This window comes from Aedes aegypti, chromosome 2 (genome assembly GCF_002204515.2).
Source record: "Aedes aegypti strain LVP_AGWG chromosome 2, AaegL5.0 Primary Assembly, whole genome shotgun sequence".
Classification (NCBI taxonomy): domain Eukaryota; kingdom Metazoa; phylum Arthropoda; class Insecta; order Diptera; family Culicidae; genus Aedes; species Aedes aegypti.
Genome location: NC_035108.1, coordinates 429,720,246 through 430,873,678, shown reverse-complemented (window position 1 = coordinate 430,873,678; position 1,153,433 = coordinate 429,720,246). Strand labels below are relative to the sequence as shown.

Below are 1,153,433 nucleotides of genomic sequence, written 5' to 3'. Positions count from 1 at the left end.
AAGAGAGCCTTCAGTGTAACATACTATATTGTTTGATATACTTCTTTCCAAATAGCCAGACGTCCTCTCCCGTGAAGGGAATTGTGTGGTAAATGTCCTGTAAGGAAAGTGACAAGCAATTGTGAGATCACTTGGAGCAAGGACAATTTTGTCCCAATTCACCAAAAGTGGAAACAACGAAGTGCGTGTAGATCTACGATTCACTGGATTTTTCTCCAGTAGATCCAGTACCCATAAACGGTAAGAGCATGAAAGTGCTTCTTGTTTAAGATGTATGTGTAGTGGCACAACGTCGAAAAGGGCCTCGAGAACTGCTGTGGGAGTTGTAGAGAACGCACCAGACATCGCCATCAAGCACATCCTTTGGTGATGGCCCAATTTTGATTGGAATATTCTCACTTCGCCCTTTTGCCACCACACAAGACATCCATATGCCAATATTGGTCGAACAACTGTTGTGAAAATCCATTTGATATATTTGGGTTTGAGGCCCCAAGTTTTACCAAAGGTTCGCCGACATTGACCGAAGGCCATGCAAGCTTTTTTGACTCTGAAATCAATGTGAGGTGTCCATGAAAGTTTGGAATCTAGAATGATTCCGACATACCGCAATTATTCAGTTGCCTCAATAGCGTATCTGCTACGAGATGCCACAAAAGAGGTGACAAGACTCCCCCTTGGGGGCATCCGCAAACACTCAATTTTCGAATCGCTGCTTGACGCAATGTCGAGAAGAGATGTCGGTTTTTGAGCATTCGATGAATCCAATTGGTAATCATTGCAGGTAGCCCATGGTTTCATGCGGCTTTCAATATGGCATCGAAAGACACGTTATCAAAGGCACCCTCAATATCCAAGAAAACACCCAAGCAGGATTGCTTCTGAGCGAATGCTTTCTCGATATCGTATACAACTTTGTGTAAAAGAGTCACAGTGGACTTTCCAGATTGGTAAGCATGGGGATTCACATGATGAGGCATGTTTGCCAAATAAACATCACGGATGTGATGATCGATAATGCGTTCCAGACATTTCAGAAGAAAAGAGGTCAGACTTGTGCGGGCTTCGATCTCTAACTATTAGTTGCCCGGAGCATCACCGTCTAAGAGCTCCTTTGATGCGTTCGCCCTGTATGCCGTCCGATGAGAGAAAGAGGCAGAGTCGTGGCCTACTGTGTGTTGATTGTCGATTGTTGTCACGAATGACATGAGCGTTACACGACAGATGAATGCGAGTTCATCCGTATGGACCAATGCACGAGTTCACTATTTGACGTTTGAGCGGTGCCGAATTCACTTGTTGCTATGGTCACGTAAATAACACGGCACCGCTCAACCGTCAAATAGTGAACTCGTGCATCGCTCCATAGCATGTGCTGAGGGGTGATACTACAAACACGCTAAAGGTAGGTTGCTCATTGTGCAACATACACCACACAAGACTGATTGGTCTAAAACTCTTCGCTTCTTCATACGACGCACGTCCTCCTTTCGGGATAAACTTTACAGTAATATCACGCCAGGATCTGGGAATGTACCCGGTAGCAAAACTGCTTACAAGTAGATTTTTCAGAACAAACTCAAATCCCTTTTGGAGTAGAACAAGATAAATCCCATCCGCTCCTGGAGATTTGAAAGGAGCAAAACTTATAAGTGCCCATTGAATCGGTTCAGTAGTTACGATACTGCGAGCCGAGGCCAGAGACTCGTAACTACATGAAAAGACATTGGTTCATCCGTAGATGCTATGTCCACACATCCGGGGAAGTGTGTATTGAATAAACATTCTAAAACTTCTTCATCGGAAGAAGTAAAGTCACCATTAGGTAAGCGAATTTCGTTCACTTGGAAATCCTTAGATTTTGCTATGATTTTGTTCAGTCGACTGACTTCACTCAAACTGGAAACATTTGTACAAAAGTTTTTCCAGCCGGATCGTTCAGCAGATCGAAGAGCCTTCTTGTAAGCCTTGCGAGCCGACTTGAACGACTCTGATCCAGCTGAACGGCGTCTGTTCCAACTCCGTCTGTTCTACATTGTTTCCTGAGTCTAGTCAGATCGGAATTCCACCATGAGGTCCCTCTTGTAGTCTTTACAGACCGCAGAGGACATGCTTCTTCAAAAGCTTCCATAATGTAGGATGTTGTAGTATCAACGGCATCATCCAGATCACTTTGATTTTCAATGGACGGAGAATATCCATGAAATTTGGTCGCAACCAATTCAATATAGAGTTCCCAGTTTGTTGACCGGGGATTCCTAAAACGCAAAGTCTGCGCAGTTACATTTGAATGTTCAAAGAAGATGTAGCGATGATCAGATAATGATTCCTCATCTGATACATGCCAATTCGTCAACTCGTGACTGATTCTATTCGAGCAGAGCGTTATGTCTAACACTTCTTCTCTATTAGAAACCATGAAGGTTGGGCGATTGCCTATTTTAAGTAATCCAAGGTCTGTAATACTTAAGTATTCCATCAGACTGGAGCCTCTCAAGTTGATATCTGAGCTGCCCCAGATGATGTGCTGAGCATTGGCATCACTGCCCACAATCAGCGAAAGGCCTTTTGTTACGCAGTGTACGACAACTCGTTTGAAGTCATCCTTTGGGGATTGTTCATCATGTGGTAAATATACCAAACAATAGACGTATTTCCTGTTGAGGTCACCAACAGAAACATCGATTGTGACAGCACATACATTCATAATAGTTAACTCAGAAATGAGTGTAGCAATGATTGCTTTATTAACGAGCACGCATGCGCGGGGCATGGAGCGCGAGTTTGCCATTTCAAGTTTGCTGAAAGTAGCAAAAACTGGGTCCACAAGGTTACCTAGATAGAAGTTCCCTCTACGAAAGTAGGGTTCTTGAACTAGCGCCACTTGGGCTGCACCATTTTGCATGAGTCTGCAAAGATTGACCGTTGCTGTTCTTTTATGCTGAAGATTGATCTGAGCTAACCTAACCGTAGCCACTACCCAAACTAGGCAGGATTAAGCTTTTTGCAATCTCAGCACGAAAAAGACCAGCAACGAAAAAACCAGATCGGTATCTATTTAAAATCGCCAAAGGCAAAAGAGCACAGAATACACTGTGTAAAACGCATAATGCGAATCCATATAGGTGATAATTTTAATTAAATGTCAACATATTCATAATTTCACCCTTATTAAGCCTCAGGATAGAGACTGAAGAAGGGCAGCCGATTATCTTGGAGAAACACAAGGTCACCTGCACCATTGCTCCGGGTAGCACAGGAAGGACTCAATACTGTGGAGGGCGCCCTAGTACCCCACAGGCTCCGTTTGCGGTTAGGTTTTATTTAGACCCCCCCCCCCCCCCTAACCATTCATTCCTAGGCACGGTACGCATCACACCATAAATTAGGGGTCACCTGTGAGGTGGGCTTTTACCACCGGAACAGGCAGTCCGTAGTGTTAATTCTTAGCCAGTTGAAACAACCGTTACCGACACTACGCGGCTATCTAGGCTGCTCGGGAAAAGGAGGTTAATATTGATGATTAACTCCTGACGTGCCCAAGCAGCCGGTAAAATAAAAATTATCAATTCGAGGAGCAGCATTGTTGGTAATTGATAACGCCATATTAAATTCAGCCAATGAAAAGGACTGCAAAGATCCGGAAAGTAATTGAAAGGATTTGTCTTGAAATTTATTTATTTTAAATTTGTACAAAATCAGAACATATTTTTGAAGAAAAATCATCTATCCATTTTTCTGAATATTCCGAAACAGTGGAAAGAGACGATTTATAATTCCTTCCATTACGAGCTACAGACCATAACTTCGATAATGAAGACTCTCTGTCAAGATTTTCAACAATTTTATCCAATATTTTCACTTCTTGAATTTGGTAATTCTTGTAAACTGTGCTTTAGCTTCACAATATAATAAATGATGATTTCTGGAGCCGGACCTGCGAAATAATTTGAAGCATTCGATTTTCCTGCTCTGCGAATTCCGTAAACAGTTATTCAATAGCTTTAGAAAAGTATTATAATTTTCAATTGGTGATTCAAAATTAACTACATTTACCAATGAAATAGGTATAAGATCAGAAAATTTGGTCCAATAGACATAGAGATCAGGAGCACATGGTTCATGTAATATATTATTGTATTTAGGTGTTTGAATTTCAATTAAAATAGGCAAATGATCACTACCGTTTGGATCATCAATAATTTTCCAAGAAGATTGCATTGATAAATTATTTGAACAAAGGGATAAATCAACACAAGATTAATTATTGACAGGCACATCAACCCTGGTAATCGATCCATCATTAAGAATATTAACATTAAAATTATCAAATAAATCCATAATTTTGGAACCACTACCATCCGTTTTTTACTACCGTAGGCAAAAATGTGTACGTTGAAATCGCCTAATATATAAAATGAAGAAAGAATTTCATTCAAAATACATTATATTTGAGGCAAAGGAAAACTTGCATTTAGAGGAATATAAAAACAAGCAAAATGTTTTTTTTTTTCTAATAGATACAGGAATATTTTTGTGATGTGCAGATGCCTTAAGGGAAGAAAAATTCATAACAAAAGAAATTGATGGTTGAGGTTCATCAGAAATATTATTTTGTTTGTTCAAAGAAATATTAGCAGTTCTTCTCATTTTATTAGGAGATTTGTTAAACAAAACTATTGAAATTATCATATGATTCAACTCCATCATCATTAGGTAAAATTTCAAAAACATTAGGGGAAGAAATGTGATAACAGAAAATTCCATTAGGCGGCATCCACAAATTACGTAACGCTCTAGGGGGAGGGGGGGAGTAGGCTCAAGCGTTACGGCTCATACAGAAATTTTAAAATTTTCATACAAAAAGCGTTACGGAGGGGGGGGAGGGGGTCAAAAATTTCCAATTTTAGCGTTACGTAATAAATGGACGCTGCCTTACTTCAGAATATGATAAATGGTTCTTTTTTTTATTTAATTTGGATTGATGATCAGTCTAAACAGCACAATCTTTCAAAGATTTGTGCTTCTGTTTACAATAAATACAAAGGTCAAAATTTTTATTACATTCAGACGAAGAATGCGGTTCACCACACTTCGAACATGTTTGTTTATTGGAGCAAAAACTGGAAGTGTGTCTAAAAAGGAGACATTTGTCACAATGCATAAGCTTTGGATAGTAAATTTCACATTATCAATAATTACGAAGTCTGGCAGGACTGAACCAGAGAACATAACTTTGATGCAATTCGAATGCATATATTTGGAATCATTTCTAACAAAATATTGCTTTGGCAATCGAACACAATCCAGAACTCCAACAGGAGAATGGGATTTTTTCTTAAAAAATCCTGAACCATGGTCCTTACATCTTCGCTATCCACAAATTCATCATAAATAATTCCATTTATTTCGCATGCGTCACAAGAAGCATAAACGCGATAGGAATTAGAAAACATGTTGGATTCCACAAGAGAATTGGCATCATCTCTTGATTCAAAAATTACTTCAAATTTATCGAGAGATTTTTTTTTTAATTTCTTTTACCGATTTGTACTTTTTATAAATTTCAGATGAAATCAATACAACGTTAATCGGATTTTCTTTCTTGCGAAAATATACTACAAATTGACCGGGTAAACTGGAAGGATAAACCTCACATGAAAAGGTTTATTCAAAGAAGAGGTTTCAATTGAAAACCATCTTTTGACCCTCCTTCACTCTCGTCAGTTTCCATATCAGTAACGATGTAAAATATGTAAATTTAATCCTGAGCAGCTGGAAAAAGCTGATCAAGATCATATTCTGTTGTTCTAAAATAATTACTGACGATCATGATCAACTATTGGTTTGTTAGAGATAAGAGATAAAAGATCAAAACTAATATAAAAAAAATAATATGGTAAAGTATTAAACAATATCTTATTAGGATATTATAAGATCAAAACAATATGTAGCATATTTATTGATTGACCAACAAATCAATATCAATATCTGACAGATTGCGAAGAACAAAAATAATCAAAATGCCGGCAATCATGATCGAAGCCTAGACCTTCAGATTTGTATACAGAGGTGCTCATACCTATCAGATGGAAGACCAAGGAAATAAGAGCGTAATTTTCTAAGACTACTTTTTGCTCCAAGAGATTGTCCTAGCGTCACACTGTTCAGTTCCACCATTTTGTTGTTGAATGTGTTTTGTTTCATGTGAAAGAACTAATTTTAATCTTGTTTACTTATTTTCAGATATTGAGCTATTGCGCTGAGATTAATAAAATTTTCAAACATCCTTTCAATATCAAATTGAGATATGCGATCATAATTTGTTCGTTTAGAGATGTGATTTTGATTTTTTCGTCTGCCCAGGATTGAGGAATTAATAGAAATAAGTAAAGTGAAGAAATAAAATAAAAAATACTTCTGCTTATTGAACATCCAACAAACGAAACTCCAAAATGAACTTTAATCACCAAACTTCAACGATGAACTAGAATAAAGGACGAAGCACTTTACTGCTTGAGAAAAAAAACCACAACTCTTGAAGAAATAGTCCCAGCAAATCCACTGAATCGCAAACCAAAAACTCTGAAGTAAATTACTTATAATTTATATCTGAAATGGGTAATGCAGCCCACAGACGCTCAGACGGTTTGACCAACATTGACTCCGCCCCCTAGGTTGGTGCTCATTTTGGTGCTATGTTTGACCGTGTGTGATGCTGCCTGACGAACCAATTTGACAGTTTGTGAAACATGTTTGACGGTTGACGAATCGGTCGACCAAAATCAAACGAGTTTGATTTCACTCAAACCGCTGGTGGGCGGAGCCATGTGTTTGACGAACTAATCGTACCGTGTCTGTAGGGATATTGCATCAACAAGCTGTCAAATTTCAGTTTGTTTATGCGCTGCTGGCCATAAGCTAGAAAATTTTCGATATTGTTCACGGTCGCGATCAAGGGTGGAGAGCGGCTGTCAAATGGGAGTAAAATTGAAAAGCCGCCAACCTAAGTCCAGAACCAATTTTAAGGCTTAACGCGGAAAAGTAAAAATTATTATTCGCAAAATTACAGGTACTCAATGCGCACTTTTTTCCTTATTTATATTAATATATTTGATTCCTTCAGAAATATATCTAGAAATTACTACAGGAATTCGTCCAAGCATTTCTTAGAAAATTTAGAAAATTTATTTTTCTCTAAGGAATCTTTTAGAAACTGCACGATCCTGATGCTATCAGGAATGTCTCTTGTAACTATTACAAGTTTTTCTTAAGACATTTCTTAAAAGTTCTCCAGAGATCCTGAAAATATTTGCTCAGAAAGTCCTCCAGGAATCTCTACACAATTTTCTCCAGATATTCCTCAAAAAATCATTCAGGGATTTTTCCAGAACATTTCCCAGCGATTTTCAAATATTCGTCTGGACAAACTTCCAGAAATTCCTTGATGGATTTTCCAAGAAACCCTAAAATTTTTCAAGGTATAAGTTCAGATATATCTTTAGAAATTCTTTTTATAGATTCCTATATTCAGAAAATCTTTAAGGCATTCCTCGAGATATTTGTCAAGATTACTCCGTAATTCCTCCAGCCATTTTTTGAGAAATTACTCTAGATGTTTCTCCAAGTATTCCTTCACATATCTTTCCAACGATTCAATTTTATAATTGCAGAATTTCTCCCAGTTATTCCTCTAGAGATTCCTCAAAACGTAAGGTTTCCTCCATAGATTAATCCATAAATTTCTACAGGATTTCCATCAAAAAATTCTCGTGGGATTTTTTCAGAAAGCCTATAAGAAAAAAAACAGAAATCATTCCAGGGCTTCCTTCAAACGTGTCTCCAGGGGTTCTTCTATTAATTCCGGCAGGATTTCCTCCAGTGATTACTTCGGAATTTTATACAAGGATTAAGAAATATCTCCAGAAAATCTTCCAGGGATGTTTCAGAAATTCCACTTTTTTCCAAAAACTACTCCAAGGATTTTTCCCTTTACTTTTACTTAGAGGGGTTACTTTATAAATCGCTTAAGAAAAGTTTCAAAAATTCCTGTAGATATTCTTTCGGAAATAACGCCACGATTTCATTTAGAAATTTCTTCAGTTATCCTTTCAGAATAATTTCCAAGGTTCTCCTAAAACTTCCTGCGGAATTTCATTCAGGAATTCCTCCAGGGATACCGGGGTTTCTCAGGAAATTCCTTCAGAGATGGTACCACAAACTACTTCAGAAATTTGTACAATTTTCCCATAGCGTTTTTTTAGGAAATCCTAGAGGATTTCCTCTAAGAATTGCTCTAGGGATTTTTTCAGCTATTCCTCCTCGAATTATTATTGGGATCCCTTCAGGGTGTCTCCGTTTGGAATTTTCATCATGAAAACCGCAAGGGATTCATCTAGAAAATCTTTCAGAAAATCCTCCAGGAATATTTTCAGGGATTTCGTATGGTGTTATTGAAGAAATTCCTTCAGAGAAGTATCTCAACGGATTGCACAAAGAATATCTTCAAGTAATTCTTGAATCTTACAGAAATTCTTTCGGAAAGGTTTTTAGGATAAATTCCTGATGGAATCTTTGGAGGACTTCCGGAAGAAATACCTAGAGAAATTCGTGAAGAAATGCTTAAATAAATTATTTTGAGTAAATTAAAAAAAAATGCGAAGTAGTTCATAGATTTTTGGATGATTTATTGAAGGAATTTTGTGGGAAAGTTCTGGAAGGATTCCTGAAGGAACTCTTTGAAGTATCACAGTAAGAATCCATGGAGGAATTCCTGAAAGACTCTGAACCCCCTTGATGAATTTCCGGAGTAATTCCTGACGGTGGAAAAAATCGTTGAAAGAAATCCAAGAGGGAATTCTGAATGTACCTCAAGAACAATTCCATGGAGACTATCTGGAATAATTTCGGAGTAATCGCTGGAAAAAAGTCTGTAGGAATACCCGGTGAAAATCATGAAGTAACTTTTGGCTATTTTAGAGGAAGAAATCATGAAAAAATTCCTGCGTGATTCCATGGGGACATATCTGGAGAAATTTCTAAAGCAACCGAATGAACAATTTCGCTGAAAAGTAGCTCCTAAAATGTTACTAGTTAGTTACCGTCATTTCTAGAGGAAAGATTGTAAACTTTCAGAAGTAATTTCTGGAGGAATAAATAGAGCAGTTTCCGAAGTACCTTTTGGAAATACTTTTTTTTTGTAAAAACTCTTGCAGTAACACATACAGAAATTCCTGAAGCAAATCATAGAGAAGTTCAAGGAAAATAAGCTGAAAGAATTATTTATAAATATTCTAGAGATATTATATGATGAATTTCTAGAGGAACTTCTAAAAAAAATCTTTGAGGCAATTCTGTTAATAATTCTGGTGTACTTTAGAAGAATGGTAGAGCAATCTATGTAAAACTTTTTAAAAGAATCCTGTACATAAATTTCTGAAAAAAAACTTAGAAGAATTCCTGGAAGAATTTCTAGTGAATTCCCTGTAGATTTTTTAGAGAAATTCTTAAGTAAATGACAGGAAGAATTTCTAGATACATCCCCAGAGGAATTTTGGAACGAATTCGTGGAGGAGTTTCTGGAGGAATATGTTAAGAAATTTGATGGAGAGTTCTTTAAAAAAATCAGAAGGAGGCTCTGTATTAAATTATGAAGAAGCTCTATAGTCAATTTAAAAAAAATGTCTGGATTAATATCAAATGTTCAATTCATGAGGAGTTGCTCTAGTAGTTTCTGAAGTAATCTCTGAAAGAATCTCTGGAGAATTTTCTGAACTGGAATTTTTTGCCTGAAATCTCATTGAAATTTATGAAGGAATTTCTTGGAGTTACTTCTTCTGGAATTCCTGGGGTAATTTCCTCATATAGCAATCCCAAGTGGATTTACTGGATGAATCGCTGAAGGAATTCCTGGAGGATTTTCCGGACGAAATTTTTGTGCATTTGTTGAAAGATTTTCCAAAGGAGGAATAACTATAGTGATTTGGTGGGGAATTTTTGTAGAAATTTCCGGATTAATTTCTGATGTAAAAATCTGGAGAATTCCCTGGTTAAATTTATTAAGAAATCCCTGTGGAAAATTTTGAGAAAACTTTCAATTCTATTCCTTGCAAGATATTCTGTGGGAATCCCTTCCTCTCTACTGGAAACTTAAATATATGTTGTCATTGGACAAATACCAATGGCTGAAATTCCGCACTTATAACATTTGTAATTTGTTTATCTTGAATCTTCATAAATTACTTATCGATTTTTGTTTCGTCCGATTGATATCGTAAATAATTTATACCTATTTAGCATTCCCGGCAACAAAAATCAACGTTCGAAAATATTCTCCATCCCGGACACATTAATGTTGATGCAACAAGATTTTACATTCCGTCAAACGGTCATACCAACATAAATTGGTTTCACTAACTTGGGGGGCGGAGCCAATGTTGGTCAAACCGTCTGAACGTCTGTGGGCTGTATAAAGGAATATGGCAAGCAGAGAAAAACAGTTTTGCCTGATCAAGGCCTACTTAGCGAGTATGGATTAGATCACTAAAAAGTTCGATAAATCATATTTTAAACTTTTTATAAACATCAATGAAACCAGTCTTTTATAAAATTTTAACGACCTGTAGCATTTCTAAAAACAGCATTTAATTCAGCTACCCCAAATCTGATGGAGACACATAATTCCGTCCTTGAGACACACAAAAATGCTGTTTTGTTACGCTGTGTTTTCCAAGATATTAAATGAACCCATTACTCAACATTGTTGTCAACAACATATTGAACCAAGAAGCGTTCAGAATTCTACTTTTCTCATTGTGAAAGAATTAGGGGAGTACCTACATGTCCGTCATAGTTTAATTTTCCATGGAAAAAGGTACATATATTGTGTGTAATGATCGTTTTGCATGAAATTTGTGAATGAACTTTTGTGGCCGCTTGCCCTCCCCTGGTAGAAATCCTGGCTACGTCCATGTCTGACCAATTTATTGGAACCCCTCTCATCGTGATTGCAACTCTCTATCTCTTTAAATAAAGAAGCTATCGGTCATTTTTGGTTTCATACGGCTATGTATATTGTTTTGGTTCATTTTTTATGCATATCTATCCACCATGCTGCGTAGACCAAGTGCAGCAGCAAAACAAGCATCGGTCTTATCCACCGGTGTACTAAATTCACTCGGTCTGAGAATTGTGACACTTGAGCGGGGCACGCTTCTGTATGCTCCCCACGTGTTTCGGACCCGCTCAAGTGTCACAATTCTTGAACCGAGTGAATTTAGTACACCGGTGGATAAGACCATACAGAATGAATCACTTCGGACTATGCATGAACTCTCCGCGAAGGCGTATTTTACGCCCACACATACTAGTGAAAAAACCGTTGGGTGATGGGAAATGGTACCTTGTGAAAAAGTATGATATTTGACTTTGCTTATCTCTAATGCCTAAAAAACACGCGTTTTGTCACGGTATAAATGAGAAATTTTCGACTCGGCTGGACAACCTGAGGATGATGCACATTTACTATGACTAATTTCAATCAAAACCGATTGAATTGTTTAAATGAAATGGCCAAATTATTACTTAAATCACAGTCACAGTACGGAACTGCTCTAACAAAGTCACCCTACTGGAGGGTACGAGAATCGACCTCATAAAGTTGCATTTTGTGATTGGAAAACTGTACCCCGCCTTCGTACGAAACTGTTGTCACACAAGATGGATATCAATTTGCTTCCGACGGAGGTTCTCCAGAAGATCATGTCGTACCTCGGACTTGAGACATTGAAAAAGGCATCGCTGGTCTGTCACAGGTGGTTCCAGGCTTCCGAAAAGTTCATCCATCGTAAAGGGCAACTTATGATCATCGAGTCCACTGTAAATCATCTGAACGTGATTCGGAATTTTATGCGAGATTATCAAACTAGGGCAAATGTACCATTAGTGGTGCACCTAAGGGAAAACTGCTAAAACATGGTGATAAAATCATGAATTATATGATTTTAGCGTATCAATCGCTAGATCTCAAATCCTTCTATCATTCAAATGTATAAAAATCACGATTCATTTGAAATTTCCCTGCAAAAAGCCTTGCACCAACAATAGGAACACTGTTCCTTTAGTGGAGGTATGTTTTAAGAATGGTTCCTTTAGTGGCGCAAACCATTGATTTCTTATGGGACCCTCCACTATAGGTACTGATGCACCACTATAGGTGCAAAGGAGCAAAAAATTTAAGCAAAATAATTGTTTAAAATAGGTTTATGGTTAAATTTCATGAATATTTTTCGATAACTTGTATCATTTTCACATCGTACATCATAGAAAAATATCACATAGCCATAAAAAAGTGCGAAACATGTCAAAACACACTACCTCCACTATTGGAGCTACCTCCACTAAGGGAGCGTTTGCCCTATATGCATCCTGGAAATGAAAGAATGGTCAAACCTGCAAGCGGTGATTACCGAGTGTAGTCAAAGGCTTCCGACGGTACGAAAACTATATCTAGTTGGCTGGCTACAGGATTATCTCTACCGATTTTGTAATATCTTTCGGAACTGGGTGGAACAGTGTGAATCATTCCATATTTCGTTGGATGATCGATCCATCGAACACTTCATAATCGGTCCAGAGGATTTCAATATGACGTTTACAAATTTGAAAACCCTAATTTGGACAGAGCGCTTAGACGGGCAAGGGCAGAAAACGATGATCCTAAATGCACCAAATTTGGAAAATGTCCACATTAACGACAGCTTCGATGCATCTGCCGTGCTTCGGTTTCCAATCTGTGATAACATCAAGTTCATCAGGTGTATGTTCTACACGAAGCACTTTGACGATACATTTGTTGGAAACGTTTCCAACGTTGAAAATGTGATTGTGGATGCAATTTACAGAAACTGTAATATAAGTTACCTAGTCAACATGCATAAGCTGCGATATCTAAGACTGAAACTTGGAAGTGCATCCCAAACCCTTCATGACATAGAAGCGATGCACCAATGCAATTGTCTGAGAACTCTGAGCATCACAGTTGACCACTCACTGTTGTGGAGTCCTTTCGAAAAGGGCTCACTAAATCTGGAGAAAGTATTCAAAAATTTCATCAAATTGGAAACACTTGACCTACAAGGGATTGAGCTCAAAGTAAATGGTCCGATCCAAGCGAAACAACTGCAATTTCTCAAACTCAGAGATGTCACTTGCTCAAAAAGCGCCATATCTTTACATCTTCCCCGTCTAAAAGTCCTTACGGTTTCTGTGTCCTTTCTGAGCACATTGCAGCTCAAAGAATGCGATTATATCCAAGAACTCTACTTAGATTTGCTATCATTCAGCCTGAAGCAATCATTCCAAAATACTGTAATCCCTTTCTTTCTGAGCCACAAAAATCTTAAAAAGCTGGTCATATTCAGAAGCATGTATGATGCCAATCGTATAGAAGATGACGCCCTGTACGACTGTAGGGACCTTGGAGTGGAACATATGGAACTGTACCATCTTGACATCAGCATCGATTTTTTCCGAATGATCTCACAATGGACATCGCTGAAAGTGAGTTTTGTTTCGCGTTGTTTAACATTAACCTCTTGAATTGAAACTTTAATCTATTTTCAGCGTCTTACCATGGTGCAATGTTCGATTAACTGCAAAACTGGGCCAAATAACAATGTTTTCTTGCCCTACGTACAGGAGATTACATTAGATTACGTCGAATTGAGGAAAGCAGCGAAAAAGAAATTTCCTCTGACGTTTGGAGGAGTTTATAAGCTGCAGTCATCGTCCATTGCATCGTCTTTACTCTACAGTACGAAGCGCCAAAAGTTGGACCATGATGGACGATACAATCCTTTTGCTTGCGACAAAATTGATCCGTTACATTAATGATATATTATTATTATTATTATTATTGATAGACGAATGCTGTATTTACATATTTGAGATTTATATATGTGAAACTTCGATGTACATAAATGTGTTTCAAAAACCCATGAATTACGTTGTGAATTACTCAATACGTCATTAGGTCCAATTACATCATCAAACCAATAGATTACCTGCTTTGATCATGTCCACAGTTGATAAGCAGAGGTTTTCTCATTTCATTTTGTATGGGGAAAGGCATCTAACAGCGAATATCTCGTAAATGAAAGCTTCAATCTCAAAAATATTTGGTAGATGTGAAAGCCATAATCGTTGCGCACAACCGGTACCAAATATTTTTTCGAAAATATTTTCCAAATTTGAGAAATATTTCGTTAGATGCATTTCGCCATACAAATATTTGCAAAGGCACAAATCTCGCGAAAATATCATCCAACAAAAGCGCACTTTTTATTTTGGCTTTGTGCACTAGCAGAATGCTTAAAATAAGAAGATCAGAAACGTTTGTCAACCATTTCTCTAGTTTAGTGCCTTGGAAAACGTGAGTAAGGGCCCAAGTCGGCCATTGTGGTGGCCATTTTTAGTGATTGTAGTGAGTCATCGGAAATTTCCATACCAATTAGGCTGAAACGTCGCTAATAAAAACTGTTCCACCTAAAATTTGGCCATACAAAATGAATGATTACTCTAACGGGCGTTCAGTAAAAAATGATACTTTTCAGTATTTATAGTATAGAGCGTAATATTTTTTCCTTCAAGAGAATTGCTTTTTGGACCACCAAAAAATGAGTGGAATGTTTCTTTTCGTTCGGATGCTGTCAGTTCAATCGAAAATGGCGTCGAAACAGCAAGTACTACTCGAGCGTGTTGTACGGGTTTACCAAAGATGCTTTCTGGTTTTAACATACGTGTCGAAAGAATGGAGCCCGACCAGGCAAGCACTGCCGTCCCATTGAGGATTTTTGCGGCTATAGCTACCTTTTCAGTTGAGTTTTTAACTTTTCGTTAAACTCCATCCATAAATTCATGCACAATTCCATATTGTTTAACTTTCAAGAATTTTTCCAAGAATATCTTAAAATTAGACGGTGTTTCCATTATTTTGACTTATTATTTTGGATTTATGTTTAGCAATTGCCTATTTTTTTTTTCGATCGCTTGAATATATGGATATTTGGATTATCCATTGGATAATTTGGTGGACTGATACTTCCCAACTTTGCCAACAAAAATCGACTTTAATGTGCTATCATACCATGTATCATACCATTCTACGACATTGAGACTGTAATGGCACCTTGGTCGGTTTGGAACTTCTCGGAAGCCTTTTGTGTTTGAATGAATTAATGGGAAAATTACATTCTAAAAAAAAAACTTTCCTTCGTAAACTTGTCCATTTTGTTGTTCCAGTGATGAGCAATTCTCGCTGAAACCAGGCCGCCATCGGCACCCATCGTTAGAATTCCAATTTTATGTCATTGATCGCTAGTTTTCGATAAAACTCAAGGGTGGTCCTTTCGGTTTTTCCCAAATTGGTGGACCCCTCGTACGCCAGCTAGCTAAACAGTTTGCGAAAAAGCCCATTTTTGATAAATCTAGGGTATTTATTTACGTGATATGTCTCATATTTCCCTTGGAACACCTAGCAAACTTAGTGGCATCGTATAGAGGAAGGATATAGCTTTCATTTGAAGTTAAAAAAATGTTGGCGACCATATCCAGCTTTTTACGCTTGGCTGCCATAACATTTTGAATCACCCCTATTTGACTTATGCTGTGTACACCATAATTTATTATGGCAGCATCACAGCAAGCTATGCCTGACTGGAAAATTTACGAAAACATAGAAAATGTCAACTTATTTAGCGTTCGATAGTTTGTTCAAATTGTATTAAATTTATCGAATGATTTTTAACAAAATAACCTTTTTTCAGGACAATCAAGCTTTCGGAACAACTCAGCTCTATTTAAGGGAAATAACATGAGTTCCAAATGGATGTTCAAAGCCCGTCTGTAGTGGTGGACATATAACTGGTGATGTAAATCGTGACCTTAGGCGCAAAGAGGATTACGGCTGACGAAAAATAACTAATACTTTTCACTTTTGTTGAGTGCTCGATAAGATAGACGTGTCCAATAATGTATATTGGAATATGTTGAGGCTCTGCTACGTTTTTTGGCGTAATCGTAGTCTTTCACCGTAAGTTATAAGACAAACACTATATTTGTTAGTAAACAAATATTATACGTATTCTAGGGAATTAAGCTTTCTCTAAAGCAAAGCAAACGAGTTTGTTCTTATATCTCGACGGAAAGTTGAATATTTTATTTCATTTACTTGCATATTTCAATTTTGTGAGTAAAGTGCATGGATCACACTTTATGATATTCAAAATTTCAACAGACTTTTAAGCAACCTAGAGAATTGAACCAAATCCCTCTTGACAATCCAAAACCTTTTATTTTACTCGATGTAGGTACGTGGTTTTCATATGAAAACTACACTACAGTTGACGGGCGGGACTAGAATTTCTTACGCCGGATAGACTTGGTACAAAGTGGCCTTAGTTTTGCTCGTTATTCCCATTTGTACTTTGAATATATCAAATTGAAGACTGTCTTCAAATTCCACCACTGAGCTTGAAGAATAGACATGTATTTTTGAGGCACCTAAAAATGAAAACCATTATTAAAACAGATAAAACGAAAATAATGAAAATGTTTGAAACCGACCGGTGAAAAAATTTGACATTTGAATCAACAATCCAAAATATATCAAATGTTGACAACCCCTCGTTATTTTATAGCGATCGTAAAAAGCTGGATTAAATTTGGCCGGCATCTTGAATTTTGTTAGAAAAATAGTTTTTTCACCATTAGCGCACCGCTTGTTTTGAAATCTGAGATCACCATCAGGAAACTGAGAAAAATTGCGTAAGATATGCTACAAAAACTAGGTGAGCAATGGTATTTACCCTATGAAATGAACGACTTTCTAAATCATGTACTACGATTTTGACGTATATGGCGAGTGCAATCAATACAAACATTTTTTTTTTTGTACAACAAATAAACAAGTTTTCAATCGTTCGAGTCAGGTGAAGAATAGGAGTATTATTTCGAGTGAAAAAATCTGACGGCCATCTTGGATTTTGATTTCGGTTTTAAGTAGTAGAATAATTTTTTCATCTTTTTAGCACTCAACATGTTGAATTTTAATGCTACCGTTACACTTACTCTTCTTCTTGTTCTTCATTCATGGTACAGAGCCAGCCCCTCAGCTTAACTAGCTCTAAAAAAAGCAATTTATTAAATAGGATTTTTAACGCTTATTTGCTACCTGAATGATTCTTCTGCATATCTTCGAGTTGAGGAATAGCATTAATTCTTTAATTTATTTGGTCGAAAACCATTGATAGAAATGAACAATCAATTGAACAGCTATAAGATAAGAAAGAAAGAATCTGAAGGTTTTTATAACAGAGGCCTCATAATGCAACATGATGAGCGCTGAAATGGTAAAAATGCATTCAACTGCTAAAAACCAAGATGGCGTCGAAAACCAAGATGGCCGCCAGATGTTTCAAACTCAAAATGATACACCTGCGTTTCAGTATTACCTCCATATTAGAACAAACCCTGCTTCTCATCTTTTAATTTCGCTATTTTTCACATGTTTCTTAGGCGGTATTAAAAAGGATACTTTATGGCTCAAAAAATCAAGGTTTTATTTTTGTTTGGCTAAAAACTCAATATTTCTATTCTAAATTATTGCACTTTTGGCAATGTTTTACGTCAAAACTACAGATATTATCACAAGACTTACTAATGTCCCAACGCGCAATCTATAAACTTCATTCAATGAACAACCATGCATATGGTTAAAAAAAAGTTTGTTCATTTCAATCAATGTTTTCATTTATTAAATTTATTTATTTTTATTCCTGAATTCAGAGATATGTCGAAGAATTATTCTGTTATCAAAAAACGCATTGTAAAGAAAAAAAAACCTATTCAATCACCTGTTCTATAACTAATAAAGCTGAGTAGCAGGCTCGGTTCCGGTAGGGCCTAACGACAGGAAAAAGATGAATAATAAGAAGAAGAGTTTGTGTAACCTTGTTTTTCCCGGTAGCCTCTAAATTCAACATGTTGAGTGCTATTGTGTGGTACTGAATGAACATTGTCATAGATCTTGTCTTCCAACCCTGTTATGATGGCTTATAATCAAAAGCCTGTTGAAAGAACTCCGATAATGTAGCATCGGATCGGACATCAAACGATCTAGTAGGCATGGCACAACTTCGACCCCTCACTCCTATGGTAACGTCAGAATGGAATGAAAAGTTCTTCGTGGGGCTTCCGCTTTCCAACAACGATTCTGAACTCCACATTTGGCGATCCTACCAGAATTTAAAACTTATTTTCGTGTTCCTCGAGAGCCTGGATTTGTTAGCAAGCGGGAATGTTCACAGGAAAATGTGTTTGTATCGTTTGGTCTTCCGACAACGCGGGTGAAAGTCAGTGTTTGAAAAGTGATTGTGGAGTGCATTTTCAGTCTGGAATAGGTAGATTGGAAAACACGAATACATCTGTAAGTAGAATTTTTTCATGTTTTCTGAGAACAGTTAAAAACTATGGCTAACTGATGAGACTAGATGAGATAGTTAGCCGCTGCACTAAACGTTCAAGCAGCATTGCTTGCTCTTGTTGAAAAAATTACAAACCAGCATCTCCTTAACAGTTTGAATTGCGCAAGAGTACATTCGAAAAGCATATTTTGTTCCGCTTGATTTTTTTTATTGTTTCTAGAATTTTTGGCTAGTTCATTTCGGGACCAACGGCTTTACTTCCCTTCCGAAGGAAGTTAAGCAGCTTTGCTTGAAGAATACTCAAACAGATTGCTTTGATTGTAAAAAGTCGGATGTACACACAATTGACAAAAGTTCATCAGCTCAGCAGAATCAGAATAATTCAATTCAAAATTATGCTTATTTTGAAAACTCCAAATTCTTCTCAGCGATGAAGTAAACATACTGCTAATAACGGAACATATTTTACTGCATTAGATTATAGAAAACAAAAATGAGTTAAACGGAATGAACATTTATATTTCCGCAGGAGTCGATTAGATATTTCCGTGCAAAAATAGTAAAATCAATTTGATATGTTAATAATTGAACCCGTTTGAAAATTTTGGTAGCATTTAAAATTCTGCTAATTTTGTACACAAGTAATAATAAAACTTCGCTTTAATTGTGTGCCGATTTTATCGTCGCTTGTCTTAATATGTCTATTGTAAATCTCTTTTTTTTACCAATTTAAAAAAAAATAATGATTTATTGTGGCTATAGTTCCGTAAACTGAAATAAATCGATTGACAATTGAATGTTGGTGAGCGTGAATGACTATTGTCTTTCATATTTGCTTCAGTACATTACGTATCCAGTTATTTTTGTCTAAAAGCTTGAATCTAAAGCTGACTGATTGATTGAATTTTAATGAAAGTTGCATCAATAGTCGGTGAAATCGAACTGATTATTGCTTAATGTACTTTTTTTCCTCTTAAGTATCATGTATCATATGACCATTTTTTGAGAAAAATAAAGAAGACTGTTAATAATAATACTACTACTACTACACAGTGGTAGTTAGAATGTATTAATCCATACACACAAAAAAGACTAGAAATTGTCTTCACAAAAATATCTTTCACGCGACTGGTGGACGTAATAAAAAAAATATGTCCTTAATGCGACTGGTGGATGCCGTGAAAAAAAAGAAGTTCTCAATGAGACTGGTAGTTGAAATATTAAGAAAATGTTCCCTGTGCGACTGATGGTGGCAATTAAAAAATATGTTATTAACGCGACTAGTGGATGCAATAGAAAAAAAAATACATTAACGCGACTGGTGGTCGCATATTTGTTCTAAGCAATGGAGGTGTACACTTGCTACCGCGACTGGTGGTCGCAAATTGGTTCCTAATAAAAGTGATGCTCATATGCATGTGCGACTGGCGGTCGAAAATGTACCTAAAGAACAAACAAAACAAGTAACAAAAGTCAAACAAGTCCGAGTGAGTATTTCCGTGGAAGTACGGCGAATTTAATGTATAACACGATGAAAGTCAAACGCTGATGCTATCAGGTATCAGAAGGCCGGCTCCAGAGGCACGTTTCACCATCTACCCGATGGGAGAGGAAAGGGAAGGGAAAGATGGGGGAAAATAAGAGTGGGGTCCCTTGAAGAGGAAAAATCGCATAAGCGAAATGAGAGCATGTAGCTCCATACCACAATGGGTTCGAACAGCGCCCTGAAAAGGGCACTGTAAAACGCATGAGCGTAAATAGAGTTTACAGCTCATTACCACAGCGGGTTAAGAATAACAAAATGTCCTGAAGATTCAGGCTTCTGAATTCAGTTTCACCTTTGGGGATGGCTCAGTAATGTATAACTTTGTTTGACGACATGACTCAAAATTATTCCAATATTGCTTGTGCTGAGTTGCCGCCCAGTTCGAAATTGGAATAGCTGCCTGTGGGCCAATGAAGTCATGCGATGCTCCATTGCGAGCTAATTCATTAGCCAATTCATTCACAGCAGTGGAAGAACAGCCAGGACCCATACAAGGTTTACAGAGTTCACTGAATTCAGTTCCTCAAATTGAGTTCGACATGCGATAATTAGCTTAGACCCTGAGTTGGCCGAAGCATGAGCTTTTAAAGCAACCACACTATCTGACACATTCCTTTACAAATAGCCATACGTGCACTTTTCCCGTGAAAGGAGTTGTGTAAAACAAATGCTATAAAGAAAGTGACAAGCAATTGTGAGATAACTTGGAGCAAGTACAATTGTGTCCCAATTCACCAGAAGTGGAAGCATCCAAATCACTAGGATCTTCAATGGACGGAGAGAATCCAGGAATTTGTCTACAACCAATTCCCAGTTTTTGGAGTATAAAAAATGCAAAGTCTGTGCAGTTACATTCATATGCTCTAGAAGATATAGAGATGATCAGTTAATGATTCATCATCTGATACATGCCAATTCGTCAACAGGTGACTGATTCTGTATGAGCAGTCTAACAGCTCTTCTCTAACAGATACCATGAAGGTTGGGCGATTTCCTATAATGAGTAATCCATTTGAACTACTTAAGGCTCCCTTCAGACTGGAGCTTCTCAAACTGATATCTGAGCTACTCCAGATGATGTGATGAGTATTAGCATTACTGCCCACCATAAGCAGAAGGCCTTTTCATAGGAGGTCACCAACAGAAATATCAATTGTGACAGCACATTGCCAATTACCAATACCGACACATATCCGAAAACTAGTAGAGTTTTTTGAGAACTTGTGAAAGAATGGTGCAATAATATCAAGAAACAAAAAGTTATCGCAATTTGAATATTTTTTTGCGGTAAAAAATGAAGCTGCGGGTAGAGGGGTTAATATCTCAGATCTAATACTGCCTATAAGCAGATATTATCCATTTCATCAGTTTCAGCATGATTGTCATGTCTTTAGCTTCAGTCTGTTCTCATAAATGTTTTGGCAGCAAGTCCACGTAGGGAATGTTTTTTCTAATTTTTCTGGAGGCTGGAGGCTTCATTTCATAGTTCCGTTCGACCTTCTTAATAAGCCGAGATAACTTGTATTATTTTATTCAGTGAATTCATTTAGTAACAGTTCAAATTTTAGTACAAAGTACTTCAATACCACAATAATACCAAATGGAGGTGTGGACAATATTCAATAAAGGTATAATACCAAGCAAGACGTGGGTTCAAATCCCACCGGTCGAGGATCTTTTCGTAAAGTAAATTTTCTAGCCTTACCAGCAGGCTTGATAATATTTCTCAACATCACCTGAATTCGATGACATACTCTAGAGCAGCGTGCAGCCTTTGCCTCTTTGCAAGGGAGCGAACAAAATATTAAGCAGAGAGGCAACGAACAATGAGCGAGGAAGATGCAGCACAAAACACAACAGAGTAAAATTCCATCAAAAACGAGTGCTCTCACAACTCCCCGAGGACTTTCTTGTTCGGGCGGGACGCTCAAAAGTTCTTTTGAAGCGTGAGTAAAGGTGATCATCGCAACAAGAGAGAGAGAGAGTACCCGAAAAAAATCCTCGCATTTTGTTTTGCACTCTCACTCGAAACGCTGGAGGATCTGTGTTGAAATTTTTGAGTTCAGTTTATACTCCTCAGAAAAACGGCAAAATTGCCTCATCTTTGCATCGCAGAGGAACTTCTCTCAAGCCTGCTTCCCAGGGCATAGAGTATCATCGTACCTATCACACGGTATACACATGCAAATATGTTCAATCGACAAAGAAAGTTCTCAGTTATTCACTGCGGATGTGCTCATAAGTACACTAAGCTAAGAGAATTAGAATATTCATTCCTCAGTATAGTATAATTTTGCCATTCAACATCACCCCAACTTTGGCTTGCTATTTTATAAGCTACATCTTTTGAATGTTTCAGTTTTTTTTAGTTCTACTGTATACCATTTCTTTCGGGATCGACATTTAATCTTTCTCACTATAACAAGTTCGTTCACGCTTTCCTTAAGAACGGTAGCTAAAACGTCAGCTTTTTCATCTAACAATCTTGCACTCTCTGTGGGGCCCAGATAGCCGTAGCGGTAAACGCGCAGCTATTCAGCATGACCATGCTGAGGGTCGTGGGTTCGAATCCCACTGGTCGAGGATCTTTTCGTAAAGGAAATTTTCTCGATTCCCAGAGCATACAAGTATCTTCGTACCTGCCACACGATATACACATGCAAAAATGGTCAATCGGCAAAGAAAGCTCTCAGTTAATAACTGTGGAAGTGGTCATAAGAACACTAATCTGAGAAGCAGGCTATGTCCCAGTTGGGACGTAACGCCAGAAAGAAGAAGAAGAATATTGCACTCTCATGAGGCATTTTATTTCTCAGCAATACTAGTAATGCATCTTTAGAATAATTTCTCCAGTATTTTATTGTCAAAACATCTTCAAAACATCCATCATTCTGACCAAGATCAAATCGCAATGTTTCATGATAAGATATTTTGCTGTTCTCCTCAATTGAAACTTTAACATCGTCATTATTACAAAAAAACTAAATCTATCATCGTTTCGGACTGTCTTGTACGTTTTGTTGCATCTTCTACTCTCTGATTCAAATTGAAACACTGTATAATGTTGCGCAGGCTCTCACTGTTACTTGGGTCCTTCCAATTTATATTGAAGTCTCCCGCAATCAAGTTCATCTGATTATCGTCTAGAGTATTTTCTAACCAATTTAGTTCCACATATTCTAAAAATTCATTTTTTTGCCATTTGGGGAGCGATAGAGCAAACCATATACTCCTACTTTTAGTCCTTTGACTATTTTAACTGCTAAGAACCAATTCATTCCTTTCACCAAATTATGAATTTCATGAAATTTTATAGAGTCATGAATATAAATCATAACTCCACCAGTGTGTCTCGAATTTGAATAACAGCAACAAATTTTGTAATTTCTTATGCTAAATGCCGCAATATCTATATCAGTTGTCAAGTGTGTTTCAGTAAGCATAACAAATGTTGGTTTCTTGGAATCTACAAGAAGTTCCAATTCGTCAAAATGTATAGTTATTCCAGCAATTTTCAACAAAATAATGTCCGCTACATCCTTTGATTGCTATTTATTATAATCAATATACTGTTTCGATAGTCTTAACCTTCTCAAATAGATTGGACACTAAGAGCTCCATGCAGTATGATTAACATCTAGTCTTGTTTTCCTGTCCATATTTGTAACTGCACAGTTTATATAATTTTCTTGTTCAGACGAACACTCTTTTATATCGCGATTCCCGGCACATCTTGCGCAATGTAAACCATTTTTACAATCTTGTAATTTGTGAGCGTAACCACAACATTTGAAACAACGAAATATATCAACACTTTCTGTGACTCTGCAACTATCAAAATCGATGTTAAGTCTTCCTTTACGCATAATTTGCTCAAAAGTACTTGAGTCAGATTCACAAATAAGCGTGAATTCCGTATAAACACCCCTACGATGCTTCAGTGTTTTCAAAATTTTCAAAAATTGAACATTTTCAATGTTGTTCTGATTTTTTAAATATTTCTCAGCTCATCAGAATCATATTCGTCTTCAACACCAATAATTTTAAGTTGGGATGTAACGCCAGCAAGCAGATCGAGTTATTCATTCCCTCTCGGGATGCTATTCATGGCTACTATGATTGAAATGCACGTACTAGCGTGTCACAGGATTGTTATTATTTAGTTAGAACTGCACTCCGTACATCTTCAAACGTGTTGAAAGTGGTCTAAGGCCAGTTTTCGCAAAAAATGTTGTACCATACTTGAAAGCCTTGTTTTAAGCTTTCGAATGAACTTATTCTCATCGCGGGCTTTCGCGGGCTTTCGCGGGCTTTCGCGGGCTTTCGCGGGCTACTAATGTCTCAGGGTACTTTTATGAAGAAAACATACGTTTTTTAAGAATTTTTTACTTATCTTACTTTGTATAAATTTAATGAAAAATGTTATTCAACTCAGGTCTACTTTATGTATACATATACAAGCAACTTCTCTGAATATACCATTATGATTTGAGCTTGAAAGTTTGTGAATTATGGATCGCAATTATTAATTTTCTTGAAAAATCATGTCCACGGTCCACTCAAACAGTTGTGTAAAATTCAAAATTCAATGAATCTGCTTCAAACTTTGGATTTGAACCATCAATATGTTAAGGAAGTCGGGAAAAATATTACCGTTCGGAGAAAACAACTTTGATTTTTGAGGTTTTGACCGCCTTCGAACCATTGTGCGTTGGTCAGTGACCCAAATCTTTTCATACAGGTGCCGTTTAGTGACACACAGTCACACACATGGTGGGAATCAAGGATAGATGATCAATTTGGTTAGCTGGTTTCATGCTTGTATTTTAAATGTAAAATATATTATGAAACGTACTTTTATCATGACAACGGTGGGAATATTAGTTGAATGAACTGATTTAGAAAATATATGAATAGTTCGTCACTTTAAGTGTCGACATACAATCGTGTACATCAACATTGAAAGCCCCATACCTTTCGTTTTACCTGATTTTTATCATTACAAAAAATAACTTTTGAATGGTTCGACGCTAAAATTGTTGAACTGCCGTATGTTCACGTTGCCGTTAGAGTAATGATAGGTAATTTTTTGAACTGAGGTTCCATGAATTGATCCCTCCCCACTAACAAAACTGCTTCCCATGACAACCATGAAGATGCAGAGGTATACCTAGGTAAATTCCTTCCCATCCCCGATGACCGTAAGGACGTTGCCGTCGCCGTTATTGCCTTTCTAATGTTTGGAGTTCTCGAAAGTGAAGATGGAAAGCTACTCCCAAACTACATCTCTTGGGTCCTTGTTCAACTTCGATTATTCTGGTCAATCACAGAGTAGCAACTACGAATGACCGACAACTACTGATGACCGTACAATCAATGCTTATGCTTAATTTGATCCGCGGATCAATAAGGTTGGGCAGACCTGCTATAAATGATAAAGCCGAATAAATAAGAATTCTTCCATTCAAATGAACCATTTTGCAGCAAACGCATATTCCTGTGTACCCCTATGTCTTTAAGTTTCATTCTACATATCAAACGCATCACATGCGCACATACTCGCATTCAGTTCATCGCAGCCCCGCCATGGGTACGGACACGGTTCATCTTCCTCCGGAGCTTTGGGATCGGATTTTCGACCTGCTGCCGTTCAAGCACCAGCTCGAAAAGGCCACCGTTTGTCACGCTTGGAACAACCGGGTCGCCAGGTGGGCCACTCTGCGCCTCTCGTGTCCCACCACTAGAATCGAGGAACACTATTCCATAGTCAGTAAATCGCTCCGAAACTACAGGAGTTTCTCGGCGGAGACGATTCGTACCGAAGAGGACTACCAGTGTGTCCAGAAAGTTTTACAAGAGTGTCAGCGTAAATTTTGCGTGCAACGATTTCGCTTCTGGTACGTTACTGGTGCAATTTTCGAGCGATTCTTGAGGGAACACTTTGAATGGTTCCGTTCGGCGCGATGTCTTGTGGTGAACCTGTGCGAAGAGGAGCCCTTTCCGGTGGATGTTTTGCGCGAGTTAACGGGTTTACGGGAACTTCGATTGCTCAATTTGAGTGACGTGACCGTGGATTGGTCCGCGATTGCCATTCGATCTGAACACATCACTAAACTAACGATAGACGCAGCGTGGTACTTCAACGACGAAGCCCTAGAGCAATTGGTGGAAGCCATATGTAGATGTCGTAATCTGACTGAGTTGACTCTTCGCTCGAACGATACAACGAGTTTGGGAATGCTAGCAGAATCTCTGGGTAGATTAGAAAAACTCACTTTAATGGGCCTGCACATACGACTGGTCGAAGATTCGCTCCATTTTCCGAGCTTAATATATTTTAATTTCGACATCGATTGGTTTGTGTTCGAGAAACCTTACCTCGTTATAAAGTCACCGCGCCTACAGACTCTTCTAATATGCAAGCGAACGATTCCCTTTGTCAAGTTCCCCGACAGCAGTCAACTCTCGAGATTGCATTTGTACGGTTACAGCCTGTCGATGGCCCATCCATGTTTCACGACGGTGAAAGATCTCACGCTAACCACGTGCGAACCGGCCAACCGAGAGGCCATCATGGAGGAGATACAGCTTTTCCCCAGCATTGAGTACCTGTCGGTGAAACTGCGATGTAAAAGCTGTACAATAGTGGTACCCGAGGCTGCCACTTTTCAGCACGTAGTCCGCTTGCATTTGAACAACTTTGTGCTTTCGATGGAGTTTTTCGCGGATATTGCGCGAATGAAGCTGCTAGAGGTTAGTAATTGTTGTCACGCACTACCTGGGACTGCATTTATCAAACTTGGACGAACCTATTTTTAACAGGAGTTTAGTTTATAGTCTTACCTTTCCAATTATCCCAGGTTCATAATATTCTATCGATGGAAACTTGTAAACGTTTTGGGTGGACGATCTTCCACATAGGTTGATTTTACCCTCAGTATTGATTTATCAGCCCTTAAACACCTAAACACGCACGTACCTTCGAACTGTGCGTACACAAATTCTCTCTGCTCTGAAAAGTCTTTTTTAACTACTTGCTAAAAAAAAACGGTACTTTTCAGTACTATTTTTTTTTACTATTGATTCCTTTACGATCCTTGTTAGGACCCGTGCCTACGATTTTTCATTAGACCCGTTAGTGAAAACTAGTGGTGGTAATCCTTCTTGGACACCGTCCTGGGAAAAAAAACCTCTTAGATGGTCTCGCCTTCTTCCGTTTATTCACTAGACATGGTTGCAACCACGAACAAAAAGAAGAGTGAATCTCTGAATTCACAACTTCCTTCCAAAAAAGTGGGAAGTGTCACTAAACGTGGTAAAAATGGAAGAAAGGACGTTTCTCCGGAATGCGAACTTTCTTCCAAGGGGGAAATGGATAATGTTGATAATTGCATCGAAATGAGCAATCAGTTCGATGTTCTAGACAAATTTTTCGAACATCAAATCGAAGTAGTTTCTAGCCCAGGCTCTTTGATTCACATGAGGAAGCAAAGAGTACCGCCTATCGTAGTCAGTCATTTTAATTCATTCTAATTAATTAATTAATTAATTAAATTATAAACTAATAAATAAATAGAATTAATTAATTAACTAATAAATAAATGAAACTAATTAAATGAATGAACTAATTAATTTGTACAAACCTGAAGGCTATTTATTCTACTGGTCTTGCTCTTCTAGACATAGAAAAAGCATTCGACAGTGTTCGGTATGAAGGCTTGGTTGTAAAATTAAAAAAAAAACTTTAATTTGCCAACAAACATTTTTCAAATAATTCAAAATTATCTGTCAAATCGTACACTTCAGGTGAATCATCAGAACTCCAAGTCTGAAATACTTCCTGTAAGAGCCTGTTCCTCCTGTTCCTCAAGGCAGCATTTTGGGACCAATATTATACAGTATTTTCACATCTGATGTACCTGAGTTACCTCAGGGATGTCAAAAATCTTTGTTTGCGAGTGACACATGGCTCTTCGCCAAAGGACGAAACCTGCGAGTCATCTGTAGTAGATTGCAAAAAAAGTTTGGATATTTTTTCTTCACACTTGCAACAATGGAATAATAATATTCCCACATAAACCAAAACCTCTTTAGTTGAAACCTTCAAGTAGACATGTTGTTGCGATTAGAGGAGTTCCAATAAATTGATCAGATGAAGTTAAGTATCTGGGGGTCAAGCTAGATACAAATTTACTTTCAAAAATCACATTGAGGTCATTCATGCCAAATGTAACAAATATATAAAATGTCTTTATCCACTTATTTATTAACAGAAAATCAATACTTTGTCTTAAGAACAAGCTTTTGATCTTCAAACAAATTTTCAGGCCAGCCATGTTGTATGCTGTACCAATATGGACTAGCTGTTGTAATACCAGGTAGAACGTTCTACATAGAATTCAAAATAAAATAGTACTTATGAGTTACATAGAATATCCAATGTTGAAAAATTGGAACAAATGTTGAATACAATGATTAATAATGTTATACAAAAACCGTTGCAATCTTCTATTGCCATGATTAATGAATTATTTATATATGTAAGTTAAGATTGCTGCGCTAACCTCCTTCTGTGGAACAAAAAACATTCCTCTTGTCAATGCGCAATGCGAATGTGCATCACACTGTATGGGGAAGTACAAATATAAATCCTCGAGGTAAGCACCTTTTACAGTTTCTATCCTCAAAAAACATTGACATATGTAACACAGGTGACAAGCCTACATATGAAAACGCCATACGACAGGAAGTGCTGGATCTGACTTTACGTAGTCAGTCCATCTCCCACAAAATAACAAACTGGCATGTTTCTGATGAAATATCTCTGTGAGACCACAAACACATAGTCTTTGAATGGGAAAGGGGTCTAGCTATTGCAAAATCGTTTAAAGATTAAGACTGATTGGGAAACCTATTCAGCCACTCTCCGATCCGAAGACTACATCATAAATCCTAATATCAAAACAGTACTAGAGTTAGAAATGGCTTGCCAAATTCTTAATGCATATCAAGAAAGCTGTCCGACTAAAACTGTTAGGTCGAGCAGAGATGTTCCTTGGTGGAACAACCATCTTGAAAAGCTTAGGAAAACTGCACGAAGGGAGTTCAACCGTGCCAAACGCTCTACTGATTGGAGCCTATACCGAAGGGCTCTGACAGACTACAACAAGGAAATAAGGCTAGCTAAGCGGAAATCATGGGTCCTCATGTGTGAAAGCATTGAGAAGACTCCCGTAGCTGCCAGACTTCATAAAACTCTATCGAAATATCACTCCAATGATCTGGAAACTCTCCGAAAGACTGACGGTTCGCACAGGTGTGGATCCTACAGACACACTGAGTGAAATGCTGAGGACTCACTTCCCTGATTCAATCCCTGAAGCGAGCGTGAACGCTAATGGCGCCTCTGGTCAACAAGAGCTCCTGTCATGGGACTCAAGTACCAAAAGGGACGCATTGAAGGTTGCCAAAGAAGCCTTTACGCGAGCAAGAGTGGAAAGGGCAGTGAGATTCTTTGAGCCATTTAAATCTGCTGGCATGGATGGAATTTTCCCAGCGCTTATCCAGAAAGAGGAGCAAACGCTTATTACTCCCATGATAGAGATTTTTAAGACCAGTTTAGTCTTAGGACATATTCCAGATGACTGGCGTCAAGTTCGAGTTGTCTTCATCCCAAAGGCGGGAAAAAAAGACAAAACCAATCCCAAAGCTTACAGACCGATAAGTCTGTCGTCAGTGATGCTTAAAATAATGGAAAAGGTCTTAGGAGAGTTCATAAATTCAAAATTTATGGAAGCAATGCCTCTTTCCAAATACCAATTCGCTTACCAAAGTGAAAAATCTACGATCTTTCATGCAAAGGAAATCGCCATCGTGGCATTTCTTGACATTGAGGGTGCATTCGATAACGCTTCCTATTCGTCTATAGTGTCAGCAATGCATAGGAGAAAATTTGACCCATGCATTGCTACCTGGGTACATGCTATGCTAGCAAATCGCCGAATCTCATCCGAGTTGAGCGGATCGTGCGCCACTGTCATGGCCACAAAGAGGTGTCCTCAAGGAGAGGTATTTTCACCTTTGGTGTAGTCTCTAGTGTGTCGGATTTTCAAATCTTTAGCAACAAACACAATAACTTAATTAATCCATTATTTATATTTTCTTTTTTTTTCGATCACGCACTTTTGAAGCACAATCGTCTTCAAACACATCATTCTTCAAACTGATTTTCCGTTCCCATTCATAGAGCTCAGGTATCCTTTTTCTCCCTCACTCATTCTTTCATTCTACCCGTTCTTCTCGTCTCTCGTCGGGAAGCGTCCGATCATCCTTTGCAAAAGCTCGCTTGGGTTTACATCGATCCGTTATAGATGATGGAGTTGGATTTCCGTGCGTTTATTTTGCTCATTCTCTATTGCAATGTTTACACTGATGTAAATATTCATTCGAATTTCGATAATTTAATAAAACAACTTTCCTTACAATAAATCTTATTCCCTACATCTTCCTCCTCCTCTACTCTTCAATTATAACTTACACAATTTAACGCAAAAAGTGTTTATTGATACAAATCTTTTTTTTTTTTAGCAAATACTTAATAAAATAAACAAAAATAAACAAACTTTTTTTTAATTTATGTACATTTGAATAGACTGTTCTTTGCAATACCAAAACAATATTAAAGCATACCTATTAACCAATGATAAACAACAAAAGCAATAAAAAATAAGTTATTATGAAACTAAGGTGACGCTTACCCTGTAAATAGAAAGAGTGTGTAAATATTATTGTTTTCAAGGAAATAAACACCAACATGAATAATAATATGACAACAAAACACAAAATTGTCAATATCCATCAATTATCTAAAACACAAAATACTCTTACAACTGATCACTCAAATCTTAACTCTATAACATGACTATTCTTGAAACTGAATATATCCTCTCGGATAGAGCTTATCAGGATTCAGAAGAATCCATCAAACAACAAAATCAGAAATTATTCCAACAACTGTTAAGACGAACTTACAAAACATAACAATTACTATATTTGATCATACACTTCCGCTCCATAAAAATCGATCTAGCAAAAAATCATAAACATTCCTACAACTGTGTAGACAATGTCATTTACAAGTTTCAAATATCAAAATGCTACCGTAACCAAATCTGATCATACGCGGACTAATTTATCAGGCTCCAAGATAATCGATCAATCAGCAAAATTCAAAAATTATCGCAACAACTTTTAAAAAACATTTTATTAAAAACTATTTTTATTATATCATATCCATAATAAATTCTGATCAAACTCTGTCAAATGAAGCTTACCAGGCTCCAGAATAATCCATCGAATTATAAAATCAGAAAATACTACTACAACTGCCAAGTCAATTTCATTTACAAACTTCAACTTTCCTACCATGACTTTAACTGAATCTGCACATTCTCTCTTGGATGGAGCTTATCAGGATCCAGAAGAATCCACCGAACAATAAATTCAGAAAATATTCCTAAGACTGCCAATTCAATTTCATTGACAAATTTCTACTCTTCAACCATGACTATTACCTAGTCCGTACATCTCTCTCTCTCGGATGGAGTTTATCAGGCTCCAGAAGAATCCATCGAACAATAAAATCAGAAAATATTCCTACAACTGCCAAGCAAATTTAATTGACAAATTCGTATTCTTCAATCATGACTATTACTGAGTCTGCACATTCTCTCGGATAGAGCTTATCAGGCTCCAGGAGAATCTATCGAACAATCAAATCAGAAAATACTACTACAACTGCCAAGTCAATTTCATTTACAAACTTCAACTTTCCAACCATGACTTTAACTGAATCTGCACATTCTCTCTTGGATGGAGCTTATCAGGATCCAGAAGAATCCACCGAACAATAAATTCAGAAAATATTCCTAAGACTGCCAATTCAATTTCATTGACAAATTTCTACTCTTCAACCATGACTATTACCTAGTCCGTACATCTCTCTCTCTCTCGGATGGAGTTTATCAGGCTCCAGAAGAATCCATCGAACAATAAAATCAGAAAATATTCCTACAACTGCCAAGCAAATTTAATTGACAAATTTGTATTCTTCAATCATGACTATTACTGAGTCTGCACATTCTCTCGGATAGAGCTTATCAGGCTCCAGGAGAATCTATCGAACAATCAAATCAGAAAATACTACTACAACTGCCAAGTCAATTTCATTTACAAACTTCAACTTTCCAACCATGACTTTTACTGAATCTGCACATTCTCTCTCGGATGGAGCTTATCAGGCTCCAGAAGAATCCACCGAACAATAAAATCAGAAAATATTCCTACAACTGCCAAGTCAATTTAACTGACAAATTTCTACTCTTCAACCATGACTATTACTGAGTCTGTACATTCTCTCGGATAGAGCTTATCAGGCTCCAGAAGAATCCATCGAACAATAAAATCTGAAAATACTACTACAACTGCCAAGTCAATTTCATTTATAAACTTCAACTTTCCAACAATGACTTTTACTGAATCTGCACATTCTCTCTCGGATGGAGCTTATCAGGCTCCAGGAGAATCTATCGAACAATAAAATCTGAAAATACTACTACAACTGCCAAGTCAATTTCATTAATAAACTTCAACTTTCCAACCATGACTTTTACTGAATCTGCACATTCTCTCTCGGATGGAACTTAACAGGCTCCAGAAGAATCCATCGAACAATAAAATCTGAAAATATTCCTACAACTGCCAAGTCAATTTCATTTACAAACTTCAACTTTCCAACCATGACTTTTACTGAATCTGCACATTCTCTCTCGGATGGAGCTTATCAGGCTCCAGAAGAATCCACCGAACAATAAAATCAGAAAATATTCCTACAACTGCCAATTCAATTTCACTGACAAATTTCTACTCTTCAACCATGACTATTACTGAGTCCGTACATTCTCTCGGATAGAGCTTATCAGGCTCCAGAAGAATCCATCGAACAATAAAATCTGAAAATACTACTACAACTGCCAAGTCAATTTCATTTATAAACTTCAACTTTCCAACAATGACTTTTACTGAATCTGTACATTCTCTCTCGGATGGAGCTTATCAGGCTCCAGAAGAATCCACCGAACAATAAAATCAGAAAATATTCCTACAACTGCCAATTCAATTTCACTGACAAATTTCTACTCTTCAACCATGACTATTACTGAGTCCGTACATTCTCTCGGATAGAGCTTATCAGGCTCCAGAAGAATCCATCGAACAATAAAATCTGAAAATACTACTACAATTGCCAAGTCAATTTCATTTATAAACTTCAACTTTCCAACCATGACTTTTACTGAATCTGCACATTCTCTCTCGGATGGAGCTTATCAGGCTCCAGAAGAATCCATCGAACAATAGAATCAGAAAATACTACTACAACTGCCAAGTCAATTTCATTTACAAACTTCAACTTTCCAACCATGACTTTAACTGAATCTGCACATTCTCTCTCGGATGGAGCTTATCAGGCTCCAGAAGAATCCACCGAATCCACCGAACAATAAAATCAGAAAATATTCCTACAACTGCCAATTCAATTTCATTGACAAATTTCTACTCTTCAACCATGACTATTACTGAGTCCGTACATTTTCTCGGAAAGAGCTTATCAGGCTCCAGAAGAATCCATCGAACAATAATATCTAAAAATACTACTACAACTGCCAAGTCAATTTCATTTACAAACTTCAACTTTCCAACAATGACTTTTACTGAATCTGCACATTCTCTCTCGGATGGAGCTTATCAGGCTCCAGAAGAATCCACCGAACAATAAAATCAGAAAATATTCCTACAACTGCCAATTCAATTTCACTGACAAATTTCTACTCTTCAACCATGACTATTACTGAGTCCGTACATTCTCTCGGATAGAGCTTATCAGGCTCCAGAAGAATCCATCGAACAATAAAATCTGAAAATACTACTACAACTGCCAAGTCAATTTCATTTATAAACATCAACTTTCCAACAATGACTTTTACTGAATCTGCACATTCTCTCTTGGATGGAGCTTATCAGGCTCCAGGAGAATCCATCGAACAATAAAATCAGAAAATATTCCTACACCTGCAAAGTCAATTTCATTTACAAACTTCAACTTTCCAACCATGACTTTTACTGAATCTGCACATTCTCTCTTGGATGGAGCTTATCAGGCTCCAGAAGAATCCACCGAACAATAAAATCAGAAAATATTCCTACAACTGCCAATTCAATTTCATTTATAAACTTCAACTTTCCAACAATGACTTTAACTGAATCTGCACATTCTCTCTCGGATGGAGCTTATCAGGCTCCAGAAGAATCCATCGAACAATAAAATCTGAAAATACTACTACAACTGCCAAGTCAATTTCATTTATAAACATCAACTTTCCAACCATGACTTTTACTGAAGCTGCACATTCTCTCTCGGATGGAGCTTATCAGGCTCCAGAAGAATCCACCGAACAATAAAATCAGAAAATATTCCTACAACTGCCAATTCAATTTCATTGACAAATTTCTACTCTTCAACCATGACTATTACTGAGTCCGTACATTCTCTCGGAAAGAGCTTATCAGGCTCCAGGAGAATCTATCGAACAATCAAATCAGAAAATACTACTACAACTGCCAAGTCATTGTCATTTATAAAATTCAACTTTCCAACCATGACTTTTACTGAATCTGCACATTCTCTCTCGGATGGAGCTTATCAGGCTCCAGAAGAATCCATCGAACAATAGAATCAGAAAATACTACTACAACTGCCAAGTCAATTTCATTAAAAATTCAACTTTCCAACCATGACTTTTACTGAATCTGCACATTCTCTCTTGGATGGAGCTTATCAGGCTCCAGAAGAATCCACCGAACAATAAAATCAGAAAATATTCCTACAACTGCCAATTCAATTTCATTGACAAATTTCTACTCTTCAACCATGACTATTACTGAGTCCGTACATTCTCTCGGAAAGAGCTTATCAGGCTCCAGAAGAATCCATCGAACAATAAAATCTAAAAATACTACTACAACTGCCAAGTCAATTTCATTTCAAATTTCAACTTTCCAACCATGACTTTAACTGAATCTGCACATTCTTTCTTGGATGGAGCTTATCAGGATCCAGAAGAATCCACCGAACAATAAATTCAGAAAATATTTCTACAACTGCCAATTCAATTTCATTGAAAAAATTTCTACTCTTCAACCATGACTATTACTGAGTCCGTACATCTCTCTCTCGGATGGAGCTTATCAAGCTCCAGAAGAATCCATCGAACAATAAAATCTGAAAATACTACTACAACTGCCAAGTCAATTTCATTTACAAACTTTAAATTTCCAACCATGACTATTACTGAATCTGCACATTCTCTCTTGGATGGAGCTTATCAGGCTCCAGGAGAATCTATCGAACAATCAAATCAGAAAATACTACTACAACTGCCAAGTCAATTTCATTTACAAACTTCAACTTTCCAACAATGACTTTTACTGAATCTGCACATTCTCTCTCGGATGGAGCTTATCAGGCTCCAGAAGAATCCACCGAACAATAAAATCAGAAAATATTCCTACAACTGCCAATTCAATTTCACTGACAAATTTCTACTCTTCAACCATGACTATTACTGAGTCCGTACATTCTCTCGGATAGAGCTTATCAGGCTCCAGAAGAATCCATCGAACAATAAAATCTGAAAATACTACTACAACTGCCAAGTCAATTTCATTTATAAACTTCAACTTTCCAACAATGACTTTTACTGAATCTGCACATTCTCTCTTGGATGGAGCTTATCAGGCTCCAGAAGAATCCATCGAACAATAAAATCAGAAAATATTCCTACAACTGCAAAGTCAATTTCATTTACAAACTTCAACTTTCCAACCATGACTTTTACTGAATCTGCACATTCTCTCTTGGATGGAGCTTATCAGGCTCCAGAAGAATCCACCGAACAATAAAATCAGAAAATATTCCTACAACTGCCAATTCAATTTCATTGACAAATTTCTACTCTTCAACCATGACTATTACTGAGTCCGTACATTCTCTCGGAAAGAGCTTATCAGGCTCCAGGAGAATCTATCGAACAATCAAATCAGAAAATACTACTACAACTGCCAAGTCATTGTCATTTATAAAATTCAACTTTCCAACCATGACTTTTACTGAATCTGCACATTCTCTCTCGGATGGAGCTTATCAGGCTCCAGAAGAATCCATCGAACAATAGAATCAGAAAATACTACTACAACTGCCAAGTCAATTTCATTAAAAATTCAACTTTCCAACCATGACTTTAACTGAATCTGCACATTCTCTCTTGGATGGAGCTTATCAGACTCCAGAAGAATCCACCGAACAATAAAATCAGAAAATATTCCTACAACTGCCAATTCAATTTCATTGACAAATTTCTACTCTTCAACCATGACTATTACTGAGTCCGTACATTCTCTCGGAAAGAGCTTATCAGGCTCCAGAAGAATCCATCGAACAATAAAATCTAAAAATATTACAACTGCCAAGTCAATTTCATTTACAAACTTCAACTTTCCAACAATGACTTTTACTGAATCTGCACATTCTCTCTTGGATGGAGCTTATCAGGCTCCAGAAGAATCCATCGAACAATAAAATCTGAAAATACTACTACAACTGCCAAGTCAATTTCATTTACAAACTTCAACTTTCCAACCATGACTTTTACTGAATCTGCACATTCTCTCTCGGAAAGAGCTTATCAGGCTCCAGAAGAATCCACCGAACAATAAAATCAGAAAATATTCCTACAACTGCCAATTCAATTTCATTGACAAATTTCTACTCTTCAACCATGACTATTACTGAGTCCGTACATTCTCTCGGAAAGAGCTTATCAGGCTCCAGGAGAATCTATCGAACAATCAAATCAGAAAATACTACTACAACTGCCAAGTCATTGTCATTTATAAAATTCAACTTTCCAACCATGACTTTTACTGAATCTGCACATTCTCTCTCGGATGGAGCTTATCAGGCTCCAGAAGAATCCATCGAACAATAGAATCAGAAAATACTACTACAACTGCCAAGTCAATTTCATTTACAAACTTCAACTTTCCTACCATGACTTTAACTGAATCTGCACATTCTCTCTTGGATGGAGCTTATCAGGCTCCAGAAGAATCCACCGAACAATAAAATCAGAAAATATTCCTACAACTGCCAATTCAATTTCATTGACAAATTTCTACTCTTCAACCATGACTATTACTGAGTCCGTACATTCTCTCGGAAAGAGCTTATCAGGCTCCAGAAGAATCCATCGAACAATAAAATCTAAAAATACTACAACTGCCAAGTCAATTTCATTTAAAAACTTCAACTTTCCAACAATGACTTTTACTGAATCTGCACATTCTCTCTTGGATGGAGCTTATCAGGCTCCAGAAGAATCCACCGAACAATAAAATCAGAAAATATTCCTACAACTGCCAATTCAATTTCATTGACAAATTTCTACTCTTCAACCATGACTATTACTGAGTCCGTACATTCTCTCGGAAAGAGCTTATCAGGCTCCAGAAGAATCCATCGAACAATAAAATCTAAAAATACTACAACTGCCAAGTCAATTTCATTTACAAACTTCAACTTTCCAACAATGACTTTTACTGAATCTGCACATTCTCTCTTGGATGGAGCTTATCAGGCTCCAGAAGAATCCATCGAACAATAAAATCTGAAAATACTACTACAACTGCCAAGTCAATTTCATTTACAAACTTCAACTTTCCAACCATGACTTTTACTGAATCTGCACATTCTCTCTCGGAAAGAGCTTATCAGGCTCCAGAAGAATCCACCGAACAATAAAATCAGAAAATATTCCTACAACTGCCAATTCAATTTCATCGACAAATTTATACTCTTCAACCATGACTATTACTGAGTCCGTACATCTCTCTCTCGGATGGAGCTTATCAGGCTCCAGAAGAATCTATCGAACAATAAAATCTGAAAATACTTCTGCAATTGCCAAGTCAATTTCGTTTACAAACTTCAACTTTCCAACAATGACTTTTACTGAATCTGCACATTCTCTCTCGGATGGAGCTTATCAGGCTCCAGAAGAATCCACCGAACAATAAAATCAGAAAATATTCCTACAACTGCCAATTAAATTTCACTGACAAATTTCTACTCTTCAACCATGACTATTACTAAGTCCGTACATTCTCTCGGAAAGAGCTTATCAGGCTCCAGAAGAATCCATCGAACAATAAAATCTAAAAATACTACTACAACTGCCAAGTCAATTTCATTTACAAACTTCAACTTTCCAACAATGACTTTTACTGAATCTGCACATTCTCTCTCGGATGGAGCTTATCAGGCTCCAGAAGAATCCACCGAACAATAAAATCAGAAAATATTCCTACAACTGCCAATTCAATTTAACTGACAAATTTCTACTCTTCAACCATAACTATTACTGAGTCCGTACATTCTCTCGGATAGAGCTTATCAGGCTCCAGGAGAATCTATCGAACAATCAAATCAGAAAATACTACTACAACTGCCAAGTCATTGTCATTTATAAAATTCAACTTTCCAACCATGACTTTTACTGAATCTGCACATTCTCTCTCGGATGGAGCTTATCAGGCTCCAGAAGAATCTATCGAACAATAGAATCAGAAAATACTACTACAACTGCCAAGTCAATTTCATTAAAAATTCAACTTTCCAACCATGACTTTAACTGAATCTGCACATTCTCTCTTGGATGGAGCTTATCAGGTTCCAGAAGAATCCACCGAACAATAAATTCAGAAAATATTCCTACAACTGCCAATTCAATTTCATTGACAAATTTCTACTCTTCAACCATGACTATTACTGAGTCCGTACATCTCTCTCTCGGATGGAGCTTATCAGGCTCCAGAAGAATCTATCGAACAATAAAATCTGAAAATACTTCTACAATTGCCAAGTCAATTTCGTTTACAAACTTCAACTTTCCAACAATGACTTTTACTGAATCTGCACATTCTCTCTCGGATGGAGCTTATCAGGCTCCAGAAGAATCCACCGAACAATAAAATCAGAAAATATTCCTACAACTGCCAATTAAATTTCACTGACAAATTTCTACTCTTCAACCATGACTATTACTAAGTCCGTACATTCTCTCGGAAAGAGCTTATCAGGCTCCAGAAGAATCCATCGAACAATAAAATCTAAAAATACTACTACAACTGCCAAGTCAATTTCATTTACAAACTTCAACTTTCCAACAATGACTTTTACTGAATCTGCACATTCTCTCTCGGATGGAGCTTATCAGGCTCCAGAAGAATCCACCGAACAATAAAATCAGAAAATATTCCTACAACTGCCAATTCAATTTAACTGACAAATTTCTACTCTTCAACCATAACTATTACTGAGTCCTTACATTCTCTCGGATAGAGCTTATCAGGCTCTAGAAGAATCCATCGAACAATAAAATCTGAAAATACTACTACAACTGCCAAGTCAATTTCATTTAAAAAATTTAACTTTCCAACAATGACTTTAACTGAATCTGCACATTCTCTCTCGGATGGAGCTTATCAGGCTCTAGAAGAATCCACCGAACAATGAAATCAGAAAATATTCCTACAACTGCCAATTCAATTTCACTGACAAATTTCTACTCTTCAACCATGACTATTACTGAGTCCGTACATTCTCTCGGATAGAGCTTATCAGGCTCCAGGAGAATCTATCGAACAATCAAATCAGAAAATACTACTACAACTGCCAAGTCAATTTCATTAAAAATTCAACTTTCCAACCATGACTTTAACTGAATCTGCACATTCTCTCTTGGATGGAGCTTATCAGGTTCCAGAAGAATCCACCGAACAATAAATTCAGAAAATATTCCTACAACTGCCAATTCAATTTCATTGACAAATTTCTACTCTTCAATCATGACTATTACTGAGTCCGTACAACTCTCTCTCGGATGGAGCTTATCAGGCTCCAGAAGAATCCATCGAACAATAAAATCTAAAAATACTACTACAACTGCCAAGTCAATTTCATTTACAAACTTCAACTTTCCAACAATGACTTTTACTGAATCTGCACATTCTCTCTCGGATGGAGCTTATCAGGCTCCAGAAGAATCCACCGAACAATAAAATCAGAAAATATTCCTACAACTGCCAATTCAATTTAACTGACAAATTTCTACTCTTCAACCATAACTATTACTGAGTCCGTACATTCTCTCGGATAGAGCTTATCAGGCTCCAGGAGAATCTATCGAACAATCAAATCAGAAAATACTACTACAACTGCCAAGTCATTGTCATTTATAAAATTCAACTTTCCAACCATGACTTTTACTGAATCTGCACATTCTCTCTCGGATGGAGCTTATCAGGCTCCAGAAGAATCTATCGAACAATAGAATCAGAAAATACTACTACAACTGCCAAGTCAATTTCATTAAAAATTCAACTTTCCAACCATGACTTTAACTGAATCTGCACATTCTCTCTTGGATGGAGCTTATCAGGTTCCAGAAGAATCCACCGAACAATAAATTCAGAAAATATTCCTACAACTGCCAATTCAATTTCATTGACAAATTTCTACTCTTCAACCATGACTATTACTGAGTCCGTACATCTCTCTCTCGGATGGAGCTTATCAGGCTCCAGAAGAATCTATCGAACAATAAAATCTGAAAATACTTCTACAATTGCCAAGTCAATTTCGTTTACAAACTTCAACTTTCCAACAATGACTTTTACTGAATCTGCACATTCTCTCTCGGATGGAGCTTATCAGGCTCCAGAAGAATCCACCGAACAATAAAATCAGAAAATATTCCTACAACTGCCAATTAAATTTCACTGACAAATTTCTACTCTTCAACCATGACTATTACTAAGTCCGTACATTCTCTCGGAAAGAGCTTATCAGGCTCCAGAAGAATCCATCGAACAATAAAATCTAAAAATACTACTACAACTGCCAAGTCAATTTCATTTACAAACTTCAACTTTCCAACAATGACTTTTACTGAATCTGCACATTCTCTCTCGGATGGAGCTTATCAGGCTCCAGAAGAATCCACCGAACAATAAAATCAGAAAATATTCCTACAACTGCCAATTCAATTTAACTGACAAATTTCTACTCTTCAACCATAACTATTACTGAGTCCTTACATTCTCTCGGATAGAGCTTATCAGGCTCTAGAAGAATCCATCGAACAATAAAATCTGAAAATACTACTACAACTGCCAAGTCAATTTCATTTAAAAAATTTAACTTTCCAACAATGACTTTAACTGAATCTGCACATTCTCTCTCGGATGGAGCTTATCAGGCTCTAGAAGAATCCACCGAACAATGAAATCAGAAAATATTCCTACAACTGCCAATTCAATTTCACTGACAAATTTCTACTCTTCAACCATGACTATTACTGAGTCCGTACATTCTCTCGGATAGAGCTTATCAGGCTCCAGGAGAATCTATCGAACAATCAAATCAGAAAATACTACTACAACTGCCAAGTCAATTTCATTAAAAATTCAACTTTCCAACCATGACTTTAACTGAATCTGCACATTCTCTCTTGGATGGAGCTTATCAGGTTCCAGAAGAATCCACCGAACAATAAATTCAGAAAATATTCCTACAACTGCCAATTCAATTTCATTGACAAATTTCTACTCTTCAATCATGACTATTACTGAGTCCGTACAACTCTCTCTCGGATGGAGCTTATCAGGCTCCAGAAGAATCCATCGAACAATAAAATCTAAAAATACTACTACAACTGCCAAGTCAATTTCATTTACAAACTTCAACTTTCCAACAATGACTTTTACTGAATCTGCACATTCTCTCTCGGATGGAGCTTATCAGGCTCCAGAAGAATCCACCGAACAATAAAATCAGAAAATATTCCTACAACTGCCAATTCAATTTAACTGACAAATTTCTACTCTTCAACCATAACTATTACTGAGTCCGTACATTCTCTCGGATAGAGCTTATCAGGCTCTAGAAGAATCCATCGAACAATAAAATCTGAAAATACTACTACAACTGCCAAGTCAATTTCATTTAAAAAATTTAACTTTCCAACAATGACTTGAACTGAATCTGCACATTCTCTCTCGGATGGAGCTTATCAGGCTCTAGAAGAATCCACCGAACAATGAAATCAGAAAATATTCCTACAACTGCCAATTCAATTTCACTGACAAATTTCTACTCTTCAACCATGACTATTACTGAGTCCGTACATTCTCTCGGATAGAGCTTATCAGGCTCCAGAAGAATCCATCGAACAATATAATCTGAAAATACTACTACAACTGCCAAGTCTATTTCATGTATAAACTTCAACTTTCCAACAATGACTTTAACTCAATCTGCACATTCTCTCTCGGATGGAGCTTATCAGGCTCTAGAAGAATCCACCGAACAATAAAATCAGAAAATATTCCTACAACTGCCAATTCAATTTCACTGACAAATTTCTACTCTTCAACCATGACTATTACTGAGTCCGTACATTCTCTCGGATAGAGCTTATCAGGCTCCAGAAGAATCCATCCAACAATAAAATCTGAAAATACTACTACAACTGCCAAGTCAATTTCATTTATAAACTTCAACTTTCCAACAATGACTTTTACTGAATCTGCACATTCTCTCTCGGATGGAGCTTATCAGGCTCCAGAAGAATCCATCGAACAATAAAATTTGAAAATACTACTACAACTGCCAAGTCAATTTCATTTATAAACTTCAACTTTTCAACCATGACTTTTACTGAATCTGCACATTCTCTCTTGGATGGAGCTTATCAGGCTCCAGAAGAATCCACCGAACAATAATATGAGAAAATATTCCTACAACTGCCAATTCAATTTCATTGACAAATTTCTACTCTTCAACCATGACTATTTCTGAGTCCGTACATTCTCTCGGAAAGAGCTTATCAGGCTCCAGGAGAATCCATCGAACAATAAAATCAGAAAATACTACTACAACTGCCAAGTCAATTTCATTTACAAACTTCAACTTTTCAACCATGACTTTTACTGAATCTGCACATTCTCTCTCGGATGGAGCTTATCAGGCTCCAGAAGAATCCACCGAACAATAAAATCAGAAAATATTCCTACAACTGCCAATTCAATTTCATTGACACATTTCTACTCTTCAACCATGACTATTACTGAGTCTGCACATACTCTAGGATAGAGCTTATCAGGCTCCAGGAGAATCTATCGAACAATACAATCAGAAAATACTACTTCAACTGCCAAGTCAATTTCATTTACAAACTTCAACTTTTCAACCATGGCTTTTACTGAACCTGCACATTCTCTTTCGGATGGAGCTTATCAGACTCCAGAAGAATCCATCGAACAATTAATTCAGAAAATATTCTTACAACTGCCAAGTCAATTTCATTTACAAACTTCAACTTTCCAACCATGACTTTTACTGAATCTGCACATTATCTTTCGGATGGAGCTTATCAGGCTCCAGAAGAATCCATCGAATAATAAAATTAGAAAATACTACTACAACTGCCAAGTCAATTTCATTTACAAACTTCAACTTTCCAACCATGACTTTTACTGAATCTGCACATTCTCTCTCGGATGGAGCTTATCAGACTCCAGAAGAATCCATCGAACAATAAAATTAGAAAATATTCTTACAACTGCCAAGTCAATTTCATTGACAAATTTCAACTTTCCAACCATGACTTTTACCGAATCTGCACAATGAAGTGACGACCAACTTTCTTGAAATAAGGCTTCAAAGTTGGATTTCTTGACCCAACCGGGTCCAGTGCTCAGCTTGGACACACTGACCAACTCTGTTCTAGAGTTGGATTTGCCTTCCTCTTGATCCAACCGGATTTACGTCCAATGAAGCGACGACCAACTTTCTTGAAATAAGGCTTCAAAGTTGGATTTCTTGACCCAACCGGGTCCAGTGCTCAGCTTGGACACACTGACCAACTCTGTTCTTGAGTTGGATTTGCCTTCCTCTTGATCCAACCGGATTTACGTCCAATGAAGCGACGACCAACTTTCTTGAAATAAGGCTTCAAAGTTGGATTTCTTGACCCAACCGGGTCCAGTGCTCAGCTTGGACACACTGACCAACTCTGTTCTAGAGTTGGATTTGCCTTCCTTTTGATCCAACCGGATCTACGTCCAATGAAGCGACGACCAACTTTCTTGAAATAAGGCTTCAAAGTTGGATTTCTTCACCCAACCGGGTCCAGTGCTCAGCTTGGACACATTGACCAACTCTGTTCTAGAGTTGGCTTTGCCTTCCTCTTGATCCAACCGGATTTACGTCCAATGAAGCGACGACCAACTTTCTTGAAATAAGGCTTCAAAGTTGGATTTCTTGACCCAACCGGGTCCAGTGCTCAGCTTGGACACACTGACCAACTCTGTTCTAGAGTTGGATTTGCCTTCCTCTTGATCCAACCGGATTTACGTCCAATGAAGCGACGACCAACTTTCTTGAAATAAGGCTTCAAAGTTGGATTTCTTGACCCAACCGGGTCCAGTGCTCAGCTTGGACACACTGACCAACTCTGTTCTAGAGTTGGATTTGCCTTCCTTTTGATCCAACCGGATCTACGTCCAATGAAGCGACGACCAACTTTCTTGAAATAAGGCTTCAAAGTTGGATTTCTTCACCCAACCGGGTCCAGTGCTCAGCTTGGACACACTGACCAACTCTGTTCTAGAGTTGGATTTGCCTTCCTCTTGATCCAACCGGATTTACGTCCAATGAAGCGACGACCAACTTTCTTGAAATAAGGCTTCAAAGTTGGATTTCTTGACCCAACCGGGTCCAGTGCTCAGCTTGGACACACTGACCAACTCTGTTCTAGAGTTGGCTTTGCCTTCCTTTTGATCCAACCGGATTTACGTCCAATGAAGCGACGACCAACTTTCTTGAAATAAGGCTTCAAAATTGGATTTCTTGACCCAACCGGGTCCAGTGCTCAGCTTGGACACACTGACCAACTCTGTTCTAGAGTTGGATTTGCCTTCCTCTTGATCCAACCGGATTTACGTCCAATGAAGCGACGACCAACTTTCTTGAAATAAGGCTTCAAAGTTGGATTTCTTGACCCAACCGGGTCCAGTGCTCAGCTTGGACACACTGACCAACTCTGTTCTAGAGTTGGATTTGCCTTCCTTTTGATCCAACCGGATCTACGTCCAATGAAGCGACGACCAACTTTCTTGAAATAAGGCTTCAAAGTTGGATTTCTTCACCCAACCGGGTCCAGTGCTCAGCTTGGACACACTGACCAACTCTGTTCTAGAGTTGGATTTGCCTTCCTCTTGATCCAACCGGATCTACGTCCAATGAAGCGACGACCAACTTTCTTGAAATAAGGCTTCAAAGTTGGATTTCTTGACCCAACCGGGTCCAGTGCTCAGCTTGGGCACACTGATCAACTCCGAGCTAGAGTTGGATTTGCCTTTCATTACATTCATTCGAATTCATTTCCTTTTAACAAAATGTTTGACATATTTTTCTTTTCAAAATTTTCGTACGTTTTTTTTTTTCTCATCAATCGTGGCCGATTTGTGCTTTTGTTTATTGTTTCTAAGACAAATATCCATGTGTGCTATAAATATTTCATAAAGGTTATTTCTTTAATGTTCAGGTATTGAGAGTTAAATTTACTCGTATCAGATGCATCGGATTTGTGTTTTAATTGTGAACAATGATCGATTTCGCTTTTGTTAATTATAATTTGAATTAGAATTAGATAGCGCCACCGTAGCCATGTGTGTTTGACAAAACTGCAATGCTGTCACAATGTTAAATCCCATATACAGTGGCGCCTTTGTTTTGATGCGGTGAGCACTTGCAAAAACTATTTTCAATGATCCATTACAATTTTTGTGACTAACTACACAAAATGTAACTTGAATCCAATAATCTGTACCAAACTGTTCACCAAAAACTATAATTTTACCAGGAAAATAAATACATACACAACGTTTCGCATAAATTTAATTCATTTTCACAACATCTCCCAATGGTAGTCAACCTCCAAGCCAAGAAATAATACGAACAAATTTAGCTTGTTGCATGCCGCCATCCGTGAGATGCTAGTTGTAAATCGATGACTAAATAGATTACGAAATTACCATTCAGATCTGAATAAACAATTATATTTTCACAAACACTAGGTACCTTAATTTCAGACAGTTTTTCATTACTTAATCGAAAGATCACATAATTCTATGTATAACATAATTTAATTACGCCTCAATCTCTTTATTGTGATTGAAAAAAAACATCAATAAAACTCACTTGCTCAGATATCTTTGCACATATTTCTTCAACTGAGAAAAGATATCTTTTTTTTTTTAACGGCGTTACCAAATTTTATCTACCATTATATAATCAAATTTACCGCCTCCCTGTACGCCATCAATTACAATTCTGTAACTAACCACACACAATGTAACTTGAATCCAACCATTTGTAGCAAACTGTTAGTCAAAAGCGTATATTTTCACCAGTAAAATAAATACATACGCATCAATACAGCTAACGTTTCGCATAAACTTAATTCATAAATTCATATCCAAAATATCCAACTGATAGTCATTCACCAAGCCAAAGAATTAATACGAACAAATTTACCTTGTTGCATGCCGCCATCCGGAAGATGCTAGCTGTGAATCGATTTTAAACTAAATAGATCACGAATTTACCATTCGGATATGAATAAACCTTTCTATTTTCACAACACTACCTTCATTAACACTACCGACTGTGCCATTGTCGGATTTTCAAATCTTTAGCAACAAACACAATAACTTAATTAATCCATTATTTATATTTTCTTTTTTTTTCGATCACGCACTTTTGAAGCACAATCGTCTTCAAACACATCATTCTTCAAACTGATTTTCCGTTCCCATTCATAGAGCTCAGGTATCCTTTTTCTCCCTCACTCATTCTTTCATTCTACCCGTTCTTCTCGTCTCTCGTCGGGAAGCGTCCGATCATCCTTTGCAAAAGCTCGCTTGGGTTTACATCGATCCGTTATAGATGATGGAGTTGGATTTCCGTGCGTTTATTTTGCTCATTCTCTATTGCAATGTTTACACTGATGTAAATATTCATTCGAATTTCGATAATTTAATAAAACAACTTTCCTTACAATAAATCTTATTCCCTACATAGTGGTGGATGATTTTCTTAATAGCTTGGGAAAAAGAGGATTCGAGGTTGTTGGCTACGCTGATGATGTTGTCATCATTGTACGCGGCAAATTTGAAAGCGTTATCCTTGCAAGAATGCAATCAGCTCTCGATTACACGCTCTCCTGGTGTCTGTAAGAGAAACTGGGGATAAATCCTTCCAAAACTACGATTGATCCTTTCACAAAGCGCAGAAAGGTACAAACTGAACAAAATCAAACGCGCTGCGTGCGTCGCCATTACTGGTGCAGTTTGCAGCGCCCCTTCATTCGCCCTAGATGCAATGCTTAAGGTGACACATCTCGGAATCCAAACATGGCAGGCACAATGGCCGGCTTGTGCCCCTACTCACGATTTCAAAGGCTTCTGAAACAATGAGAATACAAAGTCAATCTTCTTATTTTAAGCTTTCTACTAGTGCACAAAGCTAAAATAGAAATGGCAGTGTAGTTTGATGCTTCTTTCGCGAGATTTATGCCTTTAAAGTTTTGGTACATTATTGCATTTTGATTCCAAGCTGTTTCACCTTAATCTGCCCCGGCTATATCAATTCATAAAGGTGATTCAACCGGTCACCTAAGCATACTAAACGAATTTTCTATAAATCCAATTGTAGAAAAATGCAGTGACTGGATGGAAATGGTTGTGAATTATGACATACCATATACGGTGTTGGGGGCCCATATAGCCATAGCGGTAAACGCACAGCTATTCAGCAAGACCAAGCTGAGGGTCGTGGGTTCGAATCTCACTGGTCGAGGATCTTTTCGGGTTGGAAATTTTGGAAAATGGAAAAATGGCCAAGCGTGGCAAGAAGGTGAACCGAGTATTCCTCCAGGCTCTTCCAAAGTCTACACTGATGGATCGAGAATGAACAATCGTTCTAGACCTGGAGTGCACGGACCAAGAACTAAAATCTCTGCCTCTCTCGGACAGTGGTCTGCAGTTTTTCAGGCTGAAGTGTATGCTATCATTGAATGTGCGCAGCTCAGCGTAAAGAAGAATTACAGAAATGCCACAATCTGTATTTTCTCCGACAGTCAAGCAGCTCTTCATGATCTGAAAGCTTACACTTCTAACTCAAAATTAGTGTGGGAATGTGTTCTTGCTCTAAAACCCTAGCCATCCGCAATCAAGTTAAACTATATTGAATCCCGGGACATACGGGTCTAGAGGGTAATGATATTGCCGATGAGCTAGCCAGGAATGGATCGGCCAATGAATGTGCATATCAAACTGCTCACTAAATATTGAACTGAACAGCTGGTTGTCTAGTCAAATTATATCCAATTGCAAAACAGTTTCCAATGCGATTCAGTCAAAAGATTCATAACAACCTACCTGCACCTACACCGGTCTAATAACTGGACACTGCCCCAGCAGATACCATTTACAAAAGATCGGAGCCATCCAAGACCCAAATTGCCGTTTCTGTATTTAAACGTGCAATACCTCTCAACACCTTCTCTGCTCCTGCGGTGCACATATACAACGAAGGTCCAAAATATTTGACAAGCCCTTTTTGGACCCGGCCGATATTTGGAACGCATCCCCCAGGGAAGTGGTCGGTTTTATCAGGCTGATCGTACCAGATTGGGGGATTCACAATGCTGCATATTAGGACTTCTGCCCATCAATGGCAGATGGCTAAATGTTCAGTCACCGCGCAAAGTATTCCGGTGGCGTTCTCGCCACTGAGGGTCTTTGCAAAAGCACAATAGTTCTAAAAATGGACGCAGTGATCTCACACCCGACAGAAGAAGGAAGGTAGGTTAACATATTCTAAAGCGTTTTTTTTTCTATTGTAGGCAGATGAAGAAAAAACTCACCTGTAAAAACTTGAACTGCTACGGCAAATAAAATGTAATATGTTGTTAACAAAATGATAATAAAAGCTTTAAGGACATATCCCCATGAGTACCAAAATGGCCTCTAATATGGCACCTTACTTCCCCCTTCGCTTTCCGCTCCCTCCTCCCACGCTTCTCACAGTGTTTTGGAGAGCGATCACAAAAAATGATTATTTGAAGTTACTAACCTTATTGTAGAGCGGTGGTTTCTTAACTGAAAGCATTCCATAAAGTGTTTTTCACAAATCACCAGTTTTTGAATGCAAACACGTAGTTATTGCTGTGATTTGTGTTGTAAAATACCACGCACTTCCGAATCACTTTTTCTTCACGCACCGAGGTAATGTTTGCTGGCTTTTCGGTGCCCGTTCTAAAATTCACTTTTAATCGTATTTCTACTCACCGTAGCAATTCAAAAATCTAATGCGATACTTGAAACACTTTGATTATTCACGCACGATGCTCCTGGGAGCAATAAATCACTTCGAGAGGGATTCGCGATTAGGGCCTATCTGACAAATCAATAACAATGAGAAAATAATCAATGAAATTCTCATGTGCAATTTTAAATCCCAATTGGAGAAAATATACTCAAACTTTAACCTTTTCACTTTAATACACATTTCATAAACCTAGTTTTAAAATCCTCATCAATACCACACACATCTCCTACAATTCCCCTAGCTATTTCGTACTCAAAAAATCTTTAGAGGTTTCGCCTAAAACGTACTCGAGAATGCCAGTATCGCCCAATGTTATGAGCCTGTAATCGATATTATTTTCAGTGTCGCCTATTACTTTTGCGCCGTGTTTATATTCTGGTTTCAAGTTAGCCCACCATGTACGCCTTGTTTATTTTTTGTTTGCAGTGTCGCCGTTTACTCTCGCCGTGTTTTGATTTCGATTTCAGATGCGCCCATCACTTTGATAAACAAAAACACAGGCGTAATCAATGAAGTGTGTGGTTTTGCATGAGGTGAAGTTTCGTCTTCTACAAATTTGCGTTTTTTGAATAGTTAAATTATCGATAGGGGAAAACTTCAAGTGCAGTGAATAGACAATCAAGTTACAATTTCAACGCTATATTTCCTTAAATTGTGTACATTTTGTCAGTTTCGCCTAGTTCGCGAATCTTTCTAGACTTATATTAGTCAATTTGTGCTCGAAAACAGCACCGGAACGCGAATTCACTGAGCCAACATTGTTTATGATTCGGATGCGCCGCTCTCACTGATTGGAAGAGATGCCAGTTTTTATGTTTGCAATTAGTATTGTTTGGATATTCATACACTTGCTACAACCACGTATTTCACAATTTCATAATACTCAAAAGGTGTACAATGTCACAAGTGTTGCAAAACATTTTTATGCGTGAGAAAAACAATGTAAGACGCAATTTAACAGCAAAAATGAATAAAAGATATTATACAGTACAATTGACTGTAGAATTGGGTCCTAAAGCCCTGTCCCAATTTTAGTGCCAAACGCTTAAGTTTAGGCCATAAACACTTGTTTACTCAATTTTTTAATGTTTTCCGTTTGTTTAAGTTCACAAAACATTTTTTATGTTTTTTATTAAATTTTGTCACACCCCTTGGCTTAAACTCAAATTTTGGGTGTATTTTGTTTTCCGTGTCCCTTCCGAAATGTCAGATAGGAACAACCCCAGTGAAAAAACTATAACCCCTGTGGTGTTTTTGTCGACTGAGCGAACGTCAAACATGATCTTAAGTGTCAAGGTTCATTTATGGACCCAATTTTTAAATTAAAGTTTAAACATGATATAGCCGTTATTTGAGCGGGAAAAATTGCTAAAGTAGTTGAAGTAACATGCTCTTTCGTGTTATTAAATAAAAACAAGATTTCATTCAACATTTTAGGACCCTATTCAAATGCATACTGATGGCAACTTTCTCCGTCCGTGAGAAGCGAGAGAAGAGAGGAGAAAACTGCCAAAAATAGTAAACAACACATGCATGGTGTGGAAAATGCTTATAATTTTGGTCAAAAAACATGTTTTCACTACCAAATGAAATAAATTGTGATTTCGAGTTTTTATGAAGTTGTTGATGAATTCATATCGACAATAATACCTTTGTATGAAACGTGTGCAAGTAATACTACCTACATAATTTTGTTGGTGGAGGTATACATGAAACATGATGATTCATTTTTGGCCGACGCACATAACATTGTGTTCCGCCTTGTTGGGTGGCTCGAAAGGGTGCTTTAGCGGGTGGCTCGAGTGGGTGGCAACATTATGTTTACGTGCTCAATGAACCTTCACCTTAATGTTTGGAATGATACTAAAAAAAATCAAAAATCTACAACCATATTTTTTACAATTTTTCATCGATATATTTTGAACCATGGCTTTTTGGAAAAGTCACTATAAATGAAACCCCTGTAGAAAAAAACTAAACTAAACTCTAAACACTAAAATTTTAGATTCATTTATGTTTGCTAATAATGTGAATCCAGGCAGGCAGGCATTATTTCTTTAAAATATTCACAGAAAATATCATTCGTTTCGTCTCACAGCACTTATCGGTAGAAGAGTGCAACTTTTCGCTGGACCCATCGGATGAGGTCCCACTGCTATTACCTCATCTCAGTTACTTCAACGTCAAACGGGTATCGATGCCAATGACGGTGGACAGCTTTCCGATAATCGGCAACGAAGACCAGCCGCCCGTCGTCATTGTGGACAAGCTTCGAACGCATCTGTGGCGAAGCGACAACTTCAACCACGTGTTCAGCTCGCGTCGTGACTGATGATTTGGCAGCACTGGATGGCTACTACTACTACAGATACTGTTATCTCACGCACAAAACGTAAACATTGTTCATTCTTCATTCACAACTTCATTCATCTACTTTGAACGCAAACAGCTGATACGGGTGTCAAATGCGGCAACAGGGCAAAATACACCCCCGCACAGAATCACGAAAACGTAAACAAATGGCGCTTCCAGTAGTCGCGCAATAATTTCAAAGGGGACAAGTTGTCGTTCGATTTGTTGCCGGCGGAAATCCTGCAGAAGATATTCGATTATGTGCCACGAGCCGAGCAGTTGCAGAAACCGTCCATTAGCCGCCGTTGGAACCAGTTGCAGTTAAGGGAAACGTATCTGATCCTGGCCTATGGAGAGCAGGTAATCAACGAGAGGATACTTCGGCGGACGAAACGAGGATACTGTTGCTTCTCGATTGAGTTCAGCGAGCCGTTTGAGGAGTTGAAGCCTCGGTTGCAGATTTGTGCGGAGAATTTCTTCCTGCGGAAGCTGATTCTTGACGGTATCCAGTCGTACGCGCTGTTATTGTTTGCCCAAGAATACCGCCAATGGTTGCGAAGTGTGGTCCATTTTTCCGTGACGGTGTCCAACAGAGACGGATCTGGAAACGGAGAGGAACATTTGGATCTCCCACGGTTGAGGGTTTTGTCCTGGACGTGCAACGCCGAAGATGGGAACAAGACACTCCCGAAATTTGTCTTGAACGCACCGGTGCTCGAAGATGTGTATGTGGAATGCAGCGGAGAAGTGGACCAGGCGCCGTTAGTCCTGGAACACACGACTAATCTCAAATCGTTGGGAATATTCGTTCCTAAGCTGATCCCCATTCTATTCCCAAACGGATTGCTCGTCCTAGATTGCCTAAGAATCTACAATGCGGTAAGACCGTTTGCCTGGAACCTAGACCAGCTCATGCTTCCCCGGCTGACGGTTCTGGAGCTCTGTGGTTGTACGATTAGCAGCGAATCTTTAGCTACCTTGCGGAACTTCCCTCTCCTAGAAACCCTAATTATCCAAACGGAGACAACGCACCTAATCAATCTCCACCAAATAGCCAATGCCTTACCTAAACTGAAACAGCTCCGACTGTTCGACGTCAAGTGGACACACAATCCAGAGGCGCTGATTTTCCCATCTCTCCGAATCCTGGACGTAAACGACACCACGCAGAACGGAGACGGATGGCCCCTAGAAATCACCGCTCCCCATCTAATCACACTCAAAGGCACCGCCCTCAACCTCCTCGGTTTCGAACTGGCCAACCCCTCCTCGGTGAAGTGTCTCATCCTCCACGGTCTGTACCTCAACTACTTCCAACCTCGCCTGTTTGCCTCGGTCATGATCCTGCACATCGACATCACCTGCGACGGCCGGCAGCTCATGATAAACGAGTGCATCCACCAGTTTCCGATTCTCACCCGGCTGACGCTGGTCCTGCACGGGAAGCAATCGCCGGTGTCGCTCAGCGGACATCTGCTGGCCATCAGTTTCGTCAACCTGCGCTACCTGCATCTGCGCAATTTCGATTTGGACTACAACTTCCTGGTCGGAATGGGGAAGTGCCTCAAGCTGAGGGTAAGATTTGCATCATTTCTAGCGTAACATTTGAAAAGGGCCTATCTGCAAAACGTAAACATTGAGAAATTCTCAATTGAAGATTCCGTACCATATTTATAATTCCTATTTTAAACCCATTCACATTTTTACTAGTTTCATACCTGTGTTCGACACCCATTAAAGTCTGTTGCGTGGCCCATTATGTTTCTAATCTCAAATAACACAACAACTCGTAAAAATTGTTGAATTCAAACATCATCGGCAGATAGGCCCTTTTATGAATCTTCAAGCCAGTTAGGCCCTTTCAGTTAGGCCCTTTGATTGAACATGGTTTCAGTTAGGCCTTTTTATAATTTGCTAATTTTATTGATTTTTGAATTGGTTTGCATAACAAAATTTAGCGATTATGTGAAAAAACACTATATAATAGCTAAATATTGGAAATTTTCGGTTGAAGATTCAGTACCATATTGATTATTCCTATTTCAAACCCATTCGCTTTTTACTAGTTTTATACTTCTCGCGGAACATTACTAAAGGACCTATCTAACATTGAGAGGCTCTCTTTGTTTACTTTCTCTTTCATCAATAACAGAGTCATATTAATCTCTTCTGTTGCGTTTTTTGTATGAAACGCTAGTCAAGGAAATTGACTTTCGATCTATAGTGAAAAACTTCCCAAAATCTTTAGAATTCCACTGTTATAATCGAAAGAGAACGAGAGAGGAGAGAATCTCTCATTTGTACATAGGTCCTTTAGTAATGTTCCGCGAGACTTGGGGAAGATCCAAAAATGACGTCCATCGTTTTTCGGGATTTCTAGAACCCTTCTCCCCCCTCTGTCACGCTTTTTCTAATACCCAATCAATGCACAGTCACATTTTCGTACATCCCCCCATTGTAGGAGGCCCCAATTGATGGACGTCATTTTCGGATAACACCTTGTGTTCGACACTCATGATGGCCTATTACGTGGCTCACAACGATTTGATTTTGAAATAGCACAACAACTTGTAAAAATAGTTCAATTCAAACATCATCCGCAGATAGGCCCTTTTACGAATTTTCAAACCAGTTAGGCCCTTTTTGAATTTGCTAATTTTATTGATTATTGAAGTAATTTGCATAATTCTTCGACAACATTTAATGATTATGTGAGAAAACAACACAATATCATACAAGCTAAATATTGGAAACTATTCTATACAAAATCAGCAACATATTGATTATTGATATTTCAAACCCATTCACTTTTTTTTACTAGTTTTATACTTGTGTTAGACGCTCATTATGGTTTATTACGTGGCCCAGAACGTTAGAAATCTCAAATAGCATAACGACTCGTGAAAATGGTTGCATTCAAATATCATCAGCAGTTAGGCCCTTCAATGAATCTTCAAACCAGTTAGGCCCTTCGATTGGACATGGTTTCAGTTAGGCCCTTTTATTAAACATAGTTCCAGTTAGGCCCTTTTGGAATTTGTTGATTTTATTGCTTATTGAAGTGATTTTCATAGATTTTAAATAAAATAAAGCGAGAGAAAAACAATGTAATAGCTAAATGTTGAATATTCTCGGTTGAAAGTTCAGTACCTTCGTACCTTATTGATTATATCTATTTCAAACCCATTCACTTTTTTACTTGTTTTATACTTGAGGGCCTTCCTTAGCCGAGCAGTTTAAGTCCGCGGCTACAAAGCAAAGCCATTCTGAAGATATCTGAGTTCCATTCCCGGTCGGTCCCGGTTTTTTCGTAATGGAAATTTCCTTTACTTTCCTGAATATAGAGTACCTTCGTACTTGTCACACGATATACGAATGCGAAAATGGCAACTTGTCAAAGAAAGCTCTCAGTTTATAACTGTGGAAGTACTCATTGAACACAAAGCTTAGAAGCAGGCTCTGTCCCAGTGAGGACGTAATGCCAAGAAGAGTATAAGAAGAATTCTTGCAGGGCTGTTACAAAAACAAACGAATTTGTTTTTGTGAAAATCGCGACTTTTGGAACTCGATCCACAACTAGAGGCAACAAACAAAAATTAACAAATAAAAGTTATTCAAAATTTTTAATGTAATTGATTTTTTTTTTTTTCAGGATAAGAAATCAGTTTTTCAACTAACTAAATTTTGTAGTTTTGGTAGCGACTAAGTGTCGTAGATTTTCCTTGTAATTTTAACTTTCATGCACCTAATTCGGCCATGATAGTCCTTGACACTCTCATGGGAAATTAATGCGATTGGCCAAATAAGAATCAAGTTAGAAATGTGGTTGAAACTGGTTCTGGTGGCCTATATTGACCAACGTGATTTTCAATGCGAAATCACAATCAGGATTCATTGAAAAAATATTTGGCATGGTATAAAAAACTTTCCGGTATCTATTTTTATTAGAGTGTGAGAAACTATGAAGGGTGCTGTGTACCCTTGGAATTTATAGAAAAATCGAAGAAGTTTTGGAATTATGCACTTTGTATCTAAAATTAGACCATGGTTCCACAAAAGGTCAAAGTTTGATGGTCTTCTAAGAATGACTTCGAAATTATACGTTAGCCATGGCTCATGCACTGTACGCTGAGGTAATTCTTGTTCTGGTGAAAGTTGATATAAATGCAAAAAAGGCATCTCTTAGGATATCTATTTGAGATTTTGACTATAATCAAACAAAAATCTGCCCAAGAATACATAAAAGACCTCACCGTTAAATCATCAAGAATCTCTTAAGAAAATGTGTGAGAAAGTCTTGAAGAATTTTCTGTAAATTTGCAGAAATCTATACTTAAAGTCCGTGCCTCATAAGTATCTTCAGAAATCCATCAAATGTGAATTCTTAATGAATCTGTCTACATTTCTCAAGACTTACTAAAAACCTTCTCAGCTCAACTTCTTACCAACCACCAGGAATTTGCTTAGAATTTAAAGAACATAAACCAATCATCTAATATAAGATCCTAAGAAACGTATTGGCAATCCATTAATTACACTGCCAGTAATTTTTCAAAGAACTTTCAAGTAACTTTCAACTATCGCCTCGATTCCCATGAGGATCCAGCAAAAATCTCAAGAAGAAGAATTTGTCACCAGAAAATTTCTCGTAGAATCTTGATACAGATTGATTACAAAATCTTTTGAAGATTTCCGCCAGAGAATGCTTTAAAAATTCTTTTAAACAGTTATAAACATTTGTCCATGAAGGTCCTCTACATATTTATTACACATAAATTTCAATGTTTAGTAAAACATCATCTAGTTATTCATTAATAATTTGTTCAGGAGCTTCTGAAGTTACTGAGGATTTCTCTAAGAAAAAGCACAAGAAATTCTAGGAGTCTCACCGAAATTCTCATTAAGCAAGGACTTTTTTGTAAGTGTTCGTAGTTCAATTTAAACACGAAACGACGCAGAAGAGTTGTGTGAAGTGGAATAGGACAGCAGGTAATCAGGATCTTCCTCCAAGGCCGCTCTCAACAAACCTAACACCATATTTTGGATTCGTAAAACCCCACTGTTTTGGAATGAACTACGGTTCCGGACGCCTTTCCAAAAATTCTTTAGAGAGTTCACTGACAGGTTTTCCAACTTTACCTTCCTATGGATCATTGAAGGTAGTTTTTGCAAGTGCTCACCGCATCAGAACAAAGGCGCCACTGTATATGGGATTTAACATTGTGACAGCATTGCTGTTCTGTCAAACACACAAGACTACGGTGGCGCTATCTATGCTTTTCATAGCGGCCGTTTTGGTCATTTTAATAATCCATTGTTTCTCTTCAGAGATTCGTTTAACAAATCTTTCAAAATATCTCTCGGAAATTCTCAAGGATTGCTTGTAATATTTACAGCAATAATATAAAAAAAATTGCTAAGAATTGCTTCTACAAGATTTTCATAAACAGTTTAACAAGCTTCAATTGATATCATGGTTTTAGCGATATCTCAGAGAAGTTCTCCGCAGATTTATCTACATTTTTTCACAGAAAATTATCTAAATGTTTCTTTAGATTTATCTAAAAATAAATTTGATATTGCTTCCAGCTTATAAAGCCTTCCTAAGATTTTTTTTTTCAAAAATTCAAACGGATTTATTATGCGTGGCGCCAAAAATTCTCGCACCGACTATCTTAAAAAACGTTTGTACATCGCCGCAGGTACTTCAAATCGTTTTGGTGTCTTCTGCGCGATCATGCCTTGGACAATCAGGAATAATCGCGCAGATTACACCAAAACGATTAGAAGTACCTGCGGCGATCTACACGCATTTAGAGAAGTTTTCAAATAATCGCGCAATGCACAGTATAAAATTTCTAGTGGATTGCGTTCAACCGTTCTTTCATAAACTTTTCCGCGAGAATACTTAAATATTTCCTGAGCAATTTGTTTCTTTTGTTTATTGTTTCCCCTGGGATGACGTTCAACAGATTTACTTAACAGTTTTACAATTCATTCTTGAATCAGGTCAGGTATTGTTTATGTTCTAAAAACACTTATTTACTTTACTTTTGCTGGCTCTACGTCCTTCAAGTCATGACCTGCGCCACAATGTTACGCCAACTAACTCGGTCCGTGGCTGCTAACCTCCAATTTCTCGATCGCCCCACACTTACAAGATCCTGCTCCACTTGGTCAAACCACCTAGCTCGTTGCGCTACCCTTCGTCTTGTATCGGCCGGATTTGAGGTGAAAACCATTTTTGCGGGATTGTTGCCCGGCATTCTCACAACGTGTCCCGCCTATCGTACCCTTCCAGCTTTGGCGACTTTCACCGTAGAGTTGCGCAAGCTCGTGGTTCATTCTTCTCCTCCATACACCGTTCTCACATACTCCGCCGAAAATCGTCCTAAGCACACGTCGTTCAAAAACTCCAAGCGCTTGCAGGTCCTCTTCGAGCATTGTCCACGTCTCATGCCCGTAGAGGACTACCGGTCTTATCAGCGTCTTGTACATGGTACACTTAGTACGGAAGTGAAGTTTACCAGACCGCAAGGTCTTGTGGAGTCCGTAGTAAGCACGACTTCCGGCAATGATACGTCTTCCAATTTCTCTGCTGCAGTTGTTATCCGACGTTATCATTGATCCGAGGTAGACAAATTCGTCCACCACCTCGAACTCATCCCCGTCGATCGTCACGCGTCTGCCTATGCGAGCTCTATCGCGCTCGGTTCCTCCAGCCAGCAGATATTTCGTCTTCGACGTATTTACCTTCAATCCAACCCGATCTGCTACACGTTCCAGCCTGGTATACTGTTCAGAAACCACCTGGAACGTTCTTCCGACAATGTCCACGTCGTCAGCGAAACAAATGAACTGGCTGGATTTATTGAAGATCGTGCCCCGCATGTTGAAGCCCGCCCGTTTTATAACACCTTCTAGCGCAATATTGAACAGGAGGCAGGAAAGACCATCGCCTAGTCCTTTGCGTGTTTCAAACGGGTCCGATAATGCACCCGATATCTTCACACAACACTGTACACTATCCATCGTTGCTTTGATCAGTCTAGTCAGTTTTCCGGGAAAACCATTCTCGTCCATAATCTTCCATAGCTCTTCGCGGTCGATAGTATCATAGGCCGCTTTGAAATCGATGAATAGGTGGTGCGTAAGGACTTAATATTCGCGACACTTTTGGAGAATCTGCCGCAACATAAAGATTTGGTTTGTCGTCGATAGCTCGTCCATAAAACTGGCTTGATAACTTCCCACAAATCTGCTTGCCAGTGGCGATAGACGGCGCAAGATGATCTGGGAAAGAACTTTATAGGCTGCGTTAGGAATGGTGATCGCTCGATAGTTCTCACATTCTAACTTGTCACCTTTTTTATATATTGGGTATATTATTCCTTCCTTCCACTCCCCCGGTAGCTGTTCTGTATCCGAGATCCTGGCTATCAATCGGTGCAGACAAGTGGCCAACCTGTCCGGGCCCATTTTAATAAGTTCCACTGAAATACCATCCTTTCCAGCTGCTTTGTTGTTCTTGAGCTGTTTGATAGCATCCTTAACTTCACCTATTGTGGGAGTTGGCACGTCTCCCTCATCCTCCGTACTGATGAAGCAATTTCCTCCTGCTGTCTAGATCTTTGCGTTGGTAATGGCTGCTTTGAGACTACTCCAGCAGTCCTCAAGAGGGGCTTCGGTGAGCTCTCCCTCTTCCGGCAACGCTGCTTCAAGGCTTTGTGCGTAACAGTTGCGACTTCGGGTAGCTTGAGTCGTTCCAGATTGTACCGTGGCGGGCGTCGGTACCGAATGTTGTTCACAACGGAGAGTCGTTGGCGCACTTTAACCGCCACTGGCTAGTGCACTAGCCACTATAGTGGTCCGAATCGATGTTTGCGCCGCGGTAGGTTCTGACGTCGATAATGTCCGAGAATTGTCTTCCATCAATCAAAACGTGGTCGATTTGCGATTTAGTCTGTTGGGGTGATCTCTATTTTATACCTGCAGGTACGCAAAGTACCAATGGTACGCATTGTCCAGTCATTTACCATCCTAAAAATACTTATTTTTTCCGAATATTTTTTCAGAAATAATATCTAGAAATTTGTCCACTCTCCATATTTGATTGAAAAAAGGAACACCTCAATATTTCTTCACAAATTACTCTAATAATCACTTCATATCCAAATTAGATTTATATCAGTGTTATAGAATCACTGATTTTTGTTGTCGGAAAATTCAGTAATTCAACGTAGAACTTTTGATTTTTTTTTATAAAATTCTTGACGAAGTATCTCATAGATAAAATTAGGTTGTTTTTGTAGGATTTACTACAAACATCTTCGTTCTTGTGTATTCGTCTTTAACAAAGGACAATTATTTACGTTAAAAAGGATGGTATTTTCGCTGAAGATATTTATATATAACATCTTATGAAATGTTTTGCGTGAACTCCGAAGTTTTATGATACTATGGCGAATAGTTCAATGTAAAAACAACTTTTTCCTATTTGCAGTAATATCAAACAAACCTTATGGAGGGGGTCTATTTTTAACTATTGTGGTAGAATCGTAGAAGTTTAACGTAAGTTTGTAGAAGTGTCACGTAAGTTTAACGTGTAGGAGTTTTTTCTTTATTTCGAAAACTTGTTGAGGAATTCCTGATAGACTTTCAGAAAGCATCATACGTATAAGAATCCTGCAATTTTTTAAAACTCCTATAATTTCTAAAACTAGTGATTATTTATAATATTTTCTCTAGAGTCGAATGACTACAAAACAATTGAATCCTCTGAAACCTCTCTAACGAATTAAAAAAAAAGTCTTGAGAAGCTCCATCTGAATCTTCTTATTATTCTTGAAATCTAACAGTCAAACAGTTCAAATCAAAGAAGGAATTACTTCTAAATCTACAGAATTTTGCTAAAAAGCCTCTAGTAATTCCGCTCTGGAATTTCACAAGAATTCAATTGAGCATATGGATTCTGCTAATAATTGATAAAACTATTTGTTAAGTTATGTTTTAAAGAAGATCCTTAACAATGTCGTCATGAATCCCTAATAAATCCCTTTCCTAGTTATTTTGTAAAAAGTTTCTCTACAGTTTCATTGAAAGCTATACTAATTTCGGAAGTAAAATACCTGGGGACCCTGCCATATTTTATCTGCGAAAGTATGAGACATTCCAATAATATTTTTATAGACAGATAATGATTTGGGGAATTAATGTAGAATTTAATGAAACGAAAAAAACAAAAGAGAACTTGTGGACCAATTTGTTGGTCTTTGAACATTTTTCTCTTCATTTTTTTTAACTTTATGAAGGAATTTGATAGAATCAATGAATTGTAGCGATTCGTGGGTAAATTTTTAACTTTCAGTTAATTCGGAATCAACGTGTGGGCAGAAAGCAGAGGAAATGTTTTCCTCCAGGAGGAATTCACGTTGAAAGTATGAATAAATCTCACAATATTATTTGACTAATTTACAAGAGATTTGTACCAAAAGCTTTGAAGACACTCTTCGATATTCCTTGAGGAATTTGAATAAACCAATTCGTTGTACATAGTCATCGCCACCATTCAATTGACACCCAGTATATTGCCGTAAGACGTAGTTAACGTCAAAATTTGCTGCACCTCAATGGCAAACTGTAACCGGAACCTTACAGCCAAAGGGTGCTCATTTTGCACCGTTTTCCCCTAATTATTTAAACTTAGGCTTACACAATTTTTCAAGTTTTCAATATTTGTACGGCCTTATTGAGATGAATATATGTGTTAGCTTATTTTCTTAACCGGTTTGCGTCAAACGCAGAGCCATGGCGTGGCCTCATGACTTCCTGGGCGAACTGCAATTTAAGCACCTCTTATTCATACCATATATTTTTCGCATGTAGCATCCACCCTAGCTACACCACTGACTGTCTGGTACAGCAGTGGAGATCGTATCAATAAACGAATTAGTTTATCTTCTGACTGCACACCCGAACAGACGCGCGTTTCATTACGTATCCGATACCGTATCACAGTCTCGGTCGTAAATAGTTAATTAACCGTTTAGAACCCAATATCCCACAAGATATTACAGTGGCGACGAGGTGGAGATTTGTTTTCGCGTCCCGGGAAGTGCAAATCAGTGCGAGTTTTCCGGTTTGCCAGTGATTTTTTGGCGATTTTTCCCTGGGAGAAAAAGTTTGTTTGCTGCGAGCCAGTCATCCCGTTGGGCTGTTTTGCTGCCGACGGAGGGAAAAAACAACAGTTTGCGCTGCGCAGTACCTACACTGCAGTTGGAGTTGGTTTGGTTTCCACTTTACACAGGTTTGCTGCAAAAACCGTAAGTTTTTCATCTCGAAAAAAGTGGAAATAAATAGAGAAAACTTGTTTTAATTTGCATGCCGTTTGTGTGTTTAAAGTGAGTTTATGAGCCATTTTCTTCTGCCTAGCAAGCAAAGAATTTGTGTTTCATTTTGTTTTCCCGTACTGTGACCCGGCTTTGTGTGTGCATAATAAAAATTAAATCAATCACAGCCGAAGTGTTTGTCACGTACGAGGAGTTTGTTTCGCCAACATTGTAGTGTGTTGCGCCAAAGTTTGTTTGCAACAAAGTTTGTATCGCGAGAATTTGGTTTGTAGCGAGAGATTGTTGCACTTGTTTATGCTCATGTTTAATAGCAACCGAAGTTTATGCTAGTGTTGAGCAACAAAATTGTTGGGTTTGTTTGTGTGTTTCACGTTTCGTTGATAAAGTTTGTCGTTGCATGTTGCATACGATCGTTTCGAAACAGTTGAAAAGTGTTTAGTTTGACATAGTAGCAGTTTATGTTTTGCACTGTGGGACAAATTGTTCCAAAATTGGACAAAAAAAAGTTTTGCAAAAAAGTTTTTAAATTTTTGCGTTTGTTTAGTCAACTGTTTGTTGTGATCAAGTTTATTCGATTGTTACAGTGAAAGAAATTTGTAGTTGAATTTCGTGTAATAGTTTGTCGAATCGTTTTCAGTTTTTCGTCGTTTTTCATCGCTGTCAGTATGCCGTTGGTGAATCATATCGAGCCGTATGTACCCGGCACGATTCCGTTTAGCCAGTACTTGGAGCAGATGGAATGGGTGTTCATCGACAACAAGATGGCGGATGCGAATGAGCAGAAAGCATCGTTTCTGGCGGCATGCGGAAAGGAAGTGTACAGCGAATTAAAGCTTCTGTTTCCTGGAAAGGACTTGAAGACGGTGTCGTTCAAGGAAATCACCGATTCGTTGAAGAAGCGATACGACAAGACTGAAAGCGACATGATCCAACGTTTTAAGTTTTATCAACGAGTTCAAGGCCCTACTGAAAGTGCGGAAGATTTCATTTTAGCTGTGAAGCTGCAAGCGGAGTTGTGTGAGTTTGGCGAGTTTAAGGACATCGCAATCCGTGACAAGCTTGTGTGTGGCATTCGCGATCCGGATGTGCAACAGCGTTTGTTTGATGAGGAAGCTTTGACACTTGCGAAAGCGGAGAAGATCATCATCAACAGGGAGCTAGCTGGAGCGAACCGAAAGCTAGTTTCTCGTGAATCCGGTCGAGTGAGTGTTTTGAACAGGCTTGGTAAGAGGCAAGAGCCAACAGTTTCACGTGCGAGATCCCGTGGTAGGAGTCGTGGACCAAGTAATCGGTACAGGAGCCGTAGCCGATCAGTTTCGTTTGACCGTAGAAATCGTTCTTCATCACGATCACGGAAGTTTCGCTGCAATTTCTGTGGCAGAGATGGTCACACGCGTCGTTTCTGCTACGACTTGAAGAGCAAGGAGAAGAAATCTGTGAAGTTTGTTGATTCTCCAGCAGCAAAGCCGAAGATGACGGAGTATCAGAAGAGTTTGCGTCGTCGGTTGAACAGATCTGTCTCGGATGACGAGGATATGGAGTGTTTGTTGATCTCTTCCATCGGGAAAATCAACGAACCGTGTTTCCGATCCGTTTTGATCGAGGGTATCCGTGTCGAAATGGAGATAGACTGTGGAGCTGCAGTTTCTGTCGTCAGCAAGGAGACGTACGAGGGAGAATTCAGCGATATACCATTGCAGAAGTGTATGAAGAAGTTAGCGGTGATCAACGGAAGTCGTTTAGTGGTTGAAGGACAGATTCCAGTGCAGGTTGAGTTGAACGGAAGACGGAAATCCGTTAAACTTGTTGTTTTGCGCTGCGGAAGTTCATTTACACCGTTGCTTGGACGTGATTGGCTGGATATCTTTTTCCCTGAATGGAGGAATGCGTTTGGCAGTGGTGCAAACCTGAACCAGCTGTCGTTGCCGACTTCAGAGGAACGTGTCGTGAATGATATTCAAAGTAAGTTTGCCAATGTTTTTGATAAGTCTTTGTTTACTCCGATAAAAGGTTTTGAGGCAGATCTAGTGTTGAAAAAAGGAGCAGCACCGGTTTTCAAGCGTGCGTATGACGTTCCATTGCGTTTAAAGGACAAAGTTTTTGAACATTTGGAAAGTTTGGAAAAAGATGGCGTCATAACACCGATAGATGCAAGTGAGTGGGCATCGCCGGTGATCGTTGTAGTGAAGAAAGACGGCGGAATTAGGATGGTGATCGACTGCAAGGTTTCGATCAACAAGGTGATCATCCCGAATACTTATCCGTTGCCGTTAGCACAGGACATGTTTGCTTCACTAGCTGGTGCTAAAGTGTTTTGTTCCTTAGATCTGACCGGAGCATATACACAGTTGTTGTTGTCTAAAAAGTCAAGGAAAATCATGACAATTAATACGATCAAAGGTTTGTTTTCGTATAATCGTTTGCCACAAGGTGCTTCTTCAAGTGCTGCTATTTTTCAACGTGTAATGGATCAAGTTTTGAAAGGCATTGATGGTGTTTATTGCTACTTAGACGATGTTTTAATAGCGGGTGAGGATTATGAGGACTGTTTGAGAAAGCTTTATTTGGTTTTGGAGCGACTTTCTAATGCCAACATTAAAGTTAGTTTGCAAAAATGCAAGTGGTTTGTGACAAGTTTGCCATTTCTGGGTCATGTGTTGACTGATAAAGGTTTGTTGCCGTGTCCAGAGAAGGTCGAGACGATTCGTAGACCCGAGGTTCCGAACAACGTCACCGAGCTTAAGGCATTTTTGGGTTTGATAAATTACTACGGTAAGTTTATCCCTAATTTATCCTCACGTTTAAGCTGTTTGTATCGTTTACTCAAAAAAGACGTTAAGTTTGTCTGGACCGATGAGTGTCGTCGTGTGTTTGATCAAAGTAAGCAATCGTTGTTGTCTTCAAAACTTTTAGTGTTTTTCGATCCAAAAAAGCCTGTCGTTGTTGTGACAGATGCTAGCAGTTATGGGTTAGGTGGCGTGATAGCTCATGAAATCAATGGAGAAGAGAGGCCCATTAGTTTTACCTCCTTCAGTTTAACTAAAGCACAAAAATCCTACCCAATTTTACACTTGGAAGCGTTGGCCGTTGTAAGCACTATCAAAAAGTTTCATAAGTTTTTGTTTGGACAGAAGTTTACTGTGTATACCGACCATAAGCCGTTGATAGGCATATTTGGCAAAGAAGGTAAAAATTCGTTGTTTGTGACGCGTCTGCAGAGATATGTAATGGAACTGAACATCTACGATTTCGACATTGTTTACAGACCGTCATCAAAAATGGGCAATGCAGATTTTTGCTCAAGGTTTCCTTTACCAGTTGAAGTGCCAGTTTCGTTGCAACTGGAGTTTATCAAAAGTTTGAATGTTTACGATGAGTTTCCTTTGGACCATGTTTTAATTGCAAAAGAGTCAGAACAAGACGAGTTTATCCAAAGAGTTGTTTCATACATGAGGCATGGTTGGCCAAAAAAATTGGAACGTTGTTTGTTGGACGTTTATGCACAACATCAAGATCTCGAACTGGTCGATGGTTGTTTATTGTACCAGGATCGTGTGTTTATTCCTGCTAGTTTGCAAAAGCAGTTGATGAAGTTGTTGCATCGGAATCACTCAGGAATTACCAAAATCAAGCAGATGGCAAGAAGGACAGTTTACTGGTATGGTATGAACAGTGACATTGAAAGTTTCGTCAAATCATGTAGTGTGTGTTGCCAGATGAATGCAGTTGCAAAGCCAGTTTCAAGTTCCAGTTGGATTCCTACAACAAAACCGTTTACACGTATTCATGCAGACTTCTTCTACTTCGACAAGAAGGTTTTCCTGGTCATTGTGGACAGTTTTTCAAAATGGATTGAAGTTGAGTATATGAAGTTTGGAACAGATGCCAGGAAAGTCATTTCAAAGTTTATGAGCGTTTTCGCTAGGTTTGGGTTACCTGACGTAGTTGTTACCGATGGCGGACCACCGTTTAGCTCGAAAGAGTTTATCGTTTTCTTCGAGAAACATGGAATGAAGGTGATGAAGAGTCCACCGTACAACCCATCGAGCAACGGTCAAGCGGAGCACATGGTCAGAGTAGTGAAGGAAGGTTTAAAAAAGTTTCTGTTGGATCCGGATATGGTTGGTTTGAGTACTGAAGACATGGTTTCGTACTTCTTGTTTGGTTACCGGAATACTTGTTTGGAAGATGGACATTCGTTTCCGTCCGAAAGATTGTTTAGTTTTAAGCCTAAGACGCTGTTGGATTTAATCCATCCAAAGAATAGTTTTAAACATCATTCGACGAAGCCCAAGGAAGTGGATAAACGTGTTGTATAATATAGTCCTAGTCGTAAGAAACATGACTGGATCGACAAGCTGCGTCCTGGAGATACTGTTTATTATAAAAATTTCAGACCTACGGATATTAGACGATGGTTAGAAGCCAAATTTCTCAGACGTATCTCATCAAATGTTTTTCAGGTTTCCGTTGGAGGGAGAGTCTACTCTGCTCACCGAAATCAGCTAAAGCTGGGTGGCACCCCAAAGCGCCCAGGTTTGTTCTTGGGGAGGAGCGAGAGGAACCAACGCAGAAAACGAAGTAGAGAGGACGATGACGATGACGATAGGTTTAGCGACGACGACGAAGAGGACTTTTACGGGTTTCCTTCGGATTCATTCATCTACAGTGACGGGGGCGGTCGCAACGGTGTTTCAAGCCGTAGTCCTGAGGCGGAGGTTGGTGTTCCGCGCCGTCGAAGTGCGTCACACGTGGAGGAGGATCTACGAAGATCGTTGAGTTTGCCGGTTGAGCAGGTCGAGCCGCAGGCTGGTCCGTCGCATCGAGCTGTGTGCCAGTCGTCACCATCGAAGAATCGACAAGAGTGTGTCAGACGTTCTAAGCGACCTAAGCGTCTGAAGAAAGATGTCGAATATGTATATTATTGAGCAGTTGTGTTTGTTTAAATGCCATGGAGGCGTTCAAAAGTGGACTAGTTTACCGGCAGTCATGTTTTGCCGAGTTCAGAAGTTTTCGGTAGTTTAGTTTTACCGTTTGTTTTAAAAAGTAGACGGCAGTGAAGTTTAGCCGTAGTTTTGTTGAAGTTTACGGCAGTCGAGTTTTGCCGAAAGTCAGAAGAGCGGCAGTCAGGTTTTGCTGCAATATATTGTAAATATGTTTCAAACTAAAAGGGGAGAACTGTAGCATCCACCCTAGCTACACCACTGACTGTCTGGTACAGCAGTGGAGATCGTATCAATAAACGAATCAGTTTATCTTCTGACTGCACACCCGAACAGACGCGCGTTTCATTACGTATCCGATACCGTATCACAGTCTCGGTCGTAAATAGTTAATTAACCGTTTAGAACCCAATATCCCACAAGATATTACATCGCATTGCACAAGTTTAGGTGAAATATTAAAAAAAAAAATTCAAGGATCCTTTCTGAAAGTCAACGACGACTTCTGTCAGATTTTTCCATCGAAATTCTGAAGAAGGGTCATGATAAAGCTCAAGTAATACTTAAAAATTAGTATACAATGAATTATTCGAATTGTATGACTTCTTCAAGAAGGCACACAAAAATTTTAAAATCTTTTCTCAAGAAGAACTGTCTGCCAATAAAATTAATATCTTATGGAAAGAGATGAAATCAAGAAAACTATTAGATTTATTGCTCAAAATCTCCTTTAAAATTTCAGCGAACTGCATACAGAATTATCTCGTTGGTAGACATCGCTGATCCATTTATCCTGCTTCAAAGCATAATATGCTTATGAGCGCTTTCTTAGCTATAAAATGAGAGCTTCCTTTGCCAATATTTTTTAATACATTTGTCCACTATTTCAAAAGTTCAGTCAATTTCTTTAATGCTCTTTATTAATCATATTTCGTTGACCTAAAAATCGCGAGGCAACTGCAAAATATGATTAATAAATGTTTGTACCAATAATATTCAAAAACTTTTTGAATTTTTTCGCTACCTATGAATCATATTACAATTTCAAAAATATTTGTCAAAGTAGCGTAAAGAATTTGTGTAAAAAATGAGAGGAAGTTTTATTTTCATCATAAAATGGCATAATTGAAAAAACCTACTACCAGCCCGTCATTGTCAGTATGCCCAAATAAATTATTTGATTCTATAACATTCCCCAGAAAACCATTCCCCCGACACCCATTCCCCAGAATTCCATTCCCCAGAATCTCATTCCCCAGAATGTACCATTCCCCAGAATTTCACTCCCCAGAATAAACCATTTCCCAGAAAACCAATCCCCAGAATGGACCATTCCCCAGAAAATTATATACAGTCACCCCACGTAGTTGAATCACCCACAATTTATGAATCAGCTGACTTCAAAAGACAAAATTATTATCAAACTTGTCACAAAACATCACAGAATTATTTTCACTGATAAGAAACTATGTGTAAAAATAAGTCTGTGATGTTTTGTGACAAGTTTGATAATAATTTTGTCTTTTGAAATCAGCTGATTCATAAATTGTGGGTGATTCAACTGCGTGGGGTCACTGTACCTACTTTAAAGTTTTGAAATAATCTATTTAAAAAACTTGAAAATTAAACTCCATACAAAGTTGTTTACAAGTATATGAGAAGATTAGCATTGGTGCTGCTAATTATGAACACTTTACGCATAATTCAAATTTCATTTGCAAATGAACTATCACAGTAGTTTCACTTTTATTGGCACTTATAAAAACTGATAGATCAGTCTATGGGGGAACACAATATCCAATATTTATTTAAAAGAATATACAACTCATCACTACTCTGCACAAAATAGAGCTACACCCTTCTTTCGGTATAGTAGATTCCAAATGTATAATTTCACATGTATGTCCAATTTTTATCAAATGTAGTGATGTATGCAGCTTTTCATCAATGTTTTAAGAAGGTGCATCATCTCTTACTTTTTAGGGCTACACCGATTAGAATAAAGACGTTCGTAGTATCATATTATACGTTTCCGATATAATGATTACGTAAACTCGGCAGAATAAAAACTTACTATTCTGCACATTAAAATGATACGCCCTTCTTTGCGTCAAGTCTAAATTACAAATGACTTGTTTAATTTTGCACAAAATAGTGATACACCCTTCTTTCAGTCTTATCCTGTTGACGATATAGACAAAATTTTCCGTAAGGATACCAAAGGGCAAGAAGGCATTTGGCATGATTGATTAAATGATCAAGGACCATTTGGTATAATGGTCATTTGGCCAATGACCATTTGGCATGACATGAAGAACATCCTTTTTGAAAAGAAAGAGCATAAGTATGGCTGGATGGCAAATGGCTTTATACCAAATTATTTTATGCCAAGTGACCTTTTGCTATATGGGCTCTCCATCGATATATTTTGCCTATATCATTAATGAGATAATACTGAAAGAAGGGTGCATCACTATATATGCAAAAATAAACATATAGTCTGTATATTTTATGGGAATGTATTAAAAAAAGGGTGTATTATAATAATATGCAAAATACTCATGAATAGGGGGATTAGGGGCATATTGGACACATTAGGTAAATGCTTATTTTACATAGAATGTGTAGTAAAACAGTTGTTATCAGTTTCAGAATTTATTGGAGAATGATGTCTGGTCAGTAGAATGTCAATGATTATCCTAAGTCACAGTCTACTATGATTGGGAGTAGTAGCTTAGTATCTAATTATTATAATTAACAATAGAACATACTATAGAATGGAAATATGTTTCTTTGCTCTAAAATAAATTTACCGCTTCTTCTGCTTTGCTTATAAACTAATTTGAAGCTGAGAAAAAAAATATAGTAGAATTTCAGAGGACAAATGAAGCAAAGCGTAAACTTTTATACCGTCAAAACGTTCATATACAATACCGATTTCGTACAGTTTATAAAGTTTTGCTGAAATATGCATATTCCCAGAGAGTAAGGGGGTGTCCATTTCGCCCCGTGTGTTCATTATGTCCCTAACCCTCCTACCTACATATTTGTTTTGTCACATCAGACCTTAGCCTGTCACATAAGTGACTCTTCTTCCTCTTTTCTGGCGTTACGTCCCTACTGGGACAGAGCCTGCTTTTCAGCTTAGTGTTCTTATGAGCACTTCCACAGTTATTAACTGAGAGCTTACTATGTCAATGACCATTTTTGCATGCGTATATCGTGTGGCAGGTACGAAGATACTCTATGCCCTGGGAAGTCGAGAAAATTTCCAACCCGAAAAGATCCTCGACCGGTGGGATTCGAACTCACGACCCTCATCTTGGTCTTGCTGAATAGCTGCGCGTTTACCGCTACGGCAATCTGCGCCCCGCATAAGGTGACTCACGCAAAGTAATAATTAAAAAAAAAGAAAAAAAAAATGGATATTCATATAGCTTTCTGGGGAATGGTGCATTCTGGGGAATGAGATTCTGGGGAATGGTTCGTTCTGGGGAACGGAATTCTGGGGAATGGTATTTGGGGGAATGGTTTTCTGGGGAATGTTATAGAATCAATTATTTATTTATTTAACATATTTCTCTCATTTTCAGACGTTAATTCTGCAGGACGGAACGCTAACTGTCTCGTCGGACGACAGACCGGTGTACTTTTCCGACCAGCAGCACTTCTACCTGCAGAACGTGAAGATTCCGCCGGAGGTAATGTCCTTTCCGGTGTTCAACCCTCCGACCAGGATGATTCTGGCGCTCCCGGATGGCAACGTGTTCAGCACCGTCAAGTGGGACGAACAGCATATTAAGAGTGCCGAGGATTACGTTACGTTTTTGCTTGGGTGAGAGTTACTTCTCAGTGGCATATGATCAAAAGTCGTTTTCTGTATGGTTTTCAACTATTTATCAAGTGTATTTCTTTGCATTTTTCTGATGTTTAATATATACGAGTTTATGATTAACATACTGCGTTAAAAATTTATTAAGTGATTGATGACGTCAAATTTTTGCTACTTTCTGTGATTTCCGTGGATCTATCGTTCTGTCTAATTAAACAGTTTTCACAAAATTCAATTTTTAATATGACAAATTTCGAACGTAAATTTTTTCGATTCATCTGCGAATCACCTTTGAAGAGTCCAATTTTTAAAAAAAAATGTATAAATTACTTAACCGATTCCTTCATGAAATACCTAATAGAAAAATTTTCAGAAGTATTGGTTTCATCAATGATTCTTTCTCGATTATCTTTATTTATGTTTAAACTCTTAATTCAACAAATGAGATTGTTCTACATGACTAAGCTAACTCCATGTAATTTGAAACTTTTTTTTCATTAATTTCATATCAAATATTTAAAAACAAAATCTGCTACTCGATATTACTATCACTTTTACGTTTCAGTCCACAGCGTACCTCTGGCTGTACATCCGCACAATCCTCCAAATTTTGATCCTCTTCATTAATAGGCTTATGTGCACCATTATACTCCAAACAATCGATCCATAACAGTTTGGTTATATCCGGCAATGATTGAATGCAGGCGTCAGTTTCGCACATTTTGTCATCGTTGCCCAATTGTCGTTGTTCAGCCTCCCAGTTCCGATATGCCGTATAGAACCGCGTCAACAAATTCTGTGGGAAACCATCGACATACAATTCGCTAGCTCCGGGAAACGCTCGCATACATTTGAGAACCACTAATCGCAGGCCAATCCAATCCTGCACGGCAGGGATGTAAAGGACTTTATAGCACCGTATGGGGCTTTGCACGATGTCACAGTTCTGCAGCACTTGTTTCGTGATAAGATATCGCCCCTTGTGAACGATGAACGTTTCAACCGCTCGGAGCCAATGGTGACAAACGATAGATAGTATGTTCAGCTGTTCGTCGAACGATAGATACGATAGGATTTCCTGCAGCAGCTCCAATGGAAGTTGATTAATATGCATTATGTGCGTGAAATGAGGATTTTTCAATCAACTAACGTTTACAGAAACGAATGCTGAAAAGCTAGTTGGAAGTACACAGGATCGTTTCATGAAAATACACGTATCTACGATGAACTAGCTGAAAGTGTTGTCGTTTGGATGTTCATTATCAATAGGCAAAGTAGTTTAACCACTTTGCACTATATTCCTATATTCGCGTATATACATACTTCACAAGAGGGTTTCCCAACCGGTGGTACGCGGTCCCCTAGTGAGTCTTGAATGATTCTATTCAAACCATTGATGGAATTCTCGTGAAGATTACATCAAATGTTTTAATACGGTTTTCTTTTTTTCATTACATAAGTAGGGTTTCCGACAAGATATTTGGTAGATTCCTGGAAGGATTTTCAACAAAATTTTACCAGGTTTCTCAAAGCTCATAATACCTTTTAAAAACTTCAGTTGTATGTTTCGTTAGCAGATTCAAAAATTGTTTTCATGAGAAATCCTTATAGGACATCTCAAGTAATCTTTCAAATCTTGTGAAAATATTTTTATTTGCTGATGGTGGGATATTTTTGGTACAATCTTCGCAAGACAACTCCACAAGATTTTTGTTGGGGTTTGAAAAGAAACCTCTTAATAGGTTTCGTAGCGCAAGCTTAAAAAATACTCTGTTTTAATATTCTGGGTCCACTTGAGTATTCTCCAGAGAAACGTAGCAATATAAGAATAAGATGGCATATGATCTATGGTGGATTCCAGACGTGATGGCAGGCGAGATTATTTAGTAGTTTCGATAAATTCAACTTGATTGGCTTTTGAATGTTCATATTAAATTCATCCGACTCGTTGTTTTTAAAATTTAGGAGAACTATTTGTTTCTACGAACTTTGATTTCAAGAACATTCGTTTTCAGGGATGGTAGAAATTTGAAAGAGATCTCAGAAGTTTGAGAACTACTGCTTCATAGAGATACATCATTTGTCACACGAGCGTTGGTCGATGCAGTGAGGGTTTCACAAGAATATTACTGTAAGTTTTATCCTTGGAAATGTGAATGCCTCTGTCTTATTAATAAACATAATTAGGTATATGTTAGAATTTGTTCGAACAAGATGCATTGTCTCGTTCTAAGGCGTCTAATTGATCTTTTCTTTCAAAACCACCGATTACGACATCAGTTTCTGATTCTGGTCGAGTTGGAAGACTGAGTTTCTATTTTAATTAGGTAGCTGATAATAAAGATAAGTAGAACGGAGGATATTAGGAAGACATTTTGAAGATAATTTTAAATTTTGTTTCAAAAAATAAATGTGCACCCATTGGGTGTTTCAGATATTCGCCGAGCAATTCATTCCAGAATTGCTTCAGAGAATGTTCTAGTAACGTTTTTAAAGATAACTCCACGATTTCTTGAAAGAAACTTCTATTTCTACCATTTTTTTTAATCTATGTATACTTATTTTTTAGTAGTTTATCCGAGAATTCTACACGAATTTAGAAGAATGTTTCTATGCGATCTTCAACAGATTTTTATAGATTTTTTTCCTCAAGCTTCTCCAGCATTCCCTAAATAGAATGCAGGATGCATTGGAAAATATTACAGAGAATATGTGCAATAGAGTGATGCAAATTTTGAAGTTTTTGCTCCCCTAAGCTTAAACGACTTCAATTATGATGAAAAACATTCGCCCAAAGTTTGAAGAAATTTGAATGAAATTTGGCTGTGCACACGCCATTTGAAGTTTATATGAAAATTATTATCGAAAAGGCCAACTTTCTGTGTTCAGTACTCTAAGTCCTCGTCAGAATATTTTATGGAAAAGTGAACAAACTCATCTCAAGTGAAATCTTCCCGACTACAACTTTGCAAAAAATTACATTTTGATTGGATGTCTGGATATATTGTAATTATTGACTCCAAAGTCTAAATCATGCTAAGATGATCGTTTAATTACTTTCTAAGCAACAATATTTTTTGCAGTAGAACATGATAGCCTGGATTTCTTTGATCTATTCTTTCCACCAGGAGCTTCACTGTTGCCTGCCGAACAGTTGATGAAGCATATAAAATGCTAACCTACTTAATAAAGGTGAATAACCAGGAATTGAATCCTGAGAAAATTGAGAGAATATCTCACGTATCGCTCTCAGTAACTATCATAACATGCAGCACTTTTCGAAAGACTGTTTATCGTATACTGCTACAACTTTGATCAAATCAGGAGGATAGCAGTGCATGATAAAATTACATAAAATCCTTCTAAACAAGCTCCAAATCTGGGGGCACTATTGCTATCGGGAGTTCGGGGATTGTTTATTGTGCCAGTAAAGTAAAACACCTACCCCCAACGGAAAACAAGCGAGAAAAATGGATTTTATCATCGCTTTCTCTTTGGGGCTTGCTGCTCCTATTTATCAGACTTGTTACAACTTGCGATACATTTTCGATCATAGACCGCAACAGATGGGATGTTTTTATTTGCTTGCTTTGATCGTGCTTCAAAATCAAATGAGAGCAAATTCTGCTATGCCTGTGAATAACAATTTATCCTGACGTGCAATCCAAGTGTGGTTTTGGGCATAGTTGTAGCTAGATGATACAAAGTTAGAGACCTGAACAAAACATGCTGACTTTTTACAAAGTAATCTCTATACAATCTTCGAATGGCTTTTGTCTATTCCAAATTTCTTTCAAATCATTTTAAACTTTGGGAGTTTCCAATTTGACCGGGAATTGATTTCCCGGGAAACGTGAAATAAAGTTGCCCACTATGGGGGAAATCCTGGGATCCCACTATGGGGGATCAGGCGGTCATAACTCGAAATATTTTGTTTGCTAAATCATGTTTGATTATATTCTACTTATTACTAACTATTGGACAAAGCCACAAAGACAATTCCAATTCCAGGATAGCTTATTATAAGCACAAAGAAAAAACAAGCTAATCCATTCTCTGCAGACATCTACTGACTGATAACTCAACTAGCAACTGCTACTCCTTTTATTTCATCCAGGTATCTACGATTCATACATTTCCACTAAGCATGCCTCTAAACACTACCACCAACGATGCCCGTATATCCTACCTACGGGTACGACACTACAATCCCAACACTAGCAACATTATTAAGAAAAATCCAAAATTTGAAAATGCTACTTACTTCAGTTTCTGAGATATACAGTATCAAAGTCATAAATAGATGCAAAATGTACACTTTCCGGCGAAAAAATCTCTTTTTTTAAGTACATTAAACAATTACATTTTTCATTAATGGACTTCATCTAAATACGTTCCCATAAAGATTTTTAGATAAGCTTTCTGCTGTAGGGGGACACGTGGCAGTATGGACACCCTAGGGATTTTCCTATTTTGACTTTAAAGACATGAATATTATACTGTTTTTTATGTGCAGTTTGCTTTTTAGAGTTCTCAAGCATTTGTTAAACATAGTTGCATTATTAGGAAAAAAATATTTTATTTTCAAAAAAAGGTTTAAAAAAGCTTATATTTGGTAGTCGCCATCAAGCTAGCGGGACAGTAATGGACACCTTAATGTTTATAGGGAAATTGTCCCGCGATCGTTCTCAAAACCTCGAAAAATGAAGTACATATTCAGGAAACCATAGTGACAGGTCACTGTACCACTGAAAAAATGATTAAAACTAACTTACGACATTTTTCGTAGAGATGCTTTCAATATTGCCTCCAAGTAGGTTTTAATCAAGAATTAACGATTTTCAACCGATCTATGGTTCCGCTTCATAATTATTACATTGAATGCTAAATATGTTTGGATAATTTTGTGTTTGAAGTTATATTTCTTTCTCTTTGAAGTGTCAGCTCTACTTTGTCACCCGGTGTCCATATTGCCCCAACAGTATAAAAAATTTTCATATAAGTTTTTCAATGTCTTAAAGTACTAGAAAAAAATCTACTATATTTCTGAATATAGCATAAATAATTGAGGATTCGATCAAGAGCTACATTATCGGTCAACTTGCAGTCATTTGCCTCTGGAACCTTATTTGGTGAGATGTGAATGTTATAATTTTCGAACCAAATAAAATCATGCTCAATTTTTCGATTTGAAATCAATGTTTTGAACATTTTTTTCTGAAATTTTAGTGGATAGCTTACTCTTCCGACAGGCAACTGAAATATTGTTTGCATTGAAAGCAGGAATGCCACATTCAAATCTGCCTTTTTTCCTTCAATTATCTGTATCTTTTTTCTATAATTTCACCGATTGAGCTGACATTGTGCGCAGTTGTTATGGGACCCAAATAAAACCTAAAAAGTAAACTGGAGCGAAAATTTGAATTTTGTCCCACACTATTCAGCAGTTTGGCAATTTGGCATCACTGCTCGGCTGAGTTGCGCACCGTCCTGCACCCCCACCCACTGACACCTCCGGGCGCTCCGGGCGTGGAAAGTGTTCATGAGCATCGAATAAACTTCAACTGTCATCTTTTGACTTTTATGCACAACCCCATCCCCCCCACCGCCCGAAAAAGGCTGTGGCAGCAGAATTCATCGGCTTGCGGTTGGGAGGGGTGGTGGGTGGTATTTTTGCCGTGAAGATGCGCACCGCTATCATTCATACATGCACAAAAGCAGAGACACAACATCGCGAATCGGTTTCGGATCCGGCAGCACATAAATAAATACCTTTCAAGTTCACCGCATTCGTGTGCTTTCTCTTTGTGGTGGCAAAGAAAACTTTACACCGAAACGACGACCATTGCAAATTAAAAAGAAAAAAATCCTCCACAGCAGACTAGCCGGTATGTAGAAATAATTCCACCCGTGGCCATGAAAATATCGATTATCGATGTCGGTCAAAATATAACATAGTCGTACTTTCGTTTCGTAGATCCGCTGAGCTTCCTGTCGTCCGTCCGGACAGCAGCAATTGAACCGAAGAACCGTCCCTCCCGGCCATCAAGTAGTAGCCTTCCGCATTTAATCGTCAACATTACGTCCTCAAGCCGGAAACTATCGGACCTGGTGATGGCGAAGCGTGCCGCCGGATTTCTCATATTTCGTCGATTGCGGGAGCGAATCGAGTATCTGATGCTGCAGGCATCATACGGACAACACCACTGGTCTCCCCCGAAAGGGCACGTCGATCCCGGCGAGGACGATTTTAAGACGGCCCTGCGCGAGACGGCCGAGGAGTCTGGGTAAGTGCGAGAGAATGCTGGAACCGGTTCCTGAACACCATACTTAATGGTAACAGGACTGTTTTTAGAGACTTGTTTCTAATTTGGTCTCTAAAAGACCCTTTTTTTCTACTCGTGGATCGAGAGATGGTTTCAGAGATTCTTGCGTGACTAATTTACAGGTTATTCAGGAATTTCTTTATGGTTCTAGCAAAGAAATGCTTGGATAATTCTAGTGATTAATCCAGAGGTTTCTTTTAGAATACTACAAATACTATCAGGAATTTCTGTAGGGATCTCTCTTGTAATACTTTTAGGGATTTCACCACCATATTTTCAAGAATTAGTCCAGAAAATCATTTTACACTTTCTCATAGATTTGTTTCCAGAATTTTCTACATGGAATTCTTCAGCGCTGCATCGTTACTACCTTTAGTAATTTCTACAGAAATTACTCTAGCTTCCCAATGAATTATCCCACTTTTTTCCCCGTTATTGTTTCGTAGATTTCTACGCTTTATGCAGCAACTTTTCTAAGAAAATCCACAATATTATGATTTACTACAGTTTTTTCATGAAATTTGTCGATTGATTTCTCCAGGAAATTCAACAAGAATTCCTCTAGGAGTTCCAACGCCGATTTTCCAAATATATATATATTCTTCCAGTCATCGTCAAGAGCTCAACCACATTTTCTTCCAGTGATTGCATGAAAAATTCCATTAGGGGTTTTCAAGAAAATCTGGTTAAATCTCTTACAGGATGTGCTAAATCTATTAGGTATCTCAGGAATTCCCCATAAAATTACTCCAGGTGCTTATTCTGCGCGGCGTGTGAGGTGAGACGAGTCGAATGAGGTGACAATTGTCGACTCACTCCCATTTAATAAACATTAGTCGTCTCACGTCACTCGCGGTGAAAGCGACTTCTCTCGACTCACACGCCGCGCAGAATAAGCACAATTTATCAACGAATTCCCCTAGCATTATACGTAGGAATTTCTTCTGAAGTCCTTCCATACATTCTTCGAGCAAGTTCTCTAGTAAAATCCGCTTCATTTGCACACTAAGCGCATTTTACGGATTCCGGTGAATGTTGCCGTAATTTCAACAGCTGGACAATTCGATAAACTAAAAAAACCGATTCCGCTGATTTTTTTTTTCTATCTTTATTAACGAGATTTTTAGCCCTGGGCTAGTTCATCTCGGGACCAACGGCTTTACTTCCCTTCCGAAGGAAGTCGTCACTGAATTTTTTTAAGTGACTCTCTCGGGGATGGGATTCGATCCCAGGTCCTCAGCGTGAGAGGCGTGTGTTCTGATTTTTTTATCAGAAAAATGCTGTAATAGATACGTTAACTTACATCACCGAACTGTTCTGCCTTTGAGATTTCACCGTTATCCGTTAAATAATCTAAATTTGTAAAGTTTTACACCAGCAAATAAGAAAACATTTATTCCAGTAATCTCCGATCTCTACACCATTTCTTCAGGGATGTCCAATGTTTTTCAAGAAATTCCTTTATTGCAGTAATAATTGAATATTTTTTCATTTTTTTTTTACAATTTATTAGATTTTATATCCTTGGCCACGATCACAGGGTTTGACGGTGCCAAAGTAGAAGGTGCACCTTAATAATATCCGTCTGTGAAACATATCACCTTCCCAATACTTGGGTAGTTACTTATAAACCAGTGCTGGTTGTTGATGTTTCAATTCGTTTACACGAGCTGTAGCATCCTCTGTACTAATCAGCAATGGTGGTTGTTTCGAAGCTAACGTGTGATCAATCGTGTTAAAATGCAATATACGAGTGGGTGTTTTGTGGATATCTGCGTTACACTCGTCGTTATAAAATTAGTGATTGTGAAGTTGCTAATAATGATATTTGAAGACATGAATGGTGATAAAAATTTGTAAAGACGGGTATGAACCAGCCTCGGGCTAAATTTCCCCATAATAAAGAGTAAATTAATGAATTAAAAAATAGTAAATGGCATTGAAAATGATTGTGATAGTTTTGCTAAACACATACATAATACAGTAGCTTATCGATTTTATCATTGCTCGTTTTAATATCGCTTTATTATATCACTCTCGATTTAAGCATGGTTTTCTGTTCGATTTTATCACGCCACAATAATTGTGTGAATATCATACATGTTACATTGAAAAATCACCCCTAAACAATAAACAAATATCTATTTGACCCATCTCTAACGGGCTCTGCATTTCATTCGCTCTATTTCTGCAACATAAAGCTCAAGTTTTGATGAAAATTATATGGCAGAAAAAAAACATTTTCATTATATCACGCTTCGGTATATCACGCCAAATTTTTTATATCCGTGATATAATCGAAAAAAAAGTCTGTAATACTAATATGAACCCTACTAGTTTAATGATGGTTATAATACATTCTGCAATCATGTCTCTGAACATAAAAACTATTGCCTAGTTCTTAACACATTCATGATAAAAGTATTCATAATGACAGCGAGTGCAGGTAGCACTGATTGAAGTGATTTTATGTTTCTACTTTAACTTTCTTTATCGTAGTGCTAAATGGTAGTTTGATTATCTTTTAATGATACTATCTGTTATCATGATGATAATGGTAATAAAAATGAATTACTATGAAAGTAGTGTGATATAATTTTGATAATATTTCTAGCTGTGAGTATACATATATGATGCGTATTACGGAAGTTAACGAGTGATAATCGGTGATATAAGTGATAGTGTCAAAACAAAGGTGTCAACGACAAAAGTATGATAATTGTGTGATAGTGACTGATAAAATGAAATGGGGAATAAGCGGAATAAGGACCTCTTAATAAAATTATTTCGTTCTTCACTTCAACCACTTTAGTAGCATTTAAGGTCTTATTAGTAGTCTGGAATACTAGACTGCAAAACTACGGTAAGGGCTGATTGCTGCTAGGGTACACAGTGACCATTTGAGCAACATTGCTTAGGAAAGTATGTTTGATGAACGCAATCGAGCCTTATAAAAGCAAATGCTCGGAAGGAGCTTAGGGCAGATTAAAAGTGTCAGTACTACTAACTAAACAAAAACAAAGAAAGAATTGATGCATATTTAACTTGAAAAATTACTCCACAAAAGTTTGTAAGAGCTGCAGGAGCAATGAAATGAAAAAAAATATGGATTTTTAAGATTCTAGCGTAAGGAATGTGAAAAGCAAGAGTCTCTGATGTTTTCTCTGGAGACTCTAGAATTTTGGTACTAGAAATCACTTCACAAGAGAAAAAGTAAAATAGTGACTTTAGAGACCATGCGAAAGGGTAAATAAAAGTGCAAAAATGCATCAATCCATATTGATGTTTTCAGAGCATTTGTTCTTTGATTTGCGAAGAATAAGGCCCCCGAAGACACCTACTCGATTTGTTGCAATTGCGCACCTTCATTAGCGTTTCCCCACTTGTAAAAACTTCTTCGGCAGTCCAGTGGTGAAAGAAATGCGCAAGAGAAAAACCATCTTCGACAAAGTTGTTTAGGAGATCAAGGGCTGACATGCGGTGGTCATTTCGATACGGAATTCCGCTACCAAACGGCGCTAGTATGCCTGAAACTTTTGTTTTGCAGATATCTCAGGACCCTGTCCACATTGAAAAATGGCGTTGTTCAGTGAGTCAAGAAAACTATTATTCTAGCCACGAAATTCGAAACTTTGCCACTACTGAACAGCTTTGCCGAATATGCCAACTTTCTAAGTGGACAAGCTTTTGAGATATAAGTTTCAAGTCCAGTGCCACCTATCGGTCAAATTCTAAATTGAATGAGGTGCCATCAGATAGCGCTCCACCTCCAGAATATCTTAACTGAGAACCCCCACGTTTCGAAATCATCTGGATTTTGAAATATGTATACCGATTTCAAATTGTGGTCTACTTGCGTTCATTATTTTGCGATTTCAATGTACAATTGTTGATTTCACCGCATTATCAGAGTTTATATACACAGAGTTGCGCAAAGAGACTTCTTTGAATGCTTGTTCTTCTTCGTCTTCGAAAACAGCCCCTATTTGTTTTGCTGGGCTGCTCGATAGGTAGACGGTTTGACAGTTCGATAGGTAGATTTGGTTTCACTCTTCGCGCAACTCTTCATTCATAGACTCTGCGCATTATAAAGGGCAATACTGTAAACAAAAACTGTCGAGTATAGAGCGCTGCATATGACGAGCCTAACCTCACTTATTTGACAGCTGCTGGTCCTGTAGTTTACGTTTCGGACTTAGTCGTTTTTTCCATCATTTTTTCATCTTCGCATTTCTATCACCAGCATGCTGATGGTGACCATTTTCCATGGTAGGAAAATAGAATAATACGATTCGTGGGTATCTGCAGTGGATTTGACCTCTCCTCGCAGCAAACTTTCACGAAATTAAGAATGATTCGAAAAAAGTACTAAGTCCAAACTGTAAACAACAGGACCAGTACCTGTCAAAATAGATGCTTGACGTCACAGTGCAGTGGAGTATTGTATTGTTCTTAGGAAGATTCTTGAGGAATACATTTTGGTTTAAGTACAAAGTACAACAGCCATGTAAAATAAAGACTTTGTAGAATCAAATTGAATCAAATTGTGGTCATATCTCTGAAAACAAACCTGCTATAAGGGCAACTTCACCGGTGATCCAGTTTTTGGTCCAAATTTGTGCCAAAAATGGACCTGTCAAAATTTAACAGACCAGTAAAAATAGACCAAACCGCATGCGTTTGCACCGGTCGTTGTATTTTTTTTTTGCCGATCTATTCAGCTCACTTCTAGCAGCTGTGCCAATCCATGCTCCAACCAGAGAATTTGAATTCTTAAGAATCCCGAACTACGGTCATAGGACTTTTTTTAATCCGCTTGGAAATCCGTTTGCAAATTCTCAGAGAAATTCCTGGAGGAAATATCCGGATAAATTTCTTAATGTATTTCTGGATGAAACCCCCGGGAGATTTCCTGGACGAAATTTCCGGAGGAATCCTTGGAAATTCCCCGAAGAACTCTTGTACAAAATCTCCGGAGGAGTTTTTGGGAGAAATCCCCGAAGAAATCCTAAGAAAAACTCTCCGGAGAAATTGCTGGAGGAAATTTCCAGATAAATTCTCTAAAAATATTCCCGAGCAAAACCACGAAAGGGGCTGTCCATTAATTATGTAAGGGTTCATGGGAGGAGGGGGGGTTTGAGATTTCTTACGCGCCATACAATTTATTATTGATTTTCATACAAAAAATCTTACCATGGGGGGAGGGGGGGTTGAAAACCCCCGAAAATTGTCTTACGTAATTAATGAATCACTCCAAAGTAAATGCTGGAGGAAATTCAGAAATTCTTGAAGCAAATCCCCGGGAGGATTGCTGAAGAAAATCACTGGAGGAATTTCTGGACGAAATCCACGAAGAAATTTGTGGAGAAATCCTCGGAGCAATTCCTGCAGCAAATCTCAGGATGAGTTCCTGAAAAAAATCCCCGGATGAATTCCTGGAGGAAATCCAAGGAGAAATTCCTAGTGGAAATCCTGTTAGACACATCGATATAATTCGTTTAAGAGCTTCTTAAAATTGCTGTAGGAGAATTTCGCTGAGGAATCGTTAGATTTATTCCCGTAGAATTCTGTAGAATTCGCGGTGGAATCCTTGGACGAATTCCTGCAGGAATTCCTAAAGGATTTCCCGGAGAAATAACCTGATGATCGCTTTATTTTTTTATTCATTTTTAAATGTTGCACCTTTACTTTTTAGACTATCAAGCTCAGGAAGAAAAATCCGAACTGGTAACCAAACGTTTGTCAAATCAGATATAGAACAGCTCAAATCTTGGTCCAAATCTGACCATAAAAAGACCAGGCAATTAGACGGTTCCAATAAAAATTGGGTAGTAAAATTGGAACATCATTTGCAACACCGGTGCAAGCTCCAATTTTTAACTTGGTTCCAACATTTGGAACAAACCCATGAAGTTTCCCTATGTTACTTTATTGATACGTCTAAAGAACAGAGCTGGCAACACACCTCTAAGCAGTCTCTATTTTTGATAGAAAGTGTTTAACCAAAATGATACTTAAGTTTTTTTTCCTTATTCTAGAGGCTCCAGAGAAACCTTCAGAAGCTATTCCACTTATTCTTCAGGAATGTCTTCTTGAATTCCTCGAGGAAAAGCTTCAGGAATTCTGGTGATTTTTTCAGAGATGTCTTCTGGAATACATACTGTTAGGAACTACTCAAGGGATCTCTCCAGAAATTCATCTTTCAATTCTCCCAGAAATTCTTCTATCTGTTTTTCAAGGGATGCTCAGAAAAATTTCTCCAGAATTTGACTCAGGAAATCCTTGAGCAGTTCATTGCTATTACCACCAGAATTTTTTTCAACGATTTCACTTAAAAATTTCCCATCAATCAGTCTACTATTTTTTTATTAATTTGTTGACCGATTTGTCCAGTTGTTACTGTATAAGATCATCCAACGACTCCTACGGGAGTATTTCGAGAAAATCCACAAAGGTTTAATCCCGAATTAAAAAAGCGAGGAAATTTAATAAGAACTCTTCTAGGAATCCCTTAATACATTTGACCTGAAATTCTAAATTAGATTCATCCAATAATTTCTTTAGGAAATTCTACTGCATTTCAATCAAGTCGCTGTAGTTCAAACAGGTTCAAACATTTCTTATCCAATTTCTCAAATAAAATCTTCATGAATTTTTCAAAAGGTTTTACACCAGATAAAACTACAGTAATTTCTCCCTCCATTTACACAAAAATTTCTTCAGTGATTTCGTCCGATAATAAATTATTGAGCTGTTTAGAGAGCCATATAATTCCACTAGAGTTTGTATCCTTTGACAGATACGCGTATTTCGACCTTAACTGTAAGGCCGTCTTCAGTGTCGTGTACTAGACTCAAACGGAACTTGAGTCCGCCCGTTGTTTTCCTTCAGAAAATCATGCACAGTATAATCGAGAGATTCGATTTTGGTTTCAATTATGTCAACAATCTATAAAATCCTAGGAAAAACTTTTTTAAGAGACTCTTTCAGAGAGCCCCAAGGGTTTCTTCAATGGTTACTTTAGGAATTTCTTTAGAAATACCTTTAGGATTATTTTTTTCAATTTCTTCAACAGTTTTTGAAAAAAATCCCAGGATATATTACTGCAAGCAAAAAAAATGTTCGGTAAAAACTACCATTTTAGGGGATTAACTCAAGCGCTCGCACCGGTAAATTTCAGCAGACCAGAAATGCGCTTGAATCTACCATGTCTTTAGTAGAAATCAGATTGATGAAAATGATTTCTGTGACATGTACCAGTAAGGTGGTGTGATGCACAACAACATGGTAATTTGTTCTGAAATTCCATGGTAGTTTTAAGGATGGGCGTAGTCAGCTAAAACAGTAATTTTTACCACAGATTTTTTTCCGTGTGGAAAAAAAGTCTTCTTTAGGAAATTTCTCAAAAAATCTGGAGGAATTTCTCAAAGTATCTTAGAAGGAATATTTAGCGTAATACCTAGAGTCATACTTAAAAAATCATGGATGAAAAATAAAAGAAATTCTGAACAACAATTACGTAGGCATTTTTAGAGTGATTACTGGTTGATTCTTAGAGATGTTCCAAACTGAAGTCTTGGATCTTTCTTTGCCAATTGACTATTATAATTGCCTCTGTACACGAATAAATAAAAGAAATCCTCAAAGAAATTCTTGAAATAACTTCTGCTGAAGCATTTGATAGTTTGAAGCGATATTTTTAAATTAATTGAAAAACTTCTGCAAAAACTAGCTTGAGGAATACAGGAATTACAGAAATTACAGGAGGAATTCTACTGAGCATTGCTTGAGAAATCACTGGAGGAGTTTTTATAAATCCCATGAATTCTTCCAAGAATTTCTTTCAATATAACTTCTACAATTAAGCATGGATTTTTTTGTAAGGAAAACTTCAAAATTTTTTTCTAGATTCCAATTTTTTCAAGAATCTCGAAGAAAAATTCCTCTACAATAACCTACAAAAGGATATTCTCCATAAATATCTAAATTTTAAGATACTCTCAATGTTTGTTGAGAATTTCCATTCAAAATTCTAATTGATATTTTGGCAGAAACGGAAGTTAAAAAAATGGATTATCTTAGGAACACGTAAAAGAAATGTCATTCTAATGTCACCCCATTCTCCACTCATTGCAGCTACCTGGAGAGTGATCTCCGAATTTTCAAGAACCAAACTCGCACCCTCGAATACAAAGTCAAAGGCCACGACAAGGCGGTCGTCTACTGGCTGGCCGAACTGATCGACCCGGCCAAGGAAGCCAAACTGTCCGACGAACACCAGGATCTCAAGTGGCTCGAGCGGGACCCGGCGATAGAAATCGCCGGCTACGAGGGCTTTGCCGTCATGGTACGATACTTTGATGACAAAATCAAACAAAGCTACGACCAGCTGTGAGTGAGTTGAGTACTAATTTCATATATCCTCTTAATTATAATATGATGATAGCCTAACAAAGACGAAGAACAACGCTAATATTTAAAAATGAGAACGAGTTTTCCTTTCCACTTTTGTCCTAATACACACGCCTACAAATATATATCTATACATATTTAAAATACAGTTAAATGTATATTTAGACGGAAGCAAAAAACAGCACTTCATGCGTTGTTGGCGAGAGAGAACGTGCATCAGTTTACAGTTTTTATCCAATTAGCTTTTTAAAGCCAAGTGGCTGCGTTTTAAGGATATCGGATGGAATGGGGCAGAGGGGACGGGAGGACTATTGGAATGAGATCAGGGAAGATACGCTACAGGATTTGACCTAAAAACCACAAAATGGGATTGCGACAAGTTTTGCTTGCGAAAATACTGATTAATATTAATACCTAATACATATGTGACAAAAACAAAAATCTAAGGCTCAGTGAACGAAATAAACGAAAGAATTTCAATGCTCGTCTGATTTTCCATTCACGTCTAGTTTGAAGAACGGACTCAAGGTAGTTAGGCGTACCGATTTTCGGCCTAAACCGCCAGAGAAACAGTCGTCGAATCTTCTGAAACCAAGACTAATGAAAGGAGTAACGGGCGTGTTCTTTCAATCCTCAATCGTTATTGAAAATGATTAACCTCTCGTCTAACTCTATATTCTTGAACAATAACCCTTTCTTCACCGCGCCGAATTCCTCCTCGTCCTCTTGCGGTACTTCTGCTTCCTCTCCTGTCGGCCTTCGTCAGCTCCATCGTCCAGCTCAAAATCATCATCCTCGTCGTCATCCAGCTCATCCCGCCCTTCGCCCAAACGATTCCGCTCTTTCCGGTACAACTCCACAAAGGCCTCATATTCCTCCAGCGTCACATAGGCAACTTTCACCGCGAACCGCTTATCCGAGGTGTCCGTTATCTGGTTAAGCTTCGGATTGTTGCTAGGATCGCCCGGTTCTGCTTTCAGACTTCGTGGCTTGAACAGTCCCAATCGCTCCAAGAACACGTGCCTACAACGGATCAGATCCATATCTGCAGCAAAGGCACACGACTTGACCACTTCCAGCACTTCGATCCGCATCGTCTGCAGCAGGTAGTCTATCTTGGGTCGGATGTCCCTTTCCTTGTCCAGCACCAGGTTCGGGCAGTTCATGAACAACCGCCAAACGTTCTTTCTCGTTTCGAAATACGAATGCAAAAATGCCACCCGTTGCGCCAGCTGATTATGGTCACTGAAGTCCAGAAGCTGGGGATGGGCTGAGAGCAGGACTTGCATCGGTCGGTCACCAAATTGACACGATCGCCAGCAGTTCATGCTGGAGATCAACCGGTTCGGTTGCCGGGTCAGAACTTCCGGATGCCCTGTGACGATGGAGAGAAAGTTGGCCGTCTCGATGCCTTCCTGGGCCATCAGATTGTGCGTTCGGTTCCACAGCTCCGGGGCATATTTGGTCAGGTGTGGCGCACTTTGGAACAGTTTGGTCAGGGTGTCCTTTTCCAGACCGTCGATGCATTCCGATAGGGAGTCGACCTAAGGCGAGTAGATGTTATTGAATGTGATAACGTAGATAATTCAGGTGGAACTTACCAACTTTGAGGTCGAGGCGGTGCAGTAACTCCGGGTGGCAAGTTTTTGGAACAAACGGAGCATTTTTGGACTTTGTAAATTGGGTTACTGATAAAATTATACAACGAGGGTGAGATGCACCCGATGCACCGGGTCCTGGTGAATGGGGAATGAACACAAACAAAAACATGCATTTATGTTCATCAGTTCATTACCAGGGATGCCAGTTGCTTTTGAAATGTTTTCGATTTACAGGTATGCTCCGTTTTTGTCAATACGATCCGCAATTTTCAGTTGACAAAACCGTGACAAAATCGATATAAATATTTAACAAATTTGAAAAGAACTTAGAAGGATTTTTATTCGCTTTACATCCCAACTGGGACTGATCCTGCTTCCCAGCTCGGTTTGTTCTGAACACTTCCACAGTTATTACTGAGAACTTGTTTTGTAAATGTGTGACAAGCATAAAGATATATCCAAAAACATTCTCTGCTGGCTGAGATTTTGAACCACCATTTTACGAGAAATATAATATAAACTATTAGATTTATTCGTGAATTAAAAAAAACTATTTTCAATATCATAAAGTTCTACACTCAGGCAAAATAATTCTCGAAAATCATAAAATTCCCCTTATGAAGCCTTGAAAATTCATTAAAAACCAATTTCATAAGTCTGTTATGGATTCCATAAAGCTGCAATGTTAATCATAATGTATAACTGACTTAAACTTCATTACCGTGTATAATTTTCATTGAGCGCCTTACGATTCCCATAGCTGTCACTAGTGTGAAAACATACACTGAACGAAAATTCCCGCCATGAATTGAATGATTTTTGCTTCATCCGAGCCCCATACCTATTTTCAGACACTATCAAGATGATTTTCATCTTCGTGGAAATCATCTGTTTACAAATCATACCGAATGGAAATCATCCAATCTTGGAAGGATTTTTATCCTCGAAATAGATGCGTCTGATTGAATGATTATCATACACACATGTAAACAACCCCAATTTCGTGATATTTCTTAATTCAAAAGAATTCAAATAAAAAACTAATAACTACGGAACGTTGTTGGTTTATGTACATTAATGTTTATTTACACAAATGTAACAATCTCCAGCCTTCAGGAACAGATGGCTATCTGTAGTGAACATGATTTGTGATGTGGCTCCTTGCTAATAAATTTGTTTCACAGCTTTGCTCCATCGAACCAAAACACTTGGATGTCAGCTATTGTAGTTGGTAGGTACCTTAAGGAAGTGCAAATTAAATGCTACAAATGAGGATTATATTAGATTCAAAGTGTAATTACCTGTAAAATCCAAGCAGAAATGTTTGGCATTCTACGTTGCCGCCGCCATATTTACGTTTGGATTTGTCAGAATGATTAGATATTTATGATCATTTTCTTTTCGTCTGATATTTCAGACAATATTTGAATGATTTTCGGTATGGGACATAGTAGATATTAGAATCTGTCATAAGCTGCATGTTATTCATTTATGTTATCATAATTCGATTATCTGCCTTATGTCATTAGAATATGATCTGAGATTCAGAACTGAATTGGATGATTTTTGTTCAATATACTGTGGATGCATCATATTCTTTCATGTCATTCAAAATGAGGAATATGAAGTTTTGTAAGCGATTGAATTACAAATCATTCAATGTAGGACCGGAGTTTTCGTTCAGTGTAATAAGGTGATTATTATGAAAACTCGAAAATGGCCAACATCGTTCTCGACGAGCTCGTGCTAATTGCCGACTTGCTGACGGAAGCACCGCCGATTTGCTTGGATGTTTTTAAAGGTAATATTCTTCTTAATGTATAAACAAATATTCTAATTCTAATAAATTCAATTTTCAGCTGTCGAACTTAAAACAGTGAATCTGCTGACTTTGGAGAAGAACGACTTCATCGCCGCCATTAGTGCCGGCCCAAAGACATCGTTTAAAGCCACTCAATTGTGGTTCTGGATCGAGAACTGGCGTAAAAGGAACGTAAGTATTCTATAACTACTTGGCTTAACGGCTAAAAATATTTATGAACAAAAAAATGCTGTATTCGACAGGGTCTGACAAATGTGTCAATAGCGGCCGAAACAACAACGGAGCCACGATCCGCAGAAAATCGCGTTATTGACCAACAGCTAGAGGCACAGGAAATAGCCAAGGACAATCATAGTTGCGCAGGGGGCGAGAATCGCCTGAAAAAGGTAAGATCAGCAATTAGTTCCATCACGCAAATAAACATTCAAACAATTATTTAACAGAGGAGGCCACTTGGTGTTCACATTGATGCCAATGAAGGAGTTAGTGAACAATCTACTATTTCACTTGGCGAAGGCGATAATTCAACGTCTTTTAAAGTAAGTGTAACCATATTAATCAGAAAACTTTAACAAACTAATGTGTTCCCACAAAAACAGAAAGCCGCACCAGGCCAGGCGAAGGTAAAAATTGAGGTCAACAAAAGTGGATTTACCAATGCTGCTCAAGTGGGAGGCAACGAGCCTAAACAAATTTATTATTCACCGAGACGGCTACGATCACTACTGGAAGAGAGCGATTTGGTTTTGGAGAACGAAGAGCTACTGACTCCTGACTCCGAGAGAGGGCTAGTGCCGATCGTACCGATCGTACCAGCGGAAGGCTTTGACGTTGAAGAGGAGGACAGTACAACGGATGACATAGGCAGCTATTCTTCTGAACAAAGCCAAAGCAACCTACATGAGGTATGAAGATTACTCCTTCACTTGTACTATCGTAGTAATAAACTATTATTTATAATTTCAGCAAAGCAGATCCATCTCTGAAGCGGAAAAAGTTTCGTTCATACAATCATTCCTTTCTGAAGTTGAAAACGAATATACGGTATGTATCAATTAAAAATCAGAGGAAGATAAAACATCAGGGCTGGTAGCGAATCACATTTAGTGACTGAGTCACTATTTTCAACTTGGTCACTAATGTCACTATTTGCAACAAAAAGTCATGTAGTGACTTCGTGAAGTAACTTTTTCAGATAAATGGTCACTAAAGTCACCTTTTTCGTAATCTGATGATTAGGAAATTATGGGCTTCGTTACCCGGGTAGAGGTGAATAACAAAATAATGATAAAATATGAACAAATTTTGCAATCATATGTAGTTTAACCATTATTATGTTATTAATATATGACATTGAATATCTCATCAATAGCAAAACATACAATCATAGCAAAATTAGTCATTGGTATGTTATACTTGAAAGTCATGAAATAACTAATCAATAACAAAATACACTATCATGGTAAAATTTGTTATTTGTGCAAAAATACAAACAAAATATTAAATATCTTAAGAATAACAAACTTCGCTGTCACAACAAAATATGTCATTATTTTGATATTTGAAAACCATATTTAAATAACTCATTAAAACAAATTCATATCAAATTTTGCCATAATACAGTGATACCTTCATGAGTTGATGTTCCATGACTCGATATCGACACATGGAACCATACTAAAAACATAATTTCATGGTTACTATGATGGTCCCTAGAAGCAGCTTTCTTTGCTGTTCCATGAGTCGATGGTCCCTTCAATATCGACTCATGGAGGTTTCACTGTAGCACATTTTACTATTCGTATGAACTTCATTGAAGATTTAAAAAGCAAAACCTTTTGCAGGAAAGCAAAAAGTTTATTTTCAATCATGCTAAATTTAGATAATAAAGCCAATTCCACAAAACCAAGACAAAAAGCTTTCAGATGATATAAAAATGATGCCGTTGGCTTTATTTTTCAATTTTATACGAATATTTGTTCTTATCATGGCAAATATTTAGCTTGAAATGCAAAGATTTTGTCTGAGTTGAAACCGATGTTTGTCTGTTGATTTATGCTTAGCCAAATATTTGAACATTTGGCAAAGCGTGTACTGATAGCTTTATTGTTGTTTTTTCTTGCAGTAGTTACGAGCGATGATTGCCAGTACTTTTTTATATAAAACTTGCAAATTAAATTTCAAAAGAAATTTTTAATAACATTACAAAAAAATGATCTGTATTACCCATGTTCCAATCTTAACACTTCAGTCGTCGCGCTGTTGTATTTTGTACAACACTGGTGAAAAACCCTCGCTTTCCGTTCACAACTGCAGCGTGGTGGTTCTGACGGTGACAAACCGCGCGGCGACTGGAAGGTTAATGAAACTTTCACAACTTGCTTTTCACTACGATATCTTTCTAAATATAAAGATGATCAAAACACGTTACATTTTTGTGTTTCACGGTGCGAAAGTCTGTAGTGGGACTGATATGCGGTTAATTTTCATAATGCGACAAATTGACTTGCTGTTTTTTTTCCTTATTTTTCCGAACAAATCATATTATTTCATTAGTGCAGCTGAAAGAGCATTGGAAGAGATGTTGAAAACTGAACTCAACTAAATTTTGTCGAAAATGCAGATGGGACTGACTTACGATTCACGGCAGAGTTGTTCTTACAAATAAACAGGGTATTGAAAAATTACCTTTTTATATTGGCTCGGACATCGTCCCGTAGATGGACAATATCCAGCCCGAAGCCGGTCGACATAAAATAGAATGTTATAATATCCTTTTTAATTGTAAGAACAGTAAGTGTTGTGTTCTGTCTCGCGTCGAGTTTTGTGTGATCATAATACAAACAACTTTGTAGATGACAGTGTCCATCTAACACATCCATCCGCGTAAATCTGCTTTCGGACTTATCCAACTTAGGTATCTACCGGTGTACTAAATTGTGTGTAACAAGCAAATGTTAAATTAGTGAGTGCATCCACAAGAGATTTTACTATTAGATTAATTTGCTTTGTTTTCTAGCAATCGACATCGGATCCCGCAACAGTGAAGCGAGAAGCTGCAGGTATAAATACCTCCCAGGTGAATGGAACCAATCACCAGTCTTCGCCACCTCGCACTATAAAGAGATTTAAAATTCAAGATCAAGACGTTTTGGAACCTATCTTAGTGCCGGAACCAGCTAATAATGCCGAAATAAGTGAAATAATTTACGCTTTGAAGTACGCAACAAACGAATTATACACTAAATAGCGATATTTTTACTTAGCTTAGCTTAGACTGACTACACATATCAATGGTTGCTATTCCGTGATTGACCGAAGTCAGTGAAAATGCACAAAGAATCAACTAGAAGTTCGGCTGGGATTGGCCATAATCTTCTTCAGTGTGCATAATTCAGTGCCTCTATTTATACAGGGTCAATAACGGCGCCGGCCACGTCCTTGCAGTCAGGTGGGATTGGGGGAAGGAATGTTAGTGTGTAACCTTTGCTTTTTGGAGACCGTGTTTGCCTCTGCATCTCCACAAAGGTTACTGGGAGGGATGTTTGTTAATGGGGAGGATCGTTGGGTCATAGGATTCACTTTGATAAGCGATTAGACCATGATAAACAATGATTGTGATATATACATGCTTATAGGTAAATATAATATTTTCATTTGATATGAACAATTTCTATGTAGAGGAAAATTATGCCGACACTTGAGGTGACGAACCATTCAAAGTTTGTTGAAAAAATACCTAAATGTAATATTCCTACAGCTGTCAGGACGAAAGCATGTGTTATTATATTTTACTCATTTGAAAAGAAACAAAAAACTCGATTGGTTGGGACATCATAGAACACTCTTATTCTTATGCCGACACTTACAGTTGCGAACCATCCAAAGTTTGTTGAATAAAGTGAACCTTTCGCAAGTCTACACTTGTAGTGTCGAACCATTCAAAGTTTTTTTAATTACAAAAACAAAGGTATATAAGAGGTGTTCTGAAAAAGAAATGTTAAACATAAATAAATCATGAATCAAGGTTTGTGTCGACACTCACAGTGACGAACCATCCATAGTTTGTTGAAAAATCATATTTACATCCCACCATTGTAACGATTGAATGTGCAGTCATACATATTTTATAGATTAGAAATAGTAGCATGAAACGAGCTCACCAATTGATCCGTTATCCTTGACTGAGCCGCCACAATCCACTTTCGGCTTCACTCGTTTGCTCGGCTATAAAAAAGCACTCAGGAAAAAAAAATAAGCGCGCGACCCAAAAAGAATAAAAAAAAAAAAAAAAAAAAAACTGTTCGGGCTTCCTTGACGCACTGCCCAGGAGCAAGCGTCAAGGTCGAAGGATCAAACAGAACTAACCGATCGCGGCACTTTTTCAGTTACTCCAACCGAACTCACCGATCACGCCACTTTTTCACTTACTAGACCAACGCGCGACATGTTTGATCCTGCCCTCGTCGCTCGCCCCGGCAAAGGCAAGTGTCAAGGTCGAAAGATCAAACAGAACTAACCGATCGCGGCACTTTTTCACTTTCTTCAACCGAACTCACCGATCACACCACTTTTTCACTTACTAGACCAACGCGCGACATGTTTGATCCTGCCCTCGTCGCTCGCCCCGGCAAAAGCAAGTGTCAAGGTCGAAAGATCAAACAGAACTCCACTAAATAGCGATATTTTTACTCATGATTAACAATAAATCACATATAAAATACTTTTAACTTCGTTAGAGCAAATGAATCACAATTTTGAATCACAATTGGTGATCAAATTTATGTTTAATCATTAACGCTCTGAGTCGTACATATTTGGGCAATCATATACTGCGTCGATGATTAAAAGGCAATTTTTGCGGCAAGTATTGCTAGTTGTTGATTCTAACTAAATTTTCCCAAGACTAAAAATCAAGAAACGATGTTCATTTAAAATATTGTTAAAAAATATTAAATAAATAAAAAAAAGCTAGAGGCATTTTGTGATAGAGCCTGAAAAATTACAAAATTTGGTTAAAAGACGACTGAGAAACATTCTTTTGAAACTGAACATTTTGATTGAATTTGACTTAAGGTATGTACTGCCCATAACTGCATAACAGTCACATTCGACATTTTTGACAAATTGGAGTTAATACCATGGAGAGTCATCAAATGATAAATACTTTCGATCAACTTACTAAAATCTGTGAGATTGTTCTAAAAAATTCGAAAAAATACCAAGTTGTTTTGTCACATTGGTAATTATAACCGCATAACAGTAACATTGAGATTATAAATGAGCCTCGCAATGTAACAGCAATGAAATTTCTACCAGAATTATTTTCTGACTATTCACCTAGTATGCGATATGAGTTGTACAACATATCAGCCTCAAATAAGCACTTTTGAGTTCCTGGTAATTTTTAGAAATTTTATTTTCCTCCCATACTGCCATGAAATGTACACTTGGTATTCCATTTACTCAATGCCTACTTTTGTCAAATGTTACAAATATGCAGTTATGGGCAGTGTTAGTGTTAATCATAATTATTGATCATAATCACTAATTAGACTGAGTTGAATAATTAATAACCATGAATCACCTTACATTAAGGTTTAATCATTAATCGAACTTTTGTTTAATCATCAATTATGGCTTTAAAAATTTTAATCATCTATAATAATCATTAATCATGGTAAAATTGAATTTAATCATTAATCACTTAATCGATCATTGGTGCCCGGTAATCATTAACGCTGGATTTTGAAGAAATTTGTTCTAAATGTTACGTCTGTTTGTCTGTGGTAATACCATTCTTACTATACACGATTACATCACATTTGTTTTGAGAACCATTTACCCCACCATGGTGGGGCAAGTGGATCATTTCAAATTCCTCATATTCAATATGACGAGCAGGAACATCGAAAAAAATAACGAATTTAAGTGAAAGAATTACATTATTCACGTTAGTTGAACTTAAAGATGAAGTTAACTAGTGATTTTTCTGTATCCACTTACCCTACCGTATCTTACTTAAGCTTTTTTCATACTTTTAGCACGGCCAGCCATCTAGTGAAAGTAATCCAGCCAGCTCTGTAACCGAGAAGCCAGTTCAAGTACGGGCTTCTTTAACTAATTCGAATGATACAACAGGAAAAGCGCACGAAAGCGGAGAGAACCAAACCACAGAAATTCAACCGGAGAGGAATAAGGAATCATCAGTACCGTTGACACCTAACATATTGCGGAACCTTCTTCAACAGTCCATTTATGGCAAGCAAGTATTGCAGAACAGCAATTCGCACATGTTGTCAGATTCCGGTAGGAAACTTGTAGTGGACACCGTAGCGCGGCATCACCTAAACCAAACTCGGAAAACATCAAGCGAGATAGTTAATGACCTCAGTAATGTAATCGTTCAAGTGTTTCAGAAAGAAAAGAAGGTAAATAATTGTCCTGCGGAAATATCACATATACATAGGTATGTAATTCTTTTATTTTGCTTATTTTTTAAGGAAACATACTATATCCCTAAGAGCGGTCGCGCGAATCCCGGTGGAAAATTATTCAGTAGAATAAACTATATCAAACAATCAGAGCGCAAGAGAGACCGGAAAGAAGCGGAACACGTATCATCGGAAACAAACTGTGAAGAGGTTGTACACGATCCACAAATAACATCGGCGTTAGCGTGGCTGGAATTGAATAAGTTCCCTTGGAATACAGTTTTGGCTCAATGGGAAGTCAGCTTTCCGGCTAGAAGACCATCCCTCCGAAAGTACGCAAAAGCTAACTCCGTCATCAAAAGATTTCCACATCTGCGCGAGGAACACGGTTATCAACTGGTAAGTATCTTTTCTCTACAGTTTTATTGTTTTTCTTCTTGGCATTGCATCCTCACTGGGATAGAGCCTTCTTCTTACCTTAGTTTGCAATGTGCTTTTCCGCAGTTATTGACTGAGAGATTTTTTCACATTCGTATATGTCGTGTGGCAGGTACGATGATACTACCCGAGTAGATGCAAATGAATAACCAAATTTACCATTAAAATAGAATATTAGAATACCAAAATTTGTTATTTATTTGTTTGATATAAGAGTTAAAATAACAAAAATAATAACTAAGTTTGTATGGCATAAACACCAAATAAGATTATATTTTGCCATTGTAATAACAAGATAATGACAAAAATATAGACAAAAGTAAATAACAAAAAATGTTATTTTTTAGATAATGATACCAAAATAATTACTACAGTGCTGTTCTGAATAATAGCAGCGCATGTCGATTTTCATACAAAATGCTCAACTTTGACATGCTGTAGTTTTGTTCCCTTTCAAGCAATCGAGCTGAAATTTTCTCCACAGAACTACAAATATGATCAATTTTGTAACTACAAAATTTCAGTTTTTTCTGAGTCCCTGCCGAAAAGTGAGACACTAGGTGAAATTTTTCGAAAAATAGCAGTTTTTCATTTTAAAATTTTTTCTACAATAATTTTAAACATTTTCGGTTTAGGTGTAGGTTTGATAAGTAGGAGGAGATTGTTCCAATGGTAAGTGATATATAATTTAAGACTATAATGTCAAGCCGAAATTCAAATTTTTAAAACTGCTATTTTTTCGAACAATTTCACCCAGTATCTCACTTTCCGGCAGGGGCTTAGAAAATTTTGAAATTTTGTGTTTACAAAATTGGGCATATTTGTAGTTCTGTGGAGAAAATTTCAACTCGATTGCTTGAAAGGCAACAAAACTACAGCATGTCAAAGTTGAGCATTTTGTATGAAAATCGACATGCGCTGCTATTATTCAGAACAGCACTGTACATAAACTAAACAGCTTATTTACTTAGATAAAAATAATGGTAAATTCAGTTCTTTGACTTGAATATCTAAATTTAGCATGATAAATAAACTTTTTGCCTTCCTGCAAAAAACTTAAGCTCGAAGATTAACGATGAATATTATACTGATAGTAATGGACTTATCCATCGGTGAACTTAGTTCAGTCGGTCCAAGAATGACACTAAAGCGAGGCTGGAACACGTAGGCGGAATCGTGCCACAATCAATGGATCATTGAAAGTAGTTTTTGTCAGCATCAAAACAAAGGCGCCACTGTATATTGGATTTAACATTGTGACAGCATTGCTGTTCTGTCAAACACACAAGGCTACGGTGGCGCTATCAATGCTTTCCATAGCGGCCGTTTTGGTTATTTTAATGATCCATTGTCAAAGTTCTTCGACCGAGTGAAATGAATTTACCGATGTATAGGTAAGTCAATTATCTTGAGAGAAAACTAATGGGTCATCCATAAACCAATTGGTCATTTATTTGGGGAGGGGGGTTTGGCCAATGACCACGGTCTATACCAAAAAGACCTCGACATTAGGATGGTTCTGAAATAAAAAAAAAGAGAAAAATGTCACGTGGTTTCTGGACAACCCCTTACAGTAACCATCACGGGTTGTATTACAGATAAAGGTTCCAGGAAGAAAAACAAGTCGATTCTATTTGTATATGGGAAGATATGTGGATCCTAACCCTAGGTAGCCCATCTTGCCACTCCTATATAGATTATATAAGATTTGTAGGTGGTTTTCTTGCCCCTTACGAGTAGCATGCTTGTTCCGCACCTCACTGAAAAACCTCATAAGAGGAGATATTTAAAAAAAATCTCAAATCAACATATTTTTTTTCGAAATTTCATAGTGTATTTAAAACTAGAAGGGAACTTGTGCTTGCCATGTCACATTCTTTTATAATTGGGCTAATCAACCATGATTTGAATTGATACTTTGAAGCTTTTTTCCCTAGACTAAGTAAAAGGAATTATATTTTCAACTTTTTGTGAGGGACTGATTCAGCTGTCGTGATCTTGATGGGCGTAGAATATGTTCCTTTAAATTGATCATGCTTTTAAAAATGCTAAGCTTTTCCTGAGTAAGAAGATTTCTCCTAAAATGTATAATCAAACCATTTTATAACCATAAAATTTGGTTTTTAGCTCGACATGCGATTATCAGAAGCTTGGCTTAGGAAACCAAAACGAGGGGTGTAGCAAATGGAATTGCTTGTTTGCACCCATTGCTAAAATACGTGTTCAAAAACGCCAAGGATCCATCATCGAAAGAGTTGGTTCGCATCATCCAGGATTCACAGATTGAAACAGGTATGAAATTGTTTAAAAAATCTGCAAACTCCACCGAACAAATATATTTTTAATTTTTTTTTATATATATATTTTACAGATTACCGTTTGCTGCACACGTTGTTGGCCTTGAACACCGTTTTGATACCAGTTAAGGCAGCAAAAGGGTTCAAACCAACGGTTGCAACTGCACAAGCGGATACATTTTTGTTGGTAAAAAGCAAACGCGATGTACTGGCTGAACTGGACAAATCCATCAAAGTATATGAAGAGCAGCAGATTCCTATTCCACCAAAACTAATCGTCGTGGGAGACAATATTACATCGATTACCGGAGAGTGTTTTGTAATTTACAAGTCCATTGTATATGAACTTCAATCCATTGTGCGCGGAGTTGATGTTCTAGTGAAACTTCGAATTATACTTGGACTTCCGGTGGCTAAGCTTTCTAAGTTGGTCTGGATATTTACAGAACAGTTTGTATACAGCGTTCCATCAGATCACGGAGAGTATTTATGCGTCAATAAGCTGATAGATTTTCTGAAGAAGCAGGAACCATGATTGCGTGTTGCGTAAGAGAATGTAGTTGTACATTCACTTCAGCTGATGATTTGATATTGCACCTAAAAAGCGTCCATAAACCTCCTTTAAATTTTGAATACAAGTGCACGTTTCCAGCATGCATACAAATTTTCACAAATCTTTATGGATACACAAAACATTTAAGAAATCATAAATTTAATTCTGACAATAATCCAACCAATAGCAGTAGCGTAGAGCATACAGTTAAATTAGATGTTGATGTACCAGTAAAAGTGAGAAAGACTGAAGCGAATACGGAAGAGATTGTAGAGCAAAATGATATTATATTTGAAACAGAATTACTACAGATGGAAAAATCAGCAGTTGAGTTTACATTGAATCTGCATCAAAGAGCAAACTTCTCCCGAAGTGATGTGCGTGAGATACAAAAGGCAACGCAAACATTTTGCACGAAAGCTGTAGAAAATATTGAAAAACTCAACATTACACATTGAAAATCCGCAAATTAATTATATGTTCCAGAAGTACCTCAATCAGCTGAAATGCAGTTTCGACTTTATTGATACGGATTATAAGTTTTTCAAACAAATCGAAAAATTTGGCATTTTTAAGGAACCAATAATATAATAATAACTTTAGAGGAAAACGAGCTGAAAAAGTCTACTAACGAAGAATGTCGTAAATCATGCTTGGTTCTAAATCAGGTCGAATTTGAAATCAAATCATTTTTTCAAACTGCTGATATTTTTAAGAGAACCTTAGAGCATACGAGAAAGTTAGAACAGTCGGATGAAATAACTCATTTTGTAAACGGAAATGTATTCAAAAAATAAAAACAAAATACAGTCAGAATGAAGAACCAAACTATGTAATACCTTTATGGTTATACGCTGACGAGTTCGAGGTGAACGATCCACAGAGTTCGCACAGTAAGGTCGATTCCATTTGCGGAATATACTATAGTTTCCCAACTCTTCCTGATGAATTCAAATCTAAACTGAATAATATTTTTGTTGCGGGAGTCATAAGAAAAGTTGTGATAAATCGAACAGGAGTGAACAAGCTAGTAGAGGAACTAATTTTGCCATTTAAAAAAATTGAAGAAGAGGGCATCATACTAAATTTAAATGAAAGGCCAGTCAGAGTTCGTTTTGTTCTCTGTTTGTTTCAGGGAGACAATTTAGGTGTCCATTCGTTATTGCTCTTGTCAGCTGGATTTAACGCAAATTACTATTGTAGATTTTGTCTCAGACATAGACAAGAATTACAAACTGATTGCAAAGAAGAGGTAGATAGCTTGCGAAATACGAAAAACTATGAAGAAGATGTAGCTATAAATAAGCATTCAGAAACAGGTATCGCTGGTCTATCAGCCTTCAATCAATTGAATTCTTTTCATGTTGTTGAAAATCCTAGCGTTGATGCTATGCATGATTTGTTTAGCAACGGAGTGTGCAAATACGGATTTCTGTCTGCGATAAACTATTTTGTTTACGAAAAACATTACTTTACGGTAGCTGCGTTAAATACAAGGATTCATTTAATTAGTCGAGTATCATCGGATTTAGGTTTACGTCGTATGCCTGAATTTGAAGAGATACATGATAAGAAAAACAAAGGCAAGATGGTAACGGTTAGAATGACTGCTTCTGAGATGAAGGCTTTTTGTAATAATTTTACATTCATTGTAGGACCCTACGTGCCAAATGTCGACTCTGTATGGACCTTTTGCAAAGTGCTGATCAAAATGGTTGATCTAATTCTTTCAAGGTCTTTTACTGATGCTGATTTGAATGAGTTGGAAACCTTAGTTTCGTCACATCATCACCTATATCAAGAACTTTTCAGTGAAAAACTCAAACCTAAGCAGCATTTTCTGCTACATTACCCTAGAATAATAAAAGAATGTGGCCCTATTGTTAACATGATGTGCTTCAGAAACGAAGCGAAACATCAAAAATTTAAGGAGTACGCCCATGTTGTTGCTTCACGTATTAATGTTGCATACACGTTATGCATCAAATCGTGTTTGCAGTTCAGTTTTAATCTCCACAATAAAATATTTTTCGATCATATAATTGAAGGTAATTTCAAGTTACAATCTATTAGATCGAGACCATACAATTCGAATATAGTATCACCCTGTCCATTTCAAGTGGACGAAAAATTGCAGTTTGCTCAGGCTATTACGTTGAAAGGCACTAAATTTACCATGGGCCAGTTTGTCACCAAGACACAAAATGAAATAGTAGATCTGTTTGAAATTGAGGAATTTGTCAAAAAAGAACATGAAATATTTCTAATTTGTAGAAAATGGAGATCTGGAGATTTTGAAGAACATTTATTAGCGCTTGAAGCAATAGAAAGATCTGATACAATGTGCGTTTTGAACATTGACACAATCGATGGATCGCCGTTTAGTGTACATGAAGCTAAGAACAAATATTATTTTCGAAAAAACAGCGATTTTGAGGAAGAGGTTTGTTAAGAGATATAAGAATAACAAATTGTTTATGCAATAAGATTTATAATAAAATGTAAATTGTAAACGAGAAATAAAGTGAAATAATTAAACAAGGCTGATTAACTCTTCGTAAGATTCTTGCTCGAAGTATGTTAAAAAAAAACAATAATCGTGGTTGTGTAATTTTAGGCTTAGACTAGATTCTATTATAAGAACAATATTTCATGACACTACAAATTCTATGTACAATACCGTACACCCCCGTTAATTTGAACGGTACCTCATGCAAACCATCGGGGTTCATTTTTAATTTGAACATCTAGTCACCCTAGAAACGTGTTTCTGGTTACCTCTTTCACTGTTTTGTTTTGATTCTGCATTTTGTTCCACAGCGTTCCATTCCACTTTACTCCGTTCCATGTGCTAAATGACGTTTGAACCATTTTTAATCTGAACGATGTGCAAATTAGCGGGATACAAATTAAAAAGTGTTCAGATTAAATGTGGTCAAACCAACGGGGGTACCCGGTACTATAAATGGATATCGATGGTTCTGTTTACAAACTGATAATTAAATTTTTAAATAAAATATTTCATAATTAAGCTTAATTGCAATTTTTTTTTTCAATATTTGCTTCGCTTTGGAAAATGGATTAATCATTGCGTGAAAACCGATTTTTCATTCATTCCGTCGTGTTGCAACAAGTTATGAATCAGCGATGTGGATACGAATTCGATTTCCACACAATCTATTTTTCAAGGTGAAGCAAAATAATGCACCGAAAACCCTAATAATAACCTCAGTGAAATATATAAACAACCCTGAATAAAAACGAAATGTGGGATAATAATTTTCATTTTAACCAATAGTGAATTTCATAACGCTGTAAGAATGGATTCTTAATATTTATTATCAATATTCATAATGCAGTTTTATGAAATGAGCGAGATACCAGATCGGCATCGTTCAAATAAATTCATAAGGCGATTTAATGAATTGCTTACCGATTTCTTGTGGCTAATAAACATAAGTCAAACCAATGAATATCCATAGAAATTTTGCCTGAGTGTACTCCATGATTCAGCTACACGGAGAAAATGAAGTACTCAAAAGTGAGTTCATTCCACTCAATTCTGGGGGTTCGTGCGTTAACCTAATTTTGAGTTGATGGGGTAGAAGTTGTTTTCATATGCAGCCATGCGAAAAAAATACCGACATGCTTAGTTCTTTTCACTCAAGTGGCAGATCAAATAACTTCAATAATTTCTGCAATGGACCGATGCACGAGTTCACTATCTGACGTTTGAGCGGTGCCGTGTTATTTAAGTGACCATGGCAACGAGTGAATTCGGCACCGCTCAAACGTCAAACTAGTGAACTCGTGCATCGATCCATGGACCGTCCATTATTCAATATTTCCTTCCAGTTTGAAGTCAAACTCTGATTTTTATCATTACATAGAAGGATTGCCTAGAACAAACCCGGATTGTAAAAATTATAGCATAGCAGATATAGGCGATTATAGAGTGATGTTTAACCCTTCAGTCGTCGCGCTGTTGTATTTTGTACAACAGTGGTGAAAAAACCTCGCTCATCGTACTCAGCATCAGCGTGGTGGTTCTGACGGTGGCAAACAGCGCGACGACTGAAGGGTTAAAAAAGTGCATTTCAGCGATGGTGTCACGTTACGAAATGCAACTGCTTTTAGTTACCATATATACAGTGTTATGTTTCAAAATGAATGTCACAACATCAAGTACATTTAATATGCAAGATATAAAACCTGTTTAATCACATGGTCACAAGGCATATTTCCGAGAACAGGCCTAATTTGATAATGAAAGTCGGTTCCTCGTGGTGTCGCGTTACGCTTGAATGTGTCTTCCACGGGTCAAATGATGACAAAGACCGCCAGCTACGGGTTGCGTACTTAGCTGGTAGTGCAGCCTGGGCACTGTTGTCCTTCTGACATCAGCTAGAGTGAGGAGGTACGTTTTGAGCGTCTGTACACCAGGAGGTGCGGCTCAAACAGCGTCTGTTCTGGCATCCAGCGGCTGAGTATGAAACACTGTATCACGTCAGCTACACCCAAGATAGCAGTCCCATCAACGTGATGTAGGTAGCACGACCCCGGTAAGGTAGCATACCGATTTCATTATCCACCACGAAAAATGGAGAAAGAAAAAGAAACGAACGTTATTTTCGGCAACGAAATAAGGACTATGATTGGAAACTCGATACCTGGAACGTCAGGATCTTAAATGAACCTAGACGAGTGAGTCTTTTGGCTCGTGAATTGCGAAAAGTTGGCGTGTGCGTGGCTGCTATTCAGGAAGTGCGTTTACTAATATCTGGAGAACGTGAATTCAGAGCTGTAGACCCCGTCGCTAACACCGCATTCAAATAATACAACATCTACCACAGTGGTGGCGATAAAGCTGAACACGGAATCAGTTTCATAGTGATCGGGAAGCAGTGTTGATAGACTCTCACTCAAATCTTTATCAATACGCTTCTCCCGTGAGAGCAAACTCATTAGAGATCTACTTCGCAAATCTCACGCTTGAGATGTTGATGCAAAATCACTCAATCAACTCAAACCGTAAAAAAATGATTCAGTCGCAAAACCCGTCAAAAACTCGTGAAACTCGAATGTGGTTGTTTACGTTAGAAAGGATTACTATAATTTTACCAGACTAACAAGAAATTATTGCCGTGTGTGAGTAAACTGTGGAAATACGAGACAATGAGTCAAAAAAGTGAGCCAACTCATCCATGATTTTTTGACTGCTGAGTTGCGTGATTGACAACTCACGCATGAAAAATCTCAAGCGTGAGTTATGAGAAATTGAGTTTTTCACAACACTGTCGAGAAGCAGATGAAGCGCGTTATTAGGTGGAGGCCGATCAACAAGCGGATCTGCGTAATGAGGATTCGGGGCAAGTTCTTCAACTACAGCCTGATCAAAGTCTATGCACCGACTAACGACAAACCCGATGACGTGAAGGACGCGTTTTACGAATGACTCGACAAGACCTATGGAGAATGCCCAAAACACGACGTGAAAATTGTCTTCGGCGACGCTAATGCGCAGGTCGGAAAAGAGGACTTGTTTCGCCCTATCATTGGTACAGAGAACCTTCACTCTGTTACCAACGACAACGGCCTACGTTTAGTGAACTTTGCTGTCACCAGGGGGATGGCCATCATTAACACCTACTTTGCGCGCAAAGATATTCGCAAGCAAACCTGGCAACACCCAAATGGCGAACTTTGAAACCAAATCGACCATGTTCTGGTAGACGGCCGACATTTCTCCGTTGTCATCGATGTAAGAACTTTCAGGGGTCCTCTTCTAATATCGACTCAGACTGCAACCGTTTCGAGTTCTAGGAATCGCGTTTCAATATCCAACGCATGTCAGCGGATGGTGTAGCAGCGACTACCATCAAAAGCTCGACGAGCGGATTAGCGAAATCAACCAAAGCGTCAACCTCAGCGATCTGTGGGAGTCAGTCCATGGAGTGGTGAGTACAGTAGCGCGAGAAGTGGTAAGTACCGCTCAACGAAGACCAAGAAACGGTTGTTTCGACAAGGAGTGCCAGAGAATAACGAACGAGAAGAACTTGGCAAGAAGCCGGATGTTGGTGTCTGGTACCCGTCAGAGCAGAGAGCGGTACAAGGAAGCAAGGGCAGCCTAAAAACGGATCCATCGCAGAAAGAAAAAGGAGCATGAAGAGGCAGTAATTTCTCAAGTGCAAAAAGCTATGAAACAGAACGACATGCGACGGTTCTACGAATCCGTCAATAGTGTGTGGAGAAAAACAGCACCGTCTCCCGCCATGTGCAACGACCGTGAAGGAAACTTGCTGACGGATAAAACAATGGTGGCCGCCAGGTGTAAAAAGTACTTCGAGTCATTGTTACACAGAGATTACGGAAGTGGATCTGGTAACAGAATCCAAATCGATGACGATGGACAGGCTGTGGAACCTCTAACGCTAGATGAGGTGAAGAAAGCTATCAAGGGGCTGAAGAACAACAAAGCTGCTGGGAACGACGAGCTGCCGGCCTAACTTCTCAAACACGGAAGTGAGCAGCTGCACGAACTCCTTCACCGTATAATTTCGAGGATATGAGAGGAAGAACGAACGCCTACTAATTAGTCGGAAGGTCTCATTTGCCCTTTGTACAATAAAGGGCATCGACTGTAGTGCGCCAATTACCGAGAGAGAAATAACACTTCTTAATTCGGCGTACAAAATCATGTCTGGAATTCTGTTCAACAGATTGAGACCGTATGAGGAGTCCTTTGTCGGCGAATACCAAGCTGGTTTTCGAGAGGGCCGATCAACGACGGATCAAATGTTTACCCTGCGTCAAATCCTAGATAAATTCCGGGAGTACAACATGCAGACTCATCTGTTTGTAGATTTCAAAGCAGGGTGACGCTCTTTCTAACTTGCTATATTAAGCGCTCGAAGGTGCTATCAGGAGAGCCGGTGTGCAGAAAAGCGGCCCGTATGCCGGAAAAAAGACAAGCAAAGATAATATTCAACAGAGAACCCGGACGATTTTCTCAAAACTATTGATTTGTCACTTACACCCTTGGTAGAATTGATGGTCAGGCCTATCCTCACTTACACCCCACTGTGTTTTATTTTCTCGATTTCATGCGCTTCTTGAATAGCGCCCAAACCGTTTATTTTAGCGATATAGTTTGTTCGGAGAAGTTTCTTGGTATATTAAAGCGCAACTTTTGATGAAAAAAGTTTTGTGATCAATCCACCTAGCAGTGAGATAGAAAAACTATTTTTTGTTTCTGCTGAACATGTTATTACATCTTTTGAAGTAACAAAGTTATTCATGAATTACTCTTTTTTTAAAGGGCAGTTTAGGCCTCTATTTTGTGGCTTCGACGCAAAATGGCGCAGACAACTCTTACAAATCATGAAAGTTCCATGTCTCCCCTTTTGGCATTTGATAAAAACTTTTGTCTATAAGCGTCTTTGCATGGGTTTTTACTATCAAACAAATAAGCTTTATTAAAACGAATTCAACTGATAATTCTTTTACTTTGAGAGATAGAGAGGTGCGATGTTCAGCAAAAACACGCGTTTTAAGATGTTGAACAGCTTTGTAGAAGACATGAAAAATGTTAAAAATCTTGTAAAAGAGTTACGAATTTTTTAACACAAAGCACACAAATTTGTATGAAAATACTTGTTTAAAATCATTTTTTTTTCATAACTTTTTACTTAAATTTTTAACATTTTTCATGTTTTCTAGAAAGTTGTTAAACATCTGAAAACGCGTGATTTTGCTGAACATCGCACCTCTCTATCTCTTGAAGCAAAAGATTTATCAGTCCAATTTCGTTTTAATAAGGCTTATTTGTTTGATAGTAAAAACCCAAGCAAAGACGCTTATAGACAAAAGTTTTTACCAAATGCCAAAAGGGCAGATATGGTACATTCATGATTTGTAAGAGTTGTCCGCGCCATTTTGTGCCGAAGCCAGTTATAGAGGCATAAACTACCCCTTGAGAAAAGAGTAATTGTAGAAAACACAAAAAATGTTAAAAATCTTGGAAAAATGTTATGATAAAAAGTATGATTATAAGAGATAGAAAAATCGTATCTTAGACAAAGTTGTTTCAAATTGCTAATTCTACAACTTTGCTGAAGACACCATATGTCTATCTAAATGTTTTGAAGAAATAGTTTTTCTATCTCACTGCTAGGTGGATTGATTACAAAACTTTTTTCATCAAAAGTTGCGCTTTAATATACCACGAAACTTCTCCGAACAAACTATATCGCTAAAATCAACGGTTTTGGCGCTATTCAAAAAGCGCATGAAATCGAGAAAATAATACACAGTGCACCCCTTTGCTTTTACCCTGTTAATAATAGTGTTGGAATTTTAGTTAAAACAGAATTAGGAGGGTGAACTTGTTTCGCTGATATAAGTTTCCTGTTAAATATTTGCACATAATCCATTCAAATTATTCTTCTTCTCCTGCTTCTTGGCATTACGTTCTCACTGGGACAGAGCCTGCTTCACAGCTTAGTGTTCAATGAGCACTTCCACAGTTATTAGCTGAGAGCTTTCTTTGCCAAAGTTACCATTTTTGCATTCGTATATCGTGTGGCAGGTACGATGATACTTTATGCCCAGGGAAGTCAAGGAAATTTCCATTACGAAAAGATCCTGGACCGATCGGAAATCGAACCCAGACATCTTCAGCATGGCTTTGCTTTGTAGCCGCGGACTCTAACTACTCGGCTAGGAAAGGCTCCATTTAAGTTCTATGTAATTTTATTTGATTGGGAAAAAACGTAAACTTGGCAAAATATACTGAAAATTTATTTATATTTAATTAACTACGGATATTTTTATTTCCCTGAAATCCATATAGAGTATAAAATAAAGTTCATCGATCGAATTGGGACAAAATGAGGTGAGGTTCGACCTGCCTTTGTAAGAATGCGAAGGGGCAGCGACCCCCCTTAAGTCTGATGGCTATTTACGTACAATATTCAATTATTGCTTACTATCGTATGAAATGCTAAGAAATTTTGTTAGGCATTGTAAATATCACATTTGCTGAATGCTGAAGCATGTCTTCTCTCTAAGATTGTTTTCAAGACTAAGGTTGTAGGTGATTTGAAAAAGTCAAATCGTTGTTTTACAGTCCATAAAAACTTGAGGGGATAACGGATTTGAACACACAGGGTATTGTAAAGTAATATAAAATCTACTGTCGTACAATTTTTAACGACCCAGAACAACTAACTTTTCAAATTTTAAGCACAATTCAGACAAAGTGCGCTTCTAATACATTCTGATACATGGATTATTGACAATGGATAACAAAAAACGTTTTCATTTTAAAGATATACATACTCACTTTTTCCAGCAAAATTTACGTTCAAATTATTCTGAATGTTTCTCCATAAATCCCACAGAAACAAAGCAAATGGTCGCAGATAGAAATAGAGGTGGGCCTAGCGGTGCTGGTGCTGAGGTATGTTTGATGGAAATGTGTTTGAAGTAGTTGTAGTGAAAATACGTGTTGCTGTTGCGCGTAGGGCCTTGGTGGATAACGTAACCTATTAAGGTCCGCAACGTGCGAAGACCAAAGTAGGTATAACCCAAAACCGACAACGATAGAGCACTACAATACGCCCAGCAATGGCGTTATTCTAAGCTATAGCAGGTACGAAGTAGCTACCTAATAGAACTAAGCTCCTACGCTTTGTGATGGTGAACTTACCGTCTGAATCATGGCTATAGTAAGCCTTTTAAAGTTAATTCCAAGGATGTTCGGATGAATAATCTCCAGCCACTAGTCGGTTAACTTTTTTTTTACTTTAATGTATTATCGAATAATCTTTATTAAACCGCTGTTGGTTTCTCAGCTCGGTTGTACACCTTATCTCATTATATTACACATTTTTATAAACCCGTTCGCCTTACGTTTTGCCTTCAATTCAAACCATACGTCAGATGATCGATAACTGCAATGCCTTCGAACTTGAATTTGGACTTCGAACCGGTTATACGATCGCTTTTCTGTCAATATCTAGTCAACTAACGTTCAAAATCAAATTGATGATCGTTTGACATTTATAAACCATTGCAGTTTTACGACCATCCTCTGCATTTCTAAGCGCGGGTATTTGTCTTCCATCTGTAAACCGGTCCCGTCAGATCCCACTCCCGTATTCTAGATTAGTTTCCTTTTTTCAACAATTTTCCATAAAATTCGCTTTGGCTCATCCGGAACTTTTACCGAAATTCTAATTGCTGAGTGGAGTTTTTACGGTACTTGTGTAAAATTTATGTAATTCACTAAACTTATCAAAACTTCGATCACTATTAAACGCCTTCGAAATTTTCTGAATGTGTATGAACTTAAAAAAACGAAACAAGAAAAATTAAACTATCAAAATAAATTTTACAAAAAGAAACATTCAGATTTAGAATCTAGCTGTTGGATCTGACGGGAATGGATAATTCTATCAATTATTTTAATATTGTTTTATATTACTTCAGTTTAAATACATAATATTCATATAATCATAGTAATTTAGTGTTTTATATGATCATAATTTTCCTCTTTCATTTCTTTATTCGCTATAACATGCATAGGATGAAGGTATATCAAAACGCAGCTCGAGTAAGCAAACTCCTTATCGCAGAATCTACCTTTGCCGAAACCGAAAGGAAAAACGCAAATCAATGCCGCCAGCGATCACCGTTCGAATCGTGGGGAGGGGGTTGAGTCTTGAATGTTAGGCTTCTTCTTGCTACGGATTTAAAAGTGGAAACAATTATCGCAAGTGCCTCGGCAAATAGGGCACAACGGTCCTATAACCCTTCCCCGAATACCGTTACGTCGAAAACCGTCTACCCGGGGACCAGTACCCTGAAAACCATTACCCAGAATGACACATCATTATCTTCGGCTGTTCTTTGGCGACGTGTTGTTTAAAATAGTTGTCAGTTTTATCAGTTAACATTTTTATCTGAGATTTTTAGAACCATAGCCTAGTGCCATTCTAGAATATGCCCAAGTAACATTTTTAGTAATTTCTCTTGCTACAAGTTGTTGTTAGCATCATGTCGGTAATACTCATTTTAGAACTTATTAGTATTAAAAACTTTAATAAACTCAATTAAACCCGAAAAGGCCCACACTACAAGAGATTCTCAAAACTTTGAAGACATCTATCCTTGTAGTGTACTAGAAAATAGAGTTAAGAGCAAATTTTAAGTCTTTTTGAGCTAGCTATACTAAATCTCGAACATTGTAAAGCAATAAGACAAGCTTTAAGAGCTCATGATCAAACAAACATCAACCAATTAGTTGCCTATGAATCAATTTTTAAAATAATGATTATGGCTGCCAACTCATATTACCAAAAATTAGTTAGCTGATGATTAAAAGAAGGATAAATGTCTAACAACAATAACATGCATTCAAATCAAAATCAAGTAGTATATTATATTTAGGTCAGCGGCTTCCAGGCTAGTACCGTTGTTATGGTATACTGAGTCAATTATATTTTGAGATAGGGAACACTTCGTTCCATTGAGAAGTTCGCTTTGTCATATGTGTTAGAGACAAATTGGTCGACAATAACCTCCAACGAACAAGAGAAGATTTGGTCAACTTGTTATTTCATATGGTGCTCATTAGTCGAATCCTTATGTAAAATTCGAGGTGACAGACTATTCGGGGTCTTAGTTTTCAGGGTGCTTGCCCATTCGGGTCATTGACTGTTTTCGGGGTGATGATCCTCGGGGCTAATGGTATTCGGGGAAATGTTATAGAATCCGGGCACAACGCAGTCGAATGCACTAATGCGAAAAGATCAACAACGAAACATTATCAAATCGATTAAAATCAGGTGCTTGCCGTGAGAGAATATCTCAACTTTTCTCCACAATAGTGTTTATGTACAGTGAGACGACAACCCGTCCCGAAAGCGCTTGTGTATCGATGTAGGAAAATTTCTATGTAAAAGTATCTCGATAAGGGGGGAGGGCGAGGGGAGGAAAGGGCTTACCGTTGCTGCTGATAGATTGGAATGTTCTGCGGCGAATTGGTGGCCGTGTTGATGGCAAGGGGCGATCCGGGTGGTGGCATCATGTGGCCCAGCATGTGATGATGGTGAGGAAATCCTCCGGGAGCGTTTCCGGGTGGAATTTGCATGTAGGGTGGTAAGGACTGGTAGGGCGGGACCGGTGCCATTTGCTGCTGTTGAGGATGAGGATGGTGGTTCATGTTCATGGGAGGCGGAGCGGTTGCTGTTGGTGGTTGCGAATGGGGGACAGGTCCATTTGGTTGAGACTGTGGCACTGCTCCGTATGGGGGAAAGCTTCCGGAAGGGGCGGAAACTGGTAGAGAATGATGTTGTGGTGGTATCTGTGGTCGAGGAACCGGTTGATTCGATATCTGTGGAGGCTGCTGTTGTTGCGGTGGAGGCAAAGATGCGGGACCTGAACTAACTACCGGAGGGGGCGATGTGGGATTCGAAAAATTGGGTGGCAATTGAGACTGCATGTGATTCATGTTCATCATATGGGGAGCTGCACTACTGGGTGGTTGCTGCATTGGCATATTTGGCATAGGTTGAGACTGAGTGGCCTGCGGTTGTTGAGTTCCCGGTTGATTGGGCATATGTTGGTGCATTGGAGGCTGTCCTGCAGCTGTTGGTTGTTGCACTAAGCCATGCATACCAGTAGGAGCTCCACTGGTAGGGATTTGCTGGGGTGGTAGACTAGAAGGTCCACTCTGAGACATTGTAGGCATTGCTTGTTGGGGAGGAGGAAACTGAGGTACCGCACTTACACCCATCTGAGCCATATCGTGTCGAAGCTGACCCATACCATATGGTGGCATAGCACCAGGCATACCTCCCATTCCTGGATACATTCCTGGCATATTCTGACCATACATTCCGGGCATACTGTACATTCCGGACATTTGAGGTTGGCCTGGATATCCTCCCATTCCGTACCCGGGAGGTCCCATCATCATCGAGCGATCCGGTTCACGCATTAGCGTGTGATATAAGTTTATCGCTTCCACCAGATCAGCACTCAATTGAGTCAACTGAGCGTGCCTTCGATCAACTCGCTCCAGTTCGGTATCTATCAATGGACCCATTTGATTGACCATTTGCTCCAGCTGTAGCATCTCATCGGTGTCCGCTGAAGGGTCCTCTGGATCTGCTTCATGCAACAAGTGCAACAGTCGATCAATTTTCTCCTCATCAATTTCCACTACCTGCTCCCTCACTTTCTCCTCTTCGTCCTTTTTCTGCTCATCGGAAAATTGTACATTTTTCTTGCTCTTGGTAGTTCCCTCCGGTTCCGCATTCAGATCTGACGTAACAAAGTTAGATGGAAATAATCCCTCCCCACGTTGGTTCTGTCCTTTCCACCAGTTTGGGTCGCTGTCGTCCAACACCATGATGATTTCCCCCGTGTGGAACGTTAGTTCGTTATCTTCAGCTGCCTCAAAGTCATACAGAGCACGAACCTGGAAAAGCAAATATTGTAAACTTCCTGAAGTGATTCATCAAAATACACTAGCTTACTTTTCTCGGTTCTACAACCGGTGCCGAGGACGACAGCAACGACGGGTAGATAGAGCTCTGTTGAAACAAAGAAGATTAACTTAGCAAACTATAGCACCATGACACAATGGTCCACATCGACATTTTAGCACAAAAAAATTTTTGTTTCTCTGTTTTCGTTGATTTTAGATTTTTAGAAAATGTTATTATGAACAATTTTGCTGAAGACACTCTTGATCTAAATGTTCATTGAGCTGAGTAAATTGGGCTGTTCTTAGCCTAATGGTAATGTCCATGGTTACAAAGCAAAGCAATGCTGAAAGTGTCAGGATCTTTTAGGATCTTTTCGTAATGAAAATTTCCTAGACTTCCCTGAACCTAAGGTATCGTCGTACCTGCCACACAATATCCTAAAGCGAAAATTGCAACTTTGGCAAAAAGCTCTAAGTTAATAAGTGCTCAATAAACTCTAAGCAATAGGGATGTAATGCCATGAAGAAGAAGAAGAAATCGAAAAGTTTAAACTTAAGGTGATTGCTTGGGAGTAGCATGTCATCTTCAATGTACATTTTCGAGGAGTATTTAAAGGAAACGTGACCAAATAGTATGGCACAATGAGTGTCGAACTAATCGAAGGCTATCTTTTAGTAATACCGAAAAATAAATAAATAAAATAGTACCTGTATACTTTTTTTTAATTACGTAAAATATAGAGAAGGGTTTATTATGCCGACATTTGTATTGACGGATCATACAAAGTTTTTTTTTATAGATACATAAGCATAAAATTGCCACGATAAAAAAATCTTAAGCACGAAACGAGCTAACCAGTCGGTAATCCATCCTCGAATGTGTAGGGTTTCGTTCAACCTCGTCGTAAGCGCTATTATTCGTCGTATCAAACGTAGAATGTTCCACTACGCTGGATATTCCAACTTACATGCAACATAGATTCATTTTCCAAATGTATTTTTGTGAAAGCTGTCATGGTTTGTACACTTGTACACCAGAAATGCAATAAAACTACTGTATTTCATTAAATAACTACAGTTCAATTATCAACTTTGCACTTTGTCACCGAAATCGCATGGACGAACACGATTTGAGAGAAATGCTTAATGATCGACACCAGTCACACCACTTTATTATACAAGTTTTATTTTTATTTTTTCAAAATTATGACATTCAATAGCACTGATTATGAGTACTAAAAACGTTTGGCATATTAGACGTACAGCATGGCCCATAAAAAATGCGAAAATTATCATATCTTGTTTTATGGTAGGTTTTTATATTTATAGTTTTTATATGGAAAATGTAAACGAAACATAAATGTTTTTCGTTATTTGTATTGTTTAATCTGTTTAGACTCTATTTTTCGCTTTGGACATGATTTTTATCTGTTACTTTCGCCTTATTAGAAAGGAAAAGGAAGCATCTTCTTCTTCTTTCTGGCGTTACGTCCCAACTGGGACAAAGTCTGCTTCTCAGATTAGTGTTCTTATGAGCACTTCCACAGTTATTAACTGAGAGCTTTCTTTGCCGATTGACCATTTTTGCATGTGTATATCGTGTGGCAGGTACGATGATACTCTATGCCCTGGGAAACCAGGAAATTTTCTTTTACGAAAAGATCCTCGACCAGTGGGATTCGAACCCACGACCCTCAGCATGGTCATGCTGAATAGCTGCGCGTTTACCGCTACGGCTATCTGGGCAATGGAAGCATACCTACTTTCAATTTTCATTATGTAGTCATCGAGTTCAATATCGTTGTGATGAAAGCTTCTAAAACACCAACGATGGTGTGAGATTCAACAAATGCTTTGTCTATAGACGAATTCCATGTCAGATCGGTCAGTCACAGAACTCGACCATCTTCGATTTGGATTAAATTTTGCACATGTTTTTGGTTTGGTAGAATAAGTGTTTTAGAAAAAATGATAATTTTGACTCAAGAATAACTTTTGCAAATGGCCTGTAAATGTTTGCATGCAACTTATTTGAAAAATTCTAACTCCGAAACTGTTGATCTTCTTTATAAATAAAAATGGAGTGGTGTTTATATGTCACGAAATGGCTCAAGAACGGGACAACCGATTTGCACAATTTTTTCACTGTTTGTTCTTGAAGGGCTCCGACGTGTTCGTGTGACGAAAAAGTTTAGGGAAGTTCTCGGAAAATTTGGTTAATCGGGCGAATACTTATATGCCATTTTGTATGAAGGTTCCATGACATTTTTCAACAGCCTACTTGATGGCAAGACGAAGTTTGCCGGGACCGCTAGTTTCAGATAAAAATGTTCTATGAAGAAGTTATAGTGAACCGTTTAGACTATAGGAAAAAAAATATACACTGAAAAAATATGTCATACATTTTCATAAAAAAATAAAAATAAAACTTAAATTTTAAACTACACAATAACCCCATCTTTAATATTTTTAAATTTTCACCATAGAATTTTAATAGTAACCAGATGTTTGGGACAAAGTTTCATGATGGAGAAATTTTTAATAAAATAGTTTTTCTAAGAACAACTTTTGGTCGATTTTCAAAGTTTTGATTTTTTTTTGTCAAAATAAATACGTTTTGATGATATAATAAGAATCTTGAAATGATTCTAAACCATAATGATTATATGAATAATTTCTCTAGAAGTAGCCATTTTTTTTTTATTGATGTACAAGGGGGTCAGGGGCCAAGTCTCCAGCATAAGTTTGAAAACTCACACCGTCCATAATACACCGAGGGGGTTTTGGAGTTTGGGAAGTAGGCAACGCAACATCTTTGACCAGAAGGTTTTTTAAGTTTTGCTTCTACTCTTGACTTCCAATACACGTATGAATGATGCAAGGCCAAAAGAACATGAATCAGTCATACATATAGCGGTAGTGAAGTGATTTGCCTAAGGATATGGAAAAGGAGGGATTTTGTGTGGTTTTTTGTAAATAGCTCTGTGGAACAAGTTTGTTATTAGTTAAAAATTTAGTTGATCTTATTCACCTTGCAATCAGTAATAAGAATATTTACAGAAACATAATACTTATCTTTTCTCGGCCAATACGCTGCCATGTCTTTCCTCTCGGATGTTAGAAATGTTAGTGATTGTTACATGCTTTATTGCTACAATGAAATCCTACAAAATTTGCTCTTTGGATTCCCATGATAACAATCCCCATGCAGCTTCCGAGAAACTCCATGGAAATGATCACTGTACGCCATGTGCGGCATTCAGGACATCTCAACACTACTGATGACGAACAACAAAAAATGAATCCAAAAGAGCAAAAACCTTAATGTTTCAATGTAGGACAATCCAGCTTTATTGCATGTGAGACGTTTTTAGTGATATTCTCACAACGACCGTTCAGAATGGTTCGACGGATGTAGATAAAAGATCATTATGATTAAATTAACGCGACGACATGTTAGTAAGCTCAAAACGATTATTGTAGTTGCAACTTTTAATTTAAATAGTTAAGCTAAGGGTCGGTTATTGTATATAACTTTATAGATAAGCAGAAGTATAGCACGAACGCGAAGTAATGACCTTCCATCCCACCTTCAAGTGCTCCCCACAAGCACAACACTTCATTCTGGCACTTTAGAACGTCCATGTTGTAACTTGTTCACACAAGAAATCTGCCTCGACCGAGTTGGCAGAACGCGCCCTACCCCTTTCTGAACCAAAGGACAGGGGAAAATCCACGTGCTCGGCTGGGGCAGTTCATTTTCGCTGATCCAATATATCCAATATCCGATAATTATCCTAAGGTAAATAACAAAAAATGTTGCCACCGACGGGATTCGAACACATGTCCACGACCAAAAATGTTTTCAGAGCGTACGCACAATAACCACACGACTACGCTAGCTGAAAGCAAGGAAGGATAAATTTAAGGTGATTATAGACCGAAGCCACCACTCAAATGTTCAAGAGCACAAGACTTGAAAACCAAACAGCACTCCGCGTTGAAAATTTATCCCATTGGTCATCACTAACAAGCAAGTAATTTGATTGATTTTCAACGCGAACTGTTGTCACATTCTCCAGTCTTGTGCACTTGAAAATTCAAAGTTTGGCTTCGATTCACCTTAATATACGGAAGCAACCTGCGGAAGCGAAGGACACTCAAAACGACGAAACAAAGAATAGAAAACGAGGCAGCCAACTTCTCGTTGCCGATTATAATATAATCGTTAGAACACGCTCCCGCAGTACTGAACTGGTTTGATATTATCGCACATCTCTTTTCTCCGACAAATTGGCTTGAGCGATAGTTTTTTTTTTTTAATGTGTAGCAGGGAAAACCCCATTGGAGGTCAACTTTTTTAAAGCTGCTTTCTCCAACAGTCACAAAACCTCCTCGTCTTTTCGTTTATTGAGAACAATTCAAGTATATACAGCTAGTTCCATTCATCATTGTCCATCGACCACCTTTTAACAGCCGATTCACACCAATTTTAGCATTGGGCGTACATGTTCTCGCGACTATAACTTACGATTTGTTCTAAGTGTTACTTCTGTTTGTCAGTGGTCTAATGATTATCGTCTGGACCAATAAATTCACTCCATGCTTGAAATTTTGTAAGTAACAGGCAAATTTCTAGTTTTTTAAGGTACTTTGAAGTGATTTACCCTTATTTAAAAAAAAAATCGTCTTCACAGTTTTAAATGGAAAAATCAGTCTAATGTATGGCCTTACAAAAAATAACAATTAGAGCAAAAGTGTATTTATCAAAGTTGTTCAAGTTGTTCATAATAAATGTAACTAGTTCATTCATTAAGACCTAAAGATCAGATGAGTAAATAGAATAAATAATGACATTCTCTAAAAGTATGCTAAAGACCGCAAACAGAAACTACGGGTCGCGTGGACACGTGAACAACTTCGAGGGGGTAGAGCTACAAAAAATCCACGCTAGTCAACGGAGAGGGTGGATGGGGATAAAAAAAAGTTATTCACGTGGATATTGCTATTTAAACGAAACAATCAAATTCATTATTCGAACTTTGAACAATCAATAGAACATTTTAATTAGTTAACTGTTCTTAGGTTCTGGTATCTCTGATTTGTCTCCTCAAATATTTATGTCTTCATTGAATGCAAGTCATCAATCTAAATTTTATTTTAATCGTCATGTTTTCTAAACTCCACCTCCCTATGAACGCACCGTGATTTACGGACGACTTCCTACCAGATATTTGTAAAATACGTTTTGAAAAGTTCACATGGATGTTTAGTAGATAGGGATAGGGGTTGACGAAACGTCCACGGTGGTCCACTGAGAGGGGGAGGAGATTCAAAATCGAGGTTTTATTTATTCGTGACCCAGTGTTGCATTTGAACGCGTTCAGTTTGCGTTCCAGTTCAAACTTTTGAACGAGGGATCAAGTAGGCTTGAACATTGAGCAGTTCAAAAATTTGAACCCATGCGAGCTGAAAATTGAACGCGGAATGAAAACTGTCGTCATGGCAGACACACGACTTATTTCAATGTTGCAAAGTTTTGGAAAGATGTTTGCAAACATTTGAGGTGCCATATATTTGTAACGATTGGAATTCAATATGTTATGATGTAGTGTTTTTCGTGTTTTCAGCTTCATTGTGCATTTTGAAGTGAACGGGCCGTTCTTGAGCAGGTGCAGAATCTTGCACAAGAGTTCAATGCTTACTAGATTCTCGTGCAAAATTAGAACGCGTTCAGTTCACTTTTGGCTCGCGTTCAGTTCAAAATGCATCACTGTTCGTGACCCGCCTAGACGGTGGACGAGTTCGTCATTGCTGACGGCTGACAACAATGTTAGTCGGGAGATACAAAGGCGCATCATCAGTGGAACAAACTGCGGTCAAGAAAGATTCACCCCCGCACAAAATGCACGATGTACAAAACGCTCAGAAGACCGGTAGTCCGGTAGTGAGACGTGGACTATGCCCGAGGAGGACTTGCAAGCTCTTGGGGTTTTCAAACGCCGAATGCTAAGGACGATCTTCGGCGGCGTGCAGGAAAACGGCGTGTGGCGGCGAAGGGTGAACCACGAGCTCGCCCAACTCTACGGCGAACCCAGTATCCAGAAGGTGGCCAAAGCTGGAAGGATACGATGGGCAGGGCAAGAATGCCGGACAGCAACCCTGCAAAGATGGTGTTCGCTTCGGATCCGGTTGGTTCAAGAAGGCGTGGAGCGCAGCGAGCTATGTGGATTACTCAGGTGCACCAGGAACTGGAGAGCGTGGGCCGCAGTCGAAAATGGAAAGAAGCGGCCATGAACCGAATGAATTGGCGAAATATTGTTGGCGAGGTTTTATCAAGCTAAAAACCAAATAAATAATAATCTCAAACAAAAAAGTTTGATTTAAAATATAAACTCGAATAAGGACCCCCTTATGTAACTTTTTCTATGAAGATGCAAAACTCAATTACGATCAACTTATCTGAAGACATGATGATTATACACTACAATCAACGAAAACAGTCTTTTTTCCTGCTAAATAGTCGATTCGAATCATTGTACATTAGGTGTCCAAGGCGTGCTACTTACCGATGCGGCAGCACCTCCCCCGGAGGACATCTTCGGCGACTGATTGCTGCCGCCCGCCGAGCTCTTGGTTTCCTTCAGCGATAGTTCGATCGCCTTGGCAATATCTTCTTCCTCCTGTTGACTAGATACCACGTTTGGATCCTTACTCAGCGGGACCTCGCGCTTGGGCGTCACCGAGGGATCACTGAAGTCGTACCCTTCGGCACGTAGCTTCCCGTACAGCGACGGGATCAGGTTTAGCTGTGGGTCGCTTTTGAATTCCGATTCGGCCCACTTTTTCAGGCATAGTTTCAGTCGCTGTGGGTGGATGAATACAAAGTCAGGTTTAGATGATTAGGAATGAAAAATCTAAAACACGAACCGTATTAACTTTGGGTTGACTCTTCTGCAGCAGTTTGCGAAAGTCGGTTTCGAAATCCCTGGATGCCACTTCCAGGTGGAATTGCTTTCCACAATTACTCACGCAAGCATCCAGAAGCTGAAAAAGGCGTATATTTAAATCATGATTCGACAAATCATTTAATCACATACCGTAATGGCCTGCATGACTACATGGGGATCGCTGTGGTTGAGTCGTTTGATGACCGTTTTCAAGCATTCCTTCGGATTGACTGCCCCGTTGGTCACTTTGTCGCAAACGTCCATTATAAGACCCCATTTCTCCTGTGTGTTGGTTTCGCTGGTGGCTTTCTCTGTGAAATGGTAGAAACAGTTGAAAATCATGTGATGAACTAGTACAATACCATTTCCACAAATTAAGCTCAAATCTAGAGACCAGACAGCTATTCGAGATGGAAACTTAATCGATTGGTTATTATAAGTCAGTGAATCATGTTTTCAGCTTGAACGGCTGTCTAGTTTTCTAGATTTGTGCTTTTCAAGATTTGAAGAATGGCTTCGATTCGTCTTCACCTTAAAACCAAATAATCAATGGACAAATTTAAACGAGAAGCATTTTCCAACAACAATTTTACACATTAGACTTTACACGCGACCGTGACATCGCTGTGGCCAATATTGCTGCCACCAGGTTATCGCACGTGATAAGCGAAAGCTTTTGCTTTCATTGAGCAAACGATCGATCGTCGTCACCGCTGCTGTGTGTCGCAGTGTCTGACGCTAGCTATTTACATGCACGCAAGCCAAACTGCGAAAACTGGTCGAAGTGAGATTGCTGAAGGTCGATCCGCACTCGAAGGTCAATTGCATTCATTTTCGAAGAGCCTGGGTACGCAATCGAAGTAAATAGGCATTGGTCGTCATATCATACTGCAAATTTATTTACGGTATCATGGAAAAAGTTCGTTGTTTTGAATTCCAAGCCAATTTTATTTTCAAATATGACTCGTGATTCTTTCACAAATTTCCTCAGATATTCCTCCGATCAGTACATAGCTTTTCTACAGCGCCTTTGATTTCTACAGCTCTAAATACATTAGGATTTTTTTACGGTACCTACTATGAAAACATTTCGTTGTCTTGACTTTGTGCATTTTAGACAATTTTTGTTTTTTTAATCAAACAATAGAATTCGGCTCAATAATGCCTAAAAGCGCTTGAGTCTGTCAAATAATGATTAGGCAAAAAAATAACTCCGGATAATACAGCTCTCGAATTTCCCCAGGAATTCCGGCAAGACTTTCGGTCAGTATTTATTCAACTATCAAACCAGGATTTGTTGTAAGTACCGCAACCCGGGGTAACATTGATCAGTTTTTTGGAAATTTTTTAAACATTTGATCGCTCATCGCTCGTGACTATATACTGTATTATGTTTTTTGGAAGATTTAAGCATGTTCAAACAAATGTGTTCTGAAAATTCTTGATTAAGCTGATATTGGCCAATACGGGTAACCCAAGTGAACAATGGTCGGTATTACCGAAAATGACTAGCACAACATGTACTTAGCGACGAGGTTTATGTGAGATCAGGTGAGAGATGAAATTCAGATTTACTCCAGGAACTCTTACAGTGATTCTACCCAGAATTTCAAAAGGGATGCCACCAAGAATTCTTCCAGGAAGCCTTCAGGGATTAAACAAGAAATACAGCAAAAGAATTCACCAAAACTTCCGACACGGGATTCTACCAGGAATTCCTTTACAGATTCCGTTTGCATTTTTTTTTTGAGAGGACCCCCAGGTTATCCTCCGGGAATTCTACCAGGGAATCTTCATAAATTATTTTATAAATTCCTCCAGTGTTTCCTTCAAAGATTCTTCGTGATATCCCTGGAGGAGCCCTACGAGACATTCGTACTGCGATTTCTTCAGGCATTACTTCAAGATCTACCAGAAATTCCTACGAGGATTCCTTAAGCATCCATCAATTCCTTCCAGTATTTCTTGCAGGATTTTTTTTCCAAGGATTGCATCAGGAACAACCTATCGAATTCTTTAGAAACTACTTCTGGGATTGCTTTAAAAGATATATTGAGGAATTTCTCCAGGATTTCCTTTGGTAATTCCTCCAGGACTCTCAGGGAATTTCTTTTTGAATTTCCCCAGAAAATTTTCAAAAAAATTTTCAACCTGATTGTATTCAGAGAAATGCTTTGTTTAATTATCTGAGTAAATATCAGTGGAATCCCAGGAGGAATAATCTTCCGGAATGTTGTAGAATACCTAGCGTCGAAAAAAGGAGTTCTAATTCAATACTTCACGGAATTCCTGGTGGATTTTCAGAATAAAAAAGTTTTGTGTACTCTTTGGAATTTTTTGATTAATTCCATGGTTGAAATTTCTGATAACCCTGAAAAAAATTCTAATATGGGAAATCTTAGTAAAACCTTTGAAGTATTTTCTGGCAGATCTTCTGGCGAAACTCAAGTGGTTTTTTCTGGTATAAATTCTGGCGAAACTCTAGTGATATTCCCAGTGTTAACCGTGGATCAACTACTGGTAAAATTCCTTTAAAAAAATCCTCTCTCGAAAAAGTACTGATGAAATAATTAGAGAAAATACCGCACTGAAAACATTCTACATGTTCGATCAACGTGTTTAACATGTAGATTTTCACTAATTGCAAAACATGTCAATAAAACGTGTAGAACTAGTCGCTATCAACAATTCAAATTGAAATGTAAAACACGTTAATTCACAAGTTTTCAAAAACTTTGCTGTAAAATTTATTAGCGATTGCGCGATTTAGTTAAACAAGGCACTAATTACGGGCGCTCGTTTTACCCTAAATTAACATGTTATTTAATATGTTACACGTGTGAGGCAAATGTGAGTCCTCAGCATGATAGCAAACTTGTTCTACTTATGAAGAATATCGTTATCGTAAAACTCGCTTAAGTCATGTGCAAAAGACTTTGCTTTCGAACCAAAGTCAATCCTTACCAGAATTAGAAGTTTTACTCGTCATTTCATCTTGCCAATCGACACGACAGATTCAAGTTGAAAAGAATATGGATCGAACGTGTGGATTATTTTCAGTGTGGCGAAGTTTCTGAAGGAATTACTGGAGGAATCTTCATAGGAAATTGTGATCGAATCCCTTGAGAAATTCGTTATTGGATCCTTGGAGATCATCTTGGCGAAATCCTTGGAGGATTTTCCAGACTGTTTTGGAAGAACCTCTAGAGGATTATTTGCGGTAAAATCACCGGAAACATGTGGTTGAAGTTTCTGAAGAAATTTCTAGTGGAATTCCTATGAGAATTTCATCTGAAATCCTTGTAGGTTTTTCTGATGGATATCCTGGAGAATTACCTAGGCGAATCCCAGATAAAATCCATGGAGGAACCGCTGGTGGAATACTTAGAGGAATCCCTGAAGGATTTATGTGGAAGATTTTTAGCAGGAATTCTTAAGAGTAAATCCTATCGGAATTTCGAAAGAATTTTAGGAGGAATCACTGATGGGATTCCTTTTTGAATCTCAGGATAGAGCCACTGGTGGATTACACAATTATTGGTGAATCCTTTCATAAGAAATTTTGGTAAAATCCCTCAAGAATCCCTGGAGATATTCCACGAGAAAGCCCTTGAGAAATTTCCGGAAGGAATCTCTTAAATAATTCCGATTATAATATCCTTATTAGAAATCTTTCGTAAAAAAACTGCAGCAATTCCTGATAAACAGAAACTTTGAAGAGAATCCGGGAGGAATTCCTAGATTAATTCCTTGAGGAAATTCGGAAAGCATCCCTTGATCAATTCCGGAAGAAATCCCTCGAGAAATTCCAGGAAAACAGAATAATTCCTTGGAGAAACCCCTGCAAGAAAATTATGGTAGAATCCATAATAAATTCTGGGAGGAATCCGTAGAAAATTGCCTGATGGAACCCAGAATAACCCTAGAGGAATTCCTAAAGGAACCTTTAGAAGAATTCCTGATAGAATCCCTGACAAGTAGAGTGTCCATCCCGGGACATAACGGGACAAAAAATCCATTTTCGGAATTTCCCGTTTCCCGGGATTTTAGTTCTGACAAAATGGCCGGGAAATGGACACTATACTGACAAGGGTTCATTCACAAATTTGATAACGAAAAAAATATCAATTTTGTCACCAACAAACCCTATTGAAACGGTTTTTATATGAATATAAAAACATCTTAAGGACACCCACCCACACCCTACATCGTTGTGAAATTTGTGAATGACCCCTAAAACTTCTGATGGGAGTCCCAGGAGGATTTTAAAATGAAATCTCTTAGAAGTCTTTCTAATAGAATTCATTGAAGAACTTCTGATAGAATCCCCCCTGATGAAATCTTTAGAAAAACTCATGATCTCGCAATCTTTAGCGAAACTTCTATTGGAACCTTTGGAAGAACTTCTGATGTAATCCCTGGGCGAATTCCTGATGGAATCCCTAGGGAAACTCTTGATAGAATTACTGTAGGAGTTCCAGGTAGAATCTTTCGAGGAACTCTTTTTTTTTTCTTCTGTTCGGATGCTCCACTGTGACCATTATTTTGATCTATTGTGGAATTACCCGTATCCAGTATTACCGCAGTGAGTCCTTGAATTGCCAGTCCTTTTTGATTTAATACTTATGTTTGTTCAAGTGGCTTCAAGTGTAGTCTTGAGTCTGACAAACTCCGAGTCTTTAACAATCAGGTTGGTAAAATAGATTCAATTTCAGAAACTGTTGCCAGTAGTAAGGACTTTGTACAGCGAATTCTTAAATTGCCAGAAATTATTACCCTAGCCCGCCAAACCAGATGAGACTAGGGTTCAAATTGTAAGATCTTATCCCGTAATGCACCACGATCTAACCCTCGACAAACTCATGATAGAATCACTAAAAAAAACTTCTGATGGAATCCCTAGAGGAACTCCTATTGCAATGTCTAGAAGAACTTCTGATGTAATAGCTCAAGAAACTACTTATGAAATCTCTGAAAGAACTTTTGACGGGATCCCTATAGGAACTCCTAATGGAATCCCTGGAAAAAATCCTGATGATATGCCTGGCGGAACTCCTTAGAAGAAGAATTCTTTGAGGAATCCCTGATATAATCTCAATATAAATTCCAGGTGAAATCTACAAAGGAACTACTGATGAAATCCCTTGAGAAACTTCTCAAAAATCTCTCGTAGGAAACCGGGTAGAATCTCCGAAGGAACTCCTAATGGAAACCCTGGAAGAACTCCTGCTGTAATCCCCAGAAGAACTTCTGATGTAATCCCTGAAGCAACTTCTTATGAAATCTCTGAAAAAACTCTTGACGGGATCCCTATACGAACTCCTAATGGAATCCCTGGAAAGATTTATGATAATATGCCTGGTGGAACTCCTTAGAAGAAGAAATCCTTATGGAATTCCCTGAGAAACCCTCGATATAATCTTTAGAGAAATTCCAGGTGGAATCGGCGAATCAGGAGTTCCTGATGAAATCCTTTGAGAAACTTCTGAAAGAACCCTTGTAATCTCTGAAGAAACTCCTAATGGAAACCCTGGAGGAAATCCTGATAAAATCCCTAGAAGAACTTCTGATATAATCCCTAAAGCAATTCCTTATTGAAGCACTGAAGGAACTCCTGACGGAATCCCTATAGGAACACCTAATGAAATCCCTGGAGGAATTCCTAACAATATGCTTGCTGACGTTTGCAACACCATGAAATTGCCCCACCTTGCGCAATGAAAATGATTTCAGTAATAGACTTCCGATCCTCACTGCTCCTAAACCAATCAGCATCGGAGAACCCGGTAGAACAACGTACGCTTCTTGATCGATAAAAATCTTTCCTTGGGTTCTCGTAATACGCATTCCCAGTACGTGTTTCGCCGGACCGATGTATTTCATGAGGAATTCCTTGGTCAGATCATCCTTCAGCTTCTTACGCCATTGACGACAGTTCGCGAAGATGAGTACATCGTCAACATAGATTGCCACGAACAAAACTTTGTTGCCGACGATCTTGGAATATACGCAAGGGTCGTAGTCGGTTGAAATCAGTCCTAACTTTTTCAATCTTGTGGTACCACACGGCCACACTGATCTTTGATTGGAGTACGATGGGGACGCAGAATTTTGAGCATATCAAGGATTGTCTGCCAAATCGCTGTTGACCTTACCGGTCATGTATTCGCCCGTACCGGATGCTCCACCTGGAAGCTTCGAAGCAGGTAGACCTATGCACTCAATATGGAATTGCTTATACTTGCCAGGGATGAAGGGCTCCCTACCGCTTCGCCTCGACGCCTCGTGTGACAAAGGGGATCGTCACAGAGTCATCAGCACTGTCATAATTGTCTTCGGAGCTACTATCGTCATCTTGTTTGGATGGATTCATACGGTTCTTTTCCAGCACCTCGTGGGTTTCGCAATCCTCAAAATCCAGCCGGACCATTAATGACTGTCGTCGGTTCGCCGCCCGGTTTACTTCATTATCTTGCACCTTGTTCTGTGACTCTTGACATACTGCTGATCTTCCTTCGTTGATGAACGTCACGTCCCTGGATTTTCGCTTTTTTTTTAGTAGAGCCGATATGATTTGCTTTCTACATCAAAACCGATCAAAATGCATTCTTCCGCCTCCGGATCCCACTTCATTGTTTCTGTTTTAAAATGTGTGATATCGTTCCGAAAATCCGCAGGTTGGATAGATCTGATTTCTGCCCCGACCAGGCTTCTTCGGGTGTCGTGCGAATTCCTGTCGATGGTGAACGGTTGTCTGATGGCAAATTCCCAAATTTCGTAGCAGATTCTCAAAGCCTCGGTTCTTGAACTCCTTTCCATTGTCTGTCCTCAAAACTTTCAATATTAATTTTTACCTGTCTGTCGTTCAGCCATGGAGTAGAACGCCTTGAACGCTTCAACTACTTCTTACTCGGATTTCCTACGTAGAAAGTACACAAACATCCTGCGGGTTTAGTCATCGATGAAAATGATGTAATAGTGGCTACCTCCAAGAGAAACCTCCTCCATGGGAAAGAAAATATGTCGGAGTGGATAAACTCGAGAATTTCATTGGCTCTTCCTCCTTAATTGCTGAACGGCAATCTGGCTTGCCTACCAATAGCGCAAGTCTGGCAGTCACCAGATTCCGATTCGATACAATTGATTCCTGATGCTAATCCATTTTTCAATCGGTTCATACCTTTGATCGACAGATTCGCTTGTGCCACAGATCAATCGACTTCAATTGTTGGCACGCTAATGCACTCGGAGGTTGCTAATCCAACCTAAAAAGTCCATTTGATTGATGCCCGGTTGCGATCCATTTTCCCTATGAGTTGATTATCTTGCAACCTCCAGATATGCCAAATGGCCCGTACTATCGTGCCGTGCTATAGCAACGTGTCATTGTTTATTGTGAAAGGCGCAACGCTGAGAGTTCAACTTAACTTTTCGTAGTTTATATTGACTGATATTCTAAAATTAACAACATATTTTATACGTTTCAGATTACCAAGCTGTTGCTTTAGAGCGGAAATATATTAAATTTAATTTGAAATGCCGCTTATGGATCCATGAGGCAAAAATCATCTAGGTTTGATTTCTTAACAAAAATCCATCGTCCCATGTCCCTGCAGATTCAGTGATGTTAGTAGTAGGAACCTTTCCCCCGGGAAACCCACATTCTGTAACTTACAGGCGCTTCCCATTCTTAAATACAAATCTAGGCGGAAGGCACAACAAAACCCTTCAAAATTATTGGTCTAAATAACTTATTTATTTCCGAATTTAGTACTATACCATTTAATTCCACTAGAGTTTGTATCCTTTGACAGATACGGGAACGATTAGTGATGTACCTTTCAGCATTTAAAGTTTCAACAAAAGAGGGATGGAATGTACCTAATAATAAATCTACTAAACAGCTCGAAGATTTATTATTATTCATTTCGTTCAATGTCCCTTACGGACAGGTACAATACAATTAACTCTAGACTTGATAAATATATCGACGTTTGGTCTTTCTTATTTCCAAATTGCTTCCGGATGTTTTGTCTTGGACATACCACAAATATTCCTTTGGCTTATTCATACGAAAATGTTCACGTAGTTATTTAATATGTTGCTGAAACTGTTCATAAATGACAGCAATTGGACAGCCTATCATCAGATCCGTGAGAGACAACTTCATAGAATCTTTAGGTCATAAAACGCATATCTACTTCCAGATATACTCAGTGAAATAGCAGCTATGACAGACAAAACAATCATTAATCATATCGGATAGATTTTATTCTTTGAATATGCCAACATTCCATCTTTACAATGTCACTAATTTCACGCTTTTCCGTTGCATCTCCATCCATCTCCATATCCATCTTGCCATCAGTTTAACGACCACGTATAGATTTAACGCTTTTTTGTTAATCCGTTATTTAAATATCGAACCCGGCACTTCAATGGAGAATGTTTCCAGTCCCTTTTGGTACCGGGTTGACCGTTTTTAGGTGAGGTAGCGCAACTCTTCGAAAGTTTATGCAAAAACTGAGTTTGACACTTCGACAAAAACAACAATCAAACGTTTGAGCAAGCCATGAATTGTAAATCTATCGAGTGTGCATTTAAATGCATTTGAATGCATGCAAATATTTCAATGCATCAGGAGTGATCCACCCCTTGATTCCGAGGCATTTTTCGTCGATCTTCAAGCCGACTCCATTCAGTCGGTGGGCTGTAACCGCAGTTGTCCAAGTTGGTTGTGATCAGGCTTGTGTGAGCTTTTCTGTCCTTGGCGGCATTGATTGCTGGTATGTTTCCTTGCTCATCCTGAGTAGGTTCCACTGTTTCCCACAGCACTTCAACTTCTAGAAAAGTCCGCAGCGCAAATTCCAGGTATGCCAGTTTTTTTGGCCTACGAGCCGTTCGATCGCAGGCAGTTTGGAAGAAGCAAGTTCGTTACCACCTCCGTTCATCTTCAAGGCTGGTTTTATGCTGACAAAAGTAATCGCCTATTTCAATGCGTAGAAAATTTCTTCCCAGAAATGGACAAGAACATCATATTTCTTCGATCGCAGAAGAAATGTCATTTCAAATGGGGCTATCTGTAGAAAATTTCTTGACCCATTCAGTCAAGGTTTTTTTTTAACTTTTCTTGAGCGAAATAGCATACTTAGTTTCAGTTGAAAAAATCTTGAGTTCTGGAAGCTTCGAATTTTTAACCTCGTACCACTGCTGGCCCATCATAACCTTTTGGGCAGAGGATAGAGAAACACGTCTTGTCTCGTGTGTGGACGGAACTAAAGTGAAGTTTATTTTATATGATTAGTATCATTCCAAACATTACATTCATTATTTCTTATATCTAGGTGTTCTGTGTTATTAGACAACACTATCATCCTAATTTGGTAAAACAAATCTAAGATTTTATTAACATTTTGTTAATAACATATTACATTTCATTTGCCGTAGCAGTTCAGATTTTTTACAGGTGAGTTGATTTCACCTGCTTATAAGAGAAAAAAAAACGCTTTGAATATACTTAACCTAACCTAACCTAACCTGGCAATAGAAGATTGTAACGATTTTTGCCTGAAATTATTGATTATTTTATTTGACATTTGTTCCAATGTTTCAACATTGGATATTCTATGTAACTCATTGGTACTATACCAGAGGAAGCCTCAGAATCATTTTCAAAATTTTATTTTGAATTCTCTGCAGAGCTTTCTTCCTGGTATTACAACAGCTAGTCCATATTGGTACAGCATATAACATGGCTGGCCTGAAAATTTGTTTGAATATCAAAAGCTTGTTCTTAGAACAAAGTTTTGATTTTCTATTAATAAGGGGATAGAGACATTTTACATATTTGTTACATTTGGCTTGAATGCCCTCAATGTGATTTTTGAAAGTTAAATTCTTATCTAGCATGAGCCCTAGATACTTAACTTCATCTGACCAATTTATTGGAACCCCTCTCATCGTGACAACATGTCTACTTGAAGGTTTCAAATAAAGAGCTTTTGGTTTATGTGGGAATATTATTAGTTGAGTTTTGGAAGCATTAGGAGAAATCTTCCATTTTTGCAAGTATGAAGAAAATATATCCAAACTTTTTTGCAATCGACTTCAGATGACACGCAGGCTTCGTCCTTTGCGGAGAGGCCTGTGTCATCGGCAAACAAAGATTTTTGACATCCCTGAGGTAACTCAGGTAAGTCAGATGTGAAAATATTGTATAATATTGGTCCCAAAATGCTGCCTTGGGGAACACCAGCTCTTACAGGAAGTCTTTCAGATCTGGAGTTCTGATAATTAACCTGAAGTGTACGATTTGACAGATAACTTTGAATTATTCTAACAATGTATGTTGGAAAATTAAAGTTTTTTAATTTTACAATCAAACCTTCATGCCAAACACTGTCGAATGATACGGATACTTTCCAATATCGTAACTATAATGAAATAAACGCGTATAATTTAAATGAGGTGTTCCACACGATTGATTGGGATAATTTTTATCGTGTTAATGATCCTGATTTGTTGATTGAGTATTTCAATAACAAAATTATAAGTTTACATGATTATTTGGTACCCTTAAAAACAGTTCGTTATAAACGTAAGTTTAATCCTTGGTTCACCGATACGATAGCTAGAGCTATAGTTAACCGTGATTTGGCTTTTAAACAGTGGAAATCAACTAAAAATACTGAACATAACAACTTATACAAGAGGTTTAGGAACAGAGCTAACGTAATCATTCGCAATGCCAAAGAAAGCTATTATTCCGAATATTTTAATCCACATTTGTCACCGAAGGACCTATGGAAACGACTCAAGTCTACAGGGGTTAATGAATCTGCAGGGTGTCCAAATATCACTGCAACTTCTAATGAAATCAATGAATCCTTCTCTAAAAATTTCACAGATTCCACTGCTAGCTACACCTCTCATATAGATCCACTTTGGAACTCATTCAATTTTCGAGCAGTTGAAGAATTCGAAGTGATAAATGCGTTTTTCGAGATTAAATCAAATGCTGTCGGTGTAGATGAAATTCCTTTGAAATTTTTGAAAATTATTCTGCCTCACATTATCACTCCAATCTGCCATATTTTTAATTGTATAATTAGTTCTGGTACATTTCCACAGTCATGGAAAATGGCAAAAATAATTCCAGTCCAGAAAAAACCTAGAGAAAACTCGCTTGAAAATTTGCGTCCTATAAGTATTTTGCCTAGTCTATCCAAAGTGTTCGAGAAAATTTTGAAAAAACAAATTTGTTTTTACGTCAACGAAAATAATCTCCTAACACCTTTTCAGTCTGGATATAGAACTAATCATAGCACGAAGACTGTCATTTTGAAAGTAGTAGATGATATTGGTTTGGTTCTTGATAAAGGTAACGCAACTGTTTTATTGTTGCTTGATTTTTCGAAAGCCTTCGATAGGATATCACATAGTATTTTATGCAAAAAACTGCAGATAAATTTTGGGTTTTCCAACTATTCTGTTTCACTGATTCAATCATATCTCCGAGGACGTGTTCAAACTGTTTTTTACAACGGCGAATATTCTGATTACCTACCCATATCTTCTGGGGTTCCACAAGGGTCAATATTAGGTCCAATTCTTTTTTCACTTTATATAAATGACCTGCCAAATGTTGTTAAATATTGTAAAATTCAAATATTCGCAGATGATGTACAGTTGTATATTGAATGTGGTCATATAGATGTTGATAATATTGCCATTAAAATTAATGCTGATTTAAAAAACGTGTTTGATTGGGCAAGGAAAAATAATTTTTGCAATTTCTCATCGTAATAGGCTATTTTTCATTATGCCAATCTGTCATGAAACGGCCTACTTTCCTGCACTGAAGTTTGCAGTGCGGGAATAGTCATTACCTAACTGAAATTAGTGCTGTAATGAATCATTACGCAACGCTTTTTCATTACGCAACTGTTTTGAGTTGCGTAATGAATCATTACATAACGATTTTTCGGAAATTTTAAAATAATGGTGAATGCATTTCGATGTAATTTCTGATACCCTCAAGTGGTCTTCTACGAAATTGCAAAAAATGTTGTACGTGACTCGTTGCAGAACTCGATTTTCACAGCACTCGTCGTAATTATCCTACTCGGCAAGCCTCGTAGGATAAATTTACGACTCGTGCTGTAAAAATCATCATTCTGCAACTTGTTCCGTAAACTACTATTAACGCTGAATGTCAATAAAACTCACGCCATGTTCATTTCCAACAGGAATGACACAAATAAACCAACGATATTGATTAATAATAATGTAGTAGATTATGTTCAATCGGCAACCAGCTTAGGGTTTAAAATTCAATCCAATTTAGACTGGGACAGTTTTGTGTTACAACAATGTGGAAAAATCTATGGGAAACTTCGAACGTTACAACTATCAGCTTCACTACTGCCCGTAGCTACGAAACTTAAACTATTCAAAACTCTCGTTTTGCCTTATTTTATGAATTGTGATTTCTTATTAATGCAAATTTCGGCAGATACTTTAAACCGTTTGAGGGTTGCACTGAACGCTTGTGTGAGGTATGTTTTCAAACTATCGCGTTTTTCTCATGTTTCGCACTTACAACATCTACTGTTAGGCTGTTCTTTTGAAAATTTTTGTAAACTACGATGCTGTCAACTAGTGTTTAAGCTAACTAGCACAAAAAAGCCTGATTATTTATATGCCAAACTAAATAGTTTACGAAGCGCAAGATCAAAAAAATTTGCTATAGCAAGGCATTATACTGCCAAATACGGTAATAGCTTTTTCGTTAGAGGTGTTTCTATTTGGAATTCTTTACCAAACGATTTAACGCTAATAAATTCGGGGTCAGTTTGTAGAAAGAAATGTATAGAGCACTTTAGGTAGTTGAAGATAAATTAAAGGCAAGTTAAAGTACAATGAAACACGAAATAGCGGCACTTCTTCTATAGAATTTACACTGTAACACTCGAAAAGACGGTTGTCTTAAGTTACTTATTGATAAATAAATGAATGAATGAATGCTTTTTCTATGTCTAGAAGAGCAAGACAAGTAGAATAGCCTTCAGATTTGTTGGAACGGATCAAATTTGTTACACGTAAAAGTTGATGAGTGGTCGAATGTCCATGGCGGAACCCGAACTGTTCATTGGCAAAAATTGAATTTTCGTTGATGTGGGCCATCATTCTGTTCAAAATAACCTTTTCAAAAAGTTTACTGATGGAGGAAAGCAAACTGATTGGACGATAGCTAGAAGCTTCTGCAGGATTTTTGTCTGGTTTTAAAATTGGAACAACCTTAGCATTTTTCCATTTGTCAGGAAAATATGCTAATTGAAAACATTTGTTAAATATATCAACTAAAAATGATAAGCTACTTTCTGGAAGTTTCTTGGTGAGGATGTAGAAAATTCCATCATCGCCAGGAGCTTTCATGTTTTTGAATTTTTTAATAATAGTTCTCACTTCTTCCAAATCAGTCTCCCAGGCATTTTCGAAAACGTTCTCTTGATTGAGAATATTTTCGAACTCCTGAGTAACTTGATTTTCAATTGGACTAGTAAGTCCTAAATTAAAATTGTGCGCACTTTCAAACTGCATAGCAAGTTTTTGAGCTTTTTCGCAATTAGTTAGTAATAATTTGTTTTCCTCTTTCAATGCCGGTATTGGCTTCTGAGGTTTTTTCAAGATTTTAGATAATTTCCAAAAGGGCTTAGAGCCAGGGTCCAATTGAGAAATTTTATTTTCAAAATTTTTGTTTCTTAATTGAGCAAAACGCTTTTTGATTTCTTTCTGCAAATCCTGCCATATAATTTTTATAGCAGGATCGCGAGTGCGTTGAAATTGCCTTCTCCTCACGTTTTTAAGACGGATCAAGAGTTTAAGATCATCGTCTATAATCACGGATTCAAATTTTACTTCACATTTTGGAATTGCAATGCTTCTGGCTTCAATAATGGAATTTGTTAAAGTTTCAAGAGCATTGTCAATATCAAGTTTAGTTTCTAAAGAAATGTTAACATCAAGATTAGAGTCAACATACGTTTCATATATATTCCAGTCGGCTCGTAAATAATTGAAAGTGGAGCTGAAAGGATTGAGAATCGCTTCTTGGGATATTTGAAATGTAACAGGGACATGATCAGAATCAAAATCAGCATGAGTAATTAGTTGGCTACAAAGATGACTAGAGTCGGTTAAGACCAAATCAATCGTAGATGGATTTCTAGAAGAGGAAAAACATGTGGGGCTATCAGGGTATTGAATTGAGAAATATCCTGAAGAGCACTCATCAAATAAAATTCTGCCGTTGGAATTACTTTGAGAATTATTCCATGACCGATGTTTGGCATTAAAGTCACCAATGAAAAAAAAAAATTGACTTATTGCGAGTCAATTTTCGTTGCTGTCCAGAGCATTGAAAAGGCAAATAGGCAGCTATGAAAGTATATTTACCAAACTGTGTTTCAACAGAAACACCTTCAAGTTTCAAAACATTTAGTTTCAAATGGAAGTTTATTTTATAAAATTTTATTCTATTTGACAAGTCATAGGCTGCTCTGTTTTCTACCTCAATAGAGTTCCCAGAGAGTGAGGTCACAACACCATACAAGATCGCTCCTTTGCTCTTTTCCACAACCCGGTGCACGTGCCTTGTTGGGTCTCGAAAAAACTCGTAGAAAATTTCAAACCGTCAATGTCACTACCCCACATTACACATTCAACGGTCTGATTGTAATCTTACAAACCCTTAGTTTGTAATCTTTTCATTAGCTTGAAATTATATTTCCTCGGAGTATAGATGAATTCGAATGTTTGACCAGAATCATAAGATCAGAAGGAAAAATATCTGATTATTATAATAAAAGCTTTGCCATTGTCTTGAGAATCGTTGAACTTCGAATCAACTCTACATAATATAGCCATCAAAGTATCTAAAATGATTGCTCCCTGGAAAATATGATCCCAAGCCAAGGTATGCAAAAACTAGACTAGACTTCTTTACAGAAAAAAATGAATGAGATTTTATGATTATTTTGCTCCATGCGATTGAGGTTCAAACCAAAATTACAATTTTCCTGTATAAATTCAACAAATAGCCATAACTTTTCCCATTAGATTGATAATATTTGTAGTGAACGAGAGAAGCATTCTAAGCACCATGTGACCCACGTCATCTAGGTACAACATTTGTTTTGAATTTCATTTTCATTTTGCAGCGTTTGGTGGGGCAATGAGAGCGCAAGTCAGTCCAAAGCCGGGGGAAGGGATAGGTAATGGCCGTAATAGTCTATGCGGACCACTTGAACACCATCGGAAAGGATAAGAAGGGTTGGGGTAGGGTATAGGGAATGGAGAAGACTTGACACAGTAATGCGATTAATGCTGCAAAATGTAAATGTGCTGAAAGCAATTTAATTTGAGTTTTGAAGTTAGATTTGACTTATTAAAATTCCAAATAGATCGGCCATTGTACAAGTAAGAAAGAATATGCTGATCGCTTTCTAGAAATTTTATAAACAACAAAATAATAACAATATGAGGGCTGCTGATGGCACAATGCGACGCTTTAGGAGATTTTTATACTGATTGAACATTACTATACAGAGCGCAATTCAATCAATGGTGATAACTTTACAAACTTTATCTGTTTTTGCACTGATTGACGATGCTGATTCAAATGAAAATATTTTAAAAATATTTGATATTATTAGTTCATTTGTTTGTGTGATCTAAGTGTTAATAATGGAAAAATTTTACATACCCTTGATAATAATACTTCCCTGATCAGAAATATTATATTTTGAGCGCCATTTTCGAAGCTATTCTATCCAGGTATCCATGCACTGCTTTCAATCCTGAAATTATTCTTATTGTGCATGCTCATGCGTTATATTAGTGATGCTCATAATCATGCAACAGATAAGAAGGAGAGAAAAAGAGAATATAGAAACAGTGATTAGTAATGAGTTAATTATGTAGTTTTGTTAGAATTATAAACAATTAAACAGTAGTAATGAATAGCTTTTAAAATGACTTTGCAGCATAGCTGAGCCTTTCGGATCGTAAGACCGATGTATACAAAATAATTTGTTTCGAAATTGTCCGCGTGGTCTTCTAGTGCCCCTATTAGATAAGAATCAGTCATAGACATACATACCGAATGCTCGCCATGACCCTATGACCAACATTTGTATATGTATAGCCTTAGCTGATGTGGCTTTTCTAATAGGTAGTTCTTTCACTCATTGATTGTCTTCAAAACCTTGTCAAGTATAGAAAATTTATTTTATTTCATTTATTACTATATTGAAGCTACATTGTACTTATCAAGTATTAGGTATTATTTTATGTTTTTATCACTATTGTTATTATCAAGGCCAAAATTCCCAGTGAGTGAAGAATTTTATAGTACTAGAACACCATAGAAGATCGCTAAACATTACCTAATCATCGAACGGCTTTTTGTTCTATTATTTTAGGTAGATGCTATTGATCTCCCTTTGCTCCTATCCGCAACCCGGTGCACGCGCCCTGTTGGTTTTCGAAAACCTCGTAGAAGATTACAAACCGTCAATGGCATTCCCAATTACTACCCCACATTGCACATTCAAGGGTCTAATTGTGCTCCTAACCCACCCTCAGTTCGTAATCTTCTCGCCAGTTTGAAATTATATTTTCCCGAAGTGAAAGTAATTTTGATGAGTGATAGCCTAGTGCAGCCCAACTGCATAGTACAGTAGTTTAACCAGAATTTTTAGGTCAGAAGATAAAATCTAAATTTTGTAATAAAAAGGTTGCCATTACTTTGAAATTCACCCAACATCTAATCAAAACTACTAACAACAGCGATCAATTATCAAAATTCATCGCTCCCTGGAAAATATAATCCCAAGCCCAGGGAATTACAACATTTGTTTTGAATTGAGATAATAATATTGAAAAGAAACTTTAGCCCACCTTCGTCAAAGCCCTAATGAAATATCAATATAGAGTTATCGGAATAAATCCAAACCTTTCCTTTTTGATGCCTCCCTATAATATATCGATGTTGTAAAATATGTCCAGTCCACCAACAGTACACATTTTAGACTGCAACGTTGGCGATAGAAATTGTCACAAACAAACCGCACAAACCCGACACTAACTTAATTAATAAAAATTAAGAGACAGGTAATACACAGCAATATACATGCACCAGACAACAATGAAAGGCAAGAATGACCCCATGACAGATGAAAAGGTAAAAATTTGATCGTTTCCGTCTACATCTGTTCTTCGATTATTTGTAAGGTTTCACCTTCTAAAAGTAATTAACTCCCAGTATCTATTACTCATCCACCCATTCCAATCACTTCAGGAAAGAAAAAAAATGATAAGATTCCAATGACGACTGGTGAAATTTGATACCGAACACACATAAAAAAAACAGCTCTTGACTCACCTATATCCGACACCAGCGAATTGGAGTTCCCCAGGAGACCCATTATTCGATCCGAGACGGTTCCGGACTAGTTTCCTCTCGTAACAGCTTCCTTGTCTTGCTTCCTGCGTAGCTATTGATGATGCACACTTCACTGTCTCAGGCCTCTCCCACACCTCGTTTGGCCGATTCCGTGTCTGCTTCTCCTCCTGCGGGTCTCGAAATCGCAGTAAAAGCAAAATAATCAGAGCGACTTTGTGTCCCGCACACTACACTCTCGCTCTTCTGCACTGTCACTTTTCTTCCCCTCCTTACGACGTCTATGCGAAGGCAATGGCGAGTATGTGTTGTCCCGAGGGAAGAACCTTTGTTAGGAGGAAAATCCCGTTTTTCGCACGATCCCACGCGTTTCCCGGGCGGATTCCTTCACCGACGCTTGAAGGCAACTCAAATCTCGTAATTTAACACGTTTTCTCTTCCGAAAGACTGAAATTTGTACGCGAAAATCCTCTGTATTTTCACCGTCGAAAATCGCTCTAATGTACGATCGAAAGTTTTTTTTTTCTTTTTGCTCTCTGTGACGACGACGACAGCAGCCGAGGTGAGAGGCGATGATGAATCAAATCGAAAACGAACTCGATTCGAGCATTTTGTTGTTTTGACGTCTCATGTTTCGAGCAGAATCAGTACGGTGCCAAAAAAAACTAGGGTGTGCCAATGGCCATACACTCAGAAACACAAGTAGTCACAGAATTACAAAATTTTGAATATTTACACTGAGAAAAATCTACACGTCAAGGTCGTGTGTTTTACTTATAGATTTGCGCAATGAGGAAAACCACATGATTTGAGTGTGGTAGCCATATGGATTTCATCATTGATTTCACGGTATAATAACATATGTATCAACATTAGGTTGTCATGTGAAACAAACATGAATTTCCAAATATTAAATCATGAAAACCAACTGATTTGCTTATTGAATTCTAAATGTAGTAGCTTTAGATAGTCATGTGTGATAGAACATAAATGTCATGAGACTGAAAGAAGAAATTTGGTAGAAAAACTTTTGCTCCCCAAAATATGGATCCGAGGCTCCTCTGCTTGTCGCAAGCTCTCTTGATTTATTTTTTCAAACCCGTGAGCCAGCAACAAGCGGGGCGCCGCAAATCCATAATTTGGGAAGCCAGGGATAAGCATATTCCATTTTTTTCGAAACTGAAAGCCAGGAAAATCTGTAAGTGGAATCCGATTTTTCTACTAAACTATACATTATAATCAATGTTTTCTTATAGAAAGGTAGAATTCTCGTATACCGGTCAACTTTACTTATAAAAGAAAAATCGAATTCACAAATTTTCATCTAACACTTTCAGCTTCAAAATTTGCTTCTTCTCTTTGGAAGCATGATGATGACTGTCGTTCGACACGAGGTCCAACCGCAATTCAGTTCACTATGCATCCCATGGGTTGATCACAAACAATTTAGAAGCTTTGAACATGGAACTCGATAGCATAGCTCATGGATTTCATCATAACAATCTCATTGCGCAAATCAATGAATCGACCAACTTGAACATGATGATTATGACACAAGATAACCATAAGCAAAACACACTGAATCCGTGTTGGGGTGATGATCTATGCGTCCATAGGTTGACACATACGAATCTGAAGAGAAAGCTTCGGGAACTTATGTGGAAAAAATATGGAATCCCTGTTGTCGGTTGATGAATCAATCCATGAAGCAAAACACAGGAATTTAATGTGTAACACACACGAAGTTTGCAAGAAAATCATAGCAAATCGATATGGACGTTCATGAATCAATCCATAATTTTAAACACACAGATCGAGCGTGTGGATTTTTATCAGTGTATGACCTGAGACGAGACGGTCATCTTTTTCTGTGATTGCTGAGTTTTTTTCTTATTCCACTTTGTGTTTATGCGCATGCTGTTCAAATCCTCACATGAACCTCTCAGCAAAAAATGATTGAGTTTGCATCACATCGAATCATAAATAGCCGTGTGAGTGAAATTTCATGCCAGCAAACGTAGCAGACATTAGAAATAATTGATCTTCTGCTTAGATTGATCAGCAACTTTGGAAAAAACTGCTCCGCTGACTGAGGTTTTTAATAACAGTTTACTTTGAACACAATACTTTTCACTTTTTCAGCCATAAAAACGGTGGGCTGCATTTGACGTTTCGTGAGAGGGGAATCTGGGCTGCATATGACGTTGATATTTTTCCTCTTCGCGAGTCTCTCTCAGTTTATGACTACAGTCGCTTCTCCACATCTCGATATTGTCAGTGCAGACAAAAGTAAGAACGAACACAAACTTCGCTCAACTGTATCGCGCGACAAAAACGTCGCTCGACTCTGGTGACCTTTTCATGTTAGTGCTCGAGCGACACAGGCTATTTCAATGCGTCGCTGGAGCACCAAACTGCAAAGCGTTCGCCAGTCCAGCGACGCGACAGTTGAGCGACGTTGCAGCAATTGCTCATATGCACAATATCGAATGGACCATCGAGATAGGGAGAGATCGAGATAAAGAACATTAATTTATTGCGACGCTCATTTTAAATCCACATCCAGCGGCGGCGGTAACGCGCAGAAGATATGCGCGCAATTCAAACGCAACGTCAAAATTCAAGTACACTCAGAAACACGAGTAGTCACAGAATGACTAAATTTTAGTAATTTATGACTATTTTCTATCTGCCTCTCTTTCATCCTGCAGGGAATTTTATTCCTATTTGTCAATTCACCTGGGCTGAAGCATCGCTATTTTCAGATAATCGCTTTACGTGGATTTATTTTGCAGAGCACAATAATGAACACTAGATTGAAAATTACTCTGTTAAGCTAAGTAATGCTGTTTTGCTCAAGAGAAGTAAAAATTTCTGCGGAAGAAATGATCGAGAAATTTCTACAATGAGCTCCATTTGAAATTACATTTCTTTTCGACTACGTACTGCGATCAAATTAAAATGCTTTTCTTGACCATTTCTTGCAAGAAATTTTCCACGCATTGTGATAGGCGATTACTTTTCTGTTGAAGTGCATACTTCGCTTTACTAGGAAAATAATAAATAAACAAGATTCATTTCGAGTTCCAAATTGTTCTGAATCGTTTAAATCTGGTCTAGTAACCTTAGATAATGTTCATATCGACATACGGAGAGCAAATTGGGAACAAAAGATCAACAGGAACACATCGAGATATGCAGATATCGAGATTAGGAGGATATCGAGATATGGAGAAAGAAATCGTATACAGAATGAAGGGACCGAAGCAATCATCAACATAGGGAGGGATATCGAGATGTAGAACATGGAGATGTGGAGAGTCGACTGTATTTTCTATCTGTATCTCGCCCATTCTTCAGGGAATTTTCATGCTATTTGCCAATTCACCTGGGTTGAAGCATCGCTAAGCATCAAACCAGACGAATTGACAAATAGCACGGAAATTCCTTGAAGAATGAGCGAGATGCAGATATAAAATATTAAGGGGGAAGGATCCGTCATCAGTTTAAGAATTTTCAAAAGCAGTTTTTTTTCAAAATCATAAAAGTTTACATGAAATTGTGTTCACTGTATTCTACTCTCTACCGAAACACAGTGAACAGAACAGAAAAAAATGCTGTTGAAGTTACGATGATGCCGATGATTAAAATGACGGATCTTTGAACGTTAATGCAAGAAAACCTTTACTGCGGGCCATGTTTACAAAAACATGATCAATAGGGTCCTAAAGCCCTGTCCCAATTTTAGTGCCAAACGCTTAAGTGTAGGCCAATAACACATGTTTACTCAATTTTCCAATGTTTTCCGTTGGTTTGAGTCCAAAAAACATATTTTTAGATTTTGTCACACCCCTTGGCTTAAACTCAAATTTTGGGTGCATTTAGTTTTCCGTGTCCTTTCCGAAATGTCAGGTAGGAACAACCCCAGTGTTAAAACTAAAACCCCTGTGGTGTTTTTGTCGACTAAGCGAACGTCAAACATGATCTTAAGTGTCAAGGTTCATTTATGGACCCAATTTTTAAATGAAAGTTTAAACATGATATAGCCGTTATTTGAGCGGGAAAAATTGCTAAAGTAGTTGCAGTGAGATGCTCTTTCGTGTTATTGAATAAAAACAAGACTTCATAAAAAATTTTAGGACCCAATTACGCTCCACTTTCATCCACTCAATGTGAATCCTTCACAACATGTTAGTCCGGATGTCATTTTCTAGAGGGCCCTGGTATGACCTGTAACATCTTGACGACACCCACCCACCCCCTTCAGCATTATGAAATTTGCGAATAAACCCAAAGTAAAGTGACCAGACGTACCGCATTTCACGGAACAGTCCCGCATTTTGACCAGAAACAAAATCATCGGGCTTATCGAAGGTTAAGGTGAAACATCTCGGAATCTAAAGATGGCCGGCACAATGGCCGACTTCTCCCCCTACTCACGATTTTAAAGGCACAAAACTGGAGAAATAGTTGGCAAACGATCCTGATCTTCTTATTTTAAACTTTCTGCTAGTGCACAAAGCCAAAATAAAACGTGCACTGTTTTGGAATGCTTTCTTCGCGAGATTTGTGGCTTTGAAGTTTTGGTGTAATCTTAGAAGTTGATTCCAAACTGTTTCACCTTAAGTGCACAAACAATTTTAATGTTCCACCTCTTGGGTGTGTCAAAATCTCAAAAAAAAAACAGAAAAAATATTTTTGGACTTAAACCAACGAAAAACACTTGACAATTGAGTATAAACATGTGTCTCTGGCCTAAACGTAAGCGTTTGGTTCTAAAATTATGGCCCTTTTATTTTGTTATGGATCCGGCGGAAATGAGGACAATCTTTTTTTTTTTTAATTTATATTTTCTTAATCTTCAAGCATCGCGATTAATATTTGAATAGAGCGCTGTGTTCATAAGCATCGTAAGAATGCAGCGCCAAACATAAAAACTGATTTTAATAAGCGACGAGTTGAGGCTCGTCGCGAGTCACACTGGCGCGATCCGGTTTGATGGCGGCGTGACAATAGTAACTCCTACAATTCCCATAAAAATTTCAACATTCCTACAAGATTGAATTGAATAGAAGATTTAACGATTCGAATGTAATATGTGAGTTTAATAACAAAAGCCTGATTTGCTGCTGAAAAGGATTTTTTTCGCCGATTCCTAGCAGAAATTGTCTACAGTGACTCCCGTTTGAACTGACAACTTTTTTTTCAACTGCGTACTGTGATCAGAAAAAGCATTTTCTTGATCGATTTCAGGAATTTTCTATGCATCAAGATAGGCCAAGAAAATACTTTTCAGCAGCGATCAGGCTAAACTCAGAAAACTTACTTCAAAAATCTAAATCTCTTCGTAGGATACAGAATTTGAGCTGAAATTCTAACATGTATTAAACACCAGAGTTGGCGAAGATGGACAACTACACAGAAAATCATCATAAAATCATGCGCATAAAGGAAATTTCAGACATCGCAAAATTTCACTAGAAATCGTGTAAAATTATATAACTTAATGAACGTAAATGTAGTAATGTTTATAATTTCACATGATTTGTAGTGTATAAAAGCGACAAATCATTATGTGCATGATTTCACGCTTCAGTTTACATGGATTTTTCTTTCTGTGCTCTGTGCAGCATCAGTTGACAACTCACTGCTATTCGTATTCACTCGTGCATTGGTCCATAGTAAATGTTCATGCACGAAAGTAGGTAGTACGTACTACATGTTCGAATGGTTTATTATTCGTACCTGAGACGAGACTCGCGAAGACGGTCTTCTTTTTCTGTGATTGCTGAGTTTTTTTCTTATTCCATTTTGTGTTTATACCAATTATGCGTATGCTGTTCAAACCCAGTAAACACAAACTCGTATATGATAGGATATAAGAGTACAAATGTGGAGGCGATATACGCACTTGCGCCATAAGGCTACATGCAAGATGTACGTATATCGCCTCCACATTTGTACTCTTATATCCTATCATATACGAGTTTGTGTTTACTGGGAATCCTCACATGAACCTCTCAGCCATTTTAGGGAAATTTCATGCCAGCAAACGTAGCAGACATTAGAAATAATTAATCTTCTGCTTAGATTTATCAGCAACTTTGGAAAAAACTGCTCCGCCGACAGAGGTTTTAATAAACGTTTACTTTGAACACAATACTTTTCACTTTTTCAGCGGTGGGCTGCATTTGACGTTTCGTGAGAGGGGAATCTGGGCTGCATATGACGTTGATATTTTTCCTCTTCGCGAGTCTCTCTCAGATTCGTACCAAAAGTGTTGTAAACTCAGTGGATTTTGATTTTGAGTAGATGCTACAAGTAGTAAAGTAAAGTTAAACGCTTTCTATTCATATCACCCATTTGTTATTTTTAGCTAATCGAATTAAACTTTAGTGCAGTGATTTGCAACACCTAACATTTTTAATCATTGATGGTTCACCATGAAGATTTTAGCCACTTTCATACAACAAAATTTCTAATGTGCAGCTGCGTCATTTAAGTGTCATCACATCACCACGACCGTCATCAACCAAACTGTCAAATTCCACCCCCGCTATCACGCACCCAGCTGATCCGCACCGCACTCCTCCTTCCCCTCTTTCTGATGCGCTGCTGACAGACAAGAAAGGAGCTTTCCGTCAAAACGAAAATCGAGCTTGCGCAGTAGTGTTTGTACTTCGATTCGGTGATGATGATGTCTTGTTTAGTTTATTCGTGGTGAAGTTTATTCGTTGAAAAGAAGAAAAAAATATGTGCTAGTGGAACGTCTATTTCTCATATGGCTAGTGATTATTATGCTTGTGCGGTGAACTGCTTCCTCAAGAAGTAAAATTGTTCAAACACTTCAATTTCTACAGTAATTTCATGTGCACCAAGCGAAGAAAAACCCCCCAAAATGCGTGAAAGATTAGTGGTCTTGCTGGAGGGGCATCGATTCGTTTGGCAATAATATTACTGTCTACCTTTACTTACTTACATATTCGCCATCAATCAAAAGCAAGTGAGGCAAGAAAACAGGGGAAAAGCGACGACGACATTAGTAAAAGAAGATTATCACCCCCTCAAGTCTCAAAGTTGAAATCCGCTCCGGAATCGGGATCCGGAAAAGTGGAGGCAGCTCTAATCACTACTTAGTAGATAGTCCACCAGTGAGTGACTTGGAACTTTGGCTTGGTGGTTTCTTGTTTTTTTTTGGGAAGAAAAGATGGGCTTCGTCAAAGATCCGTGCGGAATTGTTTGCGTGCTGGTGACCTACTTGGCGGTGCTCTATGCCGACTATGTGGTCACCCGGTGGATCATCCTGCAGACAATGCAAAACAGGTAATGTAATGTAATGTAATTTTATTTAGTTCGACGAAATCCTTTAGGTACAAGGTAGCCTTATTTCTAGGACAAGGAAGTGTTCAATGGAAAAAAATAACAAGGATTGAAAACTAAATATATATAAAAAAAAGGATCGTGAGGAAGCTACAATATTTTTTATGGTTGTCTATTTCTGAGTGCTGCCCTGAAGGAGGTAATGGATGGCTGTTGTTTCACCGACAGCGGAAGTTGGTTCCATACGATGGTTCCCGCTATAAGTACACTCTTTCTCATGGAAGTTGAATGCCGTGGAACAACGAATGCTCGGGATCGTTCAAGCCGTCCACGACGAAGATGCTGTTGAAGGTAGCTAGGAAGACTCCCAGTAAACCCCTGTCGCATGAAGCAGCAAATCCTCTCATGGTAGTTCGTTGTTAGGTCATGTCCGATTATAGTGTTGATTACCCCAGCCGTAGACTCTCTGCGCTTAATGTTGTGTACGAATCGAACCGATGCTTTGAAGCATCGATCCAACTGATCTTTCAGCGCTGCCGACAAACCAGGATAATACACCACGTCGCAGTAAGTGAAGAACGGCAAGATCACAGATTGCACCAGCTTCTGCTTTGTGTGTAGTGACAAAACTGGTGCAAAACGTTTGAAGGTACGGAGTGTGCAGAAGACCTTAGACGTGATATCGTTCACTTGAGGCGTCCATTTGAGGCACCTATCCATTCGAAGTCCAAGGTTAGTCACTGTGTCCAGAATAGCAATCTCCGCGCCACAGAAAATAATCCCCGTGGTAGGTACGACTGTCGAATTCTCTTTGGCAAAAATTATCGCTTGCGTCTTTTTTGGGTTCGGAAACAGCTTATTCTCTCCGGCCCAACGTTCGATGTGCTTCAGATCCTCGTTGATGATAGAGATAATCCTATCGACTTGCTGAATCGGGCCTGAAACATAGATCTGGAGATCGTCCGCGTAAAGTTGGTAGCTGCATTGAAGTCCCAGAGGGAGGCTGTTAATGTAAAGGCTAAATAGCAACGCGCTTAAACATGAGCCTTGGGGTGTGCCTTCGGGGACTGGTAGTTGAGATGACAAATGGTCACCCAGTTTTACAGCTTGAGACCGAGAGCCAAGGAACGATGAGATCAAGTTGCATGCCATGTTCGAAAAATGGAATTCGTCATAGAGCTTTCCTTCAAGTTTTCGGTGGTCGACACAGTTGAAAGCCAAGGAGAAATCGACCAGCACCATAACCGTACAGCGGCCATCGTCCAAGTTGTTAACTATGTCGTGTGTGATCTTGGTTAGAGCCGTAGTGGTGCTGTACCCTTTCCTGTAACCGGACTGATTAGCGGCAAGGAGCGCAGGGCCAGCTTGAGTGTCGTTGACGTGTTCGACTATTTGGTCTAGCAGAATCTTCTCAAGCACTTTGCTAAGTGCTGGAAGAACACTAATAGGCCTGAAGTCCTTGGGCTGCACAGGGTTCGCCAGTTTTGGAATGGGCGTGACTAGTGCTTTCTTCCAAATATCCGGAAAGACTTTTGCATCAACTGCTGCATTGTAGACATGCACCAGCAGAGGAAAGATGAAAGGAGACAACATTTTGATGAACGAAATGGGTATTCCGTCAGTGCCTTCAGCGTTTGTCCGGATTTCAGAGATTTTCCTAGCCACTTCCACGACAGATGTTGGACGGAAGGTGAATCTTTCACCACGATCAGCAGCAGTGCGATGAGGTGGTTCTGTGTTGGAATTACGAGCATCGTTAGGAGCAGCGACCCTCAATTGCCGGTGTCCATCGCAGAAGAATGTATTGAGCTCCTCGCCATCGATGTGATCGCAGCAGAAATTTTTGTTGCTATTATGGATGCCTTCTCTTCTGAGATTATTCCAAAGTTTTTTCGCAGGAAGGTCCCGCCCGAATTGCTTCTCTCCATAACGCCTTTTAGCTGCCAATATCAGCGAGACCACCTTGTTGCGTTTCCGCGTGTAGTCCTTCCATTCATCATTACTTCTGCTTCGGTTAGGGTTCCGCTTATACAGAGCATGTGCTAAGTCCCTAACAGATATGGCCCTCTCGATTTCGAATGTTATCCAAGGTGTACGCTTGTCCTTCACTTGTATTGACCGCTCGGGTACATGACGCTGCATGAGATTCCGTAGCTCTGCTGTTAGGCGTTCAGCTTTGACGTTGATGTTGGTCTCTCCCAAAACTTGATGAAAGTCACGGCTCTGGAAATCCGCTTGCAAGGCAACCACATCCACATTCCGAAAATCTTTTATGTTGATCCTTTGGGTCACTGCTCTTTGTATCCTTATGTCCGAGATAAGGTAGATAATTTCGTGATCCGAAATACTGTTAGTACATGTCTTCGCTGAAAGGATCGATTGGGGGCAGTCCGTTATCATGAGATCGATTGTCGTTGAACTTCGATCAGCAATTCGCGTGGGAGGGGTTGGTAAGATTGAGAGATTGAAAGCATCGTGTATTCGAGTTAAAGCAAGGTAGTTAGTCGTTGGTTGGGAAGAACGAACGTTGATGTTGAAATCACCTAGTACAAATATTCGGTCGAAGGCGAAATCTTGCAGATCGAATAACAGCTTTTCATATTCACGGGCGAAATTCGGGTTCGAAACTACCGGATTGTAAAGAACTACAATACCAATGTTAAGGTCGTTGATTTTGATTTGCACCGCAATGAATTCCAATCTTTGGGAGATAGGAAGCTCTGGGTTGAAGGATGACTTGAGGACAGGAGTTGCCTTCAGACCCTTTCGGACATAAAGTCCGATACCACCACACGATCTGCTCCCACGACCTCGACTGGACGCCAGTGAGTGTTTTATAAAGTTATATGCTGGAACACGAATTGGACCAGCAGGAGAAGATGCCTTTAGTTTAGTTTCCGTGACAGCGAAAAGGTGGTAATTCGTCGCATTTAGGAGAAGTTTTATTCCATCGATGTGGTTTTCTAATCCTCGGACGTTGAGATGTCCGAGTCGAAGATTCGAGTGATTGTTTGACATGATTAGGTATGGTGAATCGTCAGCGTGTGATTGATGTTGTGAAACGATTAACAGCAAGAAGAACTTGCTGCCGACACTGCGTCGAAGAATACAGAGGATTCGCCGAGAACATCTGGCTCGATGAGTTTGAGAAGATCGCTAGAGTTTTCGACAGGTACGTAGCTTGTTTGACCCGTGAGCTTCACTGACACCCTGTCGTTCCGAATGAAAACCGACTGCACGGCTCCTTTTTGCTTTAATCGCATTGCCAGATTCCTAATACGGAAACTCTTAATCGATAACATTTCGTTGACAGTGAAGCGGTACTCCAATGATAGAGCGGAGTTGAGATTGCACAGTTTAGCTTCCTTATGTTTTTCAAAGTATCGCCGCAATACCATTGACTTTAGTTCCCTGGTGTCGAAGGCAACCATGATAGTTGGGGTGAGGTTGCGATCGGTCCATTTGGATGGTTTCACTGGGAGACGGAAACATGCTGTAACTTGCGACATCCTATCACGGATATCGAGAAAATCAAGGAAATCACTCACGATACTTCGCACATTTTCACCTGGATGAAAAGGGACTTTGTTAATGGCGATACGGCAACAGTTGACGGATTGTGAGCAAGCATTAGCTAATCTCGCCCCCGATTCGATGGTCTCTAGCTTATTCTCTACATTCTCGATGATCTCTCTGTTGGATGCTGCTTTTTCTTCCCACCGATCAGCTGCATGCATCCTATTCTGCAACCTATCGAACTGCTTCTTGATGCCTGCTTGAAGGGTTGCTATTTCTGACTCCAGCTTGGTAATCTTCGATGTAAGTTCTGCTATGTTCTCCTGGGCGTCCTGAGACCTGCTGTCAGGGGTGGGTGCTTTCAGATAAAAACTACCTACGATAGAGCACTTTTCGCATAGATAGGAATGATTCTTCATTTCCAACAACAGCGCCTCGCTGATCCGAGCGCAAACGGTGTGGGTCCATTTGTCGCATTTGTCACAGCCTACCCAACCGACGTAACTAAGTAATACCTAATCATGTTTTTTTTTTTTTCTGAGGGGGGAAGCTTATCTTATTTTCGCGATGTTTCGTTTCGATATCAGTCGAATCAGTGCGTGATTCAAGGTTCGACTTACTTCTGACGAAGAAAGGGGCGTGCTTAGGGAGGGTTGTTCTATCGAGGATCAATTTAGTATTAAATACTATATTAATACCATATTAAATACTATGTCCATCCAAGTCAACTTGAACAATTTTGAATCCATTCAAACGATGTTTGTTGTACTTACTGTGCTTACACAGAATAAAAATCTTCCACGGGTATTCTTTTGTGGTCTTTACCTGCCACAAATTGGAAACACCTTCAAAAACCTCCAAAATGTAGTTGAACAGTGCTGGCAAGTCACTTGATCAATACATTCGACTAGCTTAATGAAGAGTCACTACAGTCGAATTTCGTTCGTTGCACTATCTTTAAGTGGGCTACGTTTTAATTGGGCTCCCGTTAGTTGGGCTATAGCCCACCTAAAACGAAGGCAAACGTCATTTTCTGACATACAGTGCTGTTCTGAATAATAGCAGCGCATGTCGATTTTCATACAAAATGCTCAACTTTGACATGCTGTAGTTTTGTCCCCTTTCAAGCAATCGAGTTGAAATTTTCTCCACAGAATTACAAATATGCCCAATTTTGTAAACACAAAATTTTCTAAGCCCCTGCCGGAAAGTGAGATACTAGGTGAAATTGTTCGAAAAAATAGCAGTTTTAAAAATTTGAATTTCGGCTTGACATTATAGTTTTAAATTGTATATCACTTGCCATTGGAACAATCTCCTCCTACTTATCAAACCTACACCTAAACCGAAAATGTTTAAAATATTTGTAGAAGAAAAATTTTAAAATGAAAAACTGCTATTTTTTCGAAAAATTTCACCTAGTGTCTCACTTTTCGGTAGGGACTCAGAAAAAACTGAAATTTTGTAGTTACAAAATTGATCATATTTGTAGTTCTGTGGAGAAAATTTCAGCTCGATTACTTGAAAGGGAACAAAACAACAGCATGTCAAAGTTGAGCATTTTGTATGAAAATCGACATGCGCTGCTATTATTCAGAACAGCACTGTAAGACGCAATTTATGATTGTATTTGCTACAAAAATCACTAAAGTAATTTTTTTCAGAAAAAAATTCACCAGGTGTTTATTACTCAAATAAATAAATTCTAAGATTTATCCTAGAACAAGTCTGCCCAACTTTTTTGAATCGCGGACAGAATATTGTGCGGCGGCCCTTTTTTAATAATCAATTTCAAAAATGTTGGTGAAATCAAAATAAGGTGATAACATCCCAGCAAACCAGACATCGTTTATCAATAAACAATCAAAATCATATATCTAGTTAAACTTTATTGGAATCCTTTATTGATATGTATAAGCACTGTCAAAGATGATAAAAAATCATATTCTCCGACATATGAGATCATTATACAACTATGTTTCTCAGAATCATATCAAATCTTATAAAGAAATTGAACAGAATCGTACGATATCGGATAGAATCAGATGAAGTCGTAAAAAGATAAACAGTTTAGTTGATACACGGATCCCTCTATAAATGTCTTATATCTGGTCATGTTTGATCATGAAAATCATCGCACGGCCAAGACTTATGTTTTTTAATTGCAATTGAAATCAAACTAATCGTATATAACGTTAAGAGTGATGTATTCTGATCAAATCTGTCAAACTAAACTCGTATATACGAGAACGGAATGGGCACAGTCGTAGATGGAGTTATAAAATCGTAAAAATGCACAAATTTCTTCTGAATTGTTTTTTAAGAATGATGGGAACATTATCGTTGTAGTCGGTAATAATATTGCTGATGTGTTCCAACAAAGCAGCAATTATAATGCACAAAAATTATTGTATCCACTTTAAATCTCAAAAATTTGGTAATGAATGTGCATTATATTTAGAACCAAAATTTATATTTTATCATTATTCAAACATGAAAGATGTGCTTCAAATAAGCAAAGCGGTTTGGAACAACACTTGGAATTATTTGGGATTCCGATCATCATGCTGCTGCTCAACACTCAAGTTGTCGACTCTTCCAATTGTCTTTCTTCACTTCTACTGGTTCAATTTAATCAGACTCATTTCAACTAATTGGAGTGACACAAATAGTAAGGTCGCTGGTAATAATCAAATGACCCAAGTTCGAATATGGTCAGATTTGCGGACTATTATCCGTTATATTAGTTTTATACGACGAAAATTAGTCCAAACCATAAACAGCTGCTCTTGTAAAGTGGGGACACAAAATTTGTCCCAATTACAGAATTTATCTGTAGAGATATTGTTACACTCAAAGTGGAGGAGTCAACTATCCGAGGGAAAAGGAGGTACGCATTGCTTCTGATGACTTTCCTGGAAGTGTTGAAGATATACCTCCATCTTCGGTCGTTAATTTTGTCAACTATTGTAACAAAATTAATTCCCAATTTATAATAGAGTGCGATGCATGCGCCCATCATACAATTGGTAGCAGCACCAATATTAGAAAACAGAAGAAGATATCTTAAACTATATGTCGTCTAACAATATAGACATTATGTAATAGAGGGAATTGTCTCACTTGTGTAAATGCTATGCGACAGGAGGCTCTCGATCTCACGATCTGCAGTGACTTGCTATCGGAGAAGATTGTGAACTGGCACGTCTCTGATGAAAAAGCGTTGTCAGATCACAAAAAAAGACGGCAGTTCTACTGTTGACTTTTCGGAAACATTAGAAGTAGTGATTAGAACTAATTTCCCTGAATCGATCCCATAACCCCACTCAGTGCCATCGGTGCCAAAAGTGGAGTCATGGAATCAAACATTTTCGCATGGATGCTAAATGCATGATTTGCGGAGGTTCTTCTCACGCTATGGACGTCTGTCCTGTGAAGGAAGATACTAAAACTTTTGTGTGCGCAAATTGCGGTGGCAACCGTTGGTGCTCGTACCAACCAAATAAACGGTAACGCTTTTCGTAGCCGGAATTCCCCAGGCAGAATCTCTAGCAATTCACACTGAAAAATCTGATCGCTTGCTAAATAATCATACCCATCAGGTAATACGTGGCGAAAAAACGTAAAGTTGCAAAAGGGAAAGTGATCTACGCGGCCGTCCTCCAGAGCGGAAACGCTGGCACGAGCCAAGCCCCGCGATCAAGAGGACATGGTAACAAAGGAGAGGCCAACACTAAGCCTAGGGCCAAGAAAGCCAAAAAAGGAGCCACGGGATAACCCGAACCAGGCAGTGCATCCACAGGAACCACGGGCGCAAGGCAACAGCAATCCGTGGATACGAGTTGGAAGTCAGAAAAAAAACAGAGGAAACTGAAAACGGAGCCCAAGGAGAGCGCTAAACCGAAAACAGCGAAACGTAGGAATTTAGACGAAGCTCTCGTTATCAAAACGGAGGAAGCGAAATACGCCGAAGTTCTGAAGGCGATGCGAGGCACGGAGAAGTTATCGCCATTGCGCGCAGACGTGCGGAGCATTCTTATCCGATTGGTGAAATGATCCTAGTCCTAAAGAAGGACGCCAAGGAAAAGGGTGCGGTCTATACGCAGCTGACACTAGAAGTACTTGGCGACGAAATTGATGTAAGATCCCTTACCGCTGAAGCGACTCTCCAGTGTAAAAATCTGGCCGAGGTCACCGACGCAGCGGAGGTCTCGGCTGCCCCAAAGAGCAGTGTAACATCGACGTAGCCAGTAACGGCGACCAGGCTGCCGGTCGCAGAGGCGCCAACAAAGCGAAGAACTTGGGCATACACAAGGTAGGCTTGTCGGTCTGCCGGCTGAGCATACAACATCCTCCTGAAGTTTGCTTCAAGTGTTTCGGGAAGGGTCGTAAGTCGTGGAAATGCAATGGTCCCGACAGAAGTAAGATGTGCAGAAAATGCGGCACCGAAGGCCATAGGGCAAGCGATTGTAAGCAAATCGCTAAGTGCCTAATATGTGTCGACAGAGCAGACAACGGATACTTAACGGGCGGATCCAAATGTCCGGGCACAAGCGGAGTATCAAAGCAGCCAAAACGGAAGTAAAACAGTTAAATTTAAACCACTGTGATGCAGCCCAGCAGCCTTTAGCAGTTAGTCTCGGAAACCAAGACTGACGTGGCAGATAGGTCTCAACAGCTAGCAGCTATAGGGACGACAGGACGATACCCAATTCAAGAAGCAGTTTGACGGTTTTGCGATAGCAAAAATTAACGGCGTGTTCTATTGCAGTTGTTACGCGCCCCCAAGGTGGTCGATTGAGGAATTTTCCCACATGGTCGACAGGATGATAGCCGAACTAGCTAATCGGCAGCCAGTAGTGATAACTGGCGACTTTAATGCATAGACAGTGGAGTGGGATAGCCGCTGCACCAACCAAAGAGGTCAGCTATTGTTGGAATCCCTGGCCGCATTAAATTTAGAGCTGGCAAATGTGGGTACAGTGAGTGCCTTCTGCAGAAATGGTGCAGAATCGATTATCAACGTGACGTTTTGTAGTCCTAACCTTTTAGGTACCATGAACTGGCGCGTTGATGACGGTTATACTCATAGGCAGGCGGAAGGCAACGCGATGTAACTCGAACCAAGCCCGAGGATGGAAAACAGCGCGTTTCGACGGCGAAGTATTCACTGAAGCCCTGAGGCGTGAACGGAACACTCTGGACCTAAACGGTGAAGACCTAGTTGCTGTGATATCACGAGCGTTTGATGCTTCCATGCCAAGAAAAGCCCCTCCTAGAGAGAACAGGCAGTCGGTTTACTGGTGGTGCGAATCATTTGCAAATCTTCGAGCAATCTGTTTCGGGCTAGACGAAGAATGCAACGCGCACGCACAGAAGCACAAAGAGAAGAACGCGGTGCAGCATTCAGAGAGGCAAAGTTGGCTCTCAAAAAGGAAATCAAAAGTCGAAAACGGGCATGCTTTGATAGTCTATGCTAGAGTGCCAATTCGAGCCCATGGGGTGACGCCTACAGAGTGGAAATGGCTAAGACCAAAGGTGCCATAGCGCCCCAAGAGAAGTCGCCCGAGTTGCTGCGATCGCTAATCGATGTACTCTTCCCGCACCATCCCATAAGTCCATAGCCCCCAGCGTCGTATGCGGCAGGTGAAGCAGAAGAAGTAGCGAGAGTGACGAACGAAGAGCTGGCAGAAGGCGTGAAGCTATTCGCGTCAAACATGGCACCGGGACCCGATGATATCCCGAATGTTGCCTTAAAAGCGGCAGTGAATGCGGATCCAGACACGTTCAGAACCACGATGCAACGCTGCATTGATCAAGGAATCTTCCCGGATGTATGGAAGCGACAGAAATTGGTGCTACTACCAAAGGCGAAGAAACCACCAGGTGACCCGTTTTCGTATAGACCTATCTGTAGACTAGATACGACGGGCAAGTTATTGGAGAGATTGATTCTTAACAGGCTAGTACCGTATACGTAGAGTGTGGACGGCCTGTCTAACAACCATTTTGGATTCAGAAAAGGTAAATCTAATCTGGACGCTATCCAGTCGGTCGTTCAGACAGCTGAGGTGGCAATCGAGCATAAAAGGAGAGGCATCCGTTACTGCGCGGTTGTCACTCTGGATGTGAAGAATGCGTTCAACAGCGCAAGCTGGGAAGCAATAGCACACGCACTTCACCGTCTCAAGGTACCGGTGCAGTTGTGTAAGCTTCTAGAAAGCTATTTTGATGGTAGGATTCTACTGTATGATACAGAGGAGGGGCAGAAAAGCGTTCGAATTATCGCAGGAGTACCTCAAGGTCCAATCCTGGGAATGGAATATGATGTACGATGACGTACTGAGACTGCCCCTTTCGACGGGTGTTAAGATTGTTGGCTTCGCCTACGATATCACCCTAGTGGTCTAAGGTGAATCGATGGAGGAAGTAGAGTTGACAGCAACGCACTCTATTTCCATAGTTGAGGAATGGATGAAGTCTAGAAAACTAGGACTGGCCCGTCACAAGACTGAGGTGGCGGTGGTCAACGCAAGTCCGAGCAACGAGCGCTTATCTCGGTAGGTGATTGCACCATAGAGTCCAAGCGATCCCTTATGCATCTTGGGGTAATGATCGATGACAAGCTCAGCTTTGCTAGACACGTTGAATATGCCTGTAAAAGGGCATCTACGGCTATAGCGGCGCTTTCGAGGATGATGTCTAACAACTCTGCTGTAATTGTCAGCAAACGCAAGCTACTGGCAAGCGTGGCGCTATCCATACTACACACTTAAACGGTTTCGCCGAGAACCCAACAGCTGATATCTCGGTAATAATTTGACGATTCTCGGTAAAACTTTTACCGAGATCTCGGTAAACGTTTGCCGAATCTCGGTAACGTTCGCCGAGATCTCGGCAAAAAATTCGGATTGCAGGAATCTCGGTAAAATAAGTACCGAAATTCGTCGTTGAAAATTATCGAATTCTCAGCTGTTGGGTTCTTGGCGAAAAATTTTACTGAGGTCGGTGAAATAATTTAAGTGTGTAAGGTATGGAGGACCAATCTGGTCAAAAGCGCTTAAAACGAGCAGAAACCTAAAGCGGTTGGAAAGCACGTACAGGATAATGTGCTTGTAACAAGTACATACCGAACGGTATCTAAAGAGGCCGTGTGCATCATAGCCGGGATGACGCCCATCGGGCTCATCATCAAGGGAGATGTTCAATGCTTCAACCAAAGGGGTACCAGAGGTGTCCGCGACACGTGTAAAAAGGAAACGCTCAGAAGCTGGCAGCAGGAATGGGATAACTCTACTAAGGGTAGATGGACCTATCGGCTAATACCAAATGCATCAGATTGGTATGGAAAAAAAACATGGGGAATTGAACTTCCACCTGACGCAGTTTCTGACAGGACATGACGAGAGCTGGAATGTAGTAACTACGGCTGTCACTTACATTATGTTGGAATTGCAGCACCTATGGCGCGCCGACCAAGAATTGGCTTGCCGAGGCTGGTCCCTTGTAACACTGTTTAAGTCAGCTAGGAGAAGCAGTTTGTGTAGGCTACTTCTGCTACACGTGTAGTGCTATATGCACTGGCCCCTTCCCGAAGAAATACCGTAAGGTGCTTCCGGGGAGATAAGGGTCTGAGGCCAAGGATAATGTCGATGCACCGTACACCGTACACAGTGCATGGGCTGGTTTTAGCGGGTCGTCGTTGGTGCGTCATCCCCGCACTCCCTGTGTTAATTTCTCAGGGGATATGTTTGCAAATTTCCCCCTCGTAAAAAAAAAACAAAGAAAAAAGAACCCACAACCCTCAGCATGGTCATGCTGCATAGCTGCGCGTTCTGGGTTCAATTCCCGGTCAGTCCAGGATCTTTTCGTGATGGAAATTTCGAAAATGGCAACTTTGGCAAAGAAAGCTCTCATAATATCTGTAAAAGTGCTTATATGAACACTAAACTGATACGCAGGATCTGTCCCAGCGAGGAAGTAATACCAATAAGAAGAATAATAAGAAGAAGAAGAAGGAGAAGAAGAAGAAAAAGATAACCATTATGGTTCTACGATTATGGTTTTTTGGTCTTTCCCGTTGAATAACTATTCCTTTTTGTGCACACAAACACGTCGGAACACTTCATAAACACAATAGAGAAAGAATTTCCAAAATTTGATAACCCGTTCGTAAAACATTTCGTGACATACAAACACCATTTCATTTTTATTTATATAGAAGATAGATAGATTTGTTCGCTCGATTTTGGCACGGTGTTCAAATAAATGTTCAAAACGAGCGGTCTCGGGTTGCCAAAATCTAACAGTGCCAAAAACGAACGGGCTCTGTAAATTAGGATAAGGATTTCACAATCCTAATCCCTCGACATGCCTCTGAATCAACGTTTGCGTTCTCACAACCCAACATTTAATGAACCATGTTTCCCCTTTTCCTTCCGTTGCAGCCTGTGGGCCCCGTTCCACGTGGTGGCATTCAACACCATCGTGTTCCTGCTCTCGATGGCCCACCTGAAAGCGGTCCTGCTGGACCCGGGAACCGTGCCGCTGCCACAGACCCGCATAGACTTCTCCGACCTGCACTCGGAGCGGAACTACAACCGCGAGCACGAAGAGTGGACCGTTTGCACCCGCTGTGAAACGTACCGTCCGCCGAGGGCCCATCACTGTCGCATCTGCAAGCGCTGCATCCGCCGGATGGATCACCACTGTCCGTGGATCAACAACTGCGTCGGCGAGCGGAACCAGAAGTACTTCCTGCAGTTTCTGATGTACGTGTGCGCGCTGGCCCTGTACTCGATCTTCCTCATCATTGCCTCGTGGGTGTATCCCTGCGAGAACTGCTCCACAACGGTACCGGAAACGCAGAGTCGTATGCTGCACAGTGTCCTGCTGCTGCTGGAATCGGCCCTCTTCGGGCTGTTCGTGATAGCCATCATGGTCGATCAAATGCATGCCATCCTGTACGACGAGACGGCCGTGGAAGCGGTCCAACAGAAGGGCCCCTACAGGAGCCACAGGCCCAAGATGGCACTGTTGGCCGAGGTGTGCGGCCGTGGCCATCCGGCCATGTGGCTGTTCCCCTGTGCTACGCTCAATCGGAAACACCACGACGTGCCGCTGCTAAGTCACGACGTCTAAAGTCGAGGACGTTGTGGTGTTTCTTCTATAGAAAAGGTATTATGTTCCAGTTTTGGATTTCTCTTTCCCCCACACTGCCAGGCACGGACGTGTGCGACGGCGGTGTTTTTTTTTTTTTGTTTGACCCTTAATTTGCTCATCGGACGGAGAAAGGACGCCAGGACGCTGCTAACCGGGAGATACATTCAGTTATGTAGATATACGTTTACGCTTAGGTATTTATTAAAAAGTGTGGGAGTAGTGGGAAAAAGGTAAAGCGATATAGGTTGTCGTATGGCTTCCCATGATTAACGGACCGAGACAACTATAGAATAGACAAAATGCAAATTATTCGGTTCATGTTTGGAATGGATTGATTCCATGCTGTTTGTCAAGTATTAGAACTATACTTCGATTGAAAATATAACATTGATTGTACAAAAGACCAATAGACTAAAAACACAGCCAAACATACGTAACACTGATGAAATTTCCATTGAACATTTAAACATTTAAAGGGCTCATAAATTTCATAACGCTAAAGATACAAAATTTGTAAAATATTCATATAAAAAAAAGTACGATGTCAAAAATGGCCATTTTCGGCGTTATGAAATAAATGAATGAACACAAACGATCATTTTAAATGCTTCATGTTTTCATCACGGAGAAAACGCTGTATAAAATTCCACTCCAAGACAATATTTGATTAGTGGCACGAAGCCAGATCCGCTTAGAAGATCGTAGGGCCCTCGTGTTGCCTCAACAGAAGAAGCAGACGTTACTGTAGACACTACTTGAGGTACATCTCAGCAGATCGCTTGCTAAATCATGTATTTCTTGGCATACTTTCAAAGTTTCTGCTTCCTTACTTTCTCCGGAACTTCGAACTTGTTCTGGGTAGTGAAGAACAGTAGCCCCGCAAGTCCTGACGTAAGTTTCATTATCCATGATGATACAATGAGGCTTCTTCAGCTTATGTGACTTTCCCACCGTATTTTACCGTCCCTCTCGGCGTCTGGCGCTCTGAATGAAAGACTTCTACAGATTCAACATTTTGGCATTCTGCTCAAACATTTTCACGACACGCTCGTGATCCTGATCACCAATAGAATATCCATGCTAACCAGGGATGCCAAGTCATTTTTTTCAAAATCTGGAAGATTTTGAAAATTTGTCCGGACAAGTCTGGATTGCTTATGTTGTTTATGGAGAACCTTACAAATTATTTACAAAACCTTACAAATTCATTTCAAATTTTATCTGGATCTTCCAGATTTTTGTAAAATGGGCCCTCTAAAATCTGGAATATTCCAGACAAATCTGGAAGGTTGGCAACGCTGATGCTGACCACATTTCTCCTTCCGTTCGATGCTCAGAGTTTCGTAGTAACGTTTAATTACGCGACTCACCGTTGACTGCACGATTCCGAAACGTTTTCCGATGTCCCGATGAGAGAGATGAGGATTTTCCAAGTGATTTAAAGGTGACGCCATTTTTTTCTAACTGGCAGCGATAAAAATGCAGTGTAAACACAACACTCTAAACTATTTCTATCCATGTTTTCAAAAACAAAAATTCCAATGGGTAAATTTCTACAGTTTTTCCGTGATGCAATTTGATGCGGGACACCTTTAGCGCATTCTGCATGCCTTACTGCACTTAACCGTATTTCGCGCAATATTGCAATAAGATAATGGTGGTGTGAAGTAAGCAATGTGTTTTACCGGAAATTGATCTAAGTGTTACGGCTATTTGTATGTACCAAAAACTTCTAGCTGGCAAATCCTTTTCGTATTGGTATCCATGTGTCATACTGCAATTCGTTACGAACGAGATACTGTTCAAAATTTCGTACCTATTCCTGTTGATTATGGAATGTAAAATTTATTTGCTTTCAAGCGGCTGAATCAGATCTATGCAAACGGTAGGCATATAGCAAAAAATAATCAATAACGTACAAATTATCGTTACAAACTATATCCACGATCCAACAAATCAAAAGCGTCTAGCAACTATCTCGGAATGGAAATATACGGTATTGTAAACTATACACAACAATCGCCTAGGATTATTGATGAAATTTTTAAAGTGAAACCAATTTTCTCCGTAGGACGAGAACAATTCTAAATAAGACGGCAAACATGAATTGAATTTAAGGTTTCTTTCTAGCGGGAGCGCTCCGTTTCACTGATTTGCGTTACTCTCTACACTGGCCCACCATTCCCATTTATAGAAACATTGACCCTCTCGTGTAAGTCCTCTTGGAACCAAGGATGACTTCCGGTCACGAAATGTTAGCCCCTAAAACACGAAGAAAATAAATCACAAAGATTGCCATAATTTCACCAATTTTAAATAAACTTGCATGCAATAACCGTCATTTGTTCGGTCTTATTGAACACGAGGGTGCAACGTTACACAACAATGGATTACTCGTACAGGTTTCAAGATATTTATGAATATATGTGGCCCAACGTCACAATTTCTCACTGTTCCCGATGAAATCAATCGCAATAGTTACTTGCTTACATTTTTTAAGACTAGGTTACATTTTGAATGCACGACTCTGAAAAAATATTTTTATAGGAAGGTTCCTAAAGTCTCTTTTTTCCAAAATTGTCTTTAAGGTTATTTTTTGCCTTTTTTTCTTATTATGCACAATTCTAGAAGCTGCAGAGATACCTTCAGAGATTTTTACGCGAGTATTCCACAAGTTCTTCAAAAATTTGTTTTCAGATTACTCGTGGAAAGGCATCAGGAATTCCTCTACTGATTTCTTTTAAAGTTTCTTTTTAGGTTGCTCCTGAAACGCCTCAAGGGATCCGTTCAGAAATACTTATCTACTCTCTACTCTCTACTTCTCTACTCTTCTCTACAATTTCTACCACCGTTTTCTCAAGGCATATACACAGGAATTTATCCAGTAATTGCTGCAGGAAACGCTACTGCCTTTGTAATTTTCACAGGAATTGTTCTAAAAATTTTCCCAGGATTTCCTTCAGCTATCTTTGCTGTTATTCTTCCAATGATTCTCCTGTTGATATTCTAGGAAATTTTCTAATGATTCCACAGAACTTCTTCTCAGAAAATCTAGGATTCGAAATCTAAGATTTGATTTTTTTAGGGATTTTTCCAGGAAACCGAACAAGGGTTCCTCCAAAAGCTCCTACGCCGGCTGTTCCAGTAATTTAGTAATAAATCTCTTAAGGCTTGAACAAGTAATTCATTGTTGTGTAATATACAAAATTGCGTTCACTGAGATCAAATGCAGGTAGTGGGTATTTAGTTAAAAATTGATTAAGTTGCGGCTTTCTAGTGATTTATTTCTTCCACTGTGGTTCAAACGAATTGCAAATCAAACAACAGGCGACCCCGCATGGTAGCGATCCAAGTTGAGTTTTCCTGATGTTTCCCCTAGCACATAAGCCTAGCAAGCGAGCTTTCATCTACATACGCCCTACGCGAAATTGTTAATTAATTTTTAAGCACTTTCAGTTGTAAATATCATTTCGCTGTTGGAAAGGTTTTTTTAGTGATTTTTTTTATAACGATTACAGTATGGGTTGTAGTATGTGTAAATGGCAAAGTAACGATTTTTAAGTTAGTTTTGGTACTTTAACATTGTACCGGAAAAGTTAGTAGCTTTTGTATAGCAAGGTCTAAATTTTTCCCCCGACTTCTTTCGTTAACGAGACAACAATAGTAGTTCACACGTGTACCGCCGAGCAATAGGAGAAATTCTTTTGTAAATATATTTATCGAGCGAAATTTGCTGAAAACGCACTGATGTTAGCCTTGTTTGGAATTTTCGCAAAACGCAAAAAAAAACTGACTGGCACACAAGAGCACATTCACATTTAAAAAACAATTGAACGTTGACAAATCAGGCGAGAATTTTTCGACGCATTTCCAAAAGTGTAAGGATGTACCCCATAAATCTAAAAATGGGTACGGGATAACGTAATAATGCTAAACTACAATAGACAACTAAACAAACATAAGTGACACAATTGTAGCAGTTAAGAAAGAAATAAAGAAGCCCATATTATACTTAACATAAAACTGCATCACAAACATACTGGACAAACTGAATGTGACACAATTCATAAATATATAAATGGTTAAGTGGAGAAATGCTCCAGCAACGTCATTGCGATGGAAGCAATCAAGGCTGAGAAAAAATAAAAGTCAAAGAACACATTAACAAAAACTTAATAGGAAACAGAAAACTCAGCAGAACGTCGCAGAAATAGTTTTAAAAAATCAAGGAATATGGTTTTATTCCACACATACATATATATTTTTGAAAGCATACGTAGAACGAACGTACTCCAACTACTCAAGTCACACTCACATCATCCCAAACAACAAAAAGCCCTCACGTACAGAACAACTACACTTTCCGAAGGACATTGTAGTCAGTATCCGTTACGTGGAACAGTGAATACAATTTTTGGTCACATGTGAAAGATGTGCAATAATATGGTACATGACGGTGTATAGATTTTTTTTTTACTGTGATAGCGAATGATGAGAAATCCTTTGTCCTCCCTCTAACTTTGCCTGCAACCATGTACTTCGTTTTAAGAGAACTGAAGGTCAAATCTATTCACAAGGCAAAAAGGCCTCCTACACAGCTCTGTGGATGATTGCAATGCAGTCCATTTCGTCTCTATGCCAAGGAGCATATGCGACCGTGTGCCGTTTCAATAAATGATGAGTAGTTATTGGGTTGGGGTTTCTGATCCCGGGAAGAGTTTTCCGGGAAATGCATTCATTATACAGGATTCGCAATTCCAGGGAAATGATTTTATGTTTTTTTGGGATTCGCGGATTTGTCGGGAAGTTTCATTTTAATAACTAATTTCCCATTTATATTCAAAGAATATCCACTGAATATTTTAGTTTTCATGTAATTTAAACAAATGTCCTAACTAGATATTAAAACATCGTTCATGATGGATGTTTTTGTTTGGGTCGCATAGAATGTTGTCAAACATAAGTAGGCTTACCAGATGGTACCCTTTGGTAGGACATGACCCCCTTTTTATTATATGTCCTTCCATCCTCCTTTGGGCTGAAAATGTACTCCTTTTCCAAAGTAATCGAATACTGAATTTTATCCAATTTTTCGTTAGACTCTCTTGGGTGAATATGAAGGAGTTTTCATTTCGAACCCACGGTAATAAATATTAAAATTTTAAGTGTATTTTTAGATACTTGATATGTATATTTTCTAAGACTTCATATTGACAAGACATTCATGGAAAGTTTCTGAGGTTTCTGATGAAAAACAGTTTTTGGATCTAGGTAACTCTAACTAGGTATGAGTAGTGTAAGACAGTGGGACGGAAAGTGGGAAGGACAGGTAGGACATGTCATACGCACAACAATGCCTAGGTAGGACAGTCAAAGGATTGTCTTACCCATGATTCAACAAGAAGTGACATAATAGGGCGATATTCAAAACTGAAAATGCAATAGCTGGCTCTTTTTCAATGGTAGTTAAAATGAAATCCTGAAGCAAAGACAGCACCACGGAAGATCAACTTAACACAAAAAGTTATGTATTCACAATACGCTTGATTTCTTATCAGTACTTTTTCAATGTAGTTTCCTATTTGCAAGTTAATTTACGTTTTTAATTAATTTCCATACATTTTAACAGTTCTCGACTACCATTCTTCCATGCGCTTGTGTTGGAGGTTTGAGAAACAAGCGTAGCGCGATCAGTGAGTGGAATGCAAACATCAGTGTCGCCGTTCGGCGGCCAGTGAGAGAAACTGCATGTTCGAAAGGTTGTTGTCTGTTTAGAACGATGTGAAGAACCCTATTCCTATGCTACAGAAGCCAACTCCGTATATATAAATTAAACCTTCTTGGATAAATTGATATTAGAGTTTTGTCTTGACAAATTACTGGAATATGCATGCAGAACTGTCAGCAGATTCTGGAACAATTGTTGAAACAACTGATGGATTAACCCAAGACTGGCCGCATCGTATACTTCTACCACAGACATGCTCTTTATCTTTCTAGGCATTTCTGGAAGTATATGTTTGCGATTTTCGAGCAATTCACTCTGTAGAAGTTCTTGGCAGAATTTCTGAAAGAATAAATCCTGGAAATTGTTGATTCTAATTTCTTGATATTTTGTGGCCTGATATTTATAAAAAAAAATAAAGTGAAGAAATTATAGAAGAATTTTTGCCAGAAACACTAAAAGTTCATGTAAAATTGTTGAGGAAATTCCATCAAAATATTTCAAGCAGTTTCTGCACGTTAAACCATTTATCAAAAATCTGCAGTATACAGCAAATCAACCCCCCCCCCTTCAACAGCTGAATGGTGCGGTAAAACTTCGAGGCCAAATTATAACATTATTTTTAAGAAGAATGTGTTGATATTTGTAAAGTATTTTTTGAAGATTTGGTTTTTAACTACCGTAATCAGCTTTTTTTTTTCGATAACATATTTTCAATACATTAAGGGTGCTTCTTTTTCCTATATTCATAAGATAAGACTTTTCAACTTTTTGGAATAATGATTTCCATGTTTATGGTTGACACTACCGAAGATTCATGCCTCGCATGGTTATAAGCAAGGGTAATCAATTTTTACTAAAAATAACATAACCGAAAACTACCCTGTTGTCTAAATGTCTATTCAGCAAAACTTAAATTATAAATGTTTAGAATTTTATTTGGAAATTGCCTACTTTTAGACTTGTTCCTGGGTTCGTAGTGATTTCATAATAACTTGAAGTATACTGACTATAGTATATGACTTGTAAGGGTTTAACCTACAAATTCGGCTTTCGGGGGCCATGATTTTGATAAATTATGGCATTTTAAATATTATCGAACATTGTTTATATGGGTGGTCAATGTTACCCCATATCAGCTAAATAAAAAAAAACGATCAAAACATTTGTTTTGAACATGCTCAAAAATTTAAGAAACGAAATACAGTACGCAGTCTCAAACGATGGGTTTGTTTGATTCCAAATAATGGGAAATTTTTACCGAAAGTTCGTCTGTTAAGGGGTCATCCAAATATGACGTCCATCATTAGGGGGAGGGGGGGTCTAGAAATCCCGAAAAACAATGGACGTCATATTTGAATCTTCCCTAAAAGTTTGCTAAAAAATTCTGAGTGTAAACTTCCCAGTCCATTTTCTTAATGCATACCTTTTACAAATGGTGCTGACTTACGATCCTTGAAGTACCAGGAATTCAAAAGTTTCTAACAGTAAGCTTTGATAAGCTCCCTTTGAAATCTTTATTTCATAATTCTGTGAAAAGTCCAGAGAAAACAAACAAGACACAGCATTATGACTCTTTTTTTTATATCTATAAAAATAAATAAGAAAATTATGGAACAACATAACTGACTGTTAAGTTTCGCAGTTTGTTTTATTTTTTGACAAATATAGCTAAGTGAACTGGCCTGAAAAAGGATATAATGATCAAAAACTAAATATCTAATGAAGTTGATCTAGTTAATGATCCCGCAGCTTTCTCAGTTTTGTGGTAATGACCGGCATGAATAAACAGGCATGCGGTCAAGGATTCCATGGAGTTGAAACAAATCTGGCATTTTTGCCAACATTCGTCCTACTTATGGCGTGGACGCGCCTCTGCCGCAGATGATAGGATGACCGGCTCTTACGCAGAAAACCAAGCATTATAACGAAGTTTTTGTGGTGCACTTTGTTCTTTTTTAATGCAAATATTTATTTAAGGTCCATAATGCTTATCTTTTGACGAAACACCCTGGGCTTGGGATTATATTTTCCAGGGAGCGATGAATTTTGATAATTGATCGCTGTTGTTAGTAGTTTTGATTAGATGTTGGGTAAATTTCAAAGCAATGGCAACCTTTTTATTACAAAATTTAGATTTTATCTTCTGACCTAAAGATTCTGGGTAAACTACTGTACTATGCAGTTGGGCTGCACTACGCTATCACTCATCAAAATTACTTTCACTTCGGGAAAATATAATTTCAAACTGGCGAGAAGATTACAGACTGAGGGTGGGTTAGGAGCACAATCAGACTCTTGAATGTGCAATGTGGGGTAGTAATTGGGAATGCCATTGACGGTTTGTAATCTTCTACGAGGTTTTCGAAAACCAACAGGGCGCGTGCACCGGGTTGCGGATAGGAGCAAAGGGAGATCAATAGCATCTACCTAAAATAATAGAGCAAAAAGCCGTTCCATGATTAGGTAATGTTAAGCGATCTTCTATGGTGTTCTAGTACTATAAAATTCTTCACTCACTGGGAATTCTGGCCTTGATAATATCAATAGTGATAAAAACATAAAATAATACCTAATACTTAATAAGTACAATGTAGCTTTAATGTAGTAATAAATGAAATAAAATCAATTTTCTATACTTGACAAGGTTTTGAAGACAATCAATGAGTGAAAGAACTACCTATTAGAAAAGCCACATCAGCTAAGTCTATACATATACAAATGTTGGTCATAGGGTCATGGCGAGCATTCGATATGTATGTCTATGACTGATTCTGATCTAATAGGGGCACTAGAAGACCACGCGGACAATTTCGAAACAAATTATTTTTATACATCGGTCTTACGTTCCGAAAGGCTCAGCTATGCTGCAAAGTAATTTTATAAGTTATTTTTTATTTTCATTACTGCTGTTTAATTGTTTATAATTCTAACAAAACTACATAATTAACTCATTACTAATCACTGTTCCTATATTCTCTTTTTCTCTCCTTCTTATCTGTTGCATGATTATGAGCATCACTAATATAATGGATGAGCATGCACAATAAGAATAATTTCAGGATTGAAAGCAGTACATGGATACCTGGATAGAATAGCTTCGAAAAGGGCGCTCAAAATATAATATTTCTGGTCAGGGAAGTATTTCATCAAGGGTATGTAAAATTTTTCCATTATTAACACCTAGATCACACAAACAAATGAACTAATATCAAATATTTTTTAAATATTTTTATATAAATCAGCATCGTCAATCAGTGTAAAAACAGATAAAGTTTGTAAAGTTATCACCATCGATTAAATTGCGCTCTGTATAGTAATGTTCATTCAGTATCAAAATCTCCTAAAGCGTCGCATTGTGCCATCAGCAGCCCTTAACATCACTCTCATATTGTTATTATTTTGTTGTTTATAAAATTTCTAGAAAGCGATCAGCATATTCTTTCTTACTTGTACAATGGCCGATCTATTTGGAATTTTAATAAGTCAAATCAAACTTCAAAACTCAAATTAAATTGCTTTCAGCACATTTACATTTTGCAGCATTAATCGCATTACTGTGTCAAGTCTTCTCCATTCCCTATACCCTACCCCAACCCTTCTTATCCTTTCCGATGGTGTTCAAGTGGTCCGCATAGACTATTACGGCCATTACCTATCCCTTACCCCGGCTTTGGACTGACTTGCGCTCTCATTGCCCCACCAAAATGAAAAATGTAAACAATGGTAATGGAAGATCACCCTGAAATAGTCGCTGCAAGTGTTGTTCTATGGAACCCGCTTAAAGACCAACCTGATAGACAACCGTTCTGCTATAGCAAGGAAACGTTAATACACTTGTACATGTTAGAAAAAGGGCGGCCTCTGATTGTCGCTACAGGTAAAACTTTCGTTGGTTTGTGGGATTATTAATTTCAGTTTCGATGAGATAATCACTTTTTTTTTCGATTCAAGACAATGAAGAAGTGATGATAACAGAAAAGTGGTGAGTAAATCCGTAAGAGACCTGTCTGTATTAATACAAGATGATATATTTCTGATTAGAATTATAGCAGAATTCACTTTAGTGAATGTCTTCATGATATATTCCTTTGAAAAAAGCGGTTCTATATGGAAATATTATTGACTAGCTTATCCAACGAAAACCCGAAAGAACAGCCTCTTTAAGAAAGAAGGGCGACTTCATGGTGAAATGTTAGCAGCTATGACGTGAATGAGCACTGTAGCAACGTGATGCTTTGGCACAACCTATATTCATAAGAAAGGAAAATATGTGTTTAAAAACAAAATTGAAATATGAACACCACCAAGAAGTCCAAATACCGGTGATCACGCAGTTGTTCAGCAAGACCATATTGAGGGTTACGAGTTCGAATTCCTCCGGTGGCTGATCTTATGCATTTAACATTTCCTTGACGTCCCTGAGCATAAAGGCACATGTACAAGAATGATGAATCGACAGGGAAAGCTCTAAGTCAATAAAAGGCTTATTTTATTAAAAGCCTATTCACAAATTTCGTAACACTGAAGGGGACAAAAATTGTTGTGGGTGATTGTCCTCAAAATGTTACAATATGTTGAATTTCCATACAAAAAATGGTACAAGGGAGTGGCTAGGTGTCAAAAATGGCAAATTTTTGGCGTTATGAAATTTGTGAATAAACCCTTGAACTGCGAAAGTGCCCACTGAGCTCAGCACTGTCTCAGAAAGAATGAGAACAAGATGATTGCCTACAAGATATTTCGAAAGAATAGCTGACATATAAAAGAAGGGAAAATATATGATGAACATTTTACCGACGAATTGTACGCGCAAGTAAATACCAGTTTCCCTTAGAGACGCATTTTTGCACACAAAACAAGATACTGCACTGTATCTCATACTATTCGGGGTAATGGCTCATTCGGGGTAGTGGCGTTCGGGGTAATGACCCATTCGGGGTAATAGCTTTCGGGGTAGTGACCCATTCGGGGTAATGGAATGGAGCCACTGCACTGTATCTCATACTATTCGGGGTAATGGCTCATTCGGGGTAGTGGCGTTCGGGGTAATGACCCATTCGGGGTAATGGCTTTCGGGGTAGAGACCCATTCGGGGTAATGGGATGGAGCCAAAAATTAATGTCAATATTGCTCTTAATACTTCCATCATACCGTAAAGTGCCGTAATTCAGCGCAGTTAAGGAATAAAACGATTCAAATGGTTACTTAAAAATTAGTATTGCATCAACAAAAAAGCTTTATGGGTGGGGAGGATCGCAGTAGGCTTTGCCGCGAACGGTCGTGTTTTATTTTGCTCCGCGTGCTTTTTTTTTCGTGCTCCCGTTTTTCGTGATTCCGCCGATATTGGTTAGTGCTACGCAAGCAGAATTTTAGTTTGAGAGTGAATCACCGAAAGCCCCCGTAATTAAAGGATATAATTCGTGTTTTGTTGTAACGGTTCACCGGCAATTGCAACTGGCTAGTAGGTTTATCCCTGGAAAAATGTGTCTCCGAAATTTTGATTTGGGTTCTACCGCCACCCAGAATGTTGAAACGTGATAAAAAAAAAGTCGCTAATTGATAGCAGAGAACCTCTTTCTGACAAAAGGAACAAATTAGAAGCAACAAATATCACGTTCTGTAATTCGATTTGTTGGAGAAAAGTGCTTTAATGTGAAAGAAACGTCATGCAATTAAAAAACATTGAAGAAATGGTTATAGGCCTTTTCATGTGACAGATCCGTCTATGCATTTGTTTACATCGGTGGAGGACCGGTGCTAACACGAGCCTGTCATTTTCATAGAAGAACTGTCAAAGTGCTTCCCGATCAGCTGATTTAAGACGTCATGTGAATAGGCCTATTGTGTGGTGAAATGACGAACGAATGCGCGGAAAAGGCGAAAGAGGAAGAAAAATATATCTCAACGCTGGTTGAATCGAAGGTTTCCATGGCGACGGCAATGCCACCTTAGATGGTTTTCGGTGAGATTGTTCTGATTATGATTTTTACTAAGAAAACTAAATACGTGCCAGTTTAAAAGAAAACATCTTTTAAACAGGAAGTGTGTTTTCATTACCTTTATCCATTTGATAACGGTAATGCATGCATGCGGGGCTTATTGTTAGTGAAGGTGACTTCTGAATGGACGTGTCTCTCCAGCCATTCTGAAATGGGTCACTGGATCTGCAATAGAGCTATCACCTTCTAACTCCTGGACTAAAGCTTTCTGCAAGAGCATCAAAAAGCATTGCAGAAAGATTTCTTCCATAATATCGCTGCCGGACAGTGGGTGTTAGTTGGATTACACACACACACACACACACACATAATGCTTATCTTTTGACGAAACAAAGATAAGCAATTAGGGTAGAATTAAAAGGGTCAAATCTCCTTTTTGATTCTCTTTACTTGAATTAAAATCTGATGAAATTTCTGGACAAACTAATAAAACTATATTAAGCTAAAGTTCCTATTTTAAAGACACTTAGAGACGTCTTCTTCTTATTGGCATTATGTCCTCCTGGGACAAAGCCTGCTTCTCAGCTTAGTGTTTTTATGAGCACTTCTAAAGTTTTTAACAACTGAGAGCTTTCTTGGCCAAAGTTGACATTTTCGCATTCGTGTTTCATGTGGCAGGTACGATGATACTCTATGCCCAGGGAGGTTAAGGAAAATTCCATTACGAAAAGATCCTGGACCGGCCGTGAATCGAGCACCTTCAGCGTGGCTTAGCTTTGTAACCGCGGACTCTAACCACTCGCCTAAGGAAGGCCACCTAGAGGCTAGCTGTGTTGATTTTGGAATTACAAAAAAAAAAACCTAATATGAAAATGATCATGTTTAACGTTACGTAATTTGTGCACCATTCCTTAGAACCCTCAAATTATAGTTTTCAACGTTGGGTGGCATCTTCAACGCCTGAGAAATCAATAAAAGTATTCTTATTGGAAATTGAATGTATTGTCAAAGATTGACTACAAGACGATTAAATGCAACACATAATAATTTAATGAAATTATGTCTAATCATACATATTATTTGCAAAACTAGATATAAGGAAAGAAGAATTTTGTACATCGAATAATTGTTTCAATAAAGTGATTTGAAAGTAAATAAAAAGACTGGTTAAAAAAGGTCTAACCAAAACTGAAAATATTCATATTGTTAAACAAATAATCAAGCAGAGTAAAATTTAATGAATAAAAAAATATTGTTTTCAACATAAGAATGTGCGACACCAAATGAATGAAACATCCTAAATTACTACTACTAACAAATATGGATCACTCTAACATTGCCTGACATCATCATCGAGATGCATCATCAACAGAGCTAAAGAGACTGAAATACAGTCCCTTCAGATAGAGCATAATCAGTGCACCAGCAGTAGTGTTATACAGTCCCATATAATAGCCCGTGGGTGGCGGTCGGACGAAGGAAATAGCGATCCGCTTCTGCGATGGTGACCAGCACCATCTACGTGACCGGATTCGGTCCGTTCGCCGGCCACGAAGAACGCAACGCCAGCTGGGAGGCGGTCAAGCTCCTCCCCGACTCGTACCAGCACAAGGACACGACATATCGAGTGAAAAAGCTGGAAATACCTGTTACATACGAAGCCGTCGATGCCGTAGTGCCGAAGATCTGGAACGACAATCCTACGGTTTGTGGTGGTTGAGGTGGCCCGTTTTTATATGAGAAACAGACTTTGAAAATTGTAAGTTACGTCCCCTAGATTTGTTCATTTGAAGCCCCAGAAATTACTGTGAAAGTTTGATAGGAATCCGTCAACTCTAAAAGGTGCTAAACAAGCTCATTTTTTATGAAATAGGATGTGGGAAAACTGTTAAAACTACTCTTATGTTCAAAGAGTGGGGCCTTCCTTATCCGAGTGGTTAGAGTCCGGGGCTACAAAGCATAAGTTGTTACAGTTCATACAAAATTTGAAAAATATTTATACAAAATGCGTTATGAGGGGGTGAGTAGGTGTCAAAAATGGTCATTTTTGGCGTTATGAAATTTGTGAATTCGCCCAATGGCAATTTTGGCACAGGAAGCTCTCAGTTAAGGTGATGATAGAACGAAGCCATACCGTTGAAAATTTATCCCATTGGTTACCACCAGCCAGCAAGCAATTTGATTGATTTTCAACGGGAACTGTTCTCAGGTTCTCTAGTCTTGTGCACATGAAAATTCAAAGTTTGGCTTCGTTTTATAATCACCTTAATAACTGTGGAAATGCTCAAAAAAAAAAAAAAAAAAATACAACACTAAGCTGAGAAGCAGGCTATGTCTCAGAGAAGACGTATAGCCAAAAAGAAGAAATATCCATGGAGTGCGCTGTAGTTGATGAAATTGTTTAGTTCGTGACTTAAAGGTTCTTCTATCTATAGAGAAGGGACTGCAATGAATCGGAAGTCTATTGTTAAAACATTAAATTTTTACATCCTAGGGAAACTGAAATTTGGTTTTAGTCCGGAGTAAAATGGACAGAAATAAATCAGTTTTTTAGACCATCACAACGAAACAAGAACACTCTTCATGCCAAAGTTGAAAATACTAATCTCTATTTAAATGCAAGTCTCTAATAAGTCTCTACTTTTAACGGAAGGTCTTTAAAGTATCTATTTTAACCAAAATGGTCTCTAATGACAAGCATTTCTTTTCAGATTTCACTAAGGAAATGCTTTAGGAATTCTTCTAGTGATTTTACAGAGTTTTATTCTGGAGCACTTTTACGAAACTGCTCCAGAAATTTCTCTAATGATTCCTCCACCAAGTCTCCCAGAAATTCTCCCAGAAAACTCACAAAGAATCATTCCAGTTTTTAAAAGAAATTCTTTTTAAGGATTTTTCCAAAAAGATCTACAAGAACTCCTACGCTAATTTCTGCTGATTTCCTTCCAGGCGTTTTCATATGGATTCCTTCGATAATTAATTTACATTTACTCACGGATTTTCTCCGAAAATTCCTCCAGGGATTATTCGAGGAGATTCTCTTAATAGTGTCCTCATGCGATTTCTCCAAAAATTTCAACAGGTATTTATCCAACATTCCATTCAGGAATTACTTCTGCTGTTCTTCCAAAAAAAAATTGTTGATTTATTTCTCAACTAAAATCTTTATGCATTTGTCAAAAAATCATTTAAGATCACTTCTACGCAAATTTATTCAGACATGCGGCCTTATAATTTTCAAGGAATTCCTAAAGGATATTATCTAGAGACATAATCACTTTTTCAATTATCTCAGCAATTTATTTACAAAATCGTCCAAAAATTCATCACATTCCTCCACGTTGTGGGACCAAGGATTACTTTAGATCTTAGTCAAGTTTCATCAGATGTTACTTGAGGATTCCCCCAGACAATCAAAATGTACGTATAACGAAATCACCTGGAGGCTTTGTATGTGCAACATTTCACTTATAAGATGTCGCGAAAAGGCCTTCTACGTACAAAAGTGGAGGCGATATGCGTGCATACATTATGTGATGAATAATAACATACAATGCGAGTGTATAAATTTTCTACCGAACTAACCAGTGATCTTATCCGACTTAACTTATGATAACAAATGTTGATTTGACAGCTGCTACGGAGTGATCCGATTTTGTTTGTACGAGTGTACGAGACGAAACAAAATGTACAAGTGAAGTCAGAAAAGAAGTGTTTTATGCGAGGAAGGTCATCAATCTGACGAGTTTATCCACGGTGTTTTGCGGGTTTGGTGTAATTAGTATGAATAAACGAGTTGCAACGTGAACTTACATGCGATTTCTGGTTGTCTGGGGATCCCTTTTCCAATAAATAAATAAATTCTCTCCTCCAATAAATAAAAACTCCAATAATTTCAGAAAAAACTCGTCATTTTTCTGAAGACATTCTTGGAAAAATACTTGCAAAAATTGGGAAAACTCTCATAGAATTTCTGGAATAATTCCTTAAAGGGCCTTAGGAACAATCTTTGGACTTATTCCTGTAGGTATTCTTGAAGAAACTTTTGGTCTTAAAGAAATCCTGAACGACAATGTTGAAAGAAATACTAGAAAATTATCTGAAGGTATTCTTTAAAATTATCTAAACGGGGATCTTGGTAGAAATCTTGAGAAAACGATGGTAGAATCTTCGGAAGAAAATTCTGATGGATCCTTTGAGTAAACCTCTAAGATTTAGGATAACTCCAGTTTCTAAAACCAATCGTTTAGAAGGATTCCTCAGGGAGTACGTCAAAATCAATAAATGAACTCCAGAAGAAATCTTTGGAATGTCATCTAAAGCAAATTATGGACAATAATCTGAGTCTATTACTGGAGAAAATAGTGTCAAAAATATTTTAAAAGGGTTCTTAGAGAAATTTTTGGTAAGATTCTCCGAAGAGTGAAACTGTCATCTCCTGGTTCCTGTTAGGTTTCTTTTTGTTTTCTTGGTTCCCATTTGGTCTCATTTTGGTTTCTGTGTGGTCTCTTTTGTAGGCAAAAAGTGTCTAATGTTCCTATTTTCAAGTCACTTAGAACTGACCGTTTAACCCCAGGGAAAAATCGAATATCAGTTTCCCTAGGTAAAGACTATTAGCTGCCTGAAAAAAGAGAACAAAAAGAGGCCACACAGGATCCAAAAAGAGACCAAACAGGAACTAAAAAAAGACACCAAGCAACAACCAGGGCATAGCAATTTTCATTTATTTTTTCATATAATCCGATCAGATTTTTCTTTTTAATAGTTTTTTTAGATACCTTGTGACATTACAAAAATTGATAGCATTACTTGTAACCACAAAATGGTTACAGTTTCTACAGCTCAACATGCTGAGAGAATAGTTGTTCAATTGCGATTTCACCACCTTGTTGGATTATGCGAAGTGGGGGAATGTTTTAGAGCCCTGTTACTCCGGGAGGTGCTAAAGTCCTAAAGTCCTCCAGGAATTAATCCATAGATTATTTTATTGATTTTCCTAGGATTTCCTCTACAATTTTTCTTTGGAAACGTCTTCTTAGGAGTTTCATTTATATTTTTTTTTAATCTACGAGTTTCTCAGAAATTTTCACAAAATTCTCGCTCACATTTTTTCTAAAGATTTCAGCCAGAAATTTCTGCAAGAATGCCTCGGGAATTACGCCTGAGAATGCTTTCACACTTTCGAAGTATCTAGGAATAATTCCAGGAATGTCTCTTTTTAAATTCTCATGGAGGAACAAACTGGAGTAATCTGTGGAACAATATCTGGAAAAATAGCTGGAAGAAATCCTGGGACAGTACTTGGAAAATTTATAAGATTATTTCCTGTTGAAATTACTAAAAGAAGTAGCGTTGGAGTGCTTAGGAATTTCTTGCAGAAAATTTCTCTTAGCTCTCCCTTAGGGAATCGTTGGAGGAATTTCTGGATGAATTCTTGAGATAATTGGCGGAGAAATCAAAAGAAATATTGTTAGAGATTTCTTGGAGGAATAACTTAAACTAGTCTATCATTATAATCTTGATTATCGAGACTTTCAACCGGAGGCTGGTTCGTCTCCATCGTTGGGTAAAAAAGGGCTTCGTATTGAGAGGCCCCCCGTCAAACAAAGTTAATGTACACATTTGGCAGATGGGGATTTTTTTTTATTATCGTACAAATTGGGCCGAAGGGTCTCAGATTTTCATGAAACTTTTTCCACAGGCAGGGCTCATGGATATATGAATAAAAAAAATTGAGAAAAATTCAGGGTCGCCTATTTTTCCGGAAAACTCAGGTGGAAATTTTTTGTTTTCCCTTGACACTACTTACTTTGAAAAATCATAACTCAAGAACGAAGCATCGTAGAAACAAAGTTTTTATATGAAAATTTAAGCAAATTTTCTCAAAAATCCAAAAAAAAATATGAACTGGAAAAAGTTTTCCACAAAATTTTCCACCGTTGGTAAAATTCGTGAAGAAAAGCCGGAAAAACTATGCCCGAACTCGTGGAAAATTTTCAAAAAATATTTTCGAGAAGGTAATTTTATAAGCTTTAATCACTGAAATTTTTGGAATGCACATTTTTTTCGTTTTTGAGTTATGGCCAATTTTGTGAAAAATGTCCAGATGTGCCATATAAGACTTTTCTTTGAAAAATCATAACTCAAGAACGAAACATTGTAGAAACAAAGTTTTTATATGAAAATTTAAGCAAATTTTCTCAGAAATCCCAAAAAAATTTGAACTGGAAAAAGTTTTCCACAAAATTTTCCACCGTTAGGGAAATTCATAAAGAAAAGCTGGAAAATCTATGCCCGAACTCGCGGAAAATTTTTATTAAAATATTTTTGAGAAGGAAACTTTATAAACTTCAATTCTAGTAACTTTTAGGATGTACTTTTTTTTGTTCCTGAGTTATGGTCAATTTTGTGAAAAATGACCATATTAGCCTTTTCTTTGAAAACGCATATTTCAATCGAAGCAAGAGAAAAACAAGGTTTTTTTTATCAAAGCAATTGCAAATTTTCTAAAAGATCTGAAAGAAACGATATGGGATTGGTTTTAATGAAGTATAAGTCGGATTGGATTATATTTTTCATGAAACATTACACCGTTAAGCAAAGCTGAAAAAACTGCGTCTTTTCCATTCCAAGGGATTTTTTCTTTTCTATGGAACAAATAAGATTCTTTTTATATTTTTCTTTAATTTTATTTATTCAATTATTTAGTACATAACTTACATTTTATCTTAAAACTATTTATTTTTTCAACCGGGAAGATGGCCTTTGGTTGCTACCACCAGAAGATTTTCGTTTCTTTGTAGTATTAAGAACAAAGCATGCTGTATTTTCTTGGTTTTCATGTGTAACTGAGAATTCACTCGCAAAAATGCTTCGTTCGTCTTTTGGAATAAATGAATGATATTGGAACAAGGTTGGAAAATCTCTCCTGAAGTAATTTTTCAGCCTCTGAATAGTCATTTTCAGTTGCATAGAAGAATTCCCAATCTTTTTTAAATTGGTTTTTCACCTTTTGCGACACAGCCCAGTCAAAAAATTGTTTGGCGTAATTAATTTCCGCTGATTTTCTAATACTAGCATCTCTAGCCATTCGCTTAATATTGCCACCGATACCATCACATGGACCTTTTCCATGGAGGTTGGAAAAAAGTGCCATTCTGCTCTAATTTTAAAATCATTTTCATGGTTGCATACATTTTTGAAATTTGATTTATTTTTGTACTGCTCTCCGCAACCATCAGAAAGATAAATGATTTTTTCAAGCTCAGGAAATTTATTTTTCAATCTTGAAATTAGTTTTGTTTGAAAAGCATAAACTGATGTCGTGTTATGCTTTTTTATGTCAGCAATTACAACAAAATTTAAGACTTTGATCGAAGATTTGTCTTTGTAATAAATTACAAATGGATGTATTGTTACTTGAGGTCGTACAAAGTAATGGCTTTGAATGGAATCTTGTATCACGCACGAATAATTTTCCGCAAAATCCATCTGGCACATTATTTCTTTGTTTTCAACTAGTGATTCCTTTTTAGCTCTTATAAATTTATTTTGTTTATCTACTTTGAATTGATGCACAAGAAACTTCTCTGTGAGATTTTTCAAGTTTTCTATAAAATTATTTACATTTTCCTTTTTGTTGATAATTTCACAACGAGGAGAAATAATCCAAAAACAATACTTAACTTCTTCAACGTTGTATTCATCTAAGCGATTGGCAAAAAAATCTAATTTCTTTAATTAACAATCCTCACAGGACCTCAAGTAACAATCATCTGTACTATCTGGACATATCATTTGACTAGTCAAAAAGGTGTTAAGTTTTTTTTTCTGTATTATGAACTTCAAAGCAATTAGGTTTTTTAATGCATCAATCATGAATTTCATATTCTCATGTATCATGCAAACACAAACATTCATGGCCGATGAATCCTTTGTATAAACACATTGTTTTGGTTTAAGTTTCCAGAACGATGTGAATGAGACAGATTCCTGTTCACTCTTACAGGTTTCCAAATATTGTTTATATAAAGTATCCAAAGGGTCAAGCAAAAGGCGTTTTTGAACATTTTGGCGCACTCCATTGGGTAACTTAATAGATATGGTATCTTTCAAGCCAGGAAATGGCCGACTGATATCATCCCTTAGGTAAAAATTTGAAACTATGTCTTGGACATCTGATCCATGCGAGGGTCGTCCTACTTTTGAAAGTGGTTGAATCCCTAAATTGTATTTTTTTGATTCAGTTATAACGTGTTGAGACACGTCAAAATGAGCTTTAACTTTGGTATATGACCAATTCCTAGGAAGTAATTTTAGAAGTTCAATTTGCTTGTCAGGTTCGGCTTTTGTAACAGCTGAGTTCAAATTTAATAAAACGGAATTGAAATCCTCTGTAACATCGACAATATTAGGCGGAAACCAAGCCTTTATTTTACTCAAAATTTGATTGAACATTTCGTCCATAGAAGCATTGCGATAGTTACTACTAGAAGCATCCAAACGTGAAGATTTTACTTGAAAAGAAATTTCCAAGAACTTAGCAAGCTCTTGTATTTTTTGTACATTATTTATAGAACCAACTGACTCACCCGAGGAAGGAGTTTCCTTTGGCGACACCAACGAAGATAGTGGTGAAACTTGTTCCTCAAACGCCATTGCTTCTGGAAGATCCGTTACGAGAGCCTTCTGGTCACCGGTAATGGAGCACTTCACGCAAATTTTCATCTTTTCCGTTATCCACCGAACTCCATTCGAATGAAGCTTACTGATGAGGCCTTGGCTGATCGATCGTAGATTTGTCCTTACTGATTTGTGGCCGTCCAGTCCGAAGGGGTTTCAGCATAAAGAATTGTATTCGTAATATTGAACTTTGTCCATTTCAACAGCTTCGGGAAAACTTTTTTCACTTTCCAAAAATTAATAACGAGGAATATACAGCTGATAGACAACACTTGCACTTTCTCACTGCTCTTTGTTAGTTTTTGGTAAACTTATGATTCTCAAGCCATTTCAACGCTTTAAAGCTTGAAGAAAACTTTGTTTCTATGTAGTTTCGTTCTTAAGAAATTTTGTTTATGAACTTATAAATTTGTAAATATATGGTTCAAACAGCTCATCCTAGCAATATTTGATCATGTTTTAGGAACGAAAAATGAGCGTATTGAAAAATATTGTAGGATTGGATCTTATTGATCGCTCTTTTCAAATATACTTTGTTTGAAAGCTGGAATAGCTAATCGGGGTTTCATTATTTGTTTTCATAAACAGTGAAAAATGTCCTGGGAAACTGATTCCATTTCAAAAATTTCATATTTTTCAGATAATTTGAATCCAATTCGACAAGTCATGATGAGTCTTGAGTCATGATTTTTAAACGAAAAGGCATGTATGGCAAATATTTGCATTTTTTACAAAATTGACCATAGATCAGGAACTAAAGAAAAGTACATCCTAAAAGTTACCAGAATTGAAGTTTATAAAGTTACTTTCTTAAAAATATTTTATTAAAAAATTTCCGCGAGTTCGGGCATAGATTTTCCAGCTTTTCTTTATGAATTTCCCCAACGGTGGAAAATTTTGTGGAAAACTTTTTCCAGTTCATATTTTTTTGGATTTCTGAGAAAATTTGCTTAAATTTTCATATAAAAACTTTGTTTCGTTCTTGAGTTATGATTTTTCAAAGAAAAGTCTTATATGGCACATCTGGACATTTTTCACAAAATTGGCCATAACTCAAAAACGAAAAAAAAGTGCATTCCAAAAATTTCAGTGATTAAAGCTTATAAAATTACCTTCTCGAAAATAATTTTTTGAAAATTTTCCACGAGTTCGGGCATAGTTTTTCCGGCTTTTCTTTACGAATTTTCCCAACGGTGGAAAATTTTGTGGAAAACTTTTTCCAGTTCATATTTTTTTTTGGATTTCTGAGAAAATTTGCTTAAATTTTCATATAAAAACTTTGTTTCTACGATGCTTCGTTCTTGAGTTATGATTTTTCAAAGTAAGTAGTGTCAAGGGAAAACAAAAAATTTCCACCTGAGTTTTCCGGAAAAATAGGCGACCCTGAATTTTTCTCAATTTTTTTGAAAATCTGAGACCCTTCGGCCCAAACCCGTACGGTAATAAAAAAAATCCCCAGATTATAGATTTAAATATTTCAAGCGTCGAAGTCCATTCGGTAGTCCGATTCAGTAGCCATTCCGGGTCATCATTAGAGTATCGTTTAGAAAGTCCTTCGTTGGTCCAAATCCTTTGTCAGAGTGTGTTAGCAAGGTCATCGTATATCGTTCAATAGTTTTGAATCTTGTTGTGATAATATTTGTCAAATTTTGCTGTAAAGTCCCGTATGCTTGATAAAAGATAAACTAGTCTAGAAGAAATCTCCGGACTAGCATTATTTAAACATTTCTTAGAAGAATCCGCAAAAAATATGAATAACCATGGAATAGGGAAGGTATCTCGTTGACCTCCATAGTTTTACACCACAAGGAGAAAAAAGAAAGAAAGTGACTTTAGAAATCATTTTGATGAAAAAAGATTTCAGAGACCTCCCATCAAAATAGAGAATTTTTAGAGACATGCATCAAATAGAGAGCAGGAGGTAAATCCCGGCGCGTATTTTCTTTGAAGTTAAGAAAGTTTTCTTGCTGGTGAGTTATGGAAGAAAATTTCTTCTCTTCGAAGAAATTGTTCACCGGAATTCACCTACAGGTCTTTAAAAAGAGACCAGCTACTAGTCTTGTAACTATTTTGTTTATGAACCCTCTCTTTCCCATGACTTTAATCAACTAAGGTACCGCGGGGCAAGTGGGTAAATGGGGTAAGTGAAAATAATTGATATATTTTACTGACTATGTGATTTAATGTTTTAAACTCATGTGTAAACCTTTGAGGCCATTGAGAACATTACGATAGGTAAGAGATTTCTGAAATTTTTCAGACATAATTGCATAATAGAGCGAAAGATTGTTAACCTGTCAACTATCACTCCGTAACAAGTTGGCGACGTGCAATCTTATTTTAATATTTTCAGCGGAAAAAAGTTGCGGAAAATAATTTTCTGTGCCACTTTTAAGTTGTCCTCTCTGACAGTTTTAAACTGCATTAAAAAAATGCTTAAGAAACAATTCGACATAGACCTAAAAATAACTGTATTGAAACGCCATCAATTTTTTAATCACGTGGGGCAAGTGAAAAGTTTCTCATTAGAGATTGAATTTGTGTTTTCTCTTTAGATAGCTATGAGTATACAAGGTTCGCAATTATCATAGAACAACAGAACGTGCAGATAATTCAAGAAAAAAATTACTCAAAGCGTTTAAAGTTATTATCATGGCCAAATCATGGAACTTCTCTAAAAATAGGTTGCCAAATATTACGATATTAATAAATTTACTTCGGACAGCCGATTAAAAGGAATACGTTCATTGAAAAGTTCCAATATATGAGAACGCACGGAAATCTCGTGGAATGTCTATGTAAAGCTAGTTCCAAATATAAAAAATGGGGTGTAGGTTTATCCACATAAAAAAGTTTGTAAATACATTTTTGATGGATCCCGTTTGGTTTCTCTCGAAGAGTTATCCGACGTCATATCCGATTTTCTTAAAAACAAATAACGAGCGGTGGAAATTCTACAGAGCAGAAATGCAATTTCTGTCCCATGATGTAAGAACTAACGTTGGAAATGTTGCAATTATAATGTTGTCGATTTATTTCAACAAACATAACTGAACAGAAGAAAATTCAAGTAACAAGAAAAAAGTTTTCTTTGTTTACATGTTACTTATGTTATTGTTCATTGGGACGCCTTAAAATGTGAAAGGTAATAGAAATCGTGAATATAACTGTTAGTTTTTGAATTTATTGTTCAAAACGATAAACTTTTCACTTACCCCACTTATGGGGCAAGTGAAAAGTAAGAAGACGTTTTCCAAAAACTTTTTCTGTACTTTTTTCTTTAATTTTATATAAAAATCAATTTCAGCATACTGCTTATATTTGGTGGGAGTCAAGCTAAAAAATATATACGACCTAATTTGTTTTAATTTAAGGTCTCTAGAATTTGAATAATCCCAACTATGCGAAATCCATTACCCACTTGCCCCACGGTACCTTATTTCTTTACGAAAATAAAACATTTTTTTAAAACGCAACAATGACAAACAATGTTGCAAATGGTCTATTTGTTTGAATATGTTTAAACTTTTTAGTTATTTTCAATAGTAAATTCATTGTTCATTAATAGTTGTGCCACTGAAACATTTAGCTGACTATTGGATTAGTCTGATTAGTAACGAATCATTGTATTTATCTGATTTGTTTTACCTCGAATTTGTCCAAAATCAATGTAGCTCTGGAGGGGAGGGTAAACGAGAAGACTTCTGGTTTGTTAAGCCTCTTTTCCATTGATAGACGAATCTTTAAGTCACTACCGGAAAAAAATTATCAACTACAAACTTCAAGCTAGTTAGCCCTCTTTCAGAGGCGGATTCTGCTTAAACTTTCACAGTAGCTACTGATGGTCAAAATGAACAAATTTGGAGGGTGCAACTTAAGAAGCTTGTTCATTATGGGCCACCCTAGTGCTGATACTGATCCGTAAATCTAATAAAGAATCCCCCTCTTACAGCTGGTCATCCACGTCGGTGTCCACGGTCGGATTGATTCGATCAATCTGGAAAAGTGCTCCTACTCGTCGGGTTATTGCCGACCGGACTTTGCCAACAGATGTTTACCGTGCGATAAGATATCGCTGAACAGTGCCACCGAGGAGGGCAAGTGTGAACTTCTCGAGACCAATTTGGACGTGGATGCGATTGCTCGGGAACTGGACGCGGTCAAGTGCTGCTGCTCGCGGGAAGTCGGCAGCTACCTGTGCGGATATATCTACCTCAAATCGTTGGACGTCGACCGGGACCGGACGTTGTTCATCCACGTGCCGGACATCGGCAAGCCGTACAGCTCGGAACAGACCAAGGATGCCATCTACCAGGTGATGGACCGGTGCATCCGACAACTGGACTCGAAGGGATTGCTTTAGAACAAAGGGCTTTTGTTCGGATGGAATTGAACAGGCAGCTTATTTTTAACCAATTTGTAACTGATATTAGTTTTGGTATTCGATTTGAATAAATGTGTCTTTTAACCGGCCTTTCTGGATTCTCTGGTGGCGCGGGCTTTGACTGACCATTGGATGGTGGCTTCCAGGGTTTGCGTTAGGGCGTCGTCGGATTCTATCTGCAGACTGTTGACCTGGAACGGTTTAAGGATATGATTAGTCCACTTGACGATTGAGAATGTATTTCATTTCAGCCCTGTTGTAATTCACACTTACCACATGCATTTCAACACCAGCTTTGTTCAGAAGCCGTTGTTTCAGGACCATCAGTCCCGAAGGGGTCTCCCTGTCGGACAAACAGTATGCTCGATCCAGCACGTCCAAATTAACAATGTCCCCATTATCCATCCTAACCAGCAGCCCTGCAATGTTCAACGCCCGGATGGGCAAATTAAGCTCGATCTCGCCGATCTGCAGCTTGTCCTTCACGCTCTGCAGACAACTGTGAACCCGTTGTAGCTCCCGGCGATTCTTCACCAAGTAATCCTGTGCCGGTCGTTCCAACTGATAGGCCCGAACCCGCGGAAGTTTGGAAATAATTTTGAACGCTTCCGGTCGCTCGATTTCGGCGCAAGCCAGCAGCAAATCCCGCCTGGACTCGATCTTGGCGCGATCTTTGGCAAAGTGCTGCGTCATCTGACGATCGCCAAAGATACTGGACATGAGGTCAACCGAGGGGTGCCCCATAAGCCACAACGAAAGGCACGTGTCCACCAAGGTGTCCGGAATGTAGCGGTACTCGTCGTTGTCGATCTTGCGGAATATCACGTCTTTTAGATCTTTTGCATCTACAGGGGTTAGAGAAAAAGGTTGAGATAGGTAAAGGTTTGTTAAAATTAAAACATGCGAGCAGAATGAGGAAAAATGAAGTTATACATGCATGTATAACAGTTTACCAAGGAAGTTATACATGCTAAAATTTTGTCTAATTCTTACCTATCTCGAGGTCTTCCAGTGCGATGGACAAAGTGGAACAACTCCACAGAAAGGTGGCCAGATCCTTGGCGCGGAAGTTCTGCGGAAGCAAGTCGCTTTTCTCCGGTTGTGTGAGAATTTCTGCTTCTATATGCGCCCGGCATTCTCCCAGGAAGAGCTCAGTCAGAGTGTCGTCCTTTATCAAATTATCAGCAACGTAGGCAAACAGATGTGCTAGACCTCTGAAATCCAGGGATTGTGATTCACCCTGCAGCAGATTCCTGAACCGGTCCGCTATCCGATCCGAGTGGATTCGGTTCATGCGAGCACATTTAACCAGCGTTACGAACAGCGCCATATCCTTGTCTTCGAAGGTGGCAATTTCCTCTACCAAGCGATTCCGGAACTGCTCATCCTTGATCCTCACGCTGGTTTTGTACAAGGCATTGGCCAATATAACGAAATCCATCCGCTCCATCTCCTCGTTCAAAAACTCCCCCAGATAATCCCCTATAAACTGTTCCATCAGGCGACTCCCGGCCGCATTCTTCTTCCACAGCCCCAGAAAGAACAGAATCGTCATGAAGTCCTTGCGGTTAACGTTCCTGCCGAACATTTCCACCAGCCGTGGCATCGCCTTCCGGTACGCCTTCAATTTCGTAATCTTGTTCGGCAGCAGGTACATAAACCCGTGCATCATTCCGACCAGCTCCCGGAACTCGGCCCTGTCCACCCGGGACTCGCATTCTTCGTCCAGCGCGTTGACCACATCGGTGTACATCCGGATGTCGGCTTTCCCCCGGAAATCGCTCGTCATGCAGATCAGTTTGCCCATGTCATGGCTGGAAATGCCCGCCAACTGTTCCAGGAACTGATCGGGCCGGTAAACCGGATAGAACGACGAGTACTTGAACTGGAATCGGGTCTGGTCCGTAAAGTCCCTCTTTGTAAGCGCTATGTGACGGGAGAAACGATGAATCAGAGTGCCGCTTTCGCCGTCCGAAGTTTCGAAGTGGAATTCTGCCGGCCGAAATGTGGAATAAAGAGCGGATGCCGATGGCCATCGCGTTTCCAGACGAATTACCGATCTGAACAGTTTGAACATTTTTTGATCACTTTTAAGAACACTGGATTTCACTTGACTAGCACATAACGTGATTGCACAACTTGCTCCGGACTCAGATGAAAAACAAGCGATGAGAAACGTGCGCTGATGAAAGAAAAAAAAATAGTGTTGAAGGATGCACGTGAAAAGTGCATTTTTGTTTACAAACTGTGAGGCGATGCAACTTGCTGTCATCCGGAGCCCACGTGGCGGATTCGCCAGCAGGGGTGGGCAAAATCTTGAAATCTAGCGTAACATTTGAAAAGGGCCTAACTGCAAAATGTAAACAAACTTGATTATTCATTATTCGTATCATATTTTACCTAAATTACTCCTACATACTCTTACGGGCATGCAAAATGCATTATTAATGGTAATTTTATTCAAATTTAAAAGGGCCTATCTGAAAATGATAAAACTAAGAGGGCCTAACTGGTCATAAAAGGGCCTAACTGAAAATTTCCATGAAAATCAAATTTAAAAAAGAAACCAATAAAACCATTATAATAATAACGCCGCATATTATTTACTTAATTAAATCAAAAATTAACATTCAATTATTCTGCATTATTTTCATAACATTATTACCAGCCTCTAGTCAAATGCAGTGGATTGAAAGAAAAAAAAATGAAACAGTTTGACTATTGATCAGGCGGGAGAGATGAAATCGTAGTGGACATCGAAGTAATTATTTATTTGTACCGCCTTCCATGTGCTTCCATTTTCTTCCATCGAACGGACGAGTCCGACAATTTTCATTGTCAAGAGAACCCTAAAAATAGATGCGTTGCGTTGCAGTTTTTAGTACCGAACATGTTCCACGTCGACTTCCAAAATCGAAGAAACGGCTTGTGCAGCATTCTATCGTTACACAACCTGCTGAAGAGACAATTTAACTAGCAAAAACAAATCATTTTTACGCCCTCAACTCACCTGCAAACTGCCGACCCGTTTCACAAAATGGTTGATCCTCTCTGATTTGGTTGTTGTTGTTCATGAGTTCATCGTATATCTCGTCCATATATTGGTTATGTGTGAAACTACATAGATTTTGACTATGTGATTTCACACATATTTTTGAGTTATAATAATGAACTCAATTTATATTGATTTAATGTGTGAGGTTGTTTCGAATAATTATGTGTCAAGACACATACAGAAAATTATTACAATTTTTACAGTGTAGTTTTAAACTCGTGTTCGACACTCATAATAGTCTACTAGGTGGCCCAACGTTTTAAATCTTAAATAACAAAACAACTCGTGAAAATGGTTGAATTCAAACATCATCGGCAGATAGGCCCTTTTACGAGTCTGCAAACCAGTTAGGCCCTTTCAGTTAGGCCCTTTGATTGAACATGGTTTCAGGTAGGCCCCTCCAGTTAGGCCCTTTTATTAAACTTAGTTCCAGTTAGGCCCTTTTGGAATTTGTTATTTTTATTGTTTATGAGCCATTTTACGAAGCTGACAGGAGACCTGGGAGAATTCAATCATCGTCGTCAGTTTTCGCGACGATGATGGTTGATGACTGTGCGCATTTCTAGCGTAGCTTTTCATACAGGCGAACACTTAAATGGAGAAAAATTATTAAAATATTTCTAATCACAAAAGTGCCTTTTTATGTGCAATTTGGGTAACAAAGAGGTAGCTGATACAACAACTAGGTGTAATGTTGCAGTAACGAACATTTTTGGATCTCTTTTTTGTCATTTTCTCCATTTCCCCATTTGGTAAGATAAGGCGTTGTTAAAAATCACGCTGGATTTAATCCCAGGTCTCCTGTCAATTGACGCCGTTTCGGCGATCAGCTGTTCCGAAACGTCTCGTAAAATGGCTTATTGAAGTGATTTTCAAAGTTTTAGATCAAAATCAATCGATTAGGTATGTGAGAAAATCAACATTGATTAATAAAAATTCTTTATTGAAGATTCAGTACTATATTGATTCCTATTTCAAGCCCATTCTCTTTTTTACTAGTTTTATCATAATCTTAATGCGAAGTTAGTTGAAAAACTGATTTTTTATCCTGAAAAAAAAATCAATTACATTAAAAATTTTGAATAATTTTTATTTGTTAATTTTTATTTGTTGCCTCTAGTTGTGGATCGAGTTCCAAAAGTCGCGATTTTCACAAAAACAAATTCGTTTGTTTCTGTAACAGCCCTGCAAGAATTCTTCTTATACTTCTTCTTGGCATTACGTCCTCACTGGGACAGAGCCTGCTTCTAAGCTTTGTGTTCAATGAGTACTTCCACAGTTATAAACTGAGAGCTTTCTTTGACAAGTTGCCATTTTCGCATTCGTATATCGTGTGACAAGTACGCAGGTACTCTATATTCAGGAAAGTAAAGGAAATTTCCATTACGAAAAAACCTGGACCGACCGGGAATGGAACTCAGATATCTTCAGAATGGCTTTGCTCTGTAGCCGCGGACTTAAACTGCTCGGCTAAGGAAGGCCCTCAAGTATAAAACAAGTAAAAAAGTGAATGGGTTTGAAAAAGATATAATCAATAAGGTACTGAACCTTCAACCGAGAATATCCAACATTTAGCTATTACATTGTTTTTCTCTCGCTTTATTTGATTTAAGAACTATGAAAGTCACTTCAATAAGCAATAAAATCAACAAATTCCAAAAGGGCCTAACTGAAACCATGTCCAACCGAAGGGCCTAACTGGAGGGGCCTAACTGAAACCATGTCCAACCGAAGGGCCTAACTGAAAGGGCCTAACTGGTTTGAAGATTCATTAAAGGGCCTAACTGCTGATGATATTTGAATGCAACCATTTTCACGAGTCGTTATGCTATTTGAGATTACTAACGTTCTGGGCCACGTAATAAACCAAAACACAAGTATAAAACTAGTAAAAACAAGTGAATGGGTTTGAAATATCAATAATCAATATGTTGCTGATTTTCTATAGAATAGTTTCCAATATTTAGCTTGTATGATATTGTCACAGAGAAACAGACGTAACACTTAGAACAAATCACGATCAAAATCATAGTCGCGAAATCATGTAGGCCCAATGCTAAAAACACTGTAGTTGGCCGATGGACCAACAGGTGGCGGTAGTGTGTAAACGTCAAACACGAACAAAAACGACGCGAGCGCTGCGGGTGGTCGATTGACCACCTACCCAATATTTGAATCGATCGTTAAAAAGTTGTTCGATGGACAGCGATGAGAGTGTGACGTCTGTTTGTCTGTGATATTGTGTTGTTTTCTCACATAATCATTAAATGTTGTCGAAGAATTATGCAAATCACTTCAATAATCAATAAAATTAGCAAATTCAAAAAGGGCCTAACTGGTTTGAAAATTCGTAAAAGGGCCTATCTGCGGATGATGTTTGAATTGAACTATTTTTACAAGTTATTGTGCTATTTGAAATTCAAATCGTTGTGAGCCACGTAATAGACCATTATAAGTGTCGAACACAAGGGGTTATCCGAAAATGACGTCCATCAATTGGGGCCTCCTCCAATGGGGGGATTACGAAAATGTGACAGTGCATGGATTGGGTATTGGAAAAAGCGTGACAGAGGGGGTAGAAGGGTTCTAGAAATCCCGAAAAACGATGGACGTCATTTTTGGATCTTCCCCAAGTATGAAACTAGTAAAAAGCGAATGGGTTTGAAATAGGAATAATCAATATGGTACTGATTCTTCAACCGAAAGTTTCCAATATTTAGCTATTATATAGTGTTTTTTCACATAATCGCTAAATTTTGTTCAAGATTTATGCAAACCAATTCAAAAATCAATAAAATTAGCAAATTATAAAAGGGCCTAACTGAAACCATGTTCAATCAAAGGGCCTAACTGAAAGGGCCTAACTGGTTTGAAGATTCATAAAAGGGCCTATCTGCCGATGATGTTGGAATTCAACAATTTTTACGAGTTGTTGTGTTATTTGAGATTAGAAACATAATGGGCCACGCAACAGACTTTAATGGGTGTCGAACACTGGTATGAAACTAGTAAAAATGCGAATGGGTTTAAAATAGGAATTATAAATATGGTACGGAATCTTCAATTGAGAATGTCTCAATGTTTACGTTTTGCAGATAGGCCCTTTTCAAATGTTGCGCTAGAAATATTTCCATCAATTAGCAAAAGGCCTTTTCACGAGATTTCAAATCTAGCGCAACATTTGAAAAGGGCCTATCTGCAAAACGTAAACATTGAGACATTCTCAATTGAAGATTCCGTACCATATTTATAATTCCTATTTTAAACCCATTCGCATTTTTACTAGTTTCATACCAGTGTTCGACACCCATTAAAGTCTGTTGCGTGGCCCATTATGTTTCTAATCTCAAATAACACAACAACTCGTAAAAATTGTTGAATTCCAACATCATCGGCAGATAGGCCCTTTTATGAATCTTCAAACCAGTTAGGCCCTTTCAGTTAGGCCCTTTGATTGAACATGGTTTCAGTTAGGCCCTTTTATAATTTGCTAATTTTATTGATTTTTGAATTGGTTTGCATAAATCTTGAACAAAATTTAGCGATTATGTGAAAAAACACTATATAATAGCTAAATATTGGAAACTTTCGGTTGAAGAATCAGTACCATATTGATTATTCCTATTTCAAACCCATTCGCTTTTTACTAGTTTCATACTTGGGGAAGATCCAAAAATGACGTCCATCGTTTTTCGGGATTTCTAGAACCCTTCTACCCCCTCTGTCACGCTTTTTCCAATACCCAATCCATGCACTGTCACATTTTCGTAATCCCCCCATTGGAGGAGGCCCCAATTGATGGACGTCATTTTCGGATAACCCCTTGTGTTCGACACTTATAATGGTCTATTACGTGGCTCACAACGATTTGAATTTCAAATAGCACAATAACTTGTAAAAATAGTTCAATTCAAACATCATCCGCAGATAGGCCCTTTTACGAATTTTCAAACCAGTTAGGCCCTTTTTGAATTTGCTAATTTTATTGATTATTGAAGTGATTTGCATAATTCTTCGACAACATTTAATGATTATGTGAGAAAACAACACAATATCACAGACAAACAGACGTCACACTCTCATCGCTGTCTATCGAACAACTTTTTAACGATCGATTCAAATATTGGGTAGGTGGTCAATCGACCACCCGCAGCGCTCGCGTCGTTTTTGTTCGTGTTTGACGTTTACACACTACCGCCACCTGTTGGTCCATCGGCCAACTACAGTGTTTTTAGCATTGGGCCTACATGATTTCGCGACTATGATTTTGATCGTGATTTGTTCTAAGTGTTACGTCTGTTTCTCTGTGACAATATCATACAAGCTAAATATTGGAAACTATTCTATAGAAAATCAGCAACATATTGATTATTGATATTTCAAACCCATTCACTTGTTTTTACTAGTTTTATACTTGTGTTTTGGTTTATTACGTGGCCCAGAACGTTAGTAATCTCAAATAGCATAACGACTCGTGAAAATGGTTGCATTCAAATATCATCAGCAGTTAGGCCCTTTAATGAATCTTCAAACCAGTTAGGCCCTTTCAGTTAGGCCCTTCGGTTGGACATGGTTTCAGTTAGGCCCCTCCAGTTAGGCCCTTCGGTTGGACATGGTTTCAGTTAGGCCCTTTTGGAATTTGTTGATTTTATTGCTTATTGAAGTGACTTTCATAGTTCTTAAATCAAATAAAGCGAGAGAAAAACAATGTAATAGCTAAATGTTGGATATTCTCGGTTGAAGGTTCAGTACCTTATTGATTATATCTTTTTCAAACCCATTCACTTTTTTACTTGTTTTATACTTGAGGGCCTTCCTTAGCCGAGCAGTTTAAGTCCGCGGCTACAGAGCAAAGCCATTCTGAAGATATCTGAGTTCCATTCCCGGTCGGTCCAGGTTTTTTCGTAATGGAAATTTCCTTTACTTTCCTGAATATAGAGTACCTGCGTACTTGTCACACGATATACGAATGCGAAAATGGCAACTTGTCAAAGAAAGCTCTCAGTTTATAACTGTGGAAGTACTCATTGAACACAAAGCTTAGAAGCAGGCTCTGTCCCAGTGAGGACGTAATGCCAAGAAGAAGTATAAGAAGAATTCTTGCAGGGCTGTTACAGAAACAAACGAATTTGTTTTTGTGAAAATCGCGACTTTTGGAACTCGATCCACAACTAGAGGCAACAAATAAAAATTAACAAATAAAAATTATTCAAAATTTTTAATGTAATTGATTTTTTTTTCAGGATAAAAAATCAGTTTTTCAACTAACTTCGCATTAAGATTATGATAAAACTAGTAAAAAAGAGAATGGGCTTGAAATAGGAATCAATATAGTACTGAATCTTCAATAAAGAATTTTTATTAATCAATGTTGATTTTCTCACATACCTAATCGATTGATTTTGATCTAAAACTTTGAAAATCACTTCAATAAGCCATTTTACGAGACGTTTCGGAACAGCTGATCGCCGAAACGGCGTCAATTGACAGGAGACCTGGGATTAAATCCAGCGTGATTTTTAACAACGCCTTATCTTACCAAATGGGGAAATGGAGAAAATGACAAAAAAGAGATCCAAAAATGTTCGTTACTGCAACATTACACCTAGTTGTTGTATCAGCTACCTCTTTGTTACCCAAATTGCACATAAAAAGGCACTTTTGTGATTAGAAATATTTTAATAATTTTTCTCCATTTAAGTGTTCGCCTGTATGAAAAGCTACGCTAGAAATGCGCACAGTCATCAACCATCATCGTCGCGAAAACTGACGACGATGATTGAATTCTCCCAGGTCTCCTGTCAGCTTCGTAAAATGGCTCATAAACAATAAAAATAACAAATTCCAAAAGGGCCTAACTGGAACTAAGTTTAATAAAAGGGCCTAACTGGAGGGGCCTACCTGAAACCATGTTCAATCAAAGGGCCTAACTGAAAGGGCCTAACTGGTTTGCAGACTCGTAAAAGGGCCTATCTGCCGATGATGTTTGAATTCAACCATTTTCACGAGTTGTTTTGTTATTTAAGATTTAAAACGTTGGGCCACCTAGTAGACTATTATGAGTGTCGAACACGAGTTTAAAACTACACTGTAAAAATTGTAATAATTTTCTGTATGTGTCTTGACACATAATTATTCGAAACAACCTCACACATTAAATCAATATAAATTGAGTTCATTATTATAACTCAAAAATATGTGTGAAATCACATAGTCAAAATCTATGTAGTTTCACACATAACCAATATATGGACGAGATAGACGATGAACTCATGAACAACAACAACCAAATCAGAGAGGATCAACCATTTTGTGAAACGGGTCGGCAGTTTGCAGGTGAGTTGAGGGCGTAAAAATGATTTGTTTTTGCTAGTTAAATTGTCTCTTCAGCAGGTTGTGTAACGATAGAATGCTGCACAAGCCGTTTCTTCGATTTTGGAAGTCGACGTGGAACATGTTCGGTACTAAAAACTGCAACGCAACGCATCTATTTTTAGGGTTCTCTTGACAATGAAAATTGTCGGACTCGTCCGTTCGATGGAAGAAAATGGAAGCACATGGAAGGCGGTACAAATAAATAATTACTTCGATGTCCACTACGATTTCATCTCTCCCGCCTGATCAATAGTCAAACTGTTTCATTTTTTTTTCTTTCAATCCACTGCATTTGACTAGAGGCTGGTAATAATGTTATGAAAATAATGCAGAATAATTGAATGTTAATTTTTGATTTAATTAAGTAAATAATATGCGGCGTTATTATTATAATGGTTTTATTGGTTTCTTTTTTAAATTTGATTTTCATGGAAATTTTCAGTTAGGCCCTTTTATGACCAGTTAGGCCCTCTTAGTTTTATCATTTTCAGATAGGCCCTTTTAAATTTGAATAAAATTACCATTAATAATGCATTTTGCATGCCCGTAAGAGTATGTAGGAGTAATTTAGGTAAAATATGATACGAATAATGAATAATCAAGTTTGTTTACATTTTGCAGTTAGGCCCTTTTCAAATGTTACGCTAGAAATCATAGCTGATTTCGGGCAACATTTGAAAAGAGCCTATCTGCCAAACGAATAGAAATAATAAACCATAGAATAATATTGACAATTCGAGTGACAATTAGAAGTTCGGCAGTCAAAACTTCGGCGAAGTTCGGCGTCGGCATTCTAATTTGGTGCTTCGCCGACGCATAAGGATTGCCTTTGTCGGCGTAGCACTTCGGTAGAATGCCGACGCCGAACTTCGGCGAACTTTCGGTGATATATCATTTCTCTTATGAACTTCGGTCTAAAATTAATCTGAATGCACAATAATGTCGCTGGTGATCCCTTTGTGCTCACTCAGAAACATGCTGGGTACATAAGTGTCAAACTGCATACATCTTCTATGGTTTATTACTTCTATTGCCAAACGTGAACAACTCGCCGCCTTCTGAAGTCAGTTGTTTAGGCTGTGAACCGTTTTATCGTTTAACTGTTCCGTGAGTGCAAGTGAGTTGTGTATTGTCCGGTTTGGTTGCGGTGCGACAATATGTTCGAAGATAAACAATCATTTCGACATCTGGTGACCAGTAGAGGTTCATTCACAAATTTCACAACGCCAAAAATGGTAATTTTTAACCCCCACCCACCCCCTTGCGACGCATTTTGTATGCATATTTTTGAAATGTTTCTTTTACATAAATCATTATCTAATAATTTTAAATGATTTTTTTTATGATTTCAGGCCATTAATGATTTGGTTCCATTACAAGTTAACTGGTGTAAACGAATTTTCAGACTACTTTTGTATAATCGGGTTATTTGATGTAGATTGCGGAATACGAATATTTAGCGTTTTTTTTTACAGAAGTAACACTTTTTATGCTGGCAACCAAATTGTCAGCTGGTTTTCATTTTTTAATGAAAAAAAAAATATATATTCAAAGAAGTCCAAAAATTTTGCTTGAACCCGGAACAAAACGAAAGCATTGCATGGAAATCAACTGCTTTTACCAACGAAGTTTCTTAGCAAGGATAGCAATATTTTCAAATGAATTATAAATTTATCAAGTCCATGGGAAGCAGCCGTACGCTAAATTATCATGATCTAAATCTACTTTATCAGACGACTTTAACCCGCAGAGCCTTCTTCCGCACATTTGTGACAGGTTTGGCTAAGAAAGCCCTTCAGAGTTCAATATTATAGCCTAGTCTAACGAAACTTCTTGACAAATTTAGTATATGAGCACTCTTAGTAGGCTCCATCCTGCACGAAGCTACGAATACCAAAAAAGGAAACCCTATCGTTTATACTAGAAATCCTTTATAAAAGAGATTCGCGGAAGCTGACATTTCTGTCGAAGTGTGAGCTAATCGAGCAGCGAGAGCTGTCAAAGTGTGAGCCAAACGAACATGCGTTATGTTTGTTTTGAACTTTTCTTGAGAAGTAATGTAATCCGCTTGAAATTATTTCGGTAAAAGTAATTTTGCATGAAGCAAAAAAAAGAAATGTTTTACTTTTTTGAATTTTTGTCAATGCGATTTTTAGTTTTCGATTTTTTCGGCTGTTTATTAGTTTTGATATGTAGCTCAAAGATCTATAACGAAACAAAATACACTTTATAGCAATGAGGAAGTCATGTCCGTGTTACAATATTATTCTCGACGCCGAGCAAAATCAGCACTGCTGGTCTGTTGCCAAATCATTTCATTTTACTTCCGCTTATCTCTCTATAAAGGATCACTAGTTTATACTCACTTACATTAACAGTATCGCCTGGGTAGTCGAATGCATGCTAAATCAATTATATAATCTATGAAATATGAAATATCTTAGGAACTTTTTTTTTTGTTTTTGGTCTCCAGGAAATGGCCCAAGTAACCACAAGCATTATAACATTGCACGTATTCTACTGCATATCAACACCATTGATGCAACATTGCTTTTATTCAACAAATTTCAAGAGCTGTCAAGCAATAAAGCATTAACCCTACATTACAAATGTATCAATGCACTAACATCACTTTATAAATTGTACTGCTGCATTAATATTTTTTTATGAGTTGCTTCATTGCTTCATCGTCCTTTTTGCATTAATTTAACTGTAAAAGTGCCCTTTTCCACTTTTAAACTACTTTAATGGTAGGCTTACGGCAATGCAGCTGCATTATATATGCAATTATATAATGCTCCATGGTTACTTGGGGGGGCTCTGCACAAAAATCATTCGCTCTCTTTCACTCCTACATGCAATTAGTAAACAATAAGGCCAGTAAACGTCAAAATCTCACACAAAATCAAAACAGTGCAGAGCCCTTTACGTTCTCAACATCAAAAATTTGCTTTACTTCAAAGGTTGCTACGGTCAAACCACAGACAAACAGACGTAACACTTAGAACAAATCCCGATCAAAATCATAGTCACGATGACATGTACGCCCAATGCTAAAATTGGTGTGTTTGGCCGATGGGCCAACAGATGGCGGTAGTGTGTAAACGTCAAACGCGAACAAAAACGATGCGAGCGCTGCGGGTGGTGGATTGGCCACCTACCATATATTTGAATCGGCCGTTGAAAAGGTGGTCGATGGACATCGGTGAGAGTGTGACGTCTGTTTGTCTGTGGTCAAACTATAAAAAAAAATTAAAGCGTAGGCAAGAAATGTCAGAAAGGCGTGATTCAAAATTTATAGCATGCTATCGTAAAAAGTTGGATACGCTTAACGTTCTGTCTAAAATACATAAACCACCCTTTGAAGTTTCTCTGTTGACAACTTCAATGATAATGAACCCCACCAACGACACGGCCTTATAGTAGGCCTACAAAACTACCACATCTCCTTTTCTTCAACAGAAAATGCAGTAATTTTGGCAACATCAAATCAATAGCTCAACAGGCAAACATATTAATGAAATCTTAATTTTAATAGAATTTTGCACATTTAAAAAGTTTGTAGGAATCCTTTAGTAAAGTAGTTGTTTATAGTATGCGTTGCTGCGACCTTTTTGTAATTGCACGAATTTGTCTTTATTTTTATCGGACGCAACGGATCGAATTCATTGTTTTAGCTACTGGCTTTTGTAGCAGTTTTTGTTCCTTTTGCTAAAACCTGAGAGAGACTCGCGAAGAGGAAAAATATCAACTTCATATGCAGCCCAGATAGCCGTAGTGGTAAACGCGCAGCTATTCAGCAAGACCAAGCTGAGGGTCGTGGGTTCGAATCCCACCGGTCGAGGATCTTTTCGGGTTGGAAATTTTCTCGACTTCCCAGGGCATAGAGTATCTTCGTACCTGCCACACGATATACGCATGCAAAAATAGTCATTGGCATAGTAAGCTCTCAGTTAATAACTGTGGAAGTGCTCATAAGAACACTAAGCTGAGAAGCAGGCTCTGTCCCAGTGGGACGTAACGCCAGAAAAAGAAGAAAGAATGCAGCCCAGATTCCCCTCTCACGAAACGTCAAATGCAGCCCACCGTTTTTATGACTAAAAAAGTTAAAAGTATTGTGTTCAAAGTAAATTGTTATTGAAAACCTCAGTCAGCGGAGCAGTTTTTTCCAAAGTTGCTGATAAATCTAAGCAGAAGATTAATTATTTCTAATGTCTGCTACGTTTGCTGTCATGAAATTTCACTCAAACGGCTATTTATGATTCGATGTGATGCAAACTCATTTTTTGCTGAGAGGTTCATGTGAGGATTTGAACGACTTGCTCATAATTGGTATAAACACAACGTGGAATGAGGAAAAAACTCAGCAATCACAGAAAAAGAAGACCGTCTTCACGAGTCTCGTCTTAGGCTAAAACTAGCAGACCAACAACTGTTCAGCATACCCTGCTGATTTTTTTGTGTAATTAAGTTCAAACTTTTTGTTTGGGATGCTCCCTTCTAAGGCGAGCATTACAGTTTTCACTGGACTCAACGGATCGTATCCGTTACTACGGCTGCGGCTCCCTTTTAAGACGAGCATTTTATTCGCTTTCCGCCGGACCCGACAGTTCGAAACTGTCGCTGCGGCAGCTCCCTTCTAAGGCGAGCATTTCAATATTGGCCGGACTTAACGGATCGTATCCGCCCGGTTGCTCCCTTCTAAGGCGAGCATTCTGATTTATTACCACCAGACCCGACAGTTCGTAACTGCCGCTACGGCTGCTCCCTTCTAAGGCGAGCCATTTCATTTCCTTAAGTTCCCTTTTGAGGAGAACTTACTTTGCAACAGCCTGACCCGAAGAATCGAATCCGCCGCTGAGGCAACTTCCCTTTTAAGCTAAGTATGCTGTTCCGCTCAAGAAAAGTAAAGAAATTCCTTGACTGAATGGGTCAAAAAATATCCTACAGAGAGCTCCCTTTGAAGTGACATTTCTTCTCAACTGCGTACTGCGATCAGAAAAATGTGATTTTCTTGACCATTTCTTGGAAGAAATTTTCCACGCATCGAGATAGGCGATTCCTTTTCTTGTCAGTAGCAAACCAGCCTTTAAGGTGAAGTTTTTATTATAGAGCTTACTTACAAACGTGGCTATTTTTTTTTCAACTAAACTAGCGTCATATTTGAGGCATCAGGTATCGCCAAATAATTGAATTTTCGATAGAATAGCAGTTACAAACTTCAATTGAAATTCTTGAGAAAGCAACTGTTTTCTTCAATATTGTTTTCTTCCTATGTAATCAGAGTTTGATGGCCATCGCAGGTAAATCTGGATTCTCTCGTCGCCAATGTGAAGTTTCTCTGTTGACAACTTCAATGATAATGAACCCCACCAACGACACGGCCTACTATAAGATTTACAAAACTACTACACACCCTGATTTTCGGGTTGAAAAAAATAATTTTGGACGTAAACAAACCATTTTGGTGACATTTCTCTCGTTCTCTCCTAGCAAACTCTATGACAGTGGCGGATTATAATGTAAAGATTTAAAGATCAACTCTAGCGTAACATTTGAAAAGGGCCTAACTGCAAAATGTAAACAAACTTGATTATTCATTATACGTATCATTTTTTACGTAAATTACTCCTACATACTCTTACGGGCATGCAAAATGCATTATTAATGGTAATTTTATTCGAATTTAAAAGGGCCTATCTGAAAATGATAAAACTAAGAGGGCCTAACTGGTCATAAAAGGGCCTAACTGAAAATTTCCATCAAAATCAGATTGGCCCTTCCGTGCATTTTTAATTTTTCTTCATATTTTTCAATATTTAGCCCTTGTATAGTGATCAGCATAACGTGAAAATTGAGAAATGCTCGATTGAAGATTCTGTAACATATTGATTGTTACTATTTTAAACTCATTGCTATCTAATAGTTTTAAACTTTTGTTCGACACTCATAGTCTATTACTGGGCCACGTAATGTTTTAAATCTAACATAACATAAAAACTAGTAAAAAATGTTGAATTCAAACATCACCGGCAGATAGGCCCTTTTACGAGTCTTCAAACCAGTTAGGCCCTTTCAATTAGGCCCTTTAATTGAACATGGTTTCAGTTAGGCCCCTCCAGTTAGGCCCTTTTATTTAACATAGTTCCAGTTAGGCCCTTTTGGAATTTGTTAATTTTATTGATTATTGAATAGATTTTCAAAGTTTTAGAACAAAATCAATCGATTATGTGAGAAAATCAACATTGAATATTGAAAATTCTTTATTGAAGATTCAGTACTATATTGATTATTCATATTTCAAACCCTTTCTCCTATTTACTAGTTTTATACTTGTGTTCGACACTCATGATAGTCTACTAGGTGGCCCATAACGTTTTAAATCCTAAATAACAAAACAACTCGTGAAAATGGTTGAATTCAAACATCATCGGCAGATAGGCCCTTTGACGAGTCTGCAAACCAGTTAGGCCCTTTCAGTTAGGCCCTTTGATTGAACATGGTTTCAGTTAGGCCCCTCCAGTTAGGCCTTTTTATTGAACTTAGTTCCAGTTAGGCCCTTTTGTAATTTGTTAATTTTATTGATTATTGAAGTGATTTTCAAAGTTTTAGATCAAAATCAATCGATTAGGTATGTGAGAAAATCAACATTGATTATTAAAAATTCTTTATTGAAGATTCAGTACTATATTGATTCCTATTTCAAGCCCATTCTCTTTTTTACTAGTTTTATCATAATCTTAATGCGAAGTTAGTTGAAAAACTGATTTTTCATCCTGAAAAAAAAAACAATTTCATTAAAAATTTTGAATAATTTTTATTTGTTAATTTTTATTTGTTGCCTCTAGTTGTGGATCGAGTTCCAAAAGTCGCGATTTTCACAAAAACAAATTCGTTTGTTTTTGTAACAGCCCTGCAAGAATTCTTCTTATACTTCTTCTTGGCATTACGTCCTCACTGGGACAGAGCCTGCTTCTAAGCTTTGTGTTCAATGAGTACTTCCAAGTTATAAACTGAGAGCTTTCTTTGACAAGTTGCCATTTTCGCATTCATATATCGTGTGACAAGTACGAAGGTACTCTATATTCAGGAAAGTAAAGGAAATTTCCATTACGAAAAAAACCTGGACCGACCTGGAATGGAACTCAGATACCTTCAGAATGGCTTTGCTTTGTAGCCGCAGACTTAAACCACAGACAAACAGACGTAACACTTAGAACAAATCCCGATCAAAATCATAGTCACGATGACATGTACGCCCAATGCTAAAATCGGTGTATTTGGCCGATGGACCAACAGATGGCGGTAGTGTGTAAACGTCAAACGCGAACAAAAACGATGCGAGCGCTGCGGGTGGTGGATTGGCCACCTACCATATATTTGAATCGGCCGTTAAAAAGGTGGTCGATGGACATCGATGAGAGTGTGACGTCTGTTTGTCTGTGCTTAAACTGCTCGGCTAAGGAAGGCCCTCAAGTATAAAACAAGTAAAAAAGTGAATGGGTTTGAAATAGATATAATCAATAAGGTACTGAACCTTCAATCGAGAATATCCAACATTTAGCTATTACATTGTTTTTCTCTCGCTTTATTTTATTTAAAAACTATGAAAATCACTTCAATAAGCAATAAAATCAACAAATTCCAAAAGGGCCTAACTGGAACTATGTTTAATAAAAGGGCCTAACTGGTTTGAAGATTCATTGAAGGGCCTAACTGCTGATGATATTTGAATGCAACCATTTTCACGAGTCGTTATTACTAACGTTCTGGGCCACGTAATAAACCATAATGAGTGTCTAACACAAGTATAAAACTAGTAAAAAAAAGTTAATGGGTTTAAAAAATCAATAATCAATATGTTGCTGATTTTGTATAGAATAGTTTCCAATATTTAGCTTGTATGATATTGTGTTGTTTCCTCACATAATCATCAAATGTTGTCGAAGAATTATGCAAATCACTTCAATAATCAATAAAATTAGCAAATTCAAAAAGGGCCTAACTGGTTTGAAAATTCGTAAAAGGGCCTATCTGCGGATGATGTTTGAATTGAACTATTTTTACAAGCTATTTGAAATTCAAATCGTTGTGAGCCACGTAATAGACCATTATAAGTGTCGAACACAAGGGGTTATCCGAAAATGACGTCCATCAATTGGGGCCTCCTCCAATGGGGGGATGTACGAAAATGTGACAGTGCATGGATTGGGTATTAGAAAAAGCGTGACAGAGGTGGTAGAAGGGTTCTAGAAATCCCGAAAAACGATGGACGTCATTTTTGGATCTTCCCCAAGTATGAAACTAGTAAAAATCGAATGGGTTTGAAATAGGAATAATCAATATGGTACTGAATCTTCAACCGAAAATTTCCAATATTTAGCTATTATATAGTGTTTTTTCACATAATCGCTAAATTTTGTTCAAGATTTATGCAAACCAATTCAAAAATCAATAAAATTAGCAAATTATTAAAGGGCCTAACTGAAACCATGTTCAATCAAAGGGCCTAACTGAAAGGGCCTAACTGGTTTGAAGATTCATAATAGGGCCTATCTGCCGATGATGTTTGAATTCAACAATTTTTACGAGTTGTTGTGTTATTTGAGATTAGAAACATAATGGGCCACGCAACAGACTTTAATGGGTGTCGAACACAGGTATGAAACTAGTAAAAATGCGAATGGGTTTAAAATAGGAATTATAAATATGGTACGGAATCTTCAATTGAGAATTTCTCAATGTTTACGTTTTGCAGATAGGCCCTTTTCAAATGTTACGCTAGAACTTACAGATTATCGTTAATAAAGTTCAAATTACAAATTTGAAAGGCTCACCTCTTTACGCCTTTTTAAAATTATGTTCCAGAAAAATATCATCATACTGATGCAGGGTTGTCAAAAAGCCTTTTGTTTATCGATTCGATGATGATGACTCCGCATGTGACAGTTTCGTGTAAATCGTGCAAACATCAAACATTCACCGCCAGATTTTTTGCTCATAGAATAGTGTTTAATTTTTGTACAAAAACTATGTAGTTTAATCGTGTGTTTTGTTGAAAAAACTTATCTCGTTTTAACAGTTCATGTTCCGCTTCGCAAAATAAGTTTAAACATTGTGTATGTGCGGAGCCGTTAGGGGTGAAAATGGCATCCAAACGCTTCGGCAACTTCCAGCTGAAGCAACCGTCGTCGTCGGCTTACAAAAAGGCCCGGCTGGACATCGATGTCATCTCCAGCCAGCAGTACGTCCTCCAACAGCAGCAACAGCGAACGGTGAAAACCACCACGACGGCGATTGCCAAATCATCCTCCTCCAAGTCGGATTCGCTGTGGGGCGATGAGGACGACGAGTTCATCATTTTGGCCTCCCAGGCCGTGGAAGAAGTCGAGATGTTCCAGCAAACTCAGATGCAGCAGCAGTCCCAAGCACTGGCCGCGGAGGTCACCTTTGGGACATTTCTTAGGGAAGAAGTCGCTTCCAGTACCCAAACGAACGGGGAGAAGGAACCGAACTCTAGGGAACTCATGCCTCCTCCACCTCCGGTTGCTCCCGGACCTTCGAAAGGGAATTCGGTTCCCATCAGCGTGATTGATCTGCTTACGGATGGGGATGACGACGTATTTAGCGAGCAGTTTAGCGAGAACTACGACAACATAGAGAAGCACATCGACGAGTTCTTCAACAACGAGTTCGACGATGACTTCAATCTGGATGAGTTTCGCCGGGATGGTCAACAAAGAAGCGGTCCCAAGACGTCGCCACAGGAACGGTCTCCTCCGAAGCCGGTCCCAGTGAGAGCGAATGGGGACATTAAAGTGGGAGGATCGGTTCTGTTCAAACCGAAGCAGCCGCAATCCACGACGGTGAGTGAAGTCAATATTCGAGTCATTCAACTTGAAAGTTCATACAACTCAAAGTTTAATCTTCTAATCACTTTGAGCGACTAATAAGTTATAAATTTCAAAATCCTAAATTCAATGATGAACTCGTCGAGGGGGAAAAGTTTCTACAGTGTAATAGCTCAGTTGCAAATTTTGCGATTCTCGTGGATTTCGCAATGTTCACGGATTTGCCGCAGCATGATTGGTAGCATGTCTCTTTTTAGAGACCTGGTCTCTGTTCTTATGCAACTCTCTGTTTTTAGCTAAGGGTCTTTAAAATCTCTATTTTAACCAAAATGATCTCTTAAGTTTCTTTTTCTCTTATTCTGCTTGTAGTTAACTTTGATGCAAAACTCCACAGGCTCCAGAGAAACCTTCAGAGCCTATTACGCAAGCGTTCAACTGATTCTTCCAATATTTCTTCTCAGATTCCTTGAAGAAAAACTTCAGGAAGTATTCTAGTGGTTTTTCCAGAAATTTCATCTGGAATACTTTCAGGGGCTCCTACAGGAATATCTTCAACATTTTTCTAGTGATTCTTATACCGATTCTCCCAAAAAATCTTCTTAGATTTTCAATACAATGCTTAGAGGAACTCCTTCAGAATTTGCTCCAAGAAATCCTTGAGTATTCCAACGCTACTTCCTCAATCAATTTGCTCTGGGATTACTTAGTTTTTTTCTCCAAAGATTATCCTAAGATTCCATATATTTTTCATTAATCCTTCAAGCGTATATTCCAGTTGTTACTCTAGAAGATCTTCCAAAAATTCTAACATAAATTCTTTCAAGAAAACCCACAAGGTATAATCCAGAGCTTTTAAAGAAATATGTTCAGTGTGTTATTCAAGAAACCATACTATAATTCTAAAGTCTTTTTATCCACGGTTAATCGCATGGAGAATGGAGAATCTAATTTCCTGGTCTATAATCTATAATTTGTCCAGAAATTTCTCAATATATTCAACATGTGATTAATCATTGCGTCTTTCTAGAAAATTTTTTCGGTACTTTTCCAGCATCTCATCCAAAGTTTAACTCGTATAGGCCTGAGTGAAAGCAAAAATTCAAAACCCTCACCACTCAGCGAATTATTAATGAATCAAATCATTTTTTGTCAGTATACTGGCACACATATCTAGTTTCTAGAACTGGACAGAGGAACGCGGAAATATTCCTGTAGCCAGAGCCCGGTGGGTCACTGGGTCAAGTCGGGTGATAAGGGTACTATGCGTTTGTGCCCCTGGAGGTAGACTAATTTCAAGTCACAGATAATTTCCGGAATCGGCTATAATGTGGCCACTATGTGACGAAATTTTAAGAAAATTGCATCAGTGTAAACCTTTTGAGAAACGATTGAATTGGATAACTATCTATTGTATCTGAACATACGTGCCAAACTTATGGGAACGCATTTTTGTGCACAATTATGTTTGATTTCTACTTTTCGAGAAGTGAAACGGTTTAGTATACAACTAATCTATAGTCGGTTCTTCCGGACAATTCCACCGAATGGCCACATCCGGTATATTTTAATAGGTACAACACTCTTCATTTATAATGTTGAATATCAGATCTTAATGATTAATGCAAATTAAAATGATTGTCATTGCAAATAAATAAAGGTAACTTGGCATGTCCCAAAAAATAGCCCTTTTTTACCCAACTTGACCCAGTGACCCACCGGAATAACTCCGGCCACAGGAATATTTCCAACTTCCTCTGGCCACTTTTAGAGACTAGATATGTGGGCCAGTAAACTGACAAAAAACATTTGAATCCGCTAAGAATTCGCTGACCGGTGAGGATTTTAGTATTTTTGTTTTCACTCAGGCCTATACGGGTTAATCCTGCAGTTCTTTCAAAACTTATCAATGTACCGTGAACGTACCATATTTGACGCGGGTCCAAACTTGACGCATTTTCTCATTAATTGTATCATAAATTCTCGATTACTTTTTCAAATCGACGTAAGTAATTTTCATACGGTTTTGAGAAAATTAATTCAGAAGAATCACAACCTGTCTTCTAAAACTGTTTTAAAATGAATTACCTTTTTAACATTTTTTCGACGTGTACATTTCTTAAATTTTGCATACAATGAGCTCGCGTTCAAAAGCTATGGAGTTCCTATTATTTCACACAAGAATTTTATGACAAAATGATAAGCCGTTTTATTCAGTTACTTGCGACGTTTTTCTACCAGTGTAAAATCGACTCAAGTAGTGTTTTGTTTTGATTCGTGGTTAAGTCACTTTGTCTCTCCATACAGCGGGGCGGCGAAAGTAGTGGCTAGGTTGCGAAAGTTGAAAATCTTACTTTCGTCATTTTGTAAATCCGGAAATTAAACGTTTTAAAAGTGAAAAGTTGAGTTGGTACAGAGCGGTACGTGTAGAATTCCGCCTGCTTAACACGTAGGATCGATAAAGTATGTTTGTATACTTTTTTGACTTGAGTCTGTATGAATAAGTTTTCGAGAATTAATTCTCATTCAGACTAGCACTCGAAAATTTAGAAAATTTATTACTTAATCTTCATTTACATGTTATTGAAGGATTCCAATCGAAAAAAGTTTATCTTTAACTAATAATTGGCAAAAAAAAATTATTTGAAAATGTATCCGACAAGTGCGTCAATTTTTTCATTCCTTAGTGAATGTGCTAAATATTGTTAATCAATTTTTGTGAAAATATTATGCTGTTTTACAGCAATATCATCAACAACAGTCAGTAATATTATTTTATTCGTGAATTGACGTCGAAATTTTTTAAGCTTTCAGACATATTTTTGTATGACAATTTTGTGCGTCAAGTTAGGCACTCAATGTTCCTTATTATTTGCTATTTCGTTCAGCATGTTTTGTTGGATCGAAAACAGGAAAAAAAAATATCGTGCTTGCCTTCAAAAAATCCGTCCGCGAAACAACCCAATGCTTTATGTAATCGCATGTAAGCAAAGTCATCCATATATTACGTAACGTTTTTAGGGAGATGAGGGGGTTCAGAGAAACGCAACGATTCGTACAAAATATTCGCACTTTTCATTGAAAAAAATTGGCCGAGGTTAAGAGAGGTTGAAAATTGTGCAATTTATCGCGGTTTATGGACGTCCCCTAATGTTTTAAGGAAGCTTCAGTAAATTCGTCAGGAGATGAGGTGTAGGTTCAATGGTTTGTTTCGTATAATTGTAACGTCATTTAGAACCCTATTCGTAGTTTTCGTTCTCATTGATAAAATTTGTTTGTATTTGTTATGTATACTAGAGTTCGTCGTGAATGTCGCAAACTGACAGCATAGCTTCAAGTTTAGTCCGAACACCAACCAAACAAGACGCCACCTATGTTCATTGAAACGAACTAAAGAAATATTTCGGAAATTCAAATCTATTGCGTCTTAGAGAATTGACCAGAATTTCTCTCGTCGCTCCTACTAAATTGCGCCGATGGGCTAATCTGAAAATTCCCAAATTAGCCAATTAAAAGAAAACAAAAGATAGTACAACCATTGTACGCATTCGGGTGGAAATTGCGTTCTTCTAAATTAGCTCAACCCTTTTTTAAGTCTGGATCGCGATTGTTCATTTATTATAGTGGAGTGCGTCAAAGCGATAAGATCGTTAATAGTCGGAGTGATTTTGAAAGTGTTTGAGTTTAACTTAAGTCTAATTGTGACTTTGTATTTTGGTTTAAACTAAACTCGAAGTAAGTTTCGGGAGTTTTAGATTTACTTAGTGTATTAATTTCAGTTTATGTGTCTTTTATGTTCATCGTTTAGAATTTTGAATTTGTCGAGTCGAATTGTAATATTTTGAAAAAGTGCCTGAGATATTGTGAGATTTGGTGAATAAGAATTCAGGTAAGCCTAACTTGATTATTTAGTGAGCAAATTAAGTGAGAATCCGCGTTGAATAGGCCCTCCTTGCCCAATCAACGTAGGTGGCTAATCTGGGCTGGGATCAACTAGAAGCCCTCCCTCGGCTACGGCTGGGACTACGATCGGCCGTCGCCAAGAGGCTGTAAGTTCCCGAGAACGGCACCGGTCCCTGAAATTGCTGTGCAACATCGGCTACCAACGCTCGTGTGACATTTCGCTCGCCAATTCGTCCGGCGTGAGCATCGTTCTTATAAGAAGCTCTTCACGCCACAACAAGGGGACGCCTTTACCCCTTAAGCGACGCCGACGCGCGAATCACATGTTGGCTTTACCGGTCGATGGAGTAAGTTTGACCCACAGCAATTGGTGAGTACGTACGTGAAGTTTTACTATCGGTGAACTGCATGGGACAACCGACGAGGGATTGTCGCCGAGAAGAAAAGGTCAGATCTGACAATAGAAAATAAGAATTTGCTCAAAGATAAATCAAAACTTGATTTAAATCGTGACGTCACATTAGGGATTAGGCTTGTTTGAATTTGAATAAATTAAATAAACGTTAAATTTAAGGCAATCGATTTGAACTCGATAAATTTAAATTTTTAGCAAATAAAGTAACTTCGGATTGAATTTTTGATTCAAATAAACTTACTTCTAGATTAGTTAGATTACTTCACTAGTTTTTTATTACGTCACGAATTGATATTTTGGCTAGATTTAAGATTGGTGTTTGGGTTCTTTTAGTGAATAAGCATTTCCCCCATTGGTTAATTTCTGAATTTATTTTCGGTTTCGGTTGTTTTGAAGATTTTGGAATTGGTTCTGGTTAGTTTTTGGAGACGTTTGGGTTGTTTTAGTGCGACATCGGTTCTCATTAACTAGGTGACCTGCCCTGAGAGGGTAGTTTCATGCCGGGTAATTAGAAAGAGCTAACGGTCCTTCTTATTGGAAGGTGGCGCGTAAGCCGTTTGCTTAGCGTAACAGAACGGAACGTTACATTTTGGCGCCCAACGTGGGGCCTGGCTTTTTAAGCTTGGCATTGCTGATTAGTAATTTGAAAGTTGGTAATTGGAAAATTGACTAGGATCTTTTTAAAATTGATTGATTATTCGATCTGAATTGAAAATAGGATAACAAATTTTGAATTTTGATTGCAAATGCAATCGGCTATCGGTTTAGAATAATAAATTATTGAATTTCGGTTCGTTTGTGTTGGAGTATGCAATGGTTGTGCCTCGTAAGCAAAGCGGCAACACTGATGTGTAGAGAATGGCGAATGACGCATGCGCCGGTAGGGCAGTCGGCGAGCGAGCCAAATAGCAAAGGAAGAGAGGGAGAATGGAAAGTTTACCATTCATCCGTAAAGTGATGTTCAATCCGTTCAGACGTGTTTATTAAAGCTTTCTCGTTGCGTACAGTAGTCAAGTTGTAGTTGTTTCTTTCCTACCGAAATCCTGGTTCCGCGTTCCGCTTCGGTGACCCTGTTCTGCGTTGTGGTGTGTCCACCTCTGCCCAACAGGTTATGGGCCCAGCAGTGCCGAAGGGAAGGTTCCGGATTGCATAGGAAAAAGGTTCCGAGAGAGCGAAAGTGATCACGCCGTGTGTGAGTGTGTGTGCGTTGTTTTCTCCGCGGTGGTGATTTTGCGTGGACAAAATGGCGGATGTGAACAAGTTTGCGTTTGCTAGACTGAACAATCAGAACTGGCAAATATGGAAGTTCCGGATGGAGATGCTCCTGACCAGGGAGGAGCTATGGTATGTGGTCGGTGATGCGATGCCGGCTGTAGTGACCGATCAGTGGACGAAGGACGATAGGAAAGCTCGTGCCACTATCGGATTGTGTATTGACGATAACCAGTTTGCACTGGTGAAGGAAGCAAACAGTGCAAAAACGTTTTGGGATCAGTTGCGTGGTTATCACGAGAAGAACACGGTAACGTCACGTGTATCTTTGTTGAAGAGACTGTGCTCGTTAAATCTCGCGGAAGACGGTGACCTTGAGAGTCATCTGGTTGTGCTTGACGATTTGTTCGACCGTTTGACGAATGCAGGCCAACAGCTGGAGGAGTCGCTGCGGATTGCGATGATCTTGCGTAGCTTGCCTGATTCGTATGGTGGTTTGGTCACGGCGTTGGAGAGTCGTGCCGATGTGGACATCACGATGCAGCTTGTGAAGTCGAAGCTGATCGATGAGTTTGAGCGTCGGAGGGAGCGTTCCGGCGAAATGAGTGTAACGAAAGCTATGAAAAGTGTGGTAGTGCAAAATGAAGTGCAAAGCGTGGGTGGACTCGGCAATAGAGCACCAGTGAGAAGATGCTACTTTTGCGACAAGCCCGGTCATTTGCGTCGCAACTGTCGTTCGTTTATGCTAGCGAAGCAGGAGCTAGAAAATGAGTGCGAAGATAAGAAGAAGCCGGACGACAGAGTGCGTGTGCGGCAAAACGCGAGACAAGCAAAGAACGAAATTGTGGGTGCCAGTGTGTGCTTCATGGCGGGACTGGATCAGCGAAAGTGCTGGTACATTGACAGTGGAGCAAGTCGGCACATGACGAGCGATAGAAGCTTTTTCAAATCGCTGAAAGAAAGAAAAGGCCCGAGTGTAGTGTTAGCGAACGGAAAAGTGGTTATCGCCGCTGGTTGTGGCGAAGGTGTTGTGTACGGTTTGGACGGAAATGGAAACAGAGTTGAGGTGAAGCTTACCAACGTCTTGTATGTTCCGTCGTTAAAGAGTGGACTCGTGTCAGTGGACAAATTGACGGCGAAAGAGTTTTCGGTGAAATTCAAGAAGGATGGTTGCGATATTTGTGACGCATCCGGTAAGAAAGTGGCAATTGGTGAAAAGTCGGGGTCATTGTATCGGCTGAAGCTAACGAAGGTTGAGAAGAAAGTAGAGGGCCAGCGGCTGATAATGGGCGAGAAGAAGACAACGAAGGGAAGAAGTTCACCAGTCAGTGTGGTGAGCTGGTATTCGGAGAAGAAGCAGAATAGAGCCGAAGAACGTGAAGAAGAAGAATACTTCGATGCGAACACTTCAAGCGAGGAAGTGGAGCCGCTACATGTGGCGAAGTCCAACAGTGGAAGCCCAGATTCGGATGCTGATAACTGGAGGGAAGTTCGGCGATCCAGGAGGAGTAATCGTGGAGTACGATCCAACCGGTTGGTTGATTACGTTGCTTGAAGCAGGAGGAGATCAACCCGGCATGGAAGGCAGTGAGGATGCGGACGAGTACGAGGACAACATTGAGGAGGAGTGTTGGAGTATGCAATGGTTGTGCCTCGTAAGCAAAGCGGCAACACTGATGTGTAGAGAATGGCGAATGACGCATGCGCCGGTAGGGCAGTCGGCGAGCGAGCCAAATAGCAAAGGAAGAGAGGGAGAATGGAAAGTTTACCATTCATCCGTAAAGTGATGTTCAATCCGTTCAGACGTGTTTATTAAAGCTTTCTCGTTGCGTACAGTAGTCAAGTTGTAGTTGTTTCTTTCCTACCGAAATCCTGGTTCCGCGTTCCGCTTCGGTGACCCTGTTCTGCGTTGTGGTGTGTCCACCTCTGCCCAACAGTTTGAAGTCGATTAGTTTAATATCGGTTTAGGTTCGATAATTTTTCGGTGAAATTTTGTTTTTTTTTTCGATAATTGCTTATAAAGTAGAACATTCGTACAACTGTCATTCATTTCGAATTTGTTTGGTTATAAAGTGAATTTAAAGTAAGATTTTCTTCTAAATTGAATTCAATAATAGTGAATTGAAGTGATTGTTTTGGTGTGGAAAGAAATTTCTTCAAAATGGAGAATTACTATATGAATGCGGATGATTTAAATGACGAAGAAGTGGCCTATGAGCTGAAACTGCGGAATTCGGCCATCGGTCGCAGCACAGATAATCGTCGTGTCCTTCGCTATTTGATTCGTCGTGAGGAAAACCAGGAGTTTCCAACGTCGAACACCATCAACGACGAATACGTAACCGTTGCTGCAGCTGTGAAGCAGATTGAAGATTCTCTGCTGGCTGGCAGACCGATTGGGTGTCGATCTAGGCTGATTCACCACTATCGGCGTCTTCGTAGATGCCACGCGACTACAGCGTCTGGAGAGCAGACTCGTCTGGCGCTGATGAAATTTGTTTTTGGATTAGCAGGACGTTATTTTCAGCTCGATTTGAACCAGCTAGGAGCTGTTTCGAATGCCGGAGTTTCTTCGGAGCCTACCGGAGTAGTCTCGCCTCCGAATCAGAGTGTGGGTGGTCAGATGCGGCTAGCTACACCCCCGATGGTTAATCCAGAGATGCAATCTTCAGCTGAAGGAGCTGTTGGCAGCGAAACTCGCAACGACGCGGTTGAAGATCCACTCCAGATGTCAGAGAATGTTTTGAATCCGTTCATTGTCGAAAATCGACATTCGTTGGACAGCCGTTTCCCAGCCCCAGGGAATCTGCAGAGTGAAATGCAGCAAGCTTCGCTCGGTAGAATGTCCGCTGAAGGAAATCCTCTGCCTTTTCGTAATGTTCGATTCCGTTCCGGAGAAGATTTGTCATGCTTGAATCCTCCTAGACAGAATTTGTCATCGGTTGACCCAGAAGCCTCGGGAGGTAGTGTTCCTCAGCCCCTTAATGTGATTGGCTTTAATGAAGAAAGGAACTCTGTTGCAGAAACCGTTCCGAAACCTTCTCGTGGATCACGAACTGATTTTTGGTCAATGGGACCTCCGGTATCCCAAGGGAAACCATCTTCCAACCCACAAGAGGGCCAATATCGTCCTTGGTTAGATGAAAGAGTTCGCCAACCCTCTAATGCTGGAAATTCAGTACCAGAGCCACGAGAAACCGTTTCTGTTCAACCTGCAAATACAAACGCGAATCAGCAACTGAATCTTAGGGAGTACGTGCATATTTCCGAAATAGAAAATTACGTACAATCATGCGTGAGAACTTTGTTGAATGAACGATCAGATCGTCCATTGGTGCGTGAGACTGTTGTAAATAACGTGAGGGAACAGTTTGATAATTTTGGAATAACATCTACAGGCGAACGTAACGAAAGTGTACCGAGATTATCGCCACCATTACAGTTACAGAACGCCCCAGGACCTCAATCCTCGAGTAACAATATTCCGTTTACTCCTTTGTTAGGAATCGGCACAGAAAGAAATTCAATGCCATTCCAATCTCAGCTTAACTCGACTCAGATGCCTCAATTTGCAGGGAATACCCAGAGTCCGATACAATTTCCGGCCTCGTTGTCTTCAGGAAATAACGGTACATTAGGACAGCGAAGATTGCCACACCAGACCTGCAATATTATTGAAAAGTGGCCTAAGTTTGCAGGAGACTCAAATCCAGTCCCGGTGATCGACTTCTTGAGACAGATTGATCTCCTTTGTCGTTCGTACCAAGTGAGCAAGGAAGAATTGCGAACACACGCTCACCTCCTGTTCCGAGATGATGCGTACGTTTGGTATACAGCTTATGAATCCAAGTTTAACTCGTGGGATACCTTGCTGTACTACTTGCAAATGAGGTACGACAATCCAAATCGCGACAGGTTCGTAAAGGAAGAAATGCGCAATAGGAAACAACGCCCTAATGAACTATTTAGCGCTTTCCTGACCGATATAGAGACCATGGCACAGCGCTTGATCAAACCATTGACAGAAGGAGAAAAATTTGAGCTCATTATTGAAAATATGAAACTTTCTTACAAAAGAAGACTTGCTTTGGAAAAGATTTACTCCGTTGAACACTTGGCTCAGCTTTGCTACAAATTCGATACCTTGGAAGGGACTTTGTATGGCCAACGTGTCCAAACAAAACCTCATCTGGTAAACGAAGTTCTTCTTGAGGAAGAGGACGAGTTTGTGGTTCAAGCTGATGATGAAGAAGAAATAGCTGTTCTCCAAGCGGAGAAGGTAACTTCAAACAAAGCTCGTCTATCTCCAGCTGATAATGCTCGAAGCTCTTTCAACAATGGCCAACGACAACCTTTGTGCTGGAATTGTAGGAAGGTTGGTCATATTTGGAAGGAGTGTGACCGCCAGAAGACAATTTTTTGCCATGTTTGCGGGCATCCGGACACTACGGCTTTCCGGTGTCCTCAACAGCACAATATTCGACCATTATCTGAGGTGAAATCAAAAAACGATTAGGTAAAGAGAGATATGGGGACCCCTCTCTGAACCTTAACGATCAAGAGGTCTCCAATCGTAGGTTCGAATACTTCAATACCACGTATACTATCCATACTCAGTTTAATCGTTGTCCCACAATTATAGTTAATGTTTTGGGCATAGAAGTTGAAGGTCTTATTGACACTGGAGCTAGTGTGACAATCATGAGCTCGCAGAAATTAATAGACCGTCTCGGACTTAAGATTCTGCCTTGTCGTCTTAAGGTTTCGACAGCTGATCGAACTTCATATAGCTGCCTGGGATATGTCAATATTCCGTTCGAGTTTCAGAAAATCACCAAGATTATTCCTACCGTTATCGTACCGGAAGTTTGCAAAACCTTGATTCTCGGAATCGATTTCCTGAAAGCATTCAACTTTCAGTTAACGATTAACCCGAATCAAAGGCCAATGATTGCAGATCCGTCAAAGAATCATACCTTATTACTGGCAGAAAGTTATTTTAGTGAAGATGAAGGCAAAATTTGTTTTCATTTAGTCCCTGATCTTGACACCAATCAATCTCTAGATCCGAAGGAAGACGATGATTCATTAGAGATGCCAACCGTAGAACTGCCATCCAATCCTATAACAACCTCGAACGATATTGTTACGGAACATAAATTGAGCACTGAGCAGAGAGAACTTTTATTTAGGGCTATCCAGGAACTTCCAGCAACACGTGAAGGTCACTTAGGACGCACTAATCTCATAAAACATTCGATAGATTTGATTGTAGGCGCGACCCCCAAGAAAATACCACTTTATAAGTGGTCACCCACTGTAGAAAAGGTGATCGATGAAGAAATGGAGCGATTACGTAGGCTTGACGTAATTGAAGAATGTCTGACCTCCGCAGACTTCTTAAATCCGTTATTGCCTATAAGGAAACCCAACGGAAAGTGGAGAATATGTCTGGACTCGCGACGATTGAATTCTGTTACGAAGAAAGATGAGTTTCCCATACCAAACATGTCTCATATCTTGCATCGTATCAGTAAAGCTCGATACTTCTCAGTCATCGATTTGACCGAGTCGTATTATCAAGTTGAGCTGGACGAAAATGCCAAAAATAAAACTGCCTTCAGGACCAACAAAGGCCTCTTCAGGTTCAAGGTTATGCCTTTTGGCTTAATCAACGCCCCAGCGACGATGTCTAGGCTCATGACCCAAGTTATTGGCCATGATTTGGAGCCATTCGTGTATGTATACTTGGATGACATCATCATAGCAGCTGAGACTTTTGAAGAACATGTACGACTGATAAAATGTGTTGCCGAAAGGTTACGAAACGCGGGTTTGACCATTAACCTTACAAAATCCAAATTCTGTCAAACCAGCATACGATATTTGGGGTACGTCATCTCTGAAGCCGGATTATCGACGGATGTTGCAAAGGTACAACCAATCCTCGATTATCCTGCGCCTAGGTCGGTTAAAGAAGTACGTCGTCTACTAGGTCTGGCTGGTTTCTATCAGAAATTTATCAGCAAATATTCTGAAATCACGACTCCATTGACCAACTTGTTAAAGAAGGGACGGAAAAAGTTTGAATGGACTGCTGAAGCGGATGAAGCTCTCAACAAGCTGAAAGAAGCGTTGGTATCTGCTCCTGCCTTAGCAAATCCAGACTTCTCAGAGCAATTCATCATCGAAACTGATAGTTCCGACCTTGCGGTTGGTGCAGTTTTGGTGCAATTGCAGAAAGGTGAGAGGAAATGCATTGCTTACTTTTCCAAAAAGTTATCCAGCACACAACGTCGGTACAGTGCAACCGAAAGGGAATGCCTGGCCGTACTATTAAGTATTGAGCACTTCCGACATTTTGTCGAAGGAAGTCGCTTTATTGTGCAAACAGATGCAATGAGCCTTACTTTTCTCCAGACCATGTCTATTGAGTCTCGGAGTCCGCGTATCGCTCGGTGGGCTTTGAAGTTATCAAAGTATGACATTGAGCTGCGATACAGAAAGGGCTGCGAGAACATCCCAGCTGACTGCCTCAGTAGAAGCATCTATACGGTGGACATTCATCTGTCAGATCCATATATTGATGGACTCAAGTATCAGATTGAGCATAATCCACAGAAATATCCCGACTTTAAAGTAGTCAACGGGAACGTCTTTAAGTTTATTACGAATTCGACTTTGATTGAAGACCCTGCCCATAGATGGAAGCAAGTAGTTCCAGGACCTGATCGAAGAGAAATTATTAAAAATGTTCACTGTGAAGCTCATCTCGGTTTCCTGAAAACACTGACCAAGATTCGTGAACGCTATTATTGGCCAAGAATGGCTAGCGACATTAAACGGTACTGCTTCAGTTGCGAAGTGTGTAAGGAGTCAAAAGTTCCCAACCAAAACGTTCAACCCCCATGTGGTAAACCCAAAGTGTGTTCAAGACCTTGGGAGATGATCTCCATAGATTTTCTTGGGCCATACCCTCGGTCGCGCAAAGGAAATGTGTGGATTCTGGTCATTTGCGATTTCTTTTCGAAATTCGTTTTGGCACAGTGTATGAAGACAGCCACTGCTCCTGCGGTCTGTACTGTAATGGAGAATCTAGTCTTCAATCTCTTCGGTGCACCGTCAATTTGTATAACCGACAACGCTAAGGTTTTCGTTTCGGATTCCTTTAAGAAGTTGTTGAAGGAGTACGGAGTTACTCAATGGAATCTAGCTGTCTATCACCCGGCCCCTAATCCAGCTGAAAGAGTAAATCGAGTGATAGTCACTGCAATCCGCTGTGCATTGAACAAACAAGCCGATCATAAAAAATGGGATGACTCGGTGCAAACGATAGCTCGTGCCATTCGGACTAGTGTGCATGAAAGCACTGGACATACACCCTATTTCGTGAACTTCGGACGTGACATGATCAGTCACGGCCAAGAGTATGAAAATCTTCAAGAACTCGGGGATGGTCAGGACTACGATGCCACAAAACGAAAAGAAGAGCTTACGAAACTCTACGAACTAGTTCGCTCTAATCTCTATAAGGCCTACCAGAAGTATTCGCGACCTTACAATCTTCGATCGAACCAAAAACATACGTTCAAGAAAGGCGACATCGTATATAAACGTAATGTTCACCTTTCTGACAAAAGTGCCAATTTTGTGGGCAAATTTGGATCGAAATTCACTAAGGCACGAATTAAGGGAGTGCTCGGTACCAACACTTACATCCTTGAATCGGAGGATGGACACCGTATACCCGGCACTTTCCACGGTTCGTTCCTTAAACGAGCATAAAAAGGTCAAGCTATGACTGCACTACGGCCGCGTAGTGCATACACCAGTCAAAATAACAAAAATACACTTATGTGGTGCAACGTTAGTCCGATCCGAGATGTCCTCGTGTTTCCTCGATCGTTGACAAAATCTTGAGCTTATGTTACCGAATAAAAAACCCAGCTATGACTGTGTCCTTAAACCGGAGGCACAGTAACAACCATTTCTACTAAAATACTCCTGGAGGTGCTACGGAGCTCCAACGTTCGAGATGTCACATCAGCTGTTTCCTCACGTTGTCGAGAAATGATTTCGCTCAGAAGTGCTCTGATGCAGCTATTATCATTGATAGCTAGCATAGAATGGGCAGAATTTCTGTTGGGAAATTCCCACATCCAACTTCGATCGTGCGTTATGATGTGCGAAGTTGAGAATGCGTACATGTATCAGCAGAAAAATCGTCAAAACACTTGTAAATTAACTCAGTTCTGCATATCTTCGATAGGAATATGAAATCCCACTTCAATTTGCTTAATTTTAAACCTAAAATAGAGTTTGTAACGTTGTAAAATATTAAATTTTAGCATAAATTACCTTTCGGATCAATAATTTCGTTCGTTGTTTGTTATGTTTAGTGAGTTTTGACAGTTGTACGTTGTTTCGTCATTGGTAACCAGTGTTCAGATGTGTAGTAGTATTAGTGTTAGGTCATTTCGGATATGCTGTAAGTTAGTTCAATAGGGTTATAAAATCAAGAATTTGCAGTTTTGTTTGCAGTATTCGGTTAGATTTAGTTTAAGTAGCTTATCAGATTAGTTCTGATGTTTATCGGTGTATGAAATCGGTTCTATTAATTTTCAAGTATGTTGAAGCAAATCGGACCGACATTCGGAAATCTTTCTCAGTTGTTACTGAGGTGATCTGATAATTAGGTTAGAAATTTGTATCAGATTCGGTCTGATGTAATCGGAAAATTGGTTTAGTTTAGGAAATAAGGATATTGGTTTCAGATTATTCTGAAGTATTCGGTTAGCTCAGTTTCGGAAATACGTAGGTAATAGAAGAATATTCAGATCATTGATTAATTTGTTTGTTTGTAATTTGAAGATAAGCCTTCTTTTCTTATAAAAATTTTGAAATTTCTTTAAATTTCAAAATTTTTATTTATTTAGTGGGGGCGATAATGTAACGTCATTTAGAACCCTATTCGTAGTTTTCGTTCTCATTGATAAAATTTGTTTGTATTTGTTATGTATACTAGAGTTCGTCGTGAATGTCGCAAACTGACAGCATAGCTTCAAGTTTAGTCCGAACACCAACCAAACAAGACGCCACCTATGTTCATTGAAACGAACTAAAGAAATATTTCGGAAATTCAAATCTATTGCGTCTTAGAGAATTGACCAGAATTTCTCTCGTCGCTCCTACTAAATTGCGCCGATGGGCTAATCTGAAAATTCCCAAATTAGCCAATTAAAAGAAAACAAAAGATAGTACAACCATTGTACGCATTCGGGTGGAAATTGCGTTCTTCTAAATTAGCTCAACCCTTTTTTAAGTCTGGATCGCGATTGTTCATTTATTATAGTGGAGTGCGTCAAAGCGATAAGATCGTTAATAGTCGGAGTGATTTTGAAAGTGTTTGAGTTTAACTTAAGTCTAATTGTGACTTTGTATTTTGGTTTAAACTAAACTCGAAGTAAGTTTCGGGAGTTTTAGATTTACTTAGTGTATTAATTTCAGTTTATGTGTCTTTTATGTTCATCGTTTAGAATTTTGAATTTGTCGAGTCGAATTGTAATATTTTGAAAAAGTGCCTGAGATATTGTGAGATTTGGTGAATAAGAATTCAGGTAAGCCTAACTTGATTATTTAGTGAGCAAATTAAGTGAGAATCCGCGTTGAATAGGCCCTCCTTGCCCAATCAACGTAGGCGGCTAATCTGGGCTGGGATCAACTAGAAGCCCTCCCTCGGCTACGGCTGGGACTACGATCGGCCGTCGCCAAGAGGCTGTAAGTTCCCGAGAACGGCACCGGTCCCTGAAATTGCTGTGCAACATCGGCTACCAACGCTCGTGTGACATTTCGCTCGCCAATTCGTCCGGCGTGAGCATCGTTCTTATAAGAAGCTCTTCACGCCACAACAAGGGGACGCCTTTACCCCTTAAGCGACGCCGACGCGCGAATCACATGTTGGCTTTACCGGTCGATGGAGTAAGTTTGACCCACAGCAATTGGTGAGTACGTACGTGAAGTTTTACTATCGGTGAACTGCATGGGACAACCGACGAGGGATTGTCGCCGAGAAGAAAAGGTCAGATCTGACAATAGAAAATAAGAATTTGCTCAAAGATAAATCAAAACTTGATTTAAATCGTGACGTCACATTAGGGATTAGGCTTGTTTGAATTTGAATAAATTAAATAAACGTTAAATTTAAGGCAATCGATTTGAACTCGATAAATTTAAATTTTTAGCAAATAAAGTAACTTCGGATTGAATTTTTGATTCAAATAAACTTACTTCTAGATTAGTTAGATTACTTCACTAGTTTTTTATTACGTCACGAATTGATATTTTGGCTAGATTTAAGATTGGTGTTTGGGTTCTTTTAGTGAATAAGCATTTCCCCCATTGGTTAATTTCTGAATTTATTTTCGGTTTCGGTTGTTTTGAAGATTTTGGAATTGGTTCTGGTTAGTTTTTGGAGACGTTTGGGTTGTTTTAGTGCGACATCGGTTCTCATTAACTAGGTGACCTGCCCTGAGAGGGTAGTTTCATGCCGGGTAATTAGAAAGAGCTAACGGTCCTTCTTATTGGAAGGTGGCGCGTAAGCCGTTTGCTTAGCGTAACAGAACGGAACGTTACATAATTTATAATAGGGGGTGTCCATGAGATACGTGTCACAAAAACATACCACTTTCTACAACAACCCCGCCCATCCGCCCTACGTACCACTTTTTATATGGAACCTTCAAAAAACTTGTATGATTCGTCACATATTGCAGAACACCTCCTTCCCCCTAATAACATGACGTAGGGTCAGGCGGGGCAAGATGAGCACCCTAAGGATAAGCGCGATTTAAGCCTACTTAAACGTTCTTATTTTGGTAAAATTGGTAACCATCCTTAGCTTTTACATTATTACTTTGACCTACAACCATTAAAAGTTTTAAAAAGTTATAAATAGTTTTCCAAATAACACGTTAAAAAATAGCTTTTTTATCATCGGTCAAAAAAACTGCGGTGCAAGATGGGCACCCCCATAAAAAGATGCAATTTACTAGAGAAAACTATTATTTCTCAATGCTTGCAATATCCCAAGATATTATCTTTTATATATGATAATATTTATCTTCAACTAGCTTAGTTTTTAAAACTTTTATCAGAAAATAAATAACTTTTCATAAATTGCTAAGATTTTACTTAAAAAACGATTTAATTTGTTGTTTGTTTATATATTTTTTAGAAAAAAATGTTTTGTGCAAAGAAGATACCGTAAGTCAAGCCCACAGCTAAATGTGGTTCTATAATTTCACACTTTCACTTAATTTTGAACATGGTGCTCATCTTGCCCCAAGGGTGTAAATTTATTAATATAATCAAAACAAATGAAATATTTTTAAATTTGTTGAAAGTTTTGCTCCTGATTATCTACAGAAGATTATTCTATAACTATACGGCCAAAAACGTATGAATTAATTTGTTTACGCAACAAAAATATCACTTTTAAATGAACAAATCTTATATGAAAAGGTAAATTTTTGGACTTCTATGTATTTTTGACAATATTTACGTTGCGCTTTTAATTTTTTAGCTGAAATTTATGGCCATCATATCAATTTAATGATATTCATCAGAACTTCAAATATTTTTTTGAAAAAAATCGGTAGAAACGACACAAACTAGGGGTGCCCATCTTGCCCCGGGTGCTCATCTTGCCCCACATTCCCCTACTTAATGTATGACCCATATATGGTTCTCGATCTATTCCGAGGCCCATACTGCCGTTGGTTCTACGCATATTTGTCCCGCGGTCCATTAGGGTTACATAGAACATGAGACAAGTATGCGTAGTTCACGTGTTATAAGTAAAGAAGATTCGACGACCATTTTTGGAGCCGGATTCGTTCTAGTTTTTGACCAATTTGTCATTATTTTAGCAACTGCCTTTTCCGTTTCAGCACAACGTAGTTTTCAAACCTTTCCCTTGTTTGATATCACGGCGAAAATACATTAAACTAAACAATAATGCTTGACTATGGATTGAACTCAATCGCCGGTTTTATTTTCTACACTTTAGCTAAACGCATATGCGAGAGTACTACCAGATGACGTCATTCAAAACTTTTTCCAAAGGTTCTAACTTTTATGTCTACTCTAAAGCGCTTTTTTCAATTAATATCAATCTTCAATTAATTCAAATTTAGCAATTATTTTTTAGTGCGTCAAATAAGGAACATAGTGCGTCAAATTAGGCACATTGAAGAATTGATGTCAAGGAACCTAATGTGTTCCACACATGGGTCACAGTCGAGGATGGAGAGAAGCGGCCATGAACCGAGTGAATTGGCGTAATATTGTTTGTATATTTTGACAGATACGCGTATTTCGACCTCAACTGTAAGGCCGTCTTCAGTGTCGTGCACTAAACTCGACTCGGAATTAAATGGTATAGTACTAATTTTTTTTTCATTTACTTATGTGTTTTCTTTCATTATTTGAATTTATGAAAAAAAACCTTGAATTCCAAAATAAATTTCTTGAAAAGCTCTCTGTGAAGCAAATTTTTGAGGCAAGCTCCGGATGTATCCTTAGAGAGTTTCCTAGTTGAAACCCTAATTCCTAGAGAATTCCTAAACTAAAATTTTAGAGGAAAGTGCTCGATAATTTCTAGTTATATAAAATTGCCTGAATAGATTCAATTACCTACAAATCATAACTTCCTTACAGGAGGCCTTAGCGAATAAACCGGTGGGAGGAAGGGCTTTCCCCACTCAACATCAGCTGTCCCAATTAGGAAGGGAAGCGATTGCCAATGCTGCCAAAAAGAAGGACCACGAGAAGGACATGCAAGTCCGGTTTCTCACGGGACAACTGGACAGGGCGAGTAAGGAGCGGGAGCAGTTGAAGAAGGATTACAACGAAGTTACCGAACGGCTTCAGATCCGTGATGGGGAGGTTTCCATACTGCGATACGAAATGGAAAACATCAAAAACCAAAACGAGCAACTGAGGATGGAAAAGATGAAGGAGAAGGAAACGATCAAAAAGGAATGGGTGGAAAAGATGAAGGATTTGGAGAAGGTGATTGTGGCCCAGAAATCGGAACTAGAGTTCAAGAATATCGAGATGATGAATCTGAAGACGAAACGGATGAGTAACTCGTTCAGAATTGATAAAGATGGATCATCCAAAGAGAAACCAGTAACGCCAAAAGACTTTCGGATTCACAATCGCCGAGTACTGCTCTTCCAGCAACCGACGATTGAGAATTATCAGATCGATGCGAGAATATTCGATCTGTCCACGGAAAGCATTTCCAAGTTCAGCACCACTAATCGCCTAGCCAACTTCTCCAAGGAAGACGCCGTGCTCTCACAACACCTAGGTCGCCTTCAGTCATACCTCTCGCAGATGATCTATCTCAAAGGTGCCTTCCCGGAGGAATCCATTTCAACGATGGTGCTGGTAGCGAACCAAGCTACCGACGAAATAGGAAAGTATTGCAACCGGTTAGCGTTGGTACGGGTTAAGGATGCTCACCTGAGTGCCAAAGTGGCCTACGATTTCCTGTGCAGGAACAGCAAACGAAATCGATTGGAGGGTCCCTTGGTGAATATCTACCAGAAGCAGCCGATCTATCTGCACGAGAAAGCGATTGTGCAGCGACGGTTTCTGGCTGCTTTAGGGCTGCTCTGTCGATACATTCCCGCGTTGGCTGTGAGGCTGGTGCGGCGCTGGAAAGGAACGGGTAATTGCGTTCACATGCTCAGTAGATCATTGGTCAAAATAGGTTACGCGGTGAGTTGATTTGTGGAATTTGTGGTATGAGATCTTACATTATTGAATCATTTCAGAGCGATCTTTATGGCCATTTTGGATTTATAGCCGCTGCAGGTACGGTGCTGAGCGGGTTGAGTCATCACGTGGTCCTGTATAAGCAAGAGTAAGTAACAACTCGTCTTCTGTCCAATCGCAGATTTCTGGTCTGGCACAGGTTTTTTTAGCGACGATTTATCTGTCTTTTAAGGGGGCAGGATCCGTCATTGATTTCAGAATTTTCATAAGCAGTTTTTTTCTTTCAAAATCAAGAAAACTTACAGGAAAGCCCTGGCCACGATCACAGGGTTTGACGGTGCCAAAGTAGAAGGTGCACCATAATAATACCCGTCTGTGAAACATATCACCTTCCCAATACTTTGGCACACCTCTAACGGTTCATGATTTATCATGAAACGGCTGCATTCAGGCGGAGGATCTGTTAATATGTTTCGGCATATTATCAGGTCCTCTTCGAACGGAGGGACCGCCAGGGCTCATTAGTTACTTATACACCAGTGCTGGTTGTTGATGGTTCAGTTCGTTTACCACGAGCTGTAGCATCCTTTGTACTAATCAGTAATGGTTGTTAAGTTTCGAAGCTAACGTGTGATCAATCGTTTTATAATGCAACATAAGAATGTGTTTGGGTGTTTGGTGGAACTGCGCGTAACACTCGTTGTTATTCAATTTAGTGATTGTGAGGGTGCTAATAGTGATTTCATAATAAAATCTATGGTGAAGAAAATTTGAAAATGAAATTGAAAGTGATTCTGATAGTTTTGTTAAAAATATTATAATGATGATGTATATTGATGTGAACTCTACTAATTTAATAAACGCCATAATACATTTTGCAATCATTTCTCTGAATATAAACCTAGTATTTCAAACATGCATGATGAAAGTGTTAATAATGACAGCGAGTGCAGAAGAATGGATCGAAGTGATTTTGTTTTACTGTAACTTTCGTGATGATTCTAAATTGTAGTTTGAATAGTAATGACTCTACAGCAACAAAAATAATGAAACATTTAAATTGAATATCTTTTAATTACTTAGTAATGCTAACAGATGGTAAATGCTAATAACAATGAATTTATATGAAAATGGTGTGATGTGAAAAGTGATATGGAAAGTATATCTGAAGTGTATTACGAAAGTTGATGAGTGATAATCGGTGAAATACGTGATAGTGTCGAAAATAAAAGTGACGATAGTGAGTGATGAAATGAAATGGGGAATGAGGACCTTTTAATAAAACTATTTCGTTCTTCACTTTAACCACTCTAGTAGCATTTCAGGCCTTATCATAGTTTGATAGTAGTCTAAAGTACTAGACTGCAAAACTACGGTAAGGGCTGATTGCTGCTAGGGTACACAGTGACCATTTGAGCAACATTGCTTAGGAACGTCTGTGTGATGAACGCAATAGAGGCTTATAAAAGCAAATGCTGGGAAGGAGCTTAGGGCAGATTAAGAGTGCCAGTACTACCCCTATCGCTACCGAAAAAAAAAAAAAAAAAAAAAAAAAAAAAAAAAAAAAAAAAAAAAAATCAAGAAAACTTACAGGAAAATGTGTTCACTGTATTCTGTTCTCCAACCGAAACACAGTGAACACATTTTCATCGAAAAATGTTAAGTGTTGAACAGAAAAACTGCTTTTGAAGTTTCGATGATGACGATGATTACGATGACGGAGCGTTGAGCGTTAAATCTATTTTTTCACCAAAAAAGTAACTAAAATCAACTTTTTCTTTATTCTCCTTGTGAATGAATGCAAACCTCTATATAGACTCCAAAGATACCTTCAGAGTTGCTTACGCGACTATTTCACAGGATCTTTAGTAATTTATTCACAAATTTCCCGACCAGGACTGGTAGCAGGTCTTTTTAGAGGCTTGGTAACTGTTTTGAAGCAAGTCTTCGAAAACTGGAAGGTCTCTTTGATCTCTATTTTAACCAAAATGGTCTTTAGAGCCTTTTTTTCTCTTTCTGCTTTCAATCAGTCCTTGTGCAAAATTCTAAAGCTTCCATTGAAACCTTCAGACATACCTACTCGACTTTTATACCAGTTCTTCTAAATTTATATTCAGATTCATCGGGGAAAAACTTCAGGAGTTTTTCTAGTGATTTATCCAGAGATTTCTTCTGAATAGTTTTTAGCTTTCCCTTTGGGGATCCCTCCCAAAATTCTCCCTATCTTCTCTACCAATTCTCTCAAAAAAAAAAAAAATCGTTCAGAAGTTTCTCCAACGATTTTTTCAAGGGATAGGGTTCAGAGCTGCTTAGGCACTTCCATGATTCACTTTGGCATGGGTGGTTTTTCTCGGCCGAATTGTCTGAAAAGTGCCAAGATCCGGCTCTCTTCTTAGAATGGTTTCTCCAGCATTTGCTCCAAACAATCTCAAGCACATCAATGCTACTACCTTCAGTGATTATAAGTTCCACTGAATATTTCTCCTATACCATATTGTCTCAAATTCCGAACATGACACTTATTACAAACACTAGACTTTTTTAAAGCGAGTTTTCAAGAAGACTACTTTTGAAGGTTGTAAAAATATATTGTCGCACCGCCACCAAACCGAATCGCGCCAGTGAGACTTGCGACGCGCCTCAACTCGTCGCATTTTGAAATCAGTTTTTTTAGTGTGGCGCTGCATTCTTATGATTTTTATGAACACAGCGCACTATTCACATATTAGCTGCGATGCTCGGGGCCCGGAAAAACAATAGTTTTAAATAAATGTTGGTCTTGATTTCTACCTGATACATAATAAGTTCTTATCTTTGAAATCGCCACCGTTCGGGATATGAGTCATGTTTGGAATTTGGATGTTTGGACAAAACGGTACTCTAAATAGGAGATCTTTTAAAGTTTACTACAGGATTTTCTATAAGAAAATTTACAAAGACTTACTCTAGAGTTTTTGAACGAATTAATTTAGGGATTCTTTTTTCAAGGAAACTCTACAAAGACTTCCAGGAGTTCCTAATTTATTTATTTTTCTAGTTATTCTTCCAACCAGTTTCATATCAATTTCTTCAAGTATTCATCCCCAGTCTCTTCCGGGTATTGCTACAAAAACTCCCCCAGTGGTTATTCTCAAAAATCTATTATATTCTACTGCATAGACGAAATCAAAAAGAAATATCATGTGAAATTTCTGGTCGAATTTATTAAGAAATTCATGGAAGACTTGATCCATGAACTTCTTAATAAATTCGACCAGAAATTTCACATAAATTCCTTCACAATTTCATCTATGCAGCTCTTTCATATATTTCTAATTTATCAAATAATATCTCCACGAATTCTTCGAAAGTTAACACTAGCAAATACTACAGATTTTTTTGTCTATTATAGAGTTTTTTAGCCTTAGGCTGGGTCATCTTTTTGGAAAACAAGGAAGAGGCGTCGTAAGAGGCCCCCTAGGCAAAGCGTTCACAGAATTATTAAGTATACAATATCAAAATCAAAGAGTTGTCCGGTGTTCTCGCGTTGTTCATCATCAGCTTGGTGTGGTATTTATTCCGTAATTTGTCTTCGTGTTCCTGGAGGGCTGTCTTGAAACGTAACATGTCAGCTAAATTTGTTCATAGAGTTTGGCTTCTTTCAAGACGTTTAACGGGGCTGCTTCTGTGGGAGGATTATTGGCTAGCATATCTCTTATTCTGATATCTAGTCGAAATGGATGTGTACCGAGCAGCAACTACAGAGATTGTTCCAGTTAATCCACCGAACATTCCTTCACAAATCTTTGAAGGGATTGCGTTCGATGTTCCGATTAATTATTTTGCAATAATGATCTTAGCAGTTCATCTAGAACATCCTTCAAGACATCCTCAAGAGTCCAGGAGTTCTACAGAGATGCTTGTAGAAGTTCATCCGGAATTTCCACCGAAATTTCATCGAAGATTGCTTAAAGATTTCTTATGAAATAGTGCTCGAATTTTTTGAAACAATTTCTGAAGAAGAATTTCTATATATACTGTGTGAGAAGATTCTTGAGAAATTTCTCAAAGAAATTGTGGAAATGTTCCTGAAGGAGTCTGGGTGGCAATCTCTGATGTTGTTTCTGAAGATTTCCTTAGAGGATTCTTTCTAAAGGAAAAGAACGAAAATTTGGGAAAGAATCCTAAAAAAAATCTTCGAGACATCTCTATGGAACTTACTTGATACTTGATAGGCAACAATTCCTTGCTATAGAACTACCTGATTGAATTTTAGAGGATGTCCTTAAAAAATAACTTTCAGAAATCTCTAAAGAAATCACCAGAAGAATCACTAGATAATTTCCCGGAGGACTAAGGACGTTTTCCTTCAAATGAACTTTCGAGGGAATTCCTGGTGGAATTTCTGGACATTTTTTAGGGTTATCTATAAAAATACTCCAGGTTAAAAACATCTTAAACGAAATTCATGAAGGGATTCCTTAGGATATCCGAAGCAGAATCATGAAAACATACTTACAGTAATACGAACAGTAATATTTGTAATGTCACGAGTAATTAAAAAAAAAACCTTATGAAATTTCTTATCAGATTCTCTGATAGATCATTATTTATTTTTTTATTTTTGGAGACAAATCAGCCATTTTCATAGAGATTCCTTCGAGAATTCATACACAGTTTCTTCCAGGAATTGCCTCAAAAATCCTCCAATGATCATTCCATGAAATATATTAAGATCTCTTTCAGGATTTTTTTCGATAAATAAGACTAGCAGTTCCTCATAATTTTCATTCATACATTTCTCTAGGAATTTCCCCAGAATTTTATACAAAAATTACTCATCCGATCATTCTCACATAAATTTCTTCAGGGACTCAGTCCGACGTTATTTATGAAACTTCTTCAAAAAATCCTGCATAATATTGAAGACTGGACTCAGAAAATGAGACACAAAAATGAACACCAAAAATTCATTCTAGGTTTTCATTCGTATACTTCTAAAATGTTCAGGGATTAAATAACTATATATTGGCTATGTTTTGGCATAATTTATTTATTGAATTTCCTCCCATAAACTTCATGCTCGTACATTTCATCACAACACTTCTCATGAGATCTTGGGCGAGGATTTGCTCATCTTTCTTACACAATTTCTCTCAGTTTTTCTTCAAAGCTTCTTCAGTTTTGAATTTTTTCCACTTTTCTTCCACCTCTTCATTATCACCCAAAACATTTCGATCGGACTTAGTTCTGGTGTATTTGGCAGGTTCGCCTCCTTCGGGACCAGATTAACGCCCATCGCTTCGTACCAATCCATTACATGCTTGGCGTAATGGCACGAAGCGAGATCCGCGTGGGACCAATTAATTAATTTAATGGAAAAATATTTGGTCCTTTTCTTCAGGCATGGGGTCTCTAAAATTCATATTTAGGGCACCTAGTCGCTGAAATTTGTGTAGAAATGTACATTTTTTTCATCTCAACAGCGGTCGCGAGCTGATGGATCTCTTCAAGTCGATCGTGTTCTGCAGACCGGACAGTGCCCTAATCCTGAGCCACCTTTCGGACGCCCTTTATCGAATAACGAGCTCCAGCAGCTCGATAGATCTCGTGAACCGTCTGTGTCGGCAGAGCAAAGCGTCGGACTTTGCTGCGAACGATGCCTACAAGATGATTCAGTTCACTAAAGGTTAGTAGTTGGGGTTTTCGTAAGTAATCTGCAATCAATTTCATAATTTACCTTTCTCCCCAAAGACTCTTGCACGTTACAAATCTACGCCGCCCTTCTGGAGGCATCGGTTCCGCAGAACAGAAATCTCACGCCGACCGAAATTCGCCACCTGGTGGCAAACACACGGAACACGATCTACTTCCTGCGCAATTCGCTGGCTCGGCCGGTACGATGGATCCATCAGTTTGTGCGCCGTCCGGAAGGATCGGTCTTATCGTTGTGCCAATGCCACGTGAGAATCACTAACGCCTTTGTGGTTCTGCTCCATCAGGTGCTACGGTGTTGGATGCAGTGTCCGCTGAATGTCGACTACGATACGATGCTGCAGATCACGCAGAACGGTGTGCTGCTGCTGTTCGATCTGTTCGAAACCGTGTACCGGGGGGAGGTCCTGCAGGTGGGGCGTCACGTCATCCAGTGTCGCCTGCAAGCCACCTACAACTGGTTGGTGCAACATCAGAGCGACTTCCGGTTCCAGCCTACGCACAGTAAGAATTGCAAGCCCGATTGATAGCGGTTTTAAGTGTATTAACAGCATACTAATTTCCCATGATTTCTCACAGGGAGCGCTCTACAGCTGCTAGATCTGAGGCTAGTGATGGAAGAGCCGTTGAAATCGAGCGAAGACCCAAAGCGGATGGATGTGGATGAAACGGACAGCGACAGTGCCGAACTGGAACGACGTGATATGTACGATGAACTGTATGAGGATTTTTTCAGCAGTAAATTGTTACAACAGTGAGCTTTGGTATGTATGAACTTGTTGTGCTAGAACGCGCCGAATGCCCAGAATCGTCAGTGGGGTGTGGAATCGTTTATGTCTTTGTTAGGATGTTAGGATGGACACAATTCGTTCTGCGTTACACCGTAACTTAACGGCCCTTGTTTTTTTTTATTATCTTCATTGATGAGATTTTTAACCCTAGGCTAGTTCATCTCGGGACCAACGGCTTCCTTCCGAGGGAAGTCGTCACTATTAAGATTATAAGTGACTATCTTAGGGATGGAGTTCGATCCATAGTCTTCAGCTTGAAAGGCATGTGTTCTAACCACTACACAATGCCCACCCTGCTTGTTCTTGAGGTTCAAAATTCATTTGAAGGTAAAATCAACCTTTATAATCATGGTGTAAAGAAGTACCTCCAGAAATTGCCTCTTTGAATGGTCTCTTGTTTTGATCATTTCATATCGATGGCTAATTTATCGAGTAATGTTCTAAAAGATATTACTAGCTTACTATTGTGCTACAGTAAAACTGATAATAGCCCAAAATCGAAGACCATAGACTAGGGGAAGAGGTTCACATAAAATAAGAGAGGACGAACTTATCGTTGAGAAAAAGTAAATTTCGTAAGAAGATTAAGTTTCTAAAGAGATCGTCCAGATATTCTGGAAAAAATGAGAATCCTGTGATAATAGTTCACGCAACAAGTTGCAGAATGATGATATTTACAAAACGAGTCTTACATTTATCCAACGACGCTTGCCGAGTATGAATCCACTCAATTGTTATTTTCCAATAAACATATTTAGGATTATCGGTTGAAGGAAAATAACAGTTAATTTTGGTTTTAGAACAATCACTTTTTATTGAAACAATCGTTAATAGCAGTAATAATTTACACTTTATTCCTTATCACTATCGAAACAACTAAAGCTTCCATTATGTGGTCGTTGCCAATCTTTGTCACCTTATGCCACTTTTTGCTTACATCTTCTGAGAAATTAATGTTTTAATATTCATATGTTTAAAAAAATCTCTCCTCTATCCTCCTTTTTAAAATACAACTACAACTTTTTTGCTTGCATGCATATTCCTTTTTCCTAGATTCCGAATCTACCTCTTTTTTATGACAAAGGAAACCGCGCGCGTGGCCTAAGCTTAGCTATGTTTTCGACGCGGCGGCCTTTCTATCCTTCGTCGCGGCGTTTGGTGCAGCATTAGATCGGCTTGTACAGCAACGTGGTCACGTACTTCTTCCGGTAGCGATGGGTGGCACTGAGAACCATGACTCCGTCCTTGATGGACAGCGCATACAGATGGTTCAACATCACGTGATTTGGCTCCGGTAGCAATGTGGGTTCACACTGAAAGAATGGATTGATTGGATTGAACGCTTCTTGGGATTTTCCCCTGGTGAGCATACCGAAAGTGGTGTATCCTTGTTAAGGATGACCTGCAGCAGGTGCGGTGGCAACACCGGTGGCCCCGATTCCTTGCCCCACGGTCTGGTGGTCGGAATATCCTGCCCATATTCCTTCGCTTCGTCTTTTCCTGTGTCTTCGCTGTCTTTGGCTAGTGCTTGGAAAACCTCGAAATCCGACTGGCGAACCGACACCAGATTGTTCTTGGTTCCGACTTCGTTTTCGACATTTTTCTACAAAAGCAAGAGCATGAGCATAACTTACCATCCCACCACAACTAGCATACAGTGGGCAAAATTGGACACGTAATCAAAAGCCGTTGAGTCAAAATCTTGAATACCTAAATGTATTTCCGATGGTGAAGCATCCGATGGCGAAAGACATCAGGAAGTAGTTCTTTTTTCATATTCACCCCCTAAATTTGTGCATTTTTCAGCATAATTTGAAAGTAATGCATATCAAATAAAATAATTTAAATATTATTCGTCATTTTAAAAACGTTTTAAGTGTTCGTAGTTCAGTGTGGAGTGTTTTTGAGATTTTGTTTAAATTTAAATCGAGAATTTGTGGAAATAGTGGTAGTGTTTGTAATTGTCGTGCAGTTTTCTCCGTCAACAAACCCCATGTTAGTCCGTAGTATTGTCGCAGTGAGACTAGCAACGCGCATTTTCAAATCAGTTTTTAAGTGTGGCGCTGATTTCTTACGATGTTTATGAACACAGCGCACCATTCAAATATTAGTCGCGACGCTTGGAGATAGAGGAAAAAAAGTGTGTCCTTTTTTTCTGCCGGATCCATAATGTAGTAGCCTACCATAGAATGTCACCATCAACCATCCAACATAAGGAAATTTCCTCCACCCACCACCAGAGGGATAAGCAGGGCTGGTAGCAGTCAGACAGCAAAATAATAGTGACTTTAGTGACTAAAATGAACCAAATAGTGACTAAAAAGTGACTTCAAAACTTTGAGCATTTGTCAAAGAAATAATGACAAATTGTAAAAATACGTTCTGCATGTAAATTAACCAATCTACATATTGTATGAAATTAAGAATGTAGGGGACTGCATATATTTGGGATATTTCTTAACAGCTCTCTGTCCGGAATAAGACTTGATTGCGAATGGCTAAAAAACGTGGTGCATTGAGGATTTCACACCTAATTTTTTACGAGTCGAATACGCTTGACAGGGACTTCTATTTCGAATATCTGATTTTAGTTGGTAGACAACTCGTAGTTTATCAAATCCACAATCAAGCTTTATTCACTGTTCATGAAGAACATAGGTAGCTGAGATTCGTTGAAGATTTTTCACATGTCTTAGAGATACAAAACAAATCACTTGGTGCATATTTGGACAAATTTGTGCAATAATTCGAGGAAAACAATATTACAAATACCACAAATACAAATACCACAAAAGTCTTTAAAAAATGGAAAATTTGCCGAAGATTGTGTAGAAATTTCTGGTAGAATCCAAAATTAATTCTCAGGATAAATCTTCGGCAGAATTTCTAAGAAATTAAACCTTTCCTTTCCCCTAAAAATTAAATCTAGAACACCATTGTCTTTTTTTGAACTTAAGGAAAACCTAATTAGTTCAGTATTGTGCATTAGTTAATAGAAAATGATGCCTCGCGCACTTAAAATATTTACATTTCAACTGAACGTTTCAATAAATCGCGATTAAGTAGATGAAAAAACCGAATTTAGTACTATACCATTTAATTCCACTAGAGTTTGTATCCTTTGACAGATACGCGTATTTCGACCTCAACTGTAAGGCCGTCTTCAGTGTCGTGTACTAGACTCGACTCGAGAGACTGCCACAGACGCCGAGCCTTTCAAGCTTAGCGATCGCAATAGACACATTCCACGCACATCTACGCCAAGATATCAAAACATCAAACTCTGAAATATTTCCAAAGCTATGCAGAACATGAAAGACAATATGTTGAATTGTATAAAAAACATACATAAATTTGATTGAAAATATAGTGAAAAACATACCTGAAAAGTTATAAAAAGTTTATATAATTTATTGATGAGAAATTGAGACATTAAACAACTTTTTTATAAAAGCCCTGTATCATAGTTTATCAAGTGTAATATGATTATATTATCCGTTAACTAGAAGGGTATTAGATGACATTGTTATGTGCGGGTTTAATTTTTTCAAACGAATTATTGGTTCTTTGAAAACGTATTTTTTTCAAATAGTCACATTATTATGGTGTCGCGTTACGAAAATTGCCTTATTTTTGACATTGTAAAATAAATACTTCTTATAGAACTCTTATATTTTGGATTCTTTTCCTACTCGTCAAGATACGTGTTTCCATAAAAAAAAGATTTAAAATCGGACCATTCTACGAAAAGTTACACTAGGTGCAAAGTTTTGGTGTCGCGTTACGTTAATTTTAACCGTAAATTTTCAGGATGAAACTACAAATTTCAAAATGCTCGTTCTCAGCAATGCTACAACCGATTTTCGAAATTTTTGATTTTTAGTAGATGGAAATAGTTATACTAGCTTTCAGCGTTGGTGCCACCCCACTAAAACCCTCCCCGTTTTTGTAAAATGTGGGTATGTCTGTTTTCTCTCATTTTTCACTCAAATCTGATCAAGTAGCTCTGGTTTTCAATGAACTCGTTTGCTAGTGACCCAAATCTTATCAGACAGGTGCCGTTTAGTGCAGGAATAGTCTCTTACATGTTGTGGAATACTTGGCTTCGATGGTAAACAACGTGGTTCTCCAGCAGATGATCCGGAATATCCGTAAAAATGGTCAATTCATGAAAATAATCCAAGACAGTTTTTTTTTTTTGAAAACTTATCAGAACTCCTTATTATAAAACGTAATAGATTATTTGAATTGTTCATGGACACAATAATGGCCTCTGAAAGATCCGGAACATCCGTAAAAATGTTCATTTCGTGAAAATCATCCTAGATCACTGCGCTTTTTCTAAAATATATCAGAAATGAATTACTAAACATAACGGATGATTGGGATTGTTCTTGGATATAGGTGGCCACTATACTGCCGTGAATCGCAAGTCAGTCCCATCTGCATTTTCGCCAAACTTGAGTTGAGTTCAGTTTTCAACATATCTTCAAATGCTCTTTCAGCTGCACTAATGAGATAATATGTTTTGCTCGGAAAAATTACGAAAAAAAAACACCAAGTCAAATTGTCCAGATTTTTGCTTCGTGTAACCCAAAAATGAAGCGTCTTTTGATCATCTTTTTATTTTTCTCGGAAAGATATCGTAGTGATAAGGAAATTGTGAAAGTTTCATTAAGATTTGAACATGTTCCAATTTTCTAGAAATTTTTGAATATTCGTATGGAAAACGAGTTCAGAAACTTCACAGCCCATTTTCTCAATGCCTACTTTTTACAGATGGGACTGACTTGCGATTCACGGCAGTATAAATCTCTTAAAAGGATCTGGAGCAACCCTAAAAATGGTCATCCCGTAAAAATCAACTAAGACACGTAGTTTTTTTTTCCAAATCTTCTGGATGTCTTGCCATGACATTTATCTATGTTGACATTCATCCTTTACGTTGTATAATAATGAATTTGATTAATTTTGCAATAAACTTTGGTGATCAAGGTGGTCTTTAATTTCAATACAAATTATACTTCTACTTCTTCTTCCTGGCGTTTCGTCCTCATTGGGACAGAGCCTGCTTCTTAGTTTAGTTTTCTTATGAGTACTTCCACAGTTATTAACTGAGAGCATTCTTTACTAAAGTTGCCATTTTCACTTTCGTATATCGTGTGGCAGGTACGAGTATACTCTATGCCCAGGGAAGTCAAGGAAATTTCCTTTACGAAAAGATCCTGGACCGACCGGGAATCGAACCCAGACACCTTCAGCATGACTTTGCTTGTAGCCGCGGATTGGTCCAATATCTGGTTCAATTACACCCCTGTGCCACAAAATTCTGTATCCTTCAGATCACCATTAGTAAATCATAAACACCTGCACACGCTATGTCTGAACCAGCAGATTATAAAAATCGAATGTACATCGGATAGTTTCATCATCTTCAGAAAATATCAAAGGAACGGTTAAAAAATTTAACCCAAAAAAAGTGCAATTACCCCACTGTACAGCAGCTCTCCATATTTTTCGTCCCATCATTAAGAAGCTTTTATGGTCGTCTACAAATTTTTGAAACAATATTCTTAAAATAATTTATAGTGGTTATCACGCCCAATGGTATGGGTGCCCTAGTGTAGATGTAGTTGTGAACCTTACAGGAAAACAATATGCACTCTGTCTCGAAATCCGGGTGTAAATTTTTCAAATTGGGTAATATTTGCATATGCATTTTGATGAGTCTGGAAAGCGTGTGCAAGTTTCTTTGAGGAAAACAAAAACAAACTGTGTATGACGAGCGTATGCTAGTCTACGTGTGTTCAAATGTCACTAAGCTCTATGGAATCTTTTTAATATGTAATTTTAACCATTTATCGGATCCATTAACTCCACTGTGTCTTTGAATTTCGGGTAGTTCCAAGATCCATAAACGTCTGCTTGTCGACTCTGCCGAAAGCATACTTTTAAAAGTACATACATCGTTGAAAGGTTTACATAATTTTATTTTACAATCAAATTCAATCATTCTAACATGTATCATAGCTAAAGATTATTCGCGCTGCCATCCGAAAGCACTGTACCGGAAACATTCTTAAAAATCATAGAAATATCTAAATATTATTGCTAAGAATTTAGTCAAATTTATATGGTGACCACAAGCGCCATCTACGCTTTTACAAAGCACGACATTCTCAAAAGGTTTCACAGAAACATTAAATTAATTTTAACCAGTGTCGGATCAAATTACCCTACTAGATATACATTTTTTCAGAAACCTGAAAGCAACATTACCGATTTTATCAATAAACGTAACGCGACACCATTTGCAGAACCCTGTTAGAAGATAAACGTAACACGGCGCTCATAAAATGGAATCAATGATTTCTGCAATTATTCAATATTTCCTTCCAGTTTGAAGTCACACTCTGATTCTTATCAATACATGCCTAGAACAAACCAAGATTGTAAAAATTATAGCAGAGCAGATATAGGCGATTATAGAGTGATGTTTAAAAAAGTGCATTTCAGTGATGGTGTCGCGTTACGAAATGCAACTGCTTTTAGTTACCATATATACAGTGTTATGTTTCAAAATAAATGTCACAACATCAAGTACATTTAATATGCAAAATATAAAACCTGTTTAATCACATGGTCAAAATGCATATTTCCGAAAACAGGCCTAATTTGATAATGAAAGTCGGTTCCTCGTGGTGTCGCGTTACGCTGGAATGTGTCAATAGTATGGTTCAGCTTGTCAAATGCGGCGGACAGATCGGTGTAAATAACATCCGTTTGCGATCGTTCTACCATGCTGTCGGTTATAAACGATGTCAAACAGAGCAAATTGGTGGCGGTGGAACGACCGGCAGAAAACCCGTGTTGATCAGGACAAAGATGTTGCTTGCAGTGCGGCAGAAGTGGTTTCAGATAACGAGTTCGAAAAGCTTCGAAACGGCACATAGCGACGAATCCCTCTGTAATTGTCAACGTTGCGCTTGCTTCCTTTGTTGTGCACCGGAAACATGTAGGTATCTTAGAGCTATCCGAAGACAGCGATAAAATAGAAATTATGACCATGGATTCGATAACAACCTGGTCAAATCCAAGCATACTATCCACATTTTTTTATGAATTTTCTGCTTAAATTCAAAGGCCATTGTAATAATCTAAATTTGAAGATTTCTTTAAAAATTTCCAGGAATTATTTGAGACTTTTCTGGTTTTTCCACTATAGTTTTCTCCGAGGATACCACAGGATATCTAGAAGATAATCCTAGACTCAAAAGTATAATAAATTTGCCAAGTAGTGCTTCGAAACTCCTTTGTCTCAGATTATGCCATGCGTTTATCATAGGTTTTTCTTAGGATTGTTCCAAACATGCTCTGGAAACTTTTCCAGTGATTTTTGTAGGGATTCTTGTAGAAGTTTATCTAATTATTACACTAGAAACCAGAAACATCTGCCAAATGCCAGAAAATTATGCAGACTTCCATCTATGAATTCCAATAGAAATTCCTCCAGCTATTTTCCTTATTTTCAGCATTTCTTTCATGAAACCCTCATAGTAATCGTCTGAGTATTCCAACAATTCTCAAAGGAGTGTCAACTGGCATAATTCTCAAGCATTTTACGAGGAAATAATTAAAAGGTAGAATTCTACCTTAGTATTTTCAATAAACTTTTTTAAAGGGATTTTGTTAGACACAGTACATACACAATTTTCTACAAGAAGATCGCAGCAAGCCGCGCGCGCGGGCGGATGCGTTTTGAATTTTGTGCCACGTTTACCTCGTTCCGCGTTTTTTTTTTCTAAATTCGGACGATTCCTACATTCACCAGATTCGGCGGATGGTGGTATGCCACGTGCAAATGTTCTGTGGAAATATATTTTTCAAAGTGATTTAAGTCATTTTTTTTAGTTTTATTCGATTTGCTTGCGTGTTGCTCGAGAATGCTCTGTGATGGCTTCAGCAATACGCCTCCAATCGCGAAACGCAACATACTATTAGCCATCTATACTTTGGTAGCGCAACTAGTCAGATGATGAGAGATTTGATTTTTCACGCATCCATCACATGCCGCTGTGGGGAAAAATGTTTTATTTTCCTGATATAAGACGGTTCACAGTGAAACAGTTAGGCGGAAAATGTAGGAATATCCATTCTCTATGTTCTACATACGTTTGTTTTTTATATTATTCCACTACTTTCATAAAAAATGAGATCCGGCTGGTAGGAGCAGTAGTTTGAGGTTGGAAAACCAGAATATGTGAGGTTAGTTTAATTGGAACATTCGCCTGAGCGATTTTTGCACTTGAATAAAACACGTTTCGAAACATTGTCCGCTGCCTCTAAAAATACCATTGGGTAGAGAAATGAATTCTCTACCATTGAATTTCATTCTATTTCATACATTATTTCACTTAAGCGGTGAAAATAAATATTTTGTTCCGAATGTTTTGAAACCATGAATGAGTTTGACATTGCTCTCGTCAACCATCATCATGACGACAGCAGCACACCCCACCGGACGAATTGTCGTCTTGGGAGCGAATGGAATGCGTTTCGCGCGACTCGTTTTTTTAATCTACGGCGTGTGTTGAGCGTGTGTGTGTGTGTGTGTGTAATCCAACTAACACCCACTGTCCGGCAGCGATATTATGGAAGAAATCTTTCTGCAATGCTTTTTGATGCTCTTGCAGAAAGATTTAGTCCAGAAGTTAGAAGGTGATAGCTCTATTGCAGATCCAGTGACCCATTTCAGAATGGCTGAAGAGACACGTCCATTCAGAAGTCACCTTCACTAACAATAAGCCCCGCATGCATGCATTACCGTTATCAAATGGATAAAGGTAATGAAAACACACTTCCTGTTAAAAGATGTTTTCTTTTAAACTGGCACGTATTTAGTTTTTTTTTAGTAAAAATCATAATCAGAACAATCTCACCGAAAACCATCTAAGGTGGCATTGCCGTCGCCATGGAAACCTTCGACTCAACCAGCGTTGGGATATATTTTTCTTCCTCTTTCGTCTTTGCCGCGCATTCGTTCGTCATTTCACCACACAAAAACCATTTCTTCAATGTCTTTAATTGCACGACGTTTTTTTACTCCAACAAATCGAATCACAGAACAAGCAACAAGTATTGCTTCTAATTTGTTCCTTTTGTCAGAAAGAGGCTCTTTGCTATCAATTAGCGACTTTTTTTTTATCACGTTTCAACATTCTGGGTGGCGGTAGAACCCAAATCAAAATTTCGGAGACAAATTTTTCCAGGGATAAACCTACTAGCCAGTTGCAATTTCCGGTGAACCGTTACAACAAAACACGAATTATAACGTTTAATTACGGGGGCTTTCGGTGATTCACTCTCAAACTAAAATTCTGCTGGCGTAGCACTAACCAATATCGGCGGAATCACGAAAAAAAAGCACGCGGAGCAAAATAAAACACGACCGTTCGCGGCAAAGCCTACTGCGATCCTTCTCCGGCGTGTGTTGAGCGTGTTAATTCAAAAATTGAAGTTTCAATGTCGATTTTTCGAGCGGTGCTTGATTATTAGAGGAGCGACGGATTTCACGACGGAGGAGTTTCGAAAAAGGAATTTGGTGAGTTTGTTCTGATCAGAAGCGCATGATTACGATGCTTAATTATTAACCATTTGTCGGCCAGAACGTCTACCGAACGTATCATACACACTTAAAACAAATTACGGATTACGGTGAAATTTCACCGATCAGGAAGCAGGCTTGCTACCACTAAGCCAGCTTTCACTGCTTGAAAGTGGTGTGCAAAAACTGAAAAAAAGGAAGCTCATGCCTGCCAGAGCGGCTGTCACACGATTTCACAGAAGTTCGGTGAAAATAATGCTTTTACCGAACTGTTCGTTAGTATTTCACAGGGTTACAGTAAAATGGTTTGTTTCACGGATTTTTTCCGGTGAAATAGGGTTTCAATGCTAGTAATGGACCCCTTAGTAGCTGACATTCATTCTAGACGCTTTTCCGCAATGATATCTCAGACGCATTTACGTTTTGTGGAGTCTAACAACAAATTCAATGTCTTTACTTTATAGTACGTCTATGAAACATACAAAATCATTCGATTTTTCCAGCGAAATATGCATTTGAAAAACTGTTGTCCGAATGCCTATAATGGACCCTCCCGGGGTCCATAATAGGATTGTTTACAAATTTGACGTTGCGTATTATGGACCCTCCATTTGATTCCCATGTAACCCGGCTCGCTGCCGACGAGCCTATTATGGACCCACCTGGGAATGCGTATTATGGACCCTCTTGTGTGGTTTCATTTGCAAAACTGTTCAAATATCTGTATTTATGCGTCTCAAACCAAATATTTTGCCTGAAACTGCTGACTAACAATGTAATCGAAGTTCCCCCGGTGAATTTTCATAGGAATAAAGTTGCTTTGAGTGTTAATTTTATGTTTTTCTGTAGGGGGTCCATAATACGCAAAGGGTCCATAACCGGCATCGACTCCCTAGTAGATTTCACCGATTTTCTCCGTTAAAATAGCTGTTTTCACGGATTTTGTCGGTAGAATAGTAGCTTTCACAGGAAAATCTGTATTTTTACTGTTTACAGTTCGATTTCGGTGATTTATTTCACAGGATACTGCGATTTATTTTAAGTGTGTATGGCACTATCCTTTCCATCAACATTCCACAACATCCCGTAACACCTATGAGAGGTTATAGAGTTCTCTGCATCTTTCTTAAGTAGGTGTTCAATCAATCATCCTTTCCCATTCCCCAGCTTTCGCAAGGACGTGGCCAGGACAGCTCTCGATTATTGGAGGATGCGTCAATCTTGTCTAAGAGTTAGAGGTTAGTCACAAATTTCTGACTTTGGTAACGGACGAGAAGGAGGCAACCCTCATACAATGGTCTAGGACTACCACCTACGAATTTGTGCGAAATGCTCAATGCTAATGCTAATACACAATTTTCTACAAGAACTTTTCGGAACATTCTTTTTAAATTATCTCAGAGTTCTTCTAGAATTTCATCAAGACTTTTTTTCAAAGATTCTGACGGGATTACGTTCTTACATGGCCCGATCAAGGGTCCGATTTTGCCCCCACTGTGCAGCGTATCTTACCAGCCTGGGATCGTGCTTCCATTCCCCGTCGACGCAGAACTTGTATTGATGGTCTCCCTCCGGCAGATCGATGATCGTAACGAAATCCCCGTGGCTTTTGACCATCGGCAGTGCCTTCCACTCGCTGAATGTGCCACTGATATAAACCTGTTTGCCACCGCCCTCCCACTTGAACACCGTCGGAAGCGCAGTTTTCTGATCATCCTTGTCCTCTTCCTCTGGCCCTCCGCCCTGACTAGCTCCGCCGCCTCCTCCTCCTCCAACCAGCGAAGATTCGTCCGAAACCGTGTTGGATCGTTTCCTATAATCCCGAACGAATTCCGGCTCCGGGACCGATTTGGAGTAGTACGGTTCCGCGTCCTCTTCGCTCCGTTGGAACACCAGCCGATGGTTCGGGTCCGGTTTCTTATCGAATACGAACGCTTGGCCGTCCTTGAGCGGAGATCCCGGAATCGGATCGTGGGAACCGGATTTGTGGCGCTCTCGAGGCAAGTTACTCCCTGCGTTTCCCATTGCTTACCTGGGGGCGTGGCGCGACGGAGAACCAGACACTGAACGGCTCTTTCGAAGGACTGTGCACTGAAGATTTCCACCGAAAATCACGATTTTGTTCCGTCGCCTAAAATTAATGTTTTCCTTCGACGTGATTTTTTGGATTTTTCTTTATTATGATTTGACACAAATAGAAGGACGCAGCCAGTTGCGATTCTGTCACACGCTCAAAACATGTTGCACAAGACGATGTGACGATTGACTTTAGGGTGGGTCATGATCAGAACTGACCTGGCAGCTGCTACTTGTATATATATTGCCGTTTGCGTTTAAAGTGCAAATCCAGCCTAACTGGGGTTCAAATGCGGTAACACAATATAAGGGTCCATTCACAAATTTCATAACGCTCTAGGGGGTGGGTGAGTGTCCTTGAGGTGTTACTGCTCATACTAAATTTGTAGAATAGTCATACAAAAAGCGTTACAGGGTGTAAAAAATGACCATTTGTGGCGTAATGAAATTTATGAATAAACCCTAACCAAAGGATACTCAGGCTGTGCACCGTTTCACTAGTTCGTTTAACTTTTAGTTAAAATTTGACAACTCGATAGTTATTTCCAATCCGGTTCGAAATAACCCTGCTCTGGAGAATGGTTAAACTTGACAGTTCGAAAGTTATTTTCTGCTCCTGTGAATTTGAGAATAACTAACCATCTGACAACTTTGTTTTGAAATAACTACTCGACTGTCAAAGTTCAAATGAGTCGACCGCGATGTTCAATTTAACCATTTGAGGGGAAAATAACTATCGAAATGTCAAGTTTTAACTAATAGTTAAACGAACTGGTGAAACGGTTCACAACCTTAACAACCATGAGCCATATCAACGCCAACCTAGCAAAGAAAACCAATCGTTATTATTATTATTTTTTTTTGTTTATTAGGGAGACTTTCAGCCCGAGGCTGGTTCGTCTCAAGAATTTTCATAAAAAATAACAATAAATTCATTTTGTTGAACAACTTTTCAATTTTGTTTTTACAACACTTGACATAATTTTGCCTTCATTCTGGCAACCCTGTAGAATGCATATCTTTTTTGGGTCGTTTTTGTTCGTTGACAATCGCCGTTTATTGGTTTCTGTTTCCTCACTCGATGTGTCGGCATGAACAGTATACTGTTGTATAGTTGTTTTCGCACAATGCGATTCGAGTTGAGTAGCATCAATAGATACGGTAGCAAAGGGTGCTGATGGTGTTGATAGTTTTTCATTTTGCTCTCCCGATACAGTTAGAGCAGGAAAGTCGTTTTGGTTAAAAAGTAATGTTTGAGTCGCTGAAACTTCTTTTGGGAGTGATGACGTTGTTTCGAATTCCGTACACTTTCGCTTGGGGTGCGCTTCCTTTTTGGCAGAACCTGCAACTTTTGACCTGGTTTTCGTAAGTTACCAAGGTCTGGTGGCTATCAATTTCAATATACGATGGTATTGGTTGTGAGAGGTGCATTCTCAGCAGACGAACGCCATTTGGTACTCCAGGAAAATAATGTTTCCAGCGTTCTCTTCCGATGGATAGAACCACACCATATCGGTCCTCCATATACTTTTTCACAGTGGTGTGAGGGATGTCCGAAGGAATGTCATGAATCCGAACGGTAATAGCAGCATCATCAACGTAAACTGGGATTTTAAAACTTCTTCCTTCTTGTACTATAATTAGCTTCAAATTATTCCCGTTCTGATATTGTTTAGCTTATTCGGCACTCGTTAGCTCAACTAAAAAACAATTCCGGGTTGTGTGGAATTGTATAGTTGCAACGTCTTTCAGTTGGAGTTCGATGTTCTCATACAAAAACTTTTGGATCCAACCTTAGGCCGTACTGGGCGCACACAAAAATCCACGACGAATGTGTTTTTGCGTACATTCACCATCGTAAAAGCACTTTGAAATGGCAGGAGAAAAATTTGCACACGTCTGTTATACACAAGTGGTGACTGTCAACTGAAAAACCAATCGTTGACTTCGCCTTCCTTATAAGCAAAGTATGCACTTCAACAGAAAAGTAATCGCCTATCTCGATGCGTGGGAATTTTCTTGCAAGAAATGCTCAAGAATAGCATTTTTCTTTGATTGCAGTACGCAGTTGAAAAGAAATGTCAATTCAAATAGAGCTTTCTTGGGCAGAAATTTTAACTTTTTTTGAGCGGAACAGCATACCTAGCTTTAGGCTGTGAACCGTTTCACCAGTTCGTTTAACTATTAGTTAAAACTTGACATTTCGATAGACCAATATTAATAAATTATATGCATCTGGTAGAAATCAAGACCAACATTCATTTCAAATTATTTTATTTTCTCGGGCCCCGAGCGTCGTAGCTAATATGTGAATAGTGCGCTGTGTTCATAGAAATCGTGAGAATGCAGCACCACTTTGAAAAACTGATTTCAAAATGTCGCGAGTTGAGCCGTGCCGCGAGTCACACTGGCGCGATCCGGTTTGGTGACGGTGCGACAATAATATAATCTGTACAACTGTGGGCCATGTTCAACCATCAAATCCACACTGTAGATAAATCTGTAAGGACCAAACACGAGTTCACTAATTTGACGTTTTGTAAATGGATATGGAATGGACCTAAAACGGCAGCTGTTCCTTTTCTTCGGGGAGCGCAACGTGTCCTTCTGATCAAATGTGCTAATAAAGTTTTCGAGCTGTTTAGTGAAATACCTATAAGTCAATGAATACCGAATTTAGTACTATCATTTATTTCCACAAGAGTTGGTGTCGTTCGCACAGATACGCGTATTTCGACCTTAACTGTAAAGCCATCTTCAATGTCTTCAGACTCGAGTCTAGTACAGTCGGGTCTCCTATTAAACGCATTCCTATAACGTGCACTCCTATTACGCTCACTCCTATAAGACACACCAGGACGTTATAGGAGACCCAGGGCTTATGGGATTTCATCACTTTGGGGGTGTCGTTGAATATCTCGTATGCCAAAAGAGATAGTACAGTACTGTCTTCGGCGAAGTTTCAGTACTAAGTACGATCTACCTTTAGGAGTTGAGGATCATCCTTTTAGTTGAGAACTTGGCCGGTAGGGGCGCTTTTTCTGATTTGCACTACACTGATAAAAATCCACACGCTCGATCTGTGTGTTTAAAATTATGGATTTATTCATGAACGTCCATATCGATTTGCTATGATTTTCTTGCAAACTTCGTGTGTGTTACACATTAAATTCCTGTGTTTTGCTTCATGGATTGATTCATCAACCGACAACAGGGATTCCATATTTTTTCCACATAAGTTCCCGAAGCTTTCTCTTCAGATTCGTATGTGTCAACCTATGGACGCATAGATCATCACCCCAACACGGATTCAGTGTGTTTTGCTTATGGTTATCTTGTGTCATAATCATCATGTTCAAGTTGGTCGATTCATTGATTTGCGCAATGAGATTGTTCTGATGAAATCCATGAGCTATGCTATCGATTTCCATGTTCAAAGCTTCTAAATTGTTTGTGATCAACCCATGGGATGCATAGTGAACTGAATTGCGGTTGGACCTCGTGTCGAACGACAGTCATCATCATGCTTCCAAAGAGAAGAAGCAAATTTGAAGCTGAAAGTGTTAGATGAAAATTTGTGAATTCGATTTTTCTTTTATTAGTGAAGTTGACCGATATACGAGAATTCTACCTTTCTATAAGAAAACATTGATTATAATGTATAGTTTATGTATAGTTATAGAAAAATCGGATTCCACTAACAGATTTTCCTGGCTTTCAGTTTCGAAAAAAATGGAATATGCTTATCCCTGGCTTCCCAAATTATGGATTTGTGGCGCCCCGCTTGTTGCTGGCTCACGGGTTTGAAAAAAAAAAATCAAGAGAGCTTGCGACAAGCAGAGGAGCCTCGGATCCATATTTTGGGGAGCAAAAGTTTTTCTACCAAATTTCTTCTTTCAGTCCCATGACATTTATGTTCTATCACACATGACTATCTAAAGCTACTACATTTCGAATTCAATAAGCAAATCAGTTGGTTTTCATGATTTAATATTTGAAAATTCATGTTTGTTTCACATGACAACCTAATGTTGATACACATGTTATTATACCGTGAAATCAATGATAAAATCCATATGGCTACCACACTCAAATCATGTGGTTTTCCTCATTGCGCAAATCTATAAGTAAAACACACGACCTTGACGTGTAGATTTTTCTCAGTGTATATGAACCATGAGGGATAAGAATGCAAAATTTTGTAACATATGATATCTCTGAATCCTGATGTTTTTGAAGGTTGGTGTCTTCGGAAGAGTTGTTCAGTAGCTCAAGGGCTGACATGTGGTGGTCATTCTGATACGGAATTACGCCACCAGGCGGCGCTAGTAAGCAAGTAATTTTTGTTTTGCGCATAGCTCAGTAGCCTGACCACTTAGAAAGATGGCGTCTTCGGCAAAGTTGCTCTGAATTACAAGGGCTAACATTATTTGAGCCGAAAGTTTCGAAATTTTGCCACTAGGCGGCGCTAGTGAGCCAAGAATTTTTGTTTTGCGCATAGCTCAGTAGCCTGACCACTAAGAAAGTTGGCGTCTTCGGCAAAGTTGCTCTATATCACAAAATCTAACATTATTTGAGCCGAAAGTTTTGAAATTTTGCCACTAGGCGGCGCTAGTGAGCAAAGAATTTTTGTTTCGTGGATAGCTCAGTAGCCTGACCACTAAGAAAGTTGGCGTCTTCGGCAAAGTTGCTCAGTATCACAAGGGCTAACATTATTTGAGCCGAAAGTTTCAAAATTTTGCCACTAGGCGGCGCTAGTGAGCAAGTAATTTTTGTTTTGCGCATAGCTCAGTAGCCTGACCACTTAGAAAGATGGCGTCTTCGGCAAAGTTGCTCTGTATCACAAGGGCTAACATTATTTGAGCCGAAAGTTTCGAAATTTTGCCACTAGGCGGCGCTAGTGAGCCAAGAATTTTTGTTTTTCGCGTAGCTCAGTAGCCCGACCACTTAGAAAGATGGCGTCTTCGGCAAAGTTGCTCAGTATCACAAGGGCTAACATTATTTGGATCAAAAATTTCGAAATTTTACCACTAGGCGGCGCTAGTGAGCAAGGAATTTTTATTTCGTGGATAGCTCAGTAGCCTGACCACTTAGAAATATGGCGTCTTCGACAAAGTTGATCAGTATCACAAGGGCTAACATTATTTGAGCCGAAAGTTTCAAAATTTTGCCACTAGGCGACGCTAGTGAGCAAGTAATTTTTGTTTTGTGCAAAGCTTAGTAGCCTGACCAGAGTTGTTCAGTATGACACTAGGCTATTGATTTTCCTCGCATTGTCACGTTTAAGTAAAAGTGCCTGGAGAAAAATATATACATTATTTATTCGGATAAAAGTATGGCTAGTATCCTAGTATTTTCGACGGATTGGGAGAGTTTTTGATCAATAATTTGATATGAGAATGAGTGAGGATTCGTTTACTACTCTAATATGTGATCGTTAGCTTTTCATATGAACCAGAAAAAAATATGTTTGTTTATTTTTATTTCGTCATTGCATGAACTTCATTTCTTGAACGATTTCCAAGGTATGGATTGGATAGAAATGAAGTTAGGTTGGCATGTCAGTCATTACTTATACTCACTAGCGCCGCCTTGTGGCAAAATTTCGAAACTTTTGGCTCAAATAATGTTAGCCCTTGTGATACTGATCAACTTTGCCCAAGACGCCATCTTTCTAAGTGGTCAGGCTACTGAGCTATGCGCAAAACAAAAATTCTTTGCTCACTAGCGCCGACTAGTGGCAAAATTTTGAAACTTTCGGCTCAAATAATGTTAGCCCTTGTGATACTGAGCAACTTTGCCGAAGACGCCATCTTTCTAAGTGGTCGGGATACTGAGCTATGAGCAAAACAAAAATTCTTGGCTCACTAGCGCCGCCTAGTGGCAAAATTTTGAAACTTTCGGCTCAAATGATGTTAGCCCTTGTGATACTGATCAACTTTGTCGAAGACGCCATCTTTCTTAGTGGTCAGGCAACTGAGCTATGCGCAAAACAAAAATTCTTTGCTCACTAGCGCCGCCTAGTGGCAAAATTTCGAATTTTTCGGCTCAAATAATGTTAGCCCTTGTGATACTGAGCAACTTTGCCGAAGACGCCAACTTTCTAAGTGGTCAGACTACTGAGCTATCCACGAAATAAAAATTCCTTGCTCACTAGCGCCGCCTAGTGGCAAAATTTCGAAACTTTTGGCTAAAATAATGTTAGCCCTTGTGATACTGAGCAACTTTGACGAAGACGCCATCTTTCTAAGTGGTCGGGCTACTGAGCGATGGGCAAAACAAAAATTCTTTGGTCACTAGCGCCGCCTAGTGGCAAAATTTTGAAGCTTTCGGCTCAAATAATGTTAGCCCTTGTGATACAGAGCAACTTTGCCGAAGACGCCAACTTTCTAAGTGGTCAGACTAATGAGCTATCCACGAAATAAAAATTCCTTGCTCACTAGCGCCGCCTAGTGGCAAAATTTCGAAACTTTCGGCTCAAATAATGTTAGCCCTTGTGATACTGAGCAACTTTGCCGAAGACGCCAACTTTCTAAGTGGTCAGACTACTGAGCTATCCACGAAATAAAAATTCCTTGCTCACTAACACCGCCTGGTGGCCCCGAGATGAACTAGCCTAGGGCTAAAAATCTCGTTAATAAAGATAAAAAAAAAAAAAAAAAACCGCCTGGTGGCGTAATTCCGTATTAGAATGAATCGAAGACACCAACCTTCAAAAACATCAGGATTCAGAGATATCATATGTTACAAAATTGTGCATTCTTATCCCTCATGGTTCATATAGTGCAAATCAGAAAAAGCGCCCCTACCGGCTAAGTTCATAACTAAAAGGATGATCCTCAATTCCTAAAGGTAGATCGTACTTAGTACTGAAACTTCGTCTAAGACAGTACTGTACTATCTCTTTTGGCATACGAGATATTCAACGACACCCCCAAAGTGATGAAATCCCATAAGCCCTGGGTCTCCTATAACGTAGATTCCTATTACGCCCCCCAACCATGTGTCTAATAGGAGACCTGACTGTACACGACACTGAAGACGGCCTTACAGTTAAGATCGAAATACGCATAACTGTCAAAGGATACAAACTGTAGTATCATGATATAGTAGTAAATTCGGTTTACATTTACTTAAGATTACGGGTTCTAGTACTGTGACAATTACGGGGTCTGTTACTGTGAAGGATTTCGGAAATTCAAAAGGCGGCTTCTTTTAGTACATTCGCATCGATCGAGGCTTAATACCTTCCGCTATCGAAGTTTTATTATTTTTGCACTACCATACAGTCGTATTCAGTGGTTCACAGACCTAACTGTGACTCTCTTGCAATAAAACTAATATTAAATTTAGATAGGTAATGTAGTTGAAGATTACACAATAGTAGAAAGCAAAAACGGGTATCCTGGGTTAGACTCTTCAAGTGGCGACAATATCTACCTTACCGTTTAGCCGATGAAGTTGACGACCACCAGGTGCAGGATAACGTGCGCAAACACGAAATCAGCAAAACCCCGTTCCGGTGAGATTCCCAGGAACTGCGACTTGTTCTGAGGATTCGATTGCAGTCGGAGACAAACTGAAAGCAGAGGGAGACATGTTATTAAGTTTAGTGCTGTTAGAGTCTATCTTAAAAATAGGAATTTCAGAGACCTAAAAACGAGACTAGAGAGTAACCAAAAAGAGATCAAACAGTGGCCAGGAGAAGTTTTTGTTTCCATATTTTTAAGGTGAAGATGAATCGAAGCCAAAACTCAAATTCTCAAGAGCACGAATCTGGAAAACCGAACATCAATTCAGGCTGAAAACTTTATCGATTGATCACTAGCTGCGGTGACCAATCGATTAAGTTTTCAGTTCAAATGGGTGTTCGGTTCTCCAGATCCGTGCTCTTGAAAATTTGAGGTTTGGCTTCGATTCATCTTCAACTTAACAGTATGTGAAAATACCACGTGACATTACGACAATAACTGCTGCTCGTTATTTACATTATTTCATGATTTTCCCCTATAATTTCATCAGGAATGAATTCAGGTATATGTTCAAAGTTCCTTCAGATATTACTCCAAATATTTCTTCAGGAGTTCATGTAGTGATTTTATACAAACTTCCTAAGAAATTATTACAAAAATTTCGTTTTATTCATACAAGAATTCAATTTGATATTTTTTTTAAAGAATTCTCCCCGGCTTTATTCCAGAACGCATCAGAAATTTCCTCAGTAAAAGATTCAAAGATTTTTTCAGAAATTTTTAGAAGGTCTCCAGGCATTAATACATTGATTATTTTATCAATGTTTTCATGATTTCCTCTAAAATTTCTGGATCCTTGTTTAAGAGTTTAAATGATTTTTTTGTCGAAGAAGACTTACAAATTACTGAAATGATTCCACGGATTTCTTATATATTTCCACAAAATGTGTTATTAGTTAAGAATTTCTATAAGAATATCTCAAACCAAGAAGAAACTATCACCCTCATTATTGTTTACGGTGGATTCAACTTTCCGTCGAATCCTATTCGTTCGAATTCACGGCCCATTTGATTTTGCTGGCGAAAACGGGAATGCAACACCGTTTTCGATCGAAAGAGCATTCGAATGTAAACAATAATAGGGGTGTATACAAGAACCAAGAAGACAAAATTAACCAAAACAGGAATCAGAAAATTGATGTTAAAAAAATACATTTTTAAGACGTTGTTTGAGAAACTCCTGAAATCCGGTAATTACCCCTGAAACCAATCCTATAGTAATCTCTTATGAAACTGCTGTAGAAATTTCTGATGAATTCTTGAGGATCTCTGAAACACTTCCTTACTTCTGAGGAAATCTTGGAGGTTTTCTAGATGAATTTCTAGGATGATTAATGAAAAAATAATCAATTGTATCTCCAGATAATTCCTTGAAAAACATTAAACATAATCCATGAAGAAACTAATGTAGAAACAATCGTTGTAGTATTTGCTGGTATGGAACATAGAATGAAATTTTGAAGAAGCTATGAAGACTACTTGATAAATTACTCGAGAATTGTTTGAAAGAACTGCAGTAGTAATTCATGCATGAATAGTTTAAGAAATTCAGACACTTTATGATGAATCACTGGTCGAGTTTTATGAGGAATTTTTGGAAGGGTTTTCAATTTAATTCCTGGGAAAAACCATTAATGAATTTACGAAGGAATTAATATGAAAATGAATGGGTAATACAAACGTGGAAATTCCTTGAGGAATTGTTGCAGAAATTCATGGAAAAATCTTTAACGAATGTCTTCAAAAGCTGTGGAATAGATGCTTTGGGAATTTCTTTGAAGAACTCATGTAGGAATCTTTTGAAGATCTGCTAGGAAACTACTGGAAAATTGGTGGAAAACTGGAATTGGTTGAAAAATTGTCTTTATGGTTAAAATTCATTACAGTCGAAGCTCGTTATAACGACAACTTTTATAGTGACAATAGCTCTCTACAGCGACATTTTTCGGTCCCTTGAAACATATTTTCATATTATAATTATTATAACAACAGTGTTCGAAGAATTGAAAGGATTCAACACAAATTCATTCGTTTTGCACTCCGTCATTTACCCTGGAATGACCCATTTAATCTTCCTAGACATGAAGATCGGTGTTCATTGATCGATCTTCCTTTATTGGAAAACAGGCGTAACATCTCCAAAGCATGTTTTATTGCTGATGTGTTACAGTCCCGTATTGATTGTCCTTGTGTCTTGAATTCATTGAACATTGATATTCACCGTCGTACTCTACGTTCGTATCAGTTTCTTCGTCTACCAACCTCACGTACTAATTATGGACACAATGAACCTATTGTCAATATTTCTCGTTTGTTCAATAAATGTTGCCATGTTTTCGATTTTAATTTGTCTCGTTCAGCGGTAAAGAGAAGTTTTAGTGAGATTTTTCGAACATAGTAGGTTTATTTAAGGTAGAGTTAGCCTAATTTAAGAATTTATGTTAGTTTTAATTCATCATTTCAAGCATAATTTTTCAAAACGGCGTATCTAACATTCGGATGGTTTCGAGAAAAATGTGATGCAAAATATTGTAAAGCTTTTTAAATCCTGTTTTAAACGTTTTCCATTTTTTCTATTGCTGTGTCTACTAGAAGTTGAAATAAAGCACACTATTTCTAACCACTATTAAACAATACTGATTTGTTTTGAATTAGATTGAAAAACTAGTAAAATTATCGAATAAACCCTTTTGCTTTGTGCTGCTCACATACACCATGGATGGTTCGTCGATACCATACCTTGATTGATACATACACCTTGCTTGATGCGTCGGTTTGACAGTTCGTTTTTCACATGCGTCACGTCATATACACCAGTATTGTTTTGAAGTTGCACATACACCGGTTTGAAAATTCCCATGAAACTTAAAAAAGTTAGTCAATTCGTCAGTTTCAACTTTCAACGACAACGAATATTGGTTTCCGAATGTTTCCAATTTCAACTCGACCAACAGGAGCACCGGACGGAGCCGTGAGTAATAAAAGTAGAAGGAGAACAGTTCTTGTGAGAAATTTGGTGAGAAATATTGGCTAAAACCGAATACTGATGATGTTCCACATCAGTTTGCCGACCCGTCAGCTAGCTGCAACTATGGAAATCCGAATCTCTCGATTTCCAACATGTTTACTTATTCGGAAACAGTATGACGTATCTGGTGTTTATAATTTTATGCTTTGATTCTGCATATAGGTCGCTTAACTATGAGCATATGTACGGTGCATGTGCTAGCATGAAAAATGTTGACAGTTGAGTCGCTTTGCAAACGAAGGGTGTATGTAGCCAAATTAAAAACACTGAGTAAAGTACACATAGGGCATAATTTAAATTTATTTTAAGAAATCAAAAAAAAAAAATTGTAGGAATACTTTTATAGACTCTGTACGTAAATTATGCGTTTGTCAAGCCCACGCAAAGCAAATCTCGATTTGTTTATTTTTGCAGATACGTCGGATTGAAGAATTATGCTTGATTTGGATTGTATTATTCTGTTGATGACAAAAGATGAGAAGGTTTTGCGCCCATTTGAGAGAAAGCTAAAACGATAGCTCTACTCAAACGGGCTTTTCCCTTCTCCTAAATAAATAAATAAATAAATAAATAATTTTCCCCTATAACGACTTTTCTCTATTACGACGGTCTTTTGCGATGTCGTTATAACAAGCTTCGACTGTACAAGGAAAAGGAAATTAGGGACCAAGAGAGCATTTTGGTAAAAAAGAGAATTTTTAGAGACTTGCTTTAAACTAGATACCAAGTCACTGAAAAAAGACTTGCTACCAGCCATGAACAAATCGATTTTTGAACCACCCTAATAACCAGATTCAAAAGAAGTTGCAAGATGTAAACCCTATCAGAATCGGTATTTTAACTAAAAAAATATGTTTCATCTAACTGATGAATTGTGGAACCTACCTCCCAGCACGAAGCAGCTCACGGTGCAGATGAATCCGGCCAGGAACGAATTGAACGGGAAAGTTCCCACCAGGCAACAGTAAACAAACTGCGTGATGCCGGTCAGCAAAATATACAGCAGATAGGCGTCGACGATTTTCAGCTTCTTCGGCGTGTTTACGGTGTAATCATCGTAGAACTTGACCAGAACGGTTTTGATGTTCGTCATCCTGACTGGTTCGATTGGTTTTAGACGGTATTTTCCCGAAAAAATGCCGGAAAATCGAGGATTTTACTTGGCCGATGTTGAGCTGTAGAAACGAATGGGAGACACGTAGCCGCTGTTGTGACAAAGCGATCGATATATTTGACACGTTGTTCATCCTGGATGGAAGTAGAGTTGTGCCAACGCGATGTCGCACAATGGTATAATCATATGCAACCATGGTTAAAATCTGGGAGGGAGGCACAGATACTACACACCTGGGTGCTGCGAATTGAATCCCTTTTTATTTTCAAGCAAATCTTGAAACATGCTTCTTGTGAAGAATTGTGTTTGTCGTATTAGTCCCTCAAACGTCACTTTGAGTTCTCTGTTTATTAAAATTCGCTCTCTGATCTCTCTCTGGAGAGCTTGAATGCGTCCTAACTCGAATGACTTTCTCATTGTGAAATCGGCTAATAGTGGGTCTGCTAGAAGTCCGTGGATCTATTCCATTTTTATGTGACTGTGCCTTTGGATTACAACGCTGAGTTCGTTCAAAAGTTGCCGGAGCAGCAATTGAAAGGATCATGTCGATGATTTTATTATTCCGGCCGTAGCATACCCCCTCAATCAAGAAGGTGGGCTAATAAGATGTATAAACTCGATTCCTTGCTTCAAACCGAATAACATCGAAAACGACGATTCTGATTAATCAATTTCGGAAACACCGATGGCGTCAGCATCTCGATCGCTTTGATTTTAAAGATTATTTGGGTGGCCAAATGCCAAAAGGAGAAGAAATACTCAACCGACAAAATGTTGCGCATGGAGTGTCAAGTATTTTTCCTTGTGTGTATATTAGGTACATTGTTGTTGAAATAAGTCTTAAATATTATTAAGACTATTAAACAATTTGTTGCAATATAAAGAAAATAACAAAAATAAATATATTTTTTATCTCTGAGATTACAATACTTTCTCACGAGATCACATTACTCTCTCACAAGTAACATAACCGCAATCTGGAATGTTTGGCTCCGACATTCAGGCTCCCGCTTGACAAGCAAATTGAATCAGACCGCAGCACCCAGCTACACACGAAATACGACACAACGTTTTTTCAAACTGCAAGATAACTCCAACTTGCCAACGACAATCAAGGCAGACTTGATGAAAATCGCTAGTTTTCATTTGTTGTGTACCTTCGATCTTTCCGGAAAAAACTTGGTCAAATTTTGCTATGCATTCAATTTTCATTTTTATTAGAAAAAAGTAAAAAGGTGTGTATTTCAGTAGTTTATAGGGTAAATTATGTATTTTGGACAGGCTCAGGATATATCTTCAAACGGCGATTGATTAACAGCATTATATTCTAATATTTTATTACCTTATGTTACTTGTATGCTTAATGTCCCATTGTACTTTGAGTTTCTGGGGAGCAAAAGCTTACAAACTGTAGTATTAGCTACCAAAATAGCATTTTTGGCAGCCTGTCTGTTATAACATTTCGGACACCAAATATACATTTTTGACACCCTCAAGTGAATATAATTTGGACAGGGGTGTAATCTTAATATCCATGCAATGGTTTCTTAAAAAGACGATCATATAATAGAATTTAAAAAGTTTACATGTGACTTGTGCATTTTTTCGCTAATCGAATGTGTATGTTAGTGATAATCAATAATTTCATTTAATGCAAGCAAATATCATCAGATCTACGAAAAACGCCTGCAAGTATGCATGCCAGCGACATTCCAGTGTGTTTCATCAGATGGCTAAATTATATTAACTGAACAAAAACCAAGAGAAAAACAGAGCTACCAACATTGATAAATTCCGTATTATGTCAGAAAATGACGTTTGCCTTCGTTTTAGATGGGCTATAGGCCTATTCACATGACGTCTCAAATCAGCTGATCGGGAAGCACTTTGACAGTTCTTCTATGAAAATGACAACCCCCAGTTTTTTGTATTTTTCTTCGAAAGGCAATCATTTTTAATGAATGTTAACGCTTTCAGATTTTGTTTATATGCACTCCTGATTTTCTTACAAATTTTTGAAAACATGGATACTCACCACATTTTGAAAAATAATTCAAGATGCGGCACAGTTTGTTCAACCCTATGGGAATCAGCGTGGTGATTTTGCAACAGTTTTTCGATTTCACCCCTGCATTGGGATGCTTGTTTACATTTGGAAACGTCAAATCAGGTGCGCGCTCAAACTGACCGTGATCCCGGTCAGGGCGCCCCAAACAGGAGCGCCAACGAAACTAACTTGAAAGTACTCAAACAAACGTTTTTAAACCAGGTTGGAACTGGCGCAATCCGTTCTGAATCACAGTTTCAACTCCAACCCGATTCAGGTTTAAGAAAATATGTTTTCCTCCACATATTCAATATTCAAAACCACCCCCTAACAACAAATCTCTCATCCACCCAACCGTTACGGTACCGCTAGTTCTGTAGAAGGCTATTTTTACTATTCATGCTGGCAAATGCCTAAATCTATCTGTTGGATGTTGATCCGGAAGATTTCCGCCTTGAAGCAGCAACAGCCGCGCAAGGAAATTTTGAGATGCCTGATCTCTCTGTTTTCTGCCGACGAGGATTGGATAAGCCGGAAGATTCCCGCCTAGAGGCAGCAACAGCCGCTCAAAATTTCCTTGCGCGGCTGTTGCTGCCTCTAGGCGGGAATCTTCCGGCTTATTCAATCCTCGTCGGCAGAAAACAGAGAGATCAGGCATCTGTCGACTACAATCCTTGCGTTACAGAACCGTGTAGTGTCCGCCGGGTGCGGTCATATTCGGCCGAAGCGGTGAAGGTGGTTTCCGCGGTGATTCAGGAACCGTGAAGGAAGGGGGGAGCGAAACCAGCGGAGCCCATTATGATGAATGAAAACATAAACAAAAATCATCTGGTCATGCCAGCTGATCTTAAATTCACCACAACGTGGTGGCAATGCCATAGGGGAAAAAGGGGTCTGCATTTTTTCGAGGTGAAACAAATTGCAGGAGACCGAGGGGTGAACTAACGTGCCGCAAGTTTTTCATCGTTTTCTAATAGTTAAAGGCTCCAAAACATATCGGTTCCTTAGGAAAGTTTGTTCAGTAAATTGTCAGAAATCATATAAACCAATAAAATTTTTTTACGGAAATGGTCTATTGAGACAGACCCTTAGAAGTCGAGTCTAGTACACGACACAGAAGACGGCCTAACAGTTGAGGTCGAAATACACGTATAAGGCTATCCACGAGGACTTTCCGCGATAGGACTGACAGCTAAAAGTGTGCATGCAACCGAAACAGAAGGGTAAACAAAACATGCGAGTGTTACCAGAGCTTAACATTTTCCTTTGTAATCGAACGGTCACTCCGATCGCGAAATGTCAAAAACTCTTGGTAAACAAAAAAAAAAACAGCTGATCGCATCTGTCTCATGGATTGCCTTATCTGTCATAGAATACAAATCTAGTGGAATTAAATGGTATACACGCAGTGAACTGGACTATCGAATTTCATACATTTAGCCTTATGAAAGGTGGAACGATTATTGCAATACGAACGCTTTATGTATCGTTTTAGCATCACTCCTCATAAAGACGTCGATAGGCGCGTGGTGTACGCTTGGGCCTATCGATTGCAAGGTTCTTGGTTCGATTCCAGGTTGCCGCGTAAACATTTTTTTGTTTTTAAATTCTGGTTTCAAAAGGCAAATTTATGAATTTCAACCCGATTTCTTGTGGCGAATTTTCATAAAAGGTTTATCGATAGTCCATTTGCCTGAGTGTAGTACTAAATTTGGTTTTTCGTTTATTTTTATGAAATATCATTTCAAATTGGGCTCACTGTAGAAAATTTCCTGACCATTTCTTTCGCAGCCCTACGTCTTGGCAATATGTCTATGGCAATAGTGCTGTGCGTTAGCGACTTCAAATCAATTTCTTCGATACATTTGACAAAGCATGACAGTGCCAAAATAATTTAGCGTGTACTCTCACAAAAAAAAATCGAAAGAAGGGTGTTTGCGTTGTTTGTTTCTGTTGTTTGGAGGAGCTTTTGGATATCGCGCAATCACCCCAACAAACATCAGCTCCAACTCGCACTCAGGTTCGGACTCAGTGTTTCAATCGGAACGCAGTATCCAAGTGCAAAGAAGCTCCTCGTCGTCCGTCGTTTGCTTTTCGCTGTGTGCCCGATTGTGCGATTTTTTTTGTTGTGTAAAAAGTGCACTTGTGTGGGATGTTGAAATTTTCGTCGTGAGAAGTTCCGAACTGGTGCCAAATTTGGATTATCGGATTACGTGTATTGATTGATTGGAATTTTCGAATTGGATCGAATATCTTGTTCTACGCTTCGATTCAAGGCCAGTGTTAGAATAGTGAAAAGGGTGGAAAAGCTGTTTAAACCTGTGGTTGTGTTCTCCGGAGCTGCGTTTTGATTGTGGTGACCGCCCTTTGGGGAGTCTTAGCAAAACAAAGCCAAAAGAGGGGGCTGAGTAATACAAGCTGTGAAGGAAAATATATATAAGCGAATTGAATAGTGATAACGATTTTATATTGTATCTCTGGATATCAAACATTGAAGTGTTGCAGTTGGATAAGAATCGTCCCATAAGGAATGGAGGATTTCACTCCTTTGATCAATCTACAGGTAAGTTGAGACCTTCTTTAATCAGTCCAAGTCCAATCCAGAATAACAGTTCCCATCCTCCCTCTGAAGTAAAAAAAATCCTCCATAGAAACAACGAACGCAAAACATCCGCTTTTCCAGACAATTTCTTCCCCTTTTTTGCTTTATGCAAAGCATCGCCGGTTTGGCAGCATCCGGAAATTTTCCTCCAATTATCTTTCCCGTGCTCCGTTCATTATTGTCCTGTCGTCACTCGTTCGTGGGAGATACCTAGTAGAGATGGTCGGGTTTCACATTTTTCAAACCCGAACCCGACCCGTACCCGACTTAATTTATTCCTTTAAACCCGGACCCGACCCGAACCCGAGACAAAAATTTAAAAGCAAACCCGGACCCGACCCGAACCCGAAAAATTTTCGCTGTTCAAACCCGAACCCGACCCGAAACCCGAGAAAGTTTTCTAAGAAAAACCCGAATAGAACCTGAGTTCGAAAAGATGATAAATTCATCGGTTCTGATGCATAGGGAAGCTTTCCGGTTGTTACTTTGTGAACAATTATCCCCAAACCCGACCCAAACCCGGCAAAACCCGATTTTTTTCAAGCCCGAACCCGACCCGTACCCGATATTTTTTTAACCTTCAAACCCGACCCGAACCCGAACCCGAAAAAATAAAAAGTTTCAAACCCGAACCCGACCCGAACCCGTCGGGTTCGGGTTCGGGTCGGGTTTCGGGTTTGAAAACCCGAGACCCGACCATCTCTAATACCTAGATGAACTTTGCGCTGCTGCAAGGCTTCTTTCTTTGTTTGTCGGAGTATTCCATTCCATCAATCCGTGGGCGTAGCCAGGGCATCCATTAGAGGGGGTAGTCTTTGCACCTCTTAGAAATGTCGATTCATGATATCCACCAGAAAGGGTTCCAAAGCAACACTTTGTTAGACAACTTGGGGGCTCAACCTCCAAATTAAGATGCTACAGACAAACTGGGAGAGGAGAGGGGGTACTCAGTTGAGTTGTTTTAAAAAGATCGATTATTGTAACTAATATAAAACCAATATTTCTAGCTCAGTATAATTTTGCAAACTTCGGTATCAATAGTTGTAAACCAACAAAACTGTTATAATGACCTCTTGCTAACGAATGTCTCTGACGACTTTTGTGTTAATGAGGCAATGAGTCAGGAATTCCAGGTTGGAAGACGTGTCTTCCAATGGAATACATTTGAGTTGCGTAAAATACATTTGGAAGACATTCCAGAGTTTGTGATGACATTTGAAAAACAATTTAAGTTGTTTGCCGCGGGCTGAAAGTCTCGTAAATAAAGCTAATAATAATAATAAAACAAATCACTTGAAAATCACAGGAAATGTTTTAGAAGATTTCTGTTAATTCCTTTCCGTATACCACAAAAAAGCTTCATTGATTCCTTCAGATATTCATCTAAGAAATCCTTCAAGAGTTTCTTCCACTAATTTTAAAAGGATTTCAGTAGAAGCTTTTCTAGTAATTCTTGTAATGATTATTTAATAGATTCCTACGGATTCAACCAGGGATTCGCACAAATATTTATCATTGAGTCTTTTTAAATGGATCCCCTAGATCTTTTTTCAATTAATCAAAAGATTCTTATACATTTTGTTTTCTTTGGATTCCTTCAAGGCTTGATTCTAAAATTCTTCCAGGAATGTCTTCATAAATCTTAAATTTTGTAAAAATTTTCAAATTATTCCTTACAAGAATTCATAGAGGGAGTTCTTCGAAAAACATGAAAGTATTCTTCAAGAAATTCTTACCGGAATTTCGGGGTGCCCAAAGGACCCCAAAGATATTTTTTGAGAAAATCTTGGGGAAATCCCTAAGTTCAATGGTGATAATCCACTGGTTTCGTCGAGAATGTATCTCAGATTTTGGTAAGAATCATCGAAAACGCATCATGCATATTCCAGCATCATCATTTTTTACCACAAAATAAATACCTATTCAAATCGTTATAACTTTTTTTGTTTTTTCAATATTTTTGCGCCATTTTTTCACAAGGTCTCCAAAAATTTCTAGTTTTAGAATCTGTGTCGATGTTGATTATTGGTCATCTAGTTCCGAAGATATTCCAGAATTTCTTGTGGGACTGACGCGTAATTTCTCAGGCTACAGAATTTAAATCGTATTCGGAGATTCACTCATCCGAGCAACACATTAATGAGAGTATGTTGTGAAAAATGAAGCAATTTGGTGCTGCCGTCTTTGAATAATGAGCATTTTGGTTTCTGGTACCACGCTGGCCAAATAAAGATCTTAAAAACATCAAAAAACATAATATTCCTTCCCCTTGGTTATGCGACCTTGCCGCGATGGGAGGGCATAATCCATTAGCCCATATGATGGAAACCAAAGGCGTAACCTGTAGTGGTGGTATCACATTTTGGCATTTTTTTCTTGAAGCCGCGTCATAATTCATATGGCATAGACGCAATAATATCTCGGATGTGATCTAACGGACATGCTGCGTCGTTGATATAATTGATGCCCATTTCAAATAATTAATCTATTCGAAGTGAACATTAATACTATTGGTGACGATTAGTTTGCCTTTTGCTAACCAGAATGATCCGTAGCCACTCTTACTATTAGCTAGCTAGATACATCGTTACGACGTAGGATATATTATTTTTTGGAAAACGACTAGTAGATTCACTGAGTAGAAATAAGTGGCGACAATATAATTTTATTATGGTTTTTACATTACCATAACAAGGAATACCTCTTTTGTAACAATGGTATTGCTGTTTGCATTTGAGATGCAAATCTTATCTAAACGTCCTCCAAATGCGTTTACACAAAACAATCAAAGGACACCTAGCAACGATTACATAAATCACCGCCGCCCTAGCAAGAAAAATCCATCTTTGACATCGCATTACTTGTGGAAAATCTTCCCGCATTTGGTGTTCCCGCATTTGATATTTGCATTTCAAACGCACACAGCAATATAAACAATCTAATTCCAGCTTCATTTTCGCAAAATTTACAAGTAGAAAGTAGGCGTTGTGAAGCATTGCATTTGCCACCGAAAAGTGAATCTTGTAGGAGACTGTAATAGAATCCTAAGTTACCTCTACTCTTAAATATTCACTATAATAATGACTATGGAAAGTAAGACGCTAAGATCGATCATTAGGGTACACTTGATAGTTTCGAGAAATTGTTGAATAGACAAGGAAAGTGATTTTTTTCTCTAAGGATATATGAACGTAATGACCAATAAATACTTTTAACAACAAAAAATGAAATTAACTGGAAACTACTAAACAGCCTAATTTTGTTAAGGCTTGACGACAATTGACATTTAAGACTCTAATCTTACGTAAAAGACCGAGTAATCAGAATAGCACATGAATGACAAATTATTCAAAACCATTTCGACTAGACAGTATTAGTAATGACACTACTACATTACTATTTCAAACAAATTCTGATGGAGCTGCTGATTAACAATGCTTTGTTTTCTCAGAAGCAAGGGAATATGGGTATTTTTCAAAAACTACCACGTCACAATACTAATAAAAAACAGTGTTCATGTGGACACCATAGCCTAGTCCGTCTGAGTATTGGTCCTGGTAGAGGGGAAACTTGTCAAAAGCCAGACCAAGGGTTCAGCCTTGACAAGTTAAGCTGTCAGGCAGTTCCAACTGTAATTATTGTATTGTAATTTTTAAATCCAGTCGAAGCTCGTTGTAACGACAACTTTTATAGTGACAAAAGCTCTCTATAGCGACATTTTTCAGTCCCTTGAAAAATATTTCAGTGGTATCACTATTCTCTATAGCGACTTTTCTCTATTACATCGGTCCCTTTGCTATGTCGTTATAACAAGCTTCGACTGTATCTCCAAAAATTCTTGATTGATTTGTATGATTTTTTCAGAGTAGCTTCTTATTACCTGGCATTATGTACTCCACATTTTATTTTTTTTTGACAAATTCACCAAAAAATAAAATGGCCGCCAAAGACATTTTATATGGAGTATGTCGGTACCCCAAGGAACATCGGAATATCTTCAAAACCAGATCATGGATGATTAATATCGACACGGATTCTTAAACTAGAAGACTTTTTTAAGAACTTGTGGAAAAATGGTGCAAAAATATTGAAATGCAAAAAAGTCATTATTCCTTTTGCGGTAAAAAATGAAGCAGCCGGTAGAGGATTCAAGTATCTGGCCAGCAAAACAACTCAAAGTGAGTCCGTAATGGAAATCTTTGAAATCTCCTCAGAATACGCTTTTTAGAATAATTTCAGAGATACCTTTTGAGAATTTCAACGATTCTTTGAAAAAAATCATAAAAAAACATTACCAAAAGTTGATAAGGAAATCGACTACCACCACTTCCAAAAACAATTTCGAAGTTTTTTTAGGTTTTGCTAAGAGAGAATATTCTAGGAGTTGCCAAAGATTTTTCATGAACTACTTCAATAAATCATCCAAGAATCTATTACAAATTGTAGCTTATTTTTTCTTAGATGTCCTTCAGTCATTTTTCCATATAAATAACTCCTATCAAAACTACTGCTAATCTGCCATAAATGTTGATTATTCAATCAATGAATACTAACCGGATTTTTTTCTATATATTCATAGATATCATGAAAATATGTCTATGAATTCTTATCAAAGTTTTTCCAGACATCCTTCGTGTAATTTTTCTTCAAAACGTTTCAATAATTGTTAATATAGTTCTTTTAAAACGTACACTTGCCACAAAACACTTCACAAATTTTTCAGTGATTTCTGGAAGAATCTATTTAGGTTTTTGAAACAAAAATCCACCCAGACTTTTTCCAACAATCTCGAAAGATATTTTCATGACGAACTTATTTTTTTTTGAGAGAAATTGAAAAAAAGATAAAGGAAGTGTAACAATTTTTCAAGTAAAAGGAGGGTCGACTGGAAAACGTTGAGGATACATTTCAGAAAGACTACTTTAGAGTTGGAATCAAATTATGAATGGTTTGAAATCTTAAAAAAAAACTAAATAAAATCCTGATGTAATTCAGGAGGAATTCAAATTTAATAAATAAAAAAAGAATGATGAATTATTGGAGTAGCTGATGCTGTAAAGTTTGATAGAGTAACTCTTCCTGAAGGAATGACAAAAATATACAACCAATCCATGAAAAATCGATCTAGTGGGTCACCGAATTCCGTGAAAATTTGCAATTTTGTTCCTTATCTGAAATAAGGATATCCGTGGTTTTGGATTTTTTGATTAGGGTGACCAGAAAAATCGCGATTTTGCAAAATTTTTATATAAAAAACTTTTGAACCGCTAGACCGTATTTCAATTTTTAGACGGAATAAAAGCTAAAAATTTTGACTTTTCAAGAAAAAATAAAAATTTCACAAAAATAGTTTTTTACATGAAAAGAAATAAAAAATTTCCGTTGTTTCGTGTATTGACGGCCTTGGGGCAAAAGGGACTATTGCTGTTCTCATTTTTCTTGAAAGTTCAGAAAATTTTACGTTTACTGACAAGTTTTCAGGGATGTATACTTCTTAGTTTTTGAGATATATTGTTTTGAAAATAAATAATCAGTCATGTTTCATCGGCACACACTGTAGGTTTAAGCGCATTAGATTTTTTATTAAAAAAATCATAACTTTTGTACAGCCTAACCGATTTCCAATCTTTATTTATGGAATAAAAGCTTAAGATTTCAACTTTTCAGAAAAAAATATAAAACTGAAAAAAATTATACATGAAACAATATAAAAATTTCTAGTTTTTTATGAAATTTTTATATATTTTCATGTAAAAAAAATCTTAAGCTTTCATTCTATTAAAAAGATTGGAAATCGGTTGAGCTGTACAAAAGTTATGATTTTTTCAATAAAAAATCTAATGCGCTTAAACCTACAGTGTGTGCCGATGAAACATGACTGATTATTTATTTTCAAAACAATATATCTCAAAAACTAAGAAACATACATCGTTGAAAATTTGACAATAAACGTAAAATTTTCTGAACATTCAATAAAAAATGAGAACAGCAATAGCCCCTTTTGTCCCAAGACCTTCAAAACACGAAAAAATGGGAATTTTTTATTTTATTTTTCATGTAAAAAGACAACTTTTGGGAAATTTCTAATTTTTCTTGAAAAGTCAAAAATTTTTAGCTTTCATTCCGTCCAAGAAAATCGAAAATCGGTCAAACGGTTCAAAAGTTATAATATTTTTAAAAATTTTTTTTTTTGCAGAATCGTGGTTTTCCTGGTCACCTTATTTTGGAAATGGTCACCCTAATCAAACAATCCAAAAATACGTGTACCCTTATTTCGGGTAAGGAACAAAATAGCACATTTTCACGGAATTCGGTGACCCACTGAACCGGATTTCATGGAATGGCTGTATGCAGCCGTCTCAAGTGTTATACCTGGACAATTGTTTGAAGCAATTGCGGAATGCATTTCATCACGAACTTTCAAGCACATTTCTTGGTTGAATTATTATAAAAGAAAAAAGTAATATATGAAGAATATTTTAGTTTACAAGAAGAAATCTAAAACAAAAATATAGAAATTGGAAAAATAATTCTCAAAAAAAAAAAAAAGTCAGGAGAAGTAACTGCAAAAAAATCTGTAGGAATAATCAAAAAAATTCTCGATGCGATCTTGGTGGAATTCTTGGAGCATCAAGATGGAAAATGTATATTATTTCTAAGAGCTAATTTTAATTTAAGTTTACTGGAGCATTTTTCATGAATCCCTGAAGTAAATGTTATGAAATATCTGGAGTAACTTGTTAAGCTATGCAAAACATAATTCCATTATTAGTTTTTGGTGGAACCATCGCGGGAATTTTTGAAAAGAGCAATGTTTTCCTATAAAAGTTGCTACAAGGATTCCTAGAGAATTTCATAAACAACTTCCCAATGAACTGCTCCGCTTGAGAAATTTTTGGAGGAATCACTGGAGGATTATTGGATCAAATCATGTAGAATAAAATTAAAATCTTAGGAAAGGTGAGGAAAAGTTTTATAATAAATCATTGCTAGAATTTTCGAAAATATTTTGTTTTGAATTCCTGAAGGAATTTGGAATTTAAAGAATGAATAATAGTAAACATTTCCAGAGACATCTTTTAAGAAACTTTTAGATGTGTTCCGGGAGTAATTCTTGGAGAAATCCCTGTAGAAACTTCTAAAGAAATTATTGAATGAATAACACCTGGAGATTTTCTCGATGAGTTGCCTGGAGTGATCTCAACGAATTTGTCCAAAAGGGATGTTTAAAAAATTCCTGGATGAACTAGAGAAATTCTGGTATTTATTTCGATTTCAGAATGAATCCTTTTCAGAATGCTTCTCTAAGCGTCTTATTATACTATCCTGAAATATTCCCTTTGATAGTGATATAGCTAAATTTAAGCAAACATAATTAGAGAATGTGCGAAATAATCCTAAAATAATTTTTAGAATATTGCTGGACGATTTCCAACATAAATGTCTGAAGAAGTTCCTTGAGGCATTCCTGAAAGAATCTTGATTGGATACTTGCGATAGTTTCGGAAGAATCCCGGGAGAAAATTATCATTTTTGAATTGTTTATCCTAAATGCAGTTTTCACCGAAATCCTCTACTTCTGAATCGTTTTTTTTAATTACCAGCTTCGTATCGGATTTGTTGACTGAACAATAATGTCACATTAATATTAACTGCAATCTTAGCTAAGAAAAGCTGGATTTTCTGTTTTCTTTACCCAAAATTTGGACTCTATTAGATCCTTCAGTACAAAGTATGATGTTTTTTCATAACATCCTGTCTGGTTCAATAGAGCAATGATAAATTTGAAGAATCACAAACAGAAAGCACATGGAATTTACAAAAATCACAAGAGAGCTTACCAGTATATTTTTGCACATTTGCGACCAGCTCCAAAACCGAGCAATACATACCTAGCTGTCCTTAAAATTTCTTCAACTATGTAAAATCCAAACTAAAATTTTATAAATTTCCCTCTATAATGTATTATAAAGTTCAAGATTATCAGCAATCATCATCAAATTTACAAAACCAGTTATTTTTCGTTCAAATTTAAAGCAAGTCTCATAAAATCCTATCTTCGCCTTTCAGATAGCAAGTGCAATGATAGATTTTCTTCGATTTTGATCGAAAAAAAAACTGTTTTTTTTTCTAAATTTGTAAAACGATGATGGTTATTTTCCTCTTAAAAATAAGTTTAGTTATAGCTCACAAGATGTTTACACAACATATTTCGAAGTTGATCGCAATTATAAATATTTCGATGCTCATCCTGATTTTCCTAACGATGTTAATGTCAGCCTTGTAAATGTGCATGACATGTATATTTAATGGCTTGATCAACTTAAATGCAACAAAAGGAAATTGACCCGATAAAGTTCCACTAATCTTTATAAATAAATATACATCAGCTGGCCCAGATCAGCTGAAGAAGTATACCTCGTTTGATTAAAATATATGGTTTTGGATAACGTGCGTGCCAAAAATGTATGTTATCTTTATACAGACACAGTATCAATTAGTTTTTCAAAATAGAACATACATTGAAAATAAAGTTTATTCAACTATCAGTTTTCTACGATAATTTATTTTACTTACGGGAAATAGTAGTAACCCTGTATAATATTCAGCATAATGAGAACAAGGAAAGTCACATTATGGCCCTCAGTAAATCTTGAATTACTCTTAAACGCTCGAAATGAAGAGTATGATTTTTTCCTTTTAAAATTTCCTATATTTTTATAGTAGGTAAAGAATTATACTGCGTTATTAGGTTTAATCCCGCTTTTGATAAATGATCTTATCAAATTTTATACAGTTCTAAATACTGTGTATATCTTCTATACATAGATATGCATATCTCGTGTTCTGCATCGTAAAATGTTGTGAAATCGATGGAATGTCGTGTGCTCATCCAAAAAGAAAATCTACGAAGAGAAATGGACCACTGCAGATGTTATATTAAGCATTGAGAACAAAAAACGAATCTTTAAATAGATACAGTTTTTTATAACAGGGCTTCAAAGATGGATTACATTGGTTGGAGTTCTGTAAATCAGCAGTTTTTTTTAATATTACGCTTCCACCTCTGTTGAAATTTCTAAAAATTCGGAGACTTGAAAATGGAAACAAGAAATGAACTTTTCCACATTATTTTTGGAAAGGAATACAGTGACATATTAAAAATCCAACATAAGGGAGTGGTTAATTCAGCTGATGTTCTTCTTCTTTCTGGCGTTACGTCTCCACTGGGACAGAGCCTGCTTCTCAGCTTAGTGTTCTTATGAGCACTTCCACAGCTATTAACTGAGAGCTTACTATGCCAATGACCATTTTTGCATGCGTATTAGTGTGGGAAAAAATTTAGATTCTCGCTCCAGTCCACTTTTTGGATTGCTTTTAGGTCCCATGACAACTGTGCAAAATTTCAGCTCGATCGGAGAAACTATAGTTTAGCGCCAGCCGTTCAAAGTTTGTATGGGATTTACTATGGGAAAACTTACTTTTGTAAAGAAAAATCGCCATAGGTCGCCCATTGATCTCTATAAAAATTCTGAACACATACCTAGATAGGTATTTTTACGATAAAGAATATTGCCGAAGACCACGAAACAATCCGACACTTGTGAAAAAAGTTAGTCAATGAAAACCTATTGGCAACGCGACGTTGATTAACACGTAAAGGAATAACAATAATTTCCGAACAGTCTATGCTTAATAACTTTTTTCACAAGAATCGGATTGCTGTGCGGTCTTGGGTGATGTTGTTCATCGTAGAAATGCCTATCGAGATTTGTGTCCAGAATTTTTATAGAGGTCAATGGGCGGCCTCTGGTGATTTTTCTTTGCAAAAGTAAGTTTTCCCATAGTAAATCCCATACAAACTTTGAACGGCTGGCGCTAAAATATAGTTTCTCCGATCGAGCAGAAATTTTGCACAGTTGTTATGGGTGATTTAAATGCAATCCAAGAAGTGGACTGGAGCGAGAATCTAAATTTTTCATATAACCGTGTCCCAGGCTAATGCGTATATCGTGTGGTAGGTACGAGGATACTCTATGCCCTGGGAAGTCGAGAAAATTTCCAACCCGAAAAGATCCTCGACCGGTGGGATTCGAACCTACGACCCTCAGCTTGGTCTTGCTGAATAACTGCGCGTTTACCGCTACGGCTATCTGGGCCCCTGGGCGTATGATGTTTACGGCAAAAAAAAAAACATAAAAATAATGAATATCACAACTGAACTAAAAATTTTCGTTCGATATTAGTTACAAAAGTCGTTTTTTATTATCTCTACGTGTCTTTTCTTAGTGATCCCCCATCCATAGAAAAGTTTGTTTGTAACATCTTTATCTACCAATTGAAGGTTCAGCCCCCAAGCTTTCTTACAGTAATTTGCGGAATCCGAGAAGGCATGTTTGCATAAATTGTCAATTTCAAGCACAAGAAAAATTTCCGTGATTCCCGCATCGCTCCTACCTTCCTTTTTGCCCCCCCCCCCCCCTGGCTACGTCCATGCACCATTCTTTTCCAGATCATCCGTGGATGCGTTGGTATGCTTTTTATATGGAGTAAGGGGTCAAACAACATTCCTTGATGCTCATCCCGTGCCTTATTCCCTACCAGAACAACATAATTGACTTTTCCTTTTTGTTTATTTTATTTCTCGAATTACCACAGCAGCTTTGAATATAAGACTCTAGCAGGATTTGCTCTCTTCCGCTCAAGTGCAAGTATAGCAGTATTATCATCGCAAAAAAAGAAGACATAAAACGGATACAAGATAATTGCCCCCTTGTAAAAGAATCGGTACGGCAGAAAGCAAAAAAAAAGCGTGATTAATCCCAGAACCCGTAAATCTTTCCACATCCGATATTGGACCGAAGTCGTCGTTGGCTATAAGAGGGACGAGAAAAGCGAGTTTTCCGTGCAACAGTTTCGCTTCCGTAAGTTTCGCTGAACATTCTTCCTTGCTATGCTGGTTTGCAGCAATATTCTGCTCGCGTGCATCCACCAACTCACCAACTAACCGTAGACGGTTGAGCTAGATTAAATATTTCTCGGCACTAACATTCCCGATGTTGCTCGCTTTCCACGTAACACCCAGTACCTAACATGCACTTACAACAAGGAAACAAAAAAAATCGCTCACATTTTCACCATCTCAAAAATAACTTTGAAACAGTAAAGGATTCAAGCTACCACAGTAGTGGGTTTCTTTGCACAGTAGCTGTAGATATTCTTGCAAATTAATCTATGTTTCAGCACTATCACATTCTCATTGCACATTTAACAGTTTTAAATTAAAGTACAGTATTCTGGTACAATTTCCGAAGAATTTTACACTTTTGTATATATTTAATATTGAAGACTTTTTTAATCAAATCATTATTCTATTCTTATAATGAAAAGTTATTCAAAAATGCTATCCCTGAAAAACAATTCATCTAAAACATTTCTTTTAAGGAACTCTTAGAAATAAATGATAACCCGAATTTAGTATATACCAACAAGAGTTTGTATCCTTTGACAGATACGCGTATTTCGATCTCAACTGTAAGGCCGTCTTCAGTGCCGTGTACTACAAGGGTGGTATTGGCGGCTCTTTATTGCTACCCCAACGTGTAGCTGGTCCTAAAAGATAAACAACCATACACAATTACGACCAAACAATGGTGAAGGCGTAATCAATTTTGTCGAAAACATCCATTTTGAGAATTCAGCAGAATTTTCGGATTAAATTGCCAACAGCACACTGTAGTAGCACGTAGCAAATAACTGTTTGCAAACAGTATCCTTCAAGCGCATTTATTACCTGCAATCTTGCGAATAATATTTTTTACTATTCCGCGTTAAGCCTTAAAACTGGTTTTGGACTTATGTTGGCGGCTTTTCAATTTTACTCCCATTTGACAGCCGCCCTCCACCCTTAGTGTACTAGACTCGACTGTACGCGGACACTACACTGAAGACGGTCTAGCAGTTGAGGGCAAAATACGCGTTTCTGTCAAAGGAAACAAACTCTAGTGGAATAGTACTAATTTCAGTTTTCTATTTATTTATAGGTATTCCACTAAACAGCTCGAAGATTTATTAACTCTCAAAGTTTTACGTATTCATTTCGAAGATAATTGAGAGTATCTCTCACTTATCGCTCTCTGTAAAAATCATAGTCCGCAGCACATCATGAGAGTCTGTTTATCATCTTCTGCTACAGCTCTGATTAGATCGGAGGATAACAGTACATAGTATTGTTATCGGATGTTCGGTGGGTTTTTTAACACCTGTAAAATAACTCACCCCCATTGGTAAATAAGCGAGATAAATGGGGTTTTTAATCGCTCTCTCTTGGGTTCTCGTTCGCAGCTGCTATTTATCAAGCTTGTTACAACTTGCGAAACATGACTTTTTTCACTGATCTGAAGAGTTTTTTAACCACTGCTTCCATTACCTGATCACAAACGTAAAACTGCATGTATCAGTGGTGTACCCAGAAAATCGATCAGAAGGGGTTTGGTTTTGAATTGATTTTTTTCCAAGATAATTCATAGTACTGTAAAATGGATTAAAATCAATAAGCGATAAGTGAACACTGCATGGTAGCAAAAATATAATAACCTAATCAAATATTTTTGCCTCACATAAATTTCGTGTACGTTATAAACCAGAAGGTGAATGTTTTTACTGAAATTGGGATTGCTAATAACAAGTGAACACTGCATGGTAGCAAAAATATAATAACCTAATCAAATATTTTTGCCTCACATAAATTTCGTGTACGTTATAAACCAGAAGGTGAATGTTTTTACTGAAATTGGGATTGCTAATAACAATTAAGTCAAACAACAGAATTACTACATACAATGTAAAATTTTCTTGCGTTTCTTGTCGATTTGTTCTCTATTTTCACCAGCTGTCAGTCGTTCCAAATAACGGGTAGTATTCGTTAGTTGGGATGCAATCGTGGCCCAAACAGTGAATCGCCGCTGTGTTAGAAACCATGAATTTCGTTTGCAGCGATATTCTCAATTTTCAAGAATCTCCGAGATGAGCTAGCCTTGGGCTAAAATCTCGTTAACGAAGATAATAATAATACAGTCGCCTCTCCACATCTCGATATCGAAGGGACCATCGAGAAAGGGAGAGATCGAGACAAAGAACAAATTTTGGATGAATACTAGATTGAAAAACACTCCGTTGCCAGGAAAATAATACACAAACAGACGTCATTTTGCGCTCCTAATTTGTTTTGAATCCCAAAACTTTGGTCTAGTAACCATCGATATTGATCATATCGACATACGGAGAGAAAATTGAGAACGGAAAACCAACAGAAACACATCGAGATATGGAGATATTGAGATAAGGAGGATATCGAGATATGGAGAGTGAAAATGTATGCAGACTGAAGGGACTTATGAAATCATCGACATAGGGAGAGATATCGTGATGTAGAACATCGAGATGCGGAGAGTCGACTGTAATAACATTCCAGAATGATAATAAATCTTCGAGCTGTTTAGTAGAATACCTATAAGTAGATGAAAAAACCGAATTTAGTACTATACCATTTAATTCCACTAGAGTTTGTATCCTTTGACAGATACAAGTATTTCGACATCAACTGTAAGGCCGTCTTCAGTGTCGTGTACTAGACTCGACTTGTCGCGTACACGACACTGAAGACGGCCTTACAGTTGAGGTCGAAATACGCGTATCTGTCAAAGGATACAAACTCTAGTGGAATTAAATGGTATAGTACTAAATTCGGTTTTTTCATCTACTTATTCCAGAATGTTCTACTTGCAGTGGTGGAAATGTTGGCATCACGAAGCACCTCACGAGTGTAAACTAACGCAAAAAAAAATAATAATAATAAAATAAAGCAAGACAGAATCTAGAACAGGCTTGCTAAGTTTGTACCCACCTGCTCGAGAGAACATACCAAAAGAAATAGCAATAAATTCGCGAGCTTTTACTCGCGTGTAACTGAAAACGGTGTGATTTGACAGACAAATCAATAGTATATCCATATAATCAACATATAAAGGTATCGACCGTGATAATTATATTTTGAATTTGTTTACCGGCATATCGATCTATTTTGCTCGAAGTAAGAGGGAGCATGGAGAGAAAGCAATGATTACTAGATGGATAGGTACCGGCTTGGCGTGTTTTTAGAATGACACTACCAAGACAGCCTGGCTCAAATTCAAATTCTCTTTCATTTTTCCGTCGCTACGGGTTTCAACAGTCGAGAGTTGCTCTGGCCACGTCCTAGCAACAATTTGAATTTGTGACTAGTTGAAAACGTACTTAAGAGAGTTGCAGAGACTTCTCCTCTTTCTTTTATTACATGGCATCATAGCATTTTCGATATAAATGTGATAGACATAGGGAGCCGGATCCTATTCTTGGCACTTTTGATTCACTTCGGCAGTGGAGTTTTATAAAAGCTACAGAGCTTATATTTGGCCACAATATGCGTCGCATTGAAGTGCTTCTTATGGAAAAGTTTCAGACAATTCGGCCGAGAAAAACCACCCATGCCAAAGTGAATCATGGTAGTGCCGAAGTAGCTCTGCATCCTATATGTTAAGTTATTTGTTATAAAATGCACCTGGGAATGAACTCAAGCATGTTTGGACAACGACAAGGGACAGGATCGAGTTTATTTTATATTTTATAAGACTGTCGACCCCCTAATATTTTGGACATTCACCCTCATTCTTGTTTACGGAGGATCCAACTTTCGATTGAATTCTTCGTTCAAACCCATCGCAAACTTTATTCTAATGGCGTAAACGGGAATGCAAAACGGTTTTCGATCTAAAGCGCATTCAAACGTAAACAAGAATAGGGGTGATTATCTTCAATATCTCGATAGCATTGTAGAGATTATAGCAAACAGATTTTGATTAGGTCCTGTTCCGAGAGGTAGGGGAAGAGATCCAGCAAATCTTGGCAATCTACTGAAAATTTTGGATTCTCTATACAATATGTTTGCATCGAGGAGGAGAGAAGAGGGTGAAAATTGCTGACAATTCGAGTAACCACGTCACGCACGTTCCCATCTCAAATTTGCTGGGATCTTGATTTTTGAACAGACACGTATCCCTTCTCCCCATGCAGACCAAAAGGTCAAAAGGGGAAGCTTCATCACCGGGCCGAAAAAACGGGAAAAACCCCGACTTTGGCGCACGTTTTGATTTTTTAAAATTTAACGGATTAAGATATCAAAAAATAAAACAAATCACGATATTGCTAAGATCTTAGGGTATGTTTTCGTAAAAAAATATTTGATTTTACTCAAAATTTGAAGGAGCTGGACTCTCGGGAAAATTAAAGTTTTTAGATTAAAAATCATCCGCAATCCAATAATTTTTGTGTTTGCACAACGATTTTGTGCATATTTTTTCCATTTTCAGGCAAGTTTTTATACTCATTGTAATCAGCAACTCATAACGAGTCTAATGGTATAAGAATCTGATAATGTTCCATACAAATTTATTGAGTTTGAAGCATTTGTATGAAAACATTCCTGAAATTTACGCGCGCCGCCGCGCACCGATAGCAGATAACGGTTTGTTTGCTTGCATGCTGAGGGCACGCATACTGACGAGCAAAAGAAAACGAAAATTAGATTTCCCTTATTGAAGTTATCGACGCGGGGTCGTTATAAAAATATTGCAAAATGAAAATACAGTTAACTCACCCTTACTCGATATTCCGTATCTCGATATCGAGTTAGAGAACCATAGTAAAAGTTGGTTTTCATGACTAACTCGATGGTCCCTTGGAACGCAGCTGCACTGCTTTTGTGTTCTGTAACTCGATACCTCCCTAACTCGATGGTCCCTTCAATATCGAGTAAGGGAGAGATGACTGTAAATCGAATTATTGAACACATTGTTGGTTACTTCATACTTCCTACAACATGAATATATAAATTGAACTATTGATTAATCAACACACATTTTCCACTTTGACGTTCGTTTAGATTGTGACAAAAGAAAATCGATGTTTTGAAAAATCAAAATGTGGTAAGAATTGGTACAAACGACTATAAACGTACTTCGTATCAATAGTATCTAAAATCCAGTGCCACAAATGGTGATCACGAACACTACGCGTAGTTGGTTTCAATTAGCATTTTTTTAGAAACACATAATAAATCAAAATATTACATTACATATGTGAAGTGCATTGGCATCAAATTATTATAATTGTGAAATTATTGATTAAGAGATAAGAGTGTTGGTATCGAATATGAAAAAAAAAAACAAAGAAAAAAAAACAAAATAATGGAAAAATTTTATAAGTTATCACATTACGTCAATTAAAAAAATTTAACCCGTATAGAGGGGGTAAATAAGGGCCTCTCTTATCCGAGTGGTTAGAGTCCGTGGCAAAGCTATGCTGAAGGTGTGTGGGTTCGATTTCCAGTCAATCCTCGATCTTTTCATAATGAAAGTTTTGTCGTTATTGGAAATAGTGTCATCGTGCCTGCTACACGATATATGAAATGCGGAAATGGCAACTTTGGCAAAGAATGCTCTCAGTTAATAACTGTGAAAGTGCTCATTGATCACTAAACGCCACTGACTAGTAGCTCTGTCCCAGTGAGGACGTAATGCCAAGAAGCAGAATAAGTAGAATAAGAGGACGAAGAAGAAGAAGAAGAGAAGGGAAGAAGAATAAATAATGTTATCACTATTAAAATAGTGATAACATTATTTATTAACCTCAAACAGCATTATTCACGTGATCTGCAAAGAGATCATCATCAATTTTCTTAATATTTGAATGCTTTTCTTTGAAACATTGTATCAATCATTCAGACCATTTTTGAAACACGTCAACTACTGGTGCAAGAGAGCAATTTTTTTGTGAATGCTTTATTATTTATATGACTTTTTGATGCGATAAAAAGTAAGGTAAATTGATTAAAATAGAAGATCTACTCGATAAAAAATACCACATGTTGATTTTATTTCCATCTAAAGTGTACGTAATAAATTTCCGTTCAAACGTCAGGTGAATACTTTGGCACAGGCACTCTATCATGTTTATGCATTTTGTTACTAATTGAAAATTAATTTTGATGGCGTGATTTCGCGAATTTTGATAACTCAGTTTGCTGTTAATTTGGTCGTTTTAACGGTTAAAATATCAAAACTGTGAGCAGAAAAATGTTCCCATGTTATCAAATTGAAATCTACTTTTGCTATCAGTTGCAGCAAATTGAAAACTGTTTATCATGGAGGGCAAATTGTGAACTCATTGAGATGTGCATATTTTAGATTGATATTGAAACGAGTCTGCGACAGAATAAATGCTTTATTTTTATATTATCATAGTGTTTATACATGTAGCACGAATAAATTAATAATTATAAAAAATGATAATTTTACCAAAAAATAAAATGATAGCTGAACGAAAAAAAATATGATATCGAATATTTCAATGACAAATTTATATCAAATGATGATATCAACTTGATGCTGAAAACAGAATATGTTTTCGACTTGCTTTCTTTTTGATGTTGGACTTTGCTCGGGTAATACTATTAATAACCATGCGCCAAATAGCATCTAAAAAATAATCCCGAAGTTGCAGGAAAAAGGTACGTTTCTTTTTGATGATCATTATATGAAGGAAAACAATACTTCTTCTTCTTCTTTCTGGCGTTACTTCCCAACTGGAACAAAACCTGCATCTCAGCTTCTGTGTTCTTATGAGCACTTCCACAGTTATACCAAGAGATTTTTTGCCGATTGACCATTTTTGCATATGTATATCGTGTGGCAGGTACGAAGATACTTTATGTCCTGGAAATCGAGAAAATTCTTTTACGAAAAGATCCTCGACTAGCGGAATTTGACTCCGCGACCTTCAGCATGGTCATACTGAATAGCTGCGCATTTACCGCTACGGCTATCTGGGAAAACAATACATTTCTCTTGAATTCCAATGATTCCAGAGAATACATTTGAACGTAGTTATGCCATGGCTCTTAGCATGGAATATTGTTTTAACAATGTTTATTTAATGGAGCTTATTCCCTTGTTATCCTACGCATACTTGTCCCAAGATATTTTAGAATCCCCATATAACTAGGAGAATTGTTGGTTAAAGGATATTTGTACGAAAATATTTGAACACACTGACGATTTTCAGATATATAAACGAACATTCAAGCTTTCATAGATAGCCTGTTTGAAAAGTTGTAGAAATTTCTTGAGTACTTACGGAATTCTACAGACGACCAGAAATTTGTATGTGACCTAGATTGTCTTAAACTGTCTTCAAATTTTCGAAATATTTGATTTTTTTTGTGTTTCATTTTACTGTATTATGGCAATATTGGTCGTGCGACTGCTTAAATTAATAGGTGGATAGTCATCCAAGTGAGCGACATGATTGAAATTAATCAGGTGGTGAAAAGCATCGATGCGTCCTTTATTTTGCCTAACTTCTATACTGGAGAAGGGTTGGCTTAAAACTAGATGGAAAAGTTAACTAACGATAAGTGTGGATTTTCACTATCACCCTGAGAATTTTTGAGATCAATAAGGTACCTACAACTAGGATGTTTTTCTTATTTTTATATTGTTAGATAACCAAATTTAAAAAAAAATAGTGCAAAATTTCTGAATTTATTTTCCAAAAACTAGTACATGCTAAGATCCGTTGGGACAATATTTGTGCAAAGAGGAGTATTTGAGGGTAACGTAAAATTTGAAGATGATTTGAAGACTACTTATGAATGTTAGGATATTAGGATATTTCGTGACTAACGGAAATATTACAGGATTTCTAAAATTATCAAAACCATAACAATCACTAGAAAATTTCCAAAGCAATTTTTGAGTACAATTTTTGGTTCATTGATTTATACACTTTATAGAAAAGGAAACATAGAGATGTGTTCAGAAAAAATAGTAGTGAAAGCCGTTTTTCGCACAAAATGCTCAACTTTGGCATGATGTAACTTCGTTTCCCTATTAACAATCGACATGAAATTTTGACTGAGAGGTACAATTATGCTCGATTTCATCCTCATAATTTTTTTAAGCGCTAGTTGAAAAGTAAAGCACCAAGTGAAATCGCTCAAAATAATAGTTTTTTCAATAATATCAATATCTGCTGTATTTTGATTTTTGATTTTTTTCCTCGCTCATCATTTTAACAATTTTAATTTAAGCTACAAATGTATAAATCAGCCAATATTTTACAAAATTTTGCTGAACTAAAATAAGCAATTCAAAGACTACTATTATCTTGAGCGATTTTATCTTAACCAGTGATTTGAAAAATTTCATAATTTGTGAGAATAAAATCGAATATATTTATTTCTCTGTCAAAATTTCATGCTGATTGCTCATAGGGAAATAAAGTTACAGCATGTTAAAGTTGCGCATTTTGTATGAAAATTGGCTTTCACTAGTAATATTCTGAACACAACTGTACATGCCAAATGAAAATGATTGAATAATTTGCACAGTTCTGGGATTATTTCTGAAATACTTGTTAATATTGAAGAATTTCAGAAGAATACTTTATTTATATATTATGTTCGAGTACTACAATTGCATTTTAAAACCCCTTGGCATGGCATAAGCTTCAATGGAGCGAACGAGGACGGTGACGTAGCAACGATCGCCTCCGCGTATCAAAATAACAACCAGTTAGTGTAAAATATGTCGGCAAGAGGCTCAAACGGAGCCGAGATCCCAATTTTAGAAGCGAAACCCCAATACATGTATTATTGTTAGTAAGTGTAATCAATGTAGTTTTGTGTGTTGAAAATAAAGTGCATTGTTAATGTGTAATGGACTTGTAAATCAATTGTGAAAGTGTAACTGATGTTTTAAATGGATAAAACCTAAGAAATCCAACCACGAACCAGTAAACCAACCGATAAATGCGATCACCGGACGTCCACTTCAACCACCAAAGGATTCGCTATTCAAAAGCACCAAAATACAGTCCACTCTGGAAGGAAGATAAGGACCAGCTTTTTATTTTTGTATGATAATTTAGTATAAGGATACACTGTTAAACGGAAATAAATAAATAATAAATAATAATATAATATTTTGTCAGCCCCATTTTACAGAGAACTTTTTGTTGTTACCATTTGTTTGTTACAGAGTTATCTTCAAATCTTTATTGAACCTGTTCATAATAACTTGTATGAATAGGCATAACAAAGAAAAGAAAGAACTTTGGTACATTGTTTATAAACTGAAGAAGAATCAAAAATAAGTTCCAAAATGGGGCAAACGAAGCGGATTAACTCTGTAAATAAATAAATATTTGTGCCACAGGCTAGGGCCCAAGTCGAAGATCTTTTCGTGTTGAAAATCTATTTGACACATTATACATATGCAAATATTGTAAATTGGCAAAGATGGCTCTCGGTAAAAACCTGTGGATATCTTCATGAGAACACTGAGAAACAGACTCTGTCTTAGTTGGGACTTAACGTAAGAAGAAGATTTGTATAACATGAGATATTCAAGGGTTTTTGAGAATTCTGTAAAGATTTTTGAATTATTAATGAATAATCAATTTTTCGAGAACATTTGTGCCAAATGAGAATGATTGGAGATCATTCATAGGCCTGACATGAATGAGGGATTGCACTTTTGAAAATGTTATTATGACAAACAGTTTCCTTCAGCAGGTATAATGAGCTGTAAGTTTTTCTTAAGACAACTGGTCGGTGTTCAGACAGAACGGACTAGAGGATATTTTGACGTTCTTAAGATACATTCAGAACTCCATCAGTTCTGATTTTTCCGTTGCTATTCTGATGCAGATATATCATCAAATACTTAAGTTTCATTATCACAACAGATAATGCAACTATTTTCACATTTGCAATGCTTGGGGTAGGTTTTCCTGAAACCATTAAAAAACGCTTAGTCCAGTCTGTCTGAACACCGACCAACTGTATAACGAAAAAATATCTCAACGTCTAAAATGTTGTAAAATATTTGATTAAAAATTGTCGCAACCAAGCAAATGGTACATGTAACATCCTGGAAATATTATTGGAGAAACTTGCTAAAAAAATATCTGTAGTGAATAAATTTCTGCAGAAAATTCCTGGCAAAGCTCCTGACAGGATTCCTTATTGATCTCCCAGAAAAATCACCGACTGAAATTTATTTAGATACATTTGAAGGAATGTAATGGAAAAAACTCTGAGCAAAATTTATGTACGCAATTCTAAAGGTGGTGAAATCCTGGGAAAACTTCTAGAGGAAATTTTTGAGAAACTCGAGAAACTTGAAGGAGTTTAAAAAAACAATTCTGAGTAAATTTCAGAGTGGATTCCTTGAGAAAAAATTATAGTATTTTTGGTAAAAACCTTTGATTAATAACTAAAGTAAACATCCGGACAAATTTTTAGAGAAATTCATAAAAAAAGTTTTTGGGGAGAATCTTTTAAAAATTTTTGAAAAAAATCTCTATGGTAGATACCAGATCATTCTGTGAAGGAAATTCCAAGAAACGTCTCTGAGTAAATTTCTTTAATAGTCCATGGAAAAATTCTTTAGGATATTCGTAAGAAAATTTTAAAAGAAATCTCAGATGAAAGATTCTAAAATAAAAATATTTTTTGGAGTGATTTCTGAGAATTTCCTTGATGAAATTTCCCAAAGAATCCTTGAAAACATTACAGGAGTTTTAACTAGGAATATATTGTGGAGAAATTTCTGGAGCAATCGCTTAGCAAAATACTTGAAGAAATTTGTGAGACATATTTTAAGGTAAATGAAGGAAATTCCTGCCCATGAGGGAAATTATGAAAAAGCTTTTAAATTACTGTTCGTATCACGGAATAATATTTCATGGGAAACACCTGTTGAAAAATTTTATAATGATCGTTGAAAATGATCCGTGATATATTCCTGGAGAAGTTTTGGATTGGAAGTTTTGCTACTTTAAGCAAATTTGACCAGAAATTCTCTAAAAATTCCCAAAGTACTTAAAAACAGTTCACAAATGACTGTCAAAATGATAGAGAAATATTATATGAATTTCTGGTTAAGATTCAACATTCCTTTTTTATATATTCTCTTTGATTTAAAAATATTCACAAACAATTCGGAATAATCTCAGAGTTCTCTGTAAAGCTTCAAAAATATTCTAGATTTTTTGGATATACTTCAGCAATTGAAATTCGTCAAGATATCCTCTCAAAATTTCAGAACATTCAACAACAATTCATAAAGCTGGCCTAGAAATAAACTAGGAATTAATGGTCCTCCAACATTCCTAATTTGTTCAGACATTATCCAAGAATTCTAAGACATTCTCTAACTACTGAGAAATAAGAATTTTCTGTGATCCCCAAATGGTTCAGCTATACATCAGTAATTTCTAAGAATCCATCAATATTCGTAATTTAATCCGATATTTTCTCAGCGTTCCAAAATTTTTACAATCAATTCACAAATTATCTTAGAGGCCCTCAATAATTTCAAATGTATTCTAGGTTGCCTTCAACATTCATAATTTTTCAGACATTCTCTTCGAATTACAAAATGTTCACCAACAATTCAAAAACATCTCATAGTTCTCTGTAAACCAATTATGGTTTAGAAACATTCTAAGAAATTTTGTATATACTTCAAAATTTGTTAAAATCTGAAACATTCACTAACAATTCAGAAATAATCTTAGAATTATCTGTGATCCTGTAATAATTCATAAACGTTTTAGGAATTTCGGGTCATCCTTGAACCTACGCAATTTGTTCAGACATTTTCTCAAAATTCAAAAATGTTCACCAACAATTCGAAATAGAAATGGAGTCAGCTTAAAAATATTCTAAGAATTTCTGATTATCGTCCATTCTTTTTTTTAATTTGTTCAGACTCAAATATAATTTTGGAAACATCTGTGACCATCAATTAATTGGGAAATATGCTATCAATTTTTAATTATTCTTTAATATTTTAAATTATGTTTTTTTCCCGAGTTCCAAAATATTCACTAACAATTTAGAAACACATTCAGCATTTTCTGTAAGCCTTTAATACTTTAGAAACATCCTGGGAATTTCTGGTTATATTCCACATTGAGTTCAATGTGACCATAAACTAAATAAGAAAAGTTCTATGAATATCTGGTTTTGCTTAAATATTATCAATCAAATAGGCATTCTCTAAATATTCTATGAGTTTTTGGATAAACTAAAACATTACAAATGTCTAGACATTCAAAATCCCAAAACATGCAATAACAAAACATTCAACAAGAATTGATCCTAGAATAATCTGTGATTTTCAAATAGTTCATGAATATTCTAGAAATGTATGACTATCGTATTTGTTCGAGCCTTTTATCAGAATTCCAAAGTATTCATCAGCAATTCGAAAATAATCTCAAAGTACTTTGTACAAAGTAAGTTCATATATATTTTGAGAATATTTGGTTATCCTTCAACATTCGCAGATTGTTTAGACATATTCTCTCATATTCGAATTAGTTTTCTGTAATCCTCAGTTAGTTCATAAACATTTTAGGAATTTCTAGATATATTTCAACTTTTGCAATTTTTTCAGAAACTCTTTCAGAATTCTACAACATTCACAGACAACTCAGAAGCAATCTTCGAATTATCTGTGATCATCGGTAAGCTAAGACATATTTAAGGATTCTTATTATTAATTGTCCATATTTAATCAGAATTACAAAGCATTCACCAAGAGTTCAATTTTAATCTCAGAGTTCTCAGTAGGCTTTTAATACTTCAGAAATATCCTGAAATACACTTTTGTTCATACATTTTCTCTGAATTCCAAAACATCCAATAAAAACTTCGTAATAATCTAAGAATTATCTGTGATCTCCAATTTTAATTTATAAATATTTCAGGGATTTACGGTTATTCTTAAATATTCCCAATTTGTTCGTATGTTTTCTCAGACTTCCAAAATATTACCAGTCAATTAATGAATGATTTTAGATTTCTCTGTGACCCTCAAACAACTCAGAAATATGCTTTGAATATCTGATTATTCTTCAACATTCCCAATATGTGCAGAAAAATTTGTTTCTTAAAATAGGAGGACGGTTTGAAGATAATGTAAAACGCTGAGATTGTCTCTGCACTCTAGGTGAACTCATATAAATGCTGTTAAAAATTTGGGTAACATTAGACAGTCTGAGAATAATGGAATTTTAATTTTGTTTTACGAAGTGCTCAGAAAAACTTTACGAATAAATTAAGCATATGAGATTTTTGCAAATTTCGAGAAATACTTGAAAAAATGTGAATAATTTGTTCAAAATGGGAATGTTTAAGATTTACTTTGAAATTCTTTGATCATTTTAAACTGTTTGTAAACAGAATTACTGAAACAATATAAGGGTCAACAAAATGCTAAAGGATAATGAGAAATTCGTACATTATATTATAAACGTTGTAATAAAGTGTAATATGCGAATATGTTTAAATTATTGTTGCAGAAAAAAAACACAGTCCAGAAATATTTTAGGAATTACGTAACCATCAGTATTTTTCCCGAGATGCCCTCATTTCAAAGTATTTACCAATAATTCAAAAATACTCTCAGAGTAGCTGTGACCTTCAATCATTATAATTAGAATTTCAAAGAGCATACCAACAATTCGAAAATAGTCTTAAAAACTCATAAAATTCAAAGTCTTTTTCTTCTTTCTGGCGTTACGTCCCCACTGGGACAGAGCCTGCTTCTCAGCTTAGTGTTCTTATGAGCACTTCCACAGTTATTACCTGAGAGCTTACTATGCCAATGACCATTTTTGCATGTGTATATCGTGTGGCAGGTACGAAGATACTCTATGCCCTGGGAAGTCGAGAAAATTTCCAACCCGAAAAGATCCTCGACCGGTGGGATTCGAACCCACGACCCTCAGCTTGGTCATGCTGAATAGCTGCGCGTTTACCGCTACGGCTATCTGGGCCCAAAGTGTTCTCTGTGATTCTCGATAAGTTTAAAACATCATGAGAATCTCTAGTTCTTCTTCATCACCCCAAATATGTCAAGAGCTCTCTGTTACTCTCAATGAATTCAGAAATATTTCATGGATTCCTTCAACAGTGCTTCAATTAGTGCAATCATTTTCTTTATATTCCAACGTATTTACCATTAATTTAAAAATTATGAAAGAATCTCTTTGACTATCCATTTGTTCAGAAATAATCTAGAAATTTCTAGTTATTTTTAAATATTCCCAATTTGTCCAGATATTCTGTCATAAAAGCAAAGAAATTATCAATAATTCATAAATACTCCCAGAGATCTATGTGGTCCTCAATTCTCATAAAAAATTTCTTGAAAATTTTGAATATCCTTCTACATTCGCAATTTGTCCATACATTCTCTCATAATTGTAAAGTATTTTCCAAAACCTTCAGAGATCACTGTGATGCTCAACTGGTCCAAAAATATTCTAAGCATTCATAAGAGAATTTAACATTCTCAATTTATGCAGACATATTGTCTCTGAATTCCAAATTAAAACACAACAATTCAGAAATAATCTTGTAGCTCTTTGTTACCCTCAATTAATTCAGATATATACTAGAAACTTCTGGCTATCCTTTTACTTTCAAAATTTATGCAGCACTCCAAGGTATTCACTAACAACCAAGAAATGTTTTCAAAGATCTCTGTGATGCTCAATTTGTTCAGATATATTTTGGGAGTTCTAGGTTATTCTTCTTCATTCAAAATTACATATAACACAGACTATGAAAAAAAAAAAAATCTTGGAAATTCCAAAATAATGTTTTAATTCTCTGTGATCCTCAGTTCGCTCAAAATCACCATAGAAGTCTCTCGTTATCTATCAGCATTTTAATTTAAACCAGACTTTCTAGTGAAATTTCAAAATATTCACCAAAAATTCCGATATAATCTTATGGTTCTCTGTGATCATCGTTTAGTTTAGAAATATCCCAGTAATTCCTGATAATACTTCAAAATTTCAATTTTGTTCAGATATTCTCTCTGAATTCTAAAGTATTCGAAAGAAATTCAGAAATTCTCTCACAGATTTTTGTGTTGCTTATATGGTACACCATTCTCAATTTGTCCACAAATTCACTCATAATTACAAAATATTTTTTAAAATCATATATAACCTCAGAGAATTCTGTGATCCAGAATTGATTCTGAAATATTCTTGTAGAAATAATATTGTAGCTCTCTGTGAGCCTCAAATAAATCAGATACGTTCTGTGAATTTCTGGTTATCCTTTTACATTGAAAAATAATTCAAATATTCTCTCAACATTCCAAAGTATTCACCAACAACTAAGAGATACTCTCAGAGACCTCTGTGATGTTTAATTTGTTCAGATATATCCAAGAAATTTACCGTCATACTTCTACAAATTATACAAATTTGTTTTCACCAACAATTGAAAAATAGTCCTGCAAATTCAAAGGAAGTCTTGAAGTTTTCTGTAATCCTTAATGAGTTCAGAAACAAACTTGGAATTTCGTTATCCGTGAATACTCCAATTTTGTACAGACGTTTTCCAAGAATTCCAATATATTCACCAATAATTCCGAAGTAATCCTAAAGTTCTCTGTGATCCACAAATAGTTTAGATATGTTCTAGTATTTTCTTGTTATCCTTAAACATTCCAAGTATTAGGAGGATTTTCTTGTTATCCTTAAACATTCCAAATATTATCTCAAAATTCCAAAGTATTCAACAATGCTCTTAGATCACTGCTGAATAAGCTCAGATTTTTTTGTTAGTAATTTCTCGTTATTCTTCAACAGTCCAAATTTTTCCAGACGTTCTCTCAGATTCTCAAAGTATCCAACAACAATTTAATAATAATCTTAGAATTCTCTGAAACTCTGGATTAGTTCAGAAATATTGTAAGAATTTCTCGTTACCATCAACATCATCAAAGAGTATTTGTGATTCTCAATAAGTTCAGAAATATATTGGATTTTTTTTCGTTATTATCATACATGTGTCCAGAAATTTCTGCAGAATTTTAAGGCACTTACCAACAATTCAGAAATTCTCTTAGAGGTGTCTGTGGTCCTAAATTAGCTTAGAATTATTCTGGGTATTTCTGATAATCTTTGAACATTCCAAATTTATTCAGACATTCTCTCGATTCAGACATTCCAAAGTATTTATTCTTCATTCCAGACATTCCAACAATTCAGAAATACTCTCATTTATTTTTGTGATTTTCAAAATATTCTAGGAATTTTAGTGATACTTCAACTTTCCTTATTTGTCAATACATTACCTCAGAATTCCAAAGCATTTACAAAAAAATCAAAAATAATCTTGAGAATTAAAAATAATCTTAGCATTCTTTAGTTAGTTCAGAATCAACATATTCTCGTTACCGTCAATATTCCAAATAAGTCCAAACATTCTCCAAGAATTTCAAAATAAACACTTAAAATTCAGAAAAAATCTAAAAGTGCTCCGTGATCCTCAATTAGTTCAGTAATAATCTTGGAATTTCCGATTATCCATCAACATTTCAAATATGTCCAGATTTTTTCTCACAATTTTTTTCCACTGATATTCATCAAAAATTTAAAAAAAAAATCGCTATTTAAATAATCTTAGAGTTCTTTGTGACCCTCAATAAGTTCAGAAATACCGTCGTTGGGGGTGAGGATGGGTCAAAAAAGCATATGTACGAATTATTTATTGAAAAACTACCGCATTTTAACTCCAATAAACTTCAAATTTGGCGTGTATGTACTTTAGAGGTACATCAACAACAGTCAACAAAATTGAAGAAAAATATTTATTCACTACGGCACTACAAGTGAATGAAAAATGACCCAATCTCACCACATAAAGGTGACATTGGGTTACTGTAATTAAAATAACTTGTTTTTGAGAATATGATAGCAAAACCATTGACTGCTGAAAAATATTGATGAAATACGATGCAAAAAAGACGAAAAGACATCTAAGATGTGTGAGAAGTATGATAACCCCACATATAATTACGATTATACTTAAATTTGAAGAGCAATGATGAGAAAAATATGCAATCCCAGCATTTATCGTCCAGTTTACATAAAATTTTTTATTTTTCTTCCTCCAAATTGTATTCAAATACTCATACCCATTCCCTATAAAGTTTCCCCAAAGATGTACTGAAACAATAATTATTTTAAACCTTTACAAATAGTTAAATTTCACTGCGACATTTCACGATGAAAAGATTTCAGGCAGTTGTTGACGTCATAATCACGGTATTTCAGCAATCCAACTCATTTGTACTTCTGTGAGAAGTTTCTTTGAAGAAAATACTAATAAATAATTAAATATAACAAAATCCATTTTATACAATTTTACAATGTTTCTGCGCACGAAAAACAGTTGATGGTTTGAGAAATTATCAAAATGCGTTTCATTGTTATTCAATGCGCAGAGTCCTCACGTAGATTTGTTTTGCAATTCCGTGATGCTGTAGAAAGAATAAACACATTTCAATGATGAAAGAGTACACTCGGCACCGTAAACGTCAAAAATGAAGACTTGTGGTTTCATTACAATCGTTCTTGTATGACCCAATCTCACCCCCATTTTCAATGTTTTTGACACCGTACCGAAAAAAAATAAAGTTTTGTGCAAAATAAAAAAAAAATCCGGAAAATACGGGTGAAGTGTATTGAAAAGACTATCAACCTTCTACTAATAGAACAATTGAGATTAAAGTACATACAACTAGTACAACTAATTTGCACAAGGTAAATTCAATGTTGTAAATTTTCTATAATATCTACATACAAGTTCTTTGATATATTGAACAGAAACCACTATTTCTAAAAATGTATATTGTAATTTATTATGCGTGAAAATATGTCCTCTAACATATGAATTATAAATATTACATAAATAGACATCGCTCTATACAATCAAGCATAATAAATTCAATATTATTGCATGGTTTCGAACATTGGCTTATTATATTCTTAAGAAGTAAGTTTGACATATTTCCGATTTCAAATAATTGCACAACCAACCCAAATGTATTGAGGTGTCTTAAAGGGAGCTGTTTTCCGAGCTTTATGACGGAAGAGAAATGTCCATACAACTCACTGGATTTGAACCGTACAATTTTCTATTTCCAGTCCAACTTGAAGCCACTAACCTGTAGATTACTTCAAATAATAATAGGACATTTGGATTCATTTCTCTTAGGTTTTAGGGATAACACAGCAATAATTTCGAATTTTTTTAAAGTTGTATTTTGTGTTTACATATAGATACATTATAAAAGGTACATGGACATTGATTTTTCATTGTTTTCAAGGCGAGATCATCATTCCAATATTTTGCTGTTCGGATAATTTGCGAACACCCTGTAGTAATATAAGCATTATTAGCATTATTGGAAATAATTCATAAATCATATTTTTCCGTTTTGACCCAATCTCACCTTCTAGACCCATTGTCACCCCCATCGACGGTATACTAGAAATTTCTTGCTATCATCAACATTCCTTATGTTCCCAGACATTCAGATATTTCAGAATTTTAAAGTACCGTAATCCGGGGTAACATTGATCAGCGGGGTAACATTGATCGGGATGACTCATCTTGTTAAACGTTCAAATAAAGATTTATTGATGAAACATTTTCGAACCATAAATGGTGCCTCTCTTTCGTAAATTCATAAGCTAATGATAATTAAGGTTTTTGCCAAAATTGCGTTTAGTTCATGCGCAAATTTGTCAACTTTTTGAAACAATGATTTCTATCATTTTCACTGACACTACCGAAAATTCATGTCTCACATGAGTTCTGCAGACGATGTGATCAAGGAAAATGCGGTTCTTACTAAAAATGGCATCGCCGAAAACGATTCCGTTGTCAAATCTTTCATAAGTTTATTCAATTAGGCAACATTAACTAATTACTATTACGAATGTAGAATTTCCTGAGGAAATTGCCTACTTTTAGGCGTATTCCGCGGTTCAAGGTGTTTTTAATTTTGAAATAACTCTAAAAGTAAATGACTTGTAAGAGTTTGGTCTTCATATTCGGCTTCAGGGGCCCTGATTTTAGTAAGTAACGACATTTCCAATATTAGCGAACGTTGTTTACTTGGGTGATCAATGTTACCCCATATCAGCTGAATCAAAAAATCACTTAAAACATTTATTTAAACATGTTTAAATCTTTCGAAAAACAAAATAAAGTACATAGTTAGGAGCGGTGGGTGCCAGTACTTGTTTTAAAAATATGAAACTTGTAACATTTGTATTCTGAAACGAAAAATTTAAGAAAAACTAAAAAAATGATCAATGTTACCCCGGATTACGGTATTCAACAAATAAAAAAATCGCTCAGATATTACTATGGCCCACAATTAGTTCATTCTAGGTATTTCTGGTTATTCTTAAACATTCTAAATTTATTCAGATATTCTCTCCGGATTCTCAAACCATTAATTTAAAATTCATAAATACTCTTTAAGATTTAGGTGCGTTTTTAAATTTAAAACTATTCTAGGAATTTTTCGTTATTCACTCCTAATTTGTTCGGACATATTCTCAGAATTCAAAAATATTCATCAACAATTGAAAACAATCTTGAAAATTCAAAAATAATCTCAGAAATCTCTTCAATTAAAACAGAATTAACATTAAAATCCCTTGTTACCCATCAATATTTCAAATTAGTCCAGATATTTCACAAAAAAATCAATATATTCATCAATTTTTCGTTATTATCAACACTTCATATATGCTCAAATATTTTTCCAGAATTTTAAAGTATTCACCAGATATATGTACTCTTAGAATACGCAATTAGTTTGAATATATTTCAGGAATTTCTCGTTATCATTAATATTTTTAATTTGTCTGGACATTTTCACATAATCCCAAAGTATTAAACTACAATTCAAATACTCTCAGCGTTCTTTATAACCCACAATAGGATCAACAATTTTCGAAAAAAAATTCAATCAACATTCCCATCTTGTCGGGATATTCTCTCAGATTTCCTTAGCATTTACCAACAACTCATAAAAATTGTTGAAAATTTCTGCAACCTTTCATTAGTTCAGAAATATTCTTGGAATGTCTCGTTGTGATCAACATTCTAAATAAGTTCAGACATTCTATCGTAATTCCAAAGTAATTATCAACATTTCTACAAAAATCAAAATAAAAAAAAAAAAACCTGAAGTTCTCTGTATTTATGTTTTTTTCCAGAAATAACCTAAGAATCAGACTCTTAAAATTGGTTCAAATTCCAAAGTATTTACCAACAATCAATAAATACTCAGCAATTTATGTGGTTCTCAATTAGCTCAGAAATATTGTAAAATATAAAACATTTATTAATATTCTTCAGAATTCCCAATTCTCTCATTATTCCAAGATATATGCCAACTGTTCAGAATTACTCATCCTCAATGATTTCAGAAGTATTATATGAATTTCTGGTTATGTTTCGACATTCCCATTTTGTTCATGGTAATCATGGAAGTGTCCAAGTTCATGGTAAATCATGGAAGTGCCCAAGTAGCTCTGCGCCTTATTTACCAACAAATCAAAAACAATATTGCAAATTCAAAAATAATTTTAAAATTTTCTGTAATCCTCAATTAGCTCAGAAATATCCTAAGAATCTCTTGTTATCCGTGATAATTTGAAATTTGTCCAAACATTATGTTGCGAAATATTCACTAAAAAATCAGAAATATCTTTTTTTATGATTCTCATTTAGTTCATAAATATTCTGTATAATTCTCCCTATTCTTCAACAATTTTAATTGGTCCAGACTCAGAATGACAAAATATTTACCAAAAATTCGGAAAAAAATCAAAAATATTTTAGGAAGTTCTCGTTATCCTTCAACATTTCCTAATTCTCCTAACATCTTATAAGCATTCCAGATTGTTTACCAAAAATCAATAAATAATCACATATATATGTGGTTCTCGATTAGTTCAGAAATATTCTGACCATTTATTATTCTGCTTCAGAATTCCCAATTTGTCCAGACATTCTTTCATGATTTCAATGCATTTTCCAACGATTCTAAAATACTCTCAGGGATCTCGGTGATGCTCAAATGCTTCAGAAATATTAAATGAATTGCTCATTATCCTTCAACATTTTCAATCTGTTCAAAAAACATCGCAAAATTCCAAATTATTCAACAGCAATTAAAAAAATCTTGATAATGCAAAAATAATTTCGTAGTTCTCTGTGTTCTTCAAGGATTTTCGAAACATACTAGCAGTTTCTTGTTATCATCACAAATCCCAATTTGCCCAGAAATTCTTTGGGAATTTCAAAGTATAACAAACAATTAATAAATTCTTTAATAGATTTCAGTAGTGCTCAATAAGATAAGGAATATTCTAGACATTACTGGTTATCCTTAATAATTCCTAATTCGTTGAAACATGCTCTCACATCCAGAGAAAATTGCTGATCTCAAAAAAAACCTAGCAAATATAATAATAATCTTTGAGTTCTCTGTTATCCTAATATATCTTTATTCGGTTTTATTCCAAATTTGTCCAGACATTTTCTCAGAATTCCAAAATATTCAACAACAATTCTGAAATAATTTTACGAATCTCTGTAATTCATAATAAGACCAGATATTTTCTAAAATTTTTCGGTTTGCTTCACATTCCATTTTTTCCAGATATTCTCCAAACTACAAAGTATTTACATACAATTCCAATAGACTTTTAGAGATCTCTGTGATACCCAATTAGTTAAAACATATTTCTAGAATTTTTTATTATTATCCACATCCCCAATTTGTTCAGACATTGTTTAAGAATTCTTAATTATTCATCTTTCAGGAATAATAAATCAATAGTTACTTGATAATCTTTAATAAAAAATGAATTAAGCCGCTGTCTTTTAATTTTGGAATACTTTCATAGTGCTTGGTTCCATTATATTCCAGGAATTTTACGTTATCTGTCTACATCTAATTTTTTTCCAGACATTCTCTAAGAGTACCAAGGTATTCAACAACAATTCAAGCATATTTTTAGATTTCACGGTGATTCTCAAAAGTTCCTGAAATATTTTAGGATTTCTCGTTATCAATCGTATTACCAATGTGTGCAGAAAAACTCAGAGAATTCAAAAGTATTTACTAACAATTCAGAAATATTCAAACAGTTTTCTGTGATATTCATTTGCTTAAGACATAATCTAGCATTTTTTTGTTGCTTGGGTTTTTGAATTTGAAATTTGTAACTTTTTGAGCTATTGGGTCTCCAAGTGACTCGTTAGCTTAGTTGGGAAAGCACTCGTCTAAAATACAAGAGTCGTTGGTTCGAATCCCTTCTGAGCACGTGGATTATTTTCATAATTTTACTCATTATTTATCCATTCTTACCATGTGTGATAAGTTAATTAGTTTTGAAAAACTTTAAAATAATCTTTTCTTCTCTTTCTGGTTATCCTTCTACATTGAAATTTGTCCAGAATTTTTTTCAGCTTCCTAAGCATTTGCCAATATTTCATAAATACTCTAAGTAATCTAATGAGAGAAATCAGAGCAAATTGAGGTTCAGAAATATTATAGGAGTTTCCCGTTATTTTTCAACATTCACAATTTGTTCAAACATTCTCCTAGACTTCACCAAACAATCCAAAAATAATTTCGTAGTTCTCTGTTGTCCTCAATTCATTCAGAAATAATCTAGGAATTACTCGTTATCCGTTATAATTTCCAATATGTCCAGGTAATCTCCCAGAATAGCGCAGCATCACCAAGCAATGAAAAAAATATCTGAAAGTTGTCTTTGATCGTCAATTAGTTAATGCTATGCTTCAATTGCCTGAATTAATTTATTATTGTTTTATTTAATTATTTTCAAACGCTCTGCAGTACTTCTTACAATTTATTTGATACTATTAGAAAAGAAAACTAGTCATATGATTTCGAAGCCATGTAGATCAAATTTTCTATTCACAAAATATAGTTCAAATCTATGCAATATAGTAAGTCGGAGATAACAATTCTCAAAAACACATATCTAGGACTATGGAGATTTTGACTGAAAATTATGGTATTTTGCCACATTGTATCAGGCTACCACGGTCGTTGAGCCTGAAGTAAGTTTTATCATTTTCTTGAGTAGTTGTTTTGTGAATTTCCACCCGATTATGGCATTCTTATATTTTCCGTTAATTGAATTACACGCGATAACACTTACTTTGGTACTTTGATGAGCTCACTAGTACAAAAAAAATGAATTTGAAAGCCCTAATGCATCATGTGTAACTTTTTCTTCATGCATTAGGAAGGTTGAAAAAAAAATCAAAAATCGTATTTCATTAAGTTACAGTACTTAGAGAAATACGATTACGAACTTATTGTCAAAATTCGCTAAACAGAAGAGGCTTCAATTAGAAAAGAAAATGAATAGGGATGCTAAATAGATTAAAATTAAAAAAATCAAAAACCGAAAATCATAAATTTGTGATGAACTATTGCCCAACACATGTTTAGGTCGATTCTAGATAGTAAAAATATCGTTTGAATCAATTGGGAATTCTTTGAGAACTTGCTGGAGGGTGTTAGTGGTGAAATTCATGCGGAATTTCTAGTAGAACTGAGAGATATACGTGAAGATATTTTAAAAGAATCCCTGAGAAAGTTTCTCAAAGAATCAAAATTGTGGGGAAAATTCCTGAAGGAACCCTGAAAAGCAAGCTTAGTTGTCCTCAACGGAACTTATAATAATTACAAAAAGGCAAATATAAGAAGAAAAATTTTAGGGTTTATTCCTGATAACATTAAATTGTTTAAGCCATCTAGAATGTATGAACCAAATGAGAATTATTAAAATATTAGAGAAAACCCTGAGTTGAATTTTTTATTAGGAATGGATATTAAATAGTATTGAAGAACTGTGGAGTCGAATTAAAACATTTAATTAATATTCAATATTCTAAGATAATCCTAAATTCCTATCGATGAATAATTTTGCAACCTTTAACCATTCAAATACTTTAAAAAACTGGGATCATTTCAGAAAGAGTAATAGATTCTGATTACCTTGGAAATATTTTATGAGCCAAATGAAAAAATAAACAATTGCAGGTGAAGCTTGTGGCTGAAAGCTTTACCAAAAACAAAAAAACAACTGAAATGGTGCAAAATAAAACACCTAAATTGTCGTATCCAAATCATTTCAACGGTACATCATTCTTCTTCTTTCTGGCGTTACGTCCCTACTGAGACAGAGCCTGCTTCTCAGCTTAGTGTTCTTATGAGCATTTCCACAGTTATTAATCGAGAGCTTACTATGCCAATGACCATTTTTGCATGTGTATATCGTGTGGCAGATACGAAGATACTCTATGCCCCAGGAAGTCGAGAAAATTTCCAGCCCGAAAAGATCCTCGACCGGTGGGATTCGAACCCACGACCCTCAGCTTGGTCTTGCTGAATAGCTGCGCGTTTACCGCTACGGCTATGTGGGCCCCCTATATACATCATATCCTGGAAATATTCTTTGAGAAATTTACGGAAAAACATTTTCCGAAAAACATCCTGAGGAGAATTTTTGGAGGAACTCCAGACAGGATTTTTTAATGAGATCCTAAAGAAATTCCTGAGGAAAAAACTTGATAAAACGAGATTCGTGAGCAAATTTCTCAGAAAAACTCATGGGAAAACATCTAAACTGGTTCCTTGGGAAATTTGAGGGAATTCCAGAATACACAAATAAAACGGATTGAATAAAAGGAGGCATTTTTTGGTAGATTTCCATAAAAATCTCTAAAGATGTTTCTGTAAGAATCCTTGAAACAATAACTGAAGTAACTTCCTGGGCGAATCTTAAGAGAAACTAAAAAAGAAATATTTGAAGAACCCCCAAGCAAACTATTGAAAGAAACTTTCCAGAATTTTTTTTTTTAAAGCAATTCATGTAAGATACAGAATTAATATCTAAAGAAAATTCCTAAAAGAACCTCCTGAGTAAATTTCCATAATCCAATAAGATCCATAAGAAAAAATAAAAATTCGAAAGGAAACTTATTGGAGGAATCTTTGAAGGAAGATATTAGTGATACTTCTGAAAAACTCTTGGGGAAGTTTGGTAAAAAATCATATAAAATCCTGGAAGAAATATAGAGCAACATCAAGATAAGTTCATGAATGAATCTATGACAAAATATCTAAAAGGAGATTCTAGAAAAATCCCTGAAACTTCGTAAATCATTGAAGGAATTCAATAAAAAAAATATCGGAGGAATCCAGGCAGGTATGTAAAAATTTCTTACTTGCTCTAAGACCACGTTTCTCAACAAGAGATTCGTGGACCCCCGATCATGTAAAAAGTACGCTGAAACGAACACCTTACAGAGAACAGTTTTTTCACCGTTGAGTCCAGGAGAAACCTATGGAAGAATTTCTAAATTTCTGAAAGAATAACTGAGGTGATTTGATAGTATTGGGATAATGATGATGAAAAGTCATGTAGGAATACTTGAAGGCAATTTCTGGATGACCCACTAAAGAAATCCCCCAAAATAATCAAATAGAGGAAGTTTTTGGAGCAATTCGTTTGGAAATTCTTGGAAAAACACGTGAAGAAATTCTTCGAAGTATCCTTGAGAAAATAACTGGAGTTATCACTGATGGAAAAATCTGAACTCCTGGAAATCACTGTACGATATTCCTGAAGAAATCGATATCTTGGATAAATTCAAGGGGGAATTGGGAAAAAAATCCTGGCTAAATTCTTGGGAAAAATCTTGAAGAAGCTCATACGGAAGAAAAATTATTAGAGGAAAAACCTGCTGAAAATTTCAGGATGGATAGTTGTAGGAGATTCCACGAGCGACTTCTGCAGAAGTTTTGGGAGTACTAGTTGAGAAATCCTTGAAGAGATTTATGTTTTTTTGTTAAATTTCCAAAAGGATTCTTGAGGAATATTCAGCATAACACTCTGAGAGAATTAGAAAAAAAATCTGAAGGAATCCTGGAAAGAAATGCATGGACGATGGGAATATCCTAAGAAGTGTTTAAGAAATTCCTAAGAAAATTCTTGAAAGAAATCTAAGGGGAATTCTTGAAACAATCCTTCAAAAATGTTAATACTGTTGGAGGAAATTTCTTGAAAAATTATGAAGGAACTACAGGTGGAATATCGCTGAAGAAAAAATCTCGGAGAAATACCAGCTGGAAATTCCTTGAGTAATTACTGAACCCTTGAATCAAATTCCTGGGAGTTCCAAGACGATTTTTTGGAAGAGTTCCTTGAAAAAAACATGATTGAATCACTGAAGAAATTCACAAAACATTCCCTCATAACAATTCGGAACGAATTTCTGAGCAAAATACTGGAGATATATTCCTAGAGTAGAACCCGAAAGGAATTCCTGGAAAGATTGCTTAAGAAAATCTTAGAATGAAATTCTAAGAGAGTGAGAGTATTTTTGTAGGAGCTCTTATAATTATGAAAAGATCAATGCCTGAGGAAGACCTCAGGAGAATTTATTGAAGAATCCTTGAGGTGATTAATGAAATTATCAGTGAGTAAAAAAGTCTCAAGAAACCGTCAAGAACTACAGGAGCGACTTTAGAAGAAAATTTGCTTACATATTCCTAGACTTAGTTTTTTGAATGAACTCGTTTGAAATTCTTGCAGATTTTCCTGTGAAAATTAACTGAAAGAATCCCTGGAAAAGTCCCTCAAATATCCTCATAGAAATAATGAAGAAATTTCTGAATGAATTCCTTAGGGGAAAATGGACTTCTCCTAAAAAAATCCAGGAGGAATCACTGAAGAAAATTCCTAGAGAAACTTGTGGGGCAATCACTCTAGGAGAAATTGCTAAAAATAGGCATGCAAAAATCGCGGAGAAATACAAGGAAATTTATGTCTAGTACCATTGAGTCAATTAAATGAAGTATATCTGTAAACTTTCTTCTTCTGTTATGCTGATGTTTGAAGTTATGGCTTTCAGTCTTAAATAAATCACAAAAACGGATTTCCGCTTATATCCGACGTTTCGGACACATGTATTGTGCCTTTTTCAAGGAATTAGCTGTGTTCCGTTTTATCGTTTGCCCACAGCTAAGCCATAGACGCTAAGTGGTCCCCCAACGGCTCTGAAGGTATCGAGTGTAAATGACCCCCGTGCACAAAATTGAGCTCGGTGCTCTAGTGGCCGCAACATATGTACGAGAAGCCACTAGTAACAAAATCTCATGCGCGATAGATAGAAGTTTATTTTCTTTGTAATTATGAATGTTATGTCAACCAGCTTTGTTCAATAGATTCTAATTGTTTAAAACACGTTATTATTTTGGGATAGTACCACTAAATTAGGTAAATGTTGACAAAAAAGGACACGGGTTGGAACAATTCAACCGCATTCACTTAATCATTACTAGCCCAAACTGAAATAATATTTTTTGCAATTTCTCATCGTAATAGGCTGTTTTTCCTCACGTCAATCTGTCATGAAACGGCCTACTTTCCTGCACTGAAGTATGCAGTGCGGCAATAATCATTACGCAACTAAAACCAGTGCTGTAATGATTCATTACGCAACGCTTTCTCATTACGCAACTGTTTTGAGTTGTGTAATGAATCAACATTAAAATTGTAAATCAACATTAGAAATTGTTAAATGATGGGGAATGCAATCCGATATAACTTCTGATACCCTCAAGTGGCCTTCTATGAAATAGCAAAAAATGTTGTACGTAACTCGTTGCAGAACTCGATTTTTACAGCACTCGTCGTAAATAAATTTACGACTCGTGCTGTAAAAATCATCATTCTGCAACTTGTTCCGTAAACTACTATTATACTAGAGACATCTCTATAACAGTGTACGATTACTAAAAATTTATAACTACAAAGAAAATAAACCTCTCTGCTGACTATCAACGCGCTCAGAAGAAATTGTTACTAGTGGTTTCACGTGCTCATTTTGCTTCCTCTAGAGCAGCGAGCTCGATTTTGCGCACGGGAATCAAATATACCCGATACTATAACATTCCGCATTTTCGAAAAATATGGGACCTATTGTGCATGTGCATCGTATACTCCATATATTTAGTCACGAGAATTCCGTTGTGCATGCGCTACTACGCTGTCCTAAAACAAATCCATGTTCTCCTATGTTTGTATTCCCGGCGATCAATTCCTAGCTAGTGAACCTAAGCAGAGGCAAATCTTTTACATTATTTTACCGTTTGCCGTCCTTTCGCATCATCCGTATGCCCGCCACACAACATGCAAGAAAACAAACCGTTATCTGCTATCGGTGCGCGGCGGCGCGCGTAAATTTCAGGAATGTTTTCATACAAATGCTTCAAATTCAATAAATTTGTATGGAACATTATCAGATTCTTATACCATTAGACTCGTTATGAGTTGCTGATTACAATGAGTATAAAAACTTGCCTGAAAATGGAAAAAATATGCACAAAATCGTTGTGCAAACACAAAAATTATTGGATTGCGGATGATTTTTAATCTAAAAACTTTAATTTTCCCGAGAGTCCAGCTCCTTCAAATTTTGAGTAAAATCAAATATTTTTTTACGAAAACATACCCTAAGATCTTAGCAATATCGTGATTTGTTTTATTTTTTGATATCTTAATCCGTTAAATTTTAAAAAATCAAAACGTGCGCCAAAGTCGGGGTTTTTCCCGTTTTTTCGGCCCGGTGATGAAGCTTCCCCTTAAGAGTCTAATACCAACTGCCATACGCTTGGTCATGAAACTTAACAGAAATTTCTGACCATTGATGACTGTTCTGGTGTTTGTATGCATTTATTATTTTGATGAATTTATTTAATATTAGTGTTACTCAACAAAAAACTAGAACTTTAGTCGCCAACCTATTCGTGATCTAACGTAAAGCTAAAAGGCGAATATGGCGCAGTTTTAGAATAGTGTTTGATGCTATCGCAGACGTAGATGATAGTGATAACTTTAGAAGGAAAACCCGCACAATCATTTTACTGAGTTTTGGCAATTCAAAGCCCGAGAAACTGTGAATAATCATTTGAGTTTGCAAAACTTTCGCAACATAAACCCACATTTAATCGCCAATCGGGTGTGACCAAAAATTTAAAAAATGTTATTTTACAAAAATAGAGCTCTCAGACCACTAAGCTGAAAAGAAGGCGCTTTCTTAGTTGAGGCGTAATGTCATAAGAAAAAAACAAAAGGATGAGGATGAAGAGATGAAAATAAAGTTGTTTCTTGTGGAATATTTCTCAAAAAAAAAAACGGTGGTCAGCTTGACCCACTTCCTTATAGTTATTTTTACAAATACCACCCATCTCATGATACATTTATGTGAGAATCGTGTTAATATTCCATATTCCATTTATTGAAATTCTGATCAAGAAAACTATAACTATCAATTACTTATCGCAGAATCATATTGATTGTTTGGAATCTGCAATCAACTTTCATTACCTATACGAATGAACAATCTTAATGCTCCTCAAAGCTCCTAATCATCAATACTGTGCATTTATATGATGAAAATGTGTATTATCCTGACGAAACTGCAGTTTTATATTCAAATTTGTAAAATATTTTGTCTAAGAAAATTAATCCGTTTTTGCAAACTGTCAACTGAAAATTGCAGATCGTGTTGACAAAAACGGAACATACCTGTACTACAAATAAATCCAATACGTCAATGTCCAAAGCAGCCCTCCGAATCGAAAGTAGCTCCGTCTTGCGGTAGTAAAAAAATCATGCTTCAGCGCAACATAAAGTAAAGTTATGAGATCCATCCAAACCACAACATCCCCCGCGAAGTCTTCAACAAAAGCGTAATTTATTAGTCATTCAAAAGGCACCCGTCCATGTTCTGGCGTTCGAGAAGCAAACTTATCGCTTCAACTCTCAACAACACAAAAAAAAAACACGATATGAGTCATTTGATATGGCCAATCAGCAAGCGGTATCCAGTACACTGGCAAACATATATGAGGGTAGGGTGTTCCTAATTTCAAAAAAATTGACAAATTCTATCTCACTCTCTTTTTACCATCCATCGCCGCTGCCAGTACTGATGATCGAACATTTGTACTCAAGCTTTAATAATGAAAATTGCTGGTAAAACAAATCCTTTTTGAGTTAATTTTGTTTGGGATTTTGGCAGAATTATAAAGCAGGGCAAGTTTCTTTTCAAGATTTCTTGCTTAATTAACCTTAGTAAGATACTGGGGTCATAATGACCCAAAATCGAATTTCAACCTGCAATATCTCTGTTGTTATCAAACGGATCTTTCTGAAATTCCCTGACTTTTAATATTTTGTGGAAACGAAGCGCAAGACCAAAAAAATTTTTTCTTAAGGTGATTCTAAGATGGCGCCACAAAAAAACAACTTAATAAGATACTGGGGTCATTATGACCCAGAAATGTATACCCCTATAAATCAGCGAAATATCAACCGAATAATGAAATTTATGCCGCATTCGAAAGATATACTCCTCAAGATTCTGATCACTACCTGGAATACCGGTTCCGGATCCAGTGGCCACCGGGAATCGGCTACGAAGGGGACCATGTTGGCCACGTGGAATTTCAGTACACTCAGTCCAGAAATCTGCAGTCATCACCAAATTGTATGAGATTCAGGCCATATAGGAATGTACTGTCTTCAGCAAACTTGTTTCGGGGACCAAGAACTTCCACATGGCATACAATTTAGTTCAGAACTCGACCGCTTGCTCAGGAGGATAAGGACTTCCACATGAGATACAATTTAGTTCAGAACTCGACCGCGACGTGGCGCTAGCGTCGATATGAACTTCCGGTAGGGGCTAATTATGCGATAACTCGAGATCGCGAGCACATAGAAGGATGCTGTCTTCGGCAAAGTTGCTCAGGAGGATAAGGACTTTCACATGAGATACAATTTAGTTCAGAACTCGACCACCGCGTGGCGCTAGTGTCGATATGAACTTCCGGTAGAGGCCAATTATGCGATAACTCGAGATCGCGAGCACATAGAAGGATGCTGTCTTCGGCAAAGTTGCTCAGGAGGATAAGGACTTCCACATGAGATACAATTTAGTTCAGAACTCGACCGCTGCGTGGCGCTAGCGTCGATATGAACTTCCGGTAGGGGCTAATTATGCGATAACTCGAGATCGCGAGCACATAGAAGGATGCTGTCTTCGGCAAAGTTGCTCAGGAGGATAAGGACTTTCACATGAGATACAATTTAGTTCAGAACTCGACCACCGCGTGGCGCTAGTGTCGATATGAACTTCCGGTAGAGGCCAATTATGCGATAACTCGAGATCGCGAGCACATAGAAGGATGCTGTCTTCGGCAAAGTTGCTCAGGAGGATAAGGACTTCCACATGAGATACAATTTAGTTCAGAACTCGACCGCGACGTGGCGCTAGCGTCGATATGAACTTCCGGTAGGGGCTAATTATGCGATAACTCGAGATCGCGAGCACATAGAAGGATGCTGTCTTCGGCAAAGTTGCTCAGGAGGATAAGCACTTCCACATGAGATACAATTTAGTTCAGAACTCGACCACCGCGTGGCGCTAGCGTCGATATGAACTTCCGGTAGAGGCTAATTATGCGATAACTCGAGATTGCGAACACATAGAAGGATGCTGTCTTGGGCAAAGTTGCTCAGGAGGATAAGCACTTCCTCATGAGTTACAATTTAGTTCAGAACTCGACCGCTGCGTGGCGCTAGCGTCGATATGGACTTTCGGTAAGGGCCAATTATGCGATAACACGAGATTGCGAGCACATAGAAGGATGCTGTTTTCGACAAAGTTGCTCAGGAGGATAAGAACTTCCACATGAGATACAATTTAGCTCAGAACTCGATCGCTGCGTGGCGTTAGCGTCGATATGAACTTCCGGTAGAGGCTTATTATGCGATAACTCGAGATTGCGAGCACATAGAAGGATGCTGTCTTCGGCAAAGTTGCTCAGGAGGATAAGCACGTCCACATGGGATACAATTTAGTTCAGAATTCGACCATCGCGTGGCGCTAGCGTCGATACGAACATCCGGTGGAGGCTAATTATGCGATAACTCGAGATTGCGAACACATAGAACGATTCTGTCTTCGGCATAGTTGCTCAGGAGGATAAGCACTTCCTCATGAGATACAATTTAGTTCAGAACTCGACCATCGTGTGGCGCTAGCGTCGATACGAACTTCCGGTAGAGGCTAATTATGCGATAACTCGAGAATGCGAACACATAGAAGGATGCTGTCTTCGGCAAAGTTGCTCAGGAGGATACGAACTTCCACATGAGATACAATTTAATTCAGAGCTCGACCGCTGCGTGGCGTTAGCGTCGATATGAACTTCCGGTAGGGGCTTATTATGCGATAACTCGAGATTGCGAGCACATAGAAGGATGCTGTCTTCGGCAAAGTTGCTCAGGAGGATAAGCACGTCCACATGGGATACAATTTAGTTCAGAATTCGACCATCGCGTGGCGCTAGCGTCGATACGAACATCCGGTGGAGGCTAATTATGCGATAACTCGAGATTGCGAACACATAGAACGATTTTGTCTTCGGCAAAGTTGCTCAGGAGGATAAGCACTTCCTCATGAGATACAATTTAGTTCAGAACTCGACCACCGCGTGGCACTAGCGTCGATATGAACTTTCGGTAAGGGCTAATTATGCGATAACACGAGATTGAGAGCACATAGAAGGATGCTGTCTTGGACAAAGTTGCTCAGGAGGATAAAGACTTCCACATGAGATCCAATTTAATTCAGAGCTCGACCGCTGCGTGGCGTTGGCGTTGCTATGAACTTCCGGTAGGGGCTAATTATGCGATAACTCGAGATTGCGAGCACATAGAAGGATGCTGTCTTCGACAAAGTTGCTCAGGATGATAAGCACTTCCTCATGAGATACAATTTAGTTCAGAACTCGACCGCTGCGTGGCGCTAGCGTCGATATGAACTTCCGGTAGGAGCTAATTATGCGATAACTCGAGATTGCGAGCACATAGAAAGATGCAGTCTTCGGCAAAGTTGTTCATGAGGATAAGGACTTTCACATAAGATACAATTTAGTTCAGAACTCGACCACCACGTGGCACTAGCGTCGATATAAACTTTCGGTAAGGGCTAATTATGCGATAACACGAGATTGAGAGCACATAGAAGCATGCTGTCTTGGACAAAGTTGCTCAGGAGGATAAAGACTTCCACATGAGATCCAATTTAATTCAGAGCTCGACCGCTGCGTGGCGTTGGCGTTGCTATGAACTTCCGGTAGGGGCTAATTATGCGATAACTCGAGATTGCGAGCACATAGAAAGATGCAGTCTTCGGCAAAGTTGTTCATGAGGATAAGGACTTTCACATAAGATACAATTTAGTTCAGAACTCGACCACCACGTGGCACTAGCGTCGATATAAACTTTCGGTAAGGGCTAATTATGCGATAACACGAGATTGAGAGCACATAGAAGGATGCTGTCTTCGACAAAGTTGCTCAGGATGATAAGCACTTCCTCATGAGATACAATTTAGTTCAGAACTCGACCGCTGCGTGGCGCTAGCGTCGATATGAACTTCCGGTAGGAGCTAATTATGCGATAACTCGAGATTGTGAGCACATAGAAAGATGCAGTCTTCGGCAAAGTTGTTCATGAGGATAAGGACTTCCACATAAGATACAATTTAGTTCAGAACTCGACCATCGCGTGCCGCTAGCGTCGATATGGACTTTCGGTAAGGGCTGATTATGCAATAACACGAGATTGCGAGCACATAGAAGGATGCTGTCTTCGACAAAGTTGCTCAGGATGATAAGGACTTTCACATGAGATACAATTTAGTTCAGAGCTCGACCACCGCGTGGCGTTGGCGTTGCTATGAACTTCCGGTAGGGGCTAATTATGCGATAACTCGAGATTGCGAGCACATAGAAGGATGCTGTCTTCGACAAAGTTGCTCAGGATGATAAGCACTTCCTCATGAGATACAATTTAGTTCAGAACTCGACCGCTGCGTGGCGCTAGCGTCGATATGAGCTTCCGGTAGGAGCTAATTATGCGATAACTCGAGATTGCGAGCACATAGAAAGATGCAGTCTTCGGCAAAGTTGTTCAGGAGGATAAGGACTTCCACATAAGATACAATTTAGTTCAGAACTCGACCACCGCGTGGCACTAGCGTCGATATGAACTTTCGGTAAGGGCTAATTATGCGATAACTCGAGATCGCGAGCACATAGAAGGATGCTGTCTTCGGCAAAGTTGCTCAGGAGGATAAGGACTTTCACATGAGATCCAATTTAATTCAGAGCTCGACCGCTGCGTGGCGTTGGCGTTGCTATGAACTTCCGGTAGGGGCTAATTATGCGATAACTCGAGATTGCGAGCACATAGAAGGATGCTGTCTTCGACAAAGTTGCTCAGGATGATAAGCACTTCCTCATGAGATACAATTTAGTTCAGAACTCGACCGCTGCGTGGCGCTAGCGTCGATATGAACTTTCGGTAAGGGCTAATTATGCGATAACACGAGATTGAGAGCACATAGAAGGATGCTGTCTTGGACAAAGTTGCTCAGGAGGATAAAGACTTCCACATGAGATCCAATTTAATTCAGAGCTCGACCGCTGCGTGGCGTTGGCGTTGCTATGAACTTCCGGTAGGGGCTAATTATGCGATAACTCGAGATTGCGAGCACATAGAAGGATGCTGTCTTCGACAAAGTTGCTCAGGATGATAAGCACTTCCTCATGAGATACAATTTAGTTCAGAACTCGACCGCTGCGTGGCGCTAGCGTCGATATGAACTTCCGGTAGGAGCTAATTATGCGATAACTCGAGATTGCGAGCACATAGAAAGATGCAGTCTTCGGCAAAGTTGTTCATGAGGATAAGGACTTTCACATAAGATACAATTTAGTTCAGAACTCGACCACCACGTGGCACTAGCGTCGATATAAACTTTCGGTAAGGGCTAATTATGCGATAACACGAGATTGAGAGCACATAGAAGCATGCTGTCTTGGACAAAGTTGCTCAGGAGGATAAAGACTTCCACATGAGATCCAATTTAATTCAGAGCTCGACCGCTGCGTGGCGTTGGCGTTGCTATGAACTTCCGGTAGGGGCTAATTATGCGATAACTCGAGATTGCGAGCACATAGAAAGATGCAGTCTTCGGCAAAGTTGTTCATGAGGATAAGGACTTTCACATAAGATACAATTTAGTTCAGAACTCGACCACCACGTGGCACTAGCGTCGATATAAACTTTCGGTAAGGGCTAATTATGCGATAACACGAGATTGAGAGCACATAGAAGGATGCTGTCTTCGACAAAGTTGCTCAGGATGATAAGCACTTCCTCATGAGATACAATTTAGTTCAGAACTCGACCGCTGCGTGGCGCTAGCGTCGATATGAACTTCCGGTAGGAGCTAATTATGCGATAACTCGAGATTGCGAGCACATAGAAAGATGCAGTCTTCGGCAAAGTTGTTCATGAGGATAAGGACTTTCACATAAGATACAATTTAGTTCAGAACTCGACCACCACGTGGCACTAGCGTCGATATAAACTTTCGGTAAGGGCTAATTATGCGATAACACGAGATTGAGAGCACATAGAAGCATGCTGTCTTGGACAAAGTTGCTCAGGAGGATAAAGACTTCCACATGAGATCCAATTTAATTCAGAGCTCGACCGCTGCGTGGCGTTGGCGTTGCTATGAACTTCCGGTAGGGGCTAATTATGCGATAACTCGAGATTGCGAGCACATAGAAAGATGCAGTCTTCGGCAAAGTTGTTCATGAGGATAAGGACTTTCACATAAGATACAATTTAGTTCAGAACTCGACCACCACGTGGCACTAGCGTCGATATAAACTTTCGGTAAGGGCTAATTATGCGATAACACGAGATTGAGAGCACATAGAAGGATGCTGTCTTCGACAAAGTTGCTCAGGATGATAAGCACTTCCTCATGAGATACAATTTAGTTCAGAACTCGACCGCTGCGTGGCGCTAGCGTCGATATGAACTTCCGGTAGGAGCTAATTATGCGATAACTCGAGATTGCGAGCACATAGAAAGATGCAGTCTTCGGCAAAGTTGTTCATGAGGATAAGGACTTTCACATAAGATACAATTTAGTTCAGAACTCGACCACCACGTGGCACTAGCGTCGATATAAACTTTCGGTAAGGGCTAATTATGCGATAACACGAGATTGAGAGCACATAGAAGCATGCTGTCTTGGACAAAGTTGCTCAGGAGGATAAAGACTTCCACATGAGATCCAATTTAATTCAGAGCTCGACCGCTGCGTGGCGTTGGCGTTGCTATGAACTTCCGGTAGGGGCTAATTATGCGATAACTCGAGATTGCGAGCACATAGAAAGATGCAGTCTTCGGCAAAGTTGTTCATGAGGATAAGGACTTTCACATAAGATACAATTTAGTTCAGAACTCGACCACCACGTGGCACTAGCGTCGATATAAACTTTCGGTAAGGGCTAATTATGCGATAACACGAGATTGAGAGCACATAGAAGGATGCTGTCTTCGACAAAGTTGCTCAGGATGATAAGCACTTCCTCATGAGATACAATTTAGTTCAGAACTCGACCGCTGCGTGGCGCTAGCGTCGATATGAACTTCCGGTAAGAGCTAATTATGCGATAACTCGAGATTGTGAGCACATAGAAAGATGCAGTCTTCGGCAAAGTTGTTCATGAGGATAAGGACTTCCACATAAGATACAATTTAGTTCAGAACTCGACCACCGCGTGCCGCTAGCGTCGATATGGACTTTCGGTAAGGGCTGATTATGCAATAACACGAGATTGCGAGCACATAGAAGGATGCTGTCTTCGACAAAGTTGCTCAGGATGATAAGGACTTTCACATGAGATACAATTTAGTTCAGAGCTCGACCACCGCGTGGCGTTGGCGTTGCTATGAACTTCCGGTAGGGGCTAATTATGCGATAACTCGAGATTGCGAGCACATAGAAGGATGCTGTCTTCGACAAAGTTGCTCAGGATGATAAGCACTTCCTCATGAGATACAATTTAGTTCAGAACTCGACCGCTGCGTGGCGCTAGCGTCGATATGAACTTCCGGTAGGAGCTAATTATGCGATAACTCGAGATTGCGAGCACATAGAAAGATGCAGTCTTCGGCAAAGTTGTTCAGGAGGATAAGGACTTCCACATAAGATACAATTTAGTTCAGAACTCGACCACCACGTGGCACTAGCGTCGATATAAACTTTCGGTAAGGGCTAATTATGCGATAACACGAGATTGAGAGCACATAGAAGGATGCTGTCTTGGACAAAGTTGCTCAGGAGGATAAAGACTTCCACATGAGATCCAATTTAATTCAGAGCTCGACCGCTGCGTGGCGTTGGCGTTGCTATGAACTTCCGGTAGGGGCTAATTATGCGATAACTCGAGATTGCGAGCACATAGAAGGATGCTGTCTTCGACAAAGTTGCTCAGGATGATAAGCACTTCCTCATGAGATAAAATTTAGTTCAGAACTCGACCACCGCGTGCCGCTAGCGTCGATATGGACTTTCGGTAAGGGCTAATTATGCAATAACACGAGATTGCGAGCACATAGAAGGATGCTGTCTTCGACAAAGTTGCTCAGGATGATAAGGACTTCCACATGAGATACAATTTAGTTCAGAGCTCGACCACCGCGTGGCGTTGGCGTTGCTATGAACTTCCGGTAGGGGCTAATTATGCGATAACTCGAGATTGCGAGCACATAGAAGGATGCTGTCTTCGACAAAGTTGCTCAGGATGATAAGCACTTCCTCATGAGATAAAATTTAGTTCAGAACTCGACCACCGCGTGCCGCTAGCGTCGATATGGACTTTCGGTAAGGGCTAATTATGCAATAACACGAGATTGCGAGCACATAGAAGGATGCTGTATTCGACAAAGTTGCTCAGGATGATAAGGACTTCCTCGTGAGATACAATTTAGTTCAGAACTCAACCGCTGCGTGGCGCTAGCATCGATATGAACTTCCGGTAGGAGCTAATTATGCGATAACTCGAGATTGCGAGCACATAGAAAGATGCAGTCTTCGGCAAAGTTGTTGATGAGGATAAGGACTTCCTTATAAGAAACAATTTAGTTCAGAACTCGACCATCGCGTGTCGCTAACGTTGATGTGGCCTTCCGGTAGGGGCTTATGCGATAATACAAGAATGCGAACACATAGAAAGATGCAGTCTTCGGCAAAGTTGCTCAGGAGGATAAGGACTTCCACATAAGACACAATTTAGTTTAGAACACGACCACTACGTGGCTAATTTTCAATGTAAACAAAGAAATAAATTGCTGAAAACTCCAAAATGAACTAAACAGTAATTTAAGGAGTAACTTTTAAAATCATTGGATAAATAAATAAATTGATAAAATTACGCCTTGAGGAGAACTGGAGGTGTCTCTCCTAGGAAATAATTTATAAGGATGTCCCCGAAAAAAAATTCTGTGGCGTATCCCTAGAAAAAATAAGAGATAGAATTCCGAAAGAAACTCTTTAGCACATTTCATAAGAAACTTCCTACATTTTCTTACCCCCACTTAAAAAAGTGCACGTCATAAACTTTAATTTGAACGTAATCTTCTGCTTGAGTTGTGATTATCTAATCACCTACACTATTCTTCGCAAGTTAGAGTAAGTAGATTTGCGAGCATGACTTGAAGTATAAAGATGTGAATGTGTTCGGATAGTGATATTATTATTGAGATAATTTAAAATTTATAGTACAGTGAAACCTCCATGAGTTGATATTGAAGGGACCATCGACTCATGGAAATATCGAGTCATGGAACAGCATTCCTTTGGAAAGCTGCTTCTAGGGACCATCATAGTAACCATGAAAGTTTGTTTTTACTATGGTCCCATGAGTCGATATCGAGTCATGGAACATCGACTCATGGAGGTATTACTGTAAAATCAATAGAGTGCGTGAATTTGATTTAAAGTGAAATTTAGTGCTGAAGTAGTTGATTTGATCCAGAATCAGTTATTTTTTGCGTAAGTTATAATAATTAACAGGATAGTAACGCCAAAATAAAACATTCTTCTCCGTTAACTTCTGGACATTTCTTTTGAATCAGCTTCTGCAGAAATTTCAACAAGAATTTGCATAAAGGTTTTGTATGATAACAATTTTGGCAGGAAGAACTCAGAAAAATTTCGTCAGATTATCTTGAAAAAAGGTTTGTAAAAAAATTAAGCAATTTCGCAAACACCAATGAAAAAATCCCAAAAATCCAAATTTCTCGTAGAATTCTATAATAAAGGATTAGAAGAATCAAATTAGATTGAATAAATGACCGTGGAGGAATTCATACATCAACTCGAACGAATGTTGGAAATATCTTATGGACTAATACTAGAAAAAACAGCTGGAGGAATTCCATAAATAGCTTCATTGGGACGCATTATTAAAAAGTACTCTGAAGTGTTTTTAAAAAATCCTCTTGAGAAAATTCAAAATTATCCTTTAGAAAAAAATCAGACTATTATTCCGTCAAATCCAAAAATAATAACTTGAGAAATACCGTCGATGGGGGTGACAATGGGTCTAGGGGGTGAGATTGGGTCAAAACGGAAAAATATGTTTTGTGAAATATTTCAGCTAGTAACGCTGATATTACTAAAATTTATAATTCATATGTTAGGGAACATATTATTACACATAATTCATAGCAATATACATTTTTAGAAATAGTAGTTTTTGTTTACTACATCAATAAACTTGCATGTTGAAACCAGATAAAATTTACAACATTAAATTTCTCCTGTACAAAGTATCACGCATGTACTCTAGCCTCTATCGTTGTATTAGTAGAATGTTGAAAGTCTTTTTATTACACATCACAGGTATTTTCCGGAATCTGTTTGATTTTCCCACAAAAAAATATTTTTTTTCGGTACGATGTCTAAAACATTGAAAATGGGGGTGACATTGGGTCAAGCAAGAACGATAGTAAATGAAATTCCAAATCCACTTTTTTGACATTTTACGGTACCGGTTGTTCTCTTTTTTCATTAAGATGTGTTTATTCTTTCTATATATAGCATCTCTGAAACATCAAACAAGTCTACTTGAGTATTCCGTGCATTGAATAAAAATACAACGCATTTTGACAACTTTTCAAACCAGCAACTGTGTTTTTATCAAAAGGGTGTTTTTTTCTAAATTTGATTATTTATCAGTATTTTTATATAATAGAAACATCTCACGGAAGTACAAATGAGTTGGATCGCTGAAATACTGGGATTATGACGTCAACTTCTGTCTGAAATTTATTGATCGTGGAATGTCGCACCGAAATATAACTATTTGCGAGGTTTAAATTAATCACTGTTTCAGTACACCTTTGGGGAAACTGAATGGGCCTTATAGCAATGGGGATGAGACTTTGAAGACAATTTGAGGAAAAAACCAAGAAAATTTATGTAAACTTGACGATAAATGTTGGGTTTACGTATTTTTTCTCATAGCTCTTAAATTTTCTGTGTAATTTTTCTTTTAAGTGGGTTTATCATACTTGTGAAACATCTTAGATATCTTTTTGTCTTGTTTGCATCGTTTTTTATCAATATTTTTCAGTTGTGAATGGTTTTGAAATCATATTCTCAAAAACAAGTTATTTCAATTATAGTGACCCAATGTCACCCCCTCTATGGGATGAGATTGGGTCATTTTTCATTCACTTGTGATGCCGCTGTGAATAAATATTTGTCTTTAATTTTTTGAACAGTTGTTAATCTACCATCAAAGTACATACACACCAAATTTGAAGTTTATTGGAGTTCAATTGCGATAGTTATTCAAAAAATAAATCGCACATATCCCTTTTTGACCCATTGTCACCCCCAACGACGGTACCGAAAATAATTTTAAAATCAGATCGTCGAAGAATTCAATAAAAAAAGACCTGTGAGGGAATTGCAAAAACTCTGAAGAATTCACTCCAGATAGATTTCTCCGGGAATTAATCCATCCTCAGGGAACTTTTCCAGGAATTATTGCATAGATTACTTCAAGCACTTCTCCAGCGATTCTTCCAAGATTCTTCAAGCGATTTCTCCTGACATTCCTCTAATAAAAAATAAGAGATTCCCCTAAGGAATCCTCCAAGAAGATCTCTACAGAGATTTTTGCAGAATGTCAGAGGTTTCTCTAAGAAACACTTCTTCAAGGATTACTTAAAATATTTCCACAGTGAATTCTCCAGAAATTCCGCTGGTAGTCCTCTCAAGATTCCTCTAGGACTTACTTCTAAGATTTCCTCCAGGGATCGCTCCAGGAATTCTATAACGAATTATTCCAGAGATTCTATCATTCAATTGGGGATTTTACAAGAAATTATTTCATGAGTTCTTATAGGGATCGCTGGAGAAATTCTTGCAAGAGCCCCCTCAGAATGGAATGCAAGGTTCTTCGTGGTGCTCCCGCTTGCCAACAACGATTCTGAGCTTCACATTTGGCGATCCTGCCAGGAGTTTTAAATAAATTTTAGTTTTTCCTGGAGAGCCTGGATTCGATAGCAAGTGGGAGTGTCCACTAGGAAATGTGTTTGTGTCGAGTGCTTCTTAAACCGCGTGTGAAAATATGTATTCAGAGTGATTGTGGAGTGAAGTTTGAATCTGATAAAAAGGCATCTGTAAGTAAACAGCAATGTGGTATTTTCTATGAATAATAGAAAACTGATTGAAAAGGAAATATGACATTAATATGCATTAGCCGCTTCACTACTCGCTGAAGCAGCAATGTTTCTCTCTGTTCTTGTTGTTGCTCTTATTGAACACCAGCATCACCTCAACTATTTGAGTTGCGCGATGCAGGCTTTGAAGTGAATATTTTGTTTTGCATTTGAATTCAAACAGATTGCTTCGATGGAAATATTTGAATGTAATAGAAAGTGTTTCATCTATTTTATCCGATTCAAAGATTATGATCATTTCGAGCTGATTCATCTAAGTTATGAAGTGCGCATTCTGCTTTTATCAGGGACCTTCTTCTTCTTCTTCTTGGCATTAACGTCCTCACTGGGACAAAGCCTGCTTCTCAGCGTAGTGTTCTTTATGAGCACTTCCACAGTTATTAACTGAGAGCTTTCTTTGCCAAAGTTGCCATTTTCGCATTCGTATATCGTGTGGCAGGTACGATTATACTCTATGCCCAGGGAAGTCAAGGAAATTTCCTTTACGAAAAGATCCTGGACCGACCGGGAATTGAACCCGGACACCTTCAGCATGGCTTTGCTTTGTAGCCGCGGACTCTAACCGCTCGGCTAAGGAAGGCCCCTAGGTTATCAGGGACCTATTTTCTGCATAGGTTGAACGGAAAAAAGAATAACGTTAGGAACTGAACTATTTTTTTTTTTGCAGAAGTCAATTGAACATATCCGTACAAAACGTGTATAAAAAAATATCGTATAATTAAGTATAATTTGTAAAATAATGTGATTTTGCAAAAGAGAAGTGAAGTGTTAAAGTTATTAAAAAATATGTCCTTAACATGACTGGTGGTTGCAATTAAAAAAATATTATTGCCGCGATTGGTGGTTGCATTTGGTTTGGTATTTGGCTGTCTTTAACGCGACAGATGGTTACAATGAATATGTTATTAACTCGACTGTCGGTCGCATACTTGTTTCTAGCAATCAATGTTATTGATATTGCTAGCGCGACTGGAGGTCGCATATTTGTTCTAAGCAATGGTTGTGTATACTTACTACCGCGACTGGTGGTCGCATACTGGTTCATAGTAACTGCTATTGATATTGTTCACTCGACTGGTGGTCGTATATTTGCTCTAAGTAATGGTGGTGTACACTTGCTATCGCGACTAGTGGTCACAAATTGATTCCTAATAAAAGTGATGTTCACATGCATGCGCGACTGTATCTATAGAATAAGATATGTAAGCCCAATGATGGCTAGTAACTTAGTAGATATGTTATATCAAAACAAGTAACAACAGTCAAACAAGTCTTTGAGTGAGTATTTCCGTGAAAGTACGGTGGATTGAATGTACAAGATGAAAGTCAAACACTGATGCTACTCTGTTGAACGCATATATGTCAGTTTATTAATAGCAATATTTTGTCCAAAATTCATCTTAGATATGTCACTTCATATAATTAGCTTGCCGTTTCTAATGCATGGAACGACATTCAAGCGATCAATAATTTCAACGCCGTTCTAATTGCGTGGGTATTCTACAGCGGAAAAATGTTTCAAAGTCGCATGTACAAGTGAACAGTTGAAATATAAAACAGTATACATCGGTGAAGTTCTTAGCGATGTGAAATATACATCCTGAATTCCTAAAAGCTTTCGTGATGACGGAAACGATGTGAAAACTCATCACTTCAAACTTTTTTTTCCTGAGAAGAGGGAGGATGTGTGGTACTGAATGAACATTGTCATAGATCTTGTCTTCCAACCCTGTTATGATGGTTGACAATCAAAAGCCTGTTGAAAGAACTCCGAGAATGTAACATCGGATCGGACATCAAACGATCTAGTAGGCATGGCACAACTTCGACGCCTCACTCCTATAGTAATGTCAGAATAGAATGCAAGGTTCTTCGTGGTGCTCCCGCTTGCCAGCAACGATTCTGAGCTTCACAACTAGAGAAACATCTTTAGTAATCCTTGAAGAAATTGTTTTAAGTGTTACTCCTGGAGGAATTCCTGGAGAAAGCCTTGAAGATATCTGTGCAAGAATCCTTGAAGACACTTTCCTGGAGAAAATCCTTGCAAAAGTCTGCGGAAAATTTTATAGAGGAATACCAGAAGAAATAACTTAAAAAATCCCTGGAGAAATCTACGGAGAAACTTCGAAGTATTCCTAAAACGAATCCTGGAGGAACCCTTGGAAAAAATCCTGAAAGAATCCCAATAAAGATTTTGTTGGAGGAATCTACGAAGGAATCACTTAAGACATTTCTGCTGGAAACCTTTGCGAAATCTCTGAAGAAATCCTTATGCATATTTTTTTTTGTAGGAATCCTTGTAAATATTCCATGTCAACTCCCTGGAGGAAGCTATTCCATGCATGGCAAACAAAAGTTCTTCCTGAAAGAATCTCTGGCAAAAGTCCTAGGGAACCCCAGAAGAAATCAAGGTACGAAGGTAGATTAAGGTACAGAATAGCTTGGATTATTTTCTGGTAAAATACTTGGAGGAATCTTCGAAAGATTTCCTGGAAAAATCTTTGGGAGAGTGTTTGGAGATATTTCGGGAGGATGAGGACAGGAGGGCATGGGTTTGTATTCCATCGGATGAGCTCTCGGTAAATAACTGTAGAATCCATCATACAAAACATTTAAGGTTACTGGACTATATGCTTTGAATAACTCCGATGTGAACTACGTCTTGAGATCTAGATAACTTTTTGGAGGAAATCCAGAAGGAATTACTGGTATAAAGTCATAAGATTCCTGCGGATCCAGTTAAAAACTAAAGTGCACAGTTACTGCAACAACTTCTAAAGAAAACTAGAAGTAATTGTTTTTGCAACTTCATGACGTTATCTGTATCTGAACTCTTGTTGGAATTTTAGAAGTGAGTACAATATAGTTCATATCATATCATAGAGCTTATTTTATATTATATACTACACAACTCGATATTCTATAACCCGATATACTCTATAACTAGATGGATTTTCCGGTTCCTTCCAATTTCCATACATTGTGCTCTCCATAAGTCGATATTTCTGTAACTCGATATCTCCACAAGTTGATGTTACGTGAGATGTGAATTTCTCTCCATAACTCGATATCTATTTTAATTTTTTTTCTTTTTTGGGGAAACGTGATCTAATTTTTGTTTGAAGGTGAATAAATACTTACAAGTTGTAATGACATGAAAATGATAAAAACTATTGTCAGTAAAAATAACGTGATTTTTCGAGCACTTCGAAAAATGTTTTCAAATAATAGTTTGTAAAATGCTTTCAACAAAATAATACTGCTTTCTTACAAAAATGATAATAAAAATATTGGAAATACAAAAATTTGTTCCTTCGATTTTGTGTCGGTATAATCTATTATACCATAATTCTATAAGTCGATGGTCCCTTGAATATCGAGTTATAGAGAGTCGACTGTAGTTTATATCGTAACATATATTTCGTGGATCGTGTAGTTAAAAGACACGGACACGGACACCGTCTTCAGCCATTTAGCTGACGAGCGTCACGCGGAATTTACTACGCAGAATTAAAAAAAAACTGAACAACTTTGCCGAAGATAAAACCTTTAAAAAAGAGTTCCTTCTGGAAATACATATAGACGCCAGCACCACATGCTGGTTAAATTTTGAACGTATGTTCATGACTAATTCCTTATTCTCTCGAACAATTTTACCGCAGACAGCATCCTTCTATAAGTCGGGTCTCGGGTTTTCAAACCCGGACTCGAATGGTTCGGGACGGATTTAAAGGCTAGAACATTTTTTTCGAGTACGTCGGAATCGGGCTTGTAAAAATTCGGATTTAGGTGGATTTTAGTAAGAGTTATAGTAACAACCAAAAAGCTTCCTTATGCATCAGAAACGATGAATTTATCTATTTTTAAAACTCGGTCTTTTCTTACAAAAAATGCTTAGGTTTCGAGTCAGATTTGGATTTGAACAGCGGATTTTTTTATTCAAGTTCGGGTCAGGTCTGAGTACGGGTCGGGTCCGGGTTTAAAAAAAAATAAAGTAAGTCGGGTACGGGTCGTGTTTGGGCTCAAAAAATGTGAAACCCCCCTCTAATAATTAACCTCTATCGGAAATACAAATCGACGTCAAATCCACCGGGTGGTCGAGCAACTTTGTGGAAGACAGCATCCTTCTAAATGACCCATAACGCGGGTATGTCACAGTTTCATGGTGCGTTATGGAGAAAAGATATACCAGTGAACCCTAGTCCTGACTGCTTCAAACGAAGAGAACAGGATGTTCGAGTAATGAAAGGAACACTTATTAGTCCTTGTTACATTTTAAACCTTGTTGAAAGTGACAAGTCTCGGTTTTTCCAGTTGCAGAGAATGATCTGACAATGATCGAGACAAGGAAAAAAAATTGAACAATTTGTTTCATAATCCTTCATTCAATTGATTCTCTAGTTTGAAGAAGTAGGGACTATGATTCTGATGCACGGACAATATTTGTGTAATTTCTACCGAAAGTCCATATCGACGCTAGCGCCACGCGGTGGTCGAGTTCTAAACTAAATTGTATCTCATTTGCAAGTCCTTATCCTCCTGAACAACTTTGCCGAAGACTGCATCTTTCTATGTGTTCGCAATAGACCATTTCCGTAAAAAAAATTTATTGGTTTATATGATTTCTGACAATTTACTGAACAAACTTTCCTAAGGAACCGATATGTTTTGGAGCCTTTAACTATTAGAAAACGATGAAAAACTTGCGGCACGTTAGTTCACCCCTCGGTCCCCTGCAATTTGTTTCACCTCGAAAAAATGCAGACCCCTTTTTCCCCTATGGTATTGCAACCACGTTGTGGTGAATTTAAGATCAGCTGGCATGACCAGATGATTTTTGTTTATGTTTTCATTCATCATAATGGGCTCCGCTGGTTTCGCTCCCCCCTTCCTTCACGGTTCCTGAATCACCGCGGTAACCACCTTCACCGCTTCGGCCGAATATGACCGTACCCGGCGGACACTACACGGTTCTGTAACGCAAGGATTGTAGTCGGCAGATGCCTGATATCTGTTTTCTGCCGACGAGGATTGAATAAGCCGGAAGATTACCGCCTAGAGGCAGCAACAGCCCCGCAAGGAAATTTTGAGCGGCTTTTTAGCCTCTACCGGAAGTTCATATCGATGCTAGCGCCACGCGGTGGTCGAGTTCTGAACTAAATTGTATCTCATGTGGAAGTTCTTATCCTCCTGAGCAAGTTTGCCGAAGACAGCATCCTTCTATGTGCTCGCAATCTCGAGTTATCGCATAATTAGCCCCTACCGGAAGTTCATATCGACGCTAGCGCCACGCAGCGGTCAAGTTCTGAACTAAATTGTATCTCATGTGGAAGTCCTTATCCTCCTGAACAACTTTGCCGAAGACAGCATCCTTCTATGTGCTCGCAATCTCGAGTTATCGCATAATTAGCCTCTACCGGAAGTTCATATCGATGCTAGCGCCACGCAGCGGTCGAGTTCTGAACTAAATTGTATCTCATGTGGAAGTTCTTATCCTCCTGAGCAACTTTGCCGAAGACAGCATCCTTCTATGTGCTCGCAATCTCGTGTTATCGCATAATTAGCCTCTACCGGAAGTTCATATCGATGCTAGCGCCACGCAGCGGTCGAGTTCTGAACTAAATTGTATCTCATGTGGAAGTCCTTATCCTCCTGAGCAACTTTGCCGAAGACAGCATCCTTCTATGTGCTCGCAATCTCGAGTTATCGCATAATTAGCCTCTACCGGAAGTTCATATCGATGCTAGCGCCACGCAGTGGTCGAGTTCTGAACTAAATTGTATCTCATGTGGAAGTTCTTATCCTCCTGAGCAACTTTGCCGAAGACAGCATCCTTCTATGTGCTCGCAATCTCGAGTTATCGCATAATTAGCCCCTACCGGAAGTTCATATCGACGCTAGCGCCACGTCGCGGTCGAGTTCTGAGCTAAATTGTATCCCATGTGGAAGTCCTTATCCTCCTGAGCAACTATGCCGAAGACAGCATCCTTCTATGTGCTCGCAATCTCGAGTTATCGCATAATTAGCCTCTACCGGAAGTTCATATCGACGCTAGCGCCACGCAGTGGTCGAGTTCTGAACTAAATTGTATCTCATGTGGAAGTTCTTATCCTCCTGAGCAACTATGCCGAAGACAGCATCCTTCTATGTGCTCGCAATCTCGAGTTATCGCATAATTAGCCCCTACCGGAAGTTCATATCGACGCTAGCGCCACGTCGCGGTCGAGTTCTGAGCTAAATTGTATCCCATGTGGAAGTCCTTATCCTCCTGAGCAACTATGCCGAAGACAGCATCCTTCTATGTGCTCGCAATCTCGAGTTATCGCATAATTAGCCTCTACCGGAAGTTCATATCGACGCTAGCGCCACGCAGCGGTCAAGTTCTGAACTAAATTGTATCTCATGTGGAAGTCCTTATCCTCCTGAACAACTTTGCCGAAGACAGCATCCTTCTATGTGCTCGCAATCTCGAGTTATCGCATAATTAGCCTCTACCGGAAGTTCATATCGATGCTAGCGCCACGCAGCGGTCGAGTTCTGAACTAAATTGTATGCCATGTGGAAGTTCTTGGTCCCCGAAACAAGTTTGCTGAAGACAGTACATTCCTATATGGCCTGAATCTCATACAATTTGGTGATGACTGCAGATTTCTGGACTGAGTGTACTGAAATTCCACGTGGCCAACATGGTCCCCTTCGTAGCCGATTCCCGGTGGCCACTGTTTCCGGAACCGGTATTCCAGGTACTGATCAGAGTCTTGAGGAGTATATCTTTCGAATGCGGCATAAATTTCATTATTCGGTTGATATTTCGCTGATTTATAGGGGTATACATTTCTGGGTCATAATGACCCCAGTATCTTATTAAGTTGTTTTTCTTAACATCCGCGGAAGGTTAAAACCAAAGTAAGTAAGAGACTTTCACACCAAATATCATAAAAAATCGATTAAGATTTGGGTAAGTTATAGCGATTTGTTGTTTTTAGACGTAAACATTGTAATTTTCGGTCATACCTGCATAATATGGAACAAAATGAAAATATATTTGTTTTTGGATGTGTTTATGTAAAGACTTGAAGATGCTTTGAGATGTATTAGTTTTTACATAAATGTTTGTAGTTTAGTTTTACATAAAGTTCGAGCCTTATATTATCTCACAAAAAACTTGCGGATTGCCTAAAACCTACGTAGGACCTTTGAATTTAGATAAACATACCTGATCATGTGAAAAAAACTCACACAAAATAACCTTAGTTTTGCGTAAAACTGCTAAAAGTTGAGCAAAAGGTATTCTTGGCACAAATGTGTTGATATTTTAAGTTTCAGTCAGCGAATTTTTATCCCACACTTGATTCGAACTCTTGCTCTACCGGTGGAGCAAACGTTCGTTGAATTAATTCCAAGTGTTATAGTTTTTCTGGAAATATTCATTATGCCAGTAAGGTCGAAGTACTCTATGGGAGATTGAATTCAGAACTTTTTCCGTTATTAGAACCGCCCTAATATGAGGGCCAATGAAGCCAAACAGTCTCGACTGAGGATGGAAGGAAACCTTAAGCCTCAACTCGCTTAATCCAGTCAAGCGAAACGAACTTTAATGCCACACTTATAGTGAGAACTGTGTCGACTTGAGTCGACACTTGTGTTACAATTTCACCACGAAACTATAAATTGATGCACTTGGTCGATGGATGTGACGTCAGCGACTATTGATAGCAAATCATGAATGGGACGTCTCGTGTGCGTGAAACAACAGTCCACCGATAAGAATTGCACAGCGAATCGACTAACTTTGTGCAATTTTCCTGAGTGCAAAAGTACATGCGTGTAGATCATGATCATTTTTGCTCTCCTACACTTTGGACAGCTGGCACAGCTATCGGTCAACGGACGAGATGTTTGTGTGCAAAGATCGCCAACTGGTTTTGTTATCAGCTGAGTTCGTCTCAAGCAAGACCACACCGCCAATATTTGGTTATTGCGGTGGGAATTTTCCTCAATAATGCATTTGGTACACAACCTGAAACGTTGGATGTTGCTACGTTATAAAATGTATGTGCACTACATCGGGCGATCCTACGGTCGGGTGCATCGTGAGGTATTGTGTAATCGATCCACAGTCATGGTTTAACACATTTAACTGAAGTTATTCAAAATCAAATGAATTAACACCGAATTCCCTAAAATCTTCATCCATATCACATGGAACGCCAAGATGACCAATAATCTTATCGTGTCAAAATTTTTGCAATCTGTGCATAACTAGTACGCATCGAGTTCATGCCTGTGTGCTAGTTATGTACAGAACTTGGGCGTCATGGAACTTTGCTGATATGTATTGTTTGTATGGCACTGACACATTTCTGCATTACTTAGTTTTAGCGTGTAGGGAACATCACTCGCAATCGGATTGTTGCCTCAGATGTTGGACTGATCATAACAAGGATTGAGTGTCGCATTGATTGTAACATGTCAACAATTGACATACAAGGGTAAGCAAAATTGGATGTTTTATGGAAAAATACATGAAAATTAATCAAAGGGAAGAATGTTCCAATATGCACATATTAAACATTTCCGGCCATTTCTTCGTTCTGCATTATTACATGATTATTAAACTGTTTGTGGTATGAACTATGCTACAAAAGTTTGAACACTTTTAGATAAGTAGTGAGTTCTACTAACACGTGGAAATTAATCACAGCTGAAAATATTTTGTAAATGTAAGTTTATTTCCATGCACATATTTCGAGCATCAAAATAAACTAAAATGTCAACGATAAATCGCTTATTTTTTTCAATCAAATGTATTTTAAATTTACACCATCATGTAGCATTCAAGCATCTTTAGTTGAAAATTAAACAATATTCCGTAACAATAGATTAATTAGGTTTATTTTTACTATATGTCTCAGTTTACACTACATTGAAATTTAAATATTTTTATCTGTGATGTTCTTGAAATCAAAGTCCATGACAATGCACTATGGGCCAGGGACGCAATCTGGCGGGACAAAATTAATAACTCGGTAACGAAGCGTTTCCGGTATTTGGTGTCTTCGGCAAAGTTTTTTGTAACAACGAAGACCATCTACTGACATAAACGGATAGTTCGTAAATCGTCCGCATAGGTGGCGCCACAATCTAACTTTTTACTGTGACGTTCTAGAGACTTAGCATGTTCGGTAAAGTTGTTCATTTTGATAAAATAAACAACTCTCTCGAAGACGTCAAAATTCCACAGCCTACTGTTTTCGAGTTATTGGCAAAATTAGAGAAAATTAGTGAAAAAACGATGTTTTTCACCGAATCTGACATTTTTCCTAAGAACCATGTCATATAATATTTTTTGCTGATAAATATATAACAAACACAAGCTCTGGTGGAAAAATTTTAATAATATGACGCATAAAACTTCAGAAACTATGACAAACTTGAAAAATAGAGCAATTTTTGAACCTTAATGTCTCCAAAAGCGCAAAAAATCGCAAGCTGAAATTTTCAGGCAACATAGAGCAATACTTGATGAAACGGATGTCAAAATTTCAGAGAGGTATATTTTGTTGTTTTTGAGATTTTTTAATTTTTTTACGGTTTTCTTTTCATTACGCGATTAATATTTTCGTGGCAAATATTTTAGTGTATTTTAAAATTAGCGGAAAATTATGTTTTATTCTTTCATGAAATTATTATATCTGCTCACAGTACAAGCTGGCTTTGGATTTCATCTCTAATTCGTTGGTACAGTTTTCCGGAAGCTCAAAATTTAAGTAAATCCGGTGGTTAAACCCATATTTGAGGTTAAACAACCTAACAGTTCTCAATATCGAAGGAATCTCCAAATTGATACCTTTGATCTGTATCCTCTGTTTCGAAACATGCAAGGATCAACGCTCTTTCCGCTTTAAAACAAATCTACAAGCTCCGAACAAGAGATCGTTCGCTTTGAAATTTTAGTATTTAGAGATATCGACATGAGTATGCTTTAAAATTTGATTTGCCGTGTTAAAAGTAACACATTCACAAAATAAATTGCTCACCTTGAACCATGATGACAACAATTAACTGACACATGATCAAGTTTTTCATGGCATACTATATCATTCGAATTATTAAAAAAAAACACAAATATGTACCCAGTTTTAATCCACACTTTCACCTACATAACTCGATTTCAACTCAAGGAACTGCTCTTAAACTGAATTTCATGGCTACTATGATGGCTTTTTTAAACAGTTTTCTGAAAGATTTTGTTCCACGACTCGTTATTTCTTAAGGTCGATCGTCCGTTCCGATTCCTCATGGAAATTAGAGTAATATAATCATTGTAAAAAAATGAAATATCTCAAAAACACCAAAATATACCTCTCTGGAATTTTGACATCCGTTTCATCAAGTATTACTCTATGTTGCCTAAAAATTTGAGCTTGCGATTTTTTGCGCTTTTGGAGATATTAAGATTCAAAAATTGCTCTATTTTTCAAGTTTTTTCATAATTTCTTAAGTTTTATGCGTCGTATTATTAAAAAATTTCCACCTGAGCTTGCGTTTGTTATATATTTATCAGCAAAAAATATTATATGACATGATTCTTAGGAAAAATGTCAAATTCGGTGAAAAAAATCGTTTTTTCACTAATTTTCTCTAATTTTGCCAATAACTCGAAAACAGTAGGCTGTGGAATTTTGACGTCTTCGAGAGAGTTGTTTATTTTATCAAAATGAACAACTTTGCCGAACACGCAAAGTCTCTAGATCGTCACAGTAAAAAGTTAGATTGTGGCACCACCTATGCGGACGATTTACGAACTATCCGTTTATGTCAGTAGATGGTCCTCGTTGTTACAAAAAACTTTACCGAAGACACCAAATACCAGAAACGCTTCGTTACCGAGTTATTAATTTTGTCCCGCCAGATTGCGTCCCTGGCCCATGGTGCAATGAAGGGTTTGCCTGAACTATAAGCATTGATTCGGATCTATTCAATACTGGGCAAAACAAGAATCGAATTGAATTGACTGAAATGACTTTATCTCAAAAGGAATCTGTTCTAAAGTCTCAGAATAATTCAGTCAAAATTTTTGAAAGGAATCCGACAGAAACGTGAGAGCTTCCAGCCTTCTTATGACCTCTGTGGCTACAAAGAAAAGTGATGCTGAAAGTGTCTGAGTTTGATTCCTGGTCGGTCTAGGATCTTTTTGTAATGGAAAATACCCGAGGAGAAACAAATATTTCGCAATAATCTATGCATACCATATTTTGGAATCATTCCATAATTTAGTATTATTCAGTAGTCAATACCATCGATGGTAGTCAATATTTTTTCGGAAATCCTTGCAGGAAGTCCATCCTGAAAGACTTTATTAGGTATTTCTTAAGGAGTTTCATCAGAGATTACTTTTGTAATCTTTGAGAAATAATTTATAGTTTTCCTCAACATGTTTCAACATTTTGAGACGTTTCGCATAATTTTATGGGTGGACGCGTCGCATAATGGACGTTTGGCATGAAGAGAATAATATTCCTTCTTCAAAATGCTACCTGTTCTTATAGCCAAACGTCTTCATGCGAAACTTCCTTATGCGAAAAGTTTGTATGCGAAATGGGTCATCCCCCATCAACATCTTCTTCTTCTTCTTCTTTCTGGCGTTACGTCCCCACTGGGACAGAGCCTGCTTCTCAGCTTAGTGTTCTTATGAGCACTTTCACAGTTATTAACTGAGAGCTTTCTTTGCCGATTGACCATTTTTGCATGTGTATATCGTGTGGCAGGTACGAAGATACTCTATGCCCTTGGAAGCCGAGAAAATTTCCAACCCGAAAAGATCCTCGACCGGTGGGATTCGAACCCACGACCCTCAGCATGGTCTTGCTGAATAGCTGCGCGTTTACCGCTACGACTATCTGCCCCTCCCTGTCAACATGTCTACAGAAATTCCTCAAAAGATGTTCTAAAACATTTATTACCGAGGAAGCTCTTGGTGTATATCAGAAAATAAAAACTCCATGGAGGGATCACTTGGTGAATTACTGGAGAAATTGATCGTGATCTTCCTGGAAAATTTAGTGGATTTCCTGAAGTAATTTCTGCTGAAATTCATTAGTAATTTCTGGAGGCAGCCTTAGATAAACTCCTGGTTAAATTACTGAAGAAATTATGAACAAAAATCTTTTAGGAATTGCTAGGAAAATGGGTAAATAGATACTGATTTAGTTTTTGAAGAAGTTCTGAACGATATGCTTGGAGAATCAATTGAAGGATCACTGGATAAGAGCAGTGAAACAATGCTGAGGATAGTGTGTTCAAATCACGTTGGGGGCCGTCCATTAATTACATAAGGGTTTATGGGGGGAGGGGGAGTTCGAGATTTCTTACGCGCCAAACAAATTATTTTTAATTTCCACACGAAAAATCTTACCATGGGGGAAGGGGGGGTCTAAAAACTGCCAAAATTGTCTTACGTAATTAATGGACCGCCCCTTGGTGGAGGATCCTTTTAGGTTTGAAATTTACTCGGCCACATGATTTACAAATGCAAAATTGAATTCACTGTAAAGTACCAGATTTTCTATCCCTTAGTATTTAGAAGCACCTATGGTTATGGTGTTTGCCAACGGTTTTTAAACGAAAATGCAACACCCATCATGACATCAACGATGTACCACGACAAAGCACAAGCAATAATCTGCCGTGTATGGAACCGGCTTTGGGTGACAGTCTAGTGTCACAGCTAAAGGACTTTCCATTTCCGGACCCCTTTATTCTGGAATCAAAACCATAGCGTTTCACCCCATCCCATGGCTGTGCTATTCGCCTACGCTTCCAGTACAAACGAGTTCGTTCGGAGGATCCGTTGTCGAAGCATAACGGTGATGTGATGACAACGACTCTGCCTCAGTGGTGGAGGGTATTTCGTGTCAGTGTTGAACTTTTACAAGATAAGTACATATGACAAACATTGTGAAGGCAACAACTGCAGAGTTCAACCCTGTCCGTTTTCCCAGCATCCATCAAGCACGACAATTAATACTGAAAAGGGTCCCCCACATTATTCCGATCTCTCAAGCAGGCGTGCACTGTATGTCAAATTTCACGCTTTGTCTATCGAACAACATAAGCTCTTCAGTAAATATCGTCCATCCGTGGCAACCAGCATTTTTTCTGCGGAACGCAATTCGAGCGTCATGAATATCCTTGTTGATGATGGTGACATCTAGCACAGTAAAGCAATTTCGAATGTGACTTGTCCAAAATGGTTTTAAGTTTAGATTATGTCGTGGAGGGAATGTCTATAATCTACATATATGCGAAAGTATTTCTTCACTTTTATCCAATTTATTTGCTTGTTGGCTCCATTGTAGAGAAATCAATTTTAGATGATACCAGTAGCATGAAAATCAGCTTCCAGTGTCTATCTATTGTCCATTACTGTAAGTAACCCCATCATGAAAGAAATATTTCCGGTTGTCCCAAAATGCGATTCAATGAAGTGTTATCTAAACAAACCATGAACACCATTCCACTGTCAAGCATCAACGACATGCTGGCCGGTCATTTTCGAGATAGGCTAGAGATATAAAGCGTTTTGGAAGGAGGATGTTGTACAAATTTCCTGGGTTGAAATTGGACAGGAGCTTAGCAAAAAAGAATGCATTGGTAAAAGAGTACATGAAGAAGGGGAGATTTAAACTCCTCCACCCTCATGTCAGCATTAAAGCTCAAATCGATTCGTTTATTTAAACTTATTTCCAATGTGGCACAAGTATAGGGCATCCCTGACTTTCCAATAGAGATGGTCGGGTTTCACATTTTCCAAACCCGAACCCGACCCGTACCCGACTTATTTTATTCCTTCAAATCCGGACCCGACCCGAACCCGAGACAAAAATTGAAAAGCAAACCCGGACCCGACCCGAACCCGAAAATTTTTCGCTGTTCAAACCCGAACCCGACTCGAAACCCGAAAAAGTTTTCTAAGAAAAACCCGAATAGAACCCGGGTTCGAAAATATGAAAAATCCATCGTTTCTGATGCATTGGGAAGCTTTCAGGTTGTTACTTTGTGAACAATTCTCACCAAACCCGACCCAAACCCGACTAAACCCGACATTTTTCAAGCCCGAACCTGACCCGTACCCGATAATTTTTTAGCCTTCAAACCCGACTCGAACCCGAATCCGAAAAAATAAAAATTTTCAAACCCGAACCCGACCCGAACCCGTCGGGTTCGGGTTCGGGTCGGTTTCGGGTTTGAGAACCCGAGACCCGACCATCTCTACTTTCCAACAAACAAACATTTTTATATTTTTGTATTTCTCTTCATGGTATTTTGGGTATAAGTCATATCAGGCGAAGGTCAATGCTTTATTTTTTGTTGAGTAATTTACCAATTTTCGAGGTAGGCATTTTTGATGATATTCAGTGACTTACAAAAAAGACCCCACGGTGCTCCCCTGACCATTATTATCAGAAAGCATCCCCCCCCCAAATCTGTGCTCACCAGCCGTTTTCTATAGCTAAGCAGCATGTTTGGGCAAAATCTAAAAAAAAAATCGTTGGGCTCGTTATGAAGTTACGCCCTTTTGATTGCATAAGTCCGAAGGTTCAAAGGATATCTGAAATATTCAAACGGGTTTTTATTGGCCATGATAATCAGAAACAATATACCATCAAAATTTGTGGTAGTCGAAATACGCGTATCTGTCAAAGATAGGCATTTAGGGCGGAATTAAAAGGTTCAAGGTGATTCAATCTACTTTATAGTTTCGCTATGTTCAAACGTTTTCAATGACACATTGCACTTACATACCACCAAGTATTTGACAATTACCTGAATATTCGTAGGCTCAAGCGATATAAGGCATTACGGAGCCATTTTTGTATAATAATAATAATTATTAGGCGCCGTCTACAAATTACGTAACGCTCTAGGGGGAGGGGGGAGTAGGGTGAAGCGTTACGGCTCAGACAAAAATATGAAATTTTCCATACAAAAAGCGTTACGGACGGGGGGGGAGGGGTGTCTAAATATTTCCAATTTTAGCGTTACGTAATAAATGGATGCTACACTTTTTATATTAAATCTAGGGGAGGGATTATTAGAGTATGTTTAAAACTACAAATTGAACTTTAACACTTCACTTTTGCAAAAAAAAAAATGCCTTATTACTATTCATAAAATATTGTTATAGTCGAGCTAGCTTCCCACGATTGTTCCGGCTAACTTTGTACTGCCAAAGAAGTTAAACTACATTTGCACTAATGCAGTAATGCACTATTGGCCACGTTATGGCAGAGTGCCACTACTATCAATATTTTTGTAGCATACACTACTACATTAGGATTTTTCGCAAATATACAATTTTAGCTGTTGGTTTCCCGATCTATTCGATCTCACAAACACGTGAGTGTTATGAATAAATACAATAGTGAATTAATTGTATGAATAAATCAACCCATTCTCAAGCCAACTCGTGAAATACAGAAACTTACAGTTACTCGTATCCACTGTGGATACGAGTAACTGACACTGAAGAAGACTGCAAGTGGTAGTCGAAATACGCGTATCTGTCAAAGATAAGCATTTAAGAGCAGAATTAAAAGGTATACGGTACTCCATCTACTTTTAAGTTTCTCTATTGAGATTCTGCTCAGAGGATTCGAATTAATTATAGAGTCGTGAAATACGCTTAAGAAAAGTAAGAAATATCTGAAATATATTTGGTTTCATTGAATTTAAAATCATAACACATGCAGTGAAATTTTATACTAGGAACTGGAACTCGAGGTGATGGTTTTCAGGTTTTCAATATTCGTTCGATGTAAAAGATTTCAGAGTTGAAAGGTACAATTTCGAAAAGATATATGAAAACAGAATTGTTCGCAAACTGTGTCTGTGAAGCCACAATTCACCAGCTGATTTCATCAGTATAAACAAACAAAAAAAAAAGACTTTTAAAAGCTGACAAAAACAAACATTCAAGATTAAGCTATTTAAGTGCTACACTTTGTCTTATTTTCTTCCATTTAAATCGTTGCTTTCTACGTCGTTAATTTTATTTTATTTCATGCATAGCTACCCATAATAGAAAACCAAGTCTGAAAATATTCTTTGGCATCAAATTGCGCTTCGATACACAACATGAGTCGCATGTAAAATAATTTAAATCGTGGGTTCACCTAGAGTTTCCAATTTTCCCAGGATTTGACTTCACGGGAAACGGGAAATAATTTTGTCATTTTCCGGGAATTCCCGGGATCCCGATAAATTCTTAAAAACAAGAAAATTGAGCTAATTTGATGGAGTTTTTTGAAATTATTTACATTCTATGTATAGTATATCTATAACCAGTAAATTTGTTGCTTAGTTTTTTGACAGACTTTAATACAAAAAAGTTCAAAAAATTAAGCAAAAGTCCACGTGGAGGTCATTATAGACAAATCGTATGAAATAGCCATAGGATTATCGAATCGTATGACGTTAAAATAATATTTGCCAACATTTAATAAATCTTTCTAAATACTGCAATTAAAGCCAACTAGAGTCATTTGTTGAAAATTGTGACTAATACAATAAATAGAAACCGTGAAAACTTCTACTCAAATCATGGAATAGATCCCTCTAACGTTATTGTATTGCATATAAACTTTCTTGGAAGCACATACCGTCAAAAAGATATGCATTTTTCAGTACCTATTTGACTACGAAAAACACCCAATAAACATAAATAAATACCCAAATAAACACCCAATAAACATCAGAATATAATTAGTGATCTAGTGAGGACATTGGTTGGTATAATATGAAAAGTAAATTGTGCGATTCTCCCCTTCACTTCTCATTCAATACTCCGCTTAGAGTCACAAATAACTAAATAAACCAGCTTTAAATAAAATTTTGATGGTATATCTTCTGATATTCACGGCCAATGAAAACCAATTAAAATATCTCAGATTTCTTTTGAATTTGTGAACTTATATAATTGAAAGGGCGTAACTTCGAAAGGGGACCTACGTTTTTTTTTTTTAATTTCGCACATACATCTTCTTCTTCTTTCTGGCGTTACGTCCCAACTGGGACAAATCCTGCTTCTCAGATTAGTGTTCTTATGAGCACTTCCACAGTTATTAACTGAGAGCTTTCTTTGCCGATTGACCATTTTTGCATGTGTATATCGTGTGGCAGGTACAAAGATACTCTATGCCCTGGGAATCGAGAAAATTTCCAACCCGAAAAGATCCTCGACCAGCGGGATTCGAACCCACGACCCTCAGCATGGTCATGCCGAATAGCTGCGCGTTTACCGCTACGGCTATCTGGGCCCCCCAGATACATGCACTGCCCATAACTGCATAACAGTCACATTCGACATTTTTGACTCTCGAAATTCTAAAAAAAATACCAAGTTGTTTTGTCACATTGGTAATTATAACAGTCACATTGAGATTATAAATGAGCCTCCTAATGTAATAACATTGAAATTTCTATCAGAATTATTTTCTGACTATTCACCTAGTATGCGATATGAGTTGTGCAAAATATCAGCCTCAAATAAGCACTTTGAGTTGCTGGTAATTTTTATAAATTTTAGTTTCCTCCCATACTGCCAAAAATGCAGACTTGGTATTCCATTTACTCAATGCCTACTTTTGTCGAATGTTACTAATATGCAGTTATGGGCAGTGCAGCTTAGCTATAGAAAACGACTGGTGAGCACAGATTTGATGGAGATATTTTTCTGATAATAACGGTCTAGAAGAAATACTTTTTATAATTAGTCTTGAAATGGCAGTATGGTAAAGTTGTGGCAATTCGTTCTAGGACATCCTAGGGCCCATAAAAAATGCGAAAATTTCCCATACTCCAATTTAGCACATACAAGCGTTTTTTATTGTTTTAGTAAAATGAAAATGAACGTCAATTTTTTGTTACTGTTGTATATTCTGACAAGACTTCGTTATATAGTACATTTTTTGTCTGAAAATTATTTATTTACCTAGTTAATGTGCTAAAAAGTTCTACAGTTTTGTTGTCAGAAAAAGTGTTTGATTGTTGCATACTTTGGTGATAAAGTTTCCAATTTTGCAAGAAGAATCGTTTTTCCTTTGGTCAGAGACAACTTAAATGAGCACCGGCTAATACCTTTTAGTTAAACAACAGAATCGTATATCACACTTAAATGAAACCTCAATCACGGTTCTTCAATTTGAGCAGCTCAAGCTACTGTATGTTTAAGTCATCAGTGTTGAAATTCAAAAAGATCTCATCCTAAAGAAATGCAACTCAAAGATTGCATAATAAAAAAAGAAGGTAAAAATGCAGATAAAAATCATGTCCGAGACCAATAAAAACAGCGTATAAACAAATTAAACACATCAAACAATGCATTAAATTTGTTATTCGTTTTCTTTTTCCATATAAAAACTATATGATGATTTTCGCATTTTTTATTGGTTTTTAAACATGGCACTATGGCCGGTTTCCATACAGACTGGCGGCCAAAAATATTTTTTTCATCTCATGTCGTATTCATGAGTGTTTTGATACAAATTTGATGTTTCATTTTTAAAAACAAGTTTTCGAGACTAACTTTTGAATAGGGCCTATAGCGAAATAAAAAGTTTTGTTACTAGCCCAGACAACCAAAATATACGCATAACGAAATCACCTGGAGGCTTTGTACGTGCAAAATTTCACTTAAGAGATGTCGCGAAAAAGCCTTCTACGTACAAAAGTGGAGACAATCTATGTGTATATATTATGTGATGAATTCAATGCGCATTGTGTAAATTTTAATCCGAACTAAGGTGTGATCGTATGCGACTAAACTTATGATAACAAATGTTGATTTGACAGCTGCTACAGATTGATTCGACTTCATTTGTACGAGTGTACGGGACGAAACAAAATGTACAAATGAACTCAAAAATAGCGTTTTATGCGAGGAAACTCATCAATCTGACGATTCCATGCACTGTATTTTGCGGGTTTTGATGTTATTTGTATGAGTAAACGAATTATTTCGTGAACTTTTATGCGACTTGTGGTTGTCTGGCAATGATGTATATGAGCCATTTACGCGATTAACGTTGTGCAATCCATTATGAATATTATAACTTACAATAAATGATGATATGAATAATTTTGCTATATACAATCATCCTCTGAATTATTTTTTAGTTGTTTTTAACAAAAAATGGTTAAAAATATTGGAAAAATTCAAAAAGCCCTAAACCAAAAAAGTGCAAATTTGTGCAGCTAAATTCTTCAGTTTACATCTCTTTACCCTTGGAAATAAATTTTAGCCTGGGACAACTTGGGACAAAAAAGTATGGGATGTTTCAAGTTTCGATAAAAAATCAAATATATTTTTTTCAGTGCACTTCCCGCATTTTTCTGACCTAAGGAACGAATTTTAATTTCATTTTATTTTTCTAAGATAGCTTTTTGAATAAGCTTTCGGGCAGTGTATAAAGATCTGTATAAAATATTAAGGTTATGCAGTATATTGTATCCAATGTGTAACTTGTGTTTTCACTGTTTATTATTTTTTTTTAACTCTAACTTTAACATACTGTATCAATTAAACTATACAAGATCTTGCCCTTATATTCCAGGAACATCTTAATAGAAGTGTTTACTATGGAATGATGTACAAAAAAACCTATCAGAACAAGTCATTTTTTCGATTGTTGGCAAACTGATCGCCCATAGTGCATGGTAAGGAAAAACTTATGATCATATTTTTTAAGAAACAGAGTAGGGATACGTATCACATTCCGGAGAAATTCCTAAAATTTGCGTATCGGACTTTGGGTGGGTTCGTATTTCGGTCTGGTTATCATTGATTGAGATAGTTGACTCTAAATTTTACTATCAGGAGACGCTAGTAAATATGAAACATTTGTTTTGCAAATATCTCTGGAGCGCGACTTATTAAAAAGACGGCGTCTTCAGCAGAGTTATTTAGTAGTTCGAATGCTTTTTTTGTTTAATCCTTGAAGTTTGAGATTGGCTAAAATAATGATAGCCCTTGAGCTACTGAACAACTTTGCCGAAGACATCATCCTTCTTTACTAAAGAACCCAAGTTTCGAAATGTACCGATTTCAAATTGTGGTCTACTCGAACTGTATACAGTTCGTTCATTATTATGCAATTTTTATGTATATTTGTTGATTTAACCTCATTATAAACTGTTGAAATGTGTTCTTAAGAAGATTCTTGTGGAATAAATTTTGGTTTAGATTGACACTAAACCAAATATCTTTGTTGTAAAATGATAGCAAATAAATCACAACTGTTGTACAAAGTACAACAGCGTGACACCCCTAGGGGCGGTCCATTAATTACGTAAGACATTTTTGACGTTTTTTCAACTCCCCCTCATCCCATGGTAAGATTTTTTGTACGACGTTTAAAAATAATTTGTATGCCACGTAAGAAATCACAAACCCCCCTCCCCCCATAAACCCTTACGTAATTAATGGACAGCCCCCAAGGGACAAAAATGTGCAATTAATATGAGCAAACGAAAAAAAGATGTTTCGAATAGGTGCTACCATTTATCTTTTTGTATAGAATGATATGAAACATCATCTTTTGGTGTCCTTATATACACTTTCTAGATCCTTTTGCAGAATAACCAGTCACGTTCTCTTCATTTATCACGATTAAAACCAAGCAATCTGCTGGACCGATGAATTTTCCCGCTAATAAATTCCTTTGCTGCAAGCTTGGAAAACAACACTTGTTTTCACACCATAAATGAATTCATGGTTTATAGTCTTCTCGGTGTGGAAAGATAAATATTCAAATCATATTCCCTACCGTTCTGATAACGCCAGGGACAGACCAGCAGAGTGGGTTGTAATTAATTCTTCTCTACCGCTGCATAATTGCAATGGTTATGAACAAACGCCGCATACCTTTTAAGGTGGAATTAAATTCAAGAGTGTTCTAACAGAAGGGCGTATGTAACATGATTGCTAAACATTGTGAGTTGAACAAGTTTAATCAAACTTGCTTTTGGTTTTTACAAAAATCGGTCGTGTTACTAAAGTCGTTATTTTAGAATCTAAAACATGGTTTATTCATTTAGGCGGTAATGATGATGGTTGTAATTATTAGTCATGGGTAAATTGGCGTTCTTAGCTCAGTTCTTTGGATGAAGTGTACGATTTGACAGATAACTTTGGATTATTATCACAATGTATGTTGGAAAATTAAAGTTTTTTAATCTTACAATCAAGCCTTCATACAAAACATTGTTGAATGCTTTTCCTATGTCTAGAAGAGAAAGACCAGTAGAAGAGCCTTCAGATTTGTTGGAGCGAACCAAATTTGCTACACGTAAACGGTTATTAGTAGTCGAGTGTCCATGGCGGAATCCGAACTGTTCATTGGCAAAAATTGATTTTTCGTTGATGTGGGCCATCATTCTGTTCAAAATGATCTTTTCAAAAAGTTTACTGATGGAGGAGAGCAAACTGATTGGACGATAGCTAGAAGCTTCTACAGGATTTTTGTCTGGTTTTAAAACTGGTACAACCTTAGCATTTTTCCATTTATCAGGAAAATATGCCAACTAAAAACATTTGTTAAATATATAAACTAAGAATAATAAGCTACTTTCTGGAAGTTTCTTGATGAGGATGTAAAAAAATTCCATCATCGCCAGGAGCTTTCATATTTTTTTTTTAATAATAGTTCTCACTTCTTCAAAATCACTGTCCCAGGAATTTTCGAAAATGTTCTCTGCTCTGCATTTTCGCAATTAGTTAGTAATAATTTGTTTTCCTCTTTCAATGCTGATATGGACCTCTGAGGCTTTTTTTTAAATTTTAGATGATTTACAAAAGGGCTTAGAGCCAGGGTCCAATTGAGAATTTTTATTTTCAAAATTTTTATTTCCTTATTATGAAAAACGTTTCCTGATTTTTTTCTGCAAATCCTGCCATATAATTTTCATAGCAGGATCGCGAGTGCGTTGAATTTGCCTTCTCCTCACGTTTTTAAGACGGATCAAGAATTTAAGATCACCGTCTATAACCACGGATTCAAATTTTCACATTTTGGTATTGCAATGCCGCTTGCTTCAACAATGCAATTAGTTAAAGTTTCGAGAGCATTGTCAATATCAAGTTTTGTTTGCAAAGAAATGCTAACATCAAGATTACTTTCGACGTATGCTTCATATGTATTCCAGTCGGCTCAAAAAACATTGAAAGTGGAGCTGATAGGATTGAGAATCGCTTCATGGGATATTTGAAATGTAACAGAACCATGATCGGAATCAAAATCAGCATGAGTGACCAGTTGGCTACAAAGATGACTAGAGTCGGTTAAGACCAAATCAATCGTAGATGGGTTTCTATAAAAGGGAAAACATGTAGGGCTATGAGGGTATTGAATTGAGAAATATCCTGAAGTGCACTCATCAAATAAAATCTGCCGTCGGAATTGCTTTGCGAATTATTCCATGAGAAATGTTTCCAAGTCACTAATGACAAAACATTTTGACCTGTTGCGAGTCAATTTCCGCAACTCAGTTTGAGGCAAGTTTACTGCCCAATGCATTGAAATAGGCAACTATGATAGTATATTTACCAAGCTGTGTTTCAACAGAAACACACAAAGTTTCAAAAATGTTGGTTTCAGATGACGAAAAAGTTGATGTTTTATATATTTATGAATGATGATAGCAGCTCCACCACATGCTCCATCCAATCGATCATTACGACAAACAAAAAAGTTTGGGTCTCTTTTGAGTTTGGATTCATGTTTCAAATAAGTTTCAGTAATAACTGCTATGTGCATGTTATTAGCTGTTAGAAGTCGAATATTTTTGTATTGGTAACTTCTGGTATAAAATAGTTTCAAAGGATTATCATATATAATCGATTAAAAACACACTAGAGCGATTATCAGAAATTTGTATGGAGGTCCATTACTTAATACCGTGATAAAATTTATCAACATTAATTCCGAGTTCAAATATTTTGATTAAAAAGCAACACCGTTTTAAGAAATATATATGGATGAGCGCTCCTTCGTATGCCGTTGCGTTCTCGTATCGTATCTAAACAATCAACGTGAACGTAAACCGGCATCCGATTCCAGAGCATCGAACTGTGCCCTAACGCTCGATCCCACAGATCCGTGCAGAGTCTCATCCCAAATTTCGAATCATCAGTTGAGTGCCAACAGTCATCTCGAGAACATCGTGTCGTGTAACAGTGAAACTGCCCGAATTCGTATGTCGAACCTATTGTTGGTGGGCTTTGTTTTGATTGTGATAACAAAGAACGCGAAAACCCATAGAGAACGCTTCTCCCTTCACGGTGTAGTGGCTGCAAAAACAGGTCAAAACAGAGACCCGGCACAATCAGCATGGTTCTGTTATCAATACTGAAAAAATTTGGCATTACGGTAAAGGTCGTCGTTACTCAGCAGCAGCAGTGTGATTCTACCGTAATGAGACATTAGTTACGCCTTGATCGGCGGCGATTCGCTCTCTTTGCGAGGAATGCAATGTTTGGCGATAACAATAGTAGCGAGCAGATTGTACTAATTGAGAACATCAGCTGAGCATGTAGAGTAGGGTGTCCCAAAGAAAGTAAATGAAAGAGTCAAAAAGTTAACTTGCTTATGCTTAAAATGACAAGTTATAGTGTCAGTAGCAATAGTTACATACACGAAAACTCAATAAAAAAAATGTCCAAATGTTGAACTTATGGATTTGTCATGTTCTGTTCATGTTGTGATAAACTGTAGTTGCAGAATAAGATTGTTGCAACAAAATTAATAGAGGACAATATCTTCGTTACTGCGTGTTGGTAGATAATTGATTCACTGGGAGTGACATGAGTCAATAATTAGCAACCCAACACTGATAATGATGATGATAATTAGTAATATGAGCAGTATTAGGAGATTTTAAAACTGAAATCAATGGAGCCGAAGATCTCAATCAAGCATGATGATGACAACGTATCTCATGTCATATCATCATATTGGAGATAGTTTATGATGCATCATGGAGACCTGCAAAGAAGTCTACATTCTTGTTTCGTACTCGCTAAGCAGACGAAAGTTGTGATGGGATTATCATTAATTCATAAACTCCTTGGATTTGTAAAGGCTTCCAAATCTCTTTGGATATCGTATGAATACCCAAGGAGGAAATTCAACAGTCCTACTATTAATTTACAGCACTTAAACTGCAAGAAATTGGTTCAAATTAAATAGTGATAATAAATTTGAATTTTCCAGACAGTTTGTAAGGCGCTACGTAAAAATTTGCAAAAAAGTCACAAGTCTTCGCGGCGAGCATCGAACTTACGATTGCCTGTTCACTAGATAGGGTACTTGCCGATAGCGAACAACGTGTTACCCCTAAACCACGAGAGCCGTAACGATGAAATCAATATAATAACAATACATTTCTCCCTTTTTTTGGAATTATATTATGCATAGCTTGGAGAATTTCTCCAGAATTTTATCTATCGATTTCCACAAGAATGCCTCAAAAATTCATTTAGACTTTCATTCTAAAATTCAAAAAAAAAAAAAAATTCAGGAACTGCTCCTCATAAACTTTTTTTTATCAATATATCTGAGTGCACGATAATTTTGCTTTGGACATTTAAGTGGTGAGAAAATTAAGAGTATCAAACTTTTATTTTATTGGGACACCCTAACGTAGAATCATGATTGTACTAACAACATCTGCTAGAAAGACTAATACTTGTACTGACCGATTGCTAGCTGTGCTGTGAATCGAGCTTAGTTTTCATTTTCTTTCGTTCATCCCAAAAAAAAAAATCCAGTGAAAATTTTTCATGCCCTTCATAACAAAATAATTCTTCCCAACCCAGGGTTCTCGAAGGATGAAAAACGAGCGAGAACCATTGCTAAGCACCTCAGACAACTCGTTCGACGCGACGAACAATGAGCACCAGCACCTGCTAGCGCGGCCCGATCTGCGCAGCTCTCCGGAGAATATGATCGTCGATGTTGGCAACGATAACGACAGCCTTTCGCAGACGGCCTCCAAGGAAGATCCGGCCTATGGTTCGGCGAGTGACGCGTACGATCCCTCGATGCACCGAACGTTGGAACATCCCACCACCAATATGGACACGATGATTCACCTGCTCAAAGGAAACATCGGAACCGGAATCCTAGCGATGCCGGATGCCTTCAAGAATGCCGGACTGTACGTGGGCCTGTTCGGGACACTGCTGATGGGTGCGATCTGCACCCACTGTATGCACATGTTGGTCAGGTGTTCGCACGAACTCTGTCGACGGTTACAGGTCCCCTCGCTGAACTTTGCCGAAGTTTGCTCTAGGTCTTTTGAAACGGGACCGATTGGCCTGCGACGGTATTCGAATCTTGCAAGGACACTGGTTAATATGTTCCTGGTGATTACTCAACTAGGCTTCTGTTGTGTGTATTTCGTATTCGTGGCTGCAAATCTAAAGGAAGTAGTCGCACACTACTTTTTCGACCTGGATACTAGGGTCTACCTGCTGCTGATGTTGGTCCCCATGGTGCTACTGAATCTAGTTAAGAACCTGAAGTTCCTTACGCCAGTCTCGTTGGTTGCGGCTTGCCTGACTGTGGCAGGTATGTTCAGAGTTATCTGTGGAATAGTGAAAAAGAATTATCATGTTTTATCCATCCGTAGGTCTCGCGTGTACATTCTACTTCGTTCTACAGGATCTACCCAATACGCATACGGTGAAACCTTTCGCTTCCTGGGCACAATTGCCGCTGTATTTCGGAACGGCTGTGTACGCATTTGAAGGAATCGGAATTGTTCTGCCGCTGGAGAACAACATGAAAACTCCGGAAGATTTCGGTGGTTGGACTGGAGTACTGAATACAGGAATGGTTATCGTGGCCTGCCTTTATACGGCCGTTGGGTTTTTCGGATATCTGAAGTACGGTGAAGGCGTACAAGGCAGCATCACACTGAATTTGCCGGGAGATCAGTTGTAAGTATGAGAATTAGTCTGTGTTGAAAGAAATTCTGGGGTTTGTAACAGGATTTTGATAGTGGTAACATTTTGGAGTTTTCTTTGAGAGAATACCTGGAGGATATCTTCAGTATATCACAAAAAAAAACAAATGTTAAGCTAGAGAAAATTTAGTGATAAGTCACAAAGGAATGCTACTTTGAATGATTTCCAGTGAGTATTTGACATAAGGCTTCTGGAAACATCCTAGAAGAAACTCTTTGAAAAAACCCAGGAATTCCACAATTTTCTTACCTGTTTTTTTTTTATTTTGTCCAACGTTTCGGTCCGTTTGGGATTTTTCCCAGGGACTCAATTGTTACAGTACTTTTGTCGAGTGTGGTTCGGTAGAACGCTGGACAAAAGAACTGTAACAATTGAGTCCCTGAGGAAAGTCTCAAACGGACCGAAACGTTGGACAAAATAAACATTTTTTTTTTATTTTGTCAAGACTGTAAAGCCAATCCATCATCAACAAGAAACTACAATTGGACAACCAGAATATTGTAATTAATACTGGAGATAATCTCGAACAATATAAGTATTGATTAATCTACAAAACGAAGCAGTAATGTTCCAAAAATGTCTAACAGAAGGAAGATATTATAACAAATTATATCAAGATAGGCTATGTTTTAACCACAGACAAACAGACGTAACACTTAGAACGAATCTCGATCAAAATCATAGTTACGAGGACATGTACGTCCAATGCTAAATACACCCGCGCTAAGTACGCCCAAATGTCAAAAACGAACAATAACGCGAGTGCTGCGTGTGGCGAATTGGCCACCTACCATATTTTTGAACCAAACGTTAAAAAGGAATGACGAGAGTGTGACGTCTGTTTTTCTGTGTTTTAACTCTCTCTTTCCCATGGTAGCTCCAGAGTTCTATTAAATTTCAATGTACTTGAGATAAACTGAATCGGATAAATTCAATGCAATAGTTACAATGATTCTATACACATCAGATTAACTCAACAATCAATGAACTTTTTCAATAATAAAACTATTGATAAACAATCGTTTAACATTGAAAAAAAAGGAAATTTTTTAAATTGGTTTTGAAAAATTTAGTTCAGTTGCAACCTTATTTGTTCAAGCCCGTTTTATAAGAACGCTTTTTTCGTGAAGAAATAATCGATAAAAGGAAAAGTTGAAAGAGAGGGTCAAACCTCCATAATCCTCCATCCTTGATATTAAAACGTATTCGATTTTGCAAGTTATCGAATTTTTTTTTAGATTTTTTGTAAGTTACCAGTAATACGTAAGTTCCTCTAGTGATTTCAAAGCAATTCCTTCAGGAAAAATTCCTAGTGTTTTTTCCTATGTTTTTAAGTGACCATACAGTAGTTTAGTATCGTATTTATTCATTTTACGATCACTTAAGGCCTCAGTTAATTATAAATCATCAGGAAGGAAATGAATCATACTGTATGATTTCTTCGCGTTATCGAGCCTTCAAAACACTATATTGGAATAGTGTGTGAAGATTTCGATTTTGCATCACAACAGTAGTTATGTTTCACCAAAAACTCTAAGAAGTTTGTCAAATAATAATTATTGATGTTTTCGCTGGAGTTAATTTCGAAGTAACTTTTGATCATCGATAAATTTCTTAATTATTTTCTTTATAAACTTCTTCATCCAAAGAAATTAATTAGAATCAAATTCTTTAACTCGATACAGAACTTTTCACTTTAAGAAAACTTTCTGAAGTTCAATCAATCGAGAACGTAGTTTCACAAGGAGCTTCTGCCATAGCCTGCGCAGAAGTTTTTCAAATGATTTCTGCGCTTTAGTCATTGTAAATTGAATTTCACAAAGCATTCAGGATATTTCTTAATATATTTTTTAATATGACTGCTCCATATATTCTAAATGTATTCTTCGAGTTTTCCTACAAAGGCTCGTATCCTTTCCGTGTTCTGTGAAAGATTTCTCTAGCTGAAAAAATCGAATATCTCTTTTCTTACCCACAAGATTCACGTAAGTTTTCTTATAAGTGTTCAATACAATTTATAAGTTTGCGCATACATTTTGCAGGTTATTGAGCCATACTGAAGTTGTCTGGTTTTGATTTCAGAATGGTTCACTATCATGTCTTAATGGAAATTTCCTTCATTGTTTGAACGATGATACTCGTTTCTGCTACATAAATGGATAGAACAAATGACAACGGAGACGTCATAGCAAGAAGATAAACAATATTTTAACAGATGAGTATCCTAAATTGTTCTCCGAATAGTTGTAGAAATTACTTCCGCTAAAAATTTCTTTCAAATGTCCTTGATGGACTTCCTTAGCAGATCCCACCTTCAAGAATCTAACAAGGAGTTTCTTTATGAGATTGTATTGTATTGTTTCTATTAATTCAAGCATAATTTTTCTAAACGGCGTAAGTGATCCTCGTAAGGATTTAAGAAAAATGCGATGCAATACCTAGTAAAGCATATATATACTGTTATATACTGTTTAGAATATTTTGCATTTTTCTATTGCTGTAAAAGTTGAAAAAAAAAAATAACACTGTTTCTAACCACTGTTAAGACGGAATTGCCAAAAACCGAATACTGCTCCACATCAGTTTGGCGACCCGACAGCTGTGTGAATCAAAATCTCTTGATTTCCAACATGTTTAGTGATTCAGAAACAGTACAAACATCAATCTGGTAATTTAAATTTTACGTTTTGACACTGCACATAGGTCGTTTTACTATGAGCGTTGGTACGGTGTATGTGCTAGCATTGAAAATGTTGACAGTTGAGTCGCTTTGCAAACGTACCAAATTAAAACACTGAGTAAAGTGCACATAGGACATAACTAAAATTTATTTTAAAGAATCAAAAAAATGGCTTCAGGAATACTTTTGTAGACTCAATATGTAGATTTTGAGTTTGTCGGGCACATCCCAAGTAATCAAATAGCATATAATTCGCCCTCCATGCTAATATAGGGCTTCCATAGAGCTGTGATGCCCTATATTAGCCGTATTACAGCCCTATAAGCTCAAAACGTAGCGGGCTAGTGGTTACTTGGGATACAAAGCAAATCTCGATTCGTTGTTTTTTTGCATACACGTCGGATTGAAAAATTATACTTGAATTCTTTTTGAAACTCGTTCAGAACTTTAAAATATTTCTATCAGGAATAAGAATGCCAGAGTTTATTCAACATTCGTCTATGCCAGAAGTTTTATTTAGAAAAACTGTTGTAGACGTTTCCCAAATGAACTGATCTATAGATTCCATAAAATTAAAATATTTAAAAAGTTCCATGATATCTGCAATTTTTCTCAGTGTTTTTTTGTAAGATTGATAACAATTTATCGTCATTTAAATATCTGGTTTTCATTATGTTGTCACCACAATTTTCTTTTGAATAGTGCTCCTTTGGTACGAAATAGGGATTTCTTCCAGAAGATTATCCAAGCATTTCATTAGAAATTTCTTTAAAAAATGTCTAGTAATATAATCGTTCATTTTTCCATAAAATCATAGATATGGTTTCGTGCAGCAATGCCTATACTCTAAATATTACTTCAGTAACAGTTTGTTACCCTAAAATTTTCCAGAAATAGTTATAAATAAAATTAGGACATTTTTTCAAGCAATTCTTTATACGTTTTCTAACAGATTTCTCATTAACATGGTTTTACGAGATCATCCAACTCATTTCAAATGAAATCGGCTTCTCGAACTCATCCATAATTTCCCGCAGCATTTCTACTAGGATTAAAAATATTTGGCATAGTTCATTTTAGAACGAAATCTCTGGTTTTTTCTCATATTGACCACAAAATAACACTCCTTGAGAAATTGCCTAATAAATGTAATAGTGGTTTCAGAATGTTCTGCAAGATATTATCCAGGAATTCGATCGACCTTTTACCAGTAATTATGTTAGCAATTTGTCTTTAGAATTTCCAGGTTTTTTTTTAGATGTACTTGCAGGAGTTCATCAGGGATGTCTGCAGAAGCCACAGATTACTTATCGATTTTCTTTAGATACATCTTCCGAATGTTTTAGAAGTTTCTCCAGGTGTTTAAAGAAAGGATCTTGACAATTCGCTCCCTTGAATAATTTATGGATAAATTATTTGAAGAAATCTCATCTAGAGTAATTTATAAAGCTTCTTTTAGAGAACTTCTAGGTTGAAATCTTAAAGAATTCCTTAACGAAAACTTTGGAAGAAATACGTGGAGTCGTCTATGGAGTAAACTGAGAAAAATATTGATTGAATAATTGAAGAAATCTTGAGGAAACCATTAAAAAATAATATTGAAGGTACTTTTGGCAAAAACAAAACTTTAGGAATTTCTGTTTATCAGCTCATATAGGACTATTTTGCAAATTCCCACAAGTTTTACTCCCAAGCTAACGTTATACATTCTCAAAATCAAGTTGTGAGGTAGTTGATGAAGAAAATTCGAAAATTCTCGTAAATTCTTAACTTTAAGAATACATCATTGTAGTAATCGGAAATTAAAAACCAGTTTTTCTGTAAAATAGTAAAGTTTATTCGATAAAAATATTCACTATGCTTCGGTTGGAAAATAGAATACAGTGAACTGAAACTTTCTGGATTTCGAACGAAACACTGCTCTTGAAAATTCTGACATTGAACATATACATAGACAAAGATTTCCTGAAGAATGCCTTGACGTTCAAGGATCCGTCATTGCAATCATCGTCATCATAGAAATTTGAAAAACAAATTTCTGCTCAAAATTGAAATTTATTCGCTGAAAATATGTTCACTGTGTTTCGGATGGAGACAAGAATACAGTGGACACATTTTCATGTATGCTCTGTTGATTTTGAACGAAAAAAGTGATCTCACAATCACAAATCCTTGATGACTGATCCTACCCCTTTAAGGAATAATTTTTATTTTCAAACATATTCCTGATAGATTTGAAGTACATCATCGCAAACACCTGAAAGACATTTCAATTATTTCTTGAATAATCTTCGGAAGAATTTCAAAGCAAAACTTCTTGGAGAAGTATTTTTAAATAATATCCTTGAAATATTTTACCTCCAGAGATTTCCTCACAGAAATACAAGGACACGATATGGAGGAATCCCTAGACAAACTTCTGAATGAACAATAGATATTAGATTTTTTGGATTTCAAAGATATAGATAATTCCCAGCATTCTAGTTTCCTCCACCATCCAAAACTCCTCGTTCTAATCACTGCTTCCAAACAATCCAACAGCATTGCCCAACTGGTCCGGATTATGATGGCGCTGGCCATCTTCTTCTCCTACGGTCTACAGTTTTACGTGCCCATCTCGATCCTGAACCCCTCGATCAAACGACGCCTTCACTCCGAACAGGCCCAACTAATCGGTGAGTATTTGCTGCGGGTCGGGTTGGTTGTGTTTACCTTCCTGCTGGCGGCCATGATTCCCAATCTGGGAGCGGTCATCTCACTGGTCGGAGCCGTGAGCAGTTCCACGCTGGCACTGATCTTCCCGCCGTTGATCGAGATCATTACTTTCTGGCCGGACGGCCTCGGCAAGAACTACTGGGTTCTGTGGAAGGACATTGCGATCATGACTTTCGGCATCTGTGGGTTTGTGTTCGGGACGTATACCAGCGTGGCGCAGATCATCAATCCGGATTTACACTAAGCTGTGAGGGATGGGAAAGGCGCGTTACAGGCGGTTAGATTTCTAAGCTTTTTTAAAACTGCAGGAGAGATTGTACAATACCTACAAAGTGAAACAAAAAATTGAGGAAACCAGCGAAAAGTGTGAAACGAAGGAAGATCTTAAGCACCAAATGGTGTGTGATTTGAAAATAACAAGGTTTTAGTTTTAGCCGTATGATAGCCATCACATTTGATCCTAGCTTTAGGGGTACTGAACGAGGCAAAGTGTATTCTAGAGAGGTATGGCATATGAGGAAGGCGTATTAGCTATATTTAGTGCACTATTGGATTATAGTGCCAAAATCGAGAAAGGAATAGACGAGTGGAGAGCATGCGTACGTAGTTACTGTAGGTGTAAACTTTTTGCGGTGTAGAATTGTGTTAACTTTGGATGTTCCGAAGGCCAAAATGATGCTACTCTCGATCATAGCAAGGGTAGCAAAGTTAACGTGATTAAATGTGAGTTACTTTAGTTTAGAACATTAGCTTGTAAGAGTCGCCCGTAATCGTAAGCTAAAATGTGCATTTTTTTCTAACTACTCGATCCAAGTCATGGAACTTTCTGTAATATATGTGTTTCTTAAGAAAGGAATAATTTTGTTTTGGAGTGGTACTGGGGGTTGATTAATTCGGTTGAATGAGTCAAATGCATGGATTAATCCCAACCACGTTTTGTGTCAAAATTGTTCATTCAAAATTTAATTATTTGTTGTAAATTCATATGTTTTATGTTTAAATTCATTTGGATTATACTATTCTCTTTTCTTCAAGATTTTCACTCCTTCAGCTCTTCGAGATTCTTCTGAAACATTTCTCTATTATTGAAAGTTTTTTTATTATTACTTCTTCTTATTTACATACAAATGACTGCTACTTGTCGAATTGACAACATGAAAAAAACTAAGATTTTGCGAATCATTTGAATGTCTACTCTTTTGACCGAATTAATCGTCACATATTATGCAACCAACAGCACAAGTTGACAAAATCCTCGGTAAGTTCGGATGCAAAATAAATAATAAAAAAATACATCGCAATCTGGTATCAGAGTGATAATAGTCCTAATTTGTGTATAATCATATGTTAAGTAACGCATTAACTCCCGATGTAATGAAACGTTACTTATCAAGTAATATTATAGCATGACAATAATCTATATTATAGTATCAGCATTAGCTATGGTTCGAAAAGTATTTAGTGTGTATTCGATCATAAAACGAAAAAATGCCATCGGCATCAATCCATTTTGTTAAGTTTCCAAATGTATCGTACTATCTTCCATCGTATCTCCTCGGCGAATTGGATTCGGACTGTGAATTGCATTAAAATGCCTAATTTAAACCAATACCAGCGAGAGAGGAGGCTGAGCTATGAAATCGAAAAAAGGAGGGAACACACCTTCAGAAACGAAATCAAAAAACTAGTGAATCTGTTACTACGTTATATCTTTAAATCTTGCATATTAGTTACTTCTACTGTATTATGACAACGCGAAGACAATAAAGCATCGCTGTTCTTTCCACCTACCGACCTATTCCCTTCAGTTGGAAGTATATCCACTCTTGAATCATCGTTTTCAGTTATGGACGTGTGATATAGGTTTAAAACAAAAAAGTAAGAAACTATTCAAATTACCTAGGTAGTTCTGTTTTGTAGAAAATTTAATCACTCGAAAGTCATTCCAATACACGGAATCGTAAATTAACCTAAGCAACGAAGCTCAAACAGTAGATGTTGAGTGTCGTATCAGTTTACAGTATACACGGCTACCAGCATACATCCTTATCCGATATTAGCGTGTTCAGTGTTTTTTGTGTTATCAACCTGCAAGATGAAGGAAAGTTTCGGTGGATTAAAACTGACATGTAAAATATATACCCAATTGATGCATCATGATAACACTTCTAATAACCAAGCAGACTAAAGCAACTAAAGGATAATAAATTATACAAAACCAAAACATTAGAGGGAATTGACATTGCAAGAAACCAAGCATATTTTTACTAATATCCAGCTCTTGTTACTGCTCTAAAATGTACCGAAATCCTTAGTCTTTGGTCAATATGACTCCCAATCACTTGGAAATGCCGTAAGAAAATTATTCACTCGTGGTGTTGTAACTGGAATGTGGAATTAAATGGTATAGTACTAAATTCGGTTTTTCATCTACTTCCACTAAACAGCTCGAAGATTTATTATTCTACGAAGCTTATAATTAAATTAAGTCAAGATTCTGAAAAATATGGAGATTGGCATCTTCGGCAAAACTGTTAATTGATTTAAAGGCTGCAAGTTATTTTAGTTCGACATTCTATCACTATGAGGCGCTAGCGAGATTTGAGTATTACGATCTACAATGAAACCTCAATGTGTTCATGTTCCATGACTCGATATCGTTTGGAACCTTACTAAAATCAAAATTTCATGGTTAAGCCAAGTATGCTGTTCCGCTCAAGTAAAAATTTCTGCGGAAGAAATGGTCAAGAAATTTTCTACAGTGAGCTCCATTTGAAATGACATTTCTTTTCAACTGCGTACTACGATCAAAGAAAAATGCTTTTCTTGACCATTTCTCGCAAGAAATTTTCCACGCATCGAGATAGGCGATTACTTTTCCGTTGAAGAGCATACTTCCCATTATTATGATGGTCCCCTCAAACCACTTTTCAAAGCTTTTCTGTTCCATGTCTCGATATTTCCATGAGTCGATGGTCCCTCCAGATATCGACTCATGGAGGTTTGACTGTAGTATCTCAAAACAATTAAAAAACCGTTTGAATTTCGCGAAGTTTAAGTTACAAAAGTGTTCAAATTACCTTAAAACACAGACTACGAACCTTTGTTGGCACGTACAGAAGGATAAATGTTTACTCACCTCATGATATGAGTAGGAATCGCCGAAGTGTACAACACGCAAAGGATGTTTTGCCCTTCCACCAGAGCGTGGCACTTGTGATAGTCCGAACACCAGTACTGTTCCAGATTCATCACCTTGTCGCCATCTCGGAACATATCCTCCATCGCTTCCACGGATTGGTGGAAGAACGTCCGCAGAATATCCAACCGATGGTTCCCCGACAGCGTTCTTTTGCCAGTGGTTGTTAGATGTACATTCCTCGAAATTACGTACTTCGACTGCTCTTTGCTCACCAGCAAAAACCCTAAAATGCTCGAGTCCAGCTCGACGGTCGCCGGATAATTCTTCGGATAGTTCTGTTCCGCCGTAATGAGCAGATCGATTTCGTTCATCCAAAATTGCTGGCTCATGGTTTGCAGCTTATCGTACGGAGGCTCCGCTCCGCAAAGCGCACAAATGCTAACACCTTGCGTGATCGGAATGCTAATAAACCGATACGCTATGCCTGGACTCTTCTTCGGAAGAAACACCGGAACGTCCTGTTGAATAGTACTGGAAGCGTTCAACAAAACCATCAATAGCTTCCGATCTACAATATCCAAGTCCCACCATCCCTCGGTCCCACATGCGACCTTTTGTCGGACCAAAATCGAACAGAATGGAGATCCGATCTGGATGCTGAACTCGTTCAACTTGACCAACATTGCCATACTCTCCGGACACAGCACAGCTTCGTTGTATCGGAAGAAATCACTCTCAACCACCTCCAGCAGCTGATCGATCAGAGTGTAGCAATTCTTCAACTCCCGTTTGAAGCGATCGATATTTTTGATCTTCTTGATGGCGGCGATCCCCACGCAGAACACCATCGAGTAGTACGAAAAGTTCATCAGATTGCGCAGAACTTTCTCGGTGATTCCCTTGGCTATGCCGATCATCATGAGGGTTCCATCGTACTCCTTCCATATGATCATTCCCTCCTCGAGATGTGTGATCGACAGGTCCACGCTTTGGGACTTGCAGAACATATGCACCCCGTTCAGGGATGCGATCGTCGAGAAGGGAAGCTAGAATAAAGAAGTGCATTCGTAAACTCGAACATTCTATTGGAAGTTTGAAAGCGTACTAACCCATATCCAGTTGAATATGCCCCTAACAGATCAGAATCTACATCAGCGATTAGAACCAATACCTTCGGATTAGTAGAAATCTTATCGTAGAATTATTGAGTGTGCAGTTTAAAAGCTAAATATTGTGTGAACCTGATTATGATTATGAACGAACTTACATTCTCGCAATCGCCTTTCTTTTTAGAATAGATCGGGACCCCACCATCGGATGTGAGGCACATTAAATGGATGGACATTGTGGTATTTCTCAAGGTAATGTCACTCTTTCAAATTGAAAAACCTTTCGAATTATAACATAATTCTGTACTTTTAATCATTTCAAACAAATCTTCCCAATTCGGCAACTTGTTGACGACGCCGTCCAATTATCAGGTTTTGTTTTGATTTTTATTTGCTTCTACTTGCTGTACGAAAGCTTACATGGTGCATGATGGTGTTTGTCTGAAAGTTTTGCTCCGTTTCGACCAGTTGTACTGTGGGTAAGAAACTGACCGTCGTGAAATGAACTCGAAGTCGGACACTTCTGAAGCAAAACTTAAATAAATGTTCCAGTTGGAATATGAAGTGAATTCGATGTTCAACGACTTCAGTTTGGCAAACCATAGAAATACATATTAGCATTCTATTTTGAAGTTTAATTTTTTTTTTTTAAATTGTATAAAAATAGAAAATTTTGTTTTTTTTTTGTATTTATTTATTCCTGAAACCACGCTTGCATTACTTAATTCTATGGATTTTAGACGCTTGCAAGCCACAGTTCATCAAATTCACGCCCAAAACTATTGGATTCCGATGAGTGGCGTCTTAAAATAAGCTTTTTGATATAAAAAGGCGCTTATTAGTTTGATGATCAATCCACCATAAAGTGAGTTTGAAAAAAATAACTTTAGAAATTTTATGAGAGAAAACTAAAAAGTAGATTGGAGTACCTTGTACCTTTTAATTTCGCCTTAAATGCTTATATTTGACGGATACATGTATTTTGACCACCACTTGCAGTCTTCTTCAGTGTCAGTTACTCATATCTCTAAGTGGATACGAGTAACTGTCGGTTACTGACACTGAAGAAGACTGCAAGTGGTAGTCGAAATACGTGTATCTGTCAAAGATGAGCATTTAGGGCGGAATTAAAAGGTACAAGGTACTTCAATCTACTTTTAAGTTTCCCTATTGAGATACTGCTCAAAGGATTCGAATACATTAAAAAAGAGTTAGGTTGTAAAGTATATAATTACACACAACTAGTGATGGTGTTGCGACTGGGAGGATAATTGTAATTTTATGGCTTTCTCATTTAAAAGACTGAGAGAGCCATAAAATTACAATTACAAACAACTTTGTCGAAGACATGATTTTTGGTATATTCGTAGTAAGATTTGCAGCGTTTTGTCTTCAACTCCTGCTAAAGCTTTTTTATGTATATAACTTTTTTTTCAGTTTTTTGTAACGACGAAGGACATATTTTTGCTGAGCTCAAAAAATATCTCTATCTTTTTCCGTCCAAAAGTTATAAATGAATTTATGTTAAATTTTAAACCACTTTTACCTTCTTCATTCTTTATTTTGCTTTATTTTACGTCCTTCAAGACATGACCTGCGGCACAATGTTACGCCAACTAACTCGGTCCATGGCTGCTAACCTCCAATTTCTCGATCGCCCCCCACACTTCCAAGATCCTGCTCCACTTGGTCAAACCACCTAGCTCATTGCGCTCTCCTTCGTCTTGTACCGGCCGGATTTGCGGTGAACACCATTTTTGCGGGATTGTTGTCCGGCATTCTCACAACGTGCCCTTCCAGCTTTGGCGACTTTCTGGATACTGGGTTCACCGTAGCGTTGCGCAAGCTCGTGGTTCATTGTTCTCCATTGTCTTTGAGCATTGTCCACGTCTCATTCCCGTAGAGGACTACCGGTCTTATCAGCGTCTTATACATGGTACACTTAGTACGGAAGTGATGTTTACCAGACCGCAAGGTCTTGTGGAGTCCGTAGTAAGCACGAATTCCGGCAATGATACGTCTTCGAATTTATCTGCTGCAGTTGTTATCCGACGTTATCAATGATCCGAGGTAGACAAATTCGTCCACCACCTCGAATTTATCCCCGTTGATCATCACGCGTCTGCCATTGCGAGCTCTATCGCGCTCGGTTCCTCCAGCCAGCAGATATTTCGTCTTCGCGTATTTACCTTCAATTCAACCCGATCTGCTTCACGTTTCAGCCTGGTATACTGTTCAGAAACCACCTGGAATGTTCTTCCGACAATGTTTACGTCGTCAGCAAAGCAGATGAACTGGCTGGATTTATTGAAGGATCGTGCCCCGCATGGTGAAGCCCGCCCGTTTCATAACACCTTCTAGCGCAATATTGAACAGGAGGCAGGAAAGACCATCGCCAGTCCTTTGCGTGTTTCAAACGGGTCCGATAATGCACCCGATATCTTCACACAGCACTGTACACTATCCATCGTTGCTTCGATCAGTCTAGTCAGTTTCCCGGGAAAACCATTCTCGTCCATAATCTTCCATAGCTCTTCGCGGTCGATGGTATCATAGGCCGCTTTGAAATCGATGAATAGGTGGTGCGTAGGGACTTGATATTCGCGACAGTTTTGGAGGATCTGCCGCAACATAAAGATTTGGTCTGTCGTCGATCGCCCGTCCACAAAACCGGCTTGATAACTTCCCACAAATCTGCTTGCCAGTGGCGATAGATGGCGGAAGATGATCTGGGAAAGCACTTTTTTGTATATTGGGTATATTATTCTCTCCTTCCACTCCTCCGGTAGCTGTTATGTATCCCAGATCCTGGCTATCAATCGGTGCAGATAAGTGGCCAACCTGTCCGGGCCCATTTTAATAAGTTCCGCTCCAATACCATCATTTCCAGCTGCTTTGTTGTTCTTGAGCTGTTTGGTAGCATCCTTAACTTCACCTATTGTGGGAGTTGGTACGTGTCCCTCATCCGTCGTACTGATGAAACCATTCCTCCTGCTGTCTTGATCTTCCTCCTCTGCGCCGTTTAGGTGTTCATCGTAGTGCTGCTTCCACATTTTAATCACCTCACGTTCGTCCGTCAAGATACCTCCATCCTTATCCCGGCACATTTTGGCTCGCGGCACAAAGCCTTTGCGGGATGCATTGAGTTTCTTGTAGAACTTACGTGTTTCTTGAGAACGATACAGCTGCTCCATCTCTTCGCACTCCAACTCTTCCAGGCGGCGCTTTTTATCCCGAAATGGATGGGTTTGCTGTCTTTGCTTCTGTTTGTATCGTTCCACGTTTTGACGGGTGCCTTGCTGCAGCATCATCGCCCGCGCTGCATTCTTCTTGTCCGAAACCGTCCGACACTCCTCGTCGAACCAACCGTTCCGTCGATTTTCTTCCACGAACCCAATTGCACCTTCCGCTGCGTTGTTAATGGCTGCTTTGAGACTACTCCAGCAGTCCTCAAGAGGGGCTTCGGTGAGCTCTCCTTCTTCCGGCAACGCTGCTTCAAGTCTTTGCGCGGGTAGCTTGAGTCGTTCCAGATTGTACCGTGGCGGGCGTCGGTACCGAATGTTGTTCACAAAGGAGAGTCGTTGGCGCACTTTAACCGTCACTAGGTAGTGGTCCGAATCGATGTGCGCCGCGATAGGTTCTGACGTCGATAATGTCCGAGATAATGTTTTGATGACCAAAACGTGGTCGATTTGCGATTCAGTCTGTTGGGGTGATCTCCAGGTGTACCGATACGGGCTGTGCTGGAATTAGGTACTACGTATGCCCATGTTTTTGGAGGCGGCAAAATCAATCAGTCTAAGGCCGTTTTCGTTCGTAAGCTGGTGAGCGCTGAACTTCCCTACAATCGGTCTCCGATAACGATTTTGGGCAGCCGTCGTATTCACGTTCCAGCTGCGCGTAGAAAGCGTCCTTATCGTCATCGTCACTTGCTAGATGAGGGCTGTGCACGTTGATTAAGCTGATATTGAAGAAACGGTCTTTGATCCTCAACTTGCACATTCTGTTGTCGATTGGCCACCACCCAATCACGCGCCTCTCACGATAAAAGCTGTGCCCAGCTCATGTCTGTTGCCTCAGCTCTGGTAAATGGTATAACCTATACGTATGTACCGTCGACCCTTTCCAGCAAACCTCCTCCGGCGCTACGATGTCGAACTTGCGGACCCTCAATAATTCGGAAAGAATGCGGGTACTTCCCAAGAAATTGAGAGACTTACAGTTCCATGATCCGAGTTTCCAATCGTTAGTTCGTTTTCGATGCCTGGGTCTATGCCGATTGTTCCGGTACGAAATTACGTTGTATGCTTCCTGTACTGATGATTTTTACGGCTGGCTTGTAAGGCCTGTACCTACCCCCTGTCTCGCCGGTGGATCATCGTGCACAGCATAGTTTAGAGTCCCACGCTGGCACTAGGGCGATGATCAGCCACTCCTAACATGGAGAACAGACGCTGTTTTGAGCCGCCCCTAACATGGAGAACAGACGCTCTGATAAGCTACACCCTCAGAAGAGAGGAGCCCCCCTTCCCTGTCAGCATACGACCAAGGTCCCACCAGGGTTAATTACCCGATCTTCCCTACGGTTATTCGTACCCCAGGCGGCACCATGGGGAGGTAGGGATAGGATTATTTTATACCTGCAAGCAGTGCTGTAAAACGGTGAACAGAGTCTGTTCATGCACACCAGAAAAATGTTACCGCATCAGTGGTTCATTTTGTGCGATTGCGTTCTTGCTTTCTTTGCTCACGATCGCCCGAACACATATACTGTAAAGGGCATCGCATCATTTTATTTTGACATGCAATCACGCGTCCGATTCCCTGTGATATTTCTACAATAACACCACATATCGGTCAATTTTCTCAATACTTTCGTACATTAGTTTGTGATCTATCTATTATAATTATAATCCTTCCAATTATTCACAAAAATAGCTATGAACGGAAAAAAGAACGGCTGTGAGCAGACTCTGCTCACCCAGCAATCACGCTCTTTTTACATTTGCTTTGTTCTGGTTCTCCGATGCAAGAATCTGTGACCAAATCGGTCGCTGTTGGTTCGTGAGCATGGGAGCGCACGCTATGTCTGAACCAGACGATTATAAAAATCGAATGTACATCGGATTTTTTCTCGCTAGAGATCAGTATTTGGTCTATATTTTCATAATCGGAAGGTTTTAAAATATTCTATCGGTGAAATTTTTTCCATACATTTTGTATGGGTGGAAATGCGTCGAAAATTTGAATTTCATGGGATTTAGTATGAAAAATGGCTAAAAAGTCGAAAAAATCAAAATTTCACCGATAGAATATTTTAAAACTTTCCGATTATGAAAATATAACCCAAATACTAAACTCTACCGAGAAAAAATCCGATGTACATTCGATTTTTATAATCATCTGGTTCAGACATCCCAGCCAACAAATATGTTCTCATAACTGAGACTGCAAGTGAAGAAAGTGAACACTTATTCGGAAAAACAGATTGTATAAAATGCACGAATTCCCTCTATTCGCACAAATCTGGAGGCCATATACGTACATTTTAGAGAATCTATCATGGTCAATACAACTTCAGACAATTTGATTTGGCGTTCACTATAATTTCATGTATGATTGTATATTGCAGTTTATATGACTTAATTTTTACAAACAAATAAAATAAAAAGAAGTAAAATATCACGAAACAAGCCTCGAACCTCTGACCTTTAGATCACTAGCCAGATACGCTACCACTGTACCGTACAGTTTTTGATGCAGGGGATGTTCTTTTAGCAAATATAAATGAAACACTGTAGAGCATCATGTTTGAATGTAACCGAACTTAATTGTCATTTTGCAAATGAGCCAGTGCAACGCTGAAGGTTTCATGTTTTATCGAATTAACGTTTGCAATTGAAACGAAGTGCAGCCATTTATTAAAGACATCGTACGAAAATACTTATGTAACGTGATGACATTGTGTTTCTGTTGAACAGTGATGTTCTTTTAATAGGTAAGACAATTTGTTCATGAATTCCACTATTTATGTTTATGTTGCGTTCGGCGATGTGCCCTATATGATTTTATATCTTCATCAGATGAACTCATATGTAATCTCACATTGATAATTAAAATAGAGTCATACCAAGTGAAGTTAAAATCATAATGGAATGACAGTTTAAAGTTATATATTTGGTCAGACTAAATTGGAATTCTATAAGATGCAAATTCAAGTCAGATGAAATTTATTACTTTATTAACGATTTCAATCAATTTAGTTTTGCATCATATCCAATTCCAACGGAAATTGTACATTTATACAATTTGAAATGAACATCCTTATATGATCTCTGGTTTGCTGGGATAGCGTGGAGCGTGGATCCTGCTTAATATTGGTTCATTTTACGTAAACGGCATGATTCTTTCCACCACTGCCTGCAAGTACACGAAGTAATGGTACGCATTGTCCAGTCATTTACCACCCACTTTTACCTTAAAAATAATTTTTATCACGCAAAATGCTGCAGCTAGTTTTATGGCGACTAAAAGGACTAGCTTTCTAGTTTTGCATAAGGTATAGTTTAATGTGTTTTTTTGCAATGTACAACAACTAATAATTTATTGGAAGTTTAAAATTTAAAGCCAAAAATCATCCTTGTATCTACAATTTTCTTGCTAAGACGCATTGCGGCAAGTGAGAATACTGGGTAATTAGTATCATAAGGAAAAAAAAGGTTCAGGGAGTATTCTACAGGCTAGATGGAAATATTACGATTAATAGGTCATTCAATACCAAGTAGCCACAAAAAATTGAAACGTGTAATCTACTATCACCGATTTCAACCAAAGTCTATCATGAAACAATCAAAAAGCCTAATTCTGATGCCTATCGGACCACCCCTTTGCCCATGGAACCACCTTCTGGGATTCAATTGGGTGTTGTAAAGTTTTTTTTTGGGTTGAGGATTCTATGACAATATTGTAACATTCCTGAAATTGCCTGAAAGTTTGTCAGGATGTTTATAATATATCCCTAAAACAATTTTTATCATCATAATTCGCACCATTTAGCTCTTTCATTGAAATATTCGAGTTTCTGTTAGAGATCAGTAAATTCCTTTCGAAATTGTTCATTATTTCTATAAATTTTGTATTGTTATGAATTCAACAAGTAAATATTCGTATTCAGGGAGCCCAAATTAAGTATGTAGAGTTGTTTCCAAAACTAACAATCATCGCAAGTGATCAATTTCACCCCGAAAGGAGACCCCCGTTTTTGTTTGTTCGTTCTACAGGTGATCTTTGAGACTAAAACAACATTTGTTAGAATATTTCGCTAATGAACTTCATCGTCGTTCTTTTTTCCTTAATTCAGTTGTTGACATTGACAACATTATAGAACACAGAGCTGAAAACCATTTGAAAATTAATCAATTGCACCCGAAATTAGATTCGCAGTAACTGTGAAATTTCTCATGGGAACACTAAGCTGAGAAGCAGGTTCTGTTCCAGTTGGGACGTTAACGCCAGAAAGAAGAAGAAGCATAACTTTATCATGAGCAATACATGTTTGGTCGAAATGAGATCCAAGATTGTTTGGAATTTCATATTAAAAATCAGAATTATTAACATAAGAAATCCTTCAAGAATTTTCCGACTTACTCAAAATTCCGTTAAGATATCCAAAGAAATACTGCAACAATCTCGCCAGCGATGTATCGATATTTTTTTTAATAAATCTGACTTGTGTCTGATCAAGTTGCCACTGTAACTTACTAATAATGTAAGATCACAACAAAGTATATTTTAGAGAACCTAGAATAAAATTATTAATATCAACTTGAACCTTTTCGGAGATTTGTCGATGAGGCAAGGGAGTGCCGCTAGGGTTCATCCAATCATGGATTTACAGAGAGAATCTCTTTAGGAGATTAACAAAGAATATTCCGTTATGTTTTATAAGGATCTCGTTAGAACGCATTAATGATCTCACCAGGAGTACAAAAACATCCATTAAAGCTGTCGGGACTCTGGCAAAGTTCTTTTGATTAATTATGCTTTTCGGCTACGCAGTCTTAATTTTTACAACGGCTTATTTATTTGCCCGACATTTCGACACGGGAATTGTGTCTTCCCGTGTCGAAACGTCGGGCAAATAAATAAGCCGTTGTAAAAATTAAGACTGCGTAGCCGAAAAGCATAATTGATTACAACCTGGGAGGGAGAAACCTACTAAATGGCTACTTAGCAACCATGTTCCATATCACCTCCAACCTAGCAAAGAAAACCAATGTTTGACTTCGCCTTCCTTGTTAAAAATCTTACCGCGTTTGGTGTTCCCGCATTTGATATTTGCATTTCAAACGCACACAGCAATATTTTCTTTATGCTTTACGCTACCAGTGGTCATGCATCAGTTACTACCCGTTCAACCAGTTTTACAATTTCTTTATCCAGCGATGGCAGCGATGGCGATCACCAACGATTCAAAACGAATCAATATAGATCGCTATCGAAAATCTCTGACTGGTTGACCGGGTATGGCTTTATTCAAGCGTGTGCTGGATTAAGGGCCTAACGGTGCGGCCATAGTAACGCGTCCGCATCCGCGAACGCGATGCGATCAAAGGATTTCTTGTTGTTGATATTCTGCTTTGCAGGCTCGCACACGCGCACGCATCGCAAGACGCGTTTACTACGGCAGCACCCTAAGTCGCATGATCGATTACTCTTCATCGATCCTCTCTTCTGTGAATAGAGGGAACAAGATGCAAGTTTGTCAACATTTTTTCACTTCAGACCGCTTAGCAGCGATGCAATCTTGCGTCCTGAGGTGAAAAAATGCGGACAAACTTGCATCTTGTCCCCTTTATTCACAGAATAGATTGTAACATTTGTGCTGCTCAAACGGCGATGTCATCAGAGACGAAAAAAAATCATGCTCACTAGACTCAATTCACTGACATTTATGGAACCATCAAAGTAACCGCACCACCACCAATATGATTAAAATCATGTACAATAAAGATGACACAAAAGTAGATGAAGAAAACAAACTACTATGCCCGTTTGTCGTTGGTGTTTTTGATCATCAGAAGCAGAAGGGTGTCAATTTTAGAAAATTGAGGATCAATGAGGTTCATATTAATTAAAAAAATATGGTGTGATACGGGTAATGAACGATCCGATGCATGGAATCGACGGTATTGACGCGTCTTTAGTGTATTCTGTGCAAAAATTACAACTTCCCGTAGCGAAATGTTAAAAAAAGTCAAGCTGCTTCGAATGAACCTCATTTTTTGTTTCCGATTATCACAAAGCGGTTGAGTATCAGCAAGTTAAAAGGAAACTGACAATCTTGCGACCAGCGCTTTGCCAATCTGTGTTGTGTTGTCAAGGTGAGGATAGAAACAAATAAAAATCAACGAAGGTTCAACCCAGCAAGTGTCAATATAGGCGAAGGTAGATTGAGTTTTATTTTTATTTTTTTTTATTAGAGACATTTTACACCATTCGGTGCATTCATGTCTTTTAAGAATTCGGCAAAAAAATACAGGCGGGTATCTGCTGTGGTTTATGGCATTGTCTATCTTTTGTGTGAATGTCAGGAGATACTCTTGGTAAATTCTTCTGAAGGCAAAAAAATCGTAGAATTCTTCTAGATACCTCACTTACACTCTTGTGGATTGATACTTGACCTGTCGATTTTACACTGATCCAAAAATGTCGTAAGTGATAAAATGGTGTATCATCTCGTCATCATATATTTGTGGGAAATAATAGAAACTCCCTAGTTGTTGAACGCAAGCTGATTGTATGCAAAATTGAGCAATTAAAACAAAAGTTTAAAAGAGGATTCATATCAAATCCACTAGACTCGAGTCTAGTACACGACACTGAAGACGGCCTTACAATTGAGGTCGAAATACGCATATCTGTCAAAGGATACAAAATCTAGTGAAATTAAATGGTATAGTACTAAATACGGTTTTTCATCTACTTATAGGGTATTCCACTAAACAACTCGAAGATTTATTATCAATTTAATTTGTGTTTTTTTTACACTCGACGATTCCTAACGAGATTCTTAATGGATTTGCGAGAATATTTCAAGTACCAGATTTTTGAGGAATCTTCGATAAAAATACGAATTTTAAAATAATGTAACATACATCGCATTCATTTTTTCTTCGAACGTGTTTGGTAGATTGAGTATTTTCGTACCTGGATGTCATGACTTCGTTAATTTCAGAAGATTCGAATGTGAAGAACTTCGTTAATTTAGCATAATTAGTTGAAAACCACTGAGAGCATAGCTTGAAAAAAATCAACGTCAAAGCTCTTTCTTGCAAACGATAAAAAATCACCAACTTTACAAGCTTCGTTTGTAAACATTCCGTTCCAGCACACACACATCCCCACAAAAATCCCCGTTATATCGCCGAAGCGCATCAACACACACCTACAGCTCATTCGCGTCCATTCATCCTCTGGTTTCTTTCAGCATATTCTATACGAACGAGCCGAACTCCCGCTTCGGCTTCGGCTGTGGTGAATTTGGTGAACTGGAGCCTCTTGTTCGTGTCCGCCAATGCACACACGAATTGTGTGTGGTGGAATGGAGCCATCATTCGCAGTTGAGATTCGATCGCGTACGGACGTCCCTTTTGTTGCCCGCGGTCGCCAATTGGGGCCACACGTTTGGTGTTTGTATGTACGGTGTATCCTTTTTTTCGTTACGGAACATTGTCCTTTGTGAGTGCGGTTATTTGGTTGAAACGATATCCCTAGTATTGTGATTTTTTGGTGTTTTTATTGAAAGTGCGGCAATTGAAGAAAACGTGAACCCAAGAGCAGTGCATACGCGATCAAGCCCAGAAGAAAGCTTCAAAGTGGTTGTGCTGGTTTTATTGTTGCTTTCCTTCATGCTCGATGCTTCGTTCTGATGGAATTGCTGGAATAATAATTGTTGATTGCGGTGCATGCGTACGTTCGGGTTGAATGAAGTGAGTGTTCCGGAAATCCTGCTGTTTGCCCGAAAAGAGCGATTTTAAATTATACTGAGCGAAAAAGAAGTATTATTAAACCCGAAAAGTGCTTGGATTGTGCAAAGGAAGAGGGAAATCACTTTGGAATTGGGGAGTGTGTATTACTTGTTTTTTTTCGGAAAAGTGGCGTATTGTGCATTTCATGAATATTGATTATCCTGTGCCGTTTATATTCAAGTTTTCACTTTGAGTGTCTCACATGAGTGCGGTTGGTACGAAAGAGAGTAGTTTTCTGGTGCCTTTTTAACGTTATTCGCAACTGTTGGACTTGGATGTGTCCACAAGAATTCACAAACAAGCAACAGCGAAGCGTGATACCAATACCTGCGCAACTGTCATCGGTCAATGAATAACATCACAATACAATGGCGAAAACCACTGGTGGAACGAGTGTGGTGAGTTCTTGCATTGCAGCAGTTGCCCGAGGGCGATGACGATGAAGTAGGGGAGTAATCAGAATAACAATAATAACAAAAAAAAAAAACTTGTTGCGTCCATTCGGTAGACGACATACGGTTTGCGCGTGTTAATGAGCGCGGTCAGAACGTGTGCGGTGCAATTCTGTCACAAACACCAATACCAACCTCGAATGCGACTCGTTGTGTATTTTGAGTTTTGTTGTTCTAATGCCTGAGTATACAAAAATTGGAAAGTGACCACAAAACCGATACAAGCTCGAGACGGAAATAAGTGATCGGGTGAATTGAACGCGAATAAGCGAAAAATATCGAAAGAATCGCCCAAGCAAATTGGATTACTTAATGGTGTTTGCCTTGGGGTTGTCTATGCTCAAACAGGAGGGGTAAACAGTGCGAATGTGACCTCGGTCCAGCTGAACCAATTAAGCGGTGCAAGGTTCCGTGAAATTGTGTATGTGCCTGAGAACTGGCCGAAAAAAGCGAGGAGAAACAAAAAGCGACACCGGATATTGGAACGCTTCGGCAAGTGACGACGATATAAGCAGCAGAGCAGAGCATAAGTGACCATCACCGCCTTGGGGCTGAACAGTTTTGCAGCGTGTGGAGACAGAGGAACGCGGAGGAAACCGATTATAGAACGTCTTGCACGGAAGGACTTTTTCTAAAGACCGCAACCTGGCGCTGTTTTGCGTACCGGGAAAGCAACGCTTGCCTTCTGATTCGTCTGATGTGAATGTGAGTATCAATGGGATTATCGCTAGTAGATTAGAAAACTGCTGATACATAGGTTTCAAAAATCACCCAAGTGAATGATATCTTTTGAAAATTATCTATAATTGTTCAAGGCAGCAAATTTAATAGAAAATACGACGGAAACAATAGTTCAAGATGATATTCGGCGAGTTTTTATTATATGAATGCGATTTCCTTAAGAGGATCTGCAAATTTCCTGCGAAGTCCTTGTATGATGGCCTGAACTTCTGCACTTGTTTGCTGATTCCTGGGGATTCTCGGAAGATTCAATCCGAGATAGTTAGTATTTTTTTTCCAAAACCCTTGGAGATTTTAGCGTTTTTCTCTTTATGGTCTTGATGAATTCTAAGCTAGATTTTCAACCAGATTTTGCCCTATTTCTGTAATGATAGTTTGATTAACCATAGGAAGTCCTTTTCAGATTTTCTAAAGAGATTTGTTTCAATTTGGTTATCACAAAACTCCTGTTACATTTCTTCCGAGAATCCTATTTTGCCGAATCCTTAACAGATCCCTTGTGCAAGTCACACTTATTGGCAAATCTCTAACGAGATCTTGATGTTATTTTTTCGTGTCTTTCATTAGTTTATTTTTGTAACTATTGAAGAGTGTTAATCTTTTTTGGTTACGATTATACTCAGAGAATTCACTGATGACATATTTGTTGAAACCCTTAGAAATCTAATTTAGATTGATTCCTGGTCGTTTTGTTCGGTATCGGTTGAGGACTTAAACAAAATATTTCGCTACATTTTGATTAAAAGTCTTTTGGAAAAATATCTGATCATGACATTTTTTGTGGATTCATGGAAAAGGTGTAGAGTGAAATATATAACATTTTTATGTAGATTTTTGACCATATTTTCTATAGATTCTTGTTGGGATCCTCTTTGGAGAGTTTCTCCTCTTCGGCAAAAAATACAGGCGGGTATCTGCTGTGGTTTATGGCATTGTCTATCTTTTGTGTGGATGTCAGGAGATACTCTTGGTAAATTCTTCTGAAGGCAAAAAATCGTAGAATTCTACTAGATACCTCACTTACACTCCACTAGACTCGAGTCTAGTACACGACACTGAAGACGGCCTTACAATTGAGGTCGAAATACGCATATCCGTCAAAGGATACAAAATCTAGTGGAATTAAATGGTATAGTACTAAATTCGGTTTTTCATCTACTTATAGGGTATTCCACTAAACAGCTCAAAGATATATTATCAATTCAATTTGTGTTTTTTTTAGACTCGACTCGAATTTTTCCTCACATTAAAGACAAAATATATTAAAGGAACATTTAATTTAGGAATGAATATCGAGTAAACAGGGGAATCAAAAGTCTTAATAGAGAATCAATCAAACTAATTAGAATTCGCATCGAGTTATGGAATGTACAGAAATATAGAATATCAAATATAGGAGAGTTAACTTTATTTGCCAGAGCCTTAGCAAATTTCTAGTGAAACCCTTAGTTAGTTTCTAGCATGATACTTGGTTGATCCCTTGATGGATTGTGATATATTTGTTTGGTGAACTATCGGAAAATTTTTGACGAGATCTGTTTTAGTGATCTTCAGCTGAAAAATAAGGGATTCCTGATGAGTTTATTTCGATCAGATTTCCAACCAGATTTTTGGTGAATACCTGACGTGGCCCTTAGCACTTCCTACTCAAGCAAATTTCTTGACAAATGTCGGAATTAATTTGTTTCATGATTCTACTAGAGACCTTTGGAAAATTTTTGGACGATGTCTCCTGAGCATTGAAGCAGACAGGTTACAAACTCTTTTGTTGATTGATATTTGACCAATTCATTACAGGACTCCTGCTGTTATGCTTGTTCTGTAAGTTTCTGGATGATCCTTGATGGACTCCTGGTGGAACAGCAAATTATACTTAAGATTCGTCTGAAATTTGCCTACTAGGTTCTTAACTTATTTTCTACGTTACTCATATTGAGTTGCATACGTAATTTCCGAAGGCTTTTAACGGTATGCTGATGTCATTTTTCACGTATTTGTTGTGAGATTTTCATTCGATTTCTGAAGACATCCTTTGTAGGCTTTTGAGAGATATTTAGTTGATTCTTAACGAAATCACTATTGTTGCTCATTGCAATAATTAACACTTCAGTCGTCGCGCTGTTGTACTTTGTACAACACTGTTGAAAAAATCTCGCTTTTCGTTCACAACAGCAGCGCGGTGGCTCTGACGGTGGTACACCGCGCGACAACTGAAAGATTAATGAAGATTCTTGAAGAATCTTGACGACTTTTTCGAAGAATCTGTTGAGATGCTTTTGACCCATTTTTGAAAAGATTCTAAGTAGGATTTTCAGGAGATATTAAGTGGAGTTCGTACGGGAACCTTGAGATCGATAAATGCTTTTGAGATCCTTAGCTAATTCTTTGAAGATGTTTCCACAACGGATTCAGACGACCAAGGAAATGATCTCGGTTTTTATTCACACATTCACATATCATGCTTTAAATCTTGTCAAAATATCTACTTTGTTATATTCCACTTTCAAATCAATACGGGTGGTTACTAAAGCAATTTTTCGCCTTTCCGAATAGATATAATTCAAAATTATAGTATTAAAAACTTTTGTTATCAATTTGTTTGAATTGACAGTTACTATAATTAAAAATATATTTATAACGTTCGAACATTGTAATTTTTTACCGTATTTGTAGCTCTATCGACGTGATATTACAATTTCTGCGATTTCTTAAGCAATTCACTGTTTCCGAAAAAACGTAATGCTATTGCAGTGAAAGTCATTTTTTGTCCCCTCACCTGATCTTTGGTTGGATAACGATTGATGCATTATGGAAAAAATACATCAATGTTAACGCACTAAAAAATCATCTGTTAGCTGTCGATTTCGAGAAAATTTACGACCCTCTTCACTCTGCTGCACACTGCCGGCTATAAGTTATGTATCAACGCTGGTATGGCGAACATGATTTTTGAAAGTGAAAAATATGCCATACATTTTTTTTTTGCAACAATGCTTCACATCCATCGAAGAGGCGGAACGTGACATCTCTTCGCGCGGCGGTAACGAATGCCTAACCCATCCAAGTGAGACTGATTTTTGCTTTCATCCGAATTCCAACCCGGAGTATTCTCAATCGAGATGACTCCGCCCCGGTGCTTGGCTGGGTGGAACGAGACGAACACGTGCTGAAGAAGATGCACCCGCACCGCAGTGAAATTGCACAAATTATTCACTTGCAAGGCATGCACTTTCGAAGTCCGAGCAGCGAGCAGCGGGCTTTAATTAAGGGAGATGCCCGTTTCGAAAGCGCTCCTCGCACATACTTGACGCGGCCCCGACATCGACCAAGATACGGATCTTGATTGATTCGGTTTCTTGAGTACTATTTCTATACGATTGATAAAGAAAACTTTCGTTCAGATGAATTGCGTTGATATGCGGGCACAATGGCTCGGTATGATTCCATTCGAGAAACGCACTGTACTTGGAATCAGCTCTTCTGGGGAAATAGAGGTAGCCTGTTGAGAGAGGACAATGACTCACACAATCTTGTCACCTGTAGGATGTTGCACTCGACAACTCGTCGCTCTATAGAAAATCTAGTTCAACATAACTAAGTTATCCCGGAGGAACAACATGCTGAACAATTCACTTGATTCCAGAACATAATTTTGTTATCATTTGATAGATCCAATGAAATAGTGAAAGTCGAAGTAAACAGCAGGTCTTCAAATTAGTTCTAGGCATATAAACAAGGGCTAATTCTTCTACTTCTTGGTATTACGTCCTCACTGGGACAGAGCCTGCTTCTCAGCTTAGTGTCCACTGAGCACTTCCACAGTTATTAACTGAGAGCTTTCTTTGTCAAAGTTTTCATTTTCGCATTCATATATCGTGTGGCGGGAGTGGCATCTATATGCCCGGGAAGTCAAGGAAATTTCCTCTACGACGAGATCCTGGACCGTCCGATAATCGTACTCAGACACTTTCAGAATGGCTTTGCTTAGAGACCTGAAGTCCTGAAGTCCTGAAGGAGAGAAAGAAATTCCTGGTTGAAATCTTAAAGACATCATGGACGACTAGGAAAATCTATGGATAATGAATTTATAAAGGAATCTTTGGAGAAACTCCTGGTGGAGTATGAGGATTATTTAATATGGTTATTCTTAAAAACATATCAGGTTGAATTCCTAAAGGTATCTTAAACGAAATTCTTGCATAAATGCGTTAGGTAGTCCGTAGAAGCATTCCTGAAGAATTCCTGAAGAAATCTTCAGAAGGAAAGTTTTAATGAATACCTAATTAAATTGCTGATGAAATTCCTGAAGTTTCCGTCTTATTGACATGAAGAATGAAAAACTTCCCAAAATAAATATCCTTCAACAAATTTTTGATCGGATTCTCTGAGAAATCCTCATAAAAACTCTTATCTCATATGGGGTTTCTTCAAATATTTCACAAAGAACTATTTTTAGAATTGTGATTCTTCAATTCCTCATAAAATTCCTCCAGTTTTTTTCTTATGAAATCTTCAGTAATTTGTCACGAATTCTTCAAAAGATTACTCAAGAAATGTCTCTCTATTTATTTTTGGATTCTTTCAGAACTATCATAGAACTCTTACAAGAATTATTCATGGAATTCGCAAGCACCGACAGGAAATTTCACAAAGAAAATACCCAAACAATGCTCTGGGTACGACTTTCCTAAGAGATTCCTGCTATGATGTTTTCTTTCATTTCAAGAATGAACTTCACCATAAATCACTCCAGTAGTTTCCGTTTTGTAGTTTAAAAACACTTGAAGGAATACATGCACAGAAAACTTCTGATTATAATTATGGATTATTCCACAATCAAAATCCCTGAGACCTCTGTGAAAGTTTTAGAGAAATTCTTCATAAGGGTTTGCAATCCTAGATTCTTGAAAAAATCCTCATAGGAGAAAGTACTGCAGGTACCGATGTGGGAATATAGGAAGTAATGTCTCAAGTTAATCCTAGTAATTCCTGAATTTTGGTGGTCTGTAAGATGCTTTTTGATTCTTCGGCTAGTTCCAGTATGTCTACAAAGTATGCCAATCAACATTAGCACATCAGATTAGAAGATTTTTCAGATTTTTTTTCAGAGTTTCTCGTAGTACTTCATGAAGGATTAATATAGAACTTAAATAAGTTTAGTTAGGGATGACTTCAGGATTTTTTTAAAACTTCCCATGGAAAAATGTCTTGAGAAATTCTTCGAAAACTTATTGAAACATCTCTCAATGAATTTCTAGAAGGAATCTATGGAGATTCACTGGAATAATTCGTAAAAGCATGCTCGGCTCAAATCTTGAATATATCTTCAACTACAACTTTGAAGGAAATCCTGAAAGTTGAAGTTAATGGAAGAATTACTAGGGCACTTGGAAGTGTCTTGAAAAATTTCTGAAAGAAGGTTTGTACGAATTCCTGTAGTAATTTCTGTGGATTTCCTTTGAAATGCTCTACAATTGCTGAGAAATTTTTCAATACATTTTCCCTCGAAATTGTCCTTAAATTCAAATTCTTCTTTAGAAATTATATATTTTTCAGGAATTCTTTGAAAAATTGTTTTTATTTTTATGACTTACAAAATTCAGTTTTTGTTGTTAGGAATTTTAAGTAATTTCTCGATATATTGCTTAACAAATTACATCTAATAATTCTTTGGTGGTTTTGCCACAGATAATTCCCTGAGCTCCTTCAAAGATCTATCAAAATTTTCTCTGTAGGTTAGGGATAAAATGCAACCAGAAACAAAAAAAAAAAAAATCAGAACTTTATCGTATTTTCTTCGTAATTCCTTTAGATTTTCCACTTAATAGGATTCATTCTAGCTCGAAGAAGAACATGCCCAGCTTTGCTCTTGGCCAAAATCACTAGAGAAAAACATACTGTAATGATTAGTAATACTACTTATAGTGTCACGAGTAATTCCCAAAAAAGGTCTTAGAAATATTCTTGGAGAAAAATCAGATCAGATTATATGAGGGATCATACTCTATCTCCAGATTCCTGTTAAGTTTATTATTGTTTTATTGGTTTCAGTTTGGTCTCATTTTTTTTGGCAAGAGCTATATAAACTTCCTATTTTCAAGACACCCGTACGCTATAGCCCTGCAGCAATATAAATCAATGAAATCCTTCGCGAACCTATACGATGTTTCTTCATATATTTCCCTAAGAATTTCTTAACCGAACTTTTTTTTTCAAAAGCGCAAGCAGTTGCTTCCTGTCCTTGAACTATTTTTTTTTTCCTGTCCTGAACTATTCGAGGAATTCTTGGAGATAAAATACCGGCAATTCAAAAGAGCGTTTTCAAGTTCGTTTTAAAGTTATTTCATGTTATGCTTCTCCCAGGGATTCTACAATTGTTGGAAAATTTCTTCACGCATTTTCACTCAAAGTTGTTATTCCACAAAAAAATCATTTTTTTTTGTAATTTTCAGTGATTCCTCGACAAATTTCTAAAGAAATTACACCTGATAATTCTTTAGCGGTTTTGCCATAGTTTTATCATTTTTTTTGTGTATAAAATGCAACCTGCAGAACTTTATCGTTTTGTTTCTTTGCAATCTTCAGATTTTACAATTTCAGGAATTGCAAAGATTCTCGAAGAATTTCTTCAGGATTTACAGTACTGGTCAGAATAAAGTACGCATTGGCCGTTTTTCCATACAAAATGGTCAAGTTTGGAGATCTGAATCTCAGCTTTTAGTGGTCCTATGAACTATGAATTCCTAGCCAAGCAAATTTGAGGTTACTTTCAAGCTGCGGTGAAAATTTCAGGTCAATCGGACAACTAGAAACCGAGATATAAGACTCCAAACTTATTTTGTGTGGAAATACGGCCAATGCGTACTTTATTCTGTCCAGTACTGTATTCCAGAAAGAAAAAGAACATATTCAACTTTGCCCTAGGATTTCCTTAGAAATTCCTCAAAGATTTTACCTTTTATTCATTCTTGGATTCCATCATAAATCCCTCCATACGATTCTTCCATCAATTTTCATTATGTAATTTTTACAAAGAAACTTCTGATAGAATTTCTAGATTATTTCCCAAAAGATTTTTTGAATTTTTTTCAGGAACTTTACATGCGTCTTAAAGAGAACCTATGGAAGAATTAATAGATATTTGTTGGAAAATCCTTTAGAGTTCTCTGGAGAAAGTCTTGTAGAAATTTATGAGGTAATGTCTGAAATTAATTCTAGTAATTCCTGAATGTGGGTGATCTCTGAGATAGTCTTTGATTCTTGGACTAGTTCCCGCTGTTGATTTCAATCCAATGCCTGAATGGTATTCCAAGAAAAAATGCTGTGGAATATCTCGAACTGATTCATTAAAATTCATTGATATGATTCCTAAAACAATATTCAAAGAAATGTCGAGTTGAATTCATAAAGGAAATATTTGGAGGAAGCTGTTGAGCAACTTATAAATGTCGCATTGATACACTTATTCAAATCCTTGAAAAAATCGATGTGAAATCCAAAGAGCAGTTTAACTGAGTCTTTCCAAAAATTTCTTAGTAATACCCATGAAGCAATTTTGTATTTTGTTTTTGTTTAAGCAATACTTTTGACGGGATAGTTTTAAAAATTCTAGAAAAGTGACAAGTACCTTGGAAGATATCTTAATTATCGTGCACAAAGGAATAAACACCATTTTCGCATAAAATTCGTAGAAGACCATTTGAGGTCACTCGTCTCCTCCTGATGAAAAACCTGGCTACGCCCTTGACTGAACTGCAAGTCAGATCCTAGATGTTGGCAAAAATGGATTAGAAGGAATGATATGGTAGCATCGCACTACTTACAAAGGGGTCTATGTTCCCTGTTTCATCATAATATTCCTACAGAAATGTGGTAAGTAATGAATTTTGACCTTCTCATTTGTAGCAATCTAACAGTCAATCAAATTTCAAAATTGTGGGATTTCCACGAAGTTTGAGTACTCTTCCTCAAAATTTCAAAAAGGTAAAATCATACCATCAAACAAACTCCATGCAACTGTCTAGTCGATTACCAGCCAACCGGGAAACGAAAAGGAAACAAATGACATGCCATTATATTCCGCTCCTCGCTGAGTTTGTTTCTGGTCTGTGATAGTGTATGATAACAGAGCACATAGAGAGAGAGAGACCCTCCGAACGGACCGATGAACTCTCGCTACGAACGACTCTGCCTGCAGAAGTTGGATCAGCGCCAGACATCGCTGACTATACTACGCCTGCCAGACAGAGTTCCGGTCGGTAGTTTGTCACGCTTGTGGTCCATGGATGGGAGGTGATGCGAAACGTCCTGGGCTTCGGGAGATGGGCAAAAGGGTAGGGTGAGAGGGTGGTGTTATCAGCTTGTTCAATGAGCTCATTATGATCGGTACACCGGAACATATTTATGACATTTATGTAATAAGTTTCAATACGTTGCTCAGGTGTCATAGAATTTAGTCAAAGGCATGACAATACATCAAATTAGAGAGCACAAGTACTTGGTCATAGAACTTCGAAACTGTTTTATTCTGATCAGAACTTGAAAGTTTCGGTAGAATGAGTACAATTGCAACAAAAATGGCCGGGAATAGCGATATTCATGCTTTTAGTATTAGTGTTCATGATTGGATCCAGGTTTACTCTCCAGCCGGGTGCCTTAAATCAGTCTGGATTAGATTATCAAAGAGCATGGATGTTGCTATTCAATTTACAATCTATTCCAATCTCTGAAGTATAACGAAGACAACGTTAATGTCTACACTTCAAGTAATTTCGTAATTAGGATTGTGTAGAAAATTTCTCAGAATCACGATATCCATTCATCTCGTTTCCATACTTTCAGCACAGTTCAACAGTCGAAAACGAGTTTCCAATCAACAACTTCTACCATAAACAGCCTTAAAATTGGCATTGAAAATCGATCAGCGCCACGCGACCTCTGTCCATATACCACAGTGCCCAACGTTCACTACCATATTCTCGTCACTTCAACACCGTCATTTACCGGACGTGTCGTCGTTATGGAGTGATCTCATGTTTAAAATATTTTGCGCGACTGTTTTCACCACTCTCGTGCAGCAGTGACTTAAAGCGAAGCGAAGCTTAATGGAACAACCCTGCAAATGTCTCCACGGTGCACACCGAGCAGGCAAAAGGCCTTAAGGTGAATATGGATCTGAGCCACACCTCCAATCTTCAAGAGTACTGAGCTGGAGAACAAGGCAGCTTAGAAGTGAACTGAATCGATCGGTAACCACTAAGGCGTGATCAATCGATCAACTTTTCAGCTCCATTCGCTGCCTAGTTCTTAAGATTTGAGGCTTCGATTCATCTTCACCTTAACCAACGTATTTCTACCTACCTACCACCAATTCAACTCCAATCTAACACGTCATGACCACCGTTAGTTGGGCTACGGCTGGGCCGTGAAATTCCACCAAACAGAAAAACCTGATTTTGCATACAGCACTCGTCGTCGGGCTTCGAGTTTCGATCGATCGTTTGAATAATGGCTACGTCATCCATTCCGGTAGTCGCCCAAATGCCGTTTAACTAGTATCACTAGTCTTCGTCGTCGATCGGAGCGCCCCATTGACGCCACTATGCGAGAGTGATGTTCCTTCTTCTTCTCCTTTTTGGCATTACGTCGGGACAGAGCCTGCATCTCAGCTCAGTGTTCAATGCCCCGTGAAGTCATGAAATTCCCATTACGAAAGTATCCTGGATCGAAGGGGAATTAAACCCAGACCCCTTTAACATGGTGTTGTTTTGTAGCTGCGGACTTTACCACTAGGCTAAGGAAGGCCCTCGTAAGAGCCCCAGTCAAAGAGATCTTTACCGATCTTTACATTTCGGTTGGAAGTGGATTTGCACAGGCATTTTGAATCCGATTGGAGGCGTACGTCCTTGACGATTTGAGGCTTGGTTGTGAAGGTAAAGTAGAGACTGTGGCGATAACGTCTGTTAAGATTGGTAATGACCGGGCTAGACGGGTGCGGCATTGGAATGGTATCAGGTCGGAATGTTGAGAACGCGTGAATTAGAATGTACCGGTCAGCTATTCAAAGGTGTGAACTGTGCTGTGTGAATGCAAGCTCTCATTTTTTCATTCATCATCAGTGGGAAAAGAGAATGTTGTATTCAAAAACTATTACAATTTTCGTTTAAAAAACTATCTCACTTGGAATTATGCGTAGATTTCTTAGAGTTATTTTCCCAAAATGTTTGAAGCTGCAAAGCCCTTCAGATTTGTATAAACATTCCGGGGATTGCAAAAAAGGAAGTTTCTGTAATTAAGGTTCTTTGAAACGAATTTTACCATTTATAAACATTGAGTTGCATGGATTTCACTTATCTCAAAATAAAAAAAGGTTTTAGTAATTTCGGTATCATTTCGCTAGACTTGACAGATGTCTCGTCATAAACCCCAAGAGGCGTCTACATCTAACAAGGAACCTGTTAAAAAATCAGGATAAAAAAAGGAGAAAACTCACACAAATTTTGGAAAACATCAAATTATATCCTACGTTTGCGTACGCCAGCCGTCTGGAATCCACGATAGATCATGTATTGTTGTGTGCGTTTAAAATGCAAATAACAAATGCGGGAACACCAAACGCGGTAAGATTTTTCATAAGAAAAACGAAGTCAAAGTTAGCTTTCTTTTGCTAGGTTGGCGGTGATATGAATCACGGTTGCTAGGTGTCCTTTGATTAGTTTGTGTTACCGAGTTTGCGTTCCATTTGATCAAGATTTGTACGTCAAACGCAAACAGCAATAAGGATTTTGCTACGATCTTCTGGATAAGTCCAGATTGATTATTGAAAGAAGCCTACTGAGAATCTGTCTATGAATTTGCTATAAGGAATTTCCGAAAAAGATCCTATCAAAATGTAAAAAAACATCGTTGAGCAGGTTCTTGGCAACATTCAATTGAAAAGTGTAGACAGCAATTCATCATAGATTTTCCTAGATAATCGTAAAAGGTTTTCTTGAGATACGCCCCCCCCCTAAAAAAAACTTCAAAAGAAATTTTTAGAGATCCGCCAGAAATTGAATTCCTCCAAGTATCACTTCTCGAATTTGACATGAATGTTTAAAGAAGTTTTTAAGAGCTAACTATGGGTGTAGAGGAGAATTAAGTGCAGAATTCTCAAGAGTAGAAAAAAAACATACACATATATGATGGCTTCGACACCCCTTGGAATTCGTGTACCACCACTGGTTAAGAAATACTGCCTCTGAGTTCTGATCGTTCTGAATCAGCTTTTATCCTGAGTTAGCTTTTATCCGGACCTATGAGAAAATTTTCCGGACTGTCATCGCTCCGAACATGCCTCCAAAGGAAGGGTCGATATCACTCCGTTGTCAATGCTCTGCTTTAAAATTCGTCACCTTTCCTACATTGTTGTCTTATTTTCATTATGATTTGCATGAATTATGTACAGATACGATGCGAAAGTTGACAACAAACAAGACATTGGATATCAAATTTAAAATATTTTCTGTCTGTAACTCAACTTACAGACAGTGACGAATTACAAATATACAGAATTACAATTCCAAACTGATATTTGGGCTGTTGCAAATTCATTCCTTCGCTGTAATTCTGTAAAATGTTTCAGAAGGTTTTTCAAAGGTAAGTGGCCGATAGCATTTGTAATTTAATTTAATTTAATAATGGGCCATGTGAGTTTGGTTTGTTCAGCAAAGTTATTTACTTTCAGCAATCATGCAAGTTTAATGAATAAACCAATTGTTTATTTCTTAAACAATTCTTCAAAACTTTTGTAGATACTGACTGTAATTCAATGAGTTTCTTGTAGACACATTTTCTGGTAAGGTGTACTCTCTAAAATAAAGTTACACAAATCGAGGTCTTCTGGACTAACACACGTGTGCGTAAATTTAACACATCCTGGGAACCGGATTTTGTTAATACTATATCATGGTATTAAGTGCTTGATTTTTACAAATTTCATAACGCACATGATGTGTTGATCCCAGGCTTTACAATCTCATCTGATCCAAGAGATCATCTCCGTATGGTTGAAAGATATTATCCTCAATCCAAGAGCGCATTGAAATGATATCATCTTTCCATCTTGATGATCTTGATAGCTTTTTGGTGGTATGAAAAAACAGATATGATATGATAAACATCGAGGATTGCTGAGTCGAAAAGATTTTATCGAGCATCAAAAGAACCAGATTTTCTTCAAAAGATGATCAGAAAGCCCTAGATGATATCTTCTTATTTGATTCATATCTTTCTCAGATGATCGAAAGATGAGGTGAAATGCAATGCCTGGACGATCCAGAAGAGCTCAATTTTGTGCGAGTCGTGCCCAATTTTGTGTAACTTCGTTGAGGCATCTTTAAGGTTTAGCAAATTTGCATGCTAAAATACAAACCTTGGCCATTTAATATGGAAATCCGCAATCATACATTCATGCCAAAATGATTCCGAAAGTATACTGAGCGAAATTCAGATCAAATGATGAATTTTGAATCTGAAAAAATGATACATGCCTTAAAGCATTCAAAATGGATTTTAGAAGCATTTTAAGTTTCAATTATTTGTTAGCTCAAAATCAAAAACTATCTTTTACTCATTCGAAAAGCGATTTTGAAATCCTTTCCGGAGGTTTAGAGGAATTCTATGGTAGTATTACAACGGAATTATTTCAAAAACATGATAAATTGAAATATATGTAGTCTTAGTTCGGTCCCTTCAAAATATAATATAGATATGTATTGAACAGTGTTGTAAGCAATTACGGTAGTCGACACGTTTTCTTTGATATTCGGAAGCGCTTCCAACAGCACAACGATCAAACGAACGTAAGGAAGAAGAATGTCAATTGGTTTCCTTTGACCATGATAACTTTGATAGGAAACGGTACAGTTTTGCTAATTTCTATCTTTTTAAATAATAATATCTGCTTCCATCGTATGGATGAGACATTCGACATTACAAATAAGATTAACTTATTCTTGTTGTTTCTGATCGGATGTGTCTGAATTCCAAGTAAAACTTATGATTTTCGAAAATGTCATCGTGTCAGACGACATTCAATTCACTGTTTTTTTTTTTTTGTGTTTTTCGATGTTAATTCTACCGATCGTGCTGGATGTGAGAGGTGACGGCAGCGGATGGATACAGAACAATAAATCGACTGCTGATCAAAATATAACGAAACGAATTTCGCAAGTAACTAGAATGCGGTCGGGAAGTACATTTTCTTCATTCCATAATTATTTATGTAGAAGAATTTTAGACGAATTCAATGAGAGCTTAGAGTGGATGGCATTCTAACAAAACTACAAATATTTATTTTTCAGATTTTCATATGAAAAAAAAACCGAATAATAAATATGAAAATTCAAGTAATATCTGCAGTGTTGCAAAAATGTAATGAGAATCGATTCATATACAGTATTGGACAAAACATTTGCAACTTTTTCGATTTTCCATACAAAATGACCAACTTTGATAAACTATATCTCAGTTATTTATGGACCGATTTGAATGAAATTTTCACAGAATATCAGACATAACTTGAATTTTAACATATATTTTTGAGTGATTTTTCCCTCTTGTGATTGAAAAGCAGTAACGGTTTGACTAAAGTGAATTTTTTGACGATTTTTTATAATTGACATAACTAAATATATTGAAGGAATAGCTTCATGGTATCTTCAGCAAAGTTGTAGATTTTGACGAGATGAATAAGTTTGTTGAATACAGTTTTTCTGTAGGGCTATCAGATTTTGAGATAAAGAGATTTGAATTTTTCGTCGAAAATTACACTTTAGTCAAATCGTTATTACTTATAAACTCGTGATTGGAAAAAATATTCAAAAATATATGTTAAAATTCAAGTTATATCTGATGTTCTGTGAAAGTTTCATTCGAATCGGTTCATAAATAACTGAGATCTAGCTTACCAAAGTTGGTCATTTTGTATGGAAAATCGAAAAAGTTGCAAATGTTTTGTCCAATACTGTATAACACAAATGTTCATCATCTAGTTTTCTTGACCATTTTTGGATAAGCATTTAGATAACTCTTACTTCAACAAATTAAAACATAATATGCCATAAATAAGTTTTTTTTTGCTACTCGGGCTATGATTCTTAAACGCAGTTCATCATCAGCAACAATCACCATCGTGTCGCAGTCATCGTAACGAAAAAGCCGTTTTCTCTCATGAAGACGAGTAGACAAGCAAACAGTTCGCTATAAGAGAGTTGTCAGTCAGTGGTCGTCGTCGTCGTCGTCGTCGTCTCAATTGTTAGGTTGTTGTTGCCCATTCTTGGAACCCCAGAGTTACATTACTGCAGCACTGCCGTGAAATGACATATAATATGATGCTAAGCCCCTTCTCCGTACCACTTCGCAGTCAGACAATGCAACTTTTCTGCCGATGTAGACAAAGTGTTCTGTCTTTTTTCTTTCTTTTTTTTTTTTATTTTTCTGCAATTGTATGATTCTATTCGGATTGGAGGAGTACTATCAGTGCAGTGAGCTGATTAAATGACGGCCACTTGGAACAGCTTTTGATGAGCAGTAAATCTTGCAACGAAAGTTTTTTATTACGAGGAAAATTATGATAATATATTTGTACGACTTTTCTTTGAGGAGCTACTTTCGAAGTGGGCCTGACGTACGACTAGAACTATTTACGAGTTTATCTCGTCGCTTTGTCTCAGTGGAACAGGTTCCGTTTCGTACCGTTGGTTAGTCAGTTGCACAACTAGATGGAACTCAACTGGAAATGCTGACGAGGCAATAATGCTCCGTGTCAAGTTCAATTGTGTAATTGCTTTTGCAGTAGGGAACTATGTGCAGAATACTATAACTAAGTATGTGAGCATTTCTCGCGTAACATTACAAAAGGACCTATCTAACATTGACAGGCTCTCTTTGTTTACTCTTTCTTTTATTAATAACTGTGCCACATTAGCCTCTTCTGTTGCGATATTTGTATGAAACGCTAATGAAGGACATTGTCTTTCGATCTATACTGAAAAACATCCAAAAAGCTTTAGTATGGCACTGTTATAAAAGAGAGAGAGAGAGGAGAGAGAACCTATTATTGGTACGTAGGTCCTTAAGTAAAGTTCACCATGGTATTAACATTCAATGTCAGTATACTACAGTATGCTCAGAATAAGCTAGGAATAAGAGGCAAAACATAAAAAAAAACAATACAACAAATTTCTATGAATAACATTTGCAGACAACCTGCCCATGTTTGTCGACGTAATCACCAGCTCTATCATTGCTGGAAATATGCGTTTTTATGTTCCCAGCTTCATTCTTTATCTTTCAATAAATTCGGTCAGATAACCTGTGCAATTGCTGTAGATTGAAATTCAAAATTTGACAGGGGGAGACATTTTGATTAATTTCGTATTTTCGTAGTCTTCAAACGCATACGTCATTTCATACGACCAATAAGTGAATTTGCTGAATAATTATATGGATTAATTGCCGTAAACACCAACCCACTGTCATAGCAACCGTACAAACGCTAAACTATACGTATAAACACTAGGTAAACCGGGAATTTCTTCGGAAATTTTGGTGTATGTGCTTATGCCAATCCGGTTCCCTCTTATACAGTATGGCCCATAAAAAAATGCAAAAATCGTCATATCATGTTTTATGGTAGTTTTGTTTTTGTATAGAAAATGTAAACAAAACATAAATGTTAATCATCATTTGTAATGTTCAATCTACTAAGACTCAGTATTTCGCTTTGGACATGATTTTTATCTGTTTCTTTCACCTTACTAGAGAGGAATGTGAAGCATACCTTTAAATTTTATCATGCGGTTGTCGAGTTCAATATCTTTGTGATGAAGGCTTCTAAAACATCAACGATGGTGTGAGACTCTTCACAGACCTTGTCTCCACCATTCGCCCATATCAAATGATAATTGGTTCATATCTGGGTCATTGGAGACTTAAACATATATTCGAAAAAACGGCTCATATTGGAGAGCCGTGGTTGAAGCTTCATATAAGCATGTTATGCGGCTCTGTTTAACTAAAAACCTATGAGCTAGTATTGATATAAGTTGTCTCTAACCGAAGGAACAAAATTCATTCTTAAAAAAATGTTATTGACCTCAATATTTATTTTTTATTGAACTTTCACAAAAAATAAAGGCATATTAAACTTATAAGACGCAAATATCCTCAAAAGTATGATTCTGGCAAAATATTTTATTGTCACCATGAAAAACACGATCTCTAAGAACTCCTCCATCCTCTGATACCAAACAAATTGAAATTTCCAACAATAAAGTGTGATTTTCGAAGGTGGAAAGTTTATCACCAGAGTATACGACAATCAGACGCTATTTCTAACTTTGAGCCAACAAAACCGTTAAACTTCTTTACTTTATTACATTATTTAGGACAGTAAGAAAAATCTGACAATTTATATAGCGAAGTTATGTCAGAATGTAATCAGAAATTACATTCACTCACAAAAACAATGAAAATAACGCTTGTGGATGCTATATTCACGTTCAAACAATTTTCGCTTTTTTATGGGCCATACTGTAAATAAAAAAAAATCATTCTGATCATATTGGCGCTTACGTCTTTGCAAATGTTAATGAAATGATATTTACTAAATAAAAACGCTTTGCAACTTTTTGAGGATTAGATTCCTCAATCTAATCTAAAAGTTAGATCTTTTAATCGCAAAAAATATGGCTTATAAGCAGCTAATTCTGTTACGTTATCATAATATGGTCTTCATCAGGTTTCTACATTTAGTAATTTAAAACAAGTCGTAATATATATTGGCAAGCCAAAAACGAGTCGATGTGTTATAGCTCATTCTGGTATATGACTATAGGCTTGTTATTTTCTTCTGATCACATTTTGATGAACTTTTTCCATTGATAGCCATTAAAATTTCGAATGCCCAACTAGTTTAAATGTGACTTCTCTAATTATGACTTTTCTTTTTACACTTTTCATGAGCTGTCCGGAATCTGAATCAAAGTATCTGAAATATGGAACAAAAAAGAAGTAGCGTCTGCAGAAACAAAATGAAAACACCAAACATTTCTTTTTATTTGAAATTATTCATGTTGTAGATTCAGAATATTAACCCACGATTTGAGTGTTAAATATTTTCAAAGTTTGATACGCTTAGTTATCAAACATGATATTTAATTTATATGTTTATTAGGGTGCCAATGGAATGTATGGGAAAAATTTTGCCATCGAATTTCAAAAAAAGGTAGGGCTCAAAAGTTTTGTCTCCTCGAAAAAAGTCCCCATGCAAAATTTGAGCTCAATCGGACTTCATTAAGTGGACCCCCAAAGCGGTCAAAGTTTGGCTTTTTTGACCCATGAAAAATATCCAAAGGGGGGGGGTACATGAAATTTCCGAAATCGAAATTTTTTTTTTGTTGCCAGATGTCTTAGAAATGCATGAAACGTCGAGATCTGGTGTTATTTGGAAAAATTTTTTTTTGAAAAAATCGACCTTTTGGGACTTAGTAAATTTTTGAGTTGGGGGAGAGAATTGAATTTGAAATGAACGATTTGAATTCAATTGCTGAGAAATTCAAGGCAATAGTATTGAAACATATCCTATATGATTGTTGGCCACTGAAAGCATATGATATGTGATATTTCATTAGGGTGGTTCATTTACTTTCCATTAGGGTGGTCCTTTTTGTTAAAAAATAAAAAAAAAATAAAAAATAGAATTTTAATTGAATATTGAAGACAATAGTATTGGAACATCTCTCACATTATCGTCAGCCATTTTCTACATTTAATATGTGGTATTTTATTAGGGTGGTTCACTTATTTTCCATTACGGTGGGCCTTTCTGTCGAAAAATCATAATTTGAATGGGATATTAAAAACAATAGTATTTTATCACCTCTTTCATCATCGTAGGCCATTTCCTTCATTAGATTCGTGATATTTCATTGGGAAGGCTCACTTATATTCAATTACGGTGATTCTTTAAAAAAAATCTTGAAATACAAGAGTAATTAAACATCTCCTATGTCATCGTAGGCCACTGTTAATGTATAATATGTGATATTTCATTGGGGCTATTGTCCTCAGTTTTGCATAAGGGTGATCATTTAATTTGTAAAATATTCTCAATAGATCTAACAAATCAACTTTGTTTGTATAGTTTTGAATCATGATTCTTCATTGGCATGCAACTCTTCGTTAAGCTATTTTCATTAAGGGTTTCTTTTGAATAGTCAAAATAAAACGTTCCAATCATCAGTGAATTCAGTGAAGCACAACTCTAACTGCCATAATCAAAATACAGATAAAAAAGGAATGAAATAATTTTTGACGTATACAAATTATGACAATAGCTTGATGGGCGACGATGAAGGGCAACAAAAGTGTTTAGTTTATATTTTCAAAAGAGATTCTCAGCCTTGGGCTCCTTCATTCCAGAAACAAAAGTACGTTGCCTTCTGCTTGCTATAGTACACGCGATTCGGTTGTGACAACGTAGGTAATTCAAGTTTTGACAATCAGTTCTCGTTTATTCTTCAAAGATGTAACAAAGTTCCTTCAAGAAATTTCGTCGGAATTTCATATGGATTTTTTCGTTGGAGTTTTCAACGGAATTTTCTTTGGAGTTTCCTTTTGAATTTAAATCGGAATTTCCTTCGAAATTCCTTTTAAAAATTTTTATTTGACTTTTCTACGAAATTTCCTTTTTTTCTACGGAATTTTTATCAAAATCAGAAATTTATCCTGAATTTGCTTCGGAATATCCTGTGGAATTTTCTTCGGTATCTTTAGAAGTGCCTTTTTGAATTTTCTGTGGTATTTCCTTCGAAATTTCCTATGAAGTGTCCTCCGGAATTTCATTCTGAACTTTTCATTGGAATTTTCTTCGAAATTTACTTCGGAGTTTCTTTTTGAGTTTCCTTCGAAATTTGCTTTGGAGTTTCCTTCCGAATTTCTTCTAGAGTTTGTTCCGGAATTTCCTGTGTTATTATCTTTGGAGCTTCCTTCAGAATTGTATTCGAAATATTATTTGGAATTTCTTTCGAAGCATTGGAATTTACTTTGGAAATTCCTTCGAAATTTTCTTTGGAGCTTTCTTCGGAATTTCATTTGGGATTTCTTTTGGACCTTTTAAATTTACTGCGGAATATTCTTAGAAATTTTCCTTACAAATTTGCTTTGGATATTCCATAGAAAATTCCTTAGAAATTTTCTACGAAATTTCCTTTTACCTTCCTTTTTTCATTGCAATTTGCTTCGGGATTTGCTTTGGAATTTTCTTTGGAATTTCCTTAGAAATTCCCTTTTGAATATGCTTTGAATATTTTTCAGAATTGTCGTCGGAATGTCCTTTGGAATGTGCTTCAGAATTTCTTTTGCAATTTTATTCATTTTTTTTTAATTTTTTTTTGGGATTTCCCTTGTATTTTCGAAAGATTCCATCGAAGTTTCCTTTGGAATTTCTTTTGGAGCTGTGATCTTTTCTTCGAAATTTCCTTAGAAATTCCTTTTTGAATTTCATTCGGAATTTGCTTTGAATTTTTTTATGGAATTTCCTATGGAGTTTTCGGAAATTCCTTTGGAATTTTCCACGGATTTTTCTTCGGAATTCCCTTGGGTTTTTTTTTCGGAATTTCCTTTGGAATTTTCTACGCAATTTTCGTCAGAATTTCTTCTGAAATTTGCTTCGGAAATTCCGTTGGATTTTTTTTAGTTTCCTTCGGAATCAACTTTGGAATTTCCGTCGAAATTCCCTTAGGAGTATCCTTTAAAATTCCTTTGCAGTTTTCTTTGGGGCTACTTATCAAATTTTCTTCAGAATTTTCTTAGGAATTCCTTTATTACTTCCTTCAAAATTCTCTTTGAAATTTCTTTCGGAATTTCGTTTGAAGTTTACTTCCAAATTTGTTATAGAGTTTCCTCGGAATTTCCTTTGGAATAACCTTTGGAATTTCCTATGGAGATTTCGAAATTTTATTTAGAAGTATTGATTGGAATTGTTTCCTTTGGACTGTTTTCCGTTGAATTTTCGCGGAATTTACTTTGGAATTTCCTTCGTATTGTTTTTTCGGAATTTTCTTAGGAGTATCCTTTAAAATTTCTTTGTATTCTTCGGAACTTCATATCTCATTTACTTCAGAATTTCCTTTGGAATTTCTTCATGATTTTCTTTCAGTAAGTTGCTTCAAGAAGTTATTTTGGATTTCTTTGGAATTACTTTCGGAAATTCCTTCTTCAGTTCTTCAAAATTTTTTTCGGCGTTTCCTTTGGAATTTCTTCTGGAAATGCCTTCGGAAGTTCCTTTGAAATTTCTTATGGAATTTCCTTTGCAATTTCTTTTAGAGCTGGCTTTGGAATTTCTTTTGAAATTTTCTGCGCAATTTTCGTCCGAGTTTTCTTTGGAATTTGCTTCGGAACATCCTTCAAAGATCCATTCGGATTTATTTTTCTGGAATTTCCTTTTGAATTTCTTTCGGGATTTGCTTTGGAATTTCATTTGGAGCTACCTTCGGGATTTGATTTGGAATTTTCTACGATATTTTCGTCGAAATTTACTTTGCAATTTGCTTCGGAATTTCTTCTAGAGTTTTCTTCGGAATTCCTTTTGGAGTTTCATGCTAAATTTGATTTGGAATTTCTTTTGAAGCTTTGAAATTATTTCGGAATTTTCTTCGGAAGTACCTCTATAATTTTCGTTTCCTCTGGAATTTTCTTCGGTATTTCCTTCGGAATTTTCTCTGGAATTTCCTTCGGAATTTTCTCTGCAATTTCCTTCGGAATATCCTCTGGAATTACCTTCGGAATTTCCTTTGGAATTTCCTTCGCAATTTCCTCTGGAATTTCATTCGGAAATTACTTTGGAATTTCCTTCCGTATTTCCCCTAGAATATTCTTCGAAATTATCTCTGGAATTTCTTTCGGGATTTTCTCTGGAATTTCCTTCAGAATTTTCTCTAGAATTTCTTTCAGAATTTCCTCTGGAATTTCCTTCGGAATTTCCTCTAGAATTTCCTGCGAAATATCCTCTGGAATTTCCTGAGAAATTTCGTCTGGAATTTCCTTCGGAACTTTCTCTGGAATTTTTTTCGGAATTTCCACTGGAATTTCCTTCGGAATTTCCACTGGAATTTCCTTCGTAATTCCCTCTGGAATTTCCGTTGGAATTTCCTTTGGAATTTCCTTCAGTATTTCCTCTAGAATTTCCTTCAGAATTTTCTGTAGAATTTCCTTTGGAATTCGCAAAACTAAATTGGAAAGGTCACGAGGCTCAATGCTTGATCTCTGAGATGAGTGCATCTGAAATCACGAAGTAGCAAGCGGATTTTGTATGAGACGAGGACTCCAAACTGGTTCAGCTTAGTGAAGTGTTGCATTCCGAATGAAAATCACGCAAAACTTTTCAAAAGACCTTTCTAACAATGAGAGGCTTTCTACAAAACTCTTTTGTTGTTAACTAAGTTACCTTTACATTTTTCGTCGAACATTACGCAAATATTATGTAGTAGTCCACACCATAATCTTTCGGTCTGTAGATATTAAGGTTGAAATTTTTACAATGATACCATAATTAAGGAAAGTGGACGAGACTTTTTCGAGAAATCATGGTTTCAAACTATACGAAAAATGATGCACCCTAATGGAAAATAAGAGAAACTCCCTAATGAAATATGTTAACAGTATCCTACGATGATGTCGCATATCAAATGGAACTAGAGGCGCATGAATTCAGAGGAATTTAAAGCCTCTCTAAACAAAAATATCACGAATCTAATGAAGGAAATGCCCTACGATGATGAAAGAGGTGAAAAAATACTATTGTTTTTAATATCCCATTGAAATTATGATTTTTCGACAGAAAAGCCTACCCGAATGGAAAATAAGTGAACCACCCTAATAAAATACCACATATTAAATGTAGAAAATGGCTGACGATAATGTGAGAGATGTTCCAATACTATTGTCTTCAATTTTCAATTAAAATTCTATTTTTTATTTTTTTTTTATTTTTTAACAAAAAGGTCCACTCTAATGCAAAGTAAATGAACCACCCCAATAAAATATTACATATCATATGCTTTCAGTGGCCAACAATCATATAGGATATGTTTCAATACTATTGCCTTGAATTTCTCAGCAATTGAATTCAAATCGTTCATTTCAAATTCAATTCACTCCCCCAACTCAAAAATTGACTAAGTCCCAAAAGGTCGATTTTTTCAAAAAAAAAAAATTTCCAAATAACACCAGATCTCGACGTTTCATGCATTTCTAAGACATCTGGCATAAAAAAAAAATTTCGATTTCGGAAATTTCATGTACCCCCCCCCTTTGGAGATTTTTCATGGGTCAAAAAAGCCAAACTTTGACCGCTTTGGGGGTCCACTTAATGAAGTCCGATTGAGCTCAAATTTTGCATGGGGATTTCGAGGAGACAAAACTTTTGAGCCCTACCTTTTTTTGAAATTCGAAAAATCGATTTTCATTGGCACCCTAATGTTTATGCATGAGTTATACTTCAATGTGGCTCTAAGTGTTCGTCCGTATTTAATATGAATCAAAATGGTAAGAATTTCAAAAACGTTTTGAAAATTACTCAATATCTCGACATTCTAAATCATTGTCTTACTTTGTTCTTATGAGTGTTATGAAATCATAACTCCAAATACGCAAACTTACCAAAGACCATTGATTAGGATTGCCTTCAGCTCAAGTGATTCAACACATGACGCTCTGCTATCGCCGAAATCAGTATCTCATAATGCATCCATCGGATCGTGCTTAGGTTTTCACGTGAAAACACGAAAACATCATCTCAAACCTTAAACCATGAAGCACGCAATGATGAACACACGAATCCTTCACCTTTCTCGATCACGATCATCGCATCATCTCCAGTTGATGATCATTTTACATTGAAAAACGATTCAGAATAGTAACGTGTATGCACCGAGTTTCGGATTTCAGTTTGCGCAAATTTTGCCTCAAACCCACGCGATGTAAAATGCCATCGCTCACGCGAAGGAAAGCACCATCAAAACCGCTTACGCTTCACCTATTATTGATGCAAACGCCAAATATCGAAATAACTTGTGTGCGCGCGCGTTTACGTCAAGTAGAAGATGCCCTGTCTCGGAGTGAGTGAAGTTTATCACATTCGAAACGAGTTTTTGAAACTGTACTCAACACTGTACGAATTTTGGCAGTTTTTGACGTGGTGAATTTACGTTGCATTGCACACGGTTGAAAACCTCATGTCATTCTGTGATAAATGCGACTTCATTCCTAGAAGAAGATGGAGGTACAGTACTGAACAGAATAAAGTACGCATTGGCCGTTTTTTCATACAAAATGGTCAAGCTGAGATCTGAATCTCAGCTTTTAGTGGTCCGATTGATCCGAAATTTTCACCACAGCCTAGATATAACATAGATTTTACTCAATTAAAATATCACTGCATTTGAAACACAATCTTTTAAATTATTAAAAATCTCTCAATTTGCAAAAAAATGCAAAATTTAATTTTGAAAATATTTTGAAAACAATCAGTTTTACCGAAAAATTATGTTCTGCAAACTTGTGTGTCTTATCAAATTGTACATTTTTGCAGAAGGACATATTGCTCTAAGTATTTTCATTTAAAAAATATTTTTACTTTAAAATTTTGTCATTTTTATCAAAATTTGAGATTTGCGATAACTTAAAAGTTCGTTAACGAAAAGCTATGAATTTCTAGCCTTGCAAATTTGAGGTTATTTTCAAGCTGCGGTGAAAATTTCAGGTCAATCGGACAACTAGAAACCGAGATATAAGTCTCCAAACTTGATCATTTTGTATGGAAAAACGGCCAATGCGTACTTTATTCTGTCCAGTACTGTATACCTACGTAGATGATGCTGATGGAATAACTTTCATAGCTAATAGCTATTCTAGGCATAGAAGTAGGGACGTAATGCCAAAAAACTGTTTTATTACTAAAACTACATTTTTGACCTTTGTGCTCGAATCTCACATGAGTCCTTAGGGAATTCCAGAAAATTAAGGTTTTTTCACCTATATCAAAAGTAAATGTGAGGCATGGTTAGAATACTTAGAGTTACAGTCAACTCTCTTAAACTCGCTATAGAAGGAACCATTATTTTGATGAATTATCCAGCAAATTTGCTGATCATCATCAACAATTTAAATTTGAGCAATTCATCAAGGAGACCAGTATATATCTAATATCAAAACGAGATGCAAGATCGACGATCAAAATATATGTTGAAAGTTTTATTTTATAATAAAAATATTTATTGTGTTAATAAGCCGTACACAATTAAGTAACATACAAACAATGTAGCATATGGAGCTGATTAAACTTCTCTGCATTTTTTGAACGTTTTGTTTGCCACTTGCAATTATCAACTCATAAAACCTTTCCAAGACATATTTTATTCCGCCCTTTCAAAGGCAGCTAATTAGGCTCTACTCATGCTTTTTGTTTCCTAGAGTGCACCGGCCCTGCGCGGACGTGGCCATGTAATGTGCTGTTAATTGGCGAGGAATGCGAACCGCCACTTTTGCGACTTGTTAGAAGAGCCCATTGTCCGATTGTCTCTCTTGCGACTTGCGAAGTAGGAAAACTCGTCACCCACCTGCGCCACCTCCCGGACCAAGAAGCCGATGCAAGACAATCGTATTTATTTTTGCTAACTGCACCTCGTTGCTTGGTGCAGTTCAGGTTTTCCTCGTAAAAGTTGGTTCACACCTTTGCGTAACTGCGAACCGGCAAACGCGCGCCCGCGGTTTTGGGTGGATGTATAATAATCGCGTTTCGTGCAGCGAATTGTATCAAAAGCCGTTTTTTGATGCTGCGCAATGTTGGTCCCATTTTTGCCATCGCAGTCGAAAATTTTGAAACCCGCATTTTGACGGTGACTTACGAAGTATGCATTAACCCGAAAAGTGATACGCCCATCCGTGCCAAAGGAGGGCCAAACTGTTACGGTTTACGAGTTGCGACTTCTGGTTTGCAGAAGAAGTTTCATCAACGGCGGGCACCAGTAAGTGACAATTTGTGGGCTAATGAAGTCGTAAAATGATTGACAGATAGCATTGTTTTTCGCCCTAGTTGGGAAATGTGAACGGGTGGTTCCATAAGTTTTAGGTATGAGTGTTGGGGAATAATGAGGTTTTATCTTTTCGAAATGTGGGACACATTTCTTCAATCAACTTTCCAAGCGATCAAATCAGTTTTTCTACGCATAGCGTCACATCCACGAATGTCAGTCCAGTTCCATCAATCTTATCTCTTGCCCAGACAATGAGACTTAACCGCATCTAACTACAACCGTGTCTGATTGCCTCATGTTCGCAGTTGTCTACAAGAACCGGACGGCTGGAACGCGTGAGAGTAGCTATCTCAGTTTACCGGGTGCACGACGTTAGATATAAATACGTTAGGCATACAAAGCAAAGCCATGCTGAAGGTGCCTGGGTTCAATTCCCGGTCGGCCCAGGATCTTTTCGTAATGGAAATTTCCTTGACTTCCTTGGGCAAAGAGTATAATCGTATAACACTAAGCTGAAAAGCAGGTTCTGTCCCAAGGGGACGTAATGCCAAGAAGAAGAAGTAGACGCATACGGATTTTATCCATAAGTACGATAGCTATTATAGACTATTGGCATAATGGCACTGGCATAATTTTCAAAATTATGTCATTCATGCGATAAGTGATGAGATGTTGAAAACAGATGGTTCTATTTGAGATTTTGCGAAGGCTTCAGAGGTCTAATGTTACCTCAGAGTAAACCGGAGTTGTTAGAGAATGAAGGAGGTTCTAATAAATATCAATACGTATTATACCAGTCGTTCTCAACTTTTTTGACGCTGCGACCCCCTTCAAAGTTTTACAAACATTCCGTGGACCCCTAAACACGAATGTTGTCTAAATGAATGTTTTTGAAAACCTTCCAAATATCTCATTATGAATCTACAGACATATATGGAAGGCGCATCCAAATTTCACGCCTCTACAAAATCCTCTATTTTCCTCTACAAAAATTTCTGCTAAGATAATTTAGAGTACACTAAGTCGACTAACAACCTTGCCAGAAGATTCTACCCCATCACCCCGGATCCCATTACCCCGAATGTCATTACCCCCCATGCCATCACCCCGAATTCCATATCCCAGAATGACCCATGACTCCGAATGGCATTACCCCGAATTCCAATATCACGGGGCAATATCAATCAAGGTGTTTGGACATTCGGGGTAATAGGGTAGAATCTTGCCAGAAATCTACTGAACATCTTTTCAAGAATCTTTTGAACTTCTATGCTTGTCGAAACCCAACAAAGAGAGAAGCTCCCGCCAGCAATTTGTCGAAGATATTGAAAGGACTACGATGAAGGTTTCTTCGAAAACCAACAATTAAGATTTTCACTGGATTTAAATGATTTATCAAGTAAGAAAAACATCGATAATTTCTATTGCATTAGGGAAATAAATCTGTGGAAAAATGTAATAGAGTTGGGAACTTAACTTGTACAGTACCGGGGGCTGACATCGAAGTTCGAAATTGTGTTGATGAAATTTTCAGGAAAAATCACACATGAGTTATAGTTTTGATTCATGCACTGAATATCTGAGTTCGGTGATGGTTTTGAACTTAGGTGCAAATTTTCTGGGGTACCTAGGGTATTTCAAAATGGAATCGATGTGGAAATTCAAGATACCTTATTAACAATTTCATAAAACTAGTGTTAAATTGATTTTGTTGGCACAATGTTTCAAATGTTTGGTGTTCGGAGAATATTGCATACAAATATGACAATTTTAGCAGATTTATATTCAATCATTATGTTATTCAAGCCGTCATACGACAACCGCACAATAGGTCCCAAAAGTGACCATTTGAAACTCTATTGGAACCTGTCACCGAATGTCCGAAAATGATGAAAACCACTTCATAGTTCATTCTATCCTTCTGGGTAGAAAATAATAAATTTTGAGTCTTCGAAAGGCATCAATGCTTGATATTTTGAAAACTCAACTAACAATTTCAACGCTTTAAGATAAGCGCTTTGTTTTCTGCTGAACAATAGTTGAATTGAAGCGGCGAACGCTGCAAAAAATGAAACCTGTCAAAAATAGAACGATTAGCAATAATACAGCTATAACGCAAACATTTTGCAGCTACAAATCTTAGCTGAGTATATTTCGTCTTTCAACGCTTTTGCTGCTTCTACAAAGCTGTAACTCAACAGTGGGGACTTGATCATTCATCCGGCTGCTTCTATGCAATATGTTTTATGCTGCTTAATATATAAATAAGAAGCGCTTTGTCGTTTGTTATACAGCGCGCATACAGCAACAAGCTATATAATAACAATATGTGGCGCAACTACACAGTTTGTTAGATGTAAACATTGCGTTTGACGTTTCACGCACTTTCATAGCCTTTTGAGGTAGTGTAAGCGTGATTATAAAATATTATAACATCATTATAAAATATCACATGAATCGTTGCTATATACTGTGTTGGCAGCAAGGATAGCGTCGAGACTTGTGGATGCAGAGATCGCGAGTTCGACCCCAAGCGGTGGCGGGTACCCTAATTGTGTAAATTCAAATACTTATGAATTGAGTTCCGGAAGCTGTGAAACAGCTTGAGAATAATATTTAATCGATAATACAGTGAAGCTGTATAAAAATTATTCAACAGTTGCGAAATGGTTGAAAAAGCGCTTTCCGAAGATGCTATACAGCTACTTGTCCTATAACAGTCGAGACAAAGCTATGATCGGTATGCATAAGTGCTGCCAACACGGCATTAAAATAGCTGAGTAGTTTCGTCAGATTCGTTGTTAAAAGGATCGCATACAAGCTTTTGTTCCTAATTACAGCGCATTTACTCAGCATAAAACCGTATAAAGAAAGCTTCGGGAATGTTTACATCTACCGTTTTGCTTCGAATTGCCGGAAGCATTCATTTTTTCATAACATAAAATTAAATGTTCTTGTAATACTTATGCACTGAACTATTCTTTAACTTCAATTGTATGTTGTAGACGTTAATGTATCATTGTAGGCATTAAGATATAAATAATAAAAATAAAAGAACGAAATGCGTATCGATACTCACACATTTCAGCGCTTGTTGGACTGCATCCTATAGTTGCCATGAATTGGAGAGTAGCAATTTTGCCATAACTGGTTTTACCTTTCTGGTAGCTTCAGAGTTATTTACGACTCGAAACTTTTGTGATTACGTGTAGTGAACTGTTCAAAATCCTGAAATATATAGTTGGTGAGTAGAATTTAAAAAAAATATGCAACGATTCCGTCAAAAAGAAGTGTCCGGAATTCGAAGCAAAAATGTCCGGATTTCGAATCAACCTTATATGAGTGTCCGGATTTCGAAGTAAGACACATCTCTGGTTTTCGCATATTTAAACGTTTTTTGAATAAATAATCGCTGTTTTCATTACACTATGCCAAAAAATAAACATTTAACAACGAAAAAATACACAGTACATTATGGAAATAATTATCATTAATTGTAAGAATGATGTTTGAAGTTAATGCCATGCTTGAGTGTCCGGATTTCGAGTCATAACGGTACACTAGATGTTAGTTGGGAATGTTCCTACCTTGATATTTTGGAAGGGCTCCTACCCAATATTAGGTGACTATGTCCCTGGAAGGTCTACAATAATCTGCAAACTGAAACAGGTGATACATTCTGTCAAGCAAATCAATGTTACATTGTTTTTTTTTAAGTTTTCGACAATGTTTCTTGCATTTCCCTCATATTTTTCATTATGAGATACCATAGATACCATACATACTACAACAAATTAGAATCTAAGTTCAAAACCATCACCAAATCCGAAAATTCAATTCTTGAATCAAAAACATAACTAATTTTCCTATACATTTCATCAAAATCGATCGAACGACTACGAAGTTAAATAACTTTGAAACTTTGATGCCGGCTCCCACAGTATTGTAAAGGTTAACAGGGTTCTTGATATCTCGAATAATTCAAAAATTTTGGTTATCTTATTGTTTTTATCTACACACTTAGAGATAACATAGGGTTTCGTTGTACTTCGTCGTAAGCGCTATTATTCGTCGTATCAAGCTTAAAGTTATTTGTGAGACGAATCTGAAAACTGAATGTGATGGATTCGAAAATGGGTACGACGAATAGAGACAACGGCAAGTAACAATTTCATTGCATTATTTCAAATAAACGATCAAGATGTATCAAAACCTTATTGCACCATGGGAAAGCCATTTTGGGAAACAATTGTTTGACATTGGTTTGTATCAGCATCATTCACTGCAGTACTGGGAACATTGAAGGTTCTCACTTATCAAAGCGTAATACGATGGATATTAGCACATCACCCTAGTTGAAATGTCCACCTATGTAACCAAATAGCCCTGCGTGCTAGTATACTGTTATACAAATGACAAGCCCTATATTAGCTGTATAATAGTTATATAAGGCCAAAAAGGTGAATTATCGGACTAGGGGTTACTTGGGCAATACGAACATGAGAATGAAACTTAAGAGAATTCCTGAAAGTCGAAGTTTTTCACAATTTTCACTCAACCTTACGACGGAATAGTTTCGACTTTTTATGAAATTTTTAACTGATATCTGTTGTAGTTGTTGGCGCGTTAACCGTGGCCAACTCCGGTCGGGTCGGGGTGGACTGTATTTTTCGGGATGAAAGGATAACACCACTTTTCAATCACTACACTACTTTACTACTTTTCACTATTTACACTACTGTTCACTGTACTAATCATTCGATGTATACTCGCGGCGGATTAAAACAATACTCATTCGACTACGCGAAGGGATCGCGTATTTATAGCACCGCGCCACGTGATCTAGAAGCACGCGGAAGCTTCTAGAATCACGTGGAATAGTCGCGATGCGCGTAGCTCGGTCACTCACTCGTGGAAGGGAACTCACGAGATCATTCGGTAACTCACGGAGTTCATTCGCTCACTGTGAAAACTCTCGACAACAGAGGCGTCGGCAGGGTGGGTCGTATAAGGGGCTGCACTCGGATGTATTTTAAATCGCACATGTTTACGGCACGTTCCGTACGGAACAGTAGTGATTTTTGCAAAGAATTTTGCCAGATATGTGACAAGATTATTCCAGAGCTCGGAGAGACATTCTCAATTATTTCTTCAAACGATTGTAAATTGACTCCAAAGAAGTCCAGTAGCAAGTTTTTCTAGATATTTAATGCAGCTTGCAGAGGTGATGCTTGGTGGATACTTAACCTGTCTTTGAAAATTTTCCTGGAGTGAACTTCGAGGATTATGTTGGAGTCCAAGTCTTTTTTTTTTCCTAATACAATATAAATGTTCGATGTTGCTCTTTTTCTACTAAATGTTAGGCCTTACTGAAGTTCGTGTACAAAGCTTCCACGTGATTGCCATTATCTATTAAATTCTAGGAATAATCGAATGCGGCTTGCCAATGATTCTATTTTTGACTCGAAGAAATATTTTTTTGCCACGATAATTACGTGTATCAGATTTTCGACTAGATTTAAAAATTGGCGCTATAAAAGACCATCCTTACCGCGTGGTAAAGATGGACAAATTATGGGTGAAATTATGAAAAAATCCACGTGCTCGGCTGGGATTTGAACCCAGGACTCTTGTATGCTAGACGAGCGCTTTACCAACTAAGCTACCGAGCCTTCTTTACCACGCGTAATGAGTTAATTAATTTAATAACCATGCGGATTGGATTACCGAACAGCTCAATATAAGTGTCAGTTTATATTAGAGTGTACTGCCTCTCTGTAGTAGTCATGTCGTCACTTGAGTGAGAACGACACGTTGATAGCCTTCCCACATCTTTACTCTTCCACAATACAGTTGTTGTGGAAGCGATGTAGGTACGATAGGCAAACAGTTTCAACACTAAATAAATCGCACTCGCTCGCTCCGCGTGTGTAAGAACATGAGATGGATGGATATTGGTTATGAAAGGGGTCCGCGTGGTCTGTAGGGATTTGAATTCTAAACTTGTAACCAACTCAGTTATTGGGTCACCAAGTGGCTCGGTAGCTTAGTTGGTAAAGCGCTCGTCTAGCATACAAGAGTCCTGGGTTCAAATCCCAGCCGAGCACGTGGATTTTTTTCATAATTTCACCCATAATTTGTCCATCTTTACCACGCGTAATGAGTTAATTAATTTAATAACCATTCGGATTGGATTACCGAACAGCTCAATATAAGTGTCAGTTTATCGCTTTTATGTTTTTTTAAAAGCTTTATGTACTGCCCATAAAAGCATAACTGTCCCATATTGATTTTCGAACCAACACTTTTTTCATTGCAAAGTTCATGTTTTAATATGTACTTTGCCATGCATATGACAACAAACACACTTTGTTTGAAAATATTGTGAAAAAATATGAAGTTAGTGTAGTCCCATAGGGAAAAATAAAGGCATAACAGTCTCTATATGAACTGTGAACCTCAAAACCAGCTGCAAAACTTGAATTGTATTCAAGTTTATATTTATGGCTGATCAATAGAAGCAAAACAAGTTATCTGTGCCTTTATGCTAAAAAAAATGGCATGCAGAGAAGTACTGGAAAATTACGAACATTTGTATGAGATGGCAAACACCAAACTTTGAACGTTATTTTCTCAATGCCTACTTTTTCCATATGGGACAGTTACCTTTATGGGTAGTGTACTTTTCGCTTAAAAATCGCAAGCAAAAAGTACATATTTTTCAAATTTCTCATGTGTTCTTTGTGCCAGATTGGGAGCTTAGAATTTATTTGACGTCGTTCCGTCTTTAATGGTATTTCTTCTCGAATTGTTTTTCTCAGTTTCGTAAAATTATTGAACTGCTGATACGACATTGCCTTCATTTCTGAAAATTTCTTATTTTATATTTAATATTTTCGTAACACCTCCTCATACTCGCAGTCGTTTCATCTGTAGTATTTTGTAGTCATGTATGGACAATGAATATTCGATTGCCGTGTGGAACGCTTCATTTTCCACAATGGAGATAATGATTCGGTCATGCAGATATCGTCATACCGTTTTGACTCATATTCTGAACACTTAAGGCCAGCAGTGACTTCAAATGCATCTGGGGGTCATAAATTAGCTCATATATGTGAAAATTCAAATTTCTTCGCAAAGTCTATCTGTTAGCTGTTGGGTGTGCCGATAAAAATGTTTATTTAAACTTGTTTAGTATTGTTTTTACGTAAAAGTATGTAACAACATTTTGATTCAAATGCCGAACACTGTGTTCATTCTGTCTTATATTCCGAACACCTTGATTCAAATTCCGAACAGCACGAATAAATCGTACCCAAATGATTAATTTCGCAAATAAATTCATCTGAGCTAGCTTTAATGACCTCGAGCTAGCGAATCAACACTACTCCCGAGGTATAAAATTGATTTGAAGATGATTAAATTGAATTGTAATTGGCTGACATTTTCTGGTAATTTGATGACATATTTCAGCGAAACATTTCAACCACATCGTCATACAAAAACCGAGTGTTCGGAATATGAGTCTGTTCGGAATTTGAGACAAAACGGTATACATTTGACAATAAAAATAAAGATAGCAGTTTTGTAGATTCTTAAGGCGAAGTAGGCCGTCATTGAAATTTGTACGCGTCGTTAATGATTGTTGCTAATCCATCTCACGATTTCGAATCAAAGAAAATCAGTTGGTTTTGCACTGACACAGCTGAAAAAGTATCAGCATACTTTATGCATGTTAGCTCTATCCCTGTACGAGCTTCTTCAAGTCAATATAAAATATAAAGACTGAGTTTTTTTACTTTGAAATGCAAGCTGAAAAGTCATCATTGTTGCCAAAACGAATGACGGGCTACTTAGCCTTAATGTGATTAATTTGGTTCAATCGTATCTGTCGAAGGATACAATCTATGGTTTTATCCACCGGTGTATTAAGTTCACTCGGTCTAAGAATTTTTACACTTGAGCGGGGCATGCTTCTGTATGCTCCCCACGTGTTTCGGACCCGCTCAAATGTAAAAATTGTTGCACCGAGTTTTCGTTTCAATACTATTTTTAAAATGGCACACTTACATGATACTTCATGCCAAACGTCCATTATGCCTAAGGTATTTTCTTTCAAACGTCTGTTATGCCTAATGGGGTATACTAAAGTCGCAAGTTATCTTAATTACGGTTTGCGTCTGGACAAGACACAAATTACATTATGGAGCAAAATTCACCAACTTTCGATAAAAAAATGCGGCCTGCGATAGACACCACGGCAAAATCACAGACACGATCAAATTAAGAACCACTGACCGATGTGTATCCACCGTTGGGGCGTCACGCGAAAAGTGCCAATCCATTAAACATTCCCCCGTTCGAAAGGTTGCACTTTCACTGACTTCCGGTTTAGGGGTGCCATCAGAGCGATCAGCGGCATCTTCCTCGAGTAGTAGTGGAAGCAATTACACCTGTCTCATGTCCGCGTCTGCTGGTCCCGCAAGCCACACCGGTTGTTGAGACAAATACCCGCCGCCGTGTCTGTCTAGTCTAGTCAATACCCTAACTGGCGGTCTGGTAAAAGCCCCATTATAGGTGTGCTCACAATTTGTGTTTTAATCATACCTCTGCTGATGTTGCACTTTCCGACGACTATGTGACGGTCGTATGGTTTTTTATCGCCTGAGGGCAGATTGTGATTGAATCTCGCTTTCAGTCGGGAAAGAAAGATACAATAGTAGGTAAGCACTTGAAGTTCACGCACCAGTTTCGAATTAATTTAATCAAATACTAAAAAGGGTGTGACCCATTTGGAATGAGACGTTAGATAACGAATGACAGTTTAATAGCTGCCTTCGGCTAGTTCAGATGATTAACTGTTTTTTTCTATTCAAAGGTTTGACAGCTAGTCAAAAAATTTTAAGTTTCAGTTACTAAATTTGTACTTTTAGTGCAACCAACTTACAATCCATTATTAAAGATTCTTCTTCTTTCTAGCGTTACGTCCTAACAGGGACAGAGCCTACTTATCAGCTCAGTGTTCTTATGAGCAATTCTACAGTTATTAACTAAGAGCTTTCTTTGTCGATTGACCATTTTTCCACGGTTGTCAATGTGTTAAACGATTTTGTTGAAGCAGAATTGCACCATTTCATAAAAAAATCGTGTGTGTCCCTCATACATTCCGTTTCCAATCGCAGTTCGCGTTTGAAAAACAATTAAACTCCGATTCTAACAAATGGGTCGATGCCACCGGAAATCGTTTACGACATTACGAGACATAAAGGTCACGTTCCGCTTATCAGCGGCTGCAAATAGCATCGCCGTACGTTCTAAGCGTCCGTCAGTTTCGAGAAAGACTTCGAGCAAGCAAACATCCGTCTCGTGACTTTGAATTGGCGAAGGCAAACTTGCACGGAACCAAAATTTAATTTCAATATACAGTACTGCACTGATGAAAAAACCTCGCTGTTCGTTCACAACAGCAGCGTGATGGTTCTGATGGTGGTAAGTCGCGAGGTGACTGAACGTCAATTAATGATTATGACTATTTTAAAATGATTCCTTTTTATGTTTTTGGCAGGGTTTAAAAAAGTTTAAAGGGTCGAAATACAAATAGTCAACATTCTTAAAATTACACATGGTGGGAAATTTTTGTTATTTTTTCATTTTTGTCTCTTCTTTTTTCTCTGCGATTTTCTGTCCTTACGAAGTTCTTTTGGCAGTCTGTGTATTGTCCTACGGGGGACAAAACATGTTATTTTTTACTAAAAATAATGCATTTTTTTTATTATAGATTATACGTTTCAAAACATATTTTCCGTGCAGTGAAATACGGTCAATATTTTGCCGAACCTTGAAAGAATGCCGCATTCGCTTAGACTTAGACAAATGTTTGCAATATTGTTCAAATGTCGGTTGCCGAAGGATCCGATTGAAACTTGAAATGAACAAAAAGAACCCAAAAGACACAAAAGCTGTTCCGTGTGTGATTGTATGCGTTCCTATACTCGATGGCAAGAACTTTCGTCGTCGATCGTCATTATGAATGGATTCCATTCATTGAGATCCTCCGCGTGAAAGCGAGAACAAACGGGAGGTTATAAAATCTCGAACCGGTGATTCCGAAGAATTCGGTTTCGGTGGCTTCTTCTTTTCGTGTCCCACGTTGTTTGTGTCTGTATGTGGCAAACCAAGTGCACTCGTGTGTATAAGGCTTCCTCTCCTTTGCGGCAACGCTTCATTCGCTCTCGTCACACGGGAACTTAATCGAGTTTTTCTCCTTTTGCCATAGATCAGCCTCCTCTGCCCTTTTCGGTTCTACATACCTTCGAGCGAGCAGCTGGCCCTTCTTAGAGATAACTACATCGCTAGCCGGTGAGATCGTATTATGTAGTCGTCCAGAATGGAAATATCCAGTTTACTGACTCGTTAAATAATCGAACATTCTTCTACCGTTTCTGGTAGGTTGCTGCAAGCGCAAATGCACCAAGTGCAGTTGCATCCCCGGTTCGGTTGTTTCCTTCATTGCCAATTCATAGCTCGCAGACTAGTTTACGAGTCCGCGCAGTCTAATCCACAGATAAACAGAAGTAATACTCGAATTGTTTTATCGTAAAGCCAAACAGAACTGAATTTTAATCATCGATAGTTAGCCAACGTACCACCCGTGCCGCTCGTTTCGCTTTTATTAGGGTTTGGCGATTGCTCACTACCGCCACCTAGTTGTCAGTTAACCATAACATCGTATTTTCAGCCTTGCGCATTGATCTTTGCGTTTCAAATTGGTAATTTTTCTAGCTGCCACGTCTGTTTGTCTGTGGTTAATCTTTGGCGTTGATCTACGAACTTGGAATGGGCGATTTGTTCACAGCACCGCATTGGCGTTGCAGCGAAAATCAAAAGCAAATCAATTTATGGCCAGCTCCTCCAACTCCGGAGATGGCTGATTAGTCGTGTGGAGCCCAAATCATAAATAAATCCGATTGCTGAATGCGGAGAAAACGTTGAGTTCGTCGTCGTCGCATTGGCGTCGTGGTCGTGAAGGTTTCGAGCTGACATTGAATTTTCATCATAACGACCCGGCAGTCACCAACAATCGCACATATATGGGCTTTTCTGAGGTTGGTGTGTATTGTAGCCCAACGAAGCATGGCCCTCCACCCAGCTTGGCACACAAAAAGCGAAAGTCTCCATCGCGTTTGTTTCGTAAATTTATTATTATATTTGTGGTTGGTGACCGGAGGGGTATATGAAATTAAAAGTGAAAGACACTTCTCACCCTCACAGCGTCAGCGCCCATGTCCAGCAAGACTTTAAGGTTGCACTTTCCTTTCGAGGCGCGGTTCCACCAGAGCCCCGCGCGCGGTAACGTGGATTTGGAAGAAATTAAAAACCGGTTGAGGCTGTTAGTGCGAGTTTTACACCGATTGGGGAACTCTTTCGGGTTATCGTTGTCACAACACCGAGAGAGGTGTTTTGTTGTTTTTTTGGGAATTCATGTCGAGGACGAGCCTATTTTGGATTGATAATCTGTTCAATGCACTGATATTCGAAAGCGGTTGACTGGTTTGCTTAAGCTGACAAGTTACTAGGTAGGCAAGACTTGACAGACTTGACAGAGGATCCTCCTGACATTAAAATGAGCTGAGTATGGAAGATTCAACTGAAGGTGATACAATGATAATTGATTGGCAATGTTGTTGTTGAAATCCTTGGCGTCCTTTATAGGACAGTGTTCCATTGGTACAAGACAATGACAACTATCATGGAGATATCCAACACCCAATTCCAGATTATCGAACGCTCTGCTGTAACTTTCAACTCCTGATTGTATCTGCTCATGTTCGCAGTGCTTATTCATACGGATTGGCATACAAATGATCGATAAGCAAAAGTTTTACTCTGCATGCAGTTTCACTTAGCAGGAGGCAAAATTTCAAGACACCAGTGTATGAAGGGCCAAAAGGGTGTTGCGGTTCAACAAGCAGAGACACTTACGCAAAAAGGGTGTTGCATTACTCTGTAAAACGATCCGATTTAGTAGGCTGATACTGTATAGTGATTGGTGAGCTTGTTTCATAGTACTATTTTATTTTTGTTTCCAGAAGGTGTACAAATATATGTAACCCATGTTCCATATGATCGGTGTTATGTCAGACTGGACCAATTGCGTTTTAATGATTTTAGGAAAACAAACTGCAATGATTTGCCGCAATATAGAAAGTAATCGATTCAATGAAACGTCTGTATCAACAAAGCATAAGAAAAGTCGGAATTGTTGAAATCCTTGACTTATCTTTAAAAGAACAAAATATCATTTAGTCTAGTCTAGTCTAGCCCTGTCTCAATTTTAGTGCCAAACGCTTGAGTTTAGGCCAAAAACACATGTTTACTCAATTTTCCAATGTTTTCCGTTGGTTTAAGTCCAAAAAAACATGTTTTTAAATTTCGTCCCATCCTTTGGCTTAAACTCAAATTTTGAGTGCATTTTGTTTTCCGTGTCCCTTCCGAAATGTCAGATAGGAACAACCCCAGTGTTAAAACTAGAACCCCTGTGGTATTTTTGTCGACTAAGCGAACGTCAAACATGATCAAAAGTGTCAAGGTTCATTTATGGACCAAATTTTAAAATTAAATTTCAATCATGATAAAGCCGTTGTTAGAGCTGCAAAAATTGCTAAAGTAGTTGCAGTAACATGCTCTTTCGTGTTATTAAATAAAAACAAGATTTAATTAAAAATTTTACGACCCAATTGTTCGTTTAGTTTTAATTTTCGAAAAAAAAAATGGAAAAGACAGAAGGTTGAAAGACAGAAAGTCAAAGGGAAAAAAAAGCTGCGGAGGAAATACAGACATACCGTAATCCGGGGTAACATTGATCGGTATGACCCTTCTCGTAAAAAGTTTTATTCATCATTTATTGATGGAACATTTTCGAAGCACCTCTCTTTCTTACATTCATGAGCTAAAATAAATGAGGTTTTTGCGAAAATTGCGTTTAGTTCATGTGTAAATTTGTCATCTTTTAGAATCAATGATTTTTATCATTATGGATTACACAACCGAAGATTCGTGTCTCACATGCATTTTGCAGATGCTATGAACAAGGAAAATGCGATTATTACTAAAAATGGCATTCCGTTGTCATATCTTTCATAAGTTTGTTTAATTAACCAACATTGACGAACTACTATTAAGAGTGCAGAATTTCCTTAGGTAATCGTCTACCTTCAGACGCATTCCGCGGTGCATAGTGTTTTTATTTTTTTAAATAACTCCAAAAGTAAATGTCTTGTAAGAGTTTGGTCTTCATTTGCGGCTTCAGGGGCTACCTCATATCAGCTAAATAAAAAAAATCACCTAAAACTCGATTATCCGGAGACTCGATTATCCGGGATTCGATTATCCAGAATTTTAGACTCGATTATCCGTAATTTGTTTTTGATGTTCTTATTTTCAATTTTTTATGCATAAATCCGAGATAATTTGGTATTGCAATATACAATATGAATGGTTTTGCAGTTTTGAACGTATTTAAGAAAAGAGAGGTTTGAAAATATGTTTTTTGTGTATGCTGGTCAAATTTTTTTTTTCTCGTAAAGACCCCTACTGTTCCTAGAAATAATTTTTGGCTACGCCACCGCTTCATATAAATAAAACAACGCAAATAGATAATATTTAAGTTCTTTTATTAAAGATTTCAATTTTTTCTTAGTGATTCGATTATCCGGAGGATTCGATTATCCGGAGTGTATTTTTTTTTAGTAAAACCTAAATACATACCTAAAAATATAAAACTAGCGATATTTGCATTTTCAAATGAAAAATTTAAGAAACATCCAAAAAACTGATCAATGTTACCCCGCATTACGGTACTCCTTTCTCTAGAAGGTGCACAACTAAAATATCAATTTTACTTTTATGAGTTGGAACTTCTCAATTCCACTATAAAATCGCAAATACTCTTCAAAAATTCTAGAAAAATCCTAAGGATCATGCCAGGAACCACTTGGTACAACTCCTGATATAAAATTCCTTTAAAATTTTGCAAAATGCACTACGAAAATCATGCTAGAAATTTCCAAATTTCGTTGCACGTTCGTTACCTATTAATTTTATTAATACTATCCGTTGTAATGACAATTTGATTAGCTTTAGACGGCCTTTAGCCTTCTACAGCTCTGTCGAAAAATCTTGATCTGACACGCAGTTTTATCCAAGGTGAGCAAAACTGGGCTTAAGTATCTAAGTAAAGGTGATACAGCCATTAACCAACAATCAAGGAATTTGAAACCAATATCAATTTGCTGAGTATGTATATAACGACTTTGAAAATTTCATCTTTATATATTTATTTATTTCGTCAAGCATAAGTTGACTACATACAATAAGTACAAATATTTCTTACATACTATGGATTACTTCTATTGTCCTTAGGTCGTTTTTTAAGCTGCTCTTTGGACATAGTAATGCCACTGAATTCACAATGTGCATTATACTGACGCATCATACGGTTAATTGGTCCGTTTTGAGCATAATTCGTTCTGTATGGTTTTACTGCAAATAATTTTCTTGATTTTAAATGCCGAGAAGGTATGTAGAAACTTAATTGAGAAAGCAGTGCAACTGAGTCTACACGGTTCGAAATAATGTTGTTGATGAAGAGAATCATTGCGAATTCCCGGCGTTGCTTAAATGTTTCCAAGTTGATGAGCATGCAGCGTGCTTCATACGACGGAAGTGTCAGTACAGTCCAATTAAATTTCCGAAGGGCGTATAAGAGGAATTGCTTCTGTAATGTACTGATTCTATGCGTTCTTCGTGTATGCCATGGTACGGGTTTCGTACTAGGTGACAGTATTCCAGAATTGGTCTTACATATGTAATATATATTAATTTAATAGGGTCTTGTTACTGAACCTCCTAATGAAGCCTAAGCATGCTGTTTGCTTTGTTTATTATGGAATTATAATGCTCTACTAAAGTGAGTTTAGAGTCTAGGATTACGTCCAAATCGCTTACAATTTTACACTTCTGCACTACTTGAATTCCTGAAAATACTTCAATTGGAGGTGTTACATATTTTTTGGACTAAATTCTATTGAATTACATTTTTTGATATTGAGTTGGAGTAGACTTTTTTTTGCCCCTAGTGAAGAGTAAGCTAATGTCATTCTGGAATTATTCTGCTTCGCTAGAATTACTTACTTCCATGAAGAGCTTAATGTTGTGTGCATATACGAGAAATTTTATTTAAAGTATAAAGGAAATGTCGTTTACATACGAAATAAAAAGAAATGCCTTACTGAAGTCAGTGTAGAGGGCTTCTACGTGCTTGCCCTTGTCCATTGCGTTAAGAATGAACGATACAAATTCTAACAGATTAGAGGTTGTCGAGCGGCCTTTAGAAAAGCCATGCTGCGTATTAATAATTTGATTTTTTACTAGCTGGAAAATTTTGTCGTTCACGAGAGATTCGAAGAGTTTGGGACACAAGAGATCATGGCAATTCCGCGATAGTTCCGTGTTTATCAGAATAAGGATAATTTTGGCTAAAAGTTGTTACTCGGACGTTGTTTTCCAGAATGCCAGCTCCCTGGATGCCCCATTTCACCGAACAACCGAACCTGTATATTTGCATTTCTATTACGCTCTTGACGTTTTCCCACTTTGTGCTCTTGCACTCTGCGCAGTCTGTCATTGGTTTGCTCTTGCATATTGAGCAGACTACCACTTCTCTGTCTCCTTCCGTCGTTGATCCTCTTCTTCCCTTTTGGCTTCCTTCTCCTCCTGACTTCCCCCGGCGTCGGAGGTTGTCACCAGAACCGGATGGGGAGACGAGATTCCGGTTGGGGGTTGTTTTCCGGTTCATTAGCACCCCCATGCCAGGCACTGCTCTCTGCCTCTCGGTTCGCTGCTCTTCCCGCCAGTTTCTCTGCAAGATAGACGTTATCTCCACCACCATATTGTGCGCCAGATTTCAAAGGTTAGGATCGCATCCTATTTTGTACATGTACTGTCGTTTCCTCTCTCTCATTACACACGGGACAGAACGGTGACAGCGCAACAACGTGCATAAACTGTTTGAAGCAACCGTGACCTGACAGGAACTGTGTCAGGTGGAAGCTCACTTCGTCGTGTTGGGGGATGAGTCTGTGGGTCAACCTACACTCTTTCTCAGAGGCATCCCATTCTTGATCAGCGAGCCGATCCTCGCCAATTTTGTCACCTGCCTAGTGTCTCTCCGCTGATAGCACTCGATGTCTTCTCCCAGGGTGATGCAAATCGGACTCATTCCGGTGATCACACATACTGCCTCCAACGATATTGGTCTGCGATATTGCGCTTGCTTCTCTCATGGCCACGAGCCGAAACGTGCTGTCCCTTGTCCCGATTACGCTTGGTTAGCAGTGCTGCACCCCAGGCCGAAACTCCGTATCTCAGTATCGACGATGATACGCTAGCCAGAAGACGCATCCTACTGCTTCTCCGACCATGAGCATTCGGCATGATTCTTGTAAGTGCGTTGGTAGCCTTTGCCGCTTTCTTATATAATCACGCCCAGGCCGCTGTGATGCTATGACATATCTCCCGACGGCAATCTCAGCGTGTTGAACTGCTTTGCGATTGCTGAGTAGTAGCACCTCCGTTTTGAGGTGGGCTATCTTCAGCATGACTCCATTCATCCAGTTCTCGACCGTGCCGATTGCTTCCGTGGCAAGCACTTCCACTTCCTCCAGCATTTCGACGTCATGGGTAACTTCAGTGATAGTACACCCGCACTGCAAAAGTAGTACAGTACAGTAGCAGCTGCAAAAGTAGATTCCCTTGATTTTGGCGATCAACAACCCCGCGTTTGAGCTGGCAACCACTTTCTGGAAAAGAAATTTGTCCGTCACTCGTATTGCCGCTGTGCCTGAGCTATCCGCCACCCAATTGGCATTGTTGAGTGTTACACGATACGGTTCAGGTATTATTGCAACGTCGCACTTATTTTCTGGTGTCGGCTGCCACAACAGTTGCTGTGCAGTGTCGCTGTGATTCAGGTTGATCTGCGTTACCTCCGTTACTGTTGGGCTGCGATCGCCTTTTGGTACGCACGGCAATTAAAGCTGCCCGTCGAATGAGTGTTTCCTTCCTACGGTGAGCAGAGCAAGCACCTTGGTCGATTCTTGTAGTCTTTCCCTAAGTGAGCTCTTTCTCCACAATTCCTGCACTGTTCGGTTCTGTCCGGATCTATACAGATCACCGCCAGGTGTCCGAAGTCCGCTGGACTGGTCGAAACGGGAACCAATACGTTCAAAGATAGTTTGAAAATTACATAAACGTAACCTTCAACAATAAAAATGTGTTATCATAAGCATGAAACGAGCTCACCAGTTAGTAATCCGTCCTCGACTGAACACAAATATATTTTCGCAGTCGGGCAATGTGAACCGGGCACGATTGATTTTGATTCCGACGCTTATCCGACAAGAACATGCAACGGAATCAACAGATCACACACTTCTAAAAAGTGCTAGTTTTCAGGGGAAAAGAGAAAAAAATATTTGAACATTTGTGACTCAAAACTTGATTCTAAAAATATCTAAGAAGAAGAACCACCGGCCAAATAAAGAGTTTTTATCGAAAACACATGACAGGTTGATCCAATTCAAACATACAGAATTTAAGGTGTAGATGCATTGAAACCAGACCTCAAATTTTCAAGGGCACAAATCTAGAGAACCAGACAGCGGTTTGAGCTGAAATCTGACCAATCGATCAAGTTTTCAGCTTTAACGGCTGCACGGCTGGGAATTAATTTCGTCTTTCGTAGTTGTTGTTGAAGCTTCAAGGAAATAAATTGACGAAATTCGTATTGTTAGCAAACATGTCAATTGCTAACTAGTGCTGCATTCAGCAAAAATACAATGTATGCAATGTTAATCCAACTTTATCAAAATTTGATCCAAGTTCATTCCATTAAAGCTCCGAGATCAATACCAAATTCCAGCACCCCCCCTCGTACAATATTGCACAATGCAATTTACTTTTATTACTCTTCCAAATTCCTATCGTCACCATATATCTCCCCCTGTCTGCAATGTACGCAGATGTTCGAAATTCATTCGACAAACAGTGCACGATAAAAAAATCGACTGTTCGTTCCATCGCATGGAAGTCTTGCAGGCTGGTGCTGCGCAGCGGAAATGAAATTGAACACACAAATCCAGAGGGATTTGCACTCGTCTCTTTACTTTATCGCCATCATTGCGCTGCACATATTCCTTTCCGTTGATTGCGATAAAGATTTGATAAAAAATGAAGTGCCACTTCACATTCTTTCCCTTAAGGAAATTGAAAATTTCTTCCATTTCCCGGAGCGCACTCTGACTTTTACGCCATTGTAGTCATTATGCAAATTGTCTATAACACTAATATCTCCGGGGGAAAACGGTTTGGTTTGGCAAAAAAAAAAATCTACTCCTTCCGGGGAGAACCCACATGAGTTTTTAATCTTCTAAAGGGTGGAACCTTCGTAACGCAGGCAACGACGAATTCATTCAGCACGACGAAAGTCACGTTCTTCCCCATTCAAATTGGATCTCTTCATTTGCCGAGAGTGCATCAAATCAGCGCGCAAACTGAACCCACTGCCGAGTCGCATGGGCCCAAAGCTGTCAACGGGGATCTTTCTCAAGTGTCACTTTTCATCATCTCGTGTGCGAGCGTCAGACGGAGAGGCAGTGGTGCACATTTCATCTATGCGGGAATTTGCCTGGGTCCGCCACAGAATGTAGAGGAAAGAACTTCCTCAGGAATGCACGCACACCCAGTTGGTATATGAGTAAACTTGCAAGTGATTAAAAATAAAGACGTTTGCAGATGAAATTGGAGAAGCGCGTTGAAGAACCATTACCGCTAAGGATGGTGGAACCGAACGAAGAGTGGAATAATTCATCTAAGGTGTGATGAGAATGCTCTTATAATTTAGATGGGGATAGCACTTTGAGAATATTATTTTTTGTAGTAGGTCGTATTACTATGGAAGTGGTAGTCATTATCTAAATGGAGATCATAATGGGGTATACTTCTTATTATATCATCAGTCAACCATGCTATGATTTCTCTATGTTCAAAACATTTTAAACCTGATATACTTTTACCTGTTTCTGCTTTTATTATAGTTTTAAATCTCTCAACTCACTTATGATATTGTGAATGTTGAACTGCGTGAGCTACAACTCGAGCGCAAACAATCTCGAGCATAACATATGAGAGTTTTGCATTTTTGCAACGCTTTAAACAACTTTGCCAAAGACACCAATGTTCTCTTGAGATGGAATAGTTAAAAATTACAAAACTAAAGCCATCTAGCATTACATTTTTTATGCTTGATAACATTTGATCTGCTGAATAATTGTACCGAAGGCTAACTTATCAAGATCTCTAGATACAGAAGATTGAGGAAAATTTGTTTCTAGAGTCACCTAACAAATGATTTCATAATCGGAGTTGTCATTGCCAGACGGCATTTGAGATTCGGAACAACTTTACCTACAACACCGACATTCTAGCTCGAGGTATAGTTTATAGAAGATTTTTTGTTATAGGGCGATGAATTTTCAATTAGATGTTTCACTGCCAGACAGCCCTTGATCTGTTGAACAACTTTGTCGAAGGTATCAAACTTCTAGCACATCAGAATCTTAAGACAGAGAAGATTGAATAATTTGTTACTAGGCACCACCTAGCGTATAAATTGCCAACCTAATTGCTACTGTCAGATAGTCCTTGATATGCTCGAAGACACCAACCATTCATCAGGATCTTGAGAAATAGAAGATTGAAGGACTAGTACTGCCAGATAGCCCTTGACCTGCTGAACAACTTTGCCCAAGACACCAACCCCACTAGCCCATCAACAAAAATCCATTGAGGAACGAAAAAGTTATGCACGATTTAGTGTGTTTTTCAGCGTGTTAAAAGTATGTTGGCTGGATGAAATTTAATTTTAACCTTCGATAGGAATTTGATTTAGAGACAAATATTTAGGATCTCTCGCAAAAAAATTTCAGTCAACCAAAATCCTGTTGAAATTTTTTCGAGTTATTGTGTTGGTCTAAATATGAAAATTCATGAAAGCTGATTAGGTTTCATATAATCTTCCGAATTGCACCTGAATTATCATGATTGAAAGTTGGGATTGTTGAACTTTTACCTTTTTTTTTATTTAAATTCAACTAATCCTCTGCGCAATTTGATATAAGCGCTTAGAATGAAATAGAATAGAATATAACTAATCCTTTGCGCAATTTGATATTGTTGTCTTGTGAATTTCTCCAGGGATTTTTCGAAGAAAAACTTCACTCTTTTTGTAAGAGCTCACTCCAGGGATATATTCAATCAGAGACAGGGTTTGAACGCTAATATAATTGAGAGTATCTCTTACTTATCGCTCTCTGTAACAATCATGCAACACATCATAAGAGTCTGTTTATCATCTTCTGCTACAGCTCTGATTAGATCGGGGGATAACAGTGCATGGTATAACCCATAAAAACTGGGGGAAAGTATTGGTATCGTATATTCAAAAATTGTTTACCGAGCCAGTAAAATGAAACGTCAATCCCCCATGGAAAAAAGCGCGAGAAATGGTTTTTAACATCTCTCTCTCTTCAATTTCTCCGATTTTTCAAACATTGTTTAGCGAAATTCTTCCTTCAGGAGCTCATTCGGCAGATCAACGCTAATACCTCTTGTAAGTACCACACTCATCAGAGGGAATTAATGCGGAAATTACTAGAGTTTAATTAATAGTAATTCTTCTATTGATTTTTTCAATTGATTTCAACAAAAAAATCTTCCATAACCAATCTCCAAGAAGTTCTAAGAGAATTCCTCCAGGAGTTTCTAAACAGAGTTTTTGTGATCCTTTAAGCTATTTTCAAATGAATTCCTTCCAAAATCCTTTCGCCACGGATTCTCAAAGGATTTCCTCCAGAAATTCCTCTAGGGATTAATTCGAGAAATTCTCATGAAAACATTCCAGGAATTTTCCGCTGATTCATTCAGAAGATTTTCTAGGGATTTATACAGAAATTCACCAAGAATGTTTTGTTCAAATACGTTCATGGTTTCCTAATGAAGTTATTCTTTTGTCTGGCATTACATCCCAACCGAGACAAAGCTTGCTTCTTCTCTAAGTGTTATAAGCATTTCCATTATTATTAACCTTAAGAGCTTTCATTGCCAATTGACCAGTTCTGCATGAAGTTCAAGCTAGATAGTAGATACTCTATGCCTTGGGAGGTCGAAAAAGTTTGCAGCACAAATAAAACGTCGATCAGAGAGATTCAAACCCACTAACTTCAGCATGAGTTTTGCTGCAACACCATCTTTCCACCTGGAAATTCAATAGAGATATTTCCAGTAATATTTTCAATTATTTTTATACACATATTTGTTAGCAATTCTGCTCGAGGGTTTCCAGAATATTATGGGTTATTTATCAATAATTATTCCTGTAATACAACAAGATAAAAACTTTAATATCTTCTTTAAAGTCAACAAGTTTTTTCTGAGATCAGGAGTTGTATTCTGTAGGAGTTTATCGGATATATTTCGAGTAGCTTCATCAGGCATTACTCTAGGGATGTCTTCTAGAAGTGTTAGATTCTAGAAATCTTTTTCAAACATCAAATCATTTTTTAATTAACTATGCACTCAAACAAATACTGGGTAAATTTCTTGAAACTTTTTTGGAAGTATCTCTCAGAAAATTATTAAAATAAACTTTGTTTAAGTTTTGAGGATTTTAAAGAGTCAATTTCCAAGACAACGTTAGGAGAACTCTGGTTGTAAGTATTAACACAATTCTGTGTTCTATTATGTTCTATTATGTCAAAACAGAACTATTTTAGGTTTTAAGTCTGTTTTAAAACCATAATAAAACCAGAAATGATTTGAAAAATGCATTTTCAATGCATGCATCATCAATAGGCAGACCTTGAATAAAGATGGACAAGCCAGACAAATTGATTCATGTCTATACCTTTCTTGACTACAGTAAAGTATAATTTGAAAGCCATGCAAACACGCCAACCGAGATCACGTTGCTGACTGATCAAACCCGGCTGGAATTCACGTTCTGAATCTTCCTGCCGGCCGCACTGTCGTCATCTCTACCATCGGACCCCGATATAAAAAGGACCACCGCAGCGGAACGGGTTCAATGAGTGTGGATTCGTCCAGCTGCCTCTGATGAGGAGGATGCTGCCCTGCCATGTATGCATAAGGGTGGTTCAAATTTCAAAAAAAGTTTAAAAAGCAGGGTATAAATTATCAAACTTTACTTCTCAAGCCTTAGTTTAGAAAGTTTGCTGAAGAAGAAAATTCATTTTGAGCTAATTATATCGCTCTCTTCTGGAACTTCGTTTATTATGATTTGAGGCATGAGATTTTACTTTGAGATGATAGATTTGTTCTTACATTACGATACTAACGTTTTTTGAATAAGGATTGTAAAAAAGATATGGAAGATAGATTTTCAAACTTTTTTTTTCAATTTGAACCACCCTAGTAAGCATGCATTATGCGTAAAATGTAAGGCAAATTACTCTTACCACAACGTTGAGACGATTGAGAGGCAGGGTAGGGCAAGTTGCAATGCGCACGGAAAATGGGGTCACGACGATCCACGGCCGGCGAACAAAAGTCCGGATCGTAAAGGTGAACCTCCTGCTGGGATGCTCTACAAAAAAAAAAGAAGCAAGTACAGAGTCAACGCGAATAATATGAACTGTGAAGTATCATTTCGGCAATGGCAGCCAAATATACAAGCATTTATAGAAGGGAAGTACTTTGTGTTTTATCAAGAAGTAGCCGATAAAATAGTCATGAGCAATAGTATGAATATTTTTAACAATAAATAAATCAAATAAATAAAAGCATGAAAATATATTTTTATCCGGTGAATCAATAACATTAAGCATTTGGAAAATTGCATTAAAATCGTTCGATATACGATTAAAAATAAATAAGCAATATAATAAATAAAAACAAGAACTTAGCAAATTATATATGCACGTGGAAATAATCCAAGAAAAACAATATCACTAAATAATAGAAAAAAACATAAAAAAATGAAAATTAAGGACTAAACAAATTCGAAATAAATCGTCATTTATATTTCTTTGGGAAATTTCAGAACATGAATGCTTATTTTCCATTTATTTATGTAAAGTAGTTAATTTTTAATGCTTTTGCTGATTTTTGTATGTTTTCGAATTCTTTTGTATTCTTTTGGAATATTTAATTGCTTTTTTTACAATTATTGCTTGTTTCCAGTTATTTATTTTCGATTTTTCGATAAGCTAGTGATGGTTATCTCTTTCCTAGATCATGATAATTTTTATCCCACTCGGCAATTGTTGCGGCGGAAACAAAGGTCGCCGCAATCGTTCCGATGGTGATTGGAAGTTCCGATGGGGCACGTTTTACCATCGGTCCCTCCCGCTGCTGTTGGTTGAATGTGTTGCGAACTGCAAAGGAAATTGCAGTCTGCGCGTATACAAAGAGTTCCCAATGACGATTGAAATCAATCTGCGGAGATTAATGAGCTCTTGACTTGCTGAGAAGCTGAATTGCCGGTACTTGACTCAAGCATAATTACTTGGTCGATGGAATCGAATCCGAAATGCATGGATTAAACGTTAGGGCCTTCCTTATCCGAGTGGTTAGAGTCCGCGGCTACAAAGCAAAGCCATGCTGAAGGTGTCTGGGTTCGAATCCCGGTCGGTCCAGGATCTTTTCGTAATGGAAATTTCCTTGACTTCCCTGGGTATAGAGTATAATCGTACCTGCCATACGATATACGAATGCGAAAATGGCAACTTTGGCAAAGAAAGCTCTCAGTTAATAACTGTGGAAGTGCTCATAAGGAATACCAAGCTGAGAAGCATGCTCTGTTCCAGTAAGGACGTAATGCCAAGAAGAAGAAGGATTAAAAGTTACTCAGGATTTTATACATGAGTTCCTCTGTACAGTTAATTGCACTCAGGACTCAGGATCAGCAGCATCCTTAATAAATGTGAATACTGGCGCTCTCATATTATAACAACCAATAATGGCGTCGGCTGCGTCCAAATGCAGGTAAATTTGGGGATGAAAAGGATATGTAGATGTGTTACTTGTTTTATGGAAGCCGAGGAGTCCTCTGCATTTCCACGAGAAAACTCTTACAGATTGGATATGAGAAAGCGTTGATTAAGGAATTCGTTTTGGTAAACGATAGAGATACAATCTATCTATCAATATAAATGAAAATAGAATGGTGTTTGTCTGTGACGAGTTGGTTTGAGAACAGGTCTACAGCTTTTCATATATTTTCACTATTACATTCTTCAAGATTTCCGACGTGTTCTATACACACGAAGCTGAGCAAATTCTCCGGGAAAGTCGAGTAAGACTAGGGAAAACAATAATGTCATTTCTTATGGTAGGTTTCATGGCGTGATTATTTTGATAAAGTGATTAGCGAATCTTTCGATCAGATATACTTTCATTAGTTAGTTTTCATGCATTCTGCACATCACAAAGAATCAGCTCACACACTTTTAAAAGCATTCGGAAGAAGGCAGTCAAATATCTCAACGATAACATCTGTTTGCCTTTGCTTAAAATGGCTATGTTTTCCCAGCGCCTCTAATTTGAATAACTTCCTAAACGGTCATAATTCTTCTAATTGCTTTATGTTAATTTAACACAAATACGGTCCGATAAACAAAGAATTTGAACAAACAAAACCAAAACGATCTTTCTTCGGCAAGTAAGCCAAAGCGCCAGGTAATCAATAAAATTTAATCACCTCAAAGCGCCAGGACCCGGACATTCGAGCGAAATGATTTATGATCTCTTCCCAAACCTACCTTCGCTTCGATGGTCATTTGTCGTTATCCGGATCCGGATAGTTCCGCAAACAAATTCGTGCACACCTTTTCTCTCGGCTCCTGACATTTACCCTTCGTTCGAGGATCAATTTTATGCCACAAATTAGAATTCCTTAGAGCTAATCGCCTGCGCCTGCGTGCTGGTTCAATAAAATTTTCAAAATTTCAAAATGTGAAAACAGCTGCTGGATGGGATGGTTTCTCAAGCAGACAAAAACGAGATAAAAATGCAAGAAATACAGCTGCTTCTGTGGAACGATCCCGTGTTATCGAACACGTTTTGTGTTCGCTAGGTATCCGATGAGGAAGGAGTAACACAATTACACCAAACAGATCATCTCGGATGATATAGCTATTTCTAAGATTTTCCGCTTGGCGTAGCACAAGCTTCAATTTTCCGAGTATGCAAATCATTCATAAATATAAATGAAAATAACGTGAATGGAAATTTCAGTGTATAAATAACAACTTTTGATATAAACCATTTATTTTTCTGTCATGCCTTACTGATCGGGTAGTTGTTGGCGGCCGCTGTTGGTTCCACGACCGTCCGAGATGAAAGGATAATTTATCTCACCATCTTCTTATTATCAGCAATTTCTGCTATAGCTGACCAACTCAACTTAACCGAACCGCTAAAAGTTTGGGTGAGTTGTTGCACGGTAGGGGGCGCACGTCACAGCACAATGACTAATTCCGGTGTAAATTGAGTGGTGTTTTGGGCAAATTTAATTACGAATAGAGAGGAAAAAAAGTGGCAGCTTAGGAGAAAACGTTTTGCGCCTAATGAAGCTCCATTATGGGGGAAGCACTGTTTCGGGGTTGTCAAATAAGCGGTGTATATTTAATTCCCGACAGTTGTAGTGAATTATCGCTGCAAAATGTAAAACGTATGCATTAACATGGTGGGAGAAACCGAGTTGAGAAAGTTTGAAGAACACTTGTTCGAGCTTAGTTGGAGAAGAATAAAAGTAGTGCGCAATTTCCCACTCGCCAATAGTAGTCAGATACATTACGCAACCATGAGTTGTACGTTGTCTGAGTAATTATTGAGTTTCTTTCAATATATGCACTGCCTCGACTTGACAATGAGCTAGTTGATGACTAGTTTTTTTTTATATAAGTTATGTGTATTTGCGAATGAGTGGGTGATCACATTTTATATAAGTTATGTATTATTTAGATTGAAATGTTCATTTCACATGTTATTATTATAATTTCTATCTTTGGTAACACTTTACGCTGCCCATAAAAGCATAACGAATTTCGTAGAAAAAAGCTTACTTGAAATTATTCTGAGCTATCCTTATGATACTATTCTTCTCGGAGGACTTCGCAAGAGTGTCATGACATGAGATCGATGAATATGAGTTATAGAGGAGATCTGTGTAAGCTGTTGGGATTTGAATCCGGATTTTGTAATCTTCTGAGTTATTGGGTCATAAAGTGACCCGGTAACTTAGTTGATAAAGCACTCGTCTAGCATACAAGAGTCGTGGGTTCGAAAACCATCAGCAAGTGGATATTTTTCCTTCTTGATGTATATTTTCATATGGTCTCTATACTTCCTATTTTAAACACCTAATTGCCATCAACCCTTCGTGTTATTCGCACCAGGCCAACTCCAAACATATGTGCAACTGAATTGCGAAGCTTTAATAAAGCGTGTGCTGGAATAAGGGCGTAAGTAACATGATCGATTTCTCTTCATCGATCCACCTTTCTGTGAATAGAAGTGAATAAGAAACCACGGGCGGGCAAATCAAGATCACGTTCAAGCTCAAGGCACGCTCAGGTTCACCCTAGTGAACGGGTATTCTCCGACCGTTTATTGTATCGATTGATGTCTCGAGCTCATCCATCGCTTAGTGCAAACTTGGGCAGCACCGGAAATGTCATTATCAGAAAACGGTGATTAATAGCAAAACCAGACTAGCAACGAACGAGGAACGCGGTAGCAAGAGTTCATCACCAACCGAGATTATATATTTTATAAAGATGTGACAAGTTTTTATGTTCGTCGTCAATACTGTGATTCAATAGATTCGATTCAATAGACGGACAACCCGGCCCGCTAAAGCTGCGAACATGAACCCGTTTTTTACTCCGCAGCAGCCGACTGATCGATTGTCATGACCGACGCGGGATATCTGCAACGTGTGCTGGGTATAGGGTAACGAGTGTATTGTGGACGTGAATTACACATCGGTCGTTTTTCCATGCAAAAATTTCAAATTTGAAAAAAATTATCTCAGCTTTCGTGCTTGAAGTTTTCATTACAGCTTGAATATTTCTCAGTTTCACATTTATTCCTGAACAAATAATTGAGTCTTCGTAATTCTCGTATTTCGATAAAAAGGGCAATGAAAAATGAAAACATGCAGAGCAAAACTGTTCTATTTGATAAGGCAATTAAATTTGTAGAATTACATTTTCAGTGAAATTTATTGTTATCTAATTATTTTAGTTGGTTTTTGTAATGGCCAAAAAGGGAAAGTATGTGCATATTAAAGCTTTATAAAACAGTAAATGATAAAACCATTTAATTCCAGAAGTGTTAAAAGGATAGACAGATACGCGTATATTGACCTCAACTGTAAGGCCGTCCTTAGTGTCGTGTACTAGACTCGACTATAAAACAGGAATAAACGTTCATGCCGAACTTATACTGCCCATAACTGCATATTAGTCACATCCGACATTTTTGACAATTTCGAGTCAATACCGGGGAGAGTCATCAAATGATAAATACTTTCAATCAACTTACTGAAATCTGTGAGATTGTTTTAAAATTTTGAAAAAATACCGAGTTGTTTTGTCACATTGCCAATTGTAACCGCATAACAGTCACATTGAGATTATACATGAGCCTCGTAATGTAGTTAGAATGAAATATCTATCATAATTATTTTCTGACTAATCACCCAGTTTTCAATATTAGTTGTACAAAATTTCAGCCTCAAATAAGCACTTTTTGATCTTGGTATTTTTTTTTAGAAATTTTAGTTTCTTCCCATACTGCCATAAAATGCTCACTTGGTATCCCATTTACTCAATGCCTACTTTTGTCGTATGTTACAAATATGCAGTTATGGGCAGTATAGCGACGAAACATCTTTGAATTATTTGAAAATAAACGCAATGTTGCCTGTGTTATAATAAACATGAAACGAGCTCACCAGTTGACAATTCATCCTCGATTGAACACGAATACATTTTTGCACTCGCATAACGCTTGATAACTTCGCCCGCCCGAAAAGATCTTGCAACTGAATCAAAAGGCCACATACAGTATTGGACAAAACGTTTGCAACTTTTTCGATTATCGATACAAAATGGTCAACTTTGGAGGCTCATTTCTCAGTTATTTGTGGACCAGTTTGAATGAAATTTTCACAGAATGTCAGATAAAACTTGAATTTTAACATATATTTTTGAGAGATTTTTCCAATCACGACTCACGAGTTCGACAGCAATAACAATTTGACTAAAGCGAATTTTTTCACATTTTTTATACCTTACCTAACTTTAAAAGTTGAAGGAATATCATTATGATGTTAACAAAGTTGTAGATTTAGGTAATATGAACAATAGACTGGCCCTTGAACAAAAAAGTTGCAAAACTCAACGGAGCACCCTCTAGATATGTGCCTTAGAGTAAGAAAAAAGTTCTATCAAATTTCCAACTCTATTGGTTGCTCCACCAGCTTTTGTCCAATACTGTAGTACTCAAAAAAACACACAGTAAATCCATCAGAAATACATATTAAATTTTCAAAGGATCTAGGAAAATCCTAAATAGAATCACGGCAAAGCCTATATTGCCGGGGAACTTACAAAATTATTGTTACAAACTCATCGAGAATCTATCAAAAAAACATTAGATTTCCAATAATTTGTCAAAATTGATGTAAGGTATTCATTAAGGTTCTCTAGTTATATTTTTGAAGATAACGGTATGAAATTATCAAGATTTTTCGAAAAGAAAACTAACAAAAGTGCCCCAAGTAGCCATAAAACCACCAAAAATGTTGTACTGATTATAGCGTCGTGATAAACCCGTCAATATATTGTAAGGACCAGAATGTTGGTCAATGAGATCTTCAGAAGTCTTGGCAAAATTGTTGTATTCAACTGTTTCTTTATTTTAAAACAACTGTATGTTTATTTTATAAAAATTTATGGAAAAATTGATAATGATTATATGCATGAAGAACTACAGCTTTTTATTGCCATGGCTTCGCCCTCCCTAGGAAATCGTCAAGGCATCCAAGGGGTCCTCGGACTAACAGATGGAAAGCTCTGATCTATGCGCATCATTTTGTAGTACTTTTTTAGCCGTATTTCAATAACTTTTAGGCTGGAATAAATTTTAACTTTTTATTTTGTCACTTCCATCAAAATGTGTCGATAATAATATGGAAATTTAGATAAATTCAACATTTTTTAATTCGCAATCGGTGCAAATTACGACTGTGGCAATCATATGATTTCAACTGTGAAAAAAACATGAAAATCTGTTAATTCGTTTTTCAGCCAATTCGTAGAAGAAAAGATAGAAGATAGAAGATAGAAGATAGAAGATAGAAGATAGAAGATAGAAGATAGAAGATAGAAGATAGAAGATAGAAGATAGAAGATAGAAGATAGAAGATAGAAGATAGAAGATAGAAGATAGAAGATAGAAGATAGAAGATAGAAGATAGAAGATAGAAGATAGAAGATAGAAGATAGAAGATAGAAGATAGAAGATAGAAGATACCCAGTCAACATTTCGGTTGGTATATTTTTTGCTTTACATACATTATATGTGAATCAAATCACTCGTATAAAATGCATGAAAACGCTATATACACACCAAAGTGGAGGCCATATACGCACTTCCCACGACTTTTTCAGACTTTCCATGGTCAGCAATACGATGCCACAAAATTCTGATAAAAATAAAAATAAAAAGTTTCCAGCGAGACTCGAACACTGGCCCTTTGGATCCCTAAACCGGTACATACCATTACACCACAGACAGCTACATGAATACGGTGTGATTATTTGCCAAGATGAAAGGAAGTTTGCTATAAGGCACACACGCTTTGTTGTTCTTTGAAGCCCACCGCCAGAAGATACCAGCCTCGGGTGGCAAATTTTGCTAAGTTATTGCGATTCAATTTCGATGATCTGTCAGTTTATACAACTTGATGTGATTCTAGATTATACTATTTATGGCATGGTTTGTTGTCAACAAAGTTTGTCGACAATGAATAGTAGTGGAGAATTATATACAATTTGTGTTAACATTTATTCGTTTTGATTTGACATATTGTGCGATTCTGATTTTTGACGTATGAATATGAGATTTTTGGCGCACATCCTTATACGATACGTGGTTCACTGGGTAGAAGATAAAAAATAGAAGATAGAAGATAGAAGATAGAAGATAGAAGATAGAAGATAGAAGATAGAAGATAGAAGATAGAAGATAGAAGATAGAGATAGAAGATAGAAGATAGAAGATAGAAGATAGAAGATAGAAGATAGAAGATAGAAGATAGAAGATAGAAGATAGAAGATAGAAGATAGAAGATAGAAGATAGAAGATAGAAGATAGAAGATAGAAGATAGAAGATAGAAGATAGAAGATAGAAGATAGAAGATAGAAGATAGAAGATAGAAGATAGAAGATAGAAGATAGAAGATAGAAGATAGAAGATAGAAGATAGAAGATAGAAGATAGAAGATAGAAGATAGAAGATAGAAGATAGAAGATAGAAGATAGAAGATAAGATAGAAGATAGAAGATAGAAGATAGAAGATAGAAGATAGAAGATAGAAGATAGAAGATAGAAGATAGAAGATAGAAGATAGAAGATAGAAGATAGAAGATAGAAGATAGAAGATAGAAGATAGAAGATAGAAGATAGAAGATAGAAGATAGAAGATAGAAGATAGAAGATAGAAGATAGAAGATAGAAGATAGAAGATAGAAGATAGAAGATAGAAGATAGAAGATAGAAGATAGAAGATAGAAGATAGAAGATAGAAGATAGAAGATAGAAGATAGAAGATAGAAGATAGAAGATAGAAGATAGAAGATAGAAGATAGAAGATAGAAGATAGAAGATAGAAGATAGAAGATAGAAGATAGAAGATAGAAGATAGAAGATAGAAGATAGAAGATAGAAGATAGAAGATAGAAGATAGAAGATAGAAGATAGAAGATAGAAGATAGAAGATAGAAGATAGAAGATAGAAGATAGAAGATAGAAGATAAAAGATAAAAGATAAAAGATAAAAGATAGAAGATAGATGATATAAAATAGAAGGTAGAAGATAGAAAATAGAAGATAATAGTGTTGAAACCGATGTTTGTCTGGTGATCTTTGCCTAGCCGAATAATTGCACATTTAGCGAAGCGTATACTGATAGCTTTAGGTAGTTGCCCAAAATGAATTCGTCACCCTATATCCACTCATGCCAGTCGATACGGTGATGCATCATTATCAGCTGCAGTTGCCGTTTTATGCGCACTTGAAACAGATGCACCGATGTCATTTGAAGTGATGCACGTGTTGGTCCATTCAGGTGCCGTTTTTTTTGCTGTGGTCTGTGGGAACCAGTGGCAGATGACAACTACTGCAGGTCACAGTGGATGTTGTGGTCATTTTGCAGCATCTCCTGTCGTCTCTATGTCGGGGTTAATTGCAGTTCTTGTTTTTGTGAAAGTTAATGTCTGGTTACATGGAGTGGACATAAACTGCGCAAATGAACGGGTGTAACTGAGGGGAGTAGTTGTTGTTGAAGCTGTATGTTCTATTTGAGACATAAACGTAATGAAGAATGGTCCATTTTACAAAAACTTTGAACTAATGTCATCTTCTCGATTTTTCTCTCTTTCCAGGTAAGTGCCCGCCGCACACTTTTGCATGTATCATAGGACCAGAGCATCCTCCGTCCACTACCCGATCGCAAAGAAGACCAAGGTAAAGTGTCCAATTTTGTCATCACGTTTTCCCTCTCCGTGTGAACTGCTTTTCGAACTTTTCTGTTTTACACTTACCTGTTTCCTTCAATCCTTACATACATACTTTTGAGTTTGGCTTGGTCTTCTTACTTTCTGGTTTGGAGTTTCCTGTCCCTTCCCCTTCGGGTCGTAGAATAGAGCGTCTTAAAGATTTGATTTCCGCTCCCGGTTTGTTTTTTTTCCTTTCTGAACTTTCATTATCTTTTCCAGTTCAGTAGTTTGCTCGGTTTCCTTTCTGGGTTTCTGGAGTTACGACTATCGATTGACGTATCCGTTGTGATAAATGTCAAAGTTGATGATGGCGATGATTTTTCTTACGCTGAGACTGCTCTGTAATAACTACTTGTATACATTCACAATTTAAAGGAAATGAGTGCTTCATCGTATGCGTCTCGTTATCGTCGTCTTTGGTGGAGGCACCTGCGTAATCTGGTTGTGGTTACCGGTTCTCGGTGGAAGAAAAAGGGATTAAATTGCCGAACCGGGAGATTGCAGAAACAAGCGAGAATCTGGGTTGCTGGAAGAATACGTATCGAAGCATGTTAATTTTTTTTATATTCCGGGCGGGTGTCTCACACACAGGAAATAATGGAGAGGTTTTCAAAGATTAATGAATAGTTCTTATTCACATCGGAGCATTATTTATCGATGGTGAGTCACTCCAAGGTTTCTTACTTAAAGCTCAGGTGCAGAGAAAAAATGATAGGAAGAGAGGAAAATGATGATCTTGCTTTAACTATATAGTGGATCCTATTCAAGTCATTGCACGGTTGATCTTTCGTGAGCCAATATAGAATGAAAAATATTGAGTTATGGACTAAAGAAAGATATTTAATTTTTGTTGCAGTAAAAGAAAAAATAACATATTTTGTATATGTCAAATGAGATCAACAGTTTTTTTATCCCATTGATTAAGAAATTCGATAAAGTATCTCTTTATCTACTTACTCTTTTGCTCTGAAGAAAAACACTACATATGTATCTGCCCATGATCGGCAATGTTTCGCAAGTTGTAACAAGCATTATGAATAACAGTAGTAAACTAGAGCCCCAAAGATAGAGAGAGAGCGATGATAAAACTCATTTCTTACGCATTTTTATGAGACACTGTCTTTTTTGTACAATATGTAATGTTTTACATTCACCATGTGGAAGTCAGCAGTCTTGTGATCAACTTTGTAGAAGACAGGTTTCTCCTAAACCTCTTCATTACCAAGGTAATGGCACTACAAGTACTGTCCTATTTATAGGAACCTGGGCGGATATGGGTTAAGCAGATTTCCATATTCTCACAAAGAAGTATGTAACAACGACCAAGCAATCGATGATTTCAATATTTTAACAGTACATGGATCGTTTCACTGTATCAAGATTATAGCAGAAGGCAACTGCAAAGCTGCAGGCTCCGACCTAAAGCGCAATATCTCAGCGTCATCTTCTTCCGACAAGTCGCACTCGAAACAGGTGACTCACAACCTAGTCGCCGTTTCATCATCGCCGTCATTATATTACCATATTACACCCCGCATCAACGACGGCAGCAGCATTTAGGTGTCTCGTTAATGGATCTCATCATCACCCACCCCTACTTGGCACAAATGGCCATCCTACCCATCATCAAGAAGAGAACAGCGCCGAGTTGGAACATATTTAGATGATGTAGTTTTCAAGGCGGCTTCTTCTTGGCGGGCAAACTCTATCGCGGATATTTCCTCATAACCCAATCAATGATCCATTGAATACTCGCGCTCTGGCTTGCGCTTCTAGAATTTGCATAATTCCGCGCAAGTAGTTAATGATTCACGTTTTTCTATCATTTGGCTCGTTTTTCCCCTTGGCAGCAGACCGACGACTAGCAGAGCGTTGAGCTGAGTTTGGTTCTTCAAGCAGTAGATGGCGATTGATGGTGGGCACCACCAACGAGAGTCACGTTTTCCAAGATATGGAATTATAATAAGTGATAAATTTCGCGTGGATCGCGTTTTGAACGCCGATGTTCATATGGAACCGGACGCGGAAGATCTGTTTGGAGAATATGAATTGCTGGTAGATAAACTAGGTTGTGTTCAATTTCACCGAAAACCCCCTTGCGAAATGACTTCTCGCAGAATGCAGATAATTTCATGAAAGAGTTAGAACCAGGGACCATTTGAGAATTTGTTTCTCAATTGAGTTTTTTCTGCGTACTTTTCTTATGTATTCCAGTCGGCTCTTACTTACTCGATACTTGATGGGCAACAATTCCTTGCTATTGCGTTGAATCTACGCCGAATGAAGAGGCCTTCTCAACAACAATAGGTTTGAAAGTACATCGCCCTACTTCAATCCGTTTAAGGTTACGAAGGATGTTGAAATCTCATCTGCAACCCGTATACTTGATTTCGATCCTTCCAACGTTGCATGAATCAGTCTAATCAGCTTCGCCGGAAAACCATGTTCCATCATTATTTCCCACAAGTCGTTTCTTTTCACTGAATCGTACGCCGCCGATGAACGAGATGAGCGGTCTCAATCTGTTGACCAAAATACGTGACATTATTTTGTACGCCGAATTGAGGAGTGTCATTCCTCGATAATTGACGCACTCCAATCTTTGCCCTTTTTTTGAAGAGAGGGCAAATGAGGGCATCCATCCTGCTAGTAGGCAGTTCTTCTTCCTCTCATATCCTTAGTAGTATATGGTAAATTATTGTATGCAGCTGCTCACTACCGTGCTTGAGAAGTTCGACCGGGAGCTCATCCTTCCCAGCAACGTTGTTGTTCTTCAGCTCTCTAATCGCCTTTTTAACCTCATCTAGTGATGGAGGCTCCACAGTTTGACCATTGTTGTCGATGTTTATTCTGTTCTTCGATGCTCTATCGATTCCTCCATTCAGCAACGTTTCGAAGTGCTCTTTCCACCTGGCAGCCAGCTTTTGGTGGTATTCAGCTGTAACACCGTCTGCTAAGAAGTGCTGCATATTGAATCGTATTGTTCGCTGTGGTCTTGAATTCATTACAGTTGATAACCGCGCTCGAATTTCACTGACAACGTGATCCGAGTCAATGGAAGAAGGCCTTCATAGAACGCGTCCTTCACGTCATCAGGTTCGTCGTTCGTCGGTGCATAGATGTTGATCAAACTGCAGTTGAAGAATTTGCCCCGTATCCTCAGTACACAGATTCGCTCGCTAATCAGTTTCCACTTCATAACGCGTTTCATCTGTTTCCCGATCACTATGGAACCGACTCCATGTTCTACCTTATCGCCGCCGCTGTGGTAGAATTTGAACGTAGTGTTGGCGATGGGATCAACCGCCCGGAATTTACGTTCTCCAGATCAAGGCCACCGCACTTCTTCAATGGCGGCCACGCCCACTCAAACCTTCTGTAGTTTACCAGCAAAAAGTTTCGCTCGTCCGGGTTCATTTAACGTTCTGATATTCCAGGTACCAAGTTTCCATTCATAGTCCTTATTTCGTTGCCAGGTCGGTTGCCGAATATATCGTAAGTGACAAATTCGGTATGCTACCTTACCGGAAAAATCGCTTAGAATCGCTTATTGGGAAATTTGAAATATAACAAAGACATGATCAGAATCAAAATCAGGCTACAACAGTTAATAGAGTCGGTTAGGACCACATCAATCAAAGGAGGGTTTATAGAACAGGGAGAACAATTATACAACAACTGGAAAACAGGATATTTAATTGAGAAGTATCCAAATAAAATCCTGCCATTAGAATTGCTTAGTGATTTATTCCACGAGCGATGTTTTGCATTAAATTCTCTAATGTCAATTTTTTTTACTTATTGCGAGTCAATTTCTGTAAGTTAATTTGAAGCAAACCAACCTGGTACCCAGTGCATTCAAAAGACAAATAGGCAGCTATGAAAGAATGTTAAAACACACAAAAACACCGAAAATTTCAAAAACTTTGGTTTTAAATGACGAAAAAAGTTGATCTTGGGAGGAATCAAAACGATGTTTTTAGATTTTTCGAAAAATCTAAAAACATCGTTTTGATTCCTCCCAAGACTGCAGTGCCGAATCCAGTAGCTATAAAATTCACATCAGTCGAACCTCTTTCTTCTTCTTTCGAAAAAAGTTGATGTTTTATATGCCTTTGGATTTCACGAAATGTTACTCTGCGAAATGTGACACCGCAAAATGGTTTTCGGCAAAATATCATACTATCGATGATACATATTGTGCCACTAAAGAGATCTTACTAACGGTCGATGGAGGTAACGATTTGTCACCAATTTGAGTGTCCCCATGTGATTAATCTGTAATTTAAATAAAGGTCGTGAGTTTGATGAGCAGGAATTGCTCAGCACCCCTGTAAGGCAGATTATTAAGTTCCGCAGGTTTCTTCAATTAACCTGCAAGATGCCTACGAATGACAACAGCCTCCATCGCCGTCAGGGAGCCAAGCTGAAGATGGCCCGAAATGAGGTGAAAATTAATTTCTTCATTTTTCACCGCATCATCATTTTGAAGTAGGCTCGTGCGCGCTGCCTCCATGCTTTTAAACGACGGAGATGCCCACCTGCAGATGGCGGCTTAAGGGAAACACAACGTGGGATGAAGCCATCTCCGCTCAAATATGGTAAAATAATAATGGAACGGTAATAGTTGGAGGCTGTTGAGGTGCGCGCAATAATTGATGTCCAACCGTTTGCTACGACTACTCTAGTGGGCAAAAGGTTTTTGCGACAATAACAAAATGTACCAATCCAACGGCGCATGAAAGGCGCATGATCCTTTTGTTAATTTTAAATATAAATTTTCTTGTTTTACTAGTATAGTTCAACCTATTCGTGGAACCTTTTTGCTTATTTATGGAGAATATTGTATATCTCATTGGTACATTACTCACTCTGTTATGGTACACTTTTCGATTATCAATGGTGCGTTTCACGTACTTTATGGGTGCACTGAATAGGCTGCCATTCTAGTGCTACTGATGCTGCTGGTTACTTTGAATAGAATTGACCAAACCGATGGGAACGACTGGCAACTGGCTTATCTGATCGTTCATTTGGCAGAAAAGTTACGAACTATTGTCAGGTGCGGGCGGACCCTGAACTTAGGGTCCATTCCCGTGTGTGTCAGAGAGCCAGAATGACTAAACTGAAATTCATCAACCTACGTGTGGTTTGAACTTTTACGTAGCTGGCTCTCGTGTAATCGTGGGATTATAATTTGAGTGAGATCCATTGTTGGTGGCTGGATGATTTTTCTGTGATGTACACGAGATTTTCGGCGGTGGAGGTCGTTTTCACGGAAGATGGCCGTGATAGTTCGTGAGCCTTGACATTAAGATAAAGTTGAGCTGTATGTTCAGTTGTTGGCTCAAAGTCGAATTTGATCCTTTGTCTATTACGACACATTGTCTTGATAAAGTGTGAGAGCAGTTGTCTACATAGCCTAATTGGGGATATTAACATTGTTTTGTATTACGCCGTCATAGTAAAGTGTAAATAATTCTTATACATTGATAAGGTAATATACCCATTATATAACGAAACGTGGCTTTTTATGGTGTCCGTTTCGGATAGCATTGTAAACTGAACAAACCTAGACAAAACCTTTCAATTCATGTTACAGAAATGGCAATGAATGAATTATTCTCATGATACACAATAGAGGATATTTTGAATAAAAATTAGCACTTTGTTTAATATAAAATGAAGAGAAGGATGAAGGAGAATTGGCAGGTTTGATTTAGCACTTGAATATTTTAAAACATTTTTTTTGTTCAATCACCTATAGCTGAGGTGTGACAGAACCTGTCAGTTGCCAATACGATTCAAATAATTCAGCATGGGCATGTCTGAGTTATTGAAAGTTATGAAATTCGACAACTGAATTGATTAGTTTTTTTAAATAAACAAAATTGACATATCTGCGATCGATTCATCGAAGGTTTGGTAGGAACCGAAAAACATAGTTCTCACATGACATTAATAACCAAAACTATAGAAACTCGAAGATTTTTTATAAAAACTAGTTTAATTGGAGTGTTATGGATTCATTTTTGCCCTATCTGACTCAGTGACAAACAGACATATTTCTCGATCAGCGGGAACTTCCATAATTTCAATAGTCCTCAGAAATCTAGACATCCAACGATTCCATTAAAGCTAAAACGAAAGCAATCCGGCGGAAATTGCCAAAATTATCATCATTTTGCTATTTTGCTTATTTGCTGGGCCTATACGGGTTAAGGGAAATCATGTAAATTATTTCATAATGTTGTACTACGATCAGACAGATTCAGATATGTTTTTTATAATGTGTTCTTAGTTGGATAAATTTGTTCGTAATACAAGTCGAGTAATTCAAAACTAATCGAAGACCATTTGCTCTGAATAAAAGTCTTAAGTCTTTTTGAAATGCTCTGTTGAAACCATCATGGAACATTATTGGATTAGGAGGGTTGTTCATTGGGAAAGCCTTCTTTAAATCATCTTAGCACAATGCATCAACGCATAGTTCATACTTTAAGTCGGCATTTGAATAGCCACTAATCGTTAACAAACACACAAATAAGCACAAAACATTCCATTCTTCACCGGCAACAAACGAGCAACACTCTCTCACGCACAGTTTTCCAAACAAACATGTCAGCCATAAATTGAAACAAATATTTCATCCCATCATCACAGATCATCACCATCGTCAAAGATGCAACGAACGCTTCCAGCATAGCACATATGAAACCATTAAAATTCTCTCGACTGTGCTGAAGCAACATAACATCATCATCTCTTACCCGATCCATTCTCGATCTCACACTCCATGAATAGTCTAATTATGTCAAACTTATCGTAGCTGGTAAGTCATCAATCTACTGACGCCTCCCCATTCCCGATCAGGAAAGCATAAAAAATTAAAAAAAACACAATTATATCAAATGTTGATATTGATAATCAGGTTTGTTTTATTCAGATATGCTGATGAAACAACGTGTTGAGCAAACATTTTATCATAACAACATAAAAACACTATACAGCTACAGTCGACATAGGATGGATTCAACCTGATACTGGGTTAACATCGTCCCAAATTGATCCGAGCTTTACCCAATGTTTTAAATATAAATAAATTTGTTATAATTATAAGCTCATCAGGTACTGTAAATTTAAATATTCGATCTGTTAGATCTTACTATTGGAAGGAGATTCTCGTATTCTCGCGTAAGTTTACCTGTTTACGGGTCCGCCTCCCTCTTTTGGCCCTTCAAACAACAGTATGTTGAATACAGATCGGAAATGAAATTTGCTTTTACTGATGAGTGGAATCGCAAGCAGAGCAAGACTCAAGAAAGATGGTGGCTAATTTCATACATCCAACTGTTACTCTTTTTTTTAACAAATAACACCAGTTGTTATAATTAGGTTTCGCTCTTCTGATCGGGTTGGAGCTCCCCTGGCTGACCTGCGTGGACTATGCTCCTAATAGCACTGTTCTAATAAATCGTCTCATTCATTCGATCTATCCCCACCGCGTCTTCGGGGTACAATCAAACACTTGACACCCACTTATATGGTTTCATTGTGCGATGGCGTCCGAGCTTTAGTTTGGTAGTTCTTCAATTTTCGGAAGCGCCAGTAGCAACAGCTCAACTCGTAAAACTGTCAGCGCAGCAGTTCCAACATCCGTGCCCGTAGCGAACAAAAAAAAAAAACGAGGCGAAGATGATATATGAGCTGTGCTTTAGATAATAAGTCTTCGAAGCACAAAGCACCTCGACGTATCACCAACACAGAACAGCGTTGGAACGCTTGATTTTTCCCAATTCTTCTTGCGAGAAGATTCTCGTTTTGTTTTGGATCTTTCGGAGGCAGTAATTAATTGTGATCCGGGTTCTTCCCGTTCTCATATTTCTCACTCACTGTTTCATCGCTGAGATTCACCGGGATATCGGATAGCACTTTGGGTTTTATCGCACGGTGCTCTTGGGTTGAATTATAAAACCAGAAAGATTTTCCTGAATTGTGGCTCGCTCGTGTTTTTGATTCGGCAGTCGTAATTTAAAGCGGAAATGTTTAATTTAGATTACCCCGGGGTCGGAAGCCTGCTCATTTGGATTTTTCTTCAGCGGGTGGGTTCTTTTTGGGAAGCTGGATTTGAGATGATAGCAACAATCTTAATTTGTTTTGAGATTCGTTGGAAAAAAGCATTGATAATAATAAGGGAAATATAACAAATAAATGTTTATACTACATAATGTTGGAAAGGCAACAGAGCTTTGTACAACCTTTCGTTACAGAGGTTAATATTTTACTTTAGAGGCCGTGCAAGCTAAGCTTAGGGCATCTTTCAATTATAGCTAGCATTTTTTTTATGAAGTGCTATATTGATTATAGTATTGATCTCTATTTTAGTCTTCAGAAAGTCTCTATTCATCCACGGCATTTCCGAAGAATTGCTACAAAAAATCCAATGAAATCTACAAAAGTTTATTTAAGGTTCCATACTAATTACCACCGCAGCATTTTTTTTTCAGAAAATTCCACACATTTTCAATGTATTCTGTCCGATATGTTTCAAGGAGTTCCTTCAGAAAATGCCACAGGTTATTATCCAGAGTTTTTATCCAGTTTTTAATCATCCCTACAATTTTAGATACAGACAATTGAAGAAAATTTGTCACTACCGCCACCTAGTGGATAAATTCTCAAATTCCCCCTACCACCAGATAGCCTTCAATGTGATGAATAACTTTGCCGAAGACACCAACCTTGTAGCTGATAAGGCTCTTGAGGTAGAGAAGATTGAAGATTTGATTTTGCAAGCGCCACCAAGCGGATGAATTCCCAATCAAGCTCTTCACCGCCAGATAGCCCATGAACTGCTGAATAGCTTTACCGAAGACATCAACCTTCTAGCTGTTAAGCTGATACAGATGATTGAATAAAATTTGTCACTAGTGCCACCTAGCGGGTGAATTCTCAATCAGATTGTTCATTGTCAGATAGTCTTTAATCTGCTGAATAACTTTTCCAAGGACACCAACCTTCTAGCCCATTTGAATGTTGAGATATCCGTTTGAAACCAATTTTGGACCCCTGGACAGGCTTTTTCCGTTGCCAAGAGAAGGGGGATTTCTCACCCAAGGATTTTAAGACCAACTAACCGCATTTACTAAAAAGTTTATTTCAAATTAATTGATCTGCTAGTGTCCGAATTATGGTCATTGAAAAATTCAAGATTCGTCTCGGGCTTTTAAGAGTTAAACTCTAATATGTTGCTTATCTTGACAGATAGGTTTATTTCATCTGCGACTTACAGACTTCAGTGTCGAGTGCTCGACTATGCGATGTCAACTTTTGAGTCCAATCTCTCATAGAAGTCACGCAAAACTCCGATTAGAACAGGCTTTGAAATCTACAACCATAGCCAGTGAACTATTTAATAACAAGATACTCATGCTGAGCCATATACAAAATGTCGACTACCTAGGAAAATATGAAAAACTTTGAATTATCAGGGAATTTTATTGAACCGGAAAAACACATGTAACTCTCAGAAAATAACATTTAGGGAAATTTCTTTGATTACTGCCTCAAAGAAATTTCCCTAAATGTTATTTTCTGAGAGTTACATGTGTTTTTCCGGTTCAATAAAATTCCCTGATAATTCAAAGTTTTTCATATTTTCATGGTAGAATATGTTCATGACAAAGAATGTTTGCGTCAAAACCCCAAAAAAAAAATGTTGGCTGCACTGTTATCAGAACGCTACTTGAGCTGTTCAGTGAAGATCCGGGGATGACATTTTATCAACTCCCTAATGAATAATATTTGATCAGTTATGGATACACATATCTTCATGCACGAGTTTTAAAATTATTCGAAAAACTAATTTTGGGAATACCTGATTTTGGGAAAGTAATCTCGAATTCAAACTACTTTCAATTTAAAATGTCGAAACAATCAATTTGTAACAGATCTCTTTTTATAGAATTGATCTCTATTTTAGTCTTAAGAAAGTCTCTATCCATCCACGGCATTTCCGAAGAATTGCCACAAAAAAATCCCATGAAATCTACAAAAGTTTATTTAAGGTTCCATACTCATTACCACTACAGCATGTTTTTTTTTTTCAGAAAATCCTCCTACTCATTTTTAAGTTATTCTGTGCGATATTTTTCAAGTCATATATTGCTACAAGTTATTATCCAGAATTTTTTTTTTCAATCATCCCCACAATTTAACTAGAAACTTTTCTAAAATTTCATCAAGGATATACGAGTTCTTCTAGTAACCATTATTAATAAAAAAAACTTACACACAAACCATCAGAGGTTATTTTAAAATTTGCTTTAGAAATTTCTAGTCAAAATCCTCAAAAAATTCCTCAGGACAATTTTAAGAAAATCTCTTGAGGAATCTTTGGAGAAACTTTTGGTTCATTTTCTGAAGAAGTTCTAAGCGAAAGTCTTGGAGTATGTTCTAGGAAAATCGATGGAAGAATCACCGGATAAAGACCTGGAGTTCCCCTAATTCTTGAAAAATCTTCAAAGAAATTCCTGATTATTTCTGAGTTTATTTCTGTGATTATATTTTCAAAAACCAGGTTGTGTTCATGAGACGTCAAAAAACAAAATTCTTTGATAAAATCATTAGGAAAAATCTCGAAGGGATTCCTTGCGAGATAATCACTAAATGAACTCCAGAAATTCAAGTGATGAGCTAGCCTCGGACTGCAATTCTCTCAAATAAAGAAATCAATCCATCTATCCTAACCTGAAGTAATATTTGACTCTTTGGGAAATACATAAAATAATTTGTAATGTAAATGCTTGAGAAAATTATTGCAAAATGCACACGATCAGTATTATTTGCAGTAACGTAACGAAGAATAAAAAAAAAAATCTCTGGTCTGATTTCATGAGGAATCAAATTCTTATATCCTGATCCCTGCTAGGTTTTGTTTTGTTTTCATTCCAGTTTGGTCTTTTTTGGCTTCGGTTTGGTCTCTTCTTTGTCTCTTTTTTCAAAAGCTCCTATTTTCAAGACACTGAGTCGCTACTAGCCCTGCAAATGAGAAAATTTGTACATTTTCGAATGAAATACAAACAATTCATCATATATCAAAAATACAATATTTAAATATTATACAGGCCGGAAACAATTACACAAGTGTTCGATTAACGGGGTCTCGATTATCCGTGGTTCTATTATCTGGACAGAACTGAATTAATCATATGTGACTTGGCTCTATGAGCCCTTAATCGAATTTTTGTTTCTGCTGTGAAATATGTGCACTCCTTTTCAAATATTGAAGAGCCATGACAAGGTCTAATATGAGATATACAAACAGTCACGATATTGGAGAAGTAGAAAATTCAACCATTGCAAAATTAAAATTCATCAAAAAATATTGAAAGAAGAAACTTTAAAAATTTTATAAAATCACGAAAATAGAGTAGATGTTGCCAAATCGGGGAAACACCCATGTATGCTTCCGAACAACTTTCCCTTGGTCATTAAATCGAGCCATCCACCCATAAATTGTTGTTGTCGAATCAAAATGTCACACATGACTTGCATTACCAAGCACCACCTTTGGTTGACTTAGCCATAGACGCACTCTAGTCTCACGCACGGCACAAAACACGCATGGTAGGACAACCACAAAGTGATTTACCGCCAGGCAGAGGCAGCCATCGGGTTGACCTCTGCTGTAGTTTTATACATTACACACGAACCACCACCACGCATGTTTTGCGGTTTCGCAACCTTACCGGCGGCGGAGGTCGGTATGCAATGACACGCGCAGTTAGTTGGTCAACTTCCTGCATTCGGCAGAGGTTCCAGCTGCTCATCGCACTATGGGAAGTTTCCATATAAACTGGTGGCTAAAAAAATCCTTTTCGGCTTATCATGTCATGTTTATGAGTTATGTGATACAAATTTAAAGATCAGTATAACATATAGCTGTGCAAAGTATACCATAAACATTTCTATTGAGAGCAAGATATTTTGATGTTTCTTCGATATAGTATGTCAATGCTTTTGAGAAACATAAAGAATGAAATGCATACGAATTCTTAATTTTTCTTAAAAACATACAAAGAAACTTCAAAAAATCTAGCTCTAAATAGAAATTTTTACTATGGAAAGATGGACAAAACAAACCTAAGCTAACTCGAAACCAGATCTACGAATTATCAAGAAAAACCTATCAGAGTAAGTCATTTTCTAGATTTTTGGCCACCTGAACTTTCATAGTGCATCGCCAAACGCAACAAGCGAACTCTATCGCGCACCTATGCCTTCCACGGAAATGAGTTCACTTTAAAACTATCAACTTTCGAAGCGAAGGGTGGTGTACTTTGGGAAACGATCTCCAGCGAGTGTTCCCCATGACCAACAAAATGAAACCGATTGGTGCAATAAACGATTATACACCACGAGTTACATACAACAATGAAACGATGTACCCACGTAAGGTACTTTACCACTCGAGTACTATGGTTCAAAGGTTGAACTAAGATCGCGCTGTGTGTGCGATATGTGGGAAAATCGTAGATCATTGCTCGAACGAGAACGTGTTGTGGGGGGTAATTAAATTAATTTGAAAATAATAAAATCTACATCGGAGGCAATTGAGAAGGTCAAGCGCGGCTCTTGGCTGGCGAAGCGTTACGAAAATATATCAAACTTTATTGTTCTTGTTTAAGAGGTGATTTTACGGATATTGATAGGTCTGCAAATTGGCTATAAACGACAATCCTAGCCTTGAATTTCATTATTTGACGTCGTGACGCACGTATGAAGAATCATACGTGTGTGAAGATGAACTAAAATACGTGTGTGAAAATTAACTATTAAATTTATAAAAAAAAATCCACTTCCTCAAGTGGGATTCGAACCCACGACTCTTTTATGCTAGACGAGCGCTTTATCAACAAGGCTACTGGGCCCCTTGATGACTGAATAATTCAGAACTTACTAGTTTCGAATTCACATCCCCGACATACAAAGTAACTTTAAATACCATTAATATCGCTCTTTTCAACTTGTCGATTGAATCGTCTTATGCTATCTGGTAAACAAGAAAAAAAAAGTTGAAAGGAATTCTTCACAAATTTCAAGCAAAATTTTCATTTTTCTCAACCTCCCCCCAAGAGCGTTTATATGATTATACTAAATATTTGCATTGAACATAGGCGTACTTTTTGTCTTGTATAACGTACTAGCTTATGTCCAAAACGGTATGACGAGACAAGTTATTACAGGGATGCTCACAGGTTTCTCTTTTTAGCCTTGGTTACTAACAACTCTCTAGAAAGACATTTTTTCAATGGAAGGTATCTGAAGCCTCATATTTTTAATCAGAATGGTCATGTAACTATTCTTCATTTTCTAAACGCAAAATTCTAGAAGCTTACGATAAACCTTCAAAGCCATTTACAGGCGTCCATCCTGGAATTAACCTAAAGATTATATACAACTTCTTTCAGGATTTTGTCCAAGAATCCCACCAGAGATTTTACAAGGGATGTTTCCACATGAATAATTTTGATTTTGTAGATGCTTTTCATAATTTTCTCCGGTGTTTTTTTTTTCAATTTTTCCACTGATTTTTTCAACTATTATTGTATAGATTTCTTCATAATTTCATGCACGTATTGTCTCAGAAATTACTCGAAAGTTCCTATAGAAAGGAATGAGGATTGTCTGCTGAGAGCTCTTTCAGGGATTTCTCAATAAATTTGACTAGTGCTTTCTGATTAAGTTTCCATATCATCCAACAATTACAGCAGGAGCTCTTCAAAACATTTCTCGAGTAATTTCTCAAGTAATGTCTCTATGAAAGTCTTTCAGTTAATTTTAAATTTCATTTAAGGGTCCATATCAGCAAAAGCTGCAGCAATTATTCCGATCTCACAAATTTATTTTGGGATTCCGTTCGATGCATTTAAAAAAAATCCTTCAGTAAATCCCATGGAATATTGTCCAAGTATTAGAATTATTATATCTATTTAAATAAAAGTGGAGTGGTGTTTGTATGTCACGAAATGGCTTGCGAACTGGTGGCCCGATTTTGAAAATTCTTTCATTAAAGTGTTCGTGAAGTGTTCCGACGTGTTTGTGTGTATGAAAAGTTCAGAATATTCGCCGGAAAAGTCGAAATAACGAAAGCGAACGGAACTATTATTTTGTATGGGACGTTTCATGGCGTTTTTCAACAGCCTACTTGATGGCAAGACGAAATTTGCCGGGACCACTAGTTTTCAATAATTTTCTTTAGAATTTGTTCAGAAAACTCAAATGAACGAGAGTTTTTTCAGAGAGACCCTTGCAAGAGTTCATTACAAGTTTCTAGAGACCCGACCAGTGGATCACAACAAAATTGTATAAGAATTGTATCGAAATGTGTAACAATTAACAAATGTTGTTGGAAACTCTCATAACACAATTGAAACATAATCAGTTGTTATAACAAAAGCTTTAAGTTTTTTATATAGAGTCTGAGAGCAACTGCTTATACATAATCAATTTTGTTCCATGTTAATAAAATAATGAATTGTGTTATAAGTTTGTTATGAACAATATAACAATCAGTTACTAGACTGGCCCAGCTCAGTATGGGAGAAAAACAAAGTTGTATGATTCCACGGGGCACCCCCCAGGATTATTTCTTGGGGTTAGAGGAAGCCTTTCTGAAAAATTCAGATCATTTGGTCGTTCCATGAGCTGGCGCAATTGAAATGAAGTTAATATGGGATTTTCAGCTCAAACATATGAGCAACAGCACATCATCTACTGTTTGGTTCAGGAAAATTGATGATCGCGTTCAATTGGACCCAGAATGTCAAAAACACTCTTGATGTAATAGCGAAGAATATTGTAGAAGATTGTACCATGATAAAAATTGATAAAGTTGGTGTTTTAACCATCTGAAGTATATCATGCAATACTGCTTGTATTTCTTCAACATAGCTTGGAGGTAGCCACTAAGCGCATCATAGCCACCTATGACGCTGGGCGAGCTGAGGCACATGTCGCATGCATATAAGTGACTGTACGGGAGTGCTGATATAAGCCTAACTTTCAACAACTGAAAGAGTAATGAAAATAAGATTAAATCCAGATACAACCTTCTGCAATTATGTTCATTAGGGTATCAGCTAATGTATTTGTCATTCTGGGCTTATTTGAAGGCGAACAATTAGTATACGGAACAAAACAGTGACATAAGATCAATTTTCAATATATTTGAGACGAATATCCCATACAAACTTCAAATCGAATGCGCCAGCTGGTGAAGCAACCAACTGAGTTGAAATTTTGAGAGAGCATTTTTCTTACCCTAAGGCTCATATCTAGGGGGTGCCCCGTTGAGTTTTACAACATTTTTGTTTAAGGGCCAGTCTAATCAGTTACATATGTCTTTAATTTTTAACGTAATGAGTTATATTTATATTTTGTTTCAATTTTGTTTAATGTAGGAGAAATTTTATTATAATTTTGGTTATTTAAACTACTATCCAGTCAAAGTAATATCATATTTTGTTACGAAAAGCACGTTTTTAGTAACAAACTCTGCAATAATTCTGTTATAATCCATTGGTTGGTAAAGCTTCATCAGAGATTACTATAAAATTTGTTTTCAAAATATGGACTGTTTTTTCAGGAATTTGTCAAATAAGTCATAAACAAATATTTTTGACAATTTCTAGGAAAAAATCCTGTGTAAATATTTTGGAAGTTTCATTAACAAATTTTTAAAATTTCTGAAGGACTAAAGAAATCGTAAAAGTAATCTCTGGAGTTTCATGGAGTTCAATCCAATAAAAATAAAGCAGTTATACTTGTCTAAATATTTATATAGAAATGTTTCTCTAGATTCTCTGAAATTTTTGATGACAACTTTTATCTCCTGTTTCCGGTTTTGTTATTGTTTTCTTAGTATCTGTATGCTTGCTTTTTCGGTTCCTGTTTGGTTTCTTTTCGGTTCTTGTTGATCATTTTTTCTTCAAGCATGAGGTCTCTAAAATTCCTACTTTTAATACACTCAGTCGCTACCAGCCTTCTTATTTCTAAACTGTAATGAAGATTTCGATTTTTTGGATCACACCTCCACGTTTTATCCTAGGAAATTTCGAAGAATAGCTCCAGAGCTTCCTTGTGTCAATTAAACCTTCAAAAACTCCCGAAAAAACGCCGGAATAATAACAAAAAATCTGTTAAATTATTGGAAGTATTTTCGTATAGAATCCTTATGTAAAATTTACCCGACCAATAGATTACAACAGAAATTTAACAGAGGTTGTCACTCAACTCACATACTTTTTTCTAAAAAAATGTGTTATAATTTTGGCCGTTTAGTAGTTAAAATAACAAAGTATATATCAATATTTCCTTTATATCAAATAAAATGGAAACAAAATATGTTATAATATGAATAAAAATATAACTCGTTATGGTTAATTATACCAAAATTTGTTGCAAATCTCTAATTTTGTTTTTTTTTTTTTGCTAAAAAGAGATCTGAGTAGGCCTTACAAACATAACCACAATTAAAACAAAATCAGTTATTATGACGAAATCTGTTCTAAATATGTTTGAGTTAAAAACAGTTTTACAACACAGTTTGTTATAAGAAATTTTTAGAACCGAAATAAAAAAAAAAACAAATTTTGTTATAGTTCAGGTATGAGAAACCAAACAATGAGTTATACTTTTGTTTTTTTTTTGTAACATAGTGAGTTATAATTTTGTTTAAATTATGACATATTTCGTTTTAATCTTGTTTAATGAAGAGAAAATTTTGTTATAGCTTCAATTACTAATCAGCCAACATTTTGTTAGAAAGAACTTGCTTACTGAGGCACCAAATCTGTTCTAACTCTGATGTAATCTATTGAACGGGAATCTACTGGTCGGATAGAGGATTGAAATACGTATCCCGACCAGTGGATTAGAACAGAGTTGTAACAGGTTTTGTTACGCAGTTAGCGCGTTTTTTTCTAACAAAATAAATTATAATATTGGCTGATTAGTAGTTAAAATAACAAAAAAATATACACTAAAAAAAAAAAATATATGTTATAATTTGAACAAAAATGTTTCATGATGTATTCTGTCATTTTCTTATATAACTGAATTATAACAAAATTTGTTATTAGCAATTGCTGTCAAAGTATTTATAACAAATTGTGTTATAATTGTGTTTAACATTGAAACAGTCTTCGTTATTATAACTGATTTTCTTTAATCATGTTATAATTTCCTCCATCCACTCAAAGTGCTTCTAACAAAAAGGAAACAAAATTTGTTATTTGTAACAAATCTTGATATAATTGTGCTACAATTTAATTGTGACGGGATACGTGTATCTTATCCAGGCTTTACAGGAATACTTTCAAACGAAGAGCTTTAAGATTTTTTTCCAGTGTTAATAAGTTAACTTAAGCAGATTCATAATACTAATTACCTTCTAGGCTATTTCAGTAATTTTTCCAGTATTTTATGCAATATTTCCTAAAAAAATCGACAATTTCCCAAAGGAATTGCTAGGAAAATCTTTGAAAGAATTCATGAACAAATCTCTAAAGGAAGTCCAGGAACTGTCTGTGGTTTAATTTTTTGGCTATCTTTAGAGAACTTCCTTGTTAACTCTTAGAGAAATCTTGAACGAAAAATGTTGGACGAACCCGACCAAAACTTTAACTTATTCTGTTATTTTGAACAGCTGTAGCCAGAAATGTGGAATAATCTTGTTATGTGATTCTGGTCGGGAATCCCAAGGAAGTCATGGGAGAAATTCTATGAAACAATTATTAGCCACATTCCTGACAAACTGAGGACACTTGAGAAAACATACTGGAAGAAACTGGAGAGATTTCCGATGAATTTCTAACTCTTTAGAAAAAAATATCGGTTAATTTTTAGAAGGCAAGAAAAACTTGATGAAATTCTAAAAAAAAAAAACTCAAAAATGTTTTTCAAAGAATCTTGGACAAATTCCTGAATTGAATTATAATAAAATTCTTGGTGAAATCATGGAAAAATACCTAGAGTAATATTTAGCTTGATGGAACGAGAATATCGTTGATAATCTTGCTCATGTTTGCTCTCTTCTTCTTTGCTTCGATTTTTTTTATTCTCTTTTTTTTTGTATGTAAAGTTCCTATTTTTCAGACACTCAATCGCTGTCATTGATCGTCTTAAGCTATAAATAATATTATAAATCGTTACCTTGAACTTCTAAGCTAGTTTCTGTTGCTCATCGTGACAACTGGGATATTTTCCCCTCAGCCGGATTCCCCCTCAGATATCCAACGGATTCGATTACATTCTGTTTGCACAGCTCTCTTACCCCTATATTATCTCATCTCTGAATCATATTTCGTGAATAAACAAACAAAGTGTCACACTTTGAACCGAGAATCCAAACACAGTTCCGCTGAGCGTCACTCTCTCTACACTTCACCAATTCGTTAAATATTGGGAACATCAAGCACCGAGCACAGCTGATGGTGATTTACGTTTGCTCTGCCCCAAACTAGGCGACACTAGGAGGGGAAACCGAAAGCGAATTCAGGGAATCATTTGAATATATATTCAGCCATCTGGCGTTCAGGTGAAGTTCGTTGTCATTTCGTCGATTCGATTTGGTGGAACGTAGAACAACCACCAGAACGGGAAGAAGTGTCTCCTCTATGCAAATAATAGGGAAAGGCTAAGAGTTCAACAGTAGCAACTGATTCCAACACTGGAACCCGATCTGAAAGAAACATCGAAACTACGACAATCGAAGATATTATTTCAAAAGGATTTTATTTCAGAATGTGTTATAAATCAGTTAGGTGTTACAATAACAAAAATTTCAGCAAAACATTTGTAAAATGATATAACAATTATAACAGACTATGATTTTGTTTAGTTGTATCTAGATTAAAAACAAAATCAGATACAGTCAACTCTCCATAACTCGATATTGATGGGACTATCGAGTTAGGGAGGTATTGAGTTACAGAAGATCGATACTCAGTCAAATATCTACATATAACAAAAGTTGAAATAAATATCAAGCTCTAAAAAAATGGAGTTATTTTTCTATTATGGATATCTGATCGCAAAGGCGCACATCAAAACGAAAGAAGAGAAAGAGTTCGAATTGGAAAGTACTATACGTAGAATTATGATGACTCAAATTGTGAATAGCAAAATAGGAAAATGTTTACGCTGGGCGCTCTCCGACGACACCACGTTGTGTTGCTGGCTTATTCGTTCCATAGAACGGCCTAGATTTTGGCGATGCCATAATCTAACGGATCGTTGACCGAAATCGCCATCCACGGTAGCTTGTCGTCTGGAGTTGAATGGAAGTTGTGTGACTTTGAGGGAGTTGCTTGATAGTATAGCTGCTTTGTTACGCAAATGGAATTGCGATTAGAATTCCCAGGGGTAATTTTTTTTTGAACGTGTTTTTTTATTATACTAGGGTACACTTTAGATTTACTTCGGCAGTAGGGCAACTATTGATCTCATATTTGCCCACAATATGCGTCGTATTGATGTGCTTCTTATTGCAAAGTTATACAATTCGGCCGTTAAGGAGACCAAAATGAATAAGAATACAATTTAATGTTGAAAATTTCACATGTATACCCCTTCATCCACTAATTACGTGGCCCTATCTGTGAGATCTTAGGAATGGATTTTTCATACAGCTTGTGTTTTTTTTTATTCCATCTTAATGAGATCTTCAGCTCTGGGCTTGTTCATCTCGGGACCAATGGCTTTACTTCCCTTCTGAAGGAAGACGTCACGATAACTTTTAAGTCATAAGTGACTATCTCGGGAATGAGGTTCGATCCCAGATCCTCGGCGTGAGAGGCGTGTGTTCTAACCACTACATAAGTTACTTCTGTATTGAATTGCAGTAGTTATATGTCTTGAGACTTCTCTTTAACTTTTGTTTGAACTCAAATTGTGAACTGACGTTTTTTAGAAGATAAAATTTATAATGTTTAAGGATTTTGAAAAGGAAAACTTCGGTCATATACCCATCGGCATTAATATCCTTCAAGAGCTCCGCTAAAAATTTCACAACACACTAAGACAAAAATAATTTTACATATAATATACATAACTAGAGTTAATTAAGACCAAATCAATCGTAGAAGGGTTTCTAGAAGAGGTTTCAAATAAGTTTCAGTAATAACTGCTGTATGTATGTCCATCGACAAACGTCCTTTAGGAATTTCGCTAAAAGTTCCACCATGAATGTCTATTGTTATTCTTATATGATTTTATTTGTGATTTTTCTGAAAATTTCTCAACAAGCTTCGTCCTTTTAATCCTCTAGGAAGTTGTTGTTGGAATTTTCTGTGAAACTGGCAATACTGGCACATCACTGACGTGACAGTTTTGATGTATATTTCAATGCAAATTATATCTGACAATGGGAGTAAAATCTGTTGTGAATTTTAGATTTGTACATTCAAATTTTAGTCAAGTTGGAATAATTTCATAGATAAATATATGAAATAAACACATAAATATCAACAGGTGTTTGGTCTCCCTCAATAGAGCCATGTTTTTTTTTCAATTCTCTTATTTTTTTTCTCACAGAACATCGTTCAGGGATGGCTTGTTCATCAAAAATATTTTCTTAGAGTTAATTCTTGGGTTCCAATACTGCTTCCACCAAGAATTCCTCAAAGATTCCGGTAGAGAATCTCTTAGAAAGAATTTCAATAATACCTTCTGAAATTCAAACAATTCGTTCAGATAATCATTTTATCGCCTTCTAGGTTGTTTTCTAGAAACTTTAATGGAAAGATTCACTTATCTAAAATTTCTCTAGGTATTCTTAAGATACCGTTTTGATTCATATTACGGACACTTAAGGCCTCAGTGAAGTATAACCCAGCTTGGACCACACAAAATAAATCATTCTGTATGATTTTTTAACGTTATCGAGCGTTGGAAGCCCTTAACTTTCGGATGGTGGGTAAAGAATACGCGTCCGCAACTTGAATAATTTTAAATAAATCAAAACGTGTGGCCTTTTCCTGATTCTTATTCCGGACGCTCCCTCACTTTTGCCTCATATTCCGGACGCTTTGATTCGAATTACGGACAGCTCATGATAATCATTAATGGAACAGTCAAATCATCAATTGAAATCGTTCAACCACTTAAGAGACGTCTAAGGTAGTTGGGCATTATAAATTTGCAATGATCTTTATGGAAAAAACCTAATAAAACGAGCCTCGAAAATGAGAACTTTTGGACGGCGAAAATTGAAACATTTCGTGTGAAATGTTTCCCATACAAACGAGAGTGTCCGGAATTTGAAGCTGTCCGTAATATGAATCAAAACGGTACAAAGATGTTTTGGTCATGGATTCCTTTTTGAACTCATCATGGAGTTCCTCCACATTTTCTTTTGAATTTCTCGAACAAATCTACTAGAATACTTTTCAGTCATACCTCAAGGGATTTTTGTCTCTTTAGTTTATATCATAGGCTTCTCCTATTATTTATATATAGTAAAACACTCACATATAAGAAGTCTCCAAGTTGCAGATGAAACTGGCCTATCTGGCACAGATTAAACACAACATTATAATTAAAAGGAATTTACTGATAAGTATTTTCTTTTTTCTTTGTAAAGTGTGTGGTAATGTAATGGGAAGGTTTGTTCATTTCTAAATTGTTTCTTCCAGAGATTCTTTAGAAAATTTACCTGAAAAAAACTACTTGTAATTCGAAAAATACCCGGGTTTCCCCGAAAAATGTACCCGTATTTGTTTGTTTTAAGATTCAGAACTCCGAAAATACCGCCAGGTTTCATCTAATGCTTCGTTAAGATATATTCCGAAAAATTTCTACAGAAGATTTTAAATAAACCTTCCGGTGATTCCAGCGGAAAATTTACCGGTTTCCTTAATAAAATGCATCTATTAATTTTTCTTTCTGATATCGTTTCTAAAATAACACCAGCGATGCTTCCAATAATTCCACACAATTAATTTAGAATGCCGAATCTCGGTTTATTTTAACCGGGATTTGCACAGTCAAGTACCGTTTTGACTCATATTCCGAACACTTAAGGCCACCAGTGACTTCAAATGCATCTGATGGGCTTAAATTAGCTGATATTTGTGAAAACTCTAATTTCTCTATCAAGTCTAGCTGTTGGTTGTGCTGATAAAATTGTTTATTTAAACTTGTTTAGTATAGTTTTTACGTTAAAGTATGGAACAACATTTTGACTCAAACGCTGAACACTGTGTTCATTCTGTCTCATATTCCGAACACCTTGATTCAAATTCCGAACAGCACGAATAAATCGTATTAAATGGAATAATTTCGCAAATAAATTTATCTTAGCTAGTTGAACTGGTCTCGAACTAGAGAAACATCACTACTCCCGAGGTATTAAATAGATTGAAAGACGTTAAAATTGGATCGCGATTTACTGCCATTCCCTTGTAATTCGATGACATATTTCAGCGAAACATTTCAACCAAATCGCCATACAAAAACCAAGTGTTCGGAATATGAGTCTGTTCGGAATTTGAGACAAAACGGTACTCGGCCATCAAATTTGCTGAGATCTCATGAAATAAAAGCCGAGTATCAGTAAATCGTGTTTCGTTGCTAAGCAACCTGCCAATTTGTTAGCTGAATCTCGGTTGAAATTGAAAAACCGAGTTTAGCACAGCCGGGCTTGTGATAAAAAACTAAGTGGGCACTACCAAAACTTCACGGAACTGTACCGAGATCAAAATTTTAAAATTCTGTTACTTCGTAATCACTCTATCGATTTTGATGAAATTTTCAGGAAATTCTTAGCAAATTTGAATTTTAGTGATGGTTTTGGATTTAGGTCCAAATTTGTTTGCAAATCTAGGGTATTTAGAAATGGAAATGATATGGAAATTCAAAAAACGTTATGAATAATTTTACAAAATAAGATTAACATTGATCTGCTTGACAGAATGTATCAACTATCTTAGTTTGGAGAATATTGCGTACAAATGAGTGCAAAGAAAACTCTAAAGTCATTAATGTGAAATATTTTGTAATACTCCAAGTTATGAAGAAGGCTCTTTTCCGGTTGGGTCATAAGGCCAAACGGAAAAAAAAATTGTATGAGAAGATTTATATTCTATTTTGTGCGAAAAATCATATCATTCAAGCCGTCACTCGAAAACTACATAAAAGGTCCCAGAAGTGGCCATTTGAAGCCCTATCGGATATTTTTGAAATGTCCCTTATTTTGTTCCTATCGAAACTGATATGTGTAGAAGACCATGTTCCCGGACCGAGTACAATAGTATCCAAACTGAAACAAGTGAAACATTACGTCAAGTAAATCAATGCAAGGTTATTTTTTATAAACTTTCGACAATGTTTTTTTTTGCATTTACCCCATAATTGCCATTATGAAATAGCCTAGGTACCCCAAAAAATTGGACTTAAATCCAAAACCATCACCGTTCTCAATGCATGCATAAAAAGTAATGAATGATGAAAATTTCATCAAAATCGATCGAACGATTGTGAAATTACAAAATTTGGAAGCTTCGATATCGGCACCCAGTACTACAAAGGTTAATGAATGTAAGAATCCTTTCAATGATTATACTCGAAAATATCATCACAAGTTCATGAAATTCTTCATAAAATTATTGCTATTCAAATTATTGGTCTTCTGATATTCAAACATTTATTTATCAGATTCTAGGAAATTTATTAATTTATAAATGGTTCCGGAAATTCCCATGTTGATGTAGGTTTGTTTAAAATTGTTTCTAAAACAATTATTCAATAAATAGATAAAAAACCGAATTTAGACGTCGCCGGTTTTGATTCTTTTTTTTTCGGTTTTCACGTTTGCCGGCCAGTGCGGGTTGAAGAGCCTGAGCAAGCATGAGCTTTTCTCGTTGCGTCGCCGGATTGTTACGTTAAGTGAAGCTGAAAGTGGATTGTGGCTGCCCAGTTAAGGATGAAGTATCAATTGGTGAGCTCGTTTCATGCTTTTGTTTCAAATCTGTAAAATTTGTAACTACATTTAATTGTTCAGCGGTGAAACGGCAATATGATTTTTTATCAAACTATGAATTGTTCGTCACGACGAGTGTCGACATAAACTCTTATATATAAACCATTCGTTTTACATTTATTTTTGTTTTTTCAAAAAACCCCTCTCCTTTCACCTTTGTTTTTGTAATTGAAGAAATACTTTGGATGATTCGACACTATGAGTGTAGATTTGCAAAAGTTTTACTTTATTCAACAAACTTTGAATGGTTTGCCACCGCAAGTGTCGGTATTAGAGTGTTCTGTGCCAATCGAGTTTATTTTTACTTTTCACTTGAGCAAAATATGATAACACATGCTTTCGTCTTTACGGCTGTAGGAATGATGCGTTTGGATAATTGTTCAACAAACTTTAAGTGTCGACATTATTTTTCTTCTACTTGGAAATCAATTGAAAATATTATATTAGAAAGCCATGTGAGATATAGCAAATAATTGTTTATCATGGTCTAATCGCTTATCAAAGTGCGCTTATCCTGTGACCCAACGATCCTCCCAATTAACAAACATCCCTCCCAGTATCCTTTGTGGAGATGCAGAGGCAAACACAGTCTCCAAATAGCAAAGGTTACGCAGTAACATTCCTTCCTCCAATCCCACCTGACTGCAAGGACGTGGCCGGCACCGTCAATATAAATAGAGGCACTGAATTATGCACACTGAAAAAGTTTGAGGCCTATCCCAGCCGAACTTCTAGTTGATTCTTTGTGCATCTTCACTGACCTCGGTCAATCACGGAATAGCAACCATTGATATGTGTAGTCAGTCTAAGCTATGCTAAGCTAAGATAAATAGATGAAAAACCAAATTTAGTACTATATCATTTAATTCCACTAGAGTTTGTATCCTTTGACAGATACGTGTATTTCGACCTCAACTGTAAGGCCGTCTTCAGTGTCGTGTACTAGACTCGACTTGTCGTCAATGAGAATTTATTTAGATTTTTTTTACGAAATTCCTGTTGAAATAATCGAAGTATTTATACAGGTATGCTAGGAAGAATTTCGGGCAAAATCTCAGACGTTGTTGCTTGAGTTTATTATACGGATATTCCTCAGTAGTAGGGTAACCAATGTATTTTGGACCCTTATATATTTTGGACCCCCTGGGCCATTTTCCTGCAAATTTCCCAGTTAAAATCGAAAGACCAACTCAATTCGCATGCCATTTAGAAAGATGAGCGGTTCCACGCCGTTTCGCAAATCCGATTATTTTTGTATTTTTTGAATCGCCTGAAAATTTGCATACAGATTCTTTATGACCAAAAATGCCATTACGCACTTTCAGACCGCCATTTTGAACCTCGCCTTATTTTTGAGAAGGGCGTATCGGAAAATGCATGGCAAATCTTTAAAAATTTGTAACTCGAAAACGGTTTGTCCGATCGATTTGAGATCTTCTACAAAGTTGTAGGTATTGCTTAGGACTGTATGGAGAAAAATGTGCACGGTAAAAAAAAGTTACAGATTATTTTTTATTTCAAAAACAAAATTTTTAAAATCGATTTTCTCCAGAAACGCAGTTTCGATTTTTTTTTATTTTTGGGTATGTTTTAGGGGACAACTTATGTGATTTATTACACAATGTTTCAAAATGGAAGAATTATGGACAAAAAAGTTATGATCTTTTAAAAAATTACAGATTTTGAAAAAAAATCGAAATAGAGGAAAACAATATTTTTTTATGTGATTATTTGAAAGTACAGAAAAATTGCAATCGAAAAGTACTGAAGTAAATTTTTTCTAGGTTGCATCAATTTCGAGATATACTCATATTTATATAAAATTTTCAAATAAAAAAAGAAAAATAGGCCCTTTTCAAACATATTTCGTGTTTCTCCATTCCAGCAAAAATTATTTTGATTGAGCGAATCGTAGCTAAATCGTTTATCGTTTGATCAAAACATTTATGCTTAAGTATTGAAAAAATAGTGCACGGTGAAAAATATAAACGATATTTTCAAATGAAAATTTGAAGCAAATAGTTCTTAAAAACCGCAACATTGATGTTTTTAATTTTTGGATATATTTTGCGTTTGACGTAGGTATTGTTTAGGACTATTTGGAAAAAATATGCTCGGTAAAAAATAAGGACAGATTTTTTTAATAAAAAAAAATTAAAATCGATTTTCAATGAAAATGCATCTGTGATTTTTATTATTTTTGGACATGTTTTAGGGGACAACTTATGTGATTTATTGCACAATGTTTCATAATGGAAGAAATATGGACAAAAAAGTTATAATTTTATACAATAATACAAAGGAAAACAATATTTTTTATGTGTTTAAAAAAAAAACAATATTTTTTATGTGTTTATTTGATAGTACAGAAAATGAATTGGAAGAGTACTTAAGTAAAATTTTTCTAGGTTGCATCAATTTCGAAATATACTCATACTTATATAAAATTTTCAAATAAAAAAAGAAAAATAGGCCCTTTTCAAACATATTTCGTGTTTCTCCATTCCGGAAAATTTTATTTTGATTTCAACTACACAAACCAAGTCAAATCAAGTACACAACACTGAAGACGGCTTTACAGTTGAGGTTGAAATAAGCGTATCTGTTGAAGGATACAATAGTAGAATTAAAAGGAACAGTACTACTCATATTTTTGTATATTTACAGGCATTCTACTAAACAGGCTCCACAAGGGTTTTCATCACTTTTGCCTGTGTTAGTGGGTATGATGAACAAACACGTTTTTCCCAATACTCATACATTTGGATATGGTAAATGAATAAAAGAAAAACAATTCTTTTTTTTAACGTACTTCATGGGTACAAAAATAATGCGCTATGTGGTCAAGTTTTATCACTGTAACAATCATCATTGAAAAAAATGCGGTACAAAAACTTCGTGGTGTGAAGTACCTATGTAGTATATAAGGTAAGTCTGAAACCGTGAGAGCATTAGTGTTGTATCAACAGTGATTGTTCAGTGATTGTAGGTGACGTTTATTTGCCTGTTAAAAAGACGTGCTACGAAAGAAGATACAGCATTATATTGTGGATTAAGGAGGCGTTTTACAGAGGTATTTATTACAAATATCATTTTTTCGCAATGAGTTATATCAGTTCAAGATGTATTAAAGTGTTCAAACAAAGTTGTTCTAAACATTGTCGAAATCTTACGGAAGATAATTTGCATCCGTTTGTAATATATTATCGTCAAGATGGCAATTTCATATCTAAAATGATAGATTTTTTGCGATTGGATCACAAATTAACTGTCAACAAGATATATTTTATGTCTGACGGAGCTGCATCACAGTTTAAAAATAGGAAGAACTTTTCAACTCTTTGGCAGTTTAAAATCAAATATGATATAGAAGTTGAATGGCATTTTTTTTGCAACATCACATGGAAAAGGGCCATGCGATGCCATAGGAGGGACACTAAAACGTATGGCTACCAGAGCCAGTCTTGCCAAAGAACGTGAACATCCGATAAAAAATGCTAAGGAACTATATGATTGGGCTCAAAATCGGAAAGAAGAGCAGCTTACACAAATCTTCTTTTGTTATTCAACTACTGAGGAATATGATATCATTGCACAAGAACTTAACCAACTATTTTCAAGTGCAAAAACAGTTCAAGGCACTCAGAAATATCACTCGTTTATCCCTATCTCCGAAACACAAATTGAAGTTAGACAATTTTCGAGTTGTGACGATAACAAGAAAGTAGTTGATATAATTAAGAAATAAAATTGCAGTATATATATGTAAAAAAAAAAAAACAAAAAAAAAAAACAAAGTCCTTCTCCATGAATGTACGATCTTGCCGCGATGAGAGGGCTTTACCCATTAGCCGGGCTTAGCCCTGGGGACCAAAGGTACACCGTTGTGATAGAATCACATTTTGAATGCCACGTTTAGATTTACCGTGTATATCTCGGAAGTGATGCATCTCAGCTAAATTTTACTTGAGTATTTTTCGATAGAATTTTTTCATATTTAAAAATATATAGTTATTTTTCTGTACTCAAAAAAAAAAACGCACCAAAAATTTAGTTTTACATAAATTTGTTTTATTTATTTTTTTAAATAATTTATTTTTTATACAAAAAATTTCCGTTTTGAGGCATTGTGCAAGAAATTACAAACAATATGCTGCAAAACATATCCAAAACTAAAAAACATCAATTTTGCGGTTTTTAAGAACAATGAACTTCAAATTTTCATTTGAAAATTTCGTTTATATTTTTTTACCGTGCATACTTTTTTAAATACTTCAGTATAGAGGTTTTGATCAAACAATAAACAATTCAGCTACGATTCACTCAATCAAAATAAAATATTTCTGGAATGGAGAAACTCGAAATATGTTTGAAAAGGGCCTATTTAACTTTTTTTATTTGAAATTTTTATATAAATATGAGTATATCTCGAAATTGATGCAACCTAGAAAAAAATTACTTCAGTACTTTTCGATTGCAATTTTTCTGTACTTTCAAATAATCACATAAAAAAATATTGTTTTCCTCTCTTTTGATTTATTTTCAAAAACTGTAATTTTTAAAAAAATCATAACTTTTTTGTCCATAATTCTTCCATTTTGAAACATTGTGCAATAAATCACATAAGTTGTCCCCTAAAATATATCCAAAAATAAAAATAATCAAAACTGCGTTTCTGGAGAAAATCGATTTTTAAATTTGTTTTTGAAATAAAAAATAATCTGTAACTTTTTTTACCGTGCACATTTTTCTCCATATAGTCCTAAGCAATACCTACAACTTTGTAGAAGATCTCAAATCGATCGGACAAACCGTTTTCGAGTTACAGTTTTTTAAAGATTTGCCATGCATTTTCCGATACGCCCTTCTCAAAAATAAGGCGAGGTTCAAAATGGCGGTCTGAAGGTGCAAAATGGCATTTTTGGTCATAAAGAATCTGTATGCAAATTTTCAGGCGATTCAAAAAATACAAAAATTAAATTAAAAAAAAAATCGTCATGTTCGGTGGAATTGCTCAGATAGGGTTTTGTCACCAAACGATTAAAAATGCCGAGTGTGCAAAATATTTGAGGGTCCAAAATGTTTTGGTGTGTCCAAAATAATGAAAAACAGTGCTTCACAAGTCAATTATTTTCGACGTTTTCTGGATTTTTCATGACCGTATGAGCTTTTTCATCTCGTAGAGGAAGTTTTTTTTTACATTTTGGCGTGTTTTTCGACTTAGTTACGGTATGCAATTAATTATTTAGAACAAAAAACTAAAATCACTTCCTTAGGGGGTCCAAAATACGACCGTTACCCTACATAAATGTGCTATCGAGTCTCCAACCAAACCGTCTCTCAGCTCAACGTAGTGTGCTGAGCTAGCCGGAAATTCTGAAAGCGCGAGCTAGGTACTGTACTCCCGGGGAGACACGTCTCATGATTGATTATACGTTCGCAATCGGAAAGCCACCAGAGGAATCAATATTTTATACAGGGCGAATTTTGTTTCTGTTTGTTTGTTACTGGGCCTAAACTGGGTACGTAGGCCGTAAAAGGTCCTATTCACAGCCACAACACGTCTTTTCACTTCTTGGGAAACGTCTCCTGGAAATTGTCTCCTCGACTGACCTACGATCGATTTCAATAAGGTCGATATCGTCTGCAAAGTCAAGGAGCATACGCGACCGTTTAATGATGGTGCAATTTTCTGCACGCTAGATTTCCTGATAGCATCCTCGAGTGCAGTTTTCAACAGTTATTTCGAAAGGACGTCTTCATGCTTCAATCCTTTTAACGTCACAAACGAGGTTGACACCTCGTCAGCGTAGCACTATCTGCCTAATGAGTTTCGCCGGAAAACCATGTTCAGACATTATCTGCCACAGCTAATTTCTTTTCACTGAATCGTACCCAGTGTATAGTGCACCCCAAGTAATATCACCTGAATGTGAATTTGTTTGTTAAGCACCTTTCTTCTTGAAGTCTTATGTCATAAATTAAGAAGTTTTATACTAGTGGTAATAGATATTTCCGAACAACAATTCGTTTGAAAAATCTATTATGGAACCTTTTGCTTCTGACAGGAAAAGCATCTCAATCCACAAAATAAAAACATCCATCGAGACACCCGATCATTGCAGACCAGCACCTGACATTGCGGTGAAGATCCCCCCCAACAAATCGAGTCATCCAAGTTTGAACAATATCCCTCGTCAAGATTGGCGAAGCAAAAAAAAAACCGCGTGGGCACAAAAACCAGGCTCCGAGCTTCGGCATCACTTCCATTCAACGTTGCAGGTTGCTGTCGTCCGGGATGAATCACCGCTCAGCGGTTCCAAGATTTGCGAGCAGAAGAAAAAAAAAAAAGCGCAACTAAGGAATGTTGATCGAACAACGCGACGGACGTTGGGGAACACAAAAAATGCCGACCATCCCGCTTGGAACAAGTCCGTCATTGTTTTGATCCCTCTTCATTTCGCGGACTCGAGAGGGGGAGGTAAAAAAGAAGTTTGGATCTTTATGGATCCCGATTGGAATGGAGTGTCAAAATTATAACCAGAAATTCAAACATAATAGAATGTGTTGTATGTATTTGCCGGCCCAAGTAATATTATATGGTTTTATAACTGACTTAAAGTTAAACATTGGTCTGAGAAACTGTAAATAGACAAATGTTATGATAAAAATTGTACTCAATAGTGTTAGGTTTTAAAACAAAAGTTCTTGTAATGGTATCATAACTATAACAGGCCAAGTATTTTTTTTTTAAATTTAAATGAAATAAGATATTATATATCACGTACATACTATTCGTATATTAATGAGTTATTTTTATGTTAAGCTTTTCTGATCGGGATGGGTCAATAGCCTGTCTGGCGCTGTCTGTGGCGTGTGCTTTTCAGCGATTATATTCATAATGCTGACTTCTATATAGGATTTACTTTTTGGCCGGTGGACGTGATCTGAATGCAAATTTTCGAACGATCCATAAACTCTGTATAATTCGGAGATCGCGAGGTGTGGCAATCGAGCGAGATCAACTGAAATACAAATTGCTTCGCTTGACTCGTGTCGCAAACAAGCAGTATATGGAACACCATAATTTATAATTTTATAGACACTTCCATCAAATTATCAAAACACTTCATAAAGAGTGCACTGCTAATTGTAGCGCGATGGCAGTAAAAGTTCAAATGTTATCTGTCGGAATTGCACTTGTCGGCAGCATCTCGACCGGAGAGAAGACCACCCATTCGAGAAGCAGCACATAATCTCTGACGGCAGGCAGTCGGCTGAGAAGAAGCGCGAAAAAGCCGGGCAAATGTTGTAATTTACTCGCAATTTCATTTCCTTTTTCTCACAATAACGACATGCAGCAGCGGATCCGTACCGTCTTCGTATGGTGCGTAATAAAGCACTATAATCTGGCAAAAAACAACATCGCACACTCTTCGAGAAATTAAGGCCGGATAAAGGAAATATAATTTTTCTTCTCTTGTTGTGCGGTGACCGAAAACGACACGCCGCCATGCTCCAGCATCGAAAGGAAAAGTGAGGCTGCGGCGTTGAATCTATTGAGGTCTTTAAGAAGGAGGTTGGATCTTGACTTTGTCTCGTTGCACTTGTTTGTAACGACGGCTCAAAACCTCCGGAGGCGTTGTTTGAGGCCAAAGTGCTGGAAGTAAGTGAATTTTGCGCACGGAAAGAGGCGTTGCACTGGAACGGATTGGCACCAACCGAGCGGTGGGGCCGACGTTAATGAGCCGTTTTGTTGTACAGAACGATCAACGCCGGAAGTTGCTGGTGATGAGGACAATCCAAATTGAGGTACAGTGCGTCAGTAATGTTGAAACATTATTTCTTGAGAATCTCAGATTTTTTTAAGATTGATTACAGATTAGAACAGGATTAAACTCAAGTTTTTTTTTTCTCAGTCCGAACGGATGAAAAAAATTGTTTACGTTCTCAATTATATGCGGCCGTTGAGGAATTTTTTAAAAATTTCGTTATTTTGAAAAAAAAAATATATGAACGAACAGTTCTAAAATGTCTCCACATTAAATATCCCTGATGAGGTAAGACTATAAGATATTGTAATTAGCGCATAGAAATATAGTAAAATTTATTCAGCATTATGCTCAACGAGTGGCAAATTGGGCCTCCGTTTGTTCCATAAAGTAGTTTATCCACCATAACTCTAATTTACCTAACATCTGATAAAAGCAGGCACCAGTTCACACTCCACGCAGATCATCATCCATGGCACCATTGTTTAAACAATTCACCCTGTCAGACTTTGCTATATTCCTACATTCGAACGTGTGTGGGCTTCCGCGACCACAAAACAGGAAACACATTTGACTGCCGCGTTGGCTCCAGCTCTCAGACCTTAGACCTTCGCCGGTCGACGCGTTAATGCCCATTTATAGACCCCAAACAGAATTAAAGGGGAAGGGGAAAACGGAGCGGGCGGTACAGAGCCGACTAACGTAAACAAAGTCGATTTCATAGGTTTTTGTTATATTTCAATTCCGAAGGGAGGGTTGGAAGCGAGGAACGAACACAAAAATGCACATTCACATGTGCCCCCTCCCCCTTCTACTCTTGTGCGTGCGCGCCACGGTCTGCGATTTTCTACACGCTATTTAAATCGCTTTGAAATTTATGAAAATTAGTTTGCTCCAATCTATCCCTCCATCCATCAGCATTCAGCACAATTTTTAAGCGAGTTAATTCCTGCTCGCTCTGCTCTAGAGCCCCACACGTGTTTTTGATAGGGTGGTTCAAAATACAAATGGTTCGAAATTCTCGTTTCCCACATCTTCCTTTATTATTTATGTTGAAAATAGAATTCTGTCAAATTTTCATCCAATTTGGTGAGAAATTTAAAGTTTATATAAGAATTTATATAAAGAATCCGAAATGATATTTCCATTGTCAGTAGTTCTTGATCACAACCACGTTGATGTTGGTGTGCATTGAACCATACTTTTGAACCTTTTATGAAGCGAGTTGCTGAACAAACAAATTAATTTTGAGCTAGGGTACTTTACGGCTTCGGCACCATTCGAATGTTATCGGCAACCAAATTTCAAACGCCAAATTTACAGCATTTGTCTATCAAAACACACCAATGGGAACATTCGGATTATTCTTTTTTCTGTCATCAAGTCAAATGAATACGCATCAAAATGCGGCTGATTTGGAGCTTACGAAGAGATTTACCAGCAGTTCTTATGGGAAAGCTGCCGAAGAAAACGATGGTGCGACGAAGAAAACGAGTCACACTGACATGAGATGTTCGAACCATTGTAAGAGTATCCAAAGAGCTTTTAACAAGTTTGTCGGTATGAATCGAGAGATTGAGCAGCGCAAAAATGTTAACAGTTAAACACGTAATTTGTCTGCTGATATCCGAGAAAATTACAAAACAAGCGCGTCATGGGTTTAAACTGCCGATAGCATGAGCATGAGCATGATTGACCGCCCGCAGTTGCTACTCCGTTATTGCAAGAACAGCTGTACTTACACATGGAACCAACAGATGCTACTCAGGATCAGTAACATCTTCCATGTGTAAGTACTGGTGCTCTCATTATTATAGCAAACAATACCGGCGCCGGCTGCGTCCGGATGCAGGTCAATTTGGGAATGGGATGGAAATGTTGACGTGTTACTTGCTTTATGGAAGCCGAGGAGTCCTCTGCGCTTCCACAAGAAAACACTAGGAGTTTGGATATGGGAAAGGATTTTTTGGTTTTGGTAAACGATGAAGATATATTTTTAAATGAATACGTGAACATATACACGAATGATCGATACCGATAGTGCGATTACTATGCGAACCGGACACGATCCGAATTCCGTCGCTCAGGAGCATTTTTTTTTTTTTTTATAGTAGGGTTAGAGTTACTGTGCACGTGCTGTAGCCTTGGGTGCAGGAACCTCATTGCTAGCAAGCGCACGGGCGCTCTGTACATTGTGAGACCTGCTTTGCTGCGCCTCATTTTTCTTGAGATGTGTCTCACTGCGGTCTCATGCGCTCCGTCACATGTGCTGTTCAAAATTCAGCGCAATAATTGAATTGATTACAAAAGTTTTCAACGAGGATCGAAATTGTAACTTTTGGATTGTGAGTGTTCGATCATATCATGTAGGCCATCAAGACACCTGCATAATGAGGCGAAAATAGTTGTAGAGGCTCTTCGTTACTAAGCAGTTGTTTCACAACTTGGATACCGATGGCGAGCCGTAGCGCCGAGCAGCGCATGAGACGAGTCTCCCCGAGAGCACATCGCCTAGCGCGCGCTTTTAGAATTTTCGTGAGCCTCCGTCTAGCGCAGCACACTAGGATTCCGATGAGCTGAGAGACGGTTTGGTTGGAGGCTCGTCAGTACATTTATGTGCTCCTGAGAAATATGTAACTCTAAGTAGGGTACAAAAAAGCTTCAAAAGCCAGGCCTGTTGTGTGTTGGCACGGTGAGGGACTCACGTTAGGCGTACTTAACCACTAAAAAACTTTCCCTACTGCTCCTGTGCCTCGATCCCCCCCGGAACTACATCAGACAACTTCATCGGGGGAGGGCTGTGCTCATGCACTTCTTCAATCTCAGCCTCTAACTGTTCTGCTAGTTCGCTGTTGGAGCGTTTTGCCCAATTGGCGGTTGAACATCTCGCCAGGACTTTGGACAGCTTTCTGTGCGACGACGCATACTTCCCTTGGGCTGGCCTCGCGTCAGAGCTCTGTTGATCTTCTACTGGACGCTCATGTGCACTTCGTTGCTCTACGACGACTCGTTCTCCGCTGCTGCTCTTCGAGCTCTCCTTGTTGACCAGTTGGATGCCGAGGTCGGTCCAGCAATTCCACAGAGGAGCATGCAACAGATTCAACGGATCAAACACTACTGACGCGTTGATTCTTTTTTTTCACCCGCACTTTGTTTTCGGTTTTTTCTTCTGAAAAACGTGATCCGGACACAATCGATCCGGATTCCGTCGCACGCTCTCAAAGGAGCATGCAACAGATTCAACGGATCAAACACTATTGACGCGTCGATACTTTTTTCACCCGCACACTTTGTTTTGTTTTTTTTTTCTTCCGAAAAACACGAACCGGGCACAATTGATCCGGATCCCGTCGCTCGCCCTCAAAGGAGCATGCAACAGATTCAACGGATCAAACACTACTCCGTCATGGGTTTAGACTGCCGATAATACGTAAATTCCCCTAATTTTGTTTGGGATTTAGCAGAAGTTTATTGGACTCTCACAACTCTTCTCCTTTCTATCATATTCAATTGCCTTTTTCAGCAACATTCTTGTATACGGTATGAAAAATATATATTGACTTACAGATAATAAACTTTTATCTACCAGTTTACCAGATTGAATAGAAACTCCTCATGCAAAAATGAGGTGATTTCAACGGTTTTCTGAGATGTAAATATTGAACACAAGTTTCTCAACACAGATACTCAAACAATTCGAGTGAGAATGCAAAAATTCGAGGATTTTTCTGGTATTCTTTCTCTTTTGATGCTATGCTCACCTTTACTCATACTTCAAAATAAATCTTGAGTGATCCGACCGAACAAAACAGGCCTCGCACTGTTGTGTTGGCACTCCTTTTGATGGAATATTCCTCTTGGAATCCCAAAGTAACATCTGATGAAACCTGATTTAATTTCAAAGTAATCCTTGATGAACTCCCACAATGTCCTCTGAAAAAACGCCTGTGCTCTTGAGAAAATCTTGAAGGATTTCTTAGATAAGTGCAATAACTAGAATATTTACTGTAGTATTAGCTGGCGTGGAACCTGAGATGAACTTTTGAAGAAGCCATGGAGATTTTACTTGAAAAATACACGGGAAAATGTTTGAAAGAACTACAGAAGTAATTTCGCATGAAATGTTGGAGAAATCTTTAAAAAAGTTTCTGATGGAGCTTCATGAAGAATTCCAGGTCAAATTATAAGAGGAATTCCTGGAAGAGTATTGAATATATATCCTCGAATAACCCCTCTAGGAATTGCAGGATCAATTCCTAGGGTAAATGTGAATGAATACTTAAAGGAATCCATACAGAGGCGTCGCGTGGCCTAATTATCAACACTTCTTAATTAATGTAATTTCATTTTTGCCATTATTAGGTTTAGCTCATTTTACAGGAATCCGTGAAACTCACCATAATTTCAATAGCTGAACAGTTCGGGTAAAATAAAACACCGTAATTCAGTCGAAATTTAACAGATTCCGATGATTTTTTACCGAATACATTACAAATTTTACCGTACAACGCTAATTTATTTTACCGAACTGTTCAGCTGTTGAGATTTTACAGGAATCCGTAAAATAATTTAAGTGTGTAGGGTAAGTGTTCCCTTAGTTGTGGGTGTTCCTATAGTTGCGGTAGTGCCGTTTCAACTGATTTTACTATATTAGCCACAGAACTGACACTGCCAATCGACGTATTGGCTTGTTGAAACACGGAGTAGTTGAAAAAAGCGTTCAAATTGCATCAAAACTGATGAAGTATCACTAAAATTGCTAAACTTTTTCTTACCTGTACCAATAGTTGCGGTAAAGTGTTCCTATAGTGGAGGATCCCTTAAGAAAACAACGGATACGGCAACTATAGGAACACAAATTAAAAAAAAATCCGCAATTAAAGGAACAGTGTACCCATAGTGGAGGTATTATTTTTCACTGACATGCCGTGGATTACTGCGATGAAATCATTTTTCTCATTGCATCAATGGTCGTTTCTTCCCGTTACAACATTGTACATTAATTGCGCTTCTTGAATTTAGGCGGTTAAAAGAAGTTCAATCGTGCTTAGTACCTCCACTTTTGGTACATCTACCCTACCTTGGATTCAAACTATGTTTAATGTTAATAAATATGAGTAATTAGTGGCTACTAACCTTCATGTTCAATTATTTTTCCGTTTAGTATTTCCGTTGATTCATAACATTTAAAATTACAGTTGCAAATCGGGTTGTTTAGTTTGATTTATCAATTCAACCAAAAATTTTTCAATTTAAACAATTTGTCATCATTATGGGCATTTTTTTAGTTGGAATATGAAAATAATTCTAGTAACGATTAAAGCACTAAATTCTAGCTAATATTACAATACAGTGCTGCAATCATAGCCTACACACCGTAAAATAGAACGAATAGAAACAATGTTCAGTAAATATCAGTCTCCGGAATAATCGTAAAAACTGGAGAAGTCTAACGTGGCATTTTGTTTGGGGGATTACATGACGTTTTACAACAGCCTACTTGATGGTAAGACGAGGTTTGCCGGGACAACTAGTATTTTATAGATATAGAAACTTTATTCTTTTGCTATTGGAGTAAAGAAACAAAAATATTTCAGTTTTTTTTTTAAGATTATCATTACTTTATTGTAAGCATTTCTAACTGTTTCTAACTGTACTTTTTCTATTTACCCCGTTTTACGATATTTTTACATAAAATTAGTACAAGATATGTTTCATCGTGTACTTAGAGCACGCATCATAAAAAAATGCTCGCCTTTAAAACACACCACCAGCGTGAATATACTGGCGATGACGGAGGGCGCGACCACACTTGAGGTAATTTTCTGGTTGCCATCTGATTAACAATCATGAGTACCACCACGCTAATGCTTTATGTTAAAGCCATGGTTTTTACCCGTAAACAACGAAAAACAACACCGTGATAATTGAGTGCCAATTAAAAAAACACTCCCTACCGGTAGCCGTGTGCTGAAAGCGCGAAGGCCAAAAAAGAGCAAGCAAAATTGATCTCTCTCGTGGACTGATTTCTCTCCTGTCTCCCCATCCGCATGCTCGTACTGATAAAATTGATTGATGCGCGTCGCATAAAACAGCTTTTGCATTTAATTTAACTGTTGATAAGTAAAAATTGCGTTGCAAGTTATCAGCAATATAGATGAGCCAAATTTTGTTGAAAGAATTATTAAATTGACTTCAAAAGCAGTACATACCTTAGGTGGTTAGTATGAACGAGTTGCCATCAGTGCAGTGCAAATGTTGCACATGTAGACGCGACGCCTCTGAATCCATATGAAAATTCCTGAAAGGATAACTAAAGAAACTGGCATAGGAATTCTCGTTGACCTTTTTGAAAAAATCCCCAAATGAATTCCTTTAAGAAGTGTAGAATGATTAAAAATAGACAAAATAGTCAAGAAATGCGTTGTAGTACTCATGGAGCAAATAAGGAGGAAAATCCTCTAACAATACCTTGAAACAACACTGAAAATTTTTTTGGGAGACTTGGTGATGGAATCAATAAAGAAAGTTTTGAATGAGATCCCAGAAGTATACCTGAAAAGATCTTTGTAGATTTCACAAGATGAATTCCTCGAGAAATATGAAAAAATCCTGAAGAACTACCTCATAGTCTTTGAAGGTCTCTCTGGAATCTGTTAAAACAGGATTCAATGCATGCTGAATAAAGAAAAAAAAAATGACTTTAGAGATCATTTTGCTTAAAATAGAGGTTTTCAAGACCTTCCGTTACAAATAGAAACTTGCATTAAAATAGAGACTAAGCCTCTAAAAAGAGGTCTGTTCCCAGCCTGGAACGTGTACAAGCCATGTTTCGAAAATGACAACTCATATTTTTTTTCATTTATAAGGCTGATACAAATATTAATTTTCTTTTATGTCACCCCCCCCCCTTCGAAAATCCGAAAATTTTGAAGGGGAGAAAAAAAAAGATTCATCATTTTTTGACATCAGTTAGTCTCACGCCGAGGACCTGGGATCGAATCCCATCCCCGACATAGTCACTTATGACGTAAAAAGTTATAGTGACGACTTCCTTCGGAAGGGAAGTAAAGCCGTTGGTCCCGAGATGAACTAGCCTAGGGCTAAAAATCTCGTTAATAAAGTCAAACCAACCAACCAACATCAGTTAGGTTTTTTCAATTTACAAAGTAAAAAACAAGTAAAATAATGATCCAGAGGACGATTAAAAACAGTTTAACAATTATCATTAAAAATAAAAATTTGAAAAAAAAAACTTTTTTTTTCATTTTTATTATTTTGTTCCTTATTTATTTATATCCCCCCCTCGTACCTTCCAAGTGGTCTCGGACAAAAAAGAAAAACAAAATTTATATTTGTATCAGCCTAATTAAAATGAAAATCAACTAGTTTAGTAAAATGGTCTGTAACATACCTCAAAATCAGTTTCATATCACTAACTTATTACCAATATCATTGACCAACCCCTATAAAATACCTTCAAACTGATTTTTGTATCTGCTTGTTAACGTGATAGTTTTCTAGAAATCAAATTCATAATATCAAATGAAATTCTTATCACGATTTACACATCGAAACCCCTAGCTACGCTACTGACGGATCCTACCTAGGGTCGGCGTTGTTGACTGAATACTAAAATATGCAGACACTACTCTAGGCATTAGTTCACAATTGTGGCCTATCATTGTGGCGAATAGAGTTGTTATAGATTGAAATATAAAAAAAGTAAATTGATTTCGGTTTTACTTGTATTATGCTAAGCGTGTACAAGAGATGTCAAACAACGAGCGAATGAAAACGAAAAGCGGATGAGGCGAAACGGGCGAAACGATAACTGTGGGAAAGAAGCCAGTTTTGAAAACAATCCGATCAGTTTGGTGACAACTTTTGTAGCAAACGGACGGTGTTTGCAATAGAGTGTTTATTTGTCAGTTCGGCTAAAGTTTGGCCGATCAATTGGGTTTCGGTTACTACATGGCGCAATCGGTAAACGGTAAGTTGTGTTTATTTCTTCAGGAGGTAAACATCGAATGTATTTTTATTGCCGGAAAGAGAGTTTTCGAGCAATGTTAAATGTTGTTTATGGAGAGAGAGTTCTCCATGGTCGGAAAGACAGTTTTCCGAAATGAATCCCAATTGCCGGAAAGAGAGTTTTCCGAGCAATGCGAAAAGTGGATAATGTTGACGGGGTTGGTGGTCTGATGGCTACCGCTTCTGCTTCATATGCAGAAGGTCATGGGTTCAATCCCAGGCCCGTCCCTTTCCTCGTACTTTGTAGTTGTATATCTCTCACTTGCTTCTATCTTCCATTCTAAATATATCACACTCAAACTATTCGTTCATAGCAAACGCTAGAACCAGAGACGGACAAGAAACCGTTTCCCTAACGCTTCCTACTTCCACGCGCACGCCTTTCTTACGCCTGATACATAGGCAGTCTGCTAACCACAAAAGCAAACCTCTCTGCCATGCCTTTCCTCCAATCCATACAATCCCGCATGAACTGACGTGGATGCAGTGGAATATACGGTCTACGTGGGAACCAGTATAATGCATTATCAATTCCTCCCCCTTCCCCTCATTGGTCTGCATTCTGACGTGGCAGGTGCCATTGTTGCCTAAAAATAGAAGATCACCAGCACTTATACACTGAGGATGCCTGTTAGTCCCAAGCAGTCATTCGGTTGGTTCCTTGTGTAAGTGCAGCTGATCTGGCGATACTGGAGTGCATCCACGGGCGGCCAATCAAGCTCAAGCTCAAGCTCAAGCTCAATGCGAAAAGTGGATAATGTAGATAGAGTTCTCCAAGGCCGGAAAGAGAGTTTTCCGAGCCGGATTCTAGAAAGAGAGTTTTCCAAAATTAATCATAATTGCCGGAAAGAGAGTTTTCCGAGCAATGTTAAATGTTGTTTATGGAGAGAGAGTTCTCCATGGTCGGAAAGAGAGTTTTCCGAGCCGGATTCTAGAAAGAGAGTTTTCCTAAATGAATCCAAATTGCCGGAAACGAAGTTTTCCGAGCAATGTTAAATGTTGTTTATGGAGAGAGAGTTCTTCATGGTCGGAAAGAGAGTTTTCCGAAATGAATCCCAATTGCCGGAAAGAGAGTTTTCCGAGCAATGCGAAAAGTGGATTATGGAGAGAGAGTTCTCCATGGTCGGAAAGAGAGTTTTCCGAGCCGGATTCTAGAAAGAAAGTTTTCCCAAATGAATCCAAATCGCCGGAAAGAGAGTTTTCCGAGCAATGTTAAATGTTGTTTATGGAGAGAGAGTTCTTCATGGTCGGAAAGAGAGTTTTCCGAAATGAATCCTAATTGCCGGAAAGAAAGTTTTCCGAGCAATGTGAAAAGTGAATTATGGAGAGAGAGTTCTCCAAGGCCGGAAAGAAAGTTTTCCGAGCCGGATTTCGGAAAGAGAGTTTTCCAAAATTAATCCTAATTGCCGGAAAGAGAATTTTCCGAGCAATGTTAAATGTTGTTTATGGAGAGAGAGTTCTCCAAGGCCGGAAAGAGAGTTTTCCGAGCAATGTTAAATGTTGTTTATGGAGAGAGAGTTCTTCATGGTCGGAAAGAGAGTTTTCCGAAATGAATCCCAATTGCCGGAAAGAGAGTTTTTCGAGTAATGCGAAAAGTGGATTATGGAGAGAGAGTTCTCCAAAGCCGGAAAGAGAGTTTTCCGAGCCGGATTTTGGAAAGAGAGTTTTCCAAAATTAATCCTAATTGCCGGAAAGAGAGTTTTCCGAGCAATGTTAAATGTTGTTTATGGAGAGAGTTCTCCATAGTCGGAAAGAGAGTTTTCCAAGCCGGATTCTAGAAAGAGAGTTTTCCAAAATGAATCCAAATTGCCTATAATAATAATAATAATAATAATAATCACTAGGTATCAGATTTTATGCACAAAAACAAACTTGGTAATCATAAATTTCTCCATAGTAACTTCCATATAAACGTTCATCTTCTCTGGGTCACCGAAGGGATTGAAAACAGATCGACAAATTTTTGTTTTTATAGTGATGATTGTAACGACTGGGAAATTGAATTTTCAAACATTTCCAAAATTTTAATAACCCTAGTGTTGAAGCAGTAGCACTACCGAGGCGAGGTACTCCTCCTCCTATATGTGTAGTTCCATGAGTGCGCGCCGCGCCGGGCTATTAAAATAATGACGATGACTTTGCACTAGACGCGAGAAAAATCTACATATCTGGATTGTTCACCGCAGGTTTAGATTCCGGATGGAGTTTGGAAACGGGGGGAGGAGGGAAATCTTTCACCAGCAGGGGCAGCTTCCTTCTCTGGGGGCGAAATGTAGAATTCCACCAAACGGCACAAATCCGCGAGCACGAGTGCAGCTGAAAAAGCTTTTAATAACTCCGCAACTGAACGCCCCGCGGATCGGTTTAAAAGTAAACACAGTACAAGATAGAGCACCGAGGGAAAGGAAATTCTGCTGCCATAAAACACCAGGGACCAGAGGCAACGTATCGGCCTTTTCCCGGTCAATTGCAGGCTTAGGGCAAAAAAATCAGAGCAACATCCGTTGCTCAGAAGAAGTTGAATTGTTATCTCGCCTTCTCGGAGCCCTAATACGTAGAACTCATGGAAAACGTTCTTGATTGACCCTTCGGGCCAAGGGTTAGCAATGCAAATGTGTAAACTGTCGGAAACGGTACTTAATTGCAGGGGCTTTTAAATCGCTTCGGTTGGTTTGAGTTTCTATGACTGTTGAGTTTTTTTTAGAATCGTAAACGTATAGTTGTTACGTTTGCGTAACTAGGTTTTTTTTTCTTGTAGGGGCCTAGAGAGGGTTAGCGTATGTATCTTCTTTTTCTTGGCATAACGTCCTCACTAGGAAAAAGCCTGCCTCTCAGCTTAGTGTTCTTATGAGCACTTCCACAGTTATTAACTGAGAAATTCGTATGTCATGTAATCCCCCATACAAAATGACACATTATTTTTCTCCCGTTTTCCAGTTTATTCCGGAAACTTTTCAAAGCTTTTTCCTCGCAAAATCCCATCGTACTTCTTGTCGAGCGCAACAGTGGAAAACTTACGTCAATTCGATCATCCGTTCTCAAGCCATTTTGTGACATACACACTTAAAACATAAATGTAAATTTAAGTTTATTTTCATGCACATATTTGGAGCATGAAAATAAACACAAATTTAAATCTGCATATATATTTACACGACTTGAAAAAAGGTTAAGTCGTGTAATTTTACATGTCGTTTAAATCTACTTGATTGGCAGCACGTGGATTTGTTTGTTATGGCCCTCTCCCATTTGTTCTTTGAATTTGGTTTCCCATCCGGCTATCGGCAATCGAATATCATGATAAAATTAACAGGAATCAGACACAGGACATACGTATTATTTATTTCACTGTAAATACTTTCTTATTTTAAACAATTGCACTTTTCTACACATTTTCACCCGTCGATCGCTGCTGGCTGATTATGAGGAGATTTCGTTCGTTTCATCTCGGCTACAAGTATCTGAAAGTAGTCGGGCTTTTGTTGGCTCAAAAGATGCACCAAATATTCCGATAGAACTTACCTGCAGGTTTTCAAAGTAATTGGCTCAGGTGTGCTGGTTCAAATAATATTTGAAGCACCTCAACACAGCAGTAAACAATCGAATCAACAGCACGATAAGCTGACCGAATCACTTGGTTTCAATACGTCGGCCATGTTACTTTCCCAACTGACGTTTAAAGGTTTATTTTTACACGTTGATTGAAAATTCAATGTTTATCCATTGAGAATCCTATGGATATTGATTTATTTTTGATAATACGTTGAAAAATACATTGCCTAGTTAAATTATATCGGTAAAGCTGAGATATTGTATGTTTTTAGATGCTCAAATTATGTGCATAGAATTCAACTCAATTTTAAATCATCTTTTTGTTTCCAGCAATGTAAATTTACAAAAGACTTGGTTTACACGTCATTAAAATTTCAACATTTTTTGCTGTGTACAAACACCACTTCATTTTTATTTATATAGATAGATTTGCAAGATAACATTTGACTATATTGTTTTAAGATTCTGCCAGATTTTGTGGTGAAATCTTTTGACATATTCTTGTAAGAACAACAAGACACACAATCTAAAGATAATCTGTCAAAATCTATACAGTAGCGTAGCACGTCTACAGTTTGTTTGCTTTTGTGGAAAAGACCGGGATAACACTTGTTCGGCCTACAATCTCATCACATCATCAACCAGATGATGACTTCCAGACCCTTACCTTATCCCACTGACCCAGTATCGTTTCCATGACATTTGTGGAGACACAGAGGTATGCTCGGTCTTTAGTAGTGACGGTTATCTAACTAGCATTCTTCTCTCTTCTGGATGACCGTAAGGACGTGACTGGCAATATGTACGAAATTGACCTTGAAATTTTAAGCTCTTGTTTTGTGTACATTGAAAATGAATCTCCATTGCATAAGTCTTTGCGATTTTCCTGGTCAATCACGGAATAGCAATTACAAACTGTACTGTCATCTTCATGTTCATGCTTATTTTCAACCTCATAACAATACTGCGGAGGCCTGCAAGATGCTTGCGGGGTGTGGGCCCCTTTTGCTTCCTCATTTTATACGCCAATGTGTTCAAAGGTTGAACGATCCCATTTCCAAAAATTCTATCCTCTTTCTACAGTGCAAACACTCGTCGCCACAGTGTCTGATTCGACCATCAAAATCCCCCCCAGATAAGATAATCCGCGGCCGTTGGAGCTCGACATGTTCACGCTTTCTTTCTGGGTTTTGTTTATTCTCGTTAGCTTCTATTTACAACCAGTTGTTCGAAACGGTCACACGAGATTCCACTCGGTGATGGCGAGAGTTCAAATTTACTGCACTCCATTGGTCACAGAGGCTCACTTTAACAAAAGTTATCTTAATAATAAGAAAGCTTTAGAAAAAGCAAGGCTTAAATATGTTCGATGTCTGTGTAACATGGGAACATTTCTAGAAATCTGGAGGAACTTTCCACAACCCCACTAAGTACCGTTAGTGCCATAAGTTGGGTCATGGTACCCAACATTGCCGCATGAATGCTAAATGCATGATTTGTGGAGGACGTCTGCCCTGTGAAGGAAAATACCAAAAAGTTTGTATGCGCAAATTGCGGGGGCAATAATAAGTCTTAATTTTGGGATTGCCGTTGCGCAAACGAATCGTTCCGGTTCGTACCAGGTAGATGAATGGCAACGTTTTTCGTAGCCGTAATTCTCCAGGCAGAATCTCCTACATTTGTTTGCGGATGACACAGACCTCTCCGCTAAAGGCCGAAACCTGCGTGCCAACTGTAATAGATTACAGTAAAGTTTGGACATTTTTTCTACATACTTGCAAAAATGGAAGATTTCTCCTACTGCTTCTAAAACTCATCTAATAATATTCTCACATAAATCAAAAGCTCTTCATTTGAAACCTTCAAGTAAACATGTTGTCGTGAAGAGAGGGGTTCCAATAAATTGGTCAGATAAAGTTAAGTATCTAGAACTCAGTTAGAACCCAAAATAGTGTCTTCTATCTTAAATCTTGTTCCATGGTTGAAAATAGTCAAATACTGAGAAAATGTAATTTTTGCCATTGTTTTCCAAATTTGGACCCCTGTGTGTCCCCTGGTGTGTTGTTTATCTAGCACTAACCCCATGCAGTAGAGGGCACACCACACACTTTGGACGTTGACTGCGACTTATCCGCCAGTGACAGATTTAACTACCCATCCACGATTCCACGGTTTAAGCCGGACGGACGGACGGACGAAATAGTTTGTCTCCACAAGGCATCCGCAGAATTTCCTCCGTTTTCTCCGTAGCTCGCAGACACTTGACAAAATCCCACATCGTTTCGCTCTGCAGAAAATAGCTGAGACAAATTAAAGCCATTAATTTGTTACCAAGAATTCGTCTGACCGAGCTCCGGCTGCGAGTGACGTTGAAAATAATCCTTACTTTCCCTGCTTCGTCGTCGTCTTCAAATAAGCAAAAAAAAAAAAACGTTCTCAACTATCGTAAACGGAAGATAGTAGTGCACTCTACGCTTCTGTAGATGTTCATAAGTCATTCCTCCGAAGCAGCTTGCCAGCAGGAGCAGAGCATACTTTACGTGCGACGAGTCAGAGGCAATTATGAAAATGCAAAATTTCTCACGTTCTCCTCTTAGCAGTTTTATGGATTTAGGACAGGCAGATAATCTGCCATAGTTTTGAGACATTTAGCCTGCGGCTGTGGAGGTCTGCTCCAGCCCGAAGCAGCTGCTTCTACTACTTTGGCACTCTCTGTTGGAAATGAGCCAAAAAAGGATACTCACACGTGGGAATTTGTACGGTTGCCAAATTTAGTTATGCGGTGGATACTTCCGCTGCTATACTAGATACAGCAAGATTATACCACGTGGTGAGAGACACCGGAATAATCATGTCCAAGGCGAGATTAATGGAGAAAACATTTCTTCTTGGAAAACTGCTGCTTCGAGTGCAATTTATCGGAATGTTATGCTGGTTTAATTCACGGGTGAAAACTTCTTGAAAGAAATCTTAGTAGGAGATTTTTTGACGGACTCCTTGAAACTGTGTTTGAAATAATTGCAGAAATTGTCCCTTAGGATTTTTCAGGTCTACGAAGACCTGGAGAAATTCCCGATGAGAATACTGGTTGATATTTTGAAAATCCTTGTGAAGAATATCCTGAATGATTTCTTGGAAGATTGCATGAAGAAACTGCTCGAGGTTATTTTAGTTGAAAGCTTAGGAGGAATTCTCAAAGTAATACCTGAGGAATCCTTTTAAAAATGTCAGAAGAAATAGTTGAAAGTGTTGTTGACGAATCTTTTCGAAATATTCCAGGAGGAATCTCATGGTGATTCCGTGGAAAACGTCCTGGAAACACCTTCAAAAGTATTCAAAGAGTAGAAATCTCTGAAAGAATTTGTGTATGACTCTTTACTGTACATGTTATATGATTCATAAAAAAATCTTTAGATGAGTCTTCCGGCATCGGCGTAAAAAAGTATCGACAGGAGAAATTTTTAAATCAACTGACATGATTTTGAATTTGTTTAAGTTGTAAGTTGTCTTAATTGAGAACTTGGTGAGCTCGTTCTGTATTATAAAATAAATATTTATTTCAAGTTACATTGATCTTGAAACCAAACATAAATGCTTCTTACAATTTTGCTTTTAATACTGTATTTCTAAATCGTCATGCCGTTATTACGTTCCAACTTGGACTGAGCCTGCTTTCTCGACTTTTTCAGAGTTGTATCAACATCACTAAAGTTTTGTTGGCCATATGACAAAAAAATCCCTTTTTTCGTAACTCTGCTCTCAGAACACTAAGCTGAGGAGCAGGTTCTATCCCCGTTCGGGCTTTACGTCAGAAAGAGTAACAAACAGAAGAAGAATTCCACTCGCCATGACCCCATTCAATAACTGACTTCATTCGTAATGCCTAATGCCTTGCTTATCCACAAATATCTCATTGTATCTTTTAAATAAAAAAAAACCCGATCTCCTTCAGAATAATTCATGAAACTTGATACCAACAATGTACTCGTAAAAAATTTGCACCCTACATAGTGTACGCTAAAATCCCATCATAGCCTTAAAACCGGGTTCATAATCAATCGTTAAAGCTAATTAGCACCTTAATAGCAGCACCCCAATGACACCAAACCGCCGAAGTACAGCAACGCAGATAGACGCGTATTATTAATTCCGTAGTTCCGCACTAAGCCGTCACAGCTTTGTTGGTGCGCCTCGGCAAAGATGGGGTCGACCCGAACCCGCCCGTCATCGTTCATCGTTTTTATCGCTCCTGCTCACCAACCGGAACTTTGTTCCGAAAAAGAACAGTTTTACTGGCTAAAAAATGAGATTAGACCATAATATTGGTGACGCAATCGGATTCGGTAGACTGGACGAAGGAAAAACGAAAAGAAGCGAAACGACCGTCCGAGGAGACGAACTAAAGTCGTGTGAAATGCGATTAGAATCGGCTTTGCGCGCGTAGATTAGTTAATTGCTGCTGCTCGGCAAGCTTTAATACTGAACTGAATCCCGTGGGTTGTGTGGATCGACAATGGGATAATAAATTGTGCCGATTTGAGGTCGTGTGACTTTGAGCGCAACTTTGTCGAGTTCTTTTCTGGTTCTTGGGTGTTTGGCTTGGCGCTTTTATTATGGTTGCTTTTCGTAGGTAGTGTCCTAATTAGGCTAATGGCTCTTTTAGTTGAGATTACATATATTTTCTACTGTTTTGTTTATGGTTTGAATTTAGAACTAATATGTTTGTTTTTCTTTTTCTTACAGGTATGTTGAGGAACATTTTCTCTATTTTAGTCGTAAGTATTTTCATTTGGTAATGCTGATTGTTCATCGATCACTTTAAACTAGAGGGAGAAAATCTTATTCCGTTTGTAATTTATTTTGAATTTATTGTACGAATCATACTGGCATAAAATTTTAATGAAGTGACTCCGTTAACGTATTTTCGACCATTAATTTCCATACCTAGCGATGGCTGAGGATAGTAATGATTAACAGAGCAATTACACAGCGTAACAAAAATGCCATTTTTACATGTCTCAAGGATAAAAATTATGTGTCTTTAGTTGATTTGGCTCGCTGAATTTGATGCCGTTTTCAGCAATGTTCCAGCACGTCACAATTTTTTAGCTACAGGTCGCCAAAGTTGTATAAAACACTGGTTTCATTAATGTTTATATGAAATTTAAACTATGATTTATCGATCTTTTTTGATCAAATCCACCAAGAATGCGAAATAGGACTTAAGCTTTCAGTTTAGATATAATTTAGTTGAAATTGCACGATAAAATTCAGATAAAATCGATTTTTCAATAAGCTTGCAGTCTCCGTACAAAGTTCATCGTTTCTCTTATATGGCAAAATACAATACTTTTCTGAAACACCAAAAAATAACTTTTGAGCATCGAAAGTATTATGAACTTTGTTGATAGGTATTGTTATACATGAAATTTGAATTCTGTGGCAAATTATGCATATAGATTACCAAACAAGCTGACACACTTGCATGCAAGTTGGCTGAAATAGTAAAATTTTCAACTATCAATATCTTAAAAACTAGACGTGCTATGATAGTTTTGAAAATGGAGATGGATTGAGCAACCCTGAACTAAGTAAATAGCGGTATTTTGGTTCTTAAGACAAAAACGTGTTTCGCAGTGTTAATTATAAAATTTATTAATTTACTAGTGGTCCCGGCAAACTTCGTCTTGCCATCAAGTAGGCTGTTGAAAACCGCTATGAATCGTCCCATACAAAATGACAGTTCCGTTCAGTCCCGTTTCTCCTACTTTCCCGGTGAACATCCTGAAACTTTTATACACACAAACACGTCGGAACCCTTGACGAACAAAATGGGGGAAGAATTATTTAAATCCGTTGCCCCGTTCGTGAGCCATTTCGTGACATACAAACACCATTCCATTTTTATTTATATAGATTAATTGTTAATTTATTTATTAATTATGATTTTACAGGTATTTAGGGAATGTTAATAAAAGAATGACACTAGAAGATACGTTTGTTAGACACTCTGACAAGTATGTGGATGATTGTTGCGGTTTGGTCACAACAAACTCATCGAATAATAATCAAAAAAATCCTTCTGAAATTGGTTTGTCCGAAATTTCGATCACACATAATTCTTCTTGTTCTCTTATTTTCTTTGGCGCTACATCCCAATTGTGACAAAGCCTACTATTCATCTTGTGTTCTTATGAGAACTCCGACAGTAAAATTGTTTGTCATTTGACCATTTCTGCATTTTATATTGTGTGGTAAGCACGAAGATACTCTATACCATGGGAAGTCGATAAAATTTACTTCACTTATATTCTCGACCGGTGGGATTCGAACCCACGACGCTCAGCTTGCTTGATAGCTGCGCTCAGCTTGCTTGATAGCTGCGCTCAGCTTGCTTGATAGCTGCGTTTACCAACTGGGCCATCTTAGGGTGTCAATTATTATAGATTTGTGTCTAATATTATTCTGTTGATTGACTGCACAGTGTTTTATTTTGACGATTTATTGCGCTCAAACCGTTGTTTTTAGCGATTTTGTTTGTTCGGAGAAATTTCTTTGGACATATCTACTCCTTGAAACATAAGAAACCTGTGAATAGCTTTTTTGAGCAAGAATATAAATTTTTGATTACACCCATAATTAATCCTTTTTTTCTGTTTGCCTATGAACCGAAATATAATGCAAGAACATGTATGATTGCAGTAGTCCAGACACCATTTTTGAGCAATAAAAATTCTAAATTACACTTAAAATTTATTTTACTTAAAAAATTCAAGAATTCCTAGATTCTTAATAAAAATCAAATAAAAATCAAATAAAATATACTTAATAGTAGTAGGACAAATATTCAGATATATGTCGGCCGATATAATACTGCATGCATTCAGATGCAGTTTCACTGCGTCATATTTTATTGTTACAACTATTTTATTTTCATATTTTATTATCATATTATTATATTTATATATATATTATTATCTATTGTACTATATAACATATCACTATAATTGAATTTATCATGTTTTGGGGAGGGAGGGAGCATCAGGGCATCATTGAATTTACAACTGGACAATGAAGTGGAGTGCCAATCGGAGTCAGGAGGAAAAGTATTAGTCGTTCGCGTCTAGTACTTTTCTCTCCAACAGTTGTAAAAGATTTGACGCGCCCTTCTTCTAACAAACTTTCCGTGGAAAGTTCGACAAGTATTGCAAATTCTAATACTCAATCTGTTGGATCATATGGCTGGAAGGAGATTCTCTATTTCCCGCGGGTTTCGCGTAAGTGTTTCTACTTACGGGTCCGCCACCCCCCTTTTGGCCCTTCATACAGCGATATGTTGAATGCAGATTGGTAATAAAATTTGACCTTACTGTTGAGTGGAGCCACATGCAGAGCAAGAATCAAGCAAGGATTGGTGGCTACCTACATACATACATACATAAAATATACTTAATGTGATCAGTGAACATGTTTGAGCAGATATATTAATTTTGGATTACACTCAAAATTGCTTTTATTGAAAACCTACGAGAAACCCTAATTTTGAATCCAGTTGCATGTAAAACAATGTTCAAAGCAATGCCATTTTCATGGCATGAATTCTTTTTTAAAAATCAAGTGAATATATTTGGGCAGAAATAGTAATTTTTGGATATACTCTAAATTTCTTTTGCTAAAACGCTACAAAAAAAACTTATTTGCTTCAATTGTGTGCCTTTAATACAAGTGTCAAAGCGACGACATGTAGTTTTTCGACAAAACAATTATGATACAGAAATAGAACATATGCTTGAGCAAAACCAGGAACTCTGGATCAGACTGAAAACTTTTTTTGCTTATAAAAATACCAACATCTCTAGTTTTAAACCTATTTGTCTGAAAATCAGAACTAATATATACGAAATACAGTTTTTAGCATTTAGTTTTAGTTGAAGTTCCCAAGAACATGTTTAACATAAAATAAACATTTTTATAGCACTAAAAATTTTAACAACTAAAATTAACTAAGAAAATCCTTACTTTTGAATGTAAATCTAAATTAGAAGTTTATTCGATAGAAAATCCAGGGAAATCCAAATTCTAACTTTTGTAAGCCATATGTCCTCTCAGTGGAGCGACATTCAAAATTCTTTCAGCAATAGATCCATACACTATTCAAAATGAATGCACACTTTAAAATTCTCGAAATAGGCAGTCTATGTTATGTATTTAGATAAAAGCATTTTCTATTTTTATCTGTTATGCTTTTTGGCACAAATTAAACAGTGATATACCATTCCAAGTGATGAAATATTATATTTGTGAATAGTTTTAAAACTCTAATAAACATGTTTGGAAGTAGATGAAACACCAAATTTAGCACTATACCATTTAATTCCACTAGATTTTGTATGTAGTGGAATTAAATGTTATAGTACTAACTTTGATTTTTCATCTACTTATAAGTATTCCACTACACAGATCGAAGATTTATCATCATGTTTGGAACAATAAATCAATATTTAGATGAAACTCAAAGTTCGCTTTACTTAAACCTAATATTTAAAACCGGTATGCCCACGGAACAAAGTTTAAACCAAGAACATATAGTTTTTTTTACATGTTTTGAGTTGTGGAAGTTCAGTAAACATGTTTAGGACGTAAAAGAAGTGTTAGATTACAATCTGAATTTATTTTAATTTAAATACTACCAAAAACCATAATTTTAAACCTTGCTCATATCTACATATTTAGAGCTATAACATGTAGTTTTTTTTACATAAATTTGAATATGAAAGGCTTGTGAATATGTTGTAGCAGAAACCAACATTTTTTATTACACCTAAAACTTATTTTACTTAAAACACTATGGAAACCTTCATTTTTAAAACTTTTTTCATTTCTAAAACCTTTTTTTTAAGTATTGAAATCTATTATTTAAGTATTGAAATCTATTATTGCTTCAGCATGTTAAATTGACCTCTACAATCAATTTAATTCCAAAAAATGACGTGTCATAGCAGGTTAAGAAACAAGTTTAAACAAATTTTGGGTGTTAACAATATTCACTATTTCCACTTAAACAATGGTTTTCAACAATAAAATTTATGTTAAAAAAATAACTTAATGTCGTTTCTAGTTTGGATTTACAAGCAAATAGTTGTAGAGAATACGGTTTTTTTTCTGTGAAGGAACATTGAGTGTAATCTAAAATTTCTATTTCTTCCAAACATATACACTGAACTTCTTCAACTAAGTTCCTTATACGTAGTTGTTTTTAAGTTTTATTGCTGGCAATCAGGTTTAAAACCTTGAACCGAAAAAATAGTTCAAAAACTAGAATTTCTTGAAGTTTTTAATCGAAATAAATTTTTAGAGTAATCTTGAATTTTATTTCCTTCTTAACAATGTTTTGTAGACTACTGCAATGAAATTAATGTCGAAAGACTACAGGTTAGTGCTTTGAAATTTTGTTCACAGACAAACAGTTAAGAAAAAAGATATTTCATATGTCTTTTCAGTAATTCAAATTTTGAGTTTAATCAAAAATTTATGTTTCAGTTCAAGCATGTTCTCTGCTATTCTGTAAGCAAATTTGTGTCGAAAAATGTCTTATAGAACAATATGCAGAAGGAAATAAAAAAACGATCTACACAAATCTGTCTCGTTAGGGATACTCGAAATATAATTTGTTTCACATGCATTATTTGTCTAATTATCTAGGGTCATTTGGGTTTGAAATGCCTTAAATTATAACATTTTCCATAAAATTTGGCACCCCGGTGCGCAAAAAAAATTGTAATGGATTAATTGCTCAAGCAGAAATTTGAACACCCCTAGGAACATTTTTTTCCTACCGTACAAAGCTATGGAATATGGACATGAGGTACGCGAAAGAATTTTTAAAATCGGTTGAAACGTTGTTGAGATATGGCTGATTGAAATTTAAGGTATAACTGATATTTGATCCCGGGCTCCTAGTTTTAAGACACAATTTTGGAAATATTAAAGCAAAATTTCTATTTCTTTGTAGAATTAGTTCATATTTTGCACATTTATTGGAACATTAATGTATTCAAAACATATTTGACAACTATTCATAATACTAATGTAAACCTCCAACGTTGAAGAATGTTAAAAAGTGTCAAAAAATCTTCCTTTTCGCAAAAAATGGCACACCCAACCAGTGTCTGCAAGAATTTAATACAATTGGAAAACCCTAAGAATATTGTATCATATACAGGGTGATTACTAATTCCTGTCAGTAAAGTAAATGATTGTAGATAAAATATGTATGTATGAATATAAAATTTCCATTATACATTCTGTTTTGTACATCTATAAAGTTTGTTTTGACAAAGTAGAGATTTATTCTTTTTTCATTTACCTTAGTTTTTAGTCATATGTGTTGTTTTCAAGGCATAACACCTGGCACGCACGTTTTCCACAGATATGTATTTTTGACTAAACTCCGCTGAAAAATTTGCCTGTTTGAAACAGTATGTTTCCACAATCTTTCAGACTTACTAGGGAATAGCATAAGACTGATTATGGAAAATTTTAGCGAAAAAATATGTCATTTTTGGTTAAAATATATGCTTCTGAATAACGTGCGTGTTAACTGTAATACTTCTGAAACAACGCATGTGGCTGGAAATTAAGGTAAAAAACTAAATATGTTATCTATGTATAGTGAAGACAAATGTTATATATGTCCAAAACTGGATATGCACTGGTAATTAAAATCCGTACAACCATATTTTTTCTATGATTTCTTATTTTACTGACAGGAAATAGTAATCACCCTGTAATTGCAAGGTTGTTATACAGTACAGTGATCGATTCGTTCGTTCGTTTCTGGTAACACGAAGCAGTTCAATTTTGGCAACTTTCATTTACACTGTACCACTGAATCAAAATGTCTTCGAAACAGAGACAAAACAAACAATAAAATCGTTTGTCCCAACTTTTACGGATTGGGATCAGGCATTGCAGTTTTCGTTCTCAATCGATTCTGAAGCACGATCTAAGCAAACAAAGAATGTAGCGTTTCATGATCGGCAATGTAACAAGTTTGATAAATAAGAGCAGCGAACGAAAGCCACAAAGAGGGAGAGAGCGATGATTTAATCCATTTTCTCGCTTGTTTACCATTGGAGGTACCGGACGTGGGAGAATGTGTGGTTGTGACGGACACTGTGTTCATTCTGTCTCATATTCCGAATATCTTGATTCAAATACTGATCTAATCAGAGCTGTAGCAGTATACACTCTCAAAAATAATTGAAATTACTGTGGACGTAATTCATAGTATGACTGAATGACGCATGGTGTAAATAATAAAACGATACAAAATTGTGTCCTTGAAGATGTATTGAACAAAAAATGTAATTTTACACGTTAATGGCCACGAAAACGATGGCACTATGAACGGCATTTCCCGAATCAGACGCTTTGGTATTTGAAATGTGGCATAAATTCACGTCATTTGGCTCGCTTCTTTTATGTGCATCCAAAAGACGTAAAATCACATGATTTTTTCGGAGTGTGTATGATAAACAGGCTCAATCATACACTCAGGCAAATGGACTATCGATAAACATAGGAGCCCCTTATGAAAATTCGCCACCAGAAATCAGGTTGAAATTCATAAATTTGCCTTATGAAACCAGAATTTGAAAATCAAAAACGTTAACACGGCAATCTGGAATCAAACCAAGAACCTTGCGATCGATAGGCCCGAGCGTACACCACGCGCCTATCGACGCCTTGATATGGAGTGATGCTAAAGCGATACATAAAGCGTTGTTATTGCATTAATCGCTCCACCGTTCATAAGGCAAAATGTATGAAATTCGATAGTCCAGTTCGCTGCGTGTAGTTGTTACAGAGAGCAATAAGTGAGATATTCTCTTAATTTTCTCAGGATACAATCCCTGGTTGAGACACAATTTCAAGAAAATTATCTCAGGGGCCAACATTGTTGATTAATGTTCAAAGCAAAAAACAAAATCAAATTTGTTTCTTTTTTGTTGTTGTTGCAATGTTCACCAACACGGAGGAAGTTCTCGAAAATTGCAATGCAAAGCCTAGAAAATCGCTACGCACGCGTTGGGCAATCTTTGTCATATTATGTCCAGGTTTAGATAAACTGTTGTTACGGAACAAGATTGTTGCAACAAGAATGGAAGAGGACATTGAGAGGTATGAATAAAATGTAGTAAAGTTGAGTTTACTACTTTCTAGGTAGTATAGAGCTTAGTGAGATTTGAACGCACGTACACTAGCATACACACTAAGCTCATACGGCGAATTTCACCGTAATCTCAACAGCTGAACAGTTCGGTGAAATAAAACACCGTAATTCTGTCGAAACTTTACGGATTTCGGTGATTTTTCATCGAATACTGTAAAAATTTACCGTACTCCGTTAATTTATTTCACCGAACTGTTCAGCTGTTGAGATTTTACAGAAATCCGTAAAATAATTCAAATATGTACGCTCGTCATATACAGTTTGTTTTTGTTTTTCTCTAAGAGACTTGCACAAGCTTTTTTAGACTCATTAAATTACGTATGCAAACATCACTCAATTTAACAAGATTACACCCAGATTCTGGGTTTTCGAGGCAGAGTGCATATTTTTGTCCTATAAGTTTCAAAACCACATTACACTAGGGCACCCATACCATTGAGCGTGATAACCAACATATGCTACATGTGAAACACGAGTAGAACATGTTTGTGTAATTTTACTTTACTACATCTTTAAAACATACTACACACAGCGCATTGGTATGAATAAACTTAGCATTTACTAATACTGAGCTACTGGTAGTTAGCTTCAGTGGTTGCTACATATGCTTTGCGTTTGCGGAATTGAATGGAATAATTTACTTTTGAGTATAAATCATAGGAAACGAATTTTTGTTAGTTTCGATACTTCGAAAGTTATTTTGAGATATCCATAGGAATTTAGAGGTTTCGGAAAGAATACTGAGATCCCGGTAAAATTGCTGACCGTAGGAATTCGTTATTTCCGTGTGAATTCTGGCATTACAATAATTATTCCTAGGAATTCTGGGATGTCGGTGTGAATTAAGATTTGTATTATCCCAGATTCTCAGATTTCCTTTCGAATTCCAGTATCCCTGTAGGAACTTTGGGATCCCGATATGCATTCTGGATATGTTATGATAATTCTGAAATTTTGGAAGCCATTCTAGGAATTTTGGGGAAATATTAGAAATCTGGTAAAAACCCTAGAATTCGGGTGGGAATGGTATTCCGGTTATTAATCTCTTGGAATTGTGAGTATCTTCGAGACGATATTTCTTTAAGAATCTAAGAGATTTCGGTAGAATTTCTGCGAATTCAGGTGTGAATCTTTGGAATTCTGAAGCCATTGGAATTCTTGTACAAATCTTTGAGATTCCGTTGATTTCCAGTTCTATTGGGATTTCACTATTATATACAATTTGGAATGTCGGTAAATATCTTTTGGATTCCGTTGGAAATTTTTGTGATCGATAAAAATCTTTATAATTTCGATGGGGATTCTGATGGCTTAGGGAAGTTTTCATTGAATTCTAACAATAATTATCGGAGTCACTAAAATTCCCATAAAAATCTCAACATTCCTACCTAGATTTCAAGAAGATCGAATTGATTACAAAATTCAAACGAAACGAATGAAATACAAGATTTAAAAAAAACTCAGCAATGTTACTAGACTCACAAGAATTTTTAACGGAGATTCCTACCAGAGTTCCAAAAAAATCAACCACTACTGTTAGAACTGATTTTTTATTCTATGAATTCTAAGGATACTACCAGGAACCCTACCGGAATAACCACAATACCACAGAAATACTTAGAATTTCCGGAATTCAACATGCTGATAAGAAAACTCACAGGGAGCCTCAAAATTCTATTGCCATTTCACTAGACGCTCAGTACTGTAGGCGAATCCTGTCGGAAAATTTCTTCGTAGAAAAGAATGTTTTCCATTACTGAAAGAAAATTTCCTTTTCTTCAAAGAAAATTCACGCCGGAATTTGCCTACTGATCTCAAAAATGCTAGGATTTATGTGGCTCCTAATTTGATTACAGAAACCTCAAGATCTCTTCATAGGACACAGATTTTAAGCTAAAATTCCAAAATTGGTTAAACACTGGCATTGGCCAAGACCGAAAACCACCCAGACTTAGATGTAAAATCATGACAAAATCATGTTCATAAAGAGAATACCAGATTTATCTCAAACCTATACTACAAATTACAACATCTTCATGCGCGGAGGCGTACTTTTTTCCAGTCCTGTTTCCTGTTCGATCTATCATTTTTTGATATTGTTATGATGCATACATCAATTTGTGTCCAATTCGTAAACTCATCATTGAACATTGAATCTAAATATGTGCGCATTATATTAACATTAAATTGGTCCACAATCTCAAACATAATTTAAATGTGATTGCAGGAGCAAAGAAAGCTTTCGACCTTATCAAGTTCATACCACACCGATTCGAAACCTCCGGAAACTGCGGCACGGCGCCAAAAATCATCGGTCACGTGCGTCATTGAACTTGATTTTGCAACATTTTAACCGCAATCAACGTGTGGACCAAAACGTGGACCCGTGGGCATCGTCAAAACAAACCGCGCGCGGGGTGAAAATAAGTGCCCGGTAAAAACCAATTCAGCAGTAGCACCGACGACACGCGGCACAACATTCACTCATTGACCGTGGCGCGTTGTGGCGTTCGTTTTACCGCTCCGACGCATAGTGGTCCAGATTTGAATAATCATGGCGAAAATTCCGGTTTTGGAACAATATTTAGGGTTGAATACCTTCTTCTTCTTTCTGGCATTACGTCCCAACTGGGACAAAGCCTGCTTCTCAGATTAGTGTTCTTATGAGCACTTCCACAGTTATTAACTGAGAGCTTTCTTTGCCGATTGACCATTTTTGCATGTGTATATCGTGTGGCAGGTACGAAGATACTTCTATGCCCTGGGAATCGAGAAAATTTCCTTTACGAGAAGATCCTCGACGAGCGGGATTCGAACCCACGACCCTCAGCATGGTCATGCTGAATAGCTGCGCGTTTACCACTACGGCTATCTGGGCCGAATACCTTATTTTGGCCATATTCATAATGTTCTGGTTTTCGTAAAACAACATTGCAAATTTTTAAAGAATTATGTGATTGAAAACTTAAGACTTTTTCAGAAAACTAATGATTCATTCATGGGGAGCGGCGGGAAGCGATTTGTACGGTTGAAAGAGGCTGTTCTAGGTTAAAGGTTTTTTCGACCAGAAAAATGTATACTGAAACCCAAATTTGCACAGGTTTCAATGAAGAGAAATTTTTCGAGTTTTGAAGCAAACTTTAAAGTTTTTGAACATGTACAGCTATATAGCTGCATCATCTTATTTGGATCTCGTATGTATTTTAACTATCTGAAGTTGTAGATGAATGTCTGACTTTGTTTTTCATACTAAATCCATGTTTGAAAGTTGAGGTTTTGACAGCTTTTGGATAAACTGGACCTCTGTGCCCCACAAAACAATATTTGCGAGTAAGCGAACGCGCGCTCGCTCGTTTGTGTTTATGGAAAGCAGCGAGATCCAATCATAAAAATCGCCAAAAAAAACCTGTCCCGGTTTACGTGTTGTGCCTTTCTTTCGACTGGATCGCGTCGTCGCCTTGCCGTAAAATGACGTTTTCCAATTTAGAAAGTGGTCCCCCTCGCGTGAGGTTCGCGGCTACACAGGTTCAGGTTCAGGTTCGGGTTCAGAAAAGCAAGGTACAGTTTCCATCCTTTGGAGTTGTTTGCTACATCAACATTCAGCAACCGCAGATTGCATTGTGGGGCTTTCTCGGAAACTGGTTCTGTCCCCCCGTTTTGCTGATCGTCAATTGAACGGGAGAATGATGGCTTTTGTGTCCCTTTAAAGATGTTGTTCTTTGGGGGATAATTACGACGACGACGACCGTTTCCTTGTTCTGTACGGTGCTGAGGAGTCATACCATAGAGTCTTCCCATTTGCGGTTGTTGCTCGGTCCATAAAACAAAGCGAAGGCATGAAACCACATTTCCTGGGGTTGATCCGAGCCGGAAAGTACCGCTACATGGTTCTTAATCGTTTCCCCTTACGCCGACGGTCGGGGGCTTCTTCGTTTGAGATATCGAAACTTTGATTGCTGAAGTTTTCTGCAGCTGCCTGTTCACTCAGACAGGTTCTGCAGAGTGATTCCTTTTGTGCCAATCGTGGTTTAACCGATATAGAGACAAACATCCACAACAGAACTGCAGCAGAAACAAAGACTGTCTTCGTCGATATTTGCGACGCTTTGCCCAACTTCGGTATTGGTGAAACCCGGTAAATGTCGTGATATTTACAGCGCTACGCCGTAAACTATCGGATAAAGATTAGTCAGCACCGCCGCAAATGCGGTCCGCCGACGAGAGAGACTTCAACGAGTGCTCAGCACTCGTTAACCTATTTATCGAATTGTGTTTGGGTTTCTCGTTTCTGTTGCTGTTGCAGTACGGAGGTACGGAGAGGGCTTTCAAAGTGTTTACTCATGCTTGCACGCCGGGCACTATATACCAAGCGTAAGGTCCCTAGTGAATAATATTTGCACAACTTTAAATTCACGATCACGACCTACCCAGTGCTCGAGTATGACTAACAGCTGCGACTAATGGTAACATTGGTACGTTTAGTCGTAGTATACTAGTAGCATTTGTAAAACCGGATTTGAATCGTGCGGGACATCTGACGCCATCAACGCACGTTGACAGAAAATCTTGAATTCCATATGTACTAGGATCACCCCGTCGTCATCAGATCACCTTGTAGATGCGAACTGTGCTCCATTGTCGCATGATTATGACACACTCATAATCTCACACCCAACATCAGCAGCCAGGTGAGAGATGAATCATCGCCTACAAGTGACGTATTTGGCCTACCTTTTAGCATTCGTCAGCATTGACTCATAGGGTGAATGCTAGCAAGAGTAGCGTTGAATATTTTCTTCGTCATGCTTTATTATAATAGGGGGAAGTCCTCTATGGCCGGACAGCCTCTATTCCCGGACAGTTTGAATTTTCCAAAAACGAATGATGATATTAAGATTTTTGTATTCCATTTTGCAGTGCATACAAACTATGACGTTTTCATATCCAAACGTAAACAAACAAGAGCTGTTAAAAGTTACACTCTGATAAAATCTACCAAAAAAATGTGTAACGATAAAATTTCATACAAGTGTAGCCACAAATGTTCATTATAATTTAAGCTGAATTGTCTCCGTACGTTGACTTCAGTAAGTTTTGCATCAATCACAATGCAAAATTTATTAGAAAATGTAGAATTTCAAAAAAAACTCTCTATTTTTATACCATTACTTGTCCTCTATGGCCGGACGGGGTTGGTGGTCTGATGGCTACCGCTTCTGCTTCATAAGCAGAAGGTCATGGGTTCAATCCCAGGCCCGTCCCTTTCCTCGTACTTTGTAGTTGTATATCTCTCACTTGCTTCTATCTTCCATTCTAAATCTATCACACTCAAACTATTCGTTCATAGCAAACGCTAGAACCAGAGACGGCCAAGAAACCGTTTCCCTAACGCATCCATTCTTCCACGCGCATGCCTTTCCTTACGCTTGATACATAGGCAGTCTGCTAACCACAAAAGCAAACCTATCTGCCCCATGCCTTTCCCCCAATCCATACACTCCCGCATGAACTGGCTTAGATGCAGTGGTATATACGGTCTACGTGGGAGCCAGTATAATGCATCATCATTTCCTCCCCCTTCCCACATTGGTCTGCATTCTGACGTGGCAGGCACTATTGTCGCTAAAAATTGAAGATCACCAGGGGCCCATATAGCCGTAGCGGTAAACGCGCAGCTATTCAGCAAGACCAAGCTGAGGGTCGTGGGTTCGAATCCCACCGGTCGAGGATCTTTTCGGGTTGGAAATTTTCTCGACTTCCCAGGGCATAGAGTATCTTCGTACCTGCCACACGATATACGCATGCAAAAATGGTCATTGGCACAGTAAGCTCTCAGTTAATAACTGTGGAAGTGCTCATAAGAACACTAAGCTGAGAAGCATGCTCTGTCCCAGTGGGGACGTAATGCCAGAAAGAAGAAGAAGAAGATCACCAGCACTTATCTTTATCTTTATTGGAGCAGGGAAAAGCCCGTTTGAGTAGAGCTTTCTTAACCTTAGTTAGATACTGGGGTCATAATGACCCAAAATCGAATTTCAACCTGCAATATCTCTGTTGTTATCAAACGGATCTTTCTGAAATTCCCTGACTTTTAATATTTTGTGGAAACGAAGCGCAAGACCAAAAAAAATTTTTCTTAAGGTGATTCTAAGATGGCGCCACAAAAAAACAACTTAATAAGATACTGGGGTCATTATGACCCAGAAATGTATACCTCTATAAATCAGCGAAATATCAACCGAATAATGAAATTTATGCCGCATTCGAAAGATATACTCCTCAAGATTCTGATCACTACCTGGAATACCGGTTCCAGATCCAGTGGCCACCGGGAATCGGCTACGAAGGGGACCATGTTGGCCACGTGGAATTTCAGTACACTCAGTCCAGAAATCTGCAGTCATCACCAAATTGTATAAGATGCAGGCCATATAGGAATGTACTGTCTTCAGCAAACTTGCTTCGGGGACCAAGAACTTCCACATGGGATACAATTTAGTTCAGAACTCGACCACCGCGTGGCGCTAGCGTCGATACGAACTTCCGGTAGAGGCTAATTATGCGATAACTCGAGAATGCGAACACATAGAAGGATGCTGTCTTCGGCAAAGTTGCTAGGGAGGATAAGCACTTCCTCATGAGATACAATTTAGTTCAGAACTCGACCGCTGCGTGGCGCTAGCGTCGATATGAACTTCCGGTAGGAGCTAATTATGCGATAACTCGAGATTGCGAGCACATAGAAGGATGCTGTCTTCGGCAAAGTTGCTCAGGAGGATAAGGACTTTCACATGAGATACAATTTAGTTCAGAATTCGACCACCGCGTGGCGCTAGCGTCGATATGGACTTTCGGTAGAGGCTAATTATGTGATAACTCGAGAATGCGAACACATAGAAGGATGCTGTCTTCGGCAAAGTTGCTAGGGAGGATAAGCACTTCCTCATGAGATACAATTTAGTTCAGAACTCGACCGCTGCGTGGCGCTAGCGTCGATATGAACTTCCTGTAGGAGCTAATTATGCGATAACTCGAGATTGCGAGCACATAGAAAGATGCAGTCTTCGGCAAAGTTGTTCATGAGGGTAAGGACTGCTACATAAGATACAATTTAGTTCAGAACTCGACCGCTGCGTGGCACTAGCGTCGATATGAACTTCCGGTAGGAGCTAATTATGCGATAACTCGAGATTGCGAGCACATAGAAGGATGCAGTCTTCGGCAAAGTTGTTCATGAGGGTAAGGACTTCCACATAAGATACAATTTAGTTCAGAACTCGACCACCGCGTGGCGCTAGTATCGATATGCACTTTCGGTAAGGGCTAATTATGCGATAACACGAGATTGCGAGCACATAGAAGGATGCTGTCTTCGACAAAGTTGCTCAGGAGGATAAGGACTTCCACATAAGATACACTTTAGTTCAGAGCTCGACCGCTGCGTGGCGCTAGCGTCGATATGAACTTCCGGTAGGAGCTAATTATGCGATAACTCGAGATTGCGAGCACATAGAAGGATGCTGTCTTCGGCAAAGTTGCTAGGGAGGATAAGCACTTCCTCATGAGATACAATTTAGTTCAGAACTGGACCGCTGCGTGGCGCTAGCGTCGATATGAACTTCCGGTAGGAGCTAATTATGTGATAACTCGAGAATGCGAACACATAGAAGGATGCTGTCTTCGGCAAAGTTGCTAGGGAGGATAAGCACTTCCTCATGAGATACAATTTAGTTCAGAACTGGACCGCTGCGTGGCGCTAGCGTCGATATGAACTTCCGGTAGGAGCTAATTATGCGATAACTCGAGAATGCGAACACATAGAAGGATGCTGTCTTCGGCAAAGTTGCTAGGGAGGATAAGCACTTCCTCATGAGATACAATTTAGTTCAGAACTCGACCGCTGCGTGGCGCTAGCGTCGATATGAACTTCCGGTAGGAGCTAATTATGCGATAACTCGAGATTGCGAGCACATAGAAAGATGCAGTCTTCGGCAAAGTTGCTCAGGAGGGTAAGGACTTCCACATAAGATACAATTTAGTTCAGAACTCGACCACCGCGTGGCGCTAGTGTCGATATGAACTTCCGGTAAGGGCTAATTATGCGATAACACGAGATTGCGAGCACATAGAAGGATGCTGTCTTCGACAAAGTTGCTCAGGATAATAAGGACTTTCACATGGGATACAATTTAGTTCAGAGTTCAGAACTTCCGGTAGGAGCTAATTATGCGATAACTCGAGATTGCGAGCACATAGAAGGATGCTGTCTTCGGCAAAGTTGTTCAGGAGGATAAGGACTTCCACATGAGATACAATTTAGTTCAGAACTCGACCGCTGCGTGGCGTTGGTGTTGCTATGAACTTCCGGTAGGGGCTTATTATGCGATAACTCGAGATTGCGAGCACATAGAAGGATGCTGTCTTCGGCAAAGTTGCTAGGGAGGATAAGCACTTCCTCATGAGATACAATTTAGTTCAGAACTCGACCGCTGCGTGGCGCTAGCGTCGATATGAACTTCCTGTAGGAGCTAATTATGCGATAACTCGAGATTGCGAGCACATAGAAGGATGCTGTCTTCGGCAAAGTTGCTCAGGAGGATAAGGACTTTCACATGAGATACAATTTAGTTCAGAACTCGACCGCTGCGTGGCGCTAGCGTCGATATGAACTTCCGGTAGGAGCTAATTATGCGATAACTCGAGATTGCGAGCACATAGAAAGATGCAGTCTTCGGCAAAGTTGCTCAGGAGGGTAAGGACTTCCACATAAGATACAATTTAGTTCAGAACTCGACCACCGCGTGGCGCTAGTGTCGATATGAACTTCCGGTAAGGGCTAATTATGCGATAACACGAGATTGCGAGCACATAGAAGGATGCTGTCTTCGACAAAGTTGCTCAGGATAATAAGGACTTTCACATGGGATACAATTTAGTTCAGAGTTCAGAACTTCCGGTAGGAGCTAATTATGCGATAACTCGAGATTGCGAGCACATAGAAGGATGCTGTCTTCGGCAAAGTTGTTCAGGAGGATAAGGACTTCCACATGAGATACAATTTAGTTCAGAACTCGACCGCTGCGTGGCGTTGGTGTTGCTATGAACTTCCGGTAGGGGCTTATTATGCGATAACTCGAGATTGCGAGCACATAGAAGGATGCTGTCTTCGGCAAAGTTGCTCAGGAGGATAAGGACTTCCACATGAGATACAATTTAGTTTAGAACTCGACCACCGCGTGGCGCTAGCGTCGATATGGACTTTCAGTAAGGGCTAATTATGCGATAACTCGAGATTGCGAGTACATAGAAGGATGCTGTCTTTGGCAAAGTTGCTCAGGAGGATAAGGACTTCCACATAAGATACAATTTAGTTCAGAACTCGACCACCGCGTGGCGCTAGTGTCGATATGAACTTCCGGTAAGGGCTAATTATGCGATAACACGAGATTGCGAGCACATAGAAGGATGCTGTCTTCGACAAAGTTGTTCAGGAGGATAAGGACTTCCACATGAGATACAATTAAGTTCAGAACTCGACCGCTGCGTGGCGTTGGTGTTGCTATGAACTTTCGGTAAGGGCTTATTATGCGATAACTCGAGATTGCGAGCACATAGAAGGATGCTGTCTTCGGCAAAGTTGCTCAGGAGGATAAGGACTTCCACATGAGATACAATTTAGTTTAGAACTCGACCACCGCGTGGCGCTAGCGTCGATATGGACTTTCAGTAAGGGCTAATTATGCGATAACTCGAGATTGCGAGTACATAGAAGGATGCTGTCTTTGGCAAAGTTGCTCAGGAGGATAAGGACTTCCACATAAGATACAATTTAGTTCAGAACTCGACCACCGCGTGGCGCTAGTGTCGATATGAACTTCCGGTAAGGGCTAATTATGCGATAACACGAGATTGCGAGCACATAGAAGGATGCTGTCTTCGACAAAGTTGTTCAGGAGGATAAGGACTTCCACATGAGATACAATTAAGTTCAGAACTCGACCGCTGCGTGGCGTTGGTGTTGCTATGAACTTTCGGTAGGGGCTTATTATGCGATAACTCGAGATTGCGAGCACATAGAAGGATGCTGTCTTCGCAAAGTTGCTCAGGAGGATAAGGACTTCCACATGAGATACAATTTAGTTTAGAACTCGACCACCGCGTGGCGCTAGCGTCGATATGGACTTTCAGTAAGGGCTAATTATGCGATAACTCGAGATTGCGAGTACATAGAAGGATGCTGTCTTTGGCAAAGTTGCTCAGGAGGATAAGGACTTCCACATGAGATACAATTTAGTTCAGAACTCGACCACCGCGTGGCGCTAGCGTCGATATGGACTTTCAGTAAGGGCTAATTATGCGATAACTCGAGATTGCGAGTACATAGAAGGATGCTGTCTTTGGCAAAGTTGCTCAGGAGGATAAGGACTTCCACATAAGATACAATTTAGTTCAGAACTCGACCACCGCGTGGCGCTAGTGTCGATATGAACTTCCGGTAAGGGCTAATTATGCGATAACACGAGATTGCGAGCACATAGAAGGATGCTGTCTTCGACAAAGTTGTTCAGGAGGATAAGGACTTCCACATGGGATACAATTAAGTTCAGAACTCGACCGCTGCGTGGCGTTGGTGTTGCTATGAACTTTCGGTAAGGGCTTATTATGCGATAACTCGAGATTGCGAGCACATAGAAGGATGCTGTCTTCGGCAAAGTTGCTCAGGAGGATAAGGACTTCCACATGAGATACAATTTAGTTTAGAACTCGACCACCGCGTGGCGCTAGCGTCGATATGGACTTTCAGTAAGGGCTAATTATGCGATAACTCGAGATTGCGAGTACATAGAAGGATGCTGTCTTTGGCAAAGTTGCTCAGGAGGATAAGGACTTCCACATAAGATACAATTTAGTTCAGAACTCGACCACCGCGTGGCGCTAGTGTCGATATGAACTTCCGGTAAGGGCTAATTATGCGATAACACGAGATTGCGAGCACATAGAAGGATGCTGTCTTCGACAAAGTTGTTCAGGAGGATAAGGACTTCCACATGAGATACAATTAAGTTCAGAACTCGACCGCTGCGTGGCGTTGGTGTTGCTATGAACTTTCGGTAGGGGCTTATTATGCGATAACTCGAGATTGCGAGCACATAGAAGGATGCTGTCTTCGGCAAAGTTGCTCAGGAGGATAAGGACTTCCACATGAGATACAATTTAGTTTAGAACTCGACCACCGCGTGGCGCTAGCGTCGATATGGACTTTCAGTAAGGGCTAATTATGCGATAACTCGAGATTGCGAGTACATAGAAGGATGCTGTCTTTGGCAAAGTTGCTCAGGAGGATAAGGACTTCCACATAAGATACAATTTAGTTCAGAACTCGACCACCGCGTGGCGCTAGTGTCGATATGAACTTCCGGTAAGGGCTAATTATGCGATAACACGAGATTGCGAGCACATAGAAGGATGCTGTCTTTGACAAAGTTGCTCAGGATAATAAGGACTTTCACATGGGATACAATTTAGTTCAGAGTTCAGAACTTCCGGTAGGAGCTAATTATGCGATAACTCGAGATTGCGAGCACATAGAAGGATGCTGTCTTCGGCAAAGTTGTTCAGGAGGATAAGGACTTCCACATGAGATACAATTTAGTTCAGAACTCGACCGCTGCGTGGCGTTGGTGTTGCTATGAACTTCCGGTAGGGGCTTATTATGCGATAACTCGAGATTGCGAGCACATAGAAGGATGCTGTCTTCGGCAAAGTTGCTCAGGAGGATAAGGACTTCCACATGAGACACAATTTAGTTCAGAACACGACCACCACGTGACTAATTTTTAATGAAAACAAAGAAATAAATTGCTGAAAGAAATTCGTGAAAAACTCCAAAAAGACCTTAATAGTAATATAGGGAGTAATTTTTAAAATCATTGGATAAATAAATAAATTGATAAAATTACGCCTTGAGTAGTACTGGGGGTGTCTCTCCTAGGAAATAATTTATAAGGATGTCACCGAAAAAAAAATTCTGTGGCGTATCCCTAGAAGAAATAAGAGATAGAATTCCGAAAGAAATTCTTGAGCACATTTCATAAGAAACTTCCTACATTTTCTTACCCCTACTTAAAAAAGTGCACGTCATAAAATTTAATTTGAACGTAATCTTTTGTTTGAGTTGTGATTATCTAATCACCTACACTATTCTTCGCAAGTTAGAGTAAGTAGATTTGCGAGCATGACTTGAAGTATAAAGATGTGAATGTGTTCGGATAGTGATAATTATCAATATTATTATTGAAATAATTAAAAGTTTATAGTACAGTGAAACCTCCATGAGTTGATATTGAAGGGACCATCGACTCATGGAAATATCGGGTCATGGAACAGCATTCCTTTGGATAGCAGCTTCTAGGGACCATCATAGTAACCATGAAAGTTTGTTTTTACTATGGTCCCATGAGTCGATATCGAGTCATGGAACATCGACTCATGGAGGTATCACTGTAAAATCAATAGAGTGTGTGAATTTGATTTAACGTAAAATTTAGTGCTGAAGTAGTTGATTTGATTCAGAATCAATTATTTTTGCGTAAGTAAAAATAATTAACAGGATAGTAACGCCAACATAAAACATTCTTCTCCATTAACTTCTGGACATTTCTTTTGAATCAGCTTCTGCAGAAATTTCAACAAGAATTTGCATACAGGTTTTGTATGATAACAATATTGGCAGGAAGAACTCAGAAAAATTTCGTCAGATTTGTAAAATAATTAAGCAATTTCGCAAACGCCAATGAAAAAATCCCAAAAACCCAAATTTCTCGTAGAATTCTATAATAAAGGATTAGAAGAATCAAATTAGACTCATGTAGAACTTCGAGGAGACCTTCAGTAGATTTCTGGAACAATTGAATAAATGACCGTGGAGGAATTCATACATTAACTCGAACGAATGTTGGAAATATTTTATGGACTTATACTAGAAAGAACAGCTGGAGGAATTTCAAAAATAGCTTCATTGGGACGCATTATTAAAAACTACTCTGAAGTGTTTTTAAAAAATCCTCTTGAGCATATTCAAAATTATCCTTTAGAAAAAAAATCAGACTATTATTCCGTCAAATCCAAAAATAATAACTTGAGAAATACCGAAAACAATTTTAAAATCAGATCGTAGAAGAATTCAATAAAAAAAAAAATACCTGTGAGAGAATTGCAAAAACTCTGAAGAATTCACTCCAGATAGATTTCTCCGGGAATTAATCCATCCTCAGGGAAGTTTTCCAGGAATTATTGCATAGATTACTTCAAGCACTTCTCCAGCGATTTTTCCAAAGATTCTTCAAGCGATTTCTCCTGAAATTCCTCTAATAAAAAATAAGAGATTCCCCTAAGGATTCCTCCAAGAAGATCTCTACAGAGATTTTTGCAGAATGTCAGCGGTTTCTCTAAGTAACATTTCTTCAAGGATTACTTAAAATATTTCCACAGTGAATTCTCCAGACATTCCGCTGGTAGTCCTCTCAAGATTCCTCTAGGATTTACTTCTAAGATTTCCTCCAGGGATCGCTCCGAAATTCTATAACGAATTATTCCAGAGATTCTACCATTCAATTGGGGATTTTACAAGAAATTATTTTAGGAGTTCTTATAGGGGTCGCTGGAGAAATTCTTGCAAGAGCCCATGAAGGGATTCTCGAGGAAAGCTCTGGAGAAATTCCTTACAAAAATCCCCGGAACAGCATACATGCTTTTCAGTTACGCAGTCTTTATTTTTTTCAACGTTCTATTTATGATGAAGAGTGCGTAGACGAAACTCATATTTCATTTATTTATACAGTCAAATCTCTACCAGTTCATTCCTGAAACGATATCTACAGGAAACCATGTAGAGATTTTTCTGAAGCGATCCTTGGAGAAATTCCTGAAGAAAAAGCTGGAGAAATCTCTGCAGGAATTCCTGTAAAGATTTGCTTAGAGAAATCTCTGTAGAAGTCTTTGGATAGACTCATGTTCTGCCCATAACTGCATATTTGTAACATTCGACAAAAGTAGGCATTGAGTAAATGGAATACCAAGAGTACATTTGATGACAGTATGGGAGGAAACTAAAATTACTAAAAATTACCAGGAACTCAAAAGTGCTTATTTGAGGCTGATATTTTGTACAACTCATATCGCATACTAGGTGAATAGTCAGAAAATAATTCTGGTAGAAATTTCATTGCTGTTACATTACGAGGCTCATTTATAATCTCAATGTTACTGTTATGCGGTTATAATTACCAATGTGACAAAACAACTTGGTTTTTTTTATCGAATTTTCTAGAACAATCTCACATATTTCAGTAAGTTGATCGAAAGTATTTATCATTTGATGACTCTCCATAGTATTAACTTCAATTTGTCAAAAATGTCGAATGTGACAAATATGCAGATATGGGCAGTGTAGGCATCCATGAAGGACTCTTGGAGACATCTTTGGAGGAATCACTGATGAATGGACGTATCCTAGGAAGAATCGATGTAGAAATTTTGCAGGTGGAATCGCTAGAGAAATCCCTGGAAAAACCCCTGTAGATTTTTTGCTGGAAAAACCCCTGTAGATTTTTGTTGGATAAATCCCTGAAAGAATCCTTATAGGAGTATTAAAATAGAAAAATTTCTCGAAAAATCTAAGGAGAAATATCTAAAGAAATCCGTGAAAAGATTTAAAAAAAAAATTATAGAGATTTTACTGTAGGATATGTAGAGATTTTTTTTTAATGAAATCCATGGAGAAATTTTTAGCATAAGTTCTGATAATATTCTAGCAGGAATTAATGGGAGAATCTCTAGAGAAATTTCAAGAAGAACTCTTGGGGGAATCCATGGAGTATTATTGAAGACCCAGTACGAATCCCTGGAGAAATTCTTGGGGAATCCCTGGAAGATTATCTTGAGAAATTCTTGAGGCTTTTCATGAAATTTCCTTGAGGAATTCGTGAATATTAGAACACCTGCAGAAATTCCTTGTGGAATCCTTGTAGAATTTCCTCGTAGAATCATCCCTGGAGGAATCCCGGAATAACGAATCTCGAGAGAACTGCTTGGGGATATTTTTGTATGTATCCGTGGAGGAATCCTCGGAAAAATTTCTGCAGATATCATTAGAGAAAGATCTTTAGTAATCCTTGAAGAAATTGTTTTAAGTGTTACTCCTGGAGGAATTCCTGAAAAAAGCCTTGAAGATATCTGTGCAAGAATCCTTGAAGACATTTTCTTAGAGAAATCCTTGCAAAAGTCTGTGGAAAATTTTATAGAGGAATACTAGAAGAAATAACTTAAAAAATCCCTGGAGGAATCGCCGGAGAAATTTCGAAGTATTCCTGAAACGAATGCTGGAGGAATCCTTGGAAAAACTCCTGAAATCCCAATCCCAATAAAGATTTTTCTGGAGGATTCTATGAAGGAATCACTAAAGACATTTCTGCTGGAAACCTTTGCGAAATCTCTAAAGAAATCCTTAACCATATTTTTTTTGTAGGAATCCTTGTAAAAATTCCATGTCAACTTCCTGGAGGAAGCTATTCCATGCATGGCAAACAAGAGTTCTTCCTGAAAGAATCTCTGGCAAAAGTCCTAGGGAACCCCAGAAGAAATCATTGTAGAGATTAAGGTACAGAATAGCTTGGATTATTTTCTGGTAAAATACTTGGAGGAATCTTCGAAAGATTTCCTGGAAAAATCTTTGGGAGAGTCTCTGGAGATATTTCGAGAGGATGAGGACAGAAGGGCATGGGTTTGTATTCCATCGGATGAGCTCTCGGTAAATAACTGTAGAATCCATCATACAAATCATTTAAGGTTACTGGACTATATCCTTTGAATAACTCCGATGTGAACTACGTCTTGAGATCTAGATAACTTTTTGGAGGAAATCCAGAAGGAAATACTGGTATAAAGTCATAAGATTCCTCCGGATCCAATTAAAAACTAAAGTGCACAGTTACTGCAACAACTTCTAAAGAAAATTAGAAGTAATTGTTTTTGCAACTTCATGACGTTATCTGTATCTGAACTCTTGTTGGAATTTTAGAAGTGAGTACAATATAGTTCATATCATATCATAGAGCTCATTTTATATTATATACAATCGACTTTCCACAACTCGATATTCTATAACCCGATATACTCTATAACTAGATAGATTTTCTGTAACTCGATATCTCCACAAGTTGATGTTACGTGAGATGTGAATTTCTCTCCATAACTCGATATTTATTTAATTCTTTTTATTTTTTGGGGAAACGTGATCTAATTTTTGTTTGAAGGTGAATAAATACTTACAAGTTGTAATGACATGAAAATGATAAAAACTATTGTCAGTAAAAATAACGTGATTTTTCGAGCACTTCGAAAAATGTTTTCAAATAATAGTTTGTAAAATGCTATCAACAAAATAATATTGCTTTCTTACAAAAATGATAATAAAAATATTGAAAATACATAAATTTGTTCCTTCGATTTTGTGTCGGTATATTCTATTATAACATAATTCTATAAGTCGATGGTCCCTTGAATATCGAGTTATGGAGAGTCGACTGTAGTTTATATCGTAACATATATTTACTACGCAGAATTAAAAAAAACTGAACAACTTTGCCGAAGATAAAACCTTCAAAAAAGAGTTCCTTCTGGAAATACATATAGACGCCAGCACCACATGCTGGTTAAATTTTGAACGTATGTTCATGACTAATTCCTTATTCTCTCGAACAATTTTACCGCAGACAGCATCCTTCTATAAGTCGGGTCTCGGGTTTTCAAACCCGAACTCGAATGGTGCGGGACGGATTTGAAGGCTAGAACATTTTTTTCGAGTACGTCGGAATCGGGCTTGTAAAAATTCGGATTTAGGTGGACTTTAGTAAGAGTTATGGTAAGAGTAACAACCAAAAAGCTTCCTTATGCATCAGAAACGATGAATTTATCTATTTTTAAAAATAGGTCTTTTCTTACAAAATATGTTTAGGTTTCGAGTCAGATTCGGATTTGAACAGCGGATTTTTTTTTTCAAGTTCGGGTCAGGTCTGAGTACGGGTCGGGTCCGGGTTTAAAAAATAAAGTAAGTCGGGTACGGGTCGTGTTTGGGCTCAAAAAATGTGAAACCCCCCTCTAATAATTAACCTCTATCGGAAATACAAATCGACGTCAAATCCACCGGGTGGTCGAGCAACTTTGTGGAAGACAGCATCCTTCTAAATGACCCATAACGCGGGTACGTCATGGTTTCGTGGTGCGTTATGGAGAAAAGATAAACCAGTAAACCCTAGTCATGACTGCTTCAAACGAAGAGAACAGGATGTTCGAGTAATGAAAGGAACACTTATTAGTCCTTGTTACATTTTAAACCTTGTTGAAAGTGACAAGTCGCGGATCCCCAGTTGCAGAGAATGATCTGACAATGATAGAGACAAGGAAAAAAATGAAGTCGAATTGAACAATTTGTTTCATAATCCTTCATTCATTTGATTCTCTAGTTTGAAGAAGTAGGGACTATGATTCTGATGCACGGACAATATCTGTGTAATTTCTACCGAAAGTCCATATCGACGCTAGCGCCACGCGGTGGTCGAGTTCTGAACTAAATTGTATCTCATTTGGAAGTCCTTATCCTCCTGAGCAACTTTGCCGAAGACAACATCCTTCTATGTGCTCGCAATCTCGAGTTATTGCATAATTAGCATCTACCGGAAGTTCATATCGTCGCTAGTGCCACGCAGCGGTCGAGTTCTGAACTAAATTGTATCTCATGTGAAAGTCCTTATCCTCCTGAGCAACTATGCCGAAGACAACATCCTTCTATGTGCTCGCAATCTCGAGTTATCGCATAATTAGCCCCTACCGGAAGTTCATATCGACGCTAGTGCCACGCAGTGGTCGAGTTCTGAACTAAATTGTATCTCATGTGGAAGTCCTTATCCTCCTGAGCAACTTTGCCGAAGACAGCATCCTTCTATGTGTTCGCATTCTCGAGTTATCGCATAATTAGCTCCTACCGGAAGTTCGTATCGACGCTAGCGCCACGCGGTGGTCAAGTTCTGAACTAAATTGTATCTCATGTGAAAGTCCTTATCCTCCTGAGCAACTTTGCCGAAGACAGCATCCTTCTATGTGCTCGCAATCTCGAGTTATCGCATAATTAGCCTCTACCGGAAGATCGTATCGACGCTAGCGCCACGCGGTGGTCGAGTTCTGAACTAAATTGTATCTCATGTGAAAGTCCTTATCCTCCTGAGCAACTTTGCCGAAGACAGCATCCTTCTATGTGCTCGCAATCTCGAGTTATCGCATAATTAGCCTCTACCGGAAGATCGTATCGACGCTAGCGCCACGCGGTGGTCGAGTTCTGAACTAAATTGTATCTCATGTGAAAGTCCTTATCCTCCTGAGCAACTTTGCCGAAGACAACATCCTTCTATGTGCTCGCAATCTCGAGTTATCGCATAATTAGCCCCTACCGGAAGTTCATATCGACGCTAGTGCCACGCAGTGGTCGAGTTCTGAACTAAATTGTATCTCATGTGGAAGTCCTTATCCTCCTGAGCAACTTTGCCGAAGACAGCATCCTTCTATGTGTTCGCATTCTCGAGTTATCGCATAATTAGCTCCTACCGGAAGTTCGTATCGACGCTAGCGCCACGCGGTGGTCGAGTTCTGAACTAAATTGTATCTCATTTGGAAGTCCTTATCCTCCTGAGCAACTTTGCCGAAGACAGCATCCTTCTATGTGTTCGCATTATCGAGTTATCGCATAATTAGCCTCTACCGGAAGTTCGTATCGACGCTAGCGCCACGCGGTGGTCGAGTTCTGAACTAAATTGTATCTCATTTGGAAGTCCTTATCCTCCTGAGCAACTTTGCCGAAGACAACATCCTTCTATGTGCTCGCAATCTCGAGTTATTGCATAATTAGCATCTACCGGAAGTTCATATCGTCGCTAGTGCCACGCAGCGGTCGAGTTCTGAACTAAATTGTATCTCATGTGAAAGTCCTTATCCTCCTGAGCAACTTTGCCGAAGACAGCATCCTTCTATGTGTTCGCATTCTCGAGTTATCGCATAATTAGCTCCTACCGGAAGTTCGTATCGACGCTAGCGCCACGCGGTGGTCAAGTTCTGAACTAATCTGTATCTCATGTGAAAGTCCTTATCCTCCTGAGTAACTTTGCCGAAGACAGCATCCTTCTATGTGCTCGCAATCTCGAGTTATCGCATAATTAGCCTCTACCGGAAGATCGTATCGACGCTAGCGCCACGCGGTGGTCGAGTTCTGAACTAAATTGTATCTCATGTGAAAGTCCTTATCCTCCTGAGCAACTTTGCCGAAGACAGCATCCTTCTATGTGTTCGCATTCTCGAGTTATCGCATAATTAGCCTCTACCGGAAGTTCGTATCGACGCTAGCGCCACGCGGTGGTTGAGTTTTGAACTAAATTGTATCTCATGTGAAAGTCCTTATCCTCCTGAGCAACTTTGCCGAAGACAGCATCCTTCTATGTGTTCGCATTCTCGAGTTATCGCATAATTAGCCTCTACCGGAAGTTCGTATCGACGCTAGCGCCACGCGGTGGTCGAGTTCTGAACTAAATTGTATCTCATGTGAAAGTCCTTATCCTCCTGAGCAACTTTGCCGAAGACAGCATCCTTCTATGTGCTCGCAATCTCGAGTTATCGCATAATTAGCCTCTACCGGAAGATCGTATCGACGCTAGCGCCACGCGGTGGTCGAGTTCTGAACTAAATTGTATCTCATGTGAAAGTCCTTATCCTCCTGAGCAACTTTGCCGAAGACAACATCCTTCTATGTGCTCGTAATCTCGAGTTATTGCATAATTAGCTCCTACCGGAAGTTCATATCGTCGCTAGTGCCACGCAGCGGTCGAGTTCTGAACTAAATTGTATCTCATGTGAAAGTCCTTATCCTCCTGAGCAACTATGCCGAAGACAACATCCTTCTATGTGCTCGCAATCTCGAGTTATCGCATAATTAGCCCCTACCGGAAGTTCATATCGACGCTAGTGCCACGCAGTGGTCGAGTTCTGAACTAAATTGTATCTCATGTGGAAGTCCTTATCCTCCTGAGCAACTTTGCCGAAGACAGCATCCTTCTATGTGTTCGCATTCTCGAGTTATCGCATAATTAGCTCCTACCGGAAGTTCGTATCGACGCTAGCGCCACGCGGTGGTCAAGTTCTGAACTAAATTGTATCTCATGTGAAAGTCCTTATCCTCCTGAGTAACTTTGCCGAAGACAGCATCCTTCTATGTGCTCGCAATCTCGAGTTATCGCATAATTAGCCTCTACCGGAAGATCGTATCGACGCTAGCGCCACGCGGTGGTCGAGTTCTGAACTAAATTGTATCTCATGTGAAAGTCCTTATCCTCCTGAGCAACTTTGCCGAAGACAGCATCCTTCTATGTGTTCGCATTCTCGAGTTATCGCATAATTAGCCTCTACCGGAAGTTCGTATCGACGCTAGCGCCACGCGGTGGTTGAGTTTTGAACTAAATTGTATCTCATGTGAAAGTCCTTATCCTCCTGAGCAACTTTGCCGAAGACAGCATACTTCTATGTGTTCGCATTCTCGAGTTATCGCATAATTAGCCTCTACCGGAAGTTCGTATCGACGCTAGCGCCACGCGGTGGTCGAGTTCTGAACTAAATTGTATCTCATGTGAAAGTCCTTATCCTCCTGAGCAACTTTGCCGAAGACAGCATCCTTCTATGTGCTCGCAATCTCGAGTTATCGCATAATTAGCCTCTACCGGAAGATCGTATCGACGCTAGCGCCACGCGGTGGTCGAGTTCTGAACTAAATTGTATCTCATGTGAAAGTCCTTATCCTCCTGAGCAACTTTGCCGAAGACAGCATCCTTCTATGTGCTCGCAATCTCGAGTTATCGCATAATTAGCTCCTACCGGAAGTTCATATCGACGCTAGCGCCACGCAGCGGTCGAGTTCTGAACTAAATTGTATCCCATGTGGAAGTCCTTATCCTCCTGAGCAACTTTGCCGAAGACAGCATCCTTCTATGTGCTCGCAATCTCGAGTTATCGCATAATTAGCCTCTACCGGAAGTTCGTATCGACGCTAGCGCCACGCGGTGGTCGAGTTCTGAACTAAATTGTATCTCATGTGAAAGTTCTTATCCTCCTGAGCAACTCTGCCGAAGACAGCATCCTTCTATGTGCTCGCAATCTCGAGTTATCGCATAATTAGCCTCTACCGGAAGTTCGTATTGACGCTAGCGCCACGCGATGGTCGAGTTCTGAACTAAATTGTATCTCATGTGAAAGTCCTTATCCTCCTGAGCAACTTTGCCGAAGACAGCATCCTTCTATGTGCTCGCAATCTCGAGTTATCGCATAATTAGCCTCTACCGGAAGATCGTATCGACGCTAGCGCCACGCGGTGGTCGAGTTCTGAACTAAATTGTATCTCATGTGAAAGTCCTTATCCTCCTGAGCAACTTTGCCGAAGACAGCATCCTTCTATGTGCTCGCAATCTCGAGTTATCGCATAATTAGCTCCTACCGGAAGTTCATATCGACGCTAGCGCCACGCAGCGGTCGAGTTCTAAACTAAATTGTATCTCATGAGGAAGTGCTTATCCTCCCTAGCAACTTTGCCGAAGACAGCATCCTTCTATGTGTTCGCATTCTCGAGTTATCGCATAATTAGCCTCTACCGGAAGTTCGTATCGACGCTAGCGCCACGCGGTGGTCGAGTTCTGAACTAAATTGTATCTCATGTGAAAGTCCTTATCCTCCTGAGCAACTTTGCCGAAGACAGCATCCTTCTATGTGCTCGCAATCTCGAGTTATCGCATAATTAGCCTATACCGGAAGTTCGTATCGACGCTAGCGCCACGCGGTGGTCGAGTTCTGAACTAAATTGTATCTCATGTGAAAGTCCTTATCCTCCTGAGCAACTTTGCCGAAGACAGCATCCTTCTATGTGCTCGCAATCTCGAGTTATCGCATAATTAGCTCCTACCGGAAGTTCATATCGACGCTAGCGCCACGCAGCGGTCGAGTTCTAAACTAAATTGTATCTCATGAGGAAGTGCTTATCCTCCCTAGCAACTTTGCCGAAGACAGCATCCTTCTATGTGTTCGCATTCTCGAGTTATCGCATAATTAGCCTCTACCGGAAGTTCGTATCGACGCTAGCGCCACGCGGTGGTCGAGTTCTGAACTAAATTGTATCTCATGTGAAAGTCCTTATCCTCCTGAGCAACTTTGCCGAAGACAGCATCCTTCTATGTGCTCGCAATCTCGAGTTATCGCATAATTAGCCTCTACCGGAAGTTCGTATCGACGCTAGCGCCACGCGGTGGTCGAGTTCTGAACTAAATTGTATCTCATGTGAAAGTCCTTATCCTCCTGAGCAACTTTGCCGAAGACAGCATCCTTCTATGTGCTCGCAATCTCGAGTTATCGCATAATTAGCCTCTACCGGAAGTTCGTATTGACGCTAGCGCCACGCGATGGTCGAGTTCTGAACTAAATTGTATCTCATGTGAAAGTCCTTATCCTCCTGAGCAACTTTGCCGAAGACAGCATCCTTCTATGTGCTCGCAATCTCGAGTTATCGCATAATTAGCCTCTACCGGAAGATCGTATCGACGCTAGCGCCACGCGGTGGTCGAGTTCTGAACTAAATTGTATCTCATGTGAAAGTCCTTATCCTCCTGAGCAACTTTGCCGAAGACAGCATCCTTCTATGTGCTCGCAATCTCGAGTTATCGCATAATTAGCTCCTACCGGAAGTTCATATCGACGCTAGCGCCACGCAGCGGTCGAGTTCTAAACTAAATTGTATCTCATGAGGAAGTGCTTATCCTCCCTAGCAACTTTGCCGAAGACAGCATCCTTCTATGTGTTCGCATTCTCGAGTTATCGCATAATTAGCCTCTACCGGAAGTTCGTATCGACGCTAGCGCCACGCGGTGGTCGAGTTCTGAACTAAATTGTATCTCATGTGAAAGTCCTTATCCTCCTGAGCAACTTTGCCGAAGACAGCATCCTTCTATGTGCTCGCAATCTCGAGTTATCGCATAATTAGCCTATACCGGAAGTTCGTATCGACGCTAGCGCCACGCGGTGGTCGAGTTCTGAACTAAATTGTATCTCATGTGAAAGTCCTTATCCTCCTGAGCAACTTTGCCGAAGACAGCATCCTTCTATGTGCTCGCAATCTCGAGTTATCGCATAATTAGCTCCTACCGGAAGTTCATATCGACGCTAGCGCCACGCAGCGGTCGAGTTCTAAACTAAATTGTATCTCATGAGGAAGTGCTTATCCTCCCTAGCAACTTTGCCGAAGACAGCATCCTTCTATGTGTTCGCATTCTCGAGTTATCGCATAATTAGCCTCTACCGGAAGTTCGTATCGACGCTAGCGCCACGCGGTGGTCGAGTTCTGAACTAAATTGTATCTCATGTGAAAGTCCTTATCCTCCTGAGCAACTTTGCCGAAGACAGCATCCTTCTATGTGCTCGCAATCTCGAGTTATCGCATAATTAGCCTCTACCGGAAGTTCGTATCGACGCTAGCGCCACGCGGTGGTCGAGTTCTGAACTAAATTGTATCTCATGTGAAAGTCCTTATCCTCCTGAGCAACTTTGCCGAAGACAGCATCCTTCTATGTGCTCGCAATCTCGAGTTATCGCATAATTAGCCTCTACCGGAAGTTCGTATCGACGCTAGCGCCACGCGGTGGTCGAGTTCTGAACTAAATTGTATCCCATGTGGAAGTTCTTGGTCCCCGAAGCAAGTTTGCTGAAGACAGTACATTCCTATATGGCCTGCATCTTATACAATTTGGTGATGACTGCAGATTTCTGGACTGAGTGTACTGAAATTCCACGTGGCCAACATGGTCCCCTTCGTAGCCGATTCCCGGTGGCCACTGGATCTGGAACCGGTATTCCAGGTAGTGATCAGAATCTTGAGGAGTATATCTTTCGAATGCGGCATAAATTTCATTATTCGGTTGATATTTCGCTGATTTATAGGGGTATACATTTCTGGGTCATAATGACCCCAGTATCTTATTAAGTTGTTTTTCTTAACATCCGCGGAAGGTTAAAAGCTCTTTCTCAAATGGGCATAAAACCTCCTCTTCTTTTCATATCAACAGAATACAAATTCCCAATGATACAATTCTTAACGCTAAAGTACACTATACAACAATACAGATCTTAAAGCTAATCGTTTACATCTACTAACTTAATCATAATGTTACAACAAAATTTTACGTAACTGGTTTTTGTTGGAGACACGGGACAAATGAAAATCGAACGCATGAAAACATTGATTAAAAATGCGACACATACCACTTATAGGCTCATTATAGCCATAGTTTGTACGAAATATTGGAAGACGGAAGAACTGATGAGAAAGAAGATCACGACGACGAGTATCAACATTTAACATTTCTAAAATAGTTGGACAATCTATATGAGATTGAAGAACATCGGAAATAAACGAAGCCTTGCAAACTTTACGACGATGTTCTAAAAGATCGAGATCGATCAATTTACAACGTTCCACATAACTGGGCAAGTTATGCGGATCGGTCCAAGGAAGACGACGAAGAGCATAACGAACAAATTTATGCTGAACTGCTTCGATTAGTTGAATTCCAGAATCGTAGTATGGAGCCCACACTACAACACCGTACTCCAGAACAGAGCGGACAAGAGAACAGTAGAGAGTTTTCATGCAGTATATGTCATCGAAGTGCTTGGCGGATCGAAAGATCAAACCCAAGCATTTTAGCGCTTTTGATGTAATATACGCTACATGATCTTTGAAGCAAAGCTTGGAATCTAGCAGAACCCCTAAGTCTTTGATAGTAGATTCTCGTTTAATAGGTATTCCATTAATGGAATATTCGTAGCTTATGATTGAGTGTTTTCGAGTGAAGGTAATCACTGAACATTTGTCTGCATTCAGACTCATGTTGTTTGTTTTACACCAGTTCGTAAACGTATCAAGTTCTAACTGAAGAAACCTGGCATCTTCATTGCATGTTATGACATAATAAAGCTTATAATCATCGGCGTAAGAAAGTTTGATACATTTGAGGACAAGGTTAATATCATTTAAGTAGAGTAGGAACAAAAACGGGCCAATATGACTTCCTTGAGGAACTCCCGATGGTACAGCAAAGTGTTCAGAAATTATATTTCCTATTTTAACTGACATCGTCCGTCCTACTAAGTAGGATCTCATCCAACTTAAAAGAGGTTCGGCTAATCCTAGGCGCTCGAGTTTTGCTAACAAGACATCGTGATTTATCTTGTCAAAGGCTGCCGAAAAGTCAGTATAAATTGCATCAACTTGTTTACGAGCTTCGATGGTTTTGATAATGAAGGATGTGTAGCTGACTAAATTAGTGGTAGTGGATCGTTTTGGCATAAAGCCATGCTGGGTTTCAGATACATAATTCAGGCAGTGATGTTTGAGAAAATCCAGTACAATCAACTCAAACAGTTTGGACGTTGCACACAAGGAAGCAATTCCTCTGTAATTCGAAACTTCCCCTTTAGCGCCTTTTTTGAAGACTGGGAAAATATACGAATTTTTCCATGCACTCGGAAAACAGCCAGAAGAGAGCGAACGGTTAAATATAGTTGACAATGGCTTCGAAAGGGATGAGCTGCAACTTTTAATAACAACAGCTGGAATTCCATCAGGACCAGGGTTTGTTGAGCACTTCAACCTGTCACAAGCTAACTCAACTGTGAGCGACGAAATCCTTGGGTGAGGGCCAATAGCGGAACGTTGAGGTACCATAGCTGCGGCTTCTTGAACATGATGGGGTGTCAATGTTGTAGAAGTGAAAACTGCTGAGAAATGTTGTCTGAATAAAGCAGTAATCGAAGAGAGACTTGAAGCCTTCTTTTCTTGAAGCGTCATAGTTGACGGTAATCCTGACTCCTTTTTTTGATCATCGATATACGACCAAAACTTCTTATGGTTCAATTTGAGGTTGCGCTGGGTGCGGCGGATGTAACTGTGATATAGTCTATCATTCAGACGTTTGTATTCACTATTGCAAGTCAGATATTGTGTTTTGGTAAGAGCATTACGTTTTTTTGAGAATTTTTTCAGAGCTGACTTTTTAGTTGTTTTTAATCTTTTAAGAGCTTTGGTGGACCAAGGCGGGAAAGAAGGATCTTTATGAGAAGTTTTAGGCGTGAACAAACCTATCGCGTGAGTTACAGCGAAACTTACTACTTCGACGGTTGTATCCACGCTTAGACCTCGTAGCATGTCATCCCAATCAATTGAACTCAAAAACTGATTCATTTTGATAAAATCAGTTTTTCTGAAATTGTAGTGGATACCGCTAGAAATGGGTTTGAATTCATACGGGACTCTGTTTTTCAAATAAAGTTGTATAGGTGGATGATGTCGACAATCCTTAACGAGAGGAGCGGCCGCTTTTACAACAGTTATATCCTGAATATGTTCTAAGCTGGTAAAACAAAGGTCTAGAAGTCGATGGTTTGAATTATAAACTGAGCTTATTTGGACTAAACCTGCCGTACTGTAATCGTTTAGTAACTGACACTGACTGGTGTGTATTTTGGACTGCTGGTAGTTTGGATAGAGATAGTTTGAGGAACCAGTGGTCCAGCTTATGGAAGACATATTGAAATCTCCTAAGATCAAAATCTTATCAGTCAAGTTCATCTGCGATGTAATCCAATCTAGAGAATCTGAATGTTGAGAGGTCAGTAGAGGATCGTTGATTCTATCAGGAGGAATGTAGATTATACAGATGTACAAAGTATGATGAGAAACAGGAAGTGCCACCCACAACTGTTCTACGGCATGGCAGTTGGGTGGTTGCAGTAAACGACATTTGAGCGTTGAACGAACACTATGATGCTACACTATGTCATAGTTGAACGAACACTATGACTTATACACTGATGATGCCTGTTAGTCCCAAGCAGTTATTCGGTTGATTCCTTGTGTAAGTGCAGCTGATCTGGCGATACTGTAGTAGCATCCACGGGCGGCCAATCAAGCTCAAGCTCAAGCTCATTGCTTGTCCTCTATGGCCGGACACCTCTTGTCCTCTATGACCGGACAGTGAAAATGATAACCTAATAACTGGGATCTAATTCATAATCCTTTTTTTTCATGAATGTAGAGTACAAAAAACGAACAGCAACAAAAATAGAACATAAATAACAAAACTTTCGGTCCTTGGAAGCCTTATAAAGTGCTGTAAACATGATGCTTTTAAGGAAAATGAGCGCACAAGAAGGAGCCACAAGGTATGATGTACAGTCATCTCTTCATAATTTGATAATGAAGGGACCATCGAGTTAGGGCAGATATCGTGCTACAGAATACTAAAACAGTGCAAATATGAGATTCAAGGGACCATCGAGGTAGCCATGAACACCAAATTTTACTATGGTTCTCTAACTAGATATTGAGCTACGGAGGTCGAGTAAGGGAGAGTTGACTGTACTTAAGAGCACACTTCAACCTTCGAGCTGACAAAGAAATTGTGAAGAACTATAAACGCGTTGAATTCTCGAAGACATTTTCATCTGAATACGGGCATCCGCTTAAACAACATAGAAGGCGACATATGGCGAATCGATCTATTGCGCTGATCAAGAAGGAGTTTATGGAACTGATCTATGATCTCGCTAATATGCTTCATACGCTGTACATCATGCAAAGATTGAACCCACAAGGCATGTGCTGACATACGAAGCACCCCTTGGCCTTTCTGTGGGTTTGGTGTAAACTTTGATGGTGAAAATCATAATGTCCGGCCATAGAGGGCACATTTCAGTGCACATTATTTTTGGTACATAATGTAATCCATTATAAAAATGAATTGTAAAGGTTTATTTTTGTTCTCATGTGAGTCTTTACTTGAAATAATGCGATTTTATTATACTGTACAAAAATTAACGGTAAAACTAATGTAATATGAAATATTACCAAAAAACAAAAAGTGTCCGGGCATAGAGGACTTCCCCCTTTACAGTACGACACTTTGAGATATTTTTCTTCGCTCGGATGACCGGCTGATGGATTACCATTGGCTTAGCTAGATTTTTTTGAGGGGCCTAACTAGTGTTCTAGGTTCATAGATGTGATATTCACTGATTTTCGCGTCGCGATTTTTGTCGCTTGCATAGATTTGGAATGATTGTAAATCAAAGATTTTTTTGCTTTTCCTTTGATCGAAAACATTAGTCTACCTAAAATTCCACGAGAAACTCTTTAAAGAATTTAATTTGAGTGGCCGTCAAGAACTTTTTTACCAAACTTCCCATAATCCCTTCAATTAATTTCCATAATTTCCTAATATCAACTTATGAAACGGAAACCTTCTGGTAGTTCTTGCTGAACTTTATTCAAGGATCTATGTTATAATGAGAGATTATCTCCTCTCTTGCTCTCTTTCGATTGTAACAGTGCTTTACTAAAGCTTTTGGGAAGTTGATCACTATAGATCGAAGGACAATGCCCTTGGCAAGTGTTTCAAACAAAAAACAGGCATCAGAAGAGGTTAATGAGCCACATTTCCATCCAGTTTTCAATAATTTCACTAAAGTTTTGAGGATTTATCAAGATGTATGATCAGTGATCTCCTTATTGATTTTTTTTTTAAGTAGAAGCCTTTCGTAGATGTTTTCAGAAATTTCAAACTTCAACGAATAATTTGTAAATTCTGTAAATGCATCAACGAACCTAGAAGGGCTTTTCCTCTTTGAAGTGGTCCACTAGAAGTTTCTGCAGTTGATTTCTCAAAATTAATTTCCAAAAATTCCTCATGAAATATCTCCAAATTTATGATTACTAATTGTTTTTTATCAAATCTTCCAAATAAACTGTCTAACAGTGTCTTCAGTGCTATGTGACAGAATTCTCTTACATATTTGTCCAGACATTCCTCCAGGGATTCTTCTTCTCAAAAGTTTCCTCTAACCAATAGTATGCAGAATAAATAACTTGTTGCATATTTATTATGTTTGAAAATATATCTCACTTTGTTGATTTTCATCCACTACGTCAATTTTTCTTGCTTCCTGCGAATATACTTGATTTTTTTCTGGACATTAGTGGTTATTGATAAGATTAAAATTCTTGATTACTTCCATTCAAACCATTCCTAGAACCCTCTCCCTTCTTGAATGTATGAACGGGAGCTTTAGTATGGTTTCGACTAATATTTGAGCGAAAAAACTTCCAATATCACAATGAATCTTGCAGGTTCTTTGCCTTGAATGTCCTTGTTGTTTTTGTTGGATTTTGGAAAGCTCCTATAGAGAAGTTCCTTGTCAAACTCTTGGTATACTGCTGGTTCAATACTTAGTGAATTCCTTCAAAGAATCATAGCAGAATACTTGCAATATCTGTGATGGTTTTCAGACGTGATTCTCAAGTGTGTCTGCCAAGTATATCTGTTGAATCATTCTGAAATATTTGACAGGTTTCCGTAAAGTTTCCGTAAACATTTATTTCATAGGGTCCGCAAGATGTTTGTAGGACTTCAAAGGGGGTTGCAGCTTCAAAAAGATTAGGAACCACTGCTCAAGAGTAGTGTTTATCATATTATTGTGCACCATCGATTTTCACAGGTCGAGTTTTTCAGAAAGCTTGCAAAATTTCAATTTCCAAACTTAGTTTCAAGCTGAGAAACAAAGAAACTAAAAAGTAGATTGGAGTACCTTGTACTTTTTTTTCTCTATTGAGATTCTGCTCAGAGGATACGAATACATTAAAAAGACTGAGAAACAAAGTCAAATATTCATCTACAATATAAGATAGTTAAGAAAACACATGAGAATTTTTTAAGGAAAAAATCTTTTTCAACATGTTTGGACGCTAAATAGCTGCACATGTCAAAAAATCTTAAGTTTTGCTTCATTAATTGACTTGATAATCATCACCAAAACACGGACAAGTTTTAGTTTCAGCATGATATTTTGCCCAATAACTAAATTTTTACCTATATTTAGGATCGCCGAAGAAAATTTAATTATTGAATTAACAGTTATTGTTATTAGTATGTCAAATAATTAAAGAACAACTTATTTGTACCGTAGAAATCGCTCCCTGCGGAGATATTTATACAAAAACGTTTTCCAGATTAAGGAGTCGATTTAAGAAGATTTTTCTTGCCTAAGATTGCCTAAACGTTGATTTTTTTTAATATTAAGAGCCTCAAAACGTATGGAAAACAACAATTCTGCTGGATTTTGGTTCTATTGGAATCAAAAAAAATTGACGATGTCCAAAAATGAATCATCAACCCCGCATTATTACATTATTACATTACATTCATCGTGAATTGAATCGAATTTTGATAATATGTGTCGATATTGATATAACCAACGCCAAATCCTAAAAGTATTTTGAAAATCGTTAGATTTTAAAACAGGGCCGAAAACGATTGTTCGAGGAATGCCTGCGGGTGTTGCTTCAAACATTTCTTCTTAAATATCTTCATAAGTTTATCAACGAATTTGTTCAACAATGTTTACGTTATGCCTCCAGTGATTTTTTCAAGATTAAACATTTTTTCATAAATTCGCATAGCGCACATGGATGCCACGTGTTTTGTTTTGAAGAGCTGCTGGTAAATTCATAACGGAAATTTTGGAATCAAATCTACAAAATTAATTGCAAAAACTCGTTGAGAAATTTCCTATAAATTCTTTCTGATGAAATTTAACTCAGGCTAAAATTTAGGAGAGCCTATGGAACAATTAAAAGCGTTATCAATGAAATTAGAAAAACAGCAATGAGAGAAACAGAATGAACAATGAGTAAACTTATTTCCCCCTGTTTTGCTGATAACATGTTGAAGGAAATTACTGCGTTGTTAGAGCAATTTGTGCAGAAATTCCAGATAGAATATAATATTGACAAAAAATATGGCAATACTTCTAGAACTCTCTTTAGAAATTTCTTTATGATTTCTATCAATTTATTGTGCTAGTAATTTAAGAGTTCCTTAAAAAAATACATAAAAAGATTCATCAAAATCTAAATAATTTCGTCTAAAATATTAGAAAAAAAAAAACAAGGAATAACTGCCGCGAATGTTTTTTTCAGAATTCTACCGGAAAACCCTCTAAAAATTTCACCTGGGCTCAAAACATTCCACCAAAAAATATATCCAGCAAGTTAGAAAAATATTCTTTAAAATAATTTTGACGAACCATTTAAAAAAAAAATCTGAAGCAAGAATCTTCCACAATCTTCTAATTTATTCCAAAATTTTGCAAAACAAAATTGAAATTATGTGTTCAAAAGTACCTAAAGGAAGTTTTTCTACAAATTTCCCTATAGTTCCAACATATAATATTAATGCGAACCTATGATGAAATTTATATCGTAGTTCATGGAAGCGTGTCAGACTCGAAAATTGTAGATTTTAACCCAAATCTAGAAAGACTTCTTGCACAGCTTCTTCTAACAAATTATTGAAATTGAAAATTCTTCAGTTCTTACAAAATTTTGAAAATGAAAAAGTTCCCAGAAATTTCCAATAGACTGTTTGTACACATTTTTGGTATAAATACTGGGACTTCTAACATAATTGTTAGATAAATTCTTGGACAATATTCTGTATCAGTTTGTGATGTTTGTTTGCGATGGCGCAATCGAAAGGCAATGAATTATTCTTACTTTGTATGTGTTTTTCAAAAACATTTTTAGAATTTTATTTACTAAATATTTACTTAAAGCCGAGATTATTGTAGTTGGAAGGGTCGACTGGTACTTGATGTTACTAACACAAACACACTCACCATAGTATAAAAGCACAAATAAGCTCAAATAACCATAAAGCTTCAATATATACTCACCATTTTGAAACAACCGTTAGTAGTAAGTGCAAGTTTAGAATGTGACCAAAATCAAAAGAAGTTACTTTTCAGACAAATAGTACAAATGTAAGATTTAAAATAGTGCAAATTGACAAAAAAAAAAAACACATTCAGAATTTTAAAAAATTCTACAGAAGCAATGACTACAAAAAATTGACAGAAGAAACGAAGGTTTCAACCAGGACAAAACGATAGACAATGTAAGACAAACTAGACTATATTAACTAAGCTATATATGGTCGGCGTTAAGTCAGAGGGGACCAAGTACAAAACTTGGGAAAATTGGATTATTCTTTCATTAAATGCGAAATTACCTTACCTCCATTTCACTTTGATCAGATTCGATGAATGCTGTAAACTGCGAGAGATATGCAATAAATTTTCATTGGATGATCAATAAAAATCAAAAAAGTATGCAGTCAGAGTGGACCAAGTGCTTATTACCATAACAGCGAAAATGATCAGCGCGCTGAGGAATGTGAGGAAATTAAAAACGTTTCAAGAGATATGTCAGTTTTTTCAACATCGAATGATTCTTCTATTTATCCATCAATAGGAATTCATAAATTTTATTTCATTCGATGCACTTGATTTTGGTTTTTGACCATTCACCACATTTGGATGGGTGGTCAGAAATTGCAACAATTTCTGTGCAGACAGAGAGGACCAAGTGTTGAAAAGCAATAAACTGATTGATTATTGCATTTTTTGAGTCAATTTCAGAGTCCGATAGAAGTTTATGGTAGTTATATGGTGTATGTATGGAATGGCCTAGAACCCGCTTATAAGACCAGTATATTTGGTCGGTACTCAAGATTTGCACTTGGTCCACTCTGACTGAACGCATATTTGAAAATTTCTGGTCTTCAATGCTCAAAACCTTAATTTTCAAGCTATCGTAATGCCACTGAATTCTGTATTGACGATATGGATTATTGAAGAATTTACGATTCCTGTGTCGAAGGGTCTTGATAATCTGCCTATCGTAGACATATGCACCCACTTTGACCATGCAAGCATGAAATGATTGTTATTTTTCTAGAAATTGTTCAGTCATAGTGAACCAACTCACTGAACGGTGGTCTTTAGTTCAGCCAGAGTGGACCAAGTACACATAGTCCATCAAAAAATCGTTGTATCAAAGGTTTGGATTATGATTTTTCAATATTATCACTTCACATTATATTGTTTGAAAGAAGAAGGAAGTTTGAGTAGAAATATTGAACCAAAATTTAAACGAGTTCAAAAATTACAGAGCGTTAGACTTTAAACCCATTTTTCTCAAAATATGGAAAATGTCACTTGGTCCACTCTGACTTAACGCCGACCATATACTAACTGTATTTCGTACACAATAGTTTACCCTTGAAAAAGGCCAAAATCCGTGGCCGAAACGTCGGGCAGAATTAAATAAAATCGTGTAGAACATTAAGACTGAGATAGCCGAATAAATTAGTAAAGCCGAGACATTTTCCAAAAAATACACTGAAAAAACATGACTGATTATCTCAGCATTGGATCGACTAAATTTTTAGATAAATGTATCATTAGAATATAATCTTCAAAGAACAAATTTGAAAACTATTCAAAATCAATGAAATAGTCCAGTTATTCAAGTCATCGTGCGAAAGTTTGGGTTCACTCCTCAGTAAGGAGTATTGTGCAAAAATTTGAGTTCACCTGAACCTACTTAAAACACGAAAATTCTGTTAAATCTCAAACCAATCATGTAAGCACCATTACTTGCGTTCAAAAAAGCTATGGATAATTTAAATCGGTTGAAAAATGGCAGAGATATTGAAAAAAAAAATGTTTGTTTGCGGCTCAGGTGATCCCAAACTTTTGCGTGTCACCCAACACGCAGTAAAAAAAAACACATTTTCATCTCCTATTCTTGTTGCAACAATTCTATTCCGCAACAACAGTTTATCACCACTTGAACACAATATGACAATGATCGATCACCACGTGCCCAGCGGTTTTCTGGGCTTCGCATTGCAATTTCCGAGAACTTTCTCCGTGTTGGTAAACATTGATACATTATCGAACAGCATTCATAAAATAAATTTGGTTTTGTGTTTAAAATACCTGATTAATCGCGAGTTGAAAAGGTTGACACCTGTTTTTGTCATGACAATTCTGCTTTTGATTGTACTGCCCTTCTACGCTTACTTGTGTCATGTTCTATGCAAACCTTATGGACCGCGGGACAAATATGCGTAGTACGGCAGTGTATCCCAATCCCAAAAGCTGGGACAAACGGTTGTGAGCAAGCATGCTTTGTTGTTTGTTTTTCGCTTGCTTTGATGACAATTTGATTCACTACTCTATACTAAGGAGTGCACCCAAATTTTTGCACGCTTACTTTTCAAATAATATAAGATTACGAATGTAATGATACATTGATTTGAAATTTTGATAATAAATCTTCGAGCTGTTTAGAGTTTTTCATTACTTAAAATTTTGTTCGATCCAATTATGAGGAAAATAGCCATGTTTTTTCAGTGTGCTTTTTTGAAAAATGTCAAGTAAGAATAACTCATTGCTTTTCGAGTGAATAGAGAGTTTCGCTTGGAAGTGTCATCAAAGAGATATGGATAAAACACGTTTGTATGTTTTTTCGGAGGTGATCCCAAATTTTTGCACGGAAGCTTAGTTTTCACGAATTTCATGAGTATAATTTATAAAGATCTCTTTGTTTATACGCCAATGTGAGTTAATTATAATGTTGAAAATGGCATTTTTTTTTTTGAGAGAAAACTACTTTTAATTTTTAGTAACTTGTGTAACAAATTATTTGATACATTGAAATCAAACTATTCCAAGAGGTCAATGAATGTTTCGAATGCACTTATGGTCAAATTCACCAGAGTTTCACTTACTAGGGTCGCCTCAAACTAATTGAGTCATGCTCTAGTAGCTGATGCATCGTGATGCCGCTCTCGAACTGAAAAGCCCACATCAAGCACAACCACAAGTTCACCTATATAAAACACGTGGAATGGATTGTAAACAATAAACATATTTCTCTCGATTCCATTATGCAGTGCTAAATCACACAATAGAGCTGCCCTCTGCATCACGCACGCACATAATAATGTATGACAGCAATTGCGGCACTTCCTAGTAAGTTGACACACTTTTGTTTGATTCTGTCGTATTCACGTAGTCAGCCAGCCAGCCAACCATTGCACTGCAATGGGTTTAATAAGCAAAACAAAACGGTATCGCCCATTAGCTAGCGAGACTAAACCTGACTTGGGACTAAACAATAAACAAGCCAGTAGTGCATCTTTCCAACCTGCACCAGTCAGTCGGTGTCAACGTTCGTAAGAGTGATTTATTGTTACCCTGGTTGGGTCCAGTGAGCTTCGAGCTAATTGGGACTCCTGAATATGACACTCCGTTAGTGGTCATTATCGGGGTGGCGCAATTAAATGTCTCCCGTTGGGCGATCAAGTTCACACTTTATTGGGGTCTTAATTTAGTGGGAGAAGTTTCTACGGGATGCGTGTGTTGAACTCGTAAGAACAGGTCGAACTGAATCAACATTAGATTTGAGAAAATAATAAAATTTCAAGCTGATTTTGTACAGAATCCAGTGCTTGGATTTCAATCCGATTAAGCCGATTAAACCATATTCAGAGAGTGTAACAGTTCATGATTCGTTGATTGCTGAGCTGCGTGGTTGACAATTCATGCATGGAAAATCTCAAGCGTAAGTTCTGAGAATTTGAGTTTTTTAAAACACTATTGTAGTATCATATGACGGTAATTATTGGAATTCAGTGAAGATCCCCTTTAAATCCCCAGTATTCTCACTAATAATCTTAATATTTTTACTGGTACCTCCGAGCTGAATTCAAAATTCTTACCAGAATCTCTGATTTCCCACTTAATTCCAAACATAATCGACATTTAAAAGATTTTACCTAGAATTACAAGATTACCCTCTGAATTACATTGATTAACAACAAATAGTAGGAATCCCATCAAAATCATAAAGATTTCTAACGAAATAACAAAGATTCCAATCGGAGCTTGAAAGATTTCCGCATGATTACAAAAGATTCACAACCGGAAGCCCATGCATTCCCACCCGATTCAAACCAATCCCAGATTTTACCGTCTTTTGAAATTCCCACTAGAATCATAGATCAATTACGACATTTCTGGAATTTTTACGAAAAAAACTAGAATGGCTTCCTGAAGCATGGGAAGTTTCTTCTTGAAGCTTGTAAAACTTCCTGCTGAAGCATGCGAAGCTTTTTCCTGAAGCTTGGGAAGCTTCTTCCTGTAGTTAGAAAGCTTCTCCTTCAAGCCTAGGAAGCTTCTTCTTAAAGCTTGGAATGCTGCTTCCTGAAGCATGGGCAGCTTCTTCCTGGAGCTTGGGAAACTTCTTCCTGAAGCTTGGGCAGCTTCTTCCTGCAGCTTGGGAAACTTCTTCTTGAAGCTTGGCAAGCTTCTTCCTGGAGCTTAGGAAGCTTTTTACTGAAGCTTAGGAAACTTCTTCCTGAAGCTTACGAAGCTTTTTCCTGAAGCTTGGGAAGCTTCTTCCTGAAGTTTGGAAAGCTTCTTCCTGAAATTTGAAAAGCTTTTTTCCTAAAGCTTTGGAAGCTTCTTGCTGAAGCTTTGAAAGCTTCCTTCTAATGCTTGGAAAGTTTCATCCTGAAGCTTGGAAAGTTTCTCGTTGAACCCTAGGATGATTCTTCTTGAAGCTTGGAGAGCTTCTTCCTGAAGCCAGGGCAGCTGCTTCCTGAAGCTTGGGAAGCTTCTTTCTGAAGCTTGGGAAGCTTTTTCCCGAAGCTGGGGATCCTTCTTCCTGAAGCTTGGAAAGCTTCTCCCTGGAGGTTGGGAAGCTTCTTCCTGAAGCTTGGGGCTTCTCCTTGAAGCTTAGGAAGCTTCTTTTTGAAGCATGGAAAAGCTTCTTACTGAAGCTTGGGAAGCTTCTTTCTGAAGCTTGGGAAGGTTCTTCCTGAAGCTTGGGGAGCTGTTTCCTGTAGCTTGGGAAGCTTCTTCCTGTAGCTTAGGAAGCTTCTACCGGAAGCTGTTTCCTGAAGCTTATGAAGCTTCTTTCTGAAGCTTGAGAAGAAAGCTTAATGCAAGAGCTTGAGAAGCTTCTTGCAGGAGCTTGGGAAGCTTCTTCTCTAAGTTCTTCAATTTTTTTTCCTGGACAGTGTCAAAGAGTGGCCGAGTGACTAACGTAAAGAAGGCCTTCAGGAGCCATATTAAAAGGAAAATCTACAACAGAAATAAATGAAGAAACAGTATAACAGGGGTCCATTCATCCGAGAAAAACGGGAAACACTCGGGAATCACAAATGACCGGGAAATACTCGGGAAATTGGAGAACACACCGGGAAATATGTGTTTCAAACATAAAAATACCTGGTTGCCAAAATTTACCTGAATTATTTTTTTATTAGTTGTTTCTAGTAAGCAAAATCCTGAAAAATATATCTGGTTTCCCGGAGAGAATGTGATATACTAGATTTATAGCGGTAAGAACACAATCAGAATAAATCTCATGGAGCATCGTTAAGATCTTTGAAAATCTCGCATAAACTGAGATCTCGCCATAATCGTAGTGTACCTATCGTAATCGAGTGTGTAGCTTGTTGTTACCGAGCAATCGAATGGATTTAAACGTTATTCAACAATGCTACGATCCTCTATCTCCCAGTGGTGATAGTTTTGATCCTGGTCCATTCATTTGCTCAGAAACAAGGAGCTACACACTCGCTTACCAATGGCTTTTATGACGAGAACACAAATTATGCGAGAAATAATTCTAGATGGGAATATATTTATGACAAGGTTTTTGATGAGATGTATGGTGAAAATTCTTTGAAGACTCAAGGCAAATTTTTAATGAGATGTTTGCAGGAATCCCAACGGAAAGCGAGGTAATACTAGACCAGTTTCTTGAAAGATCACTGAAAAGGTAATTAGTAGATTGTCAGTGAGTTTTTCAAAGATCTTTGGTTGATTTCTCTAGAAATTATTAGAAGATTCGTAGAGGTTGGCCAGAACGTGACCAAAATGATATTCAACCAATTTTTTAGAAGATCTAAGTGGTTTTCTATTGCAATTCGAGACATTTTTAGTGGGAATACCGTTTGGCCGATTCCTGGTATTACTTATGGCGCTATTTTTTTTTGGTGAAACATGTCTGGATTACTAGTTTGGCAATCTTTGACAAAGTACCTATGAGGCCGCTGAAAATGTTTGTATGGATTTCTGCAGATTTACAGCGAATTATTACAATTATTCCCAACAAATGAAATGTAAGATTATTTATGAAATCGTGGCAAGATCTTTGATGGATGAATAAGTGATGAGTTCCTTTAAATATTCCCAAGCAGATATTTGTTGCGTTCTTCACGATACAAAATCTCTAATGGATTCCTTGTAAGTTGCTTTCTTGGATTTATGTCAAATATTTTGACTAGCTTCATAGAAGAGCAATCGAATGTTTGTGACGATGTATCGTTTTATAGATTTTATAAATATATTTTATAGATTCCAACCAGAGTTTCACCAGGTCCGGAATTTATCCAGGAAGTAACCACAGTCCATGTCTAGCGCACAATTCCGCTTTACCCTATTATGGAACTATGGTCTAAATTAAGATACACAGAGCAGAAACTTATTCATCTATGATAATAAATCTTCGAGCTGTTTAGTAGAATATCTGTAAGTAGATGAAAAAACCGAATTTAGTACTATACCATTTAATTCCACTAGAGTTTGTATCCTTTGACAGATACGCGTATTTCGACCTCAACTGTAAGGCCGTCTTCAGTGTCGTGTACTAGACTCGACTAGTCTAGTACACGATGCTGAAGACGGCCTTACAGTTGAGGTCGAAATACGCGTATCTGTCAAATGATACAAACTCTAGTGGAATTAAATGGTATAGTACTAAATTCGGTTTTTTCATCTACTTATTCATCTAATTCTAAATTCTCTCGAAATTTCTTATGGACTTTAGAGGGTGGCCCTTTTTTAGATGTTTGAATGAATCCGTAATACCACGAAGTCACCAATCGCCGTGCGCATATGCCTATGCCTACGTAATAATTATACATTCTTACATTCTATCAAACGTCAGGAAAATTTAAAGTGACAGGGCAATTTTGTCACCCGTTTTGAAACTTTTAGGCATCCGGGAAAACCCGGGAATTGGAAAACAGATTTTGATTGGACACCCTGTATATGAATTCTTGATCTCCTACAAGGCTTCCGGAATTCTAAATAAAATCTCAAAACATCATCAGAGTTTCCACTTCAAATTCCAATTTGTTTATGGATGTCTTAAAATTTTCACCATAGTTTCAATCTTCCTACAAAATCACAAAGAAATCACTTGTTATAGTATACCAGAAATGGGTTTTTGATGGGCGTTGAGATTATTTTATTTTCAGATTCTTCGTTCAAAACAGACTCTAAAACCAAATTTTCATTAAGTTTTGAATCCCGGAGGTATTTTACAAAATATTTGAATTTATTTATTTTTTATATGGAAAACATAGCATTGATGAACTGCAAATAGGATTTGAAAATTCATTCATGTTAGTTCAGAGAACCTGTGTTAATACCTCGTGCCATAGGCTACTATGCAATTTGTAAACAAACTGTGTACACTAAACCAAAATCACTCAAATTAAAAAAAAAGGTAAAAAGCGAACTGTCAACTGTTATACGTCTTTCAATGAACGGAATTTTATTTTTGTGATAAGGTACCGTGGGGTAAGTGGATACAGAAAAATCAATAGTCAACTTCATTGTTATGTACAGCTAACATTAATAATGTAATTCAAATTTTTTTCTGTGCATGACAAATGAGGGACTATTATACTTCAAATCGTCAATTATTTTGATTTTTATGATTGTTATCTATTGAGCATGAAGGACTTGAAAATTTGCGCCAAATGATCCACTTGCCCTACCATGGTGGGGTAAGTGGATCACATATAAAAAAAACTCTATTCTCAAAACAAATGTGATGTAATCATGTATAGTAAGAATGATATTACTGTCATTCTTGTTATATGTGCTATGTTATATATTTTGATAGCTTTAAAATTAAAAAAAAATCTATATTTTATCAAAATATTATGAAAAATATTTGTACATTAGTTTACACTCATTCGAACAAAAACAAATACTTTAACTAGAATATTTTGTAGAAAATTCATTCATTTTATACACCAGAGTTATACAAAAGAATTGAGGATTATTCCTTACGATGTTTTCGAAAGACACTCGTAGTTTAAAAATATTAATTACATATTCTTTTGTTTAACATACTGAAATCTTTTTATTATATTTTTGTAAATATTTATATCATCTGTCTAGATTAATCGATATGGTCAAAAAACGTACGATAATATGTATTTAGGTGGAGAATTTGTATATTTTGCTCTTTTGCATTTCAGCTTAGAAAAACCAAGAAAAATTTGGTTTGAATTTTTCAATTTTCAATTTTTTGTACTAGAAAGACTGTACAACACTTTTAGGTGGATTAATTGAAATTTTCTCAGGTCAATTTGGCAAATTCAAGCTAGGAATGAAAAATCTAAAAGGAAAACAACACTTGATGACACTAAAGCTTATTCAAATCCGCGTAAGTAGTCTGTCAATATTTGATAACAATAGTTGATCCACTTACCCCATCCCATGAAAAAGTGCGGGTAAGTGTAGCATGATCAATATATCTGTATTTATTTACAAAAATTAAATATTTTTCATTGTGATTCATACAATTAGAACTGAACTGTTCACCATGTGTTGAAAAAACTAATAGTATTCGATTTTAGGCAGAGATGCAATGGATTTTTATCGACAGAAAACAACTTAAAAATGAATTGATTTTTGCAGTCAGCAAGTTTGCTTGTGTTAGTGCACGTGTAGTATCAGTTTTGCAGTAGTATCAGTGTGTACGTGAGAATATAACCTGAAATGAAGTAAAGGTGTGAAAACATTCGGAATATTAAAGTATTTATTCTTATTACGGACGAATGATCCACTTACCCCACTGCTACACTTCCCCCACGGTACCTTACCTATTTATTGATTTCTCGCGATTAAGAAGTGCGAAAAATTGGGAAAAAAGTACTGCTGTGCTCAGAAAATCAACCTACTATGTGGAACAATATATGGAAACTTTAAAAAAAAATCAAAACACCATTTTCTATAAAACTTCTATATTCATATGGAAAATCCTGTATTGTTACCGCAATCCCAGAATTTACTACACAGAATACCTTTCGAAAAGTCACAATCAACAAGCAATCATGGTAGGCGACACGTTTTCGTTGACATTTAACGGCTTTTGCATTCAGCATTCACAACACGAGCGGTCAAACGAACGTACGAAAAAAATGTCAATTGAATGCAGCTAACCATGATTGCGTCGCAAGCAAACGGTACAGTTTTGTTTATTTTTATCTTTTGTTGTAATTATTCAATACACCATTAAACATAACCACACTAAGCTTGACAATACTCAGGTAATTTTGATAGATCATCCACAAACAAGGCAACGATAAGAAGTAATGCCATTTCTCACTTGCTAGTGTGCAATCTGTCAAAATGAACTGAGTGTTGTGAAACTTTATGTTGTTATGTGTTTTGGTGTTCATTCTACCGCTCGTGCTCTGTATGACGGTAGCAAATGAGTGTGGAAAAGTCAATTGATTGCTGACCACGGAAGCGAAACGAACGTCGCGAAAAGAGTCGAATGTGTACAGCACTGGTCACAACTCACATCGCATTTCCTTAAGAAAAAATAATTATTCCGCTCGAACCCGCAATCTTAAAGCATGAGTAGCAGCCTCTGAAAGTAACTACCAGTAGCTTGTAGTAAATGCTACTTTGATTTATACCAACACGCTGTTTGTAGTGTGTTCTAAAGGTGTAGACTATTAAAAAACCTGTTCAATCTTTTATCAGCCTTATTTAATAAAGTATTTTCTCTATCTTTTTTTTCAGGTAAGCTACCACACAACAAAATGGACCAACTAACTAAATGTATGAAATATTTGTAAGTGCATCAAAATAGTCTAAACTGAACGACCATCACAGAACCTCTACATTACACACTCAAATGAAGGCTAGCTATAAATGTCAGGAACCATAATTGTTCAAACGTCGAATGCTTCCCTATTCGCACTATTCATCTAACGAATTGGACATTTATGGAAGGCCTTCATAACCTAAGAAGTGGTCGGGTGTAGTATAGTAAAATGTCTCAAGCATGGTCTACTCGTGCTCCACAGGTAACATTTACTGTCAAGAGTAGTAGTAGTAGTAAACTCAATTCAATTACATTTTATACCCCGATACCTGTTAAGCTGTGTACCTTGTTATAACAAGCTGACAATGGACCGATGCACGAGTTTACTAATTTGACGTTTGAGCGGTGCCATAGTCACTCGTCTCCATGGTCACGTAAATAACACGGCACCGCTCAAACGTCAACGAGTGAACGTGTGCTTTGGTCCATAAAAACGAGGATAAGCTGTCACAACACTAGATAGCATTAAATATTGCTTTATATACGCATGTAGAGCCAACAGACTATCACTTACATGCATTATCAGGTATAGAAGCATTGGTTATAGGGTTTTATGCGGTGAAAAAGCCTGTGATGATGTTGATGTAAGTATAAGAATTTCTCAAGCTGATTAATGGCTAATTATTAGCCCAACTCAGCAAAACATGTGATGCAGCTATATCTATATTTGTTCCATTAAGCTTTTCCATTCGAGCTATCAAGAAGTTTAAAATTCCAGCTAAAGTGTGTTCAACCTGATTTGAGTTACCGAATTGGTTATCTAGTCAAACCTTAACAGTTATCAGTCATTGAGAATCACTTAACTGCCAAACCCATGAATTAGATATTAACAAGATGTGACTAGTGCGTTAATCATGTTTTCAAATCAAAACTACTGAGTTGTGTACATTGAGAACAGTGAGCTATTCCCGATCTGCTTTCATTTAGTTATTTTTACCGATGGCTGCACATTCCAGCAATCCACTGCTCATCCAAGAACGGTTTAACTGGCCTTGAAAATGGCATCATACCGGTGTTAACTATAGTGCTCGAACCGTTTGATGGTAGCTCAAGGAAATACAACAAATATAGTCCATTTTTCACACTTGGACGACTTTCCTATTTTTATCAATTGCTGCAGCAGTTCTTTACTACTAGCAAGCACAGTTTCTACGTCAAGCCGAAGCAGAAGAAGTTAGCCTCGCCGAGGAACGTTCCTGCTGGATGCTTGTGCGGTATGTGCAATCGTCCATCAGGGAACCATTGGGCAAGCCGTTCAAAAAACCAGAAGCGTTTAATCTGCCCATCCATCCTTGATGATGATGCCGTTTGTTGCTACACCAATTTGGCGAGTGTGCGGAAAGAGGGAAAGACCTAGTGAAATCATTGACCCATTTTGGACGATCGTTGCTGATGTAGACAGCTTTCTGTTCTATTAACTTTCCTTTGCCTGGTGAAGACGAACAGGTCGAGATGGGAGAGCGGAGAAATCCTATACCTAATGTTCCCGAATTAATTACTCAATAGTTTTCGCTCGCTTGCTGCTGTTTCCTCTGCTGCTTCCATATCGTTCAACCTTTAGGTGAATCCGAAGCGAAATAATTTTGTTGCGATTTTGTTGTTCTTAATCATGACCAGCAGCTAGTTTGTTTGCGAGTGATTGCATGTAATAAGCACCAGTTGGAGGTGGTTGGGAGGTAATCGCAAGCTAAGAAAGGCCAACGACCTGGATGCCCGGCAGGTCCAGCGAAGCGCAACCGGACCATTGTTCTTGGATTACAGCAGCAGCAGCAGCGGGTACCTATTGATGTTCGCAGAGTCTACCAGCGCCGCGTACTCAGCTCGGGTCGTGTGAAGGTGAATTTTAATGTAGACTCACAACAAGTCTCGCGAGCAAACCATCCGTGAGACATACAAATGGCTTCCTGTAGCAGAAAACAGTCAAAACATAAATTTGCACAAGGGGCAGAATGAGGGTATTTCAGCATCGAGTCTCATTAGCAGACGATCGAAGAAGGTGTCACTTTGCGTGCAGTCAACCGAAATTAGCACGTGAATGGGCTTCAACTGTCCAAGTCTGCCAAAACCTGCACAGTATACTGCCAACGGAGACGGAGTCAACTCGCGCATCTCAATTTTCCCAAAACAGAAGTTGAGTTGGTGCTTCCCTTCTCTTAAGTTTACGGTTGAGTTGATCTAATCAATCCGTAAATACTCAGGAAAATCTTATTTTGCTGAAATGTTATAACATGGTGCTTTTCTAACATTTTAGGTAAAATTTACTTTAAAAATCTTGAGATTAATTATAAATAAATGAAAATCGAATTTAGTACAATATCATTTAATTCCACTGGTGTTTGTATCTTTTGACAAATACGCGTATTTCAACCTCAACTGCAAGGCCGTCTTCTATGTCGTGTATTAGATTCGACTTAACAAGGCTAGATTCGATTAACAAGAATAATTATGCTAAGCAGTGCATGATATCCGCGTGCCTTCTGTTTAGAGCATGTACTTTTTCGGTTGACAAAACGCCGAAAGACTAACGTCCAATTTCAAAACGTCGAAAGAAGAAAATAAAAATTACGTAGGAGAATGATTATCTTCCGAAAGTCGGGGTTTTGTCCTTAGACGTTTTATCTTCCCTAATCGATTTTCAGATATCTTAAATAATAGTTATCCAAATCCAAATCGTCTAGAAATATCTGAAAGGATTTTTGATTTTTCAACTGTTTTTGAAAATATATTTTGTATAGTTTTATAAGAATCATAGAAAAATTCAACAGGATGAAGAAGTGATGCGGGGACGAGTTTTTTTAGTTGGACGTTTAATTAACGAAGTTCAGAGACAATGCATGGCCCAGTAAACAGTTTTATACGGAAAGATGCATTTTTAGCTTTAGAATGAAACATTACATGAAAATGATCTTCTTCAAAGTTTTTTGTATTGATTAGGCTCTTTATTTGGTGTTATTGAAAATTAGGTCCACATTTTCACAGAACTAACTAATTTTTTTATTTGTAGAAGTTATAGAATACATGCTTCAGCATTGTATTTCAAACAACTTTACCAAAACAGATTCTTTGTATCTCTTAAATTGGTCGATTTGAAGATTTTTTTTCAAACAGGGTCTTCTTTCTGGCGTTACGTCCCCACTGGGACAGAGCCTGCTTCTCAGCTCAGTGTTCTTATGAGCACTTCCACAGTTATTAACTGAGAGCTTACTGTGCCAATGACCATTTTTGCATGCGTATATCGTGTGGCAGGTACGAAGATACTCTATGCCCTGGGAAGTCGAGAAAATTTCCAACCCGAAAAGATCCTCGACCGGTGGGATTCGAACCCACGACCCTCAGCTTGGTCTTGCTGAATAGCTGCGCGTTTACCGCTACGGCTATCTGGGCCCCTAACATTTCAAACAGGGTGCTCCAAACAAAACTGGTTTTCTGGCTCTAGTGTTTGCAATTCTAATATCTCATCAAAGTAGTCTATGAAACACTTCTAGAGGTTATAAAAAGTGAAGAAACTTGCTATATCTTTCCGTTTGGGAGTTTTTCTTGCATGCCTTCTTTGATTGCGAATATCTCTGATTGGGGCACACATAATAAATATATCTATAAAAAAATGACAGATCTGTTATTATTGTAACTCTAATGAAATGTCTAGAAAAATAAAGATTTTTTATCACATAAACTTCAATAACTTTCAAACCAATATAGATATCAACAATCTTTTTAAATGAAAATGTACCTTTTCTTTGATCCTTTAGTTCTTTAGGTCTAGTCTAGTCGTTCACTTTAATGATAAGGTAATATTTAAGAAAATGAGTTTCAAAACATGTTTTCTTCGACCACCCTACAATGATTGGGAAAAATGCTCTAAATCGGTCAAACTTTGAGCTACAATAAAAAATTTTTGCCGAGTTTATCAAAATTTAATATTCTATCACTTTGCCTAAGAGTAGGGTGAAGAGCTACTTGGGCCCGTTGGCGTGGGGGTTTTTTCCTGGCCGAATTGTCTGAAACTTTGCAACATGAAGCGCTTTAGTAGGACGCATATTGTGGCCAAATATGAGCTCTGTAGCTTTCAAAAAACCCCACTGCCGAGGTGAATCAAAAGTGCCAAGAATAGGATCCGGCTCCCTATATGCCATTACTTTTGCAAATAAGATTATTTAGGTATGCAATATTGAAGACTACCCTAGTTTTAGAGAACATCGAAAAATAAAATATGCACTAGCCTCGGGCTACAAATCTCTCAAATAAAGAAATTTATCCATCTTTCCTAACCTGAGGAAATCTTCAGTGTCATATCTGAATTTTTGGGCAAATACCTGAAAAAAATTCTGACGAAGTTCCTTGAGAAAATCATTGAAATATGCATACGAGCAGTATCATTTGTCGTAGTGTCACGAGGAATTAAAAAAAAGGAATCTGATCTGATTTCATGAGCAATCATACTTTTATCTTCTGGTTTTTGGTAGGTTTCGTTTGATTTTTTCATTCCTTTTTGGTCACTGTTTGGTTCCGGGTTGATCTCTCTTTTTTGTTTTTTTTTTTCAGGGAAAGGTCCCTAAAGTTCCTATTTTCAAACACTCGTCGCTATTAGACCTGCAATTTAAAAAATTTGAACGTTTTCATGAAATGTTATACAGGCTGATGATTTAATAAGTGTTCGATTAACCGGGGTCTCGACTATCCGTGATTCTAACTGAATAAATCATCCCGGTAAATGAATGGTACATGATCTGTTTTTGCATGAGTACGCAGTAATAAATAAACTTAAAGCATGATGCACTGATGAGCTTGAAAGTTCCGTTCAGTTTTACAATGATGATCAGAGCTCTTACCAACTATATAAAAATAATGATGTCCCCTTATAAAAAATTCGGTTGAATAAAACTTAAGATATGATAAGGTGGAATAAAATAGCTTCAACATGTTGAATTAAAGTTATTTTGTCATTAATTTTCTATATATCTGAAATTTGAGTGTTTCTTGATACTGGAATTATTTTGTAAAACCTGAAAAAATCTGTAAATATCAGAAAATTTCATTCCTGTAAACCAGTATGCGATGAAACTCTCAAATAATTAATGTGGAATACAGTCGGGGTCTCCTATTAAACGCATTCTTATAACGCGCACTCCTATAAGACACACTAGAGCGTTATAGGAGACCCAGGGCTTATGGGATTTCATCAATATGAGAGTGTTGTTGTATATCTCGTATGCGTTAAGAGATAGCACAGTACTGTCTTCGGTGGAGTTCCAGAACTCAGTACGATCTACCTTTAGGATTTGAGGATCATCCTTTTAGTTGAGAACTTGGCCGGTAGGAGCGCTTTTTCTGACTTGCACTATATGAACCATGAGGGATAAGAATTCAAAATTTGTAATATACTATATCTCTAGAACCTGATGTTTTGGATGGTTGGTGTCTTCGGAAAAGTTGTTCAGTAGCTCAAGGGTGACATGCGGTGGCCATTCTGATACGGAATTACGCCACTAGGCGGCACTAGTCAGCATGGATTTTTTATGTTTTGCGGATAGCTCAGTAGCCTGACCACTTAGAAAGATGGCGTGTTCGGCAAAGTTGTTCAGTATGGCAAGGGCTAACATTATTTGAGCCAAAAATTTCCAGATTTTGCCTCAACTATTATGAATAGTTATATAGTTATCTAGTAATTCAGCCATTCCATGAAAAACCGATCTAGTGGGTCACCGAATTCCGTGAAAATTTGCTATTTTGTTCCTTATCCGAAATAACGATACACGTGTTTTTTGATTTTTTGATTAGGGTGATCGTTTCCGAAATAAAATGACCAGAAAAATCGCGAATTTGTAAAATTTTTATTTTTTTAAAAATCATAACTTTTGAACCTCTTGACCGATTGAGCATGAGCATGAGCATGATTGACCGCCCGCAGTTGCTACTCCGTTATTGCAAGAACAGCTGTACTTACACAGGGAACCAACAGACGCTACTCGGGATCAGTATCATCCTCAATGTGTAAATACTGGTGCTCTTATTATTTTAATAAACAATACCGGCGCCGGCTGCGTCCGAATGTAGGTCAATTTGGGAATGGGAGGGAAATGTTGACGTGTTACTTGCTTTACAGAAGCCGAGGAGTCCTCTGCACTTCCACAAGAAAACACTGGGAGTTTGGGTATGGGAAAGGATTCGTTTTGGTAAACGATAAATATATAATTCGAAATGAATACGTGAGCATATACACGAATGGCCGCACTATCCAAACCAGACACGATACTGATTTCGCTGCTCGCTCGACAGGAGCATACAACAGGTTCAACATATCAAACTCTACTGACGCGTTTTTTTGTTTTTCACCGGCGCATTTCGTTTTTTCTTCCGCGCAACGCGAACCGGACACAATGGATCCGGATTCCGTCGCTCGCTCACAAGGAGCATGCAACAGATTCAACGGATCCAACACTGACGCGTTTGTTTTCCTTTTCACCGGCACACTTCGTTTTTTCTTCCACGCAGCGCAAACTGGACACAATGGATCCGGATTCCGTCGCTCCAACGGATCCAACACTACTGACGCGTTTGTTTTTTTTTCACCGGCACACTTTGTTTTTTCTTCCGCGCAGTGCAAACTGGACATAATGGATCCGGATTCCGTCGCTCGCTCACAAGGAGCATGCAACAGATTCAACGGATCCAACACTAATGACGCCTTTTTTATTTTTTCACCGGCACATTTCGATTTTTCTACCGCGCAGCGCAAACTGGACACAATGGATCCGGATTCCGTCGCTCGCCCACAAGGAGCATGCAACAGATTCAACGGATCCAACACTACTCTTTTGAACCTCTTGACCGATTTTGAAAATGAATGAAATGAAACTTCTGAACTTTCAAGAAAAAATGAGAACAGCAATAGCCCCTTTTGTCTCAAGACCTTCAAAACACGAAAAACGCATATGTTTGATTTTGTTTCATGTAAAAAACAATTTTTCTGTAATATTTTTATTTTTCTTGAAAAGTGAAATTTTTTAGCTTTCATTTCGTCGAAGAAAATTGAAAATCGGTCATGCGGTTCAAAAGTTATGATATTTTTAAATAAAAATTTAGCAAACTCGCGATTTTTCTGGTCACCCTATTTCGGAAAACGTCACCTTAATCAAAAAATCCAAAAACACCTGTATCCTTATTTCGGATAAGGAGCAAAATAGCAAATTTTCACGGAATTCGGTGATCTACTAGATCGGTTTTTCATGGAATGGCTGAATTTTTAGTTATTTGTAGAAACCATTTGACGTAAGCAAAAATATTAGAAATTGGCATAAAATTTAATAGTTTTGAAAAACAGTAAAAAAAGCCAGGTGTATTTGACTACCAGAAAAAATGAGGAGGTGTGCAAAGAGGGGCCACTCTTTAACGCAATCAATCCACTTAATTTTTCGTATTGTAAAATGTAATTAAACCACCAAGTTATTAAATTTATGACAACACGTGGTTTTATTGATTCATTCCAAGAGGATTAAATTCGACCGTCAACAAGTCTCAATCCGACTTCGGTCCATTTCCCCAGCGCTAATCGCCTTTCATCCTTTCTCTCTCTCGTCAATCCTGCCGAACCACTTTCATCTTCATTTGCTCTCCCAAGCCCAATGATGCTACAAATTTCATTTACACATTGCGTCCCCCTTTCTCCCCTTTCACCACCTGGAGCTCTCCTGGGGAGGCGAAATCCCAACTCGACGTAAATCCGCACCAGCAGCAATCACTTCTTCGCGTTTCGCCGGATCTGGGTCAACAACCAGAGTATAACATTCACCAGAACACAGTGGCCCGGATTTTCAAAAATCATGGAAAAATTCCGCCACACGGATAAAAATCTGGTTCTTAAATGATCATGCAATTTATAAATTGGTCAGGTCATGATATCAGGATGACAAATCATGGTTCCTGGAGTCATAGTCATGATTTTTCATGAGCGTCAATAAAAAAAATTGTTGCTTCGAATCTTGCTCTTTCATTTTTTTTTGTCAATTTTTAACTGACAGAACTATAAATAGATCATGAATGGATGCGGGAGTCATGATTTTTTCCAACTTTTCATATAACTGGACCTCTGTGTGCCATTTGCTTGGTCAACTTTGCGTCCATTTCACCAGCTAGCACCTTCGCGTGTTGTACGTTTTTACAGCGTATGCATTTCTTTGTTGGTTTTTAAAAAACTCCCGCGCTCGTTATCCCGGACCCGCTATCCTCGTGGGTATCTTTCTTGTTCGCATTTCACTTTCTACTGCCGTAAGCTAACGGGGCTCGCTCGCGTTTGGATTGCGCCACTGATTTCAACGCTTCGTCGCTCGCTCACAGTTTGGTGAGCGGTGATTTCACCCTCGAATAATAAGTATAATGCCTGCGTTGCGTTTAGCTAGAATTTTGTCCAATTTTTATGCGACAACGGTGTTAAGTGAAATACGATCCTCATCGTAAATGGGTGACCGAGCAGCAATTACAACTGGGAGGGGTCCGAATTACACGTGTGTAATGAATGTACGAAGGTGGACTGTAGCACTGTCTGCACGTGTAACATACTGAATAATCCCACCTGATGCATGTTTCAATATTGAATGGATTGTATTTCATAGTGAATTGCTTGCTACAACGTGATGCATTACATTATTTTCTTCCATGGGTGTAAGCTCTTACCTAATAAGAGCACTGCACTGAGGTTTATTTCATGTTTGGAGTTCAAGGAAATATATTAACTAGAACAGTTTCATAGCTTTGGCACAGACAAACTGACGTAACACTTAGATTAAGTTGCAATGATGATATGGATTGCAATCCTCGGATTGATATCCTTCTCCAAGGTCTGGAATCGATTTTTACAGATGAGTTGATTTCACCTGATTATATGAGAAAAAACACGTTTTCAATTTACTCAACCTAACTTAACCTAAATATATAACGCATTAATCGTGGCAATAGAAGATTGTAACGATTTTTGCCTGAAATTATTAATTATTTTTGTTTAACATTTGTTCCAATGTTTCAACATTGGATATTCTATGTAACTCATTGGTACTATACCAGGGAGGAAGCCTCAGAATCATTTTCAAAATTTTATTTTGGGTTCTCTGCAGAGCTTCCTTCCTGCTATTACAACAGCTTGTCCATATTGGTACAGCATACAACATGGCTGGCCTGAAATTTTGTTTTAAGATCAAAAGCTTGTTTTTAAGACCAAGTTTTACCCGTAACGCGGGTAGATCACCTTTACGAGGTGCGTTACGGGGTAAGATCTACCATATTGTACTCTTGTTGTATCTGTTCTTGTGAATACTTATAAGTTACGGTCGGAAGAGTAGAAGAGAGTAACCCACCTATTTGTCCTAGATGATGAGGAGGTCGAAGTGGAAAAATGACTCAACCAGCATCTGAGATTGGTTTCAACTCATGAGACAAGTTCTTTCCGAGTCCAAGAGTTTATCTTTCGATATCTAGGAGGGAAACGATTCCGAATCAGTGGAGTAGTAGACCTCTTAACTTCTAAAATAAGCTTTCTGTTTCAAGGAATCTAAATGTTTCATGGGATGAAACCTGTTCACAGTTTCAAAAAACGACTTTGAATCTTATAAGTAGAAGCAATAATTTGATACGCTAAAGTACCGATGCATGGTCAAAATCAGTATCATTCAACCAGCTTAGTGGCCGAACCTGATTAAGGGGCGCGCTTTTGAGAGTTTAAGGTGAAGATAAATCGAAGCCAAACCTCAAATTTTCAAGAGCTCGGATCTGGAGAACCAAGTATCCGTTTTAGCTGAGTTAGTTTTCAGCTCAAACGGGTATTCGGTTCTCCAGATTTGTGCTCTTGAAAATTTGAGGTTTGGCTTCGATTCATCTTCACCTTAATGGTGACAAACTGTTTTCTCCAAAAGGTATAAATAGTGGTATCTTTTTCTAAAGAGGCTCTATGCAAAATGGTAAAGAATGATATTTGTATAAGAAACGACTACTTCATTATTTCTCAATAGTAATGGAGTAGAACGACATGCACTAAACAAAGGACACGGGTATACCACAAAAGATCAAAGAAAACTGGTCGCAGTGGTTCATCCCGAACAGAAACAGAAAAAAAAGACCAAGTTTTGATTTTCTATTAATAAGGGGATAGAGACATTTTACATATTTGTTACATTTGGCTTGAGGGGACGGACCTAGTGTAGTGGTTAGAACACTCGCCTCTCACGCCAAGGACCTGGGATCGAATCCCATCCCCTGACATAGTCACTTATGACGTAAAAAGTTATAGTGACGACTTCTTTCGGAAGGGAAGTAAAGCCGTTGGTCCCGAGATGAACTAGCCCAGGGCTAAAAATCTCGTTAATAAAGTCAAACCAACCAACCAACATTTGGCTTGAATGCCCTCAATGTGATTTTTGAAAGTTAAATTCTTATCTAGCATGAGCCCTAGATACTTAACTTCATCTGACCAATTTATTGGAACCCCTCTCATCGTGACAACATGTCTACTTGAAGGTTTCAAATAAAGAGCTTTGGGTTTATGTGGGAATATTATTAGTTGAGTTTTGGAAGCATTAGGAGAAATCTTCCATTTTTGCAAGTATGAAGAAAAAATATCCAAACTTTTTTGAAATCGACTACAGATGATACGCAGGCTTCGTCCTTTGGCGGAGAGGCCTGTTTCATCCGCAAACAAAGATTTTTGACATCCCTGAGGTAACTCAGGTAAGTCAGATGTGAAAAAATTGTATAATATTGGTCCCAAAATGCTGCCATGAGGAACACCAGCTCTTTCAGACCTGGAGTTCTGATAATTAACATGAATCGTACGATTTGACAGATAACTTTGAATTATTCTAACAATGTATGTTGGAAAATTAACGTTTTTTTAATTTTACAATCAAGCCATCATGAATCACTGTCGAATGCTTTTTCTATATCTAGAAGAGCAAGACCAGTAGAATATCCTTCAGATTTGTTGGAACGGATCAAATTTGTTACACGTAAAAGTTGATGAGTAGTCGAATGTCCATGGCGGAATCCGAACTGTTCAAACTTGTACATTGATATGTCGCTTGACAGGGTTTGCATTCATCGGATTGATGTCCTTTTCCAGGGTCCTGAAATCGGCCCTTTAGAAACTTCACTAACGATACAAATTAAGTGATTATTGAAGAATCGATATATTTTCATTCTTTTCTACCAACAATTTGAACTGAATTCTATAAATTCTATGTTCTTCACGGAGATAGATCAGTTAACGTAGATTAACTGTGAACCTTGCTGAGTCATATCCAATATGTGTCAATGACACCGCCTTTTCCTAGTCATCGCCGACTCGACATCGAATTTCGGTGTTAGAAGCCAAGTTATGCCTTAAGAAACCATAAATTATACACATCCATTCAGACGTCTTCATCGACAACGGCTCGATTGTTCTGAGAATCTATTGTTGTATCACACGTGCACGTACACCTGTCCACATAACATAGAAGCACGGTTTTCCACTCGGTTATCAAACGCATCATCACCACCCAGTAAACTGTGGGTAAAAGTTAGGAAACTGCCAGGCAGGAAAAGCCACCTCCAACCAACCAGCATTCTTCGGGTTGATTGTTTAGCGAAAAGAAAATTTCCTCCGTTCGATAAGTGCTCATTACAAAATTTGCATACAATTGCCAACAACAATCTGGAACCGCGTACAGCACATCAACTCGAAACTATTCCACGCATGAATGCGTCAGCCAGTCAGCCAGTCTCGGAGTTAATTTTCGGTTTTCATTTCATTGAAGTGAGAAAAGCCTCCCGCTCCATACACAGGGTGGCCACCGAACCGGGAAAAACGGGAAAAGCGGGAAAAAGACGGGAATTTGAATCCACCGGGAAAAAGACGGGAAAAACCGGGAATTTGAGACGATCACCGGGAAAATCGTTTTGAACGAACATTTTCAATTTGTAATCTACAAACCTACCTCCAAAATAAGTTATAGAAAGTAGTTATGTTTAATTATATATCCATGAGGCATCCGCAATTTTGAACCAATTGCTTTCAAACATCAATGATTTAATTTCTACTATGCTACACCATATTTCTTAAAAATGTTTCTCTCTTTTCTTACTTAGCAATGTTTCGAAACTTTTTTTTTTTTATTTTTGTGCTCAGGGCTAATATTTTTTTAACTTTTCTCTAACTTCTTTTACTCACGTTTTGAATCGAAGTTCAATTACTTATTGCAGATTGGTTTAGCATTCTTCTGTAATTGCTCAATACCACAACTTATCTGGAAAACAAGCCTGTTTATAAATGCTTTTAATATATCACTAGTGATCTAATCGGCAAAGTTTTGAATAAGAGCTCATTTACGATTTTAATAACGATCAAGCTGTTACAGTTCGTATAACATGTGTAGAACATTCATACAAAAAGCATTACGAGAGAGTGTGTGGATGTCAAAAATGATAATTTTCGGTGTTATTAAAATTGTGAGTGAGCCCTAAGTAAGTGCTTCTACATGTGTGACCTTGTTTCATCCATAACCTTGATCTTTTTATTTTTATGAAGAAAATTCAGAGGATTAAGAATTGAAATAATTTCAATGACGGTAAAGAACTACTTGGGTATCTTGATGATTTACTAAGGCACCTGGGGCTTTTGTCGGCCAAATATCTAAAATTCAGCATTAAGATGCACTTAAGATGATTAGGGGCGATCGGGGCAATATGGGCCACCAAAGGAAAACGTCATAGAATGCATAGAAAAACAGCAAAATATATGGTTTAAATGCAAGTGACTTGTATTATAAAATGTTATCTTCTATATTACGTGGATAATTAATGTTAACATCAACTTGAAAATTATTTTAAGAACGTTTTGGAAAACCATGTTTTTTTACATGGTCACCAACCATATGGGGCATTATGAGCCACCTCATTCAATCGAATGATTTTTATTCAATACAGTATAGAGAAGAGTTAGTGGTGAAAAGTACATTATTGGAAAGACAATTTTATTAGCTTTGCTTGAAATTATTGATTTACCTGCTTATTTTTGATAGATACATAACACATAGTAAACAGACCATGTTATTCTAGTACAAAATTGCGATACTTGGTTGAACGTATTTTCTAGCAAACTGTTCCACTTGTAATGGTGCATAAAAATGACTATGCAGTAATGAAACAATCTGATATATTTAGGCAACGCATTTTTATGTTCAAAACACCGTTTGTTTTGCTTAAATCTAGGTGGCTCATTTTGCCCCGCTCCTTCACCTTGAAAATAATACATTGTTTTTCAATAATTTGCTTGCGAACAAATCTAATTTTGCGCACGAATTGTTTAGTAGGATCAGAAGTTTCAATGGATTGGTAAAATTTACCAGAATGATAAATATAATTATCTTATAGGCTTAATTGGAAACTGCCAAAATTATAAGCTTTTCATGACAGAGGACAAATTTGTACATTTTTGTAAATATCTTGAGTGTTTAAAGATATATTCTTTCGGTTTTTATTGTGGTGGCTATTTGAAGCATCCTTTAGCAGATCATAATGACACTAGACATTAAAACGCTGTTTACGAGGTCAAAACCGGGGTGGCTCATATTGCCCCGTATGTTCATATTGCCGCCATTGCTCCTATAAGCCAACTTCGAAATTTCAAGTGCACGAGTCTTGAGAACCAAACAAAACTGTGAGCTGAAAATTGTGATCGTTTTATTATTTCCAGAATGCAACCAATCCATCAAATCCTCGCCGCGAACGGTTGTCAGATTCTGTAGATCTTAAAACTTGATCTTGTCAATTCTAAATTTGGCTTAAAGGGCTAATTGTTGGTAAATATGGTTCAAATAGCATTAAAATTAAATCCAAGTCGTGTCAAGAGTAGGATCTGTTTTATTAGCACAATCAACAATCAAATTACTATGGAAAAAAGTAACAACAGAAAATTTTTAAATCAATTTAAAAAAAAATGTTGCAGTGCTTTTCATAGAAACGATTTTTGATATAGAAAAAGTCAATTGAAGTCGTTAGAAAGAATGGATTAAAAACCGGGAAAATTATGTAAAATATACCGGGAAAACCGGAAAAAAGCGGGAATTGCAAAATCGAAATTCGGTGGCCACCCTGCATACATCATCCATGATCATACAAACAACGTGGCTTCATTGTTGGCTGCGCAACGGAAAGGAAAATTCACTTCAATACTTGCTTACGTGGAGAACCGTTTTTCCGCAATGCAACAATCGACCGACTCGGCTCCGTAATGCTATCAACAGGCTACTCAGTCAGTCAGTCAATCTGATTTTCTGCACTCCCTGTGTCGTGTCGCGGTAAAAATATTGCAACGTGGTGCTGTTTGTGTAACAGCAAACTTATTTATTTTTTGAATTTAAAAACTGGTTCGAACGTTCGAACACTTATCCCTCAACAACATATCAGAATCAAGTAATATTGCAAATATTACTCGAAATATTTGTAACGAAATTTTACCGTGTAATTCAGGGCTGGTATCGAGTCTCTTTTTAGTCACATGGTCACTTTTTAAAGTTAGTTTGGCCGAACGCCATTTGGCCAAAAGGGTCATTTGGCCGAACGCCATATTGCCGAATGCCGTTTGGCCGAAATTGAAAACAAAAATTATCTACAGCAGGGATTTATAATGAATTTCAAAGAACTTATTCAGCTAACGGGATCGCAGCAAACCATGCGCGCGGGCGGCTTCATTTTGAATTTTGTGTCACGTTTACCTCGTCCGCGTTCTTCTTTTTTTTTTCGATTCCGCTGGAGAAAATTAGATTCGGCGGTGCTACGCCACGTGCAAATGTTCTGTGGAAATATGTTTTTCGAAGTGATAGATGTGTTTTTTATCGGAGATTATATCTGAAGATGTCTTGTGAAGTTTTGTTTTTTACTTTTATTCGATTTGCTTGCGTTTTGCTCGAGAGTGTTCTGTAATGGCACCATCAATTGAATTCGTTTCGCGTGACTTGTTTTTTTTTACAAATATTGAATGTGGTTCGTGAATGCTCGTTTCGGGATGAATTAAGAACTGCAGTGCGTGCATTTTAGAGGAGCGACAGATTGCAGCGTATTTTCGAAAAAGGAATTTGATGAGTTTGTTCTGATCAGCAGCGCATAATCACAATGCGTAAATACTAACCATTTGTCGGCCAGAACGTCTACCGAACGTGTCCTATGGCACTACCCTTTCCATCAACATTCCACAACATCCCGTAACACCTATGAGAGGTCGTAGAGTTCACTGCATCTTTCTTAAGTAGGTGTTCAATCAATCATCCTTTCCCATCCTCCAGCTTTCGCAAGGACGTGGCCAGGACAGCTCTCGATTATTGGAGGATGCGTCAATCTTGTCTAAGAGTTAGAGGTTAATCCCAAATTTCTGACTTTGGTAACGGACGGGAAGGAGGCAACCCTCATACAATGGTCTAGGACTGTAGCACCTACGATTTTGTGCGAAATGCTTAATGCTAATGCTAATGCTAATTTCAAAGAACTTTTTCAGCTTATTCATAAAAAATCAATCAATCATCATTGATATACATAAGCTTTTTAGTGTTAGTTGAAGAAACAGTCAGTGCTGAGAGAAGAACATCCTAAATGTAATCAGTTGTACACTTTTGTGCTAGCGGTAAAAGCCACCAGCAGATGTTTTGGCATCGCATTTGTAATTAGCTTTTGACAGTAACTAGAACGGTTTAGGACTTTTTCGTCTTTTTTGCTGGATCGGCTTGCTTCGATCCCTCCCCGATCGTACTAAGCAATATACGTCATAGCTTCTTCTTTTCACAACGGAGGAACAGTGTGCTTCTTTAACGTAAGTGTTCACCAAGTCGTTTATTGCTATACGCAAGCAACGGTGCGGAGTTCAGTTCACATTATGTAATCCTAACCGAAGTTAACCCTTGAGCTAGAAAAATATGTTTTGAATAAAACATATTGAAAAGATAATACACACCATCTTCGGCCGACAACTGCACAGACTGAACGATCACTAACAACATCAGGCAACGATCAGGCAACGGACAACACGAAACACCCAGTAGTCCAATGATAAATTTTTCGTTCGACGAAAAGTTTCCACCGACTGCAGCGGAAATCGAACCCACAACTCGTGGCGCAATACTTCTAAACGACTGACGCCGCTAACCGCACGGCCACGAAGCCCACAAGCATTAATTCCAATAACTATGAAGAGTATTTCTCTCTTGAAAGAACAACCTTTGATCAAAAGAAGGAAACATCTTTTATGAAAATTTAAGCAAGTGTAATGTATATAATCATTTCATCAGTACAACTACAAAGAACTGCCAATGATTTAAAGAAGGAAAAAATCCCATTCACAACTTCGTCCTGAATTAAAGGGTCGATGCTATCATTTTCTTGGAGCTCTTATATAGTGACAAACATGACGTTCCATCACATCATAAAAATCAACAAATTAATTAGCTTATCAGTTATTGGGTCGCACTTATGAATCCTACACATCAGCGTTGTAGCAATTTAATTTGTTTGTACATGATTCGGCCAAACGGCATTCGGCCAAATGACCCTTTTGGCCAAACGGTATTCGGACAAATGGCCGGACACCCTTGCATGATGTCCTTGAAAAACCGATTGGAGGATCACTGAATGAAATCCTAGAGGACTAATGGATTTTTAGAAAAATATCTTAAATTATATATGAAGGAATTCCTGATGGAAGCCCTGAGGTATTTTTATGGCATTTTTTGCCAAAATCCAGGTTTCTTTTTGAGGCATCCTAAACAAAATTTTTGAAGAAATTCATTAGAAATTGATTCACTCTCCAATTCTTGGAGAGTTTTCATGGGAGATAATCACTGAATGAACATCTAAAGAAAAATGCAAATTTCTCAAGCAAAGATATCTATCCATCTATCTATCATGAAGAAATTATTTGTAGTACAGGGTGGCCGCAAATTATCGGAACAGCAAAGTATGCGAAAGATGATCTCGCATTGAAAACAATGAAAAACCAATGTCCATGTACCTTATATAATACATCTATATATTAACACAAAATACAACTTGAAATAATTTCGAATTGATAGCTTGTTACTGAGAAAGGCAAATTAAAATTTTTCGGAGACGATTTTCCTGAGGGCCGCTAGTCATACCGGAGATGTGTTATCCCTAAAATCTAATAGAGATGAATCCAAATGTCCTATTATTATTTGAAGTAACCTACAGTTTAGTAGCTTCAAGTTAGACTAGAAATAGAAAACTATACGGTTCAAATCCAGTGAGTTCTACAGACATTTTTTTTCATCATAAAGCTCAAAAAACAGCTCTCTTCAAGACACCTCTACACATTTGGTTTGTTTTTTTTCAAATATTTGAGATCGGAAATGTGTCAAACTTACTTCTTATGAATATAATAAGCCAATGCTTGAAACCATGCAAGAATATTGAATTTATTATGCTTGATTTTATAGAGACATGTCTTCAAAGTTTGTACGGATAATTTGTGGACACCCTGTAATGTCACAAGAAATTACAAAAAAAAATTAGAAATCTTCTCTGAGAAATGTCTGGTATGATCACACTCTTCTCCTGGTTCCTGTTGGGTTTCGTTTTGTTTTTTGATTACAGTTTGATATCTTTTCGGTCTCTTTTTGGTTCCTACTTAGTCTCTTTTTGTAAGTAAGATGTTTCTTAATTTCCTATTTTCTAGTCACTAAGTCGCTATCAGCCCTGCTCTATGCACATTTTTTTTATACCGTCAAGCTACCATTCACCGTGCATTTAAGAAAAAATTGCACTTCAAAAAATTATATAACTTTTCCAAATAATTTGAAGCGTACTAGAATACCACTACAGAGCGTGCATTTATATAATAATTTAGGGAAAAATATAAAACTAGTAATGCATAACAAAAAATTACTCAAAAATTATGTTCGAAAATATCATGTTAAGGTCGCCTCGTACCGTTCTATGTCACCATTCACCGTGCACGCTGGTGCACCATTTACCGTGCGTATAGTTTTCGTCATGATTTAATTTTGTATATTAAAGAAACCTTGTTGATGGAGCAACTATGTTGCTAGTAGTGTGCGCACTCATTTTTAAGAGTTTTCAAATCTTTATTTACAATAAATACCATAAAAAGTTTAAAAATTGGCTAAAATATTATTTTTTCATTAAAATCGTTATAGGAGGTTTGACTGTATTGTCCAAACCATTCCATATTCACTCAAAAACTAAATATGAAGTAGTTTAATGACGACATAACAATAAATCAAATATTACCGAATAATTTCATGCTTTTTACACTAATGCACGGTAATAGGAACCATATATATTGAAAAGGATCCATTCACCGTGCATTTGGGTTTCATCTGAAGCACAATAAAAAATTCTAATTTGCATAAAATTTCATTGCTCATACGATGAAATACATCTTACTAATAGTATCCACAACGAAAACTTGTTGAAATTTTGAAAAATTTCATAATATATCGTTAAAATGAAAAATGGGAATTTTTGGCGTTTTTACTAAGAGTGTTGAAAAATCTCATTATCAAACAAAATTCACATAATTTTGACTACATAAACTAAGTTTTTCAAAATGCTTTGTGACAAAAACTACTTCATTTCATCAGTTTTATCTTATTTTGCTGACAAAAGAATAATTTGTGAAAATTGTATGAATATTCTGTAGGAATTTGTATATGTGCACGGTGAATGGAGGCCGCACGGTGACTGGTGACTTAACGGTAATAATTGAAAAATACTTGATTAATAATAAAACAGTTTTCGAAAGTTAATCTAGAATTTAATCAACGTAAATTTAAAATTTCGTTACAATTATGAATAATTTAGAACTCTTGAACGTTTTTGAATAAAATTCAACAATTAATCATTTATCTAAATTACCACATTTAAATATTATACAGGATGGAAGCGATTAATCGTCTGCTTGATATCCGTTTTTCTATCATAAAAAAAAAACAAAATGGAACCAAGATCCAAAAGATTTACGGATTATTAGAATTAATTTAGATGAGAATATATCTAATCAAATATGTAGTAGATGACTTTTGTAACAATCATTAAAGAATTTGGCTTTTTCGCAGGTCAGATTTGTATGATTACTTGCAAATACATCGGTAAAATTTTAAAATATTGTCACAATTCCAAATAAAGTTTTACTTTTGCGCCCATGAAATAAATGACAGCCGTATATTGGGCCAAAACCTGCATTTTTGTAGCATTTAAGGCTCACACACGGCTTGCTAGCATTAAAAGGCATGCGGTTAAATGCTTTGTTAAGTGCTTAATGGCTCCCTGGGTTATAATATGTTAGAAATGACTGAGCTATTCAAAAATGTTTACTAATACAAAAACAATGTAACCAATATTTTAATATTTTAGCCGTACAATATACCGTCGTTTGTGGTAAGATTGGGTCAAAAAAGGATATGTACGAAATATTTATTGAATAACTATCGCAATTTCTCCAATACACTTCAAATTTCAATACCCAACCCCGCCTTTACACTTTGGAATTTTGTTTATTTTTTTGGCTCGGAAATCAAAACGATTTTATTTTTGCCTTAAACCTTAGCTCATAACACGCATATAGAGAATTTTAAGACTTTCCAAACTTTTTTTGTATTTTCAAAAAAGTTCGAATAAGTGTATTTTTTTTAACATACAAATGCCTGCGGTTCATTTAACGTGTAATACAAAAAATCATACCTTTTATATCTTTCTACAATTAACCTATCACAGAAGAAGTGCCTGGTGGTATTAAAATAATTTTAAACTGGAAGCCCACACAATAGAAACCTCAGCCAGCGCAGTTGCTGGCTAGTGTAGTGTGCTATTCCTATATCTAAAAAACAATGCGCTCTCGGGCTAGGCATTGGATATATATAGAAAGCGTTGTGTTTGGATGGGCATCTAATTCTTCCGAAAGAGGTGCACTTTGCGAAAGAGGACCACGTGATTATTGAGCTGAAATCGAATTCAGGTTAACTTCTGCGTTCATGAGTCCTCTCATGGCGTAGTGGTTAACGCGCCCCAACTAGAGATCGGGGAGTCGTGAGTTCGATTCTCACTGAGAAGACGTGTAACTTTTTCGCAAATCTTCACATCAATTTGTCCATCTAATCCAATTGCAAATTATATGTAATGTTTAGCTTTTCGGTAGTTGTTAAACTTCCACTCGGCTGGTTGGCCGTAAACCACGATTCATAATTAAAACAAGTATTTATCGAGCAACGGACTCATGTTCCGTAACCGGTCGTTTGAGAACGTCGCGACCCATTGGAAGCCCACACAATAGAAACCTCAGCCAGCGCAGTTGCTGGCTAGTGTAGTGTGCTATTCCTATATCTAAAAAACAATGCGCTCTCGGGCTAGGCATTGGATATATATAGAAAGCGTTGTGTTTGGATGGGCATCTAATTCTTCCGAAAGAGGTGCACTTTGCGAAAGAGGACCACGTGATTATTGAGCTGAAATCGAATTCAGGTTAACTTCTGCGTTCATGAGTCCTCTCATGGCGTAGTGGTTAACGCGCCCCAACTAGAGATCGGGGAGTCGTGAGTTCGATTCTCACTGAGAAGACGTGTAACTTTTTCGCAAATCTTCACATCAATTTGTCCATCTAATCCAATTGCAAATTATATGTAATGTTTAGCTTTTCGGTAGTTGTTAAACTTCCACTCGGCTGGTTGGCCGTAAACCACGATTCATAATTAAAACAAGTATTTATCGAGCAACGGACTCATGTTCCGTAACCGGTCGTTTAAGAACGTCGCGACCCATTGGAAGCCCACACAATAGAAACCTCAGCCAGCGCAGTTGCTGGCTAGTGTAGTGTGCTCTTCCTATATCTAAAAAACAATGCGCTCTCGGGCTAGGCATTGGATATATATAGAAAGCGTTGTGTTTGGATGGGCATCTAATTCTTCCGAAAGAGGTGCACTTTGCGAAAGAGGACCACGTGATTATTGAGCTGAAATCGAATTCAGGTTAACTTCTGCGTTCATGAGTCCTCTCATGGCGTAGTGGTTAACGCGCCCCAACTAGAGATCGGGGAGTCGTGAGTTCGATTCTCACTGAGAAGACGTGTAACTTTTTCGCAAATCTTCACATCAATTTGTCCATCTAATCCAATTGCAAATTATATGTAATGTTTAGCTTTTCGGTAGTTGTTAAACTTCCACTCGGCTGGTTGGCCGTAAACCACGATTCATAATTAAAACAAGAATTTTAAACTCGTTTTTCCAGATACACGGAAAATAAAATACGCTCCATAAAAAAATAAATATTTAATATTTTGGCAATAATAATAATTTAAGTCTTAAATTATTATTATTATTGCCAAAAATTAATGACCAGAATAGGCTTCAAGAAAAAATGAAAAAGGGTAGGGATGTTCAATAATAAAAATTGTAAAGATCAAAAACCAAAATTCATAAATTCACGAAAAATTCGATCCAAAAGATTTGTTGTTGTGCAAAAGAATGAAAAACATGAGGAAAAGTGAAAATCCTATCTCGCCCTCAGTCTCAGTTCACCCACTTGATCTTCACCTAGTGTCGATTGATGGGGAGCAAAGAGCTGCTCTGCGTTAGTTGCTGAGCTTACATACCTATAGGTATCGTACCGTACTCTTTCGCTTTTCATTAAGTATATTAATGAACCGTGCTCTAATGAAATATCGTGTGCACAGATAAATGGCGTTTGTAGTGTGTTGTTTTTCGCATTAATCCCCATTACCGCCAACAAGCCCGTCGTCGAGTCTACCATAGAGTAGGTCTTTGCCGAGGGGTACCTAGAGGTATACTTCTTTGGACGGATTTTATGTTTACCGAGCCACTTGCAACGCAACGCATCACCGAATCGGCGTGTGATTATGTTTTCAATGCACTGCACACGGTTCAACAGTTCGGAGAACGACGAGAGGTGGGTTACATGTAGCAACAGGGCTCGTAGCGAAAATAGTTTTGTTACGCGTCGTCGCGGCTTTTGTTATGCTCGTGCACCCATGACCGATTGTGTGTGTCTGTATTTTTACTACGCGGTACGGCGGCGGGTTGTGGGACTTGCGTAATCTCATTATCTCCTGTGCACTGACTGACGACTGGCGGTACGGTGTGATGTGGTTTACGTCGTCTTGGTGGCTGTACTCTACTTTGTTGCTAAAAACTTATCGATTTATCAAGTGAATTTGATTCGGTTGTTTGGGGTTGATTGGGAGTTTATTCAACAGGTAAAGGGGCAATGGCAAGTTTGCGTTAGATGTTTGATCAGTTTAGCGTATACAGTAGTGTTTAATACTTAGATAACATCGTAAGTACGTTTGCTCCTGTATGTGAACAAGAAATTAAGCCATAATCAATATTAAGCTTTCAAATTTACGCAGTGCTGTGTAAAGTTCGATAACAGCTTGAATAAATTGTGGATCGCACCATTAAGCAAAAAGGATTAACAAATCTTTATGTTCCCATGACAACCTTGGAGATGCAGAGGTTTGCTCGGTCTCTAGTCACAATAGAGATTGTTTCTGTCCACGGGTAGAAATTTTTATTTTACACGAGAGCAATTATTTTCCCGAACGGACAGTTTTGGTCTTTACTTTGAATTGCAATCGTCCACAGCTGATGTCCTATTTCATTGAAATATTTAAATAATATTTCCACACGAATTTGAGTGTTCAGAATGTGAGTCAGTTCGAAATTTGAATAAAAACGATATTTGTTTTCTAAATTAATGAGTAGATTAGGGGCCCAGATAGCCGTAGCGGTAAACGCGCAGCTATTCAGCATGACCATGCTGAGGGTCGTGGGTTCGAATCCCGCTGGTCGAGGATCTTTTCGTAAAGAAAATTTTCTCGATTCCCAGGGCATAGAGTATCTTCGTACCTGCCACACGATATACACATCCAAAAATGGTCAATCGGCAAAGAAAGCTCTCAGTCTATAACTGTGGAAGTGCTCATAAGAATACGAATCTGAGAAGCAGGCTTTGTCCCAGTTGGGACGTAATGCCAGAAAGAAGAGGTAAAAAGATAATCTAAGTAAGATTTCAGTTTTTTTATGGTTCTATATTCGATTGGTTTTGGAAAACCAGAAGCTTTACTAGGGTCATTTCCCATATTCTCGAAATCATCATGTAGTGCTCGTAATCGTATACCTAACTTGTGCAAATTGTCACGAATTATACTTAATTATATTTTTATCTCCTTCTCTTTGCAGGTAAGATTTGTTAAAATACTAAAAACAGTATCGATATTTCTAACAGGTAATTGGTACGGGTAAATGCATTTGTTGTGAAAACATATTTTATTTATCCTTCCTTATCAAGTTGTTTCTTGCCAATTAAAAAAAACAACTCATATGACGACACAGTTCATTTCTAAACTGCTCTAATGCCCTCTTTTAAAATTGTAATTCTTCATTTATAAGGTTTAATCACCGCATGACTTTATTATTATGAAAATTTATTGGCTTTTTTCGGTGAATAACAATACCTATACTCAGAGTGATTACTTTCGTTACTCCCTTTCACTCTGAGTATAGGTATTGTTATTCACCGAAAAAAGCCAATAAATTTTCATAATAATAAAATTGTAATTGTAATCTTCTACGAAATTGTAGCTCAATCTTGAATGGAGAGTCTAGCAAAATCCTCATTCAAAATTTTCTTCGAAATACTAGCTCAATTTTTACTTAAGATTCTAGCAGAATTTCCTCCGAGAACAGAACTACTCTTCGTAGTTCCTATAGAGGCTTTGAACATCAATATCACATACGATCCAAACCAATTTGACCTTGTCCTCCATAATCAGAAACGTAACCCATTCGCAATCGAAAGCTGTTGCGCATCGTTGCCTCACTAACAGCACTGTCGCAGCATTTTATTTTTAAACGCCAACTTTTGATCCAAGATAAGATAGCTTTCGTTTTATTTCAAGGTTCATCCTAGATAGCGTCAATTCGGTTTATGAAACATTGAAAACTAATTCCCTTTGTACAATTTGAAGACACACAGTACGTATGCCATAAATTAGCTGAGCTGTTGAGCATGAAATAATTGTACCGTATTCAAAGTATCATTTAGGATCCATTTTGGAATATTATCCACCGAAAAAAGCAGTTGAGAAGCCAAAAGAAAACCTAACTCCGTGAAATGGTTTAATTGTTTCGATTGCAATTACCTTCTTTCCCCCCGCTCGCTGGCTACTAAGCCAGCTGATGCTTGCAATCAAGGTCTAAGTACTTACCAGCTCGTTGGGAAACAGTTGAAGAAATGTATCTCCTCCTCAATCTTAAATGCGCACGCGTGGAGCCTTTTGGGGATCCGAAGCAGCTTTTTTTTTCGCCAGACCAATGTAAACATAAAAATTACGAAAATAATTTCTCGGAACGTTAAATCTCCCCCTGAATAGTTACCCTATGCGGTGCGGCATTGTACAGCCAGTCGTCTATCGCACAGTGGACAAAAACGGATCCATAACCGTAACTTTTGAAATATTATCAAATGCCCATTTTTATGTAAAAATCACGAGAAATCAATGGATGACAGTGTCGTCTTTATAGACTTCGGGAAGTGTCCTAGCCATATAAGCCATTAAGCATTACTTTTAGAGTCGATAAGCGCTAGTATCAACCGTTTGTTTCAAATCTGGAATCAAGCACCAGCACACCTGAGCCTACTTTTTCTCTACACCGTGTCCAATATATTCTCATACACTTTTTCTTTTCTTTGGTATAACTTTACTGAATGTAGGATAATCCAATGTTGTAGTATTTCATTGTAGTCTGGTAGTATTATACTAACGTAGAATAGCTTGTTTTATGAATAAGAAAAAATAATTGCTATTATAAGTCCATTATCCATTGAAGTCGTGTTTTGCACTTAAAATGAATTTTTGTTCATATTGGTCTGGTTTACAAAGTGAAAATCAGAGCATTCACAAAAAAGTTTCAGAAACTTTAAGTTAATCATATTGCGTTTTGAATAGATAAATATTGATAAAATTTGATAAATAAATGTGCGATAACTGCAGATTGAAATTGGGCTCTGCCTATGAGCGTGCCGCTGGAAATATTTTTCGTGAATTCTTAAGTTGATAAAATAAGTTTATAATTGAAATATTTTCAAAATATTTCCTGTACTGAATCAGTATTATAACCACTTTCATAAAATATTATCACCAATGATGTCAGTTAAACAGGCGCAAAGTAATGTTATCTCGAATTTGTATGAGAATATACTGGACACGGTGTACATGCAACCATATACGTGTGGGTAGAGTAAAAGACATTACAAGCTTATCCTAGTTGTCCAAGTTTAAAATAGTGAAACCCTGCTCTACTGAACTACGATCGATTCCATTAAAGCCATCATCTGCAAAATCAAGGAGTATACGCGACAAAATGCAATATTGTACAGTAAGTTCGGAAACTCAATGTTATGTCTTGGTTTAGGGGCACTTATCTGGTCGATAGCCGAATTAGAACTGTCGGTACATACTACATAGCTCTTTGTCTTTTCAGGAAAGCATCATAATGAGATAGCTTGATGTATAGCAATTGATGTTGTCTCTTTTTCAAAGCTGTGATTTGACAGAATACAGAATACTCCTCTTCTTTTTATGTATTTTACAAAAAAATGCTCCTCGTCAACACAGGCAAAATACAGGAGGCTTCAATGTGCTCTTATACTGACGACAATTGGATCCTAAAATTTTTAATGAATTCTTGTTTTTATTTGATAATACGAAAGAGCATGTTCTTGCAACTATTTTAGCAATTTTTCCAACTCAAATAACGGCTATAAAATATTTAAACTTTAATTTTAAAAATAATTCCATATATGAACCTTGACACTTTTGATCATGTTTGACGTTCACGTTGACGACAAAAATGCAACAGGGCTTATAGTTTTAACACTGGGGTTGTTCCTATCTGACATTTCGGAAGGGACACGGAAAACAAAATATACCCAAAACATGAGTTTTAACCAAGGGGTGTGACAAAATTCTCAAAAATCGTAAAAAAATGTTTTTTGAAGTAAAATCAACGAAAACCATTTAAAAATTAAGTAAACACGTGTTTTTGACCTAAACTTAAGCGTTTGGTACTAAAATTGGAACAGGCCTTTAGGACCCTATTAACCGAACGGTTCTATCGATCAATGACTGATATTGGAAATTAACACGCAGTCAGAGATTGTATGTCTCTATCATGTGTGCTCTTCCCGCCAGTCACCACATGATCCATTTAGAACTGAATTTCTTATTAGTCATAAACAAGAATAATATAAAAACAATCACGGTCGATACCTTCTACTATGCATGTAAAATTTGGCAGAAAATTTTCGCTACACTGTTTTTGCAGTAAACAATAGCTAGCAACGCCATAGAAACCATAGAGTGAAAAACAGTACACCAACCCGCCAGCTAGCCAGCTTGCCAGCTGTCACTTCCATCTCCCCCGCCGCTGATCTCACCTCTCACCCATCGACTGCTTAGATTGCTGAACTCCCTTCTAGAAATCTTGGTCCGTACTCTGCGGGATGAAGAGTTTACACGTTTGTGTTTGCTTATTTTCATTCTCACAGTTGTGAAGAGTTTGTTTTGATAACCTCAGTGCTACAAAGAAATAGAGATTGGTTTTCTCCTTTCTCAGTTCGAGGGAGAGCTTTTTTCCCATTTCTCAGTTCGACGAAGAGCATTTTCAGACAGCTCTTCGTTGTCTTTTTGCAGCTATTTGCACAAAAGGGCAAAGAGGAAAGCGCTCTTGCTCTTGCGTTGACGGAGCAAACAACTTCAGTTCATCCCAAAAGCAATGATGATGTGTTTGCAAAGCTTCGCAATAAGCAAGAGCTGTCGAATGAAAGAGGTGCATTTGGCTAGAGCAAACGTTCCTCTCCACCAGAGGCGTCACGTGCCCAATTCAACCAACTGTGCTACAAGAAATATTTTTTTTTAAATTTGGTTCATAGCGCCTATTTTAACAGTAAATTGGTGATTAATCGGATTTGGCACGTTTCAGCCACAAAACATATCAGAAATAACAAAATGTATCAATGTGCAAATATGAATTCTTGCATTTAGTAAGATAACTGCAGTGATCGATATTGTAACAATTTCCTGTTATGTTTTACTTGACTAGGAAATATTTTCAGTCACATGTTAATCTCTCGAACAATTCAAGCCTACTTGAATTTTGACGTTGCGTTTGAATTGCGTGCATATCTGCATGTTACCGCCGCCGCTAGATGTTTGAATCACGAGCGTCGTAATACTTGAACATTGTAAGAATGCAGCGTAACCCAAGTAGTAGCTCAGTAACAGCTTAGTCAGCTGAAAATGTTACTTGGGAAGAGCACACCACGAATGATTTGTACGCCGTCCGCTTCGGTGGCGATCCGACAATTACGTTAGAAAGGTTAATCTTTCTTAAAAAAAAAAACATAAATCCCACAATAATCTGTATAGAAAACAAATAAGAAATTACCTATTATTCAAAAAATAAAAATTGAAGCAGTCTACGAAGAAAAAAACAAATGCGCTAATTTCATGTACATACATAATACCCACATTCTTCCTGGGCTTTTATCATCTGCCTGAGCCTGTTCAATCGGCTGGGTTGAACGTGTCTAGAAAAACCGACGTCGTATTGCATGAAAGTTAGCAGCATACTTGCATGCTTTTCACCAAAGACAGAATTTGTTAGTTTAACAATAGATGAATCAAATTTAGTTATGCTTGGTGTGCATTTGATTGTTATCAATTTGATTTTAATTATTAAAATTTCTCATGTTATTATGTCAATATCCTTGTAAGTTGGTGTAAATAGATCTGAGTGGATGGGCACTCCATCTATTCTGAACAAAAAACATTCTATTAGTAAACTTCTTAGAGTGGACAAATCTTTCGGAAAGAGAAAAAGTGTTCAATTCATTCCGTTGAACGGGTTGTTTCCATACATGTATGCTTTTGAGCGTGTACAGATTACTAAGCTGTGTATATGTGTGGGACCTTGATTATATGGGATTTGGTTCAACAGTTGCAGTTGAACAGATTGAATCACAGTATTGATTTCCGACGGCATGTCTCTTCAACTTTAGCGCTGCTGTCTTTAGTGAAGTATCACGCTCGTGCTGTGGGTATCAAGCGAGCTTTTTACATGGTGCGAGAACTAAGCACGCTACGCGATCGTTTTTGGCGCCTTGGGACAATTACTATGCTACTTTCTATGTAGTGCGTATGATCCCACACCCTCATGCTATTTTAAGATTTGTTGAATTTGTTTTGTTTTTTTTTTAATTAGTTGTACAATTATGATTCAAATGGTCTACCTGTTCTATGAACAGGTTGAACAGGCTGACGAGACGCCTCTGCTCTCCACTCTCTCAGCCACGGATTACAATGCACATCGAATGCTGACTCGTAATTGTTGTGAGCGTACGATTCAGCTCCATCTATCCAATCAAGATGAGCAAAATAAAGCCTGACCATAAGTCGCTATCTTGGATTCCAAAATGGCGTCAAACATCGATTTTTGCCATCCCAATATTGCATGGGTTTTCAACGAAGGAAGTGTGAAGTCTGAACTTCTTCTTTTATTCGTGGTAGCAAACAAGTTTAATGAATATTTGAAGAGACCTTTCAAGAGGTTTTTTTTTTGAAGACGGTGTCCAAGAAGGACTGCAACGGTTAGTTTTCGCTAACGGGCCTAATGGAAGGCACGGGTCCAATCAAGGATCGAGAAGGGATCAATAGGTATAAAAAGTATCACTGGAAAGTGTCGCTTGTGTAGCACTGAGATGTACTGTTTTATTGCTTCAAGTAGTTTAAAAGCAAAGCAGAAGCGTGCTGCGCACAGCACGAGGGTACAGATGCGCATTGGGAAAATTATAATTTTTAAAAGTAATTCAGGTCTTCGACCAAAAGCTGCACAAACTGAACGATCACTATCATTAGGCAACGGACAATACTGCTGGTGTTCGATTAGTTGACGTACAGTGCTGTTCTGAATAATAGCAGCGCATGTCGATTTTCATACAAAATGCTCAACTTTGACATGCTGTTGTTTTGTTCCCTTTCAAGCAATCGAGCTGAAATTTTCTCCACAGAACTACAAATATGATCAATTTTGTAACTACAAAATTTCAGTTTTTTCTGAGTCCCTGCCGAAAAGTAAGACACTAGGTGAAATTTTTCGAAAAAATAGCAGTTTTTCATTTTAAAATTTTTCTTCTACAAATATTTTAAACATTTTCGGTTTAGGTGTAGGTTTGATAAGTAGGAGGAGATTGTTCCAATGGTAAGTGATATACAATTTAAAACTATAATGTCAAGCCGAAATTCAAATTTTTAAAACTGCTATTTTTTCGAACAATTTCACCTAGTATCTAACTTTCCGGCAGGGGCTTAGAAAATTTTGAAATTTTGTGTTTACAAAATTGGGCATATTTGTAGTTCTGTGGAGAAAATTTCAACTCGCTTGCTTGAAAGGGAACAAAACTACAGCATGTCAAAGTTGAGTATTTTGTATGAAAATCGACATGCGCTGCTATTATTCAGAACAGCACTGTAAGAACCAATATGATCAAAATGCATATTTTCAATGAAATATATTCTTTACCTTATAATACACTCGCTGAACAAGCAAATTGCACTAATTTGTTCGAAAACATTTGAATTAAAAGACGAATTGAGTAGTAGGTGTCACACAATCAAATTGTTCTAATAGTAACCTGGTGTTTACGTATGTACATAATCGTCAGCTTGTTTAAATGGGCTTTATCTCTCTGTTCAAATCAGCAGAAGTTGTAGCAGAATATGATAAACAGACTCTCATGATTTGTTACGGATTATGATTGTTACAGAGCGCGATGAGTATATCTCTTACTTAACACTCTCTGTAACAATCATGATCCGTAACGCATCATGAGAGTCTGTTTATCATATTCTGCTACAGCTTCTGCTGATTTTATCGGGGCGATAACAGTGCATTATAAAGCCCATCTAAACAAGCTCCAAAGCTAGGGGGCACTATTGCTAAAGAAAGCTTTTGATTGTTCATCACGGCTACATACTCCTAATGGTAAATAAGCGAGAGAAGTGAGTCTTATCATCGATCTCTTTTCGGGGCTCTCGTTCGCTGCTTTTATTTATCAAGCTTTTTACAACTTGCGGAACATTGCCGATCATGGACCGATACAAATGGGATGGTTTTCTTCGCTTGCTTTGATTGTGCTTCAATATCAAATGAGAATGAATTTTACAATGCTTGTCTAATAGACAATGTCTATATATGATTTTCAAATCTAATTGTGTAAAAAAATGAACGAAAACGAGTAAATTTGGGCAAAATTGAGCACTTCCCAGAGTCACAATACGAGACTATCACCAAAAGATTTCTCTTGATTTGTTTTAATATAATTTGGTATGTGATACCATTTTCCACCATCGCGATGCATCGGCTTCTAAAAATTTGCTATTTTTGGCCCGTTTTTGCTCACTGTGCTTCGGTAGGAAAAATAGCTGAAATGGAAATTAATTTGAAATAGCACCTCGTTGAGACGCACAACAGTCAGTAGAGTAAGCCAGTCAGCTAAATCGGTGCGCTAAGACCTAAGAGGCCGAGTTCCGCCGAGGTCGTTCGTAAGTGTAGTAATAACACAGAGACCGCAAGAAATTAGGCACAAAGATCGCGCTCAATAAACGAAAGGAAAACAATGCCGGAGTGTTACGTTAGTGGGGTGTTTGTTGTTGAGAGTTTACGTCCATAGAGGGATGGGTAAGAAGCGGAAACAGAGTGATCCGTCAATAAGTGTAGAAAATTTAATGCGCTATACTTTTGATTGCGGTGCAATTTGGATGAACGGCAGCGGGCTCTTTGTATATGCACTTGATGGTTGAAAGCGGGAATTGTACCGAGAAAAAGATGGGAAAATGCTCACTTTGTATTTTTTTGTGCGTACTTTTGGGAGTTTTCAGATCATTACGAAGCGGAAGCAATGATTGCCGAATGCATTGATCGCCAATTATTTGGAGAATTATGTGATCATACTCATTAATTGTTCAGAGTAGAATGTCTATTGTAATCACTTTGCAATGCAAATAATCGATTCAAATTTTGTATTTAGATATTAAATTAACCAAAAATGATTTACAGATACATTTATGGAAATATCAGTATTAATAACCAGGAAAGCCAGAAAGTACTAACTACTTTCGCCCTTTTCTAGCTTTTCGCCCCTTAAACTCAATTTATCTTATTTTCCCTCCTGAACCTAAAATTAGAATTCACTCACCTCTGGAATCACTGACCTAGAGTCCAATACTCTTGTAAATGTTCCTTCGACATGCTATAGTCTATGGCAAATGGTTCGCTGGCGAAAGATATGTACATCCTTTATGTTGTACCTTTAGGTAGATGTCATTCTTGAGACTAGCTGTCTGGTGTATGGTTTTCTAGCAAACCAGCTGCTTGCAGTGTTGTAGATTACAACACAATTGTAAGTAATTTTGTTATAGAATTAGCGTGTTTTTTGTTCTCTAACTGAATATGAAGTTCGTGAATAACTGTCATGAACTCGAGAACAAGCAAAAATATATCGTGACCCAGATAATATTGAGATGAACCTGTTGCCCGATTCCGAGAACGTTCATGAGCACTTGACGGTAGTTCAGGATGTATTTTTAAACTTCTCGTTTTCTGGAGCTCGCTCTTGTTTGAGCTTGTAGTTAAATTAACGACAATTTTGTTAAAATCTCCTCTAAATTAAGGTTGATTGAACTTGTGCTCCATCATACTGAATATGCTTTGAATAATTATCTAACCATTCATGTCCTGAAGGGTAAAAAAATAATTCAAACCACTGCTGATTGCTAACAATTAATAAAAAATTTCCAGCACAAACCGGTCACCAACTAATGATATCCGGGTGGTAGACAAACGGGCGCGCTAAAATACGACGTGTTTCATTTATCATCACACAAGCCTGCCACATCGTCGCACTTTTTTACCCCTTTTCCGCGTCGCAAAAACAAAGTTTATTGATAAGAAAGGAAATGATTGGCTCTTTTTTTTACTGCAGTCGATAATAACACACTAGCGATACATTGACTCGCGTGCGTTTGTCACAATCACTCGCATCGGAAACAATGGCCTTCGAAATACGCTCAGCTAGACAGAGTTATGCAATAAAAAGTGATTCGAGTGGATCCGTCTGAGCATGAGCTGAAAGAAGTTCCAATCTCCGACGATCAATGTTTACGCAGCACACAAATAGGGCGCGTCTAATCCGGCATGGAGCGAACGAATTAGGCACCCCTGAAGTGTCGACAACTCCGACCGGTACTGCTCCAATTTCAATATCACTCTCTCACGAGAATCACCTTCGAGCAGTAGTAAGTAAGTGAGTCACCGCCACGGGGTTTCAAACAAGATCAACTAATTCAAACACACCCGCGTGCGCCAGCTGTCAAATCGATACGGTCCGCACACGGCAAAACGTTACGAAAGTAATTGGCCGCTGAGGGTCCACAATACACGATCACACACAGGGGTTATTTGGGTCAATCATGGTCAAAATTATTCTATGTCCCGTGAGTGAAAGCAAAAATACTAAAACCCGTCAAGCGTCAATTTACTAAAACCCGCCTTGCTCAGCGAATATCAAACAGATTCAAATTTTTGTTAGTATTTTGGAACACATATCTAGTTTCTAAGAGTGACCAGAGGAACTTGGGAATATTCCTGTGACCGTGGTTATTCCGGTGAGTCACTGTGTCAGGTTGGGTAAAAAGGGCTATTTTTGAGACATGTCAAGTTATATTTATTTATTTGCAAATTGCAAAGACACTCATTTTTCCCTTCCTTGTGCAGTGGGGTTATTTTTGGCCAAACGGCACGTTAAAAGAGCTGTAACTTTATAGAGAAAAGAGAAAAATGTGGAACTCTATAATATAAATCTGGAAATTTTTTTGTGAGTATGGCCATTCTGAACACAATGACACAAGTACACCTGGAACCTGTTTCAGAAGAAACTGGTACATATCATATTTAGATGTTTATACGTATGGATTAGGGCCTTCCTTAGCTGTGTGGTTAGAGTCCGTGACTGAAGGTATCTGGGTCCGATTCCTGATCGGTTCAGGATCTTTTCGTAATGGAAATTTCATTGACTTCCTTGGGCATACTGATAATCTCTTGCCACACGATATACGAATGCAAAAATGGATTTTTCAAAGATAGCTCTCAGTTCATAACTGTGAAAGAACACTAAGCTGAGAAGCAGGCTCTGTACCAATGAGGAAAAAAATATGCTCTTTATCTTAATTACAAAAAGTTATTGAAATGATTCTCATTTTTTACTGAACACCTGTTAAAACGAGAACATTTTCAATCCAACAAGGTCCTCGACTGGTGCTGTTTGAACCAGTCCTCAGCTTGGTCTTGCTGAAAAGCGGCGTGTTTACCTATACGGCTATATGGCCTTTCCAAACATGAAATTAATATATTCGAATAAATAGTAACATAAGTAATCGGCATCATTCGACAAGTTATAATTAATGTATTTTTCCTATTAGTAAAAATACATTTTATCGCTGACGAATTAAAACTTTTGACGCAAATTGAAATTTTGGGATCAGTTCAAATAAGGCTCCAGCAAATCATCCAGGAAAAGTTTCAGTGATTCTTTCACAAATTTCTCTCGAAATATCTCCAGAGACGTCTCCAGGAACTCTATCAAAAATTCCTCCAGGGATTTTACCAGAAATTCCTCCAAAATATTCTCTATAGTAATTAATCCCTACAGCGATTATTCCAGAGCTTCCCCAGACGTTTTTGTCAGAGATGCCTCCAGGAAGAACTTTTGTACGCTACCAGATTTCCTAGACCATTTCCGATAGGGCTCCAGGAATAACCCGCAATTTCGCCAGGAGTTCCTCCTGGGAATTATCCTAGGATTTTTTGCAGGCATATTTCATTAGTGATTTCGCCAGCAGTTTCTGCCGAAATGCCTCCAGTGGTTCCATCATTGAATCCTCCAGTAAAATATTTACTGATATTTTTCCAGGAATTGCAAGGACTTCTCATGAAACTTTTCCTGGAATTATTGCAGAGATTACTACAAAGATTTCTTCAGAAATGGTTCAGGCGATTTCTCCTGATGTTCCTCAAAATATTCTTCGAGAAACACCTTTAAGGATTTCTCTAGTGAAATCTCTATAGGGATTTTTGCAGAGATGTCTTCAAGGCTTTCTCCAGGTTACACTACGACATTTTTTTTAAATATAACTTCAGATGTTTCTCCAGAAATTCTCCATGTTACTATCTCAAGATTCCTCTAGGAATTATTCCTGACATTTTCTCCAGAGATCGCACCAGGATTTGTTCCGGAGATTCCACCGAAAATTTAACTAGGGATTCTACAAGAAATAACTTCATAAATTCCCATAGAGATTCCTCTGGAGTTTCCTTAAAAAACTCTCCTAGGATAAACAATTGGTGGAATTGTTTATGGATTCCAGGAAGTTCATGGAGCAATCCCTAATGGAAGCTCTTGAAAAAATCTGGAGTAATCTCTAGAGGAATCCCCGGTGAAATTCCTGGAAAAAATCGTGTAGAAATTTCTGCAGGAGCGTATGGAGGAATTACCGAGGAAATCTCTAGAGGTTATTCCTGGAGAAATTTTTGGAACTTTGTCAGCAACTTTGGAATTTATGAAAAAAAATTTTTTTTTCACGGGAGAATCTCTGGATGAGTTCCAAGAGGCCCTCTTGGAGGAATCCCTGGTTGTTTTTTTTTGTGGCCCAGAATGAATTTTCCAAGAAATCTCTGGAGAATTCCCGTAGTATTATCTGGAGAGATCCTTGGATTAAGTATCGATTTTCCTGGTTGTGACTTTGAAAGAATTCCTGGATGAAATTCTTGAGGAATCCCTTGAGGAATTCGTGAGTTGTAGAAATCTTGGAGGAATTCCAGCTTAAATCCCTGAAGTAATTCCTGGTTAAATCCATGGAGCGAGTCGTGGAAGAATCCCAGAAAAAATCAACGAAATGATTCCAGGACGAATCTCAAGAAGACTGCTTGCAGATATCATTGTATGTATTCGTGGAGGAATCTCTGGAGATATCACTACAGAAATATTTTGAGTAGTTTTTAAAGAGATTTTCCTTGTGTAACTTCTAAAAACATTCCAGCTAGATTTTTTGTAGAGATTTTCCTAGAGCAATCCTTTAAGAAGTCTCTGAAAGATTGTCTAGAGGAATCTCTGAAGGAATATCAGAACACATGCCTAAAAAATCTCTAGAGAAGTCTCCGTAAAAATTCCAAAGTATTCTTAAAAGAATCCCTGCAACAGATCATAGAGGAATCCTTGGAGAAATTTCTGGAAGAATCCTGTAAGTGATTTTACTGGAGAAGAAATCACTGGAGACACTGCAGGAACTCAAAGGATGATAAAGGAATCCATGTAGAAATATCCCTGCTATCATTCCTGGAATAATTCGTGGAGGAATTCCTGGAGGAAATCCTGGAGAACCTCCTACAGGAATTGCTGAAGCTATTCCTGGAGCCCTATCCGATCCGGTCTGAAATATGTCATGGTGAACAAAAGTTTGTTCTGGAAAAATCGTTGTAGTGATTACGGTAGAGATGTTTTATGACGTTTTTTAAGCGCAACAACTCGCTGCATACTATTATTAAATATTCTTAGTATTATTATTATTAGTTACAAAAACGAATTAATGGCCACAATTTCAAATTTGAAAAACAAAATGTGTCTCATGATTATGATTAAAAATCAAGTGGAAACGTACATCTAATATATTTTTCAAATTTGAAATTATGGCCACTACTTCGTTCTTGTAACTCCTCTGTGGATCGCAAGGAATAGCATTAGCAGCAGCTAAAAAAATAGAATGTCTAGATCTCCAGTGCAGTGGCGCCCAGAGTGTGGGATCTAAACACCGGTAGGTCTTCTAGCTTTGCCCGAGAAGGTCTCCGAAGTGCGTAGGATTCGTCCGTATCTTGGACCTGGTTTCTTGCACTCGAGCAAAGACCTCGAAGCTGTTCAGAAACTAGCGCACTTGGAAGCACGCTGAATGTTTTGTGCAAAAATGTTGTTTGATATTGGTAGTCTGTGAGTAATTACAAAACTGAATGGCAAATCAACGGTAGGTAAGTTCCTAAAGGCAGATTAAAAGCTACTGTCCAAAAATTTCCGTAATCAGCTAATTGATAACATCAAAATCGATATCTACTAGTAAAGCACCGTCGTGATGCGATTGGTCGTTTATAAATCAATAATTTTGAAAAGCCGACAGCGCCTTCAGTAGAAGAGCCGGCACGACACCAATAATAGGTTCAATTAATGATTCAATTTCATGCCTTTACCGGGGATGATGTAAAGCAGTGATTCCCAAAGAGGGCGAATTCGCCCCCCTGGGGGCGATTTTCATGTCCAGGGGGGCGAAAATTTTTAGAATGGAATTTGGGGGGCGAAAATACTAAAAAGGGGGCGAAAGTGGAAGAAACTGAAAACTACGATTCATTTGGAGAAGAGACTCAATTTAATAAGAGATTATACTCTAAAAATCTAAAGATTCCACATGTCAATCTTTCCCTCTATTTCTTTGTACCTTTTAACATTTTCTTATTATATCAGGATAGACAAAACTTGGACACACATTGTTAAAGACGAAATATGTTTGTAAAGCATCGCTATAAATTATGAATCGGTAACTGAAATTTTCCCAAAACATAACGTATTCAGAACTTTATTATATGTTTATAGTCAGAGATTGTTTGAAAGAGTTCTTAAATTGATCAATTTCATTTAATTATTAAACATTTTTAGATATTGGATCTAATATCTAAATTTAATAAATTGATGTTTTATTTATAAAAGAGTTTTAGAATTTGGCAGCAAGTGGCCAAGTTTTCGGCAACACTTGTAACTAACTCAAAGCACAAACTATTTAAAAAATCAGAAAATTTTGTTAGCAAAAATAAGGTGCCAACGTTGGATTTAATAATCACCGAAGACGTTAATCATGTAACTAAAAACAGATTTGAAGAATTATCGGATAAATATCTCCAGGTTTTCGGAAAAAAAAATATTTTTTAAAACGAAAAACGTTCTTTCAAAACAAAAATTCCAACATTTGTTTTAACAATTGTAAAAAGAACGTATTTATTCAATCAAATAAGTTTCGAAATTCAGAAAGTCAGCCAAATTTATTTAGCGTAGTGAAAACTGGTGCAGTAGCATGTAATACTCATAGGTTGTTTGCTGTTATGAATTACTTACCAGCACATCATTTTAAAAAACGGTAGTTTATTGAAATTTAAGAAAATGTATCATCATGATATTATGCAGATCTACAGATAGATTTTATGATAAAAGATTATCAATGAATATAATATGAATAATTTAAACTTCAAAACCGCATATGTTTGATATTTTTACATAAGTAAACTTGTTAACTTAACCAATTTTTGATTATTTGTGGTTATATATTGGTCTAAATTTTAGCAAATTAGAGCATCTAATACAAATTTTTCAAAAACATATCAGGGGGGCGATTCCAAAAATATATTGGCCTCAGGGGGGCGAAAGTCAAAAAAGTTTGGGAAGCACTGATGTAAAGCTTCATCTTTTGTTGTTTCCGCCTTTGGGCAGCTACTGTAGATCTCTCTTCATCAATCGCTGTCTTAGGGTGTCGTGAATTAGGGCCGCGGACGGAGATGATGGTGGATTGAAATGATGATTGTTAGGAGTTGTTAGGACCGGCGGCAGGGCAATATATGCTAATAGATATTGAGATGATCAATTTCAGGTTTAATTGGTGCTGGAAGGCTGTTGCGCGTGGCTTATGAATTGAACTAGAATGCAACAATTAATTAGCTTAATTATTGAGGCGAGCATGGCGGGCAGTTTTGTATTGGATGGAAATGAAACTGGTTGCATAACGCGGAACAGTGCGTTTTCGCCTCAATCATATGTGAACCATCACTGATTTTGATCAGATAGTACAGTCATCTGAAAGACGAATGAAATGACGAGTTTAATTGATAATCTGACACATTTTACAAGATTTATAAACCACTTTTGTCTTAATTATTAGCATATTCGTTCTGTTATTACTGTCAAATGGTGTGCTTGTGACTTGGGAACAAAAAATCCAATTCAATCTTTTATCAGTCTTATTTAACAAACTATTTTCTCTATCTTTTATTTTCAGGTAAGTTACCATACAACAAAATGGAACAGCCAAGCAAATGTGTGAAATAGTTGTAAGTGCATCACAATAGTCTAAGCTACACGACCATCAGAGAACCTAAATTTACGCCAACATGAAGGCTAGCTATAAATGTCAGGAACCATAATTGTTCAAACGTCGATCACTTCCCTATTCACACTATTCATCTAACGAACTGAACGTTTATGGAAGACCTTCTCAACTCAAGAAGCGGTCGCATCTCTTTCCATATTATATCCATACTTTGAAATTGTAATTTCATGTCCTGCTAAACAATTCTAATGTTTCATATATTCAAATTATCACCTCCAAAGCTGTCTGCAGATCATAAACCATCGTCAACCGGCTGCTTCCTGCATCCTGTCCCATTCTTCATTATCTAAAGTGAAGTCTTATTTTGATCCATTGTTTACCTCAACGTTGCAAACACTTCCAATTGGAAAACGGCCTAAAAGTTAATGGTCTTACAATCGCGTGGCATCCTCAATGTAACACCACCGCGGCGCCATAACTTGAACCATTGTTCTCCATAAGTCACGGGACGATACGCTCTGGCAATGGTTATGATTAATTTTATTAGGATCCCATCATTTTCTCGCTCGAAATTTCGGATTTTTGGATTGTATTCAGCTAACGCGACATTTGGACAACTCAATTAGTCGGGTTTTCGCTTCGCTTGACACGAAGTCGTCGACGACAATAGAACATTGTCTAATTGGTTTATGACTTCGGATCGGGGAGGGTTTAACACAGACCCCCGTTTGTCACCAGCCAACGGACAACAAAGAGAAGTTATATACAAACCCTAGATTTACAATGCGAACATCACTTGCATCACACTTGCGGCGCGCACAATGGGACCATTTCTGAAAAAAGGCGATCAAAACCTGTAAGGAGTCGTATGAAATTTAAGCGTTAAGTAACATCAGCAAAGTTGTAGAATATTAAGTTTTAACCAACTTTGCTGATGATACCATTCGACTTCGTTTTCAAGTAGAAGCTCCAGTAGTTTTACAACATAAGTAACATAACTTCAAAATCATTTTTTTGTAATTTTCCATTATCGCAAAATATCAGAACACTATGTTATACAAACTTGTTGATATTTCTAACCGACGTATTTTTTGCTGAATTCACCTACTCTACAACTAAGTGTTGTGACGGTAGAACGACTGTTTATTTTTATATACACTATTTCAACCATTGGGCAACTTTTCAATGGGTACTTTTTAGCATCTACAATTTCAATATTTTGATACGTTTTTTAGAAATACCAACAAGTTTATAGAGCATACTATCAATCTTGTGGCTTAACCTCAAAATAATTTGGTATCAAGATAGATCACAGCAAAGTCTTAAAACGGGATCTAAGACCTCTTGGAGGTTTTGATCGCCTTTTTTCTGAAATAGTCCCATTGTGCGGCAGTTCCGCTCCAACGCCGAATAATCAAGCGCACTTTACTTCAGATGGCATTTGGATCGCGAGCCACCGAAACAATAGAATTGAATATCTGTCATTTGCATTACTAATCCATCACTTGCAGTGGCTCTGTTTGCGTACCTCAAATTTAATTAGACGACGACTTTTTGGCGCTCAGCTCAGTTAGTGACAGGTTTGTGGCTTAACATTTTTATGACTTTATTCTTAGCGCACCAAAAATGCGGCAGATGAAAGATGATGGGCACTTGGTTTGTGAAATATGGTCAGAGTACGAGCTGTTAATTATGCGGTTCATTTTAGGGAGGTGTCAAAAACAGGGCTGAAGTATTCATTGTCACTTTTGTTCAGTGAATGGCGATGATTTTCATGAGAAATCAACCTTTCACTTGAGGACGCTTTAGTTCGGGTACAAATTTGTTGTACTTTCGTAAAACAGCGTTGTTGGACGAGTTTACTGACAGTTAATGGTTTTATCATTTCTGGAAATTCAAATTGGAAGATGTCCCCATAGTATGGGGCCTTCCTTAGCTGAGTGGTTTGAGTCCGCGGCTACAAAGCAAAGCCATGCTGAAGGTGTCTGGGTTTGATTCCCGGTCGGTCCAGGATCTTTTCGTAATGGACATTTCCTTGACATCCCTGGGCATAAAGTATCATCGTGAACGCGGTAAACGCGCAGCTATTCAGCAAGACCAAGTTGAGGGTCGTGGGTTCGAATCCCACCGGTCGAGGATCTTTTCGGGTTTTAAATTTTCTCGACCTTCCAGGGCATTGAGTATCTTCGTACCTGCCACACGATATACATATGCAAAAATGGTCATTGGCATAGTAAGCTCTCAGTTAATAACTGTGGAAGTGCTCATAAGAACACTAAGCTGAGAAGCAGGCTCTGTCCCAGTGAGGACGTAACGCCAGAAAGAAGAAGAAGATGTCATGTATATTTACATGATATTATATGTCATGTAATTTAGCAGGAGTGTGTGAGATATAATACAAATTTACATGGGTGTATACTTTAATTTATATGATTTTATGTTTACATCGCACAAATTAAGTTTACGTGACATGTAATCATTATTATTCTAACAGGAAGTCGAAAAACTTTGGCAACTCAATAAGATTCTCGACCGACATTATTCGAGCCTATGATCTCAGCATTGCCTTGAATGGCTGCGCGTTTACCGTTACGTTTTTTTTTTTTTTTTGGTTAATTCATATAACAAAATTTCTGATAGTGCGTCTGTGTCAGTGCACTGGGCCAGGGACGCAAACTGGCGGGATAAAATTTATAACTCGGTAACAAAGCATTTCAGGTATTTCGTGTTTTCAGCAAAGTTTTTTTTTATAACAACGCTCCTCGTTCTGTTCTACTGACATGAATGGTCACAATCTAACTTTTTACTGTGATGTTCTAGAGAGTTGTCGTGTTTGGTAAAAACTAGGCGAAAAAAAGTTTTTTTTTCTTTAATTTGGTCTTATTTTGCTAATAACTTGCAAACAGTAGGCTGTGGAATTTTGACGTCTTTGAGAGAGTTGTTTGTTTTATTTTTGCCGAACAAGCCAAGTCTCAGCAAAAAGTTAGATTGTGGCGCCTCCTATGCGGACAATTGACAAACTATATATTTATGTCAGTAGATGATCCTTGTTGTTACAAAAAACTTTGCCGAACACTCTAAAAACAGAGAGCATCTCTAGCCCATAGTACAGTGAAAGAGGCAATAGTAACGGGTTGAGCATTGAAAAATCTCCAAGCTATATAAGATGCTCGTTTTCCATCTGAGTACCTCTTTTTAATGTACTCGAATCCTCTGAGCGGAATCTCAATAGAGAAACAAAAAAGCAGATTGGAGTAACTTGAATCGCCACTTATTAAACGTTTCGAAAGATTCTCATTCGAATAGTCAATATTGTTTTACTAATGAGCTGAACAAGGCATATTTCCCCCAGTTAAAAATCCAATATTCCACCAAACAAATGCTATTCAGAAGACGAACTAACGTTTTACTTGCTTCGCACTTCAACTATTTCCACATGTTTAACATAAACATGATTAAGAGCTGAATAAGTATTTTATAAAACCCTAATTCAGCTTCAGTATGTTATAAGAACAGTTGATCTAATTGAGGCCGAAATAACGTTTAACAAACACATGTTTCAGCAATAAATAAGTCTTGCAAAATAGATCACCCTATAGCTAAATTTCATAAAATGGACAAAATATTCGAATTTGTGTTGAGTTCCGAATACATTTGAAAGCTCATAACTTAGCTAAATATTCCGAGTAGGAGCGAAGTACTGACAAACAAAGCGTGATATTGACTTGATTGACATAAGAGATAAAAGATCTGAAGACAATATCAAAATTTTGTTCCTGGAACTTCTGAACCTATGAAAAATATGATGTTCGCAGATCTAATGCATAGCTCGCAGCTATTGGTAAAATCTTGCATAATCTAAATATGACATGCCAATATTGTTCTAGTAGTTAATTTTATACAGTCGCCTCTCCACATCTCGATATCGAAGGGACCATCGAGATAGGGAGAGATCGAGACATAGAACAAATTTTTAACGAATACTAGATTGAAAATCACCCCGTTGCCAGGAAAATCAAAAACAAACAGATGTCATTTCGTCTTCGCAAATTGTTTTGAATCTCTGAAATCTAGTCTAGTAACCTTTGATAATGGGCATATCGACTTACGGAGAGAAAATTGGGAACGAAAATCACATCGAGATATGGAGATATCGAGATAAGGAGGATATCGAGATATGGAGAGTGAAAATGTATGCAGAGTGAAGGGACCGAAAAAAACATCGACATAGGGAGAGATATCGAGATGTAGAACATCGAGATGTGGAGAGTCGACTGTATATCATTTCCAAATCTTTTATCTCTTATATCTTTCCATTCAATATCACCATTAGCTATCCATATTATAATTTGCTATTGCTAAGCTTTTTTCGCCCGCACGGGATGTTGTGCCGTACAAGGAAAGTGGAAGTTCTTTGACAGAATTGATGAAATAAATTACTATAGCGAGATACATTTGGAAAGACATTTCGTCACAACTGAATAATTATTGCGATCTAAGAAAAATGATTTACTTGGCCATTTCTGAAAAAAATTCCGCTCATCATGATATTTGAATGTTTTTCTATTCAGGTGCGTAGTTCTCAGAACCCTTCAAATTAATTCTTTAAAGCATAATAGGTTTATGAAAAATACAAATCAATAAAATAATTTTTTAATAAAAATTTAATTTATAAAATAAATGAATTTCAATAAAAGTTAATGAATCATTCAAATTGAAATTTTGAACAAACTAAAACTTATTATGAAATTTTAAGAATCATTTCAGATTGATTTTACTTGGTATAAACAAACATTATTTTTGACCATCATTGACATAAATTTTCTCACTGTGTGCTAAAAATAGTCGACTGAACTCATCATGGATCAGCATCAAACAGCAGCTGAATAATATGCTTGGTCAGCGTACCATGTGTTGATTAGAAGTTGTCGAATAGAAGCTCAAACATGATCAATATTCAGCTATGAGAGGTTTATATTTTGCACTGGACGGTTCATTCATCAATTCTGGATGGCGCAGATGGCAAGGCATACAGCTGATGATTGCAAGGTCTCGAGTTCGAATCCAGTATCCAGACGATTTTGAAATGTGGCTTGTTATAACATTAAAATTGTGTACGCTTCATTCAAAGTGCCTAGCCTTTTGATTTTTATTTGTTTTCAATTATTTTTGGACCAGCCGTTTAAAAGCTAAACTAAATGCTTGTAAAATGTTTTCCAAGCTGAAAAATAAAATTGGTATTTAACGACATGCCTTACTTGAGAAAGTTCGAAATTTGTGTAAACAACGCTTGAACAAAGGTTGGCCATGAAAATTATTAAAATGTTATCAAACATGATGCTGAATAAAACTGCCATAACGGTGTTTATTAAATGAGTGAATGTTAGTTGGGTTGCTTGTCACGTGCCTTGCTTTGCGCGGCACACCACACATGCAATAACAGTTTTCTGCTACTCCGAACTCTCACCGCTCTCAAATTTTCCCCGCCCTCTTTCATATAGGCAGATGATAGAGAAAAAAGTGCTCATTTGAATGGCAAAGCACACTTTGCTTCTTCCTTTTGGGAAAATCGTATATCGTGTGTTTATGGAGAAGAATGTACGAAGAATGAGAGATTAAAAGATACGAAAGGTACGGAAGGGACGACTCGTGTCACTCAACAGGGAGAAAACCGCTCTTTTCCGTTCGCAATTTCTTTGCGAGCCGCTTAGCCACTGAACCGTTCAAACCAGATCTTTTGAACGGTTCAGTGGCTAAGCGACTAAAACGAGTGAGTCCGGTCGGATCCATTCACTGAAATAAGTCATTTTGCCCATTTCTAATAATTTTACTTATAATGGAAAAACGATAAATTTGTCTAGTTCAATCCCGACTAAGGGTACATAACAAAATTATATCAAAATATGTTATTATGTTATAAGTTTTTTTCTAACATAGGTTGTTACAAACTTGATGCAGGATGTTGTTAAAATAACTAAAATTATAACAAAAAGTGTATGAATAGTAACATAAACATAACAAAATGTGTTTTAATTCTATCAAAAACATATCAAACCAAGTTATAATGTTTGATACAAAGTATCAAAATTATAATACTGTTCGATATACGATAATATTGTATATTATTGAAATGCATAACTATCTATTTATTTTGTTATGAAGTTGTTAAAAATGAACAAAAAAATATATTAAAGGGAAATAAAACACATTATGTTATATTTCTGTTTTATTATGTTCTATGGATAACGGAGCCTAACAAAATTATATCATAATATGATATGCATATCATATTCTGATAAAATTTTATTATATTTTTGTTACAAGCCTCTAGTCGGGATCCCACAACTTTATAAACAGAAATGTTATCTAACGCAGTGACACGAATACAGACTAGGATAGCTAAATTTTCACATAGGGGAAGTGGTGGAAAAATAAACATCGTGTTTTTTTACCGAGAAAAAATAAATTTCATTGAATTTTCATCATGCACGAACGATTTAGAGCTTAAATCGGAATCTTCGGATTAATACAGCGGTCTATTGAAGTAAAACTATCATCGAAAAGAAAAATTCAAGAAAACTACGCTTGAAAATTAGAACTGACGTAACTTTTAGCTTGTTGGTCTTGAGGTTTTTTAGTGAGGTAAATATCGTTATGATATGATGTCAAGTTTGAAACTTTTAGATTTCTTTTTGAATGGGTTACAATCCTTAATAGATATATTTTTTGATACGCAATGAAAATTTCCAAAAATATTAGTTTTGCTCACGTTTTTTGCATGATGTTCATTTTACCCACATAGTGCAGGTAAAATGAACATTTGCATCGTTTTTTGCTAGCGATAAAAATATATGACAATTTTAGTCACAGTTTTTGTCGCTGTCGCGCTTAGATAATATCCCTATTTTTGTTGTTGTGCGATAGAACAATATCTTCTTCTTCTTGGCATTAACGTCCCCACTACGCTACTCAGCGTAGTGTTCTATAAGCACTTCCACAGTTATTAACTGAGAGCCAAAGTTGCCATTTTCGCATTCGTATATCGTGTGGCAGGTACGATGATACTCTTTGTCCAGGCAAGTCTAGAAAATTTACATTACGAAAAGATCCTGGACCGACCGGAAATCGAACCCAGACTTCAGCATGGCTTTGCTTTGTAGCCGCGGACTCTAACCTCTCGGCTAAGGAAGACCCTCATGCAGATAACTCAGCCATTAGTACTTATTTGAAAAGTATAAAACTAGCACGTTGAGACGGAGTGTAAAAATGTTCAGATTTTTATCTGTAAAACTTTCACAGTAACCTCGTTTTAGATTCTATTTTAACACAGATGTTTTATTCAATCTCTCAGAAAATCTTCAATTTCAAACGCAATCTTGTCTAATGCTGGGTTATATGCAACTCAAAAGCTCTTTTGTACCTGAAAGGTCGTTTTTTATATTGTACTAGTTTAGAATCTTTACTTTCACATTTCACAATCTGCAGGAAAAGCTTTTGAATACTTTCACAACAGACACAGCCGCTCGTGTCTAACTATCATACAACTAGAGAAATACTTCTAGATCGAAAGTTAGTGCTATTCCCCTACACCCGAAATGACCCCTCCCGGATCGGGTTCAATGAGCACTCCCATTATTGTGGGGTAACCGTGACGCATTTTGCAACCTTTTGCACCCCCCGCACAAGAAATGGTGCGCTTGAAGCTTTTAATTCCTCATCCAATTCTTACCAGTTGTTTTTTTCTTTCCTTGTTGATTTTTTTCTCATTCATCGCTCCATCAGCTTCAGTTCATTTTTTTGCCATTATTACGCATTTAAGCATAACACGGGGGCTCTTCGCCACCGCGAACTCCTCGCATAGCTACATGATTATTTATGTGCTTTGTTCGCTCGAGTAGCTCCACAAACATGAATTCCTCCCCTCGTAAGGTGCTTTGTTTCAGAAGTTTTTTAGCTTACCTTTTACCCTGGGTGAGATAGGGGTCTGTCGAAAGAAAAAAAAATCCACAACAACAGAAGAAGACCCGGAGGCACACCTGGGTCTGAAGTCGTGATTCATTGAAGAAGCAGACAGTGGTTGGTAGCTGAAAAAAAAAAACTTGAAGGAGGAAACTGTGTGATGTGCGGTGAAGATTTTCGCTTCCAGATTATGCGGGCTTTTAAATTTGGGACCGAATAGTCAGGGAAGAGAAAGAATAAGAAGCCTTTGGGACACTGTGGTTGTCGATAGTGACTCACAGATTCGCCATGAATTTGGCGAAAATTTGTTGAGTCTAAATGGTCAGGTTGATTTATTTTGGTCGAAGATAACAAAGGAGCTCAGTTAGGTTTGGGGCCTTTCAACTTGTTTATGAGTGTGATGTTAGGGTGGTCTACTTAATCTTCGTCTTCTTGACATTAACGTCCTCACTGAGACCGAGCCGGCTTCTCAGCTTAGTGTTCTAATGAGCACTTCCACAGTTATTAACTGAGAGCTTTCTTTGCTAAAGTTGCCATTCTCGCATTCGTGTATCGTATGGCAAGTACGATGATATTCTATTCCCAGGGAAATCTAGGAAATTTCCATTACTTAAACATCCTGGACCGACCGGGAATCGACCCCAGACACCTTCAGCATGGCTTTGCTTTATAGCCGCGGACTCTAACCACTCGACTAAGGAAGGTCTCTCTACTCAATCCGTAATCTGGATAATAGCACTACATTATCTCAATCTAGTTCGTAAATCGAGATTCAAGTGTGTCAATAGAAAACTAGGGAGGACCCTTTTAATAATAATTACACTGGCAAGATTTTTAACCAGTTCACAGCCCTTGGCACACCCTATTGGCCGCAACCATTGAATCAATTCGTTCCAGTCCCCTGTCGATGGCCAGAATCAACTCGAAACAGGAGTAGCGTCTGCTGAAGCCAGAGGAGCTCCCGCGCAGCATAAGAAAGCGCACACGTAGCTCTATCTGGACTCTAAGGTTGCACACCACGTTTTCCCAGTTTGTTCCATGCACACATAAAGGAGAAGTCGAGAAATAAAAACGGGTTAAATAAAGAAACATCGTGCGGTAACAGAACCGCAAACGATGCGACGACGGAAGGTGGAACTCTGGAAGATACGGCAGGAAAACCGGTTCTGCGGGTCCTCCAGAGAGCGAGTGTTTGTGTCGCCCATGATCTTCGACGTTGTTATTATTGGAGTCGTGCCGTGTCCCGAACTGACTGAGACTCTGGGACCCCGGACCCGGAGTGGATTTGGTGCACACAAATACCAACCTAAAGCGTCGTCGTCGCAGTGTTGAATGTGTAATCTCATTAGTTCAAAGAAAGCCCAAGTAAAAAGGGCCAATGCAACATACTACACATGCAATAAGGAGGCACATGGCGGCCAATCAAATGCCTGGGTTGATGTGATCGTGATGGGATGAATTAAGCGCATAAAAAAAAACAGAAACAAAGATTGAGCGAGACCTATGGCGAAAAAAAAGGGAAACCACATTTCGTCCGCGTGCCCTTTCCTCGGTGGCTTTTATGTTCAATTTATTGTTATTGATTGTAACAAGACGCGTCCGGTCGAAGGTGGATTGAGAGGTGGAAAGGGGAGGGGGAGAGTCTAGTCACGATTGAGGCCAATTATGCTCGCAGGGGACGAATCAGAACAATTACCGAAGATCGGCAAATCTCTCCGGTATGGAGCATTTGCGTCGGTATCAACAGAACAAAAAAAAACAAATTAAGGGATTCACATTCTAGAATTGACTTGTTTTAGGGTATCTAGTTTTTTACATATTCTGAATCTAAGTTAAAAATTAAACCAGAACCCGAAGTTTCAACATTTTCCGTGACCTGGAAAGTAGTGTGGAAACCACTTTTGTATCACCCCTCGTTAAATTTTACTACGGGACGTACTGTCATTATGTAAATTGAAATTTCATTGAGTTTACGGATTGGAATCTTTTTGAAGCGATTATAATATCAAATTAAGATATTGGGATGCAATAAAATTGTGTTATACTAAGAAAAATGTGCTCTTTCGATCAAACTACAAAAACCTATAATTTTATCATCGCACTAAACAGCCCAATTGATAGTAATTAAAAAAAATATTATCTTTACTACTTGTACATCGAATCAGCCACTGTTCTCCACGAATCGTAAGGTTGTTATAAAGTAAATTGACTAACACAAACAGATGTATGCGAATGGTTTTCACGGTTTATAGCGTGTCATTGGCACTTTTCTTTATTTTTGTGGGTATTTTTATAACATGGCCCTTGACAAAATTGAATGGATGTGTAAAAAAAATCTCGGAATTTTGTAAAGAAATAGTAGAAAACGATTAAAAACCGTAACTTGTTTGCTCCTTTGCGCAAGTATTAGTAGATTAGTGAGTCCTAATAGGAAATCTATATAAACCACAATTACAGGAACATAACATAGGAAATACAACTATTACTACAACATGTTCCAATAATGAGGGATGTGCTTTTTGACAAATTCAATTGTTTTATAGTTCTAAGATTATTTTTTAAGTGAAATAGATTTGGATGACGTTTTCAGAAATAAAAAACGATCTTCCGTTATATTTTGTTTGCGGTTTTTATTCCTCAATCCGTTATTATTGCCGCCTATATCACTGGTACAGCCGCTCTATAGAGTAAACTGGACTAAATTTTTGACCTAAGTGAAACAATCTATATTTCCAGAAAATTATGTATTTTTTGGTTGATTTGCGTCGATAATAAAAGTGTTTTAGTGGAAGTTTGAAAATATTTACTAAGGAGAACACTGTGACATTTTCATCAAAATTCTAAGATTAACAAAATCGTGCTTAAGGGATTATCATGTTATTTTTCATTAAATGACATACTTTGGATTTCTTCGAGAAAATCTATTTAAGATGACACAGTCTAAAATTCAATTACAATTCCATACCAAAGCTTCAGAGGTACAAATCCTAAGAAAGAAGACAGCAATCAAAATAACCTTTAAGTGGTTTCAGACTGATCACTGTTTACAAGCAAGGCCGGATTTGAAGTGGGGGGAACAGAATACGTTCACTCGATAGCATCAATTGCTTTTATATGAAATAGTACATTCTTCACTCAATTCGGTAGCTACAAAACTCAAGTTAGGTGAGCTAGTTTATGGCATGAGAAATTAACATGAAACTATCAGTAGTTTGTTTCTATCTGAAAGGTACTAATCCATAACACAGCGTAACAGAAATGACATTCTAGCGTGTCTCAAGGAACAAATTATGTGTCTCTAGTAGATTTGGAGTTGCTAAATCTGATGCCATTCTCAGAAATGTTCCAGCACGTCACAATTTCAGCTACAGGTCGCCAAAGTTGTATAAAACACTGGTTTACATGAAATTTAAAGTACAATTTATCTAACTTTTTTGTAATCTAATACACCAAACATGCAAAATGGAACTCGAACTTTCATTTAAGATATAATTTGATTGAAATTGCACGATTAAATTTCAATAAAACCGATTTTTTCAACATGCTTGCAGTCTCCATAGAAAATACTTCGTTTCTCTTATATGGCAAAATATAATAATATTCCAAACCATCAAAAGATAACTTTTCCGCATCGAAAGTATAATAAACTATGATGAAAAGTATTGTTATACACATAAATTTTGAATTCTGTGGCAAATTAAACAAAAAAATAGCCGTACAAGCTGGCAAACTTGCATCCGAGTTGGCTGAAATAGTCAATTTTCGCATTTTCAACAGTCTATATCTCAAAAACTAGACGTGTTATGATATTTCTGAAAACGGCAATGGATTCAGCAAGCCTTAATTAAGTGAATAGCGGTATTTTGGTGCTGGAGACAAAAACGTGTTCCGCAGTGTAATTGGTTAATGATGCAATATTCTATAAAATATCAAAACCTTTAATGTGTTAAAACATTTCATAATTTGTCGAGAAATTTAATTATTATAGTATTATTCTCTACTACTAGTTCGTCTATTTCATTTTGTATTTAGGATCCATTAATGCAATTTGACCCGGGCCCCCCGAAGCCCCTATTCCGACACTGTTTACAAGTCAGTAAGATAAAACTACTGTAGTAGATAATAAACACTAGATAAAACTATAAAAGATTTTGTTCAAGAATTTTTGACCAAACTGTAGGAATGATTTCACTAAAATCCTAGGTGTCATTCTTAACAAAACCCAGAGCAGGATTTCCAAAAGGATTCTTATAGATTTTGATAGATTCTCACAAAATCCTTGGAGGATTTTCACAAAAACTCAAGTAAGATGCTTAGAATTATTTATCTATTGTTTAATTTCTAAAAAATTAACTCTTTTTACTGTTTGATAGATTTTTTGACAAAGTCAGAATTTATTGTGAATTAAAAATAAAATGGCTCGCCAAATGTTTTTGTTTTTGTGGTTTGACCTGCCATTTGAAAAGGTTGACCAGGGCTGATATACATGATTGTGGATAAAAATTGATAACTTAACTCCAATCATAAAATTAGTGATTGTTGTTGCTAGAAATCTTGTTTTCAAAAGACAGAGTTTCCCAATCAGTGGTCCGCGGAACCCTAGGGGCCGACAAGCTTCAATTTTGAACTAAGTAAATACAGATAAAAATTCCAATATCGCTATGTCAATTAGATGACAATGTGATTTCTACTAGATCTCTCTTGAAAATATCCCTGAATAACTCTTGTTATCTGTGGTCAAATCCTTACCGATTTGGCTCTAGACTGTTCTCCTCTAGACAAATCTTCTTGTAAAAATCATGAAAATTCCTGAAATTGTTTGTGCGGGAATCACAGTAAGTTTCTTTTCACATTCTTGACTGATTCCAATCAAACAATCGGTAAAATTGTTATAAAAAAAATCAGTTGTTTTCGTACTACAGATTCATAGCCCATTTTTTTAGTAGAGAAATTCGTAGCTGTAATAATGAATCTTGGTAAATGTTGACAATCTTCTCGGAATGTTCTTGCCGAGATTTTACGGATTCTTCTCTAGGGTCATAGCTCTTAAGAGCTTTATCAGCAGGTGATTTAAACAGGTTCAAATACGTATACCTGGTTGATTCCTAGCATTATCTTTAAGGAATTTCTGGTGAAATCATTCCAGGATACCTGAGGGACTATTTCAGATCTTGTGTCTTTTTGAGGCGATTTCAAAGGAAGATTATAACGTATTTATGGGACAATAATTAATGAATGTTGGTGGGGTGTTTTTATGTGCTTCTGCCATGAACCTGATCTGCAAGATTTTTGTTAGATTTGAGTGAGATACTTTATAGTAAGGAACTTACTGTTGTTGTTGTATTAGAGGTACTAGTCCCTACTAGCTCTTGAGAAATACTTGATAAACCAATTCATAGCAAGTTTCGTATGTGAGCTGTGGTAAATTAAAGACGTAGATATATAACTGTTTGTTCTCAAGATTTTTGGACGATTTGCCCTGAATTTCCCCCAGGGAACCAGAAATTCGGAACAATCCGATATGTGGTCAAGTCAATCAAATACATTTGAACCACCTTTAGACTTGATTTGCGAATTCATGAAAATTGATATGTCGAAGTATAATGGCCACTTCCACCAGTGAACCTGTATTCGGAACAACCCAGCATGTGGCCAAGTTATCCAAAAACGGTCGAACTGTTTTTATTTAGACTTGGTTTGCTAAATCATGAAGTTGATTTATCGCAAGCCATGGACTCGAAATTAAAGTGGTTACTGTTTCTTCAAGTGGGATTATTTCAGTACTCCCCGTGATGAATCCAAAATTAAAGTGAATTTCTAATAGTTGACCGCGGTTACAAAAACTAGAAGAATTTTGTGTTAGACCCTGAAAATTCAACTGAAATTCATTGAAAAACGGATGGTAAATAACATTTTGATATTGAAAATTTCAATCAAATTTGACGTCAGGCTCGCATGAATGATGAATGCATCCCGATAATATACATAAAACAGGTTGCTGAATATTTTGTTCGAGATCAGCGCAGTGAATTGTATTGTGTGACAGTTATGCGTAGAAATACAGTAGTGGGACAGTTATACGTGGAAATTCAACAATGGGGCAAATTGACTTGGCTTGCTTTTCATTGAGTTTCCGAACAAAGTTAATTTTTAGTGAGTGTTTTCTAAAACTATACGAAAAAATAAACTGTTAGATGACAAAAAGTCAAAATGCACAAAAAGTAATATGGGACAATTATGCGTATAACGGCAGTACATTGAAAAAAAATCAAAATTCAGAGTTGATTAAAAAATGATCACTTTTTATTTTGAGAAAATTTTGTCTCACGATAGTTTCATGACCATACGAATCATAATGTAGAACATTGATTTGTATGAAAAAACATTTCAGTTTTTTTAAGTCGATTTTGAAGATAAAGCTTTTTACGCCTTTTTTAATAACACGCCTCTTTATCGGTACCGTGTAAAAAAAAACACGCAAAAATAAACCAGTAACAAAAATCACTGTATTTTAAATATTTCTTATAAGTTATCCATACAAAACAAGACTTACACAACCGGTCTCAGCGAGAATTACTCAGATACCAAATTCACAAATTCATAAATCCCGGAAAAATATCTTCTGGCAATATTTTTTATTTATAACTAACATTCTTGCAAGAATTCATTGAATATTTCTTAGATGTCGTAGAGGTGTGCGAAACATATTTTGGTAAAAATACTTCTGACTTTTCAGGATGAATTCATGTAACAGTTTAGGTAGTATCAGTTTTTGTAGAATACTTAAAAATTCGTTGTTGAATTTCAGAGATTCTAGCGGAATCTTTCAGATACCAACATTGAAAAACTGAACAAGAGATCTACGAGCTGTTCCAGGTTAAGTTCCTGTCTGACGCATTTCTAAATTTCTGAAGTAATTTCCAACGAAATCAGTAAACAAATGTCACCAAGCTTTGAACACAAAACTATTCTATAGCTATATATGAAGTCAAGCAGCACATAAGTTCAAATATTCAACAAGACTGCAAAAAATTCAGAATAACAAGGTTTGATTGGAACACTGTTCGAGTGGAATATAGAAAAATCTCAATATTGGATCCGATGCCTTAAATTTCTTGTATAAATTTCTGAAAGAATATTTCAATCAATTGTTAAAGGACTCCCTGGATGAATGTCTAGTGGAATCACCTGATAAATCGTTGCATCAATTGCCTTTAAATTTCCTCAAAGGATAATCTACAGTAATCTAGAGAAGTATCTAACAAAATTTCGGTTGAAATCCTCGGAAGAAATATGGAAAAAATACAGAAAAAAATTAAAGGAATATTAGTAAAAAATCTTTCAATTTTTGAATTGAAAATAATTAAAATTTTAATAAGAAACTCCAAGATGCATTTATGAAGGAACTTTCTCAATCATTTTCAGCAAAACCTTCGTGGGAACTCCTAAAGAAATGTCTCACGGTATCCATGGGGGAATTTTTGGAGAAATCTCTACAGCAGTCGCTGAAAAAAAAACAAGAGAAATTGATAAAAGAATACTTGATATGAGTCATGGCGAAACCATGTGATACCTGGAAGAACGTTTGAAGATATTCCTTCTAATGGTTTAGAAAATTAAAAAATTATAAAAAATGGAAGTAGGGGGAGATCCCCCAGTGCCGGACAGCACCCAATACCGGACAAAGTCGAAACATTGAGAAATCATGGTCCAATCAAGATGGTGTATTAGTAGAAAAGAAAGCTCTTATGTAGACTAATGTTTGCGTAGAATAACACATCCTTGAAATATTCATGCCTTTTTAAAAAAGTAGAAAAGTTTAAAAATCTTTAAAAAATTGACGTATCTTCTTAATTTTGAGCCTATTTAGTAATTATTTTGAATATGAAAAAATACTTTGGATCCCGCAAACATGATCGAACATAGCCCTAATTTGATAGTATGAATGTATTTTGTACCATAATTGAAGTAAATATGTACAAATTACAATTTTGGTTAAGCATCTTCTGTCCCTCAGTTTCGGACAGCTTGATTTGTTATATGATATCTTTGTAATTATTGCATCGGTGTCTCAAAATACTTTCATTTTTCATGGTTTCCGTCGATCATGGTATCAAACATGCAATAAAATTAAGAAGAATGAACATTCAGAACAACATCGTAAAATGTGCTATTTTTCATCATATATGAAAGAGGTTTTTGGTAGGCATATTGCAAACTAAGAAAAACTCAAATTATTCTTGTATATGTTGCAAATGCATTGAATTGGTAATTATAAACTATTCCTATAGTGTACACATTCAATGATGTTCAAATTTACAGAACTCGAGGCATTTCCAGATCGTGTCCGGTATTGGGTGCCACCTTTCAAGATCGAACAATTTGGTACTCAAATACATCATCAAAATGCATCTCACGCCGAGGACCTGGGATCGAATCCCATCCCCGACATAGTCACTTATGACGTAAAAAGTTATAGTGACGACTTCCTTCGGAAGGGAAGTAAAGCCGTTGGTCCCGAGATGAAGTAGCCCAGGGCTAAAAATCTCGTTAATAAAGTCAAACCAACCAACCATCAAAATGCAATGTCAAAATTCATATTTATATTTTCAAATTTATTTTTGTACACTATAAAAATGATGATATTTATCATAAATAGGTAACACGAGCCCATTAAATCAATATTTTTCGAATTATGAATTTAGTGGCTTAAGTGTCCGGTACTGGGGGATGTCCCCCTATTTTCAGGACGAAAGAACAAAATAAAGTAAAGATAAAATCTTGGATAAATTTTGAAAACAATTTCTGGTGATTTTGAAGAAAATCCATCGGAGAACTTTCTCAATAAAATCTAAAAAAATGAAACAATATGGAAGTACAATCCCTAGGAAAACACCTGATAGAATTGCTGAAGGTTGATTACTCTGAAAAAATACCTAGATCATTTTTTGGAAAACTGACATAGTCACCCCTATTCTTGTTTACGGCGGATCCAACTTTTGATCGAATCCTATTCGAACGAATCCATGGCCCACTTGATTTTGCTTGCGTTAACGGAAATGCGAAGTGACTTTCGATCGAAAGTGCATTCGAACGTAAACAAGAATAAGGATGAGTGAATCTTGTTAAATTACCTAGTGATTATCTTGTAGTACATCCGATGATTAAACCCCATCACCTCGAATCCCATCAACCCGAATTCCATTACCCTGAATGTACCTTAACCCCGAATTCCATAGCTCTGAATTTAAAATTACTTCAAATGACACTGCCTCGCGATGATTGTGCTACTTTTCCCCGAATGTCGTTTCCCCGAAAGTCGTTTTCCCAAACGCCAGTTTCCCGAATGACCCGTTTCCTCGAAAAGTTATGCACTTCAAAATGTGCAAGAATAGTCTTCAGTGACAGGATGGTGACTACGAAGAACAATAAGCAAAGAAGCAGGCATTCGAGATTGAACCCATGTTGCCAAAAAATGCCGAGGACAATGTAACTTGAAAGAACCACTAATCTGATAAAGAAGGGTGCATATCAGATGACCAGTTAGTTAACCACTTGAAATATTTTTTTTTATTATAAGTACCAAAAACATTTGGGGGAAGTGGGTTAATCGAGGAAATGGGATATTCGGGAAACTGGCATTCGGGAGAAGTAGCACAGCAGTTGACATTCGGAAAAAGTAGCACAACCCCTCGTGATAATGGAATTCAGGGTAATGTAATTCGGGGTTATGAGTAGTTCGAGTATATGGAATTCGGGGAGACGGCATTCGGGGTAATGGGGTAGAATCCTTATGATGACTCCCAGTAATTTTGCCAATCAAAAGCCTGAATCAGTACCCACTGTATCCACGATTCGGTTAGATATATTTTTGGCTTAGTTATGATTAAGCCCATCGAATGTTTGTCCAAATGATTATTCGATCATCTTCTTCTTCTTGACATTCTTGCCTGCTTTTCAGCTTAGTGTGCTTATGAGCACTTCCACAGTTATTAACTGAGAGCTTTCTTTGCCAAAATTGCCATTTTCGTATTCGTATATCGTGTGACTGGTACGATGATACTCTATGCCCAAGGAAGTCAAGCAAATTTCCATTACGAAAAGATCCTAGACCGACCGGGAATCGAACCCAGACACCTTCACCATGACTTTGCTTTGTAGCCGCGGACTCTTATCACTCGGCTAAGGAAGGCATCTAAATACAGCGAAAATGCCTTTTTGAGTTGGAAAAAAAAGCTCTCTAGTTTAAAACACAAGAGATTTGTATAACTTGGACTGAACCATCTGAAAATAAACTTTCGATTTTTGAAATCGGTTTTAGGCTTTATATAAATACTTCAACACTCTATATTCACTCAACTCACAATCAAAAGTCTGCCATCATCGCTCTCTTCTCTTCCCGTTTATCTTCGCTCGTAACCGAGGTGCTAAACGGGTTTCAATTCCACGTATCAAGTCCACGTACCACAATCGCACAACAACATAATGCTATAAAACAACCGTCGATGACCGACAGCTCATGATCAGTAGTTCCTGGTGTCTAGATTCCGAAGAATCACTCTTATGGCGCCCATTCTCATCTTCGGTTTTTGTTCCTTCACTCATCGTATCAACCGTATGGCACTGACTCAGCAGCATCCTCATCTCGGTAGCAGCAGCTTCTTGATACCTATATCTGCCTATGCCGACGTGAAATTGATCGACTGTTCTTAATTTTGGTTTTTTATTCGGAAACAAAATCTTGTTAATCAACAATGCGGAGATGCGAAGATAAGTAGGGAAACTGCGGGCGCCAATTAGAGACCCCCTCCGATGGCTGATTTATTGATTCTATTACCGCAGCAACAATTGGGAATTCAAATTGGCACAACAATACTGGAAGCTGGATCGAACGAATCTCTAGAAGATGTGCGGAATACAAAAAGTTAATTCCCAAAGATTGATTTCCTTACCGGATTGGACGACGATGGATGGAATGAGAATTCAACCGTGGAGAAGAAGCGCACTCCAAGAAATTGGAAAAATTACCGACCGAAAGCCGGGATCGAGCACGCTGAAAGGCGGAAACAGAATCAATTCTTTCCGCTCTTTCACCAATTTGGGGGATCCATACCGGATCGCGCCGGTTAAGTCAATTACTGGCCACTCTAAAATGGATCCCACTCGGCTTTTGGGTTAGTTCTCACTCCAAATCGTGCCCAGTTCTGGAAAATATGCATAAGGGAGAATGGTACAAAATGCCAACTTAAACTCAATCGCATTTCATTTAAAAAAATATTGTAAGGTTTCACCTTAGTTTACAATGTTTCCTATAGTCGAAGGGTTGTTCTTGAGCTTGAGCTTGATTGGCCGGCCGTGATTGTTACTCCAGTTCTCATTGTTTTTCAGTCGATAACCTTAACGATAAAGGCCAGTGCTACCAGTATGATTTTTTAGAAAATATTGTGAACAAATTCTAACATCAAGGCTCAATTTTGTTGTTTCTTTCACGCTTCATTCATTGATAGCAATAAAGGTTGCAGGCCATTATAAAATTCAGGTTTATATTCAGGATATACCCCTGCATCTACGCCAGTTCAGGCGGGGAGATATACTGCCCATAACTGCATAATTGTAACATTCGACAAAAGTAGGCATTGAAATTCAAAGTGTGCATTTTATGGCAGTATGGGAAGAAACAAAAATTTCAAAAAATTACCAAGAACTCAAAAGATGAACCACTTTGCCCTACTACGCAGTACAATTTGCGTCGATTCGTTGTATTCTGGAGAAATGCGAGACAAAGTGAAGAAATGATCGATTTTCTGGACCGTCTAAGAAAACTTCGTGATCGCAGCGGATGTAAACAAGTCTCAATCGACCAGCGAGAGCAAAACGAAAAAGAACCTACTTGAAGAACCAGTTTCTGGCGCACGTATCTTTCATGCAGCCGATTTTTAAAAACGGTGCGTAAGAACAGCACAGGAGGTCTTGCCTACACAATAAGCCCTTCAGTCTTTGACCCTACAGCTCCCGGATCAGGAGAGGCGCTCTTTTCCATCGGGTTTCACTCGTCAGCGCAGAACCCGCACATGAATATTAATTTTCCGAGAGACGGCGACCGCAAGAGGCCGAGGAAAGATTGGATGGGGTGTTCAAGAAGGAAATCAGTTCATTAATAAATTTGGGCCTACGCCCCTCCCCATCTTGACCCCCTTAGCCGTACCGTAGATTTCGATTCTGTACTACATGAACCGCTGCTGCTGCTGCTGACATGAACCACGAACCGGTCCTGAATCATCCTCTCTGAATGGTGGAAACTATTAATAATACAATTACACTAAATTGCTCCTTCGATCGGGTGCCGCCGCCGTCGTCTTCGGGGCCGTTGTGAGAAGTGCGTGCGAGTTGTTTTTGGAGCGGAACTTCTTCGGCTTCGGGCCAGTAGGACTTTGAGATATTCCCACGGTCGTCGATCCGATCGACGATTCCTGGCGATGATTGCGTGTGGCGATGCGGCCATGGACATGAAGCTGATGAACTGTGAGTTGGTCGATGAAAAGGTTCGATTGGTTGAACGGAAAACGCAGGAGATTGCGTTCAACATATCCGATCAGGATATGGAAGACCTGGGTGAACTGAATTGTTTGGAATGATTTTGAAGCTGAATTGTTTTTGGAAATTGACCAATCGATCTACGTGATCAATAAGACTATTAAATAGAGCGAGCTAAAAGCTCAATTGCATCTTATTGATTTTTCCTGAAATTCACTCTTCAAATTACTCATTTTTAATTCGCTTCATTTCTACTTCATCCCACTCGTTTCATGATTCATGGGTCTGAGATATCCCTTTCTACGCTCTAGCTTCGTGACCCTAATAGTCCACCGAAATAATCAGGGTCGTCTTACAAATACAGGAAGATTATCGTTTCCAATTGCGCGAAGTACGGGTTCTCCTAGTTTTTCAAGCACTACATTAGCATTGACACCGCTAAGCTTTCCATTGTCTTTATCTGTAACCATATAGTGAATTAATGGCTTAGTCTCGCTGAGGAACGAAACCATTCTTTATTGCCATTCGATCGATTACTATGAAGTTTGTCATACAATCCAGGATTCTAGTAAGGAGCCAGATCCTTTTTTTTGGCACTTTTTAATCACTTCGGCAGTGGAGTTTTTTTTAAAGCTACCCATTTTTTCAAACATCAATTAGGGATATCTCTACATTGTTCCATGACATAATTTTGTTCTCCGATGAATTTGTCCAAGCTCCCGAATAAGTTCATTGAAATATTTATCTCGAAAATCCTCATTATATTACAAGCAGATCTTTCAGATCGATTTCTAGAATTTATGAAGAATCGAAGTTAATTCAAAAATGTTGCTACTAATACCACCAGAAAGTTCCTCTAATCTTTTTCCACAAGAATTTCGGCAGGGATTGCTGTGAAGATTTTCCAAGATATAACATTGTGTTTTACAGGTATTTCTTCAAATAATATTTCTCAAAAATGTTCACGGGTGTCCAGGAATCCTAGCAGTACCTTATTGTTAAGGATTCTTTTCATGATAATCATGTTAGTTATTGATTGATTTCTCCAACAATTACCTTATCCATTCATATTGATATTTCCCATGCGTTTACATTAGTGAATTTTACACTGATATTCGTTGAAAACCCTAAAATGAAACCACTTGCTGAATGGATATTGAACAATTAACAATCACTTAAGGCGAGTGCAATTTTTAAATTGCACGTTAAAGACGCAAATTGAACTTAGCAATCAACAAACAATAGTTCAATTCTTATTATAGCATTATGAACTATCAGAAAGCATACATTATGAATCAGGAACCAGTGTTGATAGACTCACACTCAAATCTCAATCAATACGCTCTCCCGTGAAAGCAAACTCATTAGAGATCTGCTTCGCAAATCTCACGCTTGAGATTTTGATGTAAAATCACGCAATCAACTCAAACTGTAAAAAATATTCAAATGCAATGCTACAGTTTGGTCGATTTGTATAAAAATCGGACAACGCGTAGGGTGTTTTATGTATTTTGAACAGAGCGTTGCGCGTATATAATTTGGCCACTTCCATTTGATTTTGCCATAAATGGCCAAATTATATATGCGCAACGGTCTGTCCAAAATACTTTGATCACCCTATTTAATTCTTTTCATTTGTGCTTCTTAAATTATAATTCAATTTCTTTGAAACTATTATCAGAATTTAGTTATTTGTTTCATTATTTGCATCTATTTCCTGTAAAATAGGAAAAGTAATTCATCTGATACACTACAAACTCGCAAAAAATCATGTGATTTACGTCTTTTAGGATGCACATAAAAAAGCGAGTAGGCAGACGTAAATTTGTGTCCAATAATTCAGGAAATTTCGATCACAGTTTCATCATTTTCGTGTCCTTTAACATGTAAAATTACATTTTTGTCCAATACATCTTCAAGGACACGTTTTTGTGTCGTTCCATCAATTACATCATGTGTCATTTAGTCGTAACGAGAATTACGTTCACCATATCATTATCATTATTATTATTTTTAAAAGTGTATATTATAAATTGTGTTACTAAATTATATTTTTCTCTATTTTTACAGGTACGTATTTTACAATTTTCAAACGGCATCCATCATCTTTTTTGATAGAGTAATAAGTAAGTTATTCTGAATAGTATAGATTAAAATTACGCCATCACCCCAAATTTGATTGCTTCAAACTGCTCGAAAACGGGTGTTGAAAAAGCGGACCCAATCGTAAACGGAAGTGAGAGGCAAATCACTTTGATCAATTTTATTACCAACGATATTTAAAATAGGGGCCTTTCTTAGCCGAGTGGAGTCCGCGGCTACAAAGTAAAACCATGCTTAAAATGTCTTGGTCGCTCCAGGATCTTTTCGAATTGGAAATTTCCAACTGCGAAAATGACAACTTTGGCAAAGAAAGCTCTCTGTTAATAACTCTGGAGGTGCTCATTGAATAAAAAGCTGAGAATCAGAGCCTAATAAGATCGAGTTGTCTCAACTTTATTTATTTTAAGAAAAATAGATTCTAAGTGGTAATACGGGTAAACGATTAAACATTCTAGATGAAATTCATTATACAGCACAAAATTTGATTTCTTGTTTACCTTTTTTTAAGTTAGAAAATGTTGAATTGTAGGCTGACAATTAAATACTATAAGCAAAATTACCGATTTGTCAAAATCGTACGGTTTCTTTAAAATATGATTCTAACTTTCCTAGTTATTTTGCTTATGCTTTGTCTAACCCATCTAGCAAAATCGCTGTTCCTCAATACTTTTAATCATCATTAAACCCCTATTACATCTCACCTACTTACGTGCTGACAGTGCAAATCAACGGCATCATTAGGTCGACCCCAACTTGCAACATGATCTTGGCCGTCCAGCTGCCATGCGAAATGCACAATTTTAACTCCAAGACTTGAATCCCCCGTCAACTTCACCTCTAGAGAGAGGGTTGCGGTTCCATCCCTTCGTCTTCATTGGGTCTCTCATCCCTGGTTGGGTCCAATCATTATTGGAAAACCGGTCCTAGTGTGGGTCTCTGTCTAAGGTTTGTTTACTACTTATACCCTGAGCCTTATTTCCTCGTCGCCATGAACCGATCTGCTGATGACCAATTGGGACGACGACGACGCGGACGAACGGTGTAAAGGGGTAATCACATCTCTTCGGCAGCGTGGCGGCGTGGTGTTTACAACAACGTAAAAAAGACACGTTTTTCCAGTTGCTTGTGGATCGATCTGCTACACTCACCGCCGCCGCCACCACACGGTTGGCGAGTTGGGTTCGGAAATTGGCGCAAAAACTTCAATTGTCGAAATTGAGACAATCGAATCGATTCCGAGCTAATGGTTGTAATCAACCTATCAATCAGTATGGCTCAGCGATGTATTTAAAAGTTGGAGCAGAATTCTCCATAGAGCTCAAATAGGGGGTGGGCTATTTAGTAATTGGAGAAACTCAGGCAGATCAATAGCCAAAAGCAAAATGAGTGTCATCCCACAACAGTTTCGGATACACTTGAAATTGAACCGACATGTCGGCAATTCATCTGTAAATGTACAACAGAACCAATCGAGCCGAATCGAATTTGAGAGCCACAGGATGCACAAGTTCTTAGATGGGTGCGGTCGGCGTGAGGCCAGACTAGAATCATTCGTAATTTTCTCTCTGTTGTAAGTTTTTGAAAGCAAACGAAACGGAACGGTCGGAGATCGAATCGTGAATCGAATCCGCGTTTGTCTGCACCGTATTCCGATTGATCTTGAGGAAGGTGAACAGAGCAGCAGCAGCTGTAGCGTGCCGTCCGCGTGTGTTACTTAATTTTATTACCTTTTCACTGCTTTGCTCCAACGCGCCACGGTTTATGGGCCATGATGGATGCAAGAGTTGCCTCCATAATATTCAAAGGTACTCATTGGGGCGAAGGAAGGTGGTGGCGGCCGAGAGCAAAGGTGTAACTAATGTTTTGTTTACTTCGGACTGGGAAAACTACTGAATTGAGCTTTGATTTCCTTCTGAAGGTACGAGAGTGAACTGCCGATGATGGAAGCAGAGCGTAACCTCGAGTGCATGGATTTTATAGATCAATTTAAGAAGCTGATGAAAGATCTTTGGAAGAAGCTCTCCGGTTCTGTTGGCGCTCTCCAAATAGCGTAAAATTGTATTAGCATTCAACTCATTCGAGTTTGAATAATGAGGCATATTAGAATCACTGCTTCGTTGAAGTAATGACTTACAAGCTTAATTTACTGCTTTTATTATAAAAATAAATGAACTCATTAAAATCATTTTCATTTCACTGTTTGGGTTATAATTTAAGGGAAATTTGAATGGTCACACTGTGGACCACGTATCATATTGCATTTCCCAGATAATAATTTATGATGTTAAGTTTATTGTGACAACTTTCTCAGAAATGAAGAAAAGCTATTAGTCCCGAGATGAACTAGCCCAGGGATAAAAATCTCGTTAAAAAGAAAATGACGGAAATGTTTATTATATATTAGATTGAATTGTTTTTCAGTAAGGACAAAAACACCACAAACCAAATGCGACTGTCGTAATGGCCACGTAGTTTTCTTGTCGCATTTTCACGAATACGTTTTTCGAATCCAACAGATCAGGAATCAGGAATATAATGTAGTTTTTGGAAAGTTTAATAGTTACTTAAAAAATTGGCGTATTCTCAAAACAGGGCCAAAGCCGCATGGGGTGCCAAAGGCAGACAAAGCAGGATATTCAACAGTAAATACATTTGATCACTCTAAAATTTGGATTAAATCGTTACATGATGTACACTTAGATATAAAGATACAATGCTGAGCAGCTTAAGGCCATATAGGACCATTATGGGCACATGGTCAGCTGGTACAGGTTCCGATAAGGAACCGACGGGGGCACTTAGAGATTTTTACATATTGGTAGCGTTCGACGGCTTTAAGTTCATGATTTTTCATCGAATAACAAATAACAGGACATAGCTATATTCGGATGTTACGATATAATAGGACAGGACATTTATAAACTTTTCGGTACCAGAGTATTGTTACAACTCGAAATTTATGATTTTTATTATTGTATTGAAGAGGCATGATGGCATAAGTAAGATGGAGGACTTGGACTCAGCCAGGTTTTCTCAAGTCGGTTCCGGTAGGCATCAAATTTGACACTTTTTTAACCGACTATATTGGTACCTTACGTCAGCTTAAAACATGTTATTTTCATAAACTGGGAGAAAGTTCATATCTAATCTGTGGTGGAATCATCGGAATCGATTGAGAATTGACAGTTATCGCAAGTTAAAGGAAAAGAAACTGGTACTGTATAGGGTAAGAAGATATAAAAGTACTGAATTTAGTAATATACCATTCAATTTCAACCAGAATATGTATTGCTGTATTCATTTGAGATGCAAATCTTGACTAAACGCCCTCCAGATGCGGTAACACAAAACAATTAACGGACACCTAGCAACGATTACATAAATCACTGCCACCCTAGCAAGAAAAATCTATCTTTGACACCGCATTTCTTGTGAAATATCTCATCGCTTTTGGTGCTCCTGCATTTTTGATATTGGCATTTCAAACGCACACAGCAATATCAGTCAAGCAACTGCAACTAGGGTAGAAGTACCAATTATGGCTATAGCACCAATTATGGCAATTGTAGGAACAAAAAGAGATTTTTCCTTTTGTTTCACTAGAATAGAACGGCTAATATTCACAGGAATGATAAACCTATTTGTTTTTGATGGTAACTAAACCTTCATAAAAACATACGTGCAAAAAGCTTTGAAAAATTACATTTGAAAATTTTGTCTCACACATATGTCACCTTCTTGGCAGTTTGCTAAAGGACACCACTTACGAAGTGTATGTTTTTATCCGGAAAAACTACTTCAATCGATAAATGTATGTTGTCTAGTGAGAACAAAGCAATGAATTTAGATGGTGAGCAATCAAATCTACTGTTTTAGGTTGGAATTCGTGTTATTTTCACTATGTCGATAACTGGTACAAAGAGTGTATGAGAGCCCAATTATGACGATACTGTGGAGGTAGTTTGTTTACATTTTTTGATCAGTGAAATAAAAGAAGTAAAGCTATTTTACGGGTGACTTCTACGACGCATTATCTTCATGTTTTGCACTCAATTACACCCGATTCTGTTTTTGCACGGATTTTTTTTACACGGCCGTGCAAAAAAAGTTTCCATACATTTTTTTTCCGCCAAAACCTTATTTTTGCATAAAACGTCGAGAAATGGTGTTACTTTTTTTGCACGGTTTTTAAAATCTTTAACTAAAAACTTTTTTTTGCACGGTACGCATCATCCCCCGTGCAAAAACAGAATCGGGTGTATTAAGATTTTTCAATCACACGTTTGAAAACGTTCGCAAGCGGAAGATGCTAATTTCATGGTAGTCAGGTAGGTTCAGTGAAACTACATTTTTTAATTTCCCTCTTTTGTCGTTGAAATTAGGCGCTGGAAATGTAATGTAAGTTCATTAATGCTTTTTTGTATCATAATTTGCATTTTCAATATATTCGGACTTTTCGAAAATTAATTTGCTCCCATGAATCCAATGCAATAAATTGGTTTAACATGTATTCAACACAAAACTTTTGGAATATGTTATGACCCAGACATCCAAAATGTACGTATAACGAAATCACTTGGAGGCTTTGTTTGTGCAACATTTCACTTATAAGATGTCGCGAAAAGGCCTTCTATGTACAAAAGTGGAGGCGATATACGTGCATATATTATGTGATGAATAATAGTATTCAATGCGACAGTAAAAATTGTCTACCGAACTAATCTGTGTTCTTATGCGATTTAACTTATGATAACAAATGTTGATGCTACGGATTGATTCGGCTTACTTTGTACGAGTGTACAGGATGAAACAAAATGTACAAATGAACTCAGAAAAAAAAAAGCGTTTTATGCGAGGAAGCTCATCAGTCAGTCAGTTTATCAACGGTGTTGCATGCATTGCTAAATATCGTGTAAACCTATTCAAATACTCAGAAACAACGAGCTACATACATGGTTACCAATGGCTTTTAGGGCGAGATCATATGTTATGCGAGATATTAGTTTTGCATTATCATTCACTCTGGATGACGTTTGAGTTCATTTCGTGCAAATATTCGATAGTCCATAATTGGAACACTTTTATGTCGAATGCTATTGCCATAACTAGTACAAAGACAACCAATTTTTAGAAGCTTGAAGTCAATTCAGTACTAAAACTGTTTAATTCAACTGTTTCGCAAGGCTTCAAACTAGTAATTAACACCAACAAGTCATGCTTACGTTTTAGAAACGCGGTTAAAACTTGAACTTTATAACTTTATAACTAACCATACTGTTGACATATTGCATCCATAATTGGTACACTTACCCTACTTACAGTTGAAATCAAAATAGCGTGTCTGTCACTGAATTCAAAATTAGCTGAGAAAGAAAATGAGAGTAGTAGAGTTTCCAATTCCAAGTAGAATTTACCGTCTACTTTCAAACAAAAATTATCGCACTATTTACTTTTAGCATCATTCTAACCAATGACAGACATCACTAGACTACTAGTTATACTTCGATCACAGATGAACAGACGTAAAACTTCGAACGAATCATGATTAAAATCATAGTTACGAGGACAAGTACGCTCAATGCTAAAATCAGTGTGTTTGCGATAGTGAGCAAACTTCAAACGCGAACAAAAACTATGCGAGCGCTGCGGGTGATCAATTGACTACCTACCATATATTTGAATCGACCGTTAAAAATTTGGTCGATGGAAAGGGATGAGAGAGTGACGTCTGTTTGGCTGTGTTTCGATGTTGATTTACTGTTTTTCTGTAATCAAATAGTTGTTGGTAAAATGGATATCTTTTCGACAATTTGTTTTACTAAAAAAGATTATGTACTATACAAAATAGGGGGCCCAGATAGCCGTAGCTGTAAACGCGCAGCTATTCAGCAAGACCAAGCTGAGGGTCGTGGGTTTGAATCCCACCGGTCGAGGATCTTTTCGGGTTGGAAATTTTCTCGACTTCCCAGGGCATAGAGTATCTTCGTACCTGCCACACGATATACGCATGCAAAAATGGTCATTGGCATAGTAAGCTCTCAGTTAATAACTGTGGAAGTGCTCATAAGAACACTAAGCTGAGTAGCAGGCTCTGTCCCAGTGGGGACGTTACGCCAGAAAGAAGATGAAGAACTATACAAAATAAAGGATTTTTCGAGGTATTGTTTCCATGAATTGAGTAGGCTTATAAAGTTTTCATGAATTTAATCGTTACATTTTTCAACGCAAGACTCTAGTTGATTTTTATTCTAGTGCTTGAAAGGATTTCTTCAATGTTGGTCAATATTAATTGAACTTCATACGATTTGTCAAGAACTACCTCATGGTAATATTTTTAACCTTCAAAAGCTCGGGACTAAACTTGTGTGCTTCAAATGGCTCGTTCTCAGAAACTAGTCAACCGAATCACGAACTTTTTATGGCTACTTCAAGGGGAAGAGTAGAGCTAAAAGATAGTATACCCGGAATTGTTCCTCGATCCTCCCCCTCTGTATAAAAACTAAAAATCTGAATTCAGCTGCGGTCGATTTTTAAAAGGGGAAAATCATGTTCTTATATACCCGTTAAAACATGTCAAAATCTAAAATGTTTGTTGCCTTTCCAAAAGTATAGTTATTTGACATAAGTACATTTGAAATCAACTATTTTTATTTCTATTGAAAAAACCTGAAAAGCTATGATTTTGTGAAGTTATCTTATGTGGAGAAAAAAGCTAGCGATTTTTTTAGAATTTTACCATTTTGTCGATGAGGGCAAGATCAAACATGTCACGCGCCTTTAGTGTAATAGTGGAAAAGTTCCGCGATTCGTTAGAAGTGTTTGATCTATTCATCGCATTGCTTGCTCTTGCGTGGGCGAGTGATAAACACTTGTTTGGCGTACACGCATCACCAAACATAGGAGACTCCCACTGCCCATAACTGCATATTTGTAACATTCGACAAAAGTAGGCATTGAGTAAATTGAACACCAAGTTTGCATTTTATGGCAGTATGGGAAGAAACCAAAATTTCTAAAAATTACCAGGAACTCAAAAGTGCTTTTTGGAGGCTGAAATTGTGTACAGATCATATCGTATATTGGGTGAATAGTCAGAAAATAATTCTACTAGAAATTTCTTTGCTATTACATTACAAGGCTCATGCATAATCTCAATGTGACTGTTATGCGGTTATAATTACCAATGTGACAAAACAACTTGGTATTTTTTTCGAATTTTCTAGAACAAAATCACAGATTTTAGTAAGTTGATCGAAAGTATACATCATTCAATGTCTCTCCACGGTATTAACTCGAAATTGTCAAAAATGTCGAATGTGACTGATATGCAGTTATGGGCAGCCCAGATCTCTACCTTATCCCACTAACCTAATTAACTGCCACGCCAACTGTGGATATGCAGAGGTATAATCGGTCTCTAGTATCAACGTTTGTCTAACTAACATTCCTCCCCTTCCCCGATGGCAAACTTTTAAAAACTACTTACAGTTGATGCCGAAACACGCGTGTCTGTCAAAGTATACAAATTCTACTTGGATATACAATTAAGGGAATAAAAGCAGTAAGAATAAAAAACATTCATCTTGAAAACATGAAAGTTCTCTATAGAAGTAAGCAAGTAGTTTGTCTAGCCTTCTCGTCTAACCGATTCAAGTTCCTCTAAATATTCTTCCACATATTTCTGCAAGATCTCCCTAGTGGTCCTTATCTATCATACGAGTTTTCTTTAAAATTTGCTTTAGAAATCTTTTTCAAAAGTAATTCCTTCTGGAAAATTTAAAGATATTTCATGAATCGTTATCGTTATCAAAAAATTTTGTAAATGATTTCATTATTAATTCTCCTAGAAAATTATTCGAGAGCCTTTGAAGCTGTTCAAAAGCATCATTCGGAATTTAGTTCGAGAACTTTTTAAGGGAATTTTACAGGCACATTTCCCTGGAAATGAAAAAATCAAGGATTTAACCAGTAGAACACCAGGGATATCACCAGGTTGCTGCTAAGAACTCGCCAAGGGTTTCATCTCAAATCCTTCCATAAAGCATCTACTAAGAAGCTTGATTGCAATTCGTCAATGATCACAAAGATCAATTAGTAGTGAAAAGAACATAATACTGTATCTATTGAAACTGAACACACGCCAAATTTTTTGGAAAGAATATGCCCACTGAACAGCATGCTTAATAATTCACCGGTGTGTGCCACAATGATTCTAACAAGTAATCTCCTCGATGCTACTTCTGAATGGATATAGATAGCATAAAGAAGTTGCCAGGTGTTCAATAAAAATCTTCCTAAAAAGAAAGATATGTGTATACTGAAATCATGTAAAATAGGAACAAGGGATTATGCCGACACCCGTAACGATGAACCATCTATACTTACTGAACCGCTCGAGAAGACCTTCGTCAGCAAATACCATGCTGGTTTTCGTGACGGCCGCTCGACAACGGACCAAATAATCCTAAATACATTCCGGGCATATAACTTGCAGAGTCCCGCAACTTACAAACGGAAACAAAATTCGCACTGTATAAACGTGCACGAAGCGTGGACGTAGAAAGTGGCAGACCAGAAAGCTTTTGGTGTTTTCGAGCGTAAATTTCTGCGGACAATTCTCGATGGTGTGTGGCGAAAATGGTGTGTGGCGCCACAGTCGCATGAAACACGAGCTATAGCAAGTGCCAATATTATTAAACGTGGAAAATACGGCAGACTTCAGTGCAGTAGCGTAGCTAGGGGGGTGCGGTGGGTGCGGTCCGCACCGGGCCCCGAGCTTCTAGGGGCCCCAAAATCGCAGTACGGATATCTCATAGCATTAAAATATCGACATAGCTTGTTAGAAACTGGCAATTTGTAAGATCCCAAAAAAAAAAAAAATGAACGTGATAAGCAGACTTGGTTCTGCGAGCCCCTTGATTATCCCTTATTTTTAATATTTTAGAGTGGGCTGAGGGCTCCGGGACGACCATGACTGGGGGCCTCTAAAATGTGGGGCCCACAGCCACGGTTTACTGGGGCCCACAGTCCAGCCTAAATCTACCCTGTATAGTTATTTTTCTTGTTGTTGTTCAATCAATAGCACGCATGAGAAATCCGAGTCTTCTAATAGCTAAACGGGGCCCTGATGTAGATACTTAAGTAGGCTGACCTACCTATGTTGAAGATGTTTACGGCTTTGGATACATAATTATTTATATTTATATAATACTTCATGAATTCTGATTTCCAATCAAATCTAACCAAGTTTGTGGCCCTCCAGAAATTTGGAGCATTGGTGAAATTTTAACCTGTATATATTTTCTTACGATATTAGCCATTCTCATTTTAGAAATTTGACAGATATGTTTGAGATATTCTCAAAAGCATGAATTTTGTTGAATGAGTAAGCCAACGACTTTAGATCGACTATTTATTTTCATTTAAAGCCGAGACTGCTATGGGAGGCGCGAAAAACGTTCAACACTCCGTCATCGTAATCATCGTGATCATCGAAACTTCAAGAGCAGTTTTTCTGTTCAAAACACGAAATTAATCGATGAAAATGTGTTCACTGTGGTTCAGTTGTAGAAAAGAATACAGTAAACACATTTGCCTGATAATTTGGTTGATTTTGAACGAAAAAACTGCTTTTGAAAATTTCGAAATCAATGACGGATCCTGCCCCCTCGCTGTGCATGTCGAGCGAACTTTTCCAGCTGTTTGAGGACTTATTAATGGGTTGAAATGCTTTTGGATTTTTCAATACACATTTTTTGCACTCAAATTTTAAGTAATTGTAATATATCTTATATTGGGATTGAATTCTAAAACAAACTTATCAATCATATTAACAACCTTCATTTTATATTAAAAAGTGATTTTGAAAAATGCATACCACGGGTCCAATTATTTAAATTTTAAGGACAACAAATAATTTTGAGTGATATTCTATGAATATCTTTTCCACAGAGGCACAAACCCTCTTCATCTTTTAAAAAATATATAATGTAACAAATAAACTTTAACTCTCGTATGGAAAACAAGTTAATTTATCTTTTAAAAATTATTCACCAAAAATATATTTTTTGGAAAAAATGCTCTATTGAATGAAATATAATTAAATTCGGTAAAAAACAGACCAAAATGCTTTGCTTTTCTAAGCCCAATACAAAATATTTTTCTTCAAGGTTGTTGTTGTCTTATGTTTTGTATCAGAGAAAATAGAACACTAAGGTTTGTTGCTAAGCATTTTCGTCATAAATGAGTCCACTGCTAAGATTTTTTTCGATGCAGATACACGGTTTTTCAGTTTCAAGGAAGCAACATTTTAGTTTATTGCTTTTCGAACAAATGACAAAAATGTCAATTAAACAAAAAACTGTTTCTTTTTTCTTTAAAAAAAATATGTTCTTCGTTTTTGAAATATCTTCCTTTTTCAGAGTCAGTGAAGCAAAATGTTCTCCTTTCTGAAATATTCTTCTGATATGCCTACCTTAAGGGCACAAACTTGAGTAAAAACAGATAAAATACAAAAAGTTTACAAATTTTAATTTAATTTATAATTTTAAACATTGAATGTATATTGAAATTTTTCAGATTTTATTTTTAAATCATCCAAAAATACCTACCAAAAATCATCCAAACTTGTTCTCAAATGACCGCGAATAACTGATCAGGGCATTTCTTAAAACATTTCTCCTGGTAATTTATATAAAACTATGTCATGGATTTTTTTCATAAACGTATTCAGAGATTCCTTTAAGATTACGTTGAAAAAAAAAACGAGAAAATATTTCCAATTATACATTTTGGAATTTTTCCAGGAATTTTTGCACAAATTCTTTATTTTTTCGGAATAAACACAAGCAATAAATTCAGGAAACTTTTTCCAGCGCTTTCATGTAGAAACTGTACATAATATTCTAAACAATGCCAGTAGGACTATTCTGAAAATTTTTGAAAAAAAATACACTACAATATTGCTAGTAATAATAATCTATCTGGCTTTCCTATATGGTTGTAAATTCATGAAGGGATTTTCAATTAAATTGCCACAGAAAATCCGAAAATTTATAACTGGATTTTCTCAAGGATCGTTCAAGAACTCCTACAGAAATCATTTTAGGAGTATATCAAGATTTTAACCACAAACTCCACTGAGAAGCCCTCTGAAAACCAATAGAGGGATTTCTTGGCGTACTGTTGGCCAAGAAATCCCGTGGTTTTTCTAGTGGGCTTCGTGGCCGTGCGGTTAGCGGCGTCAGTCGTTTAGGCGTATTGTGCCACGGGGTGTGGGTTCGATTCCCGCTCCAGTCGGTGGAAACTTTTCGTCGAACGAAAAATTCATTACTGGGCCTCTGGGTGTTTCGTGTTGTCCGTTGCCTAAAGTTAGTGATTGTTGTTCAGTCTGTGCAGCCTTTGGCTGAAGACGGTGTAAATTGTCTTTTACCACTAGCTTCAGGGATTCTTTGTTTTATTTATTTCAAATATACTTTCTGAAATTTATTTGAGGATTTTTCATCTGGCATAAGTTAATTTTAATTCCTTAGATAATTGGAAATCCTTTCAGATACGTCCCTCATTTTTACCAGGGAGCTCTTCATGGATTCATCCATTACTATAATAAGTCCTTCAAGTGATAAAAGCAGTAATATTCCCAGAAACTACTAATCGATTCTACCAGTTTATTCAAGATTATTTTTATATATTCTTACAAGACTTCTATTATAAGAAGTTTCTCAAAAATAAAAAAAAAGAATCCAAAAATTTCAGGAATTTTGACAGAGTTCCAGGAAAATATTTTTACTTCAGTCGAATTCCTGCATGTTTTTTAAGGTATATTCCAAAATTTTATCTCAGGATACCTCTATGAGTTTCGCTGGGATTCCTCATAAAATAATATCAATAATAACATCAAACATTTCATCTTGATTGCCACAAAAAAAAAACCACAAAAAAATTCAATGATTTTCACAATACTAAAATATAGCCGTTTCATCAGCTATTCTCCTATGAGATGATATATTTTTCCTCGAGCCTTTAAAGTGTTCATCTAAGTATAACCGTAAGCAAACTACTAAATACCGTACATCATACAGAAAGTTATCCAAGAATTCCTTTAAAGATCGAAAGAGATGAGCCAGCCTAGGGCTTCAAATCTCTTAAATAAAGATGTCTATCCTTCAAAGATCTTTTAAAACAGAAATTTATGGGAACTTCTGCAGCAATTGCTTCATAGATATTTTTTATTCCTAAATCCTCGTACGGGTTAATTTTTACTAGCAGAAAATATTTTGATCTTTAAATCACGTTTTTTTTTTTAATGATCAACGTTTTTGACAAACATTTGTAGGTATGTGTAAGCTAATAAGACATATTTTGCAAACCTCTATTTGAGGGGCCCCCAAATCTACCTCCGCACCGGGCCCCCAAAACCCTAGCTACGCCACTGCTTCAGTGAGCTGGTCACTTAGTGCGAGTGTTGCGAAAATAATGTTCAGCAGCAAATCAGGTAGGCGACTTCGTGACAGATCACTGCTGTACGCAGTGGAAGAAGACCTGACGACCCTAAACGTTAGGGACAATTGGAGAAGAATCGCCCAAGACCGAAGAAGATGGAACTCTACAATACGCTCGTCAATAGAAAACTAGAACAAAATTATAATTGGAAGGTCATTAAAAAAGGTTAAAGATAAAAAGTCTATAATACTTGAATTAATGTTGATTTTGCTTTCGAATTCATAACACTTTATTGTCGTTCAGCATTACCCAGCTGTATTTACCTCTGCCTGTCTTCTTATCTGAGAAACTTTACCCCACTTGTATTGACTCTCTCTCTGATGGTGGAGCTGCTGTCACATCGCAATATCAATAAACAAATCGACACACAATTGTACCGATTGTGGAAGCGGGTGTTCTCCGATGTCTATATTTATCGTTCAAATAGATAACCGATCGCGACTCTCCGAGGTGGTCGAGTTTGCGTGGGTAACGAGACTTGGTTCTAGATCAGCTGTGTTTATGTATTAATGCATAGCTCAACGATTGTAAGACTACGTGTTATGAAATCGTTGGCAATACCTACCTATTCTTTGTTGCAAATGTAAAACGATGATGGACAACGGACGGAGGATAGTCAGTCAGCTACCCCGCACATGGACGGATGGCTGACATTCTAAAGTCATCATTTGGTTCCCGTTCCAGCTCGGGTAAGGTTTCATAAATATGCAATTGAGCTTCTCAGCAGCGGAGTTCGAACAAACGGAACGAAGCGATTGCTATAATGAGATTAGTGTGTTTTATTTCGCTGAACTCCCCAGACGAGTTCCCCTGCAGGTCATTTCCATCTTTGTCTTCTGGCGAATCCCACGCTGGACTTGGTGAAAACGATCTGAGCTTCTGACACACTTTTCGGCGATTGATTTATATTTCAACAAAATGTAGCCGTGGGATGTGAGTTTAGTCGAGCCCCAGGGATTATAGAGGGGGAGCCCGCTCTGGGTGAGCCGATTTTCAGTGCTTATTTTGGCGGGACGAGGTTTAGCAAGACTTTCGCTTTCGGTCTAGGTATTTATTTTTGTTGACATCGAACGGTCGGCTGCCTTTGGGTGTTTTGATTGATAAGCGCGCTTGAATCAAGCCAGAGAGAATTAAAAGGGCTAACTCACGTAGACCAGGGCGTCGAACGTTAGAGAAATGCAAGCTGTCCTCTGATAATGGAACGGGTATCGTACATAGAGGGGCTTCGACGGAGTCACTTCGCACGTGAACTAATTTTGTAGTCGGTCGATGTGCAGAAAAGTGATTTGCAGTGTAAATAAGTAATAATCCTCTGAGACAGCTAGAGTAGTTGGAATTCTCTTGTTCACATTCCGCGGCTGTTGCACAAGAAAGAATTGATACCCTAGAAGTGCTGAATGATGTCAAGCAGTTGCACTACAAACTAAACTTGAGCTTTATCGAAAACAACATATTGTTTCTTCTTACGATTATCTTATGACAAACACAATGATTCCCAGGGAAGTCAAAAATGTCCTTCTCTGACAAGATCCTTGAATGGATGGATGGTATTGCTATAGACCGCTAAGGGCTCCATCAGGAAATGTGTTAAGGTCTCTGGACTCTTACACAAAAGATCACATTGGGACCTCGACAAAGGCCTTATAATATTCTTTCTAAGGATATGGGAAGGATACACACTTATTTTTCTGTAGATAGGTAACATCGAAGGCTTGATTCGTGGCGGATTCATGGCAAAATGTTCTACGAATTGCTGGGAAATCTTTGATGTCTAAATGGGTACCTAAAGGGCTTTCTGGTAGAAGACTTCTTTGGGGATGGATTTCTTCTATCGTTTTCAACTGTGGAACTCTAATATTTTTTTCTGCAATGTTTGATTCCCTTAACTAGAATTCTAACAAGATCTAGGCTGAATTTTTCGAATGTATTGGTAGATTTTTCATATCATCCTCAACTGTCTCTGACTGATACTTGTTAGAATTGTGAAGAGACCTACGGTGAATACTAGGTCCGAGTTTTAAAGAGGATATTACTTGTTAGATTTTAGATTAAATTGCAATCTTCTAGTCGAAATGCATCCTGGGTGTATTCATTTGTCTTTGGCGTGTTCCACAAGAGATGCAGGATACGTTCCTCATAAGATCATCAAAGAATTGCTATCAAGTTTTTATTTATTTATTTATTTATTTATTATCGTCAATCAAAGTAGACTACATGTTAACACTTAAATCTATATACTGCTATATCTTACAGAGTTAAAGTATATTCTTAGGTTACTACGCGACATTGTTAAGTCTATTGTTTCGCAATGTTGATTATATAAACTCATCATTCGGTTTAGAGGAGAAAATTTTGCATAATTAGTACGACTGATTAGTACGATCATTCCTTAATTGCCTTGAAGGAGTATAAAAATTTAAACTGTTTAATAGGTTAGGAGAATCAATACGATGCGAAACAATATCGTTCACGAATGAAACCATAGCGAATTCGCGGCGCTTTTTCAATGTCTGAATATCAATGAGCATGCATCTTGATTCATAAGATGGAAGAGGGAAGGATGTCCAGCCCAATTTACGAAGAGCATATAACAGAAATTGCTTTTGAACTGATTCAAGACGTTCTTCATGCGTCTTCATAAAAGGAGACCATACAATACTACAATACTCTAATATAGACCTCACGTAAGCGACGTACAAAGTTTTAATAGTGTATGGATCATTAAAGTTAGAACCAAAGCGTTTGATAAAACCAAGCATATTTGTTGCTTTATGTATAATGGTGTTGTAATGATCGATAAAAGTGAGTTTTGAGTCTAAAATTACGCCTAAATCTCTGACTCTATCGCATTTTCCAACGATTTGATTTCCTAAAACTACAGTTGTTTCTTCTGTGTTTCGCTTTCTGCTAAAAGTAATTAAATTACATTTTTTAACATTTAACTGAAGTAGGCTTTTACTACACCATTCATCAAAAATAGATATTTCACTCAGATAGATGTCAATGTCGTTAGCATACTTGATTTCCATGAATAACTTCATATCGTCGGCATAGATAAGAATATTTATATGCTTAAGAATGTAGGAAATATCATTTACATATAATATGAAAAGAAGAGGTCCTAGATGTGAGCCTTGAGGAACTCCTGATGTAACTTGGATAGGATTCGATTTTTTACCATTATATCTCACTATTTGTTGCCGATTTGTTAAATATGATTGTATCCAGTTTAAAGATGGTTTATCAAATCCTATTTTATCTAACTTGAAGAGTAACATAGAGATATCAATGCGGTCAAATGCTTTGCTGAAATCAGTATACAGAGCCTCTACATAGTTACCATTGTCCATAGCATTCAAAGTATAATTGGTGAATTCTAGTAAATTTGTAGAAGTGGAACGGCCTTTAAAAAATCCATGTTGTGCATTTGTAATTCTGTTCTTTAATTGCCCAAACAATTTTCTATTAACAATGGATTCAAAGAGCTTTGGAATACAGGAAATTATAGCAATTCCACGATAATTACGAATATCAGTTTTCTTCCCTGATTTGTAAATAGGTACTAAGAGGCTCACAATTTCGCGCGTTTTCGTCGCCGGAGATTTTTTTTCCCCTGTTTTGGAGCGTCTTGCTGGGTAGTGCTTCGTGAGGCCCAAGCAGGACAGTTCGGTTTTGCATCGTCCGATCGATTTTGTTCACAATTTCGCGCGTTTTCGTCGCCGGAGATTTTTTTTTCCCTGTTTTGGAGCGTCTTGCTGGGTAGTGCTTCGTGAGGCCCAAGCAGGACAGTTCGGTTTTGCGTCGTCCGTTAGATTTTGCTCACGATTTCGCGCGTTTTCGTCGCCGGAGATTTTTTTTTTCTGTTTTGGAGCGTCTTGCTGGGTAGTGCTTCGTGAGGCCCAAGCAGGACAGTTCGGTTTTGCGTCGTCCGATCGATTTTGCTCACAATTTCGCGCGTTTTCGTCGCCGGATAATTTTTTTTTTCTTTCCCTGTTCTGGAGCATCTTGCTGGGTAGGTATTTGTGAAGGCCCAAGCAAGACGGATTGTTTTCGTAACGTCAAGAAGCTTTGCTGTCAGTGTCAGTTTTGTGTTCAGTCGAGAATGGATTACCAACTGGTGAGTTCGTTTCATGCTTATGATAACACATTTTTTCTTGAAAGCGTAACTTTTATGTAATATTAAAACAAACTTTGTATGGTTCGTCACTATAAGTGTCGGCATTATGCTATTTTCTTATACAATTTCAATATACATATATTTTTCTCATTTTGACATTATTTAAAATTATGTTTTGAATTGTTCGACATTGTGAATGTTGACGTATTTTTTAAAACTTCTACCATATCGAGACAAAATGCACAGTAATACTCATATGTCATTTTCAAACAAACTATGTATGGTTCGTCACTACAAGTGTCGGCATTATTCCTGTTTCATATAATTTAAATCTATACATGTAATTTTCAGTTTTCGTCATTAATAAAAACGTCTTTTGAATTGTTCGACAATCTATAATGTCGATGTCGATCTATAATGTTGACGTATTTTTTAAAGTTTCCAAAAACCAAAAACTTCTCGAGACAAAAATACAAAACTAGCTTTAAATATAAGTCGTATATTTCCCCCTTGTCCATGGATCGCATCACCGACCAGAGGTGACTCCCAGATCTTTTCCTCCCTCACTAATAAACACCCTTCCCGTGGTGATTGTGGAGATGCAGAGGTATTCTCGGTCTCTAGAAGCAACAATCATTACACCCTAACACTCCTTCCCCATCCCAACTGACTGTAAGGACTTGGCCGGCGCCGTTATTGATCAATAATATTAGATCTGCTAAAATTGCACTTCGAGAGTAAGCGGAAACTCCCATCCCTTATTCATTTGGATCGTAGTGCAATTCTTACCAGTTCCGATCAATCACGGAGTAGCAACCATTGACATGTACAGTCAGTCTATGCTATGCTATGCTATGCTATGCTGATTTGTAAATAGGTACTAAGAATGATTTCTTCCAGATTTTAGGAAATTTGCCGGATTTTAGTGACATATTGAACAGCCAAAACAAAGGAGATGTTAATTCAACAGCAAGCTTCTTCATAAATACTGGAGGGATTTCATCAGGTCCTGCACTTTTTGTGGCATCCAATCCTTTCAAGCCTGATAAGATGTCTTGTACACTTATCTGGTGCACACTAATGTCATTTGAGGGGGCAGGGAAGAATGAAAAATAATTTTGGTCCCGATCCTCTTCTGAAAATGTCGTATAGATTTCTTGGAAAAACGTTGAAAAGAGGTGGCAAATTTCTTCCGGGTTGTTGGCGTCTTTATCGTCAAGTTGCATTTTTGATGGTAGATTGTTTGATTTTAATTTTGTTTTAGTATAATTAAAGAAACTTCTTGGGCATGACTTTATATCGCTCTCAATTTTTCTATTATACTCTTCAAGTGCAGAATTTATAGCAATGTTCAACTGTTCACATAAGTCCAGGTATTTCTGCATATTATCATCACTTCCATGTTTTTTATAAATTCTGTGAGCCTTTTGCTTTCGATTTTTTAAATTCCTGATATTTCTATTGAACCAGATGGGATTTTTTGAATTACCAAAAAGTTTTTTCCTTTTCAGAGGTACCTCTTCACGAATAATTTCCATTAGTAAACTGTAAAATATATCAACAGCTTTTTCGACATTATTTTCTTCTCTGATCAGTGATTGCCAGTCAATTAAGTTTATTCTATTTTTAATGTTTTCATAATTTGCATTATCGTATTCATAGATATCCTCATATTCGCACACTGTGGGTCTGCAGTTATTGTGAATAAATAATGAGTATTCCAGTGCTGTATGAAATGCTTCATTTTTCCACAAGGGTGCAATACTTTCATTAACGTAGAAATCTTCTTGGATGTTTGTCAATAGAAAGTCAAGGTAACAATTTTGCCGATTTTTTACATGATTAATTTGGTTCAAGCCCAAAATTGCAATTTTGTCGAAAATTAATTGTAACGTTTCATTTTCCCCGACCACTGGAAGCATGATGCCCATTTTCAAAATCAGGGATGAAGTCAGCATTGCGTTGGTTGAAGTCACCATATATGTGTACTTTCACCTCAGGGGGAAGACCAGATATGATATCTTCAGCATTTTTGAAAAAGGAGTCGTAAGCATGTTTGTTGGCATGATCAGGTGGAAAGTACACTGATGCAAATACATGTTTTTCGTTTTCTATATTTACTTTCACCCAAACATGTTCAAACTCTTTGAATTTCGAAGAACAAATAATTTCAGAATTAAATTTTGAAGAGACTGCAATGAGGACCCCTCCTCCTGATTTTCTTTGTGACATAAGAAAATCGCGATCGTCTCTAAAAACGTTATAATCACATCCGAAAACTTCTTCGCTTTTTATAGATTCGTCCCAACTTGTTTCTGTGCCTAATATGATCGAAAAAGATGACGCTAATATGTTTTTATGGATTTGCTTGATTTTTGAAGATCCTCTCATACGATTGAAGTTCTGACAATAAACAAGAGCCTCGGAAGCTTTTGGAAGGTCTACATCATGCCTTGCATTATCAGATTCATTTAAGTGTTCATAATTTAAATTTATACAATTCCTATCACAACTCGAATGGTTGCCGCAGTCATTTGAGCCTTCGTCATAGCCTAAATTATTAGCAATACATTCATTGCGTGTTAAGATACTAATATTACCTTCCTCTGTGAAGGTAAGATGCCTGATAAGATTCTCAACAAATTAGCGGGAATAATCCTAGGATTTTTTTTATGTGATCACTGAAAGATTACGGGTAGATTCTAAGACAAAATTTTCCTGTTGAAACTATGATTTGGATTCTCCTGAATCCCATGGCGTATTCTCAGCAAGATTGATTCTGAGTTTCAAGACGTTATTCAGTAGACATCTGATATCCTGTGATATACAGTATTGGACAAAACATTTGCAACTTTTTCGATTTTCCATACAAAATGACCAACTTTGGTAAGCTCGATCTCAGTTGTTTTTAGACCGATTTGAATGAAATTTTCACAGAACATCAGATATAACTTGAATTTTAACATATATTTTTGTATAGTTTTTCCAATCACGAGTTTATAAGTTATAACGGTTTAACTAAAGTGTAATTTTCGACGAAAAATTCAAAACAGTTTATCTCAAAATCTAATAGCTCCACACACAAATTGTCTTCAGCAAACTTGTTCATCTCGTTAACAGCTACAACTTTGCTGAAGATACCATGAAGCTATTCCTTCAAAATGTTTAGTTATGTCGTTTATAAAAAATCGTCAAAAAATTCACTTTAGTCAAACCGTTACTGCTTTTGACCTTGTGATTGGAAAAATCACTCAAAAATATATGTTAAAATTCTAGTTATGTCTGATGTTCTGCCAAAATTTCATTCAAATCGGTCCATAAATAGCTGAGATATAGCTTACTAAAGTTGGTCATTTTGTATGGAAAATCGAAAAAGTTGCAAATGTTTTGTCCAATACTGTATGTGATCCTTCGGATGGTTGGCGAGATTCTTGTTGGATTCCTCATTGAATGATTATCGTACGTTAATACGTATTCTTCGTAATAACTTAGAAAGATTTATCGGAGGATTTCTCATGAGACACATGGAGAAACTCTGGCGTAATTTTTTATGACACCTTTCGTAAAATTACTGATTCTCTTCTCAAACAAACGCAAATCTTGGAGGAAAACGTATGTCGGGTGGCTGAGATTTTTCTTTGGAAATATCTGAAAAAAAAATTTAGAATATTTTCTTGAACGAACCTCTGAGTAGTCTTTGAAGTATTTTTTGGAGATATCCTTGGAAAATATCCTGGTACCCAGATAACATTCTAATTGAACTTCTGAAGAAAATTATGAGTAGAGTAAAAATTGGCGTAATGTCAAGAAGAGTCCTCAGATAAATTCCTATGAATGCCCTCTGAGAGATATCACTTGCAGTGATGGAAATGTTCGCATCATGACCATCTCGCCAACAGGCTTAGTGTGAGAAAATTCGGGAGAACACACCAAAAGAAATAACAAAAAGTATACGAACATTTACTCGCGAGTAATTGAACAAGGTGTGGTTTCTTATGGTTTTGACAGCCAAATCAGTTGTATATCCATCAAATCGACAATAAACTACCAGTTGGTAGTCAATAACTGAAAACCAGAAATCTCTGCGGGGAAATAACTTTTTTTTTATCACGAGCGCAATCGGCTTCGAACAGCTTCGAACATGTTGTTCGCGAATCACTTAAGCTTCGTTTTCTCGCGAGCACGTCAGATGCAAGTGAATCAGTACTCTGATGCTCATGAGGATTTCGTTTTATTTTTGTTCCAGTTCAGCAGACGTGTTCGCCACTTTCTGTCACTATATCTATCATTTGTCAGATTGTCTAAGGAATCCTCATTGAAACCTGGGAGTATTTCTTAGTCCCTGTTTGGCCTTTTCTTGTTTCCTGTTCAGTCGTTTTACTTCAGTTCCTTTTTTTTTCAGGCATTTACGATGTGCTGCGGATCATGATAGTTACAGAGAACGATAAGCGAGAGATACCCTCAGTTTTCTCAAAATTCAACCCCTGGTTTTCTTTCATCAGATACTTAGTCGTTACCCACCCGGTAAATATTAAGGATAATAAATTGTTTCTATTAGAGGGAAACTTGTGAATTTCTGGTAGTTTTGCTGCCATTGTCATGGTTTTCTTTTTGCTGTCGGAAATATAGCTAATTATCATATTTTCTTAGCAATGTCTACAATTTTAGCTATTATAGCCATGTCATTTCAAAATTACTTATTGAGAACAAACGAATTATTGCAGCCTTCATGAATGCTTCTAGCTCAAAGTAGGTATGTAGGTAGACTCAAAATCCCATTTCGACATGATTCAAACACAATTTTAATCATCCAAACCTCACCTAACATCACCCAACCTAATCGTAATGTCGCGTATTTCATGTGTAGGTTCTCAAAACGGAACGAATTCACCACTGATGTTGGTACTGCTGATCCCATGCTTGCCAAAGTCCCCTATTTTTTCGTCGTCCCAAACTCAATTCGTATACATACGTGCACTGACCCATCAGCTCTCCCTTGACTTGGGATAATTTCCGAAACCGTACACGTTTACTTGCATAAATTAAATTGACAACATCTGGCAACGCATCCGACGAAGACGTCTCTGCGGTATTTACCGAGTTTTGTTTTCATTTTCTCTCAACAGCCCGAATGGCGAAGGCCTGCCCCCTGTCCTGCCTTAGGGTGTCCAGAAAAAAAAAAATTTTTAAAGTCATCCTGCTCAACCTTACCATTAACAATATGCTTATATGTAACATTTTTGTAGAACAATTCAACTTTTTGGGAAATCGGTTAGGTGTCCGGCCAAGATCAATTTATGAAAAATGATAATTTTTAATGAATTTTTCATATTTTGACGTTTTGCCTATAAAATGTCAAATCAAATGTTATTAAATCCTATAAACACAGATAAGCAGTGCTAATACTAGATTTTTTTTGCATCGCTCAACGAAAAAAGCGCTCAAATTTGGTAGTTGGCCATCGGTTCACTTGTGGCGCTTGCATCGCTTTTGTTCGATTTTGACATTTGCGTATTAGCGCCATCTGGTTCTTGGTTGGCCAAACACAATATTTTTAACATTGAGGGTCACTATTTCCATGACTATGTTTTTAACAGATAATTGTTATAGCTGTTACATCGGTTTGTTTTTCAAACTCTAAAAGATTTTTGGAAAAGTTCATTTGCTCTACAATAATTAGGCCAATTTTTCATCCTAGGGTTGCGCACCATGACTTCTTGAAGATTGTTTTTTTTTTTCTGAGACACCCTAATCGACATAATAGTTTTGTGTTTCACAAACTATGGTCACAATCGTCTGTTCCTCCCGATGGCATCTGCAGGTCTGGAAGGGTTTTTGCACTTTCCACTGGCGCGCGGCATTGGTGTCTTTGCAGTGACTTCTATGGGTCCCGGAAGCACAATCGTTGTAGTCTCCGTCCCTTGTGAATTCAATCTGCGCCATTACACTCGTTTACCGTAATCGCTGCACGCTGGATTAGAGGAGACCGATGTGCGCCGCAGATTTGTGCTGTGCCATTTTTAGGCAATTTCACACGTGACACACATGTCTCATCTTCGGTGACATCCGCAACGACGACGACGATGAACGCTCTCTGCGAACCTAATGCACGCTGGATGATATGGTCACAGACAAACCGAGTTGAAGTCGAATTATTTTCATCGTACAACAGAGAAAATGCTCGATTCTAATGTTTGGTAATTCGCCATCGGTTCACTCGCGGCGCTCGCATCGCTTTTGTTCGAGTTTGACGTTTGCGAACTAGCGCCATCTTATTCTCAGTTGGCCAAACACAGTATTTTAAACATTGTGTGTCAATTTTCGCATGACTACGTTTTAAACTGATAATTGTTACGTCTGTGTGTCTATGATGTGGTGTCGCTTCGTCTGCCAGTCATTCCTCAATCAGTCGTCAGCGTTGCGGATAGACAGACGGATGTAAACCAGGTCGAAGAGCAACTGTCTCGCGGCGCGATTAAATATTTTCGCGGACGGAATCTTTCGCTTTTTATGGCAATTTTTGGATTTTGACGGTTGTCTATGGAGGGACGATGTGTGTCTTATTGGCCGCATGAGTGAATGAAACACGCATAGTCTCAGGCATTCCATAGGTCATAAGTTGGTAGCACTGCACCCCAGCTAGTGGTCTTGGACTTGAACGGAATGTGTGCCGGCAACAGAGAAGAAACAGACGCAAATTGCGGATAATTTGGTTTTTAGCAATTTGAATGTTCGACTTGGGTTAATCGCAGTAGGATTCCGCAACCGAAGTTCACGATCATGGATGGATCAATTAACAATACAAAATAGTTGGTTTTGGACTTGTTTTGCGTTCAACTGGTATAAAACCTGCTCCTGCTTTTTCCCGCGTTTCCAGAGGGATTTCTTACTCAGTAAGTCTGTATGAGTAAAATAATGCTGAAAGCGATTTGTGGCTGATCAGGCAAGGATGTAGGATCAATTGGTGAGCTCGTTTCATGCTTTTTTTTTTTCAAATCTGTTTAATATGTATGATTCAGAGTTAGGTTCTCAATTACTCATAGATATTTTATTTCTTATCATCATGTTATTAATAGCCTCATTGAGTTTAAATGAATTAAAATAATAGGTTAAATGTTGAAAATTGATAGATTAAAAACAATAAAAAAGTATATGATAAAAAACTATCCATTTGAAGTCTGTTGTATCCAAAAGTTAAGTTGAAATTATTAAGAATCTATTGGAGCTGAGCATGTTTCCCTCACGACAGCTAAATAAAGATATTCCCTTCAATCAATAAACAAACAAGCACCAGTTTATTATTAGCTATATAATTTACTCTTGCACCTCTGGCTTCCACTTCTCCGATGCTTAAGCAAGGTGCCGGGTAAATCACGAAGCAAACTTCAAAACATCACAAGACTCACATTTATGATCTGTGTTCAGACAGCAACAACTAGAACTGTACCAAAGCTAGCCATGTTTGGACGGCCACGGTCGTACCGTACCTAATCCCTTCGCGCAATGCTTCCACCTTTCGTGTCGCCCACATGTTATTACCCATCATTACAAACTATTTATGAAATCTAATACCCATCAAACGATCATCGCCCTGACTGCTTGCCCTCGAAGGCATGGGGGCAAACAAACATAGGCTCACCACTACGACAGTGTTCATAGACCGTCCGTCTCGTTCGCGGTTGTCAGTCACACAGTCATGTGCTTCCTGAACTGCGGCGACGTCGTTGCCCTGACCTGTTGCCTACTGCCAGCCATCCTTGCCCCCGACCAATGAAGTCCAGTCACGGTTTTAGAAAAGAACCAGAACCGCCACCGCAGCGTAGCATCCACGTTCAGCTAGCTGCAGCATCTTCATCATTGTGCTTTATTGCTACTCTCAATTTGGACGGACGACCTCTTCTAGAGTTAGAGCAGAGCGAGGTGTTGATGATTGAGAAGTGTGAGCTCGAGCAGGTATCTTCCTACACTCTGAAACAAGGATAGTCACAGAATTACTAAAATTTAGTAATTTGTGCCTATTTTATATCTACCTCTATCATCAGTCAACTAATTATAGGAGAGCTCTGAAAGACAATTATTTGTGTGAATTATGATCATAATGATGTGACAAGCTCCGAAAAAACTTTCAATCATTTTCTTCGGTCTCTTTTAAGTTTTTATAAACAAATATTATGTATGAAAATCAAGCTGACAACAATCTGGAAACAGTTACATGCCTTCCCGAGAAGAATAAAATTCCTGCTGAATACCAAGCTGAGATATTCCATACAAGATAATTTTCCATACATACTACCTAAATGAGGTGTGCCTCAAAAAAATGAGGTAAAATACCTCAAATAATATCTCATGCATGCTCAAAAACTAATACAGGTCGGACTAGATTATCCGGAGTATCGATTTTTTTTTTCACCGGATATTCGAATCCTCCGGATAATCGAATCTCTAAAACAAAAATTAAAATCTGCGATAAAGGAATTTAAATGTTATCTTTTTTCATTGTTTTATTTATATGATGCAGTGGCGTAGCCAGAAATTATTTCTAGGAGCATTAGGGGTATTGAGAAAAGAAACAAGTTTTTGACTAACGTACACAAAAAACCTTTTTTAAACCCCATTTATTCTACCTACATCCAAAACTGCCGAATCATTCATATTGTGTATTGCAATACTAAATTATCTCAAACCTATGCTTAAAAACTGAAAACAAGAATATCAAAAAACATTTTCCGGATAATCGAGTCCGACCTGTAATTGAATCATGTATTACAATACTTTTATAATACATTGAATACTTCAAGCGGTTCTCAATAGCTTTCAAATACCTCAATGAGATATTTTTGATTGCTTCAACCAATATTTCCAATTCCATAACAATATCTGAACTACTGAACAATACCTAACTAATGTATGAACCAAAATATGGTATCCTCAGATCCGTTCCTGCTCGGATTATTATCGACATTATTGATCAAAAATGTTTATTAACCTTCAAATATTTGTTTTTTGTACTATTTCTGAAACAATCGGAGCCAATCGAACATGACAGGTAGAGAATGCTTGAATCGATGGGTAGTATTGTAACCATTAAGATATTTAAATTAACAATAAATAAGAAATAATTCGCATTACAGGAAAAATTTTATTTTGTCATTTACAATTCATATTCCAGTTTGAAGACTTTTGGATTGTGTATACGATCAACTTACTCTCGTAAAAGATATATAATAATTACTAACAGAATTCATAAATCTAAGGAAAGCTTCCGGGACATTACTACTACAGAGTTCAGAGGAGGACCCATACATAAATCTCAATGGACTTTAGAAAGATTTGTTTTTTTTTTATTTTTATTTACGAGATGTTTATCCCTGGGCTAGTTTATCTCGGGACCAACGGCTTTACTTCGCTTCTCGAAGAAAGTCGCCACAATAACTATTACGTCATATTACGTCTCGGGGTTGGGATTCGATCCAAGGTCCTTGGCGTGAGAGGCTTGTGTTCTAACCACTACACCAGGTCCGTCCCCAAAGATTTCAGATATATTGTGTGACGGATTTTCATAAATCCTGGACAGCATTCCCACAGTCCACCAGGATTTTCTAAGGCAAGATCCTGAACCTAACTGATCTCCTGTCCAAGATAATAACAGATTACTGCGTGTGATTCCCACATGAATTTGAACAACATTCTCAGTGGATTTAATAACAGTTAAGTAAAAGTATTAATTAACGTAGTATAACTAATGTTTGAAATATCAGAAATCCAGTGTTATTTTGTTAGTAGAGTTTTTTCACTAATCGACAATCGTCAGATTTAACAAAAAAAAGTTGATTTTAGTTTGTTTAAGGCGGGCACAAAAATCATGAATCAACCGACAAGATTGTTTCTGTCACAAATGCATTACTAGGTCTTCATCATTACGATTTGTAAACTTTGTTATTTTGCTAAAACATTCATTTCAGATTGTTAGCAGCAGTATAGACATTAGTAATAACTTCTATAGAAATGAGGGACATTTCCATGATTTAGGTGAAATGCGGGACATTTCTCGGGACGTTTTTTAGCGCGGGACATTTGTTCAAAATGCGGGACTGTCCCGCGAAAAGCGGGACGTCTGGTCACTTTAGCTTATCTGCATCATTCGTTTTCTCTTAATCGTTGATCTGTTTGCGTTATTGCAGAAGACTGATTCACTATTCGTTACATATTTTTGTGCTGTAAGGTAAAGTGTCACTACATTTGCGCCATCAATAAGAAACATTCCAAATTTATTTAATTTGGTGAAATTATTTGCGAAAAAGAGGATCTATGATAAGAAATCGATCATATAAGTTAAGCCTTTATGGCCGGAACGCTGATCATAAGTACTTTGCAAAAGGATAGGACAAGAAACGGTCTAGGAATGATTCTACTACCGAAATTACTTGAGCTGTACGCTACTAAGAAGTAGAGCTGATTTAACCCTCTAATACCCAAATTTTTATTTTCGATCTAAATATCATTTTAAGTTATCTAAAATCGTTCTAAACACGTTTCGGGCAATGATTTATTCGCAAATCTATGAATTTTGGTTTTTGATTTTTTTAATTTTTATTTTTGAACATCCCTATTCCTTTTCATTTTTTCTTGAAGCCCCTTCTAGTTATTGATTTTTTGCAATAATAAAAATTCAAGTTTTTACAGTTTTTTTTTTAAATTATTAATTTTTTATTTTTTTCCTGGGGTGTTTTTTATTTTCCGTGTAACTAACGGAAAAACAGATTTGAAATTATTTTAATACCACCAAGCTCTTCTTCTGTGATAGGCTGATCGCAGAAAAATATAAAAGGTACGATTTTTTATATAACACGTTAAATGAACCCCAGTCATTTGTCGGTTATATTAGAATACAATTTTTCAAACAATTTTCAAAAATACAAAAAAGTTTTGAAAGTCGTAAAAAACTTTTCTTATGTGCGTGTTATGAGTCAAGGTTCAAGCCAAAAATATAATCATTTTGATTTCCGAGCTACGAAAAAATACACAAAATTGCAAAGTGTACCCCGTCTAAAGGCGGGGTTGGGTATTAGAGGGTTAATAACGTCGGTAACGCCTGCCGTAAAAATCAAATGGAGCTGTCACTTTTCAGTACGGAAAAGTGTGCCGCTCAATTATTCCGTAAGTAAAATTGTCACCTCGCTCATACTGGATCAGCTATCAAAATTATTTTGTTAAAAATTAGAAATTTTACTTGAGCGCTTTACGTTTCATGCACCACGCATTATGAAGGAAAAGTGTTGCATGATAGTAGCAACATATAAATCGTAATTTTATAACATCGAAAGCGGCATTAGGTTCATCAACTCAAAACTTACTAGATCAGCAGTTTTCAGTTCGCCTAGACAGGTGCTTAGCAATAATTTTGAAAATGTATTCCAACGCTTAGCAATATTCGTCTTTACTTATTATGTTTTTGACGTTATAGCGAATAACAAAACACATTTTGTACGATGTCAAAATCTCGATCATATACCTCGGATATTTTTACGAAAACGATCAGCATTTGGACTAAAATTTTGTGATTGGAAGGTTAAAAATTAGATTCTATGACACTACCCCGAACGCCACTACCCCGAATGCCACTACCCCGAACGCCATTATCCCGAAAGCCTTTACCCCGAATGGGTCATTATCCCGAACGCCATTACCCCGAATGGGTCATTACCCCGAACGCCATTACCCCGAATGGATAACATTTTGAGACATATTCTAGTTAGAGAGTGGGGAGATGATTGTACGATTCCTTTTGAGTATTTCACGAGTTTGGGTCAAAAATGTATTTTTCAAATATTAGAAGATAAAAAAGCAGCTAGTTGTTCAGCAAATAATTTTTACACACTAAGTTTTGTCCTTTAATTTTGGGAAGATTCAAACAGCCACATTGCAATGCTCTGAAGAACAGCCTATTTCGAAAAGAAGGGTGAATTTATTATGAGAAGGATAGCTATTATATGCACAAAATTAGGATGTAGTAAAGTCTTGGACGTCGGTAGCCACTTCCTTTACTCATTTTTATAGGTGTCGGGCATTAAGATTAAGATCTTCTTAAAGATTTTATTTCGTAAACGATGGTAATGGTTCACCCTGAGATAGTCGCTGCAAGTGTTGTTCTATGGAACCCGCCTAAAAACCAACCTAATAGACGACCGTTCCGCTATCGCACTTGTACACTTGTACATGTTAGAAAAATCGGCGGCCTCTGATGGACGCTACAGTAAGAACTTTTGTTGATTTGTGGGATCATTAATTTGAATCTCTGTGAGATAACCACAAAAAAAAATTATTTTTGATTCAAGATAATGAAGAAATGATGATGGCAGAAAAGTGGTGAGTAAATCCATAAGAGACCTGTCTGCTTTAATACAAGAAGATAAAAGAAAGGGAAAATTTCCGATTAGAATTATAGCAGGAATCACTTAAGTGAATGCCTTCAAGATATATTCCTTTATAAAAAGCCGTTCTATATGGAAATATTAGTGACTAGCTTAACAAAATCGTGAAAAAACAGCCTATTTAAAAAAGAAGGGCAAATTTCTGGAGAAATGTTTGCAGCTATGACGTGAATGATCACTGTAACAACATGATGCTATGACACAACTTATATTCATAAGAAAGAAAAATATTTGTTCAGAAACAAAATTGAAATATGAACACCACCAACAAGTCCAAATACCGGTGATTACGCATCTGTTAAGCAACACCATATTGAGAGTTATGGATTCGAATTCCTTTCAGTCAATAAAAGGTTTATTTTATTAAAGCCCATTCACAAATTTCGTAACGCTGAAGGGGGCGAAAAAGTTTGTGGGTGGTTGTCCTCAAAATGTTACAGCCCATTCACAATATGTAGAATTTCCATACAAAAAAAAGTACGAGGGAGTGGGTGGGTGTTAAAAATGACAACTTTTGGCGAAATGAAATTTGTGAATGAACCCTTGAATTGCGAAGGTGCCTACTGAGCTGATAAACAGGCACTGTCTCAGAAAGAATGAGAAGAATATAGTTGCCATCAAGATATTTCGAAAGAATAGCTGGCATATAAAAGAAGGGAAAATATATGATGAACATTTTACCGACGAATTTTACGTGCCATTAATTACCAGCCTTCATTAGAGACGCATTTTTGCACGCAAAACAAGATACTGTACTGTATCTCATACTATTCGGGGTAATGGCTCATTCGGGGTAGTGGCGTTCGGGGTAATGACCCATTCGGGGTAATGGCTTTCGGGGTAGTGACCCATTCGGGGTAGTGGCGTTCGGGGTAGTGGCGTTCGGGGTAATGGCGTTCGGGGTAATGGGATGGAGCCTAAAAATTACACTGCGGAACACGTTTTTGTCTCCAGCACCAAAATACCGCTATTCACTTAATTAAGGGTTGCTGAATCCATTACCGTTTTCAGAAATATCATAGCACGTCCAGTTTTTGAGATATTGACTGTTGAAAATGCAAAAAATGACTATTTCAGCCAACTGGCATGCAAGTTTCCCAGCTTGTAAGGTATATTGGCTAAATTTGCCACTGAATTCAAACTTTATGTGTATAACAATACTTATCATCAAAGTTTGTATTATTTTCGATACGGAAAAGTTATTTTTTGATGGTTTAGAGAATTGTTGTATTTTGCCATATAGAAGAAACGAAGAATTTTGTATGGAAACTGCAAGCATGTTGAAAAAATCGGTTTAATCGAAATTTAATCGCGCAATTTCAATCAAATTATGTCTGAAATGAAAGTTCAAGTTCTATTTTGCATGTTTGGTGGATTAGATTACAAAAAAGTATGATAAATTGTACTTTAAATTTCATGTAAACAATAATAAAAGCATTGTTTTGTACAACTTTGGCGACCTGTAGCTAAAAATTGTGACGTACTGGAACATTTCTGAGAACGGCATCAGATTCAGCAGCCCCAAATCTACTAGAGACACATAATTTGGTTCTTGAGACACGCAAACATGTCATTTTTGTTACGCTGTGTTATAATACATTTTCGAGTTTAAAGGTTAAAAATATTCTGTCGGCAGAAAGTTTTAGCTGCAAAATTTAATTTTTTTGAATCTAGTATGGAAATAACCATTAAAGTTGAGTGTAGGGACATGGTGTAGTGGTTTGAACACACACAGCTAAAAATATGTTGTAAATTTAAGTTTATTTTCATGCATATATTTGGAGCATCAAAGTAAACCTAAACTTCAACGACCAATCCATTATTTTTCAATTGAATTCATTTTCAATTTACACGATCATGTAATATTCAACCATTGTTAGTTGAAAATTAAATTTATATGCATTTAAATTTACATGATGCTGTGACAATACACGAATTTGGTTTATTTTTATAGTAGACTTCAGTTTACATCACATTGAAAATCAAATATTTTTTTCAGTGCATGCTTCTCACGCCGAGGACCTGTGATCGAATCCCGTCTCCGAGATAGTCACAAAGAAATTATAATGACGACTTGCTTTGAAAAGGAAATAAAGCCGTTTGTCCCGAGAACTAGCCCAAGGCTAAAAATCTCGTTAATAAAGATTAAAATATATTTAAGTTGAAGAAATCCAATTTTGATTACTTTGATATTTTAAAGATGTAAAAGTTTTGTCGGGATATTTATCCTTGTAGAACAAAATCTGAGGTACATGCCACTTCACCAATAATTAAAATTATATTTAACAAGTTTTATCAAAACTATGACAGCACAGCTCAGCTCCTACATATAGAACGAATGTGTATGGCTTCTCATCAACCACGTCAATTATTTTTATATTATATTAAACTTTCTCTTACAAAAGTTTTAGAATTTTTTTTAAAGAATCTTTTTTTCGTGAAAATGTCGACTTAATCGGTTCATGAACTGTAAGCGTACCCATTTTTATATGATTCACCCAAACTATGAAAATCTTAAGTATCAGGTATAGACATTTTATTAGGTATAAACTAGGGGTGGCGTTCTTAGCCCCATCAACAGTTGTCGATTTTATCCCACTTGCACAATTTCCACAACTAGGGCCTTATTTCAAAGCTAAATATTTACAATTTATGTTTTACTTCACTGAAACATATTTCACATATCTGTTAATGCATAGACGGGTTATTTGTTATGTTTAAAAAAAATACTCCTTACGAAATCCCTAAGTGAGCATCTGTTAAATTTATATCAAATTCAATATCGACGAGAAGAACTTTGTTTTTTGATATTTTTTATGAAAAATATATTGTAAATATGACCCTAAATGCTTCGGAATGACAAAAGTCTTGTGTTTAAACAAAGTGTTCAACGAACATTAAAAAAACCCGTCAATTTCATGCCAAACTGAATGTGGCCCGTCTTATCCCGTCTTCCCCTAGGTCGAAAATTAGTTTCCCATATTTCTAATAAGTCATTCAAAGCAATTCAGTACTACAAATATTTGCATAAAAACTTAAATCGACAATATTACAGCAGTATAGGTAAGGTACACCAATTTAATTTACAAGGTGAAACAGAAATACTTGGGTTAGACGATTTGCATCCAATTGAGCCTTCTGCATATTGTCTACGGATACCTCTCAATCAAATCTGGAGCAATGTTAGGTGATTAAAGGAGGAGACCCACATCATAACGCTAACGCCCGGTCAACCAGTAAGCCGGCTATAACTAGGAACAGAGAAGAAAAAAGACGCACTCACAGAGCTCGAGCATCAACTGTCTTCAAGTTTGAAGAGCAAATAGCTAGCTCATACAGTGCAACTTTCAGAACGTGAACGCAATGTGTGTAGGACGCATGGATGGATAAACGAACTAGCTTAGGTTCATTGCCCTTCGAAAGCTGACCACGCGCGTTGGAAGTAATTCAGTGCAACTATGATATCTTGATCATGTACGGGATAAGACTCACGTTTCTTTTCGAGGGAAAATAAAATTCTCTTGTGGACATAAACAGCATGGAGCAAACCTGAAGGATTTGTTAAACAATTACTAAACTTTCCAGATATTATTTTGAACTTATAACTTGACAAGATATTGTTCAATGCTTCTTCATACTAATTTTTGATATTACTTTTTATTTTTTTACCTCTTATCTCCAACAATGATATAGATAGATGATTATGATCGTCAGTTATTTTTTAGAGCATGCTCTGTGATACAATAAAACAGGAGTAGCAAAAGCTATAGAATTCAATGACGCAATATCTTTTTCAATCAAGTTTTCTAACCTCTCCATAAGAATGAAAGGTCAGTGAAGATTCTCTTCCCACTTACCTATCATGAAGATTCCTTCTTCTAAGTATCGTTAGCCAGTGAACACATGATTGAACGATGTGGGAGGCTTTTACCGATTGTCCGTTCGTTTGCTCGGAAAGTCAGTAAGAATGTAAATAATGTCATTAACTACCGGGCATAATGAGCCGATTGTTTCATTGCTGATGTCTTATGTTTTTATAGAGGGATCGACACTTTCCTCGTTGCCTTCCACCATCCAACCGCTCACGTTGGTCGTTGGACGAATCGTCATGCTTCATTGATCATAAAACTTCTCCCAGATATATAAGTGGAACAATTGTCGTCCATTCGTCACTCGAGTATGGAGACCCGATCAGAAATAAAAAAAAACACATTATAACATTATAAGAAATAAAAAACACATTAGCTGTGAAGCAGGCTCTGTTCCAGTGAGGACGTAATGCCAAGAAGAAGAAGAACTATCCTGTTATAATTATGGTAAAATAGGAAAATGTTATAAAAAATATTTAAATATCACAAACGTTGATATAAATAACTACTTTTGATATAAATGAGTCATGCATATCTGATCGGGTATGTCACAGCTCAGCTCGCCTTTATGGGCATTTGGCACAATCGACAAAGTGTGTTTCGACTCTCGAACGAACACATTCCAAGGAACGGACAATATGCAAAACAGCTCGCCTCAAAAGACACTGGTATACCAAGTGAGGAAGAGTACGTGATCGGAATCCGCAACATTCGATTCGATGGCCCCCCAAATTCCCGTCAAGACGCGGAATGGCCACTTTCATTCTGAGTCGAAGGCGCAACGACCTTGGCTGATGTGCGATTTATCCAATAGTTTTTTACTTTTTGCTGGCAATTTTATGAAGTTACTAGAATGAAGACATTTGTAACCAGTTGGCTCCGGGGGTGAATTGATGTCAATTGCGCTCAATTGAGCGATGCGATGTGGTTTGTTCTGGTTTTGCTTCCATGTACATTAGGGTGCGGTTTATTTTTCGAAAGTTTTCAAAACAAATAGCTTGTGCACTCTTTTATATTCAAATTACATAGAAAGAGAAACTTGCAAAATATGAAAATTTAGATTACCAATGTGATTTCGGTATTGAGAACTTTCGAAAAATAAGCCGCACCCTGTGTAGAAGTTCATGAAAGTATGATCTGAAGAAGCAGACAATTGAAACAGACGTATTAATACGAAGAGATATGACATATTAATTAGCCGCGCAGCCAATGACCACTTTTCGAATCTATGTCTCTTCACAATATACATAATTGAATTTCGTAGGTGGATCTCAAAGCTATCGGCAAATGTCGGCGTTCTAATTTATGGCTAGATTATACAACACGTCACTCCCACACATGCTTCGACCTATATCCAACCAGGTACCTACCATATCATCAAAGCTCAAGCCATTTAGAAGCAGATAGAATTTTTACGACCTTCGAAGCAGATTAGGAAGCGACAAAAGGGAAATAAAGTCAACTTTCCCACAGAGGATTTCTCGGTTCTTTCTGTCGTCGGTATGTTCGTTGACCTGCATGCACATAGCTATGCACCTTTTCTGTTTTGGTTCCGATTCAACCGTCTGGAAACAGGTTGTCATGCAGGTCTGCCCCTTCGATTATCATTTTATCCTTCACTGAGTACCCTCATTCATCTCCCATTCCAATCGGCGCTGGAAGGCTTGAAATTCTGAAGTTTTATCGATCTTCGAACCTCACCTCTGAACGTCCGGGACTATTTTTTACGACCCCTCCATATCATAATTTAAGATCTATCTATGCGATAACCCGCACGGCCGGCATGACATTCTACGCACTCCAAATTCTATCCTCTTCTAATCGATCCCCTCTTTCTTTTATCCTCCTTCCAGGACTCCAGCAATGGGATGATCGGATTGCAGGCGGAGCTCGGGGGACCACCACCGGGACAGCTGATGAACACATCGGCCACAATGATGGCGAACGGCCCCCCAAACGGACCCGGTAGTCTCCTGGCCCCGGGACATCATCATTCCAACGCGGGAGGAGCAATGGCACATCCGGCGCATCTTCATCCTCCACCGCCACCTCAGCAGATGGGTGGCCGTTCTGGTGGGACGGCTCGGGAACGCGCCCAGCATGCCGTGGAGTACTACAACAGTAACGTCCTGCGGGCTCGAGTTGGAGCGGGCCTGGCCGGACCACGCAACTCAGTCCACGAACGGTATCCCTACATCCAGCGTCATCTAGGGATGAGTGTCGGCGGAAAGTTGGCGCCACAAAACTCCGAGAACCTCTACCGAAGTAACTCCAGCCTTGAGCTTATTCACGATCACAGTGGCCATCACGATGGCCTGCACCCGGGAGGATCGAATCTTCGGCGAGAGTACGGCAGTCACGGATCGATCGACGTTATATCCTCCGATCGGCACCACAGCCAAACCACTGGCGAAAGTTTCCTGGCAATGCTCCAAGAATACCGGCCAGCTGTATTTGGCATGGAACACACTCATCATCACACAGGAAACCACACTCATCACGATGCTCGTAACGGAGGAATGCTATCGTCCGGGGAAGATAGTCTGGACCGTGGCAACTCCAGTCCCAAGTTACGCATGAAGTTCAATCGATTGTGGTCTTCATCGGGAGCTCACGGAGCCAAACCCGGTCGTGGACAAACGCAGAGCGCTTCACTTGATGACGCCTCTTTGAATCCCAACGTATCGGTGCTGTCCAACGTTTCAAACGTTAGCACAACCTCTACGACCACGGTATCATCTGCGGACATCGAAGAACGTCAACGGAGAAGAGCCTTTGCGCACTTCGACTGCCAATCGCTCACCGCTAACCTGGGATACGCTGCCAAGTTGCGCGGGCTTTTGCTTGCCAGAAGACGAAACACTACAACAGGAGCTTCCGCTGCTGCAACGTACGGAACACGATCATCCACCCCAGACGGCGACAGCATAGACGAAGACTACGGCGATGGCCAAGGCAACGAACTGCTCGAGAGTTGTCCGTTCTTCCGAAATGAAGTCGGTGGCGAAGAAGAACGCGAGGTCAGTCTAACAAGGATGCAAAATCCCATGCCGGCTGGCCAGCAAAGACGAGCTATCCATCGACCCGCGCTAGCCTACGGGGTGTCCCTTCTAGAATGCGGCGCAAACGAGACTCTCTGGAAGGCCAACAGCTGCCCCTACCAGAAAGGCCCTCGACCGATCGAACAAATCGACAACGGTGCTCTCTACTACCGGCAGCATTTCTTCAGCCAGGAACATCAAAACTGGTTCGGAATGGACGAACAGCTGGGTCCGGTGGCCATCTCCATCAAGAAAGAAAAGCTGCCTCCTAGCGCGACGCCTACTCTTGCAATCCACGGTGCGGATGTCGCGGCCACGTCCAACCAAACCCCCCAGCACCTGTATCGGCTCATAGTCCGCACCGCCGAGTTGCTAACCCTGCGCGGATCCGTCATCGAGGATTCCATTCCGAATCCTCGCGGAACGGGTAAGCACGTCAGTACCAAAGAAATTCTGGAATACGTTGCGCCAGAAGTACAAATCAGTTGTCTAAGATTAGGCGTCAATACGCCCCAGTGCGAACAGCAGCTCCTGAAGCTCGACGAACAAGGTTTGACCTTCAAGTACAAGGTCGGCATCCTCTACTGCCGAGCCGGGCAGTCCTCTGAGGAGGACATGTACAACAACGAAGAAGCCGGTCCAGCGTTCAACGAGTTCCTGGATACAATCGGCAAACGAGTGCGCCTCAAAGGCTTCGAGCACTACAAAGCCGGCCTGGACAACAAGACCGACTCCACCGGAACACATTCCTTGTACGCCAACTATCAGGATTGTGAGATCATGTTCCACGTGTCGACCATGCTCCCCTTCACACCCAACAATCGGCAGCAGTTGCTTCGGAAGCGACACATCGGAAACGATATCGTGACGGTCGTCTTCCAAGAACCGGGAGCCCTTCCGTTTACTCCAAAGAACATCCGTAGCCAGTTTCAGCACGTATTTATCATCGTCAGGGCGGTTAATCCTTGCACGGATCACACCCAGTATCGGGTGGCAGTGTCGCGTTCGAAGGAAGTGCCGGTTTTCGGTCCCCCGGTGCGACCGGGTGCTCTCTACGCCAAAGGAAAGACCTTTGCAGACTTCCTGCTGTCGAAGGTGATCAACGCTGAAAATGCAGCGCACAGGTCGGAGAAGTTCGCCACGATGGCGACCAGGACGCGGCAAGAGTACTTGAAGGATCTGACGAGCAATTACTGCAGTGCTACGTTGGTCGATACTGGGCAGAAGTTCTCGATATTCCCGAGTAAAAAGCGGGAAAGGAGTAAACCGAGATTCTCCGGAGATTTGACCCAGCGAGGAGCATTCTGTTGGCAGGTGGTGTTGCACGACAGCGGAATGTCTACGCAGGTGGATTGCTTCTTGGGGATCTCAGCGGAGACTTTCGTGTTGATCGAGGAGTGTTCGAGGCAGATCATCTTCGTGACCCCGTGCAAAGCGATTCTGGGATGGTCAACGAGTCAGAACTCGCTGCGGGTGTACTATCATCAAGGGGAGTGTGTGACCTTGAATATGCGGGATTCAGGTGATCGCGATGAGCAGCTTGAGGTGATCGAACGATTAAGAGCTGTTACGAATGGCTGTGGAGCACTGGAGCTGAGCTTGAGGCGGAATCCTATGGGACAGTTGGGTTTCCACGTTCAGCCGGATGGAGTGGTGACACAAGTAGAGATCTCTGGTCAGGCCTGGACGGCTGGACTACGGCAAGGGTACCGATTGGTAGAGATTTGCAAAGTGGCAGTAGCTACATTATCGCACGATCAGATGGTAGACTTGCTAAAGACGTCTGCGCAAGTGACGGTAACCGTGATAGAATCGTTTGCAGACTTCAGTCCTCGGCGGGGCTGTTTCTTGCAAAACTGCCGATTCAATGCAATCAACTATGAAAGTGACTACGAGACCGTGCCAGAACGAGCGGACAAGAATGGCAAGAAGCATCTACCCAGTGCCCAACTGCAGTCGGCAAGCCATCGTCGTCGGTACGAACGGAACTTCTCTCCACCACGATCAAGCAATAGCTCCGGCTACGGAACCGGAAGCAGTAGTCGATCGTTTACTGCGCTACATCAGAATGGTGTTGCACCCAGCGATCCTCGGGATCTTCGATATGGCCCAACGGATATGGGCACTCTAACGAGTTCATCCAGTGGCCACTCATCGAACGACGAACGCTGGTATGACGTGCTGGAACCTCAACATGAAGCTCCTTCCTCGACGATGCCCCCACCTTCAGAACCAAACTATCATCACCCAAAGCTCACCGCTTCCAGTAACTCCCTGCCCTTGTCCGGAGCCACACCTCGACCGCTTTCCCTCCATAACGACTCCCGTCAATTGAACAACAACCCAAACGGCAACGCCAACGTGGCCCTCCTGAAGCGTTTGATCATTAGCGAAAGCAACAGTCCTCATGACAATGGACCCTCTGAACCTCTCTACAGCAGTTCCATGAAAAACCTTGCCAATCATCATCTGAGCGCTGCCGAAGAAGAGGACCTCTCGCGACACAACTCTCCGCAGCTAAAACGCTCCGCAACGACCACCAACATCTACGGGATCAACGGCGGAAGTGGCGGAGGCAGCAAGAAGCCGTTGAACAATGGCCCTCTCAGCTCCAGCAGTACGTCCAGTTCCCGCAATAACAGCCCGCGGCCGAACAACAACGGTATCGCTGACGCCAAGCCGAGGACGAAGAGTTCCGCCCCTCAACGGAACAGCGTCAACTACACGGGAAGCTCCCTCCAGGAAGATCTGATGAAGCTCATCAACCCGGACTACATCGCCGCCGCTTCCAGTGACGACAACTTCAATGCTGGTGCCATGGAAAAAATGCATAAGGGTAATCCGAACAGCCACAGCTTGGGGAACATCTCCTCCCTAACGGCTTCCGCCGGGTTGAAGCCTATCCAGCAGCAACAGTTGACGCAGAAATCTCGCTCACGGGAAGGCATCAACCTTGGTTCGTCAAACAATCTGAAGGTCGCCAAGACCAATGGCAACGTGAACAATGGCCCTTCGAATGGGACATCCGAACAGGAGTCGGATGTCATATTCACCACGGCCCGACCGGCAACGGTGATATCGTCCACAACCAGCAACTGTTCCAGCCCGGCCAGCGAGTTGAACAACAACAACAAGCTGCACATCAACGAGGACCACCTGAAGATGTCGCCGGGCAAGAAGCAGCAGATCATGGCACTGGCGGCCGCTGCTGGAGGTATTCTGAAGAATGGAGGCGGCATGATGGCGAACGGGGGTGGGGGTGGAAGTTCCGGAGGCAATGTTAACGGCAGTAGCGGGAAAATTCCGCTGCCAGACATGAAGGAGATGGACTGGAGCAGTCTGGTGGATACGGCGACCAAGGCGATGACGCAGGTGAGTTTGTAGATTGATAAGTTAGCGTAGTAAGTATTTGGATAAAATATTCGAAAGAACTTCCAGTCGGAATTTGAACAGAGGTTATAATAATATTCAATTCTAGATTTAAACAGTATTCCAGGCGACTTTCATACAGAATTGTAGACGAGATTCAAACAGAACAGGGTTCAGACAGAATTCAACAGGGTGGCCACCGAACCGGGAAAAACGGGAAAAGCGGGAAAAAGACGGGAATTTGAATCCATCTGGAAAAAGACGGGAAAAACCGGGAATTTGAGATGGTCACCAGGAAAATCATTATGAACGAACATCTTCAAGCTCTGAATCTACAAACCATAAAATATAAGTTGTAGAAAGTTGATGTAACTGATGATATTGCCATTAAGCATCTGAAACCTTAAACGAATAACATTAAACTTACTTTACTACACAATACTTCTTCAAAAAGTTTCACTTTTCTCATTGGTTGGCAATTTTTCGAAATATTTTATGATTTTTTTCAATTACATCAGTGCTTGAATTTTTCTCTAGCTTATCTGACTCAAAATTTTGTATTAGAGTTAGAAAATTCGAGAATTAGTTTTGAATTAGAGTTTCAAAACTTCTTGCAGATGATGGTCTAAGCATTCAAACATATTGGATTAATAATTTTCTTCAGTTACTGATAATAAATCCGAATTTTCCTGACAACAATGCTTGGTTTATAAGAAGTTCATATGTATCATCGATTGGGTAACTAATCGACTAAAAATTGAATAAGTAAGGTGAGACACATGCTTCAAAATGGGTGGCTTTGCTTTATCCTTACCTTAAACTAATTTTCGTTTGTGAACTCTTAATTTATATGAGAAAAAATTAAAGAATTGAAATACTTTTAAATATGGTATGGTATGCACAAAAAAGGGCATATCTATATAAATAGAAATGGAATGGTGTTTGTATGTCACGAGTTGGCTTGAGAACGTGTCAACCGATTTGAACAATTCTTTCACTTTTGTTTTCCTCAAGGGCTCCGGCGTTTGTGTGGAATAATATTTTTTGCAATTTCTCATCGTAATAGGCTGTTTTCCATCAAGCCAATCTGTCATGAAACGGCCTACTTTCCTGCACTGAAGTATGCAGTGCGGGAATAGTCATTACGCAACTGAAACCAGTGCTGTAATGATTCATTACGCAACGCTTTCTCATTACGCAACTGTTTTGAGTTGCGTAATGAATCATAACACAACAATTTTTCAGAAATTGTAAAATAATGGTGAATGCATTCCGATATAATTCTGATTATTTCTGATATTTTCAAGTATTCTTCTACGACATTGCAAAAAATGTTGTACATAACTCGTTGCAGAACTCGATTTTTACAGCACGAGTCGTAAATTTATCCTACGAGGCATACTATTCTGCAACTTGTTCCGTAAACTACTATTTTGAATCCACCGAAAAAGCTGAGGAGACAGGAAATGCAAAATTTAACATATACTCCGGACTGTTTTGTTGTCAAAATTTCTATGGCCTACTGGGCAATACAACGTTTGCCGGGACAGCAAGTTGTTGATAATTATTGAACTTGGTAGCTTTTAAAATAAACTCCTGTTGAAGTGAATCGAAAGTGTCATGAATAGAAACCGTTTTATTGGTTAGAAGGTTGGTTGAGAAGGTTAGAAGCAAGAGGTTAAAAGAGTCAATATTTTGCGTTTGGGTCCCTTAATTAAATACCGGGAAAATTTTGAAAATAATACCGGGAAAAAAGCGGGAATTTTAAAATGAAAATTTGGTGGCCACCCTGATTCAAGAAGGGATTCTAACAGAATCCCAGTTGAAATTGGAACAGAATTCCATTTCTAAATTCGAACAGGATCTAATTTCGGGATTCAAACTAGTTGGGTTTCGAACAGAATTCCAGTCATGATTTTAATTGAGTCCCAGTCGGAATTCGGGCAGAATCCTGCACGGGATTCAAGCAGAATCTCAGACGAGATTCGAGCACAATCCCAGACGAGATTAGAGCAGAATACCAGACGGGATTTGAGCAAAATCCAGACGGGAATCAAACAGAATCCCAGTCGAGATTTGAGTACAATCCCAGTCGGCATTCGAAATGAAATCCTAGACTGGATGCGAATAGAATCCTAATCAAGATTCAAACAGAATCCTAACCGGGATACGAACAGAATTCCAGTCGGGATTCTAAAAGAATACCAGTCGGGCTTCTAAAAGAATACCAGTCGGGATTCTAACAGAATCCTAGTCGGGATTCGAACAGAATCCCAGCCGGGATTCGAACAGAATCCCAGCCGGGATTCGAACAGAATCCCAGCCGGGATTCGAACAGAATCCCAGCCGGGAATTGAACAGAATCCCAGTCTGGATTCGAGCAGAATTCCAGTCGGGATTTGAGCAGAATTCCAGTCGGGATTCGAGCAGAATCCCAGTCGGGATTCGAGCAGAATCCCAGTCGGGATTCGAGCAGAATCCCAGTTGGGATTCGAGCAGAATCCCAGTCGGGATTCGAGCAGAATCCCAGTCGGGATTCGAACAGAATTCGAGCAGAATCCCAGTCGAGATTCGAGCAGAATCTCAGTCGGAATTCGATCCGCATCCCAGTCGGGATTCGAGCAGAACCTCACTCGATATTCGAGTCGAATCCCAGTTGGGATTCGAGCAGAATACAACTGTATCACGAAACCCGTTCACACTGAATATTACACGCTCAAAAAAGAATTCTGGAAAACGTGAACTGTCAAAAATACACCATGAACTACCACAAATGGTCACATAAACATGATCTAGTTCACGGTGTATTTTTGTTGTTGACGAGTTCACGTCTGCTGTTCACGGATACGAGAACGGATTTTTTTCTGTGTATGGAAATATTGTTTGACAGCTGATATGATGATTCAACTTATTCTTATTCTTGACAAATTTTATTGATTACTATCTCTTTGCCAAAATCTTACAGCTACGGCAGTTCCTCTAGGTAGTGTTTCCATGAGTTTTCTCCAACAAATTTTAAAGCAAATTCCTCCAGATATTTGCTGCAGGAAGTTCTTTCGGTATGTTCTTTCGGTAATGGATCATTGAAGGAAGTTTTTGTCAGTGCTCACCGCATCAAAACAAAGGCGCCACTGTATATGGGTTTTAACATTGTGACAGCATTGCTGTTCTGTCAAACACAAAAGGCTACGGTGGCGCTATCTGTGCTTTCCATAGCGGCCGTTTTAGTTATTTTAATGATCCATTGTGATTCCCTTCGGAGTTCCATATGAAATTTATTTCGGAGTTTCCTTAATTAATATCAGAGCATCCTTTGAAACTTCCTTCGCAATTTCCTTGAGAATTTCCTTTGATATTTCCTTTGGAACTTCCATCGGAATTTCCTTCAGATTTTTCTGCAAAATATTCTTTGTAGTTTCCTTCGAAATTCGGAATTTTCTGTGCATTTTTTCGGAATTGTCTTTGGACATGACTTTGTTATTTCCTTGAGAATTTCTTTTCGGATTTTTCTTCGGCTTCCCATCATGGTTTCCTTTGGATGTTTTTAATTAGGAATTTTCTTCTGATATTCCCTTGGGAATTTCATTTGCCTTTGGAATTTGCTTCGGCATTTTCTTTGAAATTTTCTTCGGAATTTCCTTCAGGATTCGAAATTTTCATGTGGATTTTTTTCCGGAAATTTCTTTGGACATGCATTTAAAATTTCCTTTGGGGTATAACTCGTAATTACCTTTGAATTTTACTTCTAAATTTCGAATTTTCTTCGGAGTTTTTACGAAATTTCCTTTAAAATTTCTTTTTCCTTTGAAACATTCTGCGGAATTTCTTTTCTTTGGAATTTCCTTTGGATTCTCCTTCGGATTCCTTTCCATTGGAATTTCGTTCAGAATTCTATTCGGATATTCCATTCGGCATTTCCATTGAAATTTCCTTCGTGATTAGGAACTACTTTGGAACTTCCATCCGAACTCCCATGAATTACTTCGGAATTTTCATTGGATTTCACTTTGGCATTTCCAATGGTTTTTATATTCAATTTGGATTTTTTCTGGAGTTTTTCGAAGGAACGAAAGTCGGAAAGTGGAGGAATGGTTGGAAGTTGGTGGAATTTCCGGCTTAATTCCTGTATAAATTCCTTGAAAAATGGTGGAAGGATACCTGAAGGAAAGTTTTAGTTAAATTTACGGAAGAACCAGTTAAGAAATATCTGGAGAAAATCCTAAGGATTTTCCTGGATCATTCAGACAAATTTGTGGAGGATCTTCAAGTGGAATACAATGAGTGGATTTCCTGAATAAATTCTAAAGGAACTCCAGAAAAAATCCTGAATTCAAAGGAACTTCCTAAATGGACTCTCTGGAGGAATTTCCGAAAGAAATTTCAAAGGAAATTCCGAACAAACTTCCAATCGAAGTTCCGAAATTAATTCTAATAGAAACTCCAAAAGAAGTTTTCAAAGAAAATTAGAAAGCTTTAGAATTTGCTGTAAACTCTGAAGGTAATTCCAAATGAATTCCGAAGTAAATACATAAGCAAACTTCTAAGCAAATTCGGAAGGAATTCCAAAAGAAATTCCGAAATGAATTCCAATGTAAATTTTGAAGGTAATTTCAAAGGAAATCCAGAGCAAATTCTGAAGGAAATTACAGAGCAAATTCCTGAGAAAATTCCAGAAGGAAATTCAAAGGAAATTTCAAAGGGAATTCCGAAAGAAATTACAAAGGATATTCCAAAAAATCAAAAAAAAAATCCGATGGAAATCATAAGGAAATTCAATGGAAATTTCGAAGTAAATACCAAAAAAAAATTCGTAGGAAATTGCAAAGGAATTTCCGGAGGAAATTCCAAAGAAAATTTCGCATTTCTGCATAATTTGCAGTCGAGCAGTACATTCAAGTAGTTTGGATATTATAAATATCACCTTCAAAAGGTGATATTGGAACTGTCAAAAATGTATGGAAATTTCACATTCCAGAAACATGATATTGGCCCAATATCACTAAAACCATTTGTATCACGATACAACTCCGTAGTCTTAACATAGCATTAGTAGGGATCCAATCAGAATCCCAGTCGAGATTTGAGCAGAATTCCAATTCGGGATTCGAACAGGATCCCTGTTCGGGATTCGAAAAGAATCTCAGACGGGAATCGAATATAATCCCAGTCGGAATGCGTCGCGATTCGTGCAAAATTCCAGTTACGATTAGAGCAGAATCCCAGGCGGGACTTGAACAAAATGCCTATCTTAGCTGTTCGACGCTATTACCTATTTGTTAGTTAAATTTCATATGAAGTTATCTTTAATATGTATCTTACTATTTCAGCTCAACGAATCTGGCGCCAAGCATCCGCAAGGAAACATATACTACGACGACATCAGCCAAGTCTTAAACGGCGTGGTTCAGCAGCAGCAACAATTGCAACAACAGCAGCAGCAATTGCAGCAGCTCCAACAACAGCAACTTCAACAACAACTGCAACAGCAGCAAAGCTCCCAGTTGACTGTCCAAAATGGCGCCGGAACACCTGCCCTGTCGGATCTATCCACAACTCCGAGTTCTGCGTCACCGGTTTCTACCGGAAGCGGTAGCACCGCCAACAGTGGCCAGCTGATGTCCATGTCAAACAGTTCCAGCCTTCCGGAACTCCAGAGTCAAGTGACGCAACTATCAGACAGGGTTCTACGCGAGCAACGTCGTAGACGGTCCCTGGAACACGCCGTTCGTCGCTTGACCGAAGAGAACCGTCGGCTTCAGGACGAAAGCCAAGCTGCTGTCCAGCAATTGCGACGCTTCACCGAGTGGTTCTTCCAGACCATCGATCGCCAGTCGTAAACTTATCAAAAAAAAACCTTACAACAGTAATCGACCTTAAACCACGTGCTTAGCCAATGGCGTCTTCCAAAGTTCATCGCAACGTTCAAATACCTTTTAGACTGCACCTCGATAGCAATCGCACCCTGTCCCAATCAACTCGAGAACCTGTTAACGATATATAGAGCCTTTCGTTACACTGTTTTACTTTGTATGACTTTACACGAAACTTTAGTAGAAATCGTACGAATTCATAAATCGCGTAAGTTTAGTGTATCTCTTAAGTGACCAAAAATTTAGGCTTAGTGTGAGCAAAAGTTAAACTTATAAGCAACTACATGCAACACCAATCGGCAGTTAATTGCCCATACGTTAGAAATGCATCAATCTTTATACAATACATTATTGAAGTTATATCGACCGCTTAGGAGTCGAGCCTATTTATACACCAAGACACGTTGTGAGGACACCATTTTTTGTCGCTAGAACAGAAACAATCAAAAGTCGTTATAAAAAAAACCATCAAAACCACATTTAGCGAAGTATTTGCCTATTTATCGAACGGAACCTTTAGTATCAAATCGTAATTTATCAAATTAACAATGAACAGCATTATTAATCAAAAACTTCGATAGAAATTAAACTCTTACAGAACGGAAACATACCAAATAAAGCAAACTATGTAATACTACAGTTCTGATATCGCTGTACGTTGTGAAGTCTGTTATTTAAACTTGTACTTGTGTTAATTGTGTATTTTTTTTTGTACCATCTAGTTTTTAGCGTATATAAGTTCGTTGTTGTAGTTTTCCTTTTCTTTGTATTTTTTTCCTACCGGCTAAGCTGTATCATTTATTCATACGAATCTGAAAGTGCTTAGTTGTTAAGTTGCTTAGCTTTTGCTTGGTCCTGGACTTGGATGCCATCACATATTTTGCCCTCCAAATGACGGTAGACTAAGCGGAAGGTGTATCTTTTGCTTGTATGTAGTTTTACTTTTGTAATAAAAAAAGACCTTTTCTGTTCTTTTCTCTGTCTAGTAGCGTAAACTTGCGTTATTTAAGTTAAATATATGCCTTCGTAGGGTAGGAATCGAAATCGTATGCAAAAAGAACAATCAGTAAAGAATAAAATAGAGCTAGATCAATCCAGTTGTGTAGTTAGTCGTACGTGTAGCCTTGTAGAGAACATTATTACTTATTACTTACTTATGTAGAGCTATTTAAGGGAACTGTACACCATTATGACCAATACACACATACACGAATACTTACATCAATATCAAACACAAACGTTAAAATCACCCATTTGGAATATTGGAATAAATGCAAAAGTAATATAAAGCTGAAGTTGTTTCAATGAATGAAAGAAAATCACCTTGGGAAGTTATTTAACACCAAATTAACATAAAACTTGGTCACTATTCTAAGGCAAGTCTCTAATAAGTCTCACTTTTTTCTAACTTAATGCCTCTGAAGTCTCTTTTGCCATCAAAATGGTCTTCAAAGTTACTTTTTCTCTTTTTCTGTTTGTTATAAATCCGGGTGCCAATTCTAGAGGCTCCATAGAAACCTTACCAAAAATTCTTCTACCGATTTCCCCACTCATTTATTCTGGAATACTTCTAGGGACTCCTCCATAAATTCATATAGAGGTTCCTCAACCAATTCTCTCAAGAATTTGTCCAGAAATTCCACCAGAGATAAGGATACTAAGTAGAATTTCTCCAGAATTGGCTCCTAAAAACTCTTAACCACTCCAACATTACTGAATCTAGTATTTTTCACAGGCATTAGTATAGACAATTTTCCGGAGACTTCCAGGATTTCCACCAGAGAGTTATTTACTAAATCATTCTCTGATTGATCCAGTTCTTAATCTTCCAAGAAAATTCTCAAAGTTTCATTTCAGAACCTAACTTTTGATAGTTTTAGAGATTTATCCAGGAGAATCTTCAATAATTCAACCTAGACTTCCAACGCCAATTTTTACGGTTATTCTTCCAGCAATTCTCGTATGGGTTACTTCAAGAATTCGTCCACAATTTCTCCAGAAATTATTCCTGAACATCTAATGAGAACTGTGATTTTGTGGCTTGTGGCATAGTCTAGGAAAATCATAACGGAAAGTTTTTTTTTGTCCAACGTTTCAACACTTTGTATTAGGCATTTATCAAAGGTAAAACTGTATACTGTTTTTAGATTTTAAACTTATTGCCGTTAAACTTAAGGGAGTCCTTCTTGTATTCATTAGCCCCTCTAACGGCAGCTTCATATTTTACCGCAATAAGAATATTGTAGCCTTGATTACTTTTTTGTTTCTCGATATTTTTGCACCATTATTTCACAAGTTATCAAAAAACTCTTCTACTTTTAGAATGTTCATAGTATTCGGATATTTATTCTTCGTAGCAATACATTAATGAGAGTATGTTGTGAAAAAAATGAAGCAATTTGGTGCAGCCGTCTTTAAGTAATAAGGATTTATTAGTGATCCTTTATAGAGAGATAAGCGTAAGTGAAATGGAATGATTTGGCTACAGACCAGCAGTGCTAATTTTGTTCGGCGTCGAGAATAATATTGCAACACGGACATGACTTCCTCATTGCTAAAAAATATATTTTGTTTCGTTATAGATCTTTGAGCTACATATCCAAACTAATAAACAGTCGAAAAAATCAACAACTAAAAATCGCATTGACAAAAATTTGAAAATGAAAAATATTTCATTTTTGTGCCTGATGCAAAATTACTTTTACCGAAATAATTTCAAGCGGATTACATTACTTCTCAAGAAAAGTTGAAAACAAACATAACGCATGTTCGTTTGGCTCACACTTTGACAGCTCTCGCTGCTCGATTGGCTCACACTTTGACAGAAATGTCAGCTTCCGCGAATCTCTCTTATAAAGGATTACTACTTTCGACCAGATCGTTCCCAGAAATTTTTCTAAGAATTCTTTCAGCACTTCATCCAGGGATTGCTTTATTATGGGATTGCATTCGATGTATTACAAGAAATGCCAGGGATTAGCTTGGTCTTTTTTTCTCGATGATTTTAGCAAGTTATCTTGAAAATGGTCCATGACTTCCTCTAGGATCCAGGCGTTTTTTCAGAGATCCTTGTGTTGAGTGCCATGTACCTGGTGATATTTCCTCCATCGACCGTTCTGTCCTTCCATCCATGCGAAGTGTGACAGAGATAGCAGAGTAAGTAAAGAGAAGAATCAATTTAAATAGGTTCGAATTGAAATCTTTAAAATATTCAACTCGGAAATCTTGTAGGAAATCTTTGGGATCCATGGAATAATGGAAGAATATATATATGAATTACTGGAGAACTTTGAACTTGCTTGAGAATTTTCGGATTGAATCTCTGTAGTAATTTCTGAAATTTTCCTCAGTAAAAAATACAGGTTGAATCTGCAATGGTAGGTATCACGAAAGAAATTCTTCAGGAAGTCTGTAAAAGCAACACTTAATGAAAATCTTCGGAATTATATCTGATGTCATGGTGAATTTAAATAAGTAATATCCCTAGAGAAATGTTTGATTGGATTCTCTGAACAACTATTATTTTCTGATTCGTGATAGTTTTTTTTTGTATTCATGGTTCTTTTTGGATCTTTTTTCTCATATTGGATTATTTTTATTGGCGGCTGCTTGGGCACGTCAGTAGTGAATAACCAATATTAACCTCCTTTTTCCCGAGCAGGATAGATAGCCGCGTAGTGTCGGTAGCGGTTGTTTCAACTGGCTAAGAATTAACACTACGGACTGCCTGTTCCGGTGGTAAAAGTCCACCTCACAGGTTACCCCTAATTTATAATGTGATGCGTACCATACCTAGGAATGAATGGTTAGGGGGTTTTCCGAGATAATCGGCTGATCTTCTTCAGTCTCTAGCCTGAGGCTAAATAAGGGTGGAATTATGAATATGTTGCTATTTAATTTAAATTACCACCTATATGGTTTCGCATTATGCGTTTTACTCAGTGTATTCAATAGATACCGATTTGTTTTTTTTTCGCTGCTGGTCTTTTTCGTGCTGAGATTGCAAAAAGCTTGATCCTGCCTAGTTTGGGTAGTGGCTACGGTTAGATTAGCTCAGATCAATTTTCAGCACAAAAGGACAGCAACGATCAATCTTTGCAGACTCATGTAAAATGGTACAGCCCAAGTGGCGCTACCTTACTTTCGTAAGGGAAACTTCTAACTTGGTAACCTTGTGGACCCAGTTTTTGCTACTTTCAGCAAACTTGAAATGGCAAATTCGCGCTGCATGCCCCACGCATGCGTGCTCGTTAATAAAGCAATCGTTGCTATACTCATTTCTGAGTTAACTACCAGCGAAGTATGTGCTGTCACAATCGATATTTCTGTTGGTGACCTCAATAGGAAATACGTCTATTGTTCGGTATATTTACCACATGATGAACCATCCCCAATGGATGATTTCAAACGAGTTGTCATACACTGCGTAACAAAAGGCCTTCCGCTGATTGTGAGCAGTGATGCCAATATGCATATGCTCATCACATCATCTGGGGCAGCTCAGATATCAATTTGAGAGGCTCCAGTCTGATGGAATACTTAAATAGTACAGATATTGGATTACTTAACATTGGCAATCGCCTAACCTTTATGGTATGTAATAGAGAAGAAATGTTAGACATAACGCTCTGCTCGAATAGAATCAGTCACGAGTTGACGAATTTGCATTATCAGATGAGGAATCATTATCTGAGCATCGCTACATCTTCTTTGAACATTCAAATGTTTGCGTTTTAGGAATCCCTGGTCAACAAACTGGGAACTCTATACAGCGGGGATTCGCTGGTTGGAACAAGACTGCCTTCCAGCTAGCGAATCCGACTCGTTAGTTTGAACGACTGACAGCTGATAAAAATGCTGCAGACTCACGCATCTCGAGAGCAAATTGTCACAAAACGCACATATACATGCACATTTATTCTATATATGGCGACTTCTTTGCGACGGTGGTCAGACGTCAAAGTCAGTTTGACATCTACTCTTGACATTCGAGTGCTTTTTTGTTGGATTTTTTTTCCAACCAGCGAACATCCAACCATCGAGTCATTCCATTTAGCGGACCCCCAACGAGCGAATTCCCCCTGTATTGAATTGGTTGAGACCAAATTTCATGGATATTCTCTGTCCATTGAAAATCCAAGTGATTTGGATAATGCCGTTGCTTTTCAAGAAGCATGTCCTCTGCGGTCTATGAAGACTACAAGAAGGACCCCATGAGTTTGCCATTTCAAGACACCATGGTGGAATTCCGATCTGACTAGACTCAGAAAACAATGTAGAAGGCCAAAGGGTCATGTCGATGCACTGTACACCGCTTGAGCAATTAAAAAAGAATTTCTCAAGTGTTGCAGCTGCTGATTGAGGTATCAGTCAGTTAGCTGCCCAGTTGAAGGAAACATCAACTGTATTGTATTTCTTTATGATTTGCAATCGGATGTGGACGGGCTAGCCTCGCTAGGATCTGCGTGCTCTTAGCGGACTAGCCTTTCAACATAGATGTGGTTGTGAACCTTAGAGGAAAACAATATGCACTCTGTCTCGAAAAACACGAAAGTCCGGGTGTAAATTTTTCAAATTGGGTAATCTTTCCATATGCATTTTGAGGAGTCTGGAAAGCGTGTGCATGTTTCTTTGAGGAAAACAAAAACAAACTGTGTATTACGAGCGTATGCTAGTCTACGTGTGTTCAAATGTCACTAACTTTTATTCCCCATAGTCCATTTTACGAAACGGCAACACTGATGATATTGCTGTTACTTTCATACGTTACGACACCGCCTACTGTCAAAATTTCATTCATAAAATAAGCGATCAGCTGTTCAAAAACGTCTCGTAAGATGGACTATTCCCTGAGTTACCTTCTCTAGGGATCTGTTTGCAGATTTCCCCATTGTAAAAAATAAACAAAAAAATTACTTGGCTTATAATGGAATTTATTCTGAGTGTTACGTTTGTTTGTCTTTGATAATCGATTCTGAAGCTAGGTATGCTGTTCGGATCAAGAAAAGTAAAAATTTCTGGCCAAGAAATGGTCAAGAAATTTCCTACAGCGAGCTCCATTTGAATTGACATTTCGTTTCAACTGCGTACTGCGATCAAAGAAAATCACAGACAAAAGACAAGTCTGTGGAAAAATGCTTTTCTTAAGCATTTCTTGCAAGAAATTTCACACGCATTGAGATAGGTGATTACTTTTCTGTTGAAGTGCATACTTCGCTTTAAAATATGGTAAAAGATTTCGAAAATTTATTCTTAACAAATGCTAGTTAAAACTCTTGACTCTGAGTCTTGATTGATTTTTTTGGGATTTCTATTTAATTTTTTTAATGGACAGCTATTAATATTGCTGTTTGCGTTTGACGTACAAATCCAGTCTAACCGGGCTTCAAATGCGGCAACACAAAGTTAGCAAAGGATACTTAGGCTGTGAACCGTTTCACCAGTTCGTTTAACTTTTAGTTAAAATTTGACAGCTCTATAGTTATTTCCCATCCGGTTCGAAATAACCCTGCTCTGGAGAATGGTTAAACTTGACAGTTCGAAAGTTATTTTCTGCTCCTGTGAATTTGAGAATAACTAACCATCTGACAACTTTGTTTTGAAATAACTACTCGACTGTCAAAGTTCAAATGGGTCGACCGCGATGTTCAATTTAACCATTTGAGGGGAAAATAACTATCGAAATGTCAAGTTTTAACTAATAGTTAAACGAACTGGTGAAACGGTTCACAACCTTAGCAACTATGATTCATATCACCGCCAACCTAGCAAAGAAAATCCAACTTTGACTTCGCCTTCCTTGTGAAAAATCTTACCGCATTTGGTGTTACCGCATTTAAAATTTGCATTTCAAACGCACACAGCAATACTGCGGGATATAATTTTTAGCGTGCACTAAAAGCTGTTTCCGCTATCCATGCATAGAGGACGCCCTTCAAAAAGTTCGACCGTTTCTGAAGGGCATGCAAGAGAACGAGCTTGATGAACGAATGAGCAAGCAGGGATGCCAAGTCAATTTTTCAAAAATCTGGAAGATTTTGAAAATTTGTCTGGAAAAGTCTGGATTTCTAATGCCGTATATGGAGAACCTTACAAATTATTTACAAAACCTTATAAATTCATTACAAAATTTATCTGGATCTTCCAGATTTTTGTTAAATGGAGCCTCAAAAATCTGGAATATTCCAGACAAATCTGGAAGGTTGGCAACGCTGTGAGCAAGCAAAGCAAGAAAACGTCAAACTATCAGCTGGTGCCTTTTTGTTTTGTTTTGTATGCGACGCAATCGCGTGCTCTTGTTTACGTTTCTCTTCTATCAGTGTTCGGCTCGATTCCGGTGCGGTGTTGTTTGGGTCGTTTCGGGAAGTTTGTTAGTTCCGGTTACAAAGCCGGATTGCTTGCGAAAATCGTTCGTAAGGTGTGTGTTGCGCAGGGGAAGTTTGTGCAAAAAGTTGAGTGCTGTTCCTTACAAGAGTTTCAGTGCGATTTAATTGCCGTTCTCATTCTCCCATTTGTGATTTTATTCCATCAGCTGTAATCATTTTCGGTTGTGAATCTAGTGTTTTATTTCCGGTTCCAATCCCGGGCAATAAATCCGTTGTTAGTGGTGAATCAATCGATCGTAAGGTAAGTAACTGTTGTACTTTTATGTCACCCCAAGAAAATTTCGCTGCTCAAAGCTTGGTCACTCCGGCTATGTCAGTGTTTCTCAAACTGTTGTATTGCAACTCAATGGTAAATATGACTTGAGATGAATTATGAAATGTAAACAATTTTGAACACATTAGGAACTTAATTTTTTAAATTAATCATAAGGAGAATAGGTTTGTGAATTCCAATGTGAAGAAATTTCTGACAATACCTTTCAACAAAGTTGGATAAGTTGATGAACTGTGTTTAGTTTAGACTCCCAGAGTTTTTTTTTCAGGGTATGTTTTTAAGGAATTTTTAGGAAGCCGATATCTCTATTTTGTAGATTCTCTGTAAAACAATATACATTCAAATATATATTCAAGCGCATCGTGTCAAGGGGTGTTGGTTCGATTCCTGCTGCAGCTATTGAAAATTTTCGTCAGGAATGTTTCTCGGCTGTGCCACTGGAGCACGCTTGTTCGTTGTCTATTGTTAAGTTACAGTCTGTGCAGCTAAATGGCTGAAGACGGTGTCTGTGTCTTTTTGAAACAATATACAATGTTGGATAATACATATGCAACTTTTTCGTTTTTTCACTCAAATTCATCAACTTTAATAGGCTAGATAAGACGGGGTTGGTGATCTAATGGCTACCGCTTCTGCTTCATAAGCAGAAGGTCATGGTCTCAATCCCAGGCCCGTCCCTTTCCTCGTACTTTGTAGTTTTATCTTTCACTTGCTTATATCTACCACTCTTAATATATCACAGTTCATAGTATTTGCTAGAACTCGAGACCGGCAGAAATAATCCGTTTTCCTACGCTTCCATTCTTTCATCATTACAGCATACCTATCCTTACGCCTGATACATAGGCAGTCTGCTAACCAAACCACCAAACCTCTCTGCCATAATAATTATCCCATCCCTTCCCCCTTCCCGCATTAACTGGCGTAGACGCAGTGGTATATACGGTCTACCGTGTGGGAGCCAGTTGAATGCATCATCAACTCCTTCCCCTTTCCCTCATTGGTCTGCATTCTGACGTGGCAAGCACCATTGTTGTCTGAAAATAGAAGATCACCAGCACTTATACACTGAGGGTGTCTGTTAATCCCAAACAGTCATCTGGTTGGCTGATCTGACGATACTGGAGTAGCAACCACGGGCGACCAATCAATCTCAAGCTCACAAATTCATCAGCTTTAATAGGCTAGATCTCAGACAGGACCGATTTGAATAAAATTGTCTTCAGATATACTCGTAGTGTCCTTGACCTTGTAACAAGTTTTAAAATATTAGGTTATCTTGAAAAATAACGGGTTTTCAGGAGAAAGATTAACGATTCGACTAGAGTTAAATTTTCCGTCGAAAAATTATAAACTATTTATCTGAAAATATGAAAGTCCTACACAAAAACTGTCCTTGACAAACTCATTCATATGGTATAAATCGAAACCTTGCTGAAAAGACAATGAAGCTATTCATCCAGCTTTTTAAATTATGGCTATTATTAAAATTTGTAAAACAACATAATTTAGTCAAACAGTTATTACTTTTGAACTCGTGATTGGAAAATTTACTCAAACATATATGTTGAAATTAAAGTTACATATTAGTAATTAATAGTTAATTAGTATATCTGAAGCATTTTGAAAATTTAATTTGAATCGGCCCACAAACATCCCAGATCTCTAAAGCTAATAATTTTGTATGGAAAATCTAAAACTTTGCCAACTAATTGTCCAATACAGTTAGCAAGTCTGATGAATATGCAAGCTTATATAGGGGAGCTGTACCAGTTTTGGCCACCCTAAGGAAAAATATTGTTTAAACATCAATCGAACGACCTTTGGTTACTGTCAATACATTAAACGAAAGCTTTCAATCCATGCTCAGCAGGGAACATATATAAACTAATCAGAAACTTTGTTTTTGTATTAAAAATGAGGATGGCGAATACTGGACCACTTGCACCAGCATTCGCCACGATTTTATTTTCGGTTCCTGAATTCGCCACCTAGGGTAAAAGCACCGGTTTTGGCCAACCTAATATAAAATGTCATTAAAAGTTAAGCCTTAAAAGGGAAGCCGTATTTATACTACAAAAAATATCAAATGCAAGCTTTCAATCCATATTATGTGTGTAAAATATCAAAACTAAGCTTAAACCATTTTTTCGCTTAGAAAATCCCGTTGGTCAATATAGGCCAACGGAACCAGTTTCGGCCAGAGATTTAACATCGGTGCCTAAATTGGCCAATTGCATTGATTTCTCATGAGAGTGGCCAAATGATGAGTGCCCTGACCAAATTAGGTGTATGGGAGTTAAAATTCTAAGCAAAATGAAATGTTTTTCTTATGTTTTGAATCAATTTGGACGAGTAAATGAATGTAGCTCTATCATATGAACGCAAAAGGTTCCATGCTGATTGACTACACTCTTAAAAATATCTAATTTTACATGAGACTTAATCCTAATTGCACACAAATAATTGAGGACGTAAACATAAATATCACTTATATTTACGTTTTATTCGATGCACTCAGAACCCAACATTCATTTTCATGCCACTTTCAAGAAAATAAGTACAGTTTTTAGTTTTACATGAGTCAAACCACAAAAATTGACACAGATCTTAGTTATGAATGTTACAAGACGTAAATTTACATGTTATTTGACTATGTTGATAGCGTCAGGCAATTGACCGAGTCAAACGTCAAGTGTTGGCGGTGCCGCTCTTCACGTTTTCAAATTATCTAAAATTTTATTGATTTTGTTCTTTCGGAAAGTAAAACTAACTGTGAATCGTATAAAGTGGTTTTATAACAAGTGTTTGTGCAAGAAAACCAGGAAGTGTTGTGTGATGAAGTAAGTTAGAATATGTGTATAGTTTGTCTCCCAGTACCGTCACCAACAGCAACCATCAAAATATGAACCTGAACGGGGGAGACAGTATGGATTTTTTTTTTCCAATTTGATCAATTGCATGCGGAACTACCGGGATATCAACATGAATGCAATGCACCATAGATCTTGAGCCTTTATTTGATCAGCAGTAAGTGTAGCCAGTGCAAATATTGTTGATTAATATTGTGAAACAGCATCCCATAATGAATGACACAAAATGATCCTTTTCCTGGAAAGTCAACAGATTCAACAGAACAGAAGTTTTTTGAATTGAATATGTGTATGGAACTTAACCGTGATTTCCTCATTCAAGCACTTCCGCCGATAATCGCTACAAGGTAAATATTTCCATTTTTTATTGTGTGAACGAATCCATCGCTACGATCACCTTTTTCAATTTTTATTGCATCTGTTCTGAGAACCGCTTCACACAAAAACGAATACACGGCATGACGTGAAATGAGATCATCGCATCTTACTTTTACGTCATGTCGTGAATTTTTTTTTGGCTTGGTGTGATCATGTAATTTTAAGATCGGATGTAAATGTATGTCAAATGATTCGCTTCTTTTATGTGCATCTAAGTGGATTGAAATTTACACGAAATTTTCGAAGAGTGTATGTAAAACGGTGTATAATCCACTATGGCTACAACTGGCGTATGGCCAAAACCGGTGCTTCTACCCTACGTTGATTTCTTATGAAGGGTGGCGAATCAGGAATACCATGGCGAAAAATAGGTGCAAAGGAGCAAACATTTTAAGGATAATCATTTTTTTCTATTATTTTCAAAGAAAATTTTGTGATTTCCAAGAATGTTTCCGTATCATCTTAAAGCAATTTAGCAAACACTAAACAATTGGCAACTATATATGTCGTAAAACGGTATATAATCCGGGGTGGCGAATAACTGGTACATGGCAAATACCGGTGCACCTTCCCTACTAAAACTTTTGAAGAAATTAACAACGGATTTTTTTAAATTTTGGGCAACATATTTTACGTGTCCCAAGTCCTAGGGAAATTCTGATAGAATTTAACATATATTTGGACTGCTGTCACTGATGTTAATTACTTCCAGATGTTAATTACTAGTTTGAAGCCTTGCGAAACAATTGAATTAAACAGTTTTAGTACTAAATTGACTTTAAGCTTCTTAAAATTGGTTTTAAAAAGCGTTGTCTTTGTACCAATTATTATGGCAATAGCGTTCCTAGCATTCGACATAAAAGTGTACCAATTATGGGCTACCGCACGTTCATACGCCAATACAGTCGAAGCGCGTTATAACGACATCGCAAGGGACCGTCGCAATAGAGAAAAGTCGTTATAGAGAATAGTTATAACATCGAAATGTTTTTCATGGGACCGAAAAATGTCGCTATAGAGAGCTTTTGTCGTTATAAAAGTGGTCGTTATAACGAGCTTTGACTGTATTTGAGTTCATGCGTCATCCAGAGAGAATGATAATGCAACTCTAATAAGTAATGAACTGATTGCTCATAAAATTAAAAAAAAATGGTTTGTTGAATAGATGTTATTGTGCATTCAGATTAACGTTAGACCGAACTTTATAAGAGAAATTAACCATGTAAATTCAAATTATGATACAAAAAAGCATTGATGAACTCACATTATCTTTCCAGCGTCTAATTTTAACAAAAGAAGAGCAAAAATCGAGTTGCGCTGAAAACCCCTCTCTATTATGAAATTAGCATCTTATGCTTGCGAACTTCTTTCTTGATTGAAAAATCTTAGTAGGTAATTGAATACAAAACGTGAGGATAATGCCTTACTGAACCGTCCCGTCGTGGAAGTCACCCGTTAAATAGCTTTACTTCTTTTATTCACTGATCAAAAAATGTAAACAAACCACCTCCAGAGTATCGTCATAATTGGGTTCTCATACACTCTTTGTACCAGTAATCGACATAGTGGAAATAACACGATTTCCAACTTAAAACAGTAGAATTAATTGCTCATCAGCAAAATTTGTTAATTTGTTCTCACTAGGCAATACACATTTATCGGTTGAAGCAGTTTTACCGGATTTGTTAATTTGTTCTCACTAGGCAATACACATTTATCGGTTGAAGCAGTTTTACCGGATGAAAACATAAATTTCGTAACGGGTGTCGTTTTAGCAAACTGCTGAGAAGGTGACATATGTGTGAGGCAAAATTATCAAACGTTCATTTTTCGAAGCTTATTGCATGAATGTTCTTATCAAGGTTTAGTTATCATCAAAAACAAAAACATTCATCATTCCTGTGAACATTAGCCGTTATATTCTAGTGGAACACTTAGAAAAATCTCCTGTTGTTCCTAATAATGCAATAATTGGTACTATATCCATAATTGGTATTTCTACCCTATGTGGATTTTAGGCAATTTGCATTTTCCCCGCGAGAGATTATATGGGTCGAGGTTTTGCCCCACTGTAGGCCAAAAATGGTTTCCAATAATTTCTGTTTTACTTATACATTTCTAAGCATCTTTATGAAAGGCCTAGAACCGCCCTCACATAAAAATCGAATAAGGTTTTATCTTCATTTTGTTCCATGCAATGAAAGTTCGACCAACATAACAATTTTCACGACTTAAAACAACAAATAGTCAAACTTTTCCAAATCTCAATCGATTTCCATAACATTTGGAGTGAAAGTCCCTTATTTGAATAGCATTGGAATCACCATAGCATTTAACACATTTGTTTTAAATTGAGCTAGAAATTTCATAATGAAACTCTCGAACTTTTGTCCCTCTTTACTGCAATACATTGACATTTACATTACATTTTTCATTCCTATTCTGTATGCTTGATGGATAAGATTATGAAAAAGCTTGATAAGCCATGGTTTGAATGTTATGTGAAAATAATAAACCAGTATATTGACAACCTGGAGCTCAAAATTATGTAGTGCTGGAACAAATCTATGAACAACATTGGATTCAACAATTCCAAATTCACTGGATATACATAATTTATACAACATATGTGTTCTGAAGTCTACAACACCGTGCTTTTCATCCGTTAATTTTACGTTGTATTACTCCGTTTTAAAATCCCAATTTTTCGTTTTAATCGTCGAATCGTTCAAAAGTGACAATTCCGTGTATTTGCAATATCTAAAACGGCCGAAAAATAGAGAGATCGCAGCAGTCTGTGAGCGCGAGTGGACGTGAAAAAAAAATTCGGCTGTCATTTTTTTGTGTAGTAAAAGTTTTAAAAAGATATTATTTGGCCAGTGCTCTCTACATGAGTGTGATTTGTAGTGAATGGTGTTATCGGTGCAATTTAAGCTGTGAAGGACGAGTAGATCGGTTTTCGGAGAAGCAATGTGTTGTGGTGTGCCGTTCGGTTTCTTGCTAGGGAAGTAATGCTAACGGTTGGCGTACGTAGTAATACGAACCACTGTTGGAAATGGATTGGTCATCTTACCAGCTATACCCTATTGGGAGATCCGGTGAGTTTGTTCCAAATTATTAACAGAACAATATCGCAATATCTTTTTGCGATATGCATCGTCGGTTCGGGATCACGGATAATCGAATGGTTCGCGTGTGGGTGGAAATATGTTTTGAATTTGCCACTATTTCCACATTTTCTCCATTTTTGAGCGTTCAAACATAAAGAGGAGTGTTTTTTTCCTTTTTTTTATTTTTTTTAGAATTGCCGCCATTTTCTCAAAATAAGTTGGATACGTTTTTTTTGTTGCTAATGTTCAATTTCCTAATAGTTAAAAAAAAATACTAGGTTTGTAGATCTTACGCGTAGCGGTTTTCTGTTGCCTTCTATTCTTTTCCTCCGATGACCCTTGAGGGATCGGTTCTGCTTTTAAAACATTAATAAGCAGATACACACACTTGATTCGTCGCAAGCATAATCATTTGAAACGGAAAGTACTATGCGGAATCTAATTAACCATATATCTTAAATACGATAAATATCTTCTCTTTGACTGCCGGCATTCAAAAGATAAAATTCAAAACGCTTAAACAATAAATGCCATGGGTCTATCGCTAGCTTTCAAAGCGAATCCTGACTTTTTTTTCCTCTCCCAACCCCCACCTCCGTAGCACTTATGAGGGTGTCGCTGAGTCGGTGGCCTCTCATTAAGTAAGTGCTACATCAACATTTCCTTCCCCTATCCCAAGTTACGGTAAAGATGGGCGTGGCCAGGAATAGCGATATTTATAATTTTGGTCTTCTTGCTCAAGATTGGATCAAGGAACATTCCCTATCCTTGTTCTTGAAAGCAGTCCGAATGAGATTATCAAAAAGAAACATAAATGTTGCTAGTATCCAATCTACGAAGTATACCGTAACTACGCTAACGCTAACGCTAACGCTAACGCTAACGCTAACGCTAACGCTATCTAAAACGGCCGAAAAATAGCTAAATTATTGCGAAATAATTTCGTTTGGCTATCAAACCCAAATCTCACTGTTGTGACAATGGGGAAGAATGTGTGCAAAGAATGCGAACTGGATGTTAACGACATCGAGCCTGTCCGCTGCGGCTTTTGTGATGCTGTTTATCACATCAGTCAACAATGCTGTGGCTTTAACTACCGAACCACACGCGATATTTTGTCCCAAGGAAAGGTGATGTTTATTTGCTCTGATTGCCGATCTGAGTTGAATGGACGAAGTTTAAAATGCTATCTGGAGGACAAAATGAAAACCCAAACGACTTCGCCCACAAGTGTTGCTGCATCAGACAACCTATCTTCCCAACTGCAATTGCTCACTGGAGTGGTGGATAAATTGAGCAAGAAGGTTGATGATCTGGCATCAGCTTCAGGTGGAACCAAAACAAACCAGCTATCGACACCTTCATTTCGCACTTGGCCCAAACCTGGCGCAAAACGTCCACGAGTAGAGCAGTACGATTCTACCGCCGTGGCAAACGATCGTGGAACACGAACCATTGACCTTAGTGATTTGTCAATTGCTTCGATTATGTCCACTCCATCACCGCCCAAGTTCTGGCTGTACTTGTCAGGATTCCAGCCGCTCATCTCCCCCGAGGACGTGCAGAAAATTGTGGCTCGTTGCCTTGATTTATCTGCACCATGTGATGTGATTCGTTTGGTTCCAAAGGCAAGGACATCTCGAGCATGTCGTTCGTGTCATTCAAAATCGGCCTTGATCCATCGTTGCAAAATCGTGCGCTGCAGGCGTCAACCTGGTTGGAAGGGCTGGTTTTCAGAGAATTCGTCGATCAATCAAAAAACTTCCGCCGCCCGTCGGTCAAACCTGTGGACATCACTCAGACACCAGGTTAATGCGATGTTCAACGGACGGTGGGAACCCTCGGGTTCCCATCACAGGCGAGTATAGGCCTATTCACATGACGTCTCAAATCAGCTGATCGGGAAGCACTTTGACATTTCTTCTATGAAAATGACAGGCCCGTGTTAGCACCGGTCCTCCACCGATGTAAACAAATGCATAGACGGACCTGTCACATGAAAAGGCCTATCCGATTTTATTTTCACATCTTCATACACTCAACCGACTTACGTTGCAGACCAACACCTGCGTCCTTAGCTGGACTGTCTGTGTATTACCAGAATGTTCGATGCGTCAGGACGAAAATCGATGATCTACTGCTAACTTTTTTGAACTGCGAATACGACGTCATTATTTTGACTGAGACCGGATTGAATGACTGCATCGATTCCCTGCAAATCTTCGGACAAGAGTTTAATGTATTTCGCTGCGATCGCAACAGCATGAACAGCAACAAATCGAGCTTTGGTGGCGTGTTAATTGCAGTGCATCGTCGTCATGCTAGTAGACAAATCCGCCTACGCCACGGTGAAATACTGGAGCAAGCGTTTGTGAAGACTAATGTTGGTCGTAACCGTTTATTGCTTGGAGTTGTGTACATTCCACCCGACCGTAGCAGTGATGCTAATCTGATGAATGAACATGTGGCTTCCGTACGCGAACTGTGTGATTACGCGTCAAATGATGATCAGGTTCTGATATGCGGTGATTACAATCAGCCTCGTCTCCAGTGGTCACTCAACTCGGATGGCGACGTGCAACTAGCTGGCAATACTTCTGTAACTCCTGCTAGTGCTGCTTTGATTGACGGAATGGACTTTTTGAACATGTTTCAAGCCAACTACCATCGTAACACGGTGTACTATATTTAAGAAGGTGATATATTCCGAAAACTGACAGCTATTTGGCGACGTCATTCCTATCCACCTCGAACAAATTTGCGATAAAAATGATCTAGTGGTCCGGAAGGTGTATGGTACGATAGGAGTGACGTCACGTGTTTATAATCAAACTTGATATTTACATCAGTAATGAGCCTGCCTTGTTAATTTTTATGCCGTGCCATCGTAATTGAACGGATCGAACACTAGATCTCGTATTTCGGTCTAACAACTACCTCCCTATCATCAGTGAAGCTGCTGTTCCGTTGTTGCCAGTTGATTTACACTATCCTCCACTTGAATTGTTGCTTGCTGTTCATCGTGAACGAAATGTCGAATACTCGCTACGTTTGGCCGATGAACCTGTACTTGACTTTAGCAAAATTGACTACAATGCTGTCTCAGCTTATTTTACTACACTTGACTGGGATTGCTTGAATGCTTGTCAGAATGTCGACGAAATGGCATGCAACTTCTGCTCCATCGTCAATCAATGGTTGCAACATATCGTACCTTTTCGAAGATGTACTTTTTCACCCGCATGGAGTACTCCATTGCTCAGAAAACTAAAGAGAGAGAAGAACGCCTGTCAACGTAAACATCGTACTACACAATCGTCCGAGAGTAAGCAGAAATTCCAAAGAGCGAGCAATGCGTACCGCAGTCTAAATGCAACGTTGTACAAAGCGTACACTATAAAAATGCACTCCAATCTCCGGCTGAATCCGAAAAGCTTCTGGAAATTCGTGAACAGCAAAAGAAAGGACCTGTCTATCCCAAGTAATGTTGTGTATGAAAATGTGGAAGCCAATTCATCAGCTGAAAATTGCGAACTCTTCGCCAATTTTTTTGCTTCCGTGTTCGACAACGCATCTGCTTCGGATACTGATGCTGACTCTGACACATTGGATCTACCGCCGGATTTTATAAATCTGACAACATTTACCGTAACTCCTGCTATGGTCATCGCTGCTGCAAAAAAGTTAAAAAGTTCGCTGTGTCCAGGACCCGATGGCATCCCATCTATATTGATCTGTCGTTGTGCTACCGTCCTTGCTGAGCCGCTTTCTACTATTTTCACACGGTCCCTTGACAACGGTGTATTCCCCGAGATTTGAAAGCAGTCTTTTATGTTCCCTGTGTTTAAAAATGGCGATAGGAGAAATGTTATGAACTACAGAGGAATCACGAACTTGTCAGCTGCGTCGAAGTTATTCGAAATCATCGTTAGCGACGTAATCCTTAGCCAGTCGAAGCAGTACATTTCCATCGATCAGCATAGGTTTATGCCTGGTCGGTCAGTCACTACGAACTTGCTAAGCTTTACCAATATTTGTGTAACTGCAATGGAGGATAAAGAACAAGTCGATGTCATCTACACCGATCTGAAAGCGGCTTTCGATAGAATTGACCACAAGATCCTTTTGCGCAGGCTTTCTCGTTTAGGAGCTTCCAACAAGCTCGCATCATGGCTCAGTTCTTATCTGACTGGTTGACAACTTCGTGTCAAAATCGATTCGAGCATTTCGTCTACTTATTGCAACTCATGGGGTGTTCCGCAAGGAAGCAACTTAGGCCCATTATTGTTTACTCTGTTTTTCAATGATGTTGCCGCAAAATTAGGTTTGAACTGCGTTATTATTTATGCCGACGACCTTAAAATTTATTTGGTGATCCGATCGGTAGAAGACTGCCACCGCCTACAAGCTTTGATCGACCAGTTTTTTGATTGGTGCATCCGAAACAAATTAACGGTTAGCATTCAGAAATGTTCCGTTATGACGTTTCATCGATCACAAACACCCGTTGCTATTCGATCACCAAATCAATGGAGTGAAACTGCGAAGAGTGGATGAGGTTACTGATCTCGGAGTGGTGCTGGATCCTAAATTGACGTTCAACGGCCATTATACTTCGATCATCAGCAAAGCAAACCGACAACTGGGCTTTATTTCAAAGATCGCCAAAGACTTTACGGATCCGTATTGCTTGAAGTCTTTATACTGTGCCTTAGTTCGGCCTATTTTGGAAAACGCTTCTGTTGTTTGGACGCCTAATGACATCTCATGGACTTTGAGAATTGAACGTGTGCAACGTAGAGTTATCCGGTTGGCTTTGAAGCATTTACCTTGGCGCGATCCAGTGAACCTTCCTGCTTATCGTGAACGCTGCAAATTAATTGGTATGGACACCCTTGAGAAAAGACGAAAGATGCAACAAGCGATCTTTGTGGCAAAACTTATGGGCAATGAAATTGATTCTTCTCGGTTACTTTCCATGCTGAACTATCGCGCTGTTCAACGTCCTCTTCGACAGCGCTCTATGCTGCAGAGCAGGTTTCACCGAACAACGTTCGGTTATAACGATCCAATATGCTCGATGATTCGTTCTTTTACTCTGGTTGAGGATCTGTACGACTTTGGTGAAACATCGCTGCGCTTCAAGCATAAAATTTGTCAGTTATCGTTATTGTAATGTGCGTTTATGTTTTATTATGCATTCATTAAGACTTTGATGTCAGATGGATTGAAATAAATAAATAAATAAATAAATAAATAATTTGATTTTCAAGACACGGTGTATCGTGACCTTGTCTAGCTCTGCGCACTTCCTCGAAAATTCATCCAATTATAGTGTAATACTTACATTTTTTATTTGAAATATATGTTTAATATTGCGAAAATCTTAATCAAAGAGTTCGTGAAGAGCTTTAATGTAAAACTTACGATTATTGATTTGATAAAGAATTAACTTTGAAATGATTAGAAAACATCCCTCCCCTTGGTTATGCGACCTTGCCGCGATGGGAGGGCATAATCCATTAGCCCATATGATGGAAACCAAAGGCGTAACCTGTAGTGGTGGTATCACATTTTGGCATTTTTTGCTTAAAGCCGCGTCATAATTCATATGGCATAGACGCAATAATATCTCGGATGTGATCCAACGGACATTCTGCGTCATTGATAGAATTGATGCCCATTTCAAATAATTAATCTATTCGAAGTGGACATTAATACTATTGGTGACGTTCAGTTTGCCTTTTGCTAACCAGAATGATCCGTAGCCACTCTTACTATTAGCTAGCTAGATACATCGTTATCATATACGACGTAGGGAATACTTAGGAACTCTTAGGAAAATGACTAGTAGATTCACTGAGTAGAAATAAGTGGCGACAATCTTATTTTAATATGGTTTTTACATTGCCATAATAAGAAATACCTCTTTTGTAACAGCGGTATAAATAATCTAATTCCAGCTTCATTTTCGCAAAATTTACAAGTAGAAACTAGGCGTTGTGAAGCATTGCATTTGCCACCGAAAAGTGAATCTTGTAGGAGACTGTAATAGAAGCCTAAGGTAACTTTACTCTTCAATATTCACTATAAAAATGACTATGGAAAGTAAGACGCTGAGATCGATCATTAGGGTACACTTGCTAGTTTCGAAAAATTGTTGGACAGACAAGGAAAGCGACTTTTTCTTTAAGGATATATGAACGTAATGACCAATAAATACTTTTAACAACAAAAAATGAAATTAACTAGAACTACTACTAAACAGCCTAATTTTGTTAAGACTTGACGACACTTGACATTTAAGACTCTAATCTTACGTAAAAGACAATAGTAATCAGAATAGCACTTGAATGACAAATTATTCAAAACCATTTCGACTAGACAGTATTAGTAATGCACTACTATTTCAAACAAATTCTACACTACTATTTTAAACAAATTCTAATGGAGCTGCTGATTTTCATAATGCTTCCTTTTCTCAGAAGCAAGGGAATATGGGTACTTTTCAAAAACTACCACGTCACAATACTAATAAAAAACAGTGTTCATGTGGGCGCCATTGCCTAGTCCGTCTGAGTATTGGTCCTGGTAGAGGGGAAACTTGGCAAAAGCCAGACCGAGGGTTCAGCCTTGACAAGTTAAGCTGTCAGGCAGCTCCAACTGAATACCATACAAAAAAAAAAAAAAAACTTTGAAATGATTAGAAAACACAACTTTTGAGAACCATTTTGTCCTAGATTGAATGTCTGCCTGTTTTCTGTGGGAATATTATAATACTATTATCTGTGTAATACGAAAAGTAGCTTTCGATTTGGCTTAATATTAAAATCAACTCCTTGATTTCAATTATTAGGGAGCTCATCTAATAACTTTATCAAATGAAAAATAAAAATTCAAAGCTTTCCATCGTCAGACCAATCGAAACTTGTTGTCAACGCTAAATGGCACAGGATTGGTGAAGTAGGGGCTTTTTGATTGATACACTCCATTTGGCATTGGACAACTGGTAATGGAATTGAGTCAATTTGCTTCTCTGCTGTGGAGGAAATAGGATTGGCTTCGAAGTGTTTGGGATATTTGACGGATGAGGGCTGATTGATGTTGTGAAGTTCGTTGGTGCTTGCAGACTATATTTTCAAATTCAATTAATTATTACTGTATTTAAAAGTGAATGTCAAGGGAAAGTTCAATATTGTATAGCTAATAGAATTTATTTTGTCATACATAATTTAGTTTCTTTTGTCGAAATATACAAATTGAACCCTCTGGCTGAACCTATTCAGTAAGACCATGATGAGGATGGTGGGTTCGAATTCCAGTTCGGTCGGGGATCTATTCGGGTTAGGAATTTCCTTGAATTACTGGGGCATGGAGTATCATCGATATACAAATTCCTAAACGATCAATTGGCTTTCGTTACCTCTTCTCTCCTCCCAGTTAATAACTGTGGTAGCGCTTGCAGAACATTAAGCTGAGAAGTAGGATATCTCCCTGTTGGTACGTAAGGCCTGAAAGAAGTAAAATAAGACGAATTATCTACGTTGTACCTTACCAGAGTGCTTAAAATTCTAGTAATTGCGTCTTTGACACTCACTTGTATGACGAAGAGAACGATGAAAACGATGAAGATTGGGCCGCATTCGATTCAAGCTTTCACGCGAAAGCAGAACGTGATACCATGGCCCGTGATGTTTGTAGGAGAATGTGGGCTAGGGTGCGGCTTATTTTTCGAAATTTGCCCAAACTAACTGCTAACTCAAATCACATAAAAAGGGAAATCTGAATTAAAAAAAATAAATCAATGATAAACCGAATGTAGTACTGTAACATTTAATTCCACTAGAGTTTGTATCCTTTGACAGATACGCGCGTATTTCAACTTGTTGAAAGTCGAATCTAGCATACGACACTGAAGACAGCTTTCCAGTTGAGGTCAAAACATTGAGTCTTACTCAGAGAGTTTACTGTAGTTTTAAATACATATTTTCAGGAAGATGGAATAAATTAATTTTGTCGTTTTCTAACTACAATATTCGAAACTATCTGTTTGATGGAACATCATCACTGTTATCAAATAAGCATAAGAAATTTTTGTCTTTTTGACTGAGTTAACCTATCATTACACGGCCAAAATATCGACTAGTCCAGTCTGTCTGAAAACCGACCAATTATCTTCCAAAGAATGTATAGAATCTGTTGAGTATTATTAAAGTTATGATTCAACAAAGTTCGATTTTTTAGTAAAAAGAGAAAAAATAAAAAAAAACACTATTCTAACTAAAAATATTTTGAATTTTAGGCAAATTTGGTGTTTTACAAGCTTTTCATTAACTAAATATCGTAGGAAATGGCGCTAAAACATTCAAAATTGGTTGACAAAAAAGATATTGTGTGAGTTTTCTATTTTTATGTGATTTACATGCGGAAGAGCACATGAAATTTTGGTTTTGAATTTTTAGAAAAGTATGCCGCACCCTAATGCACATAGATGACGAAATTGTTCCGCGAAAATTTAATTCAATCCGCTTCGTCTTGAGCTGCTTCTAACCACATATCAATCCCATCCTTGCTCGATATCCTATTCATGTGGGACAGTCATGTTATTAGGTATGATTTAATTCAGTATGCCACGTTTGCACGTGGAATATTCCTCTTATCTACAAGAGAAGTTTGGAGGAAGAGGGTAAGAGTTTTTTATGAGAAGCTGCGTCTCGCATTACCATTAAATAAATTAAAATTGTTTAGCTAATGGTTTCATAATGATAATTTCAAGTTTAAAGGATTTTAAAGGATTAAACTGTATAGGTTTTGGACCCACAAACGTGTTAATCTGCATTTATAGATTGGCTCTTCTAATTGTCGCTTAATCGCAAAATATGATTTTAGGTTTGTAGAGCTCGGATTAAGGCTTTGCTATGCCTGCATAATCCACAAGACCATATTATAGCACCGCAGCACCACGAAGGATACGATTTCGCCGGATGTGCTTTATTGCCTTATTCATAGGATGGTGGCAAAAGCACAGACAACGTGCAAATACACTGTTTTGCTATTATCACGACAGATTTTCGCATCCTGTTTTCCTTTTTTTTTGCTTTACGTCCCAACGAGAAACTAGCTTTTCCCCTCAACTTACTATTATTGTAGAGGATACATTTTCCTCTTCCGATATTCGCAAATACTTGACCTAGCTGAGATTCGAATTCATTATCTACAGACAAACTTCCTTGCGTTAACGAGACTAACGGGAGACATCGCAGACTACAGAACCCCTTACCAATCGTTGTGCTGCACAATATGGCTGCATTGAAAACTTTGCAACCGGCGTGCACTTGCAGCTTTTCTAGCGAGAAATATGTCCAATTTTGCGGAAGTAATTAAATTAACTTCTGCCGTGGCCGTGGCTGTGGTACCCATAGAAAGACAAATCACATTGACCCATTTTTCCGAAACCGAAGGAAAGGCCGCGAAAGTTCCACAATGAGGATGGAAAAATACCGTGGCTCGCAGAACACCCGAATGATGTGCACATTATTATGCATATGATCCTAATGGCTGGCTGGCCATAGAGTCCGGGGAGTGCGTAAATGCGCAGTCATAAATTCTCACACTTCATAAAGCTTTGCTTGCCACTGCTTATGTAGACGATGAGTTAGGTTGATAGATGGTCTACTGCAGATCCTGGAAGAAGAGCGATTATTCGGAACAAAAGAAATTCGACATATAATTGGATGTGGAATTCAGTATGGTAAACGCACACCTTGTTTTGTTTATTAATGCTTTCTTAAAAGAAGCCATTTTCAAGTAAAACGAAAAGATGTCGAGGAATGCGTATGAAATTAAAAACATGATTGCATATTCATATTTTTCCTTACTCATCTAGTAGCAACGAAACGGGCCATTGTAGCTTGTCTCTATGCTTTGAAATCCGAACGGGGAGTCATGTCTGCTTCATCCGAATTATGTTATGAATCCTCTGCTCTTTTTATTTTTTGCTTTTATTTGCCCTTTCATTTGAATATTTTTTCATAATATTGTAAGAGCTTTTCCCCAGCTGTTGATTCATTTTTCCTCCATGGAAAATCCTGTGGGTTACAAAGTGAACCTGTTTCAAGACTAGTAAAGCTCACAGATGTTCTCTATTTTCATTCCAGGTTAGTTGGATTTGAACTGCATCAACACTTAACATTTTTTGAGGGAAATGGATAAGTCATGAAGGGCTCTGGAGTTTTGCTTCTGTAATCTCACCATCAGCTTCCGACATGCCTCGTAGAAGCGCAGTGGGGCGTTGGATAGCAAGTTTTAAAAGTATGAAAAATATCCTTCCACCAATCCACCAGCAGCCAGTTTACAAACCCGTCTCAAGGTGAGGGTCATCATAATGCTTATGAAGGCAAGCACTCACCGAGAGGGTTGGAGAAAAACATCAGCTCAGTGGAAAATATGATAATTTAATAGCCAGGGTACACAACGGTGAAAATTGCGGAGAAACATTTCTATGCAAATCGAGGCCAAACTCGGTACTGGGAAAGAGTTTATTTTATGCCAAGCCATGGCGAGATGTTGAACCCCGACAGACTGTACTTTGCTGTCTGCTCTACTCTTTACGGGGCGAAACAAGATCATTTAAATGGCGATGTAGAAAGATGTTTGCTTGGAATATGATTGAACAGCGTTAACAAGCATAATGCAAATCAGGAAATTGAATCCTTGTTTGTGTTCTGAATTCAAGACGTGGCTGATAGTTTACTTGTTTATTCAATATACAAGAGAGAAAAATCGCTTCGAACACTGAAAACAATTTATCTCAAAATTACTTATTCCGGGTAACGATGGCTGTGTTGGTTTTCAGTTTGGGAGTAAAAAATTGGATGAGTTTTCTGGTATAGTGGAGTTTAAATCGTAGCTTACTTCAAATTATCCGTTGGGCAGTGGGTTCAGTTAACGGTTTGGAGCTTTTCTAGAAGTTAACTAACATGAATTTGATTTTGGTGTTTAAACGTGCTTAAAGAACAATAGGGCATCATCAAGGAACTTAAACTACGCTTCAGAACGAAATATGAAGCTACCGAAATATTTGTACCATTATAAACTCAAACTAATTATATAGAATTTATAGCTTATAGCTGTTTCGCACAAAGTAGGGTGCCGGTACCGATAATGATTGTAATGTACCAGTAGATTGGACTATGGAATAAAACGTACATTTTTCGATAAAAACGACATGCGCTATTTTTGGTGAATAGATTTCCTCTAGTTTAGTCGATTTTCCAAATTTCAGCTTTTTATTTTATCAAAAAAAAAAAAAAGAAATATAAATAATTATGTTACCGTTAAACGGGGATTCTTTTGACATTATTTCCACATTCTTCAACTTTGAGGATTTGTAGCTCTAAGAATTATGGATGGATTTTGATAATTCTTGCATATATCTTAGTTGTATATGTACGTAACAAATGTGCAAAATATGAAGCAAATCCATCAAGAAATAAAAAAATTGCTTGAATAGCGAAAAATATGTGTCCTTCAAGACAAAAATGGAGCTACTTTGGACACATTTAGAAAACAATACGATTTGATAATAAAATGATTATTTTCGCATAAATTTTGAACTGATTCTATAGATTAACGTCTATTTTGACGTTGTTGAACGTTTTTCGTTGATAAACATAATTAAAAAAATTGTAAAGCGCGAAAAAATACACATACCTATATAACACTTTTCAGCAAAATATGGGTTTGTAGTGTTTAGTTTCTAATATGAAATTTCAGTTTTACTTTCTTTTAAATAAAACTGTCAGCTACGACTGCTTGATTGTTTAAGTTGACACAATCGAATGATGCAATTACCAAGTACTGCGACGATTAATAAGGTCTGATTAATAATGATTAACATCTGTTATAATTCTGAATGTTATATTAATGATATGTAGAAGGATCTCATCAATTCCTGTAACTAAATGTCATTTTTATTTAAAGTGTAATGCATGAAGTACTAGAATAATGTTTCGCAAGATCGTAGGCAATTCAAATTTTACATTTCTAATTATTTTGGTTCTCAATATTTTTGATATGGTTTAATGGTAGTCTTTTTATAGCAGATGAAGAATGAAATTGTTTTGTACTACGGATTCATGTAAAAATGACCGAGAATTATTTTTTCAAGGAATATGGTTTGAGTTTACTACCAATACGTAATAAAATATATATATTTGATGACTATTAACTTTCCGGAATCCTTGGTTAATTTTGTTGTTGTTGTAAAATATAGAAACCAACGCTTTAACATAAAATAAAAGTCGTAAAATTAAGACCTTTGGTCAATTATTTTTGTAACACAACAATTTTTAACATAAAATTATCACAAATTTTTATGAAACATGACGATTCGATAGTTTTGTGACGCTCCCAATAACTTTCCACGATATGTGAAAAATTCGAACAATGTTTACATAGCAAATGTTTTGTGCCTTGTGAATATGTGTTCGGAATTTTTAAATATATTTTCCTGTTTATCCTGTTATTGTTGATGTTGTTCCGAAAAATGTTCATGTCTGGTTGTAGAGCATGTTTTGGTCAATAAAAGTGCTGAAGACACAAAATAGTTCAGATTGATATTTATGCTGCAAATAAATCAAAAACACGAATGTCCAAAGTAGCCCCCGGAATCAAAAGTAGCCCCGTTTGACGGTAACGTAAAAAATTTGCTCCCTTGCATCAGTTGTTGCCGTCGTGTTCCAGTAGTGAATCAACGGATGGAAGTAGTTTTTAAAATAGATGTATAAAAATGAAGAAAAGTCCCAGAGATGATTTTTATGCTTCATTCGAAAGATATTAGTTGCCGTTCCGACTGGAAAATGTTAAACCTATTTAAAAATTAACTATTTTGTTCAAAATTCCTTGTATCGTTCCCGAACGTCTACTACTGGAGTACTAGCACAACTACTGGAACCAATAGTGGCTTAAGCGATTTTATGCTTAAAAATAATTTTATCACTCTTTTTATATTTTTTTCCATATAGTAGAGGTTGACATCTTTGGGGCCGTCCATAAATGACGTAGCATTTTTTCACTGATTTTTTACACCCCCCTCCTCGTAGCATTTTGTCACAAATGCTGATACCCCCCCTTGGAAAATACGTAGCATATCAAGCAAATTTAGTTATTTTAGAGAATCGTTTTTTAATTATTCGTTGTTAGGAAATAGATTTCAATGAAAATGATCAAGATAAGATATATTTGATTTGAAATGGATATTTGTCATTTTCATCAGAAAATCTTAGCGATTATTCAACTTTATTGGTATTTCAGCTTAACTTCATTATCGTACCCCATATTAAAATAATCTTACACAAACTATAACGAAACAAATAAATACTGAAAATAATCTTTCTTCAAATTACCAAGTTATTAAGAAAATTGAATGATAGAACAATGTCGATAACACTCGAATCTGTTGTACAGGCTTTTCCATCAAATTTTATTCAGGCTATTCCATCAAGAGCATTGATATATCAAAACAAATCGATGAGTTGATTGGGTGGAGATCTTCTGCAACATTGAGAGCATAATTCACGGAATGAATATCTTGTTTTAATATAATATTTTCCAAAACGAACACATGTTTTTTAAAGAAATATGCTCCAACAGAAAATATGAATAAAGCTAAAACAATGTTTTCCAAGTCGTTAAAGCCTTGATTTTTAATTAATTTATCTATATTTAAATTTATTTATTTATAAATAAATTTATTATTACATGAATTTACTGTTCACATAATTATTTAAAGCATCAAAAAATCTGTTTGATTGCACTACAGAAAATCTAAAATTTCTTACATTTTTTTTCCAATCTTGTCATATGAATGTTTTGAAGCTGAATCATTACTTTAGAACCCAACTTTATAAGTCAAACAATGAAAAAAGAAGTTTGATAAAAAAATAATTGTATGTAATTTTTTCAGCGCCTCTTATTTTACCGACGTGATTCAAAATGCTACGTCCACTAGCTAGGACCCCTCCCTCCCCCTCGTCACACATCGTCACAAATTCGTGAAGCCCCCCCTCCCCCCTAAAAAGCTACGTCATTTATGGACGACCCCTTTCGGTTGACGCCAAAAGATCTTTGTTAAGGCTTTTCGTTATTATTTTATGATTATTTGTGGCTTAGGTAGTCCACTATTGGCGCCAGCACCCTAACGTGTTTGCGATCTGCTAATAGAATCGGTGAAGAGTTCTTGTTCTTCGGAACGAATTTATTTTATATATAGGATATCATACAATTGCTCCAAGGCTTTCTCTAAATAATAGAAAATAATTATAACTGAAATCCTTCAGAGAATATCCGGAGAAATTTATTTTACAAAACACAAGTAAGTTTTTCAACTTTCGCAACCTAACTCTTACTTTCGCCGCTCCGTTATATGGAAAGACCAAGTGACTTAACCACGAATCGAAACAAAACACTACTTTAGTCGATATTACACTTAGAGGGTCTTCCCGGGATCTAAAAAATCCTGAATCCCGGGATATTTCGGAAAATCCCGGGATTTCCCGAAATTGCATGTTGAACTAGAAAGTGCTGTTGTATTATTTTCATATAATGACACAAAACAAGCAGCTTGTTTTTTTGGTGACTGTTGATGCAAGAATGTATTTTAATTATTGCATTTAGTTTACTCAATAAAAGTTTTTATTGAGAATCAAGGCCACTTATGCTTAAACTTGTGTTTCTCTGGTATGTTAGTTACGTAATTTTCAATAAACTAGAACAGGTTTATCTACGGTTTGTTCCATTTGTCAACAATTGATTTGATGGTTGATTTTTTATCTTCCCATAACCGTTTTAACTTGCTCGGTGTACCTTACACTTTTCTTGGTGTAACATGCTTAACGTGATTCTAACGTCCAATGCCAATAATTTAAAAGCATGAAGATTCCATATGATACAACAATGTAATTAAGTTGCATAATCATTTAGATTATGAGTAGATTTTTAAGGATTTAAGGTAAAATTTGAGAATGATTGGTATTACCTATACAGTGGACATAACATTTGCAACTTTCTCGATTTTCCATACAAAATGGTCAACTTTAGAGGCTTAGATCTCAGTTATTTGTGAACCGAATTAAACGAAATTTTCACAGCAAATTCGTTTATTTTCGTTTCAAATTACCTTTAATACATGATTTTAGACTTCGACTGCAGATAGGTGAAATATCGATGAATGAAATCTAAGATAGCATTGTTTTTTTACTTTAAAAATTCAACATAATCTTCAAAACAGATGGTTATAAACTACTCTATAAACTAAAGATTGCATCTGGACGCAATGCGAGTTCAAATATTCTAAAATGTCATTGGAATATGGTTTGAAAATGTCAGATGAAAATGTTAACTGATATTAAACTGACCACTATTTCAAAAGTACATCGCTAAAGAACAGCCTATGATAAAAGAAGAAAAAAACATCACTGTTGGAAAGCGTCAATAATTATGATTGCAACAATCACTTTGCTAGTGCAACTTCCGAAGAATAGCGATAACTAAAAGAAGGACAAATCTCTTCTTGGAAATTGTAATACTGAAAGATGTAATACAGACAAGTAATGCAGGGCTATTTTATTTATTTTTTGAAGTCACTGCCAACTTTGAATTTCGCTCAAGACAATTTGGCAGTCGATTTTTTTACCGCTATCGCTCAAACTTCAACTCAACGTACAACTCGAAAGAACAGCCTATAACTCAATGAAGAGAAAATCATTGATTAAAATTTTTACACTGCCATATAAACCTCGAAAGAACAGCCGATGTTTGAAAGAATAAAAATCACCAAATAGGATAGTAGTAACTTAACTTCCCTTACTCGATATTCTGTATCTCGATATTTTCCCCTAACTCGATGGAATGCGCGGTCCCTTCAATCTAGCATACTATGATCCCTCTGTAAGTTGAAACCTCTCTAACTCGATGTTCCCTAATCGATGCGATCTGTTTCAGTTTCCTATGCAAGTTTACTCTCAACTCGATTTTTCATGGAAATTTCCAAATATTCTCAAATGTTCATAAATTTCATAAAATTTGATAATTCATGTTATAGTGATAGTAAAATGAAGGTTCACAGTCATTTCAGGGTATAAAAAATTAAATTCTTTGAAGACTATGCAAAAAGTGTCACGTTTGCAAATGTACAAAAAATTTACTATTTTTCACATTTAATTTACTATTTTAAATGTACTTTGTCGAAAACAATCAAAATTTCGAAAATTGAAAAAAAATGTGTTCTGTATCTCGATACCTCCCTAACTCGAGGATCTTTCAATATCTACTCTATAAAACTAAACATTGCATCTAAACCCGCTCTGACTGTTCAATAGTCGTTTTGGAAGCATTTGATTTTTGTCCCGGGATCCCGGGAAATCTCGGGATTTTTAAAAACAAAATCCCGAATCCCGGGATTTTTTCGAGTCCGGGGAAACAAGACCCTCTAATTACACTGGCACAAAAACGTCGTTAGTAACTGAGTGAAACGGCTTGTCATTTTGTCATACAATTGTTGTGGGAAGCGATAGGAACTACCTAGTGTTTTAACGTGTGCTGATTGCATGCAAAATTTAAGCGATGGACACGGTATACAAATGTTAAGCGATGGACACGGTAAAAAAATATTAAAAAGGGGATTAATTTTAAAACAGTTTTAGAAGACATACTGTGATTCTTCTTAATTAACTTTCTCAAAACCGTATAAAAGTTACTTATCTCGATTTGAAAAAGTAATCGAGAAATTGTCCCATAATGAAAAGTAATCACATATCAGTCCCACTACACATTTTCCTATTTTTTTCGAACAAACCATATTATCTCATTAGTGCAGCTGGAAGAGCATTGGAAGATATGTTGAATACTGAACTGAACTCAATTTTGACGAAAATGCAGATGGGATTGGCTTGCGATTCACGGAAGTATGCTGGGTAGAAATACAGTTAGATCCATCCCATCTATCCAACCTTTTCAAAAGCTTATCAAGAGCTTACCAAAAACGTAAAAGGCAAAATAAACATCACCTGGATATCTAATTTTCTAAATATGGGATCTCTAGAGCTCAATATACCGTTTTGTCTCAAATTCAGAATATGACGTTTTTAGGAACACTGCTTAGTTTTTTGAGCTTGTTTCAACGATTGATATTTTGTTAACGTTGTTCGACCTGTTTTATCTATTTTAAAATACTTTCTATTTTCGGATTGTATGTTCTAAAGTGTATCGAGTGTTCTAGTAAATGTTAATAGTGAATTTATCACATCATCATCCTGTCGACTTGTAGTATCAAATCAACGTACCAGTTAACATCTCCGAGTTCACCACTGCGCTGTTGCTTTCAATTGTTACATACAATACGGTATACTTTATTGCTGCATACCTGTAGGCGAATTTTCATCCAACTGGAAGTTGTCCGTTTCGTTGCCAAAAATCGAGATGTGAAAACGCTCTTTTAAAATTGGTCTGAGCGCAAACTTCAAAGACAGAGCATTGTTTTCTCCGATATGGCCCAGGGAAATTTACTTCCGTGAGTTGCATAATATCCGATCAAATGAATTTTTTTGGAAACCTCAAGTGACACCGAACAAAACCGATGTAATAGCTGCCAATTCTTACACGTGTAGATCAACCCAACAATTCCATCGAAAAACATGAAGGAACATTTGTGCCGATTACATCTATCTATCTTCTATCAAACTAAAAATGGGATGGTGCTTGTATGTCACGAGATGACTTGAGAACGGGTCAACGGATTTGCATAATTCCTTAACTGGCGCATTTGTCCAGGACTCCGATGTGTTCGAGCATAGAAAAAGTTAAGGAAAGTCTAACGAATGGTCAAAAATGGGATCAGTCATTCATAAGGCAATCTGACGTTTAATCACCTTTCTCTTTTCAGCACACGCTATTAATTGAATTCACAAAGAAATCGTTTCCGTATGAAAACAACAAACAAGATATGTTGCTGAAAAGAGAAGGCCCAGAGAGCCTTATGGGAGTTTACATGCAATTTTTCAACAGCCTACTTATTTGCAAGACAAAGTTTGCTGGGACCACTAGTTGTTTTAAATTTTGAATGTTTTTTTTAGTTGGTTCCATTTTAAGATTTAGGAAGCTGTATTTCAGGCTTAGATTCCGTAAATTTGATATTAATATAAACTTGTGAATTATTGTCCACCAAATATTTCAAAATAAGATTATATTCTAGGCCTGACAACTTTTAGTTAAGAAATTTTTAAACTTTTATTGTTCTTCATTAGATTTTTTTTTCATTTCTGGTGAACAAATTCTGTTTTTTGTTCAAACATTTGTAAGACACTGTTTTACCATCAAGCATAACTTCGATAAAAACTTAAATCGAATTAAGTTTTCAAATTTTCAAAAAATCTAGAGAATTAAGCAGTACATTTCGCTGAAAGTTTAAATGATAAGTCGTCACAACCAACGAGTTATCGATTGAAATCATTTTCAACAAAAATAGAAGTTTTGTTTTAAAAATTTAAAGTGTTGGTCACAATCATGTTTATTTTTGTAAAAAATTGGTTTCAAATGCAAAAATGGATTGTGCTATCCTAGTCGTAGTGCTAGTTCTTAACAGATGAAACGCATTTTTTTCTTGAATTGTTTATTGTTTGTTTTTTTTAACCTTTTTCTAAAAATCTTATTTGTTCTAAATTGTCTAGAAAGTTTGATGAACTCCAACTAAAACTTTGAAATGACTGTACAGTGTCTAAACATTGTCGATTGGGTTGGCTCATTGGATCATGCTTAGTTGGTCTTGCAATAAAACCTAATTTAAACCTATTATTATCGACTCTAAAACATAAAAGCTGCTTCAATTATCCCAAAAACCATTTGAACCAAATCAAATGTGTACTGCCATGAGCGTATTCTGCTGGCGCGTACTTCATCGCATCACAACACAAATCCCAAAAGCAGCCAGAAACAACGAAATCAAACCACCTAGTGTGCTGGTGTTGTTTTTATTCCCCGGCCCAAACCAACGCCGCTCGAAATTCGTTTATTCCGGGTGCACAATTTTCCCATTTTATGCAGCTTAACCCAGAATATCTCGTCCAGAAAAACGGGGAGTACAGTGGCTGGCAGAAACAACAGATTTGTTTCATAATTTTTACAATATATTTTTATTTTTATATTTGATTCGTTCCAACAAACCTGAAGGGTATTGCTCTTCTAGACATAGACCAAGCATTCGACAGTGTTTGACGTGGAAACTTGATCGTAAAATTAAAAAACTTTAATTTTCCAACATACATTGTTAGAATAATCCAAAATTATATGTCAAATCGTACAGTTCAGGTTAATTATCAGAACTGAATGTCTGAAAGACTTCATGTAAGAGCTGGTGTTCCTCAAGCCAGCCTTTTATTGTACAATGTTTCACATCTGACTTACCTGAGTTTCCTCAGGGATGTCAAAAACCTTTGTTTGCGGATGACACAGGCCTATTCGCTAAAGGACGAAGCCTGCATGTCATCTGTAGTAGATTGCTAAAACAGTTTGGCTATTTTTTCTTCATAGTTGCAAAAATGGAAGTTTTATCCTTATGCATCCAAAACTCAACTAATAATATTCCCACATAAACCAAAATCGCTTTATTTGAAATCTTTAAGTAGACATGTTATCACGATGAGAGGAGTTTCTATATGTTGCTAAGATAAAGTTATGTGTTAAGGACTCAGGTATATTTTTCATGATTTCTCAAAATTATTTAGACAATCAACGTTAAATATGTTGTTAGGACTTTCTAATAAAACAAACTACCCATGAATAGGGAAGGTGTACCAGTTATGGCCATAGTGGTTCCCTATTTGGCCATAAGTGAAATTTCGATAACTTTCACTTTTTTAATCTTTTTGAATGTTTTAACATCAAGATATATCTAAAATCTTACTACTACAACACACAAAATATTTCAAAATTTGAAGATATTCAAGTAATCACGTATGGCGAAATAGGGAACCACTATGTCCATAACTGGTACACCTACCCTAGTTGCTTTGTCGGTCACTGTATAGTATTGCTTCAACAACAGTTGCAGCAGAGGCCTTCAAGTGGCCATTGTTGCTCCAAAAACGTTCATCCTTACTCCACATTCGTATACATACACACTCTGTACGACCCGGTGCTTAGATCCGACTACCCGTTTTTGCGCCGTTATTCAACTCTGGATGTCCGGTCCAGTCAAGTGAGTTGCAGGGAAAATTTACCGACTAAAATTTCCTGCTGCGAAATTAGCCGTGAAGTTGATGTTGATGGTGGTGGCTCGACTGACTGCGAGTGGAAGTTTTTCCCATCTGAACCAAGCTCTGCGTATGTTATAATATCCCGATCAAACGGCAGAAATAAGATTATATCAGAATATGAGTTCTTTGATATAATATTTTTATATCATCAAAAATTATAAGAAAATAAAGAATAAAAACCCTCGAGGGTGAAGATCTTCATTGATGAAAATTGAACCAAATATTTTTATTTTCTTGATAATAAATAAAACTCATAATGTGTAACCATAGGGGGCTCTGTAGCCTTGAGGTTACGCTTTCGCTTCATAAGCGGAAGGACATGGGTTCGATTCCCAGCCCCTCCACAAAAAACCGTCCAGCCACCAGAAGACGCCTCACGGAGGACCGTGCTTTGGTGAGCACATCCGTCCTCCGTCAGTATCAGATGGTGACTGAGACAAACTGACCCTCTTCGCAGGCAGCTAGCCTCACTAACAGAGCTCTCTCCTACCTGCTCGGTGTGAGAGTAAAAGAGTAGGAGAGAGTGAAACTAGATGTAAATATAGATAAGTTGAAAATAGATCTGTATCGGTAAAGAAGCTACAAGATCAACTGAGTCCGGCACAGTAGTGGCCACGAGCACGGAGTGCCTTGAAAAAAATATATTGACAATTAGTCAAAGAAAAAAAAAAAAAAAAATGTGTAACCAATTGCTTTTAGATTATTTATAACAAATTGTGTTATAATCATGCCTCTTTCACCAATATTAAACCAGTATTTGTTATTGTAACTGATTTTGCTCTAATTGTGCTCTAATTTCCTCTACCAACTCATAATACTTCTAGCAAAAATAAAACGAAATTTGTTTTTTTTTATACATATTTTGATATAATCGTGATACAATTTTGTTGTAATCCACTCGGGTCGGGATGGCCTATATACAGAAAAGGATGCTGCCGGGACAAGGATTAAACGTTGGGGGGTTTTGCCGTGGGCACATTTTATGGAATGACGCAGCCGATAAACAAGGATTTCACTTGTGCCTCCTGCAGCATGGTATCTCTGCCCTGAGCTGTTTCATGCATCACATGTTCGAATGGGAAGTGTTCTATTATCTCAGGTCCGACTAGTTTGTTTGCAGTACATTGCACAATCATCGGACGGGATTCTTTCAGTTGCACACAACATTGGTTTTTGGGAGGAACGTAGAAACGTTTGCTGTTTTCAATTTATGTATTCGATTGACAGGTTCAAATGAAGTAGGCAATTTTTACGAATATTTCAGATACAATAATAGATACTGAAAGGTTTGTTTTTGAATGACATCATAAACAATAAACTTTTATTGACAACAAAAGTCGTAGTATAAAATACATCAGACAGCCTTCAAACAGTTTCGGAGCGTTAAGTTATTGGTAATATGACAATTCTCATGCTGATAGCTCTTCTATTTTTTTTTTGGTAATTATAAGTAAAACCAATCATTTTCTAATGGAGTAATGTGTTATCTTTTGATTTTTTTCGGGTGGGCGACGGGATCAAGATCAATCGTGTCCTGTTTGCTAGTGCGGGTGTGAAATGATATTCGAGTTCAATCTAGGATTGATTATCAACTGGTGAGCCCGTTTCATGCTTATGATAACACAGGCCACATTACGTGTGTGTAATTTTCAAACAAACTATGGATGGTCCGTCACTAAAAGTGTCTATGAAGCCTTATTCCTTTTTTTATAAAGTTTTTTTAAACTTCTACCAATATCTTCTTAATTCAACAATTCAAAACTGGCTTTAAGTAAGAGTAATATTTTTTCTCCTTATCTATGGATCGCATCACCGACCAAAGGTGACTACCAAATCATTTTCCTTCCTCACTAATCAACACCCTTCCCGTGATGATTGTGGAGATGCAGAGGTATTATCGGTTTCTAGACGCAACAATCACACTAACATTCCTCCCATTACCCAACTGACTGTAAGGACTTGACCGGCGCCGTTATTGATCAATAATATGTTAAAATGTGCACTTCGAGAATAAGCGGAAAGTCCCATCCCTTATTCATTTGAATCGAAGTGCAATTCTTACCAGTTCCGATCAATCACGGAGTAGTAATCATTGACATATACAGTCTGTCTATGCGATGCTATACCAGCTTTTCTCGATAAGTCTCTAAAATTTATTGGAATCATTATCATACCAAGTTTCTAGCTTTACTCATATAGCTTGATATAGATCCAAATGATCAGCTTATTTGTGTGTTGTACACAATTACTTCACGGTCTGCAAATGCCTACGATTTTGACCATCTGTTTCATTCAATTTATGTCTTTAACTTCTGCAACCAAAACCAACACGTGCAACTGCAGCAAATCTCATTTCGGCAAGATCTCAAGTGACTATTGCAACCGAACTAAATCAACACCGAACGGGCGCATTTGGTTGTTAACAACTATCCTCGTAGATAAAGCAAGCCGCCGCCAGAACACTAGGATCATAAATTTGCCGAAATGTGGTACAACGCGTGCAATCCAATTTGCGAAACACACCCCTGGGTGTTGTTTTGCTCTTCCTTGCGGAGATTCACCGTGCAATGTTCGCATGCTTTTCTTATGAAGTTATTCCTGAAGAAGCAGGATATATTTCACATTACCTAGTAGTTATTAGGATGCCTATCTCCCCCCTCAATGACTTGCGGCAGTTTACCGCGAGGAGTTATTGAGGGGCTTGTTGCTATACGAAGAACGTTGACAATGACAGAAAGCGACGGTTTTGTTGTAGGTATGACAACATGCCTTCTTCAAGAATAATTCATCAGGGATGAATTAAGACAACGAAGCCTGTGAGAATTCCACGTTGTAAAAATTCAGAATTTGTATCGAAATCTCACATTTTCAGCAATAAAACCTTGAATTTACTAAGAACTTTATAATTTAAACATATATTATAAAACATTTGTAAGGTTTTGATGCAGAATTGTATGTCACTGGTTGGGTGATCCTATAAAAACAACCGCTTCTTCTTTTGCGTCTTCTTCTTTTTCTGCTGCTCTTTATTATTTATTTTCTCTCCATTATGTTCCCACAGAGTGTCGCAGCTGCGTGTGAGAACATCTGCATTTATTATCAACTGAGAGTTATTACAGATGATCACCGGAAAAATCCTTTTAAACAAGTTCTCAAAGTCACAAATTTACTTACAAAAATCTGGTTGAAAATTGTTAAAGAAATGTTTTTATTCTGAGGCAATATGTTTTAGAAGAAAAAGAATAATTGTTATATTTTTCTTTCCAAGTTTATCCGGCATTCGGCAACTGCGGTTGAAAGCTTCCATAGAAATGTATAAAAAAAATGAGTAAATGTTTCATGAATCGTAGTAAAAGTCAATTGAAATCATGGTTAGTCAAGAATTGAAAGATGAGGTTCAGTGTCCCATTTTAGAATGTCTGGTCACTCACGGCACTTCCATTTGATAGGTACAAGCGTCGCATAAATGTAGTACAAATATTTATTGGTCAGGTAAGGCTAGATAAGATGGGTCACCTAAGGAAAGGACCTCCATATATAGGGTAAATCGGTTTTATATGCCTCAACGGGGAAATACGTCCAACTTCATTTTCACGGGATTGAGGCTTTTTCTTCTTCTTTCTTTTTTTTTTTTTTTTTTTTTTATTTCTTTATTAGTATCATTCCAAACATTACATTCATTATTTCTTATATCTAGGTGTTCTGTGTTATTAGACAACACTATCATCCTAATTTGGTAAAACAAATTTAAGATTTTATTAACATTTTGTTAACAACATATTACATTTCATTTGCCGTAGCAGTTCAGTTTTTTTACAGGTGAGTTGATTTCACCTGCTTATAAGAGAAAAAAAACGTTTTTAATATACTTAACCTAACTTATCCTAAACATATAACGCATTAATCGTGGCAATAGAAGATTGTAACGATTTTTGCCTGAAATTATTGATTATTTTATTTGACATTTGTTCCAATGTTTCAACATTGGATATCCTATGTAACTCATTGGTACTATACCAGGGAGGAAGCCTCAGAATCATTTTCAAAATTTTATTTTGAATTCTCTGCAGAGCTTTCTTCCTGGTATTACAACAGCTAGTCCATATTGGTACAGCATACAACATGGCTGGCCTGAAAATTTGTTTGAATATCAAAAGCTTGTTCTTAAGACAAAGTTTTGATTTTCTATTAATAAGGGGATAGAGACATTTTACATATTTGTTACATTTGGCTTGAATGCCCTCAATGTGATTTTTGAAAGTTAAATTCTTATCTAGCATGAGTCCTAGATACTTAACTTCATCTGACCAATTTATTGGAACCCCTCTCATCGTGACAACATGTCTACTTGAAGGTTTCAAATAAAGAGCTTTTGGTTTATGTGGGAATATTATTAGTTGAGTTTTGGAAGCATTAGGAGAAATCTTCCATTTTTGCAAGTATGAAGAAAAAATATCCAAACTTTTTTGCAATCGACTACAGATGACACGCAGGCTTCGTCCTTTGGCGGAAAGGCCTGTGTCATCCGCAAACAAAGATTTTTGACATCCCTGAGGTAACTCAGGTAAGTCAGATGTGAAAATATTGTATAATATTGGTCCCAAAATGCTGCCTTGGGGAACACCAGCTCTTACAGGAAGTCTTTCAGATCTGGAGTTCTGATAATTAACCTGAAGTGTACGATTTGACAGATAACTTTGAATTATTCTAACAATGTATGTTGGAAAATTAAAATTTTTCAATTTTACAATCAAACCTTCATGCCAAACACTGTCGAATGCTTTTTCTATGTCTAGAAGAGCAAGACCAGTAGAGTAGCCTTCAGATTTGTTGGAACGGATCAAATTTGTTACACGTAAAAGTTGATGAGTGGTCGAATGTCCATGGCGGAATCCGAACTGTTCATTGGCAAAAATTGAATTCTCGTTGATGTGGGCCATCATTCTGTTCAAAATAACCTTTTCAAAAAGTTTACTGATGGAGGAAAGCAAACTGATTGGACGATAGCTAGAAGCTTCTGCAGGATTTTTGTCTGGTTTTAAAATTGGAACAACCTTAGCATTTTTCCATTTGTCAGGAAAATATGTTAATTGAAAACATTTGTTAAATATATCAACTAAAAATAATAAGCTACTTTCTGGAAGTTTCTTGATGAGGATGTAGAAAATTCCATCATCGCCAGGAGCTTTCATATTTTTGAATTTTTTAATAATAGTTCTCACTTCTTCCAAATCAGTCTCCCAGGCATTTTCGAAAACGTTCTCTTGATTGAGAATATTTTCGAACTCCTGAGTAACTTCATTTTCAATTGGACTAGTAAGTCCTAAATTAAAATTGTGCGCACTTTCAAACTGCATAGCAAGTTTTTGAGCTTTTTCGAAATTAGTTAGTAATAATTTGTTTTCCTCTTTCAATGCCGGTATAGGCTTCTGAGGTTTTTTCAAGATTTTAGATAATTTCCAAAAGGGCTTAGAGCCGGGGTCCAATTGAGAAATTTTATTTTCAAAATTTTTGTTTCTTAAATCTGCAAAACGTTTCTTGATTTCTTTCTGCAAATCCTGCCATATAATTTTCATAGCAGGATCACGAGTGCGTTGAAATTGCCTTCTCCTCACGTTTTTAAGACGGATCAATAGTTTAAGATCATCGTCTATAATCACGGATTCAAATTTTACTTCACATTTTGGAATTGCAATGTTTCTGGCTTCAACAATGGAATTTGTTAAAGTTTCAAGAGCATTGTCAATATCAATTTTAGTTTCTAAAGAAATGTTAACATCAAGATTAGAGTCAACATACGTTTCATATATATTCCAGTCGGCTCGTAAATAATTGAAAGTGGAGCTGATAGGATTGAGAATCGCTTCATGCGATATTTGAAATGTAACAGGGACATGATCAGAATCAAAATCAGCATGAGTAACTAATTGGCTACAAAGATGACTAGAGTCGGTTAAGACCAAGTCAATCGTAGATGGATTTCTAGAAGAGGAAAAACATGTAGGGCTATCAGGGTATTGAATTGAGAAATATCCTGAAGAGCACTCATCAAATAAAATTCTGCCGTTGGAATTACTTTGAGAATTATTCCATGACCGATGTTTGGCATTAAAGTCACCAATCAGGGTGTCTACTACCTGGAAAAACCTGGAAAACCTGGAATTCTCAGGGAATTTTATTCAACCTGGAAAAAACCTGGAATTCTCAGGGAATTTTGGGCACACTCAGGGAAATAATTTTGAAACATTAATTCATGGTTGAATATGGTCACGATTGACTATTTCGAAACTATTTTTGCACACTTTATTTAATATGGAAAATTTCGACTGTGCCGCCTAAGAATGCTACTTGAACGATTCAGTTCATGAATAAACTTGGACGTTTTCCGTGAAATGCTTTCAAATAATTCACCATATATTTGTCAGAAAGTACTAAAATCATCGATTATTCGTAGTTCCGGAAAAATGCCTGTTTGTTGCAGGTTATGAATCTGCTTGATTAAAATTTGCAAAGGTAGCAATAATATTACGCAGCTTAACAAAGATAATATTTTTGCATGTCTCAAAGATCAAATCAAGTGCCTAGTAAATTTGGGGTTGGTGAATTTGAAGCTGATTTCGAAAATGTTCCAGCACATTACAATTTTGAACTACGGGTCCTATTAAAAAGAATACTTTTTAATGGAGCTTCTGAATAGACCTTTTTCGTCAGACCAGACTAGCAGTTTAGAGCCCGCTCTCAGAATGTATTTTAAGCATTCCTATTTTTCGTAGAAATTCTAATGGAATACAAAAATACATTTCATGTCCTTTGCAGAGTTGGTAGCAGGTCTCTTTTAAGATGCGTGGTGTCTATTTCAATGCAAGTATTGAAAAAGTTTCTATTTTTGACAGATAATCTCTAAAGTCTCTGTTTTGAAAAAAATGGCCTTTTAAGGCGAAGTAGGCCGTCATTGAAATTTGTACGCGTCGTTGATGATTGTTGCTAATTCATCTCACGATTTCGAATTAAAGAAAATCAGTTGATTTTGCACTGACACAGCTGAAAAAGTATCAGCATACTTTATGCATTTTAGCGAGTACAGTGATACATTTTCAAGTCAATATAAACTATCAAGACTGAGTTTTATCACTTTGAAATGCAAGCTGAAAAGTAATCATTGTTACCAAAACGAATGACGGGCTTCTTAGCCTTAAGTCACTATACTCATTATATTGCTTGCAGTTAATCCTGATGCAAAATTATACACAGTAACATTCAGAGACTGTATTCCGACAATTCAACGGGCTCATCTAGATTTTTTTCTCAGATCTTTCGAGGAATTAAATTTTTTTAAAGAGTTCTCTCTATCAATTATCCCAGAAATTCATCCAGCAACTTTTTGAAGGATGCTTAGAGGAGTTTCTCCAGATTGTGCTCCCGTAATTTCTTCATTTATTTCTTCGATTTTTTTTTTGAGAACTATCTCAAACTATGCACTAATTCTTCAATCGATTCCTCCAGTTGTTATTCTAAAGAATTTTCCAAAGATTCATATAAGGTACCGCGGGGCAAGTGGGTAAATGGGGTAAGTGAAAATAATATGTATATTTTACTCAATATGTGAATCAACGTTTTAAAATCATGCGTAAACCATTAAGGCCATACGGAGCATTACGGTATGTAAGAGATTCCTGAGATTTTCAGCCATTAGTTCATAATAGAGCGAAAAATTGTTAACCTGTCAAATAGTACTCCGTAACAAGTTGGCGGCGTGCAATCTTATTTCAATATTTTCAGTGAAAAAAAGTTGCGGACAATAATTTTCTGTACCACTTCTAAGTTGCCCCCTATGACAGTTTCAAACTGCAATAAAAACAATTTTAGAATTAATTCGACGTAGACCTAAAAATAACTAAATTGAAACACCGTCAATTTTCTTATCAGGTGGGGCAAGTGAAAAGTTTATCATTAGAGATTGAATTTGTGTTTTCTCTTTAAGTAGCTATGAGTAAACATGGTTCGCAATTATCATAGAAAAACACAACGTGCTGATAATTCAAGAAACACTATACTCAAAGCGTTAAAAGCTATTAGAAATCATGGAACTTCTCTAAAAGAGGTTGCCAAACATTACGATATTAATATGTCTACTTCGGGCAGCCGATTAAAAGGAAGACATTGACTGAAAAGTTGCAATATTAGAGAACGCACAAACAAATAACGAGCGGTGAAAATTCTACAGAGCAGAAATGTAATTGCTGTCCTATAATGTAAGAACTAACATTGGAAATGTTGCAGTTATAATGTTGTCGAATCATTTCAATAAACATAACTGAACAGAAGAAAATTCAAGTGAAAAGAATAAAATTTTCTTTGTTTACATGTTACTTATGTTATTTTTCCTTGGGACGCCTTAACAAAAGTTAAAGCTAATAGAAATCGTGAATATAACTGTTTATTTTTTAATTTATTGTTCAAAAGGATAAACTTTTCACTTGCCCCACTTTTGGGGCAAGTGAAAAGTAAGGAGACATTTTTCAATAACTTTTTCTGTATTTTTTTCTTTAATTTTTCATAAAAATCAATTTTAGCATACTGCTAATATTTGGTGGAAGTCAAGCTAAAAAATATACACGACCTCATTTGTTTCAATTTTAAGTCTCTAGAGTTTGGAGAATCTCAACTATGCGAATTCCATTACCCACTTGCCCCACGGTACCTTACATAAATTTCTTCAAGAAACCCCACAAAGATTTATTCCACAGTTTGAAGAAATTCGCTTAGGTATTTTACCAAGGAACCCCACAAGAACTCCTACGGGTTTTCATGTGAATTCCTTTAGAGTTCATCCATGGTTACTTCCTGGAATCGCTCAAACAGTTTTTCGAGGAAATCTTTTAAGAAGGAAGGATTTTCCAATAAACTCTATCGTCGATTCATCATAATGCTTCTATAGATTTTTTTCTAGTTGTTTCTTCACCATTTCATCCAAACGTTTTCCAATGAATATCTCGAATAAAATACCCTCTTCTAAAGGTTATTCAATTCAACTTCTTTGGGGATTCCGTCCGATGTTACTCAAGAAATTAGAATTCAGAAAATCCTACGGGATAAGCTATTCGATTGATTTTTGTTTTCAATATTTCAAAAATTGATCTAGATAATCTTCAAAAACTTACTCAAGTGTCCAGGAGTTCTTTCAGGGATCCTTGTTTATCAAGAGCTTTGTACTTTAAACCTTACACAAGCTTCATCAGAGCTCACTTCTAAAATATTACTCGTCCAGGTTTTTATCAAAGATTTATTAATTTCTGAAAAATTTTCATGAAATTTTTTTGGAGACATTCTTCTAAGAATGTCAGAAAAAAATATTCGAAGACTCACTTTGGAAACATCTTAAAGAATTACTGGAGTAATTTCTTAAGAAATCTTAGAAGATATCTCTAGAGTACATCCAGAAAGTATCCATAGAGAAATTTCAAGTTGAAATGTTAAAGATATCCTGAAAAACAATGTTGTATAAGATTCTAAGAAAGACCCAGAGGTGCTTTCTGGAGAACATATTGTTTTTTTAGATGTTCTAAACGGGTATTTTTGAGAGTGCCCAAAAGGAAGCGATGGAAGAATCATTGCATAAAAGTCTAGAGGATTTAAGACTTTGTAAGAGAATCTTTGGATGAATTCCTAATGGAATCTCTGAGGTGTTTTCTGTGGTTCTCCTTCGAAAAATCCATATTGTATTCTTAAGGTTTCTAAAATGAAATTGTAGGGGGAATTCTTTGGGAAATAATCACTAAAGAACTAAAGAAATCATTGTTTTTTGTTCAAGTATTTTGAAGCCATTTAAAACCTTCTGTTAGAAATAAATTCAAATTCATTCAAAATTAATAATTCGATAATCATTTGTATTTAAGAGTTTTTCTTGAGCCTGGAATTATTTCTTAAGACCTGTATAAAACCTGGAAATATCAGGGAATTTCATTTCAGTAAACGAGTAGACACTCTGCCAATGACAAAAAATTTTGACTTATTGCGAGTTAATTTTCGCAAGTCAGTTTGAAGCCAATTAACTTGCTGTCCAGAGCATTGAAAAGGCAAATAGGCAGCTATGAAAGTATATTTACCAAACTGTGTTTCAACAGAAACACCTAAAGTTTCAAAAACTTTAGTTTCAAATGACGAAAACAGTTGATGTTTTATACGCCTATGAATGATGATTGCAACTCCCCCACATGCCCCATCAAGTCGATCATTACGATAAACAAAAAAGTTAGGATCTTTTTTAAATTTGGATCCAGGTTTTAAATAAGTTTCGGTAATAACTGCTATATGCACGTTATTAGCTGTAAGAAAATTAAACAGCTCGTCCTCTTTACCATTCAGAGAACGAGCATTCCAATTTAAAATATTTAAATTATTATTTGGATCCATTAGAAAAACGTAATCCAATAACAATTTTATTTGTAAATTTTACACCTACTTGGACTGCTTCAGTCATAGTGGTGGCTTTGAACATTGCATCAATCATTAGATTCAATTGTTCAGTTAGAAAATTAAAATCAGAGGCAGACATATCATCTGATGATTTCCCATTGGAATTTTCGGTAGACGAAGAAGCGGGGTAGGAGTTACCTGTGGCGGTAGGGTTTTTTCCATTTGATTTGAAACAAGTAGAATGGGTACTCATGGAACGAACAGGGGAAGAGTTCAAATTACGGCAAAGGATTTACCGTGGGTAGATACATTCGAAATTGAAAGATTCGAACGGCTACCCGACGGATTAAAATTTGTTTGTGAATGAGCATGATTATGATCTTCCTGGTGGGTATGATTCCTAATCAAGCGATCGTTAACTGAAAAATGAGCATTGTTCGATACTCTACCAGGCAAATTCCGGAAACGACCGTTATCGTAACGGATATTATCCTTCATCTGCTTGGCACGAGCCTCAACGACTCTTTTGCGTGAAATGCATTCCCAAAAGTTAGCTTTGTGAGGGCCCTTGCAATTGGCGCATTGAAATTTTCTGGTATCTTCTTTCACAGGACAGTCGTCCTTAGCGTGAGAAGAACCTCCGCAAATCATGCATTTAGCATCCATGCGACAATTTTTTGTACCATGACCCCACTTTTGGCACCGACGGCACTGAGTGGGGTTCTGGTAATTTCCTCCAGGTTTCTGGAAATGTTCCCACGTCACACGGACATCGAACATAAGTTTAGCTTTTTCTAAAGCTTTAATATTATTTAGTTCTTTTTTGTTAAAGTGAACTAAATAATATTCTTGAGAAAGCCCTTTCCGAACAATGCCAGATTGGGTTCTCTTTTTCATAATGATTACTTGGACTGGGGAAAATCCAAGTAAATCATTTATTCCATTTTTGATCTCTTCAGGTGACTTATAGTCACTTGAGAGACCTTTCAAGACGACTTTGACCAAACGTTCAGTTTTGTCGTCATAAGTAAAAAATTTGTGCTTCTTCTCTTCAAGATATCTGAGAAGAAGTTCGCGATCTTTAAGAGTTTCTGGCAAAACGCGACAGTCTCCTTTCTTTGCGATTTGGAAGGAAACCTTGATTCCCCTAATGGAGTTCAAGATCTCCTGCCTAAATCCCCCAAATTCGGAACAACTGACCACGATAGGCGGCACTCTTTGCTTCCTCACTTGAATCAAAGAGCCTGGGCTAGAGGCTGCTTCGATTTGGTGTTCGGAAAATTTGTCTAGAGCATCGAACTGATTGCTCATTTCAATACAATCATTCATTTCACCCTTGGAAGAAACTTCGCATTCCGGGGAAGCGTCCTTTCTTCCATTCTTGCCACGTGTAGTGACAGTTTTAAAACCCACTTTTTTGGAAGGAAGTAGTGAATTCAGAGATTCACCCTTCCTTTTGTTAGTTGTTGATACCATGTTTAGTTAATAAACGAGAAAGACGTGACCTTCGAGAGGTTTTTTCCCTAGACGGTGTCCAAGAAGGATGACCACCGCTAGCTTTCGCCAACGGGTCCAACGAAAAATCGAAGGCACGGGTCCAAACAAGGATCGTAAAGGGATCAATAGTAGAAAAAATAGTACTGAAAAGTACTGTTTAAGTAGCACTGAAAAGTACCGTTTTTAATTTTAGCACTGAAAAGTACTGTTTGTGTAGCACTGAAAAGTACTGTTTTATTGCTTTAGGTAGTTTTTAAGAAAACTTCCAAGAGCAGAGAGAATTCGTGTACGCACAGCACGAAGGTACGATGCGCACTGATTCTTCTTCTTTCTGGCGTTACGTCCCAACTGGGACAAAACCTGCTTCTCAGATTAGTGTTCTTATGAGCACTTCCACAGTTATTAACTGAGAGCTTTCTTTGCCGATTGACCATTTTTGCATGTTTATATCGTGTGGCAGGTACGAAGATATTCTATGCCCTGGGAATCTAGAAAATTTCCTTTACGAAAAGATCCTCGACCAGCGGGATTCGAACCCACGACCCTCAGCATGATCATGCTGAATAGCTGCGCGTTTACCGTTACTGCCATCTGGGCTTCTGTTACACGTAAATATGATTACACATCCTAAAACCCACGAAAAAACGATATTGAGCATATATGGTTTTTGAGAAGTATGAACAATCAATAGAAATTCCAAAAAATCATAAAAAAAGCTTTTTGGATTAAAATTTTGCGTCGAATATGCAAGATTAATTGTAAATCCATTTTATACATGATAAATCAGCCATTCCATGAAAAACCTATCTAGTGGGTCACCGGATTCCGTGAAAATTTGCTATTTTGTTACTTATCCGAAATAAGGATACACTTTGGATTTTTTGATTAGAGTGACCATTTCCGAAATAGAGTGACCAGTAAAATCGCGACATTGCCAAATTTTTATTTTTTTATGAAATCATAACTTTTGAACCACTTGACCGATTTTCAATTTTTCTGGACAAAATGAAAGCTAAAGATTTTGATTTTAAATATAAAATTTCACAAAAATTGTTTCCGTTTCCGTTTGAAGACCTCGGGACCAAAGGGGCCATTGCTGTTCTCATTTTTTCTTGAAAGTTCAGAAATTTTTACGTTTGCTGTCAAAACGATGTATTTTTTTAGTTTTTCAGATATACTTTTTTTAAAATAAAAAATCAGTCATTTTTTATCGGACAAACTGTAGGTCTCAGCGCATTAGATTTTTTAATAAAAAAATCATAACTTTTGAACAGTTCAACCGATTTCCAATCTTTTTTATGGAATAAAAGCTTAAGATTTCAACTTTTTAGAAAAAAAAAAAATAAAACTCTGAAAACATTTTTTTTTACATGAAAAAGTATAAAAATTTCCTTAAAAAAACCTAGAAATAGCCCCTTTGATCCCGAGGACTTCAAAACTCGGAGAAACAAGAATTTTTTTTCACGTAAAAAAAACATTTTGTAAAAATTAATAATTTTCTTGAAAAGTCAAAATCTTCTTTCATTTCGTCCAGAAAATCAAAAATCGGTCAAGCGGTTGAAAAGTTATAATTTCTTAGAAAATAAAAATTTGGCAAAGTAGCGATTTTTATGGTCACCCTATTTCGGAAATGGCCACCCTAAAAAAAATCCAAAAACACGTGTATCCTTATTTCGGATAAGGAACAACATAGCACATTTTCACTGAATTCGGTGACCCACTAGATCGGTTTTTCATGGAATGGCTGTATAATTACAAGTATGTTGAAGAGTGTTGTCTTCTTTCTTGAAAATGAAACTTAAGTCCAGCGCAGGCAATCGTCAGTTTCGTCAAAGTGCGATGACGAAATAGAAAAAGACATCGTCATCCAATATAATAACTCTGGTAGGTCGTCGTCTCGTCATCGACGAAAGAATGCACGACGAACGTCAATCCAAAATCGTCAACGAACAACTTTGTCTTCATTCCGTTCGCTCCCTTTTCTCAAACGAAGGAGGCGTTTATTGTATATTCGCTTGGTATGCACACAACGGCGAATGCCATCCCAGAATTGCTTGTATTGTCGATTTAACCCGTACTCCTCAAGCTTCAACAACAGTTCTGTTGGTAAGCGCCTGACGTTGGCGATTCAGAGATCGTTTGTTCAATTCAGGACACGTTTTGTTTTTTTTGTTTAATTTTTTCAAAAAAGGCTCATAATCTATCGACGCCACGGTTCATATTTTTAGTCGGCTCAGAGCTCCCGAACGAAGATTCGACCATAACGAGGGAGGCTTATTTGTTCGTCATGACGCCGAGCCTTTGTGGAGGAACACTGCAGCAAATCGTCATCCAACGCTGGTTGAGTGACGATGACGATTTTTTTTTTAGTTTCGTCGACAACTTTTTCCATTTGACGGTGACGATTGTCTACCCTCCAAAACAATTCAATTCCTCCGTTTGATAACGTTACAAGTTGTCGGTTTCGATTTCTGAATTCACGGAAAAATCTGATTCCCAAATCATGATTTACAAGTCATGAAATTCATAATTTGGTTAGGTCATAATACCAGGACCACAAATCATGGTTCCTGGAGTCATATTCATGATTCCCTCATAAGCGTAACATCCAGAGTGACAACACTAAACGGGATGCATTGCATGCATTCGTTACGATTACCCTCATTTCAACATGATATAATGGTAGTGTGGTATGATACGGGGCTCTTAATCAGAAGATTCTTGGTTCTAATCTCGCTATAGCTTTTATTTTTTTCTAAGTTGTCGATCATAAATGGATGCGCGACTCATGATTTTAGGCATGTGATTCGTGATTCCGGGCAATCCGCAACAAACACATAACGCGTGTGTTGCGTTACGGCAATTTGACTCATGATATCATGAGTGCAAATCATTGTGTATTTTCGTAAGCTGAAAACACTCTGAAATCATGATATCATAATCTTGTTTTTGGTTTCTGATTTCTACCCGTGTTGGTAAAAGGCTGCTAATTAGATTGAGATCGGTTTTGATCAGATCCACCATTCTGGACAGTTGGTGGCCCGATATCAAGTTGTTTACGGCATATGATATCCGAGGAATTCCTTAAGAACGCCTCCATAAATTATTGCATGTATTCTCATTAAGTCTTTAGAAAAACTTTCTCCAAGTTTTGCTGCAAAGAAATCTGCTGGCACTTCTGTGGATTGACACAGAAATTTATGGAAGTTATTTTTAGAATAACTTTTGAACGAATATTCATGGACGAATGGAAAACATGGCACCGAAATTCCAAAACCTATTGAAAGCAATTTTCACAGAAATTCGTCCAAAAATTCTCCAGAGATTTCATAAGGGATGTAAACAGGATTTGTTCAGAATTTTCTCACATGAAATCTTTTTGCAGTTGATCCTCCTATGGTTTGCACATGGATTGCTTCAAAGATTCTTTCACTGATTCAACCGATTTCTGCAGTTCTTACTCCTGGAGATCTGCTTGAGATACCTACAGAAATTATTCAGCAAAATCTACAGTTTGCAGAGTTTTCCAGTGAACGAATAAAAAAAAAAGAATAAAAGAATTCCTCAAATAGCGCCTAGCCCATTTTTCAGTAATGCTTCCCACAATTTTCTCAGGGATTACTTCCAAAATTCTAAAGGAATCTTCAAAGTGTTCTAAGGAACAGAAGAGACCATCTATTTAATGATTTACTTGTCTTGTTTAACACTTCAGTCGTCGCGCTGTTGTGTTTTGTACAACAATGGTGAAAATACCTCGCTTATCGTACACAGCATCAGCGTGGTGGTTCTGACGGTGACAAACCGTGCGACGACTGAAGGGTTAAAAACGCCACTGATTAGAAAAACATTTTACATAAGATTTTTATTGGCCTAATATCATTTAAGCTCCGGCTTGTAAGGCAAATTATATCTCAACATATTACCTTCAAAACGTATTCATCAGCAATTCTCGCTGAAACCAGGCCGCCATCGGCACCCATCGTTCGAATTCCAATGTTATATCACTGATCGCTAGTTATCGATACAGCTCAAGGGTGGTCCTTTCGGTTTTCTCAAATTGGTGGACCCCTCGTACGCCAGCTGGCTAAACAGTTTGCAAAAAAGCACATATTTCGATAAATCTTGGGTACTTCTTCACGTGATATGTCTCATATTTCCCTTGGAACACATAGAAAACTTAGTGGCATCGTATAGAGAGAGGATATAGCTTTTATTTAAATTTAAAATAAATTTGGCGGCCATTTTGAATTTGGCCGCCATTTTGAATTTTGTTAGAAAATCGATTTTTCACAATTAGCGCACATTAGCGTTTTGAATTCTGAGATCACCATCAGAAAGCTGAGGAAAAATTGCGTAAGATAGGCTACAAAAACTAGGCGAGCAATGCACAGTGGTCCAGGAATCAGTCTATGAACGACTTTTAGAACTTAACAAACCGCAAATTTTCATGCAAAAAGATCGTTGATATCTATTTTAGTTCAAAAGGTATGAAAGTTTTTGTGATAAAAAATATTTGATTTTCAAGACGTTTTATTAGAGTTACAAAAATAACACATCTGTAATTTTTTGATATAATATACAATTTTGTTTTGTCTTTTGAATGCCGTCAAAAGATATTTTTTATGTTTGCCCCAATCAGAGATATTCACAATCAAAGTAGGCAACAATAACTCCTAAACGGAAGGAGATAGCGAGTTTCTTCACTCACCAAATTACGCATTTTTCAAAGCTCTAAAAGTGTTTCTTAGACTACTTTGATGAGAAATTTGAATTGAAAACTCTAGAGCCAGAAAACCAGTTTTGTTCGGACCACCCTATGTCACCGTAGGAAAAAAAGCTCTAAATCGATCAATTTAAGAGATACAAAAAAACTTTTTTTGGCAAAGTTGCTTGAAATTGAACGGTCTACAACTTTGCTGAAGCATGTATAATATAATTTCTACAAATAAGAAAGTTAGTTACACAATTTCTATGAAAATGTGGTCCACCCTAATTTTCAATAACATCAAACAAAGGGCTTAACTAATACAAACAACTTTGTAGAAGATCGTTTTTGTCTAATGTTTCATTTTAAAGCTCAAAATGCATCTTTCCGCGTAAAACTGATTCCTGGACCATAGTGCAATGGTCCCTATTTTCCAAATCATGTTCCACGATTTTGACGCATATAGCAAATGCAATCAATGCAAACATCATTTTTCGTACAACAAAGAAACAAGTTTTCAATCATTGGTGTTTTATCGATTTAGATGAAGAATAGGAGTATTATTTTGAGTTAAAAAATCTGGCGGCCATCTTGGATTTTGACGTCATTTGGATTTTAAGTAGTAAAATGAGTTTTCACCTTGTTAGAACTCAACATGTTGAATTTAAATGCTACCGTTACACTCAATATTTTTCTTGTTCTTCTGTTTCCTGGCGTTACGTCCTCACTGGAACAGAGCTAGCCCCTCAGCTTAACTAGTTTTAAAAATAAATTATCAAATAGAATCTATTAACGATATGTTGCTACCTGAATGATTCTTCTGCATTTCTTCGAGTTGAAAAAGAGCATTATTTCTCTCATTCATTTGGTCTAAAACCATTGAGAGAATTGAACCATCAGTTGAACAGCTGAGATAAGATGAGAAAGAAAGAATCTAATTTTTTTTTTACGGAGGCCTCATAATACAAAATGATGAGCGCTGGTAAAAATCATTCAACTGCTAAAAACCAAGATGGCGATCGTAGAACATGATTTAGGAAATCGTTCATTTCATAGGGTAAATATCATTGCTCACCTAGTTTTTTTAGCCTATCTTTCCTCAGCTTTCTGATGGTGATCTAAGAATTCAAAACGAGCGGTGCGCTAATGGTGAAAAATCGATTTTCCAACAAAATTCAAAATAGCGGCCAAATTTAAAATGGCCGCCAACATTTTTTTTAATTTCAAATGAATGCTATATCCTTTCTCTATACGATGCCACTAAGTTTGCTATGTGTCCCAAGGGAAATATGAGACATATCACGTATATATACAAGATTTATTAAAAAATGAGCTTTTTCACAAACTGTTTAGCCAGCTGGCGTACGAGGGGTCGACCAATTTGAGAAAACCGAAAGGACCACCCTTAAGTTTTATCGAAAACTAGCGATGACAAAAAATGACATAAAATTTAAATTCTAACGATGGGTGCCGTTGGCGGCCTGGTTTCAGCGAGGATTGCTAGTAATTTTACTAGTTTAAAAACTTACATTCGCATTTAAAGAAATATAATATTTAGTAGTATAACTGAACTTTTGCTCTAAAGCCGAGGTAGCACCATAATTCGTATTGGAAATTTCCTTGACTTCCCTGGGCATAGAGTATCATCGTACCTGCCACACGATATACGAATTCGAAAATGACAACTTAGGCAAAGAATGCTCTCAATTAATAAATGTGGAAGTGCTCATAAGAACACTAATCTGAGAAGCAGGTTCTGTACCAGTGGGGACGTAAATGCCAAGAAGAAGAAAAAGAAGAAAAATAAGAAGAAGAAGAAGATCATAACAACTCAAAACACAACCTTGTCAATAAATTTTTAGTACTTCGACGAAATTATTTGTGTATATTTGTTATATCTGTGAACAGTTGACCTTATAAGGTGTCAAAATCATGCAGCGTAGCCAAGGTTTCTTCCTCGTGCTTTTGCCTTGAATTACTCTCCGCCATCGATGTCATTGAAGGTCTAGCCAACGGACGAAAGTGTCTACTACCGGAAAACGGTATTATATACATATACTTATAAAATATCCGACATCATTCCTTCAGAGCAATTTAATTGTACAATACTGATATTATTTAATTTTTCATCTATTTACATTTTTTTTTTTAAATCTTTATTTGAGTGTATTTTAACGCACGAGGGCTAGTTCTACACTCATCTATTTACAGGTATTCCTCTTACAAATTGATGAGTCATAGACCGTTGCCTTGCTCAAGAGTTTGAAGGTGGTTGAGTTTGAGGTTCGTATGAAAAAATCGTTTGATGTTAGAGGATTGCAATTTTCTGTTAAGAAGCTTCTCAAGTTTCTCCTGGAATTAAATTCAGCAAATCCTGTCAATAAAATAATGATAATTACACAAATCCTAAGAAAAAAAATTAAAGACCCCTAGGCGTTTCTAAAAATGATAGTTATATTAATCACATATGCTTCATTACGTTACTGATAAGCGTTGCGTAATGAGCCATTATACAACTAAAATGCGTAATGAGTCATTACCAAACGCTTTTCAGATGGGTAAAAGACTCATGCGACAATGCGGGAAAGTAGGCCATTCCGGGTTGGCGTGATGAAAAACAGCCTATTACGATGATAAATTGCAAAATAGTAGTTTACGGAACATGTTGCAGAATGATGATTTTTACAGCAAGAGTCGTAAAATTATCCTACGAGGCTTGCCGAGTAGGATAATTACGACGAGTGCTGTAAAAATCGATATCTGCAATGAGTCACGTTCAACATTTTTTGCAATTTCGTAGAAGATCACTTGAAGGTATCAGAAATTATATCGGAATGCATTCACCTTTATTTTACAAATTCTGAAAAATAGTTGTGTAATGATTCATTACGCAACTCAAAACAATTGCGTAAAGAGAAAGCGTTGCGAAATGAATCATTACAGCACTGGTTTCAGTTGCGTAATGCATACTTCACTGCATACTTCAGTGCTGGAAAGTAGGTCGTTCCATGACAGATTAACGTGATGAAAAACAGTCTATTACGATGAGAAATTGCAAAAAAGAAATTATTATCTTGTAGGGGAAGACGGGGTAAGAGCGCCCGCCGGGGTAAGACGGACCACCTTCAGTTTGGCGAGAAAATGGCGGTTTTCTTGAAAGTTCATCAAGCACTTTGCATAAATATAAGATTTTTGTCATTCCGAAGCATTTAGGGTGATATTTTCATGAAATTTTCCATAACAAATATCAAAAACAAAGTTTCTGCTTGTCGATATTGAATTTGATCTAAATTTAACAGGTGCTCACTTAAAGATTTCGGAATGGATTTTTTTTTGTAAAAACATAATAAATTACCCGTCCATGCTTGAACAGCAATGTTAAATATGCATCAGCGAAGTGAAAAATATATCGTAAATGTTTAGCTTTGAAATAAGGCCATAGTACTGAAAATTACGCAAGTGGGGTAAAACGGACCACTGTTGATGGGGTAAGACCGCCATCCCTAATTTATACCAAATTAAATGTCTAAACTATTCAAGTAAAGATAAATCAATTTTGTTGAAAATTCAAGCCAAATACGCATATTTTTCCAAAATATGGGTGTCTTAAGGGTATGATAAGTATATATCTAAGTTTTTTGAATTAATTTTCCCTAAAAGTGATTCAATATCCACGTTAATCAATGTAATACTCATAAAACATTATACTTTCTAGAATCACAGCGACCTGATATATTTTTTTCGCAAAATTGTGTACGAAAATCGTGGTGGTCGCTTTTACCCCGTGGGTGAACGGTTTTACCCCATCGATAAAAATATTCGTGATAAGACATCACTTTTTCAAGTTCTAAGAAATGAATAAATTTTGACGAATACAACACCTGTGATATTTTTTGATCATGCCTAAGGCTTCAAAAACGAAATGCTGCACAGAAAAATGATTTATTGATTCTTGATTTTGACATATGAATTAAATTGCTTAGGCGGGCGGTCTTACCCCGTCTTCCCCTACAGCTTTTTCCACCTGCTTGGGTGGTTTTCATCGAAAACGGGTTAATGGCATCCGGAGTGATAGATTTCGGGGTAATGGAGTAGAATTGCTCAGGACATACAATTCACGTTGAAATTGAAAAGAAATATGTACTGTTACAAAGAAAGGGGGGTCAAGTACTACCCATTCATATGGCCTGTGTTGAATTCTTATTGGTACTGGAATTTGACCTCAATATCTCTCTAACTCGACAATATCTTCAACATCGATGAAGGGTGAGTTCACTACACAATACAACCCTGATTCTAATGCAAGGCTGTAATCCCCTCAAACAAACCGGTAACAAAATAAATTAATCAGTCGAATGCGTTTATTACTTCCTATTCATTACGCTAAACTTTTCCCGGAAAAGAAAGTTGATGACAACGTGGATTTTTATTGCAACATCCTTCCTTTTCGTGTCGTTATTCTGTGCCGTGCGTACGATATTAATCCATATCGTCCCTATTGACGTACCTACTGGCTCTTCAGGGAGGAAGAAGGTGAGAGGGTACGAATATCCCCCCAATGACAACTTTGTTCTAGAAACAAACGACCGCCGCGTTTACAGCTATTTTCTTCTATTGCTTGGCATTACGTCCCAATGGGACAGAGCCTGCTTCTCAGCTTTTTGTTCTATAAAAACTCCCACTAAGAGGAATTCAATAAAAATTCCATTACGAAAAGATCCTGGACCGATCGGATATCGAACCCAGACATCTTCAGCTTTGCTTTGCCTTGTAGTCGCGGACTATACCACAAGCCCAGGGGAGGCGTTTTCATCTATGTTACTATTAGATTTAGGTGGCGCGCACCCATTCGATGAATGATTGATGGAACAAGATGTCGATTGACGAGGGTGGTGTCAAAGTTAGAGTCGCGTTGTTTACAGACGCAAAACAATTTCCTTTCGGATGGGGGTGTAGCTGATAGCCGAGTAAAAAACGGAAAACACAAAGGCACTCGTATCGGTTCCCTTGACGTGCCTCTGCTGTATAGCCACCACAAGCTTGTAAATGTCACCATGGAGAAGCGACAAGTTGTAAGCCCGGTTCGGTCAAGTCACTCGCCTATTGACGGTGTAGTTTCGAGGGGGTTGTTGTGGTGTGTTTTGGGTGGTGTCTCGAGTTTGTTTACGCTCCGAAACAACGCGAAGGGCGCATGAGCGTGGGAAGGAGCTACTGAGTGTTCAAAGGATAACGGATGAATGTTGTGTGAGCTATCTGAGTACTGTTACAGGGTATTTCTCATGCAGTTATGATATTGTGGTTTCTAAATTCGGTTGAACTCTCATAATATTAAACAGTTATATCAGATACTTTACACTGCAAACCATAACCATCTATGAGATGAAGATTAATCTTTAAGCTGTTTGGTAGAATACCTATAAATAAATGAAAACCGAATTCAGTACTAAACCATTTAATTCCACTAGAGTTTGTATCCTTTCACAGATACGCTAGATCATAGATCGGCCTCAACTGCAAAGACGTATTCAGTCTAGTACACCACATTAGACTCGACTTCTTTATTTACCTTGGAGATGTTATTTAAGGACTGAGGCTTAGAGGTCTTCTATAGCCTTCATGTGATGTCCGTGGATACAAAACAAAACCATGTCTTTCTTTGACAATTGGCCATTTTTGCATGCATACATCGTGTGGCAAAACTAAAATAAATTATGCCCTTAGAAATTAAAAATTTTCAATACATCGCCTTGCTGAATAGTTGCACTGTTGCGCGGCATGGATTTCCTTTTTGGATTCTTAGGGATATGTCGTGAGATAGTCCCGGAGGAATACCCCAATGAATCTATGCAATAAGTTCTGAATATATTCATGAGAGAATACCTGTAAGATTTCCTGGAGGAAATCCTGCAGTAATATTGGATGAGGAGAATTGTTTTGAGATAGTTTTGCAGAAATGTTTAGAAAAATTCCCTGAGGAATCCCATAAGGCATTCCTTAAAATGAACGGGCCTGGGGTAGTAGTGCCTATCACGTCAATGATCTGGGATCGAATCCTATCCCCTAGTTATGATTTATGACGTAAAGGTTAAAGTGACGACTTTTTTCGAAATAGAAGTCGGCTTGGTCCCGAGATGAACTGGTCCAGGACTTAAAATCTAATAAAAAATAAAGAAAACTTTTGGAGCATGCCCAAAACGAACTGGTAGCTTTACTTCTTCACAGCAAGACATAATGAAATTTAAACGACATGTAATACACGGAGATTGTACATTTACATTACTTTAAACTAGAGAATGATTGAAATTCGAGTTGATATCAATGCACATAATAGGAACATGAAAAAACACACAATATTACACTTTTGATCACATTTTATTACTGCACAGAGTATTTTTTCAATAGCTTCAGTGAAAATAAATCTAAGCCAATTTAATTTTAATCGAATAAAAGTATAAATTTTAATCAACATTTAAAATAATAGCACATCCCATTCGTTCACAAAATAAATATGGCCGCCCATCAAAACTGCATCGCAGGCAATTCAATCCAACATAAATGTGAGTTTTTTACTTGATTATATATTTTAAAATCCAAATTGAGTGCGCATAAACGAGTGGTTAACATAATAATCATCATCAGGTAAGATTCTGTTGATTGTGCGGTGTCGAAAAATATTGTTAAATGATGTGCTCTTTGCAGATATCCGTAATCCAACGCTTACTCCTGTTCTCAATCATCACCAGCGAGCAGCATTTTTCTTATGGATTAACAAGATATGTAGTGATTTGAAAAATTGTGTTCATGTGGCTCTCATTATCTAGAACCTTGAAGTGAAATAAAGAATTTACAATATTCATAACTGCGCTGAACATTTTCCTTTTCTAATGCAAGCGGAAGAAAGACGCATGATACGATGTGGGGTATTTAGTAGAGATGGTCGGGTCTCGGGTTTTCAAACCCAAAACCCGACCCGAACCCGAACCCGACGGGTTCGGGTCGGGTTCGGGTTTGAAAATGTTTATTTTTTCGGGTTCGGGTTCGGGTCGGGTTTGAAGGCTAAAAAATTATCGGGTACGGGTCGGGTTCGGGCTTGAAAAATGTCGGGTTTAGCCGGGTTTGGGTCGGGTTTGGTGAGAATTGTTCACAAAGTAACAACCTGAAAGCTTCCCAATGCATCAGAAACGATTAATTTATCATCTTTTTGAACCCGGGTTCTATTCGGGTTTTTCTTAGAAAACTTTTTCGGGTTTCGGGTCGGGTTCGGGTTTGAACAGCGAAAAATTTTCGGGTTCGGGTCGGGTCCGGGTTTGCTTTTCAATTTTCGTCTCGGGTTCGGGTCGGGTCCGGGTTTGAAGGAATAAAATAAGTCGGGTACGGGTCGGGTTCGGGTTTGGAAAATGTGAAACCCGACCATCTCTAGTATTTAGAGGTGCGGGCGAACGTCAAATTAGTATATGTGATAACATCAGTTTTGAAGTGGTAGTTGTGCAATGCCAACTTCGGCGAGCCGAAAGTTCACGAAGTAGCCGAAGTAGCCAATATGAGCATTCCAATTCAGTTAACAATCCAAAATTACCTCTAAGTATTTAACTTGTTCACTTCTCCAAGCCTGAATGCTTTTAGGATGAGCTTCCTTTTCCTTGTGAAGGGGACAATTACTACTTTGAAGGGGATATGCTAAGGCCCTCCTAAATACACCAGTGGGTAAAGTTTTGGGCCAGTTTGCAATCTTTCTGAAATGATGTTGTCAAACTTTCTTCTCACAATAATGACTACATCATCGACAAAACCTACAACCTCGAATCATTTTTTTTTTCTAATATTATGTCCACTCCTGCAGATTTGTAAGGCTGAAAAGATCTTATAGCGTGCGTTTGTAAAGATTACGTCTGCAAGGACTGGTTCGGAGATTACTGTTCTACTAGACGACAAAGGTTCGGTAGAACATCTCTCATCCTCAATTATTTCTGAGCTGTTCAAATCAGCACAAGAAATCGACCGAAAAAAATGAGTTTCCATGATCAAATGTAAGGCTTCATCCGGAGTTTGCGTAGAAACTCCGTCCTCTCGTTTCAAGCACTCAAGCTCATACGTGTGATCTTTTGCAAGCGCTTGCAGTCTTGCAACTACAGGGGTATTATTTTCACATGTTTGAACCCAACACCTGCTTTTAGATTTTCTTGTTTCTTTGTTATATTCAGTCGAAGCTCTCTTGTATTGAACCCATTCTGAAGTTTGTTGAGATGCTAGTGTGTTTTCGTAATCTTCCAAACTTAGTGTTCCACCAAAGTAAGTCTCTTCTACACAGAAAAAAAAATCCGTTCTTGTATCCGTGAACAGCAATGATTGACGAATAAAACAATCGCAAAAGGAGGAACTTCCAAAGCGTCACCAGGGAAATAAACTGATGCTTTTACAGCTTCTGTAATTCCTCTAGTAGTCGGTACATCAACCATGACCGCAATCATGTCTCGTAGAATGAATTCTGTTAAGGGGTAGCATTTCAATTAATGAGAGCATCGAAATTCTGGGTAAACTCTGACTTACATCATAAAATGAGTTACACATATTAGTTTCAATTGCAAGTATTTTTCCGGGGGTGGGACGTTTCGCAAAAGGACGTTTGGCATAATTAGAATTATATGCCTTCTTTAACCTTCGGGCTGTCGCGCTGTTGTACTTTGTACAACAGTTGTGATTCATATGCTAACATTTTGCGACAAAGATATCTATCGACACCAAACCAAAATGTATTCCTCAAGAACCTTCTTAAGAACAATACTCGACAGTTTTTATTTACAGTATGGCCCTTTATAATGCGGTAAAATCAACAAATGAACGTGGAAGTCGCATAATAATGAACGCACTATATACGGCTCGAGCAAACCACAGTTTGAAATCAGTATATCTCAAAATCCAGATAATTTAGAAACTTAGGGTCTTCAGTAAAATTGTTCTGGAGGTGAAGCACTATCTGATGGTACCTCATTTAATTCGGAATTTAACCGCTAGGTGGCACTAGTGGGCATGGAATTCTGGTTTTGTTTTGCAGATATTTCAGCACCCTGACCATTCAGAAGGATGGCGTCTTCGGCAGTTTCAAAAAAAGTTGATTCAAAATTTTGCCACTAGGCGACGCTAGTGAGCATGAAACATTTGTTTTGCAGATATCCCAGGAGGCTGACCACTTAGAAAGATAGCGTCTTCAGCAAAGTAGTTCAGTAGCTCAAGAGCTATCATTATGTGAGCCAAGAAATGGGATATTTTGCCACCAGGCGGCGCTAGTGAGCATGAAATTTTTGTTTTGTGGATACTGCAGGATCTTGACTTTTTAGACAGGCATCTTCGGTAATGTTGTTCAGTAGCTCACGGACTATCATTATTTTACCAAATCTCGAACTTCATCAAAGAAAGCATTTGAGCTACTGCACAACTTTGCCAAAGACACCATCTTTCTAAGTGGCAAAGACACCATCAGCCTAGTGGCAAAATTCTGAATTTCTTGGCTAAAATGATAGCCCTTGAGCTACTGAACAATTTAACCGAAGACGTCATCTTTTCAAGTGGTCACACTCCTGGGATATTCGCAAAACCAAGGATGCTGTACAAAGTACAACGCGCGACTACTCGCGTTACAAAAATTTGCGCGACGAACGAATGGTTAAAATGCTACAAGTTTTTCTGCGAAACTGCTTCATGCGAAACGTCCATTATGCTAAACGTCCTTATGCAAAACGGCTTTATGCGAAATGGGTCACCCCCTATTTTTTTTTGTTAATCAATAGCTGTGTTGTTATATTCACCAAAATGGTTTTGATAGCGCCGACAATTTGTGTTGTATATGATTCATCGAATGTAGCGCGGTTATTGTACCATGACCAGATTAATTTCTCAAACACGTGCATGATTATTTTCTATTCTTCTTTCATTTATCCCGAGATTCTTTCAGAAGTTCATCTAAGATTATCAATTGAATCACTTTAGGATTCTTCAAGAAATTCTACAGCTCTCTGGGATTCTTCTGAAAATCGTCTTGAGATTCTTCCGAGAATCTTTTCTGGGATACTTCCAGAAATCTCTCGAAAATTCCTCTCAGTTTTTTTTTCGGAAATCTATTTGAAACTTTTATAGTTATCGCTCTATGATTCTTTCGAAAATATTTCTATAATTTTATCTTGGAAATTCCTCTTGGATGTTTATGGAAATTCTTCCAAGGTTTTTCGTAAAATTTCCCTGGAATTCTGCCGAAAATGTTTCTATGATTGCTTTCCTGAGAGATGGAAGTCTTTAAAATGATCTGGAATTTTTCTGAATTCCTTTTGAAGATTTTTTCTGAAATCTTTCGGGGTTTCTTACAAAAATCCCTCAAGATTTCTTTTAGAAATTGATCCGAAATTACTTAATTAAAAACCTCTGAAATTTTTCGAATTCGTGAATATCCCTGGGACTTTTTTGGATATCCCTCTTAGATTTTCTCAGGATTATTCCGATTCTTCTGGGATACTCCCAGAAATCCGTCTGAAACAATAGTTGATATCTATTCTTCCACTGTCAGATTATCCCGTTCAAATTCTTGGGATTTTTCTGCAAATCCCTATAAAATACTTCCGGAAATCATGTTGAAATTCTTCCAAATACTTCTTGGGGATTTATTTGACGATCTTTTTTATGTAAATAAAAAAAAAACAACAAAATTACTATGGAGATATTTTTAAAGAATTCCTTCCGAAAACTCCTCAGAAATCCTGGCCCTTTACTAGAAATCATTCCTTAATTCTATCGGAAATCCTGTTTAAGTTTTTTCAGAAATCTTTCTGGGAAAATTTCGAATATTCGTTTGGAATTTTGATATTCTGATACAATCTTCCTGTGATTTTTCGGGAAATGTTCTTGATATTTTTGATTTATTTGTTAATTTTCATTTTAGATTTATTAGTTTATATTCAGTAAATCATTCTTGAATTTAAATGGAAATCCCTTAAAAACATCCGGACAGGCCTCTGGAACTTTTAAAAAATACCACCAAGATTCTTACGGAAATCTTTCTAATACACTTATAAAAGTTACTCTGAAATAGATCCGGAAATTCCGTTTGATTTTTTACGTAAATATTTCTGGAGTCCTTCCGGGCATCGCGGTAGAATTAATCCGGAAAAATTTAAGGCATTCTTCCGGATGTCTTAGTGAATTCTTTCAACAACCCTGAGAATTCCCTGAAAATCTTACAGTGATTTTTCCAAAAAAATCCTGGGATAATTATGGATATCACTATTAAATAAATCCAAAAATCCATTTGTAATTCTTCCATAAATCCTCATGGGACTCTTTCAGATTTTCTCTGTGATTCTTTCGCTAATTATCCCAGGATTCTCCTGGAAATCCTTCTACAAACCTAAAAAGAACATCCCAAAGGATTTTCGGAAGAATTCTAGGAAGATATTCGGAAAAGTCCTAGAATAAGTTCCCTTATTAGAATGAATTTTGGCGAAAACCAGTAGGTGAATTCCGGTGAACAATTTCTTCGAAGAGAAGAAATTTTCTTCCATTACTCACCAGCAAGAAAATTTTCTTTTCTTCGAAGAAAATACGCACCGGAATTCGCCTACAGGAGCAATATCAGACAAACCTACTAAATGATTTGCTAGTGATAGAAAATTCATCGGTAATCTCTATTTCTTTGAAAGAATCTTCAACCTACTCTCTAAAAAGAATACCAATAAAACTCCTCCTGAAGATGTAGGCCAGAGACTGTTAGACCAGGAACAACCAAATTGAAAATTGTATCAAAAACTAAAAAAAAAGAAGCTAATATTTGAGTAAGGAGTAAAAAATTTGGGTGGTAATTTTGGTCGATTTTGGTCGACTACTTCTATACTAAAACACGTTTCCATAATAAATACTTGAAACATTGTCGCACAGTATTAATTGTAAATTAATAGTGACATCAGTGATACAAGTCGTCACTAAGTCACAGGTCGTTGAGCCGAATGCCGTTAGGCCGAATGTCGTTAGGCCGAAGGCCTTTAGGCCGAATGCCGTTAGGCTGAATGTCGTTAGGCTGAATGGATCGTTCGGGCGAAAGGGTCGTTAGGCCGAAATAACATTTTATCATTTACTTCTATTTCAAAAAGCTAACACATTCAACAGTGATTTTTTCTTCTTTAATGCAAAGGCTTTTCTTTCTAGTTGTATTTCACAGCGTATATTGTGGTCCTCTAGGTAATGCAAATTATCCTGATCTAACAGCTAACAATCCTTTCAACCTAAAAGTTCATTCGACGGCTTCTAGTTACCCATTTGACCTTAAGGTTCATTGAAACTATCAGCCATTTTCGGCTTAATAACACTTTCAGCCTATCGATCCTTTCGGCCTAACGGCATTCGGCCTAATGACCTTCGACCCAACGACATTCGACCTAACGGCTTTCGGCCTAGCGGGATAGAGCCATGAATACTTGAATAAATATTGTCGCACAATATTATTTGTAAATTAATAGTGATATCAGTGATACCAGTCGTCACTGAGTGATATGATTGTTTTCAATAATTCGATTATTAAAACATTCAGTTGCAATGTAGATTTTTGTAGAGTTGTGACAGATTTTGTTACTCAGTTAGCCGTTTTTTCTAACAAAATATGTTAAAATTTTGGCTGATTAGTAGTTAAAGTAATAAAAATTATAAAAAAAAAATCCTCTACATTAAGGTGAAGATGAATCGAAGCCAATGTTCAAATTTTCAAGAGCACGGATCTGGAGAACCGAACATCCGTTCAAGCTGAAAACTTAATCGATGGTTTTTTTTTTAATATGTGACAAATTTTGATATAATTATGATACACTTTTGTTGTAATCCACTGGTCGGGATGCTACTGGTTATCTACCGACTGGAATCAGACATAAATGACGTCATAAATTTAAAATAGAATTCAATGTCAAACTTATACCCGTCTCGTAAAAAAAAAATAGAAGTGAGATCTCCAATGCGCCATCCTATTGATGATTTATGACAATTTAGTCTTATAGGGTGCCGGTACCACTGGTTGTAATGCACCAGTAGATTGGACTATGCAATAAAACGAACATTTTTCGATAAAAACGACATGTTCTATTTTTGGTGGATAGATCGTCTCTAGTTTAGTCGATTTGACAAATTTCAGCTTTATATTTTATCAAAAAGTCATATAAATAATAAAGTTTATGCAAAAAATTTGCTCCCTTGCACCAATAGTTGCCGTCGTGTTCCAGTGGATCAACGGATGGAAGCAGTTTTTAAAATTGATGTATAAAAATGAAGAAAAGCCCTAGAGATGATTTTTAAGCTTCATTCGAAAGATATTAATTGCTGTTCCGAGGAAAAAATGTTAAACCCATGAAAAAATTTACCATTTTGTTTAAAATTCCTTATATCATTCCCGAACGTCTACTACTGGAGCACTAGCGCAACTACTGGAACACGAAAAAAATAGTTTTATCACTCTTTTTATATTTTTCCCATATAGTAGAAGTTTAAATCTTTCTGTTGACGCCAAAAGGTCTTGGTTAAGGCTTTTCGTTATTTTGTTATGATTTTTTATAGATTAGGTAGTCCACTAATGGCACCGGCACCCTACCGGATAGTAAAAATATATGCAGAAAAAACGCTGCAGTTCAAATTTCACACTAAACGTAGATTGGTCGATATTCTTAGTCATGAGGCACGTATTTTTCGTTTCTAGGTTTTTTTTTTTAATAATACGTGTAGTTTTGATGTCACTTTGTAGTTATTATTGTAATAATTCTAATCACTAAAGTCACCAGTCCTGCTGATGGAATTCTTGAAATTTATTCTGAAGATTTTTAGAAGAATTCAAAGAGGAGTTGCTGGAAGGATCCTTAGATATACATTGTGACGGAGTTTTCGATGGATACCTTGACGAATACTTAGAGATATGATAAAAAAGTGTTTGCTTTTGTTTTTTTCAATTGGTAATTACAGATTTAAATGGTCTAAATTTATTGGATTTTGTTTTTTTTATTTCTTTTTTATTGTTATACAAGTATTGAATGATATAACAAGAAGTTTTAAAATGGTAATCAATTTGTCCCCGGTTTCCATAAGCGGAAATATGGGTAATTTGTCAAATTTCATCAAAATTGGCGACTACATTGCATGCAAAGTATGGTTATTGCAGCCTGCATTAAATTTCAATCAAAATTTAAAGAAATCCGTTAAGATCTTGTCTGTAATTAGTCCTTTAAAGTTATACTATCAAATCCACTGTGTCGAACCCTCAATTTAGATGCTCATGCGGTTCTCATTTTCCCCGCTTTCCCGGAAAAGTATCTCACAAAAAGCACTCAGCGGTTCATTTCCGCTCGACGACTTACCTTCCCGACAGTATCCTTCGAGGCGAGTAAGTAATTCGCTACCTTCGATGACGTTCAGTCGCAGTTGAGACACTTTCCGGACCGGTAACGAAACTGAAAATCATCCAGACTTTGGTGCTCTCGGAACAACCCTTCCTGTCGTCATCGTCGTCGTCGTCGTTCGCTTGATTGATATCCTTGTGGCCGTAGGAAAGGATAACAGTTGGACGGTTCTCGCATACAGACAAATGCGCGTGGCTTGTAGCCGACAACGCTTTGGGATTTACAATGGGAAGTGGAAAATGATGTCGATGGGTGGTCGTTGTAGTTGCTGTAGTCGTCGACAGTGTAGTTGCCCAAAGGCGGAGTATACATTACCTGGATAGTACGTTGGCTGCCCAGACGTCAAGGTGATATAGTTCTGTTCCCATTGGATGTATGAGGTGGAGTGAATCAAGTGCCCAATTTCAATCGAGGATTAATACAGTTATCAAAAGAAAGGAGTGAAACATATTGTGGAATCTGGGTGATGTTGTTTTGTAAACGAAGAGTTCCGCGAATCGACGAGAAGGTGGCACATGGCGCGGAAATTCATCGAATTTCATTATATAATGCCGTTATCCTTGGTGGTCTGAACGATCTGAACAGAGAGTGTAACATTGGCGGGCGTCTGTGTGCGATTGTGACGAGGAGGAAGAGGTGTGATGGCAACCGATGAACTCGGTACGTGACTTCGCAGTAACTGGAACGAATACGCAAACCCGTAGGATCCCGAACAGAACACAACAGATGTGAGTGAACCGAAAAGGATCCAACCTTTGGAGTACGGCAAGCTGGATTGTTCGGCTGAGTGTTGTGACGACCGTCGCTGACGACGCTAGTAGAAAAAGGAAGTAGCCTTCCAAAGTGTGACATAAAAACGTAGATAGGAAAAAGTAGTGTCTGTGTGTGCCTGGAATTTGGGATGACGGATTAAAAATAGCTCAAGTCCAGCTTTTGTGACGCGCTATCAAGTTGTGGATACGGTATGCGAATAATGAATAGAGGCAACGTAATAGAAGTTTGCTGATTGGATTTCGAATTAAAAGTGCAGAGTATACGAGTTTCGGGTCGCGAGTGATGACGAAAAGGAATGCCTTTGTCGGAAGAACGAAATAACGTTGCGTGATTGCCACTTTTTGAAGAGGGTGGGAAGTGTTCTGTAACATTATCTTTTGGAGCGTGGGAGGCACATCGGGTGTGAAGAATAATTGCAATCGATAAAGCCAACTGACGGCAAACTTTGCGTGGTCGCGGCGTCGTGTGTGAGTGTGTATGTGCGTATGTGTATCTCGGGACGAATCGAGTGTATTATGATGGTAGAAAAATTGCCGACTACAGCACAAGAAAAGGCGTCAATAACCCATCGATCCTGGATTGAATATCATGCTCACAGAGCATCACCAGCAAGAACAGCCGAAACACGAAGGAGGAGCCGCATCTACAGTAACGCTTCGGAAGGTTTTAGTCAAGCACAGCCAGAAACTCACCAGGAATTGGTTCTGTTCATCGCAAGATAATTTGGGCGCTTCCGAATATCGCAAGGATCGGAGGGTACATGGACTACAGTTACCGTTGCATCCTCTTCAGATAGTCGGTTGGTTTGCGTTGATACTCTTCGGTTATTCAACCTTTGGCTTACTCATACCGGCCTTGAATCCTTCGGTACAAGGACCGCTGTATTATTTGCTCGCAGCACTCTATCTGCTCCATCTGGTATCTCATCTGGCAGCACTGTTGCTCGATCCAGCCGACGTAGAGCTTCGTCGCAAGAGTACTCGCACCGTTGTCCCCGAGTTCGACCGCAGTAAGCACTCGCACGTGATTGAGAACGGACGTTGCCATCTGTGCAACATCAAAACCACTAGCCATCGGACGAAACACTGTAGTGTTTGTAACAAGTGCGTCGGAACGTTTGATCACCATTGCAAATGGTTAAATCACTGTGTCGGCGGTCGAAACTATGCGGCATTCCTTATGTGCGTGGTGAGTGCTGTCATCGCAGCGTTGGTCATTCTGGCCGCAGCTGTAGTGGAAATTGTCCTTTACCATGTGCAACCGGATTGGCTTAACTTGGAATGGTTTGGCTTCGCGAATGACACCTCTACTACCGGACCTGCCATCGTTAACTCTGCTACAGATCAAACGGATTCCGACCTCAACAACGATACTCTTGCTAACACTACGCTACCCACATTGTTGGATAACATCACCAGTTCTGCACAGGATTTGCTACTGAACCAAACTTTCTTCAACGATACGATAGTGGACAATGTCACCGAATCATCAGACGCGACAAGCGACAAACCTAGTTCAACCGGGATCAGCGTCAACAATACCATATTCCTGGTATGCATCGGATTCCTGGGAATCTTGGCCGCGATAGCAGCAGGCCTTCTCATCCATCTATGCTTTTTTCACGTTTACATCTCGTTCCTCGGTCTCACCACCTACGAGTACATACGCAACAATCGTCAGAATGTGATGACCAATCTGCCAACAATCGCACAGAACGCACGACACCTCGCAAATGGTCCTTCAACTACCACATCTACCATAGGCACGACGTCCAAGTTGAGCACTCTGACCAACTGTACCAAAACCAATCACCTACCCGAGGTTTACGTCTGTTCTTCGGTCAATCCCTCGGTCCTACCGGTATCGGGCACTCTGAATGACTTGAACCGTCAACGACCTCGTACCTTGCATTGCTGTGATAACTCGAAAGAATGTACCAACAACATCACCTCGGCAGGCCTGCGGAACCTGGACGCGGTCTCGCTTGCAACGACTGCAACCAGTGCATCAACTGCAACCCACCAGAAGGCAGCATTCTACATGTGTTCAATGCTGGAAGAACGAAATGTGGCCGCCGTCAAAGGCCATCCCCGTGAAAAATGTGAATCTCGAACATTTCATTGCTGTTCTCAGTTTCGTCAAACAGTCAACGGAGATGATTTTGAGACTACCACCACTGCGGAGTCTTACGTCCAGTACAGCGAACAATGCACGTTTTGTAGCTTTAAGGTTAAGCCTTCTGCTGGAGGCGCTTTGGAGAAAAGCGAGCAGCTAGCGGCTACACTTCAGGAGAAACGATGTTGCGTCAAATCTCTCACCAAGCACCACCGATGGAAAAGGAAATGGAACTGTTGTTCAAACGTTCCGGACAGTCCGGACGTTCCGGGAGATCCGTTGCGATCGATTTCTGCTACAGTACAGCAGCATGGGACTGCGCCATACCCGGAAATAACCAACGTAGTCGAACATAATCACTTTCAGCGACAACAGCAACTGAATCCCTATGAACTGACAAATAATGAAAATCGTGCCAATAACAATAGGAATAATAACTGTGTTAGCAACAATAACTGTAGCACTAGTACCGGTAGTAGTAACAGTAGCGGAAACGGACTCTACGATAACAATAATCTATTGGCGGTGGGCGAGCACAATGCGATCAACAACAACTACACCAGTGTGAGTTCAACGAGCAATGGTAACAACAATCGCATTCTGAACGATGCCAACGGAAACGATATAACCCTGATGCCCGTCAGCGTTTCCCCAGTACCGAAGCGTCCACGGGCTAGACTTGTCCGACCTTGGCCGGTAGTTCGCCTGAGGCACATGATTAGAATGATTGATCGCTACCGTCGACCTCGTTGCCGGCCTGGCATCAATCCAGCATCAACCACCTCCACCAACGTTAAACAGAACCAGGTACGCCCGCTTTCGTCAACCGAATGCACCGCCGTGGTAGCCGCAGGAATATCCGCCTGTGGACCTGGATCGCCATCCGTCCAACATCATCAAGGCTCGTCGGTTCTGCCTACGACCACCATCCGGACCGAAGCACCTCCGACGATGCCCGCTCTGCCGCCTCCGGCAAGACGTAAGCTCAAAAATACCACCGACGACCTGCAAGAGCTGGCCGATACGCTCATCTTTGTTCAGCAGCAACAACAACAACAACAACAGCAGCAGCAACAGCCGCAACCAACAACGATTCGCATTCCGGTCCATCCACCAACGTCGGCTTCGTACCGACGGAACCGCCGTAAGAACTTAATACGTAATCGCAGCCCTACGCTGTCGCCAATCCACGAATCCGGCCTGTCGAACCCAACTTCGCCGCAGCCCTGTCGGCACTCGTGCTCCGCTGGCATAGCGTCTCTGGCTTCTCCTGTGGTCAACATGTGCGCTAGTGGAAGTGGCACTGCTGCCGGTGCTTCATCCTCTGTAGATAGATCATCCTAGAAAAGTTCGTGTGTACGTGTTTTCGTCGTTTCCCACTGTACTTTCCTGAGCGTGGACTCTCAGCTCTGCTCAGCTCAGCTAGACTCATCAAGTCTAGAAACTAACTAACGTGCTCTCTCTAAATTACAAATTCTTCGCGACAACTCTTTCTCCTTATGACTTCATATATCACACAAATGTTAAACTAATTGAATTGTTACTGTACGATATTGTAGCTAAGAAAATAATTAAACCAAATGTGAGATCAGTATTTGTGAAACAACGAAATTGAAATTTCTAAACAAAATAATAATACAAAAAAAAACGCAAAACTTTAGTGTGAAGAAAGAGAGAGATTTTTTGGAGAAACGATTTTTTTATGTGGAGAACCTCCCATTTAGAGAAGTAATACCTTCGAAGATTGTTGACGAAGTGAACAAACGACGATATCTAAATTAGTGTTAATCAAGGCGAACGTGATTTGTGACACACGCAAACTGTCTCGGCAAATTTGCGTTCGAGATGTAGAACTGTAGTAGTACTTGGAAGCGGATATTGGTGCATCACACAACAGTGAAAGATTATCTATTATATATTTGTTTTATAAACGCAGAGCAGAAAGGGGGAAGGTTTTAAAAGGAAGGCAACCATATATAGAAATAAAATATTTGTTTCTAGAATGAGTAAAAATACCGAACGAAGCAGTGTTCTGGCGAGTGTTCTAATTTAATGAGAAATTGTCATGTTGTTGTCTATTTCTGGATTCATTTGGAATCGGTTCCTCGTCGTCGTAAGGGTAAGGTTTGGTTGTATTTCTGGAACACTGTGATAGCATTTATCGGAGGTGCGGCGACTGGTAATGATAAAATTGATGTAATTTATCTATTTTTATCTGCAGTACTAATCTTGAAGGGTGGTCTGGGCAGCAAACAATGGTGAAGTTTTGCTACGTTTCATGGGTTTGTCGGGTTCATATTACCTTGTAGGGGTGTGAGGAACTGATAGAGTGGATTCATTGGATAATGAAATGGTAGTATATTTTTAGAAGACATGTCTATGGCTCGTCGTTTGTCAACTCACGGGATGTCTGGGAAATTCCATTGTGTTTCAGGGTGTTCAACGAGTATGGAAGATAAATTATGTTGGGTTTTCAATGGCGAACTCGATCTTATCAATAATGATTTTTGAGCATGAAAAGTTCTTTCTCATTGTTCGCTAAAATAGAAGGATATTGACATAATGTTTTTTATAATAAAAAAAATCTCTATACTATTGTAGTTATTCCTGGTTGAATCATTGATATCAAAAACATGTTAAGCTTCGTAACGCTCCAAGTAAAGTGTCCTTGTTCCTAATCTCGGGACAAACACAGAAAGCTTGCCTTGGATATTTTGATTATTGTTTGAGATTTTGAACTGAACTCGCATAGGGTAAGCGGTACCCAATAATTCATATTAGTGACTCTGTGTATAGCCCCTAAAAGCCATGGAGAGTGGTGAAAATGTTCGCACTCTCCTGCTCGGAAGAATATACTAAAAGGAATAGCAAAAAGTTCGCAAATATTAATTCGCGAGTAATCAAACAGGGTGTGATTTATTACGGTTTTGATAGACAAATCAATGGTATATCCATCAAATTGACAGTGAACTACCAGTTTGTTGTCAGAAACCCTTGAAAACCAGAAATCTCGGAGGGGAAATAGCTTTTTTTCCCAAAAGCGCTAACTCTGAACAGTTTCGAACACGTTCACGAATCACTTTAGCTTCGTTTACTCGCGAGCATGACAGATGCGAGTAAATCAGCACTTTGATGCTCGCGAGCATTTTGATTTGTTTTTGTTCTGGTTCAGCAGACATTTTCGCCACATTCCATCACTAAGCATGGACGATTTATGGTGCTCTTTTGTTCACGAAAATTAAAGAAAAATTCTGATGAAATTCCAGGAAGGATTGTAATCAGAATACAGGAAGGATTTTGGTAAGAATCCTGGTAGAATGTCAATTAGAATCCTAGAATTCTGATGCAAATTCTGGAAGAACTTGAATAAGCATTCTTAAAGAATTTGGATAAGAATCCCGGAAGTATTTGGATAAGAGTAGTAGAGAATCCGGGAAGAACTCTGATGAAAATCTTCAGAGAAGTGTGATGATCTTCGAAGGATTCCGATGAGAACCATGGAAGTATTGTGACAAGATAGAAAGTAGAAAAAAGAAGATAAATTTGGAACGGTGTTGATGAGAAACCTGAAAGGATTCATATGAGAATCCTATGTAGATTCTGATGAGAAATCGGCATCGATGCTGATGAAATCCTTTAGGGATTCCGATGAAAATTTGAAAGGATTTTGATGAGAATCCTAGAAAGCTTTCTTGGGCTAATACTACTAGGATTATGACAAGCATCTCGCGAGTAATCTGATGAGAATCCTGAAAGGTGCCTGATAAGAATCTAGAGAGGATTCTGATGTGAATCCTGCGACGAATTCAATGAGAATCCTGAAACGATACCGATGAGAATTCTGTGAGGTTTAGGAGAAATCCCTGAGATGATTCTTCAGATACTTTCTATAATTCCTATCCTTCCTTTCAGGATTCTCAATGGAATCAAAATTTCAAAAATAAACTATTGAAACTTTGTTACTAAACCTGAGTTTCAGCACAATGATCGAAAATAATCAAAATAGGGTAAGTGTACCAGTTATGGACATAGTGGTTCCCTATTTAAAATGTGAAAGTTATCAAAATGTCACATATGGCCAAATTCCGACTAGTGGATTACAAAGAAAATTGTCCCAGTTGATACATAACGCCAGAAAGAGGAAGGGAATTTAATTTATTCTCAAAAACATAACAGCATTTAAAAAGCAGAAATTGACTGAATGACCAAAAAACGCAATCCTAACTCAATGACCCATAAACCAGTACAACCTCGTTACGTCCTTAAATTAGACATAAACGAATCCAGCAGAGTTGCACAGCATCGCTCACCCTCTGCCATCTTAAATCACAGTCAGAGGAGCCAATAAAAACCGTCCCAAACAGGATCCTAGAATCCACCCAATCAAACCAAAACTTTTCAAAAATTGGCTTTATTCTTCGGCAAAGCAGTAAGGCCACTATTATGGCACGACACTGAATCCCAGCCCCCTATCTCGCATTGCGCCCTTCCGTAAGGCATGGCGCAACTGCATCGATTCGATTGCATCCAGCAAAAATGGGACTGCATGGCGATGGTGATGGCTCTGCTACCAACAAACAAGAAAAAAAACACTATCAGTCTATTCAACCTTGTCCTTTCGTCGCTACGGCGTTTTTTTGCTGGTAGGGGACGGTGGTCTGGAATGTGCCTTTCAACTGTTTCCATGTTTTATCTCATTTGAAACTGTACATTTAGTGTAGTTTAGTGTTGTGCGCGCATTTTTCACAAACAGTTTCTTGCTAAACTCTTCAAAATGATCACACTTTATAGCTGTATCCTTCACTTGCTTGTGTCGTTCACTCTTAATATATCACAGTTGATCTATTTGTTCATAGCATTCGCTAGAACCAGAGATGGGCAAAAAAACCGTTAGCCTATGCTTCCATTCTTCCTTCATTATAGCACGCATTTCCTTACGCCTGATACATAGGCAATCTGCTAACTAAAAAGCAAGCCTCTTTGCCATAATATTACCACCCAAACATCTTCCCGCATGAACTGGCGTAGATCCATGGGTAATTCCAATTCTCCGGATTTCCTATGAATTTCAGAGAGTGGATGGCATCCTCCGTATTTTGGACTTTTCGATTGATAACAATTATTATGTTATCTCTACCATGGCAAATATGTTTTTCCAAGATTTCTAATAGTAAATGCGATTTTTTGACAATAACAAATTGAGTTTATGTATCCAAAAATCAAAAACCAAATCTTGCAAACTTTATGTTATTACGATCCATGAAAGTTTACGTAAAACATCTTTAGTGTTGGTAATTTATAATCACAAAACTTTTTTTTTTTTATTAGGTCTCAAAATTTGACCATTTTGTGTGACAAAACGAAAAAGTTGAAAATGTTTTGATTAGTTCTGTATTATTGACATAAAAACAAGCAGCTTGAATATTTATAAAATCCTTCTAAAAGCTAGTGATTTGATTCTAATAATCCTCTACTCTGTTTGATTTAATGGAACTGAAATGGTATCGATATTTTTTTTCCAATATTTGACGATTTCTTGCACAACGTAACGGTAACGGTTTTTTGATGTTATCAAATTTCATAGAGTTTTTGATCGGTATTTGAATAAAAACTTATGTATTTGAATAAAAACTTATGTATTTGCCTCTAAATCGACAGTTTGAATGTCAAACAAATGTGTATAAAAAATATGAAGTCGCAGAACTATGATGTCACTCGATTCTAAATTTTGAGACAGCCGGAAAAGGCAGGGTACGTGTCTTAAAGATTTAAGTCAATTGGACAGATCAGTAAAGATGACATTCAAACTATGATCAATTGATTTTTTGATAATTAAACTCATTGAGCATGCAAAATAAGATTTACATTTTTGTATGAGACACTGTTTGGCCGATGTAGTATAGATTCACGCAGCCTCGATACAAAATTCGTTGTTTCTTCTATATGACTAGATACAATACTCTTCTAAACCATTAGAAAGTATCTTTCAAGTAACAAAACTATTACAAGCTTCATTGATTCTTAGTCTTACACAGGGGTCGTCCATAAGCCACGTGGTCATTATTTCGCATTTTCAGAAATCGTATGCTGATATTTTTTAGTAAATCGTGAAGCTATTTCCTTAGGCCCTCTACCAGCAGCTTCATTTTTAACCCCAAAATAAGTATTCAAATCTTTTTTCAATATTTTTGTACCATTTTTTCACAAGTTCTCAAACAACTCTACTAGTTTAGGAATCCGTGTCGATATTAATTATTGGTGATCTGGTTTTAAAGATATTCCGATGTTCCTTGGGGGACCGACATTTTCCATTTAAAATGTCTTTGGCGGCCATTTTGTTTTTGATCAATTTATCAAAAAAATAAAACGTGCGCTATATAATGCCAGGTAATAGGGAGCTTCTATGAAAAAATCATACAAATCGGTTCAGTACTCTTGGAGATATCTGAAAATTACGATATGATGTTTTTTGAAGTTTTTAAGATCTTTATTTGGTCAGCGCGGTTCCAGAAACCTAAATTGTTATTAGTTAAAGACGGCTGCACCAAATTGCTTCATTTTTTCACAACATACTCTTATTAATGTATTGTTCCGAACAGTGAACATCCGAGTACTATTAAAATTCTGTAGCCTGAGAAATTAACGGGAGGTTCTAGTGACGGGTCGGTCCCCCAAGGAATTTTGGAATATCTTCAAAACCAGATGACCAATGATCAATATCGACACACATCCTAAAACTAGAAGAGTTTTTCGAGAGCTTGTGAAAAAATGGTGCAAAAATATTGAAAAACAAAAAAGTTATAATGATTTGAATTTGAATTTTGCGGTAAAAAGTGAAGCTGCCGGTAGAGGGGTTAAGCTGGAGGAGTTTTTGGGTAGTTTTTTTTTCATGTATATTTCAGTAATTTATCTTAAACTAGAGAATTCCCCAAAACATTATCAAGAGTTCGAAGATTCGAGTTCTCGTATGAGTTCCCTGCTACAGGAGTTCATGAGGTATTTCTTAAGAGCTTTTATCGGAGATTTCTTTACCCTATGGAAATGTTTTTCGGAATATTTTGATGTTTATTTCTCATAATTTCCAAAAAATGTTTTTAAATTTCTTGAATACATTTCTTGAGGACTTCTTTGAGAATCATGTATATATATAAAATCCCAGAGTTGTCTGTCTGTCAGTAACACTTTGAAATGTTTCACCGAAATGATTCATTAAGCACTACAACATCAATTTAAGAGCATGGCTCAATGTCGACTCATAGATGCAAAAAAATATGATAACTATGATGGGCTCCTAAAATAGCTTTCCAACGAATTCCTGTTTGATGATTCAATTCCCATGAGTCGTTACAACTGTGATTTCGAAAGATGACAATCAATTATAGAACACTGCAACAGCTCTCCCGGTCAACCAATCAGTGATTTTCGATAGCGATCAAAATAGATTCGTTTTGAATCGCTGGACAAAGATCTATAAATAAATAGTAACGCTGATTGATCGGGATTAAGCAGAATATTCGAAAATTTTCAGTAAGATTTTTTTCCCTAATTCATAGAAGCTTCTGCAACTTTTGAAATATTTCACAACAGAAGAAACATTATAACAACACCTAGGGCTGTAATTATTTCAGATCAGAACATTACAACGGAATAACATCAAAGACAGAGCACAGAGTATGGTTAGATCATAAATTTAGGCGATTTTGCGTTCATCAATATCAAGCGTATCGATTTTGGTTCATGTTAATAAAATCATAACCATTATCTTAAACTTCTAACATTACATCTCCACTGGGACAGGGTTTGCTTCTCAGCTTATCACTTGTACACCACTAGCACACAGACAAACGGACGTAACACTTAGAACAAATCTCGATCAAAATCATAGTCACGAGGACATGTACGTCCAATGCTAAAATCGGTGTGTTTGGCCGACGGACCAACAAATGACAGTAGTGTGCAAACATCAAACATGAACAAGAACGATGCGAGCGCTGCGGGTGGCAGATTGGCCACCTACCATATGTTTGAATTGACCGTTCAAAAGGTGGTCGATGCACAATGATGAGAGTGTGACGTCTGTGACTGGCTTATTTATCAATAAAGAAATTTCTCTGTCAATTTTGCAGTTAAACATAGACATCATCAATTTTCAGAAGATTTTACATAGCCTTCGCTTACAAATTCCGTTAGAACGTGGCTAGCCACGCTGGGTAAGCTAGTTTCTGGAATAATCTGGAAGGAAATTTTTGAATGACGCCCTGTAGGTAGGTGTAGAGAACTTCGTTAATCGTAATGAAATCCTCTACCCGAATTTAGCATGAAATAGCAGAAAAAAAACGTGGTGGATACGGGCTTCTGTGAGAATCTATGCGGAAATTTTTAGGAAATATTTTGAAACAATTTCTAAAGATATCCAATGGAAACTACTGGTGTTTTGCTGAAGAATTATTTATTTATTTGGGTTTACATCGATTATCTTGATAAAACCTCGCCAACAATATCTTGCCAATTCACTCGATTCATGGCCGCTTCTCTCCATCCTCGACTGCGACCCACGCTCTCCAGGTACTGGAGAAGTCTTGATTGAAATTTTAGAAGGAACCCCTAGGAAAGCTGACGAAAGAATCAATCGATCAAATCTAGGAGAAATTCATTGAAGACCTCAACATTCGTTGCATTTTTATTAACAATGTTTTGACACAAATTCAAGAAATAACGAAAACAAATCTTTTCTAAACGTATACTTTGAGGAATATAAATAATAGAAAATTCCTTGGAAGGTTCTTTAACTACATTTCTGAAAACCTGAGAACTGCCGTGAGAAATGTCAGGAATTATCTTTGCAGACATCTGAAGTTATTTCTCGACTCATACTTCAAAGAATTTCTCTTGACACTACATAATATTTATTGAATCGAGTAAACTGCTTACCAAACGTTTGTTTGATTATTTAATCGTTAGATAAAAATGAGGGCAAGGTCTATAGAGAGCGATCAATCTAAAACACAAATATGTCTTGAGTTTTAATATGAGAACGCAGTGAATCATATAAGAAGTTGCATCCAAAATCACATATTAGTACGTCAAAAATCAGAATCGCACAATATGACAAATTAATTTTAATGAATGTCAACACATTTTTTTATAATTCCCCACTACGATTCATTAACGACAATCTGTGTTGACAATAAAGCATGTCGTAAATGGTGAAATATGAAATCGCGTCAAGTTGTATAAAGTGACAGATTATATATCAATCAAGAATAGCATCAGATGAAATCGCAGTAACTTAGCAAACATTGCCATCTAAGCTCGGTATCTGATGGTGACGGACTTCGAAGACTAACGAAGGAAGTATCGCTGTACAACTAAAACGAAGTCTTTTTTTACGCTACCTCAATTTAAGTCACTTTTTTTACGCAGTAAACTCAATTTAAGTCACTTTTTTTACGCAGTGCGTAAATTGAGTTTTGACAATTCTGTGGGAAATTATTGACCTCCGGTTTGGGAAAACCGTTGAAACCCCATACAATATGGGTATTTTTGGAACGGATACGACTAGGGGATGACGAAAATCGACGTCCGACGCCATTTTGGAATCCAAGATGGCGACCTCTGGTTTGGGAAAATCGTTGGAAACTCATACAATATGGGTATTTTTGGAACGGGCACGACTAGGGGATGACGAAAATCGACGTCCGACGACATTTTGGAATCCAAGATGGCGACCTCTGGTTTGGGAAAATCGTTGGAAACCCATACAATATGGGTATTTTTGGAACGGGCACGACTAGGGGATGACGAAAATCGATATCCGACGCCATTTTGGAATCCAAGATGGCGACCTCTGGTTTGGGAAAATCGTTGGAAACCCATACAATATGGGTATTTTTGGAACGGGCACGACTAGGGAATGACGAAAATCGATGTCCGACGCCATTTTGGAATCCAAGATGGCGAGCTCTGGTTTGGGAAAATCGTTGAAAACCCATACAATATGGGTATTTTTGGAACGGGCACGACTAGGAGATGAAGAAAATCCATGTCCGACGCAATTTTGGAATCCAACATGGCAACTCCCGGTTTGAAAAATCGTTGGAAACTCATGCATTATAGGTATTTACGGAATGGCCACGACGAGGGGATGATGAAAATCGATGTTCGACGCCTTTTTTAAATCCAAGATGGTGACCTCCGGGTGGATAAAATCATTGGAAACCCATGCAATACGGGTATTTTCAGAACGGGCACGACGAGGGGATGACGAACATCGATGTTTGACGCGATTTTGGAATCCAAGATGGCGACCTACGTTTGGAGTATATTGTTGACAAAAATCGATGTCTGACGCCATTTTTAAATTAAATTCACCTAAACCTCAATCAACGAAGTCTGTTTTTACGCAAATTCAACTGAATACAACACTTCGTTTGCAAATATGGACAGTAAGAGGCCTTTGCAATATTGAAGAACTATCTATTGAAGATTGGTTACGCTTGTATATCCTAATGCCCATATTCGATAGAGATTTTAGAGGACCAAGGACATCCGCACAGATTCATACAATACACCGTTTACCCACAGGAATGGTAAGGGGCCTTTGAAGTATTTGAAAACTATCTTCTAATAACTTATTATGGCCGTAGATCCAAAGGCTTTTATTCAATGGAGTTCTTGGAGCACCAAAAACATCCGTATAAATCAATAAAATATTCCGTTGACCTAAATGAATGGTTAAGAGACTGTGCCATATTAAAAAAAAAACTACCTATAGACCATTGTTCACGTTTATTGATTCAAAGGCCTATATTTAATGAAGTCTTTGGAGGACATAGGATATCGGTACAAATTATAACAATACAGGTTGGACTCGATTATCCGGAGTATCGATTTTTTTTTCACTCCGGATAATCGAATACTCCGGATGATCGAATCACAAAGAAAAAATCGAAATCTTCGATAAAAGAACTTAAATGTTATTTTATTTATATGATGCGGTGGCGTAGCCAGAAATTTTTTTTAGGAACAGTAGGGGCCTTTACAAGAAAAATTTTTTTTGGCCAGCATACACAAAAAATCACTTTTTCAAACCCCTCTTTTCTTAAATACGTTCAAAACTACAAAACCATTCATATTGTATATAGCAACATAAAATTATCTCAGATTTAGGCATGAAAATTGAAAAACAAGAACATCAAAACACTAATTCCGGATAATCGAGTCTAAAATTCCGGATAATCAATTCCCGGATAATCGAGTTCCCGGATAATCGAGTCTCTGGATAATCGAGTCCGACCTGTACTCATTTTACTGCTACATATAGATAAGGGCCTGTGCCATATCAAAAAAGCATCTATTGATAATTGGTTACGCTTGTAGATCCTAAGACCTATATTCAATACAGATCTTGGAGGATCTAGGACATCCACACAAATTATTACAATACACCGTTTACTCACATGAATGGTTAGGGGCCTGTTGAGTATTTGAAAACTAACCTTTAATCTCTTATTACGGTCGTAGATCTCAAGGCCTATATTCAATGGAGTCCTTGGAGGACCTAGGACATCCGCGCAAATTATTATTATACACCGTTTACTCACATGAATGGTTAAGGGCCTGTGGAGTAATTGAAAAGTAACCTCTAATCTCTTATTACGGTCGTAGATCCCAAGGCCTATATTCAATGGAGTCCTTGGAGGACCTAGGACATCCGCACAAATTATTACAATACACCGTTTACTCACATGAATGGTTAAGGGCCTGTGGAGTAATTGAAAAGAAACCTCCAATCTCTTATTACGGTCGTAGATCCCAAGGCCTTTATTCAATGGAGTCCTTGGAGGACCTAGGACATCCGCACAAATTATTACAATACTCCGTTTACTCACATGAATGGTTAACGGCCTGTGGAGTTATTGAAAAATAACCTCTAATCTCTTATTACAGTCGTAGATCCCAAGGCCTATATTCAATGGAGTCCTTGGAGGACCTAGGACATCCACACAAATTATTACAATACACCGTTTACTCACATGAATGGTTAGGGACCTGTGGAGTAATTGAAAACTAACCTCTAACCTCTTATTACGGTCGTAGATCCCAAGGCCTATATTCAATGGAGTCTTTGGAGGACCTAGGACACCCGCACAAATTATTACAATACACCGTTTACTCACATGAATGGTTAAGGGCCTGTGGAGTAATTGAAAAGTAATTTCTAATCTCTTATTACGGTCGTAGATCCCAAGGCCTAAATTAAATGGAGTCCTTGGAGGACCTAGGACATCGGCAGGACCTAGGAGGACCTAGGACATCAAATTATAAAAATACTCATTTTACTAATAGATAAGGCCCTGTGCCATATCAAAAAAACATCAAAGGATCGCTAAATATGCCAGTACATTGCAGGTATATATTCCAGGAAGTTTTTGGATGAACTAGAACACCTGTTGTACTCACTTAATTACCAAAACTTGGATCTGACAATACAAACGCTTCTTAAAAATATAACAATCTTCTAGGGTCCAGTAATGTGAGACATTCTTCTACGTAGAAATGATAAATTGATCTCCGTTAACTTATGTAGAATCATATGCCCAAACTCCAAAGAGTTCTTGGAAGACCTTAACTTGCACACATTCTAGCCTGATTTAGAACCCAATGTATTATTAATATGTTAATGGTGCTAAAAAGGCATATTTTTTCTAACTAATATAAATTAATTTCATACAAGTAGACTCCAAACGGAAAACCTCGTTTTACGAACTGAGCTCCCTCGTTTTACGCACTGATTCAATTTACGCACCAACTCAATTTACGCACCCCCGATTTAGTTCGTAAATTGAGGTTATAGTGTATATGAATCTTGCATTCATATTAGCAAATAATCACACCTTCGTCATGTATCACTTGATGGTGTAATGGAGAGGTGTCGGGTTCTGAATTCGGAGTTCCAGTGTTGGAGGCTAGCTGAACATTTTTCTTATTATCAAAGTTTTGTGGCTATATTTCTGATAGCAGAAAGTCGGAAAACTCTTGGGAAGTACCATATCAGTCCTTTTTAGAACACCTTTCCCTGCCTACCAGCTCGTCTGCCAAGGCGCACTATTCTGCAGGGTGTTGTTTTTTCCGCTGCACAGTCTGCTACTATTGGTGCACTTGCCGTTTTCTACGATGGTGACGACGACGACAACGACGACAAACGATGAGCTGACTACGGGAGCTCTGTTCTCCCGACGATTCAATTTGTGTTCAAAACCTCGATTGTGTATGTGAGAATATCCGTGGAAAGGCGGAAGAAAAATAACACTGGCGAATGGCAGTGTGAAAACAGACAATGGATGGAAAATTCTTTCGAACCCGTGGCGCAGCTTGGGGGAGAGGGAGATTAAATGCACCATGATTTTGGTTAAGGAAATGATCCTACTTTAAAGTTTTTTTTTTAATTTCTCCTGAAATAAAATCCTGCCGTTGGAATTACTTTGAAAGTTGTTCCACGAGTGAGTTGGTCGAATGATGTTTGATCGAAAGGTTTGTTAAATTGGTAAATGAAAACCGAATTTAGTACTATACCATTTCATTCCACTAGAGTTTGTATCCTTTGACAGATACGCATATTTCGGCCTCAACTGTAAGCCCATCTTCAGTGTCGTGTATTAGGAAGTCGAGCCTAGTACACGACACTGAAGACGGTCTGACAGTTGAAGTCGAAATACGCGTATCAGGATACAAACTCTAGTATAATTAAATGCTATTGCTTTATTTGGTTTTGCCAAATTGGGTTGTTTGTATCATCTTATGCAGAACACCTAGATATAATAAAAAATGTAATGTTCGTAATGATACTAATGAATTATTAAAAAATGCTGGTAACTAAGCTAAGAAGCAGACTCTGTCCCAGTAGAGACGTAACTACAAAGAGAAGCAAATATATGCGAAAATGAATCCCCTCAAATATAACTGATACAGATAAATCACTGCTATGTGGATTTACGAGTGCTTCCTTCGCCATAGCCAGTCCCACCAAAGCACAGATCCAAACCAAAATCAACTCAACGTAAAAAAAAAACGCCGCCGGATTGATAGACTTTACGGCTCAGCTGCTGCCAATTCGGAATTATCGATGTCATTCCCGCTCGTCCTGCCTTCCACGTCATCACCACGAAGAAATGGTAGCTAACTTCCGCGTGAACTGTTCGCCATGACACGAAGTGGCGGCGGAAAAACTATCCTAAAAGCTGGAAAGCTGGTCGGTGGTATGTCTCTCTGTATCTATGTCAGTAGTTTATGTCTGAGCTACTGAAACAGCAATAGCAACAACAGTGAATGACGCTAAATGCACACCGCAAACGACTGATGATCGGGGGAATGGGTGAGTGCTTACCAAGCCTGTGAAGCCTGATCGAGTCGCAGTGCATAACCACCAGCAATCCACAGTGGTTCGATCCAGAGAAAAAGTCGACCAAAACCTCATACTCTCATTTAAATGGTAAATTCGATTTCGGAACATCCAGCGTATCACGTATCAGCCGAATTAGTCTCGCCGGAAAACCATGTTCAGACATTATTTTTCACATCTTATTTCTTTTCACTGAATCGTACGCCACCATGAAATCAATAAACAGATGGTGAGTATGCAAGTTATACTCCCGGAAATCATCTAGGATCATTCGCAAGGTAAACATCTGGTCCGTTGTCGAGCGGCCCTCACGAAAACCAGCTTGGTATTCGCTGACGAAGGTTTTCTCGAGCGGTCTCAGTCTGGTTAACAGGATGTACGCCGAATTTAGCAGGATAGTTCCCCTGTTACTGGCACATTCCAGTCTGTACCTTTTCTTGTAGATTGGGCGTAAGCCATTCAAATAGCCAATGGGCATTTTTTCGTCCTCCTGTAAAGCCGGCCACTTTTGTGGTCTCGTCCTTCCCAGCAGCCTTACAATTCTTCAGCTCGCTGATAGCCTTTTTAACCTTTCCTATGATCGATGGGTCCACATCTTGATTGTCATCATCAATGTTTCTCGCTACATTTCCATTTTCGCCATTCGACAACTGCTAAAAGTGCTTCTTCCACCTGGCAGCCATCGCCATTTTATCGGTCAGCAAATTCCCTTCTCGATCATTGCACATGACGGGTACTGGTACGGTATTATGCCGCGCGCCATTTATCGTTGCATAAAATCTCCGCATATCGTTCCGGTTCACGCTATCTTGAGCTTCAGCTACCACTCTTTCTTCGTGCTGCCTTTTCTTTTTGCGGTGAATTCGACTTTCTTCGGCTCTCGCTGCTCTTTACCACTCTATATTCTGTCTTGCGACATTCTTCTCGTCTGTCACTCTCTGGCACTCTTCATCAAACCAGTCATTTCGTCTTCGTTGACCAGCGCCAATCACTTCTTCTGCTTTACTTACATATCATAAAACTCATGTTTTTACTGAAATAACAACTCTGTAGCTCTTAAAGTAAAGAATTTATTGGTCGTTGTTATCTAGGGTCGATGTACCAATAGCCACATAGCTAAGAACAAATATTCGTATTAAATTGAAAAATAAAGCCTGCGGAATTATTTTTAGATCATCTGAAAGCTTTTTATCTTGGCATTGTGGAAAAATTATGAAACATAAGAAAACTCGTGTTTTTGTATTTATTATCGCTTGTGCCACTATAGGAACACATGTGCCTATAGTAGCACTATTCCTAATTTCTGTTCCTATAGTAGCACTAGCCTCACGGAATAAGCAAAACACAAATCAAAACCGTAGTTTTACAAAACTTTTATATTTTTCCTTTGAAGTGTGGATCAAAAGCGTTCGATTGATGTAAAAAAGTTCCTAATTTATCAACTATTTTGTTTAATAAAAAAATAGTTTCTCTCAGTAGTGCTACTATAGGAACAATAGGTTAACTATAGGTGCAAGGGAGCTAAAATTTTAAGCAAAACTATTTATTTCGATCATATTTTGAACAAAATCGAGCTGTGTGTCAATGGTACTTAGATAAATAGCTACTGATCTTCATGTCTTAAAATATTTTGCTACGATTACCAGCAAAACGGCCGTTTAAAGCCGCTAGTGTGACTATAGGGGACCGTCCACTAAGGGAACACCGACCCTACTTTGTTCTCATAAGTGAAGTCGGATAAGGTTGCGGATTATTTCTTTGCGAAATCTACACATTTGCATTGTTTGCCACTTTTAACATATGAAATAAGTTCCGAACCACTGTGGCGCTCGACCAACCCGACCGTTTGGGGAGGAATTTTATTGATTTTAATTTAAAATTCAGTCCCGCGTGTTCCTCGAAAGCAAATCAAACACGGTTGCACAAACGGATAGCGATAGGAGCGGAGGTGTGGGTCCTTACTTTCGAGGAAAAAAAAACAGATACCAACCATTGGAAGGTTGGTCGGTGAATTGGTAACTCTACAAACGGCTATGGGAAATGGGTTGCAAACTGTCCAATGGTGCCCGGGGATAATTATTGCGCTGTGAATAAATCAGTGCAGGATGCGGGAAGGCCGTTCCCAGGAATTTTAATAAATTATGAAAGAAACACGAAGTGAAGTTCTTTTTGATCTGGTAAAGGTTGCGTTCGATAATTCATGTAACATAATGTTGATATGAAGGTTATGGCGGGCTTGTACGGTCAATAGATGTTACCATTCCTGAAAAAAAAAAGATTCATGGAAAAAAATTATATGACGATTTTTTTTAAGAAATTCATGGAGGAATTCCTCGATGAAGTTTTGGAGAAAGTCTTGTGGAAAACCTCGAAAAACATGAAACCAATTTTTAAAAAAATGTAAACTGTCTAGAGGAATTTCTAGGGAAATCATTACAGGAATTCCTAAAAGTTTTCAAAAGATGGATTGATTGATTGAGGAATGCGTGCATGATTATCTTGTAAAACCCAGTGAGGAATCATTAGAATAATTCCTGGAGCAATCTCTAAAAAATGTTTGTAAAATTCTTGAAGGTTACGATTTTGATTTGAAAAAAGAATTTTGAATTGGGTGGAGTGAATTATAACCGAGCTTGAAGAAAAGATGAAGACAACGGGTAGATTGTTGCTGGATTAAGGTATCACCAAACTAACTGAGCTCGTGAGCTCGTTCCATGCTATTTTTAATTGTATTTTTCTATTCCTATGTACAATTTTGGAATCAGCAAAATTTGGCTGTACAATTGTATCGTCAATTACAACTCTAGTGTGAGAAATGGGCTGATAGATCCTATCTACTCTTTCCTGATGTTACGTCCCAACTAGGACAGAGCCTGCTTCTCAGCTTAGTGTTCTCATGACCACTTTCACAGTTTTTAACTAAATAATTGAAGCAATGAAATAGTGTATGATATTGTCCACGGTGCATAGAAAAGTTCACTTTCGCATTCGTTTGTATGTTTTTTTTCTTTTTCAATAAAACAACTGTAGAAACCACGACCAAAGCACGACTTCAATTCAAATAACATTTATCGAACACCATGACCGCACTCAGGTTGATTGCTGCAAAAAAAAAATGCCACATTCCTTACGAACACGGTGACGTTTCCCACACGGGACCGTAGAATACTTCAAATAAATAAATTCTTCGAATACGAAGCTGCATATCTGCATAGTTTCCTGTCTAGCTTTTCCTTCAACACATCGTTCCCACTGATTCAGCACTTCTTCGTCTGCCTTCCAAAAAAATCTAGACTAAACGAGAGAGACGTCTATTCCATTCTCACCGTGTATTTGGTTATTTGCAGATTTGCTGCGTCGCAATCGGAAAAGGCCATTAACAATTTCCAGGAACGGTGTGAAATGCACGGAATAGAATCATCGTACGAATTGGTCCTACCGGTGTTTTTCCTATTCTCTGTATCGTAGAGTGCTATCCCAACATGGAGAGAGCCTATTTTTGGCGGTTTTTAAGCACTTCTGCACTGCTGGATTTGCTGGCATTTTTGTGTTATTTTTTGAAGTACAATGATACTCTAAAAAAATCGAGAAAACCTCCGTTTCAAAATATGCTAGGCGCTTTCAAAACATCGTAAGACGGGGTAGCTTTGATAGAAGAAAATTTTAATATTCCTATTCTCCGTCTTGGAATTTCTCATTTTATATTTTTTTAAACAAGTACTGGCATGTCAATTATTTGCAGTGGGATTGAATATTAAATCTACCGCAAAATTGCAAATAGTCATGATTCACAAGTCCAATGTGTGTCGAGTTTAATTCAGTGTAAAAAAATATTTACATATACTTCGTGTTATGCAGCCCACAGACGCTCAGACGGTTTGACCAAAATTGACTCTGCCCCCAAGTTAGTCAAACTGATTTATGTTGCTGCAACCGTTTGACCGACTGTCAAAGTTCGTTGCAGCGATGCACTATATTTCTTCGTAATGATCTCGGTAAGTCTCGGGCAATAATCGTAGTGAGAAAAAGCAGAACTTTCAAAATTTAAGTACCGGAAGAATTGATGAGGAATTCCAGTTATAATTGGCACGACGTATTTCTTGCAGAACTCCAAAATTATGAGGGGTCTCTGTCGGGGATTATTCTGAACCGTCATCGATTTGGGAATTGCTATGGTAATTTATTCAAAGATTCTATCCATAATCTTTAGTGGTTTCCTCTAATTATTCTACTTCGAAGTTTTTCCAAAAAATCATGGGTTTTTACAAGGGATTCCACCAGATATTCTTCCTGTGATTCTACCAGGAATTTTATCAATAGAACCAAAAATTTCTCCGGGGAAAATTCTTCAGGCATTCCTTTAAAGGTTCCTCTACTAATTATTCAGGATTTCCTCCATTGATTCCTTCAAAGATCAATCAAAAAAATCTTCAAGTGATTTCTTTAGTAATTTTTTAGAGCTTACTCTAAGGCTGCTTCGAAGAATTCCTCCAGAGTTTGTTATAACTTATTTCTTCAAGATTCCTTCAGGAATTCTTATAGAAGTTAGTTCCAAGGATTCCATCATTACTCAGGAATCATATCACGAATTCTTTCAGATACTTCCCAATAAATTCATCATTAGAAATTCCCCCAAGAATTTCTCCAGGACTTTTTTCAGGGCTTTCCCCTAGAACTCCTCCTTTAATTCCACCAGGAGTTGCTTCAGAAATTCCAAAACGGAATTTCTTCAGCGATCCTTTCTTGTAAATTTTCTACAAAGTCCTTCACGGATTTATCCAAAAACTTCCCAAGGGATTTCTTCAGTGATCCATCCAAAGCTCCATCGAAATTTTCTCTACGGGTTCCATCATGAGTTCTTCTGGGGATTTCATCAGATGTTCTTCTACGGATTCTATCGGGAGTTCCTTCAGGGATTCCATCTGGAATTCCTTCAGGGATTCCATCAGGAGTTCCTTCAGGGATTCCATCAGAAGTTCTTCCGGGGATTCGACCTGGAACTCCTCTAGAAATTCCATCAGGATTTCCTCTAGCAATTCTATGAGAAGTTTCTCCAGGGATTCCACCAGAAGTTCCTTCAAAAATTCCACCTGGAATATCTCTAAGGATTCTATCAGAAGTTCCTCTAGGTACTCTTCTAGGCATTTCATCGGGAGTTCCTCCAATGATTCCACAAAGAGCTCCTTCAAAAATATCTTTAAGAATTCATCCTGGGATTCCATCAGGAGTTCCTATAGGGATTCTTTCACGAAAATCTTTAGGGTTTCCATCAGAGTTCTTGTGGGGATTTCATCAGGAGTTCCTTCTGAGATTTCTCTTCGAATTCCTCAAGAGATTCTATTACGAGTCCCTCTAGAGATTATATCAGGATTTCCTCGAGGAATTTTATCAGGATTCTTTCTCGGCATATCATAAGGAATTCCTCTAGGAATTCTATCAGAAGTTTCAACAGGAATCGTATAAGAAATTTCCCCAAGAGTTTCACCAGGACTTTTTTCAGGGCTTCCTCTTAGGACTCCTATTTTAATTCCTTCGGAAATTGCTTCAGAAATTCGGAAATTCGGAATTTCTTTAGCGACCCTTTCTTGTAATCTTTCTACAAAATCCTCCAGGGATTTATCCAAAAACTTCCCTAGGGATTTCTTTAGTGATTCATGCAACGCACTATCGAAAGTTTCTCTAGGGATTCCATCATGAGTTCTTCTAGGGATTTCATCAGATGTTCTTCTAGGGATTATATCGAGAGTTCCTTCAGGGATTGCATCTGGAATTTCACCAGGGATTTCATCAGGAGTTCCTTCAGGGACTCCACCTAGAACTCTTCTAGGAATTCCATCAGGAGTTCCTCTAGCAATTCTATGCGAAGTTTCTCCAAGGATTCCACCAGGAATTCCTTCGAAGATTCTACCTGGAATACCTCCAAGGATTCTATCAGGAGTTCCTCTAGGGACTCTTCTAGAGACTTCATCAGGAGTTCCTCCAATGATTCCATCAAGAGTTCCTTCAATAATTCCTCCAGGGATTCCATCAGCAGTTCCTATAGGGATTCTACCAGGAGTATCTTTAGGGCTTCCATCAGAGTTCTTGTAGGGATTTCATCAGGAGTTCCTCGAGGGATTCCATCAAGAGTTCCTTCTAAGATTTCACCTTGAATTCCTCAAAAGATTCTGTTAGGAGTTCCTCTAGAGATTATATAAGGAGTTACTTAAGGAATTTTATCAGGATTTTTTCTTGGCATATCATAAGGAATTCCTCTACGGATTTTATCAGGAGTTTTAACAGGAATCTTGTAAGAAATTTCACCAGAGCTTCCTCCTAGGACTTTTCTTATAATTCCTCCATGAGTTGCTTCAGAAATTCCAAAACGGAATTCCTTTAGCGATCGTTTCTTGTATTTTTTCTACATAGTCTTCCATGGATTTATCCTAAAACTTCCACTAAAATTCCTATAAATATTTGTTCATGAATTTCTCCAACGAAACTTCAGGAATTTCTAAACAGATTCTATAAGGATTCTTTTCCGTCATGAATACCTCTAGAAATTCTTAAAGAGATTGCTTAACGAATCTCTCCCAAGAAATTAATACAGGAATTCCATCAAAAATTCCACCAGGAATTGCTCCTTTCAAAAATCGTCCAGTGATCCTTCTAGTGATTTCCCTAGGAATACCTCCAAAAAAACCTTCAGCGATTAATCCAAACATTCTTGCAGGGATTGCTTCAGGGTTTCCTACACGATTTTTGCACGATACCTTTAAAAGTTCCTACAGAAATACATGCAGAATATTACTCCAGGAACTCTTACAGTGATTCTAGCTAGAGATGGGCAAAAAGAATCGGAGCCGTTCAAAAGATCCGGATCACTCAAAAGAACGAGTGATCCATGGTTCTTTTTTTGGCGAGAGTTGGTACATTTGATCAGCACGGATCAGACAAAAAGTGACCCGGAAAATAACGAACCGATTCTTTTCTCCTCTATGCCTCTTCGTTCGTTTCTCGGCTTTATTATGAAGCTTGACACGAGCCTTGCTTTGCGCGCCACAACGCACACACGAAAACAGTTTGCTGCAGCTCATCACTCTCAGCATACACAGCCAAACAACTAATCTGCCCCGCCCACATGCAAGCAAGATAGATGGCTGATGAAAGAAAGAGGAAAAGTGCACACGTAAATGGCAAAGCACACAAAGCACATTAAAAACGTTTGCTTCTTCCTTTTGGTTCGGGTAGGGGAAATCGGCGGAGTGTATCGTGAGTTTCTGGGGAAGAATGAGAGAGCGAAAAATACGGAAGGTCCGACGCATATCGCGCAACAGAGAGTGAATCGCTCTTTTTTTCCGTTCGCCCGGTTCAGTACGCTCTTTTTTGACGAGCCGCTGAGCCACTGAACCGTGTTAAACATCCGGTTCACTAAAATGACTGATTCGGATCGGATCCGTTCACTGAAATAAGCCATTTTGCCCATCTCTATCTACCCAAAAATTCTCCAGGAAGCCTCAAGGGATTCCACAAGAAATACTGCAAAAAAAAAATCAATAAACATCCTACTCGGGATTCCACTTTAAGAGATTTTGCTTGCACCAGGAGGTCCCTCCAGGTTATTCTCAGGAGATTGTTCTAGGGAATCTTTAATAAATTATTTTATGAATTCTTATAGTGTGCCTTTAAAGATTCTTTCTTGTATCCCTGATGAGAGCCTTCGAGGCATTCGGTCTTGGTTTTCGAAGGAATTACTTCAAGAATCTACCAGAAATTTCTCCGAGGATTCCTAAAGGATTTTATCCATCATTTTTTTTTTTTTTTGTACGGAATACTGCTGGAATTACTTTATAGAATCCTGTAGGAATTCTCTCAGGGATTGCTTTAAAAGTTCTTCCTGAGATATATTAAGGAATTTCACCAGGGAATTCTAGGTGCCTTCCTTAGCCGAGTGGTTAGAGTCCGCGGCTACAAAGCAAAGCCATGCTGAAGGTGTCTGGGTTGGATTCCCGGTCGATCCAGGAATTTTTCGTAATGGAAATTTCTTTGACTTCCCTGGGCATAGAGTATAATCGTACCTGCCACCCACACGATATACGAATGCGAAAATGGCAACTTTGGCAAAGAAAGCTCTCAAATAGGGTAAATGATGGCTACGGCACCCTGAGGGTATTTTCGGCTGCACTAACTTATCGTCCTTGTCAAAATGTATCTACGGAACAAGAGTTAACTTCAATGTACTCAACATATTCCTTGAACTATAATCTTCCTTGTGAATCTCATCTTTCACAAAAATATTATATAACATGGGTTTAATCATTAAATGAAATAAATGCATACGAAATTATCGTCATTCGTGAGCTGCCGAATAAAACAACACAAGAACTGCTTAAGAAAAACTCACCACTTTAAACGGTCCAATTCTCCGCTCCAATTCCAATTTTTTCACAAAAACTACGCACCGATCCCTTATGCACTATTGAACTTTCGATTTGTATACAAAGCACTCGAAACTACTTAATTTTAATGCTTCAAATCACAAATTAAAATTAATGCACTTTGATTTCCTCGGCAATCACTTTTTATTACTGGACAAGGTTGCCAGGAAACCATATTCAATTGCGGTGTATTTATTATTCACAATTTGAATTCATAGAAAAAGTCAAACACAACTCAATAATTTATTGGAATTAGGCAACAAAGCATGCATTGGTAATAATTGAGCCTTTCAATACTTTCCTTATCTGCGATAAGGAGCGCATAAACATCAATATACTGAGAAACATGTAAAACATAGCTCTTTTGATAGGTTAACTATTTTGGCAACACTCCTGTTGTTCTACAGGCAATTCGCGACTACGAAGCAAAAAGAGATTCCACAAAGCACTCGCACCAACGGAAAACCTCGTAAGGAACTGTCATCGTGTACGTAAAAAAAAGCAAAAAACATCTCTCCTTGTTTTTCTCACAGAAAACCGAAGAAAACATCAGCAGCTTCGTAGTCGCGAATCAGAGGATGATGTTTATGAGTCAAGTCATAAGTGAATTGATTTGCAAAGGGTCTATTCTGATTTTCTCATATACTGAGAATAATTTTAATTGTAAAGTTTGGATTTTGATCCGAATAAACCGATCGAACAATATTCGGAGAGTGCTAATCATAAACCAACAAAAAATCGTGAAACATCGCAACCGAATTTTTTTTTATGTTACCATTCACTCTCTCGGTAATAACATGATGATAGAGCATTCAAGAGCAGCAACCTTTACAGACCACAACCATATCGAGCCAGTCAGCGAATAGTTCAGTTTACGGTGAAATTATTTAACTTTCGCATTTAAGATGATTATAGAACGAAGCCATACCTCAAATTTTCAAGAGCACAAGACTTGAGAACCAAACAGCGCTTCGCGTTAAAAATTTATCCCATTAATCACCACCAGCAAGCAAGCAATTTGATTTGATTTTCAACGCAAACTGTTGTCAGATTATCCAGTCTTGTGCACTTGAAAATTACAAGTTTGGCTTCGTTTTATAATCACCTTAAAGAAATTTAAAAACAACTGCGCAAGTACCGTCGTTGGGGGTGAGATTTGGCCAAAAATGTTTAAGTCATCATTTATTTCTAAACAACTTTCGCAATTTGCATGATATGTTTGGCTAAATAAGAGAATACTTTGCCAGTGATGAACAAATGATTGAAATTTTATTATTTTCCTCTGAGGCTGATACAAATATTAAATTTCTTTTATGTCCGAGACCACTTGGTAGGTACGAGGGGGGGGGATAAAAATAAATAAGGAACAAAATAATATAAATGAAAAAAAAGTTATTTTTTCGAATTTTTATTTTTTACGATGATTGTTAAACTTTTTTTAAACGTCTTCTGGATCATTATTTTACTTGTTTTTTACTTCAATAATTGAAAAAACCTAACTGATGTCAAAAAAAATGATGAATCTTTTTTTTTCTCCCCTTCAAAATTTTCGGATTTTTGAAGGGGGGGGTGACATAAAAGAAAATTAATATTTGTATCAGCCTAAATAGGAATCGAACCAAGAACCTTGCGATTAATAGGCTCGTGAGCACTCCCTTTTTCTATCGACGCCTTAATGTGGGGTGATGCTAAAACGATACATACAGCTTTCGTATTGCAATAATCGTTCCATCATTCTTAAGGCAAAATATATGAAATTCTTTAGTCCAGTTCACTGCGTGTATAATAGATACGCAATTAGAACAAATCAAGAGAATCGTGTTCTTTTAAAGTTTTCTAGAGCTTTCAAATAGTATTCGTCCACCTAAAAGCGAGATTGTCTGTGAAGCCTTAAAAGTGACAATTTAAAAAGGCCTTTTTTCGATGATTTATTAAAAATAAACTACTAGTTCTATGAATCTAATATTTTGATGGTACAGTCAACCTTCGTTCGTTGCGCTAAACCTGTAGCCCACTTAGTGCAAGACTTTGACTAATCGGGCTGAGTTCCGAGTTGTCAAATAACATAAAACAAAAAATAAACAGAGCTACCAACATTGATAAATTGCGTCTTATGTCAGAAAATGACGTTTGCCTTCGTTTTAGGTGGGCTATCAATGAGAATATGCACTATATTATATTATATATATTCTCATTGGTGGGCTATAGCCCAACTAATGGGAGCCCAATTGAAACGTAGCCCACTTGAAGATAATGCAACGAACGAATTTCGACTGTAGTTGTAGATAATTTCAAGGACTACCACGGTTACTATATTGAGAAGGTGATGTATTCCGAAAACTGACAACTACTTGATGACGTCATTCCTATCCATCTCGAATAAATTTGTGAAAAAATGATCTAGTGGTCCTGATGGTACATAGTACGAAAGAAGTGAAACCAGTGTGTAGCAAGTGGTGAGTTACAGTTACATCTTTTTCTCTTTTGTGATTTCTTCCTTTCGTAACGACAAAAGTCATGCGTGTTGTTTGAATGCGGACGGATGGTGTGGATCAGGAGCGAATAAAAGGGATAATATTCCGGCGCTCATATTAAATCAACATCCAGCGGTGGCAGTAACGCGCAGACAATATTACGCGCAATTCAAACGCAATTCTGAAATTCAAATTATCCAATAATTGCGTTCCGTGGATTTTCCTTGCAGAGCACAATATTATGAATCAATTAACAATGACGTCACGCTGCACGTTTTTGGTTGGTTGATTGGTTCTTGGTTAGAATCGCACCTTCTGCAAGTTTATAACCATGGCATGTCAATTTTCACAGCCGAAATGCTGCCACAGTGAGACTTGATACAAAAAATATTCGATGAAATAAATGAAAACGAAATTAGGCTGCGTCCATTTATAACGTAACGCTAAACTGTTCAATTTTCGACCCCCTTCCTCTCCGTAACGGCCTTTGTATGAAAAAAATGTATGAGCCGCAACATTTGAGCTTACTTCCCACCCCGCTACAGCGTTACGTAATGTGTGGACGGTGCCTTAGTCTGCACAAATTAAATGGCGTTGTGCATTCAATTTGATTCTTTGTTACTGTATTTATAACTGCAACGCTGTTTTCAGTGTAGTCTGTATTTTTCTGCATTGGCCCTTTCAGCGAGTAGAACATAATTAGTGACGTTTAATTTCAGTCATTGTCAACACATGCGAAAAGTAACCAATACATAAGCTAGTTTTTGCACAGTTTTGGATTGCCGAAGTGAACATTTTTGTTGCCGACAATAGTAATTGCATAGCCGATAAAAGAACAAGTGCCTCGTGACTTTGGCGAGGAAAAACAGATGATTTAGAGAACAAAATAGTGTTTTGTGTATAATAACCAATGAATAAAGAGTGCTCAAGTGTATTTTAGGTGTCTCCTGCTAATTCTTGTGCTTAATGGTTGTGTATAATTACCCTTTTCAAAGTCCAGCTGCTTAGTTTGCCGAGAATACGTAAGTTCCCCTAACTGTGGAAGTGTTCATAGGAACACTAAGCAGGTTCTGTCGCAATGTGGACGTCAATGCCAAGAAGAAGAAGAAGAAGAAGAAGAAGAAGAAGAAGAAAAGGGAATTCTCTGAGAATTAGTGAAAAAATACTAATTTCTGTGGTGATTCCTCCAAGGATTTCATTGTTTCATGAATTTTCAAGGAATTTTTCAAAAAAATCCTTTCAGTGAAAACATTTTGAAAAATGCTTTGTTTAATCCTCTAAGTGAAAATCAGTGGAATCCCTGGAGAAATAATCTTTTGGAATTTTGTAGTTGCCTTCCTGATGGGAAGAAATTCTAGTTCAATCCTTCGTGGAATAACTGATCAATCTTCTCGCGGAAATATTGATGGTTTTCCAGAAAAGAAATTTATTGTGAACTTGTAGAATTGTTTGGTTAATTCCCTGGAGGAATTTATGATTACCCTGATTCTTAGAAGAGAAATCCTAGTAAAACCATTGAAGTATTTTGTGGTAGAACTTCTTGCGAAACTCTGCTAGAATCTTAGCGGAGTTTTCGAAAGGATTCCTGGTGGAGTTACTGTATGAATTCTCAAGGGAACTCCTGATAGAATCCCTAGGATATGCCTAGAAGTAATCCTGATAAAATTCCTCGAGGAACTCCTGATATTATCTCTAGAGGAACTCTTGATAGAATCTCTTGAAGAATTAAAGGTGAAATCTCAGAAGGAACTCTTGATGGAATCGCTAGAGAAACTCCTGATGAAATCCCCACAAGAACTCTGATAAAAGCCCTAAAGATACTCCTGATGGAATCCCTGGAGGAACTCCTGATGGAATCCTTGAAAGAATTCCTAAAGATATTATTGAAGCGTTCCTGATGGACTCATTGTAGGAGCTCCTGATGAAATCCCTAGAATAGTTCCTGATGGAATCCCTAGAGGAATTCCTGATAGAATCCTTGGAGGTATTCCAGGTGGACTATTTGAAGGAACTCCTGGTGGAATCCCTGGAGAAACTTCTCATAGAATTGCTAGAGGAGTTCCTGATGGAATCCTTGGAGGAGTTCCAGATGGAATCCCTGAAGGAACTCCTGATAGAATACCTAGAAGAAATCTCCAGAGCAGTCATGATGGAATCCCTAGAGAAACTTTCTATGGAATCCTTAGAGGAACTCCTGATAGAATCTTTGGAGGTTTTCCAGGAGGAATCTTTGAAGGAGCTACTGGTGGAATTCCAAGAGAAACTTCTCATAGAACTGCTAGAGAAACTTCTTATGATATTCTTAGATGAGTTCCAGATGGAAACCCTGAAGCAACTCCTAATGGAATTCCTGGAGGAATTCCAGATGTATTCTCTGAAGGAACTCCTGATAGAATCCCTAGAAGCACATCTGATAAAATCCCCAGAAGAACTCATGATGGAATCCATAGAGAAACTTTCGATGGAATCCATAGAGGAACATCCGAAGAAATCCTTCGTGGAACTCATTACTAAAACTTTAGCAGTACTCCTGATGGAATTCTTGAAGAATATTTTAATGGAGTTCCTGGTGGAATCTTTGATGGAATTCTTGGTGTAATCCTTACAATAACTTCTGAAAGAAACTCTTCTGATGGAATCCCTGGAAGGACTTTAAAAGGAATCCCTCCCTGGATGAATTCCTGGTGAAGTTTCTGATGGATTTCTTGTAGGAATTCCTGACAATCCTTCCAGGGATTCCGTATTGAACTTTTGATGGAATCACTGGTTGAACTGCTGGTGTATTTACTGAAAAAAATAGGTTAAAGATTATGGAAAAACGCCAGTGGAATATATAGAAACAACAAAAGAGCGCACATTTGCAAGATCTTTATGTCGTCGACGCTGTGTAAATTCACGCATTTTGACTTGCCACCCATCTGCATCGGCAGTTCATAGGACGTCCAAGCTTGAATTTGACATGCTGACGTCGATGTTCGTGCAACATCCTTACGATCAGTTCATCAAATATTTGGCTCCGCCTATCGGTGGTTTGAGCAAAATCAAACTCATGTTGGCCGACCGATTCGTCAACCCTCAAATCGATTGCACAAACTGGCAAATTGGTTCGTCAAGCAGCAAAACACGGGCAAACATAGCACCAACATGAGTGTCAACCTGGGTGCGGAGTCAATGTTGGTCAAACAGTCTGAGGGTCTATGGGCTGCATTATGGCAACCTGCAAATGTGGAAAACCGTAAGGTGGAATACCTGAAAGAAGAAAATACCACAAGGCGTAATGTGGCCTAGAATATCTGAAAGCAGAAACCATCGAAAGACGCTGGAATAAATTTATTAATAAATATTCTGTTTTTTTTTTATCTTGCTATAAATTTTGGATTTCGATTCATGGATTTTATTCATCTTAAGCAGTGTTGCATGCTACATAAATATGTGTGCATCGGTCGTCTGTATGACATACAATACTTACTTCAACATTGATGAACATGCGATACCGCTATCATCAAAGCCTAAAGGTATCTGAATGTAACACCCCTCTTTTCATAGCAATCAAGAAGTGTTGGCAGAATTTGAAAACTTTAATTTTCATTTTAGGAAGTTGTCAAAGCATACTTCAGCAAATATATTTGATCTGCATGTTTATTAGGCTATAAAAAATATTCCTAACATGACATTCACTCATGACATGACTCAAATACGTGGTTATTGCTAAAGAATAGTCCGTGCAAACTGATTTGCGAAGAAAAAATGATTTTGCACAATCCACGAAATGACGTAGGTAAGTGCCCCGATCAGCATGATCATCATTCTAGCAGTCATGAACCATGGCATAAAATCAGGACAAGAACATATTATGAATAGAGCAAATCGAAACATTCTTTGAAACCAGCATAGGCAAGCCCAGCATATGGAAGTGCAAAATCATCGAGTTTAGAATGGGAAACGAGCCGGTTGATTCTATTACTCGATAAGCATTTCATGACCTTGTGCGCGGTATGAAAATAAATTTCGATGAAATTATTTTCCTCTTTTGGAGATTTTCAATAGGGGGTGGCACAAACGAGACATTTTTTTCTCTGACCACCCCATAATACGAATAGAACCATCATCGGTTAAAATGATTAATCATCGCGATAAACTTATTCTACCGCTTGCCCAATCAGTACCGCACCCTAATGGGTGGTTATAGTCCTCCTCGCCCAAGAATTTGGGGCGACCAAATCTGAGGGTGTTTTTTTTCGGAGCAAGCAGTTCAACAATGGAAGCGAAATATTGAACAGTGAAAAGGCATGTGGCGTTCAGTTTGGGTAATCTTCGCCGCAGGGTAATTGCGAGCAACTTCGAAGGTACGGCGTACTATAGTGGGGGGTAGCGACTTGCTTTTCCGCGGTTGACTTAGAATTTCATTTCAGACGCCTTCCGGCGGTTTTTGTATTTGGCTGTACATCCGTTATCTCTTTGATGGAACATTGGTCTCTTCTTTCGAAACACAGCTTTTGTGTGAATTTTGTTAACTTGGGGGAGTGATAATTCCAATTTAAATCGGTTGGATTTGAAAAGATTAATGAATTAGTGTCTACAAGATAGGACTTCCTATAATTGTCCTACTTTTATCAGTGAGATCAGTTGACCACATTTTGTGATTTTTTGAGTTTTCCATTTTTCCCTAAAATACGGAAATCAAACCAGACTGTAAATCTGTGTCTCTTAAAGCCGAACAAAATCTCAAATTTGATCAAATATTTACAACTGCGGCAAAACTTTGGTTTGCTTGGAAAATCGGTCAAAACTCACTTGCCGGTGCCATGTTCGACAACATGTCGTACAGGAGCACAATGTTCTGATTGTTGTTGTTTGAGTTTAATGTCATCGTTTAGCAGAGATGGTGTTGTGGAATGGGTCTGTCGTGAAAGTTTGAACAGTTTCATGATTGCGATGAGAACTTAAGGTAAGTTTGAACCTCGGCCCATCTAACATACCCAGTGATTAATTGAGTTTAACAAACACCAGAGGGAGCAACTTTTAAATGCTCAGAATTGAAAGAATTTGAAGAAATGAGCATAAGCATAGATGACCGTACAGTCAGTTGTTGCTACTCCAGAAAAATCGAAATTTCACAGAGGTTTGATGAACGGGGCTTGGGATTTGATAACCATTCTCAATTTGCACAAATCGAGAGTTCAATGTTCAAAATAACGATGTCTGCCACGTCCTTACGATTATCGGAATGAATGAAAAGAATTTTAATTTACTAGAGACCGAATATCATGCAGGGACTGATACAAAAATGAATAGCTAATCACCGAGGCCTCCGATATGAGAACGGTCTTTAGCAAAGTTCATGTTGCAGAATGTATCTAACAGCACTAGCAGCACTAACCATCAAGAGCACATGTGCTAACATTATAACCCTTTGACTGAAATGCTTGTTTTTCCCATAGTAATTCCCATATAAACTTTGAAGGATCTGTGCAGTCTCAGGTTACATCCAAATTAGCTCTAATTTTGGGAAGACACTCAGAATTTGTCTAGAATCGAATGAGCGGTGTGGAGCAAAAACGATTTTTTGAACCACCAGTCACCATTAATAGGGTCCTAAAGCCCTGTCCCAATTTTAGAACCAAATGCTTGAGTTTTGGCCAGGAACACATGTTTATTATTTTTTTTATGTTTTTCGTTGGTTTGAGCCCAAAAAACATTTTTCACGGTTTTTGAGATTTACCCTCAAATTTTGAGTGCATTTTGTTTTACGTTTCTCTTCCGAAATGTTAGATAGGAACAACCCCAGTGTTAAAACTAAATGCCCTGTTGCGCTTTTGTCGATAAAGTGAACGACAAACGTGGTCAAAAGTATTATATTTAAACCCATTTTTAAAATTAAAGTTTAAATATGATATAGTCGTTATTTGAGCAGGAAAAACTGCTAAAGTAGTTGCAAGAACATGCACTTTCGTGTAATTAAATAAAAACAAGATGTCATTAGAAATTATAGGACCCTATTGATTATACGATCCATGATACATTTGCGCCTAACCAAATTCGCAATATTACTCGATAAACGCGTTACACGCCGAACTAGTGTGATCATGATCGTATCGCTCACCCCAAAGGAACGAGCAACAGAGTCGAAGGATCGAACACTGCTCTGAAGAAATTCGATTAAATTTAATTTTCAAAAAGTATTATTATTTGGATACAGTGTTGCCAAATATAGTTACTTATTTTCATTTTTTGTTTCCATCATGTTTTTCAGAAGTGTTCCAATTGAAATACATCTATCCAGAGGAAAATCATTTCAAAGAATAAAGTTTCTATGTAAATAAAAACCGAATTTAGTACTATATTTCGACCTGAACTGTGAGACCATCTTCACTGTACTGTACTAGACTTGTATGTTATTAATGTTTTAGAATGATAGTGTACTAGATTTGATATCCACGAAACTTCTATGTTTCTCAAAACATGTCAAGCAATATTGCATCTCACCGAAAAAAATCTGGTTTAATGCAAACCATTTGTAATCTCAGACCAGGCTTTGGAAAATTTAACGATCATTGACACACGAGCCATAATTTAATCCCATTTGTTCGTCTGCATTCATACAACCCGCATGACATTTATCGTTCGTGGAAGATAACGAACCATGAACGAAAACAAGACAGACACACACCACCCACTTTTTGGCGCCGATCACTGTGTGTCAACACTTGTAACATTCGCTGACCCACTCTCATTCTGATCAAGAAACAGAGGCGAATATTTTTTTATTTTCTGTGCTTTTTTTGCAACCAAAGGGGTGATCAATGGTTCAATAGAATATAATTAGGTTGTTGAAGGCTGCAATTCTAGAAAATATGGAAGTTATTACCAATTTTATACAAAACATAAATCACCCGATTGGCTCGATACTGTTGCAGTCTGTGAGAGTTCCTGCTCTTGAACGCTCTCGTGCCAAGTATCAAACGAGAGAGTGGATGTTTACATTCATAGGGCTCTCCGAATGCGGTGTGCAACCAACTGTTATGGTTCGCGAACTGTTACACTCTCCGAATATGGTTCATTCGGCATATTCGTATCGAAGCCCAAACACTTGCTCAGACGTTTAAGAATTTGGAAATGAAAAATGATGGCAACATGATCGATAACTTATTCTAATTAAATATAAATTTATCATTTTTTTTTCATTGCATCCATTGACTGTCAGGAAATTGCGTTAAAAATAAGCGTTACAAAGATTTTTGAACATCCATTACTCTAAGGCAGCGTCCATTTATTACGCAACGCTAAAATAGGATTTTTTGACCACCTCCCTCCCCCCAACGTAACGCTTTTTGTATGAAAAATTTCAATTTTTTGTATGAGTCGTAACGCTTGAGCCTCCTCCCCTTCTCCCTAGAGCGTTACGTAATTTGTGGATGCCGCCTAAGGATAATAATTCGATTTCAAATTTTCTTTCACAATCGTAAAGCCTGACTTCCCAACTAATAAATAAAAATATTCTACATAGTCGTAGCAAAGAACGAAAAGTCTTAAGGGGGTGTGAAAGTATGTCTTCCTTAACCCATTAACGCCCGAATTATTTCACATTTGTAGTAATCACCTGATTCTTTCTTGAGTATCGCAATATGATAAGAGAATGCTAAAACCGTCATTTAAATGAAAATCTACGGTCACATTTTGTTACAGTACACAGTGGGTCATATGTACGCAAAATATTGAAAAAATAAAAATCTTTGATTATTTTCACATATGTTTGAAGGATGTATTGTGCATTCAAAAGTGACAAGATATTATGACAAACATAATGTAAACGGTAATAACATGTTACCATTGTTATAAATAATAAAAAGAGGTTTATTTGAAAACTACATCACAAAATGATGCTGAATGTGACATGTGTACAAACCACACACAAGAACATACACGTACATGCACAACACATACTAGTTTGCACATTCAAACATACATACATACAAACAAATGGTTGATACTCAAACTAAAATTTTTGTTGTTTCGAAACTAACACTTGTTGTTTGTAAACCAAAATTTTGTTTGAAACAAACTATCTACATTATGTTTGGTAAAATAGCATCTACATTTTACGTTTTGTAAAATATATCAATTTTCCAATTACAGTATTACTGTTGATAAAATGTCGCTACTAGTAGAAGATTTGGCGTGGAGCTTAGTGGCAAGCATTAGCGGCATTATTGATTAGATGGACGAAGTCGCCGGATGCAATCCCGGAATACCAGTGAACTTCGATTTTGTCAATGATATTAAATTTGTTTGATATATTATTGTACTTTTTATAAACAAAAGCAAATATCTAATATGTAGTTGCGGTTTGGAAATGTTTAATTTTTGCTTTAAAATGATTAAAACAAAAATAGAGAGAATATAACCAGAACGTTATTTCAATAAATTTGTTTTTTGTTTCAAACTGCGCCTTTTGTTTGTTCCATTTAGCAGGATTCCAAAGATATTGACATATTGTTTCTACAGGATTCTTGAAGGCATCCCACAGGATTCCCTCAGGATTCTCGAAGAATATCACAGAATCCCAATTGGAATTTTTCCAGGATGCTCATGAAAAAATAAACACACGGAATTCCCATAAAGTTCACAATTCCCGCAGTATTTCTACACAATTCCCAAAGAATTCTTACAGGTTTTACAAAAAGTTCCCTGAGAATTCTCACATGACTCTTTCTAATAAGACCAATCCAAATTCCCAAAATATTTTTACGAGATTCTCTCAGGAATACTAACTATAAGATAACTATAAGATAAGATTTCAACAGGACCTTCACAAGAATTCGCGTAAGATTCCCAATGTATTTTAAAACTTTTTGCTCACTATTTCCATGGAATTTCTACAACATTTACACTGCCTTTCAACATAACTCCAACAGGATTCTCACAGTATATCCTTGAATTACCATCTTACAATTCCCACTGGAATGCCAGAATCCTTACCGGAATACAAGCACAACACCCAAAATCCTCACTTGAATTGAAGGATCCACACTGGAAACTCAAACTCTCCACTGGTATCCCCATATCGCACTGAAATCCTACCCAGACAACCAGGAATCGCATGAAAGTTCACGTTATAACTTGTTTATTCATACTAATTACATCAAACCCGCAAAACACCGTGGATAAACTCGTCAGATTGATTAGTTTCCTCGCATAAAACACTACTTTTCTGAGTTCATTTGTACATTTTGTTTTGTCTCGTACACTTGTACAAAGTAAGTCGAATCAATCCGTAGCAGCTGTCAAATCAACATTTGTTATCATAAGTTAAGTCGCAGAAGATCACAGGTTGGTTCGGTAGAATATTTATACCCTCGCATTGTATGTTATTATTCATCACATAATATATGCACGCATATTGCCTCCACTTTTGTACGTAGAAGGTCTTTTCGCGACATCTTATAAGTGAAATTTTGCACATATAAAGCCTCCAGGTGATTTCGTTATACGTACATTTTGGTTGTCTGGGTAGGATCCGCATCTGAAATCCATACTGGAATACAGGATCCTCAGTGAATTCCAAGGATCTACACTGGAAATGCAAAATACTCACTGGGGCTCAAATATCTACACTGAAATCCAAAAATTAGAAAACAAGGAGGTTCACACTAAAATCGCAAGATCCATACTGGAGTATCAAGATACTGAAACCCCAAGGTACCCCCCAAATATCTGTTTTCACATTAGAATTACACGAACCATGTATCAGGTATCAGGTATCAGTAAAATGGCTCTGGCAGCACGTTCCCCTCCAGTTGGGAGATTTGTGCCTCGCCAAACAACAGCCTTAACATCATTTACCTGAGCGGAAAAGGGAAAGGATGGGGGTGGTATGGTAATAGAAAGATAGGAAAGAGTAGAGAGAAAACTTGTATTTATCAGAACATCTAAAGGAGATGTTACTGAAAGAACCGCCGCACGGATTGTAAAGGATGGACTGCAATGTGTATCGCAGCGATGCGCAAGGATTTGATAGAAAATAACATGGATTTACTATCAAAACCAGCCACATCACTTTGTTGCGCAACCCATTTCAGCCCCTTCCTCAATTGTAAGACGAAGCTACAAAAGTTGCTTAAAAATGGGAACCCGAAGTTCAGTTAATTAATTGCATAGAAATCTATGCAACATTTGGTGCTTAATATAAGCAGACTGGTAATAAAAATTACATTTGTTTTGATTTAGCAGATTTCTTCTGCAGAAGTACATCTACTTGTACCTTTGAGAACCCGTAGTTCAGCCGGAAGTTTTGCTTCTGCAAAACATCCAGAGAAGCATCATCAATGCTACATAACAACAATTTATTGTTGTCAGTTGTTCTAGTCTTCACAACCTTCCAGCGATCAGCTGAAATTGAGGGGTTTTGAAATTTCAATCTCTTCAAAACATTTGCGTCACGCAGACCTTCCTTGGGATCCCAAGGAATATTCATACTGATTTTGTTCTGGTGTGCAGCGTAAGGTTCGATTACGAACTTAAGGTCTCCAGCTTTTTCATTAATTGCTGTGAGCTTTTCAATAAGCCAATTATTGCTAGGTTCGTTGTCTGGAGAAAACCAGACAACCCCAAACCTAAGGCCACAGCCCCTAAAACTAGGGTTGAAAGAAGATGAGGGAGAAGAGTGAAGACACGCATTCAAATCCCTCAGAAGGGCGTCTTTTAACGCAGGTGTAAAATGGCCATTCTCAAGCCTAACTTGAAAACGCCATTTAGAGGCCTCCGATGAAATTTCACTGGGAGGCACATCTTCAGCACGTGGCAAACCAACACCGTATCCTGGGTTAATCACAGCAGTAGAAGGCACAGCTAGTAAACCTGTTTTTATGGCACAAGAATCGCCAGATTCAGAACACTGGGATTCGGTGGTCACAACCTTACCAGATGTAGCCTCAGCACTCTGCATCTCGACTTCAGGAACGTTGTTGGCAGCCATGTTGAAATAAAAAAAATCGAGAGATGGAATATCACAGCTCGGGAGAAACAACGATGTTGACTCGATGAAATCCACCAAAAGAAAGAAAGAGCTTGGCGTTAAGAAGTGTTTCCAACTTCAAAAATCACTATTGTGTAGATGAAATTGATATGCTATTGTGTTTGTGACATCACAAATATCATGAATAAACTTACAGTGTGATGAACTGACCACATACGTAATTACTTGGTATGTGCCGATCACACATTTAACCTAATGAAGTTGTGTGATACACTTAAACAGATATGTCTGTTGTAGGCTAACAGTACATTATACAATTCATACTACACAGTATAACACATTTTACACAACCAACGCAAAACAACTGAAATGTAATAACACACATATGTGTATATTGAGATACAAATGGTAAAGACAAATGAACATTCAAAGTTCATTTCATCCATTACGTAGAAACGAAAAAAAAAAAAGTGTTTCTGCATGTTTCGAGACAAAATGATCATAACATCTATAAATGACCTTTTCACGAAGTTGTGTGACTCCAGAAGGGAACGTCCGTTTGAAATTTTACAATCAGAAAACTTACCTCTTTTTAATTTCTGACAGCAAAATCATCCAAAGGCAATTAAAGCCCTTAACTACTCATCAGCATCAGAATTTTACAGCGGTACCGGTGAGAAATGGTCATCAATGATGACCACAGATTGAGTGCCTGTGAACACATATATATCTCACTTATATTAGAAGACAGTACACATAACATAGAACGTTACGTGGTATACGTAAAAGGGGAACGTTCTTCGCATTCCATTGTAATGTAGGTATTTACCACACAGTCACGAACGTATCGCATACAACGGTTATACCGCACAACATGATCTTCGGCCATTGGTTTTGCAACTTTGGCAAATAAATTTTCAGAGTTTTCACTGACAAAAATAACACATCTGTTTTAAACTCCATCAAATCATTGGAGCACCATATAACAGAATCACAACACTGTGTAGCACGAAATTAATGCACCTCAGATTCACTTGAAAAATAGCTCTCTTTAAAGAGCAGACACTTTTGCGTCCACTACCCATACTCCATAGTGACTCAAAAAATTAGAAAACAAGGAGGTTCACACTAAAATCGCAAGATCCATACTGGAGTATCAAGATACTGAAACCCCAAGGTACCCCCCAAATATCTGTTTTCACATTAGAATTACACGAACCATGTAACAATCCCAGGATTCAAACAGGAATTTCAATATACACAATGAAATACCAAGATCCACACTGACACAATATGATCTGAACAACAGTCCTAGGATATACATAAAAATACAACAAACCTAGTGGAATCCCAATATCCACGTTAGAAGCCAGAGATCTACAATGCAGCAACACAATCTACACTATAATCCTAAGATTTACACAGGAACACTTGGAACCAGACTGGAACACCAGGATCCACATTGTTATTCCAGGATCCACACTGAATCCCAGAATCCACACTGGAATCCCAGTATCCACATTATATTCCCAGAATCCTCACGGGATTCCCAGATCCACAGAATCCTCACGGGATTCCCAGAATCCTCACGGGATTCCCAGAATCCTCACGGGATTCCCAGAATCCTCACGGGATTCCCAGAATCCTCACGGGATTCCCAGAATCCTCACGGGATTCCCAGAATCCTCACGGGATTCCCAGAATCCTCACGGGATTCCCAGAATCCTCACGGGATTCCCAGAATCCTCACGGGATTCCCAGAATCCTCACGGGATTCCCAGAATCCTCACGGGATTCCCAGAATCCTCACGGGATTCCCAGAATCCTCACGGGATTCCCAGAATCCTCACGGGATTCCCAGAATCCTCACGGGATTCCCAGAATCCTCACGAGATCCCCAGAATCCTCACGGGATTCCCACGATTCTGCACAGGAAATCCTCGAACCACATTGGCATCCCAAAACATATTCTGAAATCTGCACTCTGGAATCCCAGAATCCACACTGACTTCCGCCACAGGATCCATTCTATAATTGTTCAGGAATCTCTGATTAGCAAACCACGCTTATTACAGTATACGACGAGCGTGGTGATGCCGATAAGAGCTGGTGACAAAACAGATATGTTTTATGCTGGCAGCGCAACCTAATGGAAGAAATCTGAATTAAAAAACTTGTCATTGGACTGCCCTTAAGGTCTTTCACAACTTTGCCAAAGACACCAACCATCCATTTTGTCTAAAAAAATAACTTTTTTCAAAAATGTTACTGATCTCAAAATAGATCACTGGGCGTTCGAGGCATCTGATCTCAAAATAGATCACTGGGCGTTAATGGGTTAAACAAAGAGCGTTACAATGGTTCAGACCTCATATCACAGTCATCGAACAAATTTTAATACACTTTCACCGCTGGAAACATTCAAGACCAGCGTTGCAGGGAAAACTATCAGAGTCGTAAATGAAAAAATGGCGGAGGGGTGGGGCTCCCATTTGAAGTGTTCACTAAACTTATAAAATAATATTTCCCACTATGGGCAAGCAATCAAAATTTGGCGACAAAATTCCATGCACCTTCAAAATGCGCAAAAATCTACCTAAAAGTGATGAAAACTTAAGTAAACATGTAAAAATCGTGTTTCAAACTACTAACATGTACTCGAATTAAATTGATTATATAAATTATATGTAAGATTTATAAATTTTTAGAAAAATTTTAATTAGAGCAGTTTTAATTGAAATTCGATTATATTTGATAATACAAAATATATGTTGGGATTATCTTGCACACCCCTACACATACACGCACACATACACAGCTACACGCTTTCCCTTTGGTATACGGCCACAAGATCGTTCTGCGAGTGAGAAAGTAAAAGAGCATGTGCACGCAGTTTATAATCGAGAGTTATAAAGAACGGCTGCATTTAGATTATGTGAATGAACTGTGAAACTCAACAGACGCGTTAAAAAGTATTCGATATCCGAAGTGTTCATCCATAAACACGTATCCTATCGGGAAAGTGCATTTATTAAGAAAATTTCCCACATACATTGTAAATTTTAAGAGAAATTACTCACACATTTCAAAGTAATTCGAAGATACAATATGACGTTTCTCAGAATAGTTTAAAATGCCTAAAAAATATGATCATGAAGAAATAATTGTTTGGAATATATTAAAAAAATATTTGTCAAGCATATCTATCGATATTTCACAGTATATTTGCAATTAATTCATCAATGCCACTATTTATATTTCGGCTCCATCCCATTACCCCGAACGCCATTACCCCGAACGCCACTACCCCGAACGCCACTACCCCGAATGGGTCACTACCCCGAAAGCCATTACCCCGAATGGGTCATTACCCCGAACGCCACTACCCCGAATGAGCCATTACCCCGAATAGTATGAGATACAGTACAGTATCTTGTTTTGCGTGCAAAAATGCATCTCTAATGAAGGCTGGTAATTAATGGCACGTAAAATTCGTCGGTAAAATGTTCATCATATATTTTCCCTTCTTTTATATGCCAGCTATTCTTTAGAAATATCTTGATGGCAACTATATTCTTCTCATTATTTCTGAGACAGTGCCTGTTTATCAGCTCAGTGGGCACCTTCGCAATTCAAGGGTTCATTCACAAATTTCATTTCGCCAAAAATTGCGATTTTTAACACCTACCCACCCCCTAGTACTTTTTTTTGTATGGAAATTCTACATATTGTGAATGGGCTGTAACATTTTGAGGACAACCACCCACAAACTTTTTTGCTCCCTTCAGCGTTACGAAATTAGCGAATGGGCTTTAATAAAATAAGCCTTTTATTGACTGAAAGGAATTCGAATCCATAACCCTCAATATGGTGTTGCTTAACATATGCGTAATCACCGGTATTTGGAATTGTTGGTGGGGTTCATATTTCAATTTTGTTTTTGAACAAATATTTTTCTTTCTTATGAATATAGGTTGTGTCATAGCATCACGTTGTTACAGTGATCATTCACGTCATAGCTGCAAACATTTCACCAGAAATTTGCCCTTCTTGGATAAGCTAATCACTAATATTTCCATTTAGAACAGCTTTTTTTAAAGGAATATATCTTGAAGGCACTAAAGTGATTCCTGCTATAATTCTAATCGGAAATTTTCCCTTTCTTTTATCTTCTTGTATTAAAACAGACAGGTCTCTTATGGATTTAGATTTACTCATTACTTTTCTGTCATCATCATTTCTTCATTATCTTGAACCAAAAAATATTTTTTTTGGTGTTATCTCACAGAAATTCAAATTAATGATCCCACAAATCAACAAAAGTTCTTACTGTAGCGTCAATCAGAGGCCGCCGATTTTTCTAACATGTACAAGTGTACAAGTGCGATAGCGGAACGGTCGTCTATTAGGTTGGTTTTTAGGCGGGTTCCATACAACAACACTTGCAGCGACTGTCTCAGGGTGAACTTCCATTACCATCGTTTACGAAACAAAATCTTTAAGAAGATCTTAATCTTAATGCCCGACACCTATAAAAATGAGTAAAGGAAGTGGCTACCGACGTCCAATAAGAGACTTTACTACATCCTAATTTTGTGCATATTATAGCTATCCTTCTCATAATAAATTCACCCTTCTTTTCGAAATAGGCTGTTCTTCAGAGCATTGCAATGTGGCTGTGTGAATCTTCCCAAAATTAGAGGACAAAACTTAGTGTGTAAAAATTATTTGCTGAACAACTAGCTGCTTTTTTATCTTCTAATATTTGAAAAATACAGTTTTGACCCAAACTCGTGAAATACTCAAAAGGAATCGTACAATTATCTCCCCACTCTCTAACTAGAATATGTCTCAAAATGTTATCCGTTCGGGGTAATGGCGTTCGGGGTAGTGACCCATTCGGGGTAGTGGCGTTCGGGGTAATGACCCATTCGGGGTAATGGCTTTCGGGGTAATGGCGTTCGGGGTAGTGGCATTCGGGGTAGTGGCGTTCGGGGTAGTGTCATAGAATCTATATTTCATAACGCATAAAATCATCATAGAATCATATGACCATTGTCCAAACATCAATATGAATTACAATTTGTAGATGCTATGCTATTTTAAAAGGTAACAATTTCTCAATGAAACACTTCAATTCGAATCAAAATCATTTTCGAAACAATGTGGTAATATTTAAGTTGTGATGGAGGCCTTACTTGAAGCGGTGAAACATCAGAGGAATTCGGTTTACAAAAGCTTGTGGAGTACATTATATTATAACATACATACCAGGGTCATGTGTTTTCGTTCAAATCACGTATGTGATTGATTTTATATTAAATAAATCAAGCAGACTCATTATATTAAATAAATCAAGCAGAATGGGGTATTTTGTTTTCAACGAAATAAGATGATTCATTTATGTATAATTCAATTGTTTATATGCTTAAACTGCTGACATTATCTTAACAGCAACACGCTCAACTTGCCGGTTTTTAGGAAATATCAATTTCCTCTTTCTAAATAAAAAAATGGGAAGGTTTCCTATATTTCTACTCGATTTTTGAATCTTTTGTAACATGTTACCAATGATTCAACCATGATTGAAAAGTTACCAGCTCGATTGTTATAATTCTTTTTAGAAAACTTCTACTAAATGTCTATTTTAAACTCATTCATTGCGATTTGTATAGAAAAAAAAAACCTCTGGAAACTAGAAACTACGCATAAATCGTTATATTAGTAAAAATCCAGACAGATTCCTTTCTTATCATTTTTATCATTTCCTTTATCATCACATATTGAACTTTGCCTCGCAGGAAATTTAAGAAAAACAAGTTGTATGCAAGTTTCGACTCAACCTAGATTTCCAAATATCACATAGTTCATGAACGAACAATTGTTAAAAAGAAGTTAATTTGACTGTTTCCGTTGTTTTTCACCAATAAAATCTATTTAATTAGTATTAATTCCAACAAGGTTGAAAAATCGGTTGAATTATGGCATATATTTAAAGCGATCTATCTCGTCCATCTGCGAACATATGCTAAAATTTTTGGTAGCACATAACAAAGGGGAATCTAGGCTTCCACCATAAACTGTTTGCAAGCCGAATACGGTGGAATACTTATACTTTCAAGGCGAACTAGTAAAAAAATAGTAATTATTATGGGACCAGTGAAAAATCAATGGTCATAAGTAAAATTATCGTTATTTATATTCACATGCGCTAAACTTACTTTCCAAAAATGTACACATAATAATTTTTCTTGCAATTTTTCTGCGCAAACCAAATATTCTTAGGATATTAACATCAAGTTTTTGTATTAGCTCATTAGTGCAATGAAATAACGTAATAAATTAAATAAGATCATTGGTATGCAACCGTACACATTCTCAATAATGAGAAATTCAATTCAAATAGAATATTTTTATTACACTTGAAATTACCTAAGAAACTGCTGAAAACCATAATTCATGAACCTATTTGCCTGAAAATCAAGTAATCCAAAGTAATGACAAGTAAACGGGGTTGGTGGTCTAATTGCTACTGCTTCTGCTTCATATGCAGAAGGTCATTGGTTCAATCCTAGGCCCGTCCCTTTCCTCGTACTTTGCAGTTGTATCTTTCACTTGCTTCTATCTTCCACTCTCAATCTATCTCACTCACACTAGTCGTTCATAGCAAACGCTAGAACCAGAGACGGACAAGAAACTGTTTCCCTACGCTTCCATTCTCTCATCATTATAGTACGCCTTTTTTACGCCTGATACATAGGCTTGCTAACCAAAGAGCAAACCTCTCTGCCATGCCTTCCCCTACCCAACCCACACACTCCCGCATGAAACTGGCGAAAATGCAGTCAGACTCCACGGTCTACCGTTTGCCAGTATAACTGCAACATAATTTCCTCCCTTCCTTATTGGTCTGCATTCTGACGTGGCAGGCGCCATTGTTGCCTATAATAGAAGAACACCAGCACTTATACACTGAAGGTGTCTATTAGTCCCAAACAGTCATGCGGTTGGTTCTTTGTGTAAGTGCAGCTAAGTATTTTTTTTTTTTTCAAGTATTTGTGAATTTGCTTGTAGAAGTTAAGTAATCATGTTTAAGAAGAAAATTTATGAGCTTGATAGCCCGTAAATCTAGTCTAGAGTAAATAAAGCTAGATCTACCGAAAATTAATTATCTAGTTTCAGTTAATGTGAATCGATCGACAGCTCTGAACGAAATCTGTTTCTTGCACACAAAGCAGAAAACGAACTTTTAGAACGCTTGAAAACACTAAAATTCGTATCATTTTAGTGATATCAGCGTTCAAATGGTTCACTCCACACATTTTTTTATTTTTTAGTCATCTGTTTTTTGTTTTTTATTTCCAGGTTTCCATTCCTTTGAACAAGTAAGTAAATGAGAGAATATCCATACGCGTTTGATCAAATAGTAAGTAGGGTAGGTGTACCAGTTTTGGCCATAGTGGTTCCCTATTTCGCCATACGTGATAATCTGAATGTCTTCACATCTTGAAAAGTTTTGTGTGTTTAACTAGTAAGATATAGGATATATCTTGATGTTGAAACATTCAAAAAGATTAAAAATTTGAAAGTCATCGAAATTTCACATATGGCCAAATAGGGAACCACTATGGCCATAACTGGTACACTTTCCCTAGGTATCTACAGCCTTACCGTCTTCTGAGCACGCCGTTGATCGTTGAATAGAACCTCCGCATATCATTCCGATCCATGTTTTCTAAAGCTTCAGAAGAAGTGTTACTTCTTCGTGGTTCCTTTTCATTCTGAGGCTACTAACATGACATCTTGTTCTCAGTATTCTGATAGAACTCATCCTCCATGTCATCGGGTTAACCGTTCGTTGGTGCATAGATGCTGATCACGCTGTAATAGCAGAACTTGACTTTTTTGCTCACCACATAACTCGCTTCCTATGCACTATGAAGTTGACACTATGAAGTCCACGTTCTATTCTGGGACCATCGCTTTGGTAGATATGGTACTTGGATGAAGTATTTACGATGAGATCCACCGCATGGATGTCACGTTCTCTTGTTTTGAGTAAGCGTATTTCCTAGATAATCGCCACATTCATGCCGATATTTCACAGTTTACGAGCAAGTAGCCCAAGGCTTTCCAGCTTTAGTTCTAAATATTCTAAAATTCATGAAAAAGCCACAAAAATAATTGTCTGGCAATAATTAACAAATTTTCACGTCGAAAAATTGCGAAGAAGGTACTATGCGTAGTTTTTACTTAACTTCACTCTGTTTAACAGCTTATTAAAACAACGATAATATCATATGAATTACATCATATCTCTCACAAACAATACGAAAACTGTGCAATTGCACAAGTAACACAGTTTTTTCTACTTCAATAGCTTCAAGAAGTTTGAAAATCTTAATTAGAATTGATTATTGTACTTGCAAGGAATATCATTGAGCACTCATCTCGCACTGAAACAGATTGTCACCAGCAACGCAACAGCAACTTTTTATAAAAAAAGACGTGTCATTTGAGAGGAAAACTACAACGTCAGAAGGACGATACTGCAGAAAACTTGGCACTGCCACTGCCGCTGGCTAAAATGACACTTGCATCTCACCATGGAATGAAGAAAAGAACACAACAGGCCCCCGCTCTGCTCAGATCCATGCCTACATGCAAATGCAAGGTTTCATCTGATATGAAGCGTTGGCTGGGAAGTTTTGTGTCCGACTATGCCCCCCAGGGAGTTTTATTCAGCGAACTGGGATCCCAGTGTCCTTTTCACTGCCCATCCAATCAGAAAGATGTAAGAGCAAAATAACTTAACTATAAGAGAATTTGATATTTTTATCGATGTGTGTTGTATTTAGATTCTTTGCTGAGTACCTATTTGAAAACTATTTTTCATTATATCAAAAAAATTACAAAATTAGTTATAAGTGTGATATAACTTCATATCAAAATTGTATATCTAATTTGCCTAACAGACCTTCTTATTATTAACAATTAGCAATTATTGATAGTTTTTAGTTATTTCTCTGTTATTCCTCTCTGATTGTGTCAAACACATTCTGTTAACCTGTTGATAAAACCTTCATGAAAAAATATCTCTAGTTGTTATGGTTTTGATAATCCCTTCCGATCGGGAATCTGCCCCAATCGCAACAATAACGGAACAAGAGCAGCGTGACACATACTTTGTTGTCACCAAAAAGTGATTTTCAGCGACCACACAGACCACATTGAAAAGCAAGTAGGTAGGCAGGTTTGACTGGTCGTCGTTCTGCTGGCAGCCGGGAAAATGCGGGTGAAGTATTTCGGACCATTCCTGGTTAGCGGAGTTTGTGGTCATTAGTTTAAGTGCAATTTAAAAATATTATGGAATTTTTTATTTTCCTGTACATTTTTTTTTTTTTTGATATTTGTATGAACAACCAAATATCAGTGGATTTGTCAATGATTCTACACAAGTTTACTCAGCAAAATTTCAGTCAATCTGTTAAAGGTGCACAATGTGGTATTTATTCCTTTTCAACTGTTATAATTCTTCTAGAACCTTACCCTATTTTAGATGTTATTCAAAAACCCCCAAAACATTATTTTCATATATTTTTGCTTTTAATGACACGGTGTTTATGAGAAATTAACATTACAAATTTTCAGGCCAGCCATGCTGTTGTAATACAAAGAAGAAAGCTCTGCAGAGAATTCAAAAAAAAAAATGAAAATGATTCCGAAGCTTCCTCCCTGGTATAGTACCAATGAGTTACATAGAATATCCAATGTTGAAACACTGGAACAAATGTCAAATAAAATAATTAATAATTTCAGGCAAAAATCGTTACAATCTTCTATTGCCACGATTAATGCGTTATATGTTTAGGTTAAGTTAGGTTAAGTAAATTTGAAACGTGTTTTTTTTTCTCTTATAAGCAGGTGAAATCAACCCACCTGTAAAAAATCTGAACTGCTTCGGCAAATTAAATGTAATATGTTGTTAACAAAATGGTAATAAAATCTAAAATTAGTTTTACCAAATTAGGATGATAGTGTTGTCTAATAACATAGAACACCTAGATATAAGAAATTGATGTAATGTTTGAAATGATGCTAATTAAAAAATATAAAAAAAGAAACTAACATCAACATCGTAAAATTAGTAAGTCCGATAAACTTTCAACAAAGTTAGAAAACAAATTGCTTAAGGTGGCATACTGGCCCCAACTTCCGCTATGTTCCGTGAACAATTGCGGGTGTCTCTTAAGGCACAGTGCGCTATGTTGTGCTGAATTGCGCCGGATGCATTTTGTTCCCGTCCTCCGGTGTGCGGTGCGGTTTGAATGTACCCTGCAATGGAAATACTGAAGCTTATTTCAGAGAAAAGCTTTTTGAATATTTTAATGCTCCCTAAATTGAAAGCGGGAACAATGACAATGTGGAAAAAAATTGCCATTTTAAGCTAACTGATGCTTTTATTGTGCCCATGGAAACAAATGTGATAATATCGATACGATGTATTTATTTTGAATGAGGATTGTGTAGGTTGTTTTCGACGGTCATTGTTCATTATATCGATGTTCTGATATGATTTGTCAGAAGAAAAAAAAAAACATTAGGCCACCTAATGTATATATTTGGTGGCATAGATACTCTTACGCAACTATTTTACAAGTTCTTCCTGAGTACTGATTCCTTGATTTCTTGAGGAAAAGAATAAGATATGACTAATAAGAATCCCAAAGAGAAAACAATGATAAAACCTTTTTTCTCCCTTATGTACCATTGAGGTGTTTTATTTTACTAACATGATAAAAAATCTCAAAACATCCTATAGCAATAGTGTCCACAAAGTTTGGAGCTTGTTTAGATGGATTTTTTCATGCACTGTTATCCCCCGATCTAATCAAAGCTGTAGCGAAGGATAATAAACAGACTCTCCTGATGTGTTGCGGATCATGATTGTTATAAAGAGCGATATTCGATTCGTGCTACAGATATTTCTTTCTGGAACATTTTCAAAAACTACTCCAGGGGTCATTCCACAATTTCCTCAGAGATTCCCTCTCTAACTCTCCCAGGAGTTTGTTCAGAAATATCGAAATACGAAAGGAGTTTTTCCGAGAAAATCCACCAACGTTAATTTAAGAGTTTTAAAAGAAATTTTTTCGAGATTTTTTTCAGAAAATCATACAAGAATTACTTTAAGAATTCCTACGCCGGTTTTCCCATATTCTTCCAGCCATTTTTCTGAAAGAGTTTATTCGCCATTTTTCTAAAAAAATGTATCTGCAAGTTCTCTCATGAATTAATTAGTGTATGAATTATTTCAAGAAATCTATTTGAACTCTTTCAGGAATCCCGCATTTATGAAACAATCGTTGATGGACCTCCTGGTGGAATATCTGTAGTTATCTGTGTGGTTATATTTGCAATAATTCTAGGTAGAATTGTTGAAGGTGTCTTGAACGAAATTATTTGAGGCATTTCTCAGGAAGTCCGTTAAAGAGTCACTGAATGAAATCTTGGATGGTTTTTAAGAAAAATGAAACGAAACTTTGGGCATACATCCTAATTTCTAATGGAGTTTAAGGAGATAATCATGAAAAAATACATACATTAGTACGAGTAGCAATACTTGTCGTAATGTCACAACAAATTATACACAAACTGTTTAGTGATATGCTTAGTTTCTGATGATTCCTAGTAAAAATACTAAAACTGTTATCTCCTGGTTCCGTTTGCTTGATTGATTCCTGTTTGGCCTCTTTTTGGTTCCCGATTGAGTATTTATGTTGGTCTCTTTTTGCTTCCTGTTACGTCTGTTTTCGGATTTATTTTTTTCAGGCTTTGACATAATTCTGATTTTGATTTTTTTTTCTCAATTTTGGTTTTGATTCTTAATTTATTTTTAAGGCACTTTAAGACACACCAGCCCTGAATAATGTTTCTTTTTTTGGAGAATTATTCGTTCGATTCTTGAACTTTTCAAATTCGACTTTGTCATACAGGACAATTGCAGTGAGCTTCGAGGAACTTCGCTGATATCAAAATGTCTTAAGCATCAATCATGCGACTACTCAAATTTCTGACTTGTTAAGACTTGATGTCCCTTAATTCGATATTTCAAGTATTCATAGATGAACTATGGATTCCCAGGAAAAAAAATACGACGCGCTTATATAAACGAATGTTTTTACAAAAAGTGTTGTAAAAAGTTTGTGTTGTAAAAAACTTTGAAATAATTGTCTAAATTGTTGAATAAAAAAACTAAAAAAAAAAACACATTTCTAATTCACACTAAAAAGAAAAATATTTTTAAAATTTAAAGTTTAATTTAAAAAAAAAGTGAAATATTTTGATTTAGATGAAATTTTATCTCAAGATAGATAATTATGCTTACTACTTACTTACCATCCATACATCGTGAGATGACCACTTATAAAAAAAAAGTTTTTCTATCAAACTGTTTTCTTGTTTTAAATATTTTTTAGCGTCTCATTTTCAAACAAAACTACACAAGGGGCAGTCGGGATGAACCCAGAATTCACTGTAGCCCAATGGGCGATTCAGTTTGGTCTGATCAGTTGACCTCAAATTATGACCATGTTCGTGGTCTACACTGAAAAAAAAATAATCAAAATTTCAAGTCGATTTAAAAAAAATGGACATTTTTTATGTGGATAAAATATTTTCTCAGGATAGGTAATTGAGTTTACTACCAACCGTCAATACATCCCGAGATGAGCACTTTTAAAGAAAAAAGTTTTTCGTGCAATTACCTTTTTTTGTCTTAAATGATATTTTTAGCTTCTCATTTTCAAAAAAAAAAAACTGAACAAGTGAAAGTCACAATCAGAATTCAATGAAGCTCTTTAAGTGTGTCAATTTTGTTTAATCAGTTTACTTTAAATTATCAAGAATTTTATACAAAAGGTCACATGACATGTTTATCGCCACATTACATTAGTAACTGGCTCTTAGAATACTAAAAATGGATATGAGACCATATCAAAAATACACAATTACGTATCTGAAAAACAAAATTTTTGGTCATTTTTTAATTTGATTTTGAATCCCCTTTTCTTAGTGTAGGTCGCAAATGAGAAAATTTATGTATGAAATTCCGATAATTTAAAGTATACTGATTATACCAAATTGACTCGCTCATTGAGTTTCAATGAATTCTGAAAAAAATGTGACTTTTACTTGTTTAGTTTTGCTTGAAATCACTATGCTTGAAACACTATTTTCCTTAAAAGTAACCATCTCGCGATGTACGAACGGTTGGTAGCTAACATAATAGCGAATCTTGAGGTAAAATATCATTAGAATAGAAATTTACATAGTTTTGGGAACTTGTAATCAGAAGACACAACGTGTCATTTAAATTTTTATTTCAAAATCGACTAAAATTTTATTTATTTTTTTTTTGCGGTGTAGGCCAACAATTTTTTGTTGTGTTTTTATCAAAAAACTAAAACACCAACAACAAATTATCCATACAACACTTTTTTTGTAGGAGTTGATATTTTTCAATTACATAATTTTGTAAAAAAAAATCGGAAAAAGTTTAGCCCCCTCCAAAACAAAATTTTGGAAATAAGGCTAGAGTAAGGTGGGGCAAAAGTTCGACCTTAGTGGTATAATCAAAGTTTCCAGAAAAACAATAGCAATTAAAACAAAACAAATACCATACAGTGAACCTTCAATATTTTGGCTATAATTTTGCTGAACAAACTTGTGTCAAAATATTTACCCATTTTTAGTTATAACAGTTTCAAAATTGATTGTCTTATTCGAACTTTTGCCCCACCGGTGGGGCAAGAGTTCGAATCTAGTGTGGGGCAAAAGTACGCTGGATAAAACACAAAATATCGATCCTTTTATGACAGGCATACTTTACACTAGCCGTAAACTTAAATTTGACGAAAAATACACACTAAATTTTCATCAAAAAATTGCCCTAAACCGGGTTCATTGTAGTATACTCAAAAATAGCAGTTTTTCGCAAAACTAAGTGGAAATGTAAATTTTTGGTGACAGTTTTCATAAGATCAGACAAATTTAACTAAATTTGAAGATAATATGTGGATTTTAGGCAATTTGCAAATTTTTCCGTGATTTTATACATGGGTCGAACTTTTGCCGCACTATGGGCCAAAAATTTTTTTCAAGCATTTATGCAAAAACTAATACACCTCATAGCAACCTTATGATAGGCCTAGAAACGCTTTTATATAAAATATTGAAAAAGATTTTATCTTCAATTGGTTCCATGCAACGAAAGTTTGACCAAAACTTACAATATTCACATCGAAAAACAACAAATAGCCATAACTTTTCCAAATCTCAATCGATTTTTATGATATTTGGATTGAAAGTCTCTTACTTAAACAGCATTCGAACCACCATGACATTTATAAGATTTGTTTTGAATTGAGCTTGAAATCTTAAAAAGAAACTCTTACCCCACTCGAACTTTTGCCCCACTTTACTCTAAGTACTTTAGAATCTGGGTTTTTGTCGGCCATATTGACAGTAAGATGCACTTGAGTAAGGAGCATATTTTTGCAAAATATGGGTCCAGTCGTTTAAAAAAACCCTACCAAAGATAAATCAAAATGCATAGCATAGTAATTGTTTCGATATTAGAACAGTAAAACCCGAAAATGATTAAAAACTTTATCGATAAAAGTGGAAATTTCAAACAATAAAACCTATAAGTACATAAAAAATGGCGATGAAGGATGCATTCAAAATAAAAGTAAACCATAAAAAATATACTCTTAGGTACACCGGGGCTAGTTAAAATGCAACGTTTTCTGAGTGATCTGATCATAATATAATTTAGTAAACTTTTTTATACTTAAAGTTTGTTTGAAGTGTACAGTACATGCTTCAGTAGAAAACTTATTCATAGAAAATTAATAACACCATGAAAATTCGATCTTTCAGTTTGACCCTATTTATTTTCCTTCATACGACGACTTTGCCGTTTCAACTTGCGCCGGTGTACCTTATATGTAGCAGTTTTAAAATTAATTTCATGAAACCAATGTTTGAACCAAATGTTCAAAACTAGCGTTGTGCAAAATTTCGCTAAACGAGATAGCACAAAATATTGATTTTTCTCAAACAGCCATCTGTCCAGCCAAAAATTTGATTGATTGTAATATTCTAAAAATAACTATGTAACTATGGTAAAGAGTGATGCGTAATTTTTTGACAATTTGTTTGTATTTCTGTGATATAATATTGTGTGACGTGGGGCAAAAGTTCGAGTGGGACAAGAGTTTCTTTTTTGTGATTTCTAGCTAAATTCAAAACAAAACAAAAATGTTATAATGGTTCGAGTGCTGTTCTTATCTTGTCGTTTGAGACGTAGAAATTGTAATTTTCTGTCGCGTTTTCGTGGCATGGAACAATTTAAAATTTAAAATTTATTCGTTTTTAATGTAAGCGCATTTCTAGGCCAATCATAAGGATGCTTTGTGGTGTATAAATTTTTGCATAGATGCTTGGAAACCATTTTGGCCCATAGTGGGGCAAACGCTCGAATTAGGAGGGCAAAAATTCGAGTCATATATTATCTCGCAGAAATATTATCAAATTACCTTAAAATTCTATTTAGAGTTGGTCATTTCCCAAAAGTAAAACAGCAGTTTTCTTCCGAAACGTCAAAAATTCTAGAAAAATGAAAACATCCTTTTCTTGATTTTGTTGATAAAAAGACGTTCTTATTTTTCTTGATTTGTTAATCAATCGAAAGAAAACTGCTTTTTCAGTTTTGAAAATTGATCGATTCTCACTGGAGCCTTAAATCCATATATTATTTTTAAATTTAGTGAAATTTGCATGCTTGTGCGAAAAAAAGTTAAGAAAAATCACGTTTTTGTTTAACCAACAGCTAATATGTTGAAAATTCACTTACCACACAGTTTTTTTTTTCAACTGTTATCCAGCTTTGACGAGCGTTAATAGCTGCCACCAACAGGCTTGCTTTCTGGTAGGGATTGGTCGATTTGACGTTTGGCTTGGGTCCGCTCAATATAAAACGACCCAAGCCAAACGTCAAATCGATCGATCCCTACTAGAAAGCGAGCCTATTTGCGGCAGCCATTAGCTCTTTCAAAAAGGTGGATAGTTTTTCCGAATTTATTTCACTAAGATCGAACTCTATGAGTCAATCTGCCGTCCTGCTGGTTTGTTAACTTTTATACAAAGAATCATACATCGATAATTCACGAAGGGCCCAACTTCATCTTCTTATAAAAAATCTAATTTGGTTTTATGTTATATTTTGTTCCATGATTTAAAAGTTATATTTCAAGCAAATTGTCACAAATTTGAATCGATTTTCATATTTTGTATTTTCTCTTTAATAGTCAAGAAGACGTTTTTAATGACTAGTGTTGGATCCTTCGACCTTGACGCTAGCTCCTGCGAGGGCGGGCAACGAGGGCAGAATCAGACATGTCACGCGTCGTAGTGAAAAAGTGCCGTTAGTAGTGTTTGATCTATTGATCGCTTCGCTTGCTCTTGCCTGGGTGAGTGATGAACACTTGTTCGGCGTACGATGCGATTATCGAATTATTTCGCGAATCCGGTTATGCGTGATTAAATCTTGGATCGCATCACCAAACATTGGTAATTCTCAGAACTATACCTTATCCCACTAACCCAATATTCTTTCCATGATAACTGTGGAGATGCAGAGATATACTAGGTCTCTAGTAACAACGGTTGTCTAACATCCCTTCCCTACATGACCGTAAGGAAGTGGACTGCGCCGTTATTGACTTATAAAATTTGAGCTCTCGATTTGCGCACATTGAAGAATGGTAAGATAATTTCAAGCCCCATTCATCAATTCCCTGTGCAACTTCGATTGTTCTAGTCAACCACGGAGTATCAATTACGAATTGTACGGTCATCTATGCTCCGTAGTCAAGCAGACTGTTTTGACTTAAGCTAGAAATCGTAAAAATTCAATCCATGACCACAATTGATGCGTCAACCCTATTTATTTTCCTTCGTACGACGACTGGTACAATTGTTATCCAATTTAGTTCAAACTTTTGCCCCACATTAATTAGTAAATTAATTTTCTGTTTGCAAACGAGAATTAAAAATAAAAATATCTCCGATATGCCAACTCCATTCCCGTTCATTTGACTCTGTTTAGTCATAGTCGCACAGCTTCCGGTCGTTGTTGCTAAAACTCAATATTGTCTGCTACATGTTAAAGTTTAATTGGAAATTACAAAGTTTTTGTTCCACACGCTGCCGCATCACATCTGTTCGATTCTTACTCTCTCTACCTCTGGTTATTTTTTTCCCATTCCCATTCATCATCAAACCCATTGAGCATCCTTGATTGGGTAAGGGAATACATTCGAGTTGAAGAACAGAAAAGATCTAGGATTCAAAGGTGTTATTTCAATCGGATTGAATAGTTTTAGCCACACCCGGTTGGCTCCAGAGACGAAAAACCGAAACTTATTTCCCAACGAACGAAGCTTCTGTTTGATGTTTGCGGTTTTTTGTGCTAGCGAGTATCGGCGGCATTAAAACTTTTTAAATGAAAAAAGTTACATCAGTTTCCCATCTTTCCGGGTGAGTGGACTTTAGTGTGTCAAAAACTGAAGCTGCTTAATTTTTCATAGAGGATAAGAGAAAGGGAAAGCAACACGTTGGGTTGGGTTGAGTTGCGACAACTCGGCCATAATTAGCATTTGCCAGTGGCAAGTTTCTCACTTCCTCTTAAGCCATTGCCAGTAATTGTTTAATTTGTTGGAATGACGTCAACCAACTACGACCTCTCGGATGGAGCAGAGTGGAAAGTGTCATAGTAATCAAAATTAATTATCCCTGACGCAAAGTTCGTTTCAATTTGCTCGAGTTCCGCTGTTCAACTGCGAAACTCAGTACAAATGATAACGGAGAAGGGTCGGTCCTTAAAACCCTTCTTCGATTTTTGTGACACTTTCCAAATGGACAAGGTCAAATGTGATGGAACCGAAATTGGCCGTGCGACAGATCTTTTAATTTTTGGTAAATTGAACTTGTACGGGATGTCATCAAGTTGCTTTAAACTATTTTGTTGTGCTGTCAATGGAAAATGTTGCGAATTGTGTTTCCTTCTTGTTAAAGAACTAGAACGAGTCATTTTACCATCTCTCATCATAACACTCAACAACAACCAGGAATCAGAAGGTCGGTTGTAGAGGTACGTTCCCCGCCAATTGGAAGGTTTGAAGGACTTTCGTGAGAAATTTCTAATCAAAAATTTATTCAAGGTATTTCTGGTGGAATCTTCTGAGTAATTTCTCGGATTACTTTTATGATACATTTAGATAGAAAAACTAAAATCCTTACATAAAATGTGCGTAGAAAAAGGGCGAGGGATGTCATTAAGTTTTCTGATACTATTTAGTTTTGTTATCAATAGAAAATGTTGCGAATTATGTTTCCCCCTCGTAAAGGAACAAGGACAAACCATTTTCCCATCTCTCATCGCAACACTCAGCGGAAACCAACCGAAGGGAAAAAGTCATTCCGGAAAAGGCGGAAAACTGCTTCGTTTGCAGTGGCGGCCAGCGTATGTATGTAATTAACTCCGAGATTTAATGAGGTGTGCCCTCTCAACGTCGTCGTAGTTGTTGTAGGGGCTAACGATTTGTGTACATGCTGCACACCTACCACGCAAACCAAGCCCACGACCCACCAAGCAAAAGTGGCCAGACCATGTTGGTGGCGGCCGTATCAGTTCAGAATATAAGTGGGCCACTCTAGCGTAAGTTTGTTTCTTTTTGAGTTTACGATCCGCGACGAATGCGATGACGACGGAGTTTTCCCGTTGCTTACAAAAGGGGGGCACAGTGGTACAGAATCGGAAAAACGTGTGATTTTTGGTTTCGATGTGATTTTAGATTTGGAGGGGTTTTTATAAGCTTTACTTTGATACATTGATTTCACAAGTTACAAGTTAGTATTTTGTATAAAACATCCTCAAAAATATTTTTAGGATACTTTTTTCTTAAATCATTTTAGCAAAACGATTTATTCTAGAAAGTTCTTTAAAATAAAAAAGTCGATAATGAATTACCAACTGGTGAGCTCGTTTTATGCTTATGATAACACTACTAGTGTCGGCTCAAATTCAATTTTTCTATAATTTGAATATACATTAAAATTTCTTGCTATTGCTATAAAACTTGCCCTGAAAAATCTTGTTTTATACAAAATAATCTGTTAGTGCCTGAAAAGAGAAAAAAAATCCAATCCAATTACCATTATTTACAACTTTGCTAACATAGGAATTGAGCAAGTATTTAATAAAAGATTTTCATCCCGCACTGCTATGTGGATTGATCACTAATATATTTGTATCAAAATAGAGCATATCGAATACCTATCAACTCTTTCTTAAAATCACGTTTAGACATTGAAAACATAAAAAAAATTTCTGAGTCCTGAACCAGTGTGAATGGGAGGAAGTCGCTAAAACATGGCCTGATGCTGTTGGCAGCTAGGAAAAGTGGGGGAAAACTGGATCCTACACCGGAAGGACGCAGGAACCGGAGGCATGTTGCCCATGGCTGCAGCAGAGTGGTGCTGCTCTTATGGAGCTGGATTTTTTAATGATTTAATTACATTCAGTAATGAGATTACGGTTCAGTGGATTGCCCTCGATGCCAGGGGCTCCTTGGGATTCCATTTTTGTCGCAGGTCACACTGCGGTTTTCAATTCGCGTGGCAATTTTGCACTGTGGGTTTTGTGGGCTAAGTAGTTGAGCTGGCTGTATTTGTTCATGGTCTTCGAAAAGGCACGGTTTGAGTAAGGAGCGGTAGGACAATGTATGTTTTCAATTCATGTTATTCATTCTCGCATTTAACCCGTTTAACGTGATTTCGAATGTACAGCTCATTACAATTTAAATGTATAGAAAAACATCTCAAAGCCCAATTAAAACAATTTTAAGTTCCGAAAAACTTCTTGTTGGAAACCGTTTTTAAGTTGTTTCTCTATGTAAGAAAGCCGTTCTTGTCCCAGTGTTCCTAAATGGATTCCAGTATAAATTTAAATTCGGATTACTACTTACTACTATGATTTTTGTTTCTAATATTCCATGAATTCCTCATAAACTGAAGAGAAGTTTCAAACAATTTCTAAGAAGTTGTCACAGAAGTTTCTCTAGAGATTTTTCCAGTCAAATTTTTCTCTGGGATTCTTCCGAACATGTTGTCATTTCTTTTATTGTTTTTTGGTTAAAGAGACCAAAAAAGAAAGGGCATTCGTGTCTTACTGCCAAAATTGCCCCAAAAATTCCCTTCAAAACATAACCAAAGATTGATCCAGAGATTCCTTGTATGATTCGTGGTTTATTTTTTTAAAGAATTACTCTGGAAATATCTTTAGAAACTATTCCACAAGTTCCATAAGACAATCCTCTCTTTCTTCCAAGAAGCATACACGAAAAAATCCCGAAAAACAATTGGTAGTAATATTAAAGAGTTTCTAAGATTTCTCGTAAGGTTTACTTAACTCAATCGAAGATTCCTACAGGATTTCCTTAATTGATTTATCTTTGAATCCAAGGATTCAATTCACGAGAATATAATCCAGGGATTCTAAAGAGAGTTCTTTCAATTATAACGCCTAGAATTGCTCCTGAGAACCGTTTTGGAATACTTCCCGGGGTTAATCCAATTAGCATTCCTTGCTTCTGAACTTCATCAGGTATTTTTCCTCAAATTTATTTAGGTATTGTTCTAATAATTTTTACATGGATATTTTTTCTAAGATCTTTACATAATATTATTAGAAATGTTGGAAGGAATTGTTAGAAAAATGTTTACAGAAATTGCTCTTGGAATTTATTCAAGAAGTCTTTACTGATATCTGATTATCTGAAGTCTGCTTCAGGTAAAAAATGGAATGGTGTTTGTTTGTCATGCAATGGCTAGTAAACAGGTTATTGGATTGGGAAATTTTGAAAATTTTCTTATAGTTCTGTTCCTGACGTGCTCCGACGTGTTTGAGAATATAAAAAACTTAGGATATTCACCGGGAATGTGGGTAAAACAATAGTGAATGGAACTATCATTTAGTATGGGACGTTTCATGACGTATTTCTATAGTCTACTTGAAGGCAGAATGAAATGCATTCAATGGATCTTCCATGATTTTTTTTTCATAAATGTTTCTATAGAAACGCGACGCGAGACAAGACATAACACTTATAGTTCTTACTATCGTCAAAAAGTTTTAAAAAATTACCTTTCTGTCGACCGGTTTCGGGCGCGATGTAGCCCATCTACGGGACAATGTCGGACTTGGCTGTCAAAGATAAGTGGCTAACTCTTTATGACTTCATCAAATCGTGATCGTAGAACAGATTGTATGTAAGCGTTGCAAAACTGCTAAAATCTTATAAATTTTTAATATTTTTATATAAATCCTCAAATGCACTTGATTCCAACGAAAATAGCTTTGACATGAAGTGTCATATTACTACTCTTTACTTTTGCATCCGTTTTGCTTAACTGACTAACAGAAACTTCGTTATTTCGATTAATATGTTGTGGGTCTCGCACTATCAAAGTTACCCGCATTATCAAAGTTACCCCGTTTCACGGTATTTAATTTTTAAGATGTTCTTTTACGAAGTGTAGTTTGCGAAAGTATCCCTTATAAAATTCCATAAACTCCTGTATGAGTTCTTGTGATTGTATCATCAATGTTACATTTGTTTCTACTGAGATTTTTTTCATTGTTTCTACTATATCACGTTCCTCACCAAAATCGTACCGGAACCATCACTGAATTCAAACTTTTCTAAGCTTGAGGCAAAAATACAACTCATTTGTGATTTTTTTTTCCTGAACATTCCATCGAAATCGATTTAACTACGTTTCAACGTCTTTTTACGACCGTTCTTTTTACGACGGTTCTTCTTAAGAACACTTTTTCCGCCCGAAATTCAGTTTCGCTGATACCTCAGAATCTTGACCTCTTAGAAAGACGGCTTCTTAGACTATGTTGTTCAGTAGCTCAAGGGCTGCCATTATTTGAGGATATCGGATAAAGATCGGATTTTGCCACCAGATAGCGCTAGTGAATAATTGTCGAATTATAACAGACCATAACCTACTGAACACTTTTCCCGAAATAAAAAACATCTTTCTAAGTAGTCAGAACCCTGAGATAGCAGCAAAACATTAGTTTTATGCTCACTAGCGCAACATCCAAGGATTGTAGAAGAGTGCATATCTCCAACAGTTGCAATGGATTTGACGCGCCCTTCTCATAACAAATCTCGTGGAAAGCTGGACAAACACTGTGATTCTCATTATTCTATTCGTTGGATTGTACCGTTGGAAGGAGATTCTCTATTTTCCCGCGGGTTTCGCGTAAGTGTCTGCTTACGGATCCGCCACCCCCCTTTTGGCCCTTCATACAACGGTATTATTTGAATACAAATTAATAATGTAAATTGACCTTGCTATCCAGTGGAATCGCATGCAGAGCACGACTCAAGCTAGGATGGTGGCTATCTACATACATACACATGCACTAGCGGCACCTGGTGGCAAATCTTCAAATCTACTGGCTTGAACAATGACAGATATTGACCTATTGAACAACTTTGCCGAAGAGGTGGCCAGGATCTTGAGATATGTGCAAGTCAAAAGTTTAATACTCACTGGCGCCGAAACTCATGTTTCAAATAATTATAGCGCTTGAACTACTGAACAACTTTGCCTGATACGCCACCTTTCTAAGTGGTCAGATTCCAGAGATATCTCGTATGCCATAAGAGATAGTACAGTATTGTCTTCGGCGAAGTTTCAGTGCTAAGTACGGTCTACCTCTAGGAGTTGAAGATCATCCTTTTAGTTGAGAACTTGGCTGTTAGGGGCTTTTTCTGAGTTGCACTAAATGAGTATTGAGGGATAAGAATGCAAACTTTGTAACATATATTACAGAGTCTATGAATGAAGAGTTGCGTGAAGACTGAAACCATGTCTACCTATTGAACTGTCAAATCGTCAACCTATCGAGCAAAATAAACAAACACGTTTTCGGGCGAGAGAAGTATTGTTATCGTGACGAAATAAAAAAAATGCCACGGTTTAAGTTGCGGTGTGATATGATGATGTTACAAAATAATTGCTCTTTGGGGCCTATAATTTGAGAATGAACCCCCTTTTTGTTGCATGTAATGTAACGGTAATGTAAGTAATCTCCCTCCATCAGTGGAAATATTTATATATTTGTGCTCCGTTTCATAGTTTAAATGCAACTGAAATTTAACAGATGCGGCTGTTTTCGGTCAAGAGGGGCAGCAAACGACTAAGAGAAATTCACTGTTTTTTTCAGTTGCTCGTCGTGCGGAAACCTAAAAAGAGAAAGTTTTTGAGTTCATGCTGTTTGTCGTATGTTTTGTAGCAAATCGCTACTAAACACTTTATTGTTATTACTTTATAATTACAAAACCAGAGCCCAATTTTAATTTTGTTCTTTGCGACTTTGTAAAAAATACATTCGAATTGAGAGTGCATTTGAGTGAAGTCACGGGAAAGCGCACACAATATTTTTGTTTTGCGGATAGCTCCGTAGCTCAACCACTTACAGTATGGCCCATAAACAAATGCGAAAATTGTTTGAACGTGAATATAGCATCCACAAGCGATATTTTCATTGTTTTTGCTAGTGAATGTAATTTCTGAGTATTGTAGTATATTCTTACATAACTTCGCTATCCAGGACAATTTTTGACATATTTTTCTTACTGCCCTAAATTATGTAATAATTCAAAGAAGCTTAAAGGTTTTGTCCGCCCAAAGCAAGAAACAGACTCTGATTGTCGTATACTCTGGTGATAAACTTTCCACCTTCAAAAACCACACTTTATTGTTGAAAATTTTAGTTTGTTTGGTATAAGAGGATGGAGGAGTTTTTAGAGATCGTGTTTTTCATGGTCACAATAACATATTTTGTCAGGGTCATAGTTTTTAGGGCATTTGCGTCTTATAGGTTTGATATGCCTTTATTTTTTTGTTAAAGTTGAATAAAAAATATATACGGAGGCCTATAACAGATGTTTAATGATGAAATTTGTTCCTTCGGTTAGAGACAACTTATATCAATACTAGCTCATAGGTTTTGAGAAAAGGACCTTCTGTCCTTTCGACCTTTTGTCTTTCGACCTTTTGTCATAGATTCGATAGAAGCTTTCATCACACAGATATTTAACTCGACGTCCGCATAATAAAATTTGAGGGTAGAACATGATATGACGATTTTCGCATTTTTTTTATGGGCCATACTGTAGAAAGATGGCGTCTTCGGCAAAGTTGTTCAATAGCACAAATCTGCGAAACAAAAAAACTTGCTCACTGGTGCCGCCTAGTTGTGGTATTTGGTATTTAGATTCTACCGCATATCCCGCATCAACTACGTGACAACTTTCCCGAAGACGCCGACCTTTCAAATTATCAGGAACAACATCATTAGAAGCGACCCTACCGGCCAAATTCTAAACTATAACGGTCATCTGTAACGAAATCCCTGGGTTCCCAATAACGCCCTTTAATTATGTGTCTTATAGGAGACCGGACTGTATTTAGCTTATTCGTTCCATTTTACCAGTGTTCCCAGCGTCATCAATGATAGCGTTTCGCTTTCCGAGCGTAATGTTTAACGCAAAAACAAGTATGCTTTAAAATTGACTTGAATAACCTGTAAACAATTTAATATTTTGAGTTCAATGGATTTTTGAGAGTTGCCAGCCACAAACCAATGTTAAATCTCACATGAAAAATTGGACAACAGTGAAGTTTATTCTAACCTTGCAGAACATTCCTTTTATCTACCATGAGCATGAGCATGATTGACCGCCCGCAGTTGCTACTCCATTATTGCAAGAACAGTTGTACTTACACAGGGAACCAACAGACATTACTCGGGATCAGTAGCATCTTCAATGTGTAAGTACTGGTGCTCTCATTATTATAACAAACAATACCGGCGCCGGCTGCGTCCGAATGCAGGTCAATTTCAGGATGGGAGGGAAATGTTGACGTGTAACTTGCTTTATAGAAGCCGAGGAGTCCTCTGCACTTCCACAAGAAAACACTGGGATTTTGGATATGGGAATGATTCGTTTTGGTAAACGATAAAGATATAATTTGAAATTGATACGAAAGCATTTACACGGATGATCGATAGCGATAGTGCGATTACTACGCAAACCAACCACAATTGATCCGGATTCCGTCGCTCGCCCACAAAGGAGCAAGCAACAGATTCAACGGACCAAACACTGCTCCATTCATTTTATCTACCAGGTCGAAATATTAAAATTTTGTATATTATTTATTTATCTTCAACAGTGTATCGTCGGACTGTATAGCATCCGACCCTTTCTTCAACTTTGGTGAACCTCGAATATAGTTATCTTTAAAATTCAATGGTATCTGCATAGAACACCCACATGTAATTGGCTCTTTTGATAACAATCGAGCAGTGTTGCCATCTATAGCAGGAGTTTGAAAAATTAAACCCTTTTGGAAAGTGATCAATCCATGCTTCAACTTTGCCGAATATCTTGAATCTGTAAGTTGTAATGAGGTCCGAAGCACTACGTTCACAACTAAGTTGTTGCAAAAACTACTTGAAAATTTGCTTAAAAATGACAAATCAAAAGGTGTCGCTTTAACCCTGACTATCCCTAATGCTTTTGCAACAGTATTGCCAAGCATGCTACTTTTCAATTTTAAAATCAAAAATCAAATTTTCAATTGTTCAATGTTTTATTTGATTTTAATTTTTTGATTCGGTGTCCACTTTGCAGGGGAACATACGTCATTCCCAAGGTTTCAAAGATATCTAGAAAACTCTGGTGATTATTTACACCTCAACATCTTCAAAACTATACAATACATAATATTCTATAGTTTTGTAGATGTAGATTGATGAAATATATTTCATCGAGATAACATTACTAAAATGTTACCTCAATGGGCACTCTAAATTCTCGAAGCCACTTCGCTGACTTTAACATTCTGACTTTTCCTTCCTCATCGCCCAAAAAAAAACAAACAAATCGCGCAAATCAACAATTCCGTTGCATTGCAGCGTAAATAAACATTTGCGTAAAATTTAACTAACGGCAGCCAGCAGTGACCGTATACTACGCAGCACGCACATGCACCACCCCTCATACCCATCCCCTAGGGACCGATGGGATCGGAGTGCCTGCAGAAGGCGAGCCTCGCGTGAAAAACAAATGAAAACTTCCATAAAAATAACAGAGGAGAACGTGCAAAATAAAGTCATAAATTATTTGCGTTTCACTTATTTTCGTTGTCGTTTTTTCTCATTTTTCATTTTGGCTTGGCCATTGACGAAGCTGGCGTAATCTCACGTCCCGAGGGGCCTAAATTGGCGTTATTTGCTGAAGTGGCGTAAGCGCCATTTGAATTTTGGGCCTATTTCGCTATGTCTCTGTAGAAGTAACGAAAATGTATCAACCCTTCTAGGACTGCTCTCAACTGACTCTACACACTTAGATTAAATTACTGGGGTCGGTAAAATTTTACTGGGTTTTGGAACTACCGAAAAAGTCAGTAAAATGAAAACTGTCACCACGCGTAATTTAAAAGCAAATTTCACCATGTTTTATTTTTTATCGATATATGATATAAAAAGAAAGCTCTCTGCAAAATTTCAGTGAAAAATCTCTGTTTTTCGATTTCTGACATTTATTTTTAGTTTACTGACTTTTTCGGTAGTTCCAAAACCCAGTTATTTTTACCGAACAGATTGAGTGTGTAGTCTATTATTATTGAACAATTTAAAAAAAATTGAAGCCCCTGGCATTGATGGATTTTTTTACATCCTCATCAAGAAACTTCCAGAAAGTAGCTTATAATTCTTTGTTGATATATTTAACAAATGTTTTCAGTTGGCATATTTTTGTAACAAATGGAAAAATGTCAAAGTTGTACCAATTTTAAAACTAGATAAACATTCTGCAGAAGCTTTTAGCTATCGTCCAATCAGTTTGCTTTCCTCCTTCAGTAAACTTTTTGAAAAGGTTATTTTGAACAGAATGATGGCCCACATCAACGAAAATTCAATTTTTGCCTATGAACAGTACGGATTCCGACATGGACATTCGACCACTCACCAACTTTTCCGTGTAACAAATTTGATACGTTCCAGCAAATCTAAAGGCGATTCCACTGGTCTTGCTCTTCTAGACATAGGAAAAGCATTCAACAGTGTTTGGCATGAAGGTTTGATCGCAAAATAAAAAAAAAACTTTATTTTTCCAACATACATTGTTAGAATAATTCAAAGTTATCTGTCAAATCGTACACTTCAGGTTAATCAACAGTCTGAAAGACTTCCTGTAAGAGCTGGTGTTCCTTAAGGCAGCGTTTTGGTACCAATATTATACAATATTAGAAACATAAAAAAAAATATCTAATGATATTGTTAATAATTTTCGACAAAAATGGTTGCAATCGTCTATTGCAACGATAAATGGGTGATATATTTAGGTTATGTTAGGAAGGTAATTAAAAGCGATTTTTGTTTATCTCATAAGCAGTTGAATTAATCTCACCTGAACGGCAGCGGCACATAAAATTGAAATGGCGCTTAGGTCACATTGCCGGATAACGACAGCACACCTCGCATGTTGGTTGCATCTGCTGGCGTAGGCCCACAAGTTTCCATTTGCAACTCAGCAACAGCAGCAACCACCCCCTTGAAGCCGTTAGCCATTTCCCAGTGGGAACAGAATTTTGGCAATGAGTTTTCCAGTGCGCCCCATTAGGTGACTAATGGGAGGCGGGCAGAAAAAGCCGAGCTAGTCGAAGAGTTGGCAGGTTGTAAATATTTTTTGTGTGGGTATTTGAGCTCGCTGAATGGAGATGAATCGTTTTAGAATTTATTTATGTGAACGAGCTTACGTTGGGGATTGGGAAAAATATTATCATGCCGAAAGAAAACGACGACCATCACCATCCCAAAACAGTCAATTGAATAATTCCAAAGTAGCGATAACTCATCGAAACAAAAATCACTTTTTCTCTCGAAGATCAAATGATGTGTCTCTGGTAGGGGGTTGCTGAATCCGTTGCCGCTCTCATAAATGTTCCAGCACGTCACAATTTCATGCACAGTCGGCTCGAAAATAATTGAAAGTGGAGCTGATAGTATTGAGAATCGCTTCATGAAAAATTTGAACTGTAACAGGGACATGATCAGAATCAAAATCAGCGTGAGTAACAAGTTAGCTACAAAGGTGACTAGAGTCGGTTAAGGCCGAATCAATCTTAAAAGGGTTTCTAGAAGTGGAAAAACAAGTAGGGCTATCAGGGTATTGAATTGAGAAATATCCTGAAGAACACTCATCAAATAAAATTCTGCCATTGGAATTACTTTGCGAATTATTCCATGAGCGATTTTTGGCATTAAAGTCACCAATAAGAAAAAAATTGACTAATTTCGAGTTAATTTTCGCATGTCATTTAGAAGCATGTGTTTCGACAGAAACACCCAAAGTTTCAAAATTTTTTGTTTCAAATGACAAAAAAAGTTGAAGTACGCCTGTGAATGATGATAGCAACTCTACCACATGCTCCATCTAGTCGATCATTACGATAAAAAAAATCTTTGGATCCCTGTCGAGTTTGTATCCATGAACGTTGCTGTTCATCTGTTTGGTATGATCCTCAACGATTCGTTTGCCCGAAGGGCAATCCCAAAAGTTAGACTTCAGGCTGCCCCCTCAATGTGCACATGCAAACTTTTTGGTACCTTCCTTCACAGGACAGACGTCCTTCGCGTGAACAGAACCTCCGCAAATCATGCATTAAGTATTCATGCAACGATTTTAATTGCTAGTTTTAAATTTTCCATTATTTATTGTCATCGATATTGTTTAGTTTTACTTTTTATGTTCTAAATATTGTTTATTTCTAATTATTTTATTAGCTACTTTTCAATAAAATGCAGTGTTTCCCTTTCTTTAAATGCTCGTTAATTTGGCCGCCGTTAGGGATTATGAAGGGAAAAAAGGGAAAATTGCTGTCGTCGGTAAATCCGGTCCAAATTCGTGTTTGTCCGATATCTGTACCTGATGAGATCCGGAGATAGTGAAGTGAAAATATTTGCCCAGTGATTTATTTGCTCTCCCAACAGATGAGTGTTTTGTCAATTCTACATGGGATTACAAGGTTCATGTCATTTTATTATCATTGGTGCAAAGGACAGAGATACATCTGTCCAAACAGCTCCAACTAGTATAATAACAATCTTCATCAGCATCATTGCTGCAAGCACAGGAGCAGAGTGTTGTCTTATCAGTGAATTAATTCTAAATAACCCGTAATGCAGTCGGTCTGGGAAAAGCTTAGGGTTGGGTCGAGGTTAATGTTGATGGCAGGATAACAGCACACTGTAGTAAAGCACCTCTTGCACTTCTCCAACAGAATATCTACTATGCAGAAGTCCGCATCGGATGCGAACTTTCGTTATTGGAAGATGTCGTCTCTCTGCTTGGACTCTGCAGGGTAAATATAGAGAAGAATCATATTGTCCTTGACTGTGAAAGCAGCAGATTGCTTCTCGTTTGTCCTGGCCATATCATAGGGCTGTGTGTTGTTTTATTCAGTGGAGTTGTTTTGTTATCAACAGTTCGCCATCAGTTTATTCATGCGAAATGTATACTTGTAGAAAAGTAATAAGAATCAGGTTTGCATATCGCATTGACTCTTTTTGCTTGTGCTCTAATTATAATGGGAATTGTTTAAAATTCCCAATGCTGTTAATACGTGACGCATACTGATGAGCACTGGCGTGGGAACAAATTTTTCAGGATGTGGAATATAAGATGAAAGACATATATTATTATTATTAAAGAAAAGTAATAGGCAGATAGAGACATATCTCATCAACTACAAACAAATCATCGTTATTTTTGTATTTAACGAACATTGAAAAGAGCGGAAAATTCATCCTGGAATTCGATGGAACAGTAATTATATTTTCACTCAAATCCAATCCCTTTTACTTTATTTTTCTATAATTTTATACCGAATTTTCCGGGAATTGTTCTCTCGAATCCCTCCAAGAGTATGCTAAGATATTTCTAAGGGATAGTTCATCATGAATTTTATCTCTAAAAATTCACCAAAGTACTGCTCAAATTATTGTATCGGATATATTTCAAATTTCAATCCTGGTGCTCCAAATATTTTTCTTTAATTCCACTAAAAATTCTTCACAAACTTCATCAAAATATCCACCAGAAGGTGTATCAGAAATGCTTCTTAAGTTTCTACTTTGATCAAGGAAATCTATTTCTCAAGAAAATTCCAGGAACTTCACTACAAACATAAGATTTGATATTCTCGACTTCTAAGTTTACGTTGGATTAAATTTCTATCTCAATAATATGAATATATTTTTTTAGAAGACACGTACGTTCGAAATGCCCCTTTGGGTTTTGCTAAAATTCTGAAGAGATTCTGCAAGATACAATTTCAGGATTTTTCCAGGTACTACATTAAAAATTCTTCAGAAAACATTTATAAAAATATACATGCTAGAAGTTCAAAATACAAAATTTGAATCCAAACATGCTTATTCCAGATTTTTTTTTGTGGGACATTCTGTGGAATGAATCTGTCTCAATGAATCAAGATAAAAATCATGAAAATAATTCATAATTGGATCATGAACGACAAAATTTATCAAATATGAGAAAAATTGCTTCAAAACTACATTTTCTTTAAAATAGGCAGAATTTATCTGTAAGTAACATTGAAATAAAAAGGATCGATGAAACGTTATTGAAAATTTGTTAAAAATTATCTAAAAATCCTTGTTATTTTAATTTGTCGTGGATTACGAAAATGGTTATGGAATCTTGTCATAGGAATGTTTGACGAAAAAAAAAATGGAATTTCTGCAAGAATTTACAAATATATTCATGAAGACATTCAGACAGAAATTTCTGAACGTCTTCTTTGAGATGTTTAAGAAACTTGCTCAATATTTCTTAGCAGAATCATTTTACATGTGTTCCTAGAATAAGTTTTATGAAAATACTTTTAAGAATATTTAACACTAATTGGGATAAGATTATGGAAAAAATCATAAGTGGAATGCTTACAAATTGCTGATAAATCACTGGAGAATCCAGAAGTACAATGAAAAAATTCTGGCAGATATCTTGACAGAATTCGAAAAGTAATGACCTACGTATTCCTACAGTAATTTAAGATGTCATTAGTGAAGAAATGTTTGGTAGAACTTCTGAAGGAGGCACTCTTTATGAAAACTCTAGCAGTCCATAATGAAACAAGCTAAAACAAGAAAATAAAATTAGATTTCGCATATAATTTCATTTCACAGGAGACAATCAGGAATTATCTGGATTTTTTTATAGGTGAGTCTTGTTAAATATTTCTGCAAGATATTTCTCATATATTTCTGTGTCAAAATTGACAAAATGTCTTTTTATGAATTTTCCCACAAGAAATGAATATCCTTTATAAACTGATAATGATAATTAAATTACAAGCTTGTCGTTTAGGCTACTGGAATTGTTCGCCATTAATTTTGTTAACATTTCTCCAGATTAATTCATATGCATTTCGTCAAAAAAAAAAATACAAACTTCTTGAATTCCCATTCTAATGCCTTCCTGCATACCGCCAATAATTGTGTCGAAAATAATGCCAGCAAAACATATCAGCTGGCATTTCATAAAAAATTCTCCCAGATGTACCGCTTATACTCGAAAAATAATTACGAATTTATCCATTAAAACAATATCGCTGCGGAACACGTTTTTGTCTTAAGCATCAAAATACCACCAACTTTACTTATTCAAGGGTTGCAGTATCCATTACCGTTTTCAAAAATATTATAGTACGTCCAGTTTTTGAGGTATTGGCTGTTGAAAAGGCAAGATTTGAGTATTTTAGCCAACTTGCATGCAAGTTCATCAGCTTGTATGCCAATTTATTTGTCTAATTTGCCAACTCCATACTTATCAACAAAGTTCATGAAACATTCAATGATCACAAGTAATTTTTTGATGGTTTAGAAACGTTTTGTATGTTGCCGTTTAAGAAAAACGAAAAAAATGTATGAAGATTACAAGAAGCTTAGCTTAGCTTAGTTTAGACTGAGTACACATATCAATGGTTGCTATCCCGTGATTGACTGAAGTCAGTGAAGATGCACAAAGAATCTACTAGAAGTTCGGCTGGGATTGGTCATAATCTCCTTCAGTGTGCATAATTCAGTGCCTCTATTCATACAGGGTCAATAACAGCGCCGGCCACGTCCTTGCAGTGAGGTGAGATTGGTAGAAGGAATGTTAGTGTGTAACCTTTGCTATTTGGAGACCATGTTCGCATCTCCACAAAGGTCTCTGGGAGGAATGTTTATTAATGTGAAGGAGCGTTGGGTCACAGGATTCACTTTGATAAGCGATTAACCATGATAAACAATTATTTGTGAGATATAAACATGACTTTAAATATAGTATTCATTTGATATGAAAAATTATAAAGTAGAAGAAAAAAATTATGTCGTCACTTGAAGTGACGAACCACTCAAAGCTTATTGAACAAATATCTAAACACAACATTCCTACAGTTGTCAGGATGAAAGCATGTGCATTCCACTGATATGAAAAGAAATAAAAACTCGGCTGGCTGGACCATCACAGAACACGCTAATGCAGACACTCACAGTGACGAACCATTCATAGTTTGTTGAAAAATCATATTTACGTCCCACCGTTGTAACGATTTAATGTACAGTCATACATGTTTTACAGTTTTGGAATAAAAGCATGAAACGAGCTCACCAATTGATCCTTCATCCTCGATTGAGCAGCCACAATCCACTTTCAGCTTTAGTTACTGCATACGGACTAATTGAGAAACACGATTCTTTTTCAGCTCTCGTACCACGCGAACCGAACACGCTTGGTCTTGATTCCGTCGCTCGCCTCATAGGAGCATGCAATGGAATCGACAGATAACGCACAACTCAATTGTATGAGGATTACAAGAAGGTTGAAAAAGTCAATTTGATGTAAATTTAATCGTGAAATTTAAACCAAATTATGATTAAATGAAAGTTTAAGTCCTGACTGTGATAAATCATACCTTAAATTTTATGTAAACGTAATGAAACCAATATTTTATACAACTTTGGCGACCTATAGCTCAAATTTGTGATGTGCTGGAATATTTCTGCGAACGGCATTTGATTCAACACCCCCAACTCTACTAGAGACACATAATTTGATCCTTGAGACACGCAAAAATGTAAGTTTTATTACTTGGCCCCATTCATTCTTTATGAAAAATAGAAACAATCTCCAGAAATTCTTTTGGAAATTCCTAATCCCCTCACAATATGTTTGCACATCTGGTTTCCTAAGTCTTGTGGAAATCAAGAACATATTGTATTTGTTTTGAATTTCCCTGAAGGCAAATTCCGGGATAATGCCAAGGAGTTGGTTTTGGAAAATCGTGAAGTTTGTAAACTTTTGAGAAATCGTACATGAGACCTTTCCGAAAAATTACTAGAGGTTTTCCAGAAGATAATATTCAAAGAATTACTGATAAAATTCCTGAAAATTTCTAGTCTGCTGAATGCGTAGAGGTATCCCAGAAATTTATTAACACACCGAGGACTATGCCCCAAAATCAGTTGGAACGCTAAATTAAACCCACTGTATTACGCAATTTGTGGAAAATATAGTTTTTGCGACGTGGGTATATTACATTTGTGACACCAGAACACGATATAGGATAATCCAACAAACAATCTTCAATCACGTGGCTTCTTCAGTTAAGTCACACACCGTAAAGCTCTATAATTCGCTAAATTTTGGGTAATTCTCTCAACGATGGCATACACATCTTGTGCTGCGGGGTAATCGAATTCAGCTCGTCTTCGAAAGACCATTTCCTTGACTAGCGCTCCGTCATCGTTATCATCGAAACTTCAAAAGCAGTTTTTCTGTTCAAAACTAAAAATTATTCCATGAAAATGTGTTCACTGTGTTTCAGTTGGAGAATAGAATACAGTGAACACATTTTCATGTAAATTTTCTTTTTTTGAACGAAAAAACTGCTTTTGAAAATTCCGAAATCAATGACGGATCCTGCCCCCTTAATGTGACTCAGTTATTGATTAAAGAGAAAGTAAACAAAGAGAGCCTCTCAATGTTATAAAGGTCCTTTTGAAAAGTTGCGCGAGAATGTTTCTCATTGTTCAAATTGAGGAAAAATCTTGCACGGATCAATGTGTGCGTGAAAAAAACGTAGTACAGTAAAACAGTTCCTATGATTTTACCATGACATTTTTTTTTGCGGCGATGTGAGAAGCTGTCATGCAGTTGTTCGTTCAAAACGAATTGCGCTATATTGCTTGTGGTATTGTGCTATATCGAATTGTGTTAGGTAAATGTATTATTATAAGATTTAAGTGCTATAATTTGACCACTCACTATATACCAATGAACCGTGAGACGAGAATGGATCATTAAAAAACCAAAATGGCCACTATGAAAGGCATAGATAACGCCACTATAGACTTGTGCGTTTGACAGAACAGCAATGCTGTCGCGATGTTAAATTCCACAAACGGTGGCGTCGCTATTTTAATGCGCTGAAAGAGCGATCTTCAATGATTTATTGAATATGATTGTGATCGTAGTAAAAATAATACGATGGGATTAGGCGATGGCAAGGCATTCACATTTCGTTGTTTCCAACAAACGATCAAGATTTATCAGATCAAATATTCGTCTTGTAATAGTAGTTTACGAAACAAGTTGTAGAATGATGGTTTTTACAGCACGAGTCATAAAAACCGAGTTCTGCAACGAGTTACGTACAACATTTTTTGCAATTTCGTAGAAGACCACTTGAGAGTATCAGAAATTACATAGGAATGCTTTCACCATTATTTTACAATTTCTGAAAAAATGTTGTGTAATGATTCATTACGCAACTCAAAACAGTTGCGTTATGAGAAAGCGTTGCGTAATGAATCATTACAGCACTGGTTTCAGTTGCGTAATGACTATTTCCGCACTGCATACTTTAGTGCAGGAAAGTAGGCCGTTTCATGACAGATTGGCGTGATGAAAAACAGCCTATTACGATGAGAAATTGCAAATAAGAATTGTTTTGCATCGGTTTTGAGGATTGGAAAATAGCAGGTTCTCAGCCCATTCGGATGAAAATCCAACGCCTGCAAATCCCATAAGGATAGTAGTTAAACCACTGTTACATCAGAATAACAGCTGTCATTACCATTTGCAAAAACATGTATCGAATACATTCTTCCGATGTACGCACAAACATATCATAAATCATTCAAATCGCATAACATGCTTTCATGAATTTATTCTTTGTCCGCTCAAAAGCACTGACGAGTGGGTATCTGTTTATAACATTCGCTAATTAGTCGAATTCATTTCCATCAACATGACGATGCCCGTTAATCGTTTGTGCGTTCGTTTGTTCATTTCGTCGGTGGAGCATGGATCTCACCGTAAAGCCTCATCACTGACAGATGATGACAATCTGCGGGCCGCCACCGACTCGTAACTCTTTTAAATGTGCGGACCAACAACCGTCCACTGATCAGTAGGTACATCTCCATAAACATTGGGTTGTGTGACAAAAGTCGAAAGACAGAACATCGAATTCTAAAATGTGCAATGTCAAAAAGTCAAAAGTATAGATAATGAGCACGATTTCAAATCTCGCGTTCAGTATCATAAGGGCGAAACTGCATTGATCGATTTTCTTTTTTGATAATAACTTTGCCCAGCTACTGTTTTTGACCGCTGTTTTTGATTCACTAGAAAGTAAACATCGTCCTTCGCTTTGTTGCATCTTGAAATGTTACCAAACTCCATTGAATTCCCAATACTTATTCAATCTAAAGGGAAAATTGACGAAGATACATCGATCAATGCAGATACGCCTGTATGCTACTGAACGCGATAAATCCGAAAATTGACTGTTTTCGACGTTTTGTCCCTTTCGACGTTTGAGATTCGACGTTTAGCATTTCGACATTTTATCCCTCAACCATTGCAAAGAGATGGCCATTTCTGGGTAAGCGGAATGGCCAGCGTTTCAATTAATCTCCTGTTTCTAATGGACGGCCGACATCATCCATATGGATACCGACCGGCGATTTCCATCAGTATAGAGGTGGATGCACGCATTCTGTGCTTGACAGATAATTTTTCTCCTGTCATCGGGATTCCTCGTTTCGTTGTTCTGTTCATCATTGTCAAATCGTCCAGTCAGGCTCACTCACCGATGTGGGCCCAATCTAATGGTTGCTAATTAATTTCGGTAGATGGAGGAAGTGTTTCCGGAATGGAAGCCGTAACTGCGAAAACGGGAAGCAAAGAGGATCGTTCGCCAAAAGCATTAGCCATTCTATTTTCGGATTTGTTTAATGCTCTCGTAATGAAAACGACCAGTCCGGACCAAAAATCATCATGTGTTGCTAAAGAGTAATATGATTTCAGAATTCCTCTTCAAAATCAAATTTTATCACCGAGACGGAGAAACAATAGAATCGTCATTAGATGTACACAAACGCACAAACTCGTACGGAGTATCCATAAGCTTTCATAAAATCGTTTGCACAAAGCTTCACTTCAATCATGCGTGGGTGGGGAGTTTTCCTCGAATCCTAACCATATGGGTTGGTGTTTCTTCTTTTTGTCACAAGGTCCTGGAAGTAGCACTCTCTCGCACCTCTTACTGCCTATGATGTGAACAACACCCTGCTGTGGTAACAAGAGAAAGATTAATCCACATTACAGAATCGCAATTAGCCAAGACGCGAACCATTTTGCTGCGGTGTACTATTCAATGTTTGAATTGGATAATAGATATATAGTTTAAATTTGTTGGGGCCCAGCTAGCCGTAGCGTTAAACGCGCAGCTATTCAGCATGACCATGCTTAGGTTCATTGGTTCGAATCCCACCGTTCGAAGATCTTTTCGTAATGGAAATTTTCTCGACATCCCTAGGAATAGACTATCTTTTTGCTTGCCACGTAATATACACATGGAAAAATAATCAACTGGCAGAGAAAACTTTCAGAAATTCTACTCTTTGGTTCTACAGTAATAAAATATAAGGTTTCGATCTACTTCGTCACAAGCGCTATTATTCGTCGTATCTAATTCTAAATGTTCAACTACGTCGGATATTTGAACTTATCTACAATATATATTCATTTTCCAAGTGTAATTTTGTGAAAGATGACATGGTTCGTTCACTTGTACACCAAAACTACTGTATTCCGATAAATACATTCAGGATCGTAGGACGAAGACGTATCGAACGAAATCTGATTAGCGATCGACTGAGCCACGTCACGATTCATATTTATGCCGCACCTCTATGTGACTTACTTCACCGGGAACTTATTTACACTATAGAAAGCTTTCGAACATCTTCACTGAAGGATTCCATTCCAATCACATGCCGTAAAACTATAATTCACGGAATTTTATTAAATTCCCTCAATAACCGCATATAATTGAGAGCGTAAACAAAGTTTTTCATTCGTCCGAACTGAGGAAAAAAATGTGCGCATCAATGTGTGCGTGATGTTCGGCGTAGAAAACGGTTCCTTTTTTTTATAGTGTTTTCGCTGCACTGTGAGCAGCTGTCATGATTGTACGGTGAAAAGAAATTGTGTTTATATTTTTGGGATGTATTTTGATGGCGCCAGTGAACTTTAAAGGAAATCCACAAATTCAACATGCTGAAGGAATGGAGGGAAGTGCCCGTGGATCTAGATATTTTAGTAAAACATTTTATTGTAACGTTGGAGTGTTGTATTTTGACCACTCACTAGGTCACAGTGCGCCGTTAGTTGGTAGACGAATCAAAACTGATTGCGACCAAAAGGCAAAGGTAAATAATAATTTCATTGAACTATCTCCAATAAACGATCTTATTTATCAAAATTTTATTGCACAATGCGGAAGCCGTCACTACAATACTGGGAAAATTGCAGGCTCTCACTTATCAAAGCTTAATACGATGGATATTATCACATCACTCTATATACTCATCAAAAAATGACCCTTTAATATGTATGAAGGCGATCAACGCATTCATATCCTCAAAAGTATCATACATAAATTTCAAGAAATTTTTGAACAGAAAATGTTTGGGAGCTATAAACTATTTCCAAAAGCTGTTTCTTCTAAGTCAACTGATTATACACAAATGAGTTGTATATTCAATTTATTAATTGTAGTTATTATATTGGAATATTGAGCTGAACAAAAACCTTTTCACTGCCACCCGGAGTTGCCCGAGAAAAAAAGTAAAAATGATGGATGAAGACGGAGCGCGTCCGTTGTTGATTCTAGCCGAGCCAAAAGCTGCGTAATCAGATCCACAAAAGACCCGGGAAGCCTTTCCTTTTGTTTGGTATTTTTTTCCACATCGCCAAAGTATTCAATCTTCAATCGGCTGGAACGCGCACCCACCACATCAACGACTTCTAGGAAGATCATCTTCTAAACCCATCCATCTCTGCGGCGGAAACTACACTGGGATAGAGTTTCTCGTCGAAGCCCAGCACAAAGCTCACAAAAGTGTTTGATTTAATCTTCTTAAAGGTTTGCAGTAGTGGGAGCAGCAGCTCGAGATGACTAATCAATTTTGAAGCAAATTAGTTAGTGATGGTAATTGGAAGCGTTGTAAAGTAGCAATTCGGCGTAAATGTTCGAATGTTTTGGGAAAACCTCCGGAGCAGTTTTGGACAAATTTTCGGAGCGATTTTGGGAAAGCTCTAGAGGATTTTTCTGGAGATTCCCAGAGGGGAATTCCCCGAAGGGATTTTGGGAAAATCCTCGGACTAATTTTGGGAAAAGTCACCGGAGGGATGTTTGAAGAATATCCAAAGAGATTCTGGATGAATCTCCAGAGGGATTCTAGAAGAATCTTCAGAAGGATTCTGGAGGTATTTTTAAAGAATCTCCAGAAGGTTTTTGGAAGAATCTCCAGAGGGATTCTGGAAGAATCTCCAGAGGGATTCTGGAAGAATCTCCAGAGGGAATCTGGAAGAATCTTCAGAGGGATTCTGGAAGAATCTCCAGAAAGATTCTTGAAGAATTTCTTGAGAGAGATTCTTGAAGAATCTCCAGAGGGATTCTGGGAGAATGTCCAGAGAGATTTTGGAAGAATATCCATAAAGTTTCTTGAAGAATCTCCGGAGGGATTCTGGGAGAATGTCCAGAGGGATTTTGGAAGAATCTCCAGAGGGATTCTGGAAAAATCTCCACAGGGATTCTGTAAGAATCTCCAGAGGGATTCTGTAAGAATCTTCACAGGGATTCTGGAAGAATCTCCAGAGGGATTCTGGAAGAACCTCCACAGGGATTCTGCAAGAACCTCCACAGGAATTCTGGAAAAAACTCCACAGGGTATCTGGAAGAATCCCCAGAGGGGTTCTGGAAGAATCTTCAGAGGGGTTCTGGAAGAATCTCCAATGGGATTCTGGAAGAATATCCAGAGGAATTCAGGAAGAAACTCCAAAGAGATTCTGGAAGAATCACCAAAGTGATTCTGGAAGAATCTCCAGAGGGATTCTGGAAGAATCTCCAGAAGGATTTTGGAAGAATATCCAGAAAGTTTCTTGAAGAATCTCCGGAGGGATTCTGGGAGAATGTCCAGAGGGATTCTGGAAGAATCTCCAGAGGAATTCTGGAAGAATCTCCACAGGGATTCTGGAAGAATCTCCAAAAAAAATTCTAGAAGAATCTTCAGGGGGATTCTGTAAGAATCTCCACAGGGATTCTGGAAGAATCTCCACAGGGATTCTGGAAGAATCTCCACAGGGATTCTGTAAGAATCTTCTCAGGGTTCTGGAAGAATCTTCACAGGGATTCTGGAAGAATCTCCAGAGGGATTCTGGAAGAACCTCCACAGGGATTCTGGAAGAATCTACACAGGAATTCTGGAAAAAACTCCTCAGGGTTTGTGGAAGAATCTCCAGAGAGGTTCTGGAAGAATCTTCAGAGGGGATCTGGAAGAATCTCCAAAGGGATTCTGGAAGAATCTCCAGAGGAATTTAGGAAGAAACTCCGAAGAGATTCTGGAAGATCTCCAAAGTGATTCTGGAAGAACCTTCAGAGGAATTCTGGAAGAATTTCCAAAGGGATTCTGGATGAATCTCCAGAAGAATTCTTAAAGAATCTCCAGAAGTATTGTGGAAAACTCTCCAGAGGGATTCTGAAAGAATCTCCAGAGGAATTCGGGAAGAATCTCCAGAGGTAGTCTGGAAGAATCTCCAGAGGGATTCTGGAAGAATCTTCAGAGGGAGTCTGGAAGAATCTCCGGAGGGAGTCTGGAAGAATCTCCGGAGGGAGTCTGGAAGAATCTCCAGAGGGATTCTGGAAGAATCTCCAAAGGGATTCTGGAAGAATCTCCTGATGGATTCTGGAAGAATCTCCAGAAGGTTTCTGGAAAAATCTTTGCAAGAGTTCTGGAAGAATCTTCGAAGGGATTCTGGAAGGCTCTACGGTGGGATTCTAGAAAAAAAAAATCTGAAAGGATTCTGAAAAAAATATCTGGAGAGATTCTGGAAGAATCTCCAGAAGTTTCCTGGAAGAATCTCCGGAGGGATTCTGGAATAGATTTCAAAGGGATTTTTGATGAAATAAATAGATTTTTTTATTTTCTATTGAAATATGTACAAATTTTATCGAAAATCCTATTTCTCTAATCACGCATCGACTGATATAATCCCGCACAGTTGCTCGAAAAATTGAGTTCATTTAAACTCACCTTCTTTGAAGAAAAACGGAACCAGAACAACCATCTTAACTTATACATCATTTGCGCACCATTTAACATTTCTTCAGCAGCAACCCTGAAGTGGAGAAATGGAGCAAACTAGCAAAACCACTGCGACCTCATTGCTGCTGGTTATTCCCACCGAAGAAAAAACAGCAGCAGCATCGATTTGGTGATATTAATTTTCAACTAATTTGATACTTTGTCTCAACAAAGCGATCTTTCGCCGGGGTTGACACTGGCAAATGGCCAAATGGGTTATAATTTTCCCAGCTGCTTGCCGTTCTGGTACGGATATGACGACGACTGCACGGTGCTACATATACAGATAGGGTAGGTGTGCTAATTATGGATGCAATTTTTCAACAGTATGGCTAGTTATCATCAATAACAAATAGTTTGATCATTCCTGTGGATGTTAGCAGTTATATGTTAGTGGAATTATAAAATGAAACAGTTTTTGTTATCCCTATTTCCACAATTGGTACATCTACCCTATTTGCGAACATTGGTCCAGCTTCTGCACTTGCACGTATGTATGACGTAGAGGCGATGCAGTATGTCTACGTATTTAACGACGAAAAACGTATGCTACATGGGCATGTGAGGTACGATGGTGTTCAGACTCTCGTTATCGACGATGTTTTCTTGCATTGGTTTTACGATTGGGAAGCTGATTCGACAAGAGAGTTGAATTGTATGCCAAAACATTTCGAAACTCCTTGATGATTCATCCTGCTGCTGCTGGCTACTGACTAACGGTCCGGAGCCAAATTTTCAAGGTTCTGGCTCACTGCTCTATCGAGCCGAATTTCCACCATGTGGCCTTGATTATATTTCCAATGAATACAAATTATGGAAAAGTTTTGCAATCATCCTTCGTCCGAATAATAAGACTAGTATACATACATATGTATATGCAAACGCATGCATCCGAGTGGAGAGCAAGAAACCATCAGCCTTCTGGGGAACCCGAACAACAGTCATTCTACAACAAGGGCAAAGTTTGAAAGGCCGTACATACGGTTACTCGTTTTTATAGGATTAGGAACAAGCATTAGTAGTGTATTCTGGTGTTACCACTGTACCTCAGGGTGCTGTTTTTTTTCGAAAGTTCTCAAATCCAAAAGTTTACAAGCTATACTGAACTCAAATTACAGAAACCTAAAAATTTGATCTAATTTGATTTAGAGGTGGAACAAGACACTTCAAGATGAATATTCATTTTTTTTCTATCTTTATTAAGTAGATTTTTAACCCTGGGCTGGTTCATCTCGGGACCAACAGCTTTACTCTCCTTCCGAAGGAAGACGTAAAAGTTATGGTTACGTCATAAGTGATTATCTTGAAGATGGGATTCGATCCCAGATCCTCGGCGTGAGAAGCGTGTGCTCTAACCAGTACACCAGATCCGTCTCCTGTCAATTTTTAAGTTCAGTGAAGTTGAAATTATTTTGTTTATTTTTTAACCAATTTTAAATCTGTTAGCATCATTGTATTCAAAAAAATTCAAATAGTAAGTGCACCGTTTTTTGGTTTTGAGAATTTTTGAAAAGTAAGCTGCACCACCCTATTGTACACTAACGTCGATAGGCAGCTAGAGCGAAGAGGTCTAGGACGAAAGCCTGAGATGTAATATGAGATGCCTACCTTGGAATGTAATTCGTAACGAACCCTTACCCATTTGTCAGTATCTTGTTCATTATGTACTGAAATGACATAGAATCTACAGTTATAATTTTGATGCTTTTCCTCCTTGTTTCTACTCCAGGCTAAGTAATTCGTAGCTGTACTGGAATAAAATGGGCATTTTTTGCCACCGTCTTCTACGTCATACGATTTCTCCATCCTCACTTTTTATCATGCGAAGATTTGCGTTGCAAATCGGAGGCTCTGGGGCACCGAGAAATAAAAAAAATAGAATGTTGAAAAGTTCATGTCCGATTTTTCGGCTGCCAAAAGTTTTTATTTTTTGGAGCTCGTTTTTGGGTCACTATATGCCTAGTATGTACATCGTTCGGCTTGAAATGCTGAATTACTGATGTGAATTTCATAAGCAATTCTACCAATCTCCCGATATAAAAGTCAGCGATGCAGCTGTGTCCTATAAACCAGAGCCAAGCGTATGGGAAGATGTTTTGTGCGTTGTACGATGTTGGCCGACATAAAAAAGGATGCGATGATAATCGAATAGACATTCGTTGTCACCATCAAGCGAATCCCAAGTAGGAACTTTTTACTGTTATTTGTTTTCTTTATGAGTGATTTTCTATTAGGGACTTTAGAACACTAAAGGGGGCCTTCCTTAGCCGAGAGGTTAGAATCTGCGACTATAAAACAAAGCAATGCTGAAGGTGTCGGGGTTCGATTCCCGGTCGGTCCAGGATCTTTTCGTAATGGACATTTCCTTGACTTCCCTGGGCATAGAGTATCATCGTACCTGCCACACGATATAGAATGCGAAAATGGTAACTTTGGCAAAGAAAGCTCTCAGTTAATAACTGTGGAAGTGCTCATAAGAACACTAAGCTGAGAAGCAGGCTCTGTCGCAGTGAAGACGTAAATGCCAAGAAGAAGAATGTAACGAGAGAAAGTCTTAAAAATATCCTGTATGTACAAATGTAGAATTAGGAATTGAACTCTCAAGTCGTGTTTCCTGGTTTATTTGTTTTGTTTTTGTTTCAGTTAAGAGGTCTCTAAAATTGTGTTTTAAGACGATCAGTCATTATCAGCCCTGATATCCCCAAGATATATATGAAATATTAGGCCCCAAGATATATATGAAATATACGCCCTCCAGAGTAATTTTCTAGGTTCTAAAATCTGAATCTTATATTAAGGGAAAGGCTATTTTTGCCTTAAGTTCTAGACTATTTTCTTCATATCTGACTTCGATCATTGAAGGCGACTCCACATCATATGATAAGAAAAATGACGCATATTTTTTAATTGATTCTTTGAACCCCCTCTCTCCTCGTAGCATTTGGTTACGAATGCTGATACCGCCCCTAAAAATTTCTTTATTAGTATCATTCCAAACATTACATTCATTATTTCTTATATCTAGGTGTTCTGTGTTATTAGACAACACTATCATCCTAATTTGGTAAAACAAATCTAAGATTTTATTAACATTTTGTTAACAACATATTACATTTCATTTGCCGTAGCAGTTCAGATTTTTTACAGGTGAGTTGATTTCACCTGCTTATAAGAGAAAAAAAAAAGTTTTTAATATACTTAACCTAACTTAACCTAAACATATAACGCATTAATCGTGGCAATAGAAGATTGTAACGATTTTTGCCTGAAATTATTGATTATTTTATTTGACATTTGTTCCAATGTTTCAACATTGGATATCGTATGTAACTCATTGGTACTATACCAGGGAGGAAGCCTCAGAATCATTTTCAAAATTTTATTTTGAATTCTCTGCAGAGCTTTCTTCCTGGTATTACAACAGCTAGTCCATATTGGTACAGCATACAACATGGCTGGCCTGAAAATTTGTTTGAATATCAAAAGCTTGTTCTTAAGACAAAGTTTTGATTTTCTATTAATAAGGGGATAGAGACATTTTACATATTTGTTACATTTGGCTTGAATGCCCTCAATGTGATTTTTGAAAGTTAAATTCTTATCTAGCATGAGTCCTAGATACTTAACTTCATCTAACCAATTTATTGGAACCCCTCTCATCGTGACAACATGTCTACTTGAAGGTTTCAAATAAAGAGCTTTTGGTTTATGTGGGAATATTATTAGTTGAGTTTTGGAAGCATTAGGAGAAATCTTCCATTTTTGCAAGTATGAAGAAAAAATATCCAAACTTTTTTGCAATCGACTACAGATGACACGCAGGCTTCGTCCTTTGGCGGAGAGGCCTGTGTCATCCGCAAACAAAGATTTTTGACATCCCTGAGGTAACTCAGGTAAGTCAGATGTGAAAATATTGTATAATATTGGTCCCAAAATGCTGCCTTGGGGAACACCAGCTCTTACAGGAAGTCTTTCAGATCTGGAGTTCTGATAATTAACCTGAAGTGTACGATTTGACAGATAACTTTGAATTATTCTAACAATGTATGTTGGAAAATTAAAATTTTTCAATTTTACAATCAAACCTTCATGCCAAACACTGTCGAATGCTTTTTCTATGTCTAGAAGAGCAAGACCAGTAGAGTAGCCTTCAGATTTGTTGGAACGGATCAAATTTGTTACACGTAAAAGTTGATGAGTGGTCGAATGTCCATGGCGGAATCCGAACTGTTCATTGGCAAAAATTGAATTCTCGTTGATGTGGGCCATCATTCTGTTCAAAATAACCTTTTCAAAAAGTTTACTGATGGAGGAAAGCAAACTGATTGGACGATAGCTAGAAGCTTCTGCAGGATTTTTGTCTGGTTTTAAAATTGGAACAACCTTAGCATTTTTCCATTTGTCAGGAAAATATGCTAATTGAAAACATTTGTTAAATATATCAACTAAAAATGATAAGCTACTTTCTGGAAGTTTCTTGATGAGGATGTAGAAAATTCCATCATCGCCAGGAGCTTTCATGTTTTTGAATTTTTTAATAATAGTTCTCACTTCTTCCAAATCAGTCTCCCAGGCATTTTCGAAAACGTTCTCTTGATTGAGAATATTTTCGAACTCCTGAGTAACTTCATTTTCAATTGGACTAGTAAGTCCTAAATTAAAATTGTGCGCACTTTCAAACTGCATAGCAAGTTTTTGAGCTTTTTCGCAATTAGTTAGTAATAATTTGTTTTCCTCTTTCAATGCCGGTATAGGCTTCTGAGGTTTTTTCAAGATTTTAGATAATTTCCAAAAGGGCTTAGAGCCGGGGTCCAATTGAGAAATTTTATTTTCAAAATTTTTGTTTCTTAAATCTGCAAAACGTTTCTTGATTTCTTTCTGCAAATCCTGCCATATAATTTTCATAGCAGGATCACGAGTGCGTTGAAATTGCCTTCTCCTCACGTTTTTAAGACGGATCAAGAGTTTAAGATCATCGTCTATAATCACGGATTCAAATTTTACTTCACATTTTGGAATTGCAATGTTTCTGGCTTCAACAATGGAATTTGTTAAAGTTTCAAGAGCATTGTCAATATCAATTTTAGTTTCTAAAGAACTGTTAACATCAAGATTAGAGTCAACATACGTTTCATATATATTCCAGTCGGCTCGTAAATAATTGAAAGTGGAGCTGATAGGATTGAGAATCGCTTCATGCGATATTTGAAATGTAACAGGAACATGATCAGAATCAAAATCAGCATGAGTAATCAGTTGGCTACAAAGATGACTAGAGTCGGTTAAGACCAAGTCAATCGTAGATGGATTTCTAGAAGAGGAAAAACATGTAGGGCTATCAGGGTATTGAATTGAGAAATATCCTGAAGAGCACTCATCAAATAAAATTCTGCCGTTGGAATTACTTTGAGAATTATTCCATGACCGATGTTTGGCATTAAAGTCACCAATGACAAAAAATTTTGACTTATTGCGAGTTAATTTTCGCAAGTCAGTTTGAAGCCAATTAACTTGCTGTCCAGAGCATTGAAAAGGCAAATAGGCAGCTATGAAAGTATATTTACCAAACTGTGTTTCAACAGAAACACCTAAAGTTTCAAAAACTTTAGTTTCAAATGACGAAAACAGTTGATGTTTTATACGCCTATGAATGATGATTGCAACTCCCCCACATGCCCCATCAAGTCGATCATTACGATAAACAAAAAAGTTAGGATCTTTTTTAAATTTGGATCCAGGTTTTAAATAAGTTTCGGTAATAACTGCTATATGCACGTTATTAGCTGTAAGAAAATTAAACAGCTCGTCCTCTTTACCATTCAGAGAACGAGCATTCCAATTTAAAATATTTAAATTATTATTTGGATCCATTAGAAAAACGTAATCCAATAACAATTTTATTTGTAAATTTTACACCTACTTGGACTGCTTCAGTCATAGTGGTGGCTTTGAACATTGCATCAATCATTAGATTCAATTGTTCAGTTAGAAAATTAAAATCAGAGGCAGACATATCATCTGATGTTTTCCCATTGGAATTTTCGGTAGACGAAGAAGCGGGGTAGGAGTTACCTGTAGCGGTAGGGTTTTTTCCATTTGATTTGAAACAAGTAGAATGGGTACTCATGGAACGAACAGGGGAAGAGTTCAAATTACCTGCTACGATATCGGAAAAGGATTTACCGTGGGTAGATACATTCGAAATTGAAAGATTCGAACGGCTACCCGACTGATTAAAATTTGTTTGTGAATGAGCATGATTATGATCTTCCTGGTGGGTATGATTCCTAATCAAGCGATCGTTAACTGAAAAATGAGCATTGTTCGATACTCTACCAGGCAAATTCCGGAAACGACCGTTATCGTAACGGATATTATCCTTCATCTGCTTGGCACGAGCCTCAACGACTCTTTTGCGTGAAATGCATTCCCAAAAGTTAGCTTTGTGAGGGCCCTTGCAATTGGCGCATTGAAATTTTCTGGTATCTTCTTTCACAGGACAGTCGTCCTTAGCGTGAGAAGAACCTCCGCAAATCATGCATTTAGCATCCATGCGACATTTTTTTGTACCATGACCCCACTTTTGGCACCGACGGCACTGAGTGGGGTTCTGGTAATTTCCTCCAGGTTTCTGGAAATGTTCCCACGTCACACGGACATCGAACATAAGTTTAGCTTTTTCTAAAGCTTTAATATTATTTAGTTCTTTTTTGTTAAAGTGAACTAAATAATATTCTTGAGAAAGCCCTTTCCGAACAATGCCAGATTGGGTTCTCTTTTTCATAATGATTACTTGGACTGGGGAAAATCCAAGTAAATTATTTATTCCATTTTTGATCTCTTCAGGTGACTTATAGTCACTTGAGAGACCTTTCAAGACGACTTTGAACAAACGTTCAGTTTTGTCGTCATAAGTAAAAAATTTGTGCTTCTTCTCTTCAAGATATCTGAGAAGAAGTTCGCGATCTTTAAGAGTTTCCGGCAAAACGCGACAGTCTCCTTTCTTTGCGATTTGGAAGGAAACCTTGATTCCCCTAATGGAGTTCAAGATCTCCTGCCTAAATCCCCCAAATTCGGAACAACTGACCACGATAGGCGGCACTCTTTGCTTCCTCACTTGAATCAAAGAGCCTGGGCTAGAGGCTGCTTCGATTTGGTGTTCGGAAAATTTGTCTAGAGCATCGAACTGATTGCTCATTTCAATACAATTGGTCGGCGTTAAGTCAGAGTGGACCAAGTGACATTTTTCATATTTTGAGAAAAATGGGTTTAAAGTCTAACGCTCTGTAATTTTTGAGCTCGTTTAAAATTTGGTTCAATATTTCTACACAACTTTGTGTTACTTTCAAACAATAAAATGTGAAGTGATAATCATGAAAAATCATAATCAAAACCTCTCATAGGACGATTTTCTGATGGACTATGTGTACTTGGTCCACTCTGACTGAACAATTTCTAGGAAAATAACAATCATTCAATGCTTGCATGGTCAAACTGGGTGCATATCTCTAAGAAAAACAGATTATCAAGTCCCTTCGACACCAATATCGTAAATTCTTTAATAATCCATATCATCAATACCGAAATCAGTGGCATTACGATAGCTTGAAAATTAAGGTTTTGCAGGGTCAGAGTATTGAAGGCCAGAAATATTCATACATGTGTTCAGTCAGAGTGGACCAAGTGAAAATCTTGAGTACCGACCAAAATATACTGGTCCAATAAGCGGCTTCTAGCACATTCCATACATACACCATAGAACAACCATAAACTTCTATCGGACTCTGAAATTGACTCAAAAATGCAATAATCAATTAGTTTATTGCTTTTCAACACTTGGTCCACTCTGTCTGCACAGAAATTGTTACAATTTCTGATCACCCATCCAAATATGGTAAATTGTCAAAAATCAAAATCAAATGCATCGAATCATGTAATATTTACAAATTTCTATTGATGGATGAGTAGAAGAATGATTCGATGTCGAAAAATCTGACAGATATCCTGAAATGGCTTTCATTTCGTCGCATTCCTAAGCGCGCTGATCATTTTCGCTGATATGGTAATAAGCACTTGGTCCGCTCTGACTGCACACTTTTATCGATTTTTATTGATCATCCAAAGTAAATTTGTTACAAATCTCTCGCAGTTTACAGCATTCTTAAAATCTGATCAAAGGGAAATGGAGGTAAGGTAATTTCGCATCTAATGAGAGAATAATCCAATTTTCCCAAGTTTTGTACTTGGTCCCCTCTGACTTAACGCCGACCAATTATTCATTTCACCCTTGGAAGAAACTTCGCATTCCGGGGAAGCGTCCTTTCTTCCATTCTTGCCACGTGTAGTGACAGTTTTAAAACCCACTTTTTTGGAAGGAAGTAGTGAATTCAGAGATTCACCCTTCCTTTTGTTAGTTGTTGATACCATGTTTAGTTAATAAACGAGAAAGACGTGACCTTCGAGAGGTTTTTTCCCTAGACGGTGTCCAAGAAGGATTACCACCGCTAGCTTTCGCCAACAGGTCCAACGAAAAATCGAAGGCACGGGTCCAAACAAGGATCGTAAAGGGATCAATAGTAGAAAAAATAGTACTGAAAAGTACTGTTTAAGTAGCACTGAAAAGTACCGTTTTTAATTTTAGCACTGAAAAGTACTGTTTGTGTAGCACTGAAAAGTACTGTTTTATTGCTTTAGGTAGTTTTTAAGAAAACTTCCAAGAGCAGAGAGAATTCGTGTACGCACAGCACGAAGGTACGATGCGCACTGCCGCCCCTAAAAATGATTATTCTGAACATACAGCCACCCCTCTATTTGTTTTTTTTTTTTTTTTAGCAATATGGCTAAAATGAAATCTAGTAATTCAGAAATTCATCACGAATTCGTGGAACCCCTCCCCCTTAAATTCTACATCATTTGTGGACGACCCCCAAGCAACCTTGATTTTCGTGGAATTCAAAACAAAATCACCATTTTTTTTTCTTAAGTTTCTTACGCATTGAGAACAAACAGATATTTTTCAATGAATTAAAAAATATTTAGAAATTTATCGCTAATTTTTTTTGTATGAGTGCTTTGAAAATAATTTTTGTCATCTAAAAATTCGTCAATCTTTTGTATTTTGGTGATTTTCTTGAACATGGAAAAATTTTTGGAAGCTTTAAAAAACCTGAATATTTATTTATTTATTTATTTTGTCGATCAATTGTAGACTACATGTTTGCTTAATTCTATGTTGTATTATATCTTAAGGAATCGAAATATTGTCTTAGCATTGTTCTCTACATGGTCAAATCAATTTCTGTGCAATGCTGATTATAAAGAGACACCGATCGTATAGGTTTTGTTCTCGGTTTCGCGCGTTTTTTCGTTGACGGAGATTTTTTTCCTGTTTTCGAGCGTCTTGCTGGGTAGTGCTACGTGAAGCCCAAGCAGGATGGTTCGTTGTTGCGTCGTCGGATAGGTTTTGTTCTCGGTTTCGCGCGTGTTTTCGTCAACGGAGAACTTTTTTTTCCTTGTTTACGCGCGTCTTGCTGGGTAGGTATTTGGGAAAGCCCAAGCAAGACGGTTTGTTTTCGGGACGCCAAGTAGTTTTTCTGTTCGCACTGTGTGAGTGCGAAGAGATATTTGTGTTCAGTCGAGGATGGATTACCAACTGGTGAGTTCGTTTCATGGTTGTGATAACACTTTTTTTTTCTTGAAAGCGTAACTTTTTTGTAATATTAAAACAAACTTTGTATGGTTCGTCACTATAAGTATCGGCATTATGCTTGTTTTATACAATTTCAGAGATTTTTTTTCCTGGTTTGGAGCGTCGTCCGATAGATTTTGCTCGCGGTTTCGCGCGTGTTCTCGTCGCTGGAGATTTTTTCCCTGTTTTGGAGCGTCTTGCTGGGTAGTGCTTCGTGAAGCCCAAGCAGGATAGTTCGGTTTTGCGTCGTCCGATAGATTTTGCTCACGGTTTCGCGTGTGTTTTTGTCGCCGTGTTTACGTGCCGTTCTTTTACTATTGTTTTCTCGTTTGATTGCCGGCATTCAAAAGATTAAATTGAAAACACTTAAACAACAAATGCAGGGACGAAAATACTCAATCTACCCTCGCCTACATTGATACTTGCTGGGTAGAATCTTCGTTGATTTTTATTTGATTTTATCCTCACCTTGACAACACAACAAAGATTGGCAAAGCGCTTGCGCAAGATTGTCAGTTTCCTTTTAACTTGCTGCTACTCAAACGCTTTTTGATAATCGGAAACAAAAAATGATATTCATTCTAATAAGCTTGACTTTTTTACATTCCGCTTCGGGAAGTTGTAATTTTTGTACGAGGCACACTAAAGACGCGTCAATATAATCCATTCCGTGCATCGGATCCTTCATTACCCGTATAGCAGCATATTTTTTAATTAATTTGAACCTCATTGATATTCAATTTCTAAAACTGACACTCTTCTGCTTCTGATAATCAAAAACACCAACGACATACGGGCATCGTTGTTTGTTTTGCCCATCTACTTTTGTGCCATCTTCATTGGTACAATCATATTGGTGGTGGTGCGGTTACTTTGATGGTGGCATAAATTCAGTGAATTGAGTAAAGTGAGCATGATTTTTTTCGTCCCTGAACAAATGTTTATGGTCTATCGCCAGCTATCTAGGCGAATCCTGACAATATACCTTCCCCAACCTCCAACTCCGTAGCACTTATGAGGGTGTCGCTGAGTCGGTGGCCTCTCATTAAGTAAGTGCTATATCAACATTTCCTTCCCCTATCCCAAGTTACGGTAAAAATGGGCGTGGCCGGGAATAGTGATATTCATGCTTTTAGTATTCTTGTTTATGATTTGAACAAGGTATATTCCCCTGCCTTGTTCCTGAAAGTAATCAGGATGAGATTATTAAAAAGAAACATGAATGATGCTAGTATCCAATCTACGAAGTATACCGTAACTACGCTAACGCTAATGCTGATTATAAAGAGACACCATTCGATTCGTTTTGCATAGTTAAATCGATGATTATTTGATGCAAATAAATTCCGGTTCCTTAACTGTCTCTCGGGCGTGTAAAAATTCAAACAACATAAAAGATTGGTGGAATCAATTCGATGCGATACAATATTATTGACAAATGAAATCATGGCTAATTCGGGACAAATGAAATCATGGCTAATATTTTCCAAAATACTTTTAATAAAAATAGTTTTAATTTTTCATAATATTAACATCATTCCCATGTACAAAGATTAATAAAAATCAGAAAATTTGAGTCCAAGCAATTCTTAAGTAAATGCTCTAGAACCGTTTTCCAATTTACAAATGAAACCAGACTGTCGTGAAATAGTAATAGAAGTAACTAAGCATGATAAAGTACTTCTCATTCAAGGGCTACTTTTAATTATCCTACTCGTCTGAAGCACCATTTCTGACCACCAATAACCACAGCTCTGATTCATCGTTCGGACGCAGACAGCCAGTGCTTCTATGATAATGTACCCGTACGTGACATATACAGATGCATCATGCTTTGTTTTATTTTATTTTTTCATGCATAAGTGTCTTATGTTATTAACCAACACTGAATACTTTGCAACTCAAAATAGTCTTTTTTCCTATTAATTTTATAATTATTGAATTTTCTTTTAAGAGATTATTCTAAACAATATTTTGTAGAATTATGATTGTTAAAAGATTCAGAAAAAAAAATCATTATGGCCATTGTTATCTTGTGTAGAGATAAAAAGGTGAAAAAGGAGTTGTGTTTGGTTCTTTGACAATTTTTGACAATGTCGCCGTCATCGACTGTTACATTTAGAGTCCTCGATTTATATACATTCGTTGAATCTCTGTGCAAGTTCTATTATTCCGGTCAATCACGGAGTAGCAACCACGAATTGTACGGCCATCAATGCTTATGCTCTTGTATACATACTCTAGATCGAAAAGATATACTTTAACGTCGTGTATCACTTGAGATGTTTTGCAATTTCATAAACTAACAAGAGACATCTCAATAGAGCTTGTTATTTTGATCATCAGCTGCACTGCTGTTTTATCACAAAGTGTTTTCGGTCCTAAATTAATCTTTGCATAATTTCATCAGAGGTGTAATAAAAAAAACACCCTTTAGCTTTTTCATCTTCTCTGGAGCCCCTCTACCTGCCCCACCAGAAAGAACCCAAATGCGAGGACCCAAACGAAGGGGGCGAATCAACCTCTCGGAAAATGCGAACATTAGCACGTACTTCGGGGCGGCAACCGGATCAAAAGCAAGGTTCGTTAGCTATGGCGGGAGCACCCTACTGGTACACGGACCTGACGGAGCACAAAAGCCCCACCGACGGCCACATAGGTCCCGTATTTTTAAAAGCTAACAAGAACTCTAATTTCCAAACATAGTTTTAGGTTGAAAAGTCAAACTGTTATCTTCAAAATCAAATAGTGAGGTAACATACTTGAATTAAAATAATCATCATGTCATTATGTTCTTCTTCTTCTTCTTCTTCTTCTTATTGACATTACCGTCCTCACTGGGACAGAGCCTGCTTCTCAGCTTAGTTTTCTTATGACCACTTCCACAGTTATTAACTGAGAGCTCTCTTTGCCAAAGTTGCCATTTTCGCATTCTATATCGTGTGGCAGGTACGATGATACTCTATGCCCAGGGAAGTCAAGGAAATTTCCATTACGAACAGATCCTGGACCGACCAGGAATCGATCCCAGACACCTTCAGCATGGCTTTGCTTTGTAGCCGAATTACGTCATATATGCACAACACGATGAGTTCTGAATTTTCTGAGTTCACTGATATTTTGTTTCGTACAAAGTAAGTCAAATCAATCCGTAGCAGCTGTCAAATCCACTTTGTTATCATAAACTAAGTCGCATAGGATTTCAGATTAGCTCGCAAATAAATTTCTTTACTCGCACTCTTTATGGGCGGTTTCCATACAGACTGGCGGCCAAAAATATGTTTCCCATCTCATATCGTATTTATGAGTTTTATGATACAAATTTGATGTTTTATTTTCAAAAATAAGTTTTCGAGACTAACTTTTGAAAAGGGCCTATAGCGAAATATTAAACTTTGTTACTTATAATGCATATAAGCCATTTATGCGATTAACGTTGTGCAAACCATTATAAATATTAAAACTTACATAGAAATGATGATTTGAATGATTTAGCGAAATTCAGTTATTTTCTGAATTAGTTTTTAGCTGTTAAAAAAAAAAAAAAAAAAAAAAATGGTTAAAAATTTTGGAAAAATTAAAAAAACCTTAAATTAAAAAAGTGCAAATTTGTGCAGCTAAATTCTTCACGATCCTTTAGTTTACACCTCAAAGTACCCTTGGAACTGAATTTAAGCCTGGGACAACTTGGGACAAAAAAGTACTCGATGTGTTAACTATAAGCTCATTCGATTTTTTTAACCGCTTTATTAAAAAACATCATAAAAGCAACTATTTTGAAACTTTTTTTTATTTTTTTTATTGTTTTCCTTTTTTGTAAGCTTTCAAATGGTGTAAAAACATTTTACGTAAGTATTATAGAAAAAAAGTTATATTAATTTAAGTAAACCATAGTTTTTGTTAATAAAAACAAGTTTTTCTCCATAGGCTCAACTTTGGCACCTCATATCTGAGTGTCCAATGCAAATCATGCCCTAATATTTTGGGGATTTCTTAGCAGACATGTTTACCATTGGCGTAGGAACAGGGGGGGCCAGGGGGGCCTGGCCCCCTCCAGAATCATCCAGGCCCCCCCCAGAAAATTTTAATGATAATAAAAATGAAAATTTTAACAAAAACTGTTTAACATGAAGCGAAATCTTCTGATTCAATGTACATGACTCTTGTTATTGACAAAAATCTCTTCTATAGTAACTTTATTTTATGGTGGACATCTATAGTGATGAAACCTCGCTTGTCTTATACAACATCAGCGTGGCGGTTCTGACTTCGGTGAATCGCGCGACAACCGAAATCTTAACCGTCCGGCTGTCGATTGAATGGTTATTTGTTAGAAATAGCTTCTTGTTGTTTGCGTTAAGCGCAATTTTTCGACATTTCCGTTGCAAAAAATATCGTGGTACAAAAAAAGACTATATCCGGAAAATTGGATTCTCAAAATTCGTTTTTTTTTCTGAATAATCCAAATAAATGCTGTTTCACCATTAAGTAGCATATTCACTGCATTATAATTTCTCATGTTTTTGGGGGATACCCTGCTCAAGGTGATGTCCGAAAAAAAAAAAATTGAAAAAATATACAAAAGTACTAAAGGAGTTTCTCAGACAGTACATAGCGGGAATTTTTGTCGAAAAATTCGGCTTGACTTTCAAAAAATTTCGGCATGGCCAAGTTTTCTAAAATATTCCAAAAAACTTTTCGACATTCTTTATGAAATTTTAGTATGATGAAATTCTTGAAGACATTTTGAAAGGTTTTCGTTCTATGTCTACTATTTATTAGAAAACTGATTCCAGAATATAATCTCGGATTTACCTAAAAAAATATTACCTAATCTTTTAAAAGTTCAGCATTTCTCTAAAAATAATTGATTCTGTCAAATCTTATGCTGAGATATTTCGCTGAAAGTTGTATAAGAAATTCTTCTGTTCCTTCAAATAGTTTTCCCAAAAAATTGATTACTAATTCTTTCACGAAGTTTATCAAAAGCCCTTGAGAAATATTTCTAAAATAGATAAAAAAAATTGCGTCAAAAATTCTCTTATGTTTTCCTTTCCTAGAAATTTTGCTTCAAGTCCCAGAATTATTCATGAATTGAAAAGATAATTGTTTTTGGAATGTCTCTTGCCTGCGAATCTTTGGAAGAAATTAGTTGAAAAAATCCAGGAAATTTTTGCTTCCAAAATAAGCAAAGCGGTAAAGAAATCTGTAGAGAACCATGTAGTGAAATAACAGGGAAGAGAGTGAGGATTTATTAAGATATTCATAAAGACATTTGTATTGATCTTCCTTTAAAAAACTACTTCAGAAATAATTTTACTATTTTTTGGCAGAATCCATATTTTTGGTTGGCATTTTTCAGCAATACGAGGGCGGAATTTTAGGAGGCTTTTTGGCAGAATTCCAGAAAACCAGAAGTCATAGATAGATTCCAAAGACAATTTCCAAAGAAGATTCTGATTGAACTTCTTGAGAAATTTGTTTTATTTGTAAATTTATTAGAGAGGTTGCAACTATCCTGTAATTTTCCAGGTTATAAATAACACTGTTCGACAAAAAAAGTCGATCTGAATGCACAGAGACCGGACAACCCGGGCTTGACAGTATAAAAATAAACAAAAATAATGGCGTTTTCAGAATGTTCGTGTCTGCCCCAGGTCATTTTTAAAATATACTTGAACTTTTTGCATTTTTTATTTAAAAATCTAATCTGATCAATAAACCGACACAGTGTTTTATATTCAGGACAGCGGAATTCATGTACCGTTTTGATTTATATTACGGACAGCTTCAAATTCCGGACACTCTCGTTTGTATGGGAAACATTTCACACGAAATGTTTCAATTTTCGCCGTCCAAAAGTTCTCATTTTCGAGGCTCGTTTCATTAGGTTTTTTCCATAAATATCATTGCAAATTTATAATGCCCAACTACCTTAGACGTCTCTTAAGTGGTTGAACGATTTCAATTGATGATTTGACTGTTCCATTAATGATTATCATGAGCTGTCCGTAATTCGAATCAAAGCGTCCGGAATATGAGGCAAAAGTGAGGGAGCGTCCGGAATAAGAATCATGAAAAGGTCACACGTTTTGATTTATTTAAAATTATTCAAGTTGCGGACGCGTATTCTTTACCCACCATCCGAAAGTTAAGGGCTTCCGACGCTCGATAACGCTAAAAAAACATACAGAATGCTTTATTTTGTATGGCCCAAGCTGGGTTATACTTCACTGAGGCCTTAAATGTCCGTAATATAAATCAAAACGGTACCATATAATGTTTTAAACGTTAAGTCCAGTATGAAGAGTTGTAATAAGATTTGCAGGAAGCTCTCCCCCCTTTTTTTGCACCCTCCCCATTTTTAAAGTATCGCAAATGATGGAATATTTGATATACAGGGGGTTGTCAAAATAACTGGGACAGGCAAAAATTGGGCCAACTTTGGAATGCTGTAACTTTGACAAAAATTGACCGATTTCAATTCTGTGGCCACTGTAGTCAATTATCCATTTTAGGTCAACATTAGCCCTATTTAGCACGAGACATAAAAAATGAACCGTCGCACGATATGTATTGGAGTTCAATTTCAATTGTCCCTAAATACAGGTTCCCTCGGGGACATCCGGTGGTCCCGGAAGTAGTCACTGTAGTCAACTATCCGTTTTGAGTCTACAGTTGCCCTATTTACGACAAGACATGAAGAATGAGCCGTCGCATGATATGCTTTGGTGTCGAAATCGAAATGTCCCCTATGCAAGGTTCCCCCGGGGCACTTGGCGGCGCCATGAGTGGCCAAATCTGTACAAGACTCTTTCTCAATTTATAAAAGGGTATTTTATGATAAGCTAGGGAGAAAACAATATTGCGCGACATATTTTGAGTGAATAAATTGTTTGATCCCAATTCGGATCCACTACCGGCACCGATTCCGGGGAAATGGCCATATCTTGGTTGTTTCTGGATCGATCTTAATACTTGGCGCAACAATCGCTTCAGAATTTGATCTTCTATCTACATGTGTAATAAAATTTTGAATTTCTAGCCGAGACCTTTGCTAAAAACATGTCATAATTTTACTGCATAAGACATGCTTCCGGAAATCCGGATTATCACTGGTATCCGGTGGTCATAGTTCATCTCCGTGGATGCACCTCAAAACTAGATTAGTTGACCCGTCCATTACTTCTTAAAGAATTGAAATCGGTCAATTTTTGTCAAAGTTACAGCATTCCAAAGTTGGCCCAATTTTTGCCTGTCCCAGTTATTTTGACAACCCCCTGTATATCAAATATTCCATCATTTGCGATACTTTAAAAATGGGGAGGGTGCAAAAAAAGGGGGGAGGGCTTCCTGCAAATCTTATTACAACTCTTCATATTGGACTTAACGTTTAAAACATTATATGGTACATGAATTCCGCTGTCCTGAATATAAAACACTGTGTCGGTTTATTGATCAGATTAGTTTTTTAAATAAAAAATGCAAAAAGTTCAAGTATATTTTAAAAATGACCTGCGGCAGACACGAACATTCTGAAAACGCCATTATTTTTGTTTATTTTTATACTTTCAAGCCCGGGTTGTCCGGTCTTTGTGCATTCAGATCGACTTTTTTTGTCGAACAGTGTAATAAGAACTGTTCATTTTATAAAGAGGACACTTTGTTTATGCTATATCTTTTTAATTTATTGATAAAATCGAAATCGGTTTTCTGTGCATCGTTCAACTATTATTTTATAATGCTATGAAAATATAAAATCTTAGAAAATGCTTTTAGTTGATGAGCTTAATAGTTTTTCCAAAAACTCATAAGAAAAGCTGTTCGTCAAAGTTTAACATTATTATTCACAAAACAAAAACCCTAATTTTTATGAACAATTTGTATGTTTGTATTCTTTACTATCCCACTGAAGGTATAGCTTTAAAAAATCAATTATATTCCACCATTTTCTGACATTAAGTAACTTTAGTGATTTACCCATTTATGGCCAAATTTGCTGATACACCATCCTTTCACTCCCAGCAAAAGAGAAAAGTAGAAAGCGTGTTCAAATCTAGTTTGGCTTACTAAAGAAACTATATTTGTACAAACGAGAGCTAAATCGTGCGTTAAACCATAGTCTTAAGTACAAATTTTACTGTTTATGGTAGTTTTACTAAAAAGTCTCATACTTTTAAAATCGTGTACGCATATTTATCGATCTACAGCAAATGGTAAATGGTTTTCTACAAATATTTCAATTGGTAATCTCAGAATAACATACTATGAAAATAATGTGTGGAAAATTAAATCGATTTTTTACAGCAGTGTTGCGAATTTTGATGATTGTCCTTGTAATTTGAAAGGTCTTCTAAGAATAAAGCAATTGTGTTTCTAATGTTCTTTAAATGTGACGTGGGGACTAGATAAGTAACTTTATGAAGGCGTAAGTTGTTTTTCATATTAATACTATATTAGGACTTCCGTCAGGACATACTTTTAACCATAAAATTCTACTCATATCAGTTCCCTTCAAATTCTAAATTGTTTTCCCTGAAAAATATAGGGGAAAAATGATTTTATTCTATCTGTAAAATTGTTGTTCCAAAAAAAGCTTGATTTTTTTCCATCAGGCTTCTGATTGATAATGCTTTCGAAGAACAAGCCTTTTTTGAAAATAAAAAATATAAATTATCGAATTTTGAAAATAAAAAATATATAATATTCGAATTTCCAAAAATCGACCGTTCTAATCGTTGTGCCATATTCGTGTTAAATTTAATTATTTTGGAGAATTTTTATTATCACAACATTGTACAATACTAGTCGATTGATGTGCAGAAAACCGCTTGAAATTTTATTGATAAATTAAAAAGATACAGCATGCACAAGATGTCCACTTTATAAAATGAACAGTCCTAAACTTAATTTTCATTGTACCATTGCCCATCTATTGTTCTACCTGCTTTGACTATTTGTTGTTTCTCCTTTCTTTCCATGACGCTTTAAGGAACTTCGTACAAAAATCTTTCCATACTACGAAAACCAACATTTCAAAGAATCTATAAAAAGGTAAATTATGATAGTTTAAAAAATGCAGAATTCTTATACGTATTGTTTTGAATTTCTCAAAGCCCATCAGGAATTCCTCAACAAATTTTCAAAGTAATGCAAAGTTTACCCAAAGATTTAAATTCATTAAAATCTTACATTACGAATTTTACCACAATATATCTTTCGTAATGTTCTTAAAAAAATACCGGCAATATTTTCACGTTAAATTTCTACAGTACTTCAAAATAATCGATAATACACCCTTTAAAAAAGTTTGCTTGGAATTTCTAAAGTTAGGAAAATGGCCTCTACATTAATATGTTCAACATAGTATCATGAAACTGTCGAGTTCATACAAAATGTTATGTAAAATTTAAGTAACAAATACTTTCAGTTGAAGTTCCATCCATTAACACCAATCATTTTCTGTTATAGAAGACGAAGGAAAAAGAGCAAGAATTTTTGTAGTAAATCCTGCATGGACATTTTTTCTCTGAAATACATTGTCAACAAATTTCAGAAATTCTACGATATATTACTTGAATTTTACGACAGGAATTTAGTAATTTTTCGCGAATTTTTCATTAAGCTTCAATTATTAAAAAAAAACAAAAAAGTTCTTTTAATTTTTTTTGTATGTTTATTTTTTATGGAGTGATTCGTAAGAGGAGTTTGTAAAGCAATCACTGAAAAAAAATAATATGGATAGCGGATAATTTTTTTGAAATGTTTTATTTTTAAATGTTATTTATGGAAGAATCCTGAGATTACCATTTGAAAACAATTAGAGATATTTCTAACTTTGATGAAAACTTTCTTTGAAAATTCCCATTTGGTAAAGAAATTTAAAGAAAAAATATCTCTGGAAAATACTTGGAAGAATCTCTAGTAATTTTTTCGGAAGAATCTTAGGGAAACAATAATATAATTCTTTAAGAAATTCCTGAACTAATTTGAGTATTTTCGTGGAAGAGTGAAAGAACAGTTGAACGTATTCCGCTAGGAACTTCCTAGGAATGTTAGAGATGAAATTTTTGAAAAAAAAATAAAAAAATATTGAGTGGGATTACTAATTAAGTGATCTTGAAGACATTTTTGGTAAAACTCCATTTTTTGTACTATATTTTGGAGAAATTCTAAGTAATTTATAACAATCCTAAACAAATTATAAATGAACTGCTGGAGGTTTCTTCGAACTTACAATTGGAATGTATATGTAATAAGTACGTAGAGGACTTTCCAGGAGAAATCATTAAAATAATTTCTAATGCATTCTCTGGCGGAATTCTTCAAGAGATTTTTTTTAATACAATTTGTTCGAGAAATTTTCTGGTGAGATCAGAAAGCCTGGACATGATTTTCCGTTAGAATCCCAGGACAAACTCAGTGAAAACTACGCATATTTATCGATAAGTTTTTTAAGAAAGCACTGAAAACTACGAAAACAATTCATGAACAAATCTCCGTAAGAATTCTCAGAGAAATCTCTTCAAAGCATTCGTGGAAGAATCACAAAGGACATTCCTTGTAAGTTTTTTTTTTAAGAAATCTTGACTAGATTACAAAAAGAATGAATCTTTTTCGTTGTGAAAATTGAAAATAACAAATGTCACTGATGTGCCGTGAAATGAAACAAAATAATAAATAAATAAAAATGGATCATTAAAATAACCAAAACTGCCGCTATGGAAAGCATAGATAGCGCCACCGTAGCCTTGTGTGTTTGACAGAACAGCAATGCTGTCACAATGTTGAATCCCATATACAGTGGCGCCTTTGTTTTGATGCGGTGAACACTTGCAAAAACTACCTTCAATGATCCATTCGTTGAAATTACGAAATTTGTGAAAATCCTACTTATTACTGTTGACAGTACTTTTGAAAAACAAGTATTTGCTAGGCCCCCCCTAGGCCCCCTCCAGAAAAAACTCCTAGCTACGCCAATGATGTTTACAATGAAATGGCGAACAAGAATTGAAATTTGGGGCACATCACTTTTTTGATTATTGGCCACCTGATAAGCCATAGTGGCCCTCTATGTCATTTTACATCATATTTAAATTTGCACATATAAGCATCGCAAAACGTACAATCTGGAACAAATCACTCCCTGCTACTTCCGCCGAAATTTCTTACTCAAATTTGCATTCAAGACTAAATAATCGATTACAAAAGATTTATTTTACCTAAGTTTCCCTAAACATTAGTTTTTTGAAAAACAGTCTAAAAATTTATGAAAAAAAAGTTATTTCTGTTCGAATTTTGTTCTATGAAAACCAAAATAAGTGACTATTTCCAAAATAGGGTATTCTACTCCAAACCATGCTACGAAACTCTTTTCATTGCTTAACGTAGCCAAATTTCAAGAATGCCTATTTTCCGCCATGATCCTTCGAATCTGAACCACTGTGCGACGACGACGATTTCATGCTTGGTATGCAAGGATCCATTGCCAGTGCGAGAGCGCGATACGATGTATCGATTTTGTGTGTGACACCATCGGATTAGGGGGAGCTCTTTAAGATTTAGACGAGAGACACACCGCACCGAATGGAGTACGAAACGAAAGTGGGATTATCTTGGCGTTCGTTGCATTGTATGGTTATGGAACGAAAATTTATCTCGTAAATCGACTGCGACACGTAAGTGAACGTCGAATATTGATGATGGAACTTAGACTTTGATTTATAAGCTTTACGAGTTTTGAATCCTTTCTAGAGGCACTCACATTTTTCTTCATGAAACCCTAATTAATCCATAAAATATACATAACTTGGAATTCGTGAGCAAATTTTTATTACAATTTGTTCTTTTTGGAGATATAGCCATTTTCTCCTAAATCAGTTTTAGATTAAAGGTTAAAACATAAATTTAAAAAAATCTATGTAATTTTTGACCTTTTTCTTTTTAATCAATCCATTCACCTTTCCTCATTGAATCTATAATTATGTGATGTAGCGTCATTAATTTTTATATTCGTTCCAGTTCCTTTCCGCAGCGGAACAAAATAATTTCGCGCGTTCGAAAGAACAAATGTGTGTGTCTAATAAACTACAATTCAGAATTCAAAGCAGCGCTCTGAAATGTTTCAGGTCGTCACAATTTTGCGCTATAGGCATCCAAAGTTGTATAAAATGCTAATTTCATTGATTTAATGTGTAAAATTTAGGATGCGATTAAGCCATTTCATTCTTTTGGCAGGCAGTTTAAATACCTTTCAATGGACTAAATTCGAATACCTTTCCCAGCGTTTATTGCAACAAAATTAGTTTGTTGATAGGTAGAAGACTCTATTATCACCGTGTACCAGATGGGTTTGGTCGCCTGATGGCTACCGCTTCTGCTTCATAAGCAGAAGGTCATGGGTTCAATCTCAGGCCCGACCCTTTTGTCGTTCTTTATAGTTGTATCTTTCACTTATTTTTATCTTCCGTTCTTAATGTACCACACCCAAACTTTTCGTTCATAGAACCAGAGACGGACAAGCAACGGTTTCCCTATGCTTCCATTCTTACATCATTATAACACGCCTTTCCTTACGCCTGATACATAGGCAGTGTGCTAACCAAACAGCTAGCCCCTCTCTACCATAAAATTACCTTACCCTTATATGTAACTTCCCGCATGAACTGGCGTAGATGCAGGGATGTATCCGGTCTACTTTGGGCCAGTTTTAAATGCAACATGAATTGCTCTCTCTTCCCCTCATTGGTCCGCATTCTGACGTAGCAGGCGCCATTGTTGCCTAAAAGTAGAAGATCAGCAACACTTATACACTGAGGGTATCTGTTAGTCCCAAACAGTCTTCTGATTGGTTTCTTGTGTTAGGAGTAGCAACCACGGGTGGCCAATCAAGACCAAGCTCAAGCTCAATGTAGAAGATTCTATAATCACCATGTTCCATGATCTCAATAAAACAAATTGATAAAGTAAATACATAATAATTTCTTATGTAACTCCGATTCAGCCCATAAGCACTCACATCATCACCTCCACCACACATCACGTAAATAATACAAATTGCATAAAGCTTTGATTAATCCTTCAGCAAATTGCCTTTTCACAGCTGTACCACTTCGCCTCGTGTGAACAGTGATTAATAGTAGCAACACTCTCTGGTGTTACAGCTCTATATGTTCTCTCCAGTGTGCCTCAAATCTCACATTGCAGCTATTTGTTCGGTGCGATATGAGTTGCCTGCAACGGGGAAGAATATCAAATTGTACTTTCCACACTCATAATAGCCGCTGGCTTCGGGTGGCAGCTCTCCGGTAGATTACTCTTGTTGGGGAAGTTTAGCCTTACCATTCCAAGAGTGATGCCGAGCCGAATAAACCTTGTTCGTTGAACTCGAAAAATGCAAGTGGCCAGTTTTCACCGGCTCCATGCTTTTCATAGAGATATTCTCTATTCCCATTTTCGATTATCCAATTTTTCGCTATCGTCAAGATTCCGTTTTCAAGGATGTGTGCTGGGTCGTCTGCAGTCTATCCGGTTTCAGCTTACAGGGCTGGTAGCAGGTGTCTTTCTAGTGATTTACTCATGATAAAAATCTGTGGCATTGCATTATGATATTTTCTAAAGGGGATGGTGCACAAATTTGATAAGGAATTTAAAAAAAAAAAGTATCTAGTGGAATTGATGAAGCATTATAAAGAGTAATGAAATTTCAAGTGAATTATTAGTGGAAAAAGTGGGAAGGTTCGCTGCAAAAATTCTCAAATAATTGTCTTTTTCTTCAAAAATCATTTTTTCACAAATTCTTGAAAAAAATTACGTGCGAATGTAATTTTTGTAACATCTGTAAACATCAAGACAAACTCCTGAAAAGAAAAAAAACGCAACAGTGTTTTTGTGAAATTAATGGAAAGAATTACTTAATGTCCATAGAAATTAAAACATGGATTCTTCCAAAAATTCTGCCAAAATCAATAAGAAATTATTGCCAAAAACGAGTGTTGCTAATATCTGGGCTAGACAAAAGCGGGTGTTGCCAAAATCGGTAAGGGACTGTTTACTTTATTTGAGGTCGCTGAATCTATTGCCGTTTTCAAAAATTACATTAGTTTTCCAGATATTAACCCCCCTAACAGCAGCTTCATTTTTTACCACACAGAATAAAAACAAATCACGATACCTTTTTTGATTTTCAATATTTTTGCACCATTTTTTTACAAGTTCTCAAAAAATTCTAGTTTAAAAATCCGTGTCGATATTAATCATTAGTGATCTGGTTTTGAATATATTCGGATGTACCTTGGGAGACCGACATTCTCCATATAAAATATCTTTGGTGGGCATTTTGTTTTTGGTCAATTTATAAAAAATACATGTGGACTATACAATGCCGGTTGTATATTCTTGGAGATATCTGAAAATTACGATATGATGTTTTTTGAAGTTTTCATGATCTTTATTTTGCCAGCGTTGTACCACATACTTAAATGGTCATTACTCGAAGCCGGCTGCACCAAAGTGCTTCATTTTTTACCAAAATACTCTCATTAATGTATTGTTCCGATGAGTGAATATCCAAATACGATAAAAATTCTGTTGTCTGAGAAATTTACGTGGGTTTAGGCAACGCGTCGGTCTTCCAAGGAATTTTGAAATATCTCCGGAACCAGATGACCAATGATCAGTATTGACACAGATTCTAAAACTAGAAGAGTTTTTTGAGAACTTGTAAAAAAAATGGTGCAAAAATATCGACAAACAAAAAAGTTATCGCGTTGTGAACTTATTTTTTGCTAAAAAAATAAAGATACTATTAGAGGGCTAAAAATGGTTGTTGCTAAAATCGGGGGTGGACAAAAGCGGATGTTGTCAAAATCGGGAAGGCACTGTTAACTTAATTTGAGGTCGCTAAATCTAATGCTGTTTTCAAAAATGACATAGGTTTTCCAGATTAAGAGAAAATAAAGAAATGAATTCAGCCACCCAAAATTTACTAGAGATGCATACTTTGATCATTCAAACACGCAAAAAGATTATTTTAGTTCTCTGTATTGTTTCCTAGATATGTGTTATTGAAAATGCATGAAGTGTTCCGGGGAGCACGATCTGAAAACAGCTGCTGTAGAATGTTATCCAAGGATGCAATTGAATGTTGTTTTTTTTTTTTAATAATTATCATACTTTAGAAACACTTGAGCTATAATTTTATCCCTTGAATGCGCCCGCATTCACACAACAAGCATGACTTTTATCGTTCGTCGAAGATAATGAGCCTCTGCATGCTATAAAACGTTTGACTTTTACTGTGCGCGCTGTTTTCATGTTGCCCGTGAGAGAAAGTGAGACACCACCAACATACGGCGCTCAGTAAAAGTTAAAATAATTTATAGCACGTACAGAGGCAATGAGTCACGATAGCTTAGCTTAGCTTAGCTTAGCTTAGACTGACTACACATATCAATGGTTGCTATTCCGTGATTGACCGAAGTCAGTGAAAATGCACAAAGAATCAACTAGAAGTTCGGCTGGGATTGGCCATAATCTTCTTCAGTGTGCATAATTCAGTGCCTCTATTTATACATGGTCAATAACGGCGCCGGCCACGTCCTTGCAGTCAGGTGGGATTGGGGGAAGGAATGTTAGTGTGTATCCTTTGCTATTTGGCGACCGTGTTTGCCTCTGCATCTCCACAAAGGTTACTGGGAGGGATGTTTGTTAATGGGGAGGATCGTTGGGTCACAGGATTCACTTTGATAAGTCCATGATAAATAATTATTTGTGAGATATAAACATGCTTATACGTAAATATAATATTTTCATTTGATATGCACAATATTTATGTAGAGAAAAATTATGCCGACACTGGTGACGAACCTATCAAAGTTTGTTGAATAAAGTGAACCTTTCGCAAGTCTACACTCGTAGTGTCGAACCATTCAAAGTTTTTTTAATTACAAAAATAAAGGTAAAAAGAAGATGGTGTTATGAAAAAAAAAACGTAAATAATTTATGAATCAGAGTTTACGTCGACACTTACAGAGACGAACTATTCATAGTTAATTGAAAAATCATATTTACATCTCACCGTTGTAACGATTAAAGGTGCAGTCATACATATTTTATAGATTAGAAATACAGTCGACTCTCCACATCTCGATGTTCTACATCTCGATATCTCTCCTTATGTCGATGATTGCTTCAGTCCCTTCATTCTGCATACGATTTCTCTCTCCATATCTCGATATCCTCCTTATCTCGATATCTCCATATCTCGATGTGTTCCTGTTGATTGTTTGTTCCCAATTTTTTCTCTATATGTCGATATGAACATTATCACAGGTTACTAGACCAGATTCAAGCGATTCAGAACAATTTGGAAACTCGAAATGAAGTTTGTTTGTTTATTATTTTCCTAGTAACGGAGTGATTTTCAATCTAGTGTGCATTAAATTAATGTTCTTTGTTTCGATCTCTCCCTATCTCGATGGTCCCTTCGATATCGAGATGTGGAGAGGCGACTGTAGTAGCATAAAACGAGCTCATCAATTGATCCGTCATCCTTGAGAAGCAGCAATCCACTTTCAGCTACGCTCGTTTGCTCGGTTATATAAAAGCACTCAGAGAAAAAAGGCGCGCGACCCGACAGGGAAAACAACTGACGACTGCTCGGGCTTTCTTGACGCACTGCCCAGGAGCAAGCGTCAAAATCGAAAGATCAAAAAGGACTGCCGTACAGAGGCAATGAGTCACGATAGAGAAAAAAAGACACAGACTATCCTCTGGTGCCAATCACTGAATGTGTCACCACGTGTGACATTCGCTGACATTCTTTCATTCTGATCCAGCAAAACAAGCGAATATGTTTGATTTGTATAAATTTTGCGATCAATTGCATCCTATATGAATCAATAAATTATAATTAAGTTGCTCGTTTGGCATAATGAATTTGGAACGATATGAACGATATGACATTCGTTTTGACGTTTCTATTGAATATTTCTGAAGACATCAGGCTTGTTTTGGAGTCAATTGATACAAAATGACACTTTCAACAATCATATGCTCTTGACTAAACTAAAGCATATTAGGAAAGTTGTTGCCAATAGTATTTTATTATTTATTCAGAAACTACCGTTCTTTCAAATATTAATTCTTCTTTTGAGTTTCGCTATTGAAATAAATTTTTGCACAGAAGATTTTGTTATGTTTAGCATAAATTTACCCTTCTTTCAAACGTTTCTTTTTTATTCTAAATATGATGTAATTATGATAAAAAACTGTTGATTTAAAATTTAAATAAAGTCCACCTTCTTTTATACATAGGCTGTTCTTTGGAGCTATATTTTCAAAATATTTTCTTCTTTCCAACTAACAAAAGGGCGTCAGTCGATAACATTGATCTGCTCAAGTTATCAGTGAAAAGAGAAATCTATTGCTGCAGTTACTTCGATAAGTTGTGCTACTTTTCCCCTAATGTCGTTTCCTCGAACACCATTTCCCCGAATGACAGTTCCTCGAATATCCTCGTTTCCCCGATAAACCCACTTTCCCGAAAAGTTTTAAACACTCATAATTGTCGTAACTTTACGCAGGGTGGTGCATGAACTGGTCCATCTAATATGAACCCTTATTTATTTAATTGGCGGTTCTTTCGAGTTTTACCGTCCTCAGCATTTTCGCCAACATGTTTATAGCCGAGATTGACATAATACCTCCTTCTTTTGATTGCTTATCGTTTTTTCTCGTTCACTATCCAGCCACTGAAGACTATTACAGCACCTATTTAAACTGCACCACTTTTCGGGGAAACAGGTCATTCGGGGAAATGGCATTTGGCGAACCGACATTCGGAAAAACGACAATCTGGGAAAAGTAGCACAATCACTTCGATGATTATGAACGCAATTTATGATGTCTTTTCGTGTTATTATGTCGCAATAATTTTTGGCGGCCAATGCCTTCTTTTAAAAGTAGGCTGTTCTTTATATTTATACTGTTTTCAATTTTATTATTTAGTAAAACTAAATGTTAACCTTATTTTTGCTGTTTTATCAATTAATGCAAGACGTGCTGTTATAATGGTAATTTCTTCAGAACCTGCCAATATTTAACATTTTTTTTTTGCAAATGCATGATCTCCTTTCGAGATATGCTGGAAAAAATATTATATCAATCACAAATTTCCCCTTCTTTCGATAACAGACGGTGTTTTTGATGTGCACTTCCAAAATTAAAATTTAATATTTAATCGTTCAAAAATTTTGCCACAAATATTTTCTTTTAAAAATGTGTTGTTCAATTGATTTATGCTGAGTTTTGCGTTAGAGCCTTAAACATTTTAAACGAGAAATAATCTGCTCTCGTATATAGGATGTTTTTGCATTATAATTTTCCCTTCTTTTATCAAGTAGTTTTCATCAAGTGTTACGTCCAAACTGGGACATAGCATGATCTGCAGCGAAATATTCTATGAGCGTTCCCTTTATTAATAATTGCGAACTTTCTTTGTCAATTTACTATTTTCAAATATATATATCGCAACAAGCTCGAAGATACTCTGTGTTCTGGAATGTATAGAAAATTATTATTCCGAAAAGATCTTCCACCAGACCCGTCACGAGTTTTATTTAGTTATGCTCTCTAATGTCACAACAATGTTTGGCATACATAGCTTGGAAAATCTCTGAACACCACGCTTGCTGAGAACCTACCAAAAATTTTGGTGGTGTTCATCTCGGTAAAAGCTTCAAAAATGCCGATATTCATTCTAAGTCAATCATTATTCCAAACGGACATTATGCCAAATGACCATTATGCCAAATGACCATTATGCCAAACGACCATTATGCCAAACGGCTTTATGCTAAACGACCTTATGCCAAACGGGGTACAATCGTTACCCATTTTAACTCATAAACGATTTATCTCATCTCGAATAGCTCGATATCGCTGTCGTCTATGAGTGTTAATGCTCTTGAACGCTCTCGCGTCACGTACCGTGCGAGAGAGCGAATATATGCATTCATAGAGCTCTCCGAATGTGATATTTCACGAACTGTTATGATTCATGAACTGTTGCACTCTCTGAATATCGTTCTAATCAGAATCGAAATGATAATCATCTTTGGAAATAAACTATAAAACCCTCCAAGACTTCTTCAAGGACCCTCTTGAAACTCTTTCAGAGTTTATATATATATTTTTTTTTAAGAATGCCACCCGGATTTTTTTTCCGGAAGAATTTTTTGATAAATTATTTGAGGATTTCCTTTGGAAATTCCTCAATACATATCTGGTGAAATGATAAGATAAATCTCTAGAGTTGTTACTGAAGTGAAATCCCAAAGATCTCAAAGATATCCATGAACTACTATTTTAGATTTCTGAGAAATAAATACTGCTCTCTCGATGGAAAAATTTCTGTAGCCCTAATATTTAGATATTTCGGAGAATTCTTGTTTTTATTTTTGGTTTGAGCTCTGGAGTAAGGAATTCCTGTAAAATCTTAGTAAGCGTTCTTCTTCATCTCAGATTCCTGTGAAAACCTATTGCTGGAATCTCTGGAGTAATTCAAGGGTTCTTTTTCTTCCTTCTGGCGTGACGTGTCCACTGAAGACGTAATGTTACACATCACCGAAAAAAAAAACTCTAAGAAATACTTTCTAAGTCATGTCTGGTCGATCTCTTTGAGGAATTGTGATAAAAACTCTAAGCTTGTTTTTTTTTTGGTTCCTGCGCAGTTTTTTTTTTTTTTTTTTGATTTCTAATTAGTCTCATTTTTCAGGCATCTAAAGGTGAGACGGAGTTAGTAGTCTAGTGGTTAGCGCTTCTGCTTCACAAGCAGGAGGTTGTGGGTTCAATACCAGGCCCGTCGCATTCTCAATTTTGTAACATTCTTCCTAATAGCTACCTTCTTCTATCTCTCTGCATTATCAGTGATCATGACATCAAAACATTGGGACCTTCCTTAGCCGAGTGGTTAGAGCAAAGCAAAGCCATGCTTAAAGTGTCTGGGTTCAATTCCCGGTCGGTCCAGGATCTTTTCGTAATGGAAAATTCCTTGACTTCCCTGGACATAGAGTATAATCGTACTTGCCACACGATATACGAATGCGAAAATGGCAACTTTGGCATAGAAAGCTCTCAGTTAATAACTGTGGAAGTGCTCATAAGAACACTAAGCTGAGAAGCAGGCTCTGTCCCAGTGGGGAGGTTAATGCCAAGAAGAAGAAGACATCAAAACATTCTCTATTCTATCTGGTTGGATAAATCGACCTAACCGCATATCACGGTGGTATCCTTACGGTCTTATATCTCATTCATCACTAAAAAAACACTACTTCCTAGGAAATGCGGGTGATTTTACGGTTTTATAGTAACAACGGCAGTCTAATTAACATTCCTCCCTCTCTTCGATATAGATAAGGACGTGGCCGGCGTTATTATCAATCCAGCAATATAACCCCTAGTATTTCTGATTGGTAGTACAGGTGATGTACAATTACAACATTGAAGATGATGAAAAGCCACGTTTTGAACAATAATTTCTTTGTAATCGTGAATATGAAAATTTTTGTTTTTGATTTTCATATTTTTATTTATGAACATCCCTATGCTTTTTATTTTTTTCCTGAAGCCTCTTCTGGTTACCTATTTTTGACAAGAATAAAAGATTGTAGTTTTTTAGTGCTTTTGAAAATATGATTTTTTTTTGTGTTGGAGGGTTAAGACACTCAGTCGCTATCAGCCCTGGGCTTACGTCCTCTGGCCATTGTCGAATTATATGCACTCTATTTTTAGCAAGCTTTCACACTCACAGGGTTTTAGATTTGCCATTTATCAGCAACCATTGCTTCATTCGTATTTTGAGGCCAAACTGAGTCTTTAATGTTTTATTTCTAGGAACTCATTGACCTGTCACAAAGACGTTCCATTTCATAGGCTTCCAAATCTTCAGAGTTCCTTCAGCCACCTGAAGTTATCTCCGGAAAACCAGAAGCATTATGAAAATGTTTTTCACATCCACATACCTATACCTAGATATGCAGCGTCTTCTTTCGGTTTCCGACAGACTGCGCAAGATGAGATATGTATGAATCGTTGTTGTTGGGTGGGTCAGGGGTTTTCCTCTCCATCATCTCTAATATTTGGTCTGACGTTGATGAAGATGTACATGACTCCCCGGAGTCGCGACGTCGGCGAACCGTCAAAAGTTATTCCGGTGAATAATTTCTCAATGCATAGAATATTTCGCCAAGTTATGGAAAATTTATGCATGGTACGATAAGCTATCAACACGGTTGAGACATGAAGTGTGTGCGCAGCCAGAGATGTACGGTCGACTTTGGATCTACCGAGAGCTGTGTGAGATGTGAACCATCACGCTTCTCATGTGTAAAGGTTAGCAAATTAAATTTTGTGTTGAAAATTAAAGATTTTTCTCAACGCACAACCCATCTTTAACCCAATCAAGCTCAGATAAATCTAGATTGGCTTTTACGAGGATTTTTGCCTCATTAATTCCCGCATTATAGCACTTACTCACACTACCCTTCGATGGACCTAATGAAAGCCCCAAATTGTTGTGGATGCGGAAGAACCAAATCCACTGGAACAGTCTGCCCATCAGTTGTCATCGTTTCATCCCGAGCAACTAACCAAGCTGAAGCGAGAGGTGTTTTCCCATGAGGATTACGTTATGCTGCCAAATGACCTGCGGCAAGACCGTCCGTTCACAGCTCCTGCTCTACTTGACTATCTCCTCAACAAGCTTCACTTAGTATATACGGACGTACAGTCGGTCACACGTACATAGATGAAAGAGGAGACTCTTCCGGATCCGCAGTAACGGAACCCATGTGGAATAGAATATGCGCTCCAAAGCTAATGAGCTCCTTCCTTCGGGGGGTGTGATAAGTTGGGCTAATCGTACAATCTGTACCGTCGTATATTCAGTGTGAGAAGGGCTGAGACGAAGAGGAGTGAAATAGTTAATCTTAAGTTGATTTCAGCGGTTTATGTGAGGTTCACATGAAATATGACGTATTTTCTCAGTTCACTGCAATTTACTACGACAGTTTTTTGACGACTACACATTAGGACAGTTTAGATTGAAAAATGGTTTCAAAATATGAGCTTACTACACATTAACCCCCAGTTATGAAATAGCCAATCATGAACTTCCGCAAAGTTGTAGGGAAATATGAAGAGTCAATAAAGACCTTCTTATCCTACCATAAATGAAACTGATTGAAAAATGATTGCTGGCCACACTTCTCACAGTTAAGTGTTAGAGTTTTAAGTTAACTTATTCGTGGAATTATGTAAATCGTAATACTATCCCTCTTTCTTAGATTTTGGATTTACATATGTTTCTTCTATTTCAGATAAAACCTTGATGTTGTGTTACCTTGTTCACAAATTGTGGTAAGTACTTTTTTTTTCAAAATAACACAATAACATAACATTTCTTGTTAGAAATCTGATCAAGTTAAAGCACTGCTATCCGGAACCGTCCCCTATAACAATTGTATAATGTAGCACACAATCTTGTTAAGGCCAAGTGTCGAAGGAATTCTTTAATATCTTTGTCGAAACACCCTTTTACCAGTTCTCACGTAGCCCACCCCTTCCACACCTTCAAAAGATACCAATTTCTGAGCCCATAGAGGAAATTATTTTCCTTTTTCGCTTCCTTTACGCCCAAGCTATTCATAAACATCCTTTGCCTGGCATTCTTTTGTGGTGCTTCCGACGAATGTTGTTCTTTTTTTTTTCTCTCTGTTAGTCGTCCTTATCTGCGAACAATCCCCAACCATTTGTACCACCCATTTGGTGTTGCCTTTCTAACAGGTGTCGCGGTGTGACCAAAAACCACAGAATTGGAAGTTTCTTATTGCTGTCTGGAATGAATGTCTTATGGTGGCACGGCTGCGATAAGGTAGGTCCGGAAAAATTACAGATCGAGTGGAATTCTTTAGGACGGAAAAGTCCGATGACTCCGTCGTTGAAGCGTGATTTTTCTGGTCGAACTATTTAACCCGTTAACGCCCAAGGTATCTCACAATTAGAATTCCGTTTTTGTTATTCATAGTCGTATTCCCATATATTAAACCTTATTTCACCAAAAAATTTCAAGTCTATGGTGGGGATCCAAAAAAATTCTAGTAAGTGTATCGTCCATATCTTCTTCTTCTACTTTCTGGCGTTACGTCCCCAGAGCCTGCTTCTCAGCTTAGTGTTCTTATGAGCACTTCCACAATTATTAACTGAGAGCTTACTATGCCAATGACCATTTTTGCTTGTGTATATCGTGTGGCAGGTACGAAGATACTCTATGCCTTGGGAAATCGAGAAAATTTCCAACCCCGAAAAGATCCTCGACCGGTGGGATTTGAACCCACGATCCTCAGCTTGGTCATGCTGAAGTGTCGTCCATATCTGTTTGTTCTATAAGTTATTTTTCGAGATTAATCAAAAATATTTTCATGCTCTTCGACCCATTACAATGTAAACAAGTTGAAAAAACTGCAGGTGAGTGGTAATTCATAAATAACGTCCCGTACAGAAGAGGAAGGAGGGGGTTACAAGAAAACGTGACTACACATATAAAAATTGAAATCTATACAAAAAGTGTGATATAGAGGAAAATTGAGGAGGATGAATATGGCAAAACTTTGCGTGACGTAATTTATGGACGTACCCTGATAAAGAAATTGCAACATAAAAAATCAAAATTTCAGAGGCGAAAGATGCATGCCAGAACTAAATCATTTAGTGACTTTAATTCAATTTTCTGCTCTACCACGTAAGTAAGATACAGACATACATGCATTTCCATACATTTACATGTACAATTATGCACACTTACATCCTTTAAACAAAAAAAAAAAACGAAATAAAGTCTTACGTCGAATATTTTGATTATAAAAAAAAACCTACAGATGTTTCAGAATAGTCTTCAAAAAGATTCTATAAAACTTGCCAGTTGATAATGAAAACATAACTATCAAAATATTTTTGCTGGGTCAAGTTATTAGTATACAATGTGGCTTGGATCTGACAGCTATCGAAATATATATTTGGCAATATCAGAATTTCGTTAGTGCTTATCAAAAGTTAGTCCTTCAGTCCATTGACAGTCATGCTTTACAGACGTGAATATTTGAAGCCAACATTATTCGTCTATAACGTTGAAGTTACTGCATCACTGATGCATATTAGACTGGCCCACCTTAGTATGGGAGAAAAATAAAGTTGTATAATTCCACGGGGCACCCGCCAGGGTTATTCTTTAGGGTACAAGGAAGACTTCCTGAAAGTTTCAGCTCATTTGGTCGTTCCATAAGCTGGCGCAATTGAATTGAAGTTAATATGGGATTTTCAGCTCCAACATATAGGAAACAGCACATCATCTCTTGTTTGAGTCAGGAAAATTGTTGATCGCGTTCAATTGAACCCAGAATGTCAATAACACTACTTGATACTATAGCAAACAATATTGTAGAAGGTTGTATGATGATTAAAATTGATAAAGTTGGTGTTTTAACTATCTGAAGTAGATTTGCAATATTGCTTAGTATTCCTTCAACTTAGCTGGGTGGTAGCCACTAAGCGCATCATAGCCACCTATGACGCTGGGCGAGCTGCGGCACGAGGTGCATTGCATGCACATGTGTGATTGTACGGGAGTGCTGATCTAAGCCTAACTTTCAACAACTGAAAGCTTAATGAAAATGAGCTTAAATCCACATACAACCTTCGGCAACTATATTCATTAGCGTATCAACTAGTGAATTTGTCATTCTGGGCTCAATTGAACGCGATTAACTAGTGTACGAGACGAAACAGTGACATAGGGTCAATTTTCAATATATTTGAGACGAATATTCCATACAAACTTTGAATTGAATGCGCCAGCTGGGGGAGCAACCAAATGAGTTGAAATTTTGAGAGAGCTTTTTTCTTACCCTAAGGCACATATCTAGGGGGTGCCCCGTTGAATTTTACAACTTTTTTGTTTAAGGGCCAGTCTAATGCATATGGTCTTATCCACTGATAGAACAGAATCCACGCAGTCCAAGATTTTTGACACTAGAGCGGGTCAGAATACCTGGGGAGCATACGGAAGCGTGGCCACTCGAATGTCACAATTCTTGGACCGAGTGAGATCAGCAAGGGAGGATCTGTACTGCTACCTCAACGTGTCGCTGGTTCTTAAAAGCGAACAACCATACAAAAATACGACCAAACAATGGTGAAGGCGTAATCAATTTTCTCGAACATTCATTTTAGGAATTTACTAGAATTTTCTGATTAAATTGGCAACAACGCACTGCAGTAGCGCGTAGTAAATAACTGCTTGCAAACAATATCTTTCAAGCGCATTTACCTGTAATTTTGCGAATAATAATTTTTATTTTCACCGTCAGCCATAAAACTGGTTCTGGACTTAGGTTGGCGGCTATTCATTTGACAGCCGCCGCGCATCCTTGGAGTTCAGTTCATGGATGGACACGTCAATTTGTCGGTTTTTTCGTTCTTCACTCCCTTCAAAAGATCATCTTTTTCATTCGACGGCTAAAAAACAAGTGTTTTCTTCTTTTAGCCTTCAATAAATGGTGTCAAGGTTCATCTAAAAATGTGAGGAGCATTGCATCCGAAATAAGCGATTGTTGCTCGACTCGATAGTAAGTATCCATTGTTTTGATCTAGGCAGACCAATTTCTTATTGGTTGTTTCCTTGATGTTTCGCACATAAAAGCAATTCCCAGCTAATAAGTTTTTTTTGTGAAAATATCTCCTTTAGTTGAACATCGTTTTCGAAGATACCAAATTTTTCATCACTGAACTTCCATATAGGCGAATAAAATATTTGCCGACTAGCGCCATCATGAGAATGAATATAATAAGAAGGATTTAGGCGCATAGCTTTCTTTGGATTTAATCAGTGGATTAAAATTAAAATGTGTGCCCAGTAGTGCCATTTAAGTGATTTCCGAAGTAATATGTTTTCAGGCAAATAGGTCTCATTTAGTTCTTCAACATTGTTAAAGACACTAACTTTGTATCCAATCACTGGATTGAGATACAGTGGGGATTCACTCGTGGGGGGTCCGCTACATGGAATGACTCGATTGTTGGATGTTCGCTGGTTGGAAAATATTCCAACTAAAAAGCACTCAAATATCACCAAAAAATGTCAAACTGACTTTGACGTCTGAGCACCGTCGCATTGAAGTCTCCATATATAGAACAAATGCGTATGTATATGTGCGTTTCGTGACGATTGTCTCTCTAGATTCGTTAGTGTGGAGCATTTTCACCAGCTGTCAGTCGTACCAACTAACGGGTCGGATTCACTAGATGGAAGGCAGTCGTGTTCCAACCAGCGAACCCCTGCTGTATAAGCAACTAAAATGTTTGTCTACTAGCGCCACCTTGGGAGAGTTTTTCAAACTACTTTGTTTCTGGGCGAATAGATCCCATTTAGTTGAATATTTTTGTCGAAGACATCAATCTCATCGTTGGACTGAGATATACAAAAAAAATTGACCGCTAGCGCCACCTTGTGAGTGTTTTCCGAACTAATAAGGTTCTAGGCAAATAGGATTCATTTAGTTGTTCAACATTGTCCAAGATACAAACTTTGTATCTAATCACTTGACTCAGATATTAACAAAATAAAATCTTTGCCCACTAGCACCAGCTAGTGAATGTTTTGCAAACTAATCTCGATATCGAGTTAGAGAACCATAGTAAAAGTTGGTTTTCATGGCTACCTCGATGGTCCCTTGGATAGCAATTGCATTGGTTTTGTGTTTTGTAACTCGATACCTCCCTAACTCGATGGTCCCTTCAATATTGAGTAAGGGAGAGTTAACTGTATTTAGTTGTTCAACTTTGTCGAAGACACCAATTTTGTATCTCATCGCTGGACTAAGATATAAGCAAATAAAGTTTTGGCTTACTAGCGCCATCTTGGGAGCGTTTTCCGAATCTATAAGGATCTATGCGAATAGACATTATTGAGTTTTTTAACTTTGTCGAAGACACCATTTTTGTAACTCATAATTGGACTAAGATATAAGCAAATAAAGTTTTGGCTCACTAGCGCCATCTTGGGAGTGTTTTACGAATCTATAAGATTCTATGCAAATAGATATTATTTAGTTGTTCAACTTTGTCGAAGACACCATTTTTATACCTAATAATTGGACTAAGATATAAGCAAATAAATTTTTTGCTCACTAGCGCCATCTTGTGAGTATTTTCCGAATTTATGAGGTTTTATGCAAATAGGTATTATTTAGTTGTTCAACTTTGTCGAAGACACCATTTTTGTATCTCATAACTGGACAAAGATATGAGCAAATAAAGTTTTGGCACACTAGCGCCATCATGGGAGTGTTTTCCGAATTTATACGGTTTTATGCAAATAGGCATTATTTAGTTGTTCAACTTTGTCGAAGACACCGTTGATGTATCTCATAATTGGACTAAGATATAAGCAAATAAAGTTTTTGCTCACTAGCGCCATCTTGGGATTGTTTTCCGAATTTATAAGGTTCTATGCAAATAGGTATTATTTAGTTGTTCAACTTTGTCCAAGACACCAATTTTGTATCTCATCGCTGGACAGAGATATATACGAAGCAAATGTTTGTACGTTGGAAAGTTGTTTCATATGTTGCTTATATATACAACATTTGTTGGCGTCTGTGCGCCACCTGGTGAGTTAATTCTGAATTAAAATAGTTACCAAGTGGAAGTCAATAGTCCTGTGATCAACTTTGCAGAAGACAGTTTTCTCTTAAACCTCTTTATTTTCAAGATATTTGCACTACAAGTACCGTCCTATTTATAGGACGCTGGGCGTTCTGGGCTTCAGTCCTATTTTTAGGACGCTGGGCGGATATGGGTTAAACAGGCTATATGGGCTATGGCTATACAGGATATATGAGAAAAAAATTGTGTACCCTGGGGCGAAATATTTTACAATTTATCTTACGCGAAATAAACAAATTTTCATAAATATGAAACACTATCAGAAAAGCAACTGGTTTACATGGACAAACTAAAGTGAAATTTGCGAAGAAGTTACTGGGCTTCTCGGTGAGAATCAAACTTACGACTTCCAATGCGCTTGACAGGCGCGCTACCAACTATGCCAAGAGGAGTACCCTTGTACGAATTCGATTTTAACTTAATCATGTAATCCTCTTTTGCAAAGCAAACAAAACAAAACAAAACTGCTTAAAGAACTTTCAAACGGATTCTCGGTTGTACTGAATTCGAATAACAGTTAAGTTAAGTTAAGTTGAGGCATGTAATGAATCATGTCATGATAGATGAAAACGCAACTTCAAAAATAACATTAGACATTCAAGCCAAATGTAACAAATTTATAAAATGTCTGTATCCACTTATTAACAGAGAGCCAAAAAAATCTCTACCGAGAATTCTACCCCATTACCAAATGCCATGACCCCGAATTCTATTTCCCAGAATGTAGCACTACCCCGAATTCTATAACCTGGTTTACCGGACATGCACGGCTCAATTAAACGACATGTCCGTATGGAAAACTATGCTGATTGAAAACCATACCGACAATGAAAGTGCCAATAATATTCACTTACTGATACGCGACTTTTTCTGTACGTATCGAAGCTCTGCAGAAATAGAGGAAATGACTGTCGCTTTCTCGAAGTGACGATACCGAGCGATATACGAGAAAACTTCAGAAGCACTAAAGTGTCTGTCATGTCTCCTCGTTCCACGGAACAACTTTCCTCCACCATCACCACCACTTGTCGGGAAAACAGAAATGACCACGATGGTCATCGAGGCCCCGTCGTTTTACTATTGTGGAATTGTGGACTACCATTTTTGTGGGGGAGAAGAATCTTCCAAGGATGAAAAGAGCCACTCAAATGATTATACATAATAAATCAAACAAAAACAAGTGTCCAGCTCGCAGCAGTCGAGGGATGGCGCTGGAAGGAAGCGAACCATGGCGAAAGTTGGACAGTTATTTCATTTTTTCCACTCTGGTAGATTGTGGACAGTTCGTTTATGGACGTTTTATTCATATATCCGCGCCACCATTAAAGTCAAATAGGTTCTTAATGTGTCTGAGGGTATTTGATATTTAATATGGACCCTCGTGAAAATCTTCTATGATGATTTTTTTCGTTTCACAAGAGTTTTTTGTGACGCTGATCGTCGTTTACAAACCAAATGTTACATATGTTTTTCATCCCACAGAACCGGATAGTTTGCTCCAGAAATACATGTCTCTATTAAAATAATCCACATGGGATCAACTAGCAGAGTCCTGTATCACACACACAGCATGAGCCTGGCCAGGAATCACTGCAAAGAAGACTACATTTCCTGTGGTGTTTACAGAAACAATTTACTTTTCCTGCACTCTTAACTCAAACTGCAACTGTCTCTGTCTCTCTCCGCGCTCTGTAGTGTGTCACTCCGGTTCCGGTAGGGGGTCAATATAGCCCGCATGAATTTCCGGTTCCACCAGCAGCACATGGCAGCAATCGCGGGGGAGTTCCACACCGACACGTGCAACCCGTGAAGCCACCATAGCCGCCGTTACGTGGCCCGGATTCAGCGACAAACATCCCACGTTTCACCAAACCAGACCGTGTCGAACGGGTGGGGGACGTTGGGGCAAAGTGCAGAATCTTTTGTTTCTGTTGAAGTCCGTTGAAGTTTTTGTTCAATTTTTCCAACATGTGCTGGTTTATTAACCATGCGTTTGCATTGACAGGAAAGCCGCCAAATTTACATTTTGAAACTTCTGCTTTTTCACAGTTTTTAATTTTACTGATCAAAGATATTTCAACTCAACTTATATTCTTTCGTTCCTTTATTGGAAATGAAGCATTCCCTAAAGCAATTAAGCTTAAGGTGAACATGAAACAAAGTCACACATGTAGAAGCATATATTTCTATCTTATTTGTTCAATTTTGGGTCGATTTTTTTAATGTTAAGGAAGATTATAGACTCTTATACATAACAGATTGTTCTCAAGAATACATATCCGGATTAATTGAGGTATCAGTTTTCGGTAATTGGTGAAAATGTCTAATACAATACGTTTGAATGCTAAAGTCGTCTATAATGTTTGATTAAACTTTGATTCAAAACTTCGAGTCAAATCAGTTTGAGAAAAGTTAAAAATAATGTTATACCTTTAATTGATTTATCTTTACATGAAGAATTGAAACAAATGTCACACAATGACTATCCTCGGTTTGCTAGTTTGTTTTTTCATCGTAAATTTATTGGTGTAAATGTTGACCAACTTTATTTTTCAGATGGATCTTTAATGAAGGACATTGCAGGGTTCGGAGTATACAATCATTTTGCAGCACATTTTTTTAAATTACAATCTCCATGTTCTATTTTTGTTGCGGAATTAACTGCATTATATTTTACATGCAGTTTGATAAAAAATCGTTCACCAAATATATTTTTTATTTGTTCTGATAGTTTCAGTTGTCTTAAAGCCATTAGATCCGTAAATTTTCATGCTAAGACTCATCATCTTATTCTAATGATAAAACAATTATTATTTGAACTAAATTTACTAGGATTTATCGTTAAATTTGTATGGGTTCCATCCCATTCAAAAATTTATGGTAATGAACAAGCTGATTCTTTAGCTAAATTGGGTGTTCGTTGTGGTATTACATATAACCGTAGTATTTCTGCATCTGAATATCATACAAAATTTAAGAAATCTTCCTTAAATGATTGGCAAACGTCTTGGGACTCTAGTGATAAAGGGCGTTGGTGTCATTCTATTCAACCAAAAGTTTGTCTAAATCCATGGTTTAAAAATTTATCAGTTAGTCGAAATTTCATTTGTAGCATTTCAAGACTGATTTCAAATCATTACAATTGTAACAGTCATTTATATCGCATCGACATAAAAGATTCAAATTTATGTGATTGTGGACCATTCTATGAAGACATTGATCATATAATTTTCCATTGTTCAAGATACGTTATACCAAGGAATAAATTTTTAAAACAAATTCAAAATTTAAATCATACTACTCCAATATCTGTTAGAGATATTTTAGGAAATATGTGCCTTCCAATATTGAAACTTTTATATCAGTTTTTGAATGAAATCTCCTATTATGTATGATACTTGTCTTTTTTTTCGTATGTTTCAATTCAGCTTTGAAGAACAGTTTTCTATATGTGGTACCTTATCTATTATGGACCTTTCCTAGGACCTTTCACTTCTTCAAGGATTTGGCTTTGCTATGGATCAATGCCGTTTGAGCCTCTTATTGTTAAGATTGTTTATTTTATAATGTTTTTGGAAAAGATGAAGAGGTTTTGTGCCTTTTTGAGAAAGAATTCGGTAAGAAATCACTCAAAGAGGTTTTTCCCTCTTCCAAAATTTCAAGTTAAAAATAAATAAATAAATAATAAATAATGTTATACCTGACAGTAGTGGAAATATTAAATAATATTTTAAAGCATGGCTAGCGAGGTTGTGAGAAAAAAGAAACATTGTTTAAATCCATAGTGTAACACAAAATTTTTAAGGCTCTCCAATGAAAGTGACTTGCTTAAATATACAAATATGCTGAATTGCAATATATTCAAACATAACAATTTTCCATAACTTATGGTTTGTAGATTTAGAGTTCAAAACTGTTTGTTCACAACAAATTTCTTGAGGACCATCTCGAATTCCCGGGTTTTCCCGGTGGACTCAAATTCCCGTCTTTTTCCCGTTTTTCCCTGTTCGGTAGCCCCCTTGATTGATCGTAAACATACTCATGGTGGAGACGCATGGTTTCACAAGCAATGTTCTTGGACAAAATGTCATTTCAACACGTCTCTTGAGCTTTGTATACTTTGACCTCTTTTTATGATCGTTATACTTAGCTTAGCTTAGCTTAGACTGACTACACATATCAATGGTTGCTATTCCGTGATTGACCGAAGTGAAGATGCACAATGAACCAACTAGAAGTTCGACTGGTATTGGCCATAATCTTCTTCAGTGTGCATAATTCAGTGCCTCTATTTATACAGGGTGAATAACGGCGCCGGCCACGTCCTTGCAATCAGATGGAAATGAGGGAAGGAATGTTAGTGTGTAACCTTTACTATTTGGAGACCGTGTTTGCCTCTGCATCTCCACAAAGGTTACTGGTAGGGATGTTTGTTAATGTGGAGGATCGTTGGGTCTCAGGATTCAGTTTGATAAATGATTATTTGTGAGCATGATAAACAATTATTTGTGAGATACAAACATGTTTGTAAATATAGTATTTCCAATTGATATGAAAAATTTCCAAGTAGAGGAAAAAATGTCGACTCTTATAGTGACGAACCATTCAAAGTTAGTTGAACAAATAGCTGTCAGCTGTCAGAATGAAAGCATGTGTTATCATATTTTACTCATATGAAAAGAAAAATAAACTCGATTGGCTGGATCATCAAAGAAAACTCTTATGTCGACACTGCCGACAGTGGCGAACCATTCAAAGTGAAGCTTTTGCAGTCTACACTTATAGTGTCGAACTAGTCAAAGTCTTTTTAATAATTCCAAAAACAAAGGTGAAAAAATGTATGTGAAACATGAATAAGAGTATGCCGACACTCACAGTGACGAATCGTTCATAGTTTCTGCCAACCGTTGGAACGATTAAAAAGAAGAAACCCTGGCAGCAATGGCTGAGGGAAATGTCAAAGTAAAATCGACGAAAAACATATATCCCAACGTAGAAAAGAGCAAAGTCGCGAGTGCAAGTTGAATTTCAATTGGAAAATGTATAAAAAGTTAATAATTTAGAATATTAAAAAGTGAAATTGATGTGAAAAAAAATGATCAATGACAGCATGCGCGGGGGGAAGTGATAAGTGTTTGAGTGAACGGGGTCTCAGTAGTAGTGGTAGTGAAAGGTAGGACGGGTGGAAGTGATGTGGTGTGAGAGATGAACGTGTGGAGAATCGCTGCTTGCGAGGCTTACCCACACCAACAGACTAAAGTGATCTCTCGGAAGGGGGAAAGAGAGGCGGCTATGAGCAAGATGATGGTATGATTAGAAGACTGGGCATGTTCAATGGTGTTCAATTGGGTTGTTGCAAATTTGATACAGTGCCCGTTTGAAAATACTACAAGGAAAAAAAGGGCGGTGAGATCTTTTCATGATGAATTGTATTATTTGATTATATTTCCAATGTTTCATGCATTTAGGGTTGGGTGGGACCATCAGACCGATTGAAGCGAGATGGATAGGAAGAGTGAAACTGTCAACTTCCTATTGCCAACATTTCTTGGAAAAAGGGCGGGCTCTTCTTCCCATCTATTGGGTCTTTCTGACAAGCAAGGGCTTGATTGTAGGACTGTTTGTGTGAACTTACTTTTGGAAGGAGATTCTTTTTCCCTTGCGGGTTTCGCGTAAGTGTCTCTGCTTGAGGGTCCGCCATTCGTTTTTGGCCCTTCAGTCAGGAGTATGATTGAATACAAATAGTCATACAATCTTGTACAAATTGTTTTGTTAGAACAGGCCATTGCTACCGGTGGATACCTTGCTACAATAGATGGCAGCTTATATTATCATATGATCATCATCACCGTTGGAAGTATTAAAAGTGCAGCCTTACATTTATACAGATTTGAAATGAAAGCATGAAACGAGCTCACCAATTAATCCTTCAACCTTGACTGAGCAGCCACAATCCCTTTTCAGCTTCGCTTACAGCATACAGATTTCGTTCGGAAACAAACAAAGCGCAAACCAAAAAAAAAACAAAATCACATCGGACGCTCGAAATCGAACTCAAGCGCTCGGTCCTTCGTACCGCACTCCCAGCAAATCGCGCGTAAAGGAGGGGAAAACATTCAACCGACTCGTTTGCCCGGGTTCTTTCGAGGAACTGCCCGGCAAATCGCGCGCAAATCAAGGGAAAAAAACGAAACACCAAACCAACTCGTTTGCCTGAGGAACTGCCCCTCTTTTTATGATCGTTATACTGCCCATAAATGCTTATTTGTAACATTTGACAAAGGCAGGCATTGAGGAAATGGTGTACCAAACATGTATTTTTCATCAGTATAAGAGAAAATTATAATTTAAAAAAAAAATTACCTATTTAAAACATAAAATGCTTCTCTTGAAATTTTGATAAATAGCCTGAAAAAAATTATGCTTGTGTAGTTGTATTCTCAATGAAACTGTTATGCGATTACATTCAACAATGCACTATGGTCCTGGAATCAGTTTTACACGGAAAGATGCATTTTGAGCTTTAGAATGAAACATTAGACAAAAACGGTCTTCTACAAAGTTGTTTGTATTAGTAAGGTCCTTTGTTTGGTGTTATTGAAAGTTGGGGTGGAGAAATTGTGTAACTAACTTTCTTATTTGTAGAAAGTATATTATACATGCTCCAGCAAAGTTGTAAACCATTCAAATTCAAGCAACTTCAAATTTATCATCAAAGTAGTCTATCAAACACTTTTAGAGCTTTGAAAAATGCGTAATTTGGTGAGTGAAGAAACTCGTTATCTCCTTCCGTTTGGGAGTTATTGTTGTTTTTCTCTCAAAAACATGCCTACTTTGATTGAGAATATCTCTGATTAGGGCAAACATAAAAAATATCTTTTAACGGCATTCAAAAGACAAAATAAAACTGTATATTATATCAAAAATTACAGATGTGTTATTTTTGTAATTTTGAACTAAAATAGATAGGAGAATAAGGGGCATAATGGACACGTTAAGCAAATGTTCGTTTTAATACCATTAAATGGCAGTGTTTTTAATTTATCCCCGGTAAGTTTTCAAGTTTGATGATAGTACGACGTGCCATCATCATCATATCATATGTCAGAAAAGCGAGATAGAAAATTGGGTCGAAAACAAGGCTGGTAAAAAGGTATCGGGGCGAAATAAACACCTGCATTAAATTTAGTTATTACAATATATTCAATGACTGTCAATCGTTCCGATATGCAAAAGGGCTCTCTCTCAATCATAATAGCTAAAAAGAACCTTTCTGGGTTCGTTACTTTGCTCAAAAATTAGATTCTTCCACGGTCTTGCTTATATGCCAATTTAAAACTGAGAAAAATTTTAAGTCAAATTTTGAAGAACAATTGAAGCAAAAAATAAACTTTCATACCGTCAAACATTTCAAATGCAATACAGATTTCATGCAGTGAATGAACTTTTGATGAAGTATACTTATTATCAGATATTGAGAAGGTGTCCATTTCGCCCCGTATGTTCATTATGCCCCTAATCTCCTGATCAACAATCTTTTTGCATGAAAATTTACGTTTTGTTAAGTTCTAAAAGTTGTTCATAGACGACTTAGACGAGAAACTAATATTTAAAAAAACTAGAGTTTAAAAACTTATTTTTTTTTGGACTACCCTGCGATGATTAGGAAAAAATGCTCTAGATTGGCCAAATTTTGAGCTACAAAAAACTTTTTTTGGCAAAGTTGATCAAAATTTCAAGTTTTACTGCTTTGCCTAAAAGTATATACCAGTATTTTTGGAAATAAAAAAGTTGATTATATGATTTGTGTGATGTTGTGGACCACCCTACTTTTAAATGACAGTCATTTAAAAGTAGGGTGGTCCACATAGTATGAAAATACTATGAAAATCTTCAAAATAGTTTTAGAGCCCTATCTTTCTTATTTCAGATTTCTCGTCAAAGTGTTCTATGAACGACTTTTAGAACTTAACAAAACAAACAAAGATATTCTCAATCAAAGTAGGCATGTTTTTGAAAGAAAAACAACAATAACTCCCAAACGGAAGGAGATAGCGAGTTTCTTCACTCACCAAATTACGCATTTTTAAGTGTTTGATAGACTACTTTGATGAGAAATTTGAATTGAAAACTCTAGAGCCAGAAAACCAGTTTTGTTCGAACCACCTTATGTCACCGTAGGAAAAAGCTCTAAATCGGTCAATTTAAGACATACAAAAAAACTTTTTTGGCAAAGTTGCTTGAAATGGAATGGTCTACAACTTTGCTGAAGCATGTATAATATAATTTCTACAAATAAGAAAGTTAGTTACACAATTTCTATGAAAATGTGGTCCACCCTAATTTTGAACAAAACCAAACAAAGGACCTAACTAATACAAACAACTTTGTAGAAGACCGTTCTTGTCTAATGTTTCATTCTAAAGCTCAAAATGCATCTTTCCGCTTAAAACTGATTTCTGAACCACTGTGCAATGTGACAAAACCACTTATTTTTTACTTTTCTAATCTGATAAGTAATTCGAAAGCACTCATGATGATTCACGGTATCAACTCAAAATCAACAAATATCCAGAAATGGACAATATATAGGGGTTTATAAAAATTCGGTAAAAAAAAATGAAAATATTTTTGAAAAATGCATCTACTAGATTTCAAGATATTTGGCGAAGTTGGTTTGAGAACTATCCAAAATGGCCTCATGTTTTCAAATTCTGGATTTAGATGGCAACACTACTCAATCGTCATTACAATAGTCTGTTCAATTGGGATGTTACATGGAGATACTGTTGAATATTGAATATAACGATATTCAATGTTCACCTAAGTTGAAATAGCTGTTGGATACAATCTACCGTTGCACGAATCTATGACATTTGGTTGAAAGACATTTGGTCGAATGACATTTAGTCGAATGACGTTTGGTCGAACGGACGTTTCGTCGAATGGACATTTGGTCGAAAAGGTTTAGTTGCCACGGAATCTATGACATTTGGTCGAATGACATTTAGTCGAATGACGTTTGGTCGAAAGTACATTTGGTCGAACGGACATTTAGTCAAATGGACATTTGGTCGAAAAGGTTTAGTTCCAACACAAAACATATTTTATTTTGCCGAACCGACATTTCGCGGAAGGGGTCGAATCTAAATAGTATGGAAACAAACTTTTACGTTCAGTCTGACTATTGTCGAGAGTAGCATTTTGTCGCTAATACAAGAGTGATAGAATAATTGAAAAAGTATCAGTCTTTTTACCAACAACCTATTATGCGATTAGCAAAATTTTGTTATCCAATTTGCTGGACGCTCTCCCAACATATTGATCAACCTCTTGCGTTTGTGACGTTCCATGTTACTTTTTCGTTCAGGCAACTTCTGCGATTAGAGATAAGCTGATCATTAATGGTAGCAAGCCTACTGTTTTTGCCTCAGTCAACTCGTCTTCCCTTACATACATAGAAGTCACGATAAGCCGATTGGCCATAAATAAAGTTACCGAAACCTTACATTGACTTCGCCATACAGGTTTTGCTGAAAGCAAATTTTTCCTACCGTTTTAATTCTTATTTCCGCATTCAAAAATCTTACCCACCACGTCCGTAAGCTATAAAACCCGGAAATATCTCGAGTACTTTCTCCGCAAGCTTCCATCAGATGAAGATAAGCAGTTCATTACGAAGAACGATGACATTTCAAAAGAATAATAAATAATAAAAATATTATGTTAACATCGTTGAGTAGCAAAATGACTTGTTGAGCAGTTTTTCAAAGAATGATGATATTTTGAAAGAATAATAAGTTCACTAGAGCAAAATATTTCAGTTAATACAAAAAAATATACTCCTAAAAAGTTCATTTGAATAATCATTGAAATCCTAGATTTTGGCATAACTAAAAATTGCAAATAAAAGGATGTATGAAATTAAAAAAATAGATTACATAAAATGTCTCGTTTTATATTCAACAACAATTGATGATTCAGATTATTTCAAAGAATACCAAAGATTACCAACTTTGCAAAACTTAGAAAAATATAATCAATTTTACCAAATGATCTTTTAATAAACCATTTGAAAATAACCTTTCAACCAAATTTCCGTTCAACTCAACGTCATTCGAGCAAAATAAATGTACCAAAGCAATTCGACCAAAATGTCCATTCGACCAAATGTACTTTCGACCAAATGTCATTCGACCAAACGTCATTCGACCAAACGTCATTCGACCAAATGTCATTCGACGAAATGTCCCAAAGCCCCGATGCACATATGTTAATGTAACAAAGTAACAAATAAATGTCCTTTTTTATTATTTTTTTCATGTAAAGTCAAGGCAGCTGGAAACACTTCTCAATTAAAATCAATACACCGCCGTATGGGTTGACATTGAGCCTTAGGGGTGACTTTGATCGATCTTTTCGATGCATAGCTAATATGTACGTCAAAAAACTAATCTGTGACCATCTAATGACTATTTATTATTTATTCTTGAAATTTGCCACATTGTTTTCTTTATTATGGTTTAAGTTTACTGTAAAAATTGTGGCCTAAAGTCACCCTTATTTGAAATTGTCTGAACGTTATTGAAGTCGAATCTTCAGCAAAGTTTGAGTATGTACTTTTAGTTATCCATTGGGTTGTTGGGGACGGACCTGGAGTAGCGGGTAGAAAACACGCCCCTCACGCCGAGGACGCGGGATCGAATCACGTCCCTGAGATAAGCATTTAAGACTTTAAAAATTGTGGTGACGACTTCCTTCGGGGAAGTAAAGCCGTTAGTCCCGAAATGAACTAAACCAGGGTTAAAAATCTGTTTCAACAACATTAAAACCATTGATTTCGAGAAAGCGAATCAATGTTGGCAACACTGGTCAAACGGAACGAATAACTGCATTTTTACTATTTGGAGATGTTATTCGAACTACAATCGACTCTTCGATGTCGCGTGAGAGCTAAATTTCTCTTCATAATTCAATATCTATATAAGAATCCTTCTATTTCAATGGATCTTGGACTTCTTCTTTAGTGGGACTAAATTAAAACTTGCAAATTGTGATGAAATTTGAAAAACAAAAAAATAAAAATATTGGCTGTCAGTAAAACAAAGCTTGACTTTTTGAGCACTCAGCCATTTTCAAAGAAGTTGTCGAATTATATTTTCCATTCCAACAAAAATTGCGTTGGTAAATCGAACCAAATCAAACAGAAACAAAAAAGCAAATCGTAAAAAAAAGTTCCTTTCATTCATTTTTTTCTGTGGATAAGTTATATAACTCAATAGTTCTATAAGTCGAAGGTCCCACGAATATCGAGTTGTGGAGAGTTGACTGTAATTAAATATTAAAACTTCACTTTGCAAAAGAATAAAAATAGAACGAAAATACTTAAAAATCATTATACAATTGAATTGCTATCAAAAAATCAAAGCAGGACATATCTATATAAATAAAAATGAATAAAAATCCATAGATTTGAGAAATTATGTCATCATTTCGTTCTTCTAGGTTTTTTTACGTGGGTGGATGTACCGCGTAAAAAAACGACAATTCAATGAGCGACGTAAAAAAAAGTCTCCATGTCGTCTTCATGGCGTATAAAAACCGCGCAAAAATAAAAAGCGAAAGAATCTTCAGTATACATTCAAATTTTCTCTCAAATCGTCTTAAATCCATCGTGCCCTCCTGGGCATCATTATTCCTCATTAATTCATTATGACCCCCCTCTCACACCAGATTACCAGTTTTAAAGTGTAACAGTGTCCAAAAGGTGTTATGCGGAGCCAAAATTGTGTTTCAGAGTCGTATACTATGTATAAATATACATAGTATATGAGTGATGGGGTGCATGCAGGATTTCAGTAGGGGCGTAGGTGAGGTTGGAGTTAATTAATCTCTTTTCTGTAATCTCTCTACACCCTTACTTCATAATATTCAAGAGGAGGTCCTAAGAACTCTTGTACTTTGCTGAATATTCAAATTATCTATCTTGCAATGCATTGCACACTCTTAAAAATAATGAAAATGGCTATTGATGTAATTCTGGTTATGGCTGGTATTGTTTATGATGTAAGTGATAAAACGGCACAAGAACGTGTCCTTGAAGATGTGTTGCACAAAACATGTAATTTTACATGATAAAGGAAACGAACCAGACACTAACGTATTTAAAATTCGACACAAATTGACGTCATTCGGCTTGCTTCTTTTAGGTGGGGATTTTTTTTTTATTACCGTACAAATTTACAAAATTGACCATAGATCAGGAACTAAAGAAAAGTACATCCTAAAAGTTACCAGAATTGAAGTTTATAAAGTTTCTTTCTTAAAAATATTTTATTAAAAAATTTCCGCGAGTTCGGGCATAGATTTTCCAGCTTTTCTTTATGAATTTCCCCAACGGTGGAAAATTTTGTGGAAAACTTTTTCCAGTTCATATTTTTTTTTTTGATTTCTGAGAAAATTTGCTTAAATTTTCATATAAAAACTTTGTTTCTACAATGTTTCGTTCTTGAGTTATGATTTTTCAAAGAAAAGTCTTATATGGCACATCTGGACATTTTTCACAAAATTGGCCATAACTCAAAAACGAAATAAAAGTGCATTCCAAAAATTTCAGTGATTAAAGCCTATAAAATTACCTTCTCGAAAATATTTTTTTGTAAATTTTCCACGAGTTCGGGCATAGTTTTTCCGGCTTTTCTTTACAAATTTTCCCAACGGTGGAAAATTTTGTGGAAAACTTTTTCCAGTTCATATTTTTTTGGATTTTTGAGAAAATTTGCTTAAATTTTCATATAAAAACTTTGTTTCTACGATGCTTCGTTCTTGAGTTATGATCTTTCAAAGTAAGTAGTGTCAAGGGAAAACAAAAAATTTCCACCTGAGTTTTCCGGAAAAATAGGCGACCCTGAATTTTTCTCATTTTTTTTATTCATATATCCATGAGCCCTGCCTGTGGAAAAAGTTTCATGCAAATCTGAGACCCTTCGGCCCAATTTGTACGATAATAAAAAAAAATCCCCAGGTGCATCTCAAGAAACGTAAAATCACATGAATTCTTGGGAGTGTGCACTTCTTTATGATTTTTCTGGGCAGTGTTGCCAACTATTATAATATTTTTTGCATCATTTAGCTTCTATCTACGTGGTATCTCTTTTTTTTACATCCCCTCAACATTTAAATTTGACGACTTGTAATGGTTTCAGATCAGGCATTGCAGAATTCGTTCTCATTTGATTTAGAAGCACGATCGAAGCAATCGAAAAAGAACATCCCATCTGTAGCGGTCCATGATCGGCAATGTATCGCAAGTGGTAACAAGCTTGATAAATAACACTGCGGAACACGTTTTTGTCTCAAGCACCAAAATACCGCTATTTACTTGATTAAGGGTTGCTGAATCCATTGCCGTTTTCAAAAATATCCTAGCACGTCTAGTTTTTGATATATTGGAGGTTGAAAATGCAAAACTTGCCTATATTAACCAACTTGCATGCAAGTTTGCCGACTTGTAAGGCAATTTATTTGCCTAATTTGCCACAGAACTTAAACTTTATGTGTATAACAATAATTATTAGTAAAGTTTATAATACTTTCGATGCGGAAAAGTTATTTTTTAATGATTTAAAGAAGAATTGCATTTTCCCATATAAGAGAAACGAAGAATTTTGTATGGAGACAGCAAGCATGTTGAAAAAATCGGTTTAAAGTAAATTTAATCGTGCAATTTCAACCAAATTATATCCAAATTGAAAGTTCAGGTTCTATTTCACATGCTTAGTGGATTAGATCACAAAAAAGTTTGATAAGTTATACTTTAAATTTTATGTAAACATCAAGAAAACCAGTTTTTTATACAACTTTGGCGACCTGTAGCTAAAAATTGTGACGTGCTGGAAAATTTCTGAGATCAGATCTGCCATCAGATTCAGCAACCCCAAAACTACTAGAAACACATAATTTGATCCTTGAGACACGCAAAACTGTCATTTTTGTTACGCTGTGTAACAGTAGCAAACGAGAGCCCCAAAGAGAGAGCAATGATAAAATTCATCTCTCTCGCTTGTTTATCATTGGGGGTAGGTGTTTTATTTTACTGGCACGATAAACAATCTCCGAACATCCGATAGCAACCGTGTCGCCCAGGTTTGGAGCTTTTTCAGATGGGTTTTATCATGCATTGCTATCCTTCCGATCTAGTCATAGCTTTAGCAGTGTACGATAAACAGGATCTCATGTTGTACTTCAAATCATAAGACCGCTAGTGAGAGATAATCTCAATTTTATCAGTATTCAATCTCGGTTTTAAATCTATTTGTGATTAACTTATACTCCTACTACTATACGAACAGTGTTGCCAGCTATGGAATATTTATTTACTAAATACTACTTTTAATCACAATGAATATCCAAGTTTGCTATATTGTTCTAATTCCCATTTATTAAAATTTGAATCTAATGGAATGGTGTTGTCATCTAACGACAAATGTATAAATCATTTATGGCAGTTTTAGAAGGTCTTCAAATTTGTCTGAAATTTTGCGAAGCATCACGACCGTCTAATTAGGTACTTGGTAAACATATAAATTATTGTCAAATGGTCATCAATCTGATTTTCAGTCGTCAAATATTGTTTGTAAAATTATCGTAAAAATAGGTGGAACTGTCCCATTTTCCCCCAATCATACATAGACACAATTGCATCAGAGCGTCACGAGTGGCACATGTAAATCCCTCACGATGATGATGGTGTTCAGCGAAAGGCTCACAGAACGATAAAAGCGCGATTGAGCGCAGGGCCAATGCAATGGATCACCAAGAGCACAGGGGGCACAATGGGGTGCGCATTAATGCTTGCCACACATTCCCCCAATTGTGGGCGGCGGGGGTGTTTTTGTTTTTTTGGATTTTCCAATACTGTTGCTTCTGGTGCGATGTTTTGTTTGATCAGAGTGCAAAGTAACAATGCACCACAAAACACGTTTCGAGAATATCATGAGGGATGATTGTTGGATGGCGTTTTTTTGGAAACTGTTGAACAGTTCTTGTTGAAACGTTCCTTGCAAAGTTGTGACATCATTTTTAAGAGTTTTTGACTATCTACTCAGATTACAGAAAATTAATAGTAGATGTTCAGTACAGGTTTAAACTTGGACGCATCTATGAGAAGTTAGAGGGAGCTCTCAACTAAGATCACACTCGAACCTCAGAAAGAATCTTATAAAAAAGTACCTTTTCGCATACTCGTACTGTTCAGGACTCTTATTAAGTTGTTGAACGTAATTCAGAGCTTGATGATGATTGGTTGTTTATAAACAAGAATTTTCGAAGAATTCATAAACCATATCTTGTCTGCAAACATTCAACATAAGATGGTACCAGGAAACTTGAAGAATTCAATGTATACTACATACATACTGTTGTCAATGTGCTCTGTCACTTTGACAACAATGTGTTTATCACAAGTTATATTGTACTTCCGCCTTTCAACCCTCTAAAGATACTCATATCTTTTACTGACTTAAACTTTGCGTGTCAAAGTTAAGCTCAATTTCAGCATTAAGACTATGGCTTTCAATTTAATTCCGACAGCATGTTTATGAAAGTTTTCACTACAAAAACAAAACCCGTCACGTGCACCACAATACTTTTGAGCTCTAATGAGTCGCATCAGTAAAAACTTGTTCTTTCTCCAGTTCCAAATGACGTGGATAGTTAATTATACACAGTCACCCCCCGTTCAGGTTTACAAAGTCGACTGCCACCGCTTTGCCATACCTGCTCACCCCATCCATTGGCACTATCAAAAGTTAAACCGTTGACTGAGAGGCAGCTAACGCTAACTAAACAACGAATACAAATAGGAGAAGATGATTCAAAATGCCAACTTAAGGTCATTTGAATTTTACAGAGAAATAGGAAAGTTTTACAAGAAACTTTCATATTGCCGAATCAAATATTTTTTCCCAGAAAACAGTCTGACATAAAATACTGATTTTTATGAAGCAGTCAAAGCGATACTAGTTCAAATATCAAATTAACAGGATTGAATGCACCGATACATTGAAATTGAAGAAATCGAAATATTATGCTCAGACACAGCCAGAGATAGGGTGTGACTCAAATCTATTTCTGTGCTGCACGCGCTGTTGCGAGACAGCCCCTTAAATGTGAAAAAAATACGTGCAGGAGTATTTTTTCTGCACTGCAAACTGACAGTGCAAGTCTCAACTATGCGATGGAATGCATGATATCGAATTTTCTCATTCTCGCTCTTTGCTTTTTGTACACGCGTCAAAAATTCTACTTGAATTCATAACACGCATGTTTTTTGCACAGCACTGAGTCTTCAGACATATTCTGAATACAGAAAATTATTAAAAGATTGCAACCGTGCTCTATGAGCACTCTGATGTTTAGGGTTTTTCAACATTGGATTTGATGCATCAAAATGATAAAATCGATGTATCTTTACATAGAAAAGTGCAATTTTCGTTCCCCTAAACACTCAATTCAGGAATAGATTGAACGCGTTCAATTACAATTTATCCCTGAACTCTGAACCTCAAATAGGGGATCAATGAATTTTTGTTTTCCTAAAAGTCTCTCAAACACTAATAAACTCCCTTGAAATAATGAAAATGTAAAAAATGGGATTATAATGGAAGGGGGCGGGGTCTTATGAATTTAAAAAGGATTTAAAGAGATCTGAATTAGAATTTAAGTTGGTCAATATGATAGACAATAAGTAGAAAAAAATCAACTAGTTTCCCCTCTAACGCGTCTACTGGAATCTGATACGCTCCCCTGGAAAACCCTTCAAACAACCTTCCCCACTAAAATTATCCCCTGATTCCTCAGAGACTAAGCTAAAAGGGAGATCACAACAAAAGAGATGGGAGGAGGGGGTTTTAATTAATTTGAAGAAGACATTAAGGGGTTTCAAATAAAACTATATAATCGTAAAACATGAGCATTATTGAGAAGGAATAGAAAAATAATAAATCAGCTAGTTACTCCTTTAATCCTTTACTAGCATCTTATATGCCTCCCCTGGAAATCCTTCAAACAACTCTTGAGTTTATTTTTTGTCTCACTCTTGAATACTAATAACCTCCTCCTGAAACTAAGGGGAAGTGAAAAGAGGGTCATAATGGATGGAGGGGGGAGGGGGTCATAATGGGTTGTAGGGGATTTAAATGTATTTGAAATAACATCTAAATTTTTCAAACTTTGGTATGTTCAGAGGATATAGAAAAGTGTAGGGATGGTAAAATGAACACCTTAAGGATATCATGTAGTTTTCAATAAAACAAAATAAATATATGAATGTTTATAGTTCTTCCGCACAGCATCAAAAATAAATATGTTATCTAACGAAGCGACACGATTTCAAAATAAGATAGCTAAATTGTCACCCAAAAATGATGGAAATGAGCTGCACTTCGCGTGTAAAATAATCAGCTCTTGGTGGTAAATGAACATCATACAAAATACGAGAGTAAAACACATATTTTTAAAAAGCTCTGTTATTTCTAGAAATATATCTATAAATGATTGTAATCCATTCAAAAAACAATCTAAAAATGTCTGATTTCACATCATATACTGCTTCGCGACTAAAAATGGATGAACCAACGTGCGAAGTTCGATTTTTGACTAACTTCGCCACGTCGCGAGTCACTTCGCTATAGTGCGCATCTATGCCCTCCGCCGTGTGTATTATGCGTACTATTGAGAATCGACTTGCGACGCGGCGAAGTTGGTCAAAAATCAAACTTCGCACGTTGGTTAACCCATTTTCTAACGCGCAGCAGTATATCGTTATTATATTCACATCATCGAAAACTCTCCGAACTTAGAATTACTTCAGTTCTTTTATAAGTGGTTTTCGGTGATATTTTCACTTTAATTGTCAACACGAACACTCTAATTGAAGCTCTAAATAGTTCCCTCTAATGCTTTTTTTTACACTATGGGCAGTTCTCATGTAGACTACACAAAAAAATCTTAAACTTTCACAACAACTTTTCCGACATTGTATGACAATGAGTTTAAACTGAATATTCAACGATACATTCTTCATTGCACTACGAATCTAGTTTGACAATACCAAGGTCAAAGAAAAAAGAAAGACAAAGACAAGAAGTAAAGCTATCTCTCTCTTGCCAAAGTACGAGCTGTCAAAACGATCTGAGTATTGACAAACTTAGTGAGGTTATGTTTCTTGGTGCAATGAAGAATAATGTAAAATGCCTCATCACATTCGAGAATGCTTGCAATCTTGAGCGAAACTAAACATTTCATGTTCTTGCATTCAACATTCGCTAATATTGCATGCTTTCTTGCATATTTAAAATCAAACTGCAAACGAGATGGCTCTGTTTATACGATTCGATTTTACGTTGCAAAATCATAACGGTTCGGTCATTTTATGTGCAACAAAAAAAATTCAGCGTAAAATCAAGTGAAGGGAGTCGTTTTGTGTTGCAAGCAAGAGAGTGGACACTTTGCGCTTAGTATTGGGTTTTCGCTAACAATGTTGGATGTAAAAGATGCGTTAAAATAATTTATTATTGAACAATCCTCTACTAATGGCATCATGCTATTGACGCTAAAATTACATGGCGTGTGAATTTAAGATTTTTTTAGTGTGTCAAAAATATATTTTCCATCTCATGCCATTGTTTAAATTGTTTTAAAAAAACGTTTTCGAGACAAGCTTTTGAAAATGTCTTATAATGAAATAATCATTAAATCATTTTGCAATATTTAATTGCCCCTAAAAAAATTTAGCTATTAGGCCGGAACAAATCTTAAAATCTTCTTTTGTCACCTTCCATCAAAATGTGTCGAGGGGGGGGACAATAAATAATAAAATTAAAATTCAGTTAAATTTACAGTTTTTTTTTATATTCATATGCTGCAAAATCATGTTTATGGCATATAAAACCGTCAAATCAAAATGTTTTGAACAATAACTATGCCATTTTTTTATTTTTAAATCGAAATATGACAAATGTTATAGATTAAACATTTTTCATAATTCGATTTTTCATAACAACAATCTCCATATTTTTGCCTTCCTTTCTGTTGAGTTTAAATGAGAAAAAATATTAAACTTTCAAATTGTATTTTAGCTGTTTACAATTTTAGGAACACTGCATAAATGTTGCACTTGGATGCAACTTCAAAATAAATTTTGATTATTTTAATTTGATTTAACATATAGGTATGTAACATTTTGTTTGTAAAAATATTTCACTAGATTACTTTTGGTAATTTTGGACAAATTTTGCACTAAACTGAAAATACATTTCAAATGTGTAAACTCAGCGGTGTGTTAGTAATTGTAATTTGTATTTTACAAATCAAGACAATAAGTTAATTATTAGAGCAGCAATTTGAAATTTAAAACAACACAAGCAATCAGACGAAGTCCAAGATAAACTAAATGATACAACAATTGGTGGAGGAATCTTGACTCCAAAATAAATAAACTGCGGTTTTTCATATGAATTAAAACAATCAAACGAATTTTGGGGGTTTTTCTGAATTTGGCGTTGAAGGCCAAATTTCACGGCTTTCGCGAAATCGTGAATTTCCATTGTCCCTAGTTGTACGTGTCCTGAAAAGCAGCTTTGATGGTACTTTTTCTATATACGGCTTTATACTTATAGAGCGATTTCCCCCATTGATATGGTTATATTCTTTAATGCAAAAATAGAATCATAACGTTTACACGAATGCAATGAAGGCAAGGACAAGGACATTTGAAACGTAGCTTGTGGATGATGAACATGCTTTCAATATTTATACATCCAGAAGAAGGAGGATCTACTAGGAAAACATGTATTCAAATAAATTTTAAGAGCCAATTGCTGAATTGATTGGACAATTGAATGTTCATTGAAAGTTTATATAAATAATAATCCATCGAAATCACTAAAATATTATTTTTCCAAAGGCTACACTGTTACAGTAAAAGCGGCGTAAACTTTATTCTAAAAGAAAAACGTTCAATAAAAAACTTACACCTATTAGCATTAACGAACAGATTTAGCACTTATAATCCAATAACTCTTGTTATCTCATCTAAATCTAAAAAAAAAAACAAAATAAAACAATGAAAACCAACACTGAAAATTAGATAATTTATTTATTTCCCCCTTCTAACTTTTTGAAAAATTTGAAGGGGGGAGGGGGGTGACAAAAGTAAAATTTCAAATTTGTTCCGGCCTTATCAAAGGAAAATTGTAAAAAATATTTTAAAAAGGCAAAAAGTCCTAAATCAAAATCGTTACGGTCCTTTAATTTACATCTTAAAATACCTTTGGAATTGGATTTCAGGTTGAGACAACATGGGATAAAAAAGGTTGGATTGTAAAATCAAATATATCTGTTATTCGGTGTAGTCCTCTTATTTACCCAAATCTATGTACGGATTTTTTTTAAATTTTATTTTGCTGAAATAATTTATTGAGCAAGCTATCGAACAGTGTATGAAGATCTGTACAAAATTTGACGATTATGCAGTACTCTCGCGTTCAGATCAATAAGGGCGTAACTGCAGTGATCGATTTCTCTTCGTCGATTTTCTGTTTAGCAAATTACTTGGCGAGGTGACTGTTTTCAACTGCTACCTATGATTCAGTATAAAGTACTCATCGTTCTTCATCATGCTGCTACGTGGAATGTTACAAAAATTGAATTTCTTGTACTGATTCAAAGAGAACATCGACGATGAGAAATCGTTCACTGCAGATACGCCTGTATGATACTAGATGCGAGATTTTATTCAACGTATACTGTGTGTTTGCACTGAATTCTTAATTTTTCTTTAAAACAAATCTAACTTTAGCATAGTGTATCAATAAAACTACAAGAGATCTTGCTCTTAAATTTTAGTTATATCTTAATAGAAGTGTTTATTACACGCAGCGAACTGGACTGTCGAAATTCATACATTTTGCTTTATGCGATTATTGCAATGCGAGCGCTACATAAGTTCTAGCATCACTCCTCATCAAGGCGTCGATAGGCGCGTAGTATACGCACGGGCCTATCGATCGCAAGGCTCTTGATTCGATTCCAGGTTGCCGCGTAAACATTTTTTATTTTCAAATTTTGGTTTCATAAGGCAAATTTATGAATTTCTACCCAATTCCTTGTGGCGAATTTTCATTAGGGGTTCTTATGCATTTCGATAGTCCATTCGCTTGAATGTATGTACCATCGATGGGGGTGACAATGGGTCTAGGGGGTGAGATTGGGTCAAAATGGAAAAATATGTTTTGTGAAATATTTCAGCTAATAACGCTGATATTACTAAAATTAATAATTCATATGTTAGGGAACACATTATTACACATAATTCAAAACAATATACATTTTTAGAAATAGTGGTTTTTGTTTACTACATCAATAAACTTGCATGTTGAAACTAGATCAAATTTACAACATTAAATTTCTCCTGTACAAAGTATCACGCAAGTACTCTAGCCTCTATCGTTGTATTAGTAGAATGTTGAAAGTCTTTTCATTACAACATTAAATTTCTCCTGTACAAAGTATCACGCAAGTACTCTAGCCTCTATCGTTGTATTAGTAGAATGTTGAAAGTCTTTTCATTACACATCACAGATATTTTCCGGAATCTGTTTGATTTTCCCACAAAAAAATCATTTTTTTCGGTACGATGTCTAAAACATTGAAAATGGGGGTGAAATTGGGTCAAGCAAGAACGATAGTAAATGAAATCCCAAGTCCACTTTTTTGACATTTTACGGTGTCGGGTGTTCTCTTTTTTCATTATGATGTGTTTATTCTTTCTATATACAGCATCTCTGAAACATCAAACAAGTCTACTTGAGTATTCCGTGCATTGAATAACAATATAACGCATTTTGACAACTTCTCAAACCAGCAACTGTGTTTCGTGCGCAGCAACATCGTCAATTTTTATCAAAAGGGTGTTTTTTTTCTAAATTTGATTATTTATCAGTGTTTTCATATAATAGAAACATCTCACGGAAGTACAAATGAGTTGGATCGCTGAAATACTGGGATTATGACGTCAACTTCTGCCTGAAATATATTGATCGTGGAATGTCGCACTGAAATTTAACTATTTGCGAAGGTTTAAAATAATCACTGTTTCAGTACACCTTTGGGGAAACTGAATGGGCTTTATAGCAATAGGAATGAGACTTTGAAGACAATTTGAGGGAAAAACCAAGAAAATTTATGTGTACTTGACGATAAATGTTGGGTTTACATATTTTTTCTCATAGCTCTTCAATTTTCTGTATAATATTTATTTTAAGTGGGTTTATCATACTTGTGAAACATCTTAGATATCTTTTTGTCTTGTTTGCATCGTTTTTTATCAATATTTTTCAGTTGTGAATGGTTTTGAAATCATATTCTCAAAAAAAAGTTATTTTAATTACAGTGACCCAATGTCACCCCCTCTATGGGGTGAGATTGGGTCATTTTTCATTCACTTGTGGTACCGCTGTGAATAAATATTTGTCTTTAATTTTTTGAACAGTTGTTAATGTACCATCAAAGTACATACACACAAAATTTGAAGTTTATTGGAGTTAAATTTCGATAGTTATTCAAAAAATAAATCGCACATATCCCTTTTTGACCCATTGTCACCCCCAACGACGGTATAAGAAAAACCGCTCAGAACAAGTCATTGTTTTCGATTATTGGCCACCTAATCGCCCATAGTGTATTGGTACTTGGTATGCCCCCATGAAAAAATCCTGGAACGGCCCTGGAACTCGATTGTTTCCACTCTAAGTTTGACTACAATAATTTCGAATAAGGGAGCGTATCGGTTTTTTGATATACTGTTCATATTGATACATCCCTATCGTGTTTTTTTCCTCTGCACTGAACGATCTCGCCTTCGCTATAGTGAGCTCGAAACAGCTGACTGAAACGTGGATCGCTGAGGTACATTATTTATTGATTTGATTTACAAACGCGTCTGAAACCGAGCAAAAATTTCATTAAATGCTATCCATTTATATAACAGTTTTCCGTTAAAGTGTAATAGCAAGAGATGAGTTCTGTAGAATTTATGTATTTATTAATGTATTTTACAACGGATAAAGTGATTTTAGGTATTTATTGTAAATACTGTATTTATTATATTATTAACCCTATAATTAACCCTCAACTTATCTAATAACATCATCATTTGTTTACCAACACAAATTATTTAAATCACAAAAACTTTTTTGTTTTTCGATTTTTTTGCACCATTTTTTCACTAGTTCTCAAAAGACTCTAATGCTTCAAGAATCTGTGTCGATTTTGATTGTTGGTCACCTGTATCCAGAGGTATTTCGAAATTCTTTGGGGAACCGACGTGTAGCTATAACCCTTGTAAATAGCTTTTCAAAACAAATCATTGATAAGAGCCTGTAGTAAAAAAAATCAAACAATTCGGTGCAGCCGTTTTTAAGTTATGAACATTAATGTTTCTGGTACCACTACAGCCTAATAATGATTTCAAAATCATCAAAAAACAATAAATTGTAATTTTCAGATTTTCTGGGAGAAAACTCAATTGATTTCAATGATTTTTTCATAAAAAATCTTTATTATCCGACATTGTAGAGTCCATAGTTTAGTTCCCTCTTAATTTATGATCTCGCCCCAAAAGCCATTGGTTACCAAGTGTGTGGCTTGTTGTTACTGAGCAAACGAATGGTTTACAAGTTATTTAACAATGCAACGATGAAGAAAATATCCACCTCTATCCCCCAGCGATGATAGTTTTATCTTGGTCCATTCATTTGCTTTTGACCTTCTCACTCGGTTACCAATGGCTTTTAGGCCGAGATCATATGTTATGCGAGAGTTTTACCATAAATTTACTAAAAAAAAAATGGCGGCCATAGAAATTCTATGAGGAGAGTCGGTCTCCCAACAAAAAACAGACGTCCAATGATCAATATCGACACAGATTCTAAAACTAGAAGAGTTTTTTGAGTACTTGGGAAAAAAATTATGCAAAAATATCGAGAAACATAAAAGTTACATCGATTTGTAATTTTTTTTGTGTGTTAAAAAATGAAGACCGGCGGCAGAAGCCGGTTTTACTCCATTTTGCACCTCTTTGCCCTACAGCGCAATGCTGCAGCACTTTAGTGACGAATGTTCATGGGATGGAAAAGTTTCTCAGTGCGTTAGTTTCACTTTTCAACCACCACCAAGTTACTGAACGAACGACAGCCGGAGCCGTTCGAGCTGGAGAATTCCATTTTAACGGTCTTGTGAAGAGCGACCCCTACTTGTCACAGAGCGCGACGTGGATGGGGTCAAGATCCCAATCAACTTCGGAGAATGACATTTTCGTAAGTTTACTAGGACATTAAGCAGAACCTCGATTGATGGGCGTGGGAAAGCACAGGAGCAACTTGCCTGAAGCAGTACTATGTTGAACAAAAACTTTCCCCAAGCTCGCAACGGCTAATAAAGAAGAGCGACGCAATTGGATAGTAGTTGCTCCGAGGAAAGAGGCGAAAGACCGTCAACGGATTCCCCCCATCATCTGTCAGAAGCCGTAAATTGGACCGGAGGAAATCGTGAAAATCAGGAACCCAACCGTCGAGTTGCGGTGGTGGAAATTGTTTTCTGCGGTTTTCTTCGAAGCAAGCAATTATTACACGATATCGATTACGGGTTTTCTCGTGCAGAAAGAAAGCGGTTAGTTAATTTTCCACAGTTTTTGAAGCTTTATTACTTCCGGAGCGTAACTGGCCGACGACCGTTGTGCAATTCATCATTCGATTCTTGCTCGGAGAGTAATCCACAAATCATGTTTGGTTGGCTTTTTTGGTTTGAGGTAGCTTTCTTTTCTCTATCGACTTAAATTAATGGTTGTGGTTTGGAAAAGAAGATGCTTTTGTACAGAAGTTTGACTTTTTGACTTTCAAATCAAAATCAAATCCAATCCAAATCCAAGCTAAATCCAAAACCAATCCAAATCCAATCCAAATCTCATCCAAATCAAATTTATGGATTTGATTTGTGCTTTGAAAAATATGAGAAGAACTTAAAGGCAGAATCATTTTAATTCACGTTGATCAAATGTCATAGCTAACTAAGGTCCTATTAGGCACAACAACAGCAAACGGGCAAACCGAAATAATGTACCAAAATCGAAATCCGTGTCGTATCACATTTTGATCTAAATTACAAAAGTTAATGCGATTTCTGTTTCCGTTTGCCCGTTTCCGGTGTATCTCTGTGCTTTTCCAGAGACGACAACGCTGAAAATTCACTAGAGTCGGACGGACGTGTTTGGTGAAATGGTCATCCCAATTCGACAGTAACCAACAAGAGCAAACGCTGCGGTACGGTATCAGTCGGTAGTAAACCTTAGCTGGCCGTATCGGCAATACTTAAACCATCCCAGCAGATGTGTATCGTGATTGATAGAGGTTGGTTTCTAGAAATCGCAATGGAAGAAAACTTTGTTGGTTTTCATCTGGTTTTGCTTCATTGGCTGTGTTGTTTGTAGGGAAGTTGTCTTTGCCAAATTCACACTCAATGACGGGTTTCAACGACGACAAAAATGCGTTCTGTATGTGGGACTCATTCAGGAAATTTCCAAAAAGAAACATTCTTGAACTAAGAAACTCTGCCTTCAAAATCTAAGGGAATCATGGTAAAGGTTACACGAAGCCAGGGCCTTCCTTAGCCGAGTGGTTAAATTCCACGACTACAAAGCAATGCCATGCTGAAGGTGTCTGGGTTCGATTCCCGGTCGGTCCAGGATCTTTTCGTAATTGAAACTTCCTTGACTTCCCTGGTCATAGAGTTTCATCATACCTGCCACGCGATATACGAATACGAAAATGGTAACCCGACCAGAACCACATAACAAAAATATAACACATTCCTATCAGCAGCAGTTTAAAATAACAGGAGTTGATAAAATTTTGTTATCAAGATGGCTTTGTTATCAGCTTGTTACATTTTTAGTAAGACATTTATAACAACATTTGTTATAATTTTGACATCGCATTTATAAGTTTGTTGCAAATAACATCCGATGTCATAAACAGCAACATAGTTTGCAAGAATTTTGTTATTTTGTAACATCCTTGCAACACATTCTGTAATAATTTTGATATAATTGTAACAGGGTTTGTTATATTTTAGTTTAATTTGGTGCAAATTTTGTTAGAGTTTTTGTTATTTTAACTACTAACGGTACATGTTTTATAACAACTGGTGATATAAAAAAATCATATCAGGGGAACAAATTCTGTTATAATCTTGTTTCTTCCGTCTGGTCGGGAACTTTAGTAAAGAAAGCTCTCACTTAATAACTGTGCTAGTGCTCATAAGAACACTAAGCTGAGAAGCAAGCTCTGTTCCAGTGGAGACGTAATGCCAAGAAGAAGAAGAAGAAGAACAAGAAGAAGAGTTTAACGTAGCCAAAACTTGATTTATCGAGAACACAAATATTGATATGGAAGCCAAAATGCTCCTTCACCTTAACGAAATACTTCTTCAAAATTGGGTAAATTTCTTAAAGCTGGAGTCGTCGATATCTCAATTTTGAGTCACGTGAACTCTCCACATAAAATAACCGGTAAATATTTCCCCATACCGTTCGATTCAATCGTATTTCCAGTGGCAGTTCCGATTTGCCATTCAACACTGAAATCGAACGGAGAAAAGAATGCGGATAAATTTGAAATTTATTGCTCACAATTAAAATCGATGACCGAAGTTTCTCCTTTTCGGTTGGTCTTCTCGAGAAAATGAATGAACGGGAAAATACTTACTCCGGTACCATCGGATAGAACTAAATGGTTGAATGTGGAAAACAGGTCCGGATCGAATGATAAGGAAAGCATTAAGAAGACACCGAAGCTTATGAACGCGAAGAAAAATGGCGGTTCACATTGGCGTAGCTAGGATTTTTTTCTGGAGGGGGCCTAGGGGGGGCCTAGCAAATTTGTTGATTTGCTGAAGTAATGTCGCTCGTAATAATCATGATTTTCACAAATTTCGTAGTTTGCATAAGTTTCATCTGTTTGTGGTTTTGTCTCACATCATGTATATCAGTGATACTTGCAAATTTCAATTTTCATTACGTAAAATATTCAATCTGTGCCTAATCCAGTAAAAAATCCTTCAAGAATTCTTCTAAATAACTCAAGAGCAATATCCCTTTGTAATTCTTGCAGGAACTTTTCAGGTATCGGGAATCTCTTCATGAATTATTTCCTTGCTTTTTCAGTACATTCTCCAAGAACGCCAGTTTACCAGTTTTCATTGAATTCCTGCTTGGACTCCCACGGAAAATCATTTCTGGGATTAGAATTTATTATTTAACATATATTCCGAAATTTGAACATTTCTCCATGAAGGTAAACTACGTACTTATTACACATATATTTTAATTGTTAGTTGAAAATAAAGTCCAGTTGTTCATTAGAAATTTGTTGAGGATTTTCTGAATTTATTGAGGATTTCTCCAAGAAATAGAACAAGAAATACTACCAAAACTATCTTCAAGATTGGATTCTTTCCTCAAATTCATCAGAGAGTGCACTTAAAGGTTTTTCCAACTTTGCCTTCGAGATTCATCCTAAAGTTTCTCTTCATATTCATTCACCAAATACTTCTGAAAATCTCTCATAAAATCCATCAGAAATTCTTAAAGGTTTGCTTTAAGAATTATTAGCTAATATTATCCAGGTCTGCAAAAAAAAAAAGCGTTGGATGATTCATTCAAGATTATAATATTCCACCAGATTTTCATAAGATTCAATTGGGAAAATATTTTTAGTGATTTGTCAGAGAAGTTTTTCACAAATTTATCTGCATTTTTGTTTTTCTTAAGATTGTTTATCAGTGTTTCTTAAGATTTGTATAAAAATCAATTTGATATTGATCACCGAATTCCTTCGAAATTTTCTGTCGCAGACCCATCTGTAATATTTTAAAATTTCTTCAAACACGCCTATCTATTTTTTTTAATTCAATCATTCCAAAGTTTTTAGCGGAATACATTCAGCTATTCTTTCATAAACTCTTCCGTAAAAGTACTCAAACATTTCCCAGGAAATTTGTTTAGCGACTATGTTAGATAATTATAGTATTGCTTCCCCTGGAATGTCGTCGATCATTCCGAAAAGTTCACCAGAGATCCTCCCAAGCATTTTCCATAGATTTTCTACTTTAAACAGCATTATCGATTATTCTGAAGATTTTTAAAAGAATTATTTAATAGATTTACAAAAGGATTTTAAAATTCATTCTTCAACATGTCAAGAAATATCCAGAAATTCCATAAGGTACATTTTAAGGTTTCAAAAATTACTTCATATTTTTTCCAAATGATAATTCGAGGATTCTTCTATAAAGAATATCTTAAAACCCATCCACTTTCCATATTTGACTCAAAAACTTCTCCAGAAAAATCTCAATATTTTAAGGAAAATCCTTACAAATTACTCTATGAATCTTTGCATCGACTTATATTTTTTTTTATTTAAGTTTAATTTGAATTTGGAACAAATACTGAATTCTTGTCAGGAATTTCATGAGTTAACCGTAGAATTTTTGATACTTTTTGACGAAATTCCTGACGATGTACCTCAAAGAAATAGCTTTGGTGTTTTTTTGTAGCATTAATTACAAGAAATCTTGTTCATTTGATCGTCTTTTATAATGGGCAATGATGTTCAAACGGGTGGAATTTTTATTAAAGGTGTTTGTATCTAACATGTTATAAAATGTTTTGTATGAACTCCGAAACTTCATAAAAAATTGGCAAACTGATTAATCTAAAACTATTTTTTTATACTTGCAGAAATTCCAAACAAACTTTTTTGAGGGAATATTTTTAACTTTTGTGGTAGAACTGTAGTAGTTTACCGTAAAAATATTGGAGGTATTTTTCGAGAACATTACCGAAAATGTCTCATTATAAAATTCACGATTTAGAACTTACAGGAATTTATTGCATTACTTAGGAAATTCGTTGAGGAATTCCTGAAGGACATTCCAAAATCAGAAACCATACTTATAAGAATGCTGATTAAATTCAAAACTCCTAGAATATTTTTTCCTTTGGATTCTTTAAAATGTTGCTTTTGGAGAATGATTTTTTGAACGAAGTTTCTCGAGAAAGCGTCATGCCATAGACGGAGAAACAACAAAATGTTAAAGCAGATAGAGACAAGATGGATAACCAAACAACCAAACATAAGTGATGATCTATATTATTTTCTCTGGAGATGAATAATTACAGGATAATGAATTAAAAAATAAATTTCTCTAGGAGCTCCATCAGAATCATCTTTATAAAATACAGTCATCTCTCCCTTACTCGATATTGAATGGACCATCGAGTTAGGGAGGTATCGAGTTACAGAACACAAAAGCAGTGCAACTGCGTTCCAAGGGATCATAGAGTTAGCAATAAAAATCAATTTTTACTATGGTTCTCTAACTCAATATCGAGATACGGAATATCGAGTAAGGGAGAGTTAACTGTATTCTTAAAATCCAGCGGAATCCTTTCTTAGACTTCGGGATGCCCCATTCCGCCAAAAAACCTGCGTTGGAATTGCACCAGAATATGGATTTTTTTTTTTTTGCAAAATTGATAAAAGTATTTCTACAGTAATGTTTCAAGAAAGATCTTTAAAAATTTCTTTATGAATTTGTTAATTAATCCCTGCCCAGTTATTATTCTAAATGTTTCTTCACAGATTTACTTTACTGCTATGCTAATTTCGGGAGCAAAAGTACTCCTGGGAGTTTTCAATAAATTTACTTTGAATATTCGAAGCCGAAAGGCATTCCAAAAATACTTTTTGTAGATAATTTCTATATAATACAGGGATTTAAAGTAGAATTCACAGAAAAAAACAAAGGAGAATTTGTGACGCAATTTACGATGTATTTTGAAAATATTTCTGAAGAACTTTTGATGTACTTCGCGATAAAGTTTTCAATAACTTTCTTGGTAAATCTATTTAAAGGAATTTGACAGAATCAATGATTTTTTTTTGGAAAAATTGCTAAGACAAAGTTTGAACTTTTGAACGGTTAAGTATTTTTTTTAGTTAAATCCTGGAACACATTTTGGGATCAACTTGAACATGAACAAATCTCACAATATTATTTGACTAATTTCTAAGAGATTCTAAGAGATTTGTTGCAAAACGTTTAAAGACTCTTTGATATACCGTAATCCGGGGTAACATTGATCAGCGGGGTAACATTGATCGGTATGATCCTTCTCGTAAAAAGTTAAAATCATCATTTATCGATGAAATATTTTCAAAGCATGAATGATGCCTCTCTTTCTTACATTCATAAGCTAATAAAAATTAAGGTTTTTGTGAAAATTGCATTTCATTCATACGTAAATTTATTAACATTTTGAATCAATGATCTTTATCTCTATGGATTACACTACCAAAGATTCATGTCTCACACAAGTTCTGCAAATGGTATGAGCAAGGAAAATGTGATTGTTACTAGAAATGGCATCGCCGAAAACGATTCCGTTGTCAAATCTTTCATAATTTTATTCAATTAAGCAACATTAACGAACTACTATTAGGAATTCAGAATTTCCTTAGGAAATTGCCTACCTTTAGGCGTATTGCACGGTTCAAAGTGATTTTATTTTTGAAATTACTCATAAAGTAAATGACTTGTAAGAGTTTGGTCTTCATATTCGGCTTCAGGGGCCATGATTTAAGTAAGCAACGACATTTTCAATATTACCGAACGTTGTTTACATGGGTGATCAATGTTACCCCATATCAGCTAAATCAAAAAATCACTAAAAACATTTATTTAAACATACTTAAATCTTTTGTAAAACAAAATGCAGTATATGGTCACGAGCGGTGGGTGCCAGTACTTGTTTTAAAAATATAAAACATGCGGCATTTGCATTTTCAAATGAAAAAAAAACTGATCAATGTTACCCCGGATTACGGTACCTTAAAGATTTGATTAAACTAAAATTCTAGAGACTGCACTTGTTCTTTCTAGGTAAAACGTACACGCAGAGAATTAACAGCTATTCAAATAATAAATATTTGTGTATAAACATTTTCAATTTGTGGCAATTCAAAATGCGTTGGAACAACAATATTTTTTATCAGAATAAATCAAAAATATTGTTGAATTGAACAGGAGAAATCCTAACTAAAATTTGTTGAAACACAAAAGAAAATCATCAAGTCAAATAAAAGTTTTATTTGTTTCAATTTGTTTCAATTTCCTTCACTCTGTTGGTTCAATTAACCATGCGTATAGCATGAAAACTGTCCCACCATTGTGGTTTTCGTTTGAAGCGGCAAGAAAGTGGAAATATTCATTCGGTGCGTTGTATTAAATTAAAGTGAAAACCGAGCAAAAACTACTGCGTAAGAAGTTCAGGTCACCGCTTTTTCATTACTGTTTCAGAGTATCCGTAAACCATAATCGAAGCTGTTTTTGGTAAGTTTCGACCATTCTTTCTAAATTGTTGTTTCCACTAATGCATTCTAAATTATTGCTGTAAATTCCTACACGAGCTGATGATTTCAGTCTTTCTTATCGTAAAGCAGATGAAATTCAAAAGCCAGTTAAACAAATTATGGAGCAAGTTTTATATACTTCTTACGTAAGAGAAAATAAAGAAGGCTATTCAGAACTATAATCGTTGTTTATTTTATAAAAAGAAAAGAAAACAAAGAGTTCAAGGGACTGAGATTAATAAAAATTTGTTTTTATTTCAAATAAAAAGATTATCAAATCAAAAACAGTGTAATTTTGTTTCAAAAACTATAGGTTTTATTTTAATGCAAAAAATTGTTGTTTCAAAATCAAACAAAGTTAAAACAAAAACTATTTTTGTTGGCCCGCATTTAACTCAGCTGTCAAATTCAACAATAAATATTTTTGATAAAATTACGAGTAGTTATTGAAACAATGGAAGGCAATCATAAGCCAGCAAATAATACAGATATATTGTTGTAGTGATACAGAATATATTTAATATTAAAATTGTTTGCTCTGCGTGTAGTAAAGATCTCAAGCAATTTAAATTAAATTTAAGAAATTAAAAAAAAAATGAAGCGAAAACAAAGAAAGAACATATTGCTGGAATGAAAAACTTTGGCCGATTTATTTTTTCTTAGAAGCCTTAACCAGGTTGAAATTCCTTGAAGAGATGTGTTATGAATAAGGCCTTGTTATTCGTCAATAATTCCAGCTATCTTATGTCTGAGGAGTTCCTTTAGTAATTTTGCCTATTTAATTATTAAGATTTTTATTCACTTTAGAATTATGTATTTTTTTTTCATTTTTATATATATATATATTATCATCCAAAATTCTGGAGGGGGCCTGGATGCCTCTGGGGGGGGGCCTGGCCCCCCTGGCCCCCCCTGTTCCTACGCCAATGGCGGTTCATCGGGTGAAGCGCGAATTGATTTTGAGGAAGTGGGCTTTCTGTGAAGCAGAATATTTGCCGCTTGAGAGTACCTGCAATTAGATTTGATTGACTTTCTTGATTGGATTCTTTTATGGATAAGTAATGACGTTTGGTGATGAAAAATTACAGCAATGAAGTGCTGATTCATCCGAGAAATCAACAGATCTGCAGAAATGAAATTGTAAGGCAACCTTCCTGATTGGAAAAAGTGCTGAAAAAAAAAATGGTTGCGGTCTTATTGACTGTAGGCCTGAGTTTCTAAATCTATCGAAGTCTTTTAGATTAAAATTAAAGAAGTTTTGTTTTTTATTATTCCAAGGATCTCACAGCAATTGTCTTAGAGAATCATTTAGGAATTTTTGGAGACATGCCTGCAGTTATTCTTCCAGGCTGCATCTCTTCTATCACTGGATGGATTTCTTTAAAAATCCCTTGCACCTATAATGAACAAATTCGGTTTAACTTTTGGTAGTGCCAACATGGGTTGAGGAATGAGGTACGCTGGGGCAGAAAGCTTTGTAAACCTGAACTGAACGGTGTGGCAGTGTATACTGAACTATGCACGTCATTCAGAACTGGATAAAGTTCAAGTTTATACTGATGCGACTCATTAAAGCTTAAAAACATTGTGCACGCGACGATCTCTGTTTTTATTTTGAAAACTTTCATAAACATGCTGTCTGAATTAAATTGGAAGTAATAGTTTTAATTTTAAAGGCCTTAGCCAAGTGGTTAGAGCCCGCGGCTACTAAGCAAAGCCATGCTGAAGGTGTCTGGGTTCGGTTCGTAACATCGTGGTGAACACCGGATTTTTGCGGTGGTATAGCATCCAGACAGCAGGATATATGTATGTATATAGCAAACAGATACCGTAAAACGGGGTAACTTTGATAGTTTTTTTCGGAGAAAACTTGAATATTTATGCATGCTGTTTCAACAAATTATAATTTATATTTTTAAAACAAGTACTGACATCCTAGCTATCGATTGCAGTTGATAGATTGCCAAAAGATTTATTCTGAACGGATATATTATTTTTCATATAATCGAAAGTCGGTTTTCTGTTTTGGGGTAACTTTGATAATGGAGCATAAATCAAACAAAAATTGAATGAATTACGGTACATTTATAGGGCGTTGCATACCTCTAGGCGTTTAACGCTATATGGATATTTCTGACTTAGATTACAAAATGGTCCCAGTTTGTAAAAATGGTTTTCGCTAAGAGATTTGAGACCGAATTCATGTTCTACCATAACTAGGCTGTCAAGGATAAGTGACGAACTCATTATGACTTCACAAAACAGTGATCGTAGAACAGATTGTTTGTAAGCGTTACAAAAATGCTAAAATCTTATAAATTTTGAATATTTGCATATAAATCCTCAAATGCACTTGATTTCAACGAAAATAGCTGTGACTTGAAGTGTCATACTAAAACTCTTTACTTTTGCATTCGTGTTGCTTAATTGATTAACAGAAACTTCGTTATTTCGTTTAATATTTTGTGGGTCTCGCACTATCAAAGTTACCCGCATTATCAAAGTTACCCCGTTTTACGGTGCAGATTTATGTAGGGATATTACAAAATTGAGTTTTTAGAGTATCAAAATCATCAACAAATCCATCATTGCCTTTCTTATCTTTCACTTCTTTAAAATAAGTCCCCCAATAATATTCATAACGGTTTCTTTATTGAGAATGCTTTTGAAAATTTAAGATAATTTTAAAACAGGCTTACAGTTAGGGTCCATTTATGTAAAATATTATAAATGGACTCTGGCTGTAAGCTTTTTTCCAAATTTCAATTTCAATTTATTCAATAAGATAAAAATGTTTCTATTTTCCTTTTCCAGATTCTGACATATAAATTTCATAGCAGGATCGCGAGTACGTTGATTTTTTCTTCTTCTTTCGTTTTCAAGCCGGATCATGACTTTTTGATCGATGATTTATAATAATAAATTTAAATTTTACTTCACATTTTAGTATTGCAACGTCCCTTGCTTCGAAAATTGTTTTTTTAGTTTTGAGAGAATTGTCAATATCAAATTTTGTTTCAGAAGTCTTTGCAATAATTGGCTTTTTGCGAACAGAAGAATCTCTTGTGACATTTCTGCAAAAATCCTTGAAATAATCACTGGAATAATTCCTAGCAAAATATTCATGGAGCGATCGCTGAATTAAATCCTGAAGAATCTACTTGAAAATTCACGGGCATTACTTGACAAATTTCTTAAGAGATTCTTGTAGAAATATTTGTAGAATTTACAGATCGAATTGTCTCATAATTTCTTCATAAATTTGCTGCAGAATTTTTTTGAGGAGCATGTGAAGAAATGTTTGGATTACTTCCTAAAGGAAACCTGAAAACAATTCCTTGAGGAATACCTGGATAAATTTCTAAGGAAATTTTGATATATTGTTACCGATATGCCTGGAGAAAATTCCTACAGGATTGCTGTGTACAATGCTGAAAATTTAAACGATATGCATAGGAGAATTCCACGAGGCATCTCTGATGGAATCCATGGAGGAATATTTAACTGAAAGTATTTGTACAATATTGATCTCAAAACCGAAAATTCGTTTGCCTTTCTCAATTCACATCAATAAAATGAAAAATCTCAAAGCTGTGCCAAAAATATTAAAATTCAGAGGTGGCGCAAGTGACTTGAAGGTGAATTTTAAAATTATAAAATCGTTAGAGTAATTATGAAGGTATGATCAAATAATGATAATTTTTCTTGCAAAATGAGGAAAAATGCGTAAAAACTACTTTTAATCAAGATTAGTTTCGATTTTAGATGGATTTCATGTCTACAAACTTTTCAAAAATTCAATTTTAAAGAGATGATGCTAAAAGCTTCAAAATTGATTAGTAAATAAAGTTATGCAAACATCACTGCAGATCATAGTGATGTCTGCATTACTTTATTTTCTAACCATCTTTTTTCTGGTGAAACGCTGAAACTGCTTTTTCTTATTATTAAACTTTCCAAAAGGTCTAATCACTAGCTTAACTATATGGGTAAACGTGGCTTAAGCGAAAGTGAAGAAATTGGCCCTAAGCATTTATTTTTATTAAAGAATAACTTAAGCATGAATTTCGTAGACCCAAAGGCAATTTGGAGAAATTAAGATGTAAAATTGTGAAAAACAAATGGAATCGTTCTGGTTGGCTTCGATCCCACGACCAAGCATGCGAAACATGCACTCGATTATTGCGTTTCTTTCGCTTACTTCCACACGCAGTCAAGAGCAAGGTTGCCGTTTCTCCAACCAAGCTAAGTATTTAAATTTCCAATGCGCTTTCTTCTTGTTTGCCGAGCGACAAGTTAGACAAACACGGCAACAGAATGATCACCACCGACTCGTGTGCCGAAGACATCCGATTGCTGTAGCGAATGATTCCGCACGAGTGGCATTCGTGTTTGGTAGCTGATGAGCGTTCACTGGCTGGGAATACACCCGGCGAAGTGATTCAGTGAACGCGCAATCCTTACACTCCGCAGAAAGCATTCAGTGATTGAATGGCGAACGCGTTCTATCGTGTCTCTCATTTAAGAGCGGATTGTTGCTCTCCCCGCTCCGTAAATCTTTTGATTTTCGGTTTATCTCAATCGTTTGCGATTCGTCGGGATTGCGCTCACCCTAGTAGCGTACGGCAGTCACTGAACATTCGGTGGAAACAGATACTTTGCAGATATTTTATCGGTAGCGTTCGGGTGAGTGAGTGAATTTTCACATGCTTGCCCAAGACTGTCCAATACGCTAGTCTGGGTGCGTTAACCAACTACGCCACAGAACGGATAACGATCTGTAGCGCCGTCGGCTAACATGAAAACAAAGTCCGTCACGTCCTCACATTCTCCTTCACAACTCTACATCTACCGTTTTGATTCGAATTCCGGACAGCTTCTAATTCCGGACACTCAACTTTGTATGGGAAAGGTTTAAATTGAAATGTTTCAAAATTTGCCCTTCAAAAGTTCCCAATTTGAAGACTCGTTTTAATATGATTTTTCCATAGCAATCCATGAAAATTTACAACGCTTAACTAGTTTTAACGTTCTTCTAATGGCTGGTAGTGTTTATTTTACGATTCAACTTTTCCAACTTTGCTTTTTACGAGCTGTCCGGAATTTGAATCATAGCGTCCGGAATAAGGAGCAAAAGTGAAGTGGTGTCCGGAATAAGAATCATGAAGAGGACACACCTTTCTATTTATTTAAATTTTTTGAAGTTGTGGAATTCAAATCTTCAACTAACATTCGAAAGGTGAGTGTCCTGATAGCATGATAACGCTGAGGAATCGTATTTATTGATTTAATTTTTATGCTTTTAGGTGGCTCACACTTCAAAGAGGCCTTAAGTGTCCGTAATATGAATCAAAACGGTACTTCGGCTATCTTAGATGCCGAATTCGACTCTCCTAAGCATGCCTACGAACCATGAGTAGTATGGGGGAAATCAAGGCAACAGTGTGACGTTAAAAATAAAACCTCTCATTGTAGGTCCTGCCCAATGTTCGAACAAATGAAAATTCTTCTTGAAGGAATCCTTTGAGAAATTTCAGGCCGAATCACTAAATGCTTCGAGGCATGTTTGAAGTGAAATTTCCGGATAAATATCTTGAAACGTGTCTAAAAGAATCCGTCTTTGGATGAATCTCTGCTCATTTATTCTTCTGTAAATCCTTGGAAAATATACCGGAAAGAATCCGGGGAGAAATTCCGGATGACTCACTGTAGCAACTCTTCCTGGAATATTAGTAGAATTTCCCGTAAAATTTCCGGAGAAATTTTTTGAATCTTGAAAAATCCTTCCCTGGAATATTTTGAGAGATTATTGCTGGAATTCAAGGCGAGATGAAGAAATTCAAGAAGAATGCTGGAAAATTTTAGCTGGAAATTATTCCCGCAGGTGTCTCAGAAGAAATTCCCTGATGAGTCTTTAGAGGAGAAATGTTCGAAAGACTTGCCTGAAGAATCTCTAATGATGATGATGGTCTTGAGGAATCAATTGAAATATTTACAATATGGAGCAATCCCTAGATCAATCTCTAAAAGAAAAGTTTTCCAGAGAAATCCCAAAAGTGATTCTTGAGGAAAACCGTTGGAGAATCTCTTGGAAGAACTTCTGGAAGATAATTTGAATTGATTCACAAAGGAACTTCTCAAAAAATCCTTCTAGAAAATCGTAGAAGAGTAGCCGGATGAATTTCTGGATGAATATGAATATAATTTCTGGATAAATAGAGAATAAATTTTGAAAAGAATCTTTGGAGCAACATCCGCAGGAAGTTTTGAAAGATTTCTTGAAAAATCCCTAAAATAAATCCTGGAAATCTAAAGGATAACTTGACTTAGTTCTTTGAAACATAAATGATGAAATCCATGAAGAAATAACTGAAGAGATTTCTTAGAGAGGGGCCCAGATAGCCGTAGTGGTAAACGCGCAGCTATTCAGCATGACCATGCTGAGGGTCGTGGGTTCGAATCCCGCTGGTCGAGGATCTTTTCGTAAAGGAAATTTTCTCGATTCCCAGTGCATAGAGTATCTTCGTACCTGCCACACGATATACACATGCAAAAAATGGTCAATTGGCAAAGAAAGCTCTCGGTTAATAACTGTGGAAGTGCTCATAAGAATACTAATCTGAGAAGCCGGCTTTGTCCCAGTTGGGACGTAACGCCAGAAAGAAGAAGATTTCTAAGAGAATTCCATCAGGACCTGGATTGTTTTCTGAAGTAACAATTGGATAATTTTCGTTAGCTGCCCGAATAGAAATATCTTGAAAATATCATAGAGCTATCGTTAGAAAACCCCTAAAATTTGTTAAGGAATATCTTGCGGAAATCGTAGAGCAGGGTGTCTCAACCGGTGGTCCGCGGACCCCTAGGGGGCCGCGACGGCTGCACCAAAGGTCCACAAAACCATATATTTGAAAAAGTGTAGTTGTTTTTATACATGAATACATGTGAGGAATCTTTCACTCCGGCTGTTTTGCATGAGATCGTTATTATGATGGTTCGAATTTTTAATGTATTATATAGGTTCAAAATAAAACTTGCTTGTTCTTAGTTTTAGCTGCACAATTATTGACATAATAATCGAATTGTTATTCTGTCAATAACATATCGCAAGCCTTAGTTGTGTAAGTTTAGCTCACCGGCTTTGCTGTAATATTGTTCAGCACGAGTTAGAAAAGTTCCTTGGTGAACTATCGGATTGAAGAAATTCAAAATCTTTGGTTGTTACCACCATTCGTGTTATTCTCTCGTATTACTCTGCAGAAATTTGTTTGCAAGTTCCAACTGATATCTTTTATAGTGTTTTTTTTCGTAAATTACAGTGCAGATTCTTGATAGGGTCCGATAGATTTTGCTCACGGTTTCGCGCGTGTTTTCGTCGCCGGAGATTTTTTTTTCCTGTTTCAGAGCGTCTTGCTGGGTAGTGCTTCGTGAAGCCCAAGCAGGACAGTTCGGGTTTGCGTCGTCCGATAGATTTTGCTTATGATTTCGCGCGGGTTTGCGTCGCTGGAGATTTTTTTTCCTGTTTTGGAGCGTCTTGCTGGGTAGCGCTTCGTGAAGCCCAAGCAGGACAGTTCGGTCTGGAGATTTTTTTTCCTGTTTTGGAGCGTCTTGCTGGGTAGTGCTTCGTGAAGCCCAAGCAGAACAGTTCGGTTTTGCGTCGTCCGATAGATTTTGCTCACGGTTTCGCGCGTGTTTTCGTCGCTGGAGATTTTTTTCATGTTTTGAAGCGTCTTGCTGGGTAGTGCTTCGTGAAGCCCAAGCAGGACAGTTCGGTTTTGCGTCGTCCGATAGATTTTGCTAACGGTTTCGCGCGTGTTTTTGTCGCCGGAGATTTTTTTTTACGCGTATCGTTATTTTATACAATCCGATGACTCTGGAGGGATCGGTTTTGCTTTTTACTGGCTATTGAGCAAAAATATTACTGAACAATCGACAAGCATTTCGCGAAAGACTATTTATACTATAAATAAACTATTGTTTTTTTTATTATTGCCGGCATTTAATAGATTAAATTGAGAACACTTAAACAACAAATGTTTATGGTCTATCGCCAGCTTTCTAGGCGAATCCTGGAAATATACCTTCCCCAACCTCCAACTCCGTAGCACTTATGAGGGTGTCGCTGAGTCGGTGGCCTCTCATTAAGTAAGTGCTACATCAACATTTCCTTCCCCAATCCCTAGTTACGGTAAAGATGGGCGTGGCCGGGAACAGTGATATTCATGCTTTTAGTATTCTTGTTAATGATTTGAACAAGGTATACTCCCCTGCCTTGTTCCTGAAAGTAGTCAGAAAAAGATTATTAAAAAGAAACATGAATGTTGCTAGTATCCAATCTACGAAGTATACCGTAACTACGCTAACGCTAACGCTAACGCTAATTACAGTGCAGATTCTTGATAGCAATTATTTTCGGTAGTAGCTACTAGAACCCTACTAGCTAGTTTCTTTAAATATTCAAGGCAGTTGATGGGCACCCAACATGTCTTTCTAAAATTCTTTAGCGAGAAATTGTCAGATTCTAGTGGAATCTTTGGAAATCGTTCAAATTATGTGAAAATGTTTTGTGATGGCTCACGAGGAAATCTTCATCAAACTTCTGTGGGTTTGACAAATTGATGACGGATGTTGGAATCATCCCAACTACCAACTTGACCTGCAAGATTTTATGTAGATTTTGTTAAGATCCACTTTTAAAGTTCCTTATCAGGCTCAAGTTAAGATGTTTGGTAAACTTCTGACTATTTTCTCAGTAGTCCTATTGTTGCATTATGTGTGGTGGGTTATTGACGTGAGTTTTGGGTGCACTTAGTAAAGATATCTGTACAATCATTATGAGACACTCCATAAACTTCCATTTCAAGAACATCAATTTTAGGGGGTCCGCGGGGTGTCTGAAGAAGTTTAAAGAGGTCGAGCTGTGCGAATTTTTGGAATAATTCTTAGTTCAGCGTTTCCCAACCGGGGGTCCACGGACCCTTAGGGGGCCGTGACGACCTTTCAAGGGGTTTGCGAAAATCCATTAAATTTGATGAAAATTCAATAAAAATTACAACTTACCAAAATCATCGGATCTAACTGAAATTTATATCAACTCACAATAAAAAAAAATACTAGGTAAATTCATATTTGTGTATGGACCCTTTAGATTTTTTTTGGCATATTGCTTCCAAAAATGTGTATGGATTCATTGGGTGATATGAAAAAAAAACTCTGAACTTTACTACATGTAGCATCTATTTAAAAACAAAATCCACAAAGTTTACTACACTTTTGGTATGAATAAAAAACTTTTCGAACATGTAGTACTTACTACTTTCGAACATGAGCAGTGACTGAAGCTGCACGTTAAGAAATTTCCATTCAGAGTGCAGAGTGATTCTGCACGTAAAGAATAATCTATTCAGAGTGACGCTTAAAATTAATACAATCATGCATATGAAGAAAATGCATGGAATCTAATCGATTACGCGACAATTTGCACAAATCATGAAGGAGCTGTTATTTGAAAAGATTTGTAGTGTAATTTTGCGATTAGTATGGTATTCTCTCTATGTCTATGATTTTATGATGATGGTACATCAAAGAATTTTCTGGGTGGTTTTCGGCCTTCGCCAACGCCGATCATTTTTTAAATACTAGCTTAACATTTATGAAGAGATCTTGAGATTACAGTTATCAAATTTGGAACCACATATTTTCTAGCACCAGTACTGAGATTCTGGTGAAATTGCGGTAGAATTTTGATGCTCCCCGTGTGTTTTCTTAACAGCATGTTGAATTCCGATGTTCTAAGTGTTTCTGTGATATTCTCGTTATTTTGGTGGGGTTTCTGATAGTATCCTTGAAATGTCTAGAACTTAGAATGTAGAGATTTTTATGAGAATTGTAGTGATTCCATTGTTAGTCGTTAGAATTCAATGAGGATCTCCCCTAAAACACCAGGGTTCCCTTGGAAATTATTAAAATTCTTAACGATTCCTCAAAAAATTCCATTGAAATCTATAAAATATTTACCGACATTCAAAACGTTTATATTAAAGCTTTACTTTGAAATTCCAACGGAACTGGAGATCAACGGATTCTTAAAGGTGTTTACAATAATTACAAAGATTGATTTTCGGAATTACAAATATTCACACAATAATTCGCAGGAATCCCACCGCAATCTCATAGATTCTTACAGAACCGTCTCAAAGATACCCACAGAATTCCAAGAGATTAATATTCGGAATCCCATTCTTACCCCAATTCTAGAGTTTTTACCAGATTCCTAATATTTCCGCAATATTCCTAGAATGGTATTTAAATTTTCAGAATTATCATAAAAAATCCGACATCCCTATCGGAATCTCAAAGTTCCTACAGGAATTCCGGAATTCAAAAGGAAATCTGAGATGTCAGAATTTACACGTAAAATTCCTAAAATTCCTAGAAAATAACATAATTATCGTAATGCCAGAATTCACACGGATATTAAAAATTGCTACTGCCGGTAATCTTACCGGAATCTCAGACTTGGCGGAGCGAAAGTTTTCGTAACCTCAGAATTCCTTTGCAAAACTCAAAATACCTTCCGATATATCAAAACTCATATCGTTTTCCCATGATTTTTACTCAAAAGTAAATTATTCCATTCAATTCCGCAAACTCAAAGCATGTGTAGCAACCTCTGAAGCTAACTACCAGTAGCTTTGTAGTAAATGCTACCTTTATTCATAGCAATGCGTTGTTTGTAGTATGTTCGAAAGGTGTAGAAAGGAAAATGACACAACCATGTTCCACTCGTGTTCCACATATAGCGTTTACTACCGAGAATGTAGTAAACTCAACTTTACTACATTTTATTCATACGGCCCATTGTGTCATAGTGTCTATAGCTTGCTCAGAGATTCCTAATGGGTTTTTTTTCGCCAACTTTCAAAGGCTATTGGTGACATCCTGATGGATTTTCGATAGCTGTTTTCACATGATGGGATCATCTAATGGTGCTTTGCATGTTCCTTCAAGATCCTTGTAGAGTTTCAGACGTAATCCTAAATATAACGCATTGTAAAATTCTTGAACACCTTTCGCTAAGATCTTAGCCCTCTGTCTGTGCGATGGGGTAAAATTTACCCCCAATTCAAATCGTTATAACTTCACGGTATTCAAATCGATTTCCGATTTTTTTTGCTGTTTTGGAAAGAACTTTCAATTTAGTTTTGCTTAAAAATATAAGAAAATTCAAAAGGCGGGGAGGGAGAATTGTGAAATAAGAAGAAAAACATGAAATTCGGAAACTTTGGATGCTTGTATCTCAGAAACAGTTTATACTATACTTTCTTGGGTAACGATTTACAAATGTTGCACATTTATTAGTTAGAGATTCCACCGCATGATAGAGCTATCACAGAAAACATTATTTTCTAATCTCATTGCGTTGTTTGTATCAAATGCATCTAAGATCTTAGACGGAAACCTTTTTTGGAAAGATATTTTACAATGTTTTGATAACAACTTCAAACACCACTTTTCGGACATTCAATAAATTTTCTATGGCAATCAATGTTAAAACATTATGTTTACTGCTATGCCTTAGTTATCCAGACAGATACTTTATTTTGAAAAATTATTGATTTAGATATACTTGGCCACTTTTCTAAGGGGCCGCAGCATGTTTGTAGGAGCTCGAAGGGGGCCGTAACTCTGAAAAGGTTGGCAACCACTGTATTTGATCTTAAAATGATTGCTAAAGAGCTTAGATGAAGTTCGTGCAGAAATCCTGAAAATAACTTATAGAGTAGATCACTCAGGAATCTTTGGGAATCTTCTAAGAGAAATCTTGAAATTTCTACAGGCATTTCTGAACGATTTCTCTAAATAATATCGTAAAGAATCTTTAGATTTTTTTTTTCTGAAAAAAAAAATATTGGAATACCTACCTTACCTTGATATCTTGATGGCTACAGCGTAGCGTCACGCCATTGCCAGGCGTATTGTAGAGCTGCATATTCGTCGGTCTTGGGCAAAACTTCTCCAGTTGCCCCGAACGTTTAGGGTCGCCAGGTCCTCTTCCACTGCGTACAGCCAGCGTATTCATGGTCTTCTCCGAAGCCGCCGACCTCTACCTGGTTCCCTGCTGAATATTATTTTCGCAATTCTTTCTTCCGACATTCGCACTAGGTGACCAGCCCACTGAAGTCTGCCGTATTTTACACGCTTGCTAATATTCGCATACACTTGATACAACTCGTGATTCATGCGTCTGCGCCACACACCATTTTCGGGTTTCCCACCGAGTATTTTCCGCAGCACTTTACGCTCGAAAACACCGAGAGCTTTCCGGTCTGACTCTTTCAACGTCCACGCTTCGTGCCCGTAGAGAGCCACCGGAAGAATCAATGTTTTATAGAGGGCGAACTTTGTTTCCGTTTGCAAGCTGCAGGACCTAAGCTGGTTACGTAGTCCGTAAAAGGCCCTATTCGTAGCCGCAACACGTTTTTTCACTTCGCGGGAAACGTCGATGTCATATGTCACAAGTGTTCCAAGGTAAACAAATTCTTCAACAACTTCAAACACATCCCCATCAAACACTACCTAACCACCATGCCTGACTCTATCTCTACCTGCAACCATGTACTTCATTTTGGTAGAATTATTTGGTCAGGCCTATCCTCGCTGTCTCCCTCTTCAGAGACACGAAGGCCTCTTCCACTGACCTGCGATCGATTCCATGTTATTGTGGATGATAACGTGAATACGTGAAAAAAAAATCTGCAGCAACTTCTGAAACAAAATCTGTTTAAATATGCAGATGATGGCTTGAAAGAAAATGATAGAGAATTCCAGGAGAAATGATTGGGGAATATCTAGAAGAATCTCTGGAGTCATACTCAGAAGAATACTTTAGTGTTCAACTGATAAATCTTTTTTACAATTATTCAGACACTCATAGAAGAATCCTTATATGTTTTAGTGGAGAATTTCATGAAAGAATCATTGATTGAATCAATGCAGCAATTCCTCAAAGAATCATAGAACAATATCCGTGCTGAATATCTGAAGAAATCCTCTTTAGTATTAGCTGAAGTAAACTTAAAAGCCTTGAAATGAAAAGAAAAATAATAACGGTATTCATTCCAATAATGAAAATTATCTAAATTTCAGCGAATTGCTAACTTAAAGGGAATAGTGTTTAGAAAAAATATTTAACAGAACAATAGGCAGGAAAGGTTTGTAAATCTGGAGTATAACTCATTAGGCATGAAGACGTTAGGCATAATGGACGTTAGGCATAAAGACATTAGGCATAATGGATGTTAGGCATAAAATACGTTAGGCATAATGGACGTTTGGCATAAAATAACTTGGGTGTGTGCCAATCAAAACTCTTCTCATATCGAAAATTGTTCGAGTCTATCTACAAATTCCATTACGTTGATGGGGGTGGGTGAGTGTCCTTAAGATGTAACAGCTCATAAAAAATAGTGAGAAATTCTTACAAAATGCATTTCGAGGTGTGGGTTAATTGATTGGTTCTTCTTCTACTATCTGGCGTTACGTCCCCACTGGGACAAAGCCTGCTTCTCAGATTAGTGTTCTTATGAGCACTTCCACAGTTATTAACTGAGAGCTTTCTTTGCCAATTGACCATTTTTGCATGTGTATATCGTGTGGCAGGTACGATGATACTCTATGCCCAGGGAATCGAGAAAATTTCCTTTACGAAAAGATCCTCGCCCAGCGGGATTCGAACCCACGACCCACAGCATGGTCATGCTCAATAGCTGCGCGTTTGATTGTTTATAAATTACTATTTCAAATGTTATAGATATGGACAATATGGAAGAATATTTGTATCATGATCCTTGTTATCATTCTAAAGTCCAGTTCAATCCATTTTTGTAAGCATCCATTTTTATTTGTGATGTGCAGTTGTTATTAATTTCTAGAGATGTTTAGTTTGGTGAGTATACTTATGACATTTTATGTTATATTTCTCTCACAAAATTGCGTTAATTCTAAAGAAGGGAAATCTTCCATAAAATAATTAGTACTTATAATGCAAATGATTAATTTGAAGACAACAATCTAGAGTCAAGCCAAAAATTCATGGTGATATTATCTTCAACAATAATAAGTATGCTGGGTGTGACCCCAATAAAAGCGTTTCATGTTCACTCCGAGTCTGCTCATCAATTTAATGTGGTGAAAACAGTTCCTTTGCCTCTTCTGCCAACAATTTTCGATGATTTTCAAACAATTTTGATCGGCCACATATGGGAGCATTGCCGAAAGCACCTTGAAAATATTTGAAATTCGTCGAGTTTGAAAAGTAAAATTTGATTTCGAAGTCAATTTAACAGTCATGTTCAAATTTAACATAGCATAGCATTCAGCATTTAGCATGGCGTACATTTTTTATGGAAATATTTACATCTACAATTCCAATAAATATTAGAACAGCAAGAATCCACAAAACAGCATATTATTGGAAGAAGATTCCTTTCTTACAGTCATTAAATTGATAGTATGAGTATAAAGAACAGCCAATGATTCAAAGAAGGGAAAATGGATGATGGAAGTATTAAGAGCAATAGTGACATTATTTTTGTATAAGTTTGTCTCGAAAGAACAGTTGTTACAGCAGTAACGACAGCGAACTATATCCGGGATTTTCAACTCGTTTATTCAACGGGAACGGTTAAAATTTTCCTACAATAGCAGTTATAAATTTCATTAGTTTAATTCAGTCTGGGTGATTTTTTGGTTAACCTACGTTTCGTGAGTTCAGCTATATTTACGTAATCGAATATTGTTACCCGGATTCTAAGGAGCGCTTGATGATATTTGCGGTATCTAATCTGTTTAAATTAATCCATGTTGAGTTTGACCATAATTCAAAGCAGCAAATTATTTACCTTAATTTTAGCAAATCATTTAGTTTACCGCACTGTCATTCTGTCAATCTAACCTTAAATCAGCAACGAACCTAGTAGATAATATTGCAATTTTTAGATGGAATTCAAATTTAGACTTATTTTATACCTACTAGTTTCAATTTAGATAATAATCAATTCACAATAGCTTTAGTATTTTAATTAGAAAATATCAAATTATTTTAGTATAAGAATTCACGTTGTAGCTCGTAATGCATGGTATGACTCTTTGTCCCTTTATCACTTTTCTCCTGACAGTACATTGACAGTCATGTCATCAGACAGTACATTGACAGTCAATGTCATCGAAACATTTCAATTAGGTTGCTGAGTAGGTGCAGCGTCGCACGAGGGGCGTACGCAACAGTCCCCCCCAGTGATTGGACCCTGGTCCGACTCACTCCTTTTTGCGCCTACGTCTAGCACAGCAAGGTTTACTGCAGATCTTTGAAAAATCCCTCCAGATGTTTGTACAGTAGCTTGACGAACTTGTCCATCCTTCGAAAGAGTCGTAGCTAACACTCTCCCTTTTGGCCAGCAGTTCCTTGGTTGCTTAGGGTCAACGATAACAACTATATCTCCGATCGTTATAGGTTTTACCGGAGCAAACCATTTTGTCCGACGAGTGATGTTTGGGAGGTATTCGTTGATCCAACGTTTCCAAAAGAAGTTAGCGAGAATCTGCGAGGTTTTGTGGGACTGCTTAAGCGCCGTTGCACAATCATCGAAGGGCACCAAGGGTTTCAAACCATTCGACGATCCCACTAAAAAATGATTAGGAGTTAGCGCCGGTGATGATTCGTCGTCTATGGGCACATGTGTCAAAGGTCTGCTGTTCACTATATTCTCAACCTCGATAAGTGTGTTCTTTAGTACTTCATCTCTTGGTACTCGATGTGGCTGGATATCATAAAGGACCTTCTTCACTGATTGTATCAACCTCTCCCAGGATCCGCCCATATGTGGTGTGGCTGGAGGGTTGAATGTCCACGATGTTGACGAGGTAGTAAACTTCTTTATCATTGCGTCTTGATCGACCAATTCTAGCGCTTTTTTAAGCTCCTTCTCGGCGCCTATGAAATTGGTACCACGGTCACTAATAATTTGGATAGGGACTCCTCGACGTGCAAAGCAGTTGCGCAATGCCATAATGCACGAATCCGTGTTAAGTGAATGAGCTACTTCTATGTGAATAGCTCTAACGGTAAGGCATGTTACTAGAACGCCCCAACGTTTTTCAACTCTGCGACCAACTGCTACATGGAAAGGGCCAAAATAGTCCACTCCTATATACGAAAATGGGCGAACAAATGCTGCTAAGCGTGCTACAGGAAGATCGCCCATCGCAGGTGGATTTGGTTGTGCCCGACGTACTTTACACTGTTGGCAGTTAGAGCGGATACTTCTGCATTCCATACGAATCTTGGGGATATAAAACTTTTTGCGAACTTCGTTGACAAACGTTTCATGGCAGTGATGATGGTACTCCTCATGAATGCTTTGGAGAATCAGTCTTGTGAGTGCATGTCCACGTGGTAACACGATCGGGTATTTGGTATTTTTGCCGACGTAATCACATGCATCGATCCGACCATGGATGCGGAGGACACCATCATTGTCGATTGTTGGGGTTAGCTTATACAGTCGGTTCCCTTTCGGCAGAATCTGCTTACCTTTCTCGTGGGTGCTCAAAAGGGCCATTTCATCTGCGTAGACGTCATATTGGGCACGTTTATAGTGGTATACTTCTGCCTGTAGAAGTTCTGTACATGTTAGAGTACCAACAACGATCGGCTCTCCTGCAATTTTCTTTCTTATGTTCATTGGAAACCTTGCAACTAGAGCAGTAATGCGTCGCAAACGAAGCCAATCAGAAAACGTGTTAGGTTGTAAACAGTCGCGAACTGGGATCACTGTATGATGAAGCATACTTGGCCGCATTTCTAGTGTGGTCATCTTCTTAGAAGGTGATTCTACCGGCCAGGTGTTCTTTGGTCCCCAGAGGAAGGGGGGCCCTCTTCTCCATCGGCTGTCAGAACCAAGTTTAAGTTGTCGTTGATTTTTTGTACCTTCGTCTGCAACATTTTCTTTGGTTGGTACATACTTCCATTCAGCTATATCACTGGACTCCAGAATATCGCTTATCCGAAATGCAACGAATTGCGAGTATGCCCGGTGGTCCGAACGAAGCCAACACAGTACATCTGCAGCGTCTGTCCAGAAGTAGCGTTGCGTTATGCTAATCGAGTGCCCTTCTTGGATGCTCTTGGCTAACCGGGTGCCGACAACCGCCGCTTGAAGTTCCAGGCGCGGTATTGAAACAAATTTGAGTGGTGCCACCCTCGTTTTGGCGCCCACTAGAACGCAATCGACTTGTCCAGCCTTCTCAAATCGTAGATAAGCAACAGCGCAGTAACCGAGTTCGCTTGCGTCCACAAATGTATGCAGCTCGATGTTTAGTTGGTCATATGAGAGCCTGATATTATAACACCGAGGAATTCGAACGGATCCAGCTTGTGGCAAATAGCTCAACCATGATTTCCACTTTTGCATATGAAGAAACTCAATTGGCTCGTCCCAGGACACGCCTGATCGCCAAATTTCCTGTAGCAATAGTTTCAGGGGCATGAGGAAATTAGCAATAAGGCCTAGTGGATCGTAGATGGACATGAGCATACTAAGTATATCTCGCTTGGTCGGATACTTAGCACCGGATAACAGGTCCACATGGCGCTCTTTCGATAGTTTGAACTGGAATTCGTCTGTGTCGGTGTTCCACCACATACCTAACACCTTCTCCAGGGCGACCTCTTTGATAAGGTCCAAGTTCTTATCGGAAACGTTTTCGCCGTTGAGTGCTTCTGTAACCGTTGAAGAATTTGAAATCCATCCTCTCATTTTGAATCCACCCTGTTGATGGATGAAGCGTACGTCCTTTGCTAGCTGGATGGCTTCTGGTTCCGTGTCGACGCTAGCCAACATGTCATCCACGTAATGACACTTCCGAATTGCTCCGGCTGCTGCTGGTAGTTGACCAGCGAAACGTTCAGCATTTTCGTTGATGACGAAGTGCGCGCTGCTTGGCGAGCAAGTGGCTCCAAACGTCATGACATTCATAACGTATTCGTCTGGCTCAGGGGCATCCGGTTTGTCTTGAAATAGAAATCGTTGGCTCTGTTGATCCACCTCGTCTATTCTGACTTGGTGGAACATTTCCTCAATGTCACCACATATTGCCACCCGGCGTTCTCGAAATTTGTATAGAACAAACGGTAGGGGTTCCAGTTGATCTGGGCCTTTAAGGAGAACGGAGTTGAGAGATGTGCCGCCTATAGCCGCGGCGGCGTCCCACACAATACGTACTTTGCCTGGCTTGTTGTGGTTGATGACGGGAAAAATTGGCAGGTACCAAATACGATTGCCTGGTTGGTGTATCTCCTGATATGACAGCTTGCGAATATATCCTTTTCGAACGTAGTCGGCCACTTTTTTCCTCAGTGTCTCACCTAGAGCCGGTTCTCTTTTGATCCTTTTCAAGAGACAACTGTGACGCCTTAAAGCCATCGCTTTATTGTTGGGTAGACGTACATCATCATACTTCCACAGTAGGCTTGTCGTGTATCGACCGTTTTCGAGCCGCGTTTTGGAACGTAGAATCTTCAGGGCTCGTTCATCTTCCACCGATAGTAGTTGTTTGTTTGCCGTGATGCCCAAACTATCAAGGGCAAAATAGTTCTTAACTACAGTGTGCAAGTCCTCGTCTGCTATGGTAGAGTGTGAACAGATGTGGAAGCTGCAGGGAATAGTAGACGGCTTGGGATGATCATCTTGACAAGTTCCGAAAATCGTCCACCCCAGTCTTGTTTTCGTGGCGATGGGTCCATTTTCATTGCCTTCTCGACTATCCAGCGCATGACCGAGTCTGATGTTGTTCATACCGATAAGCAAGCGTGGGCGTATGTTGTTATATGACTCTACGGGCAGACCTTTTAAATAACCATATTTTCTGCACAACTTTGATACGGAGAGTGTCTGCGGTGGTAGCTTGAGGTCTTTTACGGTGAACACCTCTGAGAGCAGAAATTTGTTTTCCCCATTTCCAGTTCCAGATACATGGAGCGAGACTCTTTCTGCAGAATCTTCGAAACGGCAATGATCGGCGGTCCATCGGATGCACAGAGGATGTTTTTCTCCGCGAAGATTCAGATCCGCGGCCAACTCTTCTTCTAGTAACGTGATATGCGATCCACAATCAATAAATGCATAGGTGTGCACAGTGTTTCCATTGTGATGGAGCACTACAGGGACATACTGGAACAGTATCGACTTTTCGTTCCACCTGTGTGTGTTACAATTATGCTGGTTGAAATTAGCATTCTCGTTTTGCTCGGATTGAACCGAATATCGGACACTTGTACGAGAATCACTACGTTCATTGTGTAGCAGACGGTGATGTTTAAACGTGCAACCATTCTTGCCACAGATATCATTTGACCTACACGGTCCTCGGTGGACACCAAGGCAAGTGCGGCATAGCTTGTGGTCACGCAATGTTGCCCAACGATCGGAATGGTTTAAGTTCAAAAACTGTGGGCAGAACTCTACGGCGTTACAAGATCTTTGGCAAACTACGCAACCAGTACTCATCCGTTGTGTCCAGGTGGATTCTTGCTGATGTTCGGCGTGAAGACTTAGGAACCCATCTTCTCTATTACCGCTTCTACGGGGCTTTCCTTCGTAAACATGTGGTGGCGTAGATGACATTGTTACGGTACTCGCTGCTTCCGCCACAGTGTACAGCCAATCGCTGAATTCGGACAAGGAAACCCTCTGTAGACGTACACGGTGTGTTGCCCAATTTAGTTTTACCATCGTGGGTAGTTTTTCAACGAGACCTTGAAGAAGACTAATGTTATAGAGATGTTCCTCCAAGTTACAGGCTCTCACGGTGGCCACCATATTCCGCACGGCCAGAGCAAAATCTACAAGCGTATTGAGCCTGTCTGCCTTGGGTGCGGGGATTTTGTTGATTTTTTCAATAAGGCAGTGCACTATAATCTCCGGGCGTCCGAAGAGCATTTTCAAAGTAGAAAGTGCGTGTTCCAAATTTGCCGGGTGTAGTAACTGACATTTGACTGCTTCCAGCGCTTTTCCGCGTAGACACCGCTGTAGTCGGACCATATTTTCCTCTGGCGTGTATCCGCATAGCCTTGTAGTGTTTTCGTATGTGGCAATGAATAGTGGCCACTCTTCTGGTTCTCCGCTGTAGACGGGTAGCTCCTTCGCGACCGCGTGACGAGCTGCGATTTGGCTGGAATTTAGCAATGCTGTCTCGTTTGCCCCACCTGTGCCTTCAAGGAGGTGGAGTTCAGGGGCGGTAGCGGGAGGTGGCCGTAACGGAGAGGAGTGACATGGTGGCATACGAAAACTATCATCTGGCATGGCATTTGTGCTTGGCTGAGGAAGACTCGTTGTTCCTGATCCAGATGCTTCCATCATTAGCTGGTATTTACGCTGCAAGTACCTTCGTTCGAGCGCACGCTCTTCCTCGAGCATCTTTAGCTGCAGCTCTACTGACAGCTGAATAGGTTGCATGGGCGAAGCGGATGGTGCTATAACTACTGGTGGTACTGGTGGTGCAGGTATGTTTGATGCTGATGATGACGACGGCGCACTTATCGGCACAGGAGTGGATCCAGACACGGGGTTCATCGTATTGGCCTTGACGCAGCTCGGGCAAATCCATGGGTGGTTAGCAATATCCTCTGTCACCCCGACACAGTCGAAATGAAACCAGTTGCTACACTTGTCGCAGCAAACCATTTGACTGTCATCTTCAGATTGACACATAGAGCAGCTTCGCTCTGGGGGTGGAGCGAGAGGTGGCATCATGTAGACACTCCTTGAGTAATCCGTGAAACGAAAATTTTAATTTGTTACAGCAGTAACGACAGCGAACTATATCCGGGATTTTCAACTCGTTTATTCAACGGGAACGGTTAAAATTTTCCTACAATAGCAGTTATAAATTTCATTAGTTTAATTCAGTCTGGGTGATTTTTTGGTTAACCTACGTTTCGTGAGTTCAGCTATATTTACGTAATCGAATATTGTTACCCGGATTCTAAGGAGCGCTTGATGATATTTGCGGTATCTAATCTGTTTAAATTAATCCATGTTGAGTTTGACCATAATTCAAAGCAGCAAATTATTTACCTTAATTTTAGCAAATCATTTAGTTTACCGCACTGTCATTCTGTCAATCTAACCTTAAATCAGCAACGAACCTAGTAGATAATATTGCAATTTTTAGATGGAATTCAAATTTAGACTTATTTTATACCTACTAGTTTCAATTTAGATAATAATCAATTCACAATAGCTTTAGTATTTTAATTAGAAAATATCAAATTATTTTAGTATAAGAATTCACGTTGTAGCTCGTAATGCATGGTATGACTCTTTGTCCCTTTATCACTTTTCTCCTGACAGTACATTGACAGTCATGTCATCAGACAGTACATTGACAGTCAATGTCATCGAAACATTTCAATTAGGTTGCTGAGTAGGTGCAGCGTCGCACGAGGGGCGTACGCAACAACAGTTTAATTATAAAAGAAAAAAAAATTGAATTTAACATTAGCAGCACTAACTTCGATAATTTTGTCGACAGTATAACTATAAATAACAGCCTTCAATTTAAAGAAGGGATAATCTCTGATGAAATAATTGCCAATAATACCAAACCAACCAAATTCAAAAGATGAGCAGCAGTTACAGTGTCGTTCATATTCTTGGCATTACGCCCCAACCCAAGCTGTTAGCTTATTGTTTTAGGAACACTTCCACAGTTATTAACCAAATGTTTGCTCTGCCAAAGCGTCCATTTTGCATTCTTATTTGTGCACGATACATGAGTACGTTTATACTTCATGGCCAAGGATCGACATGAAACCGAACTAAAATACCTTCTGCAGGACTTTACTTTATGGTCACTAAAGTTATCACAAAGCTAATGAAGGCAATTAACAGCATTTTCGTGCTAATCATTTAATCATGTTTTGTCCTAGAAATTGACCTCAATAGATTCACAACTATGGAACGACTGCACTGCCCATAAACGCATAATTGTCCCATGTGAATAGGATATCCAGCAAACATGGGACTGACATGCATTTATGGGCAGTGCAGGGCAACCGTATTTCAAATGACACACTTTTGATCTTTGAAGCCTTCCACAATTCTAAAAAAGTCAGCTCACTTTTCGCACAAACAATAACATTTTATCATTTTTGGAATTATGCCTATCGTCTATTATGCCTAATGTCTATTATGCCAAACGTCTATTATGCCTATCGTATTTATGCCTAACGTACTTATGCCTATCGTCCTTATGCCTAACGTATTTATGCCTAACGTCGTGCACCCGTAAATCTGTTGAAATCCACACCAACCATCAAATGTTGTGAAGGTAAAATGCTTGTGCAATAATGAACGACAGGTATGGTTACCTTCACATTTATAGCGTCCTCACGACTCTAGAGCTAGTCCCCGGAACAAAAGTCCCACCATCGCAGTGAGAAATTCACTATGACTAAAACTGCGAACAATCACTGCCCACTGATGCATTCCATGTGACGAGGACCACATCATGCATTGCATTCCCTAGAAATGGATGGAATCTGCACCGATAAATCAACCGCTCGTCCATAGCACCATCCGCCCTGTCCCCACTTCTGTCACGATACATTAAATTATAATATGATCATTATTCATTAGCCTTTCGCGACAGAGTCTCTTGTTTGGAGATGGAGGAAGTCCCGTCACGATTTTGAAACATTTAGGAGGCGTTTTGCGCACGCATTGTATTTCCAGCGACCCACAGAGGTTCAGTTCCGAAAAAGCTGGCAAAACTCCATCTAGTTTTACAAATCGTTCCCTGACACTCCCGCGTAGATATTTTGCTCAAAAAGGGTATCAATACTAAGGAATCGATTAGAGAAGATTTAGAACATTAGTTTTTTTAAAAGCTGAAAGACTCGAAATGTTAGAAATTTTGTTTGAATTTTAATCCATAAAAACTAAATGAATGACTATGCCAAACAACTATTCAACCCTAAGACAACTCTTGACTGAAAAGAGCAAAATATTGATAATGCGACGTTTTTGCCACGATTTTGCAAATCTGAACCGTCGTCATCGTCCGTCGGTGGGCAACTCATGATTTATTCGCACTCATGAATCAGTTAAATTATGGACCCATAAACTGTCCTCCCACGCCCGCGGAGATCGACGGGATGCTGCGTTTCCTCTTTTCACCTGTTAAGGACCCTGCCTGTACTCGCGGGTATGCCGAGCGGATCGTCGAAGGAAACTCACTCACGGATGACTAGATTTCGTTCCAACTGTGCGTTGCCGTTATCGTCGCCGTAATGTAGGCTACGCGGTCGAATTTATGACCTAATGGGAAATATTTTCGAGCTGTTATGGGATGAAAAAAAATGCGGGTCATAAATTTTTGCGTTCCGCGGCTTAGGGCCAAAACAGTTGAATTGGTATCAGGAGAAAGGCCTGTATTTTGAATAATACATACGATTCTTCATAATAGGATATATCTTTGCAAAAAACAACTTTGTTCAACTTTCAAGTCCTCAGTAGGGTTTACAGCATACAATCCGTTTGAAACTAAGTGGTGCGTTCTACCTCTCAGTTATTAAAATCATTGTTTTTGGATTCATTCCTTTTGAATTTAGTTTCTTCGATTTGATTGCCTCAAGGCTATGACTGTTTTTAGTAACTGCAAACATTTGAAACAAAATGAAAATTTCAAAGAAAATCGCAGCTCAAATTGATTTCTCCCTAGGGGGCGCATATTATTTTGTCTTCTCTTACCCACTTCATACACTGTCAAACATTATGATATCATTAATGATTAAAATGATAAATTTTAAACGTTTAAGGTTCTTATTCATCGTCATTTCAATTTTAACTACCAATCTGCATCCTTATAATCGTACAAAGCTTATCTAATTGCCACGTTAAGTATCAGACATAATTATAGAATGTAACATCCGAGCGATCCCTTTTTCATTTGTTTTAGGTCTTTTTGATAGATGAGCCGTCTCAGATAAGCTAAATCCTTCTGGGCGTTAATTAAATCAGAACGTGGATTCATTTGTCCATTGTGTTAGTTTGGTATCCTTGCTTTTCCAGAATCTTTTATAGAGGAATCTCTTAGGAAAACACTTGAAAAAAAAAATAAGACATGCTAACTTTCCGTTAAATTCTTATGATTAAAAAGCTCTCAACTAAAGTAAAAAACGCTCTATTTAGTTTTCTAATTATGAAAACTTACAGATGTATGCAATATTTATGTTTCATAATGCGTAATGCTTATAAATTATTAGATTGCCTAAATTTTGCTTTTGAATATAATTAACAAGGCATTTGGTACCTGTGACAGATCTGTACATGCGACTGAAATGATGCAGTATCAGATTTAAGATTAAAAAACTATAAGGAAATGTAGAACTCTACAAATGTGAAATTAGCCATGAATTTTGAAGCTGGAAGTGCAACAGGTAAGAGAGATAAACTAGATGTAGCAAGAATTGGTGAAAAAAGAACAAAAGTGAAATAAAACAGCAGTAAATGTCATTATTAAATTTCATCTTTCTCCAATGAATTAAGTCATCAATTTAATTAAATTTACACACTCTCCCGTCTCAACAGTTCTGTAAACGTTCCTCTCACCACCAATGCACCCGAAAAAAAGAAATCATTATCAACACATTATTCTGTGCTGCAGTCCGCCTCGTGAGCAACACATGTTTATCATCGCGCAAAAAGCGACACAAAAAGTGCGACCAAATTTCGTGAACTGCACCGACTGGGCTTCATGCATCCGAAAAACTCTCATTTGTGCCCAACGAACTGTTTCAGTTGTAAAGTGCACTTCCCGCACACCCGCACCCGGGAAAACTCCACATGATCCTTTTCAGATAGTAGTCGCGTCGCGTCCGTTGCCACAGTGGATCGATCCAGAATAAATGTTGGCCAAAATCTAGAATTCTCGGTTAAGTGATAAATATTGTTGTATTTTTGCTAACTTAGTTAATTTGAAATGCTTTGTCATATTAGAGAAGTGGTTCCCAATCTTTTGAAAGCTGCGACCTCCTTCAAATTTCTACAAACTTCAAGCGGACCCCCAAAATTTAGGTTTTCGGAATGAAAGATCTTCCAAAAATTTTATTATAGATCAAAATATATCCTTGGTACGCCACACAAAAGTCACATATATTTCCAAGAGTTCAGTAAAAGGAACTTTAACAATAAAAATCAAGTAGTTGAGAAACCAGCGATTTGTCGAAGCTATCCTCAGGGATACATAGACGGGGTTGGTGGTCTGATGGCTACCGCTTCTGCCTCATATGCAGAAGGTCATGGGTTCAATCCCAGGCCCGTCCCTTTCCTCGTACTTTGTAGTTGTATATCTCTCACTTGCTTCTATCTTCCATTCTAAATATATCACACTCAAACTATTCGTTCATAGCAAACGCTAGAACCAGAGACGGACAAGAAACCGTTTCCCTAATGCTTCCTACTTCCACGCGCACGCCTTTCTTACGCCTGATACATAGGCAGTCTGCTAACCACAAAAGCAAACCTCTCTGCCATGCCTTTCCCCCAATCCATACACTCCCGCATGAACTGACGTGGATGCAGTGGAATATACGGTCTACGTGGGAGTCAGTTCAATGCATCATCAATTCCTCCCCCTTCCCCTCATTGGTCTGCATTCTGACGTGGCAGGTGCCATTGTTGCCTAAAAATAGAAGATCACCAGCACTTATACACTGAGGGTGTCTGTTAGTCCCAAGCAGTCATTCGGTTGGTTCCTTGTGTAAGTGCAGCTGATCAGGCGATACTGGAGTGCGTCCACGGGCGGCCAATCAAGCTCAAGCTCAAGCTCAAGCTATCCTCAGGGATACAATTTAAATTGTTAGATGTCCAACAAGCATCACATTTGCAAGCTGTTTGAATAGTTTAAAAAAAAATGTCGATGGGCTTCTTAGAAACCAATTAACAACCTTTGAAAGAATTCTTTAAACATTGTACCAGTTATTCTTGAACCTTGTAAAAAATTTCATTAAGAATCTGCTCAGAAATCTCTCAATGAAGATTTCGCGAAAGGTTATGGAAACAGTGACGAATTAAGAATTCCCATAAACTGTTCGTCAAGGTACATTCAAGATTTTTTCAAAGACCTTGCTAGAAAGCTACTGAAATCTGCTAAGGATTTGAGGTGATAACATGTCAGCAAATCCCTTAGGAATCCTTTAAGCATAGTTGGTAGATTCACGCTCAAATTTGGATAAAAAAAATGGCTTGTAATGTTTTATTGACATAATAACAGTCAGTTTTTTAACAATAACTGTGTAAATATGGAGCAAATTAAGTCAAATTTATATAAATATAAATAGAATGGCGTTTATTGGAAACAATTTTGCATGATTTTTTCACTTTTGCTTTCATCCATGACTACAACGCGTTTGTGAAGAATGTGGAAATCCGCCAATAAAGTTAAGAAAATGAGAAGTACATAATAGTTTTCTTTTTCATATAGTGTTTTTTTTATAGGTTAATGCAAGGCATACATGGAAATACTGTCGTAATCTGACAAAGTGACGTAAGCATCATTTCAATGTTTTGTGTATTGTGACAGACAAATTTCTCAAAAATCGTATTTTTGATTTTTTTAATTTTTTTATATGTTAAAGTAGACAAAAAATGAAGTCTTTTGCACAGTGGGCCAAGATGGAGAAATCATGGACAAAAAAGTTATGATTTTTTGAAAATAGGTGAACTTTTGAATATGGTCATAATAAACTTTTTAAATATTTTTCAACTCGATTTTATGAAAGTACGCAAAATTTACAACGAAAAAGGTATACGGAAAAATCAGGCTAACTTTTACCGTTTTAAAGATACAGCGATTTTAATACAAAATCATGACATAATTTTCAATTTTCGGTCATTATAATATAACTTAGAAACGGTTTGTCCGATCAGTTTGGAGTCTTCCGCAAAGTTTTAGGTTATTGTTGGGACTATCTGGAAAAAAATATACACTGTAAAAAAAAACGTTGTAATTTTTTATATATCGAAAATAAAGCTTAAAAGCATAAGCATAGCATAAGCATTGATGACCGTACAATTCGTAGTTGCTACTCCGTGATTGACCAGAATAATCGAAGTTGCACAAGGAACCAACAGATGTAGCTTGGGAATAGCTTTCCATCTTCAATGTACACTTTCGAGAACTCCAAACATTATAAAGTCAATAACGGCGCCGGCCACGTCCTTACGGTCATCGGGGAAAGGTGGGATTATGAGTGTGACATCCATTGTTACTAGAGACCGAGATCACCTCTGCATCTCCATGGTTGTCACAGGGAGGAATTTGTTAGTGGAGAGGGTTCAAAAGCTACATAATCAGGATTCACCTTGGTAAGTGATGCGATCCATGCAGCCTTAGTTCAAACAGTCACCTATTAGTCACTACAGACAACGTGTTCCTAAAGTAAGTCTACACTTTCAGTGTCGAACCATTCAAAACGATTTCTGTAATGAAAAATGTTGGATAAGGTAAGGTATGTGTATATGAATACTTTTTAAACAATTACAAGAGTCTTTGCCGACACTTATTGTGAAAAAACATTCATGTTTTGTTAAAAAAAAAATATACATAAAAGTGACTTTTCTATCGTTGTCATGATTAAAAAGTGTTTCACAATAAAATATACATTGAAAATGAAAGCATGAAACGAGCTCACCAAATTGATCCTTCATCCCTGACTAAGCAGCCATAAGCAAATTTATCAGCATACTTGATATACACACGCCGACGCGAAAACCGAACTAGCTTGCTTGGGCCTTAAAATGCTCTGCCCAACAAACAAAACGCGTGGCAGAAAAAAAGACGTCACTACGGCGACGCGAAAACCGAACTAGCTTGCTTGGGTCTTGAAATGCACTGCCCAGCAAACAAAACGCGTGGCAGAAAAATAGACGTCTCACCGGTGACGCAAAAACTGAACTAGCTTGCTTGGGCCTTCAAATGCACTCACATGTTCTATATACTAAGTTAATTGAAATAAAAAGTATTGACACTGTACTGTCAAGTTAAAAATTGTTCTGTCCTGGATAATCCGGGACGTCTGGTTACTTTATCGTAACATATATAGACAGTGTAAAAAAACTCTTTTCTGAGTAGTATCCTGAGAAAAAAAGAGCACATGTAACATAGAATTAGAAGGTGTAAAGCATTTTTGTGCTACTTAAATTTCAGAAGATTTCGTTCACTTATGCTCACATTCACGTTATAACCCTTGAAAATAGATAGATATAATGAAAATCGAAGCTAAAAGGTTTTATTGTTTAAAAGAAATAAAAATCAATGTATAAACAAGGCTTATACATAGATTATTTTTTTTAATTTTCTCTATCAGGTTAAGTCTGAGTGACGTGGAAAATTTTCAAAATGGGGCAATAAATAAATTGAATACGATAAATGAATAGTAGTTTGACTGTTCTGAAAAAGTCCACTAAAAGAATAGATAAATTAAAACGAGTCCTCTGAGAAGGTATGCTATGGAAATGCAAGTTTCCCGAGAGGGAATCTAACCGAGTGCAAGTTACATGCGATGATAAGCTATAAAAAAGCGATTCGCCTGAGAGGTAAGCTAAAAAAAAATATCGAGTCCCCTGAGAGGGTAAGTTACAAAAGAGCAAGTGAGCTAGAAAAGCGAGTCCCCTGAGAGGATGGCTAATAGAAAAAGAGTTCCCTGAGAGGGTAGCTGAAAAAGCGAGTCCCCTGAGAGAGCAAGCTACAAAAAACAAGTCCCCCGAGAGGGCAAGCTAAGAAAATATCAAGTCCCCTGAGAGGGTAAGTACAAAAGAGCAAGTTAGATAGAAAAGCAATTCCCCTGAGAGGGTAGCTGACAGAAAAGGTGTTGCATGAGAGGGTAGCTAACAGAAAGTGAGTCCCTTGAGAGGGTAAACGACAAAAAAGCGAGTCCCCTGAGAGGGTAAGTTAAAGGAAATATCAAGTCCTATGTGAGGATATCGAAAAACAATAAAGCTTAAAAATCAATTTTCTCAAAAATCGTATTTTTGATTTTGCAGAAGGCACCAAATCGTATTTTTGACTTTGCGGAAGGCACCAAACTGATCGGACAAACCGTTTCTAAGTTATAATTTTTTGAAAATTATTAAGGGTTTTTTTCTTAGGCCCTTCTCAAAAGTAAGGCTAGAGTCAAAATGGCGAGCCGATGATGCAAAAAGGCATTTTTGGGCATAAAGAAAGCATGTGCAAAATTTCATCCAAATCAAAAAATACAAAAGTAAACCGACATTCGAATTCAAATGGAACCGCTCATAAGAACTATTTATTAATCAAGAAAACCTCCAGTATTTACAATAGCTTCGTAAATTCCCTGAGAAGCTGTAACGGCCCCTAGGGGTCCGTGGACCACCGCTGTATAAAAGCAATATGGGCTTTTATTACACAGCGTAACAAAAACAACCCTTTCGTGTGTCGCAAGCATCAAATTTGGAGTTACTGAATCTGGTGCCGCTCTCAGAAATGTTCCAGCACGTCACAATTTTAAGCTACAGGTCGCCGTGTTAAGTACTGATTTTATTATTGTTTACATAAAATTTCTTACTTTCCAATACACACGCAGAATAGGACTTGACCTTTCATGTACGATATAGTTCGGTTTGTATTGCGCGATATAATTTCTATTGAATCTATTTGTTAACTCTAATATGACTAGAAACAATACTTTTCCAAAGCATTAAAAATATTGTTTACGCCGTTATAAGGTTTTGACGTTTTGAAGTTTACATGTACATGACGGAACACGTGTCAAATGTACAAATTAAAATTGAAACTGTGAAAAGAAACCACATGCTCCGGTGGAGATCGAACCCACGACTCGCTATTCAATAGATGGACACTTCAACCTACAAGCTGCGGAGCCTCTTGACTACATATTTACATATTTCTCAGGAGCACATAAATGTGCTGACGAGCCTCCAACCAAACCGTCTCTCAGCTCATCGGAATCCTAGTGTGCTGCGCTAGACGCAGGCTCACGAAAATTCTAAAAGCGCGCGCTAGGTGATGTGCTCTCGGGGAGACTCGTCTTATGTGCTGCTCGGCGATACAGCTCGCCATCGGTATCCAAGTTGTGAAACAACTGCTTAGTAACGAAGAACCTCTACAACTATTGTCGCCTCATTATGCAGGTGTCTATATGGCCTACATGATATGGTCAAAGACTCGCGATCCAAGAGTTACAATTTCGATCCTCGTTGAAAACTTTTGTAATCACTTTTATTATTGCGCTTAACATTAAACAGCACATGTGACGGAGCGCATGAGACCGCAGTGAGACACATCTCAAGAAAAATGAGACGCATCAAAAAAGGTTTCACAATGTACAGCGCGCCCGTGCGCTTGCAAGCAATGAGATTCCTGCACCTAAGCTTACAGCACGTGCACAGTAACTCTACTCTTGAGAGACCCCGACGCTCGAAGGCGAACTGAACTCGATTACTCCAAAGCACATGGGATCATCATTTTGCAGTCTAAACTTCGTTCGGATATATGAGATGTAATATGTGACATATACATCGTCGTGTACTTGTATACATCAAAGCGAGTGAAATGTTATTTTTAGACATCGGCTTCGTGTCCAAATCGCTTCCTACCAATCACTTATTGGTCAAGTAATCTAGTCGTCGTCCGACGAGATCGGATCTCGGCCGATCAATTACGGTAGAAAGACCGTTGCTCATATTAATTGCAAAGTTTTTTTTTTTAAACCAATTAAGGTATCTCAAATTGATTGTTACATGTTTGATTTGAATTGTGCTTCGTACACTTTTTACCCTTTATTTCCCACGAGTTCGATCGACAGAATAGTGTGTGATCTTTGATTCCGTTGCACTTACATGTTCCTGTGGGGCGAGCATCGAAATCAAAATCAATCGTGTTTGGTTCGCGTTGTGCGAATGCGAAAATATATTCGTATTCCGTCGGGCATAGAATGCCAACTGGTGAGCTCGTTTCATGTTTATTATAACACATTTCCATTGTGGTAATGTTACGGTAATGGAAGTTTCAAATAAACTATGGGTGTTTCGTCACTACAAGTGTTGACTTATTACTATTTCATCTAATTTTTGTATAAACATACTTCTCTTTTTCGTCATTACAGAAAATAACCTTTGATTAGTACGATAAAGCCTGTCCACGATAAATTTCGGACACGGATGGCGGGTGTACCACAGAAAGTTCGAGAATTTTACAGAAAGAAGGATTAACATCCTTGTCAACTGTTTATTTTGTAAATATAACTCTTTTATTCTGAAATAAACAATTGTTTTTGTTGAATTATGAGTAACTTTTTTTGGCTGCCATTATTTGGGTGTCCGAAATTTAACGTGGACAGGCTTTATTATGAATGTTGACGTACTTTTCCAATCTTCTTCTAAGGCTGATACAAATTGTTTTTTTTTATGTCACCACAGCAGACGAAAGAAAGGGAAATGAAAATTGGATCCTGTTAGAGAAGCGAATGGAGATGGAAAGGGCTTTGATGGAAAAAAGGATGAGGTTGAAGAACGCCATCAGGGCAAAACAGCGAGAAGATGAGAGAGAGAGCTTCTGGAAAAGGCGTTGTCGGATGAGAAAAATCACTTAATGGAGTTGAAGAAGATGCGTGACTCGTTTGAAGTGAAAATAAGTAGTGTGCAGGAAGAAATTAAGCAATTGCAAATGAAGCATGAAAGAAGTCAGAAGAAGGAAAAGGTTCTAAGCTCGCCTCTCAGAAATTCGGAAGTAAAGGTATACCGAAGCAGTTGAAGAGTAAGAAGAAGGAAGATGAGCTGGCGCAGTATCGTTGCGAGGAAGAATTGGACGATAGTGAGGAAGAGAAAGCAAAGAAAGTGGTCGTAAACGGGCTGGGGCAGCAGCGCAGCGTGCCGACGAAGATGCAGACTGGCAGACGAGCTATGAGCAGACGGCATCCAGCAGAAGCTCGAAATCAGATGGACCGATTACGTCCTACAACAAATGCCGCCCAAGAATTCTTATTGGGCTAAATAACCTTCATACGATGGCGCCAATCGATGCAAGGTTAGGAAGATCAGGAGAACCGATAGCGGTTAAATCACCGTTGGGGTGGACAATATATGGCCCGAATAGTAGAGCAGAGTCTTCGAACGCTCATATCGTAGGTTACCATGTAGAAGTACCGCCGGAGAAATTCGATTTGCCGAAAAAGTGGTCAAATAAAAACGAGCGAATAGTATGGGACAGTCGGATCTCTACAAATGAAGCCTAGATGAATTCAAAGCAGCGAAACATGCCTTTGAAGTCATTTTTGCTAGCGGTGACCAACCTTTTCCGAAATAAATGGTAAAATCGATGGATATGAGTTTGTATAGTTGAAAAACAAGCAGATAATAAAGATGAGCCCTGTGGAAATGCGGAGTAGTATTAGGGTGAACAAAAGCCAACCTAGGGGGTCTTTGAGGAGAGATAACTAAGGGTAATTCCAAAGGCACAATACCGGCTTTTGGAGTTACGGGCTATGGAATGTTGACGGCATCTAGCTCTAGCTTTTCGTTCACAAGATGTCATGAGAAGTGAGATTATCACAGGGCTCACTATGCGCGACCGGTCAACTGCATTAGGATGTCGTTGATAGTGATCATGTCAAAACGAAGTACATCCAAATAAAAACAAACCGTCAGAGGAGATTGAAGTATTGATGTAGGACCTGAACAAAAATTATAATATTTCGAGAAGTTTTATCACTATAGAAGAGTAAAAGAAGTTGATTTGTGATGTTGTAAAACCTTGTACCTAGAGAAACAGTTGTAAATTAATGTTTCTTGTGAACATTATATAAGCTTACGTGTATTTTGTGTTTTATTTGATACAGGCCTAGCGCAAGAAATTATGCATAAGTGAATTCGTGAAAGCTGCATGAGGGAGAGTGAACTAAGTGAACTAAGAGAAAACAAATGTAAAGCTAGTTTCAAGTAAGAGTCATATTTTCCCCCATATCCATGGATCGCATCACCGACCAAAGGTGACTCCCAGATCGTTACCTTCTAGGGGTGATTGTCGAGATGCAGAGGAATTCTCGGTAATATCAAATCTACAAGCTTATATGATGATAGCCCTTGAAGTACTGAACAACTTTTTAGAATACACCATCTTATGCCTTGTTCATACTATGGAAGTAGTATCATGATACAAGCCATGAGATATAACTGTATCACGAAACCCATTCACACTGGATCTTCTTGAGATATAACTGTATCACGAAACCCATTCACACTGGATCTTCTTCTTCTTTCTGGCGTTATGTCCCAACTGGGACAAAGCCTGCTTCTCAGATTAGTGTTCTTATGAGCACTTCCACAGTTATTAACTGAGAGCTTCCTTTGCCGATTGACCATTTTTGCATGTGTATATCCGTGTGGCAGGTACGAAGATACTCTATGCCCTGGGAATCGAGAAAATTTCCTTTACGAAAAGATCCTCGACCAGCGGGATTCGAACCCACGACCCTCAGCATGGTCATGCTCAATAGCTGCGACTTTACCGCTACGGCTATTTGGGCCCCATTCACACTGGATATTATGGTGATATAGCTTAACAGCTGATATCATGATTTACCTTCATTTTATTCTTACTAAATATCATTGATTAATCTCTGTTAAAATATTTAAAAAATCTTTTTTTTTAGATTTTTACGAAGACAGATTAATCAATGAAATTTGGTAGGGTTTTTTTTTTCTAAAATCCTCCACCTTCAGATATTCATCGGAAAAGTTCGTACTGGTAGTTCCACCAGGAAGTTCTTCTAAATAGTTTCTCCGGGTAGTACATCCATGATATTCCTCTGAAAGTTCTTGAAAACAATTCTTAAAAGAACATTTCCTCCAGGAAGTACCTTTGGAAAGCTCCAAATTTCTTCGGGGTTTATTTTGGGATTTCCTCCTGAATTTCCTTTCTTGGAAGTTCATTCAAGAATATCATTTGGGATGGGAGGTTTCTTCGAGATGTTCCCTCCTAAAGTTTTCCTTCGTAATTTCATTTAGAATTTCCTTCGGAATTACCTTGGGAAAAATAAATTCTTGGGGAAAATCCCTGTGGAAGTCCTGGAGGAGTATTTACGGAGTAATTCTTGGAGGAATTGCTGTAACATTCTTGAAGGAATTTCCTGAATAATGCCGGCAGATTTTCCTTGAAGATTGGTTCAGGGATTCCTGAATGAAAGTTCAATGGAAACCCAAAGTAATTCATGACACAATATAGATTGAAGAAATATCTGGAGAAAATCCTTAGGATTTTCCTAGAACATCCAGACAAATGTATGGACGAACTTTAAGTGGAATGAAATGAGAGCATTTTGGAAAAGAAGTTAAAAAAAATCCAAAGGAAATTTTGATAGAAACTCCTAAATAAATTCCAAAGAAAATTTCGAAGGATATTCCCAAAGAAATTCCCAAAGAAAACTCCGCATAGGAAGAAAAATCAGAAAGAAATTCCATAAGAAATTCCAAAGGAAATTCCGAATGAAACTTCTAAAATAATTATAAAGGAAACTTCGCAGAAGTTCCAAAAGAAATTCCGAAGTGAATTTCAAAGGAAACACCGAAAGAAAATCCAAAGAAATTTCCGAGGGTATTTCCAAAGCAAATTTCGTAGGAAATTTCGAAGAAAATTCCGAAGGGCATTTTAAAGGAAATTTCTAACTTCCCAAAGGTACTTCCGAATGAAATTACAATGGAAATTCCGAAAGAAATGGCATTACATTCCGATGAAGATCCAAAGGTATTTCTGACGAAATTCTTCCGGTGAGAATTCATGGAGAAATTTCCTGAAGAATTTCTTTAATAACTTCTGGAGGAATGTCTAGAAGAGTTTTTGTCGGAATGCCTGGGAAAGTTTCCTAAAGAATCTTTGAGGAAGGTAATGGAGAAATTTCCTGAAAATTCCTTATGTATTCCTCAAGAGGGCAAAAAGCGCTAAAAAGCAATGCCATTATGAATTTCTGGATGAATTTTCTGAGAAACTTTTGAAGAATTCCTGTGCGAATTCTTGGAGAATTTTGTGAATAAAACTAATAAAACTGATTTCAGTGAGATATATTGGTTCAGGGATTCCTGAATGAAAGTTCAAAGGAACTCCAAACAATATAGAATGAAGAAATGTATGGAGAAAATCCTTAAGATTTTCCTGGAACATTTAGACAAATTTATAAACGAACTTTAAGTGGAATGAAATAAGTGCATTTTGGAAAAAAAAATTCAAAAAAAAATCCAAAGGAAATTTCGATAGAAACTCCTAAATAAATTCCAAAGAAAATTCCGAAGGATATTCCCAAAGAAAATTCCGAATCCAAAGAAAATTTAGAAGGAAATTCCATAAGAAATTCCAAAGGAAATTCCGAATGAAACTTCTAGAGAAATTATAAAGGATAATCCGAAGAAAGTTCGAAAAGAAATTCCGAAGGAAACTGAAAAAAAAAATCCGAAGGGATTTCCAAAGAAAATGTCGAAGGGAATTAATAAAAAATCCGAAGTGAATTTCAAAGGAAACACCGAAAGAAAATCCAAAGAAATTTCCGATGAAGATCTAAAGGAATTTTTGATGAAATTCTTCCAGTGAGAATTCATAGAGAAATTTCCTGAAGAATATCTGCAATAACTTCTGGATGAATTTCTAGAATAGTTTTGTGGGAATGCTTGGGAAAATTTCCTAAAGAATCTTTGAGGAAGTTAATAGAGAAATGTCCCGAAAAAATCCTCAAGTGTTTCTCAGGAGAGTTTTAGCACGATGCCATTATAAATGCCATAAGTAAATTCCAAAAGAAATTCCTAAGAAAATTCTGAAAAAAAAAACAAAAGAAAATTCCGAAAGGAGTTCCGAAGGAAATTCTAAAGGAAATTCTGAAGGGCATTCTAATAGAAAATTTCGAACTTCCCAATGTTACTTACGAAAGAAATTACAATGGAAATTCCAGAACAAATGACGTGAAATTCCGATTAAGATCCAAAGGAATTTCTGACAAAATTCTTCCCGTGAGAATTCATGGATAAATTTCCTGAAAAAATTATGTAAAAACTTCTGAAAGGATTTCTAGAAAAGTTTTGTGGGAATGCTTGGGAAGATTTCCTAAAGAATCCTTGAAGAACTTTATGGAGAAATTTCCTGAAAAAATCCTTGAAAGTTCCTCAGGAGGATTTTTAGCGCGATACTCGAATTTTCTGAGGAACTTTTGAAGAATTCCTGTGTGAAAAGAGTATTTTATGGGAAAATCTATTATAAAAATTCCTGAAGACATTTTCCGGGGCCTTTCTTAGCCGAGTGATTAGATACAGAGGTTAAAAAAAACAGTATTGAGTATTTGAGTATAGAGACAATCCTTTTTAATTCCTTACACATTCCTAGGTACAAATTTTGGCTGGAATCATCTGGACTGCAGTTTGTTAATATGTATAATTAACTATTTTTTTGTTCAAATTTGGTTTGGTTCTGAAATTTAGATTTTATTGGTACAAGAAAAAAAATAACAAAAATTACAGTTGCTTCTCAGGTTAGTATTCTTATGAGAACTGTCATAGCTATCAACTGATAGCTCTCTCTGCCATTGGACCATTTTTGCATTTGTATTACCGTTCGAAGTGATTTCTGAGGTTTTCGCCATCTCCGAACCACTTTGGTTGGTTGGTCGGTGCTGTGTGCATTGTTTGTCGGTCGCTATGGTGTTTAATTTGCACTTATATCGAGCACATAAATTGAGAATGATAGCGAGTCCGCCATCAGTGATGGGGGAGGGGTTAGGTAGAGAGTTCACTACAGCAGAAGGTTACCATGTGATCCTGGAGAGAACCGTAGAATGATGTTGGGCAGGAGAGTAGCCCCAATCCTCCATCAAGGACAACGGGCAACTCAGCTCGTGAGACACGCGTTGTTTCATTTTCCTGTCAACGTTTTACGTTATTATTTCACAGTGTATGCACATGAGGCGATCGGTCCCATAAGAGCGCAATGTTCTGATGGCACGTGAAACCCCTATCGAATTAATTTCATCCCCCTAGAACGATGACCACCCACCAGCAACAGTCGCTGGCAGGTTGAACACACGCACACATAATCGATCGTTGAATTTTTCAGCAAATCGCATTTCCATTTATTGGAGCTACCCTGGACGATGGAAATTAATTCTCGAGTAATAAAAAATAAAAACTCATTAAGTCGACGACGATTGAATGCGCGCACAATTTCAATTTAGGTCTCACTGTCCAATTAAAAATCGTGTTACTCAGGATTTTGAAAGCATTCTCAATCAAAAGAACGTTTTCGAAAATTCCTGGGAGTCTGATTTAGAAAAAGTGAGAACTATTATTGAAAAAAAATAAAAAATATGAAAGCCCCTGGCGATCATAGAATATGTTAGATCCTCATCAACAAATTCCCAGAGTGTAGCCTATCATTCTTGGTTGGTATATTTAACAAATGTTTTCAGTTGGGATAGTTTCAAGACAAATGTAAAAATACCAAGGTTGTTTTACTTTAAAACCGGACAAAAATTCTGCAGAAGCTTCCAGCTATCGTCTAATCAGATTGCTTCCCTCCATTAGTTAACTTTTTGAAAACGTCATTTTGTAATATAAGCAACATATTAAAGTTTAATGGTGTTACTAGTGATTTTAAGTATTTTCTCCTTTATTTTGCAAAAGTGATGTGAAGTGTTGAAGTTCAATTAACGGTCGATTTGCAAAAAAAAACTCTCATTTTTTAATAATTGAGGAATTGCTTGTAGAACACTTAGCTGAGAAGCAGTTTAGGAAGAGACACCAAAAAGAATAAGAAGAAATGAGATCTTGTTTATTCTAAAACAAAAATAGAAGTACACTTCAACAGCAGCATAAGCCCTTGCAGACTAAGAAATTATAGCCTTTCGTGATTCCAACAATACAAAGCGCCTCCTTCCTTTTAACTAGAAGTCCTAGAAAGTTCAAGGTCACGTCCAGCTAAATATATGCCACGACAAGCCACACCAGCACCGCCACCATTCCATCGAAAGTACGGATTACATGTATTTAAGCTCCAACCAGCTGACCGACCGAATGGACGCCCTCCAGTGAAATATAAATAAAAACGGTAATTCTCGAGGAAAAATAACTATTACAGCAAGCTGTTGCGCCCATCTACTGTAACACTACAGCACTCTAGAAATCCACTCATTCGGAAATTCCATAACCGCCTCGTTTATCGCCCTAGGGCTAGTGGGACTTGTGGCCTCTGACCCAAACCGCTCCCCCCTTCTTCCCCACCCCCGGTAAGGTGAGGTGTAATTTGCGGACCAGTGGCAAATGGTGAAATTTCCAATACATTTTTATCTTTCCACTCATGGCCCATCCAATGGCCATGACCCAATCATATAAATTTTCCACCCTTTGCGAAGATGGGCGAGGCCTCTTTCTCTTGAGAGGGTAAGACTTACGAGTTTTTCTTGTAGAATGTTACGCAGCCCGAATCGAAACAAGCAAAGCTTTAGTGGAGTTGCTCATGATTCTTGTAACACTTGGGCGTTTCGCTGCTTGAGAACAGTTACATTACCAAATAAAGATGACCTGATATCTAATCATGTTTATAACTCAGTATTGATAGCTAAGTCCTGTGAGACACCCAATATTGAATAAAAGTTGGTTTATATTTCCGAAAATTTGGAAATTGAGTAAACTAAATCTGACTTGCTGTCGACTTAATGATGTAAAATTTGTCCAGATTCTAATAAAATCCGTTTTTCCTACATTTTTATCACAATTAAAGTCGTATAAAAAATGTCAATTTTAAGCTTTCAGATTTTACAAAATTTATCTTTCGTCAATATTCCAAATTTAGAAAGAGAGAAACGCCCCTTTGAGTGATTTCCTATCGAAATCGTGCTCAAAAAGGCAGAAAATTTCTTTATATTTTCAAAAATTATTATTTATAATAAAATGCTATGCTCAGGCGGCATTTATCCATTGCAGAGCCGAAACGCTTGAAAAAAGTGCCCGAACAACGGGCTATGTAAAAAATAAAATCGTTTCTTCTATTAGATTTCTTTAAACAAATAAATTCTTATTATCTTTCATTCATCCCTTGGTTGTCTTTGAGTTCTTTCATACTAAAGGTAACATACAGCCATTCCATGAAAAACCGATCAAGTGGGTCACCAAATTCCGTAAAAATATGATATTTTGTTCCTTATCCGAATTAAGGATACAAGTGTTTTTGGATGTTTTTATTAAGGTGGCCAGAAAAATCGTGTTTTTGCTAAATTTTTATTTTTCAAAATATCATAACTTTTGAACCGCTTGACCGATTTTCATTTTTTTTTTTTTTTTTTTGACGGAATGAGAGCTAAAGATTTTGACTTTTCAAGAAAAATAAAAAAATATCACAAAAATTGTTTTCTACATAATAAAATCAATAATTTCCGTTTTTTTTGTGTTTAGAAGGCATCGGGACCAAAGGAGATATTGCTGTTCTCATTTTTTCTTGAAAGTTCAGTAAATTTTACGCTTGCTGTCAAATTTTCAGCGATGTAAGTTTTTTTTTATTTTTTGAGATATATTTTTTTTTAAATAAAAAATCAGTAATTTTTCATCGGCCACACTGTACTGCCCATAAAAGCATAACTGTCCCATATTAATTTTCGAGCCAACACCTTTTTTCGTCGCAACATCCATGTTTTAATGCATATTTTACCATGCATTTAAAAAATAACAAACCTTGTTTGAAAATTTTGTGGAAAAATATGAAGTTGATGCAGTCCCATATTGAAAAATAAAGGCATAACAGTCTCTATATATAAACTTTCAACCGAAATAACAACTACAAAACGTGAATTTTGCTCAAGTTTATATTTTTCGCTAATAAATAGATGCAAAATGAGTTGTCTGTGCGGTTGTGTTAAATGAATTTCGCTAATAAATAGAAGCAAAATGAGTTGTCTGTGCGGTTGTGTTAAATGAATGTAGGAATGCACTAGAAAATTCTGAATATTTGTATGAGAAGGCAAAGTTCAACCTTTGAGTGCCAATTTCTCAATGCCTTCTTTTTCCATAAGGGACAGTTATGCCTTTATGAGCAGTGTAGGTCTCAGCGGAATAGATTTTTTATATTTAAAAAAATCATAACTTTTGAACAGCTCAACCGATTTCCAATCTTGTTTTATGGAATGAAACCTTAAGATTTCAACTTTTCAGAAAAAAATATAAAACTCCGAGAACATTTTTTTACATGAAAAAATATGAAAAAATCTAGTTTTTTAGGAAATTTTATATATGTTTTCATGTAAAAAAAATGCAGGGTTTTTTTTCTGAAAAGTTGAAATCTTAAGCTTTTATTCCATAGAAAAGATTGGAAATCGGTTGATCTGTTCAACAGTTATGATGTTTAAAAAAATAAAAAATATACTCCGCTGAGACCTACAGTGTATGCCGATGAAAAATTACTGATTTTTTATTTTCAAAAAAATATAACTCAAAAAATAAAAATCATACATCGCTGAAAATTTGACAGTAAACGTAAAATTTTCTGAACTTTAAAGAACAGCAAAAACCTCTTTGATCCCGAGCCCTTCAAAACACGAAAACCCGGAAATTATTGATTTTGTTTATGTGAAAAAACAGTTTATATTTTTCTTGAAAAGTCAAAATCTTTAGGTTTCGTTTCGTCCAAGAAAATTGAAAATCGGTCAAGCGGTTCAAAAGTTATGATTTTTTTTAAATAAAAATATTGCAAAATCGCGATTTTTCTGGTCACACTATTTTGGAAATGGTCACCCTAATAAAACATCCAAAAACACTAGTATCTTTATTTCGGATAAGGAACAAAATAGCAAATTTTCATGGAATTCGGTGACCCACTAGATCGGGTTTCTCATGGAATGGCTGCATACATATATTTGGAAAATGGGAGAACATTTTTTTTGCAACATTATCATCATCATTATTCCTCACTCCTCATTCCTCACTCCTCATTCCTCAGTCTTCATTCCTCACTCCTCATTCCTTACTCCTCATTTCTCACTCCTCACTCCCCATTCCTCATACCGCATTCCTCACTCTTATCTCCTTACTCCTCATACATCATTCCTCACTTCGCATTCCTCGTTCTTCACTCCTCATCATCATCAACATCGTCATCATTCCTCATTCCTCACTGTTAATTTATAACTCCTCATTTCTCGCTACTCACTCCTCATTCCTCATTATTTACTCCTAATTCTTCACTCTCCATTCATCAGTCCTCGTTTCTCATTCCTCACTCCCTACTTCTCACTCGTCACTCATCATTGCTCATTCCTCACTTTTCACTGCTCAATCCTCACTACTTATTCCTCATTCCTTACTACTCATTTCTCATTCTTTACTCTCCATTCATAACTCCTCATTCCTCATTCTTCGTTTCTCACTTCTCACTCGTTCTTCCTCATTCCTTATTTCTAACTTTTCAGTCCTCATTCCTCACTTCTTACTCCTCACTCCTCTTTGCTCATTCCTTTCACCTCACTCTTTGCTGCTCACTTCTTATTCCTCATTCATCATATCCCACTTCTTACTCCTCATTCTTTTCACTCATTCCTCACTCCTCATTTCTCGTTCTTCATTCCTAATCCAACATTCCTCTTTCCTCATTCATCGTTTCTCATTCCTCACACATCACTCCTCATTGCTTACTGCTCATTCTTCATTCCTCATTCCTCACTCCTCAATCGTCACTCCTCATTCCGCATTCCTCATACCTTACTTCTCATTTCTCACTTCTCATCCTCTCTTCTCTTTTCCTATACAGTACTGACCCGATTTTGTCAGCCTTCGATTTTGTCAGCCCCCGATTTTGTCTGCTACCGATTTTGCTTACCCCCGATTTTGTCAGCCTACCTATATAAATAAAAATGGAGTGGTGTTTGTATGTCACGAAATGGCTTACGAATGGGTTAACGGATTTGAATGATTCTTACTCCGTTTTGTTCTTCAAGGGTTCCGACGTGTTTGTGTGAATAAAAATCCGAGGCTATTCACCGGGAAAGTAGGAAACACGAGAGAGAACGGAACTGTCATTTTGTATGGGATATAGCCTTTTTCAACTGCCTACTTGATGGCCAGACGAAGTTTGCTGGGACAACTAGTTTTAAATATATCAAAAAATTGTCTTCGTCACGTTTAACCAAGTTAACATTAATACTGATGATGATGTTCGATGTCATGCACGCATAGGCCTTGCCAGAGGGCAATAGCAATGCCTCATGCCCTCTGTAAGATAGAACATTTTTACCATGGGCAAATGATCACTAGCATGATAAAATCCACGATGCATCGCGGTTGTTCTTTATCGTCGAAGCATAGCAACAACGATCAACCTTTTGTCGTCAAGTCATCACAACAAACTACGCTCTAAGAAAAATGGATCGCACGGCATGTACGCTTACGATAAGTAGTTTGTCAATCAAAGTAATATTTTTTGGACGATTTTTGCCATTTTTACTCTGCGATATGCCTCCTTATAGACCGTTTCGGATATGGAAGTAAATTTGGGGTAGTTTCGGCGAAACATATTGCTGTGAATGCGTTCCGATTCACGTTAATGGCAACATATTACAACATCCGACAAATTGTTTGTCCCGCGACAAACAGTACTTCTGATGCTCCATATATCGGTATCGCGCGCACAGTGAGGAGTTGGAATCATGCTGCTTCATGAATGACGGCCCTCTTAAACCGTTCAAATACTGTGTCGTTTGTCGCTAGAGTCGATTTTTTCCATCCTTGACCATGGGAGTTATTATTGTGTTTGAATTCTTTAAGGATTGTCTCCAGCACTCGTATTTATACAATAATTACGTCATGATAGATTATACAACTTATAGAGTTTACCAAACAATCAGACTTTTTCTAAACCTCTTGCCAGAAATTGTTCGCAGGTTTTATCAACATCCCGCAATGGAGATATGCACAGCCGAATAGTCTACAAACGAATTTCATAAGATCTCGAGTATCAGTAAATCGTGCTTCGTTACTTAGCAACCTGACAATCATTGGTTAAAATTGAAAAATACAGCCGAGTTCATGAAAAATAAACTAGGTGTATAGGTTCATTCATGAATTCCTCCAAGAATTTCTCTTAATATTACTTTAAACATTATTCTATTCCTGATGAAACTATTTTTCAAAAATATTCATGTAATAATTTTATAAATTGTTCCAGAAACATACTGGACTCATTAAAGAGATTTTTCTAATTATTTGTTCAAGATTAAATTTCTTCATGCGTACCCTCATGAACTCGTCCAGAAACTACACCTGGAATTCCTATGATGATGATATTCCTTTAAAATTTGCTCCTAATGTAATATTGGGATTCTGCTTTGAATAACTCCATAAGCTCGTGGGGCCCAGATAGCCGTAGCGGTAAACGCGCAGCTATTCAGCATGACCATGCTGAGGGTCGTGGGTTCGAATCCCGCTGGTCGAGGATCTTTTCGTAAAGGAAATTTTCTCGATTCCCAGGGCATAGAGTATCTTCGTACCTGCCACACGATGTACACATGCAAAAATGGTCAATCGGCAAAGAAAGCTATCAGTTAATAACTGTGGAAGTGCTCATACGAACACTAATTTGAGAAGCAGGGTTTGTCCCAGTTGGGACGTAACGCCAGAAAGAAGAAGAAGAAGCTCTTGAAAGGATCCCTTTAAAATTATAGGTTAAATTCTTGATGAAATGCCTGAAGTAATTTTATAAAAATTTAAATATATTTTTAGGAAACTTATATAGCAATCTCCAGTTAAAACATTCTATGAATTATACTTAAATGATTTCCATTAAAATCTTCGAGGCAATTACTGATGCCACTTTGAAGTAATTTCTATACAAAAACTTAAAGAAATTTTTAAATGATTTTTTCAGAAATTTCGATGTCCTAAGAAAAATTCTCAGAGATTTTTTTTTTAGATTTTGTCATGTAGAACTAGAATACAGATTGATTCCGGTTCTTTAAACGGCCAAAGCAAAATTGCCGGAATCTAATCTTCAGAATTTTTCCAATAAGTAATTCTTCAAGAACTTAAATGGACCCGTTGCTCAAGACACGTTTAGGACATTTCTTTGCTTACTGTGGACAAGTAGGGTGGATATCCGGCATAGTTTTTTGGTTAATTCAAAAAGAGTGCATAGGCAATATATTAAGATCGTTTCGGTGCGAAATTTGAGAATAAAATTGTGAGGGCCGCTCTTCTCCCCGCTGATAAACAAAAAACCTGGCTACGCCCATGTCCCTCGCCCCCTTAAAAGTTTATGTAGGTTGTACACGTGGTCCATAAGCAAATATTAAATTTGAAAAAGAGAAACAAAAAAAATGACCCGATTTTGTCAGGTTCCCCATTTTGTCAGCCTAAGATTCATCGAGGAGCTGACAAAATTGGGTCCCTACTGTATCTCATTCCTCACTCCTCTTTTCCTATATCTCATTCCTAACTTCTTACTCACCTTTCCTCACTCATCATTTCGCATTCCTCACTTCTCACTCCTCATTCCTAACTCCTTGTTCCTCATTCCTTATTTATTGCTTGTCATTCCTCACTCTTCACGCTTCACTTCTAATTCCTCATTCCTCACTCCACATTGCTCACTCCTCATCTTTCATTCCTCACTCCCTATTTCATATTCTTTACTTCTCACGCCTCATTTACCACTTATTACTCATCACTCCTCATTGCTCACTCCTCATCTCTCAGTCGTTATTCCTCACTCTTAATTTCCCACTCCTCATTCCTCACTCCTCATTCCTCATTCCTTACTCTTCATTCCTCATTCCTCACTTCTCATTCCCCATTCCTTACTCCTCATTCCTCACTCCTCATCTCTCATTCCTCACTTCTCATTCCTCATTCCTCATTTATTATGCGTGGCGCGAAAAATTCTCGCGCCGACTATCTTAAAAAACGCTTGTAGATCGCCGCAGGTACTTCAAATCGTGTTGGTGTCTTCTGCGCGATCATGCCTTGGACAATCAGGAATAATCGCGCAGAAGACACCAACACTATTAGAAGTCTCTGCGGCGATATACACGCATTTTTAGAAGATTTCAAGATCGCCGTCGCGATGAATAATCGCGCAATGCACAGTATCACTTCTCACTCCTTATTCCTTATTCCTCTGTATTTACTTCTAATTTCTCGCTCTTCATATCACACTCCTCACTTATCACTCCTTTTTCCTCATCTCTCATTCTCATTCTTGACCCTCATTCATCATTCCTCACTTATCATTCCTTATTCCTTGCTCCCCATTTCTCATTCTTCATTTTTCACTCCTCATTCTTACATTGAAGTGTCCGGAGGGAGGAACGGGCACAAGGCAATCAAATGGCTGGATCAGCAGAATTGCACCAGGAGCAATTCCCACACAACCTCATCACTCGAAACACTTAACAAGACTAACGTATCATTAGTCTCTTACCGTTTGCTTAGTTTTTCACTGCTACTGGAACTATATGCCCTGCTGTTTATTTGATACCTACTATAGTACCCCTCTCAATCCCTACAATGTCTTAAATGCATTACAGCAATACAACAACAAAATCAAAGCAATACATTGGTCTGAACTTCTGACAGTATTCTGAAACTGGTATTACCAATTACACCGCGGAACACATTTTTATCTCAAGCACCAAAATACCGCTATTTATTTAATAAAGAATTGCTGAATGCATAACCGTTTTCCAAAATATTTATGCTCGTCTATTTTTTGGAATATTTGCTGTAATTAGATTATAGTAGCCGACTTACACGTAAGTTCGTCAGCTTGTATTTTTTAATTTATTTGCTTAGTTTGCCGCTGAATTCAAACCTTATAGCAATACTTCTCTACGAAGTTCATAATACTTTCGATGCTCAAAAGTTGTTTTTATGGTTTAGTAAACTATTGTATTTTGCCGTATAAAAGAAATGAAGAATTTTGTATTGAGACTGCAAGCATGTTGAAAAAATCGATTTAATCTTAAATTATTCATGCAATTTCAATCAAATTATATCTGAAATGAAAGTAAAGTCCTACTCTGCATGATTGGTGTATTAGATCACAAAAAAGTTTGATAAATCATACATTAAATTTTATGTAACCTTTAAAAAAAAACAGTGTAGCTATAAATTTTGACGTGCTGGAACATTACTGAAAACGGTATCAGATTCAGCAACCTCAAAACTAACAGAGAAACATACCTACTTTGATCCTTGCGACATGCAAAATGCCATTTTTGTTACGCTGTGTTATATGTTACAAAAATTCATAGATTAGATAGTCTGAAGTAAGCTACCTGTACCTCATCATTCCAATACATAATATTTCATTAAATTTTCTAAACTCTATTGACGAACCTCGTACAAAAAGTTACGTCAATTAAATTTATGTTAAAAATACTTCTCAAATTGAGATTGTAGTGTATTTTTAACACTGTTGTTAGAAATGAGTAATAATTTTGTTATGTGATTCTGGTCGGGTATCTAGGGCTATATTCGCAATTAACCTAGCCAAACAATAATAAATGTTCACATTTTTAATCTTTCACATGATTTCACGGATTATATGTGTTTTCTTCTCTATACAGACAAATTCAGAACTATCGAGTGTGAATAAGTGGTGAGTGTTTTCTAGAGTACTGATGTGATCAAGCTGTTTGGTCATCAGCAAGAGATATTCTAATAATCGGAATAATAGCAGTCCATGTCGATTTTCATACGAAATACTCAATTTTGGAATCTTCTAAATTTGTCCCCTTTCAAGCGACTGAGCCGATTATTTTTCATATTATTGAGGGTGTCAGAATCAAGGAATCAAGGGTGTAAGGGACCTAGTTGTGAGAAAATTGACATTGATTTTTTTTCCAGTAATTTTGTATGGAAGCTAATAAAAGAATACAATCTTCTACGAATTATGTAATTTTTGTTTTTGAACAAAAAAAAATACATTTTAAAAGCTTGGAAACTGTAGATTTCAGTATATATAGTATAGTTATTCTAGATACTTTACTCTAATCCGACCAAAATGTCAGGTACATCCCTTTGCATTTGGGCCTTATCAATTATAAATACCTATGTTCAATTTTGTGAAAACAAAATTTCAAATTTTTCTCAGCTCCTGCATATACAGTGTATTCTGTGCTTTTTAGAATGTGGCGTCTTGCAATCAATCCCGCTCTCGTGTTGTTCACTACTGTTTTGTTTTATTTTATTTTTATGTTGATATTGTAAAATGCTTAATCCTGCCTAGTTTGGGTAGTGACTACGATTAGGATAGCTCTGTAGCATTAATGAACAGCAACGATCAATATTTGCAGACGCAAAATTATACAGCCCACGAATGTTGCTTACGTAAAGAGGTCTTCGATCTAAGTAACTTTATAACCCTGTTTTCGTTACTTCCAGCATGAATGGAATGGCAAACTCCCGTGTTATGCCTCGTGAATGCGTGCTCTAAATGATGCAATCGTAACCACAACAGTTGCTTGATGTAAATTAGTCCTTTCATTTAGAATTTTAGTACTGATCCCTGTATCGTATGGAAAAAGTGAAAACCCTCATGAAGGTCACCCATCCAACAAGTAGCAAAAACAACGCTTCTATGAGTAGGTAGAGGGAATACGGAGCACCATGGACGACCTCGGACATGGTGGACGTCCCAGTTGTGATTTATCGCACACCGGATACGTATACTCTGCTGTAGCGAAAAAAAAATGCTTTTGCAAATGGAAAAGCTCGCTTCTGTCGTCGTTGGTTGGAAAGGGCGCTGTACAATTACTGCCCTTGTCCCCATTAGCTGAGCCCGATCAGAAAGGCATAACAGAAAAATATCTGAGTTATGTCAGAACGTTTGTTATATTTGGATATTTTACTGAGTGCCAATCTGAAAACATTTATTATTATATCATAATTATTACAAGGGTTGTTATGAATTATAACAAAACTTAGATATTTTTATATCTTATTCTGATATAATATAGATAAAACTAGATTATAACCTGTTATACTTGTGATAATCGCACGAATTTTTGATAATATGTTATAATTTTGACACTCCTTTTCGATCGGGACGTTTGGTCTGGTCAGTTACTGGAAGGTAAAATTGAATTTTCGCGTTCGTTTGCATCTGCTGCGCCATGTAATTTACATTAGGGTCAGCGTGGCAGACACAAAAAAGAGGCTCTCTGAATTATGAATAGATTCGAATCGTTTGGGGCGAAAGCTCACAAATCATCAGTTTTCTAAGCAATGTTGCTCATTCAAAAAAGATACCATTTCAATGAGATTCAATCAGGTCAATCAACGTCGAGCGATTTTCCGAGAAACGGACAGCTCCCTAATTGATTCGCAGTGTCTCCGTAGTGACTGCGTGGTTTTATTGTCCACCACCATTCTATACTGACGCTATAAATTTTCGCGATGTCATCCGAAGTTAGCCCCGAAAAGCCTTGGCTTCAGTCCCAACGTTTGTCTATTACACAGATAGGGTAACTGTGCCAGTATTGCCACTCTGAGAAAAACTTTGTTTAAATAAATCGATTCCAGAATTTGCCATCTACTTGATTTATTATGGGAAATAAGGTGAAAAGAAGCTGGAATTTTAAGACTCCAGAATTTATCATTGAATCAACAATTTTTTTTTGTTCAAATTGAAAAAAAATGGTTGTAAAAATCTATCATTATATTACAGATAGCAAGTGCCATGCAATGATAGATTTTCTTGAACACTGCTTCAATTTTGAGCAAAATAGATGGTTTTCAAAATTTTTATAATTATGGTTGGTTTTCTCTTAAGGGACACCATTTTTTGTGTTATATTTAAAAAAAAAAGTGGTTTACTGCTACTATATCGAACACCGGTTCATCCACCCTAGAACGAAAAGGATCCCGCTGAAATCACATCTATACCGCTCAAATGGGACGTTAATAAATCTTTTCCCCTCGTCAGAATTAATGCGCTTCTGTTGGATCGTTTTGCTGCGGCCATCTCGATACAGACAGGTGCGTTGGAAAGTTGTCCCACGTTGATGGTGGCAAAGTTGTAAAGCTCTCTGGATTGCAGAGAAACAACACCCATAGAGGTATTTATTGAACCCATGGGAATGAACGCTACTTCCTGTGACACTACAGTGCAAACATAAAATAATATAGAAGTCGCATAGATTTTTAAACCTTCTTTCTGTCAAATTCAACTCCAAATCCAATTGAAATCCAATCCAAATCCAATCCAAATCCAATCCAAATCCTATCCAAATCCAATCCAAATCCAAATCCAATCCAAATCCAATCTCCAAATCCAATCCAAATCCAATCCAAATCCAATCCAAATCCATCCAAATCCAATCCAAATCCAATCCAAATCCAATCCAAATCCAATCCAAATCCAATCCAATCCAATCCAATCCAAATCCAATCCAAATCCAATCCAAATCCAATCCAAATCCAATCCAAATCCAATCCAAATCCAATCCAAATCCAATCCAAATCCAATCCAAATCCAATCCAAATCCAATCCAAATCCAATCCAAATCCATCCAAATCCAATCCAAATCCAATCCAAACCAATCCAAATCCAATCCAAATCCAATCCAAATCCAATCCAATCCAATCCAATCCAAATCCAATCCAAATCCAAATCCAAATCCAATCAATCCAATCCAAATCCAATCCAAATCCAATCCAAATCCAATCCAAATCCAATCCAAATCCAATCCAAATCCAATCCAAATCCAATCCAAATCCAATCCAAATCCAATCCAAATCCAATCCAATCCAAATCCAATCCAATCCAAATCCAATCCAAATCCATCCAAATCCAATCCAAATCCCAATCCAAATCCAATCCAAATCCAATCCAAATCCAATCCAAATCCAATCCAAATCCAATCCAAATCCAATCCAAATCCAATCCAAATCCAATCCAAATCCAATCCAAATCCAATCCAAATCCAATCCAAATCCAATCCAAATCCAATCCAAATCCAATCCAATCCAATCCAAATCCAATCCCAAATCCAATCCAAATCCAATCCAAATCCAATCCAATCCAATCCAAATCCAATCCAAATCCAATCCAAATCCCAATCCAAATCAATCCAATCCCAATCCAAATCCAAACCAATCCAAATCCAAAAATCCAATCCAATCCAATCCAATCAAATCCAATCAATCCAATCAATCCAATCCAATCAAATCCAATCCAAATCCAATCCAAATCCAATCCAAATCAATCCAATCCAATCCAACCAATCCAATCAAATCCCAAATCCAAATTCCAATCCAAATCCAATCCAAATCCAATCCAAATCCAATCCAAATCCAATCCAAATCCAATCAAATCCAAATCCAATCCAATCCAAATCCAATCCAAATCCATCCAATCCATCCAATCCAATCCAAATCCAATCCAAATCCAATCCAATCCAAATCCAATCCAATCCAAATCCAATCCAAATCCAATCCAAATCCATCCAAATCCTCAAATCCAATCCAAATCCAATCCAATCCAATCCAAATCCAATCCAAATCCAATCCAAATCCAATCCAAATCCAATCAAATCCAATCCAAATCCAATCCCAAATCCAATCCAAATCCAATCAACCAATCAATCCAATCCAAATCCAATCCAAATCCATCCAATCAATCCAAATCCAATCCAAATCCAATCCAAATCCAATCCAAATCAATCCAAATCAATCCAAATCCAATCCAAATCCAAATCCAATCCAAATCCAATCCAAATCCAATCCAAATCCAATCCAAAATCCAATCCAAATCCAATCCAAATCCAATCCAAATCCAATCCAAATCCAATCCAAATCCAATCCAAATCCAATCCAAATCAATCCAAATCCAATCCAAATCCAATCCAAATCCAATCCAAATCCAATCCAAATCCAATCCAAATCCAATCCAAATCCAATCAAATCCAATCCAAATCCAATCCAATCCAATCCAAATCCAATCCAAATCCAATCCAAATCCAATCCAAATCCAATCCAAATCCAATCCAAATCCAATCCAAATCCAATCCAAATCCAATCCAAATCAATCCAATCCAATCCAAATCCAATCCAAATCCATCCAAATCCAATCCAAAATCCAATCCAAATCCAATCCAATCCAATCCAAATCCAATCCAAATCCAATCCAAATCCAATCCAAATCCAATCCAAATCCAATCCAAATCCATCCAAATCCAATCCAAATCCAATCCAAATCCAATCCAAATCCAATCCAAATCCAATCCAAATCCAATCCAAATCCAATCCAATCCAATCCAAATCCAATCCAAATCCAATCCAAATCCAATCCAATCCAAATCCAAATCCAATCAAATCCAATCCAATCCAATCCAAATCCAAATCCAATCCAATCCAAATCCAATCCAAATCCAATCCAAATCCAATCCAAATCCAATCCAATCAATCCAATCCAAATCCAATCCAAATCCAATCCAAATCCAATCCAAATCCAATCCAAATCCAATCCAAATCCAATCCAAAATCCAATCCAAATCCAATCCAAATCCAATCCAAAATCCAATCCAAATCCAATCCAAATCCAATCCAAATCCAATCCATCCAAATCCAATCCATCAATCCAATCCAAATCCAATCCAATCCAAATCCAATCCATCAATCCAAATCCAATCCAATCCAATCCAAATCCAATCCAAATCCAATCCAAATCCAATCCAAATCCAATCCAAATCCAATCCAAATCCAATCCAAATCCAATCAAATCCAATCCAAATCCAATCCAAATCCAATCCAAATCCAATCCAAATCCAATCCCAACCAATCCAAATCCAAATCCAATCCAAATCCAATCCAAATCCAATCCAAATCCAATCCAAAATCCAATCCCAATCCAATCCAAATCCAATCCAAAATCCAATCCAAATCCAATCCAAATCCAATCCAAATCCAATCCAAATCCAATCCAAAATCCAATCCAATCCAATCCAATCCAAATCCAATCCAAATCCAATCCAAATCCAATCCAAATCCAATCCAAATCCAATCCAAATCCAATCCAAATCCAATCCAAATCCAATCCAAATCCAATCCAAATCCAATCCAAATCCATCCAAAATCCAATCCAAATCCAATCCAAATCCAATCCAAATCCAATCCAATCCAAATCCAATCAAATCCAATCCAAATCCAATCCAAATCCAATCCAAATCCAATCCAAATCCAAAATCCAAATCCAATCCAAATCCAACCAATCCAATCCAAATCCCAATCCAAATCCAATCCAAATCCAATCCAATCCAATCCAAATCCAATCCAAATCCAATCCCAAATCCCAATCCAAATCCAATCCAAATCCAAATCCAAATTCCAATCCAAAATCCAATCCAAATCCAATCCAAATCCAATCCAAATCCAATCCAAATCCAATCCAAATCCAATCCAAATCCAATCCAAATCCAATCCAAATCCAATCCAAATCCAATCCAAATCCAATCCAAATCCCAATCCAAATCCAATCCAAATCCAATCCAAATCCAATCCAAATCCAATCCAAATCCAATCCAAATCCAATCCAAATCCAATCCAAATCCAATCCAAATCCAATCCAATCCAATCCAAATCACCAAATCCAATCCAAATCCAATCCAAATCCAATCCAATCAATCCAAATCCAATCCAATCCAATCCAAACCAATCCAAATCCAATCCAAATCCAATCCAAATCCAATCCAAATCCAATCCAAATCCAATCCAAATCCAATCCAAATCCAATCCAAATCCAATCCAAATTCCAATCCAAATCCAATCCAAATCCAATCCAAATCCAATCCAAATCCAATCCAATCCATCCAAATCCAATCCAAATCCAATCCTAAATCCAATCCAAATCCAATCCAAATCCAATCCAAATCCAATCCAAATCCAAATCCAAATCCAATCCAAATCCAATCCAAATCCAATCCAAATCCAATCCAAATCCATCCAAATCCAATCCAAATCCAATCCAAATCCAATCCAAATCCCAATCCAATCCAATCCAATCCCAATCCAATCCAAATCCAATCCAAATCCAAATCCAATCCAAATCCAATCCAAAATCCAATCCAATTCCAATCCAAATCCAATCCAAATCCAATCCAAATCCAATCCAAATCAACAATCCAAATCCAAATCCAAATCCCAATCCAAATCCAATCCAACCAATCCAATCCAAATCCAATCCAAATCCAATCCAAATCCAATCCAAATCCAAATCCAATCCAATCCAAATCCAATCCAAACCAATCCAAATCCAATCCAAATCCAAATCCAAATCCAATCCAAATCCAATCCAATCCAAATCCAAATCCAAATCCAATCCAAATCCAATCCAATCAATCCAAATCCAATCAAATCCAATCCAAATCCAATCCAAATCCAATCCAAATCCAATCCAAATCCAATCCAAATCCAATCCAATCAATCCAAATCCAATCAATCCAATCCAAATCCAATCCAAATCCAATCCAAATCCAATCCAAATCCAATCCAAATCCAATCCAAATCCAATCCAATCCAATCCAAATCCAATCCAATCCAAATCCAATCCAATCCAAATCCAATCAAATCCAATCCAAATCCAATCCAAATCCAATCCAAATCCAATCCAAATCCAATCCAAATCCAATCCAAATCCAATCCAAATCCAATCCAAATCCAATCCAAATCCAATCCAAATCCCAAAATCCAAATCCAATCCAAATCCAATCCAAATCCAATCCAATCCAATCCAATCCAATCCAAATCCAATCCAAATCCAATCCAAATCCAATCCAAATCCAATCCAAAATCCAATCCAAATCCAATCCAATCCAATCCAAATCCAATCCAAATCCAATCCATCAATCCATCCAAATCCAATCCAATCCAATCCAAATCCAATCCAATCCAAATCCAATCCAAATCCAATCCAATCCAAATTCCAATCCAATCCAATCCAAATCCCAAATCCAATCCAAATCCAATCCAAATCCAATCCAAATCCAATCCAAATCCAATCCAAATCCAATCCAATCCCAATCCAAATCCAATCCAAAATCCAATCCAAATCCAATCAAATCCAATCCAATCCAATCCAATCCAAATCCAATCCAAATCCAATCCAAATCCAATCCAAATCCAATCCAAATCCAATCCAAATCCAATCCAAATCCAATCCAAATCCAATCCAAATCCAATCCAAATCCAATCTCCAAATCCCAATCCAAATCCAATCCAATCCAATCCAAATCCAATCCAAATCCAATCCAAATCCAATCCAAATCCAATCAAATCCAATCCAAATCCAATCCAAATCCAATCAAATCCAATCCAAATCCAATCCAAATCCCAATCCAAATCCAATCCAAAATCCAATCCAAAATCCAATCCAAAATCCAATCCAAATCCAATCCAATCCAACCAAATCCAAATCCAAATCCAATCCAAATCCAATCCAAATCCAATCCAAATCCAATCCAAATCCAAATCCAAATCCAATCCAAATCCAATCCAAATCCCAATCCAAATCCAATCCAAATCCCAATCCAAATCCAATCCAAATCCAATCCAAATCCAATCCAAATCCAATCCAAATCCAATCCAAATCCAATCCAAATCCAATCAAATCCAATCCAATCCAATCCAAATCCAATCCAAATCCAATCCAAATCCAATCCAATCCAATCCAATCCAACCAAATCCAATCCAAATCCAATCCAATCCAATCCAAATCCAATCCAATCCAAATCCAATCCAAATCCAATCCAAATCCAATCCAAATCCAAATCCAATCCAATCCAAATCAAATCCAAATCCAATCCAAATCCAATCCAAATCCAAATCCAATCCAACCAATCCAATCCAATCCAAATCCAAATCCAAATCCAATCCAATCCAATCCAAATCCAATCCAAATCCAATCAAATCCAATCCAAATCCAAATCCAAATCCAATCCAAATCCAATCGAAATCCAATCCAAATCCAATCCAAATCAAATCCAAATCCAATCCAAATCCAATCCAATCCAATCCAAATCCAAATCCAATCCAAATCCAATCCAAATCCAATCCAAATCCAATCCAAATCCAATCCAATCCAATCCAATCCAAATCCAATCCCAATCCAATCCAATCCAAATCCAATCCAAATCCATCCAAATCCAATCCAATCCAAATCCAATCCAAATCCAAATCCAATCCAAATCCAACCCAATTTCAATCCAAATCCAATCCAAAATCCAATCCAAATCCAATCCAAATCCAATCCAAATCCAATCCAAATCCAATCCAAATCCAATCCAAATCAATCCAAATCCAATCCAATCCAAATCCAATCCAAATCCAATCCAATCCAAATCCAAACCCAATTCAATCCAAATCCAATCCAAATCCAATCCAAATCCAATCCAAATCCAATCCAAATCCAATCCAAATCCAAATCCAATCCAATCCAAATTCCAATCCAAATCCAATCCAAATCCAACCAAATCCAAATCCAATCCAAATCCAATCCAAATCCAATCCAAATCCAATCCAAATCCAATCCAATCCAATCCAAATCCAATCAAATCCAATCCAAATCCAATCCAAATCAAATCCAAATCCAATCCAAATCCAATCGAAATCCAATCCAAATCCAATCCAAATCAAATCCAAATCCAATCCAAATCCAATCCAAATCCAATCCAAATCCAATCCAATCCAATCCAAATCCAATCCAAATCCAATCCAAATCCAATCCAAATCCAATCCAATCCAAATCCAATCCAAATCCAATCCAATCCAATCCAATCCAAATCCAATCCAATCCAATCCAAATCCAATCCAATCCAAATCCAATCCAAATCCAATCCAATCCAAATCCAACCCAATTTCAATCCAAATCCAATCCAAATCCAATCCAAATCCAATCCAAATCCAATCCAAATCCAATCCAATCCAATCCAAATCCAATCCAAATCCAATCCAAATCCAATCCAAATCCAATCCAATCCAAATCCAATCCAAATCCAATCCAATCCAATCCAATCCAAATCCAATCCAATCCAATCCAAATCCAATCCAATCCAAATCCAATCCAAATCCAATCCAATCCAAATCCAACCCAATTTCAATCCAAATCCAATCCAAATCCAATCCAAATCCAATCCAAATCCAATCCAATCCAATCCAATCCAATCCAAATCCAATCCAAATCCAATCAAAATCCAATCCAAATCCAATCCAAATCCAATCCAAAATCCAATCCAATCCAAATCCAATCCAAATCCAATCCAAATCCAATCCAAATCCAATCCAAATCCAAATCCAAATCCAATCCAAATCCAATCCAAATCCAATCCAAATCCAATCCAAATCCAATCCAAATCCAATCCAAATCCAATCCAAATCCAATCCAAATCCAATCCAAATCCAATCCAAATCCAATCCAAATCCAATCCAAATCCAAATCCAATCCAATCCAAATCCAATCCAATCCAATCCAAATCCAATCCAATCCAATCCAATCCAATCCAAATCCAATCCCAATCCAATCCAATCCAATCCAAATCCAATCCAAAATCCAAATCCAATCCAAATCCAATCCAATCCAATCAATCCAAATCCAATCCAAATCCAACCAATCCAATCCAATCCAAATCCAATCCCAAATTCCCAATCCAATCCAATCCAATCCAATCAATCCAATTCCAAATCCAAATCCAATCCAATCCAAATCCAATCCAATCCAATCCAATCCCAAATCCAATCCAAATCCAATCCAAATCCAATCCAAATCCAATCCAAATCAAATCAATCCAAATCCAAAATCCAATCCAAAATCCAATCCCCAAATCCAATCCAATCCAAATCCAAATCCAATCCAAATCCAATCCAAATCCAATCCAAATCCAACCAAATCCAATCAAATCCAATCAACAATCCAATCCAAATCAAATCCAATCCAATCAATCCAATCCAATCCAAATCCAAATCCAAATCCAATCCAATCCAATCAAATTCCAATCCAAATCCAATCCAAATCCCAATCAATCCCAAATCCAATCCAATCCAATCCAATCCAATCCAAATCCAATCCAAATCCAATCCAAATCCAATCCAAAATCCAATCCAAATCCAATCAAATCCAATCCAAATCCAATCCAAATCCAATCCCCAAATATCCAATCCAAATCCAATCCAAATCCAATCCAAATCCAATCCAAATCCAATCCAAATCCAATCCAAATCCAATCCAAATCCAATCCAAATCCAATCCAAATCCAATCCAATCCAAATCCAATCCAAATCCAATCCAAATCCAATCAATCCAATCCAATCCAAATCCAATCCAAATCCAATCCAAATCCAATCCAAATCCAATCCAAATCCAATCCAAATCCAATCCAAATCCAATCCAAATCCAATCCAAATCCAATCCAATCCAATCCAATCCAAATCCAATCCAAATCCAATCCAAATCCAATCCAAATCCAATCCAAATCCAATCCAAATCCAATCCAAATCCAATCCAAATCCAATCCAAATCCAATCCAAATCCAATCCAAATCCAATCCAATCCAATCCAAATCCAATCCAAATCCAATCCAAATCCAATCCAAATCCAATCCAAATCCAATCCAAATCCAATCCAAATCCAATCCAAATCCAATCCAAATCCAATCCAAATCCAATCCAAATCCAATCCAAATCCAATCCAATCCAATCCAAATCCAATCCAAATCCAATCCAATCCAATCCAATCCAAATCCAATCCAAATCCAATCCAAATCCAATCCAATCCAAATCCAATCCAAATCCAATCCAATCCAATCCAATCCAATCCATCCAATCCAATCCAATCCAAATCCAATCCAATCCAAATCCAATCCAATTCCAATCCAAATCCAATCCAAATCCAATCCAATCAATCCAATCCAAATCCAATCCAATCCAATCCAAATCCAATCCAAATCCAATCCAAAATCCAATCCAAATCCAATCCAATCCAATCCAATCCAAATCCAATCCCAATCCAAATCCAATCCAAATCCAATCCAAATCCAATCCAAATCCAATCCAAATCCAATCCAAATCCAATCCAAATCCAATCCAAATCCAATCCAAATCAATCCAATCCAATCCAATCCAAATCCAATCAATCCAATCCAAATCCAAATCCAATCCAAATCCAATCCAAATCCAATCCCAATTCAATCCAAATCCAATCCAAATCCAAATTCCAATCCAAATCCAAATCCAAATCCAAATCCAAATCCAAATCCAATCCAAATCCAATCCAAATCCAAATCCAAATCCAAATCCAATCCAAATCCAATCCAATCCAAATCCAATCCAAATCCAATCCAAATCCAATCCAAATCCAATCCAAATCCAATCCAAATCCAATCGAAATCCAATCCAAATCCAATCCAAATCAAATCCAAATCCAATCCAAATCCAATCGAAATCCAATCCAAATCCAATCCAAATCAAATCCAAATCCAATCCAAATCCAATCCAAATCCAATCCAAATCCAATCCAATCCAATCCAAATCCAATCCAAATCCAATCCAAATCCAATCCAAATCCAATCCAAATCCAATCCAATCCAAATCCAATCCAAATCCAATCCAAATCCAATCCAATCCAAATCCAATCCAATCCAATCCAAATCCAATCCAATCCAAATCCAATCCAAATCCAATCCAATCCAATCCAAATCCAATCCAATTCCAATCCAAATCCAATCCAAATCCAATCCCAAATCCAATCCAAATCCAATCCAATTCCAAATCCAATCCAAATCCAATCCAAAATCCAATCCAAATCCATCCAAATCCAATCCAAATTCCAATCCAAATCCATCCAAATCCAATCCAAATCCAATCCAATCCAAATCCCAATCCAATCCAATCCAAATCCAATCCAAATCCAATCCAAATCCAAATCCAATCCAAATCCAATCCAAATCCAATCCAAATCCAATCCAAATCCAATCCAAATCCAATCCAAATCCAATCCAAATCCAATCCAAATCCAATCCAAATCCAATCCAAATCCAATCCAAATCCAATCCAAAAATCCAAATCCAAATCCAAATCCAATCCAAATCCAAATCCAATCCAACCAATCCAAATCCAATCCAAATCCAATCCAAATCCAATCCAAATCCAATCCAAATCCAATCCAAATCCAATCCAAATCCAATCCAAATCCAATCCAATCCAAATCCAATCCAAATCCAATCCAAATCCAATCCAATCCAATCCAATCCAATCCAATCCAATCCAATCCAAATTCCAATCCAAATCCAAATCCAATCCAAATCCAATCCAATCCAATCCAACCCAATTCAATCCAAATCCAATCCAAATCCAATCCAAATCCAATCCCAATCCAATCCAATCCAAATCCAATCCAAATCCAATCCAAATCCAATCCAAATCCAATCCAAATCCAAATCCAATCCAAATCCAATCCAAATCCAATCCAAATCCAAATCCAATCCAAATCCAATCCAAATCCAATCCAAATCCAATCCAAATCCAATCCAAATCCAATCCAATCCAATCCAAATCCAATCCAATCCAATCCAAATCCAATCCAAATCCAATCCAAATCCAATCCAAATCCAATCCAAATCCAATCCAAATCCAATCCAAATCCAATCCAAATCCAATCCAAATCCAATCCAAATCCAATCCAAATCCAATCCAAATCCAATCCAAATCCCAATCCAAATCCAATCCAAATCAATCAAATCCAATCCAAATCCCAATCCCAATCAAATCAATCCAAATCCAATCCAAATCCAATCCAAATCCAATCCAAATCCAATCCAAATCCAATCCAATCCAATCCAAATCCAATCCAAATCCATCCAAATCCAATCCAAATCCATCCAAATCCAATCCAAATCCAATCCAAATCCATCCAAATCCAATCCAAATCCAATCCAAATCCAATCCAAATCCAATCAAATCCAATCCAATCCATCCAAATCCATCCAATCCAATCCAAATCCAATCCAAATCCAATCCAAATCCAATCCAAATCCAATCCAAATCCAATCCAAATCCAATCCAAATCTAAATCCAATCCAAATCCAATCCAAATCCAATCCAAATCCAATCCAAATCCAATCAAATCCAATCCAAATCCAATCCAAATCCAATCCAAATCCAATCCAAATCCAATCCAAATCCAATCCAAATCCAATCCAAACCAATCCAATTCCAATCCAATCCAAATCAATCCAATCCAAATCCAATCCAAATCCAATCAAATCCAATCCAATCCAATCCAAATCCATCCAATCAATCCAATCCAAATCCAATCCAAATCCAATCCAATCCAAATCCAAATCCAATCCAAATCCAATCCAAATCCAATCCAAATCCAATCCAAATCCAATCCAAATCCAATCCAAATCCAATCCAAATCCAATCCAAATCCAATCCAAATCCAATCCAAATCCAATCCAAATCCAATCCAAATCCAATCCAAATCCAATCCAAATCCAATCCAATCCAAATCCAATCCAAATCCAATCAAATCCAATCCAAATCCAATCCAAATCCAATCCAAATCCAATCCAAATCCAATCCAAATCCAATCCAAATCCAATCCAAATCCAATCCAAATCCAATCCAAATCCAATCCAAATCCAATCCAAATCCAATCCAAATCCAATCCAAATCCAATCCAAATCCAATCCAAATCCAATCCAAATCCAATCCAAATCCAATCCAAATCCAATCCAAATCCAATCCAAATCCAATCCAAATCCAATCCAAATCCAATCCAAATCCAATCCAAATCCAATCCAAATCCAATCCAAATCCAATCCAAATCCAATCCAAATCCAATCCAAATCCAATCCAAATCCAATCCAAATCCAATCCAAATCCAATCCAAATCCAATCCAAATCCAATCCAAATCCAATCCAAATCCAATCCAAATCCAATCCAAATCCAATCCAAATCCAATCCAAATCCAATCCAAATCCAATCCAAATCCAATCCAAATCCAATCCAAATCCAATCCAAATCCAATCCAAATCCAATCCAAATCCAATCCAAATCCAATCCAAATCCAATCCAAATCCAATCCAAATCCAATCCAAATCCAATCCAAATCCAATCCAAATCCAATCCAAATCCAATCCAATCCAAATCCAATCCAAATCCAATCCAAATCCAATCCAAATCCAATCCAAATCCAATCCAAATCTAATCCAAATCCAATCCAAATCCAATCCAAATACAATCCAAATCCAATCCAAATCCAATCCAAATCCAATCCAAATCCAATCCAAATTCAATCCAAATCTAATCCAAATCTAATCCAAATCCAATCCAAATCCAATCCAAATCCAATCCAAATCCAATCCAAATCCAATCCAAATCCAATCCAAATCCAATCCAAATCCAATCCAAATCCAATCCAAATCTAATCCAAATCTAATCCAAATCTAATCCAAATCAATCCAAATCCAATCCAAATCCAATCCAAATCCAATCCAAATCCAATCCAAATCCAATTCAAATCCAATCCAAATTCAATCCAAATCCAATCCAAATCCAATCCAAATCCAATCCAAATCTAATCCAAATCCAATCCAAATTCAATCCAAATCCAATCCAAATCCAATCCAAATCCAATCCAAATCTAGTCCAAATCCAATCCAAATCTAATCCAAATCCAATCCAAATCCAATCCAAATCCAATCCAAATCCAATCCAAATCCAATCCAAATCCAATCCAAATCCAATCCAAATCCAATCCAAATCCAATCCAAATCCAATCCAAATCCAATCCAAATCCAATCCAAATCCAATCCAAATCCAATCCAAATCCAATCCAAATCCAATCCAAATCCAATCCAAATCCAATCCAAATCCAATCCAAATCCAATCCAAATCCAATCCAAATCCAATCCAAATCCAATCCAAATCCAATCCAAATCCAATCCAAATCCAAATCCAATCAAATCCAATCCAAATTCCAATCCAAATCCAATCCAAATCCAATCCAAATCCAATCCAAATCCAATCCAAATCCAATCCAAATCCAATCCAAATCCAATCCAAATCCAATCCAAATCCAATCCAAATCCAATCCAAATCCAATCCAATCCAAATCCAATCCAAATCCAATCCAAATCCAATCCAAATCCAATCCAAATCCAATCCAAATCCAAATCCAAATCCAATCCAAATCCAATCCAAATCCAATCCAAATCCAATCCAAATCCAATCCAAATCCAATCCAAATCCAATCCAAATCCAATCCAAATCCAATCCAAATCCAATCCAAATCCAAAGCTATTTCTATGCATCACCTTATCCATTTATTATGAAACCATCTACTTTAACCTTAGACTGTTTTTCGTACAGATCCTAATCCTGCATCATAAATAGCTAGGCTTAACCTGCCAAAACAAGCCACCGTAATCCACAGCGACGAACATTTTTAAATTTACGTCATCGAAAGGCTCCCACCCGCTTTTTTTCATAACGTATTTCCTACTGAAACACACCCCCATATCTAAGCACTCGCACCGGAATAGGCATGACGAAAAAGTTTTGCTCGTTTTCATCCAATCGATTTTTAATGCAACAGACAGCTTTGGCTGAACAGAGGTGGACATAAGGATTCTGAGGTCAATGGATCGTGCTTTAAAATGAACTTGGATGAAACGAAACGCCAGAGAGTACACAAAATTGATGTGTCGATGATTAACTTATGCTAGAGTTGTTCAAACATTCGTGCTAATGTAGACGATTTAGCTTAAAAGCATCTCTCATTATCGTCCAATTAGGCGTGGGATTCAATTTTCTCCAAGCCCTAGGTCAATTTTTCATAATCTTCTATCGTACGCTCGCCAGTTGAAAATGTTTTTCACGTCCTCCCATGGTGAAAAGTTCGAGGTTGAATCATAAGCTAGCAGAAGCTTTCAGACACAAAAAAGGAAGTCGAAGAATTTCGGAAATTCGAAAATTATAGGCAATTGCTTTGCCATTATCATTATGCTGTCGCTGATTACAGCTTGTTCGAAACTTCTTAAAAAGAAACAGCCATCAATGCTATGGATTTCGGGCAAATTTCAACTACTATGTCTTTCGATGTTGCTTTGATTGTGGATTAAGATTTTCATCATGAGTTCTGCTAGCTCGTGAACGATGATACCAAACATAGAAAAACGTTAAGACATTAGATACAAGTGTATAAGAGTCTTGTTCTTTGGTTAGGAACGCACAACCGCACACAGTCATCATCGTCTTCTCGTGGAAAAGATAGATTGCCGTCTATCGCTGTTTTCATAAGCTCAAGCGTGCATGGAATATCAACTTGCCAGGATCTCACTTTAAAAAGGATACTCGTTATTTCATCACCTTCCTATCTCTGACACACTGGTGTAGCTAAGGGGTCACATTTGTTTTAAAGAACTTATCAAAATTGGCTATCTAAGTTTTTTTTTTTTATTTGAGATAATTTCCAGAAGGACTTGTAGCGAGAATCCAATCGAGAAATTTTATTTAAAAAAAATGTGTGTTTCAATTGAGTACAACGTTTTTAATTTTGTTTTGCGGTTCCTGCCATATAATTTTCATAGCCTTCTTCAAAAACATTCAAAGAACGAGTATTCAAAATATTAAAAAGAATATTTGGATCCAACAGAGAAACGTAATCAAAAAGTAATTTTATTTGTATATTTCACTCTAAAATTAAACTTAGAAGAAAGCTCAATTTCGAAGAAATGTGTGACTTCCTACCACACTTTACTTGCAACACCACTGCACTCCGAACCTGATGCCTTGGTGGAATAATAGATGCCTCTCACGATCACGCGCCTTTTCCACGATAACTACATCCAGAGTAGAGAAGCACCGAAGCGGTTTGAAACCGCGCAGGATAAAGAAATGGTAGATACTCTTAGACGCGGTGTTTTTTTTGCCCGCGGAGAACTATGAATGCTCGTGTCACGCGCCCACATAGACACTCACCTCCCACACCACCCTTCGCCGGACCGGGTTAAATTAAAGAAGATGTGTTGTTTTTATCCAACTGACTCTTTGAACTTTTCTACTCATTTGAACCTGTACAGGCAAATCTACCTTCTCGGTGATGCCTGGGTGGGAACTCATCGACTACACTTGAGACGTGTTGTCTGCAACGAGGTTAAAAAAGGTGGCAATTGTAGGTACCGTAATGCGGGGTAACATTGCTCAGATAGTTTTTTTTATATTTCTTAATAAAATTATTTACGATAGGATGGAGGAACAGACTTTTTTCATGGAAAAAATACTATCAAAGTTGCCCCGTTTTACGGCACCTATCCCAAAACCGACGTGAGTGACGAGAGCATGAACGGGGTGGTGCGCCGAAAGGGATGGAAACTGTGTCACGAATGCGACAAAACGTCTTCAAGATGGGAGCACTTTGATAAAGGCACAAGGCCATCTGCCGAAGCCATCCAACGTGTACAAAGTATAGGTGAGTTGAGTACATGGGAATCCTGTCAGCTGGTGAAAACGTCTCGTACGAAATGGCGGAATATAAGTATGAACGTTTTTTTCTCCTGACGCTGTCGTCGTCCCTGTCCTTGTCGAAGTGATCGGTGTGGAGGTCTGTTTTATGCACATAAAGAGATTTTTACGATGACAATCTGTTCGTTATTGACGCGATCCGATATGAATATGGTTTCGTTTGGGAGGAAGATGATAATATTATGGCGAAATAAATGAACAGTCGCACACATGCTGTTCGATTTGTGACGCAGCAATACTTCAAGTTTTTTTACGCTTTCGTTGAATCTTCCTGAGTTGTTGCAAAACAGTATCAAATAAGGAATCGTTTTCGACCCAAAACGTCAAATACGGCTTAAAATGAACACACATGTCTTATTCCATATGTCTCCGGGAGATCCAGATTTGGTCAATGTGGCATCTGTAGAAAGTCTCTTCGGAGACCTTAATTTTGACGACCTATAATTTCATAATCAATCATTCAATTTTGCAATACTTTTTCCCAGAAATTTCTACAGAAATAAATCTAAGGATTATTCCAAAACATACTTTACAAGAACTTTAAAAAAAATCTACAGGAATTTTTCCGAGAAAACTGCAAAACCCAGGTATTAAAATCATTAATTATTCCATGATCTCCCCAAATTTGTCCACATGAAGTTCCTTCTGAAACTCCCTCCATAGATTTTTTTAATTATTTTTTCCAGCATTTCTGTTGAAGTTAATCAAAGGAGGTGTTGACCATGCTACCATTCAGGGTCCTTAGATCATTATTAAACAAGCTGTTAAACTGAACCGACGTGTTTTTTCTCTTGCCTGTAAAAGCCCAATAGTCTATAGGTTATGGGCCCAGGATTTCACTTTTGAAGAAGAATAAAAAGAAAGTTGAATTAGAAGATAGAACAAATGAGTTGAAGCAAAACGCACTGCTTAGTGTTTTCACCCTGGATGTTACGCTTATGAAGAATCATGATTATGACTCCAGGAACCATGACACAGCGTAACAAAAATGACATTTTTGCTTGTCTCAAGGATCAAATTATGTGTCTCGAGTAGATTTGGGGTTGCTGAATCTGATGCCATTTTCAGAAATGTTCCAGCACGTCACTATTTTTAGCTACAGGTCGCCAAAGTTGTATAAAACACTGGTTTTATTGATGTTAACATTAAATTTAAAGTATAATTCATCAAACTTTTTTGTGATCTAATCCACTCAGCATGCTATTTTGCACTTAAACATTCAATTTGGATTAAATTTGATTGAAATTGCGCGATTAAATTTGGATTAAACCGCTTTTTTCGACATGCTTGCTTTCTCCATACAAAATTCGTCGTTTCTCTTATATGGGAAAATACAATACTTTTTTAAACCATCAAAAAATAACTTTTCCGCATCGAAAGTATAATAAACTTTGCCGATAAGTATTGTTATACACATAAAGTTTGAATTCTGTGTCAAACCAAGCTAATAAATTGCCTTACAAGCTGGGAAACTTGCATGCAAGTTGGCCAAAATAGGCAATTTTTGCATTTTCAACAGCTAATATCTCAAAAACTAGACGTGCTATGATAATTGTGAAAACGGCAATGGATTCAGCAACCCTTAATTGAGTGAATAGTGGTATTATGGTGCTTGAGACAAAAACGTGTTCCGTAGTGTGATTTGTGATCCTGATATTATGACCTAACCAATTCATGAATTTTATGATTTGTAAATCATGGTGTGGGGATCAGATTTTTATCCGTGAAGAACGAGATGAAAAAGCGAAGGCGTTGATCGTATCCTATATTGCTGACAGTCATCTACAGCATGTTCGCGATATGGATTCAGTTAAAGAAATGTGGAGTAGTTTGAAGAGAACGTTTGGTAAAACCGGATTTGCTGCTTTAATTTTCATTCGTCGTTGTTTGCATAATTTAAAAATGCCGGAAGGAGGATCATTGAAAGAACATTTTTGCAAATTTGATGAACTAGTTCGCCAGCTGAAGAACGCAGGATCAAAAATGTGTGATAAAGATGTAATAAGTCAACTATTCATGACGCTACCACCATCATATGACACGGTAACAACTGCATTGGAAAATTTGAAGGACGAGGAACTCAAGATCGACGTTGTTAAGGCAAGACTATTGGCAGAAGAAGAGAAGAGAGCAGGATGAGAAGAACATTGCGGAGCAGCGCATGGCGAGGCTGTTCTCGCAGCAAGATCAGGGCGAAATGGAAAAGATGAAGGTTTCATTGGACATGGTGAAGCAAGGCCAGGATTCAGAGGCAGGAACAAGGCAGTTTTTCCAGGAAAATGTTTCGGATGCGGTGAATTCGGACATCGGCGGTTCGAATGTCCCAAACTATCGGAGAAAATTAGTAGAGCACATGTAGCTGATGTACCAATAGATCGAGAAGTAGCGCTGATGATGAGACCAACGGTTGTCAGAAGAAAATGTACTGGAATGGATTATTGATAGTGGTGCAAGTCGACATATGGTGAATAACGAAGATTTATTTGATATGCTCGAAGATTTGCCTGAACCGGTGAAGATAGAATGCGCCAAGGATGGAGAGAGTATGTTGACTTCAAAAGGTGGAACTGTATCAGCAAGATCTGTTGTCGAAGGAGAAGCTATTACATTTAGAGTTGGAGAAGTCGTTTTTGTCTCGAATCTCAAGTTTAACCTGTTATCATTGAGGAAGTTGGTAAAAAATGGAATAACCGTTGATTTTCAAGCAGAAAAAGCGGTAATAATGCAAGGCGACCGTATAGTTGGAAATGCTGAAGTTCGTGGAAATTTGTACTACTTTCGAATGTGGAAACTGAGGAAAGATGCTGCTCTGGTTACGAAAAACGAGACCGTTCTATGGCACCAAAGATATGGCCACCTTGGATTGAAGAACCTAGAAAAGCTTATGAAATCAGAGATGGTTGTTGGTTTGGAAAAGCTGAAGAAATGTGAGAAGATTTTCTGTGAACCTTGTGCTGAAAGCAAGTTAGTTCGGCTGCCGTTCAATGGATCGAGACCCGTGACAAGTCGAGTGCTAGAAAGAATTCATACTGATGTATGCGGAAAAATAACGCCCACAACTTATGACGGAAAAAATTACTTCGTGTCTTTCATTGATGATTTCTCACATTATGCTGTTGTATTTTTAATGAGCAACAAAGATCAAGTTTTCCAATATTTCAAAGTGTACGAATCTATGGTTACAGCCAAATTTGGAAAGAAAATCGAATATTTGAGGTGTGATTTGGGTCGAGCATATTTTTCGAGGGAACAACTACTTTTCTATGAAAGCAAAGGCATCCAAATAGAATCTACAGTGGGATATACACCCCAGCAAAACGGAGTAGCCGAAAGATTCAATCGAACAATCGTAGAGAAGATGAGAACAATGCTAGTTTCTTCTGGCGCTCCAAAGACACTATGGGGCAAAGCAATTCTAAACTCTGTATATATGTAACCAATAGAAGTCCTTGCGAAGCATTAGCAGATTCAACTACACCTGCGGAATACTGGAATGAAGTGAAACCTGATGTTAATAAGCTGCGTGCATTCGGTTCTTTGGGATTTTCCTGGATTCCGAAGCAGAAACGTGGAAAGCTTGATCCGACTGGACAACGATGCATGATGTTGGGTTATGCTCCAAATGGCTATCGACTATGGGATTATGAAAAACGAAAAATGTTTGTAGGCCGTGATGTCAAGTTTATTGAATCTGTATTTCCTTATAAAGAAGATGATACTGTGCCATCTGGGATTACAGTGTCTGCTGAAATACCAGTTATGCAACCCAAGGCAATCTCAAGTAGTGCTGAACTTGGTGCTGAAGTGGATATTGAAACCAGCATAGTGAATTCCATTCAACAAACTAAACAAATTGATGAAGAGTGTGCAGATGAAGATTACACTTCAGCAAACGAGGAAGAACAAGTTGCACTCCCGCCACAATCAAATGGGAACTCTCAAGAGGAGAATGTTCCGAGGTGCAGTGGCCGGGAGTGCAGGAGACCAGGTTGGTTGCATGATTTTGTTTCTTCCTATCGAGCATTCTCTGTTGCTGTAAATGATTCACAGATCCCATCAAAATACACTGATATAGAAGGTCACCCAAACCAGAACGATTGGAAAAAGGCAGTAGATGAAGAGTTGAGGACCCTTATAAAAAATCAAACTTGGGATTTTGTCAAATGTCCGAAGGAAGCTGTTCGATTGGTGCCTTGTAAATGGGTTTTCACTGTCAAATCAGATGCTGATGGGAATCCGGTAAGGTATAAAGCGAGGCTAGTAACGAAAGGTTTTTTGCAGCGCAAGCACGTGGATTACGAGGAGACATTTGCTCCACTAGCTAAATTGGCAACAATAAGGACGTAACTTGCGGTAGCGAATGAAGAGGACATGAAAGTTTTTCAAATGGATGTCAGGACAGCATTTTTAAATGGAAAATTGCAAGAAAAGGTGTATATGGCAGTACCAGAGGGAGTTACAGCTACAAGAGGAGAAGTGTGTCTACTAAAACGTTCTTTGTATGGCCTGAAACAATCTCCAAGGTGCTGGAACAAGCGTTTTAATGAATTTTTGATTGGACTTAGTTTCCGTCGTTCCCGCCATGATTACTGTCTATATGTTAAAGAAGGAACTGAAAATGCTGTATACTTGGTAATATATGTTGATGATCTACTACTTGCTGGGAAAAATGAAGAAACTGTGAGAGGTATTCAAGAAAAACTAAAAAATGAATTCGAGATGGCTGATATGGGCGAAGTACATAATTTTCTCGGAATCAAAGTAGAACGCATTATAGAAAAAGGGTCGATGGCACTTTCTCAAACAGGACAAATTGACAAGCTTTTACTCAATTTTGGAATGGAACGCTGTAATCCTGTCAAGACTCCAGTGGAAGTTAACCTAAATTTGGAGAAACACAATGGCGACTGTAAGAATCCTTATCGCGAGCTTATTGGCAACAAGTAAAACGTGTCCTAAGATATCTACAGGGCACTAGGAATATGAAGTTGATATATCAGAAGCAATCAAATCAGCCTATTGTTCAAGCGTTTGCTGATGCAGATTATGCAAGTGATGAAACTGATAGAAAATGCGTGTCCGGATATCTTATTAAAGTTCATGGCAACACGGTTATTTGGTCATCGAAGAAGCAACAATCTGTTGCCATGTCATCTACGGAAGCAGAGTATGTAGCAATGAGTTCTTGTTGTAGTGAAGCTATATGGTTAGGAGAACTATTACACGATATGCTGCCTTTAGAGAATATATTCCCAATACATGTGTTTGAGGACAACCAAGGTGCGATAGCCATGGCAAAAACGGAAGAGACAAAACGTGTGAAGCACATAGACGTTAAATATCATTTTATTCGAGATGCTGTAGAACAACAAAAAATTAATATTAATTATGTTCCAACTCGTGATCAAGAGGCAGATATTTTGACGAAACCATTGACTACTACGTTTTTTGAAGGATTCCGGAGGAAGATAGGTTTGCTGTAATCACTCAAGCAAGTCAACAAGAGGGGCTGTTGAAGCTAATCAAAGGAGGTGTTGACCATGCTACCATTCAGGGTCCTTAGATACCCTAGATACACTATTGATCATTATTAAACAAGCTGTTAAACTGAACCGACGTGTTTTTTCTCTTGCCCGTAAAAGCCCAATAGTCTATAATTTCATTTAGTGATTACCAAAGCGGTCTCTTTCTTAATTTTTTTTAGAGATTCCTCAATGATTCTTCAAAAAGCTCATTTTATGTTCTCACATTATTTGTATCTTCGTGAGGATAATGGCGTCAGCTGTTTATGTAGTACGAGTGAGACTTTGATAACCGTCCGCCGTCCCAATAGAAAAAAAAATCTCTTCTGGTGAAGGATTCTTTATTAGTCTACTGGTTGTTATGCATGGTTCATTAGTTCGTTAATTCTGTGCATAACTATTATTATTTCTCTACACAAATTTCTCCAGAACTCGAAAAAAAATCCTACACGATTCAGGGCTTTCATTCGCATATTTAAGTTGTTTTAGTTTGTCCAACCATTTATCCAGAGAATCCCCCAAAGAACCCTTACGGGTAAGTTTCTTCTCAAAACCATACAGGAGTTCTCTCAGGTATGTGATCAGCATGTGTTTCGGCAAAAGTTGTATCAGATATTACTCTAGAATTCTCCTTAGATTAATTTTATGGCTTTGCCTTCTTGCAGCAATTTCGGGAAAAAATACAATTCTCTGAATGAATCCCTGACAGAAACTCTTGAGGGCTTTCTTAAATAATTTTATTAAGAGTCATTTCAGTCATTTAGGTAATTTTATAAAATGAATTTCAGGAGGATCTATGGAATAATTCATGAGAAAGGTGCTAATTGAAATCTTGAATAAATCCTAGACGCAACCCTATGGAATTCAATCAAAAATGAATGAACCCGCGTATAAATCCCTGGAGAAATTACAAACATTTTTACAGGGTGTCTACTACCTGAAAAAAAAACCTGGAAAACCTGTAATTATCAGGGAATTTTATTCAACCTGAAAAAAACCTGGAATTTTTAGGGAATTCCGGCTTCAATCAGGGAAATTATGTTTGAAGAAGTAATACAGATAATTAGACAGTTCCCAGTTCCAGTTGGGTGACGCTCAAAACATCCATTTTTTTGCAAAAATGTTTTTTCGTATATTCTACAAAAATAATAAACTTTGCAGAAAAAGAGCAAAACATAGAACAAGTATGTACATGTCTCTTTTTAGAGTCTTGGTCAGCGCTGTTAAGTATCATGACCGACTTGCGACACTAACGAAACGAGTCTTCTCACTTTCACTAGACGAAACTATATTGCATGTGCTCACTTCGTCCCGTCACAATGACGGAGCTCTCACGAGAGTAATTTTAATGTTGGTTTTCTATTAAAAATTCTATCTAATTTTGAATAATTTCGGGAAGTAAAAGTGTTTGATAAGTTAAGTGGATATCCTCCATGATTCTAGCGATATATATAACAATCATACCAGATAATGGAATGAAAATTATCAAGTTTACGATTCCGGCACAGGTCGTAACGACGGAAAAATGAAAGAGAATTTAAAAAAAAAATCTCTGTCATTGTCTCGCCGTCCGATGATATTGAGGGAAGCATCTTTACATAGCGGCACGACGCCCTGGTCTTGGTCACTATTTTAATGATTGTTTCTTATATGTCTCTTTTTGGTTAAGGTCTCTAAAGACATTTTAATCAACATGGTTTCTAATGTCACTTGCAGTGAATCCTGAACCAACATTCTAGAGGCTCCAGAGGAGCCTTCAGAGACTATTGCACAAGTTCTTAATGATATTCTTCTCAGATCCAGAGAAATGCTTCAGGAATTTTAGTGATTTCTATAGAGATTCCTACCGCAATACGTAGAATCTCCTTCAGGGATACTACCAAAGATTTTTCAATGTAGAGGAATTTCTTCAGAATTTGGTCCAGGAAATCCTAGAGCACTCCAACGCTACTACCTTTAGTAATTTTACCTCTGAAACAATCCTTCAGAGATGTTTTTCCACTGATTCTTTCGCCGTTTTCTCCAGTTGTAACTTCTAGGAGAATTTCCACAGATTATACTTCCACAAAGGTTTATTCCAGTGTTAGAAAAAATGGTTCGACATTACTCGTACGCCATTTTTTTCATTTATTTCAAGCATTTTCATGTGGATTCATTTAGATATTCATCCACGATTACTCTCAGGAATTGCTCATAAATTCCTGAAAGCATTATTCGATAAAATCTATTGTACACTAAAAGTTTTTCAAAAATTTCTTGTTAAATTTCACTTAGAGTTCGACATTAAGGAATTTCTCTCAGCTGCATTTAATTAAAATACTATTGCTGCGGTTCAAACATTTCTCCTAAAATATAAAAAAAAAATAAAATCTCCAGATCTCCACGGATTTTACAAAACTTTGAAGGTTTCACACCAGGAAAAAATAATAATTACAGTTATTGCTCCCGATCATTCATAGATAAATTTCTAAAGGAATTCTATTGGAATTTCTTCAAAAAGTCTTATAGGACATTATTTAGAGATTCCAATGTTCTTTTTAGTAATCTTAGCACTTTATCAGAAAAATCCTTGGAAAAAAATCGTCAAAACCCACGAGTTTTTTTTTTTTTTTTTGGAGACCTCATAGGAATTCATCAAGGTGTATTTAGAACTCCCACAAGTTTCATCAGAGTACTCTAGGATTGTCATTAGAAATTTCTCGCGGATTTTTCCATACTTTTCTCAAAAAAAAAAACTGAAAATATCCTTGACATTTTCTTACGACATCTCTGAATGAAATATTGTAACAATTGTTTGAAGACTTCACTAGGAAAAAAATTCAAACAAATTGGGAGGGTTTCGAAAGGAATTTTTATTTATTGACGAAAAGGAAGGATTTTTTGGGTTTTGAAGAATGAGAATGTTGGATGAAAGCCTAAGAAAATCAATGGACAAGTTTCTGAAGAACTTAGGACTTGAAAAAAAACTAAGTAATTTCTGTTGCTATCCTTTGAAATCCAAATTGAAATCTTAAAGGTATCTGGAAAGTTCGTAAAAAATTTCAAAACAAACCTCTAAAGAGACTTCAGAGCAGGGCTGCTAAATTTCATGAATATCACGTGACTTTGACAATTGAATATCATCGTTCCCCACGGAACCTATTCCGGATTACTATCGGATGGCAATATATGCCGATACAATCTTTGGCATGATAAATTGCTATAAGGATTTCTATTTTTCCAAAAAAAAAAGTACATTTAATACCGTGGTGCCCAACGTGGTGCAATCGTTACCCAGATCTCCTGAATGTGACAAACATGATACAATTTTTCGTCAGGAGGTTATGCTACCCCTTAAGTTATCATGAATAACACACTGATCTGTTCGGATAACTATCTTCGATGAGCATCATTGATTTAATAGCATTGCTTCATAGTAATATGTGAAAGAAATCTACAGTAGAACGGCTGCTGGGGCAAAACGCACTTTGTTAATTTCTCTGAAATAAATTAGTTTCGAGGGAAAAACACTATGCGGATAGATGAAATGTTGCAAATTGTTGACACCCTGAGAATTTGATACATTTAAAAAAAATAACAGGCAAATAGAACGATAAATTCGAAAAGCACGATTCTGATGCAATTTACCCGATCATTTCACTTGTCGTTTCGAAAACGATGAATTGAGAATTTGTACAACCATTCTCCACAAAACAGATTATTAGAGATTGGGTAAATTGTTGATGACATGATTTTAAAAAAGTTAAAATTTCCAACAATCTAATGTGATTATGATGGAAATTCGCTCAACAACATGTAGGGTGAACCCAAACCAACCAGATTCGTGTATTAAAACACTACCTACATGTTGTTTAGTGTTCATTTCGGCACATTTTCCTTTAGTGATGCATATTACCCCAGGAACCCCTAATACTTGTCGTAATGTCACGAGGAATTCCCAAAAAGCTCTTAGAAATATTCTTGGAAAAATGTGTTTTCAACCATGGAAGCACACTCTTATGTCGTTGTTCCTGTTGGATTTATTTTTGTATTCATATTCATGTATGGTCTCTTCTTGGTTCACATATCCAAGACAATAAGTTGCTGCCAGAACTGATTTCTCCAAAATATCATCTAGGAAAACATACAAAACGTCCTCCAGAGAAATTTTCTAAGTGTCCATAAATCCGAATCGCATTTCAGGGGAAAGGTTATTTTTTTCTTAAGATCGAATAGAATAATGTTACATATCTGATGTTGATGATTAACGGCATTTTCAGATCATTTGATGAACATTAGTGTGGGACAAAATTTAGATTCTCGCTCCAGTCCACTGTGCAAAATTTCAGCTCGATCGGAGAAACTATATTTTAGCGTCAGCCGTTCAAAGTTTGTATGGGATTTACTATGGGAAAACTTACTTTTGCAAAGAACAATCGCCAAAGGTCGCCCATTGACCTCTATATTTTTATATAATCGTGTCCCAGGCTAATGAACATCCTTGTTTTTCGTCGAAATTAAATAAAAAATAGCATCTGTTTCTCATGTTCTTTACGCATTTAAAACAAGCTGATGAATAATATTTTTTGTATTGAAATGTGAAATTTATCGTTAGATATTTTAGTCTAAGTGTTTCGAAGCCAATCTACCTATACTTTAAAATAAGTTTTAGTCACCTAAAATTAAATATTTGCCTATCATTTATGTATTTTGGACAATTTCGCAAACCTGAAATTATTTTTTTTTTAACTTGGAAAAACCTGGGAATATCATGGGATTCCAATTCTGTAAAGATAAACTTAATTTTTTTTATTATGATAACGGCTAACCAGCCGAGTGGAAGTTTGAACAGTTTGATAAGAGGTTGATTTTTTGGACAAGCCCTCTACAAAAATTTTGGATAAAATCCAAATTATTTTGGCCCTTTTTCATTTTTGTTTTGTCATATGGCAAGTAAGGAATAAGTTTCTTAAAATTAGAAACTGATTCGCTACCAGCCCTGTATGTCGATGCTTACCAAATAATTGATACGCAACCCTTAAGAAAGCTATCGGAAATGTTTTTTTCGAAAATACAACAAAAAAAAACGATTTGAACGTTCTTTACGGATTTTTCAGGAATACAAATGAATTCATGAAAGAATACCCCTAAGGCAGAATTTATTTATTACATAACAATAAAATTGGGAATTTTTGACCCCCCCTCCGTTTCGTAACGCTTTTTGTATAAAAAATTTCAAAATTTGTATGAGTCATAACGCTTAAGTCTGCCACCCCTTTCTCTCCCTTTCGAACGTTACGTAATTTGTGGATGGTGCCTAACGATTTCAGGGTGTCTATTACCTGGAAAAACCTGGAAAACCTGGAATTATCAGGGAATTTTTTTCAACCTGGAAAAACCTGGAATTCTCAGGGAATTTCGGCCATAATCAGGGAACTTTAGTTGAATCAGTGATATAAGGTAGAATACATCCTTTTTGTGACAGAAAATCTTTGCAATCATAAAAATTTTCGGCTACGCCGCTATCAAGAAGCTACTAGATATGTTCATCATTAAAACATGCGTTGATAATTGCATCCTTATCTTAACTTCTTGCTTACCTCTAATCCTAACTTAAGATTAGAAAGTTGGGAAAGGCAAGTACAGTTCCCATTTACAGTTGGGTTTTGTTCGTGAGCATATGAAACTTGTTTGAAAACAATCTAAATTTGTTCAGAAAAATGTTTTTCGACTATTCCACAAATTCTGAAGGAAATTTCCAGGAATGCTTTAGGCATTTTAGTAATTATTTATGGAATATCTTTATAAACTTCTCGAGGGATGCTATCAGCAATTTTTCAAGGGATGGTCAAATGAATTCCTTCAAAAATTTTGTCAAGAAAATCGTAGAGCTTTGCAACATTATTAACTCTAGTAATTTTCACAAAGATCACTCTAAAAATAAATAACAGTGATTATCTCAGGATTTCTTTCAAATGTTTTTTCCACTGATTCATTCAGCGATTTTTTCAGTTGTTACTTCTATGAGATTTATCACATATCTTGATGAAGTTCTTCTACAAAGTTTTTTTTTTTATTTTTCATATGTATTCTATAAAATTGCTTAGAATTGTTTCTTTCAGATGATTTTCGATGAAATATTTTATGATTTTTTTCCAAGAATTTCTCAAAAAATTTGACCTGGAATTCCTCATTAAGTTCCTCCAGAACTTTCTCTCAGCATTTCTATAAACTATTATTGATGTGGTTCAAACATTTGTCTAATATTTTTTCAAATAATATTTCCAATCTCCATGGATTCTTCCAAACTTCATTCAAGGTTTCGTATAAGAAAATCCTAAGAATAATTTCATCAAGAATACAGTAGTATTTTGAGAGATCTTCGTAAGAATTCATCAAGGTATACTTATAAAACAAACAAAAATTTTTTTTAGAAATTCCATGCGGATTTTCCTCAAAATTTCTTCCAAACTAATCTGAATCAAACTCTTCACATTTTCCTAGAGAAATTTCTGGAAGACAGACTAGATTTTTTTTTAGATTTCTTTGGGAAATAAAAAAATAACAGGAATTACTTAATGAATTTTGAATTTTGAAGATGCTCTAAACGGGAATGTTGAAGAAAGTCCTAGGGAAATCAATGGATATATTTCTTGAGAACCTCAGACTTCCTTTGAAAATTTGTCCAACGGTCTTTGGAGGGAGTTCTGATAGAATCTCCGAAGTAGTTTCTATGGTTATACCCAGAATAGCTCCAGATTGAGTTCTTGAAGGTATCCAAAACTAAATTCTTGGAAAAGCTTCATGAAAAAAATCCACAGTAAAACAAGCAGGATAACTTGTGGTAGCGTCAAAGGACTCCCAAAAAATTCTTAAATTCATTCTTAGAGGACTGTCCGTTCAAATGAGGAACCAAAATCTCATGACCATGAACCACAGTTGGGTTTCTTTTTGTATTCATGATTCATGACTGTTTTACATTCTTTTTGGTTCATGTCTGTTTTTTCAGGCAAGAGGTATTTAAAATTCTATTTCCAAGACAATCAAACGCTACCAGACCCAATTTCCCAAAAAAAAAAACAAAACGCCCTCTAGAGAACTTTTGTGGGTGTATCGCTGATGTCCATAATTCAAAATCCCATTTCAAGGGAAATATTGTTTACCTTAAGTTCGGATAGACTTTTTTCTTCATCTCTGTTTTTGAGGTATTTTTAGATCATTCAATAAAAATAATTGTTTTTTGTGGAAATAAAAAAAAATTAACGAATTTTAATTTTGTTTTTCTGATGCTGTTTACACGTTTAGAACAAACCGAAAATAAAAATTTTGTTTATCAAAATGAAAAATACATTTTAAAAATAAATTTTAGTCATGTAAAATGAACTATTTGTTAATCATTAATGCATTTTGGAGAATTTATACAACCTGGATTTTTTTTACTTGAAAAAACCTGGAAATATCAGGGAATTTCATTTTTGTAAATGAGTAGACACCCTGGATTTCCTAAAGGAAGTTTTTAATAAACCTTAGGATGGAATGCCGAGAAAAATCTCAAGAATAGTTCTCTAAAGTGTGTTCCTTCCTTGAACAAACTCTTGGTAAATGTAATTTGAATAGGTTTTACCATACATTTGGTAGAGTATCTTCCTAAAAAAATGGTTAGAGAATGATTTCACATTTTATTCAGTTCCATCAGAAAGTGCCCAGCCATGTATATTCGCAGGAATTATTCTAAGCAGTCCTCTACAAAATCTTCCATGATTTTTTTTAAAAAGCTTACAAATATTTTATACATATACTTCTCATAAAATTTATGTAGAAATTCTCGATAGAATTATATAAAAAAAAGATTATAATGTATTTCAGTTTTTGGATTTTGATCCGAATAAGCCGATCGAACCATATTCGGACAGTGTAACAGTTCGTGGCACATCGTATTTGGAGAGCCCTATGAAAGTAAACATTCACTCTCTCGTTTGGTACGTGGCACGAGAGCGTTCAAGAGCAGCAACTCTCACATACTGCAACAGTATCGAGCCAATCGGGTGATTTACCGTTTTGATTCATATTACGGACACTTAAGGCCTCAGTGAAGTATAACCCAGCTTGGACCATACAAAATAAATCATTCTGTATGATTTTTTAGCGTTATCGAGCGTCGGAAGCCCTTAACTTTCGGATGGTGGGTAAAGAATACGCGTCCGCAACTTGAATAATTTTAAATAAATCAAAACGTGTGGCCTTTTCATTATTCTTATTCCGGACGCTCCCTCACTTTTGCCTCATATTCCGGACGCTTTGATTCGAATTACGGACAGCTCATGATAATCATTAATGGAACAGTCAAATCATCAATTGAAATCGTTCAACCACTTAAGAGACGTCTAAGGTAGTTGGGCATTATAAATTTGCAATGATATTTATGGAAAAAACCTAATAAAACGAGCCTCGAAAATGAGAACTTTTGGACTGCGAAAATTGAAACATTTCGTGTGAAATGTTTCCCATACAAACGAGAGTGTCCGGAATTTGAAGCTGTCCGTAATATGAATCAAAACGGTATTATTTGTATAAAATTGGTAATAACTTTCATATTTTCTAGTATTGTACAACCTAATTATATTCTATTGGTCCGAACACCCCTTTAATTGCAAACAGAGCACAGAAAATAAAAAAAATATTCGCCTCTGTTTCTTGATCAGAATGAGAGTTGTTCAGCGAATGTTACAAGTGTTGACACACAGTGATCGGCGCCAAAAAGTGGGTGGTGTGTGTCTGTCTTGTTTTCGTTCATGGCTCGTTGTCTTCCACGAACGATAAATGTCATGCGTGTTGTATGAATGCAGGCGACTGAATGGGATGAAATTATGGCTCGTGTGTCAATGATCGTTAAATTTTCCAAAGCCTTCTTGTTTTCATAGTGGGATGGACCTGGTGTAGGGGTTAGAACACACGCCTCTCACGCCGAGGACCTTGGATCGAATCTGATCCCCGCGATAGTCACTTATAATGAAAGAGTTATTTCTTCGGAAGAGAAGTAAAGCCGTTGGTCCCGAGATGAACTAGCCCAGGACTAAAATGTCGTCGTTAATAAAGATAAAACAAACTTATTTTCATAATATATAAAAAAAAATAATAAAATAATGACCATAATTTGAAGACATGAAAGATTTTCTTAAATAAGGACATTTGATTCTTACAAAAACAATTGGGTCCTAAAATGTTAAACGAAATCTTGTTTTTATTTAATAACATGACAGGGCATGTTACTGCAACTATTTTAGCTATTTTTTCCCGCTTAAAGAACGACTATATCATGTTTGACGTTCGCTTAGTCGACAAAAACACCACAGGGGTTTTAGTTTTAACACTGGGGTTGTTCCTATCTGACATTTCGGAAGGGACACGGAAAACAAAATACACCAAGTGGTGTGACGAAATCTAAAGAAAAAAAAATGTTTTTGGACTTAAACCAATAGAAAACATTAGAAAATTGAGTAAACATGTGTTTTTGGCCTAAACTTAAGCGTTTGACGCTAAAATTAGGACAGGGCTTTAGGACCCTATTTCTTGTGTGAAGCACTAAGAAGAGTCATTAGTAGAATTCTTGAACGAATTCTTGAAAATTGTGAAATTTTCATAGAAAATTCATAGAAATATCATCGAAATAGTTTTTGGATGAATCGTTATATAATTTCAATGTAGAACTCACGAAGTTATTCCCTATGCTTTTGAAAGCAATATCTTTGATAGAATTTTTTTCGAGGATTTTTTTTTAGTCAATGGATCAGTGTGCATCGTACCTTCGTGCTGTGCGTATCTATTTTTCTATTCTGTCTGCTCTTGGAAGTTTTTCTTAAAACTACCTGAAGCAATAAACAGTGATTCTCAATACTTTTCAGTGCTACTAATATAGTACTTTTCAGTACTGTTTTTTTTTTCTACTATTGATCCCTTTACGATCCTTGTTTGGACCCGTGCCTTCGATTTTTCGTTGGACCCGTTAGTGAAAGCTAGCGGTGGTAATCCTTCTAGGACACCGTCTTGGAAAAAAAAAACCTCTTAGGAGGTCTCGTCTTCTTCCATTTATTCACTAAACATGGTTGCAACTACAAACAAAAGGAAGGGTATCTGAATTCACAGCGTACTTCCAAAAAAGTGGGATTTAAAACTGTCACTAAACGTTGCAAGAATGGAAGAAAGGACACTTTCTTCCAAGGGTGAAATGGTTAATGTTGATAATTGCATCGAAATGAACAATTAGTTCGATGCTCGAGACAAATTTTCCGAACACCAAATCGAAGCAGTCTCTAGCCCAGGCTCTTTGATTCAAGTGATGAAGTGAGGAAGGCCACCTATCGTGGACAGTTGTTCCGAATTTGGGGGATTTAGGCAGAAGATCTTGAACTCCTTTAGGGGAATTAAGGTTTCCTTCCAAATTACCGGAAATTCTTAAAGCTCGTGAACTTCTTATCAAACATCTCAAAGAGAAAAAGCACTTATGACAACAAAACTGAACGTTTGTTAAAAGTTGTCTTGAAAGATCTCCAAGTAAGCCACCTGATTTACTTGGATTTTACCCAGTCCAAGTAAACCTCATGAAAAAGAAAACCCAATCTGGCATTCTTCGGAAAGGGCTTTCTCAAGAATATTATTTATTTCAATTTAACAAAAAAGATCTAAATTATATTAATGCTTTAGAAAAAGCAACACACTTATGTTCGATGTCCGTGTGGCAGGGGAACATTTCCAGAAACCTGGAGGAAATTACCAGAACCCCACTCAGTGCCGTCGGTACCAAAAGTGGGGCCATGGAAGAAAACAGTGCCGCGTAGATGCTAAATGCATGATTTGTGGAGGTTCTTCTCACGCTAAGGACGTCTGTCCTGTGAATACCACAAAATTTGTATGCGCAAATTGCGGGGGCCATCATAAGTCTAACTTTTGGGATTGCCCTTCGTGTAGGTGAGGCGTCGAGGCAGGCAGATGAACGGTAATGTTTTTGTTCTCGGAATTTCCCTGGTAGAGTCTCGAACAATGCTCATTTTTCAGTTGATGATTGATTAAGAATCATACCTATCAGGTGGATTATAATCATGCCCATTAACAAGCTAATTCTCTTCCGTCGGATAGCCGTTTGCACCTTTTGATTTTGAATGGATCTATGCGAGCAAATTCTTATGCCAATATTGTAGCAGGCAGTTACAACTCCTCCCCTTCAAATTGTCTATCTACGGAAAACCGTTCTAATTGTTTCAAATCATATGGAAAGCCCCTGCCACCGCAGGAAACTCCTATTCCTTCTATTCATTAACAGACAATCCCAACAAAAAATTGTCCGAAAATTCACCTACTTTAGTGAAATGTCTACCTCTAATTTGGATTTTTTAACTGAACAATTGAATCAGGCTCAAGTGTTTAACAATCATTACAGAGCCAAAATTTTGAAAAAGTATGATTAACATATCCTATAAAACAGTTCATTGCAGTTTCCGACTACAAGTTGAAACAAAGGAAAAGCAGTACGTTTCCCTTTTCTAATAAATCCGTTTATATACTTAGTTATACCCCATCAAACCGGTGCATTAGCGTCAGTGCGGCAAATGGAAACCAAACAAACCCTTCGGGAATTAACGTCTGTTGATCCTCTGATGGATGGTCAGTGTTCCCGGCGGTGAAACTAAAGACGAAAAGCGAGTTCAATTTATCGAGCACCAAAGTAAAGCAAACAGAAAATCGAACCCGGCCAAGTGAAAACGCCAACAGTTAGGAAATTACCACCAGTATTTACTTTGCAGCTTTTAACTTAAGCCACCACCGGGGCTCCGAGATGGACCGTTTGACAGACTGGTTTGCCATACCAGCTGTAATCGTTCCCTTCGATGATATCGACTAACGACCGAAAGGAAGCCACGCAGGAAAACGGAAGCCCTGGTCCGGTAGGACAGACGAGAATCGATAGTTAACTTTCTGCGGGTGGTGCAACTAACTTTTGCCGGGAAGCCGGATCTTCCCAGTCAGTGGCGTGGTTGCTAAGTTTTCTCCGTCTCATTCTAGGTCTTTGCGTTCTGTTTGTATGCGTATACTGTATATGTGCATTAAGGTGGCCCATTTTTAAATGAAAACTGGTGGTCCCGGAAAACTTTGTCTTGCCTAGCCCACGTTTCTCTCATACATTTGTTCGATTTTATCAATAAAAACTTCAAGCTCGCTTAAGTAACTTAAGATTTTTGTAGTTTGATCATATCGGGTCACCCTTATGTCCATGATAGTAAGTTTGACTTTATGCTTTGACTTTATCATCTGAATCTTTTGAATAAGTCGACGACGCTCAACAAATGTTGGCAGTAGTGCCGGATGGCAAAAAACTACCGGGCGGACAGATTTTTGCTTACAAACGGAAAATTAGCTACTGTAGTGCACCGAATGTCGGTCATTGCTCGAACTGGAAGTCATTTTCGTTTCCGGTAAAATATTCCTCATCCGGCGGTGGACCCAACTTCGGTATTCGGCTATTATCGCCAGTAGTGCGACAAAACTTTGCGAGAAGTACTACAACACAGACGAACGAACTTCAGCCCTAAAGGTTTCGGAAGCAGAAAACTTTGTCGAGAAGTTCGGTTTGAGATGAAAAGATTGAAAAAGTGTGACATGTGTATGGCGAACACTCCATCCCCCCCTACAAGTGGAGGAGAAATGAACATGTTCGAAATCAAAAGTTGAAATCTCTCACACGAAAAAGCACGGCACTTCAAGTGCGACACACAAAAACCATGGAAAAGGAATGTTTTGGAAACATGGGAAAAGTTTTCTGCCTTCAAAAAGGTGCTTTGTGCCATGGCATCACTTTTATGCCATTCAATGCTGCCACGTAGGTGTGAATTATGAAAGTGTTTCTAAGGCTACATGTAGGTTGTTTTCATGATTTCATGATTCGAGTAAATGTTGCTTTTTGTTAACAACATATTATTTACATTTAATTTCAACATTTGATATTCTATGTAACTCATTGGTACTATGCCAGGGAGGAAGATTCAGACTCATTTTCAAACTTTTATTTTAAATTCTCTGCAGAGGTTTCTTCCTGGTATTACAACAGCTAGTCCATATTGGTACAGCATACAACATGGCAGGCCTTAAAATTTGTTTGAATGTCAAAAGCTTGTTCTTAAGACAAAGTTTTGATTTTCTGTTCAAAAGAGGACATCATTTTATATATTTGTTACATTTCGCTTGAATGCCTTCAATGCGACTTTTGAAAGTAAAATTTTTATCTTTCATGCGCTTTAGATACTTAACTTCATCTGACCAATTTATTGGAATCCCTCTCATCGTAACAGCATTTCTACTTAAAAGTTTCAGATAAAGAGCTTTTAATTTATGTGGGAATATTATAAGTTGTGTTTAAGAAGGATTAGGAAAAATCTTCAATTTTTGCAAGTAAGAAGATAAAATATCCCAACTTTTTTGCAATCTACTTCAGAGGACATGCAGGCTTCGTCCTTTGGCAGAGAGGCCTGTATCATTCTCAAACAAAGATTTTTGACATCCATGATAAAACTCAGGCAAGCCAGATGTGAAAATATTATATAATAGACGGATTTCACGCCAACTAGACACGCGATTGGCAGCACCCCTTCAGAATTCAATGAAACTTTCTGGATGTCAAAAGTATGTGAAACTAAGATACTTTGCATATTTTGTATTTTCAAAATCGATCTAGACTAACATTTGAAAAGGGTCAAAGTTTTTTTTTACTTTTTTTATAAACCCGTATAACTCGAAAACGGTAAGACCTACAAAAAAGTGTTGTATGGGGGACTGTCGTGAAATTTCCTGAAGTTTTAGAAAAAAATATTGAAAAAATAAAAAAAAAACATTTTCTACACCGAAAAAACAATGAATCAAAACTTTAAAGTCGATTTAAAAAAAAACGGCCGTTTCAGATTTTGATCATCCTTAAGCAAAAAGTTTCGTAATTTAATTTACTAAAAGTCGTCCATACATTGCAAATTGGGCAAATTTTAGGGAAAAAAGTTTTTCTAACAACAAATTTTTTAAGTCCAAAATTTGTTTTTGATTTTTTTTATTTCGCTTTAAATAGTCTAGTATGCTCATATTTTGAAGTGATAAATGAGTTTTAATCACAAAATAGATTATATTTGTTTTATTGGGAGTAGTTAAAAGAAATATAACGGAATTATACAGAGTTTTTTTTTTAATTAAATACAATTGATCTCGCACCAAACCGCTTATGAGAAAATGAACTCCGTCTAACAATCCGATGGGTTTTTAATGGTTGGAAAGATATCACAATAATATTTTATTTCTTATTTGGTCAAAGCCAATCTTAACAGGTGTCTGGAAAGGGTCAATATTATGCTTATAAAAAAAAGTCGTGGTTTTTTTATCATGCATCATTATTTTTATTATTGCTATATATTCTAAAACGTAGTATCTGCACATGAATATTTACATTATTTTTGGGCTTTACTGAATAAATTGAATATTTTTGGTTCATCCTCTGAATTGGTATACCGTTTGGCTGCAATTTGTGTATCACTAATAGGCAAGACTTTGCAAGACTTGCTCTTTTTGCCATTCGCTTGAGAGTGCCACCAATAGCGTCACAGGGGCCTTTGCCGTGGGATGTGGCAAAAAAGTGCCATTCTGCTTCCAATCCATATATTTTCTTGAAATTACATAAGCTGACAAAAAATTTTTTATTTTTATAATGAGCTGCAGCTCCATCTGACATAAAAATAATTTTTGAGAAATTTATTTTTTGTTTAACAAAATTTATCAATTTTGAAATAAATAGCTGAACTGCTACTGTATTATGGGTCAACACTTCTGATATTATAATAAAACTAACGTTTTCCAATTTATTATCTTTTTTATGGTAAATCTCGAATGGGTGTACCGTTGCTTGGGAATTATTCCAGTGATATCCTTGAGCAGCGTTTTGTATGATAAAACTATAATTTTCAGAAAAGTCGCTAATTACCAGTATTTCACCTTGTTTTAAGGAGTTTTTTTTTGTTTCGTAGAAAAGAAGACTGTTCTTTGCAAATAAAATCATGAGTTATTAGCTTATCAACTTTCTCCACGAAATACGTAACAAATTCTTCAACAGGCTTTATTATAGTTTCTAAATTACAGCGATCGGCGGTGAGCCATTGCTGAAAAACTACATCTTCTTTGTCGCTTTCCTTTAAAAGCGAGATTAGTTCTCCTGTAATATTTTCTTTGGAATTACACTTTTCACATTCTCGAAAAAAAACAATCAGTCGTTCTTACTAAAACATCGCATAACAGTTTTTCACAAATTTGTGCCTGAGAGACAATTCCTAAACTGTTAAGCATTAATTTAACATTTTCGTGGTATGTGCACACACATACATTGTGAATTCCTGTGCTATCGAGAAGCCTACAATGTTTAGGCCTCAACATAGTAAACAAAGTAAAACCAATTTCTACATTTTGGCATCTTTCTTCAAAAATCATGTACGCCTCTTTAACCCTTTGGGGCCTGATTTTTTCCAAGAACTATTGTACAGTTTTTTGAACGCCTTTCAATAGTTTTGGTGCTCAAAATGCTAAACATAACAAGAAATGATGACAAATATTTTTTTTGGGAGGTGCTAGGTCTTCCAAACTGCTCTTGAGTTCATAACTTGAAGTCTATGCTTGTAATAACAACCTTGTTCATCATACAAGGTGATGAACTGTAATCTACCGTATATTCTGAACCTTCTGAGTATTCAGCAAATATTATCAGATCATTTCGAATGTTCTAGATTATCTAACTTGTCGGGATGTTCAGTACATAAGATCTACAACGCGATGAGAGTCAGGATTTAGTGGTAATAAATTAATAACCACGAAACGAAGCACTTCCGAAACATGTTGTATTCGACAAAGTTTCCAGTCATAATTAGCGACATCTATTGGGAAGCATCCATAAATTATGTCACGTAAAAATATACTATTTTCAACCCCCCTGCTTTTCACCTTTTGTTTGAGAACAATTTGTGAAAACGTCAGTAGAGTCTAAATGCGTAAACTAGTAGAAACACGTTTTGAATATATGTGTTTGTCGACGAATCATCTTCTTTTTTCTTGGCATATCGTTCCCACTAGGAGGAAGCTGGCTTCTCAGCTTAGTGTTAGTTTAGCACTTCCACATTTATTACCTGAGATCTTTCTCAGCTAATGACCTTTTTGCATGGATATATCGTGTGGCAGGCATGCGCCCATACTCTGTGCCCAAGGAAGTCAAGACTCTTTCCTTTACGAAAAGATCCGGTAATCGTCATACAAATCTTGAGCTCTACTTTTTTTTTGCAATCGTGCAACACGACTATCCGTGTAGAGGCGTCACTACTGTACTGTCACAGACAAACAGCCGTAACACTCTTGAGAAGCTCATGGTACATGCGTTTATCGATGAATTTGAATTTCATTTGACCGACGCGATCGTTCCACCAGAGGCGCTAGTGTTCGACCGCTTTGACTTTTGATAGTGTACACGTTGCTGAATGATGCGAACAAAACTTACAGGCAACTCGTGTAGTAGTGTGCGTGTTAGGCAAACGTCAACTAAAAATCCATCATGGCAGACAGTGCTTCGCGTGGTTCTTGCAACAGATGGCAGTGTGGACTATAAGACTATCCATGAGGACACTTCGCGATTGGGTTGACAGCTCAAAGTGTCAATGTTCAGGATGTTCTAGGTTGCCAAGTAGGACATTAAGGCATACACCTAAAATTTTTCCCTGACAGGGAAGTATATTTGCACGGACTTTTCCGAAGATAGTAAATTTTATTCATTGTTTTTTTTTTTTATACAGCCATTTTCCGACTGCGGTCATAAATGACCGTGCCGGCCCAAAGGGAAAACATTGATCATTTTAGCGAGAAAAGTTACTGGAACAAGGGTAGACCTGAAGTTCTGAACTCCAGAATAAATTGGAGGGCCTGGAATATCACCAACGTTCCAATAGCCAATTGGTCTGTGAGAAGGTTCAGTGAACATGGTAGATTATATAACTTCACTCAGTTTAGAAGGAAATATTACTGGAAAAATAGTAGACCTGAAGTTCTGAAGTCCTCAATCGTTCCTTGAAACAGCATATTGATCCATGAGAAGGTTCAGTCAACATAGTAGATTATATAACTTCACTCAGTTTAGAAAGAAAAATTACTGGAATAAGGGAAGACCTGTAGTTCTGAATTCCAGGGTAATTTGGAGGGCCTGGAATACTCCAAACGTTCTTTAAAACATCCTATTGATACGTGCGAAAGTTCAGTGAACATGGTAGATTATATAACTTCACCCCGTTTAGCAAGAAATACTACTGGAATAAATGTAGACATGAAATTCAGATTTCCAGGGTAATTTGGAGGGCCTGGAATACCTCAAACGTTTCTTGAAGTAGCCTTTGGATCCGTGCCAAGGTTCAGTAAACATTGTAGATTATAGAACTTCACTCAGTTTAGCGAGAATAACTACTGGAACAAGTGTAGACCTGAAGTTCTGAGCTCCAGGGTAATTTGGAGGGCCTGGAATATCCCAAACGTTCCTTGAAATTGCTCTTGAGATTCTCAGAGGTTGTTAGATTCTATTTGAATCTGTAATGTTATTGTTTTTAACCCAAACAATTACTGTTACGGTTGTAGATTTCAAAGAGTGTGCTTCGGGGCAGTTTGGACGTCCTAGAACATCCCAGGACATAGCAAAGCAAGTGAAATAGTGTTTTCGTTAAAAGATTAATTCTGTATTATCTAGCCAGAACATCATTTATGTTCACAAACAGCATTTCACGCTTCGTATGTACTTATAGTTCAATTTTCCAAACTTCAGGATGTTCAGGATGTTCTAGGTTGTTAATTAGGTCATAAAGGCATATACTTCATATTTATCTCTGACAAAAGAGTATATTTGGGACAACTTTGCTGAAGACAGTATATACATTTGTTCATTGGTTCTTTTTTTACAGCCTTTTTTGTACTGCGGTCATATATGACCGCGCCGGCCCCAAAGGGTTAAGAGACATCATCAATAGACGCTTTTGAACTTGTTCTTTACTACTATTTCGGTACTCAGAAACAAAGTCATTGGCTCCTGGCATAGGCCTACTAATATCATCACTATCAAAGAAATCAATAACAACCTGTTTATCTGTTTCACTAATTCCATGCCCACTTCGAGCCCTTGTGGTACATAGAATTCAGTTTTGGACTTGAAAAATTCGTTGTTAGAAAAACTTTTTTCCCTTAGATATGCCCAATTTGCAATGAATGAACGACTTTTAGTAAATTTAATTACAAAACTTTTTGCTTAAGGATGATCAAAATCTGAAATGGCCATTTTTTTTAATCGACTCTTAAGTTTTGAATCATATTTTTGTTTCAGTGTAGAAAATGTGTTTTTATTTTTTCAACATTTTTTTCTAAAACGTCAGGAAATTTCACGATAGCCCCCCATACAACACTTTTTTGTAGGTCTTACCGTTTTCGAGTTATACGGGTTTATAAAAAAAAAGTAAAAAAAAACTTTGACCCTTTCCAAATGTTAGTCTAGATCGATTTTTAAAAAACAAAGTATGTAAAGTATCTTAGTTTCACATAGTCTTCACACCCAGAAAGTTTCATTGAATTCTGAAGGGGTGCTGCCAATCCCTTTGTCGAGTTGGCGTGAAATCCGTCAATATTGGCCCCAAAATACTGCCTTGAGGAACACCAGCTCTCACAGGAAGTCTCTCAGACTTGGGGTTCTGATAATTAAACGAAGTTCATTACTCCTAGTGTCCTAAATACATTATTTCGTATGTTTCTCTTGGTAAACTCAAAACCTAGGTACATTTTTTTCTCTGTGCATATTTAAGAAGAATAAAAGATATTTCGATTGCTCTCCGATTGGAATCGGCCAATTCCAATCAGAAACTCACGACCCACCGCCATCTGCATAGAATAGCACCGTGCTCAAATTGGAAAGATTCCAAATTTCTCATTCGGCTAGATGTGGAACTATCTCTTGCTACGTTCCTAGAAACAGCATTCTCTGCGATGCCGTTGGACTTTATTTTATTTGGTCACCAACAAGCCATTGAAGCGGGAAGTGCACACCTCATCTACCTTAACGATTATTTCGGCCAATAAAAGTTATATTCCGTTCCCAGCGTTTTTTGTTTTCGTCCGAAGCATTTTCCACTGAGCTCCGGGGCGTGATTTTATGAGCATTTTGTGTGATGTGATTTCTCTCGTCCGTTAGGCCATTCAAATTCGAATCAAAAATCCGTCGCAAACTGTGAATGGAACTCGTCTGGCCGTAATCAGTCAAAGACTGGAGCAGATTTGTCACATTTGTAGGGTTCTCGCGGAGACATCAATTCATTCCAATAAGGTATGCCCTGTTGTAATTTTACGAAATGATCGAACCGCTTTGATTTCATGATGGCGACCATTATATTTGAATGAATTTCAACCAATTCAGCAGAGGATTGAACATTGTGGATTTAATTAGGCGCTGTTATTTGATGGGATAGGAGGGTCCGCTCATGTGTGCAAACAGAATGTATATTTTACGATGAGCCCATTGGAATTTACCGCTAATTAAACGGTAATGGATATATAATGAGATCAGCTAGTCGTGTCCGTGAGTGTAAGTGTGTGCACGTGTGTCAAACGTAGCCATTAGAAAACTTCTATAAATTACGTAACACATTTCGAAGCAGGTTAGCATGCGAAATGGATGACTTTTACGAAGAGTAAGGCAGCGTCCGTTTATTACGTAACGCTAAAATTGGAATTTTTGACCCCCTCCCCCTTCTTGTAACGCTTTTTGTATGACAAAAATAAAATTTTTGTATGAGTCGTAACGCTTGAGCCTACTCCCTCCTCCCCTAGAGCGTTACGTAGTTTGTGGATGCCGCCTAAGACATGAATTAGGAATCGAAATATGTCATTTCTTACGGTGACGTTATTGATGGTCGATCTTTGACTCAATTCCATTCAAATCTGTATCAATCTGCCAAAGCCTGCAATTAAATTTGATTGAATTCTAATAACCCACATACTAACCACGGACATGGTCCCATTTCCGTTTGAATCATAATATGCGAATCTGGACTTTGTTTGATGACCTTTTGCCAAATTGAAATTCAATCGAACGAGGTAACATTTCACTACGTTGAAATGTAACAAAAAAGAGCATTTTTCCCTAATTTTTGCAAGTTGAAATTAAAAAGAACGAGGTTACATTTTACTATGTTTAAATGCAACATAAAAGAAGATTTCTTGTCAAACACCCTTATCGAATTTTCTAGCAGATATCTTTTTTATAACTATCTTTTAGGGCCTGGAGTATCTGGGTATAGCTATATTACTTATTTGTGTTTTTCGCGCAATTATTCTTATGTCTTCTAGATAAATAACCACACAGAAGTAACTAAAACAATTTGTTACTTGTTAAGTAAGTTACTGCGAGAATCTACAACTGATCGCAAGTCACTTTTAGCGCAATGCACAATACTTGTAATAATGATTTCTCTATCTCAAATCAACTGGGATCGGAACTATTAAATCCCTAGTCTGGTAACAGGTCTCTTTTTGAATAATTTTTCTCCAGTAATTACTATGGCGCATCTTTAAAATATTCCAACTGAAGTTTTTCCTACGCTGGTTTTCCCGAAATCCTTTTAACCATATCCATAGGGATTCCTCAAAAATTTGTCCACATTTTCTCTCAGGGATTGCTCTAAAAAATTCTCCATGGACTGTTCCAGGAAATCCATGAAGAGTTCTTCCAAGAACTCTTAAATAAATTCGATCAAGGATTCCTCCAGAAATTTCTCTTGAACATAGTTACCCTTGCAGCTCCTCCAAAACTTCTTCGAATAATTTCTAAAGTTAAATTTCATGGGATCTCTCAAATTTTCCAAAATTTCATTTCAGCAAATACTCCAGACATTATTACAGCAATCCTTGACAATTCCTTGGAGATATCTTGGAACAATTTCTTGGAGGTATTCTGCAAGACATTCTACAGGACTTTCTGAAGGAATCTTTGGAGTAATTCCCGAAGGTACAGTATTGGACAAAACGTTTGCAACTTTTCGATTTTCCATACAAAACGGCTGAGGCTTAGATCTCAGTTTTTTGTAGACCGATTAGCACATCAGACATAACTTGAATTTCAACCTATATTTTTAGGCGATTTTTTCCAATCACGAGTTCAAAAACGGTTTGGTCAAAGTTGATTTTTTAACAAATTTTATTTATTGACGTAACTCTAAAAGTCGAAGGAATAGCTTGAAGGTATATTCAGCAAAGTTATAGATTTAGACAAGATGAACAAGTTTGCTGAGGACAGTTTTTGTGTAGGGCTTTTTTATTTTTAGATAAATCGTTCCTTTTTACGTCAAAAACTTCACTTTAGTCAAACCGTTATTACTTTTGAAATCGTTATTCGAAAAAACGATCAAAAATATATGTCAAAATTCAACTTATGTCTGACATGTTGTGTAAATTTCATTACAGTCGGTCTAAAAATAACTGAGATCTAGCCTACCATAGTTGACCATTTTGTATGAAAAATCGAAAAAGTTGCAAATGTTTTGTCCATACTGTATTCTATGAGAAATCCTTGAACGACAATATTAGAGGAAATCATAAGGAATCAGTGGAGGCATTACTGAATAAATTTTTGATTGTGATCTTGACAATGTCCTAAACGTAAATTGTGAACGAAATCCTGCTAGATTCCTTTTTTCGGTCTGTCTAGAAAAATATGTGAAAGAATCTCTGAAGGAGCTTCTGAAGACATTGCTTGTAAAATTTCTGGAATATTTTCTGTTGTTATCTTTAAAAATATTCAGGTTGAATTTACAAAAAAAAATCTTGGAGATATTTCAAACAAAGTCTGTTAAAAAATCACTAAATGAACTCTTAAAGCAGTCTTTAGAGTAATGCCTTACGGAAACTTTAATATACTTATTGGTTTCTCAAGAAATTTCTTCCATTAATCTTGAAAAAATACATACAGTAAAACGATTAGCAATACCTAATGGCACGAGCAACACTCGTGGTATTATCGTAATTCCCTGAAGAACTAAGAAATATAGCTAAAGAAATGATTGGCAGAGTTCTCTGAAAATCCTTATAAATACTCTTATTTATAGCACAGAAAAACAGACGTAACACTTAGAACAATTCACGATCAAAATCATAGTCGCGAGAACATGTATGCCCAATGCTAAAATTACTGTTTTTGGCCGATGGGCCAACAGATGGTGGTAGTGTGTAAACGTCAAACACGAACAAAAACGATGCGAGCGCTGCGGTTGGTGGATTGGCCACCTATCATATACAGTGGGGATTCGCTCGTTGGGGGTCCGCTACATGGAATGACTCGATGGTTGGATGTTCGCTGGTTGGAAAATATTCCAACTAAAAAGCACTCGAATGTCAACAGAAAATGTCAAACTGACTTTGATGTCTGAGTACCGTCGCGTTGCAGTCTTCATATATAGAACAAATGCGTATGTATGCGTTTCGTGACGATTTGCTCTCCAGATGCGTTAGATGGAAGGCAGTCGTGTTCCAACCAGCGAATCCCCGCTGTATTTGATATGAATCGATCGTTTAAAAGGTAGTCAGAAGCACCACAATGCTGTTGTGAACAAAAAGCGAGGTTTATTCATCAGTGTTGTACAAAATACAACTGCGCGACGACTGAAGTGTTAAGTTTGGTCTCTATTGTTCAGTCATGAGTAGGGTTACCATCCGTCCTGATTTAGCAGGACATGTCCTGATTTTCAACTTTTTTGGCCTAAATCCAAGCGAACGTCATTTGGCATAAAGCCATTCGGCATAAAATAATGTTGCATAACGACCGTTTGGCATAATGGACATTTGGCATAATCATTAAAAACTAAGTTGATTGATTTTCCGTTTTTTTTGGTTAATCATGGGCCGTTCTTTCTAATTACATTGCTGTTAAACTAGTGGCTTGCATTATCACTATTATCATTTTCATTGACAATTTTTCCTTTGTAAATTGTTGGCATTATAACGGCTAATATTTTCATTGATGATTATTCCCTGCTTTTTGCGCCTCTAAATCGAAAAAAAAATCGCAAAAAAAAGACAGATAACATGGTTGAAACCAGAGTTGCTCGATGTCACTATCAATGCTTAAAATTTGATGATTTGTACAGGCCGACTGCGATACAAATCGGATCATTCCATATCACATCAACATCGTGTTGTCTACTCCATCAGCAGTCCATTGATGGTCATAGACTATGAATATCACTGATGGGTTAAGTTTAGCTTTAAATTAAGTAGATAAAATGGCAATTTATCAGTACGATATTTTCTACAGTGTTGCAAATAGATTGAAACTATGTGTTGGTCGCTGAAAAACATTAATAGCATGGATAACGACCACGTGATCACTCATTCTGCAGTGATTTTGATCTCGAGTGCGATGTCGCATTTCTGATGTTGGTTGTCAAATCAAAGTGATATTGATAGCTCGCAAGTGATAGTGATAGTTTTAGACCATCAGCCATCAGCTTATATGATTGATAATAAGCAACTCTGGCTGAAACCAGGCCGCCATCGCTAGTATATGCTAGAATTAAAGAGTCGTCCTTTCGGTTTTCTCAAATTAGGTTGTTTAGTGATTAAAAATTTACAGTTCTTTGTAGCTTGATCGAAAGAGCACATTTTTATAAGTGTACCACGATTTTATTGCGCTTCAATATCTTAATTTTGATATAGTAAATGATTAAATAAGATTTCATTACGTCGACTCAATGACATTTCAATTTACATAATGACAGCTCGTCCCGTAGTAAAATTTGCTGAGGGGTGATTCAAACGCGATTTCCATACAAAATTCAAACGTGTTTTAAAAATAGTTCCAGGGCACGGAAAATTATGAAACTTTGGATTCTGGCTCAGTTTGTAACGTAGAATCAGAATATGTAAAAAACAGGATACCCCTAAACAAGCCAATTGGTGCTCCCCTCGTACGCCATCTAACTTATCAGTTTTTCGATAAGGCCACTGTTTCATAATAATTTGATCCCTTGGAACACATAGCAAACTCAGTGGCATCGTATAGAAGAAGGATATAGCTTCCTTTTGAAGCTAAAAAAAAATAATGGCTATTTTAAATTGACCGTCATCTTGAATTTTGGCAGAAAAACTGTTTTTCACCATTAGCTTCTGAGTTCTGAATTCTGAGATTATCATCAGAAAGCTGAGAAAAAGAACTAAGTAAGATAGGCTACAAAAACTATGGTAAACAAGAACGATTTTCTAAATTATGTTCTACGATTTTGACCGTCTTATACGGTGCAATCAATGCTAACATTATTTTTTGTACAACAAAGAAACAAGTTTCCAATCGTTGGTGTTTTTTTCGAGTCGAGTAAAAAATAAGAGTATATTTTGACTAAAAAAATCTGCGGTCATCTTTTATTTTGATGCCATTTTGATTTTAAGTAATAGAATGAGTTTTTCACCTCGTTAGCTCTTGATGAATTTGAAGCTAATTGTTACGCTTACTCTTCTTGTTCTTCTCTTTTCTTGCTCATCCCTAATGACCTGAGACGAGACCCGCGAAGACGGTCTTCTTTTGCTGTGATTGCTGAGATTTTTTTTTCTTATTCCTCTCTGTGTTGAAATCAATCATGCGCAAGCCGTTCAAACCCTCACATGAACATCTCAACAATAAATTATTGCATTTGCATTACATCGAAGTATAAAAAGCCTTTTGAGTGAAATTTCATGCCAGCAAACGTAGCAGACATTAAAAATAACAAATCTTGTGTTTAGATTTATCTACATGTTTGCTCCGCTGACTGAGGTTTTTAATAACACTTTATTTTGATTACAATACTTTTCATTTTTTCAGCTATAAAAACGGCTGGCTGCAATTGACGTTCGGCGACAGTGGAATGTGGGCTGCATATGACGTTGATATCACAGCGTAACAAAACTGACATTTTTGCGTGTCTCAAGTATTGAAACATGTGTCTCTAGCAGGCATTGCAGAATTCGCTCTCATTTGAGTATGAAGCACGATCAAAGCAAGCAAAGAAAAATATCCCATCTAATGCGGTCCACGATCGTCAATGTATCACAAGTTGTAACAAGTCTGACAAATGGAAGTAGCGAGCGAGAACCCAAAGAGAGAGCAATTTTTCTCGCTTGTTTTTTTTTCATTTTTCTTGCTTGTTTACCGTTGGGGATAGGTGTTTTTCTTTACTGGCACGATAAACAATCCACAACTTCCAATAGCAACAGTGTCCTCCAGGCTTGGAGCATGTTTGGAGGGATTTTATCATGCACTACTATCCCCCCAATCTGATCAAAGTTGTAGCAGTATACGATAAACAGTCTCTCATAATGTGCAGCATGTTATGATAGTTACAGAGAGCGATACGTGGGAGATTCTCTCAATTTTCTCTGGCTTCAATCCCTGGTCTCTAGGTGATTTGAAGCTGCTTACTATAATGCTGTTCTCAGAAATGTCCCTGCATGTCACAATTTAGCTGCAGATCGCCAAAGTTGTATAAAACACTGGTTTTATTGATGTTTACATGAAATTAAAAATATGATTTATCAACCATTTTTGTGATCTTATCCAGCAAACATGCAAAACAGGACTTCAACTTTCATTTCAGATATAATTTAGTTGAAATTGAACAATAAAATTTAGATTGAATCGATTTTTTCCGACATGCTTGCAGCCTCCACACAAAACTCTTCGTTTCTCTTATATGGCAAAACACAATACTTTTCTAAAACACCATCGAATATTTTTTTAGCATCGAAAGTATTATGAACTTTGCTGATAAGTATTGTTATATACACATATAGTTTGAATTCCGTGGCAAATTAAGTGAATAAATTACCTTACAAGCCAACAGACTTGCATGCAAGTTGACGGTATAGAAATATTTTGCATTTTCAACAGCCAATATCTCAAAATCTAGACATGCTATGATATTTTTGAAAATAGCAATGGATACAGCAACCCTTTATTAGGTCAATAGTGGTATTTCGATGCTTGAGAGGAAAACGTGTTCCGCAGTGTATTTTTTTTTTCTCTTCGCGAGTCTCTCTCAACTAATGACAGCTTACTTTTTACCATAACTTAGAGTGGTTTCGGTTTATCGTGCACAATGTGGACTGTGAAGATGAACACGAAGTTGTTTGGTCAAATATGATGTAGTTTTTCAATGTCACGTTGTCAAAATTAAAATTTTTCTTCAAAAATTAAATATTGAAAAAAACTTCCAACAACAAAGGGATGTAGGTAACAAAAACCTTTAAAAAAACGTTTTTTTATTGTTCTTCGATTTTCATTCTCATTAAATAGCAATGCAATACAGGTCGGACTCGATTATCCGGAATTTGTTTTTTGATGTTCTTGTTTTTCGATTTTTATGCATAAATCTGAGATAATTTGGTATTGCAATATACAATATGAATGGTTTTGCACTTTTTAACGTATTTCAAACCCTCCTTTTTGAAAAAGTTGTTTTTTTGGTTATGCTGGTCAAAATACTTTTTTTTGTAGAGACCCCTACTGTGTACGAAAAGAGATAATATTTAAGTTCTTTTTTCGAATATTTAATTTTTTTTTCTAAGTGATTCGATTATCCGGAGTGAAAAAAAAATCGATACTCCGCATAATCGAATCCGACCTGTACATATAATTGCAATTAATGTAACATGTATAAAATTAATATACTCTTATTTTGACATTTTGTTTCAATGTGTTGAAATTAACCATTACCTTCTTTTTGTCTGATTTCAGATTTCTACCCGGATTCACATTTTACCTAGCCATTCTTATTGGTAGCGTAGGTAAGTTGATTCAGTAAGATTTTATTTTATTTTATTGCCCATATATTAGACTCTAATTTGAATCAGAACAACATCTCAGTCACAATTGATACCTGTGTTTCTCGTATCGCTACAATAATGTGTTCAGTGAGAGTATGATCTCCTTCCCTAGACCACCTTTATTCAGTGTCTTACTTTAGCATTAATTGTACTGCTCGGTCTTCAAGTGGTAGGTATTCGGTAAGATGTTAACGTCTTACTCGAAAGGTGTTTAGGTTAAGTCACTCTAATTTTTAAGGTCTGATCCGTGGCTCAGTGGTTCGAGCTTTAATTTCACATGGGTCTATTTTTTAAACTTAAACAAAAAAAAACTGCATACAGCAGTGTTGTTGGCAACCACGGTAGTCGACACGCTTTTTCTGGCATTTGACAGCCTTTGCAGTATTTACAGTACAACCGGTCAAACGAATGTACGAAAAAAAGACGAATGAATGACAATGTGATCGGATATTTCTGAAATCTATGCAAACTTTATGATTTATGAGAATGTCATCGTATCAGCCGACGTTCATTTCACAGTTTCTCGTTTTTCTCGATGTTTATTTTCGTGCTGAAAGAGAGTAGAAAAATCAACTGACTGCTGACCATGGACGCAAATCGAATGTCACGAGAAATTTTGAATGTTTACAACACTGACAGCCTTCTCGACTAATAATTCGGGTGCGGCTGTTTTTCTAAACTTTTTTAATACTAAAAGATCGTGTGCTTTTCTGAATTTAATCCATATACAAAAATAAACCTTATAGTTCAACTATAAGGTATATAACTATTGCCAGTCAAACGTCAATAATAAGGATGAAACTGGATATTCTACTCTATTTGTACTGTAATTTTGCGATGACGTCTCTTCTGCCTCCAATTAATCGAAAATTAATGATGTTGAAGTTTTTATACATAAGTTATTTCTTCCTATTTTCCATAAGAAATTGACATGTTTATTTTTCAACGTCTTCAAAGAAGTTGTTCGTCATTGAGTTTTGCACATTATTGGGAAAACATTTGATTGAACCAACTTAAAATTTGCTTAAAAATTAAAAAAAAAAACAAAAATTGCTGCTTTGGGTAAAACTGTGTGTTTTTGCGACTCTTCTGAATATGAATAATGAAAATTGAAACAATAGATTCGAACAAAAACATTGATTTTTGGATCCACTCTAAACTTTCTGAAACGATTTACTAAACCTAAATTGTGATATATAATTTGTTTGATAAATTCTAGTTGGTTTCAGAGAATAACGTTGGCCTATAAGAAAAAAAAATACAACGAAAAATATTTTGTCTTGTTGATAATGAAAAATTCAAAAATAAATAACGCGATTTACTAATGAAAATGGCCTATTTCACTATTAACTAAATAAATAAAGGCATTGAGCTGGCAATAACCCAAAAATGGGCACATTTAGAGAAGTAATCATGGTTCAAATATTTTCAAAATTATTAATTTATTATTGAAAAAAAAACAATATTTTAAAAATCTAAGAAAAATTGTTCTAAGAGATTTTTTTGTGTCCATCGTGAAGCTTTGTCCCAAACACAATTTGTTATCAAGAATGTTTGGCTAAAATTTAACTAAACAAATATTAAAAATAAGGTTTGTGTAATTTAAAACTTTTTTTTAGTTTTGCATAATAAAAATAATATATAATTTTTTCATTGAATACTTTTTCTTGCAGTCCAAAGGTTCACTACAACTTCTTCTAAGAATGTTTTACACTAAATTCAACAGTTTCGGAGCTGTGACTTTTCAAATCATACCGAACCATACCGAAAACATGTGTAAAATTTACTTCAAATCGAAGATGGTAAGAGAGTTCTGTGATTGACCGATTTAACATCACATCCAAGCAATTCTTTCATCTGCAATGTGTCGCATTGAAGTAGACATTGGTCGTCACCCTTCTCGGATTGATTGCAAAAGGATATGCAACGCATCTTCTTTGTCTCACAATTCAGGGGAGATTTAACGGATCTAACATTATTTCCTAGAAGCATTGCTTTAAGGTATAACAGCTAGAAATCCAAATACAATAATGTACCAACGTTTTGAATGCACAAATCGCTCGGAAGAAGCATCAAAAGAAAATGTAATTTCTCTTTTAGCTTTGTGCACTAGCAGAATGTTCAAGGCAAAAAGATAAGATCGAATTCGTACGTTCATTATTTCTACAGATTAGTGCATTTGAAATCGTTATTAGGGCCATTGTGACACTCATGTTTGGATTCCGACATGTTTCACCTTAACCGCTGTCCCCTGCATATATGTATCTATTTTAAGTACGTACACCTCCTACTTCGCCATTATTGTTCATTCAGCCGAGACTGTTGCTTTTGCAGCAATATTTAGTCTCGAAACTTTGGTTGACGACTACGCCCAGCTAGGGGCGAGTTGAAAACCAGTTCACGTGCACTCCTTTCACTTATCGCTCAAAATAGCCTAGGCTGTAGCGCACGACAGCACGGTAACCGTAGAATGGCAAATCGCATACACGCATGATTAGGTGGAAGGAGTTTCACGGTCGAGATTAACTTAACAACTGTCGCTGATTTCAGTCTGTGGCGGTCAGCAATGTAATAAATTTGCTTGATTTATTACCTTTGATATACATCGTGGGGATGTAGCTCAGATGGTAGAGCGCTCGCTTAGCATGTGAGAGGTACGGGGATCGATGCCCCGCATCTCCAATTGATATTTTTGATACTTGAATCGATTGCATGAATTATCATTTATGAAACATTATTTTCAATTGTTATTTTGTGTTATAACTTTCGGGAAAAAGTAACACAATCATGTTAAACAGCATTTTCCTCATCAGATTTTGGTTGGGTCTGGCCATGAATCACGTAGTCATTTATTTTGGATTTTCAAGACCTTCTCATTCCCGCTGCGTGATCTTCTGTCCATACAAACGTTTTGAAATTTATATGGGCCGTGGTCTTTGGCCAACCATTTCCCACCCCCATTTATGACCAAGTGGTTTATGGGCGGCTTCTTAGATGGTTTGCCAGAGACAAGGGAAGTAAACACTCTCATTTTAAAAGTTTTTTTTTTTTTTTGACTCAACTTCTATTCGTTTGAGATCCATAATAATCATTTTAACGAAACAATATGTTGGGTGAATTAATGTCGATGTCTGGGATTTGAAACGTCGGGGAACTCGAATCAATTCGGTAAGTACATTTTTTTAACGACAAAAGACTAAATAAATCCAAACTTATTTCTTCCCGCTCTTAAAAAAATATATAAAAACGATTCTGGGGTATGTCCTATTCTGGGGAATGTCCCATTCTGGGGAATGGATTTCTGGGGAATGTCTCATTCTGGGGAATGGGATTCTGGGGAACGTCATTCTGGAAAATGTCCTACAACCGCCTAAATCTACCTTTTTTTTAACTTTTATTATCACAATAATGACTACGACTTAGATTTACCTATTTTCAAAATGATAAGCATAAAAAAGACCCTCAGAAACATTGAGATTAACATGATAGTGACTGACCTATGATCAATTTGTTTGTATGTCCATGGTCCGGAAAATAAATTAGCTCATGTTTCCCAGATGACAACAATCCAGCAAAATACCAGAATTGGTTTCTGAATCTACGTTAAAAATAGAACTAGAACCCTTAGTTTAACAATTTTCCGAGACCTGGAAGTATTTTTAAAACACGTGGGAAGTGAGTATGGAAATGACTTTTGAATCACCTCTTAGCAAATTTTACTTCGGGGCGAGCTGTCATTATGTAAATTGAAACGTCATTGAGTCGACGGATTGATTTTTTTTTAATCGTTTGTAATATCAAAATTAAGGTATTGAAGCGCAATAATATCGTGGTATACCTAGAAAAATGTGCTCTTTCCAACAAGCTACTCAAAACTGTGAATTTTTCATCACTAAACAACCCAATTGTCTAGCAGAAATCGATAAAGTTGATATATATATAAGAGATAAATGATCTGAGATTTATATCTAAAATTTATGTCTTGAATACCATTAGCATATCATATTGTTGAGCTATTGTAAGATCTAATTGATAGCAGCAAGCTATTAAATAAATCTGCAAACAATAAATTTTAAAATGACTCAGAAGTTTTAAGTTTTGATATTGTCTATAAATCTTTTATCTCTTATGTCTATAAAATCAACTATTAGAATTCAAATTATTATTCTAAAATATTAAGAAAGTATTACAGTACTAATGAAAGATTTGTAATTATTAGTAGTGCACCGTCCATTTCATCATGGGGATGTAGCTCAGATGGTAGAGCGCTCGCTTAGCATGTGAGAGGTACGGGGATCGATGCCCCGCATCTCCAGTAAATATTTTTGCAGTATTAGTGTTCTACAATGGGTTACATGCATGTCCTAATTCACTACTCGCCACATAGTAACGCTCAAGCGCTAGTGTCTATGTACGAAAAATTGCTAAAAGGTAATGCGAAAAATATTTGTATGGTGAAATGAATCTAACGAATTATTTCTCAAAATTGGGAACGATTTTCGAAAAAATATTTGGTACCGGTTGTACGTGATGATGAAGAGCATCACGCCTACTAAATTTGTTTTGGGTTAATGCTTTCATTTACGAAAAATTTGAAATTAGATGCCTTTCGCCATACAAAATAAAACGAGAAAACTTCTGCTGATCAACTGTGAACAAGGGCAAAGCAAGTAATCCATTGATGTATAAGCTGCAACACCATTAGGAAAACCACCCACCTCATCCAGCGTTATGTGAATAGGCCCTTTATGCTATCATTATTTCAGCCAGTAGATTTGAAAAACAAAAGTTTCATGTTCACTGGTGTCGCCTGGTGGCAAAATTTTGAATTATGCGACTCGAAGAAATATAGTTCTTGACGCCATAATTTTCAGTGGTCACGTTTACTAATTGAATATTTCTATGTGATCAGGATTCTGTGATTTCCGCAAAACAAAAGTTTTATACAACCTGGTTGAGAAATTTTGAATTTCATATCTCGATTAAACTGTTCAGGTACTAACCAGCATTGTCGAAGACGCCATATACAGTGGTCAGGATCTTGAGATATTTACAAAATATAATTTTATACGCTGGTGTCAAAATTTCGAATCTCTTGTCTCAAACAATAGTAACTCTTGATCTGAGAGAGAGGATTGGGCTTAGATTGCGAGCTCCCAAAAGTCAAGGGAACCTGCTACCAACCGTCACTGGAGAACCCACTCATTCGAAGGGCAGAGCGTAATAAAAACGTTAAAATTCAAGTAAATGTAATTGAAATTTCCAGCTGTTTTTCGATGATTTTACATTTTAAAAAGTTGAATACCTAAATGTAGTTGTGTGTTGCCAAACTGTTATTGATTTTATTTATTCATATCCCTTTTCATTATGAACAACAAGAAGTGAATATGATGTTGACCAACAGAAGTTCATCTGGCCGCTGTGCCCAACCCAAGAATTGAAGAAAGAAGTGCTATTGAGCTATTGAACAACTTTGCCAAACATGCCATCTTTCTGAGTTGTCAGGCTACTGAGATATCTGTAAACCAAATGTTCCATTCTCACTAGCGCCGCATGGTGGCAAAATATCGAATCTCTTGGCTGAAATAATGATAGTCTTCAAGCTACTGAACAGCTTTGCCGAAGTCGCCATCTCTTTAAGTGGTCAAGATCCTGAGATATCCTTAAAACAAAAATTTCATGTACACTTTCGCTGTATTGTGACGGAAATCCGTAACATAAAGACCACCGCATGTCCGCCCTTGAGCTACTGATCAAATCTACCGAAGACAGTAACCTTCCAAATCATCTAGGTCTAGATGTATCATATGTTACAATGATTACATTTTTAACCCTCAAGGTTCATGTTGTTCCAAGTTCGACAAAGCGCCTCCCAACAAACATTTTTTCTGAATAAGTATTGAACAAAACAGTTTTCAGTTGAATAGATCATAAATCAGTTGAATAAGCTTTTATTTGACTACCAATATTACTAGGGCTCTATCGGCCAAGTTCTCAACTAAAAGGATGATCCTCAACTCCTAAAAGCAGATGGTACTGAATTTTCTCCGAAGACAGTATTGTAATATTCAGCTTATTCGAACCATTCTACCAGTGTTGCCAGTATAAAAAATGATTGTGCTTGCAATGTGTAGCACAAAATACATACTTAAACTTTGCTCAAATTCGAGTCAGATAACGTGCAGAAAATTTGAGTTTTATAGATTTTACTTGAGGAGTGTTGCCAGCTACCATATAATTTTGAACTCTTCCTAAAAAATTGGATTACAATTGTAGAGCTTTTTATCATGCTGAGCATCCATTTCTTTCATTCCGTTGAATTTTGGAATTTTGAACATTCCTTAATTCTTCTCAAACAGTGTTGCCAGCCACATGAACATTTGTGCGTCCGCAAACTGCATGGCATGCAACACTTCTTTCCTTCGGTATCTTTAAAATTTAATGGTACCTGCTTATAACACCCCCATCTGAATGTCTCTTCTGATAACAATCGAGCAGTGTTGCATGCTATTGCCGGAATATGAAAATCTAAATGTCTATATTGACAAATACTCAATCCATGCTTGTTATGTGAAATAAGGGTGGCCCGCATGATTCACGAGATCATAAAACGAGCACTTTTAGAATATTTGATTGCACAACTTTTCACTGTTCTATCTCTTACAATTGCAGAGTTATCAGAGATTTTCTTCGAAAAAAATGTTATTTTTAAATGTCAATATCTCTGAAAGTCGCAATCGGATTTTCAATATTTTGTCGCCATTCAAAAGATGATCTGCGAAAATAAACTGCGAGGATGTTTTTTGTTTGAAGTGTTTAACACAATTGTGAAAATAATATGTTTTTAAATGAAAAACTTATATGTAGACGTTTTTCGTTTAATGGAATTTTATTTTCAAAATTTCGAACCAGAAGGTGGGTCTGGATCACTGGTTCAGTAAATAATTTTCCTTCTTTCAACGTCTTAGATTCCGCTTACTAATATCAATACATGTACAGTCAGTGACAAAAGTTAGTAACCAAATGTTTTTTTGTTTTCATACAAAATACACAAGTTTGGAGATCAGCTTCTCAGCTTCTGCTTGTCCGAATTGGCTTAATTTGAATGACGTACTACAAATAACCTTTCAATTTCAGTCATTTTCCTTAGAGTTTCAGAGGATTATTCAAAGACAAAAGCAAGTAATTGATAGATATTTCGATTTATTTTTAAAACGGAAAGTTGTTAGTAATAGGGCGATATTCAAAACTGAAAAAAGCAGTGGTAGTAAAAATGAAATCCTGAAGAAAAAGAAAGCACCACGGAAGATGAACTAAACACAAAAAGTTATGTATTCACTTTACACTTGATTTCTTATCATTTCATTTCTAATTCAGGTTCCTAATTGCAAGTAATGTACGTTTTTCATTATTTTCCATACGTTTTGACAGTTCTCCGACTACCATTCTTCCATGCGCTTGTGTTGAAAGTTTGAGAAATTTGAGAATCCAGCGTAGCGCGATCAGTGGGTGGAATACAAAGAACAGTGTCGTCGCTCGGCGGCCAGTGGAAGAAACTGAATATTCGAAAAGTGTTGCCTGTACTTTTTGCCGCTGGCGCCAACAGTCGTTACCCTATTGGTGTGTTCTGCAAGTTTGTGTGACTTCCGAAAATGAACAACTTTGCCAAACAAGTTGGCCAATCACAACTTACCGATTTTGAATTATATTAAAAAATTTCTTGGTTACTTACTTTTATTTTTGAACAATCATCTGGCTTTTTGGAAAATGACTGAAATGTAATGAGCTCAGTATACACAAATCTTCAAGTTATTTGTAGTTCATCATCTAATTTTCAGCCAATTTGGACTACCAGGAGCTGAGACACAGAGCCTATAACTTGGGCATTTTGTATGGAAAATACAACATTTGATTACTTAATTTTGTCACTGACTGTATTTTTTTTTTAATGACTTTACATACAGTTATTCCGGTTGTTCTATCAAATACCTTTGGCATATACTATACATTTGGGTATATGGTGAATATAACCTGAAGCGTTAATTTTTTATGAATACATTTTTTTCAAACACTTTCAGAATTTGCATTTTCGCACATTTTTGCTGCAGCTACCAAAGTGCTATCTCGATTATTTTTCAAGTCATAGTCGTTTTTCGTTTAAAAACATATTATTTTCAAAATTTTGTTATGATACAAATTTGGGTGCTTCATTTTATAGGCCTAAATGCGTCAGCAAAAAAATTAACATACCATTCTCGTAAGCCATGTGGGCCACTCTAATTTCACATCACTGAAAAAAATGTTTAAAAAATGTGGAGAAACTTTCCAAAACTGAAGGTTTAGGCGCAAACATTTTTGTCTTCCTAGATATGGCTTTGGGACCAATGTGCATTGCTCATAAAAATCTTTTGTTCGTCCTTAGCATGATAGTAGCAATCGACGCTATGTATCTGGATTCAAATATTGTTTGTGATTGAATAAACCTTCAAGTTCAGTATTTTTTCGTCAATCTAAAGAATTCAACCTTAAAAAAATATATAAAAAGAGTTAACATTATTCGTTCTGCATGAGATCTGTGTCAAATCAAATCAAGTAGTGAAAGGGATTTCGAACAACATAGTTTATTTTTCACTTTAGTGTACTCTGTTTAAAATATTAAATCACTGCTGAAAAATGACGGCGAATACTGGTACAACGGAGCTAAAGTTTTGCGAAAAATTACTATGTATTCAAAATACTACAGAATGCATTTAATCGAGGGGATGTAGCTCAGATGGTAGAGCGCTCGCTTAGCATGTGAGAGGTACGGGGATCGATGCCCCGCATCTCCAATACATATTTTGGCAAATCGAATGTTCAAAAATTTTGTAGGGAGCCGGATCTTCCCTTCGGCAGTGGGGTTTATTGAAAGCTACTGAGCGTGTATTTGGTCACCATACGCCGCGTATTGAAGTGCTTCTTATTGCAAAATTTCAGATAATTCGATCGAGAAAAACCTCCCATGAATCATGGAAGTGCCCAAGTAGCTCTGCACCCTATATCTTCATTTCATCAACTAATTCCAAAATTCAATAAATATTTATGAGAAAGTATGATTTTTCAATACAACGAGCAACGAAATTGTATTCAGAAATAAATTACACAGCGTAACAAAAATATGTTTTTTCGTTGTTCAATGATAAAGTTATGTGTCTCTAGTAAATGTAAGGTGGTTAAATCTGATGCCGCTTTCAGAAATCTTCAAGCACGTAACAATTTTGAGGTTTCATCAATGTTTATATGAAATTCAAACTATGATTCATATTTTTTTTATTGATTTAATCCACCAAGTATGCAAAATAGGACTTCATGAAAACTTTCATGAAGGTTCAAATTGCACGTGTAAATCCGATTAAATTGATTTTTTCAATATGCTTGCAGTTTCCATACAAAATTTTAAGTTTACTTTCATACGGTGAGATACAATTATTCATACTGTTCGATATTACGGTGTCTATGGTTGAAAAACATTATCTGAAAAATAATTATCTTCGAGATATCCACTAAATGGAAGCTTGGACCTTCCTATTTCATTTAGTGCTAAAACGGAAATGAGTTAAAGAACTCATTTTCCCATATATAACTCGATTACGGCGTTATAACTCGATCGACTCGATAATTCGATTCAATATCGAGTTCTAGAGAGTTGATCAATAATCCTTCCATAACTCTTATGTCCATACAAGCTTAATATTGTTCATAATTTGGAATTCATTCTAATTTATTGGGTAAGAAGTAAGAGGGTGTAAGAGACAAAATGTACTTCTTCAAAACATTTTAGATTTTTTTTAGGAATTGTTTTTCACTGCAAGTTGTATGGAATCCAAAAACAAGCAGATTTTTTTTTCGAATTATGTTAATGTCCCTGGACGGAAAAATCACCTAAAATGCTTGAAAACAGTATAATTTTTCAGTAAACCTAACTAAAAATCGAAAAACATGTCACTCACGTCGTTGGTTTTGGACACCTAAATTATTAAAATTCATCCCCTAGGACAGTGCACTTCACAGTGCTCCAGGAAGTAGATTTACGATGAAAGATGCTTCTGGATCTTTAATATGAAAATTTAAAACAACAAATATTTTAATGACGTTATTTGTATTAGTAAAACCATTTGTTATTTGTTGTTAAAAATTAGGGCATTTTCTTAGAAATAAAATTACCATTTTTTATTTGTAGAAATCAATATACAAATATTTCGACAGAGTTGTAGTACATTCGATTTCAAGTAACTTAATCAAAACAGTTATTTTCTAATTCTCAAATTGGCTGATTTAGAACCTTTCATTCAAATCGAGATAACTATTTTTCTGGCTCCAGTGCTTTCAATTCTCAACAAAGGAGCCTATGAACCACTTTTAGAATGGTCGTCGATGGTCTCTACAATATTGAGTTATAGATAGTTGACATATATGTATATTAGGGCAATTCTTATTCCAACAAAATTCGAAAATCCAATCGCCCATATTTTCATTGAAAGGGATGATGATGATAAAAATACAGTTCTGTGAAAAGCATTTTTGGTGGTGATTTGAAGTTGGCTTTAAACTTTCAACGTCTTTCGGTCATCTATAGGCTGAAATTTTGTCAGAACTCTATGTTCACCATAAGAATTGTGAAAAATATGGGATATGGAATTTGCAAACTTGTTTTGCAATTTGTACCGCCCTACTGTATATTCATCTCCATCAACGTGTGACCGGTTACAATGAAAAACAAAATCGAGATGACAATTCGTTTCCTCATCAACAATTAACAAGCGAAAGATATGATGAAAAAGCTCTAATCTGAAGCAGCTCTGCCAACTGCTTTGAGTTTAACATGAAATGGTAATAAAACTTTGTGGCTATTTGAGAAGTTCTCGATGAATCTTTTAGTTTCGTTCGGCACTGTCATTCAAATCAAGGGATATTTGGTGATTTATTGAAGAAAAATACCTTCATACAATATTGTTCCCCCTATCTTCTATTTGCCTTGATACTTATATCTTTAGTAGTAGCATTTTCAACATCACATTCATGTAAGAAGTACAACACCTAATATATCAAATTTAATTTGTTGAATAATATAAACTATTCTTTTGCCTGAGGGTTTGTTTTTCTTCACAATACAACCATTTCAAATCACAAGGGGATGTAGCTCAGATGGTAGAGCGCTCGCTTAGCATGTGAGAGGTACGGGGATCGATGCCCCGCATCTCCAATAGAATTTTTTTACTGGCGGAAATGAGCAGATTTTTGTGTCCATATTCATCGATACAAAAATGTTGATTTATAAAATTATTTGAAAAATCGTATTTCGGCGAGTTTCTGAATCAGGAAAAACTTCGGAACTTTGAGGTGGACCTATTGAAAAGGTCATATATTAGGAATCATAATAAAGCTCGTCATTGGGACTGCAAATAGAATTCGTTGGCAAAATCGAGATTCACATTTTATGTGGTTTACCCTCCATCTTCCATCCTCCAATAACTTCCCACCTGTTGTAAAACACTTATCGCCGACAAGCAGCGGCCACTACCGCATTGACTGCATAACACCGAAGGCCTGGTCTGCGGGCTTACAAATTGACTAACTAATTTGACCAGAAATGCGGATTCCGGCAGTGGCCTTGCGTCGCATCGCTTCGAACCAGGCGGAGAAACTAATTGCACCACTTACGGCATTAGTTCAGATTAACCATTAGCCCTGTCAATTATGCAAATTATAGAAAGGTAGAGCTGCGTCTGCGAGACCGATAAATGTGTAATCCAATTAGGATTACATTGCAGCGCAATGTAGTTTTACTTCGTTGGTGTATCGTGTCATTGATTTTACATTCGTCATTGCCCAAATAGGCCATTCTGTTCACGGTTTAATTTTGCTAATTTGAGTGCAGTAGGATTCATTCGTCTTATAACAATATGATTTATCAACCTTTTTGCATTTTGATTTTTAAAACCTTATTTAAATATCATAATCGTTTTCAGATTTCTTACATTGAAACTTTATTGATAGGATTTGTTGCTACAAAACGTTATTTGGTGATTTTGTTAAGGATAAGTACTAGAAACCACAAAATCACCGCTAAGTGGTTAATTAATTTCTCTCAAATAATTGTTGAATAAAGCTTAACCTGATTTACCTATCAGGCCTCGAAGCGTTGCATAAATTTCCGGAAGATGAGTGGTTGGCACAACACTTTCAACGGAGCAAAATGCCATTCATCCTCTTGTCACCTGTTTTTTGCTTCCTATAAGCTTTATCATGTCGCAACAGCAAAGAACGCTATTATTCAACAAAACCCACTCATTCGTCACTTATCATAAAAGCGGTGAGCACACTAACCGGAGGACACCATCAACTGAAAAAGATAATGGCTTGCAACTGAAGGAGATTGCTTCACCCCTGCCTGTAAGCTACACTGGCAACAGCAGCATTGCATTCGGTTACAACAACAGCTTGTAGCAATAGAACAAACCACTTGACTTTTCTCCTGCACTCGACTTTCGCATTTCCACTTGGCGGCTCCCTTCCTACGAACGACCCAGGTAGCGTGAGAAAAGAATATCCCAACCTAACCCCTTACCCTATGATGGCACGAGAGGCTGGGTAAACTTTTTCTCTCTTCAATCCCTGCCTTTGCCGAGCAGGTCTCCGATTATGGGTAGGCCTTCCTCATTGGGGACCATCACACTGCTGCCAGACAGGAAATTCAGGAGGAGAAATTATGACAAAAGCTTCTGTTGTTTCCCCGCTAGAATTGTAATCCTTCCACTCGGAAACAATGCTAATGGAAAGGGGCGGGAAGGCCACTAGGTTCTTCTATCTTTTTGCCTTTGTTGAATCATTTTCCGCTGTTGATGCCGGCGGGACAGGAAAACAGGGAAAATGTAACGGAATGAAGTTATGAATTTATTATATCTGCTGTTTTATTCAGCTGCAGAAATTTTTCAGACAAATGTTTGAGGTTAAGTGGTTGTTGTTTAAGCGTTCTATCATACTTACATTTCTAGTTTCATTTTTCTGTTGGTGATATTCTTTCAGCACAGTTTCAGTTCAGTTTCAGTTCAGTTTCAGTTCAGTTTCAGTTCAGTTTCAGTTCAGTTTCAGTTCAGTTTCAGTTCAGTTTCAGTTCAGTTTCAGTTCAGTTTCAGTTCAGTTTCAGTTCAGTTTCAGTTCAGTTTCAGTTCAGTTTCAGTTCAGTTTCAGTTCAGTTTCAGTTCAGTTTCAGTTCAGTTTCAGTTCAGTTTCAGTTCAGTTTCAGTTCAGTTTCAGTTCAGTTTCAGTTCAGTTTCAGTTCAGTTTCAGTTCAGTTTCAGTTCAGTTTCAGTTCAGTTTCAGTTCAGTTTCAGTTCAGTTTCAGTTCAGTTTCAGTTCAGTTTCAGTTCAGTTTCAGTTCAGTTTCAGTTCAGTTTCAGTTCAGTTTCAGTTCAGTTTCAGTTCAGTTTCAGTTCAGTTTCAGTTCAGTTTCAGTTCAGTTTCAGTTCAGTTTCAGTTCAGTTTCAGTTCAGTTTCAGTTCAGTTTCAGTTCAGTTTCAGTTCAGTTTCAGTTCAGTTTCAGTTCAGTTTCAGTTCAGTTTCAGTTCAGTTTCAGTTCAGTTTCAGTTCAGTTTCAGTTCAGTTTCAGTTCAGTTTCAGTTCAGTTTCAGTTCAGTTTCAGTTCAGTTTCAGTTCAGTTTCAGTTCAGTTTCAGTTCAGTTTCAGTTCAGTTTCAGTTCAGTTTCAGTTCAGTTTCAGTTCAGTTTCAGTTCAGTTTCAGTTCAGTTTCAGTTCAGTTTCAGTTCAGTTTCAGTTCAGTTTCAGTTCAGTTTCAGTTCAGTTTCAGTTCAGTTTCAGTTCAGTTTCAGTTCAGTTTCAGTTTCAGTTCAGTTTCAGTTCAGTTTCAGTTTCAGTTTCAGTTCAGTTTCAGTTTCAGTTCAGTTTCAGTTCAGTTTCAGTTCAGTTTCAGTTCAGTTTCAGTTCAGTTTCAGTTCAGTTTCAGTTCAGTTTCAGTTCAGTTTCAGTTCAGTTTCAGTTCAGTTTCAGTTCAGTTTCAGTTCAGTTTCAGTTCAGTTTCAGTTCAGTTTCAGTTCAGTTTCAGTTCAGTTTCAGTTCAGTTTCAGTTTCAGTTCAGTTTCAGTTCAGTTTCAGTTCAACGCATATCAAATTCAAGTTGAACAGTCGACTCTGTCCAAAGTTAAACTTTCTGCCGAAGCGTAAATTATTCACATATATTCTTTCCCCATAAATCCATAGCCGCAAAACCAAATAATTAAACCCTTGCTCCACAATTACATAAATTTCTACCATCTATGTACCTAGTTACATTTCCCTAACCGACTTGCAATTTTCCACTCGACGATTTCAATATCCCTTTTGTGGGGCGGAACTGCTCACCCTTGCAGGGAAGCAATGTCGCACAAGCTATCATTTTCCCAGAATCAATTCATGCAAATTTCTTGAGAGAACACTTACACAAAAGCGGCTTGCTACAACATAGCTAACAACAACAAAAGCACAGCTTTCGCCATAAGCCAAGCCAAGTTTCGTTCGACTCCGTAGCATCCAATCCATGGCATAATATATCACACAGGTGTCTGGCATATGCCTAAAGTGTAAACGATTTTACCCATGCTATTCATGCTACTATAGGGTAGGTGTACCAGTATTCGCCAGCCTAAGGAACAATATTTGTGATAAATCAATCAAAAGACTTTTGACTACTGTCAGGAGTGATAATTTTAAAGAACTTATTTTTTTTCTATTATTTTTTCAGCAATATTTGAGATTTCTAAGAATTATATCACATGATTTTGAAGTAATTTAAGGAACACTTAACCTATACTCATGCCTATATGTGTACTGAAATGATTAATATTTCGTGCGGCGAATACTGACTCATCCACCTTACTAGGACAGGGCCTCATTCCACTCTTCTTGACCCTAGTGCCTCTTGACAATACCTCAAGCTTGGTGCTTCCTCGAAGGAACCGGCAAAATCCAGAACTCTTGTGCATACATATCCGTCAAGGATTCACAGCTCGTATCGTATTATTGGACTGGGAGGTCTCCGCGGTGGTGGGCCTCTGCAGAGCTCGCGAAGAAACGTTCCACTCTTGAAGAATCGAAGCGATGCGCGATTTGCCATGAATAGCAAACGACATGAGAATGGGGGAGGGAAAGGATACCGAGCAGCAAGTCGAACTTGAGTTCAAAAGCTTTTGTTTTTCTCCGATTGAATTTCCCATGAATGAGATGGGAAGGTGGGGGGGGGGGGGGTACGGGAAGCTGGAAGGCAATTTTCGTTAGCTTTACGCTTACTCAGAAAGTTCTTGAGAAGTCGAATGACGGTCCTCTTTGAACTGGAAATGTATGTTGGTACTATCATAGGCGTATGAAAGTAGGAGGGTAGGGGTCTATGTGTCGAATCAAGAACTATAAATTAATAGGTTTATGTGTGCAGCTTCTGTTTATCAGATCAAGAGATATCAGGTGGTGAAGAGTCTAGTTGAGAACTTTTCCGCTAGGTGGCGCTAGTGACAAATTTTCTTCAATTGTCTATATCTCAAGATCCTTATCAGCTGGAAGGTTGGTGTCTTCGGCAAAGTTGTTGAGCAGGGCTATCTGTAGGTGAAAAATCTTTTTGGGAATTTATTTGCTAAGCAAGCTAGTAACAAATTTCCTAAACTAAAAGAGTTTTTTGAGATCTTGTGAAAAAATGGTGCAAAATTATCGAGAAAAAAAAAAGTCTCGCTATTTGCCGGTAGAGGGATTAATAGTCTCTTCAAGCGCAGTTGCATTGATTTTGTGATTTATATAGACATTTCCGTTATTTGGTTTCTTCAAAATTGAGTCATAGATAGTTGACTGTAGTTTGATGTTTATTCATACTTTTGTATCTTATGACAATCTAGATGGAGTCTTAACATCTTTCAGGACATCAGTTCAGATGAACAATATCTAGTGGATAAATTCCCTAAAAAAAATCTCCGCCAGTAGATCTGCTGAACAGTTTTGCCGAAAATACCAACTTTCTAGCTAATAAGGATTTTGAGATATAGACAATTGAATAAAATTTGTCACTAGCGCCACCTAGTGGAAAAATTTTCAATCAGACTCTTCACCGCCTGATAGCTCTTGATCTGCTGAACCACTTTGCCGAAGACACCAATCTTCTAGCTCATTTAGAAGTAGAAATATACGTTTGAGGCCAGTTTTGGACTGGTGTCAGGGGGGATGTCTCACCTCAGGATTTTAAGACCAACAAACCGCATTTACTTCAAAATTGATTTACAAATAATTTAAAAATAAATTTTCTTTTAAATACTCGTATGTATTCTTAACTATCTGGTATACTGCCCATAACTGCATATTTGTCACAATCGACATTTTTGACAATTTCGAGTTAATACCGTGGAGACTCATCAAACGATACATATTTTCGATCAACTATCTAACATCTGTGAGATTATTCTAGAAAATTCGAAAAAAAAGCCAAGTTGTTTTGTCACATGGTAATTGTAACCGCATAACAGTCACATTGAGATTTTACATGATCCACGTGATGTAGTAGCAATACTATTTTTATCAGAATTATTTCCAGTCATTAGGGAATCTAATGACAACATGAAATACTTCGCAATCTAGATTAAATATAAAGAAACCATCTTCAACGAAGTTTTTTTAAGAGATCAAGGGCTGACATGCGGTGACTATTCAGATTCGGCGGCGGTGCTAGTGTGCACGAAACGTTGTTTAGCAAATATCTCAGAGGCCTGACCATTTAAAAAAATGGCGTCTCTGGCAACGCTATTTAGTAAGTTAAGTGCCATATTTATTTGAGCCATGAGATTTGAGATTTTGACACCAGGCGGCGCTAATGAGCGTGCAGTTTTTGTTTTGCAGATACCTTAGGTGTCTAACCACTTAAAAAGATGGAGTCTTCCGCAAAGTAGATCAGTAGCCCAAGAATCACCTTTATTTTAGCCAAGAGACTCGACATTTTACCACCAGCTAATTCGAAATTTTGCCACCAGGCGGTGCTAGTTTGCATTAAATTTTTGTTTTACTGTTATCTCAGGAGCCTGTTGTTTACTTAGAAAGATGGCGTCTTCAGCAAAGTTGTTCAGTAAGTGAAGGAGTACCACTATTTGAGCTATGAGATCCGAGACTTTCCTACAATGTGGCGCTAGTGCTGTAACTTGTGGCATTGCCGAATTCGCTCTCATTTGATTTTGAAGCACGATCAAAGCAAGCCTGTTGCGGTCCATGATCGGCAATGTATCGCAAGTTGTAACAAGTCTGATAAACAGGAGCAGCGAACGAGAGCCCCAAAGAGAGGGCGATGATAAAATATATTTTTGCAATTTCTCATCGTAATAGGCTGTTTTTCATCACGCCAATCTGTCATGATACGGCCTACTTTCCTGCACTGAAGTATGCAGTGCGGGAATAGTCATTACCTAACTGAAACCAGTGCTGTAATGATTCATTACGCAACGCTTTCTCATTACGCAACTGTTTTCAGTTGCGTAATGAATCATAACACAACCATTTCTCAGAAATTGTAAAATAATGGTGGATGCGTTCCGATATAATTTCTGATACCCTCAAGTGGTCTTCTACGAAATTGCAAAAAATGTTGTACGTAACTCGTTGCAGAACTCGATTTTTACAGCACTCGTCGTAATTATCCTACTCGGCAAGCCTCGTAGGATAATTTTACGACTCGTGCTGTAAAAATCATCATTCTGCAACTTGTTCCGTAAACTACTATTTTCTCGCTTGTTTTTAGTTGGGGATAGGTTTTTTACTTTACTGGCACGATAAACAATCCCCGAACTTCCGATAGTAATAGTGTCCCCCAAGTTTGGAGCTTGATTAGAGGGGTTTTATCATGCACTGCTATCCCCCCGATCTGATCAAAGTTGTAGCGGTATACGATAAACAGTCTCTCATAATGTGCTGCATATTATGATAGTTACAGAGAGCGATACTTGAGAGATTCTCTCATTCAATCCCTGGTTTCTCAGGATTCAATCCCTTGTTTTATACATATCTCAGTAGTTTGACCACGTGGAAAGATGGTGCCAATGAGCATTTTCATGCCAAATTTCTTGCTCATTAGCGCCACCTGGTAACGAAATTTTAATAAACTGGCTCGAACACTAGTAGTTCTCCTCTTTTTGAACAACTTTTCCGTAGATTTTATTTTTCTAAGTGCTCAGGCTCCTGAAATATACGCTAAACAAAAAGCTTCATGCTTACTATAGCGTTGGGCAAATTTGTCTATAATATCGATGTTACTGAATCGATTCAAATTTGAACTGCAGAATCGATTCTTCGATTTAATCGAATCCTTTGAATCGATGTTTTTGAATCGACTCGAATCGAATTCAAATTACAATTTATGAAGGTTGAAATGAAACCAAATAAATTTGCATGAAATTTCGACATCTTTCAATTCAATCAGTTCTGAAATTCAATAGAAGAGATTTACTACTTCAAGGCCAGCTCAAAATTCGTTTTCATCTTCATCAACTTATTAACAAATATTCATCGATTCCAACAAAAAGAATCAAATTAAAAAATCGAATGAAGAAAATCGATTCATTCAATTTTAGATGCCTCGAACATCGATTCAAAAAATCGATTAATCGGAATGAAAACATCGATTTTCGGAACATCGATTCAAAAACGCCCAACGCTAGCTTACTAGCGTCACCTAATGTCAAAATATAAAATCTCTTGGCTAAACAATGGTAGACCTTGAGCTACTGTACAACTCTGTCGAAGACGCTATCTTTCAAAGTGGATAAGGATTCTGAGATACAGATATGTTCCGTTTTTATCAACACGATCTGCAATTTTCAGTTGACAAAAACGGATCCGTGACAAAAACGGAATAATTATCTTAGACATAATATTTTACAAATTTGAAGAGAAAATTGCAGTTTCATCAGGATAATACACATTTTCATCATATAAATGCACAGTATTGATGATTAGGAGCTTTGAGGAGCATTTAGATTGTTCATTCGTATAGGTATTGAAAGTTGATTGCAGATTCCAATCAGTTTTACAGTTTACAGTTTTCTTGGTAAGAGTTTCAATAGATGGAAAATGGAATATTAACACGTTACTCACATAAATGTATCATGAGATGGATTGTATTTGTTAACATAACTATAAGGAAGTGGGTCAAGCTGACCTTCGTTTTTTTTCAGAAATATTCCACAAGAAACAACTTTATTTTCATCACTTCATCCTAATCCTTCTGTTTCTTTTTCATTCTTATGACATTATACCCCAACTGAGAAAGAGCCTTCTTTTCAGCTTAGAGCTTTTTTTTGTAAATTACTTTTTTTTCATTTTTGGTCACACCCGATTGGCGATTAAATGTGGGTGAATTTTGCGATAGCTTTGCAAACTCAAATGAATATTCACGGTTTCCTGTGCTTTGAATTGCCAAAACAAATCAGTAAACTGATTGTGCGGGGTTTCCTTCCACAGTTATCACTATCATCTACGACTGGGATTGCACCAAACGCTATTCTAAAACTGCGCCATATTCGCCTTTTAGCTTTACGTTAGATCACGAAAAGGCTGGAAACTAAAGTTTTAGTTTTTTTTTTGTTAAGTAACACTAATATTAAATAAGTTCATCAAAATGTTAAATGTGTACAAACTCCAGAACAAACATCAAAGGTCAGAAATTTTCGTTGAGTTTCATGAACAAGCGTATGGTAGTTGGTATTAGACTCTTAATTGACCTTTTGGTCTGCATGGATACTTGTCAGCTCAAAGATCAAGATCCCAGCAAATGGGATCTTGATTTTTGGAAAAATTATACAAAAATACATGTTAAAATTCAAGATATATCTGATGTTCTGTGAAAATTTCATTCAAATCGGTTCATAAATAACTGAGATCTAGCTTACCAAAGTTGGTCATTTTGTATGGAAAATCGAAAAAGTTGCAAATGTTTTGTCCAATACTGTATTTTATTTTTTTAATACTGTCAACTCTCCACAACTCGATATTTAAGGGACCATCTAATTAGGGGGGAGGGGTGTATTGAGTTACAGAACACAAAACCAGTGCAATTTAGATCCAATAGACCATCAAGATAGCAATGATAACCATATTTTACTATGGTTCTCTTACTCGATATCGAGATACGAAATATCGAGTAAGGGAGAGTTGACTGTAAATAGCAAAGTGTGGCCTTTTCATGATTTTTATTCCGCATGAATATTGAAATATTTCATGTTTAGAGTGTCCAGAATTTGCATCAGTACGGTACTTAAAAATTGCGTTGAAAATACTTCTATGGAGGAATACGATAAAAAAAATTGTAAGGAATTTAATAAACAAATTAAAGTCATATCTCTAGATAATATCATGGAGTCTTCATGAACAAATCTCTGAGAAAATCGCTATAAAATTACCTTGAAATTTTTATAGAGTAATCTGGAACATTATTTCTAAGCAATTTCTTTAATGATTACTGTTGAAGGGGAATGGATCGATTTGCAAGGCTGGTAGCGAGTCACTTTTTAGTGACTTGGTCACTTTTTTTAAGCCAGTCACTTTAAAGTCTCTTTTTTGAAGCCATTTCAACTAAAGTCACTTTTTTCGTCAAAAAGTCACTTTTTTCAACTATTTTGAGCTAAATTTTCGGGACAAAATTATGTTTCGGCCTTTTTTAATTTAGGCTAAGTTTTAAGTTAGGTCATAACCTGGGAGGGAGGCACCGATATTTCACACGAAATATAACACAAAGTTATTTCGAATTGCAAGAAAACTCCAGCTTGCCAACGACAATCAAGGCAGACTTGATGAAAATCGCTAGTTTTCTTTTGTTGTGTTCCTTCGATCGTTCTGGACAAACATGGGAAAATGGTCAAAGTTTTCTGTGCATTTAAATTTCGTTTTTATTGGAAAAAGTAAAATAATGCGTATTTGAACACTTTATATTAAATCAAGATAAAAGGTGTTATTGTGACATTACTTTTGAATAAGCATGGATAGCTTTTAAATCGATTTTTTGTCACATTTGATAAAATGCAAAAATACGTTTAAATCAATTACGCGCTTTTATCATGTTTGTCCATTGTTTTAGATCTGGGCTCACAGTGACAGTTCGTGACAGCAGAATCTCGGCTCACCTTGACGTACATAAATTTCGTATTGGTTTCTCCCTTCCAGGTCATAACCAGAACAACTTCATGTCAGTATCAAAATATTGGTTCTTGATTGTCTTGTGAAAAAAGGTTGGAAAAAAGCTAATATTTCATAGAGTTCCGCGTAATCTGTAATATTAGTATGGTGTAGGTCCATTGATAGAAAACTAGAAGTTTAAATGTTTAGTACTCATTTTGAATATCTTTTATGCATTCTCTTTTAGTAGAATTTTTAATACCTTGTGGTGGATAATAAGATGTTTATCTTCTATTGTCGAACACTACGTTTGTATCGTTATTATTCTCTTTGTTTTCCAAATTCATTTTATTAATCAATCCATCCTGGTATAAAGCACAATACTTCTTGAAAATTTTACAAAATCTATAATATAGATATTTAACACTTAAAACGCAAAACAAAAACTATATTTTTAATATTCTATTTGAGAGTAAAACTTATCATACTTCTTAAAACAGATTCTTTTATAATTTTTGGAATGGTCTATACTATAATGTGGCCACTTTTGAGAAACGTTTAATTTGGATAACCATGTGTCCTGCATTTGTTTAATAATTCAAATGACTATTTTCGGGTCCCCGGACGCCTCAAATTTACAATAAAGTAGCCATTTTGTTTCTAAAAATCTGTGCTTACAGGAACGCATTTTAGTGATCTACAGTTAACTCTCCCTTACTCGATATTCCGTATCTCGATATCGAGTTAGAGAGCCATAGTAAAAGTTGGTTTTTATGGCCAACTCGATGATCCCTTGGATCGCAGTTGCATTGGTTTTGTGTTCTGTAACTCGATACCTCCCTAACTCGATGGTCCCTTCAATATCGAGTAAGGGAGAGATGACTGTATTATGTTTGATCTATACTTTGAGCAGGGTGTCCATCCATCCGGGAAATCCGGGAAAACCGGGAAAAACCCGGGAATTACAAATGGCCGGGAAAAATACGGGAAATACCCGTGAATTTGGAGAAGACAGAATACCGGTTTGCTTCAATTCCAAATGATGCAAGAATATTTTGACAGGGGGCTTTCAAAAGGCTGCCCGTCAACTGGTACTTTGCATAATGACAAGTTGGACTGATTTGGTCTATTTCTCTACCACTTTTTCTAAAAAATTTTACCTATTTCTTGTGAAAAATCAAAGAAGATTCTATGGAACATCAATAAGAAACGTCTCTAGAAGGGTTACATAGGGATTCCTGTCAAGATTCTTGGTAGCATGCTTGATAGATTTCCATTTAGATTCATGACAATTTTGTTATGAGATCTTTGCAGTAATCTTAACGGGAATAAAGGCGATAATTGACCAATTTCTTTGAAAGATAACTGAACATGTTATAAGAGGATTGCCAATAAAGTTTCTAGTGGATTATATTATTATTATTTATCTTCATTTAAGTGTATTTTTGCCCAAGGCGAGTTCACCATTCTAGTAAATTCTAGAAAAGATTCTTGGCTGATATTTTCTTGAAATTCTTATTAGATTCGTAGAGATTGGCGAAAAGCAGAGCCAACACATATATAGCAAATTTCTTGGAATATTTACTAGATTCCTGGACAAATTCATCGAAAATTCCCTTTGGCAGGTTTGGACTTACTGATGATACTGATTCATGGTGAAGCCTCTTCAGGATTACTAGTTTGACTAGTCCTAGATCTATGACAAAGTTCTTATGAGGTCCCTGATAAGATTTATGTCGATTTCTGCAGATTTACAGTTAATTCTTCCAATCATTACCAAATTGGAAATCCCAAAACATTTCTTGTAAAATTATTCGTGAATTCATGGCAAGTTTTTTATGGATAATTTAATAGCAAGGTCTTTTGGGTATTCTTGGGCGGACAGTCATTGGTTGAATTTTTGCCAATTTCGATCATATTCACAAATTTCATAACGCTGAAGGGGGTGGGTGGGAGTTCTCAGCGCCGTAGCGTGGCCTCATGGCGAACCTCCATTTCAGCGCCTCTCAGTCAAAGCTTATCGAAACATATAATAAAAATTTGATTTTTTTTTATTTTGAGCTACAATAAATGAAACATTTTCTTATCTTTAGAAAACAATAAATTACTGACTAAACTTTTGTTAGAAAATATGTATATTCTTTTTTTAATGAAAATTATCTGAGAACTTTTAAATGTTATACGAAAGATGCTTTAAAAAATTCCGAAGAAATTTACAGTTGATATGACTAGAAACAAATCTACTGAACCTACTAGATGTTTCAAACAAAGTTTTTCGTTGCAAATTTTGCTGAAAAAATATGTTTTTAAAGAAATTCTCCTACACAACCATTTGTTTTCAGGTAGAATTTTAAAAATTAATTTTTGCCCTGAAGAACTGGAAAGAATTTAAGAGCTTTTGCCTGAAATAGGATCCGAAAGTCATAGCAACTTCTTACAAAATTAAGAATGTTTTACAAAGACAGGATAGGACGGTTCTGAGATAGAATAGGATGGTTAAATTGTTTAATTTAATTTTTCAGGAAATTCATAGAGAAATCAAAGTAAACTCTCTAAGATTTTTAGGGATATTTTCCAGAAATTTCGTGTAGGTTTAGTCAAGATATTCTCTAAAAGTTTTATTGCAAAATAGTTCGAAAAAATGGTCAAAGTTTTCAAAAAATACACAACATTCTGTCAGAATCACACCTATAATTATGTGAAAGACCGGTCAAGATAAAGCAAGAGCTCTGCATAGATTATTATTATTTATCTTTATTAGAGAGATTTTCAGCCAGAGAATCCTGAGCTTGATTTTGTGAGAATCTCGCCCATTGTGGATCACGCTGAGGATAATGTTAGATTACACAGCGTAACAAAAACGACATTTTTGCGTGTCTCAAGGATTACATTATATGTCTCATGAACATGAATTTCACCAGATCAAGATTTTTTTCATGAATCAGCCATGGACCATGTCTAACGCATAATTTCGAAGGCATTCTTAGAAGTTAATGAATTGGCCCTTTCGTGAAAATTTAGTCTAAGTTAAGATGCACAAAGCAGATATTTGTTCATATAATTTCAAAACCTCTCTGAACTTCATATGAATTCTAGCAGCTGGACGATCAACAAATAGAAATGTATCTATCTATATTTATCTATTTATCTTCTATATAAATAAAAATGGAATGGTGTTTGTATAACACGAAATGACTTAAGAAAGAGCCAATGGACTTACATGACTCTTTCACTGTTGTATTCTTCAAGTGCTGCGACGTGTTTGTGTTTGGAAACCTCTCATGAACAGCTGGAAAATCATCTTAAAACTTATCTGGCACTTTGTATGGGAGTTTTACATAGCGTTTTTCAACAGCCTACTTGAATCCGGGACAGCTAGTAAAGATATAGATACATACCTTTTTCCAAAACACTTTCGATACTCAAACTGTTTGGAGCTACCAGTATTTTATAAATATAATCAAACATAATTTACCAAATAATTTAGTTAAACTTCACTAAATTTAACCATTTTCTATCAAAATAAGAAAATATCAAAACGCAGAAACCTTTTGTCATCTGATTTTAAGCATCCGGGAAAAATCCGGGAATGGGAAAATTGATTTTCAATGGACACCCTGACTTTGAGAGAATTGAAACGGTTCAGCTTTTTTAAAGCGAGTAGCCTCATCCGGTACATTCTAAATGATGAAAAACTCTTTATTTATAATGTTAAGTATCAGATCTTAATGATTTATGAAAATTTAAATGATTGCCATTGCATTGGTTTTAAACAGTATTTCAATCATAATCAATCTTCTATTATCATTTTTAATTTGAAATATTGATGAATGCCCAAGTATTACATTTTCCGTAATCTTGATCTAATCACACAAAATATTGACCTTGATAGGTAGAAGCTTTAAAGTAGAATCTAATAAAGGTAAATAGAAAATATTCTTCTGTGAATATTACGTTTGACGGAACTTCATCTATACGCTTATAATTTTTCTAGATTGAATCTCAAATTCTTATCTATTTAAAGTCATGGAAAAGTTTTGGGATCTACACAGTTTAACGTTTTGTCTCAAATTTCGAACAATACTCATATCCCGCACAGTGGCGCTTATAAAGATTGAAATTAATATTTTCCATGCTTTTTAATATGGAGGACTTGAATTGAAAAAGAGTTGACATCCTGTCCCGATATTTTGAAGATTCATTTGAAAATGGTTGATTAATGTCGAGTGTTCGGAATATGCGTCATGTTCGGAATTTGAGACAAAACGGTACAATCAATTCAATTTTAGCGGTTTTACACATGTATTTTTTTTTTGAAATTTGGATAGAAATGTGAAATGAGATTGATAACCTGGTAAAAAGGATTATTTAAATAAATGTTAATTTTTCTGTTTGATAAAAAAATAGGCAACGTCTTGAAATTTGGGAAGTGCAATAAAAATTTACAAACATGGTACTCAACTAGACCTTCGACCTGCAGTAGATCCTATTGAAACAATTTTTCGTAGAACATTATACTAGAATTGAAATAAAACTGATTACGGTTTGATTTCAAGTCACTTTCAGTCACTTTTTCGAGAAACGAAAGTCACTTTTTAGTCACTTATTTCTGAAATCTGGTCACTAAAATAACTTTTTTCGGTGTCACTTTTTGCTACCAGCCCTGGATTTGGGAAAGCTTGAATTTTTGGCAGAGAAAGCTCTGGAAAAACTTCGGGTGACATATTTTGAAGAAAAGCTAGAAATACAAAAAAAGATATTAGATACTAAGCCGATTCTGGGACCCTGGAAGAGGACATCAATCCGATGAAAGAAATCCATATCATGCGAGACATCAATCTTCAAGTTTTTTCACTGGGAGTGTAATATGATGCATCTATCTCAGGATTTCCCAACCCGTTGTCCACCGACCCCTGGGGTCCGTGACGACTTATCAGGGCGTCCGCGAAGCCATATTTTTATTGGTGAAAATAAATATGAGGTTAGCTTGTTTTGCAAGATGTCAATATTATGGGGGTTCACAATCTTAATATCTATCTATCTTGGCTCGTGATTTTTGAAAAAATCTTTCACTATTGTGTTCGTAAAGTGCGCTAAGAGTAGTATTTATTCACTGGGAAAGTCGGAAAAAATGAAACAAATCGAAACTGACGATATGTATGAAAGTTTTTCAAAACATTATTATTTTATTTTAATCTACACAATTTCTGGTAAAATATTACAAGCCCAATTTCACCTTTCCGGATTTTTTTTTTTTCGGTGCTAACTGGAATGTGATATTAACCCTCTAATACCCAAATTTTTATTTTCGATCTAAATATCATTTTTTGTGATCTAAAATCGTTCTAAACACGTTTTGGGCAATGATTTATTTTTATTCGCTAATTTATGGATTTCGGTATTTGATTTTTATAATTTTTATTTTTGAACATCCCTACCCTTTTTATTTTTTCTTAAAGGCTCTTCTAGGTACTGATTTTTGGTAATAATAAAAATTCAAATTTTTACGGTAATTTTGAAAATATTAAATTTTTAATATTTTTCTGAAAATATTTTTATTTTCCGTGTATTTAACGGAAAAACAGGTTTGAAATTATTTGAATACCACCAAGCTCTTCTCTTGTGATAGGTTGATCGTAGAAAAATATAAAATGTACGATTTTTTATATCACACGTTAAATGAATCCCGGGCATTTGTAAGTTATATAAGAATACAATTTTTCAAACGATCTTCAAAAATACAAAAAAGTTTCAAAAGTCATAAAAAACTTTTCTTATATGCGTGTTATGAGTCAAGGTTTTAACCAAAAATAAAATCATTTTGATTTCCGAGCTACGAAAAAAATACACAAAATTCCAAAGTGTACCCTGTCTAAAGGCGGGGTTGGGTATTAGAGGGTTAACATCGTTCCTAGAGGTGAAAACACTGAATCCTTTGCAGATGGTTGGTAATGGAAATTTTCTCGACTCCCCAGGGTATCATCGAGTATTATCGTACTTGCCACAAGATTTACATATGCAGAAATGGTCAAAGTTGTTAACTGTGGAAGTGCTCATAAGAATACTAAGTCAAGAAGCTGGCTTTGTAGGCAGTAGAGACATACCGTCAGGAAGAAGAAGAATAAAATGATCTTGAAATAATTATTGCTTTATGGGTGGTGTTTTGGGTAAGACTGACTAGGATTTCTGTTGATTTGTTGTTGATCTTCGAAAATTTTCCATAAACTTTCGTTTGAAAACCATACATTTTCAAGGGTCCGCGGAATGTTTGTTGAACTTCAAAGGGGCTCGCAGCTTCAAAAAGGTTGGGAATCACTGTACTAAAGGTTTATGATTCAAGTAAAAACGCTTTAGTTTTGTTTGATCCATGCAAAATAATTATGAAAATGTCTCAAATGTTCTCCGAACAAACCCCACGGAACATCCCTATAAAATTCGGAACCGATCGTCTGGGGTTCCCTGTACAGATCATGAAACTTGATTAGTGTTGTGGTACTGTGTCAAAATTGTATTGAAATCGGCAGAAAATTATGAAAATTAGAGCCAGAAGATCACAAAAATTTGGTTGTAAAAATAGGTCACGGACGCAAAGGTTATTTTTGTTTTTTAATGCTAAACACTGATGCATGGAGGTTGAAGAAGACAAGAGGATAAATTTGTAGGGTCAAAGAAGATCAATAACTAAAAATGAGCTTGAGCTTGAGCTTGAGCTTGATTGGCCGCCCGTGGATGCACTCCAGTATCACCAGATCAGCTGCACTTACACAAGGAACCAACCGAATGACTGCTTGGGACTAACAGGCATCCTCAGTGTATAAGTGCTGGTGATCTTCTATTTTTAGGCAACAATGGCACCTGCCACGTCAGAATGCAGACCAATGTGGGGAAGGGGGAGGAATTGATGATGCATTGAACTGACTCCCACGTAGACCGTATATTCCACTGCATCCACGTCAGTTCATGCGGGAGTGTATGGATTGGGGGAAAGGCATGGCAGAGAGGTTTGCTTTTGTGGTTAGCAGACTGCCTATGTATCAGGCGTAAGAAAGGCATGCGCGTGGAAGTAGGAAGCGTTAGGGAAACGGTTTCTTGTCCGTCTCTGGTTCTAGCGTTTGCTATGAACGAATAGTTTGAGTGCGATATATTTAGAATGGAAGATAGAAGCAAGTGAGAGATATACAACTACAAAGTACGAGGATAGGGACGGGCCTGGGATTGAACCCATGACCTTCTGCATATGAAGCAGAAGCGGTAGCTATCAGACCACCAACCCCGTCAATATCAATAACTAAAAATCCATGTAAACTACGAGGTTCATGTAAACCATTATTATTACGACAAATATTACATCCTAACACATGAACATGCTAGGTCTTCCTTAGGCCCCCTCCAGGATGCAATCCTAGCTACGTCCTTGGATACTAGAGGTGCTTCCATTTTGTCGACGTTACTGAAAAGCTTCTTGGAGAAATACTTGGTAATGTAACTAACGATTTTATGGATTTGAAAGTAACAGATGTATTTGAGACTGATGGTAATATTCTCTTTATATTCCAATTAAAAACTTAAAATCGAAAAAGATTTCGAAAAAGTGTCAAAAATAGCAAAACCGTGAATTATATATATTACAAAATAAAGTCTCCGAAAATATCAAAACCCTGAATAATATGTATAATATATATATATATATATATATATATATATATATATATATATATATATATATATATATATATATATATATATATATATATATATATATATATATATATATATTACAAAACAAAGTCTCCATGAAAAGTCTTGAATCCTTAAAATTTACCTAAAATCGGTTGGATTTTGCTTTTTTTTTTTCAAGAATCCAATTTCTGGACCGGGTTAGGATCAGCATACAGCCAACCCTTTTACCTTTTCCGAAGCTATCCATGGCAACATCTTTTGATGCCAACAAATAGGAAGCTATTTCCAGATGATGAAGCTCTTCTTCGAAATCCTTTTCCCGATCCCGTTTAAATATTTACAATACGACCGTTCGGACGGTTTCTCTCGGTGTGTGCTTGCATAGGGAAAGGGAATACCTACAACAACTGGTGGAACGAGAATAGCTCGAAATCAGTGTGCACCTAACTCCCTTTGGAAGGTAGCTCGATGACAATGGATGTCGGCGGCCAATAATGGACCATGATGACGGCACTTTCGAAAATTAAACCCTCAATAGCTTATTCGTCCTTTTTCCTCGCCTACACCTGCAATTTTCAGAGGATTCCCGGTATAAAAACGAAAAATAGTTTCGTGAGCGATATCTGCTTCATTTTATGCATATTTAAATTACACTCAAACACATTCTCTAAGCCCTCAACGCGAGAGCCCAACACGTTTGATATCGGTAGTCAATAAAATCGATATGCAGCATCATAATTATCGCCGGATCGCGTTATTATGATACTGCAAATATCTCATTATCTGGAACGACGCCGGTTTGGTTGAGTTGCCATCAGGCATTGGCTCTAGAACCTATCCGAAAACGATTGTGCTACTTTTCCCCGAGTGCCGTTTTCCCGAATGACTCTTATCCGTTATGCAGTTCAAAAGTCTTCAGTGACAGAGTGGTGAACTAGAAAGAATGACAATCAATCGAGGGGATATTAGGTAATGACCTACCTCGAAACTTATATTTCCAAAAATGCTGAGGACGGTAAAACTACCGATCAAATAAAAATGGTACATTTGTATAAATTTGTGACGATTTTGATTGTCAAAAATATTTTGGGGAAATGTGCTATCCGAGGAAACAGGGAATTCGGGGTACTATTATTAGAGGAACTGGCGTTCGGCGAAACGACATTCGGGGAAAAATAGCACAACCACTCGAAACAGTGTTGCATCGTACTGGATTTTCGTGATATTCCGATATGGAGCCAATGTTTAATTGATACGGATGACCGGGCTGGTGTGGCCAATGCCATAAGAGTGCGGATTATAATCGGACGTGCCAAAATGGGGTTGCATAATGACGACAACCGCAACCGAGCGAATCAGGCTCAATCAGCGTGAAATATTGAAATCGATTATCCTCTTCGTTGATGGATATGTCAAGAGAGAATTGCCTATGGCTATGGAAGAACATGTAGTCTCGACACTTTGTTGTCTATTTAAAACTCTATTAAGCGCGAGAGATGTTTCAAGTAAAGTAGACTGTCATCTACGTCGATTGTAGCTTTGCTTTGAAGCCACGGACTCGAACCACTCGGCTAAGAAAGTTATATATGTTTCCCCCAAAAAATCTTTTGGCTTCTTTTTGAAAAAAAAAATTAAGAATAATTATAATTAAAAAAAGTACATGTAATAAAAATAAGACTAAAGCTTATACTCAAATCGTGAAAACAATAAATAGAATAAAATCCAACCAAAGTCTTACTTTGAAATTGTGAGACAGCTACCATGTACTCGTTTCTCATCTCTGAATCGTACGCTGCTTTGAAATCTACTAACAGATGATGAGTCTGCAAGTTGTACTCCCGGAATTTATCTAGGATTTAACGCTGGGTAAACATTTGATCCGTCATTGATCGGTCCTCTCAAGAAACCAGCTTGGTATTCGTCGACAAAGGACTCCTCATGCGGTATCAATCTGTTGAACAGAATTTAAGACATGATTTTGTGTGCCGAATTAAGAAGTGTTATCTTTTGGAAATTGGCGCACACCAGTCGATGCTCTTTTTTGCACAAAGGGAAAATAAGACCATCCAGCCAACTAGTAGGCATTTGTTCTTCCTCTTATATCCTCGAAATGATACGGTGAAACAGTTCTTGCTGCTGCTCACTTCCGTGTTTAAGAAGTTCGGCCGGGAGCTCTTCCTTATCAACAGCCTTTTTGTTCTTCAGCCCATTAATAGTTTTCCTTACCTCATCTTGCGTAGGAGGTTCCACAACCTGTCCATCGTCATCGATTTAGATTTTGCTACCACATCCACTTCCGTTATCTCAGTTCAACAATGACTCAAAGTTCTCTTTCCACCTGGCGACCACCATTGTTTTATTCATCAGCTAGGGAGCCGGACCCAATTCTTGGCACTTTTGATTCACTTCGGCAGTGGGGGTTTTAATAGCAACAATTGGGCCACAATATGCGTTGTAGTGAAATGCTCCTTATTGCAAATTTTCAGACCGGCCGAGAAAAACCCCCCATGCCAAAGTGAATCACGGAAGTGCCCAAGTGGTTCTGCACCCTAGTTTCCTTCGCGGCCGCCATTTGGGAGACGGCAATGTTTTTTTTCTGCACACCATTGACAGATTCGTAAAACCGTCGCATGTCGTTCTGTTCCAATTACTGCCTTTTCATGCTCCTTTTTCTTCCTGCGATGGATCAGTTTTTCGGCTGCCTTTGCTTTCTTGTACCGTTCTCTGCCCTGACGGGTACCAAACACGTTTGCTCCTAAGAAGCCACAGCGTCAACGTTTTCGATCGCTACGTCAATTTCGTCCTTCCGAAACATCCCCGGGAGTTCACATTCGAAGAAACCGTGAAGCGACTCAAGGAACTGTTCAGCATCTGTATTTCGCTCTTCAGCAAAAGGTACCAGTGCTTCCAGTTAACGAAAAACGATGCGGTCGATTTTGTCACTTACGCGGGAACAGTCAACTAGTATGGAGTTGTGTTTGATCCTTCGACCTTGACGCTTGCTCCTGCGGGGGCCGGCGATGAGGACAGGATCAAACATGTCGCGCGTCGGTCGAGTGAAAGTGAAAAAGTGGCGTGATCGCTTAGTTGTGTTTGATCCTTCGACCTTGATGCTTGCTCCTGCGGGGGCCGGCGATGAGGGCAGGATCAAACATGTCGCGCATCGGTCGAGTAAAGTGAAAAAGTGCCGCGTTCGATAAGTTCTTTTTGATCTTTCGACGTTGACGCTTGCTCCTTGGCAGTGCGTCAAGAAAGCCCGAGCAGTCGTCAGTTGTTTTCCCTCTCGGGTCGCGCGCCTATTTTCTCTGTGTGTTTTTATATAGCCGAGCAAACGAGTGAAGCTGAAAGTGGATTGTTGCTGCTCAAGGATGACGGATCAATTGGTGAGCTCGTTTCATGCTACTATATCTAATCTATAAAATATGTATGATTGCACCTTTAATAATTTTTCAACAAACTATGAAATGTTCGTCACTGTGAGTGTCGACATAAACTCTGATTCATAAATTATTTACGTCAATTTTTTTTTACTCAAAACTCCTTTTTCCTTTTATTTTTATTTTTGTAATTAAAAAAAAACTTTGAATGGTTCGACACTACGAGTGTAGACTTGCGAAAGGTTCACTTTATTCAACAAACTTTGATAAGTTCGTCACCTCAAGTGTCGGCATAATTTTTCTCTACATAGATATTGTTCACACCAAATAGAAAAATTTTATATTTACATATAAGCATATTTATAGCTCACAAATAATTATTTATCATGGTCTAATCGCTTATCAAAGTGAATCCTGTGACCCAACGATCCTCCCCATTAACAAACATCCCTCCCAGTAACCTTTGTGGAGATGCAGAGGCAAACACGGTCTCCAAATAGCAAAGGTTACACACTAACATTCCTTCCCCCAATCCCACCTGACTGCAAGGACGTGGCCGGCGCCGTTATTGACCATGTATAAATAGAGGCACTGAATTATGCACACTGAAGAAGATTTTGGCCAATCCCAGCCGATCTTCTAGTTGATTCTTTGTGCATTTTCACTGACCTCGGTCAATCACGGAATAGCAACCATTGATATATGTAGTCAGTCTAAGCTAAGCTAAGCTACGCGGGAACAGTCAACTAGTATGTACTGTGAAGATTTCGAACTGAACAAGTTAATCGCAGATCGGTTCAAGAGTTTGATCTTCATTTGCGGACTGGACTTCGTTCCTCGAAAGACGCGGTTATCGGACACGGCTACTCTCAAAGCTCGAAACGAACGCAGACGCCGAATGCAAGCTCGAATCGCTTATCACAGAATGTCAACGTCTTCAAAATCTCAAACTTGATACCGCCATGGTGGAACAGAAGCAAACATCGGTGAGCTCCGTTTGCGCAATCAAACAGAAGAAGTCTCAGCCGAATTCATCTGGACCGAAACCCAAACCAAGTAGCGAGTCCAGACGCAAGCTCCTGACTGTGACGATCGATAGCTCTGAAGTAACGCTGCAATTTGACACGGCTTCGGACATCACGATTATCTCTCGGAAACTCTGGAGAAAACTCGGAACACCCAACCACAAAGGCAGCAACAACAGCGTCTGGCAAGCCTCTCCAGCTTCTTGGTGAACTTCAAAGCTCATTCACTTTTGGAGGTGTCACCAAAGTTGGAAAGCTTTACGTGGCCAACAACGACCTCAACATTTTTGGTCTGGAATGGATCGACTTGTTCGGACTTTGGAACATGCCATTATCGACGATTTGCAATCAAGTTCACGCTGCTGGGTCGAACGCAATACAGCATTACAAGGCAAGATTTCCCAAAGTTTTCCGGCAAGGTCTTGGACACTGCACAAAAACCAAGGTACGTCTGTTCCTGAATCCCGAAGTTATGCCAGTCTACAAACCAAAACACCCCGTTCCATTCACGCCAGGAGGGAAGATACGGATTTGTGCCGATTACTCGACTGGACTTAACGCTGCCTTGGAATCAAACAACTTTGATTTGCCAGTTCCAGACGACATTTTCAGCAACCTGAACTGCCCATACTCGCATAACAGTCCCATATTCTATGGGATTTCCTATATAAATGGGACTGTTATGCGAGTATGGACAGTGAATGACTGCAAATATTTCAGCATAATCGATTTAAGCGACGCTTACTTGCAAGTGGAAGTAGACGACAACTCAAAAAACATTACTGACAATCAACATCCACCGAGGACTTTTTCGATTCAACTGGATGGCACCTGGGGTGAAGTCTGCTCCTGGAGCATTTCAACAGCTTATGAACACTATGATCGCAGATCTCAAGGGTGTAGAATCGTTCCTGGATGACTTGAGGGTATTCAGCTAGACCGAAAAAGAGCATCATGAAATTCTCACTGCACTCTTTCAACGGCTGCAAGAATATGGCTTCATTCTTCGTGAAGAAAAGTGTAATCTCCTTCAACATCAAATCAAGTATCTTGCACATATCGTTGACGAATCTGGTCTACGTCCGGATCCTACGAAAATAGAAGCTATTGTCAAGATGCTCTCTCCAAGTGACATCACCAGTCTTCGATCATTCCGCGGTGCAGTAAATTGTTATGGCAAGTTTGTATCGGAAATGCATCAACTACGGAAACCACTGCATGCACTTCTGCATAAATTTCCCGATGGCTCTGTCAAAGCAGTTGCCCATGCATCCCGTTCTCTTACTGATGCTGAAAAACGTTACGGCCAGGTAGACAAGGAAGGCCTAGCTTTGATGTATGTATGCAGTCACGAAGTTCCACCGAATGCTACTTGGACGTGAATTCACTCTTCAGACAGATCATCAGCCATTGAGAATTTTTGGATCAAAAAAGGGAATACCAATCCACACCGCCAATTGCTTACAACTTTGGGCACTGACCAAGGGGTGGATCACTTCTGATGCACTTGATGTATCGAAGAAATATGATGCATTCAAATGCATTTAAATGCACATTTTCAGCAAATTCGCAAATCATGGCATGCTCAAACGTATTGGTGTTGTCCTTGTCAAAGTGTCAAACTTGTTATTCCTGGAATGGGGAAGAGCTATCTCTTTCCAAGAGTTGATGTACAATAGGTTTCGAAATACTTCCAGATTATATACGTTTGGGTATCGAATTCAAATACTTGTGAAACAAAGTTCTGAATCTGGTTTGAACAAAATATCTTCGATAATTCAAGGCAAGGTATATTTTTCCCACAGGAGCAAGCGTAAAGAAGCCAGCGCACGTTTCCCAACCGGGGGATTGTGGATCTCTGACTTAGTTGAAATTTTGATGAATACCGTATCTTTTAAATAATGTTCTTAATATTTTCAATCCGTCCGCCTTATAAACACAAGAACTTGTTGAATAAAGGAAAAGAAAAACAGTCATTTCAATTATTTATTTTCGATCTATTTTTTCTTGTTCTTTTTTATTCAGGTGGGTGTTGAGTCCACAGAAATTTTGTCCGCCCAATCAAGTACAAATGGTGATGACCCAGGTTCTATCGCTGCAAGTCGCCTAACAGACTGTGGTCTTCCCGCAAATGGGTTTCTTACTATTCCTGCTTGCAAGCATGTAGTTTTCTATGCGCATGGAAGCAAGACAAAGCTCATGATTTCAGAATTCCTTAACACAATGCCTCAACGATCAGATTTTTATGTGATGATAAGGCATCAAATGCGAATTGAAATGGTATTTTTTGGTTCAATAGGCTCTTGCTTGATTATCTGAAATAAATGACGATTAGCAATGAATTTCAATTAGAAAGAAGTCTCAGGAAAGAACCTACCATTTTGAAACATTCACAACAAACAATCATGCGTTGCTATAGAAGGATACGTTGACAAGTTGGTGTTGTTAAAGTCAAAGCTAAGTTGATGGGAATGTTATAAAAACGCATTTGATGCAAATAAATGTACATTAGATGTACACTGCAGAAGTGATCCACCCCTTGGCACTGACGCTTCTTTGCAGTCGGGTTTCTTCCTGTTAAGTTTGACATGGTTCGCGACTCAACAGTCAAGTGTCCCGTACTCCAGTAAGTAGTCATCCTCTTCCCCCACTCCAAATCCCCCAGACTTGTTCCGGCTGAGGACTGCAAAATCATCCTAAACGGCACAACGGTGGAATGGTCCAACGAGGCCGATTATCTAGGCTTGACTTTGGACAGCAAGCTGATCTTTCGACAACAAGTCGGCAAAACGGCCACGAGGTGCAGCACGATGCTGCGAATGTTGTATCCCCTAATAAACCGTAGGTTGACACTGTCCCAAAAGAACAAGCTTACTGTCTACAAACACATCATCCGTCCCGTGATCGAGTACGGCATGCTGGTCTGGGAGAGCTGCGCTAAATCACAACATCTGAAACTCCAGAGGGTTCAGAACAAGTTTCTGAGAATGGCCCTGAACGCCCCTAAGAGAATGCGAAATTCTGAGGTCCACCGTCTGGCCGAGATACAAACTCTTGAAGATCGCTTCAGTGAGTCTATCGAAAGGTACAGGGCTCGTTGCCGCACGTCAGACCAACAGGTCGTCCGCGCCAGAGTATGATTATACTAGAGAAACGCGGAGAGGATTTTGACTTTGTTTATAAACAGTGTTTGCAATGACTATCAATAATTGAGGTCATTCAAACAATATTTTAGTGTGCGTATCATCCTGTCAGTCGCCAAAAGAAACCAAGCTTCAATGACGTCACTTTCGTTCCGCTTTTCACTAACACACATCCATCGTCTCTTTTGCGTAACATCTTTTCGAGTTTCATTGAATTTGCTCGATTGGAACCACGTTTGACGGTTCAATTGAAAACTTTGGTTTCAGATTTCGCGCTTCTCTATAATAAACAAATTCTCTGGTCCGCGCTATAGTCGCACCCCCCCTAGGTTATCAAATTGTTTGCTTGTGTATATAGTAGTTAGGTTATAAAACTTTTAAAAACAACCGGCGCTCCTAATGAGCCAATTTGTAGATTACAGTAAAGCAATTCAAATCAATCATTTAAAAATCCAATTCAAACCTAGATTGAAAGGCCCCTATGCCGACCACATTAACTGTAAAATTATTGTAACTAAACAAAACAAAGAAAAAATAAATACGAATTAGAACCTACTCCTTCATTCTGTACTTACCATTCGACCAATAAACAACTAGTTTAAAAGTACAACAGAGTCGATATTACGACCCCTGAAAGTTCTAACATCGATGCCATCGCAAATCGGCCGACTACCAGAACATGGTCGATTTGGTTGCAAAATTCGCCATTTGGGTATCGCTTGGAGAACTTTGGAAAACATTTAAAAAATTGAAGGTGACTCTTGTAAAACTTAAGAATTTTAGTATGTTCAACAAAAAGAAATCAAACGTTTAGTGGTCGACCATATAGACGGAGTTCGGGATATTCCAATGGATGTTTCATCGATATTTGTTTTTAGTCTTACAAAATCGTGGTTAGGACAGTCCTTTAACCGTCCTTCCTAGATGTTTATGTGCGTAGCACATGTCATCTGTTAAGTCAAAAAATTGATACGGTTCGCGGATTGGATTGATTTTTGCCTCTGTCTGCATCGCTAGCAAAGAGTTTAAGAGAAAACAAGTTTTTTTTTGTTCAAAGCAATGTTCATGAAAATCTATCATTGCCTTGCACTTGCTATCTCTATTGCGATGATAGATTTTCATGAAGATATCTTTAAATATGAACGAAAAAACTGGTTTTCAGTTTTTGATGATTGCTGATGACTCATCATCAGTGATGAGTGAATTATGGATTCTTGACCCTTAATATAAATTTGATTTTTTATACATGGATCATTAAGATATAATCAGGTACAAATATCTCATCTCAGATCGGAATATTATTGCAAACACGGCAACCATTTATGTCAAAAAAGAGCCGAAAAGGTTGGGCAGGCCTGCCCTAGTCCTTCTCACTTATCGCACCTTTTGTTGAAACATCAGGATGTGATCAAAGTAGCCATCTAATGTACAAAAAAAAATAATCTAAACTATCTGTTTCAAAATTGAATAACGAAAAAATCCAAAAAATATATTTCGTTAGACATGGGTTGTTTCGGCGGTAGCAAAGCTAAAAAAGAAAAACTGTCCTCTCAAACTAAAAAATGTCAAAAAACTAAACCAAAACCGTGGTCCAAAGATGACTGGAAGAAACATGGCCGCTACCTAAATCAACTATCCACCCCTAAGAAAAACTATGCCGAGGAGAAACTTTATCAGGCTCCGGTGATATATTATTTTGATGATTTGATTGGTGTCATATTAACTTGATCAATTTGTTCATTTTCTTACATTGAAACCTTCCAGCAACCCCGAAAGGTCCCGCTGAGCGCTTTGAAACCCCGCATGGATAGCTTGTCCCGGCCGAAAGCGGTGGCCTCCTTCAAGCACGATTGTCCAGTGGGTCCCGACAAGTGCCATTGCCACGTTGCGGACCCGATCCGGAAGGTACCGGCCAAGGCGAAAAGCTACGTCGCCACCAAACGAATAACCAAACTAAGCCAACCGAAACTGGACTACCAGGAAATGGTCCGTTGCTTCCCGATGCAACGGGTTATGTGCCTCAACAAACGCATCCTGGTTCCCCGTTCCAGCTATCGGATCAAGAAGCTGGCCATGCCCAAGTATCAGCACCTGTGCACACCGGATCGCAATCCATACGGGGTGAAACCGGAAGCTTTGCTCGCCATGGCCAGCCCCCGCACCATGGAACTTGCCCAGCCGAAAAGTTTCTCCTGGGCAAACTGAACGTGACTTTGCAAATTAACGGAGAGTTTAAAATATAAATTTATTTTCGTCTAACGAAACGTAAGGAGTTTGTTACTTTGCGAGGCGGTTCTCAACATTCCTGGTCAGAATTATTCCTCAACGTTGTAAAATTCTGTAGTGGAAAGTTCTTTTATGTACCTTGGATGATTTTCTCATTATGAAATTACCAGCTGCAAGAACAATAAATGATGCAGGGCTGGTAGCGACTAGAGTGTCCACTTTTCGACCCGGAAATTGGGATGAAATTTAAATCTTGTCTCTGGAAATGCCTGAATCCCGAGATTTCTCAGAGTTTACTTCTGGTTACATAGCATATCTAATGTTGAAACATTGGAACAAATATCAAATAAAATTATAGATGATTTAAGACGAAAATCGTTGCAATCTTCTATTGCCATTAGATTAGTGACCAAGTCTCTAAAAAGGAGACCCGCTACAAGCCCTGACCGATGTAATGAAACTTATTCATACTGGAGGATAAATCTCAACTCGTGAAGTTCATGGTCGTTAAACTCCACTACGAAGAAAATTAGTGCCGAGTAAAGCGATTGGAGCGTAGATGAGAAGCAGCAGCAGCCCTTACTTGATTTTAAAACGGTTTTACGACAACCAACGCCACAAAAGACCCTCGTCGAAGACTGGTTAGTAAAAGGTACGCTTGATTGCAATTAAAACCGACACAATTTTGAAGTTCTCCCCGTCTCAATCCAATTTGAATTTGCATCATATTTTGCGATGTTCACCTCAGAGCTCTCGTCCTGGTAGCGTTACCGCACAGTTCGGGGCATTGGGGTCCCGTTTCCGTTTGGTCTTACAGACGAGTGGAGATAAGCACGTGGCAGAAGACACTCCTGCCTCATTCACTGGAAAAGCATACTTGAGTCCGCGCGCACGTGTCCTTCTCTTGATCCAGCCCACATAGTCCGGGTGGTGGTGGTGACGATGCGATTGAGTGGATGCTTCTTGTAGATAGGTACCTACTTCACTCGAATTTGCTGCCACCTTTTCGCCTGTCTGGTCGAAGATGACAACGGTGTAAATCGATGGGGTGGTTCTCTGTTCGTAGCTGGGAAAAGAAATGGAGTCCGGGGTCTTGGTTCGTAGAATTTTTTTCTGTATCAATTATTGATATTATAGCTCAAAGAATTCCGCAATGGCTGCAAGTTTCACGGAATGCTGTTGATGAGCGTACGCGTAATGATCGAAAGGTGAATGAAGCAGATGGCACACAGTAGATCAAGACGGCGAGAACAGTAAAGCGCACCCTGGAAACAGTGTTTAGATTGGATTTCGATCCGAATGAGCCGGTCGAACCACGGAGACGGAGAGTGTAACACTATGTGAACCATAATAGTTCGTGGTACATCGCAATCGCGCTATAAATGTTGCTATTCACTCTCTCGTTTGGTATGTGGCGAGAGAGCGTTCAAGAACAGCAACTCTCACAGACTGCAACGGTATCTCGGTAACGGTACTTTCATATTTTCTGGTAATGCAACCGCAAACAACTTGATTCTAATCTATTGGATAATCGAACACTCCTTTGGTTGCAAACTAAGGCCGCTGGTTTCGGAGCTGAACTCATCGTGACACTATGAGATAACAGTCCAAGTAACATTGGTACCTAGCTGAACAACAGCTTATTCAGCTAAGAAGCGGTTTATTCAGCCTCTTTTCAGCGCAAGAAATTTTCATTTTCCTACTCTCTTAAACAAATACGTCATGTGTGTAATTTTAGCACGTCCTAAAGAATAGATTTGGGTCTGACTTCTGTTTCAGTGTCCAATCAACTTTCATGACGCACAGTTTTACGCAATATTGCGAAGCATCTTTATCTTTACACAAAATCAGAAGAAATCAGCTCATATTGTTACAATTACATACATAATACTGCTATAAGTTCAGCTTCAGCAGGGTTGCAAATCCTATGGTGAGTTACAAACATTAAGTAAACCGCCATACGCTGAAGCTAACATTATCTCTCTTCCATAGAGAATGTTAGGAGGTGGTGTTTGGCATGCGAACATTTGGCACCATTGGGCTGAATCACTTTATGACTTTGTACAATCGTATTGTATGAGTCTAGGATCTATTTTTATAGTTTTTGTACTCTTGTTTGTCATCTCAGCGACATGGAAGTCTTTAATTTGTCTTTGGTTGAAGCAAAGACAAATTGAAGACCTCCATGTCCCTTGCAGTTCCCCAAAATTTTCTGGCTCATAAGGTAATCTAGAATGCCGTGAAATGTGTACTGCGATCTGTCAAACTTGGGTACCTTTTGCACTACCGAGGGACCAAATGCAGTACTAGAAGTGGTACCCAATCTGAACCCGAGTGGAACGGACCTGGTTGAAGGATGCATTTTTATGGTACTACATGTTCATGTAAAATATAACTGAAACACACATTTTAAGAGATTATTTTGTAAAGTTGTTTCTAATACGAAGTTTTGAAGTTTAAGATAAACAAACCAACACATTCTAATAAAATTAAAGTTGTAAAAATTAGAACTTAGAAGATCAATTATTTGTATTAATGTTTATTTTTGAATGGTTATGAAACATAACGGTTTGATTGCTTTGCAATGCTCCTAACAGCTTCCTACGATTTGTCAAAAAATAAACAATTTTTAAACAGAAAATGTTTTGTTGCATATGAATATTTGTCCGAACTTTTTTGGAATACTTTTTCATCCTGTTATTGGCGATATTGTTTCAAAAAATTTCTATACCGGGTTGTAGAGCACACATTGGGTAATAAAAGTGCCAAATGCACAACATTGCTGCAAATAAATCCAAAACGCAAGTGTCCCAAGTAGCCCCGGAATACAAAAGACCCCGTCTGGCAGTATTTTCAAAAATACATGGTTATTAGTCATTGGAACACAGAATACCTTTTGTTGCCTGTGAAGTGCTCTATGAAGATGAATTCTATATGTGTTTGAAAAGAATCGAGCGGAACTATTAGCTGCAACTTATCGATTTATGGCTGTTTGAAAATAATTTATAATAAATTATAATAATAAAAATTTATTTTACCAAGTTTGTTTCATAATCGATGAAGTAATTAAATACTACTAGTTTGGCTATGCAAAATTTAAAAAAATAGGCCATTATTTTTTTTTCTTGCATGTTTTTACGTTAGAATGATTATTGCAATGTCGAATTGCGACATTCACGAAGGTTTAAAGCACAGATATCAGGTGTTTGCAGACCATGGGTTTCTAAGCTGATTGTCAGTTCGAGTTGCTGGACCAGTGACTAGGCTATATGTCCTTTTGAAAAACTAACAAGGTTTTCTACTAACAATTACTAAAAAAAGAAATAATTTGATGAATTCTGTTAGACATATAGTCAGAAATTACTTCTGTCAAACACATCAGAAATTCCTTTAGAAAATTAATGAAGCCCTGTCCAAATTTTTAAAACTATCAAAGTAATTTAGAGTACCGTAATCCGGAGTATCATTGATCAGCGGGGTAACATTGATCGGAATGACTCATCTCGTAAAAAGTTCATATTATCAGTTATTGATGGAACATTTCCAAATCATGATTGGTGCTTCTCTTTCTTATATTCATGAGCTAATAAAAGTCAATATTTTTGCGAACATTTCGTTTACTTTATGCGTAAATTTGTCAACTTTTCCAAATAATGAGTCTAATGGTTAAGGATGACACTACCGAAGATTCATGTCTCGCATAAGTTCTGCAAACGATATAAGCAAGGGACATGCGGTTCTTACTAAAAATGGCATCGCCGAAAACGATTCCGTTGTCAAAACTTTTATAAGTATGCTCAATTAGACAACATCACCGAATTACTGTTAAGAATGTAAAACTCCCTTAGGAAATTGCCTACTTTTAGGCGTATTCGGTGGTTCGAGGTGTTTTTAATGTTAAAATAACTCGAAAAGTAAATTACTTGTAAGCGTTTGCCCTTCATATTCGACTTCAGGGGCAATGATTTAAGTATGTAACGACATTTTGAATATTACCGAACGTTGTTTACTTAGGTGATCAAAGTTACCCCACATCAGCTAAATCAAAAACTCGCTTAAAACATTTTTTCAACATGCTTAAATTTTTCAATAAACAAAATACAGTATATAGTTTCGAGCTATGGGTGGTAGTACTTGTTTTAAAAATATAAAATTTGCAGCATTTGCGTTTTCAAACGAAATATTGAAGAAACATTCAGAAAAATGATCAATGTTACCCCAGATTACGTTTTTTTTTTTAGATTTACACAGATACTCTAGTACAAATTGCTTTCGAGATCATATAAGTCCTAATCCTCCTCCACGCATCCTATAAGTTCGTCCAAGAAAATTATCTGAACATCCTTCCTCCCTAGAATATATATTTCATCCAAAAAATACTGAAAGAAACTTCTCATGGAGTTTCTGGAATCATCCCAGCCTAATTTGAGCTTTCATTACCATTTGCATGCCCGAGACCGCCTAACCGTATACGCAGCCCTGTCGTCCTGCTTAGTCGCGCTTAGTCGACGACTAAGAAGCTTTTCTCAGATTTTTTTTTTGAATTTTTCACCCGAAGTCATAGAAAAAAATGTGCAAAATCAACAACAATCGAACGCCCCATAAGATGTCAATCGAAATTTCCAACCTGTACCTACCAACACTCTGCTACCCTATTTCTTTAAGAACTTCATATAGAACATATTACCGCCCTGTAAAAATTCCATCGAAATCTGCTGTATCAACGCCCTAGAGTAATTTCACATTATTCCACGTAGATCAAAATTGAAAACTACAAGCTGTATCAACGCCCTACAGTAATTTTTCTTTGTCCCATATAGATCCGTAGCATCAACGCTGAAGAGTAACTTGACCTCCCTTATGTAGACCAAGTGCATCCTTACGCCCCTCTTCACGCCTCACATCACTTGAATATTTTAAGCATTATCAACGCCCTGAGTAACTTGGACTCGTGCCATGTAAATCAGCTGCATATTAACGCCCTGTGGGACAGATGTCAAGATGTACAAACGCCCTTGACTGATTTGACCTTGTCTCACGTAGATCAGGTGTACCTCAATGACCTGCATCGATTGAAAGCTACAATCTATTGACGCCCTAGAGTGATTTGAACTTGTCTCAATAGATCAGCAACATCTTAACATACAGGGCTGTAGGACATTATTAAAAAATTTCAAGCTGTTTAAATGCCCTAGACTAATTTAACCTCATCCCAAGTAAATCAAGTGCATCTTGACGCCCTGTGTGACCTCAATAGAAACTCCAAGCACTATCAACGCCCTGGAGTAATTTGACCTAATCCTATGTCGATCAAATACATCTCATCAGTGATGTAGGACATCAATTGAAAATTCAAGCTTTATCAACGTCATGGAGCAATATGACCTCATTTTACGTAGACCAAGTGCATCTTTACGCCCTGTAGGACATCAATTGAATATTCAACGCCCTGAAGTGAATTGACCTTGTTACATGTAAATAAGCTGCATTTTAACGCCCAATGGGACAAATGTTAAGATATATAAAAGCCCTTTACTTATTTGACCTTGTCTTACGAAGATCAGGTGCACCTCAATGCCCTGTACTGCCCATAACTGCAAAACTGTCACATTCGACATTTTTGACAAATTGGAGTTAATATCATGGAGAGTCATCAAATCATCAATACTTTCGATCAACTTATTGAAATCTGTGAGATTGTTCTAGAAAATTCGAAAAAAATACCAAGTTGTTTTGTCACATAGGTGATTATAACCGCATAACAGTCACATTGAGATTATAAATGAGCCTCGCAATGTAATAGCAATGGAATTTCTATCAGAATTATTTTCTGACAATTAATCTAGTATGCGATATGAGTTGTACAAAATATCAGCCTCAAATAAGCACTTTTGAGTTCCTGGTAATTTTTTGAAATTTAAATTTCCTCCCATACTGCCATAAAATGCACACTTGGTATTCCATTTACTCAATGCCTACTTTTGTCGAATGTTACAAATATGCAGTTATGGGCAGTGTAGCGATTGAAAATTCCAATCTGTATTGACGCCCTGGTGTAATTCGACCTTGTCTCACGTAGATCTTAGATAAGGTGCACATTAACGCCCTGTAGGACATCAATTGAAAACTCCATGTAGTATCAACGTCCTGTAGTAATTTGGACTCGTGTCATGTAATCAATTCATATTAACGCCCTGTTCGATATCTATTTTCCTTGTCTTACGACCTTGTCTTACGTAAATCAGGTGCAACCTAATGCCCTGTATATATTGAAAATTCCTAGCTGTATCAATACCCTGGAGTAATTTGAGCTTATTTTATGTAGATCAGGTACATCGCAACGCCCTGTAGGACATCAATTAAAAATTCCAAGCTTTTGCAACGCCCTGGAGTAATTTGGCCTTATTTCACATAGTTCAGAAACATCTTAACACTTTGTATAACATCAATCGACCAAGCTATATCAATGGTCTGAAGTAATTCCGTTTTATTCCATAAAGATCTTTGCAAGATCTGGAGGATATTTACGCCCTGTTTAAAATCAATAGAAATTTCTTAGTAGTATCAACGTCCTGGAGTAATTTGACTTTATCCTTTAAAGATCAGGTGCATCTCAACGCTCCGTCATAGATTGATGTCATCATTGATTGATGTCATTGAAATTGTCAAAATATATCAACGCCCTGGATTAATTTGTTTCTTTCTCACGTATATCTTAACGTCCTATATGCCATCAATTGGAAATTCTAGTCTGTTCAACGTCCTGGAATATTTCAAGCTTATCTTATGTAGTTCAGGTGCATCTTAACGCCCTTTAGAACATCAAATGAATATTCCAAACTGTATTACCGCCCTGGAGTAATTTGACCTTATTCTATGTAGGTCAGGTAGATCTCAATGCTCTGTAGGTAATTACTTGAAAATTCCAAGCTCTATCAACATCCTGCAGTAATTTAACTTAAGTCCACATTAATGAATCGGATCGTAACGCCATGTAAAAATCAATCAATTTTTTTATTCTGTATCAACGCCCTGAAGTGATAATACTTTATTTCACGTAGATCAGCTGCATCTTAACGCCCTGTAAAAAAAAAAAAACAATTAAATTTTGTTTGCTCTATGACTTTAACTAACGTATATCAAGTGGAGAGTAGTATTTGGTACTTTAGTTGCGTCCTCTGCTCTTGTAAGAACGAGCGATGCAAACAAGATCAATGTTGATTGTGTATGCTGAGTAATTTATTTATTATTTTGGTGAGTTCTTTCCGTTTTATAGGGCTCATTCATTTATTTCATAACTCTAAAATTGACCATTTTGAACACCCACCCATCCTTTTGTAACGCTTTTTGTATGAACATTATTTAATTTTTGAATGGGCCGTAACATCCTTAGGACACCCACCCAAGCGTTATGATATTTGTGAATGGGCCCATACGTTATTTATAATATCTATATTTTGTCTCATATTATATTTCCATACTATTTGTCAAACGATTTTGCTACTTTTCCTCGAATGTCGCTTCTGCGAATGCCAGTTCCCCGAATAATCCATTTCCTCGAATCCCATTTTTCCGAACGACCTGTCACTTCGAGAAGTGATGCAGTTCATGAAGGTGCAAGAATAGTTCTCAGTGACAGAGTGCTACCAGATGACTGGTCCGTTCGCTACTCTAAAATGTAGGAAGTTGTGAAACGAGATATTCAGAGAACAGACATTCAAGGGACTGACGTTCGAGGAAACGACATTTGGAGAATCAATATGTAGGGCAAAGTAGCACAATCCCTTAATTAAATGGGCTGTATGCGCTTTATCCCTTATTAATAATGAAATTGTTTATCTTTATTAATAATGAAATTGTTGGTTAAATTATCTTGAGAGATCCTTCGATAACAGCACGTGATTATTAAGAGGCCCTAGACCACTCTCGAAGTTTGATGAAATATATTAATGTTTAAAGCTGATAACATTTTCAACTTATATGTTCTTAAGACAGTCAGTTCATACCCTTGTTTATTTTGGACCAATAATTTTCAAGTGAACTTTCATAATCAAGTATGCAAAAGGAGCACCATTTTCGTGTTATTAAACTTGATAAAATTCTTAAATTCTTCACTTCAAGAGTGATATTTTATTTTAATTTAAGCCAGCCGTAGCGGTAAACGCGCAGCTATTCAGCAAAACCAAGCTGAGGGTCGTGGGTTCGAATACCACCGGTCGAGGATTTTTTCGGGTTGGAAATTTTCTCGACTTCCCAGGGCATAGAATATCTTCGTACCTGCCACACGATATACGCATGCAAAAAATGGTCATTGGCACAGTAAGCTCTCAGTTAATTACTGTGGAAGTGCTCATAAGAACACTAAGCTGAGAAGCAGGTTCTGTTCCAGTGGGGACGTAATGCCAGAAAGAAGATTTGGCTGAAAATTGAACACATTTTCTTAAAGTTAAAAAAAAGTTCGAACATTCGAGATGTCCTGCTTTTAGAAAACTCAAAAAAAGTCTTTGTTAATTTAATTATTTGATATATTTTTTTAAAGAAAAAAATATAATATTTTTCTATATGTGTTATTATATGTATACTGAATACTTTACGTGTATATGAATACTTTACGTTCAAATATAATCAGTTATTTGAAACATTGAATCTTAAGTATTAATTTATTTATGCTTAACTTTAAAACTTTTCTTTGCTTCCTAATCAAATTTTCTTAGTCTGACAGGACTGAGAATACGCATAATACTTCGTTAAAAAATGTTTCGAGTTATGGTTGAGTAATTATCGCTGTGATAAATGATGATGATAAATGTGATTACCAATTAGAATTACAGTTTGTGTCGTATTTCGTTTCAATTTCATTAAACTAGAAGAGAAGCGTTTTGGTTAAATAAAATTGCGAGGCGAATGAACTGGCTAATCAAGTTTAAACCCTCATAAATAAAAAACAAAAAAAATAACTCGAAATGCTGAACCCTAGGCTTGACAGTTTGCAAAACGCTCAGTTTTTGACAAAAAATCAATGTATTTCTTCACGTATCTTTCTTCTCATATATTCCTTGAAACACAAAGCAATCTTAGGGGCATTTCGAATTCGACTCCATTTTGAATTTTATCAGAAAAACGTGTTTCACCGTTAGCGCTTCGTTATGAATTCTGAGATAAGCATCAAAAAGCTTATAAAAACCTGAGTTTGAGCAGCTGCATAAACTGTTCAATAATATTAACCGAATGAACGAATTTCTGATCAAATCCAAACATCATATTTTGTACAAGGCCATTTCGTTCTTAGTCAATTTATCAAACAAAAAGAAATACAAGAAAGTCAAAGTAATAAAAAATATCATACTATTCAGTTGTATTGTCAAAATTATGACTGTTGCATCAATTTGCTTAAATTTTTCACAATTTTGTTTAAAAAGCGAAATGCAATAACAATATATTGTTTTAAAAGCAAAATGCCGAACATAAGAAAAAAAAATAAATTTGAGGCTAACACAAAAACGTTTTCAAATAAATGGTTCGATGAGGTTTTTGGATTTGCACTCGATGATCCGTTTTACATTGAGTGATAGGTTCTAAAAGACTGAGTTTATTTCATGGATTGAGATAAATTTTAAAGTACACATCGTAATAGTCTTATAATTGTTGTACTAGTCGAATTAGTTGTTAGACTCTAATAAATAGTCACAGGCATTGTTATGGTAGTTTGAATTGGTACAAGGAGTAAATAATTTTCACTTTTTAAATTAGCAAATTTATCAACTAAATCATTTTAAGCCCATGTACTTGATATCTTCGTTCCATATTTTAATAGAAATGGAATACAAACTAAATACGTGCAAAAACATATTAGTTTTCGTTTTTTTAGGAATGTATATTGAAGTATTTGTGATGTTTATAATTTTTATATATTAAATGTTGCTAAGGGTTTTTGGATTTCCGTTTATGATCTGTACAGACTAAAAGTCGAAAACCCATAGCAAATATAACCTCCGTCATAGTTGATCCCTATATACTAAAATATGTGTGATATTTCTTATGAGAAAACATCATAACGCCTGGAAACAGAAGCGCTCTCTGCGCTATAGTAACGCCCCCCTCAAAAAGGGACGACTAAGAAGCTCAAATTTTACGACGACAGGGCTGCGTATACGTTACCACAAGTTAAAGTAAAGCCCCTGTCAGTCAAAGAGTTCATATCTGCTTCACTTTTAGAAAATTTCTTGAAATCGAATTACTTTTTCTTTGCAGAATAATGCAATTCCTGAACGCCCAAATAACATTGGCAGCTGAATAACAGCTTATTCAGCTGAAAATAAGCTGTATAAACAACATTTCAGCTGAATAAGCTGTTATTCAGTTACTAATGTTACTTGGGCGAGTCCCTTGAGAAAATTTGCATCTTAAATCTAGGATAACGGTAGACGCTGGAAGATTCCAAATATGCTCTACAGTAAAAAGAAACGATTTCTGGCAACTTTTTTCAAAGGGTTTCTGCAAAATGCGTAGCATAATTTAGTGCGTTTTTATTTAGCGGAAATCGTACCGGTATTTCTGGTTCAATGTTCAACGGAATACTGGGAGGTTTTTTTTTCGAAACATCTATGTTTAAATTGCGAGCAAATATATATAAATTATCGTACGAAAATCTCATTCAATCTTGAAAAAATGCAAACTCAACATTATAATGAACAAAATTTGTTAATAATGTGTGACAGATAATTACTCCTGAATAACCGCCGAAAGTTATTAAAGGTATATTGGTTCAGTTCCTAGATTTAATGTTCGTTTAGTAATTGTTCAAACATTTTTTGCAGAAGTTTATCTTAACTGGTTTGAGACATTTCTGAGTATGCTGATATAAAACTCGTGTTTAAATATAGTGATTAGAATAAGCTGTATAAGTGATAAATTATTAGTCTAATGAATTCTACAATATAGTATCAAGATAATCATTATAGACATCAGTATATATGAGATAAAATAGGTTTTTAATTTACTACCCATCAAAAAGTTGTCTTCCCATTCGTCTCGGGAACGCAACAAATGTTCAATTCGATTTAAAACCCAACGGGCACTGATTACACAATGTATAATATACATCAAGCAGATCTCCTAGAACCACCCCATTCCCGACCGACTGCAAAACAACAGCGCAGTTAGTGAGTGATAAAAGCACATCCAGAATATTCCTCGTCTGCTGCTCCGATATCCTTCGGTGGCAACGAATGTTCCTCTGCAAGACGACGGAAGAAGATATCCACCGTGGATGATGGTGAGAAAAGACACAGCATTCTCTGGAGACCCCCCGATGCAGAAAAGCGACGGAAACGACAAGAACGGCATAATTGAGCAATCTTGAGTGGGAAATTTACATAACAATAACCATTCCACGAAGCTTTTCATGGGCCCAACGATTGTTTTCAATAATTAAAAACATTCTCGGAAAAACACTCCCGTGCTCTGTCCACGTGGCTATTCTCAAGGGTGTTTTTTTCGGATTCGAAAAAAAAATAAGAATATTGGAAGGAATTTGTTTGCTTGTAACACTAGGCACCACTGGTTCACGCATTTTGGCCATTTGAAATGGATCTGTTAGATTTTCGTTTGCAGATTTTGAATCTTTTCTCAGATTTTTCAAAACACGCATAATTTTTGAAAAAAAATTTTTTTGTTTAATAAAATTATATTTTTATTTTTTCCCCACAACAAACAACATCTGCTTATCGAAATTCGTGCTTACAGTGTATTTAATAGATTCTTCAAACTTTTTAAAATTAGTAACTTAAAAAAAAATTTGTTTCGTGAAAAGAAAATGTGATATGTATAAACATTTTATGGATGTGAATGAGCTAATCGTAGTCTATTATAAACATTCTTAGCACGGATTTGCTGTGGAACAAACATTCGTTATTTTCAAGAATTGAACGTGTCCTGAGACCAGATTAGAAATCAGCGGGCCAAAATATATTGGGCCCATCGTAAACGGTCAAGTGCACGAGTAAATTAGCTTAGCTTAGCTTAGCTTAGACTGACTACACATATCAATGGTTGCTATTCCGTGATTGACCGAAGTCAGTGAAAATGCACAAAGGATCAACAAGAAGTTCGGCTGGGATTGGCCATAATCTTCTTCAGTGTGCATAATTCAGTGCCTCTATTTATACATGGTCAATAACGGCGCCGGCCACGTCCTTGCAGTCAGGTAGGATTGGGGGAAGGATTGTTAGTGTGTAACCTTTGCTTTTTGGAGACCGTGTTTGCCTCTGCGTCTCCACAAAGGTTACTGGGAGGGATGTTTGTTAATGAGGAGGATCGTTGAGTCACAGGATTCACTTTGATAAGCGATTAGACCATGATAAATAATTATTTGTGAGATATAAACCTGCTTATATGTAAATATAATATTTTCATTTGATATGAACAATATCTATGTAGAGGAAAATTATGCCGACACTAGAGGTGACGAACCTTTCAAAGTTTGTTGAATAAAGAACCTTTCGCACATGTACACTTGTAGTGTCAAAGTTTTTTTTTAATTACAAAAATAAAGGTAAAAAAAAGAAGTTTTGAAAAAAAATTAGACATAAATAATTTATGAATCAGAGTTTATGTCGACACTCACAGTGGCGAACTTTGCAAAGTTTGTTGAAAAATCATATTTACATCTCACCGTTGTAACGAATTAATTTTATAGATAAGAAATAGTGGCATGAAACGAGCTCACCAATTGATCCGCCATCCTTGAGCAGCAACAATCCACTTTCAGCTCAACTCGTTTACTCGGCTATATAAAAGCACTCAGAGAAAATAGGCGCGCGACCCGAGAGGGAAAACAACTGACGACTGATCGGGCTTTCTTGGCGCACTGCCCAGGAGCAAGCGTCAACGTCGAAAGATCAAAAAGAGCTACTCGAACGCGGCACTTTTTCACTTTACTCAACCGATGCGCGACATGTTTGATCCTGCCCTCATCACCGGCCCCCGCAGGAGCAACCGTCAAGGTCGAAGGATCAAACACAACTCACGGTCAAGTGCACGAGAAAATTTTTGATTTTGTAGCCTAGTGTAATTAGAATGCACAGCAAATGATATTTTCTTTCACTACAAGTTGAAGATGTCCCTGCTTTGAACAAAGGAAGTTAATTTTTGCTTCCGATAATGTCGAGACATAATTGTCAAAGCGTTTTACTCATAAATTATCTTAATACCTACAAATTAACGAAATATTCGCTTTTCTTTTTTTCAGAAACAACTTATACGATTCTCAACGGCACAATAACCCTACACGTGCTCATCTCAACTTCTGCAGCTACCGCTCGATTGAATCAGCTCGTATAATTTCCAAAAAGATTCCACACTGACCAGCAATTGGCAACATTTGAGCAAACCCCAGCTAACATCAAAGAGACAAGGCCGACACAAACGACACGCCCCATCGGACCAATAGATTATGGTTACCAGCCACGACGACGAAGGAAGCAGCCGAACGGAGGACCGTAATCCACCTGAGCGATCAACTTTGTCAACACCTACGGAAGCAGAACCGGTGCCAATGGAGACGGATAGCGACATCTGCAGTACCGATAAAGGCAACACAGCCGTGGCACAAGTCCCTGAGGCGACATCCGGTTCGTCACCTTCCGCTTCGGCACGTGGGAAGGTGGAAAGCGCTAGCCAAAGGCCAAAGCTGACGGGATTCGAGTTTTACGAGAAGACTCTAGGCTCACCGAAATATGTGGTAAGTTCGACGCTGTAGAATGATGTCGTACACGAAACGTGATTTTTCTTTACTTGTAACTCGTAACCATTTGCAATTACTTTAAGTATATACTGTTACAGTTACTGTTACTTGTATTTTGTTACTGCTAAAGTATTTCATAATTCGAATGTTTGATTTACTTGACCTATGCTGTATTATACAATATTTTCACATCTGACTTACCTGAGTTACCTCAGGGATGTCAAAAATCCTTGTTTGCGGATCCTCTCCGCCAAAGGACGAAGTCTGCGTGTCATCTGTAGTCGATTGCAAAAAAGTTTGGATAGTTTTTCTTCATACTTGCAAAAATGGAAGATTTCTCCTAATGCTTCCAAAACTCAACTAATAATATTCCCACATAAACCAAAAGCTCTTTATTTGAAACCTTCAAGTAGACATTTTGTCACGATGAGAGGGGTTCCAATAAATTGGTCAGATGAAGTTAAGTATCTAAGGCTCATACTAGATAAGAATTTTACGTTCAAAAATCACATTGAGGGCATTCAAGCCAAATGTAACAAATATGTAAAATGTCTATATCTTCTTATTGATAGAAAATCAAAGCTTTGTCTTAAGAACAAGCTTTTGACATTGAAACAAATTTTCAGGCCAGCCATGTTGTATGCTGTACCAATATGGACTAGCTATTGTAATACCAGGAAGAGAGCTCTGTATAGAATTCAAAATAAAATTTTGAAAATGATTCTGAAGTTCCATCCCTGCTATAGTACCAATGAGTTACATAGAAAATCCAATGTTGAAATATTGGAACAAATGTCAAAAAAAAAAAAAATTTCAGGCAAAAATCGTTACAATCTTCTATTGCCATGATGAATGCGTTATATATTTAGGTTAAGTTAGGTTAAGAAAATTGAAAACGTGTTTTTTTTTCTCTTATAAGCAGGTTAAACCAACTCACCAGTAAAAAAAAATTAAATGTAATATGTTGTTTACAAAATGTTAATAAAATCTTAAATTTGTTTTACCAAAATAAGATGGTAGTGTTGTCTAACACATAACACCTAGGTATAAGAAATGAATGTGATGTTTGGAATGATACTAATAAAGAAATTAAAAAAAATACCTATGCTGAGTATTACCTGTACAACAGTAAGCTCAATAGCAAAGTGTATTATTTTAGAGCATGGCTACCCAACGTACGGCCATTTTCTGCGGTCCGCAGAAGAGTTTAAAGTTTCGCCTCATATCCAACCTGTTCATTATTCTTCCAACTTGAAGTTAGAACATACCAAGCTATTTTTATTCAATTTCTAGCTGAATTTAAACTCCACTTTCAAATTTGTGAATGTTTAGAGTCTAAACGTTTATTTTAAAATTTGAATTGAGTTGTTCAAGGATATCAGGGGGCCTTCCTTAGCCGAGTGGTTAGAGTCCGCGGCTACAAAGTAAAGCCATGCTGAAGGTGTTCGGGTTCGATTCCCGGTTGGTCCAGGATCTTTTCGTAATGGAAATTTCCTTGACTTCCCTGGGCATAGAGTATCATCGTACCTGCCATACGAGATACGAATACGAAAAAAGTTGCCAAACTTTGGCAAAGGAAGCTCTCAGCTAATAACTGTGGAAGTGCTCATAAGAACACTAAGCTGAGAGGCCAAGTGGGGACGTTAATGCCAAGAAGAAGGGTATCAGTGGCGTAGCTAGGGGAAGCGGTGGGTGCGTCCCGGGTTCTTAGGGGTCTCGAAAACATAGTGAAAATGTATCATAGAGTTCAAAATGATGAATCCTGATGTTAAATCTTGAGTCTCCAGAGGTTACTGCTATTATTCCATAGGCTCTCAGATTCCTTTCCTTAAACTTTTCTTAAAGGGAGCGGAATTATTCAAGTGATTCATCTAGATAGAGCTTCCTTCAAGTACAAAGACTTCTCCAGAGATTCATCCAGAAATAGTTATAAAGACACTTCTAGCGATTCTCCCAAAAAAAGTCTTGAAAATATTTAATAATTGTCTCAAAATATGCCAAGTGGAATTCCTTCAGAAATTCTAAAAATTGGATAATATTTAAACATTACAATAACAATGTCTACAATGTTTATTCAAGGGTTGGAGAAATTCGTGTAGAAATTTTCCGAGAATTCATTCAATAATTTCTCAGAAAGCTCTTTTATCATTTTTTTAGTAATACTTTCAGTCAGTTTTAGAACCACTCCATGAAGAAATATCCCACAGATTATCCTAAGAATTGCTCCATAAATTCCATTATTCCATTTTATTCCATTAAATCTAGCTATTACTAAATTCTAGCTAAATCACAACAGATTTCACAATAATATCCTTAGAGAAATTTGAGTTGAGAACAACTCAAGTTCTTTCAAAGTTTGAATATGTTTTTAATAAATTCTCCACAATTTCTTCAATTTGATAGTTCATCAAAGGTTCGAGACCACATAATGCTACAGGAATTATTCCTGTAATTCCTCCAAGAAGTCCACTCGAATTTTTCCAGAGATTACTTCGAGAAAATTATACAGGGTAAATTTTTCAATAATTATATTCAGCTTTTCTATAGAGTCTAGAAGAAAATCGAAAATCTTTGAAGGACTTATCTCTTACAGGAATTTATCATATATTTCACATGAATCATTTATTTTTATTTCAAAAAAAAATCGGTGTAGTTACTATTATACTTTGGCAGCTGATTAACCCTTAAAAGCCCGTGACGTACCTTAATTTTTCTGGGTAACGAAAAGAGCGTGGACACGAGGGTATTTTTTCGGATTAAAATTGTTTCTCTTAGATATTCTTGTAACAAAACACTCAGTTCAGTGTGGGTTGTTGAACAAAATGTTAGTTTTACCTTTTGAGGACCACAATGGATTCGGTTGCGGATTATGGTTCCATGGAGTCGTTTTTGATGTTACTAAACTTACTAAACCATATCATGCGACACATCAATTCACATCTCCGCAACGTAATATGTTCATTGAAACGTCAAATAACACTTTTTATATTATCAATGGCCACATAGTCCATAGTCCTGAACATTCGGTACCGGTTCCAATGTGGTCATTGATAATGTAAAGTATTATTTGTCTTTCCAATGAACATATTTCATTCCGTAGATGTATATTGCTGTGTCGCATGATATGGTTTCTAAGATATCAAACATGAGACCATGGAACCACAACTCGGAACATCCAGAACCGGTTCCAATGTTGTCATTGAAAGTATAAAGTGTCTTTTGGTGGTCCATTGAACATATTTCATTGCGTAGATGTGAATTGATGTATCGCATGATATGGTTTCTAAGTAACATCTAACATGACACCATGGAATAATCCAGAACATCCGGAACCGGTCTCAATGTGGCCATTTATAAAATAAAATATTATTAGGCGTTCCAATGGACATATTTGATTACATAGATGTAAATTGATATGTCGCATGATATGGTTTCTAAGACATCAAACACGGCCCCATGGAACGATAATCCGGAACCTCCGGTATCGATTCCATTGTGGCCAGGTCTTCAAAATGCAAAACTAACATTTTCTTCAAAAACCCACTCTAAACTGAGCGTTTTGTTACAAGAATATCCAAGAGAAACAATTGGAATCCGAAGTAATACCCTCGTGTCAACGCTTATTTCATTATCCAGACAAGGGGGGAGGGGTCAGGATGGATGATCCACCGAAGGATTGAAAGACCAACTAACCGCATCAACATTAGAATATGTTTCATATTAATTTATCTAGCGGTCTCCAAATTGTGGTCATTTGAAAAATGAGGGTTTTTAAGAGTTAATCGTACAACTGAAATGTATAACTGTTTGAACCGGTTCAATTACTCGATTCTTTTTATAACCGGCAATTACACAGCCTAACAAAAATGACATTTTTGCGTGTCTCAAGGATCAAATTATGTGTCTCTAGTAGATTTAGGGTTGCTGAATCTGGTGCCATTCTCAGAAATGTTCCAGCACGTCACAATTTTTAGATACAGGTCGCCAAAGTTGTAAAAAACACTGGTTTTATTCATGTTTACATGAAATTTAAAGTACAATTCATTAAAAATTTTTGTAATCTAATCCACCAAACATGCAAAATAGAACTTGAACTTTCATTTCAGACATAATTTGATTGAAATTGCGCGATTAAATTTCGATTAAACCGATTTTTCAACATGCTTGCAGTCTCCATACAAAATTCTTCGTTTCTTCTATATGACATACAAAAATCGTTTCGTTTCGTTTCTTCTATATCAAATACAAAAATTCTTTAAACCATTAAACAATAACTTATCCGCATCGAAAGAATTACAAACTTTGATGATAAGTATTGTTATACACATAGAGTTTGAGTTCTGTGGCAAATTAAGCCAATATATTACCTTACAAGCTGGCAAACTTGCATGCAATTTGGCTGAAACAGTCATTTTTTGCATTTTCAACAGTCAATATCTGAAAAACTAGACGTGCTATGATATTTCTGAAAACGGCAATGGATGCAGCAACCCTTAATTAAGTGAATAGCGGTATTTCGGTGCTGGAGACAAAAGCGTGTTCCGCAGTGTTATTTATTTTTATTTTGGGAAGATAACGGATAAAGCTTACTGATATAATTTGACGACAGATTAGTCTGCAACTGTAATGTGTAACTTTTTGAACCGGTTCATTCTACCAATGCACCTTTGAACTGGTATAATAATTAATTTTATTTCAGTTCAGTTGAGTCATACTTAGAAAAATGAGCTCTTTTAAGTAAGCCCCAAAAAATTTTAACTTTTTATTGCCAAAAAACCAAATAACCGTTAGAACTGTTCTGAATGACAATTAAGCTTGAAAAAAATGTTTTACATAATATGAAGTCCATTTCATCACTACTTGATATCACAGTTTAAGTGTAAAGTTGTAGGTCAAATTGGCCAAACAAAATTTCCCTGAATTATTAAAGGCGAGGTTCATACAAAGTTCTGGGCGTTAATTTCGCAAAGTACTGGGAAAGATTAATTTAATGGCAACTTTGGACAGGATTCTTACAAAATCCTAGGCAATATCCTCGACAGGAAAGACTCTGAATATGAAACATAAAAATAAAACCTAGAATTTCGAAAAAAAAAGTCTTAGCAAACTTTGTAGATTCAATATCAGACAGAAATACCACAGCTTCCTGGACCAGATTACAAAATAAGTGTTAGGTAAGATTTTGACAAATGCTAAGTACAATCCTGTGAATGACTCTCATTTAATGTTGAATAAGACTCTCGCTGAATCTTGGCAGCATTTTCACAAATTCCACAGCACATTTCATGGGTTCAATCCCAGACCCCCCAGTTCTTTTCATCGTACTTTGTAGTCCTATGCATTCATGTGGCGCTTTTCTTGAATAGCGATTACTGCATTCTAAACGAAGATATGCAAACGCTTTGAATGAGAAATCACCATAACTATTTTATTGATAAGATTTTTGCAATTGAAGAACCAGGAGCCCTAATAGCTGTAGAGGTAAACGCGCAGCTATCCAGCATGGCCAAGCTAAAGGTCGCCGTCGGTTTGAATCCCACCGGTCGAGAATCTTTTTGTAAAGGACCTTTTCTCGACTTCCACATTCTCAGGGTATATAAGATCTTCGTCCTTGCCACACGATATACGAATGCAAAAATGGTCAATTATCAAAGAGAGCTCTCAGTTAATAACTGTGAAAGTGCTCAAAGGCACACTAAGCTACGAAACAGGCTCTGCCCAAGTTGGGACGTAATGCCAGAAAGAAGAATGAGCCGTACGATAAAATATACACAAGTACATACACGCAACGCACATGCACAACTACACGTCATTATCAAATGTTTCCACGAATATGGTGAAATCCATGGTGAGTTCAGCCGTTTCTACATTATTCTCACAGGACTCTTAAAGGTTTCTCACAAAATTTCACACAGAGCTTCACTCAAAACGAATCCAACAGGATTCCCAAAGAATATCTGCTGGATTCTAACAGAACTCTCATTGAAATTTACACAGGATGCTCATAGAAACTACACAAAATTCCCATATGATTCTCACAATATTTTCAAAGCATTACCACATGATTGTCGCAGTATTTTTACACTATTCCCACATAATAACTGAAGGTTTCGCATTGAGTTCGCAAAAGATTCCCGCATGACTATTATAGGATTCTTACTGCAATCCCGGGATTCCTTTAATCAAAGAATCACTACTGAAATACCTGAATTCACACTGGAATCCCAATGTCTACACTGGAATCCTGTGATCCTCACTACGATTCCAGGATCCATATTAAAATGCTACTATCCATACTGAAATCGTAGGATCCACACTTGAATCAAAGGATTCACTTTGGAAATCTAGGAACCATACTGGAATCCCAGGATTCACATTGGAATCCTAAAAATAACACTGAAAATGGGGGGAACTACACTACAATCTTAGAATCTACACTAAAACCATACGATCCACACTGTGGTACCCTGCACTGGAATTACATAATCCATAAGGGAATCCTGGTATCCACACTGGATTCCCAACATCCACACTGGAATGCCAGAATCCATCCTGAAATCCCAGGATCCATTCTGAAACCTCAGAATTCACATAGAATTCCAGGATCCACATTGAAATGCCAGGATTCAGGAATTACACTTGAATCAAAGAATCCTGAACGGCTTTCCAGCATCCATTGAAATCCCAGGATTCTTTCACAAATCTCTTATTTGGAATTGTAACATAAGGCGAGCGTTATGAAGCGGCAAAACAGCTCAAAGAATTGAAATATTTTATACTAGCAGCACAATCTTGTGAAATAAATCTTAATTAAAAAAACAGCCATTGCCCTTGAGCACTTTTACAATATGTCAAAAAGTGTATTGCATTCATAAAAGTAAGTGATCTCGAAACAGCTCACTGAGCGCTAATGGGTTTATTGGCGAAGAAAAGAACACTGAACAGCAATGGTAATTAAATGAAAACCGAATTTGCTACCATACCATTTAATTCCACTAGAGTTTGTATCCTTTGACAGATACACGACAGATTGTTTATAGGTATACCACTAAACAGTTCGAAGATTCATTATCGAAGTTAATCAAATGGGAAATGTCAAAATGTCATGCTTTTTCTGTTTTAAATTTCTAATGTTGTCACCTTAGGGTCATGTACAAATTACATCACGCTCCAATGGGGGGGAGAGGGTCAAGCCAAGCGTGACAAGCCTTACAAAATTTTTGGAGGATTCATACAAAAAACGTGACAAGGATGGGGGAGGGGGTCGAAAAAGTTGAAATTTAGCATGACATAATTTGTGTACCATCCCTTCTTTACATTACTTCCCTTCCATCATACGTCTTTCGACTATTGCCCCCTAACTCCGAGAAAGCACAAAAGTTACTTTCCATCCAGGGTAATAAATTCACCTAATGCCATCATTTAGCTACTCAGCCTCGACCACTGGTTGCGAGCAACAAACTGTTCAACACTTTACTCACCCACCGATTTGTTTCAATATACAGCACTATATGGCGACTCTCTACTCCCCTACAGGTGGCCCCCATGGTGGATGCCAGCGAGCTGGCCTGGCGTTTGCTGAGTCGTCGCCACGGTGCCCAACTGTGCTACTCGCCCATGTTCCACAGCAGCTGCTTCAGCAAGGACCCGAAGTATCGCAAAGATTCGCTTCAAACGTGCCCCGAGGATCGACCCCTCATCATACAGGTAAGCTTCGGTTAGCCAACCCAACACTAAATGAGTTTAGCAGAGACTTTGATGGACTATTACCGGACGGTTCGGAATGATTCCGTTGGGATAAATTTCGGCAATCTCAATCATTATTCGCTCGAAACAGGACAGTACAGTTACCCCGCAGCTATGGATCAACTTTTTGGAAGAAAACGTGATTAGAAATCATGGTGACGCTTTACAAGACTAAAATATTATCCTGGAACTGCAAATCATAATTGATTTCATGAATTTCACGTCAATGTAATAAAAATATTCTATTACGACATAAATTGTGGAGGTTGTCTATCCTACAGATGTGAATCAGTGAGTAAGAAGCGCCTACATTCAGCCGTATTACGTGCTTCATGGTGTTAATAATTTTTAAATACAGTAAACTCTCCCTAACTCGATATTGTTATCATTATAGTTATCGAGTTAGAGAGGTATCGAGTTATTGAACACAAAACCAGTGAAGACAAAACCAAAAACAGTGAAAATGTGTTTCAAGGGACCATCGAAATAGCCCTGAAATTCGACTTTTACTATGATTCTCTAACTCGATATCGAGTAAGGGACAGTTAACTGTGTAGCAGTCAGGAATTTTGTAAATAGTTTGTATATAATTTGGGTAAATAATGTGAATAGGATAGGTGTAAGAACATGCAATCTTTAAAAAGGAATTTGAATTTTGAAAAGTATTCCCTGAGCGTAGGCAAACGAACACTTGCAAACGCTTCCCTAGGTCGAAGCCATTTGTTTCATTGATAAGGTGGGAAAGGGAAGGCAGCACGACTAGCATACAAGTTATCCAATGTAACTGGGTAGTCACGACAGTACACGAAGAGTTTCGGGAAATGACGTACTTCCGGGTGCGTTCGAGATACACTTTCCCTTATCTGAGGCTTCACAGACTCGATCATTTCGTCCGTGATCATCCAAAGAGTTGGAAGTGTCCGCGTTTGATAGTTAGTTTTTCGTGTGCCGAGAGTATGTAACAAAGTGATGTTAAATATAGTTAAGTAATTTAATGTAGAATATTTCGTTCCAATAGTAGGCCAAAAGTGTGCGTGAAGAATTGTGTGTGCGAAGGTAGAAGCTAGAACCTATAATCAAGGTGAGAATTTGTGCTCTAGACGTGCTCTTTGTGCCAGTGCTTATGTTCCGTGTCCTGCCAGATTGGCTTGTATTTCCCGCCCACAGTTCTTCACACCCAAGCGCGACATTTCTTTCCCCAACGGACGAGGAATTCCTGGCTACCGCCAACCAGCCAGAAGCGGACGGATTCGTCACCATATCAGTCCGAGGAGGCCCAGGGGACCTTCACGTGGACGGAGTCCACTGGCTGGATCGTCAATCGACCGGTAAGGCAGTACTAACAGCCGAAAGACCGCCATCGCTTGGCATCAACCAAGCCGGTGAGAGCATCGACCTGTCGAACAGGTCATCGACTGCCGGTTACGTTCAACAGCAGCAATCCAGTTAGCCAAATCATTCTTTTTTCGGAACGAAGTGCGGCGTCCGGTGAGGGCGCCGCGGAGATTTTTTTTTGTGCCAGTCAAAGACTGAAGATCTAATGTGCCATTAGCGCCAAGAACCATCAAGCCGTTTGAAGATCGAAACCTTTTTTCGATAGCGTCTTGGGATCCGCCTTTGGACCCGTGAAAATGCGTGCGTGAGTCGTTTTCGTGACCGCCGCAAAGCAAGCTTGTAACCAGGAGCGCAGACCGATACGCAGCTGAGCTTCCAACACGTGACGTCACGTAGAACGTAGAGAGCACTGAGCACAGTAGGTTAGATAGGGAGGAGTTAGAAAGCACACACAAGCTAGGAAGGAGAAAGAGAACGAAACACATACAGATAATGAGTTCGAACTAAATCCATAGCAATAAAACATGTATGTTACCCTAAGAATATAAACGAATATATCTGTCCCCAATAGTAACCCCAATAAATGTTCTACGTTATGAGTTTGTTCCCTAGCCATTTGATTGTTTAATTGTATTTAACGTCACAGCGCGATTTGTAGTTGATGTCCCGTCCCCCACATGATCGAGTTTGTTTTGGTGGGTTCTGATTCTCTTCCAGTTTGGTGAGATGACCATAGGTGAGTTGAGAGAGTTTGCCGATGATGAGAACTTCTCTCTAGTGAGATGTTAGGGGTACGGGTGGTCTCTCACCGATTCTCTGAGTGTCGTCGTGCGTATACGGTTATGTTGCGATAATAGGGTTTTCCCGTTTGGCCGTTTTAGTTCGTAGCCAACTGGAACGATCCATAAATCCTTTCAAGGAAATTAAATGGACTCGCCCTCAGGGAAGTCTCATCCGGGCAATTAGAAATTGGACGCGTGGTCTCCCTAGTGGAGTGGCGCTTAAGCTGCGTGTTTTTGAAGCGGATCACCCTGTTGGCTACAAATTGGCGCCCAACGTGGGGCTTCGGAATTATTTGAAAATTTATGTAATCTTTGATGTAGAGTTAAAATTTTGTGAAATATTTATGCAGTATTTATGGATAGTTTTAGGTTCACGTGTTGATATTTTTGGAGTATGATTTCGTCTGGATTTTGAATTTTGTGGAGATTCTCTGAGTGTTTTGAGGATTTTGTAATTGAGATATATTCTTTGGAGGATATTGAGTTCTGTTAAAGATTGAATTGGGATAGTGTAATATAATAATTAATTTGAAAGATTTTTGTGATAGTTTATGCGTTGAATTCTATTTATTTTCTTTATTTCTTATTATATTTGAATTGAATTTACGGTTTTCGGAATGGCTGTTAGGCTTCCATTTGCGGATCATTTGATCAATGACGAGGTAGATTACGAGCTTACGATTAGAGGAAAAATTGAGGAGACGAAAAATGACGTTGAGGCGAAATATCGGTTGCTGAGGTACTTATTCAAAGAAGATGAGAAAGAAGGAAGGGTATATGAGTCTCCATTCACGATCGACCAAGAATTTGATTTGATCTGCTCTAGAATTTCGGAGTTGAGGAGTAAGTTAGCGAATGGGTTGGATGATCGATCGTTTTCCCGTTTGAAACACTACTGGGGTAGGGTCTACAGGATAATGACCAAGGATGGTGAGTCGGAACGAATGCGGAAAGAACTGCTGAAGGATATACGAACCGAGTTGAGTAAATTTGAGGGACGGAAAGAGCTAGCGCAACGGCCAGATCCGTTTAACTTTGAAGGTGAGGATCAATCCAAGAAAAACGGCGCAAAACAGAAAGAGCAGGTTGATCAAAACGGGAATCGGGAAGGGGCAGAAGATAGAGCTAGCGAGAGAGAGAAGGCGTTGGAGGCACAAGTTAAAGAATTGCAACGGAAATTGGAAATTTTGTTGAACGAATCGAAAGGGGCTCAAGGGGGTGACAAGAATAGCGAAATGGAGAATGAAAGTTTGAAGGGTGTAAATGATAGTAGCCGAGGATACGCAGGTTTGGCGAGCCATACCGAGAATCAATATGAGAGAGAAAAGGTTGACAGAGATTCTAGAGCTTCTCTAAGCGGTCAAAGCTCAAGACATAATGAATTGGCTAGGAATTATGCACAAGCGAATGAGACGTACGATAACTACAGGCAAAACCAAGAACGCGGCAGTTACCACCGACAGGAGAACAGGAATTACCGGGCCGTAGAGAGGAACGATACAGTGAGGGATCGATTTCAGGGAGATGATGAATGGGACAGCGATGACAGACGACGCGATGGACTAGGCTTCGACAGGGTCGGTAATGAACCTTTGGAGCGAAGGAACGAAAGATTTCCATTGAACAGAACGAGTCAGATGGAGCGAGAGGTAGTACAGCGACCGTATGAAGTGCGAGGACCGTGGAACGAAGCGGTGACACGTAGAGCGGAGGTGGCTCAGGACAGGGATGGCTACCGAGGTCAACAAGCTAGCAATGCCTTCCGAGATGAGCAGATCGGACATCCATTCGAGAGGCGTCGCTCAAACGGACCTTGGAGACATCAGCAAGACGGGCGGAGAAGCTGCGATCAGCGTTGGTTCGATGAAAATGCAGAGCGGTATTGGAGTCGGGATCGAGACGAACAAATCAGACGAAGTGCTGGTAGAGAACCTGGAGTTCAGTTGGAGTTCAGTTCCGATGAATTCTCAGAAGACGACAGGAGGTTTACCAGGAGACAACGCGAGCCGAGAGGTAACTTCAGACGAATAAGTGAGGCTGAGATTCGGGATGCGGATCGTAGAATGGAGAAATGGCATTTGAGCTTTAGTGGGGATGCACGGAGCAGATCGCTTGAAGATTTTCTGCTAAAGGTGCGGCGTCTAGCAAAAATGGATAGGATCGCCGACGACGTTCTCATGCAGAGAATTCATACCATTCTACGTGGTGAAGCATATGATTGGTATCTGTGCTACGCGGACGAGTTTCTCGATTGGGAACAATTTGAGGAAAGAATCCGGTATATGTATGGCAATCCGAATAAGGACCAAGGGAATCGCCAGAAAATATATGAGCGGAAACAAAACCGAAATGAAACTTTCCTTAGTTTCAAAATGGAAATTGAGCGGCTGAACAAGCTTCTCAGCACTCCATTAGATCCACAGCGTATTTTCGAAGTAATTTGGGATAACATGCGCCCTCATTACCGTTCAAAGCTGGCATGTAGAACTGTCGATAGCTTGCGAAAATTGGAGTATTACGCTTATAGAATCGACGCGAACGACCCACTTTTCAAGAATTCTCGGGAGGGACCAAGTAAGACGAATGCGGTCCATAATATTGGAGTAGAGCGAAAAGAAGATGACTCTTACAGCTCGGATTCGGAAGCGGAGAATGTAAATGTGATGGGAAGCAGGTTTGAAAGAGATAAAAAGCACAGAGATCAGCGGTCCGCAGGAGCGAATGGTAGAAGTGAAGGAGGAACTGCTCGGGACACCCCAAATACGGTACAGTTACCTCTATGTTGGAACTGTAGGAAAAACGGTCATTTGTGGAGGAATTGTCCAGAAGAGAAGAGACTATTCTGCTATCTGTGTGGCGCACAAGGGAAGACGGTGACTACGTGTGAAAACCACTCAGGAGATGCGAGAGTACGGGCTATGGATAACTCGGGAAACTAAGCCAGGAGTGCCAGCTAGGGGACGACAGCATTCCGGTTTCGAGAGTTCCCACGGAGATGGAGGCGATTCCATACGAAGATCCATACCAAAACGTATGTGAGGTAAAAATTCACACGGACACGTGTCCGCATGTGGCGGTTACAATCTTCAACAAGACCTACGACGCACTTTTAGATTCAGGAGCGAGTGTAAGCGTAACGAGTTTGGCAAGCATAGCTGAAGAAAACGGGTTGTCCGTGCACCAGAGTCCGGTTAAAATAGTAACAGCAGATAAGACTGTGCACAAGAGCCAAGGGTATATAAACTTACCGATGGAATTTCGGGGTATTACGAAGATTATTCCGACCTTGATAGTACCTCAGGTTGCCAGGAGTCTGATCTTGGGGTACAATTTTTGGAAAACCTTCGGTATACAGCCAATGATTCAAGGGACAGACGGGTTTGAGCAAGTAGTGACCGTGGACACCAGTTTAGCAAGTGGTGAAGGCAGTCGTCCGATTGAGGTTCCAATTCTTCCGATTGAGACGCTACCGACGATCAAAGCACCCGATCCGGACGAGTCGTTGGATATTCCGGCATTGGAATTACCCGAGCCGTCGAAAGCAACTCCGGAAACCATTGAAACGGAACATGAATTGACAAAAGAACAGAGGAAGGAACTGACAGCAGCGATCAAGGTATTCCCATGTACAACGGAGAACCGTTTGGGAAGAACTTCGGTGATCCAGCATGAGATTGTATTGACAGAGGAGGCCAAACCGAGGCGTCAACCGCTATACCGGTGTTCACCGGCAATTCAGGCGGAAATGGATGCGGAACTCGAACGGTATAAGCGAATGGATGCCATTGAAGAATGTGCGAGTGAATGGGCTAGTGCACTAGTTCCTGTTCGTAAAGCGAACGGGAAGCTACGTGTTTGCCTAGACTCCAGGAGAATTAACGCACTCACGAAAAAGGACTCCTATCCAATGAGGAATATGGGCGAGATATTCCATCGTTTGGAGAAGGCGAAGTATTACTCCGTAGTGGATCTGAAAGATGCCTATTTTCAGATCCCCCTCAAGGAAGAGTGCCGAGACTTCACAGCGTTCAGGACACCCAAAGGCTTGTACCGTTTCAAGGTTTGCCCCTTTGGCTTGACGAACGCACCGTTTACGATGTGCCGGCTCATGGATAAAGTCATAGGGTTTGACCTCGAACCCTATGTATTTGTGTACTTGGACGACATCGTGATCGCTACCAAGACTTTCAGCGAGCATGTACGTCTGCTGCGCATCGTAGGGGAGAGGTTGGCGAAAGCCAATCTGACCATTTCGTTGGACAAGAGCAGGTTCTGTAGGAAGAAAGTTGCGTACCTTGGGTATTTGCTAACGGACAAAGGAGTCTCGATAGACAATGCACGAATTTCTCCGATTCTGGACTATGCACGGCCGAAGAATGTCAAGGACGTTCGACGACTGTTGGGTTTGGCGGGCTTCTATCAACGGTTTATCAGCAATTACAGCCGGATAGTTGCCCCAATGTCTGATCTATTAAAGAAGTCGAAACAGAAGTTTGTCTGGACCGAGGCAGCAGAAGTGGCGTTCGGAGACTTGAAAGCGGCTCTGATAGCAGCTCCAATCTTGGGAAACCCAGACTTCTCACAACCTTTCTGCATAGAGTCAGTCAGGAATTTTGTAAATAGTTTGTATATAATTTGGGTAAATAATGTGAATAGGATAGGTGTAAGAACATGCAATCTTTAAAAAGGAATTTGAATTTTGAAAAGTATTCCCTGAGCGTAGGCAAACGAACACTTGCAAACGCTTCCCTAGGTCGAAGCCATTTGTTTCATTGATAAGGTGGGAAAGGGAAGGCAGCACGACTAGCATACAAGTTATCCAATGTAACTGGGTAGTCACGACAGTACACGAAGAGTTTCGGGAAATGACGTACTTCCGGGTGCGTTCGAGATACACTTTCCCTTATCTGAGGCTTCACAGACTCGATCATTTCGTCCGTGATCATCCAAAGAGTTGGAAGTGTCCGCGTTTGATAGTTAGTTTTTCGTGTGCCGAGAGTATGTAACAAAGTGATGTTAAATATAGTTAAGTAATTTAATGTAGAATATTTCGTTCCAATAGTAGGCCAAAAGTGTGCGTGAAGAATTGTGTGTGCGAAGGTAGAAGCTAGAACCTATAATCAAGGTGAGAATTTGTGCTCTAGACGTGCTCTTTGTGCCAGTGCTTATGTTCCGTGTCCTGCCAGATTGGCTTGTATTTCCCGCCCACAGTTCTTCACACCCAAGCGCGACATTTCTTTCCCCAACGGACGAGGAATTCCTGGCTACCGCCAACCAGCCAGAAGCGGACGGATTCGTCACCATATCAGTCCGAGGAGGCCCAGGGGACCTTCACGTGGACGGAGTCCACTGGCTGGATCGTCAATCGACCGGTAAGGCAGTACTAACAGCCGAAAGACCGCCATCGCTTGGCATCAACCAAGCCGGTGAGAGCATCGACCTGTCGAACAGGTCATCGACTGCCGGTTACGTTCAACAGCAGCAATCCAGTTAGCCAAATCATTCTTTTTTCGGAACGAAGTGCGGCGTCCGGTGAGGGCGCCGCGGAGATTTTTTTTTGTGCCAGTCAAAGACTGAAGATCTAATGTGCCATTAGCGCCAAGAACCATCAAGCCGTTTGAAGATCGAAACCTTTTTTCGATAGCGTCTTGGGATCCGCCTTTGGACCCGTGAAAATGCGTGCGTGAGTCGTTTTCGTGACCGCCGCAAAGCAAGCTTGTAACCAGGAGCGCAGACCGATACGCAGCTGAGCTTCCAACACGTGACGTCACGTAGAACGTAGAGAGCACTGAGCACAGTAGGTTAGATAGGGAGGAGTTAGAAAGCACACACAAGCTAGGAAGGAGAAAGAGAACGAAACACATACAGATAATGAGTTCGAACTAAATCCATAGCAATAAAACATGTATGTTACCCTAAGAATATAAACGAATATATCTGTCCCCAATAGTAACCCCAATAAATGTTCTACGTTATGAGTTTGTTCCCTAGCCATTTGATTGTTTAATTGTATTTAACGTCACAGCGCGATTTGTAGTTGATGTCCCGTCCCCCACATGATCGAGTTTGTTTTGGTGGGTTCTGATTCTCTTCCAGTTTGGTGAGATGACCATAGGTGAGTTGAGAGAGTTTGCCGATGATGAGAACTTCTCTCTAGTGAGATGTTAGGGGTACGGGTGGTCTCTCACCGATTCTCTGAGTGTCGTCGTGCGTATACGGTTATGTTGCGATAATAGGGTTTTCCCGTTTGGCCGTTTTAGTTCGTAGCCAACTGGAACGATCCATAAATCCTTTCAAGGAAATTAAATGGACTCGCCCTCAGGGAAGTCTCATCCGGGCAATTAGAAATTGGACGCGTGGTCTCCCTAGTGGAGTGGCGCTTAAGCTGCGTGTTTTTGAAGCGGATCACCCTGTTGGCTACAACTGTAACCAGGGCTGTTAAGTATGATGACTGACTTATGACACTGACGAAACAAGTCTTCTCATCGTCACTACACGAAACGATATTTTATGCGCTCACCTCGTCACGTCACAATGACGGAGCTCTCATGAGAGCAACTTTAATGTTGTTTTGCTATCAAAATTTCTATATCATTTTAATGAATTTCGTTAAGTAAATGTGTTTGATAAGTTAAGTGGATATTGTCCCACTATTCCAGCAATATAAATAACAATTCTACCAGATAATTTTAGTTAATTAACAAGTTAACGATTCTGTCGCGAGCCGTAGCGACAGAAAAATGAAAGAGAATATGAGAAAAATCTCTGTCATCGTCTTGCCGTCCGATGACAGTGAGGAAAGTATCTATGTAAAAGTCGCACGACACTCTCTATTTACATTGACGCTTTCCAGCCCTGACTGTAACTCAATCCCAGGACCTGCACTTGATACACAAGATCCACACTGGAATACCAGAATGCACTCTAATAACCCAGAATTCACACAGGAAACCCAGCATCCACTCTGGAATCCCATCCACATTGGCTTCCTAGGATCTATATTGAAATTCTAGGATTAAAACTGGAATCCCTGAATCCACAATGAAAAACTGGGATTCTCACTGAAATATCAGAATCCACACTAGAATCCTAGGTTCTACACTGGAATCCCAAGATCAATACTTAAATCCCAGGACCCACACTAGAATTCCAAGATCCACACTTGAATACGGAAGATCCACACTGGAATCTCAGAATCCACAACTGAATCCCAGAACTTACACTGAAACACAAGGATCCATACTGGAAACCTAAGACCTACACTGAAATCCGAAGATCCACACTGGAATTGAACGATCAACACTACAATCTTGGAATACCAGGATCTATACTGTAACAGCAGGATCCACTGGAACCCCAATATTCTAGCTGGAATCCCCACATTCACACTGAAATTCCAACATCCACACTAGAGTCCCAAAATCTAAAATACATTCCCGGGATCCATACTGAAATCCTAGGATTCACACTGGAATACATATCCATATCCATATTTGAGAGGACCATCGACTCATGGAAATATCGAGTCATGGAACAGAAATTCTATGGCAAGCGATTTAAGGGGACCATCATAATAACCATGACTTTTTGTTTTTGATATCGAGCCGTGGAATATCGACTCATGGAGGGTTCACTGTACATCTTACATCTACAAGGGAACCTAAAAATCTACATTGGAACCTAGGATCCCTGCTGAAATCCACTGAAATTCTGCATTTCACATTACAATCCCAGGATCCACATCGGAATCCTACGGTCAACGCTACAATCCCTGGATCCGAATATCAATCCCAGGTTCTACTCTGGAAATTCAGGCTCTTCACTGAAATCTAGGATAATATCAGAATCCATATTGAAATCACAAGATCCACACTTTAATCCAAAGATTTGCACTGTTATCAAAGGATCCACACTTAAATACCAGAATCGAGGGTGTAATCTCAGAATCCACACTGCGATTACAAGATCCTCTCTAAAATTCCAAGATTAGCACTTCAATCCTAAGATTTATACTGTTACCAAAGGGGTCATATTGACCCCAAAATCAAATCGCTATAACTTCGTCAAATTTGAAACCTTGGACGCTTACATCTCATGAGAAATTCTATATAAAATTATAGTTTCTTCGGTGAAGATTTGCAATAGGGAAAGGGTTACTATATTATGCTTTGGTTACTTGGGAATGTTACCGCATGATGGCGGTTGCTAAAAAAACATGGCTTTCGGATTCCCGTAAGCAACTATGACGTTCTGTAACTAGATCTTAGGATGGTTGTAAATTCTAGTGATTTGAAATTGATAGTGCCTTCGGCAAAGTCTAAACGCTATACACTACATGTTTGCTTAGTTCAATATTCCACAACTAGGAGGCGCTAGAGACCTACAAATATTTCAAACTCACATATCTAACGATGTAGAACAACTAGAAAGTCGGCGTTTTGGGCAAAGTTAGGACTATGTGCTGCATGCTTGGTAGCAGAGGCGTCGCGTGGTCTAATTATCAACCTGTGCACTTCAAATTTGGCAAAGAAAGCTCTCAGTTAATAACTGTGGAAGTGCTCATAAGAACACTAAGCTGAGAAGTAGGCTCTGTCCAAGTGGGGACGTATTGCTAAGAAGAAAAAGAAGCACTTCAAATTTAGTGTAATTTTATTTTTGTCATTATTGGATTCATACCATTTTTTAAAGTAAATGAACATGTGTAACCAGTGGCTACTAGCCTTTAATTTCAAATATAATTTTCTTCTGATCTTTCAGTTGATTAAAAATTTTAAGATTTCATGTGCTAATCGGGTTGTTTAGTTTGATTTATCTACTCAACCAACACTTTCTCAATTTTAATGATAAGTTATCATTATGGGCAATCCGGAGAATGTTTCTTTGATATTCGTGTTTTTCAGTTTCTATGCATACATTTGAGACAATAAATAGTATTGCAATATACAATGAATGGTTTAGCAGTTTTGGAGGTAGGGTTTAAAAAAAGGTTTTTTTCTTTTGGGTATGCTGGTCAATTTTTTTCTTTTTCCCCTAATGTTTCTAGAAATAATTTCTGGCTACGCCACTGCATCATATAAATAAAACAACTACAAAATTTAATATTTGAGTTCTTTAATCGCAGATTTTCATTTTTCTTTTAATGATTCGATTATCCGGAGTGAAACAAATCGATACTCCGGATAATCAAGTCCGACCTGTTCTACAATCATTGCTTACATATCTGTACATAAAACTAAATCAAGATCTGTACATAAAACTAAATCAAGATGCGCGCCTCTTGAAAAATTCTCGCTTTTAAGGGGGCAAGATCCGCCATTGATTTCGGAATTTTCTAAATCAGTTTTTTAGTGAACACATTTTTATCGAATAATGTTTGGTTTTGAATAGAAAATCTGCTTTTGAAGTTTCGATATTGACGATGATTACGATGACGGAGCGTTGAGCGTTAAAACATACCACAAGTGTCAAGATGCTGACGAGAAAACGATCGCTCTTGAGTTTATTTTCTGGTTTTCAACTAAGTGACTATTGCAAGTACCCTCGCGCTGTATGTTAAAAGCGAGATTTTTAACCAGTATTGTACAAAAACAGCAGCGCAGGTGCCAAACTTGAAGAAACTTCCTACCATCAGCCGCCTGAAAAATCCACCTTCCTATGCCTTCACACCACAAGCGTGGTGATGCTGAAGACGCCAAGGTCAAAAGAGAACAAGCAAAATCTCTCTCGTAGTTGATTTCGCACTCTCCCATCCGCACGCTCGCACTGATCCAAATTGATAATGTATGCAAAACCAGCAAAACAGTGCACCGGCCAGAGTTGACGCTTTGACTACTTACACACTCGCATTTGTAGTTCAAAAAGCTTTCTACCACATATACAGAATTGCGTGTACGATACAAGACAGCGCGTTTTCCGATGAGACTGCACGCGTTGGTCTTCATCGTCACAGCAGCGAAGTGTAGCGTGGAACAAAGTGTTGCGTAGCATGCATCGCGCTGGGCGCGTAGAAATAATTTGGTCACAGATCGTGCGTTGCACCAAATAGCTTTTGCATTTAATTTGCATAGCAAAAATTTATCAATAGATATTTTGCTAGATGAAAATTGCTTTGCAAGCTATGTATCAATAATAGATACAACGAAATGGGGTAAATTTAATTTTATTCAGAGAATTATTGCATTGTATTTCAAAAGTAGTACATATTGTAGGTGGTTATGATGAACGAGTTGTCACCTGTGCAGTGCACATGTTGCACATGTGGACGCGACGCCTCTGCTTGGTAGGTTCGGAATTCTGTTACTAGTGAGCATTGTAAATTTCAAATTTAAATATTGGTCAATGTAGTTTTGATGAAAGGCTGTTGTTTTTGGTAAAACTTCACGTTAGATCTACGGCTAGATACTGCATGTCTAACATGTTAAACATTATACCGCTAGGAGGTGCAAGTAAGCATCAATTTTTTTTTTCAACTCATATCTCACGATGCAAAACAACTATTAAGTTAATGTTTTCAGCAAAAATGCAATCTAAAGACTTATTTTGAATCAAACCAAATGTTTTTCAAATGTCTCAGGGTTGAATTTTCGACATTATGATACTGTTGAGCACATGTATCGTAGGTGTCAAGTCCTGTACCTTTCAATAAGGGTTGCCTCCTTCTCGGCAGCTATTCAAACGAGTGTTCAAGCTTCACTAGAGCTGCTAGACAACATTAACTCATCCTTCAACAGTCGGGAGTTGTCCCGGCCACGTCCTAGCGACAGCTGAAGATTGTAATTGGGGGTCGTTTCAATTTGTATGGACTGTAGTCATTGGCCAGACATTTCACAGATTATAGCAAGAGTCCTGATTCAAGCGGGAGATAACGAGAACCAGCAGAGCATAACAATCTATTGAGAATTTAGGAATCTACATTCAATAAGTTAACATCGAGGAAGAAGGAAAAGGGCTGAAATGATTGAAAATTTAAGAAGCTGGTGATACCTGACGTTACCATACCACGCACGTTCTTATTCCAAATTTGTTGGGATTCCGATCTTCGAGTAGATACTAATCTCTTATCCACTTGGAAATCCAGAGATTTATTAAGAGTCTTATACAAACTGGCATGAATTAGCAAATGAATTTTATCAAGAACTTGTGGACACTACATTTCTGGCCATGTATCCGAATCCCCTTCACAAAACCGTTAAAATTTTGAGATTTGGTCTATTGATAATAAATCTTCGAGCTGTTTAATAGAATACCTATAAGTAGATGAAACAACCGAATTTTGTACTATACCATTTTAAAGACACCGACACGTTAATGCTTCCAGTGGACGATTTGCCCTTTGGAGGAAGCACCACACTAGACAACGGACTAGCATGCAACACCCAGTGGCACAGTCGAAAAACCTTCCTGACGAAAAGTTTTCCGGACTGAAGCGGGAATCGAACCCACACCTTTTGACTCGATGCGGTTGAATGCTTGGTAACACTAACCGCACGGTCACGAAGCCCACGATTTAATTTAATTCCACTAGAGTTTGTATCCTTTGACAGATACGCGTATGTCGAACTCAATTGTAAGGCCGTCTTCAGTGTCATGTACTAGACTCGACTAGTACACGACACTGAAGACGGCCTTACAGTTGAGGTCAAAATACGCGTATCTGTCAAAGGATACAAACTCTAGTGGAATTAAATTGTATAGTACTAAATTCGGTTTTTTGGTCTATTGAGTCAAAAGATATGATCATAAACGTGAGACAAAGTCGTCCAGGCCTTTTAAGGGTTGAAACAGTCAGGTCTCTTATGGAACTGCTAACCCAGGTAACCAATAAGCCGTATATTGGGCCAAAATGTTGTTTTACGGCTGATATAATGCTAATAAGCCGTTAAATAGCACTGTAAAAGCCGTATATGGGGGATTGGGCCCGATATACGGCTTATGGTTACCTGGGAATCAGATTCTGCCATCATTACCCAGGTAACCATAAGCCGTATATCGGGCCCTTTCAGCCATATACGGCTAATATAGTGCTATTTAACGGCTTATTGGCATTATATCAGCCGTAAATCAACATTTTGGCCTAATATACGGCTTATTGGTTACCTGAGTATTCCTTCATTATCTTGAATCTTGAAATGTTCTTCAGAGCATTGCAGTATGGCTGTGATAATCTCATCAAAATTAGAGGGCAAATCCAAACGAATCTTAATATGTAAAAATTTTTTATTAAATCATTTTTAATTTTCTAAAATTTAAAGAATACTTTGTTATTCCAAACGTTCAATACTCATATGGAATCGTACAATTATCGCTCCACCTTCTAATTAGAACAAGTCTCAAAATGTTATGCATTCGGGGTAATAGCGTTCGGGGAAATGACCCATTCGAGGTAATGGCGTTCGGGGTAGTGTCATAGAGTCCACTGAAATACTAGGATTCACATTGGAGCTCCAGAATCCACTCTAGAGCCCTAGGATCCACATTTGAATCCCATTTTCCACACTGAATTTCGGCGATCAACATAACAATCCCAGGATCTACACTACAGTCCCCAAATCCATACTGGAATAAAAGGATCCTCACTGAAATACCAAGATTCACTCTTAAATGCAGGATTTACAATCCTAAGATCCATACTGGATCCTAAGCATACACCCAAGATCCACACTGAAATTCTAGAATCCACACTGGAATCCTAAGATTTGCACTACAGTCCCAGGATCGACACTGAATTTCTGCGATGCACACTACAATCCGAGGATCCAAAGTGGAATCAAATAATCCACATTAAAATCCCAGGGGCCACACTGGAATCCCATGATCCGTCCTGAAATCCCAGGTTGTCTTCTAAAATTTCAGAATTCACACTTGAATCCCGGAATCCCCCCTGCCCTTGATCTCTTTTACAGCTTTGCCGAAGATACCATCAATCAATTTTATCTAAGAACTTAACTGTATGCATGAAAGTACTCAAAGTACTCACTGGGCGTTCGAGGCTTCTGATCTCAAAATAGATTACTGGGCGTTAACGCTCCGTCAACGTAATCATCGTCATCATCGAAACATCTAAAGCAGTTTTTCTGATCAAAACGGAAAATTATTCGATGAAAATGTGCTCACATCCCTTTTGAGCTAATTTTGTTTTTGATTTTTGTACATGTTTGCAGAGCTATAACCCCATATTAAGCCGATTGAATTTCTCTCTTGAGCAAATTTCTTTATTATGGTTTGAAAAATGAGTTTTTACAATCGGATTATAAGTTTGTACTTACATTATAGTACAAGCGTATTTGGAACATATCTTAAAATTTCTTAATAGTAATTTCCATATAAACCTACATTGTCTTTGGGCCATCTTTAAAGCACCACCTAGAAAGCTGAAAATTTCACAGAACACTATTTTTATGGTAAGGAACATATGGGAGATTGGATTCTCAAACATTTTTAAATTTTGAACCGCCCTAATATACATTCGGCAGCTAAAGACCATTTTCAAATCGAACGACAGTATCAGCGTAGCTCTAATTATCAAGATCACAAGGGCCATTGAATAAATTGTTTGCTGTTCCTAAAGTAATTCCCATACAAACTTTAAATGGCTTGTGCAGTCTCACTTTTCTTTCAAAAGAGCTCAAATTTTGGGAAGACACTCAGAATTTGATCCAGAATCGAACGAGCGAAGTGGAGCAAACACGAATTTTTGAACCACCCTAATCCTCATAGAGTAAACTTTTACTCAGGCATAAATTTGACAATGTTCAGCATCAAGATTCCACTGGACATAACTGCATAATTGGAAATCTGCTTGATGGTAAATTTTATATGTAATCCAACACTGATCCATTATTGTGGGGTAACATAGAGTGTCCGTTCAACCATTCAGTTCATTATAGGGAAGCGAAACATGCTGGTTGGCAAATGCATTTTGGCATGAAGTAAAACCGATGACGACCAACAAACGGTCATTTCGTTCAATATTGTTCACATCGGATTTGTCACCCAGCACCCTGGACTAATAACGAACCTTGTTTGACCACCCCTTCCCCAACTTTTCCTGCAATATTGCTTTGCTATACATACTTATTCCAAATGACCCCCTTTTCTCAATTCCATTTCCCTTCCACAGTTTTGCGGCAACGATCCGAAGGTGCTGCTGGAAGCCGCCCTCCTGGCACAGGACCACTGCGACGCAATCGATATCAATCTCGGCTGTCCGCAGGCGATTGCCAAGCGGGGCCATTACGGAGCCTTCCTGCAGGACGAATGGGATCTACTTAAGGAAATCGGTAAGCATGAAATTCGATTTTAGCAATAGAGAGCTACGCGAGCGAGCACACAAATGGTCGTTTCGTTGTATATGGGCGGGGGCTTCTCGGTCATGGTCCATAGGCACGTCGCAGGACACCTACAGTATTGGACAAAACTTTTTCGATTTTCCATACAAAATGGTCAGCTTTGGTAGGCTAGATCACAGTTTTTTCTGTATAAAAAATGAATTAAATAATTTCAAATGTTATTTTGGCCGAACTGCCTTGCTTGGGCTTTACGAAGCACTCTGCTCTATACAACTTTTTGTAGTTTGTGAATAATTTAAACTATGTTAACTTAGCAATGGTTTTGTTGCTTTTGATTGTTTGTTTGAACTATTTTGCAATATTTGCTTAATTATTCATTTATTTATTTATTTTAACTAAATAATTTAGAAAGAGGGAAAAGCCCCTTTGAGTGATTATCATTAAACATATCGTTCTCAAAAAGGCATAAAACCTCTTCATCTTTTCTAAAATCGTTATAAAAAAATTATATACTAAATGCTCAAACGGCATTGATCCATAGCGATCAACGATCGATCAAAAAAAACGATCAACTGATGGAACATACACTTCGTAGTTGCTACTCCGTGATCAATCAGGATAGTGGTATTTGCACAGAGAACCACTCAGATGGGAGCTTGGGTTTTAGCTTTTTACCATCTTCAATGTGCAATTACACTATCCTTGATATTTCTAGATTGATAACGGCGCCGGCCACGTCCTTATGCCCATCGGGGATAGGAAGGAATGTTAATTAGATAGTCGTTGTTACTAGAATACCGGAGAATCTCCTGCATTTCCCACAGCTACCTTGGAAGTAGGAGTTATTGTTAGTGGTGGATGGGGGTATTCGACCGTATGGATACCACTGTGGTAAGCGGTTAAGTCGATTTATTCAGTTCTAGCGATAGATAGAACCGATAATGTTTGCATTTAGGTAGAACGTTACAAAGATGAGAAAGGGACGGGCCTGGGATTGAACCCACGACCTCCTGCTTGAGAAGCAGAAGCGATAGCCATTAGACTACCAACCCCGTCTTCTCAAACGGCATTGATCCATAGCAGAGCCAAAATCTTCAAGGAGGACCAGGAACCAGAATCTACTTGAAACCACCAAAACGGGACGGACCTGGGAAAGTTTTCTTCAAACCAATTCTGAAATAAAAAAGAAACAAGCATCAAACATAATATGAAGCATCATTCAAAAATCTATAAAGTAATTTTAAAGATGGTAGAAATCTACTTCCTAATATGTCTCGAACAGATAAAGGAAGATGATCATGATGTTTCTTTAAGTGCAGTGGAAAACTATATGATCAATATCTTCATATTTGCTTAATTATCGAGTTACTTATTGTTAATGTTGTTTCAAAAAAATCTATGCTGAGTTTTAAACCACCGAAGTGTGTAAAGCCGAAGTACCTTAGGCCGAATGGATCATTTGGACACGCCGAATGAGTTTTAAAAAAGAAAAAGGATAAATTTCTGGTTTCTGTTATGTTTTGAATGTTTCGGCCCATTGATCTCTTCGGCCTAATGATCCATTCGGCTTAACAAACCTCGGCTCGGTCTAATGACCACATACCGTCAATCCGTTTATTGCTTCTGAACTTGTGATTGGATAAAAAAAACTCAAAAATATATAGCAAAATTCAAGTTACATCTGAAGAGTTATGGAAATTTCATTCAAATTATTCCATAAATAACTCAGATCTAACCCTCTAAAGTTGATCATTTTGTACGGAAAATCGAAAAAGTTTTAAATATATTGTCTAATACTGTATTTATCCTTTTGTGCGGCTGTGGGGAATGCCATCATGCGTTGGAGTATGTACAGGAATTGAGATGTTTATGGTCGAAACGTGCACCATTGAGTACTCAGAATGAAAGCGAGTTTTACGCTTGGTTGATCGTTCGGGAGAGGTTTTTTTATTGCTGACAAAATGCATTACGGATTGGATGGGATTTATCGATCAAAGGATTTGTTTTTCGTCAATTAGATTACACTTGATTAAACTCGGTTATTGGCAGTGATAAGTGGTTCTTGAAGGCACAGTAGTCCAGAAAGCAAATGGATAAGGAAATATGTATTTATATCGTTAAAATGAAACGGAGCTTTAAAATGAAAATGAGCGAAAAACACATTATCAAAAACTTATTTTGGATATCAGAGCTCTCATGACGTCTCTTATCGAAGAAATATACAGAAAGCAAAAGTAACAATGAGAGAAATATGCTTCAATAGCTTTGAAGGTTGATCCCTTCCTGTCTGGAAATGTAAAGCCAGTGTAAAAACGGTAGTCCTTTAACTTTTTCACCTCTCTCGGATCAGATGGAGAACTTTTCCCATGAATGGAATGAAGGCAAAAGATGAGTGATGGCATCTTGTCTTGCGGCCGGTCGTCAGGCTTATTGCCACCGACCTACACCATCATCGCTTTTACCAACTCGATGAAAGATGGAATGCAATATCAATATGGATGCTTCTTCCGACTTTGAAGGTTGAAGGATTAATGCGATGTTCGTGTACATGTGGAATAGTGTTCATGTGTTTTGGGCGTTCGTTAGTTTCCGCATGAAATTTTATAATAAATAAGAAAGAATGCTATTAGAATACTTTGCATTAGCAAATAGTAGTTTAAGCAACAAGTTGCAAAATGATGATTTTTTACAGTAGAGCACTTTTTTTATCCATTTCGTAGAAAACCACTTGAGGGTATCAAAAATCACATCGGGATTCATTCATCATTATTTTACAATTTCTGAAAATAGTTGATGATTCATTACGCAACTCAAAACCATTGCGTAAAGAAAAAGCGCATTACGCAACTAATTACAGTTACGTAATGACTAATAGTCGTGATAGAATAGACTTTTTTGCAATTTCAAATCGTAATAGGCTGTTTTTCATCACGCCAATTGGTCATGAAACGGCCTACCTTCCTGCACTGAAGTATGTACCCTACATTTATGAAAAAGTGAATTATAAATTATATTCCAGTTATTAGGTTAACATTTTCACTGTCCGGTCATAGAGGACAAGAAGTCTCCGGCCATAGAGGACTTGCAATGGTTTACAAAGAAGGTTGCTTTTCTTTGAAATTCTACATTTTCTAATAAATTTTGCATTGTAATTGATGCAAAACTTAATGAAGTCAAAGTACGGAGACAATTCAGCTTAAATTATATGAAACATTTTTTACTACACTTGTATGAAATTTTCTCCTTTCACATTTTTTTGGTAGATTGTATCTGAGTGAAACTTTTAACAGCTACTGTTTGTTTACGTTTGGACATGAAAACGTCATAGTTTGTATACACTGTAAAAGTGTGTTTTGGTATAATCCTGGAATACTAAATCATAATATCTTTATTCGTTTTCGTAAAATTCAATCTGTCCGGGCATAGAGGACTCTTCCCCCTACTAACCACAAATTTGTTTTCACATATTTCAGTTTCGACCCTGCACAGCAAGTTGAGCGTTCCGGTAACGTGCAAAATTCGTATCTTCGAAGATATGAACAAAACCATTCGGTACGCCAAGATGCTGGAAGCTGCCGGGTGCCAAATGTTGACCGTCCATGGGAGGACCCGTGACCAGAAGGGACCACTGACCGGAATCGCCGACTGGAAATATGTGAAAAAGTTGAAGTAGGTTGCTTTACATTTGCTTTTTTTTAGGGAGTTTTACTGATGTGAAACTTTTACTCCTTGAACAGAGAGATCCTCAAGATCCCAGTGCTATCCAATGGAAACATTATGGGCGTCGAGGACGTGCACCGTTGTATGGAGGAAACCGGTGTGAATGGTATCATGACTGCGGAAGGCAATCTGTTCAACCCGTTTCTGTTCGAGGGTGTCAATCCAACCGCGTGGAGTGTTGCTCTCGAATATCTGGACATTGTGGAGCAATACCCGGCTCCAATGTCGTACATTCGCGGGCATTTGTTCAAAATTCTTCATCATTTGTAAGTTGCATGCTCAGTTACAGTCACCACCACCAAAATAAAGTGTACACTTGCTTGTAATTAAGCAAATTGGCAAAAATCGTGGGTTAAAATGTATGTACTTCAAAGAAACATAATTTTGAAAAAAAAAAATGATTTTTGGAAAGACGAATCTAATGCGTCTAAAAAGTACGTGTTAAATTGACTGCCCGCTTGGTGTTTCCTGCACTTGACAATATTTTATTCTTATTTGTCCGAAGTTTTTCTTCACAAACATGGTTACCCTTTTTAACATATGGTTTTTGCTAAATTGCAAAATTCCAAGCATGTGGGTCCTTTTGTTGGCGGGAACTGTAGTTTTAGATAAGGAATTCTTACAAATACTCTCTATTCTAGGATGAATTTGAAACCAAACGCTGTCCTCCGGGAACGAATGGCCTCCTGCCACAGTGTTTCGGAGTTTCGAGCGATTGTCAAGGAAATAGAGGCCAAATACGCCCCAATACATGAGGGTCTCCAACAATGGTCCGAGGAAGAATCCAGCATACCCCAAGCTTCCCCGGAATTAACCTACAACCTATCGCTACCTCCATGGCTCTGTCAACCGTACATCCGTGCCCCGCCGGAAGTACACCGGCAAAAGCTGCAGGAGGCCACCCAAAAGGCGTCCGATCCCAATCGCGAGAAGCGCAAATTCTACGATCCGGAAGGGAACGAGATTTCCCACAAGAAGATGAAGAAAATTCGGCGCGTGCAACGGAGACCGAACCGGGCCGGGCTTCTGCCGGGAGATCCGGGCCGCGAGCCAGGAAGGCGCTTCGATGAGATTTGCAAAAACGAGAAAATTAAATGCATCAATCCGATGGTAAGTCTTCCGAACTTCCAGCAATTACAGGGCTGGTAGCTACTTTAAAAGAGGAACTTAAGAGACCTCTTGCTTGAAAGAAGAGATCAAACAAGAACCAAGAAAGTAAGAAGAAGCCTAATAGGAACAAGAGTTGGATTCCTCGTAAAATCCGATCAGATGTTAATATATATATATATTATACAGTTTCGGACAAAACAATAAGACTACTCAAAGTGTCAAAAGTATAATTCTATGAAATTTATGTTTTTAATTGTAGAGGTTCAAAACTTGAGTGACTTATTTTGAATATATTAAATATGTTAAAAGCTCATATTGAGGGTATAATTCAACAAGAGGCTAAACACGCTACTTCAAATTATAATGTGCACACACATACTGCTAGATTCAATAGTCACAAAAGAGGCACTCCGTAATAAAATGAAATAGAACAGAAACTTAGAAAATAAGTTTAAATAACTTAACTTTTTTTGTTGATTATTATTATTATTTAGTCTTATTTTTTCACTCAATATTTAAACCCTCAATAGTTTTTTTCTCCATGTTTTCCTAACATTAGCCATTTATAGTGTAGTGTAGCCATTAGTTCTACAAATAAGTGGAATGATAAGGAGGGGTAATAACATACAAAGTCTGTAACAAAAAATTTTAGTTTTACAAAAAAATCAAAGGATCATATTTTTAAGTCTGAAGTTGTTTTGTCCGTAAATGTATATGGGTCATTCCATAACAAGTGTCCATCACAGATATCAACCAAATTTTGGTCAAATGTTCATTAACTTGAAACATGCAAAAAGCCATTTTTTGATTAATCACCACCCCTCGGCGCATAGGACCGCATGGGGCGCAAATTTGACAAAAACCCATGGTTCTGCTGACATTCTTCAACTTATACTAGACATAGTTTTTGTTATTTACAGTGTGGTCAAATATACTTTTTTTCCTTACTTTTATGTGTTAGGCACTCCGTACACTTGGTCACTACTATGCTGAGTATCATATACAGAATCTATTTATAGCTCTTATTGCTATTTCTCTCATACCGAGCAGGTAGAGGAGAGTGCTGTCGTTGGTCCAATCTATATCCATATCGAAGTCCATTGGTGTGCGGTGGTTCATTTTGCCATGTATTTGTGTAGTGTGAGGCAACAGCCTACAAAGAGGGTCAGTGTGTCTCAGTCACCATCCGATATTGACGAAGGATGGATGTGTTCTTCCCCAATACACGGTCCTTCGTGCGGCGTCTTCTGGTGGCTGGACGAAGTTTTTGTGTGGGGGGATTAGAAATCGAACCCATGACCTTCCACTTGCGAAGCGAAAGCGTAACCTCGAGGCTACGGGACCCCCCACCAAATATACTTATTTTCAATTTTGATTGTTCATTAGACATTAGACATCACACAGTCGAAGACAATTAATTTCCCGAGGTGTTTTGAGGCAATCTTGAGAAAATACGCTTCTAATTTTAATAGTCCAAATTTTCCATATGGAATCCCAAACAATCTTTGATTTCGACGCCATTTTTTTTATTGCTGAACTCTATTTAAAAAATAATACACAACATCTGGCTCTTCTAGACAAATACATAGATGTGTAATTTTTACACATGCTAAAAAATCAAATTTGTGCTTATTTATGCTTCATTCCCTAGTAGCACACATGTTATAATTGAGGCAGAATATCTCGTATATAACCAGATCTGGTCATATAAGAGTTATTCTGCCTCAATTATAACATGTGTGCTACTCGGGTTTTTTACAAATTTTATGTCACATTTAGATGTTTCATATTGCGAAGCACCTTCATGTGCCATATAAGTATGATGTGTTGATCCACAAGAGGTCGATTTTGACATTCATCAACTCAATTTTTGTGCGTATTCTGCGCGGCGCGTGAGGTGAGACGAGTCGAATGAGGTGACAATTGTCGACTCGCTCCCATTTGATTAACATTAGTTGTTCCGTCTGGTGGAACGAGCAAAGTGGACTATAACACTTTGGGGGAGGACGGCCGAAGCTAGAGGGTAAGTATCCCTCGCTGGACGCTTCATCTTGTTGCCGATACACTTTACGGCTCTTTCGGGAGGACACTTCTTCGGAACTAGGACTGGGTTACTGAGAAATCTGGGTTTTGTATTTAACTACTATTTAATCAACTTTTAATAAGCCAGCTTCAATTTTCTTCTAAGGACGTTGGTTGCTGTCGAGATTTTCTTGAAGACTGTACTTTTTCACATTTCTTTCCTCTGCACAGAGCCTTGCGTGGCGTGATCGTGCATGAAGGTGGGGCGTGGAAGAGAAGTCTCCACACGCGCGGGATAGAAATGAAAGGAAAAATGTTGGGAATCAAACACTACACGTGTGAACTTTACCAGTACGTTTTTATCTGAGAGAGACTCGCGAAGAGGAAAAATATCAACGTCATATGCAGCCCAGATTCCCCTCTCACGAAACGTCAAATGCAGCCCACCGTTTTTATGGCTGAAAAAGTGAAAAGTATTGTGTTCAAAGTAAACTGTTATTAAAAACCTCAGTCAGCGGAGCAGTTTTTTCCAAAGTTGCTGATAAATCTAAATCCAACGGTAAACAAGCGAGAAAAATGGATATTATCATCGCTCTCTCATTGGGGCTCTCGCTCGCTGCTTCCATTTATCAGACTTGTTACACCTTGCGATACAATGACGATCGTGGACCGCAACAGATGCGATGTTTGTCTTTGCTTGCTTTGATCGTGCTTCATTCTCAAATGAGAGCGAATTCTGCAACGCCTGGATGCAAACACAATCATTTTTTGCTGAGAGGTTCATGTGAGGGTTTGAACGGCTTGCGCATAATTGGTATAAACACAAAGTGGAATAAGAAAAAAACTTAGCAATCACAGAAAAAGAAGACCGTCTTCGCGAGTCTCGCCTCAGGTTTTTATTACTCCAGATCCTTTCCCCTACAAGTTGGTAGTCCCGCATCCAGTGCTGCCAGGATTCAGTTTAACACCACAAAATATCTCTCTTTTTCAATATTAAAATGTTAAAAACAGTAACAAAAGAAATTTAACTATTTCAAACAGTAGTCATCAAAACGCTTCGGCACCGATACACTTCTACGAGGTCGGTCTTGATGTTCGATCATAGGCTCGGTGCCTTCAATCGGTTCCTTACGGATTGTCACTTCCAATGAGTCAGCCGTCTTCGGTGTAGGTGGATGATAAACCTTAAGATGAGATGTGTTTCGCTTGAACTGCTGTCCGGTGTTTGTCTCCACAGTTGCCATACTACCAGTTTTCTCCACAACCGTTGCTGGTACAGGCAGAAAAGTTGGCGATAGTTTATTTGTAGGCTGCATGTTCTTCATGGGGACTTCGCTTCCCACATTGACTGATGTTTCTTTAGCTCCGACTCTTTTATCACGGTACTCTTATGCTCGGTATTTGACAGTTGCATCCTTGTCTCGCATTTCATCATCGAACGTTACTTCATCTTGTACATGGGGAAATAGGTCCCTAAATCTTCGTCCGAACATCAGGGTTGCGGGTGGAACTCCGGTGACGCTATGTGGGGTTACTGAGTACATATAAAGATACTCCTGAAGAGCTTCCTCTATTTTTTTTTTTTTTAAGATCCTTTCCCCTACAAGTTGGTAGTCCCGCATCCAGTGCTGCCAGGATTCAGTTTAACACCACAACAAAAAGGATTGCAAAATATGTTCACGCATCACATGACTCCTTCCATACACGGAACATTAGTCGTCTCACATCACCCGAGGTGAGAGGGACTCGTCTCGACTCACACGCTGCGCAAAATGAGCACATTTGTGTAACCGATCTGTCCGTAGTATTCTGGGCTGATTCAGATCTCAACAAATAAAAGACAATCAGAAGCTGTCAGTGTTGCTAGATTACCTATATCTAGTTGAATTGTTAAAATAATGTCAAATGAAGAGGGCATGAAATAAATTGAAAGCTTTTGTAATTGCAAAATATATTTGCATGCTTCTTCTTCTTCTTTCTGGCATTACGTCCCAACTGGGACAAAGCCTGCTTCTCAGCTTAGTGTTCTTATGAGCACTTTCCACAGTTATTAACTGAGAGCTTTCTTTGCCGATTGAGCATTTTTTGCATGCGTATATCGTGTGGCAGGTACGAAGATACTCTATGCCCTGGGAATCGAGAAAATTTCCTTTACGAAAAGATCCTCGACCAGTGGGATTCGAACCCACGACCCTCAGCATGATCATGCTGAATAGCTACGCGTTTACCGCTACGGCTATCTGGGCCCCTATTTGCATGCATAATTTGATATAACATAACTTAACTAAGTATTGCATTCGAGTATTGCCAATTATGCGAAATACAGTAAACTCTTTATAACTAGATTACTGAAGGACCCATCGAGTTACAGAACACAACTGCGATTCTAGGGACCATTAAGGTAGCCATGAAAACCAACTTTTACTATTGCTGCGTGCGTTTGAATCGCAAATATCAAATGCGGAAACACCAAACGCGGTAAAATTTTCCACAAGAAATGCGATGTTAAAGATAGGTTTTTCTATCAAGTCAGCGGTGATTTAGATAATCGTTGCTAGGAGTCCTTTGATTGGTTTGTGTTACCGCATTTGAAGGACATTTAGTCAAGATTTGCACCTCAAATGCAAACAGCAATATAATTATCTAACTCGATATTGAGGTACGAAATTTCGTACTCCAATATCGAGTAAGGCAAAGGGAAAGTTTAAAATTGAAACTTTAAAATAATTTGAAGATATGTATGTATATTCAATTATTGATCAAAAATATAAAACTCCTGTTTATTATTTGAATATTAGAAAATCTGGCAACATTACCATCTCATGTTTGATTAGAGTAAATCTTTGGATTAAACAAAAATATATAAAAAAAAACAATTGTAAAAAATGATGCAAGACTGTTACTTCTTTCAATGTCTGTTTGCTGAGTTCTTAATCAGCCTAGAACAGCGGTATTCATGAGGGAGATCGCAGCAAGCCGTGCGCACGGGCGGCTGCGTTTTGAATTTTCTGTCACGTTTACTTCGGTTCCGCGTTTCGGACGGTGAAAAATAGATTCGGCTGATGGCGCTATGCCACCTTCAAAATGTTTTGTGCTCTCGTTGTTCCCGAATCCGCCGATATTAGCAGGTGCAACGTAATCCGGGTTGTAGTGCTTTATACAATGCTAAACAGCTACAATAAAACTGGCTGATGGTGCAGTGATTTAAGTGTTATTTTTTATTTGCGAAGATTTTAAAGTTGGCTTGTGGCTTGCTAGATTTTTGCATGATTCCGTTAGTGTTACGTCACCCAGATAGTTTTTTTTCGTTTGGAATAAGTGTGACTTTGATATAATTTTCTTCATTTTTAATTTTATGCTTTCTGATAATATGTTTTGAAAACCTGTGTTAAGTATGAAAACCGCCTTCGATGATGATTATTGTGCTACGCAGAAATCAGTTCAAACCAAATTTAGATATGAAACCATTCAGAGGATGCCGATTCAAATTTCCAACAGATTAATATTAAAGTTTTAGAGGAAACGTATTTTTATTCGGCGTTTCGATAAATGGACGGATTTGGTGAGTTTGTTCCGATTTAACCGCTATTATTAATTCTGGGCTATTTCTGTAGCAGGGGGTGGGGTCATTTTATCTTCTCGTTTCAGAGAGCGAGTAATGGCGCTCAAACCAAAGCTTCTTAGCTAGGGCACAAGGTGAAAATACCTGTGTCTCATCCCTGGAAGACGAACACGCATGGAGTGACTTTAACTTTCTTAGCAACGTCACTCCAAACGATGAAGAAAACATTACATTCACACTTACATACAATTACAAAAAGTATACTAAATTACACATACACTAAATTTCAATCCGGTCGCATCGCTCACTCATAGTGAATCCTAGACCATTACCCTTCCCATCATCCAACTCCTTGACATCTATGAGGGCGTCGATGAGTCGCTGGAAGGATTTTCTACAAAATTGTCTTTCAGGATTTTTTTAAGATTTCGACCAGGAGTTCCTGCTGAACTCTTTGAGACCAAATACCAAAGGAAGTTCGAATATTTTTTCCAACCATTTTACTATGAGTTCTTCCAGCGATGTCTCCAGGCAAGTGACACGGAAATGTTTCAGGAATTATAAGGGATTTTTTTAGTATTTTTTTAATTTCTAACTTTTTAAACTTCTGATGAAACTTGTGTCAATTCCAGATCAAACCCTGACGAATAAGAATCTCTTGAAAAACTCCTGAACTTTTGAGGAAGTTTAAGAGTGTTCCCTAGAAAATTTGCTTAGATAATTATGTGTTATCTTATGAATAAACTTTTGAATGTTCCATGGGTATTTCAAAAAAAGTCCTTAAGAAATGTTTTGAAGTACTGCAGTAAACTTTAAACAGAACGTTGAATAAAATCTAACAAAAATATGTAGAGAAACGTTATCGATTCCCAGGGCGAGTTTATTAATGAATTTTTGGAACATTTCGTAATAGATTTCCTCAAATAACCCCTTGATAAATTTCGGAGCGATTCCAGGGAGTAATCGTGGATGCTTTTTGAAGGAATCCACATGAAAAAAACGTTAAAAATCATCTAAGCATGCTCTGAAAAATCACTGGAAGAATTTTTGGGATAATTGGTAAATGAGTCTCTAGAAGAATTATTGGAAAGATCCCTGCATGAGTCGCTAAAAGTATGTCAGATGAAATCTATGGGGAAAAGCTAGGGTTTTTTCTGAGAATAAATGTTTGAAGAACCTATTCAATAGTCACGATATAGTTTCAGGGCTGGTATCAGGTCCCTTTTTAGAGACTTGGTCTCTAAAGACCCTATTTTAATTTTAAGCGTGGCGTTACGTAGTGATGGAGTCATTTGTAGATTGCATACTGAAAGCTTTCATGTTTTTGCTTTCACAATCTTATTCCGAGTGCTAATGGAGGACTATTTTGAAGTGAACAGTCATCCGTTCAGAGTTTAGAGTTTAGAAGACATAAAAGCTTCCATTGCCGGCCACGCCTATCTCATCGACGCACTCATGGATATCAAGAATTTGGGTGGTTGGGAAGGTAAGCGAGTGATACGACTGGGTTATAACCGTTGGGAGTGGTATTGCTAAGAATGATTATTTTTACTCCATAGTCCAGAGGTTTGAACTCCCATATAGTGCAGGAGTCCTAGTGTTCTGGCTTTTATTAAAGCCTTGGCTTAAGCGTCACTACTTGCTCTCTTGGTATAGCGAATGTCCCTATTTTAACATAATTGCTCGAAAAAATCCTCCAGAAATAATTCCAGAAAATACTCTTGATAAACTTCCAGGAATTTCTCCAAAAAAATTCTTATGGATTATTTTTAAAAAACTATCTAGGAATTTCTCCAACATTTCATCCAAGGATTACCTACTCCTGCAGTTCTTCTAAACAATTTCTCGAGTATTTTCTCAAGTGAAATCTTTATGGCTTCTTCAAAAGGTAATTTAAGGTTTCACACCTAATACTACCTAATACACCTAATACTACAGATTATTCAAGTAGTTACTCCTATCATTCTTACACAAATGGCTTCAGAGATTCCGTTCGATAATTTGCAATGAAATCCTGCAGACATAATAATTTTCCATTTTCTTGGCAATTTATCTGCTCCTCCTTTAAAGTCCATGAGTTCTTTTCTGAGAACCTTGCGGGAGTTCATCGAGGGATACTTTAGAACATAATCAAGTTGCAGCGTCTTTTTTCCCAGATGTAATAATAATCTCTGAACAAATAAGCTTTCTCGTGTTCCTGAAAACATCTCTGGAAAAAAATATTGAAATATTCTTTGAAGACTTCTTCGGGAAATTTCTCAAAGAATTTCTGGAATGAGACCTAAAAATCAGAATCTTTGGAATAATTCGTAGAGAACCCACGAATAAAATATTGGTTGAATTCATGAACATGAAGTTTTGAGAGATGCCTGGAGGAAATTTCCAAAATATTCTTTGGAAAAACGTAACTCTTGGAAGGATTTCTCAGGAAGTTTGTAAAACTCACTGAATGAACTCCAGAAGAAATCTGTGGAGTGTTATCTGAAGAAAATAAAATACATACATGTAATTACTAAAAAATATCTTAAAAATATACTTGGAGAAATTTTTAGTAAGATTCTCCTAGGAATAAAACTCTCATCTGCTGGTTTCTGTAAGGTTTTTTATTTGTTTTATTGGTTCCCATTTGATCCCTTTAATGTTCCTGTTTGGTCTCATTTTGAGGTAAGAGGTCTCTTAAGTCCCTATTTTCAAGTCACTTAGACGCTACCAGTCGTATAGTTTCTAAAGGATTCTCTAGAGCCTTTTAAACTTTGTATTAGAATATACTTCAAGCATAATAAGGGAAAATGTGACTTTAGAGATCATTTTGAGACTTCAAAGATCTTCCATTAAAAAAAAAAAAAGAGACTTGCATTTAAATAGAGACCAAGTTTCTAACCATCCCTGCAATAAGCGTCAGTTAATTATATAAAGGTTTAAAACGTGATTTTTTCCACACCACCAGGGAATGAAATGCGAGCACAAGCTGTGTCGGGTCTGCTGCAAAAACCATTGCTTCCACGCCGATCTGGACTGTAGCGGGCATAAAATTTTCATCAAATCACGCCGACACAAAGCGAAAACGCTCACCGAATTGGAACGGCAAGCTGCCGAAAACGGCAATGAAGATGGACAGCAGCGCAATGGACACCTGGAGAAGATGGATACCGAAAGCTGATATTTCGGAAATGTTTGAATTTTCTATTATGGTGGATAGGTTGATTTTATCATTCGGATAAGTTGTATCCGACGATTGTAAATGAAATGTTGCAATTCAACGAGTGTGAGGTGATTATTTATGCCGAAAATCCTAGCCCAAATGATTACCGAAGTGTGGTGTAATTAAACATTTAAAAAAAATGAAAAAACAGAATCTGGTGTATAAATACACAATTGTATAAATAAATGAAAACCGAATTTAGTACTTTACCATTTAGTTTCACTAGAGTTTGTATCCCATTGATAGATACGCGTATTTCGACCTCAACTGTAAGGCCGTCTTCAGTGTCATGTAAATACTAGACTCGACTTTGCAGCTATAAAAAATCATGGACAAGACCAGCTTACAGAACTTATAAGAGCAGGCATCGAAGAAATGCAAAATCAGGGTGTCTACTCGTTTACTGAAAAGAAATTCCCTGATATTTCCAGGTTTTTCCAGGTCTTAAGAAATAATTCCAGGCTCAAGAAAAACTCTTAAATACTAATGATTATCTAATTATTAATTTTGAATGAATTTGGATTCATTTCTAACAGTAAGTCTTAAATGGCTTCAAAACACTTGATAAAAAAAAAGATTTCTTTAGTGATTATTTCCCAAGGAATTTCCCCTACAATTTCATTTTAGAAACCTATTCTAACCTAATATAGGTTTTAAGAAGGAGAACCACAGAAAACACCTCAGAGATTTCATTAGAAATTTATCCAAAAAATCTTCAACAAAGTCTTAAGTCCTCCAGACTTTTATGCAATGATTTTTCCATCGCTTCCTTTTGAACACTCTCAAAAATACCCGTTTAGAACATCTAAAAAACAGTATCTTCTCCAGAAAGCACCTGTGGGTCTTTCTAAGAATTTCCTACAACATTGTTTTCAGGATATCCTTAAAATTTCAACTTAAAATTTCTCTATGGATACTATCTGGATGTACCCTAGAGATTCCTTCTAAGATTTCTTACGGAATTACTCCAGTATTTTTTTGAGATATTTCCCAAGTAAGCCTTCGAAAACTTTTTTCAGGCATTTTTAACCCGTATAGACCTGAGTGAAAGCAAAAATTTTAAAACCCTCACCGCTCAGCGAATTCTTAATGGATTCAAATGATATTTTTTTTTTTTCAGTATACTGGCACACATATCTAGTTTCTGGAAGTGGACAGAGGAACGCGGAAATAGTCCTTTGGTCGGAGCTATTCCGGTGGGTTGCTGGGTCAGGTCGGGTGAGAACAGTACTGTGCGTTTGTGCCCCTAAAGGTAGCAAATTTCAAGTCACAGATAATTTCCGGAATCGGTTATAATGTGGCCGTTACATGACGGAATCTTAAGAAAATTGCATCAGTGTAAACCTTTTGAGAAACGATTGAATTGGATAAATATGAGTTTTGCATTTGATTAATCCTACAAATGATCATTTCCGGGTCCCGGGACGCCTCAAACTTACGATAAATTGGTCAATTTGTATCTCAACATCTGTGCCAAGCTTATGGAAACGCATTTTAGTGCACAATTACGTTTGATTTCTGCTTTTCGAGAATTGAAGTGGTTTAGTATCCAACAAATCTATAGCCGGTTCTTCCGAGCATTACGTCCAAATGGCCACATCCGGTATATTTTAAACGATGCAAAACTCTTCATCTATTATGTTGAATATCTGATCTTAATGATTGCTGCAAATTAAAATGATTTTTATTGAAAATAAATGAAGGTAACTTGGCATGTCCCAAAAAATAGCCCTTTTTTACCCGACTTGACCCAGTGACCCACCGGAATAACTCTGGCCACAGGAATAAGTTCGAGTTCCTCTGGCCACTTCAAGAAACTAAAAATGTGGGCCAGTGAACTGACAAAACATCATTTGCACCCGTTGAAAATTATCTGAGCGATGAGGGTTTCAGTGTTTTTGCTTTCACTCATGCCTATACGGGTTAAAAGAATATCTCCAGAGAAATTTATTGATTTTTTTTTCAGAATATCTGGACGAGTAATATTTTAGAAGAAAACCTAAAGTAAACACTGATGTGTAATGTTTAAAGTACATAACTCTTGATGAACAAGGATCCCTGAACGAACTTCTAGACACTTGAGGAAATTTTAGAAGATTTGCTAGATCAACTGTTGAGATATTGAAAACAAAAATCAATCGAATAGCTTATCTCCTAAGATTTTCTGAATTCATATTCCTTGAATAACATCGGAAGGAATTCCCAAAGAAGTTTGTGTAAGAATTATCGGAGTAATTAATAGAAAATTTGCAGTGGTGGTAACTGATGTGTGTGTTAAATAATCTTTAGAAGATTCCAAGTGTTTTTTATTCGAGAAATTCATTGGAACACATTTGGATGAAATGTTGAAGAAATTCATAGAAAAAAAATCTTTAGGAACATTATGATGAATCGACGAAACAGTTTATTGGGAAATTCTTCCTTCCTAATAGATTCCCTCGAATAACCCCTCGAAGTAATCATGAACTCTAAAGGAATTCACATGAAAAAGCGTAGGAATTCTTGTGGGATTCCTTGGTAAAATTTCTAGGCGTATTTCTTCAAAACTATGGAATAAATATTTGTGGGTTTTCTTGAAGAATTTCTGTGTATGAATCTTTGGAAAATTCTTTAGAGCAACAGCTGGAGGAATCGATTAAAGAATTAGTGCATAGTTTGGGATAGTTTTCGAAAAAATAAACCAAAGAAATAAATGAAGTAATTACGGGAGCACAATCTGGAAAAATTCCTCTAAGCAGCCTTCGAAAAATCGCTGGATGAATTTCTGGGATGATTGGTAGAGAGAAAAAATTCTAGATGACATCTTTGAAAGTATTCCAGATCAAATCTCCTGTAATTACTGGGATATTTCTTGAAGCTTTTCTTCGAGGGATCTGAGAAAAAAATCTAGATGAGCCTGTTGAATAGTCGCATTATAGTCTCTGAATGTTACTGTGTATAATTTTGCATCAGGATTAACTGCAAGCAATATAATATGAATATAGTGACTTTGGAGACCATTTTGTTCAAAACAGAGACTTTAGAGCTCTTCCTTCAAAAATAAAAACTTTTTCAAGACTGGCATTGAAATAGATACCAAGTATCTTAAAACAGACCTGCTACCAACTCCGCAAAGGACATAAAATGTATTTTTTGTATTTCATTAGAATTTCTACGGAAAAAAGGAATGCTTAAAAAATATTCTGAGAGCGGGCTCTAAACAACTAGTCTGGTCTGAAGAAAATGTCTTTTCAGAAGTTCCATTAAAAAGTATTTATTTTACTAATGTATGCGTAAATCTTTTACGTTAATCATTTACACTGCGGCACATTTTCTTTGTTTCGATTACCAAAACAAAATCGACACGAATGCCAAAATAATGTTGAAGTGTCGCAAATAAATAATAATAAAAAAATAATCATCATCATCATGCTATTTACTTAAATTAGAATTACTGAAACCATGGCCGTTTTCAAAAATATTTTTTTAGTTTTTGAGATATTGGGTGTTAAAATGCATTGTTTAACGACTACAATCAACTTACATGCAAGAGCCAGCTTATATGAAGATTTATTTGCTTAGTTTACTAAAATATTCAAAGTTAATTTGTAAGAGAATACTTTACAACAAATTGCATAATACTTTCAAAGCTCAAAAGTTATTTGATGATGTATTAAAAAATATGGTGTCTTGCCATATAATATGCCTTGCCATATAACATGGCGGCATGTTGAAAAAATCAATTTATTCAACACTAGTGGTCCCGGCAAACTTCGTCTTGCCATCAAGTAGGCTATTGAAAAACGCTATGGATCGCTCCATGCAAAATGACAGCTCCGTTCACGCTCGTTTTTCCAAATTTCCCGGTGAATATCCTGAGATTTTTATACACACAAACACGTCGGAAACCTTGATAAACAAAACGGAGAAAGAATCATTTAAATCCATTGACCCGTTCGTAAGTCATTTCGTGACATACAAACACCATTCCATTTTTATTTATATAGATAGATAGATAGATTTATTCGTGCATTCCAACCAAATTGAATCCTATTCTGATGATTATTGGTGGGTTAGATCACTATATACCAATCATAGTTTAAATTTCAACATTAAAAAAAAACAGCATTTCATAAAACTTTGAGGACCCGTAGCTCAAAATTGTAATGTGCTGGAACATTTTCGAAATTAGCTTCAAATTCACCAACCCTAAATTTACTAGGCACATGATTTGATCTCTGAGACACGCGAAAATGTTACTTTGTTAAGCTTTGTAATATTACTGCTTCCTTTGAAAATTTTAATCATGCAGATTCATAACCTGCAATAAACAGACTTTTTTTTCGAGACTACGGATAATCGATGATTTTAGTACTTCATAATAAATATACGGTGGATTATTTGAAAGCATTTCAAATAATAATAACGTTAACGGCGCATCATCTGTTGAGGTTGTGCCTACTATGGGCTTCGCGTGCAAGAAAGCTGTGTGTAGCGGCGAAGGATGAATTACGAGCTCGCCCAACTCTACGGCGAACCCACCCAGTAGCTATCCAGAAGGCGGCCATAGTTGGAATGATACGCTGGGTAGGTCATGTTGCAAGAATGGTAGACAGCAACCCTGCAAAGATGGTGTTCGCTTCGAACCCGGTTGGGAGGTGGATTGACCAGATGCACCAGGACCTGGAGATCGTGGGTCGCAGCCGGGGATGAAGAGAGGCGGGCATGAACCAAGTGGAATATTGTTGACGAAGTTTTATCAAGATAATTGTTGTAGAACGGTTTTCATAATGCGAACAGTTCCCTTAGGTCGAATGGTAGTTTGTGGCTTTCGGATGTGTTTCATGCAATCACAACAGGAAACTTGTAGATATTTTTCATTATTTATGATTTTTTTTGCAGATTTTTCTTTATAATTGTCACGTGTTTTCTCGCTAGTTCATAATATTTATACTTTTTTAGTAAACTTTAATTTTTCAATATTGAAGATAAATTACTACTAGGTCTAAATTTCACTTTTGCAGTGTTATGTTACTTTTTGTTTGTGTTACTCTTTGTCCCATTCCGTATCCTCTCGCTCCAATCTTTTCTTTCGCGATACTTCCCGTTCTTCTACTCATTGTTCATCTTGTAATTTTCTGTCCAACCAAGAGCAGCAGCCATGACGTTCTACCCCACGTGGCCGTCACGAGCAGCAGTCTCTTGGTCATCCGATGCCGGAAGCATCGAGATAAACGCAACAGTCAACAAATAGTTGAAATCTATACGCGAACGAGTTCCTTTGAATCGAGATGTGGTGTGATAATCTTAAGTGTAGATTTGTTTTGGGAGGACAGGAGGCTTGGAGATAATTTAAGAAACACATGTAATAAACAATAATGTACACGACTGTTTCTGTCCGCTTGTTCAAATTCCCATGAATGGAACATCGGATTCTGATGATATAACATGTTTAATAACGTTAGGTTGCCGGCTCGAATGGAATAAAAATGCAACCAACCGCGCATTCAAATCGATTTCCGCCCACACCAAAAAAGATTTTCTTTAAAGGATTTCAGTCTATCTCGTGTTCATATCTATGTGTGAGTGTGTGTAATTCTTGGAACTAATGTTGGTTTATTTCCTGGATTGTGGTTTTTGTTTCACAAAACTTTTGCCTACTGCTTCAAGCCAATTTCGACTAATTCGTGCTTCATGGAGCCCTCCGAGTTGCCACATTTGGATGTTTTCCCCCCGCAGCAACCACACAACGAGGAAGGAACAACGAGAATGGGTTCTCCTCGAGGGATTCCAGCACGCAACAACCGCGTCCACCACCGCGCATTCGACTTTTCAGTATTACTTTTGCCTCCTTCTTGCTAGATGAGAGATGGTTAGCAACTAGATTGTGTTTTGTTCTCTTTCTCTTACAGTTTGATTATTTTCTACTAGCGGATAAATGCGAAAATGAATCATTTTTTTGTGATTTTTGTTGTGAAATATTTTCATGATTTTTATTTTGCATCGAGATTAATCGATTTCTACATTGAAGTAAATTGCTACAAGTTAAAATAGCTTGATTATCTATGTACAGGTTTTTGTTTTGTATTTGCTGTGTGACGAACAAAACGGGGTAATAAATTAAGATGCTTTGATTCTGCTTTTTTTTTTGTTTCCATTAGATGCTAGTCAGATAAGCTAAACAGTACTCGCTTGCTTTCAAGCCCGCTTGTCTATATTTTTTTAAGTTTTCATTTTTTTTGCACTTTCCCTTATCTTCGTATTTAATTCCCTGAATCATAGTTGAATCGAGGGAACCAAGTTCCTGATGTTTCTTCCGGAACGATAACTGACTGATTTGCTAAAACATTCAGCAAATCAACTTCAATGATATAGGGAAAATATCTATTAGTCCGACAGCTAGTTACTTTACACTACTTGCGTTTTCATTTTAACTTTAGGTGTTACTAAGACATTGATTATAGTACACGAATATAACAGATTTTAAGGGTAGATCTTTTTTTTCTCAGAAGTTTCCAAAGCACTTCGATGTGGCAAAAGATGCTTAGCGACTTGTGTCCAACATGGCTGAAAGAACAGGTCTCAACGGCAATCCCCCACAAGAATTCCCACAGCAAGTCATTCTAAGATTACCATTAAAAGCTCCCTTTCTGAACTGGGTACTTACAAGCATCAACATAAGCATCTTGAGTCGCATCAAAGTCAGAATTTATTAATCCTACAGACGTTTTGTTCTTTTTTTACTGTCTACCACAATTACTTTACATCTGTTCTGCTCCTGCCAGCAAATAAATTACAATTATACGTCACATGGTTTCCCCTTCGCAATACTCCATCCCTCATTCACTATAATATGTATACACTACTATCGAAAAAAGAAAACACTTTTCTCCTCTTAATATCAACCGCCTAAAACTTCCTACAAAAACAAACAAAAACTGTGAACCTAAAATTATAAGCGTCATTTACTCATTTTTAATCAAATGGGTTGCTGTTCGTCCTTTTCCGCGGGTTCCGGCTGGTCCTTGGACAAGTTCAGGGAACCCTCTGACTGTGCTGCAGCAGCTGCGGCCGCTGCTGCTGCTGCGGCTGCCTTAGCTTCCGCTGCCATTCGTGCCGCTGCAGCTGCTGCTTGTCGTCCTGCACTGGATCGCAACTCGCGCTTCCGCTCCGGAACGCCAACGGTAAGATCAAGATCTTCGCCGCTTCTTCGTCGCTTGGAACGCGTCGCTCGTCGACCACCGGCTGTTGGAGTCAAGGCCGGAGCGCTGTTAGATTCTCCACCGGAAGAACTGGCCGCATCTGTACTGCACCGAGTGGATTTCCTCGTCGACGCTAAGCACTCCACTGCTGCTGCTGCTTTTTCGTGATCAAACTTGTTGGCGTCTTCCGACGGTTGCTCCGTGGAATGGCGCTGACTTCTTCGCGAGGCTCGTCGCTCGTGTCGATCTGCCTCATCGTGATGCTGTTGCTCTTGATGTTGTTCTTCCTTTTCTGGTTGGTGTAATTCAACTGGGGGCATTTCCATCGGTTGAGGAGCTTGCATTTCCTCTTGTTGCCGATGATCTACTTCCGGTTGAACGGGTTCTTCTTGAACAGGGGCAGCCTGTTCTACTTCATGGCGGCTATGCTGAGCTCTTTCGCTTTCCTCGCGTTCTCTACGGCGTTTGTGTCGTAACTCACGGGCATGAGCTTGTTCCTGCTCATGTTGCTCCTTCTGCTGTTGTTGCTGTTCCTCTAACATTTTCTTCTGTTCAGCTATCCTCTGTTGTTCCATAATTCGTTGTGCTTCCTGCGCTTCTTGAAGCTTCTTCATCTGTTCTTGCTGCAGCAGCTTTTGCTTCTGCTTCAGCAACATTATCTGTTTCTGAGGATCATCCTCATCGTTTAGGACATTTCCTGACTTGGACAATTTCGAAGGGGCAATCAAGTCCTCGAGATCCATTTCCTGGTTGTGGGCAGTGTCCACTACCGTCACCGAAGGAGTTGGAATCGAATTCGAAGGTACCGATGACGTGGAGAGATTCTGAGGTGTTACTGTTGTCGGGGTTAGGGTAGTGGAGCTCGTTGAACTCTTACTCAAATCTGCAGCCATGTCTGTCGATCTCGAACCGCGCTCGTTTCGCTCTGCACGTTCTGCTCTTTCTGCCAATCTTTCAGTACGTTCTCGTTCCCGTTCACGGTCTCGTTCTCGCTCTCGATCTCGTTCCCTTTCCCGATCGCCGATGCTCGATGTCGAAGACGTAGACAGAGCTGCTGGACTCTTGGCACTAAGATTCAGCGAACCACCCGTACCGGTTGCTGACGACGACGAAGTTCCGGGCATTCCCACAGGCGATGCCAACGAGATCGTTGTCTGCGATGGCAAGGATGCTGCTATGCTAGCAGCTGCCACCGGGGTCAGTGTTACTTTATCGATGCTAGCCATCGAATCGGCCGAAGATCTGGTTCTGGGGCTCTTCATTTCCTCTTGCTGAGATCCAACGCCAGTCATCATGAGGGTCTTCGGATCTAGCTTGGATAAATGATGTTGCAGTTGTTGTTGCTGGGAGTCATGTCTCGAAGAGGACGTCGTTCGCTTCGAATCCGATGTCGACGAAGAAGACGATGAGGTTGGGATAAGCGATATCGCTGGACCAACCCCCAAACTCCTCGCCAACAGTTCAATCGGATGTTTGCTCAACTGTTCGAATGCTTCCTTCAGTTCTTGATCCCGAGATTTCTTGGAAGCCGACGACGATGCCGGAGAAGATCCAGTTGCCCCACTAGCAGACAACGCTTGTGCAGCCATTTCAGCAAACAACGCTTGGCTGAATTCTGGCGTTAGCGGCAATTGTAGATCCTTGCTCATTGCAGCGGCCGCTGCTGCTGCAGCTGCGGCTGCGGATGCGTTTGCTGCAGCTGCATTACTGCTGCTACTGCTACTCTTCGACGAGGAACCATGTCCGGAGGAAGAAGACGAAGACGTACCCGGCATTTTACCAGTGGCAAACGCCTGCATCGCTGCCAAGTCCGATGGGAACGCTCCCTGGGACAACGTCTCCAGGATTTTCCTTCTCTCACGCTCCAACTTTTCCAACGCCTGTTTGTTAGCCTGCTGTGCAGCAGAACTTTCTCTTGCCCGCTTATCGGCAGCACTAGAACCACTGCTCCTGGAGCTTTGCGAAATGTCCAAACCGGCAGATCTCGTCAGCGAGTCCAGCAAATGCTTGTCATGCGGAAGCAAAAGTTGCTGAAGCTGCGCTGCCTCTAGAGCAGCTTGTTGTGCAGCCGCCGCTTGTTGACTGGTCAAGCTTGAGCTTCTGCTCGATTTACTGCCTGGTGATGCAGCCGACTGCTGAGAACCAGAACCCATTCCTCGAGAACTGCCCTGCTTGGACTGAGATTGCCGTGAAGTAGTTGGAGATGATGTCGTGCTCGTTGTTATGCCACTTGTTCCCAAACCAGCACCCGGGATTCCGTATGGATTCAATCCACCTAGCCCAAGGGGAGTGTACAGAAGACTTGGATTCGGGAAGAAGAATGGGAACTGACTGTTGGCAGCTGCAGCAGCAGCTGCTGCGGCCGCTGCTTGTTGTTGTTGGGTGTTGGAACTCTTGCTAGAGCTCTGTTGCGATGATGACGAAGAACTTGATCCATCGGGCTTCCTCGATTTGTTGGAACTGCTACTTCCTGCCTTCGGAGGAGTGCCACCGGCTGCAGCAGCCGCAGCAAGAGCCGTCGTTGGATCCAATCCAGCTGCGGCCATCATGGCAGCTAGGCTTTGCGCATCCATTCCGGACAAGCCGGGCAGTCCAGCCAAGCTAGCGAAGAGATTCATGTTGTTCAGGTTACCCAATCCGCCAAGCCCGGCCAAACCAGGCATACCACCGAATGGCATTCCGAGCAGCGGATTCTTCGGATCAAAGCTACCCAAACCAGGTATGCTGGACAGCAGGTTAGCGTTCAGACCGGCAAGACCCGGGAATTGCATATTGGCGGCACTGCTGCTGCTATGCTTCTTCGACGGAGTCGACGAAGATTGCTGTCCACTGCCGGAACTGCTTCCGTATTGATTTTGCGATGCCATTGGCGATGAAGACGATGACGATCGCATTTGTTTCGAAGAACTTGACGAGGGGCTTCCAGAATCGGAAGGCGATGGCTTCGACATGGACATGGGGCCAGGTGGCAGCGTGATAGATTCCGCCCATTTCGGGTCAATTTCGTATAGAGGATTGTCGTGAAGCCATTGAGTTAATCGCTTCAATTGTGGAGCCTTATTCCCTGTTAGACGTTTACCATTGATCTTGTTGATGACTGAAACGTATTCTTCTCCGGTAAGATTCTTCCAATTGAATGCCATTGGATTGCTGTCCGCTTGTTGTTGCTGCTGCTGCTGTTGTTGTTGCTGTTGCTGCTGCTGCTGTGCATGATGTTGTTGCATGCTACTTCCAGAGTTTCTCGTTGATCTGGAAGAAGTTGGGGTCGATGCCTGTGACTGCGATGTGGACGACGATCTTCGCGATGTCCTCGACAGATAATCCATTCCCATAGCGTGCTCTGTGAGGGCAGCCGTTTGTTCAGCCAGCCATTTGTTCACCTTTGCGTCATGAGCCGATCCATACTGACCAAGTTTCGAACTGAGTTCCGCAGCTTGCTTCATTTCAGCAAACATCACTTCGTATGCCTTTCGTTGCGGTGAATTCGCCGGCAACGATTGGATAATCTTTTGCTGCTGCTTCAAGAACGCCTGTTGCTCAGCTTGAGCTGCTTGAGCAAACAATGCGTTCAAACTGTCCTTAGTTGAGAGGGCTCCCATGCTGGACATGTTTTGCAACGCAGCCAAACCGCTGTTCGAGTTCGAACTGGATGATCCCTGGCCGCCCTTGGACGTTCCGGGCACACTTGTCACTGTGATAGTGAACGGTTTCTGGGGCGGTTGTTGACTAACCGAAGACGGGGCACTGGCCGGAGTTACCGACACGCTTGGTGGGATCTGTGGCTTCTTCATTGAGCTACCAGAGAAGCTTCCTCCGGGAGGTGTAGGATCACCAAAGATCGTCTTTTGTTCCTTAGCAGCAGACAACCCCAATACAATTTCGTCCAACTTCCTTCGCTTCTTCTCCTTACCCAACGGAGGCTCTTCAATCGGAACGCTCACGTTGTTCTTCTTCATCAGCTTGGAAAGCATATCGTTGAGTTTTCCTTTGCCAGCCGCTGCTGCTGCTGCGACCGCTGCCGATGGCGACTGCATTGAAGAACCGCCGCCACCTCCAGCGCTTGTAATACTAATGCTCGTAGATGAAAGTCCTCGTCCACTGACGCTGCCGTAGGGATCGTTGGGCTTGCCCTTCTTTCCGATCGAGAAGTCCTGCACTTCGCTTAGATCCATCGGACTCTTGATCATGTCAGCCATGTTGACCTTCGGCAGACTGTAACTGTGAATGGAAAAATATAAAGATTAATTCACGGGTTTAGTTGCATTCGATTGCATTGTTGAACTTTTTTTTGTCTCAAGCACCAAAATACCGCGTTTTACCGGAGAGTTGCCGAATCAATAGCACGTCTAGTTTTTCAGATATTAGCTGTTAAAAAAAAAGTTGAAAGTTGTTATTTTACGATTTCAGTCAACTTGTATGCAAGTTTACCAGCTTGTACGCTTAACCCTATGATAGCCAAGTTTTTGTTTTCAATCTACCATTTTGTCTCAAATTCCGAACACTGGCGATTTCAAAAGTAAGAATTGATATTTCTACAACTTTTGAATGTAATGGATTTCAATCATAAAATGATTTCTTAAAGAAAGACTCAGAATTCTTTATTGAATGAAGAAATGATTTCTCTCGAAGACATTCTGACGTCATATCCGAATTTCCCAAAAACAAATAACGAGCGGTGGAAATTCTACAGACTAGAAATGCAATTGCTGTCCCTTAATGTAAGAACTAACGTTGAAAATGTATAAGAGATATAATTTTGCCGAATCATTTGAACAAACATAATTCAACAGAAGAAAATTTAATTGACAAGAATAAAGTTTTCTTTGTTTTCGTGTTATTTTTTTTGGTTCTACATCAATCAACTTAATGAAACTTTGCCAACAATATATCGCCAATTCAATCGGTTTATGGCCGCCTTTCTCCATCCTAAGGATGGCATCCTTTACTTCAACCCACGCTTTCTTGTTCCGACCGGATTCGATGCGAACACCATCTTTGGCTACCTTCTGGATACCGGGTTCGCCGTAGAGCTCGTGGTTCATCATTCGCCGCCACATCGTTATCCTGCACGCCGCCGAATCGTCCTAAACACCTGGCATTTGAAAACCCCAAGAGCTTGCAGATCCTCATCGAGCATAGTCCACGTTTCATGCCCGTATAGAACTACCGGTCTTATGTACAACATTTGGTGCGAGGGTGAATCTTTCTTGACTGCAGTTTCTTCTGGAGCCCATAGGCACAACTTCCACAGATGATGCTCCTTCGTATGTCACGACTTAAGTTGTCTGCCATAATCAAGGATCTGAGGTAGACGTAGGACCAGCATGTACTTTGTTTTCGACGCATTCACCGGAGTGACTCTTGTTGCATCCCAGTTCAGGCGAGTGGAAAAATCTCCAATCGTTTAAAATTTTCTTCCAATAACATCCATGTCGTCCGCGAAGCAGACAAATTATCCGGATCTCTTGAAAATCGTGTCTCGACTGTTAAGTCCGGCTTTCCACAAACTGGAGTATTCGCCCGAGACCTTCACGCAGTTTTGCACACCGTTCATCGTTGCTTCAATAAATCTTGTGAGCTTCCCAGGAAAGCTTTTCTCGTCCATGTCACACGGTCAATACTGTCGTCTGCCACTATTAAATCGATGAACAGATGATGCGTGGGGACCTGGTATTTCTGGAGGATTTGGATTGTAAGAAGAAGATTTGGTCCGAGCGGCTGTCAATGAAAGCTTGTTGATAACTTCCCACGATCTCGTTTGCTATAGGTGAATAGCGTGGCGCTATCCATACTAAGGTATGGAGGACCAATTTGGTCAAAAGCGCTGAGAACGAGCAGAAACCTTAAGCGGTTGGAAAGCACGTACAGAATAATGTGCTGAAGAGTAGCAAGTGCATACGGACGGTATCTAAAGAGACCGTGTGCATCATAGCCGGGATGACGCCCATCGGGCTCATCATCAAGGAAGATGTTCAATGCTTCAACCAAAGGGGTACCAGAGGAGTCCGCGACACGTGTAAAGAGGAAACGCTCAGAAGTTGGCAGCAGGAATGGGATAACTCCACTAAGGGTAGACCCATCGGCTAATACCAAATATGTCAGATTGGTATGGAAATGAACTTCCATCTGACGCAGTTCCTGTCAGGACATGGTTGCTATAGACCAGGTGTTCTCAACCGGTGGTCCGCGGACCCCTAGGGGGCCGTGAAGAGCTATCAGGGGGTCCGCGAAGCCATTGAGAGCAAGTGTCTCCTGATTGGTGAATAAATGTGAGGAATCTTAAGGCTAAGTAGCCCGTCATTCGTTTTGACAGCCATGTTGATTTTGCAGCTTGAAATTTCAAAGTGATAAAACTCAGTCATCTTAAGTAATATTGATTCAGAAAAGTATCACTACTTGCGCTTACATGCAGAAATTATGCTGATACTTTTTCAGCAATGTCAGTGCAAAACCAAGTGGTTTTCATTAAATCGCAATCGTTAGACGAATTAGCCACAATCATCGATGCCCAGTACAAATTTCAATGGTGGCCTACTTCTATTATAACCGAGTTTCAAATTTTGTATTTTGTTTTTTTTTTCAACTGTGAAAGTACTGAGAAATACCTTCAATGTGATCCTGTCAGTTAAGGATTGCACATCAACTATTACTGAAAATCCATTCAATTTCTATCCAGTGAGATCATGGAAATTAAAAACAATGAATTCTTGGAGAAATCCATAGGAAATTTCTGTAATATTTGTGGCATAATCCTTGGTAGATTTTGCCAGCTCACTGACGAAATCCAAGGTTTTCGGAGATTTCCTGACAATTTTTTTTTGTCAATTCTCCCAACGGCAGATAGTTGGCTTCTAAGAAACCTATGAAATCTGCAGTTAACTCCTGGGAATATTTTTGACGATTTATTAGCGAAATTGAAAATGTTTGTATGTGAGGTATTTTATTTTTTGCATATTTGATTCAATTCGAGGTTTGTTTTAAATTGCTGAGCTCATTTTTGGTCACAAAATTCGTTGTTTCCAAGCGCTTCTTATTGCCAAGTTTCAAACGATTCGGCCGCGAAAATTCCTCCCATCAAAGTGGATCCTTGAAATGTCAAAGTTCTTAACTTTATTCTGACCCGTACATACATGCGACTTTCTGTTGTTCCTACTTGCTCTGCATGAATTGTTGATTTTTTTCAAGAACCTTTATGGAAGTTCATTGTCGTATTATTGGAAAAATACTAGGTAGATTCCTGATTCAATTCTTAGTGCACTCCTCCGAAAGAAGATTCTTGCATTGTGGATTATAGGCATGATTTGTAGGAGTGTCTGCCCAGTACATCAGATAACACTTCAATATTCGTATTGTGTATTTTGTACAACACAGTTGAAAAAAAAAACCTCTCTTTTCTCTCAGGTGCTTCTGGCGATGGTCAACCGCGTGACGACCGAAAAGATAAACCATTTTGAGAGATTCGGTTTGTTCGTAAACATTGGTTTTAAGAACATCCATCTTTAGGGGTCCTCTAGCTGTTTGTAATGGTTCAAAGGGGGTCGCGGCTACGAAAAGGTTGAGAACCACTGCTATAGACAGTACCTGCATAGGTTCGGGCTCTCAGAATCTCCTGCGTACCCCAATTGCGCTGGTGTGGAGGAAACAGCGGAGCATGTCGTGTTCGATTGCCCCCGTTTCATTGTTGTGAGAGGTCGCATGCTCGCTGCATGCGGTAGAGACAATATGGTAGAGAGAATGTGTGCGGATGCCGAGTGATTGAACCCATGACACGATGCGGTCACTGCCTGACGACACTAACCGCTCGGCCACGAAACCCACATTAACTTTATTACGCGTGGTAAAGATGGACAAATTTTGGGTGAAATTATGAAAAAAAATCCACGTGCTCGGCTGGGATTTGAACCCAGGACTCTTGTATGCTAGACGAGCGCTTTACCAATAGAGATGGTCGGGTTTCCCGATTTATTTTATTTCTTAAAACCCGGACCCGACCGAACCCGAGACTGTAATTGAAAAGTATACCCAGACCCGACCCGTACCCGAAAAATTTTCGCTGTTCAAACCCGAACCCGACCCGAAACCCGTAAAAGTTTTCAAAGAAAAACCCGAATAGAACCCGAGTTTGAAAAGATCATAAATTCATCGTTTCTGATGCATAAGGAAGCTTTTAAGTTGTTACTCTGTTCACCATTCTCGCCAAACCCGACCCAAACCCGACTAAAACCGACTGTTTTCAAGCCCGAACCCGACCCCCTACCCGATAATTGTGTAGCCTTCAAACCTGACCCGAACCCGAACCCGAAAAATTTTAAATTTTCATACCCTAACCCGACCCGAACCCATCGGGTTCGGGTTTCGGGTTTGAAAACCCAAGACCTGACCATCTCTATTTACCAACTAAGCTACCGAGCCGCTTGGTGACCTAATAACTGAGTTGGTTACAGGGTTAGAATTCAAATCCCTACAGGCCACGCAGACCCCTTTCATAACCCATATCCTGGGAGGGAGGCACAGGTACTACACATGAAATTTGATACATTTTTTTCCAAACTGCGAGATAACTCCAGTTTGCCAACGACAATCAAGGCAGGCTTGATGAAAATCACTAGTTTTCATTTGTTGTGTAACTTCGATCTTTCTGGACAAACATTGAAAAAGGGCCACAGAATTCAGTTAAAATAAACGGTGCTCTCATGACGTTACTTTTTAGTGTGCATGAATTAATTCTAATTAAATTTTTGCTACTTTTGATGAAATGCAAAAATATGCTTTGGCTAATTACGCGCTTTTGTCATGTTTGTCCATTGTTTAAGAACCGGGCTCACAGTGACAGTTCGTGACAGCAAAATCTCGGCTCACTGTGACGTAGAGAAATTTTATATTGGTTTCTCCCTCCCAGCCCATATCCATCCATCTCATGTTACGTAGGTTGTTCTTGAGCTGTTGAATGGCATCCTTAACTTCCGCCATAGTGGTTGGTTTCCACTGTCCGCAGTGCTGACGTCGCCAACACCCTGTCCTGACCTCCTATGCCTGTGTCCTCTGCGCCATTCAGGTGTTCATCATTGTGGTGCTTCCACCTTTCGACCACCTCGCATCCGTCCATCAAGGTGGTCCCATCCTTATCCCTGCACATTTCAGCTCACGGCATAAAGCCTTTGCGGAATGCGTTGAGCTTCTGATAATACTTCCACGATTCTTGAACGGTACACGGATAAAATGAAGTATTCAAACGTGAGTTCATTCCACTCAATTCCGGGGGTTCGTGCGTTAATCTAATTTTGAGTTGATGGGGTAGAAGTTGTTTTCATTTGCAGCCATGCGAACGAATACTTACTGACTAAGTTTTTTTCACTCAACCGGCAGATCAAACAACTCAACTTCCAGTACTAGGCCTCTTACTCAAATTTGAGGTAACGCACAAAGGTTCGGTTTTTGGGTTGTTTTGCTCTTCGCTCATTGACAACAATAGAAAGAGCGAATGAAAAATGGAAAGAAAAATAACTCAAAAGTAAGTTAAAAAATACTCAAATATGGGTTTTCCGTTTTCTCCGTGTACATTTGTTATTTCCGCTTCAGTCTGTATCGTTACACGTTCTGTCGCGTACCATGCTGCAGCATTGCAGCTCGCGCTGCATTTTTCTCCTCCAAAAACTCCTGGCACTCCTCGTCGAACCAATCATTTCTTGAACTCCGTTCCACGTATCCGACCATGCTTTCGACAGCGTCGTTAATGGCTACTTTAACTGTCCTCCAGCAGGCCTCAAGAGGGGCTCCATCGAGCTCACTCTCATCTGGCAACGCTGCCTCCAAATGCTGCGTGTACGCATTGGCGACATCTGGTTGTTTCAGTCGCGCTAGATTCGCTTTTGGAAAGCACGTACAGGATAATGTGCTTAAGAGTAGCAAGTGCATACCGGACGGTATCTAAAGAGGCCGTGTGCATCATAGCCGGGATGACGCCCATCGGGCTCATCATCAAGGAAGATGTTCAATGCTTCAACCAAAGGGGTATCAGAGGAGTCCGCGACACGTGTAAAGAGGAATCGCTCAGAAGCTGGCAGCAGGAATGGGATAACTCCACTAAGGGTAGATGGACCCATCGACTAATACCAAATGTGTCAGATTGGTATGGTAGAAGCCATGGGGAAGTGAACTTCCACCTGACGCAGTTTCTGTCAGGACATGGTTGCTATAGACAGTACCTGCATAGGTTCGGGCACTCAGAATCTCCTGCGTGCCCCAATTGCGCTGGTGTAGAGGAAACAGCGGAGCATGTCGTGTTCGATTGCCCCCGTTTCATTGTTGTGAGAGGTCGCATGCTCACTACATGCGGAGGGGACACGTCCCCCGACAATATTGTAGAGAGAATGTGTGCGGATGCCGAGTGCTGGAATGCAGTAACTACGGCTGTCACTCACATTATGTTGGAAATGCAGCGTCTATGGCGCGCCGACCAAGAGTTGGCTGCAGAGGATTAGCCCTGCCGAGGCTGGTCCCTTGTAACATTGTTTAAGTCGGCTAGGAGAAGCAGTTTGCCTAGGCTACTTCTGCTACACGTGTTGTGCTATATGCACTGGTCCCTTCCCGAAGAAATACCGTAAGGTGGTTCCGGGGAGATGAGGGTCTGAGTCCAAGGGTCATGTCGATGCACTGTTCACCACTTGAGCAATTCTAAATGAATTGCTCATGCACAGTGCATAGGCTGGTTTTAGCGGGTCGTCGTTGGTGCGTCATCCCCGCATTCCCTGAGTTATCTTCTCAGGGGATCTGTTTGCAGATTTCCCCCTTGTAAAAAACAAAAAAAAAAAAAGATTCGAGGCGGGCGTCGGTACTGTACATCGTTGATGACGAATAGTTTTGGGCGCAATTCCACCCCCCCAGGTAGTGGTCGGAGTAAATGTTAGCGCCACGATAGGTTCTAACGTGTCGAAAAGCTAAACATTACATATACTTTGCAATTGGATTAAATGGACAAATTGCTAAAGTTAAAGAGTCGGCCTTTAATTCTCAACATTTTTTCGTTGATCGGCCACCACCCGCCCTTCGCTATAAAAGCTGTTCCCAGCTCACGTGTGTTGCCACAGCTCTGGTAGATAGTATGATTACCGCTAAACGTTCGCATCATTGATCCTGTCCAGCACATCTCCTGCAGCGCTATAATTCTGAAACTACGGCTCTTCAGCACATCGGAGAGTATGCATGTCTTCTTCATCTTCTTCTTGGCATTAACATCCTCACTGGGACACAGCCTGCTTCTCAGCTTAGTGTTCTTATGAGCACTTCCACAGTTATTAACTGAGAGCTTTCTTTGCCAAATTGCCATTTTTGCATTCGTATACCGTGTGACAGGTACGATTATACTCTATGCCCAGGGAAGTCAAGGAAATTTCCATTACGAAAAGATCATGGACCGACCGGGATTCGAACCCAGACACCTTCAGCATGGCTTTGCTTTGTAGCCGCGGACTCTAACCACTCGGCTAAGGAAGGCCCCTAGAGTATGCATATACTTCCGATGAAGTTGAGAGATTTGCAGTTCCAAGTACCGAGCTTCCAATCGCTAGTCCATTTCCGTCGCTGTGGTCTTTGCCGATTGTTCTGAACAGCATCGTTGACGTTCCTGTGCTGGTGTATTTTTACGATTGGCTTGTAGGGCCTGACATCAACCCCATAAATTTCCGGAGGACTCCTGAATGTTCGGAGGGCCATAGTGCACAGTTCAGCTTAGAGTCATTCTCTGGCACTCGGGCGATGATCAGCCGCCAGTAGGAATACGTTTTTCAAAAACGGAAGGAATTTGTTAGTGGGGAAGGTTTAAAAGCAACATGATTTGTATTCACCCTGATTAGTGATGCGATTCATGCAACATCAGTTCAAAAAGTCACCTATCAGTTCTTTAAAGCGACCTGTACCTTAAATTTGTGGCGTGGAAATGTCTTAGGGCCGATTTCTTCACCTTCGCTTAATTCGTAAACAACGTTTATCCATATAGTTAAACTAGGTTTAAGGCTTAAGCGGTGGTGAAGAAACCGCTTATTAGAGCGGCATTAGATTCAGCAACAAAAATTTCACTAGAAACACATGATTTGATCCTTGAGACACGCAAAAATGTTTGTATACGCTCAGTTGTATGTTCAAACTTACCCAGCCGATAGATCAATTGGAGTCAGCGTGCTGGACGTGCCAGGAATAAGCGTGGGTTTCGAATAGTTCATCGGATTGCGGGAACCGTGCTGGTGAGCTGGCGGCGGTTGCAGAGAGCTCGAGCCTGCCGAACTGTTACGACGGGCGTCAACGAGTTCGTAATCGTTCAACGACATTCCACCTGCCGATTGTTGTAGTGAGGTTTGCTGAGACTTGCTACCGGGTGCTACTGAAAAGTGAAAAGTATTTGACAAAGAAACATTAAATGTGGTCTTCTTGGGCAAGATCGATGGATGGAACATCGAAATCAACTAGGGGAACTTTACGACATCAATTGAATTTTGATTTCACAAAAAATAAGCAACTAATTGGAGAATTTTGATTTAGATAGCGCCTGTTAGATGCAATTGCAAAGTAATTCAAATGTGTTGAAATCAGGTTCTTTTGCAAAAAACATCGCGCAGACCATTAAAAGGGGTCGTAAATGAAAATGTAATGAAAATAAAATGTAAGCCAATTGATTATGTTTACCTGGACTCTGAGTATTATTCAACAAAGCATGCAATTTGGCCCTTTCTGTTTCAACATCAATAGCAATGTGTCTCTTGCGTTGTTTCTTACTTGACGAAAGCGAAACATTGGCAGCGGCAGCGGCGGCTGCAGCAGCCGCAGCTGCCATTTGACTTTGGCTTAAGCCTTGAGTACCACCTGCTCCTGCCCCAGTGCCTCCGAGGCCAACAGCCGAGAGGGCAGCCGCCGCGGCAGCAGCTGATTGGGCATTCATTGCCGCTTGGCTGATTTGTTTCGCCCCGGCGTGATCGGTTGTGATCGTGATAACGTCCGGCGTGCTGGACGTCGATCGCCGCGTGTCGGCATCTACCGAAATGATCCGCTTGATCGTCTCATGCAGCGGAATGTCCAAATCGATGCCCAAGCATCCGGTGTAGGCAGAGTAGGATTTACCCACAGGCCACTCGCCATGCTCGATACAGTAGATGATGTGTCCGACTCGACGCTCCAGGGCAAAGTCGCGGAACCATTTTACGATCATCGAAGTGTCAATCATGCTGGCAAATTTGCTCATATCTGTGGAAAATTAAGACAAATGATTACGATCGCGCTATTACACAGTGCAACATTTTCGAGGTTAACAAATATTAACAAAATTCTGACTTCAGAGTTCGAAAGTACCGTAAAATGGGGCGAATAGAAACACTTTCCGACATGTTTGAATGTGTACAACTTAAACCGTGTGGATAAAAACCAATTTTATTAGCCTTAAATATGGGTCACGTCTTCCTTTGCTCAGACCCCAATTGCTGTTAAAAAATAAAAATTATATCGTACAAAGATTTATAAAAATGTTGTATGTTTCTATTCACCCCGCAATGGGGCGAATAGAAACACTGTTCAGTAAATATCAATACTTTTTTCATTTTAATGGAAAAATAAACACATTTTTAAGTGCATCTTGAAGAAATATCAACATGTATTTACTCAGTGAAGAAAAAAAATAAAATTTTTAAAACTAAGTTCAAATTTCGATCATTTTTGATATCAGCCAAAATAGCGGATGTTTCAAGCTATCAAAAATTATTGAGATTTCAATATTTTCTTCTCAACTTTTTAATGAGAAATGTAGCAAAAATTTTAATATAAAAATAGTCCAGGGATACTCTGTTGTTATTGAACTAATGGAGAAAAAATATTTCAGTAGGTTTCTAAAGTTTATCATTACGTAATAGTCGCATTTTCAACTGAAGGTCGTTTTGTTTCTATTCACCCCGTTTTACGGTACACATCATGGTACACACCCAAACTACCTAACAAAACCCTTTTTGGGGAATGATAGTTTAATGCGAAATTTTGGATTAAAGTCACAAGTTTGAAAATATTACAGCGGAAATATAACCCTATAAATAATTCCAGAGACTCCAAAATGATTTTTTTTTTTCAGGAAATCCTCCAAAGATTACTTCACAAATTTCTCAAGACAATCTAGGAGTCATCCAGTGTTTTTTCATTCGATTTCTTTATGATTTCCTAAAAGATTTAGGAAATTTTCAATCAATATTTTTTTTAGTAAGGTACCGTGGGGCAAGTGGGTAATGGAATTCGCATAGTTGAGATTCTTCAAATTCTAGAGACTATAAATTGAAACAAATGAGGTTGTGTATATTTTTTAGCTTGACTCCCACCATATATAAGCAGCATGCTAAAATTGATTTTTATGAAAAATTAAAGAAAGAAATACAGAAAAAGTGTTTGAAAAATGTCTCCTTATTTTTCACTTCCTCCAAAAGTGGGGCAAGTGAAAAGTTTACCGTTTTAAACAATAAATTCAAAAACAAACAGTTATATTCACGATTTCTATTAGCTTTAACACTTGTTAAGGCTTCCCAATGAACAATAACATAAGTAACATGTAAACAAAGAAAATGTTATTCTCTTCACTTCAATTCTCTTCTGTTCAGTTATGTTAGTTGAAATGATTCGACAACATTATAACTGCAACATTTCCAATGTTAGTTCTCACATCATGGGACAGCAATTGCATTTCTGATCTGTAGAATTTCCACCGCTCGTCATTTGTTTTTAAGAAAATCGAATATGACGTCGGATAACTCTTCGGAAGACATAATTTCTTGGACCGGAATCCATCAAATAAGTATTTACAATCTTTTAAATGTGGATAGACCAATACCCCATGTTTATGTTTTGAACTAGCTTTACATAGACATTCCACGAGATTTCCGTGTGTTCTCTAATATTGCAACTTTTCAGTCAACGTCTTCCTTTTAATTGGCTGCCCGAAGTAGACATATTGATATTGTTATGTTTGGCAACATCTTTTAGAGAATTTCCATGATTTCTAATAGCTTTTGACGCTTGAGTATAGTGTTTCTTGAATTATCAGCACGTTACGTTTTTCTATGATAATTGCGAACCATGTTTACTTATGGCTACTTAAAGAGAAAGCACAAATTCACTCTCTAATGATAAACTTTTCACTTGCCCCACCTGATAAGAAAATTGACGGTGTTTAAATTTAGTTATTTTTAGGTCTACGTCGAATCAATTCTAAAACTTTTTTTATTGCAGTTTGAAACTGTCACAGAGGACAACTAAGAAGTGGTACAGGAAATTATTTTTCGCAACTTTTTTCCACTGAAAATATTAAAATAAGATTGTACGCCGCCAACTTGTTACGGAGTAACAGTTGACAGGTTGACAATTTTTCACTCTATTATGCAATAATGGCTGAAAAATCTCAGAAATATCTTATCTATCATAATGTTCTCAATGACCTCAAAGGTTTACGCATGAGTTTAAAACGTTAATTCACATATTCAGTAAAATATATCAATTGTTTTCACTTACCCCATTTACCCACTTGCCCCGCGGTAGCTTATTTTCAAAAACTGAAGGCAGAATGTATTTAACATTTTATGTTTTGCCCTCTATTATTATTCACTGTACTGTAAACTTACTTTTAAAGTCTTCCTTCGATACACTGTTATCCAACTGCTTCAACTTCATCAGCGGTTGGAACACTTCCAGATCTGGGAAACGAGCCTTCAGATCAGCCGCCTGTTTCGAGCATTTCTCTTCATCGCTCAAAACGTTCGGTTTCACGTCAGCCTTCTGTTCGTCCAGTATGATAACGTCAGGCGAGGATTCTCGATCGGCGTCTGACTTCTTCGCTGTTTCCGAATCATCGCCCTTCTTAGCAGGTGATTCCTCCTCGGTTTTCACCGACTGTTCAGCTGCATCGACCTCGTCAGATTTTGCTTCTGTTTCTTCTGACTTCTTCTTGTCCTCACTTTGTTCATCCTTCGCTTCATCATCCTTTTCTGTTACACTTTCATCCTTGGCTTTTTCTTCTGCATCAACCTCCATGGCTTCCGATTTCTCTTCCTTAGACTTAGTTTCTTCTTCCTTATCTACATCGCCATCTTCTTTCTCTTCCGAATCCTTATCCTGTGCAGCCTTTTCATCGACTTCAATTTTATTATCCTCATCTTGAGAAGATTTTTCGTCAGATTTCTCTTCCTTTACGTCCTCTTTCAGGTCCTGGCATGCCTCGACCGGTTTTTCCGATTGTGCACCCGCTTCCTCTTGCTCCTTCTTGACTTCGTCTTCCACCTTTACTTCGGCTTTTGGTTTGACTTCTGACTGCTCCCGGTCCTTATCCTGAGCATTTTCCGTTTCTTTCTTGATCGGAACCTTTTCAATCTTAAGCGATCCGTCTCCCTTTTCGAGCTTCATCGCAAGTTCAGCTTTCTCAGAAGCTTCGGCCTTAGCAGCCTGCATCTTCATCAGCTGTTGATTCTGCAGTTGAATTTGAATTTCCAGATTTTGCAGATATTTCTTAGCTGCCTCGTAGAAGGGGAACTCCGGATCTGCGAGAATCAGCTGTTCCGAGCGATAGATACCGTGCTTGAGCACTGCCCGTAGCAGCTCTCGATCATGCTTGCCCGAGATCCACCAATCGGGAGTGTCCAAATTGTTCTCGCACAGTTTGATGTTCTCCTCCAGTTTGGGGTGTTTGATGATTTCGCGGGCCTTCGATAGCAGTTCCAGCCGATCGAGGATCAACTTGGCGTGGTCCTCGGTCACATCGTCCACCAATCCCTCCAGTCCCTTTTCATCGTCGTTCAGCTTGACGCCAGCCTGACGTTTGCACATGGCGATGAATACCTTGTAGAAATCGCTCAGGTTTTCGTCAGACTTTTTGTCCAGCTTGGCGTACACCTTGAACCTAGAAAGTACGAAGTTCTTGAACTATCATTTCTAACAGACAAAACCGGCAACCATTTTACCTTGACCAATCGGGCGTTGGTACGGTTGTGTTGGGTATCAGATCAATGCCATACCCGGTGAGAACGCGGATGAATTCGTTCTCTTCGCGGCGTGTCCATTTCTTGGGTATCTGCTCTAAACGGATGCGTTCCCGTTCGCGCATGACCTGTTCCGTTTTTTCGCGACGTTCCATTTTCTGGAATTAGGCAAGCGTTAGTGAAATTCTGTACTCCTTGAAACAGTTCAAATACAGTTGAATCGAAACTAAAGTTTATTTTTTTAATTTTGGACATCTACTACAAAACTAAAGGATACCGAATCTACATAACCGCCACCAAACGTAGGGGTTTGGGAAATAATAGAGGAAGTACAGTTTTCTATACCAATCATCGAAACGGAAAAGCTTTCTAATATAAATAGTATAATCAACCCATTTTTCGATCCCACCATTTTATACTAACCAAGTACATGGCTAACTTTTGCAGATCGAGATTGGCCAGCTGCGAAGCATCGGCCGGATTGAGGCCCAGCCCTAGGCTCAGCATGAGACTGAAGTCAGCAGCCGTTGGCATTCCACCGGTCGGGGTGGAACCTCCCAGAGAGAGACCCCCAGCGCCGGCCGATGCTTGCTGCTGTTGGCTCTTGCTCAATCCGCTAGTGCCAGCGTAGGAAGTAGATGCGCCACCAGCGCCTCCGAGTTGCTGCTGAGAGCCCATCATTTGCATCGACTGAGACTGCTGCTGGTGCTGGGGAGTGAGACTACCGCTCATGGCCGGTCCAGGGGTAGTGCAAGGCGTCGACGGATTCGATGACGATTGACCACCCATCGAAGATGCCGGCGGTACGATCGCCTGAAGCTGATTTTTGGGTTTGTTCGGAATTTCGAACGACAGCAGCAATTCAACACACGGACGCCAAGAAAAGATGGGGAAGATAAGGTCATTTGTAACGTTTGGGGATGCATATAAGGTTTTATGGGAGCAAAGGGTGAGTTCTAAAGCGCGTAATGGTAAATTGAAGTATGGGGATGAAAATGAATCGGCAATGGAGGTGACAACAAATATTTCAGAGCGTAGATACAAATCAAGAGGGAATCATATTGAATGAAATGTATGGGTGGTACATTGAAAAGATGTGATATAAATTATGAAAGTTTTGATGACGAAATCCAGGCCACGAAGGTATATTCGAGGACAGTGGTTCCAGGCTGCCGTCCCTCTTTAAGTTCTAAGAACATCCATGGACCCCCGGGAATGAACATCAGCGTGCAAACTGATGACGTTCAATACAGCTCAAATTACTACATCATCGCGACAGACATCTTTCAAATTTCTCCCAGATGTCGAACAATGAGATCCAAGAATTCACCAATGATCTCGTTAGGCATCCATGTAAGAACAATCAAGGAAGCTGTTCAAAAGATAAGGAAAAGCCTGCCAAAGAGCATGGAATTTATCAGGTTTACCCCTTTTGGTATGATCGCATAGAATCGTTTGGCATGGTGTTCTAGTGCTTAACCTTCAAATATATTGAATTTGATCGAATCACACCTGTTGAGCAAGAACTATTAATAAATTGTCCGCGATCGTACTTTCCATTGATATTGATTACAAATTGGACAATTAGTTTAATTGGTAAGACGACTACAAATCGTCATTTGCGAAGAATAGAAACTCATATACCTAGTACTTGATTATTTAGTTTCAAAACCAGATTCCGCTCATTTAAGGGAAGTTATGTGTTCAAATGTTTATTATAAAATAACTGTTGTGTCGATCAATACTATTTTTATGTCACAATGTAGTTCCAAGTATAGGAAAAAAAATAATTGCATTTGTTACTGCATCTAAGTGTTCTTATTTTCGCTCACGGTAAACAGATTTCGTGACGAACTTACTAAAAATGCATTATTTGGAATTTCGTTAATCACCCTGATATTTTTAATGGTCAAACCATAACTAGTACTGCAATAAAGAAGGTTGTATACTAAAATCCACATTTCTTTAAATTTTGCCTAATGTTTTGCATGAGCGGTTATTGGAACACACAAAAATACCTGAAGATCCAATAACCGCTTACGAGGTCTTGTGTTTTCAATATAAAGAATCATTTTACCAAATGAAAATAATGTCAGACGACATTATTTGAAAGTTATTAATATTGTTAGAATATATCCGTGCAAAAATGTTGGTTTTAGACACGAAAAATCAATTTTTACACTAGTGTGAGCGAAAATAGGGGCATGAGCGTGGACTGATGGTACATTATTGTGCATTTTTTATAACAGCTAACACATGCTACACGCAAAGAATTATCAGCTATTCAAAACAATCTACATCACTTTGAATGTAACATGCATTCATGTCAATGATAATTCTTGTTGCTCCTAATGTTTAGTTTTGCTTAATGCAAAATATTGAAAATGTGAAACGCCATTCAGGGTGTCCATTCAAAATCAGTTTTCCAATTCCCGGATTTTTCCCGGACGTTCATTAAATTAAAAATACGGATGACAATCCTGCGGATAATCCTCCTGCGACTTGCATAAAATGTGAACAAATTTGGAAGACTAACTTATTTATGATTTTTTTTTTAATAAATTTATAGAACACTGTGAGCTTAAAACGATTTGTATTTCGAAAGGGTTTTGGACAAATAGATTCAAAATATTTGTTGAAGTATCTAAAAGACTCTAAAAGATCTAATATGAAACTGGCGAAACGGTTTACATGAGTCTAAGATTGCATCTTCCAAATAATCTTTAAAAGATTTGGTCAATAATCTCGCAAAAAACGTAACAAAAAGCTGGCTTATTTATTCATCGAAGATTTTGCCATGGAACTTGTTGAAAATATGTACAAACATTAGTTTGAACAATTGAAGTTCAGACACGAAACATAATCTTCATAATCAAGAGAATTAACATAACTACACATTATATAAAATTAAAATGAAATTACCTTTAATAATTCGAAATATATCCAAACAGTTAGTTGCTTTAAACGCATATAAATAACTTCACCGAATTATAGTAGATTTTAAACATCATCAAAGGGCAGAGTGTGCGTATAAAAAATCTGGTAAATCTTGTATGGTGCACATAAAAGCTAAGTCGCAGAGCTAGGCATACGCGACAACTTTAAATTGCCAATCAGTAGAGAAAATCTCCTGTAAATTCAAAATTCATCAACTCTGAAGAAATAAATTCTGGCAAATCTCTTTCATTAAAACTGTTTTACAAGCCTGAGCTGTGGAACAAATTCCCAGATTTTTTTTTTGGATTTCATGAAGAGTTTGGGAGTAAGTTTACGATGATAAAGGAAGATTATTTAGCAGAAAAATTGCAGATAAATTCCTAAACGTTCTTGTGGAATTTCCGGCAGAATCGAGAACTTAAAATAGTAGAGGAAAAATACAAGTAAAAATATATTAAAACTCAACCCTCACTCACTCACAAGGTAGCCTTATCCAAGCCTTTTTTGTTTTCGATGAACTCGAGGAAAAATTGAATGAGGTGATAACTGGGCTTTAATCTTGGCTATAATAATTAGAGATTGACTTAGACGTATTATAATAATCTAGACTAGATATTTTTCAACACTTGTAGTATATGAAACAACCGTATCATTAACGCTTTATAAAGCGTATCTATCAATGACTATCGTTGATTTAACATTGAATCATGAAAATAGTAACTTAAGTGATAATTTTTCTGAAAAAAATGAATTTAGTGACTTTGTGTTGCAAATAATGGCATTTTAGTCACCAGAATAAAAAAAAGTGACTCGCTACCGCCTCATAAGAACTGTGTCATAGTCAAACTAGTTCCTAATCTAAAAAAGGCTTCATCGAAAATCAATTTCATAAATAATCCCAGAAATCTTCCAAACGGAATTTTTCTTGAATCTATCCAGGATTTCAAAAGATCTCTCAATAAATAAGCCATGTGTTTTTTTCGCTTAGCTTTTCATTAACAACTACGAATCTACTAGAAATTTCAAACAGAATCATTCAAGGATCTTTTCTAGAATCCATTAAAAACTTTATTAGCAATCTACTAATATCAATTTCAGTGATCTTCCAAGAAACTGGTCAATTATCGATTCAATTCCCGTTAGGATTCCAGCAAAGATTTCATCAAAAATTTGCCATGAATTTGAATAGAATTCAAACAAAAATTTCGCCAAGAGCCTTGCCATGAATCACTAAGTACCGTACTAGAAATGTTTCATAGTTCTTAATTGTTAACCATCTTTCTACCAAACCATCAAAAGATAGTGATAGTGGGAGGTACGAGTGCACCTTATGGGAAAAAATTCGCCCATGTTGCTTGAAAATTAAAGAAACTGGTAGTCTTACGATTGAAATACATATTTTCCCGGGGTGTTCTTTAAATTCCCGGGTATTTCCCGTATTTTTCCCGGTAATTTGTAATTCCCGGGTTTTTCCCGGTTTTCCCGGATTTCCCGGATGGATGGACACCCTGGCCATTGTTTTTTGTTTGTGAAGTGAAAACGTGTTAAATAGCTGTGAGCCCAACATACCGGCTACATAAAAGTAAGTTTTTTCATTGTTTCTCGATTTTGTTTCCATTTTTTATTAAAATTTTTCTTTGTGATAGTCCACCACAAACATTGTGAATGGAAACAATTTTGAAGAACTGAAGCTTGAAGGATTGAGAAGGTAATTCCGTCTTCCATTAAACCATATAAATAATGAAACACATATTTGTTTCAGGTGTAGTCATCAGCAAAAAACTGAATGCTGAATAAGTAAATTGAAGCCAATCACTATGAAATGTTATACATGGAAATGAAATCTCGCGTTCAGTATCATAAGGGCGTAACTGCAGTTTCGAAGAAACCGAGAAAATCTATATAAAAGTTTTCAACAAACAAAAAATTCACGTATTTTATTGTTTTAAAGTGAATTTATCTGAAAATTTATACGAATACTATCACGCCATTAGAGCATCCGGTGCCAAAAGAAGTACACGTAAATTATGCTGGAAAATGAAATAAATTGTAGTTACGCCGGTATGTCGCATTGGAAAAAGTTACGCCACGAAGCAAAATCATAAGTTTTTGATAAATTAACAATTTTTATAGCACCAAACAGATTCTGAGATACTCTAATAACTTTTTGTTAAAATTTCATGCCTACTGGAATCGAACCAGCTTCTCAAGTACGTACACTTAGGACATATTTACAAATAATAAAACAAAACTTTCTTCGATAATACCATGTTGGTGCTCATGTATCGTTTACGGCTAAGATACAAGGAAAGTTTGTCAATTTTTAACCAGAATTTGATCGAATTATTACGAGTTATTCTACACTGGTTCCAGATTGTCCTTTTCTGTTCCTACAACATTGCCTGTACGGGAATCCGTGGTGTACTAGAATCCACTGTGCTGTTTCAATGATGATAACACAAATTTACTGAAAAATGTTTTGACTGGTTTTTCAACATCACTCACCTACAACTGCAGTATATATCTTCACCATTTCTTCAGGTGTAAACTAGTAATCCTTTATAAGAGAGATTCGCGGAAGCTGACATTTCTGTCAAAGTGTGAGCCAATCGAGCAGCGAGAGCTGTCAAAGTGTGAGCCAAACGAATGCGTTATGTTTGTTTTGAACTTTTCTTGAGGAGTAATGTAATCCACTTGAAACTATTTCGGTAAAAGTAATTTTGCATGAAGCAAAAAAATGAAATATTTTTCTTTTTAAATTTTTGTCAATGCGATTTTTAGTTGTTGGTTTTTTCGGCTGTTTATTAGTTTGGATATGTAGCTCAAAGATCTATAACAAAACAAAATAAACTCTTTAGCAATGAGGAAGTCATGTCCGTGTTACAATACTATTCTCGACGCCGAGCAAAATCAGCACTGCTGGTCTGTTGCCAAATCATTCCATTTTACTTCCGCTTATCTCTCTATAAAGGATCACTAGTGTAAACCATACTACATCCTCGAATGCATCAAATTTAAGCAACTGCGCCATATCGTGTGTAAAATGAAGAACTAATACGGAGCAGCAAATATTTTCTGTTAGACATTTTGTAAACACGGAATAGTATCGCACTTGGCGTAACTTCAACAGATGATGACCAGAAAAGTTACGCCTGACGTATTTTTTTTCCCATTGCAGTTCTGTAGTTACGTCAAATTATGTTCTTGAAAATATGGTATTTCTAGAATGTTTTTAGTAATAATTTTTGGTAGGGTTATAGTTTTGGACCTGTAGAATTCAAATTTTTACGAAATCTCATTTCCCGCCAAAACTGCAGATACGCCCTTATGATACTAAACGCGAGAAATATGTGATGTAATAACGTTTTTTTTGTTTAAATGTTTTTTTTTTAGAAAAATAATAAAAATTTTCGAAGCTTTAAGCAAATAGAAATGTCAAATAATGCAAATGGATTTATTATTTAAACGAATAAAATAATCTTTGATTCAAAAAATAACATTGCGTTGTTTCCAAAAAAAAAATTCAAATAGACTAATTGGTTGTTATAAAACCATGTTTTTTAAAACAAAAATCATACTTTTTTAATTAACAATTCACCTAGTATGCGATATGCGTTGTACAAAATATCAGCCTCAAATAAGCACTTTTGAGTTCCTGGTAATTTTTAGAAATTTTAGTTTTCTCCCATACTGCCATAAAATGCACACTTGGTATTCCATTTACTCAATGCCTACTTTTGTCGAATGTTACAAATATGCAGTTATGGTACTGGCCATTATTGTACAGTTTCCTTTTCAAATTATGCCAAAACTACCATTATTCCATCAAACCGGAGCTACTAGTCGCCTCTTTTTTTACCTGTTCTACGATACAAAAAATCAATATTTTGGAAAACATGTTGGTTATGTTGTATATGAAAAAAAAGCTAGAAATCAAATATTTTAACTTATCTCTACTCAGTAGACGCCTATTTGTTGAGAAAAATCATAAATTTGAGTATTTTAGGAAAAGTAATGAAAAAACCAGTCAACAAATTTTCGAAGATTTTTCCATGAATTCATCTAAGGATTCCTCGTAAATCATCTCAAAAGGAGTTCCAAATTTCGACTGATTTTCTCAGCGGCCCTTCTGAGGATTTTATCTGACATCTGCAGAAATTTTGCCAAAAATGCCCACAGATGTTGGCATATCAAGCGTGTGCTAGAATAGATTTCTTTTCATCGGTCCTCTCTTTCGCGAATAAATTGACAAGATGAAAGTATGATTGAACTTTTTCAACTTAGAACGCTTATTTATCACCTTTATTTATTAGCAATGACGAAGCGAAATCGATCGAAAATATACATTATAATTTCCAATGCTTGCAACATTATAAATATGCAGTTGCTTGAAAATGTTCTATACCTAATTTAAGCATCGCCCTCAGTGAACAAACCCAGTTGATTCTCCCTCCCATGGGCTCGCTCAACCAGTAATCAAAAGCAGCAAAGCAAACAAGACAAACTGCTTTGCGTCTCCATCGTATTGCAGAGAATATCTAGTTCAGCCGTGTAGTCTCTTGTGCACGAGAATAGCGTGTATAAACACAGCAGGAATGTGCATTTGTATTGGCATTTCTAGACCAACAGTGGCGTTGTAGGAGAAGTGTGCCAGTTTTGGCCACCCTATGGAAAAATATTGTTTATACATAAATCAAACGACCTTTGGTTACTGTCAATACATTAAACGAAAGATTTCTCAATTTTTTAGAAGGCGCCATCTGTCCAAGTTGTCAGGCTCCTGCGATATCCGCAAAACAAGATTCAAGTATACTAGTACCAGGTGGCGGGTAGAAAAATCTTGAATTTGATGGCTTGAACAATGACAGCATTTGGATTAGGTACTGAACTAATTTGTCGACGGCGCCATCTTTATAAGTCGTCAAGATTCGGTGATATCGGCAAAACATGAGCATAAGAATGAGCATGAGCAAAAATGACCGTACAATTCGTAGTTGCTACTCCGTGATTGACCAGAGGATTCGAAATTGCACAGAGATTTAATAAATGAAGCTTTGGATTAGCTTACCATTCTCAATGTGCACAAAACAAGAGCTCAAATTTTGAAAGTCAATAACGGCGCCGGCCATGTTCTTACGGACATCGGGGAAGGGAAGGAATGTTAGTTGAACAACCATTGTTACTAGAGACCGAAAATACACCTGCATCTCCACAGTTGTTATGGAAAGTACATTGAGTTTGTGGGATAAGGCTCTGGGAGTCATCTATGCGACCCATGATATATTAACGGCTTACCGAATTCGCGATATAATTCGGTAACTACATTGTACGACGAACAAGTGTTTTCGCTCACCTCTAAGGATCTAGCTATCTAAGGGTCAAACAACGATTCGCGACACTTTTCCACTTCATTACGCGAAGATGCGCGGCAGGTTTGTTCCTGATCCCATCACCTGCCCCCGCAGGAGTAAGTGACAAGGTTTAACGATCAAACACTACTCGATTTGGCGATATCGGCAAAACAAAAGTTTAGTACTTACTTTAGTACCACCTGGTGGCAAAATCTCGAATCTCTCTGGTAGAAGAATTATAAATCTTGAGCTACTGAAAAACTTTGCCGAAAACGTCATCTTTCTATGTGGTCAGGATCCTTAGATAATAATATAAAATAAAAGTTTTATGCTCACTAGCGCCGCCTGGTGGCAAAATCTAGAATTTCATGGCTCCAACAATGATAGTACTTGAGCTACTGAATACTTTGCCGAAGACGGCATCATTCTAAGTAGTCAAGATCCCGAGATATCGGAAAAACAAATTTTCACTGAACACTAGCGCCGCTTGGTGGTAGAATTATACATTTCAATGACCACCGCATGGTAGCCCTTAATATACTGAACAATTTTGCTGAACATCATGACCCTCTATTTTGATTACTTTTTAAGATGCTGATCATTTATAAAAACGGTTGTTAATCTGAATTACGGTCATAAAAAGAACCGTTGTAAATAGAATGATCGTAAAAACAGGTTGGAGTGTACTACTAATTGCAATGGTATAAGAAAAATATGGAATAACTTATAACTTTTGATCACAGCGCTGGATAACACCACTTCAATACATTTGAACACATAACTTCCCTTAAATGAGCGGAATCTGGTGCACTGATGGTACCTACTTCCGGTTCGATGTAAGAAATCTTCTTCGATTAGTCAAACAATGATAAACATATATATTAGTGACTAGATAGGTCCACTAAGCTTCGTTTACTGTTATGATAACCTATTCCAACATATTGAGGATACATTGCAAGTGTTCTAGTGGGTTCTAGTGACAGTGTTGAGGGATTTTGATACTTGTAGTGCAATACTTGTGCTGCCTTCTGAACTCTGTATTCACCCAATGCGTGAACGCAGTGTAGATAAATTGAGTGTTCTAACCGGCCTAATATTAGCTACTAAAATGTGTACGACGCTACCTACAACAAGACGCAACACCAACATAAAAAAAAAACTGACTTAGTTTGTCGTGTACATGAACGAAAAAAATAAAATCAACAATCGATTACATTTACCATGCTCTGAACTATTTGCGTGTATGTTCGTGGATAATCATGCAATTCAAACGGAGGAATCAGATGCTTTTTGGATGATGTGAGGGAGGTGATTGCGGGAATAAACGGAACATTTCTTGTTTCCGAACGTGGCACTAACCTTTGCCTTCTGTTGTTGCTTCAGCTCTTCCTTCTTGTAGTTGCGCTGGTAGGAAGTGATGACACGTCGGAGACGGGTGTTCAGGTCCTGCATCGTCGGCCACATCAGATCCGGGTTGGTGTCCAACGGGGCCGGCGTGGGGGCAGCACTAGTTGCGGTACCAGCTGTGGATTCTTCATCATCTAGATTAGTGTTTATTGAGCAATTGGTTATGAAAACAAACCTACTACTGACACTACGCTGTTGGGCGTAGCTATTAGAATGGAAACATGGGCTTACCGTCTTTGGAATCGACGCCGGCCGACGAGGAACGGGCCTCCGAGGGTCCGTCCTCTGGATCGTCTTCGTTGTCTCCCTGCTTGGAGTTGGCATCGTCATCGACCCTAGATTCGGGAAGAGAGATAGACAGAAAGAAGTTAGTGGAATTCAATGTAGAGGCTAACGGGGTACTCTCAGTAGACTATCAATGGTTTCAATGAGCCTGGCAGATGGATGTGTGTTGGTTGATGAACGTGAGGTAGTTAATTGAAGGATTCAACGAATGTAACACAGAGAGCTCAGTGAATGTATTGTATTATGCTGAGGAATTTTGATGCTTTCAAGCGTAAAATGATCGTGATATTTAGGAGAAAGGAAGGTGGCAAATGATTTGCTTCATTAGTCACCGCAATGTTATCCAGAAGCATCGTGCTGAATTCAAGTCTAAGCAAGGTCTCAGGTGGGATCAATATCCGGAAGATACTTACGCTACAATTATTACTATACAAAAGATCGTCTTCAGGAAGTTATGGAAAGTCTAGTTATATTGATACACTCACACTCAAAAGATTAAAATTATAACAACCAAAAACACACATTCCAGCCAAGTAAAAACTCAAACTAACGGGAAACGACTTCAGTTTCCGGATAACGAAACATAGATGTATGCTTGTAAGAAGATACGGATAGGAACGAGGAGAGTACTGAAATTGGCGAGAAAGAAATCGAAACTTACTCTTTGACAACCGTCGCTTCCTCGACGATTCCGTCGCCGGGACCGCAGTGGCTCTGGAAGCAGAGCATCGGATCCGCTCGCATCACGCGGTAGTTTTCGCAGCCATGCTTATACGTGCCGACTAAAAGGCTGCGATCGCAACAATTTGGATTCCACCACGAGCACGGCAGCTGGTCAGGCGTCGGCGGTGGCCGAATGGGGAGATCGCTACATACGTGATCGCGGGGCACACACACAGACATTGATAACACATTCGGTTGATGATACCAGTGGTTGTTCAGGGGTCGGGAAATTTTGATTTTTGTTTTGGTTTGATTTTTTTTTGTTTGAAGAGAAATAGAGAGAAAGAGAGAAACAGAAGGGGTTGTTGTGGGTGATCAGAAAGGTAATCGATTTGGTGTTCGTTTTTTTTCTTTGCTCCTAGAACTAGATATGAAATAATTTTGCTAATCGTTAATCAATCAACAGAACGGGACAACTAAAGATAATATGTTTCGATAATTCTTGATTTTACTAGAGAATAAAAGTACTAACACTAGAAGCTTATTGTGTTTTAACTACAAGATATATGATAGGAAACAAACTGATAGAAGAAGGATGTGACGAGAGGACAAATAAAGTGCGGAAAGGCTGGCCGATTCGTTTCTATATAGAGAATGTGCAGGTTGCGGTAATAAATTGATAAGATTTATGAGACTAGAAGTCTCCGCAGAGGAGAAACACAATATACATTTCCCGACTAAAGTATAGAATCGCTTCATCCAGTATTGCAACACCTATTTGCAATATTACAGTTAATAACTGTGGAAGTGCTTATAAGAACACTAAGCTGAGAAGCAGACTTTGTCCCAGTTGGGACGTAACGCCAGAAAGAAGAAGATGCAATTCTCGCTGAAGCGAGAACATACTGTAGTCAGGTAGTGAATGTTGTATGAAGCCTTCCAATTAGTCATTACTAATCTGCTTCAAATCGAAAACACTGTCAACACTTAATAACGAGACTCTCATTTTGTATAAGATTACAGTGATCGTTATATGAATTGAGGTTTTTTCTTTGCAAGCTAAGAATTTACACATTTTCATGCTCACTAGCGCTGCTTGCCTGGTGGCTAAATTTTGCATTCAATAACTCAAACACTATCGTCCTTGAGCTATTGAACACCTTTGCCGAAGACGCCATCTTTCTAAGTGGTCAGGATCCTGAGATAACCGCAAAACAAAAGTTTCAACGTTGTTTACTGTCCTTTAAAAGGTCATTTAACATAAATGTCATTGGACATAAACAAACTTTATGAAGAATAGGCATATTCCGAAAGAAAGGAATTCTGGTTAAGCTAAAAGACCATTATGCCAAATGACCGTTGTGCCAAATGGCCATCATGCTAAATGACCTTATACCAAACGACCTTATGCTAAATGACCCGCTCCCGTTTTTCTTCTATCTTCTAACGATCTTTTGATTCAGTGGTATTCAGAATCATAGATGCAACACGCAAAAAAAAAATGGTGCGGTAAAAACTACCATTTTAGCGGGTTAACTCAAGCGCTCGCACCGGCAATTTTTAGCAGTTTCAAGAATGGGCGTAGTCAGCTAAAATAGTAATATTTTCCACAGATTTTTTTCCCGTGTACCGGTGAAGTACACTCAGGCAACTGGTCTAGCGAAATTCATTGGTTTTGTCTTATGAAGCTGTATGTAGAATAACTCCAAATCTGAACTTCAAAACAAAACTATGATTTCTATACGCTAGTCATACCGCATACTTATGAAACAGTAAATATGGAGTCTTTCGTGGTGAATGAATTGAACCTAGCTTCAAAATTATTGAATGGTGTTCCGGGATTCGATCTCGATGTATTCCGAAGTAAGTAATAATTAATAAAATTACAATTATTGACTTAACTCCATTAAACATAAACGACCATACAGCTGCCGGTGTTCAGTGATTCGATAGTTGTCTGGTAGAAGAAATACATATGATTTTTTATATTTATGTATGTAAGATATACTTTTGATGTATTTCATAGGCCTCCAATCGCGAAACGCAACATACTGTTAGCCATCTATACTTTGGTAGCGCAACTAGTCAGTGGATGAGAGATTTGATTTTTCACGCATTCATCACATGCCTCTGTGGGGGAAAATGTTTTATTTTCCTGATAAAAGACAGTCAACAGTCAAACGGTTAAGTGGAAAAGGTAGAAATATCCATGCTCTATGTTCTACATTCATTTGTTTTTTATATTATTCCACTACTTTCATAAAAAATGAGATCCGGCTGGTAGGAGCACTAATTTGAGGTTGGAAAACCAGAATGAATAGTTTCATTGAAACTTTCGCCTGAGCGATTTTTGCACTTGTATAAAACACGTTTCGAAACATTCTCCGCTGCCTCTAAAAATACCATTGGGTAGAGAAATGAATTCTCTACCATAGAATTTCATTCAATTTCATACATTATTTCACTTAAGCGGTGAAAATAAATATTTTGTTCCGAATGTTTTGAAACCATGAACGAGTTTGACATTGCTCTCGTCAACCATCATCATGACGACAGCAGCACACCCCACCGGACGAATTGTCGTTTTGGGAGCGAATAGGGCTTTGAAAACGTAACACTGTCAGCAAAACCAACAGTTGGCGTACCAGTGTAATGTTTTAGTATAATTAGTTAAACCTTCCAGTCGTCGCGCGGTTTGCCACCGTCAGAACCACCACGCTGCTGTTGTGAACGAAAAGCGAGCTTTTTCAACAGTGTTGTACAAAATACAACAGCGCGACGACTGAAGTGTTAAATACAATCGATGGAACACCATACTGCCTCATAGATGGAACTCCATAGAATACCATACGAATGAAATAACAAATATGTCTTTAGACGTAATAAAGATTTGTGATATTCTACAAGGGTAAATGTAAAATGTTTTTATCTTGAACTAAACAGTCAGCAGTTATTTTAGTATTGAATATTTTAGGCCTAAAAAGACGATGGCTCTGTTTTCAAACTGGATAATCCCAAAAAATTCTTCGGCAAAGCTGATATAATCTGTACAAGATCCCTATAAGCAATCTATGTATAGATCCTATCAGTATGTAAGACAGATATTTAGGATTTTTTTTAAATCAGAATCAGTATTTTATGGAAGTTTTCCATGCAATTCGGATTTTATTGAATTTAAGTCCAAGAATTTTCCATATTTTTTTTAGAATTTCCTTCAATGATTCTTTCAATTTTGCTAGAAATTTTTCCAAGGTGGATATTTAAAGAATTCAGCCTGTTATTGTTTAAGATTTCCTCCGAATTTGTCGTTAATGATTTTTTTTTATGTTTTCAACCAGGTATTTCTCTAAGAAAATATTCATAATTTATTTCAGAGACTTTGAGACATTTCTCAAAAAAGTACTTAAACAATTTATCCAAGAATGTTCCTATGTTTAGAAATTGTTGGAAAACTTTTTTTATAAACAATTTATAGAAATTCCCGAAGAACTCTTGGAAGGATCTATGAAAGAACTCTCTAATTCCTGAGAACGTCATGGTAGGTTTCTCAGACAAATTTGCTAATATATTTAATCAAAAATTATCAATAGAATCCCCAATATCCTGTAAGATTTTCTGAAAGGATTTCTAGAAAAAAAACGTCGTACACGATCTTGGAAAAAAAAACTGTATTGGAATTATTGGGATAAATGCTGTAGTATTTGCTGGCGTGGGGTGAGCCTTAGAAATTATAAAGAATCCATGGAAAATTTATTTGTAAAAATTACTCAGGAAATCTTTAATGTTAGGACGATCTGTAGTTAAAAACTTCTCAAAAGCTTTAGTATTGCACTGTTATAATAGAAAAATAGCGATTGTAAGCATGGGAAAATTCACTCACTCACCCGAACGCTACCGATAAAATATCTGCAAAGTATCTGCTGCCACCGAATGTTCAATGACTGCCGAATGCTACTAGGGTGAGCGCAATCCCGACGAATCGCAAACGATTGAGATAAACCGAAAATCAAAAGATATACGGAGCGGAGAGAGCACCTATCCTCTCTTAAATGGGAGACACGAAAGAACGCGTTCGCCATTCGATCACTGAAAGCTTCCTGCGAAATGTACAGATTTTGCGTTCACTGAAACATTTCGCCTTGTGTATTACCAGTCAGTGAACGCTCTTCAGCTCTCAAACACGAATGCCACTCGTGCGGAATCGAAATGTAAAGAATCATTCGCTTCAGCAATCGGATGCCTTCGGCACAAGGATTCGGTAGTGAATCATTCTATTGCCGATTTTGTCTAACTTGTCGCTCGGCGAACAAGAAGAAAGCGCATTGGATATTGAAATACTCAGCTTGGCTGGAGAAACGGCAATCTCGCTCTTGACCGCTTGTGGATGTGAGCGAGAGAAACGCAATATTCGAGTGAATGTTTCCCATGCTTGAGCGAGGGAGAAAACAATCTCTCATTGTTACATAGATCCTTTAGGAAAGTTCAGCAATAAACTTTTGAAAGAACTGCAAGAGTAAATGAAAGAGAAATTCATGGAAAAAACCGGAGGAACTTAAGGTGAAACAGCTTAAAATCAAAAGTAAATATTGTACCAAAAATTTGAAGGCACAAATCTCACAAAAGAAGGATCAATCTACAGTGCAATTTCTATTTTAGCTTTGTGCACTAGCAGACAGTTTAAAATAAGAAGATCGACTTTGTTGGTCATTATTTTAGCAGCTTGGTGCGTTTTAAATGGTGAGTAGGGGCACAAGCCGGCCATTATGACAGCCATGTTTGGATTCCGACATGTGTCACCTTAATGAGGGATCTCTGGTCGAATTAGTTGAGGAATTCCTGGTTGAGCACTGAATAGGTTTTCTGGAATAACCCTGGAGGCTAAGCTGATATAATCTGTACAAGATCCCTATAAGCAATCGTTGCATGGATCATAGCGATATACACGACAGATAATTTAAGATTTTTCAGTTTGAAATCATTATCACTGTCATTCCCTTAGCTCGAGACAACATTATGGTTGAAAATATTGAATTCCATAAGCGATCGCTAAGAAGTTCATAAGGGTATTTGTAAATATTTAATATTTAAAAAAAATATAATTTCTTAAGGCTGCTCTATAAGTTGCATAAGTAATAAAATTCATTATTATTTTCGTCAGTTTCATAAGGCATGATTTATTGTGGCTAAATTCATGAGGCGTTTTAATGAATTTCGCTAGTACAGCTTCCTCAGTGTAATAAGGTAGCATATTTCCAAGATCACGGTAAACATTTCCTGTAACCCACTAGCAAACAATAGGGTCTTCTAGCAATCTCAGAAGTTTACCAGATTCTGCACAGCACTTTTCAGAATTAGTTAGAAATTCTTCTATACTGCGCTATGAATCCAATGTTTCCGCTAGAAATCCTTAGGATTAAGTAGGTCAATTGATTACTAGAAATTCTCAAATTTTACTGAAATCTCAAATTTTACCGGAAATTTTTCGAACATTTTATAATCATCTACAATATTTTGATTTGTGTATGGAAAGCAAATTTTTTTTTTTTAATTATGTTGTCGATTGAACTTCTTCTAGGGGGAACGATATTTTATGCCAAATGACCTTTGGCATAGCTAAAATTATATCCCTTCTTTCTAAAGACGTTTGTTCTTTATTAAAAAAAGATATGTCAAATTTTCTTCAAGGCAAATTGCGTTATACTAAATGATCTTATGTCAAATGACCTAGACCCCATCCTAGGCATGTCCAACGTTTATTTATAAATACTAAATGACTATTGATCAATATTACGAAAAATACCTAGCGGAGGTGATACGATTTGTACACTAGGTTCTGCTTGCCGAAAAGGAATTTACAGTACAAAGGCAAAAAACAATGCGAAGTAAGAGCGAGACACATTTCATTAATTACACAACCCTTCGATCTTGTACGGATTCAGTAAAAGAAAATTGCTTTTCTACTGTGTGCAACACTTCACCTACAGCTCGCGTATCTACATGGCTGGGGATATGAACGCGCCGAGAGTTTTACATATCCAACTGATATAGAAAGGTCACAAGAAGATAAAGGTGGTTATGGACAATCACAAAAGTCGACAAAAACACGAAAAAGTTAAATGCCAAGAAAAACATAGCGGCAAAGATACAGCGGTGTGGATTACTAAATTCAATAATAAATGTACGAAATGTATAGATGTTGGTGTGACGACAGCTGCAAAGGGCGAGCTGCGGCGAAGCTGAGATGATGAAACGAACGAAATGTAACCAGCAAGTGCACGAATAGGATATGGGTAATGTAGGTTTCGTGAAGTGAATGTTGTGTATTGTGTAGGATTGGTGATCACGATTCGGTAATTTGCATTAAAGCTCTGGTCCATGGTTAAAAAATGTAGGATTGCTGTGCATGTAGTGTTAAATCTCACAAGAATAATAGGTAAGTGTTGACTTTTTTTTCCACAAATAGCGCAATTATACAAATTTCGAGAGTTTCGAACCAACAGTCAGTTTGATTAAAACAGTTACTCGCAAAAACAGAATCAAATACAATTAGAACATGGGAGAGAGGGGTAAAGATACAGCGCTTACGAAAATGAAGGAATGAACTGATTGAAATTGAAGTAACGATTAGCAAAAAAAGTAGTTCTGGAATATAAAGTTAACTGCCCTGGAAGGGCTAAATACCTCGCATTAGCACCCTCTTGAATCTGCGTCACCAAATCACCGAGGACTTCGTGTTTGATGTAGTACAGCATCCGGACGCGAAGGAGCACTCTGTTGAGGAGAAAACCGCAATTAATAAACGCCGATTTTGAAAATTATACTGATAAGGACTCACTTGTTGGCATGTCTAGTGAGATGCTTTTTGTAGTTGACGTCCAGCATATTTTCGGCGTCATACTTTTCATCTTTGCTCCAGTGGTTCGGATCGGTGGTCGGAGTATTGGAACCACCCGAGTCGGTACCGGACTTGACAGGTTTCGGCTCCTTCTGGGTACCGGACGAGTTCGACGAGCCATCTTCGTTCACGTCGGTAACGCTTCCTTCGCGCTTCAGCGTTGGAGTTCCTCCTGGTACGGGATTCACAGATTTGCGTCCTGAAGAGAGAAACGAGTAGATATTACTTGCATTCATCACACTACATGCTACAAATGCGCAGACTTACCCTTAGCGTTACGTCCTCTGGGAACCAAGTTGTGCAATCCACTATGGTTGCGAGCAATCTCTCGTTGTTCACCACCTTCTGATGGTGTGATCAGTTCCCAAATGAAATTTTTGATCTTCTCGTCTCCCTGATAGCGATCGAGGCAGTACAATAGCTACGGGATGAATGAAACCATCGTTTAGTCTAAGTTGAATCTTTTGATACATTGATGTTAGGATGAATGCTAAATCTTTCAGTTATAAGTTGAGAAGTTAACTTTGTTTTACTCAGCGAAAACCTAGAGTTTCCTCAATATTAGCATAGCAGTCATCACAAAGAAAAAAGCACATTTGCAGGGCTGGTAGCGACTGAGAATCTTAAAAATATGAACTTTAGAGACCTCTTGCTTGAAAACAGAGACCATAAAGAAACCGAACTGGAACTAAAAGGAATCAGAAGATAAGAGCTTAAGATTTTTTTTTCAGCATATCCGACTAGTCGTTTTTGCTAAGCATTTCTGAATTGCAAAAGTGTTACTCGAGACATCATTACAAGTTTTACTGTAAGCTCTTCCCAAGATGTTTGTCCAGGAATTCCATCAGAAACTCATTTGCCTCATCCGAAGATTTCTTCAGGAACTCATTTATTGATTTATTTATTTTATGGAAAGGATTATTTTTAGAAATTGTTGGAAACCTATGAAAATCTTTTATAAAACAAATTCACGATGATCTCTTGAAAGGATCTTTGAAAGAACTCCCCAATTCGTGAGGAGTCATTGTAAATTTTTCATATAAATTTGCTATCATATTTGATAAAAAATACTCGAGTAAATTTTCAAAAGGACCTATATAACAAAGAGAGATTCGCTCCTCTCTCGCTCTCTTTCGATTATAACGATGCAATACTAAAGCTTTTGGGAAGTTTTTCGCTATGGATCGAAACACTATGTCTTTGGCTAGCGTTCCATACAAAAAACGCATCAGAAGAGGTTAATGTGGCTCAGCTATTAATTAAAGAGAAAGTACACAAGGAGAGCCTCTCAATGTTACGGTTGTTGTGTTAGGTTCTATTAAAAAAACACACGAGTATTTTCAAGAGAATCCCTGGATAATATCTTGTAGGATTTTCTGAAATAATTTCTAGAAAAGCATCGTACGTAATTCCGGAAACAAAATTGTATTGGAATGATCGGAATAAATGCTGAAGTATTTGCTGGTGTGAAGCCTTAGAAACTTTAAATAATGCATGGAGAATTTATTTGTAAAATTACTCGAGAAATCTCGCGTAACTTTTCAAAAGGACTTATCCAACATTGAAAGGCTCTCTTTGTTTACTTTATCTTCAAAGCAATAACTAACCTTTTCTGTTGCGCTTTTTTTTTTTTGTATGAAACGCTAGCCATGGATGATCTTTAGGTAAAAAACTTCCCAAAAGCTTTAGTATTGCACTATCATAATTGAAAGAGAGCGAGAGACGAATGAATATTTTTTATTGTTCATAGATCCTTTAGTAGTAAAATTTCTTTGTAGGAATCATGAAACAATTTCTGAGAAAAATCGTTAATGCATTCGCGAAGGAATCCATATGAAAATGGATCGGCTCAGGGGTCATGCACAAATTAACGCGAGAAGTCTTGTTAGAATTTCCTACGAATTTCTTCAAAACCTGTAGAATGATCCTTGAGGATTTGCTTGTAAGAACTGTAGAAATATTTGGAAAATGTGCTAGAATAACTACTGGAGAAATAGAGTGAAGAATTGATGGAAAATTCTTTGGAGGAAGGCCTAGTATAGCAAGTGAGAAAAATTTCAGAGTATTTCATGTGAAAATTACTGGATGTAGTTGCGTTGGACTTCCTGGAGCAAATTCTGAATAAATTCCCTTAACCCTTCATTTATCATGGCAGCTTAGGGCTCTTTTAAACCATTGATAAACAACCCATATATTATTCAAAATAAAACAACTAACATTTTTTATGTGTTAAAGAAAAAGTCGATCAAATCTTAGATAAGAAATGGTTGATTATTCCTTCAAAAAATATGGATGAATTTCTGGACGAATTCCTAAAAGAATTTATGGGAAATTTGTAGAATAATTTCAGAGTTGTCCAGAAGAAATCTCTGGGAAAATCACTAAAAGATTTCTTTAAGCTTTTCCTCGAGAAATCCGAAAAGGTTTTCAAAACAGATTTTAGAAAATAAATTAACCTCATTTTTGATGAGTTTGGAAGTTTCCACTTTTGGGAGTTTTCGCTTTCGACGTGCAATTTTAGCAGATCTCATATTATTAATAAAAAACGGCGCCAACCAAGACCTTACAGTCAGTTGGGATGGGGAAGGAATGTTAGTGTGTAATGATTGTTACATCTAGTGACCGATAAGACCTCTGCATCTCCACAATCACCACGAGAAAGGTGTTAATTAATGAGAGAGGAAAAGAATCTGGGAGTCACCTTTGGTCGGTAGTGCGATGTATGGATAAGGAGGATTAATACGACTCTTACTTAACACTTCATTCGTCGCGCTGTTGTATTTTGTACAACAGTGGTAAAAAAACCTCGCTTATCGTACACAGCATCAGCGTGGTGGTTCTGACGGTGGCAAACCGCGCGACTGAAGGGTTAAAACTAGTTTTCCATCATTGTCTCGTGATGAAAAAATATTGGCTGAAGCAACATTCATAATGTCGAACTATTCAAAAGTTGTTTAGTAATGACGAAAAAAGAAAGACAAGTGTGTATTAAAGTTGTATGAAACAGGAATACGGGTTTATGTCGACACTTGTAGTGACGAACCATCCAGTGGGCAATCCATCCTCGACTGAACACGAATATCTTTTCGCCCTCGCACAACGCGAACCGAAACAAAAAACTGCCCAACAGAACGCGCCAAACCGAACGAAAAAACACCGGTGAACCACAAAAAAAGGATTCGATTGAAGGAGAAAGAGGAAATAAAATAGAGTCGCTAGGAAGAGACCTGCTACCAGCCGTGCATTTGTGAAATACTTCAAATGTCTATTCGTGTTTTACTTACAATAATTCGAGAACACTCCTCGATGTCCTGCTCACGCCAGCCACGCTTAAACTGACCCTGTTCCAGAATTTCAGTCCAGCGGGCCCATCTGTAAATATATAACGGAAAACAATATTCAAACAATGCCCGCTAGCATCATAAACTAGAATCCACTTACCCATGCGAGAGCAATCCTTTCTCCACCTTAAATAGCTCGGATCGTGCCCAGTTTCCGTAGGAAACCTCGTCGAACCCAAGCGCCGCCAGTGTATCCCGATCGCGTGGAATGTACTCATCCTTCTCGACCTGTTGTTTCTTGTTTTTGTCCTTGCCGCGATTCCGTTTGCTTCTGGTTTTCAGACCGCCGCCGCCTTCTTCGCCTTCGCTTCCATGCTCTCCGGACGATTCATCCGACATGTCCATCACACCGTCGTCGTGTCCGTATCGCTTGATCTGCGTTCGCTTCCTCGGCTCCGCAATCACCAAATCCTCCGTTTCGTCTTTCTCGCAGGCCAACGGATCGATCTCAGCCTTCTTGGCCCACTTGTTCCAAAAGTCCGGATCGTCAATGTTAATATCGCTTCGGTTAGCGGCCGCAGCAAACGAGGCTTTCGAGAAAGTTGAACCCTTTTCGCTTTCCATTGTGATGACCTGTGTGCGACGAAGCAGAATAGAATCGATGTCTTCTTCGCAGAACTTGTCTCCCGCGTCATCATCCATCACTGCTCCGTAGGCACCCTTCTTCAGCAGATCCTCGATTTCCTTCTTGGACAACTGTTTGTTGTTGTCTTTGCCTCCCTGTGCGGTATTCATACTCTGCAAAATGGCCTTATCCAAGCCCAATTTCAGTGAAGCCTTATCGAACATTTCTCGCTCGTAAGTGTTGCGACAGAGTAAACGGTAGATTTTAACCATCTTTTGCTGTCCAATACGATGGCAACGGGCCTGCGCTTGCAAATCGTTTTGCGGATTCCAATCACTGTCATAGATGATAACCGTATCAGCCGCGGTCAAGTTGATTCCCAAACCACCTGCTTTCGTACACAGCAGGAATACAAACCGATCGGAATCTGGTTTCGAGTAGCGATCGATAGCTGCTTGTCGCAAGTTTCCTCGAATTCTGCCGTCAATTCGCTCGAAGGGATATTTCCGGTAGATCAAGTAATCTTCCAAGATATCCAAACAGCGAACCATTTGACTGAAAATCAACACACGATGACCGTTCGCTTTCAGTTTGGGCAACAGCTTGTCAATCAGTACCATCTTACCGGATGAAACGATTAAGTTCTTGTAATAAGCTTCTGCATCATCGCCGTGCTGTTGACGATAATCATACTGAATTTGATCTTCGGCACCGTTCAGCAAGTACGGATGAATGCAGCACTTTCTCAACTCCATCATCGTGTTCATCAGATTCGGAATGTTGGCCGAGGTTGTTCCCTTCATCAAGAACGAGAAGTTTTGCTCCAAAATACCTCGGTAGTACTTCTTCTGGATGTTGGTCAGTTCCACCTCAACGATGGTTTCTTCCTTAGGTGCGAGCGATTTCTCAACGTCATCCTTCAAACGTCGAAGCATCATAGGTTTCAACAGGGCCTGCAGTTTCAGTACCTCGCTTTCCGTTTTGAGACTTCCAAATTCCCGCAAGAACTCGTCATTCGATGAGAACTGACTTGGCTCAAGGAAGTTGAGCAATGAGAACAATTCGTTCACATTGTTTTGCAACGGAGTTCCGGAAAGCAGCACTCGATGTTCAAGGTTCAGCTGCCGAAGACCTTCCAGCAGTTTACAATTCCGGTTTTTCAGACGATGAGCTTCGTCGATGACGCATACTCGGAAATTGAACGGTTTCAAATCTTGGTAATCAGTGACGATCATTTCGAAAGTCGTAATCAGCACATTGAATTTATTTATGTCTTTAATGTATTTTCCATTTTCATACCGATAAAACACTTCATAGTCCTGAATCATTTGTCGACTGGTAGCCGAACCGTGATAAACGATCACATTCATATCTGTCCATCCTTCAAACTCCCGCTGCCAATTGGGAATGGTTGATAAGGGAGCAATCACCAGGAATGGTCCTCGAATGCCATACTCGTAAACCGAATGGACGAACGTTAAACTTTGAATAGTTTTGCCCAGACCCATTTCATCGGCTAGGATACAGTTGTTCCCCTTGTACCATGAGTACCGCAACCAATTCAAACCTTCCAGCTGATATGGACGGAGTCTGTTGCCAGCCTTGTACGTAGGGCTCTCCGGAAGGGCCTTCCATTGATCTGGGTGAGGTCGCTTCTTTGTTTTCCATTCACTCTTCGGCGGAATCTTATTGAATCGGTAGTACTGATCAATCTTCGGAAGATCGACATCATCTTCCAATTCCCAGGTGCTATCCTCGTACGGTAAGCTCTTCCATTTCACAAGATAATGTTTCACCGTTTTGCCATCGTCATCGGTATGCTCGGACACATCCAGCACCCGATCCACTTCGACAAAGTCCGGATTGAACGGCTCCTCATCCAAGGACTCGAAGATGTTTAGCTGCTGTTGCTGTTTTTGTAGGAAACGTTTGATTTTATTTCCCACACGTTTATCGCCCTTGAAAAGCTCATCTTCGGTTCGCCATTCACAGTGAAGGTAAGAAAAGTTACGATATTTGACGAAGTATTCCTCAACGTCGATGAACACAGGTGGTTCCTTCTTTTCTTCAGGTTTGTCTTCAACCTTCTTCAACGCAGTCTTTTCAACTTTGTCATCCGTTTTGTCCTCGTCAACCTCCATCTTGCCGTCTTCTTTCTTTCCCGTTGAAGGCTCTTCTGCACCCTCCTTATCTTTGGAAGCCTTCTTATCATCTTCCGCCGAATCTTCTTCAGCGACACTTTCTTCTGTTTTTTCTTTCTTTGATTCTTCGGGTTCTTCTGTTTCCATTTCCTCTGCCTTGGTCTCACTTGTTTTTTCAACCTCTTTCTCGGTTTCTTTGTCTATCTCTCCTTTCTTGTCATCTTGTTCGTCAACTTCCATTTTTGATTCTTCACTTTCCTTCACATCCTTTTCTTCGCCTTCTTTGCTGTCCTCTGCCTTAGCGTCAGAATCACTTTCCTTTTTAGACTCTTCCTCGCCTTCTTGCTTCACTTCAGCAGTGCTACCTTCTTCACCTTCTTTCTTTTCTGCTGTTTCCCCTTCTTCAATTCCTTCAGACTTCTGTTCCGGTTCAGGTGTCTTTTCTTTCGGTGGTGGTGGGGGTGGATCTGGTTTCAATTCTCGTTTACCCATCCGGACCGCTAGGACATAGTGTACAACCTGTTGAAAAAATAAACATTTTCATGAATCATCAATGCTATTAACCTTTGCGTCCCTGACCTACTTTTACAACCGAATTTTTGTGATCTTTAGGCTCTAGTTTCCATAATTTTCAGCTGCTTTCATTAAAATTTTGACACAACATCACAACACTATTCAAGTTTCGTGGTCTGTACTGGGAACATACTGGATGTTCTGGAACTCAAGGCCATATAAAAGTACTACCGTATGATCGTATGTTGCACTTTCATATGATTGTGTGTTTCAAGAAATTACTCAATTTGCATAATATTCTACTCTCAGTGAAAAAAAAAACTTGATGATTGATGTGCCACATAATAGACTTTGCAATCATCGTATTGATGTCCTTCCTCAGGATCCCGGAATCGGCTCCGGAACATCCCGAAAGTACTTGTTGTTGACCGACCCTATGTTGCAATGAATTATTATGTTTGCAGCGTTTTATACTTCCAGCGAAAAACCTTGAAGATTGAGGTGCCGCATGAACGGCCCTGTGTTGCATACAATATTGAGTATGCATTGTATTATATTTTTGTTGTAAAACCTTTAAGATTGGTGTGTCGCATGACATGGTTGTGCTGATCAAATTTTGGTCCCCAACTGATGATCCAGAAATCGGTTCCAGGAAATCCGTAACCGTCCAGAATGATTCCAAATGAGTTCAAAGAGTCGGAATATACTAATGGTTTATGATTCAGTTACAAACACTGTAGTTTTGTGTGATTCGTGTAAAATAATTATGGAAATGTCTCAAATGATCTTCGGACAGACCCCACGGAACATCGGTATAAAATTGAAACCGACTGTGTAGCTGAAGCTTCCAGTAAAGGACACAAAAATATAATAGTGTTGTGGTGTAGGGTCAAAATTGTATTGCAATCGGCTAAAAATTAGGGACTAGAGTCAAAATATCACGAAAATTTGTAAAAATAGGTCAGGGACGCAAAGGTTAAAACCCATTCTTCCGAAACCCGTATCCAAGAAACTCATACCATAAAATTACATTCTTCAGAAAGCACCATTTCCCTGAAAACCAATCCCCAGAAAAGTATACTCCTACTTAATTTTTTTTAATAGATATGTATTCTGCACAAAATTGAGATACGCCCTTTTTTGGGAATAATTTAGCCCGTATAGGCTGAGAGGAAGAAAAAACACAAAAACTCACCACTCAGCGAATGCTTAACGGAATTCATTTATTCTTTGTCATTAAACTCATACACATATCTAGTTGCTAAAAGTGGCTAAAGCATCTTGGGAATATTCCTGTGGTCGGAATTATTCCGGTGGGTCACTGAGTCAGCTTGAATGAAAAGGATGCTGAACTTTTCTGCCCCTGAAGGTAGACAAATTTCAAGGCACAGATAGTTTCTGAAATCAACTATACTATGGCTACTATTTCATGGAATTTGAAGAAAACGTATATTGATGGTGCAAACATTAAATGCGGAGGACATCTTCCACCGGGGCTACCCGCTAAAGAAATATCGCTGGTGCTACGAAGTAGTAGTAGTACGAAGAAGTAAAACGTGTTGTACGAAAGAAGAGTTTCCTGTTGGCCTTGGGTTTAACATATTCTACCGCGTTCGTGGGGTGTACATGAACATGAAGCATGAGATACCGCCGGTGCATTATTTCCTCAATTGGAGAGGTAATCACCCTCATTCTTGTTTACGGCGGATCCAACTTTCGAATCCATAGTCCACTTGATTTTTCTGGCGAAAACGAGAATGCGAAACGGAATGCGAAAATCAACGCATATTGTTCACAAAATTGTGCCCAACTTCTGTCCCGGACATTACTGTACCACTGAAATTGCTTCCTTTTCGAATTGTGCCAAACGAGCAGTGTGCCAAATGACTATTAGGTCAAACAACTCTCATGCCAAACGACTATTATGCCAAATGACTGTATGCCGAAAATGGAAGACCTGTGAAATATGGCGGGATCTAAGTCATGCCTAATGATCATTATATCAAATAGCCATTAAGTGTTTGATATAATTATGCCAAATGGCTTTATTCTTCTTATTTCTGGTGATACATTCCAACTGGGACAGAGCCTGCTATTCAGTTTTGTTATGAAGACTTCCACAATTATTAACTGAGAGGTTTCTTTACCGATTGATCATTTTGCATGCGTATTTCGCGTGGCAGGAACGAACACACTTAAAATGAAAATACTCAGAATCCAAAGATGGCCGATTTGTACCTCAACTCACGTTTTGAAAAGTACAAAACTGGAGAAATAGATGGCAAACGTTTCTGATCTTCTTATTTTAAGCTTTCTGCTAGTGCACAAAGCCAAAATAAAAAGGGCACTGTTGTTGGATGTTTTCTTCGCAAGATTTGTGCCCTTGAAGTTTTAGTGCAATCTTAGAAGTTGGCTCAAATCTGTTTCACCTTAATGCCCTGGGAAGTTGAGAAAATTCCCTTTACGGACCACGACCCTCAGTTTGATCTTGCTAAATAGCTGCCCGTTTATCGCTACGGCTATTTGGCTTTATACTAAATCATTTTTTTCCAAATGATTATAAGCAGGCGTTGCAGAATTCGCTCTCATTTGAGAATGAAGCACGATCAAAGCAAGCAAAGAAAAACATCCCATCTGTTGCGGTCCACGATCGTCATTGTATCGCAAGGTGTAACAAGTCTGATAAATGGAAGCAGCGAGCGAGAGCCCCAACGAGAGAGCGATGATAAAATTCATTTTTCTCGCTTGTTTACCGTTGGGGATAGGTGTTTTTCTTTACTGGCACGATAAACAATCCACGAACTTCCAATAACAACAGTGTCCCCCAGGCTTGGAGCATGTTTAGAGGGGTTTTATCATGCACTACTATCCCCCCAATCTGATCAAACTTGTAGCAGTATACGATAAACAGTCTCTCATAATGTGCAGCATGTTATGATAGTTACAGAGAGCGATACGTGAGAGATTCTCTCAATTTTCTCAGGATTCAATCCCTGATTATAAGTTATACCCCCTGACATATTTGCCTGATTCCAGATGTAATTAAATATTTCATAAATGTATCTTACCGCCAAATTTTCCAAAAATTCGATTGAGGAAATGGAGGTGTTTCAGAAGGGTTGTACTAGTGATTTATAGAATATTCGACAGAGATGTTGGAACAAGTCGGAAAAGTTTTGATTACTAGGAAGTTTGACTTCATAAGCACCGAAAACCTTGTGAATGTTTGATGCATCACTATTCTTTATCTAGCTATTATGCAATAATAAATTTTAAAAACTTGGAAATACATTTAGGTTTTCAGGGAACGGTTTTCTGGGTGAATGTTTTAAAATCCATTAAAATACAGTCACGATCGATTCCATCCAGCGTACTTACCATTGAATCTTCATCGCCGGTGTTGACGTACACATAGTTGGGCTTGTTTGCTTCCTCGGGTTTCGGTTCAGCGCTTGCTTCTGGTTTGACATCGGTAGTGCTAACCTCCTCAGCTCCTTCTGCACCCGCTCCACTAGTGCTCGCAACGGCAGCATCTGACGATGTTCCCGCAATTGGGCCTTCGCCACTGCTGTCCGCATCTTTCTTCTCGGCTTCAGCTTTCTTTTCCTTGCGCGTGGTTGGAATCGGCGAAATCATACCCGACTCGTCATCCGAGAAGCGAAGCATCACGTCGTCAACGTATTTCTTGCGCTGCGTATTTCGAGCCGATCTCCGTTTGGAACTGTCGATATCCGCATCCGGTGGGGGTGAAGGAGGCGGAGTACTCACCAGATCATCACCTTCCCCATCTGATTCGACAGTCAGCCGGATTCGGCGAGATCGACTCTTCGAGCTGCTTCCACCACCACTTGGTTTCTTACTTCTGGAACTGGACGAACTCTTTTTCTTAGTTTCGCCGCTACCCGGTTCCTTCTTTTTGCTACTCTTTTTCTTCTTTGGAGTTTCATCATCCGGTCCCGCCGTTTCCCCTAAACTGTCTTCATTCTCTTGTTCCTTTTCCTTCGCCTCACTTTCCTCTAGTAAAGTCTTAACAGCAATCTTGGACACTGGAATGTCATCGAAATCAGTCACATCGTCCTTATCGTCCTTTTCTTCGGCTTCTTCCGGTTTGGACTCCTTATCGGGAACACTGGTAGCATCGGTTGAATTTTGTGAGTGCATTAAGGAAGCAAGTGTTTGATTCTCGTCCGCTTCGCTCGTAGCCTTTGAGAGATCTTGATCGTGATCCTGGCTATTGGTGTCCATAGACATGGAGTTATCGCCCTCGGACGTTCCCTTTTTGCCACCTTTCTTCTTAGCTTTACTAGGCTCCTTGGGTTCCTTTTTCTTAGGCTCTTTCTTTTCCTTTGGCTCTTTGGCTTTCTTCGGTTCCTTGGGTTCTTTTGGCTCCCGAGGCTTTCGTGGCTTTTTCAACTTTTTTCCGCTGGCGTCAGTTGAAGTGTCCAGATCGCCCATAGAGAGATTGTCTTGAGATTCGGTTTCGTTCAACGTTTCGTTGAAACTTTCCGATGTTACCTCCGCGAGCCCGGTTCCGGCAGTGACGGAATCTTCGGACACAGGAAGAGCGGTGACCGTCGTTTGTGTTTGTGATGTTTCGTCACCTGAGGTTACCAACGGTTGCTGTGGAGGCTGCGGTTGTCCGGGCACTGGCGTAGGAGTAAGGGAAGCTGCCGCGGCAGCAGCCGCAGCTGCTTCTTGGGCCAGTTTTTCGGCTTTCTTCAAACGGGGCTTTCGTGGTTTGCTGGAAGGGTTTCGACCTCGACGACCTGTTGTGCTGGTTACCTGCGGGCTGTCAATCATTGCAGACGAGTACATAGAATGGTTCTGCATCATACACTGGGGACCACCCTGGCATCCGTCGGTGGTTTCGTGCTGCTGAAGTACGGCAATTCTTTCCTGTAGGCGCATAACTTTATCTTGATTGTCAGCCATTGGAAGTTTGTAAAGATCCTGTAGTTGCTGTTGAAGAGCTGATCGCTCTTGAGCATGCGATTGGTAAGGGGTCGGATAAGAATTCATCATGTCTGGGCTCATCATACCGTGCATTCCAGGCCCATGAGTACCGTGCATCATGGGACCACCTGGGGGCAAATGCATTCCGTACATCGGTGGCGGCTGACCTGCCGTGGGACCCATTGGGCCATACATCTGCGGATGCATTTGCGGTGGCATTTGAGTCGTATTGGTAGGTATTGTCGTTGCTGGTGTACTGGTCGATATGATTTGCTCACCGGGCATCGGTTCCGTTTGATTGGGGTACGTTGCCAATGCCGCTGTCGGTAGCGTAGGTGTAGTAGTAGATGTCGGTACAGATTGTTCTGGGCTCGTAGTCGTAGTAGAGGCTGTTGTTATTTCCGGGGCTTGGAGTTCGGTCAACACAACAGACGTTATTGGTTCGGGTCCAGTGGCCGAATCCATGGAAATTTCAGTCTTTTTAGCATCGAAAGTTGGTGCTTGGTTCGAGTTATCAGAGTGGTAAACATCATCCCGCTTTTCGTTAGGTTCGGCATTTACGCTCTCCAAACCAAGCGTTTGACTGTCTCGAATTGTTTCATCCAAGGCAGCATCCGAGTTCAGCATTGAATTAGCCGTGCCATTGTTGGCCTGATTCATAGATTCGAAATCGGTTCCCGACATCAGCGAACTCGAAGATTTGCTCTCGTCGGTGTTGGATTCCGCCGGAGCAGGCACGATACTGTCCCGTGACTCTTCGTTGCTGCTGTTTTGTTCGGAGACGGAATGCCTCTGCTGTAAGCTGTCGGTTTCGCTTACGGCGGATTCCGGTATAGACCCAGCTGCTCCCAAGCTCGAAGGAGCTTCGTTAGCATTACTCGAAGTAAGACTGTCAATTAGACTGAGATCAGCTGACGGTTGCTGTGACTCGGTATTGCTGGCCGGTGGCACACTTTCGACGCTTGTAGCAGTCGGTTCAACTGACAGGGTTGAAATCGGTGGAAGCTCTACCGAGGAAGCTGTACTATTGTGTAGTTGCTGTTGTTGTTGCTGCTGCTGATGTGACGATTGTTGTTTAGATTGAGTCGAAACGGGCGTCACTGAAGGCAGCGACTGCAACTCGCTCAAATGGGGGGCTTGCGAAACAGACATGGGCTGATGCGTAATTGTTGGAGCAATCGGAGAGGCTACCGACGTTGGAGCACTCGGTATTGTGGCACTAGGTATGTGTTGTGATTGTTGCTGTGGTGTTGGGTGTTGTTGGTGCTGTTGTTGTTGCTGCTGCTGTTGAGATTGGCCGCTAGGCGACATCATCATCTCATCATTAAATGATGGAGACTGCAGCTGTTGGGCAATCGAGTGCGACGAAGGAACAGATGGAGTTGTTTGGGGAGGTTGCTGCTGTACGGACATTGGTTGCATTGTCGTAAGGTGTGACTGGTGCTGCTGAGATTGGGCTTGTTGTGCTGACTGAGATTGAAGTTGCAGCAGGTGTGAAGGTGGTTGAAGTTGCGTTAGCATTGGTTGATTTTGTGGTTGCTGCTGCTGTTGTTGTTGCGGGGGAAGCTGATGTGGTTGATGCATTGACGGTAGCTGCTGCTGCTGGGGTTGTTGTTGAGGTTGGGATAAATGGGGCTGGTGCAGACTATGTACAGTAGGTGGTTGTTGTTGTGGTTGCGGTTGTTGGGATTGTTGCTGAACCGATGGGTCAACGAGACTCTTATCATCTAGATTGCTATACTGCAGCCCAGTAGGAGGGCCTTGAGTTGGCGGTATCACAGGCATCGTTTGCGACACAGGCGGTATCAGACTGGAGATGTCGTTCAACTGTGAGATCTGTTGAGCGTGCGGAGGTTGTGGATGGGAGGCTTGTGACACATGTAAATGCGGAGCATGGGGATGCATCGGGGGCAGATGCTGGTTCCCAAGCTGTTGTTGCTGCTGCTGCTGCTGTTGCTGTGGTTGTTGTTGTGGAGGTTGTTGAGGCATGCCATGATGAGCACTGCCATTTATACCACCACTACCAGGTCGCTGAACCATCGGAGGCCACTGTTGATGATGCTGTGGGGACATCGGCAATCGTGGACCCAACGGAGAAAGAGGATTGTTCTGCATTTGCTGCTGATGTGGAGGCCCTCGGTACGCAGCGGCTTGGGAGTATTCCAAAGCTGAAACAAATAAGAAAGTGCTATTCGTGAATATTGAGTACATAAAGGGGCCGACCATATACCACGTTGACACATGAATCTGGGTTTTGCGCTGTGCACAAACGTAGGACATTTCGTCTATCCCGACCTCCTTTCTCAAATGTTCCCGTGGACTTGTTTTAGAATAATTGCTTCAAATATTACTACAAGATCAAAATGGGGTAGAACATTTTGCAGAACTAATAGTTAAATAAATTAATTTCAATAATTCTCGATTACTTTTTCAAATCGACGTAAGTAACTTTTATACGATTCTGAGAAAATCAATTAAAAAGAATCACAATCTGTCTACTAAAACTGTTTTAAAAAGAATCACCTTTTAAACATTTTTTCGCCGAGTACATCGCTGAAATTTTGCATACAATCTTCTCGCATTCAAAAACTAGGTAGTTTCTATTATTTCCCATAAAAAAAACATATAACAAAACAAAAAGCCGTTTAATTCAGTTACTTTCGACGTTTTTGTACCAGTGTAAATCGGCTCAAGTAGGGTAAAAGCACCGGTTTTGGCCAGCCTAAGAGAGAATGCCAATAAAAATTATATGGGAAGCCGTATTTATACTAAAAATATGTCAAATTGAAGCTTTCAATCCATTTTATGTATGTATAATATCGAAACTAAGCTTAAACTATGTTTTCGCTTTGAAAATCTCGTTGGTCAACATAGGCCACCAGAACCAGTTTCGGCCAGAGATTTAACTTTGGTTCCTAAATTGGCCAATCACATTGATTTCCTATGAGAGCGGCCAAATTAGGAGTACCCTGGCCAAATTAGGTGAATTAGAGTTAAAAATATAAGAAAAATTAGTTGTTTTTCTTATGTTTAGAATCAATTCGGACGAGTAAATGAATTTAGCTCTATCATGTGAATGTGATCCATTAAACACAAAAGGTTACATGCTGATTGGATATGTAAAACGGTGTATAATCCACTATATCTACAATTGGCGTATGGCCAAAACCGGTGATTCGTGGTTAAGTCACTTTGTCTCTCCATACAACGGAGCGGTGAAAGTAGCGATTGGGTTGCGAAAGTTTAAATTCTTACTTACGCCGTTTTGTAATTATGGAATTAAACGTGCTAAAAGTGAAAAATCTAGTTGGGTAAGAGCGGAACGTGTGGAGTTTCGTCTGCGAAACACGTAGGAACGATAAAATAAGTTTGTTCACTTTTCTGATTTGAGACTATTTGAATAAGTTTATGAGAATTTATGTTTGCGTTAGAATGTATGTTTACCCAAATATCATTTTTTCTTATCGTAGAACTGGTAAAAAGTGAGGTTACGAGTCACCCAAACCACCACCACCCCCGTGCGTGAAAAAAGTTATTTGTTTTAAGAAACAACAAAATTATTTTTCGAAATAAAAAGCATATTCATTCAATCAAAATATTTTGTTGCTAAGCCGTGAGTCAACAATACAATTTGTTGAGTCAATACAGAACCCTTCAGCCTTTACAATATATTCCTCTGCGTGTATTCGTGGCTCTTTTGATTCACTCCGATAGGTTTTTATCAAGCTTCAGAGCTCATATTTGACCACAATATGCGTCATATTGAAACACTTATTATTGCAAAAATTCAGACAATCCGGACGAGAAAAAACCCACGAGAAGTACCTAACACTAGCCGAATATCATAGGCCTGAATGACACAAGTCCGAATACGAGGAGCTCGACTATTGTTGTAGCAATATTTAACACGAAAGAACAGCACATGTTTCAAAGAAGGCACGATTTCACCTGGCTCTTTACTTGCTCATGGCGTAAAACGTCTTCTAGGTGATAAGTCTTGTAAAAATAGCCGATAATACTTGTGGCATTCGGGAAAGTGACGTAGAATCTCCTCCAAATCCCCCTAAGTTGTCCGGTGACAATGTCCACGTGGTATATGCATGGTTTCTAAGCTAAACAACTTACCTGCTGCAGCAGCGGAAGGCGGCATCACCATCTGTTCCAGCGCTTGCAGAGTGTTCACCGGCCCCGAGGCCGAAGCCGTCGTAAGCTTCGTAGCGGGCATTGACTGTTGCGGTCGTGGACTCTGGATGTTACCGCCAGAACTGGCCAGATGCGGGTGAGGTGACATGGTCGTGGAAAGCGTTGTTTGTGGTGCTTGCGATGTGACACTTCCGGGCGGTTTTGCTGGGGACATTACCGGCCGGGGAGACATCTGCGTGTGGGGGGACATTTGTGGTGGCCGCGGCGACATTTGGGGTGAAAGCTGAGGAAACGGCGCTCGGTACTGAGGGCTACTTCCGTGCTGTTGTGGTTGCTGTTTGGTGGCATTCGGTAGATACGATTGCTGCTGTGGGGCATTCGTACCATAACCGGGCACACTGGATAAAGTACTGTGAGACATTTGATGTCCTCCTAGAGTACTAGTACTATGGTGGCCTGCTGGCTGTTGATTGGCCTGAGATTGTGACATTGCTGTTGCTAACGCACTTGCGCTATGCATCAGTCCACCACTGGTTGGTTGCTGTGAATGAACCAAACCCGGGTGTTGATTCCCTAGCAAACTGTTCTGTTGTTGGCTTTGCTGCGAGTTCAAACTCGTCAACCCTGGATGTTGCTGTGGGTGTGCTTGTGTGTGAGATGGCTGACTTCCATGAGTGGGCTGCTGTTGCGTTTGTTGAGGTTGTTGCTGTTGAACAGGCTGCATTTGGCTTGCATGCATTTGTTGCTGCGATTGTGGTGTTTGACCGGGTATTGGTAGATGCGATTGCTGGGGAGGATGCTGTGGCAACTGTCCCGGAGGTTGCTGCTGTGGGGTGGTCATTTGATGTAGGCTTGTGGGAACCTGACTGGCACTCATATGCTGCCCGTACGCGCTCTGATCGAGCTGATGTTGGGTGTACACATGTTGCGAAGTTCGACCGGTGTGCTGTTGCATAGAGGGTGCGTATGATGCGTATCCGGTTTGGGCCGTTGCGCTTTGTGGTTGAACTACCGGCGCTCCCGGATACATAGAGTGGCCCGCTTGGGGATAATGCTGTGAAACACGTTGCTGCTGCTGTTGTTGGGGCTGCTGTGGCTGTTGTTGTTGCTGCTGCTGCTGAGTCGGTTGCTGAGGCTGGCTTAACGATCCGTAGCCCTGCTGTGGCATCATGCCGCCCATCATCGCTTGCTGTGTGGGGTACTGAAGCTTTGATGTGTCCTGCTGAGGATAGCCGCTCATGTGCTGCCGATAGCTGAAAAGGTTTGAAGTACGAGTAAAATGATTTATTATACAAATAGTAGAAAGTATATTTTTGATTTTTATAACAAGAACGAGAGGCGAATGACCGCTTTTGCGGTTGAAGCCTCGTTAAACCAACCAACGATTTTTATAACAGGAAAACACAAATCAATTGAACAGGATGCGTCATTGTAGTTTTGATAAGTTTGTGGGTATTGCAATTATTTTTTTGTCAGCAAAATAAGATAAAACTGATGAAATGAAGTAGTTTTTGTCACAAAGCATTTTGAAAAACTTAGTTTATGTAGGTGTCGGGACTAATAGTAAAACGCGTGTGGACTGTACATACTTTCACTTTATTCTCTTTTGCTTGTGTATTTGTAGGAACTTGAATCAAAAAACAAAAATAAAAGAACAAAATTCAATCATAGCGTTTTTCATCTCGTGTGTCACAGTCTGCTGCGACGTGTTGCCAGCTCGACGGAACATCCACCCCCGCCATTGAAGTTCTGGGAAGTTCAATTAGTTATCGCCTTATCCTCAGGAACATCCAGCGGAAGTACCGCAACTTTAGCTGTTGATCGCTTATACACACCTGATGTGGTTTTTACCGACACCACCCTTGTCACGTTGTCTTTGCCTGGGTGGACATCTACAACTCGCCCAAGTTTCCATTGAGCCGGTGGAACATGGTCTTCGCGCAGTAACACTAGATCACCGACCTTGACTTCAGTGTGGTTTTTGTTCCATTTGTGACGTTGTTGAAGTTCAGCCAAGTAGTCAACTGACCAGCGCTTCCAGAAATCAGATCTCATTTTCTGAATGTGCTGCCACCTTGAAAGTGTACCAGCCTTGAGCTGATCATAGCTTGGTTCAGGAATCGCGTTAATAGCACGACCGATCAATAGGTGGCCTGGTGTGATCACGTTGTAATCGCTTGGATCGGAAGACTGTGCTATCAAAGGACGTGAATTCAGCAACCCTTCGACTTGAACCAGCAAAGTGTGCCATTCCTCTTCAGTAAGCTTTGCTTCGCCGACAGTGCGCTTCAGGAAGTATTTAGCCGACTTAACCCCCGCCTCCCATAATCCCCCTACATGGGGTGATCGAGGAGGAATAAAATGCCAGTTTATTTCACGGGGCATTTTGAACTCCTCAAGTGCTTCAACCGTCTGTTGTTGACGAAGTAGAACGTAAAGTTCATGCAGTTCTGAACTCGCACCTGCAAAGTTCGTGGCGTTGTCACTATAAATGTCGGACGGAAGGCCACGACGACTAACGAAACGATGTAGGGCTGCTATGAAGCTCCTTGTAGCCAGGTTCGACACGAACTCGATGTGGATGCATTTTGTCGCCATACATACGAATAATGCTACATACCCTTTCTCGTATACTGGCTTGCGAGGATGACCTTTCCGAACGTAGATGGGTCCGGCAAAATCAATTCCCGTACGCTGGAATGGGTTAGCTTGAGTCACTCTGTAACTTGGCAAGTTTCCCATGTAGATCTTAGTATCTGTTGGATTGACCTTGAAGCAAATAATACACTTTCGAAGTTGCTGTCGGATGGCATTCCGACCGTTGATGATCCAAAACCGCTGTCTGATAATCGAAAGAGTACCGCTGGGGCCCACGTGTAGGTTTTCGTTGTGGATGGCTTGAATCAACAATTTCGTCACTGGATGCTCAGCTGGAAGTATCGGTGGGTGTTTCTGTTCGTAGTTCACATTTGCGTACTTGATCCTTCCGTTAACACGTAGAATTCCGTCGTCGTCGATCCAGGGATTCAATGTTCGCAGTCTGCCAACGTATCGCTCACCATCATGGTTGGTCTGGAGTTTCTTGATTTGTTGTATTTCCACAAATAGTTGCTGCTGCTGGACCATCCTGATTATTGCGGTTAAAGCCAATCTCATTTCAGTAACAGTAGCGAATTTCAAACTGTCACCTGCCGTTCGACGATTTCTTGCCTTGTTGATAAAACGGATGACATACGATACAACTCGTTGGAGTTTCCTAAAGGAACTAAACTTGGTGAGGACCGACATATCGTTGATCGCAGTAACCATTGCCACTCGAACTTCAGGTAGATTGTCAACTTCCTCCAGTGTTTGTTCTTCGAAAGCATTCAGCCGCAAGTAATCCGGACCGTTCCACCATATTTCACTTCGAGCTAAGTCCTCTGCTTCGAGCCCGCGGGACACGAGGTCCGCTGGATTATCTTCCGATCTGACGAAAAGGTACTCGAAAGACGACGTACGCTCTTGAACTTCGGCGACTCTATTTCCGACGTAGACGCTGAGTTGATGTGGAGCCTTTCGTAACCAGCACAAAACTATCTGCGAGTCTGACCACATAACCTTGCGATCGAAATCTATTTGTAGTGCTGCTTCAACTTGATTGACCAGTCGTGCCATGAGCTGGAAACCACATAACTCCAACCTTGGAATTGTAGCTTTGGAAGCAACGCGAGATTTGCTGGCCAGTAGTCGAACCTCCACTGTGTTATCTTCGAGGATGCTTCGGAGATACACACATGTTCCGAAAGCTTCCATAGATGCATCCGAGAAGGCATGTAGTTCTACTGCAATTCTTCTTGGTGAAATAATCAAGCGTTCGATTTTCAGATTCTTCAACGATTCGAGTCCATCTCGGAACCGTCGCCATGGCTCTGACAGTGTTGCAGGTACGTCGTCGTCCCAGGAAAGCTTGGATCTCCACAGCTGACGCATTAACAGCTTGGCAACCACAACCACTGGTGATAGCAGGCCCATCGGATCGTAAATCTTTGCTATCTCCGACAGTATGAAGCGCTTTGTAACCTGCTGAGCATGATCAGGTGGAGCGACACGGAATCTCAGCTGATCATTGGATGGGTCCCAGAGCAATCCAAGCGTGCGGATAACATTGTTGACGTCGTGTTGTTCGAATGCTACCTGTTTTTCACGTAACTCTTCCGGGATAGACGCTAATAGCTCTGGAGAGTTTGTGCACCATTTGTGGAGCTCGAAGCCCCCTTTATGCAATAGTGCCACCAGCTCATCTTGTATTTCAACAGCCTCCTGTGGACTGTTGGCTCCAGACAGAACATCGTCAATATAAAAGTCCTTCACCAATATCTTCGCAGCTTTTGGGAAATTATGACCTTCATCTTGAGCCAACTGGTGCAGAGTACGTGTAGCGAGGTACGGCGCAGATGCCGTACCATACGTGACCGTCGAGAGTTCAACGATCTTCAAAGGAACTGAAGGGTCTGTTCTCCAAAACACTCGCTGGAATTTCGTTTGATCCGGAGAAACGGAGACCATCCTGTACATTTTCGAAATATCGCTGGTGAACACAATGGGATGGATACGGAATCGCATGCATATGTTGACCAAAGAATCTTGTATGGTCGGACCAACCATAAGCGTGTCGTTTAAAGAGAGTCCAGATGAAGTCTTCGCTGATGCATCAAAAACGGTGCGTAATTTCGTGGTAGACGACGAAGGCTTCAATATAGCGTGATGCGGCAAAAAGTAACCAATTGAGGCATCTTCTTCTTCTCTCAAAATCCGACAGTGGCCGAGACGAATGTATTCTGCCATGAAGTCACAATATGCTTTCTTGAGTTCCGCATTTTTACTTAACTTTCGCTCCAAGTAATCGAATCGCTGCAAGGCATGCTGCCTAGATTCTCCAAGCTGATCGACGTTGGTTCGAAATGGTAGCTTTACGACGTAACGTCCTTCAGAATCCCTCGTGGTAGTTTGCTTGTAGTATTGCTCACATGCCACCTCTTCTGGTGACATTCGTGTAGACGTAGCAACTTCTTCGGATTCCCAGAATTTTTCGACCAACTTCTCCAAATTTTCTTCTGGAACCGCCACATTGCAGCGAACCATCTTGTAATTCGAGGACGAGGAATCGATGATACCGCCAATCACCCATCCAAACACTGTCTCCTGCAGGAACGGCAAATTTTCTGCAAGCTTAATCTTGCCGGACTTGAGGAGATCAAAGAAATGACCAACACCAATAAGCATATCGACCCGCTGAGGTCGGTTGAATGCAGCATCGGCCAATTGCAGACCTGGTGGCAACGGCCAGCTGGCAACATCGACAAAACTTGATGGGATGGGGCCTGTAATTCTCTTCATCACCAAACACTCTATCTTGCTCGTGAATCCGTTGCTAATAGCTTGAACATGGACGGACGCCGCCGCTGTTACTCTCGTAGTAGCACCATCAACTCCAATGACTTGCACATTCGCTGGTTTCCGTTCAACTTGTAGTAGGCCGGCTAACTTTTCGGTGATCAGATTGACCTGCGAGCCGCAATCCAACAAGACACGGCACGGTTGGGTAACTCCATCTCCGCTAATAACGTTCACAATAGCCGTACATAGTAGTGCTCGTTGTTGGTAGCTAACACAAGATGCACTAATCGTGTGCGTTGAAGCTACAGTTGTGTTTACATTCGAAGCCGGTTCACTTGCATTGATTTCTGGAGCATTTTGCGGTGTTGTAGACGTCTGCGCATTCACAGTACCAGTAGTAGTAACCACATTTGCATGAAGGGTAGTGTGGTGTCGCTTTTTGCAGATCTTGCAAGACATCGCAGAAGAGCACCGGGCCGTCGTATGTCCTTTCCTTAAACAATTGTAGCAGACCTTTGCTTGTTTCGCCTTCTCAAATCGTTCGCTCGGATTCAGCTTCAAGAATTCCTTGCACTGGTGATTGTTATGGGACTCTTCACAAAAATTGCACCGAAGCTCTGCAGACGCTGCGAGAGTTGTTACCTTCATTGGTGGAACTTTTGCTGCCGTAGTGGAAACGGGCTTCTTCTGTTTTGTTGCCGTTGAGTTCTCTTCAATTCGCTCCAAGATTTGACATCGCTTAACGAGGAAGGCAGTCGTTTCTTCGTATGTAGGTACTTCTCCGTGCGTAATACTGCCTTCCCAAAGTTTTCGGGTCTCCAAATCGATTTTCGATGCCAAAATGTTGACCAGCAAAACATCTGAAAGTCCGCTTACCTCGTATTCGTGGAATTTGAGCGCTTCGACGTGACGTTTGCAATCGTCCATCAAAGTTCGTAGCTGCTTGCCGCTTTCGGCCGTCATCGCCTTCAGGTGGAGCAATCCGTTAGCGTGTATGTCGACAATCTTTCGCACATCCTCGTAACGCTCCGTGAGGTATTCCCAAGCTGCATCGAAGTTACTATCGTTGATCGTCTGCTGGTCGATCACGCCAGCAGCATCGCCGATCAGACACTTGTCAAGGTGGTAAAGTTTTGTTGCGTCCGACTCTCCAGGGTATCTGTTGATAACGTCGGTGAAGATTGCCTTAAACCTGAACCAGTTTTCGGCTTTGCCATCAAATGTAGGCAACGGGGTATTCAGCAGAGGCGATGCTCGCACGGGATGTATTTGCTGGACAGGAACATGTACCGGATCAACATCCTGATTAGCGGGACGGTTTGCTTCTTGCTTCACTCGTTCCAATAATCGACACACTAATGCTCGCACTTCGTTGTATAAATCTTCGAATTCAATGTACTTCGCCTCCTGTTCTTCTGCACTCGCCGGTGCCAGGGCATACAGCTTGTTTTGGAAGACATTGAAGTCCTCGTATGCAGCGTCGATCGTTTTCAGGTGCGTTCGAAGCAGAAATTCGTCGGGAGCAACTTGTTCCTGCACGACTCGCTGTAGGGCGTTCCTGATTCGCGTGAGCTTGCCTTTTACAGCTCCTCGCTGATAAATGACAGCTTGAACCTCCTCCGCCATTTTCTTCAAGCGCTGCTTTTCCGCATGCGAACGCTTCTGATTTCCAATCGGAGTGCTAAAAACGTCTTTCGCGAAATCCGACTCATTCGTGGGCGTAGAAGTCATGTACGTAAAAATCCGTTCGCGAAACTTGCAAAATCGACCGAAACTTTTACGAAAATCCGGCGCTGTAGGACCAAAATGTCGGGACTAATAGTAAAACGCGTGTGGACTGTACATACTTTCACTTTATTCTCTTTTGCTTGTGTATTTGTAGGAACTTGAATCAAAAAACAAAAATAAAAGAACAAAATTCAATCATAGCGTTTTTCATCTCGTGTGTCACAGTCTGCTGCGACGTGTTGCCAGCTCGACGGAACAGTAGGCAAAATCATGTGAATTCTGTTTGATAATGAGATTTTTCAACATTCTTAGTAGAAATGCCAAAAATTCACATTTTTCATTTTAACGATAGAGTATGAAATTTTTCAAAATTTCAACAAGTTTTCACTGTGGATACTATTAGTAAGATGTATTTCATCGTATGAGCAATGAGATTTTATGCAAATTAGAATTTTTTATTGTGTTTCAGTCGAAACCCAAATGCACGGTGAATGGATCCTTTTCAATATATATGGTTCCTTTTTCCTTTTTTGCATTAGTGTAAAAGGCATGAAATTATTCGGTAATATTAGATTTATTGTTATGCCATCATTAAACTACTTCATATTTAGTTTTTGAGTGAACATGGAATGGTTTGGACAATGCAGTCAAACCTCCTATAACGATTTTAATGAAGAAATAATTATTTAGCCAATTTTCAAACTTTTTATGGTTTTTATTGTAAATGAAGATTTGAATACTCATAAAAATGAGTGCACACACCACTATCAACATAATTGCTCCATCAACAACGTTTCTTCAAGATAAAAAAATGCAATCATGACGAAAACTATACGCACGGTGAATGGTGCACTAGTGTACACGGTAAATGGTGACATGCACGCTACGTAGTGGTATTCTAGCACGCTTCAAAAAAATTGGAAAAATTATATAATTTTTTGAAGTGCAAATTTGTTTTAAATGCACGGTGAATGGTAGTAGCTTGACGGTAAAAACACCAAAAATTCACATTTTTCATTTTAACGATAGAGTATGATTTTTTTCAAAATTTCAACAAGTTTTCATTGTGGATACTATTAGTAAGATGTATTTCATCGTATGAGCAATGAGATTTCATGCAAATTAGAATTTTATTATTGTGTTTCAGTCGAAACCCAAATGCACGGTGAATGGATCCCTCTCAGTATGTATGGTTATTACCGTGCATTAGTGTAAAAGGCATGAAATTATTCGGTAATATTAGATTTATTGTTATTTCGTCATTAAACTACTTCATATTTAGTTTTTGAGTGAATATGGAATGATTTGGACAATACAGTCAAACCTCCTATAACGATTTTAATGAAAAACATAATTATTTAGCCAATTTTGAAACTTTTTATGGATTTTATTGTAAATGAAGACTGTTCCACTTAAAAATGAGTGCGCTCGCTATTAGCAACATAGTTGCTCCATCAACAACGTTTCTTCAAGAAACAAAATTAAATCATGGTGAAATCTATACGCACGGTGAATGGTGCACTATTGTGCACGGTAAATGGTGACATAGAACGGTACAAGGCAACCTTAACATGAGATTTTCAAACATAATTTTTGAGTAATTTTTAGTTATGCATCACTAGTTTCAGATTTTTTTCTAAATTATTATATAATTGTACGCTACGTAGTGGTATTCTAATACGCTTCAAATTATTTGGAAAAGTTATATAATTTTTTGAAGTGCATTTTTTTCTTAAATGCACGGTGAATGGTAGCTTGACGGTATAAATATTTGTGAAACAGTGAATTAAGAAATCACTGGAGAAATCACTCAAACAAAACATCAGAGGAATCGTTGAAGACAAATACCTGCAAAAGATTCCTGGGCATACACTTGATGGAATTTATGGAGAAATCCTTTGTAGAATTCAGAAAATATCCTAGAACAATGTGTTGGAAGAACTCCTGAGAAAACTTCTAATGATATTCCTCAAGGAATCTTTTGAGGAATCCGCAGAGAAATTACAGGAGGGATCTCTGTTCAAATTCTTGGAAAAATGTCTTGCTACATAAGGATTTCTTAAAGAGTCAGATAATGCAGGTAATCCTGGAAGAGTTCTTGGAGAAACCCTAGGAATTCGAGGATAATTCTCTAGATAAATTATTGGGGGGATACCTGTAAAAAATCAGAATTCAGGAATCTATGGAGAAATTTTCGATGGAGTCCGTAAAAGAATTCCTGAAGCATCCCCTGAAAAATCCATCGATGAATTTGTGGAAGAATCTCTGTAGAGATTCCTACCGAACCGACTAGTATGGCACAATTTTATTTTATTCAACATTTTTAGGATTATTTTTCTACCTGCGTAAAAATACAAAATAAGCGGCCGCCGATACCTCATTCGACGTCGGCATGACGTAAAGTTAAAGTCAGAATGCGGATCAGTGAAATGGTTGTCGCACGCTTAGCCCATTGTGCAGAAACATGTATAACATTGTATCTACGCAAGATCATATGGGATAGCACAAGTAGGTCAAAGTTAAATATATTACGGCACAGGCAGGCCCGGATTTAGGGGGGGGGGGGGGGGGGGCAAAGGGGGCAATTGCTAAGGGGGCCCCCCCGTGGAATTGAAGTTTTATATTTCAAATAAAAAAAAGGGTTCAATAACTTTTTTCTTCAGAATAATCGATTAATTATTTGTATGAAATAGGTTTTAAAAGAAAACTCCGTTCCACACGGCTATTCATCAAATATTATCGAAAGCGCGAGATAGTCCGTAAGATCATAAACCTAACATCAGCGTTTAGCATGTTTCCTTCAAATGATTTTGTTTTAGCTCCTTGCAAACGATGCCTCGTTCGATCCAACTCTCCGGTGCACAGAAAAGGAAAACTGCCAAGCAAAAGGCAGACAAGGATGCAGCAGTGCTCGCGAAAACTCCTCGTCTTTCGGAGTTTTTCTCTGCAGATTCAAAATCCGAACATGATTCAAAGCTCCCTTTACCTGAGAACCACGCTGTCTCATGTAACGATCCAACGGTATTAGAGCAGAACCTCCAAAGTTGTAGTGAAGATACCGCTGGGATGCTAAATGAACGTGTTGATAAAATGGAACCTGGGACTTCGACAACCTTCATTGAATCAGTATCTAGTGATCCTGCTGACTGGTTCCCCATAACAGATAAGCGAGTAACTTTGTTGGGCAAATCTTCAGCGCTGAACCAGAACAAAAATGATTCAGATTCCTACCCGGAGTCACGACGAATCTATCCGTCAGCGGATGGTTCTTCGGCAGATATTCATCGTTTTTTCAAAAATTCCATGTTTTACACTAGACGTGATAATGGCGAACATATTTTGAGAAAATGGCTAATCTACAGTGTCCCCAAAGGTATTTTCACTAATTGAAATGAAAACTTGCATTTATTTTTTTTTTACATTAGGGTCTGTTTATTGCTTGTACTGCTCATTGATGTCATTGGGCCGAGATGCATTTTCCAGAGAAGATGGGTTCAATAATTGGAAGAAAGCAGAAGAAAAAATGAAAGTACATGAGCAAGGCCAAAATCATCGAGAAGCTGTACTGAACTTCAATCTTCGATGTTCGGATTCATGCCGCATTGACAAAGACCTAGAAAAACAAACAAACGAAAAGCGGAAGTACTGGCGAGAAATTCTGCGCCGGACTATTGCAGTTATCACCTTTCTGGCGGAGAGAGGCTTGGCGTTCAGAGGAAGTGACGAGATTATCGGTTCTAAACACAACGGTAATTTTTTGGGGATTATAGAACTCATTGCAAAATTCGACCCACTTTTGATGGGCCACTTACAGAACTTTGGGAATCCTGGAAGTGGACGAGAATCATATTTGTCGTCTTCAGTTTATGAAGAAATTTTGATGCTGATGGCAAAGCGTGTGCAAAATCATATTGTGATGGAATTGAAGGCAGCCAAGTACTTCTCTGTATCTGTGGATTCTACGCCAGATTTGACGCACACCGATCAGCTAACAGTTATTTTACGGTATGTCGTTTCTGGACATCCGGTGGAGATTTCTCACATTTTTGCAGCCAAATTCTCATAAAGCTGGAGACTTATCTACCAGTTTGTTGGAATACTTAGAAAAACAAGAAATTGATTTCAATGATTGTCGCGGACAATCTTACGATAATGCTTCTAACATGGCTGGTCCGTACTCAGGAATGCAGGCTCGTCTTCTTGAGAGAAACTCAAGTGCTGTTTTTGTGCCTTGCGCAGCACATTCGTTGAATTTAGTAGCCCATGCGGCTGTCTCTTGCTGTACACATGCTGTTGGTTACTTTGGCTTTGTTCAGAAACTGTATACGTTCTTTTCTGCATCTACCTGGCGTTGGACTGTGTTGGAAAGTAATTTGAAAGACAACGAAAGGAAACTTACCATCAAGTCCCTTTCTGATACTCGTTGGTCTGCACGTGCCGATGCAGCAGAAGCTTTATTGGAAGGATACAGTAATATTCGAAAAGCTTTGAAGCACATCGAAGATACAAAAGACCAGTCCCCCACAACATAATACGAGGCACAATCTCTTGGAGAAAGAATGGATCGCCTTGAAACTGTGTTACTGACTCAAATCTGGAGTCAAATACTATTACGATTCAATGAGACAAGCAAGGCCATGCAGGGCGTTCATGTCGATTTGAAAAAGGTGGTTGATTTGTATGATTCGCTACATGTGTTTCTGCAAGGAGAGCAAAGCCGTTTCGACGATTTGGAGCAATCCGCAATTGCACTCTGTAATAATGCAGAATACAGACCATCCAAAGGACGACCCCGTAATCTATCTGAAGGATCCAGTAAAGAAAACTTTAAGCGCCTCACGTTCAATGTCATCATTCAACAACTTCAACAAGCATTAAAAAACAGAAGGAAAGCGTACCAAACGGTGTATGACAAATTCAAAGCTATTGTTGATCTATGCAGTCTTTCGGAAGCAGAGCTACGGGTTGAAGCAATGAAGCTGGTTTCTGCATATCCCCATGATGTAACGAATCTGCTGGCGGATGAAATTGTTCAATTTGCTGCGTTCGCAAAGATAAGGAAGTGTCTCACATCATCTCAACAGGCAGTTTTATTGTACGATGAAGATCTTGCTGATACGTTTCCAAACGTATATATTGCTTTGAGGATATATCTAAGTTTAATGGTTACTAATTGTTCCGGAGAAAGATCTTTCAGCAAGTTAGCGTTGATTAAAAATAAACTACGGACAACTATGACTGACGAAAGGTTAATTTCACTTTGCTTGTTGAATATCGAAAGCGATGTTCTAAAATCGATTGATTTTGAAGAATTTATCAACGACTTTTCAAACGCGAAATGCAAAAGACAACGATTTGCCTGATTTTGTATGTTTTTTTTTAATTATTTTTGTTACTTTTATATTTGAAATAAAACAATAACAACATGAAAGCTGGTGCAATTTTTCATCTATATCACTGAACTTTGTTCGCCAATGGGCCCCCCCTCGCTAAATCTGACCCGGGCCCCCAAGACCGCAAATCCGGCACTGGGCACAGGTTTGCTTTTTGCTTTGAACTTTTAAGGTAAGCCGTTAAATGTTGAACGGTTTAATTTCTCACTAAAGCTAAGTATGCTGTTTCGCTCATGAAAAGTAAAAATTTCTGCCCAAGAAATGGTCAAGAAATTTCCTACAGTGACGGTTTAATTTCTCACTAAACTAGAACAACCCGTGTTTTTCTTATGGGGAGTTTATAATCTAGTGTTCAACGGCGACCTTTCCCTATAACATGTAGAATTGTAGAATAGAGTAATGTAAATTTTGAAATTTTGGCTTTGAAATACTTAAACGATCCTTATTATGGTAAATAGCATCCTCCCAAAGTTTGCAGGGGTTTGGAAGAAATTTGGCTGTGCACACACCATTTTAAATTTACATGGCAATTACTATGGAAGAGGCAAACCTTCTGTGTTCGTCCTCTCACTGATCGTCATAATAATCTATGAAAACGTGAACAAACTTTTCTCATGTGAAATCCTTGCAGCTACAACTTTGCCAAAGATCACATTTTAGTGAGACGTCAGGATAAATTGTTATTCATCATCAAAAAGTGGATTTGCTTCACCAACTGCTAAAGTGGGTCATGCTTCACCAGCTGTTCAACAGGCAATAGTGGTGCTCCTGACGGAAATAATAGATCAAAGTAATTTGGGCTACTATGTTCTACAGCTAAAAAGCAGTGTCGCTCTGAAAGTAATTGAATGATCAGTCATGTTGATTAAGACCTGAGAGAGAGGAGACAGCTGGCTTAGATTGCGAGCTCCCAAAAGTCACGGGAACCTGTCATCAACTGTCACTGGAAAACCGCACATTCGAAGGGCAGAGCGTGAAAAACCGTCAAAATTTGGCCAAACTAAAACTGGATATGATTGAAAATTCAGATTGTTTTCCTGTGCTCTCGCATCTAAAATCTTTGATTATTAAAATATTGTCGATTGGATTCAAATTGCTATTGATTTTTTTTTAATTTATGATCTTTTTGATAACAAGTGAAATGTGAAAATGGTTTTCACCCAGTTTGTGCTCTCTGAACCATTGTGCACAACCCAAACATGAGAAGAAGAAATCAAAGAAGCCGAGAAAACAAGCCAGTTGTCAGTGAGCTGTCTCCTCTCTCTCAGATTAAGACTATGTGATCGTGATGACTATGTGATGACGAGCAGGTAGAGGATAGAACACAAAAGGTTTGCAATTTATATAGTAATTTCTATACAAACTTCGAATGGTGTGTGTACAACCAAATTTCTTTCAAATCACTTCAAATGTTGGGAGAATGATTTTCGTCATAATTAACACCGTTTAAGCATAGTAGAGCAAAAACTACAAAATTTGCATCAGTCAAATGTAGAATCTACATTGTAGATTAAGACAAAACATTAAGATATATACAACTACAATGTACGATTAAAAGGACGGACATCGGATTGAATCCATGGCTCCCTGGTTGCAATACATAAGCCATAAACATTAGACTGCCAGCTTCATCATACAAAAATAATGATCTTCTGTGGCATAGAATCTATGTATGAATCTTATTGAACACTATTTTGCCACGCTTCGACTTTAAAAAAAGAAGTTCGATAGTAAATGTCCACTGCTTTCTCAGGAATCTAATGTCGAACTGCTATTGTAATTTTTGTAAGAACCAGTTAGTTGTATTGGTTCACGATTAAACTAGCATCTAAACATTTGTCAATTGTTGCATCCTGTCTTGACTGTGTGACGAAATAGTTATGAAATTCTTGGACCTAATATCGCAAACAGACACAACACTTACCTGGTAGGCGTCTGACGCTGGGTGGGCTGCGGTGCCTGTGGATGCCCGTAGCCCATGGGAGCAGCGTACGGATTGGCCTGCGGTGGCGGAGGCGGCTGCGCACCCCACAGACTGTCCCCCATGCCACCCATCGCGGCGTTATGATCCGGCATCGAATACATGTTGTCCGTCGTGGCTGGCTGATAGGCAGGATACTGAGACTGTGGCTGCTGCTGTTGCATCGGGTGTGGTGCCCGATGCCTCGCGTATGGTCCACCGGCGTTCCCTGGCGGACCCATGCCACGAGGGGCTGTCGGATCGTATCGATAGTATGCGTCCCTAAAGAATCGGGAAGGCACGAGCACAGAGAGAATTTGAACCAATTAGATATGCGTGTACCACCGAAACAGAACCATCCGAACTCTGAGACATTTATGGAAGAATAGTTAGAATTGGACGATATATTTAGCCAGAGCACATCGTCTCATGAAAAGCCGCATGAAATCTAACAACAATCGATCTGGCTATAAATAGGTTAAATTGCTCGCACTCATGTCTCGAATGTCCCCGTTCGAATGGTTTCGTAATCTCATGTGCGGAGCCAGCAAAGTTCAGTTCTACGTATGGAATAACTAATCGCTAAAATGAATATATCGCAAAAATACTCACATTATTTAGGTTACAAAAAATTAGCTGGACTGCCACAAACTATCGACGTCCGGTCCTAACTACGAAAACACTACTACCGTTGATTTCGGTAGGTTTTATTTTTGCCGTTTTTTTTTTCTGCGGTTGCTAACAAAACGTTTAGCAATTTAGTGAAAAAATGCTATCCGCTTCACTTGTATCTTCTGACTGACTCATTGGTTGATGTCGGTGCTTTTCCTATCGAGAAGAAAATCGATTTGCGAATTATATGTAACACATGTTTCAGAGAGTTAATTCTTGATCGTTCTAAATTCGTTGCTTGGTGGTGTGTTTCACTTTCAATTCAATTTACGAAGTGGTTGTTGGTGTAATAGCGCTAAAGTATCGTTAATTTAAATAACATGAAGCAATAGATAACTACGGCTTTACGTGACACTAAATCGCAATGCTACGCCGGGAGATGAGTTTGAACCTGCAATCAAACGAGAAAGGAAAAAAAAGGACTGAAATTAATCACAAATTGAGCTGTGTTGACATTAGAGCGAAAATTTGCATTTGAAGTACCGAGCAAAAATCTAGCAAATTGATGAGTGAGTGAGTGAGTGGTTGTAAACCGAAAGGCACAAAATGATCACCTTTCTCAGCTGTGAACTGAACTGTGTGCAGTTGGTGGGATGGCGACGTGACGACATGAAAAATAAATGCAGTTTTGTTTGGTGATATGCGCAGTAGTGTGCTTTCTTTTTGTTACGCTGGCATCCGTCGCTGCTCCCCCGTTTCTTTCTACTAGTTTGCACCTTTACAATCGAGACGAGCCGCCATTCTTGACAACTGGACAAGGTGGTGAAATGCAAATTCCTGCGATTCGAACGTTGATGTTTCTGCGTTTCGATTCAACTATATGTGTACGTAATATAGAAGCCAATATTATTTCTGCTTTAAGAATCTCATATTCGCGCTACGTATTACAATTAGGTATTATTCAATTAAGTATTCAGTAAGTGATTTCTTTAACCATCTGTTTCCCATGGCAGTTCCAGAGCTCCATTGATTTTCGACAAATCGAATCAGATGAATATTATGCAATAGCCACAAGAAATGTGGGGGTCCGGGGCCAATGTTTTGTGGGGGGCCTTTTCCCTGGGAAATATGTTTATACTTTAGATATTAAAACTAGATATTTTCAATGTTCTTTGTGAGGTTTTCATTATCAGAAGTCCGACAACTTTATAACGTTCAAAACTGCTTGAAATTCATTATGAACTTGAACCAATTTTAAATTCAAATTGACTAACGTTTTCTCTAATATTGTAGGGCAAGTGTACCATTAGTGGTGCACCTAAGGGAAAACTGCTAAAACACGGTGTTAAGATCATGAAATATATGATTTTAACGTATCATTCGATAGATCTCAAATCCTTCTATCATTCAAATGTATAAAAATCACGATTCATTTGAAATTTCCCTGCAAAAAGCCTTGTACCAATAATAGGAACACTGTTCCTTTAGTGGAGGTATATTCTAAGGATGGTTCCTTTAGTGGCGCAAACCATTGATTTCTTATGGGACCCTCCACTATGGGTACTGATGCACCACTTGCATTTGCAAAGGAGCAAAATAATTGTTTTAAATAGTTTTACGATTAAATTTCATGAATATTATTCGATTACTTGTATCATTTTCGCATCGTACATAATACAAAAATATCACATAATCATTTATTAGCGCGAAACATGCCAAAACACACTACCTCCACTATTGGAGCTACCTCCACTAAGGGAGCGTTTGCCCTACGTGATATCTTTGTATATTTTATATGTTTACAGGTGAAATTCAATGTTTTTTTAGTTATTCATCAACAATAAAACACATTCGATGATTCCTTTTTATATTCAAGCTGTTGAGCATACAGATTTACTTAAAAAATATATATATATAAAGAATTTCAGAGATTTCATCTGAAATACTTTCAGGGACTCATACAGGGATCTGACTAGAAATTCTTCTAGAGATACCTCTACCAATTCTCTCAGAAAATTTGCTTTTTTTTTTCAAAGTATGCTCACTGGATTTCTTTCAGAATATTCTCCTTGAAATCCTTGAGCACTCCAACGATACTACCTTCAGTTATTTCCTTAAGAATTCTCCAGTTGTTACTCTAGCAGATCTTACAAAGGTTTTTTGAAGATGTTCTAAACGTAAATGTCGGAGGATTAACTAGGAAAATCGATGGAAGAATCACCGGATAAAATCTTGGAGAACATAAGACTACTTTGAAAATAATCCAAAAGAATCTTTGGAGAAATTCGTGATGGAATTTTGTAGGTTATTTCTTTGGTTATCGGTGGGAAAACTTCAGGTTACATTCTTAATAAATCTAAAACAAAATTCTTCGAAGAACCTTAAAAAAATCTTCGAGGAATCTCAAGGGAAATAATCACTTAATTAACTCCTGGAGAAATCTACGGAATATTCTCTAAATCTTTGGGAAAATCTCCAAATTTTCACGAAATTCCTCAAAAAAAACATGAAAAACACATACAGTAATACTGTCGTAATGTCACAAGGAAGTACAAAAAAAAAAGTCTGGCCTGATGCCATGATGAAGGACCAATCTCTTATATCCTGGTTCCTTCTGATTGACGACATGAAATAAATAAATAAATAAATAAAATATTAGGTTACTTATTGTTTTTCTGTTTCTTATTTTGGTCTATTTTCGGTATCGTTTTGGTTCCTGTCTAATCTCTTTCAAGTCTGTTTTCTTAAGCTAGAGGACTCCTATATTCCAAACACTTAATCACTACCAGCCCTGCAATGTGATTGATCCATAAAGCCATTTTCAAAATAAAAATTTAAATAATTGAGTCTTAATTGAAACCTAGTCTTAACATTCGTAGAGAAAGCTTTCGTTACAGCTGTTAAAGTCATGACAGAAAATCGTTGGGATTTTAAACAAAAGGATGGCACTCTACATGTTTATCCACATCGTTTTCGAATCTTTCTCAATCTTCTTGTTTTTCGTGAAGTCAACAATGTCCCATTACGAATGTTCTATTATTTTGTTTTAGTAATTTTATTTGAGTTTATTTGCATAAATTTCCCAATTATTCCGGATTAAAATATTAAAAAATAATCATTTTCTAATCAAATGATGCGATTCCAAAATGTATGTATTGCATTGATTCTAATTATTTGTAAAAGTTCAATTATAAATATGCTTGCCGAGATTTGTTGCCCCTACAATGTTGCGGCCTGGGGGCCACTAGTAGTAGTTGCGTGTGAGTGCTCAGGGATTTCATGGAACAAGTTTTGAAGAAATTCATCTAAGAATTTCTCGAGCAATTTATGAACGAATTCCTGGAAGAATTAGCGAAGAATCCCTATAGAATTATTGGATTAATTGGACCAGATTAAGATTATTGAATATAGGCTCTGGGAGTACGTTGAAATCCCCTGGATTCCGCTAGAAACCCCCAGATACGCTGAGAGCCCATTCCCAATTTCTAAATCGTGTCGGTATTTAAAAAAATCCACTGAGAACTCCAAAGAGCATACTGAAAATAGGATCCCATTGGAAAACAAATCTAGCTAGGAATACCCAGGGTGTCGTAAGAAATCCTGGAAGTCTCACTAAGAATTTTCATGATTTTCTGAGAGATAATCACTGGAATCTCAGTAGAAGACCCCAAAGATCCGCTAGAAATCCCCAGGCATCGCTGAGATCCTACTCAGAATCCTCAAGATTGCATTGAAAATTCTCATGATCACGCAAGAAGATGCCATCGAGAAACCGTTGGAAATCATTATGATTCGGATGGAAATTAAACAGTCCGTTAAATATCCTCAGGACTGCGCTAAGAATACTCAAAATATTCATTGTCATATTCTATAAATCCTACTAGACATCTCCAAGATCCCGCAAGAATTACGCTGAAATCGCCGACGAACTAAAATGCGCAAGAATACATTGGGGAAACCAGTGATCTCGCTATATTTCTCCATATTCTGCTGGGATTCCAATGGAAATAAATGATTATAATCGGTACGTAGACCTAATAAAGAATCTTGATTAGGCATTCAGCATGCTCTAGCTTGAATACCACTGTGGTTAGCTATCCTGAACACGTTTTAACTGACATGCCAAAAGATGAAATGCATGGAAATGGATGAAATCTGCAGATTTTATTCACTTCTTCTTTTTCTTGGCATTACGTCCTCACTCGGTTAAAGCCTGCTTCTCAGCTGAGAGCTTTCTTTGTCGAAGTTGACAATTTTCGCATACGTATATCATCTGGCAGGTACGATGATACTTTATGCCCAGGGAAATCAAGGAAATTTCCATTGCGAAAAGATCCTGGACCGACCGGGATTCGAACCCAGACACCTTCAGCACGGCTTTGCTTTGTAGCCGCGGACTCTAATCACTCGGCTAAGAAAAGCCCCATTTTTTCACATTTACCCCTTTTTTGACCCCAATTACTTGCCTTCAGTAGAGTTATAAGTTTTGAATTGTGGTTTATTTAAGTATGTTTCAATGTATTTTATTTGGAACTACGGATTGCAATCTATCATTACTACATAAACTAGTGTCGCACTTTTTCGTTTTACTTTTTGCTTCATTATTGCTGCTGCTGATGTAACAATGAACGCCGAATGGGAAAAGCTATACGCTTATGGATTATTCAAATACAACATACAGCGTACAGGATTTCCCCCTTCAGAATCCATCAGACGGAACGAGGTCGAAACAGCAATTTAAATGATCATATATGCATACCACATATTTTTGTACTAGATGTAGTTACACAATGAATCGCTTCTTAGGTGCAGTCACAGGGTTCTCTTCTAGCCTCAAACTTTTTTGCACCCAGTTCATTCTGAATATAAGACAATACCGTTGATTCAATAGATTTCTGCTAAACAAACTAGTATACTTCATGTTTCCCGTAACTAAATCTTTTATAATAGAATTAATCTGTATTATTATTTGTTTTGCATTGTTACAATGGCTTTTCGATTTCTGTGAACTCACTGCTTAAATCATTGAATTTCTCAACGATCCTACAAGTTGTGGCCTACACTTTTAAATTATTTTACGGATTCCTGTGAAATCTCAACAGCTGAACTGTTCGGTAAAACAAATTAACGGAGCACGGTAAATTTTTACAGTATTCGGTAAAAAACACCGGAATCTGTAAAATTTCGACGGAGTCACCGAACTGTTCAACAGTTGAGATTACGGTGAAATTCACGGATTCCGGTAAAATAAGCTTAGTGCGTAGAAACATTTCAACGTCTAATGATAATTCCGAAGAAATTAGAAAATGGCACTTTTGTCAAGCTAAAGGATACGTTTTGACAACGTTCTGGCTTTTTATGTGTGGGATGGGGTTAAAATTGAATTCTTTAATATTTTGCTTAGCAAGTAGAAGCAGTGGTCATCAGATCGCCAATTCCGTCATTAATAACAATTCAAGTGTTAGTATGACAACAAATTAGCAGATTTTATGTTTCAACATAAAATGGTTCGAAATCAAACTCAATTGCATCATCTTGTCAAACCAAAGCTACATTTGACGAATGCTTATGTATTGGTATAAGCGTAGACGACAAACTTACCACGAAATCGAAGAACAGGAAAAAACATGGCGAATTACCGTTCGCTTCCCAAAGACAAGGCCCACCACAGCAGCAGTCTCCACTCAACTACATTCACCGATGCTCATAGGACTGAAAAAAGTCTTTAGGGGTAATGATGCTGCTGCTGCTAAAGTACTGCGACATCATGATTGCTAGTGTACCCCCATTGAAATTATCTCTTCGGTTTAAAACACAAAACCAATTCATCGTCAATATGCTCCAGGCAGGCAAGGAGGGGCTTGCGCTGAGGTGATTGTCTGAACGCCCATTATGCCAACCGACAAACCCTTCTCTAAAAGCACTAAACTGTACCTTCGAGTGAAATGCCATCTTCGAAGACACTACTGGGACGTGGACTGGAACGCAAACATACAATAATTGAACAGACGAAGAGTGAACACACTGTACTTTTGCTACTGGCTAAGTGATTGTAATTCGCATTTAGCGCGCTGCATCAACAAAAAAATATTTCCTTCTTCAATACCATAATAATATTGCAAAATTTACATTCCTTGGTATTCCTCTTATTTGAAATCGTTAGCCATCTACCAACTATCCTATCATCGTTTTCTTCAACCTTCATTCACTCGTCGTTAGTCTGATCAAACATAGAGCACGACTGGCTAGTGTATAGGTAAGAGAACAGAAAGCAGCTCGGATTAAGTAACGCTGGGGTTAATAAACCTTCACACGGATGGATACACATCGCCACTTCTATTTCCAATCTAATTACATAAATTTTGAGCTCCGTGATGCTGACTGAGCGGTTTCGACAGCATGAAGTTGCTGAATTTCTAATGTATAAGAGTTTCCGAACGATAGGGAGGAACAAGACTTCCGAAAAGGTAAACAAGCGCTTGGATGTAAAATATTATTGCAATTTTTAAAACAAAACGTCTATGCAAACGAAAAGGTAACATTCAAGTTTCCAAAAACCAATCGTGTGCAGTAACTGAGTCTTTCAAAAATAGGAACCGAAGAAAGAGATCGAAAAGAGACCAACAGGAATCATATAGAGAATAAAACAGGACAGAAACAAAAAAACGCAAATTAGAGTTTGATACTTCATGGAATCCAATCCGACATTTCCCTAAGATTTTTTTTAATTCCGTGTGACAACAATCAGTATAACTTCTCGAACTATTGTATGATTTTTCCATAATTATCCAGCCAATTGTTTTAGCTTCCCAAAGTTCCCTTTAGATAAGATTTCTTCTTCTTCTTCTTGGCATTAATGTCCTCACTGGGACAGATCCTGCTTCTCAGCTTAGTGTTCTTATGAGCACTTCCACAGTTATTACCTGAGAGCTTTCCTTGCCAAAGTTGCCATTTTCGCATTCATATATCGTGTGGCAGGTACGATTATACTCTATACCCAGGGAGGTCAAGGAAATTTCCATTACGAAAAGATCCTGGACCGACCGGAATCGAACCCAGATACCTTCAGCTTGGCTTTGCTTTGTAGCCGCGGACTCAAACCACTCGGCTATGGAAGGGCCCCTTAATAATATTTCTACAGGAGTTCATTTAGTATTTCTTTTATTTATTAGGAATCCAGGGCTGGTAGCATATGGACAGCAAAATAATAGTGACTTTAGTGACCAAAATGATCAAAATAGTGACCAAAAAGTGACCTAGAAGTGTCTTCAAGATTACAAGTATTAGTCATTAAAATGGCTAGAAATCAGGGTTGTTAACGTTAATCAACGATTAACGCCGTTTCGTTAATTCGTTGACGTTAACCTGTAACGGTTAACGAAGCTTGCGTTGATTGCGTTGAAAAACAATTTAACGATAACGTTAACGTACAGCGTTGATTCAACGTCAACGACTTCGTTATTTCTTACGTTAACGAGTTGAAGATTTTAATATCTAAAAATATATATAACTAAGACACTTAAACATGCCATGTTCAAAAACGATTATTTAGAAGAAGAAAAAAATCTTGATCTCATTACAGGTTTTACGGAATGTTAACTGACTTTCTCGTAGTCGGATTTGGTGGAAAATGCTGTTCATATTAGAGCTTCACAATCTCGGAAGTGGGAAAATTTGCTCTACGACCATTGCAGCTTTCGATTGCAATGAAAGCTTGTGTCTGCCACGGTATGTTAGTGTATAATGACAAATTGTATTTGGAAATGAGAAGTTGGATCATCCTGGGAGAACCTGTATGAAACATAAAATCAACGCTTGGGTTAGCGGTGATCGTTGACGTTGATTCAACGCAAACACGTTAACGTTGACGCTAACAACAATGAAAATTAACGCAACGCCGTTGACGTTGATCCAGAGCACAATCAACGTTAACGGCGTTTATCGTTAGTTAACGTTAACAACCCTGCTAGAAATGAAAATACGTTATATGTGTAGCCAATCTACATATTGGGTGAATTTAGAATGTAAAGAACTGCAGTAATTTCAAATCTTAAGCAATAAGCTATCCGGAATGAGACAAAAAGATGGCTCATTGAAGATTTCACATACCATTTTTTACGAGACGATCATTAACTTAATATAGGTTACTATTTTATATTTCTGATTTCAGTCGAAAAAAAAAAATCAAATACATGAACTATGGTACACGTGATAGAATGTTTAGAATAATTCCTGTTCATGATGAACTAACAGGTAAAATTCATTAAAGATTTTGAAGAATTACTAGAAGCATTTCTCAACAAATCTGTGGAATAAATCGGTGGAAAAATGTTGGTTAAAGACAAAACTGTGGTGAAAATCGTGAATTTCTTTCAAAGTATTCTAAAAAAAAATCCTTACAGAATTACAAGTTCAAAAACGAACGAAATATTAACACTCAAGCTAAATTTTCGACAGAATTTCTGTAAAGTTAAACCATTTCTTCCAAATAAACAACGGTAACTCTAGAACACAACTGATTATTGGCGAACTCGAGACAAACCAAATTCGATGAATGTCTTGCATAAAGATTTAGAAAATAATTCCATGCATACTTAAAATGTTTATATTTCAATTGATCGTTTCAATAACTAAATTAGGTTTTGAAAACAATCATATCACTCAGTGGCGACTGAGACCACACGTTTTATCTGATCTACAACCCTTAAAATGACTAATTTTAAATACTTAGATCATAGAGCAAACAATAAACTATAGAAATCGCATATGTTTTACTCATATGAGTTGCTCCATAAACAGGTGGATTTGATGTTAGAATATAGTCACTGATATCATCTTTAATTAATTATTATCGTCTCATAATGTTCAAGAATTCATTAGAGTAACGTGTTTTTTGTATAGAAAGAGTTGACCATAGTCATGTATAAAACTGCCAAAAGGTAATCAATGAAAACATGTACAGTTTATATGTTGGAATATCTAATGTAATATCTGCAATGGTTCCTAGCAAAACTAGTACTTGCTATTGAAATCCTGGACGAGTTTATGACAAACTTTTTGAATTTTTGTTGTTATTTGTAATCGTCTTTGGCTTATTATAGTATATTATAGTATATAGGCATATAGTGGAGTTTTGATGATGTTCTTTCAGGAGGCAGGTTAAGTATTCCTTCTATAGCCGTAGATTACAGCAGAAAGTTCACTGATAATTTATTCAGCACGTCTGTTAGATATTAGTCCTGCGTTGTGTCAAAATTTATGCAAATATTTCGGACAAAAATTTCTTCCCGAAGTCGCTTCCTAAGTTTTGCCAATATCTTCTCCAAAACTTTTCTCAGGAAATTTTTACATTTTCCGTTGGAAATGTCTAGGGAATATTCACCTGAATTCTTCCAGAAAGTTAGTCGGAAGTCTCTATTTTACTTGAGTCAAGAATCTTAACACTTTGATTTCAAAATCACACTTTAGTTGCCCTGATAATGATAAATATCCATTTCTTGTTGATTATGTTTGAAGAGCTGTCCCTGTCTAAGATTTCATTATCATCTGATCACGAAAAAAGTGACTTTAGTGACCATTTTCCTGAAAATAGTGACTTTAGTGACTTTTTGTCGAAAATAGTGACTTTTTAGTGACCAGGTCGAAAAAAGTGACCAAGTCACTAAAAAGTGACTTACTACCAGCCCTGGGAATCCTTTCAAGAATTTTGTTCAAACTATCATCAAAAACTCGGCTCCGGAAATTATCTCAGAGAAAACACCAGGAATTTCACCAAAGATTCCTTCATAAATTTCTCAAGAAAATCCTTAGTCCTCCAGGAATTCACCCAGTGATTCTTTTATTGATTTTACTAATATTTTATCCAATATTTTCGTTAATGATAACTTCTAGGATTCAGCAAGTAATTTCTCTAAAGATGCTTCCGTAGAATTTTCTCCCTAATTGTATAATATGTTTAAAACAAATACTAAGGTAATATCTGATGAAACTTTTGTATAAATTCCTGATGAACTCCTGCAAGGATCTCTTGAAGAACTTCAGAAAACTTCAGAATCTCTTGTCTTGTAGGATTTCCTAGATGAATTGCTATGATAATTAGTGGAAGTTATAACCAATCTTGGAGGATTTCCTAGACAAATAGCTATGATGATTAGTGGAAGTTATCACCAATCAAATCCCTGTATAACATCCCGCAGGATTTTCTGAATGATTAATTCGACAAACATCGGACGATATGATACGAAACCTAAAACTTTAAGTTTATTTAAGCTTAAAATTAAAGCTACTTTGATACTTTTAAAGAATCCAAAGAAATCTCACTTGAAAAGTAACTCGAAAATGTTTGGTGGAACTACAGGAGTAATCCCTGGATAAAAAGAGGGCGAAAATTCCTAGGGACGTTTTTAAACGAATTTCCCTGGTTGAATTTGTTGAAAAAGAGTTCTTAATTTCGTCGAATAATTGCAGGAGGCATTTCTGGAGCAGTTTCTTGGGGAAACAGTGGATGAATACAGGAATAGAAGAAGTCCATATAAAATTGGCTACAAGTATGAAAGAAAATATAAGCGTAAGAACTCCTTGAAGCGTAAAATATTCCTAAACGAGTTTCTTCAAACACTTTGGAATAAGCTTTTAACCAGTATAGGCCTGAGTGAAAGCAAAAATTCTAGAACCCTCACCGCTCAGCGTATTCTTAATGGATTTATATTATTTTTTGTCAGTATACTGGCACACATATCTTGTTTCCAGAAGTGGACAGAGGAAGGCGGAAATATTCCTGTGGTCGGAGTTATTTCGGTGGATCACTGGGTCAGGTTAGGTGAGAAGGGTACTGTGCGTTTGTGCCCCTGGAGGTAGGCAAATTTCAAGTCACAGACAATTTCCGGAGTCGGTTGTAATGTGGCCACTACATAACAGAGAGAGAAAATTGCATCAGTGTAAACCTTTCGAGACACGCTTAAATTGGATAACTTTGAGTTTTGCATTTGATTAATCCTACAAATGACCATTCTTGGATCCCGGGAGGATTCAAACTCACGATAAAGTGACCTATTTGTATCTGAACATCTGTGCGTGCCAAGCTTGTGGGAACGTTTTTTGGTGCACAATAATGTTTGATTTCTACTTTTAGAAAACTGAAACGGTTTAGCATCCAACAAATCTATAGCCGATTCTTCAGGACATTACGTCCGAATGGCCATCTCCAGTATATTTAAAACGGTGCAAAACACTCCATTTATAATGTTGAATATCAGATCTTAATGTTTTATGCAAATTAAAATGACTGTCATTGCAAATAAATAAAGGTAACTTTGCATGTCCCAAAAATAGTCTTTTTTACCCGACTTGACCCAGTTACCCACCGGAATAACTCTAGCCACAGGAATATATCCGAGTTCCTTTGGCTACTTCCAGAAACTAGAAATGTGGGCCAGTGAACTGACAAAATATCATTTGAATCCGTTAAGAATTCGCTGAGCGGTGAGGGTTTCAGTATTTTTGCTTCCACTCAGGCCTATACGGGTTAAAAATTTTCATGGAAGAACTTCTGTCGAAATCTTTGGAAGATCTCTTAGAATAACATCTAGAGTTGCACAATGTCAGTCATATCAATTGATAGCTGATGTGCAAAATCTTGTCACTATGTCACTACCGAACTATCAATATCGTTTCGATATCATAACTAACAGATCAGTGTTGTTTCAGTGTGTATTAGTATGAACTTCATGTCAAAGCCATTTTTTGCTGGAATTGAGAATATTTGAGGCTTTAATTTCAAATATGAAAATTGGTGAGACTTTCGCATTTTTGAAACGCTTGATGTTTGAAGAGTGCATCACTTATCCTTGACAGCCTAGTTGTAAAAGAACTTGTATTCAGTGTCAAATGTCTTTGTAAAAATCGTTTGTACAAATTGGACCCATTTTTGTAATCAAAGTCAAAAATTTTCATATAACGTTAAATGCCTAGAGACATACAACGCCTTATATATTTTAGGAAATTTATTTGATTTTGTTCGAAATATACTTATACATAAATTCGATTCATTTATGTTGATTTTAATGTCAAAACTTGAGAATCATATAAATATGAATATAAATGAAAATATTTGCCAAATTACTATACCTTATTCATGTATGGCTATTTTTTATCTACCTCAATTTCATTTTGTTGTGAATTTTACACTAACTGCCATTTCGGAATAATATTCCGGATAATTCCCATGAAAATGACTGAAGGTAGAAGCGTTGGAGTGCTCAAGGATTTCCAGCAAATTCTGAAGGAGTTTCTCTAAGCATCTGTTGAGAAACAGCTGGAGGCATTTCTGGACGAATTCTTAGGACAATTGGTGAAGCAATTTTTGAACGAATTCTTGGAAGGATTATTGGACGAATCCCAAAATAAATGTGTGGAGAAATGACTAGATGAATTCTCGCATACTCTGAGATAACGCCCTAAAAGCTATTGGTAACCATGTGTGTAGCTCGTTGTTTCTGAGCAAGTGAAGGAATAAACATCCAAATCAACATCACTGGTAGGTAGATAATGATCCTTTCTTCACCATAGAGTTGTTAAACAACGTATAAATCCAATCAAATGCTCAGAAACAATGAACTACACACATGGTTACCAATGGCTTTTAGGGCCAGATCATAAGTTATGCGAGAATTCTTGAAGTTTTTTCTTGAAGAAATTTAGAAGAATTACTCAAGAACCGGTGGAATAGTTACGTATGAGACCCTAAAGAATTTTGCATCAGAACTCACTGAAAGCAGTAAAAAGATACTTTATGATTATTTTGGTTGAACTAGAGACTTAAGGCCCAAGTAAAAATGGTGCAAAAGTCAAAATTAGAAAAGCAGTTTTCGCTTTCTAAATAGACAAATCAAAGAAAATAAAAACACACAGCACAAATAAAATTGCTGCGTGTTTTTATTTTTTTAGATTTGTTGGTTCAAAAGGAGAAAACTGCTTTTTCAGTTTTGACTTTTGCACCATTTTTACTTGGCCTTAAGAGGCCTTCCATAAACAAAAACAAACTTTTTGGAGGCTTGCATTAAAATAGCTTGGTCGCCCGTGGTTGCTGCGCCAGTATTGCCAGAGGAATAAGTATTGTTGAGGAATAGCAGACACCCTCAATTATAAGTGCGGGTAATCTTATATTTATAGGCAACAATAGCGCCTGCCACGTCAGAATGCAGACCAATGAGGGGGTCATGGGGAGGAATTGATGATGCATTAAACTGGCTACCACAGTACACCGGATATATCCCTGCATCTGTCAGTTTATGCGGGATGGTGCAGGGTTGGTAAATTTATGGCAGAGAGGCTTGCTGTTGGAATTGCCTATGTATTATCAGGAATATGGAAAGGCGTGCTATAATGAGGAAATAATGGAAGCGTAGGGAAATGGTTTTTTGTCCGTCTCTAGTTCTAGCAAATCCCATGAACATATAGATCAACTGTGATAGATTAAGAGTGGAAAGATAGAAAGCAAGTGAAAAATACAACTACAAAGTACGAGGAAAGGGACGTGCCTGGGAACCCATGACCTTCTGCTGGCCACCAATCCCATCTTTTTGGAGACTTGCATTAAAATAGTGGCCATTCCGAAAAAAACAAGAAAAAAAGATACTCATGTTATCACTGATAGAGTGAAAAACTCATTCATGAAATTTTATGATATTGTGCCTTAGTACTGTTCTCAATCCAATTTAAAGATTTCGAATATCTTATCAAATAGTTGCAATAGTTGCTTAAGATTGCAAATTTTGCACCATAATCAAATTTTAAACAGACAGAAACGGTTCAGCAACTGCCATGAGCCTTTATCCATCTTCAATTTATGTAATGATGTCCTCCCCCGTAACGAGATGGTTTCCGAAATGGAATCGCTTTACCACTCTTTACCCCAAACAGGAAAAAGGATGACACTGATGCGCATGCTTAAAAATTAACAAAACAATAATTCATTTGTACATCTTGTCCCCCACCCCTACAGAACCGACAAAAAAAAAGCTACTCTCGATTGTCAAGAGTTCGATTTTTCATCTCTCCCCTTGAAGCGTTCCCAGCCGGGTAGAAAACTGGAGCATCGGGGTCGCCTTCTAAACCATCTCCTGGGCCACTTCCTGGGAGTGGGTAAAACAAGTCCACACTTTGCAAATACAAACACACCAACACGTACGTCAATCCAAATTGCAACAACATCGAAAAAAGGGGTGAAATGCCATTCAGCTAGCGGATAACGAGGAATTAACTCACAGTCTTTCGCCTTCTTGCTCAAATCACTTCGATCGCTCAGCGTAAATAACGAACATCGACATTGCTCAACTTCTAATGCCGCTGTGATTCCGAAGAATTGAAGCCACCGCCTCTTTCCATCCCGTTGTCTCGTCCGGATCTGCCCTGGGACCGGATACGGTACGATAGAACGGGATCGGCGAGGGGCGTTGTACCAGCAACAACCAACGAAATTAGGGCAGAGGAGCTCGGATTCGCCTTAGATTCATCATTGCGTTCTGTGTGATGTTGCTACAATGGGAAAAGAGAGCCATTGGGCTTGTGTTTTATCCCCGGCAGATAGAAACTCCGAAAAAGTCCTGCTAAAAGCCATTTTAATTTGAATGCTGCTCTGAAGTTGGTGCACCGTACGAGGAGGTGGGTTTATACAGCACAAATTGTGAAAAAATCTGAAAACGTTTTAAGATACCGCAAAACGGATCAACTTTGAAAGTATTTTTTTATAAGTAAATTAGTACATTTTTGTATGCTGTGTCAAATATAAAAAAACTGGTTTGGAAACATTTTTTTTTAGATTCTATTTCTTTATCAAAATAGAACCATCCTCAGAGCTTTGAGCAATTAATTACGCAAACTTCAACGAAAGCAGCAGAACTCTTCTGAACTTTACATACTTATTATATCGGTTCGTAGATATTCAGGGAGATTTTACTGAATTCATCGAAAATAGAAAGTGTATATGATTGCGAGATCGGAGAACGAATATTTCTATTATAACGTATTGACTAGAAATTAAAAAAAAAATCACCTAGGCGAAGCTAGTATTTTCCGCCATGGATGCACGACCTACTAATATTGCAAATCAGCATCTTTACTGATCTTTGGTAATCTTCTGTAAAATTGTCAATGAATTTCTGGTGAAGTGCTTGACAGAATCCTGCAGCAGATTTTTTGTCTATTTCATGGGTAGATCTTTGAAAGATAGCTTCAAAACCTTCTTTTTTAATGGATGTCCTGCAAGATCTATCGCATCTATTAAATGTTGGTGAGACTTTGAAAAATCTAAAATTATTTATGAAAATATCCTTGAAGCAGTATTTCTGTATGGAAATATATGGTGAGATGTACAAATCCCAAAAGAAAAAAAAACAATCTTAGGTGAACCTCGCTTCTCCGACATAATCATTGCTATAAATGGTGGTTATTTATATTGTTTGTAGACTTGTGAAATGGTTGCATCAAAGATCAAGATGAATATGGCTTTACAAAGGTTATCCAAGTTGTACCCTATGCTCACTTCTTAATATCAAATTTTCAATTAGAATCATAACGAAACATACTAACACTACCGAGATCCACTTAAACAGGTTTGCAAAACATTTCTGTTTATTAACTCGAAATTTCTAAGAGTAGATGATCCCTTGATCTTTGACATTTGTTTTTTGACGGCAATAAAACAAATGGATTGTCACTAGACCACGAGGCACTTTTTAAGAAATCTAGACTTCATCTCCACAAGTCCCTGCATTCCCAATTTGAAAACAAAAGAACACAACAACATAAAACAATTTAAACCCTCTCAAAATTCTTCCAATGTTGACTTCTTTGCCCACGTGTCGAGAGCTTGCAGGACTCAGTTGTCTTAATTCCGTGCTCATAGAAAAGGGGAATCCAAATCCGTCGAAATGAATCCCTGAATATCTTGCTTTCCTGCGTGGCGTGGCATTGAGGTATTGAAAGGAATAGAATCGCCGAAAATCTATCTGGAAAGACAGGGTGTAGGCTCGAGCTTCGTTGGTCCAGAATCGTTCTGTGGAGTTCCTGTGTGCACTCTTAGGATGAAACCGAAATGTTCATGGTAGAATCCAATTGGAATGCCACATCCAAGCAGTCAAAACGAATAAGCCCCTATCTAAGGCTAAGGCCCACTGGTCTGAAAGTTTTTTCAATATCCCATTGAGAGCCTTAATGTATCACAACACGGTGCATATTTTGAAGCGATCATTTACAATTCCTGATCTTATGGGAATTGATTCGCTATGGCTACGGTTGTCTTGGCGATAGGCGACAATATGCCAGAGTGACCCAGCGCAGCATGTACAATCAAAGACACGCTACTCAACAGTAGGAAATGAGAGAAGCAAGACAAAAAAAAGTATGCTCTAACAGTCACAATGCTATGGTATGTGTATGCACAACTCTGGCTGCTGATGGTGGCAGCTCGAAAATCCCAAGCGCCCAAGAGTAGGAGGAGGAAGAAGCCGCCAGTGCTATGTGGCAACACTAAAACACATTCGAGAATGAAACACAACAGTCCAATTGCTGCTAAAAGCCAAATCGATAAACATGTTTCCATCCATCCAAAGTCTGACCGAATTGTTCGGCATGACTGATTGGTGCTCTGTGCACTATTATTGCAGAGTACTCTATGTAGTCAACGTCGCCGTTTAATCGGATGGATTTTTGTAACCAACCCAGCACACTAGCTGACGATGACGTCCAACTATCGGCTACACAGGGTACGACGATTAGAATTGCACGAATCCATTAAGCCAAAAGCGGCCATTAGTTCGACAGCAGAGTGGATTTTACGTAACCCAAAGAACAACAGCAAGAAGAAAAATGGAACACCATATAGTCAGGGTACAAGTACAGGGTGATCCGAAGCGACCCGTTTCGTTTGCGATCAAAACAGCATCGGTCAAAGTCTGCCATTCAACCCTGTGGCAAAAAATAGCACTCCTAAGTGCTTACGAAAAGTAAAAACATTTTAAACACGAACGTAAACTTTCATTTCCTCCATTTTAATTCGCACTCGTATACTCAGTGCTACTCTCTGTGCTGTTTCTCATTCGAAAGGTGCCTACATGTATGAGTGTGCGGTGTGATGCCAATGCTTCACTTTGCGCTATATCGAACGAAAAACCATCATCAGCAGCAACAGCAACATCGCCATCGTTGACGTCGTCATTGCTGCCTTCCTCCTCAACCAACCAACCAACCGACATCTAAAGCGCACCTCAAACATCAGCGTCAATGGTATGAGTGATGTGTAAATGCTAACATCTCCGACCGCCTGAAGCACAATTCCCATCCTCAAATGCAACGTTTTCCTAAAATGTCGGAATTTACAAAATTGTTTCCTATCATTTTTTCGCAAAAAAAAAACAATACCCACCAGTTCATCGACCTGAAACGTCCTTGACCTTAACACCAGCTACGCATGGAACACAGTGAGGAACGATACCTACATTCCGTCCGTATAGAATACCCCTCGTACGCTTTACCTCAACTTCACTATCCTCTGCCAAACGTTTCCCCGCGCAAAAGACTACAGTTTCCTGACACTACAACGAAACGTCAGAGTAATAGAGTCACGAAAGCAGCCAAACAAAAACAAACCCACCAAACACAACACAACACCAGTTCAGTTCAGAACACATGACGGCGTCCGATGCCGGGAGATTCCCTGACACAATCTGGCTGACGTCACTGGTGTTTAGTCACTCCGGCGTGCAACCAACCAACCGTCGAACGAACCAGTCGAATCGAGACCAAGCCAAACCCACTCTGCCTGCTGCAGAGGCAAACCTCCGTTGTAGTCAGAGAAGCTACATATAGGAGCGGTAAAGGCAAGCCTCGTCGTCGTCGGTCGGTGCCGGCTTTAATGCGGAATAAAAACAAAATTTCCTGAAAATATGTGGTGCTGGTGGTGCGACGTACAACAAGCAACGACTACAGTGGCGGCACCATCCACGGACGACGAGCGGCCTGCCAACCATTATGTGTGTGTACTCCACCAGAGCCAGCACCAGTATATGTATAAACGAGACGAGAACGGCAGCTATAACGTCGGCTGACAGACAGCGGAGCTCACGTTCAGTACGATGGGGACTAGCAAGAGAGATGTAGCTCTAGTTAGCTAGCTAGCTAGTTAGATAGCTGTAGTAGCAGCTGAGCAGCCAGTGAACGATGTGGGCAAACGATGATGAAGTGATGATGACGACGATGCGAAGGAAGCACCGTCAGCCGGCGTGGAAGCGACTTCCACTTTTTCGAAATACAGCTTTTCATGGCAAAGGGACCGGGGACCGACCCGAACGGTGAACCAGATCGTCGAAGGTGAGAGTGTGAGCGACGTGACGCCACAGACACCGCACTTTGCTGGGGGGCTATGCTGAGAGCAGGGCAAGCCCGTGTGCATCCACCTAACCGCACATTGCTCTGCATGTAGAACCGACAGAGACAATGGTTACAATTGCAGGGAAAATGGTCATAAATTGTTGCAAACGAATCAGGGGCCCCTTCATTAGCATTTGAAGAGTTATATTGTATCATCCAAAAACATTGGTTCGATAGACAAAGTGAAGTGAGTCCGTAAGGGACACAAGTAATGATGACTCGATAACTTTATTTTGTCCAGCAACAACGGAAACCAATTAGCCGTTAGCTTATTAATATCATACAAGAACTGCTGAAGAATACCAGACCTTTCATTTAAGGTGAAACATCTCGGAATCCAAAGATGGCCGTCACAATGACCGACTTGTGCCCCTACTCACGTTTTCAACGGCACTAAACTGAAGAAATAGTTGGCGAACGTTTCTGATCTTCTTATTTTCAGCATTCTGCTAGTGCACAAAGCCAACATAAAAAGTGCAAGTGTTGGATGCGTTCTTCGAGAGATTTGTGCCTTTGAAATTTCGGTGCAATCTTAGAAGATGATTCCAAACTGTTTCACCTTAAATCATGAAGATTATGTGTAAAGTGGTGTGTTTGAAGCTCTTGCGAATCATTACGCTAAGATTGCAAGCCAAGAAACGACACCGATCGATCAAATTCACGTCTACGACCTTCAGGTCAATTCAAACATAAATTTAAAAATCAAGATGTTTTAATGCAAGAAACAGAGTGGTCCATGAGAAAATGCGCAAGCAAGAGTACTGGTTTAAATTAAATTGATTATTCTTTGTTGAAAAACTTTCCAAAGTTTGGAAAACTAGCTTCAATACATACTTATAATCAAGTTTGGCATTCAGGTTCGAATTCGAACAGTTAGGATATCATTTTTCCTGAAACCAAAAAATAGAATGAAAGGAAATCAAGTGATTATCGGTCCCTATACTTGATTAACTGCATGGCAAATGTCCTTGGAACAAACATAAGCAAATGATTGATATAGTAAATTGAATCGAAGGGTAGGTCCAAGATTTTTTTATAAATGAAGAATATGTAAATGAAGTTATTGAACAAGATTAGCACTATGAGCTACTAACTGTAGATATGTCAAAAGCCAACGATAAACAGAACAGTCGTACTGAACTCTCTTGTAAAAAATATTTTTTTTTTTGGGCGAATATTCAAAATATCAAAAGTTTCTTGGACAAGCGAACCTTCAAAGTCCGTGTGGGATCTACGTTTTCAAATGAGCATGATCAATGGACTGTAAGTATCGCAAGGTCTACATTGCATGTAACAGTATTCTTAATAGCCATTGATTATTACAATTACTACGAACTTTGAAATTTTAATTTATGCTGACGACACCAAGAGCCAAAACTGAACTGGGAGCCGAAAGAGCATTTCAATTACTTTTATACACAGGTTTCAAAGTCGAAATTTCAAACTGATCAAACCGAAAACACTGAGATCTATCCATTTATTACGTAACGCTTAAATTGGCATTTTTTGGAATTTAGTTTTTGATCCAATAGTTTAATTATGAATAAACAAATAACTATTGATTTACAATCAAAACGTTTTATACGATTTCGATAAATTTAGACAATGTCCGACAACTTTTATACAAGCAAGTTTTGTTGAAAGCCAGTTTTTTATTATTATCATTAATCTTTATTTGAGTGGCTTTTCGCCATATGCGAGCTCGCCACTCGTCACAGCTTCAAAGTTCATGACAAAGGCAGGAAAAACACTGCCATGCACACCTCCACAAAATATTGGCAGGAAGAGCTAGGTTAGCTAGGCTTTTCGATAAGATTTGTTAAAACATTGCCAACACCCAAATTATTCTATGACTTTTCTATTCTAGCACAAGCAGCAACACAGTTTTACCAGTACTGCGACCTATCTATAAAAAAGCCATTGCAATTGGTTTAGCACAAGTTCCACAGCAACTTGATAGAAACTTAAATTGCAGTTAGAATGTTGGAGCTTGGTGGCACAAATCAGGATCTGTTGTTGATAACAAAGAGCAAACACTTCATACGAAACCATAAATGGAGATACATTCTCAAATATTGTATCATTAAACGATAGAGCCCACAAATATCTATTTTTTATTTTCGAAAAATAGATAGGTCTATGCAAATAAAGCGTGCAGCAATGCAGCTCAGTCATGCTTTAACGAAATCTTTATCAAGAAATACAGACAAGAAATATATCAAAATGTATACCGACATATTACAGGTTAATTATCGGAACTCCAAGTCTGACAAACTTCCTGTAAAAGCTATTGTTGATCATGGTAGCATTCTGGGATCAATATTGTACAGAATCTTCACTTCTCACATACACAAATTACCTCGGAGCTATCAAAACCCTTGTTTGCGGATGACATAGGCTTCTACGCCAAAGTAGAAGCCTGCGCACTATTTGCACTAGATTGCTTCAAAATTTGGAAATTTTTCTTCATACTTGCAAAACTGGAAGATTTCTTCGAATGCTCCCAAAACTCAACGTAAAATATTTCAACATAAACTAAGGCTCTTTTTTTTTTATTGCAGTGGATGAAAAGGACATACCCAGGCCTGAAATTTTGGTGGGATTTTTTCCACTAAGTGAACAAGACTCAAATGAAGAAATCTTTGCTCTAGTGGAAAGTCAGAATGAAGGCTTGCTAGTTGATTCTTGGAGGGTCCTCAAGAGATACACGGTAAAGCAACATCACGTGGAACTTATGTTCACCGTTGATAACGTTTCCATGAAGTCTCTAGAATCCAACAAGTTCATAATCGACTACAAATTTGGAGTAGCCTATATAAGGCACCGAAACACTAATACGGAGAGTACTGAAGGTAGTCATAACGAAATAACGAGAGGTGAAAAAACGGCTTCAGACAGTGTAGGATATACCAGAGAAGATCCTCAATTCAGCGGAGCTGTAGAGGATGCACAAATGGCCGATCCTACTCAAAAAGATGAAGCTGATGGACTTGAACTCGAAAAAACAATTATCATGGAAAATGGTTGTGAAGGCTCTTCAAAAACCCATAAAGATAAGAGCGACAAAAACCTAAACAGATCCATTAATCCTCTACCGGGTTCCAGCAAGGGTGGAAACAACTCTCTGCCATACCGGCAAATACGAGGGCAAATACTACCCGACAGACCAAAACAGTCAACAAAGGCTGAACAATCTGCCTGCAAAACATTAGAAACAAATATACACGAATAAAATGACGCAGAGAAGCATAAAATTCATTCAAGAGAACCTTCACCATGCAAAGGCAGCTTCAGCAATCTTATCTAGAACTTTTACAAAGGACAAAATAGACGTGGCGCTTTTACAAGAGCCATGGACGAAAAACCACAAAATTTTAGGAATCAATATATTAGGATGTAAGTTAATCTATGATAATACTCAGCTCGTCCCGAGAGCTGCAATTCTAGTTAACTGCAATGCTAAATTTACACCAATTACAGAATTTATCGGAAAGGACATTGCTGCAATTTCTTTAGAGGTGCCAACCGCGAAAGGAAATACGCTAATATACGTTGCGTCCGCCTATTTTCCTGGCGATGTTGAAGAAGTACCTCCTCCAGAAGTTGCAGCTTTCGTGTCCCACTGCAGGAGACAAAACAAAGGGTTCATCATCGGATGTGACGCTAACGCCCACCACACTATCTGGAGCAGCACCGATATCAACAGTAGAGGTGAGTCTCTTTTCAGTTTTATATCTCAAAATGATATTGACATTTGTAATAGGGGTAACGCCCCTACTTTTATTAATGCTGTGAGGGAAGAAGTGTTAGACTTAACTCTCTGCAATTCAACAATATCGGGTAGCATTGAAAAATGGCGGGTATCTGATGAAATATCGCTATCAGATCATAGGCAAATTTTATTCGAATTTGCTACCAAAGATATAGTAAGGGAAACGTTTAGAAATCCCCGAAAAACCAATTGGGAACTTTATGATTCTCGGTTACGATTATAAAATGAGTCAACTTCTAACATCATTAATACATCCGTTGAACTTGAAAAGGCAGCTGACTGCCTTACTACTTCTATTATGGTGGCTTATAATGAAAGCTGTCCAATAAAGGTACGCTCTACTAGTAGAGATGTTCCTTGGTGGAATGATAGATTAGATAAACTAAGAAGAAATGCTCGTAAACTATTCAATCGGGCAAAACGTACGTCGAACTGGTCTCAGTATAGAGAGGCCTTAACCAATTACAACATAGAGATAAGAAGATCAAAGCGGAAAAATTGGAGACACATGTGTGAAAGCATAGATAGTACTCCTGAGACTGCAAGACTTCAAAAGGTTCTTTCTAAAGACCATACCAACGGTCTCGGAACACTTAAAAAGAACGACGGGTCTTTTACTGAAAATACACAAGAAACTCTAGAATTAATGATGGAAACTCATTTTCCAGGGTCACTACCATGTTCATCTGATCAAACTAGCACATTTAGCTTATCAAATGGATCGGATATGTCCAATGAAGAAGCTTCAGATCTAGCGGATCATATATTTACATATTCTAAGATAGAATGGGCATTGGACACTTTTGATCCATTTAAAACCCCAGGATTAGATGGAATTTTTCCAATACACTTGCAGAAGTGCAAGGAAAAAATTATTCCTACCCTGCTGACCCTATTCAAGTGCAGCTTTCTATTAAGGTATATTCCAACCAAATGGAGACAAGTCCGAGTGGTGTTTATACCCAAAGTAAATAAAAAGGATAAAACATTGCCGAAATCATTTAGGCCAATAAGTCTTACGTCCACATTTTTAAAATTAATGGAGAAATTAATTGATGAGTATATTAAATCAGATATAATTAAGCATAAACCGTTAAATAGAGCTCAATTTGCCTATCAGACTGGCAAATCCACGACAACGGCTCTCCATTCCTTAGTTACAAAAATAGAGAAAACTTTTGATTACAAAGAACTACTTTTGGCAGCTTTCCTTGATGTTGAAGGTGCGTTTGACAACGCTAGCTTCACATCGATGAGAAGAGCCATGAGAAGTCGGGGTTTTTCAAAAAGTATTATTGATTGGATAGAAGAGATGCTGTCAAAAAGAGAGATATCAGCATATCTTGGTGATTCAGTTGTAAGGGTAAGAGCTGTTCAAGGCTGTCCCCAAGGTGGAGTTATCTCTCCCCTCCTCTGGTCCCTAGTTGTTGATGATCTTCTTATAAAACTGCAGCATCAAGGGTTTGAAGTAATTGGATTCGCGGATGATATCATCATTATTGTTCGTGGAAAATATGATGCAATCGTTTCTGATCGAATGCAGTCTGCGTTGAGCTACACTTTAAGGTGGTGCCAAAATGAAGGGTTAAACGTTAACCCTAACAAAACCACAATTGTACCGTTTACTAAAAGACGCAAAATCTCAATATCGAGTCTAAAACTAGGAGATGTTAGACTGTCTCTGTCCTCAGAAGTAAAATTTCTTGGAGTTATCTTAGATAGTAAGCTCAGTTTTTAACAGACATGTTGAACAACAGATAGAAAAAGCAAGAAATGCTTTCTGGGGCTGCAAAAGAACTTTTGGTAGAAAATGGGGACTAAAACCAAGGATGATACTTTGGATTTATACAGCCATTGTGAGACCGACTATTACATATGCATCTGTTATTTGGTGGGAAAAAACCAAACAAATCTCAACTCAATCCAAATTGAACAAGCTGCAAAGATTGGCTACAGCTGCATTAACTGGGGCGATGCGTAGCACTCCTTCTAAAGCTTTGGACGCAATGTTGAATCTACCTCCTTTGCAAGATTTTATACAAATGGATGCTGTTAAAAATGCTTCACGACTCAGAAGGTCCTCTACTATTAATGATAGCGATCTCAAAGGACATATGAGCATCGTAAAAACATTAAATATAAATCCAATATTTTCAATAAGCGAAGATTGCATGATGAAGCGAAACTTTTTCGATCATCTCTTTTGTGTTCCTGATATAACTCGTCAGGACTGGGAAGTGGGACAACCGAACTTCCGTTCTGGCTCAACAATCTTTTTTACAGATGGCTCGAAGCAAGATAACCTTGTTGGTGCGGGAATATCTGGCCGGGAGTAAACGTTTCACTACCACTAGGTTGTTGGCCAACAGTTTTTCAGGCGGAAATTTTTGCCATCTTAGAATGTGCCGACATCTGTCTAAAAAGGCGCTATAAAAATGCTAATATCTGTATTTGTTCGGACAGTAAGGCAGCTCTCAATGCTTTAAAGTCGAACGTTTATACATCTAAACTGGTCTGGGAATGCACCATGCTACTGCAGCAGTTGTCCTGTCGCAATAAGGTCAATCTTTATTGGGTTCCTGGTCATTGCGGAATAGAAGGGAACGAGAAAGCTGATCAGCTAGCTAAAATAGGGTCATCCACTCAATTTATTGGACCTGAGCCTTATTTTGGAATAGCTCCATGTGGTTTTAAACTAGAATTAAAGAATTTAGAAAGGACAAAGATAAAACTTACCTGGACCAATACATCCGATTCCCGTCAGGCGAAACGATTCATAGAACCGGACGCCAGAAAAACACTAAGGTTAATAAACTTGAATAAACATGAGTTAAGTACTTATACTGGACTAATCACAGGTCACTGTCCTAGTAAATACCACTTAAAAATAATTGGAAAGTTGCAGGAGGATAAGTGTCGCTTCTGCAAGTTGGAGAGTGAGAGCTCTGAACATTTAATGTGCGAGTGTGTTGCACTTTACCGTAAGCGTTGTAGATATCTTGAAAAAGGCTTATTAGAGCCTTGGGAAATCTGGAACTCTCATCCCAAACAGGTACTAAGTTTCATACGAAATGCAGTACCTGATTGGGATACACGCCAACTGATGGGTGGATAGTCACTTCTTATAGTGATGAGTTCTCTCATCGCGGCAAAAACAAAGAGGATGACACCACAAAAGATCAAATAAATGGTCGCAGTGGTAATATGTCCCCGACACTGGAAAAAAGAAAAAAAAAAAAAAAAAAAAAAAGGCTCTTTATTTGAGTAGTGTTTGATCCCTCGACCTTGACGCTTGCTCCTGCGGGGGCGGGGTATGAGGGCAGGATCAAACATGTCACGCGTCGGTAGTGAAGTAGTGAAAAAGTGATCGGTTCGTTCGTAGTGTTTGATCCCTCGACCTTGACGCTTGCTCCTACGGGGGCGGGTGATGAGGGCAGGATCAAACACGTCCCGCGTCTTTCGTGAAAAAGCGCCTCGGATCGTTAGTAGTGTTTGATCTATTGATCGCGTCGGTTGCTCTTGCGGGGGCGAGTGATGAACAATTGTTTGGCGTACAAGCTAGTATCGAATCATATCGCGAATCCGGTTAGGCGTGATAATATCATGGATCGCATCACCAAAGATTGGTGACTCCCAGATATCTACCTTATCCCACTAACCCAATATCCTTTCCATGACAACCGTGGAGATACAGAGGTGATCTCGGTCTCTAGTAACAACGGTAGTCATACTAACAATCCTTCCCTTCCCCGATGACCGTAAGGACGAGGCCGGCGCCGTTATTGACTTTTAAATTTGAGCTCTCGATTTGTGCACATTGAAGAATGGTAAGCTAATCCCAAGCCCCATTCATTAATTCCCTGTGCAACTTCGATTGTTCCGGTCAATCACGGAGTAGCAAATACGAATTGTACGGTCATCTATGCTTATGCTTATGCTATGCTTATAAACTAAGGCTCTTTATTTAAAACTTTCAAATATTCATGTTGTTACAATGACAGGGATTTCAATAAATTGGTCTGATGAAGTTACCTATCTAGGACTTATGCTAGATAAAAAATTTCCTTTCAAAAATCACATTGAGGGCATTGAAGCAAAATATAACAAAAAATGTATGTATGCACTTATCAACATAAAATCGAAACTTCAACGTTTGAAATTTAAATGAGCAGGTTAAAATGATACCAATGAAGAATTTAAGCATAGCATATCATAACACCGACTAACTGTACATGGCCAAAATTGCTACTCCATACTTGATCGGAGCTTCGTTCCAAATGAATAAGACATGGGACATTCCGCTAATTCTCGAAGTTGACATTTGAGCAGACACCATATTACTAATCAACAACTGCGCCGGCCAAGTCCTTACAGTCTGTTGGGATGAGGGAAGAATATCATTGTGTAATAATTGTTGGTTCTATAGATCGACAATACCTATACATCTCCACAATCACCATCGGAAAAATAATACTATTAAAGAAATTAAAAACGAAAACATATTTAGAACACCCGTCAGCTGGGGAGAACTACTGTGCGACGTCTGAAAGCTACGTACGTGCTAGTGCCCTTACAGACATGGCGAACAGTCACACAATGTGGTGCGGGTGGTAAAGATGCGGACGGAGACAGCGCTGGCTGGTGCGGTGCCCAGTGTTGTGAAAAACTCAATTTCTCACAACTCACGCTTGAGATTTTTCATGCGTGAGTTGTCAATCATGCAACTCAGCAGTCAAAAAATCATGGGTGAGTTGGCTCACCTTTTTGACTCATTGTCTCGTATTTCCACACTTTACTCACACACGACAATAATTTCTTGTTAGTCTGGTAAAATTATAGTAATCCCTTCTAACGTAAACAACAACATTCGGGTTTCACGAGTTTTTGCCGGGTTTTGCGACTGAATCATTTTTTACGGTTTGAGTTGATTGAGTTGATTTTGCATCAAAATCTCATGCGTGAGATTTGCGAAGCAGATCTCAAATGAGTTTGCTCTCACGGGAGAGCGTATTGATTGAGATTTTGAGTGTGAGTCTATCAACACTGGCGGTGCCGACCAGGGAACGACACACTACACCCAGTCAAGTCAGAATCGATTCAGAATCAGCTGAGCGGCCCCATAGCTCCTATCCTGCACGGAAAGATGGATGGGATGGTGGTGGAGCTGGTCGTGAGCTAGGTCGTCGGATGTCTAGATATGACATGCGAACCGCACACACTGTAACTAACCAGATCAATCATTGCGATGGAAATGGTTGTGAGAAATGACGACTTCGGGGGCATAACTGAAGATTTCAAGTCAAATTAATGAGAACGACGTCAGCAGCTGCTGCAGGTGTCGAGAGTGGAGATAAAGCCAAGATGGCTGCCCATAAGACGCTTGATTGCTGCTATGTGTACGGGACGGTAGTGATGTTATTCTTTTTTTTTTTTTACTGCCTCTTTGCCACATTTACCCCACAGTTCCAACAAGGCAAAATAAATGCGCGAAGGCAAAGAAGAATGGCAACGACCCCGAGCGGTTTTCGGTGGTGAGTGCGAAGATTTGAGCACGCGACACATACACACCTGGATAGCAATCGGAAGCGAGATATCGCGAGAAATGGTTACAGAAATCGAAAAAAAGTATGTTTAGTCAACCAGTGCAGCACAGCGTGTGACTATAAAATGGACGTCTAGAGAAACATGTTCACAATAAAAGAGAATGGAAATTAACGTCCGATTTAGAGGTGTCATGTTCGCTTCTATTGAGCTGAGAAAGAAGAAAAGTACAGTTGAGCAAACAACCCCATTATTGCTTACCCCATCGTTCAACCAATTAGACACACGTGAGACCGTATTCAAATTTTCACACAGGAAGTCCTGTAACATATTAGACAACCTCTCGGAAAAGAAGCTCATATCACACAAACACATGCCCCCGGTTCGTTGCAAAACCAGTGTGTGGTACGAGACATTTTTATTGCCCAGCCCCGTAACTGTTTCAGTAGAAATCAGCTCAATAGAGAAAAACTCAAATTCATCTTCATCGATCCGATCCGTCTTGGGCTGGCGCAAAGTTTCGATTAGTCGTTACCGTCGTCAACGTTGGCAGTGCTTTAACTCAGCGGTTCCCAACCGGTGTTCCACAGACCACTAGGGGGCTGTGAGGACTTCCCAGGGGGTCCGCGGAACCATTACTAAAATATTATTTTCTTGATTGATGAACAGATTTCAGTGCTACACCTTCACGTAGGATTCATCACCAAGCTCAGAAAACCTAGGTTATTATTTTGTCAGGCTGCCATTCTGACGGAATTTTTGATAGATTTCTAGTCGAATCCACAGTGGCTCCTTGGACAATATTAGAAATTATCAAGCATACCTTTTAGGTGAAATTGGGTTCCGTGTAAAATTCATCAATGACATTTTTCCATCACATTTTTAACAATTTTCATGTTTTGATTATTCACACTTTTCTACTATATAGGGAGCTGGATCCTACTCTTGGCACTTTTGATACACTTTGACAGTGGGGTTTTTTGAAAGCTACAGAGCTATTTTTTGGCCACAATATGCGTCGTACTGAAGTGCTGCTTATAGCAAAATTTCAGACGATTCGGCCGAGAAAAACCCCCCATGCCAAAGAGAATCATGGAAGTGCCCAAGTGGTTCTGCACCCTATGTCATTTTTCTTCAACATATATCTATCAATTTTCTTGTTGTATTCCAACTTTTTGTAAAGCAATGGTATCATTAATAAAAGCAACGTTTATTTTTTTTTTTCAATTATTTCTTGGACCGTCCCACGGTTAGTTGCGGATAATTTTCAAACGGTTCCCATCCTCCTATGGATAAGTGCCTTACCAGATATTAAAACGTAAGCCGTAAAATTTTTGATGAAATAAAGGAAACATTTAAAGAAGTCCTGACAATATATTTCAATTACTCCCATGATCCTCTAGGGCGTAAATCTCATTAAAAAAATTGAATGATTCTTCTTCAGGATGTATATTGAAAGAGTTTTAGCATCACATCTCTTGAATTTCATTCTTATTTTAAATTAACTCGAATTATTAAGCATATGAAATATTTTCTTAAATTACAATTCTTTCAAGGGTCGTAGAACATAATGTCAAAGAGGGTCACAACTCTCAAAAAGGTTGGAAGCCACTGCTTGAACTGCTCTCTATACACTGTTCATGTGTAACTATACCATCCCAAATACACAAATACGAAATGAGAAAATGGAATCAAACTCTCGGCCACCACAGACGTGACTACCTTTAGAGCAGGGCTGCATGACACAAGAGCAACACCACCAGCAACCAAGTGGAGGACTCATAAAAACCCGAACTAGAGACACACGAAGCGGCGGGAGGGCGCGCATTTTAGTGCGCTCTTTTCCCAATTGTCTTCTTGTTGTGTGTGATACTTTTGCTTACTCTCGCCCCATGGTTTATATGCCGCATATAAAGCACAGTGATTCTCTTTGCGCTCTCAAGATTAACTCAAAAACCCAAGCTCGGACGCGAACGGATGGCACTCTACTTCTTCTTCTGGCCAGTAGGTCTACTTTTTCTTCTTTTTGCCTCGAATCTACATCCATTAAGTAACGACACGAGACGCGATATGCTCACATTTGACTAAAACTAAAATGACAGCTATCGCGCGGGGACGTTACTACCTCACTTCGCACATAATACGTTGGCTTGTTCTACGACTTGGAATGGAACGCATCTTCAGTGTCATTTTTCACATTATTCCGTTATCAAAATCTATGAACTATTTTGATATGATATGCTATTAAAGCATAAAAATTAATTTGAATTTAGTCAAAAGAGCTGAATTAAATATCTGCTAAATTGACGCCAAAAACATCATTGAATAATATCAAGGAGTTCTTCTGTGGTGCATAAATAGCTATTCAGCTGAGTGGTGTGTTCGAGTCACAATCCGGTTGACGAACTTTCCTTTCGGTTTGGATTTTTTTTTGAGTTTCCAGGCCATAGAGAATTTACGTGCTTGCCCCACGATATGAAAATGTGAAAATGGTCAAATCAGTATAAACAAATCAAATCTCGCGTAACTTTTCGAAAGCGCCAAACCTTCAAGTTCTCTTCTCTCGCTCTCCTCCGATCATAACATTTCAATATTAATGCTTTTGGGAAGTTTTTCACGATAGATCGAAAGACAATGCACAGTTAAAAATAATGAAGATCACACGTCATATAAACTTCATTTCTCGCGTAACAATTCAAAAGGGCCAATCCTCAGATCGTTGACTCTGAGAAAATTCGATTTGAATATTATTCACCACATTTTAAATTCCTATTTTTCAGTATTCAATTCAATCAATGTGATTTCTTGCTAGTTGAGTGACGAATTACTATTACTACACGCTAATAATTGATTTTATTCTGAAAACTGACAAAAATGTGGAAAAAATGATAAGTTTAACCCGTATAGGCCTGAGTGAAAGCAAAAATACTGAAACCCTCACCGCTCAGCGAATTCTTAACGGATTCAATTGATTTTTTGTCAGTTCACTGGCCCACATATCTAGTTTCTAGAAGTGGCCAGAGAATCTCGGAAATATTTCTGTGGCCAGAGTTATTCCGGTGGGTTATTGGGTCAAGTCGGGTAAAAAAGGGCTATTTTTTGGGACATGCCAAGTTACCTTTATTTATTTGCAATGACAATAATTTTAATTTGCATAAACCATTAAGATCTGATATTCAACATTATGAATTAAGAGTTTTGCACCGTTTAAAATATACCGGATGTGACCATTCGGACGTAATGCCCGGGAGAGCCGGCTGTAGATTTGTTGGATACTAAACCGTTTCAATTCTCGAAAAGTAGAAATCAAACATAATTTTGCACTAAAATGTGTTCCCATAAGCTTGGCACAGATGTTCAGATACAAACTGGCCACTTTATCATAAGTTTGAGGCGTCCCGGGACTCGAAAATAATCATTTATAGGAATAATCAAATGCAAAACTCATAGTTATCCAATTTAATCGTTTCTCAAAAAGTTTACAAAGATGCAATTTTCTTAAAATTTCGTCATGTAGTGGCCACATTATAGCCGATTCCGGAAATTATCTGTGACTTGAAATTTGCCTACCTTGAGGGGCACAAACGCACAGTATCCTTCTCACCCGACCTGACCCAGTGATCCACCGGAATAACTCCGGACACAAAAATATTTCCGCGTTCCTCTGTCCACTTCTAGAAACTAGATATGAGTGCCAGTATACTGACAAAAAATCATTTGAATCCATTAAGAATTCGCTGAACAGTAAGGGTTTTAAAATTTTTGCTTTCACTCAGGCCTATACGGGTTAAATGCTTGGCCCATTTTCGATTTTCATCAAGGCATGGGCCTTTTTTATTGGCCAAAATAGAATTTTATTAGCGTGCTTGGCCCAAGGCTAGGCCTTTTCGGTTGTCAATGAATGAGCAAGAGAGAGTCATTGGCCTCTCACCATGCTAAGGCCAATGACAGTTTGCGAAATTTTCCGAATGTAGGCCCTCTTGATGCAGCGAGAACCAATCATTGGCCTTTTCGAGTGGGGGCCAATGAATGATTTGGAAAAAAGCGGTTATTGGCCGTTTTGAAAACCGAGTTTATAACGGTAAGTTTTATGATTATGTTGACAATGTTTGCATAGTTTGTGGGTGTTGGGAGATGCTATCGAATGGTATCAAAACCCGATTTGTTTACAATTTGATCATTGGCCCTTTAGAACTGTTACGCGAGATTTATGCGATGTACACATGACGTCATGTAAATTTCAGTTTGAAATCATGTAAAAATGTGTTATACGTCATGTAATCACTAAGAATCCTGGGGGCTCTAGAGAGTCTTTGTTTTGCAGATAGGACCATTTGTCTTGCTGAAATGGTAAAGAAGGTTTTAAGAAAATATCAATTTCTGCATATAGAACACTAAACTGAGAAGCAAGTTTTATCTTAGGTGGGAAGCAACATAAAATAGAAATTGAAAGATACAGTCAACTATCCACAACAAGATATTTTATCTCTCAATATCGATATGTAATAAAAAAAAACCTTTGGTTACTTATTACTCACAGGGTCTTTGAACCAAAGGTTGCAACATTTTATAATTATGTTCTGAAAATTTGGTTGAAGTATCATAATTTTTCAAATGAAGCAACACGCTCGTGTTTGTATCTCTTGACAACATTGCCTGTAAAAACATAACTGTCCCATATGAACTTTTGAAACAACACCTTTTTTCACCACAACCTTCATATTTTAATATATACTTTACTTTGCATATGCAAACTAACACACATTTAAAATGCAGTGAAAAAATATGAAGTTGGTGCAGTCCAATATTGAAAACTAAAGGCTCCATATGTCAGGTCGTCAGTTTTTGCTGATCAATAGAATCACTATATGGTATCAGTACGGTAATTCTAAATCCATATATGAAGATCTGTACTAAAAATTATGAATATTTGCATAAGAAGCCAAACCTCAAAGTTTGGGGCCTATTCACAAATTTCATAGCGCTGCAAGGTGTGGGTGGGTGTCTTGAAGATGTTACAGCTCATACGAAATTTGGAAAATGGTCATAAAAATTGCGTTACGAGGGGGTGGGTGGGTGTCATTATGGCTATTTTTGGCGTTATGAAATTTGTGAACAAACCCTTGAGTGCTATTTCTTCAATGCCTACTTTTTCCATATGGGACAGTTACTCCTTTATAGGCAGTACAAGCTAACTTCAATAAGACAATCCTACTTTGATGACTTATAACTTCTGAATGGATTTGTGAATGTTTTGAAAACGTAAATTTAGTACAATTTTAACCATTAATAACTTTACACCGAAACAACGCGCCAAAATAGTGACGCTTCATAATGAAAACAATCTTTCTGTTGTGTCAACTAAACGTTCATATCCTTGAAAATATCATGGTCAATAGGCACCATCTGGCGGCATTAATAAGCAAAAATATTGCTTTTTGCATTTGAGAAGCAAATCTTGACTAAACGTCCTCCAAATTCGGTAACACAAAACAATCAAAGGACACTTAGCAACGATTGAATAAATCACCGCCGCCCTAGCAAGATAAATCTATCTTTGACATCGGATTTCTTGTCAAAAATCTTACCGCGTTTGGTGTTCCCGCATTTGATATTTGCATTTCAAACGCACACAGCAATACCACATTTGAGGAGCAGCAAATCGCTTTGAGATTCATGAAACGCCATTACATGTCCAATAGGGGGCCGGCTTTTATGTCAAAACATCCATAGGGCCATATTTATTCAAGCAGTATGAAGTAGTCAATCAAAATCGATATTTTTGGACGTTGGTTCATTATGTCTGTCAAATGCGTGAAATAGGTCCTGACAGTTACTGGTTTCAATAAGACGACGCTCTGTGTGTTCACTACAAATCAAACTGTTCAGGTTTTACAACAAAAACCCCTGGACGTCTGATGTCAAAAATATGGAGCATTTAAATTGAATTTGGGGATCCTGATTTGACTCACTCTGACATTTTTTTTATGGAGCTTTTTGAAAAGTTAAGTTGATGCATACAAATCTCGGAACATTAGCAATCTCAAGGCAAACACTGGTGCCAAAATCATTGCAAAAGCTATCGAAAAGCTTTAAAAAGTTTTTTATAGGACTTAACCCTAAACCGTCGTATTAGGGTTTTCCCCTCCCGTCTAATACCAAAACCAAAGTTTTGAAGCTGACTTTCGACAAGATTTGTCCTGCAACGGTCGAGAACTGTCCTGGCCACGTCCTTGCGAAAACGAAATGAGAGGGAACGATTCAATTAATGTCTAGTTAAGAGAGTTGCTAATGACTCTACATCCTTCGACTGAGGTTATGTTGTTGAAACAATGTTGACTAAGCAGTCTTTAGGGAATCGAAAGCGCAAGTTTTTCTTTTTAATTTTAATCGACTTTTCGATCCTTTTGGGACTTTTTTCAAGAATTCAATACAGTTTCCTAGTCAAGATAACTTCGCTTAACTCGGAATTGTCACACGGAATTAACGGTATCGATTGAGTCTGACTGGTTGTAAGCCTTCGTAATGCGGACAACTCCTACCTAACGAGCGGTCTGGAATTCGGTGTCTTATCGTTATAACTTCCACCATGGTGGCATATCATTATTATAAATCAAAAGTAAGCTAACTGAATATGTTGAGTTCTTTTCAATCATGAAATACTGACAAATCGTTGGCTGTGTGACGGAACTGATTCAACCATACCTAGACGAAACTACTGTGTAATACCTATTAAGAAAAAGGTAATAATTGGCCTTAAAGTAGCATGTAATAGATTACCACGTAGATCAAATGTTTAGAGCATTAAGTTAACCCTATACAACCTCCGGCTGAGAGCGGTGCATTGAGTTTTAAATAAGTTACTAAGCTCTTAGATAATTTTTTTTTAAATTAATTTTGATTTCACTGTTGAAATTAACATTGACTGAAATCAGATGTACATATAATAGCATTCATGGTAGTTAGTAACGGATAACATTACTACTAAGGCAATCATTCCCAGTACGAAAAAATCTCCAATATATACACTGTCAGCACACTTCGCAGGCATTGGAATCTATAGCTCACTCATCAACCCACCCGTCACTCTAATCGCAATGCATTTGAATTCACAAAATGGAATCTCGCCCGAACAGTATAGTAGTTCGTTGGTCCGCAAGACATCGGCCCCCACAGAATACACTCATGCGCCCATCATCACTACTGCGGCTTCCAATCCAACCAGCAACCGGGTCTGTTTCGTCGAGTGATTTCATGTTACGATTGTAAAATTGCGGTCCATTATTTTTCGTGCTACTCCATGTTCCCATTGCTATTTCTTTCGCTTTGCTTCCTGATGGGGTCTGTCTCTCTTCTGTGTCTCTGTTTACTCTCCCGTGTTTCGTTCGAGTATGATTTTTCGAATCGATGTAAATCGTGTAAATTCATTATTGTTGTATAAAAGTATTTCAATCATGTTGAAACTCTCTTTAGATCTCTCGTATGTTTTCAACACACATTTCAGTAGTATAGGCAATATACATACTTTGTTGTAAATTGATAGTTTGTAGAAAAAAATAAACACTTATGTTTGTTTTTGTCGATTACGACCTATTCAAAAGCAATACTGCTCTAGTCAACACAACACACCGGTCATAGTTAATGCTAGCATTTGTGGCTTTCATGTTCACTTCAAAAAACGGCTGTTTAGTAGTACAATATCGCCACCGGTGAATAGCGCTAGTATGGTAACTGTTTTTGCGTTTTCATCGTTTCATTAGAGCTTATTGGTGGTATTCTTGAACTGTTCGAGTTTCACTTTTTCTTCTTAGCATTTCTCGCCTCAACGCGGACAAACAGAATGATATAACATAGAAGCTCAACTTCGTCACTTTATACGTACACAATCACTTAAGAAGAGCACTTTTGAACCCAGCGGAGTTGCCGCGATTCGTCTCCAGGGCTAACTCATTTATAAGGTATTTTTTATTTCTCTTTTGCCTACCAAAGGTTTCTTGGTGGTATTCTTCGTTATCACATCCACATCCACCTTCTTGCACTCTTCGAACTGGTAGATTTCATTTCGCTACTTACTATTCCTGTTGTTCGAGTCTGTTGCCTTCTGTACACATAAAACCAGCGACAACCGGAGACGAACGCGTATGAAGGTTTATGATTTTCGAAAGCAAACATTTCTCTCTCCCTCTCGACTTGCTCATACCGTGTCGCGTTGGCTCTCGAGACAATTCTAGATGATTCTAACCTCAAAACTCACTTTTCCAATTAAAAATGTCACCCGCATGCAATCGATTTTCTCGTCGTCGCGGAGGAATTTTTCCTCACCGCAAAGGTCTATGAATGAGTACTTCATCTAACACTGTCGTCGTTTTTGCTGACACGAGCGAGTAAAATTGTATGAAAACAAAAATAAGAACCTACACAATACTGACAGCGAATGTCACGCAAAAGGAAACTGAGAAAAATGTTCGTGTATTTTGTACAAAATATTTTGCCGATTTTGTTTTGCTCCAACTCAAATCGAATGATATGAAAATTTCAACGCGATTTTGAAAATTGATCGTTATGAAAATGATTTGCATTAAAATGAATTTCATTCAGCACACCACCACTTGACAAATGACACTCGTGAAAAATCAATGATAATTTTGGACGCTGCTACCAACCCATCACTACACAAATTGCACGTACATGGAATGCGATTTCACGTTCGAAACGAACGAGCGCTGATTTTTCCTCGTATACACTGCACCTTTAGCTCCACCATTAACATACCCCGAATGATGGCGAATGAGAAGTACTTTCGACTGGGTGTCTCATTGATTAATTTTCATCGTCTTTTTTTCGATCGATTCTGGGCCCAGAACGGCCAAATTCCATCATTCCGGTGCACACAATCGACTCGGCTCACTTTTCCCGATATTTTCGACGCGTTTCAGGCCACTTTTGTTCGCAAATTGGTTAGATCAACTTTTTAACTCACAATTAAAATTAAAACATACGCCGACATCATTGTTTCTCTGTACCTCTTTCAGAGACGAATGTGGCGAAAAAAAAACTTTCAATTCAATAATTATTATCCGACCAAAGCGCTGCCATCGCACGGACACATGAAAAAGCTTGCTAGTATTTGTGTGGCCACGGTTCAATAGTACAGCTTCAATTCCTATTTGGATTCCGCAGCAGTGTAGATGTGAAATTTTTGCATCGGATATCACAGTGTCGGAAATAACTATGAGAAACTCGCCGACAACACACCACTACGAGTAGTAACTCGTTTGCCTATATTGGTGCGATATCATAGAAGTCAGGCCGTGTGTTCATTGCGCTCGGTTGATGTTAAATGTATCACATTCGAAAACTGTTTCCACCTTCACCGTCTTCCCATTCCGACCCGTCCGACCACAAGCGCATTATCTTGATTCACCAAACCAAACGATAGATGTATGATGATTGGAACCAACAAGCTGAAGTGGTGTACCCTGACAGGCAACCCCCATCGGCTATATTGGTTAGACGGGGAAAAAGTGTCAGCGAAGGCTTATAGGCCAGGGGAAGTGGTTCACCTAGAGTGAATTTATGTCAAAGAAAAAGTAGATTTTGTATGAGAATTGACAGCAAAATGAATGACAAGTTCATCCACTTCTCCTGGCCTATGGAGGCTCTATCAGGATTTTCAATTCATAAGAGTATCAGCGAAGCAGGTGAATATCGGCCTAATTTATTGTATTAAGGCTAAGTAGCCCGTCATTCGTTTTGGCAACGATGATGACTTTTCAGCTTGCATTTCAAAGTGATAAAACTCGGTTTTGATAGTTTATGATGACTTGAAAAAGTATCACTGTACGCGCTAACATGCATAAAGTATGCTGATACTTTTTCAGCTGAGTCAGTGCAAAACCAACTGATTTTCTTTGATTCGAAATCGTGAGATGAATTAGCAACAATCATCAACGACGCGTACAAATTTCAATGACGGCCTACTTCGCCTTAACGAAGCATGGCAATATTTGGCAGAATAGGGTCCTAAAGCCCTGTCCCAATTTTAGTGCCAAACGCTTAAGTTTCGGCCAAAAACACATGTTTACTCAATTTTCTAATGTTTTCCGTTGGTTCAAGCCCAAAAAACATTTTTTTTAGATTTTGTCACATCTTTTGGCTTAAACTCAAATTTTGGGTGTATTTTGTTTTCCGTGTCCCTTACGAAATGTCAGATAGGAACAACCCCAGTGGTCGAACTAAAACCCCTATGGTGTTTTTGTCGACTAAGCGAACGTCAAACATGATCAAAAGTGTCAAGGTTCATTTATGGACCAAATTTTTAAATTAAAGTTTAAACATGATACAGCCATTATTTAAGCGGGAAAAATTGCTAAAGTAGTTACAGTAACATGCTTTTTCGTGTTATTAAATAAAAACAAGATCTCATTAAAAATTTTAGGACCCAATTGGAATGTTTCTTGACAATCAATTTGTGCCAAAAAATTTCGAAAAAGTTTGAATAGTTTGCCTAATTTGAATTGTTTTTTTAAATACTCGACTTAGTTGTATCATTTTAGCAATAAGAGAAGAACGTGTTTCTGTTTCAAGAGTTAATTATATAATGAGCCAGTCTAATGTTAGTCTTTTTCTGAGTCCTAAGTTAAGGCCTATTATCGCCTACTACATCTAAGGTATCCTGACACCTCCTTGACACTATCGATTTCCTTATACATAACTTTCTTAGCTTGACAATAATCAACAAGTGACTCAAATTTTCCTGACCCAACCCTTTTCTAACTGCAAATGTGTTGATGGTGCGATCAAAAATTTGTCCAAGCTTCGCCTAGGTTAACTTTTTAGCGTGAAATCTGCTTGAGAATGTAACCTGTCTTGCGCTTTTCTTTTGTGGTTAATGGAAAAATTAACAACAGGCTTGCTTCGTGTTAACCAAAACAGCAAGAAAATTGGCAACATTTTCGTTATCACCCCCGTAACAGTTAGCTTTTCATGCTTGAATTGACCTAAATTTACTTAAGTTTTATTAAATTTAGACTTTTTCCTGAACTGCAACAGTTGTTAATAGAACAATAATCTACCATCACTTCTAATGCAATTTAACGCCAATCTGGAAATAAGCTGGACAACGGTAGCAACAGCATTCGTTCGTCACTTTACATCACTGAACTGAACAATAACTTCATTTGATGTATGATTCACTTTTCGCCATGCAGCTTTACTCCTTTGCGAGATGTCCGAGTCAGTCACTTTGGGTTTATTATTAGTCCCTATATTTATTTGAAAGGCACTCTGTGTACTTGGTCGCTACTTTGTCGGGTATCATAGTGGTTCTGTAATTACTACACTGATACAGAATTAATTTTTATCCTAATGCTTATTTCAATTTCACACTCCAGAGCGTACCATATCAAGAGGTTAGAAGAGAGATTCTACTGTTTTTATGCTGTTTATGTTTTATCCATATCCATAAAGCCATAGTCCATTGTTGTGCGATGGTTTATTTTGCCGTATTGGAGAGTCTATGTGTCTCAGTCACCATTCGATACTGACGGAAGATTCACGCCACTGATCAATTTGCACTCGGTTTACGGTACATAATTGCTGAATATAAATATTAAATAGTGCTTACCTCAAGTCCTGTATGAAATCCGCATCACAAATTTTGATTTTCATCACATTTTTTGGAAAAACAGCATCGAACATTCGAATTTCTTGAATGTTTTAAAGCTTTTAAACAATTGAACTAAAGCTACGTAAAAAAATATTTTAAGTCAGACACAGCTCGCTGATGTAGTTCCTAACACAGCATAGCTGTTTGACTCCAAAACATCAGCCTATAACATTTGAACCGAACGACGTCATGCAGAATGAGAATCTGTAAGAAAGAGAAAAGGAAGGGTTAATGAGTAAGGTGACATAAAAAGTGAATATGATTTTTTAATTTTTGCCGCAGTCCCAAGAAAAAATACTTATAATTAATTTATGATCTATAATTAAATGTGAAGAAGGAACACTGAAATCAATGTTGAAGTAACCGTTATCATGACCATGTAGTTAAGAATACTATTCCAGGATACAGTTAAATTAACTGCAGTCAGTCATGGCCTGGTTTAAAATAATTGCCTGAATTGATCATGGTTGATTCTTCTTCAATTGCATCAAGAGGTGCCATTTCTGTTTTTCGAAGACCAAAGTTGAACGATGTGTTTTGAAAAAGTTGTAAAATTATAACTAAATTTAATAAAAATTGCTTGTAGTGCCAAAATTAACAGATATTATAAAAAGTGTAAGCTTTGTTTGTTTTCCAATCATGGTTTAGCTCTAATGGTACATTTTTTCTCTTTCATTGTAAACAATAGCTGAAAACATCAGGAAATGAAAATGCTTTCCCAAGATATTCTTCGAATGAATACGGTAGTTTTTTACATAGGTAAGTTAACTTTCTATAATTTTTTGACGAATTTTAAATTATTTCTCTACTGTTAAACAGATTACTGCATGAATGCAATTGGACCTGGATGCTACATTTCCAATACCAGCTGCCTGCTAAAGTCGAGCTATAGTATACAAATAATAAGTGTTAAATACTGTAAAATTGTTAGCCATGTTAATAAAAATGATTGATTCCGATGTTTGACTATATAAGATCATTCGCAATGCATTCGGGTTTGCGAATTTGTGGTATCAGATATTCCCTAAATTCACAAATTTAGATGCGTTGCGCGTGAAACATTATCAAGTTCTGGAACATGTCACAAATACTACAAACGTACAGTACATTTTACTACACAAATGTGGTCAATTTAAACGCAACTGATGATTCGCAGAATAACTCAAAATTATTGTTATGGTTACCACAAAACATGGTAATTTTTACCGACTCTCTTATACGCAGTCCCCATGGTAAATCTCATTACAAAATCCGTTTGAGATGAGCGTAATGTTTAGTCTGCACAAATAAAGTGGCGTTGTGCATTTAAATTAAACCATCAACATGGTAATTTTGACCGCAAGGCTATTTTCAGTGAAGGAAAACAGGGAAATTGTTAAAAAAAAATGCTCGTACCAACTCAATTCTATTCTGAAAATAAAATGCTCGTACCAACTCAATTCTTTTCTGAAAATACAATTCTATTATTGATCATAATAAGAGCCTGGACTTTAACCCTTTCGTTCTATTGGAGGGATAAGAGGGGGGGTCTAGACTCAGCGCTGGTAACGAATAAGTGTCTTAACAATAAAATCTTTGGAGACCAGTTTTTTTGTTTTTCTTTTACGGAGTTCCTAATTAATTTCTCTAAAACATCAATTCAAGATACCTTCTTCTTCTTTCTGGCGTTACGTCCCCATTGGGACAGAGCCTGCTTCTCAGCTAGTGTTCTTATGAGCACTTCCACAGTTATTAACTGAGAGCTTACTATGTCAATGACCATTTTTGCATGTGTATATCGTGTGGCAGGTACGATACTCTATGCCCTGGGAAGTAGAGAAAATTTCCAACCCGAAAAGATCCTCGACCGGTGAGATTCGAACCCACGACCCTCAACTTGGTCTTGCTGAATAGCTGCGCGTTTACCGCTACGGCTATGTGACCCCCAAGATACCTTACTCCAGAGATTTCACCAGAAATCATCTAAAAGGTTGCTCAGAAATTCATAAACCCTCAGGAATTCATCCATCCATTTATTCATTGCTTTAACTAGGATTTTTTCGAAGATTTCATGTCTAAAGAATGAATACTACTGGCCGTCACAATGACCCTGCTCGCGTTTTCAAAGGCTTTCAAGCTTCTAATTTAAAGCTTTTCGTTATTGCAAAAGAAAAATTGCAATGCTCTCTATTGCTTCCTTCGTGAAATTTGTGTCTTTAAAGATGATACAAAATTTTCATCCAAAAAAAAACTGAAGGCACAGTAAAATCCCAAAATTGTCTGCCTGTCAGTAACGCTTTGAAATGTTTCTCTGAAATACCTCATATGTTTTGAAGTAATACAACAGTTTTATTTTAATGATATAATACTACAATACAACAGCTATGCAGCAGAATATTCGAGTTTTTTTTGTAACATTCTTCTCTCTGATTTTTAGAATATTCTGGAAGTTTTGAAATGTTTCACAGCAGAAGAAACGTTGCACCAGCATTAAAGCAATTTTGTAGTTATGAATATTAACCGCCTGTCGATACCGGGTGATTTTGAAAAAAATAAAATAAAATAATAACCGATATGTTCTAATTTTTAATATTACATCTCAACTGATGTTCTGTATTCTAAGAGCACTACCACAATTATTATTAAAGAAATGTCTTTGCTTTCGAGCATCCATTATAGAAAGGCCGTACATAGTTTTAAGCTTCCGAATTCCGTCGGAACGTGGCTAGCCACGTTTGGTAAGCTAGTTAGTCTAGAATTCCCAGCGAATTGCTCAAAAATTATTCAGGAATTCTTCCAGGGAGTTGTCAATGGAATATTTCAGAAATTCTTGTAGAAATTGCTGAAAAATCGGGGCGTATTTCTATTAGAAATTCTAAAGTAATTCCTGAATCCTGCAAGATTTTTTGAAGAAACTCCTGGAATCAAGATTTTGTAGATCTTGAAGACCCTTCTCATAACTGACTCTTTGACTGCTATACCAACTTTCCAAGGTTGATTGTTACAACTTTGATTCTTCAATTTTAGGCTATTTTGTTTTGAAGATTCTTTGAATATTTTTTGCATACCTATCCTTCTATATTTGCTTGATTACTTGAATGATTGAAAACCATCCCTAATGAATTTCTTACAAAATTCTAAGCAGTATAGACTTCTCCAGATTCTATAACACGATTTTAAAATTAGTTTTTGGTGGGAATCTTGCGATGGATTCAAAAATGCATGTAGGATTTTTCTCAGCCAAATTGTCAGTAGCTTAAAAAAAACTCTGCTAAAGGGAATCAAAAGTACCATGAATAGAATCCTGCTCCCTGATGGTTTTACTTGACAAAATAATCCTGATGATTTTACATGACAAATTACTCGTTAAATTTTTGTAAAAACCGCTGGAGTTATCCGCGCATGACATACCAAGAGATATTTCTAAAGGCACTTCATGCTTGGTCCAATTTATTGAAGAGTCACTAGAAGAGTTTTCAAAAGATTACCTGAAATAATCCCTGGAGGAGTTTTTGGAGCTAGGGCTAGGGGAAACTGTGGATGAATGCCATATAAAAATGACTGGAAGAATAATTGATTAAAAAAAATCGGCGTGGAAGCTCTTGGAATTCTGGAGAGATTGAAAAATAGAGATAGCAATTGAGAGAAATTTAATTCAAAATGTAGGTATGTATCCCGTCCAGTCAAGATTAATATTGAAAAAGCTATCACTCTTGCTGCTGAAATTGACAATTGCAATATAATTCAAGACTAACAATTCAAAAGGCCTCATCTCCAAAAAGTAAACAATGAGAAAAATGCAATCTTGTTTTGTCAAACAATAAATCAAATTTCAATTATGAATTTAAGCATTGTATGTTATTTTATCGTCCAGAAAGTCGATGGATAAACTGATTTATAGCTATGAATATTCATTACTATCATTTTAGTAAAAAATCCTACTAAAAAAACGAGTCAAAGGAAATGAGGCTTTTATTTCACCAAAAGCTGTGCAGCCCTTTTCATTTGTGCCCATAGACGCCGGCCGACGCTGATGAGGCCTGTGAGTTGGCGCCTTTGTTTACTCTAAAATGTGTTGAGGCCTTCTAGTTGTGGCTTGTTTTTTAATCATCTTCTGATGTGGCCTTTTGAAAATCATTCAAAATTGATGATGAAATAAGAAATTTGAAGTGTAGAAGAGTGTTAAGTGGTGAAGTAAAGTACATGGAGATCCCTACAGCAAGAGAAGATTCGTGCGGTCGATTAAATATGTGATTGATTGAACCCTTCGTCATCCATGAACATTATGTATGTGCTACGCGAGTTTGTCGTCGAGAAAATGTATGAAAATATTGGTTCAATTGAAATAATATTGCAATTGAACGTTATTTTTCATGCAATTGAAACCAAATCGTGTTTTTGTTGATAATTTGTGAAGTATAGACAGGCTGACACAGGTATTATTAGGTAGAATGATACAAAATACATCAGTCTACAGGAGCCCGATAATGTTCGCCGTTTAGACAACCACTGTATAAAATAATACAAGGAGCAGTCGCTCCGTAGTATAACCTGCATCTACTTAGTGAATTTGGAACGTTTTTCGCAATCTACATTGCAATTTTGATGTTTGTTTAACAGGCCTCAACTCGGTTTCCGTCAGATATAGAAATGAGGCCTTTTTGAGAAAAGGCCGCATTTGCGATAAATATCCTGGTTAGCGGAAAATGAGATGAGGCCTTTTAGAAAAATGTTATTTTTTCAACTTTTATGCATATTTTTAAATGACTATTGTATGTTTTAGTAAGAATAGGCTCTTATACACTGAAATCAGAAGAAAACCGATTTGTTTACATTTTGGACTAGAGGCCTTTTCAATTGTTGGTCTTGAATTGTACAATGCAGATAAATTATTGATAATCTGGTTACATTCAATGTTAATTTGTCAAATGAGTTTTATACCCGAACCGAAATATCTTAGCATATTTGAAGCTACTGTTGTCACTTCTTGAGATCCGACCATAGGCGTTTTTACATTTTTTTTTGCGCTACAGCTTCTAGGGTTTCTTCCGTCCCCCACCTCCTTCATCAACGTGCTTTGGGCTGGCATTCGGATAGATGGATGGATGCGGCTCTCAACCATCAGCCAGTCGGCGGCGCGAATGCAAATGTATTGGTGCAATCGTCATCTTTTTCGATGGGATCGACCAGAAAAGCAAACAACAGTGGAACAAATACAGAACGACATGCGGTGGGATTCGTTCGTTCGTTCGATATCTTCTTATTGGGCTCCTGCCGGACGGGTCGGTCTATCGCCCCGTTGATCTATAGGTAAATGATATGACCTAACTTGATGATGTCTTTTCTGCTGGTTTTGCATTGCGGGATTTTACGCCGTGTTGCCAGCAGCTGAGGATCAGCTTTGACGATAAAAATTTTTATTCCTAAATAAATCTAACGTTTTGGAATGAAAACAAAACTTCCACTTATTTTTAAAATCTGTAAATAAAGCAACACTGAATGCCTTACCAGGTCCAGTCCGGATATTGGAAGCCAAATGAAAATGAATTATATCGGCCATTATGCATACATACAATACAGCTAGATATACGCATGTAGAGACATCCAAATGTAGACACAAATGTGGCATGTTGCGACGACGAACGAGGACAGTAGTCGTTATTGGTGATTCTGATTACAAACCAAACGGGAGCGAGAGAAGCCAGAAAAAATAATGAAAAAAAAATAACAAGAATCCTCTCTCACTATTTCTATCCGCATCCATCTATCTGATTCGGAAAAAAAAACCTGCTTCGATGTTGGAATAAAAGCAGCAATGCTCATCACGTCGAAAAACCAGCTTCAGCGTCGCGCCGCCGCCATAATCGAAACTCGAAAAATTAATTATTTTTCACCATTCCCGAAATGGCTGGCATATACACACGCTGTCGATGTGGTTTTCGCTCTTTGGTGGGATGATATCTTTGGCACTGTTAATGAAGGTTCGGTTGTTCCGGGAATGTAAGGTACGAATTCAATTGACTTTTTTTTTTAATTTAAATACACAAAACTTACACAACGGATGACAAAAAGTCTACTGAATGCTACAATTTTGGACATTGTGAATGTTTTAGCTCCCAAACTTATTGCAATAATAATTGTCCAATGATTTTCTAATGGTTTAAGTTATCATTCCAAAAGCCTAATTAATCCATTATGCATTACAATAAATTTATGAAAAATCAGTACATGATTACACTTCTACAATATCACTTCTGCATCAATGAGGGGCCTTTCTTAGCCGAGTGGGTAGAGTCCGCGGCTACAAAGCAAAGCCATGCTGAAGGTGTCTGGGTTCGATTCCTGGTTTGTTCAGAATCTTTTCGTAATGGAAATTACCTTGACTTCCCGGGGCATAAAGTATCATCGTTCCTGCCACACGATATACGAATGCGAAAATGGCAATAAAGGCAAAGAAAGCTTTCAGTTAATAACTGTGGAAGTGCTCATTGAACACTAAAAAGCTGAAGGCGAAAAGCAGGCTCCGTCCCAGTGAGGACGTAATGCCAAGAAGAAAAGAAGATGCTTAATTTTACAAAATATTTAACAGAATTCCCATTATCGTACCTAGGATTACCTTAAATACGTAAATCTCACAGACTTAGGAAGCCGTTATCGCATTATTCTGCGTAAAATTCTAATGAAATAGGAGCTCGAATTAAATTTTTGGCGACAATCTTATTGAACCCTTTACACATTTCTTACAGAATTCAGCTTAAAATTTAACTTTTTAAGGATTATCACAGAATGCTAGAATGCTAAGGATTGGCATCTAGGATCTAGGATACCATTCTCACGGATTCCATGGCTGGGTTGGGTTACGACATAATATTCTTCTTATTAACATTACGTCCTCACTGGAACAAAGCCTGCTTCTCAGCTTAGTGTTCTGACATCCCTAGTCACGATTCTCACGGAATTCCGGAGTAAGATTATCACAGAATTTTGAATAGGGTGCTCACAGAAGAAATTATCTTCTTGTTTTAAATTTTTACACATTTTGTTCTACTGACTGTTTGATTTTACGAAACTGTTAATATTTCGAGTGAACTGGAACAATTTGACCCGTTGCACATTAGTGTTTGAGTCAGGTTTGACTATCCATGTCATCATCTTTTGGACGGTACAAAATCACAACATGTTTCTTAAAAAGAGAATAAGAAAACAAATTCCTTTTCTAACCAACAACAAGCAATTAGACGTATAGGATTTTTTTTATCTTTTTTAACGATACGCTGGGCTAGTTCATCGGCTTTTATGTCCTTTCCGAATTAAATCGTTACTTCAACTCTGATATTATCACCTTCACTCTTGTTTACAGCAGATCAAATCGTCAATCGAATCCTAATCGTTCGAATCCATGATCCTCTCGACAGGCGTAGCTGCAGTGATCGATTTCTCTTCGTAGATTTTCTCTTTGCATAGCAGTTCAAGACAGCAGCTAGGTCAAATGATTAGCTAAAGATAAAATCGATGAAGAGAAATCGATCACTGCAGTACACCCTTATGATACTGAAAGCGAACAAAAAGGCTCATTCACAAATTTCATAACGCTGAAGGGGGTGGGTGGGTGTCCTTAAGATGTTACAGCTCACACAAAATTCAAACAATATTCATACAAAATGCGTTGCGAGAGGGGTGGGTGGGTGTCAAAAATAACAATTTTTGGCGTTATGTAATTTGTGAACAAACACAAACGGTTTTTGATCGAAATAGCACTCCAACGAAAACAAGAATAGGAGTGATAATAAATCTTCGAGCTGTTTAGTAGAATACCTATAAGTAGATGAAAAAACCGAATTTAGTACTATACCATTCTATTCCACTTGAGTTTGTATCCTTTGACAGATACGCGTTTTTCGACCTCAACTGTAAGGCCGTCTTCAGTGCCGTGTATTAGCAAAAGGGTTTATTCGATAATTTCACTAGTTTTTCAATCTAATTCAAAACAAATCGGAATTGTTTAATAATGGTTAGAAACAGTGTTCTTAAAATAAAAACTTTTTAAATAAAATTTAAAATGCTTTACAATATATTGCATCGCATTTTTCTCGAATCCATCCAAATGTTAGATACGCCGATTTGAAAAAATATGCTTGATATAGACTTTTGTATCATCGGCGTAGAAAAGTCTGGTCCCGGGCGGTAAGACTAGAGATGCGTCGTTGATGAATAACAAGAACAACAAAGGCCCAAGATTGCTGCCTTGTGGCACTCCGGATAAATTTGTTAATGAGCTCGACTCATTAGGGCTTATTCACAAATTTCATAACGCTGAAGGGGGTGGGTGGGTGTCCTCACGATGTTACGACTCATACGAAATTTTTAGAATATTCATACAAAAAGCGTTACGAGCGGGTGGGTGGGTGTCAAAAATGGTCAATTTCGGCGTTATGAAATATGTGAATGAACCCTCAGAGCCTATTTTTACGCATAACGATCGGTTGATGAGATATGATTGAAACCAATCGATGAAGCTATCGAATACGCCACATTTGCGAAGTTTTTGTAGAAGGATTCCGGGGTCAACACGATCAAACGCCGCCTTTAAGGCTCATGAATCCATCATTCAATCATCAGCAATCATTAAAAATTGAAAACCAGTTTTTTCGTTCAAATTTTATTCAATCCTTATGAAAATCTATCATCGTGTTTCAGATAGCAAGTGCAATACAATGATAGATTTTCTTGATCATTGCTTCGATTTTGAGCAAAAGAACTGGTTTTTAAAATTTACAAAACTATGATGGTTATTTTCCTCTTAGGTCCAGATACACTGCGTCCACCTGTTTACCAGCATCGATCGCTTGTATGCATTGCTTTGGAAACTCAACGAGTTTATTAGCGACCGACCTTTTCGGAAAGAAACCATGCTGATCACTGGAGATGTACTGTTTGCAGCTATTGAATAAGGAGTCGTTGATGATAATTTCAAATTCCTTTGAGCAGACACATAGTGAAGTAATACTACGCTAATTACTCTCGGTACGTTGTCACCTTTTTTATAAATTGGAAATAGGAACGACATTTTCCAACTTCGTGGGAATACTCGGCATCCAAGTGAACGTTTGAACAGCTTCACCAAAGGTATAAGCAACGCTAAGCATCTATTTAGTAGCGCTGACGGAATCCCGTCTGGTCCAGGAGTGTAGGAAGACTTTAGCTTGGTTATCGCTTTTGCTACTTTTCGTTCAGAGATTTCAAACATCTCATAGCTAAGCATAGCATAAGACATGATTGATAGCTGATTTCCGGAGAAATTCTTCATCTCGTTGAAACCAACAGAAATCTTTATTACATAAACGATAACCTGCCGAAAAACGCTTGCTTTGCACAAAATAATGAAAGAACTCTGAACAAGCATATTTTCAGTAATCAATCAAAGATTTTTCCACAAATGTTGTCAAGAAACAAACAAAAATCTGCTCTTTAATACCATATGGGGAGCCGGCACCAATGGCTGTAATGTACCAGTAGATTGTACTATGGAATAAAACGTATATTTTTCGATGAAAATGACATGCGCTGTTTTTAGTGAATAGATCGCCTCTAGTTCAGCCGATTTGCCAAATTTGGGCGTTTTATTTTATCAAAAAGTCATATAACTGATTAAATTTTCGCAAAAAAAATGCTCCCTACCACCAATCGAAAGAAATGTCACAGAGATGAGCTTTATGCTTCATTCGAAAGATGTTAGTTGCTGCTCCAAGGGAAAAATGTTAAACCTATGTAAAAATCAACTTTTTTGTTTAAAATTCCTTTAACCATTCCCGAACGTCTACTACTGTGATGCACTAGCGCAACTACTGGCATACGTGTACCAATAGTGACCCAAGCGATTTTAAGGTAAAAAAATAATGTTATCACTCTTTTTATATTTTTCCCATATAGTAGAGGTTGAAATCTATCTGTTAACGCCAAAAGATCTCTGTTAAGACTTTTCGTTATTATGTTATGATTTTTAATTGCTTAGGTAATCCACTATTGGCACCAGCACTCATCCAATAAAAAACTCTTCATGAATTCATTAGGGATCCACAAACAATACGCTGAGAAAGGCAGGAAGAGTTCTCTGTGAATCTGCAAAAATCCACACAAAATCACGTCATGGACCTCAGAAGAACTTTTTCATAGGTCACGGATTATTTAGGCAAGGTAATAATCCAAACATGGATTCTTTAAGAATCCGTATCACTTCATCCGCCGAAATGAAATTTTAAATGAATGTATCCAGAATTTAATTGAAAAATCACTAAAACGTTTTAACAAATTTAAAAAAATCCTTGGCCTAGCTAAAAGTCTAGTGCCGATCACTACGAGTTTGCTATAAAAAACAAGAAAAAATCGTCAAAATTCTTTGATATCACCACTTAAAATCTTATTTGCCATGCACTATTCTTTGCAGTAATTTTCCAGAGAACTTTCAAGTCAATTATCACCTTGTATCTTATTGAGGATTCCAAAAAATATGTCATCAAAAATGTATCATGAATCATAATAGAAACTCATAAAGCATCTCATCAAGAACCTTGCAAGGAATCCCTAAGCAGGCATTGCATTTAATCTCATCTTTCGATCTTCTGAGCAAGATACGGATCAAATATTAGGATAATATCTTGGAGCTCTTTGATTGATTTTTGAACTTCATCTTTCACTCACTTGTTTCAAGATGAAATCTTATCATCTGAGCAATCCGTGCATCAGAAAGCCATAACAGAAAGATTCGAAACAGCCCGGCTGTCACGTCCGGTTATTCTCTGAGTTTTCAATCAACGGGAGTAAATAGATGATTCGTTTCTTGAGAAAATCCAATTTCATTTTTTATATTTTTATAGGTTTGACCACGCATATTGCGGCTTCGCACATAATTTTCTTTTGCAAAACTCGAAGACCACAAAAAAACTCTCAAGTATTAGGATCAGAGAATGGAACGCATGAGCAGAAATCTGTCTTGAATAATGAAGAAACAGAATATAATATGTTTTAATCGCGAAAAATAAAATTAAATAAATACAAAGTGAAATAAAAGCTTCCTTCGTGATACATTCATAATAAAATGATTCTCTAATTACTTTGCCCCTCTTACTTTCATCTTAGCAGATACAATTTTCCAATAAATCACGTCACAATTTATAAAAGCTTAAATTAAATTTCGTGAAAAAGGTGATATTTTCCCATGAAACTACACGCATTTCTTGTTGAAGAGGAATTCCATACTCAGCGGTTCATCAACGAATCTAACTTATTCAGCATGTAGCATTGAAAGCAAAAGAAAGTGCTCACCATGTAGGATTTACTATAATCAGTCATCTAAACTGAGTAAAATATCCGTTAGCCATGAGCCATGAGAGCATAGCAGTGTAATCGAATTAAAAACAAAAATACAGTCGACTCTCCACATCTCGATGTTCTATATCTCGATATCTCTCCCTATGTCGATGCTTTCATAAGTCCCTTCGGTCTGCATACATTTTCACTCTCCATATCTCGATATCCTCCTTATCTCGATATCTCCATATCTCGATGTGTTTCTGTTGATTTTTCGTTCTCAATTTTCTCTCCGTATGTCGATATGACCAATATCGAAGGTGACTAGACCAAAGTTTTGGGATTCAAAACAAACTAGGAGCGCAAACTGACGTCTGTTTGTGTATTATTTTCTTGGCAACGGAGTGTTTTTCAATCTAGTATTCATCAAAAATGTGTTCTTTGTATCGATCTCTCCCTATCTCGATGGTCCCTTCGATATCGAGATGTGGAGAGGCGACTGTATCCCCATATGTCACCGAACAAGCTTCTAGATCATCATCTGATAGAGAGATGGAATTATATCAAAGCGCTCTTTGATTGCTGATAATATCCTTCCACATCCGAAGATGATCAAAGTGATCAGATGAGATTGATGCCTGTCCCTAAGTACCATTCTAAACACTTTTAATGGATCTCAATGATGATGACATGCGTATTATATCTTCAGCCAAAACAAAAATCTACATCTTCAGCCAAAACAAAAATCTACTAAATTACAACTCATCATTTGGGGAAGGGGGGTCTATAAAAGTGTGACACTACATTACTTACTACATTAAATTGTGACAGTGCGGGGGGGGGGGGGGGGGGGGTTCGGTTTCTAGAAATCCCGAAAAACGTAATATTTGAATCATCCCATAGACCTCGAAACCAACGATTTTTTTTCCAAATTTACAGACAAGTCTCCTGTTCGCGCGCTTACCACAAATGATAACTCTATATGAGTAGTATGATAGAAACCATAAGACAAAGGAAAAGAAATCTTCAGGCAGTTGAATTGTTGTATAAGATTAGATAGAAAATAATTATAAGATCTTGAAACTTAGTTAATATTGTAGTGAGTGGAAATGTAAATTCTAAGTAGTAATGATAATATTTAACCCGTTAACGCCCAAGGTATCTCACAATTGGAATTCAGTTCCGTTTTTGTTATTCATAGTCGTATTCCTATAAATCAAACCTTATTTCACCAAAAAAATCAAGTCTATGGTGGGGATACAAAAAAATTCTTGAAAGTGTGTCGTCCATATCTAGTTGTTCTATAAGTTTATTTTCGAGAATAATCAAATATATTTTCATGCTATTCGACCCATTACAATGTAAACAAGTTGAAAAAAAAACTGCAGGTGAGGGATAATTCATAAATTACGTCACGTACAGAAGAGGAAGGAGTTGGTTACCAGGAAACGTGGCCACCCATATAAAAAATGAAATCCATACAAAAAGTGTGATATAGAGGAAAATTGAGAAGGATGAATATGGCAAAACTTTGCATGACGTAATTTATGAACGTACCTTAATAAAGAAATTGCAATATAGAGAATAAAAAATTCAGAGGTGAAAGATGCATGCCAGAACTAAATCATTTAGTGACTTCAATTCAATTTTCTGTTCTACCACGTAAGTAAGATACAGACATACATACATTCCCATACATGTACAATTATGCACACTTACACCCTTTATACCATAAACAAAATAAAATCTTACGTCAAATATTTTGATTATAAAAAACATACAGATGTTTCGGAACAGTCTTCAAAAAGATTTCATCAAACTTGCAAGCTGAAAATGAAAACATAACTATCAAAATATTTTTTCTGGGTCAAGTTATTAGTATACAATGTGGCTCGGATCTGACAGCGATCGAAATAAATATATTTGGCAAAACCAGAATTTCGTTAGTGCTAATGAAAAATTAGTTATTCAGTCCATTGACAGTCAAATATTGCACTCCAACTGTTACATGCTTTACAGACGTGAATATTTGAAGCCAACATTATTCGTCTATAACGTTGAAGTTACTGCATCACTAATGCATATGGTCTTATCCAGCGATAGAACTGAATCCACGCGATCCAAGATTTTTGACACTAGAGCGGACCAGAATACCTGGGGAGCATATGGAAGCGTGCCCGCTCAAATGTCACAATTCTTGGACCGAGTGAGTTCAGCATGGGAGGCACTTTAATGCTATCTCAACGTGTCACTGGTTCTGAAAAGTTAACAACCATGCAAAATTACGCCCAAACAATGGTGAAGGCGTTATCAATTTTCTCGAAAACATTCATTTTGGGAATTTAGAAGAATTTATTGGCAATAACGCATTGTAGTAGCGCGTAGTAGGGTAAATCACCCACTTCATTTTCAAGGGATTGAGGCTTCTTGACCACGTAAATATGATTATATAACTTGGAAACATTTCTGCAACGCTGTGGGACTTTTTTCTGTGGGAGGGGCATATATTTTTTTTTTTATGTTATTTGTTAGGCACTCCGTGCACTTGGCCACTACTATGCCGAGGATCATATTTACAGAATCTATTTATATCCTTGTTCTTATTGCTATTTCTCTCACACCGAGCAGGTAGAGGAGAGTGCTGCCGTTGGTCCAATCCATATCCATATCGAAGTCCATTGGTGTGCGGTGGTTCATTTTGCCATGTATATGTGTCGTGTGAGGCAACAGCCTACAAAGAGGGTCAATGTGTCTCAGTCACCATCCAATACTGACGAAGGATGGATGTGTTCTCCTATACACAGTCCTTCGTGCGGCGTCTTCTGGTGGCTGGACGGAGTTTTTTGTGTGGGGGGATTGGGAATCGAACCCATGACCTTCCGCTTACGAAGCGAAACCGTAACCTCGAGGCTACGAGACCCCCCAAGGGAGAGCATATTGCCCGGTTTGTTTTGAAACGTCAAGATTTGGACCGTTTACAAAAAACGTCTTCTACACTTAATAAATAAAGTTGCATCATGCTCTGGATCAACTACATAAACAACACCTTGGCATGGAACACGATAGAAGATAGATGTAATTTTGCGAATAATAATTTTTATTTTTCCACGTTAAGCCTTAAAACTGGTTCTGGACTTGGTTGGAGGCTATCAATTTTTTCTCACCCTTGGAGTTCAGTTCACGGATGGATAAGTCAATATGTCGGTTTTCCGTTCTTCACTCCCTTCAAAAGATCATTTTTTTCATTCGATGGCTAGAAAACATGTGTTTTCTTTGTTTGGCCTTCAATAAATGGTGTCAAGGTTAATAAAAAAATGTAAGGAGCATTGCACCCGAAATAAGCGATTATTGATCGACTCGATAGTTAGTATGCATTGTTTTGATCTAGGCCAGGCCTGCCCAACCTTTTTGGCTCTTTTTCGACATAAATGGTTGGTGCGTTCGCAAGAATAGACCAATATGAACAAAGTTAGTCTCAAATGAAAGCTTTGTAGTATATCTGTCTAATCCATGCTGAAAATTGTAAATTCATGTCAAACTCTTCGCTAGCGATGCAAGCAAAGGTAAAAATCAGTCCGGCCTGCGGGCCGGATCAATTTTTGGACTTAATTGCATCGGTAGCAGAGTGGTAGATGTAAAATTTAAATTTTCCGAATGGATTCGACAGATATACTACTAAGCTGTCATTTGAGACTAATTTTGTTCATATCGGTCTATTTTTGCGAACGCACCAACCATTTATGTCGAAAAAGAGCCGAAAATGTTGGGCAGGCCTGATCTAGGCAGACCAATTTCTTACTGGTTGTTTCATTGATGTTTCGCACATAAAAGCAATTCTCAACTAATAAGTTTTTTTGCGAACATTTCTCCTTTAGTTGATCATCGTTTCCGAGTATACCAAATTTTTCATCACTAGACTTCAATATAGGCGAAGAAAATATTTGCCGACTAGCGCCATAATAAGAATGATTTCCCGAACTAAGAAGGTTTTAGGCGAATAGCTTTCTTTGAATTTAATCAGCGGACCGATATATAAGCCAATAAAATGTGTCCCCAGTAGTTCCATTTAGGTGATTTCCGAAGTTACAAGTTTCCAGACGAATAGGTCTCATTTAGTTCTTCAGCTTTGTCAAAGACACTAACTTTGTATCCAATCACTGGATTAAGATACAAGCACATAATATGTTTGTCTTCTAGCGCCAACTTGGGAGAGATTTCCAAACTATTATGTTTCTGGGCGAATAGATCCTAGTAGGTTGATCATTTTTGTGAGTGTTTTCCGAACTAATAAGGTTTTAGGCGAGTAGGATTCATTTAGTTGTTCAGCATTGTCCAAGACACAAACTTTGTTCTGAGATATTAGCAAATAAAATCTTTGCCCACTAGCGCCATCTTGTGAGTGTTATAAGGTTTTATTTAGGTTTAATTTAGTTGTTCAATATTGTCATTCAGTTGAACACATATGTCGAAGACACCAATGTTGTATCACAAAACTGGACTAAGATATAAGCAAATAAAATTTTGGCTCGCTAGCGCCATTTTGGGAGTGTTTTCCGAATTTATAAGGTTCTATGCGAATAGGTATTATTTAGTTGTCCAACTTTGTCGAAGACACCAATTTTGTATCTCAAAACTGGACTAAGATATAAGCAAATACAATTTTGGCTCACTAGCGCCATCTCGGGAGTGTTTTCCGAATTTATAAGGTTCTATGCGAATAGATATTATTTAGTTGTCCAACTTTGCCGAAGACACCAACTTTGTATCTCATAACTAGACTAAGATATAAGTAAATAAAGTATCGGCTCACTATCGCCATCTTGGGAGTGTTTTCCGAATTTATAAGGTTCTATGCGAATAGGTATTATTTAGTTGTCCAACTTTGTGGAAGACACCAATTTTGTATCTCATAACTGGACTAAGATATAAGTAAATAAAATTTTGGCTCACTAGCGCCATCTTGGGAGTGTTTTCCGAATTTATAAGGTTCTATGCGAAAAGGTATTATTTAGTTGTTCAACTTTGTTGAAGACACCAATTTTGTATCTCATCGCTGGACTGAGATATAAACGAAGCAAATATTTGTACGCCGGAAAGTTGTTTCATATGTTGCTTGTATATGCGGCATTTGTTGGCGACTGTGCGCCACCTGGTGAGTTAATTCTGAATTAAAATAGTTACCAAGTGGAAGTCAGCAGTCCTGAGATCAAAGTTACAGAAGACAGTTTTCTCCTTAACCTCTTTATTCTCAAGATATTTGCACTACAGGTACTGTCCTATTTATAGGACGCTGGGCGTTCGGGGCTTCTGTCCTATTTTTAGGACGCTGGGCGGATATGGGTTAATATGAAATGAAATTCAATAATCATTCAATTATTGTTTATAGTTTAAGCTGAACCATAAAACGGCGTACTTTGATCTGCTTCAAAAAGCTGTGAACAATCTCCTATTAGATACTACCACCCATTTCAACCCTACCGCACTTTCTCAACTGCCGTCCAATCCGTGAGAGGACCTGACTACTAGAAATTGTCAACTTTTGCTAAAAACTCAGTCGTGTATTCCTTGGCACAATTAGCTAGTGCTTTTTCTCTGTGTGTTTCTACAATTTCCTGGGTATTACCAGTATTTTTTTCCGGTGATTTGTAATTTCCGGGGTTTTCCTGGATTCCCCGAATGGATGGACACCCTGCAGTGTTAGTTACCTGCATCTACTGGGGAAGGGCAAGATTATCCTGAAATTCTAGGTGACAAGGTCTAAAGATCTCATGCTTGAAAAAACGAGACCGAACAGCAACCAAGAAAAAAAAAGAGAAGATAAGATTTATCTGAACAACAAAATATAAGATTTAAATGAAGAATATTTCATGGATTTCTTGGTGATTTTACGTAAGAAAGTACTTAAGAAATATTCGGAAGATTTGAAGGAGTTATCCCCGGGTGAAATATTGGAGAAATTTTTGGAGGAACTTCATGAGAAATATCTGGACGAGTTTTTAATAGATTTCAAGAATATTCTGTGGAGGATTTTTAAAGCAATTGCTGGGAGAGACGTGGATGATTTTTCGAGAAAATCCTTATGAAGTTGATCGTAAGAATTATTGGAAATCAGCCAAGGAACTCCTGTACGAGTTCTTTTTCCTTCCTTCCTTTCTGGCATTACGTCCCCACTGGGACAGAGCCTGCTGCTCAGCTTAGTGTTCTTATGAGCACTTCCACAGTTATTAACTGAGAGCTTACTGTGCCAATGACCATTTTGCATGCGTATATCGTGTGGTAAGTACGAAGATACTCTATGCCCTGGGAAGTCGAGAAAATTTCCAACCCGAAAAGATCCTCGACCGGTGGGATTCGAATCCACGACCCTCAACTTGGTCTTGCTGAATAGCTGCGCGTTTACCGCTACGGCTAAATGGGCCCCTACACGAGTTCTTTTTATGTTTTCTGAAAAAAATACGTAACGATTTTTGTGCAGTCTCTTGAATAAACCTTCCGGATTTTTGTAGAACTCCTTTAGAATTTCTTGGAAGATTTCGTAAAGTACCAACTGGCTAAATCGGTAAAAAATAAATGGAAAAAATCTCTTGAAATACTAAACTAGATCCTGGAAAACTATTAAGGATGATCTTTGTGGATATTACTGGAGGCAGTATCTAACGCTCAACGTATTCTTAAGCAAATTCTGTAGAAATCCTTAAAGGATCTTCTCGGGAGGAGCCTCTGAAAGTATTCCAGCGGAACTCTCTGGAGAAATCACTAGAAGTATTTCTCAAGATCTATGAGGAGAAATTTTTGATAAAATCTGAATCTCTGAAGGTTTCACTAGAGCCTCGAGAATTTTAGACCAGGGTTGACTGTAAAAGAGTGACATTAGAGATCTTTTTGGTTGAAAAAGACTTAAGAGACCTACCAGTAAACATATTTACTTCTTTTTAGAGACTCGCTTTAGAATAGTGAAATAATTTTTTAAGAGGTCTTTTAAAATTGTAACTTACAGAATTATGAGCAAGATGACTAACAGCAATCGTGTTTTTTTTATTTAATCAAAATAAACTTTGTTACCGTTTTGCCAATACATTAGAATTACAATAGGTATGTTCAAGCCAAATCAATGTAGTTAACTAGCTCATTATTATGTATTTACTTACCAAGGTAATGATGCATTCGTGACGGCCTCACCAGTGAATCCAACAACTTTGTCCGTAACATTCAAGATCCATATTGGTTTCACCGGCGAACTATGTCCTTGATTCTTGATAGGTAGGTATCGCAAAGTAAAATTTTATGTTCACCAACACCACCAACCACTTCGGAAACAACATTCAACACAGTCCGAAATTTTAACGAATTTCATGAATAAAATTAAAAGCAGTAACAATGTTTTATGCTGCAATAAACAATACACTAACATGACACGATTTAATCCCAAAGATGGATTACAAGACAACCAATATTCTTTTTGTATGAAGCGTTTCCCTTTTTCACAATGCTTCACAGAAGCATTCGGAACAACAGCGTTGGGGCCGCGCATCACTTCATGTTCTTTTTTTTTTTTTTTTTGCTTGCTTGCTTCTTCAGGCTCTTCCACCTCTCGCCCTGAAGAAAGACCAAAGCCCCAGCGCAGCAAAAGCTGATGGCTAAGAAACCGAGAAACTTTTCACCACTTTTTCAATCGCATCCAAACGGACCGGAAAATGTTCACTTGGCACTGAAAATATCACCAAACGGGTGCCGATCACTTCCGCAACAAATTGTGCATATTTTCGACCGGTTCTGATAAGTTTTTCCACTGCTATCAGAAGATAAAACGGGATACGCTACGCACCATTATAAAACACCTCCATTTTGTTTCACACACATTCTAGTTTTCATCGTCTGCTTGCTGCCGAGCCGAGTCAAGCCTTTCAGCTTGTTGCCAGAAGCCAGCGCCTGGGGTTGTTCGATTTGCATTTTGAGCCTTACGGCAAAAGGTTGAACATTCAATTGACTTGCGAAACAATTTAAAATCTTGCACCGCACATCTCCTTAATTGCAAAATAAGTTATTTTGTTGATTTGTCAGTGTCTTTAGTCATTAAAACATCAAAAAATGGGTTTTTATCAAAAATATTGGATATCAAAAATTTATATCATGCGAATAAATATCAATCGATCGAATAGAATATTTGAACACCGCTACCTTGGGTAACAGTCGACGACATAAAAAGATCAGTGACTTGGTACGATCTGTTTGACATGTGTCAAAATACTACTTTATCGATGTAGCACTGTAAAAACATTTTTTTTTATCAATATTATTGTAATTTTCACGAATGATTAGACTTTCATGACGAAATTGAGAAGCTGCCAATATGTAATGTACTGATGGTACATTTTCAAACACCATTTACCTTTCGTCCTTGATTCCAGTCACTAACAGCTGGTTTTGACACGATAGCAAGACCAGCTGGAGCGTGAGAACAATGAAGATGACTGTAAACAACAGAAGACCAGCTGGTTTTGTTGTGTGAACCAGACGAGCTGGTGAGTCGGGAACAAAGAGAAAATGCAGAGTCTATGAATGGAGAGTTGCGTAAAGAGACTTCTTTGAATGGTTGTTCCACAGAGAAACAGACGTAACACTTAGAACAAATCTCGATCAAAATCATAGTCGCGAAATCATGTACGCCCAATGCTAAAAACACTGTAGTTGGCCGATGGACCAACAGGTGGCGGTAGTGTGTAAACGTCAAACACGAACAAAAACGACGCGAGCGCTGCGCCAATATTTGAATCGATCGTTAAAAAGTTGGTCGATGGACAGCGATGAGAGTGTGACGTCTGTTTGTCTGTGGTTGTTCTTCTTCGTCTTCGAAAGCAGCCCCTATATGTTTTGCTGGTCTGCTCGATAGGTAGACGGTTTGACAGTTCGATAGGGGCTTGTTCATATATTTCATAACGCTTAAATTGGCCATTTTGGACACCCACCCACCCCCTCGTGACGCTTTTCGTATTGATACTCTGCAATTTTTGTATGAGCCGTAACAACGTTCGGACACCCATCCATCCCCTGAAACGTTATGAAATTGGTGAATGGGCCCTAGGTAGATTTCACTCTTCGCGCAACTCTCCATTCATAGACTCTGAGAAAATGGTAAACACTGAACCGACCAGAGTAAACTGTCATGAACATCAGGATAATTGCATGGGTGGCGGTGATTGAAAAGGGGCAGCGAAATCGAAGGCGAAATCTGAGAAAGACGAAATTCAGATCATCTAAGTGGTAATAAAATCACAATATGGTTCTGGATAGTAATCCTTTATAAGAGAGATTCGCGGAAGCTGACATTTCTGTCAAAGTGTGAGCCAATCGAGCAGTGTTTGTTTTGAACTTTTCTTGAAGAGTAATGTAATCCGCTTGAAATTATTTCGGTAAAAGTAATTTTTAAATTTTTGTTAATGCGATTATTAGTTGTTGATTTTTTCGGCTGTTTATCAGTTTGGATATGTACACCCAAGATAATGTCCTCATTTGATGCATGGGCCAACCCATATGGATTTTTGCAATGGGGGTTTGCATATGAAGGGTATGTGCGAAATCAATGGATTGTCGTCAATCTTTATTTCCATTGAAAGTACGATTATTTCATATCCAATCCATAACCCAGACACATACTTTACATGGGCGGCTTCAATGGAGTATATTGATTGGACAAATCATATTAATAAACGTTTTTGGTTTTCCTTGTTATATTCAATAATGATCAAAAATAAAGAAGAAAGGTTTATTGTATAGATTAATAGACATATTCCAACAGCCTCAATATGCGGTATGATAAAAAAAAAATAATTATAATAAGCGGGTGAAGCAGACGAATCAAAAATTGCTTGTTGAGGCAACTCGTTTTGGTCTTTATTCTCATCACATCTCTGTGGGTAGTGAGGTGGGTAGTTCATCAATCGGTTATCGTCCTGGTTATCGTTTATTGCTGTAATATTCTCTGCATAAAAGTAGATTAAGTTATAACAATATCATAGAGTTGATTTTCAGCCATAATATCCTTCCAATTCAAACAAAATATCGCTGAACAAATGCAGCTTATTTAGATCACCACCGCGAAAACTTTTTACTGACGCCATGTTTTTACACAATGTGCTTCAGAAGAATGTATACATTGCACATACTTTGAATACGTTTCAAATGGCGTATATGTGCTGCAAATAGTAGGTATTTATTACTATCATAGTGTGTATATGGCACATATAAAACTAATGATTTTGGAAATTTAAGCAACGTATGTGCAAATCCACATTAATTCAAGGGAGCCATTTTCTTGAGTGTAGCTCAAAGATCTATAACGCAACAAAATACACTTTTAAGCAATTCTACAGCAATTACTTTGAAACTCCGCTTACGCTCCTGTTCACGACACAAATCTCAATCGGTCATGAAAATATGCATTTAATATTAGTTTTAATTGATTGGTATACAATTTAGGGGTCATGCACAAATTACGTCACGCTCCAAGGGGGGGGGGTCAAGCCAAGCGTGACAAGCCTTACAAAATTTTCAGAGGACTCATACAAAAAACGTGACAAAGGGGGGGGTCGAAAAAGTCGAAATTTAACGTGACATAATTTGTGTACCATCCCTTACTTATAGAAAGAAAAAAAAATATCTCTTTATATTGCCATTTTTGTGACGATTTGTGTTTTTGAAAACGGCGCGCAGCAGTGGCAGTGTAAACATTTGGACTACACATTTTGACCTTAAAGGCGGCAGCGGAGCTGTCCCGTGTTTTGCTACTCTTTTTCAGACACGCTTAACAAGATCCACGCAGCGCATGTGTTCGAACGGTTCGAACTTCACAGAATAAGGCAACCAATGCAGAACTGGCTGAATAAGTGAATATTGTGTATAAGTCGCACTCATTCTGTGAGTTGCCAATGGCCAACAAGCTGTGTGCGAATCGAAGGAAACGGAAGTCATCAGTCATCTCCCGCTCGGCAGCAAACAGTGTTGGCCATTGGTAGGGTGAGAAGTTTTTCGGATTTTTTTCTGGAAAAAAGCCGGGGGTCGATGGTTTTTCCCCAAGTGGGGAACTGCCCATAACTGCATAACAGTCACATTCGACATTTTTGACAAATTGGAGTTAATATCATGAAGAGTCATCAAATGATAAATACTTTCGATCAACTTCCTGAAATCTGTGAGTTTGTTCTAGAAAATTCGAAAAAAATACCAAGTTGTTTTGTCACATTGGTAATTATAACCGCATAACAGTCACATTGAGATTATAAATGAGCCTCGTAATGTAATAGTAATGAAATTTCTATCAGAATTGTTTTCTGACTGTTCACCTAGTATGCGATATGAGTTGTACAAAATATCAGCCTCAAATAAGCACTTTTGAGTTCCTGATAATCTTTAGAAATTTTAGTTTCCTCCCATACTGCCATAAAATGCACACTTGGTATTCCATTTACTCAATGCCTACTTTTGTCGAATGTTACAAATATGCAGTTATGGGCAGGGAAGTGCTTCGGCAAGTCGAACAGGAAAATATTTAAAAAATAAAATAAAATTAAAAATTTTCAGAGAGCATGATATTGAGAAGCAAAATAAAAATGTGTTCTCGGCAATCATTTTTGAGCGGAGCAAGTTTAGCGTGAAAGTACAAACCGTTTGACAGTTATCGCCCCGGCATGTTGCGGACAGCGACGACAGCGACAATCTCTATCTTGTACTATAATATCTTTTAATAGAAGTAATAAACCACAGAAGCAGAGTCTACACCCAAGATAATGTCCTCATTTGATGCATGGGCCAACCCATATGGATTTTTGCAATGGGGGTTTGCATATGAAGGGTATGTGCGAAATCAATGGATTGTCGTCAATCTTTATTTCCATTGAAAGTACGATTATTTCATATCCAATCCATAACCCAGACACATACTTTACATGGGCGGCTTCAATGGAGTATATTGATTGGACAAATCATATTAATAAACGTTTTTGGTTTTCCTTGTTATATTCAATAATGATCAAAAATAAAGAAGAAAGGTTTATTGTATAGATTAATAGACATATTCCAACAGCCTCAATATGCGGTATGATAAAAAAAAATAATTATAATAAGCGGGTGAAGCAGACGAATCAAAAATTGCTTGTTGAGGCAACTCGTTTTGGTCTTTATTCTCATCACATCTCTGTGGGTAGTGAGGTGGGTAGTTCATCAATCGGTTATCGTCCTGGTTATCGTTTATTGCTGTAATATTCTCTGCATAAAAGTAGATTAAGTTATAACAATATCATAGAGTTGATTTTCAGCCATAATTTCCTTCCAATTCAAACAAAATATCGCTGAACAAATGCAGCTTATTTAGATCACCACCGCGAAAACTTTTTACTGACGCCATGTTTTTACACAATGTGCTTCAGAAGAATGTATACATTGCACATACTTTGAATACGTTTCAAATGGCGTATATGTGCTGCAAATAGTAGGTATTTATTACTATCATAGTG

The 1,153,433-nt window shown here is 37.7% G+C and overlaps 18 protein-coding genes and 1 long non-coding RNA gene across 46 annotated transcripts in view; 11 read left to right on the top strand and 8 right to left on the bottom strand.

The window, feature by feature from the left end:
- The window catches only part of LOC110677081, a 21,419-nt gene extending 7,415 nt beyond the window's left edge, over positions 1-14,004 (top strand). Inside the window, exons 2-3 of the mRNA XM_021847732.1 lie at positions 13,085-13,560; positions 13,624-14,004. Of these exons, the coding sequence (XP_021703424.1) occupies positions 13,085-13,560; positions 13,624-13,890 (743 nt within the window). The 3' untranslated portion in view covers positions 13,891-14,004. The remainder of the gene's footprint in view (positions 1-13,084; positions 13,561-13,623) is intronic.
- An 11,563-nt stretch (positions 14,005-25,567) lies between these two features.
- On the top strand, positions 25,568-71,256 carry LOC5573957. Of its 2 annotated transcripts, XM_001654945.2 has the most exons (3): positions 25,590-26,781; positions 51,756-53,584; positions 70,895-71,256. In XM_001654945.2, exons 2-3 carry the CDS (start codon positions 52,922-52,924, stop codon positions 71,138-71,140), a joined length of 909 nt encoding a protein of 302 aa, XP_001654995.2. In that variant the 5' UTR covers positions 25,590-26,781; positions 51,756-52,921; the 3' UTR covers positions 71,141-71,256. The 2 variants fall into 2 exon arrangements, with proteins under 2 accessions (XP_021703421.1, XP_001654995.2); XM_021847729.1 differs by lacking the exon at positions 70,895-71,256 and having other exon boundaries at positions 25,568-26,781; positions 51,756-52,177.
- Positions 71,257-76,805: 5,549 nt separating this feature from the next.
- Positions 76,806-86,353, top strand: LOC5573956 (bis(5'-nucleosyl)-tetraphosphatase [asymmetrical]). Its single transcript, XM_001654944.2, has 3 exons — positions 76,806-77,021; positions 77,111-77,420; positions 85,596-86,353. The coding sequence occupies exons 2-3, from the start codon at positions 77,248-77,250 to the stop codon at positions 85,852-85,854; spliced, it is 432 nt and encodes a 143-aa protein (XP_001654994.2). The 5' UTR covers positions 76,806-77,021; positions 77,111-77,247; the 3' UTR covers positions 85,855-86,353.
- Positions 86,354-86,524: 171 nt separating this feature from the next.
- Positions 86,525-87,638, bottom strand: LOC5573955. The gene is made up of 2 exons (XM_001654943.2): positions 87,473-87,638; positions 86,525-87,415 (listed from the first exon to the last, which is right to left on the bottom strand). The coding sequence occupies exons 1-2, from the start codon at positions 87,533-87,535 to the stop codon at positions 86,570-86,572; spliced, it is 909 nt and encodes a 302-aa protein (XP_001654993.2). The 5' UTR covers positions 87,536-87,638; the 3' UTR covers positions 86,525-86,569.
- A 21,167-nt stretch (positions 87,639-108,805) lies between these two features.
- LOC5573954 (signal transducing adapter molecule 2) lies at positions 108,806-137,492 on the bottom strand. Its single transcript, XM_001654942.2, has 7 exons — positions 136,908-137,492; positions 119,612-119,772; positions 119,442-119,558; positions 119,081-119,377; positions 112,561-112,617; positions 111,025-112,502; positions 108,806-109,761 (listed from the first exon to the last, which is right to left on the bottom strand). Exons 1-7 carry the CDS (start codon positions 136,948-136,950, stop codon positions 109,707-109,709), a joined length of 2,208 nt encoding a protein of 735 aa, XP_001654992.2. The 5' UTR covers positions 136,951-137,492; the 3' UTR covers positions 108,806-109,706.
- A 6,078-nt stretch (positions 137,493-143,570) lies between these two features.
- On the top strand, positions 143,571-157,414 carry LOC5573953 (palmitoyltransferase ZDHHC3). The gene is made up of 2 exons (XM_001654941.2): positions 143,571-144,248; positions 156,209-157,414. The coding sequence occupies exons 1-2, from the start codon at positions 144,133-144,135 to the stop codon at positions 156,900-156,902; spliced, it is 810 nt and encodes a 269-aa protein (XP_001654991.1). The 5' UTR covers positions 143,571-144,132; the 3' UTR covers positions 156,903-157,414.
- A 12,517-nt stretch (positions 157,415-169,931) lies between these two features.
- LOC5573952 (pyroglutamyl-peptidase 1) lies at positions 169,932-181,745 on the top strand. The gene is made up of 2 exons (XM_001654940.2): positions 169,932-170,295; positions 181,225-181,745. Exons 1-2 carry the CDS (start codon positions 170,092-170,094, stop codon positions 181,633-181,635), a joined length of 615 nt encoding a protein of 204 aa, XP_001654990.2. The 5' UTR covers positions 169,932-170,091; the 3' UTR covers positions 181,636-181,745.
- On the bottom strand, positions 181,686-183,904 carry LOC5573951. Its single transcript, XM_001654939.2, has 3 exons — positions 182,650-183,904; positions 181,930-182,501; positions 181,686-181,847 (listed from the first exon to the last, which is right to left on the bottom strand). Exons 1-3 carry the CDS (start codon positions 183,731-183,733, stop codon positions 181,737-181,739), a joined length of 1,767 nt encoding a protein of 588 aa, XP_001654989.2. The 5' UTR covers positions 183,734-183,904; the 3' UTR covers positions 181,686-181,736.
- Positions 183,905-200,033: 16,129 nt separating this feature from the next.
- Positions 200,034-226,714, top strand: LOC5573950 (ATR-interacting protein mus304). The gene is made up of 6 exons (XM_001654938.2): positions 200,034-200,952; positions 219,182-220,252; positions 220,309-220,397; positions 225,715-225,917; positions 225,983-226,447; positions 226,523-226,714. The coding sequence occupies exons 1-6, from the start codon at positions 200,233-200,235 to the stop codon at positions 226,699-226,701; spliced, it is 2,727 nt and encodes a 908-aa protein (XP_001654988.2). The 5' UTR covers positions 200,034-200,232; the 3' UTR covers positions 226,702-226,714.
- An 808-nt stretch (positions 226,715-227,522) lies between these two features.
- Positions 227,523-238,531, bottom strand: LOC5573949 (5'-AMP-activated protein kinase subunit beta-1). The gene is made up of 3 exons (XM_001654936.2): positions 237,851-238,531; positions 228,107-228,337; positions 227,523-228,047 (listed from the first exon to the last, which is right to left on the bottom strand). Exons 1-3 carry the CDS (start codon positions 238,361-238,363, stop codon positions 227,901-227,903), a joined length of 891 nt encoding a protein of 296 aa, XP_001654986.2. The 5' UTR covers positions 238,364-238,531; the 3' UTR covers positions 227,523-227,900.
- Positions 238,532-245,627: 7,096 nt separating this feature from the next.
- Positions 245,628-250,222, bottom strand: LOC5573948 (dolichyl-diphosphooligosaccharide--protein glycosyltransferase subunit DAD1). The gene is made up of 2 exons (XM_001654935.2): positions 249,860-250,222; positions 245,628-245,993 (listed from the first exon to the last, which is right to left on the bottom strand). Exons 1-2 carry the CDS (start codon positions 250,065-250,067, stop codon positions 245,863-245,865), a joined length of 339 nt encoding a protein of 112 aa, XP_001654985.1. The 5' UTR covers positions 250,068-250,222; the 3' UTR covers positions 245,628-245,862.
- A 3,823-nt stretch (positions 250,223-254,045) lies between these two features.
- LOC5573947 (proton-coupled amino acid transporter-like protein CG1139) lies at positions 254,046-341,189 on the top strand. Of its 5 annotated transcripts, none has more exons than XM_001654933.2 (5): positions 254,048-254,698; positions 265,400-265,662; positions 332,370-333,123; positions 333,185-333,494; positions 338,743-341,189. In XM_001654933.2, the coding sequence occupies exons 3-5, from the start codon at positions 332,382-332,384 to the stop codon at positions 339,158-339,160; spliced, it is 1,470 nt and encodes a 489-aa protein (XP_001654983.1). In that variant the 5' UTR covers positions 254,048-254,698; positions 265,400-265,662; positions 332,370-332,381; the 3' UTR covers positions 339,161-341,189. The 5 variants fall into 5 exon arrangements, with proteins under 5 accessions (XP_021703414.1, XP_001654983.1, XP_021703415.1 ...); XM_021847723.1 differs by having other exon boundaries at positions 265,397-265,662; XM_021847722.1 differs by lacking the exon at positions 265,400-265,662 and having other exon boundaries at positions 254,046-254,698.
- On the bottom strand, positions 340,668-343,778 carry LOC5573958 (protein fuzzy homolog). Of its 4 annotated transcripts, none has more exons than XM_021847725.1 (4): positions 343,326-343,441; positions 343,168-343,204; positions 342,056-343,104; positions 340,668-341,004 (listed from the first exon to the last, which is right to left on the bottom strand). In XM_021847725.1, exons 3-4 carry the CDS (start codon positions 343,063-343,065, stop codon positions 340,947-340,949), a joined length of 1,068 nt encoding a protein of 355 aa, XP_021703417.1. In that variant the 5' UTR covers positions 343,066-343,104; positions 343,168-343,204; positions 343,326-343,441; the 3' UTR covers positions 340,668-340,946. The 4 variants fall into 4 exon arrangements, with proteins under 4 accessions (XP_021703417.1, XP_021703419.1, XP_021703418.1 ...); XM_021847727.1 differs by having other exon boundaries at positions 343,168-343,247; positions 343,326-343,418; XM_021847726.1 differs by having other exon boundaries at positions 343,168-343,229; positions 343,326-343,414.
- A 9,877-nt stretch (positions 343,779-353,655) lies between these two features.
- LOC5573959 (signal-induced proliferation-associated 1-like protein 2) lies at positions 353,656-617,444 on the top strand. Of its 7 annotated transcripts, none has more exons than XM_021847716.1 (5): positions 353,700-353,862; positions 354,998-355,354; positions 412,285-412,366; positions 605,729-610,288; positions 615,613-617,444. In XM_021847716.1, the coding sequence occupies exons 3-5, from the start codon at positions 412,310-412,312 to the stop codon at positions 616,120-616,122; spliced, it is 5,127 nt and encodes a 1,708-aa protein (XP_021703408.1). In that variant the 5' UTR covers positions 353,700-353,862; positions 354,998-355,354; positions 412,285-412,309; the 3' UTR covers positions 616,123-617,444. The 7 variants fall into 7 exon arrangements, 6 of the variants coding, with proteins under 6 accessions (XP_021703408.1, XP_021703407.1, XP_021703412.1 ...); XM_021847715.1 differs by having other exon boundaries at positions 353,700-354,595; XM_021847720.1 differs by lacking the exon at positions 412,285-412,366 and adding an exon at positions 460,540-460,571 and having other exon boundaries at positions 353,700-355,354.
- A 5,979-nt stretch (positions 617,445-623,423) lies between these two features.
- LOC5573943 (tRNA-dihydrouridine(16/17) synthase [NAD(P)(+)]-like) lies at positions 623,424-1,017,854 on the top strand. Of its 4 annotated transcripts, XM_021847710.1 has the most exons (12): positions 623,424-623,781; positions 728,035-728,054; positions 793,682-793,721; positions 877,290-877,321; positions 927,584-927,633; positions 979,535-980,026; positions 987,566-987,736; positions 1,004,012-1,004,171; positions 1,007,654-1,007,849; positions 1,007,918-1,008,166; positions 1,008,542-1,009,010; positions 1,017,542-1,017,854. In XM_021847710.1, the coding sequence occupies exons 6-12, from the start codon at positions 979,739-979,741 to the stop codon at positions 1,017,752-1,017,754; spliced, it is 1,746 nt and encodes a 581-aa protein (XP_021703402.1). In that variant the 5' UTR covers positions 623,424-623,781; positions 728,035-728,054; positions 793,682-793,721; positions 877,290-877,321; positions 927,584-927,633; positions 979,535-979,738; the 3' UTR covers positions 1,017,755-1,017,854. The 4 variants fall into 4 exon arrangements, with proteins under 4 accessions (XP_021703402.1, XP_021703404.1, XP_021703403.1 ...); XM_021847712.1 differs by lacking the exon at positions 728,035-728,054; XM_021847711.1 differs by lacking the exon at positions 877,290-877,321.
- Positions 681,511-686,422, top strand: LOC5573960. The gene has a single exon (XM_001654930.2). It carries the CDS (start codon positions 682,876-682,878, stop codon positions 685,744-685,746), a length of 2,871 nt encoding a protein of 956 aa, XP_001654980.1. The 5' UTR covers positions 681,511-682,875; the 3' UTR covers positions 685,747-686,422.
- Positions 962,890-963,392, bottom strand: LOC110677079. The gene is made up of 2 exons (XR_002500934.1): positions 963,294-963,392; positions 962,890-963,231 (listed from the first exon to the last, which is right to left on the bottom strand). It is a non-coding gene; the product is annotated as an uncharacterized LOC110677079 (long non-coding RNA).
- Positions 965,422-966,323, top strand: LOC110677078 (testicular haploid expressed gene protein-like). The gene is made up of 2 exons (XM_021847714.1): positions 965,422-965,742; positions 965,824-966,323. Exons 1-2 carry the CDS (start codon positions 965,563-965,565, stop codon positions 966,262-966,264), a joined length of 621 nt encoding a protein of 206 aa, XP_021703406.1. The 5' UTR covers positions 965,422-965,562; the 3' UTR covers positions 966,265-966,323.
- A 4,888-nt stretch (positions 1,017,855-1,022,742) lies between the features above and the next one.
- On the bottom strand, positions 1,022,743-1,148,841 carry LOC5573942. 11 transcript variants are annotated; one of them, XM_021847697.1, is made up of 20 exons: positions 1,148,073-1,148,797; positions 1,129,597-1,129,842; positions 1,090,232-1,090,682; positions 1,089,584-1,089,901; positions 1,075,142-1,076,412; positions 1,069,442-1,073,184; positions 1,062,945-1,066,069; positions 1,062,788-1,062,875; positions 1,059,771-1,059,924; positions 1,059,444-1,059,702; positions 1,059,290-1,059,379; positions 1,052,607-1,052,813; positions 1,051,892-1,051,995; positions 1,051,613-1,051,794; positions 1,042,389-1,042,784; positions 1,041,948-1,042,123; positions 1,040,616-1,041,886; positions 1,037,656-1,038,210; positions 1,037,125-1,037,353; positions 1,022,743-1,029,195 (listed from the first exon to the last, which is right to left on the bottom strand). In XM_021847697.1, coding segments are annotated over exons 3-20 (16,611 nt in total). In that variant the 5' UTR covers positions 1,090,234-1,090,682; positions 1,129,597-1,129,842; positions 1,148,073-1,148,797; the 3' UTR covers positions 1,022,743-1,024,754. The 11 variants fall into 11 exon arrangements, with proteins under 11 accessions (XP_021703389.1, XP_021703396.1, XP_021703397.1 ...); XM_021847704.1 differs by having other exon boundaries at positions 1,037,125-1,037,350; XM_021847705.1 differs by having other exon boundaries at positions 1,051,613-1,051,785.
- Between the last annotated feature and the right edge of the window lie 4,592 nt (positions 1,148,842-1,153,433).

Excerpts from the sequence above, each read along its gene's own strand:
- LOC5573957 (XM_021847729.1), top strand. The coding sequence starts at position 25,576 with ATGCGCACATACTCGCATTCAGTTCATCGCAGCCCCGCCATGGGTACG. Across the intron at positions 26,782-51,755 it reads CGCGAATGAAGCTGCTAGAG|CACTTATCGGTAGAAGAGTG; the intron begins GTTAGTAATTGT and ends TTCGTCTCACAG.
- LOC5573956 (XM_001654944.2), top strand. The coding sequence starts at position 77,248 with ATGGCGAAGCGTGCCGCCGGATTTCTCATATTTCGTCGATTGCGGGAG. Across the intron at positions 77,421-85,595 it reads GAGACGGCCGAGGAGTCTGG|CTACCTGGAGAGTGATCTCC; the intron begins GTAAGTGCGAGA and ends CACTCATTGCAG.
- LOC5573955 (XM_001654943.2), bottom strand. The coding sequence starts at position 87,535 with ATGCTCCGTTTGTTCCAAAAACTTGCCACCCGGAGTTACTGCACCGCC. Across the intron at positions 87,416-87,472 it reads CCGCCTCGACCTCAAAGTTG|GTCGACTCCCTATCGGAATG; the intron begins GTAAGTTCCACC and ends TACTCGCCTTAG.
- LOC5573954 (XM_001654942.2), bottom strand. The coding sequence starts at position 136,950 with ATGGGTCTCCTGGGGAACTCCAATTCGCTGGTGTCGGATATAG. Across the intron at positions 119,559-119,611 it reads TAGTCATGCAGGCCATTACG|CTTCTGGATGCTTGCGTGAG; the intron begins GTATGTGATTAA and ends CGCCTTTTTCAG. Across the intron at positions 112,503-112,560 it reads CGGTTGTAGAACCGAGAAAA|GTTCGTGCTCTGTATGACTT; the intron begins GTAAGCTAGTGT and ends TTGCTTTTCCAG.
- LOC5573953 (XM_001654941.2), top strand. The coding sequence starts at position 144,133 with ATGGGCTTCGTCAAAGATCCGTGCGGAATTGTTTGCGTGCTGGTGACC. Across the intron at positions 144,249-156,208 it reads CTGCAGACAATGCAAAACAG|CCTGTGGGCCCCGTTCCACG; the intron begins GTAATGTAATGT and ends CTTCCGTTGCAG.
- LOC5573952 (XM_001654940.2), top strand. The coding sequence starts at position 170,092 with ATGGTGACCAGCACCATCTACGTGACCGGATTCGGTCCGTTCGCCGGC. Across the intron at positions 170,296-181,224 it reads TCTGGAACGACAATCCTACG|CTGGTCATCCACGTCGGTGT; the intron begins GTTTGTGGTGGT and ends CCCCTCTTACAG.
- LOC5573951 (XM_001654939.2), bottom strand. The coding sequence starts at position 183,733 with ATGTTCAAACTGTTCAGATCGGTAATTCGTCTGGAAACGCGATGGCCA. Across the intron at positions 182,502-182,649 it reads ACTGGAAGACCTCGAGATAG|ATGCAAAAGATCTAAAAGAC; the intron begins GTAAGAATTAGA and ends TAACCCCTGTAG. Across the intron at positions 181,848-181,929 it reads CTGGTGTTGAAATGCATGTG|GTCAACAGTCTGCAGATAGA; the intron begins GTAAGTGTGAAT and ends AAACCGTTCCAG.
- LOC5573950 (XM_001654938.2), top strand. The coding sequence starts at position 200,233 with ATGGCATCCAAACGCTTCGGCAACTTCCAGCTGAAGCAACCGTCGTCG. Across the intron at positions 200,953-219,181 it reads AGCAGCCGCAATCCACGACG|GAGGCCTTAGCGAATAAACC; the intron begins GTGAGTGAAGTC and ends ACTTCCTTACAG. Across the intron at positions 225,918-225,982 it reads GATGATTCAGTTCACTAAAG|ACTCTTGCACGTTACAAATC; the intron begins GTTAGTAGTTGG and ends TTCTCCCCAAAG.
- LOC5573949 (XM_001654936.2), bottom strand. The coding sequence starts at position 238,363 with ATGGGAAACGCAGGGAGTAACTTGCCTCGAGAGCGCCACAAATCCGGT. Across the intron at positions 228,338-237,850 it reads GGAAGCACGATCCCAGGCTG|AAAAATGTCGAAAACGAAGT; the intron begins GTAAGATACGCT and ends TTGCTTTTGTAG. Across the intron at positions 228,048-228,106 it reads ACAAGGATACACCACTTTCG|TGTGAACCCACATTGCTACC; the intron begins GTATGCTCACCA and ends CCATTCTTTCAG.
- LOC5573948 (XM_001654935.2), bottom strand. The coding sequence starts at position 250,067 with ATGACGAACATCAAAACCGTTCTGGTCAAGTTCTACGATGATTACACC. Across the intron at positions 245,994-249,859 it reads GAGCTGCTTCGTGCTGGGAG|TTTGTCTCCGACTGCAATCG; the intron begins GTAGGTTCCACA and ends CTCTGCTTTCAG.
- LOC5573947 (XM_001654934.2), top strand. The coding sequence starts at position 330,883 with ATGGTTCTGTTATCAATACTGAAAAAATTTGGCATTACG. Across the intron at positions 333,124-333,184 it reads GGCTTGCCTGACTGTGGCAG|GTCTCGCGTGTACATTCTAC; the intron begins GTATGTTCAGAG and ends ATCCATCCGTAG. Across the intron at positions 333,495-338,742 it reads AATTTGCCGGGAGATCAGTT|CATTGCCCAACTGGTCCGGA; the intron begins GTAAGTATGAGA and ends ACAATCCAACAG.
- LOC5573958 (XM_001654932.2), bottom strand. The coding sequence starts at position 343,403 with ATGTCCATCCATTTAATGTGCCTCACATCCGATGGTGGGGTCCCGATC. Across the intron at positions 343,105-343,325 it reads AGAAAGGCGATTGCGAGAAT|CTTCCCTTCTCGACGATCGC; the intron begins GTAAGTTCGTTC and ends TCTTTATTCTAG. Across the intron at positions 341,005-342,055 it reads ATTCCTACTCATATCATGAG|GTTGATAACACAAAAAACAC; the intron begins GTGAGTAAACAT and ends TTCATCTTGCAG.
- LOC5573959 (XM_021847716.1), top strand. The coding sequence starts at position 412,310 with ATGTATCATAGGACCAGAGCATCCTCCGTCCACTACCCGATCGCAAAG. Across the intron at positions 412,367-605,728 it reads CGATCGCAAAGAAGACCAAG|GACTCCAGCAATGGGATGAT; the intron begins GTAAAGTGTCCA and ends TCCTCCTTCCAG. Across the intron at positions 610,289-615,612 it reads CGACCAAGGCGATGACGCAG|CTCAACGAATCTGGCGCCAA; the intron begins GTGAGTTTGTAG and ends TTACTATTTCAG.
- LOC5573960 (XM_001654930.2), top strand. The coding sequence starts at position 682,876 with ATGCTCACAGAGCATCACCAGCAAGAACAGCCGAAACACGAAGGAGGA.
- LOC110677078 (XM_021847714.1), top strand. The coding sequence starts at position 965,563 with ATGGGTTGTTTCGGCGGTAGCAAAGCTAAAAAAGAAAAACTGTCCTCT. Across the intron at positions 965,743-965,823 it reads AGAAACTTTATCAGGCTCCG|CAACCCCGAAAGGTCCCGCT; the intron begins GTGATATATTAT and ends GAAACCTTCCAG.
- LOC5573943 (XM_021847713.1), top strand. The coding sequence starts at position 979,739 with ATGGTTACCAGCCACGACGACGAAGGAAGCAGCCGAACGGAGGACCGT. Across the intron at positions 1,007,850-1,007,917 it reads AAATATGTGAAAAAGTTGAA|AGAGATCCTCAAGATCCCAG; the intron begins GTAGGTTGCTTT and ends CTCCTTGAACAG. Across the intron at positions 1,009,011-1,017,541 it reads TTAAATGCATCAATCCGATG|GGAATGAAATGCGAGCACAA; the intron begins GTAAGTCTTCCG and ends CCACACCACCAG.
- LOC5573942 (XM_021847700.1), bottom strand. Across the intron at positions 1,076,413-1,089,583 it reads CAGCGTCAGACGCCTACCAG|CTATCGGCAGCACATGAGCG; the intron begins GTAAGTGTTGTG and ends AAACCTTTTCAG. Across the intron at positions 1,052,814-1,059,289 it reads CAAGAGGGTGCTAATGCGAG|CGATCTCCCCATTCGGCCAC; the intron begins GTATTTAGCCCT and ends TCACGTATGTAG.